Below are 1,153,433 nucleotides of genomic sequence, written 5' to 3' on the forward strand. Positions count from 1 at the left end.
TGAAAATGAGCCCCTCTGCCAGCTAGTACAGAAAAACTGCTTCATGTTATAAAGGTGGAAGGAATGACAAAATGGCATGTGAAAGTAAAAGGCATGTTACACAAACCAAAAACAAATGCACATTCTGAGGAAAAACAACAACACGGTGAATAATTCTGCTGCTCATAGCGTATTCATCTGATTACTGGGTTAGCCCATGAGGGTTGTAAACTGGTGGAGTTTTCTGGATATCGCTAATGGATATGCAGCAGAGAGCTCTGCATGCAAACTTATTTCATAAATATTAATTTGAAATATCCTAAAAGATAGACTAGGTGCAACCCTAGAGGTGCAGAGACAGCCGAATTTAGACTGTGTTAAATAAGTTTGTTTTTCAATAGAAGACAGACTTGCATACTGAACTTTTGTGCCTGAAAATTTACCTCAGAAATAGTGTCAGGTCTTACCCACTTTACGTTACGTACTGTTATTGCAGTGGAAAACGGGTATTTCACATAATAGGCTTCTTGAATGTAACGTGAGTGATATTGCCTATTAGTATAATTTATTCAAAATAAGTTTGTCATTAAGAATGTTTATATAGACAACTTAGTAGAAATATGAAATGTACCTATGTTGGTGTAATAATTTTGAGTGATCTTCCTTTTAATTTATTACCTTCACTCCTTTGCTGCTAATTTTTTGCCAAATGTCTGTTAGTATAATTTATTCAAATTAAGTTTGTCATTAAGAATGTTTATATAGACAACTTAGTTGAAATATGAAATATACCTATGTTGGTGTAATAATTTTCAATGATCTTGCTTTTAATTTATTACACTTCACTCTTTTGCTGCTAATATTTTTGTCCAAATGTTTGCCAAATAAATTTTCCCTTAATATATAGGTCATGATGAATGTTTTATCTTTTCTTTTCTTTTTTTCTTTGTATTTTATTAATCCTCTGTGAATATGAATGAATAAAAGAAATCCAGCACTTCCACTGTACTACCACAGGATCCTAGCAGTAATGCCTGCCCCCAATGTGTGCCATTTCTAGCGCTGAAAAAAATAGTTGTGCTTTTTTAGTGCTGGGAACTTACCCGGCGGTAATCAGGTAGCCCTGCATGCTGCTTGGTTACCGCCGGGTTAGCACGGGAGCACTTACCACCTCCTAAATAAGAGGCAGTAAGGGTTCCTCCTGGAGATGGCCGTGCGGCAATTGTTACACTTATCACACCACCATTTCCATTTTTAAAAAAAAGTCCTACCTGCTGCGGTAAAGGAGGGGCCTCAGCACATGGCAAATCCACGCACCGACACTACAGCAGGGCCCCACTTTCCGCAGCTTCATAGTGACTTTAAAAACACTAAGGGGGTCTTAGTATTAAAGTTTAGCTTGAGTTATCTGCAGCAGGGCCCATTTTATTCATGTAGGCCCTGCTGCAGATAACTCATGCTAAGCTTTAGTAAAAGACACCCTTAAGAAGGAGTAAGTAATTGCAGTCTCAAAACCCCCATGCAAACTTCAAAAACTGACATTTCCCATGAATTCATAGTTATAACGTGCGGTGGTAGTATTCGGTACTTCTGGAATATTATAGCATATTAGTAAAAAGGCCCGTTTCTTAACGCAAGGAAACGGGTGCTAGCAAGGCAATCCCCCACCCTCCCTCGCTGTGTCGCTCTGTCTCCTCCGAGTTCCAGACCCCCCTCCCTCCCTGCCTGCCGGCCTCCCTCCCTCTCAGTTCAAGGCTCCCTCACGCCCCTCCCACCGAGTTCCAGACTCCACCCTCCCTCCGTATTCAACACCCCCCCTCTGTGTTACGGACCCCTGGACCCCCCCTTCTGCGACCCTGTCGACCCCCCCTTCTTGCCGAAAACCGTACCCCGCCGCTGTCGACTACCTGTGCTGACGGGGGACCCCAACCCCCGTCAGCCGAAGTTCTGTTCTTGTCTGTCCTGGTGTTGCTTCCTGAATGACCTTCTGTTCTAGTTTCTGTGCATGCGTCTGACGTTAGACACACGCAGAGGAACTTGAACAGAAGGGCATTCAGGAAGCAATGCCGCGAAGGCCAGAACAGGACTTCGGCTGTCGGGGGTTGGGGTCCCCCGTCAGCACAGGTACTCGACGGCGGTGGTGGACGGTTTTCGTCGGGAAGGGGGGGTCAACAAGGTTGCAGAAGGGGGATCCAGGGGGCCATAATGCAGAGGGGGGGGTGTTGAATTTGGAGGAAGGGTGGAGTGTGGAACTCGGTGGGAGGGGCGTGGGGGGACACGGGGTGTTGATTTCTTCGGGTGGGGGGGTGGTTTGGTGATGCGCCGAGGAGGGGGTACTCCTCCCCTTGCCTTGGAATCAGCTGTCAGTGACGTCACTGACGTCAGTACGTTCTAAGCTGCTTAGCAGACTACCTCCGAGGGAGCCACGGTCCCAGGCACATTAGAACGTTGGAGGTGAGAATTATTATATAAGAAGACTAGTCACAGAAATGTCCTATGCTACAATATTGATCTTGACAGATTGTTATATACCAAAATTTGGTTTCCTTTTTATGCACACAGACATAGATAATATGCACTTGATTAACAAACAAGTTCCTACAGAATATTGTCCATCCTCTCCACTTCTAGTGTCTTTGGACAGTATGAGAAGGGAGCATAGGTGAGAACATAAGAATTGCCATAGCAAAGGTACATATAGCCCAGTATCCTGCCACCAACATTAGCTAATTGACGTCACAAGTTACTGGCAGAATTCCCAAGAGTAGCAAGATTCCATGCTACTGACCTCAGGAAAAAGTAGTGATTTTCCTTGGATCTTCCTGAATTTATGGACTTTAGCTCCAGGAACTTATTCAAAAAAATTTTTTAACTCAGCTATGCTAACTGTTTTTATCACATCCTTCACCAAATTCCAGAGCTTAACTATGAAAATATTTTATTTTATTTGTTTTAAATGTATTACAGTGTACTGTCATGGCATGTCTAATCTTTTTATTTTTCTCAAAGAATAAAAAAGATTTCGTAGACCTCTATCATAGTCCTGCCTCCAGCTTTAGCTGTCTCAAGATTTGTTAGGGCCAAATCACTTTAAACATTTGAGACCCATACCAGTGCTCTGAAGCTATCTACATTTCATTTAAGGCATGGCATAACAAATCCCAGGCTCCAGGTCACCATGGCACCTAGAAATTGCACTCTGCGCCTGGGATTTCATACCCCTTTTCTTTATCTCCTTTTGCAGCCCTGATTCAAACTGCTTCTCTCGGCTCCTTACAGCGATAAGGCTCTTCATGTACTTGAGCCATGTGGTGCAAGGGATTTGAAACCACAAGTCTTCCCGAACCTCATGCACTGTGCAGCTTAAATATATGGAGAGCCTGAATGCCGTGCAGTTTGAGGCAGCGCTGGTAGCTGCTATAAGGCAGAACCAGAGAGAAATAAGTGAAGGCTGGAGAGAGAGACAGACTGGGTGAAGGCTTTGGTAAGGGGGTATGAGAGACATGGACTAGGAGAAGGCTGACAGAGATGGTATTAGAGAGAAACTGATGGGGGCATCCAAGCTATGGAGATAGGTGAAACAAAGAGGCAATTGCCTGTTTGATTCACCTTTCTGTAGGGTGCTATCAGACAGTTGACAGCATGTTTTGGGAAGAGAGACTATTGACTATTGCAAAGATTAGCAGTGACACCTTAAGGAACTGATTTACTAAAGTTTCTTTGCCCACAGGCATAAAATAGGGGGGGAAAACTGTAGTTAATTTCTAAAAGAGCTACTACTAATTGGGAAGGGGATTCATTCCCTCCCCCCCCCCCCCCCAAGAAAAAAAAATTTCACAGAGACAATGTTGGAAGGGTGGGGAAGAAGAAGTGAGAAAAGTCTTTGACACTGGCTCCTAAATTTGCGGGTTGACCCCTTAGATGTATTGGAAAATTTGTTAAGGCCTGTCTTAAGGAGTTCCAGTGGGTGAAGATGTGCTGCTAGTTAAGACATCTGCTTTATTTATTGGAGCAGTGATTCCTAAGCATTTAGCAGTTACTTGGATGCTCTTTTATCTTTGTCACAAGTCAATGAGGTGCCTACAGAATTTCTTACTAGACTGGCCACAAACTGTTTACACTTTTATTTTTATTTATATAAGGGGATGGGACTTGATGTACCACCTTTCTGTGGTTACAATCAAATTGGTTTATGTATTATATACAGGTACTTATTTTATACCTGGGGCAATGGAGGGTTGCATGACTTGCCAGAATTGCAAGGAGCTGCAGTGGGAATTGAACCCAGTTTCCCTGGTTCTCAGGCCACTGCACTAACCATTAGGCTGCACCTCCACTTTAGGTTGTTGGATACTCTTACTCTTGGGGAATTTTGTGCAACTGTGCATTGCAGAATTTTCCCTGCCTAGCGGAATGCACAGAATTCTGCAATTATTGTGCAGAATTATGCTCAGTGCCAACATTGGGTCTCTCTCCCCCCCCCCCCCCCCCCCCCGCAGAGATCACTTGGCAGGAGGAGAAAGAAGTGAACTACTGCACATTGGGTCACCTTCTTCTTTCTGCTGCTGAAACCAGATTGTTTATGTGAACTGTAGGGGTCCCGTGGTTTACATAAGCAGTCAAGTCTAAGCCGGCAGAGGAGGAAGAAGTGACCTGCTATGCAAGTGGTTCACTGCCGCATGGTGGGGGAGCGTAGAGAAATGTGATTGTGCCGTTGGAGAGGGTGAGTGAGGTTGGAGCTTGAAGCGGAAACATTGGAGTAAATTTTGGGCCTTAGGATGGGAAACTTCTGTGCCAAAATGCTGCAAATCAATTGCACAGGATTTTCAAAAATATTGTGCAGAATTCCCTCAGGAGTAGATACACCCCAGTAAATCTTAGTGTTAGCAACTTTGCAGTTTCTCCACTCAAGTGCTAACAAGATGGTTGGTGCTGGCCAGCTTAGACACAGAGCAAGTTTTCGATAAGATTACATGGGACTATCTGGCGTGGCGTGGTGTGGGGTTCAAGGTTTGTTTGGCAGTTGGGTGCAAACACTGTATAGCCAACCAGCTGCTCCAGTCCTGATCAATGGTAAATACACTGGGATACAGAGCTAAAAAGAGATCACGGCAAGGCTGTCCCCTCTCTTCGCCACACTGAGCCCGCAAATAGGTGGGAAAATGTGGGATACAAATGCAAATAAATAAATAAATACTCTTCATTCTCTCACTAGAGCCACTGGCCATGAAAATCAGAACTTATTATCATAATTCAGTTCTGTGCTGCCCAGAGACTCCAATTTATTTTTTTAGGTAGTTTTTAGGCTTTACTTAGCTTTCTGGTACCTCTTCAGGCTGAAGCAGTAGGCCAACAAATGCCAGAAACCAGTGAGATTTAAGTTCCACGCCAACAAGTGCTTTCCTATTCCCAGTGGGAGATGTTATCACATAATAGCATTCCTCTAGAGCTCTAGATGAAGCATCTTATTTTTTTTTTCCAAGGAAGCAAACTGCAAAATTCTCCTAAGTTTACCTGCTGTTTCAAAAGTGTAGGATATAGAGAATATAGATCTATGCTAAACAAAAAAAAAGGGGGGGAGTTAAAACGGGGTGTTTCCATAAAAAATTTGAATCAAAACAGCAAGGCTGCCATGTTAGTTCATCTGGAGAAGAAATGCCGGTCAACAAAAGTTGTAGGTGATACATTTTTAATTAGCTTCCTGTATCATGTTATGCCGAATGAGCTCACAGGAGTGTAGTCACAAATGTATTATGTTACACCAACAGAAGAGAGATTATTACTTATAGCTTGCTTAACAACTTTTAGTCTTATTTTATAAAAATGTCCTCATTCCCATTCCTCTACCCTTCCAGCTCATTTGAAACCAGGACCAACATCTGGTGCTGTGAGCCTTTGTTCTCAACAAGGAGGTTAGATAAAATGAGACGAAGTGATGTCAAAAAACATTGAAACCAATTAGGGCAATCTCTGTTTCCTCTTCACCCTGCAGCTGTCATCATTGTACACTCAAAGCAAGCAAACCTATGTGCTACTGCATCCATGTTCTCATTCTTTATTGTTGGTAACGTTTTTATTTAATCTCGCTTATATTTTCAAAAATGCCAGTTTGTGCAGTACACGGATGTACACAGAGGAAGTATAATGGAATAGCTTTTCATAGGTAGAGTAGTAATTTGTTATAAATTGTAATCAGTGTGTAATTTGAAGGGGCTGGTTAAAGGGACACCCTAGCACTGTTATTTGTACAGAGATTTTTTTTCCTCCTAGTAAGGGGCCACTAAAACACCTATCATATTATGAGAATCAGCTGCTCAAAATTAGAGTATCTATTTATTTACTTATTTATAACATATCACACATTAAACATCAATTAGGTTGAAACCTGGGAGCATTTTTTCCTGTGCCTACATCAAAAGATAAAGATGACATGTGGGAACTTGCTACTTTTGTTTTGTGGATTGCAGGGGTATATTGTAAAAATGCACTTGCCTATTTTTATTACTACTATTTCTCAGAGAGGTATTGAATAATGAGGGAAGGGCTTCCTTCATGCAGAAGTTTTGTCCAGCATTAGTCTAAATGTGCCAACATTGTCCAGTTCAGCACACTATTAGCTGCCAAGTTCATACAAAGTTAATTAGGTTCAGTGGAAAATAAAGGGTATTCTTACTAAGGTGTGTTACAGTTTTTAAAACGCCTGTAAATTTAAGGTGCATTAAATGCTAACATGCCTATACATTTCTATGGGCGCATTGGCGTTTAATATGCGTAAACCATTTATGTGTGTTAAAAACGCTAACGCGCCCATAGTGCCACTTAGTAAACATAGGCGTAAATCTGTTGGCTCAGGCTGCCTGCTATGTGAATATTACAACATTGTTTCATTATTTCTACCACATATTACATATTATGGGCATTTGCTTTAAACTTTCTTTTAAAGTCTTTTAAAGACCTTATATGCACATGGTTTTGCTTTTTAAACCCAATGGTGAATCCTAAGGATGGTTGAACAATTAGGTATAAACTGTGTTGTTTCTGACTTTACTTGTTTTGGAGTGCTTTGGATCCTGCTGATCTGTACATCTACTGTCTGTAATTTTAGAAGATGGAAATAAGGAAATAATTAAATTTTGTATGTTGTCTGTAGACATTGTTTACTTTTGCAATGTGATGGATGCCTGTTCTGGTGTGTGCATGTGATAATATTAATAACTGCCTATACTTATGGCTTTGATTTCTGAACATGTGGCATCATTAAATGATAAACTTTTAAATGCCCAGTTAGGTATATATGTTAATCTCAACTTTGTTAAATGTTTCAAACATATTCTTTTGTTCCCATGATTAACTGAATTCTATTATTCTGTCTCACTGTATTTTCAAGCCACATTGAACCCAACTTTGCTTGGGATAATGTGTGATATAAATGTAAAAAAAACACACACACTTTATTCTCCACCTTTTAAAACACTGCCTACCTGCTAGATAGTGATGGCGCAAGGAAAGCAAGTTTGGTCCAGTGAAGATTAACTCAAAATAACCTGTTCCTTAGCTGGGCCCTAGTATTACCATATTGAAAATGCGACCATACCATGCCTCTGTGGTTATGCTCCACTAATAAGTTAAACGATTACCTGGATTATATAAACTTTGGATGCATGACTAGGAACACAAACATACACATTTATTCAGTATTACAATTCCTCACGAACAGACACAAAACAACCTTTTAGGGTGGAAAGTGTTCACAATGAGCTCCTTTTCGACCAGAAGAGATAAAGAGTTTTCAGTTTTGGCACAGTATAAGTCATCACAAGTCAAAAGAAAAAAAGCAGATCAAAAAAGACAAAAAAATAGAACAGGAGGGTAACAGAAGAAGTGGTTTATTACAAGTTACCCGACGTGGCCACGTTTCGCCCTCAGGCTGCGTCAGGGGTAAAAAAACTACAAAATAAAAATACATAATGAGTAAAACATAAACTTCACCATTGTATATTTGATAATAAAACATATCTAAAAACACTATCACATCATATAAAATAAAAACAGATCAAATCTAAAAACATAATACAATAAAATATAACATCAAATCAATATCAGTTAAAAACATTCAGATTAAATATGCATGCAATAAAATAATAATTTTAATACAAGACATGATATCAGCACAAAATATAATAATATCAACACTAAATGTATATCAATAGAACTGCATCGGACAGATAGGTGGAGATATACAACACTAAAATAACTAAATGACCATACATACTAAATATCACCTACCTAATAGGGGTAAAAAGCAAAGTGAGCCCCTAAAAGTAGTCCTACAACCACCTAAAAATAAAATGAATAAATAATAGAATGGGATACATGATTAAACTTTTAAGGCAACAGTGAAAACCTGTGAAAATGATGAGCGGGTTTTCCTGCCTTCTGTATGATAGTCCCTATGATTAAAGATATAATCTTCTCATGGATTATAATAAGTAATATGATTTTTTTAATTTATGAGCATAAAGGAGTTTGTGATCTGCCCACTTCCTTTGGATGCTGAAGCGGCCCTTTATAAATATGCATAACTTATAAACACACGTTTGCCATTCAGGTTAGCCAGCATTTTACAAAGTTACCCTCAAAACGCACACTGTAAAACAATCAATTAACAGTGCCATAAAATATGGACCTCTTCCAGGAATCAAACATAATCGAAAAGTCTAAAAATAATGTAAACCTTTCAAAAACAAAAAGTGAAAACAATTCAACATTTATTCACATTGGAGAGTAGACTGAATCGCAAACCTTTTAATCCTCTTTGACTGACTATCTGGCCTATTATTGCAAAGGTCGTATTTCATAATCCTTCCATAAGAACTAGGAGAATAGCATAGCTCACCCCAATCAGTGTGGCCTTTATAAGCGATTAACATGCTTAGTGGAACCAGTTAAATTTGACAGAACAAAGTGAAGAATTTGGTTTTGTAGTCTTCCACCTACCTCTCAAGTAATAAATCTTGAAAGCTTCAATATTGATTCAATGAAATGAATGGCTGAGTCAGTCCTGAGAGGCTCTGACAAGTGGACAAATGCTTCCATGGTTACATTTGGATATGCAATGGGCTTCTCTGCTCTGTGGGCCTCCTCCCCCTGCCATTGAAGTAAAATAACAAACCATAGGGAATCTACCACACATGCTGTTGAAAAAGCAAAGCAACTTAAAAAAACGAGAGAAGCTGTCTTACTCAGGACAGAATTGCACATTTCCTCCTGATTTATGCTATAATTACTTTAGCCATACAAATGACAAAAGTACATTTTTTGATAGATTGCAAACTTTTTAGTATTTGTAACAGCAGAAAATAAATAGTGTTGCTCCTTTTTCTTGTGCATTAATAGAGATTCAGAATTAGTATATGTTTTGAAAAAATATTCACAAAAGAAAGGATTTTGAAGGCATTTTTAGCAAAACAAAAGTTATGTAGAAATGAATCAGTTGCTTCTGATGCATATATATATTTGTATGTATAATTTATTTACTTTTATGCATTACAAATGTTATATTTGATGTAACATTGATAGCATTTACTCATTACAAGATATATAAACCATTCACAGATATGATGGGAGATATGAAAATTCCATGGCACAGTTTGAGAGTCTATCAGGCTCATTTTCGAAAGAGAAGGACGCCCATCTTTCAACACAAATCGGAAGATGGGCGTCCTTCTCACAGGGTTGTCTTAATTGCCAACTGATTTCCATCGCGGGGACGAACAAAGTGCATGGGGGCATGTCGGAGGCGTAGCGAAGGCAGGACTTGGGTGTGCCTAACACATGGGCGTCCTCAACCCATAATGGAAAAAAAGGCGTCCCTGACGAGCACTTGGACGACTTTACCTGGTCCTGTTTTTCTTACGACCAAGGCACAAAAACGTGCCCGAACTGACCAGACGACCACCAGAGAGAATCGGGGATGACCTCCCCTTACTCCCCCAGTGGTCGCTAGCCCCCTCCCATACTCAGGTCCATCACAGCAGTATGCAGGTCCCTAGAGCAGTTTTAGTGGGTGCAGTGCATTTCAGGCAGGTGGACCCAGACCCATCCCCCCCCCACCTGTTACACTTGTGGTGGTAAATATGAGCCCTCCAAAACCCACTGTACCCAAATCTAGGTGCCCCCCCTTCACCCATAAGGGCTATGGCAATTAAAATTCAATGCAAAGAAATGCAAAGTGATGCACTTAGGGAATAGAAACCCTCGGGAGATGTATGTGTTAAGTGGGGAGAATCTGATAGGTACAGATGGGGAGAGGGATCTTGGGGTGATAGTATCTGAGGATCTGAAGGCGACGAAACAGTGTGACAAGGCGGTGGCCGTAGCTAGAAGGTTGTTAGGCTGTATAGAGAGAGGTGTGATGAGCAGAAGAAAGGAGGTGTTGATGCCCTGTATAAGTCGTTGGTGAGGCCCCACCTAGAGTATTGTGTTCAGTTTTGGAGGCCATACCTTGCGAAGGATGTAAAAAGAATTGAAGCGGTGCAAAGAAAAGCTACGAGAATGGTAAGGGATTTGCGTTACAAGACGTATGAGGAGAGACTTGATGACCTGAACATGTATACTCTGGAAGAAAGGAGAAACAGGGGTGATATGATACAGACGTTCAAATATTTGAGAAGTATTAATCCGCAAACGAACCTTTTCTGGAGGTGCGAAGGCAGTAGAACGAGAGGACATGAAATGAGATTGAAGGGGGGCAGACTCAAGAAAAATGTCAGGAAGTATTTTTTCACGGAGAGAGTAGTGGATGCTTGGAATGCCCTCCCGTGGGAGGTGGTGGAAATGAAAACGGTAACGGAATTCAAACACGCGTGGGATAAACATAAAGGAATCCTATTCAGAAGGAATGGATCCTAAGGAGCTTAGCCGAAATTGGGTGGCAGAGCCAGCCGGTGGTGGGAGGCGAGGATAGTGCTGTGCAGACTTATACGGTCTGTGCCAGAGCCAGTGGTGGGAGGCGGGGCTGGTAGTTGGGAGGCGGGGATAGTGCTGGACAGACTTATACGGTCTGTGCCCTGAAGAGGACAGGTACAAATCAAAGTAGGGTATACACAAAAAGTAGCACATATGAGTTTGTCTTGTTGGGCAGACTGGATGGACCATGCAGGTCTTTTTCTGCCGTCATTTACTATGTTACTATGTAGTGGTGTACAGTTGTGGGTAGTGGGTTTTGGGGGGGCTCAGCACACAAGGTAAGGGAGCTATGTACCTGGGAGCAATTTATGAAGTCCACTGCAGTGCCCCCTAGGGTGCCCAGTTGGTGTCCTGGCATGTGAGGTGGACCAGTGCACTACAAATGCTGGCTCTTCCCATGACCAAATGGCTTGCATTTGATCGTTTTTGACATGGATGTCCTTGGTTTCGATTATCGCTGAAAATCAGAAACAATCAAGTCTAGGGTTGACCAAATTTCAGGATTTGGACGTCCCTGACTATATTATCAAAATGAAAGATGGACGTCCATCTTGTTTTGAAAATACGGGTTTCCCTGCCCCTGGATCAAGACGTTTTGCGAGGACGTCCTCATCAAAACTTGGACGTCCCTTTCAATTATGCCCCTCCACGGCAGTTCTGTGACATATATGTAAAATGCACAATTTAATATTCATAAGAATTTTTGTAATCTTTCTAGTTTGATATATTTCATTCGAAAGAAAAAAAGTTCTACATTCTTTCTTGTCTATGAATCCATTTTTTCTTTCTTCATTTTTATTCTCAGTTTGTGTGTACTTTTACTGCATTCATTTTGCTTTATTTTTTACTCTCTTTTCCTTCTTTTATTCAATCTCGCATTATAGCATGTTTCCCCCTTCTAAATGTGCTCCATTTCCTCTCACCTGCCTCTATTTCCCCAGTTGCTTCTCCTCTTCAATGTTGCATGTCTTCCTGCTCTTCTTCCTTTCAGTCTCTCTCCTTGTACTCTCTCTTCAAATCTTTTACCCATCTTTCTTCTTCTTCTTCCTCCTCCTCAACAGTCCTTCATGACTTATTCCTTGCTTCTCCATCAGTCTCTCAATTTTTGATCCTGCCCTCTCTTCTGCTTTCTCGCATTTCTCCTTGCATCCTATGCACTTCCTTCACTTCCCCTCCACACATTCTTTGAGATTAGGGCAAGAGTACCAAGAACAGCAGGGGCAGGAGACAGAACAGAGGTTGGCCGCTTTGTCACACTACTGCAGGAGGTCAATTCTATGATAGCTCTCATGACATCTTCATGATTATGGGCCCTTGGATAGGACAATGCCATGCAAGAAATAACCTACAAAGAAGAATCAAATTTATAGATTTGGTTGACTAACCTGATGATTAGATAGACATTAGAAGTAGTACATAATTATAATTATAATGAAGAAAACACCATATAGTTTGTTGCTTCTGTGAAGCATAAGTTTCCAGTGAAGCATAGCATGTAGTTTGAGTTTAGTCCTTTGTGGGAGGTATTTTTCACAAAAACAATAAGTGGATATAGCCTATTGAATGAATGTATTTAGTTTATTAGGGATCTATTTTTAGCTGTTTATGACTTGCCAATTTAGGGGTCCTTTTACTAAGGTGCGCCAAAAAATGGGCTGCGCTAGTGTAGGCGCATGTTTTGGGCATGCACAGATCTATTTTTTAGCATGCCTGTAAAAAAGGCCTTTTAAAAATTTTGTTGAAAATGGACGTGCGGCAAAATAAAATTGGCGCACACCCATTTGGGGTCTGAGACCTTACCGCCAGCCGTTGACTTAGCTGTAAGGTCTCATGTGGTAATCGTACGGTAATTGTCTACATATGTAGAATGATGATTGCCACCTGGTTTCTGCCACGCACAGAAAAATAAAAATTATTTTCCGGCGCGTGTAGTGGACGTGTAAAAAATGAAATTACCACCCGAGCCTCACAGTAGCTGGGCAGTAACTCCAAATTGATGCATGTTGGGTGTGTGTAAGTAGTTACAAATATTGGGAAAACTTGTATTTTAGAAACAAAGTACGTTTTTTACAACCGAATATCTCTTGTACTCCCTGTTACTCAATTAATTTTACATATTCAAGTTATTTTAACAATTTTAATATAGAAATACAAATATCAATATAAAACATATAACATATATAGCCCCACAGTGCTCCCAGCGTGGCTGGAAGTTCTTCCCCAATCCCGGTCATATATACATCATCTTTCAACAACTTGAATATACCCAGCTAATTATAGGCTGATACTATTTTTTCAAAAAACATTTTCTGTTGCATATTGCAAAATCAATAACACACAGGTATAAAGGACTACCCTTGATGATTATCTATATTGGATTTTTTAAGATAGTCCACGCGGTGGTCAGTATACTACTAGATACATCAAAAGTCCTGCGCCAACCAGCTTCAACTGCTGGTAACCCTCCTCAATAGCAAGGAGCTTTAAATGTTTTTTCCAAAAAAATAGTCAAATAAAGCATCCATGAATGTAATCTTCTATGTTTTAAGACCGTCGGTGATAAAGGGATCCAGCTACTGCGAGCACCTGCAGCGCGTCCTTAATCCAACATGTTCTCACTTTTGGTTCTCAATGCGAGACCACATTTCGCTCTAGGCTTCCTCAGGAGAACCGCAATCACCACCCTAAACAAACACACACAATATCCTACATAACATAACTCCTACTCACTTTTCATATAACATCTCTTAAATATATATATATAACTCATTTTTAATCCATCAATGATAATATCAATTTACTTGGCAACTTACCCAGCGGGCTGATTTCCAACTCTGAGCGGACAGGAAATGACGACATTCATTTATCTGTTGGTGCCGGTATATCTAATATATACCCCCAGACCACACCTCTTGAATACGTAAGGGCCTCAGATCCATTCCACCTCAAGGTTTAACCCTAAAGGCGCCACAGTTCTCCATTGGAAAATGAAGCGCTGTTCAATATTAAATAGAACCTCACTCACATTTCCTCCCCGATCTGATAAAGGAACCTGTATCAATGCCATACATTTAATATCTTCTATTGTATGTTTATATTCCACCCAGTGTGTGACCTAGGGTGCATCATCCCTTAAATTCCTAACATTGCTTATATGTTCAGCTAATCTGTTCTTTAATTTCCTCCTAGTATGACCAATATAATATTTATTGCACGGACATATTATGCAATAAACAACACGTTCGCTATTGCAATTGGTTAAAGATCGAAGATAAAAAAATCTGTGAGATCCTGGAATTTTTATAGCATTCGTAATGATAGCATATTTACAATATACACAATTATTACATGAGGAATGATGCCCCCCATCTATCTTCCCACTGGGTCGTTTCAAAAGCTCTCCTAAATTAGATTTACGGCTATATGCCATTTTAGGGTGTTCTTTAAAGACTGGGTGGACACTCAGAATATGCCAGAATTTATGAATTATATGTCCAATCGTCGGAGCCCTATGGGAAAAAGGAAGAACACATGCAATTGGTTTGACCACCGCCTTCTGTCTCGGGGTAAAAAGCCAGTCTCTCTGGGCATACCGGGCCCGTTTGTAAGCCCGTTTTAGCACTGATAGGGGGTACCCTCGTTGGACAAATCTCTCCGTCATGCTTTGTGCCTGACGTTTAAATTCTTCCAGAGAGGAACATAGTCTACGTAATCTGAGATATTGTCCCACGGGGACTCCCCTTCTCAAAGAAACATGATGGAAACTTGAATAATGTAGAAGGGTATTCCTGTCGGTACTTTTCCTATAAATGGAGGTAGATAAATTATCAAAATCCGTTTTACTAATTTTAATATCTAAAAATTCAATAGCCTCCCTGGAAACTCATGTCGTAAATTTAACGCATGGGTCTGCCCTATTCAGATCGCCTATAAATTTCCCTAAATCTTCCTCAGAGCCCTTCCATAACAAAATCACATCGTCTATATACCGCCTCCAGAGCACAATGTAATTGTGCCATGGAGAGGAATAGACGTATTTCTCTTCAAACTTTGTCATATAGAGGCAAGCCAATGAAGGAGCAACCGTAGCTCCCATGGCTATACCTCTCTTTTGGACATAAAACGTCTTCTCAAATTGAAAGTAATTAAACCCAATAACCCATACTAGGAATTGACGTAAAGCCAATCTCTTATCATTAGGGATATCACACTGTTCCAGAAAAGACCAGGCTACCTCTATAACTCCATCCTGGGGCAAATTTGTGTACAAGGCTACTACATCCAAGCCTACCAATAAGGTAATATCCATCACCAGACCTTGATCTTTAATTTGGTCCAGGGTATGTATAAAGTCCGTGGAATCACGGACATATGAAGCTGCTTTACTAACCCAGGGCTGGAGAAACCTATCCACAAGTTTCGAAAGGGGTTCTAATACTGAATCCCTAGTGCATACTATCGGCCGGCCCGGGGGGTCCACCATGGATTTGTGAACCTTCAGAACGAAATATATATAGGGAATTTTCGGGTTGGGGTGGCAAAGGAACCGCTGTTCCTTTATCGAAAGAATACCATTCATCACCGCTCTCCCCACATAGCCCACAATCAACTCTTTAAGATATTCAGTGGGATCATAATTTAAGCTATCATAAAACTCCCCCTGCTGTAGCTGACGCAACCCTTCATCTATATATTTTTGTTTATCTAAAACCACAGTGGACCCTCCCTTGTCGGCCCGTATTATCACTATTTGTTCATTATTGGCCAACTGTTGAATACTAAGATATTGATCCAACGTAAGATTATATCTATGAGGCGTCTTAACCGTCTCCATTCTTTCTAGTTCTTTCAATACCAATTTTTGAAACGCCATAATAGAGGGGTCTGGGGGACCCGGTGGGGACCAACGGGACTTGACTCCTGTGCGGGGCAAAAAACCGCCCTCTTCCGCATTGATCTGAGGAGTACCAAAAAATAAACGTAATCTCAATTCTCTAAAAAAATTATAAAGTCCTTGTCTGGTGGCAAACGCATCGTATGCCGAATAAGGGACAAAAGACAGCCCTTTGGGGAAGAACTTCCAGCCACGCTGGGAGCACTGTGGGGCTATATATGTTATATGTTTTATATTGATATTTGTATTTCTATATTAAAATTGTTAAAATAACTTGAATATGTAAAATTAATTGAGTAACAGGGAGTACAAGAGATATTCGGGTGTGTGTAAGTGCCTATGCTTCTTAGTAAAAGGGTCCCTCAAGTGGTTATTGTTCAGGAGCCCTTTTACTAAGCCGCGTGGGCACCTACACATGCCCAATGTGCATCAGTTTGGAGTTACGGCCCAGTTACTGCGAGGCCCGGGTGGTAATTTCATTTTTTATGTGCGTCCACCACACGTGCTTGAAAATAATCTTGATTTTCCTGCGTATTAGATTGTAAGCTCTGTCTAGCAGGGACCGTCTCTTCATGTTCAAGTGTAAAGCACTGCGTATGTCTAGTAGCTCTATAGAAATGATAAGTGGCGGAAACCAGGTGGTAATCATCATTCTATGCGTGTAGATGATTACTGCATAGTTACTGAATGAGATCTTACTGCTAAGTCAATGTCTGGCGGTAAGGTCTCAGACCCAAAATGGATGCATGCCAATTTTTATTTTGCCGCATGTCCATTTTGGGCAAAAATTTTAAAAAGGCCTTTTTTACAGGTGCGCTGAAAAATGGATCTGTGTGCACCCAAAACACGCGCCTACACTAGTGCAGCCCATTTTTCTGTGCACCTTAGTAAAAGGACCCCTCAGTTAATTAGAGATACTTAGAGTATAGGAGAATGCCACTTACCAATGTCTTTATGGATGTGTGGCCAATGCAGGAAAGTCTTTGCCAGGTCTGGGGTAGCCTAGAAGAATTGTTAAGAGTAGTGAGTATCAAGTGGCATCCTCTCTCTCACCCAACTCGACCACCCTGTCCCAGATAACCTTTGCATTGGCCTTCTTCCCCCCCCCCCCCCCCTCCCGACTTCAAAAACCCTTTGCTGGTAGTCTAGTGTCTCCCCGCCCTTCCTCCTTCCCTCTCCCTCCTGACCCCACCCCCTTTCACTGACTAAAAACAAATTAAATCTCTGCTTGTGTCTAGTGGCATCCTCCCACCCCAACTCCTTTCCCCAGCCCTACCCAAGCTCACCCAGTATACCTTTAAATGAGAGGCAGGAGCAATGCCATTGACTCCTGCCTCTAGCACTGCCATCTTCAAAAATGGTGGCATCCTAGGGATACATCGAGAGAGATCAGCAAGTATAAAAGAAAATTTTCTCTTCTCAGGATTCACCTGTTCCTTCTCCCCTCAGATGGGGATATGAATCCCAATCCTGGCCCTCCAAGACAACTCTCACCCCACCAGTGGTGATTATACCACAACCAATCTTATTCTATTCCTCTCCTTTCTCTTATTTTCCTTTCTCATGTGCTCTGTGGAAAGTCTGCTTTCTGTCTAGTATGTTTGCCTACAATCACAACTTCTTTATCTCTCCCAGTTAGACCTAAGCCCCCAGTCCAGCTTCTCTTGTTGGACATGTGAATAGTGATATTAGCAGAACTATAATACACATCCTGTGGTTATTGACACCACAAAGTGATTTGCCTATTATTTTTTTGGTAGGTTGCCAAATAACCATCAAGCTTCAGATCTACAGACCTTTAGTTAATTGTTGAGCTACCAACAGCATGTATGTAATATATTATCTCTATTAGCTATACCAAATGGTTAGAACATCAGCCTGAGAACCAGGGAAGCCACTGCCACTTGGCCAAGTCATTTAACTCTTCATTGTCATCCAAGGATAGGGAAATACTCTATCTGAATGTAACTCATGCTAGACAACTGCTGAGAAAGGTGTGAGCTAAATCCAAATCCAAAATCCAGCACCAGGCATATGAATTATTTCAAAGCCCTACAAAAATTACTCAGGACCTATAAGGCAATTCTACCATACCATTATAGCACCAACTTCCAGGATTTGCACAGCATGGGCCTAGGTAGGAAAAGGCAGCACTGTAAACACTACAATGGGTAGTAACTCAATACATCTATTGGGAAAACTAAATAAGCCAGATTAAAACACTTCAATCCTATAAAGACATTCAATGATAACAGGATACCTGACCTTTTTTGCACACGTAAAATGCATCTCTCTCCCTCTTCAAATACAGAATAAGTAGCCACAAACTAAAAGTAGAAATATACAGACAAAAATTAAACTGAATTCACAAGAAGCTAGACCCTGCATACAGTGTAACACCAGAGAAAAGGGAACAGTCCCCCTGTACTGTGCAAAATAAAGACGGCAGATGAACATTTCAAATTCTGACATTCCACTCACTGAATTAAAAATTAATAAATAAAAAAAATCAAAGGTGATACCTTTTTATTGGACAAATTTAATACATTTTTTTACTAGCTTTAAGAGGCCAAAACCTCTTTCTTTCAGTCAGGATAGTATTTAGTCTAATAAAAAGGTATCACCTTATTTTCAATTTGTTGTTTTATTTTTTTTTCTTAAGCTTTTAAAGTGGACTAACATGCAAACTATACTACTTCATTCTAAACTAAATATAAAATTATATTTTCTATCTTTCTTATCTGGCCGTTTAAGAATCCCAACACTTCAATAGAGAGACACAATTCACCACTACCGGTATGCTTCCCAAAACATTGTATAAGAAGACCTTCAGAACATAATATATCCTGCAAGCCCAATATCTAATTCCTCTAATTATCTATCTATAGGAGCCGACTCTGTGGGTGCTCGAGCACCCCCAATATTGAAAAAATTCCTTGTATGTGTCCAGGGAGGATTTATTTCCACTGGGCTTAGCACCCCCAATCATTGGAGCCGACTCTGTGGGTGCTGTGGGTGCTTGAGCACCCCCAATATTGAGAAAATTTCTTGTATATGTCCAGGGAGGGGTTATTTTCATTGGGCTTAGCACCCCCAATAATTTTGAAAAGTTGGCTCCTATGCCCCCAATAATAGAGAGAGAGAGAGAGAGATGTATGAAATATATATAATATATTTTGAAAAGTAGAATCTCTCAATAGAACACTGTGCCTGAGTTTTGAGTATGGGCTATCGGGCTCATTTTTCAAAAGAGAAAAACATCCAAAAAGTGGCATGTCCAAATCAGTATTTTTGAAACCTATTTTTAGATGTTTTTCTCTGAAGTCTGGCAAGCCAAACCACCACAAGGGTGGAGGTACACAAATTCCTACGAAAAGTAGAATCTGAGGAAAGGGGGAGTAGGAGGAGTAGGCTCTTGAACAACACTAGTAGGCGACGTAGATTAGGAACAATCTCTTTATTTAAATATACACTCGACTCAACACAGCTCAAGGGTGAGTGCCAGGGGCATGTTCAGGGTGGAACTTGGGTGTTCCTAAGACTTAGACGTTTTTCAGCCATAATGGAACAAAACAAAAATGTCCAGGACTAAAACTTAGACATTTTGAGCTACACCTGTTTTTATTACGAATAAGTCACAAAAAGATGCCCTAAATAACCTGATGACCACTGGAGGGAATCAGGAATGACCTCCCCTTATTCCCCCAGTGATCACTAACCCCCTCCCACCCCCCCAAAAGTGTGATGAAAAAGATTACTTACTAACCTCTATGCCAGCCTCAGATGTTATACTTAGATCCCTGGAGTAGTCTAGTGTTGGGTGCAGTGCACTGCAGACAGGTGGACCCAGGCTCCTAGCTCTCCCTACCTTGTGGAGGAAACTGTGAGCCCTCCAAAACTCACCAGAAACTCACTGTACCCACATATAGGTGCCCCCATTCACCCATAAGGGCTATAGTAGTGGTGTACAGTTAGGGGTAGTGGGTTTTGGTTGGCTCAGCACACAAGGTAAGGGAGCAGTGGTCAGATGTGTATCTGGGAGCAGTTTATGAAGTCCACTGCAGTGCCCCCTAGGGTGTCCTATTGCTGTCCTGGGATGTCAGGGGACCAGTCTACTAAAAATGCTGGTTCCTCCTACATTCCAATGGCTTGATTTTGTGCGTTTTGCATTTGGACGGGGGTTTTTGTTTTCTGAAAATGGCAAAAAAACCCACAAAACGTCCAAATCACAAAATGACGACCCTCCTTCCTCCGCCACCTACCTTTGCTGGCAAGGGACCCGAACCCCCGCCAGCCAAGCCGAGGTCCTCTTCTTCCCAATCCCGTGCAAGGCTTTATTCTAGTCTGATGTCCTGCAGGACTGAAGCTGGTGGCGGCTCACCACCTCTGGCTGAATATCAGTCCCTTGATGTTTACAGAGTTGGTGTGGTAATGATTATTGAGGTTAATTATCAAAATCTTAGGGGAGGACCCCAGAGAAGGTACAAAACTGAAGACTTTTGTGCCAGCCCTGGTTTCAATTTTCTTCTGTGAAGTAGGTAAAAGGTTTGGGTTTTTCTATACATATCAGCATAACACTAGGACGAAATGAAAAGAAGAGGATTTCTTGAACTAAACTGAGACAACCTTGGTAAGTAAAAATTAGTTTGCTCTGTGCTTTGTTAACGTAAAGACTGGGGTTTAAAAGAAGAATTGTAGGTTATTGATAAAGACAGAATTAAAAAAAGCAAACTTTATTAACTAGTCTCCATACCCTTTTCCTCAAAGTTTTAAAACTTGAACTTTTTGCCACAGCATTAATAGATAGCCTCTAGAAGTTACAACAGGGCCTAGTTCAGTCTTCACTTCCATTCCCTACCCAGCTTCCACCCAACCCCTCCCCAGTTTCCACCCACTCCTAGCACATCTCTTCATTTATAGTCAATTATTCTAATTAAGTTAAGAAAAGGAAAGTTTTCATGATAGTTTTCATTACATTTAATTAGTTTTTGAGAAGCAAACACTGAATAAATTACACATTATATCATATTTATATTAATCTAATATCCCTAGCACCTTAAGAAGCTTTAATTAAACAACTCTATAATACAAAGATGCAGACAGCAGTCCAGCAGCAAGAGGGTTGCTCACCATTCTTTTGCATTGAGTGTCACATACATGATTATCTCCAAGTTGGTGAGAGGTTATATGTGTGTGCTCAATGCAAAGAACTCCTAGCTCACAGAGAATGAGTCCGTTATTCTGAGTCTAGAGTAGCAGACTTGGAGGAGCTGAGAGAGACAGAGAGGTACTTAGAGGAGGCCTACGAGATGTTTTAGAGAAGTCCCATCTCCAATCTGGCAGCTCCTGTGCTGCCTTGGAGGAGGAAGGTCTCCTAAAAGGAGAGCATCACCCTGGTGAAGTTGGAAGTAATCTTGTAGCCAGGACCTGCCCACCAGTGGATGCAATATCCCCTCGCACCGAGGATGTGTCTCCAGGAGTATCTGTGACAAGCACAGAAGAACAAAAACCTCCGCACAGGTAACACCAAAGCAAATAGTCACAGCGAAGGAGATGAGATAAATGATGAGAAAAAACTTTTACTGGACTCAAACAGTTCACGGCTAAAGTTTATTGCTAAAACCTGGACTTGACATGAGTCATGTTTCTGCCACTCCGGCCTGCCACAGGAGTCCCTGTATTTTATCTCTATGGCAATTTCTGGAAGAAGAAATGGTCCTCACATCACAGACAAACAAGTTCAGTGACTTCCTGCCCCAAACATGCCAGGAGTGACAGTTACACATTTTTTGAGGACCATTTCTTCTTCCAGAAATCGCCATAGAGATAAAATACAGGGACTCCTGGGGCAGGCCGGAGTGGCCGAAACACGACTCGTGTCGAGTTCAGGTTTTAGCAGTAAACGTTTGCTGTGAACTGCTTGTCCAGGAGTTTCTGCCCAGGAGGGATGGGTTAGGACAACCATTGTAGTTGGTGATTCAATTATTAGGCATGTAGATAGCCGTGTGGCTGGTGGATATATGGATTGCTTGGTCACTTGCCTGCCTGGTGTGAAGGTGGCAGACCTCACATGTCATCCATAGTGCCTGAAGACTGGAGAGTGACCGATGTGACCCTGATTTTTAAGAAGGGTTCCAGGGGTGATCCAGGAAATTGTAGACTGGTAAGCCTGACTTCAGTGCCGAGCAAAATAGTGGAAACTATTATAAAGAATAGAATTACAGAACACACCGACAAACATAGTTTAATGGGACAGAGTCAGCATGGATTCAGCCAAGGGAGGTCTTGCCTCGCCAATTAGCTTCATTTCTTTGAAGGCGTGAATAAACATGTGGGTAATGGTGAGCTGGTTGCTGTAGTGTAGATTTTCAGAAAGCTTTTGACAAAGTACCTCATGAGATACTCCTAAGAAAATTAAGGAGTCATGGGATAGGAAGCAGTGTCCTTCTGTGAATTAAGGGTTGGTTATTGAATAGAAGACAGAGGATAGGGTTAAAAGGACATTTTTCTCAATGGAGGCGGGTGCTATTTAACATATTTATAAATGATTCGGAAATCAGAACGACGAGTGAGTTGATTAGATTTGCAGATGACACAAAACTATTCAAGGTTGTTAAAACATATGAGGACTGAAAAATTGCAAGAAGACCTTAGGAAACTGGAAGATTGGGCATCCAAATGGCATATGAAACTTAATTTAGACAAATACAAAGTGATACACCGCCTTTACCACATTCTCTGGCAATGAATTCCAGAGTTTAATTACAAGTTGAGTGAAGAAATATTTTCTCTGTTTCATATTAAATTTACTACTTTGTAGCTTCATCGCATGCCTTCTAGTCCTAGTATTTTTGGAAAGAGTAAACAAACATTACACGTCTACCTGTTCCACTCCATTCATTATTTTATAGATCTCTATCATATCTCCCCTCAGCCTTGTCTTCTCCAAGCTGAAGAGCCCAAGATGCTTCAGCCTTTCCTTGTAGAGAAGTCATTCCATCCCCTTTATCATTTTCGTCACCCTTCTCAGTACCTTTTCTGATTCCACTATATCTTTTTTGAGATGCGGCGACCAGAATTGAACACAATATTCGAGGTGCGGTCCACCATGGACCAATACAAAGGCATTATAACATCCTCACTTTTGTTTTCCATTCCTTTCCTAATAATACCTAACATTCAATTTGCTTTCTTAGCTGCCTCAGCACACTGAGCAGAGGATTTTAACATATCATCAACAACGACGCCAAGATCCCTTTCTTGGTCTATGACTCCTAGTGTGGAACCCTGCATTATGTAGCTACAGTTCAGGTTCCTCTTTTCCACATGCATCACTTTGCACTTGCTCACATTAAATGTAATCTGCCATTTAGACACCCAGTCTCCCAGTCTCGTAGGGTCCTCTTGTAATTTTTCACAATCCTCTCACGATTTAACAACTTTGAATAACTCAATGCTGGAGGATGTAGTAATGGCGGTTGACATAAGAACATATGAGTAGCCATAATGAGTCAGACCAATGGTCCATCTAGTCCAGTATCCTGTTTTCCAAAAAGTGGCCAAGCCAGGTCACAAGTACATGGCAGAAACCCAAATCGTGGCAACACTCTATACTACAGATCCCAAGACAAGCAGTTGCTTCCCCATGTCTGTCTCAATAGCAAACTATGGACTTTTCTATAATACCATCTATGGACTTTTCCTCCAGAAACTTGTCCAAACCTTTTTTAAACCCAGATAGCGTATCTGGGTTTAAAAAAGGTTTTGACAAGTTCTTGGAGGAAAAGTCCATAGTCTGTTATTGAGATGGACAAGGGGGAAGCCCTGGGATTGGTAGCATGGAATGCTGCTACTAATTGGGTTTCTGCCAGGTACTTGTGACCTGGATTGGCCACTGCTGGATGCAGGATACTGGGCTAGACGGGCCGTTTGTCTGATCCAGTACGGTTATTCTTATGTTCTTATTCCAGCACCCAGATCATTTTCCATATAGTTTGGAGTTCAAAAAATCTCATTATTAACTTCCTTAATGGGAGAGACCCTATGGTACTCTTACAATGTGTGATCTGACTGAGTCTATTTTTCTTTATTGTTAAGAACTTCTTTTCCCTAAAGGGTGGTCTTGCAAATGGTGTAAATACTTGCAGTAGTATTAGTAATAAACTACACAAACACAGAGCTCTAATATATATATAGGGGAGAAAAAGTAGGGACAAGTATCTAATAATACATAAGATAATTTACGGAGAAGCGCCAGTCTACATGTGTGATTTGATAGATTTACCTCCCAGAAATTCATCGGTGTCATCTCGTACTTATCTTATTCTGCACTATCCTTCCTGCAGGAATCTAAAGTACAAGTCAATCTACGCTTCTTCCTTTTCGTACATCAGCCCGCAATCCTGGAATGCTTTGCCGAGACTACTGAAAGAGACGACGGATCACCCAATATTTAAAAAATTACTAAAAACGTATTTGTTTAATAAAGCCTATCCCCAAAGCCCACAATACTATCTAAACCCCTATTTCCGTTTTGTTTGATTTCCCGCTTTTTGCCTTATGTCTGCTATCCTTTTGTTGCTCCTGTTTTCCCATCTGTTTTCTCTTAATTAGCAGCTTATGTTACTGTATTTGTCAATTTTTATATAACTATTATAACCTGCTGTATTATGTAATTTTCTTGTAAGTTTGTTAGCCACATTGAGCCTGCACAAGCTGGTAAAATGTGGGATACAAGTGAACCAAATAAATAAATAATGGGGAAAACACCGTTTGGGGGAGGGGGAAGTGGGAAGATGATTTTGTGGCAGCAGTGCTCACTCACTCCTATCCCAAGTTACTGACTCTATCCTCCAGACACTGGTGACTACATTGCCAGCTCTAGGTACTGTACAGTCATCTTTCATTGCTGTTTGAATTTGGTTTGCTTTTTTCTGTATCAGCAGCTTGAGGCGAATGAAGGCATTGCCGTTTTAAGGGGGCACATCTCTGGAGGCATTGCCTCTTTAAGATTCCTCCCTCGCCTCCACCCCCCAGTACTCCAACCTTTAAGACATGCTTGAGAAATGCCAGCAACTACTGAACAGGAGTCAGTAGGAGGGAAGGCAAAGAATGAGCTTGATGCCGAACAGATTTTAGCAAGAAGGGTTAAAACCGAACCGGGGAGGAGTGTGGTCGAAAGATATCCGTACCTGAATAAGGAGTGCAGGTAAATCGTGCCAAAGATCTTAGGTGTGTCTCAAATATAGAAATTGTAACTTTGTTTGAAGGGTTCGTGAGTAAATACAGTTTAAACATAAGGTGATTGTTGGCTGTGAGTGAGGGCAGATGAAAACGCACAAGCTTTGGTGAATGAATATTGTGGTTTATTTATTTTTTGCTACATTGGGCTGCCAGCAGGATCAGGCATCTGTTAGGTACAGAAGCTAAGATCTTTGCTACAGGAACAAATGATTCATTCTAATAGTTTCTGTCATATTTCGGGGGACTGATTATTACCCACCAGCTTAGTGCTTTCGTTGGATCCCAGAGTTGTGCACCTGGGATCAGTCTCTGAATTATAGATTGAAAAGCATCCAGCACTGTGATAGTGAGGGCAGAAGCAGAACAGCACTCTTAATTATTACAAAATAATAGCAGTAGTAATAATAATAATTATTTAATTAATTAACCAGTAAGTAAGAGGGAGCAGCAGCTGAAAGAAACAAAAACGATCAAACTTCATCATGGTGCGAGAGAGAGAGAGAGAGAGAGAGAGAGAGAGAGAGAGCTTTTGCATTCCTGAACGCTGAAACCCAACCTGCTTACAAAAGAAACTAGGTGAGACATTGCAACACTATATGATCGGATGTATTCCACAGCAGGATACTCTAGTAAAGAATTTATCACCATAATGAATGATAGAAAAATAATAGCGGCAGCTCACGCTGTTATTAACAAGGCAAAAATATATTCAAAAGAATAATCTATAATTTACTTGATGTGAATGTTAGTATATGTCCTAACTCAAATACTTTAATTTTCAGTATGCAGCAGTCTGGGGTTCAGTGACATGATGTACTGCTTATTTCTACAAATGCTCTTTCCTCAAAAACAGTGAAAGTTTCTGTAGACACATCCAACTCCCAGAGCAGGTGTAGACAATGGGAGCCACAGTGCAAACGGGGGTTGAAAAGCAGTGGTTTAGGAGGGGGCGGACAAGTGTCTGGATGAGCAGCTTTGCAAGGAATCCGGCGCGGAAAGCCGTACAGTTCTGGATAAAAATACTGCACCGCGCTTCCCTCTAGGGCATGGGGTTACTGCATCCTTTTTTGCATGATTTCAGCATCTCCTTCTTTAGCAGTCTAACTGCTTCAAGCTGAAGATTCGAAGTGAAATAATAGTGTTGGATTGCACGATTTATTTCGTAGGTAGGATATTAAGATGTACCATCTCCCTGCTGGATTCTCGGGGGAAGTTTTAAATGGTGTGTAAATTAGGAAACAGGAATGGGACTTGATAATCAAGTTAGTACATAAGTACATAAGTACATAAGTAGTGCCATACTGGGAAAGACCAAAGGTCCATCTAGCCCAGCATCCTGTCACCGACAGTGGCCAATCCAGGTCAAGGGCACCTGGCACGCTCCCCAAACGTAAAAACATTCCAGACAAGTTATACCTAAAAATGCGGAATTTTTCCAAGTCCATTTAATAGCGGTCTATGGACTTGTCCTTTAGGAATCTATCTAACCCCTTTTTAAACTCCGTCAAGCTAACCGCCCGTACCACGTTCTCCGGCAACGAATTCCAGAGTCTAATTACACGTTGGGTGAAGAAAAATTTTCTCCGATTCGTTTTAAATTTACCACACTGTAGCTTCAACTCATGCCCTCTAGTCCTATTATTTTTGGATAGCGTGAACAGTCGCTTCACATCCACCCGATCCATTCCACTCATTATTTTATACACTTCTATCATATCTCCCCTCAGCCGTCTCTTCTCCAAGCTGAAAAGCTGATTTGATTCCTTTCTGTAGTTACAATCAAAGCGGTTTATGTATTATATAAAAATTCTTTATTTTGTACCTGGGGCAGCCGAGAGTTAAAGGCTTCTTTTACAAAGCTGCAAATGAGAGGAAGCCCATAGGAATTGAATGGTCTTCCTCTCATTTGTCACACTGGGGAATCCCTAGCCTGGGTTTATTTATTTTTATTTATTTAACACATTTATACCCCACATTTTCCCACTAGTTGTAGGCTCAATGTGGCTTACACAAGACCGTAGGCAGACTACAGTTCAGAAAAATACAATTAAACAATGTAATAGTAAAATAGTAAACATATAGGTATCAAATAGGACAACAAAGATAGTAAAAGTGAAAAAGATGATAAGGTCCATGGATTTTGCTGTTTCAAAGTAGAGGCACGTTAGGTTGAGTCAGGAAGGTAAGCCTTCTTAAACAGGGTGGTCTTCAATAATTTCCTGAAATTTAGATGGTTCTGAGTTGATTTTAGGTAGTGTATTCCACAGCTGAGTTCCTATGAAGGAGAAGCTGGATACATAGGTAGACTTGTATTTAAGGCCATTGCAATTTGGGTAATGTAGACTTAAGTAGGATTGGGAAAAACTGGAACTGTTTCTGGGTGGTAGGTCAATTAGATTTAGCATGTATCCAGGAACTTCTCCGTATATAATCCTGTGAATCAAGGTGCAGACCTTGAAGGCAATATGTTCCTTAATGGGGTTAGTAAAAGAGGCCGTAAGGGGGTATTTTACTAAGGTGGACAAGAGTCTTTAGCTCGCACTAAAAATCAGCTTCTGCTAAATGCTGAGATGCCCATAGGAATATAATATTGTATTTTTAAAGGAGACAAATCATCCAAAATTGGGTGTCATACAGAAGTGCCCCAAGGGTGGTGTTTATCGGCAATGCTATTTAATATTTTTTCTTTGCCATTATTCCGTCTGTTGAATTGTTTGAATGCTGATGATATCCAATTTTTGCTAAGTACAGATCAGTCAGTTGAAACAGGGTGTTGATCCTGTGTTTACAGGCTGTTAGTCAATGGATGTCTGGTAATCGTTTAAAATTAAACATGTCTAAAATACAATTAATGGTGCGGTCAGGAATAATGATTTTCCTCTCAAATCTTGATTGATGATGTATCAATTCCAATAGTGATTAAGCTTTGTAATTTGGCTGTGATTTTAGACTCAGGATTAATGATGAGACAACAGGCATATAAAATAATCAGTCAGGTGTTTTTCAAGTTGAGATTAAGGAGGCTGAGGGATTATCTTAAAGAGGACAATTTCAGACTGGTTATTCAGAGTAATGTTTTGATTATTGTATGGACTATTGGTGTACCAAGATATTTAGGGGCCTTTTTACTAAGGCGTACTGAAAAGTGGCCTGTGGTGGTGTAGGCGCATGTTTTGGACGCTCGCATGTCAGTTTTTCAGCATACCTTGGAAAAAGGCATTTTTTTTGTGACCGAAAATGGATGTGCGGCAAAATTAAAACCAGCGTGTGTACATTTTCAGGCTCAGACCTTACCACCACCCTTGACTTAGTGGTAAGTTCTCGCATGATAACCGGGCAGTAAGCGCTCAGTGTGCATAAACTGCCGATTACTACCTGGGGCTTGTGGTAGCTGGGCAGTATTTCCAATTTGGTGCATGGATGCGCATAGGTGCCTTCGCGCCTTGGTAAAAGGGCCCCTTAGTGACGGCCTTGCAGGTGGCTCAGAAAGCCACAGCATGAGTGATTTTAGAGTGTTCACGATATGAACATATTTCACCCATGTTGAAACAATGGTTGCCCATTGCACAGAGGATAGAATTCAAGATCTTACTTCTGGTATTCAAAGTCTTGACCAACTGTGTGTCAGCTATTATTGCCTCAAGCCTGAAGATCTATCAGCCACCTAGAATTTTAAGATCTGCAAATATGGTGAAATTGGATGTCCCCTCCTTTTGTGTGGTTAGACTTGAGGAGTATTGACCATCTATTTTCTGTGTAATTGGTCCAAAGCTGTGGAATACATTACCGTATCAACTTAGAACAGTACAGAACATAGAATTTGAAAACCTTGCTATTTCTGCAAGCATATGGATAGGCCTGAGATGCTGACAGATGGCATTATAGACATAAGTCTATTTGAAGTTCAGAGTTAAATGTTAGATTTCGGTTTTTATTGCTTTTAAATGCATTATTTGTCTTGTAGTGTTTTGCCTATGATAGTAATGATTGTGTAAGTATTGGATGCTATCCATCTAGAAGATTTGATAGAGCCAAATCTAAATATCTCTCTATATAAAACGCACCGCCAACATTCTAATGAAGCCTCACTTTCCCAACGTTCTAAAGTGAAGTGGCTGAGATAAATTTGCGTCCATGAGTGTCTGCCCCGCCCACGCGTCAAACGTGATGACTTTGAGGGAGGAGCAATGACACTCAACGAATCGCATCACCCACCCACCCCCCAACATCAACACCCACCTCCACATCCACATACCCGCCCCCCCCACACACATATCACTCCCTACTTCCCTCCCTCCCTCCCAGTTCAAGGCCCATCACGCACCTCCCACCGAGTTGCAGACTCCCCCCTCCCTCAGATTTAAACACCCCCTCTGCGTTAATGACACCTGTACCCCCTACTGCGGCACTCTGGACACGACCCTTTCCTCCGAAATACCTCCCCTCTGCTGACGGATCCGAAGTTCTGTCCTGGGCTGCGGGGGGTGGCTTGATGAATGAGCATCTGTTGAAGTCTCTGTGCGTGCGTCTGACATCAGACGCACACACAGAAACTTCAACAGATGCTCATTCAACAAGGAACGCCACGCAGCCCAGAACAGCACTTCGGATCTGTCAGCAGAGGGGAGGTATTTCGGAGGAAAGGGTGGTGTCCAGAGGGTCGTGGCAGGGGGGTCCAGGGGTCAATAATGCGGAGGGGGGTGTTTAAATCTGAGGGAGGGGGGACTCTGCAACTCGGTGGGAGGGCAGTGAAGGGGGTCTTGAACTGGGAGGGAGGGGGGGGTCTGTAACTCTGGAGGGACTGAAGGGAGGGCAAGGGACTGAGCAGGGTGGTGTCCAGAGGGTCACGCCACGGGGGGGGGGGGGGCAGGCAGTAACGCGAAGGGGGGGTTACAATTGGAGGGAGGGGGAGTCTGCAACTCGGTGGGAGGGCGTGAAGGGGGCCTTGAACTGGGAGGGAGGGACGGAGGGAGGGGGTCTGCAACTTGGAAGGGAGGAAGAGAGGGAGGGGGTCTGCAACTTGGAAGGGAGGGAGGGGGGTATGGAACTCGGCAGGGAGGGAGGATGGGTGGGAGTTTACCTTGCTAGTGCCTGTTTCATTGCGTTTCGAAACGGGTCTTTTTTTTACTAGTATATTTATATTTGGAGTGGCCTAGTGGTTAGAGCACCAGTCTTGCAATCCAGAGGTGGCCAGTTCAAATCCCACTGCTGCTCCTTGTGATCTTGGGCAAGTCACTTAACCCTCCATTGCCTCAGGTACAAACTTAGATTGTGAGCCCTCCTGGGACAGAGAAATATCCAGTGTACCTGAATGTAACTCACCTTGAGCTACCACTGAAAAAGGTGTGAGCAAAATCCAAATAAATAATAAAATAAATAAATCCACAATGATGACAATGTTCTGGGAAAATTATTAGTAAAAATCAGGCTTCCTGCTCTGTGTAGACAGTTTTGGCTTAACTCAGTGGTTCCCAAATTTGGTCCTGGAGGCACCCCAGCCAGTCAGGTTTTCAGGATGTCCACAGTGAATATTCATGAGTGCACTGCCTCCTCTGCATGTCAGTCTCTCTCATGAATATTCATTATAGATATCCTGAAAACCTAACTGGCTGGGGTGCCTCCAGGACCAGGTTTGGGTACCACTGGTTTAACTTAAAACTGAAATACTAAAGGATCGGGAGTGGTTTTAACCATTTTCTACCTGTGACTGAAAAGCTGAATGTAAAAACCTAGATTTTACATTCACACCGGCAGATCAGAGGATAAAACTTATCCTTAAACTGTACCAGCTGCTCTAAGGGGATTTAGCTAATCCAAGAGCACCTTCCTATAACCTCTGTTGGCTTGTGAATCACAGTGAAATGGCTCTACTTATACTCTGCGTGTACGCGGAGGGTACTGTGGCTGTTCTGTTTCCTGCCCAGGGGTACACTTCAAAGGAAGTGAAGGCCGATTTGCGCCCTGGATACGACAGCAGTGAGGGCAGGCACTACTACTTCTGTATCTAGAATTAGTTGGGGGCGTTGTCCCCCCTTTTCCTTAGCCTTTCTTCAGCCAGCCTTGTTGGCAGTTTAAGGCACTCCCCACATTACTTTGATCTTGGAACAAAATGGATGCCACCTAAATAGGCCTCATTGTTTTTGTGTAACAAATTTGTGGCTGGACAAAGTATTTAATTGCTGTTGGATAGAAGCTGGATGGACTGTATTTTAAATATCATCTACATTGAAGATACCAGTGTCCTCATGTAAAATAGCCATATTAGGATCATTAGCTATACATTGCCCACTGGATAAATATCAATCACAAATTTTGGATATACTTTTCTTCTGCTGAAAAGACTTATCCAAGGCAACCTACTTAACGTGGTGGAATTCAGTATGTATACTTGCCAAATATGAATATGCAGCGGCTGAGAAGTATAATTCAATTACCAAATACAGGAAAATATGGTCTTCCCTTCAAGATCAAATATGTAGTACTCTTTTGTGTAGATATGTTCTCTTAACTATCTGTTCTCACGATATGTCTACCTAACCATCGTTACAAATCTGTAACCATAATAATTGATATCTTTATCTTGTATCAGATATGTATATTGTTTGATGCTCAGTTTATTGTTCATATTTGTATACTGGCTAACCTTTTATCCATTTGTGTTTTGTTTCATTGATAAAATTAAATAAAAATATTGGAACTAAAAAAAAAAATATTAGAACCCTTTGTTTTAATCTATGTCGTGTTTTTAATCTGAAGAAAAGCTAAGGTCAAGGTTGGCTCAATCGTTTGGCAAGAGGAGGCGATTGCCTATCTGCAGCAAAGAGCTGTGGCAGTCCAAGCACCTAGGGCTCTCAAAGAGCCATGGACCAGTACTTTTACACATAGGGATAGATGGAGTTTTCAAATAGCCCGCTACCAATGTAAACAGCTTTGGAAATTGCCCTTATTATGTATATACATTTAAAGGTATGAAGTCAAATTATTCACTTTTACAAGATTGTTCCTGGAGGCATGGCATGGAAGCGGTCATGATTGTTGTTTATCAAAATCTCAGGAGAGTGTCCAGTGGCCTTGAATTTAACTGAAGGGAGGGGAGACAAAGCTGAAGGTTTCACCTAGGTGCCCTAATACCCTTGCACTGACTCTGGGTAGGTGCATACCCTAAAGAGGTCCAAATGATTAAACTTCTTTGTTTCAGATCTTTGCTATAAATATGCACTTTTTTTGGTCATGTGTACAAGTTAATTTCTGTGGGCAGAAATTTTAACCTGAAAGATTACAATTTCCCAAATACTTCCTGATTTTTTTTTTTGAGGGGAGGAGGGGGGAAGGAGCAATTTTGTAATCAATCAGGGCCTTAATTATAAAGCAGAGGAAGTTTGGAAATCATTTGCTATCTTGGATTTTCTCTAGAGCTGGGATAACAGACAGCCACTGTGGTCTGCAGCTTTGGGTGGTTTAATAAACTCTTCTAATTATTCAGGCACTTCTCCTGAGCTTGTGGCCTGTGAATCTTGTATCTGTAGGCTGGGCATCTTTCCAGGCAGCTCCTTTATTAGGGATTTACCCCTTTAATCTCTCCATCTGTTATAGATTTCGCAGACTATCATCAGATGTGAGTTGTGGCCTGAACTATAGAATTTCCCACATTTTTGAAGTACAGGGAAAGAAGTTCCTCTTTTGAATGTATTTAGAATAATCCTCAAGCAAGACAATGGTGTGGTATTGGGGTAAAAAAAAAAAAAGCATGTCTGTCTTTTATCTTTGCTGAATGGCAATTAGCATTTCAACCAGCCAATTTGGTTACATGCAATGAAGTACTTGGGTTTGCAATTTGTTGCTCTTGGCTTGGGGTTCTTGAGAATCTAGCCCTTCTGTAATATTCTTGAAGCACCTTTTGTTTCAACACAGTTCTTGTGGTAAAAAAAGAGAAGAAAAAAAAAGCCCAGATAATAAGCAGGGTGGTGTAAGGGTATTGGACACCCCAGGTGAACATCCAGTCTTATGTGCCCTCCCTGAGAATTTGATAATTAAATTTAACAACCATGATTATCCCAACACCAGCCCTCTCACAACAATCCGCTAAATATGCATAACAGGACAACATGGGGTCGATATTCAAAGCATTGGACCGGATTAATGGTCTGTTTGGGGATAAACTCTAATTTTTAACGACACTTAACTGGTTAGTGACGAACTGAAAACAGACTATTTTGGGGGCATTCTGGGGATGGGGCAGAGTCAGCACTTGGCTGGTTAAGTGCCAGTGTTCAGTACTTAACTGGCCAGGTTAACTGCAGAAATAGGACCTCATAAAATTCAGTACTATCTTTGGGGCCCTTTTACAAAGCGGCAGGAAGCCCAATGCGGGCTTACCGCATGCTAATCTGGAGCTACCCTACCGCTGGCCCAACACAGGCGCTGGCACTCCTGGCAGTATTTCCAGCCCCAGCGCATACCATTTCCTGGCTCGTATTTCCTGCACGTCCTGACCCGTATTTATTAGCACAGTATTAACCCAGCAGTAATTGGGCAGCGGACGTATATCTCCAATTCCCTTGAACTGTTTGTGTGGTCACCTTGAAAACTGTGGGCCTCGTTTACTAAACCACGCTAGCGATTCCCAGCAGGGCAATGATGACAAAACCCATTCACTTTTAATGAACTTCGTCAGCATTGCTGCATGGGAATCGCTAACATGGCTCTGCGTGACACATCATCATGCCATTGTTCATCTCCTTTGGCTTGCACATTAGAAAATATGTTTTGTGGACCATACAAAAAGTGCAGCATAGAGGGGTCCTTTTACAAAGCTGTGGCAAAAGGGGGCCTGTGCTGACGTCAGTGTGTGTTTTTGACACGCGCTGAGGCCCCCTTTTATCGCAGCGAGTAAAAGGCTGTTTTTAAAAAATTAAACGGCCATGCGGCAACTGAAGCACTTTCCTCATGGCCATTTCAGGGGGGGAGCAATTACTTCCACCCATTGAGGTGACTGTATGGGCTCCCGCGCTAACCCAGTGGTAACCAGGCAGCACACCACACTGCCCGATTACCGCCGGGTAAATACCGTCACTACAAAAATAAAAATATTTTTGTAGTGCCAGAAATGACACGCATTGGGGGTGGGAGCTACTGTTGGGCTGCTGTGGTAGCCCAGTGGTACTTCCTGTTTAGCGAGCGGCAGGGCTCATTTTGAGGGGGTACTTGGGGGTACTGAGTACTGGCACCTTTTCCATTCTCTGCTAAAATTGACCCATGCAACCCAAGTTTTAAGGATAGAGTTCAGGTTCTACACACCAATTCTGTCTTGTCATAGATTCTGTGACTGGTTGCAGGGGGCCTGTTTATGGTGGTGTGGGTCTCTCAGTGATCACCCCACCCCTGAAGGGTGGCCTGGCATTTGAGTACCGGAACCTTTTTTGCTAGAAAAAATGCACTGGCGAGCGGTAAACCCGCATTGGGCTTTCCGTCACTTAGTAAAAGACCCCCACAGTGAACTAGGTGAAAGGAAGTTAAGGACAGGATTATTTATGCCACGGCATTATGCTATATAAAATTTGCCATTTGTGGTTTATGCAGCTCATTTTTTTCTTCCTAAGCTACAAGCATTAATTTTATAAAGTCATGATAACAGTATTAATACCATCATCATTATTATGGTTTCTCAAAATGTGGAAAGTATTTCAAGATTTGGATACTGGGAATATTTTTTTGTTTGTACTAACAAATTACAGTTTAACCCAGTTCTTTTTAGTGATGTCCATTATCAGTAACGACAAACGTGGTGTCACTTCCAAAGGAAACAAACAAGGAAACAGCACAGAACCCCCCCCCCCCCAAAAAAAAAAACCCCAACAACAACAAAAAAACCAAACAAAAAGGAACTAATGTAAATAGCTTTCCAATAAAACAAAACCCAATATGGCCATGTTCCACTTGTAGGCTACTTCGGAGCTAATGATGAACAATTACAACAGCTAAAAATGTCCCTCACACAGCTGGAAGTGACATGTAGAAACAAGTTCTTCATAGTCTGGAAATTGATAAACCAATCATAGGACATGTATAGTTTGCTGTTCTGTCCTGTACCAAGTAACAAATTTGGAAACTGGGATTTGTTTTTTGTTTGCATGAATCAATTACTACTTACCCCATGTCTTTTTAGTGATACATGTTATGCAAAAAAAAAAAAGAGATCCTGATGCATTATCATTATGGATTAGATTTCTATAATCACACCTAAAAATTTGACGCTGAAATGAAGTTCGCTTAGGTGTATTCTGTAAAGTATGCTTTAATATAGCCTAAATTTCCATGCAGTTTATAGAATACAACGGTCCACATGACTAAATTTAGACGTGGTCAATTATGCCAAGTAAAACTTGGTGTAAATCCCGATGCTTAATTTAGACGTGAAGCGTGCGTATAACAATGCACATAGATTTTAGAAATGCCCATGACCCGCCCATTCCATGCCCATAACCACGCCCACCTCACAACAGTGTGACTTTTATATTTACGCAAACCATGTTACAGAATACGCTAGCAATTAATGCAGTAAATTATAATGCCAATTAGTGCTGATTGCTTGTTAACATCCAATTAGCGCTGATTAGCTTATTAGCTAATTGAGTTATGCACTTTGTTATGGAATATGTTTCAATTTCCTCGTGGAAATCTGAGCATGATTTATAGAATCCTGGGGTACATGCATTATTAGAAAAAGTTTGTATGTGAAATCAAGGCCAGCAATTGTATGGGTGCCATATGAAGCACCCATACAATACAGTACCCCTAACTGTAGGTCATATAGGGGCCCTTTTACTAAGCCGCGTAAGCCAGTTCTAAGTTACTGCCTGGCTACCGCGTGACCCTTGCGGTAATTTCATTTTCGGCACACGTCTGCTACACGTGTCCGAAGAATGTTTTTTATTTTCTGGCGCGCGTCAGCTACACGCGTAGGTCATTACTGCCCGGTTACCGTGTGTGACTTTACTGCTAGGTCAATGGCTGGTGGGAAGGTCTCAGACCCAAAATGGACATGCAGCAATTTTAATTTTGCCACACGTCCATTTTCAGCAAATATTTTAAAAAGGCATTTTGTATAGGTGCGCTAAAAAATGATTCTGCGCGTGCCCAAAACACGCGTCTACACTACTGCAGGCCATTTTCAGTGCACCTTAGTAAAAGGAACCCATAGAATGTAATGAGAAAAAAATTCTGGACAATTTAATATTTGATGACTTTATTATGAAATGTCTCTTGTTGCACAAGAGTAACTCAATAGCCTTAAAAAAATTTCTTAGTTTCAGCAACATCACTCAGGTAACTCAAAACTTTGTAATGCTGCTCCATTAGGATCAGGTTTGCAGTATTATTTACTCTGTGGGAAAGTTCATTCTTTGTCACTGCTAAGGCCAGGGGTGCTGACTTTGAGTTTTCTGTGGCTGCTAGGTTTATTAAAATGTCTTTGTGTCATAGGAACAGGCTACATCAGTCTTGCTTTTATCTGATCGCATGCATGAACTTGTGGTCCTTGTGAGATGAAGCCAGTTGTCATGTTTAGTGAGCATAAACTGAAAACTATTATCATATTTCCCTCATCATATAGGTATTATCTATATCTATATAGCTACATAGCTATATCTATCTATATTTATATATAGGATGAGGCAAAAAAAAAGGAACCACTTAGAGTATTTTGCTGTTTTCTCAGCAACTGCTTGGAATTTCAAAGTGAAAATTTACAGCTTTATTTGTTGTTGTTATTTACATTTATGTGCTGAGTGGAATGAGAATATCTTTAAACATGGCAAAGTTAAAGACTTTTTTTAGCGTGACCACCCAGTGATTTTCGTGCATTCAAAAATGTTAGCACTGTAAAACTACCAGTGTTTGAAAAACAAAATGGAATACCAGCTTATTCTTAATGATGTCACAGTGACATAAACTTTTGTAAACAATATTTGAATTAGAATAATTTGTATTTGTTAATATGATAATTTAGAGATAATTTCTTTAAAAGCATTTTGGATCGGAAGGGTAATCATGGGCAAGGTGTTGGCAGATCTGGGACAGCCTGCTACAGGGACAAATTGACAAGGCTTTTAAGAACTTCCCAAAGCAACTGAAGGCCTGTGATAAAGCTGTGGGTGGACACTTTCCCCCAGATTCTATATATTGCGCCTGGAGATCTCGACGCTGATTCTACAACAATGTGCATAATTTTAATTGGCTTAACAAGTTAATCAACGAAGATAACAGCTCTTAACAAGCAATAGTGTGCACAACTCGCTAAACATATTCTGTAATGAAGTGCGCTGAACTTCTAACATGCGTAGGCAAAAAAGGGCATGGTTATGGGTGGGGAAATGGGCATTTTGTGGGCATTCTGCAATTTATGTGCATAGTTATAGAATAGGCCCAGTGCATATAAATCTACATGCCAGGATTCACACCACATTTTCATTGTTGTAAATGGATGTGCGTAGTTTTAGGCGCTATCAACTAAGCTTATTCCATAGAATACGCTTAGTTGGCACTGATTTCAGCACCAAATTTTTAGGTGCAATATATAGAACCTAGTCTTTTAAGCATTCACAGTGACTGCAAAATTCAGACACATTGTTAATTGTATTGTTTGAATGATATTATTTTACTGCATTTTTACTTGATCATTTTTAATACATACAAATCACTAGGTAGTAATGATTAAATGCCAGTAACATCAATATAGCCTAAGATAATTAAATGTTGTTTAATAGTAATACATAGATGTGATGAGTGAAGGAGTGGCCTAGTGGTTAGAGTGGTGGACTTTGCTCCTGGGGAACTGGGTTCGATTCCCACTGCAGGCACAGGTAGTTCCTTGTAACTCTGGTCAAGTCACTTAACCCTCCATTGCCCTAGGTACAAATAAGTACCTGTATATAATATGTAAGCTGCATTGAACCTGCCATGAGTGGGAAAGCATGGAGTATGTAATAAAAAAAATAGATATGTAAAATTTTCTCATTGAAATTCAAAGTGGTTGCTGAGAATACTACCAAAAAATGTAGGGGGTAACTTTTTTTTTTTTTTTGCCTCACCCTGTGTATATATTTTTATTGCTCTGCTTTTCTTTTGCTTCTGCTTTTAACTTGTCTGTCTTGGATTCTTTTTCCTATTCTATTAAGCATCCTGGCAGAGTGCATGCAACAAAAGTATCACACGAGCAAGAAACAATTCAAAATCATCAATACTTTACTATAAGTCAGCCGGGCAGCGTCACTCTAATTGATCTAAATCAGTTCATTCACAGAAGTGGAGAAAAAAGACTTCAGAGTCAACATCTTTGCTCATATCAACTGCACAAAGCTAAAATCTCCATGGGTCAGAAAAAACTCCACTTGTAAAGAGCAAATCATCAAGAAGAGTGAAAATTGCACCAATAGCAAATAAGAAAATGCAGCAAAAAACTATGCACTATTTAAACTTCACCACTTTGGCATAGCTTATCACAGCAGTGGCAAAAAACAAGAATTTTTTCCCCTGAAGCAGCTAAAGCGAAACAGGGATTCCCTGTCGGATAGTGGTGGATAATCTGTGCCAAAGTAGTGTTTGCCCTGGTGTTGTACCTGAAGATAAGTACAAAACTGGTGAAGTTTGAATAGTGCATAGTTTTTTTTTTAATTCATATTCTTATTTGCCATTGGTGCAGTTTTCAGTCTTCATGATGATTTGCTCTCTACAAGTGGAGATTTTTTTTTTCTGACTCATGCTTTGTGTAGTTGATATGAGCATGAGTGCATGCAACTACAGACACAGAGTTACAGAATCACCTTTCACGTTAGCAGTTCTTTTTCTCAAATACCACTACAGTTGAGCATGTCCCAACCTGGACATCTCAATTCTGATAACTATATTTTATGTAAATATGGAAGTAATAATCCTCCTAGATGAAATGGTTAGGTTCACTAAATGGAACCTACATAAAAAGTCTTCTGAATTATATAGTAGCAGATAATGTGGTTGTCATGATAGTCTACAATTCAGTAAAAATGTATGAGTAGAAAGATAGAAACAATGCATCTAATTAGAGTTCGATGGCTAAATTTTGGCATCCATAGAACTGAATAGATTAAGGGTGCAGATTTGCAATTGGATGCACTCAATTAAACTTTAAAATATGTTGGGTGTTTCAGCACCCAGAGGTACTATACTGGACTAACTAGGCGTCCTACATGGGTATCTAATCATATGTCAGGTGAGATGTCTCTATTCATAGTTTTGTGTTCAGAAATTTAGGGTCCCTTTTACTAAGGTGTGCTAATAGATTTAGTGTGTGCTAACGATTAGAGTGCACTAAATGATAAGATGCCCATAGGAATATTATTTATTTATTTAGATTTTGCACACACCTTTTTCAGTAGTAGCTCAAGGTGAGTTACATTCAGGTATGCTGGATATTTTGCTGTCCCAAGAGGGCTCACAATCTAAGTTTGTACCTGAGGCAATGGAGAGTTAAGTGACTTGTCCAAGATCACAAGGAGCAGCAATGGGATTTGAACCAGCCACCTCTGGATTGCAAGACTGGTGGTTAACCACTAGGCCACTCCTCTAGGCTACTCCTCCACTCCAATATAATGGGCTTCTTATTTAGAGTACACTAATCATTAAGGCGTGGTAAATCCATTGATGCCCCCTTAGTTGTCTGCTTAAGCACACAACTGCTGGCCTCTAAAAGTTTAGAGGTAATTTTGCAAAGATTTTTTTGCGCATATACCATGTTAAATGTATGTAAAAGGCTTCTTATAAAATGACCCCACAAGTTACATGTGTAACAGCATTCACTATGACAAGAGCACATGTACTTTTAAGTGACTCAAGCATAGACATGTTTGGGGTGGAGTTCGAGCAGTGGGCAGAGTCGCAGTGTGCATGCATTGTTTATAAAACACATACATACATACATACATGCATACTTTATGTGCAAACATTTAGACCTGCTTCTGAGCAGGCATAAATGTCCACAGCTCCTTTAGAGTGGCAATTCCTTCTGGTTTGGAGGGGTAATTTTATAAACATACACATGTGCCTATGGGTGAATAGGAAAAGGTCCCTTCATAGCTTTCATACCTAGGTGACTTGTTATAAAATTACCCTCCATGTGATTAAAGCCCAACGAAAATTTTTTCCGTGTTGATGAATCCATCAAAGTCTTCAGCCTTTCCTTCCCCTTTCTCAACAGAGATGAGTGTTGTTTCCTTGCTGGCTAAATTCTGTTTGGCGTTACTCATCAGCTTTACTGCTGGAGAAACAGAGGTCAGGTTTGCTGGGCAGACGGAGTTTGTGGTCAATGAAACAAGTACAACGATCTTTCGCCTTGTTATTGAAAGAACAGGAATACCTGCCAATATCACTGCGATTGTATCGGTAAGAAACCTTCTGTGCATTCCAAATATTCTCATTTCCTTATGTTTGACAGGGTCATGCTTTCCTTTTGTTGCTTTTAAAGTGTAATTACAAAAATAAAACATTAATGAATGAACTGACTTATTGTGGGTCCATGTTGAAGAAATATTGTTCAATCTATTCTAAGACAGGAATGAAGTGCATCAGTCTCTAATATAAATTTCACTTTGTAGAAGTGTAGCAAAAACCAAACATAGGGATACTTTTACCAAATAGTGGCATTAGCGTGCCCTTACGTGGGTCATTCCCATGTGCTAATGCTATTTTACTGCTGAGCTAAAATGGCTGATTTTTCTAATTTGTATATTAATGGCCATGTGCTAATTTTCCCATTAAGTGTGTGAGTCCTTACCTCCACCTCTTTTGTAGGTGGTAGGGACTCGCACACTAAACTGCCACTAATCGGTTAGTGTGTGGCAATGCCCGTGTGCTAGAACACGCTCACTCTCCACTCCAGACCCTCCAAAATTACTGTTGGACACCTCAGCACACCCTGTGGTAAGCCATTTCCTGCTGCGGTAAGCACGTGTAACAGTAAGGGAAAATATACAGTATATGGCAGTATATATTTTTCCCCTTGCTGTTCCTAACAGTGTATCAGTGTCTGTATCTAGTTGGTAGCTCTCAGTCTTCTTTTCTGTCAGTCAGTAGGAGTGAGTTGTTGGTGAATTACCCCATCAATGTGTCCCAGCGTTTTGTTTCAAGCTATGTGTAGATCTAGGGTCTCTAGGCTGCAATTGTGACCTGTTGGGTTTTTATTCCTGTGTGCTTCCTGCACCTGTTCTAGTGCATGAGGTACTCAGACTTTCTGGCACCAGATCCTTTTAGAGGGTTAGAGCAGTTTCTGGTAGTTTCTAGAAGGGAACCTGGAAGTAGGGATGAGTTGGACCTTCTGTAGGGGTGTTGCTAGTGGCAGCAGTATACTCCTCTGAAGAAGATTTAAACTATGATACTATATTGTTCATCCTTTATACATCTTTTTTGAAAGTAAAATTGCTTTAATTGATTCTATAGCATTAGTCCATCCCAGGGGCGTAGCCACGGGTGGGCCTGGATGGGCCCAGGCCCACCCATTTTCCCTCTAGGCCCGCCCATCCGCATTGCTGTCTCTATCCCTTTTGTCCCATGGAGGCAGCGCTTCCTTCCTGCCCTGTCTTCTCCCGAAGCTCCGCTGCATCGGTCGCTCCCTGCAAGTAGAATCCTCCTTCGCCGGTCGCGCTGCGCTGCCATGCAATTGCACACGCAGCTACGCTCCTCCCCCTGCCGCATCTATCTGGCCCTCTGTGATGCACTTCCTGTTTAGGGCCGGATGAACGCAGCAGGGGGAGGAGCGAAGCTGTGTGTGCAATTGCATGGCAGCGCAGCGCGACCGGCGAAGGAGGATTCCACTTGCAGGGAGGGACCGATGCAGCGGAGCTTGGGGAGAAGACAGGGCAGGAAGGAAGCGCTGCCTCTGTGGGATAAAAGGGATAGAGACAGCGCGCGAAGGATGCGGATGGGCGGACCTGGAGGAAAAATGGCTGAGCTGCTGGGACATGGGAGGGAGAGGAGGAAGAGGCTGGAGGGAAGGGAGAGAGTTGCTGGGACATGGGAGGGAGAGGAAGAAGGGACTGGAAGGAAGGGAGAGAGCTACTGGATATGGGAGGGAGAGGAAGAAGGGACTGGAGGGAAGGGAGAGAGCCGCTGGGACATAGGAAGGAGAGGAAGAAGGGACTGGAGGGAAGGGAGAGAGCCGCTGGACATGGGAGGATAGGGAGAGAAAGAGGGGAGATGGATGGAAGAATGCAGAGAGAAAGGGGAGAGACTGGAAGGATGTGGAGAGAGAGAGGGGAGACTGAACAGAAAAGGGTAGAGAGATAGAGACACTAGATGGAAGGGTCAGGAGAGAGGGTAGATGGATGGAAGGATGAGGAGAGAAAGAGGGAAGACACTGGATGGAAGGGTAGGGAGAAAAAGGAGATGCTGGATGCAAAGAAAGAGGGAGAGGACAGAGTAGGGAAAGACTGGAGAATAAGAGGAAGGGGCATGTGGAGAACAAGGGTGAGGAAAAGATGAAAAGCCATAAGTGGTGAATGGACAGGAAACCCTGGCAAGAGAAAGACGAAGGAAAGCAGAATCTAGAGACTGGGAGCAACACAATGAGAAAAAGTAAATGGCCATACAACAAAGGTAAAGAAAATAATTTTATTTTAATTTAGGATAAAGTAATATGGTACCTGTGTTAATAAAGTTTCAGAGACCAATACTTCCTTCCTTAGGTCAGGAGAGGATACCATAACAGCATTATACTGACCTAAGGCAGGAGGTTTTGGCCTCTGAAAGCTCATTGAAAAGGGTGTTAGGCTTTTAAATAATTTTCTGAAACCTGATGCACTGAAAAGCAGCACTTTACCCCTATGTGACAAATGCATCTGATTAGTGTGACTAAATTTTGCTGGGGAAGGGGGATAGAGAGAAAAATTTGTGCCCACCCACTTTAGGTTCAGGCCCATCCAAAATTGGCAGTCTGGCTACGCCACTGGTCCATCCTTTAGAGAACTCTAATATTAGCTTTTTTTTTTAAATAATATTTGCTTGTTGACTATCGATTTGCAAGATTAGTTGACATTTTTTATTGTGTGTTTTCTTAATAAAGCCTTTACAGATTTTCATTTAATCACTGTTTATCTTACTTTTCTTGGCAAAATGTCTGGCATCAATTGCCCACTCCAAATTGTACACGCCAAATTGTACACTCCCAGTTGTCCTGCTCCTAATTGCCCTAGAATCATGAGCAAGTTGGAGTTTGTTATGACTTCTCATTGTGCATCATCAACTGATAGTACAGTAAAATATAGTAACATAGTAGATGACGGCAGAAAAAGACCTGCACGGTCCATCCAGTCTGCCCAACAAGACAAACTCATATGTGCTAGTTTTTGTGTATATCTTACCTTGATTTGTAACTGTCATTTTCAGGGCACAGACCGTACAAGTCTGCCCAGCACCAGCCCCGCCTCCCTCCACCGGCTCTGGCACAGACTGTATGTCTGGCCAGCACTATCCCCCGCCTCCCAACCACCAGCCCTGCCTCCCACCACCAGCTCTGCCACCCAATCTCGGCTAAGCTCCTGAGGATCCATTTCTTCTGAACAGGATTCCTTTATGTTTATCCCATGTATGTTTGAATTCCGTTACCGTTTTCCTCTCCATAAGTTATCTCATGGTATGGCCTGGATTCTTGTGTGGATGGCGAACAACAAAGAGCAGAAAAGATAAATAAAAATCCAGAGTATATTTATTGGTAGATAAACAATCCAAAAGTGCCTGACAGAGTCTGTGTTTTGCCCTCTTATGGGCTGCGTCAGGGGCAATCAAATGTTGAAAGCCGGACACATCCTCATATGATGTATCAATAGCGTGAACTCAATAGTAAAACCAAGAAAACCACACGATGGCAGCATCTAACAGCATTTAATAGTATCTTTGTTTGTCTGGAGACGCTATTAGACACTGTTAGACGTTGCCATCATGTGGTTTTCTTGGTTTTTCTATTGAGTTTACACTATCTATACATCATATGTGGATGTGTGCAGGTTTCAACATTTGATTGCCCCTGACACAGCCCATAAGTGGGTGAAACACAGCCTGTGTTGGGTGCTTTTGGATTGTTTATCTACCAATAAATATACTCTGGACTTTTATTTTATCTGTTCTGCTCTTTGCTTTTCACCATCTTGGATTTTGTAGAAAGACTGCCCTGTTGTTTCCTTGGTCCTTCTTGTGTGGATGGACAGTCTAATGCCCAGCTTGCCCAGGATCTCCAGCCTTAAGGTTGGCCCCGGCCCTGGTCCCACGAAATAAAAAACCTATGTGCCCCTTCTCCCACATTCTAAGTTATGTTTAGGCAGTTGCCTAGGCACGTCTAGAAAGAAGGGTGTACACACACATAAGTGTTTACTGCAGATTTGTAAAAGGGCCCCCTAATCTATCTCATACATCTTATATTCTCTCATTTATTTTTGTATATATATAGATAACACTTTTTTTAAATATATTTTTGTACAGAATTAATTCATAGGAACATAAGAATAGCCATACTGGGTCAGACCAATGGTCCATCTAGCTCAGTAAACTGCTTCCAACAGTGGCCAATCCAGTTCACAAGTACCTGGCAGAGACCCAAATAGTAGTAATGTGTCTATCTCAATAGCAGACTATGGACTTTTCCTCCAGGAACTTGTCCAAACCTTTTTAAAACCCAGATAGGCTAACCGCTGTTACCACATCCTCTGGCAATGAGCTCCAGAGCAACTATTTATTGAGTGAAAAAATATTTCCTCCTATTCATTTTAAAAGTGTTTCCATGTAACTTCATTGAGTCTTTGTACTTTTTGAAAGAGTAAAAAATCTATTCACTTTTACCTGTTCTACACTATTCAGGATTTTGTAGACCTCAATCATATCTCCCCTCATCCATCTATTTTCCAAACTGAAGAGCCATAACCTCTTTAGCCTTTCCTCATATAAGAGGAATTCCATCCCCTTTATCATTTTGGTCGCTTTTCTTTGAACCTTTTCTAAGGGCCCTGTTTACAAAGGTGTGCTAATTTTTAATGCGTTAAAAATGCTAACATGTCTTTGTAAACAGGGCCATAAATCTGCTATATCGTTTTCAAAATACGGCAACCAGAACTGAACGCAATACTCTAGGTGAGGTTGCACCATAGAGTGATACAGAAGCATAATAATATTCTTGATCTTATTTACCACCCCTTTCCTAATAATTCCTAGCATCCTGTTTGCTTTTTTGGCCGACGCCTCATACGGGGCAGAGGATTTCAGTGTATTGTATGAAAAGCCTTCTCTGGTTATTGAGTTACAGGTTCCCTATCCTCGTTATTTGTTTGTTTGTTTTTTTGTATATTACACAATGGGACATCTAGGTGGTCTCAAGATTTTGTTTAGATTTTGTTACAAACTGATCCTATAGATTTTTCGGCTCTGACTCTAAATATACTGAAATTTTGCTTCTTGTACACTTCAATATTGTGTGATACTTCAGGATAATGTATGAGGATAGTTTAGCAGATTAAAAGAGGATAGATGTTTATTTTATTTGTGTGGGATTATTATTATTATTATTTTTAGCTACAAGGCATAGACACAGGAGGTGATTTTGTGGACAGTGTGGCTGCAGCATACATACCAGATACTGAAACAAACCGTACGATCTATGTATCAGTCTGTGATGATGACCTTCCAGAGGCTGATGAGATATTTCATTTCATCCTGACATTGCAGGTACGATGTTTGATGAATGAAAAAAGAAACAGTAGCTCTAATACTAGTTATTTAAAGATGTATTGATCCACTAAGAAATTGTAATGTTAAGCATTTGCCAAAACCTTATTTAACAAGTATGAATGTATTTTAATATTTTTTTGTATCATTAATGACTTCTGACATCTTGTTTTAAACATTTCTGTTGGCATATGTCCATGGGAGCAATTTTGATACTTCATATTGAAACTCTCTCTAGACAAAACATTTCTATTTGTGTTACTGTAACACTTTAATCTGCTTGCAAGTAGTTAAAATTTCTCATGCAAAAGCCCTAACTGACAAGCTGACCACTGGAGTGATTAAGGCATGATCATCCCTTAATCCCCCAGTGGTCACTGACCCCCTCCCACCCCAAAGATGTGACAGTACAGAATATGTTCTTGTGACAGCTTCAGATATTATGACCATTCCTATTGGAGCAGCAAGCTGGTCCCAGGAGTAGGCTAGTGGTCAGTGCAGTGAATTGTAGAGAACGGGACCTAAGTCCATATCTCACTCTAACTATACAGTTGTGATGGAAATTTTGAGCCTTCCAAAATCAAAAAAATATGAACTGTACTTATATACAGGAGGCGCCTGCAGACATGAGGGCTTTTGTAGTGGTGTATAGTTAGGTACAGTGGGTTTTTAAGTATTCCTGGAGGGCTCACAATACAAAATAAGGGTGTTAAATGGGATTTATACTTGAGACCCTTTATGTGAAGTCCACTGCACTGATAAATAGGCTGCCCCTCTGCTCTGCTGGGACGTCTATGTGGCCAGTTCACTAGGAATGATGCCATGCAGCCATCCTATGGCTTGTTTTTTGTGCATTTTCCTCTTGAATTTTTTTTTTTGGGGGGGGGAATGATACCTAAGGATATACCTACTGAACACAAAGATCTGGAAAATAGCAGTTTTTAAACAAAAAAAATGGACATTTTTCCTGTTCAAAAATTGCTATCTTCGGGATTTGATTTGTAGATCTTTTCAGCAAAAATGTCTACAATTGATCTTGGATGTCATATTGAAACTGCCCCTCCAAGTATCCAAATGCCGATCTTTTTTGACATAGATGTGCATTCCTCTTCTGAAATGTGGAATACACATTTATTGTTTTGGTCCACCTAAAATACACTCAGCTCACACTCATTTTAAATGTTTAGATCTGTATATCCCAGCTTTGTAAAATTGGGATTTATCTATTAGGATTTCTTTACCACCTTTTTGAAGAAATTCACTAAAGATGATGTACAGCAAGAAGTCAAACATTTAGACATTTATGCATGTCTGAACGGTGATTTTATAGGAGTGAGCAAAAAATGCTGTCCTATGCACTTAAATCCCTTATAAAATAACATCTGTCATGAGTGAGCAATTTTAGATGGGTAATTTATCTGGGTAATGCTCTTTACCTGTATAATCCCAGTGAAAATGGCCCTCCCCAAATACAGCTGTGAAAAGTTATGGCACTGAACAATGGTGTAATGCAATATTTCCCAAACCTGGTCCTGGAGGCACCCCAGCCACTCAGGTTTTCAGGATATCCAAAATGAATATTCATGAGATAGATTTGCTTGCACTGCCTCCACTGCATGCAAATGTATCTCATGAATATTTAGTGTTAATTCCAAACTCAGGGTTACACTGTCAATAATTAGTCCCAATACATTAATAGCACCAATAACAGTGACTAATACAATGTTTATACCAAATACAAAATAAACAAAATATACAACCATTCAAATGCATTCATTCACTGTTTAAAATTACAATCTTCAATGCAAAATCATATTCTAACAATTGTTAAATCTTTTATCTCATAACACAATAACCCCCCCCCCCCCCCCCCCCCCCCCATTTTTAAAACATATACTAATAGTTCATAAATCCAAAAGTTCTTCTCCAATAGTTATTACTTAGTATCAGGAAAATTGTTGTATTGCTCACTTAATAGTTCCAGATCCTTTGTTTGTTCCAAATCTTCCAAAGTTTCAGCAAACCCCGCACATCGTTGGGGGGAGCATGGAGTTTCACTTAAAGGAGCGTGCAGGATGTGAGGAGGAAGAGAGAGCAGGGCAGGAAGACCAGCGCTAGAGCAGGCTTCAGCTGGTGGGGGTTAGGGACCCCTGCCAGCCAAGGCATTTGCTGCTGTGGGGTGCAGCAGAGCGGCAGGGGGAGCGGCGAGGCGGCAGACTAAAATGTGCTCCCCACCTCGGGTTCTGGCCCCCTCCCACCCCAAGGTCTGTCTACACCCCTGTTTCACTCATTCTCATCCCCCTCTCCCAAAATGTTAACTTTTTTCTTCCACCTCCCCCTTCCCCCACTAATCTTATTGTTTCCATAGAGGAACATTACTATCCTGCTTATAATCGAAAGAGAAAAACGCCTATATTGTGACCCAAATCGGGAGATAGACGTTTATCTCCCAAAAACGAATAAAGCGATATAATCAAAAGCCGAATTTGGACGTTTTCAACTGCACTCCGTCGCGGATGCGGACAACGTTGATGGGGGCGTGTCGAAGGCGTGGTGAAGACGGAACTGGGGCGTGGTTATCTGCCGATCAGAGATGGGCGCCTTTCGCCAATAATGGAAAAAAAATATGCGTTTTTAGCGAGAATTTAGGGCACTTTTCCTGGACCCTGTTTTTCCACGAATAAGGCCCCAAAAAGTGCCCTAAATGACCAGATGACCACTGGAGGGAATCGGGGATGACCTCTCCTGACTCCCCCAGTGGTCACGAACCCCCTCCCACCACAAAATATGCCGTTTCACAACTTTTTATTTTCACCCTCAAATGTCATACCCACCTCCCTGGCAGCAGTATGCAGGTCACTGGAGCAGTGGACTTCAGGCAGGTGGACCCAGGCTCATCCCCCCCCCCCACCTGTTACACTTGTGCTGGTAAATGGGAGCCCTCCAAACCGCCCCCCAAACCCACTGTACCCACGTGTAGGTGCCCCCCTTCACCCCTTAGGGCTATAATAATGGTGTAGACTTGTGGGCGGTGGGTTTTGAGGGGGATTTTGGGGGCTCAACACCCAAGGGAAGGGTGCTATGCACCTGGGAGCTGTTTTACCTTTTTTTTTTTTTTTTTTTTGTAAAAGTGCCCCCTAGGGTGCCCGGTTGGTGTCCTGGCATGTGAGGTGGACCGGTGCAGTACGAATCCTGGCCCCTCCCACGAATAAATGTCTTGGAGTTATTCGTTTTTGAGCTGGGCGTTTTCGGTTTCCATTATCGCTGAAAAAACAAAAACGCCCAGCTCAAAAAAAGATAAACGTCCATGTTTTTTCGAAAATACGATTCGGTCCGGCCCTTCACGGACCCGTTCTCGGAGATAAACGCCCATGGAGATAGGCGTTTCTGTTCGATTATGCCCCTCCATGTCTATTATGTTTGATTATTAAATTAAGATTTACTTTCTGCCTTTTTGAAGTTCTTATACTTGCTGAACACTGCTTTGGGTGAAACTTTGGATTTGGCTATCTATTGACCCTTGACTTGCAGACTGTCTTATCAAAGTTGGCTGCATGGTTCCAGCATGGTGATCAATGGTGAATGAGAAAACTGCATGCTTTACACCTTGTTCCTTATTGCTATGGTGTCATTATCAGGTTGTCAAACTGTAATTAATGGTTCTCAAAGTTTTGTTTCAAGGACTCTGTTGTCCAGCCAGACTGTGATTCTATAGAATTTCTCTTGCACACAGGGTCAGACTGATTTTTGAGGCATTCAGTGCAGACTTGAATTCTTGATTCCTTATGGCTGAGGTGTTTTTTTTTTTTTTTTTTAACTAGATTAACTTTCCCTTTTTTTCAAATCAAACTGGTTTCTTGACAAAACAGTTCAACTAAAATAGCATTCCTATTTGCTTGCTTTATATATCTTACTTATATATATGCTTACTTCTAGAAACCACCAGCAGAAGTAAAACTTGGATTACCCAGATCAGCAAAAGTGACAATATTATCAAACGACAATGCCTTTGGAATTATTTCTTTCAATATGGTATGATTTACGTGATTTACTTAGTTTAAAATGCTATTGGGGGATTATGATTTGAAACACCACCTTCCTGTAGAATAACCAAAGCGGTTTACATTTATTATATACAGGCGCTTTCTCTGTCCCTAGTGGGTTCACAGTCAAGGTTTTGGACCTGGGGCAATGGAGGATTAAGTGACTTGCCCAGAGTCACAAGGAGCTGCAGTGGGAATTGAACCAAGACCCCCAGCTCCTCAGTCCACTGCATGAATCATTAGGATACTCCTGCTGCAACCTTTACCATTTTGCTTTAAGTTAGATCTGAGGGCTGGGAGGAAAGCGCCCCTTGAGACTGACTTCTTTAGTGTAAAACTAGGTAGGGGTATGCAGTGATGTTACAGAGAAACCCTAAGCCCTTGACTATAACCATAAAATGTGTAACTTTGGAGTATATTCACATGATATAGGGATTCACACTCCCCTCCCCTTTTAGATAAACATTTAAACACAACCTAACAATAAAACTTAGACAACCAAAAGATGTGGCAAATAACCAGCCACACTTTTATTAACTTGCTTAGCCAACAATTGAATCTTCCCATCCGTTCCCCCAGTTGCATCATTGAAAAACACTTACTTTCCCACCTGAACAACCAAGGTCATTTTCAGTTAGATGGTTCTGTACTATCTGACTGTTACTTAATAGTTACTGGAACTTTAATGGCAAGGTCTGTGGTAATGCAGAAGTTTGCAAGTTGCTAAGGGCTCATAACGGTACCACACATGAGCCCTTCCCATTCCCGTTTAAACCCCCAATTTCAAAACACATTAGAAAATCCCTCCAAATTAACATTTCATAGGGGAATGGTCACTGAAACAGTGCTTCGACAAAATAACTCTCTTCCCCCTTAACCCAGTTACCTAATGCAACAGGCCACCCACACCTCAGGGGAAGGGAGGGGTGGGTAGTGATTTTCCCCCAGCCTGCACTGACAAAAATGTCTTGCTAGTCCACCAAAAAATTGCTCACTTCTAATTGGTTCACTACACATAGTAGCACCCCAATCAAATGACAGCTGTTTGTCACTATGCCTTTGTTTACAGCCCCAATTTTATCACTCCTCCACCCCCAGAGAGCATGTTTAACTTCCCCAGGGAGAAAGGTGGGGGCAGGAAGATGGGGGAGAAGGTGAAGGTGGAAGTTTGAAGTGAAGGCACTTTGAGGAGCGAGTTGTGGCAAAGAGACGTCAAGGGTTTGAGCCAAGAGAATTTGTCAACTGGATGTAGTAGTCCTGTTTGGCAAGTGAAAGAGCAGACTGGAAGGAGGTCAGCAAGAATTTGCAATGTATGAAATCAGCATGGGCACAGGATCTCAGCCATAAGTGTTTGGCAGAGGGGGCACAGGAATGTAGGTAGATTCTAGAGGTCATCCAAGGCTGGGGTTTGGCATGCTTTACAGAACGGGGAATGGGAGAAGTTAGCATATCCAGAGCAGAGGAGAGACTAGTATTATAGAAAGAGTCAGCCTCATTTACAGACTTGGATAACATAGTAGTTGAGAAGAGATTGAAAACACTGGAGGACAGAGTAGAAGGGCCAATAGCCTGAAGATTTCTAAATGTATTGGTAGAAATTGGATGGGACAGGGGGTGAGGGTGTTTTAGTGTGAAAGTTATCAGATGATGATCAGAGAGGGGAAGAGCTGAGGCGCAGAAACTGAAGTTGGAGAAGAAGATAAGATCAAGATGGTAGCCAATCTGGGGAGTGGGATAATGGAGCACAGTTGAAGATTGAAAGAGGATGTTAAAGCGAGAAACTGAGAAGCATAACAGAGGGATCATTAGCATGAATATTAAAATCCCCAAGAATGAGGGAAGGAGATGAATGTTCAAGAAAGAAGGAAAGCCAGGCGTCAAAGTCAGTGAGAAAAGAAGAAAGGGACTTATCAGGGGGTCGATAAATGAGAGGCAGAGGAGTGAACAGACGGATGGAGTGGACTTTGAAGGAAGAAAAGCAGTGAGACTGAACTGGAAGAAGAGGTTGAAATCTACAGGAGGGTGAGAGTAGTAGCCTGACACCACCTCCATGGCCAACCAGGCGAGGAGTATGGGAGAACAGGTAACCTCCATGACACAGGGCCGTGGCTGAAGCAGAGTCTTAAGGGCAAAGCTAAGTCTCAGGGCAAGCAGATCGAGAGTATGAGAGATAAAGAGGGTGTGGATGTAGGAAAGTTTGTTGCAGACAGAGTGGGCATTCCACAGAGCACATGAGAAAGGCAGGGAAGTAGAGGAGAGGAACAGAAATGAGATTGGAGACATCATGATGTGACATGCATGAATAGGATGAGAGCTGATGTGGAAGACCAGGATTGGGATTGATATCCCCAGTGGAGAGCAGGAGAAGGAGCAAGAGAGTATTATGATAGCAACAAAGGTGAGATGTACTCAGAATGGAGATGGTTGAATGGAAGGAAGGAAATGTTGAAGGTTTAGAGCTGAGAAGAAGGGAGAAGACAAAAGAGATGGTGAGATGATGAAAGCAGAAGGTGGGCAATGTGTTCCTGCAGTATACAGATGGAGAAAGAGATTGGGAAGGGACAGTACTAAGAAGAGAAAGTGTACTGGAGCCATAAGAAGTAACTAGGAGAAAATATAAAGTGTATAGTGAAAATGCATGGCACCTGGAGCGAAGGCCCTGGGAGGATCGGGGTGGGCCTGGGAGTCACCATGGAGAATGCTGTGAGGATATGCAGATGGGCTGCAAGTCCTCCACAGCACCTGGAAGGTAGCTGGTGGGAGTGCTGGCCACCTCCACCATGCACCTCCCAGCCAAGAAAAGGTTTACCAGGGGTTAGGCCGAAGCCAGCATTCCTCCCCCTGAGGGTCACGTGCAATCATCTGGGTCCCGGCACACAGGAGCAGGAGATGACAGACTGAGGGAGGAGCAGTAAGACCAGCAAACCTCCTTGAGTCAGACACAGGAAGGTAAGGGGGCGGGTGGTAGTGTCAGCTCGAATGTGGGGGGGCAGCCCGAGTGGGATTGGGGCACAGCGTGGTGGCCCAGGTAGGAGAGTAGTCGGCAGGCTGTCCTGCCCTGGGCTCAGTTGTCTCATGGTGGCCCTGGTATCAAGACTGCTGGCTCCTTCCCAGCACTATCTAAAATTATATCTAGGTGACATGTGAGGTCTAACACCTTCATACCAGGCAGGCAGGCAAGTAGCCAGGCAATCCTCATGTCCACCAGCCACCCAGCAATCTGCATGTCAAATGATCGAATCATCAACTACAACAGCTCTCCTAATTCTTCCCTCCTGGGCAGAAGCCCCTGGAGATACATTCCCAGTGCAAGAAGATATTGCACCCTCTTGTGGGCAAGTCCTGGGCACAGGATTAATTCCTACTTCAACAGGGGACCTCCCTTCAAGGCAGATGGACAGTTTGTTTTGGCCATTGTGAGAAGTCCATCTGCTTCAAAAATGAGCGCCTTAGCGTTTCTATTCAAGATTTGAAAATGATGCATTAGAATTAATTCTGTAGTTAGTTTGAGTTTAGAATGGTACTCAAGCTTATCAGAACAAATTGGTTACTGGTATATTAACAGTGTTTCAATGGCATAAATCATTAAATAGGTACTGCAAACATTCTTTCAAGTTCTGACTAGCTTAACAAATTAGTTGTCAGGGAAGGTGATATCATAAATTGTCCAATTTACAGATTACACAGATGCACACAGAAGTTGGTGGTTTTCATAGCAACAGCATTGTTCACTCTCCTCTGTGATTTTTTTCATGATCAATGGCTAATTGCTGGTCTCTTTCTTTTCTTTATTAGCCTTCCTTAATTACAGTGAAGGAGCCTAAAGGTAGAAATCAGTTGGTGCCTCTCATGCTAATTAGAGAGAAGGGAACCTATGGAACTGTAGCTGTAACTTTTGAGGTAAGAATCATTAAACCCATTCCCACCTCAGTACATCCTTAGTTGGCTTTTTCAATAGGTTTTTAAATTTGTGATATTTAATTCCTTTGTTATTACTCAGTTTATTCTTTTTATCTTTTGTTCTTGAAGTTACTTGTTTTCATGAACTGGATTTATATTTCTTTTATATATTTGATTTTCAATTCCTATTGTGTTGTTTAGCTGCTTTTGTACCTTTCTGTGGTCCAAGCTTGTCTGAAGAAAACCTGAGACCAGTTAAAGCAAACATCACCTTTCCACACTAGTGGACTCACAATCTAAGCTTTTGCACCTGGGGCAATAGAGTGTCAAGTTACTTGGCCAGAGTTATAATAAAAAAGCTAATGGAGGAACTCAGCTGAATTTAAGTAGAACCCAAAAGGAAGAACTGCCCCCCCCCCCCCCAAATGACAGATTTCTTTCTAGTGTCATTAAATTTCAACACTTTTTTTCAGTGTTAATAGCTATCATACATAAGTAAATCTTGAGCCTGTGACATTTGGGTTGAATGGCAGCCACCTTTCAGAAGGAGCTATTCTGCCTCTTGAACCTGCTCTAATCAGCCCATTCCTACTCGTGTCTTTTGTTTCTGGTAATCTTGGTTCTTGTCTCCTGATTGGCCCAGCAGGAACAAGCTTAAGGCAGGCTTGAGCATTTCTGTACCATCTCTGGGCTTGTTTTCTGTAACTTCAGTATTGTTAATATCCTGTTGTGCCCTAAAATAAAATTTATAAAAACAAAACAAAAAAGCTTACAAATGACACAGAAAACTAACCAAAATGATTTTTTTTTGTGTGTACATCCCTAGGAGAAACAGGAGTATGCTGTCAAAGGAGATTCCTTTTTACCTGATTCAGACCTGTACCTCCTTCCTGGAAGGAAGGATGTGAAAGAGAAATTCCCCCTAGACTGGCTCACTATTCTTTCCTTTTGGTAGTTCAGTAAAAATTTGGAAATCAAAATTTTGTAATTTGTACCTCTTGATCATTGCAATGATTTTGCTGGTGATTGGACTTTGAGAAGCAATACTGAGACTATCCAGTAGCAATGCAGATATTGGATTGTGATCAGGAGATGCTCTCTTCTGCATTAATTTTTCTTTTATTTATGTGGTTATAATTGAAAGTGGTTTCAGAAGCTTAAGGAAAATACCTGTTTCAGATGTAGATTTACATAAAGCTTTGTAGGTTGCTGAGCATATACTGTGAAAATGTTTTAACTCAATTACCACCAGGATTATGAAATGGTTAGAAAATATGTCAGTGTGATCACAAATGTCACAATTTCACTTTTACAATGAGGGAATTACTTTTTATCTTTTTTCCAAGAGTCATTCATTCATTCATATTTACATTTTTTTTTGCTTTATCTATCTATAGATACAATCTGAAGATTAAGACCAAGCTTGACTTAGTTCTGTGACTCCTTTTTTGCAGATAGAAGGTGGTCCAAACCTACCTGAAGAAGACCTGAGCCCAGTTAAAGCAAACATCACCTTTCCCCCTGGCATAGCTTCATTAATTTATAATCTGACAGTGCTCGATGACCAGGTGGGAGCTGTTTTTCTTTCACATTTTTTGAATAATATTCTTCTACTTTTGTATTTATTGAATCACAATTCTGACTTGTCTGTTCCCCAGGCAGTGAACTATATAACTACATGTTAATAATAAACATAATGGCCCAAATTCTATATGTGGCACCACACAACCAGAAATTGCAGGCTATATAATATTTAGTGAATACCGTATTTTTCGGACTATAAGACGCACTTTTTTCCCCCAAAATTTGGGAGGAAAATGGGGGGTGCGTCTTATAGTCCGAAGGTAGCGATTCCGGATCGCCCTCCCCCCGAGTTCGGGATCGCCCTCCCCTACTCACGTCAGCGATGTTCCCTGGTGGTCTAGTGACGTCGGGGCAGGAAAGAGCCCCCTCTTTCCTGCCCAGCGCGCTGCTCTCCGTCCTCCTCCGTCCTCCTGTATGCTGACTGACGGTCTCGGCGATATTCAAAATGGCCGCCGAGAGTCTCGGCGGCCATTTTGAATCTCGCCGAGACCATCAGGCAGCATACAGGAGGACGGAGGAGGACGGAGAGCAGCGCGCTGGGCAGGAAAGAGGGGGCTCTTTCCTGCCCCGACGTCACTAGACCACCAGGGAACATCGCTGACGTGAGTAGGGGAGGGCGATCCCGAACTCGGACAAGACACACCGGAGCACCTAGGTTTTAGAGGAGGGGAAAAAGGAAAAATTTTTTTTTTCCTATTTCCCTCCTCTAAAACCTAGGTGCGTCTTATGGTCCGGTGCGTCTTATAGTCCGAAAAATACGGTATATAATTTAAATAGTCACTCTTTAAAGAGTGTGGAGGAAAAGACATCAGTGCATAATCAGCATCTTCTTAGTCTACTGACAAATTAAAGGAATACTGATTCATAACCATCACGAGTCTAAAAAAGCCCTCCACCTCCTTCAATTTATGAATTAATTTAATGTTTTCTTTTTTTATTTCTTATTTATAATGTCCCAAATTCTTCTCCAAGATATATAATGCTCTACTAGTAAACTTTAAAAGTAGCAATAACTTCTAGCTTGCCATTCGGCACTTGCTCTGTCAGCTCTCCGCTTCAAATAAATGCTTCCTCAGGAGCCGCTGAAAATCTGCCAATGCTAAGGGTTTTCAGGTTTTTTTCTTCTGCGATCTGGAGAATCAAAACATGTATTGAGCAAAATCTTTAACTTAGTCCTCTGGCAAATTAAATAAAATAATATCCCAGTTACTAGTTACTGTGCAGATCAGTTTTCTAAAAATGGTGCGCATGTATTTAAAAGAATGCTGACTACTAAGTCCATGTCACTTCCCGTCTTATTAAAGTATAATTTAAAAAAATGCAGAAAATAAAATAAGTGGAATACCTATTTATTTAATAGAAAACTCACCAATCAATATTCATGTTGAGACCCTTAGGCTGTATAGTACTCAAACGCAATATCTATCGTTGTTCCCTAAGCAGTACCCTGTTTCCCCGAAAGTAAGACATCCCCCGAAAATAAAATCTAGTAGAGGTTTTCCTGAATTGGTAGATATAAGGCCTTCCCCGAAAGTAAGACCTAGCAAATTTTTGTTTGAAAGCAGGGCCGCCGAGAGCCGGACAAGGCCGCCCCCCCACCCAAGGTCGCCGGGCCCCCCCTCCATCCACCCTCCGTCGCTCCCGGAACTAACCTTAAACGCCTCCTTTCACCTTCGCAGCAAGCAGCAGCAGTGCAGACCTCTCCTTCCTTCCGTGCCCTGCCCTCGCGGACGTTATGTCAGGCGAGGGCGGGACACGGAAGGAAGGAGTGGCCTGCCCTGCTGCTGCTTGCTGCGAAGGTGAAAGGAGGCGTTTAAGGTTAGTTCCGGGAGCGACGGAGGGTGGGTGAGCCAACCCCGATGTTGCCCCTGAAAATAAGACCTAGCGCATTTTGGGGGGCAAAAATTAATATAAGACAGTGTCTTATTTTCGGGGAAACACGGTAGTATTTTCCCCTGTCCCCTCCCCTTCTTGTGTCCAATACTTGATCCATCACAAATCAAAGTAATTTTTCATAGTTGGATGTTTTAGTCAAAAAATGCATCACAATAGGCTTAAACCTGCAGCAAATATATTCTCAGATAGTTAAGCTAACATCTGCTTCTTACTTATATATAGAATTTGTGTATTAAGGCCTAGGAAAAGGAAAATGTATTTCTACATGAAAATTGTTTTGCATGATTTATTTTTGTCAAAGCCATATATATATATATATATCTACCTCTATCTCTGTCTATATCTATATATATATATACACACACATATATTTTTTCTTTTTTTCAGATACCTGAAAATGATGAATATTTTACCATTCAGCTGAGCAATATAATGGGAGGTGCTGAAATTAATTCTTCAAGAAACACAATTCAGATAAATATTAACAAAAATGACAGTCCAGTGCAATTCATTCAGAGTTCTTATCTGGTGCCTGAAAGAGACGATAGTGTAACAATTCAAGTTACTCGTGGAAAGGATGAAAATGGTGCAGTCATTGGCTCTGACGATACTGAAGTTTCCATCCGTTATACCATTTTGACTGGGAATTCAACAGCCCACGCACAGCTTAACGTTGACTTTGTAGATCTTCAGCCTAATACGACTATTGTCTTTCCACCTTGGACTTATGAATCTGTTATTCGGTTTCAAATCGCTGATGATGCCATTCCAGAAATAGCTGAATCGTTTCAGGTTATGTTGCTGGAAAATACATTGCAAGGGGATGCTGTTCTTCTCAGTCCATTTATCGTGCAAGTTACTATTGAACCCAATGACAAGCCCTATGGAGTGCTTTCAATCAGCAGTGCTCTTCTTGCACAGAGCATTATCATTAATGAAGACCAAACATCAAGGTAGGTTTTGATCTGTTAATAGAAAGTAATTTTACATGACGTTTAGTGCTTGAATCATGCTAATTTCTTTTAATAATTTTTTAGTGTTACTGGATAAACACAGCACTGTACAGTGGTGATAAGTACTGAGGAACAATATATCCACACCCCAAAGAACTTACAATCTAAGGGGGTATTTGCGGCAGTGGGCGATAATGTGATTTGGCCAAGGTGTGTCAGTGGCAGAAGAGGGATTTGAGCCTTAGATTCCCCGGTTCACTCCATTGCTCTAACAGGCCTCTTCTAGTTAAGGAAAGTAGAATGTGTGTGTGTGTGTGTGTGTGGGGGGGGGGGGGGGTAATTCTCAATAGGTTGACTAAAGTTAGGTGCCGGAATGATGTTTGCTAAGTGCAAATTCTATACTGGCAAGTGTTTTAAGGAGTGGCCTAGTGGTTAGAGTACCAGTGTTGATATCCAGAGGTGGCTGGTTCAAATCCTACTGCTGCTCCTTGTGATCTTGTGCAAGTTTGTTATGAGGGTACAAATTATATCGTATTAATAGGGTGGATCAAATTGGAGGGAAGAGTGTTGCGCTTTATGTTAAAGAGGGAATTGAGTCAAACAAAATAAAAATTCTGCATAAAACAGACATCAACATGGCATCCTTATGGATAGAAATTCCATGTGTGAAGGGCTATACTATCATCCACCAGGCCAGATGATCAGACAGATGAAGATATGTTAATAGAAATAAGAAAGACTAGCAAATTTGACAACAGTATAATAATGGGTGATTTCAATTACCAATCACAATCTAAGAAATAGATAGCTATCACATATCAAATATATTAGCCCATCAATATAACATGTAGAGCAGGAGAACACTTGGATTAAAAAAGTATAATGAAAAAAAAAAGGGATTTGGATTATGAAGTGCAAACAGCTTTTGCTTCTATTTTTCAGATGTCATGTTCAAAACTGATGCTATTATTTACTGTTTGTAAAACTTGTGACGCTCTATAATTAATCGTGTGAAGTTTGGAGGACCTTGTGTGAAAGTTTTACAGATTTTTTAAATATTTGGATGGAGTTTTTTTGACCAATGATAGGTGAATGATGACAATAATTCCTTTGCATATAAATTGCCAAGCTTTTTTTACTGAGGTCTTTTTTCTCCATCATTTTTTTTCACTATACTTTTTGAATCCAAGTGTCCTCCCTGCTCTACATGTTATATCAATAGGCTAATATATTTGATCTGTGATTTCAATTACCCCAATATTGACTGGTTAAATGCAACATCAGGGAATGCTTGGGAGGTAAAATTCCTAGACCTAGTAAATGACTTCTTCTTGGAGCAACTGGTCCAGGAACTGACGAGGGTGAGCTATTTTATGTCTAGTCCTTACTGAAATGCAGGACGTGGTACAAGAGGCTGCTATTCTATAAAGATGCCTACAGATCCAAAAAGGGGGCATAGCCATGGAAGAGACATGGGCGGGTCATGAGCATTCCTGGAATTTGCACGCAATGTTACAGAATTAGGCAGATCAGTGCCTAATTTAGGCATAAGGATTTACACTAGGTTTCAGTTGGTATAAATCCTCACTCCAAAAATTAGGCATGGATCCCTGGAGTCAAACACTATTTTACTTGTACCAGAGATGGTTTTCAAGGGTGATGATGTAGAGGAACTGAAAAAGAAATCTCATTCAAACTGGAAGACATACTAAGACAAATTGACAAATTAAAGACTAATAAATCAACTGGACCAGATGGTATACATCCCAAGATACTGAAAGAAATCAAATATGAAATTACCGATCTGCTGTTAGCAACCTGTTGTTAAAATCATCCTTAGTACCTGAAGATTGGAGGGTGGCCAATGATATGTCTATTTTAAAAAAGGGATCCAGGAGTGATCCTGGAAATTACTGACCAGTAAGCCTGACTTTAGTGCCAGGCAAAATAGTGAAAAATATTATAAAGAATAAAATCACTGAACACATACATAGAAACAGACAATCATGATTTAATAGGACAGGGTCAACATGGATTCAGCCAAGGGAAGTCTTGCCTCACCAGTTTGCTTCATTTCGTTGAAGATGTGAATAAACGTGGATAAAGGTGAGCCAGTTGATGTAGTGTATCTAGACTTTCAGAAAGCACTTGACAAAGTCCCTCAAAAGAGACTCCTGAGAAAATATAAAACCCATGGGAGAGGAAGCAATGTTCTGTTGTGCATTAGGAACTGGTTGATGGATAGAAAACAGAATGTAGGGTTAAATGGCCCCAGGGATGTGTACTGGAACTGGTGCTATTTAACATTAATGATCTGGAAATGGGAATGACATGATTAAATTTGCAGATGGCACAAATCTATTCAGAGTTGTTAGAAAACATGTGGATTGTGAAAACTTGCAGGAAGACCTTAGGAAATTGGAAAACTGGGCATCCAAATGGCAGATGAAGTGCAAAGTGATACACATTAGGAGAAGAATAATCCAAATCATAGCTTTTGATGCTAGGTTCTACCCTGAGAATCAGCACTCAAGAAAATGATCTGGGTGTCATCATGGAGAATACGCTGAAATCTTCTGCCCAGTGTGTGGCAGCAGCAAAAAAAGCAAACAGAATGCTAGAAATTATTAGGAAAGGGATAGAAAATAAGGCAAAGAATATTATAATGCCTCTCTCACTCCATGGTGCAACACACCTTGTGTGCAATTCTGGTTGCCATATCTCAAAAAAGATGTAGCAGAATTAGAAAAGGTTCAACGAAGGGCTACCAAAATAATTAATGGTTTGGAACTCCTCTCACTTGAGGAAAGGCTTAAGAGGTTAGAGCTCTTCAGCTTTAGGTGATATGATAGAGGTCTACAAAATACTTAGTGGTGCAGAACGGGTAAATATGAATCAATTTTGCACTCCTTCAAAAACTACAAAGACTAGGGGACACTCAATGAAGTTACATGGCACTACTTTTAAAACAAATAGGAGCAAGTATTTTTTCACTCAACGAATAGTTGAGTTCTAGAACTGATTGCCAGAGGATGTGGCAACAAAAGTTAGTATATCTGGGTTTAAAAAAAAGGTCTGGACAAGTTCCTGGAGGAAAGTCTATAGTCTGCTGTTGAGATAGACATGGGGAAAGCCACTCTTGTTCCTGGGATCGGTAGCATGAATCTTGTTGCTATTTGGGATTCTGTCATGCACTTGTGATATGAATTGACCACAGGTGGAAGCAGGATACTGGGCTAGATGGACCATTGTTCTGACACAGCATGGCTATTCTTATGTTCTAATGTTCACATATAAGGGGTAGTTTTATAAAGCATTTTACATGCAGAAAATTGCTATTATAAAACTGACAGCAAGTGAGAATCTCTATTAAATTCTATTGTAGATTTTTGAGGAAAAGACTTCAGACACTCGGTTCCAGCTGTTGCTAATCTCGTTAGTACAGCGGACCGCCTTGCTCAGCGTACACATTGAACAATTTCAATAAAATAAATACACTAGTGAGTATCGTCACTAGTCAGAAAAACCTCATTTTATGATGACTCTGCTTCAATTTTAAACAGACTTTATTGAATATATTAAAACCTTTGAAAGAAAAACTGGTACTTAGCTGTGGTACGTTCTGAGACTGCTAGGTACGCCCGACAGCGAGTTCCTGTTTCGCTCAGTGCTTCCTAAGGAGCTGAACCCCAAGTCTTCTCACAGCAATCTGTGTAAAAATGTACGTAGTCAAAAGTTTCGGGAGAGAGTAGAAAATTCTTGGTTCAGTATGTTATACATTGTTGTTCCTACCTTTTAGTACCGTTGGTTTTCATGTTTTGAAGACCTTTTCAAAATGGTGGTAGGTATTTAAAGTCTACTCAAACGTTCATTGGCCAAACAGAATGCGATTGCTTTTCAAAGGAATTTCTGCTATTAAAATGGATAAAGTATTTAAAGAAACACAAAGTAATATTGAGAAAGTAGCTTTACAAAAGTTCTGTCCTATGATGTTGACGACAAGATCCTTTGGTAACCCTGCAGATAGAAGAGAATATCATTTCCGATTTGACACTAACTGCGAATCTACACAGCTTTGAATACCATTTCTGTCACTGGTATCTCTCCCAAATCTTCCTCAGTGAAGACCGAAGCAAAGAATTAATTTAATCTCTATGTATTGGTTTGTCTTCGCTGAGTACCTCTTTGACCCCTCAGTCATCTAGCGGTCCAAATGATTCTTTTGTCAGCTTCTTGCTTTTATTATACCAAAAAAATGTTTCACTATCCAGCTTATAATTGAAAAAGAAAAACGCCTATATTGCGACCCAAATCGGGAGATAGACGTTTATCTCACAAAAACGAATAAAGCAGTATAATCGAAAGCCGAATTTGGACATTTTCAACTGCACTCCATCGCGGATGCGGACAAAGTTGATGGGGGCGTGTCGAAGGCGTGGTGAAGGTGGAACTGGGGCGTGGTTATCGGGCGATCAGAGATGGGCACCTTTCGCCGATAATGGAAGAAAAATATGCGTTTTTAGCGAGAATTTAGGGCACTTTTCCTGGACCCTGTTTTTCCACGAATAAGGCCCCAAAAAGTGCCCTAAATGACCAGATGACCACTGGAGGGAATCGGGGATGACCTCCCCTGACTCCCTCAGTGGTCACAAACCCCCTCCCACCACAAAATATGCCGTTTCACAACTTTTTATTTTCACCCTCAAATGTCATACCCACCTCCCTGGCAGCAGTATGCAGGTCACTGGAGCAGTTATTAGGGGGTGCAGTGGACTACAGGCAGGTGGACCCAGGCCCATCCCCCCCCCACCTGTTACACTTGTGCTGGTAAATGGGAGCCCTCCAAACCGCCCCCTAAACCCACTGTACCCACATGTAGGTGCCCCCCTTCACCCCTTAGGGCTATAGTAATGGTGTAGACTTGTAGGCGGTGGGTTTTGAAGGGGGATTTGGGGGGGCTCAACACCCAAGGGAAGGGTGCTATGCACCTGGGAGCTCTTTTACCTTTTTTTTGTTTTTGTAAAAGTGCCCCCTAGGGTGCCCGGTTGGTGTCCTGGCATGTGAGGGGGACCAGTGCACTATGACTCCTGGCCCCTCCCACGAACAAATGCCTTGGATTTATTCGTTTTTGAGCTGGGCGCTTTCATTTTCCATTATCACTGAAAAACAAAAACGCCCAGCTCACAAATTGTCGAATAAAACATGGATGTCTATTTTTTTCGAAAATACGGTTCGGTCCGCCCCTTCACGGACCCGTTCTCGGAGATAAACGCCCATGGAGATAGACGTTTTTGTTCAATTATGCCCCTCCACGTGTTTTTGCCTCCAACGCAATCTTTTTTGGCAAAGTCCCTCTTTGTCTTCCTTATCAGCGCTTTGCATTTGACTTGACATTCCTTATGCCATTTCTTATTAGTTTCATCAGATCCTTCTTCCATTTTCTGAAGGATTTTTTTTTAGTTCTAATAGCTTCCTTCACTTCACTTTTTAACTATGCCAGCTGTCATTTGGTCTTCCTTCCTCCTTTTTTAATACATGGAATATATTTGGCCTGGGTTTCCAGGATGGTATTTTTGAACAGCATCTACGCCTGATGTAAATTTTTGACCTTCACAGCAGCACAGTTTTTTTTTTTCACCGTTCTTTTCATTTTATCATGGACTCCTTTTTGAAAATTAAATGTTAACGTATTGGATTTCCTGTGTGTACTTACTCCAAAGCCGATATCAAATCTGATCATACTATGATCACTGTTAACAAGCGGCCCCAGACCCATTGCCTCCTGCACCAAATCATGCATTCCACTAAGGACTAAGTTTAGAATTTTTCCCCCTTTTGTTGGTTCCTGTACCATCTGCTCCATAAAGCAGTCCTCAATTTCATCAAGGAATTTTACCTCCTTGCAGTTCTATATCATGCCATAGTATTACAAAACCATACCAATTAGTCTGAAGAATAGCTTTATTATTATGGCCTGAGCATAGTAACATTCATTATCAATAATGGTTAAACCAAAATCTTACCCTAGTGCTAATTAACATTTTAATCTGCAGTTTCAGCCTTAAGATGTCTTCCCCTCCTTAATAGAGATGTATGGCACCTACACTTATTGCATATGATATAAAATACACATACTTGATCTTGACCATTCTTTGTCATTTTTTGAGCAGACTATAAAGGTTTGCTTAGAATTGATCTTACTTCCCAACTACTGGAGTAGATGTTGAAGCCCATGCCAGCCTATCCTCATTTGTCTTTGTCATCTTCGAGACACAGATCATAGAAGTCTGCCATAGCACTGTCCTTATTTATCAGCTTTTGGAGTAGCCGTCTAAGCACCATTTGAGCTGCTTTATTCTGTTCCCTGGGAGCATCAGAGCACTAACACGTGGTCTGCTGATCCCTGGGGCTCCTTCTTAAAGGGGCTGAATCAGTATTAACAATAAGCATGGACTGCCCCTCCTCTTTCCCTTTCCTCAAATAAAAGCCCTCCTCAAAACACCTCACACCTTTAAGACACTCTTAAGACCCCTTTTCCTAGACCTCCCAACCCTGGACCCCCTCAGTCAGTCTCTAGTGTCTAGTGGAACAGGTCAGTAGTGATTCCCCAGTCACTTCTACTTTGTCACTGGTTTTGAACACTACTGAAAAACTGGCAAAGACTACCTATCATAAGTGGGGCAGTTGCTAAATCAGAAAATCTCAGTTGTACACCAATGGCCAAATTTATGGCGCCTAGAGTTATGTGCGTTAAAATGGGCATGCATCCAATCAGCACCGATAATTTGTGATAACCAATTATCAGCATTAATTGGCCCTAATTAGGATTTACACACATATCATATTCTATAACGATCTGTGCATAAATCCTAATGTGTGTAAATATTTGGGGGTGTGATTAGGGGCAGTTTTGGAGTATTCCAGGGGCGTTTCTAAATTTTATATGCATACCTATAGAATTGCGTCTAACTGTAGGCACCTACAACGAGGCCTGCTCATAGCAGGTCTAATTGCAGATGCCTACATTTATGTGCAGTTATGCGCTAAGCACAATTCTATAAAGGATGCATACCCCTTATAGAATTGCGCTAAATTTGCAGCACCAATTTTTTTTAGGCACTACTTATAAAATTTGGTCCTGAGCTTATGGCATGATTTCTCTTCTGCTCTTGTTATAGATTTGAAAGAATCAGCATTGTAAGAAATGGAGGAACACATGGCAATGTTTCTGTAAACTGGGTTATTTCCCGCAACAGTACTGATTCCTCTCCGGTGACTACAGACATTGTGCCAGCCTCAGGGGTGTTAAATTTTTTTCAAGGGCAAATGTTGGCTTTGCTTCCGCTTCAGATAATTGATGATAACTACCCTGAAGAGGCAGAAGCATACTTGCTTCAGATTATGGGCCACACAGTAAAAGGGGGTGCAGAAATGGGTGAACCAGCTGAGGTAAGTATCTCATGTTAGGAAAAGATAGTATAATACAGCCAAGGTATTTCTTTAAGGTTCAGACCAGTTCTCAGTATTGCTAATTATTGGGATGTAGTATTTGAATGCAATTATAATTTATTTTGTAGAGAGTTCAACCTGTTGTATGACTTTTAGGTGACACTCCTCTGTGTTGTTTGATGTTTGCTTTTTTTTTCATATCATGTTCCCATCATTCCTTCTTTGAGGAAATGCTAACTGACGTCAACTCAAGTGGGAAAGCCCTATGTGCTAAAAATCCTATTTTAGGTTTTACTGCTGTATTTTCTTCTTGAGTGTTAGAACAAGTTCATGCTGTAAATCAGGGGTTCTTAACCTTTTTTGGTTCCCACACACTCCTTCAGCTGGTCAATGAAACTCTTGCACCACTTTCTAAACTCATGTTCACTAGTAACTACTGACTGCATAGCATTGCTAACTGCAAACATGTCGCTAAAATTACAGTAGTACACAGTTATACTACCAATAACTGTGTGAATAACTGCCTTCACTGTCTAGAAACTTTCAATAAATCGCCTCAGATTTCAACCACCCTTCTTTGTACCCCGTTTGACCTCTTTTGGCCACCATTGTTTAAGAACCCCTGCTTTAAGTTTTACCACAGTGATTGGTATATGGAGGGAGTAATTTTCTATATTAATGTATGTAATAATCAGGGCAAATTAAATTATGATCAGGGCAAATTATTAGAGAAACATTATAGTGTATTATCTTTGAAAAGTCAGTAGAAAATACAGCAACATTGTTGTTTCATCATTTATTTTGATTTACATTTAATTCTTGAGAAGATATTTGCATGCATAGTTTGTGAAAGCTTCTGTTACTCATGCCAACTTTTAGGAATGCAAGTTTATCATGATGCTAATATACTGACAGATCAGGATTCCTGGTAGCATGGTGACACATGTTAACATGCTCATACTTTTGAAAGGAAAGGGATAGTTCTTAAAATGCATATCATGATGTAATAAAACTTGCATACATTTTAATCCCAAATATATTAAGATATATTTTACAAAAACAAAGACCTGGAAATGAGACCAATAGAAGAAACAATGGAGGAAACAAACATGCACATTGACATTTTGACTTCTCAACTGCAAAGATAGCACCGGTGTTTTTAATAATGGCAACACACAGCTAGTACTTCTTAGAATTTAGGGTGGTGAGAGATAAGGAAGCTATTAAGGTGATTAGTAAGCATAATCTAATGTTATGTTTGCTTGACAACATTATGCAAGGAGGTTAAGTTGATTTGTTCTATGTATTTTTGCAGTCATTGGCACATAGGATGATGCCTGCTCTGCGAAAACAATTGATAGTTTGCCAAGTAATAAAAAAGTGTTTCTCTTGATTGGTTGTAGACAGGTTTGTGTTGGCCAAGAAGTAACTTTCCTTTTCTAAGTTAAAACTTGACACCATTGACAGCCACCACAAGCTGTATGGTTATAAGTATTAGTATCTTGTAGTTTCTCTTGATACCATTGAGGCATAAAAAATTCCCCTGTAGTTTATCCCCATTGATATGCTATAGTTAGAAATTGAGAAAAAAATAGATACCTGTGCAAGCAGAAATGTTGTATATACTCTATAGTGCTCGGTTAGCTCAGCTGATTAGCAGACTATCCGCCTTATTTCGAAAGAGAAAGACGCCCATATTTCGACCAAAATCGGGAGATGGGCGTCTTTCTCCCATGGGTGCCCAAATCGGTACATTTGAAAGCAGATTTTGGGCGTCTTCAACTGCACTCCGTTGCGGAAACGTCCAAAGTTGACCGGGGCGTGTCGGAGGCGTGTTGAAGGCGGGACTGGGGCGTGTTTATCAGCCGAGGAGAGATGGGCGTCCTCGGCCAATAATCGAAAAAAGAAAGGCGTTTTTAACGCAAATTTGGGTCACTTTTTTGGACCCTTTTTTTTTCACGAACAAGTCCCGAAAAAGTGCCCTAAATGACCAGATGACCACCGGAGGGAATCGGGGATGACCTCTCGTTACTCCCCCAGTGGTCACAACCCCCTCCCACCCTAAAAAAAAAAAACTTTAAAAATATTTTTTTCCAGCCTGTATGCCAACCTCAAATGTCATACCCAGCTCCATCACAGCAGTATGCAGGTCCCTGGAGCAGTTGTTAGTAGGTGCAGTGGACTTCAGGCAGGTGGACCCAGGCCCATCCCCCCCTACCTGTTACACTTGTGGTGGTAAATGGGAGCCCTCACAACCCACCAGAAACCCACTGTACCCACATCTTGGTGCCCCTCTTCAGCCATAAGTGCTATGGTAATGGTGTAGAGTTGTGGAGAGGGGGATTTGGGGGGCTCAGCACCCAAGGGAACGGAGCTATGGACTTAGGAGGTAGTTAACTTTTTTAAAAAATTGTTACAATTGCCCCCTAGGGTGCCCGGTTGGTGTCCTGGCATGTGAGGGGGACCACTGCACTACAAATCCTGGCCCCTCCCACGACCAAATCCAAGGCATTGGGTCGTGGGAGGGGCCAGGATTTGATTTCCATTATCACTGAAAAATACCGCCCAGCTCAAATCCGCACAAATCCGATGCATTTGGCTGGCACAAATCGTATTATCGGAACAAAGATAGACGCCCATTTTTTTTTTGAAAATACGGTTTGTCCCTCCCCTTCACGTACCCGTTCTCGGAGATAGATGCCCATGGAGATGGGTGTTCGCATTCGATTATGCCCCTCTATATATCCCCACTAACTGGTTAAGTGTCAGCTCTACCCTCCACACTGCCATAGCACTAACTAGACAGTGCCTGGGCAGTTACAGGCAATATCCAGCAGCACTAAACATTTAAGTGCCATTCAATATTGCCAGAAGACCAGCTCTGCAGGGTTTAACTGGGCAGGCTTCTCTCCTGCCCAGTTAAACCCTTTTCAATATTAGGCCCATAGTATTCTCTAATTTATACATAAACACAAAAGAATTCCTGTATGGAATTCATGGACCCAAAGAAGCTTAGAGGTGATTAGATATCAACACCAGTAATTGGGAAGTGTAATGGTGATTAGATGGCAACACCAGTATGGAAGCACTAGTTTTGGTCCAATCACAAGAGGTACTGAAATCAACATAACTCCTTCATCTTTGTCAGTGTAGCTTGAGGAAATAACATAATAGAGTGATGGTAGTGGTTTCATTGTTTACAGGGCTGGATTAGGGCATAGGCAAACAGGCAGGTGCCTGGAGCCCAAAGGTTTAGGGATGCTTGTAAGAAGTGCTCAGACCTCAGATGGCTAGGATTGGCAATGGCCTGGATTTTTTCACGATTGTATAGATTTTTAATTCAACTGCCTTGAAGCCAGAAGGATAGATGTGTCTAGATATTTTTCAGAGTTTAGACCTCCAAGGCTCTCTATTCTCCCTCTTCCTATATAGAGATTATGGTAGGATCTAGTCAGAGGGAAGGCTGCTGTAGGCACAGTAGGAGGGGCAGAGCTGCAAGTGCTCTGGGAATACTGAGCTCTGCATGGGGCCTTGGAGAGAGCCAAGGAAACCAGTGAGTGTCCTTGGGGGTGACTTGAGAAAGGGTAGAAAAGTAAGAGGTATGGGGGAAAATATAAGGATGTTGCTGTTGCAGACTGCAAAAAAAAAAAAAAAAAAACTTTACAACATGGTGGGCAGAACTGATGATGAGGGAGGCATTAATTGAACGAGTACATGAGCAGCCAGCAGCACAACACCAGAAACAGAATGCATGTATGTTTCTGAAACATAGAAACAGACAAAAATGTAGGCAGTTAAATATGGCCTATCCAGTCTGCCCATCCATTTCATCTATTCTCCTATGTACTTGTCCCAAGGTCTCTTGAATTCAGATACTGTTTTTGTCTCCACAACTTCCACTGGGAGGCTGTTCCACAAATTCACCACCCTTGCCATGAAGAAGTATTTCCTCAGGTTATTTCTGAGTCTATGTCCTTTCACCTTCATCCTATGCTCAGTCGTTCCAGAGCTTCCTTTCAATGGAAAGAGACTCACCTCCTGTGCATTTATGCCAAATAGGTATTTAAATGTGTCTATCATTTCTCTCCTCTCCCACTTTTCTTTCAAAGTATACATATTGAAATTTTGTCTGTCCCCATACCTTTGTGACAAACACTACTGACCATTTTGATAGCTGCCCCCTGGACTGACTCCTTCCTGTTTATATCTTTTTGAAGGTGTGATCTCCAGAAGATCAAGAGTATGCATCTGTGTGTATCTCTGAAGAATGAAACCATGCATTCACATGTCTGAAGAGTGAGAGCGCATGAGTGTGCTTGTGTGTATGTCTAAAGAGCAAGAAAGAAAATACATATGTTTGAACATATATGTATATAATAATAAATGATACAGTAACCCAGTTTAAATATCTTTATATCCTCTTGATTTTTAGAGGTAGTGAACTATTTTTCACAAAAACAGTTTATAGCATAGATACTTCAACCAAAGTAGTTAGGTATGTATATTCTCTTGAACCTCAGTGATGTAAATCGCCATCCTTAGGATAGAATCGATTTGAAAACATCCAATTCTTCACCGGTTCTTAATTCTTTATGTTCTTTATATTCTCACTAAATCTATCAAACGTTTTTTTTTTTATATATATATATTTTTTCAGACACTTATCTTTTCAATTTTTGTCGGACCCAGGGGATCAGCTGTGTCTGAAAAAATATATATATATAAAAAAAAAAAACGTTTGATAGATTTAGTGAGAATATAAAGAACATAAAGAATTAAGAACCGGTGAAGAATTGGATGTTTTCAAATCGATTCTATCCTAAGGATGGCGATTTACATCACTGAGGTTCAAGAGAATATACATACCTAACTACTTTGGTTGAAGTATCTATGCTATAAACTGTTTTTGTGAAAAATAGTTCACTACCTCTAAAAATCAAGAGGATATAAAGATATTTAAACTGGGTTACTGTATCATTTATTGCTATTGGCTGATAATCTGGTTATATTCAAATTAGCAAATTTGTTCCTGCCTGCTGGTTAGTGCTGAACATATATGTATGCATATATGTATGTATCTATCATGCTTATTTTCGAAAGAGAAGGACGCCCATCTTTCGACACAAATCGGGAGACGGGCGTCCTTCTCGCAAGGCCGACCAAATCAGCATAATCGAAAGCCAATTTTGTCCGTCCGCAACTGCTTTCCATCGCGGGGATGGCCAAAGTTCACGGGAGTGTGTCGGCAGGGTAGTGAAGGCGGGACTGGGACGTGATTAAGAGATGGTCGTCCTCGGCCGATAATGGAAAAAAGAAGGGCGTCCCTGACGAGCACTTGGCTGACTTTACTTGGTCCATTTTTTCTTGCGACCAAGGCTCAAAAAGGTGCCTGAACTGATCAGATGACCACCGGAGTGAATCGGGGATGACCTCCCCTTACTGTTCCAGTGGTCACTAACCCCCTCCCACCATAAAAAACAAGTTTAAAAATACTTTTTTTGCCAGCCTCAAATGCCATACCCAGCTCCCTGACAGCAGTATGCAGGTCCCTGGAGCAGTTTTAGTGGGTGCAGTGCACTTCAGGCAAGCGGACTCAGGCCCATCCCCCCTACCTGTTACACTTGTGGTGATAAATGTGAGCCCTCCAAAACCCACCAGAAACCCACTATAACCACATCTAGGTGCCCCCCTTCACCCGTAGGGGCTATGGTAGTGGTGTACAGTTGTGGGTAGTGGGTTTTGTTTGGGGGGGGGTGTTTGGGGGCTCAGCACCCAAGGTAAGTGAGCTATGCACCTGGGAGCAATTTTTGAAGTCTACTGCAGTGCCCCCTAGGGTGCCAGGTTGGTGTCCTGGCATGTGAGGGGGACTAGTGCACTACAAATGCTGGCTCCTTCCACAACCAAAGGGCTTGGATTTGGCCGTTTTTGAGATGGGCGTCCTCAGTTTCCATTATCGGCAAAAACCGAGGTCGCCCATCTCTAAGGTCGGCAGTCTCAACATTTAGGTTGACCATCTCTAAGGTCGGCCCTAATGTTGAGATTTGGCCGTCCCCGACCGTATTATCGAAACGAAAGATGGACGCCCATCTTGTTCTGCTAATGCGGGGTTCCCCGCCCTTTTGTGGTGTCGTCCTTAGAGATTATGCCCCTCCACATCTCTGTTGGGAACAGTCTCATGTAAAGTTTCCCTTTGAAAATTTGGTCTGGAATAGAACATAAGTACATAAGAATAGCCATACTGGGTCAGACCAATGGTCCACGATCCATCTAGCCCAGTATCCTGTTTCCAACATTAGCCAATTCAGGTCACAATTAACTGGCAGAAACCCAAATAGTAGCAACATTCCATGCTACCAATCCCAGGGCAAGCAGTGTCTTCCTCATGTCCATCTCAATAACAGACTATGGGCTTTTCGTATTTCCATGTAATTTCATTGAGTGTCCCATAGTCTTTGTACTTTTTGAAAGAGTGAAAAATCGATTCAAACAAAGGTAAAAACTGCAGAAAATGCCTATGCAACCCCATCCTAGGCTAGGTGGCCTGGTGGCAAGATCTGGCAAATAACCATAAGAGATTTAAAAGGGAATAATGGAGAAGCTTATTCTTATTATTTGACACGTAACTGAGTGCACATTATCTCTCTCTTCATGTTCACTGGTAAAAGTGTACCTGTGTGCATACAAAAAGAAGGGAAGTTTTCAGCCCAGAGAATCTACCCAGCTAACTATTAAGTTACATGGGCAAATTCCTTTAAAAACTGGCCTAATACTGCTTCCACTCTATGCATATCTTTTCAGAAGCACCAAAGAAAGTAAATGTCATTTTCTGTTCTCCTTCTATTTGTTATCTTTTTTCATGTATTTATTTACCAAGTTTATATTCCACCTACATTCCTAATTAGATTACAAATATACACACATAATAACATAAAATCACATGAAGAAACAACATATACCTTTGTTAAAATATACCTCAAACACTTTGCCCATAACATCACTATTTGGACAGTCCACACTTGGCATCTCTGGTTTGTATCAGAGACAATTGATGGTGAAAATGATTTGCCCAACTTCTTTGCTTCTCAGCCTACTGCTCTAGAGCTTCCATGTTACCCAATTCCAGGAAAGAGATTTTCTGGTCAGTCCTGTTTTTGAGCTTACATCCCAGTTCAGTGCGCTATTTGTAGTTCCTGATTCTATCAGTTGAAATCAGCACTCCAGGTTCTGTAATGCACCTTGATAGGGTTGTCATAAATCCAGGGCTGGCATAAGATCTTCCTCCTGGAACTGATTAACTCAGCAGCTCTCCAGCTGTAACCATTAAACCACTCCATTCAAAGCACATGGTTGTCTAATCCCCATGCTCATTCACAAGCTAGTCCTACTGCCATGCCCACAGGTTGGCTCTGCACATTTGCCTGTTACTTCTAGAGAGGTGGAAGGAAGGCCAAGAATGAAGATCGGGAGGGAGCGGGGACAGAGAAAGTGAATGTGACTTTAGGGAAGTCAGAAAATAAGTAAATAGAGGTCCAGGGCTTTTTTTGAGGGGGTACTTGGGGGGTACTGAGTACTGGCACCTTTCCCATTGTCTGCTAAAATTGACCCATAGTCCCCAAGTTTTAATGAAAGAGCTCAGGCTCTACACACCGATTCTGCCTTGTCATAGATTCTGTGACTGGTTGCAGGGGGCCTGGCTATTGTGGGGTGGGTCCCCTCAGTGATGACCCCACCCCTGAAGGGTGGCCTGGCATTTGAGTACCGGCACCTTTTTCGCTAGAAAAAATGCACTGTAGAGGTCTATGGTAGGGGAGGCCTATTTATCTAAGGATAACTTGAGAACAGTGAGTCAAGCAGTGGTTTTATTTAGCCTTGATTATTATAATATTGTTTATGTGGGTCTGCCTAAGATTATGCTGCAGTTTTTTGTAGTATCACTGATATGTTCCCCCAGAAAGTAGAGTGAAGTTTAAGGTGTTAATGCGAATGTTTGAAGTGATGTATAGGGAAGCTTATTTATAATTCAAGGACCCGGTGAAAGATTTTATCCCAACCTGACCACTATGTTGAAAGAATAAAAAAAAAATTTTGTAGTGGTACCTCGCCAGTCTGAAGTGAAATTGGTGACCCAGGTTTGGGTCCTCTTTTGTGGAATGCTTTACTTTGACCTTCAGAGAAGAAAGGGATGTGATAGCTTTTCTTAATAAAAGTGAAGACTATACTTTTTTGCTAGGTATATGGATGTGTTTTTCTGGTTTAGTTTTAAATTACGTTTTGATAATTGGTAGGTATTGTGTCTTTTAAACTGATGTGGTAGGTTGTTGTTCTATTCCCTTGTCATGTTTGTATGTGGTTTGTTATTTCATATTTTCTCTGTATTCTGCCGAGGGTGGGATTTTCCCTTTGAATTGGTGGACTGTGAATTTTTGGAAATAGCTAGGAATAATATCATATTTCTTATTTTGCAGCTTCTCTTCTACATCCAGGATAGCGATGATGTTTATGGTCTAATAACGTTTCATCCTGGTAAAGAGCAGAGGATTGAAAGTAACCCAGGGGAACGTTTCCTGTCCCTTACATTTTTAAGGGAAGGAGGAAAAAAAGGAGATGTTCGATTGATTTATAGTGCATTTTATATTCCTGCTGGAATCGTAGATCATTTGAGAGCAAAAGATGGTATCCTCAATGTTTCTAGAAAAAACAGCGTTATCTTCCAAGATGGGAATTCACAAGTCACAGTCAAGCTACCAATAAGAACTGATGCATTTCTTCAAAATGGAGCCCATTTCCTAATACAGGTAGATTTTCTGTTGACTGTATTTTGAAATGAGAAACTCTAATTTCACTTTAAGAGTTTTTTTGTTTTGTTTTGCCTCCTTAGCATCTGTTGCTTAGTTTTGAGTTTTAATTATTGTTTTTAAATTTTTTTCTGTAAAGAAATGTAATGGTAAGGTCTCTTTGGGTGGTGAAGGTGAAGAGAAGATTGGGACATCTGAAGTGCTCTCTACCACCACAGTAGCTCCACGTCCTTCACTGGCTGTAGAGCTTAGTCAAGGCACAGTTTTCTCATCTTTTGATGTTCCCTCCCCTCTAAGCTGAGCAGGAGTCCTTCACCTATAGTCCTGTCAATGGGGAGCGCTGTTTCACTATCACATTTTCAGTAGTGAGGGACAGGCAAGTTCTGCAAGACTCCAGAGAACCTACCTGTCTCTAGTGATTGAAAACACAATATCGAAGCACCACCATCCAATGACAGCAATGCAGTTGGAAGATTCCCACTCAGCTTAGAGGAGCAGTGCCTCCCTCCTGCCAAAAGAAAGCTAAGAGCAGCACTGTTACATGTGATGCCTTCTCCTTCTCTGCCAACTTTGTGAAATTGGTAAAGTACTGGGGAGGTGGGGGGGGGGGGGGGGGGGGAGAGATTGAGAGAGAGGCAACAATGCTGCTTTTTTCTCTCTTCCTTTCCTCCACCGCTGGTGCTGCTCTTTCTATTATTTCCCTCCTCTAATGATGCTTTGTTTTCAGATTCTGATTCAGAAAACTTTATTTTCATGGCAAAATCTGTATGGTTTGCCAAAATAATAGCTATAGAGCTAAATTCAGTATATGGTACAGAAAAATTGGCACTGAAAAAATGAGTGCTAAGCAATATTCTATAAATGGTGCTCCAAGTTGGGAGCCATTTATAGAAATGCACTTAGCACTGGGGGATCCATGCTCAATTTTGGGTGCAAGGATTTTCACCAACTGAAATCTGTTGTAAATTCTTGCACTAAATTAAGCATAGATCCTACTGGCCATTCCTCCCCCAGTGCACCCAAGCATCCTTCTAGCTATCAGTGTCACCTTTTCTACTTGTTTGCCCACCTTAAGATCATCACATATGATCATGAAAAACTTTTGTTCACGAAAGAGAAGCAGGACTTGGGTGTGATCACATATGATCACACCCAAGTCCTGCTTCTCTTTTGTGAACAAAAGTTTTTCATCCCCTAAAGTGTACCATTCCCTTGAGTTTTTGCAGCCCAAATGTATGGCACTGCATTTTTAGCATTAAATCTTAGCTGCCAAATTCTATACCATTTCTCAAGCTTTGCTAGGTCCTTCCTCATGTTATCCACACCATCAAGGGTGTCTAACCTATTGAATATTTTGGTATCATCTGCAAAGAGGCAAACCTTACCAGACAGTCCTTCAGCAATATTGCTTACAAAAATGTTAAAAGAGAACTGGCCCAAGAACTGAACCTTGTGGCACACCACTAGTAAATGGAGTTGAGCTCCACTTAGCACTGCCCTCTGTTGCCTTCCACTCCAGTTGCTAACCCAGTCAGGCACTTTTAAGACCCATACCAAGGGAACTCAGTGGTGTACGTAAATTCTAAGTTGCATAGTTGAAAAGTGAGTGTGGTTATGGAAAGGAATGGGCGGGTTGTGGAAGTTTCTAAAATCCATGTGTATTATCCAATACACCTGCTCTGTGCCTAATTTAGATGTCTGAATTTATACAAAGTTTTAGTTGGCATAATTGACTGTGACTAAATTTAATCACACACAGCAGCACTTGGTGTATTTTATAACATATGCCAAAATTAAAGCATACTTTTATAGATTACGCTTTGATTTCTGCATGGAAATCAAGGCGCGTCATATAGAATCTAGCCCAAAATCTTGTATACCTCTACCATATCCCTCATTAGTCTTCAGCCTTTCTTTGTATAAGAGATGCCTCCATCTTCTTAACTATTCTGGTGGCCCTCTTTTTTATATTCTTGAGCTAAGCCATCTTCACTCATTTATTGCATTTGGTTTACCAGCTGTCATAGACATCAAGGCAGTTTATAGCAGGTCAGTTTCTCAAGAAAAGGTTATGGTAAAAAGCCAGTTTTTAAATTTGCAGTTGAAGTTTTCAGGCCTGAGGTTAAAAGGTAAAGTGTTCCAAAGATAAAGGTAGATAAAGGCAGGAAAGGTGGGAAAATGTGGGATACAAATGCAACAAATAATAAGTAAACATCTAGACAGTTTCAACCTAATCCTAGATGAAGGGGGTAGATAGAGGAATTCAGTCCATGAAGACCTTAGGGATTGTGTGCAGGAGGTAAGAAGAGAAGAAAGATAGACGGGAAAGCCAGTAGAGAAGGCATGGAAAGTGAGTATGAGAAGGTTGTTTATAGTAATGTTCTCTGATTTGATAATGATACTGTCCAAATTAAAACTCCTAAAATACAGTAGGGTTTTTTTTGGGGGGGCTGCTGCTTCACACTACACTAATGGTTTGAACATGTGTAGGGGCATAATCAAAAGGGGCATCCTTGTTTCGATTTGGACATCCTCGCAAAACGTCCCCATCCAGGGGTGGGGAAATCCGTATTTTCGAAACAAGATGGACAACCATCTTTTGTTTCGATAATACAGTCAGTGATACCCAAATCCTGAAATTTGGTCGTTCCTGATTTTCAGCGATAATAGAAACCAAGGACGTCCATCTCAGAAACAACCAAATGCAAGCCATTTGGTCATGGGAGGAGCCAGCATTTGTAGTGCACTGGCCCTCCTGACATGCCAGGACACCAACCGGACACCCTAGGGGGCACTGCTGTGGACTTCATAAATTGCTTCCAGGTACATAGCTTCCTTACCTTGTGTGCTGAGCCCTCCAACCCCCCCCCCCCCAATCCACTACCCACAACTGTACACCACTATAATAGCCCTTACGGGTGAAGGGGGGCACCTAGATGTGGGTTTCTGGTGGGTTTTGGAGGGCTCACTGTTTCCTCCACAAACGTAACAGGTAGAGGGGGATGGGCCTGGGTCTGCCTGCTTGAAATGCACTGCACCCACTAAAACTACTCCAGGTACCTGCATACTGCTGTGATGGACCTGAGTATGACATCTAAGGCTGGCTTAGAGGCTGGCAATCAATATTTTGAAAGATGTTTTTTGAGTGTGGGAGGGGGTTAGTGTCCACTGGGGGAATAAGGGGAGGTCATCCCCAATTTTCTCTAGTGGTCATCTGGTCATTTCGGGCAACTTTTTGTGCCTTGGTCGTGAAAAATACGACCAGGTAAGGTCGTCCAAGTGTTCGTCAGGGGCGTCCTTGTTTCTTTCGATTATGGGTCGAGGATGTCCAAGTGTTAGGTATGCCCAAGTCCCGCCTTCGCAACGCCTCTGATATGCCCCCTAGAACTTTGGCTGTCCCTGCGAGGGAAAGCAGTTGGGGCATGCAAAATCGGCTTTCGATTATACTGATTTGGATGACCCTGTGAGAAGGACGTCCATCTTCCGATTTATGTCGAAAGATGGGCATCCTTCTCTTTCGAAAATGAGCCCAGTAGTCCCAATAATTCTAAGGTCCTTCTTGGCAGCAGTTCCCAGAATGGACCTCAGGAATGTGTACTGGGAGTTTGGATTTTTTCTTTCAACATATATAACTTTGCACTTGTATATATTGAATTCTGTTTTCCACCTGCATGACTGACTTCCCATGATTTTTAGATCCTCCTGCAATTTTATACAATCTGCTTGTGTTTTAACTACTTTACATAGTTAGGTATCGCCTATAGGGTTCACAGCCTCATTTATCACTTTGTTCTCTAGATCACTGGTTCCCAAACCTGGTCCTGGAGGCACTCCAGGTAGTCGAGTTTTCAGGATACCCACAATGAATATTCATGAGAGAGATTTGCATGCAGTGGAGACAGTGCATGTAAATCTCTGTCATGAATATTCATTGTGGATATCCTGAAAACCTGACTACCTGGGGTGCCTCCAGGACTAGGTTTATGAATCATTGCTCTAGATCCTATTATAAACAAATTAAGGGTTATTAGGCCTAGTAATATGATAAGTAGTAGTACTCTGCTTTCAGCCTGAGACCTAGTCATTCAATCCACCTTGCTGTTTCCTTCTCTTTCTGAATGTCCATTGCTAATATCTCACAGTCTGACAGTTTAGCAAATAATCTCTCATGTGATGCATTGACTGCTTTTTTAAATCCAAATATGCTATGTCCATTGGCCCTCCATGATCCATGTGCCTTGTTATGTCCTCAAAGAATTCTAATAGATTTGCAAGACAAGACTTTCCTTCTCAAAATCCATGCTGTTGTAGCAGGACCACAACCATATGTCCTTTATGTTCAGATAGAGGAACATTCTGGAGTATCTTCTCCTAAGCGGACCCTGCTTACATAATGAAGTAATTGAGGATAGCATTTCCTGTTAGTCACTGGCCAGGGGATGTCTTTTCTATTATTTCTATAGGAATTATGTAAAGCCCTGCTTCCAAGGGCTAGGTATCATTTTGTGTCCTTCACAGAAGTCCACGAAAGAAAGAGAGGATACTGGAACCCTAGAGAGCTCAGGTGCAGCCTAGGAGGCAGCCTTCCTGATAGCCAATTAAGTCATAAAACTACAGGGAGTGGTGGTATACACAAGTTGGCTAGGCTTGAATCAATAACTACTACTGGAGAGGAGTGAGGCAGTCTCAGAGTGGTCAGAAGGCTGATGAGCAGCCTGAAGTGGTCTACCTCAGTGAGGTGATTGGAACCATTGAGATCCAGCTCAGCTATAGCCCATCTTTAGTCTTTAGAAGAACAGAACTGAAGTGTCAAGTACCAGAAACCCTGTGCATCCATAAACCATATACTGGAAGTAATTTTTTGGCTTTTTGGAAATATTTGTTCTTTAGAAGTATTCTTTCAAAGTTTTTGGTATTTCCTCAATTTAATTTCTTGAGGAATAAATTGTCAGTCGTTTTTATCTCCATCTAGGAAGTACAGTCCGGAATTTTTGATTTTTTTTTTGTGAGGGTTTATGAGCTTGAGTCCTTGAATTTACCGACTTAGAGGATAATTGCAACAGACATCTGTAGATTTTGTAAGAAAGAGCTAGAAGCAGTTACTTGTCTTGTGGCTGGCTGCAAAGTGCTGATGGTAGAAAAAGTTTATACAGAAAAACATGACAAGGTGGCACATTTCATTCATTGGAAACTCTGTAAGCATTGCAACATCAGTGTGCCAGAAAAGCATTGGGATCATGATCTTATAAGAATTGTGGAGAATGATGAGGTTATGATCACCAGGGACATCTCCATCCTGACTGATAAAAAAAAAAATAAAGCTGGCTGCCAGAAAACCAGATACAGTGGTAAAAGAGAAAACTACTACTACTTATCATTTCTAAAGCGCTACTAGACGTACGCAGCGCTGTACACTTGAACATGAAGAGGCAGTCCCTGCTCGACAGAGCTTACAAAAAAGAGAAAAGCACCCAAACGGCAATGATTATAGAAATGTTGGTCCCAAATGATTACTTGGTGAACCACATAGAGAATGAGAAGATCTGCAAGTACCAATAAAATGAGGCAGAAAGATACAGAAATATTTCCCATCATTTTGGGTGCCACAGACTTGATAAAAAAAGAACTTCCAGGTGCACCTGGATAAATTACCTATCCATGTTACATCTTATGAACTCCAGAAGGAAGCTGTCTTTGCACAATGCAAGTACTACGGGGAGTGTTAGCAGTAAATTTGATTTACAGAGATCATGCTCCACATACTTTGGCTTAGGAGTGAGGTTCATGGTCATGGTATGTGCAAAAATAATCCATTTGTAGATATTGCCCCCCCCCCCCCGACATAAAATAATAAGGGAAGGCCCAAGAGCTGGCCCCTGCACACAAAGCTTCCACTAACAAGTACACTCAGTCACGCCATACCACACCACACCACACCACACCACACAATAAGGGGTCTCTGTCCTAGTATCATTGCAGTCATATCAGGAGGGAGAATGGTGTAACCTGACGGCATGCACCTCCTATCTACTCTGTCTTGGAATGATCCTGTGAGCAGGGACATAACTACTACTACTTATCATTTCTATAGCGCTACTAGACATATGCAGCGCTGTACACTTGAACATGAAGAGACAGTCCCTGCTCAACAGAGCTTACAATCTAATTAGGACAGACAAACAGGACAAACAAGAGATAAGGGAATATTAAAGTGAGGATGATAAAATAAGGGTTCTGAACAAGCGAACAAGAGTTAGGAGTTAAAAGCAGCATCAAAAAGGTGAGCTTTTAGCTTAGATTTGAAGACGGCCAGAGATAGAGCTTGATGTACCGGCTCAGGAAGTCTATTCCAGGCATAAGGTGCAGCAAGATAAAAGGAACGGAGTCTGGAGTTAGCAGTGGAGGAGAAGGGTGCAGATAAGAGAGATTTACCCAGTGAACAGAGTTCCTGGGGAGGAATGTAGGGTGAGATGAGAGTGGAGAGGTACTGAGGAGCTGCAGAGTGAATGCACTTATAAGTCAACAAGAGGAGTTTGAACTGAATACGGAAACTGATAGGAAGCCAGTGAAGTGACTTGAGGAGAGGACTAATATGAGCATAATGACACTGGCGGAATATTAGTCGTGCAGCAGAATTTTGAGGGTCCTGCAAGTATCCTTACATGTGTAATCAATTTGTGTGTATTAAAAACGGTTTAATGTGTATTTTAAAAGTTTTAAAGATGAATGTGTGAGAAATGAAGTGGAAAAACAACAAATTTGGTAAAATCTGAAAATGAACTGAAACATTAAGTACATAAGTATTGCCATTCTGGGACAGACCAAAGGTCCATCAAGCCCAGCATCTTGTTTCCAACAGTGGCCAATCCAGGTCAGAAGTACCTGGCAAGATCCCGAAAAAGTACAATACATTTTATGCTGCTTATCCTAGAAATAAGCAACAGATTTTCCCCAAGTCCATTTTAATAATGGTCTATGGACTTTTCCTTTAGGAAGCCATCCAAACCTTTTTTAAATCTCACCAAGCTAACTGCTTTTAGTTCAGTCTCTGGCAACAAATTCCAGAGTTTAATTACACGTTGAGTGAAGAAAACTTTTCTATGATTAATTTTAAATGTACTACTTTGTAGCTTCATTTCATGCCCCCTAGTCCTAGTATTTTTTGAAAGAGTAAACAAGAGATTCACATCTACCCATTCCACTCCACTCATTATTTTATAGACCTCTATCATATCTCCCCTCAGCCATCTTTTCTCCAAGCTGAAGAGCCCTAGCCACTTTAGCCTTTCCTCATAGGGAAGTCGTCCCATCCTCTTTATCATTTTCATCGCCCTTCTCTGTACCTTTTCTAGTTCCACTATATCTTTTTAAAGACGTGATGACTAAAATTGAACACAATATTTGAGGTGCGGTTGCACCGTGAAGCGATACAAAGGCATGTTCTCATTTTTGTTTTCCATTCTTTTCCTAATAATACCTAACATTCTATTTGCTTTCTTAGCGGCTGCCGTACACTGAGCAGAGGGTTTCACAGTATCATCAACGACGATGCCTAGATCCTTTTCCTGGCTGGTGACTCCTAATGTGGAACATTATTGGTCATGCACATCCCTCATACTCCTGGTGATTGTCTGTAGTCCAGTGGTTCATGGGGAATAACTAATCAGTTAGGTGTTCAGGATATTCACATTGAATATGCTTGAGAGAGATAAATAGGCAGTGCCTCCATCATATGCAAATCTATTTTATGTTTACTTATTGGGCCAGATTCTGTATATTGTGATAAACACAGGTTTGCCCTACCCCAAGGAAACCGCCAGAGGGCGCTCTTCTACAAGAGACTTGGAAAATGCCATGATAGAGCCAGTAGAGGGAGCTCCAAGGGAATATCTGGGTTATACCCTGAAGGGACAGCTAGAGGGCGCTCATGTCATAGGATCAGCTTTTCCCTATGGAGGCCACCAGGTGAAGCTATTGAAGTGGGGGAGGGAAAGGTAGAGAAGGAGAGATCTAGACTGAGACCTGACTGGAACCAAGGGGGCAGGGCCTAAAGAGGTGGGGAGGATTATTGATCACCTCATATATTCCTTTCTCCCAGTGGGGGGGGGGGGGGGGGGGGGAAGAGAGCGCCAGATGCCTAATGTTTGCTGCTTGATGGAGTATGCCTGGTGCCTGGGAGAGAAGGTCTCAAGGAAGGAGGGTCAGGAGGAGCCTGTCAAAACCAGGAAGGTACCGAAGGTACCAAATGCCCTGATGTTATAAGGCTGTTGGAGCTCATAATTGGCGACGTGTCTTGATGCTATGCAGCTAATAATCCTGGCAGGTTGCTGAAGAGTTCAAGCAGGGTCTGTGATGAAATGCTCTGATGTTACAAAGCTGTTGCAAGTGATAATTGGCTAAGTAGTAGGGGAAGTGTCCTAAGAGACTGAGCACACATTAAGGACCTCTTGGAGAGGTATTCTGGACTGTGTTAAAGGGCCAAGTGCACAATGAAGGTTAGGAATTGTGTGACTAAAGCTTAAGCCAAATAAAATTCTTAATTATAAGAAGCATTGGAGTTGCTGTGTGTTTGTCCATGAAACCTGTTAGGAGGAGAACAGAGGGTGATGATCATTTACAAAGAGGGCTGGAACCTGAGAGTGTTGAATGAGTGCTTGACTGTGGAGTAAAGCTTTCCACCCATGTGGTACTTGGAAGGAAGCTAAACAGGGTCAGCCCTGGCCAGGTCCTGGAAGGGTGACCCGGTTACAATATGGAGTCTAAAATGTAGGTGTGCAAGAATAATTTGTGTAGTGCTATTCTATAAACCACATCTACAGTAAGGAATGAGTGTACCTTTAGGTGCAGCCAGTTATACTACTGAAAACCTGGTGTAAATGCCTGTGCCTAAACATACACACATTCCCCTGAATCCTATAATAGCATGTGTAAATTTGATTGATGCGCCAACATGCCTACATTCCTACCATGGCCACCCCTCTTTTCACTATGCACATTGGAATTTATGCATGCCTCATAGAATATGCTTAAAAAGAAGTGTGCGTGAAGTTCAATTATTGACAATTAATGATAATTAGCCAATTATCATGACTAATTGGTTCATTCCTCAGTTGAGTAGTACACATAAATTGCACAGACAATTTAATGTACACTACTTGCTGTGCCTACAGAATCTGGCCCATTGTGGACATGAAATGCAGATTGTTTAGTATGTCCTACAAACTGGGTTCAGAATGATTGCTATAGTCCCTAATCACTACTACTACTACTACTAATATAGCGCTACTAGATGCACGCAGCACTGTACACATTATTTATAGGCAGGGCCACCGAGAGACGAGGCCGCGCCCGGGGCAAGGCTGCCGCTCCCCCCCCCCCCCCCCGCCGCTGTAGTCCGCAGTCTCACCTGCCTACCTCCACGGCTCCGGGACCTCTGCATTCAAGGTGGCAGTCGCAGATCGCCTCTCTTCTGGCCTTCCCTCCCTGTGTCCTACCCTTGTCTGATGTAACTTCCGGTTTCCGCGAGGGCGGGACACAGGGATGGAAGGCCCGAAGGGAGGCGATATGTGACTGCCGCTTCGAATGTAGGGGGCCCGGAGCCGAGGAGGCAGGCAGGTGAGACTCGGAACTGCAGTGCTGGTGGCCTGACCCCGGTGCCGGGCCCCCCTTGAAGGCCCTGGCCTGGGAAAGTTTTTCCCCCTGCCCCCCCTCACAGCGGCCCTGTGTACAGGTACTTTTTTCTGTCCCTCTCTTTTTAAATTTGCAAATCTTTAAGAAAGTGCTTGCTTTTTCTTTGGCTATGATACATTCCAGAATTCTACAATGTTCTAGTTCTCCTGTGAACTAGAGGAGCAATTGTACCCATAGCACTGCTTATAGTTGGCTGATGCCGTAACATGACTCAGTTAAAATTTCACAGTAAATGGAGTGAATTTAAACTACAACAGTTGTCATTATTTCATTTTAGTTACAAATAACTAAATTACTTTTAGATATTTGTAGCTTGAACAAATGTTTTGGATCCATTTTCAATCTGTTTCCTAAACTTCCCCCCCTCCCTGCAATAAAACAGGGTTGTCTCATATTTTGGATGCTACGCTCCTGCTTTACCACATTGTTTTACTTATTTTAGCTAGAAGCTGCTGAACTGGTGAACATCGTTCCTTTAGTCACATCTGTAAGTCCCAGACTGGCTGATATCCAAAACATTTCCCTCAACGTCACTCCAGAGATTGCTAACGGAGAGATTGGCTTTACTAGCAATCTGTCAGTCATCATTCATGAACCAGAAAATTCCTCTGCTAATATGGTATGTATAGGCTGATATTTAATTGAGTGTACATTTTCAGGAAATTGCTTAACATAAAATCATTAATTCTATCTGAGTTATATTTTCTAAGAAATCACTGACCATACAAGCTTAGCTTTAGGTAATAATTTGAAGCAGTCTTGTTTTGAACTGGGTGAAATGTAGACAAGAACATTACACTTGATAAATGATATGTGTAGCCCCCAGTTTAGAAAGCAAATGTAGAAATTAGAAATGTTATGTCCAGTTCAGGACATGCACAGTTCCAGTATTATTTTAGAAAACGATCTGCTGAAATGCAGGTGTGCATATGTATTTACCTGCCATTTTACAAAGATACGGGTTGCAAACATATTTAAGATATTTATAAATGATCTGGAAATCAGAACAAGTGAGGTGATTACATTTGGAGATGAAACACCTTAGAAAACTAGAAGACTGGGCATCCAAGTGGCAGATGAAATTTCATGTGGACAAATGCAAAGTGAAGTACATTGGGAAGAATAATCCAAATTATAGTTGCCTGATGCTAGTGTCCATTTTAGCAGTAGGACCCAAGAAAAATATCTAGGTGTAATTGTAGACACTATGTTGAAATCTTCTGCCCGGTGTGTCGTGGCAGCCAATAAAGCAAACAGGATGCTAGGAATTATTAAGAAAGGGATGGTAAATAAGACCAAGAATATTATAATATCTCTGTATCGCTCCATGGTGCAACCTCAACTTGAGTATTGCTCAGTTTTGGTCGCCGTATCTCAAAAAAGATATAGCAGAATTAGTATTAAAGACCTGGGCCCGCTTGGATTTATTTTGTCAAGAATCTCCTGTCATTACCTAACCTTGTGTATTCCTGATGGTTTCTAGGGATGGAACGCTGCCATGGATTGTTATTATTGTTTGTTTACTGTCTGTTTTATGTTTGACACAAAATTATTAATAAAAATATGAAGCAAAAAAAAAAGAAAAGGTTCAAAGAAGAGCAACCAAAATGATAAAGAGGATGGAACTGCTCTCATATAAGGAAAAGCTACAGAGGTTAGGCCTCTTCAGCTTGGAAAAGAGACAGCTGAGGGGGTCTATGATTGAGGTCTACAAAATCCTGAGTGGAGTAGAAAGGGTAAAAGTGAATCTATCTTTCACTCTTTCAAAAAGTACAAAGACCAGAGGGCACTCAATGAAATTACCAAATATTGTGGTGAAAGAGAAAAACACCCAAACTTCATTGATTATAGAAATGTCAGTCCCAAGCGAGTACTCAGTGAACTACGTGGCGAGAGAGAGATTTGGAAATAAATTTTTATAATAAATAGGAGGAAATATTTTTTTCACCCAAAGAATAGCTAAGCTCTGGAATTCATTGCTGGAGGATGTGGTAACAGGGGTTAGTGTATCTGAGTTTAAAAAAGGGTTGGACAAGTTCCTGGAGGAAAAGTACATAGTCTACTATTCATATAGATATAGGGGAAGCCACTGCTTGCCCTGAAATTGGTAGCATGGAAAGTTGCTACTATTTCGGTTTCTGCCAGGTACTTGTGACCTGGATTGGCCACTGTTGGAAGCAGGGTACTGGGCTAGATGGATCATTAGTCTGACCTAGTATGTCTATTCTTATCTTCTTATATTCTTGTGGAGAAAACATAGCAATTTACATGTGTAAGTGCTGATATTTACATGTGTAAGTTGGTTTTAAACAGTCTGCATGTGGAAATGTTGGCTCTTTTTTGCTGTTCTATTCAAGTACACTAGGCATTTTTCTGTCCCCAGCAGGCTTACAATGTGAGGGCCCCTTTTACTAAGCCACGTAGGCGCCTACACGTGCCTAACGCATGCCAAAATGGACTTACTGCCCGACTACCATGTGGCTCTTGTAATTTCATTTTTGGTGTGCGTCTGAAAAAATATTATAGCGGACGCGCACCAAGTGGCATCTGATATGCGTAGGTCATTACCGCCCCAAAATCTTTATCGCTAGGTCTATGGCTGGCGGTAAGGTCAGAGACCCAAATGGACGTGCAACAATTTTGATTTTGCCGCACATCCATTTTTGCGGGGGGGGGGGGGGGGGGGGGGGGGAGAGAGTCCTTTTTTACAGGCGCGCTGAATAATTCTGCGTATGCCCAAAACCCATGCCTACACTACCGCAAGCCATTTTTCAGCGCGCCTTTGTAAAAGGACCCTTAAGTTTGTATCTGAGGCAGTGGAGGGTTAAGTGACTTGCGCATGATCACAATGAACCACAGTGGAATTTTAACCAGGTTCCTCTGGTTCTTAACACTCTGCTCTACTAGGTTATTCCTTCACTTGTGTGCCCTTGTGTCAGGGGGTCGGAGGGCTGGAGATCACTATTTGTGGGGGGGGGGCTTGGGGGGGCACTAGGCCACCAGGACCTCAGCAGTGGGGGGTCTGAGGATCCCACGGACCTTCATCTCTTGTGTTTGTTGGATCTGGGTTTTTGACAACCTAAACCTGTCAAACTAAAGTGTGGGAAGATATGTGCTCGGCCACAATCCTCCCACATTTTCCTGTGGATGATCAATGCTAATAACCCGCACTTTCCCCAGATGATCAACACTAATAACGCACTTAAATTTGCATGTTGTTAATGTTGATCATTGGGGAGTTAATTCCCCGTGCTTGTCCGGTGCTACTTTTAGGGTGCTGTTTTGGAACAGCGCTGGGAATTGATCATCGAGGCCTGAGAGATTACTTTTTAAAATTATTCTTTGTATGTTGATATTTGATTGTTTTTATATGATTTTATGGATGTTATATCTGTAAACCGCTTAGAACATAGGATATAGTGCTCTATAAATTCTGTAATAAAAAAAATAAAGAAAAATGTGAAACTCTGGGGGTTAAAATCAGGAGATACATCAGAATTTAGATTTTGTTTTACTGAAAAGGTGGCAGGTAGTGTTGCCATATTTGCGTTTGGAGCAGAGAGCAGTCACTCTACTGTCTAATCCTGCCCTTCTCCTGTTGCTCCTGCTCCCTCCCCTCGCTCCACAATTCCACTTTTATGTCTATAAATTAAGACCTGGATAAAATAAAGCATTTGACATGATCAGTAATCAAAACACACAGCAGATAAAAATATTAATTGGGCTGACCTGGCATATAATTAATACATTTTGTTCTGGCTACAAGTAAGGAAATGAGCTATAATTCCAGAGGAAGGAAACAACCTGCAACTGTTTTCATAAGTAAGGGGTCTAGTATTTCAGAATTCATTTGTATCTTATCCTGTGTTTTTTAGAATATGTTTTTCTTTTACTGTAGATATCCATTGCGTTGCACCGGGATGGCACTGATGGAGTGGCTACTGTTTTCTGGAATCTGAAACCTTCAGGCCTTAATCCATACGCCCTAACTTTGAAAGATTTAAGTCCATTTAATGGTTCTGTCACCTTTTCACCAGGACAAAGTGACACAGAAATAAACATAACCATCAAAGCGGATGATATTCCAGAAGTAAATGAAACTGCTATTATATCCTTGGATAGGTAGGGTTTATTTTCATAAGTGCTCTGTGTTGTGTATTTATGTATTTGTCAGATGGAGCAGAATTTCCTTGCTGTTGGTTTCAAATATGCTGGAGACAGCCAGATAAAACCTTCCTTTTCAGTGCTTAATTGTTTTTGCTAAGAGTAATCAATCAAAATAACTGCAGCTATCAGTCACTTCTTATTTAGTTTTGTTCATAATGAGGTGGAGAGGGGAACCAATCAGTCACAAGATAATGGTTTATAAATTCTACCATTGTATCCAGCTGGCATGAGTTAAATACAGCACTGGGCTAATAGAAGATTCATTGATTAATGCATTTATTTCAATATAAAATTTAAGTTAAATCTAAAGGTGAAGCTTCCTTGGAAGGACAACATGGGTTGGCTGCAGTATTAATGTTTGACAGAAGAGATTTAATTTGTTTCTAAGAGCAAATGGATAGGTTTTAGGAATGCATCTTGCAAGAGAGTCTTGACTATGTAATTTGAAAAGTTTGGGGATGGCTTGTGGTTTAAGAATTTTTTTTGAAAATGTTTACGTTTAGAGCTGTAAGAGATTATTATAATCTTCTGTGGCCTATAGCCACAAAATACAGGTTTGTGTACTAGAAGAGTAATGTCTGAGGCAAGGTCATTGACTTGCTTCCTTTGGTAACTGCCTTTGGTGTTCAAAAGGAATTAAAAGACTAAGGAGTCCATTTACTAAGCCGCAGTCAAAAGTGGCCTTAGCATGTCCTTACATGGGTCTATCCCATTTACTAATGTCATTTTTACTGCTGCTGAAAAAAAGGCTGATTTTCCTATTTTTTTTAAATTCATGGCCACGCGCTAATTTTGCAGATAGCATGCAGTCATTACAAAATTTAGTGCATAAGCACTTACTGGCACCTAATTTGTAATCAGCATGCAGTAACACAGTCTGCGCCCCCAGACCTGCCCATTCCAGAAAAATTACAAATTAGTTTTTATTGTGTGGTTTATGTTTGCAGACACAAAACTTACCGCAGGATGCCTGAGCATATCCCATAGTAAGCCATTTTAATCTGTGGTAAGCTCTTACTAGCTCTTACTACATCTTAATAAAAGGACCTCTAGGTTTCATTTTTCAAAGATTTTCCACAAACATAAAAATAAAATATCTTGAGGGGTGTGCCAAAATAGAGTTACCGCCCGACTACTGCATGGCTCTTGCGGTAATTTTATTTTTGGACACGCGTATCGGATGAGCGCCAAGTTGCATTAGATGCGCTTAGGTCATTACTGCCCAATTACTGCGTGAGACTTAACTGCAAGGTCAATGGCTGTCAGTAAGGTCGCAGACCCAAAATGGATGCACAGAAATTTTGATTTTGCCGCATGTCCATTTTTGACAAAAATTTAAAAAGGCCTTTTTTTACAGGCGCGCTGAAAAAATGGATTGGCACATGTCCAAAACCCGCATCTATACTACCACAAACCATTTTTCAGCACACCTTAGTAAAAGGACCCCTTAGTAAATCAAGACCTGTACATCATTTGATTAACATATTCAGTTCAATCCAGTTGTTTCAATTATCATTTTTTATGAAGCATGCCTGATCTAAAAGGATTCAAAAATTACCACTGACTCCCTAAATGACCACAGTCAAGTCTATTTGCATTCTTGTACTTCTATACTTAAAAAATGTGAATAACTCCAGTCTAGAAAAATTGAAAACTGACACATGTTATCATGTAGTTAGAGTGAAGGCTATGGAATTTTCATAAACTGAAAGCATTTCTGGGAATGATTCCAATACTAAAGTATTACAAATTATTGAAAGTCTGGGGAATTCAGTTATCCTTTTGAAAGAGCTGGAGAAAAATCTAGATCTGCAAGTGGCCGTTAGGGGAGTTTTTCTGTTCAATTGAAACAAGAACTGTAAGGCACTGGTAGGGCAAGAGTGAATGGTGCTTCTTCCCCTTCAGACCCCAAGTCTAAGGTAAGAGAGTGCGGGAGGGCACAGAGGAAAATGGGAAGCAAGCATGGGGGAGAGGGGATGTTTTCTTCCTCAATATTATATTCTCCTCCAGCATATCTAGGAAGTTATTTTAAAAGCATCTCCATGTATAAATAATGGCTTTTATACACATAGAGGTCCTGTTACTAAGGTGTGCTGAAAAATGGCTTGCTGTAGTGTAGGCGCGGGTTTTGGGTGCACGCTGATCCATTTTTCAGCGCACCTGTAAAAAAAGGTCTTTTTAAACATTTTTTGCAGAAAATGGACATGCGGCAAAATCAAAATTGCCGCGCATCCATTTTGGGTCTGACCTAGCGGTAAAGATTCACACGGTAACCACTTGGCGCATGTCCGAAAATAAAAAAAATACTTTTTTGGACATACGCCAAAAATGAAATTACCACAAGAGCCACACGGTAGCCATGTGGTAACTCCATTTTGATGTGCGTTGGGCACTCATAGATGCTTACGCGGCTTTGTAAAAGAGCCCCATAAATGGGAAGTTCTTCACCTGAGCAGTGTGCCTCGTGTCCTCCAACAGTTTGCCGTCTCCATCTCCATCTATTCAGTGTTTATTTTTCTTTGCTTGTATTCTGATTTATTTGTAGCATATCCCATTTTGAATGATTTTTAGACATAACTAAGAGGCCCTTTTACTAAGCTGTGGTAAGCAGTAACGCATGCTTAACACAGGTTAAAATGCGCTCAGGTGTCCTGTGGTAGGTTCTGCATGTGCAGATGCTACCCAAGTGCTAAGAAATTAGTTTTTATTTTTTAGCGTTGGGGAGGGTTTTGCGCTAATCGGTTAGCGCAGCTACATTTCTGTGTGCTAACCCATTAGCGTGTGAGTAGCATGTGAGCCCCTACTGCTTATAAAATAGGTTTTTGTAAGTGCTCATGCACTAATGGCCATACGCAAATGGGAAAATTAGCGCATGGCCATTATTGTCGAAATAGAAAAATTGATCATTTCCCTACCGCGCTAAAAGTGGCCTTAGTGCGCAGAAAAGACACACGTTGGGGATAGTGCAGGCCTCTTTTTAGAGCTGTTTAGTAAAAAAAAGACTCCTAAATAAATAAATGCAATTTCAGAAAGTCAGTTTTTACATTTAGAGATTTTCCAGGATACAGAGATTCAAAGGGGGTGTGTCATGGGCATGATTTCGGTGGGGTGTAAATTTATACATGTATTTTCCATTTTACAATGGGAATACACATATATTGAAGCAAACCTCTCTTATTGGCTTTTACACAAGCTCTGAAGTGAATGAAATTTTATTAAAAAATGTTTGTTTCAGCCAGGGCTTATTACGAATGACTGAGGAGGTTACTGCCCTTAGGGGCCCTTTTACTAAGCCATGTAAGCATCGACGCATGCCCAACGCACACCTTTCTCTGTACCTTTTCTAATTCCACTATATCGTTTTTGAGATGCGGCGACCAGAATTGAACACAATATTCAAGATGCGGTCACACCGTGGAGCGATACAAAGGCATTATAACGTCCTCATTTTTGTGTTCCATTCCTTTCCTATTAATACCTAACATTCTATTTGCTTTCTTAGCCGCCGCAGCACACTGAGCAGAAGGTTTCAACATATCATCAACGACGACCCCTAGATCTCTTTCTTGGTTGGTGACTCCTAATGTGGAACCTTGCATTATGTAGCTTTAATTCGGGTTCCTCTTTCTCACATGCATCACTTTGTACTTGCTCACATTAAATGTCATCTGCCATTTAGATGCCCAGTCTCCTAGTCTCGTACGGTCCTCTTGTAATTTCTCACAATCCTCTTGCTATTTAACAACTTTGAATGACTGTCGGGCTCATTTTCGAAAGAGAAGGATGCCCATCTTTCAACATAAATCGGAAGATGGAAGTCCTCACGGGGTTGTCCAAATTGGTATAATCGAAAGCCGATTTTGGATGTCCCCAACTGCTTTCCGTCGCAGAGATGGCCAAAGTTCAAGGGGGCGTGTCAGAGGTGTAGCGAAGGCGGTACTTGGGCGTGCCTAACACATGGTCGTCCTCGACCCATAATGGAAAAAAAGGGCGTCCCTGATGAGTACTTGGATGACTTTAGCTGGTTGTGCTTTTCTTATGACCAAGGCACAAAAAGGTGCCCGAAATGGCAAGATGACCACCAGAGAGAATCAGGGATGACCTCCCCTTACTCCCCCAGTGGTCACTAACCCCTCCCACCCTCAAAAAATATCTTTCAAAATATTTTTTGCCAGTCTCAGATGTCATACTCAGGTCTGTGACAGCAGTATGCAGGTCCCTGGAGCAGTTTTAGTGGGTGCAGTGCACTTCAGACAAGTGGACCCAGGCCCATACCCCCCTACCTGTTACATTTGTGGAGAAAACAGCGAGTTCTCCAAAACCCACCAGAAACCCACTGTACCCACATCTAGCTGCCCCCTTCACCTGTAAGGGCTATTGTAGTGATGTACAGTTGTGGGTAGTGGGTTTTAGGGGGAGGTTGGGGGGCTCAGCACACAAGGTAAGGGAGCTATGTACCTGGGAGCAATTTCTGAAGTTCACTGCAATGCCCCTTAGGGTGCCCAGTTGGTGTCCTGGCATGCCAGTGGGACCAGTGCACTACAAATACTGGCTCCTTCCACAACCAAATGGCTTGCATTTGGTCATTTCTGAGATGGACGTCCTTGGTTTCCATTATCGCTGAAAATCAGAAACGACCAAGTCTAGGGACGACCTAAATTTCAAGATTTGGACGTCCCTGACCGTATTATTGAAATGAAAGATGGACCTCCATCTTGTTTCGATAATACGGGTTTCCCCGCTCCTCCATCGGGACTTTTTGCGAGGACGTCCTCTACAAAACTTGGACTTCCCTTTCGATTATGCCCCTCTTTGTGTCATCAGCAAATTTAATTACCTCACTAGTTACTCCCATCTCTAGATCATTTATAAATATGTTAAAACGCAGCGGTCCTAGCACAGACCCCTGGGGAACCCCTCTACCCTTCTCCATTGAGAATACTGACCATTTAACCCTATTCTCTGTTTTCTATCTTTTAACCAGTTTTTATTCCACAATAGGACACTACCTCCTATCCCATGACTCTCCAATTTTCTCTGGAGGACTGAACTGGGCCCTTCTGTGCCTTCTAGAGTCTATCTGTTAATCCTTTATCAGAAACTTCAAGTTTTAAAGCTATGGGGAAAAGGTTATGGAGATTAGCTAATAAAGTTTGCTTGCTTTTTTTTATTTTAAATTCTAACTGTATTTATCAGTATCATACAATTTCTCTTTTAAACCCAGGAGTGGAGGAGTGGCCTAGTGGGTACAGCACCGGTCTTGCAATCCTGATATGGCCAGTTCAAATCCCACTGCTGCTCCTTGTGATCTTGGGCAAATCACTTACCCTCCATTGCCTGAGGTACAAGCTTAGATTGTGAGCCCTCCTGGGACAGAGAAATATCCATTGTACCTGAATGTAACTCACTTTGAGCTACTACTGAAAAAGGTGTGAGCAAAATCCAAATAAATAAATAAGCTGTGGCAGAAACTTCAAGTTTTAAAACTATGGGGAAAAGGGTATGGAGATTAGCTAATAACGTTTACTTGCTTCTTTTTTTATTTTAAAGTTCTAACTGCATTTATCAATATCCTACAATTCCTCTTTTAAACCCTAATCTTTAAGTTGCCAAGCTCGGAATAAAATAATGTCACTTACCCACAGAGATGTCCTCTTCTCTCAGTTAGTGAAATTGCCACTTTCACATATAAATGCCAGCACATATATACAGAAGTTGCCAAAGAATGCCACTTCTTTCTTTTTTTTCTACAGGCAGGGCCAGCTTAACCACTGGACCAGATGAGACTCAGGTCCAAGGTGCCAGCAATTAAGAGTACCAAAATACCCAGTCTCTGACCTCACTTGATCTACAGGTTAAGCCTTTTCTCCTCCAACCCCCAGTCTGGTCTCTGTCCTTTTCTTTTCTCTTCCCCCTCCCCGCAAGTCTGGCACTATTCCCCTCACCTCTCTTACTGCCCTGTGGTCCTGTAAAGTTTACATCAGTTGCCGGTGATAGCATGACAGGCTTCCCTGGGTCTTCCCACTGCTGTGGCCTGCCTCTTCTAATGCAATTTCCTGTGGGTGGGATGTGGCAGAGGGAATACCCAAGGGCTGGCTGAAGGCAGCCTATCATACTGCTGCTGCTGCCGGCAACTCCGCTCAGGAGTGAGAGAGGTGAGGCAGCAGGAGGGGGACAGAGAGAATATATGAGGAGGGAGGGATAAATGTCAAATCCAGGGGGGGGGGGGGAGGGTGGCGCTGCCAAGTCAAGTGGGCTCAAGGCACCACTATCTCTTAAGCCAGCCCTGTCTACAGATATGTGCTGCTTTGTAAAATCGTTGCCCACACTCATGTATTTGCCAGTTTTATCTTATGTATTTTATAAAAAGCTGTATAAATGTGCAATATGCTTAATGGAGCTTAGCGGAGGTTGGATGGCAGAGGCGGGGCTGGTGGTTGGTAGGCGGGGCTAGTGCTGGGCAGACTTATACGGTCTGTGCCCTGAAAAAGACAGATACAAATCAAGGTAAGGTATACACAAAACGTAGCATATATGAGTTATCTTGTTGGGCAGACTGGATGGAGCGTGCAGGTGTTTTTCTGCCGTCATCTACTATGTTACTATCCAGCTCATTTTTGAAAGTGATCGCCGGTCATCTTCCGAAACAAATCGGGAGATGGCCGGCGATCTTGCAAAAGCAGCCAAATCGGTATAATCGAAAGCCCTTATTTTGACACCATCACTGCTTTCCCGTCGCAGAGCCGGGGAAAGTTCAAGGGGGCGTGTTGGCAGCAACGCGAAGGCGGGACATGGGTGGGCATGGGCGGGGTTATGAAATGGCCGGCTTTAGCCCATAATAGAAAAAAAACCCGGCGATGAAGAGCATTTGGCCGCTTTTACTTGGTCCCTTTTTTTTCAGGTCCAAGCTGCAAAAAGGTGGCCGAACTGACCACATGACCACCGGAAGGAATCGGGGATGACCTCCCTATACTCCCCCAGTGGTCACCAACCCCCTCCCAGCATAAAAAACAGGTTACAAATAATTTTTTGCCAGCCTCTATGCCAGCCTCAAATGCCGTACCCACCTCCATGACAGCAGAATGTGTTCTGTCCTCCGACAGCCTTTGCCTGCTTGTGATGTGGCTCTGGGGTGAGTGTGGCACCTTTTCTGTTATTTGCACTGCAGAGTCACATCAACAATGCATTGTGGTGGGTATAGGTATTGGTAGTTGGTAGGCTCTGCTTTTCCCCCTGTTTACTGGGTCAGAGTGTGCCCCGTTTTGTTTCCTGTTGTAGTCCATGCGGTAGTGGCCATTTTTGTAAGACAGTTTTAGATCCCTTTCCTCTGTTACCCACATCAGAGAACGTAGTTCTTACCTTGAATGGTGCTGAAAGAGGGCATTGTACACCATTGTGCCAGCACTGACCTACTGCTAATCTTAGTACCAGGGAACTCTTTGTCAGTGGGGCACAACCTCTGATCTGCAGTTAACTGTGAGTAAACGTGCTTATTTCAAGAAAGGACTTTTTCAGAGAGATTAGACTTCAGGTGTGAACTGGTGTGCCAAAGTTATACAGCAGCAATAAGTCCTAGAGGCTGTATGCAGGTCCCTGGAGCAGTTTTAGTGGGTGCAGTACATTTGTGGGTAGTGGTTTTTTTTTTTTTTTTTGGGGGGGGGGGGGGGGTTGGGGGGCTCAGCTCCCAAAGTAAGGGAGCTATGCACGTGGGAGCTTTTCTGAAGTCCACCGCAGTGACCCCTAGGGAGCCCGGTTGGTGTCCTGGCATGTCAGGGGGGCCAGTGCACTAAAAAAGCTGGCTTCTCCCATGGCCAAATGCCTTGAATTTGGCCGGGGTTTGAGATGGCCGACATAACTTTCCATTATCGCTAAAAAACGAAGCCGGCCATCTCAAACCCTGGCCAAATCCAATGCATTTGGCTGGCTGGAACCGTATTATCGAAACAAAAGATGGCCCGGCCATCTTTTTTGAAAATACGGGTCTGGCCAGCTGTTTGTGGCGCCACCAAAATACATCGCCGGCCATGTATTTCGCCGGCGCCGTTCGATTATTCCCCTCTATGTTACTATGTTATCTGAAATGATATTGAAATGTCAACAGCATAACCCATGTTGTTTGATGTCATTATGAAATGAAAATGTGCATATAAAACACATAATTTCATGGATTTTTTTTGTCATCAATAGTGCACATTCTTTTAGAAGAGGGGGCGCTCTTTCCCAATAGTGCACCCATGCGTGAGCCACCATCTTTGGGAAGAGTACGCACTCTTTCCAAAAACTGCACATTCTTCTGAAAGAGTGCACAGTCTTAAAGACATTGCTTGAAATACTCCAAAGAAAATTAACATTTCTGTAAATCACATGGTAGTGATGCAAAACAAAAATATTTTTGGTTGCATATCCCTAAAAATCTCTGCACTGAGCAAAGCCTTTTGTAAAACACTGAGGGGCCCTTTTACAAAGGCATGCCAAAAAGTGTCCTACATTAGTGTGGGCGCGTGTATTGTACGAGCGCTGTACCATTTCTCTAGCGCATCTGGAAAAAGGGTTGTTTTTGGGGGGGCCAGGAAATGGACGTTTGGCAAAATGAAGACCAATGTGTGTTTATTTACGGCCTGAGCCCTTAATGCCACCCATTGACTTAGTGGTAAGGGCTCATGTGGTAACTGTCCAGCGTGCGCCAACTGCCGATTACCGAAAATAGCAAATTATTTTCTACCACTTGTTTTCGGCATATGCCAAACTCGGAATTACCACCAGGCGCATGTTCTAGCTGGGCGATAATGCTGATTTGACGCACACTGCACATGCGTAGGCCCATACGCACCTTTGTAAAAGGGCCCCTAAAGAAACGTGTATGTCCCACATTGAGCACCTGTGCAAAATGTGCCTTCAAATCTGGTCATTGCAATGACAGTCTTCAACTAGGGGCAAAGTACAAGGGCTCTTTCTGAAACCCTGTGACCTTAAGTCCTGGATCCAGCTATTAGCTTTATGTTCACTTTTAAAATTTCTGTACCTCTGGACTTGAGGTGGATTTAATAAGTGTGATGTGATCAGAATTTATTGTTAATGTCTGTGATACAATAGTTGTAGCAAAGCAGCTTGTGACAAGGCCCTCATTCTTTATAGAATAAAACCATGGCTGCCTATAACTGTATTCTTATAGACTGTTATTAGGGAAATACATTTTTGTTAGCATAAATTTGATCATTAGCCTGCATTAGAAATTTGGGGCCCTGTTTACTAAGCTGTACTAGTGTTTTTAGCGCGGACTAAATGCTAGAGAAATCCATAGGAATATATGGGTGTCTTTAACGTTTAGCGTATGCTCAAGTTTGGCATGTGCTAAAAAAGTTAGTGCGCCCTTACCACTGCTTAGTAAACAGGGCCCTTAGTGTGTTAAATAAATGTAATGTACGTTAACCTACAAGTTAATGTGTGTTAAGTCAATAGGTGCTCTTTTATGCAAACAAATGTGTGACATAAAAAAAAAGTCCAAAAATCTGAATGGAACATTTTGGCCTGTGTGCATCCCAAACCTACTAGTAACTTGCAGTCAACATATCAATTAAACAAATGTTGGGTTTTCTTTTTGTGCAGTGAAACTTACATATGCACACACATATTACACTAACTTCTAAGGTTGCTGTTTCGTGATTATTTTCAGGAGGGAGTGGAGGAGTGCCCTAGTGGTTAGAGCACTAGTCTTGCAATCCAGAGGTGGCCAGTTTAAATCCCACTGCTGCTCCTTGTGATCTTGGGCAAGTCACTTAACCCTGCATTGCCTCAGGTACAAACTTAGATTGTGAGCCCTTCTGGGACAGAGAAATATCCATCCAGTGTACCTGAATGTAACTCATCTTGAGCTACTACTGAAAAAGGTGTAAGCAAAATCTAAATAAATACATTTGGAAAAATTGTAAACAGATTTTCACCCAACATGAACTGAGAATTTGCTATGCATGCGAAGCAAAATTGAGAATCTTCCATTGGTATCACATCTTTTTTCTGGTTGCTGCCTGAGTGTTGTGGTTTGCAAATTTGCTCTGGAACCTGTTCAAAATGACCCCAGAAGCAGGTTCTTTAGAACCGAAACGCCATGCTCTCTGTATAGTAGGCGTCAGGAGCTCTGCTTTGTCTTCAGCGCTGTGCCACTGTGGTGTTAGCTGTTTCTTGGTTTTATTGCAAATTTATATAAAAGCAATTGAAGTTAAAAATTAAATACATTCAATAATTTAAAGGATTCAATCCAGCATAGGAGGCAAATAATTAATATATATGAAGTGCTGCAGATCTGGAATAGCTTAGCACTATAGGAGGTCACATAGCCGATTTGATTTGCCTTATGTTGCCTCCTACCTGATTTTTTTCTTTTTAAGTCTTGTTTTTTTTTTTTTGGTAATATATCCTTATGTTTCTCACCACTGTTGTTCAGGTTTGTAACTCACTTTGATTTTTTCATTTAACATAAACTGTAACATGTTTTTTTCCCCCTTTGGATAGATGTAAAATGCTATATTTATCTGCCTACATGATGCTGTTCATGGAACAATAGATTTTGAAAATGCACAGAGTTGAATACAGATTTTCCAGTTACAAATGGAGTTGAATAAAGTGTGTTCAGCTATTGCAGTTTGTGAGCGGGCATAGAGCCTAGCAGTGGTCTTGTTCATGGAGGAGGCTTCTTTTGAATGGGATTTGACATGCTGATTGGTCATGGGGGTCAGCTCTTTTAAGTGGGAACTGGGAAACCTCTTACTAACATTTCTCAATGGCACAATATACAGCAAATAGAGATCACATAAAGCAAATATTAGGCGAGAAGAAAGGGCTTCCTTTTATATTTCTCCTGTTTTTGAAGATTTGCACTGTTGAGATCCTTTCAAACAGCAGGTTCATTCCCTCCCTCTCTCTCTGTTGACAGGGTAGAGACAGAGAGGTTTATAATATACTATGGGTAAGTGCAGCAAACTGAGTCTTTTATATTTGATGAATCTGTATATTGTTTTGAAAGTGACTGGCTAATACCAGGCACTGCTTTCTTTTATATTTCCTGCAGAATGTCTCTTCTTGCCAGTGCATGCCCTTGTGTGCTGTTTTCTACTTTCAAAGTGTGCTGTTTTGAAGAATTGCATACAGTTATCATGATAACTTACAGATTGGACCAGTGCTGACATATGATGGCCATTCAGTATTGTAATAGATATTTTTTCTTATCATTTATCAGCACTAAAGTTACATACAGCAACGTTAGCTGCACAAATAAACTACGTAAACTTAGGAAAACATAAATTAACCATAAATGTCTTACAATACAGCAAGAACTATTTGACTTATGCAAACTATATAGAAGGCATCTATGGAATTATCCTGTAAGATGCCATGAATGAGCTGACCCTTCCCCATACTCCTGACATTATGGTGGGAGTGGGGGTGAAGGAGTAGTCCTGGAGCTTCAGCTGAAGAGAGAGACAGATGGTCGATTGGTGCATGAATTTATTCATGTACTAATAAGGAGAAATGGTGCTTTAGGAAGAGAATGTTGAGGTTTTGGTGGGAAGAATTTTTTGTAAAGACCTGCACTCCCAAAAAAGGGTTTTGAAAGTAGTATTTTTTGTCTATTAGATTGTAAGCTCTTTGAGCAGGGACTGTCTTTCTTCTATGTTTGTGCAGCACTGCGTACGCCTTGTAGCGCTATAGAAATGCTAAATAGTAGTAGTAGTAGATATTTAGTGAATATAGTAGGGATCAACTCATTTATGAGAATTTTTTGCTAGGGATGGGATTTTGGGGGTCTTGTTGTAGCGGTCTGCTTCGTGCAGTTCCCCTTATGAATGGTACCTGATGGTTGGTCTAAATGAATAATTTAACAAAGGTCAAAGGAAAGAGTGGGGGTGGGGTCCGTGTGCGATACTGTCATGGGCCAAAGGGGTGGAAGGAAGTCAAGGTCTTATATTACCACAGGCCATGCTATGTGGGGGTTTTGTGCAAGGCATTTGTTAAGAGTACTGGCTGGTTCTTTACCTACATGAGAGCAAACTGACCTCTGCGTTGAAATTTGATATATGCCATATCCGAAAAGATAAGTAAAATCTCTCGTTATAGAGCTTAAGAATTGAAGCCAACTAGAAATTGATAACAAATGAAATAGCACCAGGGTGTGCATGTGGAAGGATCAGGCAGGGTTCAGTGCTATGATGTTCTAGTATTGCTGTGCATTAAGCCAGAGCCATCACAAATGGTGGTTAGGCAGTACAATGTACACTGAGCGCTAACAAAAACTTAAAAAAATTATTTTAGAAAATAATCAAAACACAAAGTGTTTGATATGGTATGAAGTGCTAAGTGTGTGAAGTTACGTATTGGTATGAATTTATGAATATTATTAAAAGGTAAAATTTAATGCTAAGAAGTGCAGAGTGTTGCACTTGGGGTACAGAAATCCAAAGGAGATGTACCAGATAGGAGGAGAGAGATTGATAAGCACAGCTCAGCAGAGGGACCTTGGGGTGATGGTATCTGAGGATTTCAAGGTGATGAAACAATGCAACAAGGTGGTGGCCATGGCCAGAAGGCTTCTATCCTGCATAGAGAGGGGTATAACCTGCAGAAGAAAGAAGGTGGTGATGCCACTGTACAAGTCATTGATGAGGCCCCACTTAGAGAACTGTATTCAGTCTTGAAGGATGTATCTTGCTAAGGGTGTAAAAAGACTTGAAGCGGTTCAGAGAAAAGTGACAAAAATGGTATAGGGCTTGCGTCACAAGATATATGAGGAGAGACCTGAGGACCTCAACATGTATACCCTGGAGGAAAGGAGGGACAGTGGTGATATGATACAGACATTCAAATATTTGAAAGGTTTTAATCTACAAACCAACCTTTTCCGGAGACAGGAAGGTGATAGAACTAGAGGACATGAACTGAGATTGCAGGGGGGGTTGACTCAGGAATAATATGAGGAAGTATTTTTTCATAGACGGTGGTAGATATATGGAATGCCCTCCCACAGATGGTGGTGAAGATGAAAATGGTAATGGAATTCAAAAATGTGTGGGATAAACACAAAGGTATCCTGTATACAAGGTATGGAAAAGCTTAGTGGTGATTAGATGGCAACACCAGTAATTGGGAAACAAAGCCAGTGCTGGGCAGCCTTCTACATCTGTGCCTTGATCGTGCCTGGACAGATTCAACTTCAGTAGCTGGATAATAAGGCCAGTGCTTGGCAGACTTCTACAGTCTGTACCCTGAAAATGACAAGGACAAATCAAGATCAAGTATGCATATGTAGTATTGCATTATACCTTATACTATGAGTTCATCTTGTTGGGCAGACTGGATGGACCATACAGGTCTTTATCTGCCATTATCTGCTATCTTAAAAACTGGAGAAAGTCCTAAAAGTAGGGTAGATAGGCTCTTCCAAAAAACCAAGGGAGATGTAAGTTCTGAAGATGATTGTTATTAGAACAACTCTAAAAACTTAACACAGCTGCTGTGTTTCGGTGTGAAAACGTCTGCTTCAGGAGTTTGTGATGTTCGTTGTGCAAGGATAGATAATGTTTCCAAGACAACATGCAACTTTAAAGTAGATCTGAAGTCTGTAGGTACACTAGTAATTTCTCTCAGCAATAAAGCAGAGAGCCGGTTCGACTGTTTGTTAATGTGGTTTTGTCATATATTCAGAAACTAGCTGTACTCACGGTAATCTTGGCGTCTTTCAGCGTCTTCAGATTGAGCAGTATTTGTTTGCATTTCTTGGATATTGTGAACTGTTGCAAGACCCCTGATGCAGGCTGATTTGTTGAAACACGGACCGTGTCGGGTCTGTCCAATAAAATTTGAGTTGACGCCTCCTAGTTCTGAAGGCTCCTTGTGTTTTTGTTCTCTACTAAGAAAACCCATAAATGTAGGAGATATTTTTTGTTAATGTGAACTGGTGTGTTGCAACTGAGAGCTCTTTTTGAAGTTTCCTTGTAAACATATAGGGGCCCTTTTACAAAGCTGTGGTAAAAAGTGGCCTTAGAGCACCCTTACGCAGGTCTTTCCCACTTGGTAGCCACTTCTTGCCATGGCTAGAAAATGGGTCATTTTCCATTTTCTGGTTTAATGGCCATGCGCTAATGTTGCCATTAGCTTGCGATCATTAGCAAAAATTATTGCATAAGTCCGTACCGCCACCTATTTTGTAGGTGGTGAGGGCTCATGTGCTAATCCTGCACTAATCAGTTAGGACATAGTGATGTAGCTGTGCTAACTGATTAGCACAGAAATGCACACTCTGTCTCAAGTAGAGAGCTGCACGGCTTCCGTCCCCGCGGGAATCCCGCGGAACCCGCGGGATTCCCGCAGGGATGGAGGCAGTTCCTGCGGGGTTCCCGCGGGGATGGAAGCAGTTCTGCGGGGTTCCCGCGGGGACGGAGGCAGTTCCTGCGGGGTTCCCACGGGGATGGAACCAGTTCTGTGGGCTTCCCGTGGAAGTGTAAGCTGCACCTGCACCAGCCTCTCATCTACCGAATACCAATTTATTTGAGTGCTGTCTCCTCCTCCTCCTCCTCTTCTTCCTTGCTTTAACAGCATAAATGTGGAAAGTCTTGCATTAAGGAGGTGGTAGAGTCACAAATGATGACGGAATTCAAAAAGGCGTGCTAACCTTAAATGGCTGCATGTGTGTGGATATGTCAAGTGACACTTAGATGGCGACTCTGGCTGTGATGAACTAGAGCTGATACCTGGCAGACTTGTATGGTCTGTGTCTCATACATGGCAATCTGGTATAGGATGGGCTGGAAAGGGCTTAGACAGCAACTTCAGTGGCTGGAACATGAGGACAGTGCTGGACAGACTTTTATGGTCTGTGTCCCACAAATGAGAACATGAATAGGCTGGAGTGGGCTTCGATGGCAACTCCAGCAGTTGGAACATAAGGATGGGGCCAGATAGACTTCTGTGGTCTTTGTTCCAGAAACACGAAAGAAAGACCATAATCCAATATAATATCACACTCGTTGATTTAATGATGAATTGATCATGAGTGTGACTATTGGGCAGAGTGGATGGACCCTTCAGGTCTATTTGCTGTCACTTACTATGTTACTATTAATCCTCTTTGCTCCCAGGCTGATGCGCAGACCTCAGCTCTGACACAGGCACGAGAATCAGATGTCACCTGACCTACTGGCGCATGCATGTGGCGACCTCTCAGCACACACTGCCAGTGAATCAGAGACAAATCTTACATGTGCGCACCAGAGTGTTCCAAGTTCCAACTTCCGTTCCTTCCTTGCCTACAGTGCTGTGGCTCAAATCCAGAGAGAGACTGAGGGAGCTGACTGGAACTTTCTTTTATGTACTATTAAATTCTTGTGGGGATGGGTTAAATTCTTACGGGGATGGGTGGGGATGGGTTAAATTCTTGCGGGGACGGGTGGGGACGGGTTGGGATGGTTTAAATTTTTGCGGGGATGGGTGGGGATGGGTAAGATTCCAGTGGGGATGGGTGGGGACGGGTAAGATTCCAGCAGGGATGGGCGGGGATGGGTAAGATTTCTGTCCCCGTGCAACTCTCTAGTCTCAAGACACCCCCCCCCCCCCAGCATGTAGGTAATGTACGCATATTTGCAACTAAGGGCCCTATTTACTAAGCTGCACTAGAGGCGTGCTAGCATTTGTAGTGCACGCTAAGCATTAGCGCACGCTAACCTTGTAGATACCCATAATATTACTATGGGCATCTACACAGCGTGCACTAATTTTTAGCATGCGTTAAAAACACTAGCACACCTTAGTAAACAGAGCCCTTACTGTGGAACACCTCTGTGCACCCCATGGTACACCATATTAAGCTGCGGTAAGCACGCATTTCTGCTTACTGCAGCTTGGTAAAAGGGCCCCTTATAGTGAAGTATAAATCAATGAAATATATCTTTTTCTAACCTGTAGAAATTACTACCATTTTAGCCCCAAATCGGTCAATACCCCAGAGGAGGCAGCTTTGCCAGGGTTTTTGGTGGGTTAGTTTAGGTTCACTTCATATCTCTGGGTTAAGTTTGGCACTCAGCTTTCCTCTTTCCTTGAAATTTGAGGTGTTGTGAAGTCTTATTTCCATCAATTTTCTGTTAGTCTCCTTTTCCCCAATTCTAAGGACTTCATAAATAGTGTAATCTTTGCCTAAATTCTAATGTATTTGCATAATTATTGATCTCACCATGTTACTTACCATACAGGTATTTTGCTTGGCTGTTTCTGTATTGTTGTAGTTATTAGTGAAATAATTAAAATAATAAAAACACTGTATAGAGAAGGGGTAGGGCTGGATAAACTGCCACCTCAGCCTGCCACAGCACTCACCCACCCTCTTTGCTCCTTACTGGCATCCAGAAGGAGGAAAGAGAGCTCAGATCCCCATACTTCAAAGGAGGAGGTACTCCTGAAGCTAACCAAATCATCACATATGGTTTTCTGCGCTCTGTTGGTTTTTGATGATGCTATTGATGTTTACTTGAAATTGTGATTAACTTTTATGAACACACTTCTCTGTGATTAATTCTTGCTTTTCTGGTGTGTGTGTGTTTTTGGGGGGGTGCTTTTTAAATTAAAATTGTCAAGTCTTAGATTGATTTCTAGTTTTCTGATTTTATCTTTGACTCTTTTTAGCCTCGTTTTGATTATATGTGTTTGTACTCTAAGGGCCCTGTTTACTAAAGTGCACTAGTGTTTTTAGTGTGTGCTAAAATTAGCGCTCACTAAAGTTAGAGACACCCATAGGAATATATGAGTGTCTCTAGCATTAGTGTGCATTAATTTTTAGCGTGTGCTAAAAATGTTAGCACACTTACAGCGCAACTTAGTAAAAGGACCCTAAGATATCTAACTAGTAGTCCACTAATTGGAAAGTTTCCCCCTTTTGCCTTTTTCAGGATCAGTGTGGCAAATCAGATCCTTAAATCTGGATTTACGAGTCGTGAGATAATCATTTTGGAAAATGATGATCCTGGTGGAGTGTTTGAGTTCTCCTCTGCTACCAGGGGACCCTATAGTATAAGAGTAAGTGCCAGAAAATACAGGACACTTTCTTATCTTGATAGAATAAATGGTGTTCTTTTCTTCAAATGATAATGCTAATACATTATTTTCTTTTCCTGCGGTTTCTAAATGGAACTCGTTCTCTCCATGCATTAGAACAGAGTTGAATTATTTAGCGTTTTGTAAAAAGCTTAAGATGTTTCTATTTGCTAAATGATAATCTTTGTGAGTAGCTTTAGGATATATTTTTATTTTTTTATATTTGCATTAATGCTGATATATTTGAACTTTGTAGTATTATAATTTAATTGTATTTAACTTTTTTTTATATAAACCACATTTGACTCATATTTGGGTATATAACGATATGTAAGAGTTGTATTAGTTTTGGTACTGAATATTGTTTTTCTCTTTTTAGGAAGGGGAGTCTGTTCAACTGAGAATCAGGCGGTCCAAAGGTACACTTGTCAAACAGTTTCTGCGCTACACTGTAGAGCCAAAGAACAATGATGAATTCTATGGAAAGCTCGGCATCTTGGAGTTTAAGCCTGGTGAAAATGAGATTGTTATAACACTGCTAACAAGGATGGATGGCATACCAGAGGTACTCTTCACTTTGCTCATGCCTTATGACTTGTACTTTCCATATCTGAAAAATCATGTGCACTCTGATATGTCCCAAAGAACACAAACCACGAAGTGATCATTAAGAACCCATGAAGCAGTTTTCACATTATAAAGGAAAAACTATGGCAATACCTTGAGGCTCATTTTCGAAAGAGAAAAACATCCAAAAAGTGTCATAAAGAACCATTTGGATGATTTCTTCTCAAAACGTTCAAATCGGTATTTTCAAAACCTGTTTTGCAGATATCAATCTATGCATTTCATCTGCAGTGTATCCAAATCACAAGGGAGTGTGTTGGGGGGGGGGGGGGGGGGGGCATGAGAAAGGCGGGATTAGATCTTTTACAGCCATAATGGAACAAAACCAATTTGTCTAGGACAAAAACCTCAACATTTTGGTCTAGACCTGTTTTTCTAACGAATAAGACACAAAAAGGTGCCCTAAATGACCAGATGACCACTGGAAGGTGGTCACTGACCCCCTCCCACCCCCAAAAATGTGAATTATAATGGTACTCATCAGCATCTATGACAGCCTCAGATGTTATACTCGGGTCCGTTAGAGCAGCATGCAGATCTGTGAAGTGGTATAGAGATGGGTGCAGCACACTGTAGACAGGTCCATATCTCCCCCTACCTGTTACACTTGTGGTGGAAACTGTGAGTCCTCCAAAACTCACCAGAAACCCACTATACCCACATATAGGTGTCCCCTTCACCCATAAGAGCTACTGTAGTGGTGTACAGTTTGGGGTAGTAGGTTTAAGGTGAGTTTTGGAGAGCTCAGCAGACAAGATAATGGAGAAATGGTGAGATATGTACTCGGGAGCATTTATATGAAGTCTACAACAGTGTCTCCTAGGGTGCCCCATTGCTCTACTTGGATGTCTGGGGGACCAGTCTACTAAAAGTGTTGATCCCTCCATCTCAGTGGCTTGATTTTCTACATTTTTCACTTGTACATTTTCTTTTTGAGAATGGCACAAAACCTTGTTACGAATGGTATTTTCAAAAACAAAAAAAGATAAGACATTTTGTGGTTTTGAAAATGGTCATCTTTTCTATTTGGATTTGGGACATTTAGCACATAAAATTCAAAGTCCTACTTAGATATCATATCGAAAATGCCTGTCCTTATGACATCTCTTTAGCATAAAGAAGCTATCAGTTGCCGCTTATAAGATGTACCATTAGCACATGGTCATTAAAGAATTTTAGCGCATGAGCACTGACTGCCACCCATTTTGTAGGCAGAAAGGGCTCATGCGGTATTCCTGCACTAATCAGGTAGTACACAGTAATGTAGCTGTGCTAACTGATTAATGCAGGAGTGCCAACTCTACACCCCCTTAAAAAATATATATATATTTTAGTGCACTGTTAGCACACACTGATTTCGTAGTTAATGCAGGATGCCTGAACGCATCCCACAATATGACATTTTAAGCTGTATTAGGTGTGCCTCATGAAATGCCGACTATATTTTTAATAATTATTTGCATGTTCTAGTTAGATGAAACCTATTCAGTAGTCCTCAGCAGCCACAGTGAGTCGCCAAGCACTCTGGGAGCTGCCATAAGAGTCAATATAACCATTCTGAAGAATGATGATCCACATGGAATAATCGAGTTTATTACTGATGGACTGATGGTGACCATAAATGAAACAAAAGGAGAAGACTTTTATGCTGGTAATTTTCTAGTCATAATGTTCTCCTGGCATCCTTAGAGATATGAAATAAAGTGAAAACAATATGTATTCTCTCTTATTAACTCCCGTGGTGCAAATCTATTAATATTTTCTCTATTTCTGTTTCTTCTATACTTTTAGAACATCACATGCTTACTACATAGTAATAAAGGGGCCCTTTTACTGAGCCACATAAGCATCTACGTGCGCCCAACATGCGCCAAAATGGAGTTATCGCACAGCTACCGCGTGGCTCTTGCAGTAATTTTATTTTTGGCACGTGTCTGATACACATTGCTGAAAAATAATTTTTATTTTCTGCTGTGCATATCGAAGTGGCATTTGGTGTGTGTAGGTCATTACCGTCCGTTTAGCATGTGAGACTTTACCACTAGGTCAATGGCTGGTGGTAAGGTTTCAGACCCAAAATGGACACATGGCAATTTTCATTTTGCCGCAAGTCCATTTTCGGCAAAAATTTTAAAAAGACATTTTTTTGTAGGTGTGCTGAAAAATAATTCTGTGCGCACCCAAAACATACGTCTACACTACCATAGGCCATTTTTCAGCGCACCTTAGTAAAAGGACCCCAAAGTTAATAAATGTATGTGAAAATGTTGTTGTGCTTAAGAAATAACTGCTTATCTTGTCCGTTGTCTCAAACAAAAAGTAAGTGATTAGTTTATTTTCTGCCTTGAAAATGCTAGGGTTGATCAGACAAGTATTGACAAGACAAGATAATGTTATCATCAATCAAACAGAGATAGAATATGAGGGTTTAAGAATATCTCCATAGTACTCTGTGACTGTCCAGCTTATTTTTGAAACAGAAAAACGCCTATATTGGGACCCAAATTGGGAGATGGGCGTCTTTCTCCCGTGGGCGCCCAAATCGGTATAATCGAAAGCCGATTTTGGGCATTTCCAACTGCAATCCGTCGCGGAAACGGGTAAAGTTGACGGGGGTGTCGGAGGCGTGGTGAAGGCGGAACTGGGGCGTGGTTATCGGCCGAGGAGAGATGGGCGTCTTTAGCTGATCGAAAAAAAGGAGTTTTTACCGCGATTTGGGGTCACTTTTTTTGGACCCTTTTTTTTCACGAACAGGTCCCAAAAAAGTGCCCCAACTGACCAGATGACCACTGGAGGGAACCGGGGATGACCTCCCCGGACTCCCCCAGTGGTCACTAACCCCCTCCCACCAAAAAAAACCCACTTTAAAAACTTTTTTTCCAGCCTCTATGCCAGCCTCAAATGCCGTACCCACCTCCGTGACAGCAGAATGTGTTCGATCCTCTCACAGCCTTTCCCTGGGTCAGATGTGGCTCTCGGGTGCACTACAGGGTCACATCAGCATTGCATTGTGGTGGGTGTAGGGTATTGGGCTCCGTGATCTCATTAGCTTGTGTTACAGTCTCACGATGTTGGTAGTTGGTAGACTCTTCTCCCATGGTGCTTTCTCCCCTGCCTACTGGGTCAGAGTGTGCCCTGTTGTGTTTCCTGTTGTAGTCCATGCGGTAATGGCCATTTTTGTAAGCCAGTTTTAGTTCCCTTTCCTGTGTTAGCCACATTACAGAACTTAGTTCTTCCCTTGAATGTGGCTGAAAGAGGGCATTGTACACCATTCTGCCAGCTCTGACCTACTGCTAATCTCAGTACCAGGGAGACTCGTTGCCAGTGGGGAACAACCTCTGATCTGCAGTTAACTGTGAGTAAAGGCGGTTATTCCAATAAAGGACGTTTTCGGAGAGATTAGTCTTCAGGTGTCAACTGGTGTGCCAATGTTATACAGCAGCAACAAGTCCTAGAGGCCTGCATGTATGCAGGTACCTGGAGCACTTTTAGTGGGTACCGCAGTGCACTTCAGCCAGGTGGACCCAGGCCCATCCCCCCCTACCTGTAACACTTGTGCTGGTAAATGGGAGGCCTCCAAAACCCACTGTACCCACATGTAGGTGCCCCCTTCACCCCTAAGAGCTATGGTAGTGTTGTACATTTGTGGGTAGTGGGTTTTGGGGGAGGGGGGTTGGGGGCTCAGCACCCGTGGTAAGGGAGCTATGCATGTGGGAGCGTTGTCTGAAGTCCACCGCACTGACTTCTAGGGTGCCCAGTTGGTGTCCTGGCATGTCATGGGGGCGAGTGTACTACAAATCGTTGCCCCTCCCACGACCAAATGGCTCGGATTAGGACGTTTTTGAGCTGGGCATTTTTAGTTTCCATTATCTGTAAAAAAACAAATGCCCAGCTCAAAAACGTCCATTTTTTCGAAAATACGGTTCGGCCCGCCCCTTCATGGACCCGTTTTCGGAGATAAACGCCCATGGAGATAGGCGTTTCCGTTCGATTATGCCCCTCTGTGTCATCCATTACTAAGATATGTTGCAATCTCACACAATCAATTGCTCAACACACCTATTCCCAGTATCTCTTCCATATCTCTCCACATGTTATATTATCAGTTCTCATCATTAATATCAATTTTTCTATGATAGCAATCTCATGCACAAGTCTGCAGTGATGCATAGACAAAGGGAGGGGACTTCCACATTGTAGCTATTGTATAGTGAGCAGCATGAACCATAAATGTCTCTGCATCAGCTGTCATTATTGCCCCTCCCCCCAACCTTCCCAGCAGATGCAGTCCTGGCATTTGATGTAACTGCTTGGCACTCCTATCCTGCCCATGCCCCTCCCACGTCCATGCCCCTCTCACAATTACATGCTATAGAACTGACATTAACATTAAAGAATAGTGCTTTAGTGTAGTTACACATGTAACTGCAAATTAGGGCAATCAGTGTCAATTAACTCCAATATTGGTTGTTAGCATCAATTTACATATTTATTTATTTGTGACATTCATATCCCAAATTATCCCAAACAAGTTTGAGTTCAGTATGCCTTACAATAAACAGTATAGGATACATAACTATGAATAATGCATTTGTTGTAAGAAACCAATTTCACAATACAATATCATAAACATACTGGGATAGCTATTATATTACATATAATTAGGCAATTAAGTTATGTGCATAACTGGCAGTATTCTGCATGAGTAATTTTCAGGGAAATTTTCCAAAGAGAAGGGAGCCCATCTTCCAACACAAATCGGGAGATGGGCGTCCTTCTCTTAGGGTCGCCCAAATCAGCATAATGGAAAGCTGATTTTGGGCGCCCTCAACTGCTTTCTGTCACGGGGACGACCAAAGTTCATGGGGGCGTGTCAGCACCGTACCAAAGGCGGGACTGGGACGTGATTAAGAGATGGGCATCCTCAGCCGATAATGGAAAAAAGAAGGTCATACCTGACAAACATTTGGCCAACTTTACTTGGTCCATTTTTTTTCATGACCAAGCCTCGAAAAGGTGCCCGAACTGACCAGATGAACACTGGAGGGAATCGGGGATTACTCACACAGTGGTCACCAACCCCCTCCCACCCAAAAAAAAAAATTTAAAACATTTTTTGACAGTCTCTATGCCAGCCTCAAATGTCATACCCAGCTCCATCACAGCAGTATGCAGGTCCCTGGAACAGTTTTTAGTGAGTGCAGTGCACTTCAGGCGGGTGGACCCAGGCCCATCCCCCCTACCTGTTACACTTGTGGTGGTAAATGTGAGCCCTTCAAAACCTACCAGAAACCCACTGTACCCACATGGAGGTGCCCCCCTTCACCCCTTAGGGCTATGTTAGTGGTGTATAGTTGTGTGGAGTGGGTTTTGGGGGGGTTTGAGGGGCTCAGCACCCAAGGTAAGGAAGCTGTGCACCTGGGAGCAATTTGTGAAGTCCACTGCAGTACCCCCTAGGGTGCCCGGTTGGTGTCCTGACATGTGAGGGGGACTAGTGCAGTACGAATGCTGGCTCCTTCCGTGACCAAATGCCTTGGATTTGGTCGTTTTTGAGATGAGCGTCCTCGGTTTCCATTATGGCCGAAAACTGGGTACGACCATCTCAACATTTAGGTCGACCATCTCTAAGGTTGACCTAAATGTTGATATTTGGGCGTCCCCAACCCTATTATAGAAATGAAAGATGGACGCCCATCTTGTTTCGATAATACGAGTTTCCCCGCCCCTTCGCTGGGACGTCCTTAGAGATGGTTGTCCCCGTTTGAAAATGCCCCTCTTTGCGTGCTAAGTGCAACAATGTGCACACAAGATTATAGATTGAGGAGATTGATGCCTACTGATATACAGTAATATGATAAATCATGTCCTTGGTATTCTATTTACAGAGTGCTCTGTTTTTTAAATGTGAGCAAAACAAACCTTTGAGCAGTTGGCTAAGCTGGGTACTTACCTCAGTTATTTTAAATCTTATTTTTTTGTACACGACCCAAGTTCTAAATTCAGGCAGGCACACACACATATATAATTGCACATTTTGGAAGTCCTAAGTACCATAGATGGTTTCTGATGTTTTTTTCACTTTTGAAAAGACATCCCCATCTGCTTGTGATGAGTTGCATCTTGTGTGGGCTATAAAGAGAGAAGGCTCACTAGAGAAAAATAAAACTCATAAGTACATAAGTAGTGCCACACTGGGAAAGACCAAAGGTCCATCCAGCCCAGCATCCTGTCACCGACAGTGGCCAATCCAGGTCAAGGGCACCTGGCACGCTCCCCAAACGTAAAAACATTCCAGACAAGTTATACCTAAAAATGAGGAATTTTTCCAGTCCATTTAATAGCGGTCTATGGACTTGTCCTTTAGGAATCTATCTAACCCCTTTTTAAACTCCGTCAAGCTAACCGCCCGTACCACGTTCTCCGGCAATGAATTCCAGAGTCTAATTACACGTTGGGTGAAGAAAAATTTTCTCCGATTCGTTTTAAATTTACCACACTGTAGCTTCAACTCATGCCCTCTAGTCCTAGTATTTTTGGATAGCGTGAACAGTCGCTTCACATCCACCCGATCCATTCCACTCATTATTTTATACACTTCTATCATATCTCCCCTCAGCCGTCTCTTCTCCAAGCTGAAAAGCCCTAGCCTTCTCAGCCTCTCTTCATAGGAAAGTCGTCCCATCCCCACTATCATTTTCGTCGCCCTTCGCTGTACCTTTTCCAATTCTACTATATCTTTTTTGAGATACGGAGACCAGTACTGAACACAATACTCCAGGTGCGGTCGCACCATGGAGCGATACAACGGCATTATAACATCCGCACACCTGGACTCCATACCCTTCCTAATAACACCCAACATTCTATTCGCTTTCCTAGCCGCAGCAGCACACTGAGCAGAAGGTTTCAGCGTATCATCGACGACGATACCCAGATCCCTTTCTTGATCCGTAACTCCTAACGCGGAACTCATGCTACCCACATAGAATTATTCTATATTCAGACCTGTCAATCTTCCTTGGGTAAGAGAGAAATAAGTCCCTCTTCAGTCATGCTGATGTTACCACAGATTCAGATCACAACGCTTTCCTGAACCATGCATAAATCAGTCAGACACTGTCAGACAAGAAAGAGAAGCCACTTGTATTCTGTTCTAATCTGTTAACAAAAGGAACAAGATCCAGCCAAAAACTTCATGATGCTTTCCAATTAATAACAGTGCAGTGCTTAATCAGTATTTAGAATTCAAGTTTATTATTCCTTCGTCCTTCTCTCTTTCAAGCAAAAGAATGATCGGCTCTGACATTTGCCCTACAGGAATCTTCTTACAAATTTCTGGTGGGATATAGCAGGCAAATGTGTTAAAATCTTCCTTAGATAGAATGTGATACATGATTTCAAATTGACATCTTCATTAATTTAAAAAGCATTTATAAGCTTTTGCTAAGATCTGTTAATCACTTCAACTAAGTAAATCCTACCAAACAAGTACAACATAAATTCTATCTTGAAAAATGCCCTCCAAAAGATGTAGTCCCCCCCCCCCCCAAAAAAGTAGCCAAACAAACAAATAAAAACAAAATGACTGTGATTCCTCTGACATAGTAGAGACTGGAAATCTTCTGTTGTATACATACAGTGCCAATCTCAAATCCAATCCATAGACTAGAAACTATCTCCTTATTGCTTTGGAGTAACGTATAAAAAAACAGTAAGAGGAGGAAAAACCTCAAAGCCACCTGGGTTTTGGGCTCACTTAACACCCACTGTCTTCAAAGCACTCGCCAGGTCCAAAATCATCATTGGCCAAAAACCTCCTCCAATTGTATATTTTTATTTTGTTTTTATTTCTGCTTTAATTCTGATTTTCAGTCTGCTTGCAAATATTGAAACAAAAAAAAATCAACTTATGCAAACTGAAAAATAACAATTGGTAACTGAAGTCACTTAACTTCCAAAAATCTTCCTTCTAAGACTGTTCGGGCTGTTGAACACCCGGTGCCGATACTCCCTGGTTTGGATTTGAGATTTTTCAGATTCTGTAGTAGAGTTCAGTACATACTGTGCCAGCCACTTTGATGCAGCAGCTACTCACAAGAGGTCCACTGTATGAGGAAAACTATTAAATATTTACCCTTTTAACAAGGTTTATCTCTGGACAAAGGTAGAGGAAAAATGGGGGGAAAAAATCCTGCCAGTCAAGCTGCAAGTTTTTGTAATGGAGCCCTGATCAACGAGGATTGTAATTTCCTGCAGTTTTAGGAAGGGCAGTAGTCCAAAGGGGGTTAAAATGCAAAACTTTCACCAAAAAGTACTGAGGGATTTTGTTCTAAAGTGCAAAGTTAAAGAAATGGGCAAAAAAGGTTCAAAGTTCTTTCTGTGCAGGTCGTTGCTAGGAAGATAATGTTTCCTTTCTAGAATTTGCTGATTTCTTTGAAGTAAAATTGCTAAATTGACTGGTCCTGGGGAACAACTGTTTACAGCTACTACCACAGCAAACTGCTTGGCCATTAATGATGATGAACCAAGAAGAGGTTCTAACAGTAATATTTGTTGGAATGATTTTGATACAGTTTCCAGATTTGAAATAGGTAAACATCATGTAACTATTCATTCATCTGCTTTTTTACTTGATCAGATTCCTCATACCTATTTGTTGCAATGGAAGGAAATTTTTATGAATTTTTCTAGTAGATCTTGTGAATTTGGCCCTTAAATCTGGCAAAGTACCAGCAGAGCTTAAGACAGCAATTGTAACCTCTATTCCAAAAAAGATTGACGCTCATGTTGGGATTATCCCAGTTATCATCCTATTTCAAACCTTTCTCTGATGTCCAAAGTTTTGGAAAGAGCTGTACTTGGGTAGTTAGTTGACTATCAGGCTTATTTTCGAAAGAGATCGCCGGCGATCTTCCGACACAAATCGGGAGATGGCCGGCCATCTCCTAAAACCGGCCAAATCGGTATAATCGAAAGCCGATTTTTGGACACACTCGCCGGCATTCTGTCGCGGAGGCGGCTAAACTTCAAGGGGGCGTGTCGACAGGGTAGTGAAGGTGGGATGTGGGCGTGCTTACGAGATGGCCGGCTTCAGCTGATAATGGAAAAAAGAAAACCGGCTATGACAAGCATTTGGCCGGTTTTACTTGGTCTATTTATTTTCACGACCTAGTCTCAAAAAGATGTCCAAACTGACCAGATGACCACCGGAAGGAATCGGGGATGACCTCCCCATACTCCTCCAGTGGTCACCAACCCCCTCCCACCCAAAAAAAACCTTTAAAACATTTCCTTCCTAGGAGGGGAAGCCAGTCGGCCAGCTCGTAAAACAAAAAAAGGATCTTGCTGATCAGTTATGCTATGACTTACTTGTTCTGGAGTGCTGTATTTTGTGATACTGTTTTGAGAAATGTTCAAGAAAGACTTCATACAAATTTAAAAAAGTCCCTGCCGTTCATTTTTCCTTAATAGCCATCTTTCTCTCCGAAAGTGCACTTCTCTTAATGGCCTGCTTTCTCCCCAAACAGGGAAATCAAAACAGTTTTTACTCACAGTTTTTTTAGTAGTAACAGTGGGATTTGAACCAGCCACCTCTGCATTACAAGAGCCATGATGTAACCACTTGGCCACAGCTCCACTTACTTGGCTGTCCCTCACTTTTGATTATACCCCTTCAGGTCTCTCTCAGCCAATCACAGTGCGTTAAGCTGTCTGTGAGAGGCTAAGAGAGACTGATCAGCAAGATCTAAACATCCAGAAGTACCAGTGCACTACGAATGCTGGCCCCTCCCACGGCCAAATGCCTTGGAATTGGCCGGGTTTGAGATGGCCGGTTCCAGGTTCCATTATCGCTGAAAAACAAAGTCGGCCATCTCAAACCTGGCGATCTGTGGCATTTGGCCGGCCCCAACCGTATTATCGAAACAAAAGTTGGCTGGCCATCTTTTTCAATAATACGGTTCCGGCCAGCTGTTGCGGCGCCGCCAAAATAGATCGCCGGCGATGGGTTTCACTGGCGCCATTTGATTATGCCCCTCTATGTTGAAAAAAGTCAGTTGTTACTTAGCCAACAATCAAGTTATAAACACCATCACAGTATTGAATCTTTAATGCTGTCAGTTATGGATAGCATTTTAGTGAAAGCCGATCAAGGATTTGATGCATGACAGGTACAACTGGATTTAACTGCAGCTTTTGATAGTTTTGTATTCTATTCTTTCTACAAGATATAGGGTTAGGCTCCACAGTACTAACGTGGCTTAGTTCTTATTTAATCAATCATGTGCAAGCTATCCAATGGATCAACACAATTCTTCTCAAAAAGTTTTGTCAAGGGGTATTCCAGAGGGATCATTATTTTCTTCGTTGTAGACCGCTATAATACTTTTTAGTCTTTAGCAGTATATCAAGTAATCAAATCAAAGATATTTAATTTATACTAGGCACCATTAGCCAAGCTTATAGATAGTTGGGGAACTGAATTCCATTTTTTTTGGAGATAAGATACAGTTGATTTGTTTCAAGAAAGAAAATCAGGTGAATGCTCTGATAGATGTGAATAATAAGTTGGAAAGTTTGCATGAAATGGTTGCATGTTCATGATTTGTTGTTGAATGTTAAGTCTACAGCAATGCAGCTTTCACACACTAATAAACCATTGAAGTTTGTCCCCAAAATCGAAGGAGTTTTGTTGCCCCTTAGTTTTGGCACACAGATTAACAATGTTGTTAAGACCTGTTTTATTCCAAATGAAACTGAGGCCTTTTCTTTCTAAATCAAAGTTGATCAAGGTTCTTCATGCATTGGTCACAAGTCAATTAGATTATTGTAATTCTCTATATCAAGGATTGACTAAGAATAGCCTAAATAGACATCAATTAATACAGAATACTGCTGCCAAATTGGAAGAAGAAAAGAAAACGTTTGATCACATTACACCCATTCTGATTGATTTACATTTGCTACCAATTGCAACCAGAATTATTTTAAATTACTTTGTCTTGTTTTTAAGGGTTTTTGGTTGAAGCAACCAGTATTATTTGAGGATAAATTGGTCAAATATGAGCATTCTCGATTATTACATTCTTTGCATCTAGTTAGATTGACTACTACTAGAAACAGGACATTTTGTTGTGCTGGCTTCTTTCTTTGGAACTCCTTACCTGATGAATTTCATGAGATATCTAGCTATATTATTTTCCATAAAGTTTTGAAGACATGGTTGTTTCAAAAGCACTATGAGTTCAGTGTTTGATATTTTATTTGCAATGGCTTTATGTTTTGTTATTAGGTTTTTGTGCAATGTGATAATTTAAGTCTTTGGTGGTTATTTTAATTACGATGTAATTGAGAATATTGTGTTTTATTTTTGCAATATATAATTATTGTAACTGTTAATTGATTATTTTTATTGTTAACTACTAGAACATATTTTTATATTTATTAAAATTTATTTACTGCCTTTTTGAAGGAATTCACTTAAGGTGGTATGCTGCAAGAATAAGGCAAAGATAAGCAATAGACAATTACAGCAGTACAAATATTCAAATAATAATACAAAGTGTTGCATAGTACACAGCTTACAATATCAACACAATATGTAATGAAACATTTTAATAGACAGCCTAAGGTATAAGCAAAGATGGAAATATAGATATGTAAGATACAGTATCAAGAGTAAGATGATATGGGATTTAATTTAAGAAAGTTGCACATGAGGTCAGAAAGGTGCTTGAATATTATCTTAGCTAGGGTAGGAATGGATAAACATATCTAGCTATAGTATGTGCCATCAATGTCACTCCATGTGTGTAGTGGTACATTAAGTAAATCAAATCAAATCTTGGAGAAAATATGCTACTCCAAGAGACCTTTTAAACTTAGAAATACAGAAATAGATAAAAAGACAACTGATAAATATCATATGTCCTGTCCAGTCTGCCCATCCGTACAGTCTATTATCCCTTTATCTCCCTTAGAGATACTATGGGTTTGTCCCACACTTTCTTGAATTTAGATAGTCATCTCCACACTTCTTCCAGAAGGCCATTTCCATGCATCTTGCACCCTTTCTATAAAGAAGTATTTCCTTAGATTACTCTTGAGTCTATCCCCTTTCACCTTCCTTCTATGTTCTCTAATTCCAGAGATTCCTTTCAGTTGAAAGAGACTCGCCACATGTACATTTATGCCAAAGATGTACATTTATGCCAATGAAAATGGATGTTCCATTCTCTCGTTCCAGATTTACCTCCAGTGCTTCCTCCTTAACTCATAAATCTTTCAGTTCTGTTGCTTTAATATTATCTTTAACATATACCCCCCAGATTCCATATAGTGCACCTAGAGATCCGTGCTGATTCTATAACAATACATGTAACTTAACAAGCTTAACAGGCTAATGAGCACTGATAACAGCACTTAACAAGCAATAATGAGCACTAATTGACACTGATTAGAATTTAGGCACAAAACTCACTAAGCTTATTCTTTAACGAAGAATGCTGAAATTCTAATGCATGCTGGCAAAAGGGGCATGGTTATAGGCATTTTGTGGGTGTTCAGAAATTTACACATATAGTTATAGAATGTGGCCCAATGCATGTAAATCTATGCACTGGGATTTATGCCACGTTTTCATTGGTGTAAATGGATACACATAGTTTTAGGCACTGATGATCGAAAGCCCTGCGCTGTTTCAAACAGTGCTCTAAAAATAGTACTGGAACAGGGTGGCGCTTCTACCTCTATGATCAGAGATAATAGCATGCAAATTTATGCATGCTATTATCTCTGATCATAGGGTAAAGTGCAGGAGGATTGTGCCTAAGCATGCTGTCAAAAGCCCAGACCTGTCAAACACAGGGGCTGGAGGTCTATGGGACCACCAGACCCTAAACAGCATGGCCCTGGAGGCCTAGTACCCCCACCCCGAGCCAAGCAACATAGAGGCTGGAGGTCCAGTGGACCTCCAGTCCCCCAGACCCCCCAAAAAGTTCATGGGGGCTGGAGATCTGGTGGGTCTCCAGCCCCACTAACCCCCCTATCATCCCCTCAAATAAATAGAGCCCTGGTGGCCCAGTGGGCCAAAAGTCAACCCCCTCCACCTGGTGATTTAGTGGCCCTCTTCCCCACCCCCTTCTTTCATTGGAGGAGGGAGGTGGCATCCCTCCTCGTCCATCGGTGCTGCCTTGAAAATGGCGGTGCCCTGCCTAGTGCATCCTGGGATGTGCTGGGTGGGGCTCACGCCATATAAGGGAGTTTCTCATGCTAGTTGCATTCAGAGCCCACAAGTGCATTGTTTCATGCATTCAGGGGCTCTGATCATGGGGTGGTAGAAAACACAGGTGCCTTTATGGTGCTAATAGTCTTTAGCACCTGCATTTGCTTCTAATCATTGGCCCATGAGATGTTAACTAAGCTTATTCCTTAATCAGTGCCTAAATCAGTACCGATTTCTTAGGCGCCATATATAGAATCTCCCCCATAATGTCACTTCCTTTCTTCCTGCCCTGTCCTGTCTAAATAGACTGTAGTCTGGCATAAAATAGTAACATAGTAACATAGTAGATGACAGCAGAAAAAGACCTGCATGGTCCATCCAGTCTGCCCAACAAGATAAACTCATATGTGTATACCTTACCTTGATTTGTACGTGCCTTTTTCAGGGCACAGACCGTACAAATCTGCCCAGCAGTATTTCCTGCCTCCCAACCACCAGTCCCGCCTCCCATCACCGGCTCTGGCACAGACCATATAAGTCTGCCCTCTGTATCCCAAGTGCAAAACAGGGGGAATCCTCTATGATGACGAATCACAGCAGGTAAAAGTAGAGGCTGACCAAAGACGGTTCACCACTGTAGACTTGAATCCAACAGTCTTTATTAGTATAATAAGGACCCAACATGGGCTGTGTTTCAACGCATGCAAGCGCCTACATCAGGGGTCAAATAAAATACTCCTGGATGAAAACACGGAGCTGTCACCTTTCAAACCGCGTTAGCATTAAAAACAAATGGATAAGCACTTGCAATGACTGCATGAACAGAACTTGCACACAAGCAGAGCTGCGGCTCTGTGCTTTCATCCAGGAATATTTTATTTGACCCCTGATGTAGGCGCTTGCATGTGTTGAAACACGGCCCGTGTTGGGTCCTTATTATACTTATACTAATAAAGACTGTTGGATTCAAGTCTCCAGTGGTGAACAGTCTTTGGTCAGCCTCTACTTTTACCTGCTATAACTGTATCCCAGTCATGGTTCACCGTGACTGCTGTTAAATCCAAGTCAGCCTCTTCCATCACAGCTTCTAAATCCAAAGCCTTTTTTACATACTAAGGTCAATGGAAACACAGCTTTCCAGATTTTTCCCTTTTTTCCAATTAGAAACACAGCTTTCTAGATGTTACCCTCCCCCCCCCCCCCATTTCTATAGAATGCAAAATACCTGTAATAGAAATTGTAAACCACATAGTCGCCTCAGGGGTCACTTGTGGTATATCAAGTGCTGAAAATTAAATAAAAGTATTCATAGTGTAACTTACATGGGGTCTTTGTTTCCCTATCTCTGATGATTTTAATTTAAAGCCCTCTTCAGTAGGTTAGCTAGAGTACTGCAGAAGATACTTTATTCCTTATTTGATAGGTGGACCCCATGTCAGCTCAGTAGCATTTGGAGAATCATCCCATGGGCAGGAAGCTAAAACACTCTTGATGATTCCATCTATACACCATCCCCTACTTTGCCCTTTTTTTTGTCCAAAAATTGAAGCTAGCTGTAATAAACATAAAAAGGCAGAGTTGGAATATTAGTTGTGGATAGCACATTAATTATAATAACACGGCTTCTTTTACAAAGTCCCGCTAGCGATTCTTGCACAGCAAATAAGAGGAAACCCATTCAATTCTTATGGGCTTCCTCTCAATTGCCACAAGGGAATCGCTAGCATGGCTTTGTATGTTTCAACATTTTTATTGATGACAAATCAAGTGAAACAATGCGGACATACTTCCATTTGAGTCTCAAGAAAGTCAATTACATACAATAAAGATAGAATGATAAAGGCAGTCAACAAGTTTTTAACAATTATATCCACCTACCTCTACCATCTCTTTAATTCCAGCAATTATTATTAACAACACCCTTACCACCCATGTAGAATCCCCCATGAAGCTTACTTATAATAACCACTTATTCCAAATCATTCCATATGAGTGCCATCAATTGTCCTATACATATCTACCCACCCCCCAGCCCTTAATCACCAACTGACTAATAGCAAAACTACTGTCCTTAGCCTAATTAAGAAATACCTGCTAACCAATCGTATCTGCAACTCACCCAACCCACCACCTCCCCAAATCCCCCTTCCCCTCCCTTATCATGGGCCTGTGCTCTGAAAGCCTCTGGGACTCCCTCCTCCCCCCAATGAGAACTAATTAGCATCTAGCTATGTTGACTAGGGAATATTAGAAATGCATTAAATTGAGAACCAGGCTGCAAACTCGAGTACTTAGATTTTGTAGGTAGAGATTCCAAATTTTCATAAATCATTGCTTTTGTTTAGGGGACCCCCACACATCCCATGCCTCCCAAGTCACCAACAAATGTACCTGGTTCCTCCAGTGCCAAAAAGGTGAAGGCTCCTGTGAAATCCAATATTGTAAAATACATTTTCGGGTCACCAATTTACGACAAAGAAGACTAGCATGTTTAAACAGGGGATAAAAAACTCTAGGTTTATCCAATACAAACTGTTCCAACGAGCTCTGAATGACCTTCCCTAGTAGTTTAGTGAAAAACCTCCCAATCTGCATCCAAAAAGCCCGGATATCCAGACATGACCAAAAAGCATGGCTGAATGAGTGGGGCCATTGGCCACATTTAGAGCAAGTATCGTCTCCCGGACTTTCCATATGCACCAACTGTCTCCTTGTCATATAAGCCCAAAGTACCACTCTATACCCACACTCTCTCAATCTTGCATCCGATGTTATGGTTGAAATGCCCCTCAGTGTGGCTCCCACATCCCAATCTGCCAAAACTAACCCTGATTCCCCTTCCCATTTGGCCTTCAAAGCAGTATAATCATTGGGGGTCTCTCTTTTCACCAAAGATTTATGTAGCCCTGAAATAGACAAGTCTCCTTCCAGTGTCTCCTGAAAAAATTGTTGTACCCGTGCTCCAAGCTGATATCCCAGCTTTGTCTTGTCCAAAGGTGCAACATAATGCTTAATTTGTGCATACGCAAACCTATTTCCCCATGTAGTCCCTATCTGGGCTTGCAGGTCTTCAAATGAGATTGACTCACCATCCCTCTTCAGCAAGTGATCTAGTAATGTAACTCCCTTTTGTTCCCAAGTATGAAAGATAAAATTATTGAAACCTGGTTCCAGAAGCATAGCCAGGTTGAGCCAGAATGACGGCGCAGGGGGAGCAAGAGCGGACTTTAGCCGGCGCACATTTTCAGTGCTACACAACGAAAAAGAATAGGTGCCAGCAGAACTCTGTTTGGGAGAGCAGCCGCTCCCCTGGTGCCCCACCTAACTACGCCACTGCCTGGTTCAAATGCAGCATTACCTCGAAGAGATAACTGATCAGAAACAGTAGGGCACCCCCCCCCCCCAATTTCCTTACCAACACCCTCCACGACTCTCGCAGAGATATAAGTAGTATACCGAGGCAGCTGATGTGGGGTATGATGTAATAATGAAAAAAAAATTATATGGCGCAAAAAACATGCTCTAAGTCTACGGGCATGAATTTTTGGGAATTACTGAATCAGTCTCTCAAGTGGTGCAAAAGACACGCCTGATTATATAAATACAGATTGGGAAGCCCCAAACCACCCTTATTTCAGCCTTCCATTATATACTTTAAGTGAATTTGTGGTTTTTAGCCAGCCCAACAAAAACAACTAAACAATCTATTAATAGTTATTAAATCTTTATGTAGTACACGCATAGCATGGCTTTGTAAAAGAAGCCCTTAATTCATTAAGGTTTATTCCTATAGATCAGTGGTTTTCAACCTAGTCCTCGGGACATAGTCAGGTTTATAGGATATCTACAATGAATATGCATGAGATAAATTTGAGTACACTATCTCTATTGTATGCAGGTTTATCTCATGCACATTCATTATGGGTAATCTTAAAATCTGACTGACTGGATGTGCGCCGAAGAGAACCCCCTGCTATAGATACAGAATAAAATCATCTATGGAGATGCCCCGACAGACTTGATCGACTTACCAATTAGAAATACATCTGAATCAACATGAACTTATCTAAATCTGAACTACCCAAGCTGCAAAGGACTTAAATACAAAACAACTTACGCATCTAGTTTTTCCTACATAAGCACACAATTGTGGAATGCATTACCAAAAGCCTTGAAAGCGACGTACGACCATCTAAACTTCCGGAAATCACTAAAAACTAACCTGTTTAAAAAGGCATACCCTACCAATTCAACTTAAATGCCTAATCTCTGCAACACAACCAAACTAAAGCACGTAATGGACATAACACAACTCTATACCGTTCTCCGATTTCCTAATGCGGATGTGCCACATGAACTTGATCTTACCACAACATCACCCTGTATTTGTTCACACCGGAGTCAGCAAATGCCTCTCCAGTACTATGTAAGCCACATTGAGCCTACAAATAGGTGGGAAAATGTGGGATACAAATGTAATACATAAAATAAGTAAATAAATAGTGAATAAGAATTTTGATATTGGAATTTCCTTTGATAACTTTTTTTTTCTTGCTTGCTCTTTGCTTTTTGGTCTTTTTATTTTTCACTTTCACCTTAACTTTTCTGTTGTGCCTCCAATTCCTCCTCCCCATTTCTCTTTTTTACTGTTTTGAACTAATCTTTTGATTATTCCATTTTGGGAGTCTATAAAGTATATTCTGTTTCTGTTTGCAGCTAATTATGGAGTTAGAAGAAACATGGGACTTTTTGGGAATGTCAGTGTAACATGGGCTCTTAATCCAGCAATTACCAATGACATCTATCCAGTTCAAGGGACCGTTTTCTTTGGAGACCAAGAATTCTCAAAAGATATCACCATTTATTCCCTACCAGATGAGGTAACAGTTTGTAACATGTGTGGTCAATTATGGGGAGTCAGAGGGAAAGATGTAGACAAAGGAAAACCTAGATGTGCATGGGGGAGGGCTCTTGGCACAGTGTGGGTGAAGTCACAAAGTATGCATGTAGGTTATAAAATACTGTACACACATCTGTATGTGTTCTTCAGCTGTACACATTTGTTTAAGTTTCTGAGCTAGCGTAAATGTACACAGCCACGATTTGAAATGCTTTTTTTTTTTGCTGGTATTTTCTAAAAATGTGAGTGGAATTGTAGAAAGGCTGTTGACATAGATCCCTTTCTGAACTATATGACATCATCCCTGTGACAATTAAATCCTCCGGGTGGACCCATTTCAGACACCCAGACATCAAGAATATCGATGTTGTCTACCCTGTAAGATAGACTTGTAAAGTTCAGCATTGTAATATCTCTTTGGTAATTTTAGACCAGACATTGCAGTGCCAAACCCGACACACCTGAGGCAGAGACTGCACAACTCTCAACTCCCTCCTCCTCTGATCCCAAGAGACAACTGAAAGCATATTATTTTTTTCTTTTCTTTCCAAATGCGCCTCAAGAATAACTTTTACTTCCCTCTTCCACATTTCTGGACCACTGATTATGCTTCAGCATGGTTGCACGTGATCCTTTCCCTCCGTGTTTTCCTATCCCACTTTTCCTGATATTGATTAGTACCTTTCTTTCCCCTACATTTCTTTTGTGTATGTCCACTTTCATTGTCAGCTTAGCTTTATTGTTATTGCTTTTATGTCTTATTAGTTTCCCCCTCCCTGTATATTTTAATTACTTTGTAAACCATTTAGATTTTTGCTATATTTGTAGTATATCAAAGTGGACTTGGATGCATTGAGGTAGCAGTAAGGGGCTCCCACGCTAACCTGGTGGTAACTGGGCAGTGTGCAGCATTGCCTGATTACTGCTAGGTAGCGATGGATATGACTGCGCCCTGGGGGTGGGCACTACCAGCGGGCTGATGAGTTAGCCCGGCGGTACTTCCTTTTTAGCTAGCATTAAACCCGCATTAGGCTTACCACTGCTTTGTAAAAGGGGGCCCTAATTTCTCCATCTGTCTGTTCATTCTATCATGGTAGACGATAGTCTAGCCCTACTGGTAAACTTCTTCCTTCACACTTGGAATTTCTATCCATAAGTATTCCATGCTGCTATCTGTTTCATGAAGAATGCTTATTTTGTTTGACTTAATTCCCTCTTTAACATGTAATGCAACCCCCTTCCCATTTGATCTGCTTTATCATTGTATATAATTCATACCCTGTTAATACAATATCCCATCGATTACCCTCTTTCCACCAGTTCTCTGAGATGCCTATTATATCTACCGCTTCATGTAGAGATATATACTCTAGCTCTCCCATCTTATTTTTTAGGCTTCTTGCATTTGTATACAGACACTTCAAATTGTGTTTTTCCTTGAATGTAAAAGCTACTTAAAAGTTGATGGGGATAATTTGTATCCTTTACTCTGCTCTCCCCTTAAACACTCCTGGGTTTCTTTCACCATTGTTGAAACATCTCAATCAGGATTCCCTGAATGTCCTGTTACAATAGTATCCTTCAAGAAATACTTCATACTGAACCATGCACTTCTGGGGGACTGTCAGCACCCCTCACTCCATTTTAGTTTAAAATTTTATTTATCTCCTTTTTAAATGTTAGTGCCAGCAGCCTGATTCCGTGCCAGTTAAGGTGGAGTCCATCCTTTTGAAATAGGCTCCCCCTTTCCCAGAATGTTGCCCAGTTCCTAACAAATCTAAATCCCTCATCCCTGCACCATTGTCTCAACCATGCATTGAGACTTCAGAGCTCTACCTGCCTCTTGGGTCCTGTGTGTGAAACAGGAAGCATTTCCGAAAATGCTGCCCTAGAGGATCTGGATTTCAGCTTTCTACCTAAATTTGGCTTCCAGAACCTCTCTCCCACATTTTCATATGTCATTTGTACCCACATGTACCAAGATAGTTGGCTCCTCCCCAGCATTATCTAGGTGATGCATGAGGTCCTCCACCTTCAAATCAGGCAGGCAGGTGACAAGGCGATCCTCACATTCACCAGCCAACCAGCTAACTTACCATCACCTATTAGGTGGTAGTAAGTGCTCCTGCTTTAACCATGCACTGACCAGTTATCATGCAATAATGTAGATGTGCTAACTAGTTAGCACAGGAACACTCACTGTCCACCTGTGACATGCCCCTCAAAAATATTATCATGTACTTATCACACGCACATGCCAAAACTAATGTGGAATGCTTTAGTGTGTCCTGCGTTAGACTATTTTTGCTGTATTTAGTATGCATTAGTGCTTAACACAGCTTAGTAACAGGACCCCAAAGTTAAGATCATAAAGCCTCTGAATATTGGTCCTATTCTGTTTAGATCACTGTTTCTAAATTTATTTAATCAGACACCCTACAGGATTCTCTTTGGTGTATGTTTGTATTGTGAACAAGTTCAAACCTTCCAGAATTTAAACAAAAAAAAGGCTTTGTTTATTACCTTGATTTTGTTTTTCTTGTTATGTACATCAGATCCCCGAGGACATGGAAACGTTCACCATCACACTCCTAAATACCACTGGGGGAGCCAGATTGGGAAACCACACCAGTGCAAGACTGCAGATCACAAGGAATGATGACCCTGTGTACTTTACAGGTTTCTACTTTCTCTTCAGTAGTTTTGCATACTTAAGGGGATATTCTAGAAGTATCTCTATTGGGTTCATTTTCAAAGAAAAGGACGTCAATCTTTCAACATAAATCGGAAGATGGACGTCCTTCTCCCAGGGACGTCCAAATCGATATAATCGAAACTCGATTTAGGATGTTTCCAACTGCACTCCGTTGCAAGGACGGCCAAAGTTCAAGGAGACGTGTCGGAGGTGTGCAGGTGGTGTGAAGGTACTACACTAACCACAGGATGGGGCGAGGGGAGGCTGGCCTGTGGGGGTGGACTTTCTGCAAGGACTGGGGCAGGGAGACGCTTTCAATTTTGGCTTTGGTTCTGGTTGAAACTGAACTGCGAATTTCAGCTGCAGATTTGGTTTTGGCAGAAACAGAAATCACCGGTTTTGGTCGCCCTCTATTGATTTGGTATTTGTGCTTACCTCTGCTTAGCTCTTTGGTGTTTATAATCACCTCAAAAATAAAATTATGTCTTTTTCACCTGGTTCCTTAATTCCCTGTTCCTGAACACCCAGGGGTCTTTTTACAAAGATTGTATTTAGATCATTAGTTTTGATATGTGAATAAAGTGAAAGATCATACCAGAATTTAGTCATGATGTAATACTTGATACACAGAAAAGGTACAGAAGAATTATAAATAGGTTTCTTTTGATAGATTTACAAAACAGTGCACTTTAATTTTTCTATCAGCATTTTCTTTTATTTTCTTATTTTCATGGAAACATAAGAAATATTTTATAGAGATGGAGATGAAATCTTGAGTTGTTTTGTGTTAGCTTCAACCCATTGAAAAGCCATTCTTAAAAATGTGATCTGTTTTTCAAATATGTAAATACCCTGTGTGGTACACCCTCAAGTGCTCCCATTCACTGTGTTCTGGCAAATCAAGGGAAGTCAGTGGATGGGGCACTATTTTGGTATCCCTGCCTCTCTTGCATCCTAATTGGCCATAGCCTGTTGGTCTATTTAGCCCCAATGTTCTGGGACTCCCTCCCTCAGGACTTAGGTTGGATCCATCTCTCATTAAATTAAAGAAGAGCTAAAAAAAACTTCTTTACTGAAGATGAAGAACCTTTTTGCTGGGGGGGGGGGGGGGGGGGGGCGTGCCCACTGAATAGCTGATTAGTTCTCTACCTTTCCTTTCCTTTTAGGTAAGCAGTATATGAAGAATTTGTAAGCGGCCTTGTTGCAACTGCTTTTTCTCCCTCTTAATTTCATTACTAGCATGTATTATATAGAGAATTATGAACTGGCCTGTTGCTAAAAGAACCAAAAGGCAGTATAGCAGGAGCTCTCAAACCTGTCCTCGGGACACACCTAGCCAGTCAGGTTTTCAGGCTATCCACAGTGAATATGCATGAGATAAATTGGCATGCACTACTTCCTTTCTGTGCAAATCTATCTCATGCCTATTAATTGTAGGTATCCTGAAAACCTGACTGGCTAGATGTGTCCTGAAGACTGGGCTGAGAATCCCTGCAGTATAGGAAATCTATCACTAAACTAACCCAAACTAAACTATACTGTTATGAATTGTTTTATGTTATGCAGACCTTTTGGTTGTGAGGATTCAAGAGGGTGAAATTGCTAACTTCACAGTTATGAGGAATGGATCTAATGACTTTGCATCCACCGTAATGTATGCCACTGTGGACGGAGGTGCCACCGCTGAAGATGGAGACTTCATTGCCAGCAGTGGAGGGACCGTCATTGTTTTTGATGTGGGAGAAAAGGTCCAAAAGATATCGGTTCTGATCAATGATGATGATCTGCCTGAAACAGATGAACCCTTCTACATTGTCCTATTTAATGCTACAGGTCAGAAGAATTGTTCATCCTAAAGGATGTGGGTGCATGCAGGCATTATGCATGTAATATTAAAGACTAAGAGGGAAGTTTAATACAAAGACATTTCTGCAAGTACAGCATGCCTTTTAAAATAATCTTGTACGGGGGGTAATTTTATAGATAAATAGAATGTATATACTTTTCCTTGCAAAAAAACAAAAAGGCACACAACTGCTTACAAAACAGTAGATAAAAAACAACAAAGCTGTGGAATCAAATGCATTTATTGGAACAATACCCGACATGGCCACGTTTCGCCCTCAGGCTGCGTCAGGGGTACAAACCATTTATCTGCTACTTCCAACTGAACTGATATCAGTTCAGTTGGAAGTAGCAGATAAATGGTTTGTACTCCTCACGCAGCCTGAGGGCGAAACGTGGCCACGTCGGGTATTGTTCCAATAAATGCATTTGATTCCACTGCTTTGTTGTTTTTTATATACTTTTCCTTGTGCAGGTTCTGGTGAATCCTCCAAATGAAAATATACACACATTTCATTTCTACAAATTACTCAAGAAAATGTTATTGGCTTACAATAACTTATGTGCAGTTTATGGGCTTACAATAATTTATGTGCATATTTTCTAAAGCATCCAATTTAATAGACCTATATCTTCCACGTGTGGGGACTTAGATCAAACTACATAGTAACAATTATCCCAAACACTTTCATTTCAAATGTCCATATAGCAATACTGGCTCCTAATACCCCAGTGCTTCACATCAAACATTTATCAAAAACGGGGATCTTCAGATTTTCAACTCTCCACCATCCGGGACTTTTGTCTCCGTAACTTGGCGTTGCTTACGTCCTCATTGATCAACCCGTGCAGAATTTTTTACTTTTTTCTTTCATTTTACTTTTTATATGCTTCTGAATGAGTCTATACCAAATGCTTCTTTATAAACATGAACTATAATTCAATTTAAAACTTAGCTTTGTAACTGTAGTTCAGCAACATTTTTCCTCCCAAAGCAAACCTCCGCCAAAAAAGCATATTTTCTAAAGCATGCACATACACACAAACCTGCCCCTGGAAACACCTCCACTCAGTATGGCTAAAGTTATGCATATATAGGTCATTTATGCATACAAAAGGCAGCTCTATAAACTAGGTGCCCCTTGCACATGTAAATATATAGAATGTTAAGACTTATGTGCTTAAGTGTATACTTACCTACGAAAATGCCAGCAGGATGCTTAAACAATATTCTGTAACACATGTAGTTGACAAGAGTATGTAAATTCAAGAGGGCATATAGATGTGTGGAGCATGGGCAGGGCTCCCACTTATTTATTTTAACATTTTTGTAGCCCTGACACTCTAGGCAGAATGCTGTAACATGTGTCCCTGCCGCACCAGCAGCTACACCAGCTCTGTGGCTGATATAACTGAGGATATATAAGGTACACCGATATCAGGTGATGCTAGTATTCTAAATGCCCAGATTCTGTTATGGAATAGGCTCCCACTGCGCATCGTCAGGGTGCTTAAATGGAGATGCGCAGTTATAGAATTGCCCCATACCCCCGGATTCTATGAAGTGCACCTAGAGATTTGTGCCAGTTTCATTGTGGATTCTATAACAATGGAGTCCTTTTACTAATGTGCATAGGCACGTATGCGTTTACAGCATGCATCAAATTAGAACTACTTGCCCAGCTACCGCATGCCCCGAGCGGTAATTCTAATTATGACGTGCATCCAAAACATGCAGCAGAAAATAATTTCTGTTTTCTACCGTGTGGGCTAACCGGGCGGTAATCGCCAGTGTATGCACGCTGATGATTACCGCCGGTTAATGCGTGAGACCTTACCGCTAAGTCAATGGGTGGCGGTAAGGTCTCAGGCCGAAAATGGACATTCACTGATTTTTATTTTGCCACACATCCATTTTCAATCAAAAAAAGGCCTTTCTTGCAGGTGTGCTCAAAAATAGACCTGTGCGCGTCCAATATATGCGCCTGCACCAGCGTAGGCCATTTTTCGGTGTGCCTTAGTAAAAAGGCCCCATTGTGTGTAACTTAACAATCTACTGAGCGCTGATAGCAGCACTTAACAAGCAATAAAGAGCACTAATTGGCACTGATTACAATTTACCTGCATAACTTACTAAGGGACCCTTTTACCAAGCTGCGAAAAAATGAGGCCTGCAATACTTCTTTCCAATTCCGTAGATGAAACTTTCTAGTTCACATCTGGCAGGTTGAAATCTCCCAGCAACAGCACCTTCCCTTTCTTTCCCAACTTTTGGATAGCTGTGACCAAATCTTTAGTTCTTCTAATTTGTCGGAGGCCTGTAGACAACACCCAAGTGGATAGACGTTCCATCTTATCTTTTCAAGGTGATCCATATTGCTTCTTCTTTTTCCCAGACCCCTGCATTTCAGTCGCTGTGATATCATTTCTCATATACAGAGCTACTCCTTCACCTTTTTGACCATCTCTATCCTTCTTAAATAGATTGTAGCCTGGTATATTTGCATCCCGTTCATGGGAATCACTGAACCATGTCTCCGTGATAGCAACAATGTTTAAGTCTGCCTCAAACTCATCTTCTGTTTAGTTTTCGTGTGTAGTCTTACTGCCTACTGTGTTAGTACGAAGTGATTTGTTAATGTTGTTTGCATTGCTTTCTTTACTATTGTCACATCTTGTCTTTTGCTGGTTGTGTATTACTGGTTGTGTACTCAGTTATTATCAATCTAGACAGTTTAGTACATTATTGAAACAGCTGCTTTGCTGAACTGGCACTTGTGTGGTCAATGGAACCAATCCGCTTCACTATTATAGCTTGCGTTTAGCATGGGGGCCATTAAAAAAGATTAGCATGTGAGACTGTACTACCACCTATTTTATAGATGGTAAGGGTTGACATGCTAATCATGCACTAATCAGTTAACATGTGGCAATGTAGCTGCACTAAGGGGCCCTTTTACTAAGCAGTGTTAGTGCTAACATGCAGGTAGCACGCGCCAAATCGACACTACCGCCAGGGTGGCATGGGTGCCCGGCGGTAATTTTGAAGTTGGTGCGCACTGTTTCCTGTGGTAGAAAATATTTTTCTAGTGCTTACCACAGCTTGGTAAAAGGACCCAATTCTGGCGATCATAAACCCTTGCTTCAGTCTCATCCGCAGCCATTTGCAGCTGTTACCACCTTGGCAGATCAGCAGGCATTTTGCCTTTTGTGTTCACTGTTTTTGGCAGTGAAGATCCTAACCCATGAAGGGGATTACAGACCTGAGTTTACTGCATGTCATTCCTGTGCAAGAGAAGCCATGGCAGATCAGCATTTGTGCTGTTCACCTGTTCCCAGAATTTCTGGTAGTAGTAAACCTAGCAGAAAAGGAATCAATTATCACCTTAAGCTCCAAGTTTGGGAAATCAGAAATGAAGTCTCTCTCTCTCTCTGTATATATATATATATATACACACTACCCTTTGTTTAAAACAAAATGAAAGTCAGATTTTCTGACACTCCATTATTTTATTATTTTTTTTTAGTACCCCATGCTTTCCCACTCATGGCAGGCTCAATGCGGCTTACATGGGGCAATGGAGGGTTAAGTGACTTGCCCAGAGTCACAAGGAGCTGCCTGTGCCTGAAGTGGGAATTGAACTCAGTTCCTCAGGACCAAAGTCCACCACCCTAACCACTAGGCCACTCCTCCACTATCTTTCATTATTTTACTGGTTGCAGGCAGTTTTTGGGCAGCCTGTGTTTGCCAATTTATCTAGAATACCCTTAGTCCTGAGCATTAGCGATTAATTTTGTTCTACTTAGCATGTTTTAGTTACCCTGAAGGCCAATTTGTTGTTGTCAATGACTGGAGTTGGTCATCTATGCTACTGAATATAGAAAAACATAAAAACAGGAAAAAATATTTTACTGGAAGGCAGAAATGAATTCACCACAAAAGCCCCATAGTTTACACTCAAAAATAAACTCATATTTTTTTTATCTTTTATAATTAAACACGATCTCTGTATATATATATATATATATATATATATATATATATATATATATGTTCATACTAGTTTAGAGACTGCCACAGTCTTACAGATCAAAGGCACTAAAGCTCAACTTGATGTAATTATAGCATTTGAAAGGTTCTTCAACTTAACAAAATTAGCCCAAAAAGTTTCAATATCTCACTATTAATATCTCAAAATGGGAATACTTTAAATGAAGCAGTTATCTGAAAATTGCTTTAGTGTCCTTCAATCCTCATACCAAAGAGTTCCAACGTGGACAAGTTTCGCATGACAGTTCTTCAGGGAATCCATTCAAACACCATAATTTTATTGTCATTTGGAGACTTGAATGTTCAAAGGAATGTTAGCGAGGCTGTGGATCAATTGTGTGGGAATGGGTTCCATGAAGAATCTGATGGGCCCACTATATATCTTGATAAATGGCTTTTTGTTCTACTGACCTGTAATTTTAAATAGTGCCCTACATCACTGTGTTGTATAGTAAAAAGTAAATTATTATGTGTCATACATTTCCCATTTATTTAAACAAAATAATTTTTATTTCAGGTGACACAGTGGTATATACACCCAAGAAAGTGGTAGTTATTATTGAAGCCAATGATGACCCTAATGGTATTTTCTTTCTGGAGCCAACAGACAAAACAGTTGAAGAAGGGAAGACTAATGATTTCATGTACGTAGACATTAAAATATGTTTACAATGCAACTTTGTCAGCTTCATTCACCAAGTGTTGGTTATGTTAAACAAAGACTATCCCTCCTCTTTATTAAGCCGCGTTAGCGGCTGCTGTGCGTAATACCGACACATACCCTTCCCTTTGAATGGGCTGTGTCAGCATTGCTGCGTAGCTTAGTAAACGGGGATATGTTTCTTTTCTTAATTACTTTTAACAGTTCTATTAATGTTCTTTCACCCTGGAAGTGCTTCTCAACTCAATCATTGGGGCACACACAGGTAGTCATGTTTTCAAGATATCCACAATGAATATGCATGAGATAGGTTTGCATGCACTGCCTCATTGGTTTGCAGATCTCTCTCATTTGCATTCAATTTCCTTCATGCATGCCAGTTCCTTTCCAAATCACTAAGGGATTGGTAAGGGAAGAGCTTTTTCCATTCAGTTATTGTATCAGTTAGTCCACGGTTTCAATTAATCCTCGGTTTCCATTATCGCCGAAAACCGGGGACAACCATCTCAACATTTAGGTCGACCATCTCTGAGGTCGACCTAAATGTTGAGATTTGGGCGTCCCCGACCATATTATTGAAACGAAAGATGGACGCCCATCTTGTTTTGATAATACGGGTTTCCCTGCCCCTTCGCGGTGACGTTTTGCGAAGGCGCCCTCAGGAAAACTTGGGTGCCCCGTTCGAATATGCCTCTCTAGGTCTCAACCTTTCCCCACACTTCATCCTCATTTTCTTACCCTCATTTCACACACTTACACATTCTCCCAACCCATTAACATACCCCCCCACTCATACTTACCAATTGCCAAGTACTCACTATCCCCTTGAAATTGCTACTAGAGAGCTGCATGGGAATGGGGATTGCGGGATTCCTGCAGGTATAAAGGAAGTTGCCATGGGATTTCCGTAGGGATGGAAGAAGTTGCCATGGGATTCCAGTAGAAATGTAGTCAAAATCACCAGAATGAGGCTTAGAATGTATGAAGAGAGGCAGTAGGAGCACCAAAATGAGGCTTGGAATGCCCAGAGAGGCAGCTGGAACACCAGACTGAAGCTTGAAACACTCATTGGTTGAATAGTGAATACCATCCACTGGGATTGGGATGAAATAGGAGGAATCCCTTGCACCCCCACCCCCCAATGATGTGGCTGCTCTTTCTCCCTTCTCCCTCCCAATCCACAGGCGTAGCATTTCTCGCTTCCTTCACCTTCTTCCATCATGCGATCCATTACCTCTGCTCCCTTCCCATTCCCTGCAGCACTGCACTCCTTTAATCTTCCAGTCTGCCAGCAGCATCAGTGCTAGCGAGGTAAGCATACTGCCTTCAGCAGCCACAGAAGCTTTCCCTCTGAGTATCCCGCTTATGTGGGGATAGGAAGTTGTTGCGGAGGGAAAGCTTCCAGTGCTACCGAAGGCAATGTTCTTACCTCACTGACATGCTGCCAGTGGTCTGGAAGATTGAAGGAGTGCAGCGCTGCAGGGAGAAGGAAGGAAGAGAGAGGTACTGAATCTCACAGGGATGGAGGTGGGATGCCAATCAAGCATTTCATTTGGGGGGAGGCAATGTCCCCCATCACCTCCCCCCCCCAACTATGCCCATTTTCACCTTCCACTGCCAAGGATAAGCTGCCCCCAAAAAATGAGACTCGCAACTGGAAGAAGCCAAAAAAAAGATAGAGAAAGAGAGAAAAAAAATAACAACAACAACAAAAAGATTTGTTTGGTGTGTTTGAAAGGATATAGACAGAATGGTGTGGAGGCAGTATTAAGACAGTTAGCAAATAAATTTACTTCCTTTTCTCTAAGAGTGAAATTCAGTTCAACTTCAAACATTCAAAATAGAAAACCTGAAAAGGTTTCAGGATACTTCTCAATTCTTAGTAAACAGATATGCAAATTAGTTCCACTAGCCACTTCAGGCCTGTAACCATTAATGAAGGACCCGACACAGGCCATGTTTCAACCTGATAGTTTGGATTCCTGAAGCAAGCAATCTGTAAGCTTTATAAAATGCTGGTGATAAAGGACCTCTGTAAAATTGCAATATTGGAGATTTCTAAATGAGATATTGCTTGTGAACCAGAGAACACCACTTGTGATCCCAGCATCAAAATTGCAGGGCGTCCGCAGCTCAAACTAGTAGTTGGGTCCTTCATTGTTACAATAAAGAACCTTTTTAGACTTTTGATTGCATGCCACCTTTTGTGTGTGTGGTTTGGGTCTTCTCCATTGTTTTAGGCTCTTATGACATTTATCCAGTCAGTACTGGGGTAATTAAAATCACCCATTATTATAGTCTTGACGAATTTGTTAGCTTCCATAATTTTTGTCAACATTCCTTCCTAGTAGCATTCTCTGTCTTTACACATGGAATTTCTATCCATAAAGATTCAACATTGCAATGTTTCCTGCTCAATTTTTATTCTGTTTGACTCAATTCCCTTATTAACATAGTGCTACTGCCCCCCTCCAATTTGATGCACCCTATCATTGTGATATAATTGGTATCTGGTATCACAGTATCCCACTGATTATCCTCTTTCCACCAGGCTTTGAGATGGCTATTATAGCTACCTCTTCATTTAGTAGTATATGCTCTAACCCTCCCATTTTAGTTTTAGACTTCTAGCATTTGTACACAGACATTTCAAAGTACATTTTTTGTTTGTATCTACAAGCTGCTTAGCAGTAGACAGGGATAATTTGATGTCTTTACTCTCGTGTTTTTTCTTCCTTTAATGGCACCTGATTTACTTTTGCCTTTCTTGCAATTTCTCTATCGGGATTCTCTAATTTCTCTGTTTTGATAGTATCCGTCTAAGATATATTGTTCTGAACTATGTGCTTCTGAGCGACTGTCAACTTTTCCCCAGGTTCTCATTTAAAAGGTGTGCATAACCTTTTAGAAAATGTATTAAGCATTTGAAATCATTTATTCATATTGCAGTGACATTTATCAGTGTGTGTCACCATTGAGTCAAATATTTCCTATCTTTGTGGGTAGTTGCTTTCTTGTAGATTTTTTTAAATGTTATGTATTTGCTAGGGTTGAATTAGATTTTGTCTATAGGCAGTGTTTAATATAAGTTTCATCAATGGTCTGAGGGTGTGTATAGAAAACTTTTATGTGTGTAGTATCTAATACTGGAAATCAGGATGTGTTTTTCTGTTCATGCTAATTCATTCTTCATAGGTAGCTCACTCTGTCTGATTGAATTTGCAGGGTTCTGAGGCATCGAGGACACTTTGGCAATGTTTCTTTGATCTGGAAACTGTTTGAGAATGACTCTGCTTTGAAGCCTGGGCAAGAGTTCTATGAAACATCTGGGATACTTTGGTTCATGGATGGTGAAGAATTCAAACCAATAACTCTTCACGGTCTTCCAGATAAAATTCCTGAATTCAATGAGCTATACACCTTAAAGCTAATCAATGTTTCAGGTATAGTTTTGTCTTAATTAGAGGCTAGTTTTATAAAAGAGTATCTTTAAAAATCCTCAAAATTTAAATTTAAAAAATTTATTTTGACTGGACATTTGTAAAGTTTCATCAAAGTTATTGACCTGATGATGATTATGGGTAATCTTTTCTCAGAGGAATTATCAATGCAATACTGTGCCTCTATGAATTCGCCTCTGAAGGTTCATAAAATCAAAAATATTTCTATAATTAAGAGGTATACTTTTTGAATGGATGGGTATTATATAATGACTACATAGGTGCCTTCATAAAATGGGCTCATACAATAGTGCTAAATATAAATAATGGTAGGTATGTAGAAAACACAAAACGTTTTGAAAAATAGGGAGGAAAAGACCTCATAAAGACCAAGACCACCAACATAGGAGCACATCCACTTTCTTTATAATTACCACACAAAGTGATCGGTCAAAAAGTAATCATTGGTCTACAATCATTGACCGATCACTTTCGGGCTCATTTACGAAAGAGAAAGACGCCCATCTTTCGACACATCGGAAGATGGATGTCCTCACAGAAACGTTCAAATCGGTATAATCGAAAGCCAATTTTGAACATCCCCAACTGCACTCCGTCGCAGGGACTGCCAAAGTTCAAGGGGGTGTATTGGAGGTGTAGCAAAGGCGGGACTTGGGCACGCCTAACACTTGGATGTCCTTGACCCATAATCGAAAAAAAGAAGGATGCCCCTGAGGAGCACTTGGATGTTTTCACCCGGACCTGTTTTTCTTACGACAAAGGCACAAAAAGGTGCCCAAAATGACCAGATGACCACCGGAGAGAACGGGGATGGCCTCCCGTTACTCCTCCAGTGGTCACTAACCCCCTCCCACCCTCAAAAAACATCTTTCAAAATATTTTGTGCCAGCCTCAGATGTCATACTCAGGTCCGTGACAGCAGTATGCACTTCAGACAGGCGGACCCAGGCCCATCCCCCCACCTGTTACATTTGTGGAAGAAGCAGCAAGCTCTCCAAAACCCACAACAAACTCACTGTACCCACATATAGGTGCCCGTTCACCCGTAAGGGCTATGGTAGTGTGTACAGTTGTGGGTAGTGGGTTTTGGGGTGGGTTGGGGGGCTCATCACACAAGGTAAGGGAGCTATGTTCCTGGAAGCAATTTATGAAGTCCACTGCAGTGCCCCCTAGGGTGCCTGGCTGGTGTCCTGGTATGTCAGGGGGACCAGTGCACTAAAAATGCTGGCTCCTTCCATGACCAAATGGCTTGCATTTGGTCGTTTCTGAGATGGACGTCCTTGATTTCAAAAATCGCCAAAAATCTGAAATGTCCATGTCTAGGGACGACCAAATCTAGGGGCGACCAAATTTAAGGATTTGGACGTCCCTGACGGTATTTTCAAAACGAAAGATGGACGTCCATCTTGTTTCGAAAATACGGGTTTACCCGCCCATGGATCGGGACGTTTTGCAGGACGTCCAAATCAAAACTTGGATATCCCTTTTGAAAATGCTCCTATACTGGTGGTCTTGGTCTTTATGAGGTCTTTTCCTGCGGGTAGAAATTGCTGCCGCTCTTTAAAGATAAGTGCTGTGTTATTGTGCACATTTTTGATACCTGTTTTATTGCACCGGAGAGATATTTTGTAATGAATGAAAGATATACTATTTAAAAAAAATTGAAGGGTGGTCCTATGAATATTTGCACCACAACCATTTTGTCTCAATTAAAAGAGGAACGTTCAGGTTCTTATGGTGTGAGTTGCGGTTATATCTGATGATGCCAATAAAAAAACAAAAAATATTATACTTTTGCATTTAGTTTGATGAAAAATTGGTGAAGGATGATTGTTTGGGACATTTATTATCATATATTCCTATGGGCATCTCTAGCATTTAGCGTGCACTAATCATTAGCACTAAAAATGCTAGCACTTCTTTGCAAAAGGACTCCTCAGATGAGCCAGTGGTTCCCAAACCAGGTTCTGTAGGCACACCAGCTAGTCATGTTTTCAAGATATCAACAATGAATATTCATGAAAGAGATTTGCATGCACTGCCTTCTCTGCATGCAAATATATGCACATACTTACTCCCCAATATTAAAAACCTTTTAGCTGGCCAGAAACGGCTCCTAGCCAATAAAATGGCATTTCACCACCTATCTAGCAGTGTTCAACGGGAGATCACTAGTCATCTCCCGCTGAATATTGCCGGTTAGCACTTGGCTGACAACCGGTTTATTTTGTGATATAACCAACTATTTGTTAATATTCAGTGCATTGCCGTTGAAGTTGGCAACTAAATTAGGTTGCCGAAATAGCAGGAATATCTTTGGCCGATTTACACTTGCCAGCGCTGAATATCGGCTGGACCGGTTAAATTTAAACCAGCCAAAAATACCCGGATATTCAATGCCAGCATTGAATATCTGGACTGACCAGGCTCCCTCCCATGGTCTGATTATCGAGCCCTTATAGCCACATTGTTGTTGTTTATACGTGTATGTGTTCCCATATGCACATTGATTTTGTTTGCTTGGATTTGTCCAGTTGCCAACAGGTTTAATGATACTTGGGAGCTACTAATCTGTTTTGTGAATGTTATTCTACAGGTGGGTACCCTGGTCCTGGTGGTCACTTAGCTGAAGCCATGCTAAACGTAACAGTGATGATTCCCTTCAATGATGATCCCTTTGGAGTGTTTATCATAAGCCCTGAAAACCAAGACCAGGAGGTTGCAGAGGATGTACTTTCCGAAGATGATTTATCTTATATCACCAGCTTTTCAATATGGAGACAGCAGGGTACCTTTGGAGATGTTCGGATAGGCTGGGAAATTTTGTCTGGTGCATTTAAAGATGGCTTGCCTCTGATGTCAGATTTTTTACTACTTGGATCTTTCCCTCAGTCAGTTCAGTCAAAACCTAACCTGCGACGCCATCACAGCGAAACAGATGCTTTGTACTTCAGTGGAGCTGTGGATGCATTTGGAATAGTGGGACCTGAATATCACTACAGTATGAATATCTCACTTAACAACTTTACATTTTCAGCCTGGGTGATTCCTGATGCCAACACTGATGGGTTCATAATAGCAAAGGGCACTGATAATGGAACCCTGTATTACGGTGTGAAAATTCAAACTAATGACTTGCATGTTACTCTCTTGCTTTATTATACAACATTTGCATCCAGCATGACACATGTTGCCAAGACATCAGTTATAAAGTACCTGGAAGCAAAGGAATGGCTTCATTTTCTAATTACCCTGGAGGATGGCATAATTGAATTTTACTTTAATGGAAGTCCAGTTCCTGATGGAATGAAGAGCCTGAAAGGAGAAGCTCTTGCTGACGGTAAATTTTTATTATGTACAACTTATAAAGTTTTCTGTAGATCTGAAAGTCTAAAGTATGAATATAATATTAACTGAGTCTTTGAGTAACCGTTTCTCTGTTGACAAGTGACTGATCCCATTGTATGGTGCTTATTCAGAAAGAGATCAAAGAATAGTGTTCCTTCTAAGCAGCTTTGAGCTGTGTTGGAGTACTCTACCGGCATTCCTGCTAGTGGAGGAAGGTGCAATTATATCATGCTTTCAGTTGTGAGGGAATAAGCACACTATCAGGAAAAGAGTGTGCATTCTTTGGAAACAGTGCTTCCTCTTTGCACATAGGTTGTTATTCTAGAATGCATGCACAATTTCTATTGTGAACAACTTCTAGGGGGTGTGGCCATGGGAGGGGCATAGGTGGGTCAGGAGCATGTAATTTTCCATTTGCACATGGCCATTAGCTCATGAGCACTTACCAACACCTATTTTGTAGGAGGTAAAGACTCATGTGCTAACCACGCGCAATTCAGTTAGCACACAGCAATGTAGCTGCACTGATTAGCCCCCAGACCAGCCTCCAGCACTAAAAAAATACATTTTATTTTTTTAACACGTGTGTAATGCACACCGATCCCAAAACTACCACATAAAACTGGAAGCCTGTTCCAAGCATATAGAGCAGTAAGGTGAAAAACACTGAGTCAGGAATTGGTGGTGGAGGAAAAGGGTAGTGATGAGAATGACATGATTGATGAATGGAGTTAATAAGGAGGAATGTTTGGAAAGATTGTGAGGCATTGCAAAATGGATGCACTTAGAGGTGAATGGGTAGATCTTGAATTATATGTGGAAATAGATAGGATGTAGTAACTCGAGGAGGGGTTGTAAGTGTGTAGCAACACTGGTGAGATTTATTTATTTGTTACATTTGTATCCCACATTTTCCCACCTTTTTGTAGGCTCAGTGTGGCTTACATAGTTCCGGAGAGGTGGTTACAGACTCCGGTGTGAACAGTACAGATTGGTTTGTACAAGTAAAATTAGTTAGAATTGGGGTGATTTGTCCCTTGCAGAGTGCAAGGGTGGGAACCGCGGCAAGGGATAGGGTATTGTCTGTTTCCTAGTTTGATTATTGTGCTTCATATTCGGTGTTTATGTCTGTTCTGTGGGGTATGCCTTTTTGAAAAGGTGAGTCTTTTGATTTTTTTGGAAGTTTAGATGGTTATTCGTGGTTTTCAGATATTTTGGTAGTGTATTCCAGAGATGTGTGCATATGTAGGGAAAGCTGGATGCATATGTTGATTTATACTTCAAACCCTTGCATATTGGGAAGTGAATGTTTAGGTACTTGCTTGCTGATTCAATTGTGTTTCTAACTGGTAAGTCGATTAAATCAGTCATGTAGCCCGGAGCTAAGCCATGGATTATTTTGTGAACAAAAGTACAAATCTTGAAGGCAATGCATTCTTTGATAGGTAGCCAGTGCAGTTTTTCGTGAAGGGGTCTTGCACTTTCAAATCTTGTTTTTCCATAAATGAGCCTGGCCGCTGTGTTCTGAGTGGTTTGGAGTTTCCTTAAGATCTGTTCCTTGCATCCCACAATAATCGACTTGGGTTAGTACCATTGTTTGAATCATATTATGAAAAGTTTCCCTCGGGAAGAATTGTTTTACCCGTTTGAGTTTCCACATTGTGTGAAACATTTTCTTTGTGGTGACAGTTGCTTGGTTCTCTAGAGTTAAGTTGCTGTCTTTGGTAATGCTGAGGATTTTCAGGTTGTCTGAGATTGGGAGTGTGTAATCCTGGGTATGTATGGCTGTGGCTCTGGGGTGGATTGTGCTGTGTTGGGATGAAAGAATGAGCCAGTGTGTCTTTTCTTTGTTGAGTTTTAATTTGAAAGCCGATGCCCAGGAATCCATTATGCTTATGCTGTTCTTTATTATGTTGGTGATTTCTGATGAGGTTGATTCAGTTGCTAAAAATATAACATGTCTATAGCAGCTCTAAATTTAAACATCTAGCCTAAACATTTAGGGGCCCTTTTACCAACAGCGGTAAATAGAGGTACTGAGGAGGTTCGCCTTAGCATGCGGTTCCTCAGTATCTCTCCACTCTTATCTCTCCCTACACTCCTCCCCGGGAACTCCGTTCACTGGGTAAATCTCTCTTATCTGTACCCTTCTCCTTCACTGCCAACTCCAGACTCTGTTCCTTTTATCTTGCTGCACCATATACCTGGAATAGACTTCCTGAATCACTACATCAAGCTCCAGCTCTGGCCATCTTCAAATCTAAGCTAAAAGTCCACCTTTTTGTGGCTGCTTTTGACTCCTAATCCCTGTTCACTTGTTTAGTACCCACGTCTGTTTTATAATTCCCATCCTGAGTAATTCCCTTATCCCTTATTTGTCCTGTTTGTCCTAGATAGGTTGTAAGCTCTGTCGAGCAGGGACTGTCTTGTCATGTTCAAATGTACATTGCTGCATATGTCTAGTAGTGCTATAGAAATAAGTAGTAGTAGTAATTCTTGTGCACAAAGTGCATTTTTACCATTGGGGTAAACTGGCCAATTTTCCCTTTTTTTCCATTTTAATGGCCATATACTAATTTTTCTATTAATGTGTGAGAACCTACTGCCACCTATTTTATAGGTGCTAGGGACTCACGCCAAACCTACGTTAATCAATGACCATACACTAACCAATTAACAAAGAACATGCCCACTCTCCACCCCAAGACCCACCCCAGTGCAAAAAACATAAATGCAGGCACATCCCCAAATTACTGCAGGATGCCTCAGTACCAACCTTAGATGTGGATTTCTAAAGCTGGAACATATATAGATATTGCTGCATGAAATATGTATAATTGTCAATGTTTATCTTAGATATTTAGTTGACTAAGTGGTTACTGACTTTTGGAATTGGACCAGAGCTTTTTTTATGCAGCTACTGTTGGTTGCATTCTTTTACTTTTGACATTGGACTTCATTTTTCTGTTAAATACAGGTATTGCAGTACTTGTATTGAACCTGTGAATGTACTGTGGAAATCTATGTGACCCATGATGAATGTTTTTCTGAAACTGGGCCAAGTTAGGTCCTGTTTCCTTTAAAGTTGACATTTGGATAAACTCTTGCTGTGTTTGTCCTTCCTTGGATCTCTGCTGCTTCTTGGTTGTCTATCTTAGATATTTAACATAAGAACTTAGGACCCCTTTTACCAAGCTGAGGCAAAAGGGGGCCGGTGCTGGTGTCGGCACGTATTTTACATGTGTGCTGAGGCCCCCTTTTACCGCAGCTGGTAAAAGGGAAGTCTTGCCTTCCTGCAGTAAAGCACTTTCAATGCGGCCATTTCGGTGGGGGTGGGGGGGGGGGGGAAGCCCTTACCGCCATCACCGCCATCCATTGAGGGTGGTGGAAGGGCTCCTGTGTTAACATGGCAGTAACCAGGTACACTCCGGCACTACAAAAATAAATACATTTTTATAGCATTGGAAATGACAGCGCACTAGAGGTGGGAAGTATCGCTGCTTAGTAAAAGAAGCCCATAATTTTTATAGGGCATGTAGACTGGGAAACATAAAAATAGCCATACTGGGTCAGACCAATGGTCCATCTAGCCAGTATCCTATTTCAAACAGTCCATGTCACAGGCACCTGACAGTAACTATACTACTGAATACTGAGCTCCCTACTGTTTTAACTTTAAGCTAGTTTACAAGGAAAATATGGAATCAAGTAACAGGAAACAGAACTTCATCATCATTAAGAGGTAAAAGAAATATACAGACACAATCTGAATCCAAAACCCACCAAGCCAGCCCTTCAAAGATCTAATACATCATCATGTCTGAACCCTCAGTTCCTCCTTGGAAATAATAATATCCATTAGTTGTTTTGGATAAAAAAACATATAAACTTTACCCTCAAAATTTACCACACAAGTGCAAGGAAATCGCAAAACAAACCTAAAACCCAGCTTCTGAGCTATTACATGCAAAGTGAGGAACACTTACCACCATTTTTGAGTTGCTCTTGACAAGTCAGGAAAAATTCTAGTTTTAGATCCCCAAAACAACTGATCCACTGATAGAAAATAAAGTCTTAGAACAGCATTCTGGTCATTCTCCAGAGCAAATGTCACAACAACAGTAGATCTGGATGTAATAACATGTAATGATGACTCCAAAAATTCAGTTAAATTCATAATGGATACATCAGTCGGTTCAGATGGAGGTTGCCCAGATATAGCCAAATACCGGGCATGAACCATGGAAGGAATGGCCTCTGATGGCAACTTCAATATTTCCCTCATGTATTTCCTTGTTATTGTGGGCAAAAAAAGTTATTTCTTTTTTTTCTCTTTATATTTTATTTCCTTTTGAAATTTGTGATATTTCTTTTTGTCATGAACGTTGTGATTGTCATTATGCGAAATTTAATAAATATTGACAGATATAAACTTAAACTAGTTTAAGTTGATAAGAAACTGAAGTGTATTTATTATAATTTCAGGTCCTGGAACAATTCGAGTTGGTGCAGGGGTAAATGGTGGCAGCAGGTATACAGGAGTAATGCAGGATGTGAGACTTTATGAGCGCAAATTAAATCAAGCAGAAATCCGTGAGCTTCACAGCACTCCAGCGAAGGCTGACTTGCATCCTGTGTCTGGGTATCTGGATTACAAACAAGGAGAAAGCAATAAATCCTTCATTATTTCAGCAAGAGATGATGATGAGGAAGAAGGAGAGGAGCAGTTTGTGTTGAAACTAGTATCTGTGCGTGGTGGAGCTCGACTTCCGCAGGAAAACATTACAGCAACACTTAGGATACAAAAAAGTGACAATGCCAATGGATTATTTGGTTTCACGGGACCTTGTATACCAGAGGTAAGATGTGCAGGAATAGAATTAAAATGCATCTCAGATTACCAGTAAGATGAATCATTTAAGAATATTTATGTAGACCAGCACCAGACTTGGTTTAGGGTGTGTTTATTTTGTACAATAATTAGCAACAAATGAATAATGTGTAATCATTTTCAATAAAGTGCTCATCTGTGAATTAGAACAGGCTATTTCTCACTGCTGAGGCATATATAGCTAAAGATCTTGCTTAGAGAATACACTTTTATAGGTACATTTCCAGATGCTTATTCAAGAGCTCATCTGAGGGTCACTGAAACTGAGGTTCTCAGGCTTTTTTAAAAATTCTGTTTATTGTTGAATGGCATACAATCAACAAATCAGCAGCTGAAATTTGCCGTTCAGTTTCAGTCAAAGCTGAAGCCTAAGCTGAAAATGGTGCCTCCCTCCCCCTCCCAGCAGAGAGAGCGAGCCCATGGACACTTATAAAGATATGATTTCTGCTAATGGACATGGACGCTTAAAATGATGTTCTTAAAGCTATTTTTCAAGATAAGTACAAGTTAAAGTTTTTTAAATAAATTAATGTTTTTCTGTTTATGGAGAGGTTTTTGTGCTGATGATAAAAACAGAGCTAGTGAGACTGAAGAATGGTCAGAACTCACAGGGTTTTCCTCCCATAATTTGACTGAGTATTATGTCATGTTTGTTCACAACAATATTTAAATGGTGGAGATGTTGCTTTGAATTATTGGGATATTTCTACTCTACAATGACAAATCACACTTGGGGGGGCATTTTTGAAAGAAATGTCCAAGTTGCGATTTGGACGTCTTTGCAAAAATTCGAAATCCAGGGGCGGAGAAACCCATATTTTCAAAAAAAGATGGACGTCCATCTTTTGTTTCAAAAATACCATCAGAGACATCCAAATCCTTAAATTTGGATGTCCCTAGATTTGGACGTGCTTGGATCTGGACATTTCTGACTTTCAGTGATTTTTTTTAAGCCAAAGACATCCATGTCAAAAACATCCAAATGCAAGACATTTGGGCATAGGAGGAGCCAGCATTTGTAGTGCACTGGTCCCCCTGACATGCCAGGACACCAACTGGGCACCCTAGGGGGCACTGCAGTGGACTTCATAAATTGCTCCCAGGAACATAGCTCCCTTACCTTGTATGCTGAGCCCTCCAACCCCCCCCCCCCCCAACCCACTACCCACAACTGTACACCACTACCATAGCCCTTATGGTTGAAGGGGGCACCTATATATGGGTACAGTGGGTTTCTGGTGGTTTTGGAGAACTCACTGTTCTCCACAAGTGTAACAGGTAGGGGGGTATGGGCCTGAGTCCGCCTGTCTGAAGTCCACTGCAGTACCCACTAAAACTGCTCCAGGGACCTGCATGCGCTGTCATGGACCTGGGTATAACATCTGAGGCTGGCATAGAGGCTGGCACGAAATATTTTGAAAGATGCTTTTTCAGGGTAGGAGGGGGTTAGTCACCACTGGGGGAGTAAATGGAGGTCATCCCCGATTCCCTCCAGTGGTCATCTGGTCATTTTGGGCACCTTTTTGTGCCTTATTTGTAAAAAAAACCACATCCAGGTGTTTGTCAGGGACGTCCTTGCTTTTTTCGATTATGGGTCAAAGACATCCAAGTGTTAGGTACGCCCAAGTCCCGCCTTTGCTACATCTCCAACATGCCCCCTTGAAATTTGGACGTTCTTGTGACAGACTGCAGTTGGGGATGTCCAAAATTGGGTTTTGATTATACCGACTTGGACGTCTCTGTGAGAAGGACGTCCATCTTCTGTTTTATGTCACAAGATGGATGTCCTTCTGTTTCGAAAATGAGCCTGTTGGGTATACATATAAAGTATCACATACCATGTAAAATGAGTTTATCTTGTTGGGTAGACTGGTTGGACCGTCATTTACTAAGTTACTATGAGGCATATTTTCAAAGCACTTTGGGAGGCTAAGTTCCATAGGTTTCTATGGAACTTTGGGAGGCTAAGTGCTTTGAAAATGAGCCTCTATATATGTTATGTTACATTCTTTCAACTAATTGTTTAATGAAGACTAACATTAGTGCATGGCCATTAATTGAGGAAATAGAGAATTGGCCATTTTTCCGTTTACTTTCTGTGCAGGTGATTCAAGGGAAAAAATAAGTCGTAGATGTGAATTTCTTATTAGGGCTGGGTAAAGCTTTGCAATGGTTATATACTTGAAGAAGAAATTTGATTCATTAATTTTTATATTCTGCATATATTAATTAAAACTGAATGAGAAGACAAAGACAGAGATGAAAAGCACAGTCGTGGACATTTGTTTGAGGCAAAATGATAGAAGTCTCCCTCACATGGTCAGATTACAGAGCAAAGCCCTCATGTTTGCATTTTTATGGACTACATTTATGTGTACAACTGACTGATCAGCAGGTATACTTAAAACACAAATTTGTGGGAAGAGGCTTTGCTTACCCCCGGATTATATAAATGGTGCACAAAGTTCCGTACTCAAAAATGCTCACTATCCTGAGAAGGGCGCATAACTAAACTGGCTATTGAGCCAATTAGTACTAATAATTGGGTGTTAGCAATCAATTACTGTTAATTGGCAACAATTTGGATTTGGCACATGCATCTTGCTAAGTGCTATTCTAGAAATATCTGTGTGCAAATCTTATAGCGTGCCACTGAAAAGGGGCGTAGCCATGAGAGGTGCATGGGCAGGTTAAGGTGTTTATTAAAGTTGTGCACAGTAATACTGAATAGGGGGATCCGTGCTTAAAGTACATGCCAGGATTTACATCAGGTTTGAGTTGGTGCCCAAAGTTTGGCACGGAAATCGGCTCTACATGCTATTCTATTAAACGGCACCCAATTCCGAGCATAGTTTCCAGAAAAGCACTCCATGAAGATTTTTTCATTGCTGTTTTTAGAGTGCCATTTACTGAATCTAGTCCTTTGTCGATACAGCACTGAAATTTGGTTAAGAAATAACCATGTGTGGAGAAGAAAAGAAGAGTCAAAGATGATGCCAAGATTATAGACTGAGAGAACTGGGAAGATGACAAGTTTATCAACAGAAACAGAAAAAGGAGGGGTGAGGGAGAAAGATAAGGAGGTGAAGATTCACATATACCGCTGAATCCTTGGGTGCCACTGTGACCCCCTCAACCCAGTTAAAAACTATGCATTTTTTCCTAATCTGACTTTCCATGTTAAGGAATTAAAATTTATGTGGTTTATTTAGGGGCCCTTTTACTGAGCTGCGCTATAAAGTGACCAGTGATATGACTAGCGTATGAGTTTTCCGTTCTCTGAGACCACTTTTAGCACAGCTGTAAAATGGCCACATTTTCTATTTCCTCAAATAATGGCCATGCGCTAGTTTCCCAATTAGCACATGGTCATTAGTGCCAGACCCTTACTGACACCTATTTTCTAGGCAATAAGGGCTCTCGTCCTAATCATGCGCTAATCAATTAGCATGTGACGATGTAGCTGTGCTAACTATTGAGCACTGGACATGCCTACTCTCTGCTCCCATACACATCCCCAGCACCAAAAAATAAAAAGTACTTTTCAGTGCGTGGGAAGCATGCTCAGATCTGAAAACTACTGCAGGATGCCTGAGTGCACCCCGAGTTAGTGGATTTAAACCTGCTGTAAGTGCACGTTAGTACTTACTGCAGCTTAGTAAAAGGGCCCCTTAATATAATACATCAATAATAAAAAGCAACTAGCACTAAAATCACAAAATTTGGCATAATAATTTTGCTTAGAATTTACCCTGACCATTAAACAATGTCACTAGAAAAGCATCACAGGTTCACCTTAGAGGGGTATTTTAAACTTCTGTAGGGACAACGCCACCTGCATAGCACTATATAGCACTTCTATATGGTATTATAATATGTGACACTACACCTCAGAGCTTGGCTCATGAAAACTTCCTTGCAAAATTCCACTAAAGACTACAGTCATGGGCCTAGATCAGCATGACTTGGCAAAACTTTGCCAAGGTCTGCAGGAAATTCCCCCGCCAACTTGGCTAATGCCATCTCTAGGCAGCTGTGGCAACATCTATGTATTGTTTGCTGAAACCACATTTCCTTGGTCAAGCTGATCCTCCAGAATGATGCAAAAGGGACAATGTTGTGACTCTTCAAATCATAACATCTGAAGCAGACAAGATTGTTGTGACAGACAAGTCAGAGCTTGCCAGCTTCAAGGATCCTGGCTTCCACAAGAACTGTATAAATAGATGTCAAAAACGAAAGTGAGAGAGCTGTTTTTTCCATCTGACCTGAACTGCTATTCAGGTTTTATACCAGCCAACCATTCTGCCTTGCTTGAATGAGACACTTTAGGGAATATTCTGCCTACTACTGATCATTTGGTGACCCATCTACATTCAGGTTGTATACTGCTATGTTACTGCTAATGAATTAAGATAAGAGGCTGGACTAAGAAGCCTACCTTAGGATTTAAGTTGTGTTTTCTCCGAACTAATTTTCTGATAAGAACATTTTTGTTATTTCCTTGTGTTACATAAGTACATAAGCACTGCCAAGCTGGGAAAAGACCAAAGGTCCATCTAGCCCAGCATTCTGTCTCCGGCAGCGGTCAATCCAGGCTCCAAGAACCTGGCAAAACCCCCAAATTTAATAACGATCAATGGACTTTTCCTTCAGGAATCTTTCCAGACCCCCTTTAAACTCATTCATTTCCAGTTGTATATAATTCATAGTTACTGGTGTTTTCACTAGTTACTTTTCAATAAACCGTTTTTATTTTTCTAACCACTGGCCTGTTTCATTATATGTCAGTCTAATTGAGATATGGGCTTGGATCCATAGATAAAGGAATGCCTCATTATATATTTCTAAATACCAGAGTGCTACCTTATAATTATTTATACTAAGACATTATGTTCCTAATTGTACTGTATATAGTGTGACCTGTGACCCCCCCCCCCCACACTTCTTTGGAAATGGCAATACATGTTTATAGTGAAATATGAAATTTTTTACCCTTGAAAACATGTGTTCTTCTATTTACTATTGCAGTTTTAAATCCATCTTTCTTATTAGATTTGTATACATTTATTACACAGTAGAAAACATTTTGCGTTTCTTTTCAGGTTTCTGATGAGGGTTCCACCATATCTTGTGTTGTGGAGCGGACACGAGGAGCCCTGGACTCTGTATCTGTTTTCTATACTCTTTCTCAGATTGACCCCACCAGTATCTATGGCTCCACTGCTGATTTTACTAATACCAGTGGAGTTATCACCTTCTTTCCTTCCTCCAGATCTGAGGTAATCCCTATCTCCTTATTAAAATTGTTTCTTTCTTTTTGAAAGCCTTTTAGAAATAAACTGGCTGATATTCAACACAATCTAGCTGGCTGCGGACTGGTTAAATCGCTTGGTATGGGCTAACCACTAATTTTCAGTGGCACTTAACCAGCTAAGTGCCACTGAAATTCACCACCATCTAAGTGCCACTGAAATTCACAGTTACTGCTGGTTTCTATATATTGCACCAAGAGATCCATGCAGAAATCCAGGCATATTCTATAATAATGCACATAACTTAATTGGCTAACAAGCTATTCAGGATTGATAACAGCACTTAATAAGCAATAATGAGCAGTAATTGGCAATAATTAGAATTTATGCGCTCAACTCTCTCAGCATATTCTGTAATAAACTGTGCCTAAATTCTAATGCTTGCAGTTCAAAAAGGGGCGTGACTATGGGTGGGAAAATGGGCATTCCATGGGTGTTCCAAAATTTACACACGTAGTTATAGAATATGGCCCAGCATGCATAAATCTACGCATGGGGATTTACACCACATTTTCATTGGTGTAAAAGGAGGCACTTAGTTTTAGTCTCTTGGATATCAAATAAGCATATTCTATATACTGTGCCTAAATCTATGTGCTGCTTATAGAATGCGCTCAGGTGGAAATGTTTACTGTGCAGATTTTTTAGGTGCCTTATATAGAATCTGGCCCTTAGTGCTTAACTCTAAGCTGGCTATGTTGGGTATGTTCTAGGGACAGAGTCAGCAATTGGCCACTGAAGTGCTGATAGTCAGCACTTAAGTGGCCAGCCAGGTTCAGTGCATAAATGGGCAGCATAAATCACAGTCCTAAATGTATGTACTAATTCATGGCTGCTTAAGTGCTGAATATTGACTTAAGTGGCTATGTGTTGGACAGCTCAAAAATAACTGGATATTAAAAGCTGAAGCCTGCACAGGTCCTGGATTTGACTATCTAGGGATAATGCCATCGGCGGTGAGCAATACACTCGCCCCCTATGGCTGAATATTGACACCAATGTTTTCTAATGAAAGTTTACAATGATATATCATGAAAGTATATAACAGCATAACATAAGGACCCATCTAGCACAGCACCCTGTTTCTAACAGTGATGAGCAGTGAGTGTCGAAAGAAAGTGGTGAGCTCTATCCATCATCTCTATGTTTAACCTTTAAAATTTTTGTACTCTTGGCACGAGGATGTACTGAATATGGGGCTATATCTCTAGGGCCCTTTTACTAAGAAGCACTAACACAGGATTTTCCCACATGCTAAACCCATTTCTGGTTCGTCCATAAAATAGATCATTTTTTATTTTTTTTTAGTTTGCAGGTTGTGCACTAATGTTGTCATTAGTTCATAGCAACTGCAAATACTTAAATGTGGGAGCACTTACCACCTCCTATTTAGGGGGTGCTAAGGGCTCCTGCATTAACCCTATGTTATTCAGTTAGCACTCTCTAATGTGAGCATGCCACCTGAATAGTACTTCAACACCCATTATCTGTCCTGAAACATCTCCTTCAAAATTAAATTGAAAAAATAGTGCATGGTTAGTGCACAAAAGGAAACATTACTGAGAGACACTTTAGTGTGTCCTGCAGTAAACCTATTTTGGCGTGCTAAGCCTGTGTTAGGGCTTAGTGCATTTAACACCCCTTTAGTGAGCATACCTGAGTTTGGGGCCCAACCAGGCAGGAATCCCCCTGGACCAGCCCTGTCAGTCCCTTGTATGTGTGGTATCTGAAGCCTCCATCTGAGGTAGAAGGGTTTTAGCAGGTGAGATTTTCCTCCTTTCTCCCCGGGAAAATTCCAACGAACACTTCTGTGAACTTAAATCTCTTAGGATTTTCTAGTCCTCTGTTATCTGTGGCCTGCACTATCCTGACATGTTTCACAGATTTCCCAGAGCAGAGAAATCACTCTGTATTCACTCCCTCTCCTTCTCTCAAGTACAGATAGAAAGACACAGAGGGGTCCTTTTACAGAGCGGCAGTAAGCCCAAAATGGGCTTACCACTCGCTCTTCTGGGACTACTGCTGGCCCAATGCGGCCTCTGGCAGTAGTACTGCCCCATATGCGTGCCATTTCTACATAAGAATACCCATACTGGGTCAGACCAATGGTCCATCTAGCCCATGGCAACACTCCATACTACAAATCCCAGGGCAAGCAGTTGCTTCCCATGTCTGCCTCAATAGCAGACTATGAACTTTCCCTCCAGGAATTTCCTTTTTTAAACCCAGATACGCTAACCGCAAAGAGTTCCAGAGCTTAACTATTCGTTGAGTGAACAAATATTTCCTCCTATTTGTTTTAAAAGTATTTCCATGTAACTGCCTTGAGTGTCCCCTAGTCTTTGTGCTTTTGGAACGAGTAAAAAATCAGCTTACTTCTACTCGTTCTACACCACTCAGGATTTTGTAGACCTCAATCATATCTCCCCTCATCCGTCTCTCTTCCAAGCTATAGAGCCCTAACCTCTTTAACCTTTCCTCATATGAGAGGAGTTCCATCCCCTTTATCATTTTGGTCGCTCTTCTTTGAACCTTTTCTAATTCCGTAATATCTTTTTTGAGATACTGCGACCAGAACTGAATGCAGTACTCAAGGTGTGAACGCACCATGGAGCAATAACAAAGGCATTATAGTATTTTCAGTATTATTTACCATCACTTCCTAATAATTCCTAGCATACTATTTGCTTTTTTGGCCACCACCGCACACTGAGCAGAAGATTTCAGAGTATTATCTACAATAACAACACCCAGATCTATTTCTTGAGCGCTGACCCCCAAGGTGGACCCTAGCATCAGGTAACTATGATTGGGATTATTCTTTCCAATGTGCATCACCTTGCATTTGTCCACATTAAATTTCTTCTGCCATTTGGATGCCCAGTCTTCCAATTGCCTAAGGTCTTCCTGCAATATTTCACAGTCCGCACATGTTTTAACAACCTTGAATAGTTTTGTATCATCTGCAAATCTGATCACCTCACTCGTCGTTCCGATTTCCATATCATTTATAAATATGTTAAATAATACTGGTCCCAGTACAGATCCCTGTGGCACTCCACTGTTCACCCTCCTCCATTGAGAGAAATGACCGTTTAACCCTACCCTCTATTTTCTGTCCAATTACCAATTCCTAATCCACACCAGAACCTTGCCTCCTATCCCATGACTTTTTAATTTTCTCAGGTGTCTGTCATGAGAAACTTTATCAAAAGATTTCTGAAAATCTAGATACAGTACATCAACCGGCTCACCTTTATCCACACATTTATTCACGCCTTCAAAGAAATGAAGCAAATTGGTGAGGCAAGACTTCCCTCGGCTGAACCCATGCTGACTCTGTCCCACTAGCCATGTTTGTCTACGTGTTCTGTAATTTTATTCTTCATAATAGTTTCCACTATTTTGCCCGGCACCGATGTCAGACTTACTGCTCTATAATTTCCCGGATCACCCCTAGAACCCTTTTAAAAATCAGCGTCACATTGGCCACCCTGCAATCTTCAGGTACTGCAGACAATTTTAACGACAGGTTATATATTACTAACAGCAGATCAGCAATTTCATGCTTGAGTTGTTTGAGTACCCTTGGATGTATGCTATCCAGTCCAGGTGATTTACTACTCTTTAATTTGTCAATTTGACTCAGTACATCTTCCAGGTTTACCAAGATTTCTTTTAGTTCCTATGCATCATCACCCTTGAAAACCATTTCCGGTACAGGCAGATCTCTTACATCTTCTTCCGTAAAGACAGAAGCAAAGAATTCATTCAGTTTCTCCGCTCTGGCCTTTTCCTCCCTGAGCACCCCTATTGCTCCTTCGTGATCTAACGGTCCCACGGATTCCCTCGCAGGCTCTTTGCTTTTGATGTACCTGAAAAAGTTGTTACTGAGAGTTTTAGCCTCTGTGGCAAGTTTCTCTTCATATTTTCTTCTATCCTTCTTTATTAATGCTTTTCATCTGACTTGCCAGTGCTTATGTTGCTTCTTATTTTCTTCATTTGGGTCCTTTTTCCATTCTTTGAAGGACAATCTTTTGACTGTAATGGCCTCTTTTACTTCACCTTTTGACCACGTTGGCTGACATTTTCTTTTCTTTCCACCTTTGCAAATATGTGGAATGCATCTGGACTGGGCTTCCAAGATGGTATTTTTAAATAACATCCACGTCTGATTTAGTGTCCTAACCTTAGCAACTGATCTTTTTAGTTTATTTTTAACCATTTCCCTCATTTTATTATAGTTGCTCTTTCGAAAATTAAATGCAGCTATAGTAGATTTCCTTTGCGGGTTCATCCCAGATAGTAGCTCAAACTTGATCATATTACAATCACTGTTTCCCAGGGAATCCAGCACTGCCACCTCTCGCACTATGCCCTGCACACTACCAAGTACCAGATCCAAAATGACTCCCCCTCTTGTCAGTTCGTGGACCAGCTGCTCAGTCATTTCTTACATCTAGAAATTTTACCTCCCTGACACTCCCTGATGTAACATTTATCCAGTCAATATTGGGGTAATTGAAATTACCCATTATTATAGCGTTGCCCAATTTGCCAGCTTTCCTAATCTCTTTAAACATTTCTTCATCTTGAAATGTCTTGAGTGCCGGTAACCCGGTGGTAATCGGGCATTGCCGCATGCTGCCTGATGACTGCCAGGTTAAGCGTGGGAAGCCCTCAGTGGGTGCTGGTGAGGGCTTCCCGCCGAATGGCCACGCCGTAAGAGTTCTCTCACCGCGTGGCCATTTTTTGGGGCTTTTACCGGCTGTGGAAAAAAAGGCCATAACAAGTGGGAAAAACAGCCCAGCTGCTACCACAGGGCCCTTTTTCCCGCAGCTTAGTAAAAGGACCCCAGAGGAGACAGAGCGAGACACACACACACACACACACACACACACACAGAGTTTCCCTCTAATTTAGCTTCTTTCGAATTCCAGCCCTCTGTAGGCAAAACTTTTTAATGCAGTCTCTTACATCACAAAGGAAACCTCTTCCTTCCCCTCCCAGGCAGATAGAGGAGCAGAAATGTCCCTTTTTATCTTCACTCCTGGTTTTCTTTCAACCAAATCTTGCTCTAATGATAATCCAGACCTTTTTTTCTATTCACTAACCCATGAAAACTGCCTAGCTCACCTAGGGCCATTTCACTTGCCCTCGCTAGGTATAAGGGTAAGGCATTTGCCTTATCATCAAAAATGCCTCCATTTCACCTGCACAACCTGTGCCCCTTTCCAAATGTTTTACTTCCAGCTGCTTTGCATGTGCAAATGTTCACAGTTGGTGATCCTCTTCTCCACAGTAAATTCAATAATCTTCATATGGCTGTGATCTTTCTCCTGTAGCACAAACTGAGAGATAAGATGAAGGTTGTTGCTAGGAAGAAAATAAAAAAATAATTTCAACTGACAGTCTGTCCCCAGCATACAAACATTTCTCATTAAATCGCTTCTCAGAGGGGTCCCACAACCCAATCTCCAGTCTGTTTTTAACAAATAAACAATGTCTCATTAAATCTTCTTTATAGGGTTTCAGGCACCCCTCTGACTTTTTATGTTAAAAAGCTCTGACTTGCGAGTTGCAAATTCAGGGGCTTGTTTACTAAAATGTATAAGCGAAATTTTAGCAAGTTGTTATCGGCTAGTGTGGTGGCAAGGGAGTCATCAAAACATTTGTATTACGGATATACACAGGACCAACATTTTTGGTTTGTCTGTTATTTGTGTCTTTTTCTCCAGGTTTTGGCCATTGTTTTTCATTTTCACACATTCATGTTAATAACCTATTTGGATTCACATTAGAACTTTTTAACACAGGCTAATTTTGACAACCTAAAAATTAATGTGTGTAAAGGTGTGTTAAATCAATTTAGCATGTACCACATTTTTATGCTTTAGTTAGTTAACATAATGATGAGGTGCTTTTCATGTATTTGCATTTTATTTAGCTTTCATTGGAGTACTAAACATGCATTAAGAGCAATTAATTCCCAATTATTCCCTTAAGACACATTAGTAACTACTCCTCAGAATGTGCTTTAATGAATCTAATCTAATCTAATCTATTCTAATCCGTGTTTTATATACCGCTCTATCCCAGCAAGAGGTTCCAGGCAGTTTATATAAAAGAAGCTCAAACAAAAATAATTATATAATTAAAAAATAAATAAAAAATTGGCCATCAAATTTACCAAATAAAACAGATTTCAACCTCTTACACAGGTGCATATAATTTTGATCTAATCATAGTACACTTGGTAATTTATTCCAAATAGCAATTGCTTGAACAGTAAACATAGAATTCAACTGACACTTAAACCAAATATTTTAAAATATAAGACACCTCAATAGCAAACTCTAGTTGACATATAAAAACAGTGAGAGAAAAATTGAGGGGTCCTTTTACCAAGCTGCGGGAAAAAGAGCCCTGCGCTAGCGGTGGGGGCCACTTTCCCCCTGCGCCAAAGCCCTTTCTAGCGCATTGGGTAAAAAAGCCCCCAGACATACATGGCCATGCAGTAAGAGAACTCTTCCCGCATGGCCATGGAGAGGGAGCCCTTACCGCCACCCATTGAGGTGGCGATACGGGTTCCTGCGCTAACCATGTGGTAACCGGGCAGCATGCGATGATGCCCAATTCCCACCGCGTTATTGCTGCACAAACCATTTCTGGGGGTTTTCTTTTTCCCCCAGAAATGGCACATGCTAGGGGCGAGACTAACACAGGCAGCCACGTTGGGCTGGTGGTAGTTCCAGAAGAGCGGGCAGTAAGCCCGCGTTGGGCTTAACGCTGCTCTTTAAAAGGGTCCCTTAATTAGTAATATAGAAATGTGAAGAAACAGTGTGTTTTAAGCCTTTGAAATGTATTGGATATTTTACTGCCTTAATTATGTCCTAAAGTGTATTTCTCTTATTTGGCCAGCAGGTAGTGTTTTTTTGTCTTTTTTTTTTTTTTTTTTTGCTATAAAGTTGTTACATAGAAATGAATTTTCTTTCTTTAGTTTTAGCACAAAGATAGGAAATAAGAAGCAGTATACTTTTGAATTTTATTGTGCTGGGTTCTGATTGGCCCAGGAACTCATTTCCTTTAGAGTGTACTGGTTTTGCCTCTAGTCTTAGCCAGGAAGAAAACAGAGCAGTATCTCTTTGCTGAGGCTCAGTAAACAAACAGTTATATGTTCTGATCTTCCCAGGTACTTAAAGTAAACAAATGTTTAGTTAGTGTTATAATTGATCTATATTTCAGTTGCCTGTTATTGTTTGCTGTTTGCACATTTTTTGTTCATTGTTCAATTTTCAAGACAATAAACAATCTTCAGTTTATTGCCTCATTTTCTGGACTGATAAAGATTCTTGGTGATTTGTGTGTTGGGTTTGTGAGTGCTTTCTGGGAACTGTGGGACCACTGGGAGTGTGGCCCCAATAACCTAGAAATCACTGGGGATAATATGAGAGCAGGAGACTCACCCAGAAGTGGTTGGGACCCAGTCAGTGGGAGGAGGGTGCTAGTGTAGAGCACAGGCGGCAGGTGCAGGCGCACCTGAGCTGTGCTGGGGATAGACCCTGTAAGTGGCCATGAGGTAGATACAGGCAGGTGGCTAGGCGTTTCGTGACAAGAAGTATTGTCATATAGTATCTGAAGTACTATACATGTGATTTTAAAAGTAATCCGTGCACGAACTCAAAGCCAATGATGTTTCTTAATAGATACACTTTCCCACTTCCTCAACCAAAAAATTAACCTATGCACATTCTTAGTTTGTATTTCTTTTAAGCATTAAAGTGCAATCAAACAAGCTCTGATATTCAAAAACAAATATCCCAATATCAAGTGCTAAACTCAAAATGCCTCCTCCTTAGATATAATGAAGAAGTTTGTTAAATATTTATATAATGCTCAATCATCTACAACACCCACAGATCTGAAATCTGTGTTTAGACTTAATGCACTCATTATTTATTACTGTGATCAGCAAGGCTATGTCATGATTACAGGGCTGGAAAATGAATCCCATATTATTAGGCCATAGGATCCAGTATCCAGGGTCATGATTTCTTTGGGTGAAATCTTATTTTTGTTCTTGTTTTCTGTAGTGCAGCTATTTGTTTTTAATTCGTCTTTCTCCTTGTGTTAGGTTTTGAACTTGCATATTCTTGATGATGATATTCCCGAGCTTACGGAACACTTTTGTGTGACCTTGGTCTCTGCTGTTCCTGGAGATGGAAAAACTGGATCTGTGCCAACCAGTGGAGCTAGTATAGACCCAGAGAAGAAATCAACAAATATCACCATCAGAGCCAGTGACCACCCATATGGTAATAGCAAAATTGGAAGTTTCACTTTTATTTCTATAAGAACTGGATTATTTCACCAGATTAGGTATCAGATACACGCAATCATGATTCTCCTTAGATTTGGCATGTACAGGTTTATCCCATAAAGCAGAGCTGGGATTAATATAATCTTATACATCCCTCTTATTGCATGAGAAACTCTAATGAAGGTGGAGTTGTTGAGGACTTGTGGTATGAGAGATGTAGGAAGATATTGCTGGATAGCAGGAGCAGAGAGAGATGGCCAGAGATGCTGGAGATCCTTTCTGCCTGTCTCTCGTGATTGAAAAATGATTATCATCACATCTTCTCCCACTGTGAGGAATGCTGGTGGAGGACTTCTGTGCAACTCAAAGCTACTTAGCAGGAACTCTTTTACAGCAGCTTAGCCCATCACCTTCTACAGAGATATGAGTAAACCATAGGTCCTTCATGCTTGCAAAAAAAAAAAAAGATAGATTATGAAATCCTCATGGATACGACCTGCTATGGAAGAATCTAACTTTTTATTCCTGCTCAGACTACATGTTAATTTCTTGATATTACAAAACCATGCTGTAACCTCTTAAGTCTTTTCTGCACTTTATATGCATGGTTATTAATAACTAATGTCTCCATTAACATTGAATTTAAATGTGCAGTGCACTAGTGTCTATGTAAGTTTACTTGTGTGCTAGATTCCTTTTAGCATAGTGCTGCCATAATAGGTGAGAAATTTGTGCACAGAAACCACATTATGCTCTTCATTAAGAGCTAGATTCTATATATGGCATTAAAAATTGGTGCAAAAAAAGTATTATTCTAGAAGCCATGCTTAAATTTAGGTGCAGTTTATAGAATAGCACTTATGCCTGGGAATTGCACCTAACTTGCACCAACTGAAGTGTGATGCAAATGTACGGACTTTCATTAGGTGCATCTCCCCGTTTTTCTATAACAGTGCACGTTAATTTTAGGAATGTACCCGTTCTGCCCATGTCTCTCCCATTTCCGTGCCCAAATTTGCACATGAAAATTTTGGTGACTTTTACAGAATTAGGGGGTAAGTCATCTGCATGTTATTACATCAGCTCCATAATTAATAAAAACGTAAGAGTAGCCATACTGGGTCAGACCAATGGCCTATCTAGCCCATTATTCTATTTCCAAAAGTGTCAAAGCCAGGTCACAAGTACCTGGCAGAAACCCAAATCGTGGCAACATTCCATGCTACAAATCCTAGGACAAGCAGTTCCTTCCTCATGTCTGTCTCGATAGCAGACTATGGACTTTTCTCTTCCCTGAACTTGTCCAAACCCTTTTTAAACTGCTGTTACCACATCCTCTGGCAAAGAGTTCAAGAGCTTTACTATTCATTGAGTGATAAAATATTTCTTCCTATTTGTTTGTGTCCCCTAGCCTTTGTGCTTTTGGAATGAGTAAAAAATCGATTTACGTCTACTCGTTCTACACCACTCAGGATTTTGTACACCTCAATAGTATCTCCTTTCATCCATCTCTTTTCCAAGCTGAAAAGCCCTAACCTCTTAACCTTTCCTCATACAAGAGGAGTTCCATCCCCTTTATCATTTTGGTTGCTCTTCTTTGAACCTCGTTTAACAAACCTGCCAGAATGTTTGTAGTTTGCTGAATTAATTGATCTTACTTCAAAAACAGGTTGATGTGAATTCTTTGTGATAGGCACATCTGCTCTAACTCTAGGTGCTACAGGATCTGCTGTGGTCAGATTCAAATATGGATTACTTTGAATCAATGACTCTATGGCAAATCCACATGGAATATGTCAGATAATGAGTGGGAACAATTTAGACAAGTATCCTCGGCAAAATCAGAATTAAATCTAAAGGTTCAATTAAATTTGAACCAGAATGAAATTTGCCCGGTTCCAGCTCAAACTAAAATTCTCTGCATGTTTCTAGTTACAGATGATTCTAATTCACTTATAATAAAATATGACCATTCTAATAAGCTATAAAGCCATAATTGTTCTAGCCAAATATTGCTGAAAGTTAAAATTTAATATTTTGATGGTTATTTTAGAACCCCTATTCACGGTTTGGACATGCATAAACCAGCATTTAGAAGTGTAGGTTGCATACATATTTAAATCATGATTTTAGAAAGCCAAGTTATACATGTCCAAATGCTGAATATGTATATATGGTAAAGGGGCGTGGTCTAGGAATGTTTGGAGTGAGGCTAAAATATATATATGCATTCCTTGTTTCAGAAAAGGAATGCACATTTATGCCGTCTGAGATCCACATTGGTATTTACACCTGCTACCAGGGACATCTAGGTTATGCAAAGTTGTTTATATTCTGCATCTCTCTAGTGGAGGGATTAGGGAAAGTCACAGCCCCTTATTCCCCATTGATGTTTTGCCCCCACTCCTCTGAGAACTCTGACTGATCTTTGGAAAACATAGACATTTAAGTTTCTAAAATGGCAGACATACATGTCTATGTATTCCTCATCTCTTGCTTAACTACACAATGTACTTCCCTTGAGTTTAACTAAGCATCAAATTATCCCAACTGACTCTGTACCACGCATCTTGTTCCCATCATATATCTGCTCTTGGTCCCTCAGCTCATTGGAGCCAACTCTGTGGGTGCTGTGGGTGCTTGAGCACCCCCAATATTGAGAAAATTCCTTTTATGTGTCCAGGGAGGGGTTATTTCCTTTGGGCTTAGCACCCCCAATAATTTTGAAAAGTTGGCTCCTATGCTTCAGCTATATGGTAAGCCATATTGTAGAAAATCTTTAGCATCATATCTATGTTAGTTGAATGTTCTAATGTATGCTTATTAGGTGTATCATTAGTATTATGCTAGCAATGTATTATATCTCTGTATTTGAATTCCAGTGCTTTTAAATGTGTATATTTTTGATACTCTTTCACGGTAGTTCTATTATTAGGTTTCAATGTACTGTTTTCAAGTTTACCTCATTTATTGTATTTATGTTTATTCCTGGTTATTTTACTTTGTTATGCTGTTAACAAAATTATATGTTAAACTGTACCTACTGTACACTGCCTTGGATGAGTCTTTTCATAAAGGTGGTTAATAAATCCAATAAATAAATAAATGTTCTGGCACATAGGTGTATATTCTGAAATACCTTCAACTAAAATTCGTTCCTTCTCTCCCTCGCCCCAAGCCGACGATGGCCAGCGTTTCGTCTTGCTGCTTCAGGGTCTTGGTAACAGGACTGCTTCTGGGCCACTGCCTTACACCATGGGTGTGAGCGGTATGTCTACGACAATGCATGGGACAGCTTTCCCCCATCTCCACGGAGGTGTGTGTGGTTGAAGAGGTTGCAGCAGCGACTCTTGGGATTCTCTCACACCAACCGGCTCCGTTCTAACCAGGCTCAGCCTCCAACAGCCGAGGAACCTTACACAATGGGTGTGAGTGGTATGTGTACAATGATGCATGGGACAGCTTTCCCCTGTCTCCACGGAGGTGTGTGCGGTTGAAGAGGTTGTAGCAGCGACTCTTGGGATTCTCTCACACGGACTGGCTCCGTTTTATCCAGGCTCAGCCTCCTTCCTGAGACTGAGCCTGGATAAAACGGAGCCGGTCGGTGTGAGAGAATCCCAAGAGTCATTGCTGCAACCTCTTCAACCGCTCACACCTCTGTGGAGATGGGGGAAAGCTGTCCCACACATTTTCATACACATACCACTCACACCCATGGTGTAAGGCAGTATTCTGAAATACCAACACATACTGTATGTATATGTGTATGTGCTGGCACATAGATGTGAACGTTGTTCAGTTGCCTCCATTGATATTGTAGATTTTGGCATTTACAAAAGGGGTGCTGCCTCTGCATGTACCAGACACATACATGTTTATTCCTGCATTCGTTTTAGAAAAGATTCTACATTGGTAGGCCCTTTTCTAAAATGCTATCGGAATTTAAGATGTCAGTGTTCCGGTATCTCTGTTCTATCTAAAGTCTGCCTTTTTTACATCTCTCAGGTTTGCTGCAGTTTTCTGTAGGACCTCCTCCTCAGCCTGGTGACACTATGATCCTCCCAGCGTCCACTATTCCTGAAATTACTATAAAGGAGGAAATTGGACAAGTCAAGTTATTAGTAGTTCGTGCACAAGGCCTTCTGGGAAGAGTAATGGTGGACTACAGAACAGTTTCATTCACAGCTCTCAGTCCTGAGGACTATACGGTAAGTAAATGCAATAGCTAGGAAAACAGACTTCTTTACATTTTGGTGGCTACTTTTCACCTTGGGAAGTCCCAAATCTGGAATTGATGTTTGATGTCCATCACAAGTGAATCCTGACTACAACTCTGATGGAAGTTTAGTATCTGCTCTATTTTTTAGGAAAGCTTTAAAAACTTTTTTTAAAGAAATTTGTAATGTAATATTGAATTATTATTACTATTTGTTTTAATAATATTGATATAAGGAATTGTATCTTTTAAACTGGTATCTGTTAACTTGCAGGATTTGCCTGTTCTTCCTTTTATTGTGAACCGGTCAATAAGAACACCACGTAAATATAATATAAAATCAAATCATTTTAAGACACCATCATAAAATTACTTCATGTTGTAAGTTGGTTGTTGCCATCCTCCTAAATATAACACCCAATACCACCCTATTATTTATATAATTTTTCATCAATATGCGGAAATAATTACATACCCTCTACTGCTGATAAAACTTACACTCATGCCTTCAATTTCAATGACACTCAAATTACCTTTAAAATATTTATTTATTTATTACATTTGTATCCCACATTTTCCCGCATTGCAGTAGGCTCAATGTGGTTTACAGGTTCTGGAGAGGAGAGTACCAACTCCGGGAATATATACAGAGTGGAAAATAGAGTAACAGTATAAAGCAAATCAATCCTGAATTCTAATCATTAATGGAATGCTCTGTGTACTGATAGACATTTTTAAGAACATCTCTGTGACTGCTATAAAAAATGAATCCAAAATTCCAAAAATTAATAGAAAAGTTCTATGTAGCATCACTGTTTTTTTTTAAAGACTTCCATGACTGATTTCAGTAATTAACTTCTTTCATCCATGGATTCCCACATTTACAGCTTCTGTCATACCATACACAAAGTTCCATCATTTCTAGAATTAGCCTTCTAATATTTCTTTTGGCAAACCTTCATCTACACCATACAGTAATCAATTTGTGACAGTACCAACACTTTGCACATTGTTACCAGATCTAATGGTTCTAAATGGGGAAAGAACTGCTATACCAGCCTTAACTTCATAAGGGAGCTACCAGCACTGAAATCTGCAATTCCATACCCAAGTGTGAATCTAACACCACCCTGAGGCTCTTCACAACCAATGCCAAGGGTAGCAAACGTTTTCCAAACCTATATACAAGACTTAGTGTGAGAAGTATGGTGTTGGGTCCGCTGGACATGCCCTTCAGTATGCCATTTTTTTCTTGCAGTAAGCAAACGTTAGTGCTTACTGCAGCTTTGTAAAAGGGCCTCTAAATTAATTCTTTCCTTCGGTCTTTACTGTGGGAGACGTAAAAGATTTACCTGCACTAGGGTGACATTATAGAGGAACAGAAACAAATCTTGATGAATCTGTAAGATGTACTGAGCCAAATCAACAAGTTTAAGAGAAGTAGATCACGTAGACCGGATGCTTTTCCCCCCCATAGGTACCAAAAGAACTCAAAAATGAAATTGATGATCTACTATTAGTGAGCTGTAGCCTGTCATTAACATCATCCATGGTATCTGAAGATTGGAAGGTGGCCAATGTAGTGGCAATATTTAAAAAGGGTTCTAGGGGTGATCTGAGAAATTATAGATCAGAAAGCCTGACCTCAGTGTCAGACAAAATGATAGAAATTATTATAAAGAATAAAATGATCACATACATGCACGAACATGGTTTAATGGGACAGAGTCACCATGGATTCAGTTAAGGTCAATTGTGCTTCACCAATTTGCTACATTTTTTGAAGATGTGAATAAACATATGGCTAAAGATCAGCCAGTTGATGTGGAGGGGCATTATTGATAAGACATCTAAGTTTGACTTTGGACATTTTGCTCAAAACATTCAGAATCTGAATAGCAAATATAGCCATTTTTGAAATAGCAAAATGTCCATCTTTTTTTTTCAAAACTGACCACTTACTAGATGTTTTTGTGCTCTGAGTGTTTATCTTTTTGGTCCATTTTCAAAAAAAAGTCCAAGTGAAAAATGCACAAAATCAAGCCATTGGGATGTAGGTGGAACCAGCTTTCTTAGTAGACTGGCCACACAGACATCCTAGCACAGCATGAGGCACCCTAGGGGGCACTGCAGTGGACTTCACATAAAAGCTTCTAGGTACACATCTCACCATTGCTCCCTTATATTGTATAGTGAGCCCTCGAAAACCCACCATAAACCAACTGTACACCACTACAATAGCCCTTATGTCTGCAGGTGTCACTTATATGTGGGTACAGTGGGTTTTTGGTGGGTTTTTGAGGGCTCACACTTTCCACTACATGCATAACAGAGTGGGTTATGGGCCTTGGTCCCTTTCTCTTTAGTGCACTACACCGACCACTAGACTACTCCAGGGACCTGCTTGTTACAATAAGACTGGCTATAACATCTGAAGATGTCATAGAGGCTGGTATATACTGTTTCTTTTACATCTTTGGAGGTGGGGTGGGAGGGGGTCAGTGATCACTGTGGGAGTAAGGGGTGGTCATTCTTTTATTCCTCTAGTGGTCATCTAGTCATTTAGGGCACTGCTTTGTGGCTTAGTCGTTACTAAAGCAGGTCTAGCTCAAAACATCTTAGATTTCGTCCTGGACGTTTTTGTTTTGTTCCATTATGGTTGAAAAACATCCAGATCTTAAGAATGCTCAGATTCCACCCTTAACGTGTCCCTGACCCCCCCCCCCCCCCCCATTGAGGTTTGGATGAGCTGCAGACAAACTGCATAGAAAAACATCTGGAAAATGGATTTCGAGAATACCGATTTGGACGTTTTAGTGAGAAAAGTGACCAAATGCTGCTTTATGTCACTTTTTAGACATGTTTATCTTTCGCAAATGAGCCCCATAGTGTATCTAAATTTTTGGAAATCTTTTGAAAAAGTACCCTATGAGAGACTCCTGAAGAAACTGAAAAACCATGGGATAAGAAGTGATGATCTGTTGTGGACTGGGAACTGGTTAAAAGATGAAAAACAGAGGGAGGGTTAAATGGCCAATTCTTTCCATGGAGGAAGCTGAATAATGAAGTGCCTCAAGGATCTGTGCTGGGACCCAGTGGTGTAGCAAGGGCGGGGCGGTGGGAGCAGTCCGCCCCGGGTGTCAACGGGTGGGGGGGTGCATCCGTCCACCCCCCCCCCCCCCGGCGCAGCGCCTCCCCCCCCCCGACACGGTCCCCACCTGCCTACGAGCTCCATCCATCTGCAGCGCTGCTGTAAAAAAGAAATCGCTTCGTCGGCCCTTCCCTCACTCACTGTGTCCCACCCTCTGACGTAACTTCCTATTTCCTCAAGGGCAGGACACAGTGAGTGAGGGAAGGGCCGACGAAGCCATTTCTTCTTTACAGCAGTGCTGCAGATGGATGGAGCTCGTAGGCAGGTGGGGACCGTGTCGGGGTGGCGCTATGCCGGGGGGGGGGGGGTGTCAACGCCGTTGGGGGGGTGTCGTGTTCGTCTGCACTCAGGGGGGGGGGTGCCACGGCAATCCGCCCTGGGTGGCAGCCGCCCCCGCTACGCCACTGCTGGGACCAGTACTTTTTAACATATTTATAAATGAACTGAAATTGGGAATGATGAGTGAGATGATTAAATTTACAGATGACATAAAACTATTCAAAGTTGTTAAATTGCATGCAGACTTTGAGAAATTGCAGGATGACCTTAGGAAATTAGAAGATTGGGCATCCAAATGGCAGATGAAATTTAATGTGGACAAATGGAAAGTGATGCGTATTTGGAAGAGTAATCCAAATCATAGATCCACATTAGGAGTCACCAGCCAAGAAGGAGATCTAGGTGCATTGAGGACAATATGTTTGAAATCTGCTCAGTGTGTGGCGATGGTCATAAAAACAAAGAGAATGTTTGGAATTATTAGGAAAGGAATAGAAAATAAGACAAAGAATATTATAATGCCTCTGTATTTTGCTCCATATTCAACCTCACCTTGAATATTGTGTTCAATTCTGGTTGCCGCATCTCAAAAAGAGATAGTGGAATTAGACCAGGTTTATAAAAGAACAATCAAAATTATTAAGGAGATGGAATATGAGAAAAGGCTGAAGAGGTTAGGACTCTTTAGCTTGGATAAGAGATGACTATGGGGGAGGGGAGGGGTGGGGCAATGTTCCCTGTAAGCGGAGTGCTCTACATAACAGTATTGTTTTGATATCTGTCTCCCACTTACCCTTGTTAACCCAAAAAACATATCGAGAAAGAAGATACCTCAGGTGGGAAAAGAGTGCATTTTGGTTAATTTAAATTTAAAGACCTGTGACAAGTGGGGAGAAGGGGGCAGAGTGTTTCATGATCTTGCAACCATTCTACAGTCTAGGAAAATTTAAAGTGGGAATTATCAGCATCATAGTATGCTAAGCCGATCCCTGGTCAGAAAATAAAAGCTCCTCTAACTTCAGTAACCAAATTTACTTCATAAATAAAAGCTTCACAGAGAATGTATCTAATAATTTTACAAGTACTGAAGACATCATGATTCTGTATCACATCCAATCATTTGAACTGTCAAGAAAAAAAATGTAAATGACATTTATATTTTAGGATACTTCAGGGACCCTGGAATTTCAGCCTGGAGAAAGATACAAATACATTACTGTTAATATCATAGATGATTCAATTCCTGAACTGCAAAAGTATTTCAGAGTGGAGCTGCTGAACTCTGAAGGAGGAGGTGAGGTTTTGGAGGGTGCAAGGTCTTTGTCACTGTGCAAATCACCCAAGGTATAGGATTTTATTTTTATGTCCCACCAATCAGTTTCAAGTTTTGTGTCTGAAGTTTTCTTTAGACACTACAATAAAAAAATTGCAATAAAGCTACAAAATTTTGCTCAGTTTTAAACTAAACATATATATGAATGGGGTCAGAATTTTTTACAATTAGGGGTGAAGTAATCAATATGGGTTACTGCTAAGATGTGTTATTTTACTGTTAACCCCAGTTACTAGTCTCATTGCATAAAATGTGACTTGTGCTAAAATAGCATGAGTTAATGATAAAATAACATGTCTTTAATAATAACTCGCATTGCTTACTACACTTGTTAATATTTTACAGTCATTGCTTTAGATTTGGTAAGAATTAATAAATGAATAACTGTTATAGAGGTATGCTTACTAAGGTGCGTTAACATTTTTAATGCACCTGTAAATTTAAGGCACGTTAAACGCTAATGCACCTCTACATTTCTATGGGTGCATTAGCGTTTAACGTGTGTACACCATTTATGCTCATTAAAAATGCTAACGCATCCATAGCGCCGCTTAGGAAACATAGCCCATAGAGAGAGAGAGAGAGAGAGAAGACTTGCTGTTTGTTTTCACCAGAAACACGTACTTAAGGACTAGTTTATTAAGGGGTCCTTTACTAAGGTGCGCTGAAAAATGGCCTTCAGTAATGTAGACGCGTGTTATGGGCGCATGCAGAATTATTTTTTAGTGCACTTACAAAAAAAATCCCTTTTAAAATTTTTTTGCCAAAAATGGACGTGCAGCAAAATGAAAATTCCTGCTCGTCCATTTTGTGTCTGAGACCTTACCGCAAGTCATGGAATAGGTCTCACCAGCTGCGATAAAAGGGGGCCTCGGCGCACATGTAAAACATGCGCTGACACCAGCACTGACCCCTTTTGCCGCAGCTTGGTATAAGGGTCCCTAAGTCATTTGTGTGCTCATGCATTAATTAAGTCACCTTCGAATTTTCTCCAGTAATTAAGATTTTGGGTGATTTAGTTGGTAGTACTATTACTTTGGAAAATCAAGTTTCCTCTTTAGACAAGAAATGTTTTCTTGTAATGAGAAAGCTTAAGGTATGTGCATACTTATTTTGAGCAAGATAAATTTAAATTACATAAGTATATAAGTAATGCCACACTGGGAAAGACCAAGGGTCCATCGAGCCCAGCATTCTGTCCACGACAGCGGCCAATCCAGGCCAAGGGCACCTGGCAAGCTTCCCAAACGTACAAACATTCTATACATGTTATTCCCGGAATTGTGGATTTTTCCCAAGTCCATTTAGTAGCGGTTTATGGACTTGTCCTTTAGGAAACCGTCTAATACTTTTTTAAACTCTGCCAAGGTAACTGCCTTCACCACGTTCTCTGGCAATGAATTCCAGAGTTTAATTACACGTTGGATGATTCAGGTGGTTCAGGCACTTTTGATTTCTCAACTTCCTACATTTAAGATGTAGCAAAGGTCTTCTAAGGAGACTGCAAACTATTCAGAATACTGCAGTTCATTTCATTTTTGGTTTATCTAAATATGACAGTATTTCTCCCACTTATCTAAAGCTACAATGGCTGCCTACTGAAGCCAGAGTATATTTTAAATTAGCTTGCTTTCTTTTTAAGGTTTTGCATGGTTTAGCACCTGATTATTTATATGATCATTTTTTGAATTTTGTTGCTCAAAGAACAAGATGAAAAGATGATGTTGGTTATTCGTTTCACTCAGTTAAAGGGAATAAGAGATTAAGTTTTTTTGAATTAAGCCTGACTTTTCAGGCAGCTAGGTTTTAGAAGGATATTGCTGTCATTTTTCACTCTTCTCAATCTTATTTTGTTTTTAAGAAAAGGATGAAAATGTTTTTGTTTCAGAAATACGCATTGCACTCAAGTTACTACTCACTACTATTTATCATTTCTAAAGCGCTACTAGACGTACGCAGCGCTGTACACTTGAACATGAAGAGACAGTCCCTGCTCGACAGAACTTACAATCTAATTAAGACAGACAAACAGGACAAACAAGAGATAAGGGAATATAAGAGTGAGGATGATAAAATAAGGGTTCTGAACAAGTGAATAAGGGTTAGGAGTTAAAAGCAGCATCAAAAAGATGGGCTTTTAGCTTAGATTTGAAGACGGCCAGAGATGGAGCTTGACGTACCAGCTCAGGAAGTCTATTCCAGGTATATGGTGCAGCAAGATAAAAGGAATGGAGTCTGGAGTTAGCGGTGGAGGAGAAGGGTGCAGATAAGAGAGATTTACCCAGTGAACGGAGTTCCCGGGGAGGAATGTAGGGAGAGATGATAGTATTTAAATAGCTTTATTTTTCCCAGATAATTGATTCTGGTTTCTTTTAACTGTAACCGACTTTGAACTGTGAGGTATTAGTGGGATATAAAACCAGCTTATTATTAATATTAATGTAGTGTAGTGATGACAGTGATTGCTGTACCTTGGCATTCATGATAAGGGACAAGGCACAGGACAGTAATGCTAGCAATGGTTGAACATTTTGCTATTACAATCATTACTGTCATCCTCTTGGGCTTCTTGTACCCCTGATGCCATTGAGAAATTGTCAGTATTTTACTCTACTTTTTTAAGGCAAAGTACCCAGGTAGTTTCATTGAAAATCAGCTTAAGATCATCCACAAAAAAAACCCTACCCATGCCAGTATACAGTACTTTCTACTGCCTATTTTCTGCAGGCTGCTGAACAGGGTGAAATAACACTTCTGAAAATGTCACATAAGAATGCTGTTTTTCGCCCTCAACTTAAATTCTGATCCTTGTAGTTTAGCTATAAATATGCCTGCTATGGAAGTCCAACATACACTTTTAACTGGGCTGAAGGCAGTTTATAGCTAAGCCAATTAACCTGGGTAAAAGGCTTTGAAGACTGGCTGTCACATTTTCAGATACCAAATGGGCAACCACTCAGCTTTGGTCCTTAATCTGACACCATTTCTGTTCTCTGATGCACGGTCATAAATGCTATAACTTGAGGGCAGCAGAGTTTAATTCCTGTGCCTGTCATTGTCCAATATTTCCAGTAGACTGGAAATGTTGATTTAATTACCATCTCTCTTCTTTCACTTACTTGGGTATGAATATAAATATAAATATATCTATACCTGTACACCTGTGCATATTTGTGTACTCTGTGTGTCTCTTCTTGAAGTTGCTGAACTCTTTAGGAGTGATGGCAGTGGTGATGGTGATATAGAATTCTTCCTTCCAGCTGGACATCAGCAGGGTAAGTACCTTCATCTATCCTTTTCCTTTATATATTTCACAATTGTCTTTATGATCTATTTTCCAAATGTGTTAGAACTGTAGTATTTTTGTCAGTATTTCTTTTGCCCTTATTGAAATGTACAAGTCATTATTCAGAGGATGCAGCAAGCCGTTTTTAAAATGCCAGCTATAGCATTTAAAATATATTATGTGTATTCACTGCAACTATCTGCAGAGTAAGGCTCCCCCAGCAAATGGTCGCACACCAATTCCTTTGCTTAGTGCTTGGCCATTTCCTTCCCCTTGCAAAAACCCCACCATTTACCCAGGTAGTAAAATGTGGCCTTGGCGTGCAGTAGGCTCACATGCATCATGCAGCTATAGTTTGGGTTCCTGTTCCCCACATGCAACACTTTTCATTTGCTCTCATTAAATGTAATCTGCCATTTGGATGTCCAGTCTCGTAAGATCCTCTTTCAATTTTTCACAATTCTCTTGTGCTATAACAACTTTGAATAACTTTCTGTGGTCAGCAAATATGATCACGCCATTCATTATTCCTGTTGCCAGATCATTTTTAAATATGTTAAAAATTAGCAGTCCCAGTACAGATCTCTGGGGAACCCCACTATTTACCCTTCTTCATTGAGAATACTAACCATTTAACCCTACTCTCTATTTTCTACCTTTAACCAGTTCTTAATCCAGAACAGCACACTGATTTCTATCCCATTTTTAGAGATTACCCTCTTGGGGTGTAATTCAATGCTTAAATCATCTTTATTAACACAAAATACAGTTCACAACAGTAGAAAGTCACATCAGCGTAAAACAGCTTATGAACTGCAATAATAACAAAACATGTAATGGCAGCAAATATGAAATTTCAGAAAAATTTCCCACCCCCCCCCACCCCCACCCAGCACTACATGGGGCAAATCCAACTCAGGGGCAAAGAAACCTCTTCATAACCCTAATTCAGAATCCGGGTGTAGGCTGCTGGCTGTAAAGGAGCCCAAAATCTCTCCCAAGCACTCTAAAACTTCTCTCCACGAACAGAAGGAAACTCTTGAATATCCAAATGTTTCATAGCCAATAAAGAAATCATTTGTATTCTCTGGGTTTCATAAGTGGGTGCCCTCGGCTTTTGCCAGTATAGTAGGAAGGCTTTTTTGCCCATTAATACAGGTCTCCGAAAAAAATCCTGGCAATAATAGCAACTTCAAAGGCATCCACAGAGACCATTGGCAAGACGTGTAATGAAGAATCAAAGTCCAGAACATTTGAATGCAAGGGCACTGCCAAAACATATGACTGACAGTAGCTGGGGAATGCTGACACTTGGGACAAGCAATGGACGAAGAAAATGCTGCCTTAAAGGCCCTGTTGTGAGCTATATACAGACGAAGGGCAAATTTGTATTGCAGCTTCTAAAACTGCACATTGCTGAAATGACTTTGAGCACCCAGAATGCAGACTTTGATTTAGCTCTTCCATCATGTCCTGCAAATATCTATGATGGTAAGTCAATGGAACTTTATTCTGGGAGACAAGAGTAAGCACAGCATTAAGAGTGTCTTGTACATTTTTACATAAATTTACCCAGCCCAAGCTGCACACATAATGGCTTAACTGCACATAAGCAAACTGATCCGAACCAGGTAAAGAGTAAGGAGTTTGAAGCTCCACAATGGGCTTCAGTTTCCCATCATCTGTTAAAAACTGATATAGGATTGAATGCCCAGATCTCCCCAACGTGCAAACATGGTGGAGTCTGAGCCAGTTGGAAAATTCAGAGTGTAGTGTGTGGCGAGAAAAGGAGTCACTGCTGAAGTAAAATGATGTCATTTACACAATCAGTGCCAGGTAGCACATGCAGTTTGCAAGATAATATTAACCCTCAGTGAGCTGGTGGACATCCCTGGGATAATATGGAGCTGACAGTTAAATGCTCTGCAAAAGAAAAAGAAGTGTCTGGAAGAGTCATCGAAAGCTCCTGTGATCCTCAATACCAATTGTTAATATGTCGCATTGAACAAGCTACAGTCAAATATTGTACATTTAACAATCCCAGCCCCCTCCCTGCTTCCTTGGTTTCTGGAAGACTGCTATTGGCAGCCTGGCATGCCGACCCCACCTTAGGAATCATTGAAGCTCCTTGTGAAATAAGCACGCATCTCGTGCCTTTAAATGCAAAGGGAACATCTGAAAAAGATAAAGCCAACGGGGAGCCAACATCATATTAAACCAATTCTCCTCAGGAGAAAAACAGGATAGCCATGCCAGGCACCCAGCAGCCTTTTCATATCCCTCAAAAGGGCTAGCAGATTGCTCTCATACAGTAACAAAAGATCAGAGGGTATATGGACACCTAAGTACCAAATTTGCCTCTCAGCCCAGCTCAACGGGAAAGCCCCCACCCATCTAGTGGGAGTGCTGTTGACTTTTCCACATTAAGCATGAATCCTGCCAGCCATCTGTACCACGACACCAACCTAAGCATCACCAGTACTAATTGCTAGGGGTCCCAGAGAACTAGCAACAAATCATTGACATAGGCTAGCACTTCCACAAGGGAACCCCACAGATGTACCCCTGTGACATCTTCAGAATTACATTGCATGCAGAGCAGGGGCTCTAAGGATAAAATAAAAAGCAAGGGAGACAGGAGACATGCCTGCCATATGCTTCAACTTTTGGGAAAGGAGCGGTGTGCACTAACAAAGAGGCTTGAGGAGCAGAGTAGAGTGCTATGACCGCCCGATGAAACCATCCTTCCAATCCCACATAAGATATAGTCTGAAACAAAAAAGACCAGTGCACTTGGTCGAAGACCCGCTCAGCATCCAAGCTAGTCACTAACAAGGGTTCCTGTGCTTGATGAGTGGCCCCTATGGCCAACGGTAATTTCCAGACATTGACAATAGACTGACGTTTGTTGATGAAACCAACCTGATCCTTGTGAATCAGCTCTGGTAAATAAGTTGCCAGTCTGTTCGCCAAAATCCGAGACAAGATCTTAATGTCCACATTAATTAATAAAGAAGTCAGACAGTAGACTCCTGGTAGCATAGTTGATCAACCTGGCTTAAGTTAAAGGCTTATGCGGCCATATTATCATGCTGTGGAAAATGCTGCACCTCAACTACTTGCTCAAAATAATCCAACAAGGGACCAATTGTGCTTGAAGAATTTTGTAAAATTCCCCAGACCAGGGGCTGAATGAAGTTTAAGAGCATGGATGGCTAATTGCACTTCCAGCTGTTAAAGGATGGTTTAGCACCACCACAGTTTCTCTAGGAAGGCGCAGCAGGCCCAAGCCCTCCAAATAGGCCTCAATGGCAGCAGCATCTCCAGAAATACTAGTATCTGCTGCATAAAACCGCCAAAAAGTATCTTGAAAATTGTTTGCTATCTCTTTTATTTTTGATGTAATGCCTCCCATTGGGGTTTGTAAAGCTGGAATATTACAGGATCAACTCCGAGTCTTGGTGACCTGGGCCGGCAGCTTCCCAGCCCTATTCCCATGTTTGAAAAACTTATATTTACGATATACTAGCATTCTTGACGTCCGCTCATGCAAGAATTTAAGTGCAGTTCTAATGGCTAACAGGGTTTCATAGAGGGTAGGTGTGGGAGAAGCAATATACCTACGCTTAATTGCCCTCAGTTTGCACTCTAAAGCCACAATGCCTTGAGTCAATCTCTTATTTCTGTTGCTTAAATACGCTATCAGGTCCTCCCTCAGCACCGCCATAGCAGTGGGCCATAATAACAGGGAGTTATCCTTGTGTTGTGATTATGGGTCACAAAAGCTTCCCACTTCTCTCCTAAAATCTTTGAGAACTCTGGAGAATGAAACAAATAAGCGGGGAATCACCAGCCCGGCTGCTGGCAAAAATAGGGCTTCACATCCAACTCTGCACAGATGAGGGCGTGATCAGAGATCTCCTCTGGCCCTATAACTGTAGACAGTACATGGTACATGAGGTACTACACACAAAAATATAATCAAGGCAAGACAAGGAGCCATGCGCCATAGAGGTATGACTAAAATCTTTCTCCTCAGGGTGCAAGAGGCCTTGGAGGTCAATCAAATCTAAAGCCTTACAAAAATCCCCCAATATCCAATCACCTCCCATATATGTACCCGACTTGAAAGCTGAGCAATCTATTCCAGGGTTTAACACCAAGTTCATATCCCCTGCTACTGCGAAAGGTTTATTAGTGTATTTCAGACATACTTGAGTTAAGTGGGAATAAAACTCGCTATCATGGGTAACAGGTCCATAAACCACCACCAGTATCAAAACCCTACCCTGTAGATTCATTTGAAGACCCATATAGAGGGGCATAATCGAACGGCGTCGGCCATCTATATGGCCGGCGCCGTAAAGGGGCAGCGCCAACCGTATTATCGAAAAAGATGGCCGGCCATCTTTTCTTTCGATAATATGGTTTCGATAATATTTAGGTCAAATATTGAGATGGCCGGGTATAGAGATCGCCAGATTTAGAGATGGCTGGCTTCGGTTTTCGGCCATAATGGAAACCGGGCCCGGCCATCTCAAACCCGGCGAAATGCAAGCCTTTTGCATACCTCCCTTACCTTGTGTACTGAGCCACCCAATTTCCCCTCAAAACCCACTCCCCACAACTCTACATCACTATCATAGCCCTAAAAGGTGAAGGGGGGCACCTACATGTGGGTACAGTGGGTTTTGGGGGTTTTTACAGGGCTCAACATTTACCACCACAAGTGGAACAGGTAGGGGGGGATGGTTCTGGGTCCACCTGCCTGAAGTGCACTGCATCCACTAAATACTGCTCCAGGGACCTGCATACTGCTGTCAGGGAGCTGGGTATGACATTTGAGGCTGGCATAGAGGCTGGCAACATTTATTTGGGGTGGGAGGGGATTGGTGACCACTGGGGGAGTAAGGGGAGATGATCCTTGATTCCCTTCAGTGGTCATCTGGTCAATTGGGGCACTGTTTTGAGACTTGGTCCTAAAAATAAATGGACCAAGTGAAGCCGGCAAAATGCTCATCCGAGCCGGCCATCTTTTTTCCATTATCAGGCGAAGCCGGCCATCTCATAACCACGCCCTATCCCACCCCGTCCCACCTTCTGTACCCTGCCAAAACGCCCCCTTGAAGTTTGTCCGGCTCCGCGATGGAAAGCAGTTGGCACCGGCCAAAATCGGCTTTCGATTATACCGATTTGGCCGGGTTCAGGAGATCGCCGGCCATCTCCTGATTTGTGTCAGAAGATGGCCGGCGATCTCCTTCAAAAATAAGCTGGACAGTGACCCTCCAGATCCTTGAAAAGAAGCAAAGTCAAGGATTTATGGATTAACACTGCCACCCCTCCCTGACGGCCTTCCGCTGGAGAGCAGTGCATCTCTCTGACACAATGTCAGCGCAATTTGCAGTGCTCTTCATATGACAAATGTGTTTCTTGTAAACAGCCTGAGGTGGTAACAATACAAGTTGATGACTTAGAGCAATAAAAAGGTGACAAAAAGACAGTACAATTATTTCTGGTACTGGATTTTAAAAAATCCAAGATTCTGTTATGTATTGGTATGCCATTTTTAAAGCGTTTGATCATTTTAAGTTCAAGGGGCCCTTTACTAAACTGCATTAAGATTGTAATATGTGGTAGCCATTAGCACAGTCCTGAGTTTGTGGCTTCTTTGTGTTAAAACCAGCCAGCATGGTAAATTTCTCATGCTAAATGCAGGTAGGGATAGGTCGTGGTTCTGATGGCACAGAGTGGAGGAGTGACTGACTGTAACAGCAAGTACACGGATCAGTGCTGCGTCCTAACTATCATGACTGCTGATAGCATATCCAGTAGCACGGCTGCTGCCCCAAATGTCAAAAAATATATAATGTTGTGTGGTGGGTTAGCTCCTTCCCAATCTCTCCCACCACAACCCCTTCAAATTCCAATCCCCACCCAAACATCCAATTCCCCCTTAACAGAACCTCCCCCCAGCCTCCCCAAGCAGATCTTGAGCTTCCTCTCACCCCTACCTGTATCCAAGAGAACTTCTGGAGTTCCCTGATAGTCTATTAGCTCAGATCAAGAGTGTCCTCCCTCAGTTCCTTCTGTCTGTCTGTCTCCAGGTTTCTAAATGGTGTTGAAGTCCCCTAGCAGCAGTATCATGGTTCTATCACTGGGGGGGGGGGGGGGATTTGCTATATAAGGACAATTGCTTCTTATATAGAAGTACTGTCAGGCTACCATGAGAGGGTGCTATTTTGAGTCTCAGAACTAGATAGGCAAGGAGTGGAGGAGGACCACTCTCGTCCTGTGCAAATAGTGGGTTGAGTGGGTATTAGGAGGGGTTTGACCCACTACCATCATGGCTTTTATCCAGTTTTTGGTACTTGGTGCAGCACATTACATGCACTGACAGGTAGCAAGTATTTACTGGAGCTATCTGCTTAGGTATGTAATGCAGCACAAAGCGATAGGTGTCCGTCCTGTATGCATGCCCTCTGTATTTACCACACAAGCTTTGCACTTAAGGTGCAGTAAGTACAAAATCCTTCTGCATTTAGGTAAAAGGGCTCTCAAATATCTTATGTTCCTGGATTGCTTTAGCATCCTGATCACTCCATCAGTGACTTTATGGACAATACATATTGCTAGCAATAAGCACTAGTAGTGAGTTGCTGGGATAGATTTTTGCCTTTTTATGTAAAGGCTGCCTTCAGAGCTTATCACAATGTTAATAGGTATTGCATCAACTACATTTGTCCTTACTCTACTAATTTGTTCTTTTTGCTGTATTTTGAAACTTATTGGACACATGCAGCCGGCTTGGGAATAGCAGCACACATTATTGTGACCATTGAAGCTTCGGATGATGCTCATGGAGTGTTTGAGTTCAGCAGTGAGTCCCTGAACGTCATTGGCACAGAACCAGAAGGTGGATACAGCACAATCATACTGCAGGCTAGTATTTTGTGTTGTTCTTACAAATTTTAGTAAAGATTTTTTTAAAAATAATGCACAAGAAAATTAAACAAAGGTAATTCAAAAGGAAAAGAAAACTATACAGCAGTCATATCTACTAAAAAAGAAAATGAGGCAATCATCCTAGCCTTGTTTTTAACATCAAGAAATTAGGTAACCATTGTTTTGTTACTGTTTTGTTTGACCTCGTTTTCGTCCTCTTTGAGCTATTCCATATGGAGGATTGAACGTATTAAGTTCATCCAGAAGATTCTGAATTGTTTTTCTTACTTCCACTGTCACCCAGTCCCATGGGGGTCTGGTCTGGGCAGGCATCAACAGCCGCAATTCGAAACTAACTCCCATAACTACTGCTTTCTGTCTTTCTGGATCTAGGTATATTCTGGGCCATTTATGTTCCCACATATATGCTATTAGAATCTATCAGTATTTTATGCACCAAATGAGTGTCTGGTGTGCGTTTAGTTTTGTTTAGTTAGTAAAATAAGGAATACTTGAAAATAAAGACAGAAATAGATTTCAGATAGAAAGATATTTATTCTTACCAATGTTTCAATTCTGTACAGACATCGGACAGATTCTGGGTTCAATAGCACAGCGTTCTGGCGTCTGAGAAGTGCGGACGACGACTCCTCAAATTAAGCCAAAATCTCTCTTCTTTTATACCCTTACCTCTCCATAGAAGTCTATGGTGAGGTACAATTTTTGTCAGTTATTTCTCAATTTCTGCGGTTATACTTTCACGTCCTGCCATCTGTGCATTTGTACCCAGCTCCTTCCGTTCCATCTATTTCAACAGGTTGCCACATTTTCCGGTTATGTCAACATGTTTTTGGAACAAACAGTTTTTGCGGTTACTTAACATATTTTTCTGTTGAGATACCAGTTTCACATAATGTTTTTGCAACACCTCTCATCACATCTTCTGATCTCTGTATCATTTTATACATTAATATACAAAAATAAACCCCCATTTTGAAAGCCACATTTTTTCCATTTTATCCATCATTCTTTCATTACAGGTGCTATATTTTATTTGAATATTGTACCTGTTTGTGTTAAGACTCATTGTTCAGACCTGCTTTCTGCAGATTCTCAAATATTAATTCATTTGTTACTTGTTTGGCCTAATCAGTACTTTTTCAGATGTTTTTGGCTCTGTGGCTTTGTCCATCACAATTCCAGTGGTAGATCTAAAACCAGGCCATATATTAACATTCCCCTCTTCACCCTATCCCATAGGGTGACACCAGGGTTAATGTACCATGGTACCATCCATTCCAGAAGGTATCCTACAAGGCCATCAAATTTTCTGTGTCTCAATGCAAACCGGTACAGTCTGAATTATTTGGTTTCAGATTACCATCCTGGCACCACTTCAATTATTTCTATCCTTCCTACTTATCTATATCTATGGTTATACAAAAACTTATAGTTACTATACCTCTACCCTTTAATATGCAGATTCTATCTTATTCTTACCTATTTTATCATTAATTCTTTGGTTATATACTGATTATATCTTATCTTATAAAGCTTTATATGATTATATTGTATCCCTGTGTGTGCTATTACCTGATTATACAGATGCAGACATCTCTCTAGTGTCTCTAGCAGTTGCATAGCGATTGGTCCTTCTCAGAGGGAGATAGTCCAATGTGTCATCTCCTGTGGTGTTGGGAAGGAGATTTTCGTACAGGACATATTGTCCTGCTGTTGTCTTTTTCGTGATTGCAGTTTCAATTAAGCGTTCTACTAAGCCTCTAGCACAAGGGATTATGCAACACCCTACTAGCACAAAAATTGCTACCACTATGATTATAGTTGTGGCTGCTGAAATGATAAATGTCTTCCATTTACCAAAAGCTTTATCCATCCAACCAGTCCAGGATGTATCAACGCCAGAGTTTTCTGCCAATTCTTGTGACAGTGAGGTTAAGCCTTCCAAAGCTCTGGTGATTGATCCATCTGGAGCTGTATTGTTGGGGATAAAGGTGCAACACTGTGTACCTATCTTTTGGCACACCCCGCCATCCGCTGCTAGAAGTTGGTCAAGAACTAATCTATTTTCCAACGTCATCCTGCTGGTGGCGTCTAATTGTGTTGCAATTCCTTTAACTGCGTCCCTAGTGTAGTTCACAAATCTCTGCTGGTTGTAATATATATAATTAATCCAGTCTACGTTCTTATTGATAGTAGCCCACCAAAAGAAGGTAGATTCGAATCCTGCAGCTATTTGGTTTCTGGCTTTGAACTCATCAGGGACCCCTCTTGGAACACCAATAGCATCTATATAGACCCGATCATCAAAAGATCCCGGCATTGCATTTCTCTTCACTCGTGAGGAAGAGCTGCTGTGAGGAGGGAGTAAGGATGCTATTATGATTGGAATTACCAATTTTACTAAGGCACATCTGCCTTTCCAACTTCTGTGAAGTGTATGGTGGATAGTATGGGCTCCACAGTACCACCATATGTCTGCTCTAGCTTGTGAAAAGTTTGTGAGATTAAGATTTCGCAGACTCCCTTTTCCTAAGGTTGTGTTACAATTAGTCAAATTTCCTAAAAACCGTGTATTTTTCCCCTCATATCGTTCTATACATGTATGATATCTGGTAGCAGGATCTGGAATCCTGAATGCAGGTGGAACCCTCATCCGAGGGGGCAAGTAGGGGTGATGCTTGTCAAGATGCTGACAAGACTGATTGACTTTTTCTTTTACCTGCAATAATTCTAACATACACCAAAAACCATCTGGATCATTGTGGAGATCTAAAGGGAAAGGAACTACCGTTGGTTCTGCTCTTGCATGGGAACAAAAATAACAATTAGAGACATTCAAGCTCTTTGTAGTATAATGTGCCCATTCGAGCCATAGGTTTGTTTCTCCAAATCCTGTTTCTAATGCTATTAAATCTTTGGAATTATTAATTGGCACGATCTGGTAAGGAATTTTTACTTCTGGGATTTTAGTTGGCATCAAAGGATTTTTTTTTGGTTGGACTGGGGGTGGAACAATCTTGAACGTTCCAACCGGATCTCTACCTGTGGCATCAATTCCTATGGAATAAGTTCTGTATGTAGTGGCTGTTACTCCTCTGAAAGTAACAGCCACTTGATTACATTTGGTCATTGGACAGAGGCCATTCACTCGCACTTTCATGATAGAAATGCTCTTCTTGAGATCTGGAATCTCACTACCTGAGTAGGGGACCCACGAACCTGTATACCACCATACTTGTGCCCAACTTCCGCAATTGGAGAAGGGACACAGGTATACCTCAAAAGCTGACAAGTATTGCTGTACAGGATGTGCCCCACACATTGTGTAAGCACAGACATCAAGGGTTATTGTGGTTGTGTCCGCGGTGGTGGGTAATGCTATTTCGTAAATGGTAATGAATTGTTTTAGAAAACTTTCTAGTTGCTGTGTTCCTTGTATCATGGGTATGGTGTGCACACACAACAGGAGGAAGACTAAGGACTTCATGTTGGTAGTTTTCATGGTTAAATGTAAGATCTGGATTGTACCAAAGGTAATTGGCGGTTAATGAAAATGAGTAACACAATAAATCCTAGGGTCTTAACCAGAACTGTAATTGCTATAATTAATATTCCAAGGTATACCAAAGCTTGATATATCATCAGGAAGAATTTGGGTTGGGTTGGTAAATTCTAATAACTGGGTAGGGTGGGTAAATTCTAATAGCTCCTCTTTCAGGAGGGTCGGGGATTTCGAAAAGACTGTATACTTCCAAAGGTCCCAATCCAACCTCTCTAATGAACAGAAAGGGTATCCAATCAGTGCCCAGTACGGCGTATGTGATTATCCAAAAATCTACAACGTCACCAGTTTCTGGTCTTATTAGGAGGTCGTCGGTTTGTTCTATTTGTAAACCTAAGGTTCCTCCAAACAGGATCACAGTGTCTGTAACCGTTCGGCTAGGACCTAGTGTCCAATTCTCAAACAAAGGTTCACACAATGTCAGATATCGGGTGAAGGGGTCCCAATTGGGATCGTCTTCTGGAGCAGGGTCCCAATGAGGATGTATTAACTCTCTTAGATCAAAAAGGTACTCTGGGGGTTCAGGGATTAAGTGTACACCTATACTAAAAGGCGATGGTGGGGGAGAATCAGGTGGAGAGGGCGGGTTATCTGGTAAATTCTGGGACATATATTGATGGTTACTTAAGGATGATGAGCTATCTGGGAGGTCGAGTGGCTGGGACGGTGGTGTTTGGAGTGGCTAAAGTAGTATTCGTGGGAGGAGGAGCGTCACTAGGAGGAACCAGAGAATAAGGAGGAGGGGTGGGTCGTAATTCAAGCAAGGTAATATTATCCTCAAAAGTAGTTGTAAGATTGGGGACAATATGGACCGAGCTACTGATATTATTGGGAACAGTTGTAGAATGCAAAACAGGAGAATCAGTGAGGATAGGAGTAGTCGCAGAGGTTGCAATAGGCTCTGGAGGATTGCCAGTTGAAAAGTCTGTTGTGGCAGATGTGTCTGCCCAGGGGGTGGGATGACTGGTGGCAATGGGACCTATCTTTGAGGTCGTCTGGGGGGATCTGTATGCAAACAGGCGTGTAAATGCGGTGTATTGTTGGGGCTCTGTGTAGGCTGCTGTAGTAAGTGGTGGAGCAGGAGTAGATGTAAGTACCGAAGTAGTTACAAGTACTGCTGGAGTAGTTGCAAGTACAGAGGTAGTTGCAAGTACCGTGGCGTTTCCGGCTGGCAAGGTAACGTTGCCAGTGGGAAAGGCAGTAAGTGTGATCCAAAGATCAAGGAGGTTACTATCAGCAGTATAGGTAAACAGGGTAGTGAAAAACAAAACCAAACCTATACAAAGTAGGATGATGCACACGAGTCCAACAGCAAACAATCGAGCAGATGGAAAGCAGAAGAAGAGGGTGTATTGATGTAACACCGTCACAGCTGCTGAGACAACGCTCGGACGGGTGCTGGTTCCGTCCGTGTCGTCAGGATTGGTGTCGCCTTCCAAATAAGTGTCGTCGAAGTCGTTCGACCAATGGGAATTGGTTTCAGATACCTGCTCAGAATGACACTTATCAACAGGGTAAAGTCCAATGTCCAGTGGGTCTGGTGGATCAGGTTCCTTGATATTGTCGAGGGCAGCAAGGTTCTCAGCGGTTGGTTCCCTGCGGAGACTTTTACCAGCGGGGGAGGGTGGTGGTATCAACACTTTCACAGGAGTGGTTGGAAAAGGTGGTATTGGAATAGGAACTTTATGTAGAGAAATAGTCTGTAAGGGAATGAGTTCTTCAGGAGTGAACAGCGGCGGAAATTGCTGTGGCATTTATCTGGCTTGATTCGGGAAATACAAATGTAGAATGTCGAGCAGCTCACAGATGTTGCTGTGCAAACTCTGTACTGTTGAACACGCAACGGACTCTTGTTCTGCCAGATTCAATTGTCCTGCTAAGTTGCGGACTTGGCTGAGATCTTCCGTAAGATTACGGATTCGGATTAGACGGATGCGAAGATCAACGTATGTAAGTGGGAGAGCAGGAACAGTGGGAGGTAGAGGTGAGGATGGCAACTCAAACGCAGGTTCTAATACAGGTGGTTGTTCTGCTGGTGACTCTGGAGAATCAGCGAAGGCTTGGATGACTATGTCAGCCAGATCAAGGAGGTGTGATTCGGGTGATGGATGGTCTAAGTTGATTAAGTGGTTAAGTCTTTGGTCGAGTTGATCAAGATGATTCAAAAGTGTTGGGTGCGGGGTCGGTGGTCTTGGGCTCAGTGGCGGTGGAGATGGGGTTTGTGGTGGGACAGGTCTCTCCAGTGGCTGCTGTGCTGGAAACATCAATGGAAACATCCAGGAGGCCTGATTGGGTATTCGGATAGGCGCGGATATCTTTCAGATGGACCCAGGATGTGTGGTCCTCAAGCTTAGCAGCTGTGGCTGACAGAGCTTCTATCTTGAAGGGCCCAACGTAGATGGGGTCTCGCCAGGTCTTGTGCGTGTAATAACGCCGGTGCACTAGATCGCCCACTTTATAAGGGGGGGATCTATTGGCATCACAATCCCCTCTTCTGTCCGAAATGGCCTGTGGAATTGAGGACAGAGAACTTACAATAGTCTGCAAGATATCCCAATATACTGAGTATTGATCGGGTACTTGAGTGTCTGGATTGCCAGGTAGGAGTCGCATCTGGCGACCTGTACATAATTGGAACGGCGTCAGTTTAAGGGAAGAGGATGGAGTGGCACGGAGAGATAACAGTGCCAAAGGGAGGGCATCAAGCCAATTCTTTATCCCATTTGCCATAAGCTGACGCATTTTTGTTTTGAGCAACCCATTGTATCTTTCAACCAAACCATTACTGGTGGGTTTGTAAACACAGACAGTTCTATGTGTAATGCCAAGTGCTGGAAGGAGGTTCTGCAAGAGTTCATTCACAAAGTGTGTACCATTATCTGTGGTAATTTTGCCAGGAATACCAAATCGAGGAATAATTTCATTACACAGTGACTGTGCCATGGTTTGTGCGGTTTCTCTAGTGCAAGGGAAAGCTTCCACCCACTTAGAGAAACTGTCCACGCAGACAAGCAGATACCGTTTACCACGAACAGGTGTCTGCATATCTGTGAAATCAATATACCAATGTTGGCCAGGTCCCTGGACAACAGGCAAATGACCGGAAGGGATGACAGGTCCTCGTTTAGGTGTATACAAAAAACATTTGTAGCAATTATGAACTACAGTGTGACACATGGGCATCATTTGGGGAGCCCATAACTTGGAAGACAATTGATCATACAGTGTATTAGCATTTAAATGTAAAGGATAATGGAGGGCATGCAAAAGAAGGGATAGAACATGCTGTGAAACGCATAATTGACCATTAGGATGGGTCCAAATACCATTTGGATTAAGAAAACATCCAGCTTGCTTCCACAAAGTGAGTTCTGCTTGTGAAAGAGAGGAAGTGAGGGTGGTAGAAAAGTCTGAGGTTAGGGATTCAGAGGGAGGGGACGTAACAGGGGGCTCTGATTCAGGAGATAGTAAAGAGGTTATGACAGGAGGTACAGGGAAATTAGGTGGGGTGTTTGGGGAGGAGGATTCAGAGTGTGTGGAGTCCGAAGGAGTAGAAGGAGGTGTGTCAAAGGGAGGCACTTCGGTTGCAATTACAGGAAGCGCCACATCAGTAGGGGACTCGGAAGGAAGGCTGGAAAAGGAAGTGACCTCACGGGCTAGTTCATCAGCAGCATGGTTACCATTAATGGCGAAAGAAAAAACTGTCTCCTGATGAGCTTTAATCCAAGAGATACTGGTGCGGAGGCCTTTTTGATGGCGCTTCTCCAACGCATCAAAAAGTGCAGTCCACAAAGGTAAGTGACTGAGAGGTTGTCCCGTAGAGGAAATCATACCCCTCTGGTTCCATTTGCGAACATGGGAATGCAAGGAAGCAAAAACATAGTCTGAGTCGGTGACAATGCTCAAATCAGAGTGTAGTGCTTTATACAGTAGGACGTATAAAACCGCTGCAAGTTCTGCGGTTTGGGCTGTAAAGGCATCTGGTAACCTAAATTGTATAGGGTCCAGTATGTGTTCTTCCGGTGTATAATGGAGGGCGGCAAAACCAGCAACCCCATTTTGCTGAGAACCATCTGTAAACCAAACCTCGCCACTCTGCAAGATTTCTGAATGCAGATGGAGGGATTCGGGAACAGACAATTGGGTAGTGCACTCATGGGGAAAGATAGCATTCTGTGCTGTCTCTGTTACCGTGAATAATGGATCTAGGCGTTGAAGGTCAGTTAAAGTTAGTGGGTGAATGGAGTGCACTACACTGAACAAAAGTACTTGATACTTTTGTAATCGGCAGACAGTCATGTGACTAATCTGTTTATCCAACAGATATTTTACATCATGGGACGTGTGAAGAATCACCGGAAGGTGAGGAATGTAGCTGTATAATTTTGTGACAGCTGTGCTTGCGGCAACAAGGCCTTTCTCACAAGTGGCAAAGGCTCTTTCAACAGGTGAAAAAGTTCCTGAAAGGTAACCACAGGCAAGATCATCATGTTCTTGAGTGATTAGGCAAGACCAAGTATCCTCAGTATGCACAACCCAAAGGTGCACATCCAGAGAAACATCAATGGTTGCTAATGGTGAGGAAAGCATAACATCTTTCACAAGAGCCATAAGATCTGATGTTTCCTGAGTCGTGAAGTTAATGGGTTCGCGTTTAATTTTCTGTTTACCTTGTAGTTTCATATAAAATGGCTGTGTTCGAGCTGAATAATTGGGTATCCAAAGGCGACAAAAATTCAACATGCCAAGGACACCTCTAAGATCAGAAACGGTAGTGGGCATTCGCAAGGAGGATACATGTTGGAGAGTATCGGGACCTAGGCCCTTCTGACGGGGGCCTATGTGGTGTCCAAGGAAGGTAACATGTGTCTGAGCTACTTTTAATTTCTTCCTGTTAACTTTATAGCCTTTCGTAGCAAGAAAGCCAAGAAAGTCACAGGTGACCTGAACGCATGTGTCAAAGTCAGGGCAGGTAATGAGCATGTCGTCTACATATTGTACAATAGAGGTTTGTGGTGGGAGATCGTATCTGTACTGTTTAAATTCCTGTATGTGTCCTGCTAAAGTTTGAGAAAAGACTGTTGGACTGTCTGTAAATCCCTGGGGGAGACGGGTCCACTGATATGTTGTGTTATTGAATTGGAAAGCCGTTAACGGGCGGCTTACAGGGTCAAGGGTGATCGAAAAGAAGGCGTTGGACAGGTCAATGGTGGAATGATAAGTCTGCAAGGAGATACTATTGAGGAGTGTAGTTGGGTTTTCCACGTTTGGAAATACCGCGTAAGTGAGGTCATTTAGCGCGCGTAAGTCTTGTACTATACGAAAGGCGCCAGGCTCTTTCTTTGGCACTGGGAATAATGGAGTATTGTATGGTGAATTACACTTTTCAATGATGCCTTGCTGTAATAAGGAATCAATTTGTTCCTGAGCACCAGCAATAACTTCAGGTTTTAGCGGATACTGGGCGATTTTAGGGCCTTTGCAACCAGGTAAGAGCTGGATATGATGGGGAGGGCCTTTAACCTCACCATAAGGTTTCTCAGGTGTGGCCCAAAGAAAACCTGGTAGGTCATTCAGTGCAACCTCTATTTGTTTCTCAACCATAGAGGTGACAGCCATCATGAGTGAGGTGCTTTCATTAGGGGAAGGATCAAAATGAATCTCAAAGTGAAATAATGTTAACAGATCTCTCCCAAGTAAATTGACAGGGCATAATGGAGCATATAAAAAGGGAGCAGATAGTTGTTGATCCGCATATGTAATTGGCAAGGGCTCAAGCAGGGGTGTGTCTGTAGGGACACCATCAAATCCTGTGGTGGTAATATTGTTAGGGGAAACTTTAAGAAGTTTCTGCAATTTGTGCGGGACATGGGCTAGCACAGAGCGAGAGGCGCCTGTGTCTATTAAAAAGGGAACGGGGACATCACAGATTAACAAGGTGATCATGGGATCATCCAAGCCGGCAGCAGTGCGGACTACGCCTAGTCACTGTGGGCGGCGTTGATCTGGGTTCCATAGAGGGAAAGACTGCCGTTCTGGAGGATTCTGGCGGAGCTGATTTCTGGGTATATAGTGTGGTGGTTGTGAACAATCGCGTGCATAATGACCATATTGCTGACAGCGGTAGCACATGACATCAGGAAAGCGATCAGGACTAGGCCGGGAACGGTAGTCTCTGGGTTGTCTATTGGAATCAGGGGGCCCCCGTGGGGGACCTCGCTGAGGTAGGGGGGCGGCGACCGCGTTCTTCTGGGTAATCAGTTCTACGGTCTGGGCGGTAGGGCCTTGGACCCTGGTTGCGGGTGTTATTGTCATAGCGTTGGTCAGCATACATAACAATAACAGGGGGAGAGGTCTCCGGGGTATTGGGATCTACGTCAGAGCTCTTAGAGGCTCTTTTTTCTTTGAGATCTTCAGTTTGTAGCACTTCCAGGTTAGTGTGTACTGTCTTACGATGTTGGACTTCATCTTGCTTGCTTTTTATAAGCTTTCTACAATGATGAAGGATGTGTTCACGAATCTTTGGCCATTTTTCTAGTTGGAGACCAACTGTGTCCTCTAATTTGTTTTTGATCTGTGAAGGTAGGGTTCCCTTAAGTAAATGATAGAACACCGGAAGAGCATTATCGGAGTCAAATTTCTCCTCCGTCTCTTCTTTAAAGAGATCTTGGAGTCTGAGTAAGTAAGCCTCAATAGGCTCTGAATCCATTTCCCATCTTTGGGAAGTGATAACTGAGAAATCTTTAAGGGCCGGATAAATGGTCCGGATTTCCTGAAATACTTTGGTCTGAATCTCTGTTAAAGGATTGCCATCGTACTGAGTATCTGTTACAAATTTGGCATATCCTGATTGGGTGAATATGTCAGTGACACTGGCGTGTGGGGTTCTGCCCAATAACGCTTTCATGTCTCCAACTGACAGAGAGGTACCTAGTGTGATGTCCTGTAATTTCTTTAACCATCGGTTGCCTCCCATTGCAATATCCGGGAGTTGCAGTATGAGGCTATTTAATTCAACAGCTGAAAGTGGAGTGTATTCCGTATGAGGAACGCCACCTGACATTTTATTTAACAAGGGAAAAAGTTTTACTTTCTCAAAGGGTTTAACCAATGAGGATGTAAGGAGATCGATTGATGCGGTTGGGGGAAATTGATTCTCGTACTTTTTCCAAACCTGGAGACCTTGGATTAGGTAGAGGGTTGTTTTCTGATCCCAATGGGGGTCAGGGTGGTCATAAATAAGATCTCTCACTAGTGAGAGTTTGTCAGACCGCAAGGATCCTTCACGTGGGAAGAGGGCGGACTGGGGCTGAAGCGCCTCAGACCATCCTGCAAGATTATCAATCCATGGTTGAACATAATACCATGAATTTTCATGTAATGCTACATATTGGGCGGGTGTGCTAGGTGGACCAGATAAGCCAGGTTCTGTATCAATGTTCAGACCTGTAGGGTGACGGGGACCGTCAATGACTGCAAGGCAGCGACTAGATCCCTCGTCAGTAAGATAACTTTGAGGATGGCGCTGTCTGGTATGATGTGAAATAACATCATGTTGTTGGGGCATTTTGGATTTTGATGCAGCAGATGCAATAGTATCCGGGAGTACTGAAATGGACTTACGTAAGGAACGAAGTCCTTCTGAAACGAATGCGAGGTCATCTCCCATACTGGCCAATGTGGTGCCATGTTGTGGCATACAACATGCCCCTGAAGGAATGTGAGTGTCAGGGGGACGGGTCTTGGGTAGTTCAAGGTGAGATGAATCTCCTTCCACCGAGGAGGAGAAATTTAGCACTGGGGGAGGTTCATTTCGAATATCCTCCAGGTCAGATTTAGCTGGGAGTTGTTGTTGTAAAACTTCCCATGCTTCTTCTAATGGGGAGGGCCTAGCCTTTGGTCGCGCACCCAATTGATCCCATCTAGGAGGAGTAGAACACTCAGGTTCTAGAGTCGGCATGGAAGGGTTCACTGGAACAGGGGGCGCTTTAATGAAACCCCGATCATAGAGTTCCTGACAAATAGCCCGTGTCTGTGTAGCAGGACTACATGGAATGAAGCCCATCTGTCGTAACTGAGACAGGATAGGGTAATGCAGGGATGCGGGAGGCAAGGAACCAGTTTGGACAGAGGAGTCCAAATGTGGCGGTGGAGGTGATGTCTGAGTTGAATGTCCCATGTATGGGTAGGTAGCCGTTTGAGTAGTCATGTGTGAGGTCAATCCTGATCCTGGCACAGGACAGGTGGAGGTCTGGGCAGCCGCATCAGTCTGAATGATAGTTGGGTGGTGAATGGAGACCGGATCCGATGGATTCGGGACACAAGGATACTGCTCAATAATGGGAGGGGGTATCTCAATCTCATAACCACCAATAGTACGATAGACATGACGTGTCTGTGGAGTAAGAGTCTGGGTCTGGGTAGGTACTTGCGTCGTTGGAGCAGTTGTGACAGTGGGCGACTGAGCGATAGTCTGAGCCACTGGTATTGTTGCGGGGGTTACGGGCGGCTGAGTTGGTGCCGACCCCTGGGACATAGGGATAGGGTTCTTTTGAGATGAAAGAGGGGATATATCAACAACACCAGCAATGTGCACAGTGGTAGGTGGGTCGAAAATCGCAGGAGCTAGAGATCCCGCTGTCACTGTTTGTGATCCCTGGGACGAGGAGGTCCCCGTCTGAGATCCCTGGGAATTCCGTAGTGGAGGATCTGTGATAGGTTTATCACAATATCCTGGGGGTATTGGGGTATATCCCACTGCACATGGTAGCAGCTTAGTAGTGCTTGCAGCAGTAGCAGCATCGTAAGGTGGCGGGGCCGTAGGTGTCACCGGATCTTGGTAGGGGGCTTGGTCAGTATCTGACTTACCCAGAGCTCTATCGTGCTGGTTTCGTGCAATAAGTATAAACTTATTAATAGCAGCTAAATGTTTATCCCTAGATTTTCCTGTTTTGTTGGACTCATTGTAGCAGACCAAGGCTTGGAGCTTGCCCTGATCAAAGGAGCCCTTTGATGGCCATTCCAGTCCTTGGTCCTTAGCGGACCAACCGGTATGCCAGGTTTGACATAAACGGGTAAGTTCTTTTCTATCAGCGGGAAAGAAATTAAGGACTCTTTCCAAGGGACTAGGGGATGAGGAGAGGGACATAGTGGGATCTGAAATAGGGGGAAGACAATCCACATAGGAACTCATAGAAGAGCGTATTCAATAAAACGCAATATGTATAAGTGAGAAGGTTCAAGTCAAATTTCTAAGATGTATAGCAGGGGCAGCTAAAGTATACAAACAATAACGTGCAAGGGAAAATTATCTAAACAAAAACATGCATCATGCATATACAAAACACTGTTATACTCACGCGTCTTCAAGAGCGTCCCGGTGGCGGAACCTAGAACAGAGATTACTAATTGGCAGAAAGCCCAATGCTTTTGCCGCAGGTTAAATGAACAAGCAAATGAAAGCCATAAAGGTGATCAAAGTGTTCAAGAGAATAGTGTCAACGTGTATACTACTCTACCCTTAATTAATAAAAACTACTCCCCAGAGTGTGCTTCTAAAGACATAAGGAAACCCCGTTTCCCTGCCTGCCAAGAGCTATCCAAGTTACTTGGCCATGAGCTCCAGCCCATGATAGAGCCCCCAAAAAGGGACATTGCAAACACTCCCAAAAAGGACTCAAAAGACCAGCGAATAAGGTGTCATGAATCGAAGAGCAGCGGTCCAATGGGTTTCCGCTGATTAGGGGATCCACGCGACTAACCACCCCAATGGGCCTTTTAAACTTTGGCGGCATCCACTCATCCACAAAGCATGGAAAAATTTTATGGCTAGGCAGCATCTCACATACAGCATCCACATACAGCATCTCACATAACCCAACCGTCCTAAAAAGAATTTATGGCGAGGCAGCATCCACATAACCTAACCGTCCAAAAATATGGAAAAGCCCTCGTCACCTAGTCCAAACTCGCAATGAAATGCGTCAGACGTCTCTATATTGCACCCACGCTCATCTGTACTAGGTAACACATATGTGGGCAATAATGTCGAATCCGCAGGCCACTCTGAAAATTGAATGGAATTCTGCTTTAAATCTGGTATTTATGATACCGTCATCCATTGAAGGATTTGTGGCCCTCAAATGGATGTAAGTCCCGGACATCGGTATCAAACCCAATAGTTGTAGCGTGACACTGATATACAAGAAAATAAAAAGCAGAATAAAAATATAGCCTATCCCAGGGAAGGGTCCCTGAAACAAACTACAAAGATAGTAAAGATAAAATAGATATAATAAAAAAAAAAAAAATGGAAAGAAAGATTTAACATTGAACACCTGTAAGCTCTCGGGGGAAGGTACCATAAAAGAGTAACAAGACTAAAGATTTGCTTATTAAATAATTCATAAAAAGGAACACAAAAGCATTAAAATAAGACAGCCGACAGTGAAGAGGCCCGCAAAACCAAAGCAATACAATAGAAAATAAAATCATTCACACTGTTATACAGCATATTCATGCATAAAAGTTATACACAAGAGTGACAGAAACAAAGTAGGAGAGTAGGTGGGACTTGGAGAGAAAGAAAAAAAATTAATTTGATGGACAAGCTGAGCAAACCAATGAACAACAACCTTCGTCTGTTCCCCATATCAGAGGAGGAAAAAAAAAACTGTACAACAAAATTGGATTTTCAAGTAATGAAACAAAAAAATCCCCTAGTAAAAACAAACTATAAATCATTATAATGGAGCTCGCATAATATTATACTGCAAAAACAAAACCCATTCTAGACAAGCAAGGATGTAGCGCTGCGATCGCTACAATTGAAACCGAAAGCATTCAAACACTGCTGTTTGTCATTACGCATACTGAGACTAGGTACCATAAAACTGGGTTAAACTTGCAGAGAAGTAAATATATGATTGGACTAAGAACATTGCCATACACTATCTATTTATAGAACGCAGGCACAGTATCGTAAGCTTAAATCACTTGTATGCAGGAAAGTTACGGGCAAGCAGTTCTTACAGGAAATGAGTGCATATTAATCATGCCATATACTCAGTCCTGAAGTCCAAAACTCATACATCAATGGCCCGGGCAAAAGGTAAAACAAATCAGATGTTTGAGAAGGTCCATAGAAATATGTGTATATCCGGAAACCCCCCCAAAATGCATTGGTGATTGGCAACTAATTTAAAGTAAAGCTTCAAAATCCAGCAGATGCAGCTCAAAAATCTGCAAACTTTATAACATAGAATAGTTAGAAAAAAAGAATAATAGATTTTAAAATGGATTCCAAAGTTAAAGAGTAGCAGATTAGGAAGGAAGTCCAAACAGCTCGGCACATACAGAAAAAAGAAGAAGTAGAGAAGCTACGCACTTTTAAATTGAGAGAGTAAAACCGGAAAGACGGGACTTATAAATGAGTGATTTAAAGACAAGGTTCCATACAGAAATAGTGGACGATACGTAGATATGTTTGTAGATATGTTAGACAAAAGATGGAAATGTTTTAAGGCAAAATAAGCACGTATAAGCTCTTCGGGTAAGGGACATTCACTATACAGTAGGAAAAAGACTTGCCATACAACAAACTATGGAGGGGAAACTGTAAAGCAATAGAGCGAAACAGCAGACGGAAATTAAGCATACACCACGAGCAAAGCAGAGAGAGAGAAAAAAAATCTGAGAAATACTTGACATTGCAGAACCTTAAACGAGCAACATAATATTTTCTTTTATGGCAGACAAATTTTTCTTCCAGTAAAACGAATGGTAAATAAATAGTTGTAAAAAGTTATAAAGATTATAGATGAGCAGCGAGTCAGCGCTGCCATCAGAAAACGAAGCCAGAGGAGAGAAGAGGAAAGCCGGCTTTAAGGGAAGATAAAGATATATTTTGATAACTTAGTAACCACGTTGTGGAGCACGATAAGGTCTATCGGGCAGTCAGTTGCAGCGCAAGAATAATGAAAAACCTGCCTCTGAAACAGAGTGAGAGAGCACTTAAAGAATATTGGGTTGGAAAGGTGAAATGAAATAAAGGACAACGGCTAAAAGTCAAAGCAGTACCAACAGAAAATAGGGGGAAAACATTGATACGGCAATGTAAAAAGGGGGTTTTTAAATTTTGTCATGCAGTGCCGTAATCTTAAAAGTGAAAGCGAAGATACACCCGCACATTCTTACATACTCAGAAGTGCGCGTACAACGGACTTGGCAGCATGTGGCATGAAAAGATAAGTAATTTAACAACTTTTATAAAGATGCAGATAAGGCAGATTAGGCTTGTGTAAGGCAAGCTTTTTAGAACTGGCAGGCAAAGGATTAGTTCAATTATGACTGCTACTAGCAATGTAATAAGCAAAGTTCCGGAAGTACAAAAAATCTGTGTTACATGGGGCTGGCAACAAAAAAGAATAACTTTGCAGGGCATCAAAATAGAAAAATGATACTAATGTAGAAGTATTTGTAGAAGTCCGACGATAGCAGGAAAAAGGGGGACAAAAACAACGCCCAAAAAGTAACAAAATGTAGAACAAAGCTGCCGTAAAAATACCGGAAATGAGCTGTGTACTGAGGAAAAAACAATATAGTGAGATTTAAACAGGTGGAAACCGGGGCTTCCTATGGCATACCGAGATGAGAAATAAAAAAAATAGGAGGAACCGTAGACTTACAGAATAGGGGACAAGAAAATTAGATTAGACGGACGAGAGAGACATGGAACATATAGAAAAAAAAAATGCAAACGGGAGGGCGCACGCCCACAAACGATAAGATGAGAACAGAAGGTAAAGACCAGGAAATGTGCGTATCAGCAGAAAAGATAGCAAAGAATCATAAAGTTAATTTTCACAGAAAAGCTGCAATATAGTTTGAAAGAAGGGGAAAACCCAAATCACAGGTTTCAGCAAAGCCGAAGTGTTTAAGGGCTACAAAGAGTAATGAAACAGAAGTGTTTGGGCAGGAAGAGGGGGGGGGGGGGGGGGGGGCCATGGGCGGTTAGTATGACAGAAGATAGAGAGAACAGAATGATTTGAAGGCAGACTAATAAGGTTATCAGGAAAGTAAAATATACAGGGGTTCAGGCAAAAATAAGGAATATAGGCTAGAAAAACAAATGTGGGACAGAGACTAAAGACACGAAATGTCAAGGCGTTAGGCAAAGAATAGCCCGCATTAGACCGCATACTGACAATCGTGGTGAAAGAGAAAATACAGTCACCATCTGCTAAGTATGGTCTCCCAAAACTTAGAATCGAGATGGCATTCATATTCTTTCATACAGCAAACACTCAAAAGGAACAGTATATAGGTGAGGAATATAAGGACAGTCAGGTGGACAGAATCATAAAAAGACAAAGAAACAGGTGTGTTAATCCAGTGCAGGAGAATAAGAAATGCAGGAGACAAAGGAAGAAGGCAGAAAAATAGGAGAGTATTTAATGCAGGGGTGAGAAAAAGAAACGGACAGAACATAGTGCCCATTACCCCGCAATAGGGCAATGTCCGTAAGAGGCAGAAGGGGAGAGAGGAAGAGGGAAAAAATGAAGGAATGACAGAGGAGGGACACGATAGAGATAATGGCCACGGGGAGATAGGTCAGAAAAGTAGGAGAGAGAAATAGAAAGAAAATGAAGGTGACAGAAAGAAAACATAGGACATTGAACGCACAGATTAAACATCCCCTCTTGCGTTCAAATGGGGGGGAGGAAGGTCAGCGAGTACGCTCAGCGACCGGGGCTCACCACTGTTTTGTTACTGTTTTGTTTGACCTCGTTTTCGTCCTCTTTGAGCTATTCCATATGGAGGATTGAACGTATTAAGTTCATCCAGAAGATTCTGAATTGTTTTTCTTACTTCCACTGTCACCCAGTCCCATGGGGGTCTGGTCTGGGCAGGCATCAACAGCCGCAATTCGAAACTAACTCCCATAACTACTGCTTTCTGTCTTTCTGGATCTAGGTATATTCTGGGCCATTTATGTTCCCACATATATGCTATTAGAATCTATCAGTATTTTATGCACCAAATGAGTGTCTGGTGTGCGTTTAGTTTTGTTTAGTTAGTAAAATAAGGAATACTTGAAAATAAAGACAGAAATAGATTTCAGATAGAAAGATATTTATTCTTACCAATGTTTCAATTCTGTACAGACATCGGACAGATTCTGGGTTCAATAGCACAGCGTTCTGGCGTCTGAGAAGTGCGGACGACGACTCCTCAAATTAAGCCAAAATCTCTCTTCTTTTATACCCTTACCTCTCCATAGAAGTCTATGGTGAGGTACAATTTTTGTCAGTTATTTCTCAATTTCTGCGGTTATACTTTCACGTCCTGCCATCTGTGCATTTGTACCCAGCTCCTTCCGTTCCATCTATTTCAACAGGTTGCCACATTTTCCGGTTATGTCAACATGTTTTTGGAACAAACAGTTTTTGCGGTTACTTAACATATTTTTCTGTTGAGATACCAGTTTCACATAATGTTTTTGCAACACCTCTCATCACATCTTCTGATCTCTGTATCATTTTATACATTAATATACAAAAATAAACCCCATTTTGAAAGCCACATTTTTTCCATTTTATCCATCATTCTTTCATTACAGGTGCTATATTTTATTTGAATATTGTACCTGTTTGTGTTAAGACTCATTGTTCAGACCTGCTTTCTGCAGATTCTCAAATATTAATTCATTTGTTACTTGTTTGGCCTAATCAGTACTTTTTCAGATGTTTTTGGCTCTGTGGCTTTGTCCATCACAATTCCAGTGGTAGATCTAAAACCAGGCCATATATTAACACCATGGGGGCACTTTTACTAAGCTGTTTTAGGCTCTAATGCAGTAAAAATAGCCTAATGTAGGACATGCTAAAGCATTCTGAATTATTATTATTTTTTTATCTGCACGCCATTGGCCTTTACGGGTCCTTTTACAACATCGCGGTAGAGCTACCGCAGAATTGACATGTGCCAATCTGGCACTACCGCCGGACCACTGCAGGAGCCAGCGGCAGTGCCACCCCCAGCATGCGCCATTTGGGCTTATTTTGAATATTACCTCATGAGGATAGTAACATAGTAGATGACGGCAGATAAAGACCTGTACAGTCCATCCAGTCTGCTCAACACCATAAACTCGTCAGAAATATTTTTTAATTTTATCGCCAGGGGTTTACCTGCCGGTCATCAGGCAGCACCGTGCGCTGTTCAGTTACTGCTGGGTTAGCGCTGGAGCCCTTATCGCCTCCTAAATAGGAGGGGGTAAGGGCTCCCCTAGGAAATAGCCGCATAGCAAGTTTGTACTTACAGCCTTTTCCTTTTTTAAAAAATAAATCTGCTGTGGTACAAGGGACCTTGGAACGCTGCAAATCCACATGCCGACACCACCACAGGGCCACTTTTACCACAGCTTGGTAAAAGGGCTCCTTAGTTTTTTCTTCTTTTTTTGTGGAGGAGCATGTCAGGGGCAGAGAATGGACTTGGATGCACTACTCAGCTATCATGCTGACATTACCATTGCGCTGTTCATTAGCCAGTCCATAATGCAAGAGCCCTTAGTGCTTCCTGAACAGGAGACATTAAGTGTCATGCACTAATCCTAACATTAGTGCACAGCCAGAAATAAAACAAATAGAAAATAAGGCACTTTGCTTGAAATGGGCATACAGGAAAGATCTGTGTAAGGATGCACTAAGCCCATTTATTAGCACAGTTTAGTTAAAGGGCCTGTCTGGGAGGTAGGGAAGCAATACAATCAAGCAAGGCATCTGAGGAACTTAAACAACACACTTGCCTTAACCGATCAAGCCCAAATATCAAAATATGCTGGCCCAACCGTCCGTTGTGTGAAATTTCCCCTTGTGTATTACCAGATTGATTATTAATCAGCTGGTCTTGGGCTCTGAAGAATTCCCCCAAATATACAGAATGATAAAAAATATAATCCTTGTCTTTATATTTCATTAAACATCTACTTGGATACTTAAGAGAAAAAGATGTACGAAGTGCTATTGCCCTATGACATAATTTAAGAAACACTCCACCAGCTTCTTGAGTTTTAGGGAAAACACCTGAATAAGTATGCATTTTCTGTTGATAGACCCAATCACGATCCACTGTATTAATAAAGGTAACAACTCAGGCACACCTACAGTGGGGGAAATAAGTATTTGATCCCTTGCTGATTTTGTAAGTTTGCCCACTGACAAAGACATGAGCAGCCCATAATTGAAGGGTAGGTTATTGGTAACAGTGAGAGATAGCACATCACAAATTAAATCCGGAAAATCACATTGTGGAAAGTATATGAATTTATTTGCATTCTGCAGAGGGAAATAAGTATTTAATCCCTCTGGCAAACAAGACCTAATACTTGGTGGCAAAACCCTTGTTGGCAAGCACAGCGGTCAGACGTCTTCTGTAGTTGATGATGAGGTTTGCACACATGTCAGGAGGAATTTTGGTCCACTCCTCTTTGCAGATCATCTCTAAATCATTAAGAGTTCTGGGCTATCGCTTGGCAACTCGCAGCTTCAGCTCCCTCCATAAGTTTTCAATGGGATTAAGGTCTGGTGACTGGCTAGGCCACTCCATGACCCTAATGTGCTTCTTCCTGAGCCACTCCTTTGTTGCCTTGGCTGTATGTTTTGGGTCATTGTCGTGCTGGAAGACCCAGCCACGACCCATTTTTAAGGCCCTGGCGGAGGGAAGGAGGTTGTCACTCAGAATTGTACGGTACATGGCCCCATCCATTCTCCCATTGATGCGGTGAAGTAGTCCTGTGCCCTTAGCAGAGAAACACCCCCAAAACATAACATTTCCACCTCCATGCTTGACAGTGGGGACGGTGTTCTTTGGGTCATAGGCAGCATTTCTCTTCCTCCAAACACGGCGAGTTGAGTTCATGCCAAAGAGCTCAATTTTTGTCTCATCTGACCACAGCACCTTCTCCCAATCACTATCGGCATCATCCAGGTGTTCACTGGCAAACTTCAGACGGGCCGTCACATGTGCCTTCCGGAGCAGGGGGACCTTGCGGGCACTGCAGGATTGCAATCCGTTATGTCGTAATGTGTTACCAATTGTTTTCGTGGTGACAGTGGTCCCAGCTGCCTTGAGATCATTGACAAGTTCCCCCCTTGTAGTTGTAGGCTGATTTCTAACCTTCCTCATGATCAAGGATACCCCACGAGGTGAGATTTTGCGTGGAGCCCCAGATCTTTGTCGATTGACAGTCATTTTGTACTTCTTCCATTTTCTTACTATGGCACCAACAGTTGTCTCCTTCTCGCCCAGCGTCTTACTGATGGTTTTGTAGCCCATTCCAGCCTTGTGCAGGTGTATGATCTTGTCCCTGACATCCTTAGACAGCTCCTTGCTCTTGGCCATTTTGTAGAGGATAGAGTCTGACTGATTCACTGAGTCTGTGGACAGGTGTCTTTCATACAGGTGACCATTGCCGACAGCTGTCTGTCATGCAGGTAACAAGTTGATTTGGAGCATCTACCTGGTCTGTAGGGGCCAGATCTCTTACTGGTTGGTGGGTGATCAAATACTTATTTCCCTCTGCAGAATGCAAATAAATTCATATACTTTCCACAATGTGATTTTCCGGATTTAATTTGTGATGTGCTATCTCTCACTGTTACCAATAACCTACCCTTCAATTATGGGCTGCTCATGTCTTTGTCAGTGGGCAAACTTACAAAATCAGCAAGGGATCAAATACTTATTTCCCCCACTGTATATATGGATTCCTGTACAGACATATCTAGTATCAAACTGGTATCCAATAGATTATTGCTAATACAACTTGAAGTCACCGGAATTGAATCAGAAATATAATAAATTTTGAGAATAAAAGGAGGTGATGAAAGATTCATATGAAGAGCATCTGCAAATACTGAATCCACATCTGTACAATAAGGAAAAATAATGTACCTCAAATCATTTGCACAGAGCTGATTTTCCAACCTTTCAATTTTATTTTTTCAGCAGAGAGCTGTCCTTTTCTAAAGCAGCATTGACTGCCTCAGTATAGTTAGAATTTGAGTGCTATTGATCCTGGGCAGCTTACTGTTTTGCTTAGTTTTCCCTGGGGATTTCCTCACACAACCTTTTAAAGATAAAGTAAAACTTGTGATAATACCTTGAGTAGAAAATTTGAAGAGATAGAGCATTGACATTAAAAAAAAAGGTTTCCTCTCAAAAAGTCTCATCCATGGTATCATGATGGTCTGAGATTACTTAAGAAACAGCTGAGGTGTGCAGAACGGAAGTGGCAAAAAGATCACTCTGACAATTGTCAGCATACCTATTGTGAGCAGGAGCAGTGAGCAGGGGAGCAGGAGCACTACATAAGACAAGTGGAGGAGGAAACAACAGGAGAGCTTTCCTCCCAGGGAAAGGGACTACAAGTCTCAGATTCCCCCAGGAGGCATAGCTCGCCCTCTGGTGGAAAAGAGCTCGGTAAGAGATCAATACAGTGATACCTCGGTTTTCGTCGTTAATCCATCCGAAAACAATCTGCGAAATCCGAAACCGACAAAAACCGAGGCAATGAGATTTGAAACTGGAAAACGCAAAATAAACACATTACACCGAATACTGTAATTGTAGTATTAGCACTGAGCAGGAGAACGCGTGGGTTGCCCTTTGTTTTCACAAAATTAGCAGTGAGGTTACGTGGGCATGCTGACAAATCCGAGGCAACCAGCGAAAACCGAGACAAATTTTTCGTGGAAAAAATCAACGAAAACCAAAACTGGTGATAACCGAAGTCAATGAAAACCGAGGTATTACTGTATAGGAGCGAGAACTGCAGTCCCCAGAAATCACCAGGGCAAGGTAAAACCCATGACTCACAGGGAGAAGAGGGGGAAAGGAATGATTGGGAAATGAGTTCCAATCAAAGTGATGAGCAGCAGCTGCAGGCAGGGCCGCTGAGAGAATGGGCCGGGCCTGGGACAAGTTCGTCCCCACTGCCACCCCCCAGGTTGTCGCCGCCCCCCTGAGGGGGCCCAGTGCCACACTCCTACCCGCCTCCGCCACCGGGCCGGGCCCCTTCCACCCAAACCCCCGCCAGCAGAAGTGCTGTCTTCTGACTCCGGAGTGCGCGGCCCACACAGATGCGCTCCTCTCAGCAGGATGTCAGACGCACAGAAGCCCTGCAGCGTACAGCGAAGATCAGCTGAGAGGAGCGAGTCTATGTGGCCGCGCATGCCGGAGATGAGTCTGAAGATAGCACTTCTGCTGGCGGGGGTTCGGGTGGAAGGGGCCCGGTGGCGGGTGGGACTGCGGCGCTGGCCCCCCTTGGAGGCCCGGCCCCACGGGAATTTTGTCCCCCCCTGCCCCCCCTCCCCTCGGTGGCCCTGGCTGCAGGAGGCAGGGGCAGAAGAAGCTATAGAGTAGGATAAGAACGAGGGAGATAGGCAGAAGGAGGGAGGAGTAGAGCTGATGGACGTCTCTGCCCTAGCCTCCAAAGGAAAGGTAAAAGCTTTATGGGTCAGGTTATTGCCGGACCTGTGCAAAAAGGGGGAGGAAAGGATAGCAGAGTTTGGGAGAAAGCTGTGGGAGAGCTTTGCTAGCAAGCTATCAAGGCAGACTGTAAAGAGTAGTACTAAGTGATTGGACTGTGATAAGTGAACCAAAGGACAGGCTACAGGGGTTTGAATGTCAAGATCAGTGTGGTGCCAGAAAACTCTCTGTGCAGCGGTATTGAGCACTAACTGTTACTTTAAACCAGAAGAGGAGGAATAAAGCTGTATGAGCACTACCGATGTGGAGCAGGGTTGTGCTAAGTGGTTTGCTGGAAATAATAAACTGATTAAAGGAAATCTGACTTGGAGAATCTATCAGTGCCTTCCGGTTTTGTTTACTGAACTCCTGATAAAAGACCGACGGCAGGCAGAAAGGGAGGGAACTGTAACCTTCCCAGTTTCCTCTGCTGTCATAGGCGCCCCGTATAAGAGGCATGGACAGGCTAAGCCTCCGCTGCTGTGCTCTGAGGGGGTTTAAATTGTTGATTTACCTCCATCCTCACAGCAGGAGCTGCAGTGAAAGCCCTCTAGACTTGTCCAGTTGTAGAAATTGGTTTATGGTTTGTTTACCTTACTGCTGGGAGAGCGGGGGGGGGGGGGGGGGGAGAGCGGGGGGGGGGGGGGGGTTGGCTGGAGGTGTCCTGGGTTGCCAGGGAGATATTTAATGAGGATGACTTCCTGACCTGCACTGAGGACAGATAGCAGCAGAATCATACTGGGCCAGCATGATCAGAAAAACTCACCAGACAACAAAGGTAGAAAAGATCATTTTATTTTCATTATAGTGTTTGGAATATGTCCACTTTGAGAATCAGGTGCTCAACATTAAAAGTTTATATTTATTTACTTATTTATGGCATTTTATCCCACATTAAACATGAATTAGGGTGTTTTGTGGCTCTACATGAGAATTGTGATGATATGATCCCTTGTTTCATATTGTTGACGGTCTCCATTTTCCATATGGGTGGTATATTGGTGTATTAGGTTCTGCCCAGTGTAATATTTATGGTTCTGAGTGTGTTTTTGCACAAAGTTGTGCATAGTGTTTTGCAGTTGAGCAATTGTAGTTAGTATATGCTTTGAGCAACCACTTTATTCTTTGACATATGATACATATCTAATATCTAACTTTAATAAAAGGTATTAATTGTGATTATTTTATTTTTATTTATTTATTTTTTTCTGTGTGTTATCAGACAATTATGTATGTAAGCTCCACCCCTGGATCCACTCCTTACCCCGCCCCCTTTAGCCTCCCCAAACAGTTGGGCCACCGACCGCCTATGTCTGCTGTCGTGGAGTAAGCAAGATAAGGAGACCTTCTGCCCATGGCATAGAGCTCTGGCTATTCCCCAGTGAAGCAAGGTAAGCAGTAGCCACCTGGGCCCCAGCTGGAAGGGAGACCCAGGGTGACACTGTGCTAGCATTTTAGGGTCCTTTTACTAAGGTGCACTGAAAATGGGCTGCTCTAGTGTAGGCGTGTGTTTTGGGCGTGTGCAGATCCATTTTTCAGCACACCCCTAAAACATGCCTTTTAAAAATGTTTGCCGAAAATGGACATGCAGCAAAATTAAAATTGGCGTATTTCCATTTTGGGTCTGAGACCTGACCAGCCATTGACTTAGTGGTGAGGTCTCTCAAGTTAACCATGCGGTAATCACCTACGTGCATCAGAGTAGGGTTAAATGGTCAGTATTCTCAGTGGAGAAGGGTAATAGTGGGGTTCCTTCTTTTTAACATATTTATAAATGATCTAGAAATGGGAGTAACTAGTGAGGTAATTAAATTTGCTGATGACACAATGTAATTCAAAGTTGTTAAATGGCAATAGGATTGTGAAAAATTGCAAGAGGACCTTGCGAGACTGGGAGTTTGGGCATCTAAGTGGCAGATGGCGTTTATTGTGAGCATGTGCAAAGTGGTGCATGTGGTAAAGAGGAATCCGAATTATAGCTGTGTAATGCAAGGTTCAAAGTTAGGAGTCACCGACCAGAAAAGGAATCTAGGCGTCATCGTTGATGATATGTTGAAACCCTGTGCTCAGTGTGCGGTGGCGGCTAAGAAAGCAAATAGAATGTTAGGTTTTATTAGGAAAGGCATGGAAAACAAAAATGAGGGCTACTACTACTACTACTTATCATTTCTATAGCGCTACTAGATGTATGCAGCGCTATACACTTGAACATGAAGAGACAGTCCCTGCTCGACAGAGCTTACAATCTAATTAGGACAGACAAACTGGACAAACAAGAGATAAGGGAATATTAAAGTGAGGATGATAAAATAAGGGTTCTGAACAAGTGAACAAGGGTTAGGAGTTAAAAGCAGCATCAAAAAGGTGGGCTTTTAGCTTAGATTTGAAGACGGTCTTTGTATTGCTCCATGGTGTGACCACATCTCGAATATTGTATGCAATTCTGGTCACCGCATCTCAAAAAAAATATATACCTGATCTTGATTTGGCCTTGCCATTTTCAGGGCATAGACCATAGAAGTCTCCCAGCATGATCCATGTTCTAAAACTTCTGAAGTTGTCATCAAAGACCCTGAAAAGCTCCACTCCATTCCACCCAAATCTATTCAGCCACAGTCAGGGCACAAATCATAGATGTTTGTGCATTGGCACTGACCTTGTTCTCCAACTTCTGAAGCAGAATCTGTCCAGCTATGATCAGGGCATAGAATGTAGAAGTCTGCCCAGCACTGATTTGGCTTCACTATTACCAGTGTTGCCTACATTCCTGTATAGAATGAACTTTCTGGGCACCTAAGATTAGAAACCAATCACTAAGTATTACCTTTTCAATTTATACTTGCTCTTATCAAGTTTATTGTTATACCACTTCATGATGTATTTTATGATAAATTTCATGATGTTTCTTATGATGTACTTTACTTGCTTGTTAATCAAATCAGACATGTTTAGTATCTTTTTCTAATTCTCATGTAAGCCACATTGAACATGAGTTTCTCTTGGGCTAATGCAGGATATAAATGTCATAACTAACTGAGGGGGTCTTTTACTAAGGTGCGCTCACGGTTTTAGCACGCGCTAACATTGGGCATGCGCTAAATGTTAGAGATGCCCATAGGAATGCATTGGCATCTCTAAACGTTTAGTGTGTGTCCAATTTTAGCGTGCACTAAAAACGTGAGCATGCCTTAGTAAAAGACCCCTAAATAAATAGTATTGCTCCCACCTCAATGTGTCTTTATAAAATAGGCTTAAAATAGATGCCTACTTGACCTTCTAGCTTAGGCAATACCTTACAAAATTACCCACTTACTGATTAAATTAACTATCTATCCTAACTTTAGTGGTAGTCTTTGTTACAACAAAGTTGCAGCATCTTCTAAGATGCAGATATACACAGGATTTTTTTGTTTTGGTTTTTTTAGGTGCAAGTTAAAAGTTTACTGGAAACCCTATCTGTTCTGTGAACTCTATGTCCTGAATGCTAGATAATGTATGACATAACAAATCTTTTTGTAGAATACCTAAAAGCACTGTGATAATTTTACTACAAAAGCATCTACAATTCTTAAAACATTTATTTATAACTGTTTTGCTCTCTAGGTGCTGCGTGATTATGGCAGTTTGTCCCAGGTGACTTTGTACTGGAGCATTGATTCTGATATTTTTGGGGACCTGGTGTCAAATCATGGTAATGTTACCTTTGGAACAGGACAAACAAAAGCCAATATAACAGTTGATGTATCTTCCGATGAAGTTCCAGAACTAGACAAAAGGTTTTCTGTTAAGATCACCAATGTTTCCAATGGCCGACTGGGGATATACACCAATGCTACATTAACTGTCCTTGCAAATGATGATCCATATGGATGCTTTATCTTCTCTGAAAGAAATAGGCCACTAAGAGTTGCAGAAGTACTAAAAAATGTCTCTCTAACAATTGTGAGATTAAATGGTCTCTTAGGTGTAGTTTTGGTCAAATATAGAACCATGAATGACACTGACAAGTTACTTCACCTTCCATCAAATGTGGTTCGAGCAACAGAGGGAAGAGACTATTTACCAATATCTGGAGCTGTAGTCTTCACTTCTAACATGAGCGAGGCTACTATTGGCCTTCCTGTTTTGGATGATGATGACCCAGAGAAGGCTGAATCAGTGTTTGTGGAATTATTCAGTGCTACTTTGATAAAAGGCGTTCAAAACCAATCAAGTAAGTACATATTTTTTTCAAGTATTCATTTTTGGACTTAGGGTTTTTGGAACAGGGGCCTTCAGTATTACAAATTCTAAGCAAATTAAGTGGATTGCATATATTCTCTGTGGAGAAGCAGGAGAGTAAGTCCTCACTGATGGGCCAAATCAACAACAATGACCAATGTGGGGAAACTTCTCCAGTTTAGATATATCAAAAAGCTTTTGAGAAGCCTATCGCACATGCATGCTACTTTCTGTTGCTGCTGTCACAGTTTTTCTTTTCACAGAGCCAATAATTCCTCATCAGTTGTATTTTTATGTATCGAGACAATCAGGGACCCAGACTTCTTCTCTTGATTATTTCTTAGTGTCTCTATATCACAGCATTCCTGTGATTCTGACCATAGAATCAGAGAAGTTCTCTGAAGAGATGGTCAATATTTTCAGTGGAGAAGGGTAGTTAGCGGGGTTCCCCAGGGCTCAGTATGGATGAGTTTATAGACATTGTCCCTCAAGAGAAGGCCAGTCAGCTCCATTCACTAGTGGGCAATAGGAAAGAGTGCATACAGACTGAGTGACATGTTTTTGATATGGCATTGGGAGCTTCTGTTATTAGTATTGATGCCCAGAGACTCTCATGGCTTCGGGACTCAGGTTTCAGTGTGATGATCTGGAAATCTTGCTGACATGCTGTGCTGACAAGTGAAGCTAGTTTGGAGATATTGTCAAGGAGGTTTCATCTCTCATCAAAGAGCACAGCGACAACCTTAAGTACCTCTCCAGGCCCATTTCTAACCTGGCCTGCTCTTCAGAGGTGCTTACAGGAAATAGTCCCAAAAAATATATAGCAGGACAAAACTGCTCCCTTTTTGTACTGTCTTGAAATCTTTGGGTTCCGATCAACTCGGACTTTCCTCTTTTCACCAGCCTTCCCAAGGAGCTGTATTTTACTCTGAGCTTAAAATATAACTGAGGAGGTCCAAAACAAAAGGGGCAGGCAGGAAGTGACGCACATGCACAGTAGGCTGTTCAAAAGCTTTTTGACGTATCTAAACTGGAGATTTACCATCACATATCAGTGAGGACTTGTTTCCTGCTGTCCACAGAGAACTGCTTACAGGTAAGGGACTTGTTTTATAGTAAACCAGACTGTTGGTTTATGATTTAATTTAAATGTCCTATACCGCCTAGTTCTTAAGAAAGTCTAGGCAGTTTACACTGCATTACCATGAATGTTTATTCAGTGATATTCAGTTTATTTGTATGCATCTAACAACTTGATGAGTTTGAAATGCATCTCAAAGATGTGCTAATATAATTAAATAGTATAGTATAAATATTATAGTTTGGGGATATATATTTAACATATTTAATCATTTTAAGCTGCTACTATTTCTATTAAACATTTCTATAGTAAGGTATGGTTTGTCTCTTTGCGGATGATACCAAACTCTGTAATAGGGTGGACACCCTGGAGGGTGTGGATAGCATAAGGAACGATCTAGTGAAGCTTGAATGGTCCGATAACTGACAACTAAGATTTAATGCTAAGAAATACAGAGTCATGCACTTGGGTTACAAAAATCCAATGGAACGGTACAGTATAGGGGAGTGAAGTTCTTCTGAGTATGAAAGAACAGTGGGACTTGGGGATGATTGTATCTGATGAACTTAAGGTGGCCAAACAGGTACAAAAGGCAACAGGCAAAACCAGAAGGATGCTTAGGTGCATAGGGAGAGGGATGACCAGTAGCAAAAAAGAGGTGATAGTCCCCTTGTATAAGTCTCAGGTGAGGTCCCATTTAGAATAGTGTGTGCAATTCTGGAGACCATACCTACAGAAAGATATAAACGGGATGGAGTCAGTCCAGAGGGTGGCTATAAAATTGATCAGTGGTCTCTGTCACAAAGCATATAGGGACAGGCTTAGACCTCAACATGTATACGCTGGAAGAGAAGCGGGAAGGGATATGATAGAGACGTTTAAATACCTCAGTGGCATCAATGTACAGGAGGTGGGCCTTTTCAAATGAGGGAAAACTCTGGAATGAGAAGGAATAAGATAAAGTTAGGAAGAAACAGGCTTACTAGGAATCTCAAAAAAATACTCCTTCATGTAAAGGGTGGAGGATGTGTGGGATGGCCTCCCGGTGGAGGTCGAGGAGACAAGGACTGTGTCTAAATTTAAGAAAGCATGGGTCAGGCACGTGGGATCTCTTAAGAAAAGGAAACGTTAGGGGTTACTGAGGATGAGCAGACTGGATGGGCCATTCGGCCCTTATCTGTCGTCATGCTTCTATGTTTCTATAGCAGTACTAGATGTGTGCAGGGCAATTGTTCTTGCATATCATTGAGATGATATTGCCTCAGGGTGACCCTATAGATAGTTGTCCTATGCTGTTTGGTCTCCAGTTCAATACAGACACATAAAACATAGAGAAGTCCTGTTCATGGAGCTTACAATCTAGCTGAGGCACACAGACAAGATCATTTATAGTAGTCTACACATAACTCATTTTCCAGGATCTCTTTTGCATTTTTCTGTTTATGTTTGCTCCTCTTTCTTCACTTCCTTGAATACATTTTTCTCTGACATTGATCTTTCTCTCTTTTCTTTAAGAAACCCACTGTACCCACATCTAGGTGCCCCCCTTCACCCATAAGGACTATGGTAGTGGTGTACAGTTGGGGATGGGGGTTTTGGGGGGGCTCAGCACACAAGGTAAGGGAGCTATGTTCCTGGGAGCAATTTCTGAAGTCCACTGCAGTGCCCCCTAGGGTGCCTGGTTGGTGTCTTGCCATGTCAGGGGGACCAGTGCACTACGAATGCTGGCTCCTCCCATGACCAAATGGCTTGGATTTGGTCGTTTCTGAGATGGGCGTCCTCGGTTTCCATTATCGCCAAAAATCAGAAACGACCATCTCTAAGGTCGACCTAAATTTTGCGATTTAGGTGTCCCCGACTGTATTATCAAAATGAAAGATGGACACCCATCTTGTTTCGATAATACAGGTTCCCCCGCCGCTTCGCAGGGACGTCCTGCGAGAACGTCCCCAGGAAAACTTGGGCGCCCCTTTCAATTATGCCGCTCATGATCTACCTGTGATTTTGCAAAATATAGGCATGGATATTTACACCAGGTCTAGGGCTGACGTATATGTCACACCTGCAGTGTAAGCATGCATTTGGCAAACTACACTAGTATTTCATAAAGAAAAATAAGCACCAGCTTTTCTTTATAAAATAGCCCCTATCCATGATGCTATGTTAGGAAATTACCATCCATATATAGGTAATCAATAGAAATCAAACAAAATAAAACATGGAAAAGAAAATAAGATGAAACCTTTTTTATTGGTCATAACAATACATTTCTTGAGTAGTTTTCGAAGGTTGCCCTTCTTCATCAGATCGGAAATAACCAAATGTGATAGTTGACAGTATATATAAGTAAAACATCCAAGCATTTCATTGACAGTCTAACAGGGTGGGGGTGGGTAGGAGGTTTGCATGGGAACATCAAAGCATTTCAGAGATAGTCTAACAGGATGGGGGTGGATAGGTGAGAGTAGGGTGATAAACATAGCAATACAACTTTATGGTTTATAATGGGCTAGAAAACCCAGATCTTTAAGTCCTGTCTGTTGGGTGTCAAAATATTCAATCATTCTGACTTCAAAGGTCTTACATTCTTGTGTTGTTTTAAAGTTACCTTTCAGGATTCTTACTATGAAGTCACTGGTATAGTGATCTGGTTTTGTAAAGTGCTGACCCACAGGGTGGGAACCAGGCTGGCACCAGCATTCTTCATGTGATGTCTATGTAGATTAAATCTTGTATTTAGCATCTGGCCTGTTTCTCCAATATAGCATCCTTCGTTACATTTTTTACACTGAATGATATATACCACATTGGAAGATGAGCATGTGAAATATTCCTTTATATTGAATATTATTCCTTTGTGAATGACTGTGGGGTCCTGTGAGATGTTTTGGCATAGCTTGCAGCTGGCTATATTGCCAAGTGGCCCTTGAGGTAATTTCTATTTTGGCACGCGCCCGCTACGTGCATCTGAAAAATATTTTTTATTTTCTGACACGTGGCAGCTACGCGCGCCATTTGGCATTTGATGTGCGTACACCATTACCGCATGAGACCTTACTGCTAGGTCAATGACTTGCGGTAAGGTCTGAGACCCAAAATTGAGGTGCGGCAATTTTCATTTTACTGCACGTCCATTTTTGGCAAAAATTTTTAAAAGGCAGTTTTGTAGGTGTACTGAAAAATAATTCAGTGTGCGCCCAAAACACGCGTCTACACTACTGCAGGCCATTTTTCAGCGCACCTTAGTAAAAGGACCCCATAGAATTTTAAATTTAGGTCTGTATAGCCACTGAAGTTTATGCAGAGATGAATAAATACCTTACTTGCCACCCATCTAACTTAATTAGAACAACAATAATTTTGTTTGTTTTCCTTTGAACATCCTAGTACTTTTCTGTTCTAGTTGTAGATTCTCCTCGCCTTGGCCCAAAAGGTGACACAATTGCTCAAATAATTATTGATGCCAATGATGATGCTTTTGGAGTTCTTCAGCTCTCAGCCAGTACTGTGCTGGTTGCTGAAAATTATGTTGGACCAATCATCAATGTGACCAGGATTGGAGGAATATTTGCAGATGTCTCTGTGAAGTTTAAGGCTGTGCCAATGACTGCAACTGCAGGTAAGGAAGAATACTATTGTACCGTTTATCAACACAATTTATTTATATCGGGGAAAATTCTATAAATGGTGCTCACAAAGCAATGTCAGAAAAAATCGGCAATAAGCAGTATTCTATAAAGGGTGCTCCGAGATGAACGTTCTTTATAAAATAGTGCTTAGAGCCAATTCTCACACCTAAAATTGAAAGCCGGTATTTACACCAGCTGAAACTTGATGTAAATGCTGGCGCTCAAGTCATGGCATTTCAGCACGCAAATGGCACTATTCTATAAAACTATGTGCAAATTTTCGGAATGCTCTTACCCACCCTTCCCTTTCCCTTTCCCTTTGAGGGTGCTATGGGATTTAGGCACTCAGGGTTATAGAATAGTGTGCAAGCAGATACGCTCGCAAATCCAAATTAGTGCCAATTAAGTGCACTTATTGATTGTTAAGGCCCATTAATTCATACCTGATAGCTAGTTAACTAATTTGGTCGCTTGCACACCTTGGATCCACACTTAAATTTTGATGCCAATTTTTTTGTGCTTGTGAAAAAACAGTGGGTTTTAAAACTGTATTAATTATTTCTTGAAGTGTATTTCTTTAGTTTGGCCGGCAGGTGCTGCATATTTATGTTTAAAACTGTTACAGAGAAATGACTTTTTTTTTTTTTTTTTTAGTCTAACACAGATAGAAAGTAAGATGCAGTGTACTTTTGAAAACTTGTTGTTCTGGCTTCTGATTGGCCTGGGAGCTCAATTCAGCTACGATGTACTGGCTTTTGCCCCAGTCTTAGCCAGGGAGAAGACAGAGAAAGATCTTTACAGTTATATTTGATAACCTGTGAGCAGCTATATGTCCTAAACTCCCCAGGTACTATTTAGATAGTAAACACGTGTTTAGATAGTTTTATAATTGATTCATATTCAGTTACTTATTACTGTTTGCTGATTGCACCTTTTCTGTTCATTGTTCCAATTTTTTCATGACAATAAACATTTTTAGTTTATTGCCTCTGATTATCTGGACTGACTAAGAATCCTGATGGTCTGTGTGTTGGGTCTGTGATGTCCCCAGTAACCCTGAAATCACTGGGGAACACCTTTAAAAGCGGGAGACTCACCCAGATGCTTTTGGAACCCAGTCAGTGGGAGGAGGGTGCTAGTGTAGAGCACAAGTGGCAGGTGTAGGCGGAACTGAGCTGTGCTGGGATAGTCCCTCTAAGTGGCCACAGTGTAGCCCCAGGCTAGGTGTTTCATAACAGTGCCATATATAAAATCTAGGGGGTCTGGTTCAGAGACTAGTAAACAAACACAAAAGATTTCATTTTAAAATTCTTGTACTTCCTTTTGTGCAGGTATTTTGCACCAGCTTCATAGTCAGAACAAATTATTTACTTTTCTCTTCTAATCTTAGTTTGCAGGCCTGTGAGTAGTTTGAAAATTGCTCCAATAATGAAACTGAGAAAACACGTATGAAGTAATTTTATAATTTAGGCATATAGGTGAAAAAAGTCCAAAAAGGCACCTTAAGCCTATTTTATAAAGGCAATAAAATAAGCACCCAGAACCAGCTCCAATAGGGTGCAAGGTCACATGCACAAATTTATACCTGCTTCAGAGAGTGTAAATTTGTGTATGTATTCTAGGTGGGTACAAGCTTATTATAAAATACATGCATGCACTAAAATTATTCCTCCGCTCAATGAAAATGACGCCCTAGGAATGCCTAAGTGTGGTCCCTGTAAAAGTACCCTTGAGCTTTTGGCACACATACATTTTACGCACGTATGCATTTATATAAAAATCTTTTCCTTTTGTAAAACATGTTTTATACAGGTAAAAACCTTTATAAGATGACCCCCAAAAGTGTTAATGATTGATTTTGCTGCATTTTTTCTTAATAATCATTATTTGAGAAAACGTGTAACAGTTATATTAAGGCTCATGTGTTCTTGTGCAGGAGAAGACTACAGTGTAGCCTCAACTGATGTTGTATTACTAGAAGGTGAAACAAGTAAAGCTGTGCCAATTTATATCATTAATGATGTCAATCCTGAGGTGGAAGAATCCTTTCGTGTGGAGTTGCTGAATCAGACAACAGGGGGAGCCCTACTGGGTGACCTGACTCAAGCAGTTATAATCATCGAGGCCTCTGATGACCCTTATGGATCTTTTGGTAAATTAGAATAGATTTATAATTTTTTATTTATTTTTATTTTTTAACTTTCCTATATTTTTCTCTAAAAAATTTTCTTAAGAAAGGGTCATATAGTAACATAAGAAATGACAGCAGATAAAGACCAGCATGCCCTATCCAGCTTGTCCACTAACGTTAGGGTTGTAATTGCCACTTCATGTGGGTTATCCCGTCTTTAGTTCAAGGTTGTAATTACCACTCCCTTCTTTTCTTTAGGGTTCTAACTGCTGCTCTGAGAAGGTTACTCCCTCTTCTGTTTAGGGTTGAACTGCTGCTCCTTATAGGTCATATCATATGCTTTTTCACAATGTGGAAGTCAGTTATGTTTGCTTTAAATAAAAATAGAGAACCTACCTTTTTGAGCTCCGTCACTGTTTTGGCCCCACCAGCTCTACCTGGAGGGTGTTCCAAACATCTACTGCCCTTTCTATGAATTAATATTTCCTGATATTGCTTTTGCATTCATCTCCTTTATGATTCATTTCATGTCTTCTGGTTCTGTGGCTCCCCGGTCTTTGGAAAATATGTGTTTTGTTCATTAATACCTTTCAAATGTTTAAATGTTGGTATCATATCTTCCCTGTCCTTGTTTTTCTCTACAGTTATTCAGGTCACTTTTCTCTGAACTGCTTCAAGTCTTTTTATATCCTTAGTAAGATATGGCCTTTAAAACTGAACACAGAGCTCCTAGAGAGGTCTCACCTATGTCCTGTATGGCAGAATTATCACCTCTTCCTTCATACTGGTTATGAGTCAATTGTGCTGTAAACTCTGGCCCACATTACCAAATGTATCACTAGTACAGGTGGCTGAATTTTACTATACATGTCAGTTATATAAGTGATTGACAAATGCTAAAAAATATTTAATTTCCCATAGTAAAAGGACTTCAGGGGATGCTACTGAGAAAGGTATGCGCTAAATCCAAAATTCTTCATTACAGGACTATCCTTCTCATTCTATAATTTCACCCTCACATTTATGTGCTGAGTGTGCACATAATTTATAGAATACCAGCGTGTGAGGGAGTGGGTGGTACATGGCCTGGTTCCCAAAGGATCACTCTCTCACTGAGTCTGAGAGTGAGCCACCTTAGGGTAGATGGGGGTTACATCTGCCGAGTCAGAGGAGTGGGTCTCAGATAGGGAGATGGTTAAAAGTCCTAAGGTAGAACAGTTCAGAGAGGCCCTAAATCAAGATGTCTTCAAGGGGGAGGCCCTGAGGCAAGAGGTCTCCAAGGGAATGGCAACTGAGGCTACAGTACTTGAGAGAAGTACCAGGGAAGAAAAGTGGCCAGAGCTCAGTAGTTTTCCTGGGGTGGGAAACTGTAATTCTCAGCCTCCAAGGATTAGATGTACATATAAGGAAGACAGCCAAGGTAGAAGATATCTTGAATTGTATTCAGACATACTTGACTTTTCTGGGTGTCTGGACAGGTCCCAAGATAGCGTTATTAGTCACTGTGTTGGGCTAGGCTAGGAGCCAACTCCAGGAAGAGAGCATTGATAGTGATATGTGAAAGAAATAGAGACTTTACTTGTGTTGGACGAAAGTCTGTGAAGTAACAGGTAAGCACATGCTGAATTATAACAATAAAGTGTTTCCATTTGCTTGCAAATCCTATGTGTTTATAACTGTGTTTGTAATGGCTCCAAGCAACAACCTCACTCACGTTACCACATAGCATGTAGGCACATGACTGTTACAGTTACGCACATACGTGCTAGTTGGGTGCTAAGCGTTATTCTATTACTTTACCCATTATGGACTAGAATCTATATATTATGCCAAAAAAATTGGCGTCAAAATGAAATACGTGTAGGCATATTCTATAAAGTGCACCTACATTTAGGCGTACTTTATAAAATAAACCTAAATTTCTGCACGGTTGATAGAATGCACTGAGTACTTGTCCATGCGACTAAATTTAGTCATAGGCAGTTATGCCAAGTAAAACTTGGTGGAAATGTCGATGTCTAAATTAGGCGTGGGCCAGGTGTATTCTATAACAGCGCGCATAGATTTTAGAAACATTCATGACCTGCCCATTCTACACCCATGGCCATGACTCCTTTTCAACTACGCGACTTAGAAGTTACATGCATCACATCATAGAATACGCTTAGACAGTTCTGTGCATAAATTCTAATTAATGCAAGTTAGTGTCAATAATTGATTGTTAAGTGGAAATTATCATCACTGATTGGATTCTTAAGTAATTAAGTTGCACGTGCAAATCCAGACTATGACTGGATTTGCATGTGCAATTTAAGTCACACTATATAGAATCCGGGGGTTTAGAACATTTTATTTAAAGTCAGGTTTGCAGTATTTTGAAAAAGAAGAACAAGTTTTCCCCATATGCTGCCATGTTTTCAGTTTTTCAGATCACAGCACTCATCGTAGATGAGCCTGAGTTCAGTGCAGTGAAAGTAGAGCTTCCAGTAATTCGGACTGCAGGGACACTTGGCAATGTTGTTGTCCACTGGGTTGCCACTATTAATGGGCAGCTTGCTACTGATGACCTGAAAGTTGTCTCAGGTAATTCGACCTTTGACCCTGGGGAAACCATTCGGACTTTGTTGTTGGAGATTCTGGCAGACGACATACCAGAAATTGAAGAGGTGAGACAAACGCAAGTTAACCTACATTGTGCAGAAGCTATCATTTCTTTTGATTTGTAGATGACAAAGGGGAATTTATAGAAATGACTTTGCTTAAATAAAGATGCAAATCGACTATATTAGACTGAAAATATTAGCAACACTGTTTTTTTTTATTCAAATGTATATACCTTTACAAGTATTAACTTTTACAAGTATTACACTTGTTACAAGTAATACACATATAAGTGAAACACATATACAAAATAAATCACATTCATAATTAAAGAAACAGTATTAAATCACCATATCTTCCTTAGACCACAATTAATGGGGAGGAATCTAAATGATTCAGGGAATCTAAATTAAAGACATATGCAATAAGAAAGGCATAGCCCTATCTACCACCATTAGTACATTAAACTGGATTCATGACTTGACAAGCTTTTTCATATTTATAAATTCTCTCAATTGAGTCAGAACAAAAAACACATACTTTGTGCCTAAATATTTTACAACACACTTGCAGGGATAAGCAGGTAAAAATGTTGCCCCCAAAGACCTGGTTTCCTCTCTCAATTCCAGAAACTGCTTTCTCTTCTCCTGAGTGGTCTTAGTCATGTCCGGGAATATCCACAATTTTTGACCACAAAATGTTTGCTAGAAAGCAACACTGTTTTTAGTTAACTGGAAGCTCACAATTCAAGAAGAGGGTTTAGAGGAAGGAAGAAAGAGCTGAGGGACAGAAGGGAGATAGAGGGCTGTGGATGGGAGGTAGCATCCAGAGAAGAGAGGAACAATTAATGAGATTGAGAACCAGAGAGAAGAATGAGGCCTAGGAAAGGTATGAGAGTCATGTGAAGGATTGATAAAAAAAAAAGAGGAAAAATAGGACTGATGTTAAGAAACAGGGAAGAAATGAAAGAACTCGTATAGGAAATTAGGATCAGAGTTGATATGGAAACAGAAGGAGTAAGAGCCAGGAAGGCAGATACAAATCTGAGAAAGGACAATATGTGAGAGAGGCGGAGAACAGATGAAAAGAAAATGAAAGATGGGGCAGAAAAGAATTGGAAAGAATTGAGATGAAAGAAATGAAATTAGATGTAGGGATAAGAAGTGATTGCTAAAAGAGAAAGAAGACACCTAAAAGGAAAAATGAAGCAAAATGAAGATCTGTGTTTTGGGCAGAAAAGACTAGGGAAAAAACCCCAGAAGGGGAATGCAAAAATATTTTGGAAAACTTTGAGATAAAGGCAAAAATATATTTTATTTTCAATGTAAATATTGGAATATATTACTTTTTAAAATGTTAAATCATTATGGGGGTTATTTTAGAAGTACCTTCACAGGTAAATAGTAGCACGTACATGGGTATATTGGTAACATGTGTAAATAGTGATTTTTAGAAATGTATTTGCCTATGGAGATTCACACCATGCAGAGATTTCAAGGGGGCACGGGTAGGGCTCGGCTTAGGGGAGGGGGGACAAAATATAGACAATTATGTGTCAAGTGCACACATAAATTATGGAATACTAGCACTTAGGCACATAGCTGTTACAATTGCACACATAAGTACTAGTTGGGTACTTAGCATTATTCTTTTATTTTAGCCATTATAGGCTGCATCTAGGCACCAAATTTATGGTGTTCTGCTCTCTCAACAGGGTGATTGGCATGCAGTCTAAACCAGAGTATAAGAACATTACTAGGAAAAGACTTAGAACTCTTGAACCAAAATTTTATTAATGTAGTAATCAAACAAAAAAACAAACAAACAAAACTTACAGTTCAGATGTGCAGAGCAAGAGTTTTGCCTTGCAAACTGGAATCTGTTTCCAACCAGCTCTCTCTCCATGCATGAGAGAATCTGGGAATAATTCAACAACAAGCTGAGAGTGATGCTGTATATACTTTTACACTGGTAAAAACCTTAATGGAGTTATAGCAGCTTGGTAGGGACCATGCAGCAAACACAAATTAACAGATTATGGAAGGATCATGCTGCTGATAGCTTAACAGATCTGATGGAGTGGGAAGAGGAGGTTACAAGCCCAGCATGCTTAGAGAATCAGGCAAGCCAATAGAAAGAGTCCCATAAGACACAGGGATCTGGGACATGTGCTCTGAAACAGTCTATTGCATTTTTAAATGTTGCTGCTCACTTTACAAGGAGAATACACATGGTGGCCACAACTTTTCAACATCAGCTTTTACACCTACCACAAGGCATGTACAAGTTGCAGCTTGAAGAGTCAGGTGCAAAGGCCAATGGTACACTTTTCCTCCATTCCACCTGAACTTCCACTAAACTAGGTAACTATCCTCTTTGAATCTCTCCCCCCCCCCCACACACACATACACACACACTCAATCTAACCACTCAGTGCTCCCTTGCCTGCTTTTTGATTCATAATGGTATCTCTTATCCCTAGCAGTACTCACATTATATCATTGTATTAACTTATATATCACAAAAGCTTCTATGCAGTTTATACCATTACATCTATGATCACAATAAAATGTAATTAATCAAATAAAATATCCTAAAACACACATAATAAATCTTGTCAAATATCTAGTAAATGAGTCCATATCGCCTACAAATCATTCGTTGACCCTTATTTCCACATATCCAAGCAGGTTACATGGCATTCACTATTCTTGCTCATAATAAAACTAACAATTTAATATTTTTGTATTTCTACTATTTATCTTCTAGAAGGCTACTTAAGGTAAAATGCTACTACTATTACTAATCATTTCTGTAGCAGTACTAGATGTATGCATTGTTGTATGCATTATCTACAGATACTTTCTCTGGCTCTAGAGGGCTCACAATCTAAGTTTTTGTACCTGGGGTAATGGAAGGTTAAGTGACTTGCCCAAGATCACAGGGAGCTGTAGTGGGAATTGAATCCAGATTGCCAGGATCAAAGCCTGCTGCACTAACCGTTAGTTACTGTTAGGGGTCAGAGGTTCCATTTTAAACCCAGGTTTGGCATAGAGCAGAAGTAACAGGAGATTGCTCCTGTTCCCCACTAGATCATCATTGGAAAACCCCTGGTAGATGCTATGGGTGGGATCAAGGGTGAGAGAGGATCTTGACTGTTGGGGTGTCTTGATTTGGTTGAGGAAGTTTGGAGAGGGGACTTGACTGGTTGGTGGGGTCTTCGTTGGGGGGAGAGAGTGGAGTCAAAGAAGATAGTTATCTGATTTGGGGGTGGTAGTGGTGAAGAGGATATGTGGATAATCAGGAGCAAGGATTTTAAAAAAAGCTGCTCCGATGCTCTATTTTCCCACTTGAAGTTTTGAACAGGGCACATTAGATCCCTCTCCATAACCGCAGCCCTTTGGTCGAGCACTTGAGATTCACAGGGAGATGCTCTGATTGTAGACACTGAGGGCCTTTTTGATACTTCTCTCCCCGACTGTCACCCTTTCCCAACCCCCCAACCCCTGTGTCTGCAGTCTCCTTTTCCAGGGCTTACCTAGTAGTGTTGGCACCACAGCACCTGTCAGCCTTATATATCAGGAAATCTTATTTTACAGAGTAGAGATACAGACCTTTGTATGTGAAATCTGTAAACATTTTATTTGTATCAAACACTAAAACTATAAACATGTTGGTTATTGTCCATTGAGGCTGGTGCCACTTACTTTAATGAAAATTTGTCTAAATGAGTCTTTATCTGGCGTGGACCCCCAGCTGGTGTGCTCCTTGGTCAGCTGTGTGTGCGGAGGGGGGAGTGGGTTCCTCATATTCTGGGTCTGGATGCTGCTGCTGCTGTGGTTGCTGTCCCTCTTTTGGCATGGCCTGTTTTCTTTGGAAAGCCAGGGTATGCAGCATGCAGTAGGCCATGAATATTTTGGCCACCTTTTCAGGGCTGTAGAGGAGCTACCCTCTGGACTGGTCCACACATCGGAATCAATTCCTGAGCTGGCCAAATGTGCATTCTGTGATGATTTAGGTGCCTTTATGCCTCCTGTTGTACTCCACCTCATTTTGGAGGTGGACTATGGGAGTCATGAGCCAGGTTCACTGGAGTTAGCCTCTGTCGCCTGTGGGGGGGAAGCAGATTCATAGACATGGGTGTGTATTGGCTGGTATGGTGACCTTGTGGAGGTGGGGTAATGGTTAGGGGTTATGGGGGCATCTAGAGGGAGGGAGTGTGTTGAAGATTTTGGGAGAGGAGGGGATATAGAGTATGAGAATCCCTGTACTGCTCACCTAGGAGCCAGCCACTAGTGATCTCCCCTTGGTCAAATCTGTGGTAGATTACTGAATGCTGAAGAATATACACATCGTGGGTGAAGCCTACATAGCAGGCACACACTTCTACAATCTCCCCCTGGGCATCACACATGACCTTCATGTTCATAGCCTAAAATGATTTTCTATAGGTCTCGTGTACCCAGGGGGTTCTGAGTATGACGTGCGTCCAGTCGATGATGCCTGTGACTGAAGGGAAGCACTCTATGGTGTAGAACTGAGCTATGTTTTGGAGTGCCTGCACAGTAGTGGGAAGGCTAATTTAGTCAGAGGTGTGGGTGAGGAAAGCATCGAGGAACTGGGCAAGGCAGTTGGAGATGGAAGGCTAGGTGAGGACTGCATTGACATACTAGCACTGACTGAAAGGTGTTGGTGGCCAGAAAGGTGAGGGAGGCAGTGACCTTCAGGTGGACTGGCAGAAGATTATTCCTCTGTGTCCTGGGCTGAAGGAGGGGTTGTAGCTGGTCACAGAGGTGCTGTATGGCAACCCTGTTGAAGCGGAACCTAGTTAGGCATTATTGATCATTTGAGGTTCAAGAAGTGGGTGCGGGGCCTGAAAACTCTCTGATAGGGATATCTCCTCATGCGTCTCCAGCACACAAACTTTCATCCACTTCTAGCACATCCATGATTAGCATGCAAGTGTCCCACCACCACAGGTGCATCCGCTGACCCCAGAAACACCACTCTTCATGCTTACACTTACTGCACCTCATGCATCAATTTCAGCCATAAAATATTGATTATACAGACAGAAATGTAAATTGTACAATGAAAATAAACAAAGAAACCTTTTCTATACAGGTACTTGTGACCTGGCTTGGCCACTGTTTGGAAAACAGGATACCGAGCTAGATGGACCATTGGTCTGACCCAGTATGGCTACTCTTATGTTCTCTTATGTTCAGGAGCCCTAATTAGTTTAGGTTTCTCTTGAAATGAGAACTCTCATGATTTTCCCCATATTTCTGTCAGTATTGTATACTCATTTTTCAGCAGTTTGTTCTTATTGTTCAGCAGTATTCTGCAGCTCCTTTTGGGCTTCCCACTTAATTATAACTGGCCTCCATTGGGCCACAGCACCATGGGGGCAATGTTATAACACGGCACTACGGGAGCAAAATTATATAAATATTAGGCATCTGGGGGCGCATGGTAGGTTGTAAGTCTAAGTGCTTTGAAAATGAAACCTATAGTCACTGAATATATATATATATATATATATATATATATATATATATATATATATATATATATATATATAATTATTATTCCTTTTGCTACCAAGTCAAACTGATCCACGATTTAGTGTTTGTAAAGCTTGACAGAGTTAACTATATAGCTGTGTGAAATAACATCCTTGTTCTAATCCTTCCATTTGTTGACGTTTCTCATTGACAAGTGAAGGAATAAGAAATAACACCTTGATTATTTATTTATTACATTTGTACCCCGCGCTTTCCCACACATTGCAGGCTCAATGTGGCTTACATAGTTAATACAATTACAATAGCAAAGTCTTATAGGAGAATATTATAAGTGAAAGTGAGGTTTTGAGAATGAGTAAGTTGAGTATGTAAAGGTAAACAAAGGTAGGATAAGCAAAAGGAAAAGAGATTGGGAGGGGTGAGGAGAGGAAGGATGGAGAGGGAAAGATAAAGGGCAAAGGATGGAGAGGAAAAAGATAAAAGCATAAGGAGATTGGGAGATAGTCTATGGTATAGTAAACATCAGGATTGGGAGTAAGAGGAAGGGTTTAAAAGTTAAGTAGAGTCATTCGGGTAAGCTGTCTTGAAGAGATGAGTCTTCAGCATTTTCCTGAAGGGTAAATGGTCGCCGATTGTTCGGATGGATCTTCGCAGAGCATTCCAAAGCAGGCTGCCCAGGAAGGAGAAACTGGATGCATAGAAAGTCTTATATTTAATACCTTTACAACTGGGGAGGTGTAAATTGAGGTGGGTATGGGATGATGATGGTCTATTTCTGACAATTACAACCCATGAAGCAAGTGTTCTACTGAAACATGGCTTGTGTCGGATCCTTCAATAAACCTTAGATGCCAATCCATCCTTGGAGGCTTTCTGTGCTTTTTTTTATCACTTGATTTGGTTTCCTGTGCTTTGAATTCCCTCTCTTTTGCTTGTCTAAGTATTACTAGAAATCATCTAAGTTAGACTATTTCAATTTCTAAATTCTCCATGGCCATCTTTGAAGCCACATGAATGACAGAACAATGAAATTCCCCTGATGCAGCTAGATGCAAAACAGGGGTTCCCTGTCAGGATATGGCTACTAAAAGAATTTTGTGGCAATATTAAGTTGTGATTGGAGTAGTGTTAAAAAGCTGAGTAGTTTGGCTGTGTATTAAAATAACATTTTTGATATTGCTTACTGTGAACAGTTCCACATCACTGTCAAGGATTGAGCAAGCAGTCAAATGTTTTTCAAATGTTTGTTTTTGGATACAATGTTGATAAATAGTGAAGTATTTTTGACCAGTGACATGATTACTCCTAGTTTTGTTGACAAGTGTGAGTGAATTATTGAGGATTCTTATCCACATTTTTTTTTTACATTTTTTTGAATATTGCTTTGTTTATACAGGTTCCTACTTGCTTATTCTTTTCTGATTTTGAAACAGTTTGCTGAATATTGACCTCATTGAGTTCATGAAAGCATTCTACCTACAGCATGGCTTTCCCTTCCTGTATTCCTGCTGTTCCTGATTGGAACCAAGTGCTATTACGGAATAGTATAAACAGGAATATTATAATGAAAAGAGAAGATGTCTGCTAAATCAGTGAATGCTCTTGAAATCTGATAGACTGCCATAAGCTCAGAGATTGATAAAAAGATATTACTTGTCATCTCACACCTAGAACAGTACACAGAGGCATGAGTAGAGGAAGACAGAGTATAAAAATGGTTGAGAGGTTTTACTAAAGTACTTAGAAAAGAAAAATATCCTTGTTTAAATGAAATTGCTTCTTTAAAGCCTGAATATTGACTTCATACTAGGTGTTCACATAGAATCCATCAGTTAAATTTTTATTTATGCATTTCTATATCTATCTACCTATACCTATGTATCTATATATATAGATGTATTTTATGTCTGTATATCTATATATAGATATATGTGCATGTGTGTATAATTTTTATAATATCTTGATTTCAAATAACTGCAATGTGACAGAAATGATATAATTTTATCTTTTAGGTTGTTTGCATACGCCTTACTGAAGCTTCAAATGGAGGTTCCATTGGGATAGATGGAGTAGCAAATATTATCATTCCTTCCAATGATAATCCTTACGGCAGTGTTGCCTTTCAAAGGCTTGTTTACCGAGTTCAGGAGCCACTGGAAAAGAATGCCATTGCAAACATAACAGTCAAGAGAAGGTTTGTGTATCAAGCTAAAGTAAATATCTAAACCTAACCATGGTTAAAGATGGCTGAGCTGCTTCAGCTTAGATATGACTCTTCTTGGGCTTGGTGGCAATGCTAAGAATGGCACTACAAAGGACCTGTGTTTGATTCCTAGGTTGTCTTTAGCTGCTTGGGTTGATCAGGCTGTGAGGACTACGCAATGAGTAATCATGGTCCTTGGGTGAGATTGAGTCTACCATTTTACAACAGTAACTATGCATCAGGAGTCTGTTGAAATCTTGATTTAATAAATTTGATCATTTGCTTTCTCAAGCCAGGGGATATTATGCCCAGGAAATCAGGTGACCTCTGCAGATAATACACCTTTTCCAACAACTATTCTGTCACCTACTGCTGAGGATATTCTGTGTAATATCCCCTGACACAGTAATATTGCTGAAATACAACCGTTAAGTCTTTTTAAAACTGATTTTCAGTAAACTGGATTTATCTCTACATCTGGGACCCTTTGCTTTCTTGGACCTCACTTCTTGTATACTTTGCTGTTGCTTATTTGTGAGGACCTATTACTCTTTTACTCCTGCTGTTATAAAATTAGTCTTAGCCTTATACCATATAAGCGTTAAACTGTACTGCATTTTCCTCTAAATATTTTATCTGTGACATGGTTGTGAATTTTAAATGAAGTTATTTTGAATCTTTGAAAGGCTGAGATGCTACTGTATACATTTAATTAATGGGTCTACTGATCAAGGTAATGATTATACATTTGCATGTCTAACCACTGCATGGGTTAAACACAGTTCAAATTGATTTTCCAAACCACAACATATGCCCAGATGTAGAGGTTACTAGAAGAGCAAAAATTGTTCTTTAGAAACACATTTCAGCTATATCAGATTACTGAAACTAGTGGTTTTAGCTTTAAAAATGTGTATGTTTCTTCCTAGACTTTTCTTCTTTAGAAAGTAAAAGCAAAGGTATTTCAGTAAATTAATGAACTCTTTTATTTCTGGTTATAACTAGTGCAGGAAGATTTGGTCGACTGCGTGTATTATACAGTACTTCAGAGGTTGATGTTGTAGCTCTTGCAAAAGAACAAGGCCACGATGTACTGTCTTACTATGAACTTCCTGTAGAAGGAATTCCTAGCCAGTCCTCGAGGATTGTGGTGAATGTCTCAGCAGCAGGGAATCCTCTGGACACATGTGCCACTCTGTGCCTGAAAGAACAGGCTTGTTCAGCCTTCTCATTTCTTTGGACATCTGAGACTCCTCAATGCTTCTGGTGGATGATATGGTCAAATCCAAAGAACAGTACAGGATTTTGGACCTACAGGAAAAATGCCACCAATGTGGCCTCTCTGTTTAGCACACAAGCCACAGCTGGTAGTGATTATGAACCCATTACAAGACAGTGGGCAACAATACTGGAAGGAGAAGAGTTTGCCAATCTCACTGTTTCCATACTTACAGATAATTGGCCAGAACTGGATGAAAGATTTACTGTATCCCTTCTTAGTGTTGAACTAATGAACTCTTCAACCAGTTTAAGAAACCAACCAACTATTGGTCAGCCAAATATCACCACAGTTGTCATAATGATGAACGGAGATGCCTTTGGGGTGTTTCTTATGTATATCCTTAGTCCCAATGCAACTAACAAAGGTCTTTATGTTGAAGTTGAAGAACAGCCTCAGATGACCCTGCAACTCATAATAGAAAGGAGAGAAGGCAGCTTGGGACAGGTGACAGTGGAATGGAATGTTGTTGGTGGATCAGCAACTAGAAACATAGACTATGTAGGTGATTTTGAGAATCTTATTTTCACTGAAGGTAAGATGGGTTTTGGAAAAATAAGGTATATTTAAGTTACAAAGCATGTTTACAAAATTAATTATTTTGTAATTAGCTATAAATATATTTGTTGTCAACCTAACATGACAGTATTTGATTTATTCAAATGCAGGTTATAATGAGAATATATTCCCTAGTTCCAGAGCCCAAATATTTGTTAAGTGAAAAAATATTTCCTCCTATTTGTTTTAAACATGTAACTTCCTCGAGTGTCCCCTAGTCTTTGTACTTTTCAAACAAGTAAAAAATTGATTTACTTCTACTCGTTCTACACCATTTAGAATTTTGTAGACCTCAATCATATCTCTTCTCATCTGTCTCTTTTCCAAGCTGAAGAACCCTAACCTCTTTAGCGTTTCCTCATACGAGAGGAGTTCCATCCCCTTTATCATTTTGGTCGCTCTTCTTTGAACTTTTTCTAATTCTGCTATATCTTTTTGAGATATGGTGACCAGAACTGAACACAATACTCAAGGTGAAGATGCACCGTGGAACGATACAAAGGCATTATAGTATTTTCAGTCTTATTCACCACCTCTTTTCTAGTTCAGTGGGTGAGAAATTTATGAATGTCTGGTGCTGGGAGGAAGGAAAAGAGGGATAGAAGCTCATGAGGGAGATTTTCTTTTAATAATGGATGACTGGGAGTGCTCAGAAGGTGAGTCTATTATGTGGGGAGTGAGAAGGGAGAGAGGGAGCTTGGGGACAATTTTTATGAAGTGTTGAGGCTATTGAGAATTGTTGACTAGATTTTAGTCTGCTATTGTAGCTCCTACATTTGGCCAGCCAAGTTGAGTAGTCTAGTATTGAAAATCCACACTAGCCACCTACAGTGGTGTAGCCAGACCTGCCATTTTGGATGGGCCCAGAATAAACATGGTTGGGCCCTTCCAAAACTCTCCCCACCTTTTACTTGTATCTGCTCCTGCCCACAACTCCTCCTCTCTCTGAAACCCCTCCCTTCCCACTCTACCTGAGACCTGCTGGCAGCAATTCACATCCACTTCTTGTGCCAACCCCACAGGCTTCCCTCTGCCATGTCCTGACCTTGCGACATCGCTTCTTGTTTCCTGATGGCACATGGCAGAGGGAAGCCTCTGGGGCAGTGCTGGCAGCAGATATGAATCACTGCTGCTGCCAATGGTTCACAGGTAAAGCAGGAAGGGGAGGGGAAGGGGGAGTTGGTGGGCAGGGAAGGGCAGGTGCATGATCCAGGGGACGAGAAGAGGGAGACGGGGGAGTGAGACAGCTGCCACCGAGGTGCTCTGGGGGCCTTATTGGCTACCAGACTGGGTGGGCTTGAGCCAAAAATAGGTGGGCCTGTGCCCACCCAGGCCCACCCATAGCTAAGCCACTGGTCACCTACCATTCTCCTTGCCATTCTAAGTTTGTTCAGCAGTTGGATGATGAAGGATACCCAGTTAGTGAAATTTTGGAAGGTACATTTTGATATTTGGCATAGTCAGTTTTCGAATGCTGTGATCTGACCAACTAAGTTTTTTCTTAGTGCAAGATTTACCATGTGTTGTTTGTAACTTGGCCCTGTTATATAAAATGGGGCCTACAGTAATTTAATGTGCGTTAATGGCATTAACGTGCATTAACTTGGTAGCACACAAGCACTTTTTTAAACTCTAGTCTTTAGTTGGCTAGATCCCTTTGAGAAATTAACCTCAAAATATCAGAGGACAACATCGGCAAATTAAAATATACATTTTGTCACATAAAAATGGCCCCCAGTAATGGCAACAATGCAATTTTCTTTCTGAGAACCAGGATGATTTTTCTGTAAGCAGGAAAGCTTCTGTTGACATCTCAGCAACAAGAAATCTCCAAAGTAAGTGATGAGATAGTGTTCAGCTGAAGAAAGGAACCAGCTTGTTATATTATGAATTGTATATATAACTTCAGCCTTCATAGTTAAAATGCATTTATGAATCCACTACCCTAAAATGGATGTAGGCCCAGGGTCTTTTTCTTTATCTACAGGTCAGACGAAGAAGATGGTGACATTGACAATACTGGATGACTCTGAGCCTGAGGACAATGAAGCCATCATAATCAGACTGACACAAACTGAGGGAGGAAGTCGGATCCTTCCCAGTTCTGCTACTGTAACTGTCGTCATTCTGGCCAATGATAATCCTGCAGGGGTGATCAGCTTTCAGACTGCATCCAAATCGGTTATTGGTCATGAAGGTGGGTCCCCCTCTGTATTGGCCACACTTCTGCTATTTACCTTCAGCTTCATTATTTACATGCGCTCTTGATTATTGCATGTACTGTTTATAACATGCTTGATTATGGAGGTTTGTGAAAACAGGATGCTTGGAGTAATATTTTTGATTACCAATGAGAATTTTTGTTTTCTGAAATTGGACAGAATTATTTATTATTTGTATTTTTATAAAACAGACTAAGGATTAGGTGTACTAAGTAATTTTCAATAATCACAAAAGAGATGATTCGCTAAAGTGTGCTATTTATATGTGATTATGGCAGGTTATCTAAAACCATAATATCCCAGTACAAGCTTTACATATTGCAGCAATTACGAAGAATGCAGTATGCAGATACATACCATGAAAAGATTTTTATTTTCCTGTTTTTTGATTTTATGTCTACTGTATTTCTAATTTTATGTTTTATATTGACTTTGCTATCCCCTGAGAGACAGCATGTGTTTGGAGTAGTGGATTAAAAATCTTTGCAACAACAAGAAAGGAGAAACAACATTCTCAAGGGTATCGAACAATAAAGGTTAGGTCCAAAAAAAACCCCAAAAGTCTGCCATGGGTATAATTTTATAATTTATTACAAATACGTAATCCAAATAGAAATTACACTTTTGCCGTGTAAATGCACTCATCTACATGAGCCGTGTTTCGGCAATAATGCCTGCGTCAGGAGTCCATGTGTACTGCAATAAATCTTGAAATTTAGGTCGTCCTTAGAGATGGTCGTCCCTAGACTTGGTCATTTCTGATTTTCGGTGATAATAGAAACCAAGGACGCCCATCTCAGAAACGACCAAATCCAAGCCATTTGGTCATGGAAGGAGCCAGCGTTTCTAGTGCACTGGTCCCCTTCACATGCCAGGACACCAACCGGGTACCCTTGTGTGGCTCTCAGAACAGGGCACCCGGTTCAAGAGGGCACACAAGCGCTTACTTAGGTACTATTTCATAAAGACTCACGGATGCCTCTTTGTTTTTATAAAATAAGTGGAAGAAATTGCACCTATTTTGCAGGTGCAGATGTGCTGTAAAGCAGATGTAAATGTCCACATCTGGATTGTGCAGGTATGTGCATAGATTAGCATATTTTATAATCTATGTGTGTACTTGTGAACTTTGCCCATACTCCACCTCATTTTATGCCTACTGGCAAACTGTGCACCATCATGTCATGAGTCACTCTTATATACTGGTCAGTATTTTATAAGAGTCCATTTACATGTGAAAATGGTTTATAAACTACCTTCTACATGTGGGCATGATTATTTTCTTAAACGGCTCTGTCTCTGCTGTTCTCAGATTATGCCCTCAGGAATGCTTATGTGCAGATCATGCTAGCACATGTATTTTATGCACAGATACCTGTACATGGTTTCATATTAGCCACGTGGAAAATGGTTGTTAAAATTAACTTCCTTTGGAAACACCGCTGTTGAAGACACGGTTTTATTTATGTTTATTGACTGCATTCCCCTTGGATTGATTTCCCGCGTTGGAGCAGGCTATTGTGGCAGTGCTACCAGTTGAATCTTTTTTGACTCTTTTTGCATTATTGACTGAAGAACAGTGATACCTTTGTGTTTTTATCGAGAGAACTCATATCATTTGACCCCTGACGCAGACATAAAAAGGCTGAAACAAGTCCCATGTTGGGTCTATTCATTAAGGGACCCTTTTACTAAGCCACGTAGGCACCTACAGGTGCCCAACACACGTCAATTTGGAGTTACCACCTGGCTACCGTGTGGCCCTTGTGGTAATTTCATTTTGACGTGCACCGGAAAATAATTTTTAAATTTCTGGTGCATGGCAGAAGCCAGGCGGTAATCATCATTCTACGCACATAGACAATTACCACACAGTTACCGCATGAGACCTTACCGCTAAGTCAATGGTTTGTGGTAAGGTCTCAGACCCAAAATGGATGTATGCCAATTTTTATTTTGCCGCACGTCCATTTTCGGCAAAAATTTTAAAAAGGCCTTTTTTACAGGCGCACTGAAAAATGGATCTGTATACCTCCAAAACATGCCCCTACACTACCGCAGCCCATTTTTCAGCGCACCTTAGTAAAAGGGCCCCTAGGACTTTCGACTGTTCCACTCTTGAAGGCCCATTTGTGCTTCTTTTTTGTACTGTTAAAATTAACCCCAAAGGGGGCAGCTTTAAAATTATCCACACTTAATAATCAATTCGGTATTATAGATATAGTCCAGCAAAAAGTTAATGAACAAGTACAGAGTTTTTATCTTTAGCTTTGTAACACTTATTTCATAATTTCAATATATATACGACTAGTTTGTACTTTTTAATTTACTGTCAGCTAGTGTTACTAACATGCTATTTTGTTAGCATTTGTCATTATTAATTAGATCCCATTGTATAAAATGGGACTTGAGTACAGTAATGAATGTTAACTGCATGTTAGTAACTGTTGGCATATATGGGAAAAACACAAATAGATATGTGTATACAGGGCCGGATTTCCCTTCAGATAGAGTAAGGATGCCTTGTGTCTGCTGAGTGTCGTGAGGCTTAAAAAAGGATGGGTCTGAGGTGAGAGGCCACCTGGTTAAGGAGATAGCATCCATGGAAGGACTTCCTTCTTGTCCCAATGCTGCTCCTTCTGAGTTCTTCCCTCCCCTGGCTAGGAACACCATGGAGGTAAATCTGGCTCTTTGTATATCCACATATATATTTAACATACATGGAACAGAACAATGTCATTCCTGACATTTAATTACAGAAATAATACAACTCTAATAACAGATTTTGGTAACTTTTGATTTGAAGCAGAGTTTTTGCAGATTTTGGTTTGCGATTTACAGCATGTTGAAAGGACTGTATGTCAAGATGTGTAAAAGAAACATAAATGATTTATACAATTGAAACCTGTTGTATGATATTGGATCCTTATATGTATGTGATCATTAATGATTTCTGAACTTTCTGTATTTTTGTCCTAAATGAGTAACACTGATGGTATTCTGTAAGTTAATCTTAAATAAATGGGACTTGCAAGTAATTGCAAGCATTACCTTGCGTGGATTTACAGTAAATAAATGGTTATAGTAGCTATCTATTTTGTATGAGCTGTGATTTGGAGATTTCTCTGTTTTATGACTGATAAAAGCATTTCATATCTACTACTAATCATTTCCATAGCACTACTTAATGTATGCAATGCTGTACACATTATATACAGGTACTTTCTTGAGCACTCCCATCTAAGATTTTGTACCTGGGGCAATGGAGGATTAAGTGATTTGCCCAATGTCACATACAGCTGCAGTGGGAATTGAACCCAAGTAACCAAAATCAAAGCCCAGTGCACTAACCATTAGGCTTCTCCTCCACATATTCTGCAAGCTGATCTACAGAACATAAATGTTCTGTAATTTGTGCATGCTCTATAGATATGAATTTCATTTTCCTGGCTGTTTTCCTGTCTGAAGTTTTAAGCATGCGTTTTGAGCTCCCATCTGTTGAATTTATTAAATCAAAAACCTGTAATGGTTAGGGTTTTGTGAAGTATAGGATTTGAAAAACAAACAGGCATCACTTGTTTAAGAATTAAAACAGTTCAGTTCCATGTGTCTTTAAGTGTCATGTTTTGTAAAGTCTGTTGTAATCCTGTTTCTTAATGCTGAGTGTGTGTTGTTTATTGCCACTTGTGTGGCTTTCTCTACTGTCTAGTGCAGATGGAAAATGGTTCAGTTGCTTTATGCTAAACTTCCATTTAATAAAACCTTCTTGTAGGTGACATTTTGCTGTTTCATGTTATAAGAACTGCTCCTGGGCTTGGAAACGTTACTGTGAACTGGAGAATAACTGGACAACGTCTAGAACAAAACTTTGCAAACAGTACCGGGATTCTCTTCTTTCCTGAGGTATTTGAAAGCTAGGCAGATTACTCTTATTGCTATCGCATCCTGAGAGTTTTGGTGCAAAATCCTGATATTATTTATCAGATGTATACTAATGTTTAGCTTGCTATGGTAATTACAAGAAATCTATTGAATGAAAAATGTGCTTAACAAAATGATATATTAAAATTTCTAAAAAAGGAGGAAAAGACCTCATAAATTGTCTGCGGACTTTTATCTGTAATGGAGAATTGTGGTCTCAACAGACTTTCACATAACCATCGGTCAAAAAACGTCCATACTCTACCTAATGAAACTTTATTCAATTAAATATTTTTTCTGTTTATTTTTTCTAAAATATTGATAGAACATACTCAATATCCAGCAGCTCGAGCAACAAAATGCCTAATGCAGCACAAACATACCAATTCCCCTGAAGAAGCCCCATGGTGAAACGGGAATTCACTAAGTACTTGAAACAATTGATTAAGACAAGTGTGATCGAGTGCTGGATATTGAGTATGCTCTAAGGGGTCGCAGCTTGGTAAAAGGGGTTCTAAGTTAACTGAACAAATGGACAGCATAAAATATCGGCCTATCTTTCTCTGGTTTCACTTAGGTGGTTAAGTGCTAATTGTCACACTTAGCTGGATATGAGATAGCCAGCTGCACAAACCTGGATAATCAATGCCTATGCCCGGACATGGTCCGGCTTTAAATATGACGGCATTACCCTTAAGCGTCTACCAACTTTACACAGTGGGATGGTGCAGTTTGTGCCCATTCTTCTTAGAAGAATAGCTTAAGCTTAAAGTTGGCTGGGGATAGTCAGTGGACTGAAAAGTCTTGCCACAGACTTAACATCACATTTAGATATGAGCTCTCACTGGGCCACGTGAGTGTATTCACTTTCTTCTCACTGAGACACTTATTGTTGATTTGTGCTTAGGAGTATTGTCCTGCTGAAAGGTGACTCTTCTCCCCAGTTGAGTTTCAGGCAGACCATAACAGGCTTTCTTCAGGATCTGTCTGTACTTTTCACCATTAATCTTTCCCTCAGTCCTCACTGCTATTAAGCATCCCTACAACATAATGCTGCCACCATCATGTTTACTGTAGGAATGTTGTTAGCGTAGTGATGTGATGTGTTGTTCTATGCCAATTGATGCTAAAAAGTTCCACTTCAGTTTCTTCATACTGCAAAACCTACTCCTACATGTGTGTACTCCATGTCCTGTGGCTTTTCAGCAGCAGCTCATACTTCTTGCCACCCTTAAACAGGCCCTGTTTGGGGAGTAATCTTGAAACTGTTGAACCTTCAACATTTTTCTCAGTCTCAGCTAGAGACCTCTGGAGTTCTTTTTAAGTAATCGTAGGCCTCATGGTGACCTTTGTGAGCAGTGTGCTGAACCTACAGCTACTGACTTTGGAGTGACGGCCTGATCAAGCTAGTGTCTTAGTAGTGCCAAACTGTTTCCACTTTCAAACACACTAAAATATTCTACTAGCTTTCTCCCAATCTCTGTTTTTGCATACCTATTACAGAATTCTTTTGGCAAATCTTTGTTTTGCATGTTTAGATCTATACTTCAATTTAATATGGGGCGGTGAAAGGAAATGAATTCTGTTTTTTTACATTTTGAATTAAAAACCTGTACTTATATTCTACTCTTTCACTTATAGATAGAGTACAACATGGCAAGTTTTACATTCAGGTACAGTAGGTATTTTCCTGTCCCAAGAGGGTTTACACCCTGAGTCTTCTGCCTGTGGCAATGGAAAGTTACATGACTTACTCAAGAACACAAGAGCAGTAGTGGGGTTTGAGCCCTGGCTTCCCTGCATCTTAGCCCCCTACTTTAACCATTAGGCTACTCCGCTCTTGCTTTGAGTATTCTGAAAAGTAGTTTATATAAACATTACAAACAAGTTGATCCAGGAGTATTTTAATCAGCTCAAGTACTGTGATTGGACACAGGTTGGGGCCTTCTTAACGCAGTTTTTGGAAATGGAGCTAATTTGGTTTTGTTGTGACAAAAGTTGTGGAGGTTTATGCAGCGAAGACTTTTTTGGTTCCTTATTCTTAATTATTATTATTTTTTTTTATATTTCTGTAATTGTTCTTTTAAACATTGAAACTGCATTGTATGTTGTGTAGATCAGTGAAATAAATTCCTATTTTAATGCATCTTGAACTGTATTTTTATGGTAGCAGAATGTGAAAAATGTACAGGAGTGTAATAGTCTTTATAAGGCACTGTAACTCACATAGATACCTAGAGTTGAGCACAGTCCTCCTCCCCCCCCCCCCCCATATTAAAAGTTGTTTAACTGGCCAGACACGGCTATTGACTGGTTAAATAATATATCGGGGCCTGACCCCTAATATTCAGTAGCAGATAACTGGTTATCTGCGCTGCTGAATATTGTCATTCAACATCTTAGTGCATAACTAACTATATAGCGCGATTTATCTGGTTAGGTGCTAATATTCAGTCTCGCACTTATGGAAAGAAACCGAGGGTACGTTAGGGATCTAATCTGTGAAGAGGAACCAGAATAACAAACCCCATAGAAAATCCATCCCAAAGCAGATGAGCATCCAACCAGTTCAGGTAATGCTGCAGTTACTGCTCCAAGGTTGGCAACTTAATGAGGGAAGATGCCTTGTCCAAAAACTGCAGGGACTCCCGAAAAGGCCCCCCAACTGTAAATACTCTGGCCCTCCTCCAATGTCAACACAATGAAAGGCTGGGTGAAGTCCCTAACATTGAGTGCAGCAGTGGCAAAACCAGCACACCTGCTGGTTGCACCTATCAGCACTGAATTCAAAACACACCTGGCCTGAACTCCCTCTCCCCTCTGCCCCAAAAAAGATCCCGCTGGCTCCACACCTTCGAAAAACCAACTGCACTCTGGCATCCTTGGAGGGAATTGTTAAACTAGTGGATACCACTCCCCCAGAGACAGCACTGAAAGGGGCTCTCAGATGAAAGTGCAACACAGGAGAGGGAGTCATTGCAGTGAGCCAAACATCCACATTCCAACCCCCTCCCCCCCGCATCAGACTTATAGCAAGCCCCTTCCAAAAGAACTCATCGTGATTCAACCAGGCTCAACCACCGAAGGTCCGATAAGCTTGCAAAACAAGGTCAGAGTAACTTAGCATGCAAGGATAAAGAGTTGGCTTAGACCTACTCCCCAACACAGTGGCATAAATATGGAAACCCAGTACCAATTAAGTATGTTCTGCAGAACCTTTCTCCTCTTCTTCTGCGGTTCATCCTTGTCATCCTTCTTATCGTCACACACCTGCTCTCTCTCCAACAAACTAAAACATCCACATATTTCCCCCAGAGAATTTTCAACCTCAATTTCTGCAAATTCTGAGTATCCAAAGTAGTAACTGTCTTGTCCAGCACATATTCTTCTGACTTTTTTCCCAAAATATATTATGATGCTGAAATTTAAGATGTTTTTAGATTAAATTAAAATAAAGGTTCTGATTAAGTATATGTTTTGTGTATAATGCTGTAAATTAAGGGTTATGTTAAATGCATCGGCCTCTAATTTGCTTTTATCAATTGAAAACAAACAGGGTTCCTTGAATTCATCATTTTCTGTGCACCTTTTGGATGACCAGATTCCTGAGGAAAGAGAGGAGTACCGACTAGTCCTATACAATGTCCAAACACAAGGTAATGCAATACCATACAGAACCATATTACAGTACGCTATAACAACAATATTGAGCTTGATTCTTGTAGGTGTTAACATGATCAGAAAGAGAGATGTAAAAGTCCATCAATATTATTTCCTGAAAGAATCAGGGTGAGTTCCCATGCATTTTACTTTGCAATAATTCAATACGTAGACAATTCATATTTAACTGGTAAACTGAGCAGTTATTAACTATAGGTCACAGAACAAGCAAACCTGATGGTTCTCATTAATAATTATCAATTTGCTTTTATCACTGAGGCCCCGATGCACAAAACTTTCCGTGCCAGTAATGTGCGATTTTGACTGACTACAGCCAGTTTAGTGAGATGGTATTTGGTGAGAAATGCATAAAGGGGCTCTGCTTGCTTTTTACTGTTTACAGTAGCAGACAGCGAGAATCATATGCAAATAAATTAAAATGAACTGATTATTATTTAAATATGCATTCCTAGAAATGCACAGTCATTTCCGAGCGATGCACAGAATGCAGCCCCTACATTTTACTGGGAAATTTTTACGGGAGGTCAGGAGCTGTCATTGCAGATGGTGGCTTCTTGTTGAAGTAGTCTGTTGTGTTTGCGCTGTATTCTTACATACCTACCACAGCTAAAGATGCCTTATTGCGGGGCGTGCTCAGACGTCCCACAATAATTTTGGGATCAGCACTTGCTACCCATATGGTAAAAAATAAAATTTATTTTTTAGCATTGGGAACGAGTCTGGGGGCAGAGAGTGAGCATGTTCTGCTCTAATCAGTTAGTGCAGCTACATTGCCGCGCACTAACCAATTATCACATGGTTAGCGTGTGAGCCATTAATACAGAAAATAGATAAATCACCCAGTTTACCCTGTGGTAAAAGTGGCCTTAGCATGCAGGAATGACCCGCGTAAGGAAGTGCGAAGGTCACCTTTGGTCTTCAGTTTGGTAAAAAGGCCCCTAAACTTGGGTGGTTAACTAGGGAGGTACGCTGGCATAAGTACGCTCACTTCCAGGTCATCACTTGACTCCTATGCTAGTATGTTATAAGGGAAAGTAAGGGGCCCTTTTACAAAGGTACATAAGACCCTACGAGCGTTTAATATGTGCCAAATCAGCATTACTGGCCAGCTACCACATGCCTCGGGCAGTAATTCTGAATTTGGCATGCTTCAAAAAAACACAGTAGAAAATATTTTCTATTTTCTACCACGCGGTGCTTACCCAGTGGTAAACAGCAGTAGGCATGCGCTACATGCCTACCGCTCGGGTAGTGTGTGAGACCTTACCACTGAGTCAGTGAGTGGCAGTAAGGTCTCAGGCCGAAAATGGATGTGTGCGCTGGTTTTTATTTTGCTGCACGTCCATTTTCTAGCCCCTTAAAAAAGGCCCTTTTTTCAGGAAGCAGCAAAAACTGGCCCAGCGCACGCCAAAAAGACGCACTTTTTGCTGCAGCTTAGTAAAAGGGCCCCTAAGTATCTAATTTTCTTTATGAAATAAGCTTAAATGGTGCTTTTAGTAGGCACCCTGTTATATAATTCCCGTCTACTGATTTTTTTTTAAAGGCACTTATATCAGTGCCACCATGGAAAATTTATAAGTGCTTTTGAAAATTGACCTACATGTTGTTTGACACAGACCTATTTCTTTAAATGCTACATAGACGGGCCTCCTACAATATTTCGTTGCAATAAGATATTGGTACTGACCCACCCCCTGCCCCCCACAAAATATTTGGAATTCATAATAGATGCCTGTAATTGCTCCTGAAGTTGTTCTTGAGTGTATTTGTCAGTGGTTCTTGACAATATAGGTAACAGCAACAACCAGCAAAACAACCAGGAAATTATAGCCCATCCAGAATTGTGTGGTTAATAATTTGTGTTAAGGGCATGCTCATATTTAATTCAGCATTTAGTATTTGGCCTCATTCTATACCTTTGTAAGCTAACCCATTTGTCTTTTTCTATTAATGTTACAAAAATGTAATAAATATTATGTTTGTGGCCCTATTGTTTTGTCCCTAGGAGATGCAATTCTTCATCGGTTCAGAAGTGAGCATACTTGGAACCTTCTTGAAGTGGGAATAAATCTAGAGCCTGTAAAACTGGAAATTTCAAGCTTGTATTACTCATAATACATTTTTAAAATATAATTTAACAGATCGTCTTACTCTTCACCTATTTTATAGGAATTTCTTTGACAGGAGTGGCTGTGCTTGACAGTCAAGGTTTTGAAGCTGTTCTGACTGTGGAGGCCAGTGATGAACCACATGGAGTTTTGAGCTTTGCACCTTCCTCCAGAATTGTTTTCGTTCAAGAGGGAAACAAAAACGTTCAACTCTTTATCAACAGAGAGTTTGGTTCCTTAGGTTTGTACAAAATTGACATTCATAGGCAATGGGTGGTTCAGCTGTTTGGAAAGCTAAAGTAAGGCAGGGCTGGGGGAGATGGGGTGCAATACCTATGTCAGCAGTAAAGGGACAGAGGGGGCACTTTTGAATACAGCAAGGAAGGACCCCATTCACTGTGTGGCTCTTGTGGAACTGAATCAGCTGCCTCCCCTGTACCTCTGTTACTGATGGTAATATGGACACTGAATACACTCCAGGGAATTATGTGCCAATATAATCAAAGTAATGCACGAAAATAACATATTAAAAAGAACAGTGGTGTTCAGCAGCAATATAACAGAAATCCTTTTTTTACTAGCAACCATTAAATGATTTACTGATAAGGTTTTGGTTTTTTTTTTTGTTTTGTAGGGTGCCAAATGGCCACAAGGTTTCAGATCTGCTGACCTTTAGTTTATTTTTGAGCTATGAAACATGTTTAGAATATGCATTATCTGTATTAGCTATACCTAATGGTTAGAGCAGCTGACTGAAAGCCAGGGAAGTCAAGGTTCAAATCTTACCACCGTTCCTAGGGATCTTGGGCAAGTTACTTAATTCTCCATTGCCTAAGGTACAAGCAGATATTGTAAGGCCTTCAGGGACAGGAAAATCACTACTGTACCTGAATATAACTTGTCTTGAACTACTACTGAGACAGGTGAGAGTTAAATCCAAATCTAGTACTAGGCAAATTGTGAAGTAATTACATCCTACAAAATTACTCTGGGTCTATAGAGCAGTTCTATCATACCATAACAGCACTAACTTCCAGGAGTCACACAACAATATGTCAAAACCAGCACCATAAACATTGCAGTGGGCACTAGAACATCAATTTACCTGTTGGGAAAACTGAACTGCAGGATTACTACAGACCAATCCTATATAGACATTCAAAGCTACCAGAACACTGGGCCTTTTTCACATATGCAGAACATAGATAGATTCTCACCATGTATAGAATAAGTAACCACAAACTAAAAATAGGAATATGTAAACAAAAATTAAATTGAAACGCCAAGAAGCTAGACTCCGCATGCAGTGCAACACCCGAGAAATAGAAACAGTAATGCATGTTCATCTGTACTGTGCAAATATAAAGATGGCAGATAGAAATTTCAAAAACACATATTGTAAATGCTAAATTAAAACATTTTTAAAAAGGGAAATAAGGTGATATTCTTATACTGATTTTGACCTCCCCCTTCCATCCATCATCACTGCTATCAAAAAATGTAATGTTAGTCCATTAAAAAAGTATCACCTAATTTTCCATTTTTTGTTTTCTAATCTAATCTAACTTAGGGTTTATATGAGTCCTATGCAATTTACAAAGGAAAAAAAACCCAAACAATAATGGGGAGAAACAGAATATTAAAAAAAAATAAGATTATGTTGTTAGAATGAATCAAATAAAATTGTTTGCAGTCGCTTATGAAAAGGCATATACATAGTTCGGAATCATCCTAATAGAACTAGGGGCTCTGTTTACTAAGGTGCGTTAGTGTTTTTAATTCGCCCACACTTAGCGCATGCATTAACCATGTAGGCGCCTATAGGGATATTGTAGGCACGTACATGGTTAATTCACGTACATGGTTAACACGCATTACAAATGTTAACTCGCCTATAATGCTGCTTAGTAAACAGGGTCCTAGGTATGGTGTTCCAAACATAAGCAAATCATATCATTCAAGATCTGTAAGCTAGCCTACAGAATAAGCTTTGCCCTCTCCCTGGCTTATATGATTGACCTAATAATACTACTACCGCAACACAACACAAGCAAGAACACAAGATCCTACTTCATGCTCCAATTCCCCAGATGCCAAGGCCTGAAATATAAAACCATATACCAAAGAAGCTTCACTTACATCTGCACTAAATCCTATGGCCACACCACCCTGAGTGCGCCCAATCTCGTCATCTGCACTAAAACCTGGAACTCCTACACATGAACAACCAGTGCTTTTTTTGTGCTGGTACATGCCGGTACGGCATACCAGCACCTTTTTTGTGAGGTCCGGTGGTGTGCTGGAGCCCCCTCCAGCCCCCCTCCCCAGCGATTCTCCTCGCTCCCCTGCCCCCCTGTTGAAGTCTCGGAGGCCGCCCTTGTAAGTCTTGGCGGCCATTTTGAAGAGCGATGCAGTAGCCTCTCTGTTAACTCGTATTTAATTCATTCTTACAAGTTTTCAGTATCCCTCTTTTTAGTTTGTCGACCCATACCTTTACATCTCTTTCTTTCACCTTGCCCTCCCATTCTGCTTCCTTTTATTTCCCAGTCTTTAATTAACTCTTCTCTCTCCCTCCCTCCCCTGTTCCATCCTGAATTTTTTGTCTCTCTTCCCTTTCATCCATCTCCTATTCTTCCTTCTATGCATCATCTCCCCTCTCTCCTGTCCAGCATCTCCTCTTTAACTCTGCCCGCAGACCCCCCTAGTACTAACTGCACAGTACTGAGGGAGTCAGAGGGGAAATTCAGCAGCACTGTGTGGTCAAGTGTGCTGAATATTTTGGTTCAGTCTATTGAGCCTATGTTAAGGAGATAAAAATTGTAGTAAACAAAAGTAATAGCCCAAATAAAAATAAGAACCTAAACCAATCATTGAAATCCCTATCCAGCCCACAATTCAATCACAGAATATTTCCAAAGCAATAAATTATACAGCTACCCTTTTTAATCCTTAAGAACATCTTCAAACTGAGTAGAATCTAAGAAGATATATAAGACTTCATGAAAGTACACCAGGCACTTACCAGGTAACTTAAAAAAAAATAGTTGCCCCTGTGGAAAACCTAAGGTTTAAACTGAATAATCCCCTATCGGTCCATTATCTTTACAAATATTGAGAAAAAGCAAAAAAATTAAAATAATAATAAAAAAAATAACTGCAGTGGCCAACAATTAAGTTAAATAATGACTGCTGTGTTTTTAAAATGAAATTGGATATTCAGTGCCGGCACCCTGAAACCAACCAGCTCTGACCCAAGAGCTCTGTCTAGAAAGCAAACTGGATAAAATTGGGACAACTTTTTTGCTGTCCTAACTTAATCCAGTTTACTATCCAGTTAGCGGTCTCAATATAGCCACTAATTAGATAACCCATGCTCCGCCCACAGACCATCACTCTCCAGATGGTGCTGAGATGGTCAGAGGGGATATTCAGCGGTACTATCCGGTTCATACCACTGAATATTCTGCTTACCAGCACTTATCTGGCTAGCAGCCCAACTAATGGATATGTGCCTTTGAATATGGACCCCAAGATTTTAAACCATTATTCCTGTCCAATTGCAGTAGTGAACGTTGATGCATAATCTGCCGGATTCTATATAGCGCTCTTGGGACCCCTTTTACCAAGCTGCGGCAAAAGAGGGCCTGTGCTGGCATCAGCATGTGTTTTTGATGCACACTGAGGCCCCCTTTTACTGCAGCGGGTAAAAGACAGGTCTTTCTTTTTTTAAGGAAATGGCCGTGCGAAAAGTGAAGTACTTGCCGTATGGCCATTTTGGAGGGAAGCCCTTACCTCCACCCATTGAGGTGGCAGTAAGGGCTCCCACACTAACCCAGCGGTAACCGGGCAGCAAGCGGCACTGCCCAATTACCGCTGGGTACACACCGGCACTACAATAATAAAAACGTTTGTAGCACTGGATAAGATGCGCTCTGGAGGTGGGAACTACCACCAGGCTGCTGCGGTAGCCCTGCAGTACTTCCTTTATAGTGAGTGGTAAACCCGTATTGGGCTTACCGCTGCTTTGTAAAAGGGGCCCCTAATGTTCTCTGAAATCTAAGCACATCCCATTACAACGCACGTAACTTAATTGGCTTAACAAGTTAATCGGCGTTGATAGCACCTAACAATCAATAATGAGCCCTAATTTGCAGTACTTAGAGAATTTATGTGCACAAGTCACTAAGGGGTCCTTTTACTGAGGTGCACTGAAAAATGGCCTGCGGTAGTGTAGACGCGTGTTTTGGGTGTGCACAGAATTATTTTTTAGCGCACCTACAAAAAATGGCTTTTTTTTCCCGAAAATGGACGTGCGGTAAAATGAAAATTGCTGTGCATCCATTTTGGGTCTGAGACCTTACTTACCTAGCGGTAAGGTCTCACGCGGTAACCGGGCGGTAATGGTGTATGCGTGTCAAATTGCACTTAACGTGTGTAGCTGCCATGTGTCAGAAAATAAAAGAATATTTTTCAGATGTGTGTAGCGGACGCGTGCCAAACTTGAAATTACCACAAGGGCCATGCGGTAACTGGGTGGTAACTCCAACTTGGCACACATTGGGCGCACGTAGGTGCCTATGCGGCTTAGTAAAAGGGCCCCTAAGCGTGTTCTGTAATAAAATACAACTAAATTCTAATGTGCATTTCAAAAGGGGCGTGGTTATAGGTGAGGAAATGGGTGTTTTGTGGGTGTTCCAAAATTTACACTCATAGTTATAGAATATGGCCCAGTGCGTGTAAATCTACGTGCAGGGATTTACGCCACATTTTTATTGGTGTAAATGGAGGCATGTATTTTTAGACACTGGGATATCAACTAAACGTATTCTATATACCATGCCTAAATCTAGGCGCTGCTTACAGACTATGCTTAGCTGGAAATGTTTAGCGCACGGATCTTTTATGTGCCTTATATAGAATCTGGCCCAATATGGTACATACAAAAGATATTTAGCTTTAAAATTGATGAGATACAACAGTTCAAAACAGATCATTAATTCTGAATGTAATGAAAATGAACATGTATTCAAAATATGCAGTTGAACTTCAGTGAGATGTAATGATATTTTTTCACGCGGACTCCATAACAGAATTTCATACACAATTTTTTTCTACCCAGTTAATTTGCATGGGTGGCAAAGTTGCACATGAACATGGCTACTAGCCTATGGAAAATCACAACATAGAACATTGGCCTTTTTGAGACTAATATATCAAAGTGCCTGAAGTTCCAGAAGTGGTACTTTGTCAGCTAAAATACAGAGAAACTCCAGTATTCTGAGGTTTTCACATATTTTACCATATGAAGCTTCCTGTCTGAAAGTTTTTGCAAAGTTTAAATTCCAAGTAGTAAAGTTGGGAATGTTGTCTAGAAAGCTTGTTCCTACATGGTTATCTGCTAGGACTAACCACTATGACTCCCCAGATGCCTGCAACCTTCACAGTCCCTATATGCCATGGAAACCTATGGGATCCAGCCCATCTGTAGCTCTGCCACTTGACATAAGCATTATGACTAGGTCATATTTTGAAGCACTGATTCTGTAACTTAAACAAGTAAATTTATTTATTCCTGCTGTCAGCTGGAGACTAATTTCCATGGCAGTCCCAGGTGTCTGCAGTCTTCTCAAGAGCCCTTGCGTGTTTGGAGACCATGTGGGAGCCAGTCCAGCTGTAGCTATGACCACCTGATGTCAAGTTTGTGCCTGGGGTATATCTTGGAGCATTCAAACTCTTGGTGGGGTGTTATGCTAACACGTCACTAAAGGGGCATATCAAACCCTTATCGAGTCTACAGTTCAATCACAGAACATTTCCAAAGGAATAGGAGAGCCCAGATGAGAAACTGAGTATTTACCAGGCCAGCTCGATAACAAATATTTGCATAAGGTTTTGCTACTCAGCTCATTTGCAAGCTTGGCATATGAACAAGGCCACTAACCCATGGGAACTCCTATAAGTTAGCACATTGACGTAATTGATTTTTACATTTGTTCACTTCTGAAAATTTGTTTTGTTTTGACATAATGAAGGTGTAACTACAGCATAGTTATTTTCTTCAAAACCAGTAGATTTATACATGAGAATGGCTAGAGAAGAAAGAAAGCCTAATTTATTTGGGAGAGGTAAAAAATGTCATGTATCACAAAAGATGAAGAACTGGAGTGATTCAAATTTCTTTTCCTTATTGAAAATACTAGGGATTATCAATGTCACATATGCTACGGTTCCTGGACTGCTCCAGCTTGATGATCAGACAGAGGGGCATTTGGCAGAGCCAGGCACTGATTTTGTACCTGTATCTGGATCTCTGCTTTTGCAGAAAGGTGAAATATCAGCTGCTATCAACATTGCCATTTTGGAGGTAAATCTTTATTGCCACAGCACTGTTAACTGAAATATGCAAGTCTGGTAGGTTCATTTATATTCTTTGCCCTCGATATTCAGCTGGCGGCAGGCAGCACATCCGGCATTGAATATCTGAGTTCTTTTGTCCAGCTCTGACTTCACCAGCTATGTGAATGCTCAGCGCTGGCTGGTTAAGTTAATACTAGGCAAAAATAGGACTGCTATTTATGTGATCTGATTTGCCCACTAAACTTAGCTGGACAGAGCTTGAATATTCACGTTTAGCTGGCTAAGTCGCTTGACATAGGTGGTTATCGGCTAGGTGCTAAATACTAATATTCAGAGGAGATAACTGGCTATCTCGTGCCGAATATTAGTGGTTAGCTGGCTAAGCGCTATTTAACCGGCCAGGAGCTGTTCCAGGCCGGTTTAATAGCGCTGAATATCGGGATCTTTCAGTATGACTTAAGTTCCTTTTCTTCTGCATTATTTTCTTTGTTTGCTTATTTATACATTATGCTCTTTCTTTCTTTCTCTTTCTTCTCGTGTTTCTCATTCTTGCAATGTTGCTGTATAAGCTACCACCATCTTCACTAAGAGGTTGTTCTATGGATCCACCACAATTTTTTTTGCAGACGTATTTTCTTTTACTCTTTAATATAACTCTACCACCACTACTACTACACTTGAGCATTATAGCCTGAACTCTTATTCAAGAACTTCCTTTCACTGTAAAATGCTTGCTTCCTGTGCATGTGTATATTGTTGAGGTATCTACCTCTTCTAGGGTATGCATAAGTCAGGTGAAGGCTGATTTTATAAATGGAAGCCTAAGTGCCTTTATAAAATAGGCTACTCGAACTTTGAAAGTTCCTGTACAAAGTTAGACCTCCTCTGAAGTGGGAGTAAATTTGTGCATGTGTGTGCCAGTATGAATTTGCATATTTTAGAGTGGAGGAGTGGTTAGGGGCCCTTTTACAAAGTGGCGGTAGAGCTACTGTCACTTTGTCACATGCCAAATTGGGACTACTTCTTGACTATTGCAGGAGCCTGGCAGTAGTTCCCACCCCCCAGCATGCGCCATTTCTGGCGCTACAAAAATATTTTGAATTTTTGTAGCACCGGGGTTTACCCGGTGTTAATTGGGCAGTGCCATTTTCTACCTAGTTGCCGCCAGGTTAGAACAGGAGCCCTTACTGTCGCCTAAATAGGTGGTGGTAAGGTCTCCCCCCTGGAAATGGCTGCGCATCAATCTCTGTGATTAGTGCTTGCCATTTCCTTAAAAAAACAGCATTTTACCTTCTGCGGTAAAAAGGGGCCTTGGCGTGTGTCGAAAACATGCGCCAACGCTACCGAAGGCCCCCCCTTTTACTACAACTTGGTAAAAGGCGCCCTTAGTGATCAGAGAAGCAGGTTGCAAACAAGTTCAAATTCTACTTCTTCCACTGATTTTCCTTGTGACCTTGAGCAAGTCACTTCTACTACCTTATGGATTCCTCTGTTGCCTTAGGTACAACTTAGATTGTGAGCCCATTTGGGCAGAAAAATATCCCATGTACCTGAATATAACTTGCCTTGAATTTGGATATGGAAACAGTGAGTAAATCCAAATAATAGATATGCAGATAAGTAGTGATCATGCCTCCATTCTGCCCACTTTCTTCTCCTAGGAACGCCTATAGATATATTATAAAAGTAGGTGTTGTGTTTTGAGCACCCGTTTTTATGCCAGAAAGCAGATGTAAATGTAAACAAACAAATTTTCTGGAATAATTTTCACCTGGAAATGCACACATACCCTTACTTTTTTGTTAATTCAAATTTTAAGTAATTTAACACATAAAGCAGTAATAGAAATGAAGTGATATGTAGGGACATTTTTGTTATGATGTCTAAGTCGGACTTTGCACATTTTACACTAAACATCCCAAATCCAAATAGGAAATATGGCCATTTTGAAACAGCAAAACATCTTTCTTTTTTCCTTAAATGGCAATATGCAAGATGTTTTCACGCTTTTGTGTGTTTATCTTTTTGGGCCATTTTTGAAAAAAAAAAAAAAAGTCCAAGTAAAAAACAGAGAAAATCAAGCCATTGGGATGTAGGAGGAGCCAGCATTCTTAGTAGACTGACCACACAGACATCCCAGGAGAACAATGGGGCATCCTAGGGGGCACTGCAGTGGACTTCATATAAATGCTCCCAAGTACACATTGCTGCATTATTCCCTTATACTGAATGCTGAGCCCTCCAAAGCCCACCAAAAACCTACTGTACCCAACTGTACACCTGTACAATAGCCCTTATGGGTGACGGGATCACCTATACGTTGGTACAGTAGGTTTTGGGGGAGTGTGGAAGGGCTCACACTTTCCATCACAAGTGTAACAGGTAGAATGGATATGGGCCTGGGTCCTCCTCTCTATAGTGCACTCCAATGATCATTACACTACTCCAGGGACCTGCTTGCTGCTCTAATAGACCTGGCTATAACATTTGAAGCTGTCATAGAGGCTGGTAAGCAATATTTTTAATCACATCTTTGGAGGATGGGGGGTGTCTTCTGATTCCCTCCAGTGGTCATCCGGTCATTTAGGCACCTTTTCTGCCTTATTCATTCTAAAAGCAGGTCTAGACGCAAAATGTTGAAGTTATCAGCCCTAGACATTTTCATTTTGTTCTATTATGGCTGTAAAAACATCCAAATGTTTGGGAATGCCCTAAGCCCACCCCCAAAACACCCCCTTGTGATTTGGATGCACTGCAGATGATTTGAATGGATCATCATCTGCAAAATAGGTTTCAAAAATACTGAGTTGGACATTTTGAGAAGAAATTCGTCCAAATAGTGCTTGATGACACTTTTTGGATGTTTTTCTCTTTCGAAAATGAGCCCCCATAGTGACAGAACAACACAAGAAAAAGAAGAAAACCAACCTTTATCACTAAAATGCATAGCCTTGTTTTGACAATTCACCTGTACTTGCACAGGGAAAAGTATGCTTGTATTATTTATGTGTGTACTTAGGGGTCCTTTTACTAAGCTGTGGTAATCACTAGCGCATACTTGCCACAGCATAAACCCATGGATTCTATATAGTGTGACTGAAATTGCGCAGGCAAAGCTGGTCATATTCCAAAAGCTCTATGAAATGAGACTTATATCCTTAAATGCATATGCCAAAGAAGAGAGGAGAGATGGTTGGATATGCTAGATATTAAAATCTTCAAAAGTATAAAGTAAACATATTTCATTAGAAAGGATGGGTCATGATACAAAACTCAAAAGGGTAGATCCAGGAATAACATTAAAAAATATTTCTTCATAAAGAGATTAGCGAATGAATGAAATGATCTCTTCCTTGTCCTCATACCATGCCAGACCAGTCTAGACTAATGGGTTATATCCATCCACAAGCGGAAGGAGACAGAGAAAAAAACAGTCCCTGTGATTCGGTCTTAAAGGGTATCATGCAGCCTGGAATGTTCAGTATATTTTTCTGTCTCCAGGTGGATGGTTGATGGACAGTGCAGCTCCTCTGTGGTGCTTCTCAGCCATCTCCTGCCCCAGTTCAAGCTGGGGGTTTCATCAATGAGGATGTTGTTAGCCTTTTTATGTCTAAAAGGTTTTCATGGAGCTGGGTGACACCTAGTGGTGCTGGGTCACTCCATCCCCCCACCAATCATTCGCTCTTCAACAGTTGTTAAGGAGTTTCAGGAGACTGTCAACTATTCTTATGCTCTCTGGGGTGTGTCAACTTTTTTCCATGCAGCAATTTTATTTTTTCTACAATGGTAAGTACTGCTGCTGGTGCCTCTTACCTTTTGTATCTACCGGGAGTTGTATCCTTGGGTTCTCAGACCCTCCCCCTTCCCCTCCCTTCCCTTCTAGGGCCATTTTAGTGATTCTTCTGAAGTCAGCTTTTACCAGGTTTGCTTCTGTATGTTATCTGTGTTTTAGGGGCTTTTCATCTGGTATTGTTGAGCTCTGTCAACTCTCAGAGGTTTATTTGTTATTCCAGTTTGGCCCCAATAACTTGTGATGATTCCCACCAAAATCCTATGGACAAAACTGAACTTGTTTTGCTGGGCTTGGCTTTCTTATGCTACTTGCAGATGGGGCATTCCAGTCCTTCTATATGGGATGTAGTGAGTGCCTACTGGGCTTTCTGCAGTATGGCTCTTCACATCTCTTCATGTTTTTCTTTTACTGAAGCTGCACCTTCTGGCAGTATAGATTGATGGTATGCTTGCCAGTTTGTGGGCTTTGGCCCATAGTTGCTTGCCTAGCCTCAATTCCAGCCTGCAGTTTTTCCTTCTGCCTAAGGTGCATCGGGCCATATAGATCCATGGGGCAGCTTTCCTTGTATGTTGGTCAGGCTGGCTGTGTGTCACTTTGTAGGACTCTCCTATGTGGCTGGTTTGCTCAGTGCTCTCTCTTGCCATAGAGAATTTCCCTTCTGTGGTAGCACACCACTATTTCTTCTCAAATTGCAGAGCACTGACATGTCTCTGGTTGTTGCTCATGAATGGATTGAGGGATATTATTCCTCCTTAGTAGGTGCAGTATGTCTTTGTTCCACCACTCTGTCTCTCAATATAGAGCACTACACCATCATTGAGTTTAGGCTACAGTCCTGTGTCAAAATGTGGGGCACAGTGCCATGTCAGTACCTGATCAGCATGTACAGCACAATGCTGGCTCAGCATGGGGAATGCTTCCAGTAGCAGAGCTCCCTCTTAGTATATGGAGCACAGATCCATCTCAGTATGTAGAGGGAAATGCCATCTCAGCAGGTGGCGCGCGGCTCCAGCTCAGCAGGTGGAGCATGGCTCCATCTCAGCCTGTAGAGCGCGGCTCCATTTTGACACATGGAGCATAGTTAAATTTTGGCATTTGCAGCACAGCTCCATTTCAGCATGGAGGTCACGGCTCCATATCAGCATGGGGGTCACATCTCTATCTCAGCATGTTGAGTGTGGCTCCATCTTAGTATGTAGAGCATGGATCCATCTCAGTAGGTACAGCGTGGCTCCATCTCAGCAGGTGGAGCATGGCTCCATCTCGATCTGTAGAGCACGGCTCAATCTTGGCCTGTAGAGTGTGGCTTCATTTTGACAGGTGGAGCATAGTTCCATTTCGGCATTTGCAGGACAGCTCCATTTCAGCATGCAGGTCATTGCTCCAGATCAACATGGGGGTCATGGCTGTGTCTCAGCATGTTGAGTGTGGCTCTGTCTTAGTATGTAGAGCACGGCTTCATCTCAGCAGGTAGAGAAGAGCACCATCTTAGCTTTAGTGCACGGCCCATCTCAACATGAGGAGCACAGATCCTTCTCATCATGTAGAGCACAGCTCCACCTAAGTATTGGAGCACAGTTTCTCCTCAGCATGTAGAATGTAGCCCCATCAAAGCATATGAAATATGGCTCATTTTGGGTATAGCTTCATCCCTACAAATGTAGCTCAGCTCCATCATTTTTGGACTCTGTCTCTGTGTTTGGAAATAGACAATCGGTTTCTGGGCTGATACCACTGTTCTTTCTCTAAAATTGGAACAGGGCTATGGCATTATCTTAGGGAATTGGCTGCAGTCTTATGTGCATCTCTGATGGTAGCGCTCACTTCCATCTGTCCATGTACTGCTACTACTACTACTATTACTAATCATTTCTATAGCACTACTAGATGCAAATACTTTCTCTGTCTCTAGAGGGCTCACAATCTAAGTTTGTGTACCTGGGGCAAGGGAGGGTTAAGTGGCTTGTCCAAGGTCACAAGGAGCTGCAGTGGGAATCAAACCTAGGTTGCCAGGATTAAAGCCTGCTGCACTAACCATTAGGCCACTCCTCCACTCCATGTAGAGATAGCTCCATTACTAAACATAGAACTCAGCTCCACAGATCCATCTGTGCGTGTTCCATGACTCTGTCCATAGGGGTGGAACTCTGCTCCATCTAGAATTAGCACACAGTTTCATATACCTATGAAGAGATTGGCTCCATTTTTCCCATGAGATATTATTCCTTCATCTCTTTGTGTGGACGGTAGTCCTATATCTGGATCTACGACACAGCCCTAGTTTTGAAAGGGGAGCACAGCGCCTTCTTGGGTTGTAATATCCTGCACCTTCTCTATCTAGGGAGCACAGCTCAATTTTTGTAAGTGAGCCACATTTCCATCTTTCTTTTGGAGCATGGCTTCATTTCTACATGTGGTCAGCAGTTCCTCTCTGCAGTGGGGAATGCTTCTTTATCTCTGCTAGTGCACCTCATCTCATTCTCTGAATGTGGAGCACAGCTCCTTCTTCAGAGGAGGGCACACCTCTGCCCCTGATTATTGATAACAACTTCCTCTTTGATTGGGGAGCATGCCTCTTCATTGAGAGTCATGGCCCATCTCTGAATCCTCAGCTCAGGTCCATATATGGTTGCTTTGTCTGATGGTTTTTGGCTGGTAGAGCACAGCTTCAGTTCACTCGGTGGACTATGGTCCTATTATGACTAAATGTGAGCTACTGAGTTCTGAGGAACATGTTTCCATTTTTATATGTGGCCCAGGACTCTGTCTCTGACTGATACGATGTTCTCTATCTTCCACTGTGGAGCAAGGTTCTATCCTTGACTAAGCAGCACAGTTTTGTGGAATTGATGGCAGGTACTTCTTCCCTTCGAATTGTTGAACTCTCTGTCTCCATTATGCCTGAGGAGCAGGTCTCCTTTTTGGGCTACAATGTTCTTCTGTATTCTGGCTGCTGGATTCTCCAGTATCTACATTGGCATCTCCTACCTCTCAACCACTGACACCACTGCACTGGGAGGTTTGTTGCTGCTCCTTCCTTCCTCCATCTAAGTTTGGGGAACCCTGTAGTTGCTGGTTATGATAGTCAACTCATTCATATTTTCCGTTGTCTGCTGGTATACCTTCTCAGCTGGAGGTAATGGTAACAGGAGTCTATATTTTATGCTGCTTTCTAGGTCTAGGCCTTGATGCTCCAACAGTTTCTCTGAGCTTTGTCTCTTTTTCTCCACTCAAGGTTCTGTAGCTGGTTTTATTTCTCCACAGTAGTGTAACTTTTCTCTGGGCTCTCTATTTTTCTACTGGCAGCTTGGGATGACCCATAGCATCCTTTTAGCAGGCTACCTTCAGTCAATGGTTCCCTTGGCATGTAATGGAACTCAACATACTCTCACTTTCATACATTCTCGGGCATAGGAAGTCTGGACTTTTGTAACTCTAGTCCTCTCAAACACCTTCCTTACCTTTCTTTTTGGGTTGCCGTCTAGGCTCGCTTAAATGACAGTTTGACAGTATGGTGGGATGGATGAAGCCTTTTAACTTGTCTCTTCTGTTTCTTGTTGCTATCCATGTTTCATTGTTATTGGGGTTGGGGCGGCTAGCCTTCCCACATCGGGTCAGTTTCTCAACCCCTCTACTAGTTGGAGTACTTTGCTATTCTGGTGGTCTTCCCACAACTTCTACTACTCCTATTATTGTACTTGGTGGGATGGTGGATTGAATACAGCTCTTCAGCTGGTGCAATCTGCTTGACACCTAGACCAGTAGTCATGCCTGTTTTGCCTATGGTTTGGCTGTTTTGCCTTTGAGCCCTACTGCATATTATTCTTCTTTAGTGTCCGAGTTTAGATGGTTTGTCTCTCTTTGTAGTCCCGCACTGCTTTGCTACATCCCATTAGTTTGGATTGGTCTGGTATGATGACAAGGAAGGAAAACTTGTCTTATCTGATAATTTTCTATCCTTTAGTTCTCCAAGACCAGTCCAAACACTTGCCCGTCTCTTTTTCTGGTCTTTCATTGGTTTTTCTCCATTATGCAATGTTTCATTCTCTTTGTAATTCTAGTTTCTGATGTTTGCTCCGAGATCAATTGCACACACCTCCTTCATCAGGGAAATACCTCAATACTTCATTTTCTGCATGGGTTTTTTTGGTTGAGTGAGAATGGATCGTCTCAAATTCACCATGAAGACCAAAGATGTGATCTGGAGCACTGCTGCTTGGCTAATCAAAATACTGAGTATTCCAGGTTACATGATACCCTTTAAGGGCAAATCCACAGGAACTATTTTTTCTCTGTCTCCTGCTGGTGAATGGACATAACCTATTAATCTGGACTGGTCTGGGATGACTAAAGGAAAGAAAATGATCAGGTAAGACATAATTTTTCTACAATGGATGCGGTGATGTCAAAAACAGCAAACGAGTTCATAAAAGTGTTTGATAAACCGAAAGGACCATTGGTTGCTAAGAAATGGAGGGAAAGTCAGAGTAAATAGGGCAGAAGTAAATAGGACAGGTTAGATAGGCCTCAGCATCATTTTCTGCTACTATATTCTCAGATTCAGTATTTAGTGGCACATTTATTATGAATGGAAGAATTTGATGCTTAGTTACTTAATGTTATCTGAAAAAAATCAGTTTGATTTTTCTCAAGAATATGTATTTTTAATATATTTTGTTTATATTTTTTGTTTTCAGGATGATATACCTGAACTGCAAGAATTCTTCCTGGTTAATTTAACCTCTGTGGAACTTATCATGAAACCTCAAACATCATTCCCTCCAAGGCTAGGTATAACACTATTTTACATAAACAAACCTCTTATTAGCACTTAACTAGCACTGTAATAGCCAGTAGGCCTAAAACTTTGGATTCAGGGATAGAAATATATAAATTTCTTTGAGAGATTTGCAGGGTCAAGATGGTCTCCGCATATGGAGTTTTATTTCCTGTACGTTTTGGTGCTTTGACTTTGTCTTTAATGCCTAAATGCAAAGGGAGTTGAAGCCATAGATGTTTAATAATGTTGATTATGAACTTGTTCCTATTGTAAATTCCTGAGAGAATGGCCTTGCTTGGATGAACTGTGAGACTCAGATCATTCACAAAGTTTTTCATGTGCGGGGATTACATCCATGAAAGCATTACAATCTTCATTGCCATATCCAGCTGCAAATTTGTGGAATTCATTATCATTGGCTAATAGAGCTGAGATTATTTATATTTTAGAAAAGCATTAAAGATTTTTCTGTTTTGAAATTTTTTATATTGAGGTACTAATTTGTTTTTGATCTTTATGTTCTAATGTAGGGAATTCTGTTCTTATTTAGTATTGTAAATCCTGAACACGGTGATTCATTCTTCTTATACCTTGTTATCCGTATTGAACTATGATGGTATTTTGCTGAATATAAGCTTTGTGTAATGTAAAAGGATGAATGGTGTATTGTACTGTAGACAAATGCCCCCCCCCCCCCCCACACACACACACACAACCACCCCTTTGTCAAAGGTGTGAATCTGTACATTTTTTTCAAACTTGTCACAGGAGAAGGCTGCTAAGGTGTTATTTATCCCAGCTCCAATAATTGTAATTTTGCTTGGAGGGTAATGCGATTGCTCTTCCTCTTCCTTGGTTCCAGTTTTACTCACCAAGCCCAAGTATGTGCCAGTCCACGGCATGTGCCTGTCCAACACATGACTAAATCTTCCTGCTGCATTTAAAACAAATATGAAAAGAATATATATTTTTTTCGCTTAACACTTAGTTAGATTCTAGAACTTGTTTCCAGAAGATGTAGTAAAAGCAGTTAATATAGTTTTTTTAAAAAAAGACTTAGACAAACTATTAAGTAAAGCCCTTAAAACAATATTAAGGTAGACCTGGGGAACGCCACTGCTTATTTCTGAGGCTAAGTAGCGATGGTAGTGGAGGAGAGGAATAGATTCTTACATGATCTTTGGATGGAGAAGCACCAGTGGGTAGACAGAGCTCCTTAGAATAGGGATTAAGCTCTATGGTACTTGAGTGAGCTACTGTTGGAAAAGAACCAATTGAGGAAAGCTGAGATGCATTTAGGTGCCTACAACATGCCTTCTATCAAAAAGAATACATTCATGCTTTCATTTATAGAATACCATTTTAACATGTCAGACATGCATTTAGAATTAAGGCATGATCACTTACACCAGCCGTAAAACTGCTGTAAATGCTCACACCTAAACTTAACAACAATATGTATGGATTGCACGTGGAGTCTGGGAAAGGCATGGGAGGGGCACACATTTATGCATGTGGTTTATTAAACATTATAATCACTTGATGAGGACCCTGGTCTTTGGACTTTCCTTTTGTCATTATAGGGAAAAGGAGCCGGGAGGGGTGGAGGGTAGTGTCTGTTGGAGGTGGGGGAGAAATAATTTCATAAATCTTTAGAAGCGTTCTTGTTTGTTACTTATTGTACTTAAGCTAATCCAAAATTCTGTTTTTGTTTGGTACACCCCTGGGGAGCTCTCGAGTTATATGACTCGAGAGAGGGTGGCGGAGCAGGTGGGGGAAGAGAGGTTGGTGGTTGGGAGGCAAGGATAGTAGAGGGCAGACTTATACGGTCTATGCCAGAGCTGGTGATGGGAGGCGGGAAATACTGCTGGGCAGACTTGTACGGTCTGTGCCCTGAAAAAGGCAGGTACAAATCAAGGTAAGGTATACACATATGAGATTATCTTGTTGGGCAGACTGGATGGACAATGCAGGTCTTTTTCTGCCGTCATCTACTATGTTACTATGTTACTTGTTTGACTTTGGCTAGTTTGTACTGATTATGTGTTAATTGTTTTTGGATATCAATAAAGACTTCTAAAATTTAAAAAGAAAAAGAAATTATCTACATCGTAAATCTGTGCTCCTACAACACTCTGCCCAAACTCTGCCCATGTGAACATCTACCTGCAAACTACATGTCTTTGTATGTAGGCGGCATGTTACAGAATAATGTGTGGCTAATATTGGCATCGACGTACATACACACATATATGTTGGCATTCTGGTCAATTATACATATTCTGGTGCCTAAATCTTGGCACTCTCTTATAGAATTTCCCCTTTGTATATCAGAAAAAGTTGTGGCATTAATGGGCTCATGTTTATGCATTTTGGAAGACATGTGGAGGAGAAGATTAAGGGAGCATTGGGTGTGCCATAGGATTTATTTTGAAATTGTAGGTTTAATGAGGAAGCATGAAGGGTTAATTTGGGGTCTCAGGCTTTCTGCACATTGTTTTTCACATTTCTTTACAATAAAATCTCTAAGTTGCATGGCACACAACTGTGTAGTATAGAGGAGGTCTTGAATGAGGTTGCAAAGCCAGTTGTGGTGAGTTGGGAGGAGTTTAATATGGTAACTGAGGGAGAAATGTATAAGAGCTATATATGATGAGAAGCCTGGATACTTGGGTAACATATTAGTGAAATAACAAAATAGTTGGGTGTTTAAATAAAAAAGGATGAATATATTATGGGTGCTACCAGTGAAGCAAACAAGGTTGTTTGAATTTGTGGGATCAGAGTGAGTGATGAGTCTAGCAGTATCCCAAGATTCCTGACCTGTGATTTTAGGGGGAGTTCACACTTCCCAAAAGGTATTTTGAAGTCGGGTATTTGTCCACTTGTGCTTGGTACCCAAAGAATCTCTGTTTTATTTGGGTTCAGGCAAAGTTTGCTGTTGTTTGTCCATTCCTCAATTGCAGTTAGGCAGGCAGTCAGTTTACTCAGAGCTGTGGGTAGATCTGGCTCAGTGGGTATGAGTAGTTGCACATCATTAGCATAGATGTAGAATTTTGTGTCCATTGACCGAAGCAGCTCAACCAGAGGCTTGAGGTAGATATTAAATAAAATAGGAGACAGTATGGATCCCTGTAGCACTCCACAGTCCAGTGCCTAAGGTATTGATGTGCTGAAGAGAACTGATTGTTGTTTATCTGACAGATAGGATTTGAACCAAGTAAATACTGTGCCACTGTTACCTGTTTCTGCCAGTCTTGTAAGCGTGATATTATTTACACATGACACACATGCAATCTTACATACCTCCACCTTCGTATCCCTTACTCCCTACCCTTGCACTTTTCTACACAGCCCCTATAAAAACCCACAACTCACCTATTCTTACACAAGCCCAGAGAAGGGAATGCAGCCACTGCATTATAAAAATATAGGCCAATCTGATAGCAATATGCACACAAACACACATGCCTCCCCAACATCTCCATGCACACAACTCACCCAGTCCCACACGATTCCATAATATTTCTTAGGTTTATGTACTCTTGGCGACCAAGAACAAGAATCCCATATGTCTAATGAAATGTTTTAAATGCTATGCAAGTGTACTTCAATACTGTTAATGAATGTGTTGTCTTATTTTTGCTTAGCTGTATGTTTTCTGTTCTGTTATCTATTCTTTTGCTTGTTCTTAACTTTTAGATGTTGAGGGCTTAACTGCTCAGATCATTATTGATGCCAATGATGGAATCAGGGGAGTAATTGAATGGCAAAGTACCTAGTAAGTAAATGCTAATGGAACTTCTCACTCAGAAACAATATATAGTGCATATGTTATCATTCTTGCAGATTTGACTATCAAAGTAAACATTTATACATGAAGTTCAATTTTAAGTAGGGCATCTAGATCAGAAAATGAGCATTTAAGTCTATGCATATAGAACAAAGGAAGTATTTTATAGAAGGCTCACTGATTATGAAGGCTTTATATAATACACATACCCCGCGAATTCCTATAATAGTTGCTAAAAATTGGTGTGCGCAATTTAATCGAATAACGAGCCAATTAGTGCCGATAATTTAAACTAAAATTTACATGGTCAGATTACATGCAGATCCCAAAAGGGAGCATGGCCGTGGGAGGGTCGTTGGAGGATCAGGGGCATTCCCATGATTTATGCGCATTATAATAGAATAAAGGGGATCCTTGCATGATTTAGTTATGGGGATTTACACCAGGGTTTTGTTTGTGTGAATGGTTGCACCTAAAGTAGTTGGGGTTCCCATTTCTAAGTGCTATTCTTAACTTGAGCACTGTTTATAGAATAGCGATAAGTGCTATTTTTTTCGGTTCTGATTTTTTTGGTGCCATTTATAGAATTTAGTCCATAGTGCTGAGGAAACTACACATGTATTTACATATAGTAACATAGTAAATGATGGCAGATAAAGACCTATATGGTCCATCGAGTCTGCCCAACAAGATAAACTTATTTTACATTGTATGCGATACTTTATATGTATACCTGAGTTTGATTTGTCATTGCCATTCTCAGGACACAGACCGTAGAAGTCTGCCCAGCACTCTTCTTGTACTAAAAGTTCTGAAGCTAACATCAAAGACCCTTAAAATTTACATGCTAGCCCATTCATATCTATTCAGTCACGATCAGGGCATAAACCGTAGAAGTCTGCCCAGTACTGGTTTTGCTTCCCAATTACTGGTGTTGCCACCCAATCTCCACTAAAGTTCCATGGTTGATATGACAACACTTTGGGACCCATTCAAGGAAATTAGCGGTATATTAAGTGCCAGATTAGATTAGATGGAAACAGAGAAAAATGGTGGCAGATAAAGACCATATAGCCTATCTAGTCTGCCTATCCATACCATCTACTATCCCTTTCTCTCCCTTAGAGATTCTATATTGTTAAGACAAGGCTTCTCCTCCCGCTCTCCAGCAGGCCTCCTTGGCCTGTGGTTCCTGAGCAAGACTCCGGCCGGTCTCTTCCCAGCACCCTGAACACACCAACCGTCAGGATCCTAGGTCCCTTGTTCACTCAGGGTGACCTTGTTCTTAATATGCAAATTAGATGTACATTAGACAGTTCTCAACAACAGCATATTCATCAGGCAGCTCTTTATTCCAGCCCCCTTGGCACACTTCTTCCAGCTTAAACACTTTCACAGGTCTTCCCACTGAGCCCTCACACACAGACACCTGGGCCCAGTGCTAACAGCCCCTCTGGCCAGAACAGGATGTTCTTCCCTCCCTCTGAGGGTACAGCTCTGTCCTCCAGCCCCTGGCTGCTAGTTCCTTGTTCTTAATAAATAGCTCTATCTACACATAGTCCATCAAAAGTCCACAGAGTTCAGCCAGTACCTTCAAGGGGATCCTCTTCCTCCAGTTGCCAGGTCTCCAGCTCCTCTCTCTTCTCTCTCCTTTCCAAACTCAGGTAGGTATAAGGTGGTTGATTAGCTTATCCAGCCCTTTAGGCTCTTCCCCCTAATTCCAGGCAGGACCCAGCCCATAACCACCTACACCTGTTTCCAGCCCAGGACTCTCCTTGGTCCTAGCAACCTCCACCTGGACATTCCCCTACTGGCTCCCTCTAGAGACTCGTCCTGGACATTTCCCCCCATTTCTATGGGAACAGCGCCATCTAGTGGCCTACCCAGGATAAGACAGCCCCTTATTCTTCACAATATACTTGTACCAAGCTTTCTTGAATTCAGATACAGTCCTCATCTCCACCACCTCCACCGGGAGGTCGTTCCACAAATTCCTTTCCATGAAGAAGTATTTCCTCAGATTAATCCTGAGTGTATCCCATTTCAACTTCGTCCTATGCCCCCTAGTTCCAGAGCTTCCTTTCAATTGAAACAGACTCTCCTCCTGTGCATTTATGCCATATACAGTAGGTATTTAAATATCTCTATCATATCTCCCCTCTCCTGCCTTCTTTCCAAAGTGTACTTATTGATATCTTTAAGTCTATCCCCATATGATGTATTTTTAAGACCTCTGACCATTTTAGTATCTGCCCTTTGGACCGATTCCATCCTGTTTATATCTTTTTGAAGGTACACTCTCCAGAATTGTATACCTATTAAAAATGAGGTATCACCTCTTTTTTTTCTCTGCTGGTCATTCCTCTCTCTATGCACCCACACATCCTTCTAGCTTTTGCCATGGCCTTTTCTACCTGTTTGCCTATCTTAAGATCGTCACATATGATTTTACTATTGTTAACAAAATTGTAAGTTTTATGTTAAACTGTACCTGCTGTATACCTCCTTGGGTGAATCTCTCCATAAAGGTGGTCAATAAATCCAATAAATTAAATAAATACACCACTTTCTTACTTCCTCTTTTGCAGAGAGGGACCACATCTGCTCTTCTTGTCATGGCCCCGGGGTCCTTTGCAATCTGTCATAGCCATGGGGTTCTTTGCATTCTGTCACAGATTCCAGGATGGTGAGCCCTTGGACCACAGCCAGAGCTGCAGCAGACAAGTCCTCTGGGTTGGCATTGGGCAGAAGTCAAAACATGAAACAAGTCAGGACTAGGCAAGGCAAGACAAGACTATAATAAACCAGTAGATTAGACAAAGCTGGACTAGGCAAGGCTAAACTAGGCAGAACAGAAGTAACAAAGTAAAACAGACAAGACAAGGACTGGATCCAGGCAAGGCAAGGAAAGCAAGGCAAAGGAGCTAGAACTGGAACCCAGACAGAACAAGGCAAGACTTGGAATTAGATTAAAACTGGAACTAGAATCCAGGTAGTACAAGGCAAGGCAGAACAAGGCAAGACATGGAAGTAGATTAAAACTAGGTCCAGAAAAGGAAAGACAAGGACAAGGCAAGAACTGGATCTGGAAAGGATTGGACAAGACAATGCTACGCACAACTGGACAAAGCAGACAGGCAAGACAGAAGCTGGATCCAGACAAGGCAAGAAAGCAAGGCAAAGGGCTAGAACTGAACCCAGATAGGAACATGGCAAGACATAGGAACAAGGCTAGAACTGGGTTCAGACACGGCAAGGCTAGGTAGGACATGAACTGGATCCAGACATGAGAAAGAGCAAACAAGTCAAGGCATAAGACACAGAAGACAAAGCAGGGCATGAGCTAGGCAACAGGAACAAACAGAAACAAGACTATAGACAATGCAGGAACAGTACTTGGCTTGGCAGAAACAGGAACTAGGAACAGCACTTGGCTTACCAGGAAGAGGACTTGACTTGGCAGGAACCAGGAACGGAGCTTTGGCCATAGCATGAACCAGGAATAGAGCTTTGGGTAAAGCAGGAACCAGGAATGGAGCTTTGGCTTTAGCAGGAACCAGGAACGGAGCTTTGGCTATAGCAGGAACCAGGAATAGAGCTTTGACAATAGCATCAACCAGGAATGGAGCTTTGGCTATAGCAAGAACCAGGAATGCAGCTTTGGCTGTAGCAGAAAGCAGGAACAGGGTTTGGTAGTAGCAAAAAGCAGGAACAGGGTTAGACTGTAGCAAGAGTCAATATCAAGGCTAAACTGTAGCAGAGTCAAACTGTAATAGAAACCAGGAGCAGGGTTTGGCTATAGCAGGAGTCAGGCTTTCAGGAACAAGATTCAGAAACAAGACACACAGGAACAAGGATTCAGGGACAAGATTCACAGGAACAAAGCCAGGCAGGAATCAAAGTATACAGGAATAAGGCTTCCATGAACAAGGTTTGCAAGAGTAAGGCTTTCAGGAACAGGGTTCAGAAACAAGGCTTTCAGGTACTAGAAACACAGGCAGCAGGAACAAGACTACACAGGCATAAAGCTTCAGAAACAAGGTTTATAGAAGCAAGGCTTTCAGGTACAACACGCTTCCAACCCCTGAAGTTTTTTCTGGCCAGTTCTTCCAGGACACACAGAAGCGAGGTCTGGGAGAGGATTGCCTGACTGGAGAGGGCTAGCCCCGCAGCAAGGGGCTTTTCAGCCGTGGTCACTCAGAGACTTTTCTGCTCTTTCCCGCTCCCTCTCTCCCTCCTCCCCTTGCTTCTTGAGGTGAACTGTAGGCACAGATCACTGGGCTCTTACAATAATGTGTTGCAGCCTTTGCTGACATCTTCTAGGGAGTTATATAGTGCTTTGCTCTCACATCTTCTGCACATGAGGACCTTGCGGCTGTGGAGTACTAGAAAGAACTATCAGGACCATGTGCTCCAGACCTTCCGTTAAAATATAAGTGCTAAAGGTAGGTGCTGCTTCTGTGCATTGTTCGGAAAATGGCTGTGCATCGCTTTCCATGAACATTTGTATAGTAATTAGCTCATTATAATTTATTTATTTGTTACATTTGTATCCCACATTTTCCCACCTATTTGTAGGCTCAATGTGGCTTACATGGTACCAGAGAGGCATTTGCATACTCCGCTGTGAACAAATACAAAGTGATGTTGTGGTAAGATAAAGTTCATGTGGCACAGCCACATTAGGGAATCGTGCAACGGAATAGCTTTGCATTCTGTTTTCGTTAGCTGCTACCGTGATAGGAAAAGAGCTCAGAGAGCCCTTTTGTGTATGTCTCATTTTACTCCTTGCTAGCTAAACTGGCTAGAACTCTTATAAAAACCATGTTGCTGGTTCATTAGGTTTAGTGCATCAGGCCCTTTGTAAATTTATACTACAGACATATTGGAGGAAATAGCGTTCGGTGTAGATCCCATGCCTAACTTTTGGGCGCTATACTTCTTCCTGCTAAAAGCAGGTATAAATGCTGGCACCCATCTTGGGCACACTTTGGGCGAATTCTGTAAATCTGCAGACATCTTTATGGTACACTCCATTATGCCCATGGCCACACCCCATTTTCAGAAACACGCTTTATAGAACAGCGTGCAGCGAGATGAACCTGTACATTTTTAAGACTGCCAAATAACATCAATAATTGGTTGTTAGCACCCAATTATTGATGTTTCTGAGCTCATTAGTCAATTTATTTGCACACGCATCTCTGACATGCACATAAAGTTGAGAATGTAAATTTGGGCGCAATATTGCCCAGAAATCTCACTCTTTTTGGAGCAGGCCATCCTTGACATTTCTGGTTCGTACCAGAAGTACTGGAAGGTGAAGCTACTTGGCCACATTCCCTGGTTCATTTCATTCAAAGCAGTCCCTATGCTCAGGCACAACCTGTAACACCTAGAACTAGGACTACAGAGAGTACAAGATCCTGAGATGGAGATTAGGTCACAGCTGGGAAAGAGTGAATGTGAGTGGGTGATAAAAGAAGTAAATGGGGGTCCATGGTAGGGGCCCAATATAGTGTTAATCCAGCCCTGCTTATGTACTCATGTAAAAGAAGCTTTACATACAGAAAAAAAAACCCTCATGTGTATGACCTCATTTAAATATAAGCAGTAAATGGTGATTTAGTTTTATTCTATTTTATTTACTTGCAGCTTTGAAATAAATGAAACTCAGGGCACCTTGACCCTAGTCGCATATAGAAACAGAGGGATGTATGGCAATGTGTCGTTGCTCTTCTGTGCTCAGAATCTAGATGCTCATATTGGAAAGGATTTTAATGTTTCTTCAATGGTAGGTTTTATGTTCTAAATACTTATTAATGTAGTCTAATTTACAGTGTCTGATTTTGTTTAAGAATGATTTTCTCTTCCTGATCTATTAATTGAAGGAGGTTTTAGTTTTGTGCTTCCTAATTATGGGGTCTTTTTACTAAAGGGTGTTAAGCCCTTAATGTGGCTTTTGCGCACAGTAACCCATGCATTAGTTATTGTTTAAGAACATTTTTGGAGGGGGCATGCCATGGGCGGAGAGTGGGCATTCCCACAGTATCCAACTAGCTTGTTAGGATTACCGCGTGCTAACTGGATAATGAAGGGTAAATGCAGGCGCACTTAGTGCCTCCGTGTTAATTTTTTGACGGTGCTGCATTCTAATAGGAACATTAGCGCACAACTTGCAAAAAAGAAATAAATAAAAGTCCTATATTAATGCTGAGTTAAATCTGGGCTTAGCATGTGGAAAAGACCTGCATTAGAGGACGCTAAGCCCAGATTTCACCACATCTTATGAAAAGGGCCCTGTAAGACCTGTCTTAAATAGGGTTTTTCCAAATTCTGTTGTATCACATGTTAATGTTTGGTGCAAAGCTTTACAGTGGGTGATGTTTTGTGTCTTAATATTCTTTAAATAGCTTCAGTACTGGAAGTATTTGTGCCACATATTTATACTATATATCACTTTTAAGCTAAGCATCAGTACATGTCTGTTCATTGGCCAGCGAGCCATTATAAATATAATAGAGTTTAATTATTCTTAGAAATGTTTCATCTCCATATTTTAGCAGTATGTGCTAAGTGAATAAATGCCACTGATAGGGATGTTCAGTGCTACAATATGGATAGTTCCACTTGGGTAGATATTCAAAACAATTTCAGCATGTAGCAAAGGCTCTAGCCCACTTAAATTGCTGGGATTGAGATAGCCACCAATATTTAGTGGCACTTAACCAGGCAGTGCCTTTGAATATTGGCACAAACTGACCATTTTGGAACCAGGCCACACATGAGTGTTACAGGGGTGCAGTTGGGGAGGAGCCTGGATTTATGTGGGTGCTGGCAGTATTCAGTTCCAGAGTCCCTATAGCCAAGCGGGTATATAGGACCACATAAAAAGCAGTCCTAACTATGCCTTCTTAGCTATATAGGTGCCAGCACTTAATATCAGCTGGCACCTACATAACTTCTGGGTACCAGCCTGAAATGTGCCGATCCCACTCTCCCTCTTCCCCAGGATCCCCCTCCCTCTCCGCCTAGGATCCCCCTTCCTCCCTCCCCATAGAACATCAACAGACTCCCCCTTCTGACCCTTTCTCCTTTTCCCCTCCCCCAGAACATCAACATAAGTACATAAGTAATGCCACACTGGGAAAAGACCAAGGGTTCATCGAGGCCAGCATCCTGTCCACGACAGCGGCCAATCCAGGCCAAGGGCACCTGGCAAGCTTCCCAAATGTACAAACATTCTATACATGTTATTCCCGGAATTGTGGATTTTTCCCAAGTCCATTTAGTAGCGGTTTATGGACTTGTCCTTTAGGAAACCGTCTAACTCCCTTTTAAACTCTGCCAAGCTAACCGCCTTCACCACGTTCTCCAGCAATGAATTCCAGAGTTTAATTACAACAAACCCTCTCTCCCTGGATCCCTCTTCCCTTCTTCCCACCCCCTGGAAAATCAACAGAACCCCCTTCCCAGGATCCTCCCCAGGCCTACCTACACAATTGCTGGGAGTTCTAGTGGAGAATAGGCAGGAGTGATGCCCACTTGCTCATGCCCATTGCTGCTGGCCCTTCTATTGATGGGGTTTATTGATGACCTAGGGTGGGAGGGAGGAAGGGGGGAAACAGAAGGAGGGATCTGTTGATGCTCTGGGGGTGAAATGGTGGGAGGGGTAACAGGAAGGGGGGAACTGTTGATGTTCTAGGAGAAGGGATCTGGGCCTGGCCAGATATCTTTATGTGGGTCCCAGTTGAATATCGGTTGTGCCCTGCATAAGACCCAGCAGTTAGCACATGCCGAATTAGCCACAAATAGCCCAGACAGAGCTCAGCATTGAATATTTGGGGCTAATTGTGCCCATGGTGGTCAGGGTTTCAAAAATTGCTGACTGCCACAGGCAGATTATTGATTGGACTGGATTTCTGTACAAACCATTTTGGCTCTATCAAAATAGTATTGGGGTGTTCCGTTGGTAGAGTGAGAGCAGTCCCTGGAGTTAACTGTTCAGCAGTGATTTTCAATTGTCTAATTGGATAACTATCCAGATAAAGCTAGGATAGCAAAAAGACTGTCCTAATGCTATCTATATAGCTATCCTTATAACGGGCTCAACATTGCTTCTATCCAGATAGTAACCTGCAGTCAGTGTTGATGCTGTCCGGATATGGACTCTGAATACCTGGATTGTTTCTAGCCGTGGTGGCTGGCATTAAAAAAAAATGCTGACTCTCATGGTGCAATATTGACCCAGTTTGTTTTCAGGGGCTTGATGAGTTATATGAGATAAACTGTACTTTTTGACTGCTAGATTCTATCCTTTGCTGATGGAGAAAGATATAGATACATTGACATCACAATACTTGATGATGACATCCCTGAAGGAGATGAGAAATTCCAGCTGGTTTTGTCTAATCCCTCACTTGGGCTGGAGCTAGGCCAGAACACAACAGGTAATATAAGTTATACACTCAGCCCATTAATTTTTCTATAGGTTTTTTTTCGGTCATGTATTACCTGACTTCTTTCTGAATAAGTTGACATTTATCTGCTTTGGAAAATGATCCTGAAACTGTTATGATGATGACATATTTGGAGGATGTGGTAACAGTGGTTAGGGTAGCTAAGTTTAAAAAAGGTTTGTACAAGTTCCTTGAGGAAACGTTCATAGTCTGCTATTAAGATTGCCATGGAAAAAGGATGCTGGGATGAATAGACTTTTGGAATGATCCAGTATGGCAATTACATTCTTATGTTATGTTGATGTTTTCTTGCATTGCACAGACAAATTGCAAAAATCGATCTAGATCTAGCAAAACTGGAAAATATTTTGCAAAGGAACATAAACGTTGGTACCTCTGCCTTTTCATTATTTGGATTCCCAATTCCGATGATCTCTTTTCTGTTTGGCTTTTTCACTGCTCTGTCCTTTTTTCCTGAATTTCCCATGTTGTATTACCTTGTGTTTCCTAGATCCGTATTTTTCTTTTACCTTTGGATTTTTCTCTGTGCTGTTTTCAGGTCTCTTGCCTTTTTTTTTTAAATTCTTTCTATGAGACTTTCACTTTACTCAATGTTCTTTGCTTTCCTAGATTTCTCCCCATTTCTCCCACCTCAGTCCTTAGTTTCCTCTCTGCCTTGTCTGGCATAAAGGAATTTGTTCACTTGATGTAATTATTATAATTGCTGAAACAGCCACAAACAGCTCAAATCGGTAGCCACTGCAAGAGTGGTCCAGGACTGGATAAAATGATTAACTGAGTAAAAAAAAATTGCCAATCCAAAAGTAAGTCTTCACAAATACCACAAGTGAGGGTTGACCCTGTGAATTGACAGTTCTGTGTGTTGTCTTGTGATGGACCTAGATTCAGTTGCAGGGCAAGGATGCTACAGGGGTAGCTCCTATAGTCTGATTGTTCTGCTGCCTCTCTCCTGATAGGCTCTGTCTACTCAGGAGATTCACATGCAGTTAACTAGAGTACAGAACATCACTCAGAACTCTTGAACCAAATCTTCTTTAATGCAAATCAAACAAAGGAAATATGACTTACAGTTAGATGTGCTGAACAAGAGTCTCTGCCTTGCAGAACTGGGAGTCTGTTCTCTACCAGCTCACCCTGGAACTAGGGAAGCCAGGAAATCTTAGCAGTGGCTGATGAGTAGATGCAGGTAAAAACCTGGTCATTTACAGTAGCTTGAAGGAGGAGTATGCAACATGTACAGCAGAGTTAGCTTACCGTCCTCAGAAAACCATGCTGTATACACACTCTAAACCCCCAAAAGGAGAGAAGGGCAGGCTACAGCCCACATACACAGCAACAAGAGGCCAGCCAGTAGGAAAAGTCGCAAGAAAAAATGGATCAAGTAAAGTCAGCCAAGTGCTCGTCAGGGACGCCCTTCTTTTTTCCATTATCGTCCGAGGATGCCCATGTGTTAAGCACGTCCCAGTCCTGCCTTTGCTACGCTGCCGACTCGCCTCTGTAAACTTTGGTCATCCCTGTGACGGAAAGCAGTTGGGGATGGCCAAAATCGGCTTTCGATTATGCCGATTTGGGCGACCCTGTGAGAAGGACACCCATCTTGCGATTTGTGTCGAAAGATGGGCGTCCTTCTCTTTTTGAAAATAAGCTTGTATATATTCTCCTCTGTAAAAACTCATTAAAACATTTCAAAACAGTACCACTCACTCCAATCTGACTAAGCTTCTTCAACAGTTGATCATGGTTCACCACATCAGAGGCTGCTGATATATCAAAATGTAGCAAAATCATTTGCTTTCCCTTACTAAGAGTCAGTCTGATTTCAGTTACCATTTCCAGCAACAAAGTTTCAGTACTATGTAGTGGTCTGAAACCATGTTGTGAAATATTAAGAATGCCAAATTTGCTCTTAAATATTCACTTACTTAAGTATTCAAAACAGATTCAATTAGTTTAGCAAGCCATGGTATGCTTGCCACTGCTCTATAATTTTCAAGCTTAGACAAATCAGCTCCCATTCATTTGGGAATAGGAGTCAGCATAACATATGCCACATTAAGGGGGTGACTTCAGTATTCAGAATAGTATTAACAAACATTGTCAACCAGACCACTATGTCAGAGGGTGCTGTCTTAATAGATAGGAAGGACAAACATCTCAGTAACTAGCTTTCTTAGACAACCTTTTGATGTATATATTAATAGTATTTGTATCAACTTCCAAAAATTTATTCCATAGAATGTCTTCTTTTACAAAGTTATCTCCTCTCTTCTCCTGTTCATCCCACCATTGGTAAATCTGCGTGGTTTTAACAAGACTTTGCCTACTAATATCTATTTTACTGCAAAAATAATTTGCCAACTCATCCATCGTAGGTTGTATTTCATGTGAAATCATCTGCACCCTCTCAGTTATCAATGAGTTGAAAATTTGGAAAAGCTGTTTTGATGAATTTTCTGAATCGGCTATCATTTTTCCATAATATTCCCTTTTTGACACACCTACAGAATTGTTATATATTTTAATCTCTTCTTTCCACTGTCTATAAATACCAGGATTTTTAATTTTACTCCAGGATCTCTCTAGCCTCCTACAGCCCCTCTTAAGATTTGCCAAGTCTGGTGTATACCAGTGATTCCATTTTAAACAGCCATTCCTTTTTTCGTCTAACTACAAAGACACTGCATTATTTCAAACCTGTAGTTGTTATTCTGGATGTTGTGTCTCTGACTTTAGTTCTCCCCCCACTTTCTGCCAAAAATGTTCTACATCAAGTTTTCCCTAGCCAAGATATGTATTAATCTTAGACTTGGATTGAAAACTCTTAAATGGTCTTAGAAAAAATTTCAAAACAAAATGATCCATCCATGGCACTGCATCCCACTTCTGATATCCTATTAGTCTCTGGATCATTCCTTTTGATGAAAGCCAGAAAATCAAGCGTATGATCATCTTTGTGTTGCTTCATCAGTATCAATCCTAAGATCCAATTGCAACAGAAAATCTAAAAAATGTTGTGCTGAAACATCACTATAATTTTCCAAGTATATTTTCTTATATCCTAAAATAATGAATTCCTTAAAAACAAGTGTATATCGAGCTATGATTTCAAGTATCCGCTCACTAATGCCATTCCAATATCTGGGTGGCCTATAGATTAAAATTATCCCCAGTTTCTCCTTCTTCATAAAATCAGTAAGTTGGCAAACCATTACTTCTAAATCCATCTCCATAATGTTTTCTACCTTTGTGATGGTAAAAACATCTTTATAAATAATAGCTAGCCCACCTCCCTTCCTGTCTTGTCTGGGACTATGTAATATCTGATAACCTATAAGATAAAGTTCTAGCATATGGGGAGAATTAGGGTCTGGCAACCAACTTTATGTTTTAAAAGTCAAACCCACATATGTATTATTGATCTGGTCATGAATTAATATTGTCTTATTACAGACAGAGCGCACATTTAAGTACAAGCATTCAATTAATTAATTAATTTTCTTTTATGTTTATGTTGTAAGTCACATTGAACCTGAGTTTCACTTGGGCGAATGTGGGATACAAATGCCATAAATAAGTAAATAAATAAATTGACCCATAATCATCTTCAGTAGGAACCCTGGAAATAACAGGAGGGTATATTATATACCTATCCTTATCTCTCAATCTTTTCTTCTGAACTTTATTGTCATGATTATGGTCAGAACCCCTCTCAAACTTACCTTATTTCTGGTGGTCAGCTTCTTAGCTGGCTTCTGTTTCTTCTGTCTGTCCTTTCTGAGCTAGCTCTGTCTCTCTGTGCTGGCTGCTTCCAGCAACATGACTCTAATTGCTCTGTTATACTGCAGCTGTGGGGGTTAGCCTGAGTTAGCTCTAGCTCTGTTTCAGTATGCTGCCTGCCTGTGTCTGGTAGTGGTGACATCATCAGGCAGGGCCTTGATAAGGAAGTGGTGTTCTTCCCTTCAGGGCCTTTGCAACGTTTGCTTAGTTGTTTGCTTTAGGTCCAGATTAGTGGTAGTGCAGTGTGCACTTTTGATCTGTGTTAGCTTCCCTGCTTTTCCCTTGTGGCTCCCCAGATTTCCCTTTTGGTGCTTTAGAAGCACTTATGTGTTTTGGTGCTTTAGAAGCACTTTTGGCTTGTGTGTTTAGCTTCCTTGCGTTTCCCTTGTAGCTCCCCTGCTGTCCCTTTTGGTGCTTTGGAAACACTTCTGTGATTGGTGCTTTAGTAGCACTTCTGTGTTTGGTGCTTTAGAAGCATTTATGGGTTTGGTGCTTTAGAAGCACTTCTTGGTTTGGGGCTTTGGAAGCTCTGTTGTGTTTAGTGCTTTGGAAGCACTGCTGTCATCTGTGTTTAGCTTCCCTGTTTTTTCCTTTTTGGCTCCCCTGTCGTCCCTTTTAGTGCTAGGAGCTCTGCTGGTAGTTTGGTGCTTAGGAGCACCGTAGTTAGTTTAGGGTTGTAGAGCTATTGTGCTTGGTGCTTAGGAGCACCTGTGCTAGTTTATGTGTTTAGGTTCCCTGCTCTTTCCCTGTGGCTCCCCTGCTTTTCCTAGTGGTGCTATTGGTAGCACTTCTGTTAGTATAGGGCTTAGGAAGTCCTTTTGTTGGTTTATTGTTAGGAACACTTTTGTTGGCTTCTGTTTGGAGTTCTTCTGTTGGTTAGGGCTTGGGAGCACTTATGTCAGTTTAGAATTTAGGAGTACTGCTGTTTCCAGCTTGTTCTAGTCCTGGTCCCTGTGTCATCCGGTATCCGGTAAGTCCTGCCAGCCACTCGAACCCAGGGGCTCAACCCTTGGGGGGCAGTGGCTAAGTGCAGGTGAAGCTGTACGGACCAGTCCAGTGTGCTCCAGTTCAGTGTTTTCCGGTCCGGTGTGTTCCAGTCCAGTGTTCCAGTCCAGTGTCCTCCAGTCCGGGGGATTCCAGTCCAGTGTTCCAGTCCTGTGTCCTCCAGTCCGGGGGATTCCAGTCCGTGTGTTCCGGCTCGCTGGGCGGTACCTGCCGTCCTGCCAGTGCCGGTGTGCTTGCCCAGCGTTGGTTGATGGGTTTTGCCTGCTGCTGTCGCTCCTCGTCAGCAGCCCAAGGTTTCACGTTTGCTTCAGACCCCGGCCCCGCGGGCTCTGAACCTGAGAACCTGACATTTATCATAAATAGGTTTAATATACCATACCATTTCTGGGATCTGTATACATGATGTCATACAATCTACCAAATTACCCAAATCTCTACTTACTCTATTCCTGTGGTGTACTCATTTGTAATCTGATTGTATTACTGGTATTGATAAACCTACTAACTCCCCCACATTTTCCAACTTTTGATTTTCCCAACCCTAGATAACACAGCTGTAATAGTAACAACTAAGATATTATGCTTTTACACCCCTCAAGCGTGCCCCTTCAGTAGCCCGCCTCAGACTCTGCATGCTGATAAGGTTCCTCCGTGAGAGTGTGATGAAGCCACTGATGATGTCATGAGGGGGCGGGACTTCATGCCACTCTGTTGGAAAATGAGCAGGAAAGAATCTCTAGTTGAAAGCAGATTATGCTGCAACCCTGATCTTCAGAGGAGCACAGAAGCAGACAGGATGGTAGAAGTTCTTCAGACTTGGCACGGTGATAAGGTTCCTCCATGAGAGCCTGTTGAAGCCGCTGATGACATCACGAGGGGGTGGGGCTTCATGCCATGCTGTTGGAAAATGGGCAGGAAAGGATCTCTAGTGGAAAGCAGATTATGCTGTGACCCTGCTCTTCAAAAGAGCACAGGAAGCAAACAGGATGGTAGAAGTTCCTCAGACTCAGCATGTTCATAAGGTTCCTCCATGAGAGCATGATGAAGCTGTTGATGATGTCATGAGGGGGCGGGGCTTTGCATCATGCTGTTGGAAAACAAGCAGGAAAGGGTCTCTAGTTGAAAGCAGATTATGCTGCAACCCTGCTCTTCAGAGGAGCACAGGAAGCAGACAGAATGGTAGAAGTTCCTCAGACTCTGCACATTGATAAGGTTCTTCTGTGAGAGCAATGTAGACTGTTAGAGTCAATGCAATCTGATATAACAATGTCCAACATATACATATAAAAAATAAACAATCTGCCTCCACGAATACAGGGGCAGAACACCGGAGGGGGGTGGAAGACTCCAGCCAAATAACAAAATATTCCCATCATACCTGAGAAAAATGTGAAAGATCTGAAAAATTGAAAACAGACTGAAATTTTACCTGGTTCATTTTCAACATTGAATACTTCTTATATCTCAATTTTACAGTGATTTTTTTAGAAATGTGCATTTGTTATCACATGCTCAGTTCATTTGTGTTCCTTAAAATATTTACTCCCTTATTTACTAAGCTGCCATGCGCTAATACTGACACAGCCCATTGATTTTGAATGAACCGTGTCAGCATTGCCACGTGGCAGCTGCTACCATGGCTTAGTAAACAGGGGGTTTATTGTGTGTTAAATCATTTTAATATATGTTAGGATGATTAGTGCATCTTAAAACATTTTAATGCACATTCAAATTTTTTAATAGAAGAAATGTGTGAAACGAATTGTAAAAATAAATAAATTCTGAAAATCAGGAAAAAAGTGTAAACATACCAAAATATTTGCCCTTTCTACATCGCTTTGTATATTTAATATAAAGAGTTAATCTTATATTTTACCTACTGTCACTCAATAATTTATACCCATGCTGCATATGCTTTTGTTTGTCCTTTCTTATCCTTGTATTTATGTGCGAGAAAGATAAGATAATTGAAGATGTACAGAGGTAATAATGAAACATAATTTATGTGCTATATTTTTCTTTCCCAATAGCCACAGTAACCATCCTTGCCAATGATGATGGCCATGGAATCTTATCATTCAACAACAGTGACCCAATTTTGGTGAGGGAACAGACTGCTCTGTACCTGTCGGAAAGTGTTGCACAGCTGTTAATAATCAGAGAGCCTCCCCAGGGGACATTTGGCACTGTGACTATTCAGTTTCTGGTGACAGGAGCAAATTCTTCTGATGCATCTGATGATCTAATACCTTCACAAGGATACATTGTCCTAGAAGAAGGAGTCAGATTTAAGGTAAAATGCATGGCATAAACAAGGCATCAAAAGCTAAAATTCTGTTTTAATTTGGTTAAAAGGCTTAGTATTAACAAGTTAAGTTTCAGACTTCTTGCAGTTCTTGCATCCCTTTTGTGCTTTGTAGACTGGAAGGAGCATTGCTAGTAGGTTCAAATTAGGGAGGATAAATTATTTTTGGCGATAATCCAGGATGATATAGGTCCTCTGATTTGCTTTCTCAGATGTGTGACTTAGGTGTTTTCCACCCTATTAATTTCTTTACCCACCTAGCAGGTCACACATTTGACCTGGTTTTCACCCACTCAGTCTGCTTGAACACTTCAGGCTTTTTCAGGTTTGCCATTGTTATGGTCAGACAGCTCTTTAATTTTTCAGCATATCTATTTCCCAGACCTTGTCATCTTCAGTACTAGTCAACATTGAGACACGATGGCACCACCTAGTGGGTCCTTTAATATGTCCATCTCATATTTTCTGGATACATTTGGCTCCCTTTCTTTGGATGATGAAGCATTACTTGGAACTCCTTGGCTCTAGAATGTTCACATTCCAGATCTCATGAGCATATTTGGTTCCATATAGGACTTTGTGTATTGAGATCTATTTATTTTAAAATGTATATTTTGTCCTATCCATAGTCTTCTAGGCGGAGTACAACAAACACAGGCATAATAAGATCTAAAACAAGAGATGACAAGTTCATCGAGAAGAATCATTATAGATTAAACACAGGACAATAGAGCTTCTCCTAGCTTGCAAAGCACAAGTATTACTTTTATGATCATCAACTTAAAATTCCAAAAAAGAACAAAAAATAATATTTTCCTCATTTAACTACTTCTTCATCAAATCCATCAAAAAAAAATCTATGTTCACTTTTTTCCAATTTTACAAGTAACTCTTATAGATATTGTTCATTAGCACACCTCTTACTGAGGCATTTATTTATTTGGATTTAGCTCACACCTTTTTTAGTAGTAGCTCAAGGTGAGTTACATTCAGGTACACTGGGCAATTTCCCTGTCCCTGCAGGGCTCAATCTAAGTTGTACATGAGGCAATTGAAGTTTAAGTGACTTGCCCAAGATCACAAGTAGCAGCAGTGGGATTTGAACTTGTCACCTCTGGATTTCAAGACCAGTGCTCTAACCCACTAGGCCACTCCTCCATTCCTATGTATTCAAAGGGGCATGTAACCATGAGTGCCTATTTATGGTTAATGCAGGGCAGACTATTTTATGGGCATTTTGATCTCATTGGTTTCCACTGCCATCCATGTACTGAGCAGTATCGTTGATAAATAGTAATCAGTGTCATACCGAGGGCTGTGTAAGCAGTGGCTCCACAGAGCACAAATACAGGGAGTTGCAAAAACTGCTCCCAGCCCACCGTCTCCTCTCATTGGTGGCAGTGACCAGGCTAGATGTGATTGGTTCATAATTAAATCCTTTTCCACGTGAAGTTTCTGCAACACTGCTCTAAATGTTTGTGCTAGCAAGATTCATGGAATAATTTAATTTAATAGTGTGGCGCTAATCCAGCAGCAATCGGACATCGCCTGGTTACCACAGGAGCCCTTACCGCCACCTCTACGGGTGGTGGAGAGTGCTCCCCCCCCCCACCGCATGGCCACATAGTAAGAGTACTCTTACTGCATGACCGTTTTGGGAGGGGGGTTACCCGCTGTGGTATAAAAGACCCTGGTGTGCGGGAACAACGGTCCCTGCTGCTACCGCAGGGCTCTTGGCTCTTTTTCCCACAGCTTAGTAAAAGGACCTCTTAATCACCTCACTCATCAATCCCATTTCCAGATCATTTATAAGTATGTTAAAAAGCACTGGTCCCAATACAGGTCCCTGTGGCACTCCACTATACACTTTCCTCCATTGAGAAAATTTGCCATTTAACCCTGCTTTCTGTTTTCTTTTAACCAGTTCTCAATCCACAACAGAACATTGCCTCCTATCCTATGACTTTTTAATTTTGTCAGAAGTCTCACATGAGGAACTTTGTCAAAAGCTCTCTGAAAATCCAAATAGACTACATTAACTGGCTCACCTTTATCACCATGTTTATTCATACATTAAAAAAATATATAGCAAATTTGTGAGGCAAGATTTTCCTTGACTGATTCCATGTTGACTCATCATCCTACACTGGCACAATTTGGGGGCAGCAGAAAGATAGCTTCCAAAATTGTCTAAAGAAGACATATTATGGCTGGTGCAGGGCCCACACTGATCATGATTTGGCTTCTTTGAAGGAGCTAAAGGCTGCCTTGGTGCTGTTTTAAAAGGAGAGGGAAGAATGTTTCTGGGTATCTTGGGGAGTGGATATAGGGAAGTGAACATGCTAGATAGCTGGGGAAGAGGGAGGGAAGGGAAGCTATTGGGGGCAGTAGTCAGAGAAGGGAGAATACTAGGCACGTTGATGAAGGGAAGGTAAAGGAAGATGTTGGACACTTTAGGGAGAGGAGGTAGGGAAGGGAATATGCTAGACACCTTGGAGAGAATGTGAGGAAGCAGAGAGATGGGGGTGTTAATGGAGATGCTGAACACCTTGGGTGTGGGGGTCCGGAATGGGGGATACTGAACACCTTGGCAGAGGGAGGTAGGGAAAGGAAGATTCTGAACAGTTCAGGGGAGAGGAGTATGCTGAAGACCTTGGGGAGGGGTGTGGAGGGGAGATGCTGGATGCCACCTCATGGGGTAGGGAAGGTAGACGTTTTGGGGATGGGAGATAGAGAAGGGGAGATGCTGGACTTTTATTTATAATCTTGATCAGGAAAAACAAGACAGACAATTTTATGATTTACATTTAAGATCTGAGCTCAAAGTAAATTACAAATTTAGGTACACAGGTTATGAATGTTAGAGAAATATATTGCATGCAGATCTTGGACCCATATGATTTTTCTACATTCCATTTACTGGCTATCAAGTGTTCTCTATTCCTTCTCCCCCAGACACTACACATTACTGCTATCTTGGATGAAGAGCCAGAACTGGATGAACATTTTGTTGTCACACTGTACAACCCAACTGGAGGAGCTAGACTGGGCAATAAAGTGCAAACTAGAATAACAGTCCTACAGAACCAAGCACCACAAGGTCTTTTTAGTATATTCCCAACAGCTAACAGGTATAAAGTGAACTCATATGTAAAATGGCTACATTACGGTAGGAATATGCTGCGGTGTCTTATAATTGTGTACAATGGTTTTGGCACCCCTGGTCAAATTGTGGATCTCAAATTGAACAGAAGCTGTCATAGCCTCATTATGGTAGAGTTAAGCACAAAATCATTCTTCGGATTTTAATACATAATTTATTTGTTGATTTGAACAGATTGCAAATAATCAAGAAAGCATGTTTACTAAGTTGCGTTAACTATTAATGTGCCAGTTAATGCATGCTAACAGTAATTAACTTGTGATAATTTCCAGATTAACAGCTAGGGGGCTGAGAGGAGATATGATAGAGGTCTATAAAATAATGAGTGGAGTTGAACGGGTAGACGTGAAGCGTCTGTTTACGCTTTCCAAAAATACTAGGACTAGGGGGCATGAGATGAAGCTACAAAGTAGTAAATTTAAAATTAATCAGAGAAAATATTTCTTCACTCAATGTGTTATTAAACTCTGGAATTCATTGCCAGAGAATGTGGTCTAAATGGCAGGTGACATTTAATGTGAGCAAGTGCAAAGTGATGCATGTGGGAAAGAGGAACCCGAATTAAAGCTATGTCATGCAAGGTTCCACATTAGGAGTCACAGACCAAGAAAGGGATCTAGGTGTCGTTGTTGATGATACGTTGAAACCTTCTGCTCAGTCTGCTGCTGCAGCTAAGAAAGCAAATAGAATGTTAGGTATTATTAGGAAAGGAATGAAAATCAAAAATGAGGACGTTATAATGCTCCATGGTGCGACCGTACCTCGAATATTGTGTTCAATTCTGATCGCCACATCTCAAAAAAGATATAGTGAAATTAGAAAAGGTGCAGAGAAAGGCGACAAAAATGATAAAGGGGATGGGACGACTTCCCTATGAGGAAAGGCTAAAGCGGCTAGGGCTCTTCAGCTTGCAGAAAAGGCAGCTGAGGAGAGATATGTTAGAGGTCTATAAAATAACAAGTGGAGTTGAACAGGTAGATGTGAAGCATCTGTTTATGCTTTCCAAAAATACTAGGACTAGAGGGAATGCGATGAAGCTACAAAGTAGTAAATTTAAAACGAATCGTAGAGAATATTTCTTCACTCAATGTGTAATTAAACTCTGGAATTTGTTGCTGGAGAATGTGGTAAAGGCGGTTAGCTTAGCAGAGTTTAAAAAAGGTTTGGACGGCTTCCTAAAGGAAACGTCCATAGACCATTATTAAATTGGACTTGGGGAAAATCCACTATTTCTGGGATAAACAGTATAAAATGTTTTGTACTTTTTTTGGATCTTGCCAGGCATTTGTGACCTGGATTAGCCACTGTTGGAAACAGGATGCTGGACTTGATGGACCTTTGGTCTCTCCCAGTATGGCAATACTTATGTACTTATGTGGAACAAGGAGGAGATGTTGGTGATGTCAAGAGGCTGACTTTGACTAACGCTAAATCCATAAATCGATAAACAGGCTCATATATATTCTAATGAGATTGATAATATTTTGATTGAAAACATGAGCTGTTTGAAAGGCCTGTGTAATGGAAGTTTATTTGACTTTTTCCAAAACAGGCAGTTGTATTACTTTTCATTTGCCCAGCAGCTTTTTCTTCCTGCTACTTTGAGATTTCAGCTCAAATGGAACCTGTTATAGTGCCATGACCCTTCATTCAGTACTAGGCAGGATCTTTTCAATATCCCATCCCAGTTTTTTTAGTCCTGTCATTTTAGCCACAGGCCTTGACCACAGCCTTCAGATCACAGGAAGCAGTAACATGGACCCTAAGTCTGAGCATCCAGAGTCACCATAGCATCCTCAGTTCTGACCAGTGAACAGATCAGGCAGCTGGCCTTGGAACTGGACCCTTCTCTGTGCAATATACAGGCTTTTTTTTTTAAATATATGGTATGATTATTTTTATTGTAAAAGTTATTTAGTTACTGATAAAAATGTTTCTAAAGGCTAGATATGAAGCCCAATTTTGCATAGGTCATTCATGTAGAAAAAGAGACGTCTAAAGCTGAATGTTGACAATTTGCAGAGTATTTTACAAAAGTCTTGCAAAATTCAGAGCCTTTTGAAAAATACCTTTAAGGAAATGGACAAATACATGTAATGTGCAAGCATTTCCAGTGCGAACTATTTTACAAAGGAATATGTTTAAAAAAAAAGACACAGATTACTGAGGGGTTAACATTCAATGTGATTTAACTTCCCAGAAATGGCTCCCGGCCAGTTAAATCACCTGTTCAGGGCAAACCAGTCAATTTTAGCGGCACTTAACGTTAACGCAACTCTAAACCCGCTACTTAGGGGGCATTCTGGGAGTGGAGTCAGCACCTGGCTGGTTAAGTATTGATATTCAGAACTTAACCTGCCAGTCCTATCTTTGGAGCCCTTTTACTAAAGAGTTGCTAAGCAGCACCTGCAACCACCACCGGCCCATCGCGGTGCTGGCAGTAGTTCCACCCCCAGCATGCACCATTTCTGCTGCTAGCGTAAATATTGAGAAGATAACTCTGCAGGGGGTTACCTGGTGGTAATTGGGCAGTGTCACAGAGGAGTCCTTGCTCCTCCCCCAAAATGGCAATGCGGCGTGCAAACTTACTGCATGGCCATTTCTTTTTTCTACCTTTTTACCTGCTGTGGTAAAAGGGGATTCTGCGTGCAGAAAAACTCATGCTGCTGCTAGTGCAGGGCCCCTTTTACTTCAGCTTAGTAAAAGAGGCCCTTTATGCGATGTGCTGAATATCATATTTGACCAGTTATTTGTTAGCTGGCTCCGTAAACCTGGAAATTCAATGCTGGTTCTCAGACATGGTCTTGGCATTGAATTTCCGGGTTTAGCACCAGCAGTGGTCAGCAAAATGCTGATTGCCACTGGCTGAATATCGGGCCCTGAATATATAAGTGCCATTTTTGCAATTTTCACCTATAACTGCTGGAGTTAAAAAAACTGAACATCCAATAGGAGCCAGTTAAGGAGCTGAGCTACAAAACTTTATTTTTTTTCCATTTATAAGCTGCTTTTTGTAATACCAGAAAGGCTAGCATAATTGTCCCATCATCTCTCCTCCAAACCTCAGGTTCGAAAAACTTGTAGCTGACTTTCAAGGGGGAAGTTATCTATGTGGACTACTATTAAGATGGATTATTATACCACAAGTCATGCTATTTTAGCACTGGGTCCCATTTTATGCGATGAGACTCTGTGCTGAAATATTTTATTTATTTGATGTCTATATCCCACATTATCCAAAAGACATTAATTGGTTCAATGTGGCTTACAATAGTGAAAGATTGATAATTATATAATGGAATATGAATAAAAGTTGTGCATTATATGAAGAAGAAGGTAAGCAACATACTTAGTTTAAGCTAAGAACACGACCAAGAAAATGTTCCACACTATGTGGAAGCTCAAACGTATAAAACCTTACTTTCCCAGGGATTCATTCCGCAACATGATCCAAACCATGGTGCTAACCCATGTAGACTACTGCAATAGTATTTATGTAGGCTGCAAAGATCAAATCATAAGAAAACTACAGACAGCACAAAACACGGCTGCCAGACTCATCTTCAGAAAAACACACTTCGAAAGCGCGAAACCCCTCCTAAGAAGCTTACATTGGCTTCCTATTAACGCTTACGTAACATTCAAAATATGCACAATAGTCCACAGAATCATCTACGGACTCGCACCAGATTACATGACGGAACTTATCGATCTTCCATTTAGAAACGTGACGAGAACAGCAAGAAACTACTTAACCCTTCACTAACCCAATTGCAAAGGTATAAAATACAAATCTTCACATGTCTCCAGCCTCTTCTTTATAGGCACACAACTTTGAAACTCACTACCCAAAGACCTGAAACTCACGGAAAACTACCTACAATTCAGAAAAAACCTGAAAACACATCTTTTCAAGAAGTCTTTGCCCCCCTGGATCTGCCTAATCCCACACCACCATACATCACGAAAAGTTCAGAAATGGAAAACAATAATATTAACCTCTCTCACAATATGCTAATATATCAACCTAAAATCCAGAGCTTGTTAGCATCCAGTCAAGGTCTTCTTTACACAAATATATATCATTCACTGCTACTTTGATTTTCTGTTCAACATTTCTCTACATATGAGAAGATTTATAAGCAGTCTTGATAGATTTTTAAGTGACCTCAGTGATGCTCACCGCCCTCCACCCTTACAGGATTTACGTGGCGATATTACAAGCATCAGCCTCTTCATAGGTTCACTTTTCAAATATTACTTTAAATGCAAATAAATTCTTTCAATAATTATTGATTTACTTATCTTTTCAAGACTTTATTTAGTCAGACCCAGGGGTTCTATTGTCCGACATGTTTTGCCCGACAAGCGAGCTGCCTCAAGGACACACACCCCCTGCGATCTTTACTAGCGCCAGCTCTGCAAACTTTCTTATCAGCTGTGTTTCCCCCCAAAATGGCCACTCAGCAAGTGGTTCACTTCCCCCCACAGCCATTTCTTGTCATCAGAAAAACATAGCCTTTTACCTGTTGTGGAAAAACGGAGCCTCTGCGTGCATCAAAAACATGTGCTGATGTTAGCGTAGGCCCTCTTTTACCACAACTTAGTAAAAGGACCCCTAAGTGTGTCACTTGGTACATCTAGGTAGGCCAACTTATGCATGCCATTGATATAGCATAAGAAGGCACACCAATACCAACATTATACTAGTATTCTATAATGAAATCTTGGTGCCAAGATGCCGTTACAGAATTGACACTAATAGGACAGCATTGGAGTGCCTACACTGAGGCACCAACTTATAGAATTGTCCCGATTTTGCCAGAAGCATAAACAGTTCTTTCTCCATTGCCAGATCACTCAAGTGAAATAGACTACCTACTGAGGTCAGACATGTGACTGACATGTATTTTATTGGGCTTTTCCGTGATCTTTGCCTTGAAGGTCAACATTTGCATTTTTCTTAATGTAGCTGGTTTAAAGCATTTTATTGATGGGATGAAATTTTATAAGGCTTTTGTTGTGAACTAATTTTATTGATGCTGAGCATGTGTTGCAGACCTAGTCCTTTATACCTAGGTCTTAATGGAGTTATAGGCCAATGTTTGTTTTTGGTTATGCTTGTAATTTTATGTACATTTGTTTATTATCTGCCCTAATATGATGATGGACACATTATAAATCCTTTTAAATCAATAAATAAAACTTGATAATGTGAGTAGGTCAGTAAAACTTCACAAAGGAGAAATTCCTTATTTTTTCAGGACAAGTTCTTTGACAGTCGAGGAAAGCAATCGGACAATTTATTTGAAAGTGTCTCGGAGCAATGGGCTTAACTTGTCTGTGAGTGTGGAGTGGGAGACCCTATCAGGCACTGCATTTGGTATAAGTAAGTTACAGCTCTTAAAAGTGTCTGCTATAATTATTCATTCAGGATTGGGATTTTGTTCAAGTTGTGTAATCTTCTATGAGTTTTAAGATACTTTTAAAAAGTCATCCATTTTACTCTGCATTTAAATAATGGAATTGAGTGTTAATATTTCAGTTTTTAAACCTCATAATAACTTGTATTTATTTTAAACAGGATCCTAAATGGCTTTGCACTATAACTATGATCTCTAATTTTCTGCAGAGTTATAACAGGGCCCAAATTTGAAATTGGCTGATCCCAGAGGAGCTGGGTAGTAGCAGCTATCTGGTTTCCAGGATGAGAACCTTACTCATTCTCACTGTTTTGTCTAAGCTGAGCGGGAGTCCTTCACCTACAGGAGGGGGGGGGGGGCATTTCACTGCCATATTTTCAGCAGTGAGGAACAAGCAAACTTTGTAGGACTCCAGGGAACCTGCCTGTTCCTAGTGGTTGAAAATTGCAGAGTCATGGAATCGGAGGTAGGGTATTATTATGGATTAAGAACTGGTTGAAAGATAGGAAGCAGAGAGTAGGATTGCGTGGCCAGTATTCTCAGTGGAGGAGGGTAGTTAGTGGGGTCCCGCAGGGGTCTGTGCTGGGTCCGTTGCTTTTTAATGTATTTATAAATGACCTAGAGATGGGAATAACTAGTGAGGTAATTAAATTCGCCGATGACACAAAATTATTCAGGGTCGTCAAGTCGCAGGAGGAATGTGAACGATTACAGGAGGACCTTGCGAGACTGGGAGAATGGGCGTGCAAGTGGCAGATGAAGTTCAATGTTGACAAGTGCAAAGTGATGCATGTGGGTAAGAGGAACCCGAATTATAGCTACGTCTTGCAAGGTTCCGCGTTAGGAGTTACGGATCAAGAAAGGGATCTGGGTGTCGTCGTCGATGATACGCTGAAACCTTCTGCTCAGTGTGCTGCTGCGGCTAGGAAAGCGAATAGAATGTTGGGTGTTATTAGGAAGGGTATGGAGTCCAGGTGTGCGGATGTTATAATGCCGTTGTATCGCTCCATGGTGCGACCGCACCTGGAGTATTGTGTTCAGTACTGGTCTCCGTATCTCAAAAAAGATATAGTAGAATTGGAAAAGGTACAGCGAAGGGCGACGAAAATGATAGTGGGGATGGGACGACTTTCCTATGAAGAGAGGCTGAGAAGGCTAGGGCTTTTCAGCTTGGAGAAGAGACGGCTGAGGGGAGATATGATAGAAGTGTATAAAATAATGAGTGGAATGGATCGGGTGGATGTGAAGCGACTGTTCACGCTATCCAAAAATACTAGGACTAGAGGGCATGAGTTGAAGCTACAGTGTGGTAAATTTAAAACGAATCGGAGAAAATTTTTCTTCACCCAACGTGTAATTAGACTCTGGAATTCGTTGCCGGAGAACGTGGTACGGGCGGTTAGCTTGACGGAGTTTAAAAAGGGGTTAGATAGATTCCTAAAGGACAAGTCCATAGACCGCTATTAAATGGACTTGGAAAAATTCCGCATTTTTAGGTATAACTTGTCTGGAATGTTTTTACGTTTGGGGAGCGTGCCAGGTGCCCTTGACCTGGATTGGCCACTGTCGGTGACAGGATGCTGGGCTAGATGGACCTTTGGTCTTTCCCAGTGTGGCACTACTTATGTACTTATGTACTTATGTACTTCCCACTGGCAGCAATGTAGTTGGAGTACTCCCGCTCAGTTTAGAGAGAACAGTGCTCTTTTTCTTCCCTTCCATTTCTCTTTCTTTGCAACATTTCCCCTTCCTACTAATCTTCCTCAAACCATTGCTGATGCCCTCTCTCTTCTTGGCTCCCCTGTCTGGGCCAACAAGAGGAGAAGCAGAGAGGCAGACTTGGGGCCATCATTCTCTTCTGCCATGGAAGCTTTGAATGTGTAGGGATTAGCTGGGTGGGAGAAGGGAGTTGAGTGTGAGATATCGTTGGTGGACTTGGGGTCCAAGAGTGGATTGATTGGGGGGATACTAAGAAGAAGTTAGCTGTGTGTGTGTGTGTCTGTGTGATTAAACGATGAGATTGTCACTGAGGGATGGAGAATGTATTTGGGAAGGCAGCAGGGATGTATGCTTAACAGAATAGTTAAGAATGGAAGTTGGAGAATAAGGGGTAAGGAATGAGATGCAGAAGAGAATGGCATCTATTCTCCCTTCCCCTAGTATTTCTCCTGCTCTCCTTCCCCCTGGTTCCTGAAACTCCTTTACCAAGATCCTTACTCTCCCTTTTCCTCCACTTCTCATCTTGGAGATTCCTTTCCCTTACCGATATCTAGAAATAAGTCACTTCTATGGGTCAGTCACCACCATTTTGGATCCTGGCATTGCCAAAGGCAGGAGTAGGTGAGAATCAATCCTGCCTACCCACAGATTTGAGTTATGAGGAGTGGGTTTGGGAAGGGAAAGGGGGTACATTTAGACCCCAGGGATACATTTTTGTTTTAAATATTGGGAATGGGGTCAGGGTGTGTGCCATTAGACTACCATGAATTGTCCTGGGAGAGGGTCAGGTCAATACCTTCAGGTAGGTAAGTTTGCGGTCGTGTCCTCTGATGGAAAGGAGGGAGTCTGTTGGGTCGGGTCCTGTCCGCGGAGGGGGGGTCAGTGGTCCGGTTGAGTGGTGTCATCTGAGGGGCTGTCAGCTGGTTGTTGGGCTGGGTTAAGATAGAAGTTCGATGTCAAGAGCCATTGGGTGGTTGGACTGATGGGTCCTAAACATAGCCTCAGACCTGGTGGTATTTCTTTTAGCACTGTGCTGAGGCGGTAGATGCCACCGCACATCTTACAGTGTTGTGGATTACTAAAAAGTGTACTTAACATAATTTAAAAATGCTGTGTGCTGATGTCTACCGCACAAGTCAGCATCAGTGCCGGGACCCTTCCTGCATTCTGCGGCCAGTAACGAGTGCGTAGACAGCTTGTTAACTGTGCGGTTAGGCCCCTGGTAGCTTTCTGTATTGGCCCTTCTAAACAGGCAGCTAACCCCTCTCTTCCACAAGGCTGAGCCCAGCCAGCATGACCACCCTCATTCCAGTGCTGCTCTCCTCCCCACAGGAATTGACATAATGTCAGCAACTAGGCCAGTAGAAGAAAGGCAGCTTTCGGCTTTCGTGAGGCTGCATAAGAATCATTGCATTGGTGCACTGTGGGTGGTTCTGTGTGTGTGTGTGTGGGGGGGGGGGGGGGGGGGGGGTACACAGCTGAAAGCTTGCCTAGGGTATCAGATAACCTTATAGTTTATTAAAACTTGCTATACCACCCAAGCTAACTCGCAGAACTGGGCGGTTCACAATCTAAAACATAAAATCAAGATAGAAAGGAACTACAATAAGTTGATAGGAAAGAGATAGATCACTCACAACAGATCAAATCCAAATTTGCAAGAGAGAGAGAGAGACAGCATGTAAACATATGTTGGAAACAAAAAGGGGGAAAAGTGTGTGTGTGTAGGGGGGAACAAGCAGAGAGGGAAGGGTGGAAAAATGGTAAGAATTGAGGCAGCCCTCAGCCCTCTTAGCTGTATATACAAAATGCTTGTCTGAAGGGCTAGGACTTTAAAGCAGTTTTAAAGTCCAAGACTGAGCTTCTTATCTTTCCTCCTAAACCCACCTCTCCTCTTTTCCCATTCTGTTTCTGTGGATAATACTGCATCCTTCCTGTCTCATTAGCTCGTAAGCTTAGGGTCATCTTTGATTCCTCTCTTTCTTTGCACTCATCCAACAAGCTGAGAAAGTCTGTTGCTTCTTTCTCTATAACATCACCAAAATTCTGAATACACTACCAAAACCTTTATCCACACTCTCATCACCTCCCCTTCAATCTGTTCAAAATACAGCTGAATTACTTAATCTTCTGTCAGTTTCACTACACTCATACAGTCCCTCTTCTCAATCACTCCATTGGCTCTCAATCCATTTCCATATATATTTCAAACTGATTTACAAGTGAATTCATTCGGCAGCGCTTCATTATCTCTCCTCTCTCATCTCTTCCTATTCAGCTGCCCAGGAACTCCATTTGTAAGGCAAGCTGCTCTCATCTATACCTTCTCCACTGCCAACTCCAGACCTCATTCCTCCCATCTTGCTGCACTGTATGCCTTTAATAAACTTCCTGAATCTATGTGTCATGCTGGAGTGGAGGAGTAGCTTAGTGGTTAGTGCAGTGGACTTTGATCCTGGTGAACTGAGTTTGATTCTCACTGCAGTTCTTTGTGACTCTGGGCAATTCACTTAACCTTCCATTGCCCCTGGTACAAAATAAGTACCTGAATATATGTTAACCACTTTGAATGTAGTTGCAAAAACCTCAGAAAAGTGGTATATCAAGTCCCATTTCCCTTTGTCTCTGGCCCTATTCAAATTCAGGCCCACCTTTATGAGGCTGCTTTTAACTCTTAGCCCCATAGTCACCTGTTTAATACCCATGATGTTTTGATCATTCCCAAAACAAATGAACCCCCCCCCCCCCAAAAAAAAAAAAGATTTTTTTTTAAATCTTGTTTGTCTGTCTTAGATAGATTAAAAACTCTGTCTCTTAATGTGTATGGGTACAGCACTGGGCATGTCTAGTATCATTATAGAGATGATTAGTAGTAGTAGAAAGCAGTAGAATCCTTAGCTTCAAGTTACTGCAAATCTGAGAGACTTCTGTAGAAGTAAACGAGGTTGATACTTGCCTGATTTTCATCCACATCAAGGACTGGATTCAGTAAATGGTGCTCAAAATTTGGCGATGAAAAAAATCAGCACTGAACAGTGTTGTATAATAGGCTTTCCGGGATTGGTGCCCTTTGTAGACTAGCACATAGTGCTGGAATCCACGCTCAACTTTGGGCATAAGGAGTTACATCAACTGAAACCAGGTATAAATCCTGGGGCGCAAGTTAGCTGTGAATCTGCACTATTCTGTAACACTGCACGCATCTTAAGAGAATGCCCCTATCCCACCCATGCCCCTCCCATGGTCATGCCCTCTTTACAGATCCATACAGAAACACATAAAGGGTGCATAAATGTGTTTTTGCACGGATCTATAGTTTATTAGAACTTTCTATACTGCTTAAACCAAGCAGGACAAAGTGGTGAGAAAAGGAAAAAGAACTCCATTTGTTTCATAGGAAAGTGCATTCACTCACATTTCGAGGGACAAGGACCAAAAGGTAAAGAAAGGGACCGGGTGGAGGGGAAATAAGAACATCATATAGAAGGAGTAGAAACAAAAGGCAAAAAAAAAAGTAGCTGGCCAGCCCTATGTGTCTGGTACTCCAAAAGCCTGTATGAACAGCCAAGTCTTGGGTTTGGATTTAAACTTTTTAAAAGAGGTGTTGCTGTGGAGGGAAAGGGGAAGATTGTGCTTTTTTCTTTCTTTCACCTCACATCTGAAATAATGTCTAGTTGATTCCAAATATGCAAATTTCTGTCCCATTTTGGCACCTTGCATCTGTTAAAACACTTTTCTGCACCTAACGTTCACCATCATATATATAATTCCCTTGCAAATGTCTTACTCCCTTCCTGAAGTGCACAGTAACTAAGTACAAACAGAGAAGAATACCACTTTGCTGTTGTAGGTCTTGGTGTTTCACTGAGACTATACTGTCAACAACAAAGACAAAGTAGAACTACAAAATGATTGATAGTGTCTTTCTTTTTGTTGTAGAGGGAGAAAATACACTTCTGTCTACTACACAGACATTTTCGGAAAAGTCAGTTTCCAGCTGGTGCTTCTTCAAGGTTGGAGAGATTGTGTATGGTGCTCTGCTGTGGACAACATTAAATAGTCCTTCCTCTGTGTCATTTCTAACTATTTACCAATGGCAAGGGATATTCATGCCAATGGAGGTAAATTATGCCTAGTTTAGCTCATTTCATGTAGTTACAGGTGTACTGTTTGTTGAGGTCCATTATTGACATCCTAGGCTTCTCTTTGCAGAATTTTCCAATCCAGAATTCCCAGAGCTGCATGACATTTGGTGTTAATGGCTCCCAATACCTAGTGATTACCCACAGAGGCGCCCAACAAACATCATCAAATAATAGCATCTACTTGTTCACTCCTGGACGCAGGCTGCAGTTGGTAAAAATTTCCTGTTCCTTACATGGGTATTATATTAAAAAATGCAACGTTTGCAAGATGTATCCTTTTAACAACTAATCTGCAAGTTTTAGCACAAAACCTTTCTATTCTCTACAAAAATAAATATGCAAAGGAATCCAGCATCCTTCAAGTACAGTATAACACGTAGACGTAGTCCTCTACATTATACGTTAAATACAAATATGCAAGTTCTTGAAGAGGTGTATGATTTTTCAAAAGTTCAGACGAATCAAGGAAAATTTATCAAATTCAAACTACATTTAATAATTTGCAGGATGTTCTAGCCAGTTTTCAACAAATCAAAAGTTTGCTGGAAAATTTCAGCAGATATGCTATAGATCAGGGGTTCTTAACCTTTTTTGCTTGCTGCACCCTTTTAATTGATCAATAAAAACCTTAAACCCTCTTTCTAAACCACGTGTCTAATATTGAGTATTGACGGCTACATATGTTGCTGGTAACTGTAAGAGTGCTATCTGCCAAGATGTTGCTAAAATTATAGTAGTACACAGTTATACTACCAATAACTGTCCTGCTTTTATGCTGTAGTTCCCTATAATAAGCTCTTTCAGAGCACAGGTCCAGTTTCCTTTGTCTTATGGGACTCTTTCTATTGGCTTGCCTTTTTCTCTAAGTTTGATGAGCAAGTTGCCTCTTCCCTTTTTCTCTTCAACGGGTTTGGAGAGTTAGTCTGCAGCATATTTCTTCTGTAAACTGAAACTGCGTATGCTGTATTCTGTTGTATGATCCTTTCAAGAAACTGTGGCCCTGTCAAGATTTCACCAACATAAAGCAAAAACTATATTGCTATTCAGTATGTGACTGAAAATCTCCAAACCTTGTTTGCTTGAGAGAGAGCTGGGGGAGAACAGATTCCCAGTTTGCAAGGCAAAAACTCTTGTTCAGCACATCTGAACTGTAGGTTATTTTTTCCTTCTTTGAGTTCCGCATTAAAGAAGATTTTGGTTCAAGAGTTCTGAGTCTTCTCATAGTGATGTTCTATACTCTGGTTTAAACTGCATGCCAGTCACCCAGTGCTGGTTAAGAACTCCTGCCAAAGAGACAACAAAAAAGGAGGGGGAGGTTTCAAGATGGCAGCAGTGGTGTAGAGGTGCTCTCACCTTTCCTGCAGATATGGTAAAGAAGAAGCTGGAGAAAATTTGAGTTTATCCCTCAGAACCTCGGGCTGTACCTTCTACTTCAATGTTGGATCCTATGGATTCTTTTGTGCCAGGGGCGTAGCCACGGGTGGGCCTGGGAGGGCCCAGGCCCACCCACTTTTGCCCAAGGCCCACCCAGGAACGGCGCTGTCCCCAAGTTGCATCCATTCCCTAGCTGGCTCGCTTCCTTCCCTTCCCTCCGCTCCCACTCGGCGAGTCCTTCGTTTTGTTTTGTTTTGAATTCTGTAGCGGTGCTTCCAAATTAAGCGCCCCCCCCCCCCCCCGGAAGGTCATCGCTGTGTTTTTCCTCCCTTGTTGCTCCTTTCCCTGTGCTCCCACCTCAATCCGCGAGTCCAGCACTTCAGTTTTTTTTCTCCCTGCTTTTGCCGCGGTACTTCTAACTGGCGTGCGTGCGCAGCGATTCACACACACAGGCCGGCTTCAGGGTTCGCTCTTCCGCATCCGATTCCCGCCCTCTCCGATTCAACTTCCTGTTAGGGCACGACACACGCGGCAGAGGGAACCTCGGAGCCGGCCCGTGTCTGTGAATTGCTGCGCACGCACGCCAGTTAGAAGCAAGCACCGCGGCAAAAGCAGGGAGAAAAAAAAACTGACTCGCGGAACGAGGTGGGGCACAGGGAAAGGAGCAATAGAAGGGAGGAAAAAGACAGAGATGACCTTCCGGGGGGGGGGGGGGGGAGCGGAGGGAAGGGAGACAAGTGCAGCCCTGTGGGAGTGGCTGTAGGGAGAGTGAGTGGCTGCATGGGTGCTGGACATATGGGGGGGGGGCTTTAGGGAGAGGGGCTGGAGCTGTTGGGGGAGGGGCTGGAGGGAAGGGAGAGAAGTGCTGGATCCATGGGGTAGGCTCAGGATGGAGAGAGGTACTGGACATGTGGAGGGGGATCTGGAGGGAAGGGAGACAAGTGTTGCCCTGTGGGAGTGGCTGTAGGGAGAGTGAGTGGCTGCATGGGTGCTGGACATATGGAGGGGGCTGTAAGGAGAGAGGAGCTGGAGCTGTTGGGGGAGGGGCTGGAGGGAAGGGAGAGAAGTGCTAGATCCATGGGGTAGGCTCAGGATGGAGAGAAGGGAGAGGGGTACTGGACATGTGGAGGGGCATCTGGAGGGAAGGGAGACAAGTGTTGCCCTGTGGGAGTGGCTATAGGGAGAGTGAGTGGCTGCATGGGTGCTGGACATATGGAGGGGGCTGTAAGGAGAGAGGAGCCGGAGCTGTGGGGGAGGGACTGGAGGGAAAGGGGCTGGAGGGAAGGGAGAAAAGTGCTGGACCCATGGGGGTAGGCTGGAGAGAAGGGAGAGGGGTACTGGACTTGTGGGGGGGGGTCTGGAGGGAAGGGAGAAAGGTGTTGGACCCTTTGGGGGGAGGGGGGAAGGGAGAGAGGTGTTGTACTCATGGGAGGCGGCAGCGGTTGACTGGCTGGAAGGACGAGAGGTGCTGAACCTGGGAGAAGGGAAAGGAAAGAGGTACTGAAGCCAAGGGATGAAAGAACAGGGAGTCAAATACTAAACAAACAGAACAAGTGAGAAAAGGAGGGAGGGCAGGCAAGCCAACTGCGGGCAGGAAAGAGGGAGGGGAGAAAAGCTGGATGGGGAAAGATAGTGGCACAAAGATGGATGGTGAGCATGAAGAGAGAAAAAATGTCAAATGAACAGAAGACCCTAGTGAGAGAGTTAAGAGAAGGCAGTGGTTAGCAGAAATCAGAGCCTGGGATGAACATTATTTGGAGAAAAAAAAAAGACCAAACAACAAAAGGTAGAAAAATATTTTTATTTTCTATTTTGTGATTAGAATACATCAGACTTGAAATGTACATTGTGCCAAATGTGGTGTTAGATAAGGCTGGGGCCCAGGGCAGAAATCTAGGAGGGACCCCAAAGCACATTATCAGGCTGCACCGTCTTCAAGTTCTGGCAGGCTTGGGGCTCTCTCTGGCCAGGAGGCCAAGGGCAGTTGCCCTAGCTGCACTCCTCTAACACCATCCCTGGCATGTGTCATCTTTCTTTTTTGCACAGTATATATAGGAGGAAATGCATCTCTTTCTATTTCTCTGGTATTGTACTACATGAAAAGGCTGGCTTCTTGGGATTTCGGTTTAATTGATGTTTATATTTGTGGTCACCTATTCTGTATTTGGCATTTGTGTACTGTGTGTGTGACCAAGGTATTCTTTTAGTATGAATTTTCTATGTAGCATTCTGTAGTAATTTGGCTTGTTCAGTTTTCCTAATAGATGTTGATATTTTAGGGCATTACTGTAATATTTAGGCCCCTAAAATATCATAGGTAGAATCCTTGTTTTGGGAGCTAGTGCTGAAATGATAGATTTGATCTAGGTTCTGAGTAGCTTGAATTACTTTACACATCTGTTATTGAGATTACACAAGAGATTTGGTGAGTTTTATGGGGAAGTGTCCTAGCCCTGCTCTGCATCCACTGTTGGGGAAAGGCCAGGGGGTTCTGTGGATGCAGAATGTATTTGGCTTCAATACCATATAAGACAGAACTTCCAAAACTGTGGGGTCACAACTTGAGTGGGCTCTCCATGGTACATTGTTCTGCATCTTCGGGGGGGGGGGGGGGTTGGGGTCACATAATTTTATTTGGCCACTATTATGGGGTTGTGACCACAAAAGAATTGACAAACCCTGATACAGGAGAAGCATAAATGTGTTGAGGGACCATGGCTCAATGGGGACTGAAGAGTGCAGTCTTTTGGACTTTCCTCTAGCTTCAGTGTGGCCTGCACTGCTACCCTTATTGAAGTTATTGGGAGCGAAGTAGGGGTGGAGCATGGGGTGAGGCAGAGCACGGGTGCCTCAGGTGGTGGGTTTTTCTCTTTCAGAAAGTTGGCAACTCTAGTGCCCACCCATCCAACCTGTTGGCCCACCCAAAAATTGCCTTCTGGCTACGCCACTGGTTGGGACTTAGTCACTGTGTGCAAGTTAGGGATGTACATGAAAATAAAATTTTGGTTCATTTTTTCAGGTCATTTTTAGACCTTCCCCTCAATTTGCAGACATTTTGTTCATTTCACACGTTTTAATAAAAATGCTTTAATGTACGCTAAACTTTGCAATGTGCATTAATTACTGTGCCTTGAATAGATAGATTGAATTGAAATTTTTAAGATGTTAATGAATATGCAGTTTTAGTAGAAATGTACACTCAATATCCATCCAAACAATTGTAACCTTAAATGTACAGCAATTAACATATTTGTTTGTCTGCCACTGCATGCTCTTCAGGTACACATGTTATCAGTTCCAGAAACCAGCGATATAAAGCATTTTACTGTAGACAACAAAGAATATTTGGTCATAGCAAGTCAGTCAAAAAATTCACACAATTTACAGGTTAGAATTTCTTATGCTTGGATCTATTTTTGTTGTTATATATCTATATCTACTATCGCTCTCTCTCTCTCTGTGATTCAGCATTCATTAACTGCCTCTGTATGGACGTTTCAACATGTACTCTGTAATTTTATTTTGTTACATTGTGTGAATTGTTTTTTTTTTTTTTTTACTTTGAGGGTAATTTTCAAAGGTATTTCCATGGGTAAAGCAGTGCTTTACTTGCAGAACTGAGTGCAGTTTCAAAGTTACCCCCTTTCCCACTAATTCTGTAATCTTGTGCATACATTTTCACATTTAACTTGCACATTTTTCTGCACAAGTTATAGAATATTGGCAGCTATGTGCATAATTTAATTGATAAATTTGGTACTATCCCCTGGATTCTATGTAGTACACCTAGAGTTATAGGTGGCATAGCACTTCGTTCATTGGGCCACTCTTATCTTATGAGCCCCACATCCTAATGGTTAGATGCCCAGAGCTCCTTGCTTGTTGTCACATGAAGTCCTTCAAGAAAACTGCTCTTGAAGGACTTCCTGTGAGAACAAACAAGGAGCCCTGGGCGTCTAACCACTAGGACACGGGGCTCATAAGATAAGTTTTCTAGATTTACATGTATTAGTTTTTGTATTTAACATTTTTGATAATCAGCTAGCCTAAGTTGGTGTGATCTTTGATTTGTATTTGAAATATAAAGAGCACAGAAATAGCACACTATGCACAAGTTGCACACATAAAAAAAAGAGTGGCCTGATGAACAAAGTGCTGTGCCACCCCGTCAGTGGTTATATCGTACTTCTAATTGGGTGTGGACATTTCTGAGGGAACTCTTTTCTATATATATGAATAATTTATTAATAACAGCAATAGTCCTACTTTCCTGGTTTTAGAGAAAGTCTGTTTGAGAATTTACCAGTGACAATAGGGATTTTTGTTGTTTAGTTTTGGTGCAATTAAAGTTAGCCACTAAAATGCCAATGCTCTTTAAATCTTTTATTTTGAGCTCTTTGAGGCTTTTTCTTTCCTTTTTTATAAATACATTTTGGTTTAGTTGTTTAGCCATTTAGTTATTTTTCATAGAGTGGATTACTTCGTGCTTATTTATCTTTAGCCTTTTTATATGCTCCATAAATGGAAATGGGTGTGGCTACTGTAGGGGTGGAGCCCTAGATAACGACCATGCCCTTAAAGTTGGCCTATATGAGTACTGGTACCTTGTTCCTACCTTCTGTAACCTGTGCTTTGCTCCTTTGTATCTGCTGATTCTGATACAATTTACAAATTGAAAATTCATTATCGGGAGGGACAAAGTGTTGAAAATCTTAACTGTGAAGCAAATTGATTCAGTTTTCAATATAGATTCTTTCCTTATCATGAAATAGAGCATATTTACATCATCAAGACAATAAGATGAATATATGCATTTCATATTTGTCCTTAGGTTTTCAGGTGGAACAATGAAAGTTTTACATTACATCAAAAACTCCCCAGTTATGAGACTGCAGCAGTAGTACTATTCAGTAGAGGAGGTATCACCTATATGGCTGTATCCCTGACAACCACCAGGCAAAATGCCATGTTGTACCAGTGGTCTGGCAATGACTTTAGAAATCCCCAAGAGATACCAGTCAATGGAACAACAATGATGGATGTCTCAATATACGAAGCTGGCATCTATTTAATCTTTGCTAAAGGTAGGCTTTCTGTAATAGATGAAAATGGTAAGAGAATATTGCCAAGTCCATGGAGCATACTGTTTAATGATAGAAAACAAAACAACCGAATATGGGTTTAAGGCAGCAATATCAGACCTGTAGGTAGAAGTTCATGGTTTCAACTTCATATGGTATTACTTGGAACTGTTTGTAAGCAAACTTTTTTTTTTCATTTTGGAGGACTGGAGCAGCGGCTTAATTATTTGAATAAGGGGCTAAGAGAGAACCAGGGAAACCAGGGTTCAAATCACTTTTTGCATTTGGGCTGGAGACTTGGTGGTTACTTTCGGAATTGCACCAGAACTTTTTCTATGCACAGGAACCAATAGTAACATAGTAAACGATGGCAGATGAAGACCTGAACAGTCCATCCAGTCTGTCCAACAAAATGAACTCATTTTGCATGGTATGTGATACTTTATATGTATGCCCAAGTTTGATTTGTCCTTGCCTTTCTCAGGGTACAGACCATAAAAGTCTGCCCAGCACTGTTCTTGTACTAAAAGTTCTGAAGATAACATTGAAGCCCTTTAAAATTTACACTCCAGCCCATCCATATCTATTTAGTCACAATCAGGGTGTAGACCGTAAAAGTCTGCTCAGCACCGGTTTTGCTTCCCAATTACCAGCGTTGCCACCCAATCTCCGCTAAGATTCCGTAGAACTATTCCTTCTAAACAGGATTCCTTTGTGTTTATCCCACGCACATTTGAATTCCATTACTGTTTTCATCTCCACCATCTCCCGCGGGAGGGCATTCCATGTATCTACCATCCTTTCCGTAAAAAAATGCTTCCTGACATTACTCCTGAGTCTGCTCCCCTTCAACCTCAATTCATGTCCTCTAGTTCTAGGGATCAAAAGGATATTCATATTTGCATTGTACCGATTAAACAGGTATTACAGTACATACTTTGAATCTGTGAATGTATTGTGGAAACCTATGTGACCCCTGACTAAGGTTTTTCCGAAACTTGGCCAGGTTGGGTCCTATTTTCATTAAAGCTGATATTTGGATAAACTGTGGTTGTGTTTGTCCTTCCCAAGGAGGTTTGATTGAGAACAGGAGATAGCATGACTTCAAAAAGTTGAAGCCACTTAGGGTAATCTCTGTTTCCCAGCTGTCGTTCCTCATACACTTAAAACAAAGCAAACAAGCCTATGACCTCCTGCATCCACATTGTTGTTCTTTATTGTTGATAGCATTTATTATTTAATCTAATTTATATTTTCAAACATACCAGCTTCTGCGGCTTATAGATGTACAGAGAGGAATTATAATAACGGAATAACTTTTCATAGGTAGAGTAGTAATTTGTTGTAAATTGTAATCAATGTGTCATTTGTAGGGGCTGGTTATAGGGACTCCCTAGTACTTGTTCTATTCATGCAGACATTTATTTCTCCTGGCAAAGCACCAATAATACAGACATCATGCTATGAAAATCTGGTACTCAACATTTACAGTTTCTATATATTTTTACTTATTTATGACATTTATATCCCACATCAAACATGAATTAGGTTGAAACCTGGGAGCATTAAAAAAAAAATTTTTCTGTAACTAGATCAAAAGAGAGAGATAGTTTGTGGGAACTTGCTCCTTATGTTTTGTGGAATGCAGTGGTATATTATAAAAATGCACTTAATATTGTTTATTACTACTATTATTAAGAGTGATATTGAATAATGTAGATAGATGTGTCCTGGGAATAATGATGGCTAAGGGAAAGCAGCAATAAAAGAGCTGGAGCTGAATGACAGGAACAAATCTGGTGGAGTGGAAATAAGTCAGCATGAGTTCAGTAAAGGTTTTCGTTATGCCATGTTGGACAGTTCACTGTTTTTTTCTTGTTCTGTGTGAAGCTTATCAACCAACATGTTGATAAGCTTCATACAGCTTTGAATAAAGATGATTTAAGCAAAAAAAAAGTTTTGGAAGTTACTAAATTCAATTCTTCTGTCTCACTGTATTTCCAGTTTTGGCACAGTATAAGTTATCACAAGGACAAAATATAAGAAAACCAATGGACTGCATTAGGGGCTTATAGCCTTATTTAGTTATGTTTAAACAAATGAGAGATCTGCATGGAAGAAAATATGTATTTTTATTATTTTGATTTATTAAAACCACTTATCCCTGAAACATGCTCAAAACAGAATAGTCCATTTACAAAAGAGATGAGATGAAGATGTGATTCTATGTGCTCCAATGAAAAGAGAATTTAATTTTACTTTCAATCTTTATAACACCAGGCTTCCCAAGGCAGATTACAACAGTTAAGATGAACCCATCAGTAAACAGGAAATCCTCACTGAAATTTAGCCATCTATTACTATATTGTATAGAGCAGTATAGAAAAATGAGCCTTTATTAGTGCTGTTTCCACCAACTACAATCTTTTGCTATTGTTTTGGTTGAACCAATGACTCTACCTACTGCCAGCAAGCTCTGCCTACTGCCTTTAACCCATATTATGGGATAGATAGCCCTGTACTGTCTCCTGTTCTCAATCAAACCTCCTTGGTCCTTCCTTGATTGCTGCTGCTGCTTGGTTGTCGGCATTTGAATAAATGCCATTTTCACTTTTAATTACTCTCCTCACCTATGCCTCAGAGATTAATCCAGTGCTTTTCTCATTTACAGAATCTAGCAATTCAAGTGAAGTTTTTCTCTGGGAGTCAGGGCAGTCCTTCTTCAGACATTTTCAGTCACTTCCTTTTGGAGCCTTAAATGGAATCCACTCATTCATACCTCCATCTGGGCTAGGTAAGCCAATCAGTTCTGGGTTTGATGCGTATTGTCAGGAATTTATTTCCTGATGCTAATAATATAGCTGTTCTCAATCAGGGATAATAGAATGATGGATTAATGATACTTTATAGACAACTTAAAGGGAGCAGGAGGCCTTGACAGCTGGAGTGTTAAAATACATTATAAGAATATACTGTATAATGAAGGCCAATGTGTTAGCTAAAAAAAAAATATGAACTGAAGTAGGATACTAATGAAATAAATATTTATTTGACCTTCTCAAGCTAACTTGTTCTTTTACAAACTCAGATGGACATAATTTATTTAACTTTAGTTTCTTTACTGGAGCACTGTTTTACTTGAATTCGTTTTCACTTAAAATGACTGCTGTAATTATATCTTATCAACTGGGGCTGTTCTTGGGTATAAGAGGAAGAGGAGGCAGCAAACAATAGCCTTGTACAAGCATGATTATCATAAACTAGGAAAGACTTTTTTTAAAAATCTAGAATCATCAGTTGTGCAAGTGATTATCCATAAAGGACTCGATTCTATATACGACGACTAGAATCTAGATGCGTCTGATAGAGTTGCGAAGGCCTATTCTATAAGACACGCCTAAATTCAGACGTGGTACATGGAATACGCCTGGGCCAGGGGGACGTGCCTAAATTTAGGCACTTCCATTTATATCAATGAAAAGCTGCTGTAAAAGTGTGCATCTCAATTTACGCATGCTGGCCCAAATTCTGTACCAGCATGTGTAGATGTGATTGATAGGTATGGTATGCCCACAGTCCACCCATGACCATGCCCCCTATTTGCCTGCATACATTGGAATTTAAGTGTGACATTTTCAGAATACACCTAGCAAAGCGTGCATGTAAATCCTAATTAAGTCTAATTAGTTTTGATAATTGGTCAGCCACGATCTCTTCATCTCCCATTCCCTTCATCTGCTCGCCCTAACTGAAACCTGGCTCACCCCGGACAACTCTGCCTCAATCGCAGCCTTATGCCAGGGAGGTTATCTTTTCTCCCATTCGCCCCGCCCAGTCGGCCGCGGTGGCGTCGTCGGACTACTACTTTCACCCTCCTGCAGCTTCCAACCTCTCCACCTACCTCAGTCTCACAGCTTCTCATCCTTTGAAGTTCACTCCATCCGTCTATTCCACCCACTGCCACTCAGAGTTGCAGTCATTTACCGCCCCCCTGATAAATCCCTCCCATCCTTCCTTACCGACTTTGATGCCTGGCTCTCCGTCTTTCTTGAGCCCTCATCCCCATCCCTCATTCTCGGTGACTTCAACATCCACACTGATAACCCTTCCGATTCATATGTTTCTCAGTTCCTCACTCTTACCTCCAACCTCCAACTGAGCCCCACCACCCCTACTCACAAATCTGGCCACTGTCTTGATCTCGTCCTCTCTTCTACTTGCTCACCCTCCACTTTCTGCGTTTCACCTCTTCCTCTCTCCGACCACCACCTTATCACATTCACACTTCAGCACCCTCCCCTTCAATCTCGCCCAACACTAACTACTACGTCCAGAAATCTCCAGGCTGTTGACCCCTCCACCTTATCCTCTACTATCTCTGTTCTCCTCCCTTCCATCTTGTCCTCCAAATCTGTTGACAAAGCTGTCTCCACTTACAATGCCACTCTCTCCTCTGCTCTAGACACCTTTGCACCGTCCACCTCCCGGCCCACAAGGCGTACCAATCCCCAGCCCTGGCTGACCCCTTGCACCCGATACCTTCGCTCCTGCGCCCGTTCGGCTGAACGCCTCTGGAGGAAATCTCGCACCCTTACTGACTTCATTCACTTCAAATTCATGCTATCCTCCTTCCAATCCTCCCTATTCCTCGCTAAGCAGGACTATTACATCCAATTGACTAATTCCCTCAGCTCTAACCCTCGTCGTCTCTTCGCCACCCTCAACTCCCTCCTCAAAGTGCCCTCTGCTCCCACCCCCCCTTCACTCTGTCCTCAATCTCTGGCCCACTACTTCCGTGTCAAGGTCCAGAAGATCAACCTCGAATTCACCACTAATCCTTCTCCTCCTCTTCAGCCTATATCTCACTCTCTCATCCAACCTACCCAGGCCTCCTCCTCCTCCTTTCCTGCTATCACCGAAGAGGAAACGGCCCATCTCCTCTCCTCCTCGAAAGCCACCACCTGTTCCTCTGACCCCATCCCCACTAACCTACTTAACACCATCACTCCTACCATCACCCCCACCATCTGTCATAGCCTTAACCTCTCTCTCTCCACTGCAACTGTCCAGGACACCTACAAGCATGCTGTGGTCACTCCACTCCTCAAAAAACCATCACTTGACCCTACCTGTCCCTCCAACTACTGCCCCATTTCCCTCCTACCCTTCCTCTCCAGGATACTTGAACACGCCGTTCACAGCCGCTGCATTGATTTTCTCTCCTCTCATGCCATCCTCGATCCGCTTCAATCCGGCTTTCGCCCCCTACACTCAACAGAAACGGCACTATCTAAAGTCTGCAATTACCTATTCCTCGCCAAATCCAAAGGTCACTACTCCATCCTCATCCTCCTCGACCTCTCCGCCGCTTTTGACACTGTCAATCACAACCTACTTCTTGACACACTGTCCTCCCTTGGGTTCCAGGGCTCTGTCCTCTCCAGGTTCTCCTCTTATCTCTCCCATCGTACCTTCAGAGTACACTCTCATGGTTCGTCCTCCTCCCCTATCCCGCTCTCTGTTGGAGTTCCTCAGGAATCTGTCTTTGGGCCCCTTCTTTTTTCAATCTACACCTCTTCCTTAGGCTCCCTGATCTCTTCTCATGGTTTCCACTATCATCTTTATGCTGACAACACCCAGCTTTATCTCTCCACACCAGAAATCACTGCGGATACCCAGGCCAAAGTCTCGGCCTGCTTATCCGACATTGCTGCCTGGATGTCCAACCACCACCTGAAACTGAATATGTCTAAGACTGAACTTATTGTTTTCCCACCCAAACCCAAACCCACTTCCCCTCTCCCTTCACTCTCTATCTCAGTTGATAACACCCTCATCATCCCCGTCTCATCTGCCCGCAACCTCGGTGTCATCTTCGACTCCTCCCTCTCCTTTTCTGCGCATATCCAACAGATAGCCAAGACCTGTCGCTTCTTCCTCTATAACATTAGCAAAATTCGCCCCTTCCTCTCCGAGCACACCACCCGAACTCTCATCCACTCTCTCATTACCTCTCACCTTGACTACTGCAACCTACTCCTGACCGGCCTCCCACGTAGCCATCTATCCCCCTTTCAGTCCATCCAGAACTCTGCCGCATGTCTTATCTTCCGCCTTAACCGATATACTCATATCACCCCTCTCCTCAAGTCACTCCACTGGCTCCCAATCAGATACCGCATACAGTTCAAGCTTCTCTTACTCACCTACAAATGCACTCGATCTGCGGCCCCTCCTTACCTCTCTACCCTCATCTCCCCTTACGTCCCTACCCGTAACCTCCGCTCTCAAGACAAATCCCTCCTTTCAGTACCCTTCTCCACCACCTCCAACTCCAGGCTCCGCCCCTTCTGTCTCACCTCACCCCATGCCTGGAACAAACTCCCTGAGCCCATACGCCGTGCCCCCTCCCTACCCATCTTCAAATCAATGCTCAAAGCCCACCTCTTCAATGTCGCCTTCGGCACCTAATCACTACACCTCTTCTCAGGAAATCTTAACTACCCCAACTTGACATTTCGTCCTTTAGATTGTAAGCTCTTCCGAGCAGGGACCGTCCTTAATTGTTAATTTGTACAGCGCTGCGTAACCCTAGTAGCGCTCTAGAAATGTTAAGTAGTAGTAGTAGTTATCACCAATTATCAAGACTAAGTAGAGAATTAACTAGTTGAGATGCGTGCGTAGATTAGGTGTGTGCACAAATCATGTTTATCCACTCCTACCCTAGCTGAGATAATATTTAACCATCTCTCTGACATCATGTGCAACTTTCTTCAAATCAGTCACCTTTCTAATTCTTCCTACTTTCTTACCCATCTATATGTTAAAACTTTGCCTTACCCTTCACTACCAATTATAATGTTCTATTATGTATTGTGTTGACATTGCTAGTATACCATGTCATACTTTGTATTGTTAGTTGAATATTTTTACTGCTGTACTTGCCTATTGCTCATGTTTGATCTATTCTTACTGTACACCGCCTTGAGTGAATTTGTTCAAAAAGGCGGTAAATAAATCCTAATAAATCAATAAATAAATCTACTTGTGTGCCTCCATGCGCCACATATTGAATCCTGGGGAAAATGTGGAAAAATGAGGTAATGCAGAGGAAAGGGTTCTTTATGCCGAGAGTACTTAGGTCATCAGCTTAGACAGTTTTGGCCATGTTAATAAGAATTATTATATTAAGTTACCTCCCCCCCCCCCCCCCAAGGTTAATTTTGTTAACTGGAATTTAGCTTTATAAGTTTCCATTACCCCCTTTTGAGTTTCATATGTTGGATTTTAGCTGTGGAATATATATAATCTCTCAGGTAAGTAAAACATTAATGGGTAGATTCAAGAAAGTGTGCTAAAAATGAGGCATGAAAAATATGGGCGCTAAGCACCTATTCTGTAATGGCAATTGTGTGAAAAATTGCTGTTCTAGAATAGGCACGAGCACTTGAACCATGTCAAAGGTTGGTGTAAATGGTTGTGCCTAAAGTTGGCAGTTGCACACACAGGTGATAGTATTCTATAACTTACACATGCAACTGCAAGACATGACCCTAACCTACCCATGCGCATGTCCCCTTTGTACTTGCAAGCTATAGCATTTAGATGCTAAGTTTTAGATGTAACCTAAGTGCAGTTACACACACAGGGCTAAATTCTATACAAAGTGCCTGAAAAATCCTCGCAGAAACATTTCTGCCTAAGCATATTCTATAAGCGGTGCCTAGATTTAGGTGTGGTATATAGAATGCACTTAGTTGGTATCCTAGCACCTACGTGCCTCCATTTACACCAACAAAAATGTGGCATAAATCCTGCAGTGTAGATTTATTTATTTATTACATTTGTATCCCACACAATTCCCACTCATCGCAAGCTCTATTACTACTACTACTATTTAGCATTTCTATAGCGCTACAAGGCATACGCAGCGCTGCACAAACATAGAAGAAAGACAGTCCCTGCTCAAAGAGCTTACAATCTATGCAGAGGGCCATATTCTATAACAGTGCATGTACATTTTAGAATGCCCATGAAATGCCCATTTCCCCGCCCATAGCCACACTTCTTTTGAACTGCACGTTTTAGAATTTAGGTGCAGTGCATTACTGAATACGCTTAGGGAGCTATGCACGTAAATTCTAATCATTGCCAATTAGTACTCATTATTGCTTGTTAAGTGCTGTTAACAGCACTGATTGGCTTGTTAAGACAATTAAGTTACACCCACTGTTATAGAATATGCCTGGATTTTGGCACGGAATGCTAGACACACTATATAGAATCCAGATGATAACTACAAATTACTGCCAATCAGCACTAGTTAATGCCACTTAAGGGCTATGATTGGTACTTACCTCCTAATTCTATAAAAATTGCCCAAAATTGCATACACAATTTAATTGAATAACAAGCTATTTAGTGCCAATAATTGACATTTTAACAAGCAATTTTTGGCAAGAATTAGATCTAATTGGAACTTATGTGCATAAACTTAGGCGCGGGATCTGTGCCTAAATTTTACACATGATTAAAAAAATAGGGGGCATGGAAATGGGAGGGCATTCCTAGCATTTACGCACATTGTTATAAAATACATAGGATACACGCAATGTTTTAGTTGGTGCAAATGGCTGCGCCTAAAGTTAGCCATGATTCCCGGGTATAAGTGCTATTCTATAAACCGTGCCTAACTTTAAGTGCAGCTTATAGAATAGCGCTTTGTTCGGTGATGATTTTTTAGACACCATATATAGAATTTTGCCCTTAAGGTCAATTGGCATCTAATTTAACAATTATGGTAGATGTACAAATGGTGCTATTCTAGAACTTGCATGACTAAATTTGCACACTAGTTGGAAATTTGAGCATGCAACTTCCTAGAATCTGGTTGTAAATACCTCTACAGAAATGTGAAGAAAGGGCAACATCTGGAAAGCGATGTACACTAATGTCTGTAGTATGGGAAATAAGGTTCTGGATATAGAGGCTGTGATAAAGGAGGCTGACTTGGATTCAGTGGTGGTCATGGAGTTGTGGTTCTGAGAAAGCCATGATTGGGATAGAGTTATATTGAGCTATAATCTATTCAGGAAAGTCATGGTACATAAGAATATATGAGCCATACTGGGTCAGACCAATGGTCCATCTAGCCCAGTATCCTGTTTCCAACAGTGGTCAAGCCAAGTCACAAGTACCTGGCAGAAACCCAAATCGTGGCAACATTCCATGCTACAAATCCCAGGGCAAGCAGTTGCTTCCCCATGTCTTTTTAAATAATAGACTATGGATGTTTCCTCCGGGAACTTGTCCAAGCCTTTTTTAAACCTAGATACACTATTCACTGTTACTAAATCCTCTGACAAAGAGTTCCAGAGTTTAACTATTCATTGAGTGAAATAATATTTCCTCCTATTTGTTTTAAAAGTGTTTCCATGTAACTTCCTTGAGTGCCCTAGTTTTTGTACTTCTGGAACAAGTAAAAAATCAGTTTACTTCTACTTGTTCTACACCACTCAGGATTTTGTAGACCTCAATCATATCTCCCCTCATCCGTCGCTTTTCCAGGAAGAAAGGGAGGAAAAAGTGGTGATATATATTAAAGATAATATTAAGGCAACAGAATTGTAGGACTTAGAGGGTAAGGAAAAGGTACTGTGGGTTAATCAGGAAAGAGGGAATGATGCATCTCTTTACTATGATCTGATATACAGACTTCTTGCAGAGGAAGAAGAAGGGGACAGAAAATGAATTAATGACATTCACAATATAGTTATGAAAGGAAAGAACTGCTATTAGGCAATTTAAATAGGCTGGATATTGGCTGGAACATTCCTGTGTGGTAATGTCTAGAAGTAGGAAGATCCTAGATTCTCTACAGAGAGAACTGTTCCGTACTTGGTAGTGGAACCCACATGGGATGGGGCCATGGTGGATCTTTGAGATGGGCCTAAAAATTGCTAAATATGTTTCTTTTCTTTTCCTCCTTTTTAAAAAATCAAATCAATGATAGTTCATATTCTACTTGCTGGTAAAAATGCATCTGCATTGTACTCCTGGAGCTCAGCAGTGAACCAATTTTCTCTGCTTCTGGAGGCCCCTCCTGCAAATCATCTTGCTTCGTCTGTTGTAAGGTCACTGAATGCAACCAAAAGTTTGATTGTTCTTTCTGGAGAGACCAGTGCCCAGATATATGAACTTACCACTGTGTCCAACCAGTCTGACTTCATACCCAGGTAGGTTCACAGCTGGTTCTAGTGTTCCCTAAATTATAACTTTTATTTCTTTGATTTTATTCTTTGAGGTTCTAATGAACCTCTGATACTCATGTATCTCTTAAATATTTGTCATTTTCATTTATTAACAAAAGCACTTTTTTAAACAGTATGACTGTGAATGAAGAACAAGAATAACAAATTTTCTAAAGACATGAAGGGGTTAATTTTATAAAATATTTTCTACATGTAAGCATTTTCTACATTTGAAAAATGGCTTTTATAAAATTGTGCAAACATATATACATTTAAAAAGTAGTTTCCCGTGGGGCATAGTTTAGGCAAAAATGGGTGAAGTTGCAATATCTGGATAAACATAACAAGTCTTTACACACATAGGACCAAATTCTATATATGGTGCCTAAAATATTCATTGGAATTAAGCATATTCTATATGATTTAGGCACGGTGTATAGAATACGCTTAGTCGATACTGTAGCGCCTAAATCTACACTCCATTTATGTCAATAAAAACCTGGTGTAAATCATGTGCACTGACCCGTATTCTTTAACTACGCACGGAAATTTTGGAATGCCCATGAAATGCCCATAAACATGCCCCTTTTAAGCTACGCACGTTTATTTTGAACTGCATACTTTGCAATTTAGGCGCAGTTCTTTATAGAATATGCTTAGAAATTTCTGTGCAAATGCATTTTACTAATTATTATCAATTAGTGCTCATTATTGCTTGTTAAGTGCTGTTCAAAATACTGATTACCTTGATATACCAATTAAGTTATGTGCGTATCTCTGCGCATAATCTAGGCACCATATATAGAATCCGGGGGGACAGGTGCACAAAATAGTTCCCAAACCTGGTCCTGGAGGTTTTCAGGATATCCACCATGAATATTCATGAGATAGATTTGCTTGCAATGGAGGCAGTGCAGGCAAATCTCTCTCATGAATATTCATGGTGGATATCCTGAAAACCTGATTGGCTGGGGTACCTCCAGGACCAGCTTTGTGAACCACTGGTGTAGGCTATAACTACATCTGGACACCCAGATTCTGATATAGTATACCAGTGTAATACTTCCCTCCACCCTGAGATCTCTCTACCACATGCAAAGTATCCAGAGAACATAATTCTAGATGCCCCCTTTTTCCACTGAGGTCTGAGCATTTACACCATTTGGAGAGTAGGGAACGGAATAGCCTCAGGTGAAATCTTGAGACTATATTGACAACATTTCTTTAACATATCAACTGGAGACATTTTTATACCTTTAGAAAAATTCTGAGTATTGGCATGTGCCAAAAACACGTGGTAGAAAATAATTTTCAATTTTCTACCACGGGGAGTATTCCCAGCAGTACTCGGCAGTTGGCATGTGCTAGACGCTTACTGCATGGCAGTGGCGTAGCTATGTGGGGCCACGGGGGCCTGGGCCCCTGTAGATTTGGCCCTGGACCTCCCTGCCGATGACCCTCTCGACCCCCCCCTCCCACCGCAACCCGCCGCCACCGTCACCTATCTTTGCTGGCAGGGGACCCCAACCCCCGCCAGCCGAGGTCCTCTTCTTCCGGCGCAAGGCTTCATTCTGTTTCTGTGAGTCTGATGTCCTGCACGTTGTCCTGCACGAAGCCTTGCGCCGGAACAAGAGGACCTCGGCTGGCAGGGTTTGGGTCCCCCGCCAGCAAAAGGTAGGTGATGATGGTGGCGGGGGAGGGCTGGCGGCAGGAGGGGGGGGTCGAAAGGATCGACGGTGGGGGGGGTCAATGTTGGTGGTGGTGATGGCGGCGGTCGGCAATGGCGGGGGGGGCCGTCGGCGCTGGGGGGGGCTAAAATGTGCCCCCTCATATTGGGCTCTGGACCCCCCTCCCACCGAAGTCTGGCTACGCCCCTGCTGCATGGGTAACGCATGAACACTTACCGCTAAGTTAAGGACTCAGGCCATAAATAGACGTGCGCTGGTTTTCATTTTGCCACACACCCATTTCTCGGCCCCCAAACCCTCCTTTTTTTCCAGATGCACTGGAGAAATGGTCCAGCGTGTGTTAAATACACGTGCCCACACTACTGCAGAGGCCACTTTTTGTCGTACCTTTGTAAAAGTGTCCATAAGTGCTGAATATCGGCACTTAACCAGCTAAGTGCTTGCTCCACCCCTGGAATGCCCCCAAAATAGCTGGTTTTTAGTTCGGCACTAACTGGCTATTTTCAGTGAAACTAACAGGTTAAGTGCCCCTGAAAATGACCAGCTAGCCTGAACAGACAATTTAACTGGCCAGGAGCAGTTTCTGGCTCGTTAAATCACTTTGAATATCGACCCCTATGTTGTTTGAATATTTAATAAGCTATGGTGAAAAACTATCTTGATACCCAAATCAAAGGGAGGATAATGACATCTCAAAACCTGAAAATAAAAGAAAATGATGTATTATAACCATTTGAATTTTGCTTTTAATAACTAGTTCAGGTGAACTGAAATTTGAACCTGGAGACAATGAAGCTGTGTTAGCCATCAATGTTCTTGATGATTTAATCCCAGAGGAAGAAGAGTCATTCAGAGTAAGGCTGAAAAATCCCAGAGGAGGAGCAGAGATTGGAGCTAATGGAAATGTCATAATAATTATCCCATCTAACGATGATGCTTATGGAGTTATTGCATTTGCTCAGGTAAGACTTTGCAAAATGCACGTTTTGCAAAGTAATATCAGTGAAGAACTTGACAAATCATGATTTTTCTTAGGTTGCACCTTCACAGCACTGTTACTTTATGTGGGGTGGGGGGTTATTTTGCTGAAACCTTTTTCAATAGTAGCTCAGAGCAAGCTACAGTATGGGGTCGATATTCAGCTCACGTCGGTAAGGGGAAGATTCTATATATGGCGTCTAAAAATCAGCGCTGAAATCAGTGCTGACTAAGCGTATTCTATAATCGGTACCTAGATTTAGGCACCAATTATAGAATACCCTTAGTTGATATTTCAGCACTGTTACAGAATACGATTAGCAAGTTGTGCACCTAAATTCTAATCAATGCCAATTTGTGCTCAATATTGCCTGTTAAGTGCTGTTCTCAGTGCTCATTAGCTTGTTAAGTTACATGCATTGTTATAGAATCTGCGCTGTTTACAGCACGGATCTCTAGCCGTGCTGTATAGAATCCGGGGGTAAGTAGCTAATAACCACTTCTGGCTGCAGGCTGAAGTAACCCCAGCTTCTCCTGCACGGTTAAACCCTTTTGAATATTGACCTTTACAGTGAAACCTCGGTTTTCGTTGACTTCGTTTATCGTCAGTTTCGGTTTATGTTGATTTTTTCAGTGAAAACTTTGTCTCGGATTTCATTGGTTGCCTCGGTTTTCACAGCTAATTTTGCGAAAACAAAGGGCGACCCACGCGTTCTCCTGCTCATTGTGGCGTTGTTTCTCGCTGTGTGAGCATCACCCTGGGCGTCTAACGCAACGCACGCAAGATAAAATCACATGTGCTCAAATCTCATTTTCCCTGTTAAGTGTTTCCCTTGCTAATAAGTTAACCCTTTCCCTTTAGCTCCATCATGGGACTATATTTATTCTCTATAAAATGTGTTTTTGGTATGTATTTTGGAGTGTCCAGAACAAATTAATTGGATTTACATTTATTCTTATGGAAATAATTGCCTCGATTTTTGTCTGTTTCGGTTTTCATTGATTGTTTTCGGACGGATTATCAACGAAAACCGAGGTATCACTGTATATGTTTTGCTGTTCTTAACCACTTCTGGCTGCAGGCTGAAGTAACCCCAGCTTCTTCTGCACGGTTAAACCCTTTTGAATATTGACTTTTATATGTTTTGCTGTTCTAGAAGGACTTTCAATCTAAGGGCTCTGTTTACTAAGCCACGCTAGAGGAGTGCTAGCATTTTTATTGCATGCTAAGCATTAGCGTGTGCTAACCGTGTAGATGACCAGAATATTCCTATGGGCGTCTACATGGTTAGCACGTGCTAAAAACGCAGGCACACCTTAGTAAACAGGGTCCTTGGTTTTTACCTGAGGTAGTGGAGGGTGAAGTGACTTGCCAAGATCAGCAGAAGCTGCAGTGGGATTTGAACCTGGCTTTGCTGGCTCTCAGCCTGTTACTTTAACCATTAGGTTTCTTCTTCACACCCCTGCCTTTGAAATTACAATACCTCTCCATACCTGTGAATGCAGTAAAACTGAACATGCTAAATGATAGCACACATCATTTTATGTTCCAAAAAGGACAGCCAAAAGTGGTCTTAGGGTAAATTTCAAATGGCACATAAAATAATGAAATGTGTGTATATATGGATCCAATTCCTGCATGCTGTATTTGGAACAATTATGTTGTTTCTCATTTTCATATTGAATTTAGTGGCAGTCACAGAGAGCCATGACTGGGATATATTTATAAATACAGATAAAAATGTATATTTACTATTCAAGTCTTATGCTGTGTTATTTTTTTTAGAGCTCTTTATTGAAACAAGTTGAGGAATTGGAAGAAGACAATTTGGTCGCTTTTAGTATTGAACGGTTAAAAGGAACATATGGTCACGTAACAGTGGAGTGGATAGCCAATGGGAGTACTAGTGATGCATTTCCTGTCTCTGGACTGGTATGGCATGCTTAAATAAATTCTAAAATGCCTTCAAAGATTACAGTGTATCTGTATAGCTTTTTATTTTTTTTTTCTTTTGTTTTTGTTGATAGAGGCTTCTTGAGCAGTCACTAACTCTTTGTTGAAGATGAGTTTGAGAACAGTGTTGACACCCAGCAGGGGCGGTGTAAGAATAATAGGCACCCTAGGCAAACCTCCTATCTTTTGCGCCTCATAGTTAATTTTCTGCCCTTCTGCTCCCTTCCCTGGGATTGTGATAAAGTTAATGATCATGATCTACCCAAAACCATCCTTCCCAGGCCATTTTCTAAAAGCTATTTTCCTGATAAATGGTCAGTTTGAAAATTACTCATCATTCCAGTAGGTAGAACTGTGTTGAGAAATCTTTGCGTTGTACCATTGCCAGGACCCATTGTTCTGCTCTCACTGCAGCTGCTTTTGCCTGTCTCCACCCCCCCTAATAAAAAGCTGCCAGCGTAGGTAATGGCCTAATGGTTAAGTCATCCTTGGCTCCCAGGAAATATAGTTGTAGGTGTATTTTAGATTGCTTCTGAAAAGAAAGAAAATAGAGATTGTAAACAGCATAAGGATAGAGTTTTATAAAATAATGAGTGGAGTGGAACAGGTAGATGTGAATCGCTTATTTACTCTTTTCCAGTGTTTTTTTTTTTTGTAGGAAAAAGGTGCCGGTACTCATACAGTGCCAGCCTTAAGGGCGGGGTCACTATCTATGGCTCCACCTCTACAATAGCCACACCCATTTTACCAGCCACGGAGTATATAAAAAGGTATCATTGAAAATAGTACACAAGTCCCTAGGCCCAACAAAAGAACCCTTAAGACTGACCATAAACGAATAAAATATGTAGACAAAAAAATCAGCTGAAACCCCCCAAAACCAGACTCTGGCATGCAGGATGACACCAGGAAAACAAAAATATTTCCCCTTGCTACAAAAATAGCAGTCATAAATTTCAAATATTCCATTCACTGCATTACAAATTAACAACTACAAAAAAAGTTTGCACAGCTATTACCTGCTTTATCTTAAAATAAAATTATTTTTTCTACCTTTGTTGTCTGGCCATGCACTTCTTTACATTTGTGTTGGTCCCAATCTCTGGTTTCTACTTTCCTCATCTTCTCTTAACTCTATTGCCAGGATTTGCTGTTTGTCACTTTTCTCTCCTCCTTTTTCCTTTAAACTTTCTTCAATTTTATTTTCTGCCTTTATCCACGTTTAGTTCTTTCTTACTATCCAATCTTCCAGCATTTCTCCCTTGCCCTTGCCCTCTCTCTCCATCCAGCATCTCTCTCCTTGCCCCTCTTCTCCCCATCAGCATTTCTCCCCTTGCCCCCTCTCTCCTCATCCAATATTTCTCACCTTTCCCCCTCTCTCCCCATCCACAACTCTCCCCTTGCCTTTTCTCTCTACATCTAGTATTTCTCTCCTTGTCACCTCTCTCCTCATCCAGTATTTTTCCCCTTTGTCCCCTATTTCATCATCCAGTATTTCTTCCCTTGCCCCCTCTCTCCATCCAGCATCTCTCTCCTTACCCCTTCTTTCCCCATCAGCATTTCTCCCCTTGCCCCCTCTCTCCCCATCCAGTATTTCTCCCCATGTTCCCTCTCTCCCTGTCAGTATTTCTCTCCTTGTCCCCTCCCCATCCAGTATTATTTCTCTCCTTCCTCCTCTCTCCCCATCCAGCATTTCTTCCCTTGTTCCCTCTCTCCCCATCCAGTGTTTCTCCCCATGTTCCCTCTCTCCCCATCCAGTGTTTCTCCCCATGTTCCCTCTCTCCCCGTCCAGTATTTCTCTCCTTGTCCCCTCTCTCCTCATTCAGTATTATTTCTCTCCTCCCTCCTCTCTCCCCATCCAGCATTTCTTCCCTTGTTCCCTCTCTCCCCATTCAGCATTTCTACCCTTGCCTCCTCTCTTCCAATGCAGCATTTCTCCTCTTGTCCTTTCTCCTCCCCATCCAGTATTTCTCCCCTGCCTCCTCTCACCCCATTCAGCAAATCTCCTAGGGCTGCTGCTGCTTCTCCCAACCAGCAGCAGTGGCAGAAAAATCAAGAAGTAAAAGGCACAAGGCCACAGTGGTCAGACGCGCACTGTCAGATCTTCCGATTCCCTGCCCTTCTGTCATCAACTTCCTGTTTCGGGGCAGGGGATTGGCAGAGACAACAGTGTGTGTCCTGGCAGTGCAGCCCTGTGCCTGCTACTCCTTGCTGTGTCTGCGGCGCTGCTGCTCATTGGAAAAGCAGCTGTGGCCACAGAAGAGAGGCAGGAGATGGGGGAGATGACCGAGGAAGGGGAAAAAAAGTGCTAGTATGCTGTACCAGTGTGTACCAGCCCAAAAAGCACTGCTCTTTCCAAAAATACTAGGACTAGGTGGCATGCAAAGAAGCTACTAAGTAGTAAATTTAAAACAAAACAGAGAAAATATTTCTTCACTCAGCGAGTAATTAAACTCTGGAATTTGTTGCCAGAGAATGTGGTAAAAGCAGTTAGCTTAGCAGGGTTTAATAAAGGTTTGAATACTTTCCTAAAAGAAAAGTCCATAAGCCATGCTTATCCTAGAATATGCAATGGGAAAATCCACTGCATATTCTAGCATAAGCAGCATAAAATCTGTTTTGCTGTTCTGGGATCTTGCCAGGTACTTGTGACCTGGATTGGCCACTGTTGGAGACTGGATACTGGAATTGATGGACCTTTGGTCTATTCCTGTGTGGCAGTGCTTATGCTTATATATTCATGAAACATTTGTTGATGTGTGAGTACTTGTTCTTTAAGGTCTTGTTTTAGTTTCATTCATTTAGGGGTCCTTTTACTAAGCTATGGTAAAAAGCAGTCTCAGCACACCATTATTTATTGCATTTGTATCCCACCTTATGGCAGGTTCAATGTGGCTTACATATTACTATGTGAGTTTTTCCTGTGCCCTAAAGCCAGATGTGAAAAAGCCGAATTTATATTTTTTTGTATTAATGGCCATTTGCTAATATTATCATTTTAGCATGCTGCCATTCAAAAAGCACTTACCACCACCCAAGTTTTAGGAGTAAGGGCTCATGCGGTATTCCTGCGCTAACCAGTTAGCATCCGCTAATATGGAAGCACTAACTGGTTGGTATAGGAATATCCACTTTCCACTCCCTGACACGTGACCTTCAATAAAATGAAAAATATTTTTTAGCACACAGGTTAGTGTATGCTGATTTGACAGTTACCGGAGGACAACTGAGCGCGTCCAGTGGTATGCCATTCGAAGCTGTGTTAGGCATACATTTGTGCTTAATGCAGCTTTGTAAAAGGGCCTCTTAGTTTCTCCAGTAATTCCACACAGTTAAGTTGAGAGTTTTCCTTGATGTTCCTACCTCTGGATTTGATGACAGCTGATGAGGCTGATGGCTGGACTTTTTTGGAGCTTGGGTGTATGTTTTGAGTACTGTAGGAGTCCTGGGTTGATTTGTTCTGTTTCTTAGTTCTCCCCCAAACCAGCTAACAATCTGCAGATTTCTTCACTGGATCAACCTGGCATCCAGAAAAAAAGTCTGGCAGAATTGCTGAACACTACTGTAAGGGAGTTAGGCAAGTGTAGGATTTACTTATTAAAAAAACAACAACAACAACTTTCAAGCGTATGATGGCAGTTTAAAATATGTTCCACTAATATCTGAATGTGTAACTTGCCTTGAGCTAAACACATTTAAATATATAAAAACGAGAATAAGTAAACATTGAATTGTTTGCTATATTGTAGCAACATTGGGAGCTAAACTTTGACTTTCAGTAGTTGAGTGGAAAGACCCTTGTAGTAGACTCTTCCTCTAGCCAGGGTGGTCTTTCAGGAGTTGGTGGTGTTTATAAATGTACATTTAGGTCTAGATTCTATAAATGGAGCCTAAAAAATTGGCACCGAAAAAAAATAACGCTTAGTGCTGGGAACCATGACTACGTTTAGGCGCGACCATTTACACCAATGAAAACCTGGTAAATTAGGCGCGGATCCCCCTAATTCAATAACAATATGCAAAAATTTTAGGAACGCCCCCAACCTGCCCATGATCCTCCCATGGCCATGCCCCCTTTTCAAATACGCTCATTAGAATTTATGCATACCTCTTTATAGAATACGCCTAAACAGATGTGGACGTAAATTCTAATTGCCAATTAATGCCGATATTTGCTTGTTATTACCCAATATCAGCGCTGACTGGCTCGTTGTTCAGTTGAGTTGCACACACAAATTGGACACGTGCCCAAATTTGCACATGCAATTCAAAGCGCCATATATAGAATCCAGGGGGTTAAGGGCTGCTGTTAGCAAAGTCTTGTTATATTTATAATTATACTGCAGTATAGAAAAGGGGCTACTGCAAGGGTTCCCAAAAAATGAATATGCATGACATAGATTTGCATATCAAGGAGGCAGTATATGCAAATTAATCTCATGAATATTCAATGTGAAATATCCTGAAAACCTGACTAGCTGGGGTTCCCCCAGTACAGATTTGGGAATCACTGAGCTACTGTTTGCCACATCACTGTTTTCCATCAAGGCATCACTGCCATATTTATTTATTTACTTGGTATTGTAGAATAATAAATGTTGGTGCTCAAGGTTTAAGAAGATGAAATAACTGGATTGTCTATTTGAAATATATAGGTTACATTTTCTGAAGGTCAAGCTCTTGCCACAATCACCCTTACAGTCCTTGCAGAAAACATTGCGGAACGTACAGAGACTGTTACACTCACCCTCTCCAGTGTCACTACCGTGGGTGTGGTGGATCCCAGGAGAGGAGCTATCATAGATCCCAAAAGGGCAAAGGCTGTGCTCACCATTTTACTCAATGACTCTCCATATGGTGTAGTTGGCTGGCATCCAGATTTTTTCTTTGTTAAAGTAGAAGAACCTGAAGGTGAGTTCTTTTGTTGCTATCTTAAAAATAAAATAGTTACAATCACCTCTGTGAGCCTGTGGCAGTATTTAAAAATATGGAATATGGTATTCATACTTTGATTCTCTTTTTGATATAGCTAGTGGGTTCAGTACCTCATGAAAAACGATAGGGTAGATGCACTAAACTATCTTGAAAATGGTAAACTCTCACTGCATTAAAACTGTCCTCACTCGGTCTTAAAATGTGGGCTTCATACAGTACAATCTAAGCTAATATGTGCAAAAATATGACACTAGCAATTCCCACGTGGCACATGAGAGGAAACCCAAAGGAATTGAATGGGCTTCCTCTCATTTGCCGCACCGAGAATCCGTAGTGCGGCTTTGTAAAAGAGGCCCTCAGCTACATAGCTTCTGACTAAAATCAGCATACACTATATGCAAATAGAGAGGATCCATCTGTGTAAAACTCCTTAGGCTATGGAGGTAGGTAATTTGTGTAAATAATTAACAGTTCTCTTCTTTCAGCTCTTGAAACTCCAGAGCCAAAATGAAATCCCCACCCACCTCTGAAACCCAGTCAATACCTTATGCCATTACCCCCTCCTTATATCCCACTTCAAAGACAATCAATTGAAAAACCCACAACTTCAATCACCCTCAACAATGTTGGTACCAGAAAGTATTCCTTCCCAACATCACAATTACCTCATCAGTTCTTTAGAATCCTTTCCCACCCCAAGAATCATTGAGGTCTTTCAAAACACCTCACCCACCACCCCTCACATCTTTCCCTTATCTTGAGCAGATTTTCCTTCCTCCTGTGGCTGTGCCTGTGCCAGATTCAAAATGGCCCCTGCACTATACCCCAGGAGGTCTCAGTGAGATATTGTGATGGCACTTGCTAAGTACAGTCCTGTCTTCATATTAAGGTTCTATTTTTGTCTAGCCATCTGCAGGACCTTTTCCTCTTTACTAACTATAAACATTGGGGTCAGTCTGAGTGCAATGCAAATGATTTATATTGATGGTTTTGGAATGTAGCACATGGTAATACATGATAATGAGTTGTAATATAATTGGTACATAGATTTAAAACCAATTATACCATAATAGATGTTTTGTGTTAAAATAATTGCACAATTCTCATTCAGTTTGATAATTATGTCTTTGAAGAAAATTGTTGACTCAAAGTGGTTTACAAGATCATATAGTACAGAATAAATGTCCCTAGAATACAAATCCTGTTTCTAAGCCTGTTCTCCCTTGGGGAAGGAAGGATTGTGTCCAGTGACAAAATAGAAAAAGAATATGTGTTGATATTCAAAAAGACTATCATATACGCTCGACTATAAGCCAAGTTTTTAGAGCACACAAAAAGCCCAAAATTGGGATCTTGGCTTATAGTCGAGTCAGCATGCCTCTCTCCCCCCCCCCCCCCCTCAGCATGGTGACTGGCACATCTTTCTTTTCCCTCTTCCCCTGAGGGGGAGCTGGCAGGCCTCAAGCATGCACAGATGCTCAAGATCCCGGAATGGCCCTGCTTGCAGTTACTTCCATGTTAGTGTCAGCATCCAGGCTTGGCAGTAAGAGAAATGCTGGTCACTTCGGAAGGAGGGGGGGGGAGGGAAGATGTGCCAGTCATCAAAGGGGAAGGAAAGGGAATACAGAAGTATCTGTCAAGATGGGAGCAGAGGGGCAGGAAAGAGGGAGAGAAATGCTGGTCACTGCAGGAGGGAGGGAAAAAGGAGAGACATGCCAGTCATCATGGGAGAGGAATACTTGAAAATAAGCCCTCATCTTATATTTGAGTTAACATTCCCCCCCCCCCCCTTTTTAGGCTTATATTAGGATGGGCTTATATTCAGGTATATACGGCAATCCATATATCAGCTGCTGCTGTATGAATATGTCCCCTGTCTATGAAATTTCAGCAGTATTACGGGGCATTTCTATAAGTTTGGTAGATGCTTTTTTGAGAGGAAGGCTGTGAATGACGATACTTTCATAGCTCCACGTGATATTTCAGATCATAGAAAATCGACTGAAAGTTTATTGGTCTAGAAAAGATTTTCTGTATCCAAAATCACTAGACCCCTGACGCAGGCCGTAAGGCTGAAACACGAATCGTGTCGGGTCGTCGTTTTATTTGAATAAAGACCTTGTTCAAGAACACCATCTGAGAGAGGAGTTTTTTGGATCCACTGTTTGTCTGCTTGCCTTTCATTTTTCTTGTGGAGAGTTTACCTTCTGTAGGTGTTGGGTTAGTACAATGCAAACAATACCATAATAGACAGCATGGAAGAATATTCAAATAACATAGGTATAATACAACGTCAGCATAATACCAATGAAACACCTAATAAGCAACACAATAGAACATTCAAATAGCATAGATATGATTCTAACGCTTTTCTACGTAGCTGAGGGGCCAAGTGCTGATGTATAGATGTGACAAGATGGATAGTACAAATTCAATTGGGATAAACAGGTAGGTTGCTAAACTCAAGGCAAATTCTTTGTGCAGTTAAACAAGATTTGAGGAACTGATCTAAGTTACAGGATTTATAGTTTATTTAAAAAGCTACTAGACCGCTCTAGCTGCCAAGGCAGAACAGAATGGTTTACAGTCTAAAAATATAATTAGGTAAAGGAGAGGAACTCCAAAATTTATGATAGAAAAGGATAGTCAACCACACAAAGCAGAGTAAAGCACATAGAGGGAATAAAAACAAAAATAAAACCAAAGAATAATCACAATAATCACAATATTCTGAAAGCTCTGACTCTGATTAGCCTGCCTCCCCAAAAGCCCGCCCGATCAGCCAGGCCTTCAGGTTTGCTTTGAAGGTTTTGATCGAAAGGTCGCTACGGAGAGATAAGGGGAGATTATTCCAGGTGTGGGGTGCAAGGAAAAAAGAAAGCACAGTGTCTAGTCAGTTCTAGGTGAGCATTCTTGGGACTAGGCAAGACTAAGCGTTGGTCATTGTGCGATTCGAGGACCCTTGCGGGTCAGTAGGGAATGGTAAGATGGGAGAGATAATCCTGGGCACCTATTCTAAAAGCTTTGAACGTCAGCAGTGCAGCAAGCTAGTCCAGGTACAGAGTAAGTGTATAGTCAGTCACCATATGTTTTGCTAATATATTGTACATTTATACACTCAAGCGGTGCTTAAATGTGGGTGCCCTGTTTATAGAATTTCCCTTAACCTGTTGGACACATAGGTTTGGGCATGGATCACAGATCCACACATAAACTAATTAGCTAATCGGGCAATAGCAATCAATTATTGGAGTTAACAAGCACTTAATTGGCAGTAATTAGAAGGTAGGTATTGATCTGCCCTAGGCCCTATTCTGTAACATGTGGGTCTAAATTACATAATGTGGAACTCCAAAGGGCTGTGGCCATGGGAGGAGGCATGGGCAGGTCAGGGGCATTCCTAGAATTTAGGCGTGATGATAAAATCCTGCATTTGTGCGCCTAATTGCCTTCAGTTGAGTGCAGGCATATACCCTAGCCTTTGGCAGGCATAAATGCCACACCAAGCTGCTATTCTGTAAGGGTCGTTCTACACAGAGCACTCTTTACAGAATCCTAGCTTAGCTCAGATCAGCCCACTGCCTAACTTTGAGCATGCCCCACAGTAGTGCTTTTTAACCTGAGGTAAGCACACATTAATGCTTACCACAGCTTAGCAAAATGACCCCTTAATTTAGGACACCAAAAAGGCTGAATAGTGTTGCTCTCCTTGGAGTAGCAGTAGTCACTGCAGTCCACTATGTTTAACACCGTATTATATATTTTTTCCATGTTTGCAAAAATATTACTTTCACTTTCACTGCAGTGCACCTTATTTCATCTTTACTGTTGCAAAATAGTTACCTCCTTGTACCTGAAACATTTTATACTACATCCAGCAAGGCCCGTGCATATTTATTACTGTTGTATTAGCACTGGGCAGAGCTGCCTCTACCCTGTTGATGTGTAAGCATACAGTCCAAAATATATAGCCCTTGCTCTAACACTTATTCCAAAAGTTCTTGCCATGTGAGTCAGATTGAAAAAGTGCTTCTCAATATTACTCAAGTAACATGTTAAATGCGATCTAAACCTGAGGACTTTGAAATGTAGCCTGAGATTTCAGAGGTTCCAGTGAATACTAACCAACGTCAGCATTGACTACTACTAATTAATGCTCACTTTGAGTTTAAAATATTATGTATTAGTTTCAAAATTTTAAATGGGATGAGTCCATTTTATTTGGTGTCCTTAATATGTGTGAGGCTAAATTAGACCTTAGGGTCCTTTTACTAAGGTACACTAATGATTAGTGCATGCTAAATGCTGTGCAGCCCATTGTATTCCTATGGGCTGCATGAGATTTAGTGCAAACTAATTGTTAGTGCATGCAAAGGGCCCTGTTTACTATGGTGCACTAGCGTTTTTAGCACGTGCTACAAATTAGCATGTTCTAATGCTAGAGACACCCATTGGAATATATGGGTGTCTCTAGCATTAGCGTGCACTGATTTTTAGTAAACAGGGCCCTAAATCCATTAGTGCACCTTAGTAAAAGGACCCCCTAGTAGATTAATACATTAGGTAAATTGCACTTATTAGCTGTGCATATATGGTTAGCAATATCCCATAGGAAATTATGGAATTCATCTCCTTGTGAATTAAGGCATGAATGCAATTATATGAGATTTCATAAGTGACTGAAGGCTTGATTCTTCCAGAAATATGTTTCTTGTTTGTAATGTAGGGGAAGGGAATGGAAATGGGACTTGATATACAGCCTTTCTGAGGTTTTTGCAGTGCCGTAGCAAGGGCGGCTGCCACCCGGGGCGGTTCGCCGCTGCGCACCCCCCCGGGGTGCAGCACGACCCCCCCTCGGTGCATCAACACCCCCCCCAGGCTCACATTCTTACCTAGTGGTGTAGGAAGGGGGGGCGTAAGAAGGGGGGGGCGGGAGGGCTAGTCCGCCCTGAGTGCACGCCGCTGGGAGCTGCGTCGGCTCCGCTGGTTCCCTGCTCTCTCTGCCCCGGAACAGGTAGTAACCTGTTCCGGGGCAGAGGGAGCAGGGAACCAGCGGAGTGCACCCGGGGCGGACCGCCCCTCCCGCCCCCCCCTCCTGCACCACTGGGTTTTTGCAACTACATTCAAAGCGGTTTACATATATTCAGGTACTTATTTTGTACCAGGGGCAATGGAGGGTTAAGTGACTTGCCTAGAGTCACAAGGAGCTGCAGTGGGAATCAAACCCAGTTCCCCAGCATCAAAGTCCACTGCACTAACCACTAGGCCACTCCTCCACCTATTACCAAGCTGCGGCAAAAGGGGGCCAGCACTGGCGTTGGTGTGTGTTTTACACATGCGCCGAGCCCCCTCTTACCACAGCTGTTAAAAAGGAAGTCTCTCTTTGTGACAGGAAATGGCTGAGCGGCAAGTAAAGCACTTGCCACATGCCCATTTCAGGGAAGGGAGCCCTTACCACCACCCATTGAGGTGGCGGTAAGGCTCCCGTGTTAACCTGGCGGTAACCGGGTAACGCGTGGTACTGCCCAATTACTGTCGGGTACACTCCAGTGCTACAAGCTACAAAAATAAATACATTTTTGCAGCACTAGAAATGGCAGTGCGCTAGGGGTAGGAAGTACTGCCGGGCTGTTGCTGTATAGCAAGTGGTAAGCCCGCGTTGGGCTTACCGCCGCTTAGTAAAAGGAGCCCTTAGTTTTTATTCTTTTTTATATATTTTGCGTAAATTGCTATTTGGTTATTGTTTGCATGTATTTTTTTATTGTAAACCATCTCAAGCTTTTGATTTTTGATGGTATATAAAAATGATGTATTACTATTACTGTTACTGTTTATTCCACTTTAACCTGCAGGGAATTCCACTGTTGTTACTTTGCACATTGTCCGAGAACAAGGATTCACTGGGGATATCGCAGTCCATGTAAAATCAAAACCTAATTTTTCACTGTCCCCTATCAATCAAGCCACAGAGAATCAGGATTATGTAGCAAAGGATGAAATAGTCATTATTGCGGAAAACAAAACTGACACTCTGTTCAATGTCACTATTCTGCCTGTAAGTAATCAAAAACGGGACATTTTGTAGATAGGGTGGTGTACCAGTTATTTTTACAGTTTGATTCTTACACATATTCATTTTTATTGTTTGCTGATATTTTTACAGTAGGCTGTAATATATTTTTGTAATAAAATTATTTGTAATATTTACAAAATATTTGTAATTATTTGTAATATTTACAAAATATAAAAATATTTTGTAATAAAATTATTTTCTTTCCAAATAAAAATGGTTCCTTTCTTGTAGGATAACATTCCAGAATTAATAGAGGGCTTTGTCATAAATATGACCAGAGCTGAACTGATAAACTCATCTTTCCTGGGAAGACAGCCCAGTATAAAGAGACTTGGGCTAGAAATTGTGGAGATATCTATTGAAGAAAATGATGAACCCAGAGGAATAATTGAATTTAACATCACCAAGGTAAGACTGAAATAAAAACACTGAAGTGTAATAGCATTAGGGCCTCATTTAGAGTCGTCTATATGTTCTTATGGGCGACTTAGCATTTAGTATGCACTAAAAATGTTTACGCGCCCTTAGCGCTGCTTAGTAAACAGGGCCCTTAGGGAGGTAATCATAATATTCCGCACAGAGCATGTGAGCACTTATTGAAAGAGAAACTACTGGAATCTCCATTAGTGAATGCAAGGACTGATGGCAGTGAGAGTACTTAAGTACCCCATGGACTTTGTATCTAGGGGTGCGTAGTCTCCAAATGTTTGTGTTTAGTTTTCTGTATCAGTTACAAGAATTTTGATTTTTATTTGGATTTTAAAAATGTTTATTGTTTCAGGAGCAATATTGTTAGAAATGTGTACTCTTTCGGAAAGTGTGCACTGCAGGAAAAGAGGGGATATTCTTTTGAAAGAGTGTGCTCTCTTTATCCATTGTACATATCCTTCGTGAATGGTGCGCACTGACATAGAAAACCCCCCCTGAAATTCTGTGGGGGTTTTTCTATCATTTCAGTCAAAAAAACAACAACACTAAATGACATGAGAAATGTTGTTGATTTTTCCCACGTCATTTCAAACAAATGCACATCCCTATTAGCATCTTCTTTGAATCAGTGGCAAAGTTCATGCCTTGCAGATGTGAGGGCCAGTTTTCAATCTCCCATTTACCTGGGTAACTACTTATTAGCCTAAGTAAAATCGTTTTAATTTTGCCCTCCTCATTATTAAAAAAATTTATTTGTAGGATTCAAGGTGGTGTGGCAAAGAACAAATGAATTTGGTGCTTTTTCAGAAAATAATTGGAAATTTTACAGAATTAAAACTTGATTTAGTAAATCACGAAGCAGGTTTGTTTTGGCATAGGTGGAACTCAAGAGGACACTATGGACCCTGTTTACTAAGCCAACCTAGAGGCGCATTAGCGTTTTTAGCATGCACTAACTGTGTAGTTGCCCATAATATTCTTATGGGCGTCTACACGGTTAGCACGCACTTAGTTTAGGCACACGCTAAAAATGCTAGTGCACCTTAGTAAACAGGGCCCCATGGGCCTTATTTTATAAAGGTTATGCTCCTAAATTTATGCTTCTAAATTTATGAGCATAATTTATGCTTCTAAATTACGAGCATACTCTATGCTTCAAAATAGATTATGCTCCTAATTTAGGAGCATAAATTTTAGAAGCGTAAACTTAGGAGCATAACCTTTAGAGAATAAGGCCCTATGAGGCTCGTTTTCAAATGAAAAAAATGTTTAAAAAGTGGTATGAAGCGGCATTTGGATGTTTTGCTTGCCAAAACGTTCAAATCACTATTTTTGAAACCTATATTCTAAACATTTTTCTGTGCTGTTCATCCACAGTGGATTCAGATCACAAGGGGGCATGTTAAAGGTGAGGCTGAGACATTTCTAACATGTGGATGTTTTTCTGTCATGGAACAAAACAAAAATGTCCAGGACTAAAACTAAGATGTTTAGAGCTAGACCTATCTTAATACTGACTAAGCCACAAAAAAGTGCCCTAAATGACCAGATGACCCCTGGAGGATTAAAGGAATGGACCCCCCTTACTCCCCCAGTCACCACTGACCCCCTCCCACCCCACCTCCAAGGATGTGAAAGAAACAGTAAATACCAGCCTCTATGACAGCTTCAGGTGTTATGGCCAGTCCTATTAGAGCAGCAAGCAGGTCCCTGGAGTAGCCTAGTGGTCAGTGCAGTGCACTGTGGCGATCAGGACCCAGGTCCATAATCTACTCTAACTGTTACACTTCTGATAGAAAGTGTCAGCCTCCCAAAACCCACCAAAAACCTAGTGTTCCCATATATAAGTGACACCTTAAGTCATAAGGACTATTGTAATGGTGTATAGTTGGGTACAGTAAGGTTTTGGTGGGTGTTGCATGGCTCCCCATACAATATTATGGGGTAACAGTGAGATGTGTACCTGGGACCTTAATGTGACTACCACTGCAGTGCTCCCTAGGCTGTCCCACTGCGGCCAGTCTACTAAGAGTGCTGGCTCCTTTCGCATCCCAATGGCTTGATTTTTGTGTTTTTCACTTGGCACATAGCACAACAACATCTAGGAAATGGCCATATTAAAAAAAAAGACGACGTTTTGCAGGTTCAAAAATAGTCATGTTCACTACTTGATTTTTGTATATTTTGAGCAAAATGGAGTGGAGGAGTGGCCTAGTGGTTAGGGTGGTGGACTTTGGTCCTGGTGAACTGAGGAACTGATTTCAATTCCCACTTCAGGCACAGGCAGCTCCTTGTGACTCTGGGCAAGTGACTTAACCTTCCATTGCCCCATGTAAGCCATATTGAGCCTGCCATGAGTGGGAAAGCACAGGGTACAAATGTAATAAAATAAAATGTCAAAAGTCAGATTTAAATGTTATGCTGAAAATGCCCCTCCACATGAGTTAACTTATAAGGAATATCAAGATGAATCCATATTTTATCTAAAAGGTTATGAATCAGCCAAATCTGAAGCTCAGTTTTGCATAGGTTGTCTAGATAGGAAAATACCTCTAGGCCACACACACACAAAAAAACTTGTATGTTGTAGCATATTCAGTGGGAACAGCTATATTACAAAACAACAGCAACAACAACAACACCAACAAAAACATGGTCAAAAATAGATTATCATCACTTGGGGCTTTGAACATCTATATCACAGCATTTTCAAGTGTAAGCAGCAATTTTGGAACCTCCATATACAAGTGCCATCAGTTGTACAAAATTGGACATACAAGGAGAGTCAATTAAGGAGCAAAGATACAAAAATAAGGGGTCCTTTTACTAAATGTATTTATTTTTCAGTTTGGATATAGATCATGCCTTTTCAGTAGTAGCTCAAGGTGAGTTACATTCAGGTACAGTAAGAATTCCCTTGTCCCCAGAGGGCTTACAATCTACAATTGTACCTGAGATAATGGAGGGTTAAATGATTTGTCCGAGGTCACAAGGAGTGTCAATGGGATTTCAACTCTGACTTCACAGTTAAGAGATGAATATGAATGCCCTAATGTGTTTGAGCTTAGGCGAGATAAAGTAAGATATCATCAGCAAATAGACAAATGCAACATTCTCTCCACCCCCCCCCCCCCCCCCCCCACCATCAGGCCTCTAAAGGTATCCATAGTCCGTATCTTTATAGCTAGTGGTTCTATAGCCAACAGGAACAGAAGAGGGGAGAGAAGGAATCCCTGCCTGATACCCCTATGCAATTCAAAGGGGGCTGTCAAATTCCTATTAATCAGTAGATGGGCACAGGGTGTCATGTACATCGCCTGTACCCAAGCAGTAAAGTTGCCCTCCAACCCATATTTACACATAACCCAAAAAAGATATTCCCAGGAAATACTGTCTAAGGCCTTCTCCATATCCAACCCTGCTATCGCTGCCATGCTACGACTCCCCCTATGCTCATGCAGAGCTCCCATCACTTTCATAAGACTCATGGAAGCGTATCTCCCCAGTACAAAACCCACCTGGTTGGGGTGGATGAGTAATGGCAGAAAAGCATTAAGCCGATGGGGAATGGTAGTGGCCATTAATTTCAAAAGGGATATGGGATGATAAGACCCTACCTGTTCTGGGTCTTAGCCAGGTTTGGGAAGCAGAACCACATGGGCCACATTTTATGGCAACCCTTCCCTACCCTCCGCTACAATATTACACATCTTGCTAAGAGCTGGGGCAACTAGGTCCTGAAGATCTCTTATAATATTCTGGCCCCAACCCATTGGGCCCTGGTGCCTTAGTGAGTTTGAGGGACTTGATGTAGGTGATCAACTCTGCTGCTGTTCACACTGAGTATCCGCAAGTGATTTGTCATGGAGATATACGGAGGAGACTTTGTCAAAAAGAACAGCGATGGATTTTCATGTTGGATACAGTTTGGCCAAGAGGTTTAAATCAAAGAGTTGAGTGTCAGGCATTTTTTTTAAGCATTAGTGACATCAGCTCCGTGAAAGAGGAAGTAAACTGATGGCATCTTTTTTAGTTGGGTGTCATATTGAAAGTCTTGTGCACTTGATGAGAGAGAGGTCCTCCCCTAAAGCAGCCAGAGAAGTGGCAAAACAAGAACCCTTGTTAGAAATAGTGAAGCAAGGAACCTTGTTGGGAGTTACTACTTGCTGATTTTTTGGAGTATTTTGGATTAAGAGATTTTGCACCCACTATGGGACAGACAGAGAATCTTCAGTGCATCTTTACAGATAAGGGATTTATTTTGGAGACGAACAGTTTCAGTGCATTTCCAGTGTTTAACTGTGATTCTGTGTGATATAATGGAGGGTTTTATTATTATTATTTTTTTTTTGCCTATGGTTGAGCTTAAAGCAGTTTTGAGATAATACATATATTGCTGCCACTTAAGTCTGAGGCTTTTTTTTCTCCATCGTAACAAGAGTTGATGGTGTATTATTAGGAGAAATTTCACACGATACACAGGGTTCACTGTAATTTATATTGCAGTAGATTTTCTTTTGAGTTTTGGCGATTGAGTCTGCTGTACCCTTTGTGTTTTTGTGTGCTACTAAGAAATCCACAGGGATCTATGATGTCATCCAAATATCTTTTGATTACATTTTAGGAATAACACAAACATGGCTTAGATGAGACCAAGTTTAAACTAAGACCAAGAGGATACAATGTCCAGCATCAATTAAGACCAAAGAGGCTGGATGGGTGGTATCAATCCTGACTTGGGGCACAATCAAACTGTACAGAGTCTCCCATCTAACTGAGTCAGAATCCATTTTAATCCACCACAGAGAAGAGAAAGGACTTTGACTGCTCATGGTGTACCAAGTATCTTGTAACACCACATCATCTGTGTAAGACCTTCTTGAGCTGATTACAGAGGTGACACTGAGTTTCTTTAGCTTGAAGTCTTCTATGATCACCAATCTATATAATGAACCCTCAAATACCACTACAGGTGTCTTTTGGGACATGCAGAAAGCACTAGGATTCACTCAGGCAATCAATTTTCCAACTCACAAAAGGATCGTATACTATCATTGGTGTTCTGCAAGGACTACTCAACTTACTGAACCAGACATATCATTCAGTAAATTGACTACCTATCATAAATAGTCACGTACCTGACACCAAAATCTCTTCTTTGGAGTTACAAACTCCCCTTTAAATCACAGACCAGTAATTTTGGGGTACAACTGGATTCAACACTTAAATTGCTGATCCTACAAATTCAAGAAATCTTCAAAAGCTGCCTCTTACTTGCAACAACCATGCATTCTTTGTACACTCAGAAGGTAGACCTTGTCATAGTAGTTATAGTTGTCACAAAAGTCAGGAATAGTGAGCCCTTGGACCAAAGCCGGAGCTTTGGCAGACAAGTCACCTAGGCTGGCACAGGCAGGAATCGGAACAGACTGGACTAGAATAAACCAAGGCAGAACAGAGGTAACAAGGCACAATGGACAAAACAAGGACCAGATCTAGACGAGGCAAGGAAAACAGGCAAAGGGGCTAGAACTCGAACCCAAACAGGACAAGGCAAGACTCAGAACTGGATTAAAACTGGGACTGAGACCCAGTCAATTCAAGGCAAGGCAAAACAAGGCAAGACACGGCACTAGATTAAAACTGGGTCCAGAAAAGGGCAAGGCAAGGACTGGATCCGAACAGGACTAGACAGAAAGAGACAAGGCAAGGCACAACTAGACAGGCAAAACAGGGCATGAGCGAAGGAACAAGAACAAACAGAAGCAAGACTAAACAAGGCAGGAACAGGATTCAGGAACGGACTTGGCTTGGCAGGCTGGAACAGGATTCAGGAACGGACTTGGCTTGGCAGCTGGAACAGGATTCAGGAACGGATTTGGCTTGGCAACTGGAACAGGATTCAGGAATAGACTTGGCTTGGACAGACTTGGCATTAGCAGAAAGCAGGAACAGAGCTTTGGCTTGAACAGAACTTGGCTTTAACAGAAAGCAGGAACAGAGCTATAGCTTTAACAGAGAACTGGAACAGAGCTTGGTTTTAGCAGAAAGCAGAAACAGGGTTTAACTGTAACAAGAGTCAAGAGCAGGGCTAGACTGAAAGCAGGAGCCAAGGGTAGAGTCAAATTGTTACAGACACCAAGAGCAGGTTGTGGCTCTAGAGCTAGGCTTTCAGGAACAAGGTTCAAAAGCAAGACACACAGAAACAAAGCATTCAGCTACAAGACTCAGAGAAACACAGAACAGACCTTCAGGGGCAAGACTCACAGGAACAAAACCAGGCTGGAATCAAAGCATGCAGGAACAAAGCCAAACAGGGATAGGATCTAAACAGGGAACACAAAGACAAGATTAAGAGACCTCTTGCAAAGGCCAAGCATGAGAGTTCCAGGGTGCTTATAAAGGACTTTGTTGATGATGTCACAACTTGGAATGAGGCTTGGATAGCAGGAACACCAGAGCGAGGCTTGACTTGGTTTGCAGGAATACGAAAGCGAGGCTTGGCTTGCAGGAACACCAGGCAGCAGATGCATCAATGCAGGGACAAGGCAGTCCAGAGAAGCCACAGAGCCAGATCACTGGAAAAAGGTGAGTCTGGATGCGGGGGCATTGCCACAACCGTGACAATAGTGATGGCATTAAGGCTGGACAACTGTAATGCATGTTATATTGGTGTAACTACAAAGAGTTTGCGACAGCTACAATTGATTCAGAATACCATGGCATGCCTGGGAGAAGGTTGTAAGCAGAGTGATGACATCATACCGTTCCTGCAAAATCTTTACTGGCTACCAGTAGAATACAGAGCTAAATTTAAAATGATGTTTCTGATTGAGTTCCATAAAGGAACTGGGCCAGAGTACTGGAAGGTGTCCCTATGTACCTCCAAGGTTTCTAAAATCTTCCAAAGGCACATGTCCCTAACCATACTGTCTCCAAAGGGTATCAGCAAGCCTTCTCAGTTGCAGCCAGTGGCGTAGCTATGTGGGGCCAGGGGGGCCTGGGCCCCCAAAGATTTGGCCATGGACCCCCCTGCTGATGACCCTCTCGACCCCCTCCCGCCATCGCCATTGGCTACCTTTGTTGGCGGGGTCCCCAATCCCCGCCAGCTGAGGAGGTCCTCTTCTTCCTCCGAAGGCTTCGTTCTGTTTCTGATGTCCTGCATGTTGTACGTGCAGGACGTCAGACTCACAGAAACAGAACGAAGCCTTGCAGATCAGCAAGGACGTCAGAAACAGAACGAAACCTTTAGAGGAAGAAGAGGACCTCCTCGGCTGGCGGGGATTGGGGACCCCACCAGCAAAGGTAGCCCACGGTGACGGCGGGGGAGGGTTGGCGGCAGGAGGGGGGTCGAGAGGGTCGTCGGCAGGGGTCGTCAAAGTTGGCCGGGGGGGGGGGGGGGCTGAAATGTGTCCCCTCACCTCGGGCTCTGGCTCCCCCTCCCGCCGAAGTCTGGCTACGCCCCTGGTAGCAGCCCCCCTACCCTCTGGAATTAACTCCCAGACAGGCAGTGCCTAATGCAAAACTACCTCTACTTCAGAAAGCAAGTGAAAATCTGGCTGTTCTCCCAAGCCTTTAATGGAAGAGGCAACTAGCAAGGTAGTCACATGCACATCTGCTGCAAGTACTGTAGAAGGACTTGCTTTCATACTAAAGCTGAGAAGCATGCACCTTGTCAGACTGCCTGTGCCGTTTTTCCTCACTAATCACTCTTTTCATCTGTCAACCCTGATACTCTTTTATTTGTCTATATATTCCACCCTTACTTGTCCCCTTTTCTATCTATTAATATGTTTTAGTTGGAATTGGGCTAACATTGTAAGTGACATGCCTCTACAATTACAACGGTGGTTTACTATGCTGTAATATATAGTTATACAAATATTTTTTACTGTTGTATATTACCTATGTCCAGGTTATACTTGCTGTACACCAACTTGTGTGAATTTATTCTAAAATGCAGTAAATAAATCTTAATAAATATCAGTAAAACAATTATAAACTGACAGCTATAATTTATCTTCAACTAAATAACATTTAAGTAGTTGGTCATTTTTGGATTTTAGTCACACCTTTTTCAGTATAGTAGCTCAAGGTGAGTTACATTTTGACACAGTGGGTATTTCCATGTCAGGTTTATAATCTAACTTTTGTACATGAGGTAATAGAGGTTAACTTGCCCAAGGTGACAAAGAACAAGCAGTGAGGTTTGAATCAGCCACCCTGGGATGTCAAGCCCAGTGTTCTAGCCACTTGGTTACTCCTCCATCTTCACAGGAAAATTTCAAGTTTGTATATGACTGCAACATCCTCCTCAGTAAAGACAACAGCTTTCTTCTCACTTTGTTGAGAAAATTAAATTGAGAGTTTATGGGAAAACCTTTCTTTGACCCACTATTCCTCTGGTTTTCCCTCTCCTATGGATTCTGATAGTATAACATTTTCATTTGCTGGCATAGGGGCCTTCAGTGTCCCTATGTACTTCATAATTGCTTTTTCTAAGTTCAGTCCTGTTTCCTATTTTATCCTTGATGAAATTCTGAAATCCATGAGTAATTTCAGTCTTGTGATTAATCCACTTCACAATCAGCTGATAATGAATCCTAACCTATAGCTGAGTCCTTTACCTCTAGATATGGTTATGAAGTTATGCTTAATCCTTTATACTGCATGTAGAGCTGTAAACTCTGCATTCTTGATCCTCTTTTGCATTTTCAGGGGTTAAACATGGCCTTTTCTGCTTATGAGGTACCTCCACCACAGAATATTCTTCAGCTGCCGATTGTCCGGAAGGCTGGCAGATTTGGATCGATCACACTATACTGGAAGGCTACACCTGTCACTGCTAGGCTAGAAGATTTTACTCCATCATTTGGGAACCTTACATTTGCTGAAGGACAGGTATGTTATTGTGGAAGTTGTAGCATGAGTTGTACTGTCTGATTCATTGAGACACCAAACAACATCACCTGAAGCTCTTAGTAAATGAATCAGGATAACTGTGCTGTGCTGCAGTAGCCCAGCAGTACTTCCTTTTTAGCGAGGGTCAGCCTGCATTGAGCTTACTGCCACTTTGTAAAATGGGCTCTAAGTTTGTATCTGAGGCAATGGGTGGTTAAGTGAGTTGCCCATCATCACAAGGAGTAGCAATGGGATTTGAACTGGGCTTCCCTTGTTGTCAGCCCAGTGCTCTAACCACTAGGCTACTTCTCCATTTACCCCCCCCTCCCCCCGTCCCACTCATCTCAGCAGTGGGGTAACTACTGATATTGATAAGATATTACTTATCAAAGCCTCTGAAATATAAGTAATTATTCTTTTTTTATTTTATTTATAGGCATTTTGAGATACATAATATTCAAAACAGAATAATACTACACAATTTGTAATCTATCTACAGATAATTAATAAAAATAAAAAGGAAATTAACAATACTTCCATCGCCCACTAAAAATAAGAAATGATCCAAGAATCAAAGGAAAAAGAAATTATTAACAAGCTATCAATATCAAGCTTCAAACATTCCAATTAAATCAAAGACCACGCTAGGCCCCGTAGATTCACTCCTAAGTGCTATACAGTGTTCATTTGAGTCTAAACTTTCACAGTAATACTCTCTTTACTTTTCAAAAAAATATCCAACTGATTGGGTTTAAAAAATTGATATTGTTTAGTGTGAAGTAGAATTCTACACACACATGGAAATTTCAAAAGAAAATTTGCCCCCAGGGAATTGCCCTTGGGCGCAAAGCAAGAAATAGCTTACTACGTTTTTGAGTTTCCCTGGACAAATCCGGGAAAACTCTTATTTTTGAACCCAGAAATAAAGAATTCAAGTGCCTTAAGGAAAGCCTGAGTACTGCATCTCTATCCAACTCTAGTGCAAAAGTCACCAACAAAGTAGTCCTTTGAGTGACCACCTCCAGAGAAGATTCCAGAAAAGCCATTAAATACATTGCATTCTGAGGGTCTGAGTTTCCTGGGGCTTGCCCAGTAGTTTGAATATAATATGCCCTTGTAATTGGTGGCAATGAGTTTTTGGGCATTCCCAGAATATCAATAAGACATTTCTTAACCATCTGTACAGGAGAAAGAATAGGTGATTTTGGAAAATTAATCATTCACGTAATTATTCTTTTTTAACAGATAACTAAAATGTGACCTATTTACCTCTTTGATTTTCTCTTCCAATCAATACCAAACCATTCTTTCTAATTCAAATCATCTAATTGTGAGTTGATCTATATACTACTACTACTACTACTATTTGACATTTCTAAAGCGCTACTAGGGTTACGCAGCGCTGTACAATATAACATAGAAGGACAGTCCCTGCTCGAAGAGCTTACAATCTAATGGACAAATGTACAGACAATCAAGTAGTGGCAGTCAAATTGGGGCAGTCTAAGGTTAGGTGCCGAAGGCAACATTGAAGAGGTGGGCCTTGAGCAAGGACCTGAAGATGGGCAGGGAGGGGGCCCGGCGTAGGGCCACAGGAAGTTGATGCCATGCTTAGGGTGAGGCGAGGCAGAATGGGCGGAGCCTGGAGTTGGCGGTGGTGGAGAAGGGTGCTGAGAGGAGGGATTTGTCCTGTGAGCGGAGGTTTTGGGCGGGAACATAAGGGGAGATGAGGGTGGAGAGGTAATGAGGGGCTGCAGACTGAGTGCATTTGTAGGTGAGAAGGAGAAGCTTGAACTGAATGCGGTATCTGATCAGAAGCCAGTGAAGCGACCTGAGGAGGGGGGTAATATGAGTGTATCGGTTCAGGCGGAATATAAGACGAGCCGCAGATTTCTGGATGGATTGAAGTGGGGATAGATGGCTAAGTGGAAGGCCAATGAGGAGAAGGTTGCAGAAGTCAAGGCGAGAGGTAATGAGGGCAAGGATGGTATATGGTATCTAGAAACTAAATTTATTCTTGAACCTATTTCCTTTTCCTTAATATTTTGCAGGCTATGGCGTCAATAGACATGGCTATAGTGGATGACCTTGAGGTTGAGCTTTTAGAGACATTCAGGGTCACTTTAATTAGAGTGACTGGAGGTGCCAGGCTTGGAGATGAAACTGTGGTGATCATTAATATCCCTCCCAATGACTCCCCTGTTGGATTATTTGGATTTGAAGAAAAATTGGTAAGTCTTTGCCATGATAGTGAAGTCATGACAAGGAAGTGGACTTCATACTTTCAAACTCTGATGCTTTGATGCTGTAGTAGACTCTGGAATTCGTTGCCGGAGAACGTGGTACGGGCGGTTAGCTTGACGGAGTTTAAAAAGGGGTTAGATAGATTCCTAAAGGACAAGTCCATAGACCGCTATTAAATGGACTTGGAAAAATTCCGCATTTTTAGGTATAACTTGTCTGGAATGTTTTTACGTTTGGGGAGCGTGCCAGGTGCCCTTGACCTGGATTGGCCACTGTCGGTGACAGGATGCTGGGCTAGATGGACCTTTGGTCTTTCCCAGTATGGCACTACTTATGTACTTAGTGTTTTGATTATTTTTGCAATACAAACAAATCTCTACAGTCTAGAAGTATGAGTTTGCTTGAGTGTGTAGGATGCTGTTTCCTTTTCTCAGTGCTGATGAGGCTGCATTTTAAGACAGTATGATGAAATAACTGCTGTCACATTTTAGCCTTTAGAAAAAGGATTCAAAAATGTTTGATTCTGAGATGCTAAACTCAATACATTTCTGTCTTTTCCTATGTTTTAAGTTGTACCTAAGCATATATGTTACTCTCAGCCACGTCATCATACTACTTCACTATTGTTGAAATTCAAACTCTGTATTTTTAATCTAAACTGTAAGCCACATTGAACTTGAGCTTGTTTTTGGGATAACGTGGGATATAAATGTCATAAATAATAATACCACAATATATCTTTTGTAAAAAGGTCATTGAACCTTGCTCTAGCATGCATTTCACCATTTGGTTATTTTTGCAGAACTTCCCCGTTTCGCACATGACCTTCTCATTTCTACACCCCCTTTTTGAATTCGCATATAAAATTTAGGTGCAGACCCCCACCTAAATTTGAAAAGCCAATTATCAGCACTAATTAGCTCATTATTCAATTAAATTGTGCACGCAAAATGGGCATGTGCTCAAATTTGTGTGTGCAGTTTTTAGCAACTTTTATAGAATTAGGGGAAAAATGGATTTAAACCAAAATTAAATGAAAAAATAGCCCCACTATTAACATTCCAGAAGCACTATCATAGTAGCATTGTAAATGATGGCAGATAAAGACCACCAAGGTCCATCTAGTCCATCCAGGAAGGTGGTTGGTGTTGTAATTGCTGCTCCGTGCCTTTTTGCATTGCATAATTGTTTTTTGTCCCCTCACCTTAACAGGGAGGGCATTCCAGACATCCACCATCCTTCTTTTATAAAGTATTTCCTGATGCTGCTTTTAAGTTTACCTTTTTGCAGCTTCATTCCTATCTTTGGTAAGGTTTGTTTGTTTATTAGTAACTTCTAAGTATTTAAATATGTTTTATGTTTTCCCAGTCTCTCCTCTTCTGTAAGATACACATATTCAGGTCTTCAAATCTCTTCTTACATGTTTTCTGACCCAGACTCTGTACTGTTTTGCTTTTCCCTGAACTGCATGCAGCAGATCCACTGAAAACAGAAATGCACATCAGTAATTTCCTCATATTTCATTTAGAACATGTTTAGCAATAAAGTATGCTCCCATCAACCCCTAGCTCAACTCTTCATTTATAGTCCAATTATTCTAATTAGGACAACACGAGGAGAGTTTTCATTAGTTTTATTTGCTTTTAATTAGTTTCTGAGAAGCAAACACTAAATAAATTACATATTATACTATATAATCTTAAGGCTCTTTATATTCATCTGATATCTGTAGTACCTTAAGAAGTTTTAATTTAACAACTCTATAACACTAAGATGCAGACAGCAGTCTAGCAGCTAGATGGGTACTATCCAGTCTTTTGCATTGAGTGTCACCAGTGCATTTTTTCTAGCAAAAAAGGTGCCGGTACTAAAATGCTAGGCCACCCTTCAGGGGTGGGGTGATCACCCCACAATAGCCAGGACCCTGCAACCAGTCACATAACCTATGACAAGGCAGAATTGGTGTGCAGAGCTTGAGCTCTTTCATTAAAACTTGGGGTCCAAGAAGGGGCATGTTGCCATTCCTCCGTAGGGCGACTGCTATGGGAAAGAAAACGATTTTATTGAATTGGATCTCATCGGAACCACCTTCTGTGCCACGATGGCGATCACTTATGATTTCCCTAGGTGCCCTGGAACGAAGGGAAGTAAATGACTTAGCATCCCCAAAGGGAGATAGACTATTACAATGTTGGTTATTGTTTTGGGATACCCTGACCCCCACGGCTCGCAGTAGAATCTTGAACGGGTAAGCTCGCGGGGAGGAGGGTGGGTGGGAGGTGGGATGGTGGGGGGTTAGAAGGGTATAAGATGGAAAAATAAAATCATAGATGACCAGTTGAAATATGTTGGATGTTTATCAGACTATTGGAACGTACTTGTAATGTAATGTTTTTCTCACCTTATTGTTACTTGTGTATTTTGGTCATCAATAAAAATGATATAAAAAAAAAAAAAAAAACTTGGGGTCCATCAATTTTAGCAGACAATGGAAAAGGTGCCGTTACTCAATACCCCCAAGTACTCCCTCAAAAAAGCCCTGAGTGTCACATATATGATTATCTCCCAGTTGGTCAGAAGTTATATGTGTGTGTGCTGGATGCAAAGAGCTCCTAGCTCTCAGAGAATGTGTTTGTTCTCTTGAGGCTAGAGTAGCAGACTTGGAGGAACTGAGGGAGACAGAGAGGTACAAAGAGGAGGCCTATAGGGATGTTGTAGAGAAGTCCCACCTCCAATCTGGCAACCCCTGTGCTACCTTGGAGGAGAGAGGTCTTCTAAAAGGAGAGCACCACCCTGGTGAAGCTGGAAGTAATCCTGTAGCCAGAACCAGCCCACCAGGTGATGCAATATCCTCTCACACCAAGGATGTGTCTACAGGAAGGAAGGATTAGGATGGCTGTTGTAGTTGGTGATTCGATTATTAGGCATATAGATAGCTGGGTGGCTGGTGGACGTGAGGATCGCCTGGTCACTTGCCTGCCTGGTGCGAAGGTGGCAGACCTCATGCGTCACCTAGATAGGATTTTACATAGTGCTGGGGAGGAGTCGGCTGTCTTGGTACGTGTGGGCAACAATGACATAGGAAAATGTGAGAGAGAGGTTCTGGAAGCCAAATTTAGGATCTTAGAAAACTCATATCCAGAACCTCTAGGGTAGCATTTTCAGAAGTGCTTCCCGTTCCACGCGCAGGGCCCAAGAGACAGGCAGAGCTCCAGAGTCTCAATGCGTAGATGAGGAGATGGTGCAGAGAGGAGGGATTTAGATTTGTAAGGAACTGGGGAACATTCTATAGAAGCAACTGACGAAGCTCAATGTGCGCAAAAGCAGTCACAAGCTCACACAAACTTCTGTTTTCAAACAACAAGCTTTTACACAGAGTTCATAAGTTTGTGTGAGCTTGTGACTACCTTGGTTCGCAGTACGCTTTGCTAGTTGCTTCCACAGATACCTTTGATTGTTTTGGCTCATGGAGCACTTTGTTTGTTGCTTTTTCATACTGACTACATATGTTATTTCAAGTGGATGATTCAGTACAATCCAAGAGACTCCTGATGCAGGCCTTGTGAGCCGAAACACAGCTATGTCAAGTCTCGTTTGTTCCACAGTAAACTTTTATCCCATCTGAAGCATCATCTGCTTATTCTTGAGTCATCTTTGCTGTTGTGTTCCATATTTATTATCCTGCAAAGATTTGTTTTTTCTGTGTATACATCAGCCCACCTGAACCTACCCACTGATTATAATGTACACTCCTTTTGTTCTACAAATTTCCTGTATGTTCTGCATCTTTCCTGATCCTTCTACCCCTCTCTAGAAAGGCAGGAAGTCAGAAAGTTCACACAGAGGGCACTGCTTGCCTGACATAAGCCTATCTATCTTCTGATGATATTAGACAGATAGATTTACACTATTGGAGGATTCCCTTAGCAGCACTGAAATTCTATTGATAGCAGTGGGAACACTGACATACTGATGAAAAAACTGGAAACAGCCCTGCCCCAGCCCAGCCCTACTTTAGCCTTCTCAAACATCTGAGTCACTATGAAGTAAATGCATATAAAACAAAAGCACTACATTTTATTAAAGCATCTATTTGTACTTTATTCTTACCCCTCTCTATTAATGATGTGGAAATTGATACTCTTCATTCAATGAAGATCCTAGGCATTATTATTAATGATCAGCTGAACTTTCAATCATACATTTTATCCATAGTTCAAATTAAAACAAATTCACTCAGTTAACTCCTTCTGTGATAGAAGGCATTACGGAAGTTTCTTCATGCTTTGTTGTTAGGACAACTAGATTATAGCTATACACTCTTTTTGAACATTCTTCTGGTGGATGTAAAGAGGCTGCTTGTTCAACACAGGACTGCCGAGAGGGAGGCAGGGGGGAGGGTAGCTGCAACCTCAGGCCTTGATCTGGGACAGAGGTGTTATGACTTACTAGTTGCCTATTAGCCACATGGAAACTGATATTGTACTTGACATTTGCATTATGAAATAAATACATTTACAAATGAGTACAGGTGCCCTGTTTTCAATACTTACGTCGAGCCCTGAGGCGCCGTCGCCTGCTCCTAAAGAGATTGGGGCTGTCCTGCTGTATACGCCGGAACTGGCGTCTCAGGAACTCCAGGTCCCTCCGAATTCCAAAACATCTACAAGATACAAGTTTGTACACCAGGAGTCAGGGGATGGCCCTTATTGCTTTCACAACACAAATTCATTTGGCAGCCAAATCGTAGAGACACAACACTGATTGGTGGTGGGGTGGCATTACATTGGTACAGGTGATGTCATTGAGGTGGATATGAGAACAGAGAGTACCATTTGTGTGCAGTATTGTAAGGATGTGGGAATGTTTTTCCTTTCTAGTACATAGATTCTATTAACAAATGTACATGTGCACATATCATTGATTACCCTTGAATGCAGGCTACAGTTAGTGCTTACATTGCTGAGGGAGCTCTTAAATGTGGTGCTACAGGAGGGGGGACCTGATAGCCAAGGAACAGTGGGGGGGGGGGGGTGTGTGTGAAAAAAGCACTTACCTTTCCAGCCTTTGTTGTATCTGTGTCCATGTTCTAATGGACACAGTCCTGGGGGCAGGTGGTGGTGCTGCATGAAGAGCCTGCCTAAAGTTGGGCTCGCATCTGAGAGCCATGTTTCTCAGTGAATAACCATTGTAAAACATGCATTGCCTTATATGGATGCCCATGCGTGATGGACGTCCTTACATGCACAGTTCCATATATGGACTACCATCCCATATATGGATGAGTCAGCACGTGGACGTCCTGCCCCATATATGATGGGTCGGCATGTGGATGACCATGACGCATGGACGTCCACGACATGCATGGACCGTCGTCACACGTGCGGGGCCTTATGTGGATGAGTACGTGTTCATACATGCGGAGCCTTCCTTATATAGATCATTATCAAGTGTGCGAACCTCTTCATATATACACAATAAAATATGTATGTTCCTTATATTTCCCAGAGCTGCATGTTCTGCAAGTACAGTGCATGTGGTTGCGGACATCCAGGTACGGGAAATATAAGGAACATTCATAAGCGTAAAATACAGAAACACATCCTTGTTACTGTACTTTACTCTTATGAATGTTCCTTATATTTCCCGTACCTGGATGTCTGCAACTACATGCACTGTACTTACAGAACAACCAGGTACATCAGAGAAGTCCAAAGTATAGTAATAAGGACGTCTTTCTCGTAGAACCGCGAAGGACGTTGATATGACAAATTGGCAAGTAGAGTGAATGTTTTAGGGATGTCCTTTTGCGGTGCTGGAAGATGGGCATCCTTTTTACTATACTTTGGGCGCCCCTGATTTGAGCGTTTTGCACTGTGATAATGGAATGTCTAAGGACGTCCATACTATTTTTTCAATTATACCTACCTAATTTTGGCCGACTTCGCGAGGGCATCCTAATTCATACTTGGATGACCTTTCGAAAATGCCCCTCCATGTGATGTCTATTTGCTTTCAAAATGAGCGCCATAACGTATCTTATGTGTCCTGACTTTGAGATACCTAATAGAATTATTTGGAAACATTTATTTCTGTTAGCAAAAATTAATTAGATCTTTGGAATGTAAATAATGTTTCTTTGTACTGGTATTCTTTCTTTTATATATGTTAGTGTTAAAGCAGAGAAAATGGCCCAAATATACTGTCTGTAAGTGACAGAGTAGTATTGATTTATCATTTTGACACCAGATTTTAGTTTTGCTTTCATCTACATGCTCTCTGTTTAAGGTCAAGGTTCGTGAGCCTCAACCTCCTGGTGATCCAGCTGGCGTGGTGTTGCTGACTGTAGTACGGAGTTTGGGTGGGCTGGGAGCGGCTCAGATTATTTGGGTGCTGGAAGAAGCAGCTGAACATGATCTCAGTCCTCTAAATGGAACTCTTCTGTTTAATGAGGTACAAATTCTAACATCCTATTTCCTGATTTGCTTCATTCCTAAAAGCATTAATTTCAGACTGTTCTGGTTTCAATCAAATTGATCTTTAGCAGTTATGTGTTACCAGGAACAGCCTACCTAGGGCAGCAGAATTCAAAGGACTGCGATGGTAGATAGCGGAACAGCCTAGGAACTTAAACAGTAAACACATGCAGCTGGACCTTGATCTCATGCAGATGCTCAAAGGCTTGCTGGAAATCTGGGAAGAGAAAGAGAGAGGTGCTGGAGTCAGGGGAGGAGGGAGGAAAGGGAAAGAGAAATGTTGGGTATGAGAAGGTGTATAGGGCCTTGAGCTGCTCTGAGGGGGAGGGGGAAGGGGGGCACGGCTGATATTTTGCCTAGTCTGGTGTTAGGTACACTTAGGCAAGTCCTGTGTGCTACCTATTTCTTATTCAGGGTTCTCTCCAGCTCTATCCACTCACTGAGACTGTCTTTGTGTCCAGTTAATATAAAGTTAATGATCTGCTAGACCTAGAGGCTAGTGAACTAAAGTAGGCTGAATTTCACACACAGGTTGCAATTTTCTTTATCTTTGATTTTAAATTTCTTTGTCTTTTCATTTCTCCGCATTGAGCCCGCCATGCAGGATTATTTACTACTGGACAGTGTTCTGGTCCTGTCCGATGGTAATGGCTTTTTGAGGGAGAGTCATGGGATCTGTACATCAGATGTGGTCCTTTTCTATGGCCCTATGTCTTTATGTGCTATTTAATTGCTCTCCCTTAGTAGTCCCCTTGCCATCAGGCTTTAGATGCTTTTGAGACAGGTTGTCTTCTTTGCTATAAAATCTATTTTGGTGAACTGGATGGGAGATACTTGTATTTCTATTCAAAAATGGAGAGCTTTAACGATTCAACAAATGCATTTGGAAAGCTTATCTGTTTCAGATTTCTCTCATCCTGCGGGATGTCATGTTCAAGCAGTATGGGAAACGTTTTGGCTACCTTGCCCCCAAGTGTTCATACTTACTTATTAAACATTTGAATATTGGTTTTTCTTAGAACTGTTTAATCTTGTTTGCTTTCTTCGCTCTTCCAGACTGCTTATTCTTGATGGTACGCGGTGGGGGTGGGGGGTAATATGATATTGTTGCTTTAACAGCTATTGTATGATGTTCTTACGCATATATTCAAATAAAAATGATTGCAACATAAACAACACCTAACTTTCAGCATCATTTATAGAATAACATTTAGTGCTTTTTTGGCACCATTTATAGAATTTAGTCCTATGTGCACACATACAGTATGTGTCTACATCCATTATTCTAATCATTTACGCATATAGAGGTCCTTTTACAAAGCCATGCTAGGGATTCTGACATAGCAAATGCAGCGAAGCCCATTCAGTTCCTATGGCCTTTGTCGCATTTGCTGCAGAACCATTAGCGTGGCATTGTAGAAGGAGTCCGTAATTGGCATGTAAATATCAGAGTCCACTTTATAGAATTATCCCATGTGTGTGTAAAAACATAAAAAAAAACCAATTGCTATCATATGTGTGTGCATTTTTAGGACATTTAGCTTGTTTTTATGTGCAAAGACCCCAGCATTGCAGAGAAATTTGCAGTTTAGTACATCAGCTTCTTAGTATGAATGGCTATATACTCTGTTTATCTCCCTTAATATTTGCGTTCTTTTTCTTTAGACTGAGTCCCGCAAGACCATTATTTTGCAAGTAATACAAGATGGGGTTCTAGAGGGTGATGAAAGATATACAATTCAACTATTATCTGCTGATTATTCAGAGATATCCCTAAGAGATGGTAAGGAAGCTTGAGTCTGGAGTTGTCCTCACAGAGGGCCTGATTTCAGAAACCGTGTATTACTACCATGTATGAACTTTCAGCACATGGCTTTCAAATGCAAAAGTAATTCCAATGTTTTGCTTCTCAATGCAGTAACCAAATAATATGCAAATGTGTGCCTAGCATGGAAGAATGTACCGGTTGCATTTGCACATGGGTGTGCACTAGCAGAGGCTATGCCTTACATAGTAACGTTGTAAATGTCGGTAGATAATGATCTGTACAGTCCATCCAGTCTGCCCAACAAGTTGGCCATAGTTGAATCTGGCACTCTGCATAGGTTCTACTTCTTCATAATTAAACATTGGTATACTTACTAATTATCTCAGTCTCTCCCTGCTTATTTTGGGGCACAGACTGTAGAAATCTGCCTGACACTGGTCTTACTTCTCAACTACTGGATTTGCTATTGAAGCCCACTCCAGTCTTGGTCCTGATCAGATTGGCACCCACAGTTTCATGCACACACATTTGGCATGGATGGGCAGACTGACTAGGCCATTTGGTCTTGAACTGCCTTCATTTTTCTCTGTTTCTATCCACACATTTTGTTTGCAATACAAATATTTATCCACAGAATAGCATTCCAGCACATGCAGCTCGGATGCCGAAACAGTTCATGAACACTGATTTATGTAAAGACCCGTGTCTCCTTATAGTCCAGCAATTGCTCTTTATACCAGCACAACTCGCACATGCTCTAAAGAAGTTGCACATCATGATGCTCACAGTGAAGGAAGAGACAGGCATGAGATCCTCATTAACACTACTGTAGAAGTTCCAAGCGCAGTGCTAAGCCCTAGCATTGTGTTCAGCCTTATGGCCTTCTGTACACTTCTCTGTATCTGCCCTGAGCAGCCAAAGACCTTATTACTATGGATTTAAATGTGCTGTGCATTGGGATTTGTGCATTATTAGCTCATGCACAAAGCCCTTTTTTATATAGGGCGACCAAGCGCACAAGGCATACCACTCTTTTCTGCCTTGACCCCAGGGTTATTATCAGTGTTTTTTCTAGCAAAAAAGGTGCCGGTACTCAAATGCTAGGGCACCCTTCAGGAGTGGGGTGATCACTGAGGGGACCCACCCCACAATAGCCAGGCCCCCTGCAACCAGTCAGTAGTCTATGACAAGACAGAATTGGCGTGTAGAGCCTGAGCTCTATCATTAAAACTTGGAGTCCGTGGGTCAATTTTAGCAGACAGTGGAAAAGGTGCCGATACTCAGTACCCCCAAGTACCCCCTCAAAAAAAAAACCCTGGTTATTATACACTGCTTAGCACACTGGGAGCACACCTTCAGGGAGGTAGCACTGATTTATAGGGTTATTATCACTGGATACTGTACTTGAATCCAGGTCAAGAGCAGTTTAAGTGGGTGGCTGATGAAAAATGAATCTACATTCTCCACTCTTTACCAGCAGTTAATAACTTGGTCCAGGCCAGAATTGGGGTTCCCATCAAAAGTTTATGAAAATAAATAGCCTTCAAAAGGACAAACTCATAACAATAGCAAAGCAGGGAACAAGCATTAACTAGTTCATTCCCCCAGGGCTCCCCAATCCCCAGGAGACTCCTCTTTTACTCTTTTCTCTTGAACACCTCTGTTGAACTCAAATGCAATCCCAGATGCAGTTTCTTCCTGCTGCCTGGCAGTCTCTGCTCAGATTTAGGGGATATTCACTGTTTCCTCTCTTCCTTTTCTAGGGTAAATGGTTCCCTGCTGCTTTCTTGTACTACACAGATACTACTACTACTACTACTACTACTACTATTTAGCATTTCTATAGTGCTACAAGGCGTATGCAGCGCTGCACAAACATAGAAGAAAGACAGTCCCTGCTCAAAGAGCTTACAATCTAATAGACAAAAATAAAGTAAGCAAATCAAATCAATTAATGTGTACAGGAAGGAGGAGAGGAGGGTAGATGGAGGCGAGTGGTTACAAGTGGTTACGAGTCAAAAGCAATGTTAGAGGTGGGCTTTCAGTCTAGATTTAAAGGTGGCCAAGGATGGGGCAAGACGTAGGGGCTCAGGAAGTTTATTCCAGGTGTAGGGTGCAGCGAGACAGAAGGCGCGAAGTCTGGAGTTGGCAGTAGTGGAGAAGGGAACAGATAAGAAGGATTTATCCATGGAGCGGAGTGTACGGGAAGGGGTGTAGGGAAGGACGAGTGTGGAGAGGTATTGGGGAGCAGCAGAATGAGTACATGAGTACAGATGTTGAATTTCTCTACCCCTTCTCCTTAGGAATAGGGGTATTCTGGTGTAGCTAACCAGGGCACATTTTGGGGAAGTGCAGTGGCCTAAGCAACACTTTCACCTGTCAACTTTTCTGCTCCTTGTGGTACAATGGCTGAGCTAACCAAAGACAAGATTAAGGCAAACATATATAAGTGGGAGCTGTCCATAAATGGGCTGAAGCCTTGGTACAGCAGGTGGGGGGAGGAAGGGGTTGGGATTGGGAGGGTGACATGAGGGAGAGGGAAGAAAGGAAAAAGCTAGGAAAGTGATAGGAAAGGGGATTGGAAGGATTATGGGTTTGAGATTAGGGGTGGGGAGGGAGGAAGTGGAGCAGATCCAAAAATATACCCGCCAAAACAGTGGGGAGGGGGCGGAGGAGTGTGGATGTGATTTCTACACAGCAGTGCTTGGCAGCACATCTCACATCTAGCTTTTGTTTTACTCCACCGCTCTCCCCCCCCCCCCCCCCACTGCACCGTATCCTATACTCCTACCTAGTGAGCAAGAGCAGATTTTTCCACACCACTAAACATACAGCTTACCAGAGAGCCATGCTACTACTACTACTACTACTATTTAGCATTTCCATAGCGCGACAAAGCGTACGCAGCGCTGCGCAAATCAATGTGTAGAGGAAAGAGGAGAGGAGGGTAGCTGGGGCAAGTGGTTACAAGTCAAAAGCTTCCTGGACATAGACAGCTAGGAGGACAATGACATGGAAATTGTAAGGGACCATCCTTAGACAGGATGGGACAAGGGCCATTTGTATATCGATGAAAAGCCATTTAAGAGTGATAGGGGGGGGGGGGGGGGGAGAGTGGTGCTTAGATGGCAGCTCCCAAGGGGGATTGCTATCAACATGGAAGTGTGATGGGGATATTTGCTATGATATTCCCCACAAACAAAAACTTTAGCAGGAAGAGCAACCATCAAGGGGTGCATGTTTCTTGCAGTACTGTGGTAAATTTAATTTTCAATATTTTCTTAATTATTGAATTGCAGTTTGTTTAATTGAAGTTTGCAATTTGTGTTTATTGCCGCAGGAATAATAAAACCACTTATTCTCAAAATAAACCGTTTTCAGCTCCTGCTTTGGCAAAATGGTGAAGGAGTGAGTGCCAAGTGCACAATTTGAGAATTACATGAAGGTTGGGTTTTATACCGGTCCCAGTTTGCCTCCAAAAGGGGTCTCTTCCTACCGTTACTTCACTGGTTAGAAGCACCCTCCTCTTGTTCTAGAAACTGCAGGGGTATAAACAGGTCACAGCATAATACTTTAGTAGAGTCCCTAGAGTTCTCTGCCATCTAACCAAGGCAGACATTAACAGTCTCTACACATTTTTTAAGGACAGATAGAAAGAATAAGCTTTTGTATATATTAGGGTGGGGGAAACAAGTGACATTTGAAACAATTGAAGATCACAGTGTAGAGATGCCCTGCATCTATCTGAGCCTGTAAGCACTCTTTGAATTGGGAAATATTTATTGTACCTAACCTTGTTCTACAAATGAACAGGCGTGAGCTACATTCAAAAAATGAAACCAATCTTCTAAGTGAACAGTTTGGAGCTTACATTGATAGGCATAGAAGAGGGGCAAGACAGACAGAAATTGATTGAATTGAGCTTTCAATCTCCGCATACAAATATTAAAATGCATCTATACAAGTACAAATTATTTAAAAATATATCTCCTAACATTATTAACCCAAAGCTGGATGATAAACCTATTTTATTATGGCTTATGCATATATTGAATGTTATATGTGATGCCTAATGTATATTTTAATGATTTTTAAATTCTTCAGAGCCTCTTCATGGAATAGTAATTAATAAATGAGATTAAGAAATAAATTAATTAGTAATTTACTAAAAATTAGCGCATGTCATCTGCAGTAGAGCCCATAAGAATAAAATAGGTTATGTGGCAGATAACATATGCTTGTCTTTTTTAAAGGACCCCCTAAATCCAAAAGATTAGCAAAATAATCAGTGCATTAATAATCTACAACCAAGAATGAAATTACCCCACTCTCACTGGGCTGGAGAAAGCTATGAGCAATTAATTTCAAATTTTCAAGCCCTAATGATAGATTTAGGGCCCTGTTTACTAAGCCACGCTATAGGCACTCTAGGATTTTTAGCACGCGCTAACACTAGAGACACCCATAGGAATATATGGGTGTCTCTAGCATTTAGTGCACACTAATTTTATGCATGCTAAAAACGCTAGCATACCTTCGTAAACAAGGCCCTTAGATGTGTGTATTTATTTATTTATTTAAAAGGATTTATAGTTCACATTGAGGGGCATAATCAAACGGCGCCGGCGAAATCGATCGCCGGCGATCTATTTTGGCGGCGCCGCAACAGCTGGCCGGAACCGTATTATCGAAAAAGATGGCTGGCCAACTTTTGTTTCGATAATACGGTTGGGGCCGGCCAAGTGCCACAGATTGCCGGGTTTGAGATGGCCGACTTTGTTTTTCAGCGATAATGGAGACTGGAACCGGCCATCTCAAACCCAGCCAAATCCAAGGCATTTGGCCGTGGGAGGGCCAGCATTCGTAGTGCACTGGTACTTCTGGATGTTTAGATCTTGCTGATCAGTTATGTTATGACTTACTTGTTCAGGAGTGCTGTATTTTGTGATATTGTTTTGAGAAATGTTCAAGAAAGACTTCATACAAATGAAAAAAGTCACTGCCGTGCATTTTCCTTTGATGGCCGTCCCTGACGTGCACTACCCTTAATAGCCGTCTTTCTCTTGATGGCCGTCTTTCTCTCCGAAAGTGCACTTCTCTTAATGGCCGTCATTCTCCCTGAACAGGGAAATCAAAAGTTTTTGCACACTGCTTTTTTAGTAGTAACAGTGGGATTTGAACCAGACACCGCTGTATTACAAGAGCCGTGATGTAACCACTTGGCCACAGCTCCACTTACTTTGGTGTTCCTCCCTTTTGATTATACCCCTCCAGGTCTCTCTCAGCCACTCAAAGACAGCTTAACACACTGTGATTGACTGAGAGAGACCTGAAGGGGTACAACCAAAAGGGAGGGACAGCCAAGTAAGTGGAGCTGTGGCCAAGTGGTTACATCATGGCTCTTGTAATGCAGAGGTGGCTGGTTCAAATCCCACTGTTACTACTAAAGAAACTGTGAGCAAAAACTGTTTTGATTTCCCTGTTTGGGGAGAAAGCCGGCCATTAAGAGAAGTGCACTTTCGGCGCGACCATCAAGACAAAGACGGCTATTAAGGGAAGTGGCCATCAAGGGAAAATGAACGGCAGGGACTTTTTTAATTTGTATGAAGTCTTTCTTGAACATTTCTCAAAACAGTATCACAAAATACAGCACTCCAGAACAAGTAAGTCATAACATAACTGATCAGCAAGATCCTTTTTTTTTTTTTTACGAGCTGGCCGACTGGCTTCCCCTCCTAGGAAGGAAATGTTTTAAAGTTTGGTTTTTTTTGGTGGGAGGGGGTTGGTGACCACTGGATGAGTATAGGGAGGTCATCCCCGATTCCTTCCGGTGGTCATCTGGTCAGTTTGGGCATCTTTTTGAGACTTGGTCGTGAAAATAAATAGACCAAGTAAAACCGGCCAAATGCTCGTCATCGCCGGTTTTCTTTTTTCCATTATCAGCTGAAGCCGGCCACCTTGTAAGCACGCCCACATCCCGCCTTCACTACCCTGCCGACACGCCCCCTTGAAGTTTAGCCGCCTCCGCGACGGAATGCCGGCGAGTGTGTCCAAAAATCGGCTTTTGATTATACCGATTTGGCCGGTTTTAGGAGATGGCCGGCCATCTCCCGATTTGTGTCGGAAGATCGCCGGCGATCTCTTTCGAAAATAAGCCTGATTATCTCATAATTTAAGCAGGTTACAGCACTACACAATTAACCATCAATTAAAAACATTTAAAAAAACCCAAAGCAAATAAGAAAATAATATAAATATATTAGAAGTAGCAAATAAGAAAAGCTATAAGAGGGATAGTTATTAAGGTGTGTTATACCATAAAGGACAATAATATGACCTATATTATCATAATGCATGCTAATTTAAATTACTGTGGGAAATTAGTAGCGAAAAGCAAAGCATGCCAAATGCATTCAAAACACCTCATTACTATGTAAATCAAATAAAACAACTTGTGGTGATCTCTTCTAGCTGTGCTATTCCTGGTAAAATAATGCCTGTTAAAAGATAACATTATTTTTCCTTGCTGGGAGCATTGGTCTGCTAAACTGCAATCCGATGCTCCAGGTTCCTTTCTTAAAGGGGCTGGGTATGTTTCCCCTCCCATAGGCACCACTGGGCTTAGCTGATGAAATTCCCTGGAGTTCAGCAGGTTAGACCAGGAGTGATCCTTAATGGTAGTAATGCACCTGACCCTGCCAGCACTGTGTTCAAAATGGTGCCAGCAACCCCTAGTGGTAGTCAGGTGGTACAACTACAAAGGGTTAAGCTTCTGTATAATCCTTTTGCCCTTATATTGCAGCTCGACCCCTGGTGGTAGTACCATAGGACTATCAATAGGAACAGAGAGGGGTAGAAGTGACTGTAGATTGATCTTATCCTAATCCAACTATATTCCAAGGAATTTCAGCAGTGGGCTGGGGGAGGGGCCAAGGGATTGTGCAAGGGGATTTAAGGCAAAGAGGGTATCAGGATGGATATGTAAAGGGGGACTTTGGGTGCGAATTGGTGGGGGGGGGCTATGTAATAGGAGGGGCCACAGGAGGTGAGTAGCCTAGTGGTTAGTGCAGTGGACTTTGATCCTGAGGAACTGAGTTGAATTCCCACTGCAGCTCCTTGTGACTCTGGGCAAGTCACTTAACCCTCCATTGCCTCTGGTACAAAATAATTACCTGAATATATGTAAACCGCTTTGAATGTAATTGCAAAAACCTCAGAAAGGCAGTATATCAAGTCCCATTTCCCTTTCCCTTCTGTCAAGGAGGCATCTGGGATAAAGGGGAATTCAAGCCCAGCCCTTTTAATAAGCAGCCTGGGAGCAACCGGCTGCAGCTTAATGGCTTGATGCTCCTGGGCAGTATGAATATTGAAGCTTGTGAGGTTGATCGCAAGCTGCATTCATCATATGCTGTGGGAATCACTAATCTGTGGTACTAAGATACTGCAGAGTAATGACTCCCCTAGTAAATTAATGTATGGTACAAGCCAGTGGCGTTCCTAGGGGGGCTGACACCCGGGGCAGATCGCCGATGCGCCCCGTTCCCTGAGTGCAGCGCCCCCCCCTGGAACAGCGCGATGCCCCCCCCCTCCTGGCAAAAGAACCCCCCCTCCGGGTGCACGCCGCTGGGGGGGGGAGTGCCGCGCGCCTGCCGGCTCTTCGTTTTCATGCTCCCTCTGCCCTGGAACAGGAAGTAACCTGTTCCGGGGCAAAGGGAGCATGAAAACGAAGAGCCAACAGGCGCGCGGCACCCCCCCAGCAGCGTGCACCCGGGGTGGACCGCCCCCACTGCCCCCCCTTGGTACACCACTGGTACAAGCTAGACTTTTACCGCCCCTTAATGACTATCTTCTTAGGTGGTTATTGTAGAAACCCTACTTGCAATTTGGACATGCATAAACCAGCATTTAAACTTGTATATTAGCCTTTCGAAAAGTACAAAGACTAGGGGACACTCCATGAACTTACATAGCAGCACGTTTAAAACACATTTTTTTTCATTCAATATATAGTTAAGCTCTGGAACTCATTGCCCAAGTGAATGGAAAGAACAATTAATATACCTGGGCTTAAAAAAGGTTTGGACAAATTCCTGGAGGAAAATGCCATAAACAGTTAGTAAGTTAGTTCTAGGGAAGCCACTGCTTATTCTTTGGGTTAAATAGCATGGAATCTTGCTGCTTTTTGGGATTCTTCTGGATACCTGTGATCTGGACTGGCCTCTGTTGGAAAAAGGCTTGATGGACCCTTGGTCTAACCCAGTATGACAGTTCTTTTGTTCTTATGTTGGGAGTCCTCCATAAATCCCACCAGATTAAAATGGGGAACTAAAGAATCTACCTTCTGATGACCTTCCATTGCAACCCATTTCTTACTTGGAACCTTATAACAATTTGCAATAACTAACATATCAGATATGGAAATTGCAAAAACGTTCTTAAAATATTATTTTATTTTTTCATATACTCCTTGCAAGCCCAAAAGCTATTGAAGTGCAACATTGAGGGTATGGTAGGTGTTTTTCTGTCCCTAGATGGCTCATAGTCTGAGTTTGTACCTGAGGCAATGTAGGGAAATGTGACTTACCTAAGATCAAAAGAAGCTACTGTGGGATTTGAACTGGCATCCCCTGATTCTGAGCCCACTGCCCTAACCATTAGGCTGCTCCTGGACGAGAGCATTGTCTAATCAATATCTCCTAGGATTAAACAAGTTGAGAAAGCATGCAGACAAGGGTATTGGAATTCCTTTCAACTCCTGTGTGTGTGTCGGTGTGTGGGTGAGTAGCTCTGCTGTCTCTGTCTGTGTCTATGGCAAAGGAAAGAAGGGGTGGCTCTATTAAAGAAAGTGTGGGGTTAGTTTTGTTGCATAGTGGTAGCATTTAGGGAATGGGAAAGGTGGGGGTATTTGTAAGTGATGGGAATAGGTAGGATGGTAATAGATGATGTAGGAAATGAGTTGAGGGGTAGATGGACTTGAGTAGGTAGGAAGTTGAGAGGTAAATAGGGATGGGGTAGGTAGAAGTAGTTATGGAGTTTTGGCTAGGTAGGGATAGTTTTGGGGAGGTGGAGGTAGTCTGTGGGATTAGTTTAGGGTGGTGGGATAGTTGAGGTGTGGGGGTAGTTGTGTGGGAATATTGAAGGGGAATAGTTGTTGTGGGAGGTATTTCTAGAGGGGGGTACTTTGGGAAGTTTAGGGATTGATGGGATAATTATGGGGGAGTGGGACAGTTTGGGGATGGTGAGGCAGTTGGGACAGCATGGGGCAGCAGTGGAGTAGTTTTAGGGGGTGGGTCAGTCTGTGAAATAGTGGAGCAGTTGTGGGGGAATATTTTGACAGGAGGAATTCCTTAACTGTGCTCTGTGTCACTGTATGTAAGTTTCTGTGTTGCAGATGTTGGCACTGCTTCTCTTGTAAAACTATGTTGTGCACCATGTTTGTTTTTTAGGGGGGGGGGGCTTATTTCTCTGGACCCCCATCCGATGTGGCCCATTTTCAAATTATATGTGTTTTTCACTGTTTTTGACTCTCAATTTGCATCCCTTTGTGTTAAATTTTTAGAGAGCACTGTTGCCCCTGTCGGACCAACAAACATTCTCAACCCCTATTCTATATTTCTTTACAACTTTCATTGGGTTGGAAAGTATAAAAAGCAGTGTGATCTCTGTTTTTCAGTTCTGAAACAGTATTATTTTTGTAACATAAGAACAGCCATACTGGGTCAGACCAATGGTTCAGACTCCATCTAGTCCAGTATCTTGCTTCCAACAGTAGCCGATCCAGGTCACAAGTACCTGGTAGAAACCCAATTAGTAGCAACATTGCATGTTACCAATCCTGGGGCAAGCAGTGGCTTCCCCCATGTCCATCTCAATAACAGACTATGGGCTTTTCCTCCAGGAACTTGTCCAAACCTTTTTTTAAAACCCAGATATGCTAACCGCTCTTACCACATCCTCTGGTAGCGAGTTCCAGAGCTTAAGTATTGTTTGAGTGAAAAAAATATTTCCTCCTATTTGTTTTAAAAAGTATTTCCATGTAGTTTCATTGAGAGTCCCTTTGACTTTACTTTTTGAAACAGTGAAAAATCAATTCACTTTTACCTGTTCTACACTACTCAGGATTTTATAGACCTCAATCATATCCCCCCTCAGCTGTCTCTTTTCCAAGCTGAAGAGCCCTAACCTAACATTTCCCTACAAATTCATATTGTGTTACAAATTTTAATCAATAAATTGGCTAAATTATTGTGGTAGTCCACTGTAAAGGTTAATAAAAACAAAAACGGAATATAATTTGACATTTCAGTATTGGACTAGCTGAATATATTTTTTTACTAACTTTCAGAGGTTGAAACCTCCTGTTTGAAGTCATGGCTCTTTATCAGAGAAACAAATGCAGAGAGTTGTTGTGGTCTAATAAGGTTCATGTGTTATAGACACAATGGGAATCGTAGAGAGGAAGAGTTCTGTAGAGTCGATTACGAGCTTTGGTTTTGTTGTGTTGCAAGGTTTAGACATTTAGGTTGGGTTGGTTGGGTATGCCTTTTTGAACAAGTTGGTTTTTAGTGATTTTCGGAAGTTCAGGTGGTCATACATTGTTTTCACGGCTTAAGTGGGTTCCACAGTTGTGTGCTTATATAGGAGAAGCTGGATGCATAGGTTGATTTATATTTGAGTCCTTTGCAGCTTGGGTAGTGGAGATTTAGGTATGTTCGTGTTGATCTGATTGTGTTTCTTGTTGGTAGGTCTATGAGGTCTGTCATGTATCCTGGGGCTTTGCCGTAGATGATTTTATGGACCAAGGTGCAGATTTTGAAAGCAATACGTTCTTTGATTGGTAGCCAGTGTAATTTTTCTCTGAGTGGTTTGGCACTTTTAAATCGCGCTTTAATATAAGCCTGGTTGCTGTATTTTGAGCGGTCTGAAGTTTCTTTATGAGTTGTTCTTTGCATCCCGCGTAAATTCCATTGCAGTAATCTGCATGGCTTAGTACCATTGATTGTATCAGGCTGCGAAATGTTTCCCTCGGAAAGAATGGTTTCACATGTTTGAGTTTCCACATTGAGTGGAACATTTTCTTAGTTGTAGATTTAACTTGGCTCTCAAGTGTAAGGTTGCGGTCGATAGTAACGCCGAGGATTTTCAGGCTGTCTGAGATAGGGAGGGTGTAGTCTGGGGTGTTTATATTTGTGGCTTTGTTCATATTGTATTGGGAATGAGAGGATGAGGCAGTGTGTTTTATCTGTATTGAGTTTTAATTGAAATGCGTTTGCCCATGAGTTCATGAGGAAAGAATGACGTAAGTTGGATGAACGAAACTGTTGAAACAATATAATTGAGTATTTGAATATTCAAGCATGGAAACTGGTCATATTTTGTCTTTGTATTCGAACCTTGTTGTCTGTATAATTGTGCTAATTATGTATGTACATTTGTAATCCACCAAGAACTCTAGAATTGAGCGGAATATCCATTTTTCAAATAAATAATAGGCCCTTGTACTAAGGCGTGCCTAAAAGTGGCCTGCGCTGGTGTAGGCGCATGTTTTGGATGCACGCAGATCCATTTTTCAGCACGCCTTGAAAAAAGGCATTTTTGTGAGGCTGAAAGTGGACGTGCGGCAAAATTAAAACAAGTGTGCATCTATTTTCGGCCTGAGACCTTACCACCACCCATTGATTTAGCAGTAAGGTCTCATGCACTAACTGGGCGGTAAGTGTCAGCACGCATAAACTGCTGATTACTGCTGGGTAAGTGCCATTTCTACTGCACATTTTGGATGGCCATCAAAAATGGAATTACCGCCTGTGGCATGCAGTAGCCAGGTAGTAGTTCCAATTTGACGCACGATGATGCACCTAGGCGTCTATGCGCCTTTGTAAAAGGACCCCTAAATAAATTATTGAAAACTTCCAGTTCTGCACACAACTGAAACATTAAGTAGTGGACATTTGCACCAGGCCATTGACATGGCATAAGCAGCCACACCTATGCTGATACGTAAGTGCCGACTTACACTAGTATTCTATAACAGCAATTACACACATAATTACTGATATAGAATTTGTGCTTAGTGGGCAGCGTCGTAGTACCACACTTTGGTGACTTTTGTAGAATTACCCCCACATGCATGCTCTCTATACCAGGCTCCCCCATCATCCCAAATCCACACTTCTAGGAAGCTCTTTTTTTTACCCAGGTAAATGCAAGCATGGTGTTGAAAACCCCTGGATACTTTTGGCTGCTCTGAACAGAGCAACTTCAGCCAATCTTTACCTAAGCAAATGACTTTGAAAATTGCCCTCCACATGCACAGTAGTCTAACAGTGAGTGTAATTACTCTGTGTCATGATTACTAACTGCTGTATTGTAGACAACATTCAAATCTTTTATTTTAAAGGTGTGGCGACCATTATAATCTTGGAAGATGAAGGAGCTTCTGGAGAAGTTGGGATAGCTTCATCATCCAGGGATATTCTCATTGGGGAGCCCTCAGGAACGTACAATGGAACTGCTCTTGTTAAGTAAGTGTTTCAGCGTTTTTCTGATATGAACATTTATTTCAGTAAATTCCAATTAGAAGAATAAGTTAGTGGCAAAGTTGAAAAGGCAAACTCCTAAAATGAATGTACATTCACTAGTATAATGAGGAATCCATATCGATTTCAACTAACTATTTGTCTAATTCAGTGGTTCCCAAACCTGATCATGGAGGCACCCCAGCCAGTCAGGTTTTTGGGATATACACAATGAATATTCATGAGAGATATTTGCATACACTGCCTCCACTGCATTCAAATATCTCTCATGAATATTCATTGTGGATATCCCAAAAACCTGACTGGGGTGCCTCCAGGACCAGGATTGGGAACCATGTATACAAGTGAACAATCACACGCAGAGCAAAATTTACAATGACAGAGATAGAAAAGGCAATTTTAAGACAGCTACCCCCGGATATATAGTGCCCAAATTGGACACCGATATTTGCCCCCCCCTCGATCCAAGATGTGTGCCCAACTAAATTGGATAACAAGTTAATTAGCGCTAGTAATTGGATGCTAATTGACACCAATTTGAATTTGCATACAAAACTTGCTATACATTATTCTATAACAATATGTGCCCAAATCCCATAGCATACAACCCAAAAGGGAGCATGGCCATGGAAAGTGCATGGGTGGGTCAGGGGCATTCCTGAAATTTGCATGTAGTGTTATAAAATACCAGGGATGTGTGCACAAATTGGGCGCTGGGAATTATACCTTGTTTCAGAAGGCATAAGTCTTGGCATCCAAATTTGGGCACAGAAATCGATACTCAATGCTATTCTATAATGACTGCTCATCTATGAGTGCCCATTATAGAATTGCATTTAGTGCTGATTTTTTTGGTGCCTATCTTTGAGCACCATTTACTGAATCTAACTGCTAATGTATTTGCAAAATATACATTCTTTTAGGGAGATGTTTTCTAAAGTATTTTCTGCCTGACTAGCAGGTTTTAAATGTAGAAAGGGCTCTTATAAAATTGCACAACTGAATACTGTATATACCTGCACATAGGATGCAAAATATGTGACCAATTTTAAAAACAAGTCAGGGGGGCAACTGATACGCGGGTCCAATATTTCACTTCTCTTTCCTACCCACCCACGCCAGTTCCAGCATCGCCCCTTCTCCATCATGGGAACTCCTGTGATGCATTTCCTGTCAGGCAGAGGGCAGGATGGGGGCAGCACAGCGGCCAGTACAGGAAGGCCCCAGGCTGGCACAGAAATAGGTCGCACTTTGGGGCTCTACCCTATCTGCATAGATTGGCCAAGCTGCACCAAGGCAATCCGTAGCTCTCATCGCACAGGTGAGCACTGGTTTCATGCTCGAGTTTGACTTCTTAAATGACAGACACATCGTGCTGAAAGATTATCCTGCTGCACTAGCCCATTACAAACATTACTATAATTTCTACCCTAACTCTATTAAACACGCAAAGAAGAAATATTTAGGGGGGCCTCAGAAACTTTATTCCATCAAAAATGTCACCTCCCCTTATTCCGCCTCTCAGGATCCTCATTGTCCAACAGCCAAAGACCTGAAATAGGCTTAGGAGGAATCTAAGAAAGTATTCTTTCACAGAAAGGGTGGTGGAAGCATGGAATGGCCTCCTGGTGGAGGTCATGGAGACGAGGGCTGTGTCAGAATTTAAAAAAGCATGGAACAAGCGCATGGGATCCCTTAGGAAAAGGAAGAGTTAGTGATTACGGAGGATGGGCAGACTGGATGGACCATTTGGCCTTTATCTGCTGTCATGTTTCAATGTTTCTAACTACTTCTTATTCCCTCTCTTTGGCTTACCTTCCCACATCATGGATTTCTTGCTATACTATTGCTTTTAATTAAGAGTAGTCTACAGTCAGGTGTTGTACCACTTTCTTGGAAGCACACCATCATCCCGTCCTATCCTTAGACACCTCTATCTGTTCTAATTACCATCCTGCCTCTAACCTCTGGTATATCTCTAAGGTCACCGAAGAATTCATATTTCAGCAACTCGTTAATTGTGCACTAGGCCACTCCTCCACTCCACCAAGGAGTGGAGGAGTGGCCTAGTGGTTAGGGTGGTGGACTGGGGAACTGAGGAACTGATTTCGATTCCTGGCACAGGCAGCTCCTTGTGACTCTGGGCAAGTCACTTAACCCTCCATTATCTGCCACATTGAGCCTGCCATGAGTGGGAAAGCGCGGGGTACAAATGTAACAAAAAAAAAATCATCTGTTGCATCCACGTCAATCAGGTTTTCATAATGGCCACAGTTGCAAGACCATCTTGACTGCTTTAACAAGTGGTCTTCGCGCCACCATTGACCAAGGAAATATCTATGTCCTAGTATCTCTTGATCTCATAGCTGTCTTTGACACCATGGATTATTTATTTCTTCTCTCTAGGCACCCGAGGTAGGCTTCACAGCTCTAACCTGGTGCAGTAATACTCCCTCAAGCATGGTCTGTACCACACGTCTTGGAGCATTGGAAATTGAAAGGTGAACTTTCTGGGCTCCTTTCCTTTTCCCCACATTGGCAGAAACTGTCTGGGTCCTAGCAGTGTCTGGAAAACACTCACACAAGGGAGATCAATGCATCAAGCATTTGCTCCAGACGCCATCTTGTCTCCATATCGATCACTCTCCTGATCTTATTAAGTTAAATTGCACCTTGTCATCAATCTACCATTGTTTAGAAGAGAACCATCTTACTCTTAAACTCGTTAAGAGGGTATCTACCTGGATTACAGGTAAGCCTACTGCCCCCTTGCTTGCACCATGGATTAACGGTTGGTCAGTTAACCTAGTTTCCTCCGAAAGATATCTTGGCATTGTACTGGATCAGGAGCTATCCTTCAAAGAACATATCACATCTCTAGTTAAAGTTGCCTTTTACAACTTTTGTCAGGTCTGTATTATCCAGCCACTCCTGGATAAACCATCACAGGAAACTATCCTCTATGCCTTTATAATCTCTCGACTGGGCTATTGCAATGTTGTTTATTCTGGTCTTCCAGAAACTTATCTGCACCATCTGCAGACTGTTCAGAATACGGTTCTCTGAGTTCTTACCCACTCTAAATGTTATGAGCATATAATGCCACTTTTTGTTCTCCACCATTGGCTTCCCATAGCTTTTTGTAATTAGTTCAAGATTTTGACCCTTACATTCAAAGCTCTTCATACTGGTACTCCCTCCTGACAACCCATATCATACTTTACGCCCCACCCAGACTTCTTTGATCCCTGAATGACCAGTATCTCCGCATTCCCTCCCCTAGGACCGTTTTACTTGACCAGACGTTGGAAAGCCCTTTCTTCTGTTTAGTGTCTTTTTTATGCATCGCTTTGTCATCTCAGGTGAGACTGGAACTATACTATTTCAAATTTCATACCGCCTTTAGGACATACCTCTTTCAGAAGGCGTTTAGTGATTCTATAACAATTTGTGGCGTTGCACTAATGGCTAGATTCTGTATATGGCGTCCAAAAAGTAGGTGCGTTGGAATAATACTCCTAGTGCTATTCTATAAACCATGTCTACAGTAAGACATGACTTACAGAATAGCACATAGGCCAGAGGAACACGCACATATTTTGTCGTGGCCATTTATGCCACTGAAAACCTGGTGTAAATGCCCATGCCTGAATGTACACATGTTCCCCTGAATTCTATAACATGCATACATGTGATTGACACCCCTTACGTGCACACACTCTCCCATGGCTGCAACCCATTTTAGCTGCACACGGAAAAACCTAATATACAGATCATAAGTCAGAAGGTAGGAGATTAACCTTTCTAACCATTGCATCAACGTTTATTACAACTCAAACAAAAGGCAGTAAATGGGACTACTGAACTTACTCTGGGTAAATCATCTCTCTGCTATTCACTCTTCACAAAACGGAGTGAAGAAAACAGCCATATTATTCTGGATTAACTATCTTTGTCCTTACTCATCCCACGCCTCCAAATTTTAAATATCTTTACGTGTATATCGCTCTTCGTTCAACATTATCTGTAACACAAATGGACTTACCACATTGAGGCTGCAAATAGGTGGGAAAATGTGGGATACAAATGCAACAAATAAATAAATAAAACCTGTTTACTAAAACAAACTTGGTCGTAAAAAGAGAAGTGCTCAGATCTAATACTCACTGTGCTCGTTTGTGTAATTCGGCATCCAACTATATGCAACACTGCGTCTAAAGCATCACTGGGGATCATGTCCCACGTTAAAAAGCCTACCCCCCGGGTCATAGGTAAGCAACCGCCATGGTTTTTAAATGAAGTTTGTACTCCATTTAAATAACAAAAAAGTATCATCCTTTATGTACGCAGAGAGATCATGCACACATTCACTCATTCAGAGCAGATGCAAATTTGTACATGTGTATTTATACACTATTGGGAATAGCTCTGGGAACCCATTTAATAAAAGAACATAAGTGGCTATGTTACAATCATTAACATTATCCCAGTTTGATTATTGTAATGCCATATATTCTGGCTGTAAGGAGTACCTGTTGAACAAACTCCATACAGCTCAAAACATTGCAGCCAGGTTTTGAAAGTGCCTCCCCTTTATTAATCAAATTACACTGGCTTCCCATCTAAGCGAGAATCACATTCAAATTATGTACCTTTATTCTTTCAAATACTAAATGGCACAGCTCCAGACTATATGGTACCATTAATAAACTTACCTCAAAGAAACACTAAATATGAGGTAAGAAACTACCTCAGACTACACCTCCCAATTTGCAAAAAAGTGATCTACAAAACTGTCCATTCTGCAGACTTCACTTACTTAGGAACCAAATGGTGGAACTCCTTACCACCCAAAATCAAAAATATACAGGAATATGTTAGATTCTGCAAAATCCTCAAATCGTTCCTATTCAAACAAACCCTCACAAAGAATGACCGTATCTCAGACAATTAAATATTACCTGAATTGGTTATTACTCTATTTACCATTAATTTTCTCTTTGCTTCATGTACAATTTCCCATTCATAATAGATTTTTTAAATGTTAAGCATCCATAGCTATCCCAGTGTGTTTATGACATTGTATTGTAAAATTGGATTCTTACAACAAATTACTTTCTTATGCATTATTCTTTGTTATGTATCCTATATACTATACTGTTTGGGATAATGTGGGATATAAATGTGACAAATAAATAAATAAATAAATACATGTTGCATTTATAAAACAATCTCTTTTTTTGGAACTTTCCTTTTTAATGAATATACTTTATTGAAAAATTACTAAGTTCAAAGAAAGTGTGTTAAAAGCACCTACTTTGGACTTTCTGTTTGTGTTGGAAGTACAGCAGAGCTAAACTTTAGACATTTGAAATCAAATGCCCGTGTGCTGTTTTTTTTCCCCCTGATGCAAGCAAACCTTTAGGAATGCTATCCTTCAAATCATGCATGCAGTGGAAGCCCGTGCATAATTTGGGCTACATGTAGGAGAGTAATTTTAAGTAAGGCCATTGTATCCAAATAAATCACTATCTACCTGCATAAATACCTTGGAAAATTGTCCTTCCAGGGAGTAATTTTATAACTACCCGCTTTGGTAAAAAGTACACAGACTGTGCAGGACTTACTGTACTTTCATTTTGAGAATTACCCCACACACATCTAAAGCTGATAGTTTGTGTGGTTACTTTTTCTGACTTAAAAAAATAAACACACACACACACACACACATAATTGTTTTGAAAATTCAAAGTATTTTTGTAGTTCCAAAGAGAGGTGGGGAGGGGTGTAATTTTCAGCTAATAGATTTGACTACATAACTTTTTAGTTACCTGTTCAGGTCCTTCTGGCAACTGGCCTCTCCGCTACTTGATTTTTGCCTTTTTTACAAAAACCTTTGCCAGAGTTCTACTTTACATAAGATATTTTGCATTAACTCCTATGAAAAGGTTATCTGCTTTGTAAGCTGCAGATGAAGGCTGCAGTTGGGATATGGTCCAGTTAAGATGGGCGCTAAAAGGAACAGGTGGAAACTGCCAACCCCCCAAAATTTTAAATTAGGGAAATAAATTTTATTCTGCAAATTGATTAATGTGCTTTTCAAAGCCTGTACCATAGAGGATAGAAATGAGATTAGTAGAATTGTAATTGTAAATGTGCATCAGTTTTTCTTTTCTGGTTATTAGCTTTGACAGTAATTGATAGAGAGGTTTTCATGGGGATTGAATTTCTTAGGCAATAATGTCGGTTATCTCTATGCCAGAGGACACAGTATTGGGAAGTAGCTTATTCTGAAACATGCCCAGTTTGAGTTCTGGACTGAAGGATTGTGTTTGCTCAGTCAGAATATCTATCAATTTTGTGTTAAGGGGACTATACGAGGTTGCAGTATATTGCTTTTAAACATTATATTGTTCTTCATAATACTGCCACATGTGGTCAGTTAATTCTTTCAACGCCTCTGGGCGCCGAAACACGGACCGTGTCGGGTCCATTTAAGTATTGCTTCATCAACGTATAGAATTAGACTTGATCCCTTTTCTTTGAAGGCCCCTGGTGCATTTTGTTGTGTTTTAAAAAACAGAATGTGAAATATATTTAATAAAACTTCTGAAAGGGTCATAACAGACATGTAAACAAATATTTCAATCTGCAGCTTAGTGCGTGGTCCAGGAATTTTTGGTGAAATCACAGTGTTCTGGAATATAACTCCTCCACATGTGAAGGAATTTGCAGAGACCTCAGGAAACCTTACAATGCGAGACAGACAGCCTGCAGCTGTTGTATTCCTTCAGGTAGGTGAGCCCTTGGAAGTACCAAAGTACCTCATGAAAGACTCCTGAGGGAATAAGAAAGTCATGGGATAGAAGGTAATATCCTATTGGGATTAAAAACTGGTTAAAAGATAGAAAACACAGAGTAGGGTTAAATGGTCAGTATTCTCAATGGAGAAGGGTAGATAGTGGGGTTCCTTAGGGGTCAGTGCTGGGACCACTGCTTTTTAACATATTTATAAATGATCTAGAGATGAGAATAACTAATGAGGTAATTAAATTTGATGATAACACAAAGTTATTCAAAATTGTTAAATCCAAGAAGATTATGAAAAATTGCAAGAGGACCTTATAAGACTGGGAGACTGGGCATCCAAATGGAAGATGGCATTTAATGTGAGCAAGTATAAAGTGATGTATGTGGGAAAGAGGAACCCAAACTATAGCTACGTGATGCAAGGTTCCTCATTAGAAGTCACTGCCCAGGAAAAGGATCTAGCTATCATCGTTGATGATACGTTGAAACCCTATGCTTAGTGTGCAGTGGCAGCTAAGAAAGCAAATAGAATGTTAGGTATTATTAGGAAGGGAATGGAAAACAAAAATGAGAATGTTATAGTGCCTTTTGTATTGCTCCATAGTGCAACCACATCTCGAATACTGTGTGCAATTCTGGTCACTGCGTCTTAAAAAAGATATAGCAGAATTAGAAAAGGTACAGAGAAAGGAATGATAAAGGGAATGGGATGACTTCCCTATCAGGAAAGGCTAAAAGCGGCTAAGGACCTTCAACTTGGAGAATAGATAGCTGAGGGGAGATATGATAGAGGATCCCTGTGGCACCCCGCAGTTCAGTACACAAGGTAATGATGTGCTGTTGTAGAATAGAACTGATTGTTATCTGTCTGACAAATAGGATTTGAACCATGTAAATACTGTGCCACTGATAGCTGTTTCTGTCAGCCTTGTAAGCATTATATTATGATGCACAGTATCAAAGGCTACTGAGAAATCCAGCAATGCTAGTATTGAGGCAGATCATCAAGAAGAGACACAAGAACTGTCTCTGTTCCATACCCATGTCTGAAGACTGATTGACATAGATCTAGCCAATTACTTTCACTTAGCTAGTCGCTGAGTTGAATGCAGACTGTCTGTTCTATAAGTTTTGCCAGGAAGGACTGTTAGAGACTGGTCGGTAGTTTTTCAGCTTATCCTGGTCAAGGGAGCTTTCTTCAGTAGGGGGCAAACCATAGTGATTTTTTGTGTTTGCAGCTGCCCTTCCACAAGAGAGGCATTAATAATTTTAGTGGCTCCTTCAATATGGCCTATGCTCACTCATCTTTGCTGGGCAGGGGTCAGGAGGGCAGATTGTGGGCTGTAGACCTTTCAGGATTTTTTCAAGAACTTTCTCTGTGACCTGGTTGAATGAGTCCCAGATGACTGTGATTGGTGGAGGAGAGGGAGTGTTCTTCTCATTAGCTGGTGGGAGCTTTAAATAATGAACCGAAGCAACTGGTTTCCACTGGGAAGGAAGTTCTAGAAGTAGAAGTCATAGCATTAAATGCCAATTGAGTAGACTTAGATGTAATATTAGGAAACATTTATTCACAAAATAAGCAGTGGATGTAGTAAGCAAACACATAAAACCAGTAAGACTTGGTCAAAAGGCCTGGGATAAGCAGAAAGGGACTGACAGAGGTGAGCTGTTGCCTGTGACAATGTAGAAACAAGTAAAATGGGAAAACTAGACAGATCTTTTACCTCTTTATGTCCCATTAAATTTTGTGTTTCTCTGATACAGATAAAATTTACATTCACTGATAGCTACACTAGTGCTTCTCTTGAGTGTTGAGTTTGGGTGATAGTTTCAGAAGCTGTTAATGGTATTCAGTTTACCGATGTAGATTTCTATTGTCTTTTCATCTGTTTAGGCTCTAGATGATATTATTCCCGAGGAAAAGTGCTACTACCAGTTTCAGCTAACAGGAATCGGCGGAGGAGCAGTTATAATGATTCCATTAGTCGAGCAAATATTACCATGGTTGCCAGTGACTTTCCTTATGGCCAGTTTGCATTTTCAGATGAACTACTGCAGACTTCAGAAGAAGAAAAACGGGTATCGAGTTCAACTAGAAATGTTTTGGTCAATATTCAGTTGGCGATGGCCAGTGTTTCTTTAAATACTGACCACAACCAGTTAAATTAGACCTGGATATGCAGTGCTGGGCCCTATTCAGGCACCGGTGCTGAATATCCAGGTCAGTGATGACACCTGGAAGCTATTTGGGTACTACTGGTATTTAGTGCTGTACCTACATAGCTAAACAGGCATAGTTAGCACTGCTGTTTATGTGGTACCACATGCCCAGTTAGCACATGGGCACCGACATCATATATTGCTGGTGTCTGCATGACTCCCAGCTCCTTCCAACTCCTCCTCAGACAGTCTCTGCATTAATTGGACAGTGCCACAACTGTCAGAGTAGATATTCAGCAGCACTGTCCACCTAAATGCTGCTGAACATAGGCTCCTGGGCTTGCCAGTGTGATTTTACAGGGCAGGAATTTCTCCTGCCTGGTTAAATTGCTTTGAATATTAACCCTTTTGTACTTTTCTGGAAAGTCAGTTTTCAGTCACTGAAATGTGACATGCCTGATGCCAGAATACAAACCAATTTGATTTCTGGTACGTGTGGTGCTTTTACAATCTAATGGTCTTACAAAAAATCTAATAGTCTTGCAAAAGCATGAATACCTTACATGTAGGCATTCCTGAGGACAACATTTAACTTAAGTACTTAAGTGCATCGTGACTTTATGTGAAAAATAGTGCAGAATGCCTGGATACATGCACAAATGTAAACTTTCAGGTGTTTTGTGCTGTTCTTCAAGCAAAGCCCTTTTTTGTGAAGTCACCACTGAAGTACAATTTGCCACAGTATATGAACGATTATTTAAATTTGACATTCCTTAGTGTCCTCACCAGACTGTTCCATAATCTGTGGGTTGTGTCTGTCAACCAGCAGATCAAGACAAAGGAATAAAACAGTTCTGTGTGATTTGCCCATTAAGGGCATTGTGCAGCCCTAGTTAGTCAATATTTCTCTTTTTCCAAAGCACCAGCCTTTCCTGCCAGCTTTGCACACATACATAAGTACATAAGTATTGCCACATTGGGACAGACCTAAGATCCATCAAGCCCAGCATCTTGTTTCCAATAGTGGCCAATCCAGGTCAGAAATACCTGGCAAGATCCCAAAAAAGTGAGGTAATTTTCAGGATGCATTTCTGGATACAGACCTCAGCGGAGGGAGTATGCTTCTGGATGCAAGCCTCGGCAGAGAGGGATAACTCAGAGGAGTTTGAGCTCCCTCCCTTTCCCCCTTCCCCCCCCCCCCCCCCCCCCCCCCCCCCCCCCCCCCGTTGGTTTCTTTTCTTCAGGCAGTGTGATGAAATCTGGACTTTTTCACGTGATAAGCCCAGATTTACTGAGGCATTAGTCAGGCTTTTTCTTTTTTTTAGGTCATGTGCTAATGTTCCCATTAGCTCACAGCAACTGCAAAAAAATAAAATAAAAATAAAAACACATGAGAGCCCTTACTGCCTCCTATTTAGGAGGTGCCAAGTGCTCCTACATTAGCCCAGTGTTATCTAGTTAGCGCACAGTAATCCTAACACGCTAGCTGGGTAATGCCCACTCTTTGTCCATGTGCCCTCAATTTTTATTTTTAAATAGTTTATGTGCACTTAGTTCATGATTTCAAGAAAATTACCATAAAACGCTTTAACATGTTTTTCAGTAAGCCTCCTCTTGCATGCTAACTGAGCATTAGGCTTAATGCCTTTTAATAAAAGGGTCTCTAAGTAAATAACATATTATAAGATAAACTTTGTAGTAAAATCTTTTGTCTCAATTAGGTTACACTTACTGTGACCCGCTCTGGGAGCAGTTTGGGCCAGGTACGACTCAGTTATCAGACCTTGAATGGAAGTGCAGTAGGTGGTATGGACTTCATTCCCTTGATGGGAGAATTGGTGTTTCTACACAATGAAATAAGTAAAACAATCTCAGTGGAGGTCCAAGATGATGACTTTCCCGAAGGTCCAGAAGAGTTTTTTGTTATCATCACCAAAGCTGAGCTCCAGGGCAGGTAAAAGTATATTATGTTACATTATAAAATCTTAAGAAATATATAACCAGCAGCTTGGAATACATAGATGTATTGTTTCCTCTTGATGAATTTCTCTGTGCTTTTACGTATTTTTTATGTTGAAATATCTTTATTAAATCACCAACATAGCATAGAATAAAATGCAAACCAGTACAAGGCTATGGACGCCTAGCAAAGCAAACAATGCAATAAACTAGGTGTGAATAATACTGACAAACCCTCAACCTGCAACCTGGTTCCCCCTCCCCCTCCTATATAAAACTTCATATACACATGAGAAAAATACACAACTAAGCACTCCTATCCTCTTCTCACCCACTCCCCCCCACCACCCAAATAGTCACCACTGCTTTGAACAGTCACATCTAAGGACTTTCCCCACTAAATGAAATAACCCATCACAGCTCCAAAGAATTCAAAAAGTGAGGGCCAAGTCTCATTGATAAAGTACTCTAGTTAAGTTTCCACACTGTGTCTTTCCATTAGTAAAAGTTCATGCATCTGGTTCTGCCAATGTGTGATTGTTGGAGGTGTATTCTGAATCCATTGTAACAAGAGGCAACATTTTGCAATTAGCATAGATTTACAGAGGAACAATGTTGTAATTCATGTGCCCTCTACAACATTTTCCATATAATCCAGAAGACAGCGAGATGGTGTAGCATCCCAAGAACAATCATGTATGCAGCTCAGATGGAACCACAAAGAAAACGCCAAAACTGACTGATCGGAGGACAAATGCAGTGTTTATATATCACATCAACTGCGCCACACTTACGTCTCATGTGAGGGAGACCCATCTTTTTAGTCTGAGATGGATGTATGTAGATGCGCATGAGAAATTTGTAGTACAGCTCCTGAAGTTGAATGCTCTCTGCCAGTTGTGGTCCATCTTTCAAACTGACCAGAAAATCATCCATGGAATGCTGAACAAAATCTTGGTTCCATTTATCCAGTATTACCAAAAGAGCCATCACACTAAGGGGCTTTTCCAAACTCCAATAATATTGACCCACCAGTCCTTTGTGCACCACTGCCTGTGGCCAGCGTTCATCAAAAAGAAATTTGAAAAAGTGAATGAACATAATGATGCAACTGATGCTATGCTAACCAATCACTGGCAGGCAGATCATATGTTCACTGAAACGTCTCATACAAGAGAATACATGGTTCATTCTCTTCTAAAATATGTTGGAGCAAAGTGACACTATGTTGGGCCCAATTCTTGTAACATGCTTGTTGGAGGCCTAGAGTAAAATCTGCATTCCCAAGAATGGAGAGTTATCTGGAGCAGTGAGCAAGCAGTTGAAATCACTTGCGGACAATGGTCCATGCCCACTGTAGGTGCTTCAATAGTGGGTGCACACGTAAGGAATTAGGTCTTTACTGTTAACATGAAGAAGGAAGCCCAAAGAGAAATCTGCATGAAACAAACTTTCTAGGGCATAATTGCAAAACTCTGACGTGCTATATATTCAGTCTCAGATCTGGTGAAGATGAGAAGCTATCATGTAAGCTTTTAAATCCAGCAGTCCCATTGCACCATCTTGACGATGTACCTGCAAGAAGCAAAGATTAGTATGGGGTTTCTTCCCCCCCCCCCCCCCCGACAAACCTCCTGATAAAGAGTATTCCAACACTGCAAATCAACTGGTTTCATAATAATAGGTAAATTGTGGAGAGGATATAGCCACTTCGGGAGCAAAACCATTTTGATTAAATGGATCCTTCCTCATAAAGACGGGCAAAAATGTTTAGAAATTTGTAACAAAGCAGAAATATTAGAGAAGTACGCATGAGAAGGATTACAGGGGATTGTAAGACCCAAATATCTCAAAGTGTCCGTAGTCCAATGTAAGAGAAATGTACCCAGCCACTCTGCAGCTAATCCCTCCCAAAGACTAAGGGCCTCAGATTTATCTTTATTAATTCACATTCCCGAGAAGGAGTCATAGGTTTGTAAAATATCCAAAGCTCTGGGAATGGATAATATTGGCTATATTAATGCTTTAAGGAGGTCATCAGCAAAAAAGGCTAATTTAATTTGAGAGTTACCCATAGGTATCCCCTGCACTTGTGGATTCTGTAAGAGCTTAAGTGCTAAAGGTTCTGTACATAAGACAAACAAAAGAGGCAACAAGGGGCATCCCTGGTGTGTACCACGCTGCACTGGAAGGGGGTCAGAGAGGGCTTCATTAACCAAGACTCGGACCCAGGGATCTGCATAAAGGGTCCAAAGCATATTAAGAATGGAGCCACAGAATCCAAAATGCTGTAGAACCACCCACAGGTAAGACCAGGATCCAGTGTTGAAAGCCTTTTCAGTATCAAGGTTAATGAGGGCAGCATTCAGACTGAGTCTGCATACCACCTTCAAAGCTCCTATCAGGACTCGGACAGTCAACACCTTATTCTTCCCCTTAAGAAATCTCACCTGATGGGGGGGGGGGGGGGCTGTTAACTTAGGCAGTATTTCCTGTAAACGAGTAGCTATAATTTTTGCATATAATTTAATATTGACATTCAACAGGGAAATTGGTTAGTAGGTGTTAGTTGTGCGTCACTACCCGGTTTTAAGATAGGCAAGATAGTTGCCTCCCTCATCGTATCCGGAAACCGACCCACCCATAGCGCCTCATCATAAACTGGCTGTAATACTGGTGTCACCTGCTGGTCTAAGATTTTATAGAATTCAAGTGGGAGCCCTTCAGGACCTGAGGTTTTCTTCCGGGCTAAAGTTTGTAAGGCTTAACTGTACCTCCCCCTGGTGAATAGGAGCATTAAGAAGGTCTAACTCTTTCTCCTGCAAAGTTGGTATGAGTAGATTCTGAAGGAAGGATGTCTGGGCCTCAATATCCGAACCCCGTGCTATATAGAGCGTAGTATAATAATTGCGCAAGAGGTGAGTAATCAATTTATTGGCAGTGACCTTGATGCCTATAGGATCTTTAAGGGCAGGAATAAAATGGAGGCCTGCCTATACCTGAACTAATCTAGCAAGACAGATTCCCATTTGGTTGCTATATTTAAAGAAACAATGTCAGCTAAATTGAAGCACAGTAACAGTCCATCTGTGCATAAGGCTATTAGGTGCATTCTGCAGTTGAAAACATTGATCCCTATTATCTCATGTCAAATTTCTTGCTAAAGTCTTATGAGCATGGAGCAGTATTTAATTGTTTGTTACAATATACCAGATAAGAAATTATCACTGCACGCATCACCACTGTTCCAGTTTCCCAGAAGAGACCCGCCATGGATTGATGTTGTTGGTTATCAGTACTATAAGCCTCCCACTTTTTCACCAAATAAGGGGCAAAAAAATTATCATCAGCCAAAAACGATGGAATTTTCCAAAATGGGGCCATTCATGACATTCCATAAATAGTCCCAGCTATATCACTGCATGATCTGAAATCTCCCCCAGGATGATATCAGCCATATGTACCAAATTAAAGGCATATTCAGAAAGCAGAATATAATCAAGATGGATTTCCACAAAATGTGCTCTGGATATATGTGTATATCCCCCTTCCCCAGGATGTAAACCTGCCAAATATCAAGGAGATTTAGGGCAGGGCACAGAAGGTCCCCCCCCCCCTTGAGTGAGTCACGGGGGGGGGGGGGGTCTGTGATTAGGTTTATTTATTCCCTACCAGAGTAGTATGGACCAGCCACCCCCTAATAAGTGGAACAAATAAACTAAGGCTAAGTAAGTATGAGAAAGCAATAGGATTTATTCCTTATAAGAAAAAACATTCTTTTATTATTACTTGCCAAAGCAGATACAATTGATTAGTTTCTCATGGGAGAGCAGCCCTGCTTGAACAAAGGTACTGGCTGTGACTGTCTCCAAAGAAGTAGGAAATACAATCACTTATATACATTCATTAACATAACAGGTCATACATAAGGTAGTCTGACAATAATCCCATTTATTGGATATATGCTAACACTGATTGGCTATTATAATATTGTGGTTAGTATTTACTGGAAAAGCTAATAATGGACTAGCTATTCCTGGAAGACTAAGTCATCTTCCTGAGGAATTATCTTGTTCTATTTTTCACTAAAACATTTGTGACCACCATGTTGCTAAACCATGTTACTCTCTTTTTCCACCTACGCCCGTTCCTCATTCTGCTGCATGAGAGTGTCACAACAGATCATGAGTTCCGCAGTCACACTGGAGTTCAGGTTAGAGTCATGGGCCTGTAAGGTTTTCTCTCATTTTAGATCCTGAACCAACGTCAGGCCTTGAACCAAAGCTCTTAGCTATGATGATAATATACATCTACTACCACTTCCACTGTTCCTATTAGTAATAGGGTCAGTAACTGCATTGAAGTTCTCTCCCACAATAACATCCTGAAAAGGGGTTAAGCTCTTTAAGCAAAGTGGGGGAAAAGATCCTGTCATGAATGTTAGGGGCATACAAGGTGACAAGGACATAGGGCTTGCCATACGAAATGCAGTGGAGGAGCACCCAACGGCCTTGATCATTGCTACAAGTTTTGAGCATCTTAAAAGGAAAAGCTTTATTAATTAATATAGCTGTACCCGCCCGATGGATTACCGGACCCGTTGGAAAATAGCAATGACCCACCCATTCCCTGCAAAGGTTTTGATGGTTAATAGCAGAAAAGTGGGTCTCCTGTAGAAACACATTTATATATTTTTAATTATTATTTTTACACTATGGAATTCTTATTCATAGCCATATGGAAATATTTTGAAAACAAATAGGAGGAAATATTTTTCACTCAACAAATAGTTAAGCTCTGGAACTTGTTGCCGGAGGATGTGGTATCAGTGGTTAGTGTATCTGAGTTTAAAAAAGGGTTTGGTCAAGTTGCTGGATAAAAGTCCATAGTCTGCTTTTGAGATAGACATGGGGAAGCCACTGCTTGCCCTGGGATTGGTAGCATGGAATCTTGCTACTATTTGGGTTTCTGCCAGTGGATTGGCCACTGTTGGAAGCATGATACTGGGGTAGATGTACCATTGGTCTGATCCAGTATAGTTATTCTTATGTTCTTATGTAAGAGCTGGTCAGAGGGGCATTCAATAGCACTAACTGGAGAGTGCTACTATTTCCTAACTGGGGTGGTCTGTGGGTTTAACTTGGGTTGAGCTAGAGGTTATCCAGTTAGCAGCAATATTCAGAACTGCTACAAGGATAACTATCCAGGTATCTTGGATCAGCAAAAAAGCTGAATATTGCTGTTATCCAGATAGTGACACCAGCTCACCCCTCTATCTGGATATTCAGCAGCAATCAGATGATTTTTTTTTTTTTGCCTTCGACAGCTGGAATAAAAAAAAATGTTGAGTACCATTAGTTCAGTATCGGAAGGATGTGTGTGTGCTTTTTTTGAAGGTTGTGATACCTTTGTTGGAACTGTATGACCATTGTCCAAAGATGTTGTACATAAGCTGTAGAGATCATATTGCTTCCTTCACAGGTGACCATAAAGAAGGAACTTGTGTGTTTTTGAAAACTTGTACAATTTGAGTTTAATAAAAATTTTCACAATCTGTAAACAAATCCAGCTTTTTTTCAGGATCTTTGTATGCCATTGTTTTTTTTTTAAATAAAAGCACATTTTTTTAGTTAATTAACATGAATGATTTGCATGTTGGTTGGTTCATGTGTACAATGCTACAAAACTGTTACTTGGGTGTGCTAAGGGGACAGTCCATGGGAGAACTTACTTATATTCATGAAATGATACAAATCTGTGAATTGTTTTCAGAATGGTGTTCAAGGTTATGGTTTGGCGCTCTCATTTTGCCCTACTGACCAGTCATTTTTTCCCTTTTATATTTCAGCTCACACAGTCATATCACATGAGGGTTTGGGGGGATGGCATTCTAAGGGCCCTGTTTACTAAGGTGTGTTAGTGTTTTTAGCACGCCTACACTTTGCGCGTGTGCTAACCATGTAAGCGCCTATAGGGATATTGTAGGTTTGTACATGGTTAACGCGTGTAAAAAAAAAATGTTAATGCGCCTATAACGCTGCTTAGTAAACAGGGCCCTAAATTAGGTGCTTATAAATAGGAGCCTAGAGGGCACCTGGTAGGTTCCTATTCTATGAAGGAACACAGTCAACAACTTGCCTGAATAGAATACTCGCATATCAGCAAAAATATACACCTATAGGACTAGATTCTATATACGGCACCAAAAAAACTTGCTTAAGCGTTATTCTTTTTTTTTTCATTTATTTATTCATTTATTCAAAAAAACATTTACAAGAAACCTCTTGCTAAGCGGTATTCTATAAGCTACACCTAATGTTTGGCATGGTTTATAGAATTAACACTTCAGTGGAGAAGTCATGTGTAAATTTAGGCACCAACATTTGCACCAATGAAAATGTGATGCAAATGCCTGCGCCTATATTTATACACGGAGCACCGTTATTCTTCAGTTATGTGCATAACTCAAAACCACACCTTCAATCTGCCTCAAAACACCCATGACCCTCCATTTCCATGCCCCCTTTTTCAGGCTGCGTGTAAATATTAGGTGTGGATCCTGTGCCTAACTTTATGCATGTAAGTCCCAATTAAATCTAATTAGCACCAATAATTGCTTGTTAAAAAGCCAATTTTTGGCACTAATTGGCTCATTATTCTAATAAATTGTGCACGCAAATCAGGGACACGCCTAAATTTCCACGTGCAATTTTTGGCAACTTTTATAGAATCAGGGGGATAATATGTTACATTATGATGTTATATTATACCATGTCTTCTATTCCGCCACTAGCTATTACAGTTCAGGGCGGATTCCACTGATAAGAAACCGCACCAACATGTTTGGGAATCACACCTCAAGACAATCATCAATCTAAAAACATCGCCAAGCTATTATGCTCTAGAAATTTACAGCAAAAACAGTATAATCAGCAATTAATTGAAATCAGCATTCAGGAGGCCAGATTTATAAAAGAAAAGCGCTTTCAAATTTAGGCATAAGCACTACCCCAACCATACATGTGCTATTTTGTGCCAAAGATATGCATGCAACTTACATGGATGCCTAATAAATAGTTGGTGGTAAGGGATCACTCTCTAATGGCTACGTGTTAATTGGGAAATTAGTGTATGACCATTTAGGGAAAAGTAGCGTAGGCCACCTTTTAGCACTGTTCAGTAAAAGGGCCCCTTAATTTGCTGTATCAGTCCTCTCCTCATAGTACACAGACAGGTTATTCTCTCAAATAGATTTCTGCCATGAGAACAAAAAGTGCACATACAAGCAGAGAGCATGGAATAAAAAACATGGTAAATATAAGAGGTGTTGGAAAAATGCACTTCCCTTCTCCTTTTCTATGTCCAGTAAGAATGCTAATATCATGATTTCTTCAAAGTTATATTTCAATATTTATGGAGATTAATACCTGCATATTTTGCTTTTACATGGGCTTTAAAGTGGGTACGATTTTACAGTAAGAGAAAATGGGCTTCAGGTAGACCAGCCTCCTGGAATAGGAAATACTTCTGTGGTACGTGTTGTCATAAGGAAGAGTGACAATGCTGAGGGCGTCATTGAGTTTGATCCACAGTTTACTGCTGTGCAAGGTAAGCCAGCTTTAATTTTTTTCTACCTTTATCTTAGAGTTTAATTTTTCTAAGAAGTTTGGTTCCAATTTCTTTTCCACTTTCTTTATGTGATTCTTCACCTAAATTCTCTTTTCAGTGTCTCTTTTCCATTTCTTCTCTCTCTTGTCTTCCCGTTATCTCTTGTTTCTCTTTTTCCTTTACCAGCCTGTTATTTTATCTTTCACTCACTCCCTAGTTCTCCATTTCCATCCTCTGTACTCAGCCCTTCTCAAGTCTCATCTATTTTCTCTGGCTCATATTTCCTCACGAACTCCAGCTCCTTCCCTGTAACTCAGTCTTTCCAGACATCTAGCCATTTCCTCTCTGTTACCCCTCCCAGTTTCCCATTCCTCCTTTTCAATTGCTGTCCAATTCCATATTCTCTCTGCCCTTCTATAGTCTCATCTGTTTACACTTCTTCCTAGGGCAATCTGGGTCCAGGTACAGTTCGAGATCATGCGGCAGACAGGGGTAATCCGGGTCAAGGCACAGGTTGAGGTCAGACAGCAAGAAAGAGCAATCCGGGTCCAGGCGCAGTTCAAGTTCAGATGGCAAAAGGGGTTAACCGGGTCAAGGTCAGGCAGCAGGCAAGAGCAATCCGGGTCCAGGCACAGTTTGAGATCAGGTGGCAGACAAGGGTAATCCAAGTCATGGCACAGGTTAAGGTCAGGCAGCAAGCGAGAGCAATCCGGGTCCAGGCACAGTTCAAGATCAGGTAGGTCAGGTCAGAAGAACAGATAAGTGCACCAGCGGAGAGGAACAAGCCAAACCTGTTGCTGAGGCAGGTTCCAACAGGAATGAACCAGCCTAAATACTGCTAGGAGGGTAGGGAACTGCAGAGCTTCCCCTGGAAGTCTTGGGAGCTGACTCTTTGAGAGACCCTGAGTTGTGCATGTGTATCAGCTGCACTCCTCCCTGCTGCCAGATGGATGGACCCATGGTGCTACCGACTCTCATGGTGGACAGGAATGCTGTTGCAGCCCAAAGATGCCCAAGAGGCGAGAGAGAGAGAGCCGGACACCGGAGGCGAGCATGAGTTGGACAAGCACAGGACAGGAGAGAGAGGAATGCTGCTGCAGCCAACGAAAGCCCAACATGTGATGGAGAGAGCCAGAACCCAAGGTGAATGTGACCCAAGGAAGCATGCACAGGAGAGGTATAAGTCTTGGTGGGAGCCTTGACACCCATTAGAGTCACTTTCCTCCCTCTCCATCCTGCTCTTCTGTCACTCTTTTCATTCTCTCTCTCTCCCTCTGAAGGCTTTTTCCTCCCTTTTTTGCTCCCTAGTCCCTTCTTTCTTACATCTGCCCACCTACCTCCTTCTCCAATATTCATTTTCCCTCTTTTTCCTCCTCCTTGCCTCCAGCATTTATCCCTCTGCTGCTCCATTTCCAGCTTCCACTGCTCATGCCCTTGACTGACTCCCCCATGTCTGTCGTCACTCTCCCAGCATTAATCTCCTTCTCCCACTGCCACCCTCCAGCACCTGCCCTTTCTCCCAAAATAGCACCCTTCTCCTAACTCAAACCCCAGATCCAGAATCTGCCACCTTCAGACCCCTTTTTCCTATCTCCTGGACCTTCGTCAGCCCCTTTCTCCCAGCCTCAACATCAAACCCTTTTTCCAAATGAACTCCCAGCTCTAGCACTACCAGCATCAGCTCTCTTCTCCCATCTGCAACATTTGCCAGAATCAATCCTCTTCTCTGATCCCACTTCTAGCCTAATCATCTAGCCTCAGCATCAGCCCCCTTCTCCCATCCCTAAGATCTGCCAGTCAGCTCCCTTCTCCCATCGCAAGCATCAGACCCTTTCTTACCCTGTCTTCTGTCAGCATCACCCGCCTTGTGTTTTTCTCTTCTTGTCTTCCTCCCAACCCAGTATCTCCACTTCATCTCTGTATTTTGTTCTTCTTGTCCAGCAGCTCCTCTCTCTTGCAACTCACAGTATGTAAATGCAAGGAAGTGTTCACAGGGGAGGAGCATAGGTGGGGCATGGGCGGACCAACTTTTACACACGTAACTTACAGAATTCTGTTAAAATTTCTATTAAAAAGAATCTGTGAAATGAACAAAAAACCTCTACCCAAGAACTGGGAACGTTTCTGAAAGAATGAAATGAGCCACATTTTTTTGCTTGTGCAGATTCCTATTTTCTGCTTTTATGATGCAGCTTTCCATTATGTAACCTAGTCATGCATTTAACTTACAGTGGAAGAGGATATTGGCATGATTATGATTCCTGTTGTGAGGAAGCATGGAACATATGGATATGTGACTGCTGATTTTGTCTCGCACAGTATCTCTGCACTTCCTGGTGGTGTGGACTATAATATTACTAATAACTCTCTTGCATTTCATCATGGCCAGAACCAGAGTTTTATCTATGTGTCCATTACTGATGATGATGAAAGGTACAGTAAAGCATAGTTTGATTGCATAGCATATGCACTTGATGTATTTATTTATCTTATATGCACATTATCTTTGTTTTTTAACTTTATACTTGTGTAAATTAATGCATGTCATTTATTGTATGATTTTTCTTTTGTTATTTTTTTATTTATTTACTCATTATATGTATTTGGTTTTTAGACTCCCGAGGCAGGCCTTAGGGCCAAAACACAGTGTTGTGTTGTCTTTTTTTTTTTTTTTCAATAAATTAATTTAAGCTTTGATTGTCCCATTGTCTCTGGAGTCTGTGGTCCTTTTCCCACTTTCTCCTCTTCTCTTACCATATGCCCTTCAGAATATGTCAGTTTAGTCACTTAACCCTCCATTGCCCCTGGTACAATATAAGTACCTGAATATATGTAAAACCGCTTTGAATGTAGTTGCAAAAAAACCTCATAAAGGCGGTATCAAGTCCCATTTCCCCCCTTATTTATATCTCCTAAGAGCTTTTTATATCTTATACTGTAGAATGGCTGAAGCATCCAGTTGCTTCATAGATTAACAAACTAGGGGGCTGATGCTCAAACAAAAGCAAATGGGGCGGGAAAGTCCTTCCACAGCATCAAACAGGCAGCAAACAGGGTGGAGGAATGTTCCAAAGACCGAACAGAAATCAGATGTCTTACAAAAACATTTATTCTCCTCACAAAGTCAAATGGATCACCTGGACCCAACATGCACCGCCCTCAATCCACCAATGCTCAAAGCTCACAATACAAAACCGAATAGTGCAACAACAGCATACAAAAATAGCTAAGCAATGCTCAAAGGAAAGGATATGCAAATAATATGCATGGTTAATGTATGTTAACAAACGGAAAGCAAGATAGGAATGTTCCTGGAAATTGCACACAAAGATTTTGCAGCAAGTGCGGCTCTTATACACATGTCCAGACAAAACCAGAAGTGCAAATACACATTGGTACTGTTCTTCTGCACTTTTTAATATGAGCCTTTCAAAGATTGTTTGCAATTTACATTTTTGGAAGACTCATATTTGCGCACAGAAAAACAGGTGCCGATGTGTTCTTTCGCTTTTGGTTTTGCTTGGACTCGCACACGTGTTTGTTTCTCACTATTAATGCTTAAAATTGCACAGGCTTCCACCTGCTTACAAAATAAGACAAAATCTGCAGTTTAATGTGAGACATTAACAAAAATCTTCTCCTGAAAACCTACACTGCTCCTGACCTGGCGGTAAATTTTCAATGTTGTGGGCCATTATTTGTGCATTGGGAAGGAATACTTACTGACCTCATTAGCATCCATTTAAATACATTTAAGTACAATTTGCAGCCATCTTTAGCACACACATTGACACCGGAGCTTGAGCCCACTGAGTATTTGTTGCTGTATAACGTGCATGCAAACCTGATGTTAACTGCTTGTTAATGCCAGCAATAGTTTTGAGCATCGGCCCCTAGTAAGGTTTCTTCTCATTCTTATGCCTGTATGTTCAGAAGGAAGAATAGGAATGTGGGTTTGAACCCCCACTTCAGATAGTTTAATTCTTTTTTAGTGACATTGGAAAAGTTAAATTGAGAATCTTATTTTTGAACCCACCTGAAGTTCAGCATTTTTGTAGCCACTTTCCCAGCCTCAGGGCTATCAAGCTAACTAGTTCCACGAGGGACACTTTTTGGCCAGTCCTGGTTTAAAACTTCAATCCAAAATCAGTGTGGTAATTGTAGTCCCTGATTCTATCTATTGAAATCAGTGCTTTATGTCCTACAGAGCATCAAGATGGGGTTGTCAGAAATCCAGGACTGGCCAAAAATCTCCCTTCTGAAATGGGGCAGCTTGGTTAGGGAGGTTCTGAGTTTTGGTTTGTTTAAAAAGACGAATAAAGGGCTCAAAGTTAACTTAATTGCCCCAATGATATCTGAAATTTCCCTAAAAATACATTTAAAAAATTGAAATCCAAGCATAGGTGAGAAGGTTTAAGGTACATCAATTTACTGACCATCTTTGTATGCAGCTAAATACAGATGTTTATCAACAAAATATATATAATCATCAGATGAAAAGTCCCAGATTTTGGAATAAGGAGAAATGTTGTGCAAAAAAGCCAGGTGGCTGCAATTCTAAGCTAGCTCAAATTCAATTTTGAGACTAGAGATCCCATATTTCATTCATTCACTCATTCTTTAAAGTATTTATTTCTTTGACTTAATATACTGCCTTATAGATAAAATCTCAAAGCAGTTAACAGTCTCTTAAAGTAAAATAAACCTTAGAAAATAAATGGAAAAACAGCCAATACAAAAATAAAATATGAATTAAAACAATATCTAAGTCAAACAGAATGTTCCCTCCAAATATTAAAGTAAAATGCCTTATCTTTATCTGTTCACAAAAGTGGTCAGATAGGTAAGGGGATTTGGATTTAGCATACACCTTTTTCAGTTGTACTTCAATCTGATTTCCATTTAGGTACAGTAGATATTTCCCTTTCCCATGGAAAGCTTACAATCTAGGGGCCTTGTTTACTAAGCCATGCTAGAGGTGCGCTACTGTTTTTAGCGTGCACTATGTAAACGCCCATAGGAATATTATGGGTAATGCTTAGCGTGCACCTCTAGTGTGGCTTAGTAAACAGGACCCTCAGTTTGTATCAGAGGCAATGGAGGGTAACTGAGGGATTTGAAAACTAGGTCCCCTGGGTCTCAGCCTGGTGCTCTAACCATTAGGCTGCTCCTTCATTCTTTAGGTTACTTTTCCAAGATGATACAGGATGGTAGAACATTCCAAACAACTTAAAGTGAAATTTCTAGTAGATGCCAGCCTAAAAGCGGCCAATGACAAGATAACAAAAAGTTCTTCCTGAGTGGAACACAAAGCAAACCGCACAAAGAGACAGGGGCTTAGTTGTTTTTGACATCTACATGCAAAAACCCCAAAACTTTAAAGTTGACCTTTTAATATGCCCATGATCCACATGCATTTATAAAGCACAAAATCTGTTTCTGGAAGTTGGTACACACAAAAATATAACCTTGCATCTCAGACTGGGGGATAGCACCAAGGAAGATTTTATACAGCCATAACATTGTAAACTGAGCCATCAATATTAATACAACCTCCAATTTTTGATCCTGAATGGACTTATTCTAAGCAGAATTTGTCTGTCACAACTGGAAACATCTGGAGTGTTTTGAATAAGACGATAGGTATAAAATGGTAGCGATAGGAAACTAGATCTCTTTCCAAAGTATTTGCATCTCTTAGAATGGAGGGGCCTAACTTATCTCCAATCTATAGAAGGTGTTATATACAGTGGTGGAAATAAGTATTTGATCCCTTGCTGATTTTGTAAGTTTGCCCACTGACAAAGACATGAGCAGCCCATAATTGAAGGGTAGGTTATTGGTAACAGTGAGAGATAGCACATCACAAATTAAATCCGGAAAATCACATTGTGGAAAGTATATGAATTTATTTGCATTCTGCAGAGGGAAATAAGTATTTAATCCCTCTGGCAAACAAGACCTAATACTTGGTGGCAAAACCCTTGTTGGCAAGCACAGCGGTCAGACGTCTTCTGTAGTTGATGATGAGGTTTGCACACATGTCAGGAGGAATTTTGGTCCACTCCTCTTTGCAGATCATCTCTAAATCATTAAGAGTTCTGGGCTGTCGCTTGGCAACTCGCAGCTTCAGCTCCCTCCATAAGTTTTCAATGGGATTAAGGTCTGGTGACTGGCTAGGCCACTCCATGACCCTAATGTGCTTCTTCCTGAGCCACTCCTTTGTTGCCTTGGCTGTATGTTTTGGGTCATTGTCGTGCTGGAAGACCCAGCCACGACCCATTTTTAAGGCCCTGGCGGAGGGAAGGAGGTTGTCACTCAGAATTGTACGGTACATGGCCCCATCCATTCTCCCATTGATGCGGTGAAGTAGTCCTGTGCCCTTAGCAGAGAAACACCCCCAAAACATAACATTTCCACCTCCATGCTTGACAGTGGGGACGGTGTTCTTTGGGTCATAGGCAGCATTTCTCTTCCTCCAAACATGGCGAGTTGAGTTCATGCCAAAGAGCTCAATTTTTGTCTCATCTGACCACAGCACCTTCTCCCAATCACTCTCGGCATCATCCAGGTGTTCACTGGCAAACTTCAGACGGGCCGTCACATGTGCCTTCCGGAGCAGGGGGACCTTGCGGGCACTGCAGGATTGCAATCCGTTATGTCGTAATGTGTTACCAATGGTTTTCGTGGTGACAGTGGTCCCAGCTGCCTTGAGATCATTGACAAGTTCCCCCCTTGTAGTTGTAGGCTGATTTCTAACCTTCCTCATGATCAAGGATACCCCACGAGGTGAGATTTTGCGTGGAGCCCCAGATCTTTGTCGATTGACAGTCATTTTGTACTTCTTCCATTTTCTTACTATGGCACCAACAGTTGTCTCCTTCTCGCCCAGCGTCTTACTGATGGTTTTGTAGCCCATTCCAGCCTTGTGCAGGTGTATGATCTTGTCCCTGACATCCTTAGACAGCTCCTTGCTCTTGGCCATTTTGTAGAGGCTAGAGTCTGACTGATTCACTGAGTCTGTAGACAGGTGTCTTTCATACAGGTAACCATTGCCGACAGCTGTCTGTCATGCAGGTAACGAGTTGATTTGGAGCATCTACCTGGTCTGTAGGGGCCAGATCTCTTACTGGTTGGTGGGGGATCAGATACTTATTTCCCTCTGCAGAATGCAAATAAATTCATATACTTTCCATAATGTGATTTTCCGGATTTAATTTGTGATGTGCTATCTCTCACTGTTACCAATAACCTACCCTTCAATTATGGGCTGCTCATGTCTTTGTCAGTGGGCAAACTTACAAAATCAGCAAGGGATCAAATACTTATTTCCACCACTGTACCTTAGAAGGTATGGCAGCAGTGGTCATTTTCCTATGTTGAATCTATTCTTCTTTTATGTGCTGTGAAGTCACTGAGACCCTCTTCCTCAGTTTTGGTAGACGTGCCTTCACTACTACAGTTATTACCATTAATGGAAATCAATCCTTCACAAAACCTAAACATTTTCAAGGAGAAACATTAAGGAATTTCAGATGAGCTGGTCACAGTTTTATTTGTTTATAAAATTGGTTCTGCCTTCTCTTTTTCTCAGGGAGTTTGCTGAGCTGTTTGAAATCCATCTGACTGGAGCCACTGGTGGTGCTGTCCTTGGGCTCCATTTGATCAGTAGAGTCACAATTGCTAAGAGTGACTTACCAAATGGATTGATTCGATTTCTTAATCAAAGTCAAATAACATTACGCAATCCCAACACATCAGTAATTCTAACTCTTGTCCTGGAGAGGGTTGGGGGAGCACTTGGAGAAACTCAGGTATGTCATCTCTGTGATTGTGTTTTTCTACTGTAACCCCTTGACAGGACTATGCACAAGTCACTGAAGCAGATGGTCTAATAGCTAATATCTGTTGGACAACAGCTTCTAAAAAGAAGACAAAAGTGGAAACAATGTTATCAGGGTACAATTTCAGTTGGACCCTACAACACTGGGCTCGAGACTCCAAACTTGTGGGATCTGAAAAGGCAAAGCAGGGTCAGGCCTGGCTAGTACTATTAGAGAAGGCCAGGCACCATGGGCTGTAGAAGATAATAGAAAATCTCAGTAATATTCTACCAAGAAAATCTCACTAGTCCCATGGTGCGGCAATGATCATCCAACCCTCAATTATAGACCACTTTAGGCAAGAAAGGTGTATAGATAAATAAATGATCAACACCTAGAAATGGGTAGGACAAGGATTGGAAAACAACTTCAACAGGAGAAAGAGAGTTTCTGTAAAATAAAGCAGTTATCCTAGTGTTACAGAAAGTCAGTCAAAATGGATCATTCATAGTAGTCCTAATGAATCCTGCATTTAGATGTAGACACTAGGGGACTAGTTTAATAAGCCCCCCCCCTTTTTTTTTTATATAAAACCATGGTTTTCAGGCAGAAATAGATGCTTCCAAAGTTGCCTGGGGGTATACACGTGTAGAAATGTACCCTACCAAAACATATCATGTACTTTTATGCTGTGTATGTGGTGTTGTGGTAGAGTTGCAAAATACATGTATGTTACAAAGTATATATGCATCTGTAGGCACAATACAGATAACATACTTTTGGAGTGTTATTGAATACCTGACCGTATAAATGGGTCCCAAACAAGATTAACATTAGTGAGTGAAGCGTCAGAAGCAAATGTATTTCCCTTATCCTTAGATCCAAGCCCACTAAGCCCAAATAATAGAAAGAACTAATTCAACAACCAAGCATTATAAAAATAGGGCAATTATTTTATTTATAATGGCAGCATATATCATGAAGGCAGGAATAGTCAAACAGTTTCATCATAGGAATAGCTCAGAGTAAACGCACATTACTCTAGATGGAGTTCTAATCCCAGTCAGGCCACTCTATCCCCATCCATGTCACGCCTGTGGGACGGCACTTTACAAAACCAGAACACTGTACCAGTGATTTCATAGTAAGAATCCTGAAAGGTAACTTTAAAACAATACAGGAACGTAAGACCTTTGAAGTCAGAATATTTTGACACCCACCAGACAGGACTTAACAAAGATCTGGGTTTTCTAGCTCATTATAAACCATAAAATTGTACTGTTTTGTTTGTCACCCTCCTGTCTCCATGCATAATCTCCCTGTCTCTCACCTATCCACCCCCATCCTGATAGACTGCCACTGAAATGCTTTGATGTTTCACTTATATATACTGTCATCTGCCAACATTTGTTTATTTCCGATCTGACGAAGAAGGGCAACCTTCGAAAGCTAATCAAGAAATGTATTAAGTTATGTCCAATAAAAAAGGTATCATCTTATTTTCTTTTCCATGTTTTATTTTGTTTTATTTCTATTGATTACCTTTAAAAGTGGACTAACATGGCTACCACATTTCTCTAGCAAAGAATTTTACCTAGATATTAACAATCTCATCTTTCTTCCAAAACCTACCTCTCCTCTCCCCCCTTTCTCTATTTTGGTGGATGGCACTCTCATTCTCCCTGTCTCATCAGCTCGTAACCTTGGGGTCATCTTTGACTCCTCTCTCTCCTTCTCTGCTCATTCAGCAGATTGCCAAAACCTGTCGTTTCTTTCTCTATAACATCAGTAAAATCCTCATCTCTGAGCACTCTACCAGAACCCTTATCCACACTCTTATCACCTCTCATCTTGATTATTGTAACCTACTTCTCACTGGCCTCGCTCTTAGCCATCTCTCTCCTTTTCAATCAATCCAAAACTCTGCTGCGCGACTCATTTTTTGCCAAAGTCGTTATGCCCACATTAGCCCTCTCCTTAAGTCACTTCACTGGCTCCCTATCCGTTTCCATATTCAATTCAAACTTCTCCTATTGACCTATAAGTGCATTCACTCTGCCGCTCCCCAGTACCTCTCCACTCGTCTCCCCCTACGTCCCCCCTCGAGTACTCCAGTCTGTAGATAAATCTCTCTTATCTGTCCCTTTCTCCTCTACTACTAATTCAAGACTTTGCTCCTTTTATCTCGCTGCACCACATGCCTGGAATAGACTTCCCGAGCCTGTACATCTAGTCCCGTCTTTGGCCGTTTTCAAGTCCAAACTCAAAACCCACCTCTTTACCATTGCTTTTGACTCCTAACTCACTTGCCCTGTCCTTTATCATCACCGCTTTATTCCCTTACCCTTAATTGTTCTGTCTTAAGTGTACTGTCTTATCTAGATTGTAAGCTCTCTGAGCAGGGACTGTCTGAGTGTATTGTGTACAGCGCTGCGTATGCCTTGTAGCGCTATAGAAATGATAAGTAGTAGTAGTAGTAGTAGTAGTATTGGCCTACCTTTCTTTCTGTTTATATTGATAGAGATGTCTTTAAAATGACTAAAGTTAAAAGTCTAAACTGAAGCTTCCTGTTCCTATTAGCTGTGTTTTATATTAATACTATAGTAACTGGAAAAAAAAGCCCCCATAAATGCTAGCCTATGGAACGGTAACAGAGACTTTCAGGCTCATTTTCGAAAGAGAAGGACGCCCATCTTTCGAAACAAATCGGAAGATGGGCGTCCTTCTCACAGGATCGCCCAAATCGGCATAATCAAAAGCCGATTTTGGGCATCCCCAACTGCTTTCCTCGCGGGGACGACCAAAGTTCACGGGGGCATGTCAGAGGCGTAGCGAAGGTGGGGCATGGACGTGCCTAATACATGGGCGTCGACCCATAATGGAAAAAAAAGGCATCCCTGACAAGCACTTGGACGACTTTACCTGTTCCTGTTTTTCTTACGACTAAGCCACAAAAAGGTGCCCAAACTGACCAGATGACCACTGGAGAGAATCGGGAATGACCTCCCCTTACTCCCCCAGTGGTCACTAACCCCCTCCCACCCTCAAAAAACATCTTTAAATATATTTTGTGCCAGCCTCTATGCCAGCCTCAAATGTCATACTCAGGTCCATCACAGCAGTATGCAGGTCCCTGGAGCAGTTTTAGTGGGTGCAGTGCACTTCAGGCAGGTGCACCCAAGCCCATCCCCCCCCCAACTGTTACACTTGTGGTGGTAAATGTGAGCCCTCCAAAACCCACCACAAACCCACTGTACCCACATCTAGGTGCTCCCCTTCACCCGTAAGTGCTATAGTAGTGGTGTACAGTTGTGGGTAGTGGGTTTTTGGGAGGCTCAGCACACAAGGTAAGGGAGCAATGTACCTGGGAGCAATTTCTGAAGTCCACTGCAGTGCCCGCTAGGGTAACTGGTTGGTGTCCTGGCATGTCATGGAGACCAGTGCACTACGAATGCTGGCTCCTCCCACGACCAAAGGACTTGCATTTAGTCGTTTCTGAGATGGGCGTCCTCTATTTTCCATTATCGCCAAAAATCGGGGACGACCATCTCTAAGGTTGACCTAAATTTCGCGATTTGGGCGTCCCCAACTGTATTATCAAAATGAAAGGTGGACGTCCATTTTGTTTCAATAATACGGGTTTCCCCGCCCCTCCACGGGACATTTTGCAAGGATGTCCTCAGCAAAACTTGGGGCATCCCTTTCAATTATGCCCCTCTTTATATGCTAAGAAAAACTATTCCTTAAACTCCTTTGCTATGTGAGCAGAGTAACTGAAAAATAAGGTCCTTCAGGTTACCTATTTAATTCTAAGTCTACCTTTCCACAAGTTTAAAAACAATTTCCCCAGCAAATTTTTTCCAATGAAGGTCTCTCTTTCTCTGGAACTTTTCTCAAAGCATCTCTTCTGGATATATGAATTAGATCTGTTTTATGAAATTAGATTGTATTTGTACTGGATTTGTATGTTGTATTTGTTTTAACTAGGGCTGCTTGTTAATCGCAGTTAGCATCATGAGTAACACATTAATTATTATTCATGATTAAGAATTTCTGGTGTGCTGCCCAGCATTGCTCACTCTCTCCCCTCCCAGACCTTTCCACAGCTCTCCCTTCCACTCCCACTCCCCCTTTCCTTCACCCCCCCCCCCCCCCCACAGTACCTTTTGAAACAGCAAGTCTTTGTCCCTGCATGCTAGAGGCAGCTGTACTGAAAGGCTGCTTGCGATCTGCACCAAGCATTCCCTCTGACCCAGTCTGCCCTTCTGCAGATAGCAAATTGTGTCAGAAAGAGCAGGCCAGGTTAGAGGGAAAGGCCCAGTGCAGGTCACAGGCAGCTTTTCAGTACGGCTGCCGCTGACCTGCAGGGCCAAAGACTTGCTGTTTAAAAAGGTACTGGGGAGGTGGGTGCAGGTGTGGTGTGATGGGAGGGAGGGAGGGAGGGAGGGAGGAAGGAGACCCATGGTCAGATCTGGGAGGGGGAGGGGAGAGAGGCCAAAGACTTTGTTGAAAAAGTTACCTCAAGTGTTGGGAGTGTATGGGGTGAGGGAGAGTGAGCTGCAGGGGGAAGATGCCTGAGAGAGCCATGGAGGAGAGGGGCCTGAGAGAATTTCAGGGGGTAGGAGGCCTGAGAGAGCCATGGGGGAGGGGTCCTTGAGAGAGTTGAAAGGGGCTTGAGAGACCGTTGGTGGGAGGGGGGATTGAGAGAGCTGGGGGTGGAGGAAGGGAGGGATGCTAAACCTTGGGGAGGAAGGGGGGAATTGAGAGAGAACCACAGACAGATCTGAAAGGGAAGGAAGAGATGGTGGATTGTGCAGAGATGAAGGGGAAAAAAGGAGAGAATCCAAACCGAGGGAGATGAGGATGGAGGGAGGGCAGTGGAAGGAGAAGAGAGAGGGAGAAATGTTGAGCTCAGAGGGAGGGTGGGGAGACAGAGAAAGATAATGAACCTGGGATGGAGAGGGTGGAGGGAAGGATGGAGAGGGTGGCGGGAAAGAAGAAAAGAGAGAAGTGTTGAATAGGGGATGGGGGTTGGGAGAGAGGGAAGAGAGAGAGAAACAATGGATCTGATGGAGGACAGTGGAGAGAGAAGAGAGAGGAAGATATGTTGGGCTCAGAGAGAGAGGGATGGAGGAGAGAGAGAAAACACATGGGGTGGGGTGGTGGGGTTGGTAAAGCCCCGCCAGCTGAAGAAATCCGCTGCCTGAGCCACCCCCTTACTCCTTCTGCTGCCTCAAGAACAAGGAAGTTAGTGGCATGGCTCCGACGCTTGCGCTCCCCAAGCTCCCCAGCTGCCACTCCCCAAGCATGAACCGAGCATGCTTGAGGAGTGGCAGCTGGAGGCACCCCACTGACTTCCACACTCCTGAGGCAGTACAAGGAGGAAGAGGGCCGCTTTGGTAGTGTATTTCTTCAACTAGTGGGGCTTCGGCATCCCCACCAGCACAAGAATGATACCTAATAGAGGGGGAGGAAATGTGTGCCCCCCCCCCCAGTCCACCCTTCCCCCCCCCCCCCCCCCCACCAATGAACTGCTGGCTATGCCCTGCCTGTAATCACATGATTAAAATTTTTAATCGAACTGCAGCCCTAGTTTTAACTCATTGTATTATTTTAAGTGATTTATAATTCCTGGTTATGTCCATTTTTTTCCACTATTATCCATATAGAACTGCAAGACTTACTGCGGAGTATAAAACAAATTGTTATGCTATCATCTGAATGAACTTCTGAATTCAAGTAATTTTTGTACTGAGGTTCAGGCAAAGGTTATGCCATACCTTGACTACTATAATGCTTTATATCTGGGGTTACCACCATATTCTTTCCGTGCATTACAAATTGCCCAGAATGCGATAGCATGAGTGATAATTAATACTCCACAACTGAGTCATATCACACCAATTAAGAAGTCACTCCATTGGTTATCTATTGAGTTGTATGTTAAGTTTAAAATTTTGACTTTGATTTATAAGGCGAGGTTTTTTTTGACAAAGGCGTGCTAGCGTTTTTAGCATGCATTGATTAGTGTGTGCTAAACATTAGAGATGCCCATAGGAATGTATGGATGTCTCTAGCGTTTATGCACACTTATTTTTAGTGCACACTAAAAATGTTGGCGCACCTTTATGAAGGGACCCCTAAGTGATGATGCTCAATTGGTAATAGCTTTGTTAAAAAGATATAAGCCAACACATTTGATAAGATCCATGGATCATGGGTTTTTAGATGTTCCATCTTTCCCCTTGATTCATTTTGAAGAACCTCACCATAGAATGTTTGCAGTTGCCAGGCCTTTGTTTTGGAATTCATTACCACAAAAAAAAATCTCTACATGCTAATTTTTCATAAGGGTCTTAAAGCACATTATTTTAGACAGGCTTTTGATAATGATGGCTGATTAGCATCACTTGATTTGATTTTATTTCAGTTTTTCAGCACATTGATGATTAATAATGTTTAATTTATTTGTTTTAGAATATATGTTTTTAACTTGTTTTGTTTTGTATATTATTGTATTTTTATTATGAATGCATTTTTGTGCACTGCTTAAACTGTTAGGTGTTGATATTCAAAATGATTTAACTGGCAAGAAACATCTCCTGGCTGGTTGAACTGCTTGTTTGGAGCTAACCACTAATTTTCAGTGGCACTTAACCATTTAGGGCCAGATTCTATATATGTTGGCTAAAAAATTCACATGGTGAATTTTTTCTGCTTAAGAATATTCTATAAGCTGTGTCTAGATTTAAGCGTGGTATATAGAGTATGCTTAATTGACATCCCTGCGTCTAAAACTATGCACCTCTATTTCCACCAATGAGAATGTGGCATAAATCTCGGCATGTTGATTTAGGCACAGAGGGTCATATTCTATAACTACATGTGTAAAATTCAGAATGCCCACGAAACGCATATTTCCCCACCCATAACCATGCCCCTTTTTGCTAGAAGTTAGTAGCTCTGCATTACAAAATATGCTTAGTGAGTTGTGCATGTAAATTCTAATTATTGGCAATTACTGCTCATTATTAATGTGCTGTTATCAATGTTAATTAGCCTGTTAAGCCAATTAAGTTACATATGTAGTTATAGAATATGCCTGGATTTCAGCGCAGATCTCTAGGTGCGCTATATAGAATCCAGGGATTAGTGCCACTGAAAATAACCGGTTAGCACTGAACTGAAACTAGCTATTTCGGTGGCGTTCTGGGAGTGAAGTTGGCCAGTTAAGTGCCAATACTCAGTACTTAAATCGGCCAGGTTAACCACATAAATAGGGCTGCACAAAAGTCAGTCCTAGCTTTATGCAGTAACCTATAGCTGGTAAAGTGCTGAATATCGTATTTAACTAGCTATGCATTAGCTGACTCCAGAAACCCAGAAATTCAATGCTGGTGACCACAGATGGTCTGACATTGAATTCCAGGTTTAACGCTAGTGGCAGTCAGAAAAATGCTGATCACCACCGACTGTGAGTAAATAAAAATCTTTTATGTATTAGAGTGATATTCACACATAAACTGATTCTTACTGTAGCCATACTTGTCTGTAATTAATCTTTAATGAAAAGGTATCAAGACCCACTTTTCTAAAACTGGTTTGTTTCAGTGGTTTTGAACTGGTAGCTTGCTCTATGTGGTTCCATGAAGTTTTCTTATTACATCTGTAAATTATTTTACAAACTTTAAACATTTGTTTCTAAGCTGCTATTGTGTGGGTAGATTAGAATGGTGCTTCTGAAACTCATGTCTTCTGCAGGTTAATTGGAACATCCTTGGGCCTAATTCCAAAGAAGTCTTACCTCCCCTGAACAGCGATATTGGAGACCCTGTGAATGGATCGTTCCACTTTACAGATGGTGAAGGGGGACTGAGGTTTATCACCTTGAAAATCTACCCTCATGGAGAAATTGAAGTCCAGGAGACCTTTATTGTCAAACTTACTGTCGAGAGGGGTAAAAGTGAAATAGATCCCAAAGCAGGAAATATTACACTAATAGTAAGTGGGCTTTTATTGTTTGATTTTAGTTTCTTTTCTTTTTATTATATGTTGCTGCCTATTTTTGAATTTGATAATTTGGGTCCTTGTTGAATAGAAGAATATTTATATTAGAAACAGAGAAAGTACCTGAATGTAATATATGAAGCCACCTTGATATACCACTGAAAAGCAGTATATCAAGTCCATTACTTTTTATATTATTTGTTCCTGTTGTACCCTTTTCAATATTCTCCTTATAAGTACATAAGTATTGGGAAAGACCAAAGGTCCACCAAGCCCAGAATCCTGTTTCCAACAGTGGCCAATCCAGGTCACAAATACCGGACAAGATCCCCCAAAAGTACAAAACATTCTATACTGCTAATCCCAGAAATAGTGGATTTTCCCCAAGTCCATTTAATAATGGTCTATGGACTTTTTCTTTAAGAAGCCGTCCAAACCTTTTTTAAACTCAGTTAAGCTAACCACCATTACCACATTCTCTGGCAATGAATTCCAGAGTTTAATTACACGTTGAGTGAAGAAAAATCTTCTCTGATTCATTTTAAATTTACTACATTGTAGCTTCATCGCATGCCCCCTAGTCCTAGTATTTTTGGAAAGCGTAAGCAGACACTTCAGATCTACTCATTATTTTATAGACCTGTATCATATCTCCCCTCAGCCACCTTTTCTCCAAGATGAAGACCCCTAGCCACTTTAGCCTTTCCTCATAGGGAAGTCGTCCCATCCCCTTTATCATTTTCGTTGCCCTTCTCTGCACCTTTTCTAATTCCACTATATCTTTTTTGAGATACGGCGACCAGAATTGAACACAATATTCGAGGTGCCATTGCACCATGGTGCGATACAAAGGCATTATAACATCCTCTTTTTTGTTTTCCATTCCTTTCCTAATAATACCTAACATTCCATCTGTCGGCCCTAAACCGGGGGCAGAGGAGACAAAATGTAACAAAAAAGTTACAACTTTAGCCAGAAAAAAATATTACTCAGAGCTGATCCAAAAAGGGGGCTGCAATATGGAACAACTGTTCTCAATCATAAACTCAATTACAACACTGGCAAAACCTGAAGAGCATGTGAAGGACAAACTTCCCTCTGAAAAACAACTACCCATATTTATTTATTTATTTATTTATTGCATTTGTATCCCACATTAGCCCACCTCTTTGCAGGCTCAATGTGGCTTACAATTTATCATGGATACTGGAAATAGAAGAGAATATACATTTGGTTTACAGAGGGTTTTGTGTTACATGGTAAGAGAGTGTGAATAAGCTTAGAACCAGTCTCCCCCCTACCACTGACAAAGATTTTGACCCACTAGAGTTCCCTCCTCCTATAGAACGCACCCCCACAAACAGAACCTGGAAGGAATTCAATAACACACAGTGGTCTGCATTTAACAAACTATTCTCTAAGTATTCTTCCTCCCACTGCATACTAGACATATGCTCTCCCCACTTAATAATCACCGCCCCACCAACATTCCATGCTAATGTCCTCTCATGGATCAAAACCAACTGTCAATAGGAACATTCCCACAAAGCCTGGCCGAAATCATCATTACAACAATACCAAAACAAACTGCAGACAGCCTCCATTCCATTCCTCACTAAACTAATGGAGGGAACGGTAACCCTATAGCTCACTCACTATTTGGTCTTGCATGATATGTTCCCACCATCTCAATCAGGATTCCTTTCGCTTTTCAGCACAGAAACATTTCCGAGCTCTATGTTAGACCATGTCTGACGACTGCTAAGTGAAGGAAAATGTGCACTTGTACTCCAATTTTATCTGTCCTCAGCATTCAACCTAGTAGACCACACTCTCTTACTAAGAAACCTCGAAGAAATAGGAATGACAGGTAATGTTTTGAAATGGTTCAGAGTCTTCTTGGAAAGTAGAGCATACAAAGTCAAAGTAAATGCAGACATTCCAACACTGGAATAACAGGGTCCCCCAAGGCTCCCCGTATCTCGAATACTGTTCAATGTCTTCCTCCAGTCCTTAGGCTCACTACTACATAAAGATAACTTTCTCGACTGCATCTATGGCCGATGATATTTCGGTATTAATTCCCATACAATCAAGTCGCAAAATAGATGTATCAAGGGTCCAACAATACATCAACCTACTAGAAAAATGGATGCATGGTCACAGGCTAAAACTCAGTACCGAAAACCCCCCCAAATTTTAAGCTTCAACACTAAACCAGACTAAATCCTTAAGTCAATTACTGTTAACCAAGCAAACTTCGATCTCTCTTCCAACATTAAATTCCTAGGAGTTCAAATAAACTGCGCCCTTTCCCTGAAAGCACAAGTCAACAAAATATAGCAGACTAATCTTCATGCCATCAAAATACATCGGCTCCCTATTGAGGCGAGAATACTTTTCAAGCTGGCCTGTTTCCTCTTTAAAACACTGGAAGGTCTGACTCTCAGCTATCTACTAGCCCATTTCTGCTTTGCAACCTCAACCAGATCAAGGAGACAATTCTTCACTTTTCTCTCATCTAAGTACAAAAAAGACTAGTGCTCTTCGACAAATCTCTCGCCAGTCAAGTTGCCAGACTTGGAAAGACATTGCCAGAATATATTTCCCTACAGAATCTTATTTCATGTTCCAAAGAAAGATAAAAACCTTCCTATTTAAGAAATATGTACTGTAATTAGATTCTTACCTACCCCCAAAACAACAGTTGTAATTCTCAGAGGAATGTTCTGATCTCTTTACTCCTACAAAATGTATGTAAACTGCTTAGAACTGAAAAGGTGTTAGCGGGATATAAGCCCCAAATGTAATGTCTCACAAGGCAATATTATGCACTTCCTTATGTTTCTAGGATTGTTTTCCTTCCAGTGTACATATCATAGGACCCATTGGAGCTGTACAGTTTTATCCTTGCCACTGAATTTCTTTTGCAGATACAAAAATTTGGTCATCCAAATGGAATTCTACAATTTGCTGATGAATCATGGTCTAAGAAAAACTATAGTGAGCCAGCTGAAGAGCCACTGAACATTACTTTGTTTGTCAAACGAGTCCAAGGCACTGTGGGAAATGTGACGGTACTAATAGACCTAGAGACGTTTTGCAAAATGTTTGATGTTTAGGCTCCTAGCATTTTGTTGTCTGTCCCCGAGATGTGACTGCATGATATCTGACCTTCTGCCATCTGTTTTTGCATAGAGGGAGTTATTTTAGAACTTGTTTTGGCATAAAGTGCAGTTTCAGAAAGCATTAATAACACATGGGATCCACACCACATCAAAAGTTGATGTTATTTTTCTGGCTGGGCGCATCAGGCTGCCAAGCCCTGGCCTGATGCTGCCAGCCATGACTTAAAGGGGCTGGCTTAAGGAGGAGTGGCCTAGTGGTTAGGGTGGTGGACTTTGGTCCTGAGGAACTGAGTTTGATTCCCACTTCAGGCACAGACAGCTCCTTGTGACTCTGGGCAAGTCACTTAATCCTCCATTGCCCCATGTAAGCCGCATTGAGCCTGCCATGAGTGGGAAAGCGCGGGGTACAAATGTAACAATAAAAAAGTGAAACTAAGATCTCTTGATACCCTTTCCCCAAAGACCTTCCATATCTAATCCCTCCCTCCCCCCCACCAAGGATCCCTCTTTTCCCAAAACTCCCCAACATCCCAAAGACCCCCAGTTGAAGCTTCCCTTCTGAAGCCTTCCCAATCAACAAATGCCCCCCATCCTCAGGAGGCCCCCTGTGTTCTAGTGGGGCCAAGGCAGTAGTGATCTCCAGTCACCCTGTCCTTTCCTGGGACCTCTAGCTATAAACTTGCCTTTTGCCTGTATGCCGCAGCTTGACCCCTAGAGGTAGTACCACAAGATTACCACTAGGGGTCTCCAATGCCATTTTGAACTCAGCACTGGCAAGGGGCAGGAGTGACACGGGATTGTTCCTGCCCCAACTTCACTGGACCTCATGAATTATGCCAGGTAAGACATATGGGAAGGTAGAGGAAGTATTTATTGATGGGGAAGAGGTGCTGGGAGGATATTTTGAATTTGGGGGGGCTTCTGGAGGGTGGGGATGCTTGTGGGGAAAGGGGGCACATCAGAGGTATCGGTTATGAAGGATCTTCAGGAAGGGGAATTGGATATTGGGGGGGTCCTCAGGAAGGGAGCTCTGATATGGGGAGAGGGTCTACAGGGCGGGGGTTTATGATTGAAGGGTATTATGGAGAGCTTAGTTTCACTTTGGACAGCTTATTTAAGAAGGTGCCCAGGGACACTGGGATTTACTGCAGGAAATTGAAATACTGCAGATTAGTCACGCCCACGGTAACTTAAGTTATGTAAAAAGCCCAACTTTTACAGCACTTTAATAATTACCCTTCCTTTCCCACCATTACCAGCAAGGCTCTATTTATTCCAGAGTTCAGGGTGGCTTTCATGGGAGTATCCGGCAGGTGTGTATGTGTATATGGAGGAGGAGAGAGGGATGAAACTTACAGTTGATACATGGGGTTTATTCTAAGAATTAGGAGGTTGGGATTGGGAGATTGGAGGGGCAAGAGATGGTGGAGGGGGAGCATTCAAATTTAACATGTTCTTGGGAGGGAGGAAATCCTGCATGGGAGTGGGATCCTCCATATAGCATTTATTATGTTGAGGAGGGTAGAGAGATCCATGTAGAAAAATTTAGGCCTGCTATTGCAGCACCTACATTTTTCCAGTTTATTTTTAGACACCGTCATTTGATCTGACCCCCTTTTGTGATTTTGTGTAGATAAAATTTAACTGGCCAATGGTGGAGATTTGAGAAGGTATTTACACAGTCACATACAGATTTTAACTGCATAACTATTTTCAATATTGACCTCAGAGATTCTAAGGCTGCTTTTACTAAGCTGCACTAAAAAGTGGCTTAGTGTATCTTTAGAAGGGTCTTTCCTGCGCGCCAAGGCCATTTTTAGCGCAGCCAGAAAATGGCCAATTTTCCTTTTTCTGAATTAATGGCCATGCACTAAAATTAGTATGTGAGCACTTACCGCAACTTATTTTGTAGGTGGTGAGGGTTCATGCGTTAATCCTAGGCTAATCAGTTACTGCATGGTACTGCAGATGCGCTAACTGATTAGTGCAGAAATGCCCACACTCCGCCCTCAAGACACGCTCTGTCTGTGTAAAAATTAAAATTACTTTTTAGCATGTTGTTTGTGTGCGCAGATTGCAAAATTACTATAAGGTGCCTCAGTGTGTCCCCGGTAAGCCCTTCTTAGCTGCAGTAAGCACACACTATTGCTTACTGCAGCTTAGTAAAAGGAGCCTTAAGTGTTATGTGGGCCCCAGCTGAATACTGGTCGGGACCTGCGTAATGTTTTAAAGACCAATTTAAATTCCCCCTGCCGATCCTCATCCCACCCACCCAAATGAGTAGTCCTCCTTCCAATCTCTCTCGCCCTCCCCCAATCCCTGATCCCCCTCCTCCCATCAAGAAAGGAAACCCCTTCCCACTCCGGTATCAATAGGCTTCCTGGACCTACCTGGGATCCCTGGAGGTCCAGTGAGGATGGTGGGGGCAGGAGCAAGTGGACTTTGCTTCTGCTCCACCACTTCCTCTAGACTATCAGGGATCTCAGATAAGCCTGGCAGAGCGGGGCTGGTTTTGTGTGTTTCCAGGGGGATTGAGGATTCGGGGTCTGAAGGAGGGTGGCTGTTAGGGTGGGTGGGAGGGGGATTGGAAGGGGGGATTTTCCAGGGAGATCAAAAAGATTCTTTAAAAAGTTATGTGAGTCTTGGGGCCTACATAGCTAACTGGATGAATATGCTGTCCTAAATTTGCCTGGTTATCTATGTGTGTGTCAGCATTGAATATTGCTGGCATCTGCATAACTGTGGACTCCTCCCCAGCTCCATCCCCTTACTGCCCCTGAGCCGCCCACTTTAAATGTAGCTGGTCAGAGCCACATTTAAAACATTTCCCGCTTAAGAGTAGTGCTGAATATCTGCAGTTGGGCAGCCCCATGCTATATAAGCGGGCCGGACCTCTCTAGCCCGCTTAAATCAATTTGAATATCGGCCTGATTTTTTTTTTGCATAAGCTACTAAATTATAATAATGCCTTTATTTTTATTTCTTGATTCACTGATAAATGGTTCTTGAGGCACGTTATAATAAAAAAAAATGAAAACATGTAAATCAAACTAAAACACAACCTATAAATACCTCTAAAAATCAAAACCCCTTTACAAAGGACCACAAACTAAAAACCATAATGAATCCAACCCAAATGATAATCATGATAAATTCATGTTTAGTAAAAGTACAAAGCAGGTAAAAATGCTAATAGTGACTAATTAGTTCATTTGCATTTTAGGTGTATTGGGAACTGAAAAGTGATTCAGACATTGCAGATGACTTCCTGTCAGTGAGTGGCTCTGTTCCCATTGCAAACCTACAAAACACAGCAGAGATCAAGATCCAGCTGTTGCCAGATAATGTGCCTGAACTGGATGAGACCTGCATAGTTGAACTGGTGTCAGTGGAGGGAGGTGCTGAGGTGGATCCAGAAAGAAGCTTCCTAACTTTCACTGTTCTGGCTAACGATGACCCTCATGGCTTGTTTATGTTAATTCCCAGCAGACAGTCTGTGTTAGTGATGGAGGATTTGAGCCGGTACATTCAGGTCAATGTCACCCGACTTGCAGGCCTGTTTGGGAATGTGAGTGTGGAGTTCCAAATTTCACCAAGTATTCCAGAAGAAAATAATCCCACTGGGAAAACTACGGGAAGTCTTTTGATTAGAAATGGTGCCAACTCTGGAGTGAGCACAGTGCCAATTGATAGCCAGGTCAGTACATTCCTTCGCCCTGATTGGCTTAAATGACACGTGCAGTGGTGTTTTAGAAAGAACGTACCAATCAGAGCTGGCACAACCTGGTAAGCACGGTAAGCATGGTAGGGAGGCCCCAACTTCTGGAGGGTGCCCCACAAGCCATGTTTACCGGCAGCTCCCAGTTCCATCCTTAGCCTCCTGCTCAGCTCCTAGTTCCGGGAACACCCGCTGCAGTAGAAAATAGAAAATTATTTTCTACTACAGGAAATAACGTGCATCAACTTTGGAATTACTGCTGGGCACCCGCGCTACCCCAGCAATTGTGCCGATTTGGCAAATGGTACCCAAGCATTAGCCCTAACACTACTTAGTAAAAGGGTTCCTAAATCTTATCTATTTATTTATTAGTATTTATATTATCTACATTCCTACATCAAGGTTGAAGCTGTAATATGAAAAGCTGGAAAATCAGTTTATGTATTTGTGCTAAAACTGTACATGTAATTAAATTCACATAAGTTGCATAAGTACATAAGTATTGCCAAACTGGGAAAGACCAAAGGTCCATCAAGCCCAGCATCCTGTTTCCAACAGTGGCCAATCCAGGTCACAAATACCTGGCAAGATCCCAAAAAAGTACAAAACATTTTATACTGCTTATCCCAGAAATAGTTGATTTTCCCCAAATCCATTTAATAATGGTCTATGGACTTTTCCTTTAGGAAGCCGTCCAAACCTTTTTTAAACTCCGCTAAGCTAACTGCCTTTACCACATTCTCTGGCAACGAATTCCAGAGTTTAATTACACGTTGAGTGAAGAAACATTTTCTCCAATTCGTTTTAAATTTACTACATTGTAGCTTCATCGCATGCCCCCTAGTCCTAGTATTATTGGAAAGCGTAACAGACACTTCACATCTACCCGTTCAACTCCACTCATTTTCTAGACCTTTATCATATCTCCCCTCAGCCGCCTTTTCTCCAAGCTGAAGAGCCCTAGCTGCTTTAGCCTTTTCTCAGTAGGGAAGTTGTTCCATCCCCTTCTTCATTTTCATTGCCCTTCTCTGCACCTTTTTTAATTCCACCATATCTTTTTTGAGATGTGGCGACCAGAATTGAACATAATATTCGAGATGCGGTCGCACCATGAAGCAATACAAAGGCATTATAACATCCTCATTTTTGTTTTCCATTCCTTTCTTAATAATACCTAACATTCTATTTGCTTTCTTAGCTGCAGCAGCACACTGAGCAGAAGGTTTCAACTTATCATCAATGACGACACCTAGATCCCTTTCTTGGTCTGTGACTCCTAACGTGGAACCTTGCATGAGGTACCTATAATTTGGGTTTCTCTTTCCCACATGCATCACTTTGAACTTGCTAACATTAAATGTCATCTGCTGTTTAGATGCCCAGTCTCCCAGTCTCATAAGGTCCTCTTGTAATTTTTCACAATCCTCCTGCGATTTAACGACTTTGAATAACTTTGTGTCACTAGCAAATTTAATTACCTCACTAGTTACTCCCATCTCTAGGTCATTTATAAATGTGTTAAAAGCAGCGGTCCCAGTACAGACCCCTGGGGAACCCCAATAACTACCCTTCTCCATTGAGAATACTGACCATTTAACCATACTCTCTGTTTTCTATCTTTTAACCAGTTTTTAATCCACAATAGAACACTACCTCCTATCCCATGACTCTCCAGTTTCCTCTGGAGTCTTTCATGAGGTACTTTGTCAAACACCTTCTGAAAATCCAGATACACAATATCAACCGGCTCACCTTTATCCACATGTTTGTTCACCCCTTCAAAGAAATGTAGTAGATTGGTGAGGCAAGATTTCCCTTCACTAAATCCATGTTGACTTTGTCTCATTAATCCATGCTTTTGAATGTGTTCTGTAATTTTGTTCTTTATAATAGTCTGTACCATTTTGTCCGACACCAATGCCAGACTCACTGGTCTATAATTTCCCGGATCTCCTCTGAAACTTTTTTTAAAAAATCAGCGTTACATTTGCCACCCTCTTCCGGTACCATTCTCAATTTTAAGGATAAATTACATATTACTAACAATAGCTGTGCAAGTTCATTTTTCAGTTCTATCCGTACTCTGGGATGAATATCATCCGGTCCAGGAGATTTGCTACTCTTCAGTTTGTAGAACTGCCCTATTACATCCTCTAGATTTATAGAGAATTCATTCAGTTTCTCCGACTTGTCAGCTTTGAATACCATTTCTGGTACCGGTATCTCACCCAAATCTTCCTCGGTGAAGACTGAAGCAAAGAATTCATTTAATCTGTCCACTACGGCTTTGTCTTCCCTGATTGCCCCCTTTTACTCCTCAGTCATCTAGCGGTCCAACCGATTCTTTTGCCAGCTTCCTGCTTTTAATATACCTAAAAAAATTTTACTATGTGTTTTTGCCTCCAACACAATTTTTTTAAAGTCCCTCTTAGCCTTCCTTATCAGCGCTTTGCGTTTGACTTGACATTCCTTATACTGTTTCATATTATTTTCAGTTGGTTCCTTCTTCCATTTTCTGATGGATTTTCTTTTAGCTCTAATAGCTTTCTTCACCTCACTTTTTAACCATGCCAGCTGTTGTTTGGTCTTCCGATCTACATTTTTAATACGTGGAATATATTTGGCCTGGACTTCCAGGATGGTGTTTTTGAACATCATCCACGCCAGATGTAAATTTTTGACCTGCGCACCCGTTCTTCTCATTTTATCATAGTCTCCTTTTTTAAATTTAAATGCTAACATATTTGATTTCCTAAGTATATTTCAAAGGTAATATCAAATTTGATCATATTATGACCACTGTTATCAAGCAGCACCATTACCTCCCGCACCAGATCATGCGCTCCACTAATGACTAGGTCTAGAATTTTTCTTTCTCTTGTCGGCTCCTGTACCAGCTGCTCCATAAAGCAGTCCTTGATTTTGTCAATGAATTTTACCTCCCTAGCGTGCCCCAAAGTTACATTTATCCAGTCAATATCGTAGTAATTAAAATCACCCATTATTATTGTTTTGCCCAGTTTGTTTGCGTCCCTATTTTCCTTTAACATTTCTGCATCCGTCTGTTCATCCTGGCCAGCCGGACGGTAGTACACTCCTATCACTATCCTTTTCCCTTTTTCACATGGAATTTCAATCCATAGTGATTCTAATAAGTGTTTTGTTTCCTGCAGAATTTTCAATCTATTTGATTCAAGGCTCTCCTTAATATACAATGCTACCCCTCCACCAGTTCGATCCACCCCATCACTATGATATAATTTGTACCCCAGTATGACAGTGTCCCACTGGTTATCCTCCTTCCACCATGTCTCAGAGATGCCTATTATGTCTAATTTTTTATTTAGTGCAATATATTCTAACTCTCCCATCTTATTTTTTAGGCTCCTGGCGTTCACATATAGACATTTCAAACTATGTTTGTTGTTCCTATTTACATCATGTTCAGTACTTGACAGTATTAATTTGCAATCTTTTGTCTGATTTTTATTTTTATTTAAGGACTCCTGATGTACTACGGTCTCTTTTGCAACCTCACTATCAGGATACCTGATTACATTAGGAAAGTTAAATCTTCATGTAGAAGATGATTCTGATTTAACAATATGTTATTTTAAATATTTTTTTCTATCACTGAATCTACAGTTGTGCTCAACAAACATAACACATAATAAGAGTCATATGTTAGATTTTATAGTTTATTCTAAAAAAAATGGGAGGGAGACACTTGTTGGTAACATATCTTGGGAACCTGTTATATGGACAGATTATTGTCTTTCTTTTTAAGGATACCTAGAAATTTAACAACTCCTGAGAACAGGTTGAGTTATGGAAAGGAAATTATGGGTCACAAATATCCAGACAGAGATCTGCTTTGGAAAGAGGTTGCTTCACAATTAAACCTTACTTTTTTCGATGCTCAGGGGATGATTGAAAATTGGAGTACTGCTACATCAGTAGTGTTAGATAGACTAATACCCTTACATAGAAAGAGAAAGAATAGGAAGTCTGAAAATCCTTGGTATACTGAAACGCTACAAGAACTAAAAAGAAAGTGTAGATCTACAAGACGACAATGAAGGAAAAGAAGAGAAGACAGTATATATCATACTTGGAGGGAAGTATAACAGTATAACAAGCAATAAAGGAAGTCAAAGTTCAATTCTATGATAGAAAAATACAAGAAGATGGTAATTCTTCTCAGGTACTGTTTAAAAACTATGAAGAACTAACTTGTATAGATAGGACCCAGAATATTTCAGAATCAGTACAGCCTTCTGTGGATATGCTTGATGATTATTTTCAATCTAAGGTTAATAATATTTGGAAGTTATTTTTGTCAGATACCTTTGATATTGATACAATGCTGACTGAGTGACAGGCTAAAATGACAGTAGGCATGTTGGCAGATAGGCTTTGGAATAATTTTACTCCTGTTTCTTCTATTGTAATTGAGAAAACTGTGAGGAGTGTGTTAAAGAAAGGAAACCCTTTGGATATTTGCCCCTTTATTTACAATGTATTGCTATTCAAATTTTAGGATGGCTTACTGCTTTTATTAACAGTGTATTATCAGAGGGTATTTATCCTAAAGAAATTGCTTCTATTGCACTTACTCCAATTCCCCAAAATACAGGAGGAGATCTTACCCAAGTGAATAACTTTAGACCAGTGGCCAGCATTCCCTGGATTGTGAAACTTTTGGAGTTCATGGTCAGTAATCCTCATTATTTTTGGAAGAATCCATGTACTTACATCCTTCTTAACATGGGTTTTGTTCAATACATAGTACTGTTCTAACAACTGAGATAAAATGATATCTAGCTATGGGCAGGGAAGCTGTTCTTTTACAATTCAAAATTTTGGCAGCTTTTGACACATGTTGGAACGCAAATCCCATGTCACTTTTCTTTGAACTGTTCAAGTCGTTTTACATCCTTAAGATATGGCCTCCAAAACTGTACACAATACTCCAAGCGGAGCCTCACCAACGACTTGTAGAGGGGCATCAACACTTCCTTTCTTCTACTGGTTATACCCCTCTCTTTGCACCCTAGCATCCTTCTGGCCATGGCCAGCACCTTGTCACACTGTTTTGTCACCTTCAGGTCTTCGGAAAACATCACCCCGAACTCCCTCTCCTGAGCCGAGCTTACCAATCTTTCCCCTCCTATCTGGTATCTCTTTTGGATTTCTGCACCCAAAGTGCATCACTCTGCACTTCTTGGCATTACATTTTAACTCCCTATAGTAACTTAGAACAATAAATCAAACAATAAATGCCTACACTCACTGTCATACATAATGTGATACGTGTTTAAATGTGCTCAGTCCGTACCCATTCCAACCATTATATCTCAAAAGGAATATGAGGTAATATCATAGCACATTTAGTGTTCCGCCTCCTAGAAAATGTATGTACATACAAATAAGCAAACCAAAGCTTATAAACTTGTGCAACTATTGCCTTCAATTGCTTGGGTATCTGTGTACTGTAGTTAGAAATTCATATACTTGCACCCTCACTAATATAGCTACATATTGCTACAAAATACATGAGATGTAGTATTTGCACAGTACAACAGTATTTAGCTGCTGACAAATCTCAAATGAAGAGCTCAAGGAGGTTCAGTATAATAAGTGCTACAAACAAATATAGATAGAAACCCACTTTTTCATATGTTATAAATGGTATAACAAATACATCAAATAATGCATATGATAATCACTGCCCTTTGGGGTATGGCGTGCTCGTGCTTCATAAAAACCGCTCATAGTCCATTCATTCTAACTATGTCCATTCAATCTAACAATTATCTCCAACTTGGTGAAGGTTCCCTTTAACTCTGGCTGAGTTTCGTGTAGCTTCGTCAGAAAGGGAAACTGCAAACAAAATGTTCCATAAACAAACTTAAATTTCACACATGCTGAAATGTACCTTTCACCGATAAGCACAAATTTTAAGTGCTAGACCCTTGACCATTCTCCTAACATTTGGAGATCCCTTCTCATGGTTTCTAATTCCTATATGCTATCCACTATTTATGTGTATATGAGCTAACATCTAGTCATGGGCATTTCCACCGTAAATGGTTGTGACTTATTGAACATGTATTTTTGGCCATTTGCACTATATAGCATAGAAATGTAGGAGGTATAGATTTAGGGTCCATTTTTTCCAAAAGGAGTTGTAATTTGTGGTATCTGGCCAAGGACCATCTCTGCAACAGCTGGGAGGAGTTGTAGGTGAGTATTTAAATAGGAAAGAAAACCACTGAGTAGATATGATTGAAGGCATCTGTCTCCATATGCTAACAGAAGCCACTTCTGATTGCTTTAGAAGCCAAAAGGAACAGGAGGAAAATGGCAGATTTCTCCATTCTACCTCCCCCTATCCCCCACTCCAAAAAATAGTGTGTCTGCCATGTTAGTCTCGTTAAGGTTATGGCCTAATGAAGGGATCATAACTTATGCTAGTCATAAATGGATGTAATCCAGTATATACAAGTGTCTCCTATAGTTTGTTTCTTAATCTTTTTTCTTAAAAAAATAAGTTCACCTGTTATTGTTTTGTAACTTTTGGCATTGCGATTTCCTTGACAGAATGCCCCATGGACTTTATAAAGTTTTCAAACTTTGTATTTTATAACCAAACAGGAATGTGAATTTGGTGAAAAAGAAGATTAAGATCTCAGTAAAGTCCGTATGAACATAGACAGAAAACAATGCTTCAGTGGAAGTGGTGACCCCTGGTGGCTGAAACCATAAGGGGATTAATAACAGAATCATCTCATACTGAAATGTTTATTGAAGAGATGCATGAACAACAGTTTGTTGAGGGAGCAGTTTTCAGGCTGTCTACTTTGGGATAAAGTCTGCGAGTACATTTACGCATGGATCTTGTAAAAATGATCAAAGATTGTTTTACTTTGAAACTTGCAGATATTTTATTCCACAGATGTGTTTCTCATTGAAAATAGCAGGTAGATTTTAAAATGAAATGTGTGCACATTATTGTCCTGTCTGACCAAAACACAACAAACGTGTGAGCATTTGAGAATTCCACGCTTACTTTTAGCAATATTAAGGAAGACAATTTTTGAACAATTAATTTACATGCATGAATAGTTTTTTATAAATAATGTTGAAAATTGTCCACTGTATGATCTTGACATATAGGGCCTGATTTACAAGTGTGTTTTTAATATCCTGTTTCTATGGAGAAAAATCTTGATGAATCAGATCCAAAATTAACACCCTGACATCAGGCACCTGAAAGGATCCTGTGAGACTGTTTATAGTATAGTGTACCATTGCATCTCTGCTGCTGCCATAATTTCGGTATAGCTGCTGATGGTTAGTGGAAAGTATTTTTCATTTGTGTTCACTACCTGTATGCTATGTTTAAGTTTTGTAGACAAACTGTTCCCATGCAACTCTATGTAGAGGCAGCATAATACAATGCTTTGATAGGTTTAAAACCATTTGCTGAATCCTTCCTCCTTTCGTCGTAATCACTGAGCTGAAATGTGCTGCTGACATAATTAATTTACAAGTTTGCTCCTTCACACTAAGGAAACAATGTTCAGATGGTGACAGGGCCTCCAAGGTTATTTATTTATTATCTCATTTATACCCCACATTTTTCCAACTGCATCAGGCCCAATGTGGCTTACATCACACTGCAAAGGCGGACGCCAATTCAGTAAATTAAGCTAATACATCATGAAACCTACATAAGAAATAAAGGAGAGGATGGGGAAGAAACGAAAGGAACAGGGAAATCAGGGGAGAGAAGGGAAGGGTGGATGTGTCCAAAATTGTCATTATATTGTTATGAATCAAGTAGTGGAGACACATGTTGAGTCCTAGGACTCATTTGGTTCACTGTTCTTCAGTCAAATGATGCCTAATCTGGTATTTAAAATGCCTGATTTAAAACATACCATTTGTTTTCAGGCATTCCTCTTACCTGGCTCTAGTTTCATTGTTGAATTGACCAGTGTGAAGTTGATGGATGGAAGTCCTTTCAGTGTGCCTCAAATACTCAAAGAGACGAAGTCAGCTGCTGTGTCTGTGCCTGATGTTGCTGCCAATTCTGAAGTAAGTGACCCGTCATCTGTAGAGCAGGCAAATCGAGACCGACTTGCTGCACTTTCTAAAATGCTATTCCACAACACTGCAAATCTTTGATAAAAAGTAGAGATGTGCCCAGGGCAAAAATATGTGGTTCATTTGGACTCTTTTCTCAATTTTCAGACTTTTTTCAGCTTGTTTCGCACATTCATTTTAATGAAATATTTTATTGATATAACAGATGTTGTGTCCTAAAGGGCCTTTTGACTAAAGTGTGGTTTTTGCACTTACTGGGCTGGATTCTATAAATAGCACTCAAAAATGAGCACCAGAAAAGATCGGCAAATCCCGTGCTCTAACTTTGAGCACCAGACTTATGCCTATTAAAACCTGGTGTAAATGCTGGCACCCAAGTTGGGCGTACTGACCCATTCTTCAGGAGCAACATACGCAACTCTTTGGAACACCTCTGACACGCCTATGCCCCTTCCATGGCCACGCCCCCTTTTGAATATATGTTATGGGACGTAGATGCCCAGCGTATTAGAATGACATGCAGCCAGATGCACATGCAAATCCTAATCGGTCACAATTAATGTCACTAATTGGTCATGAGCACCCTATTAGTGATGGTTAAGAGCTCATTAGCTAAGATGCACATGCATCTCAGAAGCATGCCCAAATTTGGACACCATATATAGAACCCAGGGGACTGTGCTTTAACAGTAAAGATTAATGTATCATAACTATGAAGGCTATGCGGTAAATCTTCAAGGCGTGCTCTGCATGCCCCCTGCAGTTACCACACAGAAAATCTTTTTACTGCACATGATTATTCACTAGTTCCATAGATGCACCTATCCCTTTCTCTTAGGGAGGCAGTAAATACACTCTCACTAACTGCACAAGTGACAGCATGCTGTGTCATGTACTAACTGCAATGTGCAAATCCCTTCCAATAACCCACCAAGTTCAAATCCCCTAACATGGTATTCAGTTAATGTGTGGGTTAGCTTGTGCTGCCATGTCATCATGCTAACACTTACCTTACTTGTGCACTAGTGAACACTAATTTGTGTGTTAACTGCTTAACACACCTTAGTGGTAACAGCGGTTAGTGTATCTGGGTTTAAAAAGGGTTTGGGCAAGTTCCTGGAGGAAACGTCCATAGCTTGTTATTGAGGTAGACATAGGGGAAGCTATTGTTTGCTATGGGATTGGTAGCATGGAATGTTGGTACTAATTGGGTTTCTGCTAGATATGTGTGACCTGGGTTGGCCACTGTTGGAAGCCGGATACTGGGCTAGATGGATCATTGGTCTGATCCAGTATGGCTATTCTTATGTTCTTAAAAGGGCCCCGTAGGGATTGTTTTGCTAAAGTGCATTAAGCGCTTAGGACTTGATTCTATAAATGGCGCCTAAAAAATTGGCACTGAAAAAACCTGCACTTAGTGCTGTTCTATAAACCTCGCCTAAAGTTAGGTGCGACCGTTTACACCAACTAAAACCTGGTATAAATGCCCTTGCCTAACTTAGGTGCAGATCGAGAGTATTCAGTAACTGTGTGTTATTTTTAGGAATGCCTGTGACCCGCCCCTGCTCCTCCCATGGCCATGCTCCCTTTTGTCATCCACCCATTAGAATTTACGTGCACCAATTTACAGAATACACTTATACATTTTCATGAATAAATTCTAATTAGTGTAAATTAGTGCCAATAATTGCTTGTTAGAGGTCAGTTATCAGCGCTGATTAGCTTGTTAAGCAATTAGGTTGTGTGCACAAATTCCATGCAACTTTAGTAGCTGTCTATAGAATCCGGAGGTTAACATGCGGTTAATGCCTGGAAACAGGCTACTGTGTGACCACATCATCAGGTTTTGTAGTAGTTTGCCTGTTAATGCATGTTACTGAATTTTTAATGGATTTTTCTGTCAGAGACATGGCACAGGAGGAGCATGGGCATGGAAACATTTGCCAGCTCACGTACCATGTGCTAACTAGCTAATGCAGAGTTAATGTGGGAGCATCACATAGGCATTCTCTAGGCATCCAAATATAGGTGGTTATGGAAACACCTTCAAAATTTGCAATATATACCATTAGCCCCTGCAGCAATAAAGGTTCTACTGTGTGTGCCTCAGCGGTGCAACTCATAGCTAGAAACTTCAAGCAGTATGAGAATTATAACACCAACTTCCTCATCGGCACCATAGAAAATTTAAGCATTAGATTTCTATATTTATATTATATATTAAAAAAAAAATAAATGTACTATATTAATATAAGTATTTATTGATAAAGGTATTTAAATACTCATCTAAATATTTTGCCACTACTGGGCTAGGGACATAATCAGACATGGTTCATGTTTCGCTCATAAAGCTGTTTCAAGGAATTCCTCTGTACAAAAGAGGGAAAGCATGAGTATCTTTACTTTCCCTATCTTAACTCTTCAAAGCTTTATCATTCAAAAAATACCTTAGTGCAAACTCAGTGCCAGCTTCACTGGTCAGTGCTTTTACTGCAAGAAGATTACGGTGGCATTTTAAACCTGTTTATTACCAATTAGTGGTCATTATTGCTTGCTAAATGCTGTTTTCAATGCTAATTAGTTTATTAAGCCAATTAAATTATGTGCGCTGTTATAGAATACTCTTGGACTCTGGTATGGATCTCTAGGTATGCTATATAGAATCAGGGGGTATACCTGGATATTCAGTGCCAGTCGATACCCAGATATCTGTGCTGAATATCTGGGATTAACGTAACCACAGCAGTCAGTGTTAAAAATGAATGCTGACTGCTGCAGCTGTACATTGGGTGGTGTTTTAAAATAATTTAGCTGTGACAAAGTAATGATGCCTAACCTCTGGGATTCTGAAAGCACTATGGACTGCTCAGTCTTTAGGTTGTGTGTTGTCACATGACCCTCTTTAACATATAATCTATTTCATAGCATGGAGTGGAGGAGTAGCCTAGTGGTTAATGCAGCAGACTTTGATCCTGGAGACTCCTGCAGCTCTTTGTGACTCTACAGCTCCTTTGATCCTGCAGCCCCTTGTGACTCTGGGCAAGTCACTTAACCCTCCATTGCCCCAGGTACAAATAAGTACCTGTATATACTATGTAAACCACTTTGAAAATAATTGCAAAAACCACAGAAAGGCAGTATATAAATTCCCTTTCCATTTCTGTTTCTTTATTCATTAGGTTGGCTTTGAGACTGTCGTTTTTTGGCTTACAAACATTACAGCAGGGATGAGTCAGGCTGTAATAACCAGGAACGGGTCATATGGGTCTCTAACTGTTAGCTGGCGCTCAGGATACCGTCCTGACATCATGCCTGCATCTGTTCTTTCTGGAAACATCACTCCTGAATTTGGTAAGTTGTTTTATCACATGTCCTACACTGCAGGCCTATCATGGTGTGATTGACTCTTCCCTGTAATGTACTTGTACATACTGATTTTCAAATATATGCAGCTTCAAATATATGCAGCTTGAGATACTGCTGCATAATAAGATAACATAATTATTCATTTTATTTTCACTTATCATTTTAGCTTCTGTTTGGATAGTAAGGGGCTGATAATTCAAAGCAGTTATACAGTGAGTTTCAACCACATAAGGGCTTTGAACTGAATTTGAATCTGTCGTTTCTTTCTTTACAACATCCGTAAAATCCGCCCCTTTCTTTCCGAGCACTCTACCAAAACCCTCATCCACACCCTTGTCACCTCTCGTTTAGACTACTGCAATCTGCTTCTTGCTGGCCTCCCACTTAGTCACCTCTCCCCTCTCCAGTCAGTTCAAAACTCTGCTGCCCGTCTCATCTTCCGCCAGGGTCGCTTTACTCATACTACCCCTCTCCTCAAGACCCTTCACTGGCTCCCTATCCGTTTTCGCATCCTGTTCAAACTTCTTCTACTAACCTATAAATGTACTCACTCTGCTGCTCCCCAGTATCTCTCCACACTCGTCCTTCCCTACACCCCTTCCCGTGCACTCCGCTCCATGGATAAATCCTTCTTATCTGTTCCCTTCTCCACTACTGCCAACTCCAGACTTCGCGCCTTCTGTCTCGCTGCACCCTACGCCTGGAATAAACTTCCTGAGCCCCTACGTCTTGCCCCATCCTTGGCCACCTTTAAATCTAGACTGAAAACCCACCTCTTTGACATTGCTTTTGACTCGTAACCACTTGTAACCACTCGCCTCCACCTACCCCCTCCTCTCTTCCTTCCCGTTCACATTAATTGATTTGATTTGCTTACTTTATTTATTTTTTGTCTATTAGATTGTAAGCTCTTTGAGCAGGGACTGTCTTTCTTCTATGTTTGTACAGCGCTGCGTATGCCTTGTAGCGCTATAGAAATGCTAAATAGTAGTAGTAGTAATTTATCAGGCTGGCTAACATTTAACTTCAAGTTTCAAATTTCTCTTTATTTGTTCAACCTGTCTTTGTCCTGTTTTAATTGAGAGAGGTTTAGGATCCCCTATGCACAGATACTGATCTGTACGTGGCTTATGGGGAGCTATATGTTTGGCTCTATGGGAGGCCATAAGCAGGGCGAGGTTGCCTGTTCCAGCCCAAGTGACTTGCCCAAGACCACAAGGAGCCTCTGTGGGATTTGAACCTAGGCCTTCTAGGTTCCAGTCTGCTACTCTAACCATTAGGCTACTTCTCTCTTCTTTTTGCAGCTAAGATTTCTGATTTTCTGTTATAACTGAAATTTGGTTTTCCCGGTTGTAACCAAAAATCATTCTCACTCACAGCAGTCAGATGACATCTGGCTGCTGCCATCACAGAAGGATTACATCATTTGAAACAGTCAGCATTGATATGGGCTACTAATCTCGGTGCTACTTTTTTCAGTTGATCTGTGTGAATTCTGACTGGTTGATGTCCCATTTTGAATGAGTCATCTGATCTGGCTACCTTTGTTGTGACTGGATGATGTTTTCACAACAGGACATTAATTAGTCAGCATGTGTGCAGGCCAGCTGAAGAAGGCAACAATGATATTGGTGGTCCATGCTGATGCTAACTGGTTCCTTGGCAAGTTTATAAGTGTGATATTTTGGAAGCAGGATTTTTTTAAAAGGTAGTAGATGACTGAGTAGATTGATACTATAATTTGAGCTGCTACTTCATCATAGATACAGAATGTTTTCCCTCTTTGCTCTCTGAGATCCTATGCTAAAATAGCACGATTTGTAATAAATAACTCGATTTAACAGTAGCTTACATTAATAATTTTCCCTCTTAATCGGTTAAGTGTCAGCCGTCTGCACATACCCAGATATTCAATGCCGGTCCCTGGATATGGCCTGGCATTGTGTATCTGGGTATAAAACCAAAAGTGGTGAAAAAATCACTGACCCACCACTGGCTGAATATTTACCCCCAAATTTATATCCCTCTCCATCCTTCTATCTAAGTGGGTTATAATCTCACATACATAATATAAACACAATAACTAAAATAAATTACTAACAGGGTCTTTTACTAAAGATTAGCCCATGTTCTCTGCCACAGGATCCATTTTAGAACGAGAGGACATGAAATGAGATTGAAGGGGGGCAGACTCAGGAAAGATATCAGGAAGTATTTTTTCATGGAGAGGGTGGTGGACGTTTGGAATGCCCTCCCACGGGAGGTGGTGGAGATGAAAACGGTAACGGAGTTCAAACATGCGTGGGATTTGCATAGAGGAATCCTGTGCAGAAGGAATGGATCCTCAGAAGCTTAGCTGAAATTGGGTGGCGGAGCAGTTGGGGGGAAGAGGGGGTGGTGGTTGGGAGGCGAGGATAGGGGAGGGCAGACTTATACGGTCTGTACCAGAGCCGGTGATGGGAGGTGGGACTGGTGGTTGGGAGGCGGGAAATACTGCTGGGCAGACTTATATGGTCTGTGCCCTGAAAAGGACAGGTACAAATTCAAGGTAAGGTATACACATATGAGTTTGTCTTGGGCAGACTGGATGGACCATGCAGGTCTTTTTCTGCCGTCATCTACTATGTAACCATTTTATCCCTATGGGCCCTGCTGCAGAGAACATGCACTAATCTTTAGTAAAAAGTCTTTTTAATTAAATACATAAGGGGTCCTTTTACTAAGCTGCAGTAAAAGGGTGCCTTTGCTAGCGTCAGCGCATGATTTTGACATGTGCTGAGGCCCCCTGTTACCACAGTGGGTAAAAGTCTATCTATTTTCTCAAAAATAAATGGCCGTGCCGGAAGTGAACCACTTGGCCCATGGCCATTTCAAGGGGGAGCACTTACTGTCATCCACTGAGTTGGTGGTAAGGGCTTCCGTGCTAACTCGGCGGTAACCGAGCAGCGCATGGTGCTGCCCAATTACCGCCGGGTAAGCGCCGGTGCTACAAAAATGGAAAATATTTTTGTAGCGCTGGAAATGGTGCACACTGGGGGTGGGAAATCCCACCGAGCTCCTGCGGTAGCCTGGTGGCAAGTCCATTGCCATGTGCCAACCCTTTAGTAAAAGGGCCCCTAAATGAATAAATAGATGGAGAAATTTGATGTTTTCTGCCATCATATGTTATGACAGTGTTTGTAAACTAAATCATGGGAAAAATTCAACAGTCAGTCAGGCCTTTATGATTTGGAGTGAGATATTTTCAAAGGCTAATGATGCAACAGGGAAATTAGAATATCCTGATAAAGGATGTGGAAAAAGCCAAAAGAAGCCAAACTGATTTTATCTACGAGCAAACTTGTAGGAATGATTCCAAGCTACTTGAATTAACTGCTAATAATAAATATGTTATGAATAGCAATAGCAAAAATATATTTAGATACCTATTTGTAAATGCCAAAAGTCTAAAATAATAAGGTTGGCGAGTTCGAGTGCATGGCAAGAAAGTTATGATATACTAACACTTTTTTTTTTTACATTACTGTCTCTGTTGGGAAAAGAGCTGAGTAAATCAGGCCATAAATTTAGATATGACAAAATAAGAGTAACCAATGGGACACTGTAGTAACACAACACCAAATATATCAGAATAACAGAGCAGATCAAACTGGTGGTGGGCTGATACTATATAATGAGAATGGTGGTGAAATGGGCTGCTATGGTATCTGGGATATGTCTGTTGAATATGGGGGTGCCACAAGGTCTGCCCTTTTGGCTATATTGTTTAATTTGATTTGAAACCCTTATATGATGTTTTAAGAGGTTCACATGTAGAATTCAGGATTTATGCTGATGATATTCAGTTCTTTTTTTTCTGGTTGATGATTTTGTATCCAGTCGTCTTAAATGAAGCAATGTATGGCAACCTCTACAGCAAAAACACTCTATTTATTTATTATGACATTTCTATGCCACATTTTCCCAAGAAAGCTTAGGTTCAATGTGGCTTACATAACAAATTAAGAAGAAACTTTGCAAAACAATTAATACAAGAATACAACTAGTAAAAAAAAATATGATGATGCCATCTGGCTGCTGCTGTTGCAGCTGGATGACATCATCGAGTGGAACTGACCTCTCTTACTTCCCTATGGCCCGAAAAGGAACAGAGTTTTATGGCAGAAGCATATTTTGTCTTCTCCCTACTGGCTACAAAGCTCATTTGGCAACCATGGTGCCAGTGAGGAAGTGGAGAGATGTATTGGTTGCTGCAGCTCTTATTTAAGCTAGATTTCTGCTGACCCATTAGCCTGTGGGATTAGCTCTGTGTGCTGGAAGCAGGAGTGGATATGGCATTGGGGCAAGAACAGATGAGAGAGACGATGCTGGAACTAGGAAGAGAGAATGAAAGACTGGGAAGGAGAGAAGTATACAGCATGGTGAGAGGATGGGCGCAGAACAAAGTTGGTAATAATATTATTCATGGTTCTGCACCTTTCTCATTCACATTGATTCTGTCATTTTCTTCCTCTAGGTAAAACCTTCATTCAAATGGTCAGTTAAAACTAAATTACCCATCTGTTAATGCTATTAGATATAAATGTGTCCATTCTCTATCGAGCCCTTACCTATCTGCAAAGAGTTGGAATGGTTTGCCAACAGAAATTAGGTTGGAAACAAACAGTGAAATATTTAAGAAATACTTTAAAACGTTTTTTTTATTTAAGCAGAATTTAAATTATTAAATTTGTAACTGTAAGTAGTTATGTGTAATTCTGGCTATGTATGTATGTGAGCTGGATTATCGTATTATGGTTTGCATTGAACCTTATAGGTAAATTCAGACTTTAAATGGGACTGTAATGAAATGAGAGGAGAACCTGGTGAATGGCAAAATCAAAGAAATATGAATAATTCTCCTGTAAATACAATTCCAAAATTTATACAACTAGCAGCATTGAATACCAATTAGGTTAACTTGTGATCATACTGGCTGAAAATTCAGACCTATATAAATTAAGAATTATTTTTATGATTTTGCTGTACTTCAAAAGAGCAACATACTGCTCATGCCAGTTCCAAAGGATTCCAAGAAAAACGTTGAAGACATCTCAAACTACAGACCAGTAGCATCCATACCACTAACAACCAAAATAATTGAAGGCTTAGTAACTTGGTAACATAGTAGATGACGGCAGAAAAAGACCTGCACGGTCCATCCAGTCTGCCCAACAAGACAAACTCATATTTATTTTATTTATTTATTGCATTTGTATCCCACATTTTCCCACCTCTTTGCGGGTTCAGTGTGGCTTACAATAAGATATGAATAATGGAAATACATTTGTTACATTGTGCAAGTTTTGTGAGACCATCGAAGTATCATTAAGAATATGACAATGGGAGATCAACATTGAAACGTTGGAAAGAGACAATGGGAAGCTTAGAGGGCAGTGTTAAGACACAGAGATATATGGTGTACATATTCCTGTGAGCAGATGTATGTGTGATGTGGAATTATGGGGATGAAGGTTAGAAGTGGATGTATGGAGCATTGATGATCAGTGAGTGTGGACTCTATGTGTTTTGGCTCTTGCCATAAATTGTTTCAAACAGATGAGTCTTCAGTAATTTGCGGAAGGAGGCTTGTTCGTGAGTCATTCTTAGGTTGCGCGGCAGTGTATTCCAAAGTTGTGTGCTCGTGTGAGAAAAGGTTGACGCGTGTAGCGTCTTGTATTTCACGCCCTTGCAATTAGGGAAGTGGAGGTTGAGGTATGTTCTGGATGATCTTTTAGCATTTCTGGTTGGAAGGTCTATCAACTCGGACATATAGGCAGGGGCTTCACCATGAATGATTTTGTGGACTAGTGTACATACCTTGAAAGTGACGCGTTCCTTAAATGGAAGCCAGTGTAATTGCTTTAGTAGTGGTGTTGCCCTTTCATATTTTGGTTTTCCGAAGATGAGTCTGGCTGCTGTGTTCTGGGCTGTTTGCAGTTTCTTCATCACTTGCTCTTTACAGCCTGTGTATAGTGAGTTACAGTAATCCAGATGGCTTAGGACGAGGGATTGCACTAGGTTGCGGAAGACGAATCTTGGGAAGAATGGTTTAATCCTTTTCAATTTCCACATGCAGTGGAACATCTTCTTAGTTGTGTTATTTGCGTGAGTTTCACTTTTTGTGTATATCTTACCTTGATTTGTAACTGTCATTTTCAGGGCACAGACCAACTAACTCACTCTCCTAATCAGGCTTTAGGACCCACCACAGCACAGCACAGAAACAGTGCTGATTATACTACTGGCCAAATTCAAACAGGAAATCTCAACAGAAAAAAAAACATCCTACTACTCCAGTTTGACATGCCCAGCACATTTGACATGGTTGACCACCAAGTCCTACAATGAGTACTCAACAAATTTGGAATTGGAGGGAATGTGCTTGCATGGTTCAAGGGCTTCCTGACCACCAGATCCTATCAAGTGAAGTCAAATTCTGTAATATCTTCCCCCTGGAAAGCGGATTGTGGAGTCCCCCATAGTTTACCACTCTCGCCAATACTATTTAACCTAATGATGGTCCCCAAAGCACAGTCCCTATCAAAACAAGACTTCAGCCTCTTCATTTACACCAATAATGTGTCAATCTCTATTCCTTTCAAAAATTAATTATCCAAAATTACATCCAGAATCCTGAACAACATAAAAATCATTGAATCTTGGGCATCAGCCTTCAAATTGAAATTGAACAGGGAAAAAGACGCACTGCCTGATATTCACACCACCACACAATACGAACGCTTTACAATCATCAATGCCGTGGGACCATCCCTCTCAATAGCAGACAAACTGAAAATCCTAGGAGTTACCATTGACTGCAACCTATCCTTTGACAACCAGGCAGCAGACAGTACAAAGAAAATGTGCAACACAATGTGGAAACTCAAACGTATAAAAAACTATTTTCCAAGAGATGTATTTTGCTCCCTTATCCAGACCATGGTCCTTGCCCCTGCTGACTACAGTAAGAGAATCTATGCAGGATGTAAGGAACAAACCTTAAATAAGTTACAAAAAACACAAAATATGGCTGCTAGACTCATATTCAGAAAAGCCCAATTTGAAAGCACGAGACCTCTACTCTGAAAATTACACTGGTTATCTATTAAAGAACATATATTCTTCAAGTTCTGTTCTCTGGCCTACAGAATTACCTTTGGCCTCTTGAAGAGTATAATAGATCTACCAATCCGCAACGCAACCTAAAGTGTGAGGTCATACCTTACCCTCCACTTCCCTAGATGCCAAGGCCTAAAATACAAATCCACATATAAAACCAGCTTCCAATACATCTGCACCAAAATCTGGAATACACTACCTAAAGACCTAAAATTCATAAATAATTACCTAACATTCTGGAAACACTTGAAAGTCCATTTATTCAGAGAATTCCTTTCCAATAACCCAACGTAACCAAGTAGATCACTGGACAACTCTCTACTATCGTGACCACAGAGAGAACTGAACCAAGTTTGTATCATCCCAAACGGCTGTAGCACATGCAGCATGTCTCCCACAAGATAATTGTAAAACTCATTGAACCTATATAACCTGTAAACTCTTTACATTCAATTCAGTTCAGATTTTATATACTGCTAATATCCCCTATTCAGGGTTCACATAAAGATAGCTGTAAGCTACACTGAACTTACCAACAGGCTGGAAAATGTGGGGTACAAATGCAGAAATAAATAAAATGATATAACTTCCTGGATTTCTATTTAAGTACATTTTGAATAAAAACTCAGCATCATTGGTCTAAACTTAATTGCAGGTGACTTCAACTCTTCTTTCTCCTCACTTTGCCCCTCAGATTAAAAGTTATCAGAAGAGGATTGATGAATTTAATGATCCATGATAATTTATTGTCTTCTTCTAGGTATGGTTGCATTTTCTCATGGTGAAGAAAGTAAAATAATCCCTGTTCTCCTAACTGCAAATACCAGTACACCAGAAGCATTTGCTCTGCAGCTTACTGGTGTGATCACGAATGTGTCTGGTGGTGCCCGTCTGAGGTAAGAGTATTATGTAGCTTACTATATATTTCTTACACTTATCTTCTGATTGGAACTATGGAAGTTTTAAGACATTGGAGAACAGCAGAACACATGTCCCCTAATGGTAATAGCACAAGAATACAGCTAGGAGCACCATTTTGAGGGATGGTGCCAGACGGGTAGGAGTGACTGAGGATTGCTCCAGCCTGGGGACCACTATACCACCAGGGAATTAAGGTATGATCATGGATGTGGAGCAGAATCCTTTGGAGGTTGGGGGGGGGGGGGTGATTAGCACGTGAACCCTTACCACTACAAAATAGGTGGTGGTAATGACCCAAGATCTAATGGCCATGCATGTGGGCATGAATGCTGGAAATTGATAATTGTCCATTTTCTGGCTGCAGAAAAAAGAGCCTTAGGGTAAAGGAAAGACCTGTGTAAGGGTGCGCTAAGGCCACTTTTTGCAGCAGCTTTGTAAAAGGAGCTCATATTATACTAATAGAAATAGATGAATCAGCTGTACTAGCTAGTAACACTTTAAATCATATAAACATAAAAAGATGGAGAAATGCCTAAAGGAAACGGGACATACACCCTAAAAAAAAAATATATATAAAGATAGATAGATATCTCTATATATGTAGATATAGTTAAAGATAGGGGCTAGAGTGAGGGGGCACATTATAGCCCCCCCCTGGCCGCCGCCGCCGACCCCCCCGCCATCAACCCTCCCCCGCCGTCGCCATCATCTACCCCTGCTGAGGTCCGCATCCTCCTGCCTGCCGGTGCCTTTTACTTCAGCTGGCAGGGGACCCAACCCCCGCCAGCCCAGCCGAGGTCTTGTTTAAGTTTTCTTCCTCGTGCTGTGCTGTTAAAAGCTGCATCCCTTCCCTTCCAGTTTCGGACGGAGTCTTACATTGCAGCACGTTGTATGTGCAGGATGTCAACGTGCTGCGACGTAAGACTCCATCTGAAACTGGAAGGGAATGGATGCAGCTTTTAACAGCACAGCACGAGGAAGAAAACTTAAACAAGACCTTGGCTGGGCTGGCAGGGGTTGGGGTCCCCCGCCAGCTGAAGTAAAAGGCACCGGCAGGCAGGAGGTCCAGGGCGAAATCTGCGGGGGCCCAGGCCCCTGTGGCCCCAAGCAGATACGCCCCTGATATATATATATATATATATATATATATATATATATATAAAGAAAAAATATATAGATAGATAGATTAGATAGATTACTACTACTACTACTACTATTTAGCATTTCTATAGCGCTATAAGGCATACGCAGTGCTGCACAAACATAGAAGAAAGACAGTCCCTGCTCAAAGAGCTTACAATCTAATAGGTATAGATGTAGTTAAAGATGTGTGTGTGTATAGCATATAGTGACAGTGAATACATGTATTTTTTAATGCAAAAAAATAAAAAGTCTCTTGTTGCCTGGTCTGAATATTGACCTGATGGTCTTTCCAGCAATAGTCTCTAGGCATCTCAGTTGACACACATTACTGGAGAATATTTAATTTCCCTTGCAAGAGTATGACAATATTTTCTGTTTTTTTTTTTTTCCCATAACCGCTTATGGGCTCCTTTTACTAAGGTGTACAAATAGATTTAGTGCATGCTAACGATTAGTGCTCGTTAAATGCTAAGAAGCCTATATGAATAAAATGGGTTTATTATCATTTAGCATGCTGTAATCATTAGTGCGCACTAAAGGGGTCTTTTACTAAAGGTTAGCTTGAGTTATCTGCTGCTGGTCCCATTTTATTCCTATGGGTTCTCCTGCAGATAACTTGAGCTAACCTTTAAAAGACCCCCTTTAAATCTGTTAGCACATCTTAATGAAAGGGATCCTATGTCTTATTCTACACATCCTGCTCTAAAACTTCTAATTAACCTTTCGTGAAGTAATTCTGAGACAGCAGGCAAGAGGTTTGGACAACTTCCTGGAGAAAAAGTCCATAACAAATTATTAGCCAGATAGACTTGGAAGAGCCATTGCTCATCCCTGGAAATGAGCTGGGAGAAACAGATTCACTATTTGTGATCTGCCAGGAACTTGTGACCCAGACTGGCCACTGTTAAAGACAAGATGCTTGACTTGATAGACCTTGGCCTGACCCCGCATGGCTTTTCTTATGTTCGTATGTGTTTTTAGAGGATTCTTCTATTTTTGGTATATGGGAAAAACCTCCATATACCGTTATTTTGTAGTATCTAATTTTTCTGATTCAGATTTTGTGGATTTATTTTTTCAGGCCACGATTCACTGTAGCTGACATTGAACCAATGGGTGTCTTCCAGCTTGCCCAGGACTCAAGACATGTTATAGTGGAAGAATATGTGCAAGTGATTACATTACATGTCCAGCGTTTGTATGGCTTTAGTGGAAATAAAACTAAGCTTACATTTCAGACAATTGCAGGAAGTGCCAAACCAGATGAAGACTTTGAAGCCATCGAAAATGGAGAACTATGGTTCACCAGCCTCCAAATGGATGCTATAATTAACATCACAGTTAAAGATGATAAGATTCCTGAGTTGGATGAAATATTTTATCTAAAGTTAACTTCCGTGGAAGTTTTAGGCAGCCAGAAAACAAATCCACGGTTGAATTCAGATTTTAGTATTGCGACAATAACAGTATTAGCCAGTGATGTCAGTAATGGGATTTTTAGCCTTGGGCCTACATTTATTTATGCTGAAGAAGATGCAAACACAGTGGAAATTCATGTTAAAAGGACCCAAGGGTATAGTGGAGTTATCAAAGTAATGGTGAAAACCTTTGGAAGGACAAGTGCTCAGTATGGGATAGATGGACTTCCTTTTGAGAGCAGCCATCAAACTTCAAACTTGACATGGGCCACTGAAGGGTTGGATTTTGAGGCACAAACTATCCCAGTGACACTGTTAGATGCTGAAAGAGAATGCAAAGTGTCCTTCAGAATCTTGGATGATGATGAGCCAGAAGGACAAGAGATTTTTTATATTTTCCTTGCAGATCCTGAAGGGGGGGCTCAGATTGTGGATGGAATAGATGAAAATGGATTTACATCCTTTGCAGCAATAGTTATCAGAGGTAGGACTTTAGTTTAATTGGATTTCATTAATAATATGTAAACACACATGAATAAAATAATTAATTGAGCCATACAAGGAACAGTTTTACAGGTATTTCTATGGATAATTGGGTGTTTACCTTTACAACTCCCCCTTTCAGTATTTCCCTAGGCTCTCATTAGGGAAAAGTAGTGGCACTGAGGGTAGAACCATGAGTATCCTGAAAAGCTAGCATAGAGTTTTTGTTTTTAATCCCTTCCCACTGCACTTTTCAAAGGTTTAACATCATAATTTGAAGTTCCAAGTTATGTAGGTTAAAAACCAAATCCTGGTGGTACTGCAGCCTGTGAAATTTTCGAAGGCAAACTCAGCAAGATGATCCCCTTTGAAGACTGGCTTGCAGGCGTACATGTACAAAGTAACCCTGCATCTGCTTGCATTACTGCAAATTGAGGGACCCTTCTACAAAACAGTGGTAAATAGTGGTCTTAGGGTGCCCCTACACGAGCCTTTCCTGTGTGCTAAAGCCATTTTTACTACTTTTATACTAATGGCCTCACACTAATTTTGAGATTAGCGTGTGTCGATTAAAACTGATTAGTGTGTGAGCCCTTATCACCACCCATTATTATAGGTGGTAAGGGCTCACATGCCAAACAAATTGGTTAGCATGTGGCAATGTAAATGAGCTAACCAATTAGGAGGAGATTATATATGGCGCCTAAAAAAAATCAGCCTAAGCATTCTATATAATAAATTGCACCTCCGTCTGGCTGCCTGGGTTCATAACATCTTTAAGAGGCTGACGTCAGCCAGCCTCCAGCGTTCCATTCACTCTCACTGACCCGCCCTTGCGTCAAAACGTAATGACGTCAGAGGAGGGCAGAACAGTGAGAGGGAAGGGAACGCTGGAGTCTGGCTGACGTAAGGAGATGTTACGAACGGAACATTATAGAAGCCAGCCAGCCAGAGCTTTCAGGTACAAATCAGCAAGTTGACTCTTGCTTCCTCCTCCCAGGCATTTTAAATGTCCAGTAACCATTCTTTTAGCTATCAGATGGGACGTGTAAAAGGTTGTCTGTGGGCCATTATGGAAGTAGGTTTCGGTTTCTGAAGCGGAACAAGCAAAGGGGTGGGGAAGATTATAGGTTTGTTTAACAGAGCTGTTCAGATAATAGAGATACTGAGAGCAAAGCTTTGATGGTGTCAGCATGGTCTGTTCCTGCTGTCAGCTACTGTATGAGGCTTGAAACACTTGCTGGGAACACACAAACACTCTCTCTCTCTCTCTCTCTCTCTCACACACACACACATACACACACGCTGACTCTCTCTTACACACTCTCTTTCTCACTCTTGCACACTCTTTCTCACTCTCTCTCTCTCTCTCTCTTACACACACACTCTCTCTCTCTCATACACACACTCTCTCCTAACGGTTCTCATAAAAAACATAATCACCATTACATGATAACCTTGCTAGCGCCCGTTTCATTTGTTTGAGAAACGGGCCTTTTTTACTAGTATTCCATAATAGGCACCTAGATTTATGCACCGTTTATAGAATATGCTTAATTGATATTTCAGTGCCAATATCTGCGTGCGTCCATTTATGACAATGAAAACCTGGTGTAAATCTCAGCATGTAGATTTAGGAGCACTGGGTCATATTATATAACTAGGCACCTAAATTTTGGATTGCCCATGAAATACCCATTTTCCCACCTCTAACCATGTCCCCTTTTTGCCTCCACAAGTTAGAAGTTCGGTGCACATCGTTACAGAATATGTTTAGCGAGTTGTGCGCCTAAATTCTAATCAGTGCCAATTAGTGCGCATTATTGCTTGTTAAATTGTTATCAGCACTGAATTATATTGTTAAGCCAATTAAATTATGCACGGTGTTATAGAATCTGCGCCAATTTTGGCACCTAAATTTAAGCACACTATATAGAATCTGGGAGTTAGCGCAGAACGTGTCCACTCTGTACCCCCAGAAGAGAGAACTTGCTTATTCAGTACCAGTGCCAGGATAAACAATGCAAGTTGCAATCACATTAATTCTCTTTCAAAGATATATATATATATATTTTTTTTTTTTTAACAGGGAGGAAAAGACTTCAGAAGCTCAGCTTAATAGAAAATGTCTTTCTAAAATTGAGCTGCTTCCTCATTAGTCAGAAAAACCTCTCTTCTTTTCAATAACTCTTCATTTATTTTTATCAATTCTTTTTCAAATTCTTTTTTCAAGTTTTCTGACTTTACAACTCTCCTATTGCTAAGAAATAGGCACATTCTCCTTTTCTTTACAGTTCACTTAGGCAATACAAAATCCAATCGGCAACCTTTTTTTAAATCCAGATACTCTAACAGCTGTTTGTGTTAGCCATCATTTGTGGCTGAAGTTATTGACTCCTGAGCCAGGCGCATGCAGTGCTGAAATGCAGGAATGTGTCGAGTCATTTTAGCCATTGAATAAACCATGTGCTTTGGAGCCACATTAGTCTAACCCCTTCTTGTGTTTTTGTTGTGTTGTTGTGTGGGGGATACTTCTGCTCTTCTTTTGTTGTGCTTAAATTTGTGCAGCAGCAAAATTCTTTTGCCAGCTTATTCATTTAACTACAAATACTGAATATTAACCCTGATATTTTTGACTATAAATGTATTTTTGCTAACGTTAACAAGTTTAGGGCCCTGTTTACAAAAGTTCGCTAGTGTTTTCTAGTGCGCACTAACTGTGTAGATGGCCATAATATTCCTATGGGTGCCTACACAGTTAGTGCGCTCTAAAAACTCTAGCAAACCTTTGTAAACAGGGCCCTTAAAATTTTATCAAAGAACCAAATTAAAATAATTCAGAATAGATAGAGATTTACTTCAAGTTTGTGACTGGTTATATTTTTATTTATTTATTTAAAACATTTCTTGCCTGCCTATTATAAAGGGGTTATAATAAAACAAACATAAAATCCAAAACAAAGAAACAATACAACCTGATGCCCATCAAAGACTATGTAAAGGTGGGCAAAATGTCACAGTTTGCAATCTTGATATAAATTCTTGTATTTTTCTCAATATTAACAGCTGGATACATTCAGTGATCAGCTATAATTGATATATGAAATCTACTTGGAATTTTACAGAGTTCCTCACTCTGATATGGCATTTTCTATCATTTTTTCATATTTTATTGAGTTTATATGATCTCAGTAGCAATCCTATAATCTCTGTTGCAAATAGGTGGATTTGTGGCATCATGATTATGTTCATTTCTACAGAAAATGTTAAGGATCATGAAGGGGATAGGAGAGTTGAAATTGATTCTTGACATTGCTTACTTTTTAAAGACTAATGACTATAGGATGTCTTTGTATTTTGTTGTTGTCAAAAAGGAAATGATCTGCAAAATGGCATTTTAGGATTCAGCATGGAGTCACAATTTGGCCAAAAGTTAGATGAAGACTCTGAAAACAGGACAGTGCAGTTGATGGTCATAAGGCAACCAAACAGGTATCATGGAACCAACCACTACTCTGCAGCACCTATGATGTTTGAAAATATAATTTTTTTGCATTCTTCTACATCCTGAGATACATTTTAGATAGAAAAGCAGAACTGAGACATCCAGGTCGAGAAGGGTCAGTTACATAAGAACATAAGCATTGCCATACTAGGACAGACCAAAGGTCCATCAAGCCTAGTATCCTGATTCCAATAGTGGCCAATACAAGTCACAAGTACCTGACAGCAGAGGTGTAGCTAGGTGGGTCACCAGGGGAGGGGCTGCTCTCCCAAACAAACTTCCAATGGTGTTGGCACCCATTTTGATGCAATCTGTCTTATTTAAAATACATGCTGGCACCATCAGCAGTCTGCTCTACTCTCCCCGTACACCCTCAACCTGGCTATGCTTCTGCCTGGCAGGATCTCAAAAGAGTAAAACAGATTTTATGTTGTTTATCCTAGAAATAAGCTGTGGATTTTCCCAAGTCTATCTTAATAATAGCTTATGGACTTTTCATTTAGGAAACTAACCAAACCTTTCTTTAAACCCTGCTAAGCTAACTGCTTTTACTACATGTTTGGCAACAAATTCCGAAGTTTATTTACACGTTGAGTGAAGAAATATATTCTCCAGTTTGTTTTAAATGTATTACGCAGTATACAGTTCTGCTAGTATTTTAGAACAGAATCTGCCAATGTAGAATATGTTCTAAAATACATCCCAGAATGGGTGTGTATGTGCTAGTTACATGCAGCGGGGCATCCTTTTTACAACATCTAAAATATCAATGGGTTCAATATGGAAATATAAACATATATTTACCAGTACATACATGTTCATGTCTGCCATTTTAGAAAGCTACATGTCTGTTTAAGGGACCAGCCATAAAACGAGCAACTTTGTATAACCTAGATGTCTCCAGGAGCAGGTGTAAATCCCAATATTGATGCCAATGGAGATAAATATATCTCTTTTATTTGAATTTCAATGTGGTTAAATGTGTTTCTTTTGTGTCAGCAGCAGATGAATCCAGAGACTTGTGGGTTGTATCCATCTACCAGCAGGTGGAGCTAGAGAGCACTGAATTGCACATCTTTATAGGATGGAATGCTCTGTGGTCAGTTAGTATTCTCTATCTCCAGCAGGTGGATGGGTGGTTCACAAGCTACTGGTCTCTTCTGTGGCAGCTCCTGTTCTGGGTCTCTCAGTTCAGTTGAGATAGGGGGGTGTTTGGCTGAGTGGTTCAGCCTTAAGGGGGTACACCTGGTCACCCCAGGTCCCTCTCCCACCTAATACCCTCTCCTTCCTCACAAAAAAAAGCGGAGCCTTATGACCACATTAGCTCCTGGAGAGATACTGGTGTCCCCAGGGCTAGGAGTGGAGAGGGTAGATATTGCCTAACGGACTCCGATGACCCCCCGGCAGAGAGTAAATGGGTTAGCAGGCAGACCTCACAACAGCTTCCTGGGTTGAGTATCTCTTTGCTGTATAGCTTATTTTCTGGTGCCGTGATAACCACGATGATGTACTCATGCTGCGGTCGCCTTCCAAGCCGGGGAGCAAACCTGTGTCCTACTCTGAGATATATGGGATCTGTTCACAGACTTGGACTATGTTCACATAGGCTTTGTTGTTTTCCCACGTGAGCGGAGTGTGGACTGCTCTCTTTTGTAGTGCTGAAAGGGCTTTGGTGGCTATCTTGGCAGTGTGAGAGCTGGAATGCTTTGCCTTTCCTGCTTCTTTGCCGGTTTGGATAGGCTGGGTATGTCTGTGAGGGTGGGGGGAGTATCTTGCTTCAGTTTCCCCCATGTTTCTCTTACTCTGGCACACTATTGTAAAAAAAAAAAGGAAAAGGGAGTCAGGTTTCGTCCAGTAGTTGTTATTCCAGATAGGAGTGTCTTTGCGGTCACTGCTCTTTCTCTCCGCTCCTCTCCTTCTAACTTGCAGAGGTCTCGGGTGCTGTCAGAAGCCATGGAGTAGATTTAGACTCCTTTTGCGTTACCACTTTTGGTACAGGTCCAGTATGGGTGACCAGAGGCTCCCCGGTAGCTGGAAAATTCAGAGAAGGTGGGCTTTCTGCCAGGTGAGCTGGGTGTTTCCCTGCCATTCGGCTGTTGTTCCAGCTCAGGCACCTTTGTATTACACCTCTGCTTTTCCATGGCTTGCTGTTCCTTTCTGCACCCACTGCTGCTACCTCAGTGTAGCCTATATTCGCGAACCCTCAGCAGCTGCCTGTTCCCGTTTCTGGGTTCAGGCAGCATTAGCTGTGGTTCCGTCACATCCTATCAACAAAAAGAGGGTCCAAGTCTCCCGCAAAAAAACACATGAAACAACAAAGAAAGCGGAAGAAAACCAAAATAGACCAGATCAAAACCATAAAGAAGCAGTTGTTTGATGGAGAAATACCAGACCTAATCTACAGGAGGATGTTCTTTGCCTGGCTCATCAGCAAACCCTCACGCCCTAGTTCAGGGAGACTCTCACTACCTAGTCTTCGAGTCTGAGCATATGTTCCATATCAGGGTGACATGATGTCTATCTAGGATATTCTTCATAGTGCCAGGTTCTTCATCAGATTCCTTCAGGGTTCCTTGATGATCTCTGTCTCTACTGGACTCTCCAAGTCACCTCAGCCATGGCTGATGGTTCCAGTGCTTCTTTCCTTGGGCATTTTGGGAACTCTCTCTCTCTCTTGGCATATAGCTCTTGGCAGCTGCTATGCCAGGTCTTGGCTGGATGCAGCAGATTTCGGATTATTCCAGGAGTCCAGCAGTCAACATTTTCTTGAATGGCCAGTTATGTATTCTAGTCTGGCATACTTGGCAGGTTCCTAGTTTGTCTGGATTTGGGAATCTGCTGAATAACAAATCAGTCACCACCTGGCTCTTTGTAGGCTTGTGCCATCGGGCAGCTGGTCCGCCTTAGCACAACAGTTGGTTCAGCTCTCTGGTTCTGGTGGTCTAGGGTGGCTCTTTGATATTCCTTACCTGCTTTCTATAGGTTTTTCCCTTTTGGATAGCTCAGCTCGGTTGCCTGCATCTTTTGGAATGTCAGTGCTATCCATGGGAGCTTTAGGTCTTCCTTACCTACCTTCTCCACACACTTCCATTTGGAGGTCTCCGTTTAGTCGGATACATCTTTTGGAGTGTTAGTGCTATCCGCGGGAGCTTCAGGTTCCCACCCTACTTCAGGACTGCTTTGCTATATCCCACAAATCTCTGGATTTATCTGCTGCTGACGCTAAGAAATGAAAAATTATGTCTTATCTGATCATTTTCCTTTAGTTGCGGCACATGAATCCAGAGTCCCACCCTGTTCATGAGTTTTTTCACGGGTTCCTCTTTGTTTCTTTATAGGTTGGACCATGTTTCTGCATTTTCCATTTTAGAGAAACTGTTGTGATTGTTTGTCATCTTGGACATTCTTGGTGTATCCTGTTTCCTGGTGGGGAAGGAGAAATGTTCTAATTCTGTTTCCTTCTGCTTTGTTATGAGAAATACTGACTGATCACAGAGCATTCCATCCTTTAAGGAGGTATAATTCAGTGCAGTCTATCTCCACCTGCTGGTAGATGAACACATCCCACAAATCTCTGGATTCATTTGCTGCGATTAAAGGAAAGTAAATTATCAGGTAAGATATACATTTTCAATATTTTGATACAGTTTAATGGTGGTCCTATTATTAGGTTTTAATTCTTTCAAAAAGACGTTAATAAATCCTGATAAATAAATAAATAATCGATTAATTTGCTGTTCTCAAGTTTACCTTATTTATTGTATGTATGTTTCTATTTGGTTGTTTTTACTATTGTTATGCTGTTAACAAAATTGTAATTTTATGTTAAACTGTACTTATTTTACACTTCCTTGGGTGAACCTCTTTATAAAGGTGGCTAATAAATAAATAAATAAACAAGCCCCCCCCCCCCCATCTTAAATGGGGAATGAAGGTATGTTTTTTTTGTCCCACCCTAGTTCTGCCCAGAATATACTCAGACCATGTTCCCTTGCATTATGCATGTACTCATGATGTGGACATCTATATCTCAGCTTTCTAAAATTGATTTAAGGTGTATATGCAATATATACCAGTTTATGCACATTCCCGTGACAAATAGGGCTCCCAAAATGACTGCCTTTATGTATTCAAAGAGCTTTTGTTAAACATATTTCTGCATAAAAATGTAGAAGTCAGGGAAATTTACCATTTGTGAAGTGTTTTACAATTTAAATAAAGGGAAAGAAGCTTTTCTGATTTTTTGCAGTCATGTGAAAACGTGTTCTCATTAAAGTTTATGATAAAAATTGGAGCTTACTACAATTTTTTTTCACATGGACCAAAAGTAGTGATGCTTCCTCACGGTGCTTAGTGTTTTAATAATGAAAATGTTATTAGGAAACTGGGTTTAGCAAGTATTAAAGTAAGATTATGAAGTTTCCTCTTTGGCCTAATGACACGTGTTGCCTTACTATCCATGATGTAGGCCTGAATAGAGAATACATATGGTTGGTCAGGGCATTTCTGGAATAGAAGGCATTTAACTGCACTTTAATAGCTTTCCCTTGGTATCTTTTAATGTAAGGGTCTTTGAAGCTGTGAGTGTCTCATGGCGTGTTACCTTCAACGAAACCACCATTGAGCTCCAGAGGGATGGAATTAACCTGGTGAATGAACTCATGGCTGTGTCTGGTACTGTCATCTGTACTACAGGACAGACAAAATGCACCTTCTTTGTGGAAATTAAACCTGACAAGGTCAGTTTTCCTTTCAACCACAGGAAATTAAAGGAGCTTGTTCACATACTGGGCTATGAACCTCCAGCCACATACTGCTTTCCTATGATTGTATCCTTAGTACTCCAGTGCTGAAAGAGAGGTTTTGTTCTAGAATATTTGAGGTAGGATTTTTTGTGACTGAAAGTGAATTTCTGGTTGCCTTGTGCTACTGAGCTTGATGATATCACCATGAAAAGAGCAGAATGAAAAGCACAGAGGGGATGCAACTGTGATATTTTTGGTAACATTCATGATTAGAAAGCAAAAAGGAAAGCCAGCATTTGGGGGTTTTTATGTATAAAAATCAATGCACAGCACGGAATAATTGACATCAAAGGCTTCGTATTTGAAAGTGCTTCTACCATCCTTGTTGCTGGGGTTAACTCACTTGAAAATAGAACTCTATATTGTTTCAAACGCTGTGCAGATTTAATTTGCCTTGGCTCATCTGCGATGTTGGAAAGCCCCCTGTCATGTTTTCCCTTTTTGGTGCCTACTTTATTCTCATTCTGATACAATCCCAAATGTGTTGTTCAAAAGATAAAATATTTTAAGACTTTTTGAGTTGTCTCCCATTCTGTTTCTACTGCAGAAAACTTTAGTAGGAAGGACCCTGGAATTTTATGTCATTATCATAAAAAAGGAAGCAGCTTTAATAAAAACAGCTTTAGAAGCATCCTTATTTAACTTAGTTATTCATTACCTTTGGAAACTAATTTTAGATCTATTTCAAGATAGGAAAAGCTGAACTGTTTGAAACTGCTTTGATAATTATTCAGAATGCACTCATTTCATAATTGCAGCTAAGTTTGCGCTGCTTTAAGAGTTCAGAATTTGTCCCACTGTCCTTTTACAGGCTCCACTAGGGGATTCAGATCTCAGTAAGGAAGGGGAAATTAAAAGGGATCTGATACTCCTTGGGTAACGGAGCTGAAGATATGGGTAAAGATACAAATGTTTTGTGAGAAACTTAAAAGAAGGCCACACTGCATGGTCATACGAAGAATGCAAGAAGTTTGATGTTGCAACGATATGATGATTGTTCCACTCTTTACAGGTACCTGAGTTTGAAACCTACTTTTTTGTTGAACTCTATGCAGTTAGTGCAGGAGCAGGATTAAACAACAGTGCCAGATTTGCCCACATAATGATTCTCGAAAGTGATACTCCTCGGGGTTCGATCTACTTTGCTGTGGGATCTCGGATGACTGTGGCTCATAAGAAGACCACTTTAATCAATCTACAGGTGTCCAGAGATTCTAACATAGGGGTGCCCATGTCTGTTGGCTACAGTACACAGGTAAGACTGCAACCATTCTAGTTTTTCATCAAGACAAGTAGAGATATTAGGCAATTCAATAATGGATCTCTATCCCAAATACAGCAAGGAAATACCTAGCTAGAAATAGATGGCCCAGCATTCAGAAGAAATTAAATATTCACTGGTGGTTAATGTTTAATTTTACTATTTGTGTTTTTTCAAAAACTTGTACAGATAGCATAGGGTAGAAAATTTGACTGAAGGGCCCGGTACTATCTGTATGGCAAGGCACTGGGTTTGGGACAATGCAAGGGTGGACTGAAAAAAATGATAAATGCATATTACATATGTTTTAGTTTAGGCCTTCTAAATAGAAGGTCTGATCTAGATGGGTAGTGCCAGCATGGTGACCATGCTATCTATATGTCTAAAGCCATAGCAGTGCAAAATATGTAGATTATGTTAAAATCCACAGACAGTGTTTACTTTATTCCAATCAATGTGCTGGCTGAAAATTGGGTCCAGTGTCTTTCATCCAAACAGTATCTTTAAAGAAATATACAGTTTGGCATAAATTCTATAAATGGTTCCCAAACTTAGGTGTTGGGAAAAATCCATGCTAAATTATTATTGTTTAATGAGTGCTCTGGGCTGACTGCCCTTTGTAGAATAGCAATTAGAGTGGATTCTCGTGCCGAACTTTGGGCATGAGGACTTATGCCTGCTGAAACCTGGTGTAAATCCTGGCGTGGAAGTTTTATAACTCTGTGCCTAAATATTAGGAATGCCCCTAACCAAGGATGTTTAATTGACAGGAGATGGCATCACATGGCAAGGCTAAAGCTGTAGCCGCCATCTTGACACACTCAAAACAAAACAAATTATTGGTCCACGCCAAGCCTTGCATAGGCAGTCCTTATTTCTAATAATCATTTGCTATTGTTGTGGATGACTCAATATGACCTACTGGCTTCAGGCCACATAATGAGGCAAGTACCCTCCCACCATCTCCTGTCAATTAAACTTCCTTGCCCCTGACCCACCCATGCCCCTCCCACATGCCCCCTTTTGAGTAGCACATGAGACATTGTGGGCACATGGTGTTATAGAATTGCACATATTCAGATGCACACAAGTCCAAATTAGTGCCAATTAACTCAAATTAATGCCAATAATTGGTTGTTTTAGCGATAGAGCGGCATATGTCTAGTTTAAAGGTGAAGGGAGTAAATGTCTAACAATACACAGTATACTCAGCTTCAATACAGTACAAGTTCAATTATGACTTCATATTGATAATCAAACAAGGCGTTTGTTATAGAGACATCAGATTCAACTACCCGCCTCTGAAGTGGCTATTTATGAGCCAAGCATTTTGAACAAAGAGGCGGTAGCATGATCCTCATATGTCCCATATTTATTCAGTTTTTTTAAATATTTTAGTTAAGTTTTCATAGTCAAAACTATTTATCTAATTTCTCTTAGACTTTTCAATTTCATCTTTAGATGTTAGTATAGTACTTAGCTTTTCAGCAGTCAACACTAATATGTGGCGGAGACCCAATATCACCAACATAGATCCATGTTTCGCATAGTGCTGTTTCAAGGTAGTCTACTAGGTTTCAAATAGCGGTTCCAACATGGTTTCAGTAATTGGTTGTTAGCACCCAATTGACTAAGTAGTCTATGTTCGCATGTAGGCTCTGCACCCAAATTTGGGCGACCTATATAGAATTAGGGGGTAGATGTATTGTTTCACAAATGTACATGCTGTTAACTGTGTGTCTTGAGAGTCCATAGTGATTTGAAAAGAGGCAAGAAATAGAAAGAATAATATTACCCAAGGACAACTAGATACACTGAGGTATAATATTACTTGAGAGCACTGGAAGTCTAGGATTTTTTTGAATTTTAGACTTGGTGTTCTACTTTTATACCGTAACTGCTTTTTATTATAGTCAAGTGTTCATCTAAGATCACTTAATAAATACCAGGTGGTCAGGCATAGGCGCCCGGTATAAGACGCATGGGGAGGCTAAACCTCCCCAGCCACAAGCCCCCAAAGTACCAGTACTTCATTACATCTTTCATCCCCCCACCCCCGATCCAGCCTCTATCCCTCTCAGTTCCTTCCTGCATCCCTCTAATTTGATTTAGATCACCGCCAGTAGTGGCACGCCGGTATCATACTAACTAAAACAGCTTGCTTCGGGGCTTCAGCCTGACGGCATTTCTTGTGACGCGTCCCGATGCAACTTCCTGCTTCCGCAAGGGCGGGACACATCATAAGGAAGACTGTCAGGCCGAAGTTCCGAAGTGAACTGTTTTAGTTAGTATGCTGCCGCGCTACCAGCGGTGACTTAATCAAATTAGAGGGACTGCAGGGAGGGAGCGAGAGGGATAGATGCTGGATTCTTGGGGGGGGGAGGTGAACGAGGGAGAGGGATAGACGCTGCATTCAGGAGGGAATGAGGGAGAAGGATAGATGGTGCAATGGGGGGAGGAGAGAAACGAGGGAGAGGGATAGATGCTGCATTCGGGGGGAGGTGGACGAGAGAGAGGGATAGACGCTGCATTCGGGAGGGAACGAGGGAGAGTGATAGATGCTGAAATGGGGGGGGAGAAACAAGGGAGAAGGATAGATGCTGCAACGGGGGGGGAGGAGAAATGAGGGAGAGGGATAGGTGCTGCAATGGGTGGGGAGAGGAGAAATGAGAGAGAGGGATAAGTGCTGCAATGGGAGGGGGGAATGAAAGAGACACTGGACTAGAAGTAATGGAGGAGGAAAGAGGTACTGGACCCAGGTAGAGTGAGATGCAGTAGGCAGTGCTCTGCTGGACCTGGGGGTGGGAGCAGACAGGAAGAAGTGCTGGATACTGGATGGAGAGAGAAATACTGGCAAGGAAGAGGCAAGAGAGACTGCTGGACTGGAGGAGGGGGAAAGGAAAGAGGAGAGACTCTGGTTCTGCAGGAAGAAGGGAGAGAGAGAGATACTGAGACTGACTAGACTGAAGGAGAGGAAGAAACGCAGGACGAGAGATGGAGAGAAGGGGAAGTGAGAGAGACTGAGAGTGACTTGGACTGAAGGAAAGGAAGAGGGGGAGGTTGGGAAAGAGAGAAACTAAGTCTGAGATTGCCTGGAGGAGAGGAAGGGAGGGGAGAAAGACTGGAAGGGGAGGTGGAAGGGAGGGGAAGAGAGAGACTGAGATGAACTGGAGGATAGGGGGCAAAGACACTGGACTGGGGGGATCAGGAAAGAAGAGGAGGAGAGATACTGGCCCCATGGGTGGGAGGAAGGGGACAAGGAGGAAAGATACTGGCCCCACGGGTGGGAGAAAGGGGACAGGCAGACAGAGATGCTGGGTATGGAGGGAGCATAGGGACAGGGACACATAGGGCAATGCTCGACAGATATACAATAGGGACAAACAAGGGCAATGTGAGACACAGTGATGATTGGGTCACAGTGGGGTAATGCTGATCATAGGAAGGGAAATGCAGAACAGGTCTACCTAGGGCCACAGAGGAGAAATGATGAATATAGAGGAGGATAGGGACGCTAAGAGGGCAGAAGCTGAACATGGAGGGAGGGACTGGGACACAGAGGGAAGATGGATGGAGGATATGGAGAGAGAAGAAATGTCTAATGGACAGGAGCCCTGAAAAGACGGGGAAAAAACAGAAGAGCAGAAAAGAGACATCGAGACCAAAGCGAATAGAAAAATAAAATACTCGGACAAGAAAGGTAGAAAAAAGTATTTTATTCTGAATTTATTAATTACAAAATGTCAGCTTTTACAAAAGCATATTTCTTGTATTTTGTATTTCAGTTTCTATTTCTCTATTAGTACTGTGTGCAGAGTCTGACTTCTTGAGGTTTCCATTTCATTTTTTTGCCTTCATATCTCTATTACTGATGTATGGTACCTTGTTTCACATTTGTTAAAGGTCTCTGTGTGTTTTGTATTTGTAACCAAGGTATGGTATTCTGCTAGCATGTAGAATGTGTAGAGATCTTGTTGAAGTCCTGTTTAGTTTTTTTTCACTAGATGGTGTATCGGTGTTTTAAGGGGCATGGTGTAATATTTACAGTGCTGCCTATTCATGCATAAGGTTTTTGCTTTTTGAGTCCTGGAAGTTAATGCTGTTGTGCAAAAACACACTCAGAACCTTATCTTGCTATACTTTTGTGTACATACTGTTTTACAGTGGAGGAATTGTGTTGGCCTTACTGAGGTGACATAAAAAATTATTTGTCATAACATCTGAGTGTTGGCATCTCTACACTGTGGTCCAGTAGATTTCTTTCCTTTTCCCTTCACTACCCCATGTCCAGCAGTTTCCTCCCCCCCCCCCCCCCCCCCCCACACACCCCTCCAGTGCCTCTCAACTGCACTGTGCAGCCATGGAGCTCTCAGACATATTTGAGCATCTTGAGGTTCATGAAGAACCTGTTGACCTTGAAGCTCCCAATTTCATGAGGCAGCAAAATCAACAAGCTCTGTGAAGGTGGAAGGGGAAGATATGTGCATGAGTGAGTGGCAGACTGGCTGTGGAAAAGTGGGATGTGAGAGAGAAAGAGGGGGCAGATGGACTGCAGGCCTCTATAGAGATGTAGCTATCAGCTACTGACACTTTTTTTAAAAATCCACTTTAATTCAGGTGGCTAAATCCAGAGGTCAATATTCCATCCTCATTCTTCTTGATCTTTCCGCTGCTTTTGACACTGTCGATCACAGCATACTTCTCGATACCCTGTCCTCACTTGGATTCCAGGGCTCTGTCCTTTCCTGGTTCTCTTCCTACCTTTCCCTCCGCACCTTTAGTGTTCACTATGGTGGATCCTCTTCTACTTCTATCCCTCTGCCTGTCGGCATACCTCAGGGTTCTGTTCTTGGTCCCCTCCTCTTTTCTATCTACACTTCTTCCCTTGGCTCATTAATCTCATCCCATGGCTTTTCCTACCATCTCTATGCTGATGACTCCCAAATCTACCTTTCTACCCCTGATATCTCACCTTGCATCCAAACCAAAGTTTCAGCGTGCTTGTCTGACATTGCTGTCTGGATGTCTCAACGCCACCTGAAATTAAATATGACCAAAACCGAGCTTCTCATTTTCCCCCCGAAACCCACCTCCCCGCTCCCCCCGTTTTCTATTTCTGTTGATGGCTCTCTCATTCTCCCTGTCTCCTCAGCTCGAAACCTTGGGGTCATCTTTGCCTCTTCTCTCTCCTTCTCTGCTCATATCCAGCAGATTGCCAAGACCTGTCGTTTCTTTCTTTACAACATCCGTAAAATCCGCCCCTTTCTTTCCGAGCACTCTACCAAAACCCTCATCCACACCCTTGTCACCTCTCGTTTAGACTACTGCAATCTGCTTCTTGCTGGCCTCCCACTTAGTCACCTCTCCCCTCTCCAGTCCGTTCAAAACTCTGCTGCCCGTCTCATCTTCCGCCAGGGTCGTTTTACTCATACTACCCCTCTCCTCAAGACCCTTCACCGGCTCCCTATCCGTTTTCGCATCCTGTTCAAACTTCTTCTACTAACCTATAAATGTACTCACTCTGCTGCTCCCCAGTATCTCTCCACACTAGTCCTTCCCTACACCCCTTCCCGTGCACTCCGCTCCATGGATAAATCCTTCTTATCTGTTCCCTTCTCCACTACTGCCAGCTCCAGACTTCGCGCCTTCTGTCTCGCTGCACCCTACGCCTGGAATAAACTTCCTGAGCCCCTATGTCTTGCCCCATCCTTGGCCACCTTTAAATCTAGACTGAAAGCCCACCTCTTTAACATTGCTTTTGACTCGTAACCACTTGTAACCACTCGCCTCCACCTACCCTCCTCTCTTCCTTCCCGTTCACATTAATTGATTTGATTTGCTTACTTTATTTTTTGTCTATTAGATTGTAAGCTTTTCGAGCAGGGACTGTCTTTCTTCTATGTTTGTGCAGCGCTGCGTATGCCTTGTAGCGCTATAGAAATGCTAAATAGTAGTAGTAGTAGTAAAAGACCTATATATATAGCTACTGAAGCTTGCACTGTTTAATTTTCTTTGCCACTTTATTCTCTGGTATTTGATATCTATCTTAATATCTAAATTTAACAGAAGGTATTATCTGCCACCATTTTACTGACCTTTCTGTATGCTTTGAAGCAATTAAGGACTCAGGCCTGGCCACGCCCACTTTAGCCTCCCCAAACAGCTGAGCAACTGTCTGCCTATGGGGTCGGGGGGCTATTTTAATTAAGTGTTGTTCAGGATATTTTTAATCACAATAATATTGCTGACACAGTCACAAACTGAAACATAGCTGTGTCAGGTCATTGAATAAAGGTTCTTTAGAGGTATTCTTGTGTATCATTTAACATCAGATATCATATTTATGCTGATGACATTCTACTTTTGTTTCCTGTCTCTCCCCTAAATATTGATCTGACTCCTTTCGAGTCCTGTTTCCATGCTGTGGCATCCTGGTTAACCAGCTGCATTCAAAAACTTAACCCTGACAAGACCACCATATGTTGGATCTCCATGACCCTATCTCAACCCTCTATCATCCCTGTGCTTTTTGGTCTTCTTATTACCCCTGTTCCTTCCTTTCATTATTTGGGAGTTTGGATCAACTCCAATCTAACTTTCACTGAACAAATTTCCAGTGTGGTTAAAATCAGGCTTCCCTGTTCTTTAGATGCTAAGCTCCCTCCATGATTACTTTGACTTTGATTTTCTTCACACTCTTATACATGCTTTACTTATATTCAGACTCAATTATTGCAATATCATTTACATTGGACTTCTCTTGTCTGAAATCAAACGTTTACAGCTCTTGAGAACTTTGCAGCCTGCTTCCTTTGTAAGTCTAGAAAATCCGACCATGTTACCCCATTGTTATCTTAATTGCACTGGCTACCAGTCCATGTTCGTCTCCCTTTCAAGACTCTGATCTTAGCACAAAAAGCACTTCATTTGTGTGCCTCAGGTTATCATTACTCCCTGATCATTCCTTACACCTCATCATGGGCCCTTAGGTCTTTCGATGCCAACCATTTGACCCTTCCTGGACCTCATCAGGCCCACTCTGCCTTTTATTTCACTGCCCCTGCACTGTGGAGCTCTCTTCTTGTACATGTCTGTCCTGAGTCTTCTTTTCCCAGATTCAAATTCCTTCTTAAAACTCACTTCTGTACCTTAGCATTCCAGAGTGGATCATAAGTACATAAGTACATAAGTAGTGCCATACTGGGAAAGACCAAAGGTCCATCTAGCCCAGCATCCTGTCACCGACAGTGGCCAATCCAGGTCAAGGGCACCTGGCACGCTCCCCAAACGTAAAAACATTCCAGACAAGTTATACCTAAAAATGCGGAATTTTTCCAAGTCCATTTAATAGCGGTCTATGGACTTGTCCTTTAGGAATCTATCTAACCCCTTTTTAAACTCCGTCAAGCTAACCGCCCGTACCACGTTCTCCGGCAACGAATTCCAGAGTCTAATTACACGTTGGGTGAAGAAAAATTTTCTCCGATTCGTTTTAAATTTACCACACTGTAGCTTCAACTCATGCCCTCTAGTCCTAGTATTTTTGGATAGCGTGAACAGTCGCTTCACATCCACCCGATCCATTCCACTCATTATTTTATACACTTCTATCATATCTCCCCTCAGCCGTCTCTTCTCCAAGCTGAAAAGCCCTAGCCTTCTCAGCCTCTCTTCATAGGAAAGTCGTCCCATCCCCACTATCATTTTCGTCGCCCTTCGCTGTACCTTTTCCAATTCTACTATATCTTTTTTGAGATACGGAGACCAGTACTGAACACAATACTCCAGGTGCGGTCGCACCATGGAGCGATACAACGGCATTATAACATCCGCACACCTGGACTCCATACCCTTCCTAATAACACCCAACATTCTATTCGCTTTCCTAGCCGCAGCAGCACACTGAGCAGAAGGTTTCAGCGTATCATCGACGACGACACCCAGATCCCTTTCTTGATCCGTAACTCCTAACGCGGAACCTTGCAAGACGTAGCTATAATTCGGGTTCCTCTTACCCACATGCATCACTTTGCACTTGTCAACATTGAACTTCATCTGCCACTTGCACGCCCATTCTCCCAGTCTCGCAAGGTCCTCCTGTAATCGTTCACATTCCTCCTGCGACTTGACGACCCTGAATAATTTTGTGTCATCGGCGAATTTAATTACCTCACTAGTTATTCCCATCTCTAGGTCATTTATAAATACATTAAAAAGCAACGGACCCAGCACAGACCCCTGCGGGACCCCACTAACTACCCTCCTCCACTGAGAATACTGGCCACGCAATCCTACTCTCTGCTTCCTATCTTTCAACCAGTTCTTAATCCATAATAATACCCTACCTCCGATTCCATGACTCTGCAATTTCTTCAGGAGTCCTGACATAGCTGCCAAGAGGGGGGGGCAGGGGGGGACAAATTTCCCCGGGCCAGGGCCTCCAAGGGGGGCCCGGCGCTGCAGTCCCACCCGCCCTCCGTCGTTGACCATCTGCCCCTTGCATTGAAATCGCAGTCTCACCTCTGTGAAAGCAGTGCTGCAGGCAGCAGAATGCCTCCCTTCAGCCCTCATTCCCTCCCTGGGTCCCGCCCTCGTCTGACGTAACTTCCGCGAGGGCGGGACACAAGGAGGGAAGGAGGACCGAATGGAGGCATTCTGCTGCCTGCAGCGCTGCTTTCACGGAGGTGAGACTGTGATTTCAATGCAGGGGGCCCAGCCCGGTGGCGGACGGGGGTGGGGTGGAGGGGGGGAGCAGTAGCTGCAGCAATCTCGGGGGGGGGGAGCAGTGGCGCCCTCGGGGGGGGGGGGGGGTGGAGGCGACCTCAGGGTGGGCGGGGCGGGGCCCCGGGCCCGGCCCAGTCTCTTGGCAACCCTGGATCCTGATGTGTCTTGACTGATTGTAAACCACTCAGATCCTCCAGTTCAGAATACACGGTATAGCAAGATTTTTATAAACATAAACACATCTCTTGTCCATCTTCTTGGTCATCTCCACTTTTGATTGGACTGCCAGATCAAGGTATAAGCCAAATGATTTGCGGAATCTAAACTCTTACTAATCAATATTCAGCTGGCATTGGTCAGCATTCTTTTAAGTGCTGACTGTCACCAGCTAAATTAGACCTATTGCCAAGCTATTTCCAGACTCCAGCACTGAATATGTGGGGCTATCCAGGTATGAGGTGACTGCCAGTTCTTAAGTGTGTCCTGGGCCAGCATTCAGTTGGGACCCACATAAGAGTATGTCAGCTTCCTTCACCCCAGGATTCTGATCCCCCCTTGCAGAACCCCCACCCAACATGACAGATCTAATTGATCTACCAATAAGAAACCTAATGGAAGCAACAAGATTATACCTAACCCTCCACTACCCCAAATGCAATGGCCTGAAATACAAATCATCATAAGCATCCAGCTTCTCTTTCATGGGCACCCAACTCTGGAATGCACTACCAAAAGGCCTGAAACTCACAAACAACTAGCTCAACTTCCGGGAAAACGTAAAGACACACCTTTTCAGGAAGTTCCTCCCCTCTGCAAATTCAGAACTTCTTAACCACTAAAAATACCCCTAACAAGCTCGGAAATAGAAAACAATGCATACCTCACTTCTGCAAAAGCTACTTATTCCTTCCGCGTGCTTTGTAAATGCTACTACTGATCACTGGTATTAATTGATTCACACCAACTAACTGACATTCTGTAATTTGTATCTGTTGTAATATGAAAGCCACATTGAACATACCAAAGGGTGGGAAAATGTGGGATACAAATGCAATAAATAAATAAATAAACAAACAAACAAACATGGCAACCCCCCCCCCCCCCCCAACAAGTTCCGATTCCCTTTCCAGACCCTAACATGACATCTCCCCCCCCTGAAAGTTCCAGTCCTCCTTCTGGATTCCCCCTAACATGACAAGCCCACTCCCCCATCAAGGTCCAATTTATCTCCGGACCCTCCCAACATAACAAGGACTCCCCTCCAACCAGGTTTGACACTATTTTTGCATTACTACAACCAGAACCATGTAATATATATGACTGCAAAAACATAAATGTGTTTTCACTGCAGGAGTTACAAACTTGCAGTAAATATTATCACTGCGCTAAAATGAGCTACTTTACCACAGCTCAGCAACTACTGCTCCTCCTTGGTTAGGGGATAATAAAGAAGAGAGATTAAGAGTTAGGATGAATGGAAGAAATAAAAAAACAGGAGAAGAAGAAAGCAACTTCTGTAAAGAGAAGAAATGGTGCAACCCACAGAGACTGTAGGAGAAAATGTAGGTCTGATCATGAGAAAAGAGTTGGTACAGATTGGGGGAGAAGGATCATATGATAAGATAGCTACATGAATATCAAACCAAAAAAAAAGCTGTATTTACTAAAAAAAAATAAAGTTTAATTGCAGGCTGCCCAGATACTTATAGTGACGAAACAAAATTTAGTCTGAAAATTGTATTACAACCCCTGAACTCAATTTATTTGGCTACAGAATTGGCAAAGGCCACCAACAATAAAAGGGTTAGCTCATCTTTATTTTTATCTGCGCTACACTTCTCTTTTAAATGCCAAATGTCACTCTTCACCTACTTTTGTCTTTGCTTCCTGCTAATTCTGGGAATCTGTTTGGAAGAGACAACATAAGAGCTGCTGCCAAGGACAGGCAAATAATACATGCTGTCTTTGTTACCAGACACAAAGGGGGTCAAGTAAGGGTCATTTAAACAGCTCTACCTACATGTAGAAATCAGTTGGAATTAAATGTAAAAGCAACAGATATAATGGTGTTGATCATTGTGCTGTTCAGTCACTTAAACATTGCCCTATTTTATTTGTCTACTTAATTATCCCATTTGTCTTCAAAGCAAGAGATTAATGAGAAATTATTCCACAGCAGTGCAGTAAACAAAATGGGATGTAAAATTAAAGCACGCAGAACTGACCTGCTAATCAAGGAAAGCCTGTCTGACACATGTGCTCAAAGGTTCTGTAATAAGGTTGCCTTATTGAGCACATGACCAAAGACAGCAGAAGTTCTGGCACATCTGTGCATGGCATTCTGTGCATAATATATTAGCGTAACAAGAATTTCTTGCACATAAAATTTTGTAGAGGTTAATATTTTTGCACAGAACAATATCCCTCAAATTCTATAAAAATTGCACGCGCAATTTCAAGCCAAATTTGTGTGTGCAATTTAAGTACATAACAAGCCAATTAGTGCCAATAATTGGCTTTTTAACAAGAAATTATTGGCATTAATTAGATTTATTTAGAACTCAGATGCATAAATTCAGGCACGGGATCCACACCTAAATTTTACACATGGCCCAAAAAAGGGGGCACAGAAATGGGAGGGTTATGGATGTTTCAAGGTAGATTGGGGCGTGGTTTTGAGTTATGCACTTAGGGCTTCTTTTATAAAGCCACGCTACTGATTCTCGGTACGGCAAATAAGAGGAAGCCCCTTCAATTCCTACAGGCTTCCTCTTATTTGCCATGCAGGAATTGCTAGCATGGCTTTGTAAAAGAAGCCCTTAATTATAGAATATGGCAGGGGTGGACTGACCATTCAGGCAACCGAGCAGTGCCTGAGGGCCCAGAGGCTCTAGGGGTCCCAAAGTCTCTGCCTGGATGCCCCGATGCCCGGCGTGCTGCTGGTGCTCTAGTGGCCTCAGTGAGGGGGGGACATGTTCTTTCCTGCTGGGCCCACTGGGCTGTCACAATTCCCCCCTGTCTGGCATCACCGTATTTTAAAAATGGTAGCTGATTCTCCGTTGAGACCTGCGAGACTACCGTGGGAAGTCTCGGCTGCCATTTTGAAAACACAGTGACGCAGGCAGGCACAGGAATATTGGCAATGGGCAGGAAAGAACATGTCCCCCCACAGGGTCCACCAGGACCCCTCAGGTAGGATTGGGGCAGCGGGGGCTTCGGCTATGGCAGCAGGGGCGGCAGGGGGTTTGTCAGGCAGTGGCTGGGCGGGAGGCCAGACCACCCTCAGTGACTTGGAGCCCAGACCACCTTCAGTCCACCCATGGAATATGGAGGCTCTTCACATAAATTTAGATGCAAGCATTTGCACCACATTTTCATTGGTGAAAATGGCCGCGCATAAATTTACGCACAACCCCTGGGCATAAGCACTATTCCATAAACCATGTCTGAATCAACTCCAATATCCCTGTAGTCTGGTAGCACCCCTCTTTGCCCCCGACCTGACTCGGATCATCTGCCCTAACTTAAAAAAAAAATCCCTGGTGTCTAGCAGTGCCCTCATCCCCTCTGATACGACTCCTGTTCTTGACCTAAAAAATACTCCCTGGTGTTTAGCAGCACTTCTCCCTCCCTCATCTAATGCCCCCTCATCTTGACTTAAAAAAGTTCCTTGGTGTCTAATAGCACCCCCTGACCCCCTCCCCAGGGTATACTTTCTACAGGCAGGAGCCTGGGTAGAGACTACCAAATAAGGGGAAAAATCCTTTATTTGACATACCAACCCCATTTGGTGCATCCCAGGATGAACAGTATATAATCACATGTTTCCATTTTCCAAGATGGCTGCACAGAGGCAGGAGCAAGTGGGTTTCATTCCTGCCCCTTGGGGGGGGGAGGGGAGGTTGGGGGACGGGTGCCACTAGACAGCAGAGAATTGTTTTAAAATCAGGGGCAAGGGGTCACGTCAGGAGGGAGGAAGGGGGGGGGGGGCGCTGGATTACCAGGGATGGTGGGGCCGATGCAGAAAGTTATGTTGTGGGCAGGGGGTTTGAGTCAGCAGCGAGCTCTCAGCTGCTTCAGACTCAGCTGCATCTTTTTTTAAATTTTTAGTTCACATGGTTTATTGAAATTATCAACATGAAAACAGTACAAAACAGAACAGAACACATAACCAGCAATGCAGCTAATAAATGGGATGAGTAAAAATATGAAACATGCTGGACCAAGGGTCAGGGTCTAATGTTTTATAACCAACAATAAGTTTCTGTTTGTCTGTCCTTTTCTCATAAGGAGCTGAAAACAGCTGAAACAGTGGGCCGGATGCTGATATCACCAGCTATTGCTGGTAAGGATTTTGTCATGTCTGAGGGAGTTCTAACTTTTGAAGCTGGACAGCAAATCTCAGAATTGTACATCAGTCTGATACCAGAGCTGAGATCTCTCAATCTGTTCCCCAAACGTTTCCAGATTGTGCTCACTGATGTCACCAGGGGTGCCAAAGTTAGTGAGTTGTATGGCACTGCCAATGTTACGATTGTCTCAGATCCTGAGTCCCAGTCAGTTTGGGAATTGGTTGACCAATTGAGCCAGCCTCTTGATGACACCATTTTGGATACTGTTCTCCAGAATCTGATCAACCAAGCAACAACTGAAACTACAGAAGAGCAACTCAGTGTAGTCATGAATATAATGGATCTGGTAAGCATAAAGATACAATAACTAAAGACTGCCACAAACCTGCTGTGACACTTGGTAGATCAAAACAGGAAATCTTATCTTCATGCACTTTATTAGCTGCACCTGATGATATATAAGCGCCCAACACTGGCAGTGTTTCGCCTGTCAGGGCTACTTCAGGGGCATAAAACAACCAAGTGGTGTTTCACTATTGCTTCACCAACTAGGTTAAACCACTCTCTCCAGAGGATGGCAACAGAATGCAGCAGATCATTGTAGTCAAAGAAGACAAGCGCTTAAGTATCATTGGGTATAGCTAATAAAGTGCACAAAGACAAGATTTCCTATTTTGATCTGCCAAATATCACAGCAGATGATCTGCAATTTATTATTTTGCTGTCTTGTATGTAGCAGATCGTCTGCCTTGTTGCTTCCTTGGATCTGCTGTGACATTTACCAAGTGTCATTAAATAAGTTGAATGATGGCAGAAATTGTAAATATAGGCTGAGGCAAAAAAATTAAACCCCTAGAGATTTTTGCCGTTTTCTCAGCAACCGCATTGAATTTCAATGAGAAAAGTTACGTACATATGTAGTCATCACACTTATATAGTACTATTAAACATTTAATTATCCTAAGCTATGTTGATGTAACTGACATTTTAGCGTTACTACCTAGAGATTTTTGCATGTTAAAAATGTTCGACCTAAAACACAGTAAAATAACATCATTCAAAAGATACAATTAACAATGTGACAGAATTTCGCAGTCACTGTGAATGCATAATGTGTCCATACCCAGCTTTAACACAAATTTTCAGTCGCTTTGGGAAGTTCTTAACAGCCTTGTCGATTGGTCCCTGTAGCGGGCTGTCCCAGATCATCTGCAATGCTTCCTTGAATTTGGCGATTGCGACTTTTGGTGGAGCTTGTGATAGGCTTCCAATATTGTTTCCCAGACAAAAATCTGCATCATTGTGATGTCATTAACCGTAAGATGTTACCCCATTTTTTTTTTTCAAAAATGTTAGTTTTACAGGTTTTTAAATTAGTTATTACAGTGGATATGTTTTGAATATAAGTTTTACAGTGCAAACATTTTTGGAAGTGTGAAAATCGCTGGGTGATTACGCTAAAATGTCTGTAACTTTGCTTTTTTTAGAAAGATAATCTTAGTCCACTCAGCATATAAACATAGTAACAACAAATAAAGCTGTAAAATTTCACATTTAAATTTAAAGTACTCTAGGAGGTTACTTATTTTTGCCTCAACCTGTAGATTCAGCAACTTGTGCAAATTGAAATGGTGTTATTCACATGGTCTTGGAATTAGGCTTAGTGGGCTGTTGAGGTGAACTTTATGAATGTCATTCTATAACAGGGCATCTATTAAAGGCACTCCCTATGATGCCTACTTCAAGCCTATTCTGTAAAGAAAATCAGGTGCCTACATTTAAGGTGTATGCTAGAAAGGATGAAAATTATAATCTGTATGTTATAAGGTATCTGTGCACCCTACCCCTGCTCCGGCCAAATTCTGTCCATGCTCATGCTCACCGCCAAAGTACGTGCCATCAAATCATAGCAAATATATTTCTCTAAGGATAAGTACATAAGTAATGCCATACTGGGAAAAGACCAAAGGCCCATCAAGCCCAGCATCCTGTCCCCGACAGCGGCCAATCCAGGTCAAGGGCATCTGGCAGCTTCCCAAACATACAAATATTCTACACATGAGCAGAATACAAGTCCTCATAACATGGGTTATGTCACTAACGGAGCCTGGGCAGGAAACTTCTCCAGTTTAGAATAAACTCAATGCTTATATGTTGCTCCACCATGCATGTGTGTCACTGTCCACTTGTTGCTGTCGCACAGAACCATCTCAGTCTTTGTCTTCCTATGAAGTCAGTCAGACACATGCTACTGGAACTTTCCTCAAGTATTTTCTGTAAAAATGTTTTGCAAGTGATCTCGTATCCTGTTGTTGTTATGCCTACTCTTTTCCCATTATAAGTTTCACAGAAGAGCTTGATCTCCTGGTCTGGGTATTTATTATCAAAATTGAATCCTTATATTTTACAGCACCTCTATTTGTGGATGAGGTGTCTCATATAGATATATAGATAGAATGAACTTCCTACCAACTTTAAGAAGTACACCTAATGCAATAGAACCATATCCATTACAGATATCCATAAGTGGTGCCTATAATGTCCAGGACAAGGCCATAATTCCTCTCATTATAAATTATGTTCACAGATGTCCAAATGAAGTCTTCATGATTGAGATAAGTGGTGCAAACATATTTCTGGTGCTGAGACCATTGACTTTGGCATCAGAAGCATCAGTCTCCTCGGAGCTGCATTGGATACTAGGGATGCATTATTATCACGAGAGTACCATTTACTCTTAATATCAAGCATTGACAGAGTCCATCAGAAATGATCATTATCCAAGTCCTGTCCAAAAGAGAGGAAATATTCATCCACAACTTTGATGCTGAGGCCTCATGATGCCAAATCCCAGGCAGAGGCCGGGGCACATTGACATTGCACCTCATTAAACATAATGTCGAGAACACCAAAGCACCAAGGACTATAGTGTCCTCAAAGCAGATCCAACATGAGGGCTGTTCATCCTCTTCAGTACTGGACTAGGTACAACAGACTCCAAGGGCCCAAGACCTGGCTTACCGTAATTCCGTAATTCCCAGATGACTCAGGAAGATACAACCACTCCTGTTGCTTTCCCTACACCTTTGTCAATTGACAACCTTTGAGGAGCAGCTCATGAGGAGATTCAGCAAGTAAATGGAACACTTCTTTGCTCAGTGTGGTGCTACAACTTTGACACTATTAATATTTATGCAAAGAGACATTCAGCTAGTCCTCAAGATTCACATAGTGCCTGCAGGGGAGGCTTTGACACCGAAACCTCAAAGAGACAATCTCTGCCACACTGCTGTCAATCTCAAGTGTGTCAGGGGAGGAAGCTGCACTGAAGTACTTGAGACCTTCAGTGTTTACACAGCCATGGCTAATGGCTGACTCCAATGTCAATAGGTTGAGTCAAGCAGAGATCCAGACTTCTCCTTTGGAGTATTTTTCTGGGTCTGATTCTGAGTGCTCTTGGATTGAGATGTTTTGCAAGGACGTCCAAATCGAAACTTGGACGTTTCTTTCGAAAATGCCCCTCTTTGAATCAAAAAACACTCAGTGTGTGCTGTTGAACATGATTCTAATGGCTGCTTAAAGCCTGAGCTCCTGCCAACCTGTTGATTAATTTCCTCTGTAGCATGTAATTACCCCTTCAATATGAAGCTGACAAAATTAGATTATTCAACCCAGGGTGTGAAAAGCTCTAAACTGGAGACTCCCTTATCACACGTGAAGGGGCATAATCGAATGCGAACGCCCATCTCCATGGGCATCTATGTCCGAGAACGGGTACGTGAAGGGGTGGGACAGACCATATTTAAAAAAAAAATGGGCGTCCATCTTTCGTTTCAAAAATATGGTTTGTACGGACCAAAATGCCATGGATTTAGTTGTTTGTGAGCTGGGCGTTTGTTTGTTTTTTTTAGCGATAATGAAAAATAAAAACGCCCAGCTCAGAAACATCCTAATCCAAGCCATTTGGTCATGGGAGGGGCCAGTATTCATTGTACACTCGCCCCCCTGACATGCCAGGACACCAACTGGACACGCTAGAGGTCAGTGCGGTGGACTTCAGAAAACGCTCCCACATGCATAGCTCCCTTACCACGGGTGCTGAGCCCCCAACCCCTCCCCCCAAAACCCACTACCCACAAATGTAGAACACTATCATAGCTCTTAGGGGGTGAATGGGGCACCTACATGTGGGTACAGTGGGTTTTAAAGTGGGGTTTTGTTGGTGGGAGGGAGTTAGTGACCACTGGCGGAGTAAGGGGAGGTGATCCCTGATTCCCTTCAGTGGTCATCTGGTCAGTTGGGGCACTTTTTTGGGACTTGAAAAAAAATGGGTCCAAATAAAGCGGACCAAATTCTCGTCCAAAATGCCCTTCTTTTTTTTTTTTTTTTTTTTTGTTACATTTGTACCCCGCGCTTTCCCACTCATGGCAGGCTCAATGCGGCTTACATATTGTATACAGGTACTTATTTGTACCTGGGGCAATGGAGGGTTAAGTGACTTGCCCAGAGTCACAAGGAGCTGCCTGTGCCTGAAGTGGGAATCAAACTCAGTTCCTCAGTTCCCCAGGACCAAAGTCCACCACCCTAATCACTAGGCCACTCCTACACTCTTTTTTCGATTATCAGCTAAAGACACCCATCTCTCCTCGGCCGATAACCACGCCCCGCCTTCGCCATGCTTCCGACACGCCCCATCAACTTTGTTCGTTCCTGCGACGGAGTGAAGTTGGAGATGACCAAAATCGGCTTTCGATTATACCGATTTGGTCGCACATACATATATGGTAAAGAATAAATTTGTGGTAGTGCAAAAAGATTCCTGAGTAATACATACATGGTAAAGAATACATTATGGTAGTGCAAGAAGGTTCCTGAGTAATAGGTTAGATTGTAGCAGACTTTAGTTAAGGCTGTGCATCAATTTCTATTGTACAGTCAAGTCTGGGTTGTTCACATGCACCTTATAAAATGCATCTTACTATAATATTTACCTGCTGAAGAGTAGGAAATATGCAACACTGGTATCATAGTGCTTTACCAGTGATGTCAAAACATATTCAGTTTTATCTTTTAGCATTAAAAGGGTAAACAATACCATATAAAGTAAGAAAATTCAGATGTATTTGCAAAAGAACTGTATTTCTTCAGAAAACCAAATTCAGTGCTAATGCATCACTTAAACTATCTGATGCACATTATAAAGTGATGGGCTTCTTCCCAGCCATTCATAAAAAGTGTGATGTAGTAATTTTGTTTAGCAGTTCTATGACTTGTGCAATATCCTACTCATGATCTGACACTGAGTGGCGGTGGCTTCTTCTGTTGGTTATTGTGGAAGGGGTCGATATTCAGAGCAATTTATGCAGCCAGGAGAGACTGAATATGCAGGCATGCCAGCAGCAGCCCAAAGAAATTCTGACCACTGCTGGCTGACCCTTATAGTATATGTCCCATCAATACTGTAAATATACCTGCATACTTCCATGTTAGTAAGGGGTCCTTTTACTAAGGTGCACCGAAAAGTGGCCTGCGCTGGTGTAGATGCGTGTTTTGGACACGCGCAGGTCTGCTTTTCAGCACACCTGCAAAAAAGGTTTTTTTTGCCGAAAATGGACGTGTGGCAAAATGAAAATTGGCGCATGTCATTTTGAGCCAGAGAACTTACTGCCACCCATTCACTTAGCAGTAAGGTCTCGCATGTTAACCAGGTGCTAACCATCAGCACATACAATACTGATTACCACCCGTTTATCGCCACACACCAGAAAATAAAACATATTTTCCACCACGCATAGTAGACATGCATTAAAAATGAAATTACCACCCGGGACACGCAGTAGTTCTGAATTGACGCATGTTGGGAGCATGTAGATGTCTATGCGGCTTAGTAAAAGGGCCCCTAAGCCTCTAACAACCCAAATTGGATCGTTTGAGGCTTACTTATATGTGGATTACCCCTATCCATAATAGACTGATTCATTGAGTGGGTGCCAATTGAAATTTATACTTACACATGTTGGCAGACTTAATCTTAGAGGATGGAAAGACCTCATTCTTTTAGGAGATGAATTTAGTCTGGTTTTAGATCCTCTTTTAGACAGAAGGTCAAATGCCCAGATACATCATTCTGGATCTTGGCAGATACTTAATACCCTTGTGCTGGAGGCAGAGCTGATAGATCCCTTGAGACTTCAACATCTCACTCAATGAATGTTCTATTCTCTGCCCCATAATACCTATTCAAGAACTGATGTTTTTCTTATTAACCAATCAGTTACTACCCAATAATCTCACCACTTATGTAGATACTGTAATGTTACCTGAACATATAGCTCTACTTTACAATGTCAGTCAGCAGCTTCTCCCCCTGGTCAATGGAGTCTAAATAAGAACATAAGCGTTGCCATACTGGGACAGACCAAAGGTCCATCGAGCCCAGCATCCTGTTTCCAACAGTGGCCACTTCAGGTTACAACTACCTGGCAAGAACCCAAAAGAGTACAATACATTTTATGCTTCCTGTCCTAGAAATAAGCATTAGATTTTCCCTGTCCATCTTAATAGTGGCTTATGGACTTTTCTTTTAGAAAGTTATTCAAACCTTTTTTCAATCCTGCTAAGCCAACTGCTTTTACTACATTCTCTGGCAATGAATTCCAGAGATTAATTACACATTGAGTGAAGAATTATTTTCTCCAATTTGTTTTAAAGTTACTACTTTGTAGCTTTATCGGGGTCAGTCCATCAATAGTCTTACAAATCAGGGCCAATAGGAGTAGCCTAGTGGTTAGTTCAGTGGACTTTGATCCTGGGGAGCTGAGTTCAATTCCCACTGCAGCTCCTTGTGACTCTGGTCAAGTGACTTAATGTCCATTGCCCCTGGTACAAAATAAGTACCTGAATATATGTAAACTGCTTTCAATGTAGTTGCAAAAACCTCAAAAAGGCAGTATAGCAAGTCCCATTTCCCTTTCCCTTATCTGTACTGGCAACCAGTTGTTTTCATTGATAACCAATATATTTTTGTGCATTGTTTCTGTCTAACGTGAGAATGTTTTTAAAGAAATTTTATATAAGTGAACTGCTATGGATACCTTTTTTTGGATCAGTGCATTAATCATCTACCACAAATGCTCCATCTTCAACTGTATTTAGTTTCCTAGTAAATGTAGTAACATTTGGTGTAGCTCATATTACTTGCTGTTTTCTTATAGTCAAGATATTAGTATACATGTTATAAAAATAAAATTCAGGTATATCGATTCAAAGCAAAATGCATCGTAATTTTTCACAAAGGTTTTGATTAATGGTAAATGATGTAGCAGTAATCAAGGAACAGGAAGTCTGAGCGATTCAGCTCACCTGTGTTATCTACTAACACTTCCAGTGCTGACGTCTCTCTATGTATTATTTTTATCTCTTCATACCTATGATTCTGCTCATATTTTCAATTTATCAGGTAACAACAGAAGGTGAAAAACATGTCCTTAGCAGTAAAAGCCGAAGTTTTTTCTATGACATTCTCTGCAGCCTCTGCAGCCCAAACCGCAGGGACACCCATGGCTACAGTCAGCTGGCTGAAATGACAGAGAAATTTGCCTTTTCTCTTCTGACAGGCACAATCTGTGGATCTCCTGGTGAAAGGTAAGCATGTCCCTGGAACAGAGCATTGAACAAGATCAGTGTTAACCCCTATCTGTGGATTTTTAGTGGCACCTCTCAGCATAATCTGGATAGTTCTGTGGCATTTTTGGGGTTTAGCTATACGTATAGGGGGAAATTCTTAAAATGGCATGGAAAAAAGTCAGCGTGAAGTGCTATTCTATGAACGGCAAACACCTTATATAGAATAGTGCATAGGCATGGATCCCACACCTAACTTGGGCACTGAACATAAGCCTGCTGAAACCAGGTGTAAATACCAGTGCCGGTTAGGCATGCTTAGAGCAAATACTGTAATTCTGCATGCAATTTTTTGGAATGCCCCTAACACACTCCTGGTCGTGCCTCCTTTTCAGATATGCTCTATGAGAGTTAGGCATCCAGCCTTATAGAATAGCATGTAGCAAGTTGTGCAAATAAATTCTAATTGATGCCAACTAACTCTGATAATTGGTTGTTAGCAACCAATTATTGCTAGTTAAGGAGGGCTCATTGATCGATTAAATTGCACATACCCAAATTTCAGCGCACAACTTTGGGTGCCATATATAGAAACCCTCTGATAGGGCTCAATTAAGTAAAAATCGTTAAAACATAGGCACCAGAAATCTGGGCACTAGCCAACAATTCTATGATGGCAATATTCCTCACAGTTGCCATATTTTGTATTGTTATTTGAATATTTTTACTTCTATAATTGTCTATTGCTTATGTTTGATTTATTCTTTCTGTACACTGCCTTGAGTGAATTCTTTCAAAAAGGTGGTAAATAAATTCTAATAAATCCAATAAATTATAAAATACTAGCATAAATCTGCATTTTGTCATCTAACTCTAGGTGCAAATATGCCATGTCAATAGGTGGTATAAATGTATGTTCATGTTCAAATACTGGCAGTTACATGCATAACTGACAGAATTCTATAATGTAGCACCTATTTGCTTGGAATGCCCCTGACCCACCCATGCCCCTCCCATGTCCACATGACCTTTGGCGTTGCACACCATTGAAATTAGGTGCTAAATTTATAGAATAGGTGTGTAAGTCATTTAATCACGTAACTACAAATTAATGCCAGTTAGTGCTGTTGATGCTAATTATTGATTCTTAATGCCAATTATGTGCCAATTAGCTAATTTAGGATCCTATTTACTAAGGTGCACTAGTGTTTATAGCTAACATTAGAGACACCCATATATTCCTATAGATGTCTCTAGCGGTAGCGAGTGCTAAAAACGCCAGTGCGCCTATAGTGCAGCTTAGTAAACAGGGCTCAAAGTTAAACATTTAAATGACCTCAGCGTGCCCAATTGTGCACCCAGTTTTTAGTGTCGTTTACAGATTTTGGGGATAACGGTTAATATCAGCACTTTATGGCGCTCATTTCGAAGTGGAAGGACATCTCAAAATGGCCAAAAAAATCCATCTGTCAAAAATGTCTATATTGCAATTTTTGAAAGGCAAAATTTGGATGACTTACATTGTAGTTTGTCCAAATAGCAAGGTGGCATTTTGGAGGTGTGTTTTAAGTGAGACTAGGCCGGACCTAAAATTTGGATTTCTTTCAGCGATAATGGAACGGGAAGAAACATCCAAGTCTACAAAGGACGTTTTTATCTAGACCAATTTCAGTCATGTTCAGGGTTCCAAAAGGCGCCCTGGTTGAGCAGCGGACCAATGGAGGAATGAAGGCTTAACCTCTCCTTAATCTCCTAGTGGTTAATAACCCACTCCCACCCCCCTATTAAGTGAAAGTGACAGTTGATAGCAGGATCTATTACAGCCTCAGGTATTATGGCCATTCCTAATAGAGCAGCAAGCAAATGTAAGGAGTAGCCTAGAGGTCAGTTCAATGGACTTCAAATAACAGGACACAGGTGTAACTCCCACTTTAACTCTTTTATTTCTGTACAAATTCGTGAGCCCTCCAGGAACACAGAAATACCAACTGTACGTGAATTTATAAGATTCCTACAAGTATGATGGCTATTGTAGTGGTGTACTTTTACATAGAGTAGGTTTCTATCTGTTCCTGAAGGGCTCACAATAACATATAAAGGAATTAAGATGGGATTTGTACCTGGATCCCATTGTTGAAAGTCCACTTCACTTGTCCACTAGGCTGCCCCTCTGCTCTGCATCATTTTTGTACAAATGATGCCAGACAGATGTGCCTGCTTTTTTGGGGTTCATATTTTGGATGTTTCATTTTGGAAAATGTCCATTCATTGTGGATAGTTACATCACAAGAACATCTTTCACATGTATTTTTGAACAGGACAGCCCAACACTTTTTCTTTTTGAAAATGGCTGTAGGTTTTCTTCTGTATTAGTTTGTTATTATTTGTTTTACTGTATTCCTTTTTCTTATTTTTTATGTGATAGAAATTTGTTTAAAATGATTAATTAAAAAAAAATCATCACATGTGATCTCACCCAAGTTACACTCCTGTTTCATGCATAAAGGTTTTTCACCCCCTAAACTGTACTGTTCCCTTGGGTTTTTACAGCCTGAATTAATGACCCTACATTTTTTAGCATTAAATCTAAGTTTCCAAATTCTAGACCATTCCTTTAGCATCATTAAATCCTTCCTTATGCAATATCGCTTACAAAAGAGTTAAAAATAACAGTCCCAAGAACCGAACCTTGTGGGCACACCATTGGTAACATCTTTTTCTTCAGAAAGAGCTCCACTTACCACTACCCTCTGTCACCTTCCACTCAACCAGTTCCTAACCCAGGCAGTCACTTTAGGGTCCATACAAAGGACATTCAGTTTACAATCTATTAAGACAGACAAACAGGACAAATAAGGGATTAAGAGTTCTTTACAGTGGCGTACTAGGTGCATCAGTGGCATACGCACCTCCTGTCAGACCTGGCCCCCACCCCACCTTAAAATCCTTTTTGCTACAGTCTTCACCTAGGCAGCAGCAGTCATAGGATGCCAGCGGGCTGCACCAGGACTTCCTCCCTGAACCATCCTGCCCCTTCTGATGCAACTTCTTGTTTTGTGAAAGGGGGACAGTTCGTTGTGGAAGTCCCAGTCCAGGCTGCAGGCTGCAGGCAGTCCATGACTGCCACTGCCTGGATGAAGACTGCGCAGGGCAGGGAGGGCATGATTGGTGGGGGCAAGGGATATGCACCCCCTGTAAAAGAAATTTCTGGCTACACTACTGGTTATTATGAGAATGATTGCTTAAGTAGTTCTTTTCAGCCCAATTTTGTAGGTGTGATTTATAGACCCTCACCCCTCAGTGTAAAAGAAAAAGTAATTCAAATATTCCAAAAGTAATTAAGAAAACAAACATCTTTTTTGCATAAATCTTCACATCCTTTGCCATAACAAATGAAAATTAGTTGTGTTTCTAAAAGTGGCCTAACAAGGCCCACAAATAAAGCCCACTTGTGCCCAGTGACAGTAGTGGAGCTGATAAAAATATTTCTGGATGAAAAATCACATGGAAGGGCATAATCAAAAGGGACATCCAAGTTTTGCTGAGACCGTCCTCACAAAACGTCCCGATGGATGGGCGGGGAAACCTGTATTATCGAAACAAGATGGCGGTCCATCTTTCGTTTCGATAATATGGTCAGGGACGCCCAAATCCTGAAATTTAGGTCGTCCTTAGAGATGGTCATCCCTAGACTTGGTCGTTTCTGATTTTCGGTGATAATGGAAACCAATGACGCCCATCTCAGAAACGACCAAATACAAGCCCTTTGGTCATGGGAGGAGCCAGTAGTCATAGTGCACTGGTCCCCCTGACATGCTAGGATACCAACCGGGCACTCTAGGGGGCACTGCAGTGGACTTCAGAAATTGCTCCTAGGTACATAGCTCCATTAGCTTGTGTGCTGAACCCCCCAACCCCCCCCCCCCCCTAAACCCACTACCCAGAACTGTACACCACTACCGTAGCCCTTACGGGTAAAGGGGGGCACCTAGATGTGGGTACAGTGGGTTTGTGGTGGGTTTTGGAGGGCTCACATTTACCACCACACGTGTAATAGGTAGGGGGGGATGGGCCTGGGTCCGCCTGCCTGAAGTGCACTGCACCCACTAAAACTGCTCCAGGGACCTGCATACTGCTGTGATGGACCCGAGTATGACATTTGAGGCTGGCACAAAATATTTTTAAATATGTTTTTTGAGGGTGGGAGGGGTTAGTAACCACTGGGGGAGTAACGGGAGGTCATCCCCTTTTCTCTCCGGTGGTCATTTAGTCAGTTTGGGCACCTTTTTGTGCCTTGGTCATAAGAAAAACACGACCAGCTAAAGTCATCCAAGTGCTCGTCAGGGACACCCTTTTTATCCGTTATGGGTCAAGGACGTCCATGTGTTAGGCACGCCCAAGTCCTGCCTTCGCTATGCCTCCGACACGCCCCCATGAACTTTGGCCGTTCCTGTGACGAAAAGCAGTTGGGGACGTCCAAAATCGGCTTTCGATTATGCCGATTTGGATGACCCTGTGAGAAGGACGCCCATCTTCCGATTTGTTTTGAAAGATTAGCGTCCTTCTCTTTCGAAAATAAGCCTGATTGTTTCCGTTGTATGAAATGACTTTGAAGCAACGATCTAAACATGCTGAACTGGTTAATACTTTTTAAAGACTGAAGTAACTTTGTTACCCCTCCTGAAGAAAGCATGAAAATATTTTGCACCCAATATTCAGACTGTAGAAGGTAGGTGGGCTGCTTCTTGCGGTCAACGCTGAGCCCGGATATTCAATGCTGGGCTGTTTCTGTTGACTGGCATTGAATATCCAGTTTATTTTTTGCGATTTGAACTTAACTGGCAAAGCTGATATTCAGCTTGTTTGCACTTGTTTGTGCTGCCATATTTGGCTGCAAAACATGGCAGGCCAGATGCTGAATATTGGCGCTGACAAGCTATGTCAGCGACATAACCAGTCATGGGGCTAGCTGCTAAGTGCTAATATTCAGCTGATATAGCCGGCTATCTCATGCTGAATATTAGTGCTTGGCTGGGTAAGTACCATTTAACCGATCAGGTGCCATTCCACTCCAGTTAAATGGTTTTGAGTATTGGGGGGGGGGGGGGGGGGAAGTGTTGTTTATATCTTCCAAAATGGAATGATTTTCTATCGCTTGAGAATATTAAAATATTTCCTGGTTAATGTGTTATACAGCAACAAAAATATTAGACTCTACTAGAGATCTATCGATAATGTCCATCTATATAAATGCAGATCTGCAGTAGAAACTATATACGGACAACTGAAAACTGAGCATGAAAATGACACTCACAGGACTGATTCTGTTTTAATCAATAGGGGCAAAACAATTCTTGACAGCTGTCCATATCTTTCAATAAGTGCCTACAACTGGTACCCACAGCAGATCAATGGATACAAGTTTGATGGAAAGAGTGGGGATTCCTTCCGAGTTCCTGAGCACTTGTTGGATGTCCCCCTTGACCTCTCCATGAGCAGAGATAAAGATTGTAAATTTGTATCTTTTGTGGAGTACAGCAGCCAACAGTGGTTTTTAACTCATAATAAAGAAACTGCTCTGAATAACAAGGTAGGAAGAAATACTTTAAAATGCACATGACTTAAGAATAGATGCAAAGTTGCAGATGCTTCAGGAAGGTAGGTATAACCCAACAAAAGAGTTAAATCAAAAAACTTTATTGCTGTAATCATTGGCCCACAGTCTTGTTTTATGTGTTCTTGATCTTAAAAATGTGCCTCGTATTCTGCCTGGAAGTGTTCAACTGTGCTACAATCCACCAGTCTTCATAAAATATCAATATTTCCCTGATTGCTTTAAATGGACAGAATAAACTCCACATTTAATCTGCCATGTCTAGGTTCAGGAGAGTAAAATGTCAGAACTGGCTCATATTTCAAACTCTGCATCAGGGAGAATAATCTTTCTCAGTAAATACAATTTAAAGAGATTTTAAAACAAAATCTAGTCTTTTCATACTGCTTTTGCTTGCAACAAACTTCTAATGAAGGATATACCTTCTGGCTTTGCATTGCTTTTTTATTTTTATGCTTTTTATCATTGCTATTTTTATAGATGTCAAACGATTTACCTTGAGGAAAGGTTAATTTTTATGCATTCTTTATGAAATAGAGAGAATGCCTTGTTTGGAGATCATGTTCATCCATTTGTGATCTCGTTTGCATCGAAAAATGGTTACAATGCAGTTTGATAAGTATCAATGGGACCATGCTTCAGAGGTTAGAAATCTGTCTCATTGGTGGGGGATATCATGGGGTAATTTGCCTAGCAACTTGGTATGTTGGCGGCAATGAATCCAATTGCCCTCCTGATTCTAACAGCCCAGCATACCATCAATTGGATACTAGTTGTACTGCTAAACACTCTTAAAGAATGCCATGGGCATGTATTAAACTTTATAAAATAGGCTCAACATAGCAAATGACTTGACCTTTGCGCATAGGCAACCTATTATAAAATTACTCTCATTCTGGCCGATATTCAAAGCGAGTTAGCCAGCTGGGAACAGCTGCCCAATAGTAAAACTCACTTATCAGCGGCCAACCAGTCATTTTCAGTGGTACTTAACCAGTTATCTTTGCTGAAAATGACTGGTTAGCACTGAAGTGCAAGCCAGCTATGTTGGGGGAATTCTAGGGGCTGACAGACATAGGGAAGCAACTGCTTGCCCTGGGATCGGTAGCATGGAATCTTGCTATTTGGGATTCTGCCAGGTACTTGTGACCTGGCTTGGCCACTATTTGGAAAACAGGCTACTGGGCTAGATGGACCATTGGTATGACCCGGTATGGTTACTCTTATGTTCTTACTGTTTCATGAAGGTATTTTTAGAGAGATGTCCTTGGACCTGTTATTGATGAACTCTCCTAAAAGCTGGAAATTGTTTTTGAAAGTGTTAAATGGGTAATTATTTAGTATATATTGATTTTATATATGTTTACTTGGACCCCTGCTTTGGTTCAAAGAGAGTTATAAATATGGAACATAAATAAATTTCACAGGATACATTTCTCACAAAATGGGGGCGGGATAGCCCTTTGTGTTCCCTCCTCCTTCCAATGTCAACTTTAAGTACTTTCTCTTACCTAGAACTCTTTGTATTTTCAATTACTGATCCCTGGTTGCTCACAATTCTCATATAATATGTTCCTCCTTCCCTTCCACTCTATCTCTGGGAGTCCTTAGAATAATCTCTGTCAGATGCCACCATTCCTTATCCTAATCTATTAGTCATTGGAGACTTTAACATCCATATTGACCTCCCTACCCCTCCTCGGACCACAACTTTCCTTTCCGATATTGGACTTTCCCAGTTCATCCATGTTCCAACACATATAGGCATCAATTAATATTTGTGTCGCCATCTCTCCATTCACACTAACTCAACCCAGAACCCTACTCCTCCTTTGGACATATCATTTACTTGTGCTCTAATGTATCTTGTTCCCTCAGCCCTGTGGCTCATTGCCCCTACAACAACACTCCTCAGTTGAGTTTTATTTTTCATGACCCTGAGTCGATTATCTCTTTATGTTTTCTATTCCCCCCAGACTTCACATCCTTTTCCCTCGAAAGCAAAGCTGCTTGCTGGAAATCCACTCTTTTCTCACTGTTCTTCCACTCTGAAGAAAACTTCTTCACAAGTTAAAAATAAACCCCTGATTTTCCACTGGCCTTTGCCTCCTAAGGCTTCAGCTTAGGAGGGCTGAATGCCAATGATGCAAACATCGGACCCACGTGGCCTCTCAGACACTCCGCTTTGGTTAGAATTATTTTAATGAAAAGATAAAAGGCACTAAAATATCTTACTACTCAACACTTAACTCAAAATCATCAAGTTCAATGAAATCCATCTTCTCAATGGTTTTGAAACTTCTTATTCCCTTAAGGTTAGTGGTCCATCACCATCAGCGAATGACCTTGCTCAATTTTTTATGAATAAAATATTTACTCTGCTTGCTTCTATCCCCCTAACCTTATTCCTACTTCCCCTTGTTCCCTTCCCACACAATTTTATCTGCATCTTCAGTATGTCCCTCAAAGTGGGAATCATTTACTCAGCTTTCGTTGACACAACTTACAACCTTTCTGCAGAGCATGAACCTCACATCTTGTCTTCTCCACCTGGTCCCTTCTAAGTGGTTCACCTATATAGTTCATGGCCTTCCCTCAATTAGTCTGCAACTGATTACTCATAGCCTCTGTCTCTTTATTATTTATTTATTTATTGCATTTATATCCCACATTTTCCCACCTATTTGTAGTCTCAATGCAGCTTACAATTTTCTGTCATGACATGCCATTTGAGAGTAAAGATACAATTGGTAATATATATATATATATATATATAACATGGTTGATAAAGTGAACAATCAAGTAACAAAGGGAAAAACATACAATAGGTATCACATATTGAACATGAATGCCATAATAAAATTAACCAATTATGGAAAAAAGCAATAGTTACTCCAATCCTGGAAAAGGCTACATGACTTTATGTCTCCTGTGAATTTTCATCTAGTTTCAAATCTTCTGTTTGTGTCTAAACTTTGTGAGAAAATTGTCTTTGACTAACTACTTAATCACATGAACAGCTATCTATTCTCCACCCCCGACAAACATAGTAACATAGTAGATGACGGCAGAAAAAGACCTGCACGGTCCATCCAGTCTGCCCAACAAGATAACTCATATTTGCTGCTTTTTGTGTATACCCTACTTTGATTTGTACCTGTGCTCTTCAGGGCACAGACTGTATAAGTCTGCCCAGCAATATCCCCGCCTCCCAACCACCAGCCCCTCCTCCCAACCAGCGGCTCTGGCACAGACCGTATAAGTCTGCCCAGCACTATCCTCACCTCCCAACCACCAACCCTGCCTCCCAACCACCGGCTCTGGCACAGACCGTACAAGTCTGTCCAGCACTATCCCCGCCCTCCCAACCACCAGTCCCGCTTCCCACCACTGGCTCTGGCACAGACCGTATAAGTCTGCCCAGCACTATCCCCGCATCCCAACCACCAGCCCCGCCTCCCGATCTTGACTAAGCTCCTGAAGATCCATTTCTTCGGCACAGGATTCCTTTATGCTTATCCCACACATGTTTGAATTCCGTTACCGTTTTCATTTCCACCACCTCCCGCGGAAGGGCATTCCAAGCATCCACTACTCCCTCCGTGAAAAAATACTTCCTGACATTTTTCTTGAGTCTGCCCCCCCCCCCCCCTTCAATCTCATTCATGTCCTCTCGTTCTACCATCTTCCCATCTCCGGAAAAGGTTCGTTTGCGGATTAATATCTTTCAAATATTTGAACATCTGTATCATATCACCCCTGTTTCTCCTTTCCTCCAGGGGTGACATGATACAGACGTTCAAATATTTGAAAGGTATTAATCTGCAAACGAACCTTTTCCGTACTTCATAGTACTTCATAGTACTGAAAAAACTGTCATTGCCCTCCTAAGTGAACTGGATGCCATTCTAGACCTTGGAGAAATTGTTCTCCTTGTATCACTGGACATTTCTGCTGCTTTTGACCTGGTTAATCACTCTATCCTTCTTTCCCATCTTCATGATATTTGATTCTCCAGCTCTGTCGAAGCCTGTTTTACATCTTACATCTCTGATCATTCATTCTCTGTTTCCATTTCCAACACAGTTTCTGTAGAACATTCCTTGACCTGTGGCGTTCCCCAAGATTCAATTTTATCTCCTTTGTTGTTCAACATTTACCTGAGCCCATTAGGTACCATAATCCAAGATTTTAATATTTGTTTCTTTTTTATGAGGATGACATCTTGCTGATCTTTCCCTCATCTTCTCCTGTCCTTATTCAACTTCAGTCCTGCTTAAACACTTTATCCAATTGGCTAGCTACCCATAATCTTGTTTTTAATCCTTCTAAGACAGTTAACTCATGAATTACAGGATTTCATCCTCCATCCATCTCTTACCCCTGTTCTTTTTAACAGACCCATCCCAACTGTGAACTCATTCTGCTACACCGGATATAACTTTGGAAGGTTAGTAAGACATTTCCTTTTGTTTGTTTCCTTCTTGGCACATTTTTTTCCACCTTTTTTCTTTTTCCACTTCTTTGTAGCTCCCCCTTTTTTCTCCTTTTCCCCCCTCCCCCTTTTTTTGAGCCTTCTTCATATATTTAGTATTTCATTATCATTTTTTTCTCCTTTTTTCATTTTTATTATTATTTTATTTTGGTATTTTTTATTTTTCAATTTTTATTATATATATATATATATATATATATATATATATATATAGAGAGAGAGAGAGAGAGAGAGAGAGAGGAGAGAGAGAGAGAGAGAGAGAGAGAGAGAGAGAGAGAGAGAGAGAGAGAGACGTTTTGAATTATACATCATTATCATTACAGTCATTTTTATTTTCAATTATTTACGTCAATTATCTATTCATTATTATTTCTTTTTGGGTCCTTACCATTGGCGAAATGTTATAAGCAAACCTCATCCTTTGTGCTCTATATACATTAGCTTTCAGACACAGTTCATATGTAATTATGCATATGGGTTTCAAATTACCCTGCCCATAGACTATGTATGTTCCTCACCCTTTTCATATATTGATCTACAGGTAATCAGAATTCTCCCTGTTTATATGTATTGTTGTTTATCTGTCACATTTTGCATTACTCTTATATTGTCTTCTGGCAAAAGATATCTGGACATTTATATATGTACACCATCGTACGTTGTTTGTTTTTTGCTGTCTAGTGATTATGAAAATCATACATGAAACTATACCACAATTCACATAGATTTTTTAAATATATTCTTTTATGGTCTCTTTTATATGCAATTGTTTTTGTATTATTTATGTATTCGTTTACCTAGCAACACCATTTTAATGACATTTGATATTATTTGATACTAATTGATATTATTTAATATTATTTATTTTTATCGATTTGAATATGTTATGACTTTGTTTACGTATTTATGATATTTTACGTTTTCTAACTGTTTTTATTCATATACGCTTTTGAGATGTCCATATGAGATATAATATATATATATATATATATATATTTATTTATTTATTTATGTTTTATATCTGTTGTTATATTTGTTTTTATAGACTTCTGAAGAAGGCGCTACAGCGCCGAAACATGGCTGTGTTGAGTCAACCATTTGCAATAAATATCATTATTTAATTAAATTATACGTCTCCCCCATTGTTTGGATAGAGCCTATCTTCCCCACCCCTCCTCTGTTCTCTCCCCTTCTAGAAAAATTGCTGTCACAAAACACATAGAGTAGCATAATCGAATGGGGACAACCATCTCTAAGGGAGCCCATCTCTAAGGACGTCCCGGCGAAGGGGTGGAGAAACCCGTATTTTCGAAACAAGATGAACATCCATCTTTCGTTTCGATAATACGGTCGGAGAAGCCCAAATCTCAGCATTTAGGTCGACCTTAGAGATGGTCATCTCCGGTTTTCGGTGATAATGGAAACTGAGGACGCCCATCTAAAAAATAACCAAATCCAAGCCTTTTGGTCATGGGAGGAGCCTGAATTCGTAGTACACTGGTCCCCCTGACGTGCCAGGACACCAACCGGGCACCCTAGGGGGCACTGCAGTGGACTTCACAAATTGCTCCCAGGTGCACAGCTCCCTTACCTTGGGTGCTGAGCCCCCCAAAACCCACTCCCCACAACTGCACACCACTACCATAGCCCTAAGGGGTGAAGGGGGGGCCACCTACATGTGGGTACAGTGGGTTTCTGGTGGTTTTTGGAGGACTCACATTTACCACCACATGTAGGGGGGATGGGCCTGGGTCCGCCTGCCTGAAGTGCACTGCATCCACTAAAACTGCTCCAGGGACCTGCATACTGCTGTCATGGAGCTGGGTATGACATTTGAGGCTGGCATAGAGGTTTGCAAAAAAAAAAATTGTTTTTTTTTTAGGGAGGGAGGGAGGGGGTTGGTGACCACTGGGGGAGTAAGGGGAGGTCATCCCCGATTCCCTCTGGTGGTCATCTGGTCAGTTGGGGCACCTTTTTGAGGCTTTGTCGTGAAAAAATGGACCAAGTAAAGTCAGCCAAGTGCTTGTCAGGGACACCCTTCTTTTTTCCATTATCGGCCGAGGACGCCCATCTCCTAATAACGCCCCAGTCCCGCCTTCACTACGGCACCGACAAGCCCCCCGTGAGCTTTTGTCATCCCCATGATGGGAAGCAGTTGAGGACACCCAAAATCGGCTTTCGATTATGCCGATTTGGGCGACCCTGAGAGAAGGATGCCCATCTCCTGATTCGTGTCGGAAGATGGGTGCCCTTCTCTATCGAAAATAAGCCTGCTAACCACCCACCTGGGGTTACCCTGCAGCCACTTAAAGGGTCTATCCCTAGCACAGCCCAGGCCCACCTGCACCTGCCGCTTGTGCTCTACACTAGCATCCTCCTCCCACTGACTAGGTCCCAACTGCCTCTGGGCGAATCTTCTGCTCTCAAATTATCCCCAGTGATTTCTAGATTACTGGAGCACACTCCCAATGGTCCCACAGTTCCCAGAAAGCACTCACAGGCCCAATACACAAACCACCAGGATTCTTTTTCAGTCCAGACAAATTGTTTATTGTCTTAAAAATTAAACAGAGTAACATAAAAAGTGCAATCAGGAAACCATAACAGGTAACTGAAATATGGTTCAATTATAACACTAACTAAACATTTGTTTACTTTCTAAAAAGTGCCTGGGAAGATCAGGACATATAGTTGCTCACAAGTTATCAAATGTAACTGTTTACAGGGTCTTAGCAAAGAGATCTGTCCCTCTCTTCTTCCTGGCTAAGAAAGGTGCAAAACCCAGTATTCTCCAAATGAAAATGATCTCCTGGGCCAATTAGAGCCCAGAACAAGAAAATGTCAAAAATATATTGCTTCCTGTTTGTGTGCTAAAGGAAAGAACATGCATTTATCTGTAACAACTTTATAGCAAAGAAACAGCACCTACTGGCCAAATAGGAGAAATACACTTCAGGACATAATTAATGCAGGAAAATATCCAATACATTTCACAGGCTTAAAACACACTGTTTTTTTCCACAGTTGCTTTGGCTTCCTATTTTGTTTTGTTCTTCTTTTCAAATCCTCTGTCTTACTCACCTTTCCATGCAGCCCCCACAACCCTGATTATATTCTATACCCCTAACCAATTTTTTAGATCTATGGATGCTAATTGCCTCACTTTGCCTTCCCCTCGCATGACTCAATACAAATCTACAGCCCCTAAGTTCTGGAATGATCTCCCACTTTCAATCAGATCTGAACCTTCTTTTTCCAAATTTAAAGTGCTACTGGAAACTCATATTTTTTCATTTAGCCTTCGGTCCCGAGTCCACTCTTTCCTGATGACTCTCTCAACTTGCACTCATAGTCCCAGGTGCCTCGGTTTCCCTACCTACACCTGTATGCTTGATTTGCTGTCGTGTCAATGGTATTCTTTTCTGGTTTTATTGATTTGTTTGTGTTTTATTGTTAACCACTGTGACCAAGCAATAAAACGGCGATATATCAAATTCAGAATAAACTATATAGAATTTGTTAGCAGTTCCACTTGTTATGTTTTGCCTGTAGTTGGTGTATTGATATTTTAGGGCTCAGTGTAATGGTTGTAGTGCTGCCTATTTATAGGTAGAGTTCTTGCTGTTTGAATCATAGGATTAGTTCATTAAGTTAGGATGAGTGAAGGAGTAGCCTAATGGTTAGTACAGAGCCTGAAAATCTGGGGAACTGGGTTCAATTCCCACTACAGCTCCTTGTGACTCTGGGCAAGTGTTACGCTCTGCTACACTTCTCCGGGATGGGTCGGTTTCTGTTTCCTAACCTGGCAGCCGTCATCCGGCTTGGAGCAAGAGCAGCAGCCATCTTGGCTAGCTCAGGAGGGGGCAGCCATCTTGTCTAAATGAGAACAGGAAGGAACTCCATATCTGGTCATGGGAGGATCTCCTATGGGGGCTGCCATGTTGGATGCACCTGAGTTTGGTTTGCTCTGATTGCTTCACTATTTAAAGCACTGCCTCCAGGCCTTCTTTGCTTCGGCCTCAATTGTTCTGAGGAGTTGCTGTCGGAGTGCTGGTCACTGGCTGTCTTCTGTTCCTGATGTCCTGTGTACCGGACCTTGGTTACTTCTTGGATTTCGCTTGTTTGCTGCCTGCCTTGACCCTGGACTGTTTTTTTGACTATTCTTGCCTATTCGGAGTTCTGGTGCTGGACTGTGTCTGTATTCCTGCATACTGGTCAGCGACTGTGCAACCCCGCTGGTTTCAGAAGTCCTGGTGGCCACCTGCATCTGAGGGCTCAACTCTCGGTGAACGGTGGTCGCTTCCCAGGTGAAGCTAGGGGTTGTCTGGCTGCCTGACCGAGTACGGCATCTCTCCATCTTCGCCGTGCTCAGTCGGGGCACAAGGGCTCACACATCTCCAGTCATAACAGCAAGTCACTTAACCCTCCATTGCCCAGATACAAAATAAGTTATTTTATATAAATGCAAACTACTTTGATTTTAACCACAAAAAGGCAGTATATCAATTCCCATCCCCTTTCCTTGCTCAGGTTTTGTATTTCACAATGTACCTTGTGATAAACACAGTGGTTGCCCTACCCTGAGGAGGCCGCTAGATTGCGCTCTCCTACCAGAAACATGAAAATGCCCTGATCTGGCCACTAGAGGGAGCCAAAGAGGATAGACCATTGTAGTGACCAGAAGGGACGGCTAGGGGGTGCTTGTGGTATAGGACCTGTCCTTCCCTGGAGAGGCCACCAGGGGGAACTCTCTGAGTAGAAGCTGGAAAGTTGGAGAGAGTTCTAGGTGCGGACCTTTCTGGAAGCAGGGGGAGAGGCCTAGAGAGGTGGGGTGGATTATTGGTCACCCTATAAAAAGCACCCTCTAAGCCAAGAGAAGGGAGAAGATGGGGGGGGGGGGGGAGATCTGCAATGCCCAGAGCCTGAGGATTACAAATGAGGAATACCGGGATGATGCCAGAGAAAGAGAGAGAAGGAAACTCTGAAAGCTGGGAAGGTACTTACCAGACTTAAGGACTATGTTATTGATGGAGTAGTGAATTGTTTGAAATGGACTAACAGCCGTGGGGTGGAGGATACGACTGTAAGGTCAATGTGAGTTTAGAAAGTCCTATCCAGGGGTGGAGGCTGTTAGACACTGAGACCCAGGTTCCCCACAGTAGATGGGCTCAGTGAGAGAACTTGTGGTAGATGACTAATGGCTGGAAAGAAGTGGGTTCCACAAGACTGCCGTATAGTTCAATAAATTGAATTTGCATTTTGATGACTTGTCTCATTTGCATATATGTGAAGGCTGGAGAATCCTAGTTGAAGTTCCAGGAGAGTGCGAGGGGTCACAGCCTGTGGGTGACCGGGGCACACTGGACTGGACAGGGGAGGATTTCCAGCCAAAGGAAGGCATGCCCGAGCAGTCACCCTAAGTAAGGCAGGAGCCCCAGATATAGAGGTGGGTGCTTACAAGTGACTGGGAGAAGACCAGCCGAAGTCCTGCTCAGGAGCCTGGGGCTAGTGAGGCTGGGTAGAGAGCAGGCAGGGCATGGGTCTTTACAGACTGTCCTGAAGTCAAGGGCCAGGGAGATTCGAGGGCTTAGTTCAAGAATACCCCAAGGAGGGAAAGATAAAGGAAACCATTTTGTTTGGAACTGTTTGTTTCTGTGCTGTGTTTGCTGGAGTTACCCAGGATTTACCCCTGGGTATTTAGAATTGCTTTGGCTGGAAATGTCAGTGGCTGAGCAGTGGGCCTGGCCAATCACAACACACAGCTTGCCTTGGGAGCCAAGAGAACTCTGAGGAGACTGGTAAGTGAGACCCCGGCCAGCAGAGGGCTGCATTTCAGAATCACCTAGTGGCCGGGAGCTTCACAACCTGGAAATGGAGAGATTTTTGTTGCTACTCCTCAGTCTTCAGTGGCCTAGTGGTTAGAGTGGTGGACTTTGGTCCTGAGGAACTGAGTTCAATTCTCACTTCAGGCACAGGCAGCTCCGTGTGACTCTGGGCAAGTCACTTAACCCTCCATTGCCCCATGTAAGCCGCATTGAGCCTGCCATGAGTGGGAAAGCATGGGGTACAAATGTAACAAAAATAAATCAGAATGTTTTTTACATGGTGACTTCCATGGAGCAATTTCCTAGTTCTGATCTGCATCTGTTGTTGGGGAGAGGTTGGATTTTTGTGAATGCAGAGCATGTGTACTTTTAACTCATAAGAACTGCCATACTGCGCCAGATCAAAGGTCCATGAGGATCATGTATACAGTACATCACATATGTGAGTATCATTTGTCAGGAGTGTCCAGATGAAAAAAGGATGAGTCTTAGCAGAATTTAGAAAGCAAAACATGCAGATCATTCCAAATGTATACCCTGAATGCCCCATAGCATAATTTAATGATTTTATATATTTCTACATCAGGTTTTTGTCTTAAGTGTGTTTTAGAAATATTATGACAGATGCAGAGCCAGTGATCTATCAGATGGGAGGTTTTGGGACATAGGCATGACCCTTATTGGCCTGGGGCTCAGATCCCTATCAGTCTGCCCCTGCCCTGTGCTGTCTATTAAGATGTTTTATTGTGTATTGTGTTGACAGTTTAAGTAGCAAACTATGCCACACTATGTACTGTTATTTGAATATTTTTACTGGTGTAATTGCCTATTGTTTATGTTCAATTTATTCTTTTTGTACACTGCAAAAAGGTGGTAAATAAATCCACATAAATAAATAAATAAAATAAAAATAGGAGGCATTACTCCTTTCATTACCTTTAATGGAAATGAAATATTTAAGATCATTAAAAACAAACAAATGAATCACAAAAAGGAAATGAAGCCAAATAAAATTAAACATTTTTCCTGAGCACATTCATATTCTGCAATTCAGTTTGTCTGAGATTGGATTTAATGACATTCTGAGCAAAAGAATAAGTACCAAACTATTATGGAAGGAAAGTACAGACCTCAGCCCATGGACAATGCACAACTGTGACATACACATACACATTTTCACACATGACTATTCTTTTCAGCAGGACTGTACCACGATTTGTCATTTGTCCTTTTGCAGTTGCTGTGAGGCAGGCTGGGTCCCAGGACCAGGAGGCAGCTATGGATGTCAAGGAATGCATTAGACTTTGGGTGATAAAGGAATGCATTAGACTTTGGGTGCCTTCCTCCTTCCACTTGGGTTTCTGTGCTGCTGTTTTAGAGCTTATGAGTGTAGGATTTGCTGGACCAGCATCAGTTGCTTAAGGTTACCATGCCTGATTATTTCACTAAAGACTTATATTTGCCAAACTAATCAGCTATCACATGCTTCTGAGTGCATAAATGACTTTCACAAACACATTTTGTTTATGAACTAATGTGATTTTATGCTTTTCCAGATATTTTCAGTCAGCTTAAAGGATCAAGTTTTCTATCCATTAACCAATAATAATGTCGTTATCTATCGGATCCATGCTGCAGGCAGTCAGATTGTTCCACACAAGTCTCGGTGTCTCCTTTGGAATCGAGCAGTAGAAAGGTAACACTCCAGGTCGAGATTTTACTCTCCTTTACCAAGAATTGCTCATTTTTCCTAAACTATGAACCAAGGATAGCATATTACCTTCAGTAACAGGAAGAGTTGCAAAGTGAGTGAAGCAAAACTATTTAAAAGGCTAGGAGGAGGAAAAAGGGTGCCTTATTTTCAAAAGCTGGAGAGGTATATTATTTGGGGTCAGAGGGCCATAGCTATGGATTTGTGCCAACAATTCCTATTGTGACTAAGTTAATATATTTTGGTTTGCTTTCCTCCAATCAAATTTCTTGTGCTCTGTGATTTAGTTGGAATGTGCAATTTCCAAAACACCCATGCTGACTTGGGAAAAGTTCTATAAAACTATGAAGACCAGATATTCAAAGTGATTTTGCCAGTTGCCAACTGGTTAAATCGCTTGGTTGGAGCTTGCCCGCAAATTTTCAGGGGCACTTTAACCAGCTAAGTGCCGCTGAAATTCATGGTTAGAGCCTCACTCAAAGATGGCTATGTTGGGGGCATTCTGGGGGTAGAGTCAGGACTTGGTCACTTGTGCTGATATTTAGCACATAAATGGGACCACATAAAAGACTGTTTGATTTTAAGTGTTGAATATCAATATAAGCAGATATGTGCCAGCTGGCTCAAAAATAACTGCATATTTAAAATCGAAGCCCGGACAGAGCCTGCCTTTGAATATCCGGGTATAACTCTGTCGGTGGTGAACGCTCACCACCACCAGCTGAATATCGGGCCCGAAGTTTTTTATTTTGGTCACACCAGTGGTTCCCAAACCTGGTCTTGGAGGCACCTCAGCCAGTCAGGTTTTCAGGATACCCACAATGAATATTCATGAGAGAGATTTGCATGCACTGCCTCCACTGCATGCAGATCTCTCTCATGAATATTCATTGTGGGTATCCTGAAAACCTGACTGGCTGAGGTGCCTCCAGGACCAGGTTTGGGAACCACTGATATAGACTATTAATTTGAATATAAAATTACATAGGTGATTGTCAGGGCCGTGCCTAGGGTCTCTGGCGCCCCCCTGCAGACTATCAATTGGCGCCCCCCCCCCCCCCGTGAAAATGATCACGCCCCCCCCCCCCCCATGAAAATGATCGCTCACCACTTGCCACACTGAAAGGAATTGTCATCAATATTCTTAGAAACAAATTGGTATACATTGCAAAATAAGATAGCAGTTGTAAATTCTCAAAGTGGACATATTCCAAATGCTAAAATGAAAATAAAATGATTTTTTTTTTTCTACCTTTGTTGTCTGGTGACTTTCTTTTTTCAATCATGCTGGTCCAGTATCTGATTCTGCTGCTATCTGTCCTCTTAACTCCATTTCCAGGGCTTCCTTTCCATTTATTTCTTTACTTTTCTCCTTTCTTCTTCATTTCTTGCTCTATATCCATTTCCAGCAATCTCTCCTCTCTCCCTGGGTCCTGCCCTCCCATCCATGTCCATTCTTGTCCCTCTCTGCCCTTCCCTCCTCCATCCATAGCCAGCAATCCTCCTCTCTCCCCTCCCCTCCATTTCCAGCAATTTGTCCTCTCCCTGGGCCCCCATGTCCATCCTTGTCCCTCTCTGCCCTTCCCTCCTCCATCCATAGCCAGCAATCCTCTCTCCCCTCCCCTTCCAGCAATTTGTCCTCTCCCTGGGCCCTGCCCTCCCATCGATGCCTCTCTGCCCTCCCATCCATGCCTCTCTGCCCTTCCCTCCGCGCCCTGGGGCCTTTAAATCTTTTACTTCCGGTCGCAGCAGCGTCAGTGAAAGCGGAGCGCTGCCGACGTCTCCCTTCCCTTTGCGCTCTTGGTTCCCTCAGTGTCCGCCTTCTTCTGACGTCAGAAGAAGGCGGGACACTGAGGGAACCAAAGGCGCAAAGGGAAGGGAGACGTCGGCAGCAGTGGCGTAGCTAGGGTAGTTGACACCTGGGGCCGGTCATTTTTTAACACCCCCCCCCCCTAAATCCAGTACTAGGCATACCGAGAATACAAAACACGACCTATAGAGCAATTTTACCATACCATAAGCAGTCGTTTCTATGAGTCACACAAGGAAAAGGAAAGCATCTTAAGCACTACAGTGAGCACTAGAACATCAATTCACCTATTGTAAAACGAAACCAGACAGAATAGTACAGATCGTCGATCCTGCACAGTCAATGCCAACTGAAAGCCATGTCTTTTTCACAAACACAGATACACCCTAATCCACTATAGAATAAGTAATCATAAACTTTCTATTTAGACAAAAATTAAACTGAACCCCCGATGCCAGACTCTGCATACAATGCAACGCCACAGAAACAGAAAATGTCTCCTAGTACTGTGCAAAATATAAAGACAGCAGATGTAAATTTGAAAAAACTAACAAATACCAATCACCACTTTACAAATTAACAAATAGAAATAAAACAAATACAGAAAATAAAATAATACCATTTTATTGGACTAATACATTTAACTTCCAGAGGCCAAAATCTCCTTCCTCAGGTCAATACAGTATAGTGCTGTTACAGTATCCTATCCTGATCTGAGGAAGGGGGTTTTGTTCTCTGAAAGTTAAGTCAAAATGTATTAAAATTAGTCCAATAAAAAGATTACCTTATTTACATGTTCTATTTATAAACATTTATTAACACAGCTAAAATACTATATCCTAAAGCAAAATAATAAAAATATATATTTACAGTTTGTTGTCTTTGGTTTCTGCTTTCCTCATCTTCTTTTCACCGTCTTCCTTCCATCCAGCATCTGTCTTCGCTCTCTCTCTGCCATCCAGTGTCTGCCCTCTCTAATGTTCCTTCCATCCACATCTGCCCTCTATTTCTGTCCCTTCCATCCACCATCTGCCCCAGTCTGCCATCTCTCTCTCCCCCTTCCATCCACCATCTGCCCTCTCTCTCTCCTTTCCCTCCAGCATTTGCCCTCTATCTCTGCCCCTTCCATCCACTGTCTGCTCTTTCTCTCTGCTCCTTCGATTCACCATTTGCCCTCTCTCTTTCCCCCTCCCATCCATTCAGGGTCTGCCCTCCCTCTCACTCCCCATTCCATCCAGGATCTATCCCCCCTCTCTCAATGCCCCCTCTTTTCGGCTCCCAGTTCCCACCTGCGGCTGCCCCTAGTTCCAGATCCATTGATTCTCCCATCCACCCCTGCCCCAGGCATGACCCCATTCTCCCTCCTGCTCACTTTTCAGACCCCAGTTCCAGATCCATGCCCCTTCTCCCATCTGTCTCCCACCCAGTCCCTTCTGCCCATCCAAGTCCCCCTCACCCCATCTGTCTCCCACCCAGTCCCTTCTGCTATCCAAGTGCCCCCACCCTCACCCCATCTGTCTCCCACCCAGTCCCTTCTGCCCATCCCCCTCACCCCATCTGTCTCCCACCCAGTCCCTTCTGCTATCCAAGTGCCCCCACCCTCACCCCATTTGTCTCCCACCCAGTCCCTTCTGCTATCCATGTGCCCCCCACCCTCACCCCATCTGTCTCCCACCCAGTCCCTTCTGCCCATCCGAGTCCCCCTCACCCCATCTGGCTCCCACCCAGACCCTTCTGCTATCCAAGTGCCCCCCACCCTCACCCTGTCTCCCACCCAGTCCCTTCTGCCCATCCGAGTCCCCCTCACCCCATCTGTCTCCCACCCAGTCCCTTCTGCCCATCCGAGTCCCCCTCACCCCATCTGGCTCCCACCCAGTCCCTTCTGCTATCCAAGTGCCCCCCACCCTCACCCCATCTGTCTCCCACCCAGTCCCTTCTGCCCATCCGAGTCCCCCTCACCCCATCTGTCTCCCACCCAGTCCCTTCTGCTATCCGAGTCCCCCCCACCTTCACCGCATCTGTCCCCCACCCTCACCCTGCCTCGTCTTCTCCCTGCCACCCGGTCTTTAAAAATAAATTGCCGACGCGATAGGGAGCGCAGCACCTCGTGTGCAAGTAAAAGAAGCGGATCCGATCATCTCATTGGGCCTTCCTTCACTGTCCCGCCCTAGAGGAAATAGGAAGTTGCGTCAGAGGAGGGCGGGACAGTGAGGGAAGGCCCAATGAGATGATCGGATCCGCTTCTTTTACTTGCACACGAGGTGCTGCGCTCGCTATTCGCGTCGGCAATTTATTTTTAAAGGGCTGGTGCGGGGGAGGGGCTGCCAGGAAGAAGAGCAGCGGGAGCGGCGGCACCCCCCTTTCTGATGACACTCGGGGCGGACCGCCCCGCCCTTGCTGGTCGGCAGCGCTTTTACTGACGCTGCTGCGACCCAGGTAAAAGATTTAAAGGCCTTTGCGGCGCGGGGCGAGGGTAAGCACCGTGGCGGCGCCCTTCAGAGGCGGGCGCCCCCCTGCGGCGCTTACCTCGCTTACCGCATCGGCACGGCCCTGGTGATTGTACTCTGCCTGTGTTTTAAATGGAAATGTATAAGATCCTTTTTAAGCCAGAAACTACCTAGCTGTGAAATTTCAGAATGTGATACTTTGGTGGATTGTGTGCATATTTGATATTTGACCAAGTAACACAGTTTAACCAACCACCTTGATAACATTTGGAAACTTAGAACCTTGTCTTTTATAAAAGCTGTTTGAAATGCTGTGACAGAGACATAAATTAATCCAGGCTCACACATACAACAACATTTTAGAAAGGATGCACAAATCAGAATTGAAACATCAAGGTCAGAATATGTTAAGTTCTGCTAGTATTTTAGAACAGAATCTGCTAATGTAGAGCCGGTTCGTAAATGCACCTAAGAAACCATTATTAAGATAGTCCTGGGGAAAGTCACTGCACATCCCTGAGGTTAAGTAGCATGAAATCTTTCTAATTTTGGGGACTTCGTTAGGTGCTTGTGACCTGAACTGTTCATGTCTAGGACCAGATGTTTATGTTCTGGTTATGTGCAGCAGGTGCATCCATTTTATAATCATAAACATCTAAAAGATCAGTGGGGTCATCACATTTATGTGTTGACGTGTAAACAGGAATGTTGGCATTTCAGAACATATATGTATGTGGTAGAAGAGATGTTTGCCAGCCATTTTATAAACACCCGTTTCTTTTGTCATATTTATTTATTTCATTTGATATACTGCAATTTGCCCAATGGTAGCTAGCTCATGTCTTTCTAGTAGTAGTTCAAGGCAATTTATATTCAGGTGCAGTACGTAGTTTCTTGTCCCCCGAGGGCTTGTAATCAGGTTTGTATCTGAAGCAATTGAGGGTTAAGTGACTTGCCTGAGACTTTAAGGAATGTCAGTAGGATTTGAACCTTGACTTCTTTGGTTCATTGCTTGCTGCTCTAACCACTAGGTTACCCCTACACTCCAAAGCTGTTATAGAGTCCAATATCCCTTGCCAGTTTCATGGGACATTAGGGGGCATCCTCCCTTAATCTTTCATCTAGAGCACGGCTTAATACAAGCACTTTTCTGAAACCTAGATATTCCAGGTAGCAGGTTACATCCCACTACTGGTCCATTTGGACATAAATTTGGATGGACCCCTTATTTTGCCTCCTTTTACTGTAGCTACAGTAGATGCAGAAAGTAATGTTACCAGCCAGTGGCGTTCCTAGCCTCGACGGCACTTGGGGCGGATCGCAGATGCGCCCCCCCCCCCGCAAAATGACAACCCCCCCGGGTGCACGCCGGTTGGGGGGGTGCCGCAGCGCGTGCCTGTCTGCTCCCAGTTCGCTACGCTCGCTAAATTCTCTCGTTCGCTGCAGCTCCCTCCCTCTGCCCCGGAACAGGAAGTAACCCTTTTTTAGTATAGCGGGTTGTGTGCAAAGTTCTTTCTGATTAGGCTGGGAAATATGTCTCCCTCTTTGGCTCTCAGACACGTGTTTATATCTTACTGGGGAAAACCTTCCTTCATTTTAGGACCATTACTATTAATGAGCTCCCTGGGTCTGTACTGTCTCCACCCACTACCTTATTACTAGTCTCTCTTGGTGGCCATACTGGATCAGGCCACATCTGTAGTTTTCCTTTTCATAAGGCGGAACTGGCTGCCAGAATCTGGCTCTCGGTTAAGATTATTTCATTTTATATACCATATTCAGGCCTTTCAAACCTACAAAAATTACCCCCAAAGTGAATGGGCTGTGTTGGAATTAGCACACCGCCAGCTGCTAGCGCGGCTTAGTAAACAGGGGGGTAAGGTAAAAAAAAAAACAAAAAAACACTGACTTGTACTTTGTTACAGTACTTAAATACAATTGGAAGTACATTTACTTATAATGAGTTACTTTTTTTGCACTACTTTTTATTTTACGGTTTCCTAAAGGACAAGTCCATAAACCGCTAATAAATGGACTTGTGAAAAATCCACAATTCCGGGAATAACATGTATAGACTGTTTGTATGTTTGGGAAGCTTGCCAGTTGCCCTTGGCCTGGATTGGCCGCTGTCGTGGACAGGATGCTGGGCTCGATGGACCCTTGGTCTTTTCCCAGTGTGGCATTACTTATGTACTTTAAGCTGTACTTCTGTACTTAGTAACAAAGTACAAATTTGGAAAGTAGTTTAAAAAAAAAAGTATTTTCCATACCTCAGCTTCTCCCCCTCTACAGGCTTTCCAAGTGATGTCAGACGTAGCTGGGAACAGAACTTCGGACCCAAGCAGATACAAGCCAGGGTCTGACATCACCTGGAAACCCCGGTTCCTGCCGTCTACACCTGCCCAGAACAGCTGTTGATTGGCTATTAATTTGTTGTTGTTAGGCTCAGCCACTTCCCCAGCATGTACACACACCTTCACTGCATGCAGGGCCCTCTCCCTCTCCCCTCCCATCCACCATGGCCCTGCAGCACAGTCTTGCTCCCTCCCTCCCGTTACAACTTGGCTGGGCTCATGATGATAAACTACCATGGAAGATGCATAGGACCCAGGTCTTTGCAGCAATGCTAGTGTATTCTGTGCCAGGCCCACCTACTCTGATATAAACTTTCCAGGACTGGTGCAAGAAGCACTAGTGGCACTTCAGAGAAACAGGTCCTATGTGTCTTCCATGGTAGTTTATTAGCGCAGGCCTGGTGGAAGTGCACGGAGTGGGGGGGGGGGAGGGAGGGGAGGGATTGAACCTGTGCTGAAGGCTGAGATGGATGGGAGGGAAGAGTGAGAGAAATTAAGCAAGACAAAGGGTGGGGGGGGGGGGACAGAGAGAGAGAGAATGACATAGAGTGATGTGGCTATACTGGATAAAAGGGGCGGAAAGACAGAGGCTGTGGGCTGGGGAGAGAAATTGGGCAAGGCTGAATAGATGGGGAGGGAGAGAAGAACAAGACAAGACTGGATGAAAGGGGAGGGAGAAAGAGAGAGAGTGATAGAAAGATGGGGCAATACTGAATAAGAGGGGGTGGGGACAGAGGCTATGGGCTGGGGAAAGTGAGAGAAATTGGACAAGACTGGATAGGTGGGGACATAGGGGTCAACTTTTCAAAATGATTGGGGATGCTAAACCCAATAGAAATTACCCCTCCCCTGGATATAATCAAAGGTTATGCTCAATATTGGGGTGCTCAAGCACCCTCAGCACCAACAGAGCTGGAACAGATCAGTGTTGGAGTTGATTATAATGGAAGAGGTGAAGATGACAGAAGAAAAGAAAACAAATTACACATGGACGGGGACCCTTGGAAAGAGAGTTAAAAGAAGAAAGGAAAGCAGTAACCAGAGACTGGGACCAACACAATTAGAAAAGTTAAATGGGTAGAAAAAGAATTTAATGTTTAATCTACGATGAAGTAAAACAGTAGCTGGGTTAGTCCACTTTAAAAGTTAATAAATATAAAGAAAAGAAAAAAACAACAACAAAATAAGGTGACACCCTTATATTGGACTATATATATTTTTTGATGATTTTTTGGAGACCAAAACCTACTTTTCCAGGTTGGGACAGTATAGTGCTGTAATAGTATGCTTGTCTTGACATAAGGAAGGAGGTTTTTGCCTCCAAAAACTAGTCAAAAAATGTAATATGTTAGTTCCAGAAAAAGGTATCACCTTATTTTCTGTTTTTGACTTATTTGTTACTTTTTAATGTAGCAATTGAAATATGTAAGTTTTTGAAATTTACATCTGTTCTCTTTATATTTTTCATGGTACAAAGAGATGTGTCACTGTTTCTCTTTCTTTGGTTTTGCACTGTATGCAGAGTATGGCTTCTCGGGGGTTCAGTTTAATTTTTATCTACATATTTCTATTTTTAGTTTGTGACCAAAAAAAAGAAGCATGGCTGAGCCTTCAAGATTGAGACAAACAGGAGTCCTTTATTCTGAAAGACCCAACACGCCTGCCTTGGGGGTCCAAAATCACAATACTCTTGAAAGCATGGAAAAAGCAAAGTGTGAAAACAGGTTCTTTTAGTAATAATGTGTCCCACAATCACAATACTCTTGAAAGGACGGAAAAAGGAAACACTGTGAAAACAGGTTCCTTTCAGTAATAATGTGTCTGAAGGGAGTGCTAACGCATCTAGTCAAGCTTCCATAGTGAACCGAGTTCACTACGGAAGCTTTACTAGATGCTTTCAAGAGTATTGTTATTTTGGACCCCTAAGGCAGGCATTTTTACGCCGAAACACGGCCCATGTTGAGTCTTTCAGAATAAAGGACTCTTGTTTATCTCAATCTTGAAGGTCCGGATGTGTTTCTTTATTTTTGGTTGCTTGTGTTTGTGTACTGTTTTACCTTCTCTTCTGTTACTATTTTTAGTTTGTGGTCACTTATTCTATACTTCTTGAGAGGCTACCTCTGTTTATGCGTGAAAAAGGCCAGGTATTCTGTTAGCATCAAGTGTCTGTGTAGGACTAATCTGTACTAATCCAGCTGGTTTTGTTTTCCAATAGGTGTATTAATCTGCTTCTGCCCACTGCAATATTCAGGGTGTATTTTTTTTTTCTATGAAGGACCTTGTATGACCCCCTGGAAGTTTGCTTGTAAACATACTAGATTCTGTGGTCCAGTTTGTTAAGAATATTTTTTACTTTGTGGTAAAAAAAGTAGTTTAAAAGGCTGTACTTTATTACTTGAGTATTTTGGGGGATAAGACTTTCTACTTTTACTTCACTATAGACCCTGTTTACTAAGCCATGCTGCAGGCAAGCTAACATTACCCCCGCTTAGTAAAAGGACCCCATAATTTGATATGTAGTTTGCTTAACAAAACTTTCATTTTTAATATGACATTGTAAAGTGTGTTGGGTCCATTTTTTTGAGACCAAGGTGATATAAAAGTATGAAATGAAACAAAAGTGACATGCCTTATATAAAATGACAGAACCATATTTTAAACAAATCTGCATTTAGGGGGTCTTTAACTAAGCCACGGTAGCCTGTTTAGCTTGCGGTAGAAATCAGCTGGCAGTAAACTACGAGATGCCCCTTATATTCCTATGGGCATCTTGGCACTTACCACCAGCTGATTTCTACCGCGAGCTAAAAATGCTACTGCACTTAGTAAAAGACTTCCTTAGGTAGCAAAGGTAACTCTTTGCTCTATTAATGCTGCAGCATTTTGAGCACTTAAATGTGATTTGTCTGAAGCAGGCCCTCTTTTTGTGCTCTTTGTAGCTGGGTGTCTGATGGTCAGTTGTGCAAAGTGGTGGATGACACATCTGACTATGTGGAATGTGCCTGCTCGCACATGTCAATTTATTCGGTATATGCTCAGATAGACCATCTTTCTTTTTACAATGAAGCATTCTTCTCTGCTGGATTCATCTGTATTTCAGGTCAGTTGTACAAAGTTTTGTTTTCTGATGAATGTGTTCTTATTCCTCATGTTACTTGCATGTGTAATGTGATTTTTAACTGGTGCTTTGGTATTACTTGGGCATAGATTCTGGGATTCAAAATAGTCTATGGTTGATTAGATGTTATACTGAACCTGGGGTAAAACACTTACTAGGTAAGGCTAATCAGATCTGAGTTCCTGAAGGGCTGGATACATTTTCTACATTCATATATAGACTTGGAAGATGTTGATATAAATCCATTGCCACTCAATTAGCTGGGTTCTACTTAGAGGAGAGAGTCTAGATCACAGTAAAAGAGCAGTTCTATACAGGGGCGTAGCCAGACTTCGGCGGGAGGAGGGGTCCAGAGCCTGAGGTGAGGGGACACATTTTAGCCCCCCCCCCCACAGTGCCTCCGACCCCCCCGCCATTGCTGACCCCCCCCCCCCCCACCCACCCGCCGCCGACCCTCTCGACCCCCTCCCAACTCCAACCCGCTGTCGCCTACCTTTGCTGGCGGGGGACCATAACCCCCGCCAGCCGAGGTCCTCTTTTTCCCGCAAAAGGCTTTCTTCTGTTTCTGACGTCCTGGAAATACAGGGTGTTTAGACCCACCCTGTGTTTGCCCTGGAACTAGATAGAAATTTAGTATTATGTAATTACTTCATATATATATATATATATATATATATATATATATATATAAACAATTTCTGGTTCTAATGTTCGTATTTTTTCTTGATTTTTCTTCAGCGACTCCAAGGCACTGTAAGGACTTTTTGGGGATTCTGCCAAAGGGTCTTGGCGATCAGGCTGTCTTACTTGTTAAAATTTCCTGTTATATGTCATTTAAAAATGTAATGGTAGTGATTTGTTATTTCTTGAACCTAAGCAATTGTTGGAATTTGTGGTGGTTTAGGAGGGTGTTCTGACTGCAGTGGTAATTCCATTTGGTTATCACATAATCTGGCTGTCACTGTATAGCAGCAGTATTTCTTAGATTTATTCCTGCACTTCATAGGTAGTTGTTTTTTTTTATATGCATGTTGACCACTCTCATGTACCCTCTTGGTCACACATTGTTGGGCATTTTGTTTTATCACTGGTTCCATTTCAGCATCATGTTGATACTACATACCTTTTCAATCCTTTGTTCTTGCTTCATATCACTTCTTTGTAATGTAATTATATTGTTTTCTGTTTATATTATATACATTAGGTTTAGTCACATTTTTTAACACTTGTTTAGAAATTCAATGCTAGTGGCTGGCGATGCTCTAATGCCGACACAGCCCATTCACTTTGAATGGGCTGTGTCGGCATTGCCGCATGACTTTGTAAACAGGGGCCTTGGTTTTGGTATGTTTTTCATTATACTTGATCCCTCATGTAATCAGTTTATAGACAGGTCTTCCACTTTTGTATTTCACGCTCTCTTTGGATTTTTATCTTATCTTATACTCTGTCTTTTCCCTTCCTTTTTCATATTATTCACATTTATATATATTTTGGTTCTTTATGAGGTCCCCTGATGAAGACATACTTGCCAAAACACTGCAGTGTTGGGATTTTTTGTCATCTAGTACCACTTTGGAAAATACTGTATTTGATACTTGCATTGGGAGTTTGTGGACTTCTACTTTTGGTAGATAGTTCTGGAAATTTTATTTTGCACCTGCTTTGTGATTTTTGAATTAACTGAGCCTTGGAATCATCCTGGTTCCTTTTTTTGATGCCGTCCACTTTTTTATTTCTGTTGTCACTATATAGAATTCATCTGCCTTGTTGTTAGGGTATGTTTTACTCTTATTATTCTACATTTTTATTTCATGCTTGACTCCAGCATTATTGTGGACTAATGGAAGATGTTTATTTCCTCTTTTAAGGGGTTCTTTGTATTTTTATGGGTTTTTTTCTGATTTCAAGTACATGCTTTATTTTGAAATTCTAAAATAAAATAATAACAAAAATTATGAATATACAAGCATATGCAATATGCAAGCATTTTTTTGTAAATGCTCACCCTTAATTGCCAGAGATTCACATATAAGAGTGAGTCCTACTCATGCTTTACCTGGACTCTACTCACATGTTCTCCCACCTGTCAGATATGTGCTATGTAAAAAAATACATGTGTAACCCCCCCCCCCCCCCCCCCTGGGCAGTCTCACCTCTGGCTCAGCTCCAACCCAGGGGCACATAAGAAGACCTCCTCACTGCCACACTCACAGCTCCCACAGACGCAGGCGCGCAAGATGGTCATGGTCTGGGGCCAGAATACTCTTTTAGGCCTTGGGGGGTGTAAAAAACAGTAACTTGCTTTACTAACAGCAACTCATACACAGTTCATAACAGTCAACTTGGTCTTAACACTTCAGGGCTCTTTCAGATAAATCAGCACAGCTTTAATTTAGTCTCCAATGATATCAAGGCACTTTTCTACATTTACATTTCAGTCTTTCCACCAAACAAAATCAAAATGTTGCACAGGGTGATTTTCTCCTCTTGACAAATTTCAGGCCACACACACAGGTACACACAGAACCTTTCATCTCACACTTCTTGTCATTTCAGTTGAAGCAGAGTACTTGACATTGTCCTCCAGTATCAGCTTTCCATTCTCAAATTTAAGTCTAGGGATCAGATACATGGTAATTTCCGCACTGAATCCCCCTTACGGTATTTTTCTCTGGCCTGGATATAGCAACGGTGAGGGCCTAGCTCAGTGCCCCCTTGGCTTAAGATCTTTGACCTGAGCCACCACTACACAGAAGGTACTGCAGGGTTCCCAGTCAAATGAACCATCCAAGTCCAATGTTATTTGCTGAATTTTGTTCTCTGACCCATCCTAAAGCAGGATTCCCCCTCAGTACCACGGGTCATTTGGCAGGGGTGGGCTGGCAAAAACCCAGAGCTCCCTACACTCAGGACTTTTATCAACTCTCTGGCCCTTCCATGATTTTAAACACCAAAAATTAAGGAAATATCTAACTAATTAATTTATACCCCTTATTTCATATTACTTATACTAAGGTATATAAACCATGACAAGAAAACTATGTAACAAATTTCTTTATGCTTGTAAAACTATTTAAATTTAAATACAAAGTGCCCAGTTCACAAATCACTCATAATAAAAGTGACAGGCTGAGTAGAGAACCATCATCACAGTCCTGACATTCTCAAATACCCCGTTTAAAGGTACACATGATATGGTCGTTCAAAGCCAAAGCACATGTGTGACTCGAGGCTTCAACAATAATGCAAAACAGAAGAAATAATATATGTAATGAATAATGCTCAAGTGATTATGCATGTAAATAAATCCTAATATCTCAATGGGTTCAAGTGATGCATAGACTGTGATAGGATCATGTCTGTGACCGACACCCATGACGTGTATAACCTGTCTGGGCCCTGACCATAAGTTCTCTCACTTTTCTCTTTGTGCTCAAGTGTTTTCTGCAGAAAAGAACACAGAAAAATCAGGAGGTCCGAGACTTTTTGGGTTGCCGAAGTCCAGTCCATCTACATCGGCATTGGTCCCTGAGACTTTTGGAGGACCTTTCTCATGGACACCATATATAGTAGATATTAAACAATAAATAGGATAGGATAGACACCTGAGGAAAGAGACCCAATGCCAGTATTAAAATGAACACTATCAATAACTTGGAGAAATTGTGTTCATACCTAACATATCTTGATTTCTGAGTATCTTCATTCCTCTTATAACATGCAAAATTAACCCATTTGGAGACACTTCCTTCTCAGGAGAAATCAATGAGTTTGGTAAACCAGCAGTTTCCATGCAATAGTTTCTAAGTTCCTTTTCTTTGAATAATACACTTGGCAGACTGGACAGCCTAACTGGTCTTTATCATTATATACAACTAGTAAAGAAGGCCCGTTTCTCAGAGCAATGAAACGGGCGCTAGCTTGTTTTTTTGTGGGGGGGGGGGTGACTCACATACGGAGAGCAGGAGCATGGCCATCCAAATGGATTTCTTCTGTCAGCGCTGTTTGTGTTGTCGGTGCTGCAGTGTAAGTGAGCGGTTATGTCTTCATTGCTGCTGGCGCTCCGTTTCGTCCAGTGTCAGTGCTCCACAGCGGCTATCTCGACGCCTCAACTTCCGGTGGGGAAAGCTGATCTCGACGCTTCAACTTCTGGTGGTGGCTTCATTTAGAACGTTGGGGTTGTGAATTATATAGATAGAAGTTAAAATGTTAATAAGATATTTTCTGTTCCCTTCAGGTTTTATTCTGGCCATCCTTTCAAATTTGTTCTGCTCCAGCCGTTGTTCCATGTTTGCAGCCAAACTTCTTACCCACATGATGGTGGCATCTTTGGGCAGTCAGGTAAGGAGAACTATGAGGTTTATACATTTAAATGTAACATCCGGCTTTAGTGATTGAATGGGGAGTTGTCCTATGTCCATGTCTTGGTTAGATTATAGAAATTTGTTGAGCAGGGACTGTCTCTTATGTGTTTTTGTATAGCACTGCCATGTCTACTAGTGCTACAGAAAGTATAAGAAGTTGTAGTAGTAGTAGTACAGATGTAGAGTACAGACAAATAAGTAATTTGTGACCTGGTTTGAAACCCTAAGACTTGACAAACTTTATCAGACTCAAATGTAAATCTAAGGGGCCCTTTTACAAAGGTGCAGTGAAAAATGGCCTGTGTTAGTGTAGACGCATGTTTTGGATACACGCACAGTCATTTTTCAGCACACCTGTAAAAAATGCCTTTTTAAAATTTTTGCCAAAAATGGGCATGCAGCAAAATGAAAATTGCTGCGCGTCCATTTTGGGTCTGAGACCTTACCACCAGCCATTGCCCTAGCGGTAAAGTCTCATGTGGTAACTGGGCAGTAATGACCTAAGCGTGTCAAATGCCACTTGGTGCGTGCCCAACATGCGCATCTGAAAATAATTTTTGGACGCGTGCCAAAAATGAAATTACCTCAAGAACCGCGTGATAGCCAGGCAGTAACTCCATTTTGGCATGCGTTCACCGCGCATAGATGCTTATGTGACTTAGTAAAAGGGCCCCTGAGTTTTCATATGTTTAAATAAAATCTGACTTGGCTTCAGGAGGAAAGCAAAAAAGCATTAGATTTTTAACATTTTAGGAGCTGCTGTGAACTTTGGTATCATCTTGAAATTAAGCTCATGCATCACAGAAAGTAGCAAAAGTCTCTTAACCTCAGCAAGGGGATTCAGATTAGCAGATTAAAGGTATTTGGTCTCAAAACAATTTTGGGGGATAATGTGTGCTGGCTGAGGTAGCAATATACTGTATCTAGTCTTTAACTTTTATTTATTAAGGTTTATATACCATCATTTTGAAGAAATTCACTTACCCCCAGATTCTATATACGGTGACTAAAGTTGCATGTGCAAATCAGTGTACACAACTTGATTGTTAAACTAATTAGTACCAATAATTGACTGCTGACAACCAATTATTCTCAATCAACAAACCAGAGTATGATCTTACGGCGAGATGTGAAAGGATTGACCACTGGAGACTCTAGAACAAATTTTTGTAAGTAAAAGAGAGGTTCTCAGAGTGTTAACTCACCCAAGCCAAGCAAAATGAATTCCGCTTCTAAGGGTGGACAAGTTTCTCGATCATTGAACATCTCCAAGGGATTTTTAATTTTCTCGTGAGCAAACCAAACCCAGTGCTCTCATTTAAATTGTGATATGCCCTATTTAATTGCAAAGTCAATCCTGTCATATTCTCCATTAACCTCATTCACACGATACACAACACTCATGCGCTCAATTCACAACACTCACTGGCTCATTCATGCCAGTTGTGAATTGAACGCATAAGTGTTGTGAATTGAGCGTATGAGTGTTGTGTATAGTGTGCTTGAGGTTGATGGAGAACGTGACAGGATTGACTTCGTAATTAAATATTCATATTTTCCCTCAGGTTTAGGGCATATCACTATTTAAATGAAAGCACTGGGTTTTGATTTGCTCACGAGAAAATTATAAATCCCTTGGAGACGTTCAATGATCGAGAAACTTGTCCACCCTTAGAAGTGGAATTTCTTTGGCTTGGCTTGGCTTGGGTGAGTTAACACTCTGAGAACCTCTCCTTTACTTACAAAAATTTGTTCTAGAGTCTCCAGTGGTCAATCCTTTCACATCTCTCCATAAAATCATACTCTGGTTTGTTGCTTGAGAGTTGGTGTATATTTCTATTAGAGAAATTTTTGGGAATTACTTTTGGGAGGTTGAACAACCAATTATTGCCATAATTGACCTTAATTGGAATTTATGCATGGATCGTATTCTATAATGATCTTTGTGTAAATCCTAGAATGTGTACTTTTGGGGGTTAGGGGGTGTTTTGGGAGCATTCCTGTGAATTACGTGCCTTCTTATAAAATATGCCTGATCCATGCCTAATTTTGGTGCCACCATTTATGCCTGCAGGTGAATTAAGTTAGGTGCGGATTAGGCGTTATTCTATCAAGTGCTGATACCCTTTATAGGTTACCGCTCAATGCATAATTTAAGGTATTGATGATTGTATACCAGATGTTGTATGGTGATGCTCCATATTATCTGAAGTGAGCTTTACCTACCAGCCAAGACAGTATTAAGATCAAAGGCTGTCATGCAACTGTCAACAGATGAGGTAGGATGTTTACATTATGCTGACACACAAGCCACTGCTTTTGTCTCAGCAGGAATTTCATTATAGAATGCTCTTTTTGAACAGCTTCGCCTTTGTGACAGTTTAATGCAGTTTAAAAAATTATTGAAGACTAGGCTTTTTTTCTGGCCACGTTTTTTTGAATACTTTGTTGATGTTCTGAGGAATTTGTCATAGTGTATTCTGATATGTGCTGTCTTTGTCCTATGATGTGTATTGGATTGAGAATATATTATTGGAAACCACCTAGTTTTAGGTGGTCTACAAATTTTTTAATAAAATAAATAAATAAATAATCTAGTCCATAATGTAATATACACCAAGTATAGCTATATAAGGGCAGTTTATAATTATGATGACAGTATGATCATAATAAAATACTCAAATATCAACATAGTACACAATTAGAACAGCAAGGTTAACATATAAATAGTAAATGTAATCATAGTAAAAATGATATTATGTGTTGGCACAATATACATTAGAACAACAGCATAAAACATTCATGTAACAGTACAATATAAACATAAACATTCAGGATGTGATACAGATGCAATCTACCCTCTTGGTGACTTTTTCACATGAGAGTTACCAATCTTTGATAATGAAACTTTATTTTAAGAAGAAAGATGAGAATTTCTGTGGGGCTAAAATTATGATATTTTCAGATCTTGCCAAGGTCATGCAACTTAGATAGAAAGCTTTTGTAGCTTTGAAGTCTAGAGTACTGGCCTTGTGAGCTACATTTTCCTTAAATTTCCATGCAAGTGCTTGCTTACTTTTCAGAATAAAGATTATATTTTTGGGACCCATTACTGTTGAGTCATGAGAAATAATGTTTTAAGGATTTTGAGAGTATATTAGTTAGACTGTGCTCTCTATGTAGTAGGTTTATCCTAATTGTATTTCTTTAGATTATTTATTGATTTTATGTAACACCAGTTTCCCATGATGTAGGCTAATTCAATTTCTTTATTTGATAATATTTTATTTATTGGTATTTCTCTTATATTTCCATTGTTTACACTTTCTTTATGGTTGTATATCACTTAAAAGAAATAATAATTAAAAAAAACATAACATTCATGGAATAGAGCAGTGGTTCCCAAACCTGGTCCTGGAGGCACCCCAGCCAGTGATTACAAAATATAAATATCTAACTTTTAGGACAAGATTTGACTATCTATTTCAGTTGCTCTGTATTCATGCTTGAGCAAGACACTTAACTTCCTTGTGCTTAAAATGTAAACTACTCTTTGGCTAGGGATGTTTATGTGTGCAGTGTTTTTTTTTTTCTGTACCATGCTGTGAACCGTATATATGCTCTACAATATTACTTTCATTGTTTTATAACTATAAAAAGTTCACGGTGGATTAAACACTAATATTGATGCGATGAGTGGTCCATTCTGATGCTTCTTTTCATTTCATTAAAGCTCAAGCTTAAAGGGATTTTGTTTTCAATGGGTATAGAACAAGACCATTGGGCTTTATGGATCTTTTATGTATTACTGGAAGGAAACACCAGATGGCAGTAGAGTATTTAAAAAAAAAAAAAAAAACTACATTGCTTTGACAATTACTAGTTCCATCCTGATTCATCCAAATTGAGAGATGCCAAGGGTGGACTATCCCAAAGAGTGACATCAAAGGACAAAAGTACAAATTTTCATTCAGTGCATCTGGAACATAAAGCTAGAAAGATTTGTGTGGCATTGCTTTGTAAATGAAAATAGCAGCATAAAATATCTTTTCTTCAGTGCCTCTGAAAGGATTTAGACAGAGTGGAGGCAAAATGAGAAACTTTTCAAAGGAATTTGCCCAGTGACTGAGGTATATATATAGGTTTCATCAAAGAAGTATTTATAGTTGCAAGGACAAGGGAGAGGCAAAGAACAGGAACATGTGCTCAGATATTTTTCTACTGGTAGGACCACTTGACTTTTCTTTTTTTTTTTTTTACTGCAGGCTTCCTTCATGCAAAAGTATCACTCCATGGTGTGACCTCACCTTGAGTATTACGCTCAATTCTGGTCACATATCTCAAAAAAGATATAGCAGAATTAGAAAAGGTTCAAAGAAGAGCAACTAAAATGATAAAGGGGATGGAATGGCTCTCATATGAGGAAAGGCTAAAGAGGTTGAGGTTCTTCAGCTTGCAAAAGAGACGGCTGAGGGGGGGGGGATATGATTGAGGTCTACAAAATATTCAGTGGTGTAGAACAGTTAAAAGTGAATCGACTTCTCTCTTTAATTTATTATTTATTCATTTAAACAATATTTACAAGAAACATCTTGCTTAGGAAAGTGTCATATAACTAGGAACTGTTATAAAAGGAAAATACTCTCAAAAACAAGCATATAAATCTATACACTTTCAAATTTATAAGACACTCAAGTCCATAATGGGAGATCCAAGATTTCCGGTAATCTAAGGGGAGAATTATAGTAAAGGAAAAAAGTTGCTAGGTAAATCCTTCTCTGCTAAGAAATTATACATTATTCTTTAAAGCTTCTCCATTTTAACTGAGGCTACTAATGCTGACAGATGTTCAGGTTCAGTAAATACATATTTCTTCCCCCCCTAGCCTTACTATGCACTTGCAGGAGTACCTTAAAAAGAAGGCACCCCCCAAGTTCAGAATTTCTGGCTTAAGGAGTAAAAATTGTTTCCTCCGTCGACATGTCTCCTTGGAGACATCAGGAAATAACACTTTAAAAAAAGTGCAAAGACCAGGGTCACTCAATGAAATTACATGGAAATACTTTTAAAACAAATAGAAGGAAATAATTTTTCACTCAAAGAATAGTTAATCTCTGGAACTTGTTGTTGGAGGATGTGGTAACAGTGGTTAGCGTATCTGGGTTTTAAAAAAGGTTTGGACAAGTTCCTGGAGGAAATGTCCATAGTCTATTATTGAGATAGACATTGGGGAAGCCACTGCTTGCCCTGGGATTGGTAGTGTAAACCGTGTCTCACCCATGTGCTAGCTCCAGCCCTGAGCCACATAGTAGAGTTCAGTTCAGTTTTATTTTCAGGGCCACTCTCATCTCACTCATCCATTCCAGTTCACCTGCAGTTGAGCTTGGGAGTGGATCTATGGTCCGGAATAGCGATCCGGGGGTTGGGAGGTCAGATTCTCTCACCAGTTCTAGGTTCCACTCAGCTCTTTAGTCCAGGGACCACACAGCACTAAAAAGGTTTAAAAACAAAATTTAGCTTTTATTTGCAAACAGTTGCAACAAGCAGACTTTAACCTCCTTTCCAGTACAGTCACTTGATAAATTCCAAAGCAACCTTAATTTCCAACTTCTGTAATTCCCAGGAAGAACATCTTTGCCACTATCCTCCTCAGGTGTATCTACAGGAGAATTCTCATTCAGGCCTATTTACATATATACAGTTTCTCCTGTCCGTGCCTGTTCTGTATAGAGAGATTATCTCCATAGGCTGTTCTCCTCTTCTTAACACTGATTCACTTTTGTGGGCTCAGACCTCCCTTGACCTGACCCTCCTCCAGCAGTGACTCCACCTTTGATCCATCGTGGTTCTGGGATGAGCTCTCCTTTGCTCCGGTCCCCTGCTCTTGGGCTGGGCCTTCCTCTATCCACCCGTAGCACACTGTCTCCCGGTTGCCACTTTTTACAGCTACAACCTGCCTCTCACAGCCAGTGGATCTCTCAAATTCTCAGGACTCCCCTGTCTCTCCTGGTCAGTTGCAGGGGATGTTCAAGCAACTCCAGACCTGCAGGCAACCAAAGACCCTCCTAAAGGGGGGGCTTCCAAAATCCTCCCCCCATCACTCCTCAGTACCAGGGCACTATTTCTCTGCATTCTATTTCAAACTACTCCTCTTGGGCTGAGCTTCCTCCCACCCAGGGGCATCTTACCACTCTTGCCCTGTAGCAGGGACCTCCCTCTCCCTAGGATTCTGGCAAATATATAACACTCTAGCAATACGCATTACAGTAGCATGGAATGTTGCTACTGTTTGGATTTCTGCCAGGCACTTGAGATTTGATATACCGCTTTTCTGTGATACAGACAAAACAGATTGCATTTATTATATGTAGGTACTGTTGGTGAGCAGATGTGGTTTGTTTTATCTGATTATTGTGTCTTGTTTAATAGGGGTTGAGGTTTGTGTTATAGTATATATATTTTGTTGATGCTCGTTATGAATGGTTATTTTGTATGATGTCTTGGATGTTAACAGGGAATAAATATGTTAAATAAATACATAAATAGAAGGAAAGAGAGGGAGAGATGCCCAACCTTGTGTGTGTTGGAGGAGGGAACAAAAAGAGAGACGCTGGACCACAGGGTGGGCACGGTACAGGAGGAAAGAGAAAAGGCACATGAAAATGCATGGAGGTGCAGTGGAAGGGACAGGAAGATGTCAGGCTAGGACAGTGTGGGAGGGCAGAGAGAGGGAGCAGATGCTGGGTGTTTTTAGGGTGCGAGGGGGCTAGTGACCATTGGGGGAGTAACGGGAGGTCATTCCTGATTCCCTCCAGTGGTCATCTGGTCATTTCGGACACCTTTTTGTGCCTTATTCGTAATAAAAACATGTCCAGGTGAAAAACATCCAAGTGGTCATCAGGGACGTCCTTGTTTTTTTCGATTACGGGTCAAGGACGTCCAAGTGTTAGAGATGCCCAAGTCCTGCCTTCGTTACGCCTCTGACACGGCCCCTTGAACTTTGGCCATCCTTGCGACGGACTGCAGTTGGAGACGTCCAAAATCGGGTTTCGATTATACCGATTTGGTCGTCCCTGGGAGAAGGACGTCCATGTTCCGATTTATGTCGAAAGATGGACGTCCTTCTCTTTCGAAAATGAGCCCAAAAGTCAACATGGATTTAGTGAAGGGAAATCTTACCTCGCCAATCTACTACATTCCTTTGAAGGGGTGAACAAACATGTGGGTAAAGGTGAGCCAGTTGATATTGTGCATCTGGACTTTTAAAAGGCATTTGACAGAGTACCTCATGAAAGATTCCTGAGGAAATTTGAGTCATGGGATAGGAGGTAGTGTTCTATTGTGGATTAAAAACTGGTTAAAAGATAGAAAACACAGATTAGGGTTAAATGGTCTATATTCTCAATGAAGAAGGGCAGATAGTGGGGGTTCCCCAAGGGTCTGTGCTGGGACCATTGCTTTTTAACATATTTATAAATGATCTAGAGATCGAAGTAACTAATGAGATAATTAAATTTACTGATGACACTAAGAGTGGCATAATTGAACGGGACACCCAAGTTTTCCTGAGGACGTCCTCGCAGGATAGGCGGCAATCTTTCGTTTCGATAATACGGTTGGGGACACCCAAATCTCAACATTTAGGTCGACCTTAGAGATGGTCGGCCCCAGTTTTCGGCGATAATGGAAACCGAGGATGCTTTTTCTCAGAAACGACCAAATCCAAGCCATTTGGGCGTGGGAGGAGTCATCATTCGTAGTGCACTGGTCCCCCTCACATGCCAGGACACCAACCGGGCACCCTAGGGGGCACTGCAGTGGACTTCAGAAATTGCTCCCAGGTGCATAGCTCCCTTACCTTGGGTGCTGAGCCCCCCCAACCCCCCCCAAAAAAAACCCCACTACCCACAACTGTACAACACTACCATAGCCCTAAGGGGTGAAGGGGGGCACCTACATGTGGGTACAGTGGGTTTCTGGTGGATTTTGAAGGGCTCACATTTACCACCACAAGTGCAACAGGTAGGGGGGATGGGCCTGTGTCCGTCTGCACTGCACCCACTAAAACTGCTCCAGGGACCTGCATACTGCTGTCAAGGGAGCTGGGTATGACATTTGAGGCTGGCAAAAAATATTTTTTAAGATTTTTTTTAGGGTGGGAGGGGGTTAGTGACCACTGGGTGAGTAAGGGGAGGTAATCCCTGATTCCCTCCGGTGGTCATCTGGTCAGTTTGGGCACCTTTTTGAGGCTTGGTCGCAAGAAAAAATGGACCAAGTAAAGTCGGCCAAGTGCTCGTCAGGGACGCCCTTCTTTTTTTACATTATCGGCCGAGGACGCCCATGTGTTAAGCACGCCCCAGTCCTGCCTTCGCTATGCTTCCGACATGCCCCCGTGATCTTTGGTCGTCCCCACGACGGAAAGTGTTGAGGGTGCCCAAAATCGGCTTTCGATTATGCCGATTTGGGCAACCCTGGGAGAAGGATGTCCATCTCCCGATTTGTGTTGAAAGATGGGTGCCCTTCTCTTTCGAAAATAAGCCTGTACGTTATTCAAAGTTGTTAAATCGCAAGAGCATTGTGAAAATTACAAGAGAAACTTACGAGACTGGGAGACTGGACATCCAAATGGCCAATAACATTTAATGTGAGCATGTTCAAAGTGATGCATGTGGGAAAGAAGAACCCAAACTATAGCTACATGATTCAAGGTTCCACATTAGGAGTCACTGACAAGGAAAAGGATCTAGGTGTCATCATTGATGATACTTTGAAACTCTCTGCGCAGTTTGCAGCGGTGGCTAAGAAAGCAAATAGATTGTTAGGTATTATTAGGAAAAGAATGGAAAGCAAAAGTGAGAATGTTATAATGCCTTTGTATTGCTTCTTAGTGCGACCACACTTTGAATACTGTGTGCAATTTTGGTCACTGCATCTCAAAAAAGATATGGTGGAATTAGAAAAAGTACAGAGAAGGGCAATGATAAAGGGGATGGGACAACTTCCCTATGAGGAAAGGCTAAAGTGGCTAAGGCTCCTCGGCTTGGAGAAGAGATGGGTGAGGAGAGATATGATAGAGGTCTATAAATTAATGAATGGAATGGGTGGACGTGAATCACTTGCTTATTCTTTACAAATAGGGGCACACCGAGATTGATGGTAGACATAACTGCCCTGGTGACTATATGAGACTTCCCCCGATGATATAGACAGATACAGTTCGATATTTGTCACAACAAACACAGTACTCCTGTTGAAAAACTCTACGAGTTTGTTTTGTATTTCTAGGATAAGCAGCAAAAAAAAATCTATTTTACTGTTTTGGGATCTTGCAAGATGTTTGTAACCAGGATTGACCACTGTTGGAAACAGGATAGAGGGCTTGATGGACCTTCGGTCTGTCCCAGTATGACAACATTTATGTACTTATGTTCTATGAATGCCCCTGTTCCGCCCATGGCCCTCCCATTTCCATGCCCCAATTTTTTACTTGCGTGTAAAATTTTGACACACATTCTGTGCCAAATTCCAATTAAATCTAATTAGTGCCAATAATTTCTTGTTAATGCCAATTGGCACTAATTATCTTATTTAATTAAAAGGTGCACACAATTTTAGGCAACTTATATAGAATTAGGAGGTTAGCACTTATATACATAACTATAACAGTCTTAAATATAAGTGCTAGTATTTTATAAATTACGCAATTGGTGCCTAATTTTAGAATGAGGAGTTATTGTAGTGTATTATGTAATTCGAGCTAGCATGAACTCCTGGTAGGATTTGCAATCTCTATTTTTAAAAGGTCATCCTTTAAATGTGATCTATTTCCTTCAATCACTAAGAAACCTTCCAGGTTAATACTTTATTCTCCCTAACACATGCTCTGACCCCATGTCATTTCCTCAGTCCCAAGTCATATAAGTATTCTGTGTACCCCTCTAATTCTCCGTCATGGGCTCCAAAGCAAGCTGTCATCATTTCTTTCTCTATCCCACTCTCTCTTTCTCTTTCTCTGTCTTGCTGTCATGAAAAACATTCTCTTTTTCACCAAAGAGGTCAACATCCTCTTCAGAGATATTCAGTCTTTCCTGCACTGGTCCCTGTATTTACGCAGTCAGACAGACATTCCTTTTTCAACTAAAGTTTAACTCAGAATCCTTCTCTCTAGTCACTCAATTTCTTCTCCTTCAGTCAGGCAGTCTGTCATTCAGCTGATCTGCATCCTGCATCAAGGACTCATCCCACCTGGGATGAACTCTTATTTTTTAATCATCTGCATACAGTAATTTATCTGTTTCACTTATGTGAGATAAACATTTGGAAACTATGGGACTTTTTTTTTCTTTTACTAAAGTTTAATATGTAGTAATGGAATTAGAGTGTGTTAAATGCTAAGAAGCCCATTTTATACCCATGGGCTTCTTAGCATTTAACGCATGCTAAGTTTGCATAAAAGGGCCCCTAAGAAAGTTAGCTGTTCTTTGGATATTGGTTTGGTTTAGTTGGCTATTTAATGCATGGATATGATTTGTGAGATCAGCACAACCATGCCATCACACTTGTTTGCCTTAATATTCCTCTCTGTTTTTCAGGCTTATCAAATTTATTAAACTTTAACGTTTAAAGAGAGCCCACAGTTATCCAACATATTTGGGTACTTTGGAAGGTGTGATGTCTTTTGTATATAAAGTAGATGGAGTGGTACACTAGCTTTTGCAGCCTGACAGATCTTTCCTGATAGTATCTGCAGTTCTGAGACAGGATACATAACACTATCCTGTAAAAGTCCAACAGAATGCCTGTATTTATTTATTTATGTATCAGTTTTTATATCCCATATTATTCAAATAATAGGGCAGAAAAGCGCCTATTTTAAAAAGATACATAGCTGCCTATCCAGCTTATTTTCAAAGGAGATCGCCGGCCATCTTCCGACACAAATTGAGAGATGGCCGGCCATCTCCTGAAGCCGGCAAAATCGGTATAATGGAAAGCTGATTTTGGCCGGCTCCAACTGCTTTCCATCGCAGAGCCAGCCAAAGTTAAAGGGGGCGTTTCGGAAGGGTATGGGAGGCGGGACGGGGGCATTGTTAAGACATGGCCGGCTTCAGCTGATAATGGAAAAAAGAAGGCCGGCTCTGAGGAGCATTTCGCCAGCTTCACTTGATCCATTTTTTTAGGACCAAGTCTCAAAAAAGTGCCCCAATTGACCAGATGACAACCGTGAGTTCGTTCCGCAGTCCCGCCTTCTGAAGTCATTTCCTCGAGGGCGGGACTCAGAGGTAACAAACTCACGAAGGGAAGGAAGGCTAGAGACAGGGCAGGGCTTTCAAATGACATGGCTGCTGGAACAGAGGTAAATCAAAGATTTAAAGTACCAAGGGCGGTGCGGTATGGCGGGGGATGGGGTGAAGGAGAATCGCTGGGCAGGGTGGGAGAAGAGAGAAAGGAGATTGGGGGGCACCAACTCATAGTTTGCTGGGGGGCGCCAGAGACACTAGGACCGGCCCTGCATATAATACTCGCAATTGCCCAGGTCTGACACTCCAAAGGGACCAATCCCCTGTGGCTCGGACTTGGGTGATGGAGTGTCAGTCATCCAAGTCCGAGCCACAGGGGATTGGTCCCTTTTCTTTCACCGCTCTATTCAGTTTCCACTCAACTCTCACTTGCTCAGTCAAACATCCATCCATCGAGCTTGGGAGTGGGTCAGTGGCCTGGAATAGAGATATGTGATGTTGGGAATCACCACTCTCAATCCAGCTCCTCTCTCCCTAGCACTCCAAGGAACACACAATACTCCAGCAGCTTTGCAAAAATATAACTGCAACTTTACTATAACTATGGCAACCAATTAATAGTGTGTCAAACTCTTCTATTCCTCCACTGAAGGGATGAAGTGATCCACTTTGCCTTGCTTTCAGTTTAGTTCCACATTGCACATATTTACATAACTACCTGTCCATTACCCATCCTTTCATGCCAGGAATAAATTCCAGACTGTCTCTTATACTCCTCCACTGAATCCTTTATCACGTCTTCTTTGACTGTCCTTCTCCCCAGCATTGCACCTACAGGCTGCACTCCGATCACCCAGGCAGGATCCCCCCTGTCCTGGTCATGCTCCCAGGCTGGACTCCCTTGGTTCACCTGAAGTCTAACTCTTTTTCCAGTTGCCACTTTCAGGGTCAGCAACTACTCCAGTATCCAGCCTGTATTTGTTTCCTTCACTCCAGGACCCCCCAGTCTTCCTAGGGTCCCAGCAGGGGTACAGACAATCAAAGACCCCTTGTACCTCTCCACCACCTCTTTTATTCAACACAAACTTCACCCCTGCTGTCACTCCTCCCAGGAATACCACTTTCTCGCTGCAACGTTTTTCAACACCACTCCCCTTGGGCTGGGCTTATTCCCACCCAGGGACATTCTACCAACTCCAGCCTATCGGCAGGGACCTCCCTCCCCCCAGGGTTCTGGAAAAATCTAGATACTCTGGTAATATCCATTCCATGGGGTATTACATTTAGAAAAGCCCAATTGCACACTATAATTGTTTATAAAATTACTCTCACAAATCCTCTTTTAAAGCTAGAAAGATATCAAAGAAAGAAACTGAGTCAACAAAAACTAGTTTGTGGTATAATCTACATATGATTTATTTTTTTTAGATTCAATGGAAGGCATCATAGGCTCCAAATTATCATTTTTCACAGACCTAGTAAGACAGCAAGTAATTTCATCTTTAAAATATTTGAAATAATGATGGGAGTTGGCTTTGTATACGAGAACTGCTATATCCTCCTTATATCTACTGCACATTACATTGTGCTACAAAAGGAAACATGATAAAAAGCAACGCACCATAACTGGCTTTGCTTGAAGATAAGCAAGGCTGAGAAAGGAGACTTGGCTGCAGCGCCAAAATAAAAGGGGAAGTGAAGTCTCAACAGTTTTGTGAGAAACTAGAAAAACGGAAGCAATCCTGCCTTCTAATCCATCAATTCAGTTTTACACCCCTTTTGAGTTTATGTTCAGCTGCCAAGTAAAATGTCAAAATCCTCAGAGGTATGCTTTTGAATCATCTCTTACGTCAATACCAGGCAGAATAGAATAAATATATCTATTTCTCTATCACAGCCACTTTGTCTGCTGTGTATTCCTAGTGCAGGCCACTGGGAAGGGAAAAGTTTACTTTGACTTTTCAGTGTGTGTAGCCTACAAAAGAAATGTTTACCTCATTATAGTGCATAATTGTTCACAGAAGTTTTCTTTCTCTTTGCTTTGAATCCTTCCACACATTTCAGTTTTTCTTGTACTAGTGTTGCCTGGTAAACTAGCTTTCTAAGATGTATATAATTTTTGTGAGGATTCATTGTCAGACCTGTGAGTTCTTGTAACGAGTGCTGCCGAGCCCGGTACTTGGACCAGGTTCTGCTTGGCAACCGGACAGCCCCGGGTTTGACCTGCGCTGACCGCCGTTCCCCAGAGGTTGAGCCCCTAGGTGCAGGCGGCCTGCAGGGTTTACGAGGTGGAGCAGGAAGTGGGGTGATGAATGTGACGGCCAGACAGGCAGCAGGCAAGAGAGTGATCCAGGTACAGGCAGAGTCAGTAGGCAGGCAGCAGGTCAAGAGAGTAATCCAGGTACAGGCAGAGTCAGTAGGCAGGCAGCAGACATGAGAGTAGTCCAGGTACAGGCAGAGTCAGTAGGCAAGCAGCAGACACGAGAGTAATCCAGGTGCAGGCAGAGTCAGCAACGAAGAACAAAGTAGAGGAGAAGCACACTACTGAGCAAGTAACACCTACCAAAGTAGAAGCCGAAGCAAGGAGTCTAGGGAGAGTTCAGCTGATAAAATGCTGGTGTCTGACATCAGCAGGGAGAAGGGGCACAGCCATAGGACAAGAGCAGGGGAAGGAGGAACCGGAAGACCAATAGGAGAGAAGCAAGGGAAGCCAGGCAAAGGAAGAGCAGACCCAGGTGGGTGGAAGCAAAGCAATCAAGGAGCCTGGAAGTCAGGTAGAGAGAGAGCAGAGCCAGGTGCATGGAAGCAAAGCAATCAAGGAGCCTGCAACCAGAGAAGAACTACACACACATGGCTCAGGGTTGTGCCAGTCAAGTGTGCATGTTGACGGGACCCTGCGCAGCCCAAGGACGCCGCTTGCGTTGAGGTAGGGGACATGACATTCATCTAGGAAAAAACAATGTAATCCTATTTAATAAATTCCAATATAATTTTGCAAGAACGATTCAAAATTGAAAAATCAAAAATAAACTTGCTCAATTAAAAAGTGCACTGGGCTCTGTGACTTTTCCCTGTGGGAGAGATCTGTATTGAATTCAGCCCTATGATGTCATAGTTGCCATGGAATATATTTTTGTTTAGCCTCTGAGTTTACATTATTACCAACGCTTTGCATTACTTCCCACAATATGTGATATTTGAAGTGATTTCCTCATGAGGGTTAAGATGTGAATAATGTGACAGCCTTGTGGGAGTCAGATTGTAAGAAAAACGAACAAGATATTGAAAAGATGCATATCAGAGACTTTTAGCACTGTTTGGGAAGTTACACTGGAATTCAAATACCCAGTAGCTGGACACTTGTGAGCTTTATGGATCTGATCCCAGTCTTCTGATGTTTACAGGCAGTTAAACACTGAAGATTTCAACACAAGGGAAGCAACCAAGGGAAATGACTCTTACGGAGGGAGTTACTCAGGCTTATTTGAGAATTAAAAGGGAAAAACACCAAGCTTTGATGACCTTGACTATTGTAGTTTCTGAATAAGGAATAAAAGAAGTATTAAAATAATAATTTGTAGTTTTAAATGCCAACTTCTCATGAGGGAGTGAGGATAACCCCAGAGGTCCTACACAAAAGAAAGATATCAGGAGTCACTGGAACTCAAGGAGCGAGAAAAACAGGATATAGCCAATCAGTGCTCCAGACAATGTAGAAAGGGTCCTGGTTGATCAGGGGAGGCAGAGCTTGAAGTCAAACTTGGAGGAAAATGAAAAAGGCAAAGTGCATAAAACACATGGACACAAGTGTAGTTATGTAAAACAAAAACACTTTTATTGGTGATACAAATAAAGTATGTACTGTCCATCAAAACCATCTTAAAAGCGATACAAAAGACACATGTAGATTATGGAGTGCAACGTTCTTGGGCCTGGAGTACTATTCTTCTCCCTCTCTCTCTCTCCTCTTGATTCTTCTAAAATCACATGTATGACCATTTCAGCAAGTGTTTGGTGGCAGTTTACATGAATCTGCTTAATGCTATTGACATAAATTATCTATCATTACTATAAGCTTGAAGCTTAAGGAATCTACATTATTTGAAGCAGTGCTAGTATACTTATATTTATTTATATTGTTTTATTGTTTATTCTTATGTGCCAGTTGCCAATTTTAGGAGCAACAATTACTCCAGTATCCAGCCTGTATTTGGTTCCTTCCTGTATTTGGTTGCTGATTTTATTTTGTAAATGTGAGTTGTAATCCCCCTAGAATTTTTAGATAGCATGGAATATACATTTGTAAAAATAAATATGTTTATAAGTTTGGTCAGCTTTTTATATATGCAAATGGGTCTAACCATTCTAAATCCACTTCCACTATATATTAACTTTCTTATATTATGCCTTGCCTTATAGAACTTGCCTTAAACTAAAAACGGGGGAAAGGCCGACACTCGCTCAAAAGTGCATGGTTCGGGATAAGGTATCTTTCAAAGATATCACCAAAACAGGGAAGATAGGGTATCCTGATAGTGAGGTTGCAAAAGAGACCATAGTAGATCAGGTGTCCTTAAATAAAAATAAAAATCAGACAAAAGACTGCAAATTAATACTGTCAAGCACTAAGCATTATGAAAATAGGAACAACAAACATACTTTGAAATGTCTATATGCGAATGCCAGGAGCCTAAGAAATAAGATGAGAGAGTTAGAATATATTGCACTAAATGAAAAATTGAATATAATAGGCATCTCTGAGACCTGGTGGAAGGAGGCTAACCAGTGGCACACTGTCATACCGGGGTACAAATTGTATCGTAGTGATAGGGTGGATCGAATTGGTGGAGGGGTATCATTGTATATTAACGAGAGCCTTGAATCAAATAGATTGAAAATTCTGTAGGAAACAAAACACTTCTTGGAATCACTGTGGATTGAAATTCCATGTATAAAGGGGAAAAGGATAATAATAGGAGTGTACTACTGTCCGCCTGGCCAGGATGACCAGACGGATGCAGAAATGTTAAAGGAAATTAGGGACGCAAACAAACTGGGCAACACAATAATAATGGGTGATTTCAATTACCCTGATATTGACTGGGTAAATGTAACATTGGGGCACGCTAGGGAGGTAAAATTCCTTGATGAAATCAAGGACAGCTTTATGGAGCAGCTGATACAGGAGCCGACGAGAGAAGGAAAAATTCTAGACCTAGTCCTTAGTGGAGCACATGATCTGGTGTGGGAGGTAATGGTGATGGGGCCGCTTGATAACAGTGATCATAGTGTGATCAGATTTGATATTAGCTTTGAAGTAAGTGTACATAGGAAATCAAATATGTTAGCGTTTAACTTTTTTAAAAAAGGAGACTATGATAAAATGAGAAGAACGTTGAAAAAAAACACAGAGGAGTGACTGCGAGGATCAAAAATTTACATCAGGCGTGGATGCTGTTCAAAAACACTATCCTGGAAGCCCAGGCCAAATATATTCTGCATATTAAAAAAGGAGGACTGAAGACCAAATGACAGCTGGCGTGGTTAAAAAGTGAGGTGAAGGAAGCTATTAGAGCTAGTGAATTCCTTCAAAAAGGCGGTAAATAAATCCTAATAAATAAAAGAAAATCCTTCAGAAAATAGAAGAAGGAACCAACTGAAATAATAAGAAACAGCATAAGTAATGTCAAGTCAAATGCAAAGCGCTGATAAGGAAGGTTAAGAGGGACTTTGAAAAAAAGATTGTGTTGGAGGCAAAAACACATAGTAAAAATTTTTTTAGGTATATTAAAAGCAGGAAGCCGGCAAAAGAATCGGTTGGACCGCTAGATGACCGAGGAGTAAAAGGGGCGATCAGGGAAGACAAAGCCGTAGCGGAGAGATTAAATTAATTATTTGCTTTGGTCTTCAGCGAGGAAGACTTCGGTGGGATACCGGTGCCAGAAATGGTATTCGAAGCTGACGAGTCGGAGAAACTTAATGAATTCTCTGTAAACCTGGAGGATGTAATGGGGCAGTTCTACAAACTGAAGAGTAGCAAATTTCCTGGACCGGATGCTATTCATCCCAGAGTACTGATAGAACTGAAAAATGAGCTTGCGGAGCTATTGTTAGTATTATGTAATTTATCCTTAAAATCGAGCGTAGTACTGGAAGATTGGAGGGTGGCCAATGTAACGCCGATTTATAAAAAGGTTCCAGAGGAGATCTGGGAAATTATAGACCGGTGAGTCTGACGTTGGTGTCAGGCGAAATGATGGAGACTATTATTAAGAACAAAATTACAGAGTATATTCAAAAGCATGGATTAATGAGACAAAGTCAACATAGATTTAGTGAAGGGAAATCTTGCCTCACCAATCTACTACATTTTTTTGAAGGAGTGAACAAACGTGGATAAAGGTGAGCCAGTTGATATTGTGTATCTGGATTTTCAGAAGGCGTTTGACAAAGTACTTCATGAAAGACTCCAGAGGAAATTGGAGAGTCATGGGATAAGAGGTAGTGTTCTATTGTGGATTAAAAACTGGTTGAAAGATAGAAAACAGAGAGTAGGGTTAAATGGTCAGTATTCTCAATGGAGAAGGGTAGTTAGTGGGGTTCCCCAGGGGTTTGTGCTGGGACTGCTGCTTTTTAACATATTTATAAATGACCTAGAGATGGGAGTAACTAGTGAGGTAATTAAATTTGCTGATGACACAAAGTTATTCAAAGTCGTTAAATCGGGGGAGGATTGTGAAAAATTACAAGAGGACCTTACGAGACTGGGCATCTAAACAGCAGATGACATTTAATGTGAGCAAGTGCAAAGTGATGCATGTGGGAAAGAGAAACCCAAATTATAGGTACGTCATGCAAGGTTCCAATTAGGAGTCACGGACCAAGAAAGGGATCTAGGTGTCGACATTGATTGTACGTTGAAACCTTCTGCTCAGTGTGCTGCTGCGGCTAAGAAAGCAAATAGAATGTTAGGTATTATTAGGAAAGGAATGGAAAACAAAAATGAGGATGTTATAATGCCTTTGTATCGCTCCATGGTGCGACCACATCTTGAATATTGTGTTCAATTCTGGTTGCCACATCTCAAAAAAGATATGGTGGAATTAAAAAAGGTGCAGAGAAGGGCGATGAAAATGATAAAGGGGATGGGACAACTTCCCTACTGAGGAAAGGCTAAAGCAGCTAGGGCTCTTCAGCTTGGAGAAAAGGCGGCTGAGGGGAGATATGATAGAGGTCTAGAAAATGAGTGGAGTTGAACGGGTAGATGTGAAGCGTCTGTTTACATTTTCCAATAATACTAGGACTAGGGGGCATGCGATGAAGCTACAATGTAGTAAATTTAAAACGAATCGGAGAAAATGTTTCTTCACTCAACGTGTAATTAAACTCTGTAATTCGTTGCCAGAGAATGTGGTAAAGGCAGTTAGCTTAGCGGAGTTTAAAAAAGGTTTGGATGGCTTCCTAAAGGAAAAGTCCATAGACCATTATTAAATGGATTTGGGGAAAATCAACTATTTCTGGGATAAGCAGTATAAAATGTTTTGTACTTTTTTGGGATCTTGCCAGGTATTTGTGACCTGGATTGGCCACTGTTGGAAACAGGATGCTGGGCTCGATGGACCTTTGGTCGTTCCCAGTTTGGAAATACTTATGTACTTATGTAATTTATGTGAATTTAGTTACATGTACAGTTTTAGCACAAATACATAAACTGATTTTTATACAGTACAGTTTTAGCACAAATACATAAACTGATTTTTATACAGTCCAGCTTTTCATATTACAGCTTCAACCTTGATGTAGGAATGGAGATAATATAAATTCTAATAAATAAATAGATAAGATTTAGGAACCCTTTTACTAAGTAGTGTTAGGGCTAATGCGTGGGTACCATTTGCCAAATCAGCACAATTGCTGGGGTAGCGCGGGTGCCCAGCAGTAATTCCAAAGTTGGTGCATGTTATTTCCTGCAGTAGAAAATAATTTCCTATTTTCTACCGCAAGGGGTGTTCCCGGCGGTAATCAGCAGCACAGCCACATTGGCATGATTACCGCGCGAGTAGTGTATGAGTCCTTACCGCTGGATCAATGGGTGGCAGTAAGGGCTCAGGCATTAAATATTAGTTTTAGTGCACGACCATTTACTGCCCCATTATTTTTTAAAAAGCCTTTTTTTTCCAGTCATGGTAAAAAATGGCCCAGCGCATGCCAATTTCACACATCCACACTACTGCAGGCCATTTTTTACTGCTGCTTAGCAAAGAGGACCCTAAAAGCCTTACCCCCCCACCCCTGATTACAAAGCCACACGGCAGTGCTGACATAGCCCATTCAAAGTGAATGGACTGTGTCGGCATTAGCACACAGCAGCAGCTAGCATGGCTCGGTAAACATGGAGGTTAGTGAGATTTATTTACTGATGCAGAAATAAAAGAGCTATATTGCACTGCTATCTAAATCTAGTAGGATGAGCCCAGAGATCAGAAGTGGAAGGGAAGCAATGGCGGTGTCTGCCCCTGGCCTAGGAATAAGTAAAACTGCACAGGATTTTGAAACACTCATTATGTGATGTGATAAAAGTTATGATATATTGCCTTTCTGTGGTACAACCAAAGGAGTTTGTATATTAAAAACAGTTAGTGTAAGTATTTTCTCTGAGCCTGATGGGCTTACAGTTTTGTGTCTGGGGCAATGGAGTGTTAAGTGATTGCACAAGGTCACAAGATGCCACAGTGGGAATCAAGTCCAGTACCCCCCTCCCCCCCTCCACAGGTTATCAGACCTATTAGGCCAATGCTTCTCAACCCTCTCCTGGAGGCAAATCTAGCAAGTCAAGTTCTCAGGATTACCATAATGAATATGAATGAATTAGATTTGCATCTAATAGGTCTTCAATATATGCAAATCTAGGTTATGCATATTGATTTTAAACCTATAAAACTTATTTTTATGAATTTGCGAGGGGATCTGTTAATGTTGTAGACTAATGAAGTGACTGGTTTATCAATTAAAAGACAAAAAAAAAGAAAAAGAGCAAAGAAACCAAAGTGCTCAATAATTTTGTATGAATTGGAGAAAGAGGTGAAGGACCTCAAAGAGAGGATGGATAACAAGAACAGGAGAGGCAACATAATAATCAACTTCTGAGGCTAAATGAGATGGATAATGTTAAAAAAACAAAACAAAAATGCACTGAGAGGCTTGTTGGAGTCTTTGTACATTTAAGTGGTCCCAGTGATCAAAGACAATGAATTATAGCTAGAGCCAGTCCACTAACCAGGGGCGTATCTGCATGGGGCCACAGGGGCCTGGGCCCCCGCAGATTTCGCCCTGGACCCCCCTACAACAGACCCTCTCCACCTCCCCCTCCCGCCCGCCACCAACCCGTCGCCGATCTTTGCTGGCGGGGGACCCCAAGCCCCCCCAGCCGAAGTCCTATCTTCCGTGCAGGATGCAAGTTTCAACGCTTCCTGTTCTTCTGAGTCTGACGTCCTGCACGTACAATGTGCAGAACGTCAGACTCAGAATTTGGAATTCAGTCTGACGTCCTGCGCGTTGTACGTGCAGGACGTCAGACTCAGAAGAACAGGAAGCGTTGAAACTTGCAGTGGCGCAGCCTGCATGGAAGAGAGGACCTCGGCTGGCGGGGGGTTGGGGTCCCCCGCCAGCAAAGGTAAGTGACAGCAGCGGGGGAGGGTGTCATTGGTGGCGAGGGGGGGGATCGGTGGCGCCGGGGGGGGGGCTAAAATGTGCCCCCTCCCCCTCCCTCTGGCTCTGGCCCCCCCTACCGCCCGAGTCCAGATACGCCCCTGCCACTAACTAGTCATGTGGTGAACTTCAGATAAGTCCAAACCACCCCCAGGCTATGATTGTCTATTCCTGTCTCTTCCAAGTAAGGCAGATATTATTAGAGAAGACAAGCAGCCTGCATGCTATAAATTTTAAAGAGACAAAGTACAGATCTTTAAGTATCTAAATCTGTCATGTTAGTGGACCTTCTGACTTGCATGTTGTTTTTCCACGATAAAGAAGCCAGAATAAGTGATGTTTTAAAAAAATACTGTATTTCTGAAGTAGTGAACAGTATGAGAGGAGTAGTCAGTAATCAAAGCACTGCAAAGGATCTCTGGCCAACAGAGAAAAAGAGATGCTGTGAGAGAGATGTGAAATTTCAAGAAGAAAATGTACTTATTTATTATTTGACATTTCTATCCCACATTTTCCCAAGAAAGTGCAGGTTCAATGCGGCTTACATAACAAATTAAGAAGAAGCATTATAAGACAATTAATATTAACAGAAGAATGCAACTATTTAAAAAATATTTTCATATTAGCTGAACACAGATCTAAATAAGTGAACTTTAAGTAAACTTCTAAACAACATATACTGAGTGTCCGATATACTTGGGTAATGAGTTCCAGAGTTTGGTACTTTGGTAAGAAAAATTAGCATTATGGATAGTTTTGTAGGTTAAGTTTTTACAACTTGATAAACGTAATCGGAAATATTCTGTATATGATGAGGTGGCATTTTGTGGTGAGATCTATCATATAAGATGGTAAGATGCCATAAAGAATCTGTTGAACAAGAACACATAGCGACTTTCTGATCCAAGATGGCCGCAAGCTGTTAGGACGCTGCGACTCACGCTCCTAAACCATGCCGAAACGAAGAGGAAGAATAGCGGGTAGGGCTTCCCCGCTAACTCCCTCATTACCTGGTCCGTTGGATCGATACTTGAGATCGCAGGGAGTCCATCGAGAAGGCGGTGTGCTACCAGATGTACGCGCCGGCGAAACGGAGAATTCGGCGTTCTCTGGACTTGAAGTGACTCTAAGCCCCGCTGAACGCACTCCTCCTCCCCAGCCGATAGGCGCCAGTTCCTTTCTCCTGGATTCGACAGGGTCTACTCCCACAGAGGTTAGGGGCCCAGAAGAACGCCGAATCGAAGCCTCCCTTACTACAGAGAGAGAACTGGAGATCAGTTTGCCCGTGGAAACGCTGCAAACTGAGGTGAGAGAAGCTGAGGGACAAAGTGAAGACACAGACCAGCCTGTAAGGTTTGAATTACCTAAAGAATTTATGATTAAACCTAAAGACGTTACATTGGAAGCTTTGTGGGATTTGGTTTCCAATCTGGGACAAGTTTTCCTTAAACAGATGAATGATTTTCAGCCCAAAGTTAAATCCTTGGAAATTAACCTAGGGGTACAAGAGCAACAAATTAAAGATTTGAATGGGAAACTTGTCAATCTGGATCAGAGAATTATGAAGCTTGAAACTTTACAACCTATTATGGTGAAAGATTTGACAAGTCTTAGAGATAAAATGGAAATATTTGACAATTACACTAAAAATCATAATCTTAGATTTATTAATTTTCCTCGACTTCAAAATGTTACCCCTATGGACATGCTAAAACGCTACATGCGTGAAAATTTACTAATTCCTGAACAGAATTTGCCACCAATGACTATGGTTTATTATATTCCTGGGAAAGGAACCTCTCAACCCGAAGCTCCGATTGATGTCTCTCTTTTACTTGAGACCTCTGATACTGAATTGGCAACCGCGGCTACTCTTGTGGCCACGGTAGCATTGTTACCAGATAAGAATTGGATTTTTCGTTTGTTTTTCCGTAATAAAGATAAACCCTTTTTGGGTTTAAAAGTTTTACTTTTTCCTGATGTCTCTAAGGAGACTCGACGACGAAGGAAACAATTCCTTCTCCTTAGGCCTGAGGTTTTGCACTTGGGGGGTACCTTTTTTTTAAGATACCCCTGCAAGTGCATAGTAAGGCTTAGGGAGAAAAAATATGTATTTACAGAGCCGTCCCATGTGTCCGCACTTATAACCTCAGTGAAAATGGAAAAGCGTTAATTATAATTGTGCTCTACTTAACAGCTTTTGTATAATTTCTTTTTTATAATTTCTTGATAATTTGTCTCCGCTATTTTCCTGAAATCTTGGATCATAATTATGGACTTGAGTATAATTTTTCCATTGTGAAGCTTATCCTTCACTTTTTTATTTCCTGTTTTTATTTTACAATTCTGTAATTACTATATACTTTACCTGAACAAGAGGTTTGTCTTGTAATATAATGGAAAATGTTAATAAATAAAATAAAAAAAAAAAGAACAAGAACACATAGCTTGTGTTCTTTCATTTAAAAGTAACCAATGTAGATCGTAAGAAGAGGAGATACTTTAACGTAACAAGGCAATCAATATATAAGGCGGGCAGCCGTGTTTTGTGCAGTTTGTAGTTTTCTTAGGAGACTCCGCTTAATACCTGCATAAATTGAATTGCAATAGTCAAATACGGTAAACACTAATAACTAAACTAAAGTACGAAAAACTGATTCTGAGAAGAATGTTCTTAACCTTTAAGTTGCCACAATGAATTCTGAAAGGAGGGGAGACTCTAAGGGAACATTTTGGAAGCTAGTAAAAGAGCATATACTATGCATGCAGGATCACATGCAACAATGTCAGTTTCTCAACTTGAATATTCTAAAACAGTCTCTTTTGGATTCCAAATTTAACAATGGAATAAGAATGCAAGGATTCAGCTTATATGCAAGTTTTCCTTGAATGACCCATGCATGTCCATTAACAGTTGCAAATATCTCAGGCAATTTAAATCAGAAAAAAGATACAATTAGGTCACCTTCATTTACTACCTCTGTTAATATGGATCTCTTTATAAGATAAGATAAGACTGCAGTATAGCTTAGCAGCTTTCCAGTTGTTAAACAACTTCTTTGTTTCAAACAACCCCTTTTCCTGTCCTGAGGAAAAATCTGGTTCTTCAGGGTTGCAGTTACTGGTTTCACAGTGTAGTCTGTGCAAAATCATGTTTATTTTTTATATATCTAGAGAAAATGGGATCTTGGAGAAATGCCATGGAATAAAGGACGCATTTTTTAATTACAAGGAAGAGTTGCTATTTAGTACATGGACCAACAAAGTGGTATCAGTAATACATAAAACATAAGTAAGAATCCTCATCTATGTAATTCATACAAACTGGTCTGGTTTAAAGGGCAAGCCAGTGAGGTATTGGCTGAGAATTACCATGCTTAAGGCAGCAGTGGAAGGTTTTGCTTTTTGCTCCCACCACTCTGCATAACTTTGTCCAGCTCTGTCAGTACTGTGGGAGGGGTTAAAACAGGAACAGGAATAGGTGTACAGCAGATAGCAGAAGAAAGATAGATGCTGGGGAAAGGAGGAAGAAAGGCAAGGTAAATTAATATAGAAGAAGGAAGTATATGGTGGTATAAAGGAGAGGGAGACGTTATTGGTACTGGGGAAGAGGAGTAAGAGACAAGAGGGCAGATACTGTGGACATGAGAGATGTAAGAGAGCAAGGACTTAGACTTAGGCAGAAACTCTCTAAGATCGGATATGAGGTCAGAAGATACTCTAAGACTGGCTGGGAATTAGGAGTATACTGTATATTGGGACTCAAAGCTTGGGTGGGACTGTGAGAGAGCATTCAGGGGTTGGGTAAGGTGGAAGAGTGGTGACTTGGGAATTAGCTGGGGGGATAGTGGGGTCTAAGAAAATGAGCAGGGATTAGGAGGACAATGGGGACTAGGTGATAAGGTGAGAGGTAAGATTAGGACTGTTAGACTGCACAAGTATGAGGAGAGGAGATAACTTGAAGGACCTAGATAGTTTGGCAGGAGTTGAAAGGGACAGAAGGCTAAGAAGAGATTGAGCAGTAATGGAAGGGTTCATGCCTTTGAAGGAAGTGAGAGAGGATGGAAATGGGTGAGGCATTCAGATGAATATAATCCCAGTAAAATATATACACTACACTACTCCCAACTACTCTCAATACCCCTGATGTCACAATCCCCATATCCAACAACCTGAAATTTTTTGGAGTAACATTAGACAAGCATCTATCATTTGAAACTCATGCAAAATCCATTACGAAGAAAACGTTCAACAAGATGTGGACACTGAAACGCGTTAAACCGTATCTCCCCCTGAAAACATTCCGCAACTTGGTACAATCCATTGTACTCACCCACGTGGGCTACTGCAACAGCATTTTCTTAGGCTGTAAGGTCCAAATCCTGAAAAGTCTTCAGACTGCCCAAAACACAGCAGCCAGACTCATTTTTGGTAAACCACATTTTGAGAGTGCAACACCCCTTCATGAAAAGCTTCATTGGTTCACTATAAGAAAACAAATAAACTCCAAGGTCCATACATTGATTCACAGGATCATCCATGGAGAGTCCCTGAGCTACATGATCAAATTGATCGATCTACCCACCAGAAACACTTTGAAATCCTCTTAAAATTACCTTAACCTGAACTACCCCAACTGCAAAGGACTCAAGTACAAATCCTCTTATGATTCCAACTTCTCCTTCAAAGGTAGTCAACTCTGGAATGCCCTACCCAGACCCATTCACTCTATCAAAGACTACCTACCCTTCAGAAAATCGTTGAAAATCCATCTATTCAAGGAAGCTTATCCAAACGCCACGATCTAACTTTATGTACCCACCTATTCTTCACCTGACCCTATGACAATGTCAATGTCTCAGACCACACCTCCTCCAATTTTTCCATATGTTTACCCAACCCTATCACCTGATTATCTCAATCTAGCCTAAAACTAGCTCCTCCTCCTACCTCTTATACCCTTCTCCCTTATGTTACCTATCTACACATCTCCTTTACTCTGTTAAGCTTAGACGGTATTCTCTCCATTATACTTTTTTAATCTTACTACTATGTAAGCCGCATTGAACCTGCTATGAGTGGGAAAGTGCGGGGTACAAATGTAATAAATATATATAAATGGAATGGCATGGAGAGAATATGAGTGACAGGGAAGAACCTGGGGTTAGTGAGGACATAAGAGGCTGAAAATGTTGATGAAGCTGAGGAGAGGATGAGTACGGTGTGAAAATAGAGTAAAAGAAAATGGGTTAAAGATAATAGGGGAAAGAATGAGACAGAGGTGGTTAATGGGTGGACTAGGAAAGTAAGAGTAGGAAATGGAAATCTGGTAAATAGCTGAAAGGTGTAAAGAGGTAGACTAAAGATTGAAGGAGGAAAAGGAGGGATGAAATCCAACTATAAGTTGATAAAAATGCAGATGGGAAAAAAAGATAAAATATAAAGATCAATGTCAGATGAAGGGAAGAAGACAGAGAGAGAGAAAGAAACAAAAAATGGAAATGAGATACTGGAAAATTCAGTAAAATGCTGTTGTGAACTGAGATAGATTAGGCGAGTTTCTAAGTCCCCTATTGTGGTGTTTCTTTTTTTTCAGGGTATAATTGTTGTGATTTATCTTTCTTACTACTATTTTTTTTTATTATTATTATTATATTGTTCAAAATCGATGCTTTTGGATTCCATCTGTATTTATTGGTATAGTTACTGGGATGGGACTGTTTTGTAAGATCGTTAACTGAAACCACCCAAACTGTTTCTTATCGTATCCAGGGTATAATGTTTTGCCTAGAAAGGTGTTTAGTCCCTCCAACTGAATATTCAAACCTTCATTTTAGACCAATAGAGATTATCTCAAATTCATGACGTGGGCAGAAACAGAATATTAAAGTGACGTACAAACATCAGTCTAAGAATAATCTGAAACATATTAAGCCTACTGAATGAATTGATAAGGACAATATTCCCATCCCTTGCTGTTCCATAAATGCCCATTCACTTTGTAATAAGACAAGTTTAGTGAAAGATTGTTTGGGGGAATCTCAACCTGGCTTTGTATTTATAACTGAGACGATAGTTACATTCTTCATCTGACTCAATTTTAAATGATATCTGCCCTGTGGGTTATAAGGTAGTCTCATTAGCTCGGGATGAGAAACAGGGAGGAAGCATTGCTTTGATATTTCAAGATGTGTTTACAGTTACTTTATTGGAGTCATTTATGTCAGCTGATTTGGAAATTTTAGCATGTCATTTAAAAGACGATACTTTAAAAGATGATTTTATAGCTATTTTATTTTATTGCCCTCCAGGCCATTGGCAAAAGGCTAAGGATATTGTTTATGAGTTTGTTCTTAGGAACTCGATTCTCTCCCAGTTTAATATATTGCTTGGGGATATTAATATTCATGTAGAGAAGAATATAATGGATTCTAAGATAGTTGAGTTGGATTCTTTTTTTTATCATCTGTAAACTATTCTTTTTCACATTCCCTAGTGACACATAATAGAGGACATCATATAGATTTATTAGCTTTTACTGTTACTGATGCACTACTTTCACCTATAAAATTAGATCAGGTTTCTTGGTCTCCTATTGTTTGGTCAGATCATTATATGCTTAAGTTTACAATCAATTGGGAGCAGAGCAGACAACGGAAATACAAGCCAAAAAAGAGAAATATATATCCAGAGGAAAAATTGATTCAACTACATTCTGGTCTCAATTTCATCAATTTTTAATAGCCAATTTTCCTGTGAATTTTGATGTTACCTGGAAGGAATTCTGTGTGAAGATTTTAGATGAAATCACACCAATGTGTACAAAGACTAAGATTATATGCAAGAGTAACAGATGGTTTGACTCAGAACTGCTTGGGTTAAAACAAATATGCAGAAGACTTGAGAGGAAGTGGAAGAAATCTTTAGATCAAGATTTTAAAAGAGTGGAAACAGGCAAACGCAATTTACAAAACTGGTTTGGTTACTAAACGAAAGTTGTGGTATTCTAAGCTGATTGGTACTGATATATCTAATGAAAAAGGTCTTTTCCAAGTAGTCACTCGATTATCTGATACTTCCCATCTCACTCAATTAGATGGTGCTATGACTCCTACAGCTGTTGAATTGGCAGCTGATTTTCACGATTATCTCTTAAAAGCTAGAGTCTTATTCTCAAATTTAATGCAAACTGAAAGATATGAAGTTACAACTAGTTCTTTTGAAATAGTGGCTGATAGGAATTGGATGGATTTTCTTCCTATTGATTGGACATTATTTAAATCACTGTTCCATAAATATTCTAAATCACACCGTATATTGGATTTTTTCCACCTTCTTTGATGAATACACCTCCTTTTGAGTTTATGATTATGTGATTTCATTGGATTCAATATTTACGTATGTCAAGACTCTTTCCAGAAAGAGTAGGATAAATTATAATAACACCCATTATAAAGGATTTGAAAGAGTCTAGTGGTTCAATTTCTAATCGGTCGCATCAATACCTTTTTTTCATTAAATTAATGGAGGACTTAGTTTGTAATCAGCTTAATTCATACTTGATGCAATATGATGTTCTCCACTTTACTCAATCAGGCTTTCAAACATGACATAGTACAGAAACAGTTATTGTGTCCATTTATGACACTGTTCGGTGTGTACTATGTAAAAATGGTAAGGGTTTAATCCTACAGTTTGATCTATTGTCAGCTTTTGATCTGGTGGATTATGATATTTTGCTTTCTGAACTTAATCATATAGGTATGGATGGTAATGTAATGAAGTGGTTTCGAGGATTTTTGGTTTCTAGGCCATATAAAGTAAAATATAATGGAAGGTTATCGGTTAGTTGGAGAAATCCTTGTGGAGTCCTGCAGGGATCTCCTTTGTCACCTATACTGTTTAATTTCTTCTTACATTCTTTGGGTTTGGAACTTACTATAGAGAGTTACATCACTTAAAGTTATGCCAACAATATTACAGTGTTAATTCTGATTTACTCATCTGTAAACTCAATATCAGTTGTTCAAAGATGTTTAACACTGATTAGGTCCTGGATGTTAAACACTGATAAGCAGTGGCGTAGCAAGGTGGGAGCGGTCCGCCACAGGTGTCATCGGGTGGGGGGGTGCTCCGCTCCCGCTGCTCCGCCTTTAACATTTTTTTTTCAAAGCGTCGGAGAGTGGCAGGCAGCGCACCTTGCGTCTGCCCTGCTAGTAAAGAAGATCTCGCTGACGTCATCGTCCTTCCCTGAGTCCCGCCCGCCCTCGCGGTAATAGGAAGTTGCCTCAGAGGGGGGCGGGACTTAATGTGGGAAGGGCGACAACGTCAGCGAGATCTTCTTTACTAGCAGGGCAGGCGCGCTGCCTGCCACTCTCCGGCGCTTTGAAAAAAAATGTTAAAGGCAGGACAGGGTAGGAGCAGCAGGAGAACGGATCTCAGGGGGGGGGGACTCAGAGGGGAGAAGGGGATTGGGGAGGGGTGGGGGACCTCAGAGGGGTGCTTAAAGGGGATTAGGGAGGGTGGGGGAGCTCATAGAGGGGAGAAAGGGATTGGGGAAGGTTGGGGAGCTCAGAGGGGCGCTTAAAGGGGGTTAGGGAGGGTTGGGGAGCTCAGATAGGGGAGAAGGGGATTGGGGAAGGGTGGGGGACCTCAGAGGGGTGCTTAAAGGGGGTTAGGGAGGGTGGGGAGCTCAGAGAGGGGAGATGGGGATTGGGGAGGGATGGGGGAGCTCAGAGGGGTGCTTAAAGGGGGTTAGGAAGGGTGGGGAGCTCAGAGAGGGGAGAAGGGGATTGGGGAGGGGTGGGGGAGCTCAGAGGGGTGCTTAAAGGGGATTAGGGAGGGTGGGAGAGCATCAAGGAGGGGAGAAGGGGATTGGGGAGGGGTGGGGGAGCTCAGAGGGGTGCTTAAAGGGGATTAGGGAGGGTTGGGGAGCTCAGATGGGTGCTCAGAGAGGGGAGAAGGGGATTGGGGGGAGGGGAGGGGGGTGCTCAGATGGGAGAAGGGGTCTGAAGCTGGAACTGGGGTCTGACATGGGGGCAGGAGGGAAAATGGGTCCATGCCTGGGGCAGGTGGGAGAATGGGTCTGGGGCTGAAAGGGGGGGATGCAAGGCATGTGGTGGATGAAGGGGACTGGAACTGGGGGCAGAGAGAGAGAGGACAGATCCTGGATGGAAGGGGGGCACGTGAGGGAGGGCAGACCCTGGACGGATGGGACAGGGAGGGCAGACGGATTGAAGGGGCAGAGAGAAAGGGCAGATGGTGGGTGGAAGGGGAGAGAGAAAGAGGGCAGACTGGGGCAAATGGTGGATGGAAGGGGCAGAGATAGAGGGCAGATGTTGATGGAAGGGAGAGAGAGATGGCAGACTGGGGCAGATGGTGCATGGAAGGGGCAGAAGTGGATGGAAGGGAGAGAGGGCAGACAGTGGATGGAAGGGGCAGAGAGAGAGAGGGCAGACACTGGATGGCAGAGAGAGAGCGAAGACAGATGCTGGATAGAAGGAAGACAGTGAAAAGATGAGGAAAGCAGAAACCAGAGACAGCGAACTGTAAATATATATTTTTATTTTTTTGCTTTAGGACAAAGTAGTATTGTAGCTGTGTTAATAAATGTTTATAATAGAACATGTAAATAAGGTAATCTTTTTATTGGACTAATTTTAATACATTTTACTTTCGGAGAACAAAACCCCCTTCCTCAGGTCAGGATAGGACACTGTAACAGTACTATACTGAATTGACCTGAGGAAGGAGGTTTTGGCCTCTGAAAGCTAAATGTATTAGTCCAATAAAATGATATTATTTGTTTTATTTCTATTTGTTAATTTGTAAAGTGGTGATTGGTATTTGTTAGTTTTTTCAAATTTACATCTGCTGTCTTTATATTTTGCACAGTACTAGAGGACATTTTCTGTTTCTGTGGTGTTGCATTGTGTGCAGAGTCTGGCATCTTGGGGGTTCAGTTTAATTTTTGTCTAAATAGAAAGTTTATGATTACTTATTCTATAGTGGATTAGGGTGTATCTATTTGTGAAAAAGACATGGCTTTCGGTTGGCATTGACTGTGCAGGATCGACGATCTGTACTAATCTGTCTGTTTTCGTTTTACAATAGGTGAATTGATGTTCTAGTGCTCACTGTAGTGTTTAAGATGCTTTCCTTTTCCTTGTGTGACTCGTACAAATTACTGCTTATGGTATGGTAGAATTGCTCTATAGGTCCTGAGTGTTTTGCATTCTCGGTATGCCTAGTACTGGATTTCGGGGGGTGGGGGGGGGGGGGGTGTTAAAAAATGACTGGCCCCGGGTGTCAACTACCCTAGCTACGCCACTGCTGATAAGGCCAAATTTTTACTTTTTTCATAATAATCCTGACCTTTTAATGGACCATTTAATGGTGGATCAAAATAGGTATTCACTTTCTTCTGTTATAAAGATACTGGGGGATTACGTTTCCCAGAATGTATCCCTTGACTCTCAACTCAATGTTCTAAGAGCTCTTTCTTTCTTTTGAGGAATTTAAGACATATAAGAAAGTATTTTGAATTTGAGCAGCTTAGATTATTGGTACAGCGTTGCTTTTGTCTAAATTGCACTATTGTAATCTTATCTATTTGGGTTTGCCTAGACAAGTTTTCCGGTGCTTGCAAACGATTCAGAATACTGCAATCCAATTAATCTTTTCACTACAGAAGCAGGATAAAATTTCTTCATATGTTGTTAATTTACATTGGTTGCATATAGAGGCAAGGGTTTTGTTCAAATTCTTTTGCTTTCTATATAAGATCCTAAATGGTGAATTGCCAATTTATATAATGGATCATATGGAATTTATTTCCAATAATAGGGATAGAAGATCATTTTACAATTCACTTTTCGTTCTTCCATCTATTAATGGAATAAAGAGATTTAAAATGTTTGATCAGTTCAAGCATCAAGGTCCTGGAGTGATTTTAATATTTTAATATTTGTTTTGCTGCTATAAAAACCTCTTTTTAAGAAGTTTGTTAAAATTAGTTCTTGAATAAGATTCTCTGTTTTTTGCTTCCCAAGAGACTGTCTTGGTTTTTTAATTATTGTAAACTTCTAAAAACCTGAAGGTATCAGCAATACAGAAGTATATTTTAATGTAATGTAATGTTAAAAACCAACAAAAGGAAGTGGTAAAGAGGCCTAAACTAAACAGCTGAAGGGCAAATCTATAAAGGGTTCTCAGTTAAATAAGGATGTGATTAAATGATAGTGTCAAAAGTACTGATACATTCTATAAAGGGCATTAAAAAGCAATGCCCTAAGTATCACAGTGGGCCCCAAATATTATATCTATCAGAAAAACTGAACAACTCAAATTACTACAAAATGAAACATGGAAAATTCATGCTAATAGAACATCTGGCCTCAGTCAGACACACACAACACAAATGTCAAATAGACAATTGGTGACCACAAACTAGAAACAGAAATATGTAAACAGAAATTAAACTGAAACCCTAAGAAATGAGATCTTGTGTGTATTACAACAGCAGAAAAATAGAAAGTATTTCTTCCTGTTCTGTGTAAAATATAACGATAGCAAATGTCAAGGATTATGCTAGGGGGAATAGAATTAGGGCAATTACCCTTGGTCCCCTGGCCAAGTCTGTCTGAAACTGAAGAAGAGGGCGGGACCAGAACTGAGAGAGAGAGAGAAGGGAAAACAACTAAGCACCGAGCCGAGGCTGCATGCTTTTTACTGCTGCTGCTGCCCTAACCTTTACTAAAATTTACTAAAAAATGTTTTTTTCTTTTCATGATACAAATGCATGGATAATCTCCTTTTTTTTAAACCCTGGGAAAGCCAAAATTGCCTACACAGTAAACACCAAAACTTCCAAACTGTAAATACCTAGAATCAGAAGCCCTAATTACTATGCTGAGCTGGCTTAGGAAAAGCAGACTACAAATAAAAATTGAACATAAGAGTAGCCATACTGGGTCAGACCAATGGTCCATCTAGCCCAGTATCTTTTTTCCAACTGTGGCCAAGCCAGGTGACAAGTACCTGGCAGAACCTCAACTCATGGCAACATTCAATGCTACATATAAACAAGAAAAAGCAACACTGGACCTTCAAGAAAGAGACAATGGCAGTCCTTTATTCTGAAAAAGACCCAACACGGGCCGTGTTTCGGTGCACAAGCGCCTGCCTCAGGAGTCAAAGTGTGTCTTCACAATATATGAGCAGGAATGTTCAGACAGTCTGAGTAAATTGCCAGCCACCACTGAACGTTTGTTCAATCCTACCAGACGCTGTCTGTGTGAAAATTGCTTTTTTGGCCACCACTGCACACTGATTATAAGATTTCAGTGTATTATCTACAATGAGTCCTATATCTTTTTCTTGAGTGCTCACCCCCAAGGTGGACCCTAGCATCAGGTAACTATGATTTGGATTATTCTTCCCAATATGCATCACCTTGCATTTGTCCACATTAAATTTCATCTGCCATTTGGATATCCAGTCTTTCAATTTCCTATGGTCTTCTTGTAATATTTCACAGTCCACACGTGTTTTAACAACCTTGAATATTTTGTGTTATCTGCAAATTTAATCACCTCGCTCATCGTTTTGATTTGCATATCATTTATAAATATGCTAAATAGCACTGGTCCCAATGAATTTGATTTGACAATAGTTAACTGCCTAGTGAATAATAGAATTTCATTCTGAACCTGAGAAACAATTTCCTGACATCATATCATACACACACTCACATACACACACAAATCAAAACCTATGGGATCTTTTTATTAAGGTGTGGCAAAAAATATCTTGCGTAGGTGCAGATGCGTGTATTGAATGCGTGCAGGTCCATTTTTCAGTGCGCCTGCAAAAAAGGCCTTTGGGGGGGGGGGGCAAAAATGGACCTGCAGCAAAATAAAAATTGGCGCGTGTCCATTACCGCCACCCATTGACCTAGCAGTAAAGCCTCACAAGTTAACCAGGTGGTAATGGCCTATGCGCGTATAATGCCGATTACTGCCCGGTTAACGCCATGCACCAGAAATTTTCCGGCGCGCCTAGTGGATGCGCATAAAAAATGAAATTATCACTTGGGCCACACTGTAGCTGTGCGGTAGTTCAAAACTGACACGCATAGGCAGCGCATACGTGCCTACACAGTAAAACGGCCCCTATATTTTTATTAGGTTAGCATTTCATTTGTTGCTCACTAGCACTTCTAATGATCGGAAGAGGGCACTGTTCTGTCAATCTCACATTTCATTGCCTTCCAACGTACCTGCTACTAGATCACACTGCAGGAAAAGAAGAGAGTAGTGAGGACTGAAACTTTTTCTTCTTTATTCCAGTGTTAGATCTGCTGCCTCAGTGATAGCCCTGTAAGGGAGACAGTTGTGAAGGCAGAAGGAGAATGGGAAAAGGTCAAAAAGAGGAGGAAAGGAAGAAATGAGCCAGGGGATGGGGGAGTAGGAAGAATTCAGTTGATGTGCAAGAGGAGGAAGCAAAGGTTGTGAAGAGGAAGAAACTTAGAAGTGGTAAAAGAGGACGAACAGTGAGAAAGGAAGGAGCAGCAAGAAGAGGCAGAGAAGACCAGAAGGGAAGGTACACAAATAAAAAGGATAAAGAGGAAGAGAAAAAGATGGATATTTGTAGAGAGATTGTGGGAAAAAGTACAAAGCAAGCAAAATTAATACATCAGATGCAGAATTAAAAAGAAGAACTGAAAACAGACTAGAGTTGACAAAGAGGTGGAGACAAATGTGAGATGGCCAAAAGAAAAGGGAAATAGCTAGAGATGCAGAATAAAGTAGGAACATGTTTGTCATCATTTTTTTATCAGTAAGTTTAAAACAATTTTTACCTATTGTTATATAAAGTTATGTTGCACAACACAACTTATTCCCTACTCGTGTCATGTACAGTGCTTTGTTACAACTCTACAGTTTTAATATTCTATTGTTTAAAAAAATGCAGGTCAAAATGCATTAAAGTAGAAGTTTGAGCTTTACCCTCCTAACATTACTACTACTACTACTATTTAGCATTTCTATAGCGCTACAAGGCGTACGCAGCGCTGCACAAACATAGAAGAAAGACAGTCCCTGCTCAAAGAGCTTACAATCTAATAGACAAAAAATAAATAAAGTAAGCAAATCAAATCAATTAATGTGAACGGGAAGGAAGAGAGGAGGGTAGGTGGAGGCGAGTGGTTACAAGTGGTTACGAGTCAAAAGCAATGTTAAAGAGGTGGGCTTTCAGTCTAGATTTAAAGGTGGCCAAGGATGGGGCAAGACGTAGGGGCTCAGGAAGTTTATTCCAGGCGTAGGGTGCAGCGAGACAGAAGGCGCGAAGTCTGGAGTTGGCAGTAGTGGAGAAGGGAACAGATAAGAAGGATTTATCCATGGAGCAGAGTGCACGGGAAGGGGTGTAGGGATGGACGAGTGTGGAGAGATACTGGGGAGCAGCAGAGTGAGTACATTTATTGGTTAGTAGAAGAAGTTTGAACAGGATGCGAAAACGGATAGGGAGCCAGTGAAGGGTCTTAAGGAGAGGGGTAGTATGAGTAAAGCGACCTTGGCGGAAGATGAGACGGGCAGCAGAGTTTTGAACGGACTGGAGAGGGGAGAGGTGACTAAGTGGGAGGCCAGCAAAAAGTAGATTGCAGTAGTCTAAACGAGAGGTGACAAGTGTGTGGATGAGGGTTTTGGTAGAGTGCTCAGAAAGAAAGGGGCGGATTTTACGGATGTTGTAAAGAAAGAAACGACAGGTCTTGGCAATCTGCTGGATATGAGCAGAGAAGGAGAGAGAAGAGTCAAAGATGACCCCAAGGTTTTGAGCTGAGGAGACGGGGAGAATGAGAGAGCCATCAACAGAAATAGAAAATGGGGGGAGCGGGGAGGTGGGTTTGGGGGTGAAAATGAGAAGCTCGGTTTTGGTCATATTTAATTTCAGGTGGCGTTGAGACATCCAGACAGCAATGTCAGACAAGCACGCTGAAACTTTGGTTTGGATGCAAGGTGAGATATCAGGGGTAGAAAGGTAGATTTGGGAGTCATCAGCATAGAGATGGTAGGAAAAGCCATGGGATGAGATTAATGAACCAAGGGAAGAAGTGTAGATAGAAAAGAGGAGGGGACCAAGAACAGAACCCTGAGGTACGCTGACAGGCAGAGGAATAGAAGTAGAAGAGGATCCACCAGAGTGAACACTAAAGGTGCGGAGGGAGAGGTAGGAAGAGAACCAGGAAAGGACAGAGCCCTGGAATCCAAGTGAGGACAGGGTATCGAGAAGTATGAAAGAAGAACAACAGAATTATTTAAAGAGTAAGAAAAATCGACCAAGAAGTCCTTATTGGAAGCTCCTTCTACAGCAATAGCAGCCATGAGTCATTTAAATCACTGCTCACAAACTTTGTACAGTGGAATGGTATAGTTTTTGCAAGTTTTTCTTGGCACAATTGCTCAAGCCCTTTCAAGTTGGCCAGGGATCATCTCTAGACACAAGTCATTAAGGGCCTCTTTTACTAAACCATGCTAGCAATTCTCATGTGGCAAATGAGAGAAAGCCCATTCAATACCTATGGGCTTCCTGTCATTTGCTGTGCCGGGAATCGCTAGCGCGGTTTAGTAAAAGAGGCCTTAAGACTTGGTGCAGAATTTCTAATGAATTCTTACCAGGGTTTTGACTGGCGCAATCAAGAACATTCACTTCCTTCTCACTGAGCCACTCCATTGTTGCATTTGTTGCATGCCTAGGATCGTTATTCTCTGTAAGGTAAATCTTCTTGTCTGTGGCAGACTGGAACCGCTCTTCCTCCAGGATCTGCCTGTACTTTACACCATTCATCTTTTCTTTGATATTCACAAGTTTCCCTTGCACTGCTCTGCAAAGCTTCCCCATAACACAATTAGCAGTTGATGTGCAGTATTTTTTTCACTCCATACATATTGCTTAGTATTGAGACCACAGTGGTCTCATCAGACCACAAAACCTTCTCAATATGTGTGTAGTGTCTCTTAAGTGTTTTTTTGTTTTTGTTTTTTTTTTTGCAAATGCACATCATATGATGTTTCTTCAGCCATGGCCCCCTTCGTGCTACCTTCCCATACATGCCATGTTTGTGGGGTAAACTTGAAATTGTTGAGTCAACATTTTCTCCATTCTCAGCAAGAGCCTTTTGTCTTACTTTTAAAGTAAAATTTAGGCCTCGCAGTGATATACCTGAGCAGTTTCCTTGGCCCATGACTACTGACATGGGAGGGACATCCTGATCATGCCAGTGACTTGGTGGTGCCAAACAGTTTCCACCATGCTATAAAGAATATTCAAACATTCTGAAATTCTCCTATAGCCTTCCCCCAATCTGTACCTTTGAATAACTTTATCCTGAAGTTCTTTCAGATCTCCATATTTGGCATGTTTAGATGGTTGCTATAAATTCACAGGAGACAAGAAGTAGGGAGAGTTGGCTCTTCTCAAACAATGGAGGAGACGTATTAATGGATAAGAGTCTTTATTGCAAAGTATCAAAATCAATTTTGATAATTTGCAATAAAGAGTCTTATCCATTAATACGTCTCCTCCGTTGTTTGAGAAGAGCCAAATCTGCCTTCTTGCCTCCTGTGACCTTCTTCACGTAGGTAATCAGCGCACCTCCACCTTTACGTGGGTTTTTTCTTCTTTTGCTATAAATTCACTTCATACAACAGAAACAGCTTGATTGTTCAGGAATACTTAGATGAGCTCAACTAGTATGTTAGAACCCATGGAGAGGCATAATCTAACGGGGCGCCCAAGTTTTCCTGAGGGCGTCCTCGCAGGACATCCCCACAAAGGGGCAATGCCCAAATCTCAACATTTAGGTCGACCTTAGAGATAGTTGACATAAATGTGGAGATGGTCGACCTTAGAGATGGTTGCCCCCAGTTTTCGGCCATAATGGAAACAGAGAACGCCCATCTCAAAAACAACCAAATCCAACTCATTTGGTCATGGGAGGAGCCAGAATTTGTAGTGTACTGGTCCCCCTGACATGCCAGGACACCAACCGGACACCCTAGGGGGCACTGCAGTGGACTGACTAACTGATGCACTAACTGAACGGAAAAAGCCCTTCCCTTACCGATACCTTAGCAATTTGGAAAGGAACAGGCATTCATGAAGGAAATTGCAGCAAATGAGCTGCTCACTGTTAGCTCATTTGCACACGAATTCTTTCCTAAGGAGGGGAAGCCAGTGCAGAGCAGCCAAGCATTATGGACTTTGATCCTGGGGAACTGAGTTTGATTCCCACTGCAGCTCCTTGTGACTCTGGGCAAGTCACTTAACCCTCCATTGCCCCTGGTACAAAATAAGTACCTGAATATATGTAAACCGCTTTGAATGTAGTTGCAAAAACCTCAGAAAGGTGGTATATCAAGTCCCATTTCCCCCCCTAAAGACGGTTTCATACCTGCAGACAAGCTGTATGTATAATAGCTGTCCACAACCTTAAATAAATTGCCATCTACAACCTTAGAAAAATACGAGTCCAGGTGAAAATGTCCAAATGCTCGTCAGGGATGCCTTTTTTTTTTATTTTTTTAGAGTATGGGTGAAGGACATCTTTTGCTATGCTTCCGTCAGGACATCCAGAATGTGATGTTTCTGTGAGAAGAATGTCCATGCCAAGATGTTTCTGACAGAAGGGACATCCATGCCTGCTATGCCTCCGACACGCCCTTTATTTATTTGTATTTTGAATCACAAATAGCAGTCCTCTGAAATGTGACCGTCCCTGTGGGGGGGGGAGGCAGTTCAGGATGTCCAAAATGTTTGAAAGAAGGACGTCCACGCCTTCACTATGCCTCCGCTGACACACACATACCTCCCCTCCCAGGGACCTGCATACTGCTGCGATGGACCTGAGTATGACATTTCAGGCTGGCAAAAAAAAAATTTTAAGTTGTTTTTTTTTCAGGGTGGGAGGGGGTTAGTCACCACTGGGGAAGTCAGGGGAGGTCATCCCTGATTCCCTCCGGTGGTCATCTGGTCAGTTTGCGCACTTTTTGGTCGTGAAAAACAATGGACCAAGTAAAGTCGGCCAAATGCTCGTCAGGGATGCCCTTCTTTTTTGCATTATTGACCGAGGACGCCCATCTCTTAAGCACGCACTTGTCCCACCTTCGGAACGCTGCTGACACGCCCCTGGGAACTTTAGTCATCCCCGCGACGCAAAGCAGTTGAAGACGCCCAAAATTGGCTTTCGATTATGCCGATTTGGGCGACCCTGAGAGAAGGACGCCCATCTCCCGATTTGTGTTGGAAGATGGGCGCCCTTCTCTTTCGAAAATGCCCCTGATGGGCTCTATTTAAGTTACTAGGGGGTGTATTAAAGCAATTTTTGGAAATGAAGCTAATTTGTATTTGCTGTAACAAAGGATGCGAGGACTTATGCAATCGAGAATTTTTGCTTTCTTGTTGTTAATTACGTTTTGAATGTTTCTTTCATGTTGAGACTAATGAAAGAAATTCCTACTTTAGGATCCTTTTACTAAGCTGCGGAAAAAAGGGCCCTGCTCTTTTTACCACAGCAGGTAAAAAGTCCCCAGACAAACATGGCCATGCAGGAAGAGAATGCTTACTGCATGGCCATGTGGCAGGGATCCCTTATTGCCACCTATTGAGGGCTCCCATGGTAACCTGGTGGTAACTGGACAGCGCACAGTGATGCCCGATTACCGCTGGGTTACCGCCACGCAAGCAATTTCCTGGGGTTTTCTTTTTCCCCTGGAAATGGCACTCACTTGGTGCAGAACTACTGCCAGCGGCCACGTTGGGCCGATGATAGTCCCGATTTAGCATTCGGTAAGACTGCGTTGGGCTTACTGATGCTTTGTAAAAGACCGCCTTAGTGCATTCTCAATTGTTTGTTAGATGAGAGTGCGAATACTTTTTAAAAACCACGTCAGGGAGCAAAAGAAAGAGGGCATCAAAGATGTGACAGTTTCAAGAGGTTCTACATCACTTCGATTGCCTTTGTTTGAAAAAGACATAATTTTTACTGTTGGCATGAGTAGTGTATATGTATAAAAAGTAGAACCAAAACATTTGCAGAAATAACCTTAGAAAATCTGCTGAAACAGCAAACTGCAGTTCTGGAAAAAGAATAGACAAGAAACAAGATAACCTTACTGTGAACTCTAGTTTGTTAAACCAAGCACAGCATTATAAAACCTTGATGCACATGCAGAATAGAAAGGGCATGCAGAGGCTGGCTGGATCTCTTCTATGGGATACTTGTTAGCTGGCTGTCTGCTAACAAAGTCCAAGAGATGAATGTTGATATAATACAAAGTTGCATAAGAAGAGTAAATTCTTGTGCAGGGAACTGTTTCTTCTGACCTTTTATCTACTTGTTAGAGAAAGGGTGTCAGTAAAGCAACCAACTGAAACTCCATAATCACCTGCAGGCTCTAGGTTATAAATTATTCCTGGACTGGGGTGAAAGAGCAGTTTATCCTGGAAATCTTTGAGATAAGAGCACAGACCCCAAAAGTGACTTGCCTGTTATTGCCAAATTGGAACTATTAAAAAAAAAGGGTCAATGCTTCTCAATTTGCTGTTAACCAGACACAAATTCTATTAACACTTTAATGAAGGCAATATCTCCCTCCTCTAAATGCCACTACATACAGTGGTTATATCTTTTAAAACATCTTTAAATTTTATCTAACTTTTAATTTTTGACCTTTGATTTGGCCTCGGTAGCAAATTTTTTCACAAGAGGTACTCTGCCTCATGATGGTCTTGAATCTTCATTGGTCCTTTAATTATTTTACTTCTTTAACATCTCTATCTTGAACTGAAGTATTTATATTTATAAACACAAACTTTGAGTTATCTCTCAACTCAAATTCCCTCGACAGGACCTTTGCCAACATGGACCATGTTATGCCTGTGCTGCTTCAGGGTGTAGTCCTAAGGGAATTTAAAATTGTTTGTTAAAACCTTCAATTTAAATCCCTTCTCATAATACTAAGGGTCCCTTTTACCACTGCTGGTAAAAAGCTTTAAAAAAAAATAAGGAAATGACTGTATGGAAAGTTAAATATTTGCCGCGTAGCCATTTCCTGGGAGAGTTCTTACCACCTCCTATTTGGGAAGCGGTAGGGGCTCTGACGGTAACCAGGCAGCTTATCACCGGGCATGCCCCTGGTGCTATAAAATTTAAAAATATATTTTCTAGTGCCAGAACTGGTGCATGGCGGCATTCAGGAGCCCGGCAGTAAGACCAAATCACCACGCACCAAGCTGGTGCTACCACTACCACCCTTTTGTAAAAGGACCCCTAAATGTGCCTGTGAAATTTCTCCTTAGCTAGAATGTAGCTGTGATTACTTACTTTATCTATTCAATACAAAATGGCGGACTCAGCTAGACTCTTTCCTTTTAAAAAATCACATGGATCACAAAAGAATTGATTGTCCAACTAATATGGATGTGATAATGGGTCACAAAAAGTGTGGTAATTGTCAATGGTGCGAAAGCACCATTGAAGGAGTTATTTGGTACATTCCCACATATCATGAGAACTTAGTATCTAGATCAAATACCACATAGGTTATAGCTTATTAAAACTTACTGTTCTGCCCAGACTGACTTGCAGAACTGGGCGGTTTACAGACTAAAAAACATAAATAGCAGAACAGAAAGGAACTACATCTAAGACAGTGTATGCCAAACAGTGCCCTTGTAATTTAATTTACATAGGGAGATCATCAAGACCCATAAAATGTAAACTTACTGAAAATAAATCACATATACATTGCAAGGTAAAAATGGTCCAATTAGTGGCCCATTAGATAGAAAAGCAACATGCAGAGATTGATATACATTGGCGAATCATAGACAAAGTGGAACTAGGATGGGAGGGAGGTGATATATATTCATTATTGAATTATAAAGATTAGAGGTAGATACATTTTCTAAATACTATTGCCCCTAATGGGTTTAGAAACTGATTGGTCTTCATTAATGTGAAACTGAGTAGCTGATTGGGTGAGACTTGCCATGTGATATTTAAAAGGACTCCTAGGGGTAGTACAATTCGGACCCAGGTGGCATTAGAGGGAGATTGCTGCCACCAGGGACCATTGCAGCACTAATTTTGACTAGAGAAGGACACGGGAGCGGATTTATTTATTTATTATTACATTTGTATCCCGTGCTTTCCCACTCAAAGCAGGTTCAATGCGGCTTACATAGTAATAGGGAATGCAAAATATTATTAGAGAAAGTAAAAGTTAAATATACCATAATAATAGAAGAGATGAGTAGATAGAGATAGGGAATGGGAAAACTTTTCAAAGTTTTACCGTGGGTGCAAACAGAGGTTATTTCTCCGCCCCATAGGAGTGGTAATAACCCATGCAGCCGCAGTAAAACGGATACCTACCTTTCTCCCATTCTCCCTCCATTCCTTACAAGTCTGGTATTGCTCGCTCGCTCTCCCTCCCACCCCTCACCACCGCAGGGTCCTTTGTCGCAGTCTCCCTCCCCCCTGCAAGCTCCAGTTTTGTTCGCTCTCCTCCCCCTGCCGCCGCCGGGTCCTGTGTTGCACTCTCCCTCCCTCCTCTGCAAGCCCCGGTGTCACTCATCCACCTCTCTGCTATGCTCCCACTGCAGCCTTTCCATTTTCCGGGGGGGAGGGGGGGGGGGAGAAAAGAAATATTTTTATTTAATACTTTTTAAGGACTGAAATGTGCCTGCTTTGTGAAATGTACGTCTTTTCTATGTTGGTATTTTGCAGAGTGCAGGAGAAAATACATTTCTGTTTCTCTTTTACCAGTGTTTACATAGCTTAGAGTCTGGCTTTCTTGAGGGAGATCTCTATTTCAGTTTTTCTGTGGTTCCCTGTTTTGTATAGTGAGAAAAGAATTAAATGTGCTTGGAGTTGTAGAATGATTAGAAAAATTAGTGCTCATTTACTTGCTATGTGAATGAATATTCCATCACTTTTTCATTATTGCTTTCCAGACCAGTCCAGTATTTCATTTTAAGGGCATTTGTTTTAATTCGTTTATGCAGTCCTTACATGCACATGATTTTGCTTTTTAAACCCAAAGGTAAATCTTAAGGGTGGTTAAACAGTGAGGCTTCTGTGGATAGGGACAAAGTTAGCGGGGACAGGGCAGGGACGGGGACAGAGTTTACGGGGCAGGGCGGGTTTGTCCCCGCGTCATTCTCTAATTCTGACACCAGGTAAGTTCTTAGGGGTTTCAGGACAGGGCTCTGGTAGTGCAGTTCACTGTCCTATTGGACTGCCTCCTTCTAAGGTGGTGGTACATTGAACTAAGATACTTTATTGGCAGTTAGCAGAGCCAGTGCTAGTGATGGAGCCCAGGCCAGATGCTAGGGAGTGGACCACAACGTTTCCTCACAGATTGTCCTTCTTTCAACTTCAGGCAGGTTTGGGGCCCCCAGTGACATGAGGACCCAGAGTAATTGCCCTGTTTGCCCACCCCTAACACTGGCCCTGGCAGTCATGACAGCTAGCATGCAGTACCAACACATGTGCTGTCTCAGGTGGCCACTCCTTCACTTACCCATGTTATGCTCCTCATCCAGCCACTCCTATGTGCTAGGCAATTAATTCAGCTTTTATTTATTTATTTATTTATTTATTTAGTTTTATTTTTTTTTACTGCAAAGGCTACTGCCCACTACTGGTAAAACAGCTGCTTAATGCAGATAACTAAAAAGACTCTAATACAAAATATAAGGCAATATAAAGATTAAGAAAATTTATCATATTAAATAATAAATGTTTTATAATTGTGGAGAAATTATCTGAGCAGCTGGGTGCAGTTCAGTAAAACAGTACTCTCAAGAGCTTTTACATTTTCTAGAAATGACACTTTTTTTTAGCAGTTGTTTCTATCCAATTCTGATGCAGAAACTGTGTGTACTTTAGCAGAGCCAGTTTAATTATTAGGAAAACTTGGCAGACATCTAGGGTGACAGTTTCAGAGGAAGGGGACAGCTGCATTCAAAGGAAAACAATATATGCTGATACCACACTAACTCAAAGAGCCATCAGCCCAAACTTAAGAACATAAGAATAGCCATACTGGGTCAGACCGATGGTCTATCTAGCCCAGTATCCTGCTTCCAACAGTGGCCAATCCAGGTCACAAGTACATGACAGAATCCCAAATAGTAGCAACAGTCCCAGGGCAAGCAATGGCTTTCCCCATTTCTTTTTGTATTTCTTTTATTTTTATTTCAATTTCAAAAAATATTCCAAGGAACACTCACTTATACAGAAAAAAGTAGAAATAATTAATACAGGAAAAGGTTTGCCCCATTTTTCCCTCAATAGCAGACTATGGACCTTTTTCTCCTGGAACTTATCCAAACCTGTTTTAAACCCAGATGTGTTAACCACTGTTACCACATCCTCTGGTAACAAGTTCCAGACCTTAACTAGTCATTGAGTGAAAAAAAAATATTTCCTCCTATTCGTTTTAAAAGTATAACTTCATTGAGTGTCCCCTAGTCATAGTACTTTTTGAAAGAATAAACAATTGATTCAGGTTTACCCATTCTATGTGACTCAGGATTTTGTTCACTTTTATCATATCCCCCCCCCCCCCCCCTCGGACGTCTCTTTTCCAAGCTGAAGAGCCCAAACCTCTTTAGCCTTTTCTCATATGAGAGGAGTTCTATCCCCTTAATCATTTTGCTCATCCTTCTTTGAACCTTTTCTAATTCCACTATATACTTAAACCCTTTTATCTATAAGGAGGGTAGGCAATTTTCAAATATCCCAATTATGGATTTTTACAGAATTGCTCTCAGAAGGATGTTGTTAGTGTGATCATGAATTTTGAGCTCAATATCACAGTCTCAGGTGGAAGGGGGGCCCAAGAGGCTGCAAATTTATTGAGGGTACAAGGTTGAAGGTTTGCCTCAGATGTGTAATATTTTTGCAGCAGCCTTATACTTTAAATGGAGTGAGCAACTGTCTACAGTGCATGCAGGAACTTTTAATTCTGATTTCATAATTAATTTCCCTAAGGCTACAAATCCCGGCATGCAATGGGATAAATCCTGAACTGGATCAACCTTGTCAGGTGAATCGAAAGCTAGTTTGAAATCTTAACTTTAAATTTCATAGGATGTAGTTGTTCTACACAAGGTAGAGCTGATAACTCAGCACATTTTTCTTGCAAACATGCACCAAAATATTTCTGTAGTAAATAGTATCAGAATTCAAAAATGGGTTTGCTTCATAACTGCTGCTGGTTGTTCATCTAGAATCACACTTAACTCATGTTTACTTGATAGCATTAATGTTGTTCTCCTAGAAAGGAACGGATATAAGGATGTGAGAGAGAAGGAAAGAGAAGAGGATGAGAGAGAGGGAAAGAGAACAGGGAGTAGAAGCCAGGGGCAAGTATTGAGCTGTCAGGTTAGGGGCCCTTGTAACTACAAGCCACCACTCAATTCAGGTTCAAATTAGAATTTGCTCAGATATGTACTCAACAGAAATTGTATATGCAAATGTTCAACCTAAAATAGTTCAGTTGAGGTTTATCTCTTAAAGTAAACAGAAACACATGCTACTATAACAGTGCAAAACTGGTTCTGGTAAAGTTGTTCAATTACACAATCTTTCCAGAGTTCACCATTCCAGGCACAATGCTCAACTATTTTTGTATCAAGACACAAAGGTCTTCTCCGAGTTCTCTTAACCAGTCCCTCCAGTCATTAAAATGTCAAGAATTCTTTCCTGGTGTCTCAGCAGACCTTTAGAATCCTTGAAGACTAGAGGTGTGTCGTGTGTGTGATGATGGGCAGAACAGGAAACCTGCAGAACTCTACAGGGAAGGGGACAAAAAAGTCATTACTACCACAGGGGTGGATCAAAAGTGAATGGAGAAGGGAGGGGATGGATTGTAAGTGAATGGGGATGGGAGGGCATGAGGATCAAATTATGTCCCCATTCACACCTTGACATGGAAACTTGACACCAACACCTCAGCTAAAAATGAAAAATTGAAAGAGGAGTTCACCTTGATGAAAACAAACTGTTGAGAGTACAATCTCCACTGAGCTAGTCTCCTCTGTGTGACTGATAATGCAGCTAACATGAAAACAGCATTTCAAGATGAGGTCTGGATAGGTTGCACAAGTCAATCTCAGTCTCATACTCTCTCATGGATTCCACCATCAAAAACTGAAGTTGATCCAAATGACCTCTCCAGTGATGTAAACAAGTTTATAATATTGTGTGAGGAGGTGGTTACACTCACTAAGCGAACAAAAGCTCACTGTTCACTGAAGAAAACACTCAAGTAGTGCATGTCAACTTGGTGGAACAGTGTTCTACTGACATTGAAATCTGTGGCAGAGAATATGGAGGAGTTGCATACAAGTGAGGCGGGGATAGTGCTGGGCAGACTTATATGGTCTGTGCCAGAGCCAGTGGTGGGAGGTGGGGCTGGTGGTTGGGAGGCAGGGATAGTGCTGGGCAGACTTATACGGTCTGTGCCCTGAAGAGGACAGGTACAAATCAAAGTAGGGTATACACATGTTGGGCAGACTGGATGGACCGTGCAGGTCTTTTTCTGCCGTCATCTACTATGTTACTATCCAGCTTATAATTGAAAAAGAAAAACGTCTATATTGCGACCCAAATCGGGAGATAGACGTTTATCTCACAAAAACGAATAAAGCGGTATAATCGAAAGCCAAATTTGGACGTTTTCAACTGCACTCCATCGCGGATGCGGACAAAGTTGATGGGGGCGTGTCGAAGGTGGAACTGGGGCGTAATTATCGGGCGATCAGAGATGGGCGCCTTTCGCCGATAATGGAAGAAAAATATGCATTTTTAGCGATAATTTAGGGCACTTTTCCTGGACCCTGTTTTTCCACGAATAAGGCCCCAAAAAGTGCTCTAAATGAACAGATGAAGGGTCATTTAGATGTGATAAGAATTGAAGGGCCATAAACAGACTGCGAACACTGACAGCAGATCAAACTGTTGCCAAACTGTTAATAAAACATCCAAAATGAGAACAATCAGAGGCATGTTTTTTGGAAACTTATTTAAAAGCCAGGAAACAGCTTCAGTGATCAAAAGAATGGATACATACATATCAACTTCGGACAAAGAATTCTGGGGCCCTTTTACTAAGCCACATGAGCGTCTATGCGCGCCCAATGCACATCAATTTTGAGTTACCACCCGGCTACCGTGTGGCCCTTGCGGTGATTTCATTTTTGACGCGCGTCCACTACATGCACCGGAAAATAATTTTTATTTTCTGGCACGTGGCAAAAACCGGGCAGTAATCGTCATTCTATGCATGTAGATGATTACCACATGGTTACCATGTGAGACCTTACCACTAAGTTAATGGCTGGCGATAAGGTCTCAGACCCAAAATGGATGCGTGCCAAATTTTATATTGCCACACGTCCATATTGGGCAAAAATTTTAAAAGGCCTTTTTTATAGGCGCACCCAAAACACACGCCTACACTAACGCAGCCCATTTTTCGGTGCACCTTAGTAAAAGAGCCCCTGTGGAACCCATTCATACATAGAAGCTGGCAGCTTCAGAAGAATCCACACACACACAAGTTGGTGGCTTCTCTGGAATCTATTCATACACAGAAGTTGGTGGCTTCTCTGGAATCCACACACACACAGAAGTTGGTGGCTTCTCAGGAATCCATTCATACTCAGAATCTGGCTGCTTCTCAGGAATTCACACACACACAAGTTGGTGGCTTCTCAGAAATCCGCACACACACAGACGTTGGTGGCTTCTCAGGAACCCACCCACACACAGAGAAGCTGGTGACTTCTCAGGACCCCCCCCCCCCCCCTACACATACACACAGAAGCTGGTGACTTCTCAGGAACCCACACACACACAGAAGCTGGTGACTTCTCAGGAACCACACACACACAGAAGCTGGCAGCTTCTCATGAACCCACTCATACACAGAAGCTGGAACCACTGCTGGAACCCCACCCCCCTCCACACACACACAGAAAGCAGTGCTGGAAGCTACTCACACACATGGAGACAGGAAGCCCTGCTGGAACCCACAAAAACACATAGAGACAGAAAGTACTGCTGGAATCCACTCACACAAACGAAGACAGAAAGCACTGCTGGAACACATACACAGAGACAGAAAGTTCTGCTGGAACCTAATCACACAAACAGAAGCAGGAAACACTGCTGGAACCCAGTCACACACATGGAGACAGAAAGTATTACAGGATCCCACTCACACAAATGTCTCAGGACCCACAGGGAGCAGAAGCTATGGGGTGGCTAACGATGCAAGAGCATCTAGGCTCGGGTCTGACAGGGTTCACTGTCCCCACTGACTTCTCTGCACAGAAATGATTGATTCTGCACATGGAGGAAACAGGGAACATGCCAGTTTGTTGCACTGTAAGTGCACTCTTTCCAACATGTTTTATTTACTGAGGAAATATCTTGAAGAGGTAGACAGTCTTGATGTGGTCTCAGCATATTGCTGTTATTGATGTTAACATTTCATTCTTTGCTTACATCACTTGGATTTTAAAGGGCATAGGATCCATATGTTCTGTCTGCTCTTACCAACAGGCCTAAGCTTGAGAAGGAAAAAGAAAATGCTTCTACACAGTGCCAAATTTGGCAAGCACTGTTTTCAGGGGATGCACTACTTAATGGGTTCACTGTACTTTTTTTATTAAAACTGTGTTGATCTTAGGCAGTGAAAAGGGGTAGGACAATGGGGCCATATTGGGTCAGACTAATGGTCCATCTAGTCCAGTATCCTCCTTTTAACAGTGGCCAATCAAGGTCACAAGTACCTGGCAGAAACCCAAATAGTAGCAACATCCCATGCTACCAATCCCAGGGCAAGGAGTGGGTTCCCTATCTTTCTCAATAACAGGAACATGTCCAAACCTTTTTTAAACCCAGATATGCTAACTGCAGTTACCACATTCTCTGACAATAAGTCCCAGAGCTTAACTATTTGTTGAGTGAGAAAATATTTCCTCCCAATTGATTTAAAAGTATTTCCATGTAACTTAATTGAGTGTCCCCTGGTCTTTGTCCTTTTTGAAAGGGTAAAGAATTGATTCACATTTACCCGTTATTCGCCATGCATGATTTTGTCAACCTCAATCATATGTCCCCTCAGCCATCTGTTTTTCAAGCTGAAGAGCCCTAACCTCTTTAGCCTTTCCTCATATGAGAGGATTTCCATCCCCTTTACCATTTTGTTGCTCCTCTTTGAACCTTTTCTAATTACGCCATATCTTTTTAGAGATACAGCCTCACTCAAAATCACCAACTAGAAAGATTTATAGGTAGGGCAGAGTTTTGTTAACTACCCCCACCCCCACCCCCATAAAAAGGTGTTCTGCTGCCCTAAACAGAAGTTATAGGAAAGTCTTTTTAATTTTTATCTGAGCCCCCTATTTACAGTATACTGTTGTCCCATCCCTTTCTATGCCCAGATCATGCTTTTCATGTACCTTCTGAAAAGTGCCATTAATAGGAAGGAACATTATCCTGAGGTTATTCTGCCATCTTCCTCCCAACTGTTTTTCCTTTCCCATCTGGATTCATTGTTTCTGTATGCCCCTTATTGTTTCAAAATCCAGATTCCTTAGATACCCATAGAGCTAAAGTTGCCAAGATGTTCCATATGCTCATACAGACCGAGATCCTACTGCTTTTCTGAAGATGAATCTAGAGGGGACCCAGGCTGTCCCTTATAGCATGGAATTAATTAACAGCCTTACAGCCTGCATACTCCCCTCCCCCCCCTATTACCAGCAGTGGCGTAGCCAAGGGTGGGCTGGGGTGGGCCCAGGCCCACCCACTTTAGGTTCAGGCCCACCAAGTAGCAGCACACCTATAATGTGGCTGGCAGGGACCCCAAGACCCACCAGCCAAAAACTCCCAACAAGTGTTTGCTGCCGATGAAAATCTGCTATTTAAAAGGTATACAGGGGAGTGGGGATGTTTGAAAGACCATATGGCATGCAGGCGAGAGAGGGAGAAACCAAATCACTTGTAGGACAAGGTGAAGTTCTGCCCACCCAAACTTGGGTGTCTGGCTATGCCCCTGATTACCAGACCAGTATTTTATGGCGCTATTGTCATGGTTTAGATACCCTAGTAGGAACACACACACAGACACAAAATAGAAAAACAGAGCTGTTTCTGTGGAGAGAGACTCAGTTCCTCTTGAAGCAGCTGCCCTTTTTTCTTAGTTGGAGCAATTAGGCAGGAAGTAGGGTCACAGCTGAGGGAGAAGAGTTAATCATATTATTATTAAATAGCTCAGGGACAGTGGCAATAACTAAATGGAGCAGATGATGTTAACTGCTTGAGGGAACATGGTCCTTTTTTATAACTCTACTCATAATAATGATTTCTTTTACAGTGAACCCCTTGACATAGTGAAAATAACTTTAAGCAGAATTACTAGATACTGTAGATTCTTCAAAGTATTAACCTGCCTTTTTTGTTTTGTTTTTGTTGGGATTACTTTGGGTCTTTGTTCTGCCCCCCATTTGCATGGAGTCAGATGATAGGATATATAGTAAAACTACAAATCCCTGCAATCCTGTAGTTCCCTGTAATGGGCTCTTTCAGAGCATATGCAGTTCTCTGAGTCTTATAGGACTGTTTCTATTGGCTTGCCTTGTTTTCTAAGCTTGCTGGGCAAGTTCTCTCCCCCCCCCCCCCCCCCCCTCCTTTCTTTCTTTCTTCTGCAGGTCTGTAAGAGTTAGTCTGCAGCAAGTCTCCTCTGTGAACTGAAGCTGCCTATGCAGTATTTTGCAGTATAACCACCTTCAAACTACTGTGACGCTATGAAAATTTTACCAGCTTAAAAGTGTAACAGCATGTTGCTAAATTTCTCACAGCCTCTTTTGCTTGAGAGAGCTGGCTGAGTACAGACTCTCAAGTTTGTAAAGCAAAACTCTTGTCCAGCACATCTGAACTGCTTTTTTTTTTCCCTTCTTTGATTACTGCATTAAAAAGATTTTGGTTCAAGAGTTCTGAGTCTTCTCATAGTGATGTTCCTTACTCTGGTTTAAACTGCATGCCACTCACCCCTAGTGAGAGGCAGAACAGTCTTCTTTCTAGGCCACTTTTCTTTTTTTCTCCAAGGCTATTTTGTTTCTCATATTTGGATAGATTTTGGAACAAAAGTGGACTTTTTTTATGACTAGATCCTCTTCTGTCTAAAGATCACTCTCTCAGGTTTACACTGTAGCTGTTCTTATACTTCATATCAAGGTAATACCTGCATGAAATGCTGATGAGGATGAGCAGAACAGCATTACTACTACTACTACTACTACTACTTATAATTTCTAAAGCACCCCAGTATATATTGTAACAGTGGATGTAACCAATTAAGAAGCATTTTCAAAATCTTAGGGGATCTTTTACTAAAACTTAGCTCAAGTTATCTGCAGCAAGGCCCATAGGAATAAAATGGACCCTGCTGCACATAACGCAAGCTAAAATTTAGTAAAAGATCCACTTAATATGCCATCAATCTTAAGGACTGAAACAAAAATCAGATTTGAACATTGGGGTGCCTAGGGGAGAGAATATGATAATTTTACTCCCTTTAACAGTCAGGTGACTTATCTAAAATTGTAAGTGCTGCTGCCTTGGCACCTGATTATAATTTGTTTTGGAATGTAAAGCAATCCTCAAATGCTGAATGATTTCTTTGTTGTAATGAATATCTACAGAGGTAGAATGGGTTTCTTTAATAGAAATACCACATTAAACTTTAACCTTAGTGTTTTCTTTCTTATAAACACACAAAGGGAAGAGTTCAATAAATGGCACCCAAAGTTGGGCGCCGGGATGATTCATGCTAGTATTCTGTAAAGGGCATGACTCTTTTAGTTACACATGTTATAGAATAGGGTATAGGCAGGCCAGATCTGTGCATAACTCCTAATTACTACTAATTAGTGCTTGTTAACACCAATTCTTGTTTGTTAGTGCCTAATTAACTAGTTTATGCATGGACCTATCATATTTGCACATCAAAATTTGGATGGCCTATACAGAATCCAGCAGAAAGACCACAATTCATAAAATGTTAAAAGAGGCAAGATTTTACTAAGTATCACATATATCAAAATACTCTTCTAGAAACACTTTCATGTCTCATGTATTTGGACTTTCAACAGGTGTTTGACAAAGTACCTCATGAAAGACTACTGAGGAAATTAGAAAGTCATGGTATAAGAGGTAATGTCCTATTGTGGGTTAAAAGATAGAAAACAGAGAATAGGGTTAAATGGTCAGTATTCTCAATGGAGAAGGGTAGATAGTGGGGTTCCCCAAGGGTCTGTGTTGGGATCTCTGTTTTTTTAACATATTTATCTAAGATGGGTGAAACTAGTGAGGAAATTAAATTTTCTGACTACACAAAGTCATTCAAAGTTGTTAAATCACAAGAGGATTGCGAAAAATTGTAGGAGGACTTTACGAGATTAGGAGACTGGGCTTCCAAATGGCAGATAATGTTTAATGTGAGCAAGTGCAAAGTGATGCATTTGGGAAAGAAGAACCCAAACTACAGCTATGTGATGCAAGGTTCCACATTAGGGTCCCAGTGCTCAGAAGCAAATGCAGGTGCTAGAGGCCATTAGCGCCGGACTAGCACCCACATTTCCTAGTGCACAATGCACAGAGACCCTCACCGTGGGAAATAACGAGCTCGCCCCAGATAAGTGCAATGAGTATGCTAATATAAGCAAATGAGGTAATTTCTTATTCCCTCTGATACTGAGAGAATAGAATGGGGAACAGAGGTGCCCTTACGGCTAGAAATACTAGGACTAGGACAATGAAGCTACTAAGAAGTAAATGTAAAACAAGCCTGAGAAAATATTTCTTTACTCAATGTGTAATTAAACTCTGGAATTTGTTGCCAGAGAATGTGGTAAAAGCAGTTAGCTTAGCAGGGTTTTAGAAAGGTTTGGCTAATTTCCTAAAAGAAAGGTCCGTAAGCCATTATTAAGATGGACTTGGGAAAATCACTGCTTATTTCTAGGATAAGCAGCATATAACCTGTTTTACTGTTCTGGGATCCTGCCAGGTACTTGTGACCTGGATTGGTCACTGTTGGGGAAAGGATACTGGGCTTGATGGACCTTCGGTCTGTCCCAGTATGGCAACGCTTATGTTCTTATATACTTTGTATTTCATGGTAGTGTGAACTTTTGGTAGCTAATGGGAGTTCAACATAAGGCATTCACATCCACAAATAAATTCTTCATACCCTTATCTTACATGCTCTGTAAATAGTAGAAGCACCATTATCTCTAGACCCAAACATTGTCCTCACATTTTATTTTACCACGAGGAGACTGCCTGCACATTCACCTTTGTAGAGTTCATGTTAAGGTCCAGTTTGTGTTCATTTCTGTGGAGTTTCCAGGGAAAGAAAAAAGTTCTGGGTAAGAGAAGTTTACTTTGCTGCCAGGCATATCATGTTAAAGGAAAAGTACACTTTGTACTGCAGTTCATTGTCTGATATTAAGGTCATCAATAGTGCAACCCTAAACAACAGTGATATGAATGCAAGATGCTTCTAAGAAGGTATTTGGGTGGCCTACAGGAACTGCAAGCTTATCAGCCTGGTACAATAGCATCATGCATCCAAGAAAGTTCCAAGAAGGGACCAGAGTTAAAACCAAAACTTTAAAGAGGAAGAGAAGTCCAAGTTGTGTTTTGTTTTTGTATAGCAATGTTACTAATTTAGGTGAGTCTGGAAATTATTATAAAACATGGTAATAAGACTTGGAAGGGGTCTGGGTTATGGATGAAGTATTGGTTATATAATTGTAGCTTCGCTCCCTGTTCCAGTACTTCACTAGGCAAGGGCACATCAGAAAGTGCTGGGCCAGCAGTGGGAAAGTCTTACTTCAGAGCCTTAAAGGCTATGGATTCAGGGCACGATGCACAAAGGCAGCCACAAAATACGGCTGCCGGGGTAAAATTTAGTGACTTGCTAACAGCGAGCAATGCACAAAGAGATTTGCATGCAAATGAGCTGCATGGATCCCCCTTTCTGCATCACCCGCTGTTTGTGAATATGAGGTGTCAAATGGATTTGACACTGCTGTCAAATCTATTTGATAGCTCTGATGCACCGGACCTCCCTGACCCCACAGGTTTTTTTTTTTTTAATTGTCCCTGGTAGTCCAGTGGACTCTGACCACCTCAAATCTTTTTTTTAATGTTCCCTGGTGGTTCAGTGGACCCTGACCCCGCTCCCTGTGACCCTGACCCCACCCGCACCCCTCCGTGTTCCTGCTCCAACTTACTTCATTATGTGGTTAGTATTAGGCCATTCTGTATGGATTTTTGACCTAATCCTATCCATAAAGCAGCTGAAAATCTGTGGATAGTACATTAATTGTATGCTGCTGAACACATAACTTGCTTCTATAAAGAGTGTCCAAATTTGGATGCTATCCTGAGAGACACACAGCTAAATTGAGTAATGAGCCAATTAATATCAGTAATTGGGTGCTAACGATTATTAATGTTACCAATTTGGATTTGCACACACATCTTGCCATTCTATAAAACTGCATGCCCAAAAGCAGGTGTGGTCATTGGAGGGGCATGGACAGGTCAAAGGCATTCTGAAAATTTGCATGAAGTGTTATAGAATACTATGAATGCGTGCCCAAATTTGGTGGCAGGAATTACACTTGGTTTCTGCAGGGAGAAGTCTTGGTGTGCAAAATTGAAAGCAGGAATCAGTGCTATGTGCAGTTCTATAAAGTGTGCTCAACTCGAAGTGCCCTTTATAGACTAACACTGGGTGCCATTTACTGAATCTGGTTCTTATAGTTTACCCACAACTAGATGCAGTACAACCAAATATACTTAGTCCTAAAAACAAACATACACAAATAACATCAAACAGCATCATCCTGACTAACATCAAATAGCCTCAGTACACTAATTAACTGTGATCATCATAAATTCATATAGGCAGCCTAAAATAGTAATCTGCTCACTGCAAAAAAAAAACCTAATTGTCACCAGTAAATAGCATGAACCACTTCAGTTTCTTAATCCATAAACCTTTGCAAATAAATATGCTTTAAACTGATCTTAAGATCTGAAGTAATATAGTGGCACATTTAAAACAAATAGGAGAAAATGTTTTTTCACTTAGCAAATAATTAAGCTCTGGAGCTCTTTGCTGAAGCAAGTGGTAAATGGAAAAATAGATGAGGGAGATTTTTTGACTTCTTGTGGCAATTGAGGAGAAATTTAATATTTATCAGAATGATGCTTTAACATCTAGGGAGAGAGCTGATGCCCTGAAGAGGGTGATTGCCTCTAATTAGTGTCAACTTCATGATGAGAACATTATAAATCTCTATAAATCAGGATACAGAAAAATCTGAATATAGTGCATTTCTGTAATCTGCTGTTAAGAATATGAAAAAATAAATATCAGTGGCAGTGTTCAAACAAGCAGAAATCTTACATTGGTGTCTAGACATATGAGAATCTTTTGCTAGCTGTCAAATTGGTTTATGTCACACTTGAGCTGAAGCACACAAGTTGTTTCAGTTCCAACATGACTTTTAACATACCGTTATGGGTTCTGATCATGCAAAATCATTTTTATTATTTTTAATCATGTAGGGCCCTGTTTACTAAGCGAGCTGTAGGCGTGCTAACTTTTTACTGAATGCTAAAAATTAGCACACGTTAACGATAGAGAGACCCATTATAGTCCTATGGGTGTCTCTAGCATTAGCGCATGCTAATTTTTAGCCAATGCTAAAAAGTTTGCACGCCCATAGCACGGCTTAGTAAACAGGGCCCCTATTTAGCATATACTAGATGAATGCCATACAGATAAAATATAACACTCTAACTCCCCTCAATCCTTGGTACAGACGATAACCAAAATTACTAAACCAAAGATCTGATGCTACTTCTATAGAAAATAGCACCGTACTAAAGTGTAAACCCCTCTTTTTCTCGTATTTGATTTTTAGAAGAGCCCTCAGACAAACCACCACTTTTAAGGCAAACTCATTTCTTTCTGCCCGGTGGTATAGCTCTTCTTTCATAGGGCGGTCTCCTCTAAGTGAATATACGTGCTATTACGTCAATACAAAAGTGCTCACAAATGCAATGTGCTCCAAAAATAAAAATAAACGTGAACTTATCTTTAGTCGTTTTTTCAAAATTCTTTTTTCTTTTTTTCATTTCTCCATATTTCCTTTGTCACTTAATCTCCACTCCATTCTCAGTCCAGAAATAAATAAATAACCCACGAGGCTTAATCCACAAGGCTTCCCCTGGTTGCACCCGACACCGCGGGTTTTGCTACTTTCCTCAGGGACTCGGGTTAAACGCCAAACGTTGATTTCCAACTCTGCCAAACAGTTCCCGACTGAGACAAAGACACCATGGGCTTACTTTGCACTCACTTAATTCTTCCAAGGCGCTTTTTATGTGGCTATGAAAGTCGCTCTTCTGACATCACTGCAAAACAAAATTGTTCTATCAATCATTCAATCAATCAATGAGTCCCACCAGGCTACATATAAGAACATCCAGAAAATGCACAACCATAATAATCAACTTCAGGAGCGAAGAACAGCATCAGATCATGGTATTCCACTCAATATTCTCATTAAGCTCCTGTGGGCTAATCGTCTGAAGCTTGTATATCCACCATTGTTCCCTTCGGGCGAGGATTGCTGATCGATCCCTCCCTCAGATAGTTCTGGCACAAGGTCAATAATAAACCACCTTAAGTCAGAAAAAGAATGATGGTAATGCAGGCAATGAGAGATTAAAGGTGCTGTTAAAGTTTTTGTGGTAAGGGGACTTTTGTGTTCCACTAGTCGAATTCTCATTGTTCTAATAGTCCTAACCACATAATACAAGGAACAGGGGCAGTAGATGACATAAACCACGTACGATGACTGACAATTCCCTGGTGTAAGAACTATTCTATAAACTGCGTCTACCTTTTTTCAGCACTGATTTTTTTGGCATCATATACTGAATTCACCCCATACTGTATGTGCATCTATGCTGGTATTCTAGTCATTTACACACATATTTGCCACTACCTTCTTTGTAGAATTACCGCCTTAATGTGTGGAGAATGCAAAACTTATCACACTTTAGTAAACAGGCTCTCCCTGAATTTTGACTGACTTGTATGGTTTCCACCATACTTCATTTCTTTCAGCTGTACTGTGCTGCTCTCTGTCACCCCTACTAACATTCCATTGAGAAAACAAAAGTGATTGTCAGCTGAGGTTAAGGGTGTGAGAAAAGCAGTGAATTCAGTAAAAAAACTTATATATTTGAGACAAGACATGGTAGATGGAGAGCAAAGTTAAAAGGGCAACTTGCCATCTTTTATAAAATAATTTTTCATTGGTATTAGAGAACGATAAATTGATCAAGTTTTTTGTTACTTTATCTGCCTTACAGCTAATACAAGTTTTTTGGTTGGTGTCACGAAACACTTAGCCACTCACCTGGGGTCTATCCCCAGCACAGCTCAGATCTACCTGCACCTGCCGCTTTTGCTCTACACTGGCACCCTCCTCCCACCAACTGGGTCTCAACCACCTCTGGGCGAGTCTCCCATTCTCAAATTATCCCCAATGATTTCTAGGTTACTGGGGCCACAGTCCCAGTGGTCCCATAGTTCCCAGAAAGCACTCACAGACCTAACACACAAACCATCAGGATTCTTTATCAATCCAGACAAACAGGGTGAACAATTATGTTTATTCTCTCAAAAAATATTGAACAGTGGAACAAAATAGTGCAATTGGCAAACAATAAGAGGTAACTGAGATATGCATCAATTATAACACTAACTAAACACTTGCATTCTTCCTAGAAAGTACACGAGGAGATCAGGACATATATCTGTTTATAGAGCTTCAGCAAAGAGATCTCTCTCTCCTTCTCCTGGGCTGAACCTGAAGCAACAGGCAGCATCTGCTGAGTAATTTCAAACCCCAGGCCAATCAGAGCCCAGAACAGTCAAGTTTCAAATAAAAACTGGTTACATCACTACAGGCACTTCCTATTATCTGTGTGCCAACTAAGGGGTCCTTTTACTAAGGTGCGCCGAAAAGTGGTCAGCGCTGGTGTAGATGTGTGTATTGAACGCAAGCAGGTTCATTTTTTAGAGCACCTGCAAAAAAGTTCTTTTTTTGGCCGAAAATGGATGTGTGGCAAAGTGAAAATTGGCGTGCGTCCATTTTGGGCCCGAGACCTTACCGCCACCCATTGACTTAGCGGTAAGGTCTCACGTTAACCGGGCGGTAATCGTCAGTGCATGTACAATGTTGATTACTGCCCGGTTAGCGCTGCACACATAAAAAATGAAATTACCATCCGGGCCAACTCGGTAGCCGGTGGTAGTTCCGAATTGGCACGTGTAGTCATCTACACAGCTTAGTAAAAGGGCTGCTAAAAGAAAGAGAAGTCCATCCTCTGTAAAAGCTTTAAGCATAAACATGCACCATCTGCTGGCCAAACAGGAGAAATACACTTCAGACATATTTTAAGACAGGAAAATATCTAATACATTTTACAAGCTTAAAACACACTGTTTCTTCACAGTTGGGCTTTTATTTTTTTCTCGAATAAACATTACAAGAACTCTAGCAAGAAAACCTCTTGAATGTGTAATGCAATACAGTCTCGATTATCCGACGTAAATGGGACCAACCTGTTGTCAGATAATATGGAAAACACTGCATAACCCCCCCCCCCCCCATGCATAAACACAAGCATAGAGTTCCCAATTTTTTAAAAATTGTTCTAAACAAAGATTTTTAATAGAAATAAATGCGATGCCGGATAGTTGGATTAGCGAAGATCAGATAATCGAGACTGTCCTGTATAAACACTTTCAATCCATTAGGAGGGTAAGTTTATAAAAGGTTGTCTAAGTGAGAAGTCCCTAAAGAGGCCTATTTCCATCCTATTTTATAAAGACACTTAAATGCCTATGGCCCTTATTTGAAGCCCTATTTGTCATTTAAACATATATAAGTAGCAGACCAGAGGGAATCAGAAACACAAATAAACCAGCAGCAGAAATGTAGTGTTCTGGGATTTAAAAAAAATACGGAGCCAGAGATTGGAGGAAACAAATTTTATTATTGGACCTGACACGGCCAGTGTTTTGGCAAAATGCCTGAGTCAGGGGTCATATTGAAAAGGGAGGCTTCCTTAAGCAGCTCAAATCAAAAGAACATCCAAAGTAAAATACTACAGATGTTGTCAAACGTGTGCTGCTTGCTGTACACTCGCGAAATATATGCAGGCATTTAACTAGAATACAGGCCATGTCAGGTCCAATAATAACATTTGCGTTCTCCTATCCAAGGCTCCGCTTCTTTGTTCCCATTAGGGCCCACTACACTGCATTTCTGCTGCTGATTTATATGTGTATAACACATAACCTGTTTTCAGAAAGCCGGTACTTACAGATGTAAATTTGCACTATCCCCTTGATTCTATAAAGGTTGCCAAAAATTGTGCATATAAATTTGTGCACGCAATTTAATTGGCTCTTTAACAAGCAATTATTGGTACTAACTAGATTTAATTGGAACTAATGTGCATAAAGGGCTCCTTTTACTAAGCCACGGTAGTGATTCCCGGTGCAGCAAATGCGACAAAGTCCATTCAATTCCTATGAGCTTTGTCACATTTGTCACGTGGGAATTGCTAGCATGGCTTTGTAAAAGGAGTCCCAAGTTAGGCCTAAAATTTACACATGGTCCAGCATAGGGGGTGCAGAAATGGGAGAGTCATGGGCATTTCGGGACAGTATGGGTCCATGGTTTAGAGTTAGGCTTATAATTACAAAATAATGGTGCTCTGAGTATAAATTTAGGCATGGTGATTTGCATCACGTTTTCATTGGTGCAAATGACCATGCCTAAATTTATGCATGACTCTCCGCTTAAGTGTGTATTCTATAAGCCGCGTCGAATTTTAGGCGCAGCTTATAGAATATTGTTTAAGTGGGTATATTTCAGTGCTGGTTTTTAGGCACCATATATAAACTCTAGCCCTATGTGTAGATTGCAGCAAAGTGTAGTTTGAGTGGAGCTTGGACAGAACAAAAATCTACACCTACTCCCCTTTCTATGTCAATGCTAGGATTTACAGCTGCTCTCTTGTATGTGTAGGATTGTAAAACATGTTCATTTGGCTCAGCATTTCACCCGATGGATTTGATGGGGAGAAAATGATAAAATAGACTTTTGCTTCAGCAGATTTAGCCCATACGCAGCAGAGCTTTAGAAGTGTTAACTCCCATTTTTTAAATTATTTATTTGTTCTCTCTCTCTCTCTCTCTCACAGACTCTTGAATAAAAGATTCAATTACTCTCTCTTCTTTAACTTCCAAACAAAAATGATGTTTACTTACAGTTTCTTCAGATAACTATTTACATCATACTTGCAGTAGACATGGTAAAACAACTGAATACAAAAATTCTGTCAGTTGGTTATCATACAGCTTGAAGAGAGATTGCTAACACCATCTTATGCTGACACAGACTGACTCACTCTCAGAGCAACTAGAGTGACTCGGACACACCCACAAGACATTACACTATATCCAATGACATCATAGCTCATAGAATTGTTGACAGTTAATGCATGCAGCACTTGTCTTTCACATATTCCTACATACCCCTTCACGTGCATTATTGTCCAACAATTCAATTCTTATATATTTATTTATATACATACAGTCCTAGCTTTTCTCGTAGATTTTCAAAATTTCTTACAGCTAGCGGTTTCGTCAAGATATCAGCAATCATTTGGTCAGTTTGTTTATATTGCAAACTTATTACTCCTTGCCTTGACAATTCTCTGACATTATGGAATTTTGTTGCAATATGTTTTGTTCTAGACTGTACCCTGTCATTTATTGACAACCTTATATAGCTTTGATTGTCTTCAAAAATCTGTAACGGTCTCTGCTGTTCTATACCAAAATCTGTACACAGTTTTTCTATCCACATTAGTTCACGACATGCTTCAGACACAGCAACATATTCTGCTTCTGTGGATGATAAACTTACAATGGTTTGTTTATGACTTGCCCATGAAATAGATGTTTTTCCATACATACCCACTTGTGGATTTGTAATCTGAATGATCTCCAGCCCAATCAGAATCACAGTAACAAATCAATTTCTGATTACTATTTACCGGAAACACCAATTTACAGTCAATTGTACCTTTCAAATATCTTACCACTCTTTTTACAGCAGTCCTGTCAGTCTTAGTAGGCTTGTTCACTCTTCTACTTAAAATTCCTACAGCATTCGCTATATCAACTCTGTAAGTGGTAGTTAGATACAAAAGTTTTCCTATTGCAGATCTGTATAGAATGTTATCTGGTAATGGTTCCCTTTCAGTTTCATCCCTCTGAAAATCTGTGGTCATAGGTGAACCTACTGAGTGTGCTTCCTGCATACCCATATTTTCAATAAGATCATTAATCTTTTGTTTCTGACTTATTAAATAAGAACCATCTTTCTGTTTTTCAATATTCATACCTAAATAGTATGACACATTTCCAAGTTCAGTTATTTCAACATTCTGATTTAAACACTTTACAATGTCTTTATACTCTTTTTCACTTTCACTTGCTATAAGCAAATCATCTACAAATGCTAAAATGTACACACAATGACCTTCCTTTTGTCTAGTATACAAGCATTTATCTGCTTCTCCTTGCTTAAAATCTAAATCAGTTAACATTTCAAGCATTTTCTCATTCCAGCATTTTGCACTTTGCTTTAAACCATATAAACCTTTGTTCAGTTTACACACTAAATGACTGTTATTTGTATCTATGAAACCTTCTGGTTGTTTCATATACAAGTCTTCAGATATATCTCCATGAAGAAATGCTGTTTTAACATCTATGTGTTTCACTTGCATTTTCTTTGATGCAGCTATGCTTAGGAGAGTTCTGATTGTTGTGTGTTTCACTACTGGTGCAAATACTTCATCATAATCTTCACCATATTTTTGAAGATAACCTTTTGCTACCAGTCTGGCTTTATATCTTTCTACTTGTCCTTGTGCATTTCTTTTCAACTTAAATACCCACTTGCATCCTATGGCCTTTTTGCCATGGGGTAATTCAGTTAAGTTCCATGTTTTGTTTTTATGCAACGTGTCGATTTCATCTTGTGCAGCTTTTTTCCATTTTTCTGCTTCTTTTTCAGACATTTGATCAATTTCATCCCAAGTTAAAGGTTCTTGTGCATCATCAGAAGTTGTTAAATAAGATAGTCTTTGGGGTGGATTACCTCGATTTTCTCTGGATGAGCGTCTGACATTTTGTTGGTCTGACCTCTCCGTGTCATCTGAGATCGAGATTCTATCTCCAATCATTTCCCCTTCATCAGTGGTACTGTCTTCAGTATAAACACTTTCTGTATCTATTTCATTTTCCTGTTCCTCATTAGAATCAGAAAAATTATTATCAGACAATTCTGGTATGTTAGTGTTTATAATCATCGGGATATTGATTATTGGTTTCTTTTCATATTCTGGATGATAAGGTTCATTTGGAATTTTCCAGTCTTTATCAATTTTTTTATTTTCATCAAAATATGTGATGTGTTTTACACCAACAAATCCAGTGTTTAGATTCAGAATTCTATAACCTTTGTGACCTGAATCATAGCCCACTAGAATTCTTTTCTGTTGTGGAATCCAGCTTATGTCTCTTCTGTTTCGGCACATGAGCATATGCTGTACTTCCAAATATTCTTATATGTGACAGATTTGGCTTTTTACTATGCCACATTTCAAGTGGGGTGCGATCAGTCCCTTTTGTAGGTAGTCTGTTCTGTAGGTATACTGCTGTGAGAATTGCTTCTCCCCATAATCTCTTTGGAAGATTACTATCAGATGGCATACATCTTGTCATTTCTACAAGCGATCTGAACTTTCTTTCAGCTACAGAATTTTGTTCTGGTGTATATGCAACCGTCTTTTATGTGCTGAATACCTTCTTGTTCTAGAAATGTTTGTATGGTTTGTGAAGTAAACTCACCACCGTTGTCAGTCTGTAGAATCTTTGGTTTTTTATCAAATTTATTGCTTACCAAGGCTACAAACTTCTTTAACATATCAGCAACTTGATTCTTTTCTTTTAACAGATAGGCCATACAGTATCTAGAGAAATCATCCACAAATATTAATGCATATTTGTTATTCCCTAGTGATGGAATATTAAATGGTCCACATAAGTCACTATCCTGCTTATAATCGAACGAGAAAAACGCCCAAGAGCCGACCTAAATCGGGAGATGGACGTTAATCTCACAAAAACGAGTAAATCCATATAATCGAAAGCAATGTTTCAGTGCGTCCGTGTCGCTCGTACGTGGACGTAAAAACGCCCAAATAAGAGGCGTGTCGGGGGCGTGTTAGGGGCGGTGATACGACGTGGACGGGTACAACGTATAACGAATAGCGAAAGGGCTCTGGTTGGGCGGGAAGATGGGCGTAATATGATGGACCCGAAATAAAAGCGACCAGAGCAAGGAGGAAATCGTCTTTAGACCCATTAGCGATTGTGTGTAGTTGGAGAGTGGCGATATTGTTGGTGGAAGAGCTGAAGTGGTGGTTGCAGAGAGAAAGCCGAGCGTGTTCAGTACCTGTGACGGTCGTCTGTGTGCCCTGCCTCTTTTTGTGTCTTACCGTTTCACCGTTCCTTACTCCTACTCCTTTGCTCTATCGCCCCTTCCCCTCCCTCTCCCCCTATCCCTCCCCATTCACTCTTCCCACGTGTATACTGTATTCCCTGACCTCCGTTTGTCTCTGTGTGCCTGTACTGTTTGGCGAGTGAGTGGCCAGAGGGGCGTAGTGCCTGGAAGTGACAGATCTGTGTGTATTGCTGTTTGACTACTAGTCCTAATACTTGCACTGGTGGTGGGGATATGGATGCACTTAATGCACTTGTGGCATTCATGCTACACGAAGAGGCCACCCACCGCAGGAGGTATTCACGGCCCCAAGTGTTTAGGCCCCGCACCACCTTCCTACAACTCACTGACCAGCAGTGTCTAACAAGGTTCAGGTTTGATAGGGCCACCATTCGTCAGCTGTGTGAGCAGCTGAAACCCCTCCTTCAGCCCCAGACACGTAGGAATAACCCCATCCCTGCCCACCTCAAAATCACTTCCGCTCTCTCTGTCCTGGCCACTGGCAGTTTTCAATCCGTATTAGCTGCTAACACAGGCCTCACCCAGGCTTCTATTTCACACTGTCTCACCCAGTTCCTGGATGCCTTCATAACTCACACCTCACACTACATCACTTTCCCCACCACCCCCCAGGCTCTGCACAACAACATGGCCACCTTCTATGCTGTTGCTAGATTCCCCTCGGTCATCGGTGTGATAGACTGCACACACGTAGCCCTCAGACCCCCCCGGGCACACGAAGCCACCTACAGAAATAGGAAGGCATTTCATTCTATGAACATGCAAGTTGTATGTGATGCCCAGGGGGAGATATTAGACGTGTGTGCCAGGTACCCCGGCTCCAGCCACGATGCCTACATCCTACAGCACTCGGGCATCTTCCGCAGGTTCGAGCGAGGGGAGTTCATTGGTGGATGGCTACTAGGTAAGTGCAACATGCATGTACCACCCATACTAGACCTCCTCCACTGGGCAACCCTCCGCCCTGGCTTCCTCCACCACAACCCACTATCCAAATCCCCCCGCCCCCCCTGTACCTGCTCCAAGCGATACACACTCATCTATCTCATTCTGCTTTTCTGCAAAGGTGACCGAGGCTACCCGCAGAGGACATGGCTCATGACCCCCCTGATCCATCCACAACCAGGGCCAGAAGAAACCTACAACAGGAAACATCGCAGCACCCGGGGGATCATTGAGCGCACCTTTGGTTTATTGAAAAACCGCTTCCGCTGTCTGGACCGGTCTGGAGGAGAGCTGCTCTACAGTCCAGAAAAGGTGGCCAAGATCTTTGTGGCGTGCTGTATGTTACACAATTTGGCCCAGCGCAGAGGACAGCCTCTCCCAGAGGAGCCACAGCCACCACCAGAAGAGGCCCCAGATGAGCTGGAAGAGGAGCCCCCTCCACCCCCAGCCCACAGAGCAGAGCTCAATGCCTACCAGCTTGGCGTAAGAGCAAGACAAAGACTCATTGAAACAAGTTTTATGTGAATGTAAGTGAGCATTTATTTTTTACATACAGTGCATATGTGTTTGGTGAACCCCACCACCACCACCACCACCCCCCCCTCCCACACCCACCCCCCTCCCACCAACCCTCACCCTACAGCATGTCCCATCATTTTCCCCTTCCCTTCCCCCGTCCCCTCCTACCCCTCCCACGCCCTTCCTTTGCAGCTGGTGCTGCACGGGAAGTCTCTTCCCCCTCTTCGGAGCTGCTGCTCCCAGTGTCCTCCTCCCTATCCCCACGGCAGCCTGCGGCTTCGGCTGCACCGTGGAAATCGGGCCACCTTCTTGGTTGTAGTGGTCTGGCCACAGGACCCAGAATGGGAGCAGCAGGAGTGGGTGCGGAGGCTGAGGAGCGCAATGCCCACCTCTTAGCTGGTGGTTGCTGGTGGTCAGTGGAGGAGGAGGTTGATGGCAGGGGCTGCTCCAGCAGCACGGGGGCTGGAGTAGGCGCGGTGCCCTGAGGGTGCAGGTGTTGGATGCTCTGCTCCAGCCGTCTCAGTTGCTGGAGCACCTCCTGGTGGCCTTCACGTTGCGCCTGGAGGAGTTCTTGGTGTGCTCGCTGCTGTGCCTCCAGTGCTTGGCGCTGCAGCTCCAGTTTCTGCTGGCGGTACTCCTCCAAGCGCACGTTGTGGCGGAGTAGTTCCGTGGCCAGCCGCAGGAGTTGCCTCCTTTGGGCAGATGGCCTCTGGCGGGGAGCTGGGCCCTCCTCCTCCTCACCAAAGTCCTCCGGTGCTGGAGGTGCGGCCTCTGCTGGTGCAGGTGGTGGTGGTGGTGGTGGCAGAGGCTGGACAGCCGGTGCAGGTGGTGGTGGTGGTGCTGGCAGAGGCTGGACAGCCGGTGCAGGTGGTGGTGGTGGTGCTGGCAGAGGCTGGACAGCCGGTGCAGGTGGTGGTGGTGGTGCTGGCAGAGGCTGGGGTGCAGGTGGTGGTGGTGGTGCTGGCAGAGGCTGGACAGCTGGTGGTGGTAGAGGCTGGACAGCTGGTGCAGGTGGTGGTGGACGCGGAGGATGCACAGCTGGTGCAGGTGGTGGAGGCTGGACTGCAGGCTGTGGAGGTTGAGGCTGGACGGATGGTGTAGGGCGTTGGCCTTGCAGGCCACTAGGGCCAGCCTCCTCTGAGTCTTCACCTGTATAGCACAAGAGAGGAATAGTGTTGGTGCAAATAACCCACTTTTGTCTTTCAGCATTCATATACATTGGTATGTCCCCCAACCTGATGACCCAGCAAAGAGATGGTGAGGAGAAATGGAATTGACACGGGTACAAAAGAGAGAGGCCCGCAGGCAGCTGGGTAGAGGTGGTGGATGAGCAGCCACGAGAAGGACACCACTCACAACGTTGTGCACAAGCTGTTAGTTGTATAATTGTTAAATTGAACAACATTGCAGCATGTGTTGTGTTACTACTGACTTGCTAAACTGCATAGAACTGCTTTATGACCCCCATTACAGGCTCCTTCAGTTGAATGCATGTGTCCCTCACTCAGTAGAGCACAGAGGTCACAGGAGGAACTAGGCACAGTTTGGTAAAATGGGAAAATAGGAGGGAGTAGTAGGGAAGGACGGCCCCCAGAGTTCTGCCACAGTAGTAACCTACACACACCCATAGGAGCCAACTGGAAAGTAGTATTGGGGGTGCTAAGCCCAGTGACCAACACTCCTCCCTGCACAGCTACATGATCTTTCCTCAATATTGGGGGTGCTCACACACACACACAGCACCCACCCTGTCTGCTTGCTCCTATAACACACATGACCACTACCACTACTCAAATAGAGCTTACAATTAATTCTATAAATATGGGCACACAGGACAAGTAAGAGGAAACCCAATCACAATGGTAGGGATAGGGAGTAAGGGTAGAGAGCTAGTGAGTAGGGGTTACCAGGTCACAACAGCATCATAAAGGTGGCCTGTTAATATACAGAAAGACAGCCAGAGATACTCCCCCCCCCCACCCCCACCTCCACCTACCTCCCTCCTCCTGCCCCCCACTCCTCACCTCCCTCCCCCTGACCCCAACTTCTATAACACAAGTGTACTGCAGCACAACAGATACCCCAACTGCATAATGAAACACCTACCCGAGTCCTCAGCCTGGCCCGAGGTGTCCATGGAGCCAATCCCGTGGATGCCCTCCTGGGGTAGGAGGGAGTACACCATCAGCTCCATTGGTGTAAGGTTGGCAGTGTCATTGCCTGGGGGATTGGCCCCTGCCTTCCTGCGAACATCCCTCCTCAGCTTCCGCCACTTCCTCTTGCAGTCCTCCACGTCTCTCCCAGCATGGAAGACAGCATTCAGGCTGTCCCGTACTGCCTCCCATTCCCGCTGCTTTACTGTTGCTGCCAGCCTCTGCCCTGTGGGAGCAAACAGACTCCGGTGCCGCTGTACAATTTCTTGTACCAGGAGCTCCACCTCTGCCTCGAGAAAATTACCCTTCCGGGTCGGCGGCATGCGTGGTGGCATTGTACCAATGGTGTTTTCGAAAATACGGAGTGGGCGTTTATATAGGCGCCAAGAACGCCCATTGAGACGGGGGAATAGGCGTTTCTGATTTGGGCGCTACTTTTTCAATTATACACATAATTCCTAAGCGTGCCCAGCTCAGATAGCGATTAGGAACACATGGTTTCGATTATGAGTAGATAAGTATGGGCGTCTCCACCTGCCTTCCCTTTCTTCATTGCCATTTTACCTGCCATTTCCTGCACTGAGACCTTGCCCGATGTTCGTAATAATCAGTTACAGGGTTTTACCCTCACTTAGCATGCTTGGGTACACCTGTGTATTTAGGGGGGGGGGGGGAATTATTGTTGGCCCTCAGCCACCACGCCTTCCGTTTCCTGTCTTCCACATCGCCTGATGCTCCCTTCCTTTCTCCCATTCTCTCTGCCTGGTTGTAGCAGGCAGTGTGTGGGGGCCACGAATTTGCTACACTCACCCCAAATCAAGCACCCCTCGGTAAGGGTCATTTCAATCAGGGAGATGTGCAGCTAATGTTCCAGAAGATAAAAGGCGCACTACACAGTCTTGAAACAGACGTTCATGGTAAGCTCTCATTTGTCTGCCACCTCTTCTCTTTGTGCTCATAGTCAAGGAGTGTGCATTCACTGTATGTATGTAGTCTGGAGTCAGATGTTAGGTAGCTCTGTTTTCACCAGGTTCCTGTGCACTGTACTGTGGGGTTGGCAGGTCCTCAGTGGTGTGGGCCAGCTGTTGGAGGTGCTGTATTGGTTCCCGGTAGGTTCCATCTTCCTTGTTTATGTGGTGTACCCCAGTCCCCATTTATGAAGTGGCCACCCATTCTCAAGGTCCATAGGCGGGGGAGGGGAGAATGATTAATGCAATCGATGTGTATAGCACATTATGGACCACCTTCCTAAATTGCTCCATAGGTAGTAGTAGGGTAGGGAACATGCACATTACATTGTTTTTAATCGGTAGCCTGGACAAAATGATAGAGGTGGCTACAGGTAGTGCCACTGAGGCCTATGACGTGGTGGTGAGGGAAAGGGGTGTGTGTACAGGTACCAACCCAAAGTAACTGGTGGTGGCTAAAGCCTGATGGCTGCTGTGGCCTAGTGGTTAGAGCACCAGCCTTATAATCATAAGGTTGCTGGTTCAAATCCCACCTAAGGCAAGTCAGTTCAGCGACAAAGTTTGACACAAACCCAGAATACTTGAATGTAACACACCTTGATCGACTACTGGAGAAAGTGTGATCACACCTGCAAATAATGAGCACCATTTTTATTTGTGGCCTTCCCTAACACAAGTATTACATTGCAACTGTGATGAAGTAACCATCCATCTATTGGGTTTCCCATTGTTTCCCTTTTGCTCCTCAGCATTATATACCATAGCTGATGTATTCAATGTGAAAATATGAGCCAGCTGTTTGTATTGTAGGTCCTTCTTGCCCCCCCACCCCACCAATGTGGCTTGTGGGTAAGGATATGTGTCCATCAGACAGCAAACACTTTGTATGTGGTACCTGGAGTTATGTGGAAGTGTGTACCTGGCAGATCACACGTGGTACACTATTAATCTCTTATTGATGGCACTCTGTATTGTGGGTCAGTATGGTGGAGGGGAGGGAGGGAGGAAGGGAGAGAGAGATGCTGGCTGGCCATTTTTATTAATGAACACAAATATCCATCCAGCCTCCCTGGCCCAACCCCCCTGCACATATGGGCCATGCAGGTTGGAATGAACAGGTGGCGTTCTGTCTGGCCAACATTCTCAGACATACATCACCTTCTCATTCACACAGCACATTTAATGCTGTGCATATTGCTGCCTCCTTCCTCTCAACTCAACAGCACCATTTGGTGATATGTAATGCACAAGGGAGACAAACACACACACACACCCTGATAGTTATATTATAACAAAAATTTATTTGGCCCCATCCCCACCCCCACCCCTACAAAATAACCCCAACAATGCCATCCTCCCCCCCACACCTCCCCACACACCCCAACAATTCCCTCCCCCACCCCCCACAGAACCCCCAACATTTCCCTCCCCCCACACACACAACCCCAACAATTCCCTCCCTCCCTCCCTCCCCCCACACACACAACACCAACAGGCCCCCCTATTTAAATTAAGGGCGGCCACGCCCTCTTAGTAAGGCCCTCTGTAGCAGGGCAATGAGCAGCCCCAGCAGTACCCTTAGTGGGCCCTGGAGCTGCTCATTGCCCTGCCGCAGGGCTGTCACCTCCTGCAGCAGCTGGTGCTGGCCAACTAGAAGTTGCTGCTGGCCAACTATAATTTGCTGCTGGCCATCTACCAGCTGCTGCAGGAGGCGCACCACAGTGGCAGGCCCAAAGGCTGGAGGTGGGCCAGGGGACACGGAAGAAGATGGCCCAGGGGATGGAGGTGGGCCAGGGGACACAGAAGCTGGCCCAGGGGATGGAGGTGGGCCAGGGGACACAGAAGCTGGCCCAGGGGATGGAGGTGGGCCAGGGGACACAGAAGCTGGCCCAGGGGATGGAGGTGGGCCAGGGGACACAGAAGCTGGCCCAGGGGATGGAGGTGGGCCAGGCGATGGTGCTGCAGGTGGGGAGGGGTCCTCATGCAGGTCTATAATGAGGACTCCCTCCTCCGAGTCCTCCTCCTCCTCTTCTTGCTGGTGGCCCGCCTCCTGGCCTGGCTCCTGCTCCTCCTCTTCCTCCATGTGCCCCTCCTCCTGCTCTTCCTCCTCCTCCTCCTCCTCCTGGGGGTGGTGGCCCTCCTCATCCTGGCGCTCACTTTCCTGCTGGTGGAGCCCTGTGTATGTAAAAGGAGTGTGATTGAGATCAGTGCATACACCATGGCTTGCATAGTGCAGTAGCTGGGTGGCATGGGGCAGGGTGTGGTAAGGCGTAGCCTATGCCCATGGGGAATGAGCTGCATCAGATGACATGAAACAGAACCCTGGACCCTCCTCTGACACACACCACGCAGGACATGTGGCCATACCAAATTCATTGCTGACCAGCATGTTTGCATTGTGAAATGCAACGAGGGGTTGATGGGCAGTTGTTGTAGGAGTTATTGGGGGGGGGGGCAGTGGGAAGGGTGTTGAGCACAATTCTTTTATGTGATTTAGGCCATAACATGCAGTAAAAGTAGGGCCTCAGGCAGCTGTACCAGGACACAGTAATCAGCCACCACAATAAGGGGAATAGTAAAGTGTGGCATATCATCTCATTCATCTCGGGAGGATGGTCGGACGTTGCAAGCATGCTCATGGGAGAACCCCTGCAACCTGCATCCTTGATCTGGGACAGATATGGTATTACTTACTAGGTGGCTATTAGGCACATGGGAAGTGATATTGTACAACACATTTGCTTTATTCATGAAATGTATGTAGTAATGTGTACAGGTGTCCTGTTTTTGAATACTTACGGCGAGCCCTGAGGTGCCTTCGCACCGCCCGGATGAGCTCAGGCCTCTCCCGCCTCACCCGCCGGAACCGCCTCCTTAAGGACTCGAGGTCCCGGTGGACTCCAAAGCGTCTGTAAGATATAAGTTTGTAGAGCAGGGGTCAGGGGTGTTGGTCCTTTTTGTCCTCTGCACACATTCATTTGCTATTCACATACCAGAGAGAGAGGGTCTACAGTGTTGGGGGGGGGGGCACCTCCATTGGTAGTGAATCATAGGAGCCACCTTTTTAACATTTTGGGGGGTGGAACCCCCAGTGGAGATGACCCCTCCCTCCATACATATTTGATATTGGGGGTGGGGTGGTGAAGCACCCACAGCAGCCACCGAGTTGGTTCCTATGCAGATGATGGCAGAGAGGTGGGCATGAGGCCAGACAGTACCGTTTGTATACATTCTAATGTATGCTTGTTAAACTACTTTATATGTGTTATCATGGTGGTCGTTTAAATAACATACAAATTATTAGTGATTGTGCATGTTCCTATATTACTCATGATCCTTGCATGGACACTCCAGTTACTGCTGGTAACATTGATGACGGAGCTGTTATATGTGTAGGTACAGGAGGGGAGGGGGGTTGGGCCATAACCTTACCTTTCCAATCGTTCCCGGATGCGGGACCAGGCTCGCATGGCCTGCAGCCTGGGGGGCAGGTGGTGGTGCTGGATGAAAAGGCGATGGCGGTGCCTTAGGCAGAGCCGGATAAGCAGCAGGCTCTCCTCTTCTCCAAAATTTGGCTCCCTGCGTTGTGCCATTTTTCCACGTGTTGGAAAAGAGGTGCCTTATATAGACGACCTTGCGTGAGGGACGTTGTTTCATGCACAGCTCCATATATGGATGACCATTCCATATATGGCCGCTATCAGCACGTGGACGCCCTCGTAAGCATAGACGTCTTTGACGTGCACATGCCTGCAGGAGTGTGAAACGTGCCTTATATAGATGACGCACCCCTTTTCACATATACACAATATGCATTTACTGCATGTTTAGTAGGTGTACAGTGCATGCAGATCCGGACATTCAGATGGGCACATATGATGGAAGATTTGGTGGAGCAGTAGGTGTACAGTGCATGCAGATCCGGATATTCAGATGGGCACATATGATGGAAGTATGGGCGGAGCAGCATGATATGTCTGTAGTTGACACATATATGCGTTCCTCATATATTTCCGTACCCAGATGGCATGAACAACATGTATTGTACTTACGATACACCTATGTACATTATTTTTCACACCACGTGATTTGGTCGTTTGCACCTGCAATAGTCGACCGTGTTAGGGCGCCCAATTTAGTCACGCTTATGCGCTCGTCATTTGATTGTTTTCTTACAGGGATAATCGATTGTCGAAAAACGCCCACACTATTTTTCCATTATACAGGTCTATTTTTGGACGTTATCGTAAGAACGCCCTAATTCGTACTTGGACGATCTTTCCATTTTGCCCCTCTATGTATCAAGTCCAGTATTTTACTACTTCTTTTTCCTTTATATGATGGAAATGAGGGTCTTACCCCCTTTTGAGTAATACAATCTATGCATTTTTCCATCTTACCATTACTGGCACTTATTTTTATGCCTGTTGCAAGTTGCTTACTTTGCAGCTCCAAGATCACCTTTGGATCTCTGTGTCCCATTCGACGATGCCAGGTCTCAAGATTACATTCTGTATTCTTCTTTGTTTTTATAAGATGTGATGATTCATCTGTAACATTTAACTTATAGACATTGTTATTCATATAACCTTCAGCATAAATTTCATTACCATCAGAAATTGTACATTTACTATTTTCAAAATGAATTGAAAAACCTTTCTTGTCTAATGCTGATACACTGAGCATATTACAAACTGCTCGTGGAACATATAAGACATCTTTTACAAGAGTTTTTTTGACTCCATCTGATACTATGCATTTGAAATGTCCATTTCCTTTTCCTTTGATCATTGTTGAGCCAGCATTTGCTGTGTGAAGACTACCATCTTCTGGTCTCATATCTGTGAAAAATTCTTTATTATTGGTTATATGTTTTGTGCTGCCAGAATCTAATATCCAACTATTTTTATCTGAAGTGTTCATTATATTAAAAGATTTTTCTGTCATTATACAGCTCTTATTCTTACTGTTGTCATGGTCATAATTTTTTCTTTGACCATGCTTATTCTCCATTGACTTAAATGAGCTAGAAGGGGTGTGGTTTTTCTTGTTACAGTATTTTGATACATGTCCCTCTTTACCACATGAATAGCAAATCAGCTTGTTTCTGGGCAGGCTTTTTTCATTATAGCTCCGCCTCCTACTATGCATTGCTGAGAAAAAATGTTTCATTCTGGTTAATCTCTCTTGGTGAACAGATCTCCTCTGTTATAATACATTCTTGTCTAAGCTTAGAGACAGCCTGTTCAAAAGATTGTCCCTCAATTGCTTCATTCACTGTCCTGAATACTTCAAAACTTTTAGACAGAGATGTAAACATAAAAGCTCTCTTTAAAGCATCGCAGATAGGTATACCTGATAATTCTAGCTTCTTAAATAATGACATTAAATGTGTTATATGATCATTACATTTTTTCTTGTCATTCAACTTCAATTGAATTATTTCTGATAACCATATAGGCTGTTGTTTTTTATATGAAGTACCATACATGGTTTTCAATTTTTGCAATATTTCTTTTGAGGTGTCTGTTCCATCAATCAATATTGCCTGTTTCTCTGTCAGAGCTTCATATAGCATACTTCTGACATAACAGTCTGCAGTATTCCATTCTTCAAAATTGTCAGCATTTCTTACTTGATCCAAACATATATTTAGCTTCTTTGCTTCAATAATACATTTAAATCTTATCTCCCACTGAATATAGTTATATTCATTCAGTTGGGGCACTTTGAGAGAACATAGTAATGGTGCAGCTGCCATCTTGTCTTTTGTGTGGAGAGATAAAAAAAAAATTCTTAATGTTTTCTTTTTTTTATTTTAGTGGTCTGGGCCCATAACCCAATATGATGGGGAGAAAATGATAAAATAGACTTTTACTTCAGCAGATTTAGCCCATACGCAGCAGAGCTTTAGAAGTGTTAACTCCCATTTTTTTTATTATTTATTTGTTCTCTCTTTCTCTCTCTCTCTCTCTCTCTCACAGACTCTTGAATAAAAGATTCAATTACTCTCTCTTCTTTAACTTCCAAACAAAAATGATGTTTACTTACAGTTTCTTCAGATAACTATTTACATCATACTTGCAGCAGACATGGTAAAACTACTGAATACAAAAATTCTGTCAGTTGGTTATCATACAGCTTGAAGAGAGATTGCTAACACCATCTTATGCTGACACAGACTGACTCACTCTCAGAGCAACTAGAGTGACTCGGACACACCCACAAGACATTACACTATATCCAATGACATCATAGCTCATAGAATTGTTGACAGTTAATGCATGCAGCACTTGTCTTTCACATATTCCTACAGGATTAAGGAAATTCTCCCCTTAATCTCCCTAAGTTTATTTCTCCCTCCAAAATGAAAATATACAAGGATTGCAGGCTCTGTTGTTAATCAGCAGCATATATATGGGTAGGTTTGGAAAATGACAGGAATACATGTGTAACTTCTATAGGTTATAAGTTTGCAGCGGTTTAATCAGCCTTTTGATGAGTAGGCTAAGGCCCTTTTTGATTAAGGAAAGGTTTAATGGATCTGAATTAGTCATTGTTATTTTGTCTAATTTGTTATCTGTGTTATGATTGTATGTTATTTGTAACCCAATTAGACTTTTAGATAACGTTGAATGTGTAACTTTGTAAAATGGCTACTCCTGCTCCACATGTAGGCAAATACACATGCACGCCTGTGTGTATTTAAGAAAAGGCTCTACATTGACAGATCTGTTTCTAAAATACTACCAGGATTCTGATGTCTGTGTTCTATCTGAAAATGGCCTGCATGTGTCTTAAATATCAGGGGCAAAGTGGCAGAAATCACAGCTAGAGTGGAGTTGTGGACATTTATGCCTGCTCAAGAGCATACATAAGTGTTCATGAGTACAGTACATTGTGTATTTTATTTAAAAAACAAAACATGCAGATTGCCACTCTGCCCAAACTCTGCCCTCGAGCACACCTAAATCCGGAACATGATGGATTTTTATGGCACATAACCCATGGGATAGTTTTTATGAAATCTCTTTTAAGTAAAAAGGCCTTTACATGTGAAAAATCCTTTATAAAAACACCCCAGGCTAAAATGTTGTACATGAACTACAGTTTAGTGGTAGTGTTATGTAGGCAGTTTGCTGTGTCTTTGTAAATTATTAACTGTTTCTTGGAGTAATTAATCATAGCTAGATTCAGCAATGTTGCATTTTAAATGGACATTGCCCCAGTTGATAGAACAGACAATAAGAAATTCTGAAATGCCCAGCTGTTCCGCTGTTGATTTTTGCCGTATCTTTTATTATGTTTGTCAAAGTTTGTAATCTCTTGGGTGGCTTTTATGTATATATATAAAAAAGGTTAAACTGAAAATCTAAATATTTAAATTCCAAAACTTTTAGTGAAATTTTGGATTTAACCATAAACAGTGCATCTTTTCTAGCAAAAAAGGTGTCGGTACTCAAATGCTAGGCTACCCTTCAAGGGTGGGGTGATCACTGAGGGATCCACCCCACAATAGCCAGGCCCCCTGCAACCAGCCACAGAACCTATGACAAGGCAGAATTGGTGTGTAGAGCCTGAGCTCTTTCATTAAAACTTGGGGTCCTTGGTTCAATTTTAGCAGACAATGGAAAAGGTGCCAGTACTCAGTACCCCCAAGTACCCCCACAAAAAAAGCCCTGACCATAAACAAAATAAACACGTAACAATAAAGGAGGTGATACTAGTGGAATGGTAATACTTTTCTTTCACATATCATCAATGGCACAGTCTGGTTAACAACAATTATATATACATGTATATATATATATAATGTATCAAATAACAACATTCAGATCTTAAATGCCAGAGTACTGATTAAGGGCCCTGTTTACTAAGGCGCATTAGCATTTTTAACGCGCCTACAATTAGCACGCGCACTAACAGTGTAGGCGCCTATAGGGATATTGTAGGCATGTACACAGTTAACGCACATACATGGTTAATGCGCGTTAAAAATGTTAACACACCTATAACGCGGCTTAGTAAACAGGGCCCTAAGTTTGTATTAACAGTAAACGCAAATGAATTTGCTATGTAGACTTAAAAATGGGCCTACAACTTCTAAAAAAAATTCTGAAGACTTGACCAGGTTTTCATCCTTTTCCCAAGGGACTCACCAGTTTCTGCTATATTCATGTCAAATCTGAATATAAGTAATACTGAATTCTACCAAAAATGGACATAAATGACAGATGGTCATTTTTTTTGTCCAAAATGTCCAAATGACTATTTTCAAAACCCATTAAAAAAAAATGTTTTTCTATGTAGTTTGTCTGCAGTACGTCCAAATCGCAAGGGGGTGTGTCAGTGGCGTGATTTGGGCATTCCCAAAATTTAGACATTTTCTACCATAATGGAACAAAACAAAAATGTCCAGGGCTAAAAGTTAGACGTTTTGATCTAGACCTGATTCAATCATGACTAAATCACAAAAAGTGCCCTAAAAGACCATGACTACTGGAAGGATTAAAGCATGACCTCCCCTTACTTCCCCAGTGGTCACTGACCCCCTCTCACCCCCCCTCCCTTCCACAAAGATGTGAGTTAAACAGTACATACCAGCCTCTATGACAGTTTCAGATGTTATGGCCAGTCCTATTAGAACAGCAAGCAGGTCTCTGGTGTAGTTTAGTGGTCAGTGCAGTGCACTGTAGAGAAGGGGAACCAGGCCCATATCCCACCGCTAACTGTCACACTTGTGGTGGAAAGTATGAACCTTCCAAAACCCACCTGTACCCACAAACATAACTTACAAAACCATATACATGGCTGTATTTAGTTATCTGGGATCCAAATGGGGGAACTCAATACCCAAGGCTACGAGAAGCATTACTAACTATCTTCAATTCAGAAAAGAACTGAAGACCTACCTTTTCAAAAAATTCTATAGTTAAATAAATAATAGAAACAATGTCCCATACCACTTTATAACTATAATACATTAATGTAACTTTGCCTAACTGTAAATTGTAAGCCACTTTGAACTGAAACTTGTTTTTGGATAATAGTGGGATACAAGAATGCATAAATGAATTAAATAAATATAAGTGACACCTGGATCGATAAGGGCTATTGTAGTGATGTACAGTTGGGTACAGAAGGTTTTTTGTGGGTTTTGGAGGGCACCCCATAAAATATACTGCATGATGCCCAATCAGGATTCCGATCAAATCACAGCACAGAAACGGTATTAGTCACCCTTATGACTAAATTTAAACAAATAATAGCAATTGGCAACAATATACTCCTCCTACAATTCGACATGTCAAGTGCCTTCGATATGGTTGACCACGGAATTCTATTACACATACTTGAATATTTTGGCATAGGAGGAAATGTCCTGAACTGGTTCAAGGGGTTCCTAACCCAGCGTTCATATCAAGTTACATCAAATTCAACCACATCTACTGCATGGACACCTGAATGTGGAGTACCACAAGGATCACCCCTCTCACCAACCATTTTCAACCTAATGATGATCCCTTTGGCAAAACTCCTAGCAAACCACAACCTCAATCCATATATATACGCCGATGATGTAACAATATACATCCCTTTCAAACAAGACATCAAAGAAATCCACAACGAAATCAATCAAAGTCTACACATCATGAACACATGGGCAAATGCATTTCGTCTGAAATTAAATGCAGAAAAAACTCAGTGCCTGATACTCACCTCCCAATACAACACGAATGAATTTACCGCTATAAACACACCAAAACTAAACCTTCCAATCTCAGAAACGCTAAAAATCCTTGGAGTAACTATCGACCGCCACTTAACACTCGAAACTCATGCAAACAATACAACCAAAAAGATGTTCTACTGCATGTGGAAACTGAAAAGAATAAGACCATTCTTCCCAAGATCCGTCTTTCGTAGCCTAGTGCAATCCCTCGTACTCAGTCATCTGGATTACTGCAACTCACTGTACGCAGGTTGCAAAGAGCAAATACTGAGGAAACTTCAAACAGCCCAGAACACAGCAGCCAGACTCATCTTCGGAAAACCAAAATATGAAAGTGCAAAACCCTTACGAGAGAAGCTACACTGTCTTCCACTCAAGGAACGCATTACTTTTAAAGTATGCACATTAATCCACAAAATCATTCATGGCAAAGCTCCAGCCTACATGTCTGAGTTAATAGAATTTCCACCCAGAAACGCTAGAAGATCATCCCGAACCTTCCTCAACCTCCACTTCCCTAATTGCAAGGGCGTAAAATACAAGACGCTACACGCATCAACCTTTTCTCACATGAGCACGCAGTTCTGGAACACACTGCCGCGCAACCTGAGAATGATCTACGAGCAAGCCCCCTTCCACAAATTATTAAAAACCCATCTTTTTGATAAAATTTACGGAAAGAACCAAAACACATAAAGTCCACACTCACTGTTCACTAATGCATCAATACATCCATTTCTGAACTCTCACCCCCGTAATCTAACCTCACTCATACCTTTATCCACCGAAATATGTATACCACACATAATGCCCTTCTAGCTTCCCGCTGTCTCCTTCCAATGTTTCAAAGCTTTGATCCATTGTTATAGTCTGCAACAATACTTTGATTGTCTTGCATAACTCTTCACAATGTAATCCATAACCAAGTTGTAACAAATTGTACTTCCATCATTCATATCATATTGTAAGCCACACTGAGCCCGCAAAAAGGTGAGAAAATGTGGGATACAAATGCAATAAATAAATAAATATAAGGGGGTAACGGTAAAATTTAAAGCAGACATAAAAGCATGGCTTTTTCACCAAGCTTATAATTTCCCATAGGGTAGTGTTGCTGCCAAGTACTGCTGTTTCACCCATATCCCTCTTCCCTATTCTTCTCCCAGCCCCTTCTCATTCCCCTCTTGCCCCAATCTACCCCTTGTTTTCCGAGTAGTCTTAGTTTCTGTCGGAATGATCATTGTTACTTTTCTATCAAGCATTGCATTTCCTTTCTTACTTCTGTGATTCTGTTTATTGTACTTAGATTGTAAACCACCTAGGTCTACTTGTTAGTAAAGGTGATAAAAATAAATTATTGTTAATAAATAATAATAAATAGTGTGTCCACTGGGGGTGCTCCACTGCTCTGCTTGGATGTCTGTGTGGCCAGTCTACTAAGAATGCTGTCCTGCCCACCCCCCCCCCCCCCACCCACACACACACACACACACACCACCACCCAGACATCCCAATGGCTTCTTTTTGTGCATTTTTCTCTTTGATGTTTTTATCCCCCCAAAAAATGGTCACAAAAGTAAAATGCACTGAGCACAAAAATGTCTAGGTAATAGTCATTTTCAAAACAATTTTTTTTCTGGTTCTAAAATCTATGTTTATCACTTGAGTTTTGGATGTTTTAAGAATAACATTGGCTAGGTGTGTCTCGAGCACAGGGTTGAGAGCCATTGCGTTAGAGGATAACTGGGGCACCTCCATGGAGGGGCCATGGTTAAAACAAATTTTCAATAATAGGGAGAGAGACTTTTCATATGAAATGGGGCCTGGGTATTTGATCTGTTAAGAAGCAAAGATGAAGATGGCAAGGCCTGAACTGACCTTTTAGTGGAGGCCAAGAACTGAATTGATAATACTTGGCTAGAGCTCTTAGTTTGAGGATCCCCCTCCAATACTTGAAGTGGGAGTTCTTTTTAACTTTGTTTCTACTAGCAGAGGTGACAGAGACCATCACTGAAACAGATTTTGGATATGCTGGGAATGGACAGGGAGGATCGTGGTAGAAAAGGAGCTGCAATAGAGTAGGTGTTAGGACCCACAGTAACATACTGCATGACAGCAGATAAAGACCAAATTGCTCATCTAATTTGCCCTGTTGAGATTCATATATATGAGTCCCCATAGTTTTAGCGCCAAAAAAGGGTTAAAAATCTATTTAGTGTAATAAAATATCACCATATATTCTTTTTTTTTAAATGAACTCCCTACCCATGCAACCTATTTACTTAAGCCATAGTGAAGCAGTGTTGGAACTACATATAAGGGGTAAAGGACAGCATGGAGTCAGCTGGAACAACTTAGAAGGATAGTGCTGGCAGAGGATAAGTAGTTAGGTATTGTTCCCATGCCATTAAGACACCAAAAAGGTATGGGGTATCTTGAAGGAAATAATGGCCCACTTGGGGAACAGAAGTGATATGTTTTGTACTTAGAGGCCAAGGCAGCACTTTACTGCATGACTCTATTTTTTGGTGCTGGGTAGAGGTTGGGGGACATTGGGAGCTGGGCTAGTGTAACATCTCATGGACCATCAGGGATTTTGATGGTGGGGAGATATTTTACTGTGCATGGAAGTGTCAACACAAAAGCATCACCAGGCTTCTTAGACTAATGATTCTCTTGGGAATGGAAGGAAAGGAGTTAACTATAGTTGTTGAGGTCTGGCTATCTGTCCTGGGATATGCAGGGATCAGGCCATATTCAATAAAAAGGAGGCTCTAGAACAAGGAATTTTAGCGTGACAATGAAAAGGGGCCAAGCTTGGAGTCTCTAAGGATATATTTCTTCACAGAATGCATGGAACAGTCTCTCAGTAGAGACAGTGAAGATAAGACACTATCAGAACTCAAGAAATCATAGCACAAGCACCATGGAAAGAAGGGATTGTACCAACTGGGCTGTTGGTTTAGATGGGCAAACTGGATAGACTGTGGTCTTCTGTCATCCTTTTATATGCTTCAGTGCTATTCCTTGGCATAGCAGTGAGCTGATCTGCACACCCATATTGTACCTAATTTAGAATATGGAAAATAATGCATGTAGCTCATGATAGCATGTTTTACTGTGCAATAAATGTGATTAATGTATTGCAGCTTAGTAAATAGGTCTTCATGGTACTAAACCAACTACTAAGAACAGACTGCATGTGCTAAACCTGTACCCATAAAGCTATTTTGACTTATTCTATCCTTTACCCTTTGCAGAAATGAAGCTTTTTACACAAATATGGCTTGGACAAGTTGTCATGGGTAACAAAGAAAGAAAAATAATGCCATTAGATTGCAGGCAGTTGTTTTTTTTTTAATAATAAGCTGGGATCAAGCATTGTTAACAGCAGTGATTTAAATGAAGTGTCATGTTCTGAAGAATTCTGAGGGAAGAATGTTGTTTTCAGCAGGGTGATATGAGCATGTTTGTTTTCAGGTCCTGTGGCTATAGTCCAGTGAACTTTGCATATCAAGGTTAGGATTCTCAAATAAAATGAACTGGCTAGGTATCACCGGGTTCAATTCTTAGCCTGTTGACTTTTGAAGTCCGTATGTTTAATTTGGAGTATGTTTGTGTACGTGGTGAAGAGCTGTATATTTTGGCTCTAGGTTCTGGTTTGTAGTTTAACCCCCTTCTATAACTACAGTATTACTGATTAAACTTTATCATGTTTGGTCAGCAAAAGTCTGAGATCCAGGCTGGGGTCCCAATCAGGTCTTACAGCCATTCCCTCTGTTATTTTCTTTTTTTCAAAGCATCATCCAGAAGTCCACTTTTTAGCTTTTATTTCTGTAGCCATCCTTTGTATTTATCACTGCCATACCTGTGTGGTTCTTATAGAGATCAACACAGCAACATTCATTCACTGAAATTTATAACAGCTGAATTAGCCATGAAAGAAGAGATTTAAAAATTTTCAGGTACCAGTATGTCTCCATTGCCACCACGAGACAGACGAAGATGACACCCATGTGGCGGGTGGGATCACTGCATCAGTGACTTTAGAATCAGGATAGTCAAAGGGAGCTTTAAAACAATCATGGAACATAGGAATGTTGATGTTAAAATAATCACTTGGACACTAATAGAGGATTTTAAAGTTCTTGGCTTTCAATGCATTATATAATCATATCCTGTGTTCTAAGATCTTCTAGGCACCCACTCATCCCCCTTTCTCCCTCATATTAACATTAAAATTATTTTTTGATTCACTGGTATTTTCTAGTATTGCTTTTGTGCAGTGAGCTGAGACGCTGGGGTGCTGGGTTCAATTCCCAGTACAACTCCATTGCCCCAGGTAGAAAAATTTAGATTGTGAGCCCACTAGGGCAGATGAACTTTAATATGCATAAATGCAAAGTGATGCACATTGGGAAGAATAATCCAAATCATAGTTATCTGATGCTAGAGACCACCTTGGGAGGCTGCACCCAAGAAAAAGATCTAGGTGTCATTACAATATGCTGAAATCTTCTGCCCAATGTGTGGCATTGGCTAAAAAAGCAAACAGAATTCTAGGAATTATTAGGAAAGAGATGGTAAACAAGAATACTATAATACCTCTTTATTGCTCCATGGTGTAACCTCACCTTGAGAATTACATTCAATTCTAGTCGCCGTATCTCAAAAAAGATATACAGAATTAGAAAAGGTTCAAAGATGAGTGACCAAAATGATAAGGGGATGGAATTTCTCTCATCTGAGGAAAGGCTAAAGAGGTTAGGGTTCTTTAGCTTCACAAAGAGATGAATGAAGGGAAATATGATTGAGGTTTACAAAATCTTGAGTGGTGCAGAATGAGTAAAAGTGAATCGTTTTTTTGCTCTTTCAAAAAGTACAAAGACCAGAGGATACTCAATGAAGTTACACAGAAATACTTTTAATACAAATATGAGGGAATAGTTTTTCACTCAACGAATAGTTAAGCTCTGGAACTTGTTGCCAGAGGATATGGTAATAGTGGTTGGCATATCTGGGTTTAAAAAAAAGGTTTGGACAAGTTTCTGGAGGAAAAGTCCATAGTCTGCTATTGAGATAGACATGGGGAAGCCACTGCTTGCCCTGGGATTGGTAGCATGGAATGTTGCTACTATTTGGTTTTCTGCCAGGTACTTGTGACCTGGCTTGGTCACTGTTGGAAGCAGGATACTGGGCTAGATGGACCATTGGTCTGACCCAGTATGATTATTCTTATATTCTTAAAGTGATTCACCCTGAGCTACTACTGAAAACAATAAGAGCTAAAGCCAAATAAATATTGATTTCAAAAACCTACATATTCTAAATAAGAGTAACATCTAGTTCACAAAATCATTCACGGTGAAGCCCCTGCATACATGTCTGACTTAATAGACCTGCCACCTAGAAACGCCAAAAGATCAACTCGAACTTTTCTCAACCTCCACTTCCTTAAGTGCAAAGGCATAAAGTACAAAGTACTACATGCATCAACCTTCTCCTACATGAGTACGCAACTTTGGAATACACTACCACGCAACCTGAGAACGACTTATGAATTAACCGACTTCCGCAAACGATTGAAGACCTATCTTTTTGAAAAAACTTACTGCAAGGATCAAAACACATGAATTCCATGCACACTAATAGAAATGCAACAATACACTCTCTTCTGATTTCTCTTCCCCCGTATTCTCCCCACACTCACAGTCTACCTACAGATAAATAGCTATACCCTAACGCTCTCTTGCTATTATTTTTTCACCCTATCATTCCCCCAATGTCACATCCCATAGTTTATATGCCCCAAAGATGATTTTACTGAATTTGTCTCCCATAACTCTTCATAATGTAACCCAGAATTGCAATGTAACAAACTGTACTTCCATCGTTCACAATGTATTGTACGCCACACTGAGCCCGCAAATAGGTGGGAAAATGTGGGATACAAATATAACAAATAAATAAATAAATAAATCTCATACACACATAACGTATATTGAAAAGACAGGTACAAATCAAGGTAAGGTATACACAAAAAAGTGGCACATTTCTTGGGCAGACTGGATGGACCGTGCAGGTCTTTTTCTGCCATCATCTACTATGTTACTACTATGTTTCAATCCCTGACCCAAACAAGTTCTTTGCAGAAGCTTATCAATAGAAATCAAACAAAATAAAACATAGAAAAGAAAATAAGATGATACCTTTTTTATTGGACATAACTTAATACATTTCTTGATTAGCTTTCGAAGGTTGCCCTTCTTCGTCAGATCGGAAATAAGCAAATGTGTTGGCAGATAGTATATATAAGAGAAACATCAAAGAAGCTATTTGCAGAAGCTAAAATGTGCCTAAGAGGAGGTGCCAAATCCAACATGGACATACAGAACAGCTCTGGCCTATGTAATAAATGCAGGGCAGAGGCTGGGCATGCCCTTTGAATTTACCACACAATTTTTGCAATTACCATGTGGTAATTTTTTCCTTTAGTGTGTGGTATGCAAAATTTTACTGCACTTTTTAGTTAAAAGACCCCAGAGTGTTTAGTAGCAAGAGAGTTTTACTATTTCTGAGTTAACAAAGGAAAGGGAATAGAATTTGATATACTGCCTTTCTGTGGTTACAAAGTGTTTTACATATTATATACAGGTACTTAGGGGTCCTTTTAGTAAGGTGCACTGAAAAATGTCCTGCGGTAGTGTAGACGCGTGTTTCGGGCACACACAGATTTTTATCTTTTAGCGAACCTACAAAAATGCCTTTTTAAAATTTTTGCCGAAAATGGATTGTCGGTCCTGAGACCTTACCGCAAGCCATTGACCTAGCGGTAAGGTCTCACACGGTAACTGAGACCTGTAGAAGAAAAACAAGCTCTAGGTTAGCTGGGGAGGGAGAGGAGTGGCTAAGAGAAGAAAAGAAAAAGGATTGGGATTTGATATACCACCTTTCTGCAGTACAAAGTAGTTTACTTATATTATATTATATAAAGGTATGTTCTCTGTCCCTAGTGGGCTCACAATCTGTTTTTATGCTTGGGACAATGGAGGGTTAAGTGATTTGTGTAGGTTCACAAGGAGCTGCAGTGGGAATCAAACCTGGTTCCCTAGGTTCTCAGGCCACTGCACTAACTATTAGGTTACTCCTCCACACCCCAGTTGGAGGATGGCGGTGGGGGCGAGGTTTGAGAAAGAGTAGGGATATGCTGGATTGCAGCATGCAGCTTATGGGTACTGGTTCTCGTTGGGGTGGCAAGGCAAATTTTTGGGGTGGCGCTTGCAATCCCATGCCCAGTGGCGTTCCTACCCTCGATGACACCCGGGGTGGATCGTTGATGCGCCCCCCCCCCCCCCCGGTGCTGCGGCCCGCCCCCCCCCCCTGCGAAATGACACCCCCCGGATGCACGCCACTGGGGGGGGGTGCCACGGTGCGTGCCTGTGGGCTCCGAGTTCGCTATGCTAACTTCGCTGGTTCGCTGCAGCTCCCTCTGCCCCAGAACAGGAAGTAACCTGTACCGGGGCAGAGGGAGGGAGCTGCAGCGAACCAGCGAAGTTAGCATAGCGAACTCGGAGCCCACAGGTACGCGCCGCGGCACCCCCCAGCAGCGTGCACCCGGGGCAGACCGCCCTCACCGCTCCCCCCTTGGTACGCCACTGCCCATGCCACCATGTAGCGATGCCTATGATTGAACACAGTACTTGAAATGAGGTATATCAGAGCATGTGCAATTTATAGAAAAAGGACAGCATGGGAAACAGAGTATAGAATATAGAATACTAGTAAAAAAGGCCCATTTCTGACACAAATGAAACGGGCGCTAGCAAGGTTTTCCTCGGCTCCCCTGCAGCCAACTATGTCCAGCGACCCTCCTCTCTCCCCTGCCCCCCCTGCAGCCACCAATGTCCAGCGACCCTCCTCTCTCCCCTGCCCCCCCTCCAGCCACCCATGTCCAGTGACCCTCCTATGGACATGGATCAGCTGTGAGGCATGGTTTTTTTTCCCCCGGGTTCTGAAGTTGACATCATAATGGCTACGGTGATGTCAACCTGATCTACGGAGCCTAGCAGACCAACTCGGAATGAGCCACGGTCCCAGGCAAGTCAGAATGTTGGAGGTGAGAATTATTACAGTGGGGGAAATAAGTATTTGATCCCTTGCTGATTTTGTAAGTTTGCCCACTGACAAAGACATGAGCAGCCCATAATTGAAGGGTAGGTTATTGGTAACAGTGAGAGATAGCACATCACAAATTAAATCCGGAAAATCACATTGTGGAAAGTATATGAATTTATTTGCATTCTGCAGAGGGAAATAAGTATTTAATCCCTCTGGCAAACAAGACCTAATACTTGGTGGCAAAACCCTTGTTGGCAAGCATAGCGGTCAGACGTCTTCTGTAGTTGATGATGAGGTTTGCACACATGTCAGGAGGAATTTTGGTCCACTCCTCTTTGCAGATCATCTCTAAATCATTAAGAGTTCTGGGCTGTCGCTTGGCAACTCGCAGCTTCAGCTCCCTCCATAAGTTTTCAATGGGATTAAGGTCTGGTGACTGGCTAGGCCACTCCATGACCCTAATGTGCTTCTTCCTGAGCCACTCCTTTGTTGCCTTGGCTGTATGTTTTGGGTCATTGTCGTGCTGGAAGACCCAGCCACGACCCATTTTTAAGGCCCTGGCAGAGGGAAGGAGGTTGTCACTCAGAATTGTACGGTACATGGCCCCATCCATTCTCCCATTGATGCGGTGAAGTAGTCCTGTGCCCTTAGCAGAGAAACACCCCCAAAACATAACATTTCCACCTCCATGCTTGACAGTGGGGACGGTGTTCTTTGGGTCATAGGCAGCATTTCTCTTCCTCCAAACACGGCGAGTTGAGTTCATGCCAAAGAGCTCAATTTTTGTCTCATCTGACCACAGCACCTTCTCCCAATCACTCTCGGCATCATCCAGGTGTTCACTGGCAAACTTCAGACGGGCCGTCACATGTGCCTTCCGGAGCAGGGGGACCTTGCGGGCACTGCAGGATTGCAATCCGTTATGTCGTAATGTGTTACCAATGGTTTTCGTGGTGACAGTGGTCCCAGCTGCCTTGAGATCATTGACAAGTTCCCCCCTTGTAGTTGTAGGCTGATTTCTAACCTTCCTCATGATCAAGGATACCCCACGAGGTGAGATTTTGCGTGGAGCCCCAGATCTTTGTCGATTGACAGTCATTTTGTACTTCTTCCATTTTCTTACTATGGCACCAACAGTTGTCTCCTTCTCGCCCAGCGTCTTACTGATGGTTTTGTAGCCCATTCCAGCCTTGTGCAGGTGTATGATCTTGTCCCTGACATCCTTAGACAGCTCCTTGCTCTTGGCCATTTTGTAGAGGTTAGAGTCTGACTGATTCACTGAGTCTGTGGACAGGTGTCTTTCATACAGGTGACCATTGCCGACAGCTGTCTGTCATGCAGGTAACGAGTTGATTTGGAGCATCTACCTGGTCTGTAGGGGCCAGATCTCTTACTGGTTGGTGGGGGATCAAATACTTATTTCCCTCTGCAGAATGCAAATAAATTCATATACTTTCCACAATGTGATTTTCCGGATTTAATTTGTGATGTGCTATCTCTCACTGTTACCAATAACCTACCCTTCAATTATGGGCTGCTCATGTCTTTGTCAGTGGGCAAACTTACAAAATCAGCAAGGGATCAAATACTTATTTCCCCCACTGTATATAGGATAACTGCCTGTGTCATCTGGTGCATTTATGCGCGCTCTCTCTCTATATTTAACACATCAATTTCTCCAGATTGTTTAACAGACAGGAAATGGTTTCTTTCTAGACATGCTGTTTATAAGCACATTGAAGGCTTCCTCAGCCATAAAAAAAACAGGACATCTTCCTAAATAAATAAGAAATGTAAACAAATCTGGAAGGACATGCCTATAGAGAGTCATAATCAATAGAAAAAAAGGAGGTGATAATGCCTCTGTGTAGGTTATTCGTAAGGCCTCATTTGAAGCACTGAGTCCAGGTCTAGAGACTGGAAAGGACAGTGCTGGCATAAAACATGAGCCAAGTGAGGCACTAGCTCAGGGTGCCAAAGCTAGTTTATCCTTCACTGTGGTGAAAGCATACTGTTCTACTCTTGCCTCTTTGGTCTCCTATTTGCACTGCTGGCGGCACAATTACAGGTTTAAATATGAGAATAGGTACTTCTTGTTCTTGTGTTTAAACCTGCAGTGGCACTGATGGTAGTACAGGGAATGTCCCCTACAATCCCCTCCCTCAGAGAGACCTCAAATCCCTGGTGGTCCCCTGAGGCTCACACAATCCCCCAAGTCCTGATATGTGGCTGAAGTATAATCTTGTCTCAAAGACCCTCCTCTTTTCAAACACTACCCCTTCCCCTCCCCAGCCCAACTTTGCATCACCCTGACATCCTCCTGGTACCTTATTCACATCAAAATGGTGCCACTGACCTCTAGTGGTAGTCTCACAGTACTCCCACGAGGGGGTTTGAAGTGCCATATAAGGGACTTTTCCCTTTTATGGCAGCTTGAGCCCCCTAGAAACAGTATTACAAGACTACTGCTGGGGGTCAGCAGTGCCATCTAAAAGAGTATGGCCATTAGGGCAGGAGCAAGTAGGGATTTCTCCTTCCTATGTAACTTCCGGACTGCTGGGGTGAGCCAGAGATATGTGGGCAGGTGCAGGGGGAGGGGGAGGGAGTTGGCTGAAAAAGAGCTGATGTAGGTGAGTGGATGATAGGGAATGGGATAAGCTGGCTGGAAGAGCTGATTCAGCTGGGGAGGGGTGCCAATGAAGGTGCCAAATCAAAAGTTGTCTCAGGGTACCAGAATCCCTTGAATTAGCCCTGGTAGAGGATGTAGATGGAACAGAAGCAGTCCAAGGAAAGGCTTGATGGCAATGTCCTATTGAGGACTAGGAACTGGTTGAAATATATATAACAACACAGAACAGGGCTATATGATCATTTTTTTATCAATGGAGAAAGGGGAATAATGGATTCCCCAGGATTCCCATTCTACTGGGAGCACTGATTTATAACATATTTATAAGTAATCTGAAAACTGGAACAATATGGGATGCGATCAGACTTGCAAATCACACAAAATTATTCACGTGTATGTGGTTACACTACTTCAACACGGGCATTCGGCATTCACTCAGTCACCCCCCTTTCTATCCAAACACCACACCAGAAGCCAATTTCTTTAACAAATGTGGATTTATTTAGGCCGCAGCCAGGTCCGCAAAAATTTATTTACTGTAAACCTTCACATAAACAATCATTGGTAAACATCATTGATAAACATCTCCCTCTGAGTACACAGCCCTTCTTGCTTATATTACTACAGGCTGTGCCGTCCAAGCACCCTGTTCCTCCTCAGTGCTGTCTGCTATAGCACGCTGTGCAATCAAATGCATCCCGTACAAGGATGCATTTACCACTTTAACCAAAGCTATTGGCCCCCTGGCCGTCCAAGCCAGGAGACTAGCCGTGTCCATCTTGTTCTGTAATCCTGCCCGCATGCAGGCATAACATTTTGCTCAGTATTGTAACTTTCAACAGGTCATTAACATATACATAGTAACTCAGTTTGCCATATTATCCGCTGAGGTGCTGTGTACTCGTCGCTAATGTTACCTAAGTTCCATAGCTTATGCCTTGCTGCGACAACGACCCCTTCCCTGTACCTCATGGGCGGGAGGGCGGGTCAACACTGCTCCCTCTGCTTGCTGAAATCCAAATGGCGCTGTGTTTCCCTTCACAGCCCTTCTTCACCCCTCCTCCCTACCCGCCCCTTTTCCCATCACCCTTCAATCTCTTATTCTCCCTATCCACTCCCACTCATCCCTCCCTCTCCTCCCCACCCCAGATTCTTCCTGAGCCTTCAGCCCGGTTGTAATCGGCTCCCCTTTAAGGGTGAGCCTTTCCATCAACACGGGCATTCGGCATTCACTCAGTCACCCCTCTTTCTATCCAAACACCACACCAGAAGCCAATTTCTTTAACAAATGTGGATTTATTTAGGCCGCAGCCAGGTCCGCAAAAATTTATTTACTGTAAACCTTCACATAAACAATCATTGGTAAACATCATTGATAAACATCTCCCTCCGAGTACACAGCCCTTCTTGCTTATATTACTACAGGCTGTGCCGTCCAAGCACCCTGTTCCTCCTCAGTGCTGTCTGCTATAGCACGCTGTGCAATCAAATGCATCCCGTACAAGGATGCATTTACCACTTTAACCAAAGCTATTGGCCCCCTGGCCGTCCAAGCCAGGAGACTAGCCGTGTCCATCTTGTTCTGTAATCCTGCCCGCATGCAGGCATAACATTTTGCTCAGTATTGTAACTTTCAACAGGTCATTAACATATACATAGTAACTCAGTTTGCCATATTATCCGCTGAGGTGCTGTGTACTCGTCGCTAATGTTACCTAAGTTCCATAGCTTATGCCACAGCCCACGGCAACGACTCCTTGTTCGCCGCGGGCTCCCCCCAAACCCGGGCTGCGACCTACCACCAACGTAATGGCTTCAATAAAATTATGCAAATCAAAATTGAATATATCAAAACCCACATCAACACTGCTCCCTCTGCTTGCTGAAATCCAAATGGCGCTGTGTTTCCCTTCACAGCCCTTCTTCACCCCTCCTCCCTACCCGCCCCTTTTCCCATCACCCTTCAATCTCTTATTCTCCCTATCCACTCCCACTCATCCCTCCCTCTCCTCCCCACCCCAGATTCTTCCTGAGCCTTCAGCCCGGTTGTAATCGGCTCCCCTTTAAGGGTGAGCCTTTCCATTTCTTTGCGATTATAAAATTGCTCCCTATATACATCCTTAAGGGAGACAACAAAAACAAGATAATAATGTGAAAGGAAAGGGAAATTATTTCTGGAGTTAGGATTAACCAAATGGTCTGCTTATAAATTTGGAATGAACAGAAAAAAATCATTATAAACATCAGGCTTCACCTAAAATTTAGTGTTGGGGAAAGTAGATGTAGAATAAATGGGTCAAAGCTTAGGTTAAGTTGTCCTTCTGATTATAGACTGTATGTACGTTGCACCAATCTGGGTAATAAAATGTTCAACATTGTTAGAAACAGAATCAGTTTTGGCAGAGGGACTTGATTACCTGATTACTTATATGACCCACTAAGAATATATGCCAAAAAAAACAACCTTGACTGGCTATACAACAATTGAGTTCCAAAGGAAATAGCATATTTATTTAACTATTAGCATTATTTAAATAAAACTCCAGCAGCCCTGTGTCTTTAAATGAAATGAACACATGCTTCTGGAGCCTACATGAATGCTAAAGGCTTTCTTTATATTGAAGCTGTGTGGCAACTTTAGCTGGGACATAAGCAGGTAGCAGGAATGGAATCTATCTGCAAGGTTTACTGCTGGGGAATCCTATCATTACCACCAGTAACAAGAAGCCCGAGACCATAGAACAGTGTTAATGCTAAGTTAATTCTCACTATACCTTAATAGCATGCAGTGGCCCATGAGTAAACAAGAACACAAGGCCAAGGTGGAAACAAGAGCAAGAGTGAGAATGCCACAGAACAAGAGCTACAGTAACTCAGCAAGGCAAGGTGCTCAACAAAGTAAAACGAGAGATACAAAGGGCCACATTCTATAAATGGCATTCAAAAATGGGCACCGGAAAAAATAGAATTCTGCTTAGCGCCGATTCCCGCACCCTAACTTTGGGCACCAGACTTATGCCTGCTGAAATTTTTCCCCTGCTGCCCCAGCCAGTGTGTCCTCCATAATAGCGCCCATCCCCTAGTGGGCAGTTCCAAAACATATCCAGACAATATTCAAAGGTACATCTGGCCTGTAGGTGCTGCTAACTGGGCAAGTGGCAATGAGCAGGATATGCAGTGGCCCTGACTGGGTAGTGCTGCAGAGCATTTCCTCTAACCACCTCGGCTCTATCCAGACGGTGCTAGAGCAGTCCATCAGCAGAGCTTGGGTGGAACCGGAGGTTATCTGGTTAGCGGTGATGAATAACTGAATAGCTACCAGGTAAACAACCCTTTTTATTAAACCATGCTAATGATTCCTGCATGGCAAATGCGTCAAATTGAATGGGCTGCATCACATTTGCTGCTCCGGAAATCACTAGCATGGTATAGTAAAAATAGCTGTCCTAATTTTATCTGGTCAGTAGTCTATCTCTGTTAATCGGATAGTAATGTCAGTCAGCACTGATTCCCAGCCTGTATCTAGACACAGGTGCTGAATATCCAGTGGTTTTCTTCCTACAGCGGCTGGCATTTTAAAAGTCGATGACAACGATTGATGAATATTTAAAAATTGTCCACCATACCTGCTGGTGAAAAATGTGCTGATTTTCTTTGAATTAGAGTGGTTGTCAACAGAATCCCTTCTAATTTTTGACAGCCTATGTGCTCCTAATTTTCTTTTGTGTAACTTTTATAAGCTGAGTTCAAATTTGTAAAATATGAGTCAAGTATAAAGCAAATTTCAAAAATGTTATCTAGATAATTGTTTCTATATTAAGTAGCATATAATAGGTTTTTTAAAAAAATAATTAGATAATATCAAATTAAAATTGATTTCATATTTTTATAGATAAGCATAAGCCTAATTATATAGGAATATATGCTATTATGCCACTTGATGTGGTAACACTAAACTAAAACACCACTAGTAAAAGTCCAAAACAAAATAAAATTGGGTGCATGTGAATAGTTTGATTTCTCTGTGCTGCTTTATAACAATTAAATCCCCCTATATACAATGGCACGCTAGCAGCTGCCAGTGCGGTAATGCCTACACAGCTCATTCACTTTGAATGGGCTGTGTTGGCATTGCACCACGGCTTGGTAAACAGTGGAGAAAATTAGTTGTCATATTCTGTTTTCATGTGTGTACTGTTTTGTCATGTCTTCAGGGTTCTGATCTGTGTTTGTACACGCACATGCACAGCTTAGAGCAGGGATTCTCAACCCAGTCTTCAGGGTGCACCCAACCAGTCAGGTTTTCATGTATCCAATGAATATGCATGAGATAAATTTGCATGCAGTACCTTCATCCTAGGCAAATCTATCTCATGTATAATCATTGTGGGTATTCTGAAAATCTGACTGCTAGGCATGTCCTGAGGACTGGGTTGAGAATCCCTGGCTTAGAGGGAAGACTGGCTGCTGGGATATATTGTTTTCTTTTGACTGCAGCTGCTCTGCTGCACCAGAAGCTGTTGCCTTATGTGTTCACGTACTCTGCCTAATATTTAAGCCAGCCCTGTGTCTGAGTTCTGTCTAATAGCCATCTCCTTCTTGTGGTCTGGGTTAATCTTCTTCAGTAGAGTATGTTCAGTTTACAACAAAACATACATATTAAATTTCACAAATCAAAGAAAAGAGACAAGATACAACCTTCCTCTCTATGATAAAATCCAATGGTCTAATTAAGAAACAGTTTTACTAAGCCATCTTAAGCAGCTAACTTGGGGGTTACTATGTGGTACACAATAATGCAAACCCAGGAGCGGAGGACTGACCATACAGGCAACCGGGTAGTGCCCCTCCTTCTTGCAAACTACAGCCCCCCTGAGACCTCCCCGGTCCCACCTTGAAGGCAGGGGCGTAGCTATGTGGGGCCACGGGGGCATGGGCCCCCACAGATTAAGCCCTGGCCGCTCTACAATTGACCCCCCCCCCCGCCGCCGCATCAGGTACCTTGTTTGCTGGCGGGGGTCCCCAACCCCCGCCAGCCGAAGAGTCTTCTTCCGCGCCGGTCGACTCCAGCACCTTCGTTGTGTGATAATCTGTTTCTGACGCTTTACGTCCTGCACGGGGCTACATACAGGACGTCAGGAGTTCGAAACAGATCATCACACAGTGAAGGCGCCAGAGTCAACCAGCACTGAAGAAGACTCTTCGGCTGGCGGTGGTTGGGGACCCCCGCCAGCAAACAAGGTACCTGGCGGCGACGGGGGAGGGGTTTTGCGGTGGTGGCGGCAGCGGGGGGGGCTGCGGTTGCAGTGGCGGGGGGGTGGCTAAACAGTGTCCCCCCACCTTGGGCTCTGGCCCCCCCTCCCGCCGAGGTCTGGCTACGCCCCTGCTTGAAGGGCACTGGTGCTCTAGCAGCCTCTTCAGGGGCAGGAATGAACCTCACTCTTTCCTACCTGCTGCTTCTACTTTGCCTTGCACCGCCGCGTTCTCAAAGTGGCTTCTGAGGCCTCCTTGTGGCAGTCTCGTGAGACTGCCGAGACCCCCAAGACAACCTCAGGAAGTCTCAGCAGCCATTTTCAATACATGGTGATGTCGGGCAGACTCTTCCAAGCAGTGGCAGCAGGAATGAAAGAGTGGGGCTCTTTCCTGCCCCCCAAAGAGGCCACTAGACCACCTGAACCCTTCAAGGTAGGACCGGGGAGGGCGCACTCGTCTGCTGAAGGACAGGGCGGCGGTGTGCGGGGGGGGGGGGGGGGGGTAGGGTGATGCTTTGTGGATGGGGGGGGGGGGTGGTATAGGCAGCTCTCAGGGAGGCCCAGTGTGTTGTCTGTCCACCCCTGTGCAGACCCATGCTACTGTTTCCTGCATTCGCAAGGCAGTAAAAATTGTGTGTTAGCTGCCTACCAAGGGAATGGTAAGGATCTGGGCATGACATAGTTGCTTAGAGGTGTGGCCATCATGTGACGGCTACTGCATGGATCAGTACCATGCACCAGCTGGCATGACTGCTGATAGCACACCCAAATGTACCACCACCTCAAGAGAAGACAATAAGTGCAACTGTGCTACTAGCAGTTTGGTAGCGCAGCTCCTAGAAAATTATGCAGTGGTGTAGTGCACTGTCTTGGCCACACAATTCCCCCTCCCGCAAATTGGAACCCCCACTCCAACTCCTGACACAAGATCCCTCCCAGACAAGCACCCTAACCCCCTAAGTCAGTACCTGCCTTCCCCTGTGAAGCACCCCACCCCATCTCACAAGTTCCTGTTCCCTTCCAGTCAAGCTCTCTGACCCCCAGTCCAAACCCCGCCTGCCACCAGAGAAGCCCCGTCCCCATGATCTATCCTCTTCTACCCCCCCCCCCCCCCCCAGGGATATACTCAGTAATCTGCATATCTGATACTACAGTTGAAGATAGCAGCGCTCCCTCTGCCCTGTTGCACTGGTCAGTGCCGCCTCCAAAATGGTGCCTTCTCCTAGTGGTAATCTCATGGTACTACTGCTACAAGGTCATCCTTCTTTATATGGATGGATGATTCCTGACAATAGTACCGCAAGACAACTGCCAGGGGGCTGGTGCCATTTTGGAGGCAGTGCTGGTCTGGGTGGCAGTGAAGAGGAATTGTTACTGCCACTAAGTTGCACTATCAAATCTGCAAAACCCTGGATGGGTCCTTATGGGGAAGAGGGCAAGGGTGCGGGTAGGGTATGGGCTGAGGAAAGATTTAGACTGGGGAATCAGAGGGCTTGATTTGGAGGGACTTGTGAAGGGGATTGGGCTTTTTAGGGGGAGGTAGAACTTTTTTTCTCTCTTTATGCATACAAGGTAAAAATAATAGCAAATAAATCATACACAAAACAAACATATAATATCAATCTAGCCTACATCAAGGGAATACAAGACAATGGTACTGAAGTACACAAAAAGGAAAACACAACATAGCTGATACAGGCAAATAAGATAATATGTTTAGAACTGTTTAACTATCCTCAAGAGCAAAGAAAAACAGAAGAAGAAAATTAATTACAGTCCAAGACCTCCCTGATGGGATTCCCAGCCAGGAAGGTCGCTAGCTGCAAAGGATCCAGAAACTCATAATCATTACCTTCAAATTCCACTAAACATTTACAATGAAATTTAAGGAATAAAGTAACACCAACAATCGGAATCTTAGATTTAAGTTGCAAGAAGGCTTTTCTACGAAGCTCTGTTGATCTAGAAACTAAGCTAAACTTTAGAAAAGGACCCCCATAATGTGGTGCCTCCACAGTAACCATTTGCCCTATTTGTTAAATACAGGTCAGAAGATGGCCATCCTCCTACATTTACAGCACAGCCTTTGCCCTTACCACACAATGGTATGTGCAAACCTATGGCACTTTTGTATAAAGGACCCCTAAATTCCTTAAAGATAAACAAAAGAAAAAAAAACATTTCCCTCGTCATCCAACCTATTATTTTTCTTAAAACAAACATTTCTATTCATTGCTGTGCTAGATTAATAGGTGCTCGATTTCAATGTACATAGACTTACAAAGTTACATATGTAACTTTGAAAGTCTATGTGCTTTGAAAATGAGCCCCAATATCTCTTTATGATCTCAATTATTTCCAAAGATTTGAGTGAACAGATAGGTCTTTAAAATCTTCCTTAATATAAAACAATCCATACAGGTATGAACTGAAACTGATAAGGAATTTCAAAAAATAAGACCAGCCACACTGAACCTAAGAGCTTGTATTTCAGAGTCTGACTTCCATAACAGAGGGCACAGATGCAGGAGCAGCCAAAGACAATCTGCTGCTTGAGGCGAGGAATGAGCTGCCACCCTGGCTCCTTCTCCGCCACCCCCACCACAAGCTGACATCTCCCTCCTTCCTTCCCCAACCCCCTTCCCTGAATTTACCATTTCTTTTCTTGTTTTTTAAAAGGCGGAGGCTGCCCTGCTGCCAGTCCCAGCCCCTTCTCTCTACTGCTGTGGCTCGCTTCCAAGGAAACAAGAAGAGGCGGGCCACAGTAGAGAAAAGAGGCCGGGACCGGCAGCAGGGCAGACTATGGGAATCGCTGCCTCCGCCTTTTAAATAAACAAGAAAAGAAAAGGTAAGTTTGAGGAAGGGGGTTGAGGAAGAGGGTTGGGGAAGGAAGGGCTGGAGTTGATGCTGCCTCAGAAGAGTGTCATCTGAAGCCCCCACCTCAGTTGGCCTAATGGTAGGGCCACCACTGCATAGACGGCCTTTGCAGTCCATTGGAGTGCAAATTTTAAAGTACCTCATAAATATTCAGGTTTTCCCTCCCACACCATATGACAAAAAACATTTTACCTAGCGTAAATTGAACACGCTATATGACCAGGAGTTTCAGGTAAAATGTAATGTGCTCTTTTAACAGGCATCCTGTTAATAATCAAGCCTCTGCATTCTGTATCATCTGCACGGCTTATAAAATCTGCCTTGCTAATACAAATTGTTACAGTAGGGAAGACTTATTATTATTTTGTCATTTATACCCTATATTAAACAATAATCAATTATTTCAATGTGGCTTACAATACAATCAAACTGGCAATTTGTTACTAACAAGGCATGATTACATGGAGGTGCATAATCGAACGCGAACGCCCATCTCCATGGGCATCTATGTCCAAGAACGGGTACGTGAAGCGATGGGACAGACCGTATTTTCGAAAAAAAATATTGGGCGTCCATCTTTCGTTTCGAAAATACGGTTTGTACGGACCAAAATGCCATGGATTAGGCGTTTGTGAGCTGGGCGTTTGTTTTTTTTAGCGATAATGGAAAATAAAAACGCCCAGCTCAGAAACGTCCTAATCCAAGCCATTTGGTCGTGGGAGGGGCCAGGATTCGTAGTACACTCGCCCCTCTGACATGCCAGGACACCAACTGGACACCCTAGAGGTCAGTGTGGTGGACTTCAGAAAACGCTCCCACATGCATAGCTCCCTTACCACGGGTGCTGAGCCCCCAACCCCCCTCTCCCAAAACCCACTACCCACAAATATACAACACTACCATAGCTCTTAGGGGTGAATGGGGCACCTACATGTGGGTACAGTGGGTTTTGGAGGCCTCCCATTTACCAGCACAAGTGTTACATGTAGGGGGCATGGGCCTGGATCCGCCTGCCTGAAGTGCACTGCGGTACCCACTAAAAGTGCTCCAGGGACCTGCATACACGCAGGCCTCTAGGACTTGTTGCTGCTATATAATTTTGGCACACCAGTTGACACCTGAAGACTAATATCTTTGAAAAAGTCCTTTATTTGAATCAGCATGTTTACTCACAGTTAACTGCAGATCAGAGGTTGTGCCCCACTGGCAAAGAGTCTTCCTGGTACTGAGATTAGCAGTAGGTCCGAGATGGCAGAATGCTGTACAATGCCCTCTTTCAGCAACATTCAAGGGAATAACTAAGTGCTGTAACTTGGCTAACACATGAAAGGGATCTAAAACTGTGTTACAAAAATGGCCACTACGTCATGGACTACCGGAAACAAACAGGGCACACTCTGACCCAGTAAGCAGGGGGAAAAGCACCATGGGAGTAGAGCCTACCAACTACCAACATACAAGCTACTGACATACAAGCTAGTGGAATCATGGAGCCCAATACACTACACCCACCACAATGCATTGCTGATGTGACTCTGCAGTGCGCATAACAGAAAAGGTGTCACACTCACCTGAGACCCACATCAGAACCAGGGAAAGGCTGTCACAGGATAGAACACATTCTGCTGTCATGGAGGTGGGTATGGCATTTGAGGCTGGCATAAAGGCTGGAAAAAAAGTACATAAGTAGTGCCATACTGGGAAATACCAAAGGTCCATCTAGCCCAGCATCCTGTCACCGACAGTGGCCAATCCAGGTCAAGGGCACCTGGCACGCTCCCCAAACGTAAAAACATTCCAGACAAGTTATACCTAAAAATGCGGAATTTTTCCAAGTCCATTTAATAGCGGTCTATGGACTTGTCCTTTAGGAATCTATCTAACCCCTTTTTAAACTCCGTCAAGCTAACCGCCCGTACCACGTTCTCCGGCAACGAATTCCAGAGTCTAATTACACGTTGGGTGAAGAAAAATTTTCTCCGATTCGTTTTAAATTTACCACACTGTAGCTTCAACTCATGCCCTCTAGTCCTAGTATTTTTGGATAGCGTGAACAGTCGCTTCACATCCACCCGATCCATTCCACTCATTATTTTATACACTTCTATCATATCTCCCCTCAGCCGTCTCTTCTCCAAGCTAAAAAGCCCTAGCCTTCTCAGCCTCTCTTCATAGGAAAGTTGTCCCATCCCCACTATCATTTTCGTCGCCCTTCGCTGTACCTTTTCCAATTCTACTATATCTTTTTTGAGATACGGAGACCAGTACTGAACACAATACTCCAGGTGCGGTCGCACCATGGAGCGATACAACGACATTATAACATCCGCACACCTGGACTCCATACCCTTCCTAATAACACCCAACATTCTATTCGCTTTCCTAGCCGCAGCAGCACACTGAGCAGAAGGTTTCAGCGTATCATCGACGACGACACCCAGATCCCTTTCTTGATCCGTAACTCCTAACGCGGAACCTTGCAAGACGTAGCTATAATTCGGGTTCCTCTTACCCACATGCATCACTTTGCACTTGTCAACATTGAACTTCATCTGCCACTTGCACGCCCAATCTCCCAGTCTCGCAAGGTCCTCCTGTAATCGTTCACATTCCTCCTGCGACTTGACGACCCTGAATAATTTTGTGTCATCGGCGAATTTAATTACCTCACTAGTTATTCCCATCTCTAGGTCATTTATAAATACATTAAAAAGCAACGGACCCAGCACAGACCCCTGCGGGACCCCACTAACTACCCTCCTCCACTGAGAATACTGGCCACGCAATCCTACTCTCTGCTTCCTATCTTTCAACCAGTTCTTAATCCATAATAATACCCTACCTCCGATTCCATGACTCTGCAATTTCTTCAGGAGTCTTTCGTGCGGCACTTTGTGAAACGCCTTCTGAAAATCCAGATATACAATATCAACCGGCTCCCCATTGTCCACATGTTTGCTTACCCCCTCAAAAAAATGCATTAGATTGGTGAGGCAAGACTTCCCTTCACTAAATCCGTGCTGACTTTGTCTCATCAGTCCATGTTTTTGTATATGCTCTGCAATTTTATTCTTAATAATAGCCTCCACCATCTTGCCCGGCACCGACGTCAGACTCACCGGTCTATAATTTCCCGGATCTCCTCTGGAACCCTTCTTAAAAATCGGAGTAACATTGGCTACCCTCCAGTCTTCCGGTACTACACTCGATTTTAGGGACAGATTTTAAAGTTTTTAAAGTGAGTTTTTTTTGGTGGGAGGGGGTTACTGACCACTGGGGGAGCCAGGGGAGGTGATCCCCGATTCCCTCCGGTGGTCATCTGGTCAGTTAGGGCAGTTTTTTGGGACTTGGACCTGAAAAAAAGGGTCCAAATAAAGTGGACCAAATTCTCGTCCAAAACGCCCTTCTTGTTTCGATTATCAGCTAAAGACGCCCATCTCTCCTCGGCCGATAACCACACCCCAGTCCCACCTTCGCCACGCCTCTGACATGCCCCCGTCAACTTTGTTCGTTCCTGCGACGGATTGCAGTTGAAGACGACCAAAATCGGCTTTCGATTATACCGATTTGGTCGCTCAAGGGAGAAAGACGCCCATCTCCCAATTTGGGTCGAAATATGGGAATCTTTCTCTTTTGAAAATAAGCTGAATAGTGATTAACATTTAATATTAGATTATGGTATGGGTTTGAAGATCAGTGGACAATTTCACGTTTATTAACATTTACTTTTAGCAGTCATTTTAGGTAAAGTGTAGTGGATAATTTCACATTTGTGTATGACATCATGATGGTTTGGTTTAGGAGTTTTTAGGTGTGTTGGGTTCGTTTATGTGGTTTCTTTGTAGAGGTATGTTTTAAAGAAGGCGGCTTTTAGATATTTTCGGAATTTTAAATAGCTGTTCATGCAATACATCTTTTGGCAGTGAGTTCCTGATTTGGATACCTAAATTGTTAAAGCTTGCTGCATTCTAAGTTTTGTATTTTATGCCCTTACAACGTGGGAAGTGAAGAGTCAGAAATTTACAGATGCTTTTGATAGAGGTCAGTTAAGGTTATCATGTAATCTGGTGCTAAACCATATCTTATTCTGTAAACAAAAGAGCATAGTTTAAAGGATATCTGTGCTTTGATTGGTAGCCATTGAAGTTCTTTCAACAATGGGTATGCTCTGTGAAATTTAGATTTGCCAAATATCACTCTTGCAGAAGTTCTGAGCTGTTTTTAGTGTTTTTCAGGAGTGAGTCTTTACAACCCACGTATACTCCATTGCAGTAATCCATATGGGCCAGTTCCATTGATTAAACTAACATTCGGAAGACGGTTGTGGGGAAGCAATTTCGTATATGCTTCAGCTTCCATATAGTGTGGAACATGTTTTTTGTGACTTTCGCAACCTGTTTTTCAAGACTCAGTTTGCGGCCTAGAATAACTCCTAGAATTTTCAAGTGATCTGCTATCGGTTGTCTCTAGATGAATGGAAGATGTGATGTCAGTACTAGACATTGGGTTTTTTCTTTGTTGAGTTTGAACTTGAATGATGTCACCCATGATTCCATGATGTTTATTCCTGATTGGATCTTGCGCTTAATTTCTGACAGATCCTTTTCGAATGGGATGGAAATTGTAACATTGTCTGCACAGATAAATGGGGTGTATTTATTCTGATGTTGTCACAGGTTTGTTATTCCTTTTTTCTTTTTGAGTAAACAAACTCCATTCCGGTAGAAAACATTTTTTAAAGAACCATCACACACCATCAGCATGCTGTGTTAGTGCTCTATCAGGCTTATTTTCAAAAGAGAAGGACGTCCATCTTTCGACATAAATCGGAAGATGGATGTCCATCTCCCAGAGACATCCAAATCGGTATAATCGAAACCCGATTTTGGACGTCTCCAACTGCAGTCTGTCGCAAGGACATCTAAATTTCAAGGGGGTGTTTTGGAGGCGTAGCGAAGGTGGAACTTGGGTGTGCCTAACCAAGTGTTAGCAGTGGGGGAGGGGAAGGGGAAAAGGAGGGAGGGGTTGGAGATTATGGGTCAAAGACGTCCTTGACCCATAATCTCCAACCCCTCCCTCCTTTTCCACCTTCTCTGATGTCACTGATGAGGAAACTGCACATCTTCTTTCCTCATCCAAACGTGCCACCTGCCCCTCTGATCCCATTCCCACTCACCTACTTAACACTATCTCCCCCACTGTCATCCCTTTTATCCGTCATATCCTCAATCTTTCGCTTTCCACTGCGATTATTCCTGATGCCTTCAAACATGCCGTAGTCACACCGCTCCTTAAAAAACCTTCACTGGACCCTACCTGCCCCTCTAGCAATCGGCCCATCTCCCTCCTCCCTTTCCTCTCCAAGATACTTGAATGTGCTGTTCACCGCCGCTGCCTCGACTTCCTTTCATCTCGAGCTATTCTTGACCCGCTCCAATCTGGCTTTCACTCTCTTCACTCGACTGAAACGGCACTTGCCAAAGTCTCCAATGACCTGTTACTGGCCAAATCTAAAGGTCTCTACTCTATTCTCATCCTCCTCGACCTATCTGCTGCTTTTGATACTGTTGATCACACCTTACTCCTTGATACATTATCCTCTCTTGGATTCCGGGGCCTTGTTCTTTCCTGGTTCTCTTCCTATCTCTCCCGACGTACTCTTAGCGTATACTCTGGTGGTTCCTCCTCCACATCTATTCTTTTAACAGTCGGTGTACCCCAAGGATCTGTCCTAGGACCTCTCCTCTTCTCTATCTATACCTCTTCCCTTGGTGCTCTGATCTCATCCCATGGCTTTCAATACCACCTTTACGCTGATGATACCCAGATCTACCTCTCCGCACCGGATATCTCAGCTGAAATCCAGACCAAAGTATCGGCCTGCCTGTCTGACATCGCTGCCTGGATGTCTCACCGCCAACTGAAACTAAACATGACCAAAACCGAGCTTCTCCTCTTTCCCCCTAAACCTGCCTCTCCTCTCCCCCGTTCTCTATTTCGGTAGATAACACTCTCATCCTCCCTGTCCCGTCTGCGCGTAACCTTGGAGTCATCTTTGACTCCACTCTCTCCTTCTCTGCTCATATTCAGCAGATTGCCAAAACCTGTCGTTTCTTTCTCTATAATATTACCAAAATTTGCCCTTTCCTTTCCGAGGACGCTACCAAAACCCTTATCCACACCCTTATCACCTCTCGCCTAGACTACTGCAATTTGCTTCTCGCTGGTCTCCCGCTCAGCCATCTATCTCCTCTTCAATCTGTCCAAAACTCTGCTGCGCATCTTATATTCCGCCAGAGTCGCTATACTCACATATGCTCCTGTCGTCCCCCTTCTCCCCCACTGCTAATTCCCGGCTCCGTTCCTTCTATCTCGCTGCTCCCTATGCCTGGAATAGACTCCCTGAGCCAGTACGTCAGGCTCAGTCTCTGGCTGTCTTCAAGTCTAGGCTTAAAGCCCACCTCTTTGCTACTGCTTTCGACTCCTAACCATGACTCTCTTACTCAACACCCTCACTTATCACCCCTACCTCTGCAATTTCCCCACCCCTAGCTGTCTGTTCGTCTGTCCAATTTAGATTGTAAGCTCTGTTGAGCAGGGACTGTCTTTTCATTTTAATTTGTACAGCGCTGCGTAAGTCTAGTAGCGCTATAGAAATGTTTAATAGTAGTAGTAGTAGTAGTAATCAAAAAAAGCAAGAACGTCCATGACGAACACTTGGACATTTTCACCCAGACATGTTTTTTTTATGAATAAGGCACAAAAAGGTGCCCGAAATGACCTGATGACTAACGGAGGGAATCAGGGATGACCTCCCGTTATTCCCCAGTGGTCACTAACTCCCTCCCTCCCTCAAAAAACATCTTTAAAAATATTTTGTGCCAGCCTCAGATGTCATACTCAGGTCCCTGACAGCGCATGCACGTCCCTGGAGCAGTTTTAGTGGGTACTACAGTGCACTTCAGGCAGGTGGACCCAGGCCCATACCCCCCCCCCCCCTACCTGTTACATTTCTGGAGGAAGCAGTGAGTTCTCCAAAACCCACCACACACTATACCCACATATAGGTGCCCCCTTCACCCATAAGGGCTATGATAGTGGTGTACAGTTGTGGGTTTTGGGGGGCTCAGCACACAAGGTAAAGCAGCTATGTTCCTGGGAGCATTTTATGAAGTCCACTGCAGTGCCCCCTAGGGTGCCCGATTGGTGTCCTGACATGTCAGGGGGACTAGTGCACCAGAAAGGCTGGCTCCTCCCATGTCCAAATGGCTTGCATTTGGACGTTTTTGACATGGATGTCTTTGGTTTCGAATATCGCTGAAAGTCAAAGACATCCATGTCTAGGGACATCCAAATCTAGGGACGTCCAAATTTAAGGACGCCCTTGGATTTGAACGTCTTTGACGGTATTTTCAAAATGAAAGATGGACGTCCATCTTTTTCGAAAATACAGTTTTCCCCGCCCCCGGATTTGGATGTTTTACAAAGAAGTCCAAATCCAAACATAGACGTTTCTTTTGAAAATGCCCCTCTATGTATCATTCTTTGGTCTTTTTATAATTTGTGATTGGTTCATGCATTTCCTTCAATGTATACATAAAAATGTCATAGTCTGTACAATGCAAACCCAAACAGCATTGTGGCAAACACATAATTGAACATCAACTTGTCTCTTATCCTATACATAAAGAAAATATGTTCCCAGTGCCATCGTTCCTGTAGTCTGACTTCTTTAGGGGCTGGTGTGATTAGTATCTCAAATACTAATGCTCACTAGACACACATGCTATTAATAATTCTAAATGCCATCATGGTTGGTTGTCCAGTAAGCCTCACACATCTAAAACCAGGATTAAACAACATCAGAGTTATGGCATCCTAAAATAAACTTTATTATTCACATGTGCCAACTATATGAAATATAAATGATCCATAAAGGAGGCAAAGTATTTCATGAATCAAGAATAAACAAATATAAATGTCTGTAAGTATAATGTAGCACAAATCAAATAATGGTATTCCATTCTACTTCTTTTTCGAGACCTTGAGATTTCACTGATTGCAATTGAAAAATCCAATATTGTCCCTTATATGTATGCTTTGTTAGTCTGCTCCCAAACTTATTCGTTATTGGAACAATATTAGATGGCATGAGAGCATACTGTTTTGGGTTTATTTGTAAATTTAAATGCATATATCTCACTATATAATGAGCTTACTGTTAGATGGTCTTTGTTTCTTAACAGCAAAGGGTATATGCAGATATGTGTGGATGTTCACCCTACTGTGAAATCCCTGAGACATACAAAGCTTGCAACTCTCAACAGGTCATGAGACACCAGTGATCTGTGAGCAGCAGAATCTGAGGAAATTGTGAGCCAGAGAGTCACAGCAGTTGGTGACCCACAGGTTGCAGGACCAGGAGGTGGTGAGCTGTGAGGTGGAGCAAGATAGATGGGGAAAAGGGTGGCTGCTCAAGTTAGGTGGGAAGAGAGGGATGAGATTGCTGAGCTGAGCTTGAGGCTGAGGAGGGAAGGGGGCAGGAATTCCTGAGACAGAGCTGCAGGCTAGAGAGGATGTAAGGAGCCTGTGAGGAACTTCTGTGGGTGTCAGCTAGTGTTTTCACTCCATTTTTATTTCTATTTATTCATGTGGAGGACTAATATTTACTACTACTTAACATTTCTAGAGCGCTACTAGGGTTACGCAGCGCTGTACAGTTTAACAAAAAGGAGAGTCCCTGCTAAATGGAGCTTACAATCTAAAGGACGAATGTCAAGTTAGGGCAGTCTAGATTTCTTGAATAGAGGCAGTGCTTTTTTTGTAGAAAAAAAGGTGCCGGTACTCATTGTGGGCGGGGTCACCACACATGGCACCGCCCCTATTATAGCCACACCCACATTAGTCACACCCCTTATACCAGCCATGGCGCATATAAACAGACATCATTGAAAATATTAAACTAGTATAGGAGAAAAAATAATGTGATTTCTTTTCATTATAAATAATTTCTGTAAGCTGTTACAGCTCCAGTATACCCAATGCAAAATAAGACAAATTCCAAACACTAAAATGAAAATAAAATGATTTTTTCTACCTTTGTTGTCTGGTGACTTTGTTTTTCTATCCATATTGGTCCCAGTCTCTGATTCTGCTGCTATCTGTTCTCTTAACTCCATTTCCAGGGCTTCCTTTCCATTTATTTCTTTACTTTCTTCCTTTCTTCTTCTTTTGTTGCCCTGCATCCATAAGTAAAAGCTGGGTCCTCCTCCATGGAATTGACTGGAGGAGGTATAACATGGATCCAGCTTTTGCCTATTTTCTCCATCCATGTGCAGTTTTTCTCCTCTTCCCTTTCCCTCATCTCCATCCATGTCCATCTTCTTTTTTCTTTCCTCCCCTCCATTCATGTCCAGCACTTCTCCTCTCTCCGTCCCTCTATCCATGTCCAGCATTTCTCATCTCTCTTCCCTCCTCTGTATCCATATAAAGCAATAATTCTCTCTCCCCTCTCCTCCATCCAAGTCAGCATTTCTCCTCTCTCCTAGCCAACTCCTCCATCCATCCATGTCCAGCAATTCTCCTCTATCTCCTGCTCTGCTCTCCATCCATTTCTAGCATTTCTCCTCTCTCCCCTCTCATCCATGTCCAGCAATTCTCTCTTCCCTGTCCTCCCCTCCCTGTCCAGCGATTCTCCTCTCTCCCCTCCATGTCCAGCAATTCTCTCTTCCCTGTCCTCCCCTCCCCATCCAGCGATTCTCCTCTCTCCCCTCCATGTCCAGCAATTCTCTCTTCCCTGCCCTCCCATCCCATGTCCAGCAATTCTTTCTCCCCTGCCCTTCCCTCCCATCCCATGTCCAGCAATTCTCTCTCCCTTGCCCTTCCCTCCCATGTCCAGCAATTCTCTCTTCCCTGCCCTTCCCATGTCCAGCAATTCTCTCTCCCCTGCCCTTCCCTCCCATGTCCAGCAATTCTCTCTCCCTTGCCCTTCCCTCCCATCCCATGTCCAGCAATTCTCTCTCCCCTGCCCTTCCCATGTCCAGCAATTCTCTCTCCCCTGCCCTTCCCTCCCATGTCCAGCAATTCTCTCTCTCTTGCCCTTCCCTCCCATCCCATCAATTCTCTCTCCCCTGCCCTTCCCTCCCATCCCATGTCCAGCAATTCTCTCTCCCCTGCCCTTCCCATGTCCAGCAATTCTCTCTCCCCTGCCCTTCCCTCCCATGTCCAGCAATTCTCTCTCCCCTGCCCTTCCCATGTCCAGCAATTCTCTCTCCCCTGCCCTTCCCATGTCCAGCAATTCTCTCTCCCTTGCCCTTCCCTCCCATCCCATCCCATGTCCAGCAATTCTCTCTCCCCTGCCCTTCCCTCCCATCCCATGTCCAGCAATTCTCTCTCCCTTGCCCTTCCCTCCCATCCCATGTCCAGCAATTCTCTCTCCCCTGCCCTTCCCATGTCCAGCAATTCTCTCTCCCTTGCCCTTCCCTCCCATCCCATCCCATGTCCAGCAATTCTCTCTCCCCTGCCCTTCCCTCCCCTCCCATCCCATGTCCAGCAATTCTCTCTCCCTTGCCCTTCCCTCCCATCCCATGTCCAGCAATTCTCTCTCCCCTGCCCTTCCCATGTCCAGCACTTCTCTCTCCCTTGCCCTTCCCTCTCATCCCATGTCCAGCAATTCTCTCTCCCCTGCCCTTCCCTCCCATTATTTCCAGCGATTCTCTGCCTCTCCCCTGCCCTCCCATCGACGTGCGATTTTTCCGTCCCTCCCCTGCCCTCACCTCTCCCATATCCAGCGATTCTTCGTCCCCCAGCGTCCTCCTTCACCGCCTGCCAGCCAGCGTCGGATGCAGAAGTGAACGGTGCAGGCAGCGATTGGCTGGCAGCGTCGTAGCTTCCCTCTGCAAGTCCCGCCTACAACTTCCTGTTTACGCATAGGCGGGACTTGCAGAGGGAAGCTACGACGCTGCCAGCCAATCGCTTCGCTGCCTGCACCGTTCGCTTCTGACTCCGACGCTGGCTGGCAGGCGGTGAAGGAGGACGCTGGGGGACGAAGAATCGCTGGATATGGGAGAGGTGAGGGCAGGGGAGGGACGGAAAAATCGCTGCACGTCGATGGGAGGGCAGGAGAGAGGCGGAGAATCGCTGGAAATAATGGGAGGGGAGGGGAGGAGGAGAAAAAGGTGCCGGTACGCCGTACCGTTGCGTACCGGCACAAAAAAAGCACTGAATAGAGGTATAGTGGTTAGGTGCCGAAGGCGACATTGAAGAGGTGGGCTTTGAGCAAGGATTTGAAGATGGATTCCAAGCCTTTGAATATTTGAGGGCAATTTTCAAAACTAAAGGGTTCTTATACAAAGCTGCAGTAACAAGTGGCTTTAGTGTGACCATACATGGCTCAATCCAGCTTACAAAGGCTATTTTTACCATGGCCGTTAAAAACCCCTCTGATTTTCTATGTATTTAATTAATGGCCATCAAGCCCAATATCTTGTTTCTAATGGAGGCAAATTGAAGATACAAGCACTTGGCAGGATTCCAAAAGGTAAATAGATTCTATGCTACTTACCTTACCCCACCCCCACCCTCCAGAAATAGGCTGTGGCTTTTCCAAAGTCTATCTAGTGAATAGAAATGTATAGTTTTTTTTTACCTTGGCCTAGTTCAGATATGGATCGAGATCCAACACCACCTTTGAACCTGGTGTCTCTGCCTTCTAGCAGTGAAGGCAGAAATGCCATCTTATATCCTGGTGCCATCCTGGGCAACAGCACAGGAAGACTGGTATGGCCCGGGACCACCAGGATGCCTAATCCATATGTGAAATAGATGATGGGGGGGCGGCGGGGGTAGCACCCTTTTTTTCTGGGGCTGGTGTTTGGGGATTGTGATTTAGTTGGGAGGGGGGATTAGAACTTGGGAGATTTCAGGGGCATAAGAACTCAGGGGAGTATCAGGAGGGGGCTTGAACAATGGAGGATAGGGTTGGGAGGTGGTTAAAAGCATGCTGGGGGTGGAACAGGACTTTGGACCTGCCAGGGTGGCCAATCAGAAGAGGGAAAATGAGTTTTAGGGGTGCCTGGGTGCACCACCTCACAATGTATGGTTATAAGGACTCAGCATATCCTGAGTAGTAATGCAAGGCAGATGCTGGGCGCACTCCATGCATGTACCACACAGGCTTTCCACTTACTCTGTGTTCTGTTTTATAAATAACACAGGGTAAGTGCAAACAGTTCCTCACCCCTCCAACAAGGGTCCCCTGGATGTTCATGGTGGCAGGTTCAAATCCAGACAGCCACCTTTCTAGACAGGGACGTGCCTTCCCCTCCTGCAATGGGGGATGAATATCCATGCTTTAAGCCCGCCCATTCCCCACCTCAAACATGCCCAGACCACTCCCCCTTGCCATATGGGCATACTGTAGTTTCAGATGTCTATATCCTGGCTTTCTAAAATTGGCATTTGGGTGTCCATGTAATATGTACATATAAATGCCAATTCGCAGACACCCAAAACACCAAACAGGGCTTCTAAAATAAGCACCAGAGTGAACAGAACTGTACACCTTATTCAAGTTGCAGCTGCACTATGGAGTGACACAGAGGCAGCATGATATTTTCTATTTTATTTGCCATTCCTTATCTAATAGCTTCTAACATTGTGTTTGCTTATTTGAGTGCCGCCACACACAGAAATAAGCATTTCAACATATGCTTTTTCCTGTTTGGTGACTGTGAATGTGAAAGCTAGCATTGTGTAGTTATAGGTTGGATTATTCTTCCCTTTCTGTATTACTTTCTGCTTGTCCATATCAAAGTTCATTTGCCATCTGAATGTTCATTTTCCCGTTCTAGCAAGGTGCTACTGCAATTTTGTATAATCTGCTTGTGATTTAATAACGTTGAATAATTTTGTGTCTGCAAATTTGATTACCTCATGTGCTCCCATTTCCAGATTAAGGAACTGATGTTATATAGGAACTATAGTGCCAATCTTATCTGTACATTTGCAATTATTTTATGGTGCAATTTCTTGGAAAAGGCTTCTGGGGATTTGCCTTAAGGATTTTTTTTGGGAGGGGGGAGGTTGTTTACTTCATGAAGCACTAGTCATATAAAGAAAGTGGATTCTTTTTTCTTCAGTTTCAGTTTAACCACATTTTAATTAGGTATCACTTTCACTTTTACACTGATTGTGTCTGCCCACTGAGAGGCACTCTCTGCACATTTAACAGGTCTAAATGAACTGGGAACTCCCTCTCTAGGCTGGCAGATCCTGCATGTCTATTTGCAGCTGCCTATAGACTTTCCCAAGGAGGTTTAATAAGCAGGGGTGGAAGGGAGCCTATCTAGTCCATTGTAAGCAAGGAAGCCAATTAGGACAATCTGAGTTTCCCCTTCCCTGCACAGCTGTCATCCCCATTTACTCAAACAAAGCAAGCAAACCTGTGAGCTGCTGCATCCACATTGTCATTTTTTTTTATTGTTGGTCCATCTGTAACAAGTCTAAATCTGTTTCAGTTGGATAGGCAGTGCCTTAAAAGGTGGAGGACAAAAGTTTTTTTTTTTTACTTATTGGACAGCTTTTTAATTTATTTGAAAGCTTCCCATATGTAGATATAAATATCATGAAATAACAATTGAATATCACTAAAACAGTTTTAAAAATTATTATAGCTGCTAGAAACAGCAATTTTAAACTCAGTATTTTTTACTCATTTTTCTACACTGAAAACTAAATAAATACACTGTATACAATACAGATGGCCAAATTTCAGTGAGGATATCCTGTTTCCTGATGGGTTCATCTTAAATGTTGTAATCTGCCTTGGGAACAGGGGCGTAACTACGGGTGGGCCTGGATGGGCCCAGGCCCACCCAGTTTCGTCTCAGGCCCATCCTCACCTTCTCCCACCCCCGCCGTAGCGCTGCCTCCTCTCCTGCACTTCGCGGTCTCTGTCTCCCACCCTCACAGCAGCGCTTTCAATTTGCTATCAGCGCTGCCTGCCTGACAGCTGACAGACCCGGCGCGACGTCCTCCTGCTTCAGGGCCTTCCCTCTGCCGCGTTGATTCAACTTCCTGTTTACGCAGGGTGGATTGTACGCGGCAGAGGGAAGGTCCCGGAGCAGGACGTCGTCGCGCCGCTTCTGTCAGCTGTCAGGCAGGCAGCGCCGATAGAGCGCTGCCGCGGGGGTGGGAGACGGAGACCATGAAGTGCAGGAGAGGAGGCAGCGCCACGGTGGGAGAAGGTGAGTGGAGGCAGCGCCGATAACTTTAAATGTGCTGCGTGCTGCGTGTGGGGGGGGGGGGGTGGTTGGGGTTGTAGTTGTAGTGCCCACCCATCCAACCTGCTGGCCCACCCAAAAATTGTCTTCTGGCTACGCCACTGCTTGGGAAGCATGGTTCTATAAAGATGATTGAATATATTGAAATTAAATGGAAGTTGAAATAAACTCTCCTTTCATTGGGGCACATGTAATCACATCCTCATCTGTTTTGTAGAACTTTACCTTTTAGATACACAAATGGATTATTCTGTTGTTTGAGCATGTTTCAGGGACAAGTGGTTTATAAGTCAAAATAATAAAAATATTTTCTGTCAAACAGATCTCTCGTTTGTGGAAACATAACTAAATGGGCTATAAGCCCCTAATTCAGCCCATTGGTTTTCTTATATTTTGTTCTTGTGATGGCTCATACTGTGCAAAACTGGAAATACAGTGAGACAGAATAATAGAATTCAGTAACATCCAAAACTTATTTTTTATGTTTTAATCAACTTTATTAAAAGTAAAACATGTTGGTTGATAATCTTCACACAGAACAAGAAAAAAACAGTAAACCATCTAACATGGCACAATAAAAACTTTTACTTTTACCCCAAGAACCCTTCCCCTCGTGTACTCCCCTCCCTCCCTATAAGCCCACCTGACTGTTTTCACCCGCCAAAATAACACAACAGATGTACAGATCAGTAGGACTCAAAGCATTTCATAACAAGTAAAGTCATAAACAACACAGTTTATACCAAATTGTTTAACCACACTTCGGTTTTGCCTTTGGGTTTAATAAGCAATACCATGTGCATGTAAGGTCTAGATAAACAAATGTAAAAAAAAATCTAACAGTAATGGAATATTCACATAGCAGGCAGCCAAGCTTTATTTTCTAGTGAAAATAATCAACTTTGTATAAATTTGGCGACTAATACTGTGCTGCTTGCTGTTTTGTATTTTAGTTGTGTATTGTTTGCCTGCATAATAAAATCACACTTGCAAATATTTTTCTGACACAGCTTTAATTAACAAAAGCTACCATAAGAGGCAGACATAGCCGTCTAATTAACAATATCATTTTATTAGTATTTGGGTAATGACTGAGAAAAATGTTATTAAAAATTATATTACAAAGCATATCAATAGAAATCAAACAAAATAAAACATGGAAAAGAAAATAAGATGATACCTTTTTTATTGGACATAACTTAATACATTTCTTGATTAGCTTTCGAAGGTTGCCCTTCTTCGTCAGATCGGAAATAAGCAAATGTGCCAGCTGACAGTGTATATAAGTGAAAACATTCAAGCATTACTATGACAGTCTGACAGGGTGGGGGGATGGGGGTGGGTCGGAGGTATGCATGGGGACATCAAAGCATATCATTGATATTCTAACAGGATGGGTGTGGATAGGTGAGGGGTGGGGTGATGAAGGATTACAAAGCATGAAATTGACTTGGTTAACTTCTGCTGTATATCAACCAGTAGTAAATCCTATATAATAAAATGCACCTCCAACGTTCTGAAGCTGGCAGCGTGGACAAAAACCTTGAAGCATTCATGCTTCTGTATCCATATCCTTACATGATGACGTCTCCCACTTCAGGGTGCGTCACCAACAGCACTGCCCTATCACAGCATAGCAGCGCAAGCCACCATCAACAGACTTTAAACAAACAGGCTCAGGACAGTACATTCCGAAGAGGGGAGATTGGGATGGAGGTGGACGCTGTAACCTATAGAGAAGGGCGAGCGCGCCCCCCCACCCTTCCTTTCATAGCTCAACGTCCTCTCCGCTGCCGATATGGCGAGCACGCCGCTGCATCACCCCACCCGTCCTTTCAGATCTCTCTGTCCTCTCAGTCTCCTTGGTACATGCTATGCCCCTGGCTGTTCTCTCTCCCTTCTCAGCTTCCTTTTCACTGAGGCATTCGTGCTTCTGTACCCATCACCTGAGATGATGATGTCTCAAACCACACACGCAACAACCCCCCCCCCCCCGGGGTACAATTCATCGCCCATCCAAAGTCGTCACCGGCCAAAGCCCCCCTCACCCACCCTCCCACCCGCATAATTCCCCTCTCTTCTCCAACTCCTCCATAATCTCCCATCAAGAATCGCCTATGGACTTGGAGGAAAGGAACCCAGCAAAGGCAGCGTATCAGGCAGCAGATTGCATTTGGATCATTCTGCGAGAGCTTTCGGTTTGCAAAATCACAGTAAGAAGCTGAAGCTTTGAAAGCAGCAGCTTGGCAGGCGCAACAGATTAAAATAGAAGCTAGGAAAGAAGCTGCTCTGAAGGAAAGAAGTGCAATAGCCAGAATTAAATCCCGCCTTTCAGACGGCTCATCTTTTACTAACCAATTTTGAGTGTCAGAGAAACGTGGAGATGAGTTTAAAAAAAAGGCACAATTTATACATTGAGGACTCAGGATGATGACAAAGAAAACAACACTTGGAACGGGAACTCTACTCAGCAAATGTAGTTTCTTCAAAGAAATGGATGTGCAATAACTTTTTTTTCTTCTATGATTACATTCAACAAAATATCTGCAGGATGGGGTATGGGGAGAAAGTTTGACTCTCAACAGGGAGGCAGAAAAAGAATAAGACATGAAATGTTTAATATTTCCATATGAAGGTAAAGAATTCGGACCACACGCACACACACTCCACACACACACACACACACACATTGCTATGGTGTTAAACACACACACTCCATCTCTCACACTCCCCCCCTCCGAGTCTGGCCCCGCAGATCCCCCTCCGTGCATGTTGACCCATCCCCCTCCCAAATCGCCATGCCCGCCCCTACCCCTCTGTTGCACACACACACAATGTCTGTCACATACGCACACAAACTTCCTTGAAATGCCTACACCCATGCTGCTACCCTCCCCACCCCTGACTGGCCTCGCCGATCCCCCTCTGTGCATGTGGCCCCCCCCCCTTGAAAATTGCCTACCCCGCACCCCTACCTCTCTGTCTCCCAGACACATTCTCTGAAAAAACATACACTCTGTCAGTATCTCACACACACAGCAAAACTCTCTCTCACACAGCCTCGCTGTGTCTCTCTGACTGTGACACACACACACACAATCAACATTCTGTCTTTCTCTATCCCACACACACACACTCTGTCACAGTCTCTCTCTCTCTCACACACACACACACACAGTCTCACTCACACATACACTCTCACATTCACTCTCTCTCTCTCACACACAGTCACTGACAAACACACACTGTCAAACATACATACTCAAAGGAAAACCTTGCTAGCGCCCATTTCATTTCTTGCAGAAACGGGCCTTTTTTTTACTAGTAATAGTAATAAATAATAAGTGCATTTTATAATATACTATTCCATTCTTTCAAAACAGAAGGAGCATGTTCCCATAAACCATCTAGGTACAGGTCAAAAACGCTTTCAAATGCTCCCAGGTTTCAACCTAATACATGTTAAATGTGGGATATGACTGTCATAAATAAATAAATAAATAGAAACTCTGAATGTTAAGCACCTGATTCTCATAATATGATGTCTGTTTTAGTGGCCCATTACCGGGAGAAAAAAAATCTCTGCATGAATATAACACGTTCTAGGGTGTCCCTGTAACCAGCCCCCTCCAAGTGACCACTGATTAAGATTTGTAACAAATTACTACTCTACTTATGAAAAGTTATCCCATTTTTATGCTTTCTCTGTGTACATCTGTATGCTGCACACTGCACAAGCTGGCATGTTTAAAAATATAAGTGAGATTAAATAAAAATGCTGCCAACAATAAAGAACGACAACGCAGATGCAGCAGCTCATAGGTTTGCTTGCTTTGTTTTGAGTATACGGGGATGACAGTACCACAGGTAAGGGAAAACTCAGACTAACCTAATTGGTTTCAGCGTTTTGACGTCACTTCATCTCCTGTCTATTAAACCTCCTTGGACTTTACTCATCAGTACAATATAAGGGCATACAAAGATGACAGGAAGAATCTTACTACATCTGCTACATGCAGTCTCATTATGACATCTCAGAATAATAGGGACACACACATAACATATATAAGCCCTTTGTATAAGGGATGCAGTTTACAAAACTGTGGGTGCTATTTTGAACCTGGAACTGCAGAAGAAGGAACATCCAGGGATAATTCCTGAGATACGAAGGGGGGGTGGACAGGTCTGCCAAGGCACCCCTCTAGTGGGGGTGTTGATATCCAGAAGGGCACATCTGTGTAGTTTTGATACTGAGGGGCACTGTCAGGAGGGGTCTTCATGTTTGGAGGGGCACTGTCGGGGGGGGGGGGAGGGAAATCTTCATATTTAGGGGTGTTTGAGGGTGAGCTGAATGTTTGGAGGGTATCGGAGTGAGGAGTGAGGACATCAGCCTTTACACCTGCCCCTATCAATTGGTCTCTCCCCTGAGGCAATGGAGTGTTAAATGAAGTGCCCAAGGTTTCAAGGAACATCTGTAGGATTTGAACCCTGGCTTCCCTGTTTCTCAGCCAACCACACTACTTTGGATGGAGTATAGATTCAATCACAACAGGAAGAAGTATCTACAGAAGGTAAAAAGGGGGGGGGGTGATAATGCCTCTGTACAATGTGTTGATGAAACTCATTTAGAATATTCTTATGAGTACAAGTGGATGTGATACAGTTTTGTGAACAGTTGCTTCTCAATCCTCTTCTGAAAGCACTTAGCCAGTTGGGATTTCAGGATTACCACAATGAATATGCATGAAAAGACTTGCATATAATGAGTTTCCATTATAAGAAATCCATATCTTGCATATTAATTGTGTTGTTCCTGAAAATCTGACTGGCTAGGTTTCCTTCCAGGAAAGGGTTGAAAAGCAATGTAGAAGACAGTGTGGGTGTCTCAGTGGAAGAAAAGATAAAATATTATTCAGAGTTATCAAGAGCCCAGAATTTGCCTCTGTTAAACAATGCGGTCTTCTTCATAGGAGGTGGGGGAGGCAGAGATCAACATACAGATTTTAAACCCAGTCTTTGGGACACACCTGCTCAGTTGGGGTTTTCAAGAAATCCCCACTGAATGGGGATATCCTGAAAACCTCGACTGGCTGGGTGTGCCCCAAGGACTGAGTTGAAAACCTCGGGGAATTACTTGGTAAAAAGCAGTTACTCTATAGACTGGAGATAACACGGAGGAAGGCAAAGTTGGAAAGTGATAGGAAAATGTAGAGTAGAACAGTAAATATACATTTGTTGGGATATATGTACAGCAAAATGGGAGTTTGTAATGGCCACTATGAATATAAATACAAATATGCCTAATGAATTATTCAAAAACGTTTCTAGGTTGTTAAAGAAGAATGCCAGATCATGTTCTACCTCCTTTGAAATTCCTGATGCTAATTGTTTGATGGAGAGTTTCATAGAAACTATCAATGTCTATAGGACTGCTGTGGTGGTATCTGATTTAGAGGCCGACAGACTTTCAGTTTCAACACTGAAACTATGTAATCCTTTTAGAGATCTTTTATAAAGCCTTTTCATCATAAACATAAAATGCATCATAAGATGGTCAGGCCTTAGAACATTATGCTTATTGGAAAATCTAAGACCACAATTTGTATACAGAAGTTCAGATGAAAAATCAAATCTAACATCTCCCCAGCATGGGTTAGCACACTAACCAACAATACCAACTCACCATAAATCAGAGCAGAAATGAACTATTCTGCTACCCCACTACTACCCCACTTCCCAAAACATCAACATGAAGAACCAAACATCAAATCTCAAATTAAGTGATAAAATCAATTCTATGAGAGTATCATCAAGCAAGACAGGGTTATCATTAGATATACGTCCCTTCCACCTTTAACAAAAAACATTCACAACCTGTAAAGGGGTCCAGTTATGGCCATTGTTTACAACTGCAACCCTCCACCATTTTTCACACCGTCAATTGTTGGCATAGACAATACTCTGTTGGAAACAATAAAAATATAGCAACTTCATGAATCTGTCAACCAGGTTTCAGTAAAAAGAGTCTGATCCCAATGCAGATTAGAGATAATATGCCACTTGTTACTCATAGATTTAGCATTGATCAGAATACCAGTCAAGAGTCTAGCCAGTTGTTTAACTTATGAATGGAGTATAACCACAGAGGCATGGTATGGTCACATTTTCAATGTGGTAATACTAGGGCCCAGTTAAGGAACAGGTTATTTTGAGTTAGTCTTCAATAAACCAAACTTGCTTTCATTGTGCCATCACCATTCAGTTGGTTAGGCATTATCTTAAAAGGTGGAGGATAAATGATTTTTTTTTAACATGTATATCCCACATTATCCCAAGCAAACTTGGGTTCAATGTGGCTTACATTTGAAAATACAGTGAGACAGAATAATAGAATTCAATTATATCATGGGTGCAAGTACATGGATATGTCTGAAATATTTAACAAAGATGAGAGTACAATGAACATAATATTATCAGATTTGATATTAGCTTTGGAGTAAGTATATGTAGGCTATCCAATATCTTAGCAATTAACTTTCAAACAGGATACTATGATGAAAAATAACTTAGAGGAGCGGCTGCGAGGGTCAAAAAGTTACATCAGGCATGGATGCTGTTCAAAAATACCATCCTGGAAGACCAGGCCAAATATATTCCGTGTATTAAAAAAGGAGGGAAGAAGACCAAACGACAACCAGCATACTTAAAAAGTGAGGTGAAGGAAGCTATTAGAGCTAAAAGAAAATCCTTCAGAAAATGGAAGAAGGAACCAACAGAAAATAACAAGAAACAGCATAAGGATTGTCAAGTCAAATGTAAAGTTCTGATAAGAAAGGCAAAGAGGGACTTTGAAAAAAAGATTGCGTTAGAGGCAAAAACGCATAGTAAGAATTTTTTAGGTATATTAAAAGCAAGGAGCCAGCAAAAGAATTAGTTGGACCGCTAGATGACCGAGGGGTAAAGGGGCGATCAGGGAAGACAAAGCCATATCGGAGAGATTAAATAAATTCTTTGCTTCGGTCTTCACTGAGAAAGATTTGGGAGTGATACCGGTGTCAGAAATGGTATTCAAAGCTGATGAGTTGGAGAAACTGAATGAAATCTCTATAAATCTAGAGGATGTAATGGGGCAATTTGACAAATTGAAGAGTAGCAAATCTCCCAGAGTACTGATAGAATTGAAAAATGAACTGGCTGAACTATTGTTCAGTAATATGTAAATTATCTTTAAAATCGAGCATGTTACCGGAAGATTGGGGGGTAGCCCACGTAACGCTGATATTTAAAAAAAAGGTTCCAGAGGGGATCCGGGAAATTATAGACTGGTGAGCCTGACGTCGGTGTTGGGCAAAATGGTAGAGACTATTACAAAGAACAAAATTACAGAGCATATTCAAAAGCATGGATTAATGAGACAAAGCCAGCATGGATTTAGTGAAGAGAAATCTTGCCTCACCAATCTACTTGAAGGGGTGATCAAACATGTGGATGAAGGCGAGCCAGTTGATATAGTGTATCTGGATTTTCAAAAGGCATTTGACAAAGTACCTCATGAAAGACTCCAGAGGAAATTGGAGAGTCATGGGATAGGAGGTAGTGTCCTATTGTGGATTAAAAACTGGTTAAAGGATAGAAAATAGAGAGTAGGGTTAAATGGTCAGTATTCTGAATGGAGAAGGGTAGATAGTGGGGTTCCTCAGGGGTCTGTGCTGGGACTGCTGCTTTTAAACATATTTATAAATGATTTATAGATGGGAGTAACTAGTGAGATAACTAAATCTGCTGACAACACAAAGTTATTCAAAGTTGTTAAATTGTGAGAGGATTGTGAAAATTTACAAGAGGACCTTACGAAACTGAGAGAGTGGCGTCTAAATGGCAGATGACTGTTAATGTGAGCAAGTGCAAAGTGATGCATGTGGGAAAGAGGAACCCAAACTATAGCTACGTAATGCAAGGTTCAACGTTAGAAGTCACCAACCAAGAAAGAGATCTCAGCGTCATTGATGATACATTGAAATGCTCTGCTCAGTGTGCTGCGGCTGCTAGGAAAGCAAATAGAATGTTAGGTATTAATTGGAAAGGAATGGAAAACAAAAGTAAGGACATTATAATGCTTCTGTATCAGTCCATGGTACGATCACACCTCAAATATTGTGTTCAATTCTGGTCACCGCATCTCAAAAAAGATATAGTGGAATTAGAAAAGGTACAGAGAAGGGCGACCAAAATGATAAAGGGGAAAGGATGACTTCCCTATGAGAAAAGGCTTAAGCATCTAGGGCTGTTCAGGTTGGCGAAGAGACTGCTGAGGGGAGATATGATCGAGGTCTATAAAAATAATGAGTGGAGTGCAATGGGTAGACGTGAATTTGTTTACTCTTTCCAAAAATACTAGGACTAGGGGGTATGCGATGATGCTACAAAGTAGTAAATTTAATACGAATAAGAAAAAAATTTTCTTCACTCAACGTGTAATTAAACTCTGGAATTCATTGCCAAAGAATGTGGTAAAGGTGGTTAGCTTAGCGGGGTTTAAAAAGGGCCTGGACAGCTTCCTAAAGGAAAAGTCCATAGACCATTGTTAAATTGACTTGGGGAAAATCCACTGCTTATTTCTAAGATACGCATCATAAAATGTATTGAGCTTTTCTGGGATCTTGCCAGGTATTTGTGGCCTGGATTGGCCACTCTTGGAAACAGGATACTGGGCTTTTGATGTACCTTTGGTCTGTCCTAATATGGCAATACTTATGTACTTATATACCCAGCTGGACGTTTAAAAGGCTGTCCTTTAATGATTCTGCAGTTATTCAAATATTATCACATGCATACACCAGAACAGGCACCCATATACACATTGCAAAAGTAAACAACAACATCTACAAAGTACATCCAAAATTTAATTTTTATTTTCTCATTTCCATCTTCCCAAATTCCAGAGAGCAGATGTACAGATCAGCAGGACCCAAAGCCTTCCAAAACAAGTAAAGTAAAAACAAACAAACAGCAACAACACAGTTTATGCCTAATTGTTCAACCACCCTTAGGATTCACCTTTGGGTTTAAAAAGCAAAACAGTGTGCATGTAAGGATTAGATAAAAAAATAAAACAAGTTTACAGCAAACACTCTTAATATGTAATATTTGGTATCAATAATGGAACAGTGATGGAATATTCACATAGCAAGCAGCCTGAGCCAACAGATTATTTGCCAATGAACATGATTAACTTTGCTTGATCTTGGTGGTTAGTAGTATGCTGAACTGGGCAATGGGTTGGCACATTTAGACTGCCTCTGGACAGAACTTCTGCATAAAGGAGACTGTACTTCACTATTCAATACATATCTATGAAATAGTAGTAATAAAAAAAGCAAGTGTGTTTTTTTAATATACCACTACATTCCACAAAACAAAAAGGAGCAAGGTCCCACATGCCATCTTTTTCTTTTGATGTAGGCACAGGAAAAAAGATGTTAAATGCTCCCAGTTCCAACCTAATTAAAGGTTTTTTTTTGTTGTAAATTGTACTTATAAATAGTAAGTCATTGTTAAGTACCTGGTTCTCATAACATGATGTCTGTTTTGGTAGCCCTTTACTAGGTGAAAACATCTCTACACGAATACAGGGAGTGCCTATAGCCAGCCCCTCCAAATGACACAATAATTTAGAGTGTAGAGCAGATTAGTACTCTAACCAATGAAAGCAATACTTTCTCTGTGTACATCCATATGCTGCACAAGCCAGCATGTTTGAAAATATATGCGAGATTAAATAAAAATGCTATCCACAATAAAGATCGACAACTAGGATACAGCTGCTCATAGGTTTGCTTGCTTTTTGTTTTGAGTATACTAGATGACTGCTGTGTGGGGAAGAGGAAACAAAGGCTAATGTAAGTGGTTTCAACTTTCTGATGTCATCCCGTCTCCTGTTTTCTTCAACCTCCTTGGCTGAATGTTTTAGGATACAAAGCTGCAGGGGAAAGCAGGAAGGAAGGCTATCAGGCTCATTTTGAAAAGAGAAAAATATCCTAAAATTGTCATAAGTCTGCATTTGGATGTTTTTCTCACAAAAACGTCCACATCAGTATTTTCAAAACCTCTTTTTAGATGTTTTTTTCTGAAGTCCGTCAGAAGTATGTCCAAATCTCAAGGGGGCATTTCAGGGGCGTGTTCAGGGCGGGACTTGGGCATTCCTAAGACTTAGATGTTTTTCAGCCATAATGGAACAACAAAAACGTCCAGGACTAAAAAAACAAATAGTATGTAGCATAAAGGCCATGAAAAGGTGCAAACCATACATATTTCTAGTTTTTATTATAAGCTGTTTTGCTCTCCTTGAGCTGAGAACAGATAAGAGAAATGTGCTTTTTCTGGTAAATACCTTTCTTAGGCTGTGGTCTGACATTTGACCTATGCTAACGTGATAAGTTGCTGGTCAGAAACTAAGAGCCAGAGACTCCTATGACTAAGGACATCTGCTATATCCAGATAAACAATCAGAGGGAGAAGTAAGGGGTGTGGGTAACACTGTAGGTTAAACTAAAGGGTGGAGGGGGCTGGTATGATGACTGGGCATACCAAGGACATTAGGTCAACTCATATCAAATAAAAATGTATGCTTATATGCATGAGAGGCCCTAACTGCCAAATATAATAAGGGAATTAATGATAGCATTTGATACATATTGGAACATGATACATCACAACAGGAAACGGAATATTCTGTAAATATGCATATTCATAAGGTAGGAAGGGTAATTATAATTAAGATAATGAAAGAAGGAAAAAAAAGTATATAACTGGAAACAGAACTAAGGATGATGAGCCTCAATGTTGAGCCTGCCATGAGTGGGAAAGCGCGGGGTACAAATGTAACAAAAAGAAAATGTGCCTACACTAGCAGGTAGACCTATTGACAGCTCCCAGGGAAAACTCTGTTTTTTGTTTGCTACATATTATACTGTATTGGGAGTTTATTTGTTACTATTTCAATAATTACTGATTGGCTTCTTTGACAATTTGAATAAACATTTATTATGTCTAAGTTATTTAGTAGCCAGTTTTTCTTGCCTGGAGAGTGAAGATTTACTCTTCCAGAAGGTTACTTCTGTTGCAGAGGCAAGACAGAGTGAGCAATAGCTGCAGTGGGAATTGAACTAGAGAGCTGCACGGGAACAGGGTTCGCGGGAATCCCGCGGAACCCGCGGGTTTCCCGCGGAGACAGAGGCAGTTCCCGCGGGGTTGTAAGCAGCTCTGCGGGGGTCTCGCGGGGATGGAGGCAGTTCCTGTGGGGATGGAAGCAGCTCTGCAGTCTTCTCATAGAAGTGTAAGCTGCACCTGCACCAGCCTCTCATCTACCAAATACCAATTTCTTTGAGTGCTGTCTTCTCCTCCTCCTCTTCTTCTTCCTTGCTTTAACAGCACAACTGTGGAAAGTCTTCCATTAAGGAGGTGGTAGAGTCACAAATGATGATGGAATTCAAAAAGGCGTGGGATGAACACAGAGGATCTCTAATTAGAAAATGGAAGTTATATAAAACCTAACCTAAAATGGCTGCATGTGTGTGGATGTGTCAAGTGATGCTTAGATGGCGACTCTGGCTGTGATGAACTAGGGCTGATACCTGGCAGACTTGTATGGTCTGTGTCTCATACATGGCAATCTGGTTTAGGATGGGCTGGAAAGGGCTTAGACAGCCACTTCAGTGGCTGGAACATGAGGACAGTGCTGGACAGACTTTTACGGTCTGTGTCCCACAAATGAGAAGACAAATAGACTGGAGTGGGCTTCAACAGCAACTCCAGTAGTTGGAACATAAGGATAGGGCCAGATAGACTTCTGTGGTCTTTGTTCCAGAAACACGAAAGAAAGACCATAATCAACTATATAATTTCACACTCGTTGATTTAATGATGAATTGATCATGAGTGCGACTATTGGCAGAGTGGATGGACCGTTCAAGTCTATTTGCTGTCACTTACTATGTTACTATTAATCCTCTTTTCTACCAGGCTGGTGCACAGACCTCAGCTCTGACACAGGCACGAGAATCAGATGTCACCTGACCTACTGGCGCGTGCATGTGGCTACCTCTCAGCACACAGTGCAAGTGAATCGGAGACAAGTCTTACATGTGCGCACTAGAGTGTTCCAATTTCCGTTCCTTCCTTGCCTACAGTGCTGTGGCTCAGATCCAGAGAGAGACTGAGGGAGCTGACTGGAATTTTCCTTTATGTACCATTAAATTCTTACAGGGATGGGTGGGGATGGGTTAAATTCTTGCAGGGACGGGTGGGGACGGGTTGGGATGTGTTAAATTTTTGCGGGGATGGGTGGGGATGGGTAAGATTCCAACGGGGACGGGTGGGGATGGGTAAGATTTCTGTCCCCGTGCAACTCTCTAAATTGAACCCACTACCCCAGGATCAAAGTCCACTGCACTAACCACTAGGCTATTCCTCCACTCCACACAAAAAGATGCCCTTACTCCCCCAGTGGTCACTAACCTCCCCCCTCCCCCCTAAAAAAAGTGATTAAAAATATTACTTGCCAGCCTCTGATGTTATGCTCAGGTCCACTAGAATAGCATGCAGGTCCCTGGAGTAGTCTAGTAGTGGTGCAGTGCACTGCAGATAGGTGGACCCAGGCTTCTACCTCCCCCTACCTCTTACACTTGTGGAGGAAACTGTGAGTACCCCAAAACCCACCAGAAACCCATTGTACCCACATATTGGTGCTCCTTTCACCTTTAAGGGCTATGGTAGTGGTGTACAGTTAGGGGTAATGGGTTTTTTTTTGGGGGGGGGGCTCAGCAGATAAGGTAGGGGAGCAATGGTGAGATGTGTACCTGGGAGCATTTTATAAAGTCCACTGCAGTGCCCCTAAGGATGCCCTATTGCTTTCCTGGGATGTCACTTTTCCACTATTCTACCTCATGCCAAGCTTTCTATTTTTTTTATATAACATCTGAGCCTTGTGTCTATTGTTTATCATTAGATTTGGGCTTTGAATTCAGATCTATAGATAAAAAGTAGAGCAGTGGCCTAGTGGTTAGGGTGGTGGACTCTGGTCCTGGGGAACTGAGGAACTGAGTTTGATTCCCACTTCAGGCACAGGCAGCTCCTTGTGACTCTGGGCAAGTCACTTAACCCTCCATTGCCCCAGGTACAAATAAGTACCTGTATACAATATGCAAGCCGCATTGAGACTGCCATGAGTGGGAAAGCGCGGGGTACAAATGTAAGAAAAAAAAAAAGGAGTTCTCATTACAGAGCAGGTGGTGGGAGGTGGGGCTGGTGGTTGGGAGGCGGGGATAGTGCTGAGCAGACTTATATGGTCCGTGCTAGAGCCAGTGGTGGGAGGCAGGGCTGGTGGTTGGGAGGCGGGGATAGTGCTGGGCAGACTTACACGGTCTGTGCCCTGAAGAGGACAGGTACAAATCAAAGTAGGGTATACACAAAAAGTAGCACATATGAGTTTATCTTGTTGGGCAGACTGGATGGACCGTGCAGGTCTTTTTCTGCCGTCATCTACTATGTTACTATGCTATGTTACTATATCTAAATACCAGAGTGCTATTTTTCCATACTTCATAGCAAGAGTGTACATTCCCTAATTACCTGTTCCAGTACAACTGAAGCTTTTACCTCCTCAGTTCATGTAAATGGTTTCATACCCTCTGTGGATTCTCTGATGCCCTGTGAGGTTTTTTTTCCAACCAAAGCTTGTACCACACTCAGAACATGTAAATGGTTTTACTCCTATGTGTATTCTCTGGTGCATTGTGAGGTTTACCTTCTGTCCAAAGCTTTTACCACACACTATACATGCAAATGGTTTCTCTCCTGTGTGGACTCTGTGATGCACTTTGAGATTTACATTACACCAAAGCTTTTACCGCATTAGAACATGTGAATGGTTTTACTCTATTGTGGATTTTCTTGTGTATTTTGGACATTTTGCACTTGGACATTTTTTTTGTTTGAAAATGGACCAAAAATAAAACATCCAAATCCCAAAGTGTTTTCCAAACAGCATTTTCAAAAGGAAAAAATAGACATTTTGGGGGGAGAAAATGACCTTCTTTCCTGTTTTGATTTTGGACGTTTTACAAAAATGTCCAAATTCAGACATCATATGCAATAATGGCCCTTGCACACTTGACTTGCCCAAGGTCACAAGAAGCTGCAGTGGGAATAGAATCCATGTTGCCAGGATCACAGCTCACTGCACTAACCATTAAGCCACTCCTCCTCTATTTTGGACATTTTGCATTTGGGCCTTTTTTGTTTGAAAATGGACCAAAAAATAAAACGTACAAATCACAAAACGTTTTTACAAACAGTATTTTCAAGAGGGAAAGGTAGACAGGTTTTTTTGTTGAAAATGACCTACTTTTCTGTTCTGAATTTGGACTTTTTTTGTAAAACGTCCAAATTCAGACTTAGACATCATATCGAAAATGCCCCTCTATGTCTCTTAACTTACTGTTCCTGCATGCCCCTGAAGCCTTTTGGCTGGCTAAGGAAAGTCTGGCCAATGGGCTGCCAGGGGAGAGCAGAAAAAAAAGCAGCAATGTAGATGTAGGCCAGACAGGCTTCTGGCTTTTGATCTACCATAAAGAGTTATGATAACTGTTGAGAAAGATATCTAGAAATGTAATGAGGAGCTGATAGAGGCAGGGGAAGGAAAGGAAGGAAGGACTGAGAAAGGGCCAGAGGACCTAGGGGGAGTAACATAGTAACATAGTAAATGACGACAGATAAAGACCCTTACGGTCCATCCAGTCTGCCCAACAAGATAAACTCATTTTACATGGTATGCAATACTTTATATGCATACTCGAGTTTCATTTGTCATTGCCGTTCTCAGGGCACAGACCGTAGAAGTCTGCCCAGCACTCTTCTTGTACTAAAAGTTCTGATGCTAAAGTCGAAGAACCTTAAAATTTACACTCAAGCCCACTACAGGCAGAGTAGTTGATAGAGGGGTTCGAAGAGGGAATATAAGCCATAAAAGAGGGTACTGGCTAGGAGATATAATACTACTGCCAGGGTTTGGGGAATAACCAAAAGAAGGAATCCTGGCTGGGAAAGGAAGAAATGTGGCTTAAAGAGACCACTGAGGGAGAGAGAGAGAGAAGAGTAGACAAGGCACTGAGAGCTGAAAGATATGGATTGTGAGGGGAATATATCCCAGCCAGATAGCAGTAAGACAGAATGTAAAAATCAGGATGCAAAAAATACTTCATCTGCTACCTTCCCCACCTCAAGTGAGTGTCTCTTAAAAAGGAGTCCAGAGACACCAATAAGTCAACACCCATGGTTTAGATATAGTTGCAAAATAGCACCCCCCCCCCCCCCCAAACTTCCTAAAGAGATTCTAATGTACCAGTCCTTTTTATAGGGTAACACTTTCCTACCCCTCATAAAATCTGATCTGTTGGGGACAGGGAAGTAGAGTGCGATGTCCTAGTTAAAATATGATCTCACATTGAGGTAGGGAAAGCAGATTGGTGCCCTTGGTAAAAGATTTTTCTTTAGGTTTCGACATCTACGTACAATAAGATCTGAATTAATGGAAGAAGGTTTTAGATCTGTGGCTCACGCCATCTTGTTGCCCCAATTAGATTATTGCAATTCATTATAGGCTTCTTTTACAAAGCTGCGCTACCAATTCTCAATGTGTCAAATGAGAGGAAGCCCATTCAGTTCCTATGGGCTTCCTCTCATTTGCCGCACAGGAATTGTTAGCTCTGTGCCCTGAAAATGACAGATACAAATCAAGGTAAGGTATACACAAAAAGTAGTACATACAGTGGTGGAAATAAGTATTTGATCCCTTGCTGATTTTGTAAGTTTGCCCACTGACAAAGACATGAGCAGCCCATTATTGAAGGGTAGGTTATTGGTAACAGTGAGAGATAGCACATCACAAATTAAATCCGGAAAATCACATTGTGGAAAGTATATGAATTTATTTGCATTCTGCAGAGGGAAATAAGTATTTGATCCCCCACCAACCAGTAAGAGATCTGGCCCCTACAGACCAGGTAGATGCTCCAAATCAACTCGTTACCTGCATGACAGACAGCTGTCGGCAATGGTCACCTGTATGAAAGACACCTGTCCACAGACTCAGTGAATCAGTCAGACTCTAACCTCTACAAAATGGCCAAGAGCAAGGAGCTGTCTAAGGATGTCAGGGACAAGATCATACACCTGCACAAGGCTGGAATGGGCTACAAAACCATCAGTAAGACGCTGGGCGAGAAGGAGACAACTGTTGGTGCCATAGTAAGAAAATGGAAGAAGTACAAAATGACTGTCAATCGACAAAGATCTGGGCTCCACGCAAAATCTCACCTCGTGGGGTATCCTTGATCATGAGGAAGGTTAGAAATCAGCCTACAACTACAAGGGGGGAACTTGTCAATGATCTCAAGGCAGCTGGGACCACTGTCACCACGAAAACCATTGGTAACACATTACGACATAACGGATTGCAATCCTGCAGTGCCCGCAAGGTCCCCCTGCTCCGGAAGGCACATGTGACGGCCCGTCTGAAGTTTGCCAGTGAACACCTGGATGATGCCGAGAGTGATTGGGAGAAGGTGCTGTGGTCAGATGAGACAAAAATTGAGCTCTTTGGCATGAACTCAACTCGCCGTGTTTGGAGGAAGAGAAATGCTGCCTATGACCCAAAGAACACCGTCCCCACTGTCAAGCATGGAGGTGGAAATGTTATGTTTTGGGGGTGTTTCTCTGCTAAGGGCACAGGACTACTTCACCGCATCAATGGGAGAATGGATGGGGCCATGTACCGTACAATTCTGAGTGACAACCTCCTTCCCTCCGCCAGGGCCTTAAAAATGGGTCGTGGCTGGGTCTTCCAGCACGACAATGACCCAAAACATACAGCCAAGGCAACAAAGGAGTGGCTCAGGAAGAAGCACATTAGGGTCATGGAGTGGCCTAGCCAGTCACCAGACCTTAATCCCATTGAAAACTTATGGAGGGAGCTGAAGCTGCGAGTTGCCAAGCGACAGCCCAGAACTCTTAATGATTTAGAGATGATCTGCAAAGAGGAGTGGACCAAAATTCCTCCTGACATGTGTGCAAACCTCATCATCAACTACAGAAGACGTCTGACCGCTGTGCTTGCCAACAAGGGTTTTGCCACCAAGTATTAGGTCTTGTTTGCCAGAGGGATCAAATACTTATTTCCCTCTGCAGAATGCAAATAAATTCATATACTTTCCACAATGTGATTTTCCGGATTTAATTTGTGATGTGCTATCTCTCACTGTTACCAATAACCTACCCTTCAATTATGGGCTGCTCATGTCTTTGTCAGTGGGCAAACTTACAAAATCAGCAAGGGATCAAATACTTATTTCCACCACTGTATGAGTTTATCTTGTTGGGCAGACTGGATGGACAGTGCAGGTCTTTTTCTGCCGTCATCTACTATGTTACTATTCAGGCTCTGGGGCCTGTAACAACTGCACAATTATGACCAGAACGCTACTCCTGGCCATACAATGCCCGCAAAACAAACAACCATGTTCAAGTGTATGGACTGACTGTATTGATCTTGTGTATTGCAAGATTGGCAGAAGCTGGTCCAACAAATTTTAAGAAATGTTCATGCATGGTACTGACATCGTATAGGAGGAGGAATGATCTTGCTGGAATGTCCTTGTGTGTCACCATGCACACTGACCTTGACCTTGTACCACTTTAATACCCTTTGCTCAAACCTAGATTATAAAATCCTTTGCAACAGGCACGTTATACAATGAGTATTGCATCATGTTAGCTACACTGACACTGCCTTGCATAACAGTATTGAACATAGTTTATCCTATTTTCTTAGCCTGACTTGGTTGTTTTCTTGCAGTATTTAGCTTCAGGTTACATTAGATAGCATAATTCTTCTGTATGAGCTGCTTTCAGCTTCACAGTACTGCCAATGTATAGAAGCCAGTCCCCTTCAGGGCCTGTTAAATGTAAACAGCTCCAAGTATAGCAGGGTAGCAGAATAGCAGAAAAGCTGCAGGTCTGAGGAAAGGAATATAAACAGAGCTATGCAGCCATCTTTCCTCAAATGGTTTCCTTCAAAAAAGAAATCCTGCTCCTCTGTTCTTTGGCTGTATTTATATGTATTTTATCATTAAAAACTGCAAGAAACTCCATTCTCAGAATTTACTATAATAAAACTCACCCTGAACGTTCTGAAGACAACGTTCTGAAGTCACTCAATCACTCCCTGAAGGGTTCGTGGATTCATGGTGGTGAAGCCACTCCACTGACCCGTGCCCCGCCCACACGTCAAACGTCAGAACGTTGTCTTCAGAACACAGTAAACTAAAGGAAGGGATCGCAACCAAGCAGGTGGATTTCCCTACTCCTCCCCCTGCCTAGGAAACGCAGCCTACCAACCTCCCGACCCACCCGCGGAGAAAATCTGGAGGGAAACCACCTCCAAAGTTCCGGAGTCCAAATGACTCCGGACACCAGTGTTCGACGTCCAACCCCCCTCCCCCCCAAAGCCGTTGGTTGAACAAAGCTCCGGCGTAGAAGCCCCGCCCACAGAATGCTGCAAGTCCAAACCCCCCCCAACCCCACCCCACCCCCCAAAGCTGCAGTTTAAAAAAAGCCCCGCCCACAGAATGCAGGAGGTGCAACAACTTCCCGTAACACCCCCCCCCCCCCCAAAACACCCCACCCCTAAGCCACCCACCGTCGTGTTGCTTTGCCGGCGGGGGAACCGAAACCCCGCCAGCAGAAGCGTTGTGTTGTCTGCTGAGTCTCACTCCAGTGATCTTCGGCGTTGCTGCTAGCCTGTGCAGGCAGGGCTTCTGTGCGTCTAACGTCCCCCAACACACACACTCACCCTCTCTCCCCCTCCTCCAGCACACCAATTGCTTGGGTGCAGTGGCGGGAATCTCAGACAACAGAGAGAGGGGGGGGGGCCTGACACCAGAGAGAGAAAGAGTGAGGAAGGGAGGTATCTCTGTCACACACACACTCTCTCTCTCTCACATACAATGTCTTTCTGACTCTCACTCTCACACACTCTGTCTCACACTGTATCACATTCACTCTCTATGTGTCACACAGTCACTCACACACTCGCTTGGTCTCATACACTCACTCTCACAGAGAATCTGTGTCTCACACACACTCTCGCACACACACACACTCTCTCTCACACTGTGTCTCACATATGCACTTGCACACACTCTCATTCTCACACACACACTCTGACACACTCACACCCAGACTCACTCTCTCTCTCACACACACACACACACACACACACACACTCACACTTTCACTCTCTCTCTCACACACACAGTCACTCTCACATACACTCTCCCAAACATACACACTCCGAGGAAAACCTTGCTAGCGCCCGTTTCATTTGTGTCAGAAATGGGCCTTTTTTACTAGTATTTCTATAAGTATCTTATACCCAGGGCTTTTTTTTGAGGGGGTACTCGGGGGTACTGAGTACCGGCACCTTTTCCAGTGTCTGCTAAAATTGACCCATGGACCACAAGTTTTAATGAAAGAGCTCAGGCTCAAGACACCAATTCTGCCTTGTCATAGATTCTGTGACTGGTTGCAGGGGGCCTGGCTATTGTGGAGTGAGTCCTTCAGTGATAACCCCACCCCTGAAGGGTGGCCTGGCATTTGAGTACTGGCACCTTTTTTGCTAGAAAAATTGCACTGCCTATACCTCTTTCTTGGTTAGAAAGTATGTGCAGGAGCATTTTCGATAGTGCAGACTTTGGATGTTTTGCGCTAAACGTACCAAATCTGAATAGGAAATATATCCATTTTCAAAAAAAGAAAAACATCTATGGGGTTTTTTTGGGGGGAGGGGGGGAATACTGTTTTGAACGAGGCTTTATGCTTTGTATGTTTATCTTTTTAGGCCATGTTCAAAAAAAACCCACACAAGTTAAAAATGCACAAAATCAAGCAGTTTTGATATAGGAGTGGCAGGCATTTTTAGTAGACTGGTCCTCTAGACATCTCATGAGAGTAATGGGGCACCCTAGGGGTAATTGCTGTGGGCTTCATATAAATATTTCCAGGTACACATCTCACCGTTAACCCTTTATCTTGTTTTCTGAGTCCTTCTAAACTCACCCAAAATCCACTGCCCGCAACTATACACCACTACAATAACCCTTATGGGTGAAGGGGGCACCTATATAGGAGGGTTTGGGTGAGTTTTGGGGGATGACACTTTTCACCACAAATATAACAGGTAGGGGGAGGTATAGTCCTGGGGTCCACCTGTCTACAGTGCACTACACAGACCACTACACTACTCCAGGGACCAGTATGATGCTCAAATAGACCTGGCTATAACATCTGAGGCTGTCATAGAGGCTGGTGAGTAATTTTTCTATCCACATTTTTGAGGGGTGGGAGGGAGTCCATTGGAGAAGTAAGGGGAGCTCCTTGATTCCCTCCAGTGGTCATCTGGTCGTTTATGGCACCTTTTTGTCCCTTATTCATTTTAAAAACAGGTCTAGCCTCAAGCATTTAGATTTTCACCCGTGATATTTATTTGTTTTGTTCCATTATGGCTGTAAAAGTCCAAGTGTTAGTCACGCCCTAAGCCTGCTCTATTCCTGCCTCTGCAATGCCCCCTTTTGATTTGGATGCATTGCAAACAAAATGCAAAGATAAACGTCTGCAAAACAGGCTTCAAAAATACCGATTTGAAGGTTTTACGAAGACATGCGTCCAAATGTTACTTTATGACACTTTTGGGATGTTTTTCTCTTTTGAAAATGAGCCCTATAAACATAGTAACATAGTAGATGACGGCAGATAAAGACCTGCATGGTCCATCCAGTCTGCCCATGACAAACTCATATGTGTATACCTTACCTTGAATTTGTACCTGTCCTTTTCAGGGCACAGACCATATAAGTCTGCCCAGCAGTATTTCCCGCCTCCCAGCCACCAGTCCCGCCTCCCATCACCGGCTCTGGTACAGACCGTATAAGTCTGCCCTCCCCTATCCTCGCCTCCCAACCACCACCCCCTCTTCCCCTCAACTGCTCCGCCACCCAATTTCAGCTAAGCTTCTGAGGATCTATTCCCTCTGCACAGGATTCCTCTATGCATATCCCACGCATGTTTGAACTCCGTTACCGTTTTCATCTCCACCACCTCCCGCGGGAGGGCATTCCAAGCGTCCACCACCCTCTCCGTGAAAAAATACTTCCTGACATCTTTCCTGAGTCTGCCCCCCTTCAATCTCATTTCATGTCCTCTCGTTCTACCGCCTTCCCATCTCCGGAAAAGGTGCGTTTGCGGATTAATACCTTTCAAATATTTGAACGTCTGTATCATATCACCCCTGTTCCTCCTTTCCTCCAGGGTGTACATGTTCAGGTCAGCAAGCCTTTCTTTATACGTCTTGGAACGTAAATCCCATACCATCCTCGTAGCTTTTCTTTGCACCGCTTCCATTTTTTTAACATCCTTCGCAAGATACGGCCTCCAAAACTGAACACAATACTCCAGGTGGGGCCTCACCAACGTCTTATACAGGGGCATTAAAACCTCCTTTCTTCTGCTGGTCACTCCTCTCTCTATACAGCCTAGCAATCTTCTAGCTACTGCCACCGCCTTGTCGCACTGTTTCGTCGCCTTCAGGTCCTCAGATACTATCACCCCAAGATCCCTCTCCCCTTCCGTGCCTATCAGACTCTCCTCGCCTAACACATACGTCTCCCTTGGATTTCTACTCCCCAAGTGCATCACTTTACATTTCTTCGCATTGAATTTTAATTGCCAAATGTTAGACCATTCTTCTAGCTTCTTCAGATCTTTTTTCATGTTTTCCACACCCTCCGGGGTGTCCACTCTGTTGGAAATCTTGGTGTCATCCGCAAAAAGGCAAACCTTACCTTGTAACCCCTCGGCAATGTCACTCATAAGTACATAAGTACATAAGTAGTGCCATACTGGGAAAGACCAAAGGTCCATCTAGCCCAGCATCCTGTCACCGACAGTGGCCAATCCAGGTCAAGGGCACCTGGCACGCTCCCCAAACGTAAAAACATTCCAGACAAGTTATACCTAAAAATGCGGAATTTTTCCAAGTCCATTTAATAGCGGTCTATGGACTTGTCCTTTAGGAATCTATCTAACCCCTTTTTAAACTCCGTCAAGCTAACCGCCCGTACCACGTTCTCCGGCAACGAATTCCAGAGTCTAATTACACGTTGGGTGAAGAAAAATTTTCTCCGATTCGTTTTAAATTTACCACACTGTAGCTTCAACTCATGCCCTCTAGTCCTAGTATTTTTGGATAGCGTGAACAGTCGCTTCACATCCACCCGATCCATTCCACTCATTATTTTATACACTTCTATCATATCTCCCCTCAGCCGTCTCTTCTCCAAGCTAAAAAGCCCTAGCCTTCTCAGCCTCTCTTCATAGGAAAGTCGTCCCATCCCCACTATCATTTTCGTCGCCCTTCGCTGTACCTTTTCCAATTCTACTATATCTTTTTTGAGATACGGAGACCAGTACTGAACACAATACTCCAGGTGCGGTCGCACCATGGAGCGATACAACGGCATTATAACATCCGCACACCTGGACTCCATACCCTTCCTAATAACACCCAACATTCTATTCGCTTTCCTAGCCGCAGCAGCACACTGAGCAGAAGGTTTCAGCGTATCATCGACGACGACACCCAGATCCCTTTCTTGATCCGTAACTCACAAATATATTGAACAGAATGGGCCCCAGCACAGATCCCTGAGGCACTCCACTACTCACCTTTCCTTCCTCCGAGCGAACTCCATTCACCACCACCCTCTGGCGTCTGTCCGTCAACCAGTTCCTAATCCAGTTCACCACTTCGGGTCCTATCTTCAGGCCGTCTAGTTTATTTAAGAGCCTCCTGTGGGGAACCGTGTCAAAAGCCTTGCTGAAATCTAAGTAGATGACGTCCATAGCACGTCCTTGATTTAATTCTCCCGTCACCCAGTCAAAGAATTCAATGAGATTCGTTTGGCACGATTTCCCTTTGGTGAAACCATGTTGTCTCGGATCTTGCAACTTATTGGCTTCCAGGAAATTCACTATCCTTTCCTTCAGCATGGCTTCCATTACTTTTCCAATAACCGAAGTGAGGCTTACCGGCCTGTAGTTTCCAGCTTCTTCCCTATCCCCACTTTTGTGAAGAGGGACCACCTCCGCCGTTCTCCAATCCCTCGGAACCTCTCCCATCTCCAAGGATTTATTAAACAAGTCTTTAAGAGGACCCGCCAGAACCTCTCTGAGCTCCCTCAGTATTCTGGGGTGGATCCCGTCCGGCCCCATGGCTTTGTCCACCTTCAGCTTTCCAAGTTGTTGATACACACTCTCTTCCATGAATGGCGCTCTATCCACCTCATTCTCAGGTGTACTTTTGCCAGTCCCTCTCGGTCCTTCCCCAGGGTTTTCATCAGTGAAAACAGAACAAAAGTATCTATTTAGCAAATTGGCTTTTTCTTCATCATTTTCTACATAGCGTTTTGATGTTTCTTTTAGTCTCACAATTCCCTTTATAGTCTTTCTCCTTTCACTAATATACCTGAAGAAGTTTTTGTCTCCCCTCCTTACATTTCTAGCCATTTGTTCTTCCGCTTGCGCCTTCGCCAGACGTACCTCTCTCTTGGCTTCTTTCAGTTTCATCCGGTATTCCTCCCCGTGTTCCTCCTCTTGAGATTTTCTATATTTCTGGAACGCTAACTCTTTAATCTTTATTTTCTCAGCCACTTGCTTTGAGAACCATATTGGTTTCCTTTTTCTCTTGCTTTTATTTACTCTCCTTACATAAAGGTCTGTGGCCCTGTTTATTACTTCTTTTAGCCTGGACCACTGTCCTTCCACTTCTCGTATGTCCTCCCAGCCCATCAGCTCCTTCCTCAGGTATTCTCCCATTTTGTTAAAGTCAGCTCGCTTGAAATCGAGGACTTTGAGTTTAGAGTGGCCGCCATCCACATGAGCCGTTACATCAAAACAAACTGTTTGATGGTCACTAAAGTATTGAAGTAAAGATGTTTCATGATAAACAGAATTTGGCAGAACTGAAGAGTAGTTTTATCATCTAACGTTGACTAATCAACTTTTGTAGCCAGCAGGTATAGTAGTTCATAAGGTCCCATGAAAACAACATATGCTGTTTGTACCAAACTTTGATTGCCATAAGTCAGAACTGATTTCATTAAAACATAAAAAGAGGGAAAAGTGTTTTCTAAGTGATGACTGGTGACATTATGTTTATGTTCATTAAAAACTTAATATACCGCCTTTGCTGTAGTACAGGATACGGTGGTTTACAAAACTAAAACCAATGACATAAAATATAGAAAGGAATTCCAATAAATGATAGGAAAGCAATCAATGATCCGAGAGCAATCAAAATGTTGGAGCTCCTCCTTCTCTTTAGAACCCCAGCAGTAGAAAGGTGAACAATTTAGGAACAATTTATCTATGACTAGCCGTTGAGCCCGTAAAAACGGGCTGGTATTGGGGTTTTCATTCCCCCTCCCTCCCCCCTCCCTGCGAGGTCGCCACCGCTACCGTTCCCCCCCCCCCCACCCCCGGAGTTGCCGCCATCCCTCCACCTGGCCTGGGCCTTCTCTCCGCTACTAAACTTACACATTCATTCGCCGGAACGCAGCACGCACATCAGCTGAGCTGCCGTCGGCCCTTCCTTCTCTGCCTGTGTCCCGCCCTCCTGTGACGTAACGTCAGCGAGGGCGGGACACAGGCAGGGAAGGAAGGCCGACGGCAGCTCAGCTGATGTGCATGCTGCGTTCCGACGAATGGATGTGTAAGTTTAGTAGCGGAGAGAGGGCCCGGGCCGGGTGGGGGGAGGAGCGATAGCGGCGATCTCAGGCGGGCGGGCGGGGGGAGCGGTATCAACCTCGGCGGCGCAGTTTTCCTCTCTGTCCCGCCCTCGTCATCACGTATTGACGCGGGGGCGGGACAGAGAGGGAAGTCTCTACTGCGCATTTGCGAGTGAGTCAGTCACTCGCCGTTTATATGTTTGATACCTATCCTCATAGAGAGCAAAAAGGCATGGGATGAACTCAGAGGATCTTTAATTAGAAAATGGTTGGTATTAAAAATAAAATTTAAATGACTGCATTTGTTGATGTGTTGGGTGGTGCTTAAATGACGACTCCGGCTGTGAAGAACTAAGGCCAGTGCTGGGCAAACTTGTATGGTCTGTTTCTCATATATGGCAAGACAGTTTGGGATGGGTTGCAGTGGGCTTTGATGGCAACTCCAGTGGTTGGAACGTAAGAACGTTGGCGGGTGAACTTCTATAGTCTATGTCCCAGACATACCAAAGAAAGATCAGGATCAAGTATTTTATTATCACATTCATTTTTCATTTAATCATGAATTGGAAATGAGTATGACTGTCAGGCAAACTGGATAGACCGTTCAGGTCTTTATCTGCCATCATCTACTATGTTACTATACGTAAAACCATTTTAGCAGACTAATAGGCAGTGTAATTATTTTAAGAAAATTCAGGCTAAATAAATTTGGTGAAAAAGGTAAGAAATGATTTGCCACTCATTCATACTTAATGAGATATTAAGAAAAATAAGGCCTCTGCCTCTACACACCCACCCACAATCCCATGGCATTTGTCTAAAGCATTCTTTTAAAAGTGGCATCAATGCATCCCTTACTTAGTTCATCTTAGTGAATAGGGTGTTGAAGCTGTTTCTTATCTGATGCATGTGTAAGGCCTAAATAACAAGCATGACTATAGCAGAAACAAATGCAGCTTTGTTGGATTTGCATTGAAAAGATACCATTGTTTACACTTCTGGCAGGATGATTGTCTTTGAAGTTGGCTGCATGAAGCTGACTGAGAGCCTAGGAGTAGTACAGTATCTCTCTGTTCTAACCCAAAACAAAAGCTGAGAGAGAAGATGCTGCTGCTGGGCTGGAGCTAGCCAGTTTGATCCAGCACCAATTAGCTAAGGCAGGGAGAGAAGAGGTAGGATGGGGGATTGAGTGGTATGTATGTGTTGGGGGGGGGGGGGGGGGGAGAATAAGAGAAAGCAGTCATAGTGAGACTTCTTATTCCTGCAGAATTTTTTCCCTCAAAGACTCACTGTGAAGGGGACATTATCATTTCAGCATGTGGTTTCAATCATAATGTTCTGCAAACTCCTATTTTATGGCAGGGATAATAGCTCAGTGTGTGCTGCTGCTCTATCTTCTTTGACTCCTCTGTTGGATTTTGGCATAATTTAGTTCTGCGCCTGTATAATGTAGATAGTAGCAGCATAGACTAGCAGGTTGCAAAAGTGTACCCTTTTTTTCCTTTACATTTTCTAGTAGAAAACTTTGCAGCACAGTAGTTGTTTCAGTGACTTGGGGATCCAGTTACCTTTTCTTAAATTCCATATTAATGCATTGGTTCTTCAGAATTAGCATGCAGTATGTATGTATACATGTATGTTTATGGATGTAAATTTGTTTTGAAATACATTTTCATTTTCCATGTCATTTTAACCCAAAATGGAGGGAAAATTTTTTTCTTGTGTCATCAAGAATGTACACTATCACTCATTAATGATCACTAATGTGCAGTAGTGAGCACTATTGATAATATTTCCTCAAAACTGAAAAAAATCCTATAAATGACACAAGAAGCTAAACAAATATTTTAGATTTTGCACACCCCTAGTATATAGGTGCTTTATTTTGTATATCCTTGTAATCAAAAACATATACAATTTGGAAAAAGAAATTCCATCTTTAGACCCAATTAGATTGCTACAGTATGTACAGTGGCACTCACTCTATACCTACTACTACTACTTGACATTTCTAAAGCGCTACTAGGGTTACGCAGCGCTGTACAATTTAACATAGAAGGACAGTCCCTGCTCAAAGGAGCTTACAATCTAAAGGACAAATGTATAGTCAGTCAAATAGGGGCAGTCTAGATTTCCTGAAAGGTATAAAGGTTAGGTGCCGAAAGCAACATTGAAGAGGTGGGCTTTGAGCAAGGATTTGAAGATGGGTAGGGAGGGGGCTTGGCATAAGGGCTCAGGAAGTTTATTCCAAGCATAGGGTGAGGCGAGGCAGAATGAGCGGAGCCTGGAGTTGGCGGTGGTGGAGAAGGGTACTGAGAGGAGGGATTTGATTCATCAAGGTGCTATCCCATGGACACATGCAGGATAATTTTATAACCAGGAGCCTAGGCCATCAGAATGGCTATTTCATAAAGGCTGACATGCTCCACCATGCTACTTTTGCATTGTATCCCCATAAACCAGAGAGAATAGATAGAGGAGAGTAAAGGATTGTAGGTGGCATAGATGGGCAGAATGGATAGGTGATATGGAGGGGCATTTTCAAAAGAAACGTCTAATTTGGAATTTGGACGACTTTGTAAAACATCCAAATTCAGAGTGAGGAAAAGGTCATTTTCGAAAAAAGATGGACTTCCATCTTTTTTTTCGAAATGTCCTTGGATTTGGATGTGTTTGATTTTCGGCCAATTTCGAACACAAACCTGCTTATAATCGAACGAGAAAAACGCCCAAGTTCCGACCTAAATCGGGAGATGGACGTTTATCTCACAAAACCGAATAAAGCGGTATAATCGAAAGCCGATTTTTGGACGTTTTCAACTGCACTCCGTCGTGGATGCGGACAAAGTTGATGGGGGCGTGTCAGAGGTGTGGCGAAGGCGGAACTGGGGCGTGGTTATCTGCCGAACAAAGATGGACGCATTTCACTGATAATGGGAAAAAAGTATGCGTTTTTAGCTAGAATTTAGGACACTTTTCCTGGACCCTGTTTTTTCACGAATAAGGCCCCCAAAAGTGCCCTAAATGACCAGATGACCACTGGAGGGAATCGGGGATGACCTCCCCTGACTCCCCCAGTGGTCACTAACCCCCTCCCACCACAAAAAAATGATGTTTCACAAATTTTTATTTTCACCCTCAAATGTCATACCCAGCTCCCTGGCAGCAGTATGCACGTCACTGGAGGAGTTGTTAGGGGGTGCAGTGGACTTCAGGCAGGTGGACCCAGGCCCATCCCCCCTACCTGTTACAATTGTGCTGCTTAATGCTTATTAGTCGTCCAACCCCCCCAAACCCACTGTACCCACATGTAGGTGCCCCCCTTCACCCCTTAGGGCTATAGTAATGGTGTAGACTTGTGGGCAGTGGGTTTTGAGGGGGATTTGGGGGGCTCAACACACAAGGGAAGGGTGCTATGCACCTGGGAGCTCTTTTACCTGTTTTGTTGGTTTTGTAAAAGTGCCCCCTAGGGTGCCCGGTTGATGTCCTGGCATGTGAGGGGGACCAGTACACTACGAATCCTGGGACCTCCCACGAATAAATGTCTTGGATTTATTCGTTTTTGAGCTGGGCGCTTTCATTTTCCATTATCGCTGAAAAACAAAAACGCCCAGCTCACACATTGTTGAATAAAACATGGGCGTCTATTTTTTTCGAAAATATGGTTCAGTCCGCCCCTTCACGGACCCGTTCTCGGAGATAAACGCCCATGGAGATAGGCGTTTTCGTTCAATTATGCCCCTCAAAGACGCCCAAATGCAAGACATTTAAAACAGAGGAGGAGTGGTTTAATGGTTAGTGCAGTGGGCTTTGATCCTGGCAACATGGATTCAATTCCCAATGCTGCTCCTTGTGACTTTGGGCAAGTCAAATGCACAAGGTGCATTTTTGGATATGACATCTAAGTCTGAATTGGGATGTTTTTTGTAAAATGTCCAAAATCAGAACTGGAAAGGTCATTTTCTACAAAACAAAAGTCCATCTTTTGAAAGTACTGTTTGGAAAATGTTTTGTGATTTGGGGGAAGAAGGGGAGGTGAGCCCTGAGTCCCTCCAGTGGTCATCTGGTAATTTGGGGCACCCCTTGTGTGGAGTAGAGGAGTAGCCTAGTGGTTAGTGCAGCAGACCTTGCTCTTGGATGAGTGGGTTCAATTCCCACTGCAGCTATTTGTAAAAAAAAAACAGGTCGAGCTCAAAACATCCAAGTTTTAGTCTTGAACATCTTTGTTTTATTCCGTTATTGCTGAAAGACATCCAAGTCTTAGGAACGCCCAAGTCTAGTCTTCACCACGCATCCAACACGCCCCCCCCCCCCCTTAAAATTTGGACATCCTTCCAACGGACTGCAGTTGGAGACGTCCAAAATCAGGTTTCGATTACACCGATTTAGACGTCCTTGGGAGATGGACGCCCATGTTCCGATTCATGTCAAAAGATGGATGTCCATCTCTTTCGAAAATGAGCCTGATGGTTTTTATCTGCTTTTATTTTTCTCTGTTTCTATGTTTTCAAAGTGGCTTTACATTTATGGAATTGCAATTCAAGTTGTAATTCCATTGGAAAGGAGTTGCAAAAATGGGGTGCCTTTAAAAAACGAAGAAGTTGCAGTTTCTAGTAGAATCTAAGGGGGTCTTTTACTAAAGCTTAGCTCGAGTTATCTGCAGCAGGGCCCATAGAAATAAAATGAGCCCTGCTGTGCAGATAACTCAAGCTAAGCTTTAGTAAAAGACCCCCTAAACGAGCTGCCTTGACAGACAGTAAAACCAGTTGACGGCCAGTAGATGAATGATGGAAATACAGTGTAGAATAAGGAAACAGAAGGGAATCCAGATAATGTGGGCATCCCTGGTAGAGCGCCATAGGCACAAGAGCATGTACCTTAAACTGAATATGAAAAGAGACCTTGGGGCAATGATTTTGAATAAAAAGAGTGACATGATCAAATTTAGCCAGCTGTGATATTAAATGAACCCTGTATTCTGGACTGCTTGCAAAGTGGAAGACCAGAGTAGACTACATTTGCATAGCCCAAGCATGACATAACTGTAGCACAGAGAATGGTAATAGTAGTAGTAGTAATCTGAGCAACAGGATCCAACAAACTCCATAGAAACAGAGAAACATGACGGCAGATAAAGGCAATATGACCCATCCAGTCTGCCCATCCTCTGTAACCCCTAACTCTTCCTCTTCCTAAGCAATCCCACTTGATTATCCCATGCCTTCTTAAATTCTGGAACAGTCCTCGACTCCACAACCTCCACATGGAGGCCATTCCATGCCTCCACCACCCTTTCTGTGAAATAGTACTTCCTTAGATTACTCCTAAGCCTAATCCCTCTTAACTTCGTCATATGCCCCCTCATTCACGAGCTCTCCTTCAGTTGAAAAAGGCTCACTTCCTGTACATTAATTCCCACAACTGACTTCACATGTACAGCCAGACTCAGATTGCTGCCTGACCACAGGCTCCAAATCTAGGAGCTTAGACACCATTTTTGGCTCCCTTATTTCCTTCTCTCAGGGAAGAAGCAGGATATCCATCCTACTCCTTCACTCCCCATCTCAACAATTGGATTTGGATTTCAGATTTATTACTCACTTTTTCTAAATCTGAGACCAATGCAAATTAAATTCAGTAATGTCCCTGGCCAAATGGGCGTGCAACCATGTTGTATCTGAAGCAATGCAGAGTGATATAACTTGCCAAAGGCACAGACTGTCGGTGGGGGAAACAGATTTGAACCCTAGCTTCTCTGGTTCACAACGTGCTTCTCTAACCACTAAACTACTCTCCCATTCTGTTGGCTAGTACTCCTTCCAGCTCCCCCAGAATCCAGTGTCTCTCCCTCTTCTTTCTTCCAAGACCCAGTATCTCTTCTTATTATTCTCCCCACCTAGGAGTCTAGCAAGTGTTCATCTCTCTTCTCTTTCTCATTTTCTCCCTACCCATGGTCTAGTATCTCTCTCCCTCTTTCCCTCCCTCTATATCCCTCAATTCAGCATTTCTCTCTCTTCCTTCTCCCCCTGCAAGTCCCAACATCTCTTCTTTTACCTTCCCCTCTCATCTCGGCATCACTTCCTCTCTCCTGCCCTGATGGCCCACCAACCTTGCCTCTGTGGCCAGCAGCATTGTAGACACACTGCCTCCAGCCAGCACAAGCCCCTTCCCTCTGCCACATCCTGCCTGTCAGAAATAGGAAATTTAAGCAGGGGATGTGGTTCATAGCAGAGTGAAGGGGCCTGCAACTGCCAGAGGCAGTATTTCTTCTTTGTTGTTGACCACAGAGGCAAGGTTGGTGGACTGTCAAGGGGAGGAAGGGAGAGAGAAAGAAATAGCCCATGGGGCGGAGAAAAAAGATGCAAGACTGTATAGGTGGAGAGCAGTAGGGAGCCAATGTGTGTGAAGAGAGGATTTAGGCATATGAGTTGGAAAAAGGGCCCAAATATGCATTTCCCATGCCTAATGCGTGTGACTTGGCATATCTGTGACCAGGTAATTGTTCTCTGTATAGTATATGAATTGCTGTTTGTCAAGGGATAAGATATATATTACATACAACTTGCCTACAAGCATAGTAGTTTATCTATCTTCATTGGGCCTTAGGAAATAAAAGCAAAAATACCAGTATGTGCTATCTTTGTCATTGTATTTAGAAATGTGGAACTTAGTCCTCTGTAGTTTCTTTTTAACTGTATCTGTGACTTCTAACTACACCCATTTTGTGCCTACTCAGCTTATGTTTGCATATCTTCTGTTATGCTGACAGCCTTTGACATGTGCTGCTTTCATAATTCAGCTATGTGTAAGTCATATAATTTTTATTTTTACAGGTTGAATTCTGCATATGGGGCATTGGGATTTTAGTGTTGGGGAGAGAGAAGTGTTTGTATAGTGTGTTGGAGGGAGAAATGTTTTTACTATTCTTAAATATGGTTTTGATAATGAGCAAGTTATTTTATGTATGATTTTGTTTTTGGAATTTATGAATGTATTTTTGTAAGCTGCTTTAAACTGATCTTTGTTAGCATAAGTGGTATAGAAATATTTATTAAAGATGGCTCCTTTTATAAAGTTGTGCAAGCAGTTAACGGCACACTAAATGCAAAGAAGCCCATTCAATGCCCATGGGCTTCTTTGCATTCAGCACATGCAGTCGGCACTAATTGGCTTGTTAAGCAATTAAATTGCATGCATGTCAAAATTTGTGTGTGCAATTTTGAGTACTATATATAGAATTAGTGGGTTGGAGTTCATTTGGGTTCTGTTTCATTCTCATCAGGCAAAAGTGTGCTTTCCCATTGACTGAATAACCAATCTATTATATTCGGTGACCAAGACATTCCACAAGCCCAATAGCTATAGCTTGATATATACTCAAGAAGCTGGGTTACATAACTTCAACAGTTCATATTATCCTCATGCCAGATTCTACATGAGAATAGCCCAATGGACCTTAATAGTGCAATATTGAAAAACCATTTACCCAGATACATGGCTATTTAGCTGAGTTAATATGGTTTGTGACGATTGCTCACCTTATCTGTGGTTAAAAATATTCATAAGGATCAAGAAGGTCATGGGAAAATTAAGTGGTATCAGTGGTGGGATTAGGGTGGGGGATGAAATTCTGAATATAGTTTTGCAGCATATACTATGTGTGTATGCTTAGTGCTGTACGAATACAAAGAGGCTAATTTTCAAAGACCTGCTAAGTGGGTAGAGATAACCAGCTATTCATTTTAGCTGGTTATCTGTAGGAGAATGTTCAGCTGACTGAAGGCCAGCTAGATTTTCAACAGAAAATTCTCTTAAGTCATGCCTTTTCATTGTTAGCTCAATACAAGTTATATTGGGGTAACCTACTGTAGGTATTTCCCTATCCCCAGAAGGCTTACTATCCAAGGGCCTCATTTACAAACATGCATTAGCACAATCTAATGCATATTATTTAATGTAGGTCCTGTTATTATCAATAAGGCTTATTTATTAAGTGCATAATTCACCTTAATATATTAGTAAATTAGGCCCTAAGTTTGTGTTCAAGGCAGCAGAGGGTGAAGTGACTTGCTAAATGTCACAAGGAATATCTATAGAAGATGTGGGATCTGAACCCAGGCTTCTCTGGTTCTTAGACCTGCTACTTTAACCACCAGACTACTCCCCTACTCTAGTTCTACTGTAACAGAGTAATTTTGCAGACACATCCAAAATTTCTTTCAAAAGCAGTTTCTGATTTCCATCTAAATCAGTCTATTATTCTTCTGACCTTCTTTCCCAGACTTCACACTCGAAGATTACATACACTGGATTGTAAAAGGGAATTGTCTTTCTACATCAGAAAACCTAGAAAGTCTGAAGTTTCCCCCAGCTTTTGTTTCTTACGATTGAATCAGGCCTGAACTTGCAGTCACCAAACAGGTCATTGCAAATTAGGGATATATATTTGCTTGAAACAACTTAGGAAATGTCAACAACATATCCTATATTTCATGTCATTGGCAAATGAAAATGAGCGGAAAAAAACCCCACTCAAAATGTGGTGTCTTTTTTCGGGTGCTGTCAATACTGTGTGCTCTTGTGAAAGAGCCTGCACTTTTTCAAAAGGCTGCACTCTTTCCATCAGAGCACACACTCTTAACGACAGTGCTGCTGTGATGACAAAAAAAAAAACCCAAACAAAATGAACATTCCGGGAAAAGACACAGGAAATGGCATGAAACAAGAATTTCTGGCTGCACACCCAAATTGCAAATTGGATCTTGGAATTTTTTTTTTTGTAGAGGGCCATGTACAAGCACACAATGTAAGAGCTATGGCACCTCTCTTTACTTACTCTCACTATGATGGTAAGTTTGGACAATCAGTACTAAGAAATCTATTTAAAATACATTGGAATTTTTAACACACACTAAGGGCCGGCCCCTTTTACAAAGGCGCACTAGCGTTTTTAGCGCATGCTAAAAATAAGCATGCACTACACGCTAGACACTCCCATATATTCCTATGGGCGTCTGTAGTGTTTAGTTTGCAATAATCAGCGCGTGCTAAAAACGCTAGCAAACCTTATTAAAAGGCCAACTAAAATTCTAGAATCTAGATGCCCTCATTTGCACATCCTTTGCATAAGTAAATATATAGAGTACTAGCGCATAAGTGTACGCTTACCCATGAAAATACCAGCAGGGTACCAAAGAGGGGCATAATTGAACGGGACCGGCCATCTATTTATTTATTTGTTTGCTGCATTTGTATCCCACATGTTCCCACCTATTTGCAGGCTCAATGTGGCTTACATTATATAGCAATGGCATCACCATTAACAGAGTAAGAGGTTCAGCATATTATTATAAGGTAGGTAGGGTAAATAAAATGACAATACATAACATACAAGTGAAAGCAGGAAAAAATGTAATGTTCAATAATGATAATATGATAAAACTAGTAAAAAAGGCCCATTTCTGACACAAATGAAACGGACGCTAGCAAGGTTTTCCTCGGAGTGTGTATGTTTGAGAGAGTGTATGTGAGAGTGACTGTGTGTGTGAGAGAGAGAGAGTGAGTGTGCGAGTGTGTGTGTGTGAGAGAGAAAGTGAGTCTGGGTGCGAGTGTGTCTGTGAGAGAGAGTGTGTGTGTGAGAATGAGAGAGTGTGCAAGTGCGTATGTGAAACACAGTGTGAGAGAGAGAGTGTGTTTCACACAGATCCAGTGTGTGCGAGAGAGAGAGAGTGTGTGTGACATACAGACTCTCTGTGAGACTGAGTGTATGAGACCAGGAGAGTGTGTGAGTGACTGTGTGACACATAGAGAGTGAATGTGATACAGTGTGAGACATAGAGTGTGTGAGATACAGTGTGTGAGAGTGAGAAAGAGAAAGACATTGACTGTGAGAGAGAGTGTGTGTGAAAGAGAGTGTGTGTGTGTGTGTGACAGAGATACCTCCCCCCCCCCCTCTCTGGTGTCAAGCCCCCCTCCCTCCCTCTCTCCCTCTCTCTGGTGTCAGGCCCCCCTCTCTCTCTCTCTCTGGTGTTTGAGCGTTACTGTGCAGGACACTGAGCTCTGGCTGTGCTTCAAGGAACTGACCAATCCTATTTAATAGAATGCACCTCCAACATTCTGAAGCCGAGAAACCTCATGTGGTTGGTCACTTCTGCTTGTGACAAACCCGGAAGTACGTGATGTCAATTCAGGAGATGGATATAGAGAGCAGAAATGCCTCAGCCATGCAGTCAGCTTCAGAATGTTGGAGGTGCGTTTTATTATATAGGATAATCAAACCAGAAGGGATCAATATTGGTTGGTTGTGGTATAGATTAGGAAACAAGTCATTAAGGAGGATTCTTTTTGTAAGTCTCTTGGAACAGGTACGTCTTCAGTAACTTCCGGAAGGTTGTCAAGTCATGCATAGTTTTTATAGTATTCGGTAGTTTATTCCATAATTGTGTGCAGAGGTAGGCGAAGCTAGATGCATGTATTGATTTGTATTTAAGACCTCTGCAATTGGGGTAGTGCAGGCTTAGAAAAGTACGTGATGAACTTTTGGTATTTCATGTTGGTAAGTCAATTAGGTCTGACATATATAATGGGGCCTCTCCATGAATGATTTTATGAGTTAAGGTGCAGATTTTGAATGCAATTCGATCTTTTAATGGGAGCTAATGCAATTTTTCTCTAAGGGCTGCCATCTGTAATGACGGCCCCGTAAAGCGGCGTACCCGACCGTATTATCGAAACAAGATGGTCGGCCATCTTTCGTTTCGATAATATGTTCGGGGCCAGCCAAATCTCAACATTTGGGCGGCCCTTAGAGATCGCCGGCGTTAGAGATGGCCGCCATTGGTTTTCGCCGATAATGGAAACTAATGGCGGCCATCTCAAACCCGGCCAAACCCAAGGCATTCGGTCATGGAAGGAGCCAGCATTTGTAGTGCACTGGTCCCCCTCACATGCCAGGGCACCAACCGGGCACCCTAAGGGGCACTGCAGTGGACATCACAAATTGCTCCCAGCTGCATAGCTCCCTTACCTTAGGTGCTGAGCCCCCCTAAATCACCCCCAAACCCACTCCCCACAACTGTACACCACTACCATAGCCCTTAGGGATGAAGGGGGGCACCTACATGTGGGTACAGTGGGTTTTGGGGGGGGGGGAGTTGGAGGGCTCCCATTTACCACCACAAGTGTAACAGGTAGGGGGGATGGGCCTACCTGCCTGAAGTGCACTGCACCCACTAAAAACTGCTCCAGGGACCTGCATACTGCTGTCATGGAGCTGGGTATGGCATAGAGGCTGGCAAAAAAATGTTTTTTATTTTTTTATTTTTGGATGGGAGGGGTTTGGTGACCACTGGGGGAGTAATGGGAGGTCATCCCCTATTCCCTCCGGTGGTCATCTGGTCAGTTGGGGCACCTTTTTGAGGCTTGGTCGTGAACAAAAAGGGACCAAGTAAAGTCGGCCAAATGCTCGTCAGGGCCGGCTTTCTTTTTTCCATTATCGTCCGAAGCCGGCCATCTCTTAACCACGCCCCTGTCCCGCCTTCGGTACACTGCCAACACGACCCCTTGAACTTTAGCTGGTTCTGCGATGGAAAGCAATTGAAGCCGGCCAAAATCAGCTTTCGATTATATCGATTTGGACGGCTTTAGGAGAAGGCCCGCCACCTCCCGATTTGTGTCGGACGATGGCCGCCCTTCTCATCCGAAAATAAGCAGGAAAGGCATAGCTTATTTTTATTTATTTGTTGCATTTGTATCCCACATTTTCCCACCAATTTGCAGGCTCAATGTGGCTTACATTATACCGTAATGGCGATCGCCATTTCCGGCAAGAAATTACAAGTAGTATCGCCTTAAATGGAAGTCTCATACATAGTGAAGTTACATTGAGGTTCCTGAATTGTATAGTGAGTAATAACAAAAGTTAATAAGCTATGGCGAGTTCGTTTCCGGTATGAGAAATGAAGTAGTAGTGCCTGTATTACGTGCTTTCGTTCGTAGCGCTGGTAACTGCAAAAGGGTGTATACCTGGGTGGGGCTCCCACTAACATGCATAACTTACAGAATACTGTAAGGTATACGGTCTGTGCCGAATTTACACAGGCACAGTTACACCAGGTCTGCAGTATGGCTGGTGTAACTGCAGGTGAATAAAGGTAAGGCATGCCAATACCAGGTTACACTGGTGTAATGATGCTATCATAGAATAGACTCCCACTGCACATCCTTGGGGCATTGAAATGGAGGCACCCAGTTATAGAATTGACTCCAATTGACTTAACACACATTAAAATTTTTAGTATGCATCTAATTTTTCAAAAAATGTGCACTAATGACCTAGCCTCCAGATTTTCTATATGGCAACCATATTTGGGAGCATGTCCAAGAGGTGTGTACAACATAATTGAACAATGAGCCCTTAACCATCAATAACTGGGTACTCCCTCATTGATGATACAGTTCAGCCACCTTGCAGAAGGTAGCACTAGTCTGCCAAGGCTGAGGCTTAGTCTGAGGAGTGGGGTTCATGCCAGGAGGTTGTTAAATGCCCTGAGTCACTGAGAGAGGCCCTGATACAGAGGTTGCCAGGAGCGAGGTCCAGGGAGGACTGCACTGCAAGCTGAGGTGTAGTACCTGAGGAGACAACCAGGGAAGTGGTGTGGCTCAAACTTCATTGGTATCAGAGTTGTGTAAAGAGACTGGAAAGGTAGGAGACACCTTGAGTTACGTTAAGAAAGTGCTTGTTTTGATGTGAATAGACAATTTGTTGGGCTAAGCTGGACGCTAGCCCTAATTATAGACTGGATTTGTGCTGGGGGCACAAGATGTGTCAAACAATAAAATATGTTCCCTTTTTCTTGAAAACCCTGTGTGTCTCACTGACTTTGTGCCCAATCCAAGCCACACTCTTGACCACATTACCACAGTACTCATTAACATTTGCACATGCATTTAGCCATTGGTGGCTTTTATTGTGATTATGGATGTGGTTGAGTTGTGTATGATCTTCTTTGAGGTGGGTCTGTCCTATCTGTATTGGAGTTCCCTTCTGGGTTGTTTTTAATGTTTTATTGGATTGTAAGCCACTGTGATCTTATCTGAAAAGTTGTGTACATAGTTATTGAATAAGGCCTCAGCGTGCCTAACTTAGGTGCCAGCATTTACAACAGGTTTCAGTAGACGTAAATGCTGGCATCTAAAGTTAGATGTGGGAATCGGTGCTAAGTGCGATTTTATAAAGTGTGTACATCCTTTATAAAATTGTGCTTAGTGCCAATTTTGAGCACCATTTATGGAATTCCCCTCTAACCCCAGGATTCTATATAAGGCACAATGAGTAGTGTGCATTAAATTGGGCACGCAGCCAATTTACATGTGCTACTTAATTGAGTAATAACCAATCAGGGATGATAATTGGCCAATAACAACCAATTATCATCACTAATTGTCAATAGTTGAAATTTACAGGCTCTTTTTTTCAGGCATATTCAGGCATATAAAAAGAGGTGCACACAAATTCTAACGCATGTAGCTGAAAAGGGGGCATGGCAATGGAGGAGTGTGAGTGTGTTAGGGGCATTATTCAAATTTACGTGTGCTGTTATAGAATTCAGAGGAACACACCTACATTTAGGCATGGGTATTTATACCAGGTCTTCAGTGGCGTAAATGGCCACTCCTAAATGTAGGCACGTTCCCTGGCCCTATGCTCTATTCTGTACACTGCAACTAACTTTAGGCTTGTTATATAGAATAGCACTAAGCGCTTTTTGGACATGTCTAGATTTTAGATGCCATTTACAGAATCTGTCCCTAAATGTGTACTATGTGCAGTAACAAATGCATATCTCAACTTTTTCATCCAATTTGTTCATGGACAAAGCAAAATTGCTTACCTTTAACTGGTGTACTTCATGATCAGTAGGATAAATCAGTTACATATTGTGAAGAGCCCAGGGAAAGGCTCGGCCCTGTCCCATGTGGGAGGATACTGGGAGTTAGTGCTGGTAGAGATATGGGAGAGAGTCCCTTCAGCCTCTGCTAATACATTTAAGTAGGGGTGAAGGTATTAAGGGCAGAAACTAAGGACAGAAGAACTGTTTTGTGTAAATGAGCTTTATCACCAGGTGAACTGTGTTCTGGGAATTGAATGAACTTTCGGCCCATAGGGGCCTATTTAAATGTACTAGTGACTGTGGGGGGACAGCTACAGGAACCCACTTTGTTTATGTGAAACCCTATATTAGAGACTGTGGAGTCAAATACAGGAACTTGCTTTGTTTGTGTGAAGCAATTTCCCTTCAAGGACTGTGTTAGCCATTGGAGGGGAGCGGACCCGAACCAAGGAGTATATATTAAGCCCCTGTGTTACAGACTGCCTAGGTGGGGGCCTAGATGAATTGAAAAACTGAAGAATCAGGACTTGAAAGACTGCAACCAGGAATAGATACAACCAATTTGAGTTTATTAATGAACTTATTTTCAAGTTGATAAAGGAAAGCTCACAAAGACGCATGGAGTACCAGTGTGACTCAAGCGTACCCAGAGCTGAAGGGCAGCTCACCTCCTTTTTGAAAGGGAGGTGTCACTACAATATATATGTGTCATATCCGCTCCATGAATAAATCCTTCTTATCTGTTCCCTTCTCCACTACTGCCAACTCCAGACTTCGCGCCTTCTGTCTCGCTGCACCCTACGCCTGGAATAAACTTCCTGAGCCCCTAAGTCTTGCCCCATCCTTGGCCACCTTTAAATCTAGACTGAAAGCCCACCTCTTTAACATTGCTTTTGACTCGTAACCACTCGCCTCCACCTACCCTCCTCTCCTCCTTCCTGTACACATTAATTGATTTGATTTGCTTACTTTATTTTTGTCTATTAGATTGTAAGCTCTTTGAGCAAGGACTGTCTTTCTTCTATGTTTGTGCAGCGCTGCGTATGCCTTGTAGCGCTATAGAAATGCTAAATAGTAGTAGTAGTAATCTTTCCACCTTCCCTTGCTATTCAAGCATTGTTTTCCTCATAAGTTCAATATTTAATTTGAGGGATCCTTATGGGGCACAGCTACACAATATTGGCTCTAACTAGTAAATGGAACATGCTTAGTTCTTTCAATTATATACTTATGTGTGATTGACTTATTCTGCTGTCCATGGAGACACTAGTTTCAAATAAGTAACTTTCCTTTTCCTTATCTTCCTTCCAAAAATGTCTGTGTGCCAATAATTTTCAGTGTGCATCTCTGTTTTTCTTTTCAAATAGAAACACAGAAAATGAATGCAGATAAAGACCATATGGCCTATCCAGTCTGCCCATCCATATCATCCGCTATTTCTTCCTCCCCCTAAGAGATCCCACATGCCTGTCCCATGCTTTCTTGAATTCGGATACAGTCTTCGCGTCCATCACCTCCATCGGGAGATTGTTCTACACATCCACCACCCTTTCTGTAAAGAAGTTTTTCCTTAGATTATTTTTGAGTCAATCCCCTTTAACATCATCTTATGCCCTCTTGTTCCTGAGCTTCCTTTCAATTGAAAGAGACCTGCCTCCTGTGCATTTATGCCATGGAGATATTTAAATGTCTCAATCATATCTCTTCTCTCTCTATCTTATCTTTCTTCCAGTGCATTTGTTTGGCCTATCTGTAGAAGTAATAGCAGCCCTAATAAACAGCAGAAGTATCTCACAGATTGGCAGGGTTGAGATGAATTTGGTGAAAAAGGAAAAAGCTAGTACTCTAGCTCAATATATTAGTACTGTGTTATTGAGCTAAAGTTTGCAGAAGCCACTTTTTACCTCTGGCAGGACTAAGGGCTAATGCAACAGCATAAATTATATTGATAATGGAAATTTGCATACCAAAAATACTTAACACATGCACAGTGCTCTTCTGAAGAAGGCATATATAGACTCTTTACAATAAGAATTAAAATAAGGCCTTTGTCTGTCTTTTCTTAAGACTTAATGGTTTGTTAATCATAATGGGTTGCATGGGAATCAGTAATGATTCACCTCTTACACTGTAAATTGTTATCTTTTTTTATTTTATGTGTCAAGAAATTAGGAATATAGAAATTAATGTAATAATCATAATGAATTTATTAATTTAGCAGGGGTTGGGTTATATTTCATTCCTGTTATTTCCTCTTTTATGCTGTATTTGCAACCACTAATAATGCAAATTCATACATCATTTAATTGTGGGAGGGCTTGGATGATGTTCATCTAGTGGAACTTGGGCTCTCCACCAGTGCCTATCATTAGCATCACATCCTTCTCAGTTGGTGGGGTGTGTACTATCTGCCAGCCTCTCTCCATTGGTGCTACTTCCTCCTGAAATCACAAGGCATGGCTATCTGCAAGTTGCAAGAGAAAAGAGAAAAAGAAAAGGAGTCACAAGTAAATTAATTCAGTTGATATACAAAGATGACAGTCAGGCATATTTTCAAAGCACTTAGTCTTCCAAAGTTCCATAGGTTTCTATGCCTCAGTGTATGCAAGGGAATCAATCAATAAGTCCAGAACAGTGCACTGTTAAGTTATCCGGAAAGCAGCAATGTAGAAAGATGTCTGGCTTCTAGCATATCAGTGCTGCAAAATCGCAATGGAGCTAACTACACTTGGCAAAAGTAGAACCGCTTCCAGGCATTGGCACTGAATATCAGGGGATAATTTTGGGTGGGCTGGGTGCCAGGAAATTATGCTGTCCTGGCTGATAATCAGCTGGGGCCCGCATAAGAGTTATGCAGCCCTGGCTGAATATCGGACTGGGGACCGCATAACTTTGTTTTTTTGTAAAAGAAAAAAGAAAAAAAAAGAGCTCCGGAGCCTCCTGCATAACTTTGTTGTTGTTTAAAAAAGAGACCTCCAAGACCCCCACCCAACAATGCCCCCTCTTTCCCTCCTCCCCCAGCTCACATTAAGAACCTTCCCCCAAAAGACTCCCCGACCCCCAGCCATCCAGGTAGGCCCTACCCCTGGGTCTATCCCTGGTGGTTCTTTGGGGGCACTTGCCTTCTCTACACACTAAAGCATGGATGCATCCCATGGTGGGTCAAAGTAGGAAGATGAATTTGTGGAGAGAATTCTTTTTCGATAACAGAATGTTTGTTTATTTATTGTTTAGATTAGGATTTGGCAAAACATTTGGGACCCCTTTTACCAAGCTGTGGCAAAAGGGGGCCAGTGCTGGCGTTGGCACATGTTTAACATGCGTGCAAAAGCCCCTTTTTACCGCAGCTGGTAAAAGGGAAGTCTCGCTTTCCTACAGGAAATGGCTGGGTGGCAAGTAAAGCAGTTGCCACACGGCAATTTCTGGGGGAGCCCTTACCACCACCTATTTAGGTGGTGGTAAAGGCTCCTGTGTTAACTTGGTGGTAACCGGGCAGCATGCAGCACTGCCTGATTACCGCCCAGTATACTCCAGCACTACTAAAATAAATACATTTTTGTAGCGCCGGAAATGACGGCACGCTAGGAGTGGGGAGGCTGCTGTGGTATCCTGGCAGTACTTCCAGTATAATGAGCAGTAAGCCTGTTTTGGGCTTACTGGCGCTTAGTAAAAGAAGCCCTTGATCTACTCGCACGTTTGGGCGATATTTCACATTTGATGTGCCTTTTTATTTTAACTGTAAAAGTTATTGCATCTCTTTGGATAGGGTATTGAATCACACAATAATTAATTTTACTTTAGAACTAAAAGGGTATTTTGTTTAACTTTCTTCCAGGTTTCATTTCTGACCTCTGCCTATGCAAGTCGAGAGCTGTCAGAAGAAAGCTGCTCAGCTCTGGGTTCTGTCACGCACTACCTTTATCTTTGCCAGTTCAGCTGGATGCTCATTCAGGTTGGTGCTTTTCCACTTACTATGCTCTAATAAAGCTCTCTGAGACTGTGCACGGGAAAGAAAACAGTGACATAATTTCAGGGTATCAGTGATCAAATTTTGATCAGATCTGAGTCTTCCTTAGAAAGCGACATTTAGAGAATATTCATAGCAGTAATACAAAGCCTCCTAAGAGTTTTTACTTATGTACATGATCTTTGTGCTTGTTAAGGTCGAATGGCTTCTGCTTGATGAAGGACAAAAGCAAGGAAAAAACAAAGCACTCTTTTTTATGGCATCTGTTCTCAACCTGTGTTGACGTGTATAGTGAGCCAATGCATTCCTTAACAATCATGTGTGTTTGCAAGCTGGGGAAAGGGCAAAGCAAGGAGCCAGGTACCTGAAATCTCCTTAACCATTCTCTAATTTTGCTTTCTCCCTACCCCATATGATCACTGTTTGTACCAACCCAAGCTGAAAATGATTCAGGTCTACTTGACCCCCATCCTCTCCTCCATGAAATCAGCACTGCTGGATCCTGAACCTACATGTGTTCTCACTATGATCACTGCTTCCACCAGCCTGATCTGGAATTTTGTGTCCTGTTCCCTCTCTTATCACCATAATCACTCTGCCACTGCTGACTCCTTCCAACTCTGATCATTGGGTGGAGAGATTAAGTTTTAGAAAGGAGTTGTGGTAGGGGAAGGGGTGTTGAGAGAGAAAGAGGACAAGCATTAAGTTGAGAGTATTGAAGGTTCGAGAGAGATGGGGTGAGTTTAGAGGGCACAAGAGAGAAGATATGAGCCTGGTGCAGTGATCTCACAAGAGGAGGGGAACCCTAAGGATAGTAAGTGCCCTCCTTCAGCAAAATGGCTTTTAGGATTGAGATTAGCTAGGGGTCTCAAAAATTAGGTAGAAACTCAGGTGACTGCATGGGAGGCTGAGGATCTAAACTTCCTGTTATAGTTTTAAACTTAACTGCTACAGCCTACAGCTTTAAAAGTAGTCAATACATAACTGATTGGGGCCTATCTCAGTCTTCCCCCCCCCCCCCAACTCTCACCAAGCCCTGGCATATCCCTTATTTTGTAGTCATTTTGTAGTCGAGTGGAGGAGTGGCCTAGTGGTTAGGGTGGTGGACTTTGGTCTTGGGGAACTGAGGAACTGAGATTGATTCCCGGCACAGGCAGCTCCTTGTGACTGGCCAAGTCACTTAACCCTCCATTGCCCCATGTAAGCCGCATTGAGCCTGCCATGAGTGGGAAAGCGCGGGGTACAAATGTAACAAAAATAAAAAACATTTATCCCAGTTAAGAGAACAAGAGGGAGATTTGTCATTACAGATTAATTTCTTTAGCAAGTGATTTGCCCTAAACAATTTATAAGTGCTTCACTGAGAAGCAAATACTAAACAAATGCATGAAATATTCCATATAATCTTAAGGCCCCTTAGATTAGTCTAGTATCCCTACTTCCTTAACAAGTTTTAAGTAAAGAACTCACCATTACTAAAATATAGACAGCAGTCCAGAAGAATGAGGTGTGTTGTTCGGTCTTGAGTGTCAAATGTATAACTATCTCCCAGTTGCTGAGAGGTTATATGTATGTACTCAGTGCAAAGAGTTCCCAGCTCTCAGAGAATACATCTGATTTCTTGAGGCTAGAATAGCAGACTTGGAGGGCCTGAGGCAGAAAAAGAGGTACATATAGGAGACCTAAAGGGTCATGGTAGAGAAGTTCCATATCCAATCTAATAGCCTCTGTGCTGCCTTGGAGGAGGAAGGTAAGTAAAAGAAGGGCATCACCCTGGAGAAGCAGGAAGCAATCCTGTAGCCAGGACCTGCCCTCCAGGGGATGTAATATTCTCTTGCAATGAGAATGTATCTCCAGGGCTGTCTGCTTAGAAGGAAAGGATTAGGATGGCCATTTTAACTGGTGTTGCAATCATTAGGCATATAAACTGCTGAGTGGCTGGTGGACATGAGGATCATTTGGTTACTTACCTGCCTGGTGTGATGGTGGAGGACATCAGGTGTCACCTAGATAAGAATTTAGACAGTGTTGGCATGAACTGGCTATCTTGCTACATAGGAAAATGTGTGTGTGTGTGTGTGGTGGTGGTGGAGAGGTTCTGGAAGCCTAAGTTTGGCTCATAGGTGGAAATCTAATATCCAGATCCTCCATTTTCAGAAATGCTAGCCATTCTATGTGTAAGACCCTAGAGGCAGGCAGAGCACTGGCGTCTCAATGCATGCTGGAAACAATAGTGCAGGGATAATTGATTTAGATTTGAAAGAACGATCTCCATATAATTATTATTTTTCTTCCTTTTCCTTCTTATAAACTTTGTGCAACAAAATTCTATCAATTGATGTCCACATAAATTCAGATAAACCAATATAATAGGCACTTATTCTTCCCAACATGGTCCCATTTGCTGAAAAGCTTTCTCTCTCAAGGGGAACCTCCTGCGTGCCCAACATTCAATGCCCTCTGAAAAATAAACAGACATAATCAAAATAAATGTACAGACTAGCAAATATCTTCATAGGCATAAATCCCCACATCCATGCTGGTACCGGACTACTCATTCATTACTTCTCAATTCATATTTCTTCTAGTGAGCTTTCTTTATAAAATGGCATCCAATCACAATGCCAGATGTCAACTGACTCATCCACAAACTAACCCACAATGATGAAGCACTATGGGAGTCAACAAAAAGACCTCTAAATCACAATCATTCATAAAAATGTCACCCATTCTACCACATATTCAATCCATATGGTTCCAAGGATTGCAGATGTTGTATCCAGTGCTGCTCGTTCTGCTGTAGATGATGATCCCTGTCTCCTCCATGGGGGAAACTATTCACTTGTTCAATTGCAAAACATTTAAAGTCCAAAAATGTATGGTTCACCTTTTTTACAATGAGACACAAGCGGTGCTCCCTCTTTAAGATGAGCAACACAGGATTTATGTTCATTCATTCTTACTTGTAATTTATTCCTGCCCAAGGTTTTGATATGTTTCAATTTCAGATCAGTTTGGAATGGTTTATCTGTAGCCTGCAGTTGAAGATTTATTTTGATAAAAAGAATCCGGACTATGATCTTTCAGGGTTTACCCAAAATCTACCTGGATGCTTCCTAATCCCATTGATCCCATTGTTAGAATATTTAGAGGTGAAGTTGATGTGTTCTAAAAAATTGGGGATAAGTTAAATAAAGGACATCTTTGACAGCTTTGTGACAAAATAAAGCGGTTGTGATCAAGAGAGTGGACAAGAGAGGTGTGATGATTGTGCAAAAGCCTAATGAATATGCCCTGGAAATTGAATCACAATTGAGGGATAATACTGTATACTGCAAATTAGAAGAAGATCCTACATTTGAAGTCCAATTCGATGCTCCATTTTACCATCAAGGGGCTCTATGTTAGAGCCATTATGTAATTTTGTAGATCACTTTTTAAAGCCCCTAGTCCCGCTCACACATTTATATTTACACGACATTAACCCCCCTGTTTACGAAGCAGTGCTAGCGGCTACCAGTACGCTAATGCCAACACAGCCCATTCACTTTGAATGAGCTGTTGGCATTGTCGCGTGTTATCCGCTAGCGTGGCTTAGTAAACAAGGGGGTAAGCATTTTCTTGCTTTATTTAGAGATGTTGAAACAAGAGTAACCAACAAGGTTCTTCTAGGCACCCTGGACATCAATTCCACAAGATCAGACATTGTTTGGGATGAATTAGAAAGAACACCAAGACCAGTGGAAATACCCACACAATTTTTATTTGATTTAACATCTCTTGCACTACAAAATATTTTTTTCTGTTTCAGAATACCTTTTATTTACAATTCAAGGGAGTGGCTATGGGGCAAATTGTGCTCCGACCATTGCAAATTTGTTCATGGCAGATTTTGAAGATCAATTGTTGTCATAATCTCCATTCTATAGTTTAATTTTGTTGTGGATGAGATTTATTGATGACATATTTATGTTATGGAGAGGGGACCAGAAATCTTTAGAAGACTTTATATGTTGGCTTTATCAACATAATTCAGCCATATAGTTTATATCTGAGAGTTCCACCACGAGTATTTCTTTCTTGGACACAGAGATTTGTTGACAAGATGGTCATTTCAGTACAAAGGTATTCAGGAAACCAACAGACAGGAATACCCTCCTTCAATATGGTAATTGTCATCCCTGGGTATTAAAAAATAGTTTACCTTACTCACAGTTCCAAAGGGTTTGACAGACTTCTGACACGAAGGAAGATTTTTAACTTCAGGCTAAAGATCTGGGGAAGAGTTTGATGCAATGAAGGTATCTGCAGAAAGTGGTTCGGAGAAATTGTACCAGAGCAAAATACAATGAGAGGAATCTTTTGATATTGGATTCTGACAAATCCAGTAAGAATGAGGACAAAGGGAAGTCTGGCAGGAAATGGCTATTTTGGGAGGGAGCCCTTACCGCCACTCGTTGAGGTGGCAGTAAGGGCTCCTGCATTAACCCAGCATAGTTAGGCAGCACACAACACTGCCTGATTACCGCTGGATACACTCCGGCACTACAAAACTAAATAAATTTGTAGCGCCAGAAATGATGGCTGCTGCGGTAGCCTGGCGGTACTTCCTGTACAGCAAGCAGTAAACCTGTGTTGGGCTTACCACTGCTTACTAAAAGGAGCCCCTTGGCCCCAATGCTCAGAAGCAAATGCAGGCGCATTTCAAAACTATTCACACTATTATGGAATACACTGATCTGCGCCTAACTTAGGTGCAGGTATTTAGGCCTGGTTTTAGGTGACCTAAATGGGTGTGCCTACATTTTAATCGCAAGAACAGCACATGAGCATATTCTATAAACTATGCCTAACTTTAGGTGTAATTTATAGAATCATTCTAACTGTGTGGTTCTTGGGTTCTGATTTTTAAGGCACCATTTATAGTGGCCTAGTGGTTAGGGTGGTGGACTTTGGTCCTGGGGAACTGAGGAACTGAGTTTGAGTCCCACTTCAGGTACAGGCAGCTCCTTGTGACTCTGGGCAAGTCACTTAACCCTCCATTGCCCCAGGTACAAATAAGTACCTATATACAATATGTAAGCCGCATTGAGCCTGCCATGAGTGGGAAAGCGCGGGGTACAAATGTAACAAAAATAAATAAAATATCCTATAGAATAGATACTAAGGACAGTTATGCATGTAACTGCTAATTGATGCCAATTATCAACTCATTATTAAATTAAGTTATGTGTGCAACTGACCTTATTCTATAGTCACAAATTTGAGTGCACAACTTTCTAGAATTAGGGGGTAAGTACTTAAGGGAAAACTTGCAAGACACCTCATATTTAGGATGGAATATGCAATGACACTTTGCTTTCTCATTACATATCACATCATATATGTATATCAGTATCAGAGGAGCACTGATTTCACTTTCCCATGGGGTATAAAACGTAGGCTACCACAGATTACCAGCAGGTTATAAAGATGTGAAAATATGTCACAAGTTGGCAAGGAGCCTGTGAAAATGAATTTACTATAGTGTCTATGTATAAACCCTTCTGGCTAGTCTAGTAATAGAAATCACAACTTCCAAACTACCCACGCTCATAAATCCAAACAAAAAGAATTGAAGTTTCTTCTGTTGTGGTTTACAGTCCTTTCAGATCCCCTCAGCACATTTTTCAGTGGATGGTTACACATTATCTGCTTCTTTTTCAGTGGCCATTTTCCTCCTTTCTATGTGTTCAGAACCTTTTGCAGCTTGCATTGACAGCTGAAACAGTACCAAGAAAGAGGAGTAGTACACTTTATTCCGTGATATAATGACTGGAATTAAGGCTTAGCAACAGCAGAGGATTTGCTAAAATTAGCTCATACTTGCTTCATTGATTTAAATTTGTAACAAAGGGATGGAAGACAACTGTTTTTTTTAATTACCGGGATAAAATTACAAGAGCACAGGAAACACTGACCAGGTTAAACTCAAATGATGTCTTGGACAGACAACCAGCTTGGCCCACATGATGAAAGGCACACGTAATTATAGCTCAGACAATCAAGACAGATAAGGACAACAATATACAGAGTTGCACAGAGTTACATTTTAATTGAGCTAGTGAAAAGGGGATTCTGGAGAAAGCTAACTTTAAATTGTTTAATATGATTGTACCTAATGCATTTTGTACAGTGCTGAAAGTGGTTACAATAGGCAGTGTAACATCATAGTACAGAGGAGGGGTTAGGTGACTTGAGTGGACTGTCAGAGACAACAGACAGTAAATTAGGAGGAAACAGGTAAGCGTTGAGCTTTTTAATAACCCTAGAGATAGCATGAAACATACAATATAAGCAAAGGAAATAGATCTGTAATTGAGCAGCAAAAGAAAAAGAGCAAAACCAAAGTGATAAGTGACAGGAACATGGGTCTAGATTCAGTAAATTGCAAGCAAATTTGGACACCGAAAAAAATGAGCACTGATTGCTATTCTATAAATGGCGCTCCGAGTTGGGCACTATTTATATAATAGCACTAAGCGCTGGGATCTACATCCAGAGGATTTATAGCAACTGAAACCTGGTGTAAATCCTCATGCCTAAATAAGGTTCGGATCTCCCAGATTCTATAATACTGCACGCATCCTTAGTGAACACCCTTGGCCCACCCATGCTCCTCCCATGGCCATGCCCCCTTTCAGCTGAGTGCTAAAAAATGTACACAAGCACCTATATAGAATAGCGCCTAGCAAGATGCATGTGTAATTTCAAATTGTTGCCAAGTAGTGGCAATAATTATTAGTACCCAATTATTGGTGCTAATTGGCTCATTATTCAGTTAAATTGCATACACAAACTGGGTGCATGCCCAAATTTGTGCACACAGTTTTGAGCACCATTTATGGAATTTTGGGGATGAAGTGTACCCAAAAGTCTGTAGTAAACAGAAAAATTTAAGAAGGTTGATAGATAACTGGGAACTTAGAAAGGACAACTTCATACATTATAATGAAATTTCTTTAGGGTAATTTTATAAAGTACTTTCCACATGTAAAGCATGTTTTATATGCAGAAAATAATTATGATACAAATGCACAGGTGAATACATGTGTGCAAGTATGGTATTTTAAGGTGGTCTGCATAGTCATTCCTAGGGGGTGGCCTTTAGGCAGAGCTGGGGCAGATTTGCAAATTTTATAAAATACCTTTATAATTGCCATCTGCCTCAGAGGGGTTAATGCTGGGAGTCTATTTTTTAAGGCACATAGATACCTATGTTGTCTGTATGAAATCAAATAGGACTCTTTTTGGAAATGTGTATAGGTGCCTTGTTATGAAACATCCCCTTTAACCACCTATAGGGCCCTGGGCAAACCTTTATGGATGCCCCCTCCTCCCAGTGCCAGCGGCACAGCTTCCTTAACCCCCTGCTATCCAAGCTACTTCTTGCAGGCCTTTCCTCTCACTATGCACCCAAGCATCCTTCTGGCTTTGACCATTGCCTTTTCTACCTGTTTGGTCACCTTAAGGTCATCAGATATGGTCACCCCAAAGTCCTGCTCTTCTTTCGCATACAGGAGTATTTCACCCCCTATACTATAACGTTTCCTTGTATTTTTGCAATCCAAGTGCATGACCCTACATTTTTTAGCATTAAATATTGGTTGCCAATTTCTGGACCATTCTTCAAGTTTCACTAGATTCTTCCTCGTGCTATCCACACCCTTTAAAAAGATATAAACAGGATGGAGTCAGTCCAGAGGGTGGCTGCAAAATTGGTCAGTGGTCTCTGTCATAAAGCGTATGGGGGCAGACTTATAGACCTCAATATGTATACTCTGGAAGAAAGCCTGGAGAGAGGGGATATGATAGAGACATTTAAATATCTCCATGGAATTAATGTACAGGAGGTGAGCCTTTTTCAAATGAAGAAAAATTCTGTAATGAGAGGACATAGGATGAAGTTAAGAGGTTATAGGCTCAGGGGTCATCTAAAGAAATACATTTTCACGGAAAGGGTGGTGGATGTGTGGAATAGCCTCCCAGTGGAGGTGGTGGAGACAAGGACTGTGTCTGACTTTAAGAAAGCATGGGACAGGCATATGGGATCTCTTAGGAAATGGAGGAGATAGTAGATTCTGAGGATGGGCAGACTAGATGGGCCATTTGGTTCTTATCTGCGGTCATGATTCTATATTTCTAGTGAGAGGAAAAAAGAACCCTAAGCCAATCTGATATCTGAGAAAGATTCTGGTTAACAGTGAAGATCTCACATGTGGAACAGTTGTCTAAGGTGATCAGGATTTGGATATCATCGGCATAAATGTACATGGTAATGCTGAGTGATTGTGCCTAGGTCAACAAGGGGGCTAGAAAGATATTAAACAATGTTGGTGACAGGATTGAACCTTGCAGGACTCCTGAACATGGGCTGACTGGTGCAGAGTGAGTTATCAGAGGATACTGTGTAGTTGTGATTGTATAAGTAAGAGGTAAACCGGGCCAGACTATCCCTAAAAGGCCAATGGAAGAAGTATATGGTGATCGATCAGGTCAAAAGCAGCAGAGAGGTCAAAGGACAGCAATAAGATGGAATTGGCTGATCAAGAGAGCGATAGATGAATGAAGTGATTCAAAGTAAAGTAGTTTCAATGCTATGATATTGGCAGAATGCGGTTTGATTAGGACAAAGAACTTGTGTTTTGGTTGTGAAGTCCATGAGTTGTTTATGTACTACTGACTCTAAAATTTTAGCAGTGAAGGGTAGATTGGCAGTGGGGACATTTCTTCTCTCTCCATATCCACCATCCTTCTTCTTGCCTGCATATTTATTTGTCCTGTCTAGCATCTGCCCTTTCTGTGTCCCCATCTCCCCCCTTTTCTGGCATCTGCCCAGTGTCCCCATTTACCCCCTTTTCCAGCATCTGCCCCTACAGTGTTTCTATCTTACCCTTGTCCAGCATTAACCCTGTATCCCCATCTCCCTACTTTTCCAACATTACCCACATCTCCCCTTTTTCTAGCATGCCATCTATTGTCTACCATCGCCCCCATTTCCAGCATTGTCCCTCTGTGTTTCTTAATCACCCCTTTTCCAGTATTGTCCCCTATACCCTTATCTCCTCACCTTTCCAGCATTGGCCTTCTGGGTCCTTATCTTACCTCTTTTCTAGCATAGTCCCATATATCCCCATCTACCCCCTTTCCAGTAGTGTCCCTACATAAGTACATAAGTGTTGCCACAGACCGAAGGCCCATCAAACCCAGTATCCTGTTTCCAACAGTGGCCAATCCAGGTCACAAGTACCTGGCAAGATCCCCAAATAGTACAATACATTTCATGCTGCTTATTCTAGAAATAAGCAGTGGATTTTCCCAAGTCCTTTAAAATAATGACTTATGGACTTTTCTTTTAGGAAGCTATCTAAACATTTTTTAAACCCCGATAAGCTAACTGCTTTTACCACATTCTATGGCAACAAATCCCAGAGTTACACGTTGAATGAAGAAATATTTTCTCCAATTCGATTTAAATTTACTACTTTTGTAGTTTCATTGCGTGCCCCCTAGTCCTAGTATTTTTTGGAAAGAGTAAACAAGCGATTCACGTCTACCTTCATTATTTTATATACCTCTATCATATCTCCCTTCAGCAGTGTTTTCTCCAAACTGAAGAGCCCTAGCCATCTCAGCCCTTCTTCATAGGGATATCATCCCATCTCCTTTTTCATTTTCATCACACTTCTCTGAACCTTTTCTAATTTCACTATATCATTTCTGAGATGCAGTGACCATAACTGCACACAGTATTCAAGGTGCAGTCGCACCATGGAGCAATACAAAGGCATTATATCCTCATTTTATTTTCCATTCTTTTCCTAATAATAACTAACATTCTTTTTTGCTTTCTTTGCCGCCGCAGCACACTGAGCAGAGGGTTTCAAAGTGTCGTGAACGATGACTCCTTGATCCTTTTCCTGGTCGGTGACTCCTAACGAGGAATCTTGCATCACATAGCTATAGTTTGAGTTCCTCTTTCCCACATGCATCACTTTGAACCTGCTCACATTAAACATCATCTGCCATTTGGATGCCCAGTCTCCCAGAATCATAAGGTCGTCTTGCAATTTTTCACAATCCTCTTGTGATTTAACAACTTTGAATAACTTTGTGTCGTCAGCAAATTTAATTACCTCACAAGTTATTCCCATATCTAGATCATTTATAAATATGTCAAAAAGCAGCGGTCCCACACAGACCCCTGTGGAACTCTACTATCTACCCTTTTCCATTGAGAATACTAACCATTTAACCCTACTCTCTGTTTTCTATCCTTTATCCAGTTTTTAATCCACAATAGAACACTACCTCCTTTCCCATGACTTTCCAATTTCCTCTGGAGTCTTTCGTGAGGTAGTTTGTCAAATGCCTTTTGAAAATCCAGATAAATAATATCGACCAGCTCACCTTAATCCACATGTTTGTTCACACCTTCAAAGAAGTGTAATAGATTGGAAAGGCAAGATTTCTCTTCACTAAATCCATGCTTGCTTTGTCTCATTAATCCATGCTTTTGAATATGCTCTGTAATTTTGTTCTTTATAATAGTCTCTACTATTTTGCTCAGCACCGACGTGAGGCTCACAGATCACCTCTGGAACACTTTTTAAAAATCGGCGTTATATTGGCCACCCTCTAATCTTCCGGTACCATGCTTGATTTTAAAGATAAATTACAGATTACTGACAATAGTTCTGCAAGTTCATTTTTCAGTTCTATCAATACTCTGGGATGTATACTATCTTGTCCAGGAGATTTGCTAATCTTCAATTTGTCAAATTGCTCCATTATATCTTCCAGGTTTACAGAGATTTGATTCAGTTTCTCTGACTCATCAGCATTGAATACCATTTCTGGCACCAGTATTTCTTTCACATCTTCCTTGGTGAAGACAAAGCAAAGAATGAATTTAATCTCTCCGCTATGGCCTTGTCTTTCCTGAGTGCCCCTTTTACCCCTCGGCCATCTAGCGGTCCAACCGATTCTTTTGCTGACTTCTTGCTTTTATTATACCTAAAAAAGTTTTTACTATCCTGCTTATAATCGAAAGAGAAAAACGCCAATATTGCGACCCAAATCGGGAGATGGGTGTCTTTCTCCCGTGGGCGCCCAAATCGGTATAATCGAAAACCGATTTTGGGCGTTTCCAACTGCAATCCGTCGCCGAAACGGGTAAAGTTGACGGGGGCATGTCGGAGGCGTGGTGAAGGCGGAACTGGGGCGTGATTATCGGCCGAGGAGAGATGGGCGTCTTTAGCTGATAATCAGAAAAAAAGATGTTTTTACCGCGATTTTGGGTCACTTTTTTTGGACCTTTTTTTTCACGAACAAGTCCCAAAAAAGTGCCCCAACTGACCAGATGACCACTGGAGGGAATCGGGGATGACCTTCCCCAGACTCCCCCAGTGGTCACTAACCCCCTCCCACCAAAAAAACCCAACTTTAAAAACTTTTTTTCCAGCCTCTATGCCAGCCTCAAATGCCGTACCCACCTCCATGACAGCAGAATGTGTTCTATCCTGTGACAGTCTTTCCCTGGTTCTGATGTGGGTCTCGGGTGAGTGTGACACCTTTTCTGTTATGCGCACTGCAGAGTGACATCAGCAATGCATTGTGGTGGGTGTAGGGTATTGGGCTCCGTGATTCCAGTAGCTTGTGGCAAATGCTCACGATGTTGGTAGTTGGTAGGCTCTACTCCCATGGTGCTTTTCCCCCTGCTTACTGGGTCAGAGTGTGCCCTGTTTTGTTTCCGGTAGTCCATGAGGTAGTGGCCATTTTTGTAAGCCAGTTTTAGATCCCTTTCACGTGTTAGCCACGTTACAGAACTTAGTTCTTACCTTGAGTGTGGCTGAAAGAGGGCATTGTACAGCATTCTGCCAGCTCTGACCTACTGCTAATCTCAGTACCAGCGAGACTCTTTGCCAGTGGGGCACAACCTCTGATCTGCAGTTAACTGTGAGTGAGAGTGCTTATTCCAATAAAGGACGTTTTCGGAGAGATTAGTCTTCAGGTGTCAACTGGTGTGCCAATGTTATATAGCAGCAACAAATCCTAGAGGCCTGCGTATATGCAGGTCCATGGAGCACTTTTAGTAGGTACCGCAGTGCACTTCAGACAGGTGGACCCAGGCCCATCCCCCCCACCCATAACACTTGTGGTGGTAAATGGGAGTCCTCCAAAACCCACTGTACCCACATGTAGGTGCCCCCTTCACCCCTAAGAGCTATGGTAGTTTTGTACATATGTGAGTAGTGGGTTTGGGGAGAGGGGGTTGGGTGCTCAGCACCCGTGGTAAGGGAGCTATGCATGTGGGAGCGTTGTCTGAAGTCCACCGCACTGACCTCTAGGGTGCCCAGTAGGTGCCCTGGCATGTCAGGGGGGCAAGTGTACTACGAATCGTGGCCCCTCCCACGACCAAATGGCTCGGATTAGGACGTTTTTGAGCTGGGCATTTTTAGTTTCCATTATCGCTAAAAAAAACAAATGCCCAGCTGAAAAACATCCATTTTTTTGAAAATACGGTGTGTCCCGCCTCTTCACGTACCCGTTTTCGGACATAGACGCCCATGGAGATAGGCGTTCGATTATGCCCCTCCACGTGTTTTTGCCTCCAATGCAATCTTCTTTTCAAAGTCTCTCTCTGCCTTTCTTATCAGTGCTTTTCATTTGACTTCATTTGCCAATCTTTATGCAGTTTCCTATTATTTTCAGTCGTATCCTTCTTTCATGTTCTGAAGGATCTTCTTTTATTTCTACTAGCTTCATTCTCCTCACTTTTTAACCATGCCAGCTGCCGTTTGGTCTTCCTTCCTCCCTTTTTAAAAGATGGAATATATTTGGCCTGGGCTTCCAGTATGATATTTTTGAACAACATTCATGCCTGATGTAAATTTTTGATCTTCACAGCTGCTCCTCTAAGATTTTCCTTTTTTCACTGTTCTCATTTTTATCATAGTCTCCTTTTTAGAAGTTAAATGCTAACATATTGGATTTCCTGTGTGTAGTTACTCCAGAGCTTATATCAAATCTGATCATGTTATGATCACTGTTATCACAACGCTCCAGCACCATTACCTCCTACACCAAGTCATTTGCTGCACTAAGGACTAGGTCTAGAATTTTTCCTCCTTTTGTTGGTTCCTGAACAAGCTGCTCCATAAAGCAGTCCTTGATTCCATCAAGGAATTTCACCTCTCTAGCATGCACTGATATTACATTTATCAGTCAATACCGGGGTAATTGAAATCACCCATTAATATCGTGCTCCCCAGTATGTTGGCCTCCCTAATATCTGATAACATTTTTACATCTGTCTCTTCATCCTGGCCAGGTGGACGGTAGTACAAACTGGCCATTGTCTTGACCTCGTCCTCTCCTCTACCTGCTGACCCTCCAATTTCTGCGCCTCTGCTCTTCCTCTGTCAGATCATCACCTGATCACCTTCACACTTCATCACCCTCCCCCTCAGTCCCGCCCAACACTAACCACTACTTTCAGGAATCTCCAGGCTGTCGACCCTCCCACCTTATCCTCTAGTATCTCTAATCTCCTCCCATCCATCATGTCCTCCGAGTCTGTCAACAAGGCTGTCTCTACTTACAATGCCACTCTCTCCTCTGCTCTGGACACCCTTGCACGATCCATCTCCCGTCCCACAAGGCGTACTAATCCCCAACCCTGGCTGACCCCTTGCATCCGATACCTTTGCTCCTGCGCCTGATCTGCTGAACGCCTCTGGAGGAAATCTCGCACCCATAGCGACTTCATTCATTACAAATTCATGCTATCCTGCTTCCAGTCCTCCCTATTCCTTGCCAAACAGGACTATTACACCCAATTGACTAATTCTCTCGGCTCCAACCCTGATTGTCTCTTCGCCACCCTTAACTCCCTCCTCAAAGTGCCCTCCGCTCCCACCCCCCCCCCACCCCCCACTCTCTCCTCAATCACTGGCTGACTACTTCCGCGACAAGGTGCAGAAGATCAACCTCAAATTCACTACCAAGCCATCTCTTCCTCTTCACCCTTTAACCCACTCCCTTAACCAACCAACCCAGGCCTCCTTCTCCTCTTTTCCTGATATCACCGAGGAGGAAACCGCCCACCTTCTTACCTCCTCGAAATGCACCACCTGTTCCTCTGATCCCATCTCCACTAACTTACTAAACACCATCTCTCATACTGTCACCCCCTCCATCTGTCATATCCTCAACCTCTTTCTCTCCACTGCAACTGTCCCTGACACCTTCAAGCATGCCGTAGTCACACCTCTCCTCAAAAAACCATCACTCGACCCTATCTGTCCCTTCAACCACCGCCCCATCTCCCTCCTACCCTTCCTCTCCAAAATACTTGAGCGCGCCGTTCACAGCCGCTGCCTTGATTTTCTCTCCTCTCATGCCATCCTCGATCCTCTTCAATCCAGTTTTCGCCCTCTACACTCGACAGAAACGGCACTCACTAAAGTCTGTAATGACCTGTGCCTTGCCAAATCCAAAGGTCACTACTCCATCCTCATCCTCCTCGACCAATCCGCCGCTTTTGACACTGTCAATCATAATTTACTTCTTGCTACACTATCCTCATTTGGGTTCCAGGGCTCTGTCCTCTCCTGGTTCTCCTCTTATCTCTCCCACCGTACCTTCAGAGTACATTCTCATGGATCTTCCACCACCCCCACCCCGCTCTCTGTTGGAGTTCCTCAGGGATCTGTCCTTGGACCCCTTTTTTTTTCAATCTACACCTCTTCCCTGGGCTCGCTGATCTCATCTCATGGTTTCCAATATCATCTTTATGCTGACGACACCCAGCTTTATCTCTCCACATCAGACATCACTGCGGAAACCCAGGCCAAAGTATCGGCCTGCTTATCTGACATTGCTGCCTGGATGTCCAACCGCCACCTGAAACTGAACATGGCCAAGACCGAGCTCATTGTCTTTCCACCCAAACCCACTTCTCCTCTCCCTCCACTCTCTATTTCAGTCGATAACACCCTCATCCTCCCCGTCTCATCTGCCCGCAACCTCGGAGTCATCTTCGACTCCTCCCTCTCCTTCTCTGCCCATATCCAGCAGACAGCCAAGATCTGCCGCTTCTTTCTCTATAACATCAGCAAAATTTGCCCTTTCCTCTCTGAGCACACCACCCGAACTCTCATCCACTCTCTCATTACCTCTCGCCTTGACTACTGCAACCTACTCCTCACTGGCCTCCCACTTAACCATCTATCCCCCCTTTAATCTGTTCAGAACTCTGCTGCGTGTCTTATCTTCCGCCTAGACCGATATGCTCATATCACCCCTCTCCTCAAGTCACTTCACTGGCTTCCGATCAGGTACTGCATTCAGTTCAAGCTTCTCCTAATAACCTACAAATGCACTCAATCTGCAGCCCCTCACTACCTCTCTACCAGGGGCGTAGCTACGGGTGGGCCTGGGTGGGCCTAGGCCCGCCCAGAAACACACATCCATTTCTTTCTCACCTTCTCCCACCCCTGCCGTGGCACTGGCAGCAACTCACAGACGCGGCGTCCTGCTCTGGGGCCTTCTCTCTGCCGTGTTTCTGTGTAACAGGAAGTTGCATCAGTGCGGCGGCAGGAGGACTCCAGAGCAGGACGCCGCATCTACAAAGTGCAAGGCAGGCGCTGCGGCAGGGGTGGGAGAGAGGATCGCTGCAAAAAGAAGGTATGTTGCTGCTCAAGGGCCCGCCACGGCAATGATGTAGTCCGTGGAAGTGGAAGAAGGCAGCGCTGGATCTCCCAGTCACATTACGCTGATGGCTCTGCGGCGCCCGACACGAACTTCCTGTTTCTGAGAGGGCGGGAGCCGGGAGGGCCCTTGCCCTCACAGAAACAGGAAATCTGTGTCTTAGGGGTGAGACACCGCAGAGTCATCAGCGTGATGTGGCTGGGAGGTCCCGCGCCACCTTCCAAGGAAGGACTGCTTTGTTGCTGGGTTTAATAATCATGGTAAGGACTGTTGGCACTTGGCGGTTGAAGGGGGGAGAGCTGCTGTAGAGGACAGGAAGATTTCAGAGTGCCAGAGAACAAGAAGGGGAAAATTGGGCATAAGGAAGGACACCGAGGAGGACTGAAAAATAGAAGACATGCTGGATTGGGGGTGAGGAAAAAGGACACAGGGGAGGACAGAAAATAGAGGAGATGCTGAATTGGGGGTCGGGGATATAGGGAAGGAATGCTGCTCACAAGGGAAGGAATGGGGGGGGGGGTGGACACAGGGAGGAACAGGACATAGAGAGGGCATGCTGGTTATGAAGGAAGAATGGTGGAAGATTTTGGATACCCAGGATGAATTCTCACAAGGGTTGCTGGATAAGTGAAGGAATGAGGGAAGGAATGGAGGAGGGGGGAAGAATGGATGCAGGGAAGGACTGGACACATGAGTCAAAGAATGGGAGAAGAATCTGAACACAAGGAAGGACAGGATGCAGGACCTGTTGGACATGAGGTAAGGAATAGGGGGAGATTATGGCCACAGGAAAAGATAAGAGCAGGGTCACAAAGGTGAGGTGCTGGACATGGGGGAGGATAAGAGCAAGGACACAGAGGGAGGATAAAGACATGGACACAGAAGGGAGATGGATTGTGGACATGGAGAGAGAAGAAAGGTCAAATGGACAGAGGATATTGGAAAAAAAAAGTTAAGAGAAGACAGAGGAATGCAGAAACCAGAGACTGAGACAACATGATTAGAAAAATAACATGACCAGACAACAAAGGTAGAAAAAAAATTTATTTTCTATTTAATGATTGGAATATGTCATGCTTGAGAACTGAGCATGCCTATGGTGCCGAAGCCAGTGTCACTAGCATGGAGCAGTGCCTTTTTTTTCAAACAGGGGTCTGTGGGCTAGAGATCTTCACCAGCTAAAGTATTTCATTTTTTTAAGTTCATGGTTGGGGGAGGGGGGGGAAGGGAAGAGGAAATGCATGCCCACCCAACCTGCCCACTGGCCCACCCAAAAACTGCCTTCTGGCTACGCCACTGCTCTCTACCCTCATCTCCCCTTACGCTCCTACCCGTAACCTCCGCTCACAGGACAAATCCCTCCTCTCAGTACTCTTCTCCACCACTGCCAACTCCAGACTCCGCCCTTTTTGCCTCGCCTCACTCTATGCTTGGAATAAACTCCCTGAGCCCATACGCCAAGCTCCCTCCCTACCCATCTTCAAATCCTTGCTCAAAGCCCACCTCTTCAATGTCGCTTTCGGCACCTAACCATTGCACCTCTATCCAGGAAATCTAGACTGCTTCAATCTTGATTGACTGCACTTTTTGTCCTTTAGATTGTAAGCTCTTTGAGCAGGGACTGTCCTTCTTTGTTAATTGTACAATGCTGCGCAACCCTGGTAGCGCTTTAGAAATGTTAAATAGTAGTAGTAGTAGTAGTACACTCCTATCACTATTCTTTTCCCCTTTACACATGGAATTTCAGTCCATAGGGGTTCCAAGATGTGTTTCGTGTCCTGTAGATTTTTTAGTCTATTCGATTCAAGGCCCTCCTTAGCATACAAAGCTACCCCTCCACCAATTCAATCAACCCTATCACTGCAATATAATTTTTATCCTGGTATGACAGTTTCCCACTGGTTATCCTCCTTCCACCAGGTCTCAGAAATGCCTATTATATCTATTTTTTAATTTAGTACAATATATTCTAACTCTCATTTTATTTCTTAGGCTTCTGGCATTCGCACATAGACATTTCAAACTACGTTTGTTGTTCCTATTTACATCTTGATCAGCAGTTGACAGCAATAATGTGCAATCTTGAAAATCCTGGTCTACTATGCTCTCTATTGCAACCTTGCTATCGGGATGCTCTATCTTCTCTGTTTTAGTGCTATCTTTGTAAGATACCTTATTCCGAACCATGCACTTTTGAGTGATTGTCAGCCTTTCCCCAGTTTCTAGTTTGAAAGCTGCTCTATCTCCTTTTTAAATGCCAATGCTAGCGGCCTGGTCCCATCCTGGTTAAGGTGAAGCCATCCTTTCGGAATAGGCTTCCCCTTCCCCAGAATATTGCCCAGTTCCTAACAAATCTAAAACCCGCCTCTCTGCACCATCATCTCATCCACGCATTGAGACTCCAAAACTCTGTCTGTCTCTTGGGCCCTGTGCATGGAACAAATAGCACTTTGAAAAATACAACCCTGGAGGATCTGGATTTCAGCTTTCTACCTAGAAGCCTAAATTTGGCTTCCAGAACTTTCATCCCACATTTTCCTATGTCATTGGTACCTACATGTACAAAGACAGCTGACTCCTCCTCAGCACTATTTAAAATCCTATCTAGGTGATGCTTGAGGTCCGCCACCTTCGCACCAGGCAGGCAAGTCACCAGGTGATCCTCACATCTACCAGCCACCCAGCTATCAAATCACCAATTACAACAGCCATCCTAACCCATCCCTTCTGGGCAGAAGCTCCTGGAGACACATTCTCGGTACAAGAGGATATTGCATCTCCTGGTGGGCAGGATTATTTCCATCAGGTTGATGCTTTCCATTTAGGAGGCCTCCCTTCTCCAAGGGAGCACAGGGGCTGTCAAAATGGAGGTGAGACTTCTCTACAAAGTCCCTGTAGGCCTCCTCTATGTATCTCTCTGTCTTTCTCAGCTCATCCAAGTCTGCTACTCTAGCTTCAAGAGAATGGACTGGTTCTCCCCCCTTTCCAGCACTGCCCCTGCATTCCACTATCCCTACCCTCTTCCTATCCACCATTGACCCTCTGCATTCCTCTCCCTCCCTGCACAGCATTTATTTTCTATATTCTTATGCGTCCCCATGTTCAGCTTCTCCCATCTCTTACTACATTCTCTACTCCACCTCAGGGCCACATATCTCCCCAGCCTGCTCCCATGGTCTGGCACGTCTCCCTGTCTCTTCCCCCCTTCTCCGCACCTCTCCGCCCAAGTGAGTCCTGCATTCTTTCTTCCACCCACTCTCTCCAATACAGCGGTCCTCTTAATTTGGCACCCAAGGTTAAGACAGTTAGATTTCTGCTGGTGTTGGGTCCTCAGGTGGATCCCGCCTACACAGAAAACAGGAAGTTGCAAAAGAGTAGGCAAGATGTGTCTGAGAAGAGGCCCTGACGCCAGCAGAACGTTGACTGTCTTATTCACTAGTGCTAGAGAAGTACTACAGAGGACCGTGAGGAAGGAAGAGAGAGTGATACAGGAACATGCAACTTTAAATGAACAAAGTAGATCCAGAAAGAAAGGAAAATGAACAAAGTAGATCCAGAAAAATTTAGGCACAGATCGCATGCCTAATTAAATCTAATTAATGGCAATAATTGCTTATTAAAATGCCAATTATTGTCACTAATTGGCTCATTATGTAATTAAATGTGGCATGTGCAATTTTTGGCAACTTTTACATAATTAGGGGGAAAGTGGTTTTTTGTGTAAGAGGGTGTGGCATGGGTGGAGGGTGGATATGGAAGGCATTTGGCAGTTAATGTGCTGCACTAACCACAGGCTGTCAAATGCAGAGTTAATGCGGGACCACTTACTGCCTCTTAAATAGGATATGCTAAGTGCAGCTACCACATGGTCAAATCTCATGTTAAGGTTTGGTAACCGCAAATTTACCACAGTTTAGTAAAATGTGCAGTAATGACCTCTGTGTCAGCTGTAAAGTGCAGTCTCTGCCAATTTCTAACACCAGATAAGTGCATGCTAACAGTTAAAACACTGCAATAATCGTTAGTGCAGGCCCATACTGATAGTGCCTGGTAATTCCCACATTATCTAGCTAACACAGCTTATATTGCACTAAATTTACTACTGAGTCAAATCATTGCTTTCACATCGCTATCTGGATGGTCGGAAAATAAACAATTATCTATTCAAAGATGAAGCAGAGGAGGAATGTTTTTCTGAAGAAAGGGAGGTAGAATGGGTTGGTTTCATTTGGCGCGGATTGCTAAAATCAAGAGGGTAAGTCAAAAGGGATTGGTAGAGTGAAAATGTAAAATGTTTAATGCTACTGTACAGTGGTACTTGTGGGCCAGTGTGTGTGTGTGTGCGCGCGAAAGATCACAATCATGCCTGGAAACTGTTCAGGCTCCTTAATTGTTGGTTTTTTTGGGGGGGAGGCACTGCTAGGAGGCTGGAAGTCCAGGTATGTCCTATGTAACACAGAATTCTGAAACAAAACTATTCTAGAGAGGGATTGCTTAAGAAGGGGGAAAGGCAGGGTAAACAAATATAAATATTAATGCTGGGACTGTTAAATAGTACTGCATTGTGTGGTATTTGTAATGTTGTATGAGACAATACAAATGATTAAAATTTCACATGTGAAAAGAACAGAATAGAATAAAGTTTATGAGTTTGAAAAGAGTAGGGTAGAAAAAGGGGTGTGTTTATGAAAGTGCACTAGTAAATGGGCTTAAAGCATGCTAACCCGGGTCCTTCCCGAATGCTAAGCCCCCCATGAAATAGGGCAGTTTCCAGTATTTCTCTTTCAGGTCATGCACTAATGTTCGCATTAGTGCATGTGATCTGAAAAAAAATAACAGAGGAGCACTTACCACCTCCTATTTAGGGGGCACTAAGAGGTCACACACTAGCTGGATGTTGAATCCACACCCATTCTCAGCCTCTGACAAGCCTTCACCAGAAAGTAAATACAATATATATATATATATATATATATATATATATATATACACACACACACACACACACATTGCACTAATAACATTGATTCACTATGAAAAAATCAGCAAGTAGACCGTTCTAAGCATACACAGGCCATGGAGAAGTAACCTAATAGAGCAGCAGGCTGACAACCAGGGAATCCCAGTTCAAATCCTGCTGTTGGTCCTTGTGACTTTAGGACTCTTTTACAAAAGTGTGGTCAAATTTGGGCATTGGGGGGCCCTTTTACAAAGTGGCAGTAAGCCCAACGTGGACTTACCGCTCACTAAAAGGGAAGTACTGCCGGGCTATCGCAGCGGCCAGGTGGTACTCCCTACCCCAGCATTTCCGGCACTGCAAAAATATTTCAATTTTTGTAGCACCAGTGTGTATGCGGTTGTAATCAGGTAGTGCCGTGTGCTGCCCCGTTACTGCTGGGTTAGCGTGGAAGCCCTTACTGCCACCTCAGTACATGGTGATAAGTGCTTCCCCCCAAAATGACTGCACGCAAGTGGTTTCCTTGCTACATGACCATTTCTTTACGAAAAGAGAAACCTGCCCTTTACCCGCTGCGGTAAAAGGGTGCCTCGGCATGCATCAAAACCTGCCAATGCCAGCACAGGCCCTCTTTTGCCACAGCTTCATAAAAGGACCCCTGGGTGTCCTAAAATGGGACTTTCCTATGCACTAAGCCTAGATTTTATGTGCCCTTTTAAAAAGTATTTCTTTCTTTTTTTTTTGCATGTTGTGAGCTAATGTTGCCATTAGTGCAGGATGTCTGAAAAACATTAACATGAAAGCACTTACCACCTCCTATTTATGAGGTGCTAAATACTCCTGCATTAACCCTGTGTTAACCAGTTAGTGCATGGTAATCCTAATGCACTAGCTGGTTAATGCTTCTATGCCCATTCTTCTCCCATGACAAGCCCCCTGGAAAATATATATATACTAGTAAAAAAGGCCCGTTTCTTAACGCAATGAAACGGTCGCTAGCAATGTAATGAGTTCCTGCCATTTATGTTTCCACGGTTGTATTCTGAATATAATTGTTGTTTACATGTGTAAGATTTCTTTATCTATATAAATAAAATCCCCCCTCAGACGTTCTGAAGCTCACTCCATCTGTCCTGAACTCCTGTCCTCCTGGTAGGCTAGGCTATTCGGACTACTCACCCTCAGTCTCAGCCACGCCCATCTGGGCCATAGGCCACGCCCCATCTGCACATAAAAAGCACCCTCAACGTTCTAAAGCACACTCTGAGGCTTCAACAGTTCGTATGTTCGAAGCTCTGTAACCATTTTTAAGCACACTACATCTCTGCCCCGCCTGACCTATCAGAGAAGGGAGGAGTGTCACAGCTGCACCGCTCTGACCTATCAAAGGGAACTGAAACAGGAAAAGGGAGGAGCGTCACACCGAATGATGGACCTATGAGAGGGAAGTCAAATAGAAGAAGGGAGGAGCGTCAGAGGCCAAGGGAACGGCGGTATCTACGTCTCATAGGTTTCCTTGCTTTCTTTTCAGTGTATTGCAGCTGCAGCCATTTAGGTAAGTCTAGCAAACCTGTCAGCTACTGAATACAGAAAGCAAAAGATAGCATGTGGGAACTTGCTCCATTTTGTTCTCTCTGGAATGCAGTGATTATTATACAAATGGTCTTGCTTTCATTATTTTGGTAGGGGCTGCCTTCATGACTGTCCACAGTCCCCCCAGTCCTGACACCTGTCAGGGGGGACAGGGAAGGACACTCACTGTCTCACATACGCACTCGCACACACTCATTCTCACATACACACACGCTCTCTCACAGACACACTCACACCCACTCTCTGTCACACACACACACTTGCACATTCTCACTCTCACACAGTCACTCTCACAGACACTCAAGCATACACACTCCGCGCAAAACCTTGCTAGCGCCCGTTTCATTTCAGTCAGAAATGGGCCTTTTTTACTAGTATACAATATTTTTTGTGTAAACTGTGTTACAATGTGGTAAAAGTTTTCCTTGTTCAGGCCCTTCAATCAGTTTAACAATCACATCAGAAGAGCTCCTTACTCGTGAGAATGCAACATACAGTTGCCCATGTGAGAGACTGAGAGTGACAGTGTGTTTTACAGACAGTGTAAGAGAGAGATACACAGAGTGATTGAGTGTGTGTGTGTGATGTCTGTGAGTGACAAAGTGATTAAATGTTTGTCTTCCCTTCTGTTCTGTGCACTTGCCTCCACTGATGTTCGTACCTCCCTGTATATGATTGTTTGTTAGAGATTCAATCCAGTCCACTTCCCTCCTCCGAGTTCCGTTCTGTCTGATTGGTTCTTCATTCCTGTGACGTCGCGTTTGTTTGCTTGGCAACTATGCAGTACTCCGTTTCCTCGACGTGAGGGCGGGGACAGTGAGAGCCAGTGAAACGCTGAACTACAGACTTATGAACCCTACACTGCCACAGTGCCACAGAGTCAGCTTCAGAATGTTGGAGGTGCTTTTTATTATATAGGATATAAAATAAATACCTAATGTATGGGTTGCAAAATAGTGCAAAGTACTTTCATGAGTTTTGTGGTAGCCTGCTTTTCCTCTGCTAAGCACATATTAGGGCCTAATCCCCTTTAATAAAAGGGCCCCTTAACTGTCCATTGTCTCAAGTGCAAACTTAGGGTCTCTTTACTAAAGTGCAGTGAAAACTTGATGCATTTTAATGTGGAACTTTCCTCCCTGCTAAGCCCAGATATAACATGGCACCATTATACAGTTAATGCGAGAGCACTTACTGCCTCCTCTTTAGAAGGCTCTAGCATTAACTCTGTGCCATCCAGTTAGTGTGCACTAATTATAATGCACTAGCTGGATAACTTTCTGCCCATGACAAATAATACACGGGTTACCGTGTGCTTAAGGCAAAATACTGCAAATGCTTTAACGTGTTTTGCAGTAGCCCATTCTGATACATTAACCCTGTGTTAAAGGGCTTAGCACCCTTCAGTAAAAGGACCCCTTAGATTGAAAGCCCTCTAGGGAAGGGAAATACCTACTGTATTTGAATGTAATTCCACCAATTAGAGGGGATCCTCCATGTAAAGGAAGCTTTGGTTAATACCCATTGAATAAACAGGAAGTGGGTCTCATTAGGCATATAGGGCTACATTTTATTTATGATGTCTAAAAAATTGGCGCTGAAAAAATACACCTTTGTGTATTATTTAAACTAAGCCTAAATGGTGCTCTACATGGAACAACCTTTACAGAATACTAGCAGCACATTATGAGTTAGATTCTATAGATGGCAATTGAAAATTCCACTCAGAAAAAAAATACGCCTAGGCGTATTCTATAAAGTATGCCTAGTTTTTATAGAATAGGATTACATTTCTGCACAACATATAGAATAATGCTGAGCACCTCTCCACACGACCAAATGTAGTTGTGGCCACTTACGCCATGTTTTACTTGGTGTAAATCCCAATGCGTAAATTAGGAGCAGAGGGGGTGTATTCTATTGCAACGGGCAGAGATTTTAGAAAAGCCCATGGCCATGCCCCCTTTTCAACTTTGTGACTTAGAATTTAGGTGTACCACGTTACAGAATACGCTTAGCAAGTTGTGTGCATAAATCTTAATGCCAATTAGTGCTGATAATTGCTTGTTAACATCCAATTAACAGCGTTGATTACCTAGTTAACCAATTAAGTTACATGCAGTGTTACAGAATACACTTTGTTTTCCACATGGAAATTAAGGCGCCATATATAGAACCCCAGGGTTTGTGCCTTTCTTTGGGCATGTGCATATATGCCTGACAAAGGCTGGTGTAAATGTTCGCTGCTAGGTGCGCAAATCCAGATATTCTGTAATATCACGCCTAATTTCTCAGAATGCCCCTGACATGCCCATGACCTTACACCCCCTTTGGAGTTACACACTTTGAAGTTTAGGCACATGTTATAGAATGAGGCTTGGGGAGATCCGGTCATATACCAGAACTGGCCAAAACTGAATTCTTTATACTTGACTGCTTAATTTACTCTGTCACCTATGAACTCTAACACAATACCACTCTGTACTTCTTAATCCAGAAATGGCGATCACCATTACGTCACTATCCAGCTTATTTTCGAAAGAGAAAGACGCCCATATTTCGACCCAAATCGGGAGATGGGTGTCTTTCTCCAGTGTGCGACCAAATCGGTATAATCGAAAGCCGATTTTGGTCGTCTTCAACTGCACTCCGTCGCAGGAACAAACAAAGTTGACGGGGGCATGTCGGAGGTGTGGCAAAGGCGGGACTGGGGCGTGGTTATCGGCCAAGGAGAGATGGGCGTCTTTAGCTGATAATCAAAACAAGAAGGGCGTTTTAGACGAGAATTTGGTCCGCTTTATTTGGACCCTTTTTTTTCAGGTCCAAGTCCCAAAAAAGTGCCCCAACTGACCAGATGACCACCGGAGGGAATTGGGGATCACCTCCCCTGACTCCCCCAGTGGTCACTAACCCCCTCCCACCAAAAAAACCCCATTTTAAAAACTTTTTTTCCAGCCTCTATGCCAGCCTCAAATGCTGTACCAACCTCCATGACAGCAGAATGTGTTTTATCCTCTGACAGCCTTTCCCTGGTTCTGATGTGGGTCTTGGGTGAGTGTGACACCTTTTCTGTTATGCGCGCTGCAGAGTCACATCAGCAATGCATTGTGGTGGGTGTAGGGTATTGGGCTCCGTGATTCCACTAGCTTGTGCTAAGTGCTCACGATGTTGGTAGTTGGTAGGCTCTACTCCCATGGTGTTTTTCCCCCTGCTTACTGGGTCAGAGTGTGCCCTGTTTTGTTTCCGGTAGTCTATGAGGTAGTGACCATTTTTGTAACACAGTTTTAGATCCCTTTCATGTGGTAGCCACGTTACAGCACTTAGTTCTTACCTTGAATGTGGCTGAAAGAGGGCATTGTACAGCATTCTGCCAGCTCTGACCTACTGCTAATCTCAGTACCAGGAAGACTCTTTGCCACTGGGGCACAACCTCTGATCTGCAGTTAACTGTGAGTAAATGTGCTTATTCAAATAAAGGACTTTTTCAAAGAGATTAGTCTTCAGGTGTCAACTGGTGTGCCAAGGTTATACAGCAGCAACAAGTCCTAGAGGCCTGCGTGTATGCAGGTCCGTGGAGCACTTTTAGTGGGTACCGCAGTGCACGTAAGGCAGGCGGGAACCAGGCCATCCCCCCCAACCCGTAACACATGTGCTGGTAAATAGGAGGTCTCCAAAACCCACTGTACCCACATGTAGGTACCCCATTCACCCCTAAGAGCTGTGGTAGTGTTGTACATTTGTGGGTAGTGGGTTTTTGGGGAGGGGGTTGGGGGCTCAGCACCCGTGGTAACGGAGCTATGCATTTGGGAGCGTTTTCTGAAGTCCACCGCACTGACCTCTAGGGTGTCCAGTTGGTGTCCTGGCATGTCAGGGGGGCGAGTGTACTATGAATCCTGGCCCCTCCCACGACCAAATGGCTTGGAGTAGGACGTTTCTGAGCTGGGCATTTTTATTTTCCATTATCGCTAAAAAAAACAAACGCCCAGCTCACAAACGACTAAATCCATGGCATTTGGTCCGTACAAACCGTATTTTTGAAACGAAAGGTGGACGCCCATTTTTTTCGAAAATACGGTCTGTCTCACTCTTTCACGTACCCGTTCTCGGACATAGACGCCCATGGAGATGGGCGTTTGCGTTCGATTATGCCCCTCCACGTAAGCCACATTGAGCCTACAAATAGGTGGGAAAATGTGGGATACAAATAAATAAATAAAACTCCTGATTACTACCAATTAAGTGCTTGTTAACACCAGTTATTGATTGCTAGTGTCTATGCGTGGATCTGTGATCCATGCTCAAATTTGCACTCCCAACTTTGGGTGACCTATACAGAATCTGGCAGATAAAGCATTGCATGTGTTACAGGTTTATGCCTCCCCACCCCCATTTACCTTTTTCAAACAGATAAGGATCTTCAAGGTCTCTTTAACTACATAGTAACATAATAGTAACATAGTAGATGACGGCAGAAAAGACCTGCACGGTCCATCCAGCCTGCCCGACAAGATAAACTCATATGTGCCACTTTTTGTGTATACCTTACTTTGATTTGTACCTGTCTTTTTCTGGGCACAGACCGTATAAGTCTGTCCAGCTCTATCCCCGCCTCCCAACCACCAGCCCTGCCTCCCATCACCAGCTCTGGCACAGACTGTATAAGTCTGCCCAGCACTATCCCCGCCTCCCAACCACCAGCCCCGCCTCCGGCACAAACCGTATAAGTCTGCCCAGCACTATCCCCGCCTACCAGCCACCAGCCCCTGCCTCCCACCACCGGCTCTGCTACCTAATCTCGGCTAAGCTCCTGAGGATCCATTCCTTCTGAACAGGATTCCTTTATGTTATTCCACACATGTTGAATTCCGTTACCATTTCATCTCCACCACCTCCCGCAGGAGGGCATTCCAAGCATTCACCACTCTCTCCGTGAAAAAAATACTAACTGACATTTTTCTTGAGTCTGCCCCCTTTCAATCTCATTTCATGTCCTCTCATTCTACTGCAACTAGCAGTTCCTCTCTTTCTTAGGTATATTTCTCAATCTTTCCTAGCACTGTCTGACCAATTTTTAAAAATGAAAACTCTACTTATTTAAAAAAAGAATTTCCTGCATAAATAAGATATGCACCTTTAAATGCTGAAATTCTCTAGTCAATAGCACTCTTTTCAAAGGAGAATTAAGGCTTTTAACCTCGAGAGGCACAAGAGATATCATAGATTAGTGTCATTTAAATGATGATTGCCATCAATTGTAAGGGTTTGCATATTCATTACTAAATAGTTTGACGTGAGTGCCATTCATATCCCGCAATATACAAGCAGAACAGGATCTACAATGACAGTTTATTGAATTTACTATACTGCAACGCTTTTTACATTAAAAAAATCACAGCGGAGAACAAAATTTTAAATAATATAAAACATTAAAAACATCAGAAAAGAACTACAATAATTGGATAGGAAAGAATCAATCGTATAAGACCATTTATATACAGCAACAAGAAAGGAAAGTCACTGCAGTTACCTAGAGCCCAACTACAGTCAACCTTCAGAAAGATTAGCACCAAATACAAGAGCAAAATAATGAACTTAAAGTAACCATTTAAAACACTTCAAAAACTTCTTGGCTCGTACCATCAAAGAAAGTGAATTCCACCAGCAAGGTGCTAAATAAAAGTAAGCTTCCTATCTAGTTGCCTCAAGGCAGGGCCTAGCCACCGGAGGAATTATCAACATCAACAAATCTTGAGAACGTAATGTCCTAGTTGGCATATATGGATATAGTAACCTTACAAGTGTCTGAGAAACTTTTTCATAGTACACCCTATGGGTAAACTCCATCAATTTAAATAAAATCCTGTACATCACAGGCAACCAATGATAATACACATACAGTGCTAGATTTATTTATTTTATTTATTTATTGCATTTGTATCCCACATTTTCCCACCTCTTTGCACGCTCAATGTGGCTTACAATACATCATGAATGGTGGAAATATATAAGAAAATATACATTTAGTATTACATAAGGATCTTGGGTGGCATGGAAGGGCATAATTGAACGAAAACGTCTATCTCCATGGGCGTTTATCTCCGAGAACGGGTCCGTGAAGGGGCGGACCGAACCGTATTTTCGAAAAAAATAGACTTCCATGTTTTATTCGACAATTTGTGAGCTGGGCATTTTTGTTTTTCAGTGATAATGGAAAATGAAAGCGCCCAGCTCAAAAACGAATAAATCCAAGGCATTTGTTCGTGGGAGGGGCCAGGATTCGTAGTGCACTGGTCCCCCTCACATGCCAGGACACCAACCGGGCACCCTAGGGGGCACTTTTACAAAAACAAAAAAAAGGTAAAAGAGCTCCCAGGTACATAGCACCCTTCCCTTGTGTGTTGAGCCCCCCAAATCCCCCTCAAAACCCACTGCCCACAAGTCTACACCATTACTATAGCCCTAAGGGGTGAAGGGGGACACCTACATGTGGGTACAGTGGGTTTGGGGGGGTTGGACGACTAAGCATTAAGCAGCACAATTGTAACAGGTAGGGGGGGATGGGCCTGGGTCCACCTGCCTGAAGTCCACTGCACCCCCTAACAACTGCTCCAGGGACCTGCATACTGTTGCCAGGGAGGTGGGTATGACATTTGAGGGTGAAAATAAAAAGTTGTGAAACATCATTTTTTGTGGTGGGAGGGGGTTAGTGACCACTGGGGGAGTCAGGGGAGGTCATCCCCGATTCCCTCTGGTGGTAATCTGGTCATTTAGGGCACTTTTTGGGGCCTTATTCGTGAAAAAAGAGGGTCCAGGAAAAGTGCCCTAAATTCTAGCTACAAACGCATACTTTTTTTTCAATTATCGGCGAAAGGCGCCCAACTCTGTTCGGGTGATAACCACGCCCCAGTCCCGCCTTCACTACGCCTCCGACACGCCCCTGTCAACTTTGTACGCTTCCGCAATGGAGTGCAGTTGAAAACGTCCAAGTTCGGCTTTCGATTATACCGCGTTATTCGTTTTTGGGAGATAAACGCCTATCTCCCAATTTAGGTCGCAATATAGGCGTTTTTGTCTTTCGATTATAAGCTGGATGATAATGATAAAACATGATAGTAGTGTAGCAAGCAAATATTGTGATACAGTTCTGGATATATGTGTAGGAGTTCACATTTGTTGATCTTTGTGGTATGCCTTATTAAAGAGATGGGTCTTCAGTAGTTTGCGGAAGTTAGTTAGTTCATAGATCATTTTAAGCTGCGCAGCAGCGCGTTCCAGAATTGTGTGCTCAAGTAGGAAAAGGTTGACGCATGCGTTAGTTTGTATTTTAGACCTTTACAGTTGGGGAAGTGAAGATTGAGGAATGTGCGGGATGATTTTTTTCCTGGGTGGTAAGTCTATCAGGTCTGACATGTAGGCTGGGGCATCTACGTGAATGATTTTGTGAACTAGGGTACATATTTTGAACGTGATGTGTTCTTTAAGTGGGAGCCAGTGCAGCTTTTCTCGTAGGGGTTTCGCACTTTCATATTTTGTTTTACCATATATGAGTCTAGCTGCTGTGTTCTGAGCTGTCTGAAGTTTCTTGATTTGCTCTTTGCAGCCAGCGTAGAGTGTGTTGCAGTAGTCTAGATTACTGAGTACCATTGATTGTACCAGGTTGCAGAAGACGGTTCTTGGGAAGAAAGATCTTACTCTTTTTAATTTCCACATTGAGTGGAACATCTTCTTGGTTGTGTATATATGGCACCTGAAAAATCCGTGCAGAATAAATTTCTGTCTAAGCATATTCTACAAGCAGTGCCAAGATTTAGGCACGGTGTATAGAATGAATATGCTTAGTTGATTTCCGATTGTCTGGAGCTATGCGTATCCATTTATACTAAGGGAAACATAGCGTAAATACTTGCACATAGATTTAGGCGAAGGGCCATATTCTATTACAGTGCATGCAAATTTTGGAATGCCCACAAAATGCCCATTTCCACAACCATAACCACACCCCTTTTGGCTCCGTGCATTAGCATTTAAGAGCTGTACATTACAGAATACACTTAGGGACCTGTTTACTCAGCTGCACTGTAGGCATGCAAACTTTTTAGTGCAAGCTAAAAATTAGCGCACATTAATGATAGAGACACCCATGAGAATAAATAGGGACCTATGTGAGTTGTGTGCGTAAATTCTAATTATTGTCAATTAGTGCTCATCATTGCTTAAGTTCTGTTAAAAATACTGATTGGCTTGTTAAGCCAGTTAAGTTAATCGTTTTTGTACAATATGCTTGGATTTTGGCACAGAATTCTAGGTGCAATATATAGTATCCTGAGGACAATGGGGAGATATATTCAAACCTATGAGCTCTCCGTAGTAGCCGAACCGCAGTGTTCTGCAGTGTCTGTAGCTTTCTTAAATTCATATGTGTAATTGCCATCAATATTGCATTTGCATAATCAAGATGAATCATAAACATATGCGATAGAATTTAAAATCCATTCTCATCTACAAAACTCCTTATAGCTCTCAATTTACATAATGTTGTGTACCTATGATTTTATTTATTTATTTATTTATTTATTTATTTATTTATTTATTTATTTATTGCATTTGTATCCCACATTTTCCCACCTATTTGCTGGCTCAATGTGGCTTACAGAGTTTTGTTATGACATTGTCATTCCAGGATATCAGATACAATTAGTAGTGTACAAAGATTGAGTAAGAGAAGAAAGAAGGAAAGTGTTAGGGGGTAAGTATAGAAGGTGGACTTTCATAACTGGAGTGGGTTGGTGAGGTAGTTTAGTAAGGCTATGGGTTTTCTTTGTAGGCCTTGTTGAAGAGATATGTCTTCAGAGATTTGCGAAAGTTAGATATTTCATCAATAGTTTTCAGGGCTGTAGGTAGTGCATTCCACAACTGCGTGCTCATGTAAGAGAAGGTAGTGGCATGTATCAGCTTGTATTTTAGTCCTTTACAGCTGGGGAAGTGTAGATTGAGAAATTTGCGAGATGATCTTGTGGCGTTTCTGGGAGGCAGGTCCACGAGGTTTAGCATGTAGGTTGAGGCGTCTGCGTGAATGATTTTGTGTACAGTCGTGCAGATCGTGAACGCGATGCGTTCCTTAAGTGGAAGCCAGTGAAGTTTCTCTCTTAGGGGCTTTGCACTTTCATATTTAGTTTTTCCAAATATGAGTCTGGCGGCGGTTTTCTGGGCTTTTTGGAGTTTTTTGATAGTCTGTTCTTTGCAGCCAGCGTAGAGTGCGTTGCAGTAGTCCAGATGACTTATTACCATTGACTGTACCAGTGTACGGAAGATGTATCTCGGGAAGAAAGTTTTTACTCTTTTGAGTTTCCACATGGAGTGGAACATCTTTTTTGTCGTATTCTTCACGTGGGCATCGAATGTGAGGTTTCGATCAATGGTAACTCCAAGAATTTTCAGATTTTGTGAGACGGGAAGAGAATAGTATGGTGTGGTTATGGTGGAGAAGTTGTTTGTGTTATGTTGTGAGGTGAGTACAAGACGTGTTTTTTCTGCGTTAAGTTTTAGCTGGTAAGCATCCGCCTAGGAGTGCATGATTTGGAGGCTTTGGTTGATCTCGCTGGTGATTTCATTTAGATCATGTTTGAACGGGATGTAGATCGTGACATCGTCTGCATATATGTAGGGGTTGAGGTTTTGATTGGCTAGAAGTTTGGCTAAAGGTATCATCATTAGGTTAAAGAGGGTTGGTGAGAGGGAGGATCCTTGGGGGACTCCACATTCAGGTATCCATGGGGGTGATATGTCCGCGTTCGTTGTTACTTGGTATGATCTTGTGGTCAGGAATACTTTGAACCATTTGAGAACTGTACCTCCTACTCTGAAGTATTCTAGTATATGTAATAGTATTCCATGATTAACCATGTCGAAGGCACTGGACATGTCGAATTGTAGGAGGAGTATGTTATTACCAGTTGCAATTGCTTATTTGAATGAATTCATTGCAGACACTAGAACAGTTTCGCTGCTGTGATTTGACCGAAATCCTGATTGAGACTCGTGCAGAATTGAGTGTTTGTTTAGGTATTCAGTGAGTTGTTTCATCACTATGCCCTCCATGAGTTTGGTTATGAGCGGAATAGATGCTACTGGGCGGTAGTTGGTTAGGTCCATTGTGATTTTCTTAGCATCTTTAGGCAGCGGGGTAAGTAAGATGTTTCCTTTATCCGTGGGAAAGAGACCATTTTGAAGCCTGTGGTTTACGTGATTCGCAAGGTCTGTTTTGAATTGTTTGGGGGCAGATCTTATTAGGCTAGTAGGGCAAATGTCTAATTTGCATTGCGACTTGGCGTATTTTCAGAGCCATTGTAAGATTTCATCTGATGAGAGCATGTCAAAGTTGGTCCATGATCGGTCTGCTGGGTATTCCCCAGGTTTTGGGTCTAGACATTCAAGGATGTTTGTGTACTCAGTTATGTTGGTAGGTATCATGAGTCGGAGCTTTATAATTTTTTCATTGAAGTAGTTTGCAAGATTGGTTGCGGATGGGGTGTCTATATTATTAAATTAGATTATTAGATGAACTAAAGCACCAACCTGATCATTAAAAGTTAATTGAAAGTCAGTCAAAACCCCTGAATATTTTAAAGTTAACAGCCACTAGTATTAAATCATCCAACTGTCAAGCATGGGTAATTTTTCTTCTAAAGAGCCCCTCCCCCCAATTCCCAGGAACAATGCTATACAATGCTAGTATGCACAGGTACCAACCAATTAATAAACCCAAAGAATGATCAATTATACGAAAAGACTTAAGAAACAAAGTGAGAAAAGTATAATCAGCAAACGAAGTGCCCTTTTACAGAGTGGCAGTAAGCCTAATGTGAGAAAACCGCTTGCTCTTCCGGGTCTACTGCTGGCCCCAAAACAGCCCTGGTGCATGAGAAAAACGGCCCTCGCTACTAGCACAGGGCTATTTTTCCCACAGCTTGGTAAAAGGACCCCAGAGTTAAGAATGAAAATATGAGATAATAATGAAAAGAGGAAAAAAGTTACATAGAGGGGCATAATCGAACGTCGCCGGCCAAATAGATCGCCGGCGATCTATGTTGGTGGCGGCGCTACAGCTGGCCGGAACCGTATTATCGAAAAAGATGGCCGGCCATCTTTTTTGTCGATAATATGGTTTAGCCCGGCCAAATGCCGTGGAGTTCGCCGGGTTTGAGATGGCTGGATTTGTTTTTCAGCGATAATGGAAAGTTATGTTGGCCATCTCAAACCCCGGCCAAATTCAAGGCATTTGGCCATGGGAGGAGCCAGCATTTTTAGTGCACAGGTCCCCCTGACATGCCAGGACACCAACCAGCCACCCTAGGGGTCACTGCGGTGGACTTCAGAAAAGCTCCCACATGCATAGCTCCCTTACTTTGGGAGCTGAGCCCCCCAACCCCCCCCCCAAACCCACTACCCACAAATGTACTGCACCCACTAAAATTGCTCCAGGGACCTGCATACAGCCTCTAGGACTTATTGCTGCTGTATAACTTTGGCACACCAGTTCACACCTGAAGACTAATCTCTCTGAAAGAGTCCTTTCTTGAAATAACCACGTTTACTCACAGTTAACTGCAGATCAGAGGTTGTACCCCACTGGCAGAGTCCCCTGGTTCTAAGATTAGCAGTAGGTCAGAGCTGGCACAATGGTGTGCAATGCCCTCTTTCAGCACCATTCAAGGTAAGAACTACGTTCTCTAACGTGGGTAACACAGGAAAGGGAACTAAAACTGGCTTACAAAAATGGCCACTACCGCATGGACTACAACAGGAAACAAAACAGGGCACACTCTGACCCAGTTAGCAGGGGGGAAAAGCACCATGGGAGTAGAGCCCAGTACCCTAAACCCACCACAATGCATTGCTAATGTGACTCTGCAAGGCACCTAACAGAAAAGGTGTCACACTCACCCGAGAGCCACATCGCAACCAGGGAAAGGCTATCGGAGGATACAACACATTCTGCTGTCATAGAGGTAGGTATGGCATTTGAGGCTGGCATACAGGCTGGCAAAAAGGTTTTTAGTTTTATTTTTTTAGTATGGAAGGGGATTGGTGACCACTGGGGGAGTATGGGGAGGTCATCTCCCATTCCCTCCAGTGGTCATCTGGTCAGTTGGGGCACCTTTTTGAGGCTTGGTCGTGAAAATAAAAGGACCAAGTAAACCCGGCGAAATACTGCTTAATGCCGCTTTTTTTTTCCATTATCGGCGAAAGCCGGCCATCTGGTAGCCACGCCCATGTCCCGCCTTCGCTAATCTACCGACACGCCCCCTTGAACTTTCGCCGGCGAAGCGACGGGAAAGCGGTGATGCTGTCAAAAATGCCGCTTTCGATTATACCGATTTTGCCACTTTTAAGAAATCGCCGGCCATCTCCCGATTTGTGTCGGAAGATGGCCAGCGATCACTTTCGATTATAAGCTGGATAATCTCACAGGCACTCAATCCATGGGTCCCACTCATTCCAGTCAGTAGGATAACACCATTGTCTGCAGAATTCCATTTGGTTAGACTATGAGATAACCCATTGCAATATACAAGGTGAAGAAAAGGCAGACCTCCAGGAGATTTATATCAGGTCAGATTTGATATATCCTTCTATGGTTCTGAATTCTCTGACTGTTTAGATGATGAGTTCTTCAGTTCTTTTCTTCTGCCAAATTGCCTTTTCCTGTGTGGAGTTACAATGTTCCAGTCAGACTATTTAGTTGTGACTGCCTGAGAGCACTGTTATCTCTTCCATGAGAAATTAAAAAAAAAAAATCTAAGCATTCCTTTATGGCAATCAGTACTCGATTCCCTTTCACATAAAATACAAGGAGAGATGGAAACCCCATCAATATTTAAAAAAAAAAATTCTCACAGTGATTATGTAAGAAGGAAAAAAAACCTCTTCCATTTCTTCAATATATACTTATGTCCTGGTAAACTTTTATTGCATGATCATGATAAAAATGTGTTCTTTATTCCTTATCACATGAAGCAAATAAGTTTTATCTCCATATATGTGAAAACAGACCTCAATGGGCTTGGTATGAGCCCCAAATCCTGTGAGCTCTATCAAATTTGATCACTCCCAGTCCATGATGTGATATGCAGAGTTCATATATTTCATTTAAGATCTCTGGAATAATCTCTGCTTGATCTGACTCAGGGGCAACAAACACCCTGAAATTATTTCTCCTGTGGTGGTTTTCCAAATCATTAAGCATTTCTTTATTACATTTCTCACACCTTTTAAGATCAGTCTTTTGTACATCTTTGGCTTAATATATTCTTCTAAATTTATAAATTAGCATAACTGTAAATGTATCAGAGTAGAATATGCCTAGTACTCAACATGATTTCTGTAGGATGGTGTAAAGTTTAAACAACCACAACACCTAGAATTTCAGTATGTGAGTCTAAGAGCTATTGTTAGTATTGTTGGCACTTCTTCAGATATCTCATTAAACATCTTTCTCAGCAGTTTGCTACAATGCAAAGCCTAAAAGTTTCAAAATTCACTGTCAATGCATGCATATTTGGTTACTCTTTTATACACCTTCAAATTAAGGGGACCCTTTTACTAAAGGGCGTCATGCCCTAATGCATGCTTATCCCCGTATTCAATAAAAGTCACTAAAAATTGCATGTGCAAATGTGGGTGTGTGGCCAATTTGCATGCAAAATTTAATTGACTATGCATTTAAAGTTAGGCATGAGTTCAAAAAGGGCATGGAAATATGAGGGTTATGGGCAGAACAGAGGCATTCCTAAAATTTATGCAGGTAGTTATAGAATAATGGGGATACACGTCTAATTTAGTTGCTAAGATTTGTGCCACATTTCAGTTGGTACAAATGGCTATGCCTAAAATTAGGCATGATTCTATTCTGTAAACCCTGCCTAAATGTAAGTGCAGTTTATAGAATAGCACTTTTTTCAGAGCCAATTTTTTTGGGCCTCATATATAGAATTTAAGCATTTTGTGGTATTTTGCTTATTAATGCACACTTAAGTGTGTGTTAGCTATTTTTAAAAAAATATTTTTTTTAAGAGTGGGCATATCATAGATGGAGAATGGACATGGAAGGTGTTAACCAGCAGGTGCTAACTGGCTATGTTCCTGCATTAATTTTTTGCATGTCTCACACGCTAAAAGGGACCTTCAAAATAAAATAATTAAACACATTTAAAAAGCCCAAAATACTGCCACATTGAATCCGGGCTTAGCATGCAGGAAAGTCCCACATTAAGATGTGCTAAGCCCAGATTCTAACACACTTTAGAAAAAGGTCCGTAAATGCCATAAGTGTTGGGGGGGGGGGGGGGGGGGGGGGGTAATGATCAGTTCAAACTGTTGTGAAATATCTATGTATGCTGAAGGCAAAATGGGCCCATATGAAAATGTCAATGGAGAGTTTTCTTGGTCATCCAGTTACAGTATATTCACAAGATTGGTACTTCCAATAAAATCTCTTAAACACAGTTCCAATCCCAGCAGCCTTCCCCTGATTTGGCTACACTCTTCAATATGCAATAACTTCCTTTATCAGAACCACAGTTCCAATAGCCAAGGGATAATTAGTCTACCTTGGCAGTTTTCAGTTACCCCACTTGTGATCACACAACCCTGGAATCTCTGGAGGCATAGACTTAAGGCTTCTTATCACACTGGAATGCAAGGATCTGAGCTAAGGTCACTCTTCTTTCCTGGAATTTTCCTCAAGTACTGCAGCCAAGCTAGAACTCCTTGGGAAAGGAAATGGGAGTTGATATTCTGCCTTTTTGTGGGTTTTCCAACTACATTCAAAATGGTTTACATAGTATATACAGGTACTTATTTGTACCTGGGGCAAAGGAGAGTTAAGTAAATTGCCCAGAGTCACAAGGAGCTGCAGTGGGAATTGAACCCAGTTCTCCAAGAACAAAGTCCGCTGAATTAACCACTAGGCTACTCCTCCACTCCACTGATCCTTACTCAGGCACCTCCTGGAGACCTCCTTTCTTGGGCTTCCCTGATCTATTCTGCTGCAGGGCATATAACCACCTCCCCTTTGATTCAGCCTCTGCTATGGCAGGTTGGCGCCACCTGCTGTAGGTGGCTAAACTGCAGCCTTAGTGAGGGAGTGTTCTTAGGGAAACCTACTGCTATATCACTCCTCATATACCCTCCCCCTCAGCTCAACCTCCATAACTTGAGTTTTTGCACTACTTAGGGTCACCACCCCTGAGAGCTACCATCCAAAAAGGCTGCAGGATCTCCTCCAATATTTGGAATCACTGGGACCACCCCTGGACCACAACCAAAACCCCTCCCTGGAAAGGTCATGCGTCTAGCACTACAATAAAAACAGGACAAGGTAAGCACAGCAGTGGGCCATGTCACACCAATGGCCTGGCACTGTCCAAATCCCATTAATGCTCTGGCCATTTCTTGTTGCAGTCATGTAACTTCTGCTTGGGTAGCTTCTACTTGGGTCTGATAGGCCCAGTTCTGGTCTTGCTACTGTGCCAGCTCCTCTTCTGCTGCCGCCAGACACTTGACTTTCTCCATGGCTTCCCAAATTCAAATGTTTCTCATTTGCTCAACCTGCTCCATTGGGATGCTCTCTTTCAGCAGTCCCTGCAGTTTCTGAAGTGTGTAGGTTACTTCTGGGTTTCCTCAGACAGCTTTTCTGCTAACAAGGTTGCCTTCTTCCACTTTTCCTGCAGCTTGGTTACCTGTTTCTGAAGAGTTTCATTTCAAGTCTTTAGGACAATTTACTTGTTCAGAAAGTTGAGCCATTTCCTGTCTGCTACTATTATCTATGAGTCAGTTCTCTTATCTCTCTTTTCCAAACTGTTTTCTCCTTAGAGAGCGCCTGATAGCTCTTATTGAGCTGTTCGTTTTCCATTGGCAGTTCTATGAGGAGGTTCTGCTGTTTGAACTGGTCACATTACTGACCAAGCTCAGCCAAACCACTTTTATGTTGCACCTCTGCAATCTATGTATGCTCCTTTGCCTCTTTTAAGTCATGATGTAGGTCATCTGTCTGACTCTGCAGCCTCTCCACAGAAGATTTTATCAGGGTCATCTGCTCCTTACTCGGGAGACCTCTGCTGTCCTGCTATCCAGGCTCCTTTCCAATTTTGTGACCGCCTGTTCTTGTTCCCTTTCTTTTCAATCTTGGCACTTTTAGTAGACTGGGACTCACTCTTGCTTACTTGTCTGTACTGACATTGTCAAAGGTCTTGCGCTTTTACCAGCTGCCCTTGAAGAGCCTCCTTTTCTTCTTGCAGCTTCTGGCACATCTGTTGTGCTTCACCCAACTCCAAGGTGAGATCTTCATTGTAGAGGCGGTCTCCCTCTAGCAGTGTTGCCAGGGCTGCGGGTTTCCTGCCCAATTGGGCAACTTTCCGTGACCCGCTTGTGGCTTTTTCATACTGCGTGTGGCTTGCGGGATTTTGGGCGGCTTTTTCTTGCCCCGCTGGCGTTTTTTTCGCCCGCCGCAGTTTTTTCCCACGGCCATCGGCCGCGAATGGCTCAGTTTTCCCATGGCCGTGGCCAGTGGAGGCGGGCTTAATGATGTCATTTGTATGCAAATGACCTCATTAATGTTTATTAATGATGTCATTCATATGCAAATTGACTTTGTGTGTTTTTGGGCTGGTTTGGGGCTGGTTTTGGACGTGAACAATTTTTTCCATCTGGCAACACTGCCCTCTAGCTGTGCCTGAAGCTCCCTAATTTCTATATTCATATCACAGGACTCCCCTTCTGAATCCCGCCCCTCTGACAGCCTCTGACATGTTAGTGCCACCTGCCATAAGGTGGCCAAACTGCAGCCTCAGAGAGGGAGTGTCCTTAGAGAAGTTTGCCTCTATATCATTCACTCTCTCACATCCACATATGCAATCGATTAAAAACAGATAAAAACACAATCCATCCCATTCCCATATTTAGACACATCACATCACAAAGTATTATAACAAAGACACAAAATACTTGCTGCTGCTGACCCCAGTCCCATGCCACAGCTTTGAAGCACATCACATCATGGACTACCAGAAATACAGTAGATGTCAAAATGATTAGGATAGATTCTAAATCTTCACAAACAAGTGATGTTTCAGCAGTTTCCTGAACCGTGGTGTATCAGTGACCTTTTGGATATAAAGAGGTAGCAATTCCACATCGTAGGGCCTGCAAATGATAAGGAACTCTGTTGAGTTTTTTCATAATGGAAATTCAGTAATGCTGGTACTAAAAACTGAACCACACTTTCAGACCAGAGAGATTAACTCGAAGCATACAAATGTAAAAACTGAAGATAAGTAAAAGGCTGATTCCTTCTTCATAGCCTTGTGAATAAGTATCAGAACTTTAAAAACAATCCTCTGCTCAACAGGGAGCCAATGCAAAGCATGTAAAATTGGAGTTATATGATGAAAGCGAGTAGAACCTACAACTGGATGAGAAGCAGTGTTTTGAACCACCTGCAGTGCTCTTACCTTTGCTGCTGGCAAGCCTAAATACAATAATTGATCCAATTCAACATGAGGCTCTGCATGACTGAACAGAAATCAGAGGCAGGCAAGGAGGTTTTTAATCTGCTCAACATCCTAAGCTTGAAGAAAGAGTTTTGTACTACAAGACAAATCTGTGATGTTAAATTCAGGCAAGAATCTAACAAGCAGGGTTGCCAGATGGGGAAAAAAAATTCCCAGTCCAACTCGCATCCAAGAGGAGCCACAAAACAGGACAGTCCCTGCTCAAAGGAGCTTACAATCTAAAGGACGAAATGTCAAGTTGGGGCAGTCTAGATTTCCTGAATAGGGGTGTAGTGGTTAGGTGCCAAAGGCGACACTGAAGAGGTGGGCTTTGAGCAAGGATTTGAAGATGGGCAGGGAGGGGCCTGGCGTATGGGCTCAGGGAGTTTATTCCAAGCATGGGGTGAGGCGAGGCAGAAAGGGCGGAGCCTGGAGTTGGCGGTGGTGGAAAAGGGTACTGAAAGGAGGGATTTGTCTTGAGAGCCGAGGTTACGGGTAGGAACGTAAGGGGAGATGAGGGTAGAGAGGTAAGGAGGGGTTGCAGATCGAGTGCATTTGTAGGTTAAGTAGGAGAAGCTTGAATTATTAACTGGAATATGTTAACTTTGGGATATGTGCATCACAGATGGGTTTTTTTTTAAATTGTATTCTGTGGCATAGCCAGATGGCTGATTTGGGGGAGGGAGGGAGCTTGACCCCAAAATGGGCGGGCACCAAATTTTCTCCCCACCAAAATGCAAAATATAAATACTTGAGCTGGCGGGGAGCCCCAAGCCCTGCCAACTGAAGACCTTCTCCTCCAGTCTGGCAACCCAAAATCTCTAAGCTCTGCAGTTGATGGCAGTATCCCCAAATTGCCACTACCCCCTAACCCCACCACCACGCATTTTCAGATTTCATGAATGTATGAATGATGAGCAGATGTGTGTGTGTGGGGGGGGGGGGGGGCAGCAGCTCTAAAATACTTCTGCTAGCTACAGAGCTTGGATAGTTCTGTTCGTTGGACCTGAGGACGGGAAAGAGGTCGTCATCAGCTGGTGAGGAGCCACACCAGCCACAGCAAGGGAGATGTTAATTGTTGGGGGGGGATCTAAGTAATCTTCTCCCCCCTTCATGGTTAAGCCACTGATTGTGTTCAGTAAAAAATGAAGTGCAGTTCTATTTTTGTTTCTCCAGTGTTGCAGTACTTGCCGAATTTAACTTCTTGGGGTTCCTAGTTCCATTTTGGTGTTCATATTTCTAATCTGTGATCCTTTGTTCTGTATTTAGTGAAGGTCTATCTGTGTTACGTGTGTGAAGAAGTCATTTAAGGTTGTTTTATGTGTGGTAGTAATGATGGGTAGGGAAATCGATGAAGGGGGCAGGGAAGAGAGGGGATTGGGGGCCCCCTCCTTAATTTCTGCCCTGGGCCCCATCATGTCTAACATTGGTCCTGCCTCCATGGCATAAATTCACAGGAAACAAGTATTTTTCAAATGAAAAGAAGCTCTGGAATGAGGGACATAAGCTGAAGGGAAAAAGGGATAGACTCAGGAGTAATCTAAGAAAATACTTCTTTATGGAAAATGTGATAGATGCATGGAATGGCCTTTTGGTGGAGGTGATGGAGACGAAGACTATATCTAAATTTAGGAAAGCATGGGACAAGCACATAGGATCTCTAAGGGAGAGAAAGGGATAGTAGATGGTATGGATTTCCAGACTGGATAAGCCAAATGGTCTTTATCTGTCATTGTTTTCTATGTTTCTTTGACAAAGCATTGGGATAATTGGCATAGAAGGGTAGTTAGGAATTTTTTAAAGGCAGTAGCACTGCTTTGAAAGTTTGGATGAGGGACACGGGGAAAGAGAAAGTTGATGTTGGGCTTCATATGGGAATCTGCATGCGTATCTACTCAAAGTGGACAAATCACTGCTTGGCAGACCAGATGGCCTACTTTCATCTTTATCTCTGATTATTTACTATGTTACTACATTAGATGACACTGGAAGAAGTGGAGGCATGACAGATAACCTGTTATTGCATTTCACTCTATTCCTAAGCTGCCTACAGAAAAGCAAATGTATTCACCCAAATGTATATATAACTATCAGGCTCATTTTGAAAAGAGAAAAACATCCAAAAGTGACACAATTCTGCATTTGGACGTTTTTCTCAAAAAAACGTCCAAATCAGTATTTTTGAAATCTCTTTGTAGACATTTTTCTCTGAAGTCCAAATCTCAAGGGGGTGTGCCAGGGGCGTGTTCATGGCAGGACTTGGATGTTTTTTTAGCCATAATGGAACAAAATAAAAATGCCCAGGACTAAAACTTACACATTTTGAGCTAGACCTGTTTTATAAAAAAAATAGCTGTAGTGGGAATTGAACCCACTACCCCAGGATCAAAGTCTACTGCACTAACCACTAGACTACTCCTCCACTTCACACAAAAGGTGCCCTTACTTCCCCAGTGGTCACAAACCCCCTCCCACCCCAAACAAATGTGATTAAAAATATTACTTGCCAGCCTCTGATGTTATACTCAGGTCCATTAGAATAGCATGCAGGTCCCTGGAGTAGTCTAGTAGTGATGCAGTGCACTGCAGACAGGTGGACCAAGGCTTCTACCTCCTCCTACCTGTTACACTTGTGGAGGAAACTATGAGTCCACCAGAAACCCACTGTACCTACATATTGGTGCTCCCTTCACCTATAAGAGCTATGGTAGTGGTATATAGTTGGGGGTAGTGGGTTTGCGGGGGGGGGGGGGGGGGGCTCAGCAGACAAGGTAAGGGAGCAATGGTGAGATGTGTACCTGGGAGCATTTTATAAAGTCCACTGCAGTGCCCCCAAGGATTCCCTGTTGCTTTCTTGGGATGTCACTTTTCTACCTGCCAAGCTTTCTATTTTTTTAAATAATATCTGAGCCTTGTGTCTATTGTTTATCAGTAGATTGGGCTTTGAATTCAGATCTATAGATAAAAAGGAGGTCTTATTACATATATCTAAACACCAGTGTGCTATTTTTCCATACTTCATAGCAAGAGTGTACATTCCCTAATTACCTGTCCCATTGCAATTGAAGCTTTTATCTCCTCAGTGCATGTAAATGGTTTCATCCCTGTGTGGATTTCTCTGATGCCGTGTGAGGCTTTCTTTCCAACCAAAGCTTTTACCACACTCTATACATGCAAATGGTTTCTCTCCTGTGTGGACTCTGTGGAGTTTCTTGTGTATTTTGTGCGTTTTGCATTTGGACGTTTTTTTGTTTGAAAATGGCCCAAAAAGTAAAATGTCCAAATCACAAAATGTTTTTCCAGACAGTATTTTCAAAAGGAAAAGATAGACTTTTTTGTTGTTGTTGAAAATTAACTTCTTTCCTGTTCAGATTTTGGACGTTTTTTTTAAAACATCCAAATTCAGACTTAGACGTCATATCAAAAATATCCCTCTTTGTTGTCATGAAACGGAAGCTACGTAGTTACAACAGGCTTGTTTTTAATTTTGTTTTATTGCATTAATTTAGAAAAACTTCTTTCTAAAACCTGCTCAAGGTAGATAACAAAAACACTAAGGCAGTAATTTTATAAACTTTTTGTCATGCATAAACCCAATTATCTACTATAATAAAACTCACCCTCAACGTTCTGAGGACACTGACGTCAGTGAAGCCAAGCCCTGACTTCCTTCAAAAAGGTTCGAAGGATCGTGGTGGTGAAGCCACCAAAATCGCTCCGGGCCCCGCCCTCGAGGGCGGAGCAATGGCAGAACAACGAAGAGGTTGGCAGGGAGGGAGGCAGTGAGGCGTGGGGGGTAGGAAATCGCTCTGGGCCCCGCCCTCGAGGGCGGAGCAATGGCAGAACAATGAAGGGGTTGGCAGGGAGGGAGGCAGGGAGGCGGGGGGTGGGAAATCGCTCCGGGCCCCACCCTCGCATCAAACGTTGGGGGCGGAGCAATGGAAGAATAACGAAGGGGTTGGCTGGGAGGGGTGTTGGCGACGAACACCTTGCTAGCGCCCGTTTCATTTGATCTGAAACGGGCCTCTTTTACTAGTACATATATAAAAGGCCTCTTATAACTCCACAGATTACATACATACATAAAAGTTCATATAGGAACAAGGTGTGTTCTTTTATACAATCAGTATGTAGGTGTGCTTGGGGTGTAGTTTGAGTGAAGTGCAGGCAGAGTCATGAAGGACACAAGTAATTTATAAAATGTATATGTATTTCACTCACATATATTTACACCTCACCCTCAAGCTTATCAACAGCCAAATCTGAATCCAGATATGTTAAGTGTGCTACTCTACAAAATAGCATTTACAACAAACAGAGCAAAAGGGCTTTTTCCAGATGTCATTAGCAGAGCAGGATCATGATGCTGTGAGATTCCTATGACTGAAAAACCTACCACAGTGACAGAGAACAGGGGCTAGAATGAGTCCACTACTTGCCAGCTGTACTATATTTGATGACGGGTTAAGGGGTCAAGATGTCAACCATTGACTTTTCACATTTTTTTTAGAGCCTCTTGTTACCTAGTAGAATGAGACTCAGATGGTTGTGTGGAGGGTGGGGAAGATGTGCTTTCCCTCTTAGCGGGTGGGTGGTGAACCTGTTTGTATGTCCTGAAGACTTTTAAATTTCCTGCCAAACTATGTGGCAAAATCTTTGCTGGTTATTTGTGATTGGGAAAGCTAGTTTTGTTGTGGTGGTTGCAGGAGGCCATTTACTATCTGCTTTGTTGAATTTCTAGTCTGTTTGATGCATTGAGAGAAATATTGCGTATTGCGTAATGTTAAAGCCTGGCATTACTGTGCCATGCGTTTCCTACAGTTTAGCCTGTCCTTGTCTAGGTGAGGCTTACAGTATTTCTTTTCCAGTTTATTTCCTGATGCTGAAGGATCTATAGTTCTAGTGAGAACCAAGGGGAATGCTTAGGCATGGGGCATAGGACTTTCATTTGAAGAACTATTTTGTTCTAAGGTCATCATTTTATTTATTTATTTAACACATTTGTACCCCACATTTTCCCACCAATTTGCAGGCTCAATGTGGCTAACATCAAACCGTAAAGGCAGTCACCAATCCGGTAACTAAACAAATAACATAGTGTAGAGGACAGGGGGATCAAAAAAACAGGGTATAAAGGGCAAAAGGTGAAAGGGTAAAATGGTCAAAGTGGTCCTTTAATTTGCTATGTTGCAGAATTATGTTGGATCCTTGGGGTAAGCCTTTCCGAATAAGCTGGTCTTGAGTGATTTCCTGAAATTAAGATGATTGTGGATTGTTTTCACAGCTTTTGGCAGTGCATTCCATAGTTGTGTACTTATAAAGGAGAAGGTGGATGCATAAGTGGATTTATATTTGAGATCGTTGCAGTTAGGGCTATGTGTGCTTTCCAGATGTCAACTTATTTAGATACAGTAGCAGTCTTTTCACCCACATCAGGGAGGATAATGCCCCAAGGGTACTTTCAGTGGTCAGATTTCTCATGCCTCTAATTTCCTTCTAAACTCTAGTAGGGCCCCTCTGTTTTAGTATCATTTAGAGAAAATTTGATTAAAAAATTATCTGTCCATGATAGTAATGTTAACTTAATGCCACCAGCCTCATGTTCAAGGATATCTACCCTTTTACAGATCATCAAGTCTAGCATGTGTTCTTTTTCTTGGGTTGCTACCATCCTGTCAAGGAAAACAGTGGTGGTGGTGGCTGGGATTTCAGTATGCAGGTTAAAAGCTGACGATAATTACTAACCTAGCAAAGCTCAGGATTATCTCTGAGTAAAGTGGTGTGGATTATCTCTGTAACTAGATCCAGTTCTTGCACAGATGACATGCTATTGTGTGAAGCTTCCCTGGTCTTGGTTGATGCTGGATGGCAAGTCTTGTTGTACACAGTTCAGTCAGGTCTCACTTATTCCCAAGATGCCCATGTGGTCTAACATTTAATGTAGTGTCATAGTAACATAGTAAGTGATGGTAGATAAAGACCTGAACAGTCCATCCAGTGTGCCCAACAGTCACATTCATTATCAATTCAAGATTAAAATCAACAATGAATGTGAGATTATGTACTTGATCTTGGTCTTTCTTTTGGCATTTCTGGGACATTGACCATAGAAGTCTACCCGGCTCTGTCCTTATGTTCCAACTACTAGAGTTGCCTTCAAAGCCCACTCCAGCCTATCAGAATCTGTCATGTCATTTGTGGGACACAGACCATAAAAGCCTGCCTGGCACTGTTCTCGCATTCCAAATCACTGGGGTCTCTGTCAAAGCCCTCTCCAACCCATCCTAAATTGGATTGCTATATGCGGAACATAGACCGTATAAGCCAGCCCAGCACTGGCCTTACTTTTTACAGCCAGAGTTGCCATCTTGACATACCATTCATTTTATAATTTGAGCTCCTCTGTGTTCATCCCACGCATTTTTGAATTCTGCCATCATTTCTTTCTCCACCACCTTCCTTGGGAGGGCATTCCAGATATCAACCACCCTCTCCGTGAAAAAGAATTTTCTGACACTACTCCTATGTCTACCACCCTGCAATCTCAATTCATGTCCTCTAGTTTTACCATTTTCCCTTCTCTGGAAAATATTTGTTTCTATAATAATATCTTTCAAGTATTTAAACATCTGTATCTTATCTCCCCTGTCCCTCCTCTCCTCTAGGATATATATATTCAGGTCTTCCAGTCTCTTCTCATACATCTTTTGGTGCAAGCCCCTTACCATTTTTGTCGTCTTCCTCTGGACTGCTTCAACTCTTCTTGCATTTTCAGCAAGATACGACCTCCAAAACTGAACACAATATTCCAAGTGGGACCTCACCAATGACTTGTACAGGGGCATCAACACCTCCTTCCTTCTGCTGGTTACGTCTCTCTCTATACTGCCTAGCATCCTTCTGGCTATGGCCACCACCTTGTCACATTGTTTCATCGCCTTCAGATCCTCAGATACTATTACTCCGAATTGTCAGTAAGCCGGATTAAACATCTAACCTAATAGAACTTAGTAAATAGGCCCTTTGACGTTCAAATAAACCAAATTTGTAAGACTTGGAAGCAAGCCTATGAACAGTACATCTATTTTGAAACTCACAACTGGGTTGCTGCAGATGTGTATATTATAGTTTTATATTTCACATAACATTTCCTATCTCCCATATACATTAAAAAATAAGATCAACTTATTGCTAATAACTTTGGTTTTTTTTTTTTTTTTTTTTTGGGGGGGGGGGGGTATGGAAGTCAGTTTAAAATTATGATAGTGCATCTCCTATTGCTAAGTTGTTACCTGTGGAAATAGCATGCAAGAGGCAGTGCTGTCTCTTGTGTATCTCCCTAAATGGGCAGTTACTAACAACTTCTTCAGTTTCCTTTGATCCTGTAAACAGAATTCATCTGCTTTTGTGCAACTAAATACCAGTACAGTAAATATTGCTTTGTGTGGGTTCTGACTAAGCAATAAAAGTCTAACTGTGCATCCTGAGCTACAAAAGTGACTGTAGGATTTCAGCCTGTTCTATACGGTGGTAGCAAGCGTTTTCATGCTGTTTTTTCATTTGTGTTAGAGATCCTGAATGAACAAACTTTAATCTGCTTCTTATTGTCATGTGTTGTGTTTCCTTATGAGCTAACAGTGTACTCATGTATAAAATGAAAAAAAAAAAAATCCTTTGAGTAGACTTCATCTCACAGGGCTTAATTTGTACACAAAAAAAGAAATGGGGGTGGAGCAGGGTCAGGTATGAACTGTCCCTCTTCATAAAACTCATACATATATACATACACTCACACAGACACACATGCAAACTCACTCTTTTTCTCTCCTATGTTCCTCATGGAACACTGGTGGCTGAAGGATGGCTGGGGGGTTGAGCACTGATGAAGGGTGTAGATGGAGGATCACTTGGGGTCACTTTCTCCTCCCTGGAAAACTGCCCTTTCTAATAAGTCTCCTCCTCTCCTCATTTGGCAAATAAGGCATAGGTTTCCTCTTTGGTCTGCATCAGCTGGATCTCTTCTGCCTTGAGGACATATTAGGTGCACAGTCTGTTTTATTCAGTCCCCTTTTCAGGTGCGATAGTGCTGTAATTCAAAAGCTTGACCTGCTCGGGAAGGGGGGAACAATAGAGAAAACAACATGCTCCACAGCATGTTGTTCTCATTCACTTACTCTCTGCACTCTATCCCTCACTGCACCTTCTCTCATTTTCCTGATTGCACACCTCGCAGTTCTTCCAACCCCTTCACTCAGACCCCACAGTAACTTCTGTACAGTCACTGTACTTTCTCCCCCCTGTCCCATCCCACAGAACCAATAGTCTCTTCAACTTATTGTCTTGTCCCCCACATACCATCACCTTCTTGTCCTTGACCATGCTCCCACTCTTTGCACTCTCTTCCACTGTGACCACCAAGACCAGATGAAGAGGGGCTCAAGAAGTCAGCACAATAAATAACAGTGTGGCTAGGAATCTGACACACCAAGAGGGGCATAATCGAAAGGGGCGCCCAAGTTTTCCGGAGGACATCCTTGCAGAACGTCCCGGCAAAGGGGCGGGGAAACCCGTATTATCGAAACAAGATGGGTGTCCATCTTTCGTTTCAATAATATGGTCGGGGATGCCCAAATCTTAACATTTAGGTTGTCCCTAGAGATGGTCGTCCTTAGACTTTGTCGTTTCTGATTTTCGGCGATAATGGAAACTAAGGACGCCCATCTCAGAAATGACCAAATGCAAGCCCTTTGGTCATGGGAGGAGCCAGCATTCATAGTGCACTGGTCCCTCATGATATGCCAGGACACCAACCAGGCACCCTAGAGGGCACTACAGTGGACTTCAGAAAAAGCTCCCAGGTACATAGCTCCCTTATCTTGTGTGCTGAGCCCCCAAAACCCATTTCCCACAACTGTACACCACTACCATAGCCCTTATGGGTGAAGGGGGGCACCTAGATGTCTTCAAATCTAAGCTAAAAGCCCACCTTCTTGATGCTGCTTTTAACTCCTAACCCTTGTTCACTTGTTCAGAACCCTTATGTTATCATCCTCACTTTAATATTCCCTTATCTCTTGTTTGTCCTGTTTGTCTGTCCTAATTAGATTGTAAGCTCTGTCGAGCAGGGACTGTCTCTTCATGTTCAAGTGTACAGTGCTGCGTACGTCTAGTAGCGCTATAGAAATGATAAGTAGTAGTAGTAGGGTACAGTGGATTTCTGGTGGGTTTTGAAGGGCTCACATTTAGCACCACAAGTGTAACAGGTAAGGGGGGGGGATGGGCCTGGGTCCACCTGTTTGAAGTGCACTGCAGTACCCACTAAAACTGCTCCAGGGACCTGCATACTGCTGTCATGGAGCTGGGTATGACATTTGAGGCTGGCAAAAAATATTTAAAAAACATTTTTTGAGGGTGGGAGGGGGTTAGTGACCACTGGGGGAGTAAGGGGAGGTGATCCCTGATTCCCTCCGGTGGTCATCTGGTCAGTTCGAGCACCTTTTTGTGGCTTGGTCATAAGAAAAAAAGTCGTCCAAGTGTTCATCAGGGATGCCCTTTTTTCCGTTATCTGTCGAGGATGCCCATGTGTTAGGCACGCCCAAGTCCTGCCTTTGCTATGCCTCCGACACGCCCCTGGGAACTTTGGTCAACCCCACGACGGAAAGCAGTTGGGGATGCCCAAAATCGGCTTTCCATTATACCGATTTGGGTGACCCTGTGAGAAGGACGCCCATCTTGCGATTTGTGTCGAAAGATGGGCGTCCTTCTCTTTCGAAAACAAGCCTGAAAGTATCAGAAGATTCAGTTGGCTTGATTCCTTGTCTCTTCAGCCTTGCCCATTCTTCCTCAATGCCTCCTCAGCTAGACATAAATATAGTAACACAGTAAATGACAGCAGATAAAGACTTGCACAGTCCATCCACTCTGCCCAATAAGGTGGCCAGAGCTGCGCCCGCTACTCTGTGCGGGTCCCAGTCGCCCATGCTTTAATGCTGGTTGTGAAGTTTCCATCATGCCAACCAGATAGGCAGCCAAACATGATGAGGATGATATGTGGTTATAACCAAGTCTCCAAGTGTTGCTGGCAGTATTCAACTTACCTGTCAAGATGTTTTCCCCTCCCCCTTGAATTGCATAGCACCCTCACTTGCAGCATTTGACAATAAAGTGATCTTTAACATTTTAATTGCCAAAGCTTCACCTGTCTTTTGCTATTTGCAGAACACAGACCATAGAAGTCTGTCTGGCTTTGGTTCCCCCAATGCTGGAGATACCAAATCTTCTTTCAGTCTTTAGCCATTTGCAGGACACAGACCGTACAAGTCTGTCCAGCATTGGCCTCAGTTCCCCAGTGCTGGATTTGGCTAATCTTCTTTCAATCTTGTGCCATTTGTGGAACACAGACCATAGAAACCAGTCCGACATTGGCCTCAGTTCCCACTATTCTTGCCCAAGATAACACCTCAAGGGCCATATTGTGTTTCCATTCTCTTTCTATTAGGCATCTCCTGAGTCTATTGTGCACATTTTTTAATTTACTCACCATTTTTTACTCTACAACCTCTCCTGGAAGAGTGTTTCAGGCGTCAACTACCATCTCTGTAAAAAAGTATTTCCTGATGTTACTCCTAAGATTATCTCTCTGCAACCTCCATTCATGTCCTCTAGTTCTACCACTCCTAGATCTCTGGAAGAGGTTTGTTTGAATATTAATACCTTTCAAGTACTTAATTGTCTGTATCATATCACGACACCCAGTCATAATAGTCCTGATAAAATAGCCCCAACAAAAAAGCCCTGACAAAACAGCCTTGTAACAAAATGACCCTTGACATTTCACACCCTAACAAAATAGCCCTTGACAAAATGGTCCCTCCCACAAAACAACCCTTGACAAAATAGCCCGCTTAACAAAACAGCCCCATAAGAAAAAATAAAACATCACAAAAAATATAATAAACTACAACTGAAATCTTCACTGATAAAGACTCCTACCAGCATTCAATTGCATAAAGCATATATAAAAACAAAATTCTATAGCTACAAACTGGTATTTATGATCTGTTCTGCTGTTTACAGAAACTATTCTGCCATCAACATGCATATCTCTATATATAAAAGGCACCACCAACGTTCTAAATGAAGCCTCCAGTCGGAAGTGTGAAGGGGGAGAGATATCCGGTTTCCCCATGAGTGTCTGCCCCGCCCTCGCTCTCTCTGTAACACAAACAGTGAAGGAAAACACAGCAAAGCACAAAATCAAATCGCTCTCTCTGTAACAGTGAAGGACTCAGAGGGGGGAGGGGAGAGAGGGCAGAAGCCCTCACTATCTCTGTAACACAAGCACAGCACAGCAGGAAACTTAACACTGAAGGACTCAACTCCGAGGGGGGAGGGGACAGAGAGGACAGACAGCACAGGGGAAGGGAGAGAGGGCAGAGGGCAGGGACACACACACTCCCACATGCACACAGAAGAAAACCTTGCTAGCCCCCATTTCATTTGCATCAGAAACGGGGCTTTTTTACTAGTATATATATACTGTATTGTCATCATTTTCATAGTCTTACCAACCTTATCCTGTTTGGCAAGGTAAGATTATTAGGAAAAAAATACAGTCCAATATTCTGGGCAGCCTGATCGGGCCTGTTTGTCATGCGGCTAACTTGTCAAGGGTTATATTGTGGGCAGGCCGTTTTGACAGTGGCTGTTATGTCAGGGACTATTATATCGGGAGCTTCTTTTGTTTGGAGCTTTTTTGTCGGGGCTATTTTGACCAGGTACCTCATATTTATTTATTTGTTGCATTTGTATCCCACATTTCCCACCTCTTTGCAGGCTCAATGTGGCTTACAATACATCATGGATAGTAGAAGAAGAAAAATAAACATTTGGTGTTACAGAAGGATTTTGGGTTACATGGTAAAGAAATACATGATAGCAATATAACAGAGAACATTATAAGATATTTTTAGATATAAGTGGGGAATTTCACGTCACTTCTCTCTCTCCTTTTCTCTAGTGTATACATATTCAAGTCCTCCTGACTCTTCTCATGTCTTATGGCACAAACCTTGTACCATTTTTGTTGCCTTCCTCTAAATCTCCTCATGTCTTTTTATGTCTTTGAAGAGATACAGCCTCCAAAACTGGACACAGTACTCCAAGTAAAGAAGGAAAGGGATGGGGATCACATTTGATATACCACCTTACTGTGATTACAGTCAAAGTGGTTTACATATTATATACAGGTATTTGGGGCAATGGAGGGTTAAGTGACTTGCGCAGAGCCACAAGAAGCTGCAGTAGGAATTAAGCCCAGTTCACCTGGTTCTCAGGCCACTGCACTAACCATTAGGCTACTTCTCTGCTTCCATCTAAGGGTAAGCAGCTCCTACACTTCTAGCACTGCTCTGCTTCCTCTGGGTGCTAAAGAAGCAGGGACATCCTTGTTTTTTTCGACGAACACTTGGATGTTTTCACCCTGACCTGTTTTTCTTACGACTTGCCCGAAATGACCAGATGACCACTGGAGAGAATCAGGCATGACCTCCAGTTACTTCCCCAGTGGTCACTAACCCCCTCCCACCCTCAATAAACATCTTTCAAAATATGTTGTGACAGCCTCTATGCCAGCCTCAGATGTCATACTCAGGTCCATGACAGTGCATGCAGGTCCCAGGAGCAGTTTTAGTGGGTACTGCAGTGCACTTCAGACAGGCGGACCCAGGCCCATACCCCCTTACCTGTTACATTTGTGGAGGAAACAGCAAGCTCTCCAGAACCCACCATAAACCCACTGTACCCATATATAGGTGCCCCCTGCCATCACCCATAAGGGCTATGGTAGTGGCGTGCAGTTGTGGGTAGTGGTTTTTTTTTGGGGGGGGTTAGGGGGGCTCAGCACACAAGGTAAGGGAGCTGTGTTCCTGGGAGCAATTTATGAAGTCCACTGCAGTGCCCCCTAGGGTGCCCGGTTGGTGTCCTGGCATGTCAGGGGAACCAGTGCACTATAAATGCTGGCTCCTCCAATGACCAAATGGCTTGCATTTGGCTGTTTTTGACATGGACGTCTTTGTTTTTCGAAAATCACCGAAAGTCAGAAACGTCCATGTCTAGGGACAACCAAATCTAGGGATGTCCAAATTAAAGGATTTGGATGTCTCTGATGGTATTTTCAAAACGAAAGATGGATATCCATCTTGTTTCGAAAATATGGGTTTCCCCACCCCTGGAGTTTGCCGTTTTGCAAGGACGTCCAAATCGCAACTTGGATGTCCCTTTCGAAAATGCCCCTCTAAGTGACCAATAAGTATACCATCCTATATGACAGAGTTCCATTTAGTGCTCTCTATCTCCACCTGCTGGTAGATGGTCATAACCCACAAGCATCTGGATTCATCTGCTGTGATTAAAAGAAAGAAAACTATCAGATAAATAAGATATTTTTTCTTTAGCATTTAGCACATCCAGTCATTAGCACACCTTAGTAAAAGGACCCCTTACTCCCTTGGAAGGTAATTTCATAAGTGCATGCATGGGTGCAAGTGTACTTTCCTCTGTTTGGATTTTGCTAGATTTTCAAAGTAGAAGTATGTGAATTATGATGCTTTGAAAATTACTCTAATACGTACATTTACACCTGCTATTTAGGGTGCATGAATCTTGTGGGTTAAATTATGCACATAGATATGAATTTTTAAAAGTATGTACAAGCAAACCCCTCTCCAGCCCTACCTTCAGAAATGCTGACTCAGACAGGTAAAACTGCATATCTACAAGCTATATACGGAGCTGTTTACCTACATATCAGACAAAACATTTTCGCAACAGGCAATATAGATGAGTAAAGTATTGTTTTAGCCATGGAAATGCCCTTGAAAATGTCCTCACAGAATATAGTTTCTCCTCTGTACGTGGGTACATACATTTTACTGGAGGTGTTTCTGGACAGGGTTAGGTTAAGAGAAAAAAAGAGCTCACTGAGGTCAGTATTCAATTAACTTACATGTTTAGTGGCAGTTGCTAAGTCCCCTAACAATAGTGACCAAATTCCATTATAGAATGCTAACGTAACTCAATTTTATTTATTTATTTATTACATTTGTACCCCGCATTTTCCCGCTCATCGCAGGCTCAATGCGGCTTACATAGTAACAAGAGAATACAATCTGAAGTATCAGAATCAACAAATGAGGTATGTGATAGGACAAATAAACAAGGAGTAGATGGAATAGAAGAGATGTGAGAGACAGGATAGGGATAGATAAGGAGGTGGGGCGATAAAGGAGAAGTTGGGAAGAGCATGAAGGGTAAGAAGGTTGGTAGGAGATATTTTCTGAGTCATTGTTAATGATTAGTTGATATATTGGCATACCTAAGATTTAGATGCCCTCACATACACCAGCCATAGACAGGGGTAAGTCTGGATGCCTAAATGTGGCAGGAATGTGCATAATGTACAGAAGACTGGAAGTGGGAGCCATATCATAATCTTCATCTGTCTAATCAACATTATACTGAATTCAATACATACTTCTGAAATTTAAAAAAAAGTTTTAATATTACGATGGAATTCTATGTAAGAACCAGATAATCTGACTATAGTGAAATTTATTTTCAAAGCCTAACTGCTTGGAAGGATAACAAATATGTGCATAAATCTGCCCTTAGGAATGTATAGACTACTGTTCTAAACATTTACATGCACAGTTGGGGGGGGGGGGGAATTCTATAAATGGTGCCCAATGTTAGGTTCCGGGAAGATCCATGCTAAACTAGTATTCTACAAAGCCTGCTCTGCATGGAGTGCCCTTTACAGAGTACTAGCTTAGCGCAGATAACATGACTAACTTGGGCATGGCATTTGAACCTGGTATACCGTATTTTTCGGACTATAAGACGCACCGGACCATAAGACGCACCTAGGTTTTAGAGGAGGGAAATAGGAAAAAAAAATTTTCCTTTTTCCCTCCTCTAAAACATAGGTGCTCCGGTGCGTCTTGTCCGAGTTCGGGATCACCCTCCCCTACTCACGTCACGCGATGTTCTCTGGTGGTCTAGTGACGTCGGGGCAGGAAAGAGCCCCCTCTTTCCTGCCCAGCGCGCTGCTCTCCGTCCTCCTGTCTGTATGCTGCCTGACGGTCTCGTCGAGATTCAAAATGGCCGCTGAGACTTCAATTCTCGGCGGCCATTTTGAATCTCGCCGAGACCGTCAGGCAGCATACAGGAGGACGGAGAGCAGCGCGCTGGGCAGGAAAGAGGGGGCTCTTTCCTGCTCCAACGTCACTAGACCACCAGGGAACATCGCGTGACGTAAGTAGGGGAGGGCGATCCCGAACTCGGGGGGAAGGGCATTCCTGAAATCGGACCTCGCTACCTTCGGACTATAAGACGCACCCCCCATTTTCCTCCCAAATTTGGGGGGAAAAAAGTGCGTCTTATAGTCCGAAAAATACGGTAAATGCTGGCGTGCAATTAATGGCAGTTGGGCGCATAAATTATCCTTTTCTATAACATCATACCTAATTTATGGGGATGCTACTGACTGATCCATGCCCCTCCCATGGTCACACCCCCTTTAGAGTTGCACGCTGTAAAATTTAGGTGCGTACGTTATAGAGTAGGGCGCAAGGGCAGATCTGCACATAAACCCAAATGACTTCCAATTAACACCAACTATTGATTGTTAATGGCTCATTAACTAATTAGTTTGCATGCAGGTCTGTGATTCGCTCCCAAATTTGGTGACCTGTACAGAATTTCAGGGGTTGGTGTGTAAATATTAGCACCCAATTTATAGAATTGCATTTTACGTGGATACTGCTGGGGCAGAGTTACAGCAGAACACCCAACTATATGGATAACAGTGATACTTACCCACTATCTATAGTCAATAGCCAGTGTAAAAAAAAAAAAAGTCACCACTGCCATTGTATATTGTCCTGATGGAATTTTTGTATTTTAAAACTAGCTTGTTGCTGTAATCAGAAAAAGCATCCACTGAGAAAATCAGAGCAATTTTCTGCATCATTTTTCCTTTCGTAGGGCCACGTTTACTAAGGTGCGCTAGCACGAATGAACAAAATTAGTGCGTGCTAACGGTGTAGGCAACCATAGGAATATTTTGGGCACCTACAACGTTAGCACGCGCTAAAAATGCTAATGTGCCTCTAGCATGGCTTAGTAAACAGGACCCTTAGTTTTCAAAGTGAAAGTACATTTAGTATGGAAAGCAGTGAGAAGTGTACAGATCAAAAGTAGTCACAGGCTTTGTAGCAATGCATACAGTCATTTTTCTTAAAATATACTTCCTGTAATGCAGATAAGTGAAGAGTGCTGTGACTTTCTGCACTCTCCTCTAGTTTAGATTTGTATGTGATGTAGGTTCTGAGCTAATCTTTGCTGTCTCCCTCCAGGCTGTAAATTTTTGGTACGTTCTGGTGATGAATGATGAGCACATGGAGAGGCACTACCTGCTTTTCTTCACACTCAGCTGGGGGTTTCCTGCTTTCGTCATCATTGTGCCTTTAGTCATCTTGCGAGGTGTTTATCATTGGAGCATGTCAGAGATCTATGGGCTGGTCCATGATGACATGTAAGTCTTTCTGCACAACTAAAAAAAAATATATATATATAATATATCTAGAGCTGATGACTGTTTGGCATTGGATACTGCTGTACTATTATTTGTGTCGAAACACAAAAACTATATAGTGATCGCTATAGCTAGCACACTAATGTACTGGTTTAAACAAAAAGGGGGGGAGAGAGAACTCATGCTACCGCAGCCCCCATGGTTTTTAGACCAGACTGCCAAATTCAAAAAGCCAGGGCTCACAGTGAAAAAGTGATCATAGGTTAAAAAAATCTCCCGCAATTTATAAATTGAAAATCAATCTTCATTCAAAAATAATAACACTACCATGTGAATATACAATGAAAACAAAACCACTTAAATAGTGGAAAAGTTCATGCTTCAGCGCTCCATCGCTCTAACGCTCACCTCAAGTGAAATCTGTGACAGAGAGGTCCCAACAGACCTGTTTTGCTTTTGCATTTATGTGTGCGTATTGCAAGATCAATGTTTGTCCAGTTGGTCAGCAGTGTTTAATTAAACATCAGGTTATAGCAGTGGTTCCCAAACCTGGTCCTGGAGGCACCCCAGCCATTCATTTTTCAGGATACTTACAATGAATATTCATGAGAGAGATTTGCATGCACTGCCTCCATTGCATCAAATCTAGCTCATGAATATTCATTGTGAATATCCTGAAAACCTGACTGACTGGGGTGCCTCCAGGACCAGGTTTGGGAACCAATGGGCTATAGAAGCTAATTTAGGTGACTAGAAGAGCAGAAGATCAAGGTATGTCTCACTCAAATTTAACCAAACTGGGCATGTAGGTGGCACCTGCTGGTGAAGGCTCTATTGCATCCAATGACCTTTCGCAGCATGTGTTGCCACATAACAGTCATATGGACCAATTAAATGTGGTTGATCCAAAACTCGAGGGAATTGCAAAGGAACTGGTCATCTGTTTTTTTTTTAGAAATAGGAGTCAAAGAACTTGCTGATGATACTTATGCAGTTCACTAACACAGTACTATATATAATATGTAAACCACTTTGGGTTTTTGACTTGTACCCATACCCATGCATTGGTGCCTAGTTTTCAAGAGCTTTTCAGACTTCAAAAAGGCACAGAGGGAACAGCATGCTGGTACTGCTTTTAAACAGGGCAGAATCAGTAAGAAAATTTACAACTTTCTAAATTATATAGGCACAATCAAAATGCACTTATCTTGCCTCCTCCAGCTTGAACAGAAATGTCTCTAGATTAATGTTGGCCAGTGTTTTTCGTGCTGCTGTCTCAAAGTCAGGACTTTTCATTCAAAGAGCTATAAAAATTAGCTGATTGTGTCTATATTGTTTAGAAAGTTGTAAATTTTCACTGCATATGTAGACTGTTGTACTTATATACATGGAGTGGCTTTTTGTGCTTTTTTTTGCCAGTGATGAAGAGTTTTTAGCTCTGAAGGGGTTTCCCTCGAACTCTTTAAGGCTTTTTCCACCCACCATTATTAATATCTTAGTGGATGTCTAATGCAGATTTCAATCTAATTGAGGATTGTATTTAAATTATATTTTGTGGGATTATTTTATCCTCTACTCATACATTTATTTATCTGGATTTTGCTCACACCTTTTTCAGTAGTAGCTCAAGGTGAGTTACATTCAGGTACTCTGGATATTTCTCTGTCCCAAGAGGGCTCACAATCTAAGTTTGTACCTGAGGCAATGGAGGGTTAAGTGACTTGCCCAAGATCACAAGGAACAGCAGTGGAATTTGAACCGGCCACCTCTGGATTTCAAGACTGGTGCTCTAACCACTAGGCTACTCCTCCACTCCATTGTTTTTTTACAGTAGATCTCTCAATTAATGTCCATTCATTTCTCTATTTCTCTTGTTGTTGTACAATGCATACTATTTAGATTTTGGCACTCAGTAATCTCTGCCAGTTGGCATTAACTGGTGTTTGGCAGTTGTTGTTTTTTTTTTTTTTCAATTGTTCAAGCAAGCCAATTTTGTCTGTGAGTGTAGGCATTTTAAATGCACACACCACAGGTGTGATACACCCCGCAGTAGCAAGTGTATGCAAATGCAGCTGCCCGTTTATACTTACTGAGAAAGTAATACATCAGTGATGTTCTGTGGACACTACTGGCCAAATTAAATGGTGTTGTGTCCCAAATAAGCAAAACTTTTCACCTCTTATAATTGTTCTTTGGTTTGTTTGTTTTTTCTCCCAGGCTTGAACCAAATAAACGGCTGCCCCAATTAACTGGTGTCCCGATTATTTGGAACCAACTGTATTAATGGCATGGACAAAGATTTGAAGTGGAAAGTCTAATATCTTTCTAAATATTTTTTAGCACCACACAGGGGCGGACTGAGAATGGTCTGGGCCCCTGGGCAATGAGGGTGGTCTGGGCCCCCTGCCTGGCCGCTGCCCAAACCCTCCTACCACCGCGCTGCTACCTCCCTACCGCCACAGCCGACACTCCTGCTGTCCCGCTCCTACCTGAAGGGCCCTAGTGGTCTACTGGTCTCTGCAGGAGGAGAAGCATGTTCTTTCCTGCCCGCTGCATTGCTACTGTTCCCCTTCTTGCTGACGCTGCCGTGTTTTCAAAATGGCAGGTGAGACTTCCCACGGTAGTCTCATAGGACTAGACAGTCTTGCGAGACTTCCGAAGGGAGTATCAGCCGCCATTTTTAAAATACAGCAGTGCCAGGCAGGGGGAATAGCGGTAGCACAATGGGTAGGCAAGAACATGTTCCCCCCTGCAAAGGCCACTAGATCACCAGCAGCATACCTTTAAAGTTAGGGACCGGGGAAGGCTGTAGTGTGCAGAGGGCATCTGGGCCTCCTAGAGCCTCTGGGCCCTTGGGCACTGCCCGGTTGCCCGAATGGTCAATCCGCCCCTGGCACCACAGAATGAGGGGGATGCATTACAGCATAAGCTTTAGAGTGGAAAAGCTTTAATAACCTGGTAGCCTAACCTTTAAACTGTATTTATATGTCAACGTAAAAAACTGTACATAGAATTAACTAAGATGCTGTACAACCTGTTTAGAATGTGGCTGCTAGAATAGTTTGTGGGGTTTGAAGATGGACATTGGCTTCTCCATGGCTGAGAACTTTCCACAAACTCCTTATGAAGGCTTGACTTCAGTTTAGGATTTTATCAGCAGCCTTGTAGTCATTATGTAGGACAGGTGTATGTTACTTACATAGCATGTTGACAAGTATACCCAAGAAGACCTCTTTGATCAAGTCAGAGGGGGTAGTTAAGTATCTGAAAGTAATAAAGAGGTGCCATGACTCTGTGGAAACACAATTCATAGGATTTTTCTAATAGATCAAAATATATTGTATTTTATAAGAAACTAGACATTGTTTTTGTCTGAGATGACTATGCTGGTCTTTTGGATTTCTAATTTTAAATAACAACTCCACTGTTGAGTATGAAGAGATGTGTAATGTATTGGTGAGTGATCAATCGTAAATTATCAGTGAATGGAGGAAAAAGCCTCAAAGTACCAAGGTTAATAGATATCCCTTATGGTACCAATTCAATCCCATTTGCCGAATACTCGGTCATTTCTAGGGATTAGATACTTATCATCGGTTTAAAAAACCTCCTTACGTGTATGTGCGCACGATGAACAACAAATTTGTGGGGCGCTTAGTATCTTAGATCTCACTCCTAACTGTCATCATTCACATACACAATTAATTTTGTTCACCAAAATGGACTTAGCTTGTATTGGGCTTTTGCATGCAGTCCTCAGATTGTCTCATCAAGATCTCCCCTGACCAACGGTGGCCAGCTTTTCACTGTGCTGTATAACAGACTCTAGCTGCTTCAGGGTCATATCGGGGAAGAGCTGCAGAAAAATACAAGCAAAAGTAAACGTGCATAATGAATGCAATGTATCATGAAAAATGCACTTTACACCTCATTCTTACATCTATGAGAGCGGTTTCAGCTTGGTGAACTGGCAACACTGATTCGATTACTGTCAAACTGATTTATTGCTGCTTCCTTTGCTGACGTCAGATGCTCTTCTGCTGGGGACACAATCATAAAAAATGGCTCCATTCTATCTTCGCATTTAAACCTGCTGGTTCAATGGTGTTAAGGTGGAATATCCACCTCTGTTCTTTCTGCAGGAGAAGCCTTCTAAAATCTCCTCCTCTTTTTTGTGGATAGACCTTTTGAATGGCCCAGCATCTTAAATCCTCAAATGAATGCTGGTGTTGGTTACAATGTACAGCTAATGGGAGATTTTGTTAGTATTGATGGAACTCCGATGTTCAATGAGGTGTACTTGAAGTGCCCTGCTGGTCTGACCTATATATAATTTTTTGCATGGGCACCAAATGCAATAAAACACATGTAGTCTGTTGTTTCAGGTAATACGTGGTTTTATCCTCTGGATATTCAAATACATCTATCTCCAACATAATTTCACACACGGAACATTGGTTGCACTTTCTGTGTCCTATCTCCATTGGAAACGATCCATCTACAGGTGTCGGAAGTATAGAGGGACATAATACCTCCTTCAGGTTCCGTCCTCTATTATATGCAATCCTAATCATACTTTCTGTAAACGTGGGGATGGTTTGAATTCAGAGCCAATGTTTTTGAATGGCTTGAACAACTTGCAGAGTATGTGTAGTGTATTGAGTCACATATATAATGTTGTTACTAATGTGTTGATCCCGGTTCTGTGGTCTAAGCAATAACTCCCGATTATTAAATCTAGCTGTTCCCCGATATGACTCTGAAGCAGCTAGAGTCTGTTATACGGCACAGTGAAACGCTGGCCACCGTTGGTCAGGGGAGATCTTGATGAGACAATCTGAGGACGGCATGCAAAATTAATTGTGTATGTGAATGATGACAGTTAGGAGCAAGATCTAAGACACTAAGCACCCCACAAATTTGTTGTACATCATGCGCACATACACGTAAGGAGGCTTTTAAAGCCGATGGTAAATATCTAATCCCTAGAAATAACCGAGTATTCGGCAAACAGGATTAAATTGGTACCATAAGGGATATCTATTAACCTTGGTACTTTGAGGCTTTTTCCTCCATTCACTGATCATTTAAGATTGATCACTCACCAATACATTACACATCTCTTCATACTCAACAGTGGAGTTGTTATTTGAGTACTATATTTGTTGGGGTATCTCCACCACCACGAGATTGTGATTTAGAGGTTTCTAATTTTAAAACCAGGGACATCTGAGATTGTGACCTTTTTTTTTAAATTTGGGGGAAGGGAGTTTGCTTTGATAGATGATATGTAGAATGTTTGTTTTTGTCTGTGTTTTTATCCTTTATGTATTTGAATTGAATTATAACTTGTAAACCTCTTTGGATGACTTTTCACCTAGAAAGTCACGTTGCATCTGTTTTTCAAATCTGTGAACTACTTAGAAATGGGAATATCATCAACAAAAAAGCACAGTGCCCAAAGCTATATTACTACTGAGCAATAATGATAGGGTGTTGTAGACCATATATTATTCTGACTTGTTAGGTTGTCTTCTCTTAACATGTGATATCAATACACATTGCACAACAGTAGCTAAGTCAGAATAAGCATGGTTTGATTCGCTGGCCTCAAACTGCTTGGAATCTGACCAAAATCCAGTACATTTTATCAGGCTGCAGTCCCACTCCTGAAATAAATCAGCCATTATTATTTTGGTTGGATTGTTCTCAGTCAGTCTAGGACAATGGTGGTAAGAGGTCAGAAAACCTTGTAAAAACCCTCTTACGTAAATGAAGCAACCCAAGGCATTACTGTTTTACAATGGTAATAATTGTAAAGGACAAACTTAAACAACTATACTGTAAGGTGATACTTTTGGAGTGAACTAACTTTATACATTTCTTGATTAACTTTTGAGAGTGCTAACTCTCCTTTCCTTAGGTGAGAACAGAATGAGAAAAAGATGACAATATCAGAAAATAAGTGATTCATAAAAAGAATCCAATGATGTTGTGAAAGGGAAAGGGTGGAGGGAGAAGAGTTTGATGAGTAATCAGAAGGTAAAAGTAAAATTTTATGACTCATAGTTGAGAAACTTTGGTCTTTCAGTCCTTTCTTGTATGTTCCAAAGTGTCTGATCATTTTAACTTCAAAACTTATATGGTCTTGGATCGTTTTGAATTTCCCTTATAAGTACCATGATCATAAGCTCACTAACGTGGGAATCTGGGCCTGAAAAGTGCTGCCCCACAGCGATGTCACCATGACCTCTCTCTGGTTTTCAGATGTGCAAGTGAAAGCATCTGTTACTCTGGTTAGTCTGCTGTCCATCTGTCTGTCAAGATACAAGAAGTTTTAGTTTCAGAAGTGGGTGTGCTTCTGAAACTATAACCTAACATTTTGAATGGATTTACAGGAATAAGTAGGGAGTCCTCAGTCCCAGACAGCAAACTATGCAAGGGCTCCCCTGGGGGTGACAGAGTGAACAGGAGTTGGCAGAGTTACAGAGTTCCCACCAGTGGAAGAAGAAACAGATCCTCTATGCAGCAGAATAAGCAGGAGCCAGTGGGGATCTTTAATCCCCACCATTGGAAGAAATAGCAATTCGTGTAGCAGCTGCACGAACTAAGGCTGTGGGTGGCAAGGAGCCCAGGCTTAATCATCTGAAGAGGAGCTGGAAGGGGTTAATTTGAAGCAGGTGACAGTGGGAAAGAAGTGGATATAGCAGGGAATTATGAGGAGAGAAGGCATGGGACAGAATAGAAGGAGGTATAAAGAATATGGAGTTGAGTGGATATGCAGTACAGGCTTACATCACACACACACACACACACACACACACACACACACACACACACACACACACACACACACAATTTATACCCCCTCATCTTTCATGCTCAATTATACCCATTTCATCCCAACTATATATGCCTTAAGCATACTAACGCTTATAGAATACTGTCAGTTACATGCATATCTGACTGCATTTGGTATGAGCATTTACACCAGCCTTTAACATGATGTAATGGTCGTGCGTAAAGTTAAGCGGTCAATTGCCATAATAGAATTTGCACTTAGCACATATATTAGGGGCCCGATATTCAGGCTGCAGGAGGTAGCCGGGCTGCCTCCCATGGTAGGTGCAGAGCCCAGATATTTGATGCCAGGCTGCTTCTTGTGACCAGCATCGAATATCCAAGTGTATTTTAGCCGCTTTAAATGTAACTGGCCAAGCCAATATTCAGCGCTGACTGGTTAAGTTTAAACCAGCCAAAGATATACCTGCCATTTGGCCACCAAATTTATCCAGCGACGTGCTGAATATCAGTGGATAGCTGGTTATATTGTGCAATATATCTGGCTATCCATTAAGCACTAACCGGCAATATTCAGCAGGCAATATTCAGCAGAAGATAGTTGACTGTCTCCTGCTGGGTATCGCTAGAAAGCCAGTTAAGTACTATTTAACCAGCCTGGGGCCATTCCTGGCTGGTTAAATGGTTTTAAATATTGGTCGTTAAGTGCCTAATTTTAGGTGGCCTGTACAGAATTACCCCAACTACATATCATGCACTGTTCATATCCACCCTCACACATCCTCCTCCAACACATAAACAACTCCCCTGCAGAGTTCACACCCCAAGCCCCACATATCCCCTGAATACATGTGCTCCTTCACCCTTCCGTCCATATACAAAGAATATTCTCACACAACCAGACTTGGATTTAGATATGGGCAACATAGGCTACAGCTTAGGGTGCCAATTAAGTTAACCCCCTCCCCTCCTCACACACAAATACCCAGGCCAAACAGGAGCTTGTTCCAGCTTACTATAGAGCTGTGTGCATAAAATGGCTAAGCAATACAGGAAGGATCTTGGTGGCTTAGAGCTATAAGGACGTTTTCCAGGAAATTGAAACCTTCTGCCCTTCTCTAGAACCTGCAGAAACAGTCTTTGTGGTGACATTTGTCTTTCCTCTCCCTAGCATTTGGAACATGGAACCTGTTTGAGATGTGAACTTCACTATTACAATGAACAGGATGCTAAAACCAAGAGCCAGAGTAGGCACAGGCAGACAAAGCAAGTGTCTTCATTCCAAATGTTTAGGGATCCCTGTCAGGTGTGTTCATTCAGCAATTTGGATTCCCCCCCCCCCCCCCCCCCCCCCCAGTAATTCAGCCATATTAGTCATGTGCTATGGTCCTTCTCTGTTCATCTTCTGGTTCTCCAACCTCTTCCCACCCACCCACCTGTTGTCTGGTCTTGCTTCATTTCAACAGCATAGGACATAATCCTTTAGAGCACTTCATAATGGTGGAATACAAGGAAAAACGTTGAGACAAGAAGTTGCCACTATCACTTGTAGCTGTGTGGATGATTTTTTTTATTCAATTGTTGCAAAGAGCTTTAAAAGATTATGTCTTATGCTGTACTTGTCACTGACTCCTGACACAGGCTGTCACCGAAACACGGGCCGTGTGGGTCTTTTTAAATAAATACTGCGTCCTCTGAAATTTCGGCTCCATCTCATTGTTCCGCCTATGGCCAGATACACTTTCTTTCTTTCTTTTCTTAAAGGTTTGCCAGATCTCAGTGAGAAAACTTTAATGGGCATCTTTTATATATAATAAGAATAAAAGACATTTTCTAAAGAATACAAGTCTAACATTTTAGTATTTGTAGTTTTGTCTTCCAAATATTGAGGGGGGGGGGGTGATTCTATAGTTAGGAGCCTAAAGTATGTGTGCTAACTGCAAATTCTATAACAGTAATTACATACTTAACTTATGATCACTTACACTGTATCACTGTATTGTGCCTAAATGCGGTCAGCTGTGCACGTAACTGACAGCATTCTGTAACCTTAGCGCATAAGTGCCAGGCAAGCCCCTGACCCACCAGTGTCCCTCCCACATCCACACACCTCTAGCAGTTATGCTGTAAAGGATTTATGCATGGTTATGGAATTATGACTAAGAGCAGTTACACACGCAGCTGCAAATTAGTGTCAGTTAGCATCAGTTAACTCCAATTAACACTAATTATTGGTAGTTAGTGTAAATCAGCATCTAATTTATCATTCCATAAATCTATTCTTTAACCAGCACATGCAGTTGTGCGCACTAAGCATAAAATCCTGGGCACAAGATTAGAGAATGAAGGGGATGGGATGCTTTCTCAGCGTTCATGTGCTCTGGTTTCACACGTCCAGCTTTGCTGACCAGATTACATTACATTACAATTGACACTTATAGGTCACACATACCCAAAATGAGTTCAGTGCGGCTTACAATCAAGAAGTAGGGTACAACCAGTGGTGTGCTGGAACCAGCTCGCACTGGCTCACAAGAGCCGTTTGTTAGATTTTTAAGAATTTTGGGAGCCGGTTGTTAAAGTACCTACTTAAACAACCGGTTCCCAAAATTTGGGCTCGGTACCCTCCTGGCATCGGCGTCCTCCTCCCCTGTGTGGCTTAGGCTGTAAGCATATTCTGTCTCCACTGCCCTACCCCTAACACCTCTCTGCGCTCAGTTTTTATCCTCCCCCCGCGCACCTCCTTTCCTCTTCTTGTTCAGGGGCAGGACAGGCTGAAGGAAGGTTCCTGAGATTGGCTGAAGCAGCCTGTTCCTGCCGACATATACCTGCACTGCTTCAAATAAATTAATTGTGCCACGGGTGGCCGGCACAACAAGAAGAGATGCTGGTAAGCTGCTCTATTCAAGCCATGGTTCTTTATTGTTGGTAGTATTCTTATTTGGGATCTCACTTACATTTCAAACAGGCTGGCTTGTGCAGCATAGGTATGTACACAGAGGAACTATTGGTTTCCGCAGTTAGAATATTAATTTGTTCTAAATTGTAAATCATTGTGTGGAGCTGGTACAGGAAGTCCCTGTGAGTTAGGTAGCATTCTTATTTGGGATCCCACTTAACATTTTTAAACATTCCGGCTTGTGCAGCATAGGGATGTACACAGAGGAACTATTGGTTTCATCGGTTAGAGTACTAATTTGTTCTAAATTGTAAATCCTTGTGTGGAGCTGGTTATAGAGTCTCCCTGTATTCATGCAGAGATGTTTTCACCTAATAAAGGGCCACCAAGAATGTTGTGAGAATTAGGTCAAGTGTTTAATATTCAGACATACTTACTATTTATAATTACAATTTTTTTAAACAAACATTAATTAGGTTGAAACCTGGGAGCATTTAGCATCTTTTTTTTTTCCCTTCGGCTACATTAAAAGAAAAAAAGATGGCATGTGGGAACTTGCTCCTTTTGTTTTGTGGATTGAAGTGGTATATTATTTATTTCTCCGAGGACAAGCAGGCTGCTTGTTCTCACTGATGGGTGACGTCCACGGCAGCCCCTCCAATCGGAAACTTCACTAGCAAAGTCCTTTGCTAGCCCTCGCGCGCCCGCGCGCACCGCGCATGCGCGGCCGTCTTCCCGCCCGAAACCGGCTCGAGCCGGCCAGTCTTCTTTTGTCCGCACTCGGTACGGTCGTGTTTTCGCCGTGTCGAGCCCCGGAAAGTCGACCTCGCGCGTCCAATTTGTTTGAACGTGTTTTTTTCCTTCGGGAAAGTTTTGTCCTAGTCGGGAAGTGCTCCGCAAACCCCCCGCCGGGTTTCGTGTAAATCCTCCCCGTACTTCCAGCTTTTTTGCCCCGGTAAGTTTTCTTTCGTCGTCGGGGTAGGCCTTTTTTCGGCCTCGGTCGAGATTTTTTCTCCCTCTAAATTTGGTGCTTCGAATTTCGCCATTTCGGCTTTTGATTTCGCCGGCGTGATTTTTCCGCCCATGACATCGAAGCCTTCCAGCGGCTTCAAGAAGTGCACCCAGTGCGCCCGGGTTATCTCGCTCACTGATCGACACTCGTCGTGTCTTCAGTGTCTGGGGCCGAGCACCGCCCTCAGAACTGCAGTCTGTGTTCCCTGCTTCAAAGGCGGACTCAGGTAGCGAGACTAGCCCAGTGGAACGTGTTGTTCTCGGGCTCTTCGTCGGCATCGGCACCGGGATCTTCGAGTGCATCGACGTCGTCAGCGTCCAGACCATCTTCCTCGGCCGCCCCTGCATCGAGTGCATCGAGGCATCGGGCCTCTGCATCGGCGCCGAGACATCGGATAGCTGCATCGACGTCGGTGGTACCAGGACCTCGTCTGCTGATGTCGTCGGACGGTGGTGCATCGGGTGGAGTGCAGGTGAGGGCTGTCCATTCCCCTGCTGGTGGCGGTGAGCCCTCGGGTGGGTCTCCGCCTACCCTGAGGGCTCCTGCGGTACAGCCCCCCCGAGATCGACCTTCTTCAGTCTCGGCCCCGAGGAAGCGACGGGTGGATTCGACGTCCTCCTCGTCGGTGCCGGGGAGCTCCGGTGACATGCTTCGGAAGAAATCGAAGAAGCATCGACACCGGTCTCCTCCCCGTGTCGGCACCGAGAGCTCTGGGTCGCCGAGGGATTCGGCACCCAGCAGGCATCGGCACCGAGAGGACCGCTCACCCTCTGTTCAGGAGGTGTCGATGCGCTCCGCTCTGGACAGCCCGGAACAGCCTCCACGCCCGGAACAGGTACTGACGTCGACGCCTGCATCGACCTCTCAGCCTTTCTCTACAGCCGCTCTAAACGAGAGCCTCCGGGCCGTTCTCCCAGAGATTCTGGGAGAGCTGTTGCGCCCTACCCCTCCGGTACCGGCGGTGCTTGCGCCACCGGTACCGTCGAGCGTGGCGCCGGCTGGCCCATCGCCCAGGTTGAGGTCCCCGACGTCGGTACCGCGTGCGGTGCCGACCGCGGCCACCTCCCAGGAAGGCTCCCCGACTACGTCGGCGGAGGGAGCTTCGCCGATGCGGGCGAGGGAGTCTACCTCTCGACGCCCCCATCGTGGACAGGGTTCCACGGAGTCGAGCAGGGCGAGGTTGCAGACACAGGTCCGTGAACTTGTGTCTGACACCGAGGGTGAGGCCTCGTGGGAGGAAGAGGAAGATCCCAGATATTTCTCTGACGAGGAGTCTGGGGGTCTTCCGTCTGATCCCACTCCCTCTCCTGAGAGACAGCTTTCTCCTCCCGAGAGTCTGTCTTTTGCCTCCTTTGTCCGGGAGATGTCTACGGCCATCCCCTTCCCGGTGGTTGTGGAGGACGAGCCCAGGGCTGAAATGTTTGAGCTCCTGGACTATCCTTCTCCACCTAAGGAAGCGTCCACTGTTCCCTTGCACCATGTCCTGAAGAAGACATTGCTTGCGAACTGGACCAAACCATTAACTAATCCCCACATTCCCAAGAAGATCGAGTCCCAGTACCGGATCCATGGGGACCCAGAGCTGATGCGCACTCAGTTGCCTCATGACTCTGGAGTTGTGGATTTGGCCCTAAAGAAGGCTAAGAGTTCTAGGGAACATGCTTCGGCGCCCCCGGGCAAGGACGCTAGAACCTTAGACTCCTTTGGGAGGAAGGCCTACCATTCCTCTATGCTCGTGTCCAAGATCCAGTCTTACCAGCTCTACACGAGCATACACATGCGGAATAATGTGCGGCAGTTGGCGGGCTTGGTTGATGCTCTTCCCCCTGAGCAAGCCAAGCCTTTTCAGGAGGTGGTCAGGCAGCTGAAGGCGTGCAGAAAATTCCTGGCCAGAGGAGTTTATGACACTTTTGATGTTGCGTCCAGGGCCGCTGCTCAAGGTGTGGTGATGCGCAGGCTCTCATGGCTGCGTGCCGCCGACCTGGAGAATAGAGTCCAGCAGCGGATTACGGACTTGCCTTGCCGGGCGGATAACATTTTTGGCGAAAAAGTCGAGCAGGTGGTAGAGTCTCTCCACCAGCGGGACACCGCATTCGACAAGTTCGCCCGCCGGCAGCCTTCAGCTACTACCTCTACAGGTAGACGATTTTTCGGGGGAAGGAAGACTGTTCCCTATACTTCTGGCAAGCGTAGGTACAATCCTCCTTCCCGACAGCCTGCGGCCCAGGCTAAGCCCCAGCGCGCTCGCTCTCGTCAGCAGCGTGCGAATCAGCAAGGCCCCGCGGCTCCCCAGCAAAAGCAAGGGGCGAGCTTTTGACTGGCTCCAGCAGAGCATAGCCGACATCCAAGTGTCAGTGCCGGGCGACCTGCCTGTCGGAGGGAGGTTAAAAGCTTTTCACCAAAGGTGGCCTCTGATAACCTCCGATCAGTGGGTTCTCCAAATAGTCCGGCAAGGATACACCCTCAATTTGGCCTCTCAACCTCCAAATTGTCCACCGGGAGCTCAGTCCTACAGCTTCCAGCACAAGCAGGTACTTGCAGAGGAACTCTCCGCCCTTCTCAGCGCCAATGCGGTCGAGCCCGTGCCATCCGGGCAAGAAGGGCTGGGATTCTATTCCAGGTACTTCCTTGTGGAAAAGAAAACAGGGGGGATGCGTCCCATCCTAGACCTAAGGGCCCTGAACAAGTATCTCGTAAAAGAAAAGTTCAGGATGCTTTCCCTGGGCACCCTTCTCCCCATGATTCAGCAAAACGATTGGCTATGCTCTCTGGACTTGAAGGATGCCTACACACACATCCCGATACTGCCAGCTCACAGACAGTATCTGCGATTTCAGCTGGGCGCACGCCACTTCCAGTACTGTGTGCTACCCTTTGGGCTCGCCTCTGCGCCCAGGGTGTTCACAAAGTGCCTAGCTGTGGTAGCAGCGGCGCTTCGCAGGCTGGGGGTGCACGTGTTCCCATATCTCGACGATTGGCTGGTGAAGAACACATCCGAGGCAGGAGCCCTGCAGTCCATGCAGATGACTATTCGCCTCCTGGAGCTACTGGGGTTTGTGATAAATTACCCAAAGTCCCATCTTCTCCCAGTGCAGAAACTCGAATTCATCGGAGCCCTGCTGGATTCTCGGACGGCTCGCGCCTATCTTCCAGAGGCGAGGGCCAACAACTTGTTGTCCCTCGTCTCGCGGGTGCGAGCGTCCCAGCAGATCACAGCTCGGCAGATGTTGAGATTGCTGGGCCACATGGCTTCCACAGTTCATGTGACTCCCATGGCCCGCCTTCACATGAGATCTGCTCAATGGACCCTAGCCTCCCAGTGGTATCAGGCCGCCGGGGGTCTAGAAGACGTGATCCTCCTGTCCACGAGATTTCTCGAATCCCTGTATTGGTGGACGATTTGCTCCAATTTGACTCTGGGACGTCCCTTCCAAATTCCTCAGCCTCAAAAAGTGCTGACCACGGATGCGTCTCTCCTGGGATGGGGAGCTCATGTCGATGGGCTTCACACCCAAGGAAGTTGGTCCCTCCAAGAAAGCGATCTACAGATCAATCTTCTGGAGTTGCGAGCGATCTGGAACGCTCTGAAGGCTTTCAGAGATCGGCTGTCCCACCAAATTATCCAAATTCAGACAGACAATCAGGTTGCCATGTACTATGTCAACAAGCAGGGGGGCACCGGATCTCGCCCCCTGTGTCAGGAAGCCGTCAGCATGTGGCTTTGGGCTCGCCGTCAAGGCATGGTGCTCCAAGCCACATATCTGGCAGGCGTAAACAACAGTCTGGCCGACAGGTTGAGCAGGATTATGCAACCTCACGAGTGGTCGCTCAATTCCCGTGTGGTGCGACAGATCTTCCAGGCGTGGGGCACCCCCCTGGTGGATCTCTTCGCATCTCAGGTGAACCACAAGGTCCCTCAGTTCTGTTCCAGGCTTCAGGCCCACGGCAGACTGGCGTCGGATGCCTTCCTCCTGGATTGGGGGGAAGGTCTGCTGTATGCTTATCCTCCCATTCCTCTGGTGGGGAAGACTTTGTTGAAACTCAAGCAAGACCGAGGCACCATGATTCTGATTGCTCCCTTTTGGCCGCGTCAGATCTGGTTCCCTCTTCTTCTGGAGTTATCCTCCGAAGAACCGTGGAGATTGGAGTGTTTTCCGACCCTCATCACGCAGGACGAAGGGGCTCTTCTGCATCCCAACCTCCAGTCCCTGGCTCTCACGGCCTGGATGTTGAGGGCGTAGACTTTGCCTCTTTGGGTCTGCCAGAGGGTGTCTCCCGCATCTTGCTTGCTTCCAGGAAAGACTCCACTAAGAGAAGTTACTTCTTTCATTGGAGGAGGTTTGCCGTCTGGTGTGACAGCAAGGCCCTAGATCCTCGCTCTTGTCCTACACAGACCCTGCTTGAATACCTTCTCCACTTGTCTGAGTCTGGTCTGAAGACCAACTCCGTAAGGGTTCACCTTAGTGCAATCAGTGCATACCATTACCAAGTGGAAGGTAAGCCGATCTCAGGACAGCCTTTAGTTGTTCGCTTCATGAGAGGTTTGCTTTTGTCAAAGCCCCCTGTCAAGCCTCCTACAGTGTCATGGGATCTCAATGTCGTTCTCACCCAGCTGATGAAACCTCCTTTCGAGCCATTGAATTCCTGCCATCCGAAGTACTTGACCTGGAAGGTCATTTTCTTGGTGGCAGTTACTTCGGCTCGTAGAGTCAGTGAGCTTCAGGCCCTGGTAGCCCAGGCCCCTTACACCAAATTTCATCACAACAGAGTAGTCCTCCGCACTCACCCTAAGTTTCTGCCAAAGGTTGTGTCGGAGTTCCATCTGAACCAGTCAATTGTCTTGCCAACATTCTTTCCCCGTCCTCATTCCTGCCCTGCTGAACGTCAGCTGCACACATTGGACTGCAAGAGAGCATTGGCCTTCTATCTGGAGCGGACACAGCCCCACAGACAGTCCGCCCAATTGTTTGTTTCTTTTGATCCCAACAAGAGGGGAGTGGCTGTAGGGAAACGCACCATATCCAATTGGCTAGCAGATTGCATTTCCTTCACTTACGCCCAGGCTGGGCTGGCTCTTGAGGGTCATGTCACGGCTCATAATGTTAGAGCCATGGCAGCGTCGGTAGCCCACTTGAAGTCAGCCACCATGGAGGAAATTTGCAAAGCTGCGACGTGGTCATCTGTCCACACATTCACATCTCATTACTGCCTGCAGCAGGATACCCGACGTGACAGTCGGTTCGGGCAGTCAGTTCTTCAGAACCTGTTTGGGCTTTAGGATCCAACTCCACCCCCCGAGGGCCCTGTTTGTTCTGTTCCAGGCTACACTCTCAGTTAGTTGGTAAATTTTTTAGGTCAATCTCAGTTTTGTCCTCGCCGTTGCGAGGCCCAATTGACCATGGTTGTTGTTTTGAGTGAGCCTGGGGGCTAGGGATACCCCATCAGTGAGAACAAGCAGCCTGCTTGTCCTCGGAGAAAGCGAATGCTACATACCTGTAGAAGGTATTCTCCGAGGACAGCAGGCTGATTGTTCTCACAAACCCGCCCGCCTCCCCTTTGGAGTTGTGTCTTCCCTTGAAGTGTATTGTCTTGCTACATACTGGACTGGCCGGCTCGAGCCGGTTTCGGGCGGGAAGACGGCCGCGCATGCGCGGTGCGCGCGGGCGCGCGAGGGCTAGCAAAGGACTTTGCTAGTGAAGTTTCCGATTGGAGGGGCTGCCGTGGACGTCACCCATCAGTGAGAACAATCAGCCTGCTGTCCTCGGAGAATACCTTCTACAGGTATGTAGCATTCGCTTTATTTATTTATTTATTTATTATATTTGTATTCCGCACTTATAAAAATACACTTGCCTTTTTTTTTTATTACTACCATTTCACAGAGAGGTATCGGATATTGAGGGAAGGGCTCCTTTCATGCAGAAGTTCTGTACAGTCTAAATGTGCCAACATTGTCCAGTTCTCACTCCTTACTTATTGGCCTTCAATCTCCAGAATAGCGGTGGTAAATTTCCAGTTTTGAAATGGGCCACTTTTAGCGTCTGTGAACCCCTTTACGTTTGCAGGCAGGGATACCAAGCCCTTCCAGCCAAATAAATGGATTGCTGCTGCTTGTTTCTGACTCTGAGCAGCATGCCAGGACTTCTCCAGCAAGTAGGCATAAGAATACCTGGCATGCTGTTCAGAGCCAGAAACAAGCAGCAGGGAGTGGCAGTAGTCCATTTATTTGGCTGGTGGGGCTCAGCTTCCCTGCCAGCAAAGGAATGCCTAGCATGCCCGCATAGGGGAGAGGGAGGAGAGAGTGGAATGTTTTGCCCCCTAGTCCACTTCGGTGTACCCCCAAATTAAAGGGCTGGCTATGCCCGGAGAGAGAGCCTGTTGTTAAAACTTTCCAGGCACACCACTGGGTACAACCCTAGAACATGACAATATGTTAACTTCATAATATATTAACCGTTCATGATAGTACAAACTTCTGGAATAACCAAGATTTTAGCCGCTTTCAAAAGATCTTACAATTAGATTCAGAACTTATATTCCTTGGGAGCAAATTCTACCACTTTACTGCCTGATATGGAAATGTCAAAGAATGAACTGATTTATAGATTACCCATTGAAATGAAGGAGGCTGAAGCATCAAGTAATGTCTAGAACTATTAATATAGTTCTTACTAAGTACAGAAATAAATGCCACCATATATTGCGGAACTTGACTGTATAGAAGTAAAAACACAAAACAGCACAATTTATAGTAATCTAAATGAGCTATTAACAATGGCTATACAATCAATTGAAATGCTCTAGATTCAAAACAGGCCCTAATACGCCCTAATGTCCACAACAGCTTGAATACTTTTGTTGTTAAGAATTAAACATGGGAGTCAAAGTTAAGTGACTATCCAGTGTTACACCCAAAAGTTTCAAATGTGATTCCAATTTATAATTGACTCCATCCATTATGCAGTCAGTAATCAAACACTTTTGGAATAGATGGCTGATGAGCAAAAATTTTCGTCTTATCAGTATTACATTTTAATCTAAATAACTTGGCCCATGATTCTAAACATTGCAGCCCTGGCCTAATTTTGGATGCAACATTCTAGATCTCACCTTTGAATAAAATATAGATAGTTATATTGTCCACATAAATAAACAGACACATCCCAATGCCTGCAATCTTAAACCTAATGAGGATATCGGAATTTTAACCAAAATTGGGGACATGGGGAGCCCTAAGAGACTCTACATCTAGGTATCCATTTCATAGATAGTTCACTTGCCATTTTCAGTTGATAGGATCTTTTAGTAGAGAAGTCACCAAACCAGTGCAGTTGATACTCTGACTGGCTCTTAAAGTCTGCCCAGGCTTGTGGATATTATAGAGGTAAGTCTATGGAGTTGTCTAGCATTATGTAAATAAGCTCTTATGGAATGCAACCTAACATTGGCTGGGCAGAGCATACATGTATGCATGTAAGATACAGAATAGTATAATTTACGAACATTCATGCATACATCTAGGTATAAGCTTTGAAACCAGTTATTGGTGTAAGTGGTCACATTTAGATGTATATGTATTCTTTGCCACTTGTACTAGTATTGTGTAAAGAAAAGTAGGTGCCTACTTTTCTTTATAAGATAGGTGTTGTTCTAAAACAGGATTGGGCTCAATTTCGAAAGAGAAGGACGTCCATCTTTCAACATAAATCGGAAGATGGACATCCTCCCAGGGACGTCCAAATCGGTATAATCAAAACCCGATTTTGGACATCCCCAACTGCACTCCGTCGCAAGGATGGCCAAAGTTCAAGGGGGCATGTCGGCGGAGTACCGAAGGCAGGACTTGGGCATGCCTAACACTCGGACGTCCTTGATCCAAAATCGAAAAAAGCAAGGACATCCCTGACGAACACTCGGACGTTTTCACCCTGACCTGTTTTTCTTATGACTAAGGCACAAAAAGCTGCCCAAAAAGACCAGATGCCTACTGGAGAGAATTGGGCATGACCTCCCATTACTCCCCCAATGGTCACTAACCCCCTCCCACCCTCAAAAAACATCTTTAAAAATATGTAGTGCCAGCCTCTATGCCAGCCTCAGATGTCTACTCAGGTCCGTGACAGCAGTTTGCAGGTCCCTGGAGCAGTTTTAGTGGGTACTGCAGTGCACTCCAGACAGGCAGACCCAGGCACATCCCCCTCTACCTGTTACGTTTGTGGAGGAAACAGTGAGCCCCCCAAAACCCACCAGAAACCCACTGTACTCACATCTAGGTGCCCCCATAATGGCTATGGTAGTGGTGTACAGTTGTGGGGAGTGGGTTTTGGGGGGCTCAGCACACAAGGTAAGGGAGCTATGTACCTGGGAGCAATTTATGAAGTCCACTGCAGTGCCCCCTAGGGTGCCCGGTTGTTGTCCTGGCATGTGAGGGGGACCAGTGCACTACAAATGCTAGCTCCTCCCACGACCAAATGGCTTGCATTTGATCATTTCTGACATGGACATCTTTGGTTTCGAAAATCGCCGAAAATCAGAAACGACCATGTCTAGGGACATCCAAATCTAGGGACGGTGAAATTTAAGAATTTGGACGTCCCTGACAGTATTTTCGAAATGAAAGATGGATGTCCATCTTGTTTCAAAAATATGGGTTTTCCCGCCCCTAGATTTCGCCGGTTTGCAAGGACGTCCAAATCGCAATTTGGACGTCCCTTTTGAAAATGCCCCTCCGTGTCTACCATAGGCACTAGAAAGCACCTATTTTAAGCCTATTTTAGACGGGCATCATAGATACCCACTTGCCTTTATAAAACTGGGCTTTGGGTAGTGTGAGATACTGAAGTGCATATTTATATCAGCTGTATGTGTTTTTTTTTTAATACATGGATTCAATCAAGTAATTAGTAATGTAATATTATTAAAACTGATTAATTTCTTTTTTCATGATTGTGTTTTTTACTTTGATCCTTCTCCACCCAGTAGGTATTGCAAAAGTGGAATTAGATCGGGGAGGGAAATACCCCCATGTGTTTCATTATGAAATGTATGTGAGCACTGCTGTACACTTCATAGTGCATGCAAAGTATACACTCTACACAGAGTTGACTCTCTGTGACCACACAGTGAGGACCCCCCCCCCCCCCCCACCACCACACAGACACTCACACTTTGTGTTTTTTTTTAGCATGATAGAGGGATAGTTTGCATTGCCTTCTTCTGAAGCATGGAGGGTTAAGTGACTTGCCCAAGGCTACAAGAAGCTGCTGATTTGAACCACAAAGATCAAACAATATGAATATACAGAGCTCTTCCACACACATACAAAACTGTCTTGTAATATCTGCTTGTTATACTAATATCATGTTTCATCATTATTATATTACCCAAAATCATTCTTCATACACTACGATTACGTTTTTTTTCTCCGTTTATCATATTGCCCAAGATCCTTCTATAACACTAGGGGCTCATTTTCAAAGCACTTAGACTTACAAAGGTCCATAGGTTACTATGGAACTTTGTAAGTCTAAGTGCTTTGAAAGTACACCTCCATATGTCTATTCTCTATTATTTTTCCACTGATCATTATGTATTGTAAGCCATATTGAGCCTGCAAAGAGGTGGGAAAATGTGGGATACAAATGCAATAAATAAATAAAACTTGGGCCTTCCAGTTCCCAGCCTGCTCCTCCAATTATTAGTCTTGTCCTCCACTCCCTACAAAGAGATACACTTTGAAAGTTAGCATACAGACTCACAGGCAGTTTAAAAATTTAACCCCGTAATGCTTGTCAGGCAATTTAACATACATGCTGAACTGCCATAGCATGCACACCAACCTTCACTGCACAGGCCCACAGACTGTGTTTCAAGGAAGACAGAGTATCTTATTACCTCATCTAAAAGGCAAGTGGAAAACTCCCAAGAACAGTTTGATCCTCATTTGCATTAACTTTATAAGCATTGCACAATAATGCACTCAGACATGGTTTAAAGAGGAATCTAGCATAACAAATTGAGAAAGTTAAAAAGATCTGGGTGATACACTGGGATGGGATTCCAAGCAGCTTTGGCACACAATGGCCTGTTTTCATAGAATAGATGAACCAAAAAACTAGCAATGGAAGTAAAACAGGACTGACTCAGTCTGTCCTCCATGACAACAGGAAGTAAAACCTGGATTGGCTCAATCTATCCTCCATGTTCTGATAATCCTAGCCCTGCAACATCTGATAATCCTAGCCCTGCAACATCCTGTAGTGGTTTATCCAGTGTGGAAAAGCGCTTAGGGTTCATTGCCATGTGCATTGTCCTCAGTTCTTCCAGTTTGTAAACAGAGCAGGTAGAAACCAAGTTGGTACTATGTCACAGGGAGATAACAATCTAAACTCATTCATTTAGTAAAATGCTGCTTTACCCACAGAACTGAGCTTCATGATTTCTGTCCATGCTTACGTATGTGTGAATTAAAGTTTTTGTTCCACAACACAGACGTTTCCCCCTGGATTCTATATAGGTGTCCAGAGTTGTGCATCCAAATTTGTGCATGCGCCCGAGATGTACATACAAATTAATTGAGTGATAAGCTTTTAACAATCAATGATTAGGTGCTAACAAACAATTATTGTTAGTTGGACATACAAATTAATTGAGTAATGAGCTTTTAACAATCAATGATTAGGTGCTAACAAGCAATTATTGATGTTAATTGGTGCATGCTCTATAAGGCATGGCACCTAAGTCTATGATCATGTAACTCGAAAGGGTGGCATGGCCATGAGCTTGTAAGGAGCATTCCAAAATGTTGCGTTCATAGTTATAGAATATAGCCTCAGCCATAGGAGCCAACTTTTCAAAATGATTGGGGGTGCTGAATTGTTTTTTTTTTTTACAGGCAGTGCGTCCCCCCCCCCCCCCCCCCAATACCTTAAAATTCTGTCTACTGCAGTCTTCACCTAGGCAGTGGCAGCGCCACTCATAGGCTGCCTGCAACCTGCACCAGGACTTCTTCCCTGAACAGTTCCACCCCTCAGTCCCCCTGTACTGTGCAAATATAAAGAGATGCAAATTTCAAAAACTGACATATTTCAATCACTATACTATAGGTTAACAAATACAAATAAAACAAAAAATGGAAAATATATCATTTTAGTGGACTAAATACATTTTTCAATTAGCTTTCAAAGGCCAAAACCTCTTTCCTCAGGTCAGGACAGTTAGAGGGGTGGAGGATACAGGGCCGTGCAAAAGTCTTCACACCCTTGTAAATATTTTACTGTTGTCTAAAAAAACATATTTAATTCAAAATGCATTAATCAGCTTGTTTTAACTGATTTATGTGACATAGCCTGCACTTTTTTGTAAAGAATAATGCTATAAATAATTTCAAATTGATAAGAAAACAATAAAACATCTTGTTCCCCCTGAGCCTTCACACCCTTTGACACAATACTTGGCGGTGGCCATTTTTGCAGCAATAACAGATATGAAGCAGTTGGGAAAAGTATCTACCAGCTCTACACAGTTTGTGCCCATTCTTCTGAAATACAAAACAACTTACGCAGCCGACTTCTCCTACATAAGCGCACAACTATGGAATGGGGTCCCAAAAACTGTGAAAACAATCCACGACCACTTGAACTTCAGGAAATCACTAAAAACCAACCTCTTCAAAAAGGCCTACCCCAACGACCCCATGTAACCCTCTTCACCTACCAACACAGCATGACTATGATCGAACAGGACAACACGCAATCTTCATCCATTCCGACCCTCCACTTATACCTCATACGATCACTATACAACTTTGTATTTGTTATCCACCGACTGGGCAAATGCCTTTGATGGTACTATGTAAGCCACATTGAGCCTGTAAATAGGTTGGAAAATGTGGGGTAGAAATGCAATAAATAAATAAGTAAATAGTATGGCTCAAGCTCTTTCAGGGTGGCTGGGGATTGTCTGTGGACTGCAGTCTTTAAGTCTTGCCACTGATTTTCCATTGGATTCAAGTCTGGCTTTGACTGGACCACTCCATTGTTGCTTTTGCACTGCACGCAGCGTTATTGTCTTTCTGACAGGTGAATCTTCTCTCCAGTCCCCTGTCTATGCAGACTGGAATAGATCTGGCTCAAGGATTTCTCTGCATCTTCTAGCCCTGGTAGGCTACAGGGCTATTCTCACCCTCTCATCGGGTCTAAATCAACGGGGGGGGGGGGGGGGGGGGGAACAATCCACAGACACTGGAGTGAACTTCATTAGCTTTTATTGAACCAGGTAAAATAACTATGAAATAGGTATAAACTTGAGTGATTCCAAACACACAAAAAAGAAAAAAAAAGTCCAATATTTACAGTTCCAAAAAGAAATTACTTGTCCACTAAGTTTCAGTGTGAACAGAATCATTTCCATATTCTTCAACAGTATGAATCTGCCCAAACCTAGACCAGGTGGACTAGCTGTAGCCAGTTTGTAAAGGGTCCCCTCCATCAATTTTCCCTATTTGGACCCTCTTAGAACCAGCCTCCAGCTCAAACAGGAAGGCTCTCCGGGGTGACCTTTTCCCACTGGCTATCACACTACTACTCTCCTCATTTCGCAGGTTGGGAGACAAGTTTCTTCTACAGTGCCCCTGCTCCACAGCAGAAGTAATTTTTAAAGACTGTTCGTGCCATCTCAACTCCATGTATGGGATTCCCACTCAGCACATCAGATCTCTGTGTGGAACAGGCAACAAAGACCCTAGTAAGTTCTTGCTCTCTACTTGTCTCCCACACCCCACCATTTTGGGCCAGGCTAGGCAAGTCTGCCTGTAGGATTCACCCTTCAACATCATAGTCATTCTAGTGAAGCCCAGGAAATCTCTAGAACTTTGTCCTGCAGTAGAGGGATTTCCTAGGGGATTACATAGAGAACCAGTGTTTAAATCCCACTGCTGCTCCTTGTGACCTTGGGCAAGTCACTTAACCCTCCATTGCCTCAAGTACAAACAGATTTTAAGCCCATCAGCACCAGGCAAACCCCTAAAGGCCCTGAATGTAACAGCCTTGAGCAGCTACTGAAAAGGAAGGAGCTACATTCAAATCTCTTTCCCCTTTCTTTGTCCTCAGTCCTCACAAACTTTCCTGGCACTGTTACAAAAGCATCCCTATAACACAGTGGATCCTAACAAGGGTGTCATGGCACATCGATGTGTCACCGAAACTTTAACATACAGCAAGCCCATGGTTTATGGAAGAATCAAGTGTCTACTGATAGTGAAGATTACAGGGCAGGGACTACACACCTTGGTCCTTGAAGAGAAATCTTTTCCCTTGTTGAAACATCCACTCCTGCTGGCATGAGTGTATGAGAGTGGAGAGGACTGGGGAAAGCAAATAAACTTTTGTACATACCCTTTGGACACAAAGAAACATTCAAAAAGTAATTAAAAATATGAAATCAAAAAGCCTTGACTAGTTAAAACTAATTTTACCTGAGTGAAGGGCAGTGAAACAGGAAGAGTACAGCTGGCTCAGTCTTCAGCTTCTCCTTCCCTCTCAGCGTCCTGCCCTTGCGTAAACAGGAAATGAGGGCGAGACCACAGCTGAGCTGAGAGGGAAGGAGAAGCTGGAGACGGAGTCAGCTGTACTCTTCTTGTTTCACTGCCGTTCACTCAGGTAAAATTAGTTTTAAGAGCTGGCTGGGCAGCAGGAAGGCAACGAGGACAGGTTTCAAAATATTGGGGGTGCTCAAGCACCCACAGCACCCACGGAGTCTGCGCCTATGGCCTCAGCACACCTAACTTGGGCATCAACATTTAAAACAGGTTTCCGCAGACGTAAGTCTGGCACCTACAGTTAGGCAAGAGAATAGGCACTAAGGGCTAGATTCAATATATAGCACCTGGAAAGTCCATGCAGAACTCATTTTTGCCTAAGCATATTCTACAGAATTTCCATGTGGATTATAGAATACGTTGATGGTGCTCCGTGTGACTACATTTAGTCATGAGAAATTACTCCAAGTACAACCTGGTGTAAATCCCGATGCCTAAATTAGGCGCAGAGCAGGGTATATTCTATAACACTGCGTGTAAATTATCAGAACGCCCACGATCTGCCCATTCCGTGCCCCCTTTTTGACAATGTTCATTACAATTTACACATACCTCATTGCGCGTAATTTCTAATTAATGCCAATTATTGCTTGTTAACATCCAATTAGGAGCAGTGACTGGCTTGTTAACCAATTAGGTTATGCACATTGTTATGGGATCAGATTTGATTTCCGATCGGAAATGTAGGCACGATATGTAGAATCTGGGAGTAGGTGCGATTCTATAAAGGACGCATGCCCTTTATAGATTTACACTTAGCACTGATTTTTTTTTCCAGGTCCAAATTTTGAGCGTCATTTACTAAATCCAGTCCTTTACCCATAGTGTCTTGAATTTGACAGTTATTTATGTTATGAATAATGAAAACTATGCACATGCTATTGCCTAATAAAGTACCCACACATAATGCTAGTGTACCTTGCTGTGGATACATTTCCTTAGGAGATAATAAAAGTAAACCTATTGTGTCATTTTGCTTTGATTTTCATTGCAAATTCTGCAAGTAAAAAGTACCTGTGTGATTTGCTGTAACATGAGTAACATAATTATTCCTTACAGTTGTAATTGTCAGATATATACAATATGATACATATGTATTAGACAGGCTTGTGAAACAGAGGAAAGGGAAAGATGTGTAAATAGGAAAAGTCTGAGGCTGAGGGGCCTCAACTGTATTTTGCCCTCTCTAAACAGAAAGTTATTTAAAGAGGTCTGATCTGATATCTTTGAACACAGTTAAGGGGTCTGTATCCCAGGGTACTATACAAATGAAGCTGGTTGTTCAATATCTGCAAATTTGTCCCATGCATATTGTGTTTTGGCACCATGAGAACTGCGGATGAAAACTGTTGTCCTAAATCGAAAGCAACATGTGAAAAATGATCTTTGGGTCTCCTAGAAGACATGTATTAATCCCAAGAAAGGCAAAATCTCCTCTCCTTCTTTCTCTAGCTTTCTTGGGAAGGGCCAATACCTGAGCTTATGAATAAGGTAAATTGGAGCGGGGTGAAGGCTGGCCAAAAGAAAAGAGGATCTCTTTTAGACTCTGCTGAGCCTCTAAATATTGGAGCACTGTCTACCAGTGGAATTCTAATGCAGTGCTTTATCTTCTACTGTAGACATTTTATTAGAGTTTCATTAAACACTCCTCCAAATATAATTTTAAAAGAGGCATTCTGTTCCTACTTATTAAAAAAAATACCAAATTGAAAGGACTAGGAGGAGTGTGGAAATAATGCAGTTATTAGCTGCACAGCTATAAAGACATTTTTGAAGACCAGGTCATGTTGTGTGATAAGTACAGCTACATAATATGATAGTTTGCTGTCTTCCATCTTCACTACCTCAGCCTCCTCCAACACACAATTAAAATGCTTTTATCCAAATCGCCATGATCCACTCTACAATAAACAGTGGAAAGAAGTTGTAAGTTCTTAGGTCAGAACAAAGCGAGACCCAAGATGAAAATGATAAAGGACTGAAAGAATGATATTGAAAATAAATGAGTTTGGAGTCATTTGTGAGAAACAGAGAGGCTGAAAGGTAAATATCCTCTTGGAATAGCCTGTTCCAAATTCTAGAAGAAACAGGGCTGCAGTGAGGCAGAGAACTGCTTTAGGGACTAAAAGGAGAAAGAGGGGTTGAGCTTTTTAACTAAGTGGTATACATCTCTTAAACAATAATAAGGGGGATGGGATGACTGCCTATGAGGAAAGGCTAAAGAGATTAGAGCTTTTCAGTTTGAAGAAGATATGGCTAAAGGAGATATTACTGAGGTCTATAAAATACTGAGTAGATTGGAATGGGTAGAAATGAATCACATCTGTACTTTCCCAAAAATACAAGGAGTAAGGGGTACACAATGAAGTTACTAAGTAGTAAATTTAAAACAAATCAGAGAGTAGTTCAGCGCCTGCTCAACATGGCTGTCTAGGTACACTGTATGCACAGCAGATTTGAAATTAACGCTCTGTTCGTGTCTCCTACCTTAAATTAGAGAGAAATCATGTCTAGTATTAAGGCTTCTAAGGGTGATTTGCTGTGCTGGAGTCCTCTAAGCGGGAAAGCAGAGGCATAGCCAGACCTCGGCGGGAGGGGGGTCCAGAGCCCGAGGTGGGGGGGGGCACAGTTTAGCACGCTGACCCTCCCCTGCAAGCAAAGGTACCTGGTGGCGTCAGCAACGGGGGGGGGGGGGTCAGATGCAGGAGGGGTCCAAAGTGGTGGGGGGGTCGGTGGCTGGGGGAGTCAGGGCTGAGCATGCTCAGCGGAGCACTGTGCAGAGGCCATTGATCTTTAAAGGCCCAAGGTCATTGGCATTCCAGCTGCTGTGGTTTTCACAGGCTTTAGAGAGCCATCGGCGAAGATTACTTTTCAGCTGGATTAGGTTCCTGCAACAGCGCAGAGAAGGAAACAGCTTTTGGCCTGTCGTCCACAGATGAAACAGCTGGGTGCTCATTTTGTCTTGTTTTATCCAATACATCTGCGAGTTACCTTGCACAATCAGACTCATAATTATGAGGACCCTGAGGCGTTGAGGAAATCTCTTGCAGAAAAGACTCATGGGGCACTGTTAATGTCTGCAGTTTGAAAATGTTCCTATTGTGTGTGTGTGGGGGGGAGAGGGCATTAGTTCGAGTTGGGTTCAGTTATACTGGTGGAGAGTGGAGTTTGTATTTATGTAGGGAGTTGCTGTTGCCGGGGTCTGGGTATGTGCATGTGTGGAATGGCTGGGGCTAGATGTAAATGTGGTAAGATTGGTGCAGATAGTGGGGGTGTGGGTGGGGTAGAGAGGAGGGATGGTGGATGAGAAGGTTGGAGGGGATGTGTTGGAACCGGGGTTAAGGGAAGAAGTTGGATATCAAGATCTCAGGCTATTGCTAATTGGTGAGATATGTATATGTGTGTGGTTGGGAATGCCAAGGGGGGGGGGGATACTATAGAAAATGTATTCCCTCAATGTAAATGGCATGTCAAATTGACTGTTCATGGGCATATAATAAGGCATTGGGGGGGGGGGGGTCAGCCTTGCTCTGAGGTGTATAATGTGTTATCAGCCTCATAATGTGCATGGTCCTCATTGTCCCTTTTCTGGTAGAAACATTGGCTCCAAATGAGACATCAAGTTGATGACATAAGGTGGAGGATTATTGAACATATTGAAGGGAAGAGAGAGGGGGGATCTATTAATAGGATCTTAAACTTTAGAGAACAGTGGTATATCTATTCTTTGCAGACAGTTTCCCCTAAGGGATTAAATGGTGAGCTCGATTGGGCATCGTTGATTTAGGCTCTGTCCAATAGGAGCAGAGAGGGAGGGGCTACACACGTCATCAGGAGAGGGTATTTAAATTAATTGAAAAGACGCTGTCACCATCTTTGTTCAAATTATATAGGACAGAGCTAGCGCTAAAATACTCCTAGGGTAAGTGTGTTTTAATAGTATTTTCCTTGCTTATATCCCATAGAAGTATAATTGGGCTATTTGCATTGGAGTTAACAAGACAGCTCGGTCTCAGGCGAAACATATGTCAGGCATTTTACCCCCTGAGTTTGAGGATAGATGGGCATTTAAAAGCTAAGTTAAATATATATATATATATATAAGTCTTGGAAACAATTTCTAGTTGACCTATGAAGATTACTGATGTTGTTTAACGTCGCCATTACAATAAATATAATAGCAACGGACATCGCTGAGGTCATTTAAATTATGAATGATTCAAGTGATAGCGGCTTGGAAGTTATACATTAAATCGTTGATAGTTGGATATACTGTAATTATTTTCAATAAATGACATCAGCAGGAAGTAAGGGCTGATATTTCAGTCATTCCATTGCCTCATGTAAATACTCCTTGAATAACTGTTCAGGTCCCATTCTGTAAGATATGGTGGGGAAAGAGACTCCTGAGAAATTTAAAAAGCCATGGAATAGGAGGCTATGTTCTGTTGTGGATTAGGAATTGATTAAAGGATAGAAAGAGGGTATGGTTAAATGGCAATTTCTCAATGGAGAAGGGTGAAGAGTGGAGCGCTGCAGGGATCTGTACTAGGGCCAGTGCTATTTAACATATTTATAAATGATCTGCAAATCAGAATGACAGATAAGATGATTAAATTTGCAGATGATACAAAACTATTCAAAGTTGTTAAAACACATGTGTACTGTGAAAATTTTCAGAAAGACCTTAGGAAATTGGAAGACTGGTCAACCAAATGGCGGATGACATGTAAGATGGACAAATGCAAAGTGATGTACATTGGGAAGAATAATTCAAATCATAATTACTTGACGCTAGGGTCCACCTTAGGAGTCAGCAACCAAGGAAAAGATATAGGCTTCATCGTAGACAACACCCTGAATTCTTCTATCCAGTGTGCGTTGGCAGCCAATAAAGCAAACAGGATGCTAGGAATTATTAGGAAATGGATGGAAAATAAGATAAAGAATATTATAATGCCTCTGTATCACTCCACCTCACCTTGAGTACTGAATGCAATTCTGGTCTCTGTATCTCAAAAAAGATATAGCAGAATTAGAAAAAGTTCAAAGAAATGCAACCGAAATGATAACGGGCGCAACAGCAAGCTGAACTTTGTCTCTCTCTGCCGAAGAAAGTATCCTAATTTTTACCAAGGAGGCCAACATCCACAACAAAGAGATCAACATCCCCCTCACAGATTTCCAACATCTTTCCTGCAGCGAATCCCACATCTATCCAGTTGACAGACATCACTTTCCCTCTGAAGGTTAACTTCCACCACTGTAATAATTCAGATTCCATCTCTCCAGTCACTCAGTATCTACTCTTTCAGCATAGCAGTCTATTATCCAGTTAATCTGTATCCAGGTTCATCGACTCATTGTGCCTGGGCAGAAGTTTTGTTTTTCAACTACCTGCATGTCGTAAGATGTGTGTTTAACTTATTTGCACTCAACAATTGGAAATTAAGAAAGCAAGTCATCCTTTGGAGGTTGGCTTTTTTTAACTGGCTGTTTAATAATGCATGGAAACACATTCTGAGAACAGTACAAGGAAAGAGAGGGAGGAAAAAAAAATCATTTTCTTTTTGTGCTGTGTAGTGAAGGAAACAAAATACTCTGTATTGCAGATGTGTGATCTTTTTTTTTTAATTCACTCAAATCTACATGGTTTCCAGATTAATGTAAGATTTGTTCATCTCTGTGGGGTTTAAACTTATGAACACTGCACAGTGGTCAGTCTACCACAATTCGTTTAAAATGAGTGGAAATTAGTGTTTGAGGTAGCATTTTAGTTTCAGATATAAAGAGGGACTTCTGTTCTTGTTCATCAACTATTTTGGGGGATTTACATCATGGATGATTATGGTTTTCAAAATGAGTGCTTCAGGTAGATTGCTCAATCAGATACAGTTAGGAAACCACAAACTTCCAAGGGGCCCAGAGGTAGAAGCAAGCCAACTATTTGTAAGAAGTTCTACTTTTTAGCTGTGTGACTATTCTGTAAACATACACAGAGACTTGGCATGACACTCAGTTCCACCTACAACCCTGAGCTGTAATAAGACCAGCTGTACATGTTATATGGAGGAGAATCACATATACAGAGCCCATGCAAAATCAGGTTTCTTAGGACTTCGGGGTACACTGGACCAAATATTCAGTCAGCAGCAGGCAGTACTTTTTCTGTACACCACCGGCGTTAAACCCAGATATTCAATGCCAGGCTGTTTTTGGCAACTGGCATTGCATATCCAGGGTTTTTTTAACCCAATAAAAGGTTTACCAGCTATGTTGATATTCAGTGCTAACCAGTTAACGTTTTAGCGGTTAAAGATAGGACAGCTATTTATGCGGTCCTATTTGACCAGTAAACTTATTCGGTTAGGTTTTGAATATTTGCATAGTTTTGAATATCGGGGGGGGGGGGGGGGGGGGGGTTAGTTTCTTAAAGAGGCAAAAGCCTAGACTGCAAACATTTATAGCAAATACTCCTCTGATATATTTTCAAAAGTAGTTAAAATGCCCAAGTCGCTTTCCCCTTTCTACTCTGAAAATTTTTTTTTCTTAGCATGATCATTTTACTGGACTTATCTATTTATTTCTCCAATTATTTATCTGTTTACTTAGCTCCATATTAAAAACAAAACAAAAATAAAAATGAAAAAAAAGTCTTACTGAATATCTGTTCTATAAAGACTGATGTCAACTCTGTGCCTTTATTTCTGCTTTGTATTACCGAGAAGGAGCTGCACCAGGGGAGGGTAAAGGAGGGGAGGAAGATACTGGACAGGAGTGGACCCTATGCTTTCACTTATGGGTCCCCTGACCACTTTCCCCTGGATTCTATAAAGGTCCCCCAAAATTGGACATGGATCCCAGATCTGTGTGCAAAATAATTAGTTAACGAGCTCCAATGATTTAATTATTGGAGTTAACAAGCAGTTAATTGGCTCTAATTATGATTTGTGCACCAATCTGGCCATGCACTATTCTATACTAACTAGACTCTTTCAACAACCCTGGTTGCAGTAAAATATTAAACTATCACTGGAATACATGAAACTCAAAGGGAAAAAAGCCTCAGAGCCCTCCCTCCACTTCTGTGTATCAAAAAAAGAAAAAAAAAGTGGTAAGGTCAACAGATTGCAGTGGCATAGCCAGAAGGCAATTTTTGTGTGGGCCAACAGGTTGGATGGGTGGGCACTAGACAGTGGTGTGCTGGTAAATGTTTAACAACAGGCTTTCTTCCCGGTCCACCTCTGCGTCCCTCGTCCACATCTGTGCCCCCCCCCATCCACTTCTGCGCCTCCCCTCAAAATTGCAGAGCTGGCTATAGCCGGGGAGAGGGGGGGGGGGGGGGATGCATTACTCTCTCCAGGAAAAAAAAAATTTAAATGATCCCAGGTTCCAATCTAATTCATGTTTAATGTGGAATAAAATGCCATAAATAAGTAAAGCGAATGCTACATACCTGTAGAAGGTATTCTCCGAGGACAGCAGGCTGATTGTTCTCACTGATGGGTGACGTCCACGGCAGCCCCTCCAATCGGAATCTTCACTAGCAAAGTCCTTTGCTAGCCCTCGCGCGCCTGTGCGCACCGCGCATGCGCGGCCGTCTTCCCGCCCGAAACTGACTTGAGCCGGCCAGTCTCATATGTAGCAAGACAAAGACAAGGGAAGACACAACTCCAAAGGGGAGGCGGGCGGGTTTGTGAGAACAATCAGCCTGCTGTCCTCGGAGAATACCTTCTACAGGTATGTAGCATTCGCTTTCTCCAAGGACAAGCAGGCTGCTTGTTCTCACTGATGGGGTATCCCTAGCCCCCAGGCTCACTCAAAACAACAACCATGGTCAATTGGGCCTCGCAACGGCGAGGACATAACTGAGATTGACCTAAAAAAATTTACCAACTAACTGAGAGTGCAGCCTGGAACAGAACAAACAGGGCCCTCGGGGGGTGGAGTTGGATCCTAAAGCCCAAACAGGTTCTGAAGAACCGACTGCCCGAACCGACTGTCGCGTCAGGTATCCTGCTGCAGGCAGTAATGAGATGTGAATGTGTGGACAGATGACCACGTCGCAGCTTTACAAATTTCTTCAATAGAGGCTGACTTCAAGTGGGCTACCGATGCAGCCATGGCTCTAACATTATGAGCCGTGACATGACCCTCAAGAGCCAGTCCCGCCTGGGCGTAAGTGAAGGAAATGCAATCTGCTAGCCAATTGGATATGGTGCGTTTCCCCACAGCCACTCCCCTCCTGTTGGGATCAAAAGAAACAAACAATTGGGCGGACTGTCTGTTGGGCTGTGTCCGCTCCAGGTAGAAGGCCAATGCTCTCTTGCAGTCCAATGTGTGCAGCTGACGTTCAGCAGGGCAGGAATGAGGACGGGGAAAGAATGTTGGCAAGACAATTGACTGGTTCAGATGGAACTCCGACACGACCTTTGGCAAGAACTTAGGGTGAGTGCGGAGGACTACTCTGTTATGATGAAATTTGGTGTAAGGGGCCTGGGCTACCAGGGCCTGAAGCTCACTGACTCTACGAGCTGAAGTAACTGCCACCAAGAAAATGACCTTCCAGGTCAAGTACTTCAGATGGCAGGAATTCAGTGGCTCAAAAGGAGGTTTCATCAGCTGGGTGAGAACGACATTGAGATCCCATGACACTGTAGGAGGCTTGACAGGGGGCTTGACAAAAGCAAACCTCTCATGAAGCAAACAACTAAAGGCTGTCCCGAGATCGGCTTACCTTCCACATGGTAATGGTATGCACTGATTGCACTAAGGTGAACCCTTACAGAGTCAGTCTTGAGGCCAGACTCAGACAAGTGCAGAAGGTATTCAAGCAGGGTCTGTGTAGGACAAGAGCGAGGATCTAGGGCCTTGCTGTCACACCAGACGGCAAACCTCCTCCATAGAAAGAAGTAACTCCTCTTAGTGGAATCTTTCCTGGAAGCAAGCAAGATGCGGGAGACACCCTCTGACAGACCCAAAGAGGCAAAGTCTACGCTCTCAACATCCAGGCCGTGAGAGCCAGGGACCGGAGGCTGGCATGCAGAAGAGCCCCTTCGTCCTGCGTGATGAGGGTCGGAAAACACTCCAATCTCCACGGTTCTTCGGAGGATAACTCCAGAAGAAGAGGGAACCAGATCTGACGCGGCCAAAAAGGAGCAATCAGAATCATGGTGCCTCGGTCTTGCTTGAGTTTCAACAAAGTCTTCCCCACCAGAGGAATGGGAGGATAAGCATACAGCAGACCCTCCCCCCAATTCAGGAGGAAGGCATCCGATGCCAGTCTGCCGTGGGCCTGAAGCCTGGAACAGAACTGAGGGACTTTGTGGTTGGCTCGAGATGCGAGGAGATCCACCAAGGAGGTGCCCCACGCTTGGAAGATCTGGCGCACCACTCGGGAGTTGAGCGACCACTCGTGAGGTTGCATAATCCTACTCAATCTGTCGGCCAGACTGTTGTTTACGCCTGCCAGATATGTGGCTTGGAGCACCATGCCGTGACGGCGAGCCCAGAGCCACATGCTGACGGCTTCCTGACACAGGGGGCGAGATCCGGTGCCCCCCTGCTTGTTGACGTAGTACATGGCAACCTGGTTGTTTGTCTGAATTTGGATAATTTGGTGGGACAGCCGATCTCTGAAAGCCTTCAGAGCGTTCCAGATCGCTCTCAACTCCAGAAGATTGATCTGTAGATCGCGTTCCTGGAGGGACCAGCTTCCTTGGGTGTGAAGCCCATCGACATGAGCTCCCCATCCCAGGAGAGACGCATCCGTGGTCAGCACTTTTTGTGGCTGAGGAATTTGGAAAGGGCGTCCCAGAGTCAAATTGGACCAAATCGTCCACCAATACAGGGATTCGAGAAAACTCGTGGACAGCTTGAAACCACTGGGAAGCTAGGGTCCATTGAGCAGATCTCATGTGAAGGCGGGCCATGGGAGTCACATGAACTGTGGCGGCCATGTGGCCCAGCAATCTCAACATCTGCCGAGCTGTGATCTGCTGGGACGCTCGCACCCGCGAGACGAGGGACAACAAGTTGTTGGCTCTCGCCTCTGGGAGATAGGCGCGAGCCGTCCGAGAATCCAGCAGAGCCCCTATGAATTCGAGTCTCTGCGCCGGGAGAAGATGGGACTTTGGGTAATTTATCACAAACCCCAGTAGCTCCAGGAGGCGAATAGTCATCTGCATGGACTGCAGGGCTCCTGCCTCGGACGTGTTCTTTACCAGCCAATCGTCGAGATATGGGAACACGTGTATCCCCAGCCTGCGGAGTGCTGCTGCGACTACAGCCAAGCACTTTGTGAACACCCTGAGCGCAGAGGCGAGCCCAAAGGGTAGCACACAGTACTGGAAGTGAAGTGTGCCCAGCTGAAATCGCAGATACTGTCTGTGAGCTGGCAGTATCGGGATGTGTGTGTAGGCATCCTTCAAGTCCAGAGAGCATAGCCAATCGTTTTCCTGAATCATGGAAAGTAGGGTGCCCAGGGAAAGCATCCTGAACTTTTCTTTGACCAGATATTTGTTCAGGGCCCTTAGGTCTAGGATGGGACGCATCCCCCCTGTTTTCTTTTTCCACAAGGAAGTACCTGGAATAGAATCCCAGCCCTTCTTGCCCGGATGGCACGGGCTCGACCGCATTGGCGCTGAGAAGGGCGGAGAGTTCCTCTGCAAGTACCCGCTTGTGCTGGAAGCTGTAAGACTGAGCTCCCGGTGGACAATTTGGAGGTTTTGAGGCCAAATTGAGGGTGTATCCTTGCCGGACTATTTGGAGAACCCACTGATCGGAGGTTATGAGAGGCCACCTTTGGTGAAAAGCTTTCAACCTCCCTCCGACTGGCAGGTCGTCCGGCACTGACACTTGGATGGCGGCTATGCTCTGCTGGAGCCAGTCAAAAGCTCGCCCCTTGCTTTTGCTGGGGAGCCGAGGGGCCTTGCTGAGTCGCACGCTGCTGACGAGAGCGAGCGCGCTGGGGCTTAGCCTGGGCCGCAGGCTGTCGAGAAGGAGGATTGTACCTACGCTTGCCAGAAGAGTAGGGAACAGTCTTCCTTCCCCCCAAAAATCTTCTACCTGTAGAGGTAGAGGCTGAAGGCTGCCGGCGGGAGAACTTGTCGAATGCGGTGTCCCGCTGGTGGAGCTGCTCTACCACCTGTTCGACTTTCTCTCCAAAAATGTTATCCGCACGGCAAGGCGAGTCCGCAATCCGCTGCTGGATTCTATTCTCCAGGTCGGAGGCACGCAGCCATGAGAGCCTGCGCATCACCACACCTTGAGCAGCGGCCCTGGACGCAACATCAAAGGTGTCATACACCCCTCTGGCCAGGAATTTCTGCACGCCTTCAGCTGCCTGACCACCTCCTGAAAAGGCTTGGCTTGCTCAGGGGGGAGCGCATCAACCAAGCCCGCCAACTGCCGCACATTGTTCCGCATGTGTATGCTCGTGTAGAGCTGGTAAGACTGAATTTTGGCCACGGGCATAGAAGAATGGTAGTTCTTCCTCCCAAAGGAGTCTAAGGTTCTAGAGTCCTTGCCCGGGGGCGCCGAAACATGCTCCCTAGAACTCTTAGCCTTCTTTAGGGCCAGATCCACAACTCCAGAATCATGAGGCAACTGGGTGCGCATCAGATCTGGGTCCCCATGGATCCGGTACTGGGACTCGATCTTCTTGGGGATGTGGGGATTAGTTAAAGGTTTTGTCCAGTTCGCAAGCAATGTCTTTTTTAGGACATGGTGCAAGGGAACAGTGGACGCTTCCTTAGGTGGAGAAGGATAGTCCAGGAGCTCAAACATTTCAGCCCTGGGCTCGTCCTCCACAACCACCGGGAAGGGGATGGCCGTAGACATCTCCCGGACAAAGAAAGCGAAAGACAGACTCTCAGGAGGAGAAAGCTGTCTTTCAGGAGAGGGAGTGGGATCGGAAGGAAGACCCTCAGACTCCTCGTCAGAGAAATATCTGGGGTCTTCTTCCTCTTCCCACGAGGCCTCACCCTCGGTGTCAGACACAAGTTCACGGACCTGTGTCTGCAACCGTGCCCGACTCGACTCCGTGGAGCCACGTCCACGATGGGGGCGTCGAGAGGTAGACTCCCTCGCCCGCATCGGCGAAGCTCCCTCCGCCGACGTAGTCGGGGAGCCTTCCTGGGAGGCGATGGCAGCCGGCACCGCACGCGGCACCGACGCCGGAGACCTCACCTCGGGCGATGGGCCAGCGGCGCCACGCTCGACGGTACCGGTGGCGCAAGCACCGCCGGTACCGGAGGGGTAGGGCGCAACAGCTCTCCAGAATCTCTGGGAGAACGGCCCGGAGGCTCTCGTTCAGAGCGGCTGCAGAGAAAGGCATGGAAGTCGATGCAGGCGTCGACGTCAGAACCTGTTCCGGGCGTGGAGGCTGTTCCGGGCTGTCCAGAGTGGAGCGCATCGACACCTCCTGAACAGAGGGTGAGCGGTCCTCTCGGTGCCGATGCCTGCTGGGTGCCGACTCCCTCGGCGACCCAGAGCTCTCGGTCCCGACACGGGAAGGGGACCGGTGACGATGCTTCTTCGACTTTTTGGAATGAAGCATGTCACCGGAGCTTCCCGGTACCGACGAGGAGGACGTAGAATCCAGCCGTCGCTTCCTCGGGGCCGAGGCCGAAGGAGGTCGGTCTCGGGGGGCTGTACCGCAGGAGCCCTCAGGGTAGGGGGAGACCCACCCGAAGGCTCACCGCCACCAGCAGGGGAATGGACAGCCCTCACCTGCACTCCAGACGATGCACCACCGTCCGACGACATCAGCAGACGAGGTCCCGGTACCACCGACGTCGATGCAGCTATCCGATGTCTCGGCGCCGATGCAGAGGGCCGATGCCTCGATGCACTCGATGCACTGGCGGCCGAGGATGAAGCTCTGGACGCTGAAGACGTCGATGCACACGATACCCCCGGTGCCGATGCCGACGAAGAGCCCGAGAACAAAACGTTCCACTGGGCCAATCTCGCTACCTGAGTCCGGCTTTGCAAAAGGGAACACAGACTACAGGCCTGAGGGCGGTGCTCGGCCCCCAGACACTGAAGACACGACGCGTGCCTGTCAGTGAGCGAGATTACCCGGGCGCACTGGGTGCACTTCTTGAAGCCGCTGGAAGGCTTCGATGTCATGGGCGGAAAAATCACGCCGGCGAAATCAAAAGGTGAAATGACGAAAATGTTAGAGAGAAATTTCGACCGAGGCCTAAGTGAGGCCTACCCCGACGACGAAAGAAAACTTACCGGGGCAAAATCTGAAAATACGGGAAGGGGCAAAACGAAACCCGAAGGGGCTTCCAAAGCACTTCCCGAACAGTTTAAGGATTTTCCGAAGAAAAACACGTCGAAGAAAAGGACGCGCGAGGTCGACTTTCCGGGGCTCGACACGGTGAAAAAACGACCGTACCGAGTGCGGACAAAAGAAGACTGGCTGGCTCAAGCCGGTTTCGGGCGTGGAAGACGGCCGCGCATGCGCGGTGCGCACAGGCGTGCGAGGGCTAGCAAAGGACTTTGCTAGTGAAGATTCCGATTGGAGGGGCTGCCGTGGACGTCACCCATCAGTGAGAACAAGCAGCCTGCTTGTCCTCGGAGAAATAAATATAAACTTTTAATGTTGAGCACCTGATTCTCAAAGTGGACATATTCCAAACACTATAATGAAAATAAAATGATTTTTTCTACCTTTGTTGTCTGGTGACTTTGTTTTTCTGATCATGCTGGCCCAGTATCTGTTTTCTGCTGCTATCTGTCCTCTTAACTCCGTTTCCAGGACTTCCTTTCCATTTATTTCTTACTTTCCGCCTTTCTTCTTCATTTCTTGCTCTAATCCGTAAGTAAAAGCAGGTCCTTAGCAGACTTGACTGTCCAGTGGATCCAGCTTCTGCCTATTTTCTTCATCCATGTGCAGTTTTTCTCCTCTCTTCCTTTTCCCTCATCTCATCTCCTTCCTCACTTTTCCCTCCCCTCCATCCATGTCCAGCATTTCTTCTCTCTCCCTTCCCTCTCCTCCATCCATGACCAGCAACCCTCCTCTCCCCTGCCCTCCCCTCCATCCATCGATGTCCAGCAACCCTCATTTCCCTTGCCCTTCCCTCCATCCACCCATGTCCGACAACCTTCCTCTCTCCCCTGCCCTCCCCTCCATCCACCCATGTTCAGCAACTCTCCCCTGCCCTCCCTCCCTCCATCCATACCCAGCAATTCTCTTCTCTCCCCTGCCCCCTCCATCCATCCATACCCAGCAATACTCTTCTCTCCCCTGCCCCCTCCAGCCATCCATACCCAGCAAATCCTCTCCTCTCCCCTGCCCCCCTCCAGCCATCCATACCCAGCGATTCTCTTCTCTCCCCTGCCCCCCATCATCCATACCCAGCGATTCTCTTCTCTCCCCTGCCCCCCCCCAGCCATCCATACCCAGCGATTCTCCTCTCTCCCCTGCCCTCCCCTCCTGCTTCCATCCAAGTCCAGCGATTCTCCTTCACCCCCATCCTCCCCTCCCATTCCACCTGCCCGCCCTGTTCTCCCCCCAACATCCCCCTTTTTCTTCCTGCCACAGTGCCCTGCATGGTTTAAATATTTTTTTTACCTCCGTTGAAGCGGCCGCGTCATTAAAAGCCCTGCCCATCTCTAGTCTTCCCTTCCTGAGTTCGTTCCCTCAGAGTCTCGCCCTCACGGAAAGAGGAAATGTTGTCAGAAGGCGGGACTCTGAGGGAACGAACTCACAAAGGGAAGGCTCGATGGGCAGGGCTTTCAATGACATGACCACTTCGATGGAGGTAAAAAAGATTTAAACCCCAGTCGAGGGGATGTTGGCTTTAAAAAACCTTGAGAGAATATTGTTAAAGCTCCAGTGAAATCAGCCTTGGATCTCTGAAAGTGTTGTTTAAACAAAAAAAATCAAACTATTTATTCCGCTTCCACTCTCATTGTGCACCGACCGTGGCCAGAGTTTGGCCAACCAGGCTGTATCGAGGTGCAATCTGTGTATCAGTGTTAAGTTGCAAGTGATTCTTACCAAGTCACCTGACTGGGCACCTAAATTGGATCGCATGCAGTTCAAATGAGGGCTTGGTTATGGGAGGGGCATAGATGAGTCAGGGGCATTCACAACATTTAACTGCAGTGTTATAGAATACCGTGAATCTGCATCCAGCTCTAGTGCCAGGATGTACACCATGTTTCAGCAGGCATAAATCCTTGCACCCAAAGTTGAGCATGGGAATCCGGCACTAGGCACTGTTCTATAAAGGATGCTCATCGCAGAGCGCCCTTTATAGAAAGGCACCAAGCGTGGATTTTTCCCAGCACTTAATTTTTGACCCATTGGTAAAAGCAGCCCTATGTATGCAGATATTGGCATCTCACATGTACTTTTACCAGGGCTTTTTTTGAGGGGGTACTTGGGGGTTCTGAGTACCGGTACCTTTTCCATTGTCTGCTAAAATTGACCCATGCACACCAAGTTTTAATGAAAGAGCTCAGGCTCTAGACACCAATTCTGCCTTGTCATAGCTTCTGTCACTGGTTGCAGGGGGGGGGGGGGGTAGCTTAATGATCCCTTAATGATCAACCCACCCCTGAAGGGTGGCCTAGCATTTGAGTACTGGCACCTTTTTTGCTAGAAAAAATGCACTGACTTTTACCCAATATACAGGGAAGACTTTCATGGAGGAAGGGGGAGGTATGTCAATATATTTTTGCTCAGAAAATAAATCTGCACAAAATTAGCAGATATAAGTAATTTTCAAAGTAAAAGTACATATGGTACATACTTTTACTTTTAAGTCCTGTAAAGTCTATGGAGTGAAAAGAAAGTGCATGTTTCATTAGGGAACTTATAAAATTACCCCCTCAATGTATGTCCACATTAATTTTCAGAACAATTAAAATAAAATATGTGTCATCTCTGAGGTGGATCTGAACAAACAGGTTTTACTACTTGTGTGAGGGACAGAAAATTTGTGTTCCATCATTTTATGTTTCAACATACTAAACAAAGGAAAAGAACTCATGGACAGAAAAAGCAGTGCTGTGGGTGGCTGATTTCATGGTGAATCAACTTAGATTAATGGATTTGGTCAGCATAATATTTATATAAGCTTTTATAAGTGTTTTTTATAAACAGGAAACTGCGTATTCCAAAACTATGGTATCCACCCCCTGTCGTTACTTTCCAAACTTCCCTTTCTGTATACAAGTGTGAGTAATTCTCCATTTTTCTCCACTCAAAATTTTCTAATTACAACATTCACCATGGCTAACCTTCCTATTTTCTTCCAATGTCTCATCCATATTTTTGACTGATCAGTGATTGTCCTGTCTCAGGAAATACCAGCTGTTATTTATACTCTCTGTCTTCTTCACCCACCTGCTTCTCTCTCAGCTCCAACCCTGCACCTATATGTAATTTTCCTGATTTACTTAGGTCCCACTGCTCAAAATCTAACACCGGTGCTAAAAATGATAAGTGCAGGCGTTAGTGTGCTGTAATGGTTTCAGCATGTAATTCTTTAAAAAAACAAAAAGGTCTGAGGCGCGTTTAGCACCAGAAAAAATAATGCCAGGTCCGTGGCATGCAATGAATCTACAAAGTAGTAAATTTAAAACAAATCTGAGAAAATATTTCTTCACTCAACGTCATAGTCGGTCGGTGGCCTAACTATTTGGAGAGGCTAAAGGGGGTGGGGTTAGGGTATGGCCAGGGTTGGGGCTTATATCCATAATTGTCTGACAACACACAGAAAAAAAGTAAAAATAAATTAGTCACAATTAATACCTTTTTATTAAATGTAGATATTAGATATGTATCATATGTCAAAAAATAAAGTGGTTGCTCAAAGCATATACTAACCAATGTATACTATTCAAAAATGTTATCAATTATTAAACACTGCTATTTCCATCCATGGAAAATCCCAAAATGAAATGCTCACATTAGTGAAGTAACATCTAGGTGTCAATGATCTGCTCAGGGTTAATATCTAGGGGAGCGAAGGGTGTCCCATCCCAAATGTGAAAAGTTACAAGTACCACCCTAATTAGTGAGATTGAAGGTTAGCAAGTGAAAGTTTTCTTGCAGCGTATTCGGTTTATAAATTTGTCATGGTGGAGAAGAGACTGAGTCCCAAGGAAAGGCTGCTGGTTATTGACAAGTAATGCTTCTATGTGCATGTAAAAATGGATTTATATATCATAGATGACATATCATATTTTAAACTCAATTATTTCAAACAGTTACCAGCACTAAACCACATACACATACACATCTATGGAACAAAGGAAAAGAGCTCATGGACAGAAAAAGCAGTGCTGTGGGTGGCTGGGAATTGTTAGCATGGCTCTGTAAAAGAAGCCCTAAGTAACTTGCCCAGGGTCACATGGCGCTGCAGAGGGAATTGAACCCAGTTCCCCAGAATCTCAATGTACTGCTGACCCTTAGGTTACAGCGGGAATCAAATCTGGTTCCCCAGGTCTGCAATCCACCACACTAAACATTATTTATTTATTACATTTGTACCCATTTTCAAGTCCAAATTAAAGCCCACCTCTTCACCACTGCTTTTGACTCCTAACCACTACTCACTTGTCCTGTCCTTTTATCCTCACCTCTTTATTCTCTTACCCTTATTGTTCTGTCTGCTTACCTGTCTTATCTAGATTGTAAGCTCTTTGAGCAGGGACTGTCTTTTTGTGTGTATGGTGTACAGCGCTGCGTATGCCTTGTAGTGCTATAGAAATGATAAGTAGTAGTAGTATTAGTATCCCACATTTTCCCACCTATTTGTAGGCTCAATGTGGCTTACATAGTACTGGAGAGGCCTTTGCAGGCTCCGGTGTGAACAAATACAGGGTGATGTTGTGGTAAGATCAAGTTCGTGTGGCATAGCCACATTAGAGAATCGGAGAACGGAAGAGTTGTATTATGTCCATTACGTGCTTTAGTTTGGTTGTGTTGCAGAGATTAGGCATTTAAGTTGGATCGGTAGGGTATGCATTTTTAAACAGGTTGGTTTTTAGTGATTTCCGGAAGTTTAGGTGGTCGTACTTCATTTTCAAGGCCTTTTGTAATGCGTTCCACAGTTGTGTGCTTATGTAGGATAAACTAGATGCGTAAGTTGTTTTGTATTTAAGTCCTTTGCAGCTTGGGTAGTTCAGATTTAGATAAGATCGTGTTGATTCGGATGTATTTCTAATTGGTAAGTCAATCAAGTCTGTCATGTAACTCAGGGTTTCTCCATAGATGATTTGTGAACCAGGGTGCAGATTTTGAAGGCGATGCGTTCTTTGATTGGGAGCCAGTGTAATTTTTTCGCGGAGGGGTTTTGCGCTTTCAAATCGCGTTTTACCAAATATAAGCCTAGCTGCTGTGTTTTGAGCGGTCTGAAGTTTCTTTAAGGTTTGTTCTTTAGGCTACTCCTTCACTCCACTATTGTTTCATGCGTGGTGAAATACATTTTGGATAGTTTTTTAATACATTTTGGATGGACCGTGAAGGTCTTTTTCTGCCGTCATCTACTATATGTTTTGGTTTTTAACCCCTACGATCTGCTGTTTTATCATTTATTTTAAATATTGTGGATCATCTGCCCGTTTGTTTTCAAGGTGCATACTTTTATACTAGTTATAAGAGACCATTTATGTGTATATGTGGTCACATATATATGAAAATGATTTTAGAAGATTACTCTTTGATAAAAAAAATTATATACATGGAGCACAAAATTAATTCTATAATTATTCCTTAAATTATTACATTCACAATGGGTGAAAAATACCTCCTTCCTCTCTTGTGTCACATGAATACAAAACAACTTTCTATAATTACCTATGATTCAGTCTCCACAATTCAGCTTGTTATACCAGAGTTTTGTGACAATATTTTAAAAAAGAAAAGGAAAAAAAAATCTGAACTCACAAATAAGGATCAAGTGCCAAAAATGGTGCTACTTCTGTATCTATCAATTGATCATCACTGTTCAACAACAAAAAAAAACCCCTCTCATAATCCATAGATACCGCATCCAAAAATATTATTTCAAAAAGACATATCATATTTAACTGGCAATCATGTTGAAACATATAATCTGCCAAAAGTTTTCATTTTATTTTTGGATTTTTGGCCCTTTTCCCAACTGTTTTGGTTCATTTCATATATTCATGTTAATAAGAGAAAAATGAACACGCATTAGCCCTTTTTCATGTAGCAGTACCAAGGAATCCGGACTCTAGAACAACTGCTTGAAAATAATGCATTGTTGTCCATTATTGAGATGTGTTCTTGTTATGGTATTCCTGGCAACCACACATTTTGATGGACAAAGGTGGCTCACTGTATTGTAAAAAGTTCAGTAGGTTATAAACCCTGGGCTTGAACTTGAGTTGCAGTTTTTAAAGTGGCCCTGATTTTAGGTACATATTAATTGTTTCTTTCTACCAGCCAATCTTATTCAGGCATTGCATTTCTTGGTGCACTGTGCTTTTTAGACTCCAGGGAGGAAGCTGAAGGCCAGTGTGTCTAGAGATGACAATAGGTAACATTGTAACAATGATGTGGGCACATTGATACATATGTTATATGAGTGCACCAAGAAATAAGTGCCCTGTTTACTAAGACACACTAACATTTTTAGCTTGTACCTAAAATTAGCGCTCGCTAAATGCTAGAGTCACCCACACATTCCTATGGGTGTCTTTAGCGTTTAGTGCGTGCTAATATTTAGCGAGTGCTAAAAACGCTAAAACACCCTTAGCGCTGCTTAGTAATACGGGCCCTTAATGTTTTAGAAGGAAGTGTGGCTGTGGATTCAGTGGATTATACATTTTCAGTAGGAATTATCATTTGGTATAATTGCATTCAAACTGTGTGTGTCAGATGATCATTAAAAAAAACCCTGATTTATTAGTCTCCTGGCTCTGTAAATAATATACATTAATTGGAAGAATGCAGCAGTTAAATATCATCTTCTGGTGGGACATGTAGAATAGTAAGGAAAGCCAGGAGAAATTCAAAGCAATGAAAAGGCAGGTGACTTTGTAAAAGTTTAAAGAAAATCTGCAAGTTTCATGTTTCGCTATTTTGTGTGTTTTAACAAAATGTATTATAGGCACAATGTAATGCAAAGGGGGCACAGTTAATACTGGTAAAATGGAAATATAGAAACTGGGCACATTTCTTACTACAAGTTTATAAGATATGCAAACAGAAGCAACAGGACTGACCCATCCTGCTGAGCCTCTTCCTGTTAAGCGGCTGTCAGGGGTGCCCTTTGCATTAGCTCGGCCTGCTAACTAGTGGTTTCAAGCAAATGTCAGCTATTGTAGTGCTGCCCACTGTGCCTATAAAAGCTTTCACATTTTCTGAAGAAGGTTGAAGGAAGATGGGTTTCTAGATGTATTACAGCTTTAGCATCATCATGATTTATATAGGGCATACCAGAGATACAGAACATGCTATGAAGGCACATAAGAGGGAATCCCTGCAACTTGGAGCTTACATTCTAATTCAGACATACAGACAAAAATACAAATAAGAGGTTTTAAGGTGAATAGGGAAAAACTAAGGTGCCCTTTTACTAAGCCACGTAGGCACCTATGTGTGCCCAACGCATGTTCATTTTGAGTTACTGCCTGGCTATCATGTCGCCCTTGCGCTAATTTCACTTTTGATGCATGTCCGTTAGGCGTGCTGGAAAATCTCTTTATTTTCTGGCATGTGGGCGGTAATCATCATTGTATGCACGTAGACTATTACCGCCCGGTTACTGTGTGAGACCTTACCGCTAGGTCAATGGCTGGAAGTAAGGTCTCACACCCAAAATGGATGTGTGGCAGTTTTCGTTTTGCCGCACGTCCATTTTTGGCCAAAATTTTAAAAAGGCATTTTTTTACAGGTGCGCTGAAAAATGATTCTGCATTCACCCAAAACATGCGTCTACACTACCGCAGGCCATTTTGCAGCGCGCCTTTGTAAAAGAACCCCTAAACCAGGTGGGAATAGCTGAAGAAGTGATAACTTGAGTAGAGCAGTAAGGAATGAGGCTTCTTAAGCATTTACATAAGAATAGTCAGTGGAATGTGTAGATGTGGTTACACATTTAAAGACGTGGGAACCCCCATTTGGGAGGGAATAAACCGGTCATGAAAATTGGAAACATAAATGTATATAATATTAGGTTTGAGTCAAGATGGCATCTCTATGAGAAATCTCCAGTGATGGGGAAAAGACGGGGGAAGATCTACGGTTACCTTTCAGTGCAGGCTTCCACCCCCCAACCTTTGCAGACTAAGCTGGATGATTGTGACCTTAAACCTCTGGATACAGCAACTGGATCTTTGGAAGGCCCCGCAGATTTGGTGGAGTATAGTTTGGAAGGGGCTTCGTTTAGTCCTCTACTTTCACTGTCACCCTGTGACCCAAAAGTTTTCCCGCAGGAGTAGATGCGGTGCAGCTTGAAGGGAGTGTTGTGGCTTTGGCTGACGCTGCTGAAGGGGCTTTGCCTGTGGTGTTGTCTCCCTGAGAGCTGGTGGAAGAAGGAGCCTATTTGATGTTTTACCCTCTCTAGGCTCATTGGGAACAATACGAGTATCTTCTGGAGCATCCCGGGGTTTAGCTAAACTGGCATCTATCGACATTAACTCAATATAGGAGGCTTTTCAGGGCCTAGATGGGTCCCTTTAGGTGCTTTCTTCTCAACTTTTAAAATATAATGAAGATTTTTTCTTTCAATTTGTGTCTCAAGCTCAGATTAGAACAGTTAGAGAGTCAAGTGATTGATTTAAAGAACTGTGATGCAGTCTTTATAAAAGATAAGATCTTGGTACAGCATCACCTGGAATATTTGGACAATCAAATAATGAAGAATAATCTTTGTAGCCCTTTTACTAAGCCGCACTAAAAAGTGGCCTGCGCTGTTTTTAGCGCATGAGTTTCCCATGCCCTGAAACCACTTTTTGTGTGGCTGTAAAATGGCCTCACATTCCTTTTTTGCCATTAATGGCCACACACAAATTTTCCAATTAGTGCATGGCCTTTGCTACATGAGACCTTATTGCCACCTATTTTATAGGTGGTAAGGGCACATATGCTAACCCCACGCTAATTGGTCAGCACATGCCAAAGCCCACACTCTAACCGATTAGTGCAAGGCATGTCTACTCTCTGCCTCTAAACACATCCCAGTGCTAAAAAATGAGATCTATGTTTTACTACATGGGAAGCGCACGCCAATTCAAAAACTACTGCAGGACTCCTGAGCGCATCCCATGGTAGTGCCTTGTAGCTTGCAGTAAGCATATATTAGTGCTTAATGCCGCTTAGTAAAAGGGACCCTTAAATTTTTAAACTTCCCCAGATCGCTCATGTTCTCAGCGTTGTAGTCAATTAAGCGATATATGAGGGAAGTTTTATGCTTGCCAGCTGATAATCTCCCCCCTGTTTCAAGAGCCATTTGTCTACCTTCATTGGTCAGAAATCTGGGGAAGTAAATAACCAGGTTGGAACTCCACAAGCTGACCTGAACTTGACAGAACTCCTTGAGTCATCTTTGGAACCAGTTTCTGAAAGATCTACTTTGGTGGTCACTTTTGTGTTGGATCCTAACCGCAATTTGGTTTTAAAACAATGCTTCAGATATATGAATGAGTTGTTCTTTGGCTCTGCTCACCGTTTGTTTCCTGAATTGTCTCGTATGACCTAAGCAAGAAGAAAGAGCTTTTCGGCTTTAAAGCTGAGGGTTGTGGCTCTGCCAGGGACATTTATATTAAAATTTTGTTGCCGTTTTGTTACTTTTGGTATTAATATTTTTCTGTTTCTTGAGCCAAAGCAACTCATAGAGTTTTTGAATGCAAGAGAGAAATCAATTATTCCTGAATAATTGACCTTATTGATCTCCTTAACCTGCTGTTCTATGTATACTGTAGATTCCTTGAACATTTTATTAGTATTATTTCCTTATCTTGACTCTCAATTTGGTGGCTAAAGTGATATTTGTTTTGTATTTCTAGTAATGTGATTAGTTCCTTTTTTTACTAATAACTTTCTGTTATTCATTTTTTTGGTGAATGTACTAATTGAAAGAATAATAAGTATAAAATTTAAAAAAAGAAAAAAATATATATAGTGTTAGGTGTGTGCAGGCCAAGAATTTTCATTTTGTTTAGGGCCCTTTTTATGAAGCTGTGGCAAAAGGGGGCCTGCGCTGGTGTCGACAAATGTTTTTAATGTGCACCGAGGCCCCCTTGTACCGCAGTGGGTAAAAGGCAGGTCTTTGTTTTTTTCAGGAAATGGCCATGCGGCAAGTGAAGCACTTGCCGCATGGCCATTTCAGGGAGGAGCATTTAAAGCCATCCATTGAGGTGGCAGTAAGGGCTCCTGCGCTAACCCAGCGGTAACCGGGCAGTGATTACTGCTGGGTACACACCAGCACTACAAAAATAAAGACATTTTTGTAGCACTGGATATATTGCACACTGGGGGTGGGAACTACCGCTGGGCTGCTGTGGTAGCCCAGTGCTACTTCCCTTTTAGCAAGCGGTAAGCCCACGTTGGGTTTACCGCTACTTTGTGAAAGGACCCCTTAATTTCCTGTGTTGTTTAAAGGATTTTTTGTTTTGTTTTACATTTTATTTGGGTTTTTATTTTCTTTTTTGTTCCAGGGCAATATCATCAGTAGTGTGCACTATTACTTAAACAGTGCACAGTATTGAGCAATAAACCCTCAGATACTATAAATGGCACTCAAAGTTAGGCATGCAATTGAATGTCCAGTTATAGATGTGCAACATAATTAGCTAATTGGCACAAATTGTCACATAATTGGAGATAAGTATCAATAATTTGCGCTAAGTAGTAATTAGCACAAATTAGCAGTTACACACGTTAACTGACTTACACCCCTATTCTGTAAACTGAGCAGCTAACGGGCAAAGGGGGTGTTCACGTGGGTGGGAATTGGATGTGTCACACACTTCATGGAATAATTGCATTTACCTGTCCAACCGACACATCTAGGCACTAGCATTTAAGCCAGTTTTAGAATAGCATTAAGTGATCTTGCTAGTATTATATATATCATGCCTAGAGATCTGCACCAAAATCCAGGTGTATTCTATAACAACACGCATAACTTAACTGGCTCAACAAGCTAATCAGCATTTATAACAGCACTTAACAAGCAATAATGAGCACTAAATGGCAATAATTAGAATTTACTCGCACAACTCGCTAAGCGAATTCTGTAATGAACTGTCCCTAAATTCTAAAAGAGTTACAAAACAGAACAGGAGTGCAATTGACAAACATATTCAGACAGAACTTTAATCACTTTTCTAGAATAAAACAGTTCTAACCCCTTTTTCTATCCTTAACGGTTTCCAGGACGACGACTGCATATCTCTCTCTCTCTCTTCCTTACTGATAGAGAAACAAACTCCATCCCTGGGAGGGAAAAACAGGGCTAGTATAAATAGCAAGCCCAGAGAGAGTCATTGTCCTTGGTTTTCATCCCCCAGCCACAGCAACATAACACAAGGGAAAGGTGCAGAGCACCTGGTCATTCCCCAACATCTGTAAAAGGGGACTAAAATCCCTGTCAACCTCCAAGCTGCAGTATCCTCTGATCCATCAGGGAGAGGTCTTTGGATACCCTAATTTCACTGTAGGCAGCAGTCAAATTACTGGGACTTCACTTAGATCAGACACTAGCATGCCTGTCTCAACAATGGTAAAAAGCTCCTCACTGCTGAGAAGGCTATGGCGAATTAGAAAATTCTTTTTAGGGTGCTTGTTCAATCATTACTATTATCAAAACTAGGCTATTGCAATCTTCTACTGCTAGGAGCTCCAAGAAACTAGCTACAAAAACTGAAGTCTTTCCAAAACATGGCAGTACACGTAGGGCATCTTTTACTAAGGCGTGCTCATGTTTCTAGCACACGCTAAAACTGGGCACACGCTAATGGTTAGAAATGCCCATAGCAATGCATTGGTGTCTCTAACATTTAGCACACGTCCAATTTTAGCATGTGCTAGAAACGTGAGCGCGCCTTAGTAAAAGGGGATCTTAATTTTCTCTCTACATAAACATGATCATATCGCCCATCTTTATGTAGAACTATACTGACTGCCAATAGAGGTGAGGATCAAATTTAAACTGGCATATACCCTGTTTAGAATCCTAACAGGGTAATGTCCAATCTACCTAATGTTGCATGTAGTGTATAATTCTACCAATAGGTCAAGAAGAACTATCAACCACTCCCATTTCACATTTTCCTCACCCAAAGGGATAAAAAGAAACAATTTTTATGCCCAATCGCTGGCTTACCAAGCCCCTAAAATCTGAAAAGACTTAGCTTTAAGCTTGGGATACCTAAACAATTAAACCCTGTTCAGAAAACAACATATTCAAAAAACTCTCTGTATGATTGCGTACAATCCAATTGTGAAATTTTCTCATCTATCGGACTGATAGTAACTGTACATGTAACCACTTGTAAAAACTTGTAATCCCTGAGGAACTGTCTCAGCTATTATCTCTTGAATCTCTGTAAACTTCTGTGAACTCTACAGTATAAGCTGTCTAGAAATCCGAACAAAATAAAATAAAGTTCTATGACCCGACAACAAATAAATCACTAGGAAACAGTGGATAAAGGAGTTCTTCTCCTGAACTATTTTCAGAATAATTTCTCAGAAATTAATCAGAATTTATACATTCACAGAATTTGAGATGCTTGGTAACATAGTACATGTGGTCCTGTTTATTAAAGTGCAGTACATTTTTGCAGTTACTGCATGTTGATAACCAAAATTTACTTACAATAACCCTGAAACCTCTGTGTTAATTGTTGACAATATTCCCAGCATTTTTGGGAGGGCTGGAATGCAGTTACTGGAGAGAAAAAGTTACTATCAGTAATTACCTGCAGATAATACAATTTGCAATTAGCTACATATCTTGAGGTGGCATACACTGATCTACACTATCTGCTGCAGTAGCCATAAATATGAAGTAACAAAACTACTTTAACTATAAAGCACATTCCCCACCCCAAAATATCATTTTGCACAAAGTCCCCCGGATTCAATATATGATGCCCAAATTTGACTACCCAAATTTTGGTGTAGATCAAAGAGGCATGCACAAATAAATTGTTTAATGAGCCATTAACTAGCAATTATTTGATGTAAACAACAAATAATTGCTAGTTAATGGTTCATTTATTTATTTTTATTTATTTATTGCATTTGTATCCTACATTATCCCACCTTTTTGCAGGCTCAATGTGGCTTACAATGTATCGTATTTGGTGGTAATGGATTAGAACATAATCACTTATTGTCACATAGAGATTTTGAGTAACATGGCAGAAGTTTAAAACAAGCAGAGATTATAAAATAATTACATATTGTTACATAGAGAATTTGAGTAACATAGTAGAAATTTAGAACAATCAGATTTTATAAAAATAGGTCTGTGTAAGGTAAAGGAGATGCATGCATTTATATTTGTTGTTCTATGTGGTATGCCTTATTAAAAAGATGGGTCTTCAGTGATATTCGGAAGTTTGTTAGTTCGTCGATCTTTCTTAGGTTATGCGGCAGTGCGTTCCATAGCTTGGCACTCAGGTAGGTAAAGTTTGCTGCATGCATAAGTTTGTATTTTAGACCTTTGCAGCTTGGGAGATGAAGATTAAGGAATGTGCAGGCTGATCTTTTGGCATTCCTAGTCGGTAAGTGTATCAGGTTTGACATATAGGCTGGGGCATCTCCATGGAAGATTTTGTGAACTAGAGTACAAATCTTGAACGTGATGCATTCTTTGAGTGGGAGCCAGTGCAACTTTTCTCGTAGTGGTTTAGCACTTTCATATTTTGCTTTTCTGAATATGTCTGGCTGCGGTGTTCTGGGCTGTCTGAAGTTTCTTGATTGTCTGCTCTTTACATCCAGCGTAGAGTGCATTACAGTAGTCTAGGTGACTGAGCACCATTGATTGTACCAGGTTACGGAAGACTGTCATTGGGAAGAAATATTTTACTCTTTTTTGGTTGTGTTTTTCGTATGACTCTCAAGTGTAAGATGATGATCGATAGTCACTCCAAGAATTTTTAGGGTGTCCGAGACAGGGAGTGTCAAATTTGATGTGTTTATGGTGGTGAATTTGCTCGTATTGTGTTGAGAGGTAATTATTAAGCATTGGGTTTTTTCTGCATTACGTTTCAGCTTGAATGCATCCGCCCATGAGTGCATGATATAAAGACTTTGGTTAATGTTGTTGGAGATTTCCTGTAAATCTTGTTTGAATGAGATGTAGATCGTTACGTCGTCTGCATATATGTATGGATTGAGGTGTTGGTTAGATAGTAGTTTAGCTAAGGGTATCATCATTAAGTTGAATAGAATCGGCGAGACGGGGGATCCTTGTGGAACTCTGCATTCAGGTGTCCATGTGGCAGATGTAGTTGAGTTAGATGTCACTTGGTAAGATCTTGTGGTTAGGAATCCCTTGAACCAGTTAAGAACGTTGCCTCCGATTCCGAAGTATTCGAGGAGATGTAGTAGAATACTGTGATCTACCATATCGAAAGCGCTGGACATATCAAATTGTAGAAGTACTATGTTTTTGCCAGTTGCGATCAGTTGTCTAATTTGGACATGAGAGTTACTAGTACTGTTTCAGTACTGTGGTTAGAAAGAAATCCTGATTGGGAATCATGGAATATTGAAAACTTATTTAAATAGTCGGTGAGTTGTTTGGTTACCATTCCCTCCGTTAGTTTGGTTATTAGGGTAATAGATGCTACTGGTCTGTAGTTCGCTAGCATTTTTCTTTGTGTCTTTGGGTATGGGGTGAAAAGAATATTTCCTTTCTCCTTTGGGAAGAGACCATTTTGTAGCTTATAGTTCAGATGTTCCTTGAGATCTGTTATAAATTGTTGAGGGGCCGATGTTATAAGGTTGTTAGGACATATGTCTAATTTACAGTGAGATTTAGCAAATCTTTTAAGCGTTTGGGAGATGATGCCTTCTGATAGTGTCTCGAAGTTTGTCCAGGTTCTGTCCGCTGGGTATACACCAGGGTCTTGGTCTAGACAGTTAAGGATTGTAGCGTAGTCGGTGGTGCTGCTAGGTATCTGAAGTCGTAGTTTTACGATTTTCTCATTGAAGTATTTCGCAAGGCTGTCTGCTGTTGGTGCATCTGTACAGTTGGAAGTGACCGTTGTGGTGTTTAGTAGTTTGTTCACTAGTTTATGTGTGTCCTTGTAATTTGGTCCAATTATTGTTTTGTAATAAGATCTTTTAGTTTGTCTTATGGTGTATTTGTATTTTCTATGTAGTTGTTTCCAAGCCTCGTGTGTGGAGTCGTTTTTCTGTTTGTTCCATGCTTGTTCTAGCCTTCTAACTTGTGTTTTAAGGTTTTTCAGGTCTTCGTTGAACCATGGTAGTGAGTTCTTTCTATGTGAGGTTCTGGTCTGAATCGGAGCTATGTCGTCTAGTATGTATTTGCATCTATTGTCCCATTCTTGGAGGAATTGGCGTGTATCAGTCTTTATAGTCCATTCATTATCGTAGATGCATGCTCAAATAAATTGTTTAATGAGCCATTAACTAGCAATTATTTGATGTAAACAACAAATAATTGCTAGTTATTGGCTCATTAAACAATTGCATGTAAATAATGGCAGTTAATTGGCAATAAATGGGATTTTACGTGTGCATCTGCCTGCACAGTATTATGTGTGACTGGACAGCTAAATCCCCTAGAGCAATTCAAAAGGAGGAATGGCCAGGTGAGGGGCAAGGGCATTCCGAAAAGTTGCATGTGATTTCATAGAATAGGACCATTTCCATACTAAAATGCTATGAGTTGGGCTCCAAACTCAAAATGCCCAGCACTGGATGAGTTCTACTTCAATTCATACATGTAAGCAGACAATGTCATTGCATATACATCAGCAGGCAACTTTTTTTGAAAGATCTCAGTGGCAACTTGTTTCACAAGATCCAACGTACTCTTGATTCACCCTGCCTCTTCATCGATTAAACTTTTTTCAATTTAATTGACATTTCAAACAACTACTATTCCTTCTTATTTTAAAATGGTGCCTCAAGTGCTTGTTGTTTATTTATTTGGATTTTGCTCATACCTTTTTAGAAGTAGCTTAAGGTGAATTACATTCAGGTAGACTGGGTATTTCTCTGTCCCTGAAGGGCTCACAATCTAACTTTATACCTGAGGCAATGGAGGGTTAAGAAACTTGCCCAAGATCACAAGATGTAGCAGTGAGATTTGAAGCAGCCACCTCTGGACATCAAGACAGGAGCTCTAACCACTAGGCCACTCTTCCATTTAAATGTACTTAGCTCAGAAATGTGAATCAAACAAAGAACCACAGAAGCCCTGCAGAGTACAGCGAAGATCAGCTGAGAGGTATGCGTCTGTGTGGGCCGCGCACGCCGGAGTCAGAAGACAGCACTTCTGCTGGTGGGGGTTCAGGTGGAAGGGGCCCAGCCCGGTGGCGGAGGTGGGTGGGACTGTGGCACCGGGCCCCCTCGGGGGGGGGGGGAGCGGCGACAACCTGGGGGGTGGCAGGGGGGCGGGGCCCAGGGGGTGGCCTTGCCCCGGGCCCGGCCCAGTCTCTCGGCGGCCCTGCTTTACCTTTCCAACTGTCTTTAAATTCTGCTGCTGTTTCAACTAGGAATGCCATTATATTGCTGGGAGTCACCCCCAGATCTCTCAGATAGTAAAGAAATCCTTCTGTGCTCTGAGAAGGATCAGATCTTTGAGGATGACAGGGCTTTAAAAACCTTGTTCTTCTCTTTACTGTTAAATATAAAACAAGAGGTAAAATAGACCCCAAAACATTTTGGCAAGAAATATACGATAACAACTGGGCACCAAAAACTGATTCAACTGACATATTCACCGTTTGGGATGAACAATGTAATGAAATCCTCAACAAAATAGCGCCCTTACATACAAAATCAGCACAAAAACGCAATAAAATACTCTGGTTTAATGAAGAACTAAAAATTCTAAAAACGCAAACTAGAAAATTAGAACAAAACTGGAAAAAAAACAAAAATGAACAATCACTAAAGTCCTGGAAAGAAAGTCAAACAAAATACAAATATAAAATAAGACAATCCAAAATAAACTTCTACAGAGAACAAATAGGCACAGATTACAAAGACATAAAGAAATTATACAAACTAATAAACAAATTACTTAACACCAAAATGGTAACTACACCGAATGCAAATCTCCCACATGCAGACAATCTTGCCAAATACTTTGAAGAAAAAATTACCAATCTACGCAAGAATCTGCATCAGGGAAATATTAATCCAGAAACCTTCATAAACGAACTAGATCTGAACCCAAGGGAATACCCGGCAGACTGTATTTGGAATAACTTCAGTCATCTAAGCACCAAAATAATATCTCACATACTCAGAAACATTTCCTCCACCCACTGCCAACTAGACACCTGCCCCAACTATATAATGACCCCCCCCCCCCACACTTATCAATACATCACAGAACTCACAGACCACCTCAATTATCTATTCAAAAAAGGCTTATTCCCACAGGACAGAGGAAATATCCTACTAACTCCCATCCCAAAAGACACCAAAAAAAAAAAAGCAGAAGACACCTCGAATTATAGACCAATAGCATCCATACCCCTAACAAACAAATTAACAGAAGGCATGGTCACCAAACAACTAACAGAATACCTCACTGATTTCAACATACTGCACGAATCTCAATCTGGCTTCAGAAATCAGCACAGAAACAATACTAACCACACTCCTGACCAGATTCAAGCAGGAAATAGCAACGGGTAAAAACATCCTCCTACTCCAATTTGACCTATCAAGTGCATTTGATATGGTCGACCACCACATACTACTGAGAATCTTCGACAAGATAGGAATTACAGGAAAAGTACTCTCCTGGATCAAGAGATTTATGACATCCAGAACATACCAAGTCAAATCAAACTCAGATATATCTCCACCTTGGAAAACGGAATGTGGAGTATCACAAGGATCTCTGCTCTCACCTATATTATTCAACCTAATGATGACACCACTGGCTAAATCTCTATCCAAACAAGGCCTCAATCCATTTCTCTATGCAGATGACATCACCATCTATATTCCCTTCAAACAGAACCCCATAGAAATCACCAAGAAAATAATAAACAGCGTGACCATCATGGAGTCCTGGGCATCGGCATTCAAGTTAAAACCAGTGGCGTAGCCAAGGGTGGGCCTGGGTGGGCCCAGGCCCACTCGCTTTGGGATCAGGCCCATCCAGTAGCAGCACACCTATGATGTGGCTGGCAGGGAGCCCCAAGCCCCACCAGCCAAAAACTCCAAACAACTGTCCCTCTTGCATACCTTGTAAATAGCAGATCTTCGCCTGCAGCAAGCAGTGACCGATACATACTTCTCGCACCAGCCCCACAGCCTTCTCTCTGATGTGTTCCCGCCTATGCAAAAACAGGAAGTTGCATCATGGGAAGGCTGTGTGGCCAACATGGGCAGTGTGTATAAGTTTCTGCTCGCTACTGGTGGAAATCTGCTATTGAAAAGGTATGCGGGAGAAGGGGGATGTTTGAGAAACCATATGGCATGCAGGTGAGAGAAGGAGAGACCAAATTACCTGTGGGATGGGGTGGGGCTCTTCTGCCCATCCATCTTGGGCACAGGCCCACCCAAAATTGTGTGTCTTGCTACACCCCTGGTTAAAACTCAATAGAGATAAAACCCAATGTCTCATTCTCTTGTCCCAATACAATAATGTCCCCCCCTCGGCAATTAATGCACAGGGTTCATTCCTCCCAATCTCAGACCACTTGAAAATCTTAGGCATAACAATTGACCTTAACCTAATGCTAGAAAGCCAAGCTAAGAACACGACCAAGAAAATGTTCCACACTATGTGTAAGCTCAAACGTATAAAACCTTACTTTCCCAGGGATTCATTCCGCAACATGATCCAAACCATGGTGCTAACCCATGTAGACTACTGCAATAGTATTTACATAGAGGGGAATAATCAAATGGCACCGGCGAAATACATGGCCGGCGATGTATTTTGGCAGCGCCGCAAACAGCTGGCCAGACCCGTATTTTCAAAAAAGATGGCTGGCCATCTTTTGTTTTGATAATACGGTTCCAGCCAGGCAAATGCCTTGGATTTGGCCGGGGTTTGAGATGGCCAGCTTCGTTTTTTAGCGATAATGGAAATTTATGTCAGCCATCTCAAACCCTGACCAAATCCAAGGCATTTGGCTGTGGGAGGAGCCAGCATTTTTAGTGCACTGGCCTCCCTGACATGGTAGGACACCAACCGGGCTCCCTAGGGGTAACTGCGGTGGACTTCAGAAAAGCTCCCACGTGCATAACTCCCTTACTTTGGGAGCTGAGCCCCCCAACCCCCCCCCAACACCCACTACCCACAAATGTACTGCACCCACTAAAACTGCTCCAGGGACCTGCATATAGCCTCTAGGACTTATTGCTGCTATATAACTTTGGTACACCAGTTCACACCTGAAGACTAATCTCTCTAAAAAAGTCCTTTCTTGAAATAAGCACGTTTACTCACAGTTAACTGCAGATCAGAGGTTGTGCCCCACTGGCAAAGAGTCCCCTGGTACTAAGATTAGCAGTAGGTCAGAGCTGGCACAATGGTATACAATGCCCTCTTTCAGCACCATTCAAGGTAATAACTAAGTTCTCTAATGTGGGTAACACAGGAAAGGGAACTAAAAGTGGCTTACAAAAATGGCCACTACTGCATGGACTACAACAGGAAACAAAACAGGGCACACTCTGACCCAGTAAGCAGGGGGAAAGCACCAGGGGAGTAGAGCCTACCAACTACCAATACCTACACCCACCACAATGCATTGCTGATGTGACTCTGCAGTGCAAATAACAGAAAAGGTGTCACACTCACCCCAGAGCCACATCACAAGCAGGAAAAGGCTGTCGGAGGACAGAACACATTCTGCTGTCATGGAGGTGGGTACGGCATTTGAGGCTGGCATACAGGCTGGAAAAAAAGTGTTTAAAGTGGGGGTTTTTTTGGTGGGAGAGGGTTAGTGACCACTGGGGGAGTATGGGGAGGTCATCTCCGCTTCCTTCCGGTGGTCATGTGGTCAGTTGGGGCACCTTTTTGAGGCTTGGTCATGAAAATAAAAGGACAAAGTAAAGCCAGCGAAATACTGCTTAACGCCGTATTTTTTTTCCATTATCGGTGAAAGCCGGTTATCTGGTAGCCACGCCCATACCCACCCATGTCCCGCCTTCACTTCACCGCCAACACGCCCCTTTGAACTTTCGCCGGTGAGGCGACGGGAAAGCAGCGATGAAAATATGTGGTTCTGTTTCTGGTCTAAAGTTATGAAACCTCTTTCCTCTGCAGCGGTTTGCAGTCTATGTTTTTTTTATATCATAAAACCAATTGGACTCCTCGAAAACTTGCTACTGCTGGCCTGAGCTCATCAGACAAATGTTGGCACTGTTCGCTGCAAGTGGGTACTTTCTCTCATATGCTATATGAGTGTCCTCCGATCTTTCAATTCTGGAAGGCTGTTTGGAATATTATACAAAAACTTTTGCCCATAACTGATGACCTGACTTATTCAATTGTAATTTTTAAGTCCGTTCATGCAACTTTTGATTTGACCTCCCCGCAATCAAAACTATTGGACATTCTCCTCACTATTGCTCAACGGCATATTTTGCAAAACTGGAAAAACGCACAGTTACTGAATATTCATTTCTGGTGGAATACAGTCCTGCAGCATCAGAAGTTTGAGCTTGCCATGGCTGCGAAAAGTCGGATGATAGTATCTAAGAAAAACATTTGGTCTATTTTGGACAACTACCTCCAAACTATTCAGGCCACACCTTAAACCAGTACAAAGGATTTATTTGTTAAACACCTGGATGCTTTCCCCTCCTTTTTTCTCTTCTTTCCTTTCTCTTTTTTTTTCCTTTCCCACCTGTTGTGTTTCTTGCTTCCTATGTTTTTCCATCATTGTTTTCCTGCCAGACTCATCTTCAGAAAAACACGCTTCGAAAGCGCGAAACCCCTCCTAAGAAGCTTACATTGGCTTCCTATTAATGCTCACATAACATTCAAAATATGCACAATAATCCATAGAATCATCTACGGACTCGCACCAGATTACATGACGGAATTTATCGATCTAACAATAAGAAACTTGATGAGAACAGCAAGAACCTACCTAACCCTTCACTACCCCAATTGCAAAGGTATAAAATTCAAATCTTCACATGCCACCAGCCTCTCGTTTATAGGCACACAACTTTGGAACTCACTACCCAAAGACCTGAAATTCACAGAAAACTACCTACAGTTCAGAAAAAACCTGAAAACACATCTTTTCAAGAAGTCTCCCATACCACCATACATCACGAAAAGTTCAAAAATGGAAAACATTAATATTAACCTCTCTCACATATGCTAATATATCAACCTATTTATTGTACTTCTGTATTATGTACTAGACTTCTACAAATCTAAATTTTGTAACCGCCTTTTTAGCAATATGTAAGCCACACTGAACCTGCCATACGGTGGGAAAATGTGGGATACAAATGCAATAAATAAATAAATCATCTCAACTATTGTAACTTCTTGCTGTCCGATATTCCCCAATATTCTATCTGGAGATTGCAAAATATGGCAGTCAGGCTCATTTTTGGAGCCAAATGGTCAGACTATGTTACCCCCTTGCTTTCAGTTCTACACTGGCTGCCTATCAGTAGTAGAACAGTCCACAGAAGAACACATGTCTTCTAATAGTTAAAAAGACTTTTATTCTTGCCACTTTAAAACACAACCCAACAGAGCCATGTTTCACCTCTCTAGAGGCTGTGTCAGAGATTAACAACTATTAGGGTCCCAAAGGACACAAACACCGAGTAGTTAGTAGATGTAGCAATGAAAAAGCTCAGCAGCTATTGAGAAAGGAGGAGACACTCTTTTTAACCTGCAGCTAGTTGCTGAACACTTTTCATTGCTACATATACTATTAGGTGTTTGTGCCCTTTGGGACCGCAGCATCTAGAGAGGCAAAACATGGCCACGTTGGGTTGTGTTTTAAAGTGGCAAGAAGAAAAGCCTTTTTAAGTATTAGAAGATGTGTTCTGCTTTTGTGGACTGTACTGCTCTTTCTGCAGAACTTTTGTTTTCCTCTTCTGGATTTCCTTATCAGTAATAGAATCCACTTCAAAATCCTTCTGCTTACTCACAAGTCGCTTTACTCAGGCTAACACACTTAAAAGATGCATATTTTCAAAGCACTTAGCCTTCCAAAGTTCCATAGAAACCTATGGAACTTTGGAAGGCTAAGTGCTTTGAAAATATGCCTCTTATCGTTCATCTCTTCTACTGCCCTATCACTCTAATAGGGTCCTACGTTCATCTGCCACAAATTGGTTAGTGATCGCATGTACAGGCATATTCTATAATATACATGCCTACATGCACATAAACTGTTGTTTGTAACCATTAATGGCTGTTTCTTCGCACAGCAGTGCGTTTAGGTTGAGGACCTTTTCTGAACTGTGCAGTGATAAAATCAAGTAGTACTTGTGCAAAAAGTCAAAGCAGCCCTGATGCAGGCACATTCTGAACCACGGCCAGGTTTTCCTTTGCTTCAACTCCTGTGAATCTATCTATCCACCTCCTTGGCCATCTCTGCACCTCTTTGAGTTATGTCATCTGTGGAGATCGGTTCTTCTTCTTGTCTCCTTGCACTGCTATAACTTAAAATCCAAAACAGAATTATCAGATAAAACAAAACCAGGTAGTAAGTGTAACAGAGTTTGTCTGCAGGCGTCCTTTCTTTTATTTACAGAAATATTTTTTGGGAGGAAGAGAAACATTCTCTTTGCTCAAATAATTTTTTTCAGCTATCCAGCTGTGTAAATTGTTTATGCCTGTTAGTTTTTGATAAGGGTCCATACATCAGTCCTTGTGTGTCCCTAACTCGGGGAAACCATTTAAAATGCTAATCATAAATCATCTTTCAGGAAATGAGAAGCAGGGGAAAAAAACCTACCATTTAAATAATTTGCTTTGGTTGCTTTTAAGAACTATAAGTAAAAACACAACTTGTTAACTATCATTTGAGGAAAAACAGCTCTTTAAGGCAATGAGTAGGCGCTGCCTGAAATAATTTTTTTTATAAACTCTAGTCTGAGATATTTAGGAGTTGTGCAACAAATGAGGTAATGCAGGCGAGCTAAAAGAACAGCACAATCTTCTTTTAGTGTCTGCCGTAATGCAGAGGTTTTCTATTTTGTAATGCAGGGAATCCAATTTCATTTCTCATTTGGGTCACCAAGGAGACAAAAAATTATAGTCTCTTCTGACATTTTCTGTGCTGTGGTTGGTAATTAGCAGAGTAAAGTGACCACACTGTTTACTAGAGTGGCAGATATACCTGGTGATAAAGAGATTCCAAAGATACAATGGATGAAATTTGAAAATGCTTGTACAGTGATGTAAGTAGATACAGAGGTTCACTGTAAGTAGGCAGAGAGGGCTCACACAATGAAACATACTTCATGATTGTACAGCAGGTTGCTGTGGTAACACCTAGAAAATCTATAGGACTTTCGAAGACATTAGAAACTATCAGGGCTGTATATATATATATATATATATTTTTTTTTTTTTTAATTTAACATTTATATACCGCTTAGACCTAAGCAGTTTACAGTTTCTTACAGGTACTGCCACTGTCCCAAATGGGCTCACAATCTAAGTAGCACCTGGGACAATGCAGGGCTAAGTGACTTGTTCAGGGTCACAGGGAACTGCAGAGGAAATTTAACCCGGTTCCCCGGGATCTCAACCCACTGCTGACCGTTAAGTGGAACCTGGCTCCCCAGGCCAGCAAATGCAACTGTTTTTAATTTATCTCAACACATTTCCTTGATTTGTATTAGGAAGGAACTTTAGGGGTCCTTTTACTAAGCCGCGGTAAAAAGTGGCTTGCGATAGTTTAGGCGCGGGTTTTGGGCAAGCGCTGAAATCTTTTTCAGCACACGTACCAAAAATGCATTTTTAAAATTTTTGCTGAAAATGGACGTGAGGCAAAATCAAAATTGCCACGCGTCTATTTTGTGTGACTGACCTTACTTCCTGCCATAGATCTAACGGTAAGGACCTACGTGTGTCAGATGCCACTTGGCGCGTGTCCGCTACATATGTCCGGAAATAAAACTTCTGCTCAGTGCGCTGCGGCGGCTAAGAAAGCGCACAGAATGTTGGGTATTATTAGGAAAGGGATGGAAAACAAACACAAAGATGTTATAATGCTGTTGTATCGCTCCATGGTGCGACCACACCTCGAATATTGTGTCCAATTCTGGTCACCACATCTCAAAAAAGATAAAAGAATTGGAGAAGGCGCAGAGAAGGGCGATGAAAATGATAAAAGGGATGGAACGACTTCCCTATGAGGAAAGGGAAGGCTGAGAAGGTTAGGGCTCTTCAGCTTGGAGAAAAGGTGGCGGGTGATATGATAGAAGTCTACAAGATAATGAGAGGAGTAGAGCGGACAGATGTAAAGAGTTTGTTTACACTTTCAAACAACAATAGACACAGGGGACACAAGATGAAGCTAGAATATGGTAGATTTAAAACAAACAGGAGAAAGTTTTTCTTTGCTCAGCGTGTAGTTGGACTCTGGAACTCGTTGCCGAAAAATGTAGTGACAGCAGCTGGCTTTACGGAGCTTAAAGGGGGTTTGGACAGATTCCTGAGGGAAAAGTCCATTGAACATTATTAAAAATTTTAAAAAAATTTGGGGGGGGGGGGTGTTGCAGGGTTCTTGAAGCCTAGATTGGCCGCTGTCGGAGACAGAATGCTGGGCTAGACGGACCATTGGTCTTTTCCCAGTATGGCGGTGCTTATGTTCTTATAACAATTATTTTTCAGATGTGTGTAGCGGACACACAACAAAAAAAAAATTATCGCAAGAGGCATGTGGTAGTCGGGGGCAAGTCCGTTTTGGCACGCATTGAACGCACGTAGAGCCTGCTGCGGCTTAGTAAAAGGGGCCCTCAGTTCTTTCAAAAACTTTCATCTTTACAGTATATCTAGCTAGTTGATTTTCTTTCAACTAATTTCTTTTAGTGAGCTAAGAGTGCTGGCTCTGTAGAATAAACTGTTTTTTTCAGATAAAGGCTTATCCTTCATTTGAAACTCAGGAAGTTCCGTGGGTCTCATATAGCATAGGAGTTTGTTAACTTTCTTAAATATTTACAGGAAGCTTTCTACCTTTGAAGAATTGGAAGGTATCTATGATAAGCTGTGTAGATGGAGAAACAACAACATTGGCCCTGCCTCCATTTACAAAGCTTATGAATCACAGTTGTTGAGCCTTGATGTGCATAAGTGTAATTCACCTTTCAAAGGCACACTTGTGCACATCACAGTTCAATAACTGTGCTTCCAACACTTTCATAAGATATTGCAGCGTTCTGTGATCACTAATGCGGGTGCTAGTCCGGTGCTAATGGCCTCTAGCGCCCACGTTTTCTTCTAGGCATTAGCCTGTAAGGCTCAATCAACAGCTCCAACCACTAGGCTATTACTCTCTTTCCTCCTGCTGTGCTTTAACAACCAGTTGATTTGTGCCTTTGCCCCAAATATATATAGAAAAGGAATATATTTAAAGAAAATATTTGTATAAAGTGGAATGAAAAAGAAAGTGAGAGAGATTACTCAACCAACGCCGTCCACCTCATCACTGTTACCACCCAATAAATGGGATGGTTTGCTTCAAATACAGAATCATATAAGACATAAACAGACAGATTTTAGATAGGATGTGGAGAGGGGAATTCTTACATCCAAGTCAGGATGCAAAATAGGGCAGGTTTGCTTATTGAAGTCCGTTCGCTAGGACTGAATGGACCCCAGTCAGAAAAATTAAGATGGGCTCCTATAACACCATCTCCCAAGGTAGCAGGGACTTGTTGGGGGAGGGGAACCTTCTGAGCTACAGTAACCAAACCCTGCAAAACATCCACTCCAGACCTATATAAAACATCTGTCATAAAGCAGCACTAGCATCCATGATTCAAATAGCAACAATCCTACCTTTAAAAGGCAACACCTTAGAATACCTGTAAACTTCCTGCTGGGAAAACAGAACAAGCCAAAATGCTATAGATTCCTGGACAGAAACTATACACTAGCAGAATACCTCACTTCTATCACTCCTGCAGAATATAGACAGAGCCTCAAATGCAGAATAAGCAACCACAAACCAGAAACAGGAACTCCAAGAAGTCCAAATGCAATGCAGCAGTGGAGAAACAGAAATGTATTCCTTGCCAAACAGGAATATTACACCCAACTGACTAATTATCTCGGCTCCAACCCTCGTCATCTCTTCGCCACCCTTAACGCCCTCCTCAAAGTGCCCTCTGCTCCCCCCCCCCCCACCTCACTCTCTCCTCAATCACTGGCCAACTACTTCCGTGACAAGGTGCAAAAGATCAACCTCAAATTCGCTACCAAGCCACCACCTCCTCTTCACCCTTTAACCCACCCCCTCAACCAACCAACCCAAGCCTCTTTCTCCTCTTTTCTTGATATCACCGAAGAAGAAACAGTCCAACTTCTCTCCTCCTCGAAGTGCACCACCTGTTCCTCTGATCCCATCCCCACCAACTTACTAAACACCATCTCTCCTACTGTCACCCCCCCCCCATCTGCCACATCCTCAACCTCTCTCTCTCCACTGCAACTGTCCCCGACTCCTTCAAGCATGCTGTTGTCACACCACTCCTCAAAAAACCTTCACTAGATCCTACCTGTCCTTCCAACTACCGCCCCATCTCCCTCCTACCCTTCCTCTCCAAGATACTTGAATGCGCCGTTCACAGCCGCTGCCTTGATTTTCTCTCCTCTCATTCAATCCTTGGCCCGCTTCAATCCGGTTTTCGCCCTCTACACTCAACAGAAACGGCACTCACTAAAGTCTGTAATGACCTGTTCCTTGCCAAATCCAAAGGTCATAACTCCATCCTAATCTTCCTTGACCTATCTGCCGCTTTTGATACTGTTAATCATAATCTACTTCTTGATACACTATCCTCATTTGGGTTCCAGGGCTCTGTCCTTTCCTGGTTCTCCTCTTATCTCTCCCACCGTACCTTCAGAGTACACTCTCATGGATCTTCCTCCACCTCCCGCCCGCTCTCTGTTGGGGTTCCTCAAGGATCTGTCCATGGACCCCTTCTTTTCTCAATCTACACCTCCTCCCTGGGCTCACTGATCTCATCTCATGGTTTCCAATATTATCTTTATGTCGATGACACTCAGCTTTATCTCTCCACACCAGACATCACTGCGGAAACCCAGACCAAAGTATCGGCCTGCTTATCCAACATTGCTGCCTGGATGTCCAACCGCCACCTGAAACTGAACATGGCCAAGACTGAGCTCATTGTCTTTCCACCCAAACCTACTTCTCCTCTCCCTCCACTCTCTATCTCAGTCGATGGCACCCTCATCCTCCCCGTCTCATCTGCCCGCAACATTGGAGTCATCTTCGACTCCTCCCTCTCCTTCTCTGCCCATATCCAGCAGACAGTGAAGACCTGTCGCTTCTTTCCCTATAACATCAGCAAAATTTGCCCTTTCCTCTCTGAACACACCACCCGAACTCTCATCCACGCTCTCATTACCTCTCGCCCTTGTCTACTGCAACCTACTCCTCACTGGCCTCCCACTTAACCATCTACCCCCCCTTCAATCCGTTCAGAACTCGGCTGCGCGTCTTATCTTCCACCAAAACTGATATGCTCATATCACCCCTCTCCTCAAGTCACTTCACTGGCTTCCGATCAGGTACCGCATACAATTCAAGCTTCTCCTACTAACCTACAAATGCTTTCAATCTGCAGCCCCTCACTACCTCTCTACCCTCATCTCCCCTTATGCCTCTACCCGTAACCTCCGATCACAGGGCAAATCCCTCCTCTCAGTACCCTTCTCCACCATCGCCAACTCCAGGCTCTGCCCTTTCTGCCTCGCCTCACCCTATGCCTGGAATAAACTCCCAGAGCCCATACACCAAGCACCCTCCCTATCTATCTTCAAATCCTTACTCAAAGCCCACCTCTTCAATGTCACTTTGGGAACCTACGAAGAAATCCAAGCCACAGCTGTGACTTTTGGAACCTAACCATTGTACCTCTACCCAGTTAATCTAGACTGTTCCAGTTTTTGATTGTCTGCACTCTTTGTCCATTTGTCCTTCTTGTACTTTAGATTGTAAGCTCCTTTGAGCAGGGATTGTCCTTCTTTGTTTTTGTACAGCGCTACGTAACCCTGGTAGTGCTCTAGAAATGTTAAATAGTAGTAGTAGTAGTATCTTATTTTGTGCTGTGTAAAATACAGTATAACGCTAACAGGTTTCATATTTCAAGATGACATATTCCAGTTATTTAATTGAAAATAAAATGTGTTCTACCTTTGTTGTGTGGGCATTGTGTTTTTCTAATCTGTTCTCCTTTCAACTTTTCTTGTGCTAAGTTATTTTCCAGGGTCTTATTTTTATCTCTTCTTTCTAATTCTGTTTTCCTTTCTTCTCTACATCTGTCTCTGGCATTGATCATTTTTCTCTCTTTCTCTCTTCTGTACATTTCTATTCATTGGCTAGATTTTATTCCTCATGCTCCCCTTCTCTCACCCTCTAGTCTTCAGTTTCTCCTCCTTTCACATCTCACTTACTAATGTGCTTTTCCATCTTCCAGTCTCATCTCTCTCAATCTCATTTATCTTCCTCCAAATCATATTTCCTCACCAGTCCCAGCTCGTTACCTGTCATTCAACCCCTTCAGAGATCTAGTCCCAGTCTTCTGTCACTTCCCTGCTATTCAGTTACCTCATTTCCCTTCTCATTTATGACCCTTTCATCTTTTCCTTTCCGGTGCCTCTCAGCCCTTTTCTGCCCTCTCTAGCTACTTTAGCCTCCACTTTCTCATTCTCTCCCTTTTTACAATATTCCCCCTTCTCACCTCATGCTTTCCACACTTTTCATTTCTTAACTCCTCTTACTCCATTCTGATCTCACCACTTTCTTTCCTCTTTCATTCCATTCTGTGCCCTTCCCTCTGTTCCACTCCATTCTCTCCTTTCCTACGTGCACTCTGAGCCTCTTCTCAGCCCATTCCCAGTCTTTAAATCAGCAAACCATTCCCCTCCAACCAGCCTCAGACCCATATCTAAGCCTCAACCTCCTTCTCTCACCTGCCTCCCAGTCAGTCCCAGCCTCTATGTCAGCCCTGTGTCCTCAATCTCCTTCCAGACCCAACACTAAAACACTTCTCCTTCACCCATCCCTTAATATCCACCCTTTCTCCCATCTCCAGTGCCTGTATTAGATCCAAGTCCCCATCTCCTAGTCCTAGCATCAGTTCCTTTTTCCCAACTCTAGTATGAGCTTCCTTCTACCACCCCATGATCTGCCAGCATCACCCCCCTTCTGCCACTCCACTATCTGACACTAGCCTCTTTCTGCCATTCCCAGCAATATGTTGTCCCTCATAACCCTTCTGCCATTCCCAACTCTCATGTCCAACCTGCAGCCCTCTTCTTCCAACCCAAGTCCCCATGTCAACCTGAAGCCGCAGCATCAAGTCTAGAGCAATAGTTTGATAATGTCTGAGATACAAAGTAACAATCTTGCATCTCTCCTCTCCCTTCCTCTCCCCCATGGTGCAGCACTTCTCTCTTCCCCCTAAGTGGTCCAGCATGTCTTCCTCTCTCTCTCTCTTCTCTTCTATTGCCCAACATCTCTCCTTTCATCCCTTCCACCTCCCAGATCCAACACCTCTCCCTCTCTCTCATTGTCCAGCATTTCTCCCTCCCTCCTCTCAACCTCTGTGTCTGGCATTTCTTCCTCCCTTCTCCCCTCCCCCCACGGTTCCACATCTGTGCCTCAACTCCCCTCCCCTGATCCACATTCCAGCATCTAGTCCTTTCTCTCATAAGTACATAAATACATAAGCATTGCTATACTGGGACAGACTGATGGCCCATCAAGCCCAGGATTCTGTTTCCAACAGTGGCCAATCCAGGTCACTCCCACACAAGGAAAACAGATTTTATGCTGCTTATCCGAGGAATAAGCAAAGGATTTACTACATCTTAACAATGCTGTACACTGAGCAGAAAGTTTAACATATCTTCAATGATGATGCCTAAATCTATTTCCTGGCTGGTGACTCCTAATATGGAAACTTGCATCATGTAGCTATAGTTTAGTTTCTTCTTCCCTGCCTGCATCACTTTGCTCTTGCTGACATTAAATGTCATCTCCAGTTTGAATGACAGTCTCCCAGTCTTTTAAGGTCTTGAAATTTTTTTGAAATCCTGATGTGATTTAACAAGTTTGAATAACTTTGTATCATCGACACATTTGATCACCTCACTTGCTATTCCTATTTCCAGATCAAATCATTTATAAATATACAAAAAAGCAGTGTTCCCAGCACAGACCTCTGGGGAACCCCTTTATTTACCTCTCTCCATTGAGAATATTGACCATTTAACCCTACTGTCTGTTTCCTTTTAACCAGTTCTTATTCCACAATAGGACACTGTCTGCTATCCTTTGACTTTTTAATTTCCTCAGGAGTTGTTCATAAAGTACTTTGTCAAATGCCTTCTGAAAATGCAGATATACAATAACAACTGGCTTACTTTAATTCACATATGTAGTCACACCTTCAAAGAAATATAGCAGATTGGTGAGGCAAGATTTCCTTTGACTAAATCCATGTTGGCTGTGTCCCATTAATCCATGCCTATGTATATATAGGCTTAGTAATTTTGTTCTTTATAATAGTATCTACTATTTTGTCCAGCACCAACATCCAGCTCACCAATCTATAATTTCCCAGGCCAGCTCTGGAACTCTTTTTTTTTTTTTTAAATTGGCATTGCATTGGCCACCCTCCAATCTTCTAGTACCCTGCTTGCTTTTAAAGATAAACTACAAATTATTAATAGCAGCTCTACAAGATTTGCTACTTTTTAGTTTGTCACATTTTCCCATTACATCTTCCAGATTTGCAGAGATTTGTTTCAGTTCCTCAGACTTATCGCTATTAAATGCAATTTCTGGTATGAATATCTCTTCTACTGTCTTAGTGAAAACCGAAGCTAAATTCATTTAGTCTTTCTGCTATGGCCTTGTCTTTCCTGAGTGCCTCTTTTATTCCTCAATCATCTAGCAGGCTGATTTTTCAAATGTACTTTAAAAAGTCTATATTACATATTTTTTGCTTCCATGGTGATCCAGCATCTGGTCTCTCAAACCCCGTTCTCTCCCCCCCCCCCCCCCCCACACACATCTATCTTCAAATTAGTCTTTATTTCTAAAGGTCACCAGCAGTGACAAGGCTTTGCACCCAGTGCCAGTGGTCTATCCCAGAATCTTTCTTTTGACATGCCCCACCATGTGGAAACAGGAAATTGTATCATAGAGAAGGTTTTGGGATAGGCTTCAGGCAACAGGTTTAAAGCCTGCCACTGCTGATGATCCTTAGCAATAAAGACAAATTTAAAGGTAGATGCAAGTGGGGGGGGGGGGGGGGGGGTTGAGAGAAAAAGAGAGGGGCTGTATTGAAGAAAGGGGGAGGGGAGTTGTGGAGAACACATACCAGACCATGGAGGCAAGGGGAGGGTGACTTGGTATCTTACAGAAGATGACCCCTATGAATAGGCAGTTCTTTGCTTTTCACTGGGTTCACCCTTTGGTAGCTATGCCCCTGCCTTCCATGTACAGAGGGATCAAGATAACAGTGATTTTAGAAAGCTGCATACAGGAAAAAAAACTGTAGAAATCCCCCCCCCCCCCTCCAGACAGACAGGATAGCTGTTTTTCAAAAATCACTGCTCCTGCTGCAAGGGGCCCTGATCTCAGCATTGGCACTTCTCCCCCTGGCTTGCAGCCTCTCCAATATCTACCCCTTTCACCCCTGAAGGAAGCCTGACCCCTAGTGATAATACTGCAATATCACTGCTAACGGTCTCAGGGTGACCATTTAGATGGCCCAGACCTTGAGGTAGGAAGTAATTGGGCATTGCACCTGCCTTATTAGAATCCAGAGACCCTGGGGAAGGCACTGGTCTGCTGAAGGAGGCACCATTTATATTCATTGAGCCCTGGGGGGGGCAAGGTTGGGTCTGGGTGGAGGCTGCAATTTGTTGAGTGGCTGCCCACACTAGGAGCAGGGATAAGGGGCAGCTGTAAATCCCAATCAATGTCTATTTTTTTCAATGCAGGCATATTCCTATGGGCCCTGTTGCAAATAATTCGAGCTAAGCTTTAGTAAAAGACCCCCTAAGCTTCTTTTATTTTTTTTTAACCATTCAAGGAACTTCATATTGCGTGCAATTATATTGTTTAAGCTTTTTAAAGATTAGACAGATTCAGTAAAGGGAATTAGGCCTCTACTGGAAAATACTTGTGAAGGCAGAACCGGTGCAGTACAGTAAACTATTAGTGTCTGACTTGAAGAAGCATGAGGCGCTGGCAGTCAGACAGAATTGAAAATAGGCAGAGTAATAGCAGTGGAGACACTCTCCTTACTAAGGAGATGCTCCTCTCACTCTGCGTAGTGTCATGTTTTATTTTTCCTTCATCAAATTTTAAATGACTAATTAAATAAGATAATTTTATGTTATTAATATCTAATTTAATTAGTCATTATTTTAAATTTGATGATTTACTCAAGTACCTATATGGTCCTGTCCTTATTCTTATGTAGTTTATATTCCTCCCACCCCCCCCACCCCCCCACACACACACACATACACTTTTTAACAATCCCTTCCACAAATTAGAATATGTGGTATATCAAATAAAATTGAACCTTGAATCTATTCTGCCTGTACAGCTGGGCCCTGTGTACCCATGAATGAAATCAGGGATAACAAGTTTAATGGAAGGGTGACTCCTATTCCTTATGGTGTCCAAGGTGCAAAGAGGTAAGATTTTGTGTTCTGAAGAGCCGGGGTAGTGTTTTCCTTTCTGAGAGAGCATGTCAGCTTTTGTGTGTTGGATGCTAGAGTGATATACTGTATAATGAATGAATAGTGGTTAAATTGAAGACTTTGATTAATTTGAGGTATTCAAGGTTTCTGTGATGGGGTTGCTCTTTTGAGGTAGTATCTCTCTTCCTTGAAAACAGTGATGATGGTGGGAGATCTTTGTCTGAGGTCACATAATGGCACACCACAGGAGAAAAAAATGTAATGGCTTTTCTTGGATAAGTTAGTTTTGTGCATACTGTGACAGCAATGAACCTCACTTCTAACACAGGGTATGTGGAGTATGATCTCAGTCTCTCAGATTTACTGGTAATGCTTGCATCATGCCAAAAAGACTTTCCCTCTGGAGTTCATAAGATGCAACATAAGTGTAAAGGTGCATGTAATTAAATCTGAAGTAATCATCTCTGTGATTAATGCTTGTACAGACTCATGATGAGCCAGGAGGAGGGCCAAAGTAAACATTGTTTTGGCTGATGGATGGAAAGCTTAGTCTGCTGGGATCCATCTAAATGGAATAAGTTCCTTCTGCATATAGGTTAAGAGTGAATTTAGCAAAGCCAGTGGAAACATTTGGGAGACTGCCATTGTCCACTTTTGGTTGGCGATATGTACTCCAGAACCTCTACCAGTTCCTGATCAAAGCAACATTTTTCTGTTTTACTGTGCAATTGCTGTTTGCATAACTTCTCTGCCAATAGTATCACATGCAACTTATTTGGCATTGGATTATCTGAGTAAATAAGGATCATTTCGATGTATGTTTCAATGCAGAGGCCTAGGATATCCCTTAATGCATCATTAACCAGCAACTGAGAAGCAAGAAAACTACTTGGGATATCTAGAGAATTTTGTTTCTTTTTTTGTTTTGTTTTTCATTTCTTTTATTTCTAATGAAATCAGTGAGTGCCTCCCCTCTTCTGTGCTTGCTAATAAGAAAATTAATATTGCTTTCCCCACCCAAGTATTTGACCCTGCTCCTTTCTCCCTTCCCCAGCTCTTGTCCCTGCTACAGATGACTTCTCCTGTGGCTTGTGGTCATACCCATCTCCAATATCTATGTATCTCGCTAATGCCCAAACTTCTGGTTCTAGCTATTCACCTTTCTCTCCCTCACCTATTCATGGCAGCTCAAGGGCACCTCACCTCTCTTCAGCAACTAGTAGAATCTTGTTGCCCTTTTTCTGAAGACAAGCAGGGGAGATGCAGGCACTCTTTGCTGACATCTCCTGATGGATCCAGGATGCTGGTGCTCTCCTATTGCAAAGTAAACCTTTTGGCTTAATGGGCATGCATGGTACTTACTGCGCATAGTGTAGATTCCTCTGCCTGCTAAGTTACTTTCTTAGCTTCATGCAAGATGTAAAAGAATGGGGGTTTGTGGGTGGAAAAGTGTAGCTGCATTCACCTGCTATCTATGGAGAACCCCCGTTACAGGTAAGCAACTCTGCTTTCTCCAGAGACAAGCAGGGGAGATACAGGCACACTTTCTGGTGAGTCACTAGCTGAAGGTGATGGCCTTGGTGGTTGGAATGGTCTAGACGGGCTCCTGTAGTGGCCTTAGGTTGTATCTTCTTTCAACCTCTCAACTTCTTTTCAGATATGTTCTGCCAGCAGTGCCAAGCCATCTCCTCTATTCAGCTGTTGGTGAGATGGGCACCATCAGTGGTATGAAGCTGTCTCATTATTTCAGATGGTAATTGTATAGGTTCTGCCTAAGGTCCTTGTCCATGTGTTCTCTTAACCCACTGATGAGATGGGCCCTGCCTGTGGCTACAAGGACTTCTCCTCTCTCTGGCAGCTAGGCAGCTAGTCAGTCACCTTTAACATCAACGTAAACACTGATGACACATGCAGTCAAAAAGTGTCAGTCTGCAAGTGTTGAAACTGCTCATGGCGTATCACCAATGACATGGACAACACCAATAATATTTTCATTTGGTTTTGTTTCAGGTGGTAACAATGCAAAACAAAAACATTGCTGGTATTCTCCAGGGGCAGGCTGACTATATGGGCAACCAGGCAGTGCCCAAGGGCCCAGAGACTTTGTGGGGTCCAATGCCTCTTTCTCCTCCCTGCACATTACAGCCCCATGATCCTCAGTGGACCCTCTCTGGGCCTACTTTGAAGGGCTCTAGTGGTCTAGTGGCTTCTTCTAGTGGTGTAGTGGCCCGGTCTCTGTTACCACCCTCACCTTTGTTTCCAGCCCCCCCCCCCCCCGTACACTCCCTCCCCCATACACTACAGCCTCCAGGGCCTACCTTGAAGAGTCCAGGTGGTCTAGTGGCCTCATCAGGGGCAGAAAAGAATCCCACTCTTTCCTGCCCACTGCTGCTGCTGTATCTGGCACCACCACATCTTCAAAGTGACTGCCAAGACATCCTGTGGCAGTCTTGCGAGACCCATGAGACTGCTGCAGGTAGTCTCAGCAGCCATTAAGAAGAAACGGCAGTGGGCAGGAAAGAGTGGGGTTCTTGTCTGCCCCTGATGAGGCCACTAGACAACCTGGACTCTTCAAGGTAGGCCCTGGAGGCTGTAGTGTATGAGGAAGGGAATATACGGGGGGAGGGGGGCTGGAAACAAAGGTGAGGGTGGTGGCATAGGGGGCTGGGAGGACCCAATGAACCTTTCTGCCTAGGAACATCACTGTCAGTCTGCCCCTGGTATTCTACATACCATTTTAAATAACTTCACATTCCTAAGAAGACTTAGTAAATTTGAAGGGCATGATACTAAATTCATATTCAAACCAAAGCAGAACAGAAGAACAAACTCCACACTTCAAATGCAGACACAATACGGTGGAAATGACAACAAATCAGTGGTGCGCTAAAGTCCTTTAATATATGTCTTCAAGGAAACACAACGACTCAAACGGTCTGTGTTTTGGCTCAAAAGGCCTTCCTCATAAGTCTATAATAAAATTGTATGTACATAAATAAATAGCTACAGACAATGTATAAATTAGTATATAAATAACCTGCAAATAAAAAATATATAAAAACAAAGGTAATTAATGAGAACCTGTAAGATAGGCAAATTAAATGTAAAGTCAAATTATACATTAAAAATATATAAACTAAGGCTATAAAAATTAACATGCCATAAATGAAATTGTAAAACAAAACTATCATAGTCAAAGCACAGGGATAATGAAAATATTTATCCAGAGCAGTGACTCTTTGACATAAATAAACTGTAACCCACCCTACCCACCCACTATGAATAGGCTGTGTTGGCATTGCCACATGGCTTTGTAAACAGGGGGGTAAGTTTACTTATGTCTGTCTAAGAGTAACCACTCTGGGTAAACATTTTAATTATCTGTGTGTTCTGACTGTGCAAGTTTTGTTTTGCAATTTGCATTAATTACCTTTGTTTTTATATTTTTATAAATATATATTTATTATTTATGTACTAATTTATACATTGTCGGTAGCTATTTATGTATAATTTTTGTATAGACTCATGAGGAAGGCCTTTTGAACCATAACACAGCCTGTGTCAAGTCATCGTGTTTCCTTGAAGCCATTTATTAAAGTTCTTTAGCGCACCACTGATTTGTTGCAGTCAATATTCAAAGCCATTTTTCTGGATAATGGCTCAGCCAGCGGTGGCTGTGGATATTCAGTGTGAAACAGAAGTCTCTGCAAAAGTATATAGCGTAAGACAAAACAGCGAAGATGACTCAAAATGTGGATGATGCTCCAGATAAAAATGACTTTATTGAAGGATGAACAAGACTTGACACAGCTGTGTTGCAGCCTAAGAGGCCTGCATCAGGAGTTTATCTAAAAGAGTTTGTCTGAATAGGAACTGCTGCGTCTTGTGTGCCAAAATAAAATAAAGCTGTGTCAGCAATGAAACCTCGAGGGTGAACTCATGGTTTACTGCTTTTTAAACACAAGTTCACCCTCAAGGTTTCATTGCTGACATAGAGAAAGAAATGACAGGTTTTAGCAGTCGGATATGTGCAGAGAAAGAGAGAGAGGAGTCAAAGATGACCCCAAGGTTAAGAGCTGATGAGACAGGGAGGATGAGAGTGTTATCCACAGAGATAATACATGTGTCTCTGCCTCAAACATCCTCATAATAGGAGACATCAACCTACACCTCGAGGACGACACCTCAACAGGCACACAAGAATGCAAAGAATTCTTAAAACTCTGGGATCTACACGCACCTAATAATCAACCAACACACGAAAAAGGACACACACTGGATATCATTACACACAAATTCTACCCTGATTCAACTCTCCTACTTACAGATACAAGATGGACACCCACACCATGGACAGACCACCACAAAGCATATGTCTCCCTCCACTGGCGAAAAATACACAGACACGCAATTAATGAACATGAACGAACAACATACACCACGATAGGAAAAATAGACCCCTCTACATTCTGGCAACAGGTCTACCAAAACGAATGGTCAACAAACATAGACACCATTCAATTCCTCCAAGAATGGGACGACATATGTAAGACAACATTAGACACAATCGCCCCAATCCAAACCAGAACATCACACAGGATAAAACCAAACTCATGGTTCACCGAAGAGCTGAAAAAACTCAAAACACAAGTCAGAAAACTAGAACGCACATGGAACAAAAAGAAAGACGAACACACATTGAATGCCTGGAAATCACTCCGGAGGAAATACAAATATACCATTAAACAGACTAAAAGACTACACTATAAAACAATGATTGGACCAAACTACAAAGACACACACAAACTCTTCTACCTTGTAAACAAATTACTAGACACCACACCAGTCACAAACAACAGCAAAAATACACCAGGGGTCGACGACCTCGCGAAACACTTCAAGGAAAAAATCATACAACTACGACTTAAAATACCCACCAGCCCTACTGAATACGCAACACTCCTAAACTGTCTAGACCCAGAAGACGGAATATACCCAGCAGACAGGTTCTGGACCAAATTCGAACTACTATCAGAGGACCTCATCGCTAAAACGCTCAAAAGATTCGCCAAATCCCAATGCAAACTAGATATCTGCCCAAACAACCTCATGAAATTAGCCCCTCAACAATTCATAATAGACCTAACTAACCACATGAATTTCATGCTACAAAACGGAATTTTTCCAAAAGAAAAAGGAAACATTTTACTCACCCCAATACCCAAGGACACAAAGAAAAACGCAAGCGAAATAACTAACTACAGACCAGTAGCATCTATACCACTAATAACCAAAATAACCGAAGGGATGGTTACCAAACAACTCACAAACTACCTCACCAAGTTCTCCATACTACATGATTCCCAATCAGGATTCCGGTCAAATCACAGCACAGAAACAGTATTAATTACCCTAATGACCAAATTCAAACAAATGACTGCAACCGGCACCAATATACTCCTCTTACAATTTGGCATGTCAAGTGCTTTTGATATGGTAGACCACGGAATCCTATTACACATTCTCAAATATTTTGGCATCGGAGGCAATGTCCTAAACTGGTTCAAGGGGTTCTTAACCTTACGCTCATATCAAGTCACATCAAACTCAACTACGTCTGCTGCATGGACACCTGACTGTGGAGTACCGCAAGGATCCCCTCTCTCATCAACTATTTTCAACCTAATGATGACCCCCCCTGGCAAAACTTCTATCAAACCATAACCTTAACCCATACATATATGCCGATGATGTAACGATATATATTCCATTCAAAAAAGACATTAATGAAATCTCTAACGAAATCAACCAAAGTCTACACATCATGAACACCTGGGCAGATGCATTCCGACTGAAACTGAACGCAGAAAAAACTCAATGCCTCATACTTACCTCCCAATACAACACAAATAAATTTACCGCCATCAACACACCTAAACTAAATCTGCCAATCTCAGAAACTTTAAAAATCCTTCGCAACCTAACTCTCGAGACTCATGCAAACAACACAACCAAAAAAATGTTCTACTCCATGTGGAAACTGAAAAGAATAAGACCATTCTTTCCAAGATCTGTCTTCCGCAGTCTAATACAATCACTCGTACTCAGTCACCTGGATTATTGCAACTCATTATACGTAGGATGCAAAGAACAAATACTGAGGAAACTACAAACAACCCAGAATACAGCAGCCAGACTCATCTTCGGAAAACCAAAATACGAAAGTGCAAAACCCTTACGGGAGAAACTACACTGGCTACCACTCAAGGAATGTATCACTTTTAAAGTATGCATCTTAGTCCACAAAATCATTCATGGTGAAGCCCCTGCATACATGTCAGATTTAATAGACCTGCCACCCAGAAACGCCAAAAGATCATCCCGAACCTTCCTCAGCCTCCATTTCCCTAAATGCAAAGGCATAAAATACAAAGCACTGCATGGATCAACCTTCGCTTACATGAGCACACAATTCTGGAATGCACTGTCATGCAACCTGAAAACGATCTACGAGCTGACCGACTTCCGCAAACTACTGAAGACTTATCTATTTGAGAAAATCTACTGCAAGGATCAAAACACATGAAGTCTATACACAATTATAGATACGCATCAATACAATATCTTCTGAACTCTCTTCCCCCGCATCATCACCACTCTTAAAACTCTATCCACAGATAAAATTGTTAGACCTTTTTATTCCCTTGATATTGTCTTTCCCCCTCTCAATTCCCCTACCGTTACTTTCTGCTGTCCTATCCCCATATGACATCCTGAATTTACTCTGTCTTCCCATAACTCTTCACAATGTAACCCATAATCTTACTGCAACTAATTGTATTACCATCACTCATAATGTATTGTAAGCCACACTGAGCCTGCAAATAGGTGGGAAAATGTGGGATACAAATGCAAATAAATATAAATATTTAGAGAGAATGGGGGAAGAGGAGAGGTGGGTTTAGGGGGAAAGATAATAAGCTCCTAAACCCACCTCTCCTCTATTCAGATACTAAAGGTCAGACAGAAACTTTATTTTCTTATATATTGCCTGCAAGCTATTGAAGTGGTGTTTATTCAGGTACAATGGATATTTTTCTGTCCCTGAAGGGCTCATTAACTAAGTTTGTAGCTAGGACAATGAAGAGTTAATTGACTTGGCCAGGTTCAAGCAGCTGCAGTGGGATTTGGTTCTCTGTTGGTTAACTTCTCCGCCCTGTCTGGACAGTGGGTGGTATTTACTGCTTTACCTGGCTATTCAGCACTGCTTGCTATCTGGGTAGCAGTGCTGAATTTATGTGAATAATTATTAAATACCACTGCCAGCATTCAAAACAAACACCAACCTCACAATTTAAATACTGACCCTATAGTCACTATAATAGGTCCAGAGGTAGGCTTCTATTCATCTCTGTTTAGCCTTAGTGAGTTTCTGTACTCCTTGCCAAGTCCACCTTTGTGAAAATATGAGCAGATCAGATCTTTCCAATAGTTCAGGTATCAAAGACAATGGATGTGAATTCTGATTTGTAAATTGGTATAATGTCTGGAAATACATACAACTGCAACAATCCATTATTCTTCTCAAACACTACTGGTGCACTTCTCATAGTGGTCAAACTGTCAAATTAACTTATCTTCAGTAGTCCCACAAGTATTTCTTGAGCATTGCATACATCCTCCCACAGAACACATTTGTAAATCTGTAAGGCACAGATGGAGTTATGCAGTCATTTGAAAAGAAATTTTGAAACACTGTTTTATCCAGGTAAATGGCAGCTATATTGTTTAACATCTATTGTAAATTTTACTGGAAAAAACCTCAAGTGCATTCTAGGCTGTATGCCGATGATGAGTTGCTTTTTTCTCATTTAAGGATGATTTCTATTTGGCTTTGAATATGGCTAAAGATTGCCTTTCTCAGATTTCTGCTTGGATGTATGATAATTGCTTGGCTATTAATTCTTCAAAAACTGAAGTGATGGTCTGTTATAGAACTACTTTGCTTCTTCTTCTCAAAACACTTGATCTAGACAAGATTGTTGTTCTTCATTTGGAGTGATATTGGTTTCTGATCTTACTATGAAGCCTTTTGTTCAATAGTTCACATTTTTTTTGTTACATTTGTACCCTGCGCTTTCCCACTCATGGCAAGCTCAATGCGGCTTACATGGGGCAATGGAGGGTTAAGTGACTTGCCCAGAGTCACAAGGAGCTGCATGTGCCTGAAGTGGGAATCAAACTCAGTTCCTCAATTCCCCAGGACTAAAGTCCACCACCCTAACCACTAGGCCACTCCTGCAGGTGTGTAGAAAACTGAAAACTATTCTCACGCCTTCTGATTTTAAGATAGTACTTCAGGCACTGGTTTTGGTGAGGTTGGACTATTGCAACTCATTATTATATGCCTAAGACTTTTCAGGGTCTTACAGTGTATTCAGAACTCGATGGCTTGCCTGTTAATGGGCTTGCCTGGTTTTGAACGTATTACCTCTACTCTTGTTGATTTACATGAGTTGCCAGCAGTGTTCCCTCTGAGGAGCGACCTGCTTCATGCAAATTATTTTTTTTGAATGAGCGCAGAAAATGTCCCAACAGTCAAAAAAGAGCAGGGGGAGTCCTCCCGAGCTATCTGTGGAGTGAGGGGGGAAGGTGTTACCTATTAGCAAGCCACAATATATAACAGATATGAATATTTTTTCATATCTACTGGGATTTTATTTCAAATCAAATCAATTCTTGTATACCACTAATATCCCCTTTCCAGGGTTCAGTGTGGTTTATGTTCTAGGTGAGACAAAAGCCAATAATGTTAGTGGAGGTATGAGAACAATTAGAGACCATTGGAGTTCATCTTTTTGGGCAGACTGGATGGACCATACAGGTCTTTATCTGCCATCATTTGCTGTGTTATTATGATGTAATGAATGAGACCAAAACATTATAGGAAAAGATAATGGATGATACTAGGAGGTAGAAGTCTGTGGATTGTTATGAAGCAGTCTTTGGGAAAGGAAAGGTTTTTAGCCTCTTCCTGAAGCTAAGGTAGCTGTTTTCTGTTCTGATGGCAATAGGTAGAGACTTCCATATTTTAACTCCAAGTACAGGGAATAGAGAGTTGAAAATCTTCTGCGTTTGAATTATCTTTTGAAATGGTGATACCAGCATCAGTTGTTCTTTCATTCTGTTACACTGGACCAAACATAGCGAAGTGGTCTTAGCAGTTCAGAGGTGAAACTCTGTAAGATTTGAAAAATTAAACAAGCAGCTTTGAACCTGAGTCTTTCTGCTATGGGAAGCCAGTGCGGTTTATTAAGATGAGTTGAAACTATTAAATCTGTATATTAGTCTAGCAGCTGTATTCTGTATGATTTGGTTTTTTTTCTGATATTGACTGTTAATATCAAGAAATTGAATGTTACAGTAATCCAACTGAGGTAGGACTAACATTTGGACTAGTAGTGCAAAGGCTTTTTGGTCGAAGAATGATCTGACTAGATGTAGCTGTCTCATTTTGAATAGCATTTTCTTCCATAGCTGGTTAATATGGGAAGAGAAGGTGAGTGAAGAATCAAGCAAGACCCTTAGTACTCTGGTTTCAGACTCAACTGTAAAGCTTTGACCATTGGACAAAGATATTGATGATGGGACCTTAACTCCTTGATTTCGGAACCAGAGGACCTTGGTTTTTTGCACATTCAATTTCAGTATATTGGTCAGATCCCGGGTGCTAACAGCAGTCATGCCATTCTCTACAGACTGAATTGTATCTTTGTTTGAAGTTGTCACTAGTAAGAGAAGTAGGATGTCATCCCAGGTATATTGAAGCAAGGGATGACATAAAGAGATTGAACAGGATAGGTGAGAGGGGAGATCCTTGCGGGACCCCGCAGTTAGGAGACCAGTAGTTGGAAAATTGGTTGTTTAAACCTACCACATTCTAATTTCATCTTGTGTCCCCTAGTTCTATTATTGTTAGAAAGCGTAAACAAACGCTTCACATCTGTCCGCTCTACCCCACTCATTATTTTGAAGACCTCTATCATATCATGCTCTTTATATTCTAAACATATTTTATTTTAAATGCTTGTCACCATATAAGGCACACTTCAGTGCAAAAGATGTTGCACTTAGCCTTCCTGTTACCATACTTTTCCACTGTTCCCCTTGCATGGTTGTAAAAGGTCTTTGAATAGGGTATAGATCTGGCAACCTCTCAATCATATGCAGCAGCCATGGAGTTGAGAGGATCCATTACAGTTCCTAAGTTGTTTACAGGTTGAGTTCCTGCTTGGATTTGCATTTGCAGCCACGCTATGACTTTAAGTAGTTGTTTTTCCCGGTACTGTCCTTCCTGTTCTTCTTTTCTGCTGCTCCCTACAGCAGGTTCCTCTTGAAGAACAGGTTAGGAGGAAATCATGTTATGTTCTGTGCTCTAAGTACAACGTGCAGATATTAAGACTAGGAAAGTGCTGTACGTACACAGTAGGAATTTTAGTTGCTGTGCATTTGATTGTAAGAATGTCATACATACCAGTTTTTAGTTAAGTTTAGTCATATGTTCACATAGCAAGCCTTTTGTATTTCATATGTATCATTCATATTCTTTCCCTTTCTTATGCAGTCACTTGCATAAGGCTGCAGAGGGAGGGGCTATACTGGGAATGTTGGAACCATATAGGAGAGGCCATGAGGGGTTGTCAAGGTGATGAATGAGAGGAGGATAGGAGTACAGAGTGTAGAAACGTGGTAGTGGGGTGTAGATGAATGACAGAATAGAATAGGAGGCTGGAGAAGGGGTGAAACCAGAAATGGGAAAGCCATGGGGTGAGAGAATGAGATGAAAAGTTGATAGGTAGGTGAAAGGAAATAGGAGATGAAGAACTGGAAAGTGAGAAAGATGCTGAAGGTTGAGTGGGCAGAGAAGCAAAAAAAGAAAAAAATGGAGGAAAGATTTAAAAAGGAAAGAGCTAAACGCGAAAGATCAGTGTGTCAGCTGTAGCGAGGGAATGGAACAAGACAGGAGGAGGAAGGAGAAATGATGAATGGACAACTGATGGAAAGAGAGCAGAAGGCAGGAAAACAAAAAAGAAAAACTGGGAACCAGCATCATGGGAAAATAAAATGTCCAGTCAGCAAATGTAGAAAATAAGAGTTTTTATTTTGAATTTATTAACTGGAATATGTTAACTGTGGGAAATGTGGATTACAAATGGCTTTGTTTTATGTTCATGCATTTCTGTTTTTATTTCTTCAGTGTTGCAATACGTACTGATTTTCACTTCTTGGGGTTCCCAGTTCAATTTTTGTCCTCATATTTCTATTTATAATTTGTGATCCCTTGTTTTGCATTTGATGAGGGTCTTTCTGTGTTTTGGATATGACTGAGGTATGGTATTCTGTATAGAACTCATTAGCAGTTCCACATGTTCTGTTTTGCCTGTAGTTGGTGTATTGGTGTTTTAGGGCCCAGTGTAATGGTTGTAGTGCTGCCTATTCATAGGTAGGGTTCCTGCTGTTTGAATAATAGGATTAGTGCTACTGTCATATGACATGTTTACTACATTTATGTTAAGTTAGGATTTTTTTCAGGTTTTGTATTTCACAATGTGCTAGAAGTGGAGAGATTTATGTTGCTACTCCTTTTTTCTTTTTTTTTATATGGTGACTTCCATGGCAGTGGCGTAGCTACGTGGGGCCTGAGGGGGCCGGGGCCCCCGCAGATTCACCCCAGGACCCCCCTCCCGGCGAACCCGCCCCCGCCTACCTTTACTATTGCTGGCAGGGGATCCCACTCCCCGCCAGCCGACGTCTTCTCAGTCCTTCCTGCTCTTCAATGTGTTTGCTGACGTCCTGCACGTAATTGTACATGCAGGACGTCAGACTCAGAGAACAGTTCTGTTCTCTGAGTCTGACGTCCTGCACGTACAACGTGCAGGACGTCAGCAAACACATTGAAGAGCAGGAAGGACTGAGAAGAAGACGTCGGCTGGCGGGGAGTGGGATCCCCCGCCAGCAAAAGTAAAGGTAGGCTGCAGCGGCGGCAGGTTCGTGGCGGGAGGGGGGGCGGCAATGTCGGCGGTGGGGGGGCGGCGCCGGGGGGAGGGCTAAAATGTGCCCCCTCCCCCCGGGCTCTGGACCCCTCACCCACGGAAGGCTGGCTACGCCCCTGTCATGGAGAAATTTCCTAGTTCTGATCGGCATCTGTTGTTGGGGAGAGGTTGGAGTTTTTTTTTAATGCAGAGCATGTGTACATTTAACTCTTAAGAACTGCTATACTGTGTCAGACCAAATGTCCGTGAAGGTCACATATGTGAGTATCATCTGTCAGGCGTGTCCAAATGAAAAAAGGTTGAGTCTCAGTAGCATTTAAAAAGCAAAACGTGCATATCATTTCAAACCATTTATCCTGGATGCACCATTAGCATGATTTAATGATTTTGTATGTTTCTACATCATGTTTTTGTCTAAAGTTTGTTTTACAGAACCAGTAATCTGTCAGATGGGAGGTTGGGGGTGGGTGGGGCATGACGCTTATTGCCCAGGGACCCAGATCCCAGTCAGTCCGCCCCTTCTGCATAGACTTGTCACTTTTAACAGTTCAGTGTAAAGTTCAGTTAGCCTTTCTCAGATGACATTGCAATGATTATTGAAAGGTTGTGTGTTCATGCAAATTCTTTAAACCTACGCAACCATGACTTTTTAAAAATGTAAACATATTAATAAGCAGCAGTTCCTGAAATGTTGAAAAGTTGGTTATCTTATTATGCAGTGCAGTAAAGCTGGATTGCAGATATATGATCTGGAAAAACTATCTTCCTGATATTCAAAGCGATTTAACTAGGCAGGAGAGGCTTCTTCCCAGTTAAATCTCCTCTGGCCGCTTAACCACTCATATTTAATGGTACTTAACCACACAGTGCTGCTGAATATTACCACTAACTGCCCCTGCACTGTCTGGATTGTGCCAGGGCAGTTCTTGGGCGGAGCTTGGGTGGAGCCAGTACTTAACGGGTTAGCAGCAATATTCTAACTTTAGCTATGGAGCTAACTGGGCACTGGTCTGAATATTGTCTGTTGTCATATAGTGGCAATAGGGGTTTTAGGTGCCACCCTGTCCCCTTCTTCCTTACCTCTGCCCCTGAAGATAGCAATAGTTCTATCCCAAGCTCCCACCCCCCTTCTCTGTAGTTACCCTGGCCTACCTGCACAAACCAGAATGTGTTGTATGCTGTGGACACTCTTGCATGAAAGGACTAGTTTTGTGTTCACTTTTCTTCCCCATCTAAGAATTGAACAGGACCCCTACCTGACACCTTCAATAAAATATTTTGTTTACCTTAACCCGCTGTGTGGCTCCAGTTCATCCTGGCTCTGGGACCTGCCCTCATTCACGGTACCACATGTTTGTTAAAGCCAGTTAGCACCTAATTTACCAATTAAGTTACACACATAACTGCCTGTATTCTATAACTTATGTGCAAAGTTTTGTGTGTTCAGTGTGAAAATTTGGGCGAAAGCAGTGCGTTTTTTCTAGCAAAAAAGGTGCCAGTACTCAAATGCTAGGCCACCCTTCAGGGGTGGGGTGATCAGAGGGCCCATCCCAGAATAGCCAGGCTCCCTGCAACCAGTCATAGAATCTGTGACAAGGCAGAATTGGTGTGTAGAGCCTGAGCTCTTTCATTAAAACTTGGGATCCATGGGTCAATTTTAGCAGACAATAGAAAAGGTTCCAGTACTCAGTGCCCCCAAGTACCCCCTCAAAAAAGCCCTGGCGAAAAGTTATAGAATAAGGGGAGGCTGCCCACAATGATTCAAAGAGCTATCTTTTGGCTGGCAGCTCCCAACTCAGAACCCAACATTGACTTAAACAGGATTCCTTTATGTTTATCCCACGCATTTTTGAATTCCGTTACCATTTTCATCTCCACTACCTCCTGTGGGAGGGCATTCCAAGTATCCACCACTCTCTCCGTGAAAAAATACTTCCTGACATTTTTCTTGAGTCTGCCCCCCTTCAATCTCATTTCATGTTATGTAGTTCTACCGCCTTCCCATCTCCGGAAAAGGTTCATGGAATGTTGCTACTATTTGGGTTTCTATCAAAAATAGAAAAAGGAAAAAACTGCTTACTCCAGAACATAAACTATACGAAAAAAAGGAGAAACAGTCAACGTGGCAAACAATATAAATTTATGTTGTTTTAAATTCTAAAAAGGGGGAAACCAACAGAGAGGCATCAGACATTTATATTTGACAAGCCATCAGATCTCTTACAGCCCCAATTGTTTCAAATCCCAGCTATATGTCGTCACTCACTTGCCTGCCCTGTCTGTACCTAACTCCATATACTGTCCATGATTTCTGAATTAAACTTTATTCAGAATTTTTGCAATAAAATGTAGAGTGAGAGACCCAAACACTTAAACAAATATCCATAATAAAATGTAAAAAGTGACCGCTTATCTGTTACTGCAGAACCAGTACTGCAACAAACTATAATACCCGACACCCACACTCTCATAACTGAAATCTGTGGAAGCCATTCCTAAGCTGGTCACACTAGAAAAGAAGATATCATGGTCCATAGTATCAAAGGCTGACAAGATAGCTCTGTGGTAAATCCCAATAAATAAATAAATATCTTCAGGATGAAAGCATAAAAAGTGTATTTTTATACAGGTTGTATAGAGAGCAAAAGATAAAAAGAATGTATTTTTATCCAAGAGCAAGAATCTAATTTTTAAGCAAAGTCATTTGTAAATATGGACTGTTAAAGGAGATATTGATGAGAATTTTACTTTGTGCTGTGCACAAATATGTTTACTGCTCTAAAATTAAAAATTACAAGGAAACCTTGATTATGCAATAATGTTGTTCATTAAGGTAGTTGGAAAGTTTCCTTTCTCTGGAGGGCATAAGCTGGCTACTTTCCAATCCAATGTAAATAAATAAGTGTCACGTGTATTTTTATGCATGTTTGGGCAACCCCAAGAGCATGTAGATTAGGCTGTAATTAACTGTAAATTATCTTTTTAAAGAAGCTTTTCATGGAATTGTCAAGTCAGCACTACAGCACCTTTTTATTTTGCCTATCTTCAAGCCTGCATAATACTCAAAGGTGGAGGCTGTGCTGTTATTTATAATATACAGGAATGGGCAATCCACCACCCCAAACACAATGTGATATTTCTTTGTGGGACTTTTATAATACTTTCTAGTATTTAGGTAAGTTGTCTGAGACCTGTATTTAAGAGGGAGCTTTTCATTTGCATTTTACCAGTGGCGTTCCTAGGGGGGGGGGGGGGGGGCGGTGGATGCAGTCCGCCTCGGGTGCACGCCGCCGGGGGGGGGGGGTGCCACGCGCGCCTGTCCTCTGTTGTTCCATGCTTCTTCTCTGCCCCGGAACAGGTTACTTCCTGTTCCGGGGCAGAGAAGAAGCATGGAACAACGGAGGACAGGTGCGCGTGGCACCCCCCCCCCCCCCCCCCGGCGGGGGGGGGGTTCCTTCGCGGGGGGTGTCCTTTCGCCTGGGGGGGTCCGCGCTGCTCCCGGGGGGGCGGGGCGCATCGGCGATCCACCCCGGGTGCCAGCCCCCCCAGGAACACCACTGCATTGTACCACCTGAACCAATATTAGTCCAACACCCCCTATATTTAGTTATTTCATAAGTAAAATGTATTAATTGTTTTATGTTTTGTTTTATTATTTACTGTTTATTAAGCCAAACCTTACAACTATATAAAAGTAACTTCAGTAATTCTAGTTTTTCAATGTGTCTTCAGTATATAAAACAACACCCTTACCCCCAAACACCTTTCCTGGTGTAGATGTATGTGGTTCTAGAACTGCTTCACCTCAATTCCTCTAGTCTTTCCTTCCACTGTAGTGACATCTCCTGCCTTCTGTGCCTGGGCCCACATCCAATATTTATCCCACACTTTCTCTATCCCCTCCAGTCTCCATTTCCACAGGGCTATATGCCTATTCAGAAAATATAAATTGATCAGCCTAATACAAAACGTTCTTCTTGTTGGTCCCCTGAAATCCTTCCATGTGCTATCTCACATCTTGCTGCAGCTATCATTTTTTTTTGTAGTTTAAATCTATTTTGCATATTTTTAAGCAAATCCTCAATTCTTTTATCTATTTTAGGACACCATAAGTGCAGCAGGAATATCATAGGATCCTTGGGTATTTTCATAATCAGCACCTCCCCCACCATAGCGACATACCACTCCCAGTACTTTTGCACTACTGAAAACCCCCACCACATATACAAGTAACTACCTACCTGTCTACACTGCCTCTAGCATGTTTACAAAGCCACTTTGTATACCCTATTCAGTTTTACTAGGGTGAGATGCCACCTTATAGAAATTTATATACAATTTAAACCAGGTTTGACACAATAGTTATGTGCTTTCATGGAGCTCCCTATCAGGCTTATTTTCAAAAGAGAAGGGAGCCCATCTTTCGACACAAATTGGGAGATGGGCGTCCTTCTCCCATGGTCGCCCAAATTGGCATAATCGAAAGCCGATTTTGGGCATCCTCAACTGCTTCCCATCTTGGGGATGACCAAAGTTCATGGGGGTGTGTTGGAAGCGTAGCGAAGGCGGGACTGGGACGTGCCTAACATATGGGTGTCCTTGACCGATAATGAAAAAAGAAGGGCGTCCCTGATGAGCACTTGGCCGACTTGGTCCATTTTTTTTTTCCGACCAAAAAATTTTTTAAATATTTTTTGCCAGCCTCAAATGTCATACCCAGCTCCATGACAGCAGTATGCAGGTCCCTGGAGCAGTGCACTTCAGGCAGGAGGATCCAGGCCCATCCCCCCTACCTGTTACACTTATGGTGGTAAATGTGAGCCCTTCAAAAACCCACCAGAAACCCACTGTACCCACATGTAGGTGCCCCCCTTCACCCATAAGGGCTATGGTAGTGGTGTACAGTTGTGGGGAGTGGGTTTTGGGGGGCTGAGCACACAAGGTAAGTAAGCTATGTACCTGGGAGCAATTTATGAAGTTCACTGCAGTGCCCCTTAGGGTGCCTGGTTGGTGACCTGGCATGTCAGGGGGACCAGTGCACTACAAATGCTGGCTCCCGCCAAGTTTCTGAGATGGGCGTCCTTGGTTTCGAAAATCGCTGAAAATCATAAACGTCCATGTCTAGGGACGACCATCTCTAAGGACGACCAAATTTCAGGATTTGGATGTCCCCGACTGTATTATCAAAACAAAAGATGGACGTCCATCTTGTTTTGAAAATACAGGTTTCCCCGCCCCTGGATTGGGACATTTTGTGAGGATGTCCAAATCAAAACGTGGACGTCCCTTTCGAAAATGTCCCTCCGCGTGATCCTTGAGCATCCTGACAATAGTAGTTGCAAATGAGATTTCTTGTATGTATTTTTTTAATGATTCTCCTCTTTGTGAAACTAGGAAAACTTATAGAGAGACATGCATTCATTATTAAATGAAATGAAAATTACAACAAAACAGGCTTGTTTGAAAATGAACCAAAAAAACAAACTGCAATATAGTTTATTTTTTCTAATTTGCTTTTAATGCAAATTATTTGCAAATAACTTAGGCTACAAATATAACAAAGCAAAAAGAAAATTCAAATGAAAGAAAAAGGGAAACCCCATCTAAAACCAAATGAAAACCAGCCAGTGTGTGCACCACTCAATGAGGTCCATCTCTGAACAGGAGGTAAGGAAATTGGAGGAGGCAATAATGTAAGATAAACTTTGGATTGCAATTAAGACTCTGAAAGCCATCAAGACCCCAGCTTAGATGCATATACTGCTAAATTTTCTAAAATATTTGTTGATGTCCTGGTTGGGAACATCTAAAATTGGCTTTCAATTATATCGATTTAGACGACCCTGGGAGAAGGACGCCCATCTTCCGATTTATGTCGAAAGATGGGCGTCCTTCTCTTTTGAAAATGAGCCCAATAGGGACCCACAATTGGGATGAGAGCCTCCTAGTCCTCAGACCCCAAACCTCAAAATAAAAACAGAGAACACATGTATACAATTTAAGCTCATCCAAAGAACATCCCTCACCACACCCTTTTGAAATCTCTCTGTGTAAATAGCAGATCACTGAAATTGCCTTTTACACCTTTTTCACATTTTTATGACATTCAAAATATTTTTTTCTTTATTCAAGCCATCTGATTTGAGTATGTCCTCCAATTTTTCCACTTTATTGGCTTTAACAGTTACACATCCCCTAAGGCTGGTGTGGACTTTCTTCCTTTGCTTCCTACCTGCCTTTGTGCTCAATGTACAGAGTAAGAATATTGTGAAAGTTAAAATATTAGTGCTGTGAATGCATATGCGGATGGTCTGCAGAATCCATAAATTCACAAACTTGTTTGTGATGCATGTAAATGGAACCCATTTGGAGTGAACCACTGAAAAATATAGAGAGGTTCAACAGCATTTTACAAAGTGTCATCAGAGACGTTTGTATTTTACCTCTTCAAAAATATTTCCATTTGATTATATGGTGGAAAACATTTTTGCAGAAGTAGACATGTGGAGGAGTGGCCCAGTGGTTAGGCTGGTGGACTTTGGTCCTAGGGAACTAAGGAACTGAATTTGATTCCCACTTCAGGCACAGGCAGCTCCTTGTGACTCTGGACAAGTCACTTAACCCTCCATTGCCCCAGGTACAAATAAGTACCTGTATACTATATGTAAGCTGCATTGAGCCTGCCATGAGTGGGAAAGTGCGGGGTGCAAATGTAATAACAACAACAAAAAAAATCTCCAATGGATAGCTCTCTAATAGGTGGTATATCGAATAATGTGATACTAGATATAAAACATGAATGTTCACATCAGCAGCTGAGGCAAAATATGGTTAAACATTTGCATATCTTTTATGCACATCAATGAAAGCTGTGCTTTTGATTCCCTCTGTTTTTTCATATATCTTTTATACAGACATTAGAACATGTTCTTCAATAAGATAGAAGGGAATTATTTTTATGCTGTATGTGGACTGTGGCCAAACTTCCTGTAAAAATAGAATATCCCATTGTAACAGCATGTGTTACCCAATATAAATAGTCCCTAATCCTTCTGTAGACATTATTTTCATACCAGTCATATTGTTATAAATTTCTATCATATCCCCTCTCACTTGTCTCTTCTCCCAACCCCTTTAAGCCTTTCTTCATAAGCGAGATGTTTCACACCCTTTGTTATTTGTTACTCTCTCTTTATCTTTTCTGGTTCTTCGTTTATGTGGCATCACCAGAGCTGCATATGATCCTACCATGAATCCATTCAGAATTACAATATTTGCAGTAGGCTTTCTATTTCATACCAAAGAAATGTTAACACTGATTCCTTTTTTTTTTTAACCACTGTTGCACATTGAGCTGCTGATTTTGATGTATTCTCCACAGTAACTCCAGGATCCTCTTCCTAGGGAGGCTATTTTGTTTTCCATCAAGATGTTCACACATTTCTTTTAAAAAATAAAATGAAAATGAGGACACTAGAAATCTAAGCTTGTTCAGGAAAAAAAGCCTTCTACAGAATTAACAGCAAAACAAAATTGAAGCTTTTCCTGCAGCTTAGCAATCAGTGCAGTTCATTTTTCCTTGGTTCTGAGCAAGGCCAGAACTCTGGGTTTGTGTACTCTGTCCCCGTATAGAGTAAGGCTAAATGGTCATGGATATGATATTTTGCCTCTCTATGATTAAACCAAAACAGTTTACATTTATTATATGCGCAGGTTCTTTTCTATCCCTAGTAGGCTCACATACTATGTATTTGTACCTGGAGCAATGGAGGGTTAAATGACTTGCCCAGAGTCACAAGGAGTTGTAGTGGGAATCGAACCCAGGTTCTCAGCCCACTGCAATAACCATTAGGCTACTGTTCCACTCCATTGACTAAGTACTCAAATCAAGGCCAGTCTGTCTGCTGGATCTTCAGGCTGTAACAGTAGCAGCAGCAATAATAACCATAAACAGTGTGGGGTCTGTGAGCTATCACATGCTCAAAGGCCCTATGTCAGCCCAACTCCGTTTCACCCATGGACTTCTAGTCTTCCTGTTATAATGGAAAAGTAATAAGCAATTGCAGAGCTCTGAGCACACAGGGGTTCCAAGTCTGAGAGGAGCACCAGAGCCAGTGGCGTACCTAGGGTAGTTGACACCCGGGGCCGGTCATTTTTTAACCCCCCCCCCCCCCCCCCCCCCCCAAATCCAGTACTAGGCAGACCGAGAATACAAAACACTCAGGACCTATAGAGCAATTCTACCATACCATAAGCAGTAATTTCTGCGAGTCACACAAGGAAAAGGAAAGCATCTTAAACACTACAGTGAGCACTAGAACATCAATTCACCTATTGTAAAATGAAAACAGACAGATTAGTACAGATCGTCGATCCTGCACAGTCAATGCCAACCGAAAGCCATGTCTTTTTCACAAACACAGATACACCCTAATCCACTATAGAATAAGTAATCATAAACTTTCTATTTAGACAAAAATTAAACTGAACCCCCGATGCTAGACTCTGCATAAAATGCAACACCACAGAAACAGAAAATGTCCCCTAGTACTGTGCAAAATATAAAGACAGCAGATGTAAATTTGAAAAAACTAACAAATACCAATCACCACTTTACAAATTAACAAATAGAAATAAAACAAATACAGAAAATAAAATAATACCATTTTACTGGACTAATACATTTAGCTTCCAGAGGCCAAAATTTCCTTCCTCAGGTCAGTACAGTATAGTGCTGTTACAGTATCTTATCCTGACCTGAGGAAGGGGGTTTTGTTCTCTGAAAGTTAGTCAAAATGTATTAAAATTAGTCCAATAAAAGATTACCTTATTTACATGTTCTATTTATAAACAACACAGCTACAATACTATATCCTAAAGCAAAATAATAAAAATATATATTTACAGTTTGTTGTCTCTGGTTTCTGCTTTTCTCATCTTCTTTTCACTGTCTTCCTTCCATCCAGGATCTGTCTTTGCTCTCTCTCTGCCATCCAGTGTCTGCCCTCTCTCATGTCCCTTCCACCCACCATCCGCCCTTTCTCTCTGCCCCTTCAATCCGTCTGCCCTCCCTCTCCCATCCATCCAGGGTCTGCCCTCCCTCACGCTCCCCACTTCCATCCAGGGTCTGTTGTCCACTCTCTCTGCCCCCCCTTTTCAGCCCCCAGTTCCACCTGCCCCTAGTTCCAGCCCCAGCCCACATCTCCCACCTGCCCCCCTTTTCAGCCCCACTATCCCACCAGTCCCCAGCCCTTTTCTCCCATCAGTCCTGAGCTTCAGACCCCAGCCACTTCTCCCTGTCCCCTTTTCAGCCCCTAGTTTCAACCCCAGCCCTTTTCTCTCACCAGTCCTGAGCTTCAGCCCCAGCCAGTTCTCCCTGTCCCCTTTAAAGCCCCAGTTTCAGCCCCTGCCCCGTTTCAGCCCACAGTTCCAGCACTAGCCCCCTTATCCCAAATACCCTCCTTTTCAGCCCCCAGTTCCAGCCCCCTTCATCCACTACATGCTTTGCATCCCCCCTTTTCAGCCCCAGACCCATTCTCCCACCTGCCCCAGGCATGGACCCATTCTCCCTCCTGCCCCCTTGTCAGACCCCAGTTCCAGCTTCAGACCCCTTCTCCCCTCTGAGCATCCCCACCCCTCCACAATCCCCTTCTCCCCTCTCAGCTCCCCTACCCCTCCCCAGTTCCCTTCTCCCCTCTGAGAACCCCTCTCAGCTCCCCCACCCCTCCCCAGTTCCCTTCTGAGAACCCCTCTGAGCTCCCTCCACCCCTCTGCGAACCCCTTTGAGCTCCCCCACCCCTCCCCAATTCCCTTTTCCCCTCTGAGCTCCCCCACCCCTCCCCAAATTCCCTTCTCCCCTCTGTGAACCCCTCTGAGCTCCCCCACCCCTCCCCAATTCCCTTCTCCCCTCTGCAAACCCCCTCTGAGCTCCCCCACCCCTCCCCAAATTCCATTCTCCCCTCTGCGAACCCCTCTGAGTTCCCCCACCCCTCCCCAATTCCCTTCTCTCCTCTGCGAACCCCTCTGAGCTCCCCCACCCCTCCCCAAATTCCCTTCTCCCCTCTGCGAACCCCTCTGAGCTCCCCCACCCCTCCCCAATTCCCTTCTCCCCTCTGCGAACCCCTCTGAGCTCCCCCACCCCTCCCCAAATTCCCTTCTCCCCTCTGCGAACCCCTCTGAGCTCCCCCACCCCTCCTCAATTCCCTTCTCCCCTCTGCGAACCCCTCTGAGCTCCCCCACCCCTCCCCAAATTCCCTTCTCCCCTCTGCGAACCCCTCTGAGCTCCCCCACCCCTCCCCAGTTCCCTTCTCCCCTCTGCGAACCCCTCTGAGTTCCCCAACCCCTCCCCAATTCCCTTCTCCCCTCTGCGAACCCCTCTGAGCTCCCCCATCCCTCCCCAAATTCCCTTCTCCCCTCTGCGAACCTCTCTGAGTTCCCCCACCCCTCCCCAATTCCCTTCTCCCCTCTGCGAACCCCTCTGAGCTCCCCCACCCTTCCCCAAATTCCCTTCTCCCCTCTGCGAACCCCTCTGAGCTCCCTCACCCCTCCCCAAATTCCCTTCTCCCCTCTGCAAACCCCTCTGAGCTCCCCCACCCCTCCCCAGTTCCCTTTTCCCATCTGAGCCCCCCCCCCTCCGTGGAGAGCGACAGAGCCCTCTTCTCCTGCCACCACCCTGCGTTTTTTTTAATCCATTCAGCGAGGGACGCAGGCAGCGCCTTGTGTCTGCCCTGCTGTGTGCTTTGAAAAAAGAAAATCGTTTCGCTGGCGTCGGGCCGGCCTTCTCTCGCTATGTCCCGCCCTCGAGGAAATAGGAAGTTACCTCAAAAGTGGGCGGGACATAGCGAGAGAAGGCCAGCCCGACGCCAGCGAAGCGATTTTCTTTTTTCAAAGCACACAGCAGGGCAGACACAAGGCGCTGCCTGCGTCCCTCGCTGAATGGATTAAAAAAAAACTCAGGGTGGTGGCAGGAGACAGCGGAGCACCCCCCCCCACCCGCCGACACCCGGGGCAGACTGCCCCCATCGCCCCCCCCCTTAGTACGCCACTGACCAGAGCCCATCTAACTGTCCACAGAAATAGACTGTGCTTCCCAGTGCATCATGTTGCCAATGCATCCAGAGGCTGTCTAATCCTGCCAGCCCCACACAAATCTTTTTAAACTCACAGGTTCTTTGCAGTATAGATTCTCTATGCTTATCCCATGTTCTCATGAGCTCAGTTATGATTTATGCCATCATCACTACTCTTAGGAGGACATTCCATCACCTTTTTCTTGAATAAACTTTTTCTAATATTGCTCTTGAATCTACTGCTCTGGAGTCTCATACTGTGACTTAGAATATTCTTAACTGTATTGCTTCAGGTACAAGCTCCGCCCCCCTTTTACAAAGCCACGCTAGGGGCTGCTGGTGTGGTAATGCCAACAGCCCATTCAAAGTGAATAGGAAAATACTTTAAGCATCTGAATGTAATCTGCCTTGAACTATTCCAAATCTCTTTCCTTGGAAAAATGTTGATTCTTCTGCATTTTAATACATTTTTTTCTTTTTAAAAAATGTTTATTTATGCAATTTTGTACCTTACAAGCAGATCCAAGATGCAAAAAAAGGTCAAAGGAATATAGCAAAGCTTTTCACCTCTTACAGTCATATATAGCCCAGTCAACTCTCCAGAATATTAACCTCCTTATTACTACTACTATTACTACTACTACTTTACTACTACTACTTAACATTTCTAAAGCGCTACTAGGGTTACGCAGTGCTGTACAATTTCACAAAGAAGGACAGTCCCTGCTCAAAGGAGCTTACAATCTAAAGGACAAAAAATGTGCAATCAATCAATTTATTATAGGTGACTTAAATCTTCATCTTGATGATAGCGCTTGTCAATTGGTGAGGGATTTTGATGATCTGCTTCAGGATTTATTTTTAAGCCAGCCTGTAACATCATCAACACACCAGGCTGATCATCTGGATGTGGTGCTTTCCTCGACATCCTCTTTATATAAACTTTATGCACAGCCTCCGTTACCTATGTCCTGGATGGATCATTTCTTTTTGAGTTTCTGTCTTCAGTCCCCTCAAGTAACATGTCTTGTTGTTCCACCACAAACAAAGAGGGACTTCATTAATTTCTCATTGGCTACAGTTGAGGCTTCTTTGTCACTTTGTGTCAATCAATTTTCTAGACTACCACTGGATGATTAGACCTGTTCCTAGGATAGGACACTATCAGCGTTTATCATCAGTTGTCTTCTGTGATTCAGTCATCTATATGAGTAGGCTGGCTCTTTAAACCATGGTATACCCCTTCATTGTCCCTTCTTCTTCTTCAGCAACTTAGACAGCTACAGCGTTGCTGGTGAAGGGCCGGTCTACCCTCTGCACTGACTAAATATAAAACCCAAGTGGTTCACTGTAAACAGGCTATTATTGAGGACAAACAAACAAACATATTTTTCAGGCCAAATTCAGCGCACTCCTACTTCTGCTAAGCTTTATACTATACTATTGCTTTTTGAGTAATCCTCCTATGCAATGCACTTCCCAAAGTGCACCACCAAGCTCTGATGCTTTGGTATTCTACTTCTATTCTAAGGTTATTGCCTTTTTCTCAGCATCAAGTGGCTTATCTCAGCACCTGGTTATTGGTTGTATGATCTCTTCTCCTCCTGCATCATCATCAGTAGCTGCTTTGGAACATCATTCCCTGGAAACTTTTATTCCTCCTTCAAATGATGGTTCTACAGCATCTCTTTACATCCATATGACTGACAACAGTACCCCATGATCCCTTAAATTCTAGGTTGGTAAAACTGTTCAGATCTATACTGGTTCCTTATATTTATTTCATGGTTGTTATTTCTTTTTCCCAAAGAAATGTTTCTGCATGTTGGAAATTAGCATATGTCTTCCCTAAACAAAGATCAAACCAAAGACATAGGCCAAGTATCTAATTATCACCTAATAGCACATCTACCATTTCTCTCAAATTCCTAGAACAGATTGTTTGTCAACAATTGGAAGATTATTTAGACTTGCAGGAAAATGAAGCTATAAATCCTTCTCATGTTGAAAAATATGGATATTGAATTCTGATGCCTTTACAGAAAGTCGTGCTTTGAAAAAGCCAGGCAACTGCTGCGAGCCTTGTATTGGTTCCCTATCCAGACAAGGATAACTTTCAAGCTCCGCACGCTGGCATACATAATCATTTTTTATCTTGCTTCAGAATACATGTTGGACCTAATAACTATACCACTATGCAACATACACAATGAAGCAAGGAACTACCTCACACTCCACTTCCCCAACTACCAGGGTCTAAGATACAAGTTAGTCTATTCATCTGGCTTCACTTATCTAAGATTTTGAATGCACTCCCTAAAGCATTAAGGAGCTTAGACAAGTACCTGATCTTTCATAAGCAACTCAAGGCCTACTTTTTTTTTTTTAATCCTTTCATGAAGCCCCACTATGAATCAGCTGTGAATAGACATCTCTCTTACCTGATAGCATCCCCTCCACCTCTAGCCTGATCCATACTCCACATTAGCTTCTGCTAATAGATCTTCTACCATTATCTTGACCCAACTCCCTGTCTGTATAAACCACATTGAAACAACGCTAATTGGAAATCCCTGTTCTATTGTAAATCCCTTGTTCTATGTACGCCACATTGAAACAATGTTAATTGGAAAATGTGGGGTAGAAATGTTGAAATAAATAAATAAATGGGAAATAATTAGCTAGAAAATGAATACCTAAATTTATGGGGAGAATTTTCAAAAGGATTATACATTTACCTGCAGTTGGTACTGTAGATGTATAAGTCTGCTATCTGCTGGTATTCAGCCCCTATACAAATACTTCTGGGGCAAAAATACTGCTATCTGCACCAGCTCTCTTTGTACAGGACTGGACGAGAACCATATATTTTTTGTGTAGTGATAATATTCAGTCTCTGTCCAGATAAGCTAGTCTCTGGTAAGTGAATGCGATTTTGCTTTGTGCTTTGGGAACTTAAAAGATTGGGGTTTAAAGCAAATTTTATCAACTAATCTCCATAGTCTTTCCCACTTAGTTTTAAAAACTTTGTACCACAGCATTAACAGATAGAATCTAACAGGCACTGCAGGATCTAGTTTAGTCTTCCCACCCCTAGGACAACTCTTTATTTATAGTCAGTTATTGTAATTAGGGTAACAAGCAAGGAGTGCTCTTACAGAGTTTTAAATACATTTCATTACCATCTAAGAAGGAAACACTAATTAAATCATAAAATATACTATCCAGCTTATTTTTGAAAGAGAAAGACGCCCATATTTCGACCCAAATCGGGAGATGGGCATCTTTCTCCCATGGGCGAACAAATCGGTATAATCGAAAGCCGATTTTGGTCGTCTTCAACTGCACTCTGTCACAGGAACGAATAAAATGGACAGGGGCGTGTCGGAGGCGTGGTGAAGGCAGGACTGGGGCGTGGTTAACGGCTGAGGGGAGATGGGCGTCTTTAGTTGATAATCGAAACAAGAAGGGCGTTTTTGACGAGAATTTGGTCCGCTTTATTTGGACACTTTTTTTTCAGGTCCAAGTCCCCAAAAAGTGCCCCAACTGACCAGATGACCACCGGAGGGAATAGGGGATCACCTCCCCTGACTCCCCCAGTGGTCACTAACCCCCTCCCACCAAAAAAACCCACTTTAAAAACTTTTTTTGCCAGCCTGTATGCCAGCCTCAAATGCCGTACCCACCTCCATGACAGCAGAATGTGTTCTATCCTCTGACAACCTTTCCCTGGTTCTGATGTGGCTCTTGGGTGAGTGTGACACCTTTTCTGTTATGCGCACTGTAGAGTCACATCAGCAATGCATTGTGGTGGGTGTAGGGTATTAGGTTCCGTGATTCCACTAGCTTGTGTTAAAAGCTCACGATGTTGGTAGTTGGTAGGCTGTACTCCCATGGTGCTTTTCCCTCTGCTTACTGGGTCAGAGTGTGCCCTGTTTTATTTCCGGTAGTCCATGAGGTAGTGGCCATTTTTGTTAGCCAGTTTTACCTCCCTTTCATATGTTACCCACGTTACTGAAAGTGGGCATTGTACAACATTCTGCCAGCTCTGACCTACTGCTAATCTCAGTACCAGGGAGACTCGTTGCCAGTGGGGCACAACATGTGATCTGCAGTTAACTGTGAGTAAACGTGTTTATTCGAATAAAGGACGTTTTCGGAGACATTAGTCTTCAGGTGTCAACTGGTGTGCCAAGGTTCTACAGCACTTTTAGTGGGTACCGCAGTGCACTTCAGCCAGGCGGTCCCAGGCCCATCCCCCCTACCTGTAACACTTGTGCTGGTAAATGGGAGGCCTCTAAAACCCACTGTACCCACATGTAGGTGCCTCCTTCACCCCTAAGAGCTATGGTAGTGTTGTACATTTGTGGGTAGTGGGTTTTGGGGGAGGGGTTGGGGGCTCAGCACCCGTGGTAAGGGAGCTATGCATGTGGGAGCTGTTTTGGAAGTCCACTGCACTGACCTCTAGGGTGCCCAGTTGGTGTCCTGGCATGTCAGGGGGGCCAGTGTACTACGAATCCTGGCCCCTCCCACAACCAAATGGCTCGGATTAGGACATTTTTGAGCTGGCTGATTTTAGTTTACATTATCGCTAAAAAAAAACAAACGCCCAGCTCAGAAATGAACAAATCCATGGGATTTGGTCTGTACAAACTGTATTATCGGAAAAAAAAAGATGAATGTCCATTTTTTTTGAAAATACAGTCTGTCTCTCCTCTTCACGTACCCGTTTTCGGACATAGATGCCCATGGAGATAGGCGTTCGCGTTCGATTATGCCCCTCCACATAAACTAAGACGCTTTTCAATTAGGCTAATATCCTTAATACTGTAGCAAGTTTTAAATTATTGAAAAACTCAAAAACACTAAGATGGAGTCAGCAGTCCAGCAGCGAGAGGGGTGCTATCCAGTCTTTTGCATTGAGTGTCACATGTATGATTATCTCACAGTTGGTGAGATGTCATATGAGTGTGCCCAATGCAAAGAGCTCCTAGCTCTTAGGGAACGTGTCCGTTCTCTTGAGGCTAGAGTAGCAGACTTGGTGGAGCTGAGGGAGACAGAGAGGTACCACTACCATGTTTTTTTCATTATAATGTTACCCAACTTCCTTCTGTAATACTAAATGTCTAGCTTCTTATATAATTCCACCATTCATGATGTATTGTAAGCCACATTGAGCCTGCAAAGAGGTGGGAAAATGTGGGATACAAATGCAATAAATAAATAAATAAATAAATACATAGAGGAGACCTACAAGGATTTTGTAGAGAAGTCCCACCTCCAGTCTGGTAGCCCTTGTGCTACCTTGGAGGAGGGAAGTCTCATAGAAGGAGAGCATCACCTTGGTGAAGTAGGAAGTACTCCTGTAGCCAGGACCTGCCCACCAGGGGATGTACTATCCTCTTGCACCGAGGCTATGTCTCCAAGTGCTGCCTGGGAGGGAAAGGTTAGGACAGCTGTTGTAATTGGTGATTCAATCATTAGGTATATAGATAGCTGGGTGGCTGGTGGACGTGAGGATCGCCTGGTGACTTGCCTGCCTGGTGCGAAGGTGGCGGACCTCACGTGTCAACTAGATTTTTGATAGTGCTGGGGAGGAGTCGGCTGTCTTGGTACATGTGGGTACCAATGACATAGGAAAACGTGGGAGAGAGGTTCTGGAAGCCAAATTTAGGCTCTTAGGTGGAAAGCTCAAATCCAGATCCTGTAGGGTAGCATTTTTTGAAATGCTACCTGTTCCACGTGCAGGGCCCAAGAGACAGGCAGAGCTCCGGAGTCTCAATGCGTGGATGAGACGATGGTGCAGGGAGGAGGGTTTTAGATTTGTTAGGAACTGGGCAACATTCCTATTCCGAAAGGATGGGCTCCACTTTAACCAGGGTGGGACCAGGCTGCTGGCATCAGCATTTAAAAAGGAGATAGAGCAGCTTTTAAACTAGAATTGGGGGGAAGGCCGATAGACACTCAAAAGCGCATGGTTCTGGATAAGGTATCTTTCAAAGATATCACCAAAACAGGGAAGATAGGGTATCCTAATAGTGAGGTTGCAAAAGAGACCGTAGTAGATTAGGTGTCCCTAAATAAAAATAAAAATCAGACAAAAGATTGCAAATTAGTACTGTCAAGTACTAAGCATGATGTAAATAGAAGCAACAAACACAGTTTGAAATGTCTATATGCGAATGCAGGAAGCCTAAGAATTAAAATGGGAGAGTTAGAATATATTGCACTAAATTAAAAAATAGTTAAAATAGGCATCTCTGAGACCTGGTGGAAGGAGGCTAACCAGTGGGACACTGTCATACCGGGGTACAAATTATATCGTAGTGATAGGGTGGATTGAATTGGTGGAGGGGTAGAATTGTATATTAATGAGAGCCTTGAATCAAATAGATTGAAAATTCTGCAGGAAACAAAACACTTCTTGGAATCACTGTGGATTGAAATTCCATGTGTAAAGGAGAAAAGGATAATGATAGGAGTATACTACCGTCCACCTGGCCAGGATGAACAGACGGATGCAGAAATGTTAAAGGAAATTAGGGATGCAAACAAACTGGGCAACACAATAATAATGGGTGATTTCAATTACCCTGACATTGACTGGGTAAATGTAACATCGGGATACGCTAGGGAGGTAAAATTCCTTGATGAAATCAAGGACAGCTTTATGAAGCAGCTGGTACAGGAACTGATGAGAGAAGGAAAAATTCTAGACCTAGTCCTTAGTGGAGCGCATGATCTGGTGCGGGAGCTAATGGTGCTGGGGCCGCTTGATAACAGTGATCATAATATGATTGGATTTGATATGAGCTTTGAAGTAAGTATATATAGGAAATCAAATACATTAGCGTTTAAGTTTAAAAAAGGAGACGATGATAAATGAGAAGAATGGTGAAAAGAAAACTTAGAGGAGCAACTGCGAGGGTCAAAAATTTACATCAGGCGTGGATGCTGTTCAAAAACACCATCCCAGAAGCCCAGGCAAAATATATTCCACATATTAAAAAAGGAGGACGGAAGACCAAACAACAGCTGGTGTGGTTAAATAGTGAGGTGAAGGAAGCTATTAGAGCTAAAAGAAAATCCTTCAGAAAATGGAAGAAGGAAACGACTGAAAATAACAAGAAACGGCATAAGGAATGTCAAGTCAAATGCAAAGTGCTGATAAGGAAAGCTGAGAGTGACTTCAAAAAAAAGATTGCGTTGGAGGCAAAAACTTATAGTAAAAATGTTTTTAGGTATATTAAAAGCAGGAAGCTGGCAAAAGAATCAGTTGGACCGCTAGATGACCGAGGAGTAAAAGGGGCGATCAGGGAAGACAAAGTCATAGCGGAGAGATTAAATGAATTCTTTGCTTCAGTCTTCATCGAGGAAGATTTGGGTGGGATACCGGTGCCGGAAATGGTATTTGAAGCTGACGAGTCGGAGAAACTTAATGAATTCTCTGTAAACCTGGAGGATGTAATGGGGCAGTTCTACAAAATGAAGAGTAGCAAATCTCCTGGACTGGATGGTATTCATCCCAGAGTACTGATAGAACTGAAAAACGAGCTTGCGGAGCTATTGTTAGAAATATGTAATTTATACTTAAAATCGAGTGTGGTACCAGAAGATTGGAGGGTGGCCAATGTAATACCGATTTTTTAAAAAGGCTCCAGAGGAGATCCAGGAAATTATAGACCGGTGAGTCTGATGTCGGTGCCGGGCAAAATGGTAGAGACTAGTATTAAGAACAAAATTACAGAGCATATTCAAAAGCATGGATTAATGAAACAAAGTGAACATGGATTTAGTGAAGGGAAATCTTGCCTCACCAATCTACTACATTTCTTTGAAGGGGTGAACAAACATGTGGATAAAGGTGAGCCAGTTGATATTGTGTATCTGGATTTTCAGAAGGCTTATGACAAAGTACCTCATGAAAGACTTCAGAGGAAATTGGAGAGTCATGGGATAGGAGGCAGTGTTCTATTGTGGATTAAAAGGTTACTGGTTAAAAGGTAGAAAACAGAGAGTAGGGTTAAATGGTCAGTATTCTCAATGGAGAAGGGTAGTTAGTGGGGTTCCCCAGGGGTCTGTGCTGGGACCGCTCCTTTTTAGCATATTTATAAATGACCTAGAGATGGGAGTAACTAGTGAGGTAATTAAATTTGCTGATGACACAAAGTTATTCAAAGTCGTTAAATCGCAGGAGGATTGTGAAAAATTACAAGAGGACCTTACGAGACTGGGAGACTGGGCATCTAAATGGCAGATGACGTTTAATGTGAGCAAGTGTAAAGTGGTGCATGTGGGAAAGAGGAACCCGAATTATAGCTATGTAATGCAAGATTCCACGTTAGGAGTCAAGGACCAAGAAAGGGATCTAGGTGTCGTCGTTGATGATACGTTGAAACCTTCTGCTCAGTGTGCTGCTGCGGCTAAGAAAGCAAATAGAATGTTAGGTATTATTAGGAAAGGAATGGAAAACAAAAATGAGGTTGTTATAATGCCTTTGTATCGCTCCATGGTGCAACCACACCTCGAATATTGTGTTTAATTCTGGTCGCCACATCTCAAAAAAGATATAGTGGAATTAGGAAAGGTGCAGAGAAGGGTGATGAAAATGATAAAGGTGATGGGATGACTTCCCTGTGAGGAAAGGCTAAAGCGGCTAGGGCTCTTCAGCTTGGAGAAAAGGTGGCTGAGGGGAGATATGATAGAGGTCTATAAAATAATGAGTGGAGTTGAACGGATAGGTGTGATGCGTCTGTTCACGCTTTCCAAAAATACTAGGACTAGGGGGCATGTGATGAAGCTACAATATAGTAAATTTAAAACGAATCGGAGAAAATTTTTTTTCACTCAACATGTAATTAAACTCTGGAATTCATTGCCAGAGAATGTGGTAAAGGCAGTTAGCTTAGCGGAGTTTAAAAAATGTTTGGCCGGCTACCTAAAGGAAAAGTCCATAGACTGTTATTAAATGGACTTTGGGAAAATCCACTATTTCTGGGATAAGCAGTATAAAATGTTTTGTAACACAAAAAGTGGGAGGGTGACCAAGGATACCAAAGACTGGAAGATGTATATTGGTAAAAGGAGTTTATTGAAGTGCGAAGACTCTTCACACTTGAATAAACTCCTTTTACCAATATACAGCTTCTAGTCTTTGGTATCCTTGGTCACCATCCCACTTTTTGTATTATACTGTTGTTTTTCCGTGCGGCGTTCTGAGTTCTCTGTCTTTGGACGGATTTCTTCTTATGTATAAAATGTTTTGTACATTTTTGGGATTTTGCCGGGTATTTGTGACCTGGATTGGCCACTGTTGGAAACAGGATGCTGGGCTCGATGGACCTTTGGTCTTTTCCAGTATGGCAATACTTATGTACTAATGTAGACATTTACTTCAGAGACGCTGAGTAGCTGTGCAAAGCAAATTCTTAGGCTATCCATATAGCAGCTAAATATCTCTGTACAACTAAGGGTCAGAGTTCAGTGGCACTTATATTCAGTACTGTGAACCCTATGTACATATATAATTCCTTTACCCACTGCTGAAAAATAACACCATAATGAAAAATGACACCATAATTTATAAATGGCTAGAATCAGGAGCCCTAATGATAATCCTGAAATATTTGTACAGATAACATCAGTACAAATGTATAGTTTTGGAAAGAAAATCATTAGAGCACAGTCAGTAGTAGAAAGGCGGATGGCATCCTGTCTTTCCAAATCCACTACTAAACACTGGCATTAAATAAGATAAAAGTCAGCAGAAATAATTACTTTGACTGAGCTGCCTTTACACATGGGAAACCGTTTAAAATGAATGAGGGAGTCACCCTGAGAAAAAGCACTAGAGATTATTTGGACTGCTTCACTTACTCATTCAACCCTGAAGACCAGATATTTCTCACATGGATTCCCATACTTTACTATTACGTCTTGTTTTTGAGATTTCAGGGTTTAAGAATAACAGGAACATCCTGTTGACAAAAATGAATTCTTAAGATAAAACAATGCCTAAGCCACAGTTCAAAATTTTTCTTTTTCTCTCTGGGGAGTCAGAAGTATAAACAATATTTTTAGGAAAAATGAAGGAAAATGTGCTTTTGTTTGAAATAAATAAGGGGAAGGTGAAATGTTTGGTCAAATTTAATTCAAAATATTCCTCACCTTGCTGAACTCATTCCAGAACCTTTCTTTCTTTCTTTCTTTCTTTCTTTCTTTTTTTTAAAGGTAATTTAGGGGTCCTTTTATTAGGCTGCCTTAAAAAGTGGCCTGAGGTAGTCTGGACACATGAAATTGGCACATGCTTGGCCATTTTTACCATGTCTGGGAAAAAGGGCTTTTTAAAAATGGGGCATTAAATTGCCATACACTAAAATTAAAAGTAGCACGTGGCTATTTACTGCCTGAGGGGTCCTTTTACTAAACCATGTAGGTGCTTACGTGTGTCCAACACACATCAATTTGGAATTACCGCCCGGCTACCATGTGGCCCGGGCAGTAATTTCATTTTTTACATGTGTCCACTACGCATGCCAGAAAATAATTTTTATTTTCTGGCGCAGAGCACTGACCTGGTGGTAAAAGGCATTCTATGCACGTAGACCATTACCACCTGGTTAATGCGTGAGACCTTACCACTAAGTCAATGGGTGGCGGTAAGGTCTCAGACCCAAAATGGACGCACGTCTGTTTTCATTTTGCTGCACATTCTTTTTCGGACAAAGTTTTTTTAAAAAGGCATTTGTTACAGATGTGCTGAAAAATGGATCTGTGCACATCCAAAACACGCACCTAGACCAGCACAGACCATTTTTTGGTGCACCTTAGTAAAAGGACCCCTGAGCCCTTACCACCACACATTGACCTAAAGTAAGGACTCAAGTGCTATTTGTGCGGTAATCATGCAGCCCACGCCAACGTGGCCGTGCTGCTGATTACTGCTGGGAATGCCCCCCAGTGCTAGAAAATAGAATAATTAGGACTGCATTATGATTAAAATTTCTAATCGAGATTCATCACATGATTAAAACATTTTGATCATGGTTAATCACACAATTCATGTTTGTTTATTTATCTATTTATTTATTTCCCACTGCAGCTCCTTGTGACTGTGCAAATCACTTAAATCTCCAATGCTCTAGGTAGAAATAAGTACCATAATATATAATGTAAACCGCTTTGATTGTAAATGCAGAAAGGCTGTATATCAAATCCCATCCCCTTCTGCTCATCATTAGTAGATAAGAACATAAGAATAGCCACACTGGGTCAGACCAATGGTCCATCTAGCCCAGTATTCTGCTTCCAGCAGTGGCCAATCCAGGTCACAAGTACCTGGCAGAAACTCAATGCTACTAATCCCAGGGCAAGCAGTGGCTTCCCCCATGTCCATCTCAATAACAGACTATGGGCTTTTCCACCAGGAACTTATCCAAACCCTTTTGAAACCCAGGCACATTAACCACCATTACCACATCCTCTGGCAACAAGTTCCAGAGCTTAACTATTCTTGGAGTAAAAAAAATATTTACTCCTATTTTTTTAAAGTATTTCCATGTAATTTCGAGTATCTTTGTACTTTTTGAATGAATGAGAAATCGATTCATCTCCACCCGTTCCATATCAGTTACAATTTTGTAGACCTGAATCATATCCCCCCCCACCCCTCAGCCATCTCCTTTCCAAGCTGAAGAACCCTAACTTCTTTAGCCTTTCTTCATATGGGAGAAGTTCCATCACCTTTATCATTTTGGTCACTCTTCTTTGAACCTTTTCTAATTCTGATATATCTGTTTTCAGATACGGGGACCAGAATTGAACACATGTTAAGATGAATATTTTAAAGCATTGACATTTTTTGAGGCTGCATGTTGTGTACACTTACCACCTTATAATTGAAAGAGAAAAACGCCTAGATTTCGACCCAAATCGGGAGATAGATGTTTATCTCACAAAAACGAATAAATCGCTATAATGGATTTTGGACGTTTTCAACTGCACTCCATCGCGGAAGCGTACAAAGTTGACGGGGGCGTGTCGGAGGTGTGGCGAAGGTGGAACTGGGGCGTGGTTATCGGCCGAGGAGAGATGGGCACCTTTCGCCGATAATGGAAAAAAAGTATGCGTTTGTAGCTAGAATTTACGGCACTTTTCCTGGACCCTGTTTTTCACGAATAAGGCCCCAAAAAGTGCCCTAAATGACCAGATTACCACCAGATGGAATCGGGGATGACCTCCCCTGACTCCCCCAGTGATCACTAACCCCCTCCCACCACAAAACATGATGTTTCACAACTTTTTTATTTTCACCCTCAAATGTCATACCCACCTCCCTGGCAGCAGTATGCAGGTCCCTGGAGCAGTTGTTAGGGGGTGCAGTGGACTTCAGGCAGGTGGACCCAGGCCCATCCCCCCCTACCTGTTACAATTGTGCTGCTTAATGCTTAGTCGTCCAACCCCCCCAAACCCACTTTACCCACATGTAGGTGCCCCCCTTCACCCCTTAGGGCTATAGTAATGGTGTAGACTTGTGGGCAGTGGGTTTTGAGGGGGATTTGGGGGGCTCAACACACAAGGGAAGGGTGCTATGCACCTGGGAGCTCTTTTACCTTTTTTTTTGTTTTTGTAAAAGTGCCCGGTTGGTGTCCTGGCATGTGAGGGGGACCAGTGCACTACGACTCCTGGCCCCTCCCACGAACAAATGCCTTGGATTTATTCGTTTTTGAGCTGGGCGCTTTCATTTTCCATTATCACTGAAAAACAAAAACGCCCAGCTCACAAATTGTCGAATAAAACATGGACGTCTATTTTTTTCGAAAATACGATTCGGTCCGCCCCTTCACGGACCCGTTCTCGGAGATAAACGCCTATGGAGATAGACATTTTCGTTCAGTTATGCCCCTCTTAGCTTCCTATTTTTTCTTTTAAATGCAGAAAGAACAGGTGCAATATAGTGCTGAAGTCCCAGTGTCAAGATCCACCAAATATTGTGCATAGGGGCTGTATCCGATTTGGACATTATCCATGTGGACATTGTTTAGTATGGGCACAATCTTATTTGATTAAATAGTAGGACATCAGTCAAACATCAGGAATGGTATATATACTATTGTGTTTGTGCCCACTATTGTATTTAAGGAAAATAAAGTCTTTGAACACATATTTGAGCACAGGAGCCATTTGAAACATAAAGATTTAAATGTGAAGCGTCTGTTCACGCTCTCCAAAAATACTAGGACTAGGGGGCATGCGATGAAGCTACAATGTAGTAAATTTAAAACGAATCGGAGAAAATGTTTCTTCACTCAACGTGTAATTAAACTTTGGAATTCGTTGCCAGAGAATGTGGTAAAGGTGGTTAGCTTAGTGGAGTTTAAAAAAGGTTTGGACGCCTTCCTAAAGGAAAAGTTATTAAATGGACTTGGGGAACATCCACTGTTTCTGGGACAAGCAGTATAAAATGTTTTCTACATTTTGGGGATCTTGCCGGGTACTTGTGACCTGGATTGGTCACTGTTGGAAACAGGATGCTGGGCTCGATGGACCTTTGGTCTTTCCCAGTATGACAATACTTATGTACTTTAGGGGGTAATTCTGTAGTATACATGCTAACATTTATATGGCCTTTATTGAAGTAATTCTATAAGTTGCCATGTAGAAGTACATGCCACTTATACAGATCATAGGTACCTATAATTAGTAGATGTACAAATGTGCACTAGGCACTATTCAATAAGGTAGCACCTAAGTGCTATAGCTTGTAACTGCAAGGGGGTGTATACATGGGCAGAACATTGCTCTGTCTTCAAGTGACTTGCATAAATTGTAGAGTAATCTGACTTGATGCATGTAGGAGCACCCATTTACATCTGTCATTGACATGGCGTAAATGGTCATACCTAAAGTTAGGTGACATGCTGATTTACACTAGTATTTTAGAATAACATCTTGGTAAACAGAATTGAGCCCAGTGCTCGGCATCGGCACACCTAAATGGAGGCACTAATTTATAGAATTGCCTTCCCTAGTGCATAAATGCTTAGAATAATGACATTTGTGCAAAAGGGCTTTCCTAAGTTAATCAGGGGCCCTTTTACAAAGGTGCACTGAAAAATGGCCTGTGGTAGTGTAAACGCATGTTTTGGGTGCACGCAGAGTCATTTTTCAGCGCACCTGTAAAAAGTGTCTTTTTTAAATTTTTGCCGAAAACGGATGTTTGGCAAAATGAAAATTGCTGTGTGTCCATTTTGGGTCTGAGACCTTACCACCAGCCATTGACCTAGTGGTCAAGTCTCATGTGGTAACCGGGCAGTAATTATTTAATATTTACATGTTGATTTTGACAACTATTTAAATAAAACATTTTCAAGTTAAAACAAAAACTTAGGATGCAGTTAGTGCAGGCTGGCATGTGCTCGTAGAGTGTGTACAGGGTTGGAGTTCAGGTGGTGTCACAGTTGATGCATCTATTTTATAAAATATGCATAAAAGTATGTACAGTAAAATTAACTTTTATGCCTGCTCTCAAGAAGGCAGAGGGGGAGATTCTATATATGCGCCTAAAAAATTGTTGCTGAAATCAGTACAGACTAAGTGTATTCTATAATTAATGCCTAGATTTAGAAGCCATTTATAGAATATGCTTAGTTATCTCAGCCCCTAAAACTACACGCATCTATTTACACCAACGAAAATGTGGCATATATCCCAGCACTTAGATTTATGCACACTGGGCCATATTCTATATCTTTGCATGTAAATTTCAGAACGCCCACAAAATGCTCATTGGGTAGCAACTGCTTACCCCGGGATTGGTAGCATGGAAAGTTGCTGTTAATTGGGTTTCTGCCAGGTACTTGTGACCTGGCTTGGCCACTGTTTGGAAAACAGGATACTGGGCTAGATGGACCATTCGTCTGACCCAGTATGACAGTTCTTATGTTCAGTCTTCACTGTCCCTAACAAAAGGGAGTACCAGCTGTTAATGGCAAATGCCTAGAAACCAGACATAGGGTTCATGCTAGCCAGTTAACCTCTGGCTGAGAATTGTCACTTCAATAACGGGGCTAGTTTGGGAAGGGAATATAGAAAACGTGTGTGTGGGGGGGGGGGGGGGGGAGGTGAAGCGAGAAGCCTCAGGTAGTTGTGAATGAAAGCCCATGTTACTATAACCCAAAACAATCCAATTACAATTGAACTGGGAGATAAAGAGCAGAGATGATTGAAGAAAAGCATGGGACAACTGCATAAGATCTCTAAGAGAGAAAAGATAGTAAATAGTATGGATGGGCAGATTGGATAGGTCATATGGTCTTTATCTGCTCTTATTTTCTATGGTTCTAGGCCATAAAAAATGTCAAAACTTCAAACTGGTTACAAATGTTTACTACTACTATTACAACTTATCATTTCTATAGCGCTGCTAGACATACGCAGCGCTGTACACTTGAACATAAAGAGACAGTCCCTGCTCGAAAGAGCTTATAATCTAATTAGGACAGACAAACAGGACAAATAAGGGAATTACTAGATGGGAATGATAAAATATGGGTACTGAACAAGTGAGTAAGGGTTAGGAATTAAAAGCAGCATCAAAAAGGTAGGCTTTTGGCCTAGATTTGAAGATGGCCAGAGATGGAGCTTGATGTACCAGCTCAGGAAGTCTATTCCGTGCATACGGTGCAGCAAGATAAAAGGAATTGAGTCTCGAGTTAGCAGTGGAGGAGAAAGGTGCTGATAAGAGAGATTTACCCAGTGAATGGAGTTCCCAGGGAGGAGTGTAGGGAGAGATGAGAGTGGAGAGGTACTGAGGAGCTGCAGAGTGAATGCTCTTCTAAGTCAATAAGAGGAGTTTGAACTGTATGCGGAAACAGGGAGCCAGTGAAGTCACTTGAGGAGGGGGCTAATATGAGCATAGCGACACTGTCAGAATATAAGTCGTGCAGCAGAATTTTGAACAGATTGAAGAGGAGAGAGATGGCTAAGTGGGAGGCCTGTGAGAAGCAAGTTGCAATAATCTAAGCGAGAGATGATAAGAGTGTGGATAAGGGTTCTAGTAGTGTGCTCAGAAAGGAAAGTGCAAATTTTGGTGATATTATAGAGAAAGAAACAACAGGTTTTAGCAGTCTGCTGAATATGTGCAGAGAAGGAAAGAGAGGAGTCGAAGATGACCCCAAGGTTATGAGCTGATGAGAGTGTCATCCACAGAAATAGAGAATAAACAGAATAAACCAGTCAGTGCATTTACATGAAATTGATAAGACTGACCGATATACTTTCTGAAACTATATTTCAAAGATATTGAATAGTTATTAATGGCTGATAGACATCATGCCAATCTTATTCATCTTTGTCTTCCTTTTCTAGGTGTTTTATTCCAAGTGTCTACATGGCACTTTTCACTGCAGCACTGGCACCATTGGTATGCCTTGTGGTGGTTTTTGTGGTTTTCATCCATGCCTATCAGGTGACGGCCCAGTGGAAAGCATATGATGATGTTTTCAGAGGAAGGACCAACGCTGCAGGTATGAATTAAGGGGCAAGACTGGCAAATCTTTTTTTAAGACTTTAGTATACACAGTAATAGAATATATAACCATACTGACCCATTATTTTAGAAATTAAGCAAAACTGGCTGTGTGCTATATTGTATGTTGCTCCCTAAAATATACTTTGTTTTTGTCTAAGCTTTTGAAAACACTGTGTTCCTCAGAGCTCCAGGTCATTATTAAGGTGGTTCTTCTAGAAGCTTCTCCACTTGAAATTAGCAGCACTTATACATGTAGATCTCACACACACACACACACACACACACACACACACACACACATATATATATATATATATATATATATATATATATATATATATATATATATATATATATAGTGATTTCTGAAAGCTGCTATTTACACATGGAGATCGATACCATACAGAGTTTTCAAGAGAATGTGATGGGGGTGTGATCTGATCGTGGCTTGGGGCACGTATATATATGGGGAAAATGTCCTTGATGGGTTTTGCACCATGTCAGAAGCATGTACAGATTTTGAAAGAGTGCTCATTTAAGCCAGAGCTTTGCATAAGGAATAAAGGGAGTAATTATCTTTAATCGCCCATTGTTTATTTCTACCTCCAAAATGAAAAAAATCAATAAATAAATTACCCCTTCTTACTCAATTCATAGTACTTACAGGACAAATTTTAGAAAGAACCTACAGGTTGGAATTGAGATGACCAGGTTTTGATTTATCAAAGTCCAGTAGTATTTTAGAAAAGGATCTACTGATATAGAGCCTTTTCTAAAGTACATGCAGGAATGGACATGTATGTGCTGGCTACATGGTGCAGCAACACCCATTTTACAAGTGTCAACATCTACAATATTAATGAGACCAACATGCAACATACATATTTGCATGTACATACACATATATGTGTGCTAGTTTAGAAACCTATATGTCTATGTTTCCTCAAGTTGTCAAAGAGCCCAATATAAGTTACCAGTATTGCTTTTATTATTTTTTTTTTTTTGGGGGGGGGGGGGGGTAGGGAAACTGGGGGATTAAGAGTACAACCAACATTGATCTTGGGTGACATAAACATGCATTCCCCTTCTGAAATGGGAAATGTATTTATGTATGTTAGACCCGCATAAAACATGTCCAGACGTACCCCCCCGCCCCTTATAGTACGTGTGTATTTGCAATTTGGGTGTATATATCCCAGCTTTCTGTAACTGGAATTTAAACATATATGTGATACACATATCTCAATGCTGGTTTAGGCACATTCAAATCGCTAATAGTGCTTCTAAAATAACCACCATTATGGGCTAGATTCTACATATTTTGCCAAAAAATCATCACCGAAAAAACCACTATTCTATAAGTCATGCTTAAAGTTAGACACAGTTTATTGAATAGCACTTACACTCAGGAATTGCACCTAATTTTAGGCACAGTCATTTGCACCAACTGAAACACGGTGCAAATGTATGTGCGTACATTAGATGTGTATCCCCGTCATTCTATAACAGCCCACTTAAATTTTTTGAATGACCCTGTTATGCCTATGTCCTTCCCATTTCTGCACCCCCTTTTTCAGATCGCACATTGCTAAGTAAATCTAATTAGTGACAATAATTGCTTGTTAAAAAGCCAAATATTGGCAGTAATTGGCTCGTTATTCAATTAAATTGCACATATAAGTTGGGTGCACGCCTAAATTTGCACGAGGAATTTTTGGCGACTTTTGTAGAATCAGGGGATATAGGTATGTTTACCCCCTGATTCTATAAAATGCACTCAAATGATAATATTTCTCACATGAGAAAGTGTGGGTCCTACCCATACTCTACCCATCATTTATCTATATGGACACCCACCTGCATGGAGCGTGCCATCTAAAATATAGACATATTTATAGAATAGCATTTGGATAGATTATTGTCATTTATGCGTGTAGAGAGTGCCATTACCAGCAAGGTGAGGGGTGTGACACAGCCCCAGCACAGATCCTTGTGGCACTCCACTACTCACCTTTCCTTCCTCCAAGTGATTCTATTAGCCATCACCCTCAGGCATCTGTCAATCAACCAGTTCCTAATCCAGCTCACCACTTTTGGGCTCATTTTTGAACGCGAAGGACGTCCATCTTTCGACATAAATCGGAAGATGCACGTCCTTCTCCCAGGGTCATCCAAATCGGTATAATCGAAACCCGATTTTGGACATCTCCAATTGCAGTCCATTGCCAGGATGTCCAAAGTTCAAGGGGGCGTGTCAGAGGCGTAGCGAAAGTGGGACTTGGGCATGCCTAACACTTAGACGTCCTTGATCCATAATCGAAAAAAACAAGGACGTCCCTGATGAACACTTGGACGTTTTCACTCGGACGTGTTTTTCTTATGAATAAGGAACAAAAAGGTGCCCAAAATGACCAGATGACCACCAGAGAAAATCAGGGATGACCTCCCGTTACTCCCCCAGTGGTCACTAACCCTCTCCCACCCTCAAAAAACATCTTTAAAAATATGTCGTGCCAGCCTCTATGCCAGCCTCAGATGTCATACTCAGGTCCATGACAGTGCATGAAAGTCCCAGGAGCAGTTTTAGTGGGTACTGCAGTGCACTTCAGACAGGTGGACCTAGGCCCATACCCCCCTACCTGATATATTTGTGGAGGAAATAGCGAGCCCTCCAAAACCCACCACAAACCCACTGTACCTACATCTAGGTGCCCCCTTCACACGTAAGGGCTGTGGTAGTGGTGTACAGTTGTAGGTAGTGGGTTTGGGGGGGGGGGGGGGGGACTCAGCACACAAGTTAAAGGAGCTATGTTCCTGGGAGCAATTTATGAAGTCCACTGCAATTCCCCCTAGGGTGCCCGTTTGGTGTCCTGGTATGTCAGGGGGACCAGTGCACTAGAAATGTTGGCTCCTCCCACGTCCAAATGGCTTGCATTAGGACGTTTTTGACATGGAAAGTCAGAAACGTCCATGTCTAGGGACGTCCAAATCTAGGGACGTTCAAATTTAAGGATTTGTACATCTCTGTTGGTATTTTCGAAATGAAAGATGGACATCCATCTTGTTTTGAAAATACGGGTTTCCTCGCCCCTGGATTTCACCGTTTTGCAAGGTCGTCCAAATCGGAACTTGGACATCCCTTTCGAAAATGCCCCTCCACGTGTCCTAACTGCAGCTGTCATAATTATTCAAGAGCCTCCTATGAGGAACCATGTCAAAAGCTTTGCTAAAATCTAAGTAGATTACATCTAACGCATGTCCTTGATCCAATTCTTTGGTCACCCAGTCAAAGAATTCAAACAGATTTGTTTATCACAATTTATTTGTGGTAAAGCCATGCTGTCTCGGATCTTTTAACCTATTGGATTTCATGAAATTCACTATCCTTTCCTTCAGAATTGGTTCTATTACTTTTCCAATAACCGAAATGAGGCTTACCGTCCTGTAGTTTCCAGCTTCTTTTCTGTCACCACTTTTGTGAAGAGGGACCACATCTCTTCTCCAATGCCTTGAAACCTCTCCCGTCTACAAGGATTTGAGTCAGTGAGCTTCAGGTCCTAGTAGCTGATCCACCTTATACTAAAGTTCATCACAGCAGAGTAATTCTTCACACACCCTAAGTTCCTTCCTAAGGAGGTGTTGGATTTCCATCTTAGCCTGTCAGTTGTTTTGCCAACATTTTTCCCCAAACCTCATGCGTATCTTGATGAAAGCAAACTAAATATCTTGAACTGCAAGCAAACCTTAGCCTTCTATTTGGAGTGTACTAAAGCTCACAGACAGTCCACCCAGCTTTTTGTTTCTTTTGATCCAAATAGGATGGGAGTACTACTATTACTACTTATCATTTCTATAGTGCTACTGGACGTACGCAGTGCTTCACACTTGAACATGGAGAGACAGTCCCTGCTCAATAGAGCTTACAATCTAATTATGACAGACAGACAGGCCAAGTAAAGGATAAGGGTTAGGACAGACAGGACATATCAGGGATAGGGGACAGTTGAAGGTTTAGGAGTTAAAAGCAGCATCGAAGAGGTGGGTTTTTAGCCTAGATTTGAAGATGGCCAGAGATGAGGCTTGGCGTACTGGCTCAGGAAGTTTATTCCAGGCATACGGTGCAGTAAGATAGAAGGAACAGAGTCTGGAGTTAGCGGTGGAGGAGAAGGGTGCAGATAAGAGAGATTTGCCCAGTGAGCGGAGTTCCCGGGGAGGAGTGTAGGGAGAGATGAGAGTGGAGAGGTATGAGGAGCTGCAGAGTGAATGCATTTGTAAGTCAGTAAGAGGAGTTTGAATTGAATGCGGAAACGGATAGGGAGCCAATGAAGTGACTTGAGGAGAGGGCTAATATGAGCATAACGACACTGGCGGAATATTAGTCGTGCAGCAGAATTTTGAACAGATTGAAGAGGAGAGAGATGGCTTAGTGGGAGACCTGTGAGAAGCAAGTTGCAGTAGTCTAAGCGGGAGGTGATAAGAGTGTGGATGAGGGTTCAGGTTGCATACTCAGAAAGGCAAGGGCGAATTTTGGTGATGTTATAGAGGAAGAAACGACAGGTTTTAGCCGTCTGTTGAATATGTGAAGCGAAGGAGAGGGAGGAGTCGAAGATGGCCCCAAGGTTACGTGCTGAAAGGTTAAGCGTATTATCCACATAAATAGAGAAAGGGGGGAGAGGAGAGGTCGGTTTAGGTGGAAAGATAAGAAGCTCAGTCTTGGTCATGTTTAGCTTCAGATGGCGGTGAAACATCCAGGCAGCAATGTCAGACAGGCATGCTGAAACTTTGGCCTGGATGCCTGCTGAGATTTCTGGTGTAGAGAGGTAGATCTGGGAGTCGTCAGTGTAAAGATGATACTGAAAACCATGGGATGAGATCAGAATACCAAGCGATGAAGTATAGATGGAGAAGAATAGAGGTCCCAGGACAGATCCTTGAGGTACACCAACAGACAGCAGGATAGAGGAGGAGGAGGATCCACCAGAGTATACGCTAAAAGTACATTTGGAGAGATAAGAAGAAAACCAAGAAAGAACAGAGCCTTGAAAACCAAGCAAGGATAGCGTATCGAGGAGTAAGCTTTGATCGACTGTGCCAAAAGCAGCAAATAGATCAAGAAGGAAGAGGATAGAATAAAGCCCTTTGGATCTGGCCTGGAGCAGGTCGTTGGAGACTTTAGTAAGCGCCGTTTCGGTTGAATGACGGGGGCGAAAGCCAGATTGAAGTGGATCAAGAATTGCTTTAGATGATAGGAAGTTGAGGCAACGATGGTGAACAGTACATTCAAGCATCTTGGATAAGAAAGGGAGGAGGGAGATGGGGTGATAGTTGGAGGGACAGGTAGGGTCCAATGAGGGTTTCTTTTGGAGTGGTGTTACTACAGCATGTTTGAAGGCATCGGGAACAGTCACAGTGGAAAGTGAAAGATTGAGGATATGACAGATGAAAGGGATGACAGTGGGTGAGATAGTGTTGAGTAGATAAATGGGAATAGGGTCAGAGGAGCAGCCATCAGCAATCACAATTGGCTAGCAGATTGCATCTATTTCACTTATGCCCAGGCTGGGCTGATTCTTGAGGTCATGTTTCAGCTCATAATGTCAAAGCCATGACTACATCGGTAGCTCACTTAAGATCAGCTTCCATTGAGGAGATGTGCAAAGCTACCACGTAGTCTTCCATCCACACATGCACATCTCACTAGTGCCTTTAGCAGAACATCCAATGTGACAGCTGGTTTGGACAGTCCTGCAGAATTTATTTGATGTCTAGAATCCAACTCCAGCCTCCTAGGACCAGTTTTGTTCTGTTCCAGGTTGCACCTTAACAACCAGTTTGTATATAGTTTCAGGTTAATTTACTTCAAGGCCTTGATGTTTCGAGTCCCTATTGCCCTAAATCTGATAAATGCAGAATATACATGTGATAAATAAATTAATAAATAAAATGCAAAATTGATGTCGGTAAGTGCTCATGTGCTAATAGGAAAATTATCCCATGGCCATTAATGAACTAATTAGAAATAAAATGCCATTTAATAGCCTTAGTGCATGGAAATGATCCTTGTAATTATATGCTAAGGCCTGGGAGCAACAGGATGCAGCTTTGTGGTCTGATGCTCTTGGATGGTAAATAACCCCTTAAAAAAGATGGGGTTATTTTACTTTGAGCTTTGGGCACTAACTGGGACAGACAGAGATGGTGGACTGTGTAAGGCCTGCAGTGACTGTGAGCACTGACTGAATTGTACCAGTGGCAAGAAGGGCGAGGGAGGCTGTAACCGTCAAGTGCACTGGCACAGGATTATTCCAGCATGTCCTGGCCTGGAGCTGGGGCCCCAGCTGCTGACAGAGGTGCTGTATGACAGCCCTACCAAACCGGTATCTGGTACGGCACTCCTGGTCACCGATGTCCAAATACTGGGTCCAGGGCCTAAACACTCTCTGAAAGCGGTACCTCCTTCTAGCCCTTCATAGCACACTCAGCCACATCCAGCAAAGCCTCAAGTGCAAGAGCATTCAGCAGCTGCATACTTCTTGTGCAGCTGTTGCATCACCAGAGGTGCACCTCCTAACACCACTATGCACACCTTTACCTACTGCAGAGCTCAGCACCACCTAGTGAGACACTGACCCACCACCAGCAACAGTACATAGCACTGACTCACCTAGCACTCAGCAGCAGCACACAGCACTCACTCACCCAGCAGCAGCAGCACACAGCACTCACTCACCCAGCAGCAACATATAGCACTCACTCACCCAGCAACAGTACACAGCACACTGACAAAGTGGGAGTGGAAATAACACAGAGGCACAAGGAGAGAAAGAATAGGAGTAGGTAAGGGGGTAGGAAGGAAGGTGTAGGTGTTTGTGCAAGGGACAGAGCAAAGGGGAAAGGGGCCTGAAAGACAGCAAGGTGGGGGCTAGCATGTGTAGTAAGGGTGTTTAGGAGGTTAGATACAGGAGAGACAAGGCAGGAAGTGTGGGGAGACAAAGGTTTCAGACTGGGACAGATAAAGATGGCCAACAAATCGCTCAGCAACTCTTCACTCACCTTCACACCATGACCAACTCCACCTCTCCAACTAAGCAAAAGCACAAATGGGTCTAAAGACAGGTTGTGGCTTCACTTGTTTGTTTTTATAGCAGGTCTAAATTGAAACTTTTTCATTTCCAGCCCAGGACATCACCCTGCTATCTATTATCGCTAGGGCATTTTCTGAGTGTGTGTTTTGATAATGGCAATTTGGGTGGATTCGCCAGAAAAAAACACTTACCTGTCCCTTTTGGACACCTATGTGCTTTAAAAATGAGCAGCATGGAGTACTAACTCATGCTATATTTTATCACAGGTCCTATTTTATGCAGTGAGACCCAGTTACTAATAACTGGGGTTAATGGTAAGATAACATGTATTAGTGGTAGTCCACATTGATACCCTTCCCCCCCTTTAATGGCTTCTGCATGCTCTGAGTGTTTCTTCCACCTTATTCGAGTTGCTGCTGACATCAACAGAGTGACTTTCTATATCCATAAAATAATGAGCCAGAGAATATTGTAATGAGCCTGTTAAATTAAGATTATTTACTAGACAGCAGGAGTCATCTTGAATAAAGGGGATGTATTCAGCTTTTCCAATATAAATGGAGCCTCTCACCCTTCTCTTTCAAATACAGGATATGAATATTCTTATTCATCTGAAACTGTGAATATCTTTTAGTCATAAGATTGTCTAAGTCCAGAATAAGAATGTATTGAACCTAAACTACTTTCAATCAAACAAAACTCAATCTTTTATTTTGCTCTTCAGAATACTGGAGCATTTGTACAAATATTTTTACAATATAGTTTGAGCACTGAAAAAACAGTTACCTTATTAGAAGGCAGACTGATTGCTCTGTTTTCCTTAAGAAATGGAAGGTGGATTGTACAAAATTCAAGAACTGCAATCTTAACACTGTGCAATATTTTTCTAAAAGACAAACTAGTCAGTATTCAGCCAGCAGAGATCACTGACTAAATTAGACGCTGATGTTCTTTCCCAGGATATGTGGGTCACTTTTTTGGGTCCAGGCTGAATATCAGCTGGGACCCACATAAGGAGATCTGTGAGGTCTTCTATTCCCCCCTACACACACACCTGAGGCCCCCATCTGCCCCACCCAACTACCAAACCCCCTGAACTTATCCTCTCTGTTCTCATTCCTTACCCCAGTTCTGATTTCTTCCCCAAGATTCCAATCCCTCTTACCTCCTTGCCCTTATATGGAAGGCTGACATCTAGCAGTAGAACTGCAAGAATACCACCACGGGTGAGCAAGCACCATTTTGCACCAAGAGCCAGATGGGTTGGGAGCAGAGGGGAACTGCCCCTGCCCCATCCCACTAGATTAGAGATGGTCCTGGGGTTCTTGGAGGCCAGGTGGGTGGAAGGAGCTTCAGGGGGTAGGCAGTTGGGCAGGGGGATCATATGGGGGTGTCTCTGCTGAGGGAGGCCAGTCTGTGGGGATATGGGGGAGATCAGAGAGAGTGGTGGGCAAGGATCAGCTCATCAATCTAGTAGCCATAACCTGGAAGCTAAATACACTAGTCTAATTTAAATTCAATAGTGGGGGTCATTCATACATGTACCATATAACACCCAACACTAAAAATAAGTAGACCGCCATCCAGCTTATTTTCAAAAGTGATCGCCGGCCATTTCCCGACATAAATCGGGAGATGGCCGGCGATCTCACAAAAGCAGCCAAATCGGTATAATCGAAAGCCGCTTTTTTGGCAACATCGCCGCTTTCCCGTCGCGTTGCCGGCCAAAGTGCAAAGGGGCGTGTCGGCAGCGAAGCGAAGGCGGGACATGGGTGGGCATGGGCGTGGCTACCAGATGGCCGGCTTTCGGCGATAATGGAAAAAAAATGGCGATAAGCAGTATATCGCCTGCTTTACTTGATCCTTTATTTTCACGACCAAGCCTCAAAAAGGTGCCCCAACTGACCAGATGACTACCGGAGGGAATGGGGGATGACCTCCCCGTAGTCCTCCAGTGGTCAACAACCCCCTCCCATACTATAAAAATAAAACTAAAAACCTTTTTGCCAGCCTGTATGCCAGCCTCAAATGCCGTACCCACCTCCATGACAGCAGAATGTGTTCTATCCTCTGACAGCCTTTCCCTGGTTGTGATGTGGCTCTCGGGTGAGTGTGACACCTTTTCTGTTAGGTGGCCTGCAGAGTCACATCAGCAATGCATTGTGGTGGGTGTAGGGTACTGGGCTCTACTCCCATGGTGCTTTTCCCCCCTGCTAACTGGGTCAGAGTGTGCCCTGTTTTGTTTCCGGTAGTCCATGAGGTAGTGGCCATTTTTGTAAGCCAGTTGTAGATCCCTTTCATGTGTCACCCACGTTAGAGAATGTTCTTACCTTGAATGTGGCTGAAAGAGGGCATTGTACACCATTCTGCCAGCTCTGACCTACTGCTCATCTCAGTACCAGGGAGACTCTTTGCCAGTGGGGCACAACCTCTGATCTGCAGTTAACTGTGAGTAAACGTGCTTATTCAATTAAAGGACTTTTTCAAAGAGATTAGTCTTCAGGTGTCAACTGGTGTGCCAAGGTTATACAGCAGCAACAAATCCTAGAGGCCTGCATGTATGCAGGTCCCTGGAGCACTTTTAGTGGGTACCGCAGTGCACTTAAGGCAGGCGGACTCGGGCCCACCCCCCTACCTGTAACACTTGTGCTGGTAATGGAAGCCCTCCAAAACCCACTGTACCCACATGTAGTTGCCCCCCTTCACCTCTAAGAGCTTTGATAGTGTTGAACATTTGTGGGTAGTGGGTTTTGGGGGGAGGGTTGGGGGGCTCAGCACCCGTGGTAAGGGAGCTATGCATGTGGGAGGTTTTTCTGAAGTCCACCGCACTGACCCCTAGGGTGCCTAGCTGGTGTCCTGGCATATGAGGGGGACCAGTGCGCTACAAATGCTGGCTCCTCCCACGACCAAATGCCTTGGATTTTACCGGGTTGGAGATGGCCGGCATTTGTTTCCATTATTGCTGAAAAACAAACCCGGCCATCTCAAACCCGGCGAACTCCAAGGCATTTGGCCGGGCTTAACCGTATTATCGAAAAAAAAGATGGCCGGCCATCTTTTTCGATAATACGGTTCCGGCCAGCTGTAGCGCCGCCGCCAACATAGATCGCCGGCGACGTTCGATTATGCCCCTCCATGTCATATATCAATCTGATAGACTTCAGTGGCAACTTTTTTCACATGGATCACTCAATTTGTGGTTTGCCAGTCTCCTCATTGTTCACTATTTATTCATGAGCATTACAACCCCTTCATTGTCAATATCAAATACTCTTTTTTAATTTAAAAAAAAACCTTTTTCTTTTAAATTTCATAAATAAGCTCATGCTACTTATCTTAATTTTATGATAGACCTGCTGCCAACACGGGCCATGTTTTGCCTATGGGATGAATGATATATCCAACATTCTTCAAATACTGCAACATATAATGTGGCCACCTGAAGGTGCCAATGTTGCACCCATGGACACACCTTGGATTTGTTCATAATTCTTTTCCTGGAAATAAAAATAATTGTACTTCAGCACTAATTTATGCAACCTCATTAAAAAAAACAGTAGATATTCTCTGCGGAAAATGTCGAGCATCCAAATGCTTATTAATGAGTACCAACATATATGTGGGTATAATGCCATTATGTCCATAGTTACAAACCAATGGCCCTCTTTACTAAGCTGTGCTAGAGGCACATTAGCATTTTTAGTGCACACTAAGCTTTAGCTTGTGCTAACCATTTAGATGCCCATAATATTCCTATGGGCATCTATACAGCGCAAACTAATGTCTAGCATGTGCTAACAACGCTAGCACACCCTAGTAAACAGGGCTCCAATTATTGTCCTTCAACTCCACCTCCTGTATTTCATGTAAGAATTGAGTTGTATCTTGTATATAAGATCTCACTTGCTTAACTTGAGGATGTAAGAAATAGTCTATAAATTTAATGAGTGGCTCCAATATGGTATCCCTCAGTGAAAAAATGAGAGATGCCAGAGGATGAACAGTATCTTTATGAATTTTAGGTACAAAATACATTGTGGGGGATTCTTACATCTGATTTACTGATTTACAGCCATTTCCTTGGCTGTAATCATGTTGGTCAAGAATGCCCCAGTTAATATTACTATTACTTCCTCCTGAATGTCCTGGACTGGATCATTAGGAATTAAACAATATGTGGAATTATCCAATAACCGTCTCTCAGCTTCTGAAAAATATGTCTGTATATATTGAACTGTGGTTGCAGCTCCTTTATCAGGTTTCAAAATCCTCAGAGAATGATCACCGCAATTCTTCAAGGGCAGCCTCCTGAGCCTTAGTTAAATTATGGCTCATTCTAGAGATGCTTTTTCTCAAACAATATTCAGCGCTAGCATCTGCATAGCTAAGTGACCAAAATTAGGACAATCTTTTGTGCAGGTCTGTTTGGTCACTTAACTATGTGGGCATCAGTACTAGATATTGCCAGTAACCACATAACTTTTTGATTCTGCCCCTGGAGTGGCTCTCCCCTGCCCACTTTGAGAATGGACAGTTAGAGCCAATATTCAGCAGCATCTCCTGGTTAAGTGCCACTGAATTTTGATGACTGGCCTGCTGAGTGCAGTTTAACAGGGCATGAGCCTCTCCTGCCCGATTAAATTGCTTTGAATACTGGGTCCAAAATAATTTATGTTTTATTATTAATTAGATTAGATAAATGATGCCTAATGTAATGTTTATATCATGGCTGCTGGATTTCTTTGAGTTCACTAGATAAAGTAGTGTGGTCCATTGCTCGTTAAGCATGCAGAATGACTTTTAACGGGACACCAGCAGATGATTCCTGGAATACACCTGCAATATTCACTGTGTTATTGTGGATGACAATTTAGCGATTTAAAGCAGAACAATTTTGAAGCCCTTTTACTAAGCTGCTGTAAGTGGTTAAAAAGCACTAGCGTGCTCAAGTGTCCTGCGGTAGTTTTAGGATCAGCACATGCTACTCACACACTAAAAAACAGAATTTATTTGTTAGCGCTGAGGTCGTGTATGGGAGCAGAGAGTAGGCATGTACTGTTCTAATTGTTTAATACAGCTATATTGCCGCTCACTAGCCGATTAGCACGTGGTTAGCGCATGAACCCTTATCGCCTAGAAAATAGGTGTCAGTAAGTGCTCAAGTGCTAATGGGGAAATTAGTGCGTGGCCGTTAATGGGGATAATAGAAAATGGAGCTGTTTTACTGCCGCACTAAAAGTGGCCTCAGCATGTGGGAATGACCCGTGCTGGGAATAGCGCTGGCCACTTTTTAGTGCAGCTTAGAAAAGAGCCCCTTCATTTGTTATAAAGAGGTATGAAGATTATGGCTTTTTTTTTTGTACTCTGATCCTGGATTCCTATATGTCATTACTTTAAACATCTCAGACATGCATGCACACATAAATAAATAGAGTTTAAGGCTTATTAAGATTTGATTAACCATCCTTCATCAAGGATAACAAAATGGTGTACAAAGCAATTAAAATCAATGTTAAAATCAATAAAAACAACTACCAGACAAATACAAACAAAGCAGACAAACAATGAAACAAAAGGATATCAAATCTGAGTCAATAATATTGCTATATAAAGCATTAAAAAACCCCAAATAAATGAAAAACAAAACAAGAGGAATCATACAAAGGGCACAGAAACAAACGTCCAGCTTTATACCCAATTGAAGACTGGGCTTAAGACAGATTTTTTTTTTTTTCATTTGGCTTTTAAGTGCCTGTTAAATGAAAAACTTTAGGTATTTTGAATGTCTGCTTCCTTGAGTCTTTCTGGGGAATGCTTAGCTGCTGTAGAATTAATTTAAATTTTATGAATAATAGTTCTTTGTGTTAGTTTACTGTCGTATTTACTATGATGTTCTCTTTCTAATTTAATATTTAGCGACTTAGAATTTATGCACATCACATTGCAGAATACTCTTAGACAGATGTGCGTGCAAATTCTAATTAAAACCAATTAGTACCAATAATTGCCTTTTAAGTGGCAACTATCAGTGCAGACTGGCTTATTAACTAATTAAGTTGTGCGCGCAAATCCAGAATATGACTGGATTTGTGTGCACAACTTAAGTCATGCTAAATAGAATCCAGGGGTATCTGGATTACTATATGGATAAAGTTAGGTCATAAATAAAATGCCCAAACTTTACCCAGGTAATTTTCAGGATACCAATTTGCTATCCAGTCAGCTCCAGGGCTGACCACTCTGTACAGATATTTAGCACCACTCTCTATCACCAACAGTGCGAAGTGGTAAGCCATATGTCAGTACTGGGTAAATTGGTAGAAACTGTTATAAAGAACAAAATTATTGAACATAGACCAGGCCTTGACAAATTTTTATTAAATCTAGGAGCTAGCCCAAAAACATAGGAGCCAATAATTGAGACCTGTGTCACTTCTTCTTCTCCAAAGCGTCCACTGTGAATTTAGGGGTGGGGGAGGGAAAGAGGAGGGCAGGGAATGAAGGAGGGGCAGGAATCCCCACCCAGATCAGCAGTACTTCTTTTGGAAACTGATTTACTAACCCTGTTTTATGCCTTTGTGGGCAAAGAAACTTTAATAAATCAGTTCCTTAAGGTGTCACTGCAAATCAGTGGCAGAACCCAACAATTGCGCTTGCCAAATCATGCTGTCAAGTGTGTGACAGCACTACATTGATAAATGAAGCAAAGAGGCAATTGCTTCTTTGCTCACATATTACATAGCCCAGGTCTCTTTCTCTCTCTGTCTCTCATACCCCTGCCCAACTTTTATCTAGACTCTCTCTCTCTCTCTCTCTCTCTCTCACATGTACCCTCCATCTTTATTCAGTCTCTCTCTCTCTCATATACTTCTATCCCCAGCCTTTCTCCAGTCTCTCTCTCTCTCTGTATCTTATATACCCTCTCTCCATTGACTTTATCCAGTTTCTTTCTCCCTCCCTCATGTACCCCAGTCTTCATCCAGTCTCTCTCTCTTGTACCCCCAGCCTTTATTGAATGTCTCTCTCGCTCCGTCATGTACCTCCCAGGGGCATATCTGGAATCCGGCGGTAGGGGGGGCCAGAGCCAGAGAGGGGGGGCATATTTTTGCCTCCCTCTCCCCCCCCGCCGCTGCTGCCGCCGCCAATCTCCACCCTCCCCCCCGCCATCAACCCTCCCCCGCTGCTTACCTTTGCTGGCGGGGGCCCCAACCCCCGCCAGCCGAGGTCCGACCCGCAGTCTTCATATTTCGTCTTCCTCCGACTCCTCCATGGCCATGCTGTAAGTAACGCTGCTGATTCGTTGAATCCAGTTCGGAGTCTGATGTCACAGCACGTTGTATGCGCATACAATGTGCTGCGACGTCAGACTCCGAACTGGATTCAACGAATCAGCAGCGTTACTTACAGCATGGCCACGGAGGAGTCGGAGGAAGACGAAATATGAAGACTGTGGGTCGGACCTCGGCTGGCGGGGGTTGGGGCCCCCCGCCAGCAAAAGTAAGCAGCGGGGGAGGGTTGACGGCGGGGAGGGGGGCCAGGGCAAAATCTGTGGGGGCCCAGGCCCCTGTGGCCCCACGCAGATACGCCCCTGGTACTTCCTTCCCCAGTCTTTACCCAGTCTTCACTTTCTCTTATGTACCTCTAGCCTTTCTTTCTTTCTTTCTTTCTTTCTTTCTTTCTTTCTTTCTTTCTTTCTTTCTTTCTTTCTTTCTTTCTTTCTTTCTTTCTTTCATGTACCCCCCTCTCCTAGCATTTATCCAGTCTCTCCCTCTGTCATGTACCCCCAACCTTTATCTCTCTCTCCTCTCTCATGTAGCCCAGCCATTGTCCAGTTTCTCTCTCTCTCGTGTACCTCAGCCATTATCCAGTCTCTCTCTCATACCTTCCAGCTTTTATCCAGTATCTCTTTCTCTCTCATGTACCCCTTCAGCCTTCATCCAGTTTCTTTCTCCCTCTCCTGTATCTCTTGTCAGCCTTTATCCAGTCTCTCTCTCTCTCTCTCTCTCTCTCTCTCTCTCTCTCTCTCTCTCTCATCTTGTACCTCTTATCAGCCCTTATCCAGTTTGGCTGTCTCTCATTTAACCCTACAGCCTTTATCCAGTCTTTCGCTCTCTCATCTGCTCCACCAACCTTTATCCAGTCTCTCTCTCTTTCATTTCTCATGGATTTGATATACTGCCTTTCTGTTGGTACAACCAAAGTGGTTTACTTATTATATGCATTTACTTTCTCTGTCCCTAGTGTACCCCAGCCTTTATCCTCTCTCTCTTACTCCCAGCCTTTATCCAATCTCTCTCTCACTCTCTCTCTCTCTCTGTCTCTCTCTCTCTCTCTCATGTACACTGCCAGCCTTTTTCCAGTATCTCTCTCTTGTGTTCCTAAGCCTTTACCCAGTTCTTATACCCCTCCCCTAGCCTTTACCTAGCTTCTCTCTCTCTCTCTCATGTGGTCACTCCCCCAGCCTTTATCCAATCTCACTCTCTCTTTCTCTCTCATGTACCCCACCCCCTACTTTTATCCAGTCTCTCTTCTCTCGCATGCATAGGCACCATCTTTCTGGGTGTTGTAGGTGTGTCCCCCCCCCCCCCCCCAGCACACACACAGTATTTTTTGTGATATACTTTATTAAATCTGGAGTTGAAATCCCCATGCTGCAGGGCACAAAAGGAAGGTAGGAAGAAAGGGGCCAATTTCAGTCTGCAGAACGTCGGGCCATTTCTGGTTACCGGCATTGAATATCCAGTCCATTTGTGTCTGGTTTAAACATAACCGGCCAAGCTGATATTCAGTGCTGGCTGGTTATGTTTAAACCGGACAAAGATATTCCAGGGCAAACCCACACTGAAAATCAGCAGATAGCCAATTATATCGGGCAGTATAACCAGCTATCCGTTAGCTGCTAACTGGTGATAGTCAGCGGAAGATAGTCGGATATCTCCTGCTGAATATCACTGGATAAGTACCATTTAATCAGCAAGTGCCATTCTTGGCAGGTTAAATGGTTTTGAATATCGGGGGGAAAGTGTTTCTTTACCCCATTCGCTGCTCCTATCTCCCCCTGTAGCCTATTGGCTGGAATATCTGACCAATGGACTACAAGAGGAAGAGAGAGATCTGTTTTGCAGTCTACTAGCTGGCTGTGTCTGACTGATGGGCTCCAGGCGAAGGAGGAAGCTGCTGTAACCAAGGATAAAGGCACTTCTGCCTGCAGCTACCAATGGAAATGAGACTGTCACATACTTTATTGACATGACAATTTTACATACATTGCCACAACCATATGTTTAACAATGTAGGTATTTAAAAAAGGCAGAGCGGTACTGAGAGAGGAATAGAGGGGCTATGAAGGGATAAAGGGGTTTAAAAGGGATTACTGGCTGGGAGACAGAATGCAGAAATGGCAGAAAACAGCTGGTAGGGGAGGAGAGCTGGGGACATGTGCTGGAGCTATGAAGGGCTGGAAAAGGCTGAAAGGAACTGTATAGGGAAGAGAAGCTGAATAATGGAGACAGAGATGTAGTACAACTGTGGGACAGGGATAGAGGGGGCTAGGAAGGAATGGAGGGGATTGAGAGGAGTTACTGGCAAGGAGAGAGAATTCTGCTGTGAAGGTCTGAAAAGCAGAAAGGATCTGTAAGGGGAAGAGAGGCTGAGTATTTAGGACAGGCTGAGAGTGGAGCTGTAAGGAGAGGGTTAGAAAGGGGTTACTGCCTGGGAGAGAGAATGCTGCTGTAAAAGGCTAGAAGAAATGGAAAGGAACTATAAGGAGGAGAAGGGCTAGGTGATCAGGACATGCTCTAGTAGTGGAGCTGTGGAGAGGGGAATAGAGGGGGCAAGGAAGGGGTGAAGGAAATTGAAAGTGATTATTGGTTAGGAGAGAGAATGTTGTTGTAAAGAGCCAGAATTGTCTGAATGCTCTAAAGGAAAGAGAGGCTGAGTGATGGGGACAGCAACTAGGAATGCATCTTTGTGAGTGAAGAAAAAACAGACTGTGAGAGGAGAAAGACTCAGGAGGAGAGCATGGGCTAAGATGGGGGAAGGGAGCTGGGAGAAGGAGACATGATTTGGGAGAGAGGAAGAAGAGCAGGCAGAGGGGACACAAGATGCAGAGAAAAGAGGAGCAGAAAGAGAAAGTGTGCAACTCTGTGGGATGGGGAAAATTGGGGCTAAGAGAAAGATGAAAGGAAAGAGAGGTCATGATGGAGGGAATAGACATGAAGGTGACATGGGTGAGAAGTGGTGTGAGGGCGTGACACTAGAAGGAAGTGAAATGAAAGAAGGTAGAGAGACAGGCTATGGATAGTCAAACACATGGAGTAATGAGAAATGAAAGAAATGAAAAGGAAACTGGAAAATAATTCATAAAAGACAAAGAACATGAAGGCAGAGAGGAAGAATAAGAGAAGACCAGAGTAAGCAGAGATAGAGGATTATAAAATTTCTGTGCCAGTTGGGCTGGGTGAGGGGTGGGGAATAACTGGTGTTTTGCCATTCTCCTCCAGCCCTGTGGTCACCAAGGTTATTTTACTGAAGGGAGATGGGGAGAACAGAGAGAGTTCTGACAGTATCTGATGCTATGATCTCAAAATGTTTTGTAATGGAGTGGACTTACAGTCAAGCCTCACATTGAAAGAGAAATGGAGAGTAGCATTGTGTTTCTTTTTCATGAAAATAAAACAATCATCTAGCCTGAGTTTGAGTGGTATGGATAGGCCAGGCTAGACTATAAGAAATATGACTATGGTATGATAAGATGTGGGTGGGAGGGGGAAGGGAGGAGAAGAGAAGAAAAGTGAGATGGGGTAAATTGGTGGGAATGAGCTGAGGTTGAGGAGGAAGAGAGACTGGTGAGACATTCAGTGCTTCCCTAGCTCTTCTTTTAGCCATTAGTCTTGTGCTCTACATCTAAATATGGTCTGGCCAGTTGTGCCCATGACTCTGCTATATTTTGTTTTCCTTTTTACAGACATGGTAATGTGTGCCAAGTTGAGCACCCTCAATCATTTTGCAAAGTTGGATCCTATGCTCTCATGTACCCCGTCAGCCTTTATCCAGTCTCTCTCTTTCTCTCCTGTACCTCCTAACATTTATCCAATCCTTCTCTCTTATGTACCCCCCAGCCTTTATCCAATCTCCTCTCTCTCTCTTATGTATCCCCCCTCTCCTTATCCAGTCTCTTTTCAGGTACTCCCCCCCCCCCCAAAGCCTTTATTTAGTCTCTCTCTCTGTCTCTTGTTTCATGCACTCCCCCCCCCCCCCCACACGCATTTATCCACTTTGTCTATCTCTTATGTACCCCACCAGCCTTTATCCAGTCTTTCTCTCATGTATCCCCCCCCCCCCACACACACACACACAGTTTTTACCCAGTCTCTCTCTCCTCCCAATCTTTAGGTTTTCTTTCTTGGAGTGTGCCACTTATTCCCATCACTTGTAGAAAAAGAACCCCACAGATTTCCTGCAGCCCTGCTGTGACTCAGCTTGCTATAAGCTTGATCTGTGCTGTTTAGGAAGTTCATGAGACTTGAAACCACGCGAGCTCTCAGACTTCCTTAACAGCATGGCTCAAGTTTACAGAGAACCGAGTCACAGCAGAGAAGCAGGAAATATATGTTTTTCTATAGCACAACAACCAAAACACACCATTCAGTCACAAAAGAATCTCGGGCTCCAGAATGCAATTTTTAGGCACCATGGCAACCTGGCACCTGGGGTTTGTCACGCCCTGATGTAGACAAACATGATTTAATGGGACAGAGTCAATGTGAATTTATCCAAGTGAAGTTATGCCTCAACATTTGCAATATACTGTATTTTTTGAAGGTATGAATAAACATGTGGATAAAAGGGAACTAACTGATGTAGTTTATCCAGATTTTCAGAAAGCATTTGACAAGGTTCCTCATGAGATACTCTTGAGAAAATTAAAAAGGCATGAGATAGGAGGCAATGTCCTGTTGTAGACTGGGAACTGGTTAAATGATGGAAATCAGGGAGTAGGGTTAAATGGCAAATTCTCTCAATAAAGTAAAGTAAATAGTGGAAAGCTGCAAGAATCTGTACTGGGACCTGTGCTTGTTAACATATTTATAAATTATATTGAAATGGAAAAGATTAGTGAGGTGATCAAATCTGTAGATTTGAACTATTCAAAGATGTTAAATCACATGCGGACTACATGAAATTTCAGAAGGACATTGGGATGCTAGAAGATTGGATATCCAAATGACTGATGAAATTTAATGTTGACAAGTGCAAAGTGATGCACATTGGGAAGAATAATCCAAATCATAGCTACATGATGCTGTGTTCCACTGAACAATGGGATAGAGGGAGGAAAGAGATGCTGCATCAGGAAGGGAGGGAAGAAGAACAGAAAAGAGAGGGAGTAATGTTGGACCTTGAGGGTGGGGAGAAGACTAGATGGACTCATGGGGGGCAGGAGGGATGAGAGGTGGAACAGTAAGATGCTAAAGGGTGGAGGGAAAGGGACAGGGAGATAGATATCAGGCAGTGAGATGGGGTGAGCTACAAGAGTGGAAAAATGGAGAGGAAATTCTGGAAATGGTGAAACCATGTGGGAGAAGTCAAAGGGGGGGGGGGGGGGGACAAGAAGGGGAGTGAGAGGGGAATAGTGAGTACAGAGGTAGAAATGTTGTAATGAGGGGTAATTGGATGAAGATAGGAGGCTGAGAAAGGAGTAAGATGGGAAATGGGAGAGCTAGACTGAGATGGAAAATTGATAGGTAGCTGAAAATTAAAAAGGAGAAGGGTGCATGAGAGAGTGAATTTGAGTGGACAGAGGCAGAAAAGGAGAAACAAAGGAGGAAATAGCTGAAAGGGAAACATCAATATGTTAGAGACAGGTGTAGTGAGAGAATGCAACAAGAGAGGAGAAAAGAAAAATGGACAGCAGACACTGGGAAGAGAATTAGCAGAAGACAGACAAGAAAGCAGAAAGAGAAAAAAACTGGGACCAAGATGATAGAAAAATAAACAAACTGTCCAGGCATTGATGTAGTGTACCTAGATTGATGTAGTGTAGATTTTTATAAAGCTTTTTATAAAGTTCCTCATGAGAGACTCCTGAGAAAAATAGAGTCATGGGATAGGAGGCAAGGTTCTGGTGTGGATTAGGAATTGGTTATTGGACAGAAAACAGAGGGTAGGGTTAAATGGTCATTTTTTTCAATGGAGGAGAGTGAACAGTGGAGTGCCGCGGGGATCTGTACTGGGACCGAAACTATTTAACATATTTATAAATGATATAGAAATCAGAATGACGAGTGAGGTGATCAAATTTGCAGATGATACAAAACTATTCAAGGTTGTTAAAATACGTGCAGACTGTGAAATATTGCAGGAAGACCTTAGGCAATTGGAAGACTGGGTGTCCAAATGGCAGATGAAATTTAACATGGACGAATGTAAGGTAATGCACATTGGAAAGAATAATCCGAATCACAGTTAACTGATGTTAGGGTCCACCTTGGAGGTCAGCGCTCAAGAAAAAGATCTGGGTGTCATTGTAGATATTACGCTGAAATCTTCTGCTCAGTGTGCAGCGGCGTCTAAAAAAGCAAACAGGATGCTAGGAATTATTAGGAAAGGGATGGTGAATAAGATCGAAAATATTATAATGCCTTTTTATCACTCCATCCAGCCATCCGCACCTTGAGTATTGCATTCAATTCTGGTCACCTTATCTCAAAAAAGATATAGCGGAATTAGAAAAGGTTCAAAGAAGAGCAACTAAAATGATAAAGGGAATGGAACTCCTCTTGTATGAGGAAAGGCTAAAGAGGTTAGGGCTCTTCAGCTTGGAAAAGAGACGGATGAGGGGAGATATGATTGAGGTCTACAAAATCCTGAATGGTGTAGAACAAGTAGAAGTAAATCAATGTTTTACTCGTTCCAGAAGTACAAAGACTAGGGGACACTCGAGGAAGTTGCATGGAAATACTTTTAAACAAATAAGAGGAAATATTTTTTCACTCAATGAATAGTTAAGCTCTGGAACTCATTGCCTGAGGATGTGGTAACAGAGGTTAGCATATCTGGGTATAAAAAAGGTTTGGACAGATTCCTGGAAGAAAAGCCCATAGTCTGCTATTGAGACAGACATGGGAAGCAACTGCTTGCCCTGGGATTTGTAGTATGGAGTGTTGCCAAGATTTGGGTTTCTGCCAGGTACTTGTGACCTGGGTTGGCCACTGTTTGGAAAACAGTATTCTGGGCTAGATGGACCATTGGTCTGACCCCGCATGGCTACTCTTAAGTTCTAACAAAGGTAGAAAGTGTTTTATTTTGAATTTATTAACTGGAATAGTTTAGTTTTATGATATGTGCATCACATCTGTTTTTTGTATTGCATTCAGTGACATAGCCAGATGGCTGATTTGAGGGGGGGGGGGGGGGGGGGGGCTTGAGTCCAAAATAGGTGGACACCATATTTTCTCCCCACCCAATACAAAATATAAATACTTGAGCTGGTGAGGATCCCCAAGCCCTGCCAACTGAAGACCTCCTCCTCCAGTTCGGCTAGCCAGAAATCTCTTAGTTCTGCAGCTGGTGGCAATATCCCTGAGTTCCCACTGCTATCCCCTACCCCCATCCCCACCCCTATCAGACATGTTCGGTTTCCATGCATGTGTGAAAGCTGAGCGGGGGGGGGGGGGGGGGACAATAGCAGCAGTTCTGAAATACTGCTTCTGACTTCAGAGCGTGGAGAGATTTAGCAGATGTGAGGAGGGGAAGGAGGTAGTCATCAGCTAGTGAGGCTTGGGAAGCCCCACCAGCCACAGCAAGGGAGATATTAATTTTTTTGGGGGGGGCCTAAGCCCCCCACCCCTTCGTGGTTATGTCACTGATTGTGTTCAATACAAAATGAAACGCAGTGTTGCAGTACTTACCAAGTTTAACTTCTTGGGGCTCCCAGTTCCATTTTGGTTTTCATATATCTAATTTCTAATTGTTTGTTCTGTATTTGGTGAAGGTCTGTCTGTGTTTTGTGTGTGAAGCAGTCATTTAAAGTTGTTTTATATGTAGTAATGATGGTGGGTGGGGAAATCGGGGGAGGGGGAGAGGGGGCAAGGAGAAGAGGGGATTGGTGGCCCTTCCTTAATTTCTGACTTGGTACTCAGTATGTGTAAAATCGGCCCTGACAGGGAATGGTTCTTGCTATTTTATTTATTTATTTCTGCATTTGTACCTTACATTTTCCAATCGAGTTATCGGTTCAATGTGGCTTACAATCTACTTTTTTTTAAAATATTTTTATTTATAACCATTTAAATTTTTACAAGCGATAAAACAATTTGCTGGAAATACAGAGAAAGTAATATGTATTTCAGTCAGGTAATTCTATTCTCTTCCTTAGACCACTAAATAGGGAGAGTGAAATAAGATAAGGAGATCAATTAAACAGTAAACAGAAAAAAAAACATGGTATTAACCTGATTATCCCCAGATATTACTCGTCTAATTCATTATTCCACATTGATCATCTGGTTGGCTTCTTCAAGGCCAATACGGTGTATAGTCAAATCATTTCACTGAAAAACATACTTATTGTCCAATATTAGTTAGAAATAATACATCTGATTACATTCTCTCTCTTTTAAAAACCAGAAGTTATTTAACAATACATATACTTAAGTCTCTAATTCAAATCCCACTGATTAAAGTGATCCCAGTTTTCACAGGCTTCACTCCTTTTAAAGTAATAATTTGAGGAAATATTTCTGAGGACAACTTTAGGAGTCATACCCGGAACTCTAGGTCCCGAAGCGCCTTCCAGATGGTATTCAATGTAACCTCCACGGGAGCCAAAAACTCCAAGTTGATTTCTCATAGGTGTTTAGGAGTGGTTCTGCCGATTCGGGTTCTGCTGTAAACGTCCTCCGTTTCAGCATATACCTCTAACTCACTCCTCCACTCCTTTGGACATGGTGGTTGAATAATTCGGGAGCGATGGAGTTGTTTTTTCCAGGTCCAAGAGCGTTGACGCTCCTTCGCTGGCGCTAATCAAAGGACTCGCCAACCCTTTCATCTGTGGGCAGTTTGTCGCGCAGCGGTCCCGCACTTGCTGCTCAGGGGATAAAACGCAGGCCATCAGCGGCTGACCGCCGGTTGTCCCCTTCCTCTCAGTTAAGGTAACTGCAATTGCAGAGAGGAAATTTACGTAAAGAAGACAAAACTTCAGAGGGCAGCTGGGCTGTTGGGCATACGAACTTCAGGTCACCATCTTACCACTCTCCCAGTTTGGGACACTCTTTGTCTGGTTTCTCCTCAGAGGCCTGTCTGATATGGGTAACCCTTCAGCATAGCCCTCTAAGTCATTGAAACACACAAGCCCCTCCACCTCTACAAGGTGGTGTCCCTTCGGAGGGGACAATTTACTTTTATTAGACGTTTGGAGTAGACGCATGCCTCGATTCAGTTTATATTAGTGGTCAAGCAACGTGGTATGTTTGTTGGTAGTCATCTTAACTATGTAGGTTCATTGTGTAAGAATTTTCTAAAGAAGTGTGCTTTTTAGGTGTTTTCGGAATGTTAAATAGTCATTTGTGCATTTTATAGCTATTGGTATTGTGTTCCATTAACAAATGCTGCACTGGCCCCTGGAACAGCTTCTCTAAATCATTGTCTATTCTTAAATTCATTTTCCAGTCTGCCCCAGTATTTATTTATTTATTTATTTGTTACATTTGTATCCCACATTTTCCCACCTATTTGCAGTCTCAATGTGGCTTACATAGTACCGTAAAGGTGTTCGCCAAGTCCGGTAGAAAAACAAATACATGGTGATGTTGTAGTCGATTAAGGTTCAGGCACAATGGGGATTGAAGAGAGGAGAGGTTATGTGGTGTCCATTACAAGCTTTGGTTTTGCTGTGTTGCAGAGTGTAGGCATTTAGAAGGATCTTCCCCAGGTTTCTGTTGACATGCATTTATTCTACTTCAGTCAGCCTGTTTTTGTATAATTCTGTAACTTTAATCACTATTTCATTACATTTGGCTTTAAATTAATCTAAACTGTCATACTCTGAATAATCAATACTTGGATCCTCTGCGTACCATTTAACTTCCTTGAGGAGTTTACTTAATTTGGTATCAGGAAGAAGAGCTCTCAGGAGATGATTGATATTAGCATACGTGGGATTATAACCATCAAACACACTATGCAGTTCTTTCCGCCACTTTACTGGATCTTCCTCAATATCAGGAAAATCTTTGGCTATGGCTGTAATCTCAGAGACATTCCAAGGGACTAGGACTCTCACTAATTTATCTTGTTCCCCAGGCAACAATCATAATAGATAAACTGTAACCCTCTCTCTCTCTCTCAGATTCCGAATCCTGCTTACCGGCACTTGTTTGACTAAGCCTTGACTTGTTTAGATGCAAGGCACATAATTCAGAATAAGACAATTTTTTTATAATCTTTTTCTAATTTCTCATAAGAGTCAACACTTTTACAATCAGCCCACGTCAGCAAATCTTTAAGTAAACCCTTTGCTTCTGTGTCATGAATTTCTTTAGCTTTTTTATATATTTCTTGCAACTCATTAAGGGGGTCTTTTACTAGATCTTAGCTCAAGTTATCTACAACAGGGTCCATAGGAATAAAATAATCCCTGCTGCAGATAACTCGAGCTAAGCTTTAGTAAAAGATCCCTTAAGAGACAAACGATTATACATTCTTTCTAACTCTGCTGCAGCCTGTATAGAGTTAGGCTGAGCCCACTGCATTAAATGTTGAATCATATTGTCTCTTTTCACACTGTCTGATTTACCCCCGTTTCTGGAAAAGCAAGGAGGTTGGGCATTAGGATAAAGTACCGGATACAACGAAGCACATCTTTTTTTCAAAATAATCAGCTTTATTTTTTACCTCAGCTAATTCGTTTCCATGTTACATTTAACATCCTCAATCTGTTTCTCCATTGTGTTTTTCAAACCTGACAGAGCATGTGCTTTATCACATTTCAAACATTCCTCATACAAATTAAATACTGGGTCCACTGGTCTAAAGCTCTTTTCTTTTGTCCAAAATTTCTCTTAAATTTGTCAATACTTCATGTTTAAAAGTACCATTTGGTAGAAGCATAAATCAATTATTTCTAGTAAAACAGGTCCATTTTTTCAGATATTTGCATGATTCAGTTCTATAATTAGCACCCATGTAAGCAGCTGGCCCCGAAGATAGGGTTTCAGATTTGCTTTTTTGATTTCCCATAATGAATGTGCTGAGAGGAATCTCAAAATCATATGCCACTGACTCCTATTCCAGGAGTTCTTTTGAATTTCTCTCTCCTATGATATTCAAAACAGACAAGCCTTCTCTGTTTGCCCATCAGACCCAAATCTCTAGAGTCTATAATCTGCCCGCCCCCCCCCCCCCCCCCCGGCCAAATTGACTTAGACCCACTAAACTTAAAAGTCCCTTCTCTTGGACTTTGTGGCTTAAGAAAATTGAGAATCCAGTTTTCACATATATTCCCAATCAATAAACGATTCACAAAAATGTAGGTTATATACCACAACTTACGATTCTAAAACATGAAATATATGCAATATCCACTTTACCCACAAGAGGGCAGTGTTGATCAATTCAAATAGTTCACAGGCACCAAAACATGGGTTTCAACAAAACAAAAGAATAGGGAAGTAATTTTATTGTAAAATTTGGATAACACTCAAATTTTAAAAGCAGAATACCAGTATAAATGAATAGAAACACGAAACCCAATTGACACAAAGACATACACAAAACCACAATATATATTTCTGGGAAAGGAAAGTTTACTGACCAATCCTAACTGCAGTATTGTTTGTTAATCATTAAGAGCCTCTTTTACAAAGCCATGTTACTGATTCTCAGTATGGCAAATGAGAGGAAGCCTGTTCGATTCCTATGGGCTTCCTCTTATTTGCCATGTGGGAATCACTAGCACAGCTTTGTAAAAGAAGCCCTAAGTCACAGCTAGGACTCAGCACTACTCTTAAGAGAAATCACAGGCAAAAAAGAAAGTCTTTTTTTTCTCTTACCTTTTATACTGGATGACTCTCAATGCAAAGCCTTCCGCCAGCTGGAAACTTAAGGATCACGTCGGGGTCACAAATTGTTGGTTCTAACATTTAACACTTTACAGCAGGATGATCGTTTAGAGTTCCTTTATTCAGAATAAAATATATTGCTAGCAAGGAAGTTTCATGTAAAAGACCATCGACTATTCTAGTCAGTTTTCTTTCATGAACTTCTTACCATCAGAGTGAACATACAGTTTATACAAGCAATCTTTGTACAAACAACTTACATCAGAAGGTCTGCTAATAAAAAGTCTTAATCAAAGGATTCAATAGGTCAACAAGAATACATAGAATTAAAATATAAATTAAAAAGTGAGACACAGGTGGTCTGTTTCAGAACTATGAAAAATTGCATTTTCTTAACTATAAATAAATCAATTAGAACTTAGGAGTCAAAAAAGAAACATTGCTCATTAGGCTTGCTTAATCTGAATTCATGTCCTCTAGTTCAACCACCTTCCCGTCTCCAGAAAAGGTATGTGTGTATATTAATACCTTTCAAATATTTGAATGTTTGTATCATATCACCCCTGTCTCTCCTTTTGCTCCAAGGTATAAATGTTCAGGTCATCATGTGTCTCCTCATATGTCTTGTGGCGCCAACTCCATATGTTAAGACAACACTTTTTTGTCTTTCTGTCTCTCCGGAGTCTTTGTTCAAATATTTAGTTGTCTGGTTTGACTCTATGCTAGCTTAAAAAAAAAAGATTTATGAAGTAGTCAAATTTAGCTTCAAAACTTTATGTACTCTTTGCTATTTACGTGATCTTCTAGATTTCCCTGCATTCACCACAGCAGTCGCACAGTGTTGAATTCTCACCTAGATTATTGTAATTCCATGTATTCTGGTTTACCATCATTGCAAATGAAGCATCTCCAAATCATCCAGAATATGGCTGGCAGATTACGTTTTAGACAAACTTGCAAGCTGAAAACTTCACGTTTGTAAATCGCTTATCTAATACACATTTGATATGATACTCAGATTTCTATATATAATCTTAAATGGAGGGAAAAGACCTTAAACAGTGGCTTAGCTACATGGGGCCACGGGGGCCTGGGCTCCTCCAAAATTCACCTGGTTTTGCTGGCGGGATTCCCCAACCCCTACCAGCTGAAGCGTTGTCCAGCGCCGCCGCATTGCCTGCCCTACTCTGTCTTCCCCTCATGTCCAGCACGCTCCTTTTAGTGAAACTGAGCATGCTCAGTTTTACTAAAAGGAGTGTTCAGGACATGAGGGGAAGATAGAGCAGGGCAGCAACGCGGCAGTGCCGGAGACCGGCGCTGGACAAGGCTTCAGCTAGCAGGGGTTGTGTACCCCCGCCAGCCAAGGTATTTGCTGTGGCAATAGGTGGTGAGTGGCAGGACAGCAGGGTACAGAAGGCGGGACGGGGGCGTGGTTACGAGATGGCTGGCTTCGGCCGATAATGGAAAAAAGAAGGCCGGCTCTAACGAGCACTTGGCTGGCTTCACTTGGTCCATTTATTTTTAGGACCAAGCCTCAAAAAGTGGCCCAACTGACCAGATGACCACCGGAGGGAATCGGGGATCACCTCCCCTTACTCCTCCAGTGGTCACCAACCCTCTCCCACCCAAAAAAAAAAAAATTAAACATTTTTGTGCCAGCTTCTATGCCAGCCTCAAATGTCATACCCAGCTCCTTGGCAATATGCAAGTCCCTGGAGCAGTTTTAGTGGGTGCTGTAGTGGACTTCAGGCAGGCAGACCCAGGCCCACCCCCCCCCCCACCTGTTAGACTTGTGGTGATAAATGTGAGCCCTCCAAAACTCACCCAAAACCCACTATACCCACATGTAGGTGCCCCCCTTCACGAATAAGGGCTATGGTAGTGGTGTACAGTTCTGGGGAGTGGGTTTGGGGTGGGGGGGGGGTTGGCGACTCAGCACACAAGGTAATGGAACTATGTATCTGGGAGCAATTTATGAAGTCCAGTGCAGTGCCCCCCAGGGTGCCCGGTTGGTGTCCTGGCATGTCAGGGGGACCACTGCAGTATAAATGCTGGTTCCTCCCATGACCAAATGCCTTGGATTTGGCCGGGTTTGAGATGGCCGCCATTAGCTTCCATTATCAGTGGGAAACCAATGGCGGCGATCTCTAACGCCGGCCCAAATGTTGAGATTTGGCCGGCCCCGACCGTATTATCGAAATGAAAGATGGCCGGCCATCTTTTTTCGATAATACGGTTGGGAATGCTGCTTTCCGGGGCTGGCCTTGGAGATGGCTGGCCATATATATGGCCGACCCCGTTCGATTATGCCCCTCTATGGAACTTTGTAAGACTAAGTGCTTTGAAAATACGCCTCTTGGGGTCTTTTCCCTCCATTTAAGGTTATATACAGAAATTTGAGTATCATATCAAATGTGTATTTGATAAAAGATTACAAACATAGTGAAATTTTCAGCTTGCAAGTTTGTTTGACACACTGATTTTTTGCTGAAATTTTGTCAAGTTATTGGTTTGAACAAAAGATTACTTTTTAGATCCAGAAAATCTGACCATTAAGGGCATGATTCAATGTCGCCGGCAAACTATTTTGCCGGCGATCTATTTTGCCGGCGGTGCAACAGCTGGCCGGAACCGTATTATCGAAAAAGATGGCCGGCCATCTTTTTTTTTCAATAATACGATTTAGCCCGGCCAAATGCCTTGGATTTCGCCGGGTTTGAGATCGCCAGTTTTGTTTTTCAGCGATAATGGAAAAAAATGCCGGCCATCTCAAACCTGGTGAAATCCAAGGCATTTGGTTGTGGGAGGAGCCAGCATTTGTAGTGCACTGGTCCCCCTGACATTCCAGGACACCAACCGGGCACCCTAGGGGGCACTTCTAACAATTTAAAAATATATATACAAATACCTCCCAGGTGCATACCTCCCTTACCTTGGGTGCTGAGCCCCCCAAATCCACGCCCCACAACTGTACACCATTACCATAGCCCTCATGGGTGAAGGGGGGCACCTACATGTGGGTACAGTGGGTTTTGGGAGGGTTTGGAGGGGTCAACACTTAGCACCACAAGTGTAACAGGTAGGGGGGGATGGACCTGGGTCTGCCTGCCTGAAATTCACTGCACCCATTAAAAACTGCTCCAGGGACTTGCATACTGCTGTCAGGGAGCTGGGTATGACATTTGAGGCTGGCATACAGGCTGGCAAAAAAGGTTTTTATTTTTATTTTTTTAGTGTGGGAGGGGGTTGGTGACCACTGGGGGAATAAGGGAGTAAGTAGCCACGCCCATGCCCGCCTTCGCTATGCTGCCGACACGCTCCCTTGAACTTTTGCCGGCGAGGCGACGGTAAAGCGGCGATGCTGTCAAAAAAGAAGCTTTTGATTATACCGATTTCGCCGCTTTTGAGAGATCGCCGGCCATCTCCCGATTTATGTCGGGAAATGACCGACGATCACTTTCGAAAATAAGCCTGCATATCACCCACTTCTTTCTCAACTTCATTGGCTCCTGATTCATTATCGAATTATCTTTAAAATCTTGATTTTGACACACGTGAAGGGGCATAATCGAATGGAAACGTCTATCTCCATGGGCGTTTATCTCCGAGAACGGGTCCGTGAAGGGGCGGACCGAACCGTATTTTCGAAAAACATGGACGTTTATCTTTTTTTGAGCTGGGCGTTTGTGTTTTTCAGCGATAATGGAAACCAAAAGCGCCCAGCTCAAAAACGAATAACTCCAAGACATTTATTCATGGGAGGGGCCAGGATTTGTAGTGCACTGGTCCCCCTCACATGCCAGGACACCAACCGGGCACCCTAGGGGGCACTTTTACAAAAAAAAAAAAAAAGGTAAAACAGCTCCCAGGTGCATAGCACCCTTCCCTTGGGTGTTGAGCCCCCCCCAAATCCCCCTCAAAACCCACTGCCCACAAGTCTACACCATTACTATAGCCCTAAGGGGTGAAGGGGGGCACCTACATGTGGGTACAGTGGGTTTGGGGGGCGGTTTGGAGGGCTCCCATTTACCAGCACAATTGTAACAGGGGATGGGCCTGGGTCCACCTGCCTGAAGTCCACTGCACCCCCTAATAACTGCTCCAGTGACCTGCAGACTGCTGCCAGGGAGGTGGGTATGACATTTGAGGGTGAAAATAAACAGTTGTGAAACGGCATATTTTGTGGTGGGAGGGGGTTTGTGACAACTGGGGGAGTCAGGGGAGGTCATCCCCGATTCCCTCCAGTGGTCATCTGGTCATTTAGGGCACTTTTTGGGGCCTTATTCGTGGAAAAACAGGGTCCAGGAAAAGTGCCCTAAATTCTCGCTAAAAACGCATATTTTTTTTCCATTATCAGCGAAAGGCGCCCATCTCTGATCGGCAGATAACCACGCCCCAGTTCCGCCTTTACCACGCCTTCGACACGCCCCCATCAACTTTGTCCGCATCTGCGACGGAGTGCAGTTGAAAACGTCCAAATTCGGCTTTCGATTATACCGCTTTATTCGTTTTTGTGAGATAAACGTCTATCTCCCGATTTGGGTCACAATATAGGTGTTTTTCTATTTCGATTATAAGCAGGATAGTCTTTCACCTTAGACAGTCTTCATATCTGGCTTCCGTAACCATTCTTTATACACCCTCTCGATTGCTCCGTTCACTAGATTCTAACCTTTTAGTCCTCCTAAGCCCCAAAATAGCCCATTATGAATCAACCTATCATTCAGCCTTCTTTTTCCTTTCATGCAAATTATGGAATGACCTCCCTCTCCACATCCGTAATAAGTTGTTCTTGTAATATTATTTAGATCATACCTGTTTACTTTAGCTTTTATTACCTTTTAATGCATGTCCTGCCTCAGAGTTAGTTTATTTATTTATTTGTTTGTTACATTTGTATCCCACATTTTCCCACCTATTTGCAGGCTCAGCGTGGCTTACATATTACCATAAAGGCGTTCGCCTAGTCCGGTAGAGAAACAAATACAAGTTGATGTGGTCGAATAAGGTTCATGTTTTTCAGGCATAGTGGAGATCGAAGAGAGGAAAGGTTATGTAGTGTTCATTACAAGCTTTGGTTTTGCTGTGTTGCGGGGTGTAGGCACTTATGTTGACATAGACAATCAGTTTCTACTGCACAGCACAGATCTGTTTTAAGTTTTGCTTTGTTTTTTGTTTTTAATTATCCGCTGTATATCCTTGGGTGATTGGTGTATTCTTTTCTATTAGACATTGGAGTTCTTTTCCTGCTCTGTGTTTTTATTTAGAATTGTAAACTGCTGATATCTGCCAGTCAGTATTAATATAAACATACTATTTTCTTTGCTTTTCTCTAAACTGCTTCAAGCCTTTTTACGTCCTTATATATGGCCTCCAAAACTGAACACAATACTCCAAGTGGTTTCTCACCAATGACTTGTTCAGGGACATCAGCACCTCCTTTCTTTTGCTGGTTGTACTCCTCTCTATGCAGCCCAGCATCCTTCTGGCCATGGCCACTGCTTTGTTGCAATGTTTTGTCACCTTGAGATCCTCAGACACCATAACCCCTATGTCCCTCTCCTGAGCTCTGTTTATCAATCTCTCTCCTCCTATCTCACCCTTATTCTGTGAACTAGATGCCTAACTTTTCTCATGCAGAACTTCAAAGGGGGAGTGGCCAAAGGAGGGGCATGGGCATTCCCAGGATTTAGGCTTAGAGTTATAGAATACTTCTATTTCCTCACCTAAGTGATGGTAGTTAAGCACGAGCATTTACACCAGCCTTTGGCAGGTGTAAATGCTCGTACCTAAAGTTTCAGAATCAACTTTCCTTAAGCTGCAAAGTGTAAATCATCATTCATCCAAATTTTTAAGAATTTTCTTTTTAAATTAAATTGCAATGAAAAATAAATCTACTTAGCTTCAATCAAAATTGGAACCTCTGCCAACATGGCCAAGTTTTGGTTTCTTCTGCAGGGAAAAGGTTCACTGAAAAAAAGGAATAAAATTTACTTCAATCTTAGTCAACAATACTGCAAATCAGAATATACACTAGCAACTTCTTTTTTTTCAGCGAAACATTTTCTGAAGAATAAAACAAAATCTGGCCAATTCGGCAGAGGTTCCGATTGTAATTGAAGCTAAGTAGCTTTATTTTTAATTGCAATTTATTTTAAAAAGAAAATTCTTAAAAATGAATTTAGATCAATGGTGATTTACACTTTGCTGCTTAAGAAAAGTTGATTCTGCAGCATTTGTGTTGTTACATCTAAAGATCCATCTTTCAAAAAAATATGTTCTGATATTAGTGGATGTGTAAACTTGTGTGAGCTGTGTATTCTTTAAGGTCCCTGCCCATGAAGATTTAGTGCTATCTACCTGATTGTACCTAACGTTAGGAATGAAAATGATTTAAGCTAGTCCTATATAATAATTTGCACCTCCAACGTTCCATCTCTGTCTGCCTGGGTTCGTAACATCTCCTGACGTCAGCCAGCCTCCAACGTTCCATTTCCATTCCCCCTCACTGTCCCGCCCTCGCGTCAAGATATAATGACGTGAGAGAGAAGGGAATGCTGGAGGTGAGCTGACGTCAGGAGGAATGTTACGAACAGAACAGAAGCCAGCGCCAGTCAGCCAGAGAACATTCAGGTACAAATCGAGGGGAGGAGAGAATTGCGGGACATCGAGGGGAGGGAGGGAGGAAGGGAAGGGGAGGGCAGAGCAGAGGGGAATTGATGGACATGGATGGGATGGGAGGACAGTAGAGGAGAGAATTGCGGGACATGGATGGGAGGGCAGGAAAGAGGAGAATCGCTGGACATGGAGGGGAGGGGAGTGAAGAATCTCTGGACATGGAGGGGAGGGCAAGGAAGAGAGAAAAAAAAAGCTTACAGGACAGCCTTCCTAGGGCCTGTTTCATTGTTGAGGAAACGAGCATGGTTCCACTAGTATTCTATAAAACAGTTCCACATGCAACTGCCTTTATATAATTCCCAGTTAGCATGCATCATCCCAGCACCTAATTTTGGGTGCTATTTACTGAATCTACCCCTTGCTATAGTCATAGAATTGCAGAAAGCTGTGAATCTAAATAAGTGAGCAATACAACGAGCCTGTGCTTTGTGTTAAATCCTAAATATTTTTAGAATGTAAATATAACCCATACATCCAGTAGGGGAAAAAAAGAAAGAAGTGCTCTGTCTATAATCTTTTATTATTCTCCCGTTTCAATTATACATTCCTACTAACTTGCAGATTTTTTTGTTTCTGCAAAACTTTTTTTTTAATTCTCACAAACTATAGTACTGCCAGGAGCCAAGTGAAGTCTCATGAGCAAATAAACAACTTTTAGAACAAACCTGAGGGAGTTTCAGTTAGCATACACTGTGTACAAATGAAATTGAAATTAGGTCAGAGAGAATTGGAATTGACTTTGGTGACTATTTAAAGCTCAGCTGTAAACAGGAAAAAGAAACACCTGTAATGCAAGTCAGTATGTTCAGAATTTCAGTCAGCCTATTGAAATGAGATCTGCTCTGCCTGATCTTAATATCCCACCTGTCTTTTTTTTTTTTGAGCATGTTTTTCTTTCTCTCTATTTAATGGCAACCCATCTACAAACAGATCTGGGTACAAAATTCTCCATGCTGCATATTCTGTGTCTACCTGCCCACGCGGAGGGAGAGGGTATTGTTTACGTTCAGCAATGCATACTCTTGGAACTCCATGACCTCCACGTGTATCGAAAAATATGTGATAAACAGCTTTCAAGCCATGGGCGACAGGCAACTTCAGAGCTTTCCTGAACTTACATTATATCCCTGCCAACACCAGGGAACAAGTGTCATAATTAATAGTGTGCTCTCCAGAAGCAAACAAATAAATTCACAAGTTCAAGACTTGCTTTATAATATTTTAGATGTTTTAAAAGATTTATGCAGTCAGCGCTGATGTTGATGCATGTTTTTTTCCCCTTCGATTGAAGAGGTTATCTTGGTGTTATCCACTTAGGATTGTGTTTGAAACAAGCAAAATATAAGCCTGTATATATTAAGGCACTTGCCTTTGTGCAGTTTGCAGCCTCTTTCACTATCAGCCCCATGATAGCTTAAAAAAAAAAACTAAAAAACAAAACAGATTGACATTTTTTTGGCACCACCATTATCCACTCCATGTCAACATCCAACCTCTGTGCAACTCATTGACAGCCATTCAGCAACAGTTTGCCTCTTTGGCTGGCAACTTTTTCTCAGCTTACTTGCCAGTTGTGTACCTATGCATTCACTGTAAATTCAATTACATCTGGGGGTTGGCATGGTAACTTTCTCACTTGCAAAGGCACAAGCAACAAACCCCTCTGTTAGCCACTTCTGCTTCCGAGTATCTATCCTGGTTCAATTTCTTAATTCCCACTATTTCCCTACCTAATCCCCACCCCCCTCTTCCATCCTACTCAGTCCCTGAATCCTCAATCATAATTCCACTCAAGCCCTGAGTCCCCCATTTATGCCCAGATGATCAAAAGCTAGAGGTCAATAGTCCTATACTAGCTCCTGTGCTTGCTCCTGCCTTTTGAGGATCAGAGCCAACGAGCGCATGTAACAATGCACTCGCTGGCTCTGACCACTAACTGCATGCAGATGCATGCAAACGAGGGTCTCCCTCATTCCTCTTTCATGATCAGTGGGCAGCGCGCCAACAAGGGCGCTGCTCCTGCTGAAAACCCTATGCCAGTTCGGAGCTAGTGTTAGGGTTTGGAGGAATGAGGGGCACCAGGGTTTGACAGATATGCACCATCAAACACAAGGACTGGACCTCCCCCTGATAAAAGAAAACAGCTGGAGGTCTACCGAGGTCCAGTGGACTTCAAGCCCAACCTGGTAGTCTAGTGGCCTCCTCATTCCCCCCCTCCCCGTACCTTTGATGATGAAGAGGGAGTAGCATTACCTCCTCATTCCAGCACCACCTCCAAAATGGCAGCACCTTGCCCTGGCAAGTGCATCCTGGGTTGCCCTGGGTTGTGCTTCCTTACCATATAAGGGAGAAATTAGATCAAGATGCACTGGGCAGGGCAGGATGCCGTCATTTTGGAGGCGGCACTGGAACGAGGAGGGAGTACTACTCCCTCCTTGTCATTAAAGGTATGGGGAGGGGGGTGAGGGAATCACAAGACCAGGTTGGGGATGGAGGTCCACTACACCTAAGTGGACCTCCAGCTCTTCTATTGGGGGGGGGGGGGAGGAAGGTCAGGGTAAGGGGGGCACTAATCCACCATAGAGATCTTTTTTGTTGGGGTGGTGGGGGGGTCAGATTGGGATAAGGGGGAGGGAGCTAGACTACTAGGGTGGTCTTTTCCGTTGGGGGGTGGGGGGTCATCAGTTTGTCTTCTTTCGGGGGGGGTCATTGAGTCAAGTCTTTCTGGGCCAGGCAGTTGTGCTTTGTTGGCAGGGAGGCATCAGGTAAGGTTGGGTCTGGCCAGGTGGGTCTACTCTATTAGGGGAATGTTTGACAGGTCTGGGCTTTTTTTTGACAGCCCGGAGTTGTAAAAACAACTTATGCGGTAGGATTATGCCTTGGGTGCATTCCCAGGCACAATCCTCTCACAGAAGAACCCCTATGATCAGAGCTAATAGTGTGCCTATATTTGCATGCTATTAGCAAATATGAAAGTGCAAAACCCTTAAGAGAGAAACTTCACTGGCTCCCACTTAAGGAACGAATTGCATTCAAGATCTGCACGATTGTACACAAAATCATTCAAGCACACGCCCCAATATACATGCTAAATCTCGTGGACCTACCTCCCAGAAACACCACAAGATCATCCAACAAATTCCTCAACCTGCACTTCCCCAGCTGTAAAGGACTAAAATACAAGCTGATGTATGCCACTACCTTCTCCTACATGAGCATGCAGTTATGGAATGCACTACCTACAGACCTGAAAACAATCAACGAAATAACCATCTTTCGCAAAGCCCTGAAGACATACTTCTTCAACAAAGCCTACAACGGGAACCTTTAACCAATAACCTCTTTAATCTACCTCACCAACCTATTCAGTTATGAAGACCTACCCTCTATAGCTACCCTAATCACTCCCTTCCTCTTCTCTCTTCCCTACTTAATCTCGGCACAAGACTAACTGTATCTGATACCCTGAAATGACAATGTTAATAAAACCATTTAAGCCACATTGAGCCTGCAAATAGGTGGGAAAATGTGGGGTACAAATGCAATAAATAATAATCATAGGGACGGTATAACCCTGCACTGTTCCGGCGCTAATTTTAGAGCACTGATTGGAACAGCATGGGGCTTCTGATCATTTGCCCACTAGAGTCTCTGCCTGAGTTCCTGCTCTCCTGCATCCCCATATAATCAGTTTATGCTCTCCTCTTTTTTCCCTTACATAAGCACCCATTGGCCGTGCCTCCCCTGCCCCAAACATATATCTCTTCTTCCCTAGTATTTTTTCTTCATATGCTTTGTGTCTTCTCCTCATAATATCTATTCTCCTCTCCTTTCTCCCAGCTTCAGCATCAGTCTCCTTCTCTCAGCCCCAGCCCCTTTGTTCCTGTACCACAATTTCATGTCAGCATTTTCCCTTTGTTCCTGTCCAAAATCAGCCTCCTCATCCTGTCCACAACCTTTGCATCAGTATCAACCCCCTTGTTCCATTTCTAGTCCCAGCTTCAACCTCCTTCTTCTTGCCTCATTCCTAACCCTACCATCCCCATCAGTACCTTGTGCCAGCTTACTGCAGCCTCCCTCCAGCATGAATGGATTCAATGGGCAATGGGAACTTATTCCTCTTCTTTCCCTCCTCCTCCTCCCTCTGGCGTTCTGGGCATGCGCTCAAGAGCTGAGCTTAACATACAACTCTTAAGTGCATGTGCCAGGCACCATTCTCCCCCTTTAACTTTCAAACAGCTCCTAATACTCAATGCTGGAGTACACCTGTATGTGCCTCTAATTTGCATTGAGCATTAGGGAGTTGTTCTGATGCACTGTTCCTGTGCTATTTCTCTGGTACTATTTAGTACTGTTAATTCACTCAAGCTCATGTGTTGTTATTAATTAGAAACTCAAAAACACAGCTTCACACTCACTGTGTAACAAAAAGGGAACAGGAAACAGCTCACTTCCAATAGAGATCAATTGCTACCATTTATATAGTTTTAAGTGGAGAAAAAAGGCTTCAGGACCGTCTTCGGAGTGGAGCAGAAGCGACACAGGAATACATACGTGGTCGTGAATGGCATTAGATGACAAATTGGATAATCTTTACAAAGATAGTGAACCCCTGAAGCAGCAACAGCGAAACGGGGATTCCCTGTTGGGTTAGAACTGATGTGACGGAGCCAAATGCATGGGAATTGAGATAAGTAATTGGCCAGAGTCACTGATTATTGAACTGTAAAGCAGTGTATACACACGGTAATCCTGTCTCGTATGAGTACATGAGATTGCTCACCAGAGAATTGTGAACATATGGTTAGATTGTGGAGGTTTATTTTGCGTGATAATGGTGCACTGGGCTCAAGCCTAATAGTCGGTTAATTTCCGACTGGCTGGGTGGTGATACCGAAGCCTTTTTTCTCCACTTAAAACTATATAAATGGTAGCAATTGATCTCTATTGGAAGTGAGCTGTTTCCTGTACCCTTTTTGTTACACAGTGAGTGTGAAGCTGAGTTTTTGAGTTTCTAACTATTTAGTACTGTGCCAGAGTTTCAAGCATTGGGGCCCTAGATATTTATCTAGTTCCCACGTTGATCCCACTAAACCAATAAATTTGATTGTGAGCTCAGCTCCCACTTTATGGGGCAAGTACTAGGCAGCTGCCTGGGTAAATGCTCTATACCATGGTTACACAGATGTTATTTTTGATAGCTGGTCATGTGTTGGTGTGAAATAATATTTTTATTTTCCCCTGTGTAGTTTCTCTTTTGCAATCCTAATAACAGAGGACTGGAATTTTTTCTAGGCTTATCTCTTCTAATGCAGAAATAGTTTTCAAAAATTGATGTGAGAATGAATTAATACATTTTGGAAGTGAAAATAACAATATATATTTATACTGATTGCACTGTGTTTGGGACTGGTGAATGAAAAGTAAGCCTTATTCAGACAGTATGAAAGTGACTGCTATTATGGCTATTACTATTTTCTAATGGTCCCTGCACTGCTCTAGCAGTACAACATAGGACTCGACTGCACCAATTGTTGACTGAAAAAACAGCAGCAGCTCCTCTTCAGTTTTTGCCCACGTGGCTAGAGCAGCTTAAAAGTTCCTGCACTGCATGGCCAAAACTTATAAAGAGTCGGGCAGTCAAAGACCTCAAAGAAGAAGGCTGAGAAGTTTGACAATTGCAGGTTGCTGAGTTATTCTCTCATTATGCTCTGTAAAAATAGGAGAACATATTTGCCTGTAAACTGTAATAAATTATTTCCTCTGACTTTCTCAGAATGAACACTAATTTATTTATTTGGATTTATGTATTTTTGAAGGAATTCACTCAAGGCGCGGTGTACAGCAAGAATAGGACAAACCAGTGCTGCCGAGAGGGGGGATGAGGGGGCAAAATTCCCCAGGTCCAGGACTCCAAGGGGGGCCTAGCACCGGGGTCTCTCTCTCTCTCTCTCCTGCTCATGACGGGACCCGGGTGATCACGTCCCGACAGGAGCAGGAGAGAGAAAACTCTGGCGCAGGGCCCTGCTTGGAGGCTGGGGAGGACTCGGAGGAGCAGACACAGCAGGACCTCTGGTTTGGCTGGTGGGGGTCCCCCCCCCCAGGCCCCGCCAGCAGAAGAGATCTTCCTCCAGCGCTGCTCTTCACTCTGCCACATTGCTTGCCAAGCAGCTGCTTTTCCCCTCAGGCAGCGCATGCTTGGTTCTGAGCCTCAGGATCCCCGCCAGCCAAGGTATTTGCAGTTCCGGCAGGTGGCCGGCAATCTTTGAGGGGGGGGGCAGCAGCGGCGGTGATCCTGGGGGGGAGGGTGGCGGCTCTGTTCCGGACCCAGCGGCAGCCCTGCCCTGGGCTTGGCTCAGTCTGTCTGCGGCCCTGAGTCAAACGTAAGCAATAGACAATTACACCAGTAAAAATATTCACATAGCAATATTCACATAGCAATAATTTGCTCCTTCAACGTTTGAATGTGTCTCACTGGGATCATAACCATCTCCTGATGTCACTGGCCCGCACTAGAACCCTGCTTGCCTGACGTCAGGAGATGTTACTACAGAGACATTGCTGTCGAGGAGCTGCTTCAGATGTTTAACACCAGTGACAGGGTCCCCCCTCCCTCCCTCCCTCCCTCCCAGTTCCAGGGTCCCCCCTGCCTCCCTTCCTCCCTCCCTTCCCTCCCAGTTCCAGGGTCATCGTCCCTCCCTTCCTCCCTACCTTCCAGTTCCAGACCCCCTCCCTTTGATTTTTAAAACTCATCTTCACTTACGTCGGCGTTACGGCAGCCGGGAGCAGCGGTACAACGCCAGACATATCTCTCTCTTGGCTTCTTTCAGTTTCATCCGGTATTCCTCTCCATGTTCCTCTTCTTCAGTTTTTTTGTATTTCATAAACGCCAATTCTTTATCCATTATTTTCTCAGCCACTTGCTTGGAGAACCGTATCGGTTTCCTTTTTCTCTTGCTTTTATTTACTCTCCTTACATAAAGGTTTGTGGTCATATTTATAGCTTCTTTCAGCCTGGACCACTGCCCTTCCACTTCTCGTATGTCCTCCCAGCCCATCAGCTATATGTCCCAGTGAGTCAGCCAAGTGCTGTATCAAAAAAAGTTCTCTAGGTATGACCAGAACTGATACAGTCTGATCAAAGAATTTTCAGTTGATTTAACTATCAAATTCCACTAGAATATAACTTTCCTTTAGTAAATAAATCTAAATATTCCCAATAATTATAGCAGTTTCATCAATGTAAAATGCAACTTTATAACCAGTTGGGAGACTAAGTTTTTGTTGTTGCCTAGGACTGGCAGAACCTTTCCACAAAGTTAGAATGCTACAGGATCAGAAGCAGTTAGAAAAGCCTATCCTCTATCAGAGCTAGGCAGGAAAGGAAAGAGGGTATTTTGTTGTTGTTGTTGTTTTTGTCTTTTTGGGAGGGGGGACAGGGTTTGAAGACAGAGAAGTGCACCACAATACAGATTCACAGGACAAATTAATTAAGCAATTAAATTCAAGAGTATAGATATATCAGGTAGCTAAGCCTATAGCCAAAAGTTGAGAAATTAGAATAAAATAATCAGAAATCACTTAGCAGTATTTTGGTTCAGGTCCAGCACATGTAGATACTTGGAACGCCCTCCCGCGGGAGATGGTGGAGATGAAAATCGTAACAGAATTCAAAAATGTGTGGGATAAACGGAATGGTTCCTCAGAAGCTTAGCAGAGATTGGGTGGCAGCACCGGTGGTGGGAGGTGGGGCCATTGGTTGGGAGCGGGGCTAGTGCTGTGCAGACTTCTACGGTCTGTGCCCTGAAAATGGCAGATACAAATCAAAGTCAAGTAGCACATATGAGTTTATCTTGTTGGGCAGACTATATGGACCGTACAGGTCTTTCTTTGCTGTCATCTACTATGTTACTATGTAATGCTTGGCCATGACTGGGCACTGGTGTTGTATATCCAGGTATGAGTAGCCAAGAATTTGTAGCTGGATCTTATGTGAATTCCAGCCAATATTCAGCTGGGATCCATATAAACAGATATTCGAGTCCTACATTAATATCAGCCAGGCCAGTGGTGTGCTGGAGCAGGCTCTTACAGGCTCACAAGAGCAGGTTGTTAAGTTTTTAAGAATTTTGGGAGCCGGTTGTTAAAGTAGGGCCCTCCATGGCTACTTTAACAACTGGCTCCCAAAATGTGGGCTTGGATCCCCTGCTGAATTCTATTTTACTTTGCTGGTGGGGATGCTGAGCCCTGCCAGCCAAGTAAATAGACTGCTGCTGTTCCCCGCTCCTTGTTTCCAACTCTGAGCAACAGGCTGGGACTTCTCCAGCATGTGTGAGAAGTTTCAGTATGCTGCTCAGAGCAAGACATTGGGAGTGGTGGCAGTCCATTTATTGGTTGCCAGCAAAGGTATGCCTAGCATGCCCGCACGAAGGGAGGGAGGAGAGAAAGGCAAGTGTTGCTCCCCCCCCACACACACACACACACACACCCGGCCACCCCTAGCCCTTCCAACTGCAGAGCTGGCTACGTCCGAAGAAAGAGCCTGTTGTTAAAAATTTACCAGCACACCCCTGGCCCAGGACCCACATAAGGGATATCAGATCCCCTCCCCCAACAACATGACCCAATTCTTGTTCATGACCCTTCAAAATCAGTGAAGCACCCCCCTACATTACCTGATTCCCCATCTGACCCCTCCAACCCAGTCAAGCACCCCCCACATGACCCAATCTCCCAACCATGTATCTACTTAAAAGTGCCCCTGCTTGCTTTATAGTTGATCTAACAGCACCTGAACTTCATGCTAGGCAACGGGCTCTTCCCTGGCTCTCATGGGAATATACTACTCACCCCAGTCCCAAAGGATGCCAAAAAGAATAGAGCTGATCTAACTAACTATCGCCCTATTGCATCAATACTGCTATTTGTAAAGCTTATGGAGAGCATGGTGAACAAGCAGCTCACTGAGTATCTGGACGGGTTCTCCATATTCCATGAATCACAGTCAGGCTTTCATGCCCTTCACAGCACTGAAACAGTGCTTGTCACGCTTTTGTCAAGCTTCAAGCAGGAAATAGCAATTGGGAGGAGCATTCTTTTACTTCAATTTGATTTATCAAGTGCTTTCGACATGGTAGACCACACCATCCTGTTAAGGCTTCTCGACTGGTTCGGTGTCAGTGGGAATGTTCTAGCCTGGCTAGCCAGTTTCTTAACCACCAGGACCTACCAAGTGAAGTCTGACTCACAGCTATCCTCTCCGTGGCACCAGGTCTGTGGGCAGGGGTGTGCTGGCATCTATGCAGGGTGCACAGGCCCTAAAGAAGCTACAAACCATCCAAAACACAGCAGCTAGACTCATCCATGGAGTGTCAAAGTCAGTGGCGTTCCTAGGGGGGCTGACACCCGTGGCGGATCGCCGATGCGCCCCGCCCCCCCCCGGGTGCAGCGCGGACACCCCCCACCCCAGTGAAAGAACCCCCCCGGGTGCACGCCGCTGGGGGGTGCCGCGTGCCGGTCAGTTTCCTTCGTTTTCATGCTCCCTCTGCCCCGGAACAGGTTACTTCCTGTTCCGGGGCAGAGGGAGCATGGAAACGAAGGAAGCTGACCGGCACGCGGCATCCCCCCAGCGGCGTGCACCCAGGGTGGACCGCCCCCACCGCCCCCCCCCCCCCCTTGGTACGCCACTGGTCGAAGTTCACCTGCTCCAGTCCACTTCGTGAAAAATTGCACTGGCTTCCTGTCCAAGAGCGAATAACTTTTAAACTCACTGAGAACTGCCCATTCTTACTTAAACTTCCATTACCCTGCATGTTCTAAGCTGAAGTATAAAACCATGTATGCTTCCACCTTTTCCTACGTCAGTACACACTTGTGGAATGCGCTGCCTAAATCAGTGAAAATGATTCAGGATCATCTGACTTTCAGGAAGTCACTCAAGACCTACTTATGTGAGCAAGCGTAACCCAACGTACCTGTCCAACCACACTGACCTCAGGACACGGCCCTTATGGACTGACCCATTTCTTTATCCTTGTTCTCCACCCTGACTATCCTTTTCCATATATTGTACTCCACTATTTGTAATAAATGTTGTAAGCCACATTGAGCCTGCCAGTGGTGGGAAATTGTGGGATATAAAAGCTGTAAAATAAATAAATAAATAAATAAATAACTCAGCCCCCCCTGAACCAATCAAGCATCCATTATGACCTGATATCCTCTTCCAACCCCCCTTGAACCAGTCAAGAACCCCCAATATGACCTGATCCCTTGGCAACCAAAGAGGCCCCTCCCCAAATCCCAGTAGCCCCTTCCCCAGGCCTAACTCACTATCCCTGGTGGTCCATTGGTTACGTTGGGCAGGAGCAAACCCCACCCGCTCTTGCCTCTAGTGCCCTGGCAGTAGCTTCTAGTCACCTGTTTATAAACTGAACAATGGAGGGGTGGTCCAGGAGCAGAGCTGGTGAGGAACTGGCACTTATGCAGGCATAGGTAATATTTAGTGCCAGTACCTGCATAGTTAAGTGGTCAGATAGGGCTGCAAAAAAGACAGTCCTATCTTTGACTGATTAGCTATTCAGGTGCCAGCACTGAATGAATATTGGTCAGCACACACACAACTTGTTGGTTACAATTGCTAGGTTGTTGAATTGAAATCCCCCCGTTGATCTACCCAGTCCTCCCACTCTGATCACCGCATAGATCCAAACTCTCTTCCATCTTTCAGCCCTTCTGATCCCCCACTTTGCTGACCCAACATCCCTGCTTCAATCCCCCATCTCCCTCTATTCTGATCTTGTCCCTGTAATTCCCCCCCCCCCCTTAGTTCTGATCTGCCCCTCATTCTCCCTCCCCACTTCCAATCACTCCGCTACTTCTAGCTCTCTTGAACATCTAGCCACCTCTATGACTTACTAGGAGGCAATCCCTGGTCATCTAGTGGGACAGGGCAGAAGCTCCCACCTCATCTGGCTCCGGATTCATAACTGCAATGCTGACACATAGCAACAGTCTTGTAGTATTACTGCTAAAGGTCAGCCTTTCATATAAGCCTAATTCAGATGATAACAGCTGATGAGCTGATGGAAGACAATTTTATTTGTACTCTGGACTGCATGGGTGAAATGGAAAAAGTGCTTCATTTATCTCTAATATCAATCAAAATGTCTATCTCACAAAGTGAATTTGAACCAGAGCAGACATGGTATATATTAAAATGTGAAATGAACAAAAGGCCCTGGTTCAGTTCCTGGACTGGTTATACCACATCTCAGTTCGATTTGTGCTGAGGATACTGCAGATGAGTTATCATCACATAACACCACAGTCCGTACTGATCACCAAACAATCTCATCTGTTCTTGCTCTCCTCTTTTATGGTCCCACCACATGTTCCTTCATGTGGTCCCTACACTTCCTACCTCAACTTAACCATTATTTGTATTTGTTTTACTCCGGAGTCACCTGATATGATAGAGGTGTACAAAATAATGAGTGGGGTAGAGCGGACAGATGTGAAGTGTTTGTTTACGCTTTCTAACAATAATAGAACCAGGGACACAAGATGAAATTAGAATGTGGTAGGTTTAAAACAAATTGGAGAAAGTTTTTCTTTACTCAGCGTGTGGTTAGACTCTGGAACTCATTGCCGGAGAAGGTAGTGACGGCAGCTGGTCTTGCTGAGTTTAAAGGGGGTATGGACAGATTCCTGAAGGAAAAGTCCATTGATCGTTATTAAATTTGGGGGTTTTGCCAGGTTCTTGGGGCCTGCATTGGCCGCTGTCGGAGATGGAGTGCTGGGCTTGATGGACCTTTGGTCTTTTCCCAGCGTGGTAGTACTTATGTACTTATGAGTCTATCAACACCTCTCCGGTACCGTGTAAGCCACATTGAGCCTGCAAATAGGTGGGAAAATGTGGGGTACAAATGTAACAAATAAATAATAAATAAATCAAATAAATTTGATGTCTAGTGGCCAGATTTAAAGGCAGAGATGCCAAGTTAACCAGTTCCAGGCTGGAGATTTTGAAGCAGATCTGGATTTCCTATTGCATTATGGGAATTGCAGCACTGATTCCAAGTGGCAGAATTAGGCACTACAAATCCCCCACTGCTTTGGGATGTAAGTTCAAAATCAGGACTGGCCAAATAGTCTCCAGTCTGGAACTGAATAACTTGGCATCTCTGTAAAGGGGACATTTATAACAGGATGCCTGAAGAAAATGTGATTAATGTGACTATTTCAGTGTTTCCCAAACTTCGATCCAACATGACATTATTTTCCTCCCATCTGAGTGTCATATTTATTTTTAAGTGTTAAAAGTCTATTCAAATAAGTGAAAAATCTCTGGATAGTTCATGGTTCCAGAACCACAGTAGCGATTCCTCCTGTGGAGGAAACAGGAGAAAGGAGGAACCGCCAAGCTTTAAAAAAAAAATGAAATAAAATCTGTTAGAGGCAATGTTTCTATATATCTCTATTGCAGGAGCCTGCCACTAGTGTAGCTTATCTAAAGATTATTTTTTAACCCATAATGCTTGCAGTTTACTTAACAAGGTCACTGTGAGATGGATGGTCTTACTTCCTTTTTGTTTATTTTTGTTTATTATTTGTTAACCTTTATCATTGTTCTCTCTTCCTAGGTAAGGACAGAATTGCACAGAGATTAATGAATAAAAACAGTCTGTGGTGATTCCTTTTCATGTTTAAAGGGCTGGGATATGCCTCATTTTGTTCTAAGGCATGTTTGTGAGAGCAGAATTGGCAGCTCTGAGAGTACAAGATTTACGTTGGAGATAAGGCTGCGGTTTGCCATAGACAATATTTCAAATTTTATCAGTACTATTCATAACCAACAGCTCTTACTGCTGCAGAAGCAGACAGCTTCAGTAGTGAAAGCACCTTAGTAACAATATGAAAATCTTCATAAAACAAGCGGCTGTTTTTCATAACAGGAAAAGGCAACCAACAGAATTTAGTTGATACTTTTAGTTTTCCAGTGACATAGCCCTTCAACAGGTTATTGTTACCATCCTGTATGGGTACATTCACAGACTGGTTCAGTTGCTGGCTTTGAATATACCTGGTAAAAGTTTACAACAGAAAATTGCCTAATTAACATTAGGGGATATATTAATCACAGACAATAATTTCAGCACTTTCAGCTGAAAGATTATAACCCTGGCCCTGACACACTATTATACTTAGAGGTAACCTGAGATAAAGGGATAATGGAGGACTTTTGCTATATGAAAAACAATTTTATAAAATAGTTGACAACATTTAAGTGCCATTTGTGTAGGTAAATGTCTAGAATACTAGCACTTACACACAGAAATGTACACTTACCTGCAAAAGTGTCGGTAGGACACTGTGAGAGGGTATACAGAATACTGCCCCACACCCTTAAGGATAGTTCCTCAGATAACATGAACCACCTTAAACCCATTGGTCCTGCCCAGGGAGGAAGTAAGATGGAAGAGGTGGAGCAGAAGGTACAGGAAAAAGGAAGTATAAAAGGTAGGGCCAGAACATGGTTGACAGGGCCCAGGGAAGGAAGAGTTGAAGCCCCACCATGGAGTATATCTAGTGATTATGACTTGGCTGAGGTAAGCCACCTTTGACTTGAGACTTGTAAGCCTTGCCAAAGAGAAGAGCTTGCAGGCAGTGTTTGGGATATGGCAGCCAACAGCCTCAGACTGTGTTTGGGCCCTATCCACCCATAAGCCCTGGTTAAGACTGCATTTGTTAAACCAAAGAGACTTTTCATCTTTTGTTCCTGGTCCTATGACATAATAGGCTTCATGTTTTCCATTAATAAAGCGTGTGTTTCATTTATACACCTTTGTCTGGTTGTGTTATTTCGCAGGCCCACCCTCAACCCTCGCTCAGTATCACAGACACCTAAGCAGTATTCTGTAACAGTGTGTGTAAAGTGACATAGTACATCAATGCAAGTGGGTGTAAACACTTGCATGAACATCTTACAGAATACATGTTCCTGCTGCATTTACACACCCACAGTTATGCCAGGTCTCTGGCTGGTGCTGGTGCACCTGCAGGTACATAAGTGTTAGGCATGTCAATACAGGGTTACACTAGTATTCTATAATGGAATCTGGGCAACTAGGTTCTGTTCTAGAATAGGCTCATACTGCGCCTCCTCAGAGTGCCTAAAAGAATTGTCCCCTTAATGCTCTTTGCAAGACAAAATCATGGGTTATTTGTCCTTCATGCATATTAGTTTAGGACAACACATACCACATAATAAGATGCAAAGCACCTGCAGGTACATAAGTGTTAGGCATGCCAATACAGGGTTTAGTAACTGACCCCTTAAATGGTTAAGTTTTAGTGGGATGACTATTTCTCTGGACAAGAGCTAACCTGTTGGCAGGGTGTGGAATTTAAAAGTTGAGATGTCAGGTTCACTCCTGAAGTTAGCCAGACAAATCCTCTGAATATCAGCCCCATAGATGCAGGGGCATTTGCATCAGATGCAAAATAGAATCCAAATACTAAGCTACACTATGAAAAATTACTATTCATGGATTTCTAATCTGCCAGATCACTCGAAATAGTGCTTCTACCTGAGTGTAACAATAACTGCCATGTTCACCATTTTGGTTTTTTTAAGAAAACATAAAATAGTCAACAGTGTAAATAAACTAGAAACAGTTAATACATAAAAAGAGGGATTTTATAATAAGACACCTAAAAAATGTGATTAGTTTAAATTCCTATCCCGTCTATCAAACGTGTGTAGGCAACTTACAATCTAATAGGAAAAGTAAAACATAAAGCAAATTTTACACACAATAATGTAATAGGACATACCGACACAAAAGGGGCAGGGGAGTAACTACAATATCTTATAGGAAAGAGAGAAAAGGGAGAAGGAAAACACATTAGAAAAATGCAAATGTTTCACAGAACCTCAAATAACACCCATAAGCGTCCAAGAAAAAAATGGGTCTTTAAATCAGTTTTAAATTGAGATAGAGAGGGCAAGGGCTTCAAGCTCTTGGGTAAATGAATCCACAATCGGGGGCTTGCATGGAAAAGAGGGATTGGTGTGTAGTGGTTGACATATCATCATGAGGTGCAGGAACAACTAGAAGATCCTGTTTTGAGGAACATAGAAGATGAAGTGTGCCTATGCTCTGTTTATAACGGCTCAAATGTATGCGGTAAAAATATCCTGATTATGTTGGAGGCATACAAACCAACCAAAATAAATCAATTACTACCACAGATTTTTTTTTTAAATCAGGCCTACCCCAGAAGGTAGGTATCTAATGTTCCAACAGATACCAAGACATGAAGGTCGTCACTGATCCGATTTCAAAATGTGTTTGTAATTTTTCTATTAAGCAAAAAAAGGTACTAAATACATATATTTTTTTTTAACTGCAGTACTTCCACATAGTTGAAGATGCATGCGGTTTTTTTCTTGATATACTTGTGCATGCCCATTTATGCCTGCCATTGATCTGGCATAAATGGTCATACCAAAATTTAAATGCACCAATTTGGGTTTGTATTACTATTCTATAATGGCATCTTAACGCAAAGATACAGTTATAGAATTGGTGCTTATCACATGGCATTCGCACACCTAACTGGATGCACTGGAGGTTATAAAATTGCCCCCCCCCCCCCCATAGTGTACAAAGTATGCATTGCAACTGCACATGAGCTCTGTCTGCATCTTATTATAAGTATATAAGTATGCATGTTAGTGTATTTATATCCATGTATACAGCTGTGCATTTTTAGAGAAGTCCCTTTTCTCCATGGTGAAGAGCTTTTCTAACCTGACCTGCAAAATGTAAAACCCAAGAAATGTTGTACTTCTTAGTGTTTATTAATAAGCTCAAGGCCAATGTCATTCTCTTGAGCCTGATATTCACAGAATACAAGAAATTTGGGTGTAAAATGTATGACTTTCCTTGTTTAAATCCATACTTAAGGAAAGCTGTGTTCAGGTTCATGAGTTATTTAACTGCCCAAGTGGGCTCAAAATATAAGTTGTACCTGAAGTAATGGTGGGTGAAGCAACATATTCAAGGTCACAAGCATGTCCTTGGGAGGAGCAGGATTTGAGCCCAGCTCTTCCTGGTTCATAACCACTTCTGTAATCAGTAAGCTACGCCAAATCCTAATGAAACTAGAGTCATTTGCTTTTGTACAATGCTGAAATAGCATTAAAGTACAAAACAGGGCAGTGTTCTATGGAACAGGTTTGCACTCAGGAATTAGTGTAAATACAGACTTTGACATCTGTTGGAAACACCTCAAAACTTGGAAACTGTCCAACTCTTAAGTAACAGATTTCTTGAAGTACAGCTTTATATTAAATAATGTTGGTGCTGTGTAAGTCTACTTGAATGCTTGGAAATGTATGTTAACAAACAAACAAAAATATAAGGGGCCCTTTTACTAAGTCGTGTAAGCGTCTACATACGTCCAACATGTGCCAAAATGGAGTTACCACCCGGCTACCACATGGCTCATGGTAAATTCATTTTTGGTGTGTGTCCGATACGCGTTTCAGAAAAATAAATTTTTCAGACGCGCATATCGGACACGCGCTGGTCATTACCGCCCGGTTACTGCATGAGACTTTACCGTAAGGTCAATGGCTGGCGGTAAGGTCTCAGACCCAAAATTTTAATTTTGCCATTTGTCCATTTTCGGCAACAATTTAAAAAAGGCCTTTTTTGCAGGCGCGCTGAAAAATTGATTTGCATGCGCCCAAAACACACGCCTACACTACCGCAGGCCATTTTTCAGTGCACCTTAGTAAAAGGACCCCTAAGGTAATAACTTATTAGTGAAATATATCAAAATAATGTAATAAAAGGTTTTCAGCTTATATTATTTTTTGTTTGTGAACTTTCCTTTTAATTTTATATTCAGCCTTTTTAATATTAATTTATAAGAACTAGAGTACATAAGGCACCTTTCTGGTTTCTTCCTTGTTGGCCAGTATGCTTTCACACAAGGTTGGAGAGGCTGTGATCTAAAGTGAGAACACTTGTACTTCTGTGCCTCTTTCTAGATGGGGATTGTATTATCATAAGCATGATTTAGTCCAAGGGGACTCCTAAGATGTGTTCTCTACCTTTGGCAATAGCCCTTGGTTTCCACTGCTTTAGAAACAGTGTCAGTCATTCAAGTGTCTATGAGTTGTGGTTAAAATCTCTTATTTGAAAGTGGTGTGAGAAGGATAATGACAAAAATGAGCTAAAAAAGAAACTTGTGCGCTCTTTCCAAACTTGGCATCACAGATGCCAATTCAAAAAGTGCACAGAGCATCATATGGATTTCATCCAGTTTCCTGGAATGTATATGGCTGGAAACTCAGCTTTACTTAAGGAGGTGATTTTCAAAAGCATTTCTTCACATAAAGTAGTGTTTTGTACACAAAAATAGGCTTTTATGAAAATTACCCTCCCATTTTGAATGGACACATGTGCAGCCTGTAACTTTGTCCAGGCTGTTTTATTTGTTAAAACCTACAGTCAGAAATCGCTTTTAACCATTAGATAAACTAGGCAGTTGCTTAGGGCAGTGGTTTTGAAGGGGTCAAAGAGCAACAGCAAAGTAAATTCAATATGTCCTGACAGCCACACAAATTCAAAGAATCATCAGTGTAGACTTTTACCTGTGAGAAGGGAGAGCAGTTTTCAAATAGCCCATTTATCCTAATTATTTTTTAAGGAGTGGTGTTGAGGTGATCATAATTGTTGAGTTTAGTTATCAAAATATCAGGCAGAGTCTAAAGCAGTAGTTCACAACCTGGTCCTCGGGATGTACATAGTTAGTCGAGTTTTCTGAATTCCCATTATGATTAATCATGAGATAAATTTGCATGCATTACCTCCATTATGTGCAGTGCATTTTTTCTAGCGAAAAAGGTGCTGATATTCAAATGCCAGGCCACCCTTCAGGGCTGGGGTGTTCATGAGGGACCCACCCCAATAGCCAGGCCCCCTGCAACCAGTCACAGAGTCTATGACAAGGCAGAATTGATGTGTAGAGCCTGAGCTCTTTCATTAAAACTTGGGGACCATGGGTCAATTTTAACAGACAATGGAAAAGGTGCCGGTACTCAGTACCCCCAAGTACCCCCTCAAAAAAGCCCTGATTATATGCAAATATATCTCTTGCATAGTCATTGTGAATTTCCTTAAAAAAAAAAGCTTGACTGGTTGGATGTGCCCCAAGGACTGGGTTGAGAACTGTTGGTCTAGAGGCCTGAAAGTAAACTGAGGAGGCCAAGACTGAAAGTTGACTTATCACACCTAATTCTTCTACATCAGACGTCCTTATAGTACATTGAACATTTGAAGTTGTTTAAAAAATGATATTATTGGGTCACTAAAAGCAAGTTAAAAGAACTGGCACAGTAAAAAAAAAAAAAAAAAAAACACCAAAACAAACTAGCCCCTTACCCTCCAATCTCTTATTAAGTGCTCCCTCATCCTATGATCCCCCAATGCCTTTAAAACATAAAGATCACCCACTCCAGCATGAATTATCCCTTTCTACTCCTCACTCCCTTCACCAATCTCTGATTGGGGGTAGTGGAGGCTGAGTGGATGATCACTCCTGCCTCGCTGATTGCCTCGTCAAAACGGCCCCAAGTTGTAGCATTGTGGTATTCTGCCAACTAAGGGATATAGCCACCATTTTTGAAGAAATATTTGCCATGGCAGGAGCAACTGGGGACTCCTTCCACCAGGAATTCTGAAGTATGTGCCAAGTGATGCTGAGAGTAGGTGCTGGGTTTGGGGAGTGTCAGAGTATTTTCTAAAACAATTAAGCTACAGGTGTTTGGAGAATACTGGTGGTAGTGCTCTTTATGTTTTTGACAAGAGTGTAGAGGTGCCAGCGTGTTCTCTAGTTTTTAAAGACACCAGGTTAGATTGTGCATTTGGGGTGGGCCCACTTGATTTTTAAAGGATCATGGTGTTGGAAAGGGAGTGGGGTATAAGATTTTGCCATTATGGACTAGTCACAGAAAAGTAAATTTACTGCAGAATTCACAAACATGTGGTACCGCGGTATAGCAGATTAGTGGATCCTGCAATAAATTTTCCTGCAGGAAAATAGCACACAGACATACTATTGTATACCAGGTTAATAAATAGAGGCCAGAGTTTCTTAAGATTTTCAATGTTCTACCAAATTGAAATTGTGGAAAATAGTTTTAATAAATCGATGGCTTGATGATTTCATGATTTGTGTTTCCAATTGTATGTTCTGACTCAAATGTGTTTCTTTTTTTTTTTTTTGATTTCCAGAAATCCCATTGGTATTGTATCTATTTGCTCTCATTTCTGTGACATGGCTGTGGGGAGGACTGCATTTGGCTTACCGACACCTCTGGATGCTTATCCTGTTTGTCATTTTTAACAGCCTGCAGGTATGAATGATCCGTGTTCAACTAGCCTGGAAACTCATGAATATGAATTTAATATTTTAAAATAAAATCATTCGGGCTGACATTCAAAACAGCTAAATGTTTGTCAGTGGCTGCTAAGCATATAACTGACTTATTGTGGATTCTCAGCCCTTAAGCAGACAGCATTGAGCTGAAAATATGACAGAACAGCCCAATGCTCTCTGTATAATATGAAGCCAGGTTCTGAGCACACCAAAGCTGGGTTTTCAAATTATCTAGATAATTGACTGACAGGCCTAAAATAAACAAATTGTGTTGGCATGGTGACCACCCTATTCATACATTTTCTACTATTACTTATCACCTATTAGAGGCACTGAATATTAATTTAAACGCTGACACTGAGTACAGTCACTGCACCAACTGAATGTTTCTAATCTGAGATGGAATTGATAATGGGGGTGGTCAACAATTTTGAGAGCAGATGTATCGGTTTTTAGCTCTAGCCTTTCTTTGGGTAAAAACTGGGACATTTTTGTAATGACATTTTTTCTTGTGAAAATATTGGGATTTTGCATTGATGAATCCAAAGCTGTTTATATACCAAAGCAGCCCTGCAGCAAAAGTAGAATGAAGTGTCACGCTGACAAGTGTCTAGATACTTGTGAATTAGGTTATACTATAAAAGAACGTGAATGCTAAGAGTGTGCGTAGAAACTCAGCAATGAGGCAGAACTTCTTTTCTTGGTCTTTTGTACACTGATATAAACACTGAGTTTTACATAAGGAAAATTTATCAACCTGAAAATCAGCAGGAATATTGGGAAATGGGTATAAAATGCTTTTTAGAATCTATTTTACACTGCAAAGGCTACATTACATGAGGATTCAAAGTCATGGTCTCTGCTGGAAAGGCTGTGATAAAATGGAAGTGTTTCTGTACATGTGGTGGGAGTGTCCACCTCTAGAGAAAGCATGGGATGAGATGATAGAGCTGATGAAGGATATAACCACACAAAGTGGAGGAACACTCGGTCCCTATGTACATCAGCAAGAGACGCTGATGAAGGATATGACAGGGTATGGGGAGGGAGATGAGCGAATGTGCTTGCTAAAGTGGATGCCTCCAGATCTTGCAGAGGAGGTGGGTAAACTGGTTAGGTTGTGGTGTGTAACTACTCGAATGGAAATAGCGTAGAAATGGAAAGAAATATGGGTACCAGGGTCCTTAATTATTTTGAGATTCATGAAGGTGATCCATTTTACGTATGAGATTACTGCATGGAAGACCATAGAGTGGAAACATTCTATCAGGCGTATGCTCCTTTTGAACAGTGGGACAGAGAGTAAATGATCACATTCCTCGGAAGAGGGAGAACGGATGATGAGAGTGAATGTGTTAATGTGACTATTCTGAAGATCATAGCTTTAAGGCTCAGGTGGGGGGTGAAGGAAGGGCAAGGAAGAGTTGTTTGTTTACATACTGTATCAATAGCTGTGCAATAGATTCACTGAAGAGCCAACTGTGAATCTCTTGTCACTGTTTAATGGAGATTTAAATACAGTTTTCTTTTATATTTCAAGCAGTCCAGATTTGGCATTTGTTACCTCTAGAATTTTTTTTTTTTAATTCTTTATTTATTAATTTTTTACATCTATATCTGTAAAACATAAATGTAGCGGAAATTTGGAAATTAAACACTGTTAGGTAGTACATATTACCCAAAATTCTTAAAGGAAAATTTTTTTTATAACATTTGTCCACAATGTTTGAATCAAGATCTAAGAAATTATAACATAAGTAAAATTTTTATAATACTGATCAGCGGAAGGGTGAAACATATATCCACAGCCAAATATTAACAGCATTCTTTTGATTACGGGTTCACCTCCAGAGGCGAAACACTTTTTTCTTTTGATTCAATAAAATCTAACAACTTCGTAGGGTTAAAGAAAAGGTAGTTAACCAAATTAAAGGTAATACAACACCTACAAGGAAATTTCAAAATAAAGGTTCCCCCTAACTTTAAGACTCTAGCTTTATACATCAAAAATTCTTTTCTTTTCCTCTGAGTGGCACGTGCCATATCAGGGAAAACTTGTATCTTATATCCCATGAATAAATCATTTATATGTCTGAAATATGATCGCAGAATGTTATTACGATCCAGCTCAAGCGCGAATGTTACCAATAATGTTGTTCTTTCAGAAATAAATTCAAGAGAAGTTTCCAGGAACTCTGTCAAATTCAATTCAGCGGGAGGGTCTGCTTGAGATTTATCTTTAGGTAATCCAGGTCTTCCTGTAATGTATTGGGTTCTCGTTATAGGCGGATATGCCTCCTCCGGAATCCCCAATACATCCTTAAAATATCTTTTAAGCATATCCACCGCATTTATCAAGGGGGATTTCGGGAAATTTAAAAATCTCAGATTATTTCTTCGTCCATTATTTTCAAGATATTCAAGCTTTCTGTCCTGGACATCTCTTTCCTTAATTAAAGCTTCTGTAAGATTATGCAATTTCTGAATTTCTCCTTGGTTTTTTAAAATCTTAACATTCTGTGCTTGAATTTGTTCAGAGAATATCTGGTTAGATTTTTTTAAATCAGTTATTTCACTATTTACTGAAGTATTCATTGCAATCAAAGTGCTATTCACTCCCTGGATAGCGTCCCATAACATACTCATAGTAACAACCGCTGGTTTCTTCATTCCTCCGGTACTCACGGTCCCGATCTCCTGGGCAGTTGAGGCAGATTCTCGAACGGAATCCTGCATCGCTGTTTCTCTGCCTGGGGTAGAAGTCCTCATGGGTCCTCCTTCAACAGACGCTGAGGGTCCAGGAAACTCCATGGCCTCCATGCGTTGTGACCCCATGAGTGATGAATCGCCTCCGGGTCGCGGAGGTGCAGTGTGGGAGGGAGGGCTCAGCGTTACTCCCTCAATGATGCACTCGGTCCTCTGAAGGGCCGGGTCATTCGAAGTGGGTATACGCTCACCAGGAACCACGACCCTAAAACTATCCAAAGTCGTCTGACGTGAGGCGGGAGTTAACTGCGGGACCATGGAGGTAGGAACTGCTGTTTTCCCCTTTCTCTTCCCCATCGCTAGGTCAGAGAAATTAACCCTTCGGCAGGGCATTTGAGATAGGTTCAGGAGCTACGAGTCCCGACTTCCGCTCTTGTCGCCATCTTGATGTTACCTCTAGAATTTAAGACTATGCTAGCATATTTTTCTTTTTGTAAAAATTTGAAAACATATCTTTTTGCAGAGGTTTATTAATTTTTCAGTTTAGTTGTAATTCACTTTGAACCAACTTCATTGGGAGTTGGCAGATTATAAATACCATATCATATCATGCCATTTAGTAACTTCAAGGAGGAGGAGAGATTGGGAATATGTTTATATAGGTTGGCATGGCTGCTACTGTAATGTCTTGCAAATGGATAGGGCGTTGGATAGTTATAATGAGGAAGTTTGTATAGTATTGAAGGCTGTAATGCTGATCTTGGTGATGTTATTTCGTGAAAAGCGTATTTAATAAACAGTTGTCCGTCCCCCCCCCCCCCCCCCGAAAGAAAATCTAGAAAGTTTCCCACAGTATAGCCAGGTGGAGAATGAGAGAGAAATGTCATTATTGCAATATGATGACATTGTTTCAGCTCCAATCTAAAGTGCAGATGTTGGGCAAATGAGAGCTTTGATCTTTCTTAAGATATATCAATCAATGTAGTTATTGCATAGGATTCATGTAGGACACTTCCTGTGCCCAGGCTGGACAACTGAAAGTTTCAAGCACTGCACTAGGCAAAGACAGACATGTTAAGTTGTTGTTGGTCAGTAAAAATTTAACTGAGTGAAAGAAATGTTTACCAACACAACATTCCATGGGGCTCTGAATGAAAAATCATACATTTTCAAACTTTGGGGCCCTTTCACAAAATGGTGTTAGAATCTGGGCTTAGTGCATAGTAACAGGGAATGGAGCCTGCCCAGGACAGCTAGGGAGCCCATGGGGAGAAAGTACTGGCTCAGGTGGCTTTTAAAGGAAAAATGTCTTATAACTTTTTAAAGTTGGGGGAGGGGAGAATGGACTACTCTAATCTCTAAGGCAAACCTGCTAGTTGTGCACAGAGTGAAACTGGGTAGAGTTAGGGTCCCAGACAGTGTAAACACATGACCCTGGGATTAGCAAGCTGAGTGGCCCAGAGGAGAAGGGGAGGGAAGTGTCAGTACCCCGTTGGAGCATATAAACCTCCCTGAGTACGGAATGGGAGAGTCCCACAGCCTGGAAGAAGTGTCAAAGGAAAAGAGGAAAAGCCAGAAGTTCATAGCAGAGAAATTCTGTGAGGAAGCCTGTTTCCCCAGATCTAAGGTGTGGACATTTGGAACGGATATAAATAGAGAAGAACAAGGTACTGTTCTGTTCAAATTTAAAAGTGTCAGGGATAGGAGAAAGCCAGTAAGAGGAATTGGCTGGCAGTTATTTTTAACTAATTTGTGTTTGACTGCTGGGAGTGGAGGAAAGGAATGAGAAAATAGTTGTGGAAAGTGTGTATGGTCCTATCCAGGGAATGGAGGCTGTTAAAGGCTGAGCTCAGGCTATGAAAGAAAAGAGCCAGTTTTGATTTTTGGACATTGATCTAGAAAACCCCATTAAGGTTAGCTGCTTGTGTGAAGGGCTTATTGCTGAAGTAACCTAATTTGCATATTTCCTAGCTCCAGCCAGAGAAGGAACTGAGTTAATTTACATACCACACTGCCACTGAGAAAGCTATTCTTTGTAATAACAAGCCAGACAAATAAAGCTAAACCACATATAAAGTTGATAACAAAGAAGTGCTTGTGACTATGTGGAGGTACTATACCAATATGAAAGACTAACACATTTTTTTCTTCCACCCTGAGTGTACAAAGGACTGAGAAGAGAAACCTGGGAGAAAGTGTGGTGGCAGTTGCTTATCATTTAGATTCTATTGGAGGTTTCACAGTACCCAGGGGAGGTACTTGTTCCTGCCTGAACCCTAATTAGCTCCTCCATAGCTTGACAGTATCTTAACATGAGACTTTCCTGCCCACTAAGCCCAGATGCAACGCAGCATAATTTAAGGTGTTTTCAGGCCATGCACTACTGTTCATATTAGCACACATTATCTGTAAAATGTTAACACGGGCTGTATAGATATAGAACTAAATGTCCATCAACTGAATCAGCTTGGCAAGTGACTTCAGGTAGATATTGAATAGAATAGGTGACCGTATCGATGTTTGTGGTACCCCACACATCAGTACCCATGGTGGAGATGAGGTACTGCTGAACTATATTGGCTGTTGCCTATCTGAACCATGCAGGTACTGTTCCACTGATACCTATTTCTGCCAGTCATGCAAATATGATATTGTTATCCACAGTGTTAACAGTTGCTGAGAAATCCACCAGTGCTAACACTGATGCAGTATCCCTGTCTTGGTTTCTGTGAAGATCTAGTAGGGATACGAGGACCATTCCTGTTCCATAACTGAGTCTGAATCCAGATTGACATGGGTCTAGCCAGTGTCTCTCTTGGAGCCAGTCACTGAGTTGTACACAGACTGTTCTATAAGTTTTACTTGAAATGGGATGTTAAATACTGGACAATAACTTTCAACTTTGTCCTGGTCAAGGTTGTTATTCTTTACCAAAGTATGCACCACTGCCCTTTTTAATACTGTTGGTAGTTGCCCTTTAGAAAGACAGGAGTTCACATTTTTTCTGGCACCTTCTGTAAGGCCCCTGTTTGCCTGCTGTGCTATCTCTGCTGGGCAGAGGTTGAGAGAGCAGATAGTTGGTCGAAGGCCTTTTAGGATATTGCCAAGGCTCTCTTCTGTTATTGGGTTAAAAGAGTCCCATATGTCTGCATCAGGAGGGGATGAGTTTGTGTGCTCCTGTTTAGCTATCTGGAGACTAGGTGGGACTGTCTGTAAATCCTGGTGGCGACTTTTAATTTTGTTGACAAAGTATGCAGCAAAATCATTGTAGTTTAGTTTTGACTAGGCAGGCTGATCCTGTTGTGGGGGTTGCAGTAGGCTGTTCACTATGCTGAGCAGGTGCTTGGTTGAATTGGCAGCCTATTCAATGCTTTAAGAGATATTATTTTTTGGCTGCTGATAAGGCTTAGCGGTACTTTGTCATGTGTTTCCTACAGTTTAGCCTGTCCTCATCCAGGCGAGATTTACACTATCTCCTTTCAGGTTTTTGTCCTTCATGCTTAAGGGTCTGAAGTTCTGGAGAAAACCAAGATGAGCCTTTGTGAGGAGGACATAAGACCTTTTTCAGTGGTGCCATTTTCTCCAGGGTCTTAGCTAAGTGTGTTTTCCAAGTATTAACCCGCTCGTAGACTGTAGTTGTATTTTCATCCACATTTGGATAGTACAAGGCCTCTAGAAAGTTCTCAGCAGTTAGCTTTTTCTTGTCTCTAATCTTCTTCTAAGTTATAGGAGGCACCATTTGTTTCAGGTGGTCACTTAGGGGAAACTTCATTACAAAGTGGTCTGTCTATGATAGGGGTATTATTTCAATACTGCCTTCTCAATATTCTGGGATGTCAACCCCTTTGTAGAACACGTGCAAGTCTAGTATGTGATCCTTTTCATAGGTTGGAGAATTGATTACCTATGCAAATCCTAGTCCTGTCATCGTGCCCAGGAAGACAGCTGTGGTGGTATCTTGGGTTTTGATATGTAGATTGGTCTCCCATGGTCACCATCCTAGAATAATTCACAGACTATGGAGTCCTTTTATAAAGGCACGGTAAGGCTACCAGACAAGTAGTGGACACCAAATCGGCCCTACTGCTTGGGTAGCACGGGAGCCCAGCAGTAGTTCCGAAGTTGGCATGTGCATTTTCCCATGGTAGAAAATAATTTTCTAGTTTCTACTGCAGGGGGCATTCCTGGCAATAATTGGCAGCGTGCCCACATTGCTGCGTGCTGCCCAATTACTGTGGGGTTAGAGCGCGAGCCCTTACTACATACTAAATAGGTGGCAGTAAGAGCTCAGGCTGCAAATAGCTTTGTGCTAATTTGAATATTAGCGCACAGCCATTTTCTGCCCCATTTTAAACAGGGCTTTTTCCCACCATGGTAAAAAGTGGCCCTGCGCATGCCAAAACTAGCACAGGCCACTTTTTACCACAGATTACTAGAAGGGTCTCTCTCTATATGTATTTTTAATGCTTTGTTTTATGCTGTTTTATTATGATCCATCTAGTTAATAGGCAGGCTATAAATTGTTAGGTAAATAAACAAATAAAGCATAAATCTTGGGTATAGGGCATTATCTGTGGTTTCTTCCTTTCATTCCTTCAGGGGAAGTCATTATGTAAAGGTTTAATGGGAAGATCGGTAGTATCTGCCCTGGGACCTATCAAAGCCTTGGTTTTCTACCCGAGAGGCTAAGAAGGAGCAGGGAGGAGAAGGGAAAGTCCAAGAGTGGGGACTGTTCTCATAAGCAAAACATGCTCTCCCAAAGTAACTACTATAATATTCCCTTATTAATCTTTATTTAAATGCAGAATTGTCACATAAAACATTTAATAAACAATAGCATAAAAAGTACCTCCCCTTTTTGTATTTGCTCACTTACACTATCATCATTCAAATTCATAGAAAATCACATTAACACACCAATAATATACATACCCATTATCAATGTTAACATGACTCCTCACTCTCTCTGACCTAAGTGATGAAATAACAGCTGTAACCAGGTTCCCCTTCCAGGTGAGAGCCAGGGTTGACCCTGCTTAGCTTTTACCATCTTCCGTCTGCTTTCCTAGCCAGCCACCGCACCTCAGCTTGCTTGCTCTCTCCACCTTGCCAGCTGCTGAGAAAGTCAGTCCCACTCCAGTAGTAAGAGCAATCCAAGTTCTTTATTGTTACAGATGTCAGCCTTGTTGAAACACCTCCAACTATCAGCAAACTTTAATCCATTTTCAATTACAGGCTTTTGTTTTAAATTCTCCCTCCCAAACCTCCAGCCACACTATCTTCACCGCAGATAGTTTTGGAGATTTAGCTGGAACCACCTCCTCTCTCACCTCCTACAGTTTTAAGTTTCAAAATGCACATGCCTTTCTGTCTTAAAAACCCTTCCCCCCCTTCCACAGCACTACCTCTTGGGAACAGCCAATATGGTAGCAAGTTGTGCTTTCCAGTTGCTCCCCCACTGCTTTGCTCCCAGCTTCCCCCAACTCCACAACCGGGGCAATGCTGAGGCCACAAAAGCTCTCACCCTGTCTGCACGGGTTAGAGCCAAACCACCCACCTCCATACATTCCTCCTTACCTTCTCCTTCTACCTCTTCTTTATTCCACTCCATCTCCTCCTCCTCCCCAAGCTCCACCAGCTGTTCCCCATCTCCAGGATCAGACCTCATCTCCCAATCAGTCATTCCACCCTCCCCCTCCTGAGAGTTCAGCTGACCCTGCACTGGCTTCTGGGGAGTGTAGTTTTTCTCCTGCATTACAGCTTTTCCTGGCAGTTTGATCCCTAGAGGGCGCCCTGCTCTCCTAGCTGGGCTGAATGACCGGGGATGATGCCGGCTGAAAGAACCACTATCCCCTTTCCCTCGTACCAGCCCTCCAGAGTGCTCACACAGCGTTACTGGAATTTTTCCACAAATACCTTGTTCCTACAATAATTACAATTCTTATCCATCAATCTATAACTTGTTCATGTGGGAGAACCCCTCTCTTTAAACCATGTCAATTGAATATAACACGTTTACTGGCATGCATGTCCATAGGAATCCCTATAATCAACAAATTCTTTGGTCATCGAGCATTACTCTAGAAGTCACAACTTGGAATTATGACTTCAGTTAAGTCAACCATTGTTTCTCTTCGGCTCCTGTTTTCGGTCTCAAACTTAAAGTCTGGCGTCAAACCCGACACAGTCACTGTGTTTCACTGAAAGCGTCTTCAGGGGTTGAACTGTCACGAGCAAAACAACAAAAAGTAAGCTTATACTATCACTGTAATCATAATTCCCGATTTAATCAATATTTTAATCAAAAGCTTATCTTAAAATTTTTTTCAACCAATTCTTGGTTCCATAACCAGAGATGTCCTCAAATTGGTACGGGGAATAAAGGAAAAGTGATTTTAAGTCTGAAATCAGCTGAACCCCAGGCACGCAGAGAACAATTCTATAACAGGGTGTCTAGTAGGATCCCACTTTCCTTAAAGAATACTAGCCTAACTGGGTATATATGTGCATAAAAATTAGGCACAAATACTTATAAGCAGCCATAGAACTAGCAAAGTGTCAATACCTAATTGCTAATTTGACATTTTGCCAATAGAAATTGCTAGTATTTTTACAGACTGCAGATCTACTTTGTTATTCAAAGTTGCATGTTGTTTTGGAACCGTCATTTCCCTTTGTACCACCAACATCACGAGACTCCTGAGGCAGGCATTTTCACGCCGAAACACAGCAGCTGTGTCAAGTCTATTGAATTGTTTCGATAAAATCATCCTTTGAACTTATGTCTCCTTTGGTCTTTTGGAAGAGCCTATCTACCCTACTCCTTGGACTCTCTCTTGCCAATATGTGTGTAACGTTACACCCTAAAATGCTTTAAGATTGAAACCTCCCTGATGCTCTTTTCTCTATCTGTCCTCAAGTAACTTGACAGAAGCAGCAGGGGCGGCCCAAGACAATCTGCCTCCTGTGGCAAAAAATGAGCTGCCACCCCAGCTCTTCCCCCATCACTCCCCCTCTCCCACCCTTCCCTTCTCAGCCCTCTTCCCTGAAATGACCTTTTCTATTTATTTCTTGTTTTTCAAAAGAAGTTGGCGGCAGCAGCTACCAAAGGTAATTTTCTGTTTCCTCAGAGGCAGGCCACCCACAATAGAGAAGGGGCTGGGACCAGCGGCAGTTTCAGGGAAAAGGGTTGGGTAGGGAAGGGCAGGGGGGCGATACCGCCTCAAGAGTGCCGCCTGAGTCCCCTGCCTCAGGTGGCCTAATGGTAGGACTGCCACTAGAAACAGCACCTAGCTCTAAATCAAAGTTGATGAAAGGATTAGAACCCCAAAACAGTGTGAGTACATGCTAAATGCCAGTATGATATGAGGTGTGACCCAAGCTCTGGGTATATCCTACTTGCCTGGTGAGCATGAGGAGAAATTGTTAATGAGCTAGGAGCTCTATGTCCTAGGGAGAAGAGACTTTTCTAAATCATGAAAGACTGAACAGTTGTAAGGAATGGGAGAGTTAGAGAGGAGCAAGAGTGGAGATAGAGTATATCCCATGCCCTAGAAACTGTCCTTACCTGAGAGGAAAAAGGAAGAGACTGGGGCTACAGAAAGTTCTGAGAGTGGAAAGGTACTCACAAAGGAGCAGAGAGGGTTCAAAACCTGTCTGCCGCAGAGGAGATGGACTATATGCATGATTGTTTTCATATCTCTGTAATGGTATATTTTTATGCATTTGGGGAGGTTTAGATAAATGGGAATTTTATCCTAAGTCATAACAGCTTCCCTCGGCCATCTTTTAAGTGTGTGTTTTATGTGCCTGTTCAGAGACTTTACTCAAATTATATTGCCAACCATCTGGGGACCTTTATATCTATTCTGTGTACTTGGAGAGGTTATTTTTAAAAGAACTTTGTGGTCGATATTTAGTGTCAGTTAACAGGTAGGAGCAACTGCAACCCAATTAACTCACACTGACTGCGTCCTACCCAGATATTTAGCAGAAGCTAACTTGATAGCACCACTGAGTATCTGTTCAGACTGCCTCGGCACTAGCCAGTTAATTCCAGGGCAGTTCAGGGGCAGAGTTACCTTGTTAGCAGTGATTTTCAGTTCACTAATTGGGTAAATACCAGATAAAGTTGGGACAGCAAAAGACAAAACAAAACCCATACCCAGATAAATGCTGATGACTGCCCAATCCCCCCATATTCAGTGCTGGTATCCATTAAGAGCTTGGTGCTGAATATTTGGGTAAAAGTGCCCATGGCAAACAGCAATTTAAAAATCATTGACCATTGCAGGCTGAATATTGCTCAGCCTAATTTTATACCATAGATACCAAACATAACTTCTGTGGCCAGTATCTGTCCCTCTCAATTCCCACCACCCTTCAGAGTTCAGTATTTCTCTCTCCTATGTCCAGTGTCACTCCCCCTTTTTTCCGTCCAGCATCTTTTCCTCTCTGTTCTCTTTCTAGGCCATCCTTTCTGTTTTCTTATATTAGGTTTTGGAAATGTGCATTCTGATCTTTTGGATTTCATTTTCTATATCTGTAGTATTGCTGTATGCAGAGTGCGATTTAATGAGGTTTCCTGTTTAGTGTTTTTGCCGTCATATCTCAATTACTGATCTGTGGTCCCTTGTTTCGTATTGTTGAGGGTCTGTCTGTGTTTTGTGTAGGCGACCAAGGTGCGGTATTCTTTTAGCATGTATCTATGTAGAGATCTTGTTGCTGGAACTAAGTTAAGTGTCTTACGTACAATTTATTATTTTAAATGCAAAATTAGAAAAAACGATGCAAGTGTGAATATATCAGAAGTTGAAAATAAGGAGGATTTTCTGACCTAGGTTTAAGCAGCTGCCCACTTAGGAGGAGATTCTATATATGGCGTCTAAACAATTGACGCTGAAATCAGTGCTGACTAAGTGTATTCTATAATTGGCACCTAGATTTAGGCGCCGATTATAGAATACGCTTAGTTGATATTTCAGCACCTAAATCTGTGCACATCCATTTACACCAATGAAACCTTGGTGTAAGTCCCTGCACACAGATTTAGGCGCACTAGGCCATATTCTATAACTAGGCACATAAATTTTGGAATGCCCATGAAACACCCATTTCCCTGCCTATAACCACAAACCTTTTTGCCTGCGCACGTTAGAAGTTTGGCGCATATCTTTACAGAATGTGCTTAGCGAGTTGTGCATCTAATCAGTGCCAATTAGTGCTCATTATTGCTTGTTAAGTGCTGATATCAGTGCTCATTAGATTGTTAAACCAATTATGTACGGTGTTATAGAATCTGCACCAATTTTTGTGCCTAAATCTAAGCACACTATATAGAATCCGGGGGTTAGTGCTAAACTGTCTGTGCATTGGCACTGAGCACTAGGGGTTTCTGAGGTCTTTTCGTCCTATTTTTTTGTAATTAACACATAAGTACTGGAAGGTGATTAGCACACATTTTTGTTTGTTTATTGCTGTGCAACAGTTTCTGTATGAAGATTACTTTTGAATAACCAGCAGCCCTTCCTTTGGACTTAGTCTCTTCTCCACCATGACAAATTGTATACACTGAATGAACTGTGACAAAACCCTCACTCACTTGCCTTCAATCTCAGTAATTAGGGTGGTACTTTTCACTGGACCACCCTTAGCATCTCTACCCTCTGGTCCAGCATCTTCCTTCCGTCCCCTTTTACTTACTCTTTTTTGTGTATGTTGTCAGACAATTATGGATGTAGGGCCCACCCCTGGCTCCACCCCTGACTCTTCCCGTTTAGCCTCCTCAAACAGATAGGTCACCTACCGCCTATGGTCCCACTCATTGGACCTCACTTCCTTATTTGATCATTTAAAAATTGACCATCCTTCCTGCAGGTAAAAGTAAACACTTAAGGTTCTTTGCATTTGCAGAGTGGAGGAGTAGCCTAATAGTTAAGGCAATGACCTGAGGAGCAGGGTTCAATTCCCACTGTAGCTCCTTGTGACTCTGAGCAAGTCACTTAACCCTCCATTGCCCAGGTACAAAATAAGTACCTGTATATAATACGTAAACTGCTTTGATTGTAACCACAGAAAGGCAGTATATCAAATCACATCTCCATAAGCTGTGGCTTTCCCCAGGTTTACTTTCATAATAGTCAATTGAATTTCTCTAAACCTTTGTGTGGCTGTCAGGATTCTATAACTTTGCTTTTGATTGCAACTGCTCTTTCCTGCTCCCTAGAAACTTCTGCTCTAGGTGACCACCTAGTTGTGCCTAATGATTGGACCGACCCTGATTTTACTATTCAGCCTATCACAATTTTGGAGTCTCAGGGCCTTATAGTTGAATCTCAGAATAGTAAGACTGATCAGTAATCATTTAAGTTTTGCATGTTGAAGAAACTTTCTCCTTATTTTACTTCTGATCAGATAAAAGGGATTGTGCAAGATATGAGAATATCAAATTTGGATGGATGCTACATGTGCATGTGAATAGCGCTTTTATTGCTACTTATGTACGTACTTGCTCTAAGTAGTAATCTGTAAAAGTGGGCATAAGTAGCATCATGCACATCTGCAAGGAAGCATTTGCCGTTGGAAGCAGAGGAGTGGCCTAGTGGCTAGAGCACCAGTTTTGCAATCCAGAGGTGGCCGGTTCAAATCCCACTGCTGCTCCTTGTGATCTTGGGTAAGTCACTTAACCTTCCATTGCCTCAGGTACAAACTTAGATTGTGAGCCCTCCTGGGACAGAGAAATATCCAGTGTACCTGAATGTAACTCACCTTGAGCTACTACTGAAAAAGGTGTGAGCAAAATGGAAATGAAAAATATATATATGCTATAAAATGCACACTTAGCTTGCTGCATTTACATGTACCCATTTATGCCAGCTGTTTACCTGTTGTAAGTTGGTGCTTGTACATTCTGGTGCATCAATGCCAATTTGCACTAGTATTCTATAATGGAATCTGGGCACACAGATGCCGTTATAGAATTGGCATGAACTGTGTTGTTTAGAAGGATACTTTAAGATTTTATTGATTATTGTACTGCTCACTTTTTAAAGCAAGGATACTTTTTTTTAAATACAGGATATATCTTCATCTGGCAAGTGTGTATGGTTCAGCCTTCTTTTTTATGTTATTTTAAAGCAGAGCTGTTTTGAGTGTTCCATTTTTGGATTTTATTTGCTTTTGCTGAAAGTATCTACCTGGTAAGACATGCAGATTCTAACACACTTTTTTCAGTTAGTGGTCATTTCTGTTATGCATGTATATGTTGTTTTGTTTATTATTTTTATAGTATTTTCTCATTTCACTAGTTATGCATTTAATGATTGTTTTCTGTCACTTAAGTTCCTTTTCTTTTCCTTTGTATGCTAAGTGCATGTAATCACCCATATGATTATCTTGGATATCACATATGTTCATTCACATGTATTACTGTGATATGAAAGTTTTCAGTCACATTTTGAATCATTTATTGTGTTCCATACATATGCTCATATTGTATTGCTATATTATTTTTTGTCAGACCCCTGAGGAAGGCACAGTTTGTGCCGAAACACAGCCTGTCGGGTCTTTTGAAATAAAGGATTTTACATTGTTCCACTCTTGAAGGCCCATTTGTGTTTTTTTTTTTCTATATTTTGAAACCCAAATTTGGGCACCAATTTATAGAATTGCCCTTAGGGTTGAATTCTATATATATGGTGCCAAAAATATCAACGCTGAATAAAACATATTTAGTGCTATTCTATAAACCTCACCTAAAGTTAGGCATGGTTTATAGAATATGCATAGCATCTGTCCCCACGATTAAAATTTAGGTGCAACCATTTATGCCTACTAAAACCTGGTGTAAATGCCTGTGCACATAAATTCTAATTAGTTCCAATTAGTGCCGATAATGGCTTGTTAGTGGCCAATTATCGGCGTACCATATATAGAATCTGGGGGCCAGTGTATAAGAGAATCTGGGGTTACATGCTCAATGATAACTGCTGTGTTTTTCTTTTAATATTTAGGATTAGAGGTGCTAATCACTTTTTTCTTAGAACCAAACTTGGAAAAATCTTTTGTAACCTTGGCTCTTAATTTGTAAAAATACTTCTTCCTTTATGTTTGAAAAAATAAATGCTGGATTCTAAAAATGTATATAGTTGAAAGTGACTCTATATACAGTCTTCAATCAGTTGACCTAATAAGGTAAACAACGTTGAAGAAGAAAGACCTTTTCTTGGAGATCACAGTAGCAAATTGAGTTGGTTTAAAAATTTGCTCTGATCTCACTGTTCTGGTTTTCAAAACTTTCATATGCACTGTGTTTACTCTTTGAGGTCAGCTGGTGAAGGGAAACTAAACTGTCCCAAAAGAAACACAGAATTAAGGAAAAGTTATTTTCCATATTTGCACAGTGTTTTAGAATGAGATTTGCCTTCCTGTAAGATAAGTTGCAGCTCTGAGGCCCTCATGATCAAAAGCAAACTCTGGCACTAGAGGCTGTTAACGCCATACTAGCACCAGAGTTTGCAGCCGAGCCATGATCAGAGCCCTCGAGCGCCTGAAACAGCGCACTCGAGGGCTCTCAGCGCAAGTAGCATGCAAATGCATGCTAAACAGGGCTTCTAGCGCAATTAGCTTGCAAATGCATGCTTATTGGCGCTTAAGGCATTCATCCCCAATGATCAGCGACCAGCGCGCCAAAGATTGGGTCGCTGGCCACAGCAAAATCAACGCCAGCTCCGAGCTGGCGTTAGATTTTGCGGATCATTGGGGAGGAATGGTGAGCCCTGTCCAGCATGCAGTTGCATGCTGGCAGGCCCCCGTTCCCCCCCAAGGCAACAGCACACGGGACTGGAGGTCCGGAGGACCTCCGGTCCCCCCCCCCGACGATCCAACCCCCCCCCCCCCGAAATCTTCGTGGCCGCCTCTGGCCAAGCGTTGTCCCACCCTCCCACCAGTGCCGGGGGGGGGGGCTGGAGGTTCGGTGGTCCTCCAGCCCCCCAAACCCCAAGAAATCCTTGTGGCCGCTGTAATCTACCGACGAGGGGGGTTGGGGCTGGAGGTCCACCCCAACTCCTCCCCCCCCCCCTGCGTTCTCAACAAATCCCTGGTGGTCCGTGGTGACACGTAACCCCACCCTCCTCCCTCCCTCCCGGCCCCCCTACCGCATGCCTCCCTCCTCTTCCTTTCGACGCCGCTTCAAAATGGCGGCACCCAGCCCCGCCCATTCAATCCTGGGATGCGCTGGGCGGGGCTTCACACCATGTAAGGGAATCGCTCCCTTATATGGTATGTAGCCCCGCCCAGCACATCCCAGGATGCAATGGGCAGGGCTGGGCGCCGCCATTTTGAAGTGGCGTCGAAAGGAAGAGGAGGGAGGCATGCAGGCTGTGTCCCTCCTCCAACAAAGGTAGGGGGCCGGGAGGGAGGGAGGAGGGTGGGGTTACGTGTCACCACGGACCACCAGGGATTTGTGGAGAACGCCGGGGGGGGGGAGGAGTTGGGGTGGGCTGGAGGTCCGGTGGACCTCTAGGCCCTACCCCCTGTCGATGGATCACAACGATTTCTGGGGGTTTGGGGGGCTGGAGACCCACCGATCCTCCAGCCCCCCCCCCCCCTCCGTGGCAGATAGGAGGGTAGGGCAGCGTTTCTTAAGCCAGCAACCAAGTCCTCTGGGGGTTTGTGTTGGGGGCTGGAGAACCACCGGATCTCCAGCCCTCCGTGAACATGGGGGGGGGGGTCATCGGGGGGACCGGAGGTCCACCGGACCTCCAGCCCCCCCCCTCCCCCCATCGCTGGGTGGGAGGGTGGGAGTCGGTTTGGCCAGCGGCGGCAGCCTCTTTGTTGGGGGATCGGCAGGCCACTTTGACAGTTTTGGGCTTTTGACAGCCCAGACCTGTCAAAGAAGTGCGGGAGGATTGTGCTGAGCGCATGCTCGGGTGCAATTCTCCCGCACTTCAACATGATAATCAAAGATAATAGCACTGCTTAGATTTGCATGCATTATCTTTGATCATCGATGCAGAAAAGCCCTGCGCTGTCCCGGCGCTATTTTTAGGGCGCTGTTTGGAACAGTGCGGGGCTTTTGATCATGAGGGCCTGAGTAACTGAGACTTTAAGACAGTTACCTGAACTTTGGATGTAGTATATCAAAGTTCTTATTTTATTTTAAATGGTATTTTTTAAATGTTTTTTTAATTTGCTACTAAAGTGGACATCTAGATGGTATTTGGCCAGCCTAGTAGATTTTTGTGTGTTTTTTTTTTTAAATTGAAGCCTTGCAACTGGCAGGACTAGAAAACCAGCTAATTTAACCTTGATTGTCTGCCAGACCTCATCTTCCAGACCTGTAGGGATTCCCATTAGCCTCTCCCCTGTCTCATTTACCTTTCCTTTATACAGAAGAGGCCAGTACAAGGGCTGATATTTGCAGTAGTGCTAGCATCACTCTGAAAATGAGAGGGCCAAAGACTGACACAGCATAGACTCTGCTCTCAGGCCCTGCCTCTCATGGTGCCTTGTAGCAGAGCACCTACCAGCTCAGTCTTAGGCCCTTTCAACACCAGAATGAGCTGCTGCTGCTGCTTTAGCCACCTCAATCACATGGTAACCTTATATTGAAAACTGCTCAGATGGTTCTCTGATGAGTGGTATATCAAATGCCTAATAAACTTGGAAGCTTGCTAAATTTTGAGAGGCCAACATACTAATAAATAAAAGGACTGCAGGGTAGAGGAAGTCAGGGTTGGGGATCTACTACTACTACTACTACTACTTAGCATTTCTATAGCGCTGCCAGGGTTACGCAGCGCTGTACAAGTTTAAACACGGGGAGGGACAGTCCCTGCTCGAGAGAGCTTACAATCTAACGGTAATAGACTACGCAGTCAGTGTAGGTAACAGGAATGGGGAAGGTGGTTAGGCGCCAAAAGCAAGGGAGAAGAGATGGGCCTTGAGTAAGGACTTGAAGATGGGCAGGGAGGGCGCATGGCGTATGGGCTCAGGAAGTCTGTTCCAGGCATAAGGTGCTGCGAGGCAGAAGGGGCGGAGTCTGGAGTTAGCGGTGGTGGAGAAGGGTACAGATAGGAGTGATTTGTCCTGAGAGCGGAGGTTACGGGTGGGAACATACGGGGAGAGGAGGGTAGAGAGGTAATGGGGGGCAGCAGATTGAGTGCACTTGAAGGTCAATAGAAGAAGCTTGAACTGTATACGGTAGTGGATTGGGAGCCAGTGAAGCGACTTGAGGAGGGGGGTGATATGAGAGTATCGGTTCATGCGGTAGATAAGACGTGCGGCGGAATTTGGACAGATTGAAGGGGGGATAGGTGGCTAAGCGGGAGGCCAGCGAGGAGAAGGTTGCAATAGTCAAGACGAGAGGTAACGAGTGAGTGGACGAGGGTGCGGGTGGTCTGTTCAGAGAGGAAGGGGCGAATTTTGCTAATATTATAGAGGAAGAAGCGACAGGTCTTAGCTGTCTGTTGGATATGGGCAGAGAAGGAGAGGGAGGAATCGAAGATGACTCCGAGATTGCGTGCTGAAGAGACGGGGAGGATGAGGGTGTTGTCAACAGAGACGGAAAGTGGGGGAAGAGGAGAAGAGGGTTTGGGTGGAAAGATAAGGAGCTCAGTCTTTGCCATGTTCAGTTTCAGATGCCGGTTGGACATCCAGGCAGCGATGTCGGAAAGGCAGGCTGAAACTTTGGCCTGGGTTTCAACTGTGATGTCGGGAGTGGAGAGGTAAAGCTGGGTGTCATCGGCATAGAGATGGTACTGGAAACCATGACATGAGATCAACGAGCCAAGGGAAGAGGTGTATATCGAGAAGAGAAGCGGTCCAAGGACAGATCCTTGGGGAACCCCAACAGAGAGCGGGATGGGGGTGGAAGAGGAGCCATTAGAAGATACTCTGAAGGTGCGTTGGGAAAGATACGAGGAGAACCAGGAGAGGACGGAGCCCTGGAACCCAAATGAGGACAGTGTGTCAAGAAGTAAATTATGATTGACGGTGTCAAAGGCGGCGGATAGGTCGAGGAGGATGAGGATGGAGTAATGGCCTTTGGATTTGGCGAGGAACAGGTCATTGCAGACTTTAGAGAGTGCTGTTTCTGTCGAGTGTAGTGGGCGAAAGCCAGATTGAAGCGGGTCGAGGACAGCCTGAGAGGAGAGGAAGTCAAAGCAACGGCTGTGGACAGCACGCTCAAGTAGTTTGGAGAGGAAGGGTAGAAGAGAAATGGGGCGGTAGTTGGAGGGACAGGTTGGGTCAAGTGATGGTTTTTTGAGAAGTGGTGTGACTACTGCGTGCTTGAAGGTGTCAGGGACAGTAGCAGTGGAGAGAGAGAGGTTGAGGATGTGACAGATTGAGGGGATAACTGTAGGAGAGATGTTGGTAAGCAGATTGGTGGGAATGGGATCCGAGGAACAGGTGGTGCACTTGGAGGAAGAAAGAAGGCGAGCAGTTTCCTCTTCGGTGATCTCAGGGAAGGAGGAAAAGGAGGCCGGGTTAGGTTGGTTGAGGGAGTGGGTTAAGAAGTCACAGGGAGGAGAAGGCTTGGAAGTGAATTCAAGGTTGATCTTCTGCACTTTATCGCGGAAGTGGTCAGCTAGTGATTGAGGAGAGAGTGAGGGAGGGGTGGGAGCGGAGGGTACTTTAAGTAGGGAGTTGAGGGTGGCAAAGAGGCGACGAGGGTTGGAGCCAAGAGAATTGGTTAATTGAGAATAATATTCCTGTTTGGCAAGGAATAGGGAGGATTGGAAGGAGGATAGCATGAATTTGTAATGGGTGAAGTCTGATAGGGTGCGAGATTTCCTCCAGAGTCGTTCAGCAGATCGGGTGCAGGAGCGAAGGTAACGGATGCAGGGGGTTAACCAGGGCTGCGGATTAGTGCGCTTAGTGGGGCGAGAGACAGATGGTGCTAGGGTATCCAGAGCGGTGGAGAGAGTTTCATTGTAGGTAGAGACAGCCGTGTCGACAGATTCAGAAGACGAGATGGAAGGGAAGAGATTGGAGATGTGGGAGGATAGGGTAGGGGGGTCGACAGCTTGGAGATTCCTGAAAGGCGTGGTTATAGTTGGGCGAGGTTGAGGGGGAGGGTGATGAAGTGTGAGGGTAATTAGGTGATGATCTGAGATAGGAAGGACTGAGGTGCAGAAATTGGAAGGTGAGCAGGAAGAGACGAGAACGAGGTCGAGACAATGGCCATCACGGTGAGTAGGGGTGGTAGAGCATAGTCGGAGGTTAAAGGAGGATATCAGAGCAAGGAATTTAGAAGCGTAGGCATTGGATGGGTTGTCAACGTGAATGTTAAAATCACCAAGAATGAGGGAAGGAGATGCGGGATCAAGAAAGACGGTGAGCCAAGCGTCGAAGTCAGTAAGGAATGAAGAGAGGGGTTTGTCAGGGGGGCGGTAGATGACTGCAACTCTGAGTGGTAATGGATGGAATAGCCGGATGGAGTGAGCTTCGAAGGACGAGAAGCAGTGAGACTGCGGTAGGAGGAGGGGTTGGAAACTACAGGAGGGTGAGAGAAGTAGCCCGACGCCTCCACCGCGGCCATCTGGGCGGGGAGTGTGGGAGAAGAGATAGCCTCCATGACAGAGGGCCGCGACTGAGGCAGAGTCGTCAGGGGAGAGCCAGGTTTCAGTTAGGGCGAGCAGTTGGAGGGAACGAGAGATGAAGAGATCGTGGGTGAAGGGCAGTTTGTTGCCGATCGAGTGGGCATTCCACAAGGCACATGAGAAGGGGAGGGAAGAGGGGGGGAGGAGGGGAATAGGGACGAGGTTGGAGACATCACGGAAGCGTTTGAATGGAAAGGAGGAGGACAGGTGGGGGGGGCCTGGATTAGGGTTAATGTCTCCCGCGGATAGCAGGAGGAGGAGCAAGAGAGTGCGGAGGAGGGTGGGGGAGGTCGGGCGACGAAGGCGACGAAGACGGGGTGCACATAGGAGGAATGGTGAAGGGTTAATGGTAGGAAGGAGATGTTGGAGATTAAGGGCTAGGAAGGAGGAGGGGGACAGGAGAGATGGTGAGGTGGTGAGGGATGCCGTAGCGGGCAGGATGGGGGGGAACACGGGAGGGCAATGGGTTCCAGCGGTAGACAGCGGTAAGGGGAGGGGAAAAAGATTAGGAAGGGACAGGGCAAGGAAGAAGATGTGGACAGGGGCCATAAGTAGTGGTTACAGTGTGACAGGTGTAAGTGTAGTGACAGAGCGAAGAGCCGGAGGCTTGGAATTGGTGGGATTGATGTACTGGAGAGTGGGTAAGTGCGTGGCTGGCAGGTTAGGAGGCAGGCAAGTGTGGCAGTGGCTGCAAGCTTGTAGGCGGGGTGAAGCAGGCTGGTGCGGATGGACAGGAACGAGCAGGGAGAGGCAGGTGGGCTGGAACAAGCAGTGAGGCAGGTAGGTTGACAAGTTAGCAGGTCAGCAGGTAAATCAGTGGGAGACAGGTTAGCGGGCGGGTTGGGGCATGCTGGTGCCGATGGATAGGAATGAGCAGGGAGACGCTGGAGAGCAGGTAAGTTAAGGGCTGACAAGTTAGCAGGCGGGCTGGAGCATACTGATGCAGGAGGACAGGAGTGAGCAGGGAGAAACTGGAGAGCAGGTATGTCAATGGCTGGTGAGTTAGCGGGCTAGTAAGCTAGTAGGCAAGTAAGTCAATGGCTGACAAGCTAGCAGGTTGGCTGGAGCAGCTGGTGCGGATGAATAGGAACGAGCATGGAGAAGCTGGAGCAGGCAGTCTGGAGCAGATGGACTGAGACAGGCAGGGAGAAGCTGGTTCAGGTGGATTGGAACACGCTGGAGCAGATGAGCTGGAGCAGGTACTGGAATAAGCAGGGAGAAGCTGGTTCAGGCGGACTGGAACACGCTGGAGCAGATGTGCTGGAGTAGGTAGGCTGGAGCAGGTGTACCGGAGCAAGTAGGCTGAAGCAAGCAAGGAGAAGCTGGAACAGTCGGACTGGAATGCTGGAGCAGGTGTACCGGAGCAAGTAGGCTGAAGCAAGCAAGGAGAAGCTGGAACAGTCGGACTGGAATGCTGGAGCAGGTGTACCGGAGCAAGTAGGCTGAAGCAAGCAAAGAGAAGCTGGAACAGTCGGACTGGAATGCTGGAGCAAACAGGGAAGCTGGATCGGTGGACTGGAACAAGCTGGGATTGGAGCAGGTGTACCGGAGCAAGTAGGCTGAAGCAGATGGGCTGGAACAAGAAGGGAGAAGCTGGAACGCTGGAGCAAACAGGGAAGCTGGATTGGTGGACTGGAACAAGATGGGATCATGCAGACTGGAACGAGCTTGGGGCAGGTGGACTGGAACACACTAGAGCGTTTGGACTGGAACAAGCAGGCTGGAGTAGATGGACTGGAACAAACAAGGGGGACGCTGGAGCAACCAGGGATCGGGCGGACTGGAACAAGATGGGATCATGCAGACTGGAACGAGCTTGGAGCAGGCGGACTGGAACACACTAGAAGCAGGCTGGAGTAGATGGACTGGAACAAACAAGGGGGACGCTGGATCGGCGAACTGGAACAGGATGGGCTCAGGCGGGCTGGAACAAGCTGGGAAACTGGAGGGCCGGAACAATCTGGGGTCAGGCGGACCGGATCGGAACAAGCCAAGCTGGGATCAGGCGGACTGGAACACGGTAGACCGGCTGGATTGCAGCAAGCAGGGGGGAGCTGGATCAGCGGACTGGAAGAAGCTGGAACCGTCAGACTGTAGCAGGCAAGCGGAGAGAGGCAGGTTCGGGTGGACCAGGGAAAGCTGGGGTGTTCTCAGAGCAACTGGAGCGTTAATACTTCCTCCTGATGCAGGGAGATTTGCTGATCCGTGGTGCCTGTGGTGCCTGTGGACTGCTTCGTTGTGCACCGACAGCCCAGTGTGGAAGATTCGCGGTGGAGGCTGGAGCTGATTATAGAGGTAAGATGGAGAGAGAAAAGAAGGAAGATTATATGGCATCTTTTAGCAAATTTCCAAGTTTATTAGGCATTTGATATACCAGCCATCGGAGTAAGGTCTGAGCCAGAGGTGTGTTGGAGCTGGCTTGCATCGGCTCGCAAGAGCCGGTTGTTAATTTTTGTGACATTTTGCGAGCCAATTGTTGAGACAGGGTGAGCCGATTTGCCTCTCCTCCCCCCAAGCTGTAGGGTCCCAGCACATACCTTAAGGCAGCCACCCTGGTGGTATAGTGGATTCTTCAGGGCAGGAAATATGCCCAGTCTTTCCTGCCCGCTGCTGGCTCTGACCCTCCCACTGTCACATTGCTCTTTAAAAATGGCTGCCGAGATTTCCAACGGTGGCCTCGTGAGACTTCCGCCCTAGTAAGTCTCGGCTAGGGTTACCATATGGTTCCAGAAAAAGGAGGACAGATTGAGCCAGTCTGGGTTTTACTTCCATTGCTGTCAATTGAAGCAAATCCCAGACTGCATCAATGTGTCCTCCTTTTTCTGGAGCCATATGGTAACCCTAGTCTTGGCAACCATTTAAAGAGCAATGCAGCAGCGAGAGGGTCACGCTGGCAGCGGGCAGGAAAGACTGGAGACTTTCCTGCCCTGAAGAATCCACTAGACCACCAAGGTGGCTGCCTTCAGGTATGTGCTAGGACCCTGCGGCTTGGGGGAGCGGGGAAGAGGTCTGGAATAGGGGGGTGGGGTGGGGTGGGGAATGTGGGGAGGATACAGTAAAAAGAAATTGTATTTTCAAACATGCCGGCTTCTACATATGGATGTATAATAAGGGAATAACTTTTCATAGAATAGTAATTTGTTATAAATCATAATCGGTGTGTCATTTGAAGGGGCTGGTTATAAGGACACCCTAACCCTGTTATATTGGTGCAGAGATTTTTTTTCTCCTGGTAAAGGGTTTCTAAAAGAGACATCATGTTATGAGAATCAGGTGCAAATCATTCAGAGTTTCTATCTATTTATTTACTTATGGCATTTTATCCCACATTTACTTATGGCATTACTCTGAAAAGAGTAATGCATTGCCCCCCCCCCCCAGGCTCTCTCCCCAGGTATAGCCAGCTCTGCAATTTGGGGGGGGGTGCAGAAGTGGACTGGGGCCCTCAGTCTACCTCTGTGCCCCCCCCCCAAATTGCAGGGCTATCTATACTCGGAGATAGAGCCTGTTGTTAAATTACCATATAGTAGGAAAAGAGGCTATAATTTAAAAGAGGGGCTGGCCTACATTGTTAAACTAAAGCCCCACTGCAGTTCAACACCTGGAAAAGCCTCAGCAACATCGAGCTCAGGAATTGCCTGTCTTATAATGGGTGTTTAGAGCAACAGTAATTTTTTTTGAAAAGATATTTCCAATCACAGTACATTAGGGATGTTCCATAGAACAGGCTGAAGAATAAGACAGCAGAATGAGTAAATTCATAGCATATCTGTTGAAAAGAAGGAATCACTAATAGGTTTTGGTTTGACAATCAAAGGGAACATATTGTTGCATAGTGGATCAAAAGACGAGACACAAATTGTGGCAAGCCAGAATTATGAACTTTATGAACAATAGACAAAATCATTCTTGCAGAAACAGGCAGCCAGTGTTCCTGCTTAAGCAGTGGAGTACTGTGATTCCCAGCATTTGGAGCCAGTTATCAGTTTGACCGCAGTATGGCTGTAATCTCTTCAGGTCAACCAATTGAAGGCTGTAAAATAATTCGTTAGAGTAATCTAGTTGTCCTAATACTAAGATGTGGAGTCGTTTGCACAGTGCTTTTTGTTTAAAGAAAGATTTAACTGAATGAAAAATTTATTTTCAAGTAAAAACAAAAAATAACTTGAGACGTGTAGTTTAAAATTTAGCTATTCATCAATGATATCTTCTAAGATCGTCATTCAGTTAACAATATCCAGTTTACCTCCATTTATAGTGAGAGGTAAGAGGATGGTCCTAACAGTTTCTTTTGAAAAACTAAAGCCTTTGTCTTAGTAGCATTTAGTTTCATTTTGTGTTGTTTTAACAGAGTTGCTATTTTGTCAAGTTTGTCTTTTAAAGCAAGAACTGATTCCGGTTGTGATGGGTCTAAGATACTCAGTATTTGGATATCATCTGCATAAGTAAATGATGTCAAATCCAGTGATTGAATCAGAGCAGATAAAGGTGACAGGAACAAATTAAAAAGTGTTAGTACCAAAATGAATCCTTATGGAATGCCACAGGTAAATGAATAAGACAATGGCTTGAGTTGATGCTACACCAAAGAACTACATTTGATTTATGGGATATCCCTACCTACCTGCTAAATGGAAAGATGCAAGAACTTACTAGACACACATCAAGTACGCATAGAGGGGCAGTTTCGATATGATGCCTAAATCGGACTTTGGATGTTTTGTGCTAAACGTCCCAAAACCAAATAGGAAATATAGCCATTTTCGAAACATCAAAATGTCTTTTTTTTTTTTTTTTCAAAAATGGCCACATACAAGATGTGTTCATGCTTTGTGCATTTATCTTTTTGGGCCATTAAAAAAAAACAAACAAACAAAAAACATCCAAGTGAAAAAACATAGAAAATCAAGCCATTGGGATATAGGAAGAACCAGCATTCTTAGTAGACTGGCCACAGAGACATCCCAGAGAGCAATGGAGCACCCTAGGGGACATAGCAGTGGACTTCATATAAATGCTCCCAGGTGCACATTTCACCATTACCTCCTTATACTGTGTGCTGAGACCTCTAAAACCCACCAAAAGCCTACTGTTCCCAATTGTACACCACTACAATAGCCCCTATGGGTGAAGAGGTCTCCTATATATGGGTGCAGTAGGTTTGGGGGGAGTGTGTGAGGGCTCACACTTTCCACCACAAGTGTAACAGGTAGAGTGGGATATGGGCCTGGGTCCTCCTCTGTATAGTGCACTCCATTGACACCTGCACTACTCCAGAGACCTGCTTAATGCTATAATAAATCTGGCTATAACATCTGAAGCTGTCACATAGTCTGGTAAGTATTATTTTAATCCCTTCTTTGGAGTATGGGAGGGGGGTCAGTGACCACTGGGGGAGTAAGGGGGGTATTCCCTGATTTCCTCCAGTGTTCATCTGGTCATTTGGGGCACCTTTTTGTGCCTTATTTGTTCTATACCAGGTATAAAACAGTAGAGAAAAAAAAGAACCTCTCGCAGATGGTGTCCAAGAAAATTTATTTCAAGAGTCTTCAAAAATAATAAAAGAGACCCGACATGACTCGTGTTTTGGCCCTATTGGGCTCTAGGAATTGGTCATGTCATATCTATTCCTAGAAAGATCATCAAACAAAAATTATCCACTCTGTAATCTGTGACCAACTCGGGCAGAAAAACGCTAACCTGTCATGTTTTGTCAAGTCCAAAACGAAAAGCCATTTTCCAAAATGAAACATCCAAAATATGAACACCAAATAAAACTGGCACAAAAATGTCTGACTGGCATTATTTGTACAAAAATTGTCACACAGACGTCCCTTCATAGCAGAGGGACAGACTAGTGCAGTGGACCTTAACAATTGGCATCCAGGTACAAATCCCACCTTAACACTTTTATTATGTATTGTGTATTGTGAGTGCTCCAGACACAGTAAAAAAAACAAAACTACTGTAGCTAACTGTACACCACTACAATAGCCTTCAAGCCTGCAAGGGTCTCCTGTATGTAGGTACAGTAGGTATTTTGTTTTATTTGGAGAGCTCACAATTTTCACCAAAAAAAAAATATAGTTAGAATGGGATTTTGACCTTGGTCTCCTTGTGTGCAGTCCATTGCACTGACCACTAGGCTACTCCTGGGAGCTGCTTGCTTCTCTGTTGGGTCTGCCCATAATACCTGTCATTGTCATAGCGCCTGGTATCCCCTTTCAGTTTCACTTCTTAAGTGGGTTGGAGAGGTACAGCATCAACTTGAGGATTATAGAGTAGTAAATTCCTCCAGTGGGTGGCTGTTACTTGGAAGTGTTTGAAACAGCCTTTTTTCTTTACTTGGTCATTTTTTCCTGTTTTGGACCCACCCTAGTCCCACCCAAAACACACAACCTTCCTATTTGGATGAACTGCAGTGTAATACATTCTATTTTTGCTTTTCGAAAAACGGCTTTGGAAATGCTGAGTTTTTTGGTCATTTTGAGACGTCCATGTTCTTCGAACATGTGCACCATAGCTTTAAAAATGTACAGAAAACCAAGCCTAGAAACTCTGCTTCTTTGTCAGAGCTATCAATTACCCATTTCCTGGAGCGAAACGTTTTGGTCAGCTTATTTTTGAACTTATATTCCAAAGCAGTGTGACATTTGTAGTCCCTGATTTTACCTATTCAAATCAAGTCCTGCAGGTCCCATAATTGATTAGGATGTGGTTGTCAGTATAGGGAATGTGTAAAATGCATGTGGAATGCAGGATTAGAGATGTAAACTTGTCTTTGAGTAATGGATACCATCAACCTTATACTTTGTAATGACCCATTCTCTTCTTCTGCCCCTTCCCCCCTACTTTTTGTCCTTCAGATCATCATTTCAATTCTTTTATGAGTCACTTTTAAATTATAGTATTGCCATCATTTGCTTGTATTGTTCTGATCTGTGGAATGGGGTTTTAATTCCCAAAATCTAGTGAAGAATGATTTAAGACCAAAAAAAAATTATCACCTTATATACAGGCATATATATGCATATATGTGTTTGTATGTATATATATATATATATATATATATATATATATATCAAACATATAAATGGCAAGAAGTGCACTCACTCGCAAATGTGCAGTAGAGACCCTCTCTGTCCCGCCCCGCGTCAATACGTGATGATGGGGGCGTGACAGAGAGGAAACCTGTGCACCTGCGAGTGAGGGAACCGCCGTCACCACCGCGCCCCCCCCCCAGGGTTGCCGCTACCGCTCCCCCCACTCACCCAGAGTCGCCGCCGCCACCCACCCTCCACCCGGCCCGGGTACCTGGCTTCACTATTCAAACCGCCGGAATGCAGCACACAGCTCATCTGAGCTGCCATTGGCCTTCCTTACCTGCCTGTGTCCTGCCTTCGCCGACGTTACATCACACGAGGGCGGAACACACGCAGAGAAGAACGAAGGAAGGCCGACGGCAGCTCAGATGAGCTGTGTGCTGCGTTCCGGCGGTTTGAATAGTGAAGCCAGCTAGCCGGCCCGGGTGGAGGGGTGGCGGAGGAGAATCCGGGGGGGGGGTGGGCGGCGGCGACGACTCCGGGGGAGAGGGGAGTGGCGATCTATCCGGGGGGGGGGGGCTTTCAAACCCCCCCTTCCTTTACTAGCCTGTTTTTACGGGCTCAACGGCTAATATATATATACAGTGGGGGAAATAAGTATTTGATCCCTTGCTGATTTTGTAAGTTTGCCCACTGACAAAGACATGAGCAGCCCATAATTGAAGGGTAGGTTATTGGTAACAGTGAGAGATAGCACATCACAAATTAAATCCGGAAAATCACATTGTGGAAAGTATATGAATTTATTTGCATTCTGCAGAGGGAAATAAGTATTTGATCCCCCACCAACCAGTAAGAGATCTGGCCCCTACAGACCAGGTAGATGCTCCAAATCAACTCGTTACCTGCATGACAGACAGCTGTCGGCAATGGTCACCTGTATGAAAGACACCTGTCCACAGACTCAGTGAATCAGTCAGACTCTAACCTCTACAAAATGGCCAAGAGCAAGGAGCTGTCTAAGGATGTCAGGGACAAGATCATACACCTGCACAAGGCTGGAATGGGCTACAAAACCATCAGTAAGACGCTGGGCGAGAAGGAGACAACTGTTGGTGCCATAGTAAGAAAATGGAAGAAGTACAAAATGACTGTCAATCGACAAAGATCTGGGGCTCCACGCAAAATCTCACCTCGTGGGGTATCCTTGATCATGAGGAAGGTTAGAAATCAGCCTACAACTACAAGGGGGGAACTTGTCAATGATCTCAAGGCAGCTGGGACCACTGTCACCACGAAAACCATTGGTAACACATTACGACATAACGGATTGCAATCCTGCAGTGCCCGCAAGGTCCCCCTGCTCTGGAAGGCACATGTGACGGCCCGTCTGAAGTTTGCCAGTGAACACCTGGATGATGCCGAGAGTGATTGGGAGAAGGTGCTGTGGTCAGATGAGACAAAAATTGAGCTCTTTGGCATGAACTCAACTCGCCGTGTTTGGAGGAAGAGAAATGCTGCCTATGACCCAAAGAACACCGTCCCCACTGTCAAGCATGGAGGTGGAAATGTTATGTTTTGGGGGTGTTTCTCTGCTAAGGGCACAGGACTACTTCACCGCATCAATGGGAGAATGGATGGGGCCATGTACCGTACAATTCTGAGTGACAACCTCCTTCCCTCCGCCAGGGCCTTAAAAATGGGTCGTGGCTGGGTCTTCCAGCACGACAATGACCCAAAACATACAGCCAAGGCAACAAAGGAGTGGCTCAGGAAGAAGCACATTAGGGTCATGGAGTGGCCTAGCCAGTCACCAGACCTTAATCCCATTGAAAACTTATGGAGGGAGCTGAAGATGCGAGTTGCCAAGCGACAGCCCAGAACTCTTAATGATTTAGAGATGATCTGCAAAGAGGAGTGGACCAAAATTCCTCCTGACATGTGTGCAAACCTCATCATCAACTACAGAAGACGTCTGACCGCTGTGCTTGCCAACAAGGGTTTTGCCACCAAGTATTAGGTCTTGTTTGCCAGAGGGATTAAATACTTATTTCCCTCTGCAGAATGCAAATAAATTCATATACTTTCCACAATGTGATTTTCCGGATTTAATTTGTGATGTGCTATCTCTCACTGTTACCAATAACCTACCCTTCAATTATGGGCTGCTCATGTCTTTGTCAGTGGGCAAACTTACAAAATCAGCAAGGGATCAAATACTTATTTCCCCCACTGTATATATATATATATATATATATATATATGAATAGAAATAAACTTTAATAAAATATATAGATATATATTATTTATTAATGTTTATTTATTTTCTTTGATCATGTTGTCTATGTTCTAAGAGCAAAATGCTGGTGTTGTCTCTCTAACAGAGGGATTCAATTATATTGTTATTTCCAACTTGGGATAATATATGAGATGTGATAATTGTACTATTATTCCTCAGTAGGAATAGTGGAAAGGAGATTAATTAATCATGTGATGTCAGTCGTTTATTATTATTATAATTATTATTATTTATAGTCCACTTTTATACAAGGCAGAGTATAAATCTCATACACAGTAAACAATACACAAAACAAACACATTCCATGAAAACAAAAACAAAAAAAAATCACTAGGTGGTAACACCACTAAGATATAAAATGTCTGGTTGCTGCTTTAAGTAGGATTTCATTTTCTCTTGGAGGAAGGAGGAGAAGGAAAGAGACTCAGCAGTGTGTCCCCTTGCTGCTCCCCTGAGACATGGGAAGGCAAGTGGACTGAAGAGGGTCCCTGATCTTGTCTTGTGGTAAATTGCTGAAACAAGTCAACTTACTAGCATGTTTGCCTCTTCTGCCATGTGAAAGAATCACTTTGGGACCTTCATTAGCCCAGTATGATCCTGGCAAGAGGACCAAATCACCTTAGTATAATGAGGATATATAAACCATGCTGCTACAGTACCTTATCAGGACTTGCTGAATGGTTCAAACATGTAAAACGTACATGCACTTTAAGCGTTCTACACATAGACATTCTCAGGGCATAGTTAGAGCAGAGGCAGAGTGGCAATATACATGCATAGCGTACACGCACAAATTTGCACCTTTTTTTGGAGCAGATGTAATTGGTGCATTTGCATTTGAGTGCTGTTGGAGCTGGTTCTGAGAACTTGTTTTATAAAGGCATAGGGTACTTATGTTGCATTTGTAGAATAAGGTTAAAATAGGGCATTATTTTGTATTTCTCATGTTGGTGTCGAATTTAAAATCAAATCCAGTATTTGTATGAAATATTTTAAATATATAGCAAAATATTGAGTGTGGGTAATAATTTGAATGCTTCCATATACCCAAACCCATTCAGTTTGCACTCCTGATAAAGGTTCCATGCTGTCTAATTGTTTGTCTTCTGAAAGATTTAAAGATTTGGTATGAGCTTACCTTAGCTGACTCTTTCTGCTGATTGCCCAACAGAAATGACTAACCTTCTTTCTGTGGTCTCCTGCTGATTGCCTAGAGAGTTACTGAGAAATTACTCATCAGTTGGTCTATTAAAGCTTAATAAATCTCAGTGAAAGCTTGTTTTTTTTTTTTTTGAGCAAACACATCAGGATCTTACAAGCCAACCCACAAATCAGGGTAAATATATTTCACACTCCTTTCACAAAGCTTGTGTATGTGTTGTAGCTCGCTAAATGGAGCATCTTAGTTGCTAAGATATATTTCTCATACATAATAGAGGCATGTTTTTTTAGTTGCTAAACTGTGTGGCAGATATGCTTAGTGTGGAAATGTGATAATGTTGTCCATTTATTTTAAATTGTATTTGTATGCTTGTATGCTGCATTGAGCAGTTTTGTTAATGAAAGGGTGGTATGTAAATAAAGACATGAAGTATTGCAAGTCAACCATAATAGAGGAGGAGAAGCAATCAGCAGGAAATGTATAGATATACTATATTGGCCAATAAGAAAAAAAATATTTGAGGATCAGTGTGCTGAGAAGCATGGAAGCCAGGTTGAAGTCTCATTTTTCAAAATTTCAGTAGTCACATAAACTTTATATAGCAGGGGTATAAAACAATAAACACAAAAAACCCAGTGCTAATCTTCAATTACTTATTCTTAAAATATATGATTTGGTATGTGGTTGAATCACAAGGACAGAAGCCTCGAGTGACTCTTTTTACACTAGGAACACAATCTAGTGCCTCGCTCAAATCATCGGCTTCTATTTATGTCCAAGTGCTAAAACATAACAAAAGAGAGGGAACGAAGTACAAACTAAAGTCCAAACAAACAAAAAAAAAAAAAACAGCACCACGGGCCTTTAAAAATGGAACACAGTTCTTTAATAAATGAGCCTTGACAAAAAGACCCGACACGGGCCGTGTTTCGGTGACTAGCACCTGCATCAGGGGTCACAGTGATGACGTGGAAAACTTGGGGAATAACTCGAATATATTCCTCTACAATATATTATTCCTTACCCCACGTCTCATGTAGTAAAAGCTACAAAGCACCAAGGCACTTTCACTTTCTGTATCCAAATGGCTCATTCATTAAAGAACTGTGTTCCATTTTTAAAGGCCCGTGGTGCTGTTTTTTTTTTTTTTTGCAAGTGCTAAAACATACCAGATTAAAACATAGCAAGCTAGATTCTGGGATCAGTCTTTCATAAAAACGCGTTTTTAAGTTACACCAGCCAGGCTATTTTTGGAATTTTATATCAGCTGGTGACCCACTGCCCCTGACGCAGCCATTTTATACTGGCAAAACATGGCCATGTTGGGCATTTTATGTTACATTTCTGGGAGCTTTGAATCTATTAATAAAAACTGTTTTTTTAAAAGGTGTACCTTGTTGTTTTATCTTCCATATTGGATCTGACGGACCACCTGCCTTGCTACTGTTGGGCTACAGTTTGATACTTAATGCATCTTAAGGAAGGGGAAAGGGATTTGGATGTAGCTCACAGCTTTTCAGTAGTAGGTCAAAATAATAGGTATTTCCTGTCCCTGGAGGGTTTACAATTTAAGCTTGCATCTGAGACAATGGAGGGTTGAGTGAGTTGCCCCAAACCACAATGAGTAATACTGAGATTTGAGTATTGGCTTCCCTGGATCTTAGGCTGCTGTGCTAATTATTTGACTACTCATCCACAGTCAGGCATCTTATGCTGATAACATGGGCAGCCGAGACACCTCGGATTACAAATTCACAACAGTACAGGAAATACAATAATTACACGTACACAGTATTTTATATGGCATAACATGGCCGCAGCTTTATTTGGATACAAAACATCTCAACCATGGGTATACCCAAGCCTATCCAGCCTCAGGCTCATTGTCCAACCCAGTCAGCCGTCATAGCAAGACTGACCAATCGTAACCTGAGCTCCCCGCCATCGAGCAAGGGAGCTCAACCGTAAGCGCAGCTGCCCCAGCTGCCTAGCTTACACCATCAGGCTTGGGTACCCCGCCAAAGCTGCGACAGAATATATATAACAAAGTAAACATAAGGATAGCTCGTGGAGGGAGGGGTGGGTGCACCTGGAGCCCGGACGCGAAAAGAGGCCGTCCGAGCTCCAACCCAGGGTTTTTAAACCCCGCTCTCTCTCCTCCCATGCCAGCGGGGTGCCCCCATTTGCGGCGGGAACGCGCCCACTCCGCTTCCTGGCACCCCGCTGGCATGAACGCGCATGCCCCTCGGTGCACGGCGCCATGTTAGCTACGGCTCCGTGCACCTCTGGGGCACTGCGCCTATCTTTAACATGGGCAGCCGAGACACCTCGGATTACAAATTCACAACAGTACAGGAAATACAATAATTACACGTACACAGTATTTTATATGGCATAACACGGCCGCAGCTTTATTTGGATACAAAACATCTCAACCATGGGTATACCCAAGCCTATCCAGCCTCAGGCTCATTGTCCAACCCAGTCCGCCGTCATAGCAAGACTGACCAATCGTAACCTGAGCTCCCCGCTGTCGAGCAAGGGAGCTCAACCGTAAGCGCAGCTGCCCCAGCTGCCTAGCTTACACCATCAGGCTTGGGTACCCCGCCACTCGGCCGGGGTAGCACAGCTTGCCCCGGGCCCCCCACACCAAAAGCTACAGCCTGTTGTGCCAACATTACCTCCTCTATCACGTTCTGGAGATCATTGTTAAACAAGTTATTTCCAATGTCAGATAGGTGCATACCATCTTTCCAGAATAATCCTTCGCACATTTCATCAGCCCAAGTGTGTGTGATCTGCCATCCACCCCTGGCCATCACCCCCGCTGCTATTTGCCTGTTCACTTTCTTTCTGGGCCTTCCCCATAGCTTCCTGTTTCTGTGCCGCCATTGAGGGATTATGTCGGACCATACTGTGTGTGTAGTGGGAAAAAGTTGAGAAATTAGTAACAAATTCCGATCTGCAGCGCGTACTATGTCAATGCAGGGGAGTGTTCCGATGTCGTTTCCTCCCAGGTGAATTATAATGGCTATGGGGGTGGCTAAGATGTCTGCTTGGCGGCGAAGTAATGGGACCAGCTGGGGCCATTTCATGCCTGGCACACCTATCCAATGTATCCTCAGACCTCTTGTAGCCATGCCTAAATGGGAGCCACCTGGTCTTGTCTCCACTCTGCGTGCAGCCCACTTAATGAACGAGTGGCCAACGATCCACACGGTTGAAGACCCTGCAATATAGAATGATGTGTATATTACATAGTACGCAAAGGGTCCTGATTGCCGAGCGATTTGTCCCTGATGTATCCCCTGTAAGCCTCAGATCGCCATCTGCCTAATTTTTTGATGGATGGTGGTGGGAAGCCTAGAGCTGCCGCACATGTGGCGGCTCCTATCCTAAAGGAATGTGTTCCAAATCCCTTTGGGTCGCGTCCTGCCTTTTCCAGGCATCTGCGCAATACCGCAGAGAATTGGAATAGGGTAAGAGGGGATCTATCCCGGTGCACTAGGAAAGCTTCACAACCTGAGGGCCTCAGTGATAGGTACTTCCTGACATTATCTACGGGACACGTCTGTAAGGAATCTACCTGAGTTAATGTGACTGTCTGCCCCTTGCCCAGTTGGTCCGTCTTGGATCTGTGGATTACAATCCATAGAGTATTGTCTGACAACTTAACCCCATTTAGCTGAAGGCCCGCTCTTACAGTGTTTTTCTTGGATGGAGCCACCAACTCACATACCTTCATTGCCCCGAAGAAGGCCAATGTAAATGCTGCTCGGAAAAGCCGAGTCTCGAATTCTGATGTGCACACGGATTCTAGTGCATGCCAGATTTCCAGCAACAAATCGTGTGTGATTGGTAGTCTCCAGTCCGGTCTAGCGCCGCGTTTGCGCCGCCAGCCTTCCAATAGTTTTTTGACTATGAACCTGTTTTTTGGGTCACCCCATCCCGCAATTTTTGTGAAGAATGAGAATGCGGTCAGCTGCCTGGATACAGAGCTGTGGGACCCTCCCTTCTGTTTCGCATGTATTATGTAGTCCGCAATCACGTTGTCTGATACTGGGCCTTCCTGCCATCCCTGCGTATACAGGAAGGAACAGACTCTCCGGTAGGCCGCTGTGTAAGTTGCCCATGTTTGCTGGGCCAGAGATTGTTTCAGCAATTGCCAGGCCTCGGGGTTCCGAACCTCCATAGGTAGCTGGGCACCGGTTCCCCTTCCATCGCTGCTTGTGGTGCCAGTTTCCGGAAATCTTCCCACTTTGAACGAGAAAGAGCGTCAGCAATTGGGTTGCGAGCACCAGGAACATGCTTCGCGCGCAACAAGATATTGTTAAATATGCACAGCATGACTAGCTCACGTGCCAAGTCCACTACCCGCGAACATCGCGCCGTTTGCCTATTTATTATGTCTACCACTGCCCTGTTGTCCGACCAAAAAACTACTCTTTTGTTGCTTAATCTCTCTCTCCAAATGGCCACTGCTACTACTATGGGGAATAGTTCCAGGAATGCGATGTTTCTAATGATGGGCTGTTCTTTCCAACTTGACGGCCATACGTCCGCGCACCATTCCCCATGGAAGTAGATGCCAAAACCGATGCTGCCAGCCGCGTCTGTATACAGCTGCAAGTCGGTATTTGATATTGGGGCGTCTAGCCATACTACTCTACCATTGAAATCGTTCAGGAACATGTCCCACACTCTGAGGTCATCTTTCATGGCTTTTGTCATCCTGATATGGTGTGAAGGCTTACGAACCCCTGCCATTGAGCTGGATAGCCTGCGCAGGAATGTCCGACCCATGATGATAACTCTGCACGCAAAGTTGAGGCTGCCAACCAGTGACTGCATTTCACGCAGAGTAACCTTTTCTGTGCTCAAGGCATCTGCTACTAGTGTTTTCAGCCTCTCAATCTTATCCACGGGGAGTCGTGACACCATGTCGCGGGAATCCAGCTCAATGCCCAAGAACTGCAAGCATGTAGTTGGATCACATGTTTTCTCTCTTGCTAAAGGGATACCGAAGGACTTTGCTATTGCACGAAATTTAGTAAGTGTGGACTGGCAAGCTGGACTGGCTGCTGAACCCACAAACAGGAAGTCATCTAAGTAATGTATGATATTCTTTCTCCCCGAGGCTGCTTCTACTACCCAGTGCAAGAATGTGCTGAAACATTCAAATATAGAGCAGGACACGGAACAACCCATGGGCATGCACTTGTCGTAATAGTATTGCCCTTCAAACTTAAAACCCAGTATGGGGAAATTATCAGGGTGTACCGGTAATAGTCGGAATGCTGATTCGATGTCTGCTTTGGCCATGAGTGCTCCGTGACCTGCTCGCCTCAGTAACTGTACGGCCATGTCAAACGTAGCATATTGCACTGAGCTAGCCTCAGGGGGGAGGAAATCGTTCACTGATCCACCCGCCGGGTATGATAAATTGTGTATGAGTCTGTATTTTCCTGGTTCTTTCTTGGGAATGATTGCTAACGGGGAAACTATGAACCCTTCGAAAGGCTGATAACGGAAAGGGCCCGCCACTCTCCCCAAGGTTAATTCCTTAGTGATGAGCGTCCTGGCTTCCTGCCGCAAGCGCATCACTGAGGGGGAGTTTCTCGATGTTCTGCCTCGTTGTGTGCCGTAATAAGGAATTCTAAATCCGTGTGCAAAACCCTCTGCTGTAGCAATTGCGTCCTTCCTGCGAGGGTAATGTGCTAACCAAGGCCGCATAGCAGCTAGGTTAACCGGGGAAGGAGCTTTTATTCTATTATGTGTGTCAGAGCTGGGCAGCGGCTCTGTCAGGGGCTTTCTTAACACATTTGCTGGCGGGGTGTGGGGCCCCGCACGTGGCACAAGCATGCTTGAATTTACAGCTCGGTAAGGTACATGTGGCCCTGTTGAATCGCCAACAAACTCCCTCTTGTGGCCCAGATGCTCTCCCCGCGCCATGCAACCCCCCGGGCCGAAAGGACCTACCCTGGGTGCCCACTGCCGCCCCTCTGTTTGTCATAGTGTACAGCCATAGGTCTACATCTTTCCATCCCCACCCCAGTGCGGGGTCATCGTCCATCCTGTCCCTATATTCCTCGTCATATTTTAACCATCTGTATCCCTCATAATCTCTATATGCTTGCATTATGCTGTGGGCATAAGCCAGCATCGGGCTATATTGGGTTGGGTCGGCATGGCCAGCGGCATCTATCACCCTGAGGAATGCCCATAACCAGTTAAATAACGATCTAGGTATGCTTTTGGGCCGTGCAATAGAATTTTCTTTTGCATGTTTACTTCTCTTCTTGCTCCTCTTCCTACCCTCTAGCACCTGAAACATATCAAAATATTTCTTGTTCTTTATCTTTTTTCGGGTGGATTTGGGAACTAGCCTCCATATGCGCGGCAAGGCTGCCAGAGGCGGAGGACGTTCGTCCCTGGAGCCGGCTGCCGCTAATTCCGCATTCTGTTCTTCGTCGTCCTCATCCGAAAAAGAGGAGGATGAGGACGACGAATCCGTACTGCTCTCTGTGTCGGAGTCTCTTTGCCTACTCTTTTTCTTTCCTTTCCCTTTCTTCTTCTTCTTACCCTTCTTGTTTTTTGTGGGCTTAGCCTCGCTGGTAAGCGTGCTTTGACACGTGTTGGTGCCTCCTCTCTCAGTGTGTGTGCCCTGCTCTGCTCGACTATTACTCTGTTCAGAAAAACCCTCTCTCTCCCCCACATTCATGTCGACATTTACAATATCGGGTCTGTGTGTGCCACCGGACGTACCTGCAGTGTCCATCATCTGTGTGGTGTCTCTCAGAGCAGGTTCCCGTACCAGGTTAGCTGGTTTAGGGCCCCCGGAGCTGGGGTCTAGGTTGCCTGGGGCTACTGGGTGTGCAGGGTGTAGGGCCGCGCCTGTCGCTTGCCATGGTTGATAAAGGGGGGGACAAATCCTGGCCACGCCCCGTAGTACGGAGGTTGTGGGGGTATCCCCAACCCATGCCGTACGGCCATGGAGGTGCGATGGCGTGTGGCCCTTGCCCCATCACTGGCCCCTGCGTTACTGTACTCTGAGGCGTAGTCCATCCTGAGATTGTCGGCGGGTGCGGCCAACCACCTGATGTGCCCGGCACCGTTTGTAGGGGGATCCTCTCCGCTGCATTGGCTGCGTCTTGTCGTCCCGTGGCTTTCTTTTTGCTGTCTTTTTTGGCCGCTACGGTGTCTGCGGGGACGGCTTGTCCCGTTGCCTTCTTGCTTTCTTTGTCCTTTCTTTTTGTCTGCAGTGCTGGGTGGCTGCGTCTCCGCCGTTGCATTGGTAACGTCCGCTTCGCATCCTGCTGCCTCGTCAGCCTGCGTGGGTGATGCACTGTGCCCGTCCTCAATTCTGATTTCTTGAGTGGGACAGTTCTCGACTGCACCTGTACTTGCATCCGCTTCCATTCTGATGGGGAGGGTAAGGCAAGGATGTCGACAGACAAAAGGATCTAAATAGAGATTTCACTGGTCGCCCGGCTCTCTATTCTCTGCGCTTTAGGGGATGTTTGGCGGTTCAACCCTTGCTGCTTCTCCGATCTGCTGCACTCTTGGAGCGGTGTGGGGGCCTGGATCGCCGGTGCCTGGGATGGCCGGTCGCAGTGCCTCACTCGTCTTCCGTGTCTTCTTGGGGCGGGCTGTCTGGGGACTGAAACGCCGATACCGGAAGAGAACGCAATGCGACAAACTTCGCCGAGGTAGGCAGGCTCAATAAGTTGAACGTCGCCGCCGCTGTCGAAGGAGCACCTGGAGCCCGGACGCGAAAAGAGGCCGTCCGAGCTCCAACCCGGGGTTTTTAAACCCCGCTCTCTCTCCTCCCATGCCAGCGGGGTGCCCCCATTTGCGGCGGGAACGCGCCCACTCCGCTTCCTGGCACCCCGCTGGCATGAACGCGCATGCCCCTCGGTGCATGGCGCCGTGTTAGCTATGGCTCCATGCACCTCTGGGGCACTGCGCCTATCTTACAGTTGAAAAATAGAGTAGATTTTCAATCAACAAATCCTTTTTTTTTTTTTTTTTTTTTGCAGAAATGTTCCCCATTTAAATGCATACAATTGATGTGTCTAATGTTCTACCCCCATTGTTCTGTGTAAAATCCGGACTGGATCAATGTGTCCTCCTTTTTCTGGAGCCATATGGTAACCCTATTTTCGAAAGAGAAGGGTGCCCATCTTTTGACACAAATCGGGAAATGGGCGTCCTTCTCCCAGGGTCGCCCAAATTGGCATAATCGAAAGCCAATTTTGGGCGTCCTCAACTGCTTTCCATCCTCAACTGCTCTGTGGGCACCAAAGAGTGCTGAGGACTCCCAAAACTGTACAAGCTCCTTTACTGTGTCCAAAAGATGTAATTTGTATTGTGTTTGCAACCCCCAATCTTTCTGAAATGTTGGTACCTATGTCCAGGTTCGGGACTGCATCTTAGGGAAACTGCAGAGATTGTTACTGTGTGTTACCTCTTAATGTGGCAGATAATGCAGACCAGTTAATATCACCTCATGATGTGTAGCTGCTTGTTCTACACTCCTGAAGGCATGCTGGTCTTCTTTGTCTCTCATCCTCCTGGGTTTTGTTAACTCCAGTTTGCAGCAGGGTCTTGTCCCCAGCGCATGGAAATGTGCAATTATCCACCCACCTGACTCTGCTCCTACTGATCTTTCTAATTTTGGGCCCATTGCTGCTATACCTTTCCATATAAACCTAACTGAAAAAGCTGTCTTTTAGCAAATTACATATTTTTGGTCGGGGAACAACACTTTCCATTCATGCTATTTGAGTTTTCATGAAGGCTGTAGTATCGAGATTGTTCTTCTTGGCCTTTTGAATGATATTCTGTGTCATTTTTATGCTCACAAACATGTTCTTTTTACTCTAGTAGATCTCAGCTGTGTGTGCATGTGAGGTAGCTGGGGTTGAGGGGCACTTGTGCGGGTAGGGTAGTTTTGGGTGAGGGGTAGCTTATAGGGGGATATTTTTGAACAAGCTGGGCCAGTTTGTAGGGTTGTGAGGTAGTTGCAGGGGTATTTGGAGGGTTGGGCATTTTATAGGGTGGTGGAGCAGTTGGTATATAGTTTTTTGGAGTGGAGCAATTAGCAAAGTGGCCAATGTAATATCAATTTTTAAAAAGGGTCCCAGGGGTGATCCGGGAAATTACAGACCGGTAAGCCTGATGTCAGTGCCGAGTAAAATAGTGGAAACTATTAAAAAGAATAAAACTACAGAACACATAAGTAAACATGGTTTAATGGGCAGGCTAGCATAGTTTCAGCCAAGGGAAATCTTGCCTCACCAGTTTGCTTCATTTCTTTGAAGGCTTGAATAAACATGTGGATAAAAGTGAACTGGTGGATTTAGTGTATCTAGAATTTCAGAAAGCTTTTGAAAATGGGATAGGAGGCAATGTTTTGTTGTGGAGTAGGTACTGGTTATTGGACAGAAAGCAGCGGGTCGGGTTAAATGGCCATTTCTCTCAATGGAGGAGGGTGAATAGTGAAGTGCCACAGGGATCTGTACTGGGACCGGTGCTATTTAACATATTTATAAATGATCTGGAAATCAGAATGACAAGTGAAGTGATTAAATTTGCAGATGATGCAAAACTATTCAAGGTTGTTAAAACACATGCGGATTGTGAAAAATTGCAGGAAGACCTTAGGAAACTGGAAGACTGAGCATCTAAATGGCAGATGAAATTTAATGTGTACAAATGCAAAGTGATGCACATTGGGAAGTATAACCTCAATCATAATTACCTGATGCTAGGGTCCACCTTAGGGGTCAGCACCCAAGAAAAAGATTTAGGTGTCATTGTAAAAAATATGCTGAAATATTCTGCTCAGTGTGCAGCGGCGGCCAAAAAAGCAAACATAATGCTAGGAATTATTAGGAAAGGGATGGTAAGACTGAGAATGCTATATTGCCTCTGTATCGCTCCATGGTGCGACCTCACATTGAATATTGCATTCAGTTCTGGTTGTCATATCTCAAAAATGGTATAGCAGAATTAGAAAAGGTTCAAAGAAGAGCAACCAAAATGATAAGGGGGATGGAACTTCTCTCATATGAGGAAAGGCTAAAGAAGTTAGGGCTCTTCAGCTTGGAAAAGAGATGGCTGAGTGGAAATATGATTGAGGTCTACAAAATCCTGAGTGGTGTAGAACAAGTAGAAGTGAATCAATTTTTTACTTGTTTCAAAAAGTACGAAGACTAGGGGACACTAAATGAAGTTACATGAGTAACAAATAGGAGGAAATATTTTTTCATTCAATGAATAGTTAAGCTCTAGAACTCTTTACCAGAGGATGTAGTAACAGCAGTTAGCGTATCTGGGTTTAAAAAAGGTTTGGATAAGTTTCTGGAGGAAGAGTCCTTAGTCTGCTATTGAGACAGAATAGGGAAGCCACTGCATGCCCCAGGAATTGTAGCATGGAATGTTGCTACTAATTGAGTTTCTGCCATGTACCTTTGACCTGGATTGGCCACTGTTGCAAACAAGATTCTGGGGTAGATGGACCATTGGTCTGACCCAGTATAGCTATTCTTATGTTTTTATATTCTTATAGTTTTAAAGGATGGGGCAGTTTAGAGGTAGTTTATAAGTTGCAGAGGATAATTTTGGGGTGTACTGGTAGTATGCAGGCTGATGTGGTAGTTACAGGGGGTAGAGTTTGGGTATAGGGCAGTTGTCAGGACAGTTTATGGGCATAGGGCATTTTGTAGAGTGCTGGAAGGGTTACAGAGGGTAGATTTTGGAGATGAGGCAATTTGCAGGGTGGTGTGGTAGATGTGTGTGTGAGGGTATTTTTGCATTGTGTGGGGTGGGGCAGGTTGGTGAATTGGAACAGTAGAAAATTCCCCCTTTTCAGCTGTTGTGCTCTGTTGTCTAACTGCTACATCTCATTCTATCTAAGTTTCTATGATACAGAACCTGGAACTTCTTTTCCCACAGAAAGACAATGAGCAACTAGTCCTGTTCCTGCTGCCCTTCCACCATGATCCCTTACTGTGTCCTTTTCCTCCTGTTTCTCCCTCACTCCATGACTCCTTTCCCAGTACTCTCTCCTGTTCTTCCTCTGTCCTCTTCCTAAGTGCCTTCTGTTCTGCCCTTCTTCTCTTCATGACTCCTCCCCAAGTAGTCTCCATTCTGTACTTCTTATTTCTCCCCATGAGCCCTTCCTGAATATCTTCCAGCATGCTCTACTTTCCTCCACCCATGAATCATACCCAAGTGTCTTTCCTTCTTTTCTTCCCTTCTTGTCCTTTTCTTTTGAGCACTTTCTTAGTTTCTGCCCTCTTCTATGGTTCCTTCCCAAATGCACTACTTTCTGCTTTGCTCCCCTTCAAAGACCAACTTGAGTGCTTTGTTTCCAGTGCTCTTTCTTTGCCTTTTCCTGCTTCTCCCAACCCCCAGCCACATTTCTTGCTCATTGCAGCTTTCCTCCTTCACTCTCAGGTCTGGAGTGGCCAGAGCACATGTATCGGTGCCACAAAATGCTCCTTGCGGTTATCGTCTTGTTTGCTTCTTTCTCCAGTAACGTGCAACAGTAGGAAATAAAAATACTGGTGATAGCAGCTTCAGGCTCCTGGTAGCTATGATAAACCGTGTCTTTCCCTCCTGTTTTCCTTGCCAGTTCAGGTTCCTGGTGGTAAACAGACATATTTTTCCCTGACTCTTCTCCATGTTGGTTCAGGCTCCTTGTGGAAGCAATCATCTAAACTCTCCATGCCTCCTCTCTGCATGGGTCTAGGCTACTTGAAACTACATAAGAACATAATAATAGTCATACTGGGGCAGACTGATAGTTCATCTAGCCCAGTATCCTGCTTCCAACAGTGGCCAATCCAGTCACAAATATCTGGCAATTATCCACTTTTGGTATGGTCTGAATAGAAAGAGTAGCCTTAGAGCAGAGCAGCTTATATGTAAAGTCAGTTTGTTCTTTATCTCAGAAGCCACACTTTGTTTGCCTCCCTTAAGGTGAACTTCTTGTGATGGTGTTGTGGACCTCTGGGAACCATTGATGTTGAATACTGCTGTGCATCTGGGTTGCCCACTTGGATGATTGTCTAAAGAAAGCTGAAATACTTAAATAACTGTAACATTTGTTAGATATCTCACTTACACTTGGTGTATAGGTTCCAGTTCTTTTTAAATGTAGCCCTTAATGATAGTCAAGCTGGGTAGATGTCATGCATTTTATGACTCACATGGATCAACTAATCCTTCTTGAGTGCTTTCTTTCCTCGTCTCTTATATATTGCCCAATGGAAGCATTCATTTTTCATCCAACGATTGCTGCTGTACTACAGTAAAAGTAGTTGGAAAATGCATGGAATGGCCTTCCATTAGAGGTAGTAGAGACAAAAACAGTAACATGGGATGGTGTGGGATGCGTACAGAAGATCCCTAGTTTCAAAGAAGTGACACGGAATATTGAGATCTACAGCATTGCAGAAGTTATGCAATTGAACAGACTAGACAGATCTTATGGTTCTAATCTGCAGGGCCAGCATTAGGGGCATGCAAACAAGACAGTTGCCATGGAGGCGTATTTTGTAAGGCTAAGTGCTTTGAAAATGAGCCCCCTAGGCTCCCTTATTACAGGTGGCTCCAAGCCTGTCTGAAACTGAAGGAGACACAGCCTGCTGATGGGCTTTGGTGCCCCTTCTTTAGTTCTGCTTTAGGTCCCAGCATGTTTAACCCCAGTCCTGGTTATCTGCTGTAATATTCTAAGTTTTAAGTAAATAGGTGAAGACATAGCTACAATATTTAAACAATTCTCATTTTTTTCTGAGAATAAAAATAAAAATAAAGAAGATTGAATTTAAGACCTAATGGGAAAAAGTGGATTTCAAGACACACATAATGCAAACACTCAGTAAAAAAAAAAAAAATACTGAAATTGTTTGCTCATTATTTAGGACCATTGCCAAATCTTGGTTTCCTAAGTGAAAATGAGCACGTAACCTACCTTTCAAAACAACTCAGAAAATGTATTGCTCAGAAGTTGAGAATTGCATATCATTTTCTTTCTGGAAAGGGTTGAGCAACTTAGAAGTTGAACGTAACCGTGTTTTTATTAAGATTGCTGAGCTCTGCTTCTTTATTTTCACCAAAATGTCAGGCTTATCCTATTGCCTTGAAAAAGGTCAATTGGATTATAGCTTGTTCTGTCAGCTAATTATTGGTTTAAACCTTCTTTAATGTTTTGCTGTTTCCATAGTACTGTAAGTTTCATGACACAGGAGGAAAACATAGTGATTGTGAGCAAAACGTTGTAATTGGATTAACATTCTTGCTTTATTTTCTGTATCTTTATGAAAACATACATAAGGATATTTCCTAGTTCATGCCCTGTTAATGTGTTTTATGAGAATATTGTGCATGTATGTACCTCACTTACTTTTAAATCACAGATTGTCAACCTGTGGAGATAAACGTTTTATCGAGTGTCAACTTTGTCTGATTAGGTCTTGTTTTTTTTTTTTTTTCAATCATTCTTTGCAGTGCTGGTTCAGATGTTGGTGTTATCCCATCTGGATTATTGTGACTCCCTTTATGTTGGGCTGAATGCCAAATTACAAATGATGCAGAATACTGCTGTGTGATTGTTTTTTTTTCGTTTGAAGAAATATGATAGTATTACTCCATATATGAGGAAACTTCATTGGCTTTCTTTTGAGGCATGTATTGTGTTTAAAACAGTTTGTATGATTTTTCATGTTTTGTGTGGTAACATTTCAGAACTTCTCAATTTTTGTTTTTGGATTCTGTTTTTTTTTTTTTTTTTACTTCTCGGGTGCATGGCAGCTTTTTATTCAAATTTCCAGCATTTAAAGGTGTACGGTTTAAGTGCCAATTTAAAGCAATGGTCTCTTTTTGTGCACTGCCATCGTGTATGTGCTTAGAAATAAACTATATACAATTGTGCATAAGGTTGAAAACTTTTTTATTTGATAAATATTAAGTTGGTTTTTTTAAATGATCTTATTAATTTCATATAATTCCTCATGTTATTGTGAGTTTCTTCTATGTGAACCGCCTTGATCCTCAAGATGGGAGTAGTGTGGTGTACAAATCTCAGATTAGATTATAGTGTGGAGGGGCATTTTTGATAAAACGTCTAAGTCCAATTTTGGACATTTTGGTAGAAACATCCAAAAACTGAGTGGTGAATATAGACATTTTTCAGGTTTGAAATGGCTATGTTTTGGTCCCGCCCATGTCCCATCTAAAACATGGCTTATCATGCCCCCTTAGAATTTGGATGAACTGTGGAGCAAAACTTCTAAAATCGAGCTGTTGAAATTCACAAATTGGACATTTTTGAGAGAAGAATGTCCTTCTGCCAACTTATGACCTTTTTTAGATGTTTGTTTTGAATATGTCTGATGTGCAGAGATACGGAGCCCTTAAATGCTTGTTGAAGTTCCTATTCCTCTCTTCAACCTTGCATAAGTAATTTGACTTCCCCCTGCTGAACTTTGACTCGTAGGCTCTTTCAGGTCAGGATGTTGCTTATGTGTGCATTATTTTTGTGAGCTACTCTGTTGCATCTGATTGTAATAGTTAAGCAGCTGCATTTGACAAAAGGGGAAATTTGAATGTTTCACTGATGGAGGTGGACAAGCACCACTGCTTGGCAAAACTTAATCTTTATTAAAAACTTGAAATACTGCTCACCTTTTCAGACCAGAGCAGTTAACAAACATATAAGTAGTCTATAAGTCAATTTATTCTGCTACTTTTCTTACCAAGGTACTAAGTGGTGGAATTCCTTGCCGAAATACATTAGGTCCCAGCATGATTACTTAGGTTTTCACAAGTTTTTGAAATCTTTTCTATTTAAAACATTTCTGTTAATTGATTCTGATACCTATTTTTTTCTCCCACCCCATCTCCCCATAATCACACATATCAATAAAGGAGTATAGAGATAGCAGTATTGAAACAACACTGCTATCATGGTCAAATCACTTTCTAATTAAGTTTTCCCTAAGTGACCACCTGAAACAAATGGCACCTCCCAGATTTGGAAGGAGATCAGAGACAAAAAAAAGCTGACCACTGAGAATTTCAAGAGGCCTTTGATTATCCACTCACAAACGCTCACCTTGGTTTTCTCCAGAACTGGATCCTTAAATGTGGAAAACGGAAACTGGAAAGTAGATGGTGTAAATCTTGCCTGGGTGAGGACAGGCTAAACTGTAGGAAACATATGACAAATTATCACCAAGCCTTAAGAGCAACCAAAAAACAATATTTCTCTCAGTGCATTGCACAGTCTACCAATTCAACCAAGCAGCTGTTCAGTATTATAAACAGCCTACTCAACCCCCACAACAGAACCAGCCTGCCCAGTCAAAACTGAACTACAATGATTTTGCTGCATTCTTTGCCGACAAAATTAAAAATCTGATTTACAGACAATCAGCTAACCAGGAGCGCACAAACTCGTCCCCTCCTGACACAGACATATGGGACACTTTTAACCCAATAAAAGAGGAGAGCCTTAACCAAAATCCTTAGAGACCTATGACCAACTACCTGCTCCCTCGACCCCTGCCCATCAAAGATAGTGCAGCAGGCCAGTATGGGCCTCATAGAAGGCGCCACAAAAATCATGAACTTCTTTCTTTCTAATAGGCAACTAACAACAGCATTAAAAAGGGCAGTGGTGCACCCTTTGCTAAAGAAAAGCAACCTTGACCAGGACAAAATCCCATTTCTAAGAAAACTTATAAAACAAATAGACTATGTTCAGCTCATTGATTGGGTAGAAGAGAGAAACTGGCTAGATCCATGTCAATCTGGATTCAGACCCGGTTATGGAACAGAAACAGTCCTTGTATCCTAATAGATGATCTTCACAGAAATTGAGACAGGGGATTTGCCTTGGTGTTAGTACTGCTAGATTTCTCATCATGATATCATGCTAGCATGACTGGAAGAAATAGGCATCAATGGAATAGTACTTGCTTGGTTTGGATCCTATCTATCAGACAGGCAACAGTCCATAATGTTTGCAGCACCTCATCACCACCTTGGGCACTGAACTGTGGGGTACCACAATGATCAATACTGTCACCTATTCTGTTAAATATCTACCTCAAGCCACTAACCCAGCTGATTCTGTTAATGCACACTCAGTTCTTCTTCTACACAGATGATGTGCAGCTACTCATACCCATTGAACCTGACTTACTTACAGTGCTGAATAAACTGATTACCTGTCTAATGTCAGTTCAAGAATGGGCTAAACCCAACAAACCTTGCCTGAACCCAAGTAAAACCGAGCTTCTCTAGGTCCCTAACACAAGTGGACACATACCTGACATCAAAATCTCTTTTGTGAAGTAGGAACTCCTCCTCAAATCACATGTCAGGAACCTTGGAATACAGTTAGATTCAACACTTAACTCTGATTCCCCAAATTCAAGCAATTTTCTAGAGCTGCTTCTACTATCTGTGACAACTACGCTGTCTCTGTCCATACATTGAGAAGGCAAATTTTATCCCAATTGTGCATGCCATGATAACATCAAGACTGGATTAATGTAATGTACTCTACACTGGTTTGACTACAAAGGATCTGTACTAGCTCCAATTGATTCAGAATGCCGCAGCAAGACTGGATCAATGATGAATACATGCCCACTCTAATCTATGTTCAACTTGAAAGACCGAGCCATGGAAGTGGTGTCATGCGCATCTGATAGATCCAATATTGCTATTGAAAAAAACTGCATCGGTTAAGGAAGATATGAAAATTGTAGGAGCTGGGTGTTTAGTTCATACGTATTGCCTCCTCCTTTGAAGAAAATTATTGGTACTACTGATATTGAGAATCATATGAATATATGGATATTTCTAGCATTTAGCACACACTTATGTTTAGCCCACACTAAAACATTAGCCCACGCTAAAAACATTAGCGTGCCTTTGTAAAAGGCCCACTGAGTGAATTCCTTCAAGAGGCAGTAAATAAATCCTAATAAATAAATAAATACATTCCAAAGTAATTAAATGGGGGACGAGAACTCTATCTTTAAAAGCATAGACCTAACACATGGTCACTAGAAAACTAATCATTCAAACAGCACACGCAACTAAACATTACAAAATGCTATTAAACAGTGTAAAAAAGAAAGTATAAGTCAATTAATAGACAGGCAAGGCCTTCCACACTCCAGGATACAGAGCAAAAGCTAGCTTAAAGAAATATATCTTGAACAAAACCTTAAATCTTTCATAATTGGATTCCACTCAGATTTTTTTGGGTAAGGTATTCAAAAGAGAAGGTGCCTACTAGAAGAAAGCCTTTTTCCTTGTGGCTACCCAGTGTGCCTTCAAAAGTGAAGACAATGACATCCTATAATCCTGCAGTGATCTGAGACATCTTGCAGGTGTATATAGAGTTGTCCATCTACTCAAATAAAATGGCTCCTGCTCCCATAAAGCTTTATGTGTTAAGCAAATGCTTTAAATTTGGATTTGAAAGAAATGGGGAGCCAATGATATTTAATATATAGGTAACATGCTCAAATATTTGAGCATTTACAAGGAGTCTATTCACAACATTTTGCAAGGTCTGCAGCCACTTATCTTGATGATTAGGTAGTCCTAGGTAGGTTATATTACCATAATCCAATCTAGAGATAACTAGGGCTTTGATTAAAGTCTATAGGGCTATCTCATCAAAATATTCCCTAAATGATTGTAACTGTCTTAAAGCATACAAAAGCTTCTTTGCAATAAATGAGATTTGATCACCAAAAGAGCATAGTCAATTATCATCCCCAGATATCTGATACCCACATTGTTTGGAAAATTAATCCCTCCAGTGTCTAGTTTTAAAATTGGACAGATTGTTATCGAACAAGCAGTAATCTTGTTGATATTTAAAACAAGTCAATGCTGTTGCAACCAATCGGCCACAATTGCCAGCCCTGGTTGGAGATAGGATAGGTCCATGGTATCTGGTGATACCTCTGCTAAAATGAGAACATTATCAGCATAACAATAAATGCTTTAATACTTATTCCTGTATCAGCGCTATCAATGGACTCAGATAAATGTTAAACAGTGGTGACAGCACCAAGCTTTATGGCACACCACACTCTAACGGTAGTACAAGTGATTTTCTCTCCCCTACCTTCACTGTATAGGATCTTTCAGCAAAAAAAGACCTATAACAAGTTAAAGCTGAATCCGTAATACCTACTGCTTTTAACCACTGAAGGAGCAGGTTGTGATCCACTAGATCAAACACTGCAGCCAGATCAAAAGATACTGCAAGGATTAGCTTTCCACTATCCAATGACTCCCATAGCTCGCTAATTACTGTTGTCAGGATGGTCTCAGTACTATCAAATTTCTAAACACTGATTGTAGTCAGTCACTTGTTTCAAGACAACCTGCTGTACCAATTTTGCTGTAAGACACAAGTTTGAAATAGGTTTATAGTTCTGCACATTACCAGGATCTGAGGAAGGTACTTTTAGTACAGAGCAGTGGCGTAACCACAGGTGGGCTTGGGTGGGCCAGAGCCCACCCACTTAGGGTTCAGGCCCACCCAACAGTAGCATACGTTTAGTGGTAGCTGGTGGAGATCCCAAGCTCTATCAGCTAAAGACTTCCCTTTGATAGTAAGCCAAGGTGGAAAGAAGCGTTTTCTCGCCAGCTGAGATATTGTTTTGGTGGTGGTGCAGAACACTTGGTGTCCACCCACTTCTTGCTTAGGCCCACCCAGAATCTGTTGTCTGGCTACACCCCTGGTACAGAGCACACACTGGCACACTTCTAACAGTGAGGAAAAATACCTGTCTGTAGACTATTATTTAACATTAACAGCAATATTGGGGTTAGACAATGCCTTGATCCATGATAATTGGAATTGGCTGTAATTGTGCACAAGGGCGTTTAATCTGTTGAATTATTTTCTCTAAAGAAATCAGGGAACAAACTCGGATAGCTTTGAAACTGGGAGCTTCCCATCAAAATCTATGGAAACCTCCGCTGGACTAACATAAGTACATAAGAATTGCCATACTGGGAAAGACCAAAGGTCCATCAAGCCCAGCATCCTGTTTCCAACAGTGGCCAATCCAGGTCACAAATACCTGGCAAGATCCCAAAAAAGTACAAAACATTCTATACTGCTTATCCCAGAAATAGTGGATTTTAATAATTGTCTATGGACTTTTTCTTTAGGAAGCATTCCAAACCTTTTTTAAACTCCGCTAAGCTAACCAACTTTACCACATTCTCTGGCAACGAATTCCAGAGTTTAATTACACGGTGAGTGAAGAAATATTTTCTCCAATTTGTTTTATATTTACTACATTGTAGCTTCATCGCATGCCCCCTAGTCCTAGTATTTTTGGAAAGCGTAAACGACGCTTCACATCTACCCGTTCCACTCCACTCACTATTTTATAGACCTCTATCATATCTCCCCTCAGCCACCTTTTCTCCAAGCTGAAGAGCCCTAGCTGCTTTAGCCTTTCCTCATAGGGAAGTCATCCCATCCCCTTTATCATTTTCGTCGCCCTTCTCTGCACCTTTTCTAATTCCACTATATCTTTTTTGAGATGCAGCGACCAGAATTGAACACAATATTCGAGGTGTGGTCGCACCATGGAGCGATACAAAGGCATCATAATATCCTCATTTTTGTTTTCCATTCCTTTCCTAATAATGCCTAACATTCTATTTGCTTTCTTAGCCACAGCAGCAGACTGAGCAGAAGGTTTCAAAGTATCATCAACGACAACACCTAGATCCCTTTCTTGGTCCGTGAATCCTAACGTGAAACCTTGCATGATGTAGCTATAATTCGGGTTCCTCTTTCCCATATGCATCACTTTACACTTGCTCACATTAAACATCATCTGCCATTTAGACGCCCAGTCTCCCAGTCTCGTAAGGTCCTCTTGTAATTTTTCACAATCCTCTCGCGGTTTAACGACTTTGAATAACTTTGTGACATCAGCAAATTTAATTACCTCATTAGTTACTCCCATCTCTTGGTCATTTATAAATATGTTAAAAAGGAGCGGTCCCAGCACAGAGCCCTGGGGAACCCCACTAACTACCCTTCTCCATTGAGAATACTGACCATTTAACCCTACTCTCTGTTTTCTATCTTTTAACCAGTTTTTAATCCACAGTAGAACACTACCTCCTATCCCATGACTCTCCAACTTCCTATGGAGTCTTTCATGAGGTACTTTGTCAAACGCCATCTGAAAATCCTGATACACAATATTAACCGGCTCATCTTTATCCACATGTTTGTTCACCCCTTCAAAGAAATGTAGTAGATTGGTGAGGCAAGATTTCCCTTCACTAAATCCAGGTTGACTTTGTCTCATTAATCCATGCTTTTGAATATGCTCTGTAATTTTGTTCTTAATACTAGTCTCTACCATTTTGCCCGGCACCAACGTCAGACTCACCGGTCTATAATTTCCCCGGATCTCCTCTGGAACCGTTTTTAAAAATCAGCGTTACATTGATCACTCGCCAATCTTCCAGTACCACACCCACACTTGATTTTAAGGATAAATTACATATTACTAACAATAACTCTGCAAGTTCATTTTTCAGTTCTATCAGTACTCTGGGATGAATACCATCCGGTCCAGGAGATTTGCTACTCTTCAGTTTGTAGAACTGCCCCATTACATCCTCCAGGTTTACAGAGAATTCTTTAAGTTTCTCCCACTCGTTGGCTTCGAATACCATTTCTGGCACCGGTATCCACCCAAATCTTCCTCAGTGAAGACCGAAGCAAAGAATTTGTTTAATCTCTCCGCTATGGCTTTTTCTTCCCTGATCACCCCTTTTATTCCTTGGTCATCTAGTGGTCCAACCGATTCTTTTCCTTCCTGCTTTTAATATACCTAAAACAAATTTTACTATGTGTTTTGGCCTCCAACACAATCTTTTTTTTGAAGTCCCTCTTAGCCTTCCTTATCAGCGCTTTGCATTTGACTTGACATTCCTTATGCTGTTTCTTATTATTTTCAGTCGGTTCCTTCTTCCATTTTCTGAAGAATTTTCTTTTAGCTCTAATAGCTTCCTTTACCTCACTTTTTAACCATGCTGGCTGTCGTTTGGTCTTCCGTCCTCCTTTTTTAATACGCGGAATATATTTGGCCTGGGCTTCCAGGATGGTGTTTTTGAACAGCATCCATGCCTGATGTAAATTTTTGACCCTTGCAGCCGCTCCTCTAAGTTTTTTTTTCACCATTCTTCTCATTTTATCATAGTCTCCTTTTTTAAAGTTAAACACTAATGTATTTGATCTCCTACGTATACTTACTTCAAGGCTAATATCAAATCCGCAGTGGCGTTCCTAGGGGGGGGGGGGGCGGTGGGTGCGATCCTCCCCTGGTGCACACCCCTTTGGGGGGGGGGTGCCGCGCACGCCTGTCCTTCGTTTGTTCCATGCTCCCTCTGCCCTGTTTCCGGGGCAGAGGGAGCATGGAACGAACTGAGAGGCGCGCGGCACCCCCCCCAGCGGTGTGCACCTGGGGGGGTTCTTTTGCGGGGGGGTGTCCTTTCGCTGGGGGGTCGCGCTGCATCCGGGGGGTCGCTGCACCCGGGGGGCGGGGCGCATCAGCGATCCGCCCCGGGTGTCAGCCCCCCTAGGAACGCCACTGCAAATCCGATCATATTATGATCACTGTTATGAAGCGGCCCCAGCATCATTACCTCCCGCACCAGATCATGCGCTCCACTAAGGACTAGGTCTAGAATTTTTCCCTCTCTCATCAGCTCCTGTACCAGCTGCTCCATAAAGCAGTCCTTGATTTCATCAAGGAATTTTACCTCCCTAGCGTGCCCCGAAGTTGCATTTACCCAGTCAATATCGGGGTAATTGAAATCACCCATTATTATTCTGTTGCCCAGTTTGCTTGCATCCATAATTTCCTTTAACATTTCTGCATCCATCTGTTCATCCTGGCCAGGCAGACGGTAGTACACTTCTATCACTATCCTTTTCCCCCTTTACACATGGAATTTCAATTCATAGTGATTCCAAGAAGTGTTTTGTTTCCTGCAGAATTTTCAGTCAATTTGATTCAAGGCTCTCATTAGTATACAATGCTAACCTTCCACCAATTCGATCCACCCTATTACTATGATATAATTTGTACCCAGGTATGACAGTGTCCCATTGGTTATCCTCCTTCCACCAGGTCTCAGAGATGCCTATTATATCTAATTTTTCATTTAGTGCAATATATTCTACCTCTCCCATCTTATTTCTTAGGCTCCTGGCATTCGCATATAGACATTTCAAGCTATGTTTGTTTTTCCTTATTTACATCATGCTCAGTACTTGACAGTATTAATTTGCAATCTTTTGTCTGTTTTTTTATTTTTATTTAAGGACACCTGATCTACTATGGTCTCTTTTGCAACCTCACTATCAGGATACCCTATCTTCCCTGTTTTGGTGATATCTTTGAAAGATACCTTATCCCGAACCATGCACTTTTGAGTGACTGTCAGCCTTCCCCCCATTTCTAGTTTAAAAGCTGCTCTATGTCCTTTTTAAATGCCGATGCCAGCAGCCTGGTCCCACCCTGGTTAAGGTGGAGCCCATCCTTTCGGAATAGGCTCCCCTTTCCCCAGAATGTTGCCCAGTTCCTAAGAAATCTAAAACCCTCTGCACCATCGTCTCATCCACGCATTGAGATTCCGGAGCTCTGCCTGTCTCTTGGGCCCTGCGTGTGGAACAGGTAGCATTTCAGAGAATGCTACCCTAGAGGTTCTGGATTTGAGTTTTCTACCTAAGACTCTAAATTTGACTTCCAGAACCTCTCTCCCACATTTTCCTATGTCATTGGTACCCACATGTACCAAGACAGCCGACTCCTCCCCAGCAATATCTAAAATCCTATGTAGGTGATGCGTGAGGTCCGCCACCTTCGTACCAGACAGGTAAGTCACCAGGCGATCCTCACGTCCATCAGCCACCCAGCTATCTATATGCCTAATGATCGAATCACCAACTACAACAGCTGTCCTAGCCCTTCCCTCCCTGGCAGCACTTGGAGACATATCCTCGGTGCGAGAGGATAGTACATCCCCTGGTGGGCAGGTCCTGGCTACAGGAGTACTTCCTACTTCACCAATTGCCTTCAGACACGTGGCACGTGAATTCAGTACATTGTTCTTCAGGTCAGGTGATCTCCACAGTGAGAAAACTGACAAATACAGTGATTTATTATGACTTTCATTGATCATTTTTTGAGAAAAAAACATTTACTAGCCAATCTCACTTGAGAATTGTAATGTTTTTGTAAAAGTTTACACTGATCTTTTAGGCCAGCTGTTGCGCCACTTTCTTTCCAAGTGTCTCAACTGTTGCTTTAAAATTTTTAATCCAGATATACCTTTAATTATCTTTGCTCCCTACTCATCCATAAAGAAACAATGTCATCCACTTTATTATTAAGCTTGCTGTTCCATATGTCTGCCTGTTCCTCTACTGTAGATTCTAAAAAGTCCTTATCAAATATAATACCTAAAGGAGCCACAGAGCCTGGGTCTACTTGATTCCAGTCTCTGAAAACTCTACGTCCCACATCTACCCTACCTTTCTTCTGAGAATGCAACACCAGTGAGCATACCACAATATAGTGATCTGACCATGATAGGGGACTAATTCTAAGTGCGGTAATCTCACAATTCCCACTTATGAGGGGCAGCAGCAGATCCAATGTATGACCCTCCACATGGGTGGAACCTATAACCCACTGCTTTAAACCCCAATGTGATGTGAAAGTAACAAACTTGTCAGTATGCAGATCATGCCTGTCTTCAAAATGAACATTACAATCCCCTAAAATAATATCTTCATACTGTGATGAGGCAATCCCAGAAAGCCCCTCTAGAGGGCAGATTCCCAGTAAAACAACCATCAGAAAGAAAGAATTAGGATTGCTCCTAGCGAGAGAGCAGTCTGGAATGGAATGAGTAATTAAGGAAAGGCTGTGTATTTGATGACAAAGCAAGTGCCTGTGTGTGCTTCATTCTACCTCCTCACAATAGATGACCTTGGGTGAGCTACAGGAGTGAGAAGCCAGGATCTACATCTTTATCTTGTATTACCTTTACAAGAGAGGAGTGATAAATCAGTCGATTGACAAGAAGTAGAGTGGGATTTTTTTCCTAAATGAGAGAGAATGAGGGTAAGAGTGTCACTGATATGTTAAGGGCAGAAGTAGCAGGACGCCAAATGCTGTTCCTGGGGGAGTTCTGCTCAACTGCACAATGCAAATTTGTGTAGAATTTGTTGTTGTTCTTAATTCTTCACATGCAAAAGGTTAGCGACATAGACAGCAGCAGTGGACATCATTTCTCTCCTCACTCCTACACATGAAAATGTCTCAGCTGCTCTTTTTGACTCTCGCTGCTCTTTTTGACTCTCCCACTCTGTTGCAGGGATAACGTATAGGTAACATTTTTTCTAGCTGCAAGGAGAATCGCTGCCATTCTATTCTATAGCCACAAGTGCACCATGAAGAGGAGGAGAACAGATGCTTTTTTGGCCACATCTTTTTCCTCTGCTGCCTGGTATCAGAGTGTTAATTTGAACCATGGGCTGTATGATGAGTTTATACAGAGTTATACAATAACAATTATAAACTTGGATTAAGTGAAATATGTTGTACTTCTACTGAGGCAAAGTAACACATTAAACATATTAACATAGACCCACATCAAGGTAAAGACATCACGTCACACATTCCAGTCTTAACAAAGAGAATCATTTAGAACTCTTAACAGAAATATGTGATTTAGTGTATAATAATTATAGGAGGTCAGATCATGTTTTTGATAAAATTACATGGGTTACCCATTAAAGCATGTATTATTTTTAAATTATTATACTGGGTGTTTATGATGTTTAATGGCACATGTCCAGAATATTTATTTTCCATATTTTCATTTCCATTGTCAACTTCTTCATCTGAGCTATTGATTCTCATCTTACTTTCCATCTTTTGTAAAAGTTACATTTAAAAAGTATTTATCCACTTCATTTCCTTATCAAGCAGTTTCTGCATGGGGTTCTTTAACTGCTGATCTTAAAAGATTCCCTCTCATTTCCTTTTCTGTAAGCAATTGAAGGTGTATTTGTGTAACAAATTATTTTATTAGACTGGTTATTTTATTGATGCTCCTTCTCTTTTTATCTGTTATAATTGTGTAATTCAATCTTGATATCTGTTTTGAACCTATATTTGGGAGTTGGTGGACTACAAACATCATTACCATTAACAAGACACTGTAACAGTTCTAATGACACCAGACTGCCTATAGCTTCTACCAACTAAAAAGTAGAATATATTCTCCACAGGCAGTCTGGAGATCTATATTTTAAACAGAATAAAATGGTGGCAATTCTAGATCTGGGCACCACAGTGTAGGTACCCACTTTACACAGGCTGTGAATCTATTCTATAATAGCAATTACATATGTAATTTCCATTCTCCAAGGACAAGCAGTTGATTGGCCACTATTCCTTCCATCATCTTGGTCGCTAATGGTATAGATGCAACTGGTCTGTAGTTTGAGATATCTTTGGTATATTTTTTCGTGTCTTTTGGGATTGGTGTGAGCAGAATATTAACCTTGTCCAAAGGGAATTGGCCATCTTGGAGCATAAAGTTTAGATGTGATGTGAGTTGCTCAAGGAAATGGTTAGGGGGAGCTTTCATTATGTAGTTGGGACATGTGTCTAATTTGCAGTGGGCAGTAGAGAACTTTCTTAACACTTCAGTTACCATCTCATAAGAGAGTTGGGCGAAAGCTGTCCATGTCAGCTGGAGCATCCTCTAGAGGATAGTCTAGTTCATCTATGAAGGTTTCAAGGTTGGTATCTTCTTGGGGTAGACTTTTCTCTAAGTTTATGATCTTTCCTTCAAAATATTTGGCTAGATCATTTGCTGGTAGGAGATCCTTGTTCTTTGTGGTTAGTGTTTTGACGTCCAGTAGGTTGTTTACTAGCATGTATATTTTCCTTGGGTCTTTGTAATCATGGCATATTTGTTCTGTGTAGAATTTTCTTTTTGTTTGTCTTGTGTTTGTACCTCTTTTGTGCTTCTTTCCATGTGGTTATGGTAGATTCATTTTTTATTTTTCTCCATTCTCGTTCTTGTCTTCTGCAGCAAATTTTTAGTTCTTTTAATTCCTCATTATACCAATGGACTGTTTTGTGTTTTTTTTGTGAGGTTTTAGTTCGCAAAGGTGCTATTTAATCTAGAGCAGTAGTGCACCTTTTATCCCATTCTATGAGGAATTCTGTGGAGTTGGTTGGTTGGTGGTGACCACTGATTTTCATAAATGGAGTGCCAGAATATTGTTGTGACAGTTTTCCCTCTTGTTTTGTATGAGGTTCATATTGGCATTTGGTAAATTCCTATTTCCCACCAATAGAGGGTTATGTCTAGTCTGAAGTGGTCAGCCCAAGGGTTTCAGTCCATCTCTGGATCTGGATTGAAAAGTTCCTGCCTGTTGAGAATTGATATGCAAGGAGGTCTAGTGCATGACCTTTTATGTGGATTGAGTTCAATGGTGTTCGTTGGAATTCCCATGGTTGTAGAAATAAATTGCATTCTCTGGTGTAATCTGTGCTCTGATCTTCTAGATGGAGATTGATGTCTCCTATTAATATCACATTTGAATTTGCTATATACTTGTGTGAGATAAAAACAATAAAGTTTGTCTGGGTCTATTTCCAGTTTCCTGGTGGGCTATAGAATAGGATGCAGCATAGGTGGTTGAGCAGGGATAAGTCTTGTATCTTGATCGAGGCAATTTCAAGTTGTGGTGTAATGGATTCAGCTATAGGTTCCAATGCAAAGAAGGATATATAGATCGGTGTGATGCCACTTCCTTTTCTCGCATTTCTGGTCCAGTGTAGAATTTTGTAGCCTGGTGGGCAGAGGTCTGCGATTATAGGATCTTCATTGTTGTGGATCCAAGTTTCATTGAGGAAGACTAGTCCAAGGTGTTCTTCCATTATACAATCCTTTATTGTTTCTGTTTTGTTTACCGCTGATCTGGCATTTATGTATCCTACTGGTATGGGTAGATGGTTTTCCTCTGTTGTAGAGGATTTCAGGATTTTCACCAGTTGATGTGTGCTTTGTTTGTTGGGTTGGTGTTGTTTCTTTTTTTTTTTTTGTTTGCTGCAGTTTATGCACAGTAGGATCTCTTCTTCTGTTAGATTGATACTTGTCTGGGTGAAAGGTGTTCAGTCTGGTGTAATTTGCATAGTATGGGTATTATGTTGTTGTCATCTTGTGATAGGGCTCCCATGGTTGTAGTTAATGTTAGTATAGCTAGACTTAGGAGAAGCCTAGTGATGTGCATTTTTTTTGTGTGAGTAAGTGGGGAAAATATATCTCCCACTCAGCTGTGGTTTGTCAGGTCGGGAATCGGCATATGGAGTCACTCTTCCTTCAGTGGATGTCTTTGTTCTGGATTCACTGCTATTCGTACTGCTGAGAGGGGTGTGCTTCAGCTATGGGTTCAGGGAGTTCTTTCCTGTTTCTCTCCCTGTTCTCTAGTTCAACAGAAGCTGCCCTGGCCCATTGACGCCTGATATTTGTTTTTTTTCTCATGCCTGGTCTCTTTGTTCTCAGCGGATCACATTTGGGTATTCAGCTGCTTGTGTAGGAGATCGGTGCACTCCCCATGCCGGCCTTTTTCTTTCCCAGTGAGCTTCATGTGGGGTACCTCATACTAGTTGTGTCCTGCTCTGGTTGTCTCACATTGTTCTCTGCTGTATCCCCAGATCCGGTGTTTCCACTGCAGGTTGGGTGATGCCAGTTGCCTTGCAGTGGGGATTGATGCCCTCTCCATTCTGTGCCTTCTCGTCCCCAGCTAGCTGCAGATGGAGAAGTCATGAGTTCTCGCTCATCACACGAACCCTGCTCCGGTCATTAGGCTTGCTCACTGCCACTCTGGAGGTCTCTTTTATCATACCTGTTAGGTCCCTTGCCCTCTTTGGTGATTTGGGCTGTCCCCCAGGAGTCTATGGGAGGGCAAGATGTGGCAATTGATAGGAATGTGGCGATCAGCAAGGCTCTAGGTCGCACGGACGAGCTCGGTACTGCCGCAGCACAGAGATGCAAGGAGACATATAATCACCTGGTCCAATCAGTGTGATGCAGCATCGGGGTTGCCTGGCAAGGTTCTGCTCCAATGAGGTGGGTGAAACGTGCAGCCAATTTTCATCCTTGAATGGTCACCCTATGCTTTCTTGGAAGCAAATGCAAATACAGAAGTGCAGGGGTAAAGTGTTTAATCATTTTAATGCTGAATACTGTGCTTTCTGTAGTGACCATAAAGCATATTATGGTAAACCAAGAAACAAAGTGTTGCAATAATCAAATGGGGCGTCACTATACTTTGAATCACCAGGTAAACATTTTCAAAGGACAAATAGTCCTTCAACCTTCTAACAAGTTTTAATTTGAAAAATACTGTACTAATTACTCTAGCTACCTGAGATTTCATGTTCAAAAATAGATCAATCTAGACCCCAATGATCATATTTTCTTAGCAAAAGGAATTTTAACACTATCTATAGAAAAGCATCAATCAACAGAATACTAGACACAAGAATGACTTGAGTCTTAAACATGTTTAAGGTAATTTGCTCTTACTCATTGATTGATGGTCTTCAAGTATAAACATAGAACTGAATAAATTCTCTCATAGAATTGTCAATTTTGGAAAAAATGGATGTCATCTGTATACATACGATAATGAAGACCCAAACTTTTAATAAAGTACACAAGGGAAAATAAAAAATATTAAACAAATATACTGAAAGGGCAGAACCTTGAGGAACACCTGTAGTCAGGTCAGTTATCTCAGATGTATCCTTTCCCTGTACTACACAATACCTCCGTTTTTCTAAAAATGGTGCAAACCATTTCCCAACCACCCCAGCAATTCCAATACCTCACAACCATTGCAACAAAATTGTGTAACTAACAGAATCAAATGCTGCAGAGATATCTAGTGAAACTAAAACAAAGGAGGCATCTTTATCAAATCCCTCCCTAATAATGTCAGTCATGGAAAGTAACAATGATTCTGTATCACATTCACATCTTATTCCAATTGATAGATTATTTACATGACCACCAAGTGTTGGATCAGTATCAATCTGGTTTCAAACAACCTTTTCAATCACTTTTGCTAGAAATGGGAGAGACAAAATAGGTCTAAAATTCTCTGCCCTGGAAGCATCAAGACTCTCATTCTTAAGTTGCAGCTTGATTGATGCCATCTTTAATGAATCTGGTAATCTACCTCAGTCAATGATTTATTAACTGTACAAGTACCAGAATTAACTGTTTATTCTCCCAAAGTCTTAACACCAGAAACATGACAAAGATCAAATACAGAACTTGACATAACCTTCTTCATAATAGATTTTACTTGCTCATCAAAGGACAAACTCCACCCAATTTTATTCTGCCTGTACAGAGGATTCAATTAGACTCAATGTTGACACTGAATCAAATGATTCTGTAATTTAAGCAATCTTGGTTTAGAAAGCCTCAGCAAATTGTTGAGTAGAAATAGATACATCTAAATCCCTTTTATTAGCTTTCATAGTGAGTAAATTCCTTACAGTCACAAAAAGCTCTCTAGACTGAGGAGAGGATTCAATGACCTTATTAAAATATTCTTCTTTACTCCTCAAAGTGGCATCATTATATAAACCTAATTTCTAATTATAAGTTTCTAACGTAACGCCTGATGGATATTTACTCTAATCACATTCAGATCTACAAACATCTTTCTTCAAATCTCTCAGTTCATCATTATACCAGGGTACAGAGTAGGAATGCATTAGTGTAACTTGTTTTATAGGAGCCACCTCATCCAAAGAATCAATCAAAACAGTGTTCCATTATACAACAACATCATCTAAGCATTTCTCCTGAAGCCCTACCAATTTCAGACTAACTACAGATTTCAATGTTGCCAACTTAAATGATGAGTAGCCTAGTGGTTAGTGAAATAGACTTTGATCCTGGGGAAGTGGGTTTGATTCCCACTGCAGCTCTTCATGACTCTGGGCAAATCACTTAATTCTCCATTGCCCCAGGAACAAATAAGTACCTGTATATATTATGTAAACCACTTTGAATGTAGTTTCAAAAATCACAGAAAGGTGATATATCAAGTCCATGTAACACCACTGGCTTGTCTCCACTTTTGAATTCCTCAGTGAACACTCTTCTGTCAGTGCTCCCAAGCCACAGGATTACTATCAGCTCATATTAGGATCACTCCAAAACTATTCCACGCTCTACAGTGGTGGATGGTGTCTCAGAATCTTACCCAAGGTCTTCCGTTCCAACCCCTTTGGCATCACAAAATCCTCACCACAGGTACATCCATGACAGGTTGAGGAGCACACCTAGAATGTCTCCACACATAAGGTTCTTGGTCCCCATGGAAGAAAATATATATCAATCTCCTGGAATTATGAACACTTTGAAATGCTCACAAAACCCTCCAGAACCGTATCCTCGGTCAGGTAATACTCATTCACACAGACAACCAGGTAGTGATGTATTACCTGAACAAACATGAACAGGTTCTTACCATCTCTGTTGCCAAAAAATTCAGATATGCATGTGGGCAACTTCTTAAAACATCTTTGTAAGAACTGTTTACCTAACCAGCAAACAAAATGCTGTAGGAGACAAACTGAGAAGAGTCCTTCAGCCTCACGAATGGTCCCTCAGCACCTTGGTAATTTGTTGAATATTCCAGCAGTGTGGGGACCCCAGCAATAGACCAGTTTTCTTCTCCTCAGAACAGCAAGCTTCCCTTCTTTTGTTCTGGACTGTATGCTCCAAACCATATAGCCCCAGATGCCTTCTTGCTTCACTGGGGAAACAGACCTATATGCTTTTCCCCCACAACAAGTACAGGCAACTCTATTGTTCTCATAGGCTGTATCCCTGAACACCAGAATTTAAGATGAGATGATCCACTGTTTATGTGATGAAGTTTGCAACTGCAAGTATCAGAAATTACTTAGTAAAAGTAGTAAGAATTGGTAAAATTATTACTTCAGTAAAAGTAACACACTTTTGCTGTACTTCTTTACAAGTAAAAGTAACACAACTTTTACTTGAGTACAATAACTAATTATATTTACTTAGGGGTCTTTTACAATGGCGCAGTAGCATTTTTACCATGCACTAATAATCAGCACATGTTAAACGCTAGAGACACCCATAGGAATATATGGGCATCTCTAGCGTTTAGCACACTCTAAAAGGCACACTTATGGGCCAATCAGAAGCTAGAGGCTAATAGCGCCATATTAGCACCTGTGTTTGCTATTGCCCCATGATCAGAGCCCTCGAGCATGTGAAACAACGCGCTCAAGGGCTCTGAATGCAACTAGCATGCAAATTTATGCAAAACATGGCTCTTAGTGCAAGTAGCATGCAAATACATGCTAAACATATTCCTCCCCAATGATCAGTGAGCAGCAGTTCTATATGCCTACCTGTAAAGTACACACTATGCAAGATGTGCACATATTTACAGAATAGTGCTGGGGTAGAATCTTGGTATTTAAGCATATATGTGAACAAGTACACACGTATATGCCATTTATTCTAAACATTTAGGAGTCCTTTTACAAAGCGGGCTTACCAGTTGCTAAAAGAGAAGTACCTCTGGGCTACCGCAGCAGCCCAGCAGTAGTTCCCACCTCCAGCATGCATCATATCCGGCACTAAAAAGACATTTTAATTTTTGTAGCACCAATGTGTACCCAGTAGTAATTGGGCAGTGCTGCCCGGTTACCGCTGGGTTAAAGCAGGAACCCTTACCTCTATCTGAATGGATAGCAGTAAGTGTCCCCCCCCCCCCCGAAATGGCCGCACAGCAAGTGCTTCACTTGCGCATGGCCATTTCCTGAAAAAAACAAAGACCTGAAAAAAACAAAGACCTGTCTTTTACCTGCTGCGTTAAAAGGGGGCCTCAGTGTGCATCAAAAACACATGCCAACGCCAGCACAGGCCTCCTAAATTCATAATAGGTATTTAAACGTTAGCACATATTTTACAATTTTATTTATTTATTTATTGGGATTTATTAACCACCTTTATGAAGAGATTCACCCAAGGCGGTGTACAGCAGGTACAGTTTAACATAAAACTTACAATTTTGTTAATAGCATAACAATAGTAAAATAACCAAGTATAAACATAAATAAAATAAGGGGCACTTTTACTAAGGTGCGCTGAAAAATGGCCTACGGTAGTGTAGACGTGTGCTGTGGGCACACAGAATAATTTTTCAGCGCACCTGTAAAAAATGCCTTTTTTAAATTTTTGCTGAAAATGGATGTGCATCAAAATGAAAATTGCCACACATCCATTTTGGGTCTGAGAGCTTACTGCCAGCCATTGACCTCGCTGTAAGGTCTTATGCGGTAACTGGGCGGTAGTGGTCTACACGCCCAATTACCATTTGCACGCCAGAAAATAAAAATATTTTCCGGTGTGCATAGCGGACGTGTGTCAAAAATGAAATTACCACAAGGGCTATGTGGTAGCTGGGTGGTAACTCAAAATTTATGCATGTTGGGCACACGTAGGTGCCTTTCAGGCTCATTTTCAAAAGAGAAGGACACCCATCTTTCAACACAAATCGGACATCCCCAATAATGGAAACCAAGGACGCCCATCTCAGAAATGACCAAATCCTAGCCATTTGGTCATGGGAGGAGCCAGCATTTGTAGTGCACTGGTCCCCCTGACATGCCAGGACACCAACCGAGCACCCTAGGGGGCACTGCAGTGGACTTCAGAAATTGCTCCCAGGTGCATAGCTCCCTTACCTTGGGTGCTGAGCCCCCCAAAACCCAACACCCACAACTGTACAACACTACCATAGCCCTAAGAGGTGAAGGGGGCACCTAGATGTGGGTACAGTGGGTTTGTGGTGGGTTTTGGAGGACTCACATTTACCACCACAAGTGTAACAGGTAAGGGGGATGGGCCTGGGTCCGCCTGCCTGAAGTACACTGCTCCAGGAACCTGCATACTGCTATCAGGGAGCTGGGTATGACATATGAGGCTGGCAAAAAATATTTTTAAAGTTTTTTTTTAGGGTGGGAGGAGGTTAGTAACCACTGGGGGAGTAAGGGGAGGTCATTCCCGATTCCCTCCGGTGGTCATCTGTTCAGTTTGGGCACCTTTTTGAGGCTTGGTCGCAAGAAAAAATGGACCAAGTATAGTCGGCTGAGGACGCCCATATGTTAAGCATGCCTCAGTCCCGCCTTCGCTATGCTTCCGACATGCCCTCGGGAACTTTGGTTGTTCTCACGATGGAAAGCAGCTGAGGGCGCCCAAAATTGGCTTTTGATTAAGCCGATTTGGGTGACCCTGGGAGAAGGACGCCCATCTCCCGATTTGTGTCGAAAGATGGGCGCCCTTCTCTTTCGAAAATGAGCCCATTAATGTGTATGCTGTTGCTTGCTTAGCATCCACAACAGCTTGAATACTCTTCCTTAAATAGGATTCTAAATATCCTCTGTTTGTCATAAGCCTTTCTGAATTCTGATAACATGTTCCTCCACCATCTTTATTAGGAGGTTATTTGATGCAGTTCTTGCTGATTTCTTTCTGGGACTTGTATGGTGGTTATTGCTCACATTATCTTTGCAAATGTTTCTCCCCTCCTTCCCAGTATCCATTTCTGCACATTTCCTTTTCCTCTGCTCCAATATCCTTTTCCTTACCTCCTTCTGTCCTCCACCTGCATCCACTCCCATTCTGCTAGTCCCCATCCTCAGTGTTGGCCTCCTGCTCCTCCCTTATCCCTCAAACCCTGCATATTCTGATCATCACACCTCAAAAGGATTAGGAGTACTAAAAAAAAAAAAAAAAGCAGAGAAGGGCAAAAAAAATAAGAAGGAAAATTCCCTTACCAAGAAAGGTTTAACAGGTTAGGGCAGTTCAGCTTGGAGATTAGACAAATTAATTAAAATATGGGAGTTTACTAAATCATGAGTACTATAGAAGAAGTAAATATTGAACAGGTATTTATCAAACAATACCAGGACTAGAGGAAATTACTGAAACTAGCTAGCAGCAGATTTAAATCATGTTTAAAACTATATTTGGAGTGGAGAAGTAGCCTAATGATTAGAGTAGTGGGCTGAAAACTAGAGGAGTCTGGTTCAAATCCTACTTGAGCAACTTGTGGTTTTGGGCAAGTCACATAATTCTCTGTTTTCTCAGGTACAAACTCAAGATTGTGAGCTCTGTTCAGATAGGAAAATACCTCTGTACCTAAATGTAGGCTTGCAGGCAGTATATAAAAATCATTTTTTCATTTACTGCAAATATTTTCATTTAGGGTATAGAATTTTTTGCAAGAAAATGTAGTCAAGGTTACTGGTGTAGCTGAGTTTTGAAAAGGTTTGAAGAAATTTCTGGAGCATAAATCCATAAACAGTTATTATTCAAATAGACTTGGATAGCTCTGCTTCATAATAAGGGTAAAAAGGATAATATCTTTGATAGGTGGTACAACCAAAGTGGTTTACATAGTATATACAGGTACTTTCACTTCCCTAGTGGACTCACAAAGTGGGAACGAGCACTAGAAAACAAATTTTCTTATTAGATTCTGCTGTCTTCCTCCAAGTGACCCAGGTGCCCAATGTCAAGGACAGATTCTGGGCTTGATAGTTTGTTTCACTATGGCATCTCTTATGTTTTTCAAAAATAGTCTATGCTTGGCTCCTACTTTTGGGATCTGGGAATAATTCTAATAATAAGGTGCTATTATTTACACAGCCAAATTCTATAAATGGTGCCTTAGTAATCCATGCTGAAAAACCACATGGTTAGCATGATTCTAAAAACTACGCCTAAAGTTAGGTGTACATTATTGAACAAGCCTATGCACCATTTTTGTGACTAAAATTTAGGTTCACCCATTTAGGCCACATAAAACCAGGCCTAAATATCTGCACCTAAGTTAGGTGCAGATCGGGTGCATTCTATAATAGTGCACATGGTTTTTTGAAACGCTCACAACCTGCTCATTCCACAGCCACGCCAACCGTTCAACTGCACATATTAAAATTTATGTGCATGGTGGTGTAGAATATGCCTAGAAAGTTGTGCATATGAATTCTAATTAAAGCCAATTAGTGCCACTAATTGGTTAAGTACCAATTATCAGTGCCAGTTGGCTTGTTAATTAAGTTGTGCACACAATTTGACAATACGGCCAAATTAGCATGCACAACTTAAGGCACCATATATAGAATTTGGGGGACAGTATATACATATATAAATGACTTGCTGGCACGTACACATTACTCATGCACATATAAGTGCCAAAAATCCTTTTATATACTCTTCTGTAAATACACTCTTCTTACATAGCATGTATTTTACGGATGGGCATACACTCGGAAGAGCATGGGCAGGACTTACACGTATGTGCATCCCTTTTAGAATGCTATGTTACATTCATATGTCCAACATTTAGGCAGAAGCGTTTATACCATCTCTTTGGCTGATGTAAGTGCACCACCCTCTAGGTGCTTAAATCTAGGCATCCCTTCATAAAATTGCCCTCTTGGTGTCTATGAAATTTTGACTCATGGAGACGACCAATGTTGGTTGTAGTGCAAACAATTTGTGCTAAACGTCTCTGTAAAATATCTTGGGACTAAAATAAACTGGTACATAACTAAATTTTGCATTGAATTTAAACCTGAAATCTAACAGGCCACAAGATCTGAAACAGCATGATTTTACCAAGGGAAAATCATATCAAATGAATCTGATTTCTTTGACTAAGTGACCAGAGAATTGGATCGAGGACACGTGCTAGATGTAATCTACCTGGATTTCAGGAATGCCATTGACATAGTTCCGCATTGAAGGCTCATCAATAAACTGAAGTTAGGACCCAGAGTGGTTAACTGGATTAGAAATTGGTTGACTGACAGACAACAGAGGGTGGTGGTAAATGGAATTTGCTTGGAGGAAAGAAAGGTGAGTAGTGGAGTGCCTCAGGGATCGGTACTGGGGCCAATTATGTTCAATATATTTGTGAGTGACATTTCTGAAGAGTTAGAAGGAAAAAGTGTGCCTTTTGGCTTTTGGGGAAAAGTTGTGCAAAGGTCCCCTTTAGCCCTACTCCTGACACAGCCTGTTAAAGTGAAATGTGGCCACTTTGGGTACTCTCTTTTGAGTAAAACTGCACTTTTTCTACATCCACTGGTCTGCTTTGTGCTATTTTCTACTGCAACTGTTCACCACTCTGTTTCTTCGAGACTTAGAGTAACATTGGAAAATACTTTTTCATGGAGAGGGTGGCTGATGCCTGGAATGCCCTCCCGGTGGAGGTGGTGGAGACAAAAACAGAGACAGAATTAAAAAATATGTTAGATAGATACAAGGAATCCCTAAATAGAAAGAGAATAGTATCAAAACAAAACTTAACACATCAACAGCTATAAGTTCATTTCTGATAGGCTGGAGTGGTGTTTAGATGGCAGCTCCAACAGTGAGGAATTGAGGCTAATGCTGGATGGACTTCTGTGGTGTGAGCCCTGAAAATGCCAAGGACAGATCAAGATCAAGAATGAGTATTTTATACCACATTCTACTACTAATTATTCATTCTGTAGCACTACTAGATGTGCACAGTGCTGTACGCATTATATGAAGGTACTTTCTCTGTGAATAGTGGTCTTACAATCTAAATTTTTTTTTGTTCCTGGGGCAACAGAGAGTTAAGTGACTTGCCCAGGGTCACAAGGAGTTGCAGTGAGAATTGAACCCAGTTCCACAGGATCTCAGCTGACTGCACTAACCATTAGTCTACTCCTCCACATTCATAGTGCATGCTATGAGTGCAGGTGCTGTATATCACAGTGAGGGAGAGGAAGACATCGTATAGTGGAATTTAGCGAGTAAAATGTTGGCTTTTCAGCTCAATAACACATTGTTAATGAATGTGACTGTTGGGCAGACTGGATGAACCATGCCGAGTCTTTATCTGCCATCATTTACTATGTTACCACATATGTTGATGCATTTGGTCCATGATGTTTTTGACCTGACCTATCACATACTGTAATGCCATCTACCTAGGGAATAATGAATTACTAATGAGGAAATTACAAACAACGCAAAACACTGCTGTTCGACTGGCTTGCAAAGTCACTAAATTTGAAAGGTTGTCACCACTCCTCATTAGACTACATTGGTTACCTATTAAAGCTAGAATCATTTTCAAAACATGTGTTTTTATTTACAAAATGATTTACGGGATGGCTCCAGACTATATGTGTGACATGATAGATCTCTCAACTTGAAATTCAACTTTTACTGCAAGAGATGAATCCACTGTAGCTCGAGATTTCTCTCATTTAGGCACTAAATGGTAGAATTTTACTCCAAGGGAAATAAGACAACTCAATAACTGTCTGACCTTTTGCAAATTCTTGAAGGCTTTTATGTTCAATAAATTCCTTCATTAGATGTTGAAATCAGTTATAGCCAAGATCTTTCTCCTCGCCGCTACTATTTCAAGAATGTTCCTTTAACTCTTACAATTTTCATAACATGCATTATACATTAACTTGTACTGTTTATTACTTCTGTAAGCCACATAGAGCTGAATAATTATAGTCGGATAATAAATAAATAAATACTCATCTCTTTTCTCTTTCTCATTGCAGGGTCTCTATGTTTTTGTGGTGTATTTTATCCTGCACAACCAGCTCTGCTGCCCTGTGAAAGCCAGTTACAGTATAGAAACCAACGGTCATGCCCACACTGGGTCCAGCTTCTTCACACCAGGGAGTGGAATGTCCTCAGCAGGTGGAGAGATAAGCAAATCCACACAGAACCTCATCACAGCTATGGAAGAGGTAACTTTAACCATGCATTTACTTCAAAGACAGGAGTAGGTTCAAAAGTTACATTTTAAATTCAGGATGGATTTAGAGCTAGCACTATTTATAGCTGCAAACGTGATATTAAACAAACTGTTCTATTTCTCAAACCACTGGGCTAACATACTAAACCATAGTATGTCTGGTAAGTTAACAGTCCATTTCAGTAAAATACAAATAAGCCTCCGAAGCAAACTTTCATGAGAAAACATGCCCAACAGGAAAAAAAAAATAATTCTTATTATTATGGCAGTAGGTTTGCTCATAACACTGTGAACTGTGAATTTTAAAAAATAAACTAAAGAATAATAATTTCTGCTCTTGGAGAGTAATGCAGCATACCTGAAAGTTTGAATATTGCACTTCCTATCACTGAACTTTGGTTTAATATAGCATAGTACCATAGTAGATGATGGCAAATAACAATTTGTATGGTCCATCCAGTCTGCCCATCAAGATAAACTCGTAGCTTAAGGTATAATGTGATACTACATATGTATACTTGATCTTGATTTGTCTTCGCCATTTTCAGGGCACAGACCATAGAAGTCAGAAGTTAAGGGGCCCTTTCACTAAAATGCGCTAAGCAATGAATACATAAATTAGCATGTGGTAACTGCTAGCATACATATAATGTGACCATTACCACACTGGCACAACAGCAAAGCTAACTCACATGCTAAAGAGGCAATTCTATAACTGTATGTAAATGTGTGCCCCACTTACAGTCCACCCAAATTCCCTTCACGTGAATGCCCACCTGAAAAATGTGTGCAATCAAATACTGGCCTGTACTAGCAGGATAGTGTGTAGCTGGAAAAGGGCCATTTTTACTTAGGTTCTATTATAGACTACTACTACTACTTATCATTTCTATATCGCTACTAGACGTACGCAGCGCTGTATAGGGTAAGTGGCTATCAAAATATCTAACATGTAGGCGCTCACAGTTATGCTAGCAATAGAGCTGGTGCTAAGTGCACAAACTTAAGTGTGGCAGGGACACGTGCAACTCACAATATTCTCTATACATGCATAAGTGGGAACCCTGTCTATGTCCTGCCAAAGCTCCACACCTGAGTACACCCTACTTGCAAATATGCACCATGTAAGTTAAGCAGGTACTTGTAGAATTGCACTTAGGTGCCATACTAGTGTAGAAGAGCACAAGTGTGAAAATGCTAGCATTCATAACATTTACATGTGTTAACACACACATAAATGTGAGTGCCCAGGTTATTGAACTGTCCTTCTGTTATACAAGTACATGCTGGTTGTACTGTGTGTACTTTTAGGCATGACCTAATTTTTAAAGAATCCATTTATATGCATAAACCAGCATTTTATGAGGTATGTTCAAAAATGGTTTACAAAATTGCCATCGTTATGTTGAAACTCTTTGATGATTAAAGTAAAAAACAAAACAAAAAAAAACACATTTTGATAACAGCCAAACATACCTATCCTAGCCTCACTTCCAAATTCCATTGCTGATGGTGTCAACCTGAATCTTTGGATTTCAGAAGGAAAGAAGCTTGCGCAAGGAAGGTGTAGGCTTCAGAAGAAAAGAGGTGACTATGATCAGATTCAGGGCTTGGCTCTGAATTTATGTGTCAGAAAAAGACAGGCTTTATGGTGCATAGCAGGCAGACTACAGCTTGATAGAAAATAATCTGAAAGTAGCACTACCATTGTTGGTGCTATTTTACCTCTCTTCTGGTATTTTGAGGTCATCCTGATAAAGGGTTTGCTGTTTTATCCATCTCCTGTTACCTTGGGATCTTCCTACTAATGTTGGTGCTGCTTAACCCTCTTCCAGGGCCGCTGAGAGGGGGGGACAGGGGGGGACAGGGGGGACAAAAGTCCCCAGGCCCGGGCCTCCGGGGGGGGCCCGGCGCCGCCACTGCAGTGTGGCCCGCCCGCCCTCCTCGCTCCTCCTCTCCTTGCTCCGGAACTAACCTTAAGCCTCCTTCTTTCACTTCGTGTAAGCAGCAGCAGGGCAGGCCACTCCTTCCTTCCATGTCCTGCCTTCACCTGAAGTAACGTCCGCGAGGGCGGGGCACGGAAGGAAGGAGGAGAGGTCTGCCCTGCTGCTGCTGCTTGCGCGAAGTGAAAGAAGGAGGCTTAAGGTTAGTTCCGGGCCCGGTAGCGGGTGGAGGGGGGCCCGGCGACTTCAGGTGGGTGGGCCCGGGGGTGGCCTTGTCCCGGGCCCTACTCTCGGCGGCCCTGCCCTCTTCCATTACCTTGTGGTTTTCTTACAGTAGTTTAGAGTCTTCATGCCACTGTTATTGCCCTTTGCCCTTCTTTTGACACCATGGAGTCTTCAGGCCACTGTTGATTTCTTGTAGTGATGTGTTGCCTGTGTTACAGATGCCTATAAGTTTGGATTTAACTCACAGCTTTCCAGTAGAATTAGATTTTAGAAAGAGTGAAGAATTGGTTTGCGTCTCTCTGAGTAGGTTAATTGTTCTGAGTGTATTTATTGTACTTGCTTTATTTATTACTAGTAAAAAAGGCCCGTTTCTGACACAAATGAAACGGGTGCTAGCAAGGTTTTCCTCGGAGTGTGTATGTTTGAGAGAGTATGTGTAAGAGTGACTCTGTGAGAGAGAGAGAGAGAGTGAATGTGTGTGTGTGTGTGTGTGTGTGTGACAGAGAGAGAGTGAGACTGGGTGCAAGTGTGTCTGTGAGAGAGAGAGTATGTGTGTGTGAGAATGAGAGTGTGTGCCAGGTCGTCCCCTCCCTCCCTCCGAGTTTCAGGGTCCCCCCTCTCTCCCTCCTTCCCTCCGAGTTTCAGGGTCTCCCTCCCTCCAAGTTTCAGGGTCCCCCCTCGCTCCCTCCTTCCCTCCGAGTTTCAGGGTCTCCCTCCCTCCCTCCGAGTTTCAGGGTCCCTCCCTTCCTCTCCTCGTATGTGCTCCCGTTGCGTGCTGGTGGGTTGTGTGCTCTGGTTAGCTGGAAAGGCCGGCGTGCGGAATCTCAACCTGTCCCAGACGGGAATGGAAAGAAGAGAGCTCGGCAGTCGCTAAAGTCCGGATCCTAGCCGCCTTCGGCTGTTTATTAACAAGGTAAAAATGGCCGTGGCGGGGCACCGCTGCGGCGGCTGAGCCCATGCGCATGCTGTGTTCCAGCGCCATGGAGTGCCCGCATCTCAACTCCAGCGTCTCCATCGCACCTGACTCTGCCACGTTCCCCAGCGGCTCGCCTTCCTCGTGGTGCTGCAGTGGTTAGTCACCGACTTCTGGCAGGCTGCGTGAGGCTCAGGGAAGTCACCAGCCATGGAGGGCCTTGCTGGGTCTCCCGACAGCTGCTTCCTTCTCTCACAAAAACTTTACGCTGGGAGAGAGCAGTTCTGTAGCCAGAGAGTCAGATTTCTTTGTGGGACCGAGGAAATAGGCACTGGTAGACGCAGAACCTCCGTATGCCATATTCTCGCGGCTGTGGCTCCTGATCGCCACGGCCTGGCTGCTGCCGCCCACCCTGCTCTTTCCCATCGCCATCCCCGGTGCCACCGTGATCCGCGTCTACTTCTCCCTACTCACTGCTGCGACAGCGCTCATCTTCTTCCCTTGCTCGTCCACCGTCACCGTGATCAATGGGCGCCTTTTTTCGTGGTGACGTCAGTCCCTTGTTCGTCCATCGTCACCGTGACCAACGGGCGCCTTTTTTCACGGTGACGCCAGCCTGTGTTACGGAGCCTAGCAGACCAACTCCGAAGAAGTCACGAACACAAGCAGCAAGACCAATAGAACGTTGGAGGTGAGAATTATTATATAGGATATGTTTGTTTTTAACTGTTTCTAGAGACCCCTCAGGTTCTGCTTAAGGTGGATGGCAGAGAACCCTAGTACAGAGCTTCCCAAACTGTGGGTCAGGACCCCAAATGGGGTCACAACTTTGTTTTTGGGGGGAGGGAGGTTGCGACCTAGGTGGGCTCTCCATAGGTGCATCATTATGCTGCACCTCCAGGCAGGGTCACAGTTTTATTTGGACACAATCATTGGGTTACAGCCAAAAAAGATTGGAAAGCACTGCTCTAGTAGTTCTGCTTAAGACTTTTTTTTATTTCAGAAGTATTTTGATGTGCAGAATTTGGTTTCTAGTTGATGTTTTTCCATTTTATTGCATTCATCAATTGATTGGCATGTATCATCTGAACATATGGTTCACTCTTCCTCAGCTATAACCCACTTGGAACTATTTATGGTGCTAGCGGGATATAAATGTAATGTAATTTTACTCTGACTTGTTTGTTTCTAGAACAAGCAAAGGGATCTTCTGAACAGTACATTAATGAAAGAAGCAAACCCCTTTTGGAGTGAAACTGAGATTAGTGTAAAACCCACCCTCATTTGAAATCCTTGTTTTGATTTCTGGTTCCCTGGCCATAGCTCCATATTGAAATGGGACAAGCATCTTTGCCTAGCTCAGACACTGTATCACAAGGAACAGCTAAGTAGTGAGAAGTGATAGGGTTGTTTAGGCTTACGCACTTCCCTGGAAGAAATCAAGTAGCTCTGGAATACAGTGGGGAGCCACTGATTCTAGAAAGAAGGAGAGGAAACATTGGATACCCCTTGAATAACAGCAAAGAGGGCCAAGCAGCTCGAGGGAACTGCATCTGTGACCATTTTTTTTGTTGTTGTTGCATTTGTACCCCGCGCTTTCCCACTCATGGCAGGCTCAATGCGGCTTACATGGAGTAGTGGAGGGTTAAGTGACTTGCCCAGAGTCACAAGGAGCTGCCTGTGCCTGAAGTGGGAATCAAACTCAGTTCCTCAGGACCAAAGTCCACCACCCTAACCACTAGGCCACTCCTCCACTCTGAATGCAATCCAGTTTTGAGAGATATTCAAGAGAAAAGAATGAAAGAGGAGTGTCTTGGCAATTCCTAGGGAAATTAGGTGATTGTAAGTGTCTTCAGTTTTTTTTTCTGCGTGCTCTGCCTTACTATTGTTGTGCTTTTGTCTTTTTTGCTTGCTATTTGTTGTAAACTTTTGCCAGCCGATATTCAGCTGGTGATAGTTAATGTTTTTTTAATTGCTGAATGTAGCCGGCTAGATTAGCCCTGGATTTTCAATGCCGAGGCATATGTGGACCCCAACAATGAATATCCAGGGTTAATTTTCCCGATGCTGGTAACTGAGGCTTATTAGTATCTCCGCCGATGTTCAGCCTGGGCCCGCATAAGACAGTTATGCGGTTTTTGGCTGAATATCGGCCAAGAACCATATGAATTTTTTTTTACCATTAAAAACCCCTCCTGGTTTTCTGTTTTCTTAGAAGTTGGTCTTGTTGGCTTCTTAGATGTGGACTAAAAGAAAAGATTTTGTTTTCTTCTTTTTCCTATTATAATTGCCTCTGTTTTATTCTGATTATTTTCTTGATTTATTTATTGTATACATTGCAATGAATAACAATTTTTTTAAAAACCCTCCTAACAATGCTCCTTCCCCCCTCTCCCAGCTTGCCTCCATGATGAAAGCACCCCCACCCCTGAATGCCCCCCCCCCAACCATCTAGGTAGGCCCTGGTGGTCCATAGAGGTTGTTGGGGACAGGAGTGAAGGCCACTCACTCCTGCCCCTTGCGGATGCCATGAAAAAAATCGCTGCTGCTCCCTGTATCACCCCTGACATGCCCACTTTTTTTGTGGCAGTTAGAGGCGATATTCAGTGCCACTGCCTGTTTTAGTTACGCTGAATATTGGGGATTAGGCGGCAAAATCCTCTCCTGCCCAAAGACCAGAGGACACTCAATGAAAATACATGAAAATGCTTTTAAAACAAATAGGAGGAAATATTTTTTTACTCAGGGTTCCTTTAACAAAGCTGTGGCAAAAGGGGGCCTGCGCTGGCATCACTGTGTGTTTGTCATGTGCGCCAAGGCCCCCTTTTACCGCAGTGGGTAAAAGGCAGGTCTTTGTTTTTTTCCAAGAAATGGCCATGTGGAAAGTGAAGTACTTGCCACGTGGCCAGTTTGGGGGAGAGCACTTACCACCACCCATTGAGGTGGCAGTAAGGGCTCCTGCGCTAACCCAGTGGTAACCGGACAGTACACGGCACTGCCTGATTACCACAGGGTACACACTGGCACTACAAAAATTGAAATATTTTTGCAGCGCCAGAAATGGCACATGCTGGGGGAGGGAACTACTGCTGGGTTGCTGTGGTAGCCCAGCAGTACTTCACTTTTAGCGTGCAGTAAGCCTGTGTGGGGCTTACCACCGCTTCATAAACGGGCCTCTTAAAGAATAGTTAAGCTCTGGGATTCACTGCCAGAGGATATGGTAATAGAGGTTAGTGTATCTGGATTTTTAAAAGGATTGGACAAGTTCTGGAGGAAAAATCCATAGTCTGTTATTGAGATGGACCTGGGGGAAATCACTGCTTGCACCGGTATTGGTAGCATGGAATGTTGCTTCTGATTTGGTTTCTGCCAGGTACTTGTGACCTGGATTTGGCCACTGTTGAAAACAGGATACTAGGCTAGGTGGACCATAGGTCTGACCCAGTATGGCTATTCTTATGTTCTTAAATCACTTTTATTTATTTATTTATTTTTATTTTATGCATTCTTGTATTCCACTATTTTCCAAAAAGAGGTTTCGGTTCAAAGTGGCTTACAATTTACATACTGGTTGAAAGTTACAGTGCTGGTTTGACAGTTTTGGTTGAATTTACAAAGATAGTTTACAAATAGGAAGTGGAGAACATTGATAGCTAAGTCATTTAATTGTAGAATTTTCTAAAGAGATAGGTTTTCAGTTCTTTTCTGAACTGTAGATAGTTGGTGATGCTTCTTGTGATCTTTGGTATTGAATTCCACCATTTTGAACCCAGGTAACTAAATCCAGCCATGTATATAGATTTGTAGATTATGTTTCTGCAGTTGGGTAGGTGAAGAAGAGGTAGCTTCTGGTTTCTGGGCTTACATTTCTTGGGGATAGTTTGATCATATCGAGCATATATTCTGGAGACATGCCAAATAGTATTTTGTAGATGATGGCACTAGATTTGAAGATTAGTCTAGCCTTAGTTGGCAGCCAATGTAGTGTTTCAAGCAGTGAAGTGACTCATATTTCAACTTTTTGAATATTAGCCTGACTGCTGTGTTCTGGACGGTTTGCAGCGATTTCAGTGTGCTTTCCTTGCACCCTACGTATACTGCATTGCAGTAATCTAGTTGTGATAGTATTGTTGATTTGTATTATTATTCGGAATGATTGTCTAGGAAAATAGTCACTGATCCTCCTCAGTTTCCAAAGTGTTCTGAAGCACTTTATTGTTACTGCTGATATTTGACTGTCTATTGATAGGTGTTTATCAAGAATAATTCCCAGTATTTTTAGTTGTGTTTCGATTTGATATGTTTGATGGTTGATTGTGAAGTTTTAATATCAGATGGTTGGTTCAGAACCCCAGTTATTTCCTAAACTGAGGTATTGAGTGCTGGTAATATTTTTGTATTCATTATTTTTACTGACATTGCATTGTGTGATGTGATACTGTTTATTTTATTGTGCATGTTTGGCTATAACCTGCTGTGATCATTGGATACGGCGGACTATATATTTTAATAAACATAAACACAAAGAGTAAAGAGTATAGTTTAACTTTCCTACAGCCTTCCCCCCCCCCCCCCCCCCCCCAGTTATATTGGTCCCAATCTAGACCCAAGTACTGTATTCAGTGTAAATAGATGTATACATCAGTGTCACCTCCTTAAAGGTTTGCTCCCAGCCTGCCAAGCAGTGCATAATAGCCCTGAGAGGACCACTCCATACTGACAGGGATTACATATTTATTCATGTTTGATTACTTTATTTTAATATTGCTTTTGGGCTTTTTTTTATAATACTGCTTAGAACTCTGAGGGGCCCTTTTACTAAGCAGTGGTAGGGCTAACGCGTGGGTTGTGTGTGCCAAATTGACACTGCCAGCAGGTTAGTTCAGACACCCGGCGGCAATTTAGAAGTTGGTCTGCACTGTTTCCCATGGTAGAAAATTTTTTTTTTCTATTTTCTACCCAGGAGGCATTCTCAGATGTAATCGGCAGGATGGCTACATTGGCACGTGCTCACGGTTAGCACATGAGCCCTTACCGCTAGGTCAGTGGGTGGAGGTAAGGGCTCAGGCAGTAAATAGCCATGCGCTACTTTTGATTTTAGTGCACAGCCTTTACTGCCCCATAAAAAAAGCCTTTTTTGACAGCCGTGGTAAACCATTGGCCCAGCACATGCCAATTTAATTTGTCCAAACTACAACAAACCACTTTTTACCGCAGCTTAGTAAAAAGGTCCCTCGGTGATTGGGAAAATGCAAATGTTTTTAAAATAAATTCTACGTTTGTACTTGAAGCAATAGAGTATTAGTGGGAACTTCAGTGCTGGCTTTTTTTTTTTTTTTTTGCTTCTTAGCCTATAGCTCTAACCAGTTGCCTACTCCTCCACTCAAGCTTCATTGAAAACAGATGGTAAATCCCACTGTTATAGTACAAAGTTGCTTGCCCTAATGACTAGAAAACTAACAAAAAAAATTATAGATATGTGGTATCCAAAAATGAACCAATGAGTGATTCATCCTAAAACTAACCAATCCAAAAATTATTACCTTGCACATCCCTCGTACTGAGCATAACTGGAGGGGAAACAGTGAGCATGGGATAAAAGTAGAGGAATAGCCTAATGGTTAATGCAGTGGCCTGAGAACCAGGAGGAGCCAGGTTTGATTCCTACTGTAGCTCCTTGTGACTCTGGCAAGTCTCTTAAACCTCAATTGCTCCAGATTAAAAAAAAAAATTTAGATTGTGAGCCCACTAGGGGTAGAAAAAGTAGTTGTACATAATATGTAACGGTAACAGAGTTCAAACATGCGTGGGATATGCATAGAGGAATCCTGTGCAGAAGGAATGGATCCTCAGAAGCTTAGCTGAAATTGGGTGGCAGAGCAGTTGGGGGGAAGAGGGGGTGGTGGTTGGGAGGCGAGGATAGGGGAGGGCACACTTATATGGTCTGTACCAGAGCCGCTGATGGGAGAGGGGGTGGTGGTTGGGAGGCGAGGATAGGGGAGGGCAGACTTATACGGTCTGTACCAGAGTCACTGATGGGAGGCGGGACTGGTGGTTGGGAGGCAGGAAATACTGCTGGGCAGACTTATATGGTCTGTGCCCTGAAAAGGACAGGTACAAATTCAAGGTAAGGTATACACATATGAGTTTGTCTTGGGCAGACTGGATGGACCATGCAGGTCTTTTTCTGCCGTCATCTACTATGTTACTATGTTACTATGTAAACTGCTTTGATTATACCATAGAAGGGCAGTATATCAAATCCCTTCCCCTTTACCCCACAATTTTGGGTCCAATGCTAGTCACTTGAATAGTAAAGGTTAAACATTAGAATGAGGGAAGAGAGAGCAGTGTGGCAACATATAAGATTGATATGAGTGTTTAAAGGAAACATGTAAGCAGACGAATTGTTCAATATGGAAAAAAAAGTCATGCAAGGATGCAAGAAACTGGGTGGAGTAGGGAAGTTTTATATTTTCTCTTTCCTAATCTTGTATGCCCTATCTATCTTCTCCTTTTTATGTCCCTTCTCCACTCCTTTTTATGTGGTCTTTTTACTAAGCTGCGCTAAAAAGTGGCCTCTGGTATGCCATATGCTGAGGCCACTTTTAGTGCAGCAGAAAAATGGCAGCATTTTCTATCCCCCGGCCCGCCAATAATGTCCTCACACTAACATCCCAATTAGTGCATGGCCATTATTACAGGAGCCCTTACCACCACCTATTTACTAAGCACTAAGGACTTATGTACTGACCATGTGTTAATCGGTTAGCGTACGGCGATACAGCTGCGCTAGTTGATTAGTGCTGGGACACCTACTCTCTGCCCCTCCCCCCCAAAACACATGTGGGTAGCACATATCGAACAGAGAACTACCGTGGGATGCCTCAGATCGCCTCCCGGTAGTGGATTCTAATCTGCAATAAGCACGCATTAGAACTTGCCACAGCTTAGTAAAAAGACACCATTGGGCTCATTTTCAAAATGTAAAAATGTCTAAAAAGTGGCATAAATTAGACATTTTTCTCACAAAAACATCCACATCAGTATTTTCAAAACCTATTTTTAGACGTTTTGTATGAAGTCCGTCAGAAGTCCATCCAAATCTCAAGGGGGTGTGTCAGGGGCATGTTCAGGGCGGGACTTGGGCGTTCCTAAGTCTTAGACATTTTTCAGCCATAATGGAACAAAACAAAAACGTCCAGGACTAAAACTAAGATGTTTTGAGCTAGACCTGTTTTTATAACAAATAAGGCACAAAAAGGTGCCCTGAATAACCAGATGACCACTGGAGGAAATCAGAGGTGACCTCCCCTTTTTCCCCCAGTGGTCACTAACCCTCTCCCATCTCCCAAAAATGTGATGAAAACCATTACTTGCCAACCTCAGATGCCAACCTCAGCTTATACTCAGGTCCATTAGAATAGCATACAGGTCCCTAGAGTAGTCTAGTAGTAGTGCAGTGCACAGCAGACAGGTGGAGCCAGGCTCCAACCTCTCCATAATTGTTACACTTGTGGAGGAAACTGTGAGCTCTCCAAAACTCACCAGAAACCCACTGTACCCACAGATAGGTGCCCCCTTCATCTGTAAGGGCTATGGTAGTGGTCTACAGTTGGGGGTAGTTGATTTGGGGTGGGTTTTGTGGGGCTCAGCAGACAAGGTAAGGGAGCAATGGTGAGATGTGTACCTGGGAGCTTTTTATGAAGTCCACTGCAGTTCCCCCTAGGGTGCCCTATTGCTGTCTTGGGATGTCAGGGAGACCAGTCTACTAAAAATTCTGACTCCTCCTATATCCCAATGACTTGCTTTTGTGCATTTAGCAGGTGGACATGTTTTTTTTTTTTTTTTTAATGGACCAAAAAAAAAAACCATCCAAATCACAAAACAGTACTTTTGGGAAAAAAAGATGTTTTTCTTTTTTTAAAATGACCTTCTTTCCTATTTAGATTTTGAACTTAGACGCCATATCAAAAATGCCCCTCCATATCACTTAGGCCTCTGTTTTCCTTTTTCATGTTATTCTCTGCTTTCTTTGCCTATCCATAACTCTTTCCCCTTCCATGCCATCTCTCATTCCTTCTATAGAGACCCCAAACGTTCCATTAGTTATGTAGGCAGAGGCCTCTAGCAGCTCTACTAACATATTGCACTGTGATCTTTTTATGCCACCCAGTATTTCTAGAACTCAGAAGGGCTCTCCTTATCAGTGAGCTAATGGTTGGAAGAGACCTCATATTGGTGGGCAAATTGAATGGTATAAACACTCAGCCCAGAGGCTGCCCTTTAACTTTGATTAACTCAATCATCGTACCATACAGGAATAGGGGTCTTAGAAGCAGACACTGTACTACACTGGCCTATGCAACCCCTGTTATCCCTCAGGTCCTAGTGTGGTGGCTTAGCCACCATAAGTTGACTAAATAAGCCAACACCAGTAGTACTTAAGGACATTAAGAAGTCAGAAGCAAGAGTAGACATCTGAAAGAAGGAGTGTAAAAGGTTTGCATGGATCCTGGAAGTGAAGAAGAGGATTCAGAGGACAACTCCAGGAGCTAAGACAAAGAATGCCTGGGTTCTACAAGAAAGACACATGTGCTGCCACATCTGAGTACAGTATCCAAAAACTACATATTTGATAGGACTTGAATCCCAGGATTCAAAGAAAGAGCACCTGCAACATGTCTGTGATCTGCCTCCAAGGAAGAAGAGTTAGTGAGAGAAGGGGAAAAGTACAGGAGTCCTGAGTTTAGGAGGAGAATTCCAATGAATGAGAAGAGGAGCTTTACCACACACAAGGGAAGGGGGAAAAGATAAAAGGTGAACTGCATTTGTATCATTTCTATTCTTTGCTTTGACTTCTTAAAGACTTTCTGTACACTTTCTTGGTTTGAAACAAACCCTGGACTCCACTGTGAGTTTTTGGAAGTGGCAGAGTGAGTGATCCCATGAGCCAACTGCCTCTCAGCCCTACCTGGACCCATCGCTGAACCCTGAAACTCAAGGGTAGTGAACCTGCGCAAAGTAGTGCTCCCTGCAGAGCAAAGAGTGCCTGGTGAGAGACCTCAAACTAGTGGTCAATACTCTATGCTGCTTCTTGCCTCCTTGTCCTCCATGTCCCCCAAAACATAGAACAACAATGAAAATAGACGAAAATATGAGACAAGTTATTGGCTATACTTTTTCTTAGGTAATCTAATTGCATTTCAAAAGCAACTACTGAGTAATGATTGATACTTCAATGCTAGAACCTTTGGTCATTGTGATAGACAATTGTTGGGGAATTCTATAAATGGCGGCTAAATTGGGCACTAATTCCACACCCAGCTTTCAGTGCAGAAACGTGTTCTAATGGATGCAAGGCTCCAAAACGAGGTTGAAACGGTAGATCAACGCAGAAATAGAGAGAAAAGAAGACCAACTATTCCACAAGGAAACCAGACAAGCAAAAATGATGGAAGATTCAAAACACCAAGTCTCAACCCCGTCAGCGATTCTGCCTTAAACACATTTTGTTTTCTTCAAGATAAGTGGCAGAATCATCCTTATGCACTAATTTCACACCCAACTTTCAGTGCAGAAACATGTTCTAATAGATGCCAGGCTCCAAAACAGAGTTGAAATGGCAGATTGGTGCAGAAACAGGGACAAAAAAAACAGAACAACTATTCCACAAGGAAACCAGACAAGCAAAAATGGTGGAACATTCAAAACACCAAGTCTCAACTCCGTCAGCGATTCTGCCTTAAACACATCTTGTTTTCTTCAAGATAAGTGGCAGAATCACCCTTATGCACTAATTCCACACCCAACTTTCAGTGCAGAAACATGTTCTAATAGATGCCAGGCTCCAAAACAGAGTTGAAATGGCAGATTGGTGCAGAAACAGGGACAAAAAAAACCAGAACAACTCTTCCACAAGGAAACCTGACATGCGAAAATGGTGGAAGATCCAAAACACCAAGTCGCAACCCTGTCATCGATTCTGCCTTAAACACATCTTGTTTTCTTCAAGATAAATGGCAGAACCACCCTTATGTGCTAGTGGTGTTGTTTACAGGACCCCTGAAGAAGGCAGTGTTGGGTCATTTGTACCAACACATTCTGTTTAACTGCTGATGAATAAACTTTTTTATCCTGATCATCTTGTGACTTGGTATTCTGGGTCTTGCACCGTTTTTGCTTGTCTAGTTCGGTGCAGAAATACACTTATGCACCCAGTTATAGGACAGCATCTAAGTGTATCCATGCATGACTGCAAAGGGAATGTTCCCATGGGAGTGGCGTGGTGGGTCAGGGGCATTCTGAAAAATTGTGCATAGTATTATAGAATACCACAGATGTGCGCCTAACTTGCATGCCAGGATTTACACCTGGTTTCAATTGATGTAAGTCCTTACACCCAAAGTTGGGCGTGGAATTCAGTGACCAGTGCTATTCTACAAAGAACGCTCATCCCAGAGTGCCCTGTATAGAATAGCACTGGGCAACAATTTTTTTTTTTTTACTTCCATTTTTGGTTGCCATTTATAGAATCTGACCTTTGCTGTGGCCAGTGGGACATACACAGTGCAGATGTTAACAAAACGACTCTGGGATTCTTGTGAGAATCTGTAATCACTGCCAGTTGCAGTGTACCCAAGGATCGTCCCAGGAATCCACAAGCATTTCGCTGCTGGCACATTTCATTTCATGTATTATTAATTTATATGCCCTGGTATCCATCTGTTCTACATGGCTCACATATATAATGACATTAACAAATAAACCCACTTCAATTATTCCAATAGAAAAGTATTATCTTCCATTTGTTTTGTGACCTTTACTTCTGTGAAACAAAAACAAAATCAAAATAATTAATTATTTGCATTTTGAAAGGCACATTTACAAATTAAATCAGACTTCAGCTTTGAAAAGTATTGCTTGCTGCTTCCCAGTATAAGTATTTTTTCCATTCCGGTCATGCAAAATTAAATGAGGTGGAAAAGTACTTTGTAATTTTATATTGCAAAATATGATTGCCTCAGTTTCTCTTTCAGCTGATTGAAAGCATCTTATAATTGTATTACTGTTTTTGGCTTGTAGCACTGTTTTCACAATAGCTGTATCATTATCATTTCATGACAACATATTGAATTCAGTTTGTTGCAAGAACCCTGACTTAAACAAGTGTTTTCCTGAACAGTTTATTAATATGCTCCAGATGTTCTCTAGTTCATTAACTGTTGCAAATACTCCTTACCACTTCATTGAGAAAATCACTTGGATTCCTTAGCCTGCAGTACTTGCAGGAATGGATATATACTGTATTTGGTTTTCAAATAATTCTACTCTACTTCCAAAATACCTTATCTATCACTTTCCTAGTCCACCTACTGTCAATGAACTGCTGAGATTAGTAAATGTATTGAGGTAAGAAACAACAGATTTCTTACAAAGAAGCTGGAGTTCATTCTGCCTGTGGAGAGATTCTGTTGGCTTTGGAAAGACTCAACTTGATCAACTAACAATCATTCACATAATCTGCTTGATCAGAGAGCAAGTTAGTATGCAAATCTTTATCTTTATTGGGTGCTTGATATACCACCTTACAGAAAATCTAGCAAAGCACTTTACAAATGTAAAAAATATATATGTGTGTGTGTGTGAGAAGTGAATAGAAGTACAGTAACAAGATAGGTCAAGTGAAATAACAAGAGAGATGGGAAGAAATCAGTAACTCTCACATACTGGCCAAGCCTATCAACTCTCCTGGAAAGCCAACCGAATAAGATGAATCCTCAAAATGGTTCTAAATTTGATATATGACTGTTCAGCCCAAATATCTAGGGGAAATGAATTCCACAAAGAGGGTGCCACAGCAAAAAAAAAAAAAAAGGCAGAATGATGGGTCATCTCCAATCTGGAACAATAGACAGGGGGAAGACTGGGTTGTAGAAGAGGTGTACAGAGTAATAAGGGAAGACAAATAGGAAGGAACACCAGAGTGTAGCATCTTGTAAGTCAATATTAGTATCTTGTATTGAATGCAATAGGCAATAAGGATCCAGTGATTAGTGAATTAGCAAGGGGGTAATAAGATCATATTTATTGGTGTGAGCAAGTAAGCAGATGCAGTATTTTATACAGTCTGCAGCATTTTGAGCCAAGTGCCTGGTAAGGCAGCATAGACAATGTTGCAGTAGTCCAATTTTGAGGCAACCAAGGAATAAAGAAGAGTAGCACAGGTGCTTTCATCTAAGTAAGACTGGAAGGAATAAATAAGATGTAGGGACCAGAAACAGGACTTGACAACCGAGGAAATATGAAGAACAAGCAATTTTTGCGAGTCTAAAATTACCCCCAGATATTTGAAAAATCTTAATCAGAGTGGATTGGGCACCCAAGAAAGAGGGGACTGCTGAGGGATAAAAAGGTTATCCAGTAATCCAGAGATTGACAGATTTTTATGGGTTTAGAACCAGGTGATTTGTAGTTAACCATTCATTCACCAAGTTCAAGCAGGCCTGAAGATCAGGATTATATAGCTCCTGAATGGAAAGCAATAAACTATCATCGGGTGAGGGGGGAGAGGATGGAGATGGACGATGGAAGGGAAACCTGAAATGTGCAGTCAGAAAGGAGTGAAACCATTCAAGAACAGATCCCGAGATACCTACGGATAAACGTCTGGATAGTAACAGCAAGTGATTCATCAGATCAAAAGCCACAATGAGGTCTAGTGAGATCAGCATGGCCGCATTTCCCCAATCAAATGCAGAATATAGGTTGTTGAGAAGAAAAAAAATCTTGGATGATAATAAACATTTGAATTTTAAGAGCATTGTCTACTCATTGTTTGAGCAGCTTCTGAGTAAAATCATTCTTGCTTATGCTGATCAGAAATCTTTCCAAAAGGGTGAAATTTACAAATACACAAGTATTGCCTTGATAAGAAAACATGCACATTCAAGGAGATAAGAAAAAAGTATCCTCTGAAGCCAACACCTGAAGTTTAAAATGGAAAAAAAGATTTCCTATGGAGCTGAGTTGAACCAGTAATATTAGGAAAATTTTGAATTTTGGCATCACAAAACAAAGAATCCTTTTTCTTAAAATAAGCCTTCATAGCAAATCTTACCTTTCTCATAATCAAAGGTAACAAGATGATTGTTTTATTTTTTTTTAATTTGTGAAAGCAAATGTTATAATGACAATGCACTCTCATGTGAGAGAGATAAGTTCAGTTCCTGGTCCTGACTGCTGCCAACCACTGCACAAGAGTGGCACCAGTAGATCAGATTCAGTTTATATATGTTTACAGTTTAATAAAATTTGATGTACTGCTCAGCCTTATCAGATCAAGGCAGTTTACAATAAAAAATCAAAGTAATGGAAAGGAACTCCATAAATTATAAAGAGACAGACCTAATATGTACAATCTCAAGTCTCATCCATTCTTCCTTATTCTTTCCTACCATAACATCACTCTTCCCCACTCTTCTCCCCTTCCCTTCATATCCCTGACCTCTTCTCACACTATATAAAAGTACATTTTCCATATCTATTAGTATATCTTACTCTACAGAATGAATATTCAAAAGATTGTTACAAAGTACAGGAGCAAGCCAATAAAAATATACTTGAGCATGTAGATTCCCAATGAGCCTTCATCTGGTTTCTCAAAAGGATTGTAGTCTCCCCCAGATGAGAACTGTTGCTGTGACAGCTGGGCTACTTTTTTTCTTAAAATTTGATGGTGAGGGAACAAAAAATGGATGACAGATCTGAGTAGTTGTGAATGAAGGGTCATGAAGCCATAACCCTAGGTCGCTCAGGTTCTAATTTTACAAGAAGGTTCCAAGTTAGCAAAAGGAAGTAATTTTTTGTATGCTTTGTTTCAGGTGCCTACTGATTGGGAAAGGGCCTCACTGCAGATGGACAGTCAGATTGGCTTTGCCTTCAATCACAGCCCACAGAATGGCAAAGCTTTCAGGACCAGTGGAGGGTTCGGCAATGGTTCGCTTGTGGCTGAAGATGAATCACAAGAGTTTGATGACTTAATATTTGCTTTAAAGGCTGGTGAGTGACATTGTTTATTGTAGAAGCAAAGAAGTATTGATCTAGTGACAGGTTTCAATTCTTGCCCAACATCTAAATTCATAATCCACTCCTTGCTCTTGTAGTATTAATAAAGTCTGTAAAATTCTAAATTTAGCAAATAATTATTCACAAGACTTGGAGCATGCAGAGAGATTGTACTTTATCAATCAAGAAGCAGACAGGGTCTCTCACAAATCTTCAGTTGCAAGCAGAACAGCCAATGTACACATGCAACCAAGGACCTGAAAAGTAACTGGAGAAGTCTAAGGGGGTCTTTTACTAAAGCTTAGCTTGAGTTATCTACAGCAGGGCCCATAGGAATAAAATGGGCCATGCTGCAGATAACTTGAGCTAAGCTTTAGTAAAAGACCCCACAAACTGGGTGGAATCTTAAGAGAATGCTTTCTGAGTTTGTTTTAATTGTATTGCATTGTACAGTTTATATTCCGCCTTTAACCTTAAGGATGCAAGGTGGATTACAAATAAATGAAAATTTCACATTTGAAGAAATTTACAACAATCTTTCTTTATCAAGCTAAGCCAATTACAATTTTTATTTGTTGATTTAAAAATAAATAAGTTTTAATTGCCTTTTGAAAAAGAAGATAAGATGAAATTTGACAGATCTGATAGGGAATATTATTCGAAAAAGTGGCATTTAGATTTTCCACCAGTGAAAAATATAAACCAGACGTCTATTCGGGAGCAATCTTTTATATATCAAAGTTCAATCTCTGCACGCTTCTCAAATTTGACCTATTAATAGGAAATGTTAAAAGCTGCACTAAATTTTCTGAATTAAGTCCATAAAAATATTTGTAAACTATACAGGTATTTTGAAATGAAGACGTGACTCCACTTTAAGCCAATGTAATTTGTTCAAAAGTGAAGTTGCTTTATGAAACTTTCCTAGCATAAAAATCAACCTTGCAGATGTATTTCATAACAATTGCAGTTTCCTACATAATTTTATTTTATTTTTATTTATTGAAATTTTCAATTTTCTTTGTCTAAACAAAACCAGAAATATGCATCAAAAGATAAAATTCCTTCTTCTTTGTAAAGCAGCACACTTGACATTCTCCAGTCATCTTCAGTCTTATGATTTACTATTTTGGGGGCCCTTTTACTAAGCCACGTAAGCAGCTATGTGCGCCCAATGCACGCCAAAATGGAGTTACCATACGGCTACCACATGGCTCTTGTGGCGACTTTATTTTTGGCGCACATCCGATACACAGCCAAAAAATAATTGTTATTTTCTGCCGCACATATCAGACACACGCCAAGTGGCATTTGGCATGCGTAGGTCATTACCGCCTGGTTACCATATGAGACTTTACTACTAGGTCAATGGCTGGCAGTAAGATCTCAGACCCAAAATGGACAAGTTTCAATTTTGATTTGCTGCACGTCCATTTTTGGCAAAAATTTTAAAAAGATCTTTTTTACAGGTGCACTGAAAAATGATTCTGCGGGCACCCAAAACCCACGCCTATACTACCGCAGGTCATTTTTCAGCGCACCTTAGTAAAAGGACCCATATTGTTGTTAACTGCCTGTGTTTCTTTGTCTCTTCCAGTATGGTGGACTTTGAGAATGGGATTTGAATTAGGAAATTGTTTTCATTGTGTTTTTCTGATGGAATGGGGTTTTTTTTCTTATTTTTTTTCACATGTTATACGTGTGATATTTGTGAAAATTGGGGTGCTTTGTGAAAGCTCTTTCTAATATACTTAAATTACATCTGATTTCTGAAAACAATTCAATGTGTGTTCTCTGCCACACACCTTGATGCCTACTTAAGGCATGAACACTTACACCTGTCCTAGAGCTAATGCAAATTAACATGTGTACAAGCTCCACTACCTACACTCTGCCCATGTGAAAGCTCACAGTGAAAGTAAACGCCATGCAAACAATATACATGCATTTATACTGATCAGTATTTTATTAAAGGTCATGTATGTACAAATGTAGATAACTAAAATATTGCCATTTACGTGCATTCTGGGCACCTACAATTAGGCAGCTCATTAAAAAAATATCTCCTAGGCTTGTTATGGATGGAGTTTGGGAAAAGCATGGATGGAGTTACAATTTATATGGGTACTTTATGAAAATACATGCCATGGTGTATATTGTACATGCATACATTTATATCTGCTCTTGGGTAGACGTGGAGGGGCATAATCGAAAGGGACGTCCAAGTTTTGATGAGGACGTCCTCACAAAACGTCCCAATCCAGGGGCGGGGAAACCCGTATTTTTGAAACAAGATGGACGTCCATCTTTCATTTTGATAATACGGTCAGGGATGTCCAAATACTGAAATTTGGTCAGCCTTAGAGATGGTCGTCCTTAGACTTGGTCGTTTCTAATTTTCGGTGATAATCGAAACCAAGGACATCCATCTCAGAAACGACCAAATGCAAGTCATTTGGTCATGGGAGGAGCCAGCATTTGTAGTGCACTGGTCCCCCTGACATGCCAGGACACCAACCGGGCACCCTAGGGGGCACTGCAGTAGACTTCATAAATTGCTCACAGGTACTTAACTCCCTTACCTTGTGTGCTGAGCCTCCCAAAACCCACTACCCCAACTGTACACCACTACCATAGCCCTTACGAGTGAAAGGGGGCATCTTGATGTGGGTACAGTGGGTTTGTGGTGGGTTTTGGAGGGCTCGCTGTTTCCTCCACAAACGTAACAGGGAGGGGGGATGGGCCTGGGTCCGCCTGCCTGAAGTGCACTGCACCCACTAAAACTACTCCAGGGACCTGCATACTGCTTGTGATGGAGCTGAGTATGACATCTGAGGCTGGCAATCAGTATTTTGAAAGATATATTTTGAGGGTGGGAGGGTGTTAGTGACCACTGGGGGAGTAAGAGCACGTCATCCCCGATTCTCTATGGTGGTCATCTGGTCATTTGGGGCACCTTTTTGTGCCTTGGTCGTAAGAAAAACACGACCAGGTAAAGTCGTCCAAGTGTTCGTCAGGGACGTCCTTGTTTCTTTCGATTATAGGTTGAAGACATCCTAGTGTTAGTCACGCCCAAGTCCCGCCTTCTCTGCGCCTCTGGTACGCCCCCTTGAACTTTGGCCATCCCTGCGATGGAAAGCAGTTGGGGACATCCAAAATTGGCTTTCGATTATACCAATTTGTACGACCCTGTGAGAAGGACAACCATCTTCTGATTTATGTCAAAAGATGGGTGTCCTTCTCTTTCAAAAATGAGCCCGTTAATGTCCATACCTTCAAGCTAGGTGCAATGTAAAATAGGCAAAACATAGTGCCTTATTGCCCTGTTAATTTAGATGCCCTGTTTTTAATGAACCCTCAATCAGGCCTTAAATGTTTATTTTTACAGAAGAAATATGTCCACAGAGGACCCTATGATCTCTGACCTAGTTGGCATTAAGAGGGTTTTGTACTTGTAATTTTAGTTGAAGAGATATGTTATGATGTTTTTCTGTGAATTAGATTTGGTGAACATAAATAATTGTTCAGCTTGAACTGGAGCAATTCAATTTACTGTTGAGATTCTGCGCATGTGCAAAATCAATGCAATAAACCCAATCCAAAACATAAAATATATAAGCCTGCCCATATGCTTATATTGCCATAAATTAGATCTTTATCAACCTTCCAAGGTGTTGTAATCCATTATATTTTACCATGCTCACCTGGGTTTTCTTAAGTTTATTGCAGATTCTCTGAGACCCTTTTTCAGTACAGCATTGTAGGGCTCTCGAGTTGTTGAAGGCAGGAGGCAACATTGCAGCCAAGTTTTCTGCCTTTCTCAGTGTGAATTTCCGTCCTATCATGTTATTGCTTACATAAACTAATAATGTAGCAGTGGGAAGTAGATATTTTGGTCTTGGCAGATCTCTAGTGTTAGTATAACATCAGTAGGAGGCCAGTTATTGTGTCTATGTTCTGTATATATAAAAATATTAGAGGGAGAAAGCACTGGCTTCTGAAAATGCTCTCCTGTGCTCTTAGTCCTAGGGTTTTCTTAGGTTATTATTTGATAAGCGGTGCCCCACATCCACTGTGCAAGCTCAACCCCCTTTTCAGAAGACTTCAGTTTGGGCACAGTATAGGGGCAAGGACAGTTTTCAAACTGACTGCACTGGGGCAAAGCCTGTGATACTTTTTTTACAAGTGAGATGTGCACCAATTGACTTTGAAAATTGCAACGGGTACAAAGAATGTGGTCAGTTTGTACTTGCTTTTTATGCATGTTGAATTCTGTTTGGAAGAAGAAAGAGAATGTGTAGATTGAAAAGTAAGCCTGAAGCTGTGTAAATATGTCCTTGGGAACACCTTGGGAGTAACAGAACCATAACAGGGTTCATATTAAATACATGGCAGTGATGATTGATGTTGCTTTTAATTTAAATTTTGCTTTTTTAAAAAATGATTTGTTATTTTGCTGCTACCTTTAGTACTATTTGAGCCCTTTTGTGCTAACAGACATTAGTGTGTGCTAAATACTGAACATCTTATTTTATGCCTGTGGGCCACTTGGCATTTGGAGCACATTTATGCTCCATTTTCTATCACTTCTGTGCATTGAATTGGAGAATTGCAGGCATTTGTCTACTACACCCCTTATACTCAACTTTTACATGATAAATCATATTATGACCACATCTAAAATTTTTGCCAAAAATTGTTTTACTTTTTCATGTGAATAAATCTATTTTATTGTCAATTTTTCATCCACCTCCTCACCAGTCTCCAACCCATGCTTGTCTTCATCATCTATACAAGAGCACTTTCTATTTATTTGCAACGTACAACTTTTCCAGTTATCTTTATCATATAATTTGAAAAATCAACCAGTTTCTAAAAACTCCATCAAATTCAAAACTATTGCTCATGTCATGGCTCATAAACTGAGAGCCATGGCTGCTTCAACTGCATTCCTTCACAAGGCGTCTCTGTTGGATATTTGTCGAGCAGCAAAGTGGTCGTCAGTACATAGGTTTACCAAACATTATTGTCTGGATGTTGCATCACTTGCTGATTCTACCTTTGGACAGACTATACTTTATGAGGCGACTTGAATTACACCTATGCACCTCCTCCTGCCACAGGTAACAATCTTTTGTTCGTCATTGCTATATGCACTATCGATTACACATTGTATATAATACTGATACCTGTGTATGCTAGTGAGTCTTCACTTGTGTGGCTAGAAGATCTTGTCCATGGAAAAATAATAGTTGCTTACCTGTAACAGTAGTTTTCCATGGACAGATGTTCTAGCCACACAATTCCTCCAAAATCTTCCTAGGTGTCCTTCGCTATCTTCATTAAACTAGGGATTACTGTATTGTTCCACTGTATTTATACTGTACATTTGGGTGGGAATTCTTGAGCATACTGTTTAAAATTTTAGAGCGTATGCTTATAGAATGCTGGGTCAGTCACATTGGCGTGATGTAATTCATTTGTGTGGCTAGAAGATCTACTGTCCACGAAAATCTACCCTTATAGATAAGCAACTATTATTTCCTCTGAACCCAGCCCAAACTGGAAGAGAATAGTGACTTCTTGAGGGCTGAAGAACTCATGGACTACACAGAGGAGGGCAGCGTAATGCCTCTAGAATCAGACGGAGGAAATGGTGAGATGGAGTGGGAAGCCACTGAAAGGAACTGTCCCTAGCAAGTAAGAGCAGCTATGGGCGGACATAGCAGGAATAAGGCTGTGTAGTGGGAGGCGAGCTGCAAGCTCTTCCATTGGAAAAGGGCTAACTTCTAGAAGCAGAGTGTTTTGAAGAACTTTCAAAATTGAATATACTTTGAGAGGATTGTTTTCCATGACTGCAATGACTTTGAGAATCTTTCTTTAGAGATTTGGACTTTTTTTTATAATGCTGGTTACCTTTATCATGGATTCAAAGTCTGGAATCTTATGGAGAAAATAGAGCAAAAACCCAAACCAGCTCATTTTACTGAACTGTGCTACAAGACAAACCTGAGGGCAGGAAGTGGCTGCCCAGAGGGCTGTGAGTGGCTCCAAACTTGGGTTATTACAATATGCATACTTAATCTTCATTTGGGCACAGAGCATAGAAGTCTGCCTGGTACTAGCCTTATTCTCCAACTACTGAAGCTGTAATGGAAGCTCACTCCTGCCCCTCCAAGTATCTCCAGCCAAAATTGGGGCACAGACCATAGAAGTCTACCCAGCACTTAATGTCAAATCACTGATCTTTGAGCAGTTATCAACCACTTCATGTCACTTCACTGATCTTTTTGCCACTGAAATTAAACAACTTAGCACCAAAAGTGGTGAACTGGATAAGAAACTGGTTGACTGACAGGTGACAGAGGGTGGTGGTAAATGGAATCCGATCGGAGGAAAGGAAGGTGAGCAGTGGAGTTCCTCAGGGGTCGGTGCTGGGGCCTATTCTGTTTAATATATTTGAGGAGGATATTGCTGAAGGGTTGGAAGGAAAGGTGTGCCTTTTTGCAGATGACATGAAAATAGCCAATAGAGTGGATACCCTGGAGGGAGTAGAAACGATGAGAAGGGATCTCCGAATGTTAGAAGAATGGTTGAGGGTCTGGCAGTTAAAATTTAATTTAACTCTCACAGTATAACAACTGCACAATGAAAGTTACCTCTGTTATTGGGGGGGTTTGGATGTGTGATCAAGAAGCATGATGTGGAGTGCTTGAAGGTGTGCAAGACTTGGAGGAAGTGAGCTCTGCAAAACCTATGTATGTTTGTTGATAATACATGTACATGTATCAGTAACAATTAAAGTATGGTTTATTGATTATTGGAGTACATTTGTGATATATGGTTCTTAGTGTTGTACTCTGATATTAAGCAACATTCACCTGTATTAACAAGATAGTTAAAATGTAATGCCAAGAAGTGTAGAGTGATGCACTTGGGGTGCAGAAACCCGAATAGGAGGGGAGAGATTAGTAAGCTCAACTCAGGAGAGAGACCTTGGGGTGTTGGTGTCTGAGGATCTAAAGGTGAAGAAACTATGCGACAAGGCAATGGCTGTAGCCAGAAGGATGCTAGGCTCCATAGAGAGGGGCATAACCAGCAGAAGAAAGGAGGTGTTGATACCCCTCTACAAGTCGTTGGTGAGGCTCCACTTGGAGTATTGTGTTCAGTTTTGGAGGCCATATCTTGCTAAAGATGTAAAAAGACTGGAAGCGGTGCAAAGAAAAGCTACAAAAATGGTATGGGATTTGCATTGCAAAATGTATAGGGAGAGACTTGATGACCTGAACATGTATACCTTAGAGGAAAGGAGAAACAGGGGTGACATGATACAGACGTTCAAATATTTCAAAGGTATTAATCCGCAAATGAACCTTTTTTGGAGACGGGAAGGCGGTAGAACTAGAGGACATGAACTGAGGTTGAAGGGGGGCAGACTCAGGACTAATGTCAGGAAGTATTTTTTCACGGAGAGGGTGGTGGATATGTGGAATGCCCTCCCGCAGGAGGTGGTGTAGATAAAAACGTTAATGGAATTCAAACATGCGTGGGATAAACACAAAGGAATCCTGTTTAGAAGGAATGGATCCACAAAATAATAATAAAACTTTATTTATAACCCACTATATTATTAAAAGTCTAAGCGGGGAACAAATCACATACAAAATATAAAAAAAACAAAGCAATAAAAGTTATTTCTTTACACAACAAACTGTACAAAAAATTTACATGGTATTAAAATAATTTTCACAATAAAGGATAGCCATTGTCTCTTTCTTGAAGGCCCAGTGTTGCTTTTTCTTGTTTATATTAAAATAATTTATACATCGGAGGAGCCAAAAGCCTGAAGAAATAAATGAGTTTTCAATGCTTTTTTAAACTGGTCCATATTTTGTATTGAACAAAATTCAATGGGTAAAGCATTCCATAATTTTGGAACTTTGATGTAGAAAATGGCAATTGGGTGGCAACACCGGTAATTTGGAAGCAAAACCAGCGCTGGGCAGACTTCTATGCTACGCCCTGATCGTGACTGAATAGATATGGTTGGGTTGAGTATAAATTTTAAGGGACTACGACATTAGCTTCAGTACTTTTAGTACAAGAAGAGTGCTGGGCAGACTTCTAAGGTCTGTGCCCTGAGAATGGTAAGGGCAAATCAAACTCAGGTATACATATAAAGAATCACATACAATGTAAAATAAGTTTATCTTGTTGGGCAGACTGGATGGACCATATGGGTCTTTATCTGCTGTCATTTACTATGTTACTATTGGGTTCATTTTCGAAAGAGAAGGACGTCCATCTTTCGACATAAATCGGAAGGTAGACGTCATTCTCCCAGGGATGTCCAAATCGGTATAATTGAAACCCAATTTTGGACGTTTCCAACTGCAGTCTGTCGCAAGGACGGCCAAAGTTCAAGGGGGCATGTCAGAGAAGTAGCGAAGGCCAGACTTGGGTGTGCCTAGCACTTGTACATCCTTGACCCGTAATAAAAAAAAACACGGACATCCCTGACGAACACTTGGACGTTTTCACCCAGACATGTTTTCCTTACAAATAAGGCACCGGAGGGAATCGGGGATGACCTCCCGTTACTCCCCCAGTAGTCACTAACCCCCTAGCACCCTCAAAAAACATCTTTAAAAAAATGTCGTGCCAGCCTCTATGCCAACCTCAGATGTTATACTCAGGTCCATGAAGGCACATGCAGGTCCCAGGAGCAGTTTTAGTGGGTGCAGTGCACTTCAGACAGGCGGACCCAGCCCCACCCCCCCTACCTGTTACGTTTGTAGAGGAAACAGTGAGCCCTCCAAACCCCATCACAAACCCTCTATACCCACATGTAGATTCCCCCCTTTACCCGTAAGGGCTATGGTAGTGCTGTACAGTTGTGGGTAATGGGTTTTGGGGGGCTCAGCACACAAGGTAAGGGAGCTAAGTACCTGGGAGCAATTTATGAAGTGCACTGCAGTGCCCCCTAGGGTGCCTGGTTGGTGTCCTAGCATGTCAGGGGGACCAGTGCACTACAAATGCTGGCTCCTCCCATGCCCAAATGGCTTGCATTAGGACGTTTTTGACATGGACGTCTTTGGTTTAGAAAATCACCAAAAGTCAGAAACGTCCATGTCTAGGGACGTCCAAATTTCAGGATTTGGACGTCTCTGATGGTATTTTTGAAACGAAAGATGGACGTCCATCTTGTTTTGAAAATACAGTTTTCCCTACTCCTGGATTTTGCCATTTTGCAAGGATGTCCAAATTGCAACTTGGACGTCCCTTTCAAAAATGCCCCTCTTTGTTTCTATTATCCACTGATTGGATCAATGAAGGTTTGTTTTAGGAGGTAGAGAAAGGGCACAGATCTTGCCATCTCAACTAATCAACTTGTCTTTAAGAGAGTGGACAGGTGCATTATCTAGGAGTAAGACTGCCTTTACATCTTGTGCATTCTTCTTTAAAACCTCTATTTGGTAACTGTGAACCTCTAGAACAAAGTGATTGAAAAACCACTCTGCAAAAATATGTGAGGTAAACCATGTCCTCTGTGAATAAAATTAATGAAGTAGAATCTCATGTATACAGTCATGGACAAGTGGATTTCCCCACCACAACAATCTTGAGGCGATGCATACCATCAACACCTACACATAACAGTGCATATATCCTCTCTTTATTTATCTTTTTACCAAGGATCTGGTCTTTATGTTTAAAGACTTAAGTGTTTCATGACAGGGCCATCTCATCTGCATTGCACACTTGTGACAGGTGCAGTTCCTCCTTTGTAATTAAATCATTCAGCTGCATCTGGAAAGACTCAGCTCCTTCTGTGTCAGTGCTTTCTCTCCATCTGCAAGGCTGTTGTGTAATCCATGATGATTCCGAAATCTCCACAACCATCAATCACTTGCTCGAAAGTTGATATTCATATGTTGTGCGAGTTCTTGTGCAGTGGCACATAATTCCATGCCACGCACGTTGACACCATTTAAACATTGTTGAACATACCATTTGTACACTGCCTCATCTAAATCTTTATCTCTCGCTACTTTCATATGACTTCTAGCTCTTACACCATTTGCAACTTTGACACTATACTTAAGAGCAAACTCAGTTTCAGCTTTGATTGTTTTTTTAATATATGAAATAGTTTGTTTCTTGATGTCATATTCGGTACAAATTTGGGCTATTGAAAGTCCACTTTCCAATTTCTTGATTAACTCAAGTTTCTTTCCCATACTTAAATTAACTCACTTTCTTTTCTCTCTACTGCTACCAAGAGGTTTAGAAGCCATCATTCATCATTGAGTATGTGGGGTCTATAATGCACAGATACCGCTAAACAAATTCTGCCTCAAAGACAAGAGCACATGCAGGCAGGAAGAGGAAATACACCCTTCTCACATGTTTTTCGCTCCTCTGAATCCTGTCTGTCAAATCCAAAATCCGTTAAATTAAGGGTTGACTGTATTATGTTTGAGGATGCTTCACAGCAGCAGGGACAGGGAGGCTTAGGAAAATCAAAGGAGGGATGAATGGTACAAAATACAGGCAAATCCTGGGGTAAACCGGCTCCAGTCTGCCATAGAGCTAGGAGTGGAAAAAGGATTCACCTTTCAGCAGGACAATGATCATAACCACAATGCAAAGCAATAATGCAGTGGCTCAGCAAGAAGAAAGTGGATATCCTAGAGTGATCAAGTCAACGTGCGAACCTGAAAACTGAAGTCCACAGATGATTTCTAGCCAACTTGAGCTTGAGCTATCCTAAGAAGAATGGGGAAAAAAAAACTAGGAGTGCACAGTAAAATCCTTTAAATTAATTTTAATATTTCCTTTTTCATTTATTTTTCCATTTGATTTTTCACGTCTTGTTTCTATAAAATGAAAGATTTGAAATCAAAGGAAAAGAGTCTGCCCCTCCCCCATGTCATATCCATGATGGCACCAATAAAATAATAAAAGCTTTTCTGGGAGCGCCCTTGAACCCACCTAGACCACCCACTTACCCATTCATATTTTCTAAAGGCAGGAGTGATCTGCAGTTGCTCCTGCCCTGCAGCTTCTTTATCTCAAATGGCAGTGACTGATCTGAGCCTGTCTCCAAATAGTACTAACCTCAGATCACTTATCTCCATTTAAAGATATGGAAGCTACAGGGTATAAGTAATTGGCAATCGTTTTTGACTTTAGAAGATACAAATGGGGTAAGTGAGGAGTCTGGGAGTCTGTGGGTGATCCCAGGGTGGGGGTAGGGGTATTAAGCATTTAAGTGATGATGGCGGCAGCAGAGGTGGCTTACAGGGAAGGAGGCTTCAGCCCCCTCCCCCATACACACATTTTGGTGGCCAAAATGAAAATAAACATTTTGTCACAAAACATCACATCCCTATAAACACTGCACCATTCCACTGTGCAAAGTTGGTAGACACATCCTTAATGACAATGCAAAACTTGGTAGAAGTCTCTTTTGCAGAAATAAGAAGTGTGAATTAGCTTTCGCAGTCCAGGTTTTTTGGCTTCTTATTCTTAATTACTTTTTGAATATTTCAATTACTCAGTTCTTCTTTCATGTCAAAAGTATATCATGTGTAGATAAGTGAAAAAAAAAACAGCTATGTTAATGCACTTTGAGCTGTTTTCTATACCACAGAATTTGAATTTGAAGACTTCAAGGCACAGTAAATGTATTGTTGCTAGGTAGAATTAATAATTAAGGAGAAAAGTTATCAACATGGGCTACCATTAGGACTTGTTATTATACTGTTAACCTCAGTTATTAGTAACTAGGCCTCATTGCATAAAATGGAACCTGTGCTAAAATAGCATGAGTTGTGACAATAGCCAGTCTTAACAGAAGACCATCTTGATAACTTCTCCCCTAAATTTGCTATGAGAAGAATTTAAAGTAATTACAAAAATAGACAATTTATGGTGCTAAATAGGAGTGTTAAAATGAGGATCCTATTATAAAGACAGACCTTGGTAAGTGAGATAAGAGAGAAAAGGAATGATAAGTGTATGTGTTGCTAACGGTTTCTTGATGATATTTTAGCAATGTTTTCATTATAACTGAACTAGTTCTGGTATTATGCTACCTACTTTCACTAGCTGCTCTTGGTTTACATTTTACAGGTTCAGGCCTCAATGTGAGTGACAGTGAATCCTGCCATGGGAGCCAGGATGGAGGCAGCACATCTACCTCACAGATTGTAGAACTCCGAAGAATACCCATAGCGGACACTCACCTCTAACCATGTTTTTAATTCAGATGTAAAGTTTTGTTGTTGTTTTTTTTTTTTTACGTGCAGTTGCTTTAGCACTAAAACACTACCATGTGATGTATGATGCTACAAAAATTGTCTAGGGTGCTTAACAGGAAGATGTTTGTTTTCTTTCACTGTGTCAGGAAACAGATTACAAAACGGTTTACAATGATAGAGCATCATGAGACAAAATGAAAAAAAAACTGATCCAGATTTGTGTTAACTAACCAGATGCACATATTCCATGAAATGTAGGCTATTTTTTGTAATTAACATGTTTTGTGTAACAGAATTTCTCCGAGGACAAGCAGGCTGCTTGTTCTCACTGATGGGTGACGTCCACGGCAGCCCCTCCAATCGGAAACTTCACTAGCAAAGTCCTTTGCTAGCCCTCGCGCGCCCGCGCGCACCGCGCATGCGCGGCCGTCTTCCCGCCCGAAACCGGCTCGAGCCGGCCAGTCTTCTTTTGTCCGCACTCGGTACGGTCGTGTTTTCGCCGTGTCGAGCCCCGGAAAGTCGACCTCGCGCGTCCAATTTGTTTGAACGTGTTTTTTTCCTTCGGGAAAGCTTTGTCCTAGTCGGGAAGTGCTCCGCAAACCCCCCGCCGGGTTTCGTGTAAATCCTCCCCGTACTTCCAGCTTTTTTGCCCCGGTAAGTTTTCTTTCGTCGTCGGGGTAGGCCTTTTTTCGGCCTCGGTCGAGATTTTTTCTCCCTCTAAATTTGGTGCTTCGAATTTCGCCATTTCGGCTTTTGATTTCGCCGGCGTGATTTTTCCGCCCATGACATCGAAGCCTTCCAGCGGCTTCAAGAAGTGCACCCAGTGCGCCCGGGTTATCTCGCTCACTGATCGACACTCGTCGTGTCTTCAGTGTCTGGGGGCCGAGCACCGCCCTCAGAACTGCAGTCTGTGTTCCCTGCTTCAAAGGCGGACTCAGGTAGCGAGACTAGCCCAGTGGAACGTGTTGTTCTCGGGCTCTTCGTCGGCATCGGCACCGGGATCTTCGAGTGCATCGACGTCGTCAGCGTCCAGACCATCTTCCTCGGCCGCCCCTGCATCGAGTGCATCGAGGCATCGGGCCTCTGCATCGGCGCCGAGACATCGGATAGCTGCATCGACGTCGGTGGTACCAGGACCTCGTCTGCTGATGTCGTCGGACGGTGGTGCATCGGGTGGAGTGCAGGTGAGGGCTGTCCATTCCCCTGCTGGTGGCGGTGAGCCCTTGGGTGGGTCTCCGCCTACCCTGAGGGCTCCTGCGGTACAGCCCCCCCGAGATCGACCTTCTTCAGTCTCGGCCCCGAGGAAGCGACGGGTGGATTCGACGTCCTCCTCGTCGGTGCCGGGGAGCTCCGGTGACATGCTTCGGAAGAAATCGAAGAAGCATCGACACCGGTCTCCTCCCCGTGTCGGCACCGAGAGCTCTGGGTCGCCGAGGGATTCGGCACCCAGCAGGCATCGGCACCGAGAGGACCGCTCACCCTCTGTTCAGGAGGTGTCGATGCGCTCCGCTCTGGACAGCCCGGAACAGCCTCCACGCCCGGAACAGGTACTGACGTCGACGCCTGCATCGACCTCTCAGCCTTTCTCTACAGCCGCTCTAAACGAGAGCCTCCGGGCCGTTCTCCCAGAGATTCTGGGAGAGCTGTTGCGCCCTACCCCTCCGGTACCGGCGGTGCTTGCGCCACCGGTACCGTCGAGCGTGGCGCCGGCTGGCCCATCGCCCAGGTTGAGGTCCCCGACGTCGGTACCGCGTGCGGTACCGACCGCGGCCACCTCCCAGGAAGGCTCCCCGACTACGTCGGCGGAGGGAGCTTCGCCGATGCGGGCGAGGGAGTCTACCTCTCGACGCCCCCATCGTGGACAGGGTTCCACGGAGTCGAGCAGGGCGAGGTTGCAGACACAGGTCCGTGAACTTGTGTCTGACACCGAGGGTGAGGCCTCGTGGGAGGAAGAGGAAGATCCCAGATATTTCTCTGACGAGGAGTCTGGGGGTCTTCCGTCTGATCCCACTCCCTCTCCTGAGAGACAGCTTTCTCCTCCCGAGAGTCTGTCTTTTGCCTCCTTTGTCCGGGAGATGTCTACGGCCATCCCCTTCCCGGTGGTTGTGGAGGACGAGCCCAGGGCTGAAATGTTTGAGCTCCTGGACTATCCTTCTCCACCTAAGGAAGCGTCCACTGTTCCCTTGCACCATGTCCTGAAGAAGACATTGCTTGCGAACTGGACCAAACCATTAACTAATCCCCACATTCCCAAGAAGATCGAGTCCCAGTACCGGATCCATGGGGACCCAGAGCTGATGCGCACTCAGTTGCCTCATGACTCTGGAGTTGTGGATTTGGCCCTAAAGAAGGCTAAGAGTTCTAGGGAACATGCTTCGGCGCCCCCGGGCAAGGACGCTAGAACCTTAGACTCCTTTGGGAGGAAGGCCTACCATTCCTCTATGCTCGTGTCCAAGATCCAGTCTTACCAGCTCTACACGAGCATACACATGCGGAATAATGTGCGGCAGTTGGCGGGCTTGGTTGATGCTCTTCCCCCTGAGCAAGCCAAGCCTTTTCAGGAGGTGGTCAGGCAGCTGAAGGCGTGCAGAAAATTCCTGGCCAGAGGAGTTTATGACACTTTTGATGTTGCGTCCAGGGCCGCTGCTCAAGGTGTGGTGATGCGCAGGCTCTCATGGCTGCGTGCCGCCGACCTGGAGAATAGAGTCCAGCAGCGGATTACGGACTTGCCTTGCCGGGCGGATAACATTTTTGGCGAAAAAGTCGAGCAGGTGGTAGAGTCTCTCCACCAGCGGGACACCGCATTCGACAAGTTCGCCCGCCGGCAGCCTTCAGCTTCTACCTCTACAGGTAGACGATTTTTCGGGGGAAGGAAGACTGTTCCCTATACTTCTGGCAAGCGTAGGTACAATCCTCCTTCCCGACAGCCTGCGGCCCAGGCTAAGCCCCAGCGCGCTCGCTCTCGTCAGCAGCGTGCGAATCAGCAAGGCCCCGCGGCTCCCCAGCAAAAGCAAGGGGCGAGCTTTTGACTGGCTCCAGCAGAGCATAGCCGACATCCAAGTGTCAGTGCCGGGCGACCTGCCTGTCGGAGGGAGGTTGAAAGCTTTTCACCAAAGGTGGCCTCTTATAACCTCCGATCAGTGGGTTCTCCAAATAGTCCGGCAAGGATACACCCTCAATTTGGCCTCTCAACCTCCAAATTGTCCACCGGGAGCTCAGTCCTACAGCTTCCAGCACAAGCAGGTACTTGCAGAGGAACTCTCCGCCCTTCTCAGCGCCAATGCGGTCGAGCCCGTGCCATCCGGGCAAGAAGGGCTGGGATTCTATTCCAGGTACTTCCTTGTGGAAAAGAAAACAGGGGGGATGCGTCCCATCCTAGACCTAAGGGCCCTGAACAAATATCTCGTAAAAGAAAAGTTCAGGATGCTTTCCCTGGGCACCCTTCTCCCCATGATTCAGCAAAACGATTGGCTATGCTCTCTGGACTTGAAGGATGCCTACACACACATCCCGATACTGCCAGCTCACAGACAGTATCTGCGATTTCAGCTGGGCGCACGCCACTTCCAGTACTGTGTGCTACCCTTTGGGCTCGCCTCTGCGCCCAGGGTGTTCACAAAGTGCCTAGCTGTGGTAGCAGCGGCGCTTCGCAGGCTGGGGGTGCACGTGTTCCCATATCTCGACGATTGGCTGGTGAAGAACACATCCGAGGCAGGAGCCCTGCAGTCCATGCAGATGACTATTCGCCTCCTGGAGCTACTGGGGTTTGTGATAAATTACCCAAAGTCCCATCTTCTCCCAGTGCAGAAACTCGAATTCATCGGAGCCCTGCTGGATTCTCGGACGGCTCGCGCCTATCTCCCAGAGGCGAGGGCCAACAACTTGTTGTCCCTCGTCTCGCGGGTGCGAGCGTCCCAGCAGATCACAGCTCGGCAGATGTTGAGATTGCTGGGCCACATGGCCTCCACAGTTCATGTGACTCCCATGGCCCGCCTTCACATGAGATCTGCTCAATGGACCCTAGCCTCCCAGTGGTATCAGGCCGCCGGGGGTCTAGAAGACGTGATCCACCTGTCCACGAGATTTCTCGAATCCCTGTATTGGTGGACGATTTGCTCCAATTTGACTCTGGGACGTCCCTTCCAAATTCCTCAGCCTCAAAAAGTGCTGACCACGGATGCGTCTCTCCTGGGATGGGGAGCTCATGTCGATGGGCTTCACACCCAAGGAAGGTGGTCCCTCCAAGAAAGCGATCTACAGATCAATCTTCTGGAGTTGCGAGCGATCTGGAACGCTCTGAAGGCTTTCAGAGATCGGCTGTCCCACCAAATTATCCAAATTCAGACAGACAATCAGGTTGCCATGTACTATGTCAACAAGCAGGGGGGCACCGGATCTCGCCCCCTGTGTCAGGAAGCCGTCAGCATGTGGCTTTGGGCTCGCCGTCAAGGCATGGTGCTCCAAGCCACATATCTGGCAGGCGTAAACAACAGTCTGGCCGACAGGTTGAGCAGGATTATGCAACCTCACGAGTGGTCGCTCAATTCCCGTGTGGTGCGACAGATCTTCCAGGCGTGGGGCACCCCCCTGGTGGATCTCTTCGCATCTCAGGTGAACCACAAGGTCCCTCAGTTCTGTTCCAGGCTTCAGGCCCACGGCAGACTGGCGTCGGATGCCTTCCTCCTGGATTGGGGGGAAGGTCTGCTGTATGCTTATCCTCCCATTCCTCTGGTGGGGAAGACTTTGTTGAAACTCAAGCAAGACCGAGGCACCATGATTCTGATTGCTCCCTTTTGGCCGCGTCAGATCTGGTTCCCTCTTCTTCTGGAGTTATCCTCCGGAGAACCGTGGAGATTGGAGTGTTTTCCGACCCTCATCACGCAGGACGAAGGGGCTCTTCTGCATCCCAACCTCCAGTCCCTGGCTCTCACGGCCTGGATGTTGAGGGCGTAGACTTTGCCTCTTTGGGTCTGCCAGAGGGTGTCTCCCGCATCTTGCTTGCTTCCAGGAAAGACTCCACTAAGAGAAGTTACTTCTTTCATTGGAGGAGGTTTGCCGTCTGGTGTGACAGCAAGGCCCTAGATCCTCGCTCTTGTCCTACACAGACCCTGCTTGAATACCTTCTCCACTTGTCTGAGTCTGGTCTGAAGACCAACTCCGTAAGGGTTCACCTTAGTGCAATCAGTGCATACCATTACCAAGTGGAAGGTAAGCCGATCTCAGGACAGCCTTTAGTTGTTCGCTTCATGAGAGGTTTGCTTTTGTCAAAGCCCCCTGTCAAGCCTCCTACAGTGTCATGGGATCTCAATGTCGTTCTCACCCAGCTGATGAAACCTCCTTTCGAGCCACTGAATTCCTGCCATCCGAAGTACTTGACCTGGAAGGTCATTTTCTTGGTGGCAGTTACCTCGGCTCGTAGAGTCAGTGAGCTTCAGGCCCTGGTAGCCCAGGCCCCTTACACCAAATTTCATCACAACAGAGTAGTCCTCCGCACTCACCCTAAGTTTCTGCCAAAGGTTGTGTCGGAGTTCCATCTGAACCAGTCAATTGTCTTGCCAACATTCTTTCCCCGTCCTCATTCCTGCCCTGCTGAACGTCAGCTGCACACATTGGACTGCAAGAGAGCATTGGCCTTCTATCTGGAGCGGACACAGCCCCACAGACAGTCCGCCCAATTGTTTGTTTCTTTTGATCCCAACAAGAGGGGAGTGGCTGTAGGGAAACGCACCATATCCAATTGGCTAGCAGATTGCATTTCCTTCACTTACGCCCAGGCTGGGCTGGCTCTTGAGGGTCATGTCACGGCTCATAATGTTAGAGCCATGGCAGCGTCGGTAGCCCACTTGAAGTCAGCCACCATGGAGGAAATTTGCAAAGCTGCGACGTGGTCATCTGTCCACACATTCACATCTCATTACTGCCTGCAGCAGGATACCCGACGTGACAGTCGGTTCGGGCAGTCAGTTCTTCAGAACCTGTTTGGGCTTTAGGATCCAACTCCACCCCCCGAGGGCCCTGTTTGTTCTGTTCCAGGCTACACTCTCAGTTAGTTGGTAAATTTTTTAGGTCAATCTCAGTTATGTCCTCGCCGTTGCGAGGCCCAATTGACCAATGTTGTTGTTTTGAGTGAGCCTGGGGGCTAGGGATACCCCATCAGTGAGAACAAGCAGCCTGCTTGTCCTCGGAGAAAGCGAATGCTACATACCTGTAGAAGGTATTCTCCGAGGACAGCAGGCTGATTGTTCTCACCAACCCGCCCGCCTCCCCTTTGGAGTTGTGTCTTCCCTTGATCTGTATTGTCTTGCTACATACTGGACTGGCCGGCTCGAGCCGGTTTCGGGCGGGAAGACGGCCGCGCATGCGCGGTGCGCGCGGGCGCGCGAGGGCTAGCAAAGGACTTTGCTAGTGAAGTTTCCGATTGGAGGGGCTGCCGTGGACGTCACCCATCAGTGAGAACAATCAGCCTGCTGTCCTCGGAGAATACCTTCTACAGGTATGTAGCATTCGCTTTAATAAAACCTGCAGAATTAATTTGTCTTGTACTGTTATGGGAAGAAATATAACATTACAGGAGTTGAGAGAGCAGACCATGTCTATGAAGATGGGGGGACTGGAATTAACAGGCAGCTTTTTGTCAAATTCTGTCTCATATTACTAACCAACCTAACTAGAATTTCTTAGGCATTTGCCAACCAATAATACAATGGGGCTGAGTCGTTAAATGAAATTAGTGGCCTAGTCACTGAGTTAATGAGATGTACACCCTATTCCAAAATTTTTCGAGTTATATTAAAAGTAAGACCTATGCTAAGGGAAGTATGGGCTATTATAGCACAGGATCCCACTAAATAAACAGTAGCCCACTTTGATAACTTTCCCCTTATTGTGTTAAACTGTCTGCGTCTCACAGCTGCCCATGCTACCAGCCCAAAATTAAGGGTTGTTTAGAATGGGAAATGCCTCTCTACCAATATCCAAACACCCCACACTTCTCCCAAACAGAAAATAATATGAGGCTCCAACCTCAAACCCAACATGAGGCTCCTAATCCCCTCTGAGTTGCCAAACCCACCTCTAGTAGTTCAAACATAGGTTGTCATATTCACCTCTTGCCAGGTGATTGAGATAATATATAACTAAAAACGCCCAGCTCAAAAACGTCCTAATCCGAGTCATTTGGTCATGGGAGGGGCCACGATTCGTAGTACACTGGCCCCCCTGATATGCCAGGACACCAACTGGGCACCCTAGGTCAGTGCGGTGGACTTCAGAAAAAGCTCCCACATGCATAACTCCCTTACCACGGGTGCTGAGCTCCCAACCCCCCTCCCCCAAAACCCACTACCCACAAATGTACAACACTACCATAGCTCTTAGGGGTGAAGGGGGCACCTACATGTGGGTACAGTGGGTTTTGCAGGCCTCCCATTTACCAGCACAAGTGTTGCAGGTGGGGAGGGGATGGGCCTGGGTCCACCTGCCTGAAGTGCACTGCAGTACCCACTAAAAATGCTCCAGGGACCTGCATACACGCAGGACTTGCTGCTGCTGTATAACATTGGCATACCAGTTGACACCTGAAGACTAATCTCTCCGAAAACGTCCTTTATTGGAATAAGCTCTTTTACTCACAGTTAACTGCAGAGGTTGTGCCACACTGGCAACGAGTCTCCCTGGTACTGAGATTAGCAGTAGGTCAGAGCTGGCAGAATGCTGTACAATGCCCTCTTTCAGCCACATTCAAGGTAAGAACTAAGTTGTCTAATGTGGCTAACACAGAAAAGGGAACTAAAACTGGCTTACAAAAATGGCCACTACTGCATGGACTACAACAGAAAAGACAACAGGGCACACTCTGACCCAGTAGGCATGGGGAAAAGCACCATGGGAGAAGAGCCTACCAACTACCAACATCGTGAGACTGTAACACAAGCTAATGAAATCACGGAGCCCAATACCCTACACCCACCACAATGCAATGCTGATGTGCACCCTGTAGTGCAACCGAGAGCCACATCTGACCCAGGGAAAGGCTGTGAGAGGATCGAACATATTCTGCTGTCATGGAGGTGGGTACGGCATTTGAGGCTGGCATACAGGCTGGGAAAAAAGTTTTTAAATTGTTTTTTTTTTTTTTTGTGGGAGGGGGTTATTGACCACTGGGGGAGTCTGGGGAGGTCATCCCCGATTCCCTCCAGTGGTCATCTGGGCAGTTGGGGCACTTTTTTGGGACTTGTTCGTGAAAAAAAGGGTCCAAAAAAAGTGACCCAAAATCGCGGTAAAACGCCTTTTTTTCGATTAGCTACAGATGCCCATCTCTCCTCGGCTGATAACCACGCCCCAGTCCCGCCTCGACACGCCTCCGACACACCCCGTCAACTTTATTCGTTTCCGCGACGGAGTGCAGTTGGAAATGCCCAAAATCGGCTTTCGATTATACCGATTTGGGCGCCTTTGCGAGAAAAACGCCCATCTCCCGATTTGGGTCGAAATATAGGCGTTTTTCTCTTTCGATTATAAGCTGGACTATCAACCTGAAGATGTCTTAATAGAGGGGGTGGCGAGGGAATGGATCAAACAGCCTTACACATTTGCTACTTGAGGATTGGAGGCTGCATCTTCTTTATGCTCGTGTGTAAAATCTAATTTTCACCAGTTGCTACATTTACCATGATCCTATGTGCATATGGTAAGAGATAGTGAGATCATTTGTACCCTGATTATATAATTTGTACATACTTACATGCTAATTTTGTATGCATACACATGCCAAATTTAATACAAGTTTTCACGTACACTAAATCAGTAGCCCACATTTGTGGAATGCAATGCCTAAATCTGTAAAAACGGTTCAAGGTCATCTGACTTTCAGGAAGTCTCTCAAGACCTACTTATTTGGGCAAGCTTACCCTAAAGATCCAGACCTGCATCCGTGATTCCTGGACTACAAATCCTATAAAGATCTTGTGAACTCAATTACTTTATCTTACCCCTGTAACTTTACGCCATCCATATCACTTTCACTTTATTGTACTTTACTGTTTGTTTCCTAAATGTTGTAAGCCACATTGAGCCTGCCAGTGGTGGGAAAATGTGGGGTATAAATGATATAAAATAAATAAATAAATGGCTTTCATAGAGTTAGCATGCACTAACCCCTGGATTCTATAAATGTCGATTTAAAGTTGCATGTGCAAATCAGCACATGTAGCCGATTTGCAAATGCAATTTAATTGCTTAAGCCAATCAGTGCCATTAATTGACTGCTAATTATTGGCGTTAATTGGCCTTAATTAGGATTTATGTGCAGATCATATTTTATAATGATCCACACGTAAATCCTAATGTGAGTAAATTTTTTTGGGGGGGGGCATGGCTAGGGGTATTTTGGGAGCATTCCAAAATGTTATGCATGTAAATATAGAATTCAGCCGAATCATACCTAATTTAGACAGCAGCATTTACACCTGCTTTTAGCAGGCATAATTGCCAGCACCTAAAGTTAGGCATAGTTTATGCCCTAAGTGCTATTCTGTAAAGGACACATACCCTTTATAGAATAGCACTCAATGCGTAAAACCTTTGGTTCCAATTTTTAGGTTCCACTTACAGAATTTACCCCTAACTGGCCAGCGTAGAGTTAAAAAGGCGGCATTAATTGGTCTTGCATTAACATCCTGTAGGAACTGCATGCTAATGGTTACATTAACACATGACCTGCAATAAAAATAGAGGGAATGTTCCCAGAGATGCCATGTTAAATCTGGGTTTAGTGCTCAGTAAAATTCCTGTGTTACAATGATTTAAAACCAGATTTTAGCACACTATAGTAAAAGATCCCCTAAGAGTAGCATAGAATTTTCTTAAGGAATGGTGCAGAGCTTAATAAGATTGTTGCTGCTAGTTCAAAACAACCAGGACCGGAAACCCAGTGACACATTATTATGCAAAATCATCTGCTTCATACAACCAGTTTTGGGTCTTGGTTTTGATAGTACCTTGGCCAGCAATGTTGAAAACCCCAGTAAGTAAACAAGATGAGTTTGTTGTGGGTCCGGGCAGGAGCCAGTAATCACTGGGCAAAAATACTATAGATAGGAAACAAATGTGTGCCAAATAAACCAGACCTGGCTTCTTAAATTGTCCATTGAGGTTGATCTTTTTATTTTTATAGAGAATTATGGCAGCTACTATCTATAGTTCTATGAACCAACTGAAAATTGGACCTCCTGAAAGCCAACAAACTTCAGTATGATACAGAATTATATCATGTGGTTTGCCAATTTCCTGATGGACACTTTCAAAAAGGCAGTAGTTTCAAAATGCAAAGCATACACTTGTCTGATGTTGACAACCTGCATGGCATCCTTCAAATTTTAATGCATCATTTTTCTCCCAAGTCCTTGTTGATGAAGGATACAGTAACTGACAGCTATATAAGGATCTTCTGATTTCACCAGGCACACTAACTCTGATTTATTCCCAAACGCTGATGGTATCCATCAATGCAAATCATCCCCGGTGTCATTCTCCAATTTACAAAGTAATGATTTGTAAAGAATTACTTGATAAAGCTGAGCACATCTACTGTCTTTGTGGTTTCTACAGATGGATTACAGAAAAGAAAATCCTTTCTTGATTGAGTAATTGTCCATATATCACACAAAAACCAGCAGCTGGTTTAATTCAACTGTATACTGAAAGATATATCTTGAATTTGGCAGGAGTAATTTTGATGTGATGTTGTCACACACAAGCTCCACTATTTCCAGAATATATGGCTTGAACAAGGTTTCCAAAATCTTGTTTGGTTTCTTGATTTTGGCAATTAAGTAGGGTCAAATTTATAGTGCTTGAAAAGCAGCAAAAGATATGCATAAAAATCAAGTATAAGTAAAGTTCCAATGAACTAAAACAAGACTTCCTCAGCTGGAAAATATCTAACCCATCTTCAACATTTTCAGGGTGAATTTCTTCCAGATGCTCTTACTGCTCTCCTGCACTTATTAAAGGGAACCTTCCCACAGAGGAAACACTGAGGTTTCTGAATTCCATCACAGTCAGTAGTGAAGACAAATCCAGATTTGGTGTAGCTCTTATATTCTATCCATTTATTTGCTGTACCTGTTTAACATATTCACACTCAAACTCCATAGCCATACTCCTAGCGCCTTCCATCTGTGTAAATGTTGTTGTTCTAAGAAAAATAATTCAAATTAGTTATTTTTATATACCTGGGTCAGCTTCTCATTTTATTAAAGAATTATGATTGCTGTATTAGTCCACTGTGGACCATTATTCAATAATGGTCAACATAGTAACATGAGTAACATAGTAGGTGACAGCAGAAAAAGACCTGTACGGTCCATCCAGTCTGCCCAACAAGATAAACTCATATGCGCTACTTTATATATACCTGACCTTGATTTGTGTCTACTATTTTCAGGGCACAGACCGTAGAAGTCTGCCCAATATTAGCCCCACCTCCCAACCACCGGTGCTGCCACCCAATCTCCACTAAGCTTCTGAGGATCCATTCCTTCTGAACAGGATTCCTTTATGTTTATCTCACACATTTTTTAATTCCATTACCGTTTTCATCCCCACCACCACCTCCCGCGGGAGGGCATTCCAAGTATCCACCACTCTCTCCGTGAAAAAATACTTCCTGACATTTTTTCTGGAGTCTGCCCACCTTCAACCTCATTTCATGTCCTCTAGTTCTATCGCCTTCCAGTCTCCAGAACAGGTTCGTTTGCGGATTAATACCTTTCAAATATTTGAGCGTCTATATCATATCACCCCTGTTTCTCCTTTCCTCCATGGTATACATGTTCAGGTCAGCAAGTCTCTCCTCATACATTTTGTAACACAAATCCCATACCATTTTTGTAGCTTTTCTTTGCATTGCTTCAATTTTTTTTACATCCTTAGCAAGATACGGCCTCCAAAACTGAACACAATACTCCAGGTGGGGCCTCACCAACGACTTGTACAGGGGCATCAACACCTCCTTTCGTCTGCTGGTCACACACCTCTGTCATTACAGCCTAGCAACCTTCTGGGTACAGCCACCGCCTTGCCACATTGTTTTGTCGCCTTCAGATCCTCAGATACTATCACCCCAAGATACCTCTCCCCGTCTGTAAATATCAGACTCTCACCACCTAACACATACATCTCCCTTGGATTTATACTTCCTAAGTGCATCACTTTGCATTGAATATTAATTGCCAAACATTAGACCATTCTTTTAGCTTCTGCAGATCTTTTTTCATGTTTTCCACTCCCTCCGGGGTGTCCACTCTGTTACAAATCTTGGTGTCATCCACAAAAAGGCAAACTTTACCTTAAAACCCTTCGGCAATGACACTCACAAATATATTGAACAGAATCGGCCCCAGCACCGAACCCTGAAGCACTCCACTACTCACCTTTCCCTCTTCTGAGTGAATTCCATTTACCACCACCCTCTGGCATATTTCCATCAACCAGTTCCTTATCCATGTCGGGTCCTATCTTCAGCCTGTCAAGTTTATTCAAGAGCCTCCTATGGGGAACCGTGTCAAAAGCTTTGCTGAAATCTAAGTAGATTACATCTATAGCACGTTCCTGATTCAATTATCCGGTCACCCAGTCAAAGAATTCAATGAGATTCATTTGGCACGATTTACCTTTGGTAAAACCATGTTGTCTCGGATCTTTCAACTTATTGGCTACCAGGAAATTCACTATCCCTTCCTTCAGCATCACTTCCATTACTTTTCTAATAACCAGCTTCTTCCCTATCACCACTTTTGTGAAAAGAGACCACATCTGCTCTTCTCCAATCCCATGGAACCTCTCCTGCCTCCAAGGATTTATTAAACAAATCTTTAAGAGGACCCGCCAGAACCTCTCTGAGCTCCATCAGTATCCTGGGTGGTCCCATGGCTTTGTCCACCTTTAGATTTTCAAGTTGTTCATACAAACTCGCTTCCGTGAACGGTGCTATATCCGCTCCATTCTCATATGTACTTTTGCCAATCAATCATGGTCCTTCTCTTGGATTTTCCTCAGTGAAAACAGAACAAAAGTATTTGTTTAGCAAATTTGCTTTTCCTTCATCATTATCCACATAGCGGTTCGCAGCATCTTTCAGTCTCACAATTCCATTTTTAGTCTTCCTCCTTTCACTAATATACCTGAAGAAATTTTTCTCACCCCTCTTTACATTTCTAGCCATCTCTTCTTCCGCTTGCGCTTTCGCCAGACGTATCTCTCTCTTGGCTTCTTTCAGTTTCATCCGGTATTCCTCTCCATGTTCCTCTTCTTGAGTTTTTCTGTATTTCATGAACGTCAACACTTTACCCTTTATTTTCTCAGCCACTTGCTGAACAGAAAACTGTAATTATACCTAACTTAAGGGTTTCGCAATTAAGCCCTCAGGGCACACCCAGCTAGTCAGGTTGTCAGAATATCCTCAATAAGTATGTGTTACGATTGTGCCCATGTTTCATGCTCTCATTCACCTCGCCCCCTGGTGGTTAGACCTGGTGGCTGCTGTGGACTGACTGCTGGCTGTTTCCCATGTTCCAGAAGATATTCCGGTCCGGATCTTCCAGCCTTCCACAATTTTTTGGGAGTTTTTTGGAACTAAACAGTACCCGTACCTGGTGAACTCCCTTGTAGGTTGCCTTTATTAACCACCTGGAAGCTTTCTAGTTTGCCTTGCAACAGAGATCCTCAGAAGAGTCTTCTTCTGTGAGTGTTTGTTGCTGTGCTTTCCTTGCTGCTTTCTGTTCGTGCTAGACTCTGCTGGTTTCCTGGTTTGCCCTTCTGATTGCTGCCTGCCCAAGACTCTGCTTGCTTGCGTCCTGGTTTATTCTTCTGATTGCTGCCTGCCCAAGACTCTGCTTGCTTCCTGGTTTATTCTTCTGATTCCTGCCTGCCCAAGACCCTGCTTGATTCTTGGGTTCCTGTTGATTGCCGCCAGCCTACTGACTCTGTGTGGTTCCTGGTTTCTCTGCTGCTTTGCTGCCTGCCAATAGACTCTGCTTGTTTCGTGGACTATTCTTCTGCTTGCTGCTTTTGCTTCTGTTCTAGCCCAGCCACTCCAGTCCGGGTTGTACCTGTCTGTCTGTGTTCTGCCTTGTCTCCTGTTTGGGTGATTCTCCTGCCGCTGCCGCTCCTCGGCAGTGACCCAAGGGCTCACTTTTCCTGACAAGCGTGACAGTATGTATAACTCCCTACAAAAATAACTACACCCTTTCTTTTCTACACAGCTTTATTAACTTTTCAAACAATTTTTATCAAATCCTGTATAAAGTACATTTTCCCCTTGTCAATAATATCTCAATCATGCATACACATTCTCACTAACACACATCCTTTCCCCTAATTAAAATGTGATCTCACTCTTTCCCTTGAAATGATGAAACTCAATACATATGCCTATTGCTTTCACTAAATTTCAGAATACTTCAACTTGACTTCTATAACCTCATGCCATAGTCTTCAGTTCTCATACTTATCGAGGCTCATTTTCAAAGCACTTAGACACACAAAGTGCCATAGGTTACTATGATACTTTCTAGCTTATTTTTGAAAGGGAAGGACGCCCATCTTCAGACACAAATCGGGAGATGGGTGTCCTTCTCCCAAGGTCGCCCATATCGGCAAAATCGAAAGTCAATTTTTGTGTCCTCAACTGCTTTCCGTCACAGGGATGACCAAAGTTCACGGGGGCATGTTGGCAGTGTACCGGAAGCGGGACGGGGGCGTGATTAAGACATGGGCGTCCTCAGCCGATAATGGAAAAAAGAAGGGTGTCCCTCACAAGCATTTGGTTGACTTTACTTGGTCCCTTTTTTTACGACCAAGCCTCGAAAAGGTGCATGAACTGACCAGATGACCACTGGAGGGAATCGAGGATGGCCTCCCCTTACTCCCCTAGTGATCACCAACCCCCTCCCACCCTAAAAAAAAACTTAAAAACATTTTTCCAGCCTCTATGCCAGCCTCAAATGCCATACCCAGCTCCATCACAGCAGTATGCAGGTCCCTGGAGCAGTTTTTAGTGGGTGCAGTGTACTTCAGGCAGGCGGACCCAGGCCCCTCCCCCCACCTGTTACACTTGTGGTGGTAAATGTGAGCCCTCAAAAACCCACCAGAAACCCACTGTACCCACATCTAGGTGCCCCCCTTCATCCCTAAGGGCTATGGTAATGTTGTACAGTTGTGGGTAGTGGGTTTTGGGGGGGGGTTGTGGGGCTCAGCACCCAAGGTAAGGGAGCTATACACCTGGGAGCAATTTCTGAAGTCCACTGCAGTGTCCCCTAGGGTGTCCGGTTGGTGTCCTGGTATGTGAGGAGGACCAGTGCACTATGAATGCTGGCTCCTCCCACGACCAAAGGGCTTGGATTTGGTCATTTTTGAGATGGGCGTTCTCAGTTTCCATTATGGCCGAAAACCGGGGATGACCATCTCTAAGGTGGACCATCTCAACATTTAGGTTGACCATCTCTAATTTCGACCTAAATGTTGAGATTTGGGCGTCCCCGACCGTATTATCGAAATGAAAGATGGACGTCCATCTTGTTTCGATAATACAGGTTTCCCCGCCCCTTTGCTGGAACGTCCTTAGAGATGGACGCCCTTACAGATTGTCGTCCCCGTTCGATTATGCTCCTCTATTTGTGTCTAAGTGTTTTGAAAATAAGCTCCATCTTATACTAGTGCTCTTTTCACAAATAGCTAGAGCATGTCTTTCTGGCAATACCCACAAGTCCAATGAACTCCAAAATTGGCAAACTGATTCAAATATCAGGTGGTTTATACCACATTTATGCTTCTCATAGTCCACTGTTCTTTCACTTCTTCAATAATCGAGTGATGTATTAACTCTTCCAAATCCAGTTCTATGGTTGTGTCACTTTGCAACACTCTTCTTATATACCCTGTTGAATCTGTTCAGCGATTAAAGCTGGTGTCATACCCGACACGGTTGCTGCATTTCACACAAGCGTCATCAGGGGTTTAACATCACAAATTCAAAACGCGTTCTTAGCTGCATAACCAGAGCAGGCCTCCCACAGATGTCTGGAGCAATGGGGTGTCTCACTATCATGCAGAGTGATGGGAGCTTGTCTTGGTGCCAGTGGCCAGAACTGCCAAGGACAGACCGAGCAACAAGCTCCCATTGCTCTGCAGATAACAGAAGGGGGCAGCTGGTAGGAACATTTTGCTATCAGAAAATGTAAAAAAAAAAAAAAAAGTTATTGAGTGGTATGCATTATGGCAACCTGGCTCTTGGATTTTGTCAAGCCCCGCTCATCTTAATTCAAAGGCTTTCCATTTTTGTGTCAACCTGAAATTTCCTTTAAGTACCTTAACCTGAAGTTCGTCACAGGAGTGATCTTGCTTTGAAATATGTTCACCTACCATCATTTTATTTTTTTTAATAAAATAGTTAATGATATATCTATGAAGATTGATATCTGTCCTCAGTTTATGGCTTGTTCCATCAGTGTCACATCTTCTCATTTTTTTGTGTGTTACATCAGATATACTACATTTATAGAGAACTATTTTATTATTACAAACAGTGCATTTGCTTTAGAAACAAAATAAGAGAAAAATCTTACTGACTACACATATTCTATTATTAGAAGCCTTTGAAACAGAACATATCCACTCAGCAGCTTGGAGTACGTGCTTTGGACTGGTTTCTTAAGGCAGAAAGCCTAGTCTCCAGCCTTTCTTGAGTAGTTGTTTTCTCAGCTTTATATAGATAAAGAAGGCATCTGCTACCAGTGGTGAAGGAATACTCTTAGCTCAGCATTTGTCATCACATACTTAAAAAGCAAGTGATAGGGATGGGTCTAGAAATAGAGATTGATTAGTGCCAAATTTATAAATAACAAATGGCTTTCTTTTTGAAAGGAAAGGAGTCCTGCTTAGATCAACCATTGACAGAGACCTTAGTTGACCTGCAGTCTGTAAAATAGCATGCACGTTATTTATTTTGGGGGTGGAGGGGTCCCTTATATATTAGATGGTGGGAATGCTTGATTAAATTAAGCTTAAGGATATTCAGACAAGGACATAAATCTAAAGGCTTTAAAGACTTTAATTCAAGCACATTTAAGAAAATAGTGTGGTTGACGATATTTGCCCACTTGAATGTGCAGCAATAAAAACCATTTTCTCTCAACAACCAGAACTGAGTCAGACACACAAGTGGGTGATGTCATCCCATCGTGCTAAAATAGATCAACTCTCCCAGAGCTCATTTTAGTGTAAGGTTCTGAGCATGTGTGACCCTTCCCATGCAGAGTGGTCTCTTCAACTCTTCAGTTTTATCAGTCAAATTGATACAAAATAAAGCTCTCTTGTATTTGTTTTTCAATGCTGTTTTGCCTTTCTTTTTCCTCTAAGGAATACACGACTATGGGGATAAAAGAGAAAAATGTTCAAAAAGTGTCATAAAGCACCATTTGGATGGATTTCTTCTCAAAACTTCCAAATCGGTATTTTTGAAACCTGTTTTTGCAGATGTCTATCAATACATTTCATCTGCAGTGTATCCAAATCATAAGGGGCATGTTTGGGGGGGGGGGGGGGGGGGGGGGGGATTTCAAAAGTAGGATTAGAGTGTGCCTAATGCTTGGACGTTTTACAGCCATAATAGAACATAACTAAAATGTCAAGGGCAAAAACTTCAACATTTTGGTCTAGACCTGTTTTTCAAATGAAAAAGAAACAAAAAGGTGCCCTAAATGACCACTGAAGAGATTCCGAAATGACCCCTCCTTACTCCCCCAGTGCTCACTGATACCCTCTCACCCCCCAAAAAAATGTGAATACAAATAGTACTCACCAGCCTCTATAACAGCCTCAGGTTATAACTAGGTTCATTAGAGCAGCATGCAGGTCACCGATGTAGCATAGTGCTGGGTGCAGTGCACTGTAGATAGGTGGACCCAAGCCCTTACCTCCTAACTGCTACACTTGTGGTGGAAACTGTGAGCCCTCCAAAACTGACCAGAAACCCACTGTACCATATAAGGGCTATTGCAATGATGTACAGTTGGGGGTAGTAGGGTTTGGCTGGGTATTGGAGGACTCAGCAGACAAGATAAAGGAGCAATGGTGAGATGCGTACCTGGAAGCATTTATATGAAGTCCACAGTAGTGCCCCCTAGGGTGTCCTTTTGCTCCCCTCAGATGTCTGAGGGACCAGTCTGCCCCTCCTGCATCCCAATGGCTTCATTTTATGCATTTATAACATGTGTTTATTTTAATGGCCTAAAAAGATAAATGCACAAAGCACAACACCTTGTTCATAATGATATTTTCCAGAAAAACAATATATCCATTTTCAAGAAAAAAAACACGCCTGTTTACTATTCGGATTCGGTATGTTTAGCGCAAAACATCCAAAGTCCGACTTGGAAGCACTATCAAAGATGTCCCTCCACATTACCTAAGTCAGAATTTCATCCATGCCAGAAATGTGGCAGAAAAATTCAGAACTTCCATACACATACTGAATTTTTCTTGTGCCTCAGCCTTGGCCATGATCAAGACTGTAAACCTTGTACTTGACTGTCACCAAGAATAAGAAAAAAAAAAACCGATCTAAATCAAATACCACACCGCTGCTGTCCTCTTTCACTCAGTAAGTCAGACCACTACAGTGAATGTGTTCTGAACAACTTGTTTACTTTGATTTAGAATGTTTGATAGGAAGAGGCAAATACCACACGAAGTGCTCTCCTAGAAAAGTCTCACAAAAAAGATATCTTCTGCACCAAATTCTTGCACAGACCAGTTGAGAATCTTCTACTGAGCAGCCATCAGCCTCTAGAAGCATTAACTCTAGAAGTCCAGTAACCTGTAGATGTTTTTAAGCAGAGGCTGCTTGCATCAACTCCAGCCAAAGTGCTGATGAACTACAAGCAGACCAGCACAGATTCTCCTTCCATTAAGAGGAGTGCTTGAACTCACTCCATGTGCAGAAACATCAGTGCAATGCCCATAGGTTGGTTCTACCTTCACTGGATGTGATAGGCTTCCAGCTTAAACCAAAGTATAGAACATCACTATGAGAAAACTCAGAATTCTTGAGCCATGTTTTTTTAATGCAGTAATCAAACAAGGAAAAATAAGTTACAGTTCAGATGTACTGGACAACAGTTTTTGCCTTGCAAACTGGGAGTCTGTTCTCCACCAACTTTCTCCATGCAATAGAAAAGCTGGGAGTAATTCAACAACACACCAAATTGAGATGCTGTTTATACTTTTACTCTGCCTAAGCTGTATTTTGCTGCATGACACCTTGAAGCTACTGTGATGCTATCAAGATTTCAGCAATTTTAATTCACAGAGGAGATATACTGCAGACTAACTCTTCAGACCCAATGGGAAAAGAAAGGGGAGGAGGAATTTGCCCAGCATGCACAGAAAACAAAGAAAGGAAGAGTCCCAAAGACACAGAGAGCTGGACAAGTGCTCTGAAAGAGTCTATTACAGGGACTTAAAGGATTTCAGGGATTTGTAGCTCAAGGCCACAGTGCCATCTAATTACAGATAATGTAAGCTAGTATAAACAATGTCTAATATATACATAAACAACAAACAACCTGCCTCCATATAAATGGAGGCATACACTCCCTGTCTGGTATCAGTTGATATCACTATTTAAATTGCTTGCTTATAAGGTTGATAGTTTGGTAAAGTCCATTAATAAAGCTGATCTTGAAGGCTGACAACTCCTTGCTTGTCTTAAGTTTTGTTGTTTGGGTAACTTCTCTCTTGCAGTCTCACAGGAGCTGAAATGAGAGACAACACAAACAACAACAACAACAACATAAAAAAAGCGTCTCTAGAGTGGACAACAGTCCACAGAGTTCATGTTTCTTCAGGGTGTATAGAGATCATTGGCTTAGTGGTGGCTCTGCTGAAGAAATTTGCTGTCTTCCATGGGAGTCTGGTGTTGAAGTTCCAGGTAGTGCCAGTTCTTCATCTCTGATAGCACTTTGGCAGTAGGTGTCTGATCTTTCATCAGCTGGCTGATAAACTGAAAACACAATGTTGGTGGCAAGAACTGTAATCTCTGGAGAAATCTCTGCATCAGAGTCAAGGTCTTTAAGCTCAAAGGACTTCTCCATAGCAGGAGATGTGTGGCCAGAAGAAAATCTAATCCTGATAACAACATGATTTTCATTAGCTAGGATGCTGGCACAACTCTGGTAGCACAGTCTACTTGATTTTGGCTAGTTGGCACATAATATCACTGTTCTGGTCGTGTTGACCACCAGGGAGTTTTTGCATGGGAGGGCCGGGAGGAGGTGCAGGAAGGTTTGGGGGGGGGGTCACCAGATCACCAGGGATTTGTTCCTTGGGAGTGGGGTGAGGCCAGGAGGGGGTGCAGGGGGATCATTAGGTCTCGGGGGGGGGGGGGGGTTGAGTCAGGTCAGCTTGGGGGGGGGGGGGGGGGGTCCTGAGTGCCTACCATGGGAAGCAGTCTACTTGCATTATACAGTGCACGCAGGCTGTTCCCCATAAAAACAGGTGCAGACTTGCAATAAACTTTTGCATGGTACAGGTAGGTACTCAGGTCTGTGCTTTGCTCGGAAAGCTCATTTTAATAATAATGAGCTCCTTGCAGTTCATTTGCATAAGGTTTTCGGTAGCTGCTAACAGCACTTGTTAGAGCCATAGAAAACCCCTTTGTGCATTACTCACTAAAAAACTTTTGATTTAGACCAGCTACAACCAGTCTAAAGCAAACATTTGGTAAGCTTTGTGCATTGGGCTGTCAGATTGGCCTTTGCCAGCATTGCTTGTGTTCTCTTTAGCAAATGAATGGCTTCTCCTATGGTAAGTAAGAACTTCAAACCATTGTCAACATAAAAGTCTCTTCAATGAAGCATCTGGGCATCTGGGCCATACTCCCCTTCTCCTTCTTGGGCTGCAGGTGATGGACTGTTACCAAAGACATGAACACTCATCCTATGTTCTACAATTTCCTGGTTGATGTTCTCACGGTACCACAAGAATTTCAATTAGTTTCTGTGGTCTGGGTGTATGACAAAAGAGTAGAACATTTGCTGGATATCTGCTATTATAGCAATGGGTTCCTTTCTGAAGTGAATCATGTCAGGCCCAGAAAGCAACACATTGTTAAATGAGATTCCTTGAAACTGAGCACCGGAATCAAACACAATCCTGGTCTAGCCTGGTTTTTTGTGGATGATACACACCAAATATAGGTAAATACTAACATTCTTTATTGTTTTGTAATGGTGGAGTTGGCTCTGCATGGCCGTTATTCAGCATGTTTTGCAAAAATGTTATAGAATGCTGTTTTGTCTCTAGTTTCCTTCTTAGTCTTCTGCAATGAAGTGAGTAGCGAGAAAGCTTGCTCTATGTTATTAGGGAGTCGTGATTTGGGCATCCAAAATGGAGGAGCTGTCTAGCTGTTTAACTCATCTTTGGGGAATTCCTTATCCATGATTCTCTTACTGCTGAAGATACAGTTCCATAATCACGACCTGGCTGAGGTAAGCCATTTGTTACTGCCAGATTGAACTATTCAGCTGCATTTGGGGCGTGGCAAACCTGGCAGTTGCAGACAGTGTTTGGCCTACCGCCAGAGGATTGCTTATAACACAATGGACTGAACTGCAGAGGTTTCCTATCCAATAAATTGGGCCCTGTGAAAGGAACAGGCCCAATGATTCCTTTGAATAAATACTTATTTTTGGTTTCACCCTTTTTTTCCAGCTGTGATATTTACCAGCCCACTCCCCAACCCTCACTTGGGGTCTTACATACCCCCTATGAGTTTGTTGTGTCAGGAGTTTTCTTAATTTAATGACTAATGAAAATGGGCCCTAGAGTTTAGCTATGTGTGTAGTTTGGAGGGGGGGCAAGGGGGCATTCCCTCCTCCCCAAATGAGCTGCCACTTGAGTGGAAAGCCTCCGGACTGCCATCTCCTTTTTCTGCCCATCACCTCCCTGACTGAGTAGTGCAGCTGCAACGGCATCTTTCTTTCTCTCCTTTCAGCCCCTTAACACCCGGTATCACTCCCTCTCCCCCCCCCCCCCCCGAGTCTTCCAATTCACCGAGCTGCCAGCAGCCTCAGCAAGAAAGCAGTATGAACACTGCTTTAGACCTGCCCCGAATAACCTTCTCTCTCCTACAGGTTCCCACCTATGTGGGAACAGGAAGCTGCAGGAGAGAGCAAGGCTTCAGTGGACAGGTCTAAAGGGAACAGGAAGCTCAAGGAGAGAGAAAGGCTTCCGGGGGGCAGGTCTAAATCAGCATGTGCACTGCTTTCTCGCTGAAGCTGCAGCGGCTTGGGGGATTGGAAGACTGGGGGGAGGGGGCAATACCAGGTGCCGCGGGACTGTAAGGAGAGAGAGATTGGAAGACTCCAGTGCTGCTGTTGCTGCTGCGGTGGGTGGAGGCCAATAAAGGGCGCCATAGGGCTGGAAGGGGAGCGAGAGAGACAGGGGCAGGGAAGGATAAAAAAAATGAGACCACCGGGTGGGGGGCTTAGAGAGAGAGAGATGCCAGACTTCAGGGGAGAGGGAGGGGTAAGTGAGAGCTCCGATGGGGAAGACAGCAAGAGAAGCTGGACCCACAGTGGTGTGGGGTACAGAGAGAGAGAGAGAGAGACATGCTGGAATAGGGGCAGAGAATGATAGGATGTGTGTGTGTGTGTGGGGAGAGAGAGAGGGGGGGAAAGAGAGTTGCTGGAATGGGGGTAGAAAATGATGGGACGTGTGTGTGTTTGGGGGGGGGGATATTGGGAAAGACACTAGATCCAGAGAGAAAAAGAGAGAGAGAGAGAGAGAGAGAGAGAGACGTAGTACCATGGGGAGGGGGCACAGGTGAGGAGAGGGAGATATGCTGGACCTGGGGTGGGGGTGCAGGAAAAAGGGAAAAGAAGAGGGAGGAGCCAGACAAAAGGTGGAACATGAACACAGGGGGAAGGATGGGGACACAGAGGGCAGATACTGAATATGGGGGGAATAGGGACAGGGGGCAGAGGGGAAGTGCTGGACAGGACAGCTAGGAACACAGAAGGAATGATGGTGGACATGAAGAAGATAGGAGGTACTGAAGGCAGAAGATGGATGGAACTAGGGGTGTGGGTATAGGGGGAGGGAGGCGAAGGAGCAGATGGATAGGACTAGAGGGTATGGGTGGGGTGAGGGAGAAGGACCAGAAGATGGATGTGACTAGGGAGTGTGTGTGGGTGGGAGGAAGAAGGAGCAGAATATGGATGCAACTAGGGGTGTGGGAGAAGGGGAACAGAGCAGAAGATGAGTGGAACTTGGTGATTGAATGGGAGAATATTGGGGAGCAGGGAATTATTAATAGGAGAGATGGGAGTGGGAGTTTAGAGGAAATAGTGAATACTTGACCATTTTAATTATGAGTGGGGGTATATTGATGGGTTGGGAGAACGAGTGAAGGTGTTAAATGAGGGATAAGAGAAAAGTGTTTGATTATGGGGAACGGTTGAGACATAATGCAAATGACCTGGAAGACTGAAGAGAGGATGAGAAATTGAAAGAGGATGGGGGTACTTGGGAGGGGTGTGGGAGAAAGAGGATGGGTCTCTGAATTGGTTGAATGAGGGTGGAAATGGGGCTGAAAAGATTGTGAAAGAGAGGCAATAGGACACGGGGTATAAGGTAAGGGATGGAAGAATAGCCTTGGAGGCAAGGGAAGGAAGAATAGGCAGGGATAGAGCTAGAACTGATAAAACAAAAGATCAGCACCAGACAGATATAGGAAAGGAAAGGAAGATGACACTCCTTTAGATTGTAAGCTCCTTTGAGCAGGGACCGTCCTTCTTTGTTAATTTGTACAGCGCTGCGTAACCCTAGTAGCGCTCTAGAAATGTTAAGTAGTAGAAGTAGTAGATATAGAAAAAGAAAGGAAGATGACAAGAGGAGAGAGAAGAAATGGAAAAGCCAACCTGGAAAAGAATTTAGAAGGCTGACACATGGAAAGTGGAGGAGAGTGGGACCAGCCCAATTAGAAAAATAAAGTGCTCATACAACACAGATAGGAAAGAAAAAAAAATATTTTTATTTCATACTTTTAAGGATTGAGATATGCCTGCTTTGTTAAATGTACTTTTTTTTTTTTTTTTTTAGTTTTGTATTTTGCAGAATGCAGGAGAAAAAAAAAATTCTGTTTTTCTCCTACTGGTATTGTCCTGCTTGTAGAGTCTGGCTTTCTTGGGCAGAGGGGAGGAGGAGGGGTCTCTATTTCAGAAAAAGTGCTACTTGTCGATGGCTCAAGGACAAAAATTTGGGGTGGGGTTGGGGGGCTATGTTTTTCTATCCATGTGCATGGTATGGGGAAGTACTGGTAAGGAGGAAGAAAGAGCTGGAATATGGAGAAGGAGAAAATGGGTGGGTGATGGTGTCAGGCCTAGGTAAGAGGAAAGGGAAAGTGCACTCACCCCTTGTTAGTTTATGTGAATGTGAGAGGAGGAATAATGAGAGAAATTTTCCCATGACCCCACCCTATGCCTCCCCAAATGAAACTCTCAAAACTACACCCATGAATTTAGCAAACATTTTATACTCACAATTTATTATAGTGTGTTCTTTATTAGCTACTAATAAGAACAGTAATAATGATAAAACTGTTTCCTGTTCCCTTCAGACCCTTAGGACATTTTCATGATGAACAAATCTGAAAAATGTGCTTCCTGACTCTTCATTCTAGACCTGGCTGTGTGAATATTTCAAAAGAATTTACATGTGAAGCACTTTTGTGATTCAGTTGCAGCAGTAGACATGATTAGATCATTACTAATGAGATATGCATAATGCACTTGGTTATGTCATAGTAATAGAAGAGCAGCAGTTCTGACAGTGAGGTGATACAAGTTTGCCTCACATATTCACATCTCTGGTCCTCTTCTCCCTTAATCTTTGTCCTCATTTACCTTTCTCTATTCAACCTTCCCTGCAGTTTATTTTTATGTACTTTTTTTTTTCCTTTTCAATAGACTATGTTCATCTTTCATGACTAGACACACCTCTATTCTTTCAAAATTTCCACACCAACGGTCACACTTCAGCTCTGACTATATCATTCCAGGCTGGGATATGTGGAGTAGCTTAGGTATGTGTGATTCTGCTCTCATAACCAGTTATTAACATGTATGATTGTGAATGATCGTTATATTAATTCAATGTTATTTCTAAATGATTGTGTACACATTTTTATGTGACTTACTGCTATGTTGTTACATGATCTCTGAATGCACTCTGCATTCAATATCATGCAAAACATTTTGTTGATTTTCAAGTATTCTATCTGATGTTTAAGTGGTTTTTTTTTCTGTTTATTTCAGAGTGGGAACAATTTTATAATTCGATGACCCGTGTTGTGGGCAATGTGCCAAAACGTGGCTATTCCAGGTATTTTTATTTATGTAATTTACTATTAAAGTTTTATCTAAAAGAATGCATTATGCCATAGTGTGCTTAGATGTTTGCAGTAGTATTAAAATATGTTTCTTTTTAGTATTTTGATGTCATATCTGTGAAATAAAGGGGTCCCTTTATGTAGCTTATCACCTAAAAAAAAATTTAAAACAAACAAAAAAAAACAATATTTATGATCAAGTCTAGGACTGAATCTCATTTTAAAATAGCATGTTCCGATTCCATGAACTGCATGTATGTGTTACAGTATGTTTGCATATATTAGAGCGCAACTGAAACCAGGGTTGTCGGTTTCGACCAAAAACAAATCTGCAGCTGAAAGTTGCTGATCGGTTTTGACTGAAAGCAAACCTGTCTCCCTCCCCTCACCCCCAGCAGATAGCAAGGCCTCCCTAGTCCCTTTGCCAGACAGCATGTCCCTCTGGACCCCACCCCCACAGACAAGAAGTCCCCACCACCACCACCACCACCACCACCACCACATGTATGTCCTCCCTGGACCTACATTTAAAAGCCCTGGTGGACTATTAGCTTTTCAGGCAGGAGCCATCAGCATGGGCAGGAATAATCCAGTCACTCATGCCCATGCCAGTTCCAATCTCAAAATGGCTGCCACAACCTCCCGTGGCAGTCTGTTGTTACTGCTGCGGTATTTTGCTTGTGTAACTGGGATGGGCAGGAGCAAATTGGGATGGCTCCTGCCTGAAAAAACACTAGAAAACCAGGGCTTTTAAAGGTAGGCCCAGGGAGGGCCTACATGTGGTTGGCCTGGTGGGACTATTTGACAAGCATGGGGCCTGAAGGGGGATGTGCTTTCTGGCAGGGGAGGGGGGAGTTGCTGTCTGCTATGGTGGTGCGGAGGTGAGCTACAGATTCAGAAAGTCATACAGGTGGTTGGGGAGTGGTGTCTGGGAGGGCTTATTCTTGGGTAGGGGGCTTTGTGCTGGCAAACGTGGATGCCATGTGGTCACAGCTACAAGTGCCATTTTGAAAGTGTTGGAATGTATTGTATTTTGCATGCATTGCCTGTCACCTATTATTTCTCTGTGATTACTCTGTGACCTCTGATGTGAATTACTTAGAGAGGTCACATAGCTATGTAACTTCCTGTGGGGGTTTAGATGCAGCAGATGCAGCACATGGAGCACATGGAGCTCATGATCTCTCCTAACCTGAGAGGATCTATGGTGGTGTGAGCATCCATTACCATCTAAGCACATGGAAGGAGCTGATAATACAAATGTATAGTAATATGTATATATAAGCCTGTCTGATTATAATCTAACTACAAACTGTGAGTAAACAGATGTTTTGTTACTTCAACTTTAAAGTGACTCAGCAGTGAATTATTCTGGGGTGAATGAGAGAGAGATGAAGAAAGAAATTAACATTTCTAAAGCTGAAGCTGTGTGTACTAAGATCTGCTAATTATTTACTACAAATAATCCAACAAAAGGGTTATGGGCCCAGGGCCAGGAATTGAAAAAGAAGAGAAATATTACCAGGCAGAAAAAAAGGCCACATTTTTCTCTTAAGTTTTAAAGGAAAGATTCAGTCTGTCTCTCTCTCCCCCCACACAGCAGACAGAAGGCTAAGAAAATGGCTGAGGGAAGAAATTCACCATTGTTCTATTCTCTCAAGGTGCCTAGATTAACTGAGTTTAATTATCAGCAGTGGGAATTAAGATTCATATGTTTCCTTCGAGCAAAAAGATTAGATATATGCTTAGACCAAGACAGAACAGCTGAAAATATGGCTGAATGGGACAATGCAAACTATTATGTGAAGTGCATGCTTTTGGAAGCTCTCTCAGAGAAACAAGCCATATTAGTGGAGGGAAAAGATACACCAAAGGACATTTTATATAAACTGAGAACTATGTATGCAACTACATATGCAAAGCAGCAACCAATTTGGTTGGCAGAGTTGAATGAAACCAAATTAAGGGATAAAAGTAAATGTAATGATCACATTATGCATCTTATGTCTTCATTTCAAAAGCTAGAACTTTCTGGAATTCCCATGTGTGATGCATTGAAAAGAGCATTTCTTTTTACCTCACTATCAAAGAAGTTTGATGTTTTTAGGTCTGTAAATGAGGCCATTGAAGGGCAATCTTTTGAACAGGCAACATCAAAACTAAGGCAGGAATGCATAATAAATGATTCTGAGGAGATGTGTTCTCAAAGCAAGTCAGAGAGAAATGAAACAAATTTCTTGGCAAAGAACAGAGGAAGGCGGAGCTATGGGAAAACTCCACCCAAGGGCAAGCTGATTTGCTACTCATGTGGAAAGGAGGGACATGTATCTAAATGGTGTAAGGAAACACAAAACACTCCCTCTAGCTCACCTAAGCCAATGGAACTAAAGAATTTTCAAACCAGGAAATGTATGAAGGACAAAGATAAACACAAGGGTTTTCTAATGGCAGAAAAATCTTTGACTATGGTAAATAATAATTCAAATGAAAGTACTTGGATTTTGGATTCGGGGAGCACATGCCATTTAACCAATTGTAAGAATTTCTTTCAGGAAATGTGTCCAGAGGAAGGTATTCTTAAAACTGCAAACGCAGGGACTGCTAAGATCCAAGCAAAAGGTATTGGATTCTTAAAATGCAAAGTGTCTAATGAAGTTAAAGAAATTCCTGTAAGTGATGTCTTGTATATTCCCCAAGCAGTTTGCAATATGCTTAGTGTATCTACATTAGATAAGAAGGGATTTGTGATTCATTTTGAAAACAGTAAGTGCACAATCTCTAAAAATGATGAAGTGTATGCTGAAGCTTTTATGCATAATGATGTTTATAAACTGAGCATTTCAGGTGAAGCCTCACATATGGCGCAAGTAAGGAAGAATGATGGTAAATGTAGTCTGGAAATCTGGCATCGCCGCCTGGGACATCGTGATTCTAAGGTGATCCAGGATCTTTACAGTAAGCAACTGGCCACCGGCATTCAGATAAGTGCAGATGCTGGTAAAATGGAGAAATGCATAGACTGTGTTACTCAAAAAGGTGTGAGACCCTCATTTCCTGCATACACAGGAAATAGGAGTAATAAAGTGCTGGACTTAATACACAGTGACTTATGTGGACCGTTTAATATCCCATCATTGGGAAATAACAGATTTGTGCTAATATTCTTGGATGATTTCTCTAGATATTGTGTGGCCTATTTGCTGAAAGAGAAAAGTCAAGTCACAGACATGCTGAAGAAATACGTAGCCATGGTGAGCAATAAATTTGAAAGAAAACCAAAGGTTCTTCAGACCGACAATGGTGGTGAGTTCACTTCACGAAGCATGCACACATTTCTAGAACAAGAAGGCATTCAGCATATCACAACAGTAGCTTACACACCAGAGCAAAATTCTGTTGCAGAGAGAAAATTTAGGTCACTTGTGGAAATGACCAGATGTATGCTGTCAGATAGCAATCTCCCTAAAAGACTATGGGGGGAAGCCATTCTCACAGCAGTGTACCTACAAAACAGAATGCCAACTAAAGGCGCTGAGCGCACACCACATGAGACATGGCATGGTAGGAAGCCAAACCTGTCACACATAAGAACATTTGGAAGTACAGCATATGCTCATATACCAAAGCAAAGAAGGCATAAGCTGGATTCCACAACAGAAAGGGGCATTTTAGTTGGCTATACTCCAGTGAGGCAGTGAGCAAAAGAAATTGAATAATTCTGAGAAATCATATGAAGGGTTAATTTTGTTTAAAGGTGCTCAGATATTATTTTAAATTCTCAGTTCTGCTAGCAAGTGAAGGAATGTTATCTGGTTTAAGTTATTTACATTTGCTGGGCTGGGTTAGAAAGGTCAGACACAGGAATTTCTTTCAACCTTGTGAGGGATGGATTGCTAAGCAAACACATGTATTCTATTATGAGCCGGTATATAGCAGGCTGTTTGTTTAGGATTAGTTTAAAATGCTTAGAAGAAATACTGTTTAGAGAGAGGCAATAGATTAGTATTTACAAGTTTTTGATATTTAGAATATGTTTACTCTGTGTAGTTAAATGTAGAATGTCTGTTAAATTCTGTATTACTCTTTGTCTGCTGTTTAAGACTGCAGTTGAGGAGATCAACATGTGGTTAGACTTATCTGCAGTTCTGGCTGGTTTAATATATAAGCTGATAGGTGAACGAGGTCAGGGCTAGTTAGCTCTCGTCTCCTTGATTAATTATAAGCTAAGTGTAGGACTGGGTCAGTTTGAGGAATACCAAACCTATGTAACTGATATTTCAAAAGTAATGATTGGTTGAGGCAAGGTGACCAATCTATTCCTTAAACCAATTGGGAGTAAAGGGGGCTAGGCTAGGAGGAGGGCTTAGGACCCTATTTAAGTAGGAGCAGAAGCAGTTTACGTCAGAAGGAGCTCAGAAGAAAGGAAGAAAGCTGGAAGACAACAGGAGAGACAGCATAAGAAGAGAAGCAGCTGAGACAAAGACACAGAGAGCTGAGAGAAAGACACAAAGAGCTAAGAGAGGAGAAGAGAGCTAGAACTGATGTCCTGCTTTGTTTGCTGGCAAATAAAGAAGATTTCTCTCTCATTCTGGTGTGTGCTGTCTGACTCCTGAAGCATCACAAATTCCTATCCCAATTCCTGCAACAATTCTTGGTGGCAGCGGTGGGATAAATCCTGCATTAATCCCAGCACCCAACTGACTGGAGAACATTTGCCGGGTATGTATTCTGTATTTTGTATTGTAATCCTAGCTAGGAAGTTGTAAACCAGCCCCTCAAGAAAGAGGGAAGGAGAATCTGATCAATTCTCAGCAAAGGCCCTAGTACCTTCTAGTCGCGGGGACTAGAAGCGAAAACGCTTGAGCTTATCTGTATCTGAGAAATTTGAAATTGTTGGGTGGGATTTTCTGTATGGAATGTGTGATGCTTGAATGTTAGAAGAGTGCAGACCTCTTACTGCATTCTCAAAAACTCCTTCCCTCTTTGTGTGTTGTAACTGTAAGCATTATGGGTGGGACATCATCTAGAACAATTGCTACCCCCCTAGATTGTATGCTTAGAAATTTCAAAAAAGGATTTTTAATTAATGACTATGGACAGACTTTAAGCTCAGGTACTTTAAGAACCTTGTGTGAAGTTGAGTGGCCATCTATGGGAGTGGGGTGGCCCCCTAGTGGCAGCTTAGATATTGAAGTAATCCGGAAGGTCTACAGCATAGTAGTAGGAGGACCAGAATATTCTGAACAACTCCCTTATATAGATTCCTGGGACAGCCTTGTGACTGACCCTCCCTCTTGGTTGAAAACTTATATGGGATCCCCAGTAAAATTCATGTTAGGCCGTGTTCAAAGAAAGATTAGAAAATCTAAACTAGAAGAGGGAAAGAGCCCTAGGAAGCCTACCACCCAATCGGTGGCCTCCGCCCCTACCCTGTCTGAGAAACCCATACTCTCTGATGACCCCTCAGACCTTGAGCCGCCACCTTATGGCCCATTGTTGGGGTTCCGTGCCGCCCCCAGAGATCCACGCCACCCAGCCCAAGCCTCTCCAGCACAGGCTTCTCCGGATAGTTCTTCCCCTCCTGTGCCAAACCTGCCACACCCTAGGTTGGACTTTCACCTGGCCTCTACCCTTCTGTGCCAAATCCTCTCCTGTTAACCTCTGAAGACCCGTTTTGGGTTCCACTCCCTGACTCCTCAACTCCCGACAGCCCAGCCTCTCCTTCTAATACCCCTACCCACTCATCAGGGGCCCGGCATCCCTTTCAATGGACTGATTCACCTGTGACCACCTCTCAGTCTATGAGTACCCCTCCCCATCCCTCAGGGGTTCAACACACCTCCACTGAATGGGTTAGACCTGCTGCAATTACCTTTGAGCATGATAGGAGGGTAGCTCCTAGCTCTACCTCAGGTTCCATTCCCACCTCCTCGAGAGTTCTGCCACTTCGTCAGGTAACTACCACTCGACCGGATCCTAATAATCAGGGTCAGGTTATACAGGCACAGGCCTATCAGTATGTACCCTTCACAACCACCGATCTCCTGAATTGGAAGACGCATTATCCCTCTTATACTGAAAAGCCTCAGGCAGTGGTGGACCTAGTGACTAGCATTATGGCCACCCATAACCCAACCTGGACTGATTGTCAACAACTTCTCCTGACCCTCTTCACAACTGAGGAGAGGCGGAAGATTTTGCAAAATGCTGAGGCCATCACGCGAGAGCGTGTTCCCGAGAGGACACAGGACCCAGAGGGATGGGTTAGAGCTCGGTTTCCTCGCGCAGCTCCAGATTGGGATCCAAATGATGGGCAGCACTATGAACTGTTGTCTGGCTATTGCCGGGACTTACTGGAAGGTATGAGGAAAGGCATAAAGAGGCCCATTAATCTGGCAAAGGTCTCTGAAATTCTCCAAGGGGCAACTGAATCCCCTGGGGCCTTTCTAGAGCGACTAATTGAAGCCTACAGAACATACACCCCATTTGACCCTGAAGCCCAAGAAAACCAGAGAATGGTGAATAGCGCATTGGTGGCCCAGAGTATGCCAGATATCCGGAAGAAGTTGCAGCGTCAGGAGGGATTCGCAGGGATGAATACCACCCAGCTAATTGAGATCGCAACCAAGGTTTCATTAATAGAGATCAGGAGGTGCGCCGAGAGGCTGACCGGAAGATGCAGAAGAAGGCCGACCTTTTAGCGGCAGCCATTACTAATTCCACTCTTAATCGAGGTCGACCTCTAGCTAATGGGAAGCCAAAGTGGGACCCCGGACCACCAGCCAGGCTCCGAGATTCCTTCAATCAATCCCGGCCAAGGGGGGAGAATCCCAGACCAAGATTGGAGAGGGATCAGTGTGCCTATTGTAAGGAAAGAGGGCACTGGAAAGATGAATGCCCCCAGAGGCGCCAGGGACTGAGAAGGGGACCAGGAGATCGAGGAAGCCGAGGCCGAGTTCGAGAGGGAAGATATGAGCCTCCTGAATCTGACATCATCGGGATAGCCGAGATGGCAGAATGGGACGAATAGGACAGACCGGGTTCCTACAAACTGGGCTCCCAGGAACCTATGGTCAAGTTAACTATAGGGAGCCGCTCAATTCCATTCATGATTGATACAGGAGCGGAACATTCTGTCGTGACGGAGCGATTAGCGCCTGTGTCTGGAAAAACTGTCCGAGTGGTGGGTGCCACGGGGGTGCAGAACCGGAGGCCCTTCCTGACAACCCGTAGATGCCAATTGGGCTCACACATAGTCACTCATGAATTCCTGTATATGCCAGACTGTCCAATCCCTTTGTTAGGTCGAGACCTGCTGTCCAAGCTTAGGGCCCAAATTTCCTTTGACTCTGATGGCCAGACTTCAGTCTCCTTTCGGCCCCCAACATCCAGCCCTAAGGGTATACTGAGTTTCTGTTGCCCTCTTGAAGAAGAATGGCGGCTGCATCAGTCGCAGGGCCAAGTTGACCTACCCCTGGCAGACAGCTTTCAGGTCAGTGGGGTGTGGGCAGAAGATAATTCCCCAGGGTTGGCCCGAAATATTCCTCCTGTACATGTAGACTTACTTCCAAGTGCCCGGCCAATCCATCTTCGCCAATACCCAATTCCCAGAAAGGCTCTGGAAGGGATTCAAGCACATTTGAATCGTCTGTTATCCCATGGAATTATTCGACCTTGCCAGTCTCCATGGAATACGCCACTATTGCCAGTTCAGAAGCCAGGGACTGAGGATTACCGGCCAGTCCAAGACTTACGAGTGGTTAACAAATCCACTATTTCATTACACCCTGTAGTGCCTAATCCATATGTCCTGCTAGGATTGATACCTTCAGGAGCTACCCATTTCACAACACTAGATTTAAAAGATGCCTTCTTTTGTATTCGGGTGGCCCCCGCCAGTCAATTGCTTTTTGCCTTTCAATGGGAAAACCCAGTAACAGGAAGGAAGCTTCAGTATACATGGACCCGCCTGCCACAGGGGTTCAAGAATTCCCCCACTATTTTTGGGACAGCCCTAGGACAAGACCTTAAGACTTTTAAATCTGAGCCTTCCAGGCGAGTTTTACTTCAGTATGTAGATGATCTCCTGATTGCAGCAGTGACTCAGGAAGAGTGTTTTGAGGCTACCAGAGAATTGCTGGAGCTACTCTTGGATGCAGGCTATAAGGTCTCACGCTCAAAGGCCCAACTTTGTCAGTCAGAAGTGAAGTATCTGGGCTTTTGCATTTCCCAGGGAAGTCGGAGATTGGATGCTAGTAGGAAGCAAGCAGTAGCTGCAATTCCCCAACCCAAGTCCAGAAGGGAAGTTAGGGAATTTCTGGGAGCAGCCGGATTCTGCAGAATTTGGATTCCAAATTTTGCATTGATGGCGAAACCCCTATACCAAGCCACAAAGGGGGGTGAAAAGGAACCATTTGAATGGGGATCTACTGCTCAACAATCCTTCATTGCCATAAAGAAAGCCCTACTCCAAGCCCCTGCGTTAGGCCTTCCTGATGTGGAGAAACCTTTCTCATTGTATGTCCATGAGAGACAGGGGGTTGCTCTGGGTGTGCTGACCCAGATGATGGGATCCTGGCAGAGGCCTGTTGCATACCTGTCTAAACAGCTGGATGGAGTGGCTAAAGGATGGCCAGCCTGCATGAGGGCCATTGCAGCAACAGCCTTACTGGTCCAGGAAGCTGATAAGTTGACCTTGGGGCAAGAACTGGTTGTTAAAGTCCCCCATGCAGTTCTCACCCTCATGGAGTATAAGGGCAACCACTGGTTTACAAATAACCGCATGGTTAAGTACCAAGCTAGTTTGTGTGAGAATCCACGGATACACCTGGAAACAGTGGCTACATTCAATCCCGCCACTCTTTTGCCAGCATCTGAGGGACCACCGGATCATGACTGTATCCAAACCATGGATGAAGTGTATTCCAGTCGACCAGATCTTAAAGATGTTCCATGGAGGGACCCAGATGTAATTTATTTCACAGATGGAAGCAGTTATGTGGAGAACTCCAAGCGACTGGCAGGCTATGCTGTGGTGACAGAAGACAAGGTGATAGAAGCAAGAGCCCTGCCCCAAGGAACTTCAGCTCAGAAAGCAGAACTTGTGGCCCTCATACGAGCTCTGGAGTTAGCAGCAGGACTGGTAACCAACATTTATACTGATTCCAAATATGCCTTCACAACTCTACATGCTCATGGAGCTTTGTATAAGGAAAAGGGACTCATAAATGCTGCAGGCCAACCTGTTAAGTATGGACCTGAAATACTTCAGTTGCTAGAGGCTGTGTGGGCCCCTAAGAAGGTAGCTGTCATTCATTGCAGGGGACACCAAAGAATAGATACTCCAGTGGCCCGAGGGAACCGTCATGCTGATCGGGTGGCCAAGGAAGCTGCTCGAGGACCCCCAGCAAGTACTGTGACCCCCCTGTTCCAAATTCGATTGCAAGAATGGACACCTATGTATACCCAAATGGAAGAGAAATGGGCTCAAGAAGAAGGTGCAGTAAGGAGACCTGATGGCTGGTTACATCTCCCTGATACCAGAGTTCTGGTGCCACGCCACCTAGCTTGGCCTGTAGTGTCTCAAGCTCATGACCTATCACACTTAGGGAAAACAGCACTAGCCCGCCTACTCAATCGAGTAGTGGTGCTGGAAGGATTGGATAGTCTGGTTGCCACTGCCTCTGCCCGATGTACTCTCTGTGCCCAGAATAATGCTCGTCAGGGACCCCGTATTCCACCAGGAGTTCAGTTTAGAGGACTAACACCCTTTGAGTCCCTAGTTATAGACTTCACAGAAATGCCCAGGAGTGGTAGGTTCCGATACCTCTTAGTCATGGTCTGTACCTTTTCTGGGTGGGTGGAAGCATATCCTACAGTCACTGAGAAAGCCACAGAAATAGCTCGAGCCCTCCTTAGGGATGTCATCCCCAGGTATGGACTGCCTCTTGCCATAGGTTCAGATAATGGTCCCGCCTTTGTTGAAGCTACACTTCAGGCCCTGTCCCGCGCTTTGCGCATTACCTGGAAATTGCATTGTGCCTATCGTCCCCAGAGTTCAGGGCAGGTTGAGCGGGCAAACAGAACCTTGAAAAATAGCCTAGCAAGATTTGTCAGGAAACCCAATTGAAATGGCCACAGGCACTGCCACTAGCCCTTTTCCGTCTCCGATGCACTCCAACTAAAGGAACAGCCCTCTCTCCCTTTGAAATTGTGTATGGGAAGCCCCCAGCCATTTTACAGGGAATTAAGGGAGACATAGGGATTTTAGGGTCTGCCCAGGTGCAGGAGCAGGTAGCCCTCCTGGGTAAGATAATTTCTGAGCTTCAGTCTTATGTGAGAGAAATAAACCCTGTCCCCTTCCAGGCTCAGGTACATTCCTTCCTGCCAGGGGATAGAGTTTGGGTGAAAGACTGGAGGCTCCAGCCTTTGGGGCCCCGATGGAAAGGACCTTTTACTGTTTTGCTTTCTACCCCTACAGCTGTGAAGGTCGCAGGGATAACTCCATGGGTCCATTGGTCTCGAATTAAGTCTGCTGACCAGACTGAGCCCAGCACGGATCAGACGGAGCCTAAACAGTGGAGAGCAGAAAGAGATCCAGCGGAGCCATTGAAGTTGCGCCTGACCCGAATCAAAGAATCTACTAGCTGAAAAGAAGGGTCAACTGCATACTGCAGGAGCGGCTGAACTTCGGCTTCATACTGAGACTCTTTCTTGCCTGATTCTGGCTTTCTTGGAATTTGAAAGCTTGATCCTTGTCAGTTGAGGGTCTATCCCAACTGGTATAAGAACTCAAAGACTGAGAACATTATATGAGAGTAATCTGTGATTAGCACAGACTGTTGAAATATTACTGCTTAATTAGTTTGCTGTATTTGTTTTAGATTAGGAAGAAAGAAAATGTTATTCCTAGTTAGGACCACTATAATCTCCAGAGTCTGAGTTGTGAGACTTATCTCTGCATAAGCTGATTTTAGTCTCAAAGGGGGGAATGAGGCAGTGAGCAAAAGAAATTGAATAATTCTGAGAAATCATATGAAGGGTTAATTTTGTTTAAAGGTGCTCAGATATTATTTTAAATTCTCAGTTCTGCTAGCAAGTGAAGGAATGTTATCTGGTTTAAGTTATTTACATTTGCTGGGCTGGGTTAGAAAGGTCAGACACAGGAATTTCTTTCAACCTTGTGAGGGATGGATTGCTAAGCAAACACATGTATTCTATTATGAGCCGGTATATAGCAGGCTGTTTGTTTAGGATTAGTTTAAAATGCTTAGAAGAAATACTGTTTAGAGAGAGGCAATAGATTAGTATTTACAAGTTTTTGATATTTAGAATATGTTTACTCTGTGTAGTTAAATGTAGAATGTCTGTTAAATTCTGTATTACTCTTTGTCTGCTGTTTAAGACTGCAGTTGAGGAGATCAACATGTGGTTAGACTTATCTGCAGTTCTGGCTGGTTTAATATATAAGCTGATAGGTGAACGAGGTCAGGGCTAGTTAGCTCTCGTCTCCTTGATTAATTATAAGCTAAGTGTAGGACTGGGTCAGTTGAGGAATACCAAACCTATGTAACTGATATTTCAAAAGTAATGATTGGTTGAGGCAAGGTGACCAATCTATTCCTTAAACCAATTGGGAGTAAAGGGGGCTAGGCTAGGAGGAGGGCTTAGGACCCTATTTAAGTAGGAGCAGAAGCAGTTTACGTCAGAAGGAGCTCAGAAGAAAGGAAGAAAGCTGGAAGACAACAGGAGAGACAGCATAAGAAGAGAAGCAGCTGAGACAAAGACACAGAGAGCTGAGAGAAAGACACAAAGAGCTAAGAGAGGAGAAGAGAGCTAGAACTGATGTCCTGCTTTGTTTGCTGGCAAATAAAGAAGATTTCTCTCTCATTCTGGTGTGTGCTGTCTGACTCCTGAAGCATCACAAATTCCTATCCCAATTCCTGCAACACCAGGACACAAAGGATATAGAATTTTGAATCTGAAAACTGGCATTGTTGGCATAAGACATGTTACATATTTTGATGAAAACAAAAGGGTTGATAAAGGCTGGATTATCCCAGATGAGCCTTATCATCCAGAATATGAAACTAGAACCATAATAGACATGCCAGTGTATATAAATGCCATACCAAGGCAGATGTCTGAAAGCAACTCACCTGTATCTAACGAGGAACAGGCAGAGGAAACAGACACAGAAAGGATCATTGAAGAAGACAGTACAGTTGGAGAAGGGGAATCAATTGGAGAAGAACTCTCAGATTTAGAGGATGCGGAAAGATCAGACCAACCTGTTGTCAGACGCTCATCCAGGGAAAACAAAGGAGTTCCACCCCCAAGACTGTCTTACTTAATAAAGTCAGCAGAAGCTCAAGAGCCCTTAACATGGGATGAGATTGAGAAAATGCCAGCAGAAGAAGCTGCTGAATGGCATAAAACTGCACAAGAAGAAATTGATGCATTGGATAAAAATAATACTTGGATTCTTACAAAATTACCTCCTGGCAAGAAAGCTATAGGATGCAAATGGGTATTCAAGTTAAAAAGGAATGCACAAGGAAAAGTGGAAAGGTATAAAGCCAGATTAGTGGCAAAGGGATATCTTCAAAAATATGGAGAAGATTTTGATGAAGTGTTTGCACCTGTAGTGAAACACACGACAATCAGAACACTTCTGAGCATTGCAGTCTCAAAAGGCATGCAAGTCAAACACATTGATGTGAAAACAGCGTTTCTTCACGGAGATATAACTGAAGACTTGTACATGGAACAACCAACAGGTTTCATAAATACAAAACAAAGACAGCTAGTGTGTAAATTAAACAAAGGTCTTTATGGATTAAAGCAAGTGCAAAATGTTGGAATGAAAAATTGCATGAAATATTGACAAATTTAGGATTTAAGCAAGGTGAAGCAGATAAATGCTTGTACACTAGGTGCACAAATGGACAATATGCATACATTTTAGCTTTTGTTGATGATCTGCTCATTGCAAGCAAAAGTGAGCAAGAGTACAAGGACATTGTAAAGTGTTTAAACCTCAATGTTGAGATAAAAGAACTGGGTAATGTGTCATACTATCTTGGTATAGAAATTGAGAAACAAAATGATGGTTCTTATCTTCTAAGCCAGAAGCAGAAAATAAATGAGCTTATTGAAAGTTTAGGTATGCAAGATGCCCAAGTTGTAAGCACTCCCATGATCACTGATTTTCTGAAGGATGAAACAGTAAGAGAACCTTTACCAGATAACATCCAATATAGATCAGCCATAGGTAAGCTTTTATATCTAGCTACCACATACAGGGCTGATATAGCAAATGCAGTAGGAATTTTGAGCAGAAGGGTCAGCTCACCTACCAAATCAGATTGGACTGCAGTTAAAAGGATGGTAAGGTATTTAAAGGGTACCATTGATTGTAAATTAAAGATTTCAGCCAATAGTAATCCAAAACTAATATGTTACTGTGATTCAGATTGGGCAGGGGATCATTCTGATTATAAATCCACAAGTGGATATGTGTTTATGTATGGAAATGTACAAATTTCATGGGCCAGTCATAAACAAAGTATTGTGAGTTTGTCTTCTACAGAAGCTGAATACGTGGCCGTATCGGAAGCGTGCAGAGAACTGATGTGGATTGAAAAACTTTTGCTGGATTTCGGAATAGCTGAACAGAGACCAATCCAGATAATGGAAGATAATCAGAGCTGCATCCGACTGTCACAGAATGACAAGGTTCAGTCACGCACCAAGCACATCGCAACGAAATACCACAACGTGCGAGAGTTGGCGAAAGAAGGGGTCATCAGTCTACACTATTGTCACACCAGTGAGATGACAGCTGACATCATGACCAAACCGTTACCCAGAGAACATTTTGTGAATCTGCGTATAAAGCTTGGACTTTGTATGAATAAATAATTGCATGACAGTTATGCATGAGAAGGGGTTTGTTGGAATGTATTGTATTTTGCATGCATTGCCTGTCACCTATTATTTCTCTGTGATTACTCTGTGACCTCTGATGTGAATTACTTAGAGAGGTCACATAGCTATGTAACTTCCTGTGGGGGTTTAGATGCAGCAGATGCAGCACATGGAGCACATGGAGCTCATGATCTCTCCTAACCTGAGAGGATCTATGGTGGTGTGAGCATCCATTACCATCTAAGCACATGGAAGGAGCTGATAATACAAATGTATAGTAATATGTATATATAAGCCTGTCTGATTATAATCTAACTACAAACTGTGAGTAAACAGATGTTTTGTTACTTCAACTTTAAAGTGACTCAGCAGTGAATTATTCTGGGGTGAATGAGAGAGAGATGAAGAAAGAAATTAACATTTCTAAAGCTGAAGCTGTGTGTACTAAGATCTGCTAATTATTTACTACAAATAATCCAACAGAAAGACTGTCAAGAACTGTGAGAAAAGATGTGACATCTATAGGTAAGTAATCTCGAATTAAGCGTAATGCAGAAGCTGTTCTTAAAAAAAAACATAGGCACTTACTTTTTTGTTGTGCTGAACCACCGTCCTGGTTGTGATTTTTTTTTTTTTACAGTAGGGGTGATTGGTGGTTGCAGTCTCACTAGCAGTTTGCAGCTTTAAGACTGATGTTACTCTGACAGGTCCCCTGATGAAGGCATATGTGCCAAAACATGCCTGTGTCAGGATTCTTTGTCAAGTGCATCCTGTACTTCATACAAAGACTGTATTGTGACTACTTCCATTGATTTTAAAGAAATAAAAGGTTGGGGTTTTTTTGTTTATCTTGGACTTTGTCCGGTGTCTTCCACTCCTTTTGTCTGAACTGGTGTTTGCCTGTGGAGGTTTTTTACCTTTCTTTTTCTTGTCGGATAAAAAAAAACGTAGCGGAAATCCAAGATGGACGCACTTCACTAAGACGCGGCGGGTCTCACTCTTACCTTTGAGAAAAAATGCCGAAACGCCGAGGCAGAGTGATGGCTAGAGCTTCCCCGTTGCCTTCCTCATTGCCGGGACCTATGGATAGGTTTGTGAGACCGTCGGGAGCTGCTATGGATAGCGGAACGCTGCCAGCTAGGAACCTCGATGAATTGGAGAACTCGGATTCCGTTGGCTTTGATGTTACACTAAGCCCCGCTAATCGCTCACCACCTCCCCAGCCGATTGGCGCGAGCTCCTTCCTCCTTGGATCGATAGGGTCTACCCCGGAAGGTATAGAGGGCCCAGAAGAGCATCGAGAGGAAGCTCAGATAACAGCGGAGCAAGGAATGGAGGGCAATTTGCCCACGGAGACGCCACGGAGTGTGGGGAGAGGAACCGAGGAAAGGAGTGGGACTCCTGAACAGGCTACCATGAGGTTAGAATTACCTAAATTGTCAGTGGAAAAACCAAAAGAAGTAACTTTAGAAACGTTATGGGACTTGGTATCTAATTTGGGACAGCTTTTTCTGAAACAAAGTAACGAGTTGTTGCCTAAAATAAATTCTTTGGAAACTGATGTACAAAAAAAAGGAGAGGAGCTTAAATTTCTAGATGAAAAGATTGGAAAATTGGAGGAGAAATTTGATCAAAAAGTTTTGAACTTTGAAACAACTCAATCAATGATGATAAAAGATTTGACCAATCTAAGGATGAAATCTGAAATGTTTGATAATTATACTAAAATTCATAATTTGAGATTTGTCAATTTTCCTAGAATACATAATGTAGCTCCTCTTGAGATGTTAAAGCGCTATATGCGTGAAATTTTGAATATACCTGAACAAAGTATCCCACCTTTTACCTTGGCTTATTATGTTCCTGGGAAAGAATTGAACCAGCCAATTGAAAAGCCGATAGACATTTCTCTTTTGCTTGAAACTACTGACTCTGAACTTGCAGCGGCAGCTACTTTGGTAGCGACCGTAGCATTACTACCAGATAAGAATTGGATCTTCCGCCTGTTCTTTCGTAATAAAGAAAAGTCTTTTTTAGGCTTTAAAATCCTTTTGTTTCCTGATGTCTCTAAGGAGACTAGACGGCGGAGGAAACAATTCCTACTCCTCAAGCCGGAAGTCTTGCACTTGGGGGGTACCTTTTTTTTAAGATACCCCTGCAAGTGTATAATAAGACTTGGGGGGAAGAAATATGTATTTATGGAGCCAGCTCATGTGTCTGCACTCATAGCCTCGGCAAATAAGGAAAAGCGAAAAGAATGAGGCATCTCCACTTAGTGAACGTGTGATATCTGATGTTTCCATATCTCCTTTGTTTATTTCTCCAGTTGATTTCCTACATATTGGATTTCTTGCATTATGGACTTGAGTCTCTATTCTTTAAAAGTGAATTATTTTAATTTCATTGTATTATTTTCCTTGTTAAATTCTATTATGTTTGTAGAGACTTTCTAACCAAGAGGTTTCTTGTAAATTCTTTTTTTGAATAAATGAATAAATAAATAATAAATTTAAAAAAAACGTAGGACATTATGAAACTAGATGGTGGCCATGTGGTGCCCAAACAGTGCTGTGTTGGTGGCCATCTTGATGACCCCTCCCTCAGCGGCAAATATCTGCAAGCAAAAGGGCATTTAAAAAAACATTTTTAATGAAAAAAAATGCCCTTTTGTTCGCAGGTACCTGCTGCTGGGGAGGGGGTCATCAAGATGGCCACCAACACAGCACTGTGCGGACACCACGTGGCCGCATCTACAAGTGCCATTTTGTAAAATTAGTGGGTGCAACATAGCAGCAACTACAAGCACCATTTTATAAGACTGTCAAGTGCTGAGAAAAAAGACTCTGCATTTATAGGCAAGTAACTTCATATAAGAATCAGCATAATGTAAAAAGCTGCTCTTTTCATAGCATAAATACTTGCTTTTCTACCATAATGAATCTGCGCTCTGTGTGGGATGTTTCTTTGAGCAGTAGGAGTGATCAGGGGTCACTGCGCTGACAAGTACACAGTATACCAACATGATAAACACATGTACCTAACTACCTTGATTGATTTAACACACTTGATTGATTCAAGCACTTACAGCATTTTGTGGCAACAGAATCTTTTCTTCTGCTGTAAGCATGCTCTAGCACTACATAGTCAGGTGCTTTTTTGGTGGTTTTTTTCATCTTTATTCCTTGGCCCCTGATACACAGAACGATTATGTTCTTCCTTCATAGAACATGCATGCCTTTGGTAAGTTAAGGATCATGTTGATCGGTTGATATTGTGTATCTGGATTTTCAAAAGGCATTTGACAAAGTACCTCATGAAAGACTTCAGAGGAAATTGGAAAGTCATGGGATAGGAGGTAGTGTCCTACTGTGGATTAAAAACTGGTTAAAAGATAGAAAATAGAGAGTAGGATTAAATGGTAGTATTCTCAATGAAGAAGGGTAGATAGTTGGGTTCCCCAGGGGTCTGTGCTGGGATCGCTGCTTCTTAACATATTTATAAATGACCTAGAGATGGGAGTAATTAGTGAGGTAATTACATTTGCTTATGACACAAAGTTATTCAAAGTTGTTAAATTGCAAGAGGATTATGAAAAATTACAAGAGGACCTTACGAGACTGGGAGACTGGGCATCCAAATGGCAGATGATGTTTAATGTGAGCAAATGCAAAGTGATGCATGTGGGAAAGAGGAACCTGAACTATAGTTACGTGATGGAAGGTTCCATATTACAAGTCACTGACCAGGAAAGGGATCCTCTGCTCAGTGTGCAGCACCAGCTAAGAAAGCAAATAGAATGTTATGTATTATTAGAAAATGAATGGAAAACAAAATTGAGGACATTATAATGCCTTTGTATCGCTCCATGGCGCGACCAAACCTCAAATACTGTATGCAATTCTGGTCACTGCATATCAAAAATGATATAGTAGAATTAGAAAAGGTACAGAGAAGGGCGACAAAAATGATAAAGGAGATGGGATGACTTCCCTATGAGGAAAGGCTAAAGTGGCTAGGGCTCTTCAGCTTCGAGAAAAGATGGCTATGGGGAGATATGATAGAGGTCTATAAAACATTGAGTGGAGTAGAACGGGTAGACATGAATCACTAGGTTACTCTTTCCAAAAATACTAGCTGGATAAGTAAAAGATGGGGTAATGGTTGACAGTTGATTAACCAAGGCAAAAAGTTTCCTTGGACAGTTGGAGGAATTATTCATGAGGTTCATGTAGTATGCATGGCAAAGATATTTCAGGTTGGAGTGATATCAACTTGAGAGACTGGTATACTGTATAAAGAGAGGGTGTCAGAAGAGTGAGATCTGCACCAACTATACTCTGCATGATTGAGCTGTTGCTTCAATAAGCGAAGCCATGGATGGTACCAGAGTTTGCATCTAGATTTCTCAGGAACGGTAGGGGAAAGGGTGACTAAGGAAAGTGGAGTACAAAGGGAGTGATCCAGAGAGATACGTCTGGTGAAAGCGCAAGCGGAAGAACAAATGGCTAGAAATGTAAGGAGGGGTGACAAAAATTTCTTCAGGTATATAAGTGAACGGAGAATGACTAAAAAGGGAATTGTGAGACTAAAAGATACTGCGAACCGCTATGTGGATAATGATGAAGAAAAAGCAAATTTGCTAAGATACTTTTGTTCTGTTTTCACAGAAGAAAATCCTGGAGAAGGACCGCGATGGACTACAAAAAGTATAAATGAGATTGAAGTGGATAGAGCACCGTTCACGGAAGAGAGTGTGTATGAACAGCTTGAAAAGCTAAAGGTGGATAAAGCTATGGGACCGGATGGGATCCACCCCAGGATATTGAGGGAGCTCAGAGAGGTTCTGGCGGGTCCTCTTAAAGATTTGTTTAACATATCCTTGCAGACGGGAGAGGTTCCGAAGGATTGGAGAACGGCGGAGGTGGTCCCTCTTCTAAGAGTGGTGATAGGGAAGAAGCTGGAAACTACAGGCCGGTAAGCCTCACTTCGATTATTGGAAAAGTAATGGAAGCGATGCTGAAGGAAAGGATAGTGAATTTCCTGGAAGCCAATAAGTTGCAAGATCTGAGACAACATGGTTTTACCAAAGGGAAATCGTGCCAAACGAATCTCATTGAGTTCTTTGGGTGACAGGAGAATTGAATCAGGGACGAGCTATGGACGTAATCTACTTAGATTTCAGCAAAGCTTTTGACACGGTTCCCCACAGGAGGCTCTTAAATAAACTGGAAGGGCTGAAGATAGGACCCGAAGTGGTGAACTGGATTAGGAACTGGTTGACAGACAGAAGCCAGAGGGTGGTGGTGAATGGAATTCGCTCAGAGGAGGGAAAGGTGAGTAGTGGTGTGCCTCAGGGATCGGTGCTGGGACCGATTCTGTTCAATATATTTGTGAGTGACATTGCCGAAGGGTTAGAAGGTAAAGTTTGCTTATTTGCAGATGATACTAAGATCTGCAACAGAGTGGACACCCGGGAGGGAGTGGAAAACATGAAAAAGGATCTGAGGAAGCTAGAAGAATGGTCTAAGGTTTGGCAATTAAAATTCAATGCGAAAAAATGCAAAGTGATGCACTTAGGGAATAGAAACCCTCGGGAGATGTATGTGTTAGGCGGGGAGAATCTGATAGGTACGGACGAGGAGAGGGATCTTGGGGTGATAGTATCTGAGGATCTGAAGGCAACAAAACAGTGTGACAAGGTGGTGGCCATAGCTAGAAGGTTGTTAGGCTGTATAGAGAGAGGTGTGACCAGCAGAAGAAAGGAGGTGTTGATGCCCCTGTATAAGTCATTGGTGAGGCCCCACCTAGAGTATTGTGTTCAGTTTTGGAGGCCGTACCTTGTGAAGGATGTAAAAAGAATTGAAGCGGTGCAAAGAAAAGCTACGAGAATGGTAAGGGATTTGCGTTACAAGACGTATGAGGAGAGACTTGCTGACCTGAACATGTATACCATGGAGGAAAGGAGAAACAGGGGTGATATGATATAGACGCTCAAATATTTGAAAGGTATTAATCCGCAAACGAACCTGTTCTGGAGACTGGAAGGCGATAGAACTAGAGGACATGAAATGAGGTTGAAGGTGGGCAGACTCCAGAAAAAATGTCAGGAAGTATTTTTTCACGGAGAGAGTGGTGGATACTTGGAATGCCCTCCCGCGGGAGGTGGTGGTGGGGATGAAAACGGTAATGGAATTAAAAAATGTGTGAGATAAACATAAAGGAATCCTGTTCAGAAGGAATGGATCCTCAGAAGCTTAGTGGAGATTGGGTGGCAGCACCGGTGGTTGGGAGGTGGGGCTAATATTGGGCAGACTTCTACGGTCTGTGCCCTGAAAATAGTAGACACAAATCAAGGTCAGGTATACTCTGGAAGAAAGGAGAAACAGGGGTGACATGATACAGACGTTCAAATATTTGAAAAGTATTAATCCGCAAACGAACCTTTTCCGGAGGTGTGAAGGCGGTAGAATGAGAGGACATGAAATGAGATTGAAGGGGGGCAGACTCAAGAAAAATGTCAGGAAGTATTTTTTCACGAAGAGAGTATTGGATGCTTGGAATGCCCTCCCGTGGGAGGTGATGGAAATGAAAACGGTAACAGAATTCAAACACGCGTGGGATAAACATAAAGGAATCCTATTCAGAAGGAATGGATCCTAAGGAGCTTAGCCGAGATTGGGTGGCAGAGCCAGCTGGTGGTGGGAGGCGAGGATAGTGCTGGGCAGACTTATACGGTCTGTGCCCTGAAGAGGACAGGTACAAATCAAAGTAGGGTATACACAAAAAGTAGCACATATGAGTTTGTCTTGTTGGGCAGACTGGATGGACCATGCAGGTCTTTTTCTGCCGTCATTTACTATGTTTTACTATGATCAGAAACAAGGAGCAACAGAAAATCACCTTAAAAGGGAGGTGAATAGTGGGGAAACTGAGGCGGGGTCCACTCTCAAAGAGGCAGAGTGTAGGAGAAAAGGAGAGGGGAGGACAGGAAACAAGATTGTGAGAATAGAGAAAATAAAATCAAATAGTAATCAGACCAAAAAAGAGTGAGAGAGGAATTCAAGGAGATAGTAATGTCATCTGAAGATCTTGTGCAGACCAGATCCAAAGTGCGGCTAGCTATATGGGTAGAAAATGTTGAATAAGGTCCAGATCTATGAGAAAGGACTCTACCCCTCAGGGATCTTGCTACATATATCACTGACATTGTCTTTCCTTTCGATCCTCTACCTTATGGGTGGCCTAATGCAGATGCTACCACTAGATAGCAACTTTGGTGTTGGTTCTGTTCTGTCAGTCTGCGTCCCCATACAGGGCATTGTTTTGTTGGGGGGAGGAGGAGAGGGTGGGGGAAAGGGTGGAGGAGTGGGGGAATGGGTAATTAGGGGCGGTTAAAGATTTTAATTTGGTTACTGGGGGGCGGGGTGGGAGAGGGGTAAGGGTGGAGAATGGGTAATATATTATTTTGGTTTTCATTATAGTTGGATGTTTTCTTTTTTTGGTGCAATAAAAATGTTCAAACCTTTTGCTGTGTTTGCATCAATTCTTCTCTCACATGCTGCCCTCTCTGTTGGGTATGTTTTTGAGGTGCCTCATCTCCCTCATCTGCACAGTCACTTTCCTCCCTGCCTCAGGCATGTAGTGCCACAGGAATATAGAATGTTGTACAACTTTTACATAGTTGAATGCGCCTGTACAGTTCCCCTACCACCACCACCATATCCAGGGAATGGAACATCATTGTACCTCCCTTCAGTCTCTCCCTCTGGGTGCACAACAGGCTTCACCAGCCATTCTCCCAGGGGATAGCCATGGTCACTAGGGTTGCCAAATAAATTCAGACTCACCTGACAAGTTTGATCCAGCCCTGGGTCTACCCCATTGCATGCATGGACTTGTACTTCAAATTTTCCCTTTGCATTTCCTAAGAAAAGCAAGAATACAAGTCCCTGCATGCAATGAAGTCAAGCCAGAACTGGATCAACCCTGTCAGGCGACACTGAATCCAGTTGGCAATCCTAATGGTCACCTGCCTAGGACAGTTTAGAAACATATCTCTATTGTGTGTGTCAGCATATCCTCTGAGTATTAATAGCACCCTCCCTGCCTTGGGGGCCTGCCAACTCATACAATGCAGTCACGGTCTGCTGTTGTTCTGAGTAGGCCTGTTCAGACAATAGTCCATGAACATCACAATGCAATGTGAGGTGGCTGGCTGCCTAAGGCCTGTACTATCTCCCAGGGGAGGTTGCCAGATTCCTGTGTCTGGGGAAGCCAGGGGCAGGGCAAGTCCCCTCCAAGTGCTGACCTCCATGTCTGCTTGCAGCTGCCCACAGAGGTACTTACTGGTCTTCCTATCACAGGGGTTCTCTGTGTATATACTAGCTATCAGTTGCCATTTGTGCACAGAAAAAAAAACAAACCTTTTCTGAGTGCATGTTCCAATACACTTGGGGGTTCTTTTGCAAATGCATGCTGAAAAATGGCTTGCGGTAGTGTAGGCGCGGGTTTGCCAATCTATTTTTTAGGGCACCTATAAAAAAGGCCTCTTAGACCCAAAATGGACACGTGGCAATTTTGATCTTGCCGCATGTCCATTTTTGGCCATAGACCTAGCAGTAAAGAATCTGGGCCGTAATGACCTACTTACATAAGTACATAAGTACATAAGTACATAAGTAATGCCATACTGGGAAAAGACCAAGGGTCCATCGAGCCCAGCATCCTGTCCACGACAGCGGCCAATCCAGGCCAAGGGCACCTGGCAAGCTTCCCAAATGTACAAACATTCTATACATGTTATTCCTGGAATTTTGGATTTTTCCAAGTCCGTTTAGTAGCGGTTTATGGACTTGTCCTTTAGGAAACCGTCCAACCCCTTTTTAAACTCTGCTAAGCTAACCGCCTTCACAACTTTCTCCGGCAACGAATTCCAGAGTTTAATTACACGTTGGGTGAAGAAAAATTTTCTCCGATTTGTTTTAAATTTACTACACTGTAGTTTCATCGCATGCCCCCTAGTCCTAGTATTTTTGGAAAGCATGAACAGACGCTTCACATCCACCTGTTCCACTCCACTCATTATTTTATATACCTTTATCATGTCTCCCCTCAGCCGTCTCTTCTCCAAGCTGTATAGCCCTAGCCTCCTTAGTCTTTCTTCATAGGGAAGTCGTCCCATCCCCGCTATCATTTTAGTCGCCCTTCGCTGCACCTTTTCCAATTCTACTATATCTTTCTTGAGATGCGGCGACCAGAATTGAACACAATACTCAAGGTGCGGTCGCACCATGGAGCGATACAACGGCATTATAACATCCTCACACCTGTTTTCCATACCTTTCCTAATAATACCCAACATTCTATTCGCTTTCTTAGCCGCAGCAGCACACTGAGCAGAAGGTTTCAGTGTGTTATCGACGACGACACCCAGATCCCTTTCTTGGTCCGTAACTCCTAATGTGGAACCTTGCATGACGTAGCTATAATTCGGGTTCTTTTTTCCCACATGCATCACCTTGCACTTGCTCACATTAAACATCATCTGCCATTTAGCCGCCCAGTCTCCCAGTCTCGTAAGGTCCTCTTGTAATTTTTCACAATCCTGTCGTGATTTAACGACTTTGAATAACTTTGTGTCATCAGCAAATTTAATTACCTCGCTAGTTACTCCCATCTCTAGATCATTTATAAATATATTAAAAAGCAGCGGTCCTAGCACGGACCCCTGAGGAACCCCACTAACTACCCTTCTCCATTGTGAATACTGCCCATTTAACCCCACTCTCTGTTTCCTATCCTTACGCGCGCCAGAAAAAATATTTTCCAGATGCGAGTAGCAGACGTGTGCCAAAATTGAAATTACCACAAGGGCCACACAGTAACTAGGCAGTAACTCCAATTTGGCGTACGTTTGGAGCGCATAGGCACCTATGCAGCTTAATAAAAGAGGCCCTTGGTTTCCTCCAGATTTGAGCTCACCACCCATGAACAACAGGTCAACTGTTTACACCACTAGGCCACCTCAGTTGTTCGGAAGCTGTAGTTTATGGGCATCTGTACTGATGCCTTAGGAGGAGAACATATATATTTCTGAGCCAAGAAGTGCAGATATCTCAGACAGGTGACTACAGTCTGCAGACTCTAACAATGAGGTTTCCAGGAAGTCTGAAAAGCAACCAACCAACCTGTTCTGCAACAGTCTATAAGACATCCTTCTATGGCAAAGAAGAGGTTCAAGGATGTCACTTTGGCAAAGTACCTAAGGTACCCTTCAGAAGACTTAACAGCCATGTAGTCCATTCTCAATTTTCAACCTCAAACACCTCTTTCCAGATCACATCTATTTGTTAGGTCTGGTTGTCAGTCCCAAAGCAATAGTACAGGGGTGGGGGAGCAGGGCAGCTGTAGATCAAGTGGGAATTGAACCCTGGTCACCTGACCCTCAGGCCTAAGCTGCTACTACTAGACCAGTGGTCTACACACAGTCTTTAGTGTTCCAGTAAGGTATCCATAGCACTCCATAGGGTAGATATCCCAGATCTCGGGCTGAGCACAAAGCACCCTAGTAAGGGATGTGAGGTACAATACAGGTTGTAACAGCAGTTTATATCATAGCCCAGGGGTTCTCAACCCAATCCTCAGGACGCACCTAGCCAGTCAGATTTTCAAGATACCCACAATGAATATGCATGAGATAAATTTGCATACAATGGAGGTAGGGCATGCAAATCTATCTCATGCATATTCATTGTGGGTATCCTGAAAACCCGACTGGCTAGGTGAATCCCGAGGACTGGGTTGAGAACCTCTGCCATAGCCCAATCACCAAAATTCCAAGCAGCACCCTAAACCTTACAGCTCATCTGAGTTCCTCAACGCTCATCTAACCAGCATTGAAAGTTTGGGTAAAACCACGCTGAAAAGCACGCTGTACAGAATCACGCTTAGCGCTGAACAATGTATGTGCCAGCAGTTAGACCTGCTTAGAGCAGGCCTACATATCTGCGGCCAGTTTATATGCAGTTAGGTATGATTCTATAACAGCCCGCATACATTTTGAACATGCCCCCTCGTGCGCCTTTTTCGATTGTGCGCCTTGGAAAACTAATGCATTATTTTCTAGAATATGCATGGGGGACAACTGCATACATCCCCCTATGCGTATTCTAGAAAGTAATGCGCTAACTCCAATTAGTGCTGATAATTGCTGATTGGCTTGTTAACTAATTAACGTGAGTGCACCAAGCGGCAGTGCGCACAGATTTCTGCCTGCATTTTTGGACACCATTTAGAGAATTTGGGGGTTAGTGTTTAGCATGCTTGCACTCTGGTGCCTAACATTTGGCAACCGTGAAAAATTGTCCTTAAAGACTTCTGCTGAAAGTTATTTTCAGAGGAGACTTTCCACCAGCCCTCAATGGTGGACACTATCCAGCTTATAATCGAACGAGAATAACGCCCAAGTTCCGACCTAAATCGGGAGATGGGCGTTCTTCTCACAAAAACAAATAAAGCGGTATAATCGAAAGCCGAACTTTGGACGCTTTCAACTGCACTCCGTCGCGGATGCGGACAAAGTTGACGGGGGCGTATCGAAGGCGTGTCGAAGGCGGAACTGGGGCGTGGTTATCGGGCGAACAGAGATGGGCGCCCTTCGCCGATAATGGAACAGTTTTGAGCTAGAATTTAGGACACTTTTCCTGGACCCTGTTTTTTGACGAATAAGGCCCCCAAAAGTGCCCTAAATGACCAGATGACCCCCAGAGGGAGTCGGGGATGACCTCCCCTGACTCCCCCAGTGGTCACTAACCCCCTCCCACCACAACAAATGATGTTTCACAACTTTTTACTTTCACCCTCAAATGTCATACCCTCCTCCCAAGCAGCAGTATGCAGGTCCCTGGAGCAGTTGTTAGGGGGTGCAGTGGACGTCAGGCAGGTGGACCCAGGCCCATCCCCCCCCTACCTGTTACAATTGTGCTGCTTAATGCTACTAGTCGTCCAACCCCCCCAAACCCACTGTACCCACATGTAGGTGCCCCCCTTCACCTCTTAGGGCTATAGTAATGATGTAGACTTGTGGGCAGTGGGTTTTGAGGGGGATTTGGGGGGCTCAACACCCAAGGGAAGGGTGCTATGCACCTGGGAGCTCTTTTACCTTTTATTTGGTTTTTGTAAAAGTGCCCCCTAGGGTGCCCGGTTGGTGTCCTGCCATGTGAGGGGGACCAGTGCACTATGAATCCTGGCCCCTCCCACGAACAAATGCCTTGGATTTATTCGTTTTTGAGCTGGGCGATTTCATTTTCCATTATCGCTGAAAAGCAAAAACGCCCAGCTCACACCTTGACGAATAAAACATGGGCGTCTTTTTCTTTTAAAAAATACGATCCGCCCCGCCCCTTCACGGACCCGTTCTCGGAGATAAACGCCCATGGAGATAGGCGTTTCTGTTCCATTATGCCCCTCCATGTCACCTTTGCTATTTGAGGAGTGAGGAGGGGTTACAAAGTTGAAAAATGTAGAAAGATGACATAAGCGTCAATAACTATTAGAAAGAAAATCACATCTTGCAAGAAAGAACAAATATGCTTTCATATAAGACACGAAATAATATGTTTTTTGCAGGTAAATGAAAAGTAAAGTAATTGAACATACAAGTGACTTTTTACTGAAATTTGGAACTGAGTAAATGTGTCCATGAATTTATATATGGATAAATATAGATAACATCTCATAATAGGCAAAAAAAACAAACCTAAATATTGGGGTTTAAAGGAGGAATTGTAGGTTAGTGTTAGGCAAACTTAAAAAGCAAATTTCAACAGCTAACAGAAAACAGCTAATCTCCATAGTCTTTTCCACTTAGTTTTAAAAGCCTTGCACCACAGCATTAACAGATAGAATCTAACAGCCACTGCAGGATCTAATTTAGTATTCCCACCCACCCCTAGGACAACTCCTCATTTATAGTCAGTTATTGTAATTAGGGTAACAAGCAAGGAGTGCTCTTATAGAGTTTTAAATACATTTCATTACCATCTAAGAAGGAAATACTAAATAAATCATACAATACACTATATAAAGTAAAAGACACTTTTATATTAGGCTAATATCCTTAATATCGTAGCAAGTTTTAACATATTGGAAAACTCAAAAACACTAAGATGGAGTCAGCAGTCCAGCAGCGAGAGGGGTGCTATCCAGTCTTTTGCATTGAGTGTCACATGTATGATTATCTCCCAGTTGGTGAGATGTCATATGTTTGAGCCCGATGGAAAGAGCTCCTAGCTCTTAGAGAACATGTCCGTTCTCTTGAGGCTAGAGTAGCAGACTTGGTGGAGCTGAGGGAGACAGAGAGGTACATAGAGGAGACCTACAGGGATGTTGTAGGGAGGTCCCAACTCCAGTCTAGTAGCCCTTGTGCTACCTTGGAGGAGGGAGGTCTCCTAGAAGGAGAGCATCACCCTGGTGAAGTAGGAAGTACTCCTGTAGCCAGGACCTGCCCACCAGGGGATGTACTATCCTCTCGCACTGAGGATATGTCTCCAAGTGCTGCCCGGGAGGGAAAGGTTAGGACAGCTGTTGTAGTTGGTGATTCGATCATTAGGCATATAGATAGCTGGGTGGCTGGTGGACGTGAGGATCGCCTGGTGACTTGCCTGCCTGGTGCGAAGGTGGCGGACCTCACGCGTCACCTAGATAGGATTTTAGATAGTGCTGGGGAGGAGTCTGCTGTCTTGGTACATGTGGGTACCAATGACATAGGAAAATGTGGGAGAGAGGTTCTGGAAGCCAAATTTAGGCTCTTAGGTAGAAAGCTCAAATCCAGATCCTCTAGGGTAGCATTTTCTGAAATGCTACCTGTTCCACGTGCAGGGCCCAAGAGACACGCAGAGCTCCAGAGTCTCAATGCGTGAATGAGACGATGGTGCAGGGAGGAGGGTTTTAGATTTGTTAGGAACTGGGCAACATTCTGGGGAAGAGGGAGCCTATTCTGAAAGGATGGGCTCCACCTTAACCAGGGTGGGACCAGGCTGCTGGCGTCGGCATTTAAAAGGAGATAGAGCAACTTTTAAACTAGAAATGGGGGGAAGGCCGACAGTCGCTCAAAAGCGCATGGTTCGGGAAAAGGTATCTTGCAAAGATACCTCACAAACAGGGAAGATAGGGTTTCTGGATAGTGAGGTTACACAACAGACCGTGGTAGGCCAGGTGCCCTTAAATACAACTAAAGATCAGACAAAAGATGTCAAATCAATAGTGTCAGGTACTAAGCATCATGCAAATAAGAACAACAAACATACTCTGAAATGTCTATATGCAAATGCTAGGAGTCTAAGAAATAAGATGGGAGAGTTGGAATATATTGCACTAAATGAAAAATTGGATATAATAGGCATTACTGAGACCTGGTGGAAGGAGGATAACCAGTGGGACACTGTCATACCGGGGTACAAAGTATATCGTAATGATAGGGTGGACCGGACTGGTAGAGGGATAGCATTGTATATTAACGAGAGCCTTGACTCAGATAGATTACAAATTCAGCAGGACACAAATCACACCTTTGAATCACTGTGGGTTGAAATTCCATGTATAAAAGGGAAAAAAATGGTGATAGGAGTGTACTACCGTCCGCCTCGCCAGGATGAGCAGGTAGATACAGAAATGATAAAAGAAATCAGAGACGCGAACAAAATGGGCAATGTGATAATAATGGGTGACTTCAATCATCCAAATATAGACTGGGTAAATGTAACATCGGGACACACTACAGAGATACAATTCCTTGATGAAATCAAGGACAGCTTTATGGAGCAACTGGTGCAGGAGCCGACGAGAGAAGGAAAAATTCTAGACTTGGTCCTTAGTGGAGCGCATGATCTGGTGAGGGACGTTATGGTACTGGGGCCGCTTGATAACAGTGACCATAATATGATCAGTTTTGACATCGACCTTGAAGTAACTCTACACAGAAAGTCAAATACGTTAGCGTTTAACTTTAAAAAAGGAGACTATGATAAAATGAGAAGAACGGTAAAAAAAAAACTTAGGGGGGCAACTGAGAGAGTAAAAACTGTACAACAGGCGTGGACGCTATTCAAAAATACCATCCTGGAGGCCCAGGCCATACATATTCCGCAAATTAGAAAAGAAAGACGGAAGTCCAAAAGACACCCGGCCTGGTTGAAAAGTGAGGTGAAGGAAGCTATTAGGGCTAAAAGAAACGCCTTCAGAAAATGGAAGAAGGAACCGTCTGAAAATAACAAGAAACAGCATAAGGAGTGTCAAAGCAAATGCAAGGCGCAGATTAAGAAGTCCAAGAGGGAGTATGAAAAAAAGATAGCATTAGAGGCAAAAAAACATAGTAAACTTTTTTTTTGGTATATTAAAAGCAGGAAGCCGGCAAAAGAATCGGTTGGGCCGCTGGATGACCAAGGGGTAAAAGGGGCGATCAAGGAAGACAAAGACGTAGCGGAGAGACTGAATGAATTCTTTGCTTCGGTCTTCACCGAGGAAGATTTGGGTGGGATACCGGTGTCGGAAATGGTATTTCAAGCGGACGAGTCGGAGAAACTTACTGACTTCACGGTAAACCTGGAGGATGTAATGGGGCAGTTCGGCAAACTGAAGAGTAGCAAATCTCCTGGACCGGATGGTATTCATCCTAGAGTACTGATAGAACTGAAAAACGAGCTTGCGGAGCTACTGCTAGTGATATGCAACTTATCCTTAAAATCGAGCGTGGTACCGGAAGATTGGAGGGTGGCCAATGTAACGCCCATTTTTAAAAAAGGCTCCAGGGGAGATCCGGGAAATTATAGACCGGTGAGTCTGACGTCGGTGCCTGGGAAAATGGTAGAGGCTATTATTAAAAACAAAATTACAGAGCACATCCGAGGACATGGATTACTGAGACCAAGTCAGCATGGCTTTTGTGTGGGGAAATCTTGCCTGACCAATTTACTTCAATTCTTTGAAGGAGTGAACAAACATGTGGACAAAGTCGGTTGATATTGTGTATCTGGATTTTCAAAAGGCGTTTGACAAGGTACCTCATGAAAGGCTACAGAGGAAATTGGAGGGTCATGGGATAGGAGGAAATGTCCTATTGTGGATTAAAAACTGGTTGAAGGATAGGAAACAGAGAGTGGGGTTAAATGGGCAGTATTCACAATGGAGAAGGGTAGTTAGTGGGGTTCCTCAGGGGTCCGTGCTAGGACCGCTGCTTTTTAATATATTTATAAATGATTTAGAGATGGGAGTAACTAGCGAGGTAATTAAATTTGCTGATGACACAAAGTTATTCAAAGTCATTAAATCGCGACAGGATTGTGAAAAATTACAAGAGGACCTTACGAGACTGGGAGACTGGGCGGCTAAATGGCAGATGATGTTTAATGTGAGCAAGTGCAAGGTGATGCATGTGGGAAAAAAGAACCCGAATTATAGCTACGTCATGCAAGGTTCCACGTTAGGAGTTACGGACCAAGAAAGGGATCTGGGTGTCGTCGTCGATAACACACTGAAACCTTCTGCTCAGTGTGCTGCTGCGGCTAAGAAAGCGAATAGAATGTTGGGTATTATTAGGAAAGGTATGGAAAACAGGTGTGAGGATGTTATAATGCCGTTGTATCGCTCCATGGTGCGACCGCACCTTGAGTATTGTGTTCAATTCTGGTCACCACATCTCAAGAAAGATATAGTAGAATTGGAAAAGGTGCAGCGAAGGGCGACTAAAATGATAGCGGGAATGGGACGACTTCCCTATGAAGAAAGACTAAGGAGGCTAGGGCTATACAGCTTGGAGAAGAGACGGCTGAGGGGAGACATGATAGAGGTATATAAAATAATGAGTGGAGTGGAACAGGTGGATGTGAAGCTTCTGTTCATGCTTTCCAAAAATACTAGGACTAGGGGGCATGCGATGAAACTACAGTGTAGTAAATTTAAAACAAATCGGAGAAAAATTTTCTTCACCCAACGTGTAATTAAACTCTGGAATTCGTTGTCGGAGAAAGTGGTGAAGGCGGTTAGCTTAGCAGAGTTTAAAAAGGGGTTGGACGGTTTCCTAAAGGACAAGTCCATAAACCGCTACTAAATGGACTTGGAAAAATCCAAAATTTCAGGAATAACATGTATAGAATGTTTGTACGTTTGGGAAGCTTGCCAGGTGCCCTTGGCCTGGATTGGCCGCTGTCGTGGACAGGATGCTGGGCTCGATGGACCCTTGGTCTTTTCCCAGTATGGCATTACTTATGTACTTATGTACTTATGTACTCATGTTATCATATTCTTACAGACAAGTTATTTGTATGCATGTTATCGGTTTTCAAGTTTCAAATAACCAATGGTGAGCTTGGCTTGCTCTGAACTCCTCTCAGGTGAAGTCAATCAAAAGGAAGCACTGGTTTATTAGTGAAAGGCCAAGGTAATGCTATATTGAAAGAAACTGAGACCCATGAGGACATTGGAGATAGTGGAGGGATCACAGAATGAAAAGAGCATTTCTGGCTCATTTTAGCACATAGCTGTGTCAGCATATTTCCAGTTCAGTTAAATATGCAAAGCAGTAAGTTTATTATGGAGTCGATTTATACTGCAGGCTAATGTAAATGGCACTATCTTTCGCCTTGCTGAAAGGCTTTACCATTAATTTGAAATATTTTCTACAGCATGTTTGTTTGTCTGTTTCCCAAGGGCTTTTGATGAACTTGTGAAGATAAGTCATATGGGAAAGGCTCAGTAACTAAACTGAAGCAATATTCATGGCCTTCCCTTGAATGCACTGTATATGTTCTTCTCGTCCTGTTGATCTCTCCTGCTCTTTCTATACTGCATCCCCTTCTTCATCTTCTCTAGTCTTAGTTGCTCTGTTACTAGTTCAGCTTTAAAACACCCGTACCTAATTAAAATTCATCTGACGTGGTCAGCATATGTTTTCAAATGCTCGTTATGGCATTTTAAAAAATACACATATTCAGCACCTGTGCATATGTGAAGGGCAATTCTGTAACAGTGCACCTGCACTTAAATGTGCTTTGCACATGAGCGCCCTAGGCATTATTCTATAAGGGTGCACATAAGTGCTGTCAAGGGCAACTCTATAAGTGCACATTGGCACTGAATATGCATGCGGCACAGTCTTTTGTTGGCATCTAGCTTATTTAGTTTCGTTACAGCTCAGGACGGGTTGAATACATTGTATCAGACGAGTTTCAGTTATTCATGCTTGTTTTGAAGTAAAGTGAATTGATACAATAGTACTGACGTTCCATTTCACTTTTATCCTCCCATTGTATCGATAGACACTTCTCTCACCAGCGATGTGAGTTAGTTTTCCAATTTTTTCATGCATATAGGGTTGGTTTGCATTACCAGTCTTTCAGCTCTAATCTCATTTCATCTTATCCCTTGTTCCTTTTTATAATTTATAGCGTTTTGAATAGCCATACCCGGCATTTTTTTGTGGCCTTGGACAGTAATTTACATGACACTGTTATTTCACTCTGTTTAGTCATCATAGCATGCCTTTTTTACAGACCGTTGCAAAGCAGACTTCAATTTCCAGCATCGCTCCAATCTGGTTCATCACTAATCTTCTTCACTTCAGTATTGAGGTTGATCTTTTTAATTTTATTTTTTCCTTTTTCCTTTTTTTTCTATTTTGTCCCCCCTTTTTTCTTCTTTCTTTTTTAATTTGTTTCTGCACAATTTTCCAGAGACAGAAGTATTTATTTACATTAATGTCCCCCCCCTTTTTTTGTATCTTTTTTTATATATTTTTGACACAAAACTTTTCTGATATATATGCATCCGATTTTATTGACTGTTTTGATTATTTTAATTTTGTATATGTATGGACTATTAATGTTAATTATTTTCTCATATACATGTTTTTACTTTTAATTTTAGTGACCACTAAACTATAAATGTTTCAATTTGTTTTAATTAATTTCTTAGATACATGACTTAAATTTTAGTGACCATTATAATGTGAATGGTTTTGCTGTTGCTGTTTTGCTTCCATATTTTAAAATATATATATATATATATATATATATATATATATATATATATATACAGTGGGGGAAATAAGTAGTTGATCCCTTGCTGATTTTGTAAGTTTGCCCACTGACAAAGACATGAGCAGCCCATAATTGAAGGGTAGGTTATTGGTAACAGTGAGAGATAGCACATCACAAATTAAATCCGGAAAATCACATTGTGGAAAGTATATGAATTTATTTGCATTCTGCAGAGGGAAATAAGTATTTAATCCCTCTGGCAAACAAGACCTAATACTTGGTGGCAAAACCCTTGTTGGCAAGCACAGCGGTCAGACGTCTTCTGTAGTTGATGATGAGGTTTGCACACATGTCAGGAGGAATTTTGGTCCACTCCTCTTTGCAGATCATCTCTAAATCATTAAGAGTTCTGGGCTGTCGCTTGGCAACTCGCAGCTTCAGCTCCCTCCATAAGTTTTCAATGGGATTAAGGTCTGGTGACTGGCTAGGCCACTCCATGACCCTAATGTGCTTCTTCCTGAGCCACTCCTTTGTTGCCTTGGCTGTATGTTTTGGGTCATTGTCGTGCTGGAAGACCCAGCCACGACCCATTTTTAAGGCCCTGGCGGAGGGAAGGAGGTTGTCACTCAGAATTGTACGGTACATGGCCCCATCCATTCTCCCATTGATGCGGTGAAGTAGTCCTGTGCCCTTAGCAGAGAAACACCCCCAAAACATAACATTTCTACCTCCATGCTTGACAGTGGGGACGGTGTTCTTTGGGTCATAGGCAGCATTTCTCTTCCTCCAAACACGGCGAGTTGAGTTCATGCCAAAGAGCTCAATTTTTGTCTCATCTGACCACAGCACCTTCTCCCAATCACTCTCGGCATCATCCAGGTGTTCACTGGCAAACTTCAGACGGGCCGTCACATGTGCCTTCCGGAGCAGGGGGACCTTGCGGGCACTGCAGGATTGCAATCCATTATGTCGTAATGTGTTACCAATGGTTTTCGTGGTGACAGTGGTCCCAGCTGCCTTGAGATCATTGACAAGTTCCCCCCTTGTAGTTGTAGGCTGATTTCTAACCTTCCTCATGATCAAGGATACCCCACGAGGTGAGATTTTGCGTGGAGCCCCAGATCTTTGTCGATTGACAGTCATTTTGTACTTCTTCCATTTTCTTACTATGGCACCAACAGTTGTCTCCTTCTCGCCCAGCGTCTTACTGATGGTTTTGTAGCCCATTCCAGCCTTGTGCAGGTGTATGATCTTGTCCCTGACATCCTTAGACAGCTCCTTGCTCTTGGCCATTTTGTAGAGGTTAGAGTCTGACTGATTCACTGAGTCTGTGGACAGGTGTCTTTCATACAGGTGACCATTGCCGACAGCTGTCTGTCATGCAGGTAACGAGTTGATTTGGAGCATCTACCTGGTCTGTAGGGGCCAGATCTCTTACTGGTTGGTGGGGGATCAAATACTTATTTCCCTCTGCAGAATGCAAATAAATTCATATACTTTCCACAATGTGATTTTCCAGATTTAATTTGTGATGTGCTATCTCTCACTGTTACCAATAACCTACCCTTCAATTATGGGCTGCTCATGTCTTTGTCAGTGGGCAAACTTACAAAATCAGCAAGGGATCAAATACTTATTTCCCCCACTGTATGTATTTTTTGTTTCATTTTATTTTTATTTTTAGACTCCTGATATAGGCCTTTTGGCCGAAACACAACCTTGTGTCGAGTCAATATATTGATTAATAAAATCTAGTTCATCTTTACTCTGGCACTCCTGGTTTTTTACCCACTGCCTTGTTGTATTATGTTTATCCGTGGGACTTTGTTGAGTTCTCCATATCTGTGGATTCTCTTCTACTGAATATGCATGTAAAGTGCTGATCACCTGCCAAGGGGGGGGGGGGGGGGGGGGAGGGAGATTTCTATAACAGTATATCTCTCTCATTCTTCCTTGGTCAGATCACTATTTGATTTCATTTTCTCTGATATTCTCACAATCTTGTTTCCTGTCCTCCCCCTCTCCTTTATAGAATAGATGCCTACCTATATTTAGGCGCCTACCAGGGGTATAGCCAGATGCCCGATTTTGGGTGGGCCTAAGCTCAAGGTGGGTGGGCATGGAATTCATCCCACTGGCCACCCTCTGCCCTGCGCTGCTTTCTGCTGTCTGCTCTCCACCCCTCTGTTCCACCTGCAAACTCAGAATATTAAATATCTGAGCTGGCGGAGATCTCCAAACTCTGCCAGTGCATTTCCAAATGGCATCTGGCATCACTTGCCTGGAGCTGACATTGTCACTGGCAGGCCGTGCATGCTCAGTACTTCTGCATGTGCAAAAACTGAGCATGTGCAGAAGGGCTGGTGTTGGCGTCAGCTAAGGCAAGTGCTGCCAGCTGCCTTGTGGAAGAATGCTGGTTGCCCAAGGAGATCTTAAGCTGGCACGGTTTGGGAATCCCTACCAACCACTGCAAGAAGGCCACAATTTTGTGCGGGCCTGAGTCCAAATTGAGATAAAATATGGCCTATAATTTAGGTGCAAGCACTGAAGCCAGCCATAGAGCCGGTGTAAGTACTCACGCCTAAATACCAGAGAAAAGCGTATAACTTATAGTATTTTATAAGTGAATACATGTGAGTCCTGCCCACACTCTACCCCTACTCTTTCTATGTGTATGTCTATCTGTCACATTCACACTATGAAGATATGTGTCTATTTATAGAATTATCTACTTCAGCCAGTATCAGTATTAGTTTTAATGGAGGGGGTTTTCTCAGAATAAATTCTTATTATTACCCAGCTCCAATATCTCTTCTCCAATGCCTCTTCTCAATATCCTTACACACCACTTAAAGGGTACTGAGTATTGGATCCATCAGATATTCATGTCTCCACCATTCAGGCTATATATATGTGAGCCAGGCACTTTACTATGGTGGGCATGCATTCGTCATTGATCCATAATTTTAATCTTTTAACTTTCTTCTTTCTACTTTCACCCAATAATCTTATCTTGTAATCAAAATTACACTTAGCTTAGTTGAAGTTTCTCTATTTCGCTTTTCTTTTTTTCTTTTTCTTTTAAATTGGCCATCTCGGAGACATCAGCCGCCTCTTCCCCTATGATGTCAGCTTTTGAGGCGAAACAGAGTGGATCACAGTCCCTCTCTTCACCAATAGGAACTACATCCTGTGGTATGGGAAACCGTCAGTTGTGACATTGGAGTCCTTGAGAGATGCCATCTTGGGTGTGTAAGCTTGTCTCCACTCAATTTCTGCTTCCTTCGGGAATGAGGTACATTTGTTAAAAGAAAATTGTTCAGTACTATCCAAGGATAGAAAATTGTTCAGTACTATCCAATGATTTGGGGCAACAGGTCTCTAGAGTGGGCTCTTTAGAGAATGAGGTGAAACAGCTGCAGAGCTCTGCATCAGTTATTATTAAAGAGATAAATATTCAAGCTCAGAAACATGAATACTTGGACAATCACCTCAGGAGGAATAACCTGAGGTTCCTGAATGTCCCTAAATCTCCTTTAATTCCTGCATTGGATATGCTCAAGAAATATTTTTAGGAGATATTGGGACTACCAACTGAAGGCTTTCTGCCTATAGTTAGAGCCCAGTATTTATCAGGTACCTCGAGAAGTCCTACTGATGGATCGCAATCTAAATTAAATCTTACTGAATTGTTGGAAAGCTCTTTGGAGGTAATAACTGAACTAACTATGCTTCTGGTGACTTTTGCTCTGGAACTGTATAGGAATAATATATTTCATCTTTACTTCTGTCATATGAAAACAAGGTTTTCAGGTTTGCCTATACAAGTTATTCCTGATTTTCCTAGAGACACTCAGAAAAGGAGACAGGAATTCTTAGCTGTTAAACCTAGAATTCTGGCCCTGCGTGGTACTTTTGGATTAAAATTTCCTTTTAGACGTATAGTATCTCTAATGCCATTAATTACGTTTTCTTTGTTAGAATTTGTTATTCTAAAGGGGGGGGGGGGGGATGTACCTGTTGATGGTTCTGTTTGATGCAATATGCTGTAAGGCTAGCTGTGAGTGCTGATCCTTCCATTTGCTTTATTATCAACCTGTTTCAAAAGGCATACCCTACCGATCCAATTTAAATGCCTGATCTCTGCAACACAACAAAACTAGAGTATGTAATGGAACTCAACTCTTCCGTTGTACAATTCCCTAATGTGGCTGTGCTACATGAACTTTATCTTACCACAACATCACTTTGAATTTGTTCACCGGAGTCTGCAAACGCCTCTCCGGTACTATGTAAGCCACATTGAGCCTGCAAATAGGTGGGAAAATGTGGGATACAAATGCAATAAATAAATAATATAATTCATTATTGTTCATTATTTCTTCTTTTTTTCATTATATGTTTTACTTGATATTTTGGTCCATATATGTGTTATGGTCTAAAGTTTGATAAAGTTTTTCCTTTTTTGCTATTTTTGAAGTAATCTGCAATTTTGCAGATGTTTCGATGTTTCTTATGTTTTCTATTTACACCCACAGAGCAAACATATGAATGAAAATTTTATTAAATGCATATAAATAAAAAGAATTGAAAACAAAAAAGAATTTGCTGCTTGCTTTGTTGGAGGGGTTGTTTTGTTTTATTTCGTTTATAGATTTGCTGAGAGCTCTCAGTCCTTCAAAAAACTGGTACAGTCTAAGCAGGAACCATTCATATTTAAATTCTTCCTTACAAATAATCATACCCCCACCTTGTTTTTTCTTGTCTTGGGCTATGAATAACTGTATAACTTGGGGGAGTTATTTCCACCAAAAGAAAATCAGAAACATAGTTGAAGAATGTGTATGTTACAAACAAAATATCCAATTCTTTTTCTTGATAATATAATGTACAATATGTCCATTATTCTTAAAGAACAAATAATAACCAACCTCTAACTTCCATCCATCAACCCTATGGTCCAAGCATTCCTTCTCCATGGATCTTTCACCATCAACTCTTTCCAATAAAGTCTTTATATCAACTAATCTCCAACTTCCCCTTCTTCATCAAGGGGCCCTTTTACTAAGCCGCATAAGTGTCTATGCTTGCCCAATGTGTGCCAAAATGGTGTTACTGCCTGGCTATCACGTGGCTCTTGTGGTAATTTCCATTTTGGCATGCGTCCGAAAAATAATTGTTATTTTCTGCTGCATGTATCGGACGCGCGCCAAGTGGCATTTGACATGTGTAGGTCATTATCTCCCGGTTACCGCATGAGACTTTACCGCTATTTTGATTTTGTTACACGTCCATTTTTGGCAAAAATAATAAAAGACCTTTTTTACAGGTGCACTGAAAAATGGATCGGTGTGCACCCAAAACCCACACCTACACTACTGCAAGCCATTTTTCAGCATTCCTTTGTAAAAGGACCTTCAAATCTATAATAACACCCTCCATGCCTTGAACCCCCCTCCCCCAAATAACCTCAAAATGTCGAACCTTATCCTCTCCACTAGACCCTCCACCCTTAACATACCCCTACCAACCCAAAAGCAAAAACCAAACCCATCCTCAAATATTTATACCCCATGAAGCAACCCACTTATTCTACCTATTCGCCCCTGTTTCTACACTATCCAGTTTATTTATTATTTATTTGTGACATTTATATCTCACATTATCCCAAACAAGTTTGAGTTCAATGTGGCTTACAATAAACAGTATAGGATACTTAACTAAGAATAGTGCATAAGAAAGTAATTTGTTTTAAGAATCCAATTTCACAATACAGTATCATAAACATACTGGGATAGCTATGGATGTTTAACATTTAGAAAATCTATTATGAATGAGAAATTGTACATGAAGCAAAGAGAAAGTTAATAGTAAATAGAATAATAATCAATTCAGGTAACAATTAATTGTTTGAGATATGGTTGTTCTTTGTGAGAGTTTGTTTGAATAGGAATGATTTGAGGATTTTGCAGAATCTAGTATATTCCAGTTGAACAAAAAGCAATAAAAAGAATAGACTGCATGAGATTACACAAAAGGGCATTAAAGAGACATATTATAGGACACAAAGAGGCGTATTTTCAAAGCACTTAGACTTAAAAAGTTACGTGGTAACCAATGGAACTTTGTAAGTCTAAGTGCTTTGAAAATGAGCCCCAAAGGGTACTTTATGATAATGCTACTGGGAAGAAGGGGAGTGGAACTCACCAACCCACAGCCCAAAAGTGCAACAGCAGCAAACAACAGTAAACAATTTTACAGGGTGGAAAACAACAGCTAACTGCTACTTTTCTAATAAAGTCAATTTTACCACAAATACTGGTGGCATTATTAACAGATCCTGTTGTGATGGACAAAAGAAACAATTAGGAATGTGTTGCTCCAATAACTTAGTTAAATAAGCATGACTTGACCAATGATGGCATTAAAAAACTGTTGTTAGAACCTTACACCTAGTTCCTGTATCTTCACCATCATCTTTGAGCTTCAGCCCCAATGTTAGTGGGGCTTTATTCTAACAATTTGCAAAATGTGTTTATAAAATGATAAATTATTTTAATCATGGATGCAATTTTTGTAAAGCAATCAGGACCGGTAATCAAAACGCTGATTGAAGAGTAAAGCTTAACAAGAACAATCAATAAACAAAAGGCAAAGTTTACAAACATTTTGCAATCTGTGCAGCATTAAACAAATTGCATGTGAAATACAGATGTTCCATATCTTTCAAATGATCATCATTCCATTATTAAGTAATGTCACCTCTCTTTGATCTCCAGTCAAGTATGCACAAAGGTTCATATAAAGAACCTCTTGACGTTATGAGATACATTAGTTCAAAGTTCTAGATTTTATGACTTAATGATAATAACTGACTTTCTATGTCAAACATCTGATTTGGTATTAGTAACACAATGTTGCCCAATAAATTATTTTATGAGAATAGGTTATAGCGAAGGAAAGAAGGGGGGAGGTTGATTGTGTTTAGATCTGTGCTTAGAATTTTAAAAAAGTGTTGTTGCAATCTATTCAAATGTATTGTTTTGGAAACTGCAGTGTGTCATTTTGTCTTATCTATTGCCCCCTGGTCTTTTAGCAATTTATTGTTATGTTTTATCAGATTTAATTACCCATCTTCCTACTGATTTTTTTTTAAACTTGTATCCTTTGTGATTTTAATTTACTAGTCTCTTTAAGGGCCCCTTTTACAAAGCTGCAGTACAAGGGGACTGCAGTAGCATCAGCGCATGGATTTTGCAATGCACCGAGGCCCTTTTACTGCGGCAGGTGTTTTTTTTAAAGGAAATGTCTGTGTGGTAAGTACAACCTTGCCGCACAGTGATTTCCTGGTAGAGGCCTTATTGCCTCCTGTTTAGGACAGTGGCGTAGCCAGACCTGAAATTTTGGGTGGGCCCAGAGCTAATATGGGTGGGCACTGTGTGTATAGTAGTAGTGTTTCTTGTGATACTACAAAATAATGCCCTTGATAATGGATTTCTAAGTAGTCTGTCCAACAGCTGCCCTGAATCAACATAACCACATACATAGTTAATGGAAAAATTGATATTTTTAAATATGATTATCCCATATCTTAAAATTGACCATGCATAAGTCTACAACAACGGCAAACTTCTCAACACACATGGCAGGATCCTGCAATATAATTACATAGGAGAAATGTATTCAAATTCTGGTAGCACCTCAATAATAGCAATACAAAATCCCTTCACTGCCAGGTACTTTGTGAAGTAACACTAAAGGCTGCAAAGAAGCTCCTTAATACCAATTCTGAACACGTTTACCAACAACAGTACTTTTATAAAGGCAGAGGTGAATATATATAGCAGCAATGCACATTCTATTGGAAAATTCAGATGTCAGACTCGTACCACACAAACTACATGCCAGCAGAATCTCTCACCTCAGTCACATGCAGAACGCATACCAACCCTCATCAATTACAGAATAGAGGACCAAAAATTAAAAATTGTCCTGTAGCCCGGCATCAGCCCTTCTGTGCCCTTTCCTACCCCCCAACCCATACCCATAGCCCAGCATCAGCTCTATCCTTCCCTTCCCCACCATCTAACCCTGCAGCTAGGCATCAGCTCTACCCTAATTCCCCCACCTCTCCCTGTAGCCTAGCATCAGCCCTGTTCTACTCTCTACCTATCCCTCCATAGTCTGGCATCTACCCTGCTCTTCCCAATCTCCCTCTCCACCCTGAACCAAACCAGTATTAAATATAAAACATTTTACTTTTTAATGTCTTGGGTGCTGCAGAGACCACCCCCACCCAACAAAAAACATACAACCTTTTTAAAAATTATTATTTTAGTCTTGGCACTGAGCTCATCCCTGCCCAGAAACCCACCAACACACCTTCCCCTCCCTCCCTCCTCCTGCAGGGAAGACAAAGGGGGGGGGGGGGGGGGGGCTGGAGAGCCAAGGGAAAAGGAGGAGGCCACACCCTGGGAGACAAGGCATTTAATGGGATAAGGATGGTGGGTTCAGCTGGGGGCACAAATCAAGGACACAATCGAACAGGGCAAAGATCATTTCTGTCAAGCTGATTCCATGTGCCCCAATGAAAGAGTTTAATTCTACTTCCATTTAATTTCAAAATATTCCATCATTTTTATAACATCAGGCTTCCCAAGGTAGATCAGAAGAACAGTTAAGATGAACCCATCAGGAAACAGGATATCCTCACTGAAATTCGGCCATCTGTATTGTATACAGTGTATTTATTTATTTTATTTTTTAGTGTAGAAAAATGAGCACAAAATACAGAGTTTAAAATTGCAGTTTCTACCAACTATAATAATTTTAAAGATGCTTTAGTGATATTGTTATTTTATGATATTTATACCTATATGGGAAGCTTTCAAATAATTAAAAAGCTGTCCAATAAGTAAAACAAAAACTTTTGACCTCTACCTTTTAAGGCACTATCTATCCAATTGAAACAGCTTTAGACTTGTTACAGATGGACAAACAGTAAAGAACGACAAAGTGGATGCAGCAGCTCATAGGTTTGTTTCCTTTTGTTTGATTGTACTAGAGAAGAATGACAGCTATGTGGGGGGAGTGAAAACAGAGATTAATTGGCTTCCTTGCTTACCATGGATTAGATCATTTCAAACCTCCTTGGTCTCGACTCCGGACGGTCACGGACGGTGTCATTTGCCTGCCGCATCCTGCCTACGCGGAAACATCAAGTTGAATAAGATGAGGCGGGACGTGGCAGGCAGCAGAAGGACCCCGACGCCGGCATCCTGTCCTAACCCCACTGCCTGCAGGTATGACGGTAACGGTATGGTTCAGTCCGGAGGACTACGGGGGGGGGGGGGGAACGAGGTTGACGGAGAGAGGAAGGAGCAGATGTGAGAGGGAAGAAACTGAAAGCGGACAAAAAGTTCAACAGATGCGTCGGATGGAACAGCGCGGGAAGGGCAGCAGCAATTCTTACCAGAAGCCGAGGTTGCGCTTCTGTAGCAAGTTCAGCCCAGCAGTCCTGCCTCTTCTGAGGTAAACTTCCGGGCCAGCACAGGAAGCAGTAGCGGCAGACAGAGAGACGTGATCCTGCGCCTCTGCCTTGGTTGTTATTAGCGAGGTGCAACAGGAGGGCTCTTCTGCTGCATGGCAGCCGGCGGGTGGATGAAAAGGGTCACAAATGACTGGGCGGGCCTGAGCCAAGATTGGGTGGGCCTGTGCCCACCCAGGCCCACCCGTAGCTACGCCCCTGGTTTAGGAGGCAGTAAGGGCTCCCACACTAACCTGGTCATAACTGGGCAGCGCACCTGATTCCCGCTGGGTAAACGCCTGGTGGTAAAAATAAAAAAAATATTTCCCGTTGTGCCAGAAATGGTGCACACTAGGGGCAGCACTACCACCAGCTCCAGCAGTTGGCCAGCGGTAGTGCTGGATTGCCATGCGCCAATGCCATGGTAGCTCTACCGCGGTGCTGTAAAAAGAGCCCCTAAATGAAGAATATGAGAATGTTCTTTTTGAAACTATCAGTGCTTGATCTTGTTCCAATAGTATCTTCTACTGCACATATAGTAAGTCATATGTTAGATTTAATCTTTGCCCTTCAAGCTTTACAGAGGCAATTTCTAAGTATTCTGTGAAACCATGACTTGATCAGATCATTATTTAATTAGTCTTCATTTGTTATTGAGACATTGAGTTCTACAACATGCAAAAAAGACCAAATTGATTAGAGTGGATATAAATACTGATTTTATTGGCTGTAAGATGTCTAATAATCTGGGAGATGGCTTTTTGAAAAAGAGGTAGATTTGTTAGTGAAGGAGTGGAATCAATCATTGTGATCAGTGTAAGATGAAATAGCCCCTGTGAGAGAATGTAGTAATAGCAGTTAATGTATTTGGGCTTACCACTGCTTAGTAAAAGGGCCCCTTAAGGTGGTTATTACATATTCTCTCCTTAAAAAAACCTGGGTTGGATTTCACAATACGAAATAATTGCAGATCTGTTTCATCTCTCCCTATATTGGCTGATATAATTGAGAAGGTTGTTTTAAGACAAATGGTTGAATGTTTGAGCAAAGCTAATTATATTGGGTCCATTCCAGTACAGATTACAGAGGGACTGTAGTAAAGAATCTGCATTGTTATCTAATTTTGGTTTGATGAAGCAAAGTTGTATCACTGTTACAAATATTATTTTCTTGTCCTATTTGATATTTCTTTGATATGGTTAATCATTTGTTCTTACTTAATCAGCTGCAAGCTTACAGATTTTCTAGGGTTTTACTGAAGTGGTTTCAATCTCTCTTGAGTGACAGAAAACAAGAAATTCAATATTTATCTCAGTCCTTTGTGTCCTAAATTGATGTCTATGAATGTGCATTATGGACTATGCACAGAGGATAGTCACTTCTTTTTTTGGATTTGATACTGGAATTGATCCTGCAATTAAACATTTGAGCACTACTTTTGGAGCAATTGCTGATTGGTTGTAGGAGAATAAGGGGCTCATTTTTGAAACAGAAAAACATCCAAAAGGTGTCACAAAGCTACAGATGGACTTTTATTTTTGCCAAAACATCCAAATTGCTGTTTTCGAAACCCACATCTACGACTTTTTCTATGCAGTTCATATGTAGTGTGTTCAGTCACAAGGGGGCGTGTCAGGGCGGGATTTGGGCATTCTCAAAACTTGGATGTTTTTCTGCCATAATGGAGCAAAACAAAAATATCTAGGGCTAAGAGTTAGACATTTTGGTCTAGACTTGTTTCAATCATTGCCTAAATGACCAAATGACCACTGGAGGGAGAAAGGCATGACCCCCCCTTACTTCCACAGTGGGCACTGTCCCCCTCTCACCCCCAAATGATGTGAAAGAAACAGTACATACCAGTCTGTATGACAGCTTCAGATGTTATAACCAGGTCTATTAGAGCAGTCAGCAGGTTCCTGGAGTAGTCTAGTGGTTGGTGAAGTGCACTGTGGAGAAGGTCTGCCCCTATCACACACTTATGTTAATTGTCTTTATTTTCACTTCCCTTCCCTACCTTATGTTTGTTCCTAACCTATTTTTTACTGTTACTTTAAATTTTAATTAACTGTTCTCATGGAGTTTTATGATCCTTACCTTATGTCTCCACCAATTTTCCTACTCTTGATCTAATTTTGGAATGTATACTGCTTAGATATTTTATTATTTGTGGTATATTACATAATGTTAAATTGTGAACTGTAGTGAAGAGAACCCAGACCAATATCCCACGCTGTTACACTTATGGTGGAAAACGTGAGCCTTCCAAAACCTATCAAAAACCTATTGTACCCACATACAGGTGACACCTGTAGCCACAAAGGCTATTGTAGTGGTATACAGTTGGGTATAGATAAAAAACAACAAAGTAGTGGAATCAAATGCAGGTCACAAGTATCTGGCAAGATCCTAAAACAGTACAATACATTTTATGCTGCTTTTCCTAGAAATAAGCAGCGGATTTTCCCTATGTCCATTTTTAAAATGACTTATGGACTTTTCTTCCAGGAAGTTATCCAAACCTTTTTAAACCCCGCTAAGCTAACTGCTTTTACTACATTCTCTGGCAACAAATTCCAGAATTTAATTTCACGTTGAGTGAAGAAATATTTTCTCCAATTTGTTTTATATTTACTACTTTGTAGCTTCATTACATGCCCCTAGTCCTAATATTTTTGGAAAGAGTAAACAAGAGATTCACATATACCCGTTTCATTCTACTCATTATTTTATAGACCTCTATCATATCTCAGTAGGTTTTTGGTGGGTTTTAGAGGGCTCACTATACAATACAAGGGGGTAACAGTGAGATGTGTACATGGGACCTTTTATGTGAAGTCCACTGCAGTGCCCCCTAGGGTGCTAAACTGCTCTGCTGGAATGTCTGTGTGGCCAGTCTGCTAAGAAGGCTGGCCCCCCATATATCCCAAGGGCTTGTTTTTGTGCGCTTTTCCTTGGACATATATTTTTTAAATGGTCCAAAAAGATAGATGCACTGAGGATGAAAACATCTAGTAAATGGCCACTTTCAAAACAAAAAGTAAACATTTATCTGGTTCGAAAATCGTCTATGTTCACCACTTGATTTTTGGATGTTTTAATCAGATTTAGATGTCATATTGAAAATGCCCCTCCACATATATTAAATGTAGATAAAACAGAAGTTGTTTTAATTGTAGAGGAGTATGAAAAAGTTGCACGTGCTAGGGTTATGTTGATTGGGTATAATATTCATATTTCTGAACAAGTTTATCGTCTAGGAGTTGTATTAGATTCATAGTTATCTTTTAAATCACAGATTTGACATATTATCAAAAACCTTTTTAAACTTAGGGATCCGTTTACTAAGCCGCGCTAGCAGCTGTCCCTGCCCTTTGAATGGGCTCTGTCGGCATTAGCGCCGGGACAGCCGCTAGCGCAGTTTAGTAAACAGGAACGTTAGGCTTTCGGGTAAATTGCACAACAAATTAAAAATCAGAAGGAGGTAAACAGTTTTTCAAAATCTTCTACTAAGTGATCTACCTCTGCGCCCCCCCCCCCCCACCTCCAAATTGCAGGGTTGCCTATACCCGGGGAGAGAGCCTGTTGTTCAAAATTTACCAGCACACTACTGGTGAGAGGGGTGTTAGCATTTAGATGGTTGCTACTTCTACTGAAGTAATGGCTGCCAGTAATGGAAAGGGAAAATGGAAAGGCTCACCCTTTAAGGGGAGCCGATTACAACCGGGCTGAAGGCTCAGGAAGAACCTGGGGTGGGGGGGGGGGAGAGGGAGGGTGGAGTGGGAGGGGATAGGAAGGATAAGAGATTGAAGGGTGATGGGTAAAGGGGCGGGTAGGGAGGAGGGGTGAAGAAGGGCTGTGAAGGGAGACACAGCGCCATTTGGATTTCAGCAAGCAGAGGGAGCAGTGTTGAAACATTCGCAATGCATTGTTGGATTATGAGAGGGGTAGGTCCTTAGGAATGCCGGGAGTGCATGTGGGGGGGCCAGGGGTAGGATTAGGGGTTCCGGCAGGGGGGGCAGGTGAGACGGGAGTACTGCTGGGTCTTAGTCAAGAGACGACAAAAAGTGTCATAGATCCAAAAAGTGATGTGCTATGTGGGGTGTATACTTTGTCTTCTTGTGTTTCCAAGAATCTGAAAGAAAGGATTTGGAAACGAGAATTCATAGATATCTTTTCCCTTTTGTTACGAGAGGAGGAGGATGAGACTGCTTCTTTGAAGGATAAGATGACTCTCTTCTTGGAAAGGGAAAAGAAACCCAAGATATTCCGGTCTATTGCCAACTGGACATCGGCATTTCATATATTTATGACAGTGGTTATTGAAAAGGAGCCGGACATGAGTCCTTATTTAATAAGGTACATGGATTCCATCATTCGGGCACACAAGAGATATGGGGGATGGGCTTGGCTAAACTATGATATTAAGTTTCGGAAAAGCATGGCCGATAATCCTGATATCTCTTGGAAGCATCGAGTGGTGGATCTATGGCTGGATGAGATGTCCGTACAGAGACCTTTCACACAGGATAGGGGGTTTAATTACATGGAAGGTACGGGGTGGCGGGGCAGCCAGCCCTTTCAGTCTGGGCCGGCATCTCAAAGGCAATTTGGGGCGCCGGCAGGAAAGCGAATTTGTAGACAATTCAACAATGGACATTGCGCATGGCACCCCTGTAAATTCAGGCATGTCTGTGCAGTGTGTGGGGGGGGACATTCAGCAGGGCAATGTCGGCAGCAAAGGGACAGGAAGCAGCAGCCAGGGTACTCGACTATGCCGTCGGGATACACTGGTCAGTAGTTGGGGTCAGCTGGCGCCTTCGCCAATTAAGTTAGAGCGTATGCAGGTATGGCTGGCACGTTACTATGATAGGGTAAGTGCGGAGGCCATCACAGCCGGTTTTACTTTGGGTTATGTTATTCCTTATCAGGGCCCTTTATTGCATTCTACACATTACCCCAAAAATGCTGTCTCATTACATGCTCATCATCAGATTGCAGCAGAGAAAATTCAGAAGGAGTTGCTTAAGGGTAGAATAGCAGGGCCGTTTCGTGAGCCACCTTTTGAAGCCATGATAGTTTCGCCAATTGGGATTGTTCCAAAAAAGGAGCCCGGTAAGTTTCGATTAATACATAATCTTTCTTATCCTGTGGGGCAGTCGGTTAATGATTTTATCGATCCTATAACTTGTTCGGTGCACTATGCTTCTGTGGATAAGGCGATAGAAGTAATCAGGGGTCATGGGAGTCAGGCTTCTTTAGCTAAGGCTGACGTGGAGTCGGCTTTTCGCTTGTTACCGGTACATCCAGATTCTTTTCCTCTGCTGGGGTTCCGTTTCAATGAGCACTTTTACTTTGATAAATGTGTCCCGATGGGCTGCTCTATTTCCTGTGCCTTTTTTGAGCAATTTAGTTCCTTTGTACATTGGGTGGTTGAGCAGGTCACTTCAGTAGGGGCGGTAGTCCATTATTTGGATGATTTCTTGTTAGTGGGTAAGGATGCGGGGGACTGCGCGGTTTTGTTGAGCACTTTCAAGCGAGTGGCGGCTCATTTTGGGATACCGTTGGCTGAGGATAAGACCGTTGGGCCTGTGAATGTGATAACGTTCTTAGGTATAGAGTTGGATGTGCCGGCCCAGTGTTCTCGTTTACCAGCGGAAAAAATTAGACGCTTGCTGGAGGCAGTGCGGGCGATGCAACAAGTTAAAAAAGCTACTCTTAAACAATTTCAGGAGCTTTTAGATTTGTTATGTTTTGCTACCAGGGTAATGCCAATGGGTCGCATTTTCGCCAGAAAGCTGGCTTTAGCGACAAGGGGGGTACTGAAAGCTCACTATCATATTCGAGTGACACAAAGTATTAGGCAGGATCTAGAGGTCTGGGGTGTATTCTTAGAGCAGTTTAATGGTAGAACTTTTTGGCACGACCTTCCACAGCCCGCAGATGCATTGGAACTGTTTACAGATGCGGCAGGGGGTGAAGGTTTTGGTATATATTTTCAAGGAGCGTGGTGTGCTGAAAAGTGGCCGGAGGCATGGATTCAGGCAGGGATTGTACGGGATATAACCTTTTTGGAGTTATTCCCCATATTGGTGGGTTTACATATTTGGGGGTCGGGTTTGACAAATAAAGCTATTGTCTTTAATTCAGATAATATGGCAGTAGTAGAGAGTTTGAACAGATTATCTGCCAATACAGTGCCAGTTATTAATTTGATAAGAGCGATAGTGTTGCAGTGTCTGCGTTGGAATATATCCTTAAAGGCGAAGCATATTCCTGGGAAGCAGAATATTATAGCGGATGCTCTTTCTCGTTTTAAGTTTGCAGATTTCAGATCCAAGGCTCCCATGGCAGACAACAGGCCGACAACAGTGCCAGACATCGTTTGGACTTATGGCCCCGTGAAGTGTGGGAGTTAGCTCTTCAGGCATTGTCGCCGGCAACAAGGAAGAAGTATATCTCAGCTTTTCTGTTTTATATGCAGCACATGATGGAGTCTGGTAATGGAGGGTTGTTCACCACGGATGCATTAGTGGGCTTTATATCAGCGGCTCGAAGGGAGGGTCGCAGTAGGGCACAGGTGGCCATTACAATTGCTAGTATTAATTTTTTCTCCAAATTGTTTGGCTGGGAAAATCCCACCAAGGCTTTTATAGTGTCAAGGATGATGAAAGGGTGGCACAGGGTAGTGGGTTCTTCAGTGGATAAGCGTCAGCCTATTTTACATGGTGATCTGGGTGCCTTGTTTGCAGTTATGGATGAGGTGTGTGATTCGCCATTTGAGGTACGGCTATTCCGCTGTGCCTTCGCATTGGCTTTTCATGGGGCCCTTAGGGTGAGTGAGTTGGTGGCCCAGTCTAAGTCTGCGGGGCCTGACAGGGGTTTGTTAATGCGGGATGTGACTATTACACAGACGGGGATTGATTTACTCATACGGAGCTCAAAAACTGACCAGTTGGCTAGAGGTACACACATGTGGATTAGACCACACTCACCGGAAACTACATGTCCTTTATATAATCTGCAGCAGTACCTGCAGATTAGACCAATGGGGGGTGTCTGGCTGCTGCTTCATGCTAATACGTCCCCATTGACTCGATTTCAATTCATCAAAGTATTGCAGTTGTGTGTTACTCGGGCGGGCTTGGAATCTGCGACATTTAGTTCGCACTCATTCAGGATTGGGGCGGCGACTTCGGCTGCTCTGCATGGGGTTCCAGGTGAACAAATTAAACGGTTAGGCCGGTGGGGGTCGAATGCGTACAAAAGATACATTCGGCCTCCACGTTAGTACCCCTGTTAAGGTTAGCCCTGTTAGGGTGGGTGGTTCTTTACTGAGGTTGGCTTTCCTGTTGTTGCCATGGCTGATGATATGTTAATTGCATGTGACTTGCTATATTTGATAATATGTTAATTGCATGTGACTTTGCAGGTGACGTGGTGGAACAGTACCAGATATGGATCTGTGGTCACTCTTATGTGCATTGGGCACATAAGAGGGCAGCTGTACGGCCTGATGGGGTGAATTTGGGCTTTCCGAGGGGGAAGGTGGCTGTACGATGGTTGGGTAAGAGAGGGATGCTGTGGGCTCAATTGTTGCCAACCATAGAGTGGGAGTTGATGACTTCCAGTGCGCCACAGTTTCTCATCCTGCATTTAGGGGGCAATGATTTAGCGGGGATGAACAGTGTGCTATTAGTGAAAACAATACAGAATGATTTATTAAAACTGGCATGTTTGCTGCCCCGGACCAGACTCGTCTGGTCGGATATTATTCCACGACGAGTTTGGAGGGGCGAGAGGTCGCATACAGCGATCGATGGCACACGCAAAAAAATTAATAGGTGGATGGGTAAATTTATGGGGTCAGTTAAAGGGCAAGTGATTGTGCATGAGTTCCTTAAAGAATCTTGTGCGGGTTTATATAGATCGGATGGGGTCCACCTGTCTGATGTGGGCCTGGATATATTCAACTTTGATTTACATAATTTTATTGAAGCCATTACGCTGGTGGTAGGTCGCAGCCAGGGTTTGGGGGGAGCCCGCGGCGAACGAGGAGTCGTTGCCGTGGGCTGTGGCATAAGCTATGGAACTTAGGTAACATTAGCGACGAGTACACAGCACCTCAGCGGATAATATGCCAAAGTGAGTTACTATGTATATGTTAATGACCTGTTGAAAGTTACAATACTGAGCGAAATGTTATGCCTGCATGCGGGCAGGATTACAGAACAAGATGGACACGGCTAGTCTCCTGGCTTGGACGGCCAGGGGGCCAATAGCTTTGGTGAAAGTGGTAAATGCATCCTTGTACGGGATGCATTTGATTGCACAGCGTGCTATAGCAGACAGCACTGAAGAGGAACAGGGTGCTTGGACGGCACAGCCTGTAGTAATATAACAGGGTGCTTGGACGGCACAGCCTGTAGTAATATAAGCAAGAAGGGCTGTGTACTCGGAGGGAGATGTTTATCAATGATGTTTATCAATGATGTTTACCAATGATGGTTATGTGAAGGTTTACGGTAAATAAAATTTTGGGACCTGGCTGCGGCCTAAATAAATCCACATTTGTTAAAGAAATTGGCTTCTGGTGTGGTGTTTGGATAGAAGGGGGTGACTGAGTGAATGCCGAATGCCCGTGTTGATGGAAAGGCTCACCCTTTAAGGGGAGCCGATTACAACCGGGCTGAAGGCTCAGGAAGAACCTGGGGTGGGGGGGGGAGAGGGAGGGTGGAGTGGGAGGGGATAGGAAGGATAAGAGATTGAAGGGTGATGGGTAAAGGGGCGGGTAGGGAGGAGGGGTGAAGAAGGGCTGTGAAGGGAGACACAGCGCCATTTGGATTTCAGCAAGCAGAGGGAGCAGTGTTGACCCGCCCTCCCGCCCATGAGGTACGGGGGAAGGGTCGTTGTCGCAGCAAGGCATAAGCTATGGAACTTAGGTAACATTAGCGATGAGTACACAGCACCTCAGCGGATAATATGCCAAAGTGAGTTACTATGTATATGTTAATGACCTGTTGAAAGTTACAATACTGAGCGAAATGTTATGCCTGCATGCGGGCAGGATTACAGAACAAGATGGACACGGCTAGTCTCCTGGCTTGGACGGCCAGGGGGCCAATAGCTTTGGTGAAAGTGGTAAATGCATCCTTGTATGGGATGCATTTGATTGCACAGCGTGCTATAGCAGACAGCACTGAAGAGGAACAGGGTGCTTGGACGGCACAGCCTGTAGTAATATAACAGGGTGCTTGGACGGCACAGCCTGTAGTAATATAAGCAAGAAGGGCTGTGTACTCGGAGGGAGATGTTTATCAATGATGTTTATCAATGATGTTTACCAATGATGGTTTATGTGAAGGTTTACGGTAAATAAAATTTTGGGACCTGGCTGCGGCCTAAATAAATCCACATTTGTTAAAGAAATTGGCTTCTGGTGTGGTGTTTGGATAGAAGGGGGTGACTGAGTGAATGCCGAATGCCCGTGTTGTGGGACTTGATATGCCACCTTTCTGAGGTTTTTGCAACTATATTCAAAGCAGTTTACATATATTCAGGTACTTATTTTGTACAGGGGCAATGGAGGGTTAAGTGACTTGCCCACGGTCACAAGGAGCTGCAGGGGGAATCAAACTCAGTTCCCCAGGATCAAAGACTACTGCACTAACCAATAGACTACTCCTCCAGTCCAGTAAGGTCTCAGACCCAAAATGAACGTGCGCCAATTTTTATTTTGCTGCACGTCCATTTTGGGCAAAAATGTTTAAAAAGGCCCTTTTTACAGGCGTGCAAAAAAATGGATCTGAGCATGCCCAAAACATGCGCCTACACTAGCACAGCCCATTTTTGGCGCACCTTAGTAAAAGGACCCCTAAGTCATTGTAATTATACAATAGTGTTTAGGCGTGCCACTGCCACTTACATGCATAAGTGTGCAATTACTTGCGTAAATGCCAGTATTTATAAATTTAAGTGCACAAGCGGTTATAGAATGAGGGGGTTTACCATCAATTGAAAGCTGAATTTTGCTACACGATGAACTTTGTACAGGCCACATGCTGACATCACCTCTTGGCACCTCTCATTTACATAAAGACTGAATGCTGCGTGGTACGTTAGTGCTGGTACTTTCCTGCTTACCTACTGGAAGCTGTGGTCATGGACCCCAGAATTGATTAGGTTCTAAACTGTACTATGCTGAATTTGGAAACTGACCAGCTTATAATCAAAAGTGATCGCCGGCCATCTTCCGACACAAATCGGGAGATGGCCGGCGATTTTTTAAAAGCGGCGAAATCGGTATAATCGAAAGCGGCACTTTTGACTGCATCGCCGCTTTCCCGTCGCGTCGCTGGCGAAAGTTCAAGGGGGCATGTTGGTAGATTAGCGAAGGCGGGACATGGGCGGGCATGGGTATGGCTACCAGGTGGCCGGCTTTCGCTGATAATGGAAAAAAAAAGCGGCGTTAAGCAGTATTTCGCCGGCTTTACTTGGTCCTTTTATTTTCATGACCAAGCCTCAAAAAGGTGCCCCAACTGACCAGATGACCACTGGAGGGAATGGGGGATGACCTCCCCATACTCCCCCAGTGGTCACCAATCCCCTTCCAAACTAAAAAAATAAAACTAAAAACCTTTTTTGCCAGCCTGTAAGCCAGCCTCAAATGCCGTACCCACCTCCATGACAGCAGAATGTGTGGTATCCTCCGACAGCCTTTCCCTGGTTGCGATGTGGCTCTCGGGTGAGTGTGACACCTTTTCTGTTAGGTGCCCTGCAAAGTCACATTAGCAATGCATTGTGGTGGGTGTAGGGTACTGGGCTCTACTCCCATGGTGCTTTTCCCTCCCTGCTAACTGGGTCAGAGTATGCCCTGTTTTGTTTCCTGTTGTAGTCCATGTGGTAGTGGCCATTTTTGTAAGCCAGTTTTAGTTCCCTTTCCTGTGTTACCCATGTTAGAGAACGTAGTTCTTACCTTGCATGGTGCTGAAAGAGGGCATTGTACACCATTGTGCCAGCTCTGACCTACTGCTAATCTTAGTACCGGGGGACTCTTTGCCAGTGGGGCACAACCTCTGATCTGCAGTTAACTGTGAGTAAACGTAGTTATTTCAAGAAAGGACTTTTTCAGAGAGATTAATCTTCAGGTGTGAACTGGTATGCCAAAGTTATACAGCAGCAATAAGTCCTAGAGGCAATTTTAGTGGGTGCAGTACATTTGTGGGTAGTGGGTTTGGGGGGGGTTTGGGGGGCTCAACTCCCAAAGTAAGGGAGCTATGCACGTGGGAGCTTTTCTGAAGTCCAGCGCAGTGACCCCTAGGGTGGCTGGTTGGTGTCCTGGCATGTCAGGGGGGCCAGTGCACTAAAAATGCTGGCTCCTCCCATGGCCAAACCCAGCCATCTCAAACCCGGCGAACCCGGGCTAAACCGTATTATCGAAAAAAAGAGATGGCCGGCCATCTTTTTCGATAATACGGTTCCGACCAGCTGTAGCGCCGCCGCCAACATAGATCGCTGGCGATCTATTTGGCCGGCGACGTTCGATTATACCCCTCTGAGTGAACTCTATCATTTCTCACAGCACTGATGTCCAGGGGCGTAGCCAGACCTCGCGATGGGAGGGGGCGAGAACCCGAGATGGGGGGCATGTTTTAGTCTACTGCCCTGCTGATGCCCCCCCACTGTCTCACCGCTCCCCACACCGCCCTGCCGCACCTCACAGCAGCAAATACCTTGGCTGGTGGGGGTCCCCAACTCCCACCAGCTGAAGCCTTCTCCAGTGCCGGTCTCCGGCGATGCCACGTTCTCTGCCATGCTCTCTCTTCCTCCTCACGTCCTGCACGCTCGTTTAAGTGAAACTGAGTATGCTCAATTTCACTGAAAGGTGTGTGCAGGATGTGAAGATGAAGAGAGAGCAGGGCAGGGAACGCGGCGGCGCAAGAGATCGGTGCTGGACAAGGCTTCAGCTGGCAGAGGATGGGGACCTCCACCAGCAAAACCAGGGGCCCAGACAAAATTTAGGGGGGGGCAGGCCCCCGTGGCCCCACCTAGTTACGCCACTGCTAATGTCATCTCTTCATGCCTCTCACTGGGATAAAGCTTGCTGCTGATACTGTGAGTGCACTGCTGAAGGGGACAGCAAAGAGGCGTTCCCATGTGTGCCCTTTCACGCACCTTCTCATGAGCTTGTGAGTTTTTATAACTGTTCTATTTAATATTGCACTGCGGGACTCTTTTACTAAAGGCTTGCCGTGTGGCAACCAAGAACTGCTGCCAGCCCAACGTGGGTGCCAGCGGTAGTTCCACCGCTAGTGTGCGCCATTTCCAGCGCAGAGGATTACCCAGAGGTAATCGGGCAGAATCGCTTGTATGTGCTCCACCCCCCCCCCCCACCCCAAATGGCCACCCAGCAAGTGTGAACTTACCGCACAGTCATTTCTTTTTTCAGCCTTTTTACCCGCTGTGACAAAAGGGACCCTGGCGCATGGCAAAAACAGCACCTCGAATATTGTGTTCAATTCTGGTCGCCGTATCTCAAAAAAGATATAGTGGAATTAGAAAAGGTGCAGATAAGGGTGACAAAAATGATAAAGGGGGTGGGACGACTTCCCTATGAGGAAAGGCTAAAGCAGCTAGGGCTCTTCAGCTTGGAGAAAAGGCGGCTGAGGGGAGATGTGATAGAGGTCTATAAAATAATGAGTGGAGTTGAATGGGTAGATGTGAAGAGTCTGTTCACACTTTCCAAAAATACTAGGACTAGGGGGCATGCGATGAAGCTACAATGTAGTAAATGTAAAACGAATCGGAGAAACTTTTTTTTCACTCAACGTGTAATTAAACTCTGGAATTCGTTGCCAGAGAATGTGGTAAAGGCGGTTAGCTTGGCGGAGTTTAAGAAAGGTTTGGACGGCTTCCTAAAGGAAAAGTCCATAGACCGTTATTAAATGGACTTGGGGAAAATCCACTATTTCTGGGATAAGCAGTATAAAATGTGTTGTACTTTTTTGGGATCTTGCCAGGTATTTGTGAACTGGATTGGCCACTGTTGGAAACAGGATGCTGGGCTTGATAGACCTTTGGTCTTTCCCAGTATGGCAATACTTACATACTTATGTACTTACGTAGCACAGGGATCCTTTTACTACAGCTTACTAAAAGGGCCCCAATGGGATTTGTAAAAATGTACTAGGCTAATTGATCTTTTATTGGTGTGCTTTTGTGCTGTGTTTCTGTTTCGAGACCTGATATCAGGGATTTTGTGTTATGGGAGATAGAGGCCTTGTGTTCTTCTACATGGGTGATGTTCTGTTCATAGGCTGCCTATTTTGACAACTGTGCCTTTACAGGTTCCAAGTGATGATATGAATCATCATTTGGATCAACTCGTATATTTTGATCAATGTGCACTCTGTGGAAACAAAAATGAGGTAATTTATGATTTTCTTATAGCTCATAACCCAGATTTAGTTTGTATTACTGAGTCCTGACAATTAGAGTCAGACTATTCTGAAGCAAATTATACCCACTTCACAGTCTTCTGTTTATCAACTTCTTATTAAACGTAGGGAGGGTGAGGTACCTTTGGTATTAAAAATATCTTTCTCATGTATTCAATTCAAGATTAATCAAGCTGTTGTGATTTATTTTGCACATATGCACAATACACATGTGCTTGTTTTATTATCCCATCTTGGGTGATTCTAATATTCATGTTAGTCAAATACCACCTTTTATTGAGCTTGAAAATTTTTTAGAAACCTTGGATTTAAAGCAGATTGGTGATGGGCCTTCTCCCTGTAATCTAAATTTAAAATAAAAATAAAGGGAAAGAGTCATCCTATAAGTGTGTATCTGGTTTTATATGCTGTGTGTATCTGGTTTTATATGCCTGCTTGATACAGGATACCTGAACTGGAAATTACTTAGGGGTACTTTTACTAAGGTGCTTTGAAAAATGGCCTGTGGTAGTGTAGACACATGTTTTGGGCTCACTCAGAATTATTTTTCAACGCACCTACAAAAAATGCTTTTTTTAAATTTTTGCCGAAAATGGATGTGCGGCAAAATGAAAATTGCCACGCATGCATTTTGGGTCTGAGACCTTACCACAAGCCATTGACCTAGCAGTAAGGTTTCACGTGGTGACCAGGTGGTAATGGTCTACGTGTGTCAAATGCCACACGTCAGAAAATAAAAAATATTTTTCAGATGCGTGTAGAGGACATGAACCAAATTGAAATTACCACAAGGGCCACGTGGTAACCAGGTGGTAACTCCAATTTGGCGCACATTGGGCATGCATAGGCACCTACATGGCTTAGTATAAGGGCCCCTTAATATTAAAATAAAATTCCTTTCTTCAGAAACATTTTGTCTGGGTGTCTTTACTCTGCTAATTAATTCACTTTCCCTAATTTTAACTACAAGGAGAGTGCTTTAGTTTCTTCAGAATTCAGGATGTGTTCTTCAGTGAAGACACTCACAGACTCACATCACATTCATAAATAAAATAAGAAAAATCCTGACTAGATAGTCCCTTTAAGAGGAAACAAATGTTCTCTTCAATGTTTAAAATCAGAGGTTCCTCTTTCACCTAAGAAGCCTTCTGACTTCTAAATTTCCTCAACATTTTTTCCTCTTTTAAAATAACTTAGTTTCCAGTCAGAGTTCTTATTTTCTTCAGAATATGAATTGTTTCCACTTCAACATTTAATTCTAGGCTGACTATGTCTTGTCTTCTCAGTAGAGAGCTGACTTTCAAAAGCTCTTCTGACAACATGTTTTTCTTTGAGACAATATTAAATAAAAAAAAAATCTTCTGAAATGATGTTTCTAGTCACAATGTGTAAATTATTGCTCATTAAATTATCCAGTATGACAAATTAGTTTAAATTCTTCTCTGAGTTCAAAATTACTCTCTAAAATATTTTAAAATGTAAATATTTTCCTTCGTACATACTTCTGGACACTCATATATTTATTACTAGTAAAAAAGGCCCGTTTGTTAACGCAATGAAACGGGCACTAGCAATGTAATGAGTTCCTGCCATTAATGTTTCCACGGTTGTATTCTGAATATAATTGTTGTTTACATGTGTAAGATTTCTTTATATACAATACTTTTTGTGTAAACTGTGTTACAATGTGGTAAAAGTTATCCTTGTTCAGGCCCTTCAATCAGTTTAACAATCACATCAGAAGAGCTCCTTACTCGTGAGAATGCAACATACAGTTGCCTATGTGAGAGACTGAGAGTGACAGTGTGTTTTACAGTGTAAGAGAGAGATACACAGAGTGATTGAGTGTGTATGTGTGTGTGTGTGTGTGATGTCTGTGAGTGACAAAGTGATTAAATGTTTGTCTTCCCTTCTGTTCTGTGCACTTGCCTCCACTGATGTTCGTACCTCCCTGTATATGATTGTTTGTTAGACATTCAATCCACTCCACTTCCCTCCTCCAAGTTCCGTTCTGTCTGATTGGTTCCTCGTTCCTGTGACGTCGCGTTTGTTGGCTTGGCAACTATGCAGCATTCCGTTTCCTCGACGTGAGGGCGGGGACAGTGAGAGCCAATGAAACGCTGAACTACAAACTTATGAACTCTACACTGCCACAGTGCCACAGAGTCAGCTTCAGAATGCTGGAGGTGCTTTTTATTATATAGGATTAGACAACACACAACTTCCATACTCTAGTTTTTATTTCACCCATCAATTTCTCTCACACCTCCAGCAGTACTTCTGCCTCCTTTGATGGTGCCTGCTGCTCTCCCACTAAACTGTTTCTTGCAAGGTTTCTTTACTGAACAGTGCAGCCAGTCAGAACTCAGCTTTCAAACACTTAGGGGCCCTTTTTCTAAGATGAGGTCAAAAATGGCCTACACTGGTGTAGGCATATGTTTTGGACGCATGCTACTACTACTACTTATCATTTCTAAAGGCTGTCCATTTCCTGAAAAGAACATTTTTTTTTTAAATTGTGCTGGAAAATGGACGTGTGGCAAAATAAAAAACCAGGATACCCATAGGAGCGGAGGACCATATGTCACTATGTGGAGGGAAGCACCAAACGAAAAGAGTAGTGAAGGTAGCAGGGCTCTTCCACAGAGGACGAGGAAACAAAACGTTTAAATATCAAAGTCTTTATTCTTCAAAAACTGTTAATTCTTCAAAAACCCGACACAGCACAGGCTTTTTGATTCTGTACTGCTACACCATACACTGCATGTCTTTCAGGTATTTGCGTCTTTTTAAAGATGATTATCCTGACCCTTAAAATTTTACCAGTGATTTCATATTAAAATGCCTGATGCAGGTCCTTTGCCGAAACACAGTACTGTGTTGGGTTTTTGAAGAATCAACAGTTTTTGAAGAATAAAGACTTTGGTATTTAAATCTGTTGTTTCCTCGTCCTCTGTGGAAGAGCCCTGCTACTTTCACTACTCCTTTCATAAAATGAAAACCAGCACAAGTCCATTTTCGGCGTGAGACCTTAACACCACCCATTGACTTAGCGGTAAGGTCTCACGTGCTAACCGGGCGGTAAGTGTCCAGCACACGCCAACTGCTGATTACTGCCGCGTAAGCGCTTTGTGGTAGAAAATATTTTCTACCATGTGTTTTGAACACACACCAAAAATAGAATTGCCACCTTGGGCATGTGGTAGCCAGGTTGTAGTGCCATTTTGATGTGTGTTGGATGCTCATAGGAGCCTACGCACCTTAGTAAAAGGGCTCCTCAGATTCCCATTAACATTCCATTACACTATTTTGTATTAAAAATGATCTTTAAGCCCTCATTTTTGATTTTAAGTAATATAGAACAAGTCAGAGCCATTGTATCTCCCCCTCACTTCTGGTTGAAATGTGTGGTAAACGCTGGATTCTGTTTGCCTTTGTATGGAATTGTGGCTCTGAACCCAGCTCCCAGAAGTGGAAAGAGAACAAATATACTAACCACGTCTCATGCCCTCAAAGGACATGAGAGGAAACTAAACTAATTGTAGGGATTTCCCCTGATTTTGGGCAGAGACACAATAGACTCCTTTCCAGTTAAATAAAAAGCATTTAATTGTAAGTAATTAACTTCATGCAACATGTAATAATTTGTACTGTACCAATAACTAAACATTCATGTTTTTACACAGTGCACAAAACTACACAATATAACTTCGTAAACATTTCAAATTGCAAATACCCACGTTTACTTTGGTTTGCTTTCTTCCCCACAGGACAAAACTCCACCTCAAACTTCTGTCAGATAAGTATTCTATTTGTGGTTTACGTTTTCATATGGTCTTACTAAATGAGTCCTTTGTTTACTTTTACTAAGTTTTTGTTTCACACTTTAACTCCTCTATAAAGAATTTGATTCTTTGTTTCAACTTCTTTTCTTACAAGTTACCCCTTTCCAGGAGCCACCAACCAACTTTCAGGTAAGTATTTTCCTTTCTCTGTCTCTTGTCTTTGTTTATTTTCTACTCTTTCTGTTTCAGAATATACTTGCTTTCCGCATACTCAGCTGAGTTCTGCTTTTCCTCTCGTTGGAAACAGATTTGGCAACTGGTCTTTCTTGCGTCGGGGCCCTTGGGTTGCTGGTCTGGAGTTTTCATCAATTCCTCTCAGTTCCTTATTTCAGACCTTCTTCCAGAACTTCTCTTCCTCTTAAACCTCCCTAATAATTGAACCAAATTAGGAAGCAAAACCCTGACTTCCTTTCTTCGATTCTGATTGGAAGGCTTTAGGGACATTGTGGTAAACTGGGCCAGATAACTAACGGAAACAAAATTAATTAAAATATTTCTATTCTTTCAAGTTTATTTCTCACTTAGCAGTCCCTATTCTTGAGAGCTGGAGAGAGAGCATCTGCGCTGAATTTACCATTCATCCGGTCCGAATCAGTCTCTCACCACATTCTATCCCTCTGTTACTCACTCAGCAGCTATAAATCCCCACATTCAGCTCATCACCAGGGTTAGTAGCCATTTTCCCATTTAAACCCACTATTACCCTTTTCCCAAAAACATCCACAGTTCTATTCCCCTCTTACCTCAGACACTCTCCTTTCTTTCTTCAAACCCTTCCCTCACAGCGACATCCCTTACTCATACTCATTCCCAAATCACCCCTAAATTAATCCTCATTCAACCACTTTCACCCCAAACCCTTTCAAAATACCTTTAATTTTTATCCCACACTCTCCTGCACAGAGCCCACAGACACACAACCTGTCTCCTGCAGCGCTATAACCTCTCTGATCAGACCCAAGCCACTCCGTATCCAAGGTTACGGAACCTCAGCTGGAATTCCAGAGACCCCCAGCCAATTGGTGATCCTCCTCAAAATTCCAATTTTTTTTCTAAGTGATGGAATTCTGTCCAGCCCAACTGAAATCTCCATTTTACTTTTATTTTTCCCATAGACTATAATAGGAAAATTACTAAAAACCAAATAAAAAAAACACAATTCACGCAAATTGTCCCAAAATCACCCCAACCCTAAGTGCTACTTTCCCCATTGACTATAATTTTATTTTTCAAATTTACCTATTTTTTACGTCCGTCCCACAATAAACTTCCAAAAAATCCCAAATTTACTTTAAAAATACCTCAAAAATTCAAACACCGCCCTCTGAACCTACCCCGTCGAATAAAAAAATGTAACCCTTAATTAACCCCTTCAAATCAACCTCCCTCCAAAAGACCCCCTAAAAATATTAAAAATCAAAAACCTACCAGAAAAATCAAATAAACTCCCCCGAACTCAAATCTGAAAACCCCAATCAAATCCGATAAATCCCTGAATTTTTAAAAATAAAAAAACCCAAAATTCACATTTTAAAAATAAACTAATTAAAATTCTGGGCCAAACGACACCTTTCTTCGTTCCTGATTTTCCCTTCACGTGTAGACTGCTATCCGTTCCGGTCCCACTGTTCCCAGTCCAAAAACGGAGTCCTTTTAAAAAAACAGCCAAAAAATAAAAAAAACACTGGAACTCCGGTTATAAAATCGAGGCCCAGGCTTCTAGGCCTCACCGGAGCTCCAAAACAAAAACAATGCCGCGCGCTCCTGATTCGTGCATGAGGCGCGCGCCCGCTGGGAGCGCGCATCCCCTTCAACGTCCTCCTCTTCCCTCCTCCAAAAAGGCAGGTCACACACTGGCTTCCCCGCTGCTGGACTGGTTTCCCCTCAGTCTTCAGCATCCCACGCTATCGTAGTCGGACGCCCAGCAACTTTGCTCCTTCCCTGGGACGTCCCAAGCTTCCCGGATCCGCCACCAGCTGCCCTTGGCCCAGGACAGGCCCCAAAAATGCCGGGAAGATCTCGGCTCCTTCCTGGTGCAGCGCCCTCATTCTGGCGCTCCACCCCAACTCTGTTTGGCCCCGGTTCACCTCTTCACACCCGGGGACGTCCCCAGTCATCCCCGGGTCATGGAAAACTTCAGCGCTGCCTCTTGCAATGCCTCCGGCCTTCCCGTAACCCTGCCAATTGCAAGACCAAAAAAACATACAGCGCTGCTTTCTGCAGCGCTTCTCCCTATAATCTGCCCAAAAACGGCCTGAAAATCAAACTGGAGCTACCAGCGGTGTGCTCCTTCACCCACCAACCCTCTCAGACTGCCCCAGAACGGCCCCGGACTCCTAAAAAAACCCCAACGCTGCTCCCTGTAGCGCACCTCCTTCACAGCGCCATACCTCCGGCCTGCCATCTCGCCTGGGTGACAACCCCGCCTCAGACTTTGCCTCTCAGGTAAAAATACTTATTTTCTTATAACCCCAGGTTACACCATGCCCTAATCAAAATTATGTACAAATTTGCATTTAAAAACACTTAATTACCCCAAACGGGCCACTGCTAATTTCAAGCATTTTCAATTAAAATGGGGCATAAATAAAGCTATAGCACACATCAGCCAACTATGCACACCTGAATTCTTGTTTTTAAAATATTTCTACAACATTTAAAACCTTAAAATTACTTATTTTTTAATGCAGGTGTCAGTGCTTGTCTCTGTAGCACTCACTGCGCACGTGCAATTTTTTTGCGCTGTTTTGGGGTAATTTGTGGACTTTCTGTTGTCCCCTTCCCCTCCCAGGAGTATCTGGGACATTTTTATAAAAACTGCCAACCTCATGTATTTTGCGCATGTGCAAATGCACATTCAAAAACTTATGCAGTCCAACTTGACCAAAAACCCACATCTTTCCACCTAAACCCACCCAAACCCACTTCTCCTCTTCCTGCACTCTCTATCTCAGTTGATAACACCATCATCCTCCCCGTCCCATCTGCCCGCAACCTCGGAGTCATCTTCGACTCCTCCCTCTCCTTCTCTGTGCATATCCAACAGACTGCCAAAACCTGTTGCTTCTTCCTCTTCAACATCAGCAAAATTCGCCCTTTCCTTTCTGAGCACACCACACGAACTCTCGTCCACGCTCTCATTACCTCTCGCCTTGACTACTGCAACTTACTCCTCACCGGCCTCCCACTTAGCCATCTATCCCTCCTTCAATCCGTTCAGAACGCTGCCGCACGTCTTATATTCCGCCAGAACCGATATACTCATATCACCCCTCTCCTCAAGTCACTTCACTGGCTTCCGATCAGTTACTGCATACAATTCAAGCTTCTCCTCCTTACCTACAAATGCACCCGGTCTGCGGCTCCTAACTACCTCTCTACCCTCATCTCCCCCTATGTTCCCACCCGTAACCTCCGCTCACAGGACAAATCCCTCCTTTCTGTACCCTTCTCCACCACTGCCAACTCCAGGCTCCGCTCATTCTGCCTTGCCTCACCCTATACCTGGAACAATCTTCCTCAACCCCTACGCCAAGCCCCCTCCCTACCCATCTTCAAATCTCTGCTTAAAACACACCTCTTCAATGCTGCTTTCGGCACCTAACCTTTTGAGAAATATAGTATTTCTCTACACTTGTCTTTTAGATTGTACACTTGTCTTTAGATTGTACACCTGTCTTTTAGATTGTAAGCTCCTTGAGCAGGGACTGTCCTTCCATGTTAAATTGTACAGCACTGCATAACCCTAGTAACGCTTTAGAAATGTTAAGTAGTAGTAGTAGTAGTAGTAGTAGGGTCTGAAACAAACATTTCTCATACTGTTTTAATTAAAATCAGTAGTGGCACAGTGCCCCCCAAGCTCCAGGACACCTCCGGAGCCATCAGGGTCCTTATCTTTATTGCATATGCATGTATGATGTTATTAATGATGTCATCATGCATGGCAACAATGCACATGCTCATGGCAACATCTTTGGGGCATACTAGACCCCAGAATATCCTGGGGCTATTCTGGATAGCTCAGCCAGCCTTCCCTCATCTTGGGGTGGCTCAGAACCCACAGGTCTCATTGGAAACATGACTCCCATATCGGGTCCTCCCCAATGAGGGATAACCCCCCAGAGCTCCTTCCAGTCTCAAGGGCCAGGTACAACTTTAAATAAAACTTTTTCATCTGGTTAAATTATCAAGCTGTCAAGTGGTGGAATAAATTACCAAAAGTTATTAGACATCAGACTAATTACATGAGATTTCGTAAAGCCTTAAAAACCTGGCATTTTCAGAAATTGGTATTGTCTTGTTACTAACCTGCAGTGATGACTATTTTAATGAATTTATTGGTAGCAGTTGTATAGAGCTATTTAATACTATTGTATTGGTTATTTATTTCTTCTGTTATTCTTAGATATGTCCTACTTCTTTTGATGTAAGCCACATTGATCCATTCATGGTATATGCAGCATACAAGAATTAAATGTAATGAATAGGAAGTTTCCCCATGAAGAGCAAGTGGAAGTGAATTCCACAGGAAAGGGCTAAGTATGAAAAAGCAGAGTGTATAGATGGAGGTGGACAAACTAAAGAGGAACAAAGCACTCAGCTAGAACCCTATATGGCACAATCAGAGGAACCAAACATGCAGTAACCACGTCCCAAAAAGCCTGGTGTGCCAACATTAGAATTTTGAACTTACATCTATTTGCTACCAGCAGCCAATGCTGGCTTTTCAACAAGAGGGTTACATGATCAAGATATCAAACACAGATCAACAGCTTCACTGCCGAATTCAGAACTAGTTGCAACCTTCTGAGGGCAGAGTATATCAACCCATTAAAAAGGGCATTATAACAGTCCATTCTACACAGAATCAGAGTATACATCAGTAAGTGAACATTTTTATACTCCAAAAAACAAATTCTATGCAATTCAAAAAAATAAGCAATGATATAATTTACTGATCAAATGAAAGATCAGATACCAAATGCATGTCCACAGATTTGACTACATCATTAACAGGAATAATCACATCACCGTTACACTGAGAAGGCTTTAGTGCAGAAAGGGCCCCTTTTACTAAGCTCTGGTAGGGCCTGTGTGTGTGCAGCATGCACCAAAACGAGACTACTGCAAGGCTAGTGCACCCCCTGGTGGTAATTTTGTAGTTGGCGAGCGCTCATTCCAGCAGTAGAAATTTTAAATTTCTACTGCATACAGCATTTCCAGCGGTAATTGGCAGCTGGCACATGCTGAACAGTTACCATGCATGTAGTGTGTGAGCTCTTACCGCTAGATCAATGATAACGCAATTAATGCATTAAATTTTAACTTATGGTAATAATTTGAATGCATTGATCACATCCCCCTCTCCCTGGTGGCACTCTGAACTTGCCTGTACAGATGGCAGCACTAAGCACATGCTGCTTCTCTGTAGCCAGATCCCTCCCTCTCTAACATCCTGCCTCCTCTGATAAAGCTTCCTGTTTCTTATGGGTACAGGATACTATTTATTTATGCCACTTGATATACTACACGCTAGCCTCAGCATAGGCAACACGGTGGTTTACAATAAAAAGGAGTTAAGAGAAAAGGAAATACTAGACAGAACATAGCCAATGCTAGAGTGGGAGCTCTCCAGCTAGAGAGAAGCAGCATGTGCTTAGTGTTGCCATCTTTACAGACAAGTTTGAAGGGTTGCTAAGAGGATGGGGAGAGGAAATGAGAGGCTGGTGAATGTAGGAGTGGCAGAAGGAAACGGCAGAGCGCATGGGGCAAGTAGTAGCAGAGAAAAATCTGCCAAAAAGCATGAGGGGGGTGGGGCAGAGAGGAAAGTACACTGGTTGGGAGGGAGTAGACTCAGACCAAAGCTTCCTGTCTTAAGTGGGGTTTGTATGTAACATGGTGCCCATGGAGGGGAGGGAAAGGTAAGAGATAAGGAATGAGATGGATCTCATAGAGGGAGGGAAGGAGAAGGGATGAGAGATGGGAGGAGATGGTGCCCATGGAGAGGAGGGAAGATGGTGCCCATAGAGGGGAGAGGAAAGAAGATGATGTCCATAGAGAGGAGGAGAAGGGAGATGGGAGGAGATGATGCCCATGGAGAGGAGGGGAAGGGGAGAGAAAAGAGATGAGAGGAGATGGTGCCTATGGAAGGGAGGGACAGGGAACAAGAGGGAAAGGGAAGAGATGGAAACTAGATAAATTTGAGAAGGAGGAAGAAAATGGAAGAAAATTGAATTTGAAAGATGTATATAGGGTAGGGCATGAAGGAGGAAAAAAACTGGGGACTAGACAGGAGGCCCTGGTAACTGAGTTCAAAGCACAGAACTGTGCTGGGAGCTTAGGGAAGCTGAACCAGAGACAGAGAACAAGATGATTAGAAAGATAAAATCACCAGACAACAAAGGCAAGATGAATGATTTTATTTTTAGTTCAGTAATTGAAATACGTCACTTTTAATAATAGAAATGTTAACATCTACAGTTTCTGTGATAGAAGCTGTAAAAGTTAAACCTAGAAATTTAAGACCTGATTGACAGCAACATAAAGGTAATGAAGGAAAGTCTGCTTGAACACAGAGAACATTTAGTGGTAATACCTCAGTTTTTGACCAGTTAATAGTATAACCTGATAGAGTACCAAATTCTTCTATTAACTGGAATAATTTAGGAACAGAGAATTGAGGTGATGAAATATACAATAATACATCGTCTGCATGTGCTGACAATTTGACAGATATATTTGCTATTTCAATACCTTCAATGTCACGTGATTGAATGATATGAGAAGAGGTTCTAAAGCAAGTATGAATAAAAGGGGAGATAGAAGGCATCCTTGTCATGTCCCCCTGGTAAGGGATATGGAAGAAGACATAATAGAATTTACAAAAACACGTGTAAGAGGGTTATAATATAAACATGAAACCATATCAATAAATATATCCCACAGGTGAAACCAACATAAAACTTCAAATAGAAATTTCAACTCAATAGAGTTAAACACTTTTTCAGCATCGAGTGAAATTGCACAAGCAGGTTTCTTGAGATTATGTGCTACTTGAATATCATGGCAAAAAGCACAAGTGTTGTCTGCAGAAAGTCTCCCTTTGATAAATCCAGATTGTGAGGGATGTATTAGATCAGGGATCACCTTCGCCAGTCTGTTTGCAAGTATTTTTGCACAGATTTTGCAGTCATAGTTGTGAAGAGAAATAGGCCGATAATTTTATAATTCTCAGACTCCTCTGCACAATACTCTCATCTCTAATCTCACACAAATATCACACCTCTTGACAGACTGGATGGTTATTAGCCCTTTCTCCTCTGTATTGTGCCAGTTGTCTCTTCTAGGGTGGATATCAGCTCTCTCCTTTTCCTTTGTACTCTAGCTCCTGAGCATAGGTTAAACCTTGTACTTCTTTCCAATCACTCTTACTGATAGGTAAACATGTTTTCTGTGCTCCAATCACACTTCTCCCCCCCCCCCCCCCCCCCCCCCCTCTCTTTATGGTAGTTCTATGTTCCTCAGTGCTCCTTTCAATTTAGATTAGGCAGGTCAGGAAACATCCAAGATGGGCCCTACCTCTTACCTAATTTAGGGGTCCTTTTACAAAGGCACATTAGCATTTTAGTGCGCACTAAATGCAAGAGATGCCCATAGAAATATATGAATGTCTCTAACATTTAACACGTACTTATTTTTAGAGTGCGCTAAAAATGCTAGTGCACCTTTGTAAAAGGACCACATAGAGGCTTATTTTCGAAAGAGAAAAACGCCCAAATTCCGACCTAAATCGGGAGATGGACGTCTTTCTCTTGTGGGTGCCCAAATTGGTATAATCGAAAGCCGATTTTGGGCGTTTCCAACATCACTCCGTCGCGGGAACGCATAAAGTTGACGGGGGCGTGTCGGAGGCGTGGTGAAGGCGGGACTGAGGCGTGGTTATCGGCTGAGCAGAGATGTGCGTGCTCGGCCGATAATGGAAAAAAGAAGGGCGTTTTCAGAGAGAATTTAGGTCACTTTTGTTGGACCCGTTTTTTTCACGAACAGGTCCCAAAAAAGTGCCCTAAATGACCAGATGACCACCGGAGGGAACCGGGGATGACCTCCCCTGACTCCCCCAGTGGTCAGTAACCCCCTCCCACCAAAAAAAAAAGAATGTTAAACACTTTTTTCCCAACTTGTAAGCCAGCCTCAAATGTCATCCCCAGCTCCATGACAGCAGTATGCAGGTCCCCGAAGTAATTTTAGTTTAGTTAGTGCTGTGCGGGACCCATGCAGAGAGGAAAAATCTGAAGAAAAAAAAAAAACAAGCAAGTGCAGTCAGGGACGTCTAAATTACCAGGATAGTAAAAGGGGGAATCAAACCAGTAACCTTCTGATTACAAGCTCAGTGCTCTAGCCAGTGAACCACATTATTCAGGTGCTCAGATGTCCTTCCTGTTCCATTAAGTCCCTCCAAGTTTCTGTCAGCCAATCACCGCTGTTTAGCTGACACAGATGTCAGCTAAATGAGCTGTGATTGGCTGACAGAAACTTGGAGGGACTTAATGGAAAGGGAAAAACGTTTAATCAGTGGTGCACTGGCTAGAGCACTGAGCTTGTAATCAAAAGGGTGCTGGTTCAATTCCCCCTTTAACTATCTTTTAATTTGGACGTCCCTGACTGCACTTGCTTGCTTGTTTTTTTTTTTCTTCCGATTTTTCCTCTCTGCATGGGTCCCGCGCAGCACCAACTAAAGTAAAATTGCTCTGGGGACCTGCATACTACTGTCATGGAGCTAGGTATGATATTTGAGGCTGGCATAGAGGCATCTCAGGGGGACCAGTGCACTACGAATGCTGGCCCCTCCCACGACCAAATGCCTTGGATTTGGTCATTTTTGAGCTTGGGACGCTTCGGTTTCGATTATCGCTAAAAAACAAAAACGCCCAGCTCAAAAAACACCCTAATCCAATGTATTTTCGAAAAAAAAGATGGACGTCCATTTTTTTCGAAAATACAGTTCGGCCCGCCCCTTCACGGACCCGTTCTCGGAGATGGACGTTTTTACAAATGGGCGTTCGCGTTCGATTATGCCCCTCTTAGGTTCTCAGCGCTCAGCAACTGCACATATTTTGAAGAGTCTAGGCTATCAGTAGCTTCACTCTGTCTCTCCTGAAGATCAGGATCAGATCTCCCAGATGATCAATTCTTCCCCTTTTCTCTATCATGATGCAAATCAGGGGACAGTTGTGGATCAGACTGGCAACCCATGATAAATTTAGTCTCTTTGGGAACAGGCTTCTCTCCTTTCAGTGTGCACCAAGGGACAGCTTTGAAATAGACTGGAATTGGGGTGGGGGTCACCACAGTCCCTTGAGCCAGCCCTAGGTTGCCAATCTGGTTTCTGTGCCACCACTCTGCCCTCCCCACCTGTGATCCCATAACTCCCCTCTCTCTGAAGTCCCCCCTCCTGCTGGATCAGGTGGGCACTGGCTTGGGGCACTGGTGATAAAGGGTACCAAAATCCCAGTCCATTGGGTTACTTCCCTAGAACAGACCACCCCCTGTTCAGATTTGATTGACATTTTTCTGGAGCAAGGACCCAAATGTTCTTGCAACTGCATAGGAAGGTGCATTTTGGCAGCCTGCTACATTGGTAAAGTACCAGTCTAGGTTAACAATTCTCTGCTGTTGTTTCCACTAGAGGTGCTGGTATAAGTCCTGTTGTGGTAGGGGTAGGGCTGTGAAATCTGGCCTGGACCAAGGGGCTTCCTTTCAAAGGCCTGAAAGACACTTCTAAGTCACCAGGGGGATCTCCTACCTGGTCACTATAGGCATCCTTCTTAGGGCCTCTTATAGGAACGAAATGTTTGCCTATGGGGACCGCAATCAATTGTTCAAGATATTTAGGGGTCCTAATGGGACTTATTTAGTGCTGGACACAGGTAGATGACATCAATACAGGAGTCTTCAGCATGAAACATATCATCACAGCAGCCTGGATCCCTCAATATTATCAGGTTCTTGATTCTCAGGCAGCACCACTGCATACATGTATTCACATATATGTGCAAATAACTAGAATACCAGCATTTATGTATATCAGGCTTGGCCAAGTTCAGTCCTTGAGGGCTGCAAGCAGACCAGGTTTTCAGGAAGGGGCACACTGACCATAAGAGCAACTGGGCAGTGCCCGAGGGCCCAGGGCAGTGGGGGACCCACTGCTTCCCTCCCACATACACAGGACCTTTTTTTGTGCCAGAACCTTTTTTACCTGCCCCCGGTCATGATGTCTAAATGGGGGAAGCCGCAGGTGCCATGGCAGCTTCCCCTGGTTTCCCTTTCAACTTGTTTCTTTCGCACAGCAGCAGCAGCAGCGTTTCAGAGAAAGTTGCCTTCTCTCTGCCGCACCCCTGCAAAAACAGGAAGTTAATCACGGGAGAGGGGTGTGGCAAAGAGGAGGCTCCGGGGCTGGCACAGGCAACTTTCTCTGAAATAGGGGGAGTTGCTGGATTGTGGGGGGAAGTTCAAGAGAGAATGAGAGGTAGGGGGGGGTTTACAAGATAGAAAAGGGAGAAATATCTGAGCTGGGCACTGGCAGCTTAAAGACAGGGGGAGAGGGAGGTAGCAGGATTTGGGAAGGGGGCAGGGAGAAGGGGAGAGGGAGGGTGACCAATGATCCTTATTGCCCAGGGGCCCAGATCACTTCAGCCTGCCCCTGTTTTCAGGATATCCCTAATCAATAAGCATACAATAAATGTAGTGGGCATGGAAATCTTTCTCATTCATTCATCAGGGATATCCTGAAAACCTGACTGGATTGTAGCCCTCAAGAACTGAACTTGAACAAGCCTGATGAACATACTTGCTGCCTAAATCTACACGGCTCCTTATATAGAATCCCCCCCCCCCCCCCCCCCCCCCCCCATAATCAACATGGTAAGCACTCTTCCAATTGTTCATAATTCATATTTTTTCTTAGTTACAGTTTTTGCATTGATTCCTTGTTACTACTTGTAAAAAGTTTAAGATTCTGATTTCTTTTTAAGTCTTACAAAGGAATGCTCCAGCATGTTTGCAATAGAGGTTATTGCCCCATGCTAAAAATTGTACATTACATTTATCCTCTCAAGGGTTATCAACTGTTCCTACATTAAGGATTATGGCTAAATCTCTAATTAGAGAGCAAAACGTTACTGTACCAGCTCTATAAACTCAGTAAACATGGCACAATACAATCTGCTTAATATTTTGTAAGGGTGTGAAGGTGTTTTTTTGTTTTCTTGACTGGTTGTTTAATTTTAAGTATGGTTGATATAATTATTTCTGTTTTTTTTATGTTATATATGTGTGAGCCTTCTAATGATGTCAGATGTTTTGCAGCCTGAAAATTGGGAGTCCACCATGGTCCTAGAAGAGAAACCTAAATGAAGAATTTATAAAAGGCACCTGCTGAAGACTAGAAACTTAAGAACATCTGATATTTTGCTCAAGTTTTGCCTTGTATATACATTATTTTTGGAGGATCACCAATTAAAGGTGTTTTTACCCAGGATTGTCCTGAGCCAGAATTGCGCCTTGTGCGACATGCCCTTAGCAACCCTGCTCCACCACTGCGCCACAGCCACCGCAGGGGAGACAATGGATGGGAAGTGGTTTTTGCTCCCCATCTCTCATGCATCTCCACTGCCCGGACAGCCCTTGGGATGACGCTGTCTTTACTTAAAGATACTTCTCAAATTTCTTACACGGCTTTGGAGTGTATTTCCGGTTATAGCCTTGCACCGTTCTGCTTCCTCCATCAATATAATTCTTAAACTGTGTTTTTCTACTGGTTTTCTCTAGAGCTGCCCTCGTGTCAGAGTGAGAGGGCAGCTACACACTAATAACTGCATTATTGTGAGACTGATTGTGTGAGCCGTTGCTTGTTAATTCTAGACTGTTTCTTATAACAGAAATGAGCCTGATGTGGAGCTGTCTATTTTCTTTGCTATTTGCATAGTGTGTTATGCAAAATATGGTGTGTTGCAAAGCAGATAATGATGCTTGATTATGTCTATAAAGAGTAATCCAAACTCATAAGTTCAGTGTGTTGCAAAGCAGATAGCGATGCTTGATAATATCTATAAAGAGTAATCCAAACTCAGGGGAAACTGGTGTTGCTGATAGCAAATCCATTTCATACCCTTAGACCTACCTTCTTGCTTTTATTCTAACCTTTGTCTCCCTACTCACCTCTCTGTCTTCTAATGTTCCCTTACTTGACTTTTAAGTATAATAAACAAAGCCACAATATGCAGTGTGTCTTATCTTTTATCTCCTCTAGTAATAAACTTTGCTCATAGAACTGTGCTTGGGATTAAAAGACCAAAATCAGAACTGGTTACATATTTCTGTAGGAGGATCTGTCCTTGTGACTTGGGTTGTAGTGTTGTACATTCCACATTGCTCGGGCCAGTTGACTATAGACATCTAATAAAGGTAGTACATTCAGACGCAGAAAGAATGGGAATGTGAATGCTTCAATTGTTATGATCCTTCCAGCTACAAAGAAGTGCTGAGGATGTCCCTTGGAGAAGGTGAGGGGCATTTCGAAGGGACGTCCAAGTTTTGATGAGGATGTGCTCGCAAAACGTCCCCATCCAGGGGCGGGGAAACCCGTATTTCTGAAACAAGATGGACGTCCATCTTCCATTTCGATAATACGGTCAGGGACGCCCAAATCCTGAAATTTGGTCATCCTTAGAGATGGTCGTCCCTAGACTTGGTCATTTCTGATTTTCTGCGATAATCGAAACTAAGGACGTCCATCTCAGAAACAACCAAATGCAAGCCATTTGGTTATGGGAGGAGCCAGCATTTGTAGTGCACTGGTCCCCCTGACATGCCAGGACCCAACCTGGCACCCTACGGGGCACTGCAGTGGACTTCATAAATTGCTCCCAGGTACATAGCTCCCTTACTTTGTGTGCTGAGCCCCCCAAAACCCACTACCCCCAACTGTACACCATTACCATAGCCCTTACGGGTGAAGGGGGCACCTAGATGTGGGTACAGTGGGTTTGTGAAGGGTTTTGGAGGGCTCGCTGTTTCCTCCACAAATGTAACAGGTGGGGGTGGGGTCCGCCTGCCTGAAGTGCACTGCACCCACTAAAACTGCTCCAGGGACCTGCATACTGCTGTCATGAACCTGAGTATGACATCTGAAGCTGGCATAGAGGATGGCAATCAATATTTTTAAAGATGTTTTTTGAGGGTGGTAGGGGGTTAGTGACCACTGGGGGAGTAAGGGGAAGTCATCCCCGATTCTCTCTGGTGGTCATCTGGTCATTTCGGGCACCTTTTTGTGCCTTGGTCGTAAGAAAAACACAACTAGGTAAAGTCGTCCAAGTGTTCGTCAGGGACATCCTTGTTTCTTTCGATTATAGGTCAAAGACATCCAAGTGTTAGGTATGCCCAAGTCCCGCCTTCGCTACACCTCCTGCATGCCCCCTTGAACTTTGGACATCCTTGCAACGGACTGCAGTTGGAGACGTCCAAATTGGGTTTCAATTATACCGATTTGGATGTCTCTGGGAGAAGGACGTCCATCTTCCAATTTATGTCGAAAGATGGATGTCCTTCTGTTTCTAAAATGAGCCCGATGGTCATGTAGATCAGTGTTCCATATACTCAAGTGACTATAAAATCGCCCACCTACAGAGCACGCACTATTGAAGATATACATGTATGTACAGAATAGTACATAGCTGGATTATTGTTAAGTACATAAAGCAGTGGTTTCCACATATCTATTTCAATAACAGACTATGAACTTTTCCTCCAGGAACTTGTCCAAACCTTTTTTAAACCCAGATACGCTAACCGCTGTTACCATATCCTCCGGCAACAAATTCCTGAGCTTAACTATTCTTTTGAGTGACAAATATTTCCTCCAATTGTTTTAAAAGTATTTCCATGTAATTTAATTCATGTCCCCCGATCTTTGTACTTTTTGAAAGAGTGAAAAATCGATTCCACTTTTACCTGTTCTACACTACTCAGAATTTTGTAGACCTCAATCATATTCCCCCTCAGCCATCTCTTTTCCAAGCTGAAGAGCCCTAACTTCTTTAGCCTTCCTTCATTTGAGAGGAGTTTCATCCCCTTTATCATTTTAGTCACTCTTTTTTGAATCTTTTCTAATTCTGCTATATCTTTCCCACCATAAGTAATTCCTTAATCTTGTTTGTCTGTCTTGATTAGATTGTAAGCTCTGTCGAGCACGGACTGTCTTACAACTCTGCGTACATGTAGTAGCGCTATAAAAATGATATGTAGTAGTAGTAGTACATAAAAGTTGGCACATAGAAAACATGGCACCTACTTTTATGTGATATTTTGTATTGATTGTATTGTTATTGAATACTGCTTAGAGATTTACTTTGCTTAGGTGATATATTAAATTTGAAAAGCAATACAAATGAATTAAGATGTAGCTGTAAGCATTCCCTGAAGTGGAGAATGGAAAGAGCGGGGACATTCATATGCACCAATATCTACCAATGCTTATACACACAAAGTTACTTCTGACTTGGAGCAGGTACAACTTTGTGGGGCAGCTTTTAGGGAGGTAATTTTGAAAAGACACATAGGGCCATATGTTGCCTTTATAAAATAAGAGCAACATATGTGCCTATGTAGCTTCCCAGCCTAGGCACCCTGTTATTAAAAATTATTAAACAGATGGGGCTTGTATAACTCCAACATTTTTTGGATAGCTATGCCATCATTGACAAATATTAATGTGGTTTCAGGGCTGGATTCAGCACTCAGTATTTGCTAGTTTCTAGACTGGGTGTCTGGTGGTGCAAGATGGAAATGAATAAAGCTATGGTCATAGCTTACTTAGGGTTCCTTTTACCAAGCTGCGGTAACAGGGGCCCTGCGCATAGGCAGTCGGTGGCCCAGCTGTTTGGGGAGGCTAAAGGGGGTGGGGTTAAGGGTGGTGCCAGGGGTGGAGCTTACATCCATAATTGTCTGACAACACACAGAAAAAAATAAGTAAAAGTAAAATAGTCACAATTAATACCTTTAACAATTCAACATCAGATCCTCCAAAATATTATAAAACCATGTCTGATGTTATGACAAACAAACTAAAATTAATTTAAAGTGTTGATGTCACCTTAGTACGGCCAACACACAATCTCTCCACTGCAAAACACTATATACAAACTTGTGCAAAAACACACTCAGAACCTTACCAAACCATAACAGCACTAATTCCAAGGACAGGACGAGTTACAACCTTATGCGTGGAAAGGCAGCACTGTAATTACACCAGGCTCTAAAACACCAAAACACTACCTAGTGGAAAAAACAAAACCAAAAGGGCTGCAAATAGTACACGCTAGCAGAATACTGCACCTTCATCACACATGAAAAACACATGACACAACAGATATGACACAAGGAACTAGAAATCAAAAGATATGAAGGCAAAATACTGAACTGGAAAGTTACCTCAAGAAGTCAGACTCGGCATGTAGCAATACTACAGAAATTGAAACTTACGTGTATCACAGAAGCACATTTTCAAAAGCTGACATATTCCAATTAATAAATTCTGAATAAAATACTTTTTTCTACCTTTGTTGTCTGAGCATTTAGTTTTTCTATTCGCTTTGGTCCCAGTGTATTCTGTTTTATGGTGTCTTCTTTCCATTTGATATTTTTTCACTCACCATGTCCACCGTCCTCCTGTGTCCTTATGTATTCTGTCTACCATCTGTAGCCCTGTCCCTATCCTTCCTCCAGTTGCAGCATCTGCCCTCAAAGCGTTCCGATCCAGCCCTTAAATTCAGCAGTTTTTCTTCCATCCATATCCAGCATTTGACCTCACTCCCCTCCCCTCCATCCATGTCCAGCATTTCTCCTCTCTTCCCTGCCCTCCACTCCATCCATCCAGATTTCTCTTCTCTTCCCTCCCCACCATCCATGTTCCATGTGCATCTCTTTCCTGTTTTCCCTCCCCTCCATCCATCCATGCCCAGCAACTCTCCTCTCTCCCCTGCCCTCCCTTCCATGCATCCATCCATGTCCAGCAACTCTCCTCTCTCCCCTGCCCTTCCCTCCATTCATCCATCCATGTCCAGCAACTTTCCTCTCTCCCCTGCCCTCCATTCATATCTAGTAAATCTCCTCTCTCCCCTGACCCCTCCATCCATCCATCTAGCAAATCTCCTCTCTCCCCTGGCCCCTCCATCCATACATATCTCCTCTCTCTCCTGCCCTCCCCTCCATGTCCAGTGATTTCTCCTCTCCCCTGTCTTCCCCTCCTATCCATGTCCACCGATTCTCCCCTGCCCCTGTCCTCCCCTCCATGTCCAGTGATTTCTCCTCTCTCCCCTGTCCCCCCTCCCATCCATGCCCAGCTATTCTCCTCTGCCCTCCCCTCCCATCCATGTCCAACGATTCTCCTTTGCCCCCCTGCCCTGTCCTCCCCTCTCATCCATGTCTGGTGACTTGCCCCGGCCCCCCTTTTCAGCCCCCCAGTTCGAGGTGTAATCCAGCCCCACCTGCCTGTCCTCAGCTCCCCGACAGCCCACCATTCCGTTCCTGCCACAGCCGCCCTGTGTTTAAAACCTGTTATTTTAAGTCGCAGCAGCTGCTCGCCTCCAGCCTTTCCCTTCCCGCTCAATGTCCTGCCCTCACGGAAACAGGAAATATCTCATCAGAGGAAGGCGGGACACTGAACGGGAAGGGAAAGACTGGACGCGAGCTGCCGCTGCAACTTAAAATAACAGGTTTAAACACAGGGCGGCTGCGTCAGGAACGGAATGGAAGGCATGTCGAGGAGTTGAGGGCGGGCTCAGCCAGGGGGTGGGGGGGCGGAGGCAGAAGATACAATTTGTTCTTGACTGTACTGGCGGGGCCACATTGGAGGAGAAAGCAAGCGGGGAACATCATAGCTTGGCTGGGGAGGCTTAGCCTCCCCAAGCCTCTTATACAGGGTGCCTATGGCCCTGCGCTAGTGGTGGGGGCTATTTTTACCATTGAGGTGATGGTAAGGGCTCCCGTGCTAACCCAGCAGTAACCAGGTAGCAAGCAACACTGCCCAATTACCGTCAGGTTAGGCCTGCAGAAATATTTTTTAAATATTTCTGCTAGCGCTGGAAATGATGTGCCTTGGGAGTGGAACTACTGTTGGCACCATGTTGAGCTGGTGGTAGCTCCAGACTGCCACGCAGTAAGCCCACAGTGGCCTTACCACCACTTTGTAAAAGGGCCCCTTAGAAATTTCATCTGTATTTAATATTATTGACCATTTCATTTTGATTCCTAAACTGTTTAACAGACTAGGGATAGGGACCATTAGTGGTCAGATAATTTGACTCTAATCTACCCAATCGTATGCAACAGTTATGCTTAGATGAGGAGAGCTTCGGTTGGTATTCCCTCCATCAGAGCTTCCCAAACTATAAGTCGGGACCAAAACCTAAGTTTGAGATCATGACCTAGGTGGGCTCTCCATACGTACATCATTATTCTGCACCTCCAGGGGGTCACACAGTTTTATTTGTCTGGGATCATTGGGTCACAGCCACAAAAAAATTGGCAAGCGCTGCTCTACATAAAGGAGTCTTTCAGTGATCAGCCCTATCTGCTGTGCTGTTTGTTTAACCTTTATTTGTTCCCACTCTGGAAAAGTTTGCAGCAGCATCAGAAGGGTACAGTTTATCTCATATATGCAGATTATTATTATTATTATTATTAGCATTGGTATAGCGCTACCAGACACATGCAGCGCTGAACACCTGACACAGAGAGACAGTCCCTGCTCAATATAGCTTACAATCTAAAGTAATACAGACAGACAATGTTATGCTTGGTTCTCTCTTACTGTTATCCATATAAAACGTCAAGGTGTTTGCGAAATATAAGAACAAATTTTATTATATTGTATTACATTGTATCGTATGTTCCCCCAACACCCTGTGGCTCAGTGCCCTAGCCACTGCATAGTCTAGCATCTCCCCTTTCCTTCACCTTCCCTACCACCCCCCATCATCCAGCATCTTCCCTTTGCCTCCCTCCCCCTCTGTCAGATGGCCAGCATCGCATTTCCCTCTCTTCCCTTACCAGGTGGCCAGAATCACTTCCCTTCTGTAATTTCCAACTCTGGGTAGCCAGTATCTCATCTTCCATTCCTATCTTCACCCCATTTTCAGCATCTCCCCCCTCATCTCTTCTGGGCCCCCTGCCACTGCCATAAGCCTATGTGCTCCAGGACCTGAAGTTATAAAAAGTGTGAGTACTGGACAGGAGCTTTAATCACAGGCTCACAATCAAGTTCTGCCATGAACTCCCTCTCCAATGCTAACTTCCTGTCAGAGGAGGATAGGACATGACAGTACCTGAGTGTGGGCCTGTGCTTAAAGGCCCTGTACAGTGATCAATCTTTTTACAGCTCTTTTTACCTCCTCCAGACTCAGGCGCAGGTAGCAGCAGGTCTGTCTGGGGAAAAGGAAGGGCAGAGGCTCTTTTCCTATGCTGAAACTATGCCGCCACCCCGCAAATTCTACCACACTAGGTTGACGCCTAGTGGCAGAGCCAGCCATGGTTCTAATTACCACTCTATGAAGGTTATCCCTCCCCCAAGCCTTCTGTTTAGGGTTGCAAGTGCCGCTTTGGGCCCCCATGTCTCCACTTACCACTCTGAGCATGTTACCTCCTCTCCCCCGTGATTTCTGTATAGGATTATCACTGTCATTCTGTGCCCGTTACCTTGCCCCTCCTCTCCATCCCCCATTACGATTGTAATTTTGCAGCAATAGAGGCAGTATAAAAATTGCTCCCAGAGTATATCAGTTTGTTATCGTGTAGTTATAATAAAACAGGGCAACACGCCTACACAATATAATCAAGTGAACTCTAGCTCTTGGGTCTTGTGGGACTTTTAAGCACAGATGGACAAGGCTAGGTAGAACTCGATATCTTGTCGACAGGGCAGGGTCAATTTGCTTTTCTTTTTAATAGCTTTTACAGCTGGCTGAAACAGATGAGTGTGATAGCAAATGTTTTTACAGTCCCCTCCAATATTTTGTAAACACAATCAGACCTGCTGTATCACAGTACATTTTCCATGCTATAAGCAGCTCAGCTGATTGCATTATGTACTCAGGGAATAATCCGGGAAAACAAATGAGCAGAACTTGAAACTTGCCTACATGAAAGCACAGGAAGAAACATAAATGCCAAAGCCACTGCATAACAAGTACAAGAGGGCAGTGTAATATCTTTTGTAAGGAAAAGAAGAAACATTTAACCCCCATCAAAATGTCTGAAAACAAAAATAAAATGAATGTTAAATGGACCGTTAACTGCATTATAAAAAAAAAAGAACCCAAACAGGCTATTTCATGTCTCAATGGCATTTTTATCTGGCAAAGTATTAATTTATTTTTTTTAATGGTTTAGGAACAAACCTCACAATTCAGTCTGTTCAGAAATGTGTTTATAGGAAATGTTACAATGTGGAGGCAATTTTTTAATGAGACACCTACGTCAAAGTTATCTATTTAGAATTCCAGGTTGGGACCAGAAAAAACTGTGAGGCTGTTGGCGCCAAAATCCACACATTCCACTCCCTTCACTTCCAGTAACCAAGTCCAGGCCAGGATTCGTTATGAGCCAAACGTTTTGCTGAAAATCTTCAGAGAATATAGGCAAGAATGCAAACAATAGCAGAGAAGAAAATATTAAACAATTACAGTCAAGAAACTTCAGCACCCTCCCTCCTACTGGAGAGCATCTCTTCCTTTTTCATTTCCCCCCAAAAGTACCTAGTACAACTGGTCACAGATGCAATTTCTTCTGACTGCCCAGCCCCAGCCCTCCTTGTCCCAGTCCAGAGGAAATCTTCAGTAGCCTCTCCTCTTTCCCAGATCAATAGCTCCCTGCTGCTCTCTCCTACTTCAGGAAGGTTTTCTTTCTTCTAACCTCCTTCTCCTAAGGGACAGTGGTGTGTGCTGGTGAAGTTAACTAGAGGCCTAATCAGCTTCTGTCACCTCTTAACACTCTTCTGCTCCTTATGGAATAATGTTTGGGTTAGCCAAAGGCAAACATTACAGAGAATCTGAGGTTTTATACCAGTCTCAGTTTCTCTCCAAATGGGATATCCTCTCATCATTACCTCACTGGCCAGAAGAGCGAGTACAGGGCCTGATATTCAGCCTGTGGTAGTAAATGGCTGGTATGCCGCTTCTGGACGCAGACTGAATTAACCCTGGATATTCAAAGCTGGGGCCTGTGCAGCTCCCAGCATTGAACACCCATGTCCACTGACCCGGAAGTTAACCGGCACTGGACAATCTTCAGATTGATGCCTGGTTAACTCAGCACATAAAGTTAGAACAGCTGTTGAAACTCCACTCATACAGTTCCAGGGGCGTAGCCAGACCTCGGTGGGAGGGGGGGCCAGAGCCCGAGGGGGGGCACTGTTTAGCCACCTCCCCCCCGCTGCCACCCGCCCGCCCTCTGCCCCGCCGCCGTAGGTACCTTGTTTGCTGGCAGGGGTCCCCCAATCCCCGCCAGCCGAAGAGTCTGCTTCAGTACCGGTCGACTCCGGTGCCTTCGTTGTGCGATCATCTGTTTCTGACACTTTACATCCTGCATGGGGCTACATGCACGGTGCAGGACGTGAGGTGTCAGAAACAGATGAATCCCACAATGAGGCACTGGAGTTGACCGGCGCTGAAGAAAACTCTTCGGCTGGCGGGGATTGGGGACCCCCGCCAGCAAACAAGGTACCTGATGCAGCGGCGGGGCGGGCAGCAACAACGGGGGGGGGGGGGGGTCAAATGTAGAGGGGGCCAGGGCATAATCTGTGGGGGCCCACGCCCCTGTGGCCCCCACATAGCTATGCCCCTGGTTAGGACTGGCTAAGCTGACAGTCTGCTCTAAATCCACTCCAGATCCTTCCCCTAACCTATTCGGTTATGGAATGGCTGGTTAATGGACATATTCAGTGGTACTAACTGGTTAAGTGATGCAGAATATTCTCTGCCAGCTCGTTTAGTGGGGTTTAACCAGGCAGGAGCCTCTAAACACTGGCCACCAGGGGCATTCATATCTGAATACTCCATGCCACACAATTCCTGGATAATGTTGCTGAATATTTTGGACAGCCACAAGCATTTATCCATGTAACGGCAATATTCAGATTAGTACATTACATTACAGCATATCTTATATTCCGCTGTTAGTCTTCCAGTTCTACGCGCATTATAGCAAACAGAAGCCAGACATTATCCAGGAAGTTACAATAAAAAGAGTTACTATTATTTTGCAGTTTTATATTATTATCTATTTATTTATTTTATTTATGACATTTGTATCCCACATTATCCCAAACAAGCACAGGTTCATTGTGGCTTACATTCAAGAAAAACATCAAAAATATGATACAGTCAGATAATTAATTATAACATTTTAACATATTAGGAATAATTGTGTGTTTGTCATGAAGCTCAGGCTAGAGTACTGGTTATGTTGAAACATACAAGAGAAATGGCAACAGTAGTTTATTGTTTTTTGATAAGATATGCACTTAATAGAAAAGTCTTTAGTAATTTATGGGATCTCAGATAATCTTCTAAGTACCTTAATTGCTCGGAGAGAGAATTCCAAAGTTGGTACTCTGATATGTGAAGCCTGTGACAAGGATTGGTTTGTAAGAAAGACCTTTGCAGTTTAGATAAAGGAGTGTGAGGTATTCTCTAGATGTTCTTACTGTATTACATGAAAGTAAATCAATTAGTTGATGCATTTGGGAGGGTGATAAACCATATGTGATTTGGTAAACTGTCACACATATTTTAAAGGTGATTCTTGTGTTTATGGGAAGCCAGTGAAGTTTTAACAAGAGAGGGAAGCCTTCTCAAAGCGAGAAGCACTGCATACAAGGCAGGCAGCGGTATTTTGTGCTGTTTGTAATTTTTAAGGATTGAGATTTTAATACCCACATCTATGGTATTACAATAATCAAATCTGGATAGCACCAGAGATTGGATGATAGTATGAAATGTGGAGCTTGGGAAAAAAAAAGGGTGCCAACCTTTTTAACTTCCATAGTGTATGGAAGATGCTCAAGACCACCTTTGAGACCTGAGTTTTGAATGTTAAATGTTGGTCGATGGTGATATGATGTGTTGTCAATAATGAAGTTCTTTCATGAAATGGGTTGATAGGGGTTGGTAAGTAGACTTTTCCCAATTTGAGTTTGAAACTTGATGTCCAAGATTCCATCAGATCTAAACTAGTTTTAATCTCATATATAATTTCTAGTAATTCCCTTTTGAAAGGGACATAAATGGTGACATCAACAGCATAGATGAAAGAATTAAGTTTGTGAGCCTCCAGTACGTAACCCAGTGGTGCCATCATGATATTGAATAATATGAGTGACAAAGGAGAGCCCTGTGGAACCCCACATTATAGTCCCAGGGTGAGGAGATATGACCTGATTGTTTTACTTGATAGGATCTTAATATTAGGAAACTGTGGATCATCTTAAGACAGTTCCGCTAATACCAAAATGGTATAATAAGTATAACAGTATATTACGGTTAATGGTATCGAAGGCACTGGACATATCAAATTGTAAAATTATGATTTTTCTCCCCATGCTCAACTCTTTTCTGAAATTTGCAATAAGGTGGTGAGCACTGTCTCAGTGCTACAGGATGGCTGAAATCCTGATTGTGTACCGTGAAGGATGGAAAAAGACTGTAGGAACTCCATGGGCAGACTAGCTACTAAACCATCCATCCATCATATAAAGGAATAGATGCTACAGGCCTATAATTAGATGCTTCGCTTCTACTGACCTTGGGATTCTTTGGGGTAGGTGTTAGAATTATTTTGTCATAATTTTCAGAGAATAGTCAATTTGATAACATGAAGAATAAAAATGATTTTAAGCAACTGATAAATAGGTCAGCAGCTGACCTTAGAAGATATATGAGACATGTGTCTAAAAAACATTGTGACATTACATACTTGGATAAAAAAAATTTACCTGACCCAATGTGGGAGGGGAGAAGTCGGAACATGTTCTGTCTGCTAGGTGACATACAGCAGAATTGACAGATGGAAGAACATATTTATCATATTGGTGATGGAGCCTTTCATATCTTATCTAATTTTATTAATTTTCTCCTCATAGTAATTTGACAGTTGGTCTGTGGAGGGAGTAGATTAATTGGTTATGGTCAAGGATTGCATAGAAGTTTCTGGTATTTAATATGAATCCACCTACATATTTAGCATAATAGTTAGTTTTGGCTTTTTAATTTTATATTTGTATTCTTTTAGTAATTTTTGCCAGTTGTTCCAGTGTCTTCTGTTTTTGCTTTGGACCATATTCTTCAAGACGTCTGCATGATGTTTTTGCCTCTAATTTAGTTCATTGAACCATGTAGACAGTTTTTTGGCAGGAGCTATATCGTTTAAATGCATATAGTGTTCCAGTCATGTATGAAGTTTGATGACTGAGAAATGGATCCTAATTGGTCAAAAGGTATTTTGGACCAGAAGGTAGAGGGATCAATTTTACCTCTTGATGTGAAGGAGGAGACCTGAAATGTTATTCTTGATTTATTTGTGGGTTCTTTCAAGTGGAGGGTTAAATATAACTTATGATGGGACCATGGGACAGGAGTTTAGGGTTTAGATAGCCCAGGTTCTCTGATTATTTATTTATTTATTTTTGCTGCATTTGTATCCCACATTTTCCCACTTCTTTGCAGGCTCAATGTGGCTTACATTATGCCGCAATGGCGATCGCCATTAATGGAATGAGAAGTACAGATTATTGTTGCAATTAAGGTATCTAAAATATCAGGTAAATTAGAAATAAATAAGTAAATAATTCATATCAGGGATATGAGATCAAGATAAAGTATAACGTTCAATAATAACAGTATGATTAAAGTTGTCAAATTAGAGAGTTCAATATTGGCTAGTTCAGATACAGTTTTAGTGTTAAGTCTTTTATGAAGGATTCTTCTTATAAGTCTCTTTGAACAGGTTGGTCTTCAGTAACTTTCAGAAGGCTGTCAGATCATACGTTGTTTTTATGGCATTCGGCATTATAACACTGAACAACAAAAGTATGTTCTTAAAGTATCATTCTATCAAATTCACAATTAATTTTCTAAATAAGCATGCTGTAAGATTATTTCTAAAGTACATATAGTTTTCTGCCAATAATAAGTCACGAAATGCTTTATCTAATCTTGTTGCTTGAAATTAAAGTAGATGATCAACAAACCTAAACCTCTTCTTATTTTTCAGTGAAGGATTTGCAAATAGATTAGAATTCCTGATTAGTATAGATTATAAAATTGTCAGATAAGTATGGTGGAACAAATCCAAAAATAGTTTTATAAATAAAACAGAAATTTGAAGATATCTCTCACATGTATTGGTAACCAATGGATCTTTTGGTAATAAAACGATAAAATACCCCCTTTCTTTTAAGAATAAATCAGACATAAAGCAGGGAATAGATCTATGTAATTGCCTAGAGAAGAATAAATAGGCTAAATGAGAAAATGTAAAGATGGTCTTTCTGCAAAAGCCAGTCTGTGCAGTATTTCCAGTAAGCTGTCAGAATCCTGGAGGAGTATGGGTGGTGCTTTATTACAGTGATACAATGATATTTTCTGGTGATCCCACCATGCTGAGAATTTTTAATGTGATTGATCACACAGCACCTGAAATCCTTTCTACGGTAGTTAGGCAGTATTATTTTGTAGTCCTATATATAGTATAGAACCAAATTAACTTTAATATAACCTGAAAATGACAGGTAGTATCTTCCAAATACTGTACCTCCAGCACCTATTGCGCCTGCTGGACAGCTTCCTGGTAGAGCACAGACATCTCTGATAGGTCTAGAAATGAGCTGTAACACTACTAGGTGGAGAATCAATCGGTCTACAAGAACATCTGCTCATACTTTTGAAAGGCATTAGAAATTTTGCTGCTGGAAATATGCATTACTGTAGAAAGTATTTTTCGAGTTAACTGTATTGAGTTGCCAGAAGCCCTGTCATAAAAAGATGATGACCCTTGACCCATGGAGTACTACCATAATGGTTAGAGTAGCAGGCTGAGAACTAGATGAACCAGTTTCAAATCACACCGTGATCCTGTTTGATCTTGGGCAAGTCACTTAAGATGTGCTAATTGTTAGTAAAAGAACTCCTAAGTTTGTACTTGAGGCAATGGAGAGTTATCTGCCACAGGGCCCATTTTATTTCTATGGGCCCTGCTGCAGATAACATGTGCTAATTGTTTGTAAATTACCCCTTTAGCTTGTGAGCCTTCTAGGAACAGAAAAATACCTAATTGTACACTGCTTCGATAATTCATGAAGAACAACTGCAGAGATTCCAAGTTACCCAGTTCCAGAAGGGAGATTTAGGCCAGCCTTGGCTTTCTGATAACCCCATTATGATGCATTATGGGATCTACAGCACTAATGTTTGATGGGTAGAAGCCAGTTTGTGCAATATCGCATTACAAGTAAAGCATTACAGTAGTTAACTAATTTTTCCCACTAATTAATAATCTGTTTACTAATTAAGTACAGCAATGGCATTGTTATAGTTAATTACTTTGACTTAGGTAATGTTAATGGCATGGGGATTACATTTAACCTTATTCCCACAGCTGGGCTCACTCACCAACTCTGTGCCATGTGCCATTTTTATAGGGCACCCAAATCTTCTTGAGTAGGTCCTGCCCTGGGTGAGGTCTTAGGAAGAAGTGATTACTCCTGCTAACTGCGGACATGTGACTGAGTTGAGCAGCTTTTGAGAGCTGTACACCCAGATTCTGCCACTCGGCCACATGAGAGAGAAGGGAGCCTGACTTCTAGTGCTGATGTAGCTCAGACTTTGCAAAGAATTGGAGTCAGGAGTCATTGCCTGGCCTTCAGAAAGTCGCTCCAGGTCCACATTATGTCACAATTCTGCCAGCAGCAGCACTGCACTCAGGCTGTCTCTGGGCAAACCACAGGGTCTTTCCTCTGCCAGATCCTGCCCCTCTGATACAAATTCCTATTTTTGGCTGGTGGGATCTGGCAAAAAAAAAAGCTCTGTGGGTCACCCGGAGACAGCCTGAGTGAGGTGCTGCCGCTGACACCGCTTACGATCCCAATGATAATCTTAACTAAATTTTTATTTTTATTTTCTCAACTTCCAATACATATACCCAATGGTCAGTTTAAGCACTGGGATTGGATGCTTGGTAACTTCAACTGTGGAGGGGGGAAGGGATGTCTCAGGGAGGGAGGGAAGGAAGAGAGATGAAGAGATGTTGGATGTGGGGGAGAAAGATGTTGGACCCAGGGGTGGAGGAAATAGCTAAAAGGGAAAGATCAGTGTGTTAAAGACTGGTGTAGTGAGGTACTGGAACAAGACAAGAGGAGGGCAGAAATAAGAAATGGATAACAACCAATGGAAAGAGAGCATAAGGCAGGAAAACTGAAGAAACTAGAACCAGCATGATGTGAAAATAAAATATCTGGAGAACAAAGAAATAACTTAAGTATTCGTTTTGAATATATTAACAGGAATATGTTAGCTTTGGGAAATCTGCTTTGCAAATGGCTTTGCTTTATGTCAATATAAAGGAAATATGTATTTCTGTTTTTATTTCTTCACTGTTGCAATACATGCCAAGTTTGACTTCATGGGCTTCCCAGTTCAGTTTTTGTCTTCATATTTCTATTTGCATCCATGTTGTGTTCAAAAGAAAAAGAAAAGTAATTAGTTATTCTAAACAGGTAACTGTAATCAGTAATTAACTGCTTTCCTAGATATGTAATGTACCCAAATAAAACATAAATTCTTTGGGTACCAAACACAAGTGGACAAATACCCAACTTCAAAACATCTTTGGGGAAGTATGAACTCCCCCCTAAAATCACAGGTCAGGAATCATGAGATGCTACTAGAACCATCACTCATACTGATCCCACAAATTCAAACAACCTTCAAAAGTTGTCTCTATCGTTTATGGCAACTACAAAATCTCTCTCCGTATTGGAGAGACAAGTCTGACCACAGACGTCCATGCCATGAAAACATCTTGACTAGACTACTGTAATGCCCTGTACACTGGCCAAACCAAAAAGAGTTTGTATCAGCTCCAACTAATTCAGAATGCTACAGCACGACTGATAGACGGTTGCAAGTAGTCTGACCACTTCTCACCCTTCCTGCAAAAGCTACCCTGGCTACCAGTACCTTATAGGGCTAAATTTAAAACACTATGTTTGATTTTCAAGGTCCTCAGACAAAATGGGCCAGAGTAAGAATAAGTTAGCCCTTTACACACCTTTAAAACCTCTAAGGTCCTCTCAATGATCATCTCTATCTGTACCTTCATCAAAAGAAACTGTACGATCTGATACCCGCCAGCGAGCCTTCTCAGGAGTAGCCCTCACACTCTGGAATTTACTCCCAGAGGGGCTATGTATAACTCGAGACTGCCTCTACTTCAGGAAACAGGTGAAAGTCTGGCTCTTCTCCCAAGCCTTTAATACATAGGGTGACTGACTAAATACTCATTCTGCATCTGGATTAGCTTGCTACACACACTGTAACTTAGATCAGTTCCTTATCTCTTGCTTAACTACACAACGAACTTACCTTGAGTAAACTAACCACCAACTGACTCTGTTCCACCCCTCATATCATCAGCGTGTCAATAAAATGCTTTCCAAGGTATGAATATGTTTTTAAAAGGTCTCAGAGGCTACTTAAGTGACATTACCCCCCAAAATTAGGCATTTTTCAGTCCATTAGAAGTGTAATAGGGGGCATAATGCAATAAAATACCTTGCCCAGAATCACACAACAGCTCACTGATAGAGGGGATTTGAAGTTGCCTCCCAAAAATTCAACTATCTTTTTAGTTTGATGTTCTATTCATGAACTAAATTACACTGGCTCCTTGTGATGACTCGATCAGTGTTCAAGATTAGAAATACTAGGCAACGCAGCTTGAACAGGTTAGCACCTATCTATATGTCATCTTTGATTAGAGTGTATACAAAAATTATGATGCTGACTCAAGGCATTACCTGACTATTCAGTTTCCTTCACCGCAAGGCATGACTTATAAAATTGAATTTTCACAGACTTTCTCATAACTTGTGGCAACCTGGTGGAATAAATTACCCAGATATATGCATGCCAAATCTAACTACTCTAAATTTCATAAAATACTGAAAACTAGGCTATTTCATGACTTTTTAAGCTTTTAATAATAGAAACCCATATCTGCATAATGTTTGTCTTTGTGTAGTTTAGGGATATGCCCTACTGTGATTGTTAGCCGCTTTGATCTAAAAATGTTTTGGTATAAGCAGCATATGAAAGCTATCTGTAATGTAATGTAATATAAAGACTATATCAAACTTCCACCATAAAGGATAAAGTTCTTAAAGGAACACAGTTTCATTTGTGCAGAAAATTAGTAAGGATTATTTCATAATGTTTTTTTTAGCAGCTTGACACAGTACAGAGAGAAGGAAGTGTCATTAACCACTTTTGCAAATGTTGCATGTATGTGAACTTCTCGTTCCTCTTTATAAATAACGGGAAGGAATGACGGTTTTTACCTTTCCTTGCACTATGATAGTAACTGGTCTTTGCTTGCAACAGTTGCAGTTCACATCAAAAGGAGAATATCTGGCAGAAAATTAGTCAGTTTCTGCTGAGAACTGGTACATTCAATCATGGGAACTTCGTCATGACAAGTTGGTATGGGTAAGGAAAAAGATGTGTGCTTGTACAACTTATTTTTTTCTTATCAAAAAAGGAGGAAAGACCCTCATAGACCCTGAATATAATATAAGAATAGCCATATTGGGTTAGACTAATGGTCCATCTAGCCCAGTATCCTGCTTCCAACAGTGGCCATGGTCACAAGTACCTGGCAGAAATTCAAACAGTAGCAACATTCCATACTACCTATCCCGGGGTAAGCAGTGGCTTCCCCAATGTCCATCTCAATAACAGACTATGGAGTTTTCCTCCAGGAACTTGTCCAAACCTTTTTTAAACTCATATATACTAACCGCTGCTACCAGATCCTCCGGCAGCGAGTTCCAGAGCTTAACTATTCTTTGAGTGAAAAAAATAGTTCCTCCTATTTGTTTTAAAAGTATTTCCATGTACCGTATTTTTCGGACTATAAGACGCACTTTTTTCCCCAAAAATTGGGAGGAAAATGGGGGGTGCGTCTTATAGTCCGAAGGTAGCGAGTTCGGGATCGCCCTCCCCTACTTACGTCACGCGATGTTCCCTGGTGGTCTAGTGACGTCGGGGCAGGAAAGAGCCCCCTCTTTCCTGCCCAGTGCGCTGCTCTCCGTCCTCCTGACTGCTTCCTGGCGGTCTCGGCGAGATTCAAATGGCCGCCGAGACTTCAATTTTGAATCTCGCCGAGACCGTCAGGAAGCAGTCAGGAGGACGGAGAGCAGCGCGCTGGGCAGGAAAGAGGGGGCTCTTTCCTGCCCCGACGTCACTAGACCACCAGGGAACATCGCGTGACGTAAGTAGGGGAGGGTGATCCCGAACTCAGACAAGACGCACCGGAGCACCTAGGCGCGTCTTATGGTCCGGTGTGTCCTATAGTCCGAAAAATACGGTATTTCATATAGTGTTTCCCTTGGTTTTTGTAGTTTTTGAAAGGATGAAAAATCGATTCACTTCTACACATTCTAAACCACTCAGGATTTTATAGACCACAATCATATCCTCCATTTGGTTGTTAGCACCTAATTATTGATCACCAAGGGGGATTATGAGTGGGGTCCCACTTATATATATATAATTTAGAGAATGTTATAAGGGATGTACGTAGAGCTGGTATTTAGATGCCAACATTTACATCAGCTTTATGACTGTCATAAGTGCTCATGCCTAACCGCCTAGCTACATATGAACCTAGTTAAGCTAATCTACTATAATAAAACTCACCCTCAACGTTCTGAAGACAACGTTCTGAAGTCACTCAGACTCCCAGAACGGTTCGTAAATTCATGGTGGTGAAGCCACCCCACTGACCATGACTCTGTGCCCTTCCCTCGCGTCAAATGTCATGACGTCGAGGGCGGAAAACATACAGAAAACTAAAGGAAGGGATCGCACCCAGGCAGGGGGAGGAGTAGGGAAACACACGGAGCGTGTTTCCCTACTCCTCCCCATGCCTAGGAAACGCAGGCTACCAACCTCCCGACCCACCCACGGACAAACTCTGGAGGGAAACCACCTCCAAAGCTCCGGAGTCCCAATGAAGCCCCGCCCACACACTGTTCGAGGTCCAACACCCACCCCCCCGCCGCCCCCCCCCCCCCCCCCCCCCCGCACACCCCCCAAGCCACCCACCAAAGCTCCGGAGTTCAAAAGAAGCCCCGCCCACAGAATGCTGGAGGTGCAACACCCATCCCCCCCGCAACCCCCCCCCCAAGCCACCCACCTTCGCGTAGCTTTGCCGACGGGGGACCCGAAACCCCGCCAGCACAAGTCCTGTCTTCTGACTATGGCGCGATCTTCGGCATTGCTAGCCTCTGCAGGCCTCTGCAGGCCATTTGGCAGCGCTTCCTGAAACCCCGTACACACACACTCACTCTCTCTCATCTGGCAGCACTTCCTGAACCCCCCCACACCCCTCTTCTTCCAAGCTGAACCCCCCCAACACATCCCCCCCCACCCCCACACACTCTCTCTCTCCCCCTCCTCCAGCACACCAATTGCTTGGGTGCAGTGGCGGGAATCTCAGACACCAGAGAGAGAGGGGGGGCCTGACACAGGAGAGAGAGAGAGGGAGGGAGGTATCTCTGTCACACACACACTCTCTCTCTCACAGATAATGTCTTTCTGTCTCTCACTCTCACACACTCTATGTCTCACAGTGTATCACATTCACTCTCTATGTGTCACACAATCACTCACACACTCGCTTGGTCTCATACACTCAGGTCTCACAGAAAATCTGTGTCTCACACACACTCTCTCTCTCGCACACACACTGTATCTGTGTGAAACACACTCTCCTCATCACACTGGTCTCACATACGCACTTGCACACACCTCTCATTCTCACACACACACTCTCTCACAGACACAGTCACAACCCAGACTCACTCTCTCTCTCTCACACACACACACTCGCACTTTCACTCTCTCTCTCACACACAGTCACTCTCATGTACACTCTCCCAAACATACACACTCCGAGGAAAACCTTGCTAGCGCCCATTTCATTTGTGTCAGAAACGGCCTTTTTACTAGTATTCTATAAAGGGAAGTAGGTGTCTACTTTCCTTTTTAGAATAGGTTCCTACCAGGCACCCTGTTATAGAACTGGTCCCGCACATAAGTGCATTTTTTTTAGACATTTAAAGGCACCACATGTGTGTGTGTGTGTGTGTGTGTGTGTGTGTATATATATATATATATATTAGAAGTGTGCAGGGAAAACACATTTTCTTTTATTTACTTTCCTATGTTATTTGCAATTTCTTTTTTCATTTTGTTTTGTTTGCTTTTTTATTACTTTTATAAATTTTCATTTTGTTCTTATAAATGTTTACTTCAAGATCATTTTATTAATTAAGAGGTAATTGCAGCTGCTGCTCCAAATAAAAAAGGGCTTTCCACTTACTGCACATTAATATTGCTGTCAAACATGCGGTAGGTGCAAAACCTACTGTGCCTCTGTAAAAGGGTCCAGAGAATGTCAGTACTCTGTACATTTAGGGGGATCTTTTACTAAGGTTCACAAATATAATGGGCATCTCAGCGTTTAGCGCTAACTGATTTTTAGCGTGAGCTAAAAATGGTAGTACACCTTAGTAAAAGACTCCTGTAGGCACTAAGTTGGCGTGTAAATGTAAGTGAATTGTTATAGAATTGTTCATAAAGTCATTATTCTTTGTCTAATGTAATAATTTACCTACTATTTAAATTGAATTCAATGTTAATTCCTATTATCCACATACAAGAAAGCTTAGTATAATACAAATTTTTTAATGTTAATAAAGCTGATTTGAGTCAAGTGAATCATCCGCTTAATTTATTAATATTTAATTAGAATTGGGATTTATAATCCTAAACATTTACACCCTGATTTCCTCCACTACCTCCAGGAACACCATTGGCCAAAATCAATAAAGTGCCCAGTGGGAAAAAGGATAAAGGTATATGGACTCTGAGTAACATTGAGGGGAATCGGTATAACCAGCAACTATCAGTACAACCAGGGCCACCAACAGGGGGGTTCCCCTGCTTCATAGAATCTATATAATGATCCTTTATTCCAAAGCTTTCTTTCAGCTAAAGATGATTACCTTCACAGCATTTATTCCATGTAGTTATTTAAATGTCTCTATCATATCTCACCTTTCTTGGCTTTCTTCTAAACCATAAAGGTTTACATCTTTAAAGGGTCCCTTTACTAAGCTGTGGTAAAACATGGCCTTAACATGCTCTTACACTGGCTTTTCCTGTATGCTAAGGCCATTTTTACTGCAGCCAGAAAATGGCTGATTTTCCATTTTCCAAATTAATGGTAGTGAGCAAATGTTGCTATTAGCATTGGGCCACTACCAAAAATTAGTGCACAAGCCCTTACTGCCACCTATTTTGTAGGTGGAAGGGCTCACACGCTAATCAGTTAATGCCCATTCTATGCCCCCAGACACGCTCCCTCCAAGATAAATACAAATATTTTAGCACATGGTTTACATGTGCACATTGGGCTTAATCGCCGGATGTTTCAGAATGTCCCATGGTAATTCTTTTAAGCTGCGGTAAGAGCATGTTAGCCCTTACCAGAGCTTAATAAAAGTAGCTCTAAGTCTGTCCTCATATGCAGACACTGACCACCTCAGTAGCAACCCTCTGGACTGGGTCTTTCCAGTTTATATCCTTTTGAAGGTATGATCTCTGAATCTGCACACAGTATTCCAAATCAGGTCTCACTAGAGACATATGCAGACACATTATCACCTCCATTTTCCTGCTTGGTAATCCTTTCCCTATACACCCACACATCCTGTATTTTCTGTTTAGCCACCTTAAAATTAATAGATATGATCGCCCCATTCCCCCTCCCCCCCCTTCTTTCATGCACAGAACTTTGAGCCCCTTGGGTTTTTCCAGCCCAAATGTATGATCCAGCATTTTTTAGCATGAAATCTTAGCTGCCATACTTTAGACCATTCATCAAGTTTCACTAGATTCCTCCTCATTTTATCCACACTTTCCAGGGTGTCTATCTGTTGCAGATTTTGGTATAATCTGCAAAGAGGCAAGCCTTTACCATCAGCCCTTTCACAATATCACTTTCAAAATTGCTGAAAAGAATGGGTTGGGACTTAATATGCCACCTTCTCTGGTTACAATCAAAGAAATTTATATATACAGATACTTATTTTGTACCTGGGGTAATGGAGGGTTACTTGATTTTGCCCAGAATCACAAGGAGCTACAGTGGGAATTGGACCAAATTCCCCAGCTTTTTAGGCCACTGCACTAACCACTGGCTACGTCTCCAATTCCTGTGGCATACTACTAGTAACACTTCTCAGAATATTTATTTATTATTATTTATTAGGATTATTTACTGCCTTTTTGAAGGAATTCACTTCAAGGTGGTACACACTAAGAATAAATCAAACATGAGCAACAGGCAAATGATCTCTGTTTACCACTAATGCCTCTCATTCAATCAGTTTTTGACCTGTTCAGTTACTTTAGGGCCCATACAATGGTGTTCAGTTTGTTTATGAGTTGCCTTTGTGGAACTGTGTCAAAGGCCTTCCTGAAATTTAAGTATAGCACATTGAGTGCTCTCCCCAATTTAACTCTCTGGTCATCCAGTCAAAAAATGAATATGATTCCTTGACAAGATCTACCTCTAGTAAAACCATGCTGCCTCAGATCCTATAATCCATTGCATTCCAGAAACTGCACAATCCTCTGCTGTGGAAATATTTCTATTAATTTACTCATTGCCAGGTTTAGACTAACCAGCCTGTGGTCCTCAGCCTCTTCCTTACTTTTGTTTTTGTGGAGAGGAGCCACATTAGCCAGTCTCTTGACATCTAGAACATGGCTCTAAAGAAGCGTCGAAAAGGTGACACAGTGGAACCACAAGAACTTCCCTAAGTTCCTTTAATGCTCTTGGATTTGTCCCATCACTTTGCAGCATCAAAGGACAGCACAGTTTATTGCATCAGAGTCTGAGTTCATGAGGAGCTAGGTAGACTAAAAATAGACAGTTTACTCCATATTTTCCCACGATAATCCGGTCACACTAACCCCCTGTTTACCAAGCTGCACTAGCAGCTGCAGTGCGCTAATGCCGACACAGCCCATTCCTATATTATGGGCCCTGTTTACTAAGCTGCGATGTAGGTGCACTAGCGTTTTTAGAATACACTAAAATTAGTACGCACTAATGCTAGAGGCACCCATAGGAATATAATGGGGGTCCTCTATCATTAACGTGCACTAATTGTTAGCGTGTGCTAAAAAGTTAACGCACCTACAGCACTGCTTAGTAAACAATGTCCTGTTTTACAAAAGTTATGTTGGATTTATTTTTTGACTAATCACTAGAAACCAAAATTCCTTAAACTACTTTGATTGTTGCTAAAAGTGGTGCATAAAATGAAATGAAATCAAATTAAAACAAAATAATCTGCAAGGATAGACCTGTAATGGCTAGAAGCAAATCTTACTTTACCTTATTTCCCCAGCCCTGCCCCCATTTACAGCAATAATATAGTCCTCATAATCTTGTTTTTAATTGGTTCGTATTTGAATGATCCTCTTTTACTTGAAACTTATTGAACTCATGAGGTATATGTAGGATATGTGGCTTACATACAGCATCAAAATGATACCATCTCTACTATAATAAAAGGCACCTTCAACGTTCTGAAGCTGACTCCGTGGCTTCACTGAAGTGAAGGGTTCGTAAGGATCATTAGGTTCGTTGCTCTGTAACCATCTCTCTCTGCCCCACCCTCACGCCTCTGATAAGTCCGCCACCCTCGACGTCATCACGTTTTGACGTCTTCGATGTCATCACGTTTTGACATTGAGGGCGGCGGACCTATCAGAGGCGCGAGGGCAGGGCCGAGAGAGATGGTTACAGAGCGACGAACTTGATGAATCTTACGAACCCTTCACTTCAATGAAGCCACGGAGTCAGCTTCACAACGTTGCAGGTGGATGGCTGAAGCGGAGGGGGGAAAGAGAGGGGGCAACTACCATGGAACTGGGAGGGAGGGAGATAGGGGGGCAACGACCCTGGAACTGGGTGGGTGGGAGGGAGGGCGGAACCTGGAACTTGGAGGGGGCCAGGTGGACCCTGAAACTGGGAGGGAGGGAGGGGGAGAGGGGGGAAACGACCCTGGAACTGGGTGGGTGGGAGGGAGGGCAGACCCTGGAACTTGGAGGGGAGGTGGACGGACCCTGAAACTGGGATGGAGGGAGGTAGGGGGCCCCTGGCACACACTCTCATTCTCACACACACACACACTCTCACACACAGTCTCACTCTCTCTCTGTCAACACACCTCACTCTCACACACACTCTGTAAAACACACGCACTCCGAGGAAAACCTTGCTAGTGCTCATTTCATTTGTGTCAGAAACGGGCCTTTTTTCCAAGTATCATAATATACAAATCAAGTAATACAAAAAATAAAACATGACCACTCTGCAACCTTTGACTTTGGCAACCAATAAATTAGTTTTACCAAAAATTCTTAAACAAGTAGGTTTTCAACATTTTGCAGAACAGATTAAAATTACGCTGAATCCATATTTCAGCTAGGAAAGAGTTCCACCATTTAGTAGCCTGATAGAAAAACATGACAAATATACAGACTTACAAAACTATTTTTCTTACATGATGGATAATGTACCTTAAAAAAAAATCTCTGGCTGCAACAGAAGCGTTGCTATTGGCAAATCAATCATACTCTGCATATAATTTGGCGACATGCCAAAAACTATTAGAATATCAGCACACAACGTTAAAAACAGAATGCACTTCTTCCGGCAGCCAATGGTTTTATTTTCTTTAGAGCCACTTTGCACCCAGGACAGTAGCTCTGTTTCTTGACATATCTTTTGACTGTTGTATAATCCAAAGTGCTGTTTACAGAAAGGCAGCAGGAATTCTGAAGCTGAATATGGATTCTCACAGCTATCTACAGCTTTTCATCAGGCAGCAGTGTATGAGTATCAGGCATTCTTTCTCTTAACTTGTACAACCAAGTGATAAGAAGGAAGTCTTAATAGATTGTATAAGTGATGTTGCATAGAGTTATTCGATAGAAAAAAGGCCCAAGTTCAGATGTTCAAAATATACAAGGTATTTTACTAAAGGCATGCTAATGAGAGCCTTTTGTAAAATATAGATAAGGACAGGGGAAAACACATGTAACAGCCACGTTGCAAAAATACATGCCAGATTTCACAAAATGGGATATCCAAAGGAGGCTAATGAAAGACCCAAGCCCCAAATCTCTATTTTTGGATTTTTGAGGTGGGTTTGAACACTGGAAACTTAGGCATTAGAGGAGTAATTGAGGAGGAATTGTACTTAAGTCTAAATAAGCATTTAATTGATACATATGCATGACTTGGAGCAGGTGTAACATAGTAAATGATGACAGATAAAGACCTGAATGGTTCATCCAGTCTGTCCAACACAGTAACACTCATTATCAAGTCATGATATGCCAACAATGAATGTGATATAAATACTTGAATATTGTCAGTCTTGGCAGTCTGGGATATAGACCATAGAAGTCTTCCTGGTCCTGTCCTTAGGATCTAACTACTGGAGTGCCGTCGAAACCCACTCCAGCCTATCCAAATCCATCATGTCATTTGCTTGATACAGACCGTAAGTCTGCCCAGCATTGTCCTCATGTTCCAAATTACTGGAGTTTCCATTCAGTAATCATTGGCATAACCCAGCGTTTCCAAACTGTGTGCCGTGGCGAACTCACAGGGGTACCGTGGGGTGCAGATGCGGGGTTCATGTCAAGCGCTGGAACAAGTGTTGCAGCAAGGTATAGGGAGCGCACCTCTTCCCCTTGCAATAATCCCTACGAGTCTACGTGTAGTGCATAGCGGCACTGATTGAGCTACACATGCCTGTGGCAAGTTACATATCACAGCTCAGCTGTGATTGGTCGTGGAGCCTGTCTGGCTCCTAAAAGAGCAATCCTGATTGGGAAGTATCTCACAGATCTTTACAGACCATACGCCAGGCTTGGAGAGGTAGAAAGGTGAGTCTCAATGTGAGGATGACTAGCACCTGCTACAGAAACAGCTAGCTGCATTGACGTAACAAGGTAGATGTATATGAACACAAGCTAGATGATTTAGAAAAAAGCTCCTACTGGAGCAGTCTTCAGTTCTGGTGCCTGCCTGTATTCTTTCACTGACTCAGAGCTGGTCGGCTTTGTTGAACAATGGCTCCCTTAGGCCTTAAAATGGTGACCGCCTAGGCAAGCTGCGGGTGGAGCAGGCCCCACAGATTGGGAAACAAGACAGATGCAGTTTCCAAGGCCAAGAGTAATCATCGCAAAACTCTGTATCATGCACACAAGATAGCAATATTGCAAGGCTATGAAAACAGCAAAATGTATGCTCCCAGGACAAAATAATTCTCATTTTTTCAGGATTGCTTGGTACAGATTGCAGCGCAGAGAAGCACCGTTACAGGAATTTGTTCCTACCTGAAGGATGGCAATTCGCATTTTGTACTGATGTACCCAGCATGTTTAAAGTTTTGGAAAAATGGCTTGCAACATATCTTGACCCTATGGAAGATGGAGATATGGTTCACAAATCAGGGACTGCTATCTGGTTCCACCACTATAACATTGGAGATGGAGACAGAATAGAGTGATTCATGAGGCGGTGTGCCTTTTTCACTTATTCAACCTTGGCTGGAGGGACACTACTGGTTCATGTGCTTGGATTTGAAGGCTTGACTGTTGTGTTCGATTTAATGGACTGCACAGACAGGACTCCCTAAAAGTTTCGTTTTCCTCCAGTTACAATGTCAGTGGTGAGTGGGATTTGTCTGTGGTGCAGCTGTTTTGTGTGGATGTTGATAGGGGGATAGGTACTATGAAGAAACAATTACTATGAGCTGAAAATTAAATATGAAATGTGATTGTGAGATTGAGAGTAGTGATGGGTAAAGAGTGGAGTGAGTGAGTGAGTGAGTGAGTGAGGTATATGTTGAATTATGGCATAGAATTGGTTCTACTTAATAGGGATCCACTCAGTTTGTATTTGGGATATAAGGGGAGTGGTAGAAAGGAAAGTGCACATTTTGAAACATGACATTCTTACCAAGTAGTGTGAGGAGGGAGCAGCTGGGAGGGTTGGGGGGGGAGGGGTTGGGGTGGGAAGGCATTTTTTGTTTTGTTCTTAGAGGTTTTCAACCCAGTCCTCGGGGAATACCCAGCCAGTTGAGGTTTCAGGATATCCCCGGGTGGAGGCTGGGCACATTGCGCCATGTGGAAGAGTTAACTTTAGAGAAATGCTGTTCTAAGTCTGGTTGAGGGGGGAGGGGTTGCCACAAAAATTTGCTCAGACACTAAGGGTGCCATGAACCGAAAAACTTTGGGAACCACTGGCATAACTAAATACACTCTCCATTCTCCACTAGTACTCAATAATTCAGTCCAAGCCAGAACTGCTGCGGCAGAGGTGGAAAATAAAAATAGTATCAAACATTTACTCACTTACTTTCTCCTTCAGGACTCTTCACTTCTGAGAGATTCCTCTAGAATTTATTTTACTCTTGTACCCCAGATGGGAGCACCTCTCTTGACTCCAGATGGGAGAACTACTATCTATTTGTACTCTTTGTTGATTCGAGAGATTTCCTCTGTCCCCCCCCCCCCCCCCCCCCCCCCCGCTTCTTCAGGCCAAAATCCCCTGCTGCATCTCTGTTTACACAACTGCTTCACTTTAGAAGCAGCAGTGGGCTGGTAGCCTGCTTCAGCTTACACTTCCAAATAAGTGCAGAAGCTTCGGTAACCATGTCACTGCTCACTACTTCTTTACTCCTCTTGGAACTATGACTAGGCTAGCCAAAATCCTTAATCCAATTCCAAACTTGATACAATGGCTGGAGTATCAGAATCAAAGACCTTTCCTCTCACTTTGCAGTACAATGGCAAGGAATCAGGAGCCAATGACAAAGAATTTGTACAGGGATGGGATTTTATACTAATCACAGTTTCCAAAGAGGACTTTTCTTTTCTTTTTTACTTTTTTTTCATACTGGGTCAGACCAATGGTCCATCTAGCCCAGCATCCTGCTTCCAACAGTGGCCAATTCAGGTCACAAGTACCTGGCAGAAACCCAATTAGTAGCAACATTCCATGCTATCAATCCTGGGGCAAGCAGTGGCTTCCCCCATGTCCATCTCAATAACAGACTATGGACTTTTCCTCCTGGAAATTGTCCAAATCTTTTTAAAATCCAGATACGCTAACCGCTGTTATCATGTCCTCCGGCAGCGAGTTCCAGATCTTAACTATTCTTTGAGTCCTCCTATTTGTTTTTAAAGTAGTTCCATGTAATTTCATTGAGTGTCCCCTGGTTTTTGTACTTTTTGAAAAAGTAAAAAATCGATTCACTTCTACCCGTTCTACACCACTCAGGACTTTATAGACCTCAGTCAAACCCCCCCACCCCCACCCCCACCCCCACCCCCGCTATCTCTTTCCAAACTGAAGAACCCTAACCTCTTTAACCTTTCCTCATTCAAGAGGAGTTCCATCCCCTTTATCATTCTTTGAACCTTTTCTAATTCTGCTATATTTTTTCTGAGTTATAGCGACCAGAATTGAACACACTGGTCAGGAGAGCCCTCCTTTCTTTCTGAAAGCTGTAGCATCATTCAAAAGTCAAAGTTTAGTACTTTAATAGAGCCACAAGAGGTGTCTACTAACCACATAGAGCTGAACCTTAGATGTCTCTACACATCTAAGCAGTGACCATTCCAGTATTAACTGTTCGGACTTAGGCCTGATACATTGGGGTAGGCTGTAAGGGATTAAGCCAAACCTCTCATTGTTGGTTTTTATTTGTTTATCTGCTTTTTCTATTTATGCTCACCAGCATGATTGAATGGGTTTTGTTATGGGGGTATGTCACAGGATGTTGGGTACAACCTCTACATCTACAACCAGCTATCAAGGACACAGCATATGCTGATTGTTGTCCTATGTTCAAATCACTTAATTGCTGCTTCTCTTGCTTCTGTACACCAAGTAGTGTTCTGGAAGCCTCTATCCCTGCTTTAGGGCCCATCATTACTATCAGCAGTTTCTTAGTCGGTGGTTCATATCTATTTCATCCACTGTTACCCCTCTATATCACCCCTCCTTGTTCCATTATCCTTCTCCTCTCAGTTCTCCATGCTTTTTCATTCTCACTCCTCCATTCTCCTTTTCATCCCTGTATCTTGTTTCCACTGTTCTAGTGTCATATCAGCCAACCTTCCCCCACCCAAATGTTGCTATCACATACCTCCTCCATGGACCCAATGCTGCTGTTATTATTGGCATGAGGTGTCAACAGAATGATCTATGTTATTAGTGTCCAGGGTACAGGTAATGATAGAGTGAAAGGATAATGATAGAGTGGAGGAGTGGCCTAGTGGTTAGGGTGGTGGACTTTGGTCCTGAGGAACTGAGTTTGATTCCCGGCACAGGCAGCTCCTTGTGAACTCTGGGCAAGTCACTTAACCCTCCATTGCCTGCAGCATAGAGCCTGCCATGAGTGGGAAAGCGTGGGGTACAAATGTAACAAAAATAAAAATAAATGACCTAACTGCATCTTTCTTAGCATAGAAGAGTGCCATATCATTATGGGTCAGGAGCAAGAACAATTCTGCAGTGAAAGGGAAAGAAGGAAGATCATGGTGCCCTGTGCCTTATAGGGATGAAAAAAGAGTGCAGTGTGAACAATGGGGAATAATGGATACGATACAGTAGCTGGGTATGAAGGTTGAAGTCTCCCTGATAGCCATTTCCAGCACTAGCAGAAGGGTCCGTGGTTTACAGAGATTTCATAGCTAAGAACAAATTGTGTGGCAGAGCAGAACACAGATTGAATTGCAGTTGCGAATTCTGTTGAATGGCAGGAAACTAGTGGTCCTGACCATAACTAGGAGCATGGAACATTTTTGTAACTTACTAGTCTCCCCTATCTGTTTCAACTTTAGAGGTCACATTTTCTTGAAAAAGTGTTTACTGATGTTGCAGAGTTCATTGAGACTATCAGTGTGGAAAAGCTCTGTCATGTGCTTGTGGTATAGCTTATTTTGCAAGACATATAAATGTCTTTAAACTGCATGTTCAGCAGGGAGGGAGATATCCCAGGGTCATATTAAGTATTCCAGAGGGTATTCACATTGATCAAGGCCATCAAATTGAATCAAGCACCATTTATGACCTTTGCAATCTTCAGAACATCAAGAGAGAGTACATCATGTTCATCTGTTAACACTACATAACTAAATGGTACATTGCAGCATTTTAACACAACACTCAACAATTAGCTAGCTAGCTAATACATCTTCTTGCACTGTTGTGTATGATACAAATATATTATCAACTGGAAATAGCACCACATACTCTCTTCTTGTTTGTCCATCACAGAATTATGACTATCTATAAATAACACCAATGAGCTCTAGGAGACTTCATTCACTCAATTGTTAGTAGAATATGCTTAGGGGTCCTTTTACTACAGGGCAGTAAACCCTAACGCTAAGTTAAAGTCCCAAAAAAGGGCTTATCACAAAGTGTTTTGTGGTAATTTGTCTGTAAGTGTGCTAAGTGCACTTTATTTTTTGTCGTTATTTCTTGGAAGGGAATATAAAACAATGAGGCAGACCTTGTAAAAACAATGTCTTTATTAATAGAGGAGGAGTAGCTTAATGGTTAGTGCAGTGGACTTTGATCCTGTCAACCTGGGTTTGATTCCCACTGCTGTTCTTTGTGACCATGGGCAAGTCACTTAAGCCTCCATTGCCCCAGGAACAAAAAAGCTTAGATTGTGAGCCCTCTAGGGACTGCATATGTCTAGCAGTGCTACAGAAATGATCAGGGCCGTGCCTAGGGTCTCTGGCGCCCCCCTGCAGACTATCAGTTGGCACCCCCCCCTCCCCCCGTGAAAATGATCACTCACCACTTGCCACACTGACAGGAATTGTCAGCAATATTCTTAGAAACAGATTGCTATACATTGCAAAATAAGATAGCAGATGTAAATTCTCAAAGTGGACATATTCCAAACACTAAAATGAAATAAAATGATTTTTTCTACCTTTGTTGTCTGGTGACTTTCTTTTTCTGATCATGCTGGCCCAGTATCTGATTCTGCTGCTATCTGTCCTCTTAACTCCGTTTCCAGGGCTTCCTTTCCATTTATTTCTTTCCTTTCCTCCTTTCTTCTTCATTTCTGGTCCTCAGCTTCTGCCTATTTCCTTCATCCATGTGCAGTTTTTCTCCTCTCTTCCTTTCCCCTCATTTCATCTCCTTCATCTTTCTTCCCTCCCCTCTATTTCCAGCAATTTCTCCCTCTCCCCCTGAGCCCTGCCCTCCCAATCCATGCCCATCCATGCTCCTCTGTCCCCTGCCCCCTCCATTCATCCTTTTCCAGCAATTCCCCTCTCTCCCTGAGCCCTGCCCTCCCAATCCATGCCCATCCATGCTCCTCTGTCCCCTGCCCCTCCATTCATCCTTTTCCAGCAATTTCCCTCTCTCCCTGAGCTCTGCCCTCCCAATCCATGCCCATCCATGCTCCTCTGTCCCCTGCCCCCTCCATTCATCCTTTCCAGCAATTCCTCTCTCTCCCTGAGCCCTGCCCTCCCAATCCATGCCCATTCATGCTCCTCTGTCCCCTGCCCCTCCATTCATCCTTTTCCAGCAATTACCCTCTCTCCCTGAGCCCTGCCCTCCCAATCCATGCCCATCCATGCTCCTCTGTCCCCTGCCCCCACCATTCATCCTTTCCAGCAATTCCCCTCTCCCCCTGAGCCCTGCCCTCCCAATCCATGCCCATCCATGCTCCTGTGTCCCCTGCCCCCTCCATTCATCCTTTTCCAGCAATTCCCCTCTCTCCCTGAGCCCTGCCCTCCCAATCCATGCCCATCCATGCTCCTCTGTCCCCTGCCCCCTCCATTCATCCTTTTCCAGCAATTCCCCTCTCTCCCTGAGCCCTGCCCTCCCAATCCATGCCCATCCATGCTCCTCTGTCCCCTGCCCCCTCCATTCATCCCTTTCCAGCAATTCCCCTCTCTCCCTGAGCCCTGCCATCCCAATCCATGCCCATCCATGCTCCTCTGTCCCCTGCCCCCTCCATTCATCCTTTTCCAGCAATTCCCCTCTCTCCCTGAGCCCTGCCCTCCCAATCCATGCCCATCCATGCTCCTCTGTCCCCTGCCCCCTCCATTCATCCCTTTCCAGCAATTCCCCTCTCTCCCTGAGCCCTGCCATCCCAATCCATGCCCATCCATGCTCCTCTGTCCCTGCCCCCTCCATTCATCCTTTTCCAGCAATTTCCCTCTCTCCCTTCCATAACCGCCCCCCCTCGCATCCATGCTCTCGTCTCTCCCCTGCCCTCCCGCTCCCATTGTTCAATTCAACTGCCCGCCCTCTTCTCTCCCCCAACATCCCTTTTCTTTTTTTTTCTTTTTAAATTTACCTCCGTAGCGGTTCCGGCAGCGTCAGTGAAGGAGGCGGCGCTCCCGACGTCGCTAGCCTTCCTTCGCTGTGTTCCGCCTTCTTCTGATGTCATTTCCTTGACGTCAGAAGAAGGCGGAACACAGCGAAGGGAAGGCTAGCGACGTCGGGAGCGCCGCCTCCTTCACTGACGCTGCGCTGCCGGAACCGCTACGGAGGTACATTTAAAAAGGAAAAAAAAAGAAAAGGGATGTTGGGGGGAGGGCGAGCGAGGTGAGCATGGTGCGGCGGCGCCCCCCAGAGGGAAGCGCTCCCCTGCCATGCTTACCTCGCTTACCGTGTTGGCACGGCCCTGGAAATGATTAGTATTAGTAGTAGTAAATTAAAATGCCCAATGTAGCCATGTTTCAGCAGTATAAAAATGGCTAAATCAAGGGTAGTGGGTCACCAGCTGATATAAAACACTTAAAAAAAAACTCCAGGTGGTGTGGCTGTTAAAACATAGAAAGCTAGATTCAGGGAACAGTCCTCTTAAAAAAAATATGTGGTATAGTAAATGCCTCATTGTTTTATCTTCCGTATTGGATTTGGCGGACCAACTGCCTTGTTGTTTCTGGTTGTTGGGAAGGGGGCATGCCATGGGGAGAGAATGGGCATGGAAGCATTTTCCAGCTAGCGCATTCTGATTAGTGCATGCTAACTGGATAACACAGACTTAACATGAGAGCACTTAGCATCTCCTAAAAGAGAGACAGTAAGCACTCCCGTATAAATCTTTGCAAGGCCCATGTGGTAATGGAAAAATTAGTGCAGGACCTGAAAAGAATAATTATTTAAAATGTCCTAAATTCTGCTGTGGTAAATCTGGGCATAATGCATTGTAGTAAAAGTGCCCTTTAATAGGCAGTGTTTAAACTTTACTTAGCAACACAAGAGCACATGATCAGCAGAACTGCATTCTAGCCAGTGACGTAGCTAGGTGGGGCTCGGGGGCCGAGCCCCACAAATTTCATCCGGGCCCCTGGTTTTGCTGGCATGAGTCCCCAACCCCTGCCAGCCGAAGCATTCTTCAGCACCGGTCTTCGGTGCACCTGCAGTCCCTGCCCTGTGCTCTTTCTTCCCCTGATGTCCTGCACGTTCCTTTAAGTGAAACTGAGCATGCTCAGTATCACGTAAAGGAGTGTGCACAGGACGTCAGCAAGAACAAAGAGCAGGCAGCGAACGCGGCTGCAACCGGAACCGGCGCTGAAGGGTGGGGGTTGGTGGGGGTTGGGGACCCTTGCCAGCAAAGGTATTTGCTTTTTTGGAGGAAGCAATGAGGCGGTGAGGGGAAGCGGCGAGGAGATGAGGGGAACAGCGAGACGGCGGTAGGGTGAGGCAGCAGACTAAGATGTGCCCCCCCCCCACTCATGCTCTGGCCCCTTCCCACTGCAAGGTCTGGCTACGCCCCTGATTCTAGCCAAATGAAATAACAGGTTTGAAAGAACCATGTTCCTCATTAGTTGGCACACATCTAGTTCATTAGTGTTAAGTGTACACTAAATCAATCTAGCACATATTATCATACAAATTAACATGTTTAGGGGCAAAACAGCACCAGAACCGGGCATGCCAAGGCACCCTGCAGTATTTCTGTCCCATGCTGTTTCCTTCATTAGAAAATAAAACTGTTTTCTAGCACAGGGTGCAGGCATGTCTGGCGGTAATCAGGCAGTGCACAACATCACTATGCGGTGCCCAATTACTGCCAGAATAGCGCACGAGCCCTTACCACCAAGTAAATAGGTGGTGGTAAGGGTTCAGGCAGTAATGGCTGCAAGCTAATTGTGGAATTAGCTCACGGCTATTAAGGATGCCAATTGAAAAAAAAGGCTTTTTATGGCCACAGTAAAAATGTGGCCTCGGCATGTGGCAATCCCACACACCAACACTACAGCAGGCCACTTTTTACCGTGACTCTGTAAAAGACCCCTAAGTTTGCACACATTAATAAGAGCTAATGCGAGTTACAAATTTGTCAGACATATTTTCAGTTCATTTAATATTTTATTTTAATAAATATAAGCACAACTGCAGAGGCTAAACCAAAAATGTTACCCTGTGTACACTGTACAGAAGACAAGGCACCAAAGTATCATCATGCTTATTTTTCTCCCCAGTTTTGCTGCCAACTCAACTTTACTCCTGTCCTTGGTGACAGAAAATCTATGTTTCCTTCATTGTCATTTTCTTTTTTTAAGAGGGAAATATTTCATGGAACTTTTCATGTTTTTCATTACAGACACGGGCCAGTTCTTTTTAACATTTTTGTAAGCGATAATGCTGAAGGGTTGCCTGGTAAGATTTGCCTCTGTTTGAATGATACCAAAATTTGCAATAAAGTAGATATTCTTGATGGTGTGGATAGCATGAAGAAGGGCTTAGCTGCCAAATTCCAGACCATTCCTCTAGCTTTGCTAAGATTTAATGCTAAAAAATGCAGGGCCATGTATTTGGGCCGCAAAAACCCAAGGGAATGGTACAGTTTAGGAAGTGAAGGACATTTGTGCTTGAAAGAGAAGTGGCACTTGGGGGTGAACATATGTGAGGATCATAAGATGGCTGAACAGGTAGAAAAGGTGATGGCAAAGCTACAAGGATGCTTGGGTGCATAGGGAGAGAAATGGCCAGTATGAAAAGGAGTTGATGATGCTCTCGTATAAACTGGTGAGACCTCATTTCGAATATTGTGTACAATTATGGAGACTGCACCTTCAACAAGATATAAACAGGATGGAGTAAGTCCAGAAGGCAGCTACTAAAATGGTCAGTGGTCTTCATCATAATGCATATGGGACAGACTTAAAGATCTCAATATGTATACTTTGGAAGAAAGGCGGGAGAGGGGAGATATGATAGTGACATTTAGGGCTAGATTCTATATATGGTGCTGTAAAACTCAGCACCAAAAAATATACCTAGGTATATTCTATAAACTATGCCTAAAGTTAGGTATGGTTTATAGAACATTTCTAGGGCCTGTCCACATGACTAAATCTAGTCGCGGGAATCTACATCAACAAAAACTTGTTGTAATGCCGGTGACTAAGTTAGGTGTGGAGCAGGTAGATTCTATAACAGCGCGTATAATTTTTAGAAACACCCACGATCCTCCTATTTGATGACCTCACCTCCTTTTCTGCAGCTCACATTAGAATTTATATGCATCACTTTATAGAATACACTTAGCAAGAGGTGCATGCAAATTCTAATTAAACCCAATTAGTGTCAATAATTGCTTGTTAACTGGCAATTATCAGTACTGATTGACTTGGTAAGATAATTAAGTTGTGTGTGCAATACAGAATATGATCTGATTTGCCACGTACAACTCAAGTCACACTATATAGAATCTGGGGTTAAATACCTACAGGGCATACATGCACAGGAGGCGAGTCTTTTTCAATTGAAAGGAAGCTCTAGAATGAGAGGGCATAGGATGGAGGTGAAGTAACCTGAGGAAATACTTCTACACGGAAAGGGTGGTGAATTCATGGAATGGCCTCCTGGTGGAAGTGGTGGAGATAAAAAGAGTATCTGAATTCAGGAGAGCTTGGGGCAAGTACATAGGATCTCTAAGGGAATGATAGGTAGAGTAGATGGCATGGATAGGCAGACTGGATAAGCCATATGGTCCTTTATCTGCCTGCATTTCTTTTCTGTTTCTAGAGAAAAGGGGCTGATATAAAGAAAAAACTGCATGCAAAACCAATCTAAACAAAAGCAGGTGACATATTCTCTATTATATACGTTTGCAAAAAAAAAAAAAAAGGAGATGCCAATTTATTTAACCTTACTTTTGTGATTTTCACGTCATAAAACATTTTGCACAGCTTGCTCTCTCTTTGAAATGCAAGGTCAGATTGTGTTCCAGAAAAGTTCATTTAAAATATTGGAGATGAAAAGTGGATTGACTGGGTAATGACGTGAGCAAAGAGACAAGAGAAATTTCATATAATGCTCTTAAGAAAGGAGGTGAGATTGGCAATGAAAATTATATAAAAAATGCATGCCTAGTAAATGTAGAAAATGTTTTCCTTTAAAATGTCCTTTAGTGCCCTCACATTGAATGAACCAAGCACAGACCTGATGTGCGTCACTACTACTCCAGCCCAGTGCCAAGATTTCTTATCAGTTTGAGGCAAAGATAACCCTTCTAGCACAGAGACCTGTTAGGTACAGCAGGACAAATCTACCATCTTCACATATTCACATGTCAGAAGCTTGAGACTCTGGAGATTTATTAAACTACTAGTAAATAAGGCCCGTTTCTGACATAAATGAAACGGGCCGCTAGAAAGGTTTTCCTTGGAGTGTGTATGTTTGAGTGTGTGCGAGAGTGACTGTGTGTGAGAGAGAGAGAGTGAATGTGCGAGTGTGTGTGACAGAGAGAGTGAGTCTGGGTGCGAGTGTGTCTGTGAGAGAGAGAGTGTGTGTGTGAGAATGAGAGTGTGTGTGTTTTTGAGAGTGTGCGAGTGCGTATGTGAGACACAGTGACTGTGAGAGAGAGAGTGTATTTCACACAGATACACTGTGTGTGTGAGAGAGAGAGAGTGTGTGTGAGACAGAGTGTGAGAGAGTATGTGTGCGATACACAGACTCTCTGTGAGACCGAGAGAGTGTATTAGACTGAGTGTGTGAGACCGAGAGTGTGTAAGAGTGACTGTGTGACACATAGAGAGTGAATGTGATACAGTAAGGGGCATAATCGAGCGCGAACGCCCATCTCCATGGGCATCTATGTCTGAAAACGGGTATGTGAAGAGGCGGGACAGACCATACAGTGGTGGAAATAGTATTTGATCCCTTGCTGATTTTGTAAGTTTGCCCACTGACAAAGACATGAGCAGCCCATAATTGAAGGGTAGGTTATTGGTAACAGTGAGAGATAGCACATCACAAATTAAATCCGGAAAATCACATTGTGGAAAGTATATGAATTTATTTGCATTCTGCAGAGGGAAATAAGTATTTAATCCCTCTGGCAAACAAGACCTAATACTTGGTGGCAAAACCCTTGTTGGCAAGCACAGCGGTCAGACGTCTTCTGTAGTTGATGATGAGGTTTGCACACATGTCAGGAGGAATTTTGGTCCACTCCTCTTTGCAGATCATCTCTAAATCATTAGAGTTCTGGGCTGTCGCTTGGGCAACTCGCAGCTTCAGCTCCCTCCATAAGTTTCAATGGGAATTAAGGTCTGGTGACTGGCTAGGCCACTCCATGACCCTAATGTGCTTCTTCCTGAGCCACTCCTTTGTTGCCTTGGCTGTATGTTTGGGTCATTGTCGTGCTGGAAGACCCAGCCACGACCCATTTTTAAGGCCCTGGCGGAGGGAAGGAGGTTGTCACTCAGAATTGTACGGTACATGGCCCCATCCATTCTCCCATTGATGCGGTGAAGTAGTCCCTGTGCCCTTAGCAGAGAAACACCCCCAAAACATAACATTTCCACCTCCATGCTTGACAGTGGGGACGGTGTTCTTTGGGTCATAGGCAGCATTTCTCTTCCTCCAAACACGGCGAGTTGAGTTCATGCCAAAGAGCTCAATTTTTGTCTCATCTGACCACAGCACCTTCTCCCAATCACTCTCGGCATCATCCAGGTGTTCACTGGCAAACTTCAGACGGGCCGTCACATGTGCCTTCCGGAGCAGGGGGACCTTGCGGGCACTGCAGGATTGCAATCCGTTATGTCGTAATGTGTTACCAATGGTTTTCGTGGTGACAGTGGTCCCAGCTGCCTTGAGATCATTGACAAGTTCCCCCCTTGTAGTTGTAGGCTGATTTCTAACCTTCCTCATGATCAAGGATACCCCACGAGGTGAGATTTTGCGTGGAGCCCCAGATCTTTGTCGATTGACAGTCATTTTGTACTTCTTCCATTTCTTACTATGGCACCAACAGTTGTCTCCTTCTCGCCCAGCGTCTTACTGATGGTTTTGTAGCCCATTCCAGCCTTGTGCAGGTGTATGATCTTGTCCCTGACATCCTTAGACAGCTCCTTGCTCTTGGCCATTTTGTAGAGGTTAGAGTCTGACTGATTCACTGAGTCTGTGGACAGGTGTCTTTCATACAGGTGACCATTGCCGACAGCTGTCTGTCATGCAGGTAACGAGTTGATTTGGAGAATCTACCTGGTCTGTAGGGGCCAGATCTCTTACTGGTTGGTGGGGGATCAAATACTTATTTCCCTCTGCAGAATGCAAATAAATTCATATACTTTCCACAATGTGATTTTCCGGATTTAATTTGTGATGTGCTATCTCTCACTGTTACCAATAACCTACCCTTCAATTATGGGCTGCTCATGTCTTTGTCAGTGGGCAAACTTACAAAATCAGCAAGGGATCAAATACTTATTTCCACCACTGTATTATCGAAAAAGATGGGCGTCCATCTTTCGTTTCGAAAATACGGTTTGGACGGACCAAATGCCATGGATTTGGTCCCTTCTGAGATGGGCGTTTTTTTTTTTTTTTTTTTTGCAATAATGGAAACTAAAAACGCCCAGCTCAGAAACATCCCAATCCAAGCCATTTGGTCGTGGGAGGGACAAATGTACAACACTACTATAGTTCTTAGGGGTGAAGGGGGCAACTACATGTGGGTACAGTGGGTTTTAGAGGCCTCCCATTTACCACCACACTACAAGTGTTACGGGTGGAGGGGATGGGCCTGGGTCTGCCTGCCTGAAGTGCACTGCAGTACCCACTAAAAGAGCTACAGGGACAGGACTTGTTGCTGGTGTATAACCTTGGCACAGCAGTTGACACCTGAAGACTAATCTCGCTGAAAACGTCCTTTATTTGAATAAGCACCTTTACTCACAGTTAACTGCAGATCAGAGGTTGTGCCCCACTGGCAACAAGTCTCGCTGGTACTGAGATTAGCAGTAGGTCCGAGCTGGCAGAATGGTGTACAATGCCCTCTTTCAGCAACAATCAAGGTAAGAACTAAGTGCTGTAATGTGGCTAACACATGAAAGGGATCTAAAAGTGTCTTACACAAATGGCCACTACCTCATGGACTACCGGAAACAAAACAGGGCACACTCTGACCCAGTAAGCAGAGGGAAAGCCCATGGGAGTAGAGCCTACCAACTACCAACATCGTGAGCATTTAACACAAGCTAGTGGAATCACAGAGCCCAATACCCTACACCCACCACAATGGATTGCTGATGTGATTCTGCAGTACCCTTAACAGAAAAGGTGTCACACTCACCCGAGCCTCACATCTGAACCAGGGAAAGGCTGTCAGAGGATAGAACACATTCTGCTGTCATGGAGGTGGGTACAGCATTTGAGGCTGGCATACAGGCTGGCAAAAAAAGTTTGTAAAGTGGGTTTTTCTTTGGTGGGAGGGGGTTAGTGATCACTGGGGGAGTCAGGGGAGGTCATCCCCGATTCCCTCCGGTGGTCATCTGGTCAGTTGGGGCACTTTTTTGGGCCTTGGACCTGAAAAAAAGGGTCCAAATAAAGCGGACCAAATTTTCGTCAAAAACGCCCTTCTTGTTTTGATTATCAGCTAAAGACGCCCATCTCTCCTTGGCCAATAACCACGCCCCAGTCCCACCTTAGCCACACCTCCGACACGCCCCCGTGATCTTTGTTCGTCTCTGTGATGGACTGCAGATGAGGACGCCAAAAATCGGGTTTTGATTATACCGATTTGGGTGCCCACGGGAAACAGACGCCCATCTCCCGATTTGGGTCGAAATATGGGCGTCTTTCTCTTTCGAAAATAAGCTGGAGTGTGAAACATAGTGTGAGAGACTGTGTAAGAGTGAGAGAAAGAAAGACACTGACTGTGAGAGAGTGTATGTGAGAGAGTGTGTGTGTGACAGAGATACCTCCCTCCCTCTGTGGTCTCAGGACACCCTCCCCCTCTGGTCTGAGGACCCCCTCCCCCCCCCTCTGATCTCAGGATCCCCTCCCCTCTGGTCTCAGGATCCCCTGCCCTCTCTCAGGTCTGAGGACCCCCTCCCCCCTGCATTCCCCTCCCCTCCCCTGTGGTCTTAGGACCCCATGCCTCTCCCCCCCTCTTCTGCATGGTTGGCAGCACTGTGCGAGTGTGTGTGTGTGACAGAGAGTAAGACTGGGTGTGAGTGTGTCTGTGAGAGAGAGAGAGTGTGTGTGATTGTCCTCTCTCCCCTGCCCCCCTCAGCCACCCAGTGATTCTCCTCTCTTCCCTGGCCCCCCTCCAGCCACCCAGCAATTCTTGTCTCCTCTGCCCCCCCCCCCCACAGCCACCCAGCTATTCTCCTGCCTCCCCTGCCTCCCTCCAGCCACCCAGCGATTCTCCTGTATCCCCTGCCCCCCCTCGAGCCATGCAGCTATTCTCCTCTCTCCCCTGCCCCCCCTCCAGCCACCCAGCGATTCTGCTCTCTCCCCTGCCCCCCCTCCAGTCACCTAGCAATTGTCCTTTGTCCCCTGCCGCCCTCGAGCCATGCAGCAATTCTCCTCTCTACCCTGCCCCCCCCTCCAGCCACCCAGCGATTGTCCTGTGTCCCATGCCGCCATCCAGCCACCCAGCGATTGTACTGTGTCCCCAGATTAGGTCCGTCGAAGCAGCGGCATTATTGAAAGCCCTGGCCATTCACGGAGTCAGCTTCAGAACGTTGGAGGTGAGTTCGTTCCTTCAGTCATGCTTTCTGATTACCCGTCCTCGACGTCATCACGTTTTGACGTGAAAGCGGGGCAGAGAGAGAGATGTGACACCGTTACAAACCCTTCACTGAAGCCACGGAGTCAGCTTCAGAACGTTGGAGGTGCTTTTTATTATAGTAGATTCTCTTAATGGAAAACCTTAGTCACCTCCTCCCCGATAAGTGAAATAAAATGATGTTACCATATTACTATGATTTCACAAGAGGAGTTAAAACCACATACACACACTCATGCTTGTTCAGTGTGAAATCATGCCTCCCAGTACACAGAGACTCTGTTAAAACTGAGAGACTATGCAAAAAAACAGCATTTGAAGGTGTGTCTTCCCTGGCTGACAACCGTAGGCTAATATGTAACAGCTGAGCTGACAGGCTAGAAAGCAATTGGCAGGGAATTCAGTGAGTCAGCGCTGCTGAATCACCATTTGGAGGACGTGACCGAAGATGAATTCAGCAGTAGCTATGGGATTAGAAATACCATCCAAGCACCCAGTACTCAATGGATTCACAATAGCTTTCTAGGAAGAGTGCATCTGAAGTGGCTATCTATATGCCTGTTAGCTGTAGACCCCTGAAACATAAAGCTGCTGACAATGATCCACCAAATGAAGTTTACGTGGTCACATCTGCTTTAGAGAGTGTGATTTCTATTGTTGCTTAAAACCTGGATTCTATATACTACAGATATTTCAGAGTTGAAACCAGCGTCCGTTTAATAGTTCTTTGAAAAGATGTTCTTAACGTAGAAAATGAATGTCTTAGCAAAATAGATCTAATTTTAAAAATATATATATTTTTGTGCTGCAGAAATCATAATGCTAGATTGAGATTGCAGTGACAAGCTGAAAGTAAAAAAATCCTGTTTTCAGCTGTTTGAAATATGCATTTTTACTGTAAATATAGCTTATAGAAACACAGACAAGGCAATTTTCACAAGCCTATTTACTACTACTACTACTACTTGACATTTCTAAAGCGCTACTAGGGTTACGCAGCGCTGTACAATTTAAGATAGAAGGACAGTCCCTGCTCAAAGGAGCTTACAATCTAAATGACAAATGTACAGTCAGTCAAATAGGGGCAGTCTAGATTTCCTGAAAGGTATAAAGGTTAGGTGCCGAAAGCAACATTGAAGAGGTGCGCTTTGACCAAGGATTTGAAGATGGGTAGGGAGGGGGCTTGGCAGGACTGCTTCTGCCCATGTATATTTTACCTGCTTTGAAGCAGGTATAAATACATTCAGGAAATATAAGCACAAGCCTTTGGAAATGGACCCCCCCCCCCCCCCCCGCTAAAAGTGCCAATGGTGTGACCAGCATGGGTACTTTTACCTGCCTTGGAAGTGGGAAGTTTTCAGCTGCCATTTTCCTGCAGGTAAACAGTTGTTTGAAAATTGCCCTTATAATATAGAAGAACCGTAAAACCCATTGAATCTCCCCAAATCACTTTCTATTACAACACACTGCAACTTTAGTTAATCTCTAGCATTCCATTAACTTTTTTGCAGCTAAGGATCCTCCTACATTTGTCATGACTTCTCAGATTTTGGTACTGTTCTGTCCCTCCACCACTTCAACTGGGAGGCTGTGCCATGTGTCTACCACTTTTTCTGTGAAGATATTTATCTTCATGTTGTGGTCAACCCCTTTTAGCCTTATATCACAGTCTTTTGTTCTAGAATAATTTTAAAGGAAAAATGTTTGTTTTCTGTACCTTTGAGGTATCTAAATGAATCTATCAGATCCCTCTCTTTTCCTCTCAGATATCATACTGAGGTACTTATGTCTCTTGACATGGGGCTATTGGTGTAGAACTGTCAGACACCTCTGTCCACCACCACAGAGTCTATTGTAAGTAAATGGATACCACAAGGTAGAAAGAAAAGGTGGGACAGGCCTTGTAGGCCTCCACACTACATAAGTACATAAGTATTGCCATACTGGGACAGACCGAAGGTCCATCAAGCCCAGCATCATGTTTCCAACAGTGGCCAATCCAGGTCACAAGCATCTGACAAGATCCCAAAACAGTACAATATATTTTATGCTGCTTATTCTAGAAATAAGCAGTAGATTTTCCCCAAGCCCATTTTAATAATGGTCTATGGACTTTTCCTTTAGGAAACCATCTAAACCTTTTATAAACCCCGCTAAGCTAACTGCTTTTACCACATTCTCTGGCAACAAATTCCAGAGTTTAATTACACGTTGAGTGAAGAAATATTTTCTCCAATTCATTTTAAATTTACTACTTTGTATCTTCATTGTGTGCTCCCTAGTCCTAGTATTTTTGGAAAGAGTAAACAAGCAATTCACGTCTACACGTTGAACTCCACTCATTATTTTATAGACCTCTGTCATATCTTCCCTCAGCTGTCTTTTTTCCAAGCTGAAGAGCCCTAGCCATTTTAGCTTTTCCTCATAGGGAAGTTATCCCATCACCTTTATCATTTTTGTTGCCATTCTCTGTAGATTTGCTGAATGAAAAGTCAAAGATGGGGGATGATACAGTATTACCTGGCAGAAGAAAAATAACATCTGCTACGGCCTTTGGTGGTTAGGCCTGTTTCTCCATCTGTATAAGCAACACTGGTATACCAATTCTGACCATGGTGTTTTCAGGGCCGCCAAGAGACTAAGCCAGGCCTGGGGCAAGGCCCCCCCCCTCGCCGCCCCCTCCCCGCTGCCGCCCTCCCCCTGCTCCCAGGCTGCTGGTACTGTAGTCCCCGGTCTCACCTGCCTGCCCTCGGCTCTGTCTGCAACCTCTTCTGTCCGCCACCGGGCCCCCTGCATTAAAATCGGCAGTGCCTCAGCTGCATTTGGAAAGGCAGATCGCCTCCATTCGGGCCTTTCCTCACTGTGTCCTGCCCTTGTCTGATGTAACTTCCGGTCCCACTGCATAAGTGGGACCACATAAAACACAGTCCTATCTTTATGTGGCAACCCATGGCCAGTTAAGTTCTGAATATCGACTTAAGTGGCTATGTGTTAGCCGGTGCTGCATAAACTGGATATTCAGTGCCGAAGCCTGGACATTGCTCAGCATTGAATGCCTGGGAATAATGCTGGCAGTAATCAGCAAAATGCTCACTGCCATTGGCTGAATATTTACCTCTAGAGCAAACCTTCTTGCAGCACTATTTACCCAATGCTTGTGAAAATAAAAATGTCTTCAGCTCTTTTTATGTTTATTTAGATTTTGCTCACCCCTTTTTCAGTAGTAGTTCAAGGTGAGTTACATTCAGGTACACTGCATATTTCTCTGTCCCAGGAGGGCTCACAATCTAAGTTTGTACCTGAGGAAATAGAGGGTTAAGTAACTTGCCCAAGATCACAAGGAGCTGCAGTGGGATTTGAACCAGCCACCTCTGGATTTCAAGCCATTGCACTAACCACTAGGCCACTCTGATAGTCAGTGGGGGATAGCTGTCTGTCTCCTGCTGAATATTGCCAGTTAGTGGCTAGCAGATAGGTAGTTATAACCAGCTATTCGCCAATTTTCAGTGCACCGATGGGGTTTAGCGGCCAAATATGGCCGCATCAATACCTGAAATACCTTTGGCTGGTTCAAACTTAATTGGCTAGTGCTGAATTTCGGCTTGGTTGATTTAGTTCCAGTCATCGGAAATGGGCAGGCATTGAATATCCAGGCTCAGTGCTGACTGCAGAAAGCAGTCCAGCTGTCTCCCATGGTCTGAATATCAGCCCCATAGAATATTTATGGGTTCAAAGTCAGCACATAACAGGCTATGCTATGACTGGTTATCTTTGTGAGCTTAGAAATATAGGGGTCCTTTTACTAAGGTGTGCTGAAAAATGGCGAGCGCTGATGTATGCGAGTGTTTTGGACGCAGGTTGATCAATTTTCAGCGTACCTGTAAAAATGCCTTTTTAAAACGTTTTGACACAAAATGGACGTGCGGCAAAATGAAAATTGTTGCACATCCATTTTGGGTCTGAGACCTTACCGTCACCCATTGACTTAGCGGTAAGGTTTCACGCGGTAATGGTCTACATGCATAGAATGCCTTTTACCTCCTGTTAGCGCCGTGCACCAGAAAATAAAAATTATTTTCTGGTGCACTTAGGGGACATGCGTAAAGAATTAAATTACTGTCCAGACCATGCGGTAGCTGGGCAGTAATCCCAAATTAAAGAGCGTTCGGTGCGCATAGGCACCTACACAGCTTAGTATAAGGGCCCCATAATCAATTATTATCCTGACACTGTCAATCTGATATTAGCAGTTAGCATTTGGTGTACGTGTGGGGGGGAGGGGGGACAAAAACCACTGGGGTATTATGGAGGCAACCCCTCAAATCCCTCTGTAGAGTGCTTACTCATGAGGTAAGGTTTTGCATCTACCGTGTGTTAATGGCCCAAAATAATGCATGGCAATTTTAAATTGACTGCATCTGTTTACCAAATCCTAAACATGTTGGTTGCAGGTGTAACTCCCTGTGTTGATCGTTTAAGACACAGACATTAGCTTGCAAGTAGTACCTAAGAAATGTTTTGCAAATTAGTTTTTGGCACCACCAACAGTTGACACAGTTATCACAGGGCTGTACATTCAGGTACAGTAGGTATTTTTCTGTTCCTGGAGGGGTCACATTCTCAGTTTGTACTTGAGGCAACGAAGGGTTAAGTGACTTGCTCAGTAACACAAGGAGCTGCAGTGGGATGTGAACTGCTCTAATCATTAGGCAACTCCTCCACTCCCTAAAGGATTTAGTTTAGTTCTTTCAATCACCTTTTATGGATGCCCATTCTCAGTCCTTTTTGTACAAATTCTATATTGCCAGGGATTCCTGATTATATAATTCAGATACAACACATTGCTGCAACACCTGTTTCTTTCTTTCTACAGTCTCAACATATTCTAAGGGCTGATGTTCTGATAGAATATTATACTTTTTTCAAATATACGTCTCCCCTATCAGTATTATACTTTTTTCAAATATACGTCTCCCCTATTGATTGGAAAGAGCCTATCTTACCCTACTCTTTTCTTTTTCTCCCTATATTGTTTCGTGGGGATTAAGTGCACCTCTATACTTTGTGTGGCTTCCTTTTTAGACTGATAGAATATTATCCACCACACACAATCATAATCTTAGCCAAGCAATACATAGAAATCAGCAGAAAACACACACATTTGCCTCCAAGCATATGTTTGTTACATAAATTCTACTGGCCGAGAACAGCAAGACATAATGAATCCTCCTTTTTCTGAATTAGCATGTATTTTTGAAAAAAAATCTTTTGAGTGCTTGTGATTCTTTGCATATCAAGATGAAAACACGGTAATACATTTGGCAAAAGAGGCCAGCTGGCACTTAGGCAACGGCTCTGTTTTTCTCCAGGTGATATTAAGGAGGAAAAAAAAAGTTTCAGTTATGTATTTGTTCTTTTCCTAGCACATTAAATCCTTCAATTCAGCTTGCTGAAATCAAGTAGCATAGTTTTGGAAGGCAAAGAACGACAAACAAGCTGAGATTGTGAAATTTTACTGCAAAGATTGCGACACTGGTATTTCCCAAGCTGTCTCAAGAGGTTTTGATGCAAGCTAAAGGCATCAGCTATGTGATGAAGCTGACATTTCAAAGGAAGGAAGGCACTAGACTAAGATTCTACATTCTTCTGTACCCCTCAGTGGCATGGACAGGAACTGAACTGTATAGACACAAACATTACTGAGTAAATGCTGCTTCGTTAGAAACCATACACCTACAAATTACACACCGAGAATCACCAAATCAAAGACTGCTTCTAATCAAAAACAACAACATTTTGAGCTACAGCTCAAGTGCTGTTTCTCCTGCATAGGAAGATTAATCCTCTTGTTTTGACGATTGATACATCATTGTGTCCTCAATGAAAGGTCATGTGTGGTATTGGTGGGGTAGTTGATTTCTGAAGTCCATACATTACTGTACGCAGGTGGCCATTCTCAATCATTTTTTTTTCAATTTTTTACTTTAGACCATAGGCAGAAATTATTAGGAGACAGGGATTTCAATCTTATATCTGTGGAGGTGGCATCCAATTTGTGCCTTTCCTCCCCCCCCCCCCCCCCCCCCCCCACCCTCCAGTCTACCTTATCAGAGTTATTTGAGAACACTGAAAATTACCTATGCTCTCTCAAAAGGTGATTGGTTTGTAATAGGTTAATATAATAGAGATTTTGTGAGGCAGTCTGTCTCCATGCCAGCTGACTTTGTTCCTGCAGGAATTTTGTTTTTGAATGTTCAGAACTGGATTCAAAGCCAATCATGGAGTAAGACTTATACTGCCTTTCTGTGGTTCTTACAACTATATTCAAAGTGGTTTAGAGGTCCTTATTTGTACTTGGGGCAATGGAGGGTTAAGTAACTTGCCCAGAGTCACAAGGAACTGCAGTGAGAATCAAACCCAGTTCCCCAGGATCAACCTCTGCTGCACTAATCACTAGGTTACTCCCAGGGCCGTGCCAACGCGGTAAGCGAGGTAAGCGTGGCAGGGGGCGCCATCCTCTGGGGGGCGCCCCGCCACGCCATGCTTGCCTCGCCCTCCCGCTCCCATGTCCCAACTGCCCGCCCTCTTCTCCCCCCAACAAAATCTCTTTTAAATTTACCTCCGTCCGGCTGGCAGGGCAGCAAACGGCGCAGCGTCAGTGAAGGAGGCGGCGCTCCCGACGTCTCTACTAGTCTTCCCTTCGCTCAATGTCCCACCTTCTTCTGACATCAAGGAAATGACATCAGAAGAAGGCGGGACATTGAGCAAAGGGAAGACTAGTAGAGACGTCGGGAGCGCCGCCTCCTTCACTGACGCTGCGCCTTCGCTGCCCTGCCAGCCGGACGGAGGTAAATTTAAAAGAGATTTTGTTGGGGGGCGAAGAGGGTGGGCAGTTGGGACATGGGAGCGGGAGGGCAGGGGAGAGAGGACAGCGATCATCTTCATTGGGGGGGGGGCGCTCCAACCGCTTGTCCTGGGGGGGGGGGGGGGGGCGGCACCTGATCCCCTGCGGGGGGGGGGGGGCGCCACCAGATTCCTTGCAGGGAGGCGCCACAGACCCTTGGCACGGCCCTGGTTACTCCCCCACTCTGAGTGGGTAAGAGTTGTACTCCTATTTGTGCCCTTTGCTAAAAATGCCTGTAATATATGAATCTGTCTTAGAGCCTGGCATCCCCTTTCAGTTTCACTTTCAGAGGAGAGGAATGATTAAGGAGGTGTCATGCCTTAATCCTTCCAGTGGACAGTTGCTCAGTCAGAGCATCTTTTTGTACCTTGGATGTGACTGAAACAGGTCTAATTTAGGATATCCTTCTTTTTAGGCTTGGACTTTTATTCCCATTTGGTTATTGCTGTTGGACATCCTGATTTTTATGCCCCCTCCAAAACATGCCCCCTTGCTATCTGACCTCTCTAGTCCTGTCCAAAACATGCTCACAAGAAGCCCCCTTGCTATCTGGACTTTGCAATGTTGGGATTTGGACGTTTCAAGCACATGGACATCCATTTGGGCATTTTAAGATGTCCATTTGCTTGAAAAATAAGCTTCATAGTGTCATTAACTAGCCATCCACTTCAACATTGTTCTAATTAAGGAAATACAGGAAGATTGAATGAGACGGCCTCTAACTGAAGTATCTTAAATATGGAACAGACTAGGCTGTTGGTTATATGCAAAACTACATATTTAGGGGGTAATTTTATAACAACATGACTGCATAAATAGTATGTACATACTTTTTCCTGTGCAGGTACTAGTGAATTTTATAAACAAAAAGCAGGTGTAAATATGTGAGCATAAATTTTGTCTTTGTATGCTAAAATTTGCCATGTTAATTTACATGTATACTTGCATATTTGCTAACCCTGCCTCAATCCTATCCCTGGGAAAGACTCCACACAGTTTACCTGTACATTGGGAGGGAATGTATATAAAAATCTATTTCTGAATAATCTTTCCTCTCTCATCCTGAACTTCTCCCTGAGAATGCCCCCTCTCAATGTGGCTATGAGTTGTAGAGGGGGAGGGCCAAGTTGGGGCAGCTGATTTGTGTAAATGACCGAACATTATCCTCCCCATGTCTGTGCGTTAATTTTAGTAACTGGATTGGTGCTTATAGGGACAGAGGGGTGGGGGAGGCAGTTCAGAGGAGAAGTCTGATTTTAGGCTGGTGTTAATTCTTCTTAAGAGAAATTCAGTGTGGAGCTGTGAAAGTGGGGAATTTAATACCCATGGGCTATGTGTGTTACTGCTCAGGTACTCTCCCCTGCAGGTCCAGCTGTGGGTTTAAAACAAAGGTTGCTGTTTGTTTGTTTTTTAATAATTACCCCAATCCTGGTTCCAATTGGAACCCTATCCTGGTTCTGCCTCCCTGGACTCAAAATTCCTCCCAGGCTCCTCATCAAAGCCTCTTAGCCAGCACCTGCCGTGAGCCCTGGACTGACTGCCAGATAAATATATTTCATTTATTTTCCACTTATTTACAGTACAGGCATGAGAACAGTATGTTAAAGGCAAGAGAGGCTAGCCTGGGAGATGAGAGAAGAGCTGGGAATGAGTACAAGCAGGACAAGGGAAACAATCTGCACCAGACAGGGGTAGGGAAGAAGGCCGTGGCAGCAGAATAGGGGAAATCAGAAGTCAAAGGTAGTATCTAGGAGGTGGAGTTAGAGGTAGGTAGAGAGGTAAAGGAACAGATAGAACAGAAAATGACAATTTGGTGGGAGAACAAAGGATAGAAGAGGGATGATGAAGGAAGAAAGTTGTGCAAGAGAAGGTGCCAGCAAAGTGGGACCCTTCACATATGACCTGGACAGAAGTGTCACCAGGGAGAGAACTCAGCGACCATCCCTTGACATCCGTTAATGCATCTGGATGGTCTGTTTCATTCTTAAAGCATGAGGCCTACTAGATCAAGAATCCAAAGTTCTATGAGAGATCAGAATGTGCCATATTTGAAGATTTGGGGAGTATACGAGAGAGGCTTACGCTTTTCTGTCCCAACTGAGGACTTTGATCAAATGTATTTATTGAATATATATTCATAGTCCAGTATTTAAATCAGGCCGATAGTCAAGGCGATTGGTGGACTGGAGTGGATTTCCACAGCAACTTCAGTAGCTGGGAAGTAGGGCCAGTGGTCTGAGCCCTGAAAATAGCAAGGACAGATCAGGAGCAAGTATGCATATTTTATACCACATTCATATCGTATCAGTGCAGGTCTGGTATATCTCAGTGGGGGAGGGGAAAACATTGTATTGTGACACTTAGGAAGTAAAATGTTGTATTAATACTTTTGGATTTTTGGTTCAATAAAGCTTTGACAATGAATGTGACAGTTGGGCAGAATGGATGGACCATGTAGATCTTTATCTGGCATCATTTACTATGTTTATTTATTTTTATTGATTTAAACATTTATATGCTGCCTATTAACTAAGAAGGCTACAAAAAATACATACACATCCTCATGTCACGCAAAAAGCAGCTGTAGGGCAGACAATGCAGCGGAGAACAGCGCTGGAGGAAGGCTTCTGCTGGCGGAGCTCCCGCCAGCCAAACCAGAGGCCACGAAGCCCTGTGTCTACTCTTCCCCCAGCCTCTAAGGGGTGGTCGGCGCCAGAGTTTTCTCTCTCCTTCTCCTGTCAGGACGCAATCACCTGGGTCCTGTCAGGAGCAGGAGGGAGACAGACCCTGGCGCCAGGCCCCCCTTGGAGACTGGGCCCAGGGGAAACTTGCCCTCTGCCCTCTTCTCTTGGCGGCCCTGAATGACTGATTAGGGCTTAAAGCAAAATTGGCTACTTTAGGAGCGTTCTAGGGTAGAGACAGCATTTGGCTGGTTAAGTGCCAATATTCGGCATAAATAGGACCACATAAAAGTCAGTCCAATCTTTATACAGTGCCCCATAGCCAGTTAAGTGCTGAATATTGCATTTAATCCGCGGCTATGTGTTACCACCTCCAGAAACTCCGAAATTCATTGCCAAAGCCCAGCATTGAATTTCCGGGCATAATGCCAGTGACGGTCAGCAAAACGCTATGTACCACCAGCTGAATTATTGGCTCCAATGCCTTTTAACACATTAACATGCAGCAGATGCAGCCTTAAGTTTGTTCCTGAATGGAATATAAGAACATCAGAATATAAGAGTAGCCAAACTGGGTCAGACCAATAGTCCATCTAGCCCACTATCCTGTTTTCCAACCAGTGGCCAAGCCAGGTCACAACTACCTGACAGAAACCCAAATCATGGCAACACTCCATACTACAAATCTCACAAATGAAAATAACTTGCCCAAAGTCACTTGAGGTATTAGTGAGAGAAGCAGGATTTGAATCACAGCTTCCCTGGCTCTAAGCCTCCTCCTGTAACCACTAAGCTATTCACTCTCTCTACTCCATGCTCAATCTGCTGTTGCCACCACACCCAGACTCAGATCCCACAGATTTCCTCAAAGTACACTGGAGGGGGAATGACTATATAAATGGAGGGTGGGAGGGGGCAAGGAAAGAGTGAATCTGCCTCTGTGAAAAAGGGGAGGGGAGGAAGGGGATGGTGAGAAAAGAAGCAAACAAGGATCTATGATAGAGATCCACAAATAGATGTTTGCCTAAAACCCAATATAGAGTTAATCTGTTCCTGTATGATAGATGTGAAGATGAAGTAGCTGTCCAAGCAAAAACTTGTGCAAACAGCGCTGTGGGACTCTTGCCTAATCCTTAAATTTGGCTTTTAATATTGAAAAACCAAGTGTTTTTCATTTCTGAGTTCCACATGGGATACGTTTATATTTGGAAAAGTACTTCACATGCAAGTAAATTTAACCCTCTGATTATTTGATGGTTTGGTATAATTCATGTAATATTAAGTTTGGAGCAGGGCATTCCGTTAACCTACTGCAGATTTTCCATCATTAGTCATAGGAAACTAAAGAATATAATAAAATGTCATGAAAGTTGCATTTGGGAGCCAGGAAAAACTACTGGAAGAAGCCTCAGAAGGTGAGGAGGGAATTTTACATATAAAGAAGGTTGTAGCTGAGAGTATGGAATTCATTTTCCACTTATTATACCCTTAAAGTAACGAGGACCTGGACACATTCTCCCAGCAAAGTGTTATTAATAGAAACCTAGAATTGCACAACATATAAATACAGCAAAGACATGAGGCAGATCATGCTAGCTATTGTAGAAGCAAAAATAGCCCTTTAGTTGAATTAGAAGTAAAAACAGAGCCCTCAGGAAATGAAGGGCACAGCATCACAGTGTGCTCTTGCTTACAACAATTTACTTAGGATGAGGAAGGGTGCTGAGTCATATTTTCCAGACTCCTTTCCCTAATCCGTTTCTCCATGCTAAATTATACTACCTGGTTCCTTTACTACTGCAGAACTGTTTATACATCGCCTACATATTTTATTCCCACTTTTGTCAATTTTGTATTCTTTGCCTTTCGGGCCTACATCTTTACTGAGAAAAGCAGTTTGACTTCTAGCCTGAAAAACTGTTCACCTACACTTAGGGGCTGTTTTACTAAGCTGTGATAAAATCTGGGCAGGTTAGCAAGGGACTTTCCTGTGCACTAAGAGGCCATTTTACTATGGTGCGCTGAAAAATGGGCCGCGCTAGTGTAGGTGCGTGTTTTAGGCACATGCAGATCCATTTTTCAGCGCGCCTGAAAAAAAAAGACCTTTTTATAAATTTTTGCCGAAAGTAGACGTGTGGCAAAATAAAAATTGGCGCACGTCCATTTTGGGTCTGAGACCTTACCATCAGCCATTGACTTAGCGGTAAGGTCTCTCTTGTTAACCATGCGGTAATCGTCTACGCACATAGAATGACGATTACCGCCTGGTTTCTGCCACACGACAGAAAATAAAAATTATATTCCAGCGCACGTAGCGGACACACATCAAAAATGAAATTACCGCAAAGGCCACACAGTAGCCGGGCGGTAATTCCAAATTTACACATGTTGGGCTCACGTAGACACCTAAGCGGCTTAGTAAAAGGGCCCCTAAGCCCAGACTGAACATGGCCTTTTTCTAGGGCTTATTCTGTTGTTTTATTTGCAGGTTGTGTGCTAATGTTGCCATTAGTGCATGGTAGCTGCATACAGTTAATGCGAGAGCTCCTACCACCTCCTATTTAGGAAGGGCTAGGTGCTCCCACATTAACTCTGCATTACCCAGTTAAAGCACACTAATCAAAATGCGCTAGCTGGATAACATGGGACTGCCCACTCTCCACCCCTTCCAAAAATTAATTTAAAAAATTAAATAACATGCTGGTTGGCACGCACACACACAGAGGCAAATTACTGCAAAACACTTTAACACGTTCTACGGTAGCCTGTTTATTACCATGTGCTAACTACAAGATAACGCCCTTTAATAAAACAACTCCTTAGTTATCGGCACTTGTACATAGAGGGTGAGGAGAAAGTTGGACTTGAGAGACTTCTGTGCTTTTTTCAGCTCTATTGAATATGGATTAAATTCAACATAGGCAAAAGACAAGACTAATGTATTCAACCATGAAAACAATTGCGGATTAGTGGCCATTTTGGTGAAAGTGATCTAATGAACTTATTAGCTTATTAAGTCAATTAACTTGCACACATTGTTATCCATGTTGATTTCGGCATGGATCTCTAGGCGAATATGGAATCCAGGGGATATTGCCAGAGTTGAAACTTTTAAAAACTTTGGAAATTTTAAAAAGCGAAATACCGCCTCTTATGCAGTGATAGTATCTAAAGGGGTTGCTGACCCTCGTGCCCAAAGCCTTGGTATTTCAGTGGTGAAGCATACTTATAAAGCGGCTTCACACTTCAGTACATGATTACCAGTAAGAGAGCAATTTTCCAATGGCATTTCCATGCATATAAACAAGATTTTATGAGTAGAAAATCAGTTTTTGCCCACCATATATGCCTCTAATTATGTGCATTTAGCCAATATGGGAGTTATTTTATGAAGGATTTATTTTAGATAGATAGATAGATAGATACATGCACATAAATCTTCCCATTCTATAACAGATCACCTAAAATTAGGCACCAATTTTTTGCATGTATACTTGTTCAGTAACTCCTAACTCATAATGTATAAGTTATAGCATACTAGCACTCGCATATGTGGTTGTTAGAGTTACACACGTAGGTGCTAGACACATGTTCAGCAGTATTCTATAACATAAGATCACACTTGCATAGTGTAACAAATTCAATGGGATATATACGTGATGGGGTTGGGCAAAGCACGGGCAAGTCCAACATGTATGCATATAATTACAATACTGTAAGTTTGCCCGGAACAGGAAGTACTGTCAGAGAGGGCAGGGAACTGGGGACCTGACAGCTGCGCAAACTGCTCCATGCACCCCCTTGCTTGCCTGCATCTGGGCAGACCGCCCCCACCCACCCCGACCCTTGGTAACGCTTAGAGTGTAAATATCAAGGGAAACCAACATAAATAAAATTTATCTGATGCACACCTCTACCACTTATCCTGAAAGTAGATAGTTTTGGAATCTTACTACTTTGGGGATTTTGCCAGGAACTTGTGACTTGGAAGCAAGATACTAGTTAATATGGACCTTTGATCTGACCCCCCTGCTTAGTGGGTACATTTTTTCTAGGCAAATAATTGCCTACACAAAATTTCCCTTACATAAAAAGTGGTGGAGCTGGAGGTGGTAAAACTTTGGCAGCTCATTCCTGAAGTTCAGTGTACATATTATTTATTTAGATTTTTATTTATTTATTTAGATTTTGCTCACACCTTTTTCAGTAGTAGCTCAAGGGTGTTACATTCAGGTACTCTGGATATTTCTCTGTCCCAGGAGGGCTCACAATCTAAGTTTTACCTGAGGCAATGGAGGGTTTAGTGACTTGCCCAAGATCACAAGGAGCAGCAGTGGGATTTGAACTGGTCACCTCTGGATTGCAAGACCAGTGCTCTAACCACTAGGCCCAAAATTTGTTTAGATAACAGTTAACAAGATAACTGTACTCAGATATATTCAATGGCAGACTTATACAATAAAAATATTTACACTAGAAAACCAGATAGTCCAATAAAAAAGAAAAACACAAGAACACTGTTTTCTCCATGCACACTGATTGATAAATGTCACTTCTGTGATCAAAGACCACCAAATACCAAAAGATGCAAGATCCAGAAAATAAAATACTGAACCACCTCAGATGCCTTAGCTCATAGAGGCAGCATTTTACAAATAATTAAAACAAGAAAATTATTCCATTTGCATTGTGAACCATTGGCTTGATTAAAAGCAGCTTGTAACTGCACATTGGTAAATTGCCATCACTTATTACACCCTGTAGCTTTAGAAGTAAGCTCTCTGAATCATAGTTACCTGATGCTAGGGTCCACCTTGGGGGTCAGCATTCAAGAAAAAGATCTAGGTGTCGTAGATAATACGCTGAAATTTGCTCAATGTGCAGCAGCAGCCAAAAAAGCAAACAAGATGATAGGAATTATTAGAAAAGGGATGGTGAATAAGACCAAAAATACTATAATGCCTCTGTATCACTCCATGGTGCGACCGCACCTTAAGTACTGTGTTCAGTTCTGGTGACCATATCTCAAAAAATATATATATGTGGAATTAGAAAAGGTTCAAAGAAGAGCAGCCAAAATGATAAAGTGGATGGAATTCCTCTCGTATGAGGAAAGTCTAAAGAGGCTCCAGCTTCGAAAAGAGACAGATGAGGGGAGATATGATTGAGGTATACAAACTCCTGAGTGGTGTAGAACAAGTAGAAGTAAATCAATTTTTTACTCATTCCAAAAGTACAAAGACTAGGGGACACACAATGAAGTTACATGGAAATACTTTTAAAACAAATAGGAGGAAATATTTTTTCACTCAACGAATAGTTAAGCTCTGGAACTCTTTGCCGGAGGATGTGGTAGCAGCAGTTAGTGTATCTGGGTTTAAAAAAGGTTTGGACAAATTCCTGGAAGAAAAGTCCATAGTCTGCTATTGAGACAGACATGGGAAGCAACTGCTTGCCCTGGGATTTGTAGTATGGAGTGTTGCCACAATTTGGGTTTCTGCCAGGTACTTGTGACCTGGCTTGGCCACTGTTTGGAAAACAGGATACTGGGATTGATGGACCACTGTCTGACCCAATTTGGCTACTCTTATGTTCTTATGACTAGATAGACATTTAATTGGGGAAAATGATCTAAATAAAAATTGGCAAAATCCTTTTCTTTTCACCCCTTGACTCAGGCATTCAGGATCAGATTTCCTCCCTCAGCAGGCTACAGGTCCTTCAGTTTCTTCAATCAGTCTTTTTGAGTTTCAGAGTGCAATTCAAAAATAAAAGATATGCGGGATGTAGGTGGGGGGGGGGGGGGGGGGGGGGGGGGGAGGTTCCTGCTATCTCACCATTGTTGGTTTGAGGCCTGGAGGCCTGTACCATTTTTTATGTACCAATATGGATTCTGCAGCATGAATTCATGAACCAGCTATTTTACAAGGAAATTACTTCTTGGCACCAAGGATCTGCAGTACTGCAACTTGCCTTTAATTTATCTCCTGGGAACACATGGAGGAACACATTTTTCAAGGACAGTGTCTCTGGTACTTCCAGCCTACTTCTGATAAGATGTTCTAGCTGTAAGTCTACAAGGCCGGTCATTGTCATGACCATGGGTACTATGCTGGATAGAAGTACACAGTTTGTGATTGGTCTGTAAGTGTCACTTGGCCCGAGAGGGGTGCCAATGTTGGAAAAGTGAGTGAGAAAGCAGAAGAGAAAGGGATTTCATGGTGTATGCATCTCTCTCAGAGGAGATAGAGAGACTAATTTTCCACAAACACCTATGAATTGAACTCTGAGCTGAACACTGCATAAAGTAAAGTTCAGAAGTGACTGTGGCTCTCTAGGAACTGAGGGGGGTCTTTTACTAAAGTTTAGCTCACGTTATCTGCAGCAGCCCAAAGGAATAAAATGGGCCCTGCTGCAGATAACTCAAGCTAAGCTTTAGTAAAGACCCCCTGAGTAACCAGCTGCACAGAGCAGGGACCTTGGACTATTCTGAAACTGCTAAGGCTCACAGAGTGAAGTGACCTGCTGGAGCCTGAAAGAGAATCCTGTTCACTATCTGGACTCTGAAGATATGGACCACATTGGTCAGCTTTTCCTCTTCGGCTGAGGATTTAGTTAGTTTGGTTTTTGCCTGTAACTGATTGGTGGACTCAGGATTTGTGATCATTAGCCTAACTTTGCTGCTAGTGGTGATCTCTTCAAAGGGTATATTATAGTTGTATAAATATAGAGAGTTACATACATATTTTCATATATCTATTGGTATAATAATCAGTATATCTTTGGTAGTGTGTTTGGTATTTTTATTTTTTTCTATTGCTTTGCTATTGCTAATCACTTTTTATGTCTATAATAAATAATATATATTTACACTTTGGCATTGTTCATTTCATTGTCTGACAAGAACCTAAGGGCCATATATATTTATTGTCATATTCCTCAGCAAATGAGTCCAGAGTGATTGCTGAATAAATGATTTTCTGCCTACCTAATTACCTGTACAAGGACCCCTCAAAACACGGCCTGTGTCAGGTTCTGGATTGATGCAATAAAGAAATGTTATGTGATCGCATACCACAATGTCTCTGCTGTTTACTAAGCCGCGTGGCCATGCCAACACAGCCTATTCAAAGTGAATGGGCTGTGTCGGCATTAGCGCATGGCAGCTGCTAGTGTGGTTTAGTAAATGGGGTATGTGTTTTTTGCTTTATATCCATTGTTTGACCTTCTTTGGACTAGCTGTAGGGATTGTTTCTTCCTATTTTTATTTGCTAAATAAAAATTGCCATTCTTAAATAAGACTTAAATATGCACGGGTCCCTTAAGGAAGTACTTTTATCTCTGGGAAAAACAGGTGCTCCAGTGAGTGTATTTAGAGCAGCGAAGAAAACCGTATACATATATTTGATTTTTAAATGTATGCATGCTTTTTCATTTCATCCCCGACCCTCACTCATTACCCATTACTTGCATTTACTGAGTGTACTTCTTACTTGGTAATTGTGGAAATGTACAGAATGTATGCCAGAGATTAACTGAGCCCATGGCTATGCATGAGGAATGAAAGTGGGGAGAGTTAACAGGCCATAAGGTTCTTATCTACCATTATTTTCTCCATTTCTGTGAGTGGCAGCTAAATGGTAATGGCAGGCACACATGTTGTGCTCCTCTGCCCAGAAAAAAAAGAAATAAAATTGAAATGCTTATTGTAATCGATGAAAACAAGGATATCTATATACTTTACCTGCCATATTAGGGAAATGAGAGAAGGACAGATTAAAGTGAGGGACATAAATGCATTCTATAGTAGATTATCATCATGAACCATTTATATGCGAGAGTTTGGAGGCAGCCGTTGTTCCTTTCTCATCAGTAGCAATTATTTGAAAGGCTATACTATCAATATTTCTATTTGCTGATGCTGCAAAATCTTTCAGCAATATATGTTCCTTAGTGTCAAATGAATGTTGAATGTAAATCATGCGGAGGGGCACTTTCGAAAGGGACGTCCAAGTTTGATTTGCACATCCTCGCAAAACGTCCCGATCCAGGGCAGGGAAACCCGTATTTTCGAAACAAGATGGACGTCCATCTTTTGTTTCGAAAATACCGTCAGGGATGTCCAAATCCTTAAATTTCATCGTCCCTAGATTTGGTCATCCCTACACATGGACGTTTCTGATTTTCTGCGATTTTCGAAACCAAGGGCGTCCATCTCAGAAATGACCAAATGCAAGCCATTTGGTCGTGGGAGAAGCCAGCATTTGTAGTGCACTGGTCCCTCTAACATGCCAGGACACCAACCGGGCACCCTAGGGGCACTGCAGTGGACTTCATAAATTGCTCCCAGGTACATAGCTCTCTTACCTTGTGTGCTGAGCCCCCCCAAAACCCACTACCCCAACTGTACACCACTAACATAGCCCTTTCAGGGGAAGGGGGGCACCTAGATGTGGGTACAGTGGGTTTGTGGTGGGTTTTGGAGAGCTCACTGTTTCCTCCACAAATGTAACAGGTAGGGGTTGGGACTGGGTCCCCTTGTCTGAAGTGCACTGCAGTACCCACTAAAACTGCTCCAGGGACCTGCATACTGCTGTCATGGACCTGAGCATACAATTAATAAGAGGAAGAAATCAAGGACTCCAACACTCAAGGTTACCAAACAACTGTTGAGAGGAATCCAGTAATTTATATATGAGACCGAGGAAAAGACCTCAAAACGCCCAACCGCTTTCTTGTAATTTTCGGCGGCTTTAAGTGGAGGCGTGGTGTTCATCACTGGTCATAAAAACGGCTGAGGGGAGATATGATAGAAGTGTATAAAATAATGAGTGGAATGGATCGGGTGGATGTGAAGCGACTGTTCACGCTATCCAAAAATACTAGGACTAGAGGGCATGAGTTGAAGCTACAGTGTGGTAAATTTAAAACGAATCGGAGAAAATTTTTCTTCACCCAACGTGTAATTAGACTCTGGAATTCGTTGCCGGAGAACGTGGTACGGGCGGTTAGCTTGACGGAGTTTAAAAAGAGGTTAGATAGATTCCTAAAGGACAAGTCCATAGACCGCTATTAAATGGACTTGGAAAAATTCCGCATTTTTAGGTATAACTTGTCTGGAATTACGTTTGGAGAGCGTGCCAGGTGCCCTTGACCTGGATTGGCCACTGTCGGTGACAGGATGCTGGGCTAGATGGACCTTTGGTCTTTCCCAGTATGGCACTACTTATGTACTTATGATATTTTTACCAACTTCAATGCTTTCCTTTTTGAGAATTTGATGGTTTATGTTATATTTAAACAGTTATTTAAATAAAGTTATAATATATTTTTAAGTAAAGCTGAAATTAAAAATTAAAATAATTCACAAAAAATGAGGTTTTTATGACGAGTGATGAACACCACACTTCCAGTTAAAGCCGCCAAAAATTACAAGTAAGCGGTTGGGCATTTTGAGGTCTTTTCCTCGGTCACATATATAAATTACTGGATTCCTCTCAACAGTTGCCTGGACCTGAGTATGACATCTGAGGCTGGCATAGAGGCTGGCATGGTCACGGGATTAATCACACTAGCAATAGGGGCTCAGTTTCCTTGTGATCCCAAATGGTGCTTGTTGGGTTATGGGAATAAGGGAGAGAAGGCATGGCAAACCAGAATAAAGCGTATGTGTCTGGCAACAGCTAAAACAACTATAGCATTGAAATGGAAACAAAGAACAGGCCCTACGAGACAAGACTGGAAAGACAAATTATACTTATTGATGGGAATGGAAAAAATTACAGACAGACGCAGGGGAAAATATAAATCTAGTGCAGAGGAATGGTTACATTTGGAGGCGGTAGTGAGGGGGGAAGAGGGGGGTGCGGGGGGGGGGGGGGGTTGGGGAATAAAGGGGAGGGGAAAAATGAATGTTGACACTACTTGAATGTTGATGTTATTGATATCTGTAGGATAATTGTTCTCCATGACTCTGTTTTGTTGAAGCATTAATAAAAAGTTTTGCAAATTAAAAAAAATATATTTTAAAGATGTTTTTTGAGGGTGGGAGAGGGTTAGTGACCACTGGGGGAGTAATGGGAGGTCATCCCCGATTCTCTCCGGTGGTCATTTGGTCATTTTGGGCACCTTTTTCTCCCTTAGTCATAAGAAAAACAGGTCTGGGTGAAAACGTCCAAGTGCTCGTCAGGGACATCCTTCTTTTTTCAATTATGGTTCAAGGACGTCCAAGTGTTAGGCACACCAAAGTCCTGCCTTTGCTACACCTCCAACACGCCCCCTTGAACTTTGGCTGTCCCTGCGACGGAGTGCAGTTGGGGATGTCCAAAACTGGCTTTCAATTATACTGATTTGGACGTTTCTGTGAGAAGGACGTCCATCTTCCGATTTCTGTCGAAAGATGGGCATCCTTCTCTTTTGAAAATGAGCCCAATAGGGATCTGCAGTTGTTTGAAATGATATGAGCAATATCAATGGAATTTCCCATATTGTTTTTTTTCCCAAAACAGGAACCCCCTCCCTCTAATATTTTTGTTTTCAAATGTCATTAATAGTGCAATCTTCTGAAAGAGTGCATACACTTTCCAAAAATTCATGCACTCTTAACGATATTTCTGAACATACTAAAAATTCCCGGAAACATGGGCAATGACATCACACAAAAAATGTAGGGCTGCACACCTCTATAAATCATGCCTTTGTATTTGTAATGGTATAATTCTCAGCTCTATCCACTGTTGGGTTGGGCCAGTCTGTACTTGTAAAAGAAACGGGATTGACTGTATTTATTTATACACATTTTCCTGGATGACCTTCTTGGAAGTGAAAGTAAACAAGAGCGCATTTTGCAGTATATGTTTGATTACACTCAGATCATTTCTTCCCATTCTACTGGTGGTTTCCCTGAACCAGAGAGAGATCCTGCAGTACTAATATAAGAATAAATCACAATGGTACACACATGATATTGGTAGAATTCTCTTCCGAATAAGGCTTCCTTGACCCTGCTGTTTTTCTGTGCATCAATAAGAACTAGTGAGAAGCCCCCCCCCCCTGCTTTTGTGCTAATGGGATTATCACTCCGAGCAGCTGCTAAAAGCTGTCCTGGCACCTGAGGAATATGTCAGTCCTGTGATGACTCACAAAACTGAAACAGAAACCAGGGAGTGTATATGTAACTCATGCCTCAATGCTCAAAACTCAGGCACTGTTCAGTACAGCGCTGGAAAAATATCACCACAACAGTGCTGCAACACAACTCCCTAATGGTCAACGCTAATGCAGATTTAGGCATGTTGTTACCATTGAGTGTTAGGGAGTCCAGGGGGAGGATTGTGTCTGGTGCATGTGCTTGAGAGCATGCCCAGAAAGCCAGATGGGGAGGAGGGAAGGAGAAGGAAGTGCCGGATGCCCAGCATCCAGCACGGAAGAGGATGGGGCTGGGAGAACGACCCAACCAGGCACACAACCCAGCAGGGTGAGCAATGTTTTATATGTAAGAAACAAGCAACAACATGTTCCAACAGCAAAGACCACAAAAAGACAAGAGACCAAAGGGGCAACAACCTAAGCAATAGAACTGGAAACTCCTAACCTCAACTGATCTTTCCATCTACGAGTCAAAGCTGACTTTTGATTGCTTCCTACAGTCTTGGAACTCAGGAGGGAACACACTTGATTCAAGGCTGCCAGCAACACCGATCTCCCCATTCCTCCCCTTGACTCACCACAAACCTAATGTCAGCTCTGAGCTGGTGTAGGGTTTTCAGCGGCAAAAGCACTCTTGTTTGCCGCTCTGCCTGCTGAGCAATGGGGAAGAATAGAGAGAGATCTGATTGGCATGCATTTGCATGCTCATTGCGCTGTGAGCCGGTGAGCTCATTGGTTCATATACGCTCGCTGGCTGTCAGCATACAGCAGTAGCAAATGCAGGCATTACTCTGGCGCTATTGGCCTCTAGCACCTTCATTGTGTTCATATAAACATCAAAGCAGCCTTTGACTGCCAAAGATCACAAGACATGTCTCAATTTCATATTTTTTTCTTGAAGATAAAAAGAAACCTCTCTGACTGGGGGAAGGAAAGGGGGTTCCCAGTTCTGGCTGTTGGGATCTGATCTCCTAGTTGTAATAATATGATCCATTGTACTGTATAGTAGACGGGAGACAGGCTTTTACCTCTGTATCTTAATTTCTTGTATATTTGAAGGCTCCTCCTTTTGGGACCCTTTTACTAAACCAGGCTCTAGCCCTGACAGTTGTAAACAACACTAATGTTCTTTAAGAAAAGCCCTCAGAAACCAAAGACACAATCCTGCTTATAATCGAAAGAGAAAAACGCCTATATTCCGACCTAAATCGGGACATGGACGTCTTTCTCACGCGGGTGGCCAAATCGGTATAATCGAAAGCCGATTTTGGGCGTTTCCAACTGCACTCCGTTGCAGGAACGAATAAAGTTGATGGGGGCGTGTCGGAGGCGTGGTGAAGGCAGGACTGAGGCGTGGTTATCGGCTGAGCAGAGATGTGCGTGCTCGGCCGATAATGGAAAAAAGAAAGGCGTTTTTAGAGAGAATTTAGGTCACTTTTGTTGGACCCATTTTTTTCACGAACAGGTCCCAAAAAAGTGCCCTAAATGACCAGATGACCACCGGAGGGAACCGGGGATGACCTCCCCTGACTCCCCCAGTGGTCACTAACCCCCTCCCACCAAAAAAAAACCGAACGTTAAACACTTTTTTTTCCAACTTGTAAGCCAGCCTCAAATGTCATCCCCAGCTCCATGACAGCAGTATGCAGGTTCCTGAAGTAATTTTAGTTTAGTTGGTGCTGTGCGGGACCCATGCAGAGAGGAAAAATCGGAAGAAAAAAAAAAACAAGCAAGCAAGTGCAGTCAGGGACGTCCAAATTAAACCGCTAGTAAAAGGGGGAATTGAAACAGCAACCTCCTGACTACAAGCGCAATGCTCTAGCCAGTGCACCACCTTATTCAATTGCTTAGATATCCTTCCCTTTCCATGAAGTCCCACCAAGTTTCTGTCAGCCAATCACAGCTGTTTAGCTGACACCAATGTCAGCTAAAGGAGCTGTGATTGGCTGACAGAAACTTGGAGGGACTTAATGGAAAGGGAAGGAAGTCTAAGCAACTGAATAAGGTAGAGCACTGAGCTTGTAATCAGAAGGTTGCTAGTTCAATTCCCCCTTTTACTAGCGGTTTAATTTGGACGTCCCTGACTGACCTTGCTTGCTTGTTTTTTTTTTCTTCCGCTTTTTCCTCTCTGCATGGGTCCCGCGCAGCACCAACTAAACTAAAATTGCTCTGGGGACCTGCATACTGCTGTCATGGAGCTAGGTATGATATTTGAGGCTGGCATAGAGGCATCTCAGGGGGACCAGTGCACTACGAATGCTGGCCCCTCCCACGACCAAATGCCTTGGATTTGGTCGTTTTTTGAGCTGGGCCGCTTCGGTTTCGATTATCGCTGAAAAACAAAAACGCCCAGCTCAAAAAACACCCTAATCCAATGTATTTTCGAAAAAAAAGATGGACGTCCATTTTTTTCGAAAATACAGTTCGGCCCGCCCCTTCACAGACCCATTCTCAGAGATGGACATTCTTACACATAGGCGTTCGCGTTTGATTATGCCCCTCACTGTCTTTTGGTTTTAAAAAAATACATACGGCAAAATTTTAAATACAAGGAAATAAATTGTATCCTTAACCTGCTTCCTACGAGAATGAGAGAGAGAAATTAAGAGATCCTTGCTGCTTACCATAGCTCCAGCTTTAAGCTAAGTGCAATTCCTATCACTTCCTTATTTACCTAAGGGAAGAGATACACAGAGCCTAAACAACTTTACTTTAGAGCAGAAAAATCACTGAGATAAACTCAGCATTGCTCGTGAAACTATAGACCTGAGACACTTAGGAGTTTTTATGCCCTATGATTGAAACCAAATACTTGTTACATTTTAACATTCATGTAACAGTGTTTAAAACCAAAAGACATTGTGTCTTTGGTTTCTGAGGGCTTTTCTCCTTACAGAGGTGTTCTTAGAGAACATTAGTGCTGTTTACAACTGTCAGGGCTAGAGCCTGGTTTTCATGTATTAGATTACGTTTGTTTGCCCTAGCAATTACTGCACTTTACATTTTGGTATTCTACCCTTTTACTAAACTGCAGTAAAAAGTGGACTTAGTGCATGAATACTTACGAGGGTCATACCCACGCACTAAGGCCATGTTTTACGCATGGGTAAAATAGCCGAGTTTTCTATTTTTTGATTTAATGGCCACACACTAATCTTTCCATTAGAGTGTGACCATTAGTTCCTATTTTGAAGGCAATAAGGCAGGGGCGTAGCCAGACTTCGACAGGAGGGGGGTCCAGAGCCCAAGGTGAGGGGGCACATTTTAGCCCCCCCTGGCACCGCCAACCCCCCCGCCCCGCCAACTTTCACCCCCCATTGCTGCAACCCTCTCAACCCTCTCTTCCCGCCGCCAACCCTCTCCCACCGCATACCTTTGCTGGCGGGGGACCCCAACCCCCACCAACTGGTCCTCTTTTCGTCCGCGCGGCATTGCTGACCCCCCCACCGCAACCCTCTCAACCCCCTTCCTGCCGCCAACCCTTTCCCACCACGAACCTTTGCTGGCGGGGGACCGCAACTCCCGCCAGCCGAAGTCCTCTCCTCGGCTGCGCGGCGTTGCTTGCTGAATGATCTGATCAAGTTTCTGTGCGTGCATCTGACATCCTGCAGGACGTCAGACGCACGCACAGAAACTTGATCAGATCATTCAGCAAGCAATGCTGTGCGACCGAGAGAACTTCAGCTGGCGGGGGTTGGGGTCCCCCCGCCAGCAAAGGTACGCGTCGACGACGGCAGCGGGGGAGGGTTGGTGGCGGGAAGGGAGGTCGAGAGGGTCACGGCAGGTGGTCCAGGGCCAAATCTATGGGGGCCCAGGCCCCCGTGGCCCCATAGTAGCTATGCCCCTGCAATAAGGGCTTACATAATAACACGTGCTAATCGGTTAGTGTGCAGCGATGTAGGTGTGCTAACTGATTAGAACAGTTCAGGCCTACTCTCTGCCCCTGACCTGCCCCCAGCACTAAAAATTAAAATATATTTTTTAGCATGTGTGAGGCTTGCGCAAATGCCAAAATTACCAAGGGACGCTTGAGCATGTTCTGCAATAAAGCATTTTAAGCTATGGTAAGCAGCAAGGATCTCTTCATTTCTCTCTCTCATTCTCGTAGGAAGCAGGTTAAGGATACAATTTATTTCCTTGTATTTAAAATTTTGCCGTATGTATTTTTCTGCCAAGCTGTCCTTTTTATATATTGAATTGCTTTTTTAATACATCTATATAATATAGGCAAGAAGGAATATAATGAGTGCAATTACTTAAGGAGGAAAGACTTCAGAAACTTTGTATTCACTGTTACATACAGTCTTTCCTCCTTAAGTAATTGCACTCATTATATTCCTTCTTGCCTATATTATATAGCAATAATTCTCAGGGGCAAGTACCAGCAATTGGGTTATATTCATTTTTTTTAATACATACAATTAAAAAAAAAAGTTAGCCTAATAAAGTGATATCATCTACAGCTGCGGTAAGCACTACTGCAGGTTAAAAAGCACTATTGTGGGGTGTGCTCAGGTGTCATATAGTAGTTTTGGGATCGGCCTAGTGGTTAGTGCAGTGGACTTTGATCTGGGGAACTGAGTTCAATTCCCACTGCAGCTCCTTGTGACTCTGGGCAAGTCACTTAACCCTCCATTGCCCCTGGTACAAAATAAGTACCTGAATATATGTAAACTGCTTTGAATGTAGTTGCAAAAACCTCAGAAAGGCGGTAATCAAGTCCCATTTCCCTTTCCCATGTGCTAAAAAAATAGAATTCATTTTTTTAATGCTGGGACATGTTTGGGGGGGGGGAGGGAGAATAGGTATATTCTGTGCTAATCAGTTATTGTAGTTATATCGCCGTGTGCTAACCAATTAGCGTGTGGTTAGCACATGAGCCCTTACCACCTAGAAAATAGATGTCAGTAAGTGCTCACGCGCTAATGGCCACACACTAATGGGGAAATTAGCACATGGCCATTAATAGGAATAATGGAAATTGGTGCCATTTTACCACATCACTAAAAGTGGCCTCAGCGTGTGGGAAAGACCTGCGTTGGAGATAGCGCTGGCCATTTTTTAGCACTGCCTAGTAAAAGGGCCCCTATAGAAAGTTTCTAGAGTAAACAAATGCCTCCCTTATTTTGGAGACTCCCTCTTACACTGGAGTAGACAACTATGTTGATATTATTCTTTCTGATTGACTAATAAATAGATAAATATGATCAGCTGCATGCATACTGTCCAATGTATTTTTGATATTTTCCCCATGGTTTGCGTGCTTTCTTTATCTTTACTAATAGTTACAGTATAGACTGTAAATGCATTTTTGTTTTGTTCTATTTGGACATTTATTTTTCCAGAGATGTGTTTAATACCAAATATGCTCTTGTGTTAATGAAGTCAACTTTAACATTTTATGAATGTATTTATGTTTAATGATATGAAAAAAAAATCAGTCACAAGAGACCAATTATCATATATGTAATGCACATGAATTGGGTCTTCCACCTCTACAACATTATCTGGCTATGGTGATATATATCACAAAATACATTTACCCCCGGATTCTATATATCATACCCAAAGTTGTGTGCCAAAATTTGGGTGCACGCCCAAGATGCGAATGTAACCTAATTGATTAACAAGCCCTTATCTAGCAATAATTGGGTGCTACCAACCAATTATTGAAGTTAATTGACTTTGCTTAGAAGTTCTGCATGCATCTGGCCTCATGGTATTCTATACGGATCGGCGCCTACTTTTACAGTGTGTATCTAAAAGGGGGTGTGGCCAGTGTGCGTGTCAGGGGCATTCAAAAAAGTTGCTTACAGAATTACAGAATTTGGCCTAAGCACACCTAACTTGAGAGCTGGCATTTACATCTGGTTTCAGAAGATGTAAGTCCAGCACCCAAAAATTAGGCATGGAATCGGAGTCTAAGAGCTATTCTATATAAGATGTACACTCTTTATAGAATAGCTGTCGGGTCCTCGAGGCAGAACCGAAATTTGTGAGCCCTTGGGCCACTGCCGAGGAGCGGCAGCAGCAGGCGAGACCACCCTGGAACTGGATACACAGAAGAGCAGGACTGGAACTCTGGACTGGAGTGGGACTGAGGCAGGCAACTAGAACAGGCAGAACAGGAACAGCTTCACCTGCGCTTGGCCACCGTTCCTCTGGAGTTGAGCTCCGGAGCGCGGGTGGCCGGCAGGACTTGCAGGATAGGCAGGAACTGAAGATCCAGAGGACCCACCCTGGGTCTGGGATACACGAGGGAGGCTGGGCACAGAACTAGACTAGGACTGAAAGCTGCACGCAGCCACTAAGCCAGAAACACAAACAGACTAAGGAGACAAGATGTGCACAAAGGCTAGGCAGAACGGGGTTCAGGATATACACTCAAGATATACACCCTAGCTAGGCAGAGACAGGATTCAGGATATACAATCAGGATATACACGCTAGAAAGGCAGAAGCAGGACTCAGGAAATACAAGCAAGCTTGGCAGAAACACGACTCAGGGTATACAAGGAAGCTTGGCAGAAACAGGACTCAGGGTATACAAGCAAGCTTGGCAGGACTCGGGATATACACATAAGCTGGGCAGAAGCAGGGGTCAGGACCTACATACAGGCTTGGCTGAAGCGAGGTTCAGGATATGCAGACAAGCTTAGCAAAAGCACACAGAGAGTATCAGGGTTCAGACTATAGTCAGAGACAGGCAGCAGGCAGAGAATATCCGGGTTCAGGCTGTAGTCAGAGACAGGCAGCAAGCAGAGAATATCTGAGTTCAGGCAATAGTCAGATACAGGCAGCAAGCAGAGAATATCAGGGTGCAGGCAATAGAGACAGGCAGCGAGCAGAGAATATCCGGGTTCAGGCAATAGTCAGAGACAGGCAGCAAGCAGAGAAGAATAAACCAGGAGCTAACCAAGTCTTTGGGCAGGCAGCAGACAGAGGAATTAACCAGGGATAACAGGGTCAGGGCTGAAGCTTCAGACTCCAAACACAGAGCAAGGCAATAGAAGGAATAACAGTCCACAGACACAGAGCAGAAGGGCAGAGCCCACACAGAAGGACTAGCAGTCCACAGACACAAATAGCAGATGGGCAAGAGCCCCAGAGAAAGGCTAAGTAGCAGCACAGCAGTGCACTCACTAACCTGACAAACTTTTGGCATAACACACACACTATGCAAAGGCCCTGAATGCAAGCACAGCACTTCCTTATGAAGGCTCTCACTGATGATGTCACCTACAGCAGGACAGAAGCAGGAAACACACTGCCACCAAAGAGAGGCTTGGAACACATAGGAAGTGAACACACAGGAAGGACAAGCAGGAGCCATCTTGGAAGCTGGAACAGAACCAGTGGGAGCCATCTTAGATGCTGGCTCCTCAGAGAGGCATAGCCCACACAGGTGAGGTCTCTAGTGAAGCAATCAGCACACAGAGACAGAGACAAGACTAACACAGAAACAGACAGAAGCCAGCATAGATGCTGACCCCCAGAAATAAGGTAAGTCTGAGGGTGGTCACGACCACAGACGTGACAATAGCACTTAGTGCCAATTTTTTTCCGCACCTAAGTTTTGGCGCTGTTGTAATTCTCATGCAAGTATTCAAAAACTCAGAAACTCAGTACTTATCTTAGGTAGGTCCAAATTGCTTGAGTAAACCACTCCTTTCATAAATATCTTCTCAACAATACAGTCTCTCTGTAGATGGCAAGCCCCACTTAAAATTTTAGAGATCAATCTTCAGCTGGCAATGCTCAGCATTTTGTTGACTACCACCAATGTTATACCCGGAAATTCAATATCAAGATATGTCCAGTGTCCGGCATTGAATTTCTAAGTCTATGGAGCCGGCAAAACCATAGCCGATTAAGTGCAATATTCAGCACTTAACCAGCTATGGCAAACCGCATAACGATAGGATTAACTTTTATGCGGCCCTATTTATGCAGTTCCCTTGGCCGGTTAAGTGCTGAATATTGGCAATTAACTGGCCAAGTGCTGATTCCGCCCCTGCAATACCCTCAAAATAGCTGGTTTTGAGTTGGGCGTCAACCAGACATTTTCAGTGACTCAAACCAGTTAGCCCCAAACAAGTGATTTAACTGACCAGGAGCCATTTTTGGCTGGTTAAATTGCTTTCAATATTGACCCCTTCAACAACAAGTCCCCAGCACTGCCAGTGTTTCGATAAAACTGCTTCAGGAAAACTGAAGTCAAGTGTCTTTCTCCGTGTTCTTAGGAAACCTGGTTCATGCCCGTAGGGATGCTCTTACCATACCAATCTACCACTGAATCACTTTCATTGCTGTAATAGGTTTTTTGTTTTGCTTTTGCACAAGCTCTTTAAGCTTATCCAGTTTATCCACTGGTAATCTGAATACCATCTCATCAATCAGAATCAAGTTCAATGCCCAAAAAGGAAATGAAGGTGGCAGGACCAACAATTTTATCTTTTGCTAAAGGGATGCCAAAATGCTCCATTATAGCCCTGAAATGAAAAAGTAGGGAACAGCAATATATCCAAAATCTCAGATAAAATTAACACAGGCATGACCACACTAACCTCCTGGGCTAACGCTTTCAAAATGAAATTAAACAAAGAGAAAACACAAAGTCTAGTTCTTTCATCCCAACACTCTTCACCTCTCCCAGCTACTCTTAATACCTCAAATGTTAAACTCCCCATATCAGACAGCCTGAAAATACTCGGAGTAACAATTGATAACCATCTATCATTCAAAAACCATGCTAAATCCGTCACCAAAAAAATGTTTAACATGATGTGGATTCTGAAACGTTTAAAATCTTATCTTCCCTTGAACACCTTCTGGAACTTAGTGCAATCCACAGTACTTATACACGCAGACTACTGCAACAGTGTTTTCCTAGGTTGTAAGACTCTAATCCTCAAGAGACTTCAGACTACCCAAAATACGGTGGCCAGACTTATCTTTGGTAAGTCAAGATTCGACAGTGCAACACCTCTTCGGGAGAGGCTTCACTGGCTTCCCATCAGAGAAAGAATAAATTTTAAAGTTCACACTATGATTCATAAGATTATATATGGAGAATCCCCCAACTACATGAACAACCTTATCGACCTCCCAGCCAGAAATAGACCATCGTCATCTCGTACCCACCTCAATTTACACCTCCCCAATTGCAAAGACATTAGATACAAGACCTTCTATGCATCCAGTCTCTCCTTCTTGGGCAGACAGCTTTGGAACGCTCTGCCAAGATCCATCCGAACAACCAACGACCATCTACCCTTCAGAAAAATGCTAAAGACCCACCTTCTCAAGACAGCTTAACCAAATGACCTTACTTAACTTTATAACCCTTCCTCTTAATCCTGGTCCTGATGATTATTATACCTTAGTCTATATATCCCAATCTCCTTATACCTTTATCTTTCCCTCTCCATCCTTTACCGTTTATCTTCTCCTCTCCATCCCTCCTCTCCTCACCTCTCCCAATCTCTTTTCCTTTTGATTATCCTTTCCTTTGTTTGCCTCTACTTGTTCAATTTTTATCCTCAAAACCCCACTCACTACTATAATATTCTTCTTCTTTAAGACTTTGTAATTGTAATTGCAATTATATTTACTATGTAAGCCGCATTGAGCCTACAATGTGTGGGAAAGCGCGGGGTAAAAATGTAATAAATAAATAAATAAACACCATCTCATCAATCAGAATCAAGTTCAATGCCCAAAAAGGAAATGAAGATGGCTGGACCAACAATTTTATCTTTTGCAAAAGGGATGCCAAAATGCTCCATCATAGCCCTGAGATGAAAAAGTAGGGACCAGTGTTCCTTGGTGTTGCTAGATCTGGTGAAAAAGAAGTTGTTCAAGTAGAAGACAATGTTCTTATTCCTGAAGACTCAGGATCACTCAAAGAAGTAAGGTGCAAAAGTGTTCAACCTCTGAGCAGGATATAGAGCACTCCATGGGCATATACTTGCTGGCCTTAAATCTGAAACCAAGTATGGGGAAATTATCCAAGTGGACTGGGAGTAAGCAAAGGGCTGATTCACTGTCAGCTTTCACCATTAAGGCATTTTGTCCGCATCTTCTGCCCAGTTTAACTGCTTGTTTGGACGACACATATTGCACCAAGCAGGCCTCAGCAGGGAGGAAGTTATTGACAGAGCTGCTGTCTAAATAAGAAAATGTATAAATTATCCTAAACTTTCCTGTTTTCTTTTTTTGGGGGGGGAGGGGGGGGAGTACTACCATTAATGTAGATAGTATCATATTATTAAATGGTGGGGTAGGGAAGGAGCTTGTGATTCTTCCCAGGCTAATTCCACGTTTTGTTCTCAACATCTCTAGTATATGAATTACAGAAGGGAAGTTCCTGACCATATTGGATTCTGAATCCATCAGAGAAACCCTTCAAGATGATGTTAGCCACCTGTCTCCATGGATATTTTTCTAATCATAGATGAGCCTTTTCATCAGAGATGGGGCCTTCTGGAGTTGGGATGAGTCAGGAGAGCTATGGAGATGTCATAGTTGTGGCTGTGCCCTTATGTTCAGACCTACTGTTTCTCTGTATCTACTCTGTGACCGCTCCAGTTTGCCTTTTTCCCTATTGTTGTTCTTCCTGTAAGCCAAGCCTCACTTTGGTCTCCCTGCTTCTGCTTCATTTCCTGTTGTTGTTCTTCCTGTTAGCCAAGCCTCGCTTTGGTGTCCCTGAAGCCAAGCCTTGCTTCAGCCTCCCTGCTTCTGCCTCATTTCCTACTTGTGACATCATCAGCCTACTCCTTTATAAGGACCTAGGGAGCTTTCCTACATGGCCTTTGCAAGAGGTCTCTTAATCTTGTGTTACCTGTTTAAATAATTTCCCTGCTTGGCTTTGTTCCTGAGAATCTTGCTCCTGAAGGTCTGTTCTGTGTTTCTTTGAGTGTTGTGTTTCAATGATTTGCTTTGTTTCTGTGTATTTGCTTTTGTACCTTGATCCTGAAAGCTTGGCTCTAGAGCCACAGCCTGCCCTTGGTGTCTGTATCTGTTTGACTCTACCCTTGGCTCCTGCTTTTAGTCTAGCCCTGCTTTTGACTCTTGCTATAGTTAAGCTCTGTGTTTAAGCCAATCTCTGTGTTTAGCCAAGCTCTGTTCTTGTTTTCCCTGTTCTGTTTCCTGTGTGTGTAGTTCTTGTCTGTTAATTCTGAGAGTCTGTAGAAGCAGTGGTGTGCTGGAGCCGGCTCGCACCGCCTCACAAGAGCCGGTTGTTAACTTTATTGGCATCTTGCGAGCCGGTTGTTAGGCAGTGCGAGCCGGCTCGCCTCTGCTCCCCCGCTTGTCCATCTTCCGTCTGCCCTCTGCAGCTCTGCTCCCCGATAGCCCTGTTTCCTCCCTGCGCTGCCGCCCTGCCTTTAAAAATTTTATTTTCCCTCGAGGCGCGCCAGCGATGAAGCGAAGACAGCAGGCTCAGCTCGGTTCCAGCCTTCGTTCCGTTCCTTTGCATCATGGCTCCGCCCTCGCCTGACGTATTTCCTCGAGGGAAAATAAAATTTTTAAAGGCAGGGCGGCGGCGCAGGGAGGAAACAGGGCTATCAGGGAGCAGAGCTGCAGAGGGCAGACGGATGGTGGATGACCGGGGGAGCGGGGAGGGCTGGAAGAAGGCAGATGGAGGGGAGGAGGGCAGAGGGGAGATGAGGGTTGCTGGACATGGGGGGATGGCAGGGGGGAGACAAGGGTTGCTGGAAATGGGGGGGATGGCAGGGGGAGAGGAGGGTTGCTGGACATGGGTGGGTGGATGGAGGGCAGGGGAAGGGAGGGTTGCTGGACATGGGTGGATGGAGCCAGGGCAGGGGAGAGGAGGGTTGCTGGACATGGGTGCATGGAGGGCAGGGGAGAGGAGGGTTGCTGCTGGACATGGGTGCATGGAGGGCAGGGGAGAGGAGGGTTGCTGGACATGGATGGAGGAGAGGGAAGGGAGAGAGAAGAAATGCTGGACATGGATAGAGGGGAGTGAAGAGTGAGGAAGGAGATGAGAAGAGGGAAAAGGAAGAGAGGAGAAAAACTGCACATGGATGAAGAAAATAGGCAGAAGCTGAGGACCAGAAATGAAGAAGAAAGGAGGAAAGGAAAGAAATAAATGGAAAGGAAGCCCTGGAAACGGAGTTAAGAGGACAGATAGCAGCAGAATCAGATACTGGGCCAGCATGATCAGAAAAAGAAAGTCACCAGACAACAAAGGTAGAAAAAAATCATTTTATTTTCATTTTAGTGTTTGGAATATGTCCACTTTGAGAATTTACATCTGCTATCTTATTTTGCAATGTATAGCAATCTGTTTCTAAGAATATTGCTGACAATTCCTGTCAGTGTGGCAAGTGGTGAGTGATCATTTTCACGGGGGGAGGGGGGGGTGCCAACTGATAGTCTGCAGGGGGGCGCCAGAGACCCTAGGCACGGCCCTGATCATTTCTGTAGCACTGCTAGACATATGCAGTCCCTAGAGGGCTCACAATCTAAGCTTTTTTGTTCCTGGGGCAATGGAGGCTTAAGTGACTTGCCCATGGTCACAAAGAACAGCAGTGGGAATCAAACCCAGGTTGACAGGATCAAAGTCCACTGCACTAACCATTAAGCTACTCCTCCTCTATTAATAAAGACATTGTTTTTTACAAGGTCTGCCTCATTGTTTTATATTCCCTTCCAAGAAATAACGACAAAAAATAAAGTGCACTTAGCACACTTACAGACAAATTACCACAAAACACTTTGTGATAAGCCCTTTTTTGGGACTTTAACTTAGCGTTAGGGTTTACTGCCCTGTAGTAAAAGGACCCCTAAGCATATTCTACTAACAATTGAGTGAATGAAGTCTCCTAGAGCTCATTGGTGTTATTTATAGATAGTCATAATTCTGTGATGGACAAACAAGAAGAGAGTATGTGGTGCTATTTCCAGTTGATAATATATTTGTATCATACACAACAGTGCAAGAAGATGTATTAGCTAGCTAGCTAATTGTTGAGTGTTGTGTTAAAATGCTGCAATGTACCATTTAGTTATGTAGTGTTAACAGATGAACATGATGTACTCTCTCTTGATGTTCTGAAGATTGCAAAGGTCATAAATGGTGCTTGATTCAATTTGATGGCCTTGATCAATGTGAATACCCTCTGGAATACTTAATATGACCCTGGGATATCTCCCTCCCTGCTGAACATGCAGTTTAAAGACATTTATATGTCTTGCAAAATAAGCTATACCACAAGCACATGACAGAGCTTTTCCACACTGATAGTCTCAATGAACTCTGCAACATCAGTAAACACTTTTTCAAGAAAATGTGACCTCTAAAGTTGAAACAGATAGGGGAGACTAGTAAGTTACAAAAATGTTCCATGCTCCTAGTTATGGTCAGGACCACTAGTTTCCTGCCATTCAACAGAATTCGCAACTGCAATTCAATCTGTGTTCTGCTCTGCCAGAGCTCAGGGAGAGAGGGAAATTGCTGGAAAAGGATGAATGGAGGGGCAGGGGACAGAGGAGCATGGATGGGCATGGATTGGGAGGGCAGGGCTCAGGGAGAGAGGGGAATTGCTGGAAAAGGATGAATGGAGGGGGCAGGGGACAGAGGAGCATGGATGGGCATGGATTGGGAGGGCAGGGCTCAGGGAGAGAGGAGAAATTGCTGGACATAGAGGGGAGGGAAGAAAGATGAAGGAGATGAAATGAGGGGAAAGGAAGAGAGGAGAAAAACTGCACATGGATGAAGGAAATAGGCAGAAGCTGAGGACCAGAAATGAAGAAGAAAGGAGGAAAGGAAAGAAATAAATGGAAAGGAAGCTCTGGAAATGGAGTTAAGAGGACAGATAGCAGCAGAATCGGATACTGGGCCAGCATGATCAGAAAAACAAAGTCACCAGACAACAAAGGTAGAAAAAAATCATTTTATTTTCATTATAGTGTTTGGAATATGTCCACTTTGAGAATCAGGTGCTCAACATTAAAAGTTTATTTTTATTTACTTATTTATGGCATTTTATCCCACATTAAACATGAATTATTGACCCCCCCCCCCCAGACTCTCTCCCCGGCTATAGCCAGCTCTGCAATTTGGGGGGGGGGGGGAGCTGGACGAGAGGCGCAGAGGTGGACGGGGGGGGCGCAGAGATGGATGAAGGGTGCAGAGGTAGACAGGGGGGGGGGGGCACAGAGGTGGACAGGGGGGGCGCAGAGGTGGACCGGGGAGAGAGCCTGTTGTTAAACATTTACCAGCACACCACTGTGTAGAAGCCAGCGTCATCCCTGATTACTTCACTGCTATGCACCTGTGTCTGCTGCCTCTCAATCTGCCTGGCCTTTCCCTTTCCAGCTGTGGGTGCTGGTAAGCACATTGCTTCTTTGTTTGCTTGTCTTCCCTTAGTCTACTTAAGCAAGCCTGCTATGCTTGCTTCCTGGCTCTTGAGCTCTGTTTCTGCCAAGGTCTGTTCCTGTTATGTGTTTGAGCCAGGTTCTGCTCCTGCTGTATGTGTGAGCTAGTTCTGTCCCAGTTCCCTGCTAACCCAAGTCCCTTTCAGTATGCTGTTCCAGCCAAGCCAAACCAAGTCCCTTTCAGTATCCTGTTCCAGTAAAGCCAAGCCAAATCTGTTCCAGTATCCTGTTCCAGCCAAGCCAAGTCTGTTCCAGTATCCTGTTCCAGTCAAGCCAAGTCAAGTCCATTCCAGAATCCTGTTCCAGAATCCAGTTCCAGCCGAGCCAAGCCCATTCCAGAATCCTGTTCCAGCCAAGCCCATTCCCAGAATCCTATTCAATTATACCGATTTGAACGACCCTGTGAGAAGGATGCCCATCTTCCAATTTGTGTCGAAAGATGGGCGTCCTTCTCTTTCAAAAATGAGCCTGCTGGTATCCAATGACTTAGTGACTGCTAAAAATTGGGATTGCAGCCACCATAAATTGCAGAGGAAAATGTTCCTGGTGGTTGAGTGACAGTGTGAGAGGAGTTAGAAGTTAATAAATATTATTGTTGGGGAGTGCTCAAGATCTTTGATTACCTGTTTCCCCGCCAGGACCCTTGGAGGAGAGAAGGAGTCCTGGATGGGTTCAAGAAAATAAGGCTGACCAAAGCGGTTGTTTCTGCTAATTCCACCATTAACCATGAGATGGAGGAATGTTCCAGGTGGGAAATAGGGGATCCCAGCCTGGGAGCAGGAACAGTGAAGAGCTGTTCAGAGCCAAAGGTGATAGCCCGGAGAGGTACTCCTTTGGAAGAGAAGAGTGCACAGACAGGGAGGTCTGGTCCAAAAGAAGATCTGCTTGTTGCACAACTGCTGCAGGCAAGCCTTAGATTGTTTCACCCAGAAGGGATGGGTATGGACCGGAGGAACTGTCAATATGTATATACTGTAGGATTATAAATTGCTTTTGACAAAATACACCATATTTCTAAAATGCTCTGGATTATAATTTGCATCTAATATCGAGTTGGATTATACATTGTTTGCTTCATAAAGAGTTGAACTTCCTGTTGCAGAATTTTCAATAAAGTTTGGTTACTTTTGCATAACTTTCTGAACTGGAGTCTTTTTCTTGAGTGAGACTAAAATTCATTTACTCACAGACAGATAAACAAAAAAGTTTAGAGCAAAGGGAAATAAAGTCCCAGCTCAAAACCCTATGGCCTTCCAGATTTTTAATCAGCCTGGCCTGCACCCAGCTCAGTAAATCAGAAGTATTAAGCACTTGGTAAAGTGTACAAATTTTCTTTGTGGCCCTGGTTTTGGGTGCCCCCCTGACCTGCAACGAGCTAGCTGGTGCCCGGGTTTTGGTAAAACCAGGATTACATATATAAAGGGGTTGTGGCAGGTAGGTGCAGAGCTGCCATGTTATCCATTCCAGGAGGGAGACTTTTTGGCCAGTCCTGGTTACATCCCAAAGCAGTGTAGTATTTGTAGTCCATGATTCTATCCATTGAAATCAGTGCTGCAGGTCCCATAATGTATCGGGATGAGGCTGGCAGAAATCCAGGACCAGACAAAAAGTCTCCCTCCTAGAATGGGTAACTTGGCAGCTCTGTAGGTGGGATAAGCCCATGGAGTGATGTAGAGGCATTTTGGGGCACCAGGAAGGAAGGAGAGAGAGAGAGAGAGAGGCGGGGTGGGGGGGGGGGGACTGGGCAGACTGTGCATTTGGGGGGAGCAGAGAGATGAAGTTCCTGGGACAATTGTGGCACAGAAAGAGAGGAAGAGGCTGGTGTGTCTATGTGTTGTGAGGCAGGGAGGGGGGATCACAAGAAGAAAGACACTGGTCTATGTGGGGACAGGGTGGGGAAGGGTAGAGGCCAAGGACTGGCTTAACTATTAATTTTGCTGGTCTCCTATGACATCAGCTTCTGTGGGTTGTGAGGGAGGAGGGATAGAGGGCTCATAACCACATCTTGGCACCCCTCCATCTCTGGAGCCAGTGCCTATAGACAATATGAGGGGAAGAAGGAGAGGTGAGTGGTATGTGCCCAGCCCTTCCCTACAACACCAGGGCAAGTAAAGGAGTTTAGAGGACATCAGCTACAGGAGCTGGACAAGAGACATGCTGGGTCAGGCTTGTTCCTGCAGCCAATGTCCCCCCCCCCCTCGGAGCCAGTGGCCCTCCACCAGAGGACTATGATGATGAACATAAGTACATAAGTATTGCCATAAATCTCGGTAAATCTCGGTTTGAAGCAGCAAAACCCCTTAGAGAGAAGCTCCACTGGCTCCCGATAAAAGAGCGTATTAAATTCAAAATCTGTGCACTAACACACAAGATTGAATATGGGGAAGCTCCAGCTTATATGTTCAGCCTAATTGACCTCCCTACCAGAAACTCCAAAAAGCCTTCTCCTTCCTATCTTAACTTTCACTATCCTAACTGCAGGAATCTGAGATACAAATTGCTCTTCGCCTCCTCCTTTTGCTTTGTGAGTCCTCCTTACTGGAATGCTCTGCCATCAACATTAAAGGAGACTACCGACCACAATCTGTTCAAGAAGACCCTTAAGACTTATCTTTGTGGTAGAGCATACACCACTGCTAACCCCCCTTCTGTTCTCTCTTTTGTTCCTCCTGCTGATTGCTCCCCACCCAAGCTGTACCTTATTCCCTGTTCTGACCTAAGAATTAGTTTGATGTTCTTTTCATAAATGTTGTACGCCACATAGAGCCTGCCATGGTGGGAATCTGTGGGATATAAATGTTCTAAATAAATAAATAAATAATTTATCAAGCCCAGCATCCTGTATCCAACAGTGGCCAATCCAGGTCACAAATACCTGGCAAGATCCCCAAAAAAGTACAAAACATTTTATGCTGCTTATCCCAGAAATATTTTCCCCAAGTCCAATTTAATAATGGTTTATGGACTTTTTCTTTAGGAAGCCATCCAAACCTTTTTTAAACCCCTCTAAGCTAACCGCCTTTACCACATGAAGCTCCTGAGCCACAGTGGCTGGCAGCAGTTTGATTCCCTGCAAAAAACCTACTGCTTGCCTTCTTACATATGCACCACATCATGGGCCTCAATGTCATCACCATGCCCCCTTCCTCAGTAATGCATCCAGTATGTAGCAACCACCTTACAGTCTCCTTAACCATCAATGTGCCTGTATAATGTTTTGGAGGCAAATACATAAAAAATATGGACACCAGTAGGTATGACGTGCCATTTTTATTTGGTCTAAATTTTGCAATACATATTATGTTGTTGCTACCAATACATTGTGTTATCTCTTCATTCTAATAACACCTGTGTGTCACAACTTGGTGCCCCATACGAGCCCCTACAACCATCCCCAAAGACACTTGACCACATGCATCAGTTTTTCCATCACCAGAACACAAATACTACGTACAAGATGATAAAAATATCACCTCCCCTTATATACATATCTCCACATGCATTGATAATACCCCTTCCAACAGATTAAAACTATTTATATGTTGTCAAAAACTATCCTCACCCATACATAGCCCCACCTGCATTCCTTAAACCTACATATATACACACATAAAACTATTCACAAAGTCTTAAAATATTGGCCCTCCCCGCAACTCTTCTTTTGCCTCCCCCCCATCCCCTCGACCAAGAGGCAAACAAGATGCAGATTTTGGCAAGCTTTCTGGTAATTTAATCAGATGTGTTTTCACAGTTCCTCTGCTGTACTCTCTGTTGCTAGGTCTGGGGCTCATAGACATTATATTTTCTAAGGGTGGATCTCATGATTATTAATAGTACATGAACCTTAATGTCTTCTGCTAAAGAAAGTGCAGCCACAACTCTGGACAAATTCAAGATAAGAAAAAGAAACAAAAAAAACATGTATCCCTAGGTAGCCTTGTTAGGCAGATTCCTGGTAACTATTGGTCATCAAGATGCACAACCCACAGCACACAGATGCAAAGGGTAAAGGGTCATGGATCTGATATACTTAGGGCTGCTAACCGACTGGTTTTAAGCCAACCTGGCTAGTTTTGCAAAGGCCAGGCCGGCTGCTGGCAGACCCTTAAAACTGGAACCCAAAAAGCCGTTTTTTTTTCTTGCTGCTCCAGGCTCCCTGCCCCACAGTCTGGCAGTTCTCTCTCCCTCACTTCCCTCCCGTGGATCCAGCAGCTCTCCCTTCCTCTCCCCTCCAGCTCCAGTGGCATCCCTTCCTTCCTCCAGTTCCTGGAAAACCAATGAGTTGCAGACAGCACTAAAGACATCAACGCTGCTCCCATCAGCCCAAGTGCTTCTCTCTGCTAATTGGTCCCGCCTTCTTTGATGCAAGTTCCCGTGCATAGGACCAAGCAGAGAGAAGAACTGGGCAGCCAGAAGCAGCACATTTTTAGTTCTGCTCACAACTCATTGGTTTTCCTTGACCCAAAGGGAGGAAAGGGGGCAGATGTCAGAAACATAGTGGGGGGGGGGGGGATGAGGGAGAGAGAGAGCTTTCAGATCCACTGGATGGGGGGAGGGGGAGAGGAAGAGAAGATATGCTATTCACATTAGTGTGTTGGTGGGTGGATGGGGAGGGGAGGCCAAACCTGTGGGATGGGGGAGAGGAAGAGATGCCAGACCCACAGGATGGGGGAGAGGAAGAGATGCCAGACCCACAGGATGGGGGAGAGGTAGAGAGATGCCAGACACTGACTTAGGGGAGAAGCGATGCCAGACCCTGAATGAAGGAGGAGAAGGGAGAGATGCAGACACTTGGGAAAGGGGAGATGCCAGACCCAGGGGATAGGGGAAGAGGGAGAGATGCCAAACACCCTCCCCCCATTGAAGATACCAGATCAGGAGGTGAAAGAAGAAGAAAGGGAGAGAAATGCTGGATTCTGGGGGGAGGGGAGACCAGACTGCACAAGGGGAGATATGCTGGACCTGCAGAGGGGGAAGTAGAGAGTGGAGGGAAAAGAGAGAGAGATAGAGAGATCATATGAGGGGAAGGGGGAGAGATGCTGGACTAAGAGAAGGAGGGACAGAAAGAGAGACAGAAAGATCCTGGACTGCAAGGGTGGGCAGGGGATAGAGAGGGAGAGATGCAGGCTGCAGGATGGAGGTACCTTAGGAGGGAAATAGAGAGTGGATGGGACAGGGACATAGAAAAAGATGCTAGGATTGGAGGGAGCCTAGGGGCAGGGACACAGAGGTGCAATGCTGGACATGGGGGAGTGATAGGGACACTAAGAAAGCAGATGAGGAACATCTGAGGAAGACACAGAGAGGGATATAGAGGACAGGCCAGATAAGGGACAGTGAAGGAAGATGGGTGGTAGACATGGAGTGAGAAGACATGCCAAATAGACAGGAGATCCTGCAAGAGAATTAGGGAAAAAGTAGAGAAAAACAGAAAAGAGACACAGAGACTACAGCAAATGGAGAAACCAATGTTCAGATAACAAAGGTAAAAACAAATCTTTCTATCTATCTATATCTATATCTATATATAGTGTGTGTGTGTGTGTGTGTGTGTGTGTGTGTGTGTGTGTGTGTGTGTGTGTGTAAATCCCTGCTGCTTCAGCCTTATATTGGTGACTTGACCACATACCATTGTAGTCTAATTGGCCTCTTACCTCAAGTCAAATGGTTCTGAATAGCAGAGTACAATAGACTAACCATGTTATCTTAGCTCAAAACCAAAAGAAAGAAGGAAACTAAAAGGATTACGAGTCAAGAACTAGACAAGTCTGGGAGTTTTAAATTAGACAAATTGATAATTTCTTTGAACAACTTCACATACAGTTCTTCACAAATAACACTTTTTTTTACAGGTGCAACTAAATATTCTTGACAACAATTAAGCGATGAACTAAAATATCAGATAAGTATTACTTTCCAAATAATTTCTCTTATGTTTTTAACTTTCTCTAAAAAATAATGCCTTTTCCCTAGAAAGTGACTCTTTGTGTCTATTAACAGTATAATTGCAAGCACCTGACACAGCCCTTTGAGAGGGCAAAACATGGCCATGTCAGGCTTTTAACTATTTATTTATGGATGGTTTTAGTGGTGAATAAATTGGACATTTACGAAATATATTTTTTTTGGCAATTTGCTTCTTTTTTATTCTGTGCTGGATTTTGTAAATTATCTGCCTACATGCTTTCTTGGACCTAGAGAGAAGGATGGCAATTTGTTTACTCCCATACCAAAAAAGTTGACTGCTATAAAGAATGACGTGTCTAATTATAGACTGGTGTTTTTGATACCCTTCTTGGTCAAGGTAATGGAGGGTATCATTGCACACCAACTGATTGAATTTTTATCTAAGTATTCTATTCTGCATGATTCACAGGGAGTGTTTAGACCTAAATATAGTACAGAGACAGTTCTTGAAACACTTATATCTGAGCTTAGGAAGGAAGTTTTTATTGGCAAGAAAGTTATTGTGCTACAATTTGACATGTCAAGTACATTTGACATAGCAGTATTTTATGATCAACCAAATCTTCTTGAAGCTATTGGGATAAGCAGAACTGTGTATAGTTGGTTTAATGGATTTTTCCAATACAGATCTTATCAAGTAAAAATGGCTGGGTCTCATTCCTCAGCTTGGCTTCCAGAGTCCGGTGTGCCAAAAGGCTCATCAATTTTACCAATTGTATTTAATATCTTAATGGCTTCACTGGAGAAGAGACTCGCCAAACTGGGATTAAAACCATTTATATATGCTGATGATGTCACAATTCTTAGACCTTTTGATAATGACATTCAAGATATCTTGGTGGATATAAAGAGAGGGTTAGACACACTAGAAATGCGGGCTGCAATGTCTAGGTTGAAACTCAATAGGGAAAAAACAAAATTCTTGGTTGTGAGTTGCCCCTTTGGTTTTAAGCCAACTCATAGATTTACAATTGATAATATTAATTAAGCAATAGAGACCAGTTTTGAAATACTTTGGGTTGTGATTGATAATCATCTGTCTTTTGAGCAACAAACTGTGGCTTCTACCACTAAAACTTTTAGAACGCTATGGAAATTAAGAAGGATTAGAGCTTGTGCTTCAATCAATACCTTTCATTTACTCATTTAAAACTTGGTTCTAGCTGATATAGATTATTCACACACTACCTGGTACTTGCTTAACAAATGTAAATTTAAATCCACAACTTGCAAGTATATCTCTCTTTATGTCATCACAAGAGCAACAAGGAAAAGACTTCAGATACTCGGTACTCACTGTTTTTGTTTTAAATGGTGGACTGCGCTGCTCAGCGTTTACTTATGAAATTAGACTTTTTCTTTTGTAAAACAGCTGGCGAGCATCCTCATAAGTCAAAATCCTTGTCTTTTATGCTCTTTGCTCTTTATTCAGATTCTTTCTGTATTTTACATTTTATAATAGAAATAAGCAGGCACTTAGCTGCTGTTGCACTCGAACTAGTGGGTACGCCCGACAGCGAGCTCCTGTTTCGCTGATGCTTCATAAGGAGCAGAACATGTGAGTTTCCTACAACACCCTGATATTGTATCAGCTTCTATGGTTCAGGCAATGCAAGCACAGACCTGTAGAATGAAAATGTTGTGAGAGGATTAGCCTGGGAGAGACAATCCTACAGCCATCCAATGCGACCACTAGCCAGCCCCCACTGCCAGCCATACCTATGGGTGCAGGGAAGCACCAAGTGACAGGAACTGCATCCAAGAGGCCTGTGCCTACCACCTGCTCAGGGCCTGTGCCAGTGGTTCTGGAGGCACAGGTAGCAGTGACACAGTGTTGGAACCCATTATCACCCTTGGTGTTCCTAGCATTTGCTGCAGCAGACAGAGGCAGAAATGGATACATGAGAAACATCCTCCAGCTCTGAGAACAGTGAAAGCTCCTCCCAGAATCCAGAACATACTGTCCAAGAGGGGTGAAGGTGCACCCCAGAAGAGAAAGGCAAGGGAGAGGGGGAGGGGAGGTGATTAAAGTAGTTGGGAATCAGGAAGGTGGAGAGGGACGGAGTGGTTGTATGCGGTGGGGAGGGGGAGGTAGAGGTGGGGGAATGAGGAGGGTGAAAAGGAGACGATGAGAGTGTTTATGGGAGTGGAGGGTGAGGGACAGGTGATAGTGGGGTGGTCATGGTTGGCATGCAGAGATGGTGATGGGACTAGCACTGAGGTGATGTTAAATGGGAAAGGCTTATATGATATGGGGTACTGTTTGTGCACATGCTGGACTTGCACAGAGATGGCAAATATAACTTCACAGATATGAGTGAGATATGAATTAATTCCTTATTGCAATGCCATGCCGGTGTGGATGTGCAAGCTTCTGTACTGGTGGTATCTCTTCCTCCTCCTTGTGTCCCTGTCCTGTGGCTGCAGTCCCCCAGGGAGTAGTATTCTGCACTGTAGTGTCAGGTTGTGCAGGATACAGCAGGCCATGAATATCTTGCAGATCTTTACTGGTTTGTAGAGCAGCTCCCCTCCAAATAGATCTAGCACCTGAAGCGTGTCTTGAGCCGTCCAAAAGTGCATTTGACAAAGGACCCTGGATCGGGTGGATGTGAAGCGACTGTTCACGCTATCCAAAAATACTAGGACTAGAGGGCATGAGTTGAAGCTACAGTGTGGTAAATTTAAAACGAATCGGAGAAAATTTTTCTTCACCCAACGTGTAATTAGACTCTGGAATTCGTTGCCGGAGAACGTGGTACGGGCGGTTAGCTTGACGGAGTTTAAAAAGGGGTTAGATAGATTCCTAAAGGAGAAGTCCATAGACCGCTATTAAATGGACTTGGAAAAATTCCGCATTTTTAGGTATAACTTGTCTGGAATGTTTTTACGTTTGGGGAGCGTGCTAGGTGCCCTTGACCTGGATTGGCCACTGTCGGTGACAGGATGCTGGGCTAGATGGACCTTTGGTCTTTCCCAGTATGGCACTACTTATGTACTTATGTACTTATGCCTGTGTGCCCTGTAGTAGTGCTCCTTCACCTCATTGTTGGGTCTGATGACAGAGGCTATTAGCTACCTCCTCTATGGGTAGCCCCAATCACCTAAGTGAGATGGAGAGAGTGAAAGAATGGGCATGGGATGAGTGAAAGAGCTGAGCCACGTGATGGGTTACTGTCCCAGCTGCCTGTACATTGGTGATGTGAGTTAAGCTCTGGTACAAGGATGTCTGGGGTTATGGTGGTATCAGTCTGTGAGCTTCTTATCTATGAGCCAGCCACCAGTGATCTCTTTATCAATATGGTCATGTATTCTTGAAAGTGCCAGGATTTATGAGTCATGGCAGGATCCAGTGAATTGTTGGAAGGCATCTGTGATCTCCCCTACTTACAAATTGAGAGAGTGAATGGCTTTCTACTGCAGTAGTTGGGCTGTCTGGGGGGGGGGGGGGGGGGGGTCTGAGAACCATATGGGTGCAGTCTATGACACTGAAGTCAGAGGGGGAAATGGGCTACTTCATAGAACTGGGTCATTATGTGTTGTCTCTGCTGCTAGGTCTGGGGAAATGCAGTGAGGTCAGTGATGTGTGAGAGAAGGGCCGTGAGGAATGTGTGATGGACTGGGAGATGGCTGACTGGCTGAGGTCTATGGTCACTGCCAGGACAGTCCAGAAACTGCCAACGGTGAGAAAGGCTAGAGCAGTGGTGACTTTGAGGTGAATGGGCATGGGTTGTTCCATGTGAATAGTGGGATGGAGGAGGGGCTTCAGTTGTTGGCCGAGATAATGAATGGCTGGCCTTGTCGAAGCAAAAGTGATGTCAAGGAATTCTGTCCTAGGCCTATATATTGTGTTGTAAGGATGTGGCCTGTTGGACTTCCTCGAAAACAAAAGGACAGACGATCTGCAAACTCCAAGGTGGAAAAATGACAAAGCAGATCGATATAAGACAAACAATAGTTTATTATTGTAAATCTAATGCACAGATCAGCCCTGATCTGTACATTAGATTTACAATAATAAACTATTGTTTGCCTTATATCGATCTGCTTTGTCATTTTTCCATCCTCTTGGACTTCCTCTCCACCCAGTGTGCCTTGTGCAACATGGTCTCAACAGCCCAGAAGTTCTGGCGGCTCATGACCTACAAATCCTACCACTTACCACCAACACCCTGACTGAGACACAATGTAGCAGCATAGACAGTGACAGACAACAGATCACTACTCACAGTCACCATTTCACTGGCATACACACGCAGGCATAAACACAGACTGCACTTGGGGCTAGGGACTGAAAGTTGTCAAAGCACATGTGGATTGTGAAAAAATAAAGTTGTCAAAACACATGTGGATTGTGAAAAATTGCAGGAAGACCATAGGAAACTGGAAGACTGGGCATCCAAATGGAAAAATAAATTTAATGTAGACAAATGCAAAATGATGCACATTGGGAAGAATAATCCAAATCATATTTACCTGATGCTAGGGTCCACCTTAGGAGTCAGTACTCAAGAAAAGATGTAGGTATCATTGTAGACAATACACTAAAATCTTCTGCCCAGTGTACGGCGGTGGCCAAAAAAGCAAACAGGATGCTAGGAATTATTAGGAAAGGGATGCAAAATAAGGTAAAATTATGTATCATACCTGATAATTTTCTTTCCATTAATCATAGCTGATCAATCCATAGACTGGTGGGTTGTGTCCATCTACCAGCAGGTGGAGATAGAGAGCAAACTTTTGCCTCCCTATATGTGGTCATGTGCTGCCGGAAACTCCTCAGTATGTCGATATCAAAGCTCCATCCGCAGGACTCAGCACTTAGAGAATTACACCCACAAAGGGACACTCTGCCCAGCTCACCACCGCCGAAACGGGGGAGGGGAATTAACCCAGCTCATCCCCACACAAGTGGGGGAGGGGAATCCGTCCAGCTCATCCCCACGGAGCGGGGGAGGGACACCACACCCGCCGATGCGGGGGGATCTGGCTTATCCTGCAACCGCAACCGCGGGAGGAGCTGACTGCCCCTAGCACCGCCGAAGCGGGAGGGGTACAAAACTGCCCTACTGCCGCACGAAGCGGGAGGGAGTGCCGGCAGAATTTATGTCTCAATCCAGCCCCGTAAAACGGAGGGGAGAGGAATGCAGCAGCTCACTGTAACACAAACTCGTCTCAACTCTTGAAGAATCCAAGTGAAAAAACTTGAACCCGAAGTCTTCCTGAAGTAACTGAAGACTAAACTTGAACCTGAAATGCAACCAGAATATAAACAGTACAGATATCTGGGCGGGGCTATGGATTGATCAGCTATGATTAATGGAAAGAAAATTATCAGGTATGATACATAATTTTACCTTCCATATCATCATGCTGATCAATCCATAGACTGGTGGGATGTACCGAAGCAGTACTCACCCAGGGCGGGACATTGAAATCCCTGACCTCAACACTGAAGCCCCAAACCGGGCCTCTGCCCGTGCCGCCACAGTCAAGCGGTAATGCTTGGAGAATGTATGGGTCGATGCCCAAGTTGCCGCCTTGCATATGTCTTCCAAGGAGACGGACCCGGCCTCTGCCATCGAGGCCGCCTGAGCTCTAGTGGAGTGAGCCTTCAGCTGGATAGGCGGCACCTTCCCCGCGGCCACATAAGCCGCTGCAATGGCGTCCTTGACCCATCTTGCCACTGTAGGCTTAGCAGCCTGCAGACCCTTACGAGGACCTGCAAACAGGACAAACAGATGATCCGATTTCCGGAACTCATTGGTCACTTCCAAGTATCTGATGATGACTCGTCTCACATCCAGATATTTAAGAACAGAGTATTCCTCTGGGTAGTCCTCCCTAAGAAAGGAAGGGAGACAGAGCTGCTGATTCACATGGAAGCGAGAAACAATCTTGGGCAGGAAGGAAGGCACTGTGCGAATAGTCACTCCTGCCTCAGTAAACTGCAGAAAAGGCTCTCGACATGAGAGTGCCTGGAGCTCGGAAACTCTTCTGGCTGAAGTAATAGCCACCAAAAAGACTGCTTTCAACGTCAGGTCTTTCAGAGATGCCCTCGACAAGGGTTCAAAAGGCGGCTTCTGTAATGCTCTTAGCACCAGGTTGAGATTCCACGCAGGCACCACCGAGTGCAGAGGAGGGCGCAGGTGATTAACTCCCTTGAGAAAACGCACCACATCTGGCTGCGAAGCCAGGGAAGCACCCTTCAGGCGGCCCCTGAAGCAAGCCAGGGCCGCTACCTGGACTTTCAGGGAACTGAGCGACAGGCCTTTCTCCAGACCTTCTTGCAGGAATGCCAACACTGAAGAAATTGGAGCAGTGAATGGAGAAAATGAGCCTGCTTCACACCACGCTGCAAAGGTACGCCAAACCCTGGCGTAAGCAGTAGAAGTAGAGCGCTTCCTCGCTCTCAGCATAGTGGCGATGACCTTGTCTGAGAAGCCCTTCTTCCTCAGACGCTGCCGCTCAATAGCCAGGCCGTAAGACCAAAGGGGGAGGGATCCTCCATCACCACGGGACCCTGATGTAACAGACCCTGCTCCACTGGCAGCCCCACCAGGATTATCCGGCCCGGATGCTTTGCCAATCGGTCTAGCACCCTGCCCAACATGGGCCAGGGCGGGAACACATAGAGAAGCTCTTGTGTTGGCCACTGTTAGATGAGAGCATCTACTCCCAGAGATCGAGGGTCCCGTCCTCTGCTGAAAAAGCGCGGCACTTGGCAATTGGCCGATGACGCCATCAGATCTAGGCTCGGCTGGCCCCAGCGCTTCGTGATATCCAAGAACGCCTGAGCCGATAACTGCCACTCTCCGGGATCCAAGGTATGGCGACTGAGAAAGTCCGCCTTGACATTCATGACTCCGGCAATGTGGGCCGCTGACAGCTGCTCCAGGCTCGCTACCGCCCACTGGCATAGATTCATGGCTTCCTTGGCTAGAGGGGCGCTCTTGGTACCTCCCTGGCGGTTGACATAGACCACAGCCGTGGCATTGTCCAACAGGACCCGTACTGGCTTCAACGCCAGTACCGGGATGAACTCCAAAAGCGCCAACCGAATGGCTCTGAGTTCCAGGAGGTTGATAGACCACTTTGCCTCTGCAGGAGACCAGAGCCCCTGCACTGTCCTTCCCAAGCAGTGGGCTCCCCAGCCCGACAAAGAGGCGTCCGTGACGACAATCCACTCCGGGGTCACCAGAGGCATTCCTGCAGACAACTTGACTGTCTGCGTCCACCAGCTCAGCGCCTTGCGCACTGCTGGGACCAAGGGAAGGCGCACAGCATAATCCTCCGACATCGGAGTCCAGCGCTGCAGCAGAGAGAGTTGTAGTGGTCTCATATGAGCCCTGGCCCAGGGCACTACTTCCATCGTGGCCGTCATAGAGCCCAACAGCTGCACATAGTCCCAAGCCCGAAGAGGAGAGGCTACTAGGAACTGGTCCACCTGAGCCTGAAGCTTGACAATCCGATTGTCTGGCAGGAACACTCTGCCCTCTTGGGTGTCGAATCGAACTCCCAGATACTCCAGGGACTGAGTTGGGCGCAGCTGGCTTTTCTCCCAGTTGATGATCCACCCCAGGGAGCTCAAAAGAGCAACCACCCGGTTCACAGCTTTGCCGCACTCTGCATAAGAGGGGGCTCGGATCAACCAGTCGTCCAGATAAGGATGGACTTGTACTCCTTCCTTCCACAGGAAGGTCACGCTGACCACCATTACTTTGGATAAGGTCCGCGGAGCAGTAGCCAACCCGAACGGGAGGGCTCTGCACTGGAAGTGTCGGCCCAGTAGTGCAAAACGGAGAAGGCGTTGATGAGGAGGCCAGATGGGAATATGCAAGTATGCTTCCTTGATGTCCAAGGATGCCAGGAACTCTCCTGCCTTCACTGCCGCTATAACAGAGCGGAGGGTCTCAATGCGAAAGTGCCGAACTTTCAAGGCCCGATTGACCCCTTTGAGGTCGAGAATAGGGTGTACAGAACCTCCTTTCTTTGGTACCACAAAGTAAATGGAGTAACTCCCTTGCCAAGCTGATTTTCTGGCACCGGAACGACCGCACCCAGGCGGATCAAATTGCCCAAGGTCTGCTGCACTACCACAGCTTTGACCGGAGACTTGCAGGGAGAGAGTACAAACCCGTCTCTTAAGGGTCGGCAGAACTCTAGCTTGTAGCCGTCTCTGATGACTTCCAGCACCCAAGCGTCTGAAGTTATTGTGGTCCACTCGCCCAGAAACGAGGACAGCCGCCCTCCAATCTGCACTGGGGCGTGGACCAAGGCCCCGTCATTGGGTACGAGACCCTGGGGGAGGACCGGAGGGAGCACCTCCGGGACGGCGGTCTCTGCGAAAGGAATGCTGCTTGGGGGAGAAGTTCCTCTTGAAGGAAGAGGGGGCAGAAGAGCCCGACCTGCCCGGGCGGTACCGACGGGCTTCCTGAAACCGTCCTCTGGAGGTACCGGGGCGAGTACTAGCCCGAGCCCTGACCTCTGGTAACTTCTTGCCCTTAGACGTGCCGAGATCGGTCACGATTTTGTCCAGCTCGACCCCAAAGAGCAGCTTGCCTTTAAAAGGCAATCTAGCCAGGCGGGATTTAGAGGCATGGTCAGCAGACCAATGTTTCAGCCAAAGCCACCGCCGTGCAGAGATTGTCTGAGCCATGCTTTTAGCTGAGGCCCTCAAGACATCATACAGCAAGTCTGCCAAATAGGCCAAGCCCGATTCCAGGGCCGGCCAATCAGCCCTCAAGGAAGGATCCGAGGGGAAAGCCCGCTGCACCATAGTCAGGCACGCCCTGGCCACATAGGAGCCGCAAACTGAGGCCTGCAAAGTTAAAGCAGCCGCCTCAAAGGACGACCTTAAGGCCGCCTCCAATCTTCTGTCTTGGGCGTCCTTTAGGGCCGTGCCACCTTCCACCGGCAACGCCGTCTTCTTAGTCACCGCAGTGATTAAAGAATCCACGGTAGGCCACAGATAGGCCTCACGCTCACTTTCAGGCAAAGGATAGAGGCGGGACATAGCCCTAGCCACTTTAAGGCTCGCTTCCGGGACATCCCATTGAGCCGAAATTAAGGTGTGCATGGGATCATGCACGTGGAAGGTTCTAGGCGGGCGCTTCGTCCCCAGCATAATGGCAGAGCCAACAGGGGCTGAGGGAGAGACGTCCTCCTGAGAGGAAATCTTCAAAATGCCCATGGCCTGCACTAACAGGTTGGGCAAATCCTCTGAGCTAAAAAGCCGCGCTGCAGAGGGGTCATCCGCTCCATCCGAGCGGGGATCCGTCTCCTCCAAGGAATCCACAAAGGACCGTTGGGAGAACTCAGATACGCTGCCCTCATCTACATCGAAGGAGACAAAGTCCTCCAAGGCCTGGGAATCAACCCGAGGGCGTTTACCTCCGGGGGCCTCAACCTCTTTACCAGCCGAGGGAGCAGGGGCAGCGTTTTGCATAAGGAAAGCCTGATGCAGCAGCAAAACAAACTCGGGGGAGAAACCCCCCAGACTGTGCACTTCCGCAGCCTGGGCTACAGCCCTAGACGCACCCTCAACCGGCGCTCGCAAGAGCGGGGGAGAAACATGCTGCGCATCCAAGATGGCGTCCGGTGCGACACTCCGCGAAGGAGCCGCGCAGGAAGAACGGCGCTTAACTTTAGCCGCTTTGTGCCGTCGCCCAAATTAAGAGCGTTCATGGCATTAACGTCTCCCACCTCAAGGGCGGCCCAAGAAGAAGCCGACCGAGCAGCGTGGCCGGCCAAGATGGCGGAGGCGAGCAGCGGGGGATGGGCGTTTATGGCGGGAAAAACCGCCACACCGGAGGAAGGACCGGGACACTCATCGGTCACGAAACTGTCACCCAACAAGGGCGAATCAGACTTTAAGACCCCCGCATCCCCTCTAGAAGCGCACAAGCGATCCGGGGAGCGACTCCTTGCGCCCTCGCCCTCCGACGCCATAGGCCACGTGGAGATCAATCGGGGAACCCCCTGCCCGCTATAAAAAGGTAAAAATTACCTGCTTTCCGCTCCGAGCTGTAACGACCAGGTGTCCCAGTGAGTAGCTGCAATAAACGTTTAAATAAACGTTGAAATAAACGCCTTTAAGGACGTTCAAAAATTTTTTTTTTTTTTTTTTAAACGGAGCCAGCGGGAGGGGGGAGAAAAGGAGGGACCTGGCGCCACCAGGTTTGCACTTGCTCAAGAAGAGCCCTCAACCCCAGGCACTCAACAAAACCTAAAAATTAGGCTTGGAGGCCTAGCCAGAGCTGCTGCTGTGTGTGACCACCACCTGCTGAGATAGAGAACATACTGAGGAGTTTCCGGCAGCACATGACCACATATAGGGAGGCAAAAGTTTGCTCTCTATCTCCACCTGCTGGTAGATGGACACAACCCACCAGTCTATGGATTGATCAGCATGATGATATGGAAGACAAAGATTATTATAATGCCTTTGTATTGCTCCATGATGCGACCTTACCTTGAGTATTGTGTTCAATTCTGGTCACTGTACCTCAAAAAAGATATAGCAGAATTAGAAAAGGTTCAAAGAAGAGTGATCAAAATGATAAAGGAAATGGAACTCCTCCTGTATGAGGAAAGGCTAAAGAGGTTAGGGCTCTTCAGTTTGGAAAAGAGATGGCTAAGAGGGGATATGACTGAGGTCTACAAATCCTGAGTGTTGAAGAATGGGTAAAAGTGAATCAATTTTTCACTCTTTCAAAAAGTACAAAGGCTAGAGGATACTCAATGAAATTATATAGAAATACTTTTAAAACAATTATGAGGTTTAAAAAAGGTTTGGATAAGTTCCTGGGGGAAAGTCCATAGTCTGCTATTAAAATGGACATGGGGGAAACCACTGCTTGCCCCGGGATTGGTAGCATGGAATGTTGCTATTATTTGGGTTTCTGCCAGGTACTTGTTACCTGGATTGGCCACTGTTGGGAACAGGATACCGGGCTAGATGGACCATTTGTCTGACCCAGTATGGCTATTCTTTTGTTCTTATGAAAGGTAGATGGGCAGATACAAACAGAAGAACTCAGTTGGGGTAGGGTCAAGAATGGATATGGAGGGAGCACACAGATGGGTATGGGAAAAGATAGCAGAGGAAAAGTTTGTAGATCAAGGTAGGGCAGAGGGACAGGGCTGATGCTAGGGTTTCTGGTGCCCCCCTGCAAATTATCAGTTGGCACCCCCTTCCTTCCTGGTCCAGCATCTCCTCTCTCTCTCTTCTTTCCTCCAAACCCCTCCCATCTACCCTCCCCAGGGGCAACAGAACACATTTTTGCCCCACCTCCAGTTCCCACAGATTAATATTCAGTCAATTTTATATAAATCATACACCCCCAAAGTTAGGCACCATTTGTGTATATATTACTAGCACTTATGCACATAAGTGTGCAGTATATAAGAATATGTGCTAGAACATTGTTCTATAGTTTATTATAAGTTATGTGTTAAAGTGCCACTTTTAGGTACAAATGGTTATGCCTGCCATAGACCTGGCATAACTGTTTCACTATTACATTTAGGTGCATCAATATAAATTGGATAGTTCTCAGTTGCTTAATTTTTTAAGCCACACTGAACTTTTGAGGTGAGTGTGGAATATAAATGTCCTAATGTAATGTAATGTAATGTAACTTACTCTAATATTCTATAACAGCATCTTGGCCTATAGATGCTGTTATAGAACAGGTGCTTAGCACATGTCATTGGAGCAGCTAAATTGTGACACCCAGTTATAGAATTGCCTGCAAGTATATAGGTTCTCTAAGGGAGTGAAAGAGACTCTTTTCTTGAAAACACTAATGCCCTCAACACCTATCAAGCTGGTTTCCACCATGGTCACAGCACCGTCCCTCCTTCTGGCCCTCCACAACATCCGTTCATCACTCAACCAACACTAGACTGTCATTAGGGTCTCCCTGGATCTCTCCTCGGCTTTCGACCTTATAGATCACCCTCTCCTTCTCTGCAAACTTCGCTCCCTAGGCATCTCTGGTCTCATCCTGTCCTGGTTCTCTAGTTATCTATCATACTGCACTTTTCAGCATGCACACCAAGGTTCTCTCTCTCTCTCTCTCTCTCTCTCCTGTATTTCCTGTTCATTCCAGTGTCCCCCAAGGCTCCATTCTTGCCCCCACACTCTAGGTCCCTCTTCTCACTATCATTCAGGGTCAAGGCTGCACACTGTATGACTGAGGTCTACAAAATCCTGAGTGTAGAACGGATAAAAATGAATCAATTTTTCACTCTTTCAAAAAGTACAAAGACCAGGGGACACTCAATGAGATTACATGGAAATACTATTAAAACAAATAGGAGGAAATATTTATTTCACTCAAAGAATAGTAAAGCTCTGGAACTTGCTGCTAGAGGATGTGGTAACACGGTCAGCGTATTCAGGTTTTAAAAGGTTTAGATAATTCTTTAGATAATTTATTTGAAGTGGTGAACAAACGTGGAGAAAGGTGAGCCGGTTCATATTGTGTATCTGGATTTTCAGAAGGCATTTGACAAAGTACCTCATGAAAGACTCCAGAGGAAATTGGAGAGTCATGGGATAAGAGGTACTGCCCTATTGTGGATTAAAAACTAGTTAAAAGCTAGAAAACAGTAGGGTTAAAAGGTCTGTATTCTCAATGGAGAAGGGTAGTTAGTGGGGTTCCTCAGGGGTCTGTGCTGGGACTGCTGCTTTTTAACATATTTATAAATGACCTAGAGATGGGAGTAACTAGTGAGGTCATTACATTTACTGACATGACAAAGTTATTCAAAGTCGTTAAATCGCAAGAGGATTGTGAAAAATTCACAAGAGGACCATATGAGACTGGGAGACTGGGCGTCTAAATAGCAGATGTCGTTTAATGTGAGCAAGTGGAAAGTGATGCATGTAGGAAAGAGGAACCCGAATTATAGGTACGTCATGCAAGGTTCCACATTAGGAGTCACGGACCAAGAAAGGGATCTAGGTGTCGTCATTGATGATAGGTTGAAACCTTCTGCTCAGTGTGCTGTTGCGGCTAAGAAAGCAAATAGAATGTTAGGTATTATTAGGAAAGGAATGAAAAACAAAAATGAGAACGTTATAATGCCTTTGTATCACTCCATGGTGCGACCGCACCTCGAATACTGTGTTCAATTCTGGTCGCCACATCTCAAAAAAGATGTGGTGGAATTAGAAAAGGTGCAGAGAAGGGCGACAAAAATGATAAAGGGGATCGGGCGACTATGAGGAAAGGCTAAAGCAGCTACAGCTCTTCAGCTTGGAGAAAAGGCGGCTGAGAGGAGGTATGATAGAGGTCTATAAAATAATAAGTGGAGTTGAATGGGTAGATGTGAAGCGTCTGTTTACGCTTTCCAAAAATACTAGGACTAGGGGGCATGTAATGAAGCTATAAAGTAGTAAATTTAAAACGAATCGGAGAAACGTTTTCTTCACTCAACGTGTAATTGAACTCTGGAATTCGTTCCCAGAGAATATGGTAAAGGCAGTTAGCTTAACAGAGTTTAAAAAAGGTTTGGATGGCTTCTTTAAGGAAAATCCATAGACCATTATTAAAATGGACTTGGGGAAAATCCACTGCTTATTTCTGAGATAAGCAGCATAAAATGTTTTGTACTTTTTTGGGATCTTGCCAGGTATTTGTGACCTGGATTGGCCACTGTTGGAAACAGGATGCTGGGCCTGATGGACCTTTGGTCTGTCCCAGTATGGCAATACTTATGTACTTATTCCTAGGGGAAAAGTCCATAGTCTGTTATTGAGATGGACATGGGGAAGCCACTGCTTGCCCTGGGAGTGGTCGCATGGAATGTTGCTACTAAATGGGTTTCTGCTAAGTACTTGTGACCTGGATTGGCCACTGTTGGAAGCAGGATAGTGGGATAGATGGACCATTGTTCTGACCTAATATGGTTATTCTTATGTTCTTGTGTACAAGAGGATACAGACACAGAAAACAGGACTCTGTAATTGTACACTGGGAATCCTATATAATAATTCTCACCTGGAACCGTGGAAAACTCGAAAGTGGAGTAGATCATCCCACTGATTGGCTGCGACACGGATGACGTCACCAGCCCGACGCACAGCAATAAACCACGACCCAGGCAGAGGGAGGAGTAGTGAAACACACGGCGCGTGTTTCCCTACTCCTCCCCTGCCTAGGAATCGCACCAGACCGGCTGAACCTCCCGAAGCACACGCGCACACTAACCGCCCTCCCTCTGCTCTCAAACTCCGGATTCACACTGTCGGAGAGGGAGGGCGGCGAGATGGGGCGCCAACTGTCCCGTGTTGAGGAGGCAGGTGAGGGATCACAGCGACGGTCGCGGTACACTCGCAAGACCCCCCCCAACAGATGACCCTCCCGCCGCAAAACCAATGTTGGCCACCCCCCCAAGCAATACAGGCCACCCACAAAGCCCACAAACCCCCTGAAAGTCCAAAGCGTCGCTCGCTGCACCTCCCCCCCCACGAGTCCTCCCCAAAGCAACAGAGCATGCCCCCCCCAAACACAAACAGAAGATTGTAAGAAGCAAAACGGCAAAGCAAACTGCAAGCAGGCATTGGCTGAACACCCTGAAGCTGCACCTCCTCTAGCCTTGACGTCAGGCTAGAGGAGGAGCAGCATCAGAGTGTACAGCCAATGCCTGCTGGCTGCCTGCGGTGCTGTCTTGCTTCTTAAAATCTTCTGTTTCTCATACGGCAGGTCAGTTTGGAGGGGGGCATACAGAGAGGGGGGAGAGGCAGCAGCGACGACATGGGTGGGGGGGAACGTTGACGGACGATGGGTGGGTGTGGCAAAAGGGGCGGGGCAAGAGGAAAATGCAGGGAGGCTAAAAGGGGGGAAGGGACAAAAAAAACGCAGGGTGGCTAGACGGGGGGGAGGGGGGACAGGAGAGAGGAAAATCGCTGGGTGGCTGGCAGGGGTGGCAGGGGAGACAGGATAATCACTGGGTGGCTGGAGGGGGAACAAGGGACACAGGAAAATCACTGGGTGGCTGGACGGGGACAAGGGGAGACAGGACAATCCTTGGGTGGCTGGAGGAGGGGCAAAAAAGAGAGAACAAAAGCAAGATGACTAAAGGGGGGCAGGGAATACAGAACACTCACTGGGAGCCTGGAGGGGGAGCAGGGGACAGAGGACACTCGCTGGGTGGCTGCAGGGGGGCAAGGGACAGAGGACACACGCTGGTTGGCAGGAGGGGGGACAAGGTTCAGGAGGGGGGGGAAGAGAAACCTCAAAACAAAGGGGAGGGGGTCCAGAGACATGAGAGGGGGGAGAGGGGAGGACACTCACTGTCTCACATAAACACTCGCAAACACTCATTCTCACATACACCCACTCACACAGACACAGTCGCACCCACCCTCACTCTGTCACACACACATACTTGCACATTCACTATCTCTCTCGCTCACATAGTCACTCTCTTGAACATACACACTCAGTGGAAAACCTTGCTAGCGCCCATTTCATTAATTTAAAACCAGAAATGGGCCTTTTTTACTAGTTTATAATAATGCATATTTATCTGAATTAAAATTTTAAAATATACTTACTTGGAAAGGGATCCTGAAGTTGGGTATTTGTAGGAAACCTAGGGAAATAAAATTAGCATAAAAAATCAACTCTTAGAGAAAGAAAAATGTAAAAGGAAAGAAAAACAAAGGATTAGATACTTATCTGACAATGTAGTTGTCTCAGAGCTGTAGTGGCTATTGCTGAATTGTTCTGTGTAACTTTGATTGCAAGAATTCAATTTTGTTTTTGAAAAACCATTAAAAATTGTAAAAGAGTTCACTTGTAGCAATACATCAGTTGAAATCTATTTTGAGCTATAGGAGTAAAAGTAAAAATGGTTGAATACTCTAAACCTAAACAATTAGTTATAGGAAACTTGTTTTTATTCTTCAAAACAAATACAATTGAATTTTGGGAAATAATAAAGAGGTTAACCCATTTAACATCTGTTTGGTCTTCTGGCTCCAAAATCTTTCAGTTTATTTATTCCTTAACTTTATCCTGGATATTGTGGATGAGGTTAGTTGAGATCTTGGCCTTACCTCAAACTATATTTGGTCAAGTGTATACAATAAAGTATTTCATCAGGTTCACTATAGAACTTGAAACCCTTGGAAGTGGGGCACTTACACAGGCCTGCATGTCCAGCCTGTAGCATCTCACAAAGGAATGCAGGGATGAACAAGTGGTCACTCTGCAAATCTCCTTTGGCAGAACCCACAATACTCTGCCCATGGAGAAGCCTGAGCATGATGCCCCATAGCATTTAAAACAGCTGCTGTCAATCTATCAGCTGAGGTGTAATTTACGTTTTGAATCAGGGATGTGCCTCAAGTACCAGAATGTCTGCATTCTCTATTGCTGCACCATTGTTCTGGAATGCACTCCCAGGGGTTTAATGCTTGTGATCATCAAAATTCAATTTTTAACAAATTTTAACAAAAAGCTACAGACATATTTATTTGTAGTACAATAGTAGATGAACAGCACATGGAAAGAAAGGTTGATGGGCTGTGTTTTTGTAAGTATCAACTGTACATTGTATTGGGAGTTTGACAATGTGTAGATGTATTTTAGTTTTTTTTTTAAATATGGTATGTTTTTATTATGCAGGTTTTAATTGCAATCCACTTAGAATTTATGCAGCCTAAAAGTTTTAAAATAAATACATAAAATAAATTTTCAGGCACAACTTGCCCCTGAAGGATAAATGCAGAGGGTACAACCTCAATACTCCATACTCCAGCAAATTACCAAGACTTTTGATGCTGTCTTCTCCTTCCTGGGCACTCCGAATAACACAAGCTGATTATCCAAACACCAAAACTCTTGGATTGCCTTCAGGTAACATAAGCAAGATTCAGTGCACATCCAACTGACGGAGCTGGTTCCTGACCTCTCATCTCCCAAAAGGCTAGCACAGAAATTGCCTGGTATGCATCAGAAAGAGTAATGTCAGCAAAAAAGAGAGAACTGTATGAATCACCACTCTATCCCTTAATTTAACCAGGAACTCTTAACAATAAAGTTTGTAACTCTCAGATCCTTCAAGCCAAGCAGATTGCAACAAGGAACATTGTTTTCAGTGTGACATCCTTAATGGAAGCCTCCTGAAGAGACTCAAAAGGTGCTTTCACCATTGCTGAGATAACTAAGGGGCACCACTGGATGTTTAGGGCAGCCTCAACTGTTTCACACCTTTCAAAAAAACACTTCACATCTGAGTATGCAGCTTTCTGAACCTGCAGGGAGCTCAGGGGCAACCTCCTGATCTAGATCATCCAAGGGCACAGTTACAGGTGGGACTGGGCCCTACCGCTTTTGCCTCGGGCCCACTAGCAGCCAAGCATAGCATTCCTGAAGTTGGCAGGGATAATCAAGCTCCACCAGCTGAAGAAATCTGGAGCTTGCCTAGAGTCAGCTAAAGTGGGGCAGTCAGTGGCAGCATTTTGAGCCACTGATGTCGGGCACTGTGAACATGTTCAGTTCTTCTGGCGCAGTTTCTGCAAGAAGTGAGCATGTTTGCAGTGCAGTATCACTGCTGATTGCCACCCTTTAGCTGAATCAAGGTTGGCTCAAGCAGGGGCATCACCACGGGTGGGCCTGGATGGGCCCAGGCCCAGCCACTTTCCCTCCAGGCCCGCCCACCCAACATCCTTCGCTACTGTCGCTGCCTTTTCTCCCGCGGCTCCCGGTACAGCCGTCCGGGAGGCAGTGTTGCCTACCTGCTCTGAAATAATTCTTCTCCCCAAGCTCCGCTGCATCAGTCCCTGCATTCTCTTTTTTGCCCGTCGCGCAGTGCTGCCATTCTCACAGGCAGCTCCACTCCCCCCTGCCGCGTCTATCTGGCCCTACGTAAACAGGAAGTGCATAGAGAGGGCCGGATGGATGCGGCAGGGGGCAGAGCTGCCTGTGTGAATGACAGCGCTGAACGACGGGCGAAAAAGAGAATGCAGGGACCGATGCAGCGGAGCCTGGGGAGAATTATTATTTCAGGGCAGGTAGGCAAAGCTGAACGCTGCCTCCCGGACGGCTGTACCCAGAGCCGCGGGAGTAAAGGCAGCGTCACAGCAGCGAAGGATGTTGGATGGGCGGGCCTGGAGGGAAAGTGGGAGGGAGCTAGTGCTGTTATGTCTATTCAACAACATTGTGTTCCGAGCAAAGCACGTACCAGGTGCTCGTAACATAATAGCTGATGCTCTTTCTCGTTCCAAGTGGGAGCTGTTCCGGAAACTGGCGCCGCAAGCAGAGATGGAGGGAGAGAGCATCCCCGACTAATGGAATTTCAGAGCACCAAAGGCTGGTGATTGTTGGAACACTCACTTGCACCAGGGACATGGAGAGCATATATGTCAGGATTCGCAAAAGTCAGCTCCTTCCTGCTGAGGCAGGGGTGATGCAAAGGCCCTGTACCAGAAAAACTGATAGTAGAATACATTTTATACGCGAAGCAGGTGGGTGTGTCACATGCGTCAGTAGCCAGTCACTTAACCGCCTTCTCATTTTTCACTAAACTTGCAGGTTGGGGAGACTCAAGGAAACGTTGTCTGGTCGGGAAGCTATTGGAAGGATGGAAACGTGAGCGAGGGGCGAGGCCAGAAAAGAGATTCCCCATTACACACAAAATGTTATTAGGAATGTGGCACGCACTAGCGACCGTGTGCAGTTTGCAGTATGAGGTCAAATTATTTCGAGCAGCATTCTCAATAGCATTTTTCGGGGCACTTAGGATATGCAAATTAAAAATGGATAAAAATGGAGTCATGCATTTATATTGTACATGTGGAGTTTCATTTTGGACTACTTATTTGCAATAAATTTGTTATTCGATTCCTTGGACTACTACTTCTTATTTTGGGACCTCACTTGATGGTTTGCTGTTACTTCACTGTCCAAGTCATTTAATTCAAATTGGTTGAGTTATTCGATGAGGTTTGTTTGACTGTGATGGCTGAAAATCTTGATCATTTTCACTAAGTCTAATGTCTCATCTGCCGCTTTGTCATCATCAAGGTCTAAGGTACACTTGATGGTTGTTGTATATCAAAAAAGATATAATGGAATTAGAAAAGGTTCAAAGAAGGGCAACCAAAATTTAAGGCTCTTCAGCTTGGAAGAGACAGCTGAGAGGAGATATGATAGAAGTCTACAAAATCCCAAGTGGAGTAGAATGGATAAACATGAATCAATCAATTGTTTACTCATTCACAAAGTACACAGATTAGGGCAATGGTTCACAAACCTGGTCCTGGAGACACCCCAGCAGCCAGGTTTTCAGTATATCCACAATGAATATTCATGAGATAGGCAGCACATGCCAATCTCTTTCATGAATATTCATTGTGGGTATTCCGAAAACCTGATTGGTTGGGGTTCCTCCAGGACCAGGTTTGGGAACCACTGGACTAGGGAACTGTGAAGAAACAATGTGTTTCAAGTCTGTAAAGTGTATTGGATATTTTCCTGCATTGATTATGTTTGACGTGTATTTCTCCTATTTGGCCAGCAGGTGGTGCATGTTTATGTTTAAAGCTGTTACAGAGGACTGACCTCTCTTTATAGTTAGCACATAAAGGAAATGCCTGTAGTGATGTAACTATTTTTTATTTGAAACTTGACAGTTCTGGGCTCTGATTGGCCTGGAGTTTGAAATTACTCAGCAGTTGTTGTTGGCTGTTCCTTCAGTTTCAGCCTGGGAAGAGAGAGAGAGAGAGGGAGAGAGAGAGAGAGAGAGAGAGACGACACCCAGCTTTATCTCTCCACACCAGACATCACTGCGGAAACCCAGGCCAAAGTATCGGCTTGCTTATCCGGCATTGCTGCCTGGATGTCCAACCGCCACCTGAAACTGAACATGGCTAAGACCAAGCTTATTGTCTTCCCACCCAAACCCACTTCCCCTCTCCCTCCACTCTCTCTCAGTTGATAACACCCTCATCGTCCCCGTCTCATCTGCCTGCAACCTCGGAGTCATCTTCGACTCCTCCCTCTCCTTCTCTGCGCATATCCAGCAGATAGCCAAGACCTGTCGCTTCTTCCTCTATAACATTATCAAAATTCGCCCTTTCCTCTCTGAGCACACCACCCGAACTCTCGTCCACTCTCTCATTACCTCTTGCCTTGAATACTGCAACCTACACCTCACTGGCCTCCCACTTAGCCATCTCTCCCCCCTTCAGTCCGTTCAGAACTCGGCTGCAGGTCTTATCTTCCGCCTGGACCGATATACTCATATCACCCATCTCCTCAAGTCACTTCACTGGCTTCCGATCAGGTACCGCATACAGTTCAAGCTTCTCCTATTAACCTACAAATGCACTCGATCTACAGCCCCTCCTTACCTCTCTACCCTCATCTCCCCTTACGTTCCTACCCGTAACCTCCGCTCTCAAGACAAATCCCTCCTCTCAGTACCCTTCTCCACCACCGCCAACTCCAGGCTCCGCCCTTTCTGCCTCGCCTCACCCCATGCTTGGAATAAACTCCCTAAGCCCATACGCCAGTCCCCCTCCTTGCCCATCTTCAAATCCTTGCTCAAAGCCCACCTCTTCAATGTCGCCTTCGGCATCTAACCACTACACCTCTATTCAGGAAATCTTGACTGCCCCAACTTGACATTTCGTCCTTTAGATTGTAAGCTCCTTCGAGCAGGGACTGTCCTTCTTTGTTAAACTGTACAGCGCTGCGTAACCCTAGTAGCGCTCTAGAAATGTTAAGTAGTAGTAGTAGTGTTCAATACTTTTAAAGAGAATAAACATAATTTTTTGTTTGCCCTGTTTGGACTGATAAAGAATCTTGGTGGTTTGTGTATTGGGTCTGTGAGTGCTTTCTGGGAAATGTGGGACCACTGGGAGTGTGGCTCCAGTAACCTAGAAATCACTGGGGATAATTTGAGAGCAGGATACTCAACTAGAGGTGGTTGTGACCCAGTCAGTGGGAGGAGGGTGCTAGTTTAGAAAACAAGAGGCAGGTACAGGCAGAAATGAACTGTGCTGGGGATAGACCCTCTAAATGGCTGCAGGGTAACCCCAGGTGGGTGGCTAGGCATTTCATGACAGGGACACTCCATGAAGTTACATGGTAATACTTTTAAAACAAATAGGAGAACATATTTTCTTCACTCAAAGAATAGCTAAGCTCTGGAATGTATTGCCAGAGGATGTGGTAACAGCAGTTAGTGTACCTGGGTTAAAAAAAAGTTTGGACAAGTTTGTGGAGGAAAAGTTCATAATCTGCAATTGTTCTGATCTTTTATTTACGCTTGTTTACCATGGATTGTTGATATTGTTTGACTTTGTGTTTACTTTTATGTTATATGTTTTGAAAAAAACCTTTAATAAAAATATGGAAAAATAGAAGATAAACAGGGGGAAAAGCCAATACGTATCCCTGGGATTGGTAGCATGGAATCTTGCTACTCTTTAGAATTCTGCCGAGTACTTATGATCTGGATTGGCCATTGTTGAAACCAGGATACTAGACTCGATGGACTATCGGTCTGATCCAGTATGGATGTTCTTATGGTGGCTTTGGCACAAGAAGATTGTTGTCATGTGACATTAGTCTAAAGCTGATGGATGGCAGATTAGGATATGAAATTATTATTTCTAGTCAAGTGTTTTGGGCATGAATCACAAATTAAAGGTATTTTATTGATTGATTTTTTTTTTTTTTTTTTTTTTACATTGCAGTTCATTGTGACTCTGGTCTAGTACTTAACCTTCCATTGGTCCAGGTACAAAATAAGGACCTGTATTTAATATACAAATCACTTTGATTATAACAACAGAAAAGCAGTATATCAAATCCTATCCCTTTTCCTTTCCCTAAAGGACTGATGATCTTCCTTCAACCCCCATATCCAACATCTCTCCTTTTACCTTTATCCCTTCCTCCCCCTGATCCATTATCTTTTTTTTTTTTTCTGGGGTCCATTTCTCATCCCTTCCTCCCATTGTCCAGCAGTATGAGCAATGTCAAGTTCTTCTCATGGCTGCTGCAGCTCACTGCCTCAACCATAGCTTCTGCTGGTCTTGAGCACTGGCAGTGTTGCACATACACTGCCTGTGGCTCCTCAAGTTGTGTTCATGGATCTGCAGCTCAATCCCCACCCAGGGCTCAGCATCTGCCCTCCTTCTTGATTCCCCTGCCCCCACACACACACATCTTCCTTAAAGGTGGTCTTCTGCTGGTCCTCAGCACTGCCAGTGTTGTACATACACTGCCTGTGGCCTGCTCTGATTCTTTTCTTCTTGTGCATCCTGCTTCCTCTGATATCACTTCCTGTTTGGTTAGAGGCTTCAGACCAGGCTGCCGATAACATATATGCAAAGCTGCCAGGGACCAAACAGACCACCATTAAGGTAGACTGGTGTGGGGATTGGGGGGGGGGGGGGGGGGGGAATGTTGTATCGCAGTTGTGGGGGGGATGATGGATTGTGCGGAGGACAGGGGATGGGAGTGGAAGAGAGTAAAAGATGTTTAGAGGAGACAGGATATGCGGCAAAATGATAATTTGTTTTAATTGGCAATTAATAATTAGTAAATAAATCAGAATTTACTGAAATTAACTTGCTGCTTTAGTCATAGTATCTCTAAACTGGTGTCAATTTACTAGTGATCATATGTCCTAACAAATTGAAAACCATAGCCTCTCATAACCTACAGATAGGCTTTTACGTGCAGGATTTGATTTGGAGATTAATTTTCTAGTGGCTTTGAGCTGGCCTGGCCCAGAGCTAAAGCACACACTTATGTTCTTTTATTTCTTGCTCCTCTACATATGTAAACCATCATAATGGCAATACCATTGGTGGTATAAAATATAGGGCCCTGTTTACTAAGCCGCGCTGGAGGCATGGTAGTATTTTTAGCACGTGCTATGTAGGCACCCACAATATTCCTATGGGTGCCTATACAGTGCACACTAATTTTGTACCCCTGCTAAAACTGCTAGTGCACCTTAGTAAACGGGGCCCATAAAATTTGAAACTTATCAAGTTGAGAGCTCCTTACATCAGTATTAAAATAAATAAAAGGACAGACAAAAGAGCCTTGTTTTTCCTTTTCAGAAGATGGGAATTTCATAACTTGAGAACCCAAACAAATGGAAATTGCCATTTTACTTAGGTTCCCCCTCCCCTTTCAAGGTTTATGGGCCCCCGATTTTCATTTATGCCTTTTTTTTTTTAGGGGGGGGGGTGGGGGCATGCAGCTTCAGGTAATCTCTTTCCACCTACCAGAAGAATTACCTATGGACTAGCTAGATTCTCAGGTGTATTGCCTAGGAATGCCACCTCCTTTTTACAATTGGAAGGGCACTAAGATTTCCTACTAAACTTGCAGCTAGGGTCCCCCTAATTTTAAATCCTGAGGAATATAAATTTGACTTCATACATCAATTGCATGAAGTCAGTCAGTTTTTATGCACAAGATTATTGCTTGCTATCATTTTCAAATCTGACCCCTTGGTACTGTTACACTGAAGTTTGGTAAGGATTTGCGTTTACTGTGCATTAATATAGAACCTATGTGGCAACTGTTGGGTTTGCTCCTAGCATCTTCCAATTATCCCCCCCCCCCCCCCTTTAAAAAAACAGACTCCTTTTACTGAATAGTGAGCACAGAAACAGCATTGAATGCACTTAGGGGCCCCTTTTACCAAATGGTGATAAATGGTGGCATCAGAATGCGAGATCGCCGCATGCCGAGGCCACCTTTTACTGCCATGGGTAAAATTTAGTTATTTATTTTTTTAAAGGCCAGTAAACAGCCATGTGATAATTTTAAAAAATTGCCACGTGGCTATTTAGGAGGCAGCGAGGGTGCCAGCGGTAACTGGGCATGCCCACAAGCACTAGCAGATAGAAAATGTTTTCTAGCACTGCAAATGGCACTACCACTGGGCGAGCCCGGCAGTAGGGCCGATTTGCCACACGCAAACCCAGCAGTAGCCCTACTGCCAGGTGATAAAAGGGCTCTTTAAATGTCATCTGCCATAGTAGCCATGTAATAACTGCAAGGTGCAGTCATTGCTCATTCCCACCTATGCAGTTAACATATGAATTAGCACAGACTGAAGGGACAATTCGATAAGTAGGCACCTTTATTTAGGTGCCCTGATGCCACATAGGGACAGCCCAGATTCCTTTATAGAATAGTGGTGTAACCCAGGATCAATGCACCTATATATACATGCCTGAAGCTAAACTAACCATAAGACTTGGTGTAACTGAGGTTAAATAAATGCAGCAAGGACAGGTGTAACCAACCGTATGCTGTAAATTTTGCATCTAACTGTAATCCCCACCTCATCTCTTGCCCATACTTCTCCTGTGCACACACCCCTTTGCATTTATGCGCTCTGCCACTTGTGCATGCCCTTACAGAATAGCGCTTTGGCATCCTGCTGGTACTTTCACAGATGTACACGCACATTTAAGCACTAGTAATCTGGTCCAGTTCTAGTAGTGCCTCTTACATGTCAACCCCGCTGCAGTAACGGTTTCCATTGGTGTGTGTTAATAGCAAATGCTAATTCATATGGTGTTTATACTGAAGTGTGCTAAACACAGTCTAGTTTTTGCTACCCAGGGGATATCATAATTTAATAAATTTCTGAAATGAATCCAGAGACTAGTGGCCAGTTCAGGACACCTAAAAAAAAAAAGTGAAGATGCCCTTTTACTAAACAGCAGTAAAAATGTGGCTGTAGCATCCGTCCTTGTGCAGGTCATTCCCATATGCCAAGGCCATTTTTACTGCTGGGGTAAAATGACTGATTTTTCTATTTTCCATATTAATGACTACACAATCATTTTTCTATTTTCCATATTAATGACTACACAATCATTTTCCCATTAGTGCATTAGCCTCTACTGCCCTCTTATTTTGTAGGCGGTAGGGACTCGCATTCACTGGTTAGCATGCAGCAATGCCCACACACTAACTGATCAGTGCAGAACAAACCCTCTCTCCACCCCAGTGCTAAAAAATAAAATATATATATATTTTTTTGGGGGGGGGGGGGGGGGGGGGCACATGGGTAGCACACACATCCAAAAATTACATGGGGTGCCTAAATATGTTATCCTTTCTTCACTCCATCTCTTTCATATTGAGTGGATATCTAAAGTTTCTACAAAACACACACAAGAGTTTCCTTTTTTTTTTTTTTTTTTTAGAAAAAAAGTTTTAATTTTCACAAGGAAGAATAGGAAAAAATGAATTTGTTTTCCACAATTTGTTTCTTTAAAACAGAGCCTACATGTCGAGCACCAAACAAAAATAAAATGAAAAAGAAAATGTACAAACAGCTACAGAATATAATCTATAAAGCGAACATATATTGCACTTTTGGTTTCTCTAATATTTTGGATCTTACTACCAGTCCAATTTGGAACTGGGGAACTCTTCAATACTGGATTATACTTGAGAACCTAGCAGTATATCATATAAAGGACTGACCAATATTTATGGAATAAAGATACAAAATAATGCCTCTAAACATCAGAGTAAAGAAATACTTTTATAAACTTTATCTGATAAAGTTTTTATATATATGTCATGCCCATCCTTGTGTCACATATGTTACATGACAGTATCAAACATCATATATTGGTCAACCTTGTTATGTAATCTTTCATCGCACTGTACAAACATGCACAATTGCTTCCTAGTTTTATTTTATTAACGAGGAAAAAAAAAAAAAAAAAAGTGATCCAAAAATTAAAAGACCACCAAATGCCCTTTAATGCCAACTATCCCATAGGCTATTTTGGGAGGTGGTGGAGAGGCGTGTACAGACAATCACAAAACAATCCAAACATACAAAAAGAAAACAAACAAACAAACATTCAACCTATTATCCTGTTTGAGTTTGGTTAAAGACCAAACTCCTTAATAGAATCACCTAAAACGTGATTCTCTTTTTTTGCTGTGGACCTTTTGCCTTTTAAGCTTTCTGTTAAAAAAAAAAAAAAATGGGGATTTTGTCATGATTTCTTTTAAAAGGTCACATGAGAACAAAAAAAACATCTGTAGCTAATATTCTTTAGCAAGCAGCCTAAAAAGAGCTCATATTAAGAGTCTGATGGCCACACTGCATGCATCACTATCAAAGTCTAGAAAGGTCTCTAGAAAAAGCTTTGGCATGTGTGTGGCAGGAATGGGTCACATGTGAATCCCTTTTGAGGCTACTCATGCAAGAAAAGCTTATTTTCTTGTGTCTAAAACCTCAGAAGTAAGACCAACCATTCCAGCACAGAATGAAACCAAAATTGTTCTAATCTTTTCCTGTGCTAGGCTGCATGGAAGAAAACAAATGGTCTGTGCACGTCAAACTCCTCATTCGTTAATAGTACAATAACAATAGTCTATACAAGGAATTGTGCTCATGGCTTGGTTTTTTTTTTGGAAAGAAGAGGACGAGAAGGAAACAAAAAAACACACACACTAGTGCTGGTATTTGTGCTACAGGTTATAACCATTCCCAAGATACCTCTATCAGAACTGCTGTGAGTTAAATAAAGCCTTTTGTGTAAGGACACACCACACAAGCCTATACTCGACAGCTATTTTCAACGAAGAATTTCCAATCTTCCATCAATCCCTGAGGGGCATACAGATCAAAGTGCACCCAGGACAAGAATCCCCCTTACATATTTTGACCGTTTCCTACACCTTTAACTACTTTTACCCAAGCAAGGCGCCTGTTTTAAACAAAATGCTTTTTGTTTTCTTTCTAAAGATTGAGGAAGCTTTGATGCCAATCACAGACCATAACATATCTGCAACACTACCACCTGTCTCATGGATGCGGGTATGCTGGAGTTTTCTTTTGGCTTAATATGCGAGAATCGGTTGCATTGTCCTATGTTGTAGAAAAACAATGGGAAAAGGGTTGTTTTCTTTTTGTTCTTGTCCCTGTTCCATCGCCACTCCACCCACATCCTAGTACAACAGTGCAAGGAAAAAAAAAGCTAAGACAAAAACAAACAAAAAAACCCCCACAGAAATAGTATTCGAATGTTTTGGCAAGTGATGAGTTCACCTGAGATTGAAGATTTTAGGCAGTTTGTAACAAAATACCACTCAGGGTGACAGTAGGAAGGCAATAAATTGACAAGAAATTAAGTACGTATACAATCTTAGCAATGTCTTTTGGAAGCATCCTTCTTTTAGCCTTTTTTTTGCCCACAAAATCTGTTGGATTGTACCAGGGTAGGCTGCAAATGAACTTACATGGACTAGCTTTGAAGGCATTTGATATTTAGCAAAATTAATCCACCAGCAAAGCCAAACCAAAAGAGGTTGACGGGTACATGGTTATCCAAACAGGACAATAATGAGCACATACATGAGGGTAGAGTCCAGGCTACATCAACTAAAAAAAAAAAAAAAAAGTCAGTGCATCTTGTCATCTTTCAGTTTCTCAAAGTTCTTTTGCTCCAGGCTGTGCAGGCCATGAACAAAGTTCAGAAGGGTCAGAACAGTCTGCCGTGCATTAAGGAAAGCTGTAGTGATAATTAAACTGCACAACATAAGCACTGAACATGTGCAAATTTTCAAAAGAGCCAGAGGTTGATCCTCTCTCTTTTAGAGTGTGGCGAGTGTCTCGACACACACCATACAACGTGTGTGAAGCTGCGCCTAGTATGTGCCACTTTGTAAGGTAAGCTCAGATCTTCAGGCATGGAGAACAGTCTTACACTGATGCTGCAAGCTTCCCAAGTCAGAAATGCAGGTTGCTTTTCATTGCCTTTGATGTTTTTTTCTAGGTGAAAGCAAAAAACCCTTTTTTCTGTTTTTTTTTTTTTTTTTGAAAGTGTCTCTCTGGTAGTCTTCTGTCCCCAGCTGAGCAGAGACTACAGTTCAAAACCTGGGTCTGCTCCATTTATGAAAAAAATAAGAAAAAGCCTAGAACATTTTCCTTCAACGAGAGGGGCAGGATGGTTGCTCCAAAGTGGGTTGATCTGGATTGGGGTCAACCTATTTAAAAAAAAAAAAAAAAAAAAAGGAACCAGTGTAAGAATGCTACTGTAAAACACAAAGTAACATGAAATATTCTTAAATAAT

General features: G+C 42.7%; 2 protein-coding genes and 1 long non-coding RNA gene across 3 annotated transcripts in view; 1 reads left to right on the plus strand and 2 right to left on the minus strand.

Moving 5' to 3' along the window:
- Nucleotides 1-25,015: 25,015 nt before the first annotated feature.
- On the plus strand, nucleotides 25,016-946,777 carry ADGRV1 (adhesion G protein-coupled receptor V1). Its single transcript, XM_030193377.1, is given in 91 exon segments — nucleotides 25,016-25,072; nucleotides 40,314-40,498; nucleotides 45,668-45,820; nucleotides 49,757-49,852; nucleotides 53,659-53,763; nucleotides 55,218-55,331; nucleotides 57,631-58,196; nucleotides 65,375-65,645; nucleotides 74,111-74,440; nucleotides 84,573-84,749; nucleotides 88,029-88,252; nucleotides 105,226-105,352; nucleotides 105,750-105,935; nucleotides 107,468-107,648; nucleotides 123,936-124,099; nucleotides 126,675-126,798; nucleotides 128,381-128,647; nucleotides 133,228-133,354; nucleotides 136,597-136,814; nucleotides 139,429-140,172; nucleotides 144,666-145,039; nucleotides 150,177-150,353; nucleotides 158,521-158,701; nucleotides 162,712-162,914; nucleotides 167,517-167,646; nucleotides 170,886-170,960; nucleotides 177,771-177,910; nucleotides 204,630-205,239; nucleotides 209,732-209,947; nucleotides 211,894-212,109; nucleotides 214,510-214,754; nucleotides 222,230-222,411; nucleotides 223,426-224,234; nucleotides 226,245-226,454; nucleotides 230,252-230,382; nucleotides 233,957-234,056; nucleotides 236,251-236,430; nucleotides 242,390-242,553; nucleotides 251,037-251,130; nucleotides 254,822-254,900; nucleotides 260,568-260,706; nucleotides 263,221-263,362; nucleotides 270,205-270,467; nucleotides 273,435-273,610; nucleotides 278,907-279,031; nucleotides 284,724-284,905; nucleotides 284,997-285,140; nucleotides 289,583-289,690; nucleotides 291,135-291,387; nucleotides 294,026-294,178; nucleotides 301,397-301,619; nucleotides 304,080-304,284; nucleotides 306,087-306,233; nucleotides 310,910-311,165; nucleotides 317,042-317,244; nucleotides 317,494-317,670; nucleotides 326,410-326,592; nucleotides 328,644-328,823; nucleotides 335,125-335,289; nucleotides 336,978-337,095; nucleotides 349,481-349,604; nucleotides 356,275-356,413; nucleotides 358,327-358,402; nucleotides 358,405-358,511; nucleotides 360,314-360,546; nucleotides 368,011-368,159; nucleotides 370,391-370,592; nucleotides 375,754-375,973; nucleotides 383,744-383,983; nucleotides 386,923-387,066; nucleotides 390,341-390,814; nucleotides 398,795-398,938; nucleotides 402,127-402,298; nucleotides 410,235-410,370; nucleotides 412,620-413,440; nucleotides 416,814-416,931; nucleotides 421,512-421,683; nucleotides 422,762-423,004; nucleotides 436,025-436,432; nucleotides 443,546-443,730; nucleotides 449,050-449,299; nucleotides 461,200-461,339; nucleotides 470,905-471,065; nucleotides 475,324-475,427; nucleotides 629,347-629,463; nucleotides 685,743-685,921; nucleotides 795,806-795,963; nucleotides 848,106-848,227; nucleotides 916,872-917,063; nucleotides 934,036-934,213; nucleotides 946,358-946,777. Coding segments are annotated over 90 exon segments (18,642 nt in total). The 5' UTR covers nucleotides 25,016-25,072; nucleotides 40,314-40,315; the 3' UTR covers nucleotides 946,477-946,777.
- Nucleotides 294,456-311,521, minus strand: LOC115463143. Its single transcript, XR_003941005.1, has 3 exons — nucleotides 311,439-311,521; nucleotides 298,363-298,367; nucleotides 294,456-294,467 (listed from the first exon to the last, which is right to left on the minus strand). It is a non-coding gene; the product is annotated as an uncharacterized LOC115463143 (long non-coding RNA).
- A 204,268-nt stretch (nucleotides 946,778-1,151,045) lies between the features above and the next one.
- The window catches only part of ARRDC3 (arrestin domain containing 3), a 17,917-nt gene continuing 15,529 nt past the window's right edge, over nucleotides 1,151,046-1,153,433 (minus strand). Inside the window, exon 8 of the mRNA XM_030193383.1 lies at nucleotides 1,151,046-1,153,346. Coding sequence (XP_030049243.1) covers nucleotides 1,153,290-1,153,346 — 57 coding nt within the window. The 3' untranslated portion in view covers nucleotides 1,151,046-1,153,289. The remainder of the gene's footprint in view (nucleotides 1,153,347-1,153,433) is intronic.

The sequence above is a fragment of the Microcaecilia unicolor genome, chromosome 2, assembly GCF_901765095.1.
Source record: "Microcaecilia unicolor chromosome 2, aMicUni1.1, whole genome shotgun sequence".
Classification (NCBI taxonomy): Eukaryota; Metazoa; Chordata; class Amphibia; order Gymnophiona; family Siphonopidae; genus Microcaecilia; species Microcaecilia unicolor.